Genomic DNA, 1,153,433 nt, shown 5'->3' with positions numbered 1-1,153,433 from the left:
CAACAGGTTCATTTTGCCTGCTGCCCAGATGGTTTATCCAGACAGAGGAATTGCAACAGAGAAAGAATTTAATTCACACAGAGCAGGCTGAACAGGAGATCAGAGTTTTATTATTAGTGAGATCAGTCTCTCTGGAACTTTTCAGAGACTGGGATTTTTTAAGGATAATTTGGTGGGTAGCAGGCCAGGTAGTGGGGAGTGCTGACTGGTTGAATTGGAGATGAAATCACAGGGAATCAAAGCTGTCCTCCTGTGCTGAGTCAGTTCCTGCATGGAGGCACAAGACCAAATGAGCCAGTTTATCAATCTGGGTGGTGCCATCTGATCCATCAAGTGCAAGGTTGGAAAAATATCTCCAGCACCAACCTTAGGTTTTGATGTTATCCCTAGGAGCAACTGGGGAGGTTTAGAATCTTGTGGCCTCTAGTTGCATGACCCGTAAACCATAATTTCTAACCTTGTCGCTGATTTGTTAGTCCTAGGGGGTTTGGGAAAGGGTTGTTATCATCTCTGTTCCAAAGTTAAACTATAAACTAAGATCCTCCCAAAGTTAGTTTGGCCTACACGCAGGAAGGAACGAGGACAGCTTGGAGGTTAGAAGCAAGTTGGATGCGGTTAGGTCAGATCTCTTTCACTGTCATAATTTTTGTAAAGGAGGTTTCACTTTGTATAGTTTCTTCTCCACATAATATATAAGCCCCCAGACCTAACCACGTCTTTAGGGTCTTCACTTCTTTTCTATGAAGGCCTCTGTATGCATATGTAATAAATGATTTCTCCTGTTAATCTATCTTTTGTCAGTTTACTTTTCAGTGCCCCAGGAGCAGAACCTAAGAAAGTAGAGAAAGGATTGTTTTTCTTTTTTCCTCCCTCACAATCACCACATTTATGGATTATCAAGAAAATTAAAGGTATGTAATCAAATTAGCTTAATTATTCTTCTGCTTTGACATGCAGTTGGGGGAAGATGGGGGTAGGAAGAAAACTTTATAATAGGCAGCCTTTCTAGAAGTGGTTCATTTCAATGGTTCACTTCAAGCTACTCAATTAGAATGTAAGAATATTACCAGTAAAAGTGAGTGGTATTTTATCTGAACAATTGTTCAAACCTTTTCAATAACACTGCCATAGATCATGAAAGCATGTCACTGAGTTTCTTTGGAACACAGTTTTAATGGGATTATAGCCCCCCACCCCACCCCCAGCTATGAGGAATGAGGCAAACTAAGTGCAGGACGAGAAACACAACCTGAAATTCAATATAAGGAAAACCCTTAGACAAGCACAGCAAGAGATATAAGGAGGGTAGGGGAGAAAGAGTGTCCCTGGTAGTTAATCTCAAAGATAACTAGTGCACAATTTATAGTTAGTTCATCAAATTCCATGACAGCTTTGTGATGGCACTTTTCTTTCATTCCCAAAGCCTTCAAAATGCTACTTTCCAGATATTTCATTCCCCACTCAGACCTTTTACCTATTGGATTATACCTGATTCATTCCACGATGCTGTGTTATTAGAATCAGTGGTTTTCAATGTTAAATGCACTTTAGAATCAGCTGCGAATCATTCCACAATGCTGTATTAGAATCAGTGGTTTTCAATCTTAGATGCACTTTAGAATCAGCTGGGAAATGTAAAAAATAAACAAACAAAAGAAATCACACAAACAAAAAAAAACACCTGCTCCCCTCCCTACTCTATCAGTTATCTGGATGGGACCATCTCCTAGGTGATTCTAACTTACAGCCAAGTCTGAGAGCCACTAGTTGGAAAGCAATCCAAACAAATTAAAATTACATAATGAAGGAATAAACTTACATTAGGAGGCCAGGTACCTCGAATTCCCGTCCTAATAATCAGATAAAATGTGTTAATTTAAGGATTCCAGGTTTTGTCCATCAAATTTAGAATGACTCAATTACATGGGCTGAAATATATCTATTTGCCCATGATGGGGTTCAGGACATACTACCCCAAAATATTGTAAGCTGAAGGAATTTGAGAAGACAGCAGAAGCCAGAAGGTCAGAGGTCATTCTCTGACCTTCCTTCTGCCCTCCTCTGAAACAGGTCATAAAACCTAGGAAGAATTATCTGGCCTTCTCCTGAAGCAGGTCTAAGACCCTCCTGTGAAAGGTTTCTCACTTCCCATACCTGGAGTGAAAGAACATCCTTATCTCTGAAAACAAAGGGTTACAGAGAATCTGAACAAACAGGTTTTGCTGTTTCCTCCCATTATTAGCTCATACTTTCTTATTCAATCATACTTCTACACAACTATCTACTTCTTCATCAAATCTAGCATAAAAAATACACAGGTTTACCAGTTTCTGGGGTCTTCATTTCATTATGAAGAATCCTGTCTCACATAAAACTTACGTTAAATAAATCTGTGTGCTTTTCTCTCATTAATCTGTCTTTTGTTACAGGGGACTCAACCAAGAACCTGAGGGTGAGGAAAAGATACTTCTCCTCCCCTGACCCCATAATAATCCAACTTTTACAGAGGATTGAAGAAATTCCAAACATCATATGATAGAGGTAAGCAAAAACAGTAGAATTAAAGGTGATCTAGTCCTCTTAGTATTCAAAATATGATAAACAAGGAAACAGAGCAGGATGCATCAACTTGCATTTTTTATTGACAATGATAAGAATAAAATCATTAGCTACCATTTATGGAGTACCAGTTACTGTGTTAAGCATTTCAATGGGTTACCTCATTGAAAACTAAAAACATCCCTCTGCAATAGAAATTATCACCCCCATTTCACAGATCAGGAAATTGAGGCTCAAAGAGATTTGGACACTTTCCCCAGAGTCACACACATAGAAAGTAGCAGAACCAAGATTAAAGTCCAGGTCTTTTGCTCTATCGAGTCCATTCTCTTAACTACATCATCTGTCACCTAGACCACTGAAGAGTCTCCTAAGTACTTGCTACTCAAAGGACGATCCATGGACCAGCAGCATCAGTCTGTTAGAAATACTGACTCTCTGATCCTTTCCAGGTCTTTAATTTAATCAGAATCTGCATTTTAAGATCAGCAGGAGACTTGTATGCACATTAAAATTAAAGAAGCACAAGCATACATGCTTATCCCACATCAACTATTACCTCAGATAAATTCATTATCCATAATGCATCCATACTTTTTAAAATCGGATTTACTTGACAAATAAAAATTGTATATGTTTATGGTATACAACATGATGTTTTGAAATATGTATCCACTGTGGAATGGCTACATCAAGCTAATTAATATGCACTACCTCAAATACTTATTTATTTCTGGTGAGAATGTCAGAGGTGTTTGAACCAGAGCAACCCCATCTTCAATAGGGGCTGGGTAAAATAAGGCTGAGATCTACTAGGCTGAATTCCCAGGAGGTTAAGGCATTCTTAGTCACAAGATAAGATAGAAGGTTGGCACAAGATATGGGTAATAAAGACCTTGCTGATAAAACAGGTTGCAGTAGAGAAGTTGGTTAAAACCCCCCAAAATCAAAATGGCGACGAGAGTGACCTCTGGTCGTCCTCACTGCTATACTCCCTCCAGCGCCATGACAGTTTAGAAATGCCATGGCAATGTCAGAAAGTTACCCTATATGGTCTAAAAAGAGGAGTCATGAATAATCCATGCCTTGTTTAGCTTATCATCAAGAAATAACCATAAAAATGGGAAACCAGCCACCCTCAGGACTGCTCCGTCTATGGAGTAGCCATCCTTTTATTCCTTTACTTTCTTAATAAACTTGCTTTCACTTTACTCTGTGGACTTGCCCTGAATTCTTTCTTGCATAAGATCCAAGAACCCTCTCTTGGGGTCTGGATCAAGACCCCTTTCTGGGAACAAGTACACTTAAAGTCTACACTCTAAGTAATCTTCAATAATACAATACATTGCTATACATCCATACTTTTATGAAAACAAATCCAATAATTTCATTTCCCCATTTAAGGCCATTAAACAGTTTCCCAAATGCCCTCGGAATAAGGTCAAAATGCAGGTAACCGGACTCTGCATAATATTACTCAGGCTCACCATTCTCAGCAAACTAACACAGGAACAGAAAAGCAAACACCACACGTTCTCACTCATAAGTGGGAGTTGAACAATGAGAACGCATGGACACAGGGAGGGGAACATCACACACCGGGGTCTGTTGGGGGGTAGTGGGGAAAGGGGAGGGAGAGCATTAGGACAAATACCTAATGCATGCAGGGCTTAAAACCTAGATGACAGATTGACAGGTGCAGCAAACCATCATGGCACATGTATACCTATGAACAAACCTGTACATTGTGTACATGTATCCCAGAACTTAAAGTAAAATTTTTTTTAAATTTAAAGAAAGAAAAATATATCTATTACTCAGGCTCATCTCTGCAGCCTTATTCTCTCCACCTCCTCCAGCCATTGATTTTCATTCCCTAAGCACACAGACCTTCTTTCTGCTCATCAAATCCCAGCATCCCCTCCCTCCCTCCCTCCTTTCCTCCATTGTACTAGGTTCTTCCCTGCCGAGAATATATCCTCACTCACCCCGTCAGTGCCTCCCTACCAGCCCCATTTACTGCTCTCACCAGAGCAGATGCAGTACCTGGCACAGAGTTAGGAGCAAGATAAATGTGCTGAATAAAAACATGTTTAGGATACTGAGGGCCTCCGCTGTTTCCTTTGTCCTTTTCCTCTGCTGTTGCTATGATCCTCATTCCTGTTGCTCCTTCCCTGTTCCCTGCATCACTTCTTTTCAGTAACTCACCTCCTTATCAGTAACCTTATGGCTATTGAAGTTGTCAGCTTTAGAAAGAAGCACTGCCACATCCCCATGGTCATTGCCCCAGGATTACTCACCAGCTGGATGACAACTGCCTCACTCTAACCCTGAGGCTCCTGGGATAGGACCAATCCTTTCTAGAGATGGACAGAAGGCCCCACTGACAGAAACAGGCTGCTTTTAAATCAAGGATTTAATATATAGGCGGAACCATAGATCAGGGACCTCTCAGCAGGCAGTACCGGCCAAAAGCTTCACTGTCTCTCTGCCCACACAGGAGAGTGTCACTGTGCTGACAAGACAGGTTATCAAGAGTTGTGAGGAACTTCATATTTTAAATGTGATGACCAAGTGTGCTACTCTAAGAAAACAAGTGGCAAACAAATCCTTTTATAATATAAATATCTGCTTCAAGTTTTAAATCTTGAGGAAATGTGAATTTTCATATATCAGGCTTACAATAACAAAAATAAGAGCTATTATATTTATCTATTGACTGCAAGCTGTTAAGAGCCTGACAACATGCTCAAAGCTCTAAACACACTTTCTTCTTCATCATCGCTGTGAGGTAGAAATGCTTATTATCCCTATTTTAAGTGAGAAAACCAAGGGCTAAGTAACCTGTCTAAAAGGCACAGCTGGGAATTAAATCATAGGTCCCCAGACAACCCCTCTACTGCTTCTCTGCTATGTCTTACTATATAGATCACTTTCTCATCTGAGAAGTCACAGATGTGGACATCCCCAAAGAGACAATCCCTTGGAGAATGATCTCAAAGGCTGAGATTTTTCTCTGCAATGTACATGTTGAAAGCAAAGTAACCTCCCACATCTTATATTTCAAAGCTGCACTTCTGCATTAAAAGAGTAAACAGATTCAATGAAGAGATGTGGGAACAGGGTGCTTATGAATGCAATGCCACAAGTACTTTTTCAGTGTCTACTGGTGGTCAGGCACTATGGTGGAAGATGAATGATCAGACTATCAGTTGGAAGAGTGTGGGGGTGGGGGCATGGGGGTGATGAGGAGAACTTCTCAAATAGACTGTTTCAGGAATGTTTAGCCAATAATTCATAACACTGTTACTTTATTACCTAACTATACGGAAATCATCTTTCAGAAGAGACCAGAGTTACCTGCCTTATTATCTGTGAATACACAATTGAAAGGGCCAATGTGTCTTCCAAAATGAAAGTCACAACTTGTTATATTTCTGAGAGTTCATATTAGAGGGTCAGATTTTAACATGTGAATGCAAACATAGTGTCAGAATTTGTTCTCAAGTGTCTGAAAGAACAAAAGAGAAAAGAGAAATGGGAGCCAAAACCAGACTAACTTCCAAAATGGAAACAGAGCATGTTGAAGTTGCATAAATACACAAATAAAGATGGGGACACAAAAACATTTCCTAAAGCATTCTATCAAAGGCTGCAGGAAAAAGGCCAAGACAAGGATACCAAATAGAAAAGCATAAGCCTGAAAAGGTTATCCACACTACTGTGAGGACTCCAGAAACCTGCCTTCTTGCAGAAACGGGATGCTTTTGACATGAGGGCATGAGATGAAGACTGCAGACTACTTTATAACACACTCTCCTCATTTATAAAATAAGAGTTAGATTAGATGATTTATAAGGTCCTTCCAGTCTGAATGCATTAAGTCCTTATCATCTGTGTGGTCCCTGCACCTTAAGAGAGATGACCATATAAAGAAGCTCAAAAAAATTTGTTGAATTCATGAAGTATTACAACCTTACCAATAATAAATAAGATACTTTACAACAATTAGTCCTGGTCTGTGGTCTTGAAAGAGCAAATTAGAGGAGAAACCATTATCTAAAGAGCTACACATCTGGTGTTCCTGTTAGCTGACTGCTGGTGGAATGAAAGTAACCCTGGACTTGAAAATAAGATGCTTGGTTCTAGTCTAATCTCTGACACAAACCAACTGTGTGACCTTGGGCAAACTGTTTTACCACCTGGGCCAGTTTCCTAATCTCTAAAATAAAGGTATTCTAAAACTATATACATATATATATGGAACCTTTATTATAGGCCAAGAAGTGTTCCAAGATCTTTGCATTAGAATTAAATGATCTCAAAGGTTTTTGCAGCTCAAATGTTTAGTATCTAACTACAGAGGCAGCATGGTATAATTAAAAGATTCCAAATTCTGTAGCCAGAAAGGTTGGACTCCCCCTCAGCTCTGTAAGGTAAGGTCTTTCTCTAAGCAGAGACTGTTAAGCAGAAGGGCTTACAGTCTCAGTCCTTTTATTCCCAGTGTTTTAACTTGGACAAGTTACTTAGCTTTCCTAGCCTTAGTTTTCTAATCTGTAAAGTTGATATAAAAATGGTTCTCACTCTCATATAGCTTTTAAGAGGATTAAATTATAACATATATTTTATTGAATATATATTATATTGCTAGCTGTGTAATCATGGGCTATCGTCTCAAGTTTTTTCTCATATACAAATGGGAAATGTAGTATTAAAAAGAGACCATGTGAACATGTTCTAAATGGTCAAGTGTTAGTGGTTTTGGAAGCATGTACATTAATACTTGGAACACCGTATACAACAATCCCATATATAACACTTAGAACAGCATATGCAATCAATAACAACAACACACACACACACACACACACACACACACACAAACCCTAGACTTCTTTCTTTACTAAATATTTCTAGTGCAGGTTGCAGCAGGTGGACACAGGCCGGCAGCCATGAACGCAGGTCCACATGGGAGTTGTAGTTCCGAGTCAAGGGGCTGCTCTACAGAACGGCAAGAAGCGAGACTTCATCTCCCAGGAGACATCTCGCCGTGCAAAATGTCACGCCACGAGGTGGAGTACCTGCCCGGCGAGAAACAAGACGCGGGACTGCAACTCCCAGAAGCCTCCGCGGCCAAGGCCTCAGGCCGCAGGCTGAAGCCAAGGAGGGAGAGTTCAGGTGGATCCGGCTTAACATCAGGTGCGAGTAGGGACCGCCCTTGGTAGTCTGAGCCCGGCCCGGGTCAGAACCTTTCTAAAACAACCACTGTGGGTATTTTCTATTGGTCCCAGCACATTTCTGAGAGACCAGAATAATAATAGCAGTAAATCTGCAAGTGGTAAACTTTCACAAGCATAACCTCAATTTAGATTTCGGCTTCAGGCAACATCCTTTGGCCACTTGACCTGGGAGCATTGAGCTCCTTGTTTCCCAGATAAGCGCTGTGAGTGGCTGTTCCAAGGTAACACAGCAGGGCAGAATGTGAGCCTACAGAGAAATCTGCAGATGCATCTCAAGTTCCACTAACCTGCCTCCTTACCCTCCGCCACCACCAACTTGGATATACCTTTAAAATCCCCCCTTTGACGCTAAAAATAAAAACAACAACCATAAAATAGGTGTAAGAAAGTCCAAGTACCGATGAGTTCTCCCACAACAATAAATTCGATGCCATTTTGTCTGTTTTTGAAGTAGTAATGTAAAATTATCTCCCAAAATGCTGCCTTCTCTGTACTCCGGTTTGCTCCTGTCCTGGGCACGTGTTCAGCAACCTCTTAGGGGAATCCAGAGCTGCGTGTTTAACACAGACCTGTTGGGACGGATATTCGCTACTTGTCTATGAAACTGACGAACCATCCCAAAACGGCGGGTGCCGACTACATCCCCAGAGCCAAGAGCTGTGGCGTCCCCGGACCCGCTGGCGTGGCCCCGTGCCTCAGTTTCCCCAATGTATAAACACGGTGGAGGAGGAACGGGTTAGGGCTAGGATCGGTGCTTGGGAATTGGGGGGCCCGAGTCCCCACCCTGAGACCCTCGTGGGGCGGAAGAGTATTCGGGACAGAAGCCCACCGCCCCGTGAGCGGCGCCGGCCCCACTGGGCTCCGAGGTGATGACCAGACGCGCGTGGAAACCCAGACCCGCGCCCCAGAAACAGTATTCCACTTGGGCTTGCCTCCCCGCCCCTACCTTCCAGGATGTTGGCAGCTGAGAATGAAAGGCAGAGGGAGGGAGCGCGGGGCCGGAGCGCCGCCTGGGAGTGTGCCCACTGGGTGGCCGCCTGAGGGACCCGGGAACAGAGGGCAAAAAGCCCTGTGACGGAACAGAGCGGAGGGGGGACTGCAATTCCCAGAAGACCCCACGGTAGGGGCGGGACCCAAGATGGCCGCTTGTCTGGGGACAGGAGCGGCGGCCAATACACGCAGAGCATGCGCCTACGCCGGGCCAATTGAAAGCCATAGTGACAGTAACCCTGATTCAGGGGCGGGAAACACTGACCACAGAAGACAAGTTGAGGTGAGAATCCCCTTAGAAGGGGGTTTGGGGCATAAATCGCACAATCTTTGGCTTTTTCTAACTAGAAAAAGAAACATGATTCTTTTCACGTGTAATGAAAGGCTGTACCGCACTTTTGCTTTTTTCCTTCCTCCCAAAACGCGTTTAACTATCCCTTCACGACTCCCCACTGGCTGGATTTCTTTTCGCTTCATTTCCCCACTCTGGATCTTTCTGGATTCCTTAAGCCTTCTTTTCTTTATGTGTCTCTCAGAAACACAGACTTGCAGTCCCTGGCTTGATCCATCAGATGATGTAGTCATTTACGACTACGCTCAGCCCTCCCTGGCATCCTAAGAAAATTGCACCACATGAGCCCCTTCCCTTTTCCTTTCTGTCTTTTCTGTGCTGTTTTTCCCTTAGTATTTGTCGTTACGAAGCATTGTATAAAATTTACGTATTTATCTTTTTTACCATCTTACTTTCTCACTAGAATGCAAGATCCATGCAGATGTGGATTTTTGTTTTGGTCACTGTAGTCTTTCTAGCACCTGGAAAAGTGCCCAGCACAAGTAAATACACTGTATTTTCAATAATTGAACGAAATCTACAGTGACCTTTCTCCTCTAGTCTCCCTTTCTCTGGTGCAGATCAACTCAACCCGTCTCTGACCACCATGGTTCCTTGTGCTTGTTCCCTTTTTTAATCCAAAATCATTATTGATGTATTCTGTGCCAAATGCCATGTGGGTGCTGGAGAAATCATTGATTCAGACCCAATTCCTAACCTCAAAATGCTCTGAGTCTAGTGACGTATGAAAAGTAAAATTAATTTTACAATAAATGCAATTACAAATTGCAGAACACCTAAGTAATTTTCACAAGGTCATGCACCTCCTAAGCAAGGACTAGATTCCTGGCTGCAGACTCTTGCCATTACATCGGGAAAAACATAGAGCAGTTTTCTCTCAGACAAACACTAAGATAGGTCCCCATTTTCCTTAGCACCATTTCCTTTCTTTCTCTGTCTCTCACTTTTTTATTTGGCCTGATTCATTACATGCAGGCAATTACATCAAGTCTTAGATCTCTCATTATTTCTAATATTTGAATCCCATGGAGAGTAGCAAGGTGTCCTACAAAGTGTCCTGGTGTGAAATTCTGATGTCCTTGGAAGCTTGACTCTCAGAGAATGTCACACTGGATTATAGTTCATCACACAGACACCGTGGCCACATAAAATATTATCAAATTGTGAATAACAAAGTGAAATTGAAAAAAAAATTATAATTAAAACAGCAGGAATGTGATCAATATATGTACAGACTGATTTTGTGCATAGAGATTAAAACCCCTGTTCAGGCTTCCTGGCCTAATCTTCTGTCAATTTGGGGTCATTTCCTGTAATACAATTCTGTTGCTTTTATGAGCACAGACTTAGCTCAGCAGTCCCAGCTATTCTCAAGCTGATCGACATGAGAGATTTCAACACATGTGTCAGCAGCCAGACTAAACGTGGAAGAAAATCAGAAGCATATGCAACTGTAAAGCTCAATAACTTTCCTCCTCCTGAGAAGGCATCAGCCTATAATCATTACATCTTCTACTTAGCAGTCAAAAGGCAAATGTCATGAACATACTCGGGATCTAAACAGTGGTGTCTAATGATTATTGCACTGTTGTCGGATAGCCTAATATGAGCACATAGGTATTACTTCAGCTGTGGATAATGCTGACTGCTGGGCTCAAGGTCACCCATGACCTTGAGCAACAGATACATTCACAAAGAGCATGAAGACATGGAACTTGCATTGGATTCAGGACCTTCAAGTGCCAAGACAATCAGTGGGAGGTTACTGTCTGATCTGCAACTTGACTGAATTAATAACCACCTTAGTTTGGGTTCTCCCAGAAGCAGATCTGGAGACAGGTATTCAAGAGCAAGTATTTTATTTAGGAGGTTATCGCAGGAAACACCAGTAAGAGACTAAGAAAGTGAAATAGGGAAGAGAAGACCAAAAAGATGCCTTATCTAGCACATTACTGCTAGAGGCACCCAGAACTTAATCCTCCTAGAAATCTCTGGGAAACAATGTGGAACACGTACCTTAGACTGATTCCACCAAGAAGACAAGATAACTGGGTTGTTTAAACACCAACTACCGTCATTCAATGATTGGGGGCAGCTTTCAGGGATTATCAAGACCCTGGCTTGTCTGCAATGCTCCAAGAGTAGACAGAGTTGCCTCAGTGGCCACAGAAAGCCAGAGATAGAAGAATTAAGAGTCAGATTGGTATACGCTGAAATAGTAAGGGAATATAGCATACTGGCAGGGCACCAATATCTGCTACAGGTGGCTTTGGTTTACCACAAGCTCATGTCACTGAAATTAACAGAATAAGAATAAGTCAGAAACTAAGTAGATAAATACAAAAAGCCCAAGCAGCCTACCACCTTGTGTCACTCATCAACAATTAAGATAGATTGTACTTTCTAAATCCTCACTAAGACATACAAACCAAACAATGGCAGAAGCCTCATTTACACTGGGGAATAGGAACTCTTTGGGCATTTAAGGAGGGTGCTTTGGGAGCTTTGGGGCGTGGTAGTGCAAGGAGAAAGAAGATTAAGAAAAGGAGAAAAGGAAATTTAAAGAAACATGTTAAAACATTGTGTTTTTCGCTTTATGGTCTTGAAACATGAGTAAAGGGCGTGGATATTTTAAGAAAGTAACATCAAGATCTGGGTGACTTTTAGACCCAGATGACAATTTTGTGAAAGACTTCTGTGGATTGTGCCGTTATAGCACTTCTTCATAGCAAATATCTTTACTTGAAATTATACCCTCATTTATTTGTCCTTTTGTCTATCATCTGTCTCCTTCAAACAAAAGGTAAACTCCATGAAGGTAAGAACTTTGTTTTCAGGCCAGGCACGGTGGCTCATGCCTGTAATCCCAGCACTTTGGGAGGCCAAGGTGGGCAGATCACGAGGTCAGGAGTTTGAAACCAGCCTGGCCAACATGGTGAAAACCCATCTCTACCAAAAATACAAAAATTAGCCAGGCATGGTGGCTCACACCTGTAGTCCCAGCTACTCGGGAGGCTGAGGCAAGGAATCACTTGAGCCTGGGAGGCGGAGGCTGCAGTGAGCCAAGATTGTGCCACTGCACTCCAGCCCAAGTGACAGAGCAAGACTCCATCTCAAAAAAAAACTTTATTTTTGTATTATTCAGTAGTCGGCACTCAATAAATATGTGGTTAACAAATGACTGTATTATGGCTACAAGAAGTAAACAGGGTAAGTACTAGAAGAGCCTGACATTTGTACCACTTGTATCATTCAACTAAATCATAAAGGTAAGAGGCACTGGTAACTACACAATAACTCCCCATTATCACGAAGCTTGGGGCCATCCTTGTGTGTAGAAAAACTGGGGGTCACATAATGTTCTTTGGCTTTAGTCAAACACTTCCAACAGCATCCTCTTCAAGCACACACGGCCTACAAGGAAGTCTTTACCATGGAAACAGAATTTCAAAACTAAAAAGTCCGTAGAGGTCAAAGTGTTCAGCCCTCTGCATAATTCATCTTAGCCATATGTTACAGGTCATAATTCAGACCTTCAGACAAGAATCTTTATTTATTTGTAATTTATTACAAATTTGGGATTTATCTGAAAAAATAATATCTAATACAAAAATATTATATTAGAAAAAAGGAGAAACAATGCATTATTTTTGTAATACAAAGTATAGGAAGCTTGGGAAACTCAGTCGTACCCAAATGCTCTAGTCTGCTTCACACATTTCTTAACCTGTGATCATTAAGCTTTTTGGCTACCACTGGAGAATTCTGGTTGCCAGTAAGAGCCATCTTATGATGTGCTGAAAATTTTCTAAATTTTTCATCTATGTTTTTTTTTCTGTCATCTTATTTCTGCCTTTGTTGTTCTGTGTTAAATGTATTCCTTGGGTAGATTTGTTCATCAGATATTTAGAGATCTGTCTATTCCCTATAGCTTGTGAACATATGCATGCTGTCTGCTTTTAACTATGCCTCAAAAATAATCACACTTAATCCTTCTTAGTGCCATCTTTTGCAATCATCTTCCAGTTACCTAGAACATAAGGTGCATAAAACTAAGCTCAGGGTCCAAGCTGTGATCTCAGTAGGGTGGCTCAGAAATAAGCGATGATTTTTCATCACTCTCTTTCAAGAAATTATGGCTCTAAACTTATTGCCCTGGTTTCACTGCCGCTTTAAAGACATTTCATCATTCTAGAAGATAAGACCCATTAAAAGCATTTTCTAAAAACTAAAAAATATAGTAGAGGAGAGTGCAGTTTCTTTTTTTTTATTATTATACTTTTAAGTTTTAGGGTACATGTGCACAATGTGCAGGTTAGTTACATATGTATACATGTGCCATGCTGGTGTGCTGCACCCATTAACTCATCATTTAGCATTAGGTATATCTCCTAATGCTATCTCTCCCCCCTCCCCCCACCCCACAACAGTCCCCAGAGTGTGATGTTCCCCTTCCTGTGTCCATGTGTTCCCATTGTTCAATTCCCACCTATGAGTGAGAACATGCGGTGTTTGGTTTTTTGTCCTTGCCATAGTTTACTGAGAATGATGATTTCCAATTTCATCCATGTCCCTACAAAGGACATGAACTCATCATTTTTTATGGCTGCATAGTATTCCATGGTGTATATGTGCCACATTTTCTTAATCCAGTCTATCATTGTTAGACATTTGGGTCAGTTCCAAGTCTTTGCTATTGTGAATAGTGCCGCAATAAACATACACATGCATGTGTCTTTATAGCAGCATGATTTATAATCCTTTGGGTATATACCCAGTAATGGGATGGCTGGGTCAAATGGTATTTCTAGTTCTAGATCCCTGAGGAATCGCCACACTGACTTCCACAATGGTTCAACTAGTTTACAGTCCCACCAACAGTGTAAAAGTGTTCCTATTTCTCCACATCCTCTCCAGCACCTGTTGTTTCCTGACTTTTTAATGATCGCCATTCTAACTGGTGTGAGATGGTTATCTCATTGTGGTTTTGATTTGCATTTCTCTGATGGCCAGTGTTGAGCATTTTTTCATGTGTCTTTTGGCTGCATAAGTGTATTCTTTTGAGAAGTGTCTGTTCACATCCTTTGCCCACTTTTTGATGGGGTTGTTTGTTTTTTTCTTCTAAATTTGTTTGAGTTCATTGTAGATTCTGGATATTAGCCCTTTGTCAGATGAGTAGGTTGTGAAAATTTTCTCGCATTTTGTAGGTTGCCTGTTCACTCTGATGATAGTTTCTTTTGCTGTGCAGAAGCTCTTTAGTTTAGTTTCAATTCAGTTCGGTTTTTTATTTATTGAGGGTTACTCTGCGAGCCATTGAGTTAGAGGCTGGAATTCACAAGTGAATAAGACACAGTCTCTGGAGTGGTACTGTAGTGAATACTGTAAGCATGTAAATAAGTGAGCAAATCAATGTGATCCCCCATATGAGCCAATGCCAGAATGAGTGGATTCTGCCACCTATAGTGAAGGAGAGACGGGGGTTCCGGGCAGAGGCAACAGTGCATGGCAAGCACCAGAGTTCAGGCAGGTAAATGAATCAGTCTACAACCTAAACTGGAAGTAGGATAGCAGTGAAAGAGACCAGAAGAGTCCCAAGAACCAGCTCATGAGGGTTTCCTAGGTAACTCCTTAGTTTACCATAAAAGCAATTGAAAGCCTTGTAACTATAAAATAAATACCTTAATTTGGAGGCAAAATGGGGAAAATCATTCAGCAAATATTTATTGAGCATTTACTATATGCCAGGCATTGTACTAGGTGCCAGGGATGCAATGGTGAGTAAATCATTAAAAAAAAAAAAAAATTCCTACCCTTGTGGGACCTCTAGAAGAGTAGACAAGCCATACACTAATATACAAATGTATAGTCTATCATAGGTGTTGATAAGTGCTAGGGGTAAAAAAGCAGAGTGAAAGGCTCGAAAGTGATAGGTGGTCTTCTTTTACATAGGGTGGTCAGGGTAGGCCTCTTTGAAGAGATGTCATCTGAACAAAGATCTCAGTGAAGTGGGGATGGGAGGCGGCCATGAGGAAATCTATGGAAAAAAGTTCCAAACAGTAAGTGCAAAGTCCTTAAGATACAAACAAGTCCTTAAGATACACCATGCTTGGCGTGGTAGAAGAATAGCCAGAAAGCCATGTGGCTGGAGAAGAGTGAACGAGGAGCAAAGTAATGGAAAGGAGGTCAAAGGCAATCAGAGGCCGGATCATGAAGGGTTTGGTAGGCCATGGTAAGATCTCCAGGACAAATGTTAAACTAGTCCATAAATGTAGCCATCAGACAGTATATACAGTATGACCCATTCGTGTAAACATAAAAAGATTGTGTGTTACACACACACATAATTATTGAGGCTCATAATCACTTTGAGGACAGATGTGTTTTAGAAATTAATAATTTGTTGTTTTTTAGAAAGGTATATGTCTATACCATTTGGTATATAACAGGTCTAGAAAAGTCTTATGACAGCACCCTGTCATCAAACATATTGATATGTCTGCAACAAAACATATATGAGATAAGCAAACACTAAATATAGTCTTACACCAGGTTAATCTTTTGGTTTTCAAGCTTTTTGGATTTCAAAATTTCAGATCCAGAATTGTGAACCTCTATTTGTACATGTGTGGAAAACTTCCAGGAGTGTCCCGTTGTTCACTGTTGTGAACAAAGGTTGGAGGAGTGAGATGGCTTTGGTGGCTGAAGTATCTTTTATTCTACTTTTTATCATGCCGAATACACTTCTTTACCATGTTATTATTTATGTCATTGAAATAACACAAGTTTAAAAATTTTTTTTAATGTAGATGTCAGTGTTTTTATTCATGTAGTCTTTGGGTATTAACAATATGAATGGTAATCAGGGAAAATATTTTAAACAAAAAAAGTAATAGAAAAGATTTTGAATATTCATTATATAATTGCTTCTATATTTGAGTTCTCAGTAATGAAATATTCAACTTTTACCGTGTCTCTGTATACTTTTCAAATTTTTGTCTTGTAAATACTTTTGTGGACTACAGAGTCATAGTATAAAGATAATTTTGTAAGGAGTAGGAAATTCATATCTAAACTTCAGTAAAATATATTTTTAAATTTTATGGTAAATCATATTTCCTAACGTACCAAGAAGTTTCTTCGATTTCCTTATAGAACATGGTCCATTCTCGGGACCTGCGGTGTACTGTTTTGTTTTGTTTTCAAGGCAAATCTGTGGGGTTTTATTTCGATGTTTTGATAACAGAATTTCATGCTTGTAATAAATACTTGCCTGAAAGATATTTATAATGTACAAGCCCTAAAATATTTAGACATTTTTAAATTGCAATTTTCAACCTCCCTATTTCCTACCATTCTCCCCCAACAAAAATTCAGAGATATGTATTTAACAGACACCACGTTTCATGGTGAATGTTATTGGTTGTGTGGCTGAAAACTGTAATTAGCCATGCCTCACTGATTCATACATGAATCGTTTTGAGGTTTATTATTCCACTGGAATGTTAATGAACATGAATACAAAATACTCTTGAGAGATTTTCTTTTTATCTTGGTAAAGTACATATGGTATGGGGAAAAAAATACCTTGAAAATAATTAGTGAAAAAATACTTTGTGTATATAACTAGACCCTTGATTTTTTTTTTTTTTTAATTATTTAAGTTCTGGGATACATGTGCAGAACATGCAGGTTTGTTACATAGGTATACACATGCCATGGTGGTTTGCTGCACCCATCAACCCATCATCAACATTAGGTAGTTCTCCTAATGCTATCCCTCCCCTAGCCCCCCAACCCCTGACATGCCCCTGTGTGTGATGTTCCTCTCCCTGTGTCCATGTGTTCTGATTGTTCAACTCCCACTTATGAGTGAGAACATGCGGTGTTTGGTTTTCTGTTCCTGTGTTAGATTGCTGAGAATGATGGTTTCTGGAAACCATCCATGTCCCTCCAAAGGACATGAACTCATCCTTCTTTATGGCTGCATAGTATTCCATGGAGTATATGTGCCACATTTCCGTTATCCAGTCTATCATTGATGGGCATTTGGGTTGGTTCCAAGTCTTTGCTATTGTGAACAGAGCTGCGATAAACATATGTGTGCATGTGACTTAATAGTAGAATGATTTATAATCCTTTGGGTATATACCCAGGATTTGCCCATGCCTATGTCCTGAATGGTATTGCCTAGGTTTTCTTCTAGGGTTTTTATGGTTTTATGTCTTTTGTATAAGATGTAAGGAAGTGGCCAGTTTATGTTTTCTGCATATGGCTAGCATATGCAGAAATGGTGTTTTCCCAACACCGTTTATTAAATAGGGAATCCTTTCCCCATTGCTTGTTTTTGTCAGGTTTGTCAAAGATCACATGGTTGTAGATGTGTGGCATTATTTCTGAGGCCTGTGTTCTGTTCCATTGGTCTATATATCTGTTTTGGTACCAGTACCATGCTGTTTTGGTTACTGCAGCCTTATAGTCTAGTTTGAAGTCAGGTAGCGTAATGCCTCCAGCTTTGTTCTTTTTACTTATGATTGTCTTGGCTATTGCTTCTCAGTCTTTTGGCTAAGATCAAATGTAGTATTGTCTTGACTATACAAGCTCTTTTTTGGTGGCATATGAACTTTAAAGTAGTTTTTTCTAATTCTGTGAAGAAAGTCAATGGTAGCTTGATGGGGATAGCATTGAATCTATAAATTACTTTGGGCAGTATGGCCATTTTCATGATATTGATTCTTCCTATCCATGAGCATGGAATGTTTTTCCATTTGTTTGAGTCCTCTCTTATTCCCTTGAGCAGTGGTTTGTAGTTCTCCTTGAAGAGGTCCTTCACATCCCTTGTAAGTTGTATTCCCAGGTGTTTTATTCTGTTTGTAGCAATTGTGAATGGGAGTTCACACATGATTTGGCTCTCTGTCCATTATTAGTATATAGGAATGCTTGTGATTTTTGCACATTGATTTTGTATCCTGAGAATTTGCTGAAGTTGCTTACCAACTTAAGGAGATTTTGGGCTGAGACAATGGGGTTTTCTAAATATACAATCATGTCATCTGCAAACAGAGACAATTGGACTTCCTCTCTTCCTATTTGAATACTGTTTATTTCTATCTCTTGCCTGATTGCCCTAGCCAGAACTTCCAATACTACGTTGAATAGGAGTGGTGAGAGAGGGCATCCTTGTCTTGTGCCAGTTTTCTAAGGGAATGCTCCCAGCTTTTGCCCATTCAGTATGATATTGGCTGTGGGTTTGTCATAGATAGCTCTTATTATTTTGAGATACATTCTATCAATACCGAGTTTATTAAGAGTAAAATTTTTAGCATGAAGCGGTGTTGAATTTTATCAAAGGCCTTTTCTGCATCTATTGAGATAATCATGTGGTTTTTGACATTGGTTCTGTTTCTGTGAGGGATTACGTTTATTGATTTGCATATGTTGAATCAGCCTTGCATCCCAGGGATGAAGCCGACATGATAGTGGTGGATAAGCTCTTCGATGTGCTGCTGGATTCGGTTTGCCAGTATTTTATTGAGGATTTTCTCATCAATGTTCATCAGGGATATTGGCCTGAAATTTTCTTTTTTTTGTTGTTGTGTCTTTGCCAGGTTTTGGTATCAGGATGATGCTGGTCTCATAAAATGAGTTAAGGAGGAGTCCCTCTTTTTCTATTTATTGTTTGGAATAATTTCAGAAGGAATGGTACCAGCTCTTCTTTGTACCTCTGGTAGAATTTGGCTGTGAATCTGTCTGGTCCTGGACTTTTTTTGGTTGGTAGGCTATTAATTACTGCCTCAATTTCAGAACTTGTTATTGGTCTATTCAGGGATTTGACTTCTTCCTGGTTTAGTCTTGGGAGGGTGTATGTGTCTAGGAACTTATCCATTTCTTCTAGATTATCCAGTTTATTTGTGTAGAGGTGTTTATAGTATTCTCTGATGGTAGTTTGTATTTCTGTGGGATCAGTGATGATATCCCCTTTATCATTTTTTATTGTGTCTATTTGATTCTTCTCTCTTTTCTTCTTTATTAGTCTAGCTAGCAGTCTATCTACTTTGTTAATCTATTCAAAAAACCAGCTCCTGGATTCATTGATTTTTTGAAGGGTTTTCTGTGTGTCTAGCTCCTTCATTTCTGCTCTGACCTTAGTTATTTCTTGTTTTCCGCTAGCTTTTGAATTTGTTTGTTCTTGCTTCTCTAGTTCTTTTGATCGTGATGTTACAGTGTCAATTTTCGATCTTTCCTGCTTTCTCCTGTGGGCATTTAGTGCTATAAATTTCCCTCTAAATACTGCTTTAACTGTGTCCCAGAGATTCTGGTAGGTTGTGTCTTGGTTCTCATTGGTTTCAAAGAACTTGTTTATTTCTGCCTTAATTTCATTATTTACCCAGTAGTCATTCAGGAGCAGGTTGTTCAGTTTCCAGGTAGTTGTGCAGTTTTGAGTGAGTTTCTTAATCCTGCATTCTAATTTGATTGCACTGTAGTCTGAGAGACTGTTTGTTATTATTTCCATTCTTTTGCACTTGCTGAGGAGTGCTTTACTTCCAATTTTGTGGTGAATTTTAGAATAAGTGTGGTGTGATGTGGAGAAGAATGTATATTCTGTTGATTTGGGGTGGAGAATTATGTAGATCCATATTAGGTCTGCTTCATCCAAGCTGAGTTCAAGTCCTGAATATCCTTGTTAATTTTCTGTCTCGTTGATTTGTCTAATATTGACAGTGGGGTATTAAAGTCTCCCACTATTATTGTGTGGGAGTCTAAGTCTCTTTGTAGGTCTCTAAGAACTTGCTTTATGAATCTGGTTGCTCCTGTATTTAGTGCATGTATATTTAGGATAGTTAGCTCTTCTTGTTGTGTTGATCCCTTTACAATTATGTAATGCCCTTCTTTGTCTTTTTTGATCTTGTTGGTTTAAAGTCTGTTTTATCAGAGACTAGGATTGCAACCCCTGCTTTTTTGTGTGTGTGTGCTTTCCATTTGCTTGGTAAATATTACTCCATCCCTTTATTGTGAGCCTATATGTGTCTTTGCACGTGAGATGGGTCTCCTGAATACAGCACACCAATGGGTCTTGACCCTATCCAATTTGCCAGTCTGTGTCTTTTAACTGGAGCATTTAGCCCATTTACATTTAAGGTTAATATTGTTACGTGTGAATTTGATCCTGTCATTACGATGCTAGCTGGTTATTTTGCCCGTTAGTTGATGTGGTTTCTTCATAGTGTCAATGGTCTTTACAATTTGGTATGTTTTTGCAATGGCTGTTATCAGTTTTTCCTTTCCATGTTTAGTGCTTCCTTCAAGAGCTCTTGTAAGGCAGGCCTGGTAGTGACAAAATCTCTCAGCATTTGCTTGTCTGTAAAGGATTTTTTTTCTCTTTCGCTCATGAAGCATAGTTTGGCTGGATATGAAATTCTGGGTTGAAAATTCTTTTCTTTAAGAATATTGAATATTGGCCCCTACTCTCTTCTGGCTTGTAGGGTTTCTGGAGAGAGATCCACTGTTAGTCCCTTTGTAGGTAACCCGACCTTTCTCTCTGGCTGCCCTTAACATTTTTTCCTTCATTTCAACCTTGATGAATCTGATGATTATGTGTCTTGGGGTTGCTCTTCTGGAGGAGTATCTTTGTGGTGTTCTCTGTATTTCCTGAATTTGAATGTTGGCCTGTCTTGCTAGGTTGGGGAAGTTCTCCTGGATAATATCCTGAAGAGTGTTTTCCCACTTGGTTCCATTCTCCCTGTCACTTTCAGGTACTCCAATCAAATGTAGGTTTGGTCTTTTCACATAGTCCCATATTTCTTTGGGGCTTTGTTCATTCCTTTTCATTCTTTTTTCTCTAATCTTGTCTTCAAACTTTATTTCATTAATTTGATCTTCAATCTCTGATATCCTTTTTTCCACTTGATTGATCCAGCTATTGATACTTGTGTATGCTTTACAAAGTTTTTGTGCTGTGTTTTTCAGCTCCCTCCGGTCATTTATGTTCTTCTCTAAACTGGTTATTCTAGTTAGCGATTCCTCTAACCTTTTGTCAAGGTTCTTAGCTTCCTTGCATTGGGTTAGAACATGCTCCTTTAGCTCAGAGTAGTTTGTTATTACCCACCTTCTGAAGCCTACTTCTTTCAATTTGTCAAACTCATTCTCTTTCCAGTTGTGTTCCCTTGCTAGCGAGGAGTTGTGATCCTTTGGAGGAGAAGAGTCATTCCAGTTTTTGGAATTTTCAGCCTTTTTGCACTGGTTTTCTCTCATCTTCATGGATTTATCTACCTTTGGTGTTTGATGTTGGTGACCTTTGGATGGGGTTTCTGTGTGGACGTCCTTTTTGTTGATATTGATGCTATTCCTTTCTGTTCACTGGTTTTCCTTCTAACAGTCAGCCCCCTCTGCTGCGAGTCTGCTGGAGTTTGCTGGAGGTCCATTCCAGACCCTGTTTGCCTAGGTATCACCAGTGGAGGCTGCAGAACAGCAAAAATTGCTGCGTGTTCCTTCCTCTGAAAGCTTCATCCCAGAGTGGCACCCGCCAGATGCCAGCGGAAGCTCTCTTGTATGAGGCGTCTGTCGACCCCTGCTGGGAGTTGTCTCCCAGTCAGGAGGCATGGGGGTCAGGGACCCACTTGAGGAGGCAGTCTGTCCCTTAGCAGAGCTCCAGCCCTGTACTGGGAGATCCATTGCTCTCTTCAGGGTCAGCAAGCAAGAATGTTTAAGTCTGCTGAAGCTGCACTCACAGCCATGCCTTCCCCCAGGTGCTCTGTTCCAGGGTGATGGGAGTTTTATCTATAAGCCCCTGACTGGAGCTGCTGCCTTTCTTTCAGAGATGCCCTACCCAGAGAGGAGGAATCTAAAGAGGCAGGTGTGCTCTACCCAGTTCAAACTTTCCCAAGGCTTTGTTTACACTGTGAGGGGAAAACCACCCACTCAAGCCTCAGTAATGGTGGACACCCCTCCCCCCACCAAGCTCAAGCATCCCAGGCCGACTTGAGACTGCTGTGCTGGCAGTGAGAATTTCAAGCCTGTGGATCTTAGCTTGCTGGGCTCCATGAGGGTGGGATCCACTGAGCTAGATCACTTGGCTCCCTGGCTTCATCCCCCTTTCCAGGGGAGTGAACGGTTCTGTCTCGCTGGTGTTCCAGGTGCCACTGGGGTATGAAAAAAAAAACAAAAACAAAAACTCCTGCAGCTAGCTCAGTGTCTGCCCACATGGCTGCCCAGTTTTGTGCTTGAAACCCAGGGCCCTGCTGGCACAGGCACCCAAGGGAATCTCCTAGTCTGCAGGTTGCAAAGACCACGGGAAAAGCATAGTGTCTGGGCCAGAGTGCACTATTCCTCAAGGCACATTCCCTCACAGCTTCCCTTGGCTAGGGGAGGGAGTTCCCTGACCCTTTGGGCTTCCCAGGTGAGGAGACGCCCCACCCTGCTTCACCTCACCCTCCGTGGGGTGCATCCACTGTGTAACCAGTCCCAGTGAGATGAGCTGGGTACTTCAGTCGGAAATGCAGAAATCACCTGTCTTTTTCCTTGATCTTGCTGGGAGCTGCAGACCAGAGCTGTTTCTATACTGCCAACTTGCCCGCCTCCCTGATTTTTTTGAATAGTAAATAAGACTGTATAATTTACTAGAGTCTCTTCTCTATGAAGCACACAGTGATTTTACAAACATTAATTAATAAAGCTTCAGGATCCCTACCAGGTAAATGTTAATAAAACCCAGGAGTCCTAACTTTTTTGACCTTGACTCCAATTTTCAGATAAGAAACTAGCTGACTAAGATGCTTCCACAGCTTTGAAAACAAAATGGGCATGAAACCAACATTCAGAGTTCAGATGTCATTTATGAGTAGCATTCTCTTATGAACCTAGTTGGAGATAAAAGTAATTTAGGGAAAATGATATTTCAGCACTGCCTTAATCTAGCAGGGATTTTCTTCATGAGAAAATTAAACCAAACACAAACTGAAGTATGACTTAACTGGGCCTGCTTCTGCATTTAGGGTCACCAAAGCATACTGTAAATGGAAATCAGATTGCTTTAGAATCCAAGAACAAACTCTACTTTTGACCTTTAGCAAGCTCATGATGTATATGCCCACAAAATAAACAAAATAATTTCAAAGTAAATTCGTTGAGTGCACCTGACCTTTGAAACAGAGCAGATGATGTTAATCAGATTTGTACAGCGTTAATCTAGCTCAGCCTCTGTCTCTCCATGTATTTTTAAAATACCATAAGGAAGAGTCTCACAACAGGGAATCTTTCAGATCGGAATAGATTTAGAAATGGAACACAATGTATGACCTGGCTTCAAACAATGAAGTATATAACTCAAACATGTAAGCAAATGAATTTTATGACTATAAACCAACATACCACACCCCTCAGGAAAAGTGACTTTTAAAAAATAATATAAGCATGTGTTATTTTCTCAATAAAATATAGTTCAAGTTCTGATACTGTGTTAGTTACCATTAGGTAAACTTTGAGTTGAAAATGGCCTACGTATCATAAAAAGGTGTTCTGTCTGACCATTGCATCTGACTTTTGTCAAGCCATATCATTCTGTGTTTTGGACATTGAATGTTTGAGCCATGGCCTTTCCAGAATAGACTGTTAAGTAACTTGATGGACATATGCTTCTTTTCCCAGGATCACTTCCTTTGGATAACCAGCCCTGACCCCATTCCATGGTAATCTCTGTCAATCTTGGTGGCTCTGACCACACATTTGTTCTGGCTTAAACTGGGGAGGACTATGGGGTGTGGAGGATGGTAATGGAGCAGGAGTAGTCACAGAAAACAAACTTGACCAAAGCACTCCATACTACTTGGCCACTGGTTGGTTGGGGATGGGCACATGACCCAAGCTGAGCCAGTATCCTCAGATGTTTTGTCAGAGAGATTTTTTAAAAAGCCCCTCTTTCTCTGTGATCACAAGCTATAATGATGATACAAGTGTGGGGCTGCAGGCTATTTTGCCCACCCAGGAATTAAGTCAAAAGGGCAAGCAGAGAGGAGAGACGAGGAGAGGAACAGAGCCCAGCTGGCATTGCATCCCAGAATCCAATTTTGCCTGAAGCTACCTCTTAGATTTGCCAGTTACATGAGCCTTTTCTTGTTTAAGTTGGTTTGAATTAGCTTTTTGCTACTGGCAGCCAAAGGAGTCCTGACTAATCCACAAAGTTCAACTGACAGATAAACTCTTAAGCTATTCAGAATGCGATGGTGAAATGAAAGGGATAATACTCTCCCATTCTCTTGTAATTTGGAAATTCCCCAGACCTAAAGCCAGATCACCCTCTGCTCTACCAGCACCAAAACTGTGCATGAGGCACACTGTAGTCATCTAAGGAACTGGAGATTGTAGCCTGAGAAAGAGAAGACAAGATGTGCTTGCTGGGCTCAAACGTGTGAAGGTCTACTTTGTGAGAAAGGGGTTGGATTCACTCTTTGGAGTTAAAAGTCAGACCAACAAGTCCTTATCACTGAGGGGAATTTTCTGTACAACATGAAGGATAACTTTTCTAACAATGAAAGCCATCCTAGCTGACATAATGTGACCCTCAAACACTTCCTCTATTGAGTGAGAGGCTGGACAAAATGACATCTAAGATCCCATCCAACTCTGATTACTTCATTCAATCAAAGTTTGGTCATGGTGACCATATCTGTACAGTCATGCATTGATTAAAAATGGGGATATATCCTGAGAAATGTGTCCTTATGTGATTCTATCATTGTGCAAACATCATAGAGTGCCTTACATAAATCTAGATGGCAATGCCTTCTACACACCTAGGTTTTGTGGTATAGTCTAATGCTTCTAGGCTATAAACCTGTATGGCAGGTGACTGTCCTGAATACCGTAGACAACTGTAACACAATAGTAGGTATTTGTGTATCTAAGCATATCTAAATATAGAAAAGGTATGGTAGAACTACAGTACTAAATAAGCTTATAGGACCACTCTCAGATATGTGGTCTGTTGCAGACAAAGTGTCATTATGCAGTGCATGACTGTCATTTATTATAGTCACCTCAACCATTCAGCAAATCAAAAATCAATATAAATAAATCATATATAAGGAGGCCCAGAGGAAAGGAAGTGTCGGAAGAGATTTCCTAGAGGGGATGATAACTTGCACAGTTTTAAATACAAATAGGAGTTGATCTCTATCACACATACCATGTTGAACAATGCTCTATTCAGCACTGATTTTTCAAGAAGCTATTTATCTCTACAATAGTTTCTTTAAAAGTATGCAAATACATATGTAATAATGATCTATTTCAATGTATTATAAATTAAAATTTTCCAAATTCTTGAGTGTTTTGTAGGCATATAGCAAATAAACATTAACAGTTTGGTGTAGTGTACCTGTAACCAGCCCTGTATACCTGTATACCAGCTGCTCTCAGCCAATGAATGGGAGTCCCCTATTACTGCACTCTACCATTCACTACACTCTGAGTTGAGAGTGTTCTACAATACATGTTTTTGCTTATCTTTCTGCCATTATTTTGTGTACTGGCAATTTATTTTGTGTCCTCAAAAGCAGTTTTGACATGAAATGCTTAACCACAGTTATGAAAACAATACGTCCGTACTAGATCTACCCATAACAAAGTGATAGCACTACATTAGACATCAAAATGCAAGTCCTATAGAAGTTCAGGGTGCCTTCAGGAAATGTTTGAGAAGACAGAATCAGGTAAATAGGGACAGAAAGATAATTTTTGGCATTATGAAGAGCAGCATAAATACCACTGCAGGCAGGGAAAATAAACAAAAATTGTTAGAAAGCTGCTTGGAAGAAATGACTATAAGAAGACACATCATGATGTAAGAAGTTTGGAAGAAGACAGTTGTGTGGCTGCCATGTGAAGGACTGGAACACTTCTCCATGGGGACGGTGATAGGAAGACCCAGTACAATGCTGATCACAGCAGCACTCCCATTTCCAGGAATGGAGCACTTCATCCATCTCCTGCTTTCTCTCTCAACAGACTTTGTGAGTGCTCAAACCAACTGGAGAAAGACAGTCAAGAAAGAAGGAACAGCATGTGAAAAGAAAAATTGTAAAACATGGCAGTTTAGAAACTGTAAGTGGTTTAACGTTACTGGAGGAGAGAATATAGGAGAGAGGTTAACAACGAGACTGGAACTGTAGACAAAAGCCATATTATGAAAGAGCTGATGAAACTTTCTCTAGACCTAGGACTTAATGTGACAAGCAGTGGGGAGCAAATAATTGGCTTTAACAGGGCAAGCAATATGATCAAGTTCGAATTTTAGAGAAAAATCTGGGAGCACTATGGAGGCTTGACTGGAGTGGGATATGACTCCAGAAAGATCAGTGAGGAGGTCATTGTTAGCAATCAGACACATTTTTTTGGCCTATTAAATTACCATTTTTTTAAAAAAAGAAAAAGTATATCCTAGTGATAAGATGTAAATTGGTAAATTTGTAAAAAGCTACTTGCAATAATGTAAGTCAAGTAAGAAATTTAGAAATAATACTGAAAAAGTTTATGCCCTTTGACCCAGTAATTCTATGTGTAGGAATCTACAGTAAAAGAATAGAGATGCAGACAAAAGTGTATGTTCAGTGATGTTCCTTCTTTCAGTCTTATTTCTGAAAAACTAGAAACCACTTTCATGTCTAATCAAAAAGGCAACAAATAAATGAAATACGTCACTGCTATTTAAAATTATTTTTTAAAATATTCACTGACAAGGAAAATTACACAAGGATTAATGTTAATTGAAAAAGCAGAATACAAAATTAAATATATGGTAAAACTGCCTTCTTCAGAAAGGTGTATGCATTTAAAAACTGGAAAATACAAAAATATGTATATATAATCAGAGCTTATCTCTAGGTGGTGAAATTCTGAGTGATTTTGATTTTCATCTTTTTAATCTTTTTTTATTTCTTCATTCACTGTCATGAACATGTACTACTTTTGCAGACAACTGTTAGGTTGAACCATTTGAAATTGCCTGCTGCAGACTGAATTGTCTTCCCACCTTCCCCCCAAAATGTGTATGTTGAAACCCTAACCCCCAGTGTGATGGTATTTAAAGATGGGACCTTGGGAAATAAGTAGGTGTAGATGAGGTCATGAGGGTGGAGCATTCATGATGGGATTAGTGTTCTTATAAAAAGAGGAAGAGGTCATGTGAGCACACAGGGAGATAGCAGCCATCTACACGCCGGGAAGGGAGCCCTCACCAGAACTTGACCATGCTGATGCCCTGATCTTGGACTTCCAGTCTCCAGAGCCTTGAAAAAATAAATCTCTGTTGTTTAAGCCAGTCTATGATATTTTGTTATGGCAGCCCAAGCTGACTAATACACTGCCAAAATTGACTTCAAAAATAACAATTCCGTATGAATCAGCCTACATAAAAGCGAAATAAAATAAAAAGAGACAGTCATTGAAAATGCCCTGACAATAGATGCTAAGGGCCAGAACCAAAGCAACAGTAATAAGATAAGAATAACAAAGATGCAAATGACATTAAGTTGGTAGATTCTGTAACTTGGTGATGGATAGGATTGGTAAAACAGTACTGGTGAATAAGGAACAGCATCTAGAACATGAATCCAAAGTTTTTACACTAAGAAATCGAGGGATGGTAGAGGTAATAGTCAAGACAAGGGATAACCAGAAAAATCTGTTTGGTAGCTAGCCTCTGAGATGGCCTCAATAATCCCCACCTCCTGGTATTTGCAGCCTTGAGTACTCCCCTTCCTTGTCTACAGGTGGTCAGTATTCTGCCTCATTTATAATACTGCCGAAGTTATGTCTCACTGCTACAGAGATGAACATTCACCCTGGGAAAAAAGCCAACTGCTGTGTTAGGACACTTAAAGCCTATGGATGGGCCTATGTGTTGAGGAACTGAGATATCCAGCCAACAGCCAGCAAGGAACTGAGGTCTGACAACAACCTCATGAGAGAGATTGGAAGCAGATCCCGCAGCCCCAGTCAAGCCTTTCAGTTGCTGACACCTTGACAGCAACCTCATGAGAGATGCTGAGCCACATCATGTGGCTAAGCTGCGCCCAGACTTCTGTCTCATAACAGCTATGAGGTAATAAATGTTTGTTTTAAGCCACTATTTTGGGAGGTAATTTGTTACAGATAATTAGATAACTTCACTTGTCTCTCGGTAGCCATGGGGGATTGGTTCCGGGACCCCCTGCAGATACCAAACTCCATGAATACTCAAGACTCTTATATAAAATGGGGTAGTATTTGCATATAACCTACACACATCCTTCTGTATACTTTAAATCACTTCTAGATTACTTATAATACCTAATGCAATGCCTATGCATCACTTCATTCACATGGATTCAGCACAGTATTTGGCACAGAGCAAATTCAAGGTTTGTTTTCTGGAACTTAGTGGAATTTTTTTTTTTTTTTTTTTGATACAAGGTCTCACTCCATTGCCCAGGCTGGAGTACAGTGGCACAATCATGGCTCACTGCAGCCTCGACCTCCCAGGTTCAAGTGACCCTCCTTCCTCAGCCTCCTGAGTAGCTAGGACCACAGCATATGCTACCATGCCCAGCTAAGTTTTTAATTTTTTGTAGAGAGAGGGTCTCACTATGTTGCCCAGGCTGGTCCTGAACTGGGCTCAATCAATCCACCCACCTCGGCCTTCCAAAGTGTTGGGATTACAGGCATGAGACACTGCGCCCAGCATTTTTTTTCCAAATATTTTGTATCTGCAGTTGGTTGAATCTATGGATGCAGAACCCACAGACATGGAGGACCAACTGCAATACAACCAGTTTTGATTAATTTGCTCATCTGAAGAGTTGAATATTTCTGAAGGCAGAAATCATGTCTTAATATTTAAGGCCTCTTGCTGTATGTGGCACATGATCTATATTCAATGAGTATGTATTACAGGCTGGAAAGGTAGAAAAGGAGACTGTAAACCCTAGCAAAGTAGTTTGGACACTTTCTGGTGGGGACCCACTAATGGCTCATAAGGTTGTTCAGGATAAAGATTTGTTTGAAAAGAAATGTGGTGAGTGATTTTTGTACTTGACACTTCTTCAAGGACTTGTATTGCTTGTAAGTGTACTTTAATAATCTTATATGCTTTAGAAGCCCATATATCCCAAAATACTCCAAATTGTAGAGTTCTAAACCTGCAACTTATTTTCTTTTATAAAACAAACTTTGGAAAAGTGTGGTCTTTAACTTTTTTTCTTTTTTTTTTTTCGGACAAAGTCTCACTCTGTCGCCCAGGCTGGAGTGCAGTGGCACAATCTTGGCTCACTGCAGCCTCTGCCTCCTGGGTTGAAGCGATTCTCTTGCCTCAGCCTCCCGAGTAGCTAGGATTACAGGTGCCCACCACCACGCCCAGCTAATTTTTGTATTTTTAGTAGAGATGGGGTTTCACCATGTTGGCCAGGCTGGTCTCAAACTCCTGACCTCAGGTGATCCACCCACCTTGGCCTCCCAAAGTGCTAGGATTACAGTCTTCAACATTTTTAACTACAGAAAGGTTTAGCAAGATTTTTGTTTCTAAATTCATTTTCATATCTTAGATAATTTGTAGCTAGCAATTTTGTACCAGCTTTCCTTTTTACTTTGGACTATTCCTGACCCAGATTTAAAGCCTACAGTTGATGAAATTTAAACTTTTACAGTACATTTTATTAATTATATAATGCAATAGTCAATCCAAGAAAATTCTGTCTTCTGAGCTTCATCCGTAACTGTTCTTTATTGTTCTATAAACAACTGACTGATGCCATTAATGCTTGGACACATGTTAGAACCGAGGAGAAGTAGAACATGTTTAGAACATGTAATAAAAAAGCATCAGTCCATTTAAACTTGAGAGTACTGATAATGATGCCTGGTCTCTATGATGTAGTTTGTTGCTGAAATACTCCCATAAATACATATACGCACACACACCACTTCAGGTTTCACAAAAGCAACTCATAGTCTTTACATCATAACGGACTCAATGAAAATTAGAGGGAATTCATGAGACTCTGGAAACAGTGTATACCTGGTGAGAATGAAATCAGAAAAGTCTGGGGTGCTCTTCAGAGTTCTTATTAAAAGCAATAAAGGAAAATCTTGCATTGTAGCCAAATGTAAGCCAAGTTCACATGAAACATTTATGTCTTCAGATAGAACCACAAAAGCTCAAGAAGAGGCAGGAAGGCTAAGGAGCTAATCCATTGCACATCTGAGAAGAGATTGGGCCTTGCAACTCTTTCTCATTTACTGTAGAGTCTAGTTTCCTTGATATGCCCTCAGCCACCCAACTCTCATAACTCTTGCTTCAGATTCTCCTAATTAGGTACAGCAAATAAGAGTTTCCCTCCCAGAAGGTGACTGGTTTTTCCTTATTTTATATCATTTCATAATTCACTTTGATACTCTTCAGACTGCTTCTATGTAATTTGCAACTTTCAAACATTGGAAGCTAGTTAGCTTTGCCATGTAGATTTCATTTAACTAAATCATATTCAGATCGTTTTACCTCCTTTAAAAAGAGGTAGCAAGAAAATCTTTGATGTTATATCTTAACTGTAATTAAGATATCATCTCCAATATTTTACTGTAGAAAACGCAATAAATAAAATATGAATTTATGCAACACATTTATTCACACTGAAAAGCAATTAACAGGCTATTCCTCATCTTTCTGTTGCAGTTACATAGAAGGACTCCTTGCTGTGTGACCTTTAGAAAAACATCGAACTTTTCTGTGCCTTGTTTTCCTAATCTACAATAGGATAATAGTTCCTACCTTTAGGATTAACTGGGATTAATTTAAGATTAACTGAGATTATCTGACTCTCTCATGAAAACATAGGTGACATTATTTTGTAATATTTCCCAGGCATGAATAGAATCATTTTGATTTCCTTTTTCAAAAAGATTTCATATTTCTTATTTCATTTGTGCCTAATCACAAAAAAAGAATTATAAAAGGGTTGTGTTGAATTGTTCTTTATAAATATTTTTATTCTTTGTTTATGTTTACTTTTTAAAAAATGTTTAACTTTTGTGGGTACACAGTAGATGTATATATTTATGGGGTACATAGTATGTTTTGATACAGGCATGCAATGTGAAATAAGGACGTCATGGAGAATGGGGTATCCATGTCCTAAAGCTTCTCTCTTTTGAGTTACAAACAATCCAATTACACTCTTTAAGTTATTTTAAAATGTGCAATTAAGTTTTTATTGACTATAGTCACCCTGTTGTGCTATCAAATAGCAGGTCTTATTCATTCTTTCTAACAATTTTTGTATCCATTAACCATTCCCTCTTCCCCTCTGAGCCCCCCACTGCCCTTCCCAGCCTCTGGTAACCATCCTTCTACTCTTTATCTCCATGAGTTCAATTGTTTTGATTTTTAGATTCCACAAATTAGTGAGAATATGAAGTATTTGTCTTTCTGTGTCTGGTTTATTTCACTTAACATGATGATCTCCAGTTCCATCTGTGTTGTTGCAAATGACTGAGTCTCTTTTTTTTTATGGCTGAATAGTAGTCCATTCTGTATATGTACCACATTTTCTTTTTCCATTTATCTGTTGATGGACACTTAGGTTGCTTCCAAATCTTGGCTATTGTAAACAGTGCTGCAACAAACACAGGAGTGCAGATATCTTTATAATATGCTGATTTCCATTCTTTGGGGCATATACCCACCAGTGGGATTGCTGGATCATATGAAAGCTCAATTTTTAGTGTTTTGAGGAATCTCCAAACTGTTCTCCATAGTGTTTGTGCTACTTTACATTCCCACCAACAGTATACACAGGTTCCCTTTTTTCCACATCCTTGCCAGCACTTGTTATTGCCTGTCTTTTGGATATAAGTAATTTAAATTGGGGTGAGATGATACCTAATTGTAGATTTGACTTGCATTTCTCTGATGATCAATGATGTTTATCACTTTTTCATATGCCTGTTTCCCATTTATATGTCTTCTTTTGAGAAATGTCTATTCAACATTTTGCCCATTTTTTGATCAGATTATTAGATTTTTTCCTATAGAGTTGTTTGAGCTTCTTATATATCCTGGTTATTAATCCCTTGTCAGATGGATAGTTTGCAAATATTTTCTCCCATTCTGTGGGTTGTCTCTTCACTTTGTTGATTGTTGATTTGCTGTGCAGAAGCTTTTTAACTTGATGTGATTCCATTTGTCCATGTTTGCTTTGGTGGCCTGTGCTTGTGGGGTATTGCTCAAGAAATTTTTGTCCACACCAATGTCCTGGAGATTTTCCCCAGTGTTTTCTTGTAGTAGCTTCATAGTTTGAGGTCTCAGATTTAAGTCTTTTATCTACTTTGATTTGATTTTTGTATATGGTGAGAAATAGGGGTCTAGTTTCATTCTTCTGCATATGGATATCCAGTTTCCCTACCACCATTTACTGAAGAAACTGTCTTTTCTCCATTGTATGTTCTTGGCATCTTTGTCAAAAATAAGTTCACTGTAGGTGTGTGGATTTGTTTCCAGGTTCTCTATTCTATTCCATTGGCGTATATGTCTGTTTTTATGCCAGTACCATGCTGTTTCAGCTACTATGACTCTGCAGTGTAATTTGAAGTCAGGTAATGTGATTCCTCCAGTTTTGTTCTTTTTGATACCTTTGGCTACTCTGAGCCTTTCATGGCTCCAAAAAATTTTAAGATTGTTTTTTCTATTTCTGTAAAGAATGTCATTGGTATTTTGATAGGAATTGCACTGAATCTGTAGATTGCTTTGGGTAGTGTGGACATTTTAACAATATTGATTCTTTCAATCCATGAACATGGAATATTTTTTCATGTTTTGGTGTCCTCTTCAATTTCTTTCATTACTGTTTAATAGTTTTCATTATAATGATCTTTCACTTCTTTGGTTAAGTTAATTCCTGGGTATTTCATTTTATGCGTGGCTATTATAAATTGGAGTAATTTTTAAATATATTTTTCAGATTGTTCACTGTTGACTTATAGAAATGCTACTGATTTTTGTATGTTGATTTTGTATCCTGCAACTTTACTGAATTTGTTTATCAGTTCTAATAGTTTTCCTGTGGAGTGAATTGTTTTTAGATTTTGAATTATAAGCAGTTACTGAGTTGCAGTATTCCTAGATGCAACAGGCAACACCATGAGAGGTGGTGTACAGGCATACACGTGTATGCACACATGTGAATATATATATTTTGATATCCACATCTATATATATGGAAAATACCAGCAACAGTATGTGATAAAGAAAGGCAAAGATATTTACACTGAGGCAGATTACTTGTAAATTTATGTATTTTGTTGTTCTGGTTTGAAGAAGACATGATTATTCATATATGCAACCATGGCTAAGAAAAAAACATTGTGCATCTTAGGACCCGTGAGCTGCCCTTCAGTGCCAAAGCAGTTATTGCTGGCAGTTATTCCTCTGTCTTCTCTCTTTACAGGCTTACTTCCCACTTCCCTGAAAGAAAGTTTGAGCTGTATTCATGTAGGCAGAAAAATGAACTCAAAGAGTTCAGGCTCTCAAACCTCTTTGACTTGCCTTCAAATCCAAACTAAACCATGGCTAAGTTGCCATCTCTGAGGTCAGTTTACCTTCTGGCAAAATAGGAATCTTGAGAGCACCTGTTGTAATGAGAATCGAATGAGATAACATATGTAAAGCACAGAGCCTAGCACGTAGTAGGCACTTAAAATGTTGGTGGTGGTTCTTTTTTTTTTTTTTTTTTTTTTAGAGTTGAAATTTCATGCTATCACCCAGGCTGGAGTGCAGTGGCACAATCACAGGTCACTGCAGCTTCAAACTCCTGGGCTCACACAGTCCTCCCACCTCAGCCTCACAAGTAGCTGGTACACGCCACCATGACTGGTTAGTTTTTTCTTTCTTTCTTTCTTTTTTTTTTAGAGATGGGGTCTCACTTTGTCACCCATGCTGGTCTGAAGCGATCTTCCCACCTTGGCCTCCCAAAGTGTTGGGGCCAGGTGCACAACATCACACCTGGCAAATTATTATTTTTAAAACTTTTAGCAGAAACAGAGTCTTACTATGTTGCCCAGGCTGGTCTTCAACTCCTGGCCTCAAGTGATCCTCTTGCCTTGGCCTCCCAAAGTGCTGGGATTATAGGCATGAGCCATCATGCCTGGCCAAAATATTGATGATTATTGTATGAGACAGGATATAGGCTCTAGCTGCTGCAGTGAATAACAAACACCGAAATATTTAAAAGGCATAAACAAAACAGAATGTCATTTCTTCTCACTCAGAACTGATAGGGAAGCTCTATGGTGTTAGACAGTCAGGCTCCTCTTGTTACTTTGCCATAATCTATTGGTAGCTTCCCTGTGACTCTAAGATGGCTGTTCCAGCTTCTGCCATCTTATTCACACCTCAGCAATGGGCAGGTGGAAACAGGGAGGGTAGTTATTCATTCATTATTTTCTGGCTATCTATTTTTGTGTAATAAATCAAAAAATTTAGTGACCTAAAACAATTAATCATCTCTCATGGTTTCTGTGGAACAGGAATTTGGAAAGGGCACTCCTAGGAAGGCTTGTCTCTGCTTCACAATGTCAGGGGTCTCGTCTGGGAAGACTTGAATGTTGGAGGTGAATCAATGGCTGAGGGGTATCGCCATCTGTAAGCTTCCTTAACTCACCTGTCTGATGGTTGATGCTGGCTACCATCTTTGACTTCAGCTGGGGTTATTAGCCAGAACACCTACATGTGGCCTCTCCATGTGGCTACTTGGGCTTCCTAACTGAATGATGTCTAGGTTCTAAGAGAGAGCCATCTAAAGAGAACCAAGTGAAAGCTTCAGCACCTTTCTATGACATAGCCTTAGAAGTCAAACAGGGTCCCTCTACTGCCTGCTCACAAACCTGCCCAAATCCAGAAGGGTCATAAACCTCATCTCTCAATAGGTGGAGTGTCAAAGTCAAAGTGTGAAAAAAATCATGTGGGATGGAAGATTGTAGGGGTTATTTCTGGAAAGTACAATCTGTGCAAATTTCACCTGTGATTGATATAGCAACTTCGTTATAGAAGTTATTTGTTCAGTCATGGTTGAAACAGATATTTTTTGAGTGTTATTATATGCTAGGCACCATTCTAGGCTCTAGGGATACAGTCGTGGGGAAAACAAAGTCCCTGCCCTCATCATAATTGTATTCTAGTAGGGGAGACAGATAATAAATAAATGTTACATACACCACTGGATAGCGATGAGTGCTGTGAAGAAATTCAGGCAGAGTAAGGGTGCAGAAAATGACACAGTGTAGATGTTATTTAGATAGCATGGTAAAAAAAAAAACCAAACAAACAAAAAAGGCTTTTCTAAGGAGATGACACAGGAACAGAGACCTCAGTGGTTACATGAACCAGCCATGCAGGAACTGAAAGAAGAGCACGATAGGCAGAGGGAACTGCTCAAGTAAAGATCTGAGATGGAGTAGGCTTGGGTTGTTCACAGCACAGCAATAATACACATGTGACCGAGGACAGGTGCCATGGCTCACTCCTGTAATCCCAGCACTTTGGGAGACCCAGGCAGGCGGATCACCTGAGGTCAGGAGCTGGAGACCAGCCTGGCCAACATGGTGAAACCCCATCTCTACTAAAAATACAAAAATCAGCCAGGCATGGTGGTGGGTGCCTCTACTATCAGCTACTCGGACGGCTGAGGCAGGAGAACTGCTTGAACCTGAGAGGTGGAGGTTGTAGTGAGCCAAAATCATGCCACTACACTCCAGTTTGAGTGACAGAGCAAGACCCTGTCTCAAAAAAACAAACAAACAAAAATGTGACTGGAGTAGAAAGATCCTGTAGGCGAGTCAGAGCCTACTCACAGAAACATTAGGCCAAGATAATGAGTCTTGATTTTTTTTTTCAAGGAATTTTTGAAGCAGTGAAAGTGATGAAGCATATATATATGTTCATTCTGGTCACCATGTGGAAAACAGATTGTGTAAGAGGGTAACAATGAAATTAGAGGTTATTCCCCTATCCAGGCAAAAGGTAACAATAACTCAAATAGGAGAGTAACCCTGGAGATGGGAGGAAGCGGCCAGATCTGGAATCTGTTTGAAAGGTAGGATCAACAGGACCTGCTGATAGATTGGATGTGTAGTGTGAAAGAAAGAGGGGCATAGAGGATGACTGTTAGGCTTGAGGATCTGGTTTGCATTGGAAGTTTCCTCAGCACCCCAAAGCTAGAGGCAATACGGTACAGTGGTTCATATCACTTGACAGAGACTCAGGGTCAAAGCATAAAGACTGAGACACTCTAGCAGTGACCTTGAGCTCCTCCCCTCCCCACAGTCCAAGGGCAGAACTGGCCCTATGCACTGAAGTTTAGCTGGCAGGGGAGGATTAAGTTTCTCAGATGAGGAGAGAGGAAGGAAGCAGGTGGGTGGGAAGCAGAAGTGTTGCAGGTTATTTTTGCAGTAGCAGTGGCACAAGGGAATCAGGCACTCCCAGAGAAAGCACAATGGAGTCCTGAGGAAATCAGGCCTGATAATTCCCTCAGAATCACAGCTTTTGCCTCTTTTATGCTAGGAAGCCAGTGGGCACTCCCTAAACACCATTAACCACAAAAATGATGTTGTTGACTGGGCAGCACTGCCACTCATTTGACCAATTATTTATGATCGTTCAGCTGATTTCCCACTCTTGTTAATAGTTTTCAATTTTACTGCAAACACAATTAGGACACACCAAGGCCAGTGGTTTACCACCACAAAATTAGATCTCATCTACCACTGGATGCCTTTATGCACTAAATTTATGGCTAACAGACCCACTAACAAAGTTCCAGGCAGGGTTTCCCTGCCTGCAAATGTAGACAGTTGTAAGAAAAGTCTAGACTGGAGTCAGCCCTACCAGTGAAGGATGGAGTTGACGTCCTCTTTCTTAGCAACTTTAGTCCACCTGCTTCTTCCTCACCATTGTATTGTAACCTTCATATATATATATGTATATATATATATATATACACATATACACACACACACACATACACACATATATGTATGATCAGCTTTCATTATAACCTTTATATACACACACACACACATATATATATGTATATAATATAATTTGAATATATGTCCCTGCCACATCTCATGGTGAATTGGAGGTGTTGGAGGTGGGCCTGGTAAGAGGTATTTGAGTCATGGGGGCAGGTCTTTCAAATACCTGGTAGGAGGCATTTGAGTCATGAGGTTGCCTCAGTGGTGAGGTCTTCCCAATGGTGAGGCCATTCTCATGAGATCTGGTCATTTAAAGTGTGTGGTACCTCCCCCTCAACTCTCTCTCACTCATGCTTTTGCCGTGTGAAGTGCCTGCTCCTACTTTGATTTCCGCCATGAGTAAAGGCTCCTGAGGCCTCCCAAGAAGCTGAGTAGATGCTGGCACCATGCTTGTATATTCTGCAGAACCATGAGCCAATTAAACCTCTTTTCTTTATAAATTACCCACCCTCAGATATTTCATTATAGCAATGCAAGAATGGCCTAACGCCACACACACACACACACACACACACACACACACACACACACACACACATTTCTTTTCAAATCTCAATTCATTCAGGAGGGCAGTCTTCTTCCTATTTTTGCTCTCTCTCTTTCTCCCATCACCTTATGTTTCATATTCAAGTCAAATTGAGAAAAAGGTTTGAAATTACACCCTTTTCCAAAGTCATACAGTTGAACTTTTCCTCTTTAGGTCTATTTTTCACTTTCTGGATTTTCCCCTAGGGTTTAGTTCTTCAGTATAGTTATGGAATGCTTTTTCTTGATACCAAAATATTTTCCAACTTAGAACCTACACATGTAACTATCCTTCTCCATCAACCCCAACAGATAGAAAACAAAACCATGGCAAGTGCAAATCCAAAGTGAATATTAAGAACAGGCTGGCTTCCCTTTGTATCACACTGCACCCACTCACCTCCACCCCGAACTCCTTAACTCATGCATAATCTGGGAAAGCAATCTCCTGGTAATAATTCCAGAACACATTTAGAGCAAAAAAAAAGAATGGTGAATTCTCTAAATAACAATATCCAGAGCCAAGTGGAAAAATATTTTTGCATAACTCAAACACCCTTGATTAGTACAGCTGATCAATATTTGACTTATATTTCCTTGAGACATTTAACCTATAGATTTTCTTTCCTACCTTAACGACCTGTCAAACACAATTTTGTAAAACCATCCCATGTGTGACAGATAATCCCAGGACTTTCTCCTAGATGTGATGCTCTAAGCCTTTTTTCTAGGGCTTCGCTAGGCTTCATTTAACTGCTTCTGGTTTTATTTTTAAGTCATCAATGAAGGTACACTTTGTCTTATTAAAATGGATTTATTGTATATTTTGGAGTGAGTAAACAACTTGCTGATTCTCTAATCTTAGAGACTAAAGACTTGGTTATTTTAACAAATTGAGGCTCTAGTCCTCACTCTCTTCTTACTTCCCTGATACCTAAGAAGTACCTCTTACCAACTCTACTAAACTCTCACAGTCTTTTAGACCCTAAGTCTCACTTTATTTATCAATTGCATGTCAAAATAACAGTAAACTGAAGGAAAAAACACACGACATCAAATCACACTTTCTGTAGACTGATTGTTGTGGTTTTAAAATGTCCCACAATTTTTATATTTTTATATTCCTCCTTTGAGTGTAGACTGGACTTAGTGACTTGGTTCTTCTGCAGATAAAATATGCAGAAGTACCTGCATGTGACTTTCAGGATCAGGTCATAAAATTCATTGCAGTCTCCCCTTTGCTCTCTCATGGAACACTTCCTCTGGGGTGTGGGAGACCAGAAATGCCTCCCTAAAATTTGAAAGACTGTTGAGCTGAAGACTATTAGGAAGAAATAGATGCAGGAGAGCTCTCTACCCTCCCTCTATTTGTCTGAAAGCAGGACATACATTTACATAGATTTCCCTGCTCTCTACCAGGGAGAACAAAGGTTAACCACTGACATCAGCTTCAGTCACCCAAAAGCCAGATGATACCAGAGGAAGACAACAGCCAGATGATACCAGAGGAAGACAACAGCCAGATGATGCCAGAGGAGTTAATATTAACAAGTATTATTAACAAACTTTTATCTGCCATTTGATTGCCTTCCTCTCAAGTTGCTCCCTGTTAAGACTCAGAGTCCTCTGCCTTGTTACTTCTCTACAAATGTACTGTTTTGTTGAAGATGCTATAGCAGCTGGAATTCAAAGCCACCTCTTTGAGAACTATTCATTCCCTGGATGTCTCCCATGCATTTGTGAAATATATACATTAAGAAACTTTTCTTTGTTTTTCTCCTGTTAATCTGTCTTTTGTAACAGAGGTCCATTCCAGTTATGAACCTATGGGTATTATTATTTTCCCCCACAAAGGAACAAGCTGTCATGCTATGAAGACACTCAAGCAGCCCATTGGAGAGGCCCACATGATGAGGAACTGAGGCCTCCTGCCAAAAACCATGTAAACAAACCATCTTGGAAGTGGATCTTCCAGCCCCAGTCAAGATTTTAAATGACTGCAACCCTGGCCAATGTCTTGATCACAATATCATGAGAGACCATAAACCAGAGCCACCCAGTTAAGCTTCTTCATAATCTTGCACCCACAGAAACTGAGATAACAAATGTTTGTTGTTTTAAGCTAGTAAATTTTGGGATAATTTATTATGTAGTCAGGAGTTCAAGACCAGCCTGGCCAACATGGTGAAACTCTGTCTCTAATAAAACTACAAAAATTAGATGGGCGTGGTGGTACATGCCTGTAGTCCCAGCTGCTCAAGAGGCTGAGGCAGGAGAATTGCTGGAACCCGGGAGGCACAGGCTGCAGTGTGCCGAGATCGCACCACTGTGCTCCAGCCTAGGCAACAGAATGAGACTCTGTCTCAAAAAAAAAATTATTTTGCAGCGATAGATAACTAATACAGTGATTGCTTCACAGATGTATTAACCTTTTCTCTATTTGGTAACTGTATCTTACACTTACATTTTTTGTAAGCCCCTGTAATCAGGGCAGTTGGTTATTACACAGAAAACATGTGCAACACTTAATTGACTCAAAAGGTAGTCTGTGTATTTTTTAAGTAAAACAAAGTTTCTGCCAGGTACAGTGGCTGACACCTATAATCCCAATACTTTTGGAGGCTGATGTGGGAGGATCACTTGAGCCCAGGAGTTCAAAATTAGCCTGGGCAACATAGGGAGACCCCATCTCTATAAAAATTTTAAAAATCAGTGGCGGGTGGTGGTGCATGCCTGTTGTCCCAGCTACTCGGGAGACTGAGGTAGAATGACTGCTTGAGATCAGGAGGTCAAGGCTGCAGTAAGCTATGATCACACTATTGCACTCTAGCATGGGCAACAGAGTGAAACCCTGTCTCAAAAAAAAGAACAAGTTTTTTAAAGTGTCATGTTTCTGATAGAAAATTGTTATAATAATATCATTTATTGAATACTCTTGTATGTGGGACAATTATTATATTACATTCATATATAACATAAATTATATTATGTTTATATATTACATAATCTATAATCATATTAAATTGTAAAATTATCTCATTTCAACCTTATCACAACTTTTGCAGTTGATATTATTATCACAATTTTATGGAGCAGAAAAGTCACAGAGAAGATGAGTAACTCATTAATAAATGGCAAAGTTAGAACTCAAAACCATATCTTAGAAGACTATTTTCTGCTCTTTCTGTGACCACAAAAGATTCATTTTTAAAAACCTTTCCACCGGAAAATCATCCAATAAACATGTGTGACTTTGACTTAAATTGTGTCTTATCAGACAAAGTATCTCACAATCTTCCCATAGTAATCAAGATCCTAAATTATTATATTATTGTCTTCATCCATTTAGGTTGTTTTTGCATCCTTTTTAACACATTAGAACATATCAAATTGATGTGGAAACTGTTAACTCAGCTACACCCCGAATTTTCCTCCCGTGGTGAAATTCTTTTACATTATAATGAGTTTACTGGTACCAATGCTTACCAATCTCATTCTCTATTACTCTCACATAGGCTATAAAAATCTTAGCAAGTTGTTGGGAAAAATTAATTCAAACATCTCTGTCATTAAAGTTAAGATAATGTTTCTATAAAAATCTGTCTCAATTTTTGAAACAAGCTATATGGAAACACACTTAATCTCAGTCTCAATAGATGTTTTTTTCACCATCAAAATGATCTTTCAGATAATTTAGGTCAAACTAATGCAATACAAGTGAGATAATTGTTAAATTTTTTTTCTCAAACTGTTATAATTTTTTCATATCAAAAGTAACAACTAACAATGGTTTCCTGCATTCACAGGTGAATGATTTTCTCCAATTTCTAAAATAAATGACCTAAAATGAATTCTTTCTAGAGTGCTATATTATATTGTGTTTGTTTCTCTAACTACACATGTTCTTAATTCAAAGACTAAAAGGATCTTAAAATTTCTTAACAATAGGTCTCATTGTCTTAAATTTTCATTGGTATGATTCTTCATAGAAGCAGATTTTTTTCCTTTCTCATTTTCGATTTGACACTCCAGACTGTTCAATTTGTTGAAAGACAGAAGGCCTAAGAAACACATTAATCTGTTTTTCCAAAACTGTGGAGCTCCTACAGGCTACTCTTAACATTTGCATAATAAAAAGTACATCTGTAGTGTTTCTGAGAAATAAAAATTTTTCCCAATTTAGCTATTAGGAAATCTTTTTCTATACTTTTCATTACAAAAGAACTTAGTAACTGGGAGATCAAGCAAAGAAAGTCCAATTATTACATAGTTTACCTTTTTACTTACAATTGGTCTTTGAAGGACACTTTTTATCTTACATCTTGCTATGGAATTGTTTGTATAAATGCCTTATTTTCTTCCCCAGTAGATTATAACCAGTGATAAGCAGACGTGTTTCATTAAATGTTTGACTCTTCTTTAGGTCCTAACTGAATCTCTTAATGTAAATATCTCTCAAATTAAAAAGGCCTTTTATGGGACTTTTAGCTCCCTAAGACTTCAGACACAGTGTTAACTAAAAAAAAAAAAAAAAAAAAAAAAAAAAAAAAAAAAAAAATGGCTTTGGTCTCCACATGAAAACTGAAACTTGTCCCTTATCCATTCTTCAAAGGTATCTATGATAGATCATATTCATTGGTTCCAATTCTTCTCTCTCCTAGGCTAGAATACAAGCAATTTTACGATTCTCTCTCAGTATAAGTGAAACACATTTTCTCTGCCTTGTTGATATAAAACTTGTTTTCTGACATGCTTGCTTTGGCCAATGAAATGTTAATGGAGGCCTTAAATGTACTTGCACAGTTTGATTTGCCTCTTACATTCCTGCTGTTCACATGAGATGAGCATGCTGCAAATAGTGTTAGTTCAAATGGGAATGAGAGAAATGTGGAATAAATTTGGATCCAATATGTGGGGTTGATTGAAGTTCAGCTGGTACTAGCCAAGCACAACAGAACCTTAGCCAAATGTAAATTTATGAGCAAAACAAAATTAAATGCTTGTTATTGTAAGACATTGATGTTTGGGGGTAGTTTGTTACACAGCATTATTGCAGTAATGGCTGTCTATTAAAGTGCCCATGTCCCTTACCCCATTAGTTCTCCTATCTTTGTTGAATAACTTAAATGAGTTAAGACATTTAGGGCACTCAGTAAGTGTTGGTTGTTGTTATTCTGCTGTCTTATGAATATAGGCTATAAATTGAGAGATACAAGACCCCAGCTGTCCAAAACCATGCTGCCCCCTACTCTGTCATAGTAGTGCCATCCACTCATACTTACAATATGGTATAGTACATGGCACAGTTGATTTCAGAGACAAATGAATTTCATTACAGGAAAATTGGTTTCCAGTACATAAAAAAATCTGAGTCCAACCTCAACTGCTGAGAAGTAGATTTCTGAAAATCACAGGCAAGCACATTCTGTAGGGGAAACAGGAAGGTTAAAAGATAGACCATTAATATGACTCTATTTAATTATTAATCTGGCTTCAAAAATCTATCTACAAAAACCAAAGAGTTAATTTCTGTCCTAGCTGTGCACAAAGACTTATCTCTATAGCTATCTCAGCATTACTTTGGAAATAAAAATGTTGGAAACAACATAAATGCACAGTAGGAAATCAAGTAAATTTTGATACAGATATACAATGGGATAATATGGAGCCATATTACTTTCCTATTATAGAAAAATATTAAGTAATAGGGAAAGATGTCCACTATATGTTGCTTAAATTGAAAAAATAGAGTTACAAAATCATATTTGCAATTTGATCCCATCTTTTTTTAAGAAAATATGTATTTAACAATGTGAAAAGATATTCAACTACACTTATTTAATGGAAATGCAAATTGAAACCACATCAAGAACCATTTTCATGTATTAGATTGTGACAGACCCAGAGTTTCATAACATTGTTGGGTGAGATGCTGAGGAAAAAGACATGCTCATCCATTGCTCATGAGAACTGTAAATTCGTATAACTTCTACGGAGAATGATAGGGCAATAGCTATCAAAATTGCATACGCATATTTTTGACTCAGCAATTCTAGATTCAAATTCTAGAATTTCAAATTTTGAATTCTACAAATATATCCCAAATATATCCCACAATATTTGCACTTATTATGTGCAAAATACAAGGTGTTCTACGTTGCACTGCATCCCCTCAAAATTATATGTTGAAAACCTAAGCTATGGTACCTCAGAATGTGAACTTATTTGGAGATAACATCTTTACAGAGGTAGTCAAGGTAAAAAGAGGTCATTAGAGTGGACCCTAACCCATTATGACTGGTATCCTTGTAAATACAGGAAATTTGGACACAGAAACATAGTCATAGAAAGAAGACAATGTGAGAAGACAGAGCAGAAAGATGGTCATCTAGAAGCCAATGAGAGAGGCCTGGAGCTAGATCCTTCTAGTTCTGAGACTTCTAGCCTCAGAACTATGATACAATAAATGTCTGTGGTTACAGCCACCTAGACTAAGGAACTTCGTTGGGACAGCCCTATCCAACTAATACACAATTCTCTCATCACAGAATTGTGAAAAGAAAAGATTGGAAACAACCTAAATAACCATTAATGGGGAACTGGTTAAGTAAATTAAAGGTATAATGAATTTATATATGTATGTGTTTGTGTGTGTGTGTGTACATATATATTCATTTATTGAATACCATGTGTGTGTACATATATATTCATTTATTGAATACCATACATCATTTTAAAAAGAAAATGCTTTTTGAATTAATATAGAAATAGCTCCAAGATGGATAGTTAAATGAAAAAACAAGACACAGAACAATATGAAGGCCGGGTTGGTGGCTCACTCCTGTAATCCTAGCACTTTGGAGGCTGAGGCGGGTGGATCACTTGAGGTCAGAAGTTCAAGATCACCCTCGCTAACATGGTGAAATTAGCCAGGCATGGTGGTGGGTGCCTGTAGTCCCAGCTACTCAGGAGGCTGAGGCAAGGGAATAGCTAGAACCTGGGAGCCGGAGCCTGCAGTGAGCTGAGATCGTGCCACTGCACTCTAGAAAGAACATTTTGAATATTATGCCACCATTTAGGTGGCAGAGGAAGAAAAATATACACACATAATTATTTGAATCTACTTAGAATATCTCTGCAAGATCACAGAACATTGAAATCTCTGGAGAGAACTGGACAGCTAAGGTTCTGAAGAAGGAAGATTTTTCACTTTATAACCTTTTTACTTTTTACTTTTTGAATTTTGAACCGTAAGACTGCATTACTCACTCAAGAATAATTTGTGTTTATGTGGATATGTATATACATATAGTAGAGAAATTAACTGAAAGAATATAAACACATAATCTTAGGGCAGTAAGATAAGAGGTTATTTTTCATTCTTATCTCCTTTTTGCTTAAAGTATTACCTTTGCAATTAGAAAAACCACTACACTTTTAAACATATTATATACCATTTAAGGATAGGAACATAGAGACAATAAAGAGAATTGTCTTGTTTTGCTTTGCTTTTTAATCAACATGGTAAGAAGTACATTAATAGAAGGACCTTAGAGAGAAGCTTCCAGCTGAGAACCAGAAAATAAAAGCAATATTAAGTAATTTTCATGGTTATCTTAACTTCCACATACTAAGTCAAGGAGAATTTATTTCAACAGATGTGAATGCAACAGCCTATTTTAATTCACTAGCTTGAAATATAAAACTCATCATTCACTGGGATGCCATTAAAATAAAGCCTACATATGTCTACTCTGAGATTCAGTCTTCAGTAATAGTCCACCACTATAATTGTGAAGAATCAGGTGCCTTACCTTGATATGTAGACTATCATTAACTACATTATATCTGAAAGACTGTCTCTCAGAGGAGATAAATAAAATTGAGGATAAGTATTTGAGCCTTTATCAGTTTATTAATGAACTAGCAAACTCCTGTGTATAATGGATAACACCATAGGGCTAACTGAGCTAAAGACAGCAATGATACTATTATACGTGGAGCAAAACCACTCCCATAGGCATGCTCGAAGATAACATGAAAAAGAGAGCCCTGAATAATGTGAATTTTAATGTTGACTTTGAAAAGATTTCATTTTTCTATAGGATAATCTGGGTCAGCAATAGACCTTTACAGATTTGCTAGTATTAAAGGTCTATGGAAAGAAATTGCTTACAAAAAAGGCTGCACAATTTGTATTCTCTTGATTTTACAAAGCAGACAACATATCATTCACAGCCCCATATTTATCTTTAATATGTGGCTATTCAAGAATGAGGTAGTTCAAATGGGTTTTTCATTTGCTGGTTTAAAAATAAAATCTTGTCAAACTCGGTAGAGAATTTACAAAGCATTGGGTAAGAATGGTTTTGCATTACAGGTGGATTTAACATCCCAATTTTTTGAGTCAGATCCAAACACTTCTCAGTTTTTATTCTTCTCCCCATATAGCAGTTGGGAAAAAATTCTTGGCTCTGCTTCAGAAGAGAAATAATACATTGGTATTTTATGATGGGCCTTAAAGAGGAACACTGAAGTAAAATCATTTCTCCATAATTTTCATCATTATGAAAAATGTTAAAGTATCTCAATGGTGGATACTCCCAGAAATTGCCTTGGGCAACAGGAGGAAGGTATTCCCAAGTGCCCACTGCTGACCCCTTTGATAATTTAAAAATACGAGTCCAACTTCTTTAACACTTCTCCCATGAGAAGTGGGGTCTATGTCCCCTCCCTTGAATCTGGACTGGTCTTAGTGACCAGTAACCAAGAAAATGCAGTGGAAGTGATGCTGCATAATTCTAAGGCTAAGTGAGAAAAGTCCATGCAGCTTCTTTGTTTTCTTGGCATGCTCGCATAGGGGTATGGCCAAGCTCCATATAACACATCTGATTACCCTGAGACCAACATGGTGGAAATGCCGTGGTAGTCACATCTGCTGCAACCATGTGGGTAAGCCATCCTCATATAAGGATCCCCTGCCTAGTCAAGCTTCCAAATGACTGCAGCCCTGGATGACACCTGACCCCATGAGAGATCCCAAATGAGAGCAGGTTAGCTAAGCCCTTTCCTAATTCCTGACCGTCTAAATAGTGAGCAAAATAAAATGGTTATTTTAAGCTACTCAATTTGGGTAATTTTTACATAGCAGTAATCAATAATAATAATCATAAAAGAGATAGATAATGTTTTAGCCTTTTAATGTCTCTAAAATCTAAGATCACAACCAACCTTTACTCCTTAAAAAGTAGCATCTTTCCAACCTGCTCTGATACTTTCAGGTTCTCAATATTACATTGATAGTCAAATCTAGAGTTTAGACTAAGCTAATAAAAATTGGCCTGAGATGCCACTAACTTCAAGAACAATTGTTGGTCTCATTTACTATCCCATACAATGGATCATTCATGAAAGCTGAACAAATGCTACCATAGCAGAAAATCGGCACAGAGGAAGCCATTGTTCAGGACATGCTGAAGGGTCTGAGACTATTGACTACATAGAAACACTTCCCTTGAGCACGAACATTATACTCATGTCTTTTCTTATCCCTAAACATTTTTCTTTCTCTGTATTATTCAAGCGCAGCATAAAGTTTTTTTTTTTATATTGTCACCAAAGCACAGCCATTTCTAAGGCTAGTAACACAGGACACATCTAAAGATGGCAGAGTTCATGATAAAACTTAGTGAATGGTCCACAACTCATCCACATAACTGATTGTTGCAGGACAGTTAAAGCCCCAAACCTAAATTTATTCTACATAAAAGTGGGATGATTCAATAGATTCACTGAACTTCAGTTCTCACTTGATTTGCCAATGAAGCCAAGAACTTCCTGAGATGGGTGAGCATTTTCAGATGACAAATGACAGAGCACCTTGACCACATCCATTTAGATAACCTCCATGTGGCATTAGGATGAACTCAAGCAAAACAGACTGAATTTTGCAGTTCTGGGTCCAGTTCACTCATGACACTTGTCTCATCATAATGACAAATTCTCAAGCAGATAAGCAGGGGAGCCGTACCTGTACCTTGTCTAAGGAGTGATTTTAAAAATCTTTCCTGAGTTGTCATATTCTATATGAATAATGTGATGTTCTGTTGCAAAGAAAATTCAAATTTCTTCCTTACAGACATTTTAATGATTTTCAATCACCTAACCTCTTTCTAGATCACTTTCTCTATATATCAGGTGAAACTCAAGTTATTGCATATAAGCGATTATTCAAAATTATTCAAAAGAAGAAATTTAATCAAAATTGTAAATTAGTTTTAGTAATTGGAGGCATTTAAATAAAGAGCCCTGTATGATATCAACTGCATGCCCCATACCCTCCGAATGGTTGATATAAGATGGGCATCCACTGTGTTTTTTTGACCAGCATCCACTCCCCCTTATTCTGGAAACTGAACCCTTATTTTCCTTGAGGAAATTTACCTTTTCCTCACCCTCAGGCCCTACATTTTGTGAGGGCTTTAGGCAGGGAAGATATAAGATCATTTTTGTATTTTTAGAAAGTAAGTTGATCTACATTGTGGAGAATGAGCTTTAGGGGCCCCAAGATGGAATCAGGAATATCAGTTGAGGAGATCATTGTAGAAATCCTAGCATGTGACAATTATGTCCTGAACCAAAGTTGTAGTAATGAAGATGGGGAGAAGAAACAGGATGAAGGTTAAAGTTATTGACTTTAAAGTTATTTAAAGTTATTGTCGCAAACATCTTGGGGATAGAACCCATTTCTGGTTCATTCTAGTATCTCTCACTTAAGGAGGACTTGGTTGAATCCAACCTAGTGTGATGGTTAAGAGCTCAGATTCCAAAGCCAAACAGCCTGAGTTTGAGTCCTGGCTCTGACGCTTACTAGCTGTATGACTTAAGCAATTTATCTGGTTCATTTGTGCCTCAGTTTCCTAATCGGCAAGATGAAGGAAATAATTAGACCTACTTCATTGGGTTGTTGTGAATATTAAATGAGCTATTCCATGCATAATACCCAGAATAGTTCTGGAGAATAGCAAGAGCTATATAGGTGGTTGATGGTATAGTCTCAATAAATATTATAATATTCAACTAACACTCCCCCCAAAAACATATATTCCAAGGGAAAATAAAAGGATCTTTTGACATAATTTATCTTGGTTATTTGCTTCTTGGTGCTGAAATGGAGAAAAGTTACAAGCTACTTTCTGTTAAAAATATTACAACAATATTTTAACAAGAACCCCCCCAAAAAAACCCTGACAGAATAAAAAATAACTGTTAACAGGCCAGAATCAAATTGGGAAAAGCAGGATGCCAGAAGGCAAAATCTGAAGCACATGCTATTTAATATCCTTATTAATGGTCTGAAGCACAAAATAAATTGTACATTATTCTTATTTGCAAAAAATCATAAACAGTGAAAAATAGATCAACAGTACGGAATAATCCAGAGACCTTGGAGAGGCACACCAGTTTAAGTGTGATGAGTTCAATTTACAAGAACATAAAACAATACACTTTGGGAAAAATACTATGAGGCACAGACATAAACTGAGAATTCTTCTAAAGAGCAAAAAGGCTTAAGAGGATTTGGAGTGATAGTCTACAACAAATTCATGAGAGCTTCCAATGTGCTGCTAGTAGAAAAAGAAGGCAGGGAGATAAATATTCTAGAAGAGGAGCAATATGAAATTACTGGTACTGAGAGAGCTGAATACTACATGTAGTAATGGAAGTTATTCCGAGTCACCTTATGATTTTCCCATTTCTGCTTTAGAGAAGTACCTAATGAAAGCAGTGTGGCCATTCTTCAAAGAGGTAAAAACAGAAATACCATTCGATCCAGCAATCCCATTACTGGGTATATAACCAAAGGAATATAAGCCATTCTACCATAAAGACATACGCACATGTTGTTAATTGCAGCACTATTCACTATAGTAAAGACATGGAATAAACCTAAATGCCCATCAATGGTAGATTGGATAAAGAAAATGTGGTACATATATACCATGGAATACTATGCAGCCATAAAAGGAATGAGATCATGTCCTTTGCAGGAACATGGATGGAGCCAGAGGCCATCATCCTTAGCAAACTAACGCAGGAACAGAAAACCAAATACCACATGTTCTCACTTACAAGTGGGAGCTAAATGATGAGAGCACATGGACACAAAAAGGGGAACAACAGACACTGAGGTCTACTTGAGGGTGAAGAGTGGGTGGAGGGAGAACATCAGAAAAAATAACTATCGGGTACTAAGTTTAGTACTCAGGTGACAAAATAATCTGTATAACAAACCCTCTTGACACTGGTTTACCTATAAAACAAACCTGCGCATATACCTCTGAACCTAAAATAAAAGTTAAAAAAAGAAAGAAAAGTACCTAGCAATATTTCCCTCACTATGAAAATGTACATGTTCATCTCTATACTTCTGAAATAGCAAGGAAACGTAAAAAATAAGCCTGGGAAAACATAAACCGGGTTTCTGTGGTTTTTTTTTTTTTTTTTTTCACGGCAGAAATAGGTTCCCAAGTGACGAATTCCTTTAAGGAATTTGGATTAACAATAATACATTTTTGGAAGCTAGTTAGCTTCCCAAAAGATGATAGTTATTATAGACATCAGGTCTTGCCATAGTTATCTGCAAAGGAACATCAAGGATAAACACATTGCATTCATTAAATTACTAATTAAGCAAAAATTTATTGAGCAATATGGAAATAATAAAGGCAGGTGGTGTGTAATGTCTAGAGAGACAAAAATGAGTGAGATATAATTCTCCTGCATGAAACAGGCCCTTCAGCGGATCATTATAACCTGGTATGGTAAATACAGCAATGGACAAACACACAGCAGGAACCCAGAAAGTGTAAGCTCTAACCCCAAGCAGCAGGGAGAGCAGTGCAGAGCAGAGAGGGGAGATGCTCTAAGCAGTTTTAGAGGCTGGAGGTTCAGGCTGAAAAAGGTGAGAAGTGACACCAAAATTTTAAAAAAAAAATCACTGGGTCCTTAAAGAGTCACTGACAAGTGTTAAGTCAGGAAGGGTGAGAGTCAATTTGAGGTTTTATAAGGATCACTCTGGCAGCCAGTTTGAAGGCTGAATTTGAAAGAACAAGTTTGGAAAGAAATGGCACCTAAGAGTCCAGGTGAGCAATGCTGTAAGTGACATCTGGCTTTTTTGCCTGGGCTGCATCCACAGGCGGCCTCATTTCTATGGATAGAGCACCCTGCATTGGCCTTGGGGAAGACCCTTTCTGCAGGGTCTACCCTGCGCTGGCTGCATCCTTGGTTTAGAAAGAAATAGGCAGGAGACCCAAGCTAGGCTAATTATAATCATATCATCCTTTCTCTCTCCCTGGAATTTAAATCATGTGCCAAAAAACTAACAGACTGAAAGCGATGAAGCTACTTTACCACTATGGCAGTGTCCTTAGGAGACCACACTATTGTCTGTAACCAACATTCCCTGAACCCCCTTCTTGTCCTTCTACAACCCTTCTTGCCCCTCCTGAGGGGCTTTTTCCTTGGGTTCTGAGATCCTCTCCTGCCCCCTCACTTTTTTTTTTTTTGCTTAAGTTAGCCAAATCCCATTCTGTTACTTGCAACTACAGAAGTCAAACTAATAAAGGACTGAGTAATCCTTAGGAGATTAAATAAGTTTCTATACACAAAATAACTACATATTTATTTAAAATATATAAAATAAAATTGTTTCTATAGGTTGAACTATTTTTATTTAAGTATGGCTAGGAATACAATCATATTCATACATACAAGTTTTTCTAAAGCAGTATGTACCAAATTACAAATATTTAAAAGTCCTGAAACTGGCAAAAAAAAAAAAAAAAAGAAAAGAAAAAGAGCAAGCATTTATAACTACAGTTGACCCTTGAACAATATGGGGGTTAGGAGCACAGACTCCTGCACAGTCAAACATCCACTTATAACTTTTGATTCCTCCAAAACTTAACTACTAATGTCCTACTGTTGACCAGAAGCCTTACCAGTAACATAAAGCATGAATACATATTTTATATGTTATATAATGTATTCTTACAATAAAATAAACTAGAAAAAAGAAAAAGTTATTAAGAAAATCTTACAGAAGAGAAAATGCACTTACTATTCATTAAGTCAAAGTGGATCATCATAAAGGTCTTCATCTCATTGTCTTCACATTGAGGCTGGAAAGGAGGATGGAGGGGAGGGGCTGCTCTTGCTATCTCAGGAGTAACAGAGGTAGAAGAAAATTCATGTATAAGTGGACCCGTGCAATTCAAACCCGTGTTGTCTGAGGGTCAACTGTACTTCAAATCAACCTTTTTTAAGTTTAACTGTAAAACTTATGTTTTTAAGACATAAGTAATTTTACTTTCCAAAATATTGGGTTTCCCCAATTAGTATTAGAAAATGTTTAAAGCTCTACTTCAAATCCCTTAAAAACTTATTGAAGAGGCACTAAAATAAAGTCATGACATCAAGAGAACTATTGAACAGTAGGCTCCCCAGGCATTTCCCCTCAGGGAAAATGGGTAGAGTACTTAAAATAATTTTTCCCATTAGGTATAGCAACGAATCAATTTAAAATTATTGAGTGGCCGACATTGTAACACAGAGGAATAATGTTCTGGAAGTCACACTTAAATTACTGACATCAGATATTTGAAAATGAATGACTATGGAATCTACCCACAGGTAAGACACCGTGTCTGCAATTATTCTTTCAATTTCAACTAGGGAGACATGCTTTTAAAAACTTAAAATGAAAGGGGATTTTTTAAATTACATTGCCCATTGTATGTATAATTGTACAATCATGGACACAGACAGGGCCCTTCTCTTTCTCTAATAATTGGAGATTTTATAGTGAGGGCCACCCTCACCCAGGAGTTAAATACCAGCTAGATACAGAAGGTCAGGTCACACTCCTGCCCAACAATCTTTAAGAGTTTTCCATTTCTCTCAGGACAGGTACACACTGATATGTAGCTTTCAAGGACATCTGTCATCCTTTCCAATTTCAAGCTGAGGCACTGACAAAAATATGCTCAATCTCTTGCCCTTAGATCCCTTCCTGATGTATTCTTTCCCCACTGCCACCATTTCTGTCTGTCTGTCCAAATCCAGCCAGTGCTTAAAGATCACAGAGATTATCTCCTCTGTGAAGATCACTGCAGCCACGCAGATCACTCTAGCTTATTCCTCTTCCAATTTCCTTCTAAACTTACATCCTTACCAGTCACTGGCAATCATCAAACATCATCTAGTATCATGACTTTTCTTGTTATCATGTTCATTACTATTTCCATGGTTAGGACATTCATTCATCCATCAAATATTCCCTGAATTCCTGCTAAATGCAGACATGGTCCTCCGAACAGAGAATCCAACTACAAGCAAAGTGGACCATAGATATAGTCTAGTTGAGAGACTGTTTTTTTAATTATTATTCAAATAATCATTCAATTGAGAATGAAATTGTTGGTGTCCAGTGAGATAACTCCCGCTTTAAGTAATAGAAAAGCTTCACCTCAAATTGGCAAAAACAATATGAACATTTGCCACCTCTCCAGGAAAGTTTGGTGGTAAGGTGACTCCACCTGCTTGCTGGTGTCTCAGAGCTGCCCTCCTCTTTCTGTGGGCTCCATCTTCAGGCTGGCATCAGCATGACTACAGCTGTTCCAAGCAGCTCATCCTGGTCAGCAGACGCAGAAATGGACTGTTGCCTTCTGAATCCTCTTCTTTTTCCGAGTCTCGCACTGTCGCCCAGGCTGGAGTGCAGTGGCGCGATCTCGGCTCACTGCAAGCTCCGCCTCCCGGGTTCACGCCATTCTCCCGCCTCAGCCTACCGAGTAGCTGGGACTACAGGCGCGCGCCACCACGCCCTGCTAATTTTTTTTTTTTTTTTGTATATTTAGTAGAGACGGGGTTTCACCGTGTTAGCCAGGATAGTCTCGATCTCCTAACCTCGTGATCCCCCAGCCTCGGCCTCCCAAAGTGCTGGGATTACAGGCGTGAGCCACCGCGCCCGGCCTAAATCTTCCTCTTAACAGCAAGAAATAGCATCTCTAAAGTCACCTAGCACATACTCCCTTTTGTTTCATTGGTCCAAAGTGGGTTATGTGCCCACCTGTTAACCAACCATTGTCAATGGGATTTACAAGGAGATGGAAATAAGGTGATCCGCCCCTGAGTCGTGCAGGAAGGAGCAGATATTGGAGCAAAATTCAGATTTGGTTATTACAGGAAAAGGTGGGGAGGTATGATGAGCAGGCAACTAGCTGTGCCTGATGCAACTACCTAACAACCAACTAGGGGCAATAAGGGGAAGAAATGTGATCTCATGAGAGTAAGTACAAAGGGACTTACATAACAAAGGACACAGACTGGTGTACAATGGAAAGAAGTAGTCACCTTTGCCAGATATTTAGGAGGTTAAGCTTCCAGGCCTTAACAGTGAAGTGGATACGACGGTGAGAAGGATGGCAGCACCAGAGATGACCTCCAGTTTTCTGGCTTGCATCTACCTTGAATCAGTCAACTAATCGTTAGGACCATTTTCTGAGCTAGGAAACTTTGGTAAGAGACTAAGAGGGGAAGGAAATTAAATCACAATCCGAGTTTTGTGCACGCATGTGTGTGTGTGTGTGTGTGTGTGTGTGTTTAATCCTTTGAGACATTCAAGAAGCAACGTCAATGAGGCAGTTGGGTGTATAGTTCTGGAGCTAGAGGAGCTATCTGGCTGAAAGTGCAAATTTGTGAAACATCTGTTTATTGAAGCCATGGGAATGGATGAGATTTTCCAGATGGAGAAAGTAAAGACTCAGAAAAGGAGACGGCTCTGGACTGAATCTTGAGAAACTCCGGTATTTAATGACAGGAGAAAAAAAAAAATAGCTGAAAAGGGGGTGGAGACAAAGTTGCCAGAAGGTAGTAGATTGCAAACTAACTGGGGCAAGAACTTTTGTATCCTCCATCTGCCCCTCCAATAATAGCTAGCACATGCCGTACTCATTGCAAGCACTCCTATCGTATTTCTTAATTGGCTACAATTACTCCTTTCATTTAAACTCCTTTAACTAATAATCATTATAATTCATACCCTTAAAAATATCATTATTACCAAATTATAATATCTTTAATATACAATGTGCCACTTCATTTGACCCATATGGATTACAGCCATGAGAACTGCACTTATTCACATACTTCTGTTTATTTCCCCAGCCACACAGTAAACTCATCATTGGCAATGACCAGCTCTTATATTCTTTTTGTTCTCAAGGTCATAGCACAGTATTTTACCCACAGTAGTCCTTTAGCAGATGCTTCTCGAAGGTACTTAAATTTATTCTGACATTTCCCATATATTTATAATGTCCTTTATTCTAGGCAATAGAATAGCCTTACTGTTCTTGTATTGAGTTTACAGCCAGGCCTAACTTATGTTGCAATAAAAAGGCCTAAGATGAGGAACCAACTAGTCTATTTCAAATCCAAACCCATCACATTTCCAAGGTCAAAATTATCAAAAGGCATTTTTTCCTTAACTGTGCCTTTGCCATTTAATCTGCAGCTCCTCATTATTTTTCTAATAGAATGGTTAATAATTTACCAAGTACAAAAATGAAGATTGTGCCTTCGAAGAAACATGCCCCCCTCCCTTTTTTAACCAGATAATTGCTAGTAACATTAGACTGCTGTCAATCAAGCAACACCATTCTAATTTTATGCTCCTAAAATGCATTAGAATTCATTTATTCTCTGTCCCTTTAATAGCCAACATTTCAAATTAATTTTAGAAACTCAATAGATAATGACTGTAGGCTGTCCCACTTTTAAGAATCTAGGTCTTAAACTCAACCTGTGGTCATTCAATGGACGTCTGTCCACCTTGGGATCTCCAGTAGAGATGTGTCAAAGCCATTGTCTTGTGTGCCTCTAGAATCATTTTAAGTAAAGGAGCAAGTAAATGCCTGTCTGTATAGGTAACATAAAAATGTCACTGCATGCATTTTAAGGAAGAAATCCGTCTTCAAGAAAACAAAAGCATGGCATGGTCAATAATGAAGAAGAGAGTTGGTGAACACCGATATTTAAGTCTTACCATGAAAACAGCCAAACCAGAAATTTCAGAATAGTTATCTCCAAGACTCTTGGAATTTCACAGTGCATCAATGACGTTTTCAATAGGAAAACACCCAGCTCACACTTTTACCATTTGTGAGGACCCAAAACGAAAGAGCGGGATATGTTATAAGGTGCTTTGGTGCCAACCTGTATAATTTACCTGCTTTGTATCCTAAAGCTTTGTGTCTAACAGGTCATCAGTCAAACTGTCAATTAGTCAATAAAACCCATATTGAGAACCTGCTGCAAGTGCATGTGGAGAGGAAGCAAGGCTGCACCAGCGAGCTTTCTAATCTGGCGCCTTTCATTAAATTCCAAAGTCACTTGTCTTTGTATCTGTATTAAAAGAAATAATTTCATGTCCAGTCCCTCCTTTAAAAAGTGACAGAAATCAACCATTCAATATTCATTAGTTCCTTTTGGCAACCCCATTTAGCTAATGGAAAATCAGGTACATTCATGTGCAATTATTAGATATTGAAAAATTATAAAATGTCCAACTTCTCTTTTTACAGCACACACACACTCCCAAGTTGTACTCTACAGTTATGAAATAAACACATGCAGCTGCAACATCTCAATAGACCTTCAGATAATTGGCAAGTTTTCAGTTTGCTGCATCTACTTGTAGCTGAAAAGCAGTCAGGGATTAGAACTTCTTTATCAATTTAACTCTGCTGTACTTTTTCCTGCAAAGCTATATGCCTAGTTCTCACAATTGTACTAGAACTAGGTGAAAGCTTAGGAGGGTGGGCAGAGGTGGGGAACTGTGTATCACTTCTACACTCTGATGGTTAATTTCAGGTGTCAATTTGATGGGTTAGGGAATACCCTGATAGCTGATAAAGCATTATTTTAGGCCATGTCTGTGACGGTGTTTCCAGAAGAGACTGGCATTTAAATCAGTGGACTGAATAAATAAGAACCACTTTCATCCAATGTGGGTGGGCACTATCCAATGTTGAGGGGCTTGTACAGAACAAAAAAGCAAAGAAAAGGTGAACTGGAGTGCACTCTCTCTCTTTGTCTCACTAAGACACCCTTCTTCTCTTGCCCTTGTGCCTCAGAACTCCAGATTCTTGGGTCTTTGGAGTCTGGGACTGACATCAGCGGCCCCCCAGATTCTCAGGCCTTTCAGCCTTGGACTCAGAATTACACCATCTGCTGAGCCACACTACTGGCTTCCCTGGCTTTCCAGTGTGCAGACAGCATATTGTGGGACTTCTCAGTCTTCATAATCATGTGAGCCAATTCCCCTAATAAATGCCCTCTCATTTATCTATCTACCAACCTACCTACCTATATCCTATCAGTTCTGTTTCTCTGGAGAGTTCTAACTAATGCACACACTTTCTTGACATAGCCACTAAAAGGCCAGTGACTGGGAGAGAGGTCCACATTGGTGGTTGATGTCACTCACTCTGGAGTCTCTGGGGTCACCTATGTGATTTAGAGCAATCTGCCTCATGTGTCTCAGACTCAGCTTCTTCGCCTGAAAGATAGAGATACTAGTAAGACCAGGGCCAGGGCTAGGGTGAGGCAAGTGGGGCACTTGCCTCAGCAGCAAAATATACGAGAGTGCCAAAATCTTAGTAGTCAAGATTAATAATATTGTCATTCAATATTTCTTTTAAAGTCAAATTGGTCATCTACAGCAATCTATTTTCATAAAGAAAGCTTCACTGGAGCCAGGGCCAGTTTTAGGGTGATGCAAATGAAGTAGAGTCATGCAAGTACAAGGTTGGATCCTGTCTTTAGTTAAAATGTTGATACTTTGTTTAGCATTAATCATTTTTGGATTAATTTTGAGTTTTTAAAGTGTTGTGTGAAAATATTATTTATCTCCATGACTGAGTCTTTTGGTGCTCACCTACTTCACTCTAGCCCTGACTCTGATGAGCACCTGGCATTACTGGAAAGATTTGATGAAACAGTGCATCCAGATCTTGGCCCCTTGGTGTCTCCTCACTCCATTTCCTCTTGGCCCCCCTCAGCTGAGTGCACAGTGCCCATGCATGCTTCCAACCTCATATACCCAGCCTCTCTCTTTCTCTTCTTCAAAAATGCCAGGAATTTAATGCTTCCAGGAGGAACCCTCAACCACAGAGGACAGTAGTTGGTTAATCAATTCCCCCATTCAACATATGAAGTTTTCTTCTAAAAGGCTGCTGACAAGCAGGGAAATAGCGGGACTAGGATGAGGCAAGCAAGGTGCTTACCTTTGGGGCAAAATTCAGGGAGGTGCCAAAACCTAAGTCACAAAACATATAGTGTTTTAATGTAATATGTTCATAAATAATGAGCCATCAAGCTTAAAAATAATGTGAAGATCCACTTTGAACTCCAGAGTTGGTATACAGATTGTTTTAAGTTGAAGACATTTGAGATTCAATGGATGCAGAAAGAAGCCTTCTTGGAGCTTCCCTTATCTGACTAAAAGCACAAACTTCTGGGAAATGAGGCTGCCATAAATTCCCTCTTCAGGGCAGCTTTTACTCCCAGGAAGGAGACCAAGAGTAAACCTATGACAAATCCCTTCTTGGGGGAGTTTTATGACAATGAAGAAAATGAAAAGACCACTCAAACCTGCATAAACAAGTATACTACAAACTTTCTTCTCTCCCATGTATTTTTCTAGAAATCCATTTGTCTTTCCTAAAGACCTTCATCTGGTCCTCCCATAGAGACCTTTTCTCCCTCCTCCCTTTTCCCTACTAAGTTAGATCTGTAGATCTCTAAGCTTAACCATTAATCATTTATCCAGCTACTTCTTTTTTAAGATCACGTGTGCATACGAATAAACTCTTCTTTCTTCTGTTATTCTGTCTCTTGTCAGTTTAATTCACACACCCATGGGTAATGAACCTCAGAAGATAGAGGAAAAGTTTTTTCTGCCCCAATCATTAGAAATTATGATGGTTTGATTTGAGGAAGGTCTTATGCTGCACGTCATTTCATCTCTATCTGAGACTAGGGCTAGAAACATAAGAGTCTTCGAATTTAACAGAAGAAAAGGGTAGGGAGAGATAATGAGAGGAAGAGTCCCGTCTAATGTTCAAATGAACAGAAACTTTCAACTTGCCAGGGACTCTCTTCATTTTCCATTTTCAACATCATAACACTTTCCCCTAACAACAGATTACTTATTACATATGAAAGTTATAGCTACGACGTTTTTTGCAAAGCAGACGTGAGACAAACATAGACAAACACATTTGGCCCCAAACACATTTTTTTTCCCTTTAGCCAAAAACCACTTTCTATTTTCCTGTTAAGAGGAGAAAACAAATCTAAATATGTGAAGCAAAGAAAGGGTCTATATGCGTGTTTTAATTAATTTGTTTCTCCCATAACCTCGTTTGTAGAAGAAAGCCAAGTAAAGTCTCTCAAGAGAATCTATGGTATGTATGTCTAGTTCGGTGTCTGTTGGAAGAGCTCTCTTTTGTGTTTATACTCAATACCCTACAATGTAGTAAACCTAAACATAAGATTTTTCTCTCCATAATCCTACAGCGGCACAAGATTTTAAAATCTCTTGTCTTTGCCAGTTTTACCTCACTGCTTCACTGAGCCAAGTGCTCAAGAAAATGAATATTTGCTGCCAAGGGGGATTGGAGAGGCTGTCTGGAACACAGGTGCATGGGAACTGTAGTTTGTTTTGTATTTAGCTCCAAGGCTTCCATAAGAAGCATGTTACCCTAAAACAAATAATCCTGGAAGGTTGGGAACATGAAACACATGTCTTTGCTTTGTCAGAAGTACATCTTCCCTTCCTTTCTGATTTTGTGCTATTTCCTAGAAGAACCTATATTCACCGAGTAGCATCTCACTGAGCTGCTTCTGTTCAACATGGGACATAATCTTCTTCCTCCCTCTTGATTTTCACCATTGCTGCCACTGTGATTATAACATACACCAGCCAGCATTTTTTTTCACCTCTGCACATAGCTACCAGTCAAGCAGGCATTAGCTTCATCCTATTTGCATCTAAAATCTAGAGACCCATTCCCAGAAGAGCCCATGCAGAAAATACTGATGAAAGTCAATAATAAGTAAGAGTAGTAGTGACAGCCCACTAAATTCAGCAGCACTCTGGTAACCTTCCTGGAAATAAATGCAGGCTGTAAGGGGGTGTTTTTTCTTCAAATATATTTCAACATATTTTATTGAAACTACATGCACAGCTCAATAAGAAATTAAAAGATGAGCAAGATTTCTTTTTTTCCCCCAGGAAATACCATATTCTATTAAGCTACATTAGCTTAATGTAAAATGAATCCTATTTTAATCTAAATTAGACATCAAAAATACATACTTTTTCCTAAGGAGCTAGGAAATATCTTAGCCAAAGTGCTAACCACACCATGTGACACCCAAGTAAGAGGATGTTGGGTAGTTAAAACGCCTAAAAGTTCAACAAGCTTACCCAAGCATAAATGTTGCCCCAGAAGAATATATTCAACCATTCTACACACCTTGAAATGCAAGCCATTCCAAGGTAGTTTAAGTTAGTTGCGGGGAAAAAAAGCAGTTGGAAAATTAGTCTTAAAAACAAGTGATAAATTAGTGCTAGTAGAATAAAATCTGCAATGGAAGAAATTGGCCAGATTTTTACAAAATTATATAAACAGAGTCATAATGTATAACTTGTGTCTGTTACTTAGCTCTTGTGCTTTCAAAAGTTGAATTTCCTTTCAACAGTCTCAAAGTCCCTTAGGAATATTTTTCAAAATATATTCAGAGATAGATAACCAGATTGCTCCAGGAATGACACTTTCTGGTTAATTTAATTAACCAGAAATCCCTGTACACCAGCCCTTATTGCTGAAATTCTTCCTAGATTGCCTTTTTAGGGAGCATGTACTGGACTTCATCTTCCCTTGAGAATCTAACATGCTGGATGATTGAGCATCATAACTTTTTGCGTCTGAAAATGAAGCGAAAGTTTGGTTGCATTGGTACAGAAATAAGGCCCTACTTGAAGGCATAGGAGGAAATATAGGCCATACTCATATCCTTCTTATCCCTTGCCCTATTGAGATATAAAAGCCTACCTAACTTAGTCAGGATCAGGCTTTTAAAATTGGGGGATAGGATGGTTTATTATTCAGGGTTCTCCAGAGAAACAGAGCCATGGGGCGTGTACAAAGAGAGATTTATTCTAAGGAATCGGCTCATGTAATTGCAGGGACTGGAAAGTTCAAAATCTGCAAGGTAAGCCTACAGACTGGAGACCCAGGGAAGAGGTGATGTTGCAGAGTCCAAGGGCAATCTGGAGGCAGAATTCTCTTGGGGATGTCCATCTCTTTTTCTTTTAAGACCTTCAATTGATTGGGTGAGGCCAACCCACATTACAGAAGGTAATCTGCTTTTCTCAAGGTCTACTGATTTGAATATCAAATCTTATCTAAAAAAATACCTTCCCAGCAACAGTTAGACTATTATTTGACCACGTATCTGGGTACTGCAGCCTAGTCAAATTGACACATAAAATTAACCATCCCAGGTGGGGTGAGGCATGTTGAAGAAGTCACAAAATCTTCAACAAGCATGAAAAATACATGGACTAGAATCAGAGGGCAAGTTCATCTGCTTTACCCTAATAGGTCAAAGCAAGAGAAGGGAAGGGCAGAAAGTTTGATTTTATTCCTATTAGCCGAGGTATTTTTTTCTTTTAATCACTAGCTGGTTTAAATATCTACTTATGTTCTCAAAGTGTCAGGATCCACATTAATTGTTCTAATGTTCCATAGCTTTGCTCCAGGAAACTTGTGAAATGTCTGGGAGGTAATAGAAAGATACCACAATGGATAATAATAGCGAATAATGATTGAGTACTAGATATTTTCTATGCATTAGTTTATTTTATCCTCATAACAACCCTCTGAAGTAGGTACCAATATGTTATCATTTCACACATGAGGAAACTGATGACTAGAAAGCTGAAGTGACCAGCTAAGATCACCCAGCAATGAAAAGTCAGAATAGTGACTCAAATGTCCACAGAATCCCAAAGCCCATGTTCTTACACAACATATTAAACTGCATCCTTGTTTTCTTTTATTAGCACTCCAGTACATATCAACTGTGTGCTACAAATAAATTGTGTGCTGTTTGGGCTACAAATAAATAGGAAATGATAAGCTGAGGATGGTTGTTGGTCTGCTCCCTGCCTTTCTCTTTTGCCTTCCCACTTAAGGAACCAAGCCATGCCATCTACTGCATGCCAATAGTGGGAATCGCTTCCTTATGTATTTCCTTGAAGGGTTACTGAAAAATAAAATGAAATCATCATTGAGGCACAGAAAGGCAATTTAAGTATAAACAGCCAAAACAGGCAAGGGAGCTAAATGTAACAAGTACAATGTGGGATACTATACATGAAAGGGTATTAAAAAATTGCCATCACCCAAAGTCTACCCTGCAAACAAATGCAAATAATTCTATTCATTAAGTATTCATGTAAGGACACAATGCAGTCTGTATCCTCAAGAAGCTCAGACTCATTGGAAAAACAAAATTCCAAAATAAGGGCAAAAAAATTATTCAAACATAATTAAGCACCAATAATAAGTGTTTCAGGCACCTCTGGGAGGTAAGAAAAAAAAATGCTGGCAAATAATTGGCTTCTGTCTTCTAGCTCCTACAAGAAAACTCAAAGAAAATTGAGACACCTGCCAAGAGGCAGCAAAAATCAGTCAGTGCCACCTTTCAAAAGTGGCATACTTCAACCAGGAACTTCCAGCTCAATAAAGCCTCAAAACAACTGGCTGTGACTTTCCAAATGTTTCATCTTCACAAGCTTTGCTTACATAAGTTGCACTCAAGGAAATAAAAGCAACCATGAGTTTCGACAACATTAAGTAATAATATGGCCCAGTTGGCAGGAGCTGCTGCCTCTGGTCTCCAGCACAGGTGGGATTTCAACACAGCCTGGGGTATCCTGCCTCTGTTTCTAGATGTCCCACAATGGCAAAGCCTGCCTGGCTCACTCCTGTTCCCTCAGCACCCAGTGTTTTGTCTGCCATATAGCGAGTGCCCAATAAACAAGCAAATGAATGAAGTTAACAATCAGATGAAAAACTGCAGGGTAATTTGGGGATGGTATTCCCTTCTGTGGGTTCCTTCTGTAATTTTATGATGCTCATTTCAAACACAGAAGCAGGCTTTGGCTTTCTTTGTTTCAGAAGAGATCTGAAGTCAGTTGCAATGCCTGTCTTGTATGGAAATCCAGAGTCACTGAAACAACTATTACGGATTTCCTGGAGCTGACAGAGAGAGGGAAGGGTAACTTTAAGGGCTGGAGGAGGAAAGAGGGAAACGTGCCTCAGGGAAGATGGGAAAGAAGACAGAGGTTGGGGGATCTGCTAAATAGCTGAGACTTAAGGCCCATTGTGGCAGCACTCTGGGGGCACTCAACTTCCACCTCAGCCCCAATTCCAGCACCTCAAGCTCAAGAAAGTCTGCAGGCTGACAAAATGGGTGTCTGCATTTTACCTCCATGCACTTCTTGAGACCATTTGAGACCCAAGAGACTTTTGCACGGCACCCTAGGTAGGGGGCAAGAGCAGGAAACAGAGAAGAAATGCATCCCAATAATGGCCAAGGTTGAAATTAAACCTACCCTTGCAGGGCGAGAAAACTTAAGGAAAGATTTAAGAAAATTAACAAAGGCAATTATTCTTCGGACTGTGAGATTATAGATAGAGAGTCATACCGGCTACAGCAGTTTACAAATTGCAAACAAGTGTAAAGCACTCAACTGGTGATGCATTTATCATCCAGTGAAGCCTGATGAGTTAGCAAATATCGTTTTGCATAAAGCACATCCATGCAAAATCATGCTAGGGTGTGTGGATGCCAACATCACATCCACACACCTGTCAAACATGGGGCTCCAATTTGGAGCCTCAGGGCAGGATTCACATGTGGCCCTATCCAGCAGTTTCTTTAGCCTGACTACTCAAATTACATGTCAATTCCCTAGGATTTACAAATTCATCTTAGTACTAGGACTTATGGTTCATCTTTTGGCCATCCCACTGTCTAATGATTGGCACTCAGCTAGTGCTGTTAACTAGTGTTATTAACCAACAATAATAATGATGAAAATAACAAAACTGAAAATAGTGCTATCGTTATGGAGTTCTCACTCTCTGCCAGGGAATGCACTGACCTCTTTACATGGATCAGTGAGGTGAAAAACAGGAAAAAAAACTTCTTATTTTGTCATTTTACAGATAAGAGGATTGGTGTTATCTTCATTTTACGGAAGAGGAAACAGAGACTTAGAATGGTTTTTAACTTGCCCATGTTTATGGTAAAGGCAGGATTGAAACTCAGGCAATCTGACTCCAGAGCCCATGCTTTTGAAATAAAATTTTATTGTGGTAAGACAGATTTTAAAGTCCACAATGCAATATTACTATCTATAGGCAGTATTGTACAGCAAATCTCCAGAACTTACTCATCTTGCATAAGTAAAACTTTATACCCATTGATTAGCAACTCACTGTTTCTACTTCTCCCCAGCTCTCTGGCAATCACAATTCCACTCTTTACTTCCACAAATTTGACAATTTTACATACCTCCTATGAGTAAAATCATGCATTATTTATCCTTCTGTGACTAGGTTATTTCACTTAGCTTAATGTCCTCCAAGTTTATCCATGTTATCACACATGGCAGGATTTCTTTCTTTTTGAAGGCTGAATAATATTCCGTTATATGTATACCACATTTAAAAAAATCTATTTGTCTGTTGATGGACAGTTAGGTTGTTGCCATATTGTAGCTATTGTGAATAGTGCTGCAATGAACATCAATTACTGACATATCTTTGAGATCCTGATTTCAACACCCAGAAGTGGGATTGCTGGATCATATGGTAATTTTATTTTTACATTTTTGAGGAACTTTCATAGCATTTTCCAGAGCAGCTACATCATTTTGCATTCCCACCAACAGTGTGCAAGGATTCCAATTTCTTCACATTCTCACCAATGCATGTCTTTTGGCTTTTTCATAATAACCATCCTAAGTGGTGTGAGGTGATATCTCATCGTGGTTTTGATTTCCATTTTTCTGATGATTTGTGGCATTGAACATATTTTCACATAACTTTTGTAGGTCTTCTTTGGAGAAATATCTACTCAAGTCCTTTGGCCATTTTTAAATCTGTTTTTTGGGGGGTTTTTTGCTATTGAGTCATAGAGAAGAACCCATGCTTTTACCTATTACAAAATATTGCCTCAATATGCAGTTATTAACAAACAAATAAGTTCTAAGTGTTCAAAGATGGTTCCACGTAATATACTGTCCAAGATACAAAGATCTAGAAGTTCCCAACCTCACTATGTCTCTTAATGTCCCAGTTTTTCTACCACTGGAGAAAGAGCAACAATGACCTACCTTGTATTCCAGCATTCAGGTAAATACCCTTCCAGCTAAACATTATTCCCTGTCCAGGTATACTCCCCTACATAATGATGAAGGCAGCATTCTTCCTGCTAGACCCAAAGAACTCTGCCTTACTGATTTCCAAGGGGCTGGGATTGGAGACACTCCCCAGGGAAGAGATATTACATCTACAGGAGCAGTAGTTTGAAATAAACATGCACACACACATGCACACACATATGTGTATATATGCATATATATATACATATCTGTACATATACTATATATAATGTTTTTATTTGGAGAAGTATAAATTACATATTATTCTATAATATAAACAACCATATTCATATATGATTTATAAACCATATAAACCATATATAAATCAAATTTGGTTTTTTATTCATATTTTACTATGTGAAATATAGTAAAATCATCTTGGATAGTGGGGAGGTCAACAAGATTGATGATTTTCAAAGATGAGGGGAGTAAGTTTTGATACTGGGAGCTAACTTACTTTATCTTCAGAACACCTCTCTGAGGGGAGCTCTTATTTTAGTTTGGGCTCCCAAACTAAGAATTCGGTTGCAAGCGTTAGGAAGTGTTCCCGTGACTGGTGGTGGTGGGGAAGGAAGCAAGAAAGTACAGTGGGGAAGGGAAGGAAAGGAAGCCAAGAAAGGGTGCCTTATAAGCAAAGTCTTACCTAGGGAAACTGCTCAGTCCCTCAGGGAACTCTGGAGACAGTGTAAGCAGTGATTCTCAAAGTGTGGTCCCCAGACCAGCAGCATCAGCATTACCTGGGAATTTGCCAGAAGGGCAAATTCTCAGGTGCCTACCCCAGACTTGCTGAATGAGAAACTCTGGGGTGGGGGTGGGGCCCAGCACCCTGTATTTTAACAAGCCCCGCTGGGACTCTGATGCACATGAGAGTGTGCATGTAGCACACCTCCAAGTTGTCGTGATCAGGAAAGGGAGCCGGAGTATTTAACCCACACCTATCATTGGTTAAGTGCTAATGGGAGAGAAAGTGCATCAGCAGCTGGCATTTATGACAATTTTAAGAGATCCACTGGGTCTGGAGAGGCACTGACTGTGTCTGCTAGGGAACTCTTAGTCTTTCTTTTCCAAAGAGGTCAGTGAGGCCAGTGTGACTTGCCCAAGGCCACACAGCTGATCAGTGTCAGAATCAAAATTCAAATCTAGATCTGACTGACTCCAGAACCAATCTTTTAACCAAAATACTACACTGCTTCAAGATGGGCATTGGTGAAAAAAATTGTAACACCTACACTTCTACAACAGCTCAAGGCCCCTTCCTCTTGCCTTCTCTGTCTTATTTTGCTCAAGTAAACATTTGCACTGAAAGAACCAATCACTTAGGTTTAAATATCAATGGCACGTTTGCATAACAATCATTCTGTCAGTGACAAATCTATTTCCTTCATTTAGAGAGCTTCAACACCACTAACCTAAAAGATCAATTGAGGGCAGAATTATTTCCTTCTTAGAATTTTATGGGAATAGTGCATTCTACAGAGACTATCCAAAATAGAAGAGCATGCCTTCTAGTCCAGTCTGTAGTGGTATCTATTTATATTTTGAGGAAAGGAAGTATATATAATAACGATTGTATAGATTTGTTTTGCAAGTAATCCAAAATAACTGCTTGGAAAGAATCATGATTAATGGAAAAATTTCTAAGTAATAGCCTTTCTTTTCACCAATGTAGCAACAACCAGCAAAACTTGGAGAATAGCTATTTCGTAAGTGTGATGATTCAATGCAACTGATTTACAAACTGCTCTGTAACATCTGGTAGTATACTGTTCCTCAATTTGGGTTTCATAGACCCCCCCAAGACTTTATAGACTGTGCATTGCCTTTCATGAGTTGTACAAGTGTTTTATTATTGTCACTTAAATTATAATCTTAAAAAAAAATTTAACGGTCATAACAAGAAAACTTCTGCTGTGATATTTTCTAGTTGAAAAACAGTCTAATTATATTAAACTACATCATCACTGTTGTTTCTGCAATTGAAGTCTTCAGATGTATTTCAAGGAGTTCACCCAATTTTTCCTATACAAAAAGCCCATATAATACTCAAGTTTGAGAACCATTATATAGTAGATTGGACCCTTGCTACTCAAAAGTATGGTCCCTGGATCAGCAACAGCAGCATCTCTCGGGAGATTATTAGAACAGTATAATCTCAGGCTCCATCTACATCCACTGAATCAGAATCTGCACTGGATTCCAGCACAAGAAGCTCTGAGACTGGATCCCAATGCCAACACTTACTGAATGTGTTATGTAACCTTTCTGAGTTTCAGGGTTCTCATCTGTAAATGAAGATGATAATGTAAATTCCTACCTCCTAGGTTTTCCATGGGGATTAAATTAAAGAATGCACATAAAAGATGTCAATCATATAGTGTAATAGAAAGTACTCAATAAATATTACCCATTACAATATTTTCCTCAAAACAGCAAGAATAAAAATATCATATAGGTGGTTTTCTATTTTAGCCAATAAAATGATGCATCTTCAAAATGCTCATGGCTGACATTGCCTTTGACATTTGGGGAATATATACTCGGATTTCCTACTAATATGTTAGTGACTGAAAGACCTAATATTGATTTGTTTAATGGCAATGTGTAACCTGATAGTTTATCAAATTCTCTGTGCAGTACAAGTAGATTTCCAGAAACAGCATTTAAGCTCCACTTGAGAGAAAAATATTTGTTTGCTGCAGAAATTAGGAGAGTAAATTGGAAACTCTCCTACTGATAGACTTGCATTCAGAAGAAGACTCGGTCCATACAATTCATATTTACATCTTTTCTTCAAAGCCCCTAAAATATTGACTCATATTTTAAAACACAACATCTAGCCCAATTCAATGTGACTGAAATTAAGACACACAGACAGCCTCATCATGTCGTTATGGCAACTTCTCACAAAACTGTCCTTTTAGTCATTGAACAATTGCTAATTTTCTTGCTTCGCAAGGAAGACCCAGTTGCTTCCTCAGAAGACTCAGCCTGGTATCAAAAGAAATTGTATATGATGGTGATGGAAGCATTCACAACGGTCACTTTTGGGAAAATAACATTTTATTATTAGTCACGCTTTGCATTTCAACTTGTTTTCCTCCTCAGTGTGCCATTTGTGGTGTCTCTGAATTCTGTTAGTTTAGCAGACAGTCACAATAAAGAGACTGGTTGAAACTTTGCTTTCTTTCTAAATCCCAGGATGGTACAAAACCCCAAAATCATCTAAAACTGAGAGGGATTTTCAGATGGAAGCTCTCTCATCTTTGTGTCCTTCGAGTCTAACTAACATGTCTACTGGATGAACAGTAGAGAATCACTGAAGTTCTAACATGTATTTTAAAGTTATTTACATATTTTCCAAAGTGCATAAGAATTATTTTAGTATTTTACTTTTGCAGGACTAAACTGGAATAATTTATGAAACAAATCAGGTATTTGATGAGTGGTCGTATCTAGAACCATGCTTGGAATGCAATGAAAGTGTCTAAAACAAAGATCTTTATTCATGAAACATTAAAAATTCCAAGAAACTGTTCTAGATTAAAGGAAACTAAATAGACACAATAACTAAATAAAATGTGGTATCCTCAACTGAATTCTGGAGTGAATAAAAAAAGCAGTCTAAGGATATTATTGGGACAATTGGAGAAATTTGAATATGAGCAGTATATTAGATGATGATCTTAAGGTTAGATGCTCAAATATAATCACTGTACTGTGATTATGTAGGATAATTTCCTTGTTCTTAGAAGTTGATTGCTGAAATATTTGCTACAATGTCTGCAATTAATTTTCAAATGGTTTAAAACATATATATGTGTACATATATACATACACATACACACACTATAAATAGATTAAAAAAGCAAATGTGGTAAATGTTAACAATTGACAAATCCAGGTGAAAAATATAAGATTGATCACTGTGCTATTCTTAGTAATAAAAAGTGGGGATGGAGAAGTCTTTTTTGATTAAAGGATTCAAATCTGATGGGAGGGAAACAGAAAAAAAAAAGATTCGGGTAACAAGGGAATATGATAATCTGATAGTGTATGAAATTTTACAAAAATTCTTTTAGGATCAAAAGCATCCAAATAAGAGTCATCTCCATAGAGATAATATTTGACCCGAAATATATAAATAGATTTTATTACACATAAGAAAATACCTTTAAAATAACAGAACTAGAGTGAAATTATCCAAGACAGCTACAGAAGTGCCAGAAATAGTCATGAAAGCAAACAAGCAAGAAAGAGGACTAGATATCTTAGACCTGTCATCTCAGATGACAAGTCTACAGACAGATGATGGACAGAGCCCAGAACCTCAGCTTTCAACCACATGTGTAAGCATTGCAGCCATTGCATGGCCTCTTTCAAAAGGTCTAAAACCACACAATCACTGAACTCATCAGCTCATAAGCTTTCGAAACAGCAGAAAAGATCCAATAAACTAGTATAGTTTCTCAAATTCATCTTAGTAATGGATATAAATCTGACAAATATTCCCTTTATTCAGGTCTATTTTTCTTGTAAATTGTTTTCATATTTTAAAAAGTTGATCAATCTAATTCTTCTTTCAGTTACATCCTTCAAAAATCATTAACACACAGTATATGGACTAGTAAAGTGTGTGAGCTGTGAAGTCAGCTTGCCGGTGGTTGAAATTTACTAGCTATCTACTCTTAACCTTTTGGAGTCTCAGAGTCCTTATCTGCAAAATGGGGCAAATAAACATCTTTTTTAGCTCACAGATTTCCTGTGCTGGTCAAATTAGTTATGCTTTTGAGATCGAGCCAGACAACATTATTTGTAACTCATTTCAACGTATCTATATCCATTTATTTCTTTAAAAAAAGAGATAGGAATAGTTGAAAGCTGCACATAGCACAATACCTTGCCTACAGTAAAAAGACTAGTAAAAATACTAACACATAATCATGTAGGGTTCCTGGGAACCCCATAGAGAGGAAGAAAGTATATAATAGACTTTGGTGTTTTTGAAACCTGAGTTTACATCTCTAATTTCTTCTCTTTAGCTGTGTATTCTTTGAGATACTTGAGATCTTTCTGGTTCGTGCCCTCATCTGGAAAATGGAAATAATAACGTCTCTGCATGGAGATGACAAAGTGTGGGTACAATGCCTACCACACTGTAGCTACTCAAGAAATGAAAGTCACAATCATTCTCATGCCACCAGCCTACTGAGCAGGTAAGTTTGTCCAATAACATAAATGTATGCAGGTAGATACCAAATTTTAAAAATAATAACATTTCAGATAGCTTCAGACATAGTCCATAGCTATTGAAATGTTTACCACTTCTAGCAACTGACTTTGTAGACACATTGATTGCATTTTCCTCTGGTTTACTTTTTAACTGAGGTATAATACATGCAGTAAATTAGTTACTTTTTTTTTTTTTTGAGACAGAATCTCGCACTGTCACCCAGGCTGGAGTGCAATGGCGCGATCTCGGTTCACTGCAACCTCCCGGGTTCAAGTGATTCTCCTGTCTCAGCCTCCCAAGTAGCTGGGATTACAGGCTCACACTGCCACGCCCGACTAATTTTTTGTATTTTAGTAGAGATAGGGTGTCACCATGTTGCCCAGGCTGGTCTCAAACTCCTGAGCTCAGGCAATCCACCTGCCTCAGCCTCCCAAGTGTTACATTTTTAAAGTGCACTAATCACAAGGCACAGCTTGGTGAACCTGTATATATACACATATGTACACTCCCATGTACCCACCACCTTGACTAAGATGTAAAGCATTTCCAGCATCTTCAGGCTGCTTGCAGTAAATACTCATCCCCAGAGGGAACCACTCTTCTGACTTCTGTCACTATTATTTCCTTTTGCCTATTCTTGAACTTTGAATAAATGCAATGATACTGTACGTACTGTTTTCTTTCTCTCTGTCTCTCTCTTTGTGTCTCTCTCTCACTCTGTGTGTGCGTGTGTGTGTGTGTTTGTGTGTGTGTTTGTGTATAGTATACAGTATGTTTTCTTTTGAAAACACATTAAAATTTCCAGTGTGAGCTGGGCACGGTGGCTCAAGCCTGTAATCCCAGTGTATTGGGAGGCAGAAGTGGGAGGATTGCTTGAGGCCAGGAGTTCAAGACCAGCCTAGGCAATAGAGTGAAACCTCCATCTCTACAAACAACAAACAAACAAACAAACAAAAACCCAGTGTGTTTCTGATGAGGCAGATTCCTGGACTCTTCCAGGAATCTTTTTATTACTAATTTTTTTGTTGTTATTGGAAGTCCTTTGTCTTGCTTTTACATTCATTTGTTGTTTGTTTCAGATCAATATTCTGGTGATGTTCTGCATCCAGACCATCTTTCAAGAACTGAATGGTTACTACTTGTGTCTTCTACCGAAAGAAAGAACATGGGTGTGGGCATTCAAGTATAGCCTCTAAAAAAAGAACACACAAGTGGTTGCTGGGTGCTGTTATATGATCACACACATACAAGGCTTAAATCATGAATATTTCCTTTTTGTAGGGGAAAAAAAGCAAAAATCCAATTGTGTAGAGTTTTAGGACAAGAATATTATATGAAGAAAATATAGCTCCAAGAGATAGTGGCTAAAAGCACAGAATTAGAGAAACAGAAGAAGCAAGAAGTTACCGCAAAGGCTTCTAAAAATAAAATAGGATGATACGCCCAAGAAAACAAAGGCTACTTTTGCTAAGTCAGGGGTGAGAGAAAATAATGAAAGATGCAAAGAAGAATGACTATGGAGCTACTATTTTGTCTCAGGCTTTAGCACAAAGAACGAAGGAAGCAGGAGCTCAGTAAGATAAATATTAATGAGTCTCTGGGAATATCAAGAAACAGAATTAATAAGAGGCAGGTAAAAGAATACTTATACAATTTAAATATTTATAAATCAGTAGAGCTGGGTGAGATTCATTTGAACAAATTCAAAGAACCAGCTAAGGCAGGACATACCTGCAATACTAGTGTTTGTCGTAGAGACTTATATACCAGGGAAATTTAAGCAGGCTGATTTAGTGTTGGAGCTAAAGCAGCCAAAAGCAGATACGGGAAAAGGTGGGCTAGTTAGCGCATCCAAACTACCAGTCAAAACTCTAAATGAAATCATAAATCAGTCCATGAGCATCTTGAGAAAAATAACATAGTAAGTCATAGCCAAAGAGGTTCATAAAAAACAGAGCCCATCAAAGCAACTTAATCCATTTTTGGATACACTAAGAAATTTGGGTTATAGACATAGTTTACAGAGGCCCTGCAGATGCCACCAGACAACTCAGTTTGAACCCATCTTGGTGATGGAATGGCTGTTACTCTCACTGTTTCCAACAGAGAAGGGCAATTTCACCTGCACATTTAATACGCAGGGATAGGGTTCTCTGTTCATTCCCCATCATAGCCCAGAATGCAGTTAATTTAGTTATTAGCTAAATAGAGTCAGTGCCCAGAAGTAACCAAATGAGAATGAAATATATTGATATTTCTGTTATCCAAATGAGAATGAAAGATAATGATAATTCTGGAGCAAACTGGACTAACATCTTTCAGAAAAACAATATATATGTGTACGTGTATGTCTGCAATTATCAGGATAATTCAAGGAAAATAAATACTATTGCTCAAATTGATCATATAATTATGGAAAATATAAGAAGATGTGAAAACAAAGGCTCTTTTATAAAATACAAAGACCTGATCATGTCACCAGGCTCTGCTGAAACTGTTCAATGACTTCCCAGGGTTTTTAGGCCAGAACCCTCAGCCTCCCCTCCAGGCCTGCCTAGTGTGTCTGTGCTCTTCTCTGCAGCATCACTGGCACCACACCCCTCCTTGCTCTGGGCAAGCCAGCTCCTCTGGCCTTCTTTCAGCTCTTGCAAGACTTCCTCCTGTTTTTGCCACTGAGCCTTTGCACATGCTGCCCTTGCTTTTACTTACCCTAGCTACTCATTCTACAGTTTTCTACTCAAATCCCACTTTGGGAGGTAAACCTTCTTTTACCTCCCAGAACATAATATTTTCATAGTATTTCACTCTAATAAAACCAATTTTCTTCCCAGAAGCACTTATTTTAGAATGTAATTTTAAACTCATTTAAAAAAATTAATGTAGTCCTCCTCCACTAGACTGCAAGCTCCACCAGAAAAGGGACTGAGTATGAGTATTTCACAGTTGTGTCTCCAGGATGTAGCACAGTCCCTAGCTACAGTAAATATTTGTAATCAGATAAAAAAATAACTAAGAGTATATACATATAGTTGGGCTCCCTTCATAAAAAGTTAGATGGAAAGGACATCTCTCTATCCAGAATAATATTTTCTTCAGTTTTCCTTTCAACTACAAGAATAGGAAAAAAAATTTTAATGAGGGTCCTGTTGACAGAGGTGTAAAAACATGAGGCAGCTAAAACTTGAATTGTTGAATTCTACATTTGCACATTATATTTACCTGTGATGTGTTCCAAAATTTCATTTCATGGTGACAATGAATCTGTGGCAAATTAGCATTCTATCACTCTTCACATGGGAGTGTTAGTGAAGGTTTTCCAAGCCTTGTATCCTGCATAAAATGAAACATTTTTCAGGTAACCAAGTTTGTAGCACACTTTTTCTATCTCAACAGTGTTCATCTTTACACCTCAGAAGGACCTAAGCCTAGAATTAGAGATAGCCATGAAGTTAGAGAATATTGTAAGTTAATAAGTAACCAGCCCCCCTGCAAGCAAGGTTTTGACATATCCAAGGTCACGCCAAAATTTGTGACCCACCTAGGACTAGAACTCAGACTTCTAGTTTCAGTCCACTGATCTTTTGTTTGTTCATTCATTCAACAAATAAAACCTGAATGGCCCCCATGAGTCTGGCACTGTGTTGGTCACTGGGGAAACAAAGATGGAGATACCGCCCTTGTCCTTGTGGAATTTATTAGGTGATGAAGCAGACCAAGGAAGAATGAATAAATACAATACAACTGTGGTGAATGCTATTTGAGGCCACCACTCTTGGTGCCCCAGGCTGCATTTCCTCTGCTTGCCTCTGATTTCAGCTGCAGCTGTGGTGGACAGCTCCCGTGCCTGCTGACAGCTTCCCTCCTGCCCAGAGATTGCCCTTGCAGGAGTTTGCTCAGACTCTGGCCGAGCAGCCCAAAAGAGTGGTGTGACCATCCCTGAGAGCAACCTTCAATCAGAAGGGGACGTGAGTAGGTAGATAAATATTCCATCCTTCCATCATTCAGAAGAACCATCCAAGAGGCATTCTACATGGTTCCTGAGAGGATCCCCTCACGATTGAGCCCCAGTGTCCACGGAAAGAACCAGCTCACTAATGTACCTTTAGAGGATTTTTCTCCTTCCCAGTCTCTCTCTTCCCCACTTCCTCACTCCTGCTTCCTAAAATCACCTCTGCCCAAATAAACTTCCTGCTCCTAAACCCTGTTTCAGGTTCTCCTTGTAGAGGAAGTCACACCAATACACAATATCAGTAAATGAATTAATGCAGAGAAGGCACTGGAGCCACAGTTGCAAACTGGGGTCTCTTTTGTTGGCTATCTACAAGGTCATTGTCTATAGTGCAATGGTTGTTTTTGTTTTACCTACTTGAAGATCATGTTGTTAAATGTTGGGTGCGGGGATGCAGGAGTGGAGTTTCCAGGTTAGAGCTGAATTGTTTCTCTAAAGAAATATAAATATATGTGTGGGAAAAAGGAAAACATTCAGGAGCAGAAAAAGCCAAGCTGGCACACCTAAGAGAAGAAATGGTGGGCAGGAGAGAGGGTGGAAAAGATCTGAGTGTTGGGGATCTGAGTCGAAAAGATCTGAGTGTTGCTTTTGGAAAATGGAATGCTGGGGAGGTGTGATCTAAAATCCCCCGAGCTTTCCCCAGGCTTACACTAGGCCCTGTGTACCTTGAAGCTCTTGGGACCATACACAAAGGAGATGGCTTCAGAGTCAGTTCTGTGACTTCAATCTGAGCTTCTACTCCTGGGAACTGCTGCTGCTCACAAAGATTCCCACCAAACAAAGGACAGTGAGTGAGAAGCCGAACAGCAAAGATGCAATAAAATGTCTAGCTAGGGCTAGCATTCCTTAGGCTTTTCTATGAAAACCAGTACTTATTTACAAGTCATGCCTTACAGGGCAGGAATACAGATTCATAATGAGGAAAATATTCTCAATCATCATAAATCAGATCCAGTCACTCTCCTGTGATGCTTCCCACCGTATTGGGATGATGTCTGGGTTACAGCCCCAGCCCCCAGCCTAGTGCCTGGCCTGCAGTGGCACACGGTACATACTTATTAAAGAAAACCAGGAAGAAAGAAAAGAAGGGAGGGAATTAGATAGCTGGCTATTCAGTCAATGAGTCATTAATCAAAAGATTTTAACAATGACGTAAATTCAAGATCAGTGCACTGAACCCAGTATATTAAATCTTCATGAGGATGAAAACAATAACATAAATCAGAATCTTCCTAGATCCTTTGGGTTAGGGATGGTTATAAAGTACTGGGGAGTGGGTGGAGAGAACACTATGTTGCCATGGAGGAAGTGGGAAAAGGTTTTCTTTTTCTTCCTTTCATTTGAAAACATCAGTGGGTAAGAGGATGCTCTCTTATTAGTAATGAGATATGGGCTTCCTTCCAGAAAGTGACAGAGATTTTTCCAGCAAATCCATAGACTTTGATGTGAGCACTACTGAGAAAATATCTTCAGCTGTGCAAGCATGGAAGAGAAATTTGAAGAAGGCATTTCATGTTCTCCTCTGTTGTATCTTTGATGTACACAAAGGATTTAGTCCTAGAAGATGAAGACCTTACCCGTTTTCTTTCCCCTTGAGGAGAGCTTTGTTCCACATTTCCCTGTTGGGGCATGATCCTGGTGAGTAGGTGGCACATAATTATTGGATGTTTTCATTATCCAAGTATTTGTTATCCAAGTCCCTGTAGACAACAGGTTACAAAGAAAAGCAAAAGTCATCATAACAGCAAAATATCTACCAATGAACTTACCACTTACAATATTACCCCTGACTTTAAAATTCCTTGCCAATTACAAATTATAATTACAAATTACCTATATTACACTACAAATCTAAAGCAAATCAACTGCTAAGACAAGTGCAAATCTTTTAAAGGATACAGAGTTTCATAAAGCCAATCAAAGTGATCTGGGAGAAATGCTCTAAATACAAGCAAAGCTTTTGACAAATGACAGTACTGCCTAGTTAAACTAGTTAACAGCTGAAAAAGAAAAAAAAACTCATAAAGGGGATGACATAATAGCACTTATCAAGAAAATGATGTGTATACTGAAGGAAGAAACTCGAGGAAATTGACCAATACTGATTTTTTTTTCAAAATGACCTTTATTATGAACTTGCTGCTAAACTTAAACATGAAGTGAAAGATGCAATTATCATACTACCATAAAATTTGTGTTGAAAGATTATACCCCCCAAACTCCTATTCATTCTTCATCTTCCACATTAGTTCCTAATTGTAATTATAACCTATATAATTATTGATAATATTAAAATAGGGGTTAAAAACTAATTTAGTTTAATTTTTTAAGCTGAGTTCTAATCAAGTCTTTTGCCCCACTATTTACTTGAACAAGTGGCCCCTGTATTAAATGGCTTCACTCTCAGTGACCCCTGCATAAAGAAGACTTCTACTCCTGAATCTGTCTATTTCTCCCGCTAGCTCTGTCACTGCCTTAATTCAGACCACCATCCTTTCTCACTTAGATTACTACTACAAGGGCCTCCCATTGCCCCGTCTCCTCATTTACCTTCTCTAGTTCTTCCTCCCCACCATAGCCACATGGGATCTTCTCAAATGCCAAAATAGCAATGTCACTCTCCTACTTGCAATCCTTTCATGGGGTCCATCTTCCTTCATTGTGTATACTTCTTGGCACACCTTACAAAGTCCTTCATGACTGAACCCAGTTCTATGTTCAACTTGTTCTCTCTCCAACATCCTCAGGCCCAGCTCCTATACAGCTGTCCTCTTCATTCCAGTTTCTCATCATTCCCCAGTGCACTATTGTCTCACATCTCTGGCTGTTGCACCAGCCTAATGCCTGCTCAGCTTTCAGTTCTCAACTTAGAAAACTTCATCCAGGAAGCTTTCCCAGATTACCTAGGTTAGGTGTCCCTCCTTAATTGTCCCAAAGCAACCTGTACAACTGACTATACTGAAGCACTTAATATTATATTTATGGTTAGGGGTGACGGCAAGGACTAAGCCTGACATGTCAAGAGTCTCCAGCACCTTGCTTAGTGCCTGGCCCAGAGCAGATGATCTAGTAAGTGCCTAATCAAGAAATAAGTGGATGGATGGATGCAACACCAAGCACACCAAAGCAAAATAAATATTATATCACAAAAGGAATGAAACCAAGCAATTAAGCTGAGGCATCTTGAAGTCTTGTGGGTAAGAAATAAGAAAGACATCAGTCAAAACTGTTCACAGCGATAATTTCTGGGGAGTAAAATTGAGGGAGTGAAAGAAAGGAATTTCATTTTTTTACTTTATACACCTAACAAGTGTTAGACATTTCCATAAGTATGAATTACCGTTATAATAATTTTTCTTTTTGAGACAGAGTTTTGCTCTTGTTGCCCAGGCTGGAGTGCAATGGCGCAATCTCGGCTCACCACAACCTCCGCCTCCTGGGTTCAAGCAATTCTCCTGCTTCAGTCTCCCGAGTAGCTGGGATTACAGGCATGCGCCACCATGCCCGGCTAATTTTGTATTTTTAGTAGAGACAGAGTTTCTCCGTGTTGGTCAGGCTGGTCTCGAACTCGTGACCTCAGGTGATCCACCCACCTCGGCCTCCCAAAGTGTTAGGATTACAGGCATGAGCCACCGCACTCGGCCAAGATTTTTCTGGAAGTATTACTTTCAATAGCAAAAACAGCAATTACTTTTGTACCAACCTCATGTCATGCCTTTGAGTGCAGGGTTTCGGGTGCATGCCTTTCAACCAATACTCAGTCAAGGAGCAGAGAAACGTTCTAAATGCTTGTCCTGTCATGGCCCTCGCCATCGTGGCTCCTGTTCTGCTCTCCCACTGCCGTTGCAATGAGATATCAACTGTGATTTTAAATTAGAGGCGATTCCTGACACCTTCTCCCATGTCTTAATTTGAAAGTTTCTATTTTCAATTTTTTTCCTAAAATGCCTGCAAACAGAGAAACTTAAAAATAAAAGCCATCAAAGAAATAAAATGTTCCGGCATTTTAGCTTACTTGTTAGGCTATGTTTATATCTCAAGGAGTTTTGACTGTCATGGAATTTTAGAATGTCCTTAGTAATAACATATCCTGAGAATGTGATGTATTTTCTTCAGGAGAGTGAGACTGATTTGCAGGGAAGGATGGGGTACATGTGGAGGGAAGGAAATTTTCACTTTTTACTGTGTACTCTTCTGTACTGATCCAAAAAGTTTACAAGAAAAGCTCATATTACTTTTACAATAAAACAAAAGCTAATTAAAAATGCAAAAGCAAATATTGGCAAGCATTTCATGAGGCTTTTAAAAAATACATTAACACTCCTGGCAACTCCGCAAGGTAGATATTATCTTCATTTTTAAAGATGAAGAAACTGAGACTCCGAGAAGTTCTAGGACTTGTCCAAGGTCATAAAGTTAATAAGCAGCCAACTGAGGACCGAAACACAAATCTTATTTGAAGGCTAAGGTATAGCTCCTTTAAAATGTAATACACAATGTTTTGTTTTATTAAACAAGCTGATAGCGGTTTGCTTGGAAGATAAGTGTGTTACTTTAGGAATACAGAGAGATTTATTTTCTTAGTTTAGGGCAGTAATAAAGTTTAGGGATACAAAATAAATGCCTTTCTGGAATAAGGTATCCAAATAGGAATTATATTAGCTGCCAAATTGAAAACAAATTTCCTTCTAACACTATTATTAGTATCTTAAGCATGATCATATTTCCTAAATATTATCTCTCATCTTTGGCAACAATAAAGCCTTAGACATAGAGCCTTGCATAGAGAAAACAATAAATACTTATTTCAAATTTGTTAAAGCATGAATATGTCTATATTTAAATGCATGTGTGTGTGTGTTTTCATGTGAGTATGTTATTTGTATATTCTAGAAAAATATACATCCAAATTTTAACTGTTGTTGTACTCAAATGATGAGATTAGAAGAAATTTTATTGCTCTGGAATTTTGTAGACTTTTTCAATTCTCTCTCTTATTTTTTTTTTTTTTTTCTGAGATGGAGTATCGCTCTGTCACCCAGGCTGGAGTACACTGGCATGATCTCAGCTCACTGCAACCTCCGCCTCTCAGGTCCAAGCGATTGTCCTGCTTCAGCCTCCCGAGTAGCTGGGACTACAGGCGCATGCCACCACACCCTGCTAATTTTTGTATTTTTAGTAGAGATGGGGTTTCGCCATGTTGGCCAGGCTGGTCTCAAACTCCTGACCTCAGGTGATCCACCTGCCTCAGCCTCCCAAAGTGCTGGGATTACAGGTGTGAGCCACCGTGCCTGGCCGATTTTTTCAATTCTCTAAAATGGATATTTGTTACTTTTATAAGCAGAAGGAAAAGAGTGGGAATTGTGCTACAAGATAAGGAAACATTGTAAAACCATAGTAGTCGTGTGTATTGGTTTAAGGATAGACAAACTGACCAATGGAACAGAATGGAGAACCCAGAAATACATATGAATATTTGATACATGACAGGTAATAGCAGCAGTGTGTGCTGGGGCAGGGTTGGGTGGAGGACAGGGAGAGGAAATTCAATAGATGATCTGGCAAAAACAGCCTTCCATCATAGAAAAAATATTATATTGGACCCCTACCTCAAATCATATTCAAAAGTCAATTATAGATATATAAAGGACTTAAGTGTCACAAACAAAACTTGAAATTTAAACTTTCAAAAGAAATTAAAGGAGATTGAGAGAAATTTGTTAAACAAGATACAAAGAGTGCTAATCGTTAAAGAGGAGATTGATAAGTCAACGCCATTAAAACCAAGAACTTATGCTAAGAATACTTTAAAGAAAGTAAAAAAAAAAACCAAGTAACATGCAGGAAGAAGATATTTGCAATTATATAACAACCTACAGATTAGTGTACAAAATATAAGGAACTCCTACAAATCGACAAGATAAAGCAAACAATTCAATAGGAAACTGGGTAAAAGACATGAACAGACATCTCACAGAAAAGGAGACACACGTGGCCAATTAATATAAAAAGAGATTATCCACCTTGTTAGTAATCAGAGAAATACACATCAAGCCAAAATGCTATTTTGTATCCATGAGCTTAGGAAAAATAAGAACCGAATGTAGGATAGGATGTGGCTCAATGAGTAGGCTTACACATTCTGGCAGGAGAATAAATTGTTACAGTCACTTTGGGAAATAATTTTGCATTGCTGGTAAAGTTGAACATTCACATACCTTCTACTCAGCAGTTTTACTCCTGAGTGTATTCCCAAGAGAAAATCTTGTTCACGTGCCCATGAAGACAATGTTCAAGAAGGTCTATGCAGTACTCCCCATAATAGCAAAAAACTGGAAACAACTGAAATGCTGACTGACAAGAAAATAAATCAAATTGCCTAAGATAGTGCCTGGTACACAATAAACACTCAGCAAATGGTAGCTGCTATGGTTTGAATATTCATTCCCTCCAAAACTCATGTTGAAATTTAACCCCCAGTGTGGCAGTATTGAGAGATTAATGGATTAATGGGTTATCATGGGAGTGGGGCTGGTGCTTTGCAAGAAGAGGAAGAGAGACCTGAGCAAGCACACTCAGCCCCTCACCATGTAATGCCTTAAGCTACCTTTGGACTTTTCATAGAGTCCCTACCAAATGGGGCCCCTTGATCTTGGACTTCTCAGCCTCCATAACTGTAAAAAATAAATGTCTTCTTCATAAATTACCTAGTTTCTGATATTCTATTATAATAAACAGAAAATGAACTAGGAGAGTAGCCATTATCATTAGTCCTGAGCATCAGTTTCTTCATGTATAATACAGAAACAACATATTTTACAGAAATGTGTAAAGAATTAAGTGAGAAATATATGCAAGCCCTTGGCACATAAGAGATGTTTGATAAGTGTTACTGGATCCTCACAAATCTGAGTGAGGGCTGGGAGTGAGCCACTGGGCTGGCTCACTGGAGCCACACACACAATGGAAAAGTGTATATAATGCAATGTTGCCAGTCAAGGCCCACCCTTGGCAGGTTTCCAAGGCTACTTGTTTTGTTTTGAGTTAACATTTTAATGCTCACTCTGTGCCAGGAAAGCACCTTCTGAAGTGGTGATACTATTATTTCCATTTTATGTATATGGAAACTGAGCCCTTGAGATTTGAGATGACCACAGGTCACCTACCTCCTAAGGAGTAGGTCTGGGTTTGAGCTCCAGTTGTCTGTTCCAGGGCCCACTCTCCAAACCACCACCCTTTTCAAAGCAAAGTAACTCAGGAATGGAAATCCAAATATTGGATGTTCTCACTTAAAAGTGGGAGTTAAGCTGTGAGGAGGCAAAAGCATAAGAATAATATGATGGACTTTGGGGACTTGGTTGGGGGAAGATTGGTAGGGGGTGAGGAATAAAATACTACATATTGGATACAGTGTACACTGCTTGGGTGACAGGTACACTAAAATCTCAGAAATCATCACTAAAGAACTTATCCATGTAACCAAAAACCACCTGTACCCTAAAAACTATTGAAATTAAAATAATAATAATAAAACAACTGCCCTCTACTGCTTTCCTAATGCCACCAGGGCCTACTGCCATCATGGCTAAACATCAACTCTAACAGAAAGTTCAACAAAATCTCAACTGGCAGAAATTCCAGGATCCTCCTTATGTTCCCTAACCCCAACCAAGGGGTGTGTGTGTGTGTGTGTGTGTGTGTGTGTGTGTGTGTGTGTGTTGGGGAGGGGGACCCAGTCTTGATGGCCAATGGCAGACCTTGGAGCAAATGTCAGCTCTGAGGAGCAGAAGCTGCAAATGGTTAACAGCATTATTCCCTGAAGGGCACCAAAAAGTCAAGTAAGCAATTCTTGACCTTTCAGAAGCGATTATGAGGAAAACATAAAGAAACAATTCTGCGGGCTTAATGAAGGAATGCTGTGAAAAGTGTAATGGGCTATTTGTGCACATCTCAAAAGCATCATATAATTTGGCACAATTGGCAGTCTATTCTCCAGCATGGCCAAGCAGGGTGTTGCTATTTAGGCCCAAAAGGCTTTGGCAAAGCCAGGTCCCCACCTCTATCCCTTCTCTAAAACCCAGGGTGTCTATGATTTAATTTCCAAGGCTTAAACATCACTTGCTGAAATGAGATGTGGCACAGGCTCACCCATTTTCCCCAAATGCAAAAATATGTTTTTGCTTCAAAATATGAGCCCTATTTTCATTCTGTTTGGGTTTTTTTTCTTGCTACAATTACAGAGGTTTTTGTTTTTGTTTTTTTCAATTACATTTTCAGGCAAATTGTTCATTATGTTGACTCAGCTCTTCACGATTTTGGCGGAGGCTGGTGGAAGAGTGAGGTAGTAGGGTACTTCATTATTTTTAAAAATGATTATTGGCCATACTCGGCTCCCATATTTCATTCCCAACTTCATAAGGGCATTTAGTATGCAGACTCTGTGCATAAGCTCATCAGCTGCTACATTACCACAATGGCTCTTCTGGAGCCATAATAGTCTACTACGGAAATGATCCGTGGATTATTTAAGTTTATAAGGTCTAATACACTTACAAACAAAGAGGTTTTTTTCACCATTTTTCCATTATTTATTCCTCATTAGTCTCCCCACCATCACCACCACCACTTTTTTCTGCTTTTTAATACACATGCGAAAATAACCCAGGAAGAAACAGTCCCAAGTATGTTTAACTAAAGCTAAGAGAAAGTTGAGAAAATGATTCCACCAAAGCAATGATTTCCAGTTAATCCTGGGCTTCAGTCTATGTTTTGCTCCTGCAAATTTTCTTTTCACAGTCCATACTGGCTTCCAAATAAATAAATACATGTATGGCTTTGGGGACCACGGTTTTCTAGCTTTTTGTGGTATTCCCACAATTTCCAGGACAGTTGTATGACTTCTCTATAGTGTTGCTGTGTTTGCCATAAATGATTTGAGTCTATCTCAGGTTCTTGACCATTCTAAAATGGAATGATAAAAGTAGAAAGCAAAACTGGTGATTATGTATTTGGAAAATACAAGCATTTTTTATTAACTTACTTAAAAGATAGAAAACTTTGTCTCAGGCTGACAGAGATCACCAGGCAGAGGGCAAACTGAAATATCTCCAGTGGGCCAAGCAATGCTGGGATTAGAGCCCATGTTTGCTAGAGCCATAAACAAAAGCAGCAGCAAAGTGAATTTAATGATAACAAAAACATGCCCTGGACAACCGTCACTGCTCTTATTTGATTTAGATAATTCTTTGCTAGCAGTACAGCTTTGCCCTTCACTTCTGACACCAGAGAATAGATTGTTTTCTTAGAAATGGAATATTCAAGTGAAAGGTATTTTTAGACATCTGTAGAAAAGCATCCACTGGGAAAAGAGGACTGACCACAAGCATTTATCATCTCTCCCTGTCAAGACCCAATAAATGGTAGTAAGAGAATAAACCCATAACAAAGACAAGCACAGATAGAGGACCATCAATGAATACCATCACCCAATTTCTAATAAACGGGTAGAGAGTGGAAGCCAGTTGGTGGATGAAAGAGAGGGAGTAAGGAAGTGGGTGGTGATTACAAAGTAAGAAGGAGACAATTGCTAGGAAAGCCCTCGAGAAGCTACAGAGTCAGGATGGGCAGAGTCAGTGAAGGGTAAGAATAAAAAAGAGGCTCATTGAATTTACCTTTAGAAGGTCTTTTTCCACTAGCTCCCTTCCTGTCTTGACTCCCCCATTCTCTGTTTCAAGCAGTGCAGCCCTTGGTTGATGGGGCTACTGTGGCTCCCACACTCCCCTCGCAGCTCCCCGACCCCAAGTAAGCAAAGCTACATCTCACCCTACTGCCACCACCTTCCCTCCCCAGCATTTTACCTCCAGGCTGAAAACCCAGATAAATCTTGCCTTAAAAAGCTGAAGCAACTTCCTGGAGAGGAGGAAAGACTAGGGAGGAGGTAGGCTCTGCCACAGTACAGGCGCCAACTTTCTGGCATTTGAGAGGCTCCAGTCTAGAAAGTGGCTCCCTGACTGCTCACCCTGCAGTGAAACCAGCTGAGCAGTCAGAGCTTGAATCCTCAGAGCTCCCAGACAGCCTTCCCATTCACAGGCTGATGGTACAGAGGCCTACGTGGACTGGTGTTTTCATCCCTGTTGTCGCCATTGTCATTATCATCATCAAACACTCATTGAGTACTATCTGACATCACTTCTTGAATCTCTGAAAGGCATTGCAAACTTTTGCCCCACACTGGGCTCATCACATTCTCTCCCAACTTCTTCCCTAAACTGCTCCTTTTCCAATATCATACCAACCATCATAATTAAAATTTATGGAGCACTTACTCTATGCGAGGCATTGATCTAAGCACATTACACATAATAACTCATTTAAACTTAACAACAGCCCTTGGTGAGGGGAGAGGCTAGGCTGAAATCAACAAGGACACTCTCATTAGCATGTGAGGTCAACCAGTTAAAGAGGTCTCTGAAAAAAAGACTTGAATCTCTAAGATGCCAATTATTTGTAGTGATTTTTTTCTCTGACTCTAAATAAATTTCATATCAAATTTTTGATGAGTTTGTGTGTGTCTGTGAGTGTGTGTGTGTGTGTGTGTGTCTAGTTTTGTGATCTTTTCTATAAAAGTTTTAGGCCTCCAAATCTTGGATTCAGCCCTGGGCTACCTACATAGAACAAAAATCGGACCTATATGAGAGTTCTCGTTAGCAACACTGATATCTGGCAAGCGTATAATAGAACCAAGTATATAGACAGTACTCAGAATCCGCAGACACTGCTCACAGTGCTTCATGTATATTAGCTCACTGTATCAGTCAGCGTTCTCCAGAGAAACAGAACCATTTATTATGGAATCTGGCTCATACAATTTTGGAGGCTGTGAAGCTCCATGATCTGCTGTCTGCAAGGTGGAGAAGCAGAAAGCTGGTGGTGTAATTCAGTCAAGGACCAAAAGCCTCAGAATCTGATGGAGGGTGGGAAGCACACTCAGACCCCGAAGGCCTGAGAACCAGGAAAGCTGATGTCCAAGAACAGGAGATGGGTGGTGCAGCTTAAGAAGGAGAGAATTTGCCTGACCTTCATCTTTTTGTCCTATGCTGGCCCTCAACAAATTAGATAATGCCCACTCACATTGGTGAGGACAGCTCTTCTCACTCAATCCACTGATTCACTGATTCAAGAGAAATGTGAATTTCTTCCGGAAAAACACCCAGAAACACACAACCTTATAGACATACCCAGAAATAAGGTTTTCCAGCTACCTAGTCATTTCTCAGTCTAGTCATGTTGACACATATAATTAACCATCACACTCAATCCATTTCCCTGTTTTATAGATGAGGATACTGAGACACAGGATATTTCAGTGATCTGCCCAGATAAGCAGGTGCAATGGTTCAGCTGTTAACCACTACAGTACTGTCTCTTGGGTAATTGTAAACCCTACAGGGATAGAAAATTACTATTAAAGTTTCATATGTACAACAAAACTGGTTATTTTTAAAAATATGTGCTCTCCTCCAAAAATTAAACATAGAATTACCATATGATCCACTTCTGGGTATATACCCCTAGTAATTAAAAGCAGGAACTCAAGCAGATACTTGTACGCCTATGTTCATAGTAGTGAAACGGGAGAGTTCCCTGGTCTCCCTCACCTGTTTGGTGGCCACTGCTGGTCAAACTCCTGAGGGGGGGGGGGGGGGGCACACAGACAGACAGGTGCAGGAGCCCAAGTGGGCATGTGTTGCATTATCCCCTTTTAGCCCTGCTGTCCACATACAGCCTGAGTGTTAACCAGCACAATGGACCCTCTGCCTTTCTACAAGGGCAGAGGGCCAGTGTGACAGCTTTCTGTTTCCTAAGCTCTTGCCCAGCATCTTGAAAGAATTGGGTCACTCAAGGATGGACGTGGAGTTTTATTGAGTGGTGGAGATGGCTCTCAGTGGAATGGACAGGAAGTTAGAAGTGGGGGATGGAGTGGGAAAATGATCTCATCTTCCCCTGGAGTTTGGCCTTCCAGCTGATGAATTCTTCTCCAACCACCTCCAGCTGAACTCCCGTCAGTGTTCAGATGTTCCTCCACTTCTCTCTTTCTCTGCCATGTTGTTCCATTGTCCATCTGCTTGTCTCCTTGTTTCCTTGCCTACTCTTCTGCTTCTGGAGCCTGGGGTTCAGGGTTTATATGAGTTCAGGATGGGGGCCCTTTGCCAGGGAACCGTCCTCTTCTACCCAGTGTTTCCCTGTCTCCTGTCCATATAAGCAGTATACTTCACAATCACCAAAACATGAAAGAAACCCAAGTGCCCACTGATGGATGAATGGATAAACAAAATGTGGTATACGTATATAGTGAAATATTATTCAGCCTTAAAAAGGAAGGATATTTGGACACATGCTACAACATGGATGAACCATGAACACATTAAGCTGAGTTAAATAAGCCAGTCACCAAAGGACAAATATTGTGTGATTCCACTTATTTGAGGTACCTAGAGTACTGAAATTCATAGAGACCGAAGGTAGGGTGGCTGGGGGATGGAGGGAATTGAAATTATTGTTTAATGGGTACAGAATTTCAGTTTTGGAAGACAGAAAAGTTCTGGAGATAGAAGGGGAGCGATGGTTGTACAACAATGTGAATATATCTAATGCCACTGGATTGTGCACTTAAAAATGGTTAAAATAGCAAACTTTGTTATGTATATTTTGCCACAATAAATAAATAAACAGCAAACCAACCCACCAAAAATAAATAAGTAAATGTAATAATTTGTAAATGTGTGCTCATCTGTTATAAATAAGATCTGAAATATTCATCAATGAAAGAATATGCAATCTGAGATTTGCTTTAAAATAATCTGGTGAAAACAATTGCTACTTGTAGATTACAAATAAAATTTTAAAAAATAAAAATAACTTAAAAAGTTTTTAAAATAATAATCTAGTGAGAGGAGGGGTTGGGGAGTGTAAGGATAATTGTGGAGCAGGGTTGGAGATGAAACAAGATGGTTCAAATGCAGATAATTTTTGAAGCTGGGTGATGGTACACTGGAGGGCATGACACGATTCTCCCTCCTTTGTGTATGTTTGAAGGTTCTCATTAAAGAAAAAGAGTTTTAAAATATTTCATCCCAGTAGACAATAAGACAGCAGTTGCCTTCATATTTATTAACCCTTCAGATAGACACAGGGCCATGGAGAGAAACTGCCCGCTCTGCCCATTCCGTGAAGTTCCTGAACACACCCCTCCTTCCTGCATCCCACTGCCCACTGTAGTATCCTGAGCACTCACCAGGTGCTTATTACTAGCAGCTGCCCATCTGTGGTGATCTCAAGGGCTGGGAGAAATGAAAAGTAGCTCTTTCTGGACTACTACACACAGAAAACTGGGCTTTTTCCTGTAAGACAGAAAGAAAAATGCCAGAGAAGGCCCACATATTCAAGCATCTTACCGCTGAACTACATTTGCATCAAGTCATGGGACTTACCAACTCTCCAACAAAAGAAACATGTATTTTAAATTATAAAGTTAAGGTATCCTTTTCTCCAGAGCATTGTGAATACTTTTGTCAGGGTTTTGACATAGACAACAATAACCTCCCCTTCATGTCACCTGCTACACATGCACACTCTTCTACCTGGGACAAGCAACCACAGTGGATTATTGGTCACCTAAGTAATTTCTCTACTGTTTCATTAATTCATATTCCAATGAATACTTGTGGAATACTTACTATGCATCAGGCATAGTACTTGGTGCTGTGATATGAAGATGCACTTAAACCCCCAGAGTTGATATGAAGATTATTTTGAACTAAAGACATTTGAGATTTGACAGATGTAGAAAGAAGACTTTTTGGAGCTTCTCTTATCTGACCAAAGGCAGAAACATCTGGAAATGAGGCTACTGTAAATCTTCTCTTTTGGGGCAGCCTCATTTTATAAAGGAGACTGTGAAACCACCATCAACAACAGAATGTCTCACACCAGTCAGATGGCTATTACGAAAAAGTCAAAAAATAACACATGCTGGCAAGGTTGTCAAGAAAAAGGGATGCTTATATACTGTTGGTGGGAGTGAAAATTAGTTCAACTATTGTGGAAGACAGTGTGGCAATTCCTCAAAGACTTAAAAACAGAAATACCATTGGACACAGCAATCTCACTACTGGGTATATACTCAAAGGAATATAAATCATTCTATCATAAAGACATATGCATGCATATGTTCACTGCAGCATTATTCACAATAGGAAAGACATGGAATCTATCTAAATGCCCATCAGTAACAGACTGGATAAAGAAAATGTGGTACATGGAATACTATGCAGCCGTAAAAAAGAATGAGATCATGTCCTTTGCAGGGACATGGGTGGAGCTAGAGGCCATCATACTTAGCAAACTAACTCAGGAACAGAAAACCAAGTACTGCATGTTCTCACTTATAAGTAGGAGCTAAATGATAGGAACACATGGACACAAAAAGGGGAACAACAGACACTGGGGTCTATTTGAGAGGAGAAGGTGGGAGGAGAAAGGGGAACAGGAGAAATAACTAACGAGTACTAGGCTCAATACCTGGGTGACAAAAGAATCCATGCAACAAACCCCATGACACAAGTTTACCTATATAGCAAACCAGCACATGTACCCCTGAATTGAAAAGTTAAAAAAGAAGAAACTACTGTTAAGTCCTCTCTCCAGAGGAGTTTATACTGACCAGAAAGAAGAAGGAGAAGACCACTTGCACCTGCATAAACAGACATTGTCACAAACTTTCCTATCTCCCATTTTGTTCTCCTAAAAGCCCATTAATCTTTCCTAATGAAATATCTTCCCATAGAAGTCTTTCCGCCCCTCATGCCTTTCACCTTATTAAGTGGTTATAAACCCCATATCTTTGGCTGCTTGGAGAGTCATCTTTTTCTATGAACTCCAGTGCACATCCATGAATAAAAATCTGTTTTTCCTCTTGCTATTCTGTCTTTTGTCAGTTTAATTCACAGACTCCCGAACACTAAGCATAAGAGGACAGAGGAAACATTTGTCTTCCCCAGCAGTGACCAAGACACGAAAGTCTTACTCTCACGGAAACTACTGGGGAATATATTCACAAAGAGCGAATAAAGAAATAAATAAATATTTACAGATTGTAATTATTGCCATGAATCAAAGAACCAGATGGATCAGCAGGAGCTGGTATTCACCCAGTTAGCCCCAGTTCAAGGATGCTGTTTGTTAATATTTGAGTCTGTTCTTATTGCATGGTGCCTATGCCTGAGGAGAGTTAAATATTTACAGCATCACTTCTGGTGGTCTAGGAAGGCCTCTTCAAAGAGGTAACACTTAAGGCTGAGTCCAAAAGGATAGGAAACAACCAGCACTCAGAAAAGTAGGAAAGAACATTCCAGGCAGAGAGAGGAGCACATACAAATTGCTCCTGCACATCTGAGCTTAAAATCCTCAAGTGTGAGTACAGCAGAGGCAGGCAAGGTGGCAGGATTGGTAAGATCTTGTTACACAGGACATAGCAACACCTCCGTTTGTTCAGGATTTCAGAACTTGTAAGGGTTCCACTGGAAGCATTGTCTTCCACAATGGACATGGGAAAGAAACTAGTGCTTCCAGACAAGCAAAAGGAGATTTCGAGGGTCCACTGAAGAATCACAAGGTTCATTAATTCGGAGAAGTGAGCTTTATTTCTTATAAAGGGTTGTAGCCTGCAGGCTGGCCATCGTGAAGGCTGGGAATCATAGCCTCCGGCAGAGACCAGAAGTAGGAACTTCGAAGAGGGAAGGATGAGACAGCAACTTACGCAGAATCCATTGGCTAAGTATACATATTCAACAGGTTATAGGAGAAGCTATGAATATTCATGAATAAGGGTGTGCACATGACATGCATAGTAAGCTAACATTTGTGTTACATATGTCCCATGGTCACTTTGGGGTGGAGACTTAACATTTAGATGTATTACAATTAGGCCCTGTACATCAAAAGGTGAAGCAGAGGACACAAAGCTGCTCCATGCACAGCCTCCATAAACTAACCAGAACCATCCCATGGTGGGTGGTCTCTCATCAGGAAGGAATGCTGGTCCATTGTTATGTTTAAACCACAAAACAGAGGGGAGTCTGATGAAATCAGTGGTGGAGACTTTCAAAAGGGCTGGTTTCTGTTTAATCCCTAGGAAAGAAAACCTAATCGTGGTTAGCAAGGGAGGGGGTACAATGAGGCATGTCCGAGCTCGCATCCGTCATGGTTGGGAACTCGGTTTTTAAGGTTTCTCTGGGGTCAGGTAGGAAACTTAGGGTATTATTTTTAAATCCTACAAGTTACAAGAGACATGAGACATCTCAGGTCAGGAGATCCAGTAAGTATTAGAGAAGCCTTTGAAGAGCAAGAACCTCGTGGTTACAGACATCACTTAGAAAATACAAAGCTATGTAACCCTTCAGAGACTTGGTGGAGGGGTAATCCTGATCATTGTTTTGGCCACTTCATCCCAGAACCTTACCATTTTGTCACACATTAGATTTGAATACTGGGGAGGGTGTGGATGAAGCTGAATTGAGAAGCAGAAAGAGAAAAATCAAGTGTATTTATCAACTCATGTAATACGCTCCCCAAACAGATCCAACCCTCTGGTGTGTTTCAGCTTTCTTTTATAGAAAGAGTATACAAAGACAGGGTCACACATTAACTTCTGGACCCAAGAGAAGTAATATTAGAAAGGTATTGTTAGCCCCCACCAAGCAAAGGATGTCCTGATATATGCTTTGAAGATAGACCCCAGCAGCTACCAGTTCCTAAAAGGTAGGGGAGGCTGCTTTAAAGCAATATTTGACCAGGTGTGGTGGCTCATGCCTGTAATCCCAGCACTTTGAGAGGTCGAAGCAGGTGGATCACTTGAGGTCAGGAGTTTGAGACCACCCTGGCCAACATGCCGAAACCCCATTTCTACTAAAAATACAAAAATTAGTCGGGTATGGTGGTGCATGTCTGTAATCCCAGCTACTGGGGAGGCTAAGGCAGGAGAATCGCTTGCACCAGGGAGGCAAAGGTTGCAGTGAATTGAGATCACGCCACTGCATTCTAGCCTGGGTGACAGAACGAGACTGTTCAGAAAAAAAAAAGCAATATTTATATGCAGCAATGAAGGGATGAGCATTCAAAATTGCCTGACTACAATATTCCTAGAATTCTGTCTGGCATCGTTTATTGAGAACTTGGATTTATTTTCTCTAAAGCAGAGTGAATTTTATGTCATCCTCGAGGAAATGCAGTACTTAAAGTTAACCTTATTATAGCAGGAACTCCTGGAAAGATATAATAGAATCCAACAGTTGGTAGATTCAAACTGGAGGTCACTCTAATTAAGAAAGTGAAGAGTAAATGGAAAGCAAACAATCCTATTTCACACTAAACAATTCAACGTAAAGGAATCATTTTTACATAATGTCAGGAGCAGATTACATTCTCAGATGCAGAGGCAGAGCCCCCATTGACTTCTACCACAGACACTGATGCATATCTAGAAACAGTTTGGGGCCTAGAGGCTGGTGAAATAAATTGTGTGAATCAATTTAAAATGCAGCCAGATGTTTTTGACTCTGAAAATAAAAAGACACAGGATGAGAGGGGAAAAAATCCACAGATAGCCCACAAAGCAGACTGGCAGAAGTTTTAGAAAGTCAGCTGTAGTTAGTTAACTCTACTTCTTTTCATATCTTACTATCTTTTTATTCCATTTAAGGAAGAATGCATACCAATAAACTCTTTCATTAAACAAACATTTTGGAAGGTTCCCTAATTTTAAAGTATTCTGAGAGAAACAAAGATGAATCAACCTGAATTTGAGCCTCAAGAAGCTCAAAGTTTGGTTAATAAAAGAAACAATCTGTGCACCTACAAGATTAAACAAGAAAGACATCAGAAGATAATCACAGAGGTGTGAAAAAAGTTGCATGTGGAGATTTTATGAAAGTAGTATTGTAGCAAAAAAAAAGTCCTAAATAGGGAATAGTTATGAATGATAATTTTTAAGCACTAATAATGATGGAATCATTTGCAATCATTAAAAAGGATTTGGAGAAAATATTTAAGAACTTGGAAAACTATTGATGAAATACTATTAAGTAAAAAAGCAGTTAACTAAACATTATCTACAGTGTGTTCCATTTTTGAAAGAAAAAATATTTCTACATTGGTTTGCTTGTATAAACGAGAGAAGAAAAGTATGTAACAAAATAGTAACAATGCTTATCTTCTGGTGATATAAGTATAAATGTTTGCTTTGTTTACTATTTTTATATATTTTGGCAAGTCTATATTTCCCCCAATAAACATGCATTATTGTTTATAACCAAAAAAAAATTTAAATGAGGGTTTAAAAGAGGATAGAAATATAACACAGAGAAATTTAGAAGAGAGAAAGAATGTCAGTTAAAATGGATATGGAAATCAAGGAGTGAAATTGCAAGCAGATAGGGAGGGTCTCCAGGGACTATAGAAATTTAATCAGTGTGAGCAATTAGCTTATTTTACAGCCTCCTGCCTTGCAGCCTATTTTTTCCCAAACCCAATGTGGAATGCTGTCACCTAGTGGACTGGAATGAGTTCTTGACAGACCTTGGCAACTTATCTATGAACCCAAGTGGTCTTTCCTCAATACCATGCTAAACTCCCCACCTCAGGAGGAGCTATAGCCTCATTATTATAACATGTGACTTCTGTGCTGGCATAATGATTCACTGCGTGCATGGGACTCCTCCTCTCCATGCAATGACACATCCTCTTCCCTTTCCATTGACCCATAAAAGCTTTCTATCACGCTTCCTTGGGGAGACACTGCTTTGGAGAATCCTCCCAGTGCTCTCCTTACTTGTGACAAGTAAGTAAATTCCTATTGATCAAAACCTACTTTCTAGTTGAGCATTGTTTGTTGCTTGCTAGGTGATTGAACCCCAGTTTTTTGGGGTAACAGAATTGGAGGCAGTGGCAATAAAGGAAGAAGGAAACAGAAGCTAAAGAATCTAACATTGATTTCTGTCACCAAATTTTTGACCATTCATCTGTGTGGCCTTAGTATAGAAGTAAGCACCCAGGGCCACCATGCTGCATCACGTTTAGGGGGCATCATCCTTGAAAGTGGTGCCCCCGGGAGTTGTGTAACCTGTAGCCTTGTAGGCAATGTTCTTTTCCTTATGGAAATTATGGTTCTTGCAAGAAAGGAAGAAGGACAAGAAGAAGGATTATTTTGGATTTTACCAGCATGCCCTATGGACATCTTATAGATGCAGGCATAAGACATGGGATTCTGGACTTTTTTAGCCTTTCCCATCCAATTTCCATGGCCAGCTACAAAATTTGAAGGGTCCAGCGCAAAATAAAATGTGGGGTCCCTTGTCATAAAAGTAAGGAAAACATGCAAGATATTTGAAGGGCTCCAGATTACACTACTGTGGCATAAAAATTATTTTGAGCTGAAGACATTTCAAAATCAGCAGACACAAGAAGAGTCATTGTTTAAACTTACCTTTTCTGCCTAAAAACAGAGCCTCCCAAAAGCTGCCATAAATCCCACCCTTTAGGAGAGGCTTCCTGTACCAGACGAAAAGGGTGACTCCTCTCATCAGAGATGAGAAGTTTATGTAGGGATGGAAAACTGCATAAACAGACTTCACTAAAACAAAACTCACTTTCCATTAATTTCCCTCATATATGTCTCAGTCATTTTCCACCATTGATTGTCACTTGAAATTCTATCCCGTTCCCTTGTAAGATGGTATTGAGGCCCCAGATTAAGCCACTTAAGTCATACTTTATCTACTTAAGTAAATACAAATCTCTTTTTTCTTGCTTATGAGTCTTTTGCTACTTTAATTTGCAGGCCCCCAAACAATGAACATAAGAGGGTAGAGGAAAAGGTTTTCCTTACTGACAGTATTAAAACAGAAAACTCTTTCCTTCGTTCTGTGGTTCCTCTCTCAACTTGTCATGATGTTTTTTATTTGGTTTTTTAATGTTATTCTAGGTAAAGAAAAATTAACAATTTAAATTAATAGTATGAATTGTACCATTTATCTTTATACCATGCAATGAATGCAGGTTTAAATGCAAATATAAAAGCACTTCACTCCTTGACAAAATCACTGAAATTGGGCAATTTATATTTTGTAGCTCGTACATGCATATGTATTTTGTTTTTACAAGAACAATGTGAATGCTGCACAAAACTAATTCAACTGTTTTTTTTTTATTTTTACTTTTTGATATGCACATATTCTACCAATACTTTCCACCACTGGCTAACAGATGAGTAAGGAAGGACTGCAAGGAAAAGGAGCTCCAGGTTGATGTATTCTTTCTCTTTCCTTTTTTCCATCATTTTCAGCATAAATTGTTGGCTGATACAGAGAAGTAACAGGAGTAAGGAAGAATATGATAGGACTCCTCGGCTATTTTTTTTTTTTTTTTAGCATTCTATTGCCTTCTTTGCGGGTTAGAAGCCAGTTCTGGTTTGAATGAAAAGTGTGGCCTCTCAGCCCCTGCTTACTCAGTTGTAGAGGTAAGATATCTTGTAATGGCTTTGAGTCTCTCTGGGCTCCCACACAAGGTGGGACAACTAGAATGCCGTGCTTTTGGAGCATCATCTCATCCTATATGCAAATGAGGCAGCAGGGAACAGACGACTCAGATACTGTGCCTGGTTTCTCTGCTCATGTGCACGCTCCATTGTCCCCCTCAGACCACACTTATAAAACACAAGTTCAAAAACAAAATTATTGAGAAGTTTAGGATGGTGACAGCAGACCTTAAACCCAGCGTGGGGTCCTTCTGAATGTGTGAGTCTGTGCCAAACTGTGTAGTTCCCATACCCATGAAGACCGTCCCGCCCACTCTCACCAGAAGAGTTCCACATGGGGATCCAGTTAAAATTTCATTTGAAAAAGAATTTTATATAATATTTAAAATAATAAATTTGCCAGGTATGGGGTGGTACACACCTGTAGTCCTAGCTACTTGGGAGGATGAGGTGAGAGGACCGCTTAAGCCCAGGAGCTCGAGGTTAGAGTGAGCTATGATCGCACCACTACACTCCAGCCTGCGTGAGCCCCTGTCTCTGAATTTTTTTTAATTAGTCTAGATTAAGAGACAAAGTCAAATACCAAAGAAGTTAGGAAGATAATGGAAAGGAGCCAAGCAGACTTTCTCAGTCTCTCTTTTATTCACTATTGAGAATGTGGGGTGTTAGTGCGGACAGGTCATTATTTCCTCTTAACTCTGCCATAAGAAAAACAACAATGCTCATGCCATGATAAATAGCAACTGACCCTCAGCTTCAGTGTCAGGAGACACTGATGACTGTTGGAGACCGCAGGACAATAATGGGCTCCTGGCCCTCTGAAGGAACAGCCATTGCTCAGCCAGCTGTTGAAGCAATTCTCCTCTCAGCCTCCCGAGTAGCTGGGATTACAGGTGCATGCCACCACACCCAGCTATTTTTTGTATTTTTAGTAGAGACAGGGTTTCCCCATGTTGGTCAGGCTGGTCTCGAACTCCTGACCTCAGGTGATCCACCCACCTCGGCCTCCCAAAGTGCTGGGATTACAGGCGTGAGCCACAGAGCCTGGCTAAGGTTCCAATTTTTCAAGAAATACTCAAAATCTGAAGTCTTACATGAAATCTCCCAACCTTTTAATGTTATAGAACCAAACTGGGGACTGCTCACCCAGCACAGTAAAACCAGATACCTACACCAGGATTTTGCAGTGGTAGAAAGGAGGTATTTATTTGCACCAAGTAAGGAGGACCAAGTAGCTAACATGTAAATCTTCACCTCCCTGATGGCTTGCAGGTAAGAGTTTTTAAAAGCAGGGGTAAATTTCAGGAAAGTGAAAGTTAACAGGCAAACTCGTAAATCAGTACATGGAGGTTAGACATTAATTTTGGCTCAAAAGGGCAGGATCTCTTGAAGTGGGGGCATACAGGTCATAGGTATAATAGATTCAAAGATTTTCTGATTGGCAATTGGTTAAGCAAGAGAAGCTTTGTTTAAAATTTGGGGTCAGCAGAAAAGAATGTCAGCTCAGACTCCCTTCAGGCCCCTCAGGAAGAAATTCAGAGCAAAGTATGGTGACCAGAGTTCAGTCCTCAGTTCCCCCTTATCTGAGATCTACGTGCCAGCAAATCCATTCGGTGGGAGGTCAGGTTTCTGAAAAACAACTCAGGGACATATGTTAAAATATTATATTTAGTCTCTGATACAGTCTGGATATTTGTCCCCTCCAAATCTTATGTTGAAATGTGATCCCCAATGTTGGAGGTAGGGCCTAGTGGGAGCTGTTTGGGTCATGGGGCCAGATCCCTCTTGAATGGCTTGGTGTCCTCCCAGTGGTAATGCACAGTGAGTTCTTACTCTGTTAGTTCACATGAGAGCTGGTTGTTTGAAGGAACCTGGCACTTCCTCCTCTCTCTCTTGCTCCCTGTCTCTCCATGTGACACATCTGCTCCTCCTTCTCCTTCGCCTTCCACCATGAGTAAAAGCTTCCCACGGCTTCACAAGAAGCTGAGCAGATGCTAGTGCCATGATTGTAAAGCCTGCAGAACCGTGAGCCAAATAAACCTCTTTTCTTTATAAATTACCCAGCCTCAGGTATTCCTTTATAGCAATGCAAAATGGACTAACATAGTTTCTAAAGGGAAACTTTATTTACATCAATTTTCTCAACTTGCAATTCTTGTAGAAACTATTTGCGAGATATTGTACATTTTTAAAATAATAAATCTCCATGTGTATTTTACACTTCCAATATGTCTTAATTTATATTTAAAATATAAAACTCTGCCAGGCGCAGTGGCTCATGCCTGTAATCCCAACACTTCGGAGGCCGAGGCAAGTGGAACACAAGATCAGGAGTTTGAGACCAGCCTGATCAACGTGGTGAAACCCCACCTCTACTAAAAATACAAAAGTTAGCCTGGCGTGATGGCGTGCGTCTACAATCCCAGTTACTCAAGAGGCTGAGGCAGGAGAATTGCTTGAACCCGGGAGGTGGAGATTGCGGTGAGCCGTGATTGCGCCACTGCACTCCAGCCTGGGCGACAGGCAGAGCAAGACTCCATCTCAAAAAAAATAAATAAATAAATAAATAAATAAATAAATAAATAAATAAATAAATAAAACTCCAGGTGTATTTTATACTTCCAGCATGTCTTAATTTAGACTAGCCATATCTGAAGTGTTGGAAAGCCACATGTGGCTAGCAGTTACCATGTTGGACCGGACAAGTCTATAATACACAAGAAATTTATTCAAATTAATAATAATAAACTTCAAATGTCAATTCCCATAAGAAAATGGGCAAAGGATATGAACAGGCAATTTACAATAGCAGAAATACTACTAAGATATGAAGAGGTGCTCAAAACCATTACTAATGAGGAAAACGTCAAATTAAATGCATTTATGCCTGGAAAAAAATCACAAAGTTGGTTAATGCTAAGTGTTGGTGAGGATGTGGGTATAAAGAAGCCTCATTTGCCAGTGGGAGGATAGATAGGTGCAGACATTATAAAGAGTGATTTCGTCATGTTAAATGAATGACAGCAATTAATTCTGCTCCTAGGTATTTATCCTAAAGAAATTCTTTTATTTTTTATTTTTTTGAGACAGAGTCTCACTTTGTTGCCCAGGCTGGAGTGTAGTGGCACGACCTGTGCTCACTGAAATCTTTGCCTCCCAGGGACAAGTGATTCTCCTGCCTCAGCCTCCCAAGTAGCTGGGATTACAGGTGCATGCCACCAAACCAGGCTAATTTTTGTATTTTTAGTAGAGACAGTGTTTCATCATGTTGGCCAGGCTAGTCTCGAACTCCTAACCTCAAGTGATCCACCTGTCTTGGCTTCCCAAAGTGCTGGGATTACAGTAGTGAGCCACTGTGCCCAGCCTATCCTAAAGAAATTCTTACACAGCTTAGACATTTACTTTTCTGTTCATTGTCCTACCCCAGACTATAAACTCTATGAAAGCAGGGATTTTGCCTTGGCCTTCTCTGTATCTCCAATGTTGGGATCAGGGCTGGCACATAGTAATTGCTCAATAAATATTTATAGACTGGATGGAGTATGCCATCGTCATCATAGAAACCCAGTGAGGCAAGCATTTTCTAGATGAGGAAAATGAACCTTAGAACAGCCATACCTCCAGCATCACATGTCCAGTTGCCAGCAGAGATGGAGTTAGCACAAAGGCCAACAGCCCAGACTGACTCCCAGCCATCACGTGTTCATTATTTTAACATTACTTATTGAGCATCTCATAAAGAAAGACAGCCTATAAGTAACTGGAAAGAGCAACCACATCACCACATTTTCAGGGTTTAAATTAGAGCATATCTAAACACAGAAAAGCTTTGCTTGATAAGGATTCCCTCTAAATTCCTACATATGTTCTTGGGTCATGCTTTTCCTGGGAGATATTCTTTTTTTTTTTTTTTAAAGAGTTTTTTTTAAAAAAAAAAAAAAAGAAAAAGAAAGAAAGGAATGGAAAGCAAGAAGACTATTTAATAGATTGAAAGCTTTTGTTCTCCTACACACATTAAGCCATTCGGTAACAAAACAGGCAGTCTCAGAAAAATAAATCACAGCTTCATTTTACAGCTTTAATCTTAAAAGGGTTAACATCTCCCCACCAGTTTGCATGCTTTTTTGGTTTTTGCCTTTCCTTTTCTCTCCATAGCTTTGATGAGTTATCTTCAGAAGATCATGTGAATACTTGCTTCATTTTCTCAGTTCTTTTTGGCCATCCATTCCTTGGCAGGTTTCACCCTATTTGGGTATAAGCACCCACTCTACATCTCCTCTCCACCCGCTATTTCATGCATCAAGTGTTAACGAACTTTGTAGCAAAACAAATCCATCTGGAAATTGGCATTTCAACGATGTGTTTTTAAAACTGCTGTTCATCATTCCTAGCGTGTGTTGCGCATGTGTGAAAAATTCAGAATACATTTAAGCAGGAAGCACTGGAAAGGCTGGGTGCACATTTTGAAGCCAGAATGCATTTCACTAGGTGGGAGGCACACGTAGACTTGAGAACGCTGAGGGGTGACTATCGCTTGTATCAGGCATGCTAAATATTTGACCATTTTGAATGAACTTTATTAGTCTGAACATGTTCCACATTCTCTATTTACTGAAAGATTATTTCCCAATTGCAAAAAGGATTACAGTTATACAAAGTCAAAAATACATATCCTTTTTTCTTCATTAGTTAATTTATTTATACCCAGCCCTGCCTGTTGCAAAAAGGATTTGAGCTAGCTCATACACGATTTGATGGACTAGATTATTTGAGGGAGAACTCCTTTCCTACACTGATTTTTACTTCCAAATAGAGAATGCCAGTAAAATTAATAAGAAAGTAATGAATCAGAATCACTGAAGTTCTTGAAGTGTCTGTCATGTGCCAGACTCTGTGCCAAGTATTTCACATTTAACCCTCACAGCTACCCTTTGAGTAAACACTATTTTTGTCCCCATTTCACAGATAAGGAAAATTAAGTTTAGAGAAGTAGAGTGCAAAACAGTATATAACTAGTAAGGGATGAATCTGGGATTGAAATCCAAACCTGTTTCAGAGACTCCCCTCCCCATCAACCCTTATCATCTACTTTTCTGATGGGAGGTGTCCTGGCTGAAGAAAAAGTTCCTAGAGTCACCTGAATCCAGGGAAGCCTTTAGTGATGAGTTGGAGCAGACAGATAACCAAGACTGGAAATGCAGAGATAAAATGTGTGATTGTCTCGAATTGCTCCTATCCAGTGGGAAGAACAAAACATAATCAGTTCCCACATACTGCTGTGCCCCAGGCAGTGACCAGGCCCATTTTTCTTAGCGGTCTGTCTACTATCCATTGCACATGCTTGGCACCCAGTAGGTGCTCATTGAATATCTGTTAATTGAATGACTATATTATTGGGTCCACCAACTCAGAAAAGAAACCTTCCATGGAAGCAAGAATGTCTGAAGAGATAACGATCCTCAGAAATTAGAGCATGGAGCAGGAAACTAAGCAAAGTTACCTGTGGGAGACAACCTCTAAGATGCCCCCAGTGATCCTTCCTCCTGATGATCATGCCCTATATAATGCCTTCTCCTTCGCTGTAGGACAGGTTTATTGATTTGCTTCTAACAAACAGAATATGAAGCTGGGATGCGGTGACTCACACATGGAATCAGCACTTTGGGAAGCCAAGGCTGGAGGATCACTTGAGCCCAGGAGTTTGAGGCTGCAGTGAGCTATGATGGCATCACTGCGCTCCAACTGGATGACAGAGTGAGACCCTGTCTCAACAAAACAAAACAAAACCAAAAACAACAACAAAAAAAAAAACAAATAGAATATGATAGAAGTAACAGGATGTCACTTTTAAGATTATATAATAAAAAACTGTAGCTTCTGAATTGGTGTCTTTCTGGTGTCTCTCTCTCTCTCTTTCTCTTTCTCTCTCTCTCTGTCTTTCATAACACCACTGTTATATCACATGAACACACCGGCGGCCTATGGAGAAGTCTACACGGTGAAAAAAACTAAGGCCTGCCAGCAACCACGCAAGGAAGCTTGGAAGTGGAACTTCAGAGGCCTGTCAACAGCCACATAAGTGAGCTTGGAAATGGATTCTCCAGACCTCCAAAGGAGCCTTGAAATGACTACAGCCCCAGGTGTAGACAGGCTGACTGCAACCGCATGAGAGGCCTGAGCCAGATACACCCAGCCAATCTGTGCCCATATTCCTGACCCACAGAAACTGTGAAACCACAAATAATAAATGTTTGTTGTTTTAAGCTGCTAGGTTTGGGGCGTAAACATAATAAATACCTAATTTGTTATGCACCAATAAACAACTAATACTTTCCCCCATAACTTCCAAGAAAATGAACCAAGGCATATCCATGAGGACTTGTAGCTATGAAAATGGTATAAGAACACTTAATAACTGTCCCGTTTGTTATTTCTGACTGATTCTCCACGGTGATTAGCTATTAACATCCTTACAACAGAAAGGAACCATGTGCAGGGACAGCAGAGGAGTGGGGAGGGCGGGGCCACTTGGTCTCATTCCACAGCCAGTTCTAGGAAGACAGGACACTCAAGAAGTTGAACATGTCCTGAATTAACAGTTAGCCCTATGGAAAATTCATTTTTGGCTCCCCAACATCCATAACACTGAAGTTGGGTGATGTATCAATTAGGATTAGATTCTGCTACATGAAATAGGAAACTCCCACGTAACAATGACTTGAAGGAAAAAGAACATATTTCCCTCTCATGTAGGAGGAAGTTATTTGAGGGCTGGTCTAGCCTCTCTATTATGTCATCTGGAACCAGATATTTTGCATCCATCCTAGACGACAAGCCTAGAGAGCAGCCCCTACCTCCCAGTCCAACATGACCTCTGCACTTGTATCTTCATTCCAGCAGCAGTTGGAAGAAAAGGCAAAAAAAGAGCACACTCAGCCTTTTAAATAGACTTCCTGGAGTCCCGTGCAACCCTTTTGCTTATACCTCACTGACCAGAACTTACTCACATAGGCATACCCAACTGCAAGGGAGGCTGTAAAAATGTGCCCAGATAAAAATCAAGGTTCTATATTGAAAGGAAGGGGAGAACCGATACTGGAGAGACAACTGGTAACTTCTGTTCCAGGTAACAAGACTGGTGGAGCACCAGAGGGTTTGTCATTCAAATATCTCCATGATCTGACCCACCTCACACTTTCAGAATTATTTCCATCAAAGAGTACTAGACCCTATACTTTTTTTTGGAGACAGGGTCTCATTCTGTCATCCAGGCTGAAGTGCAGTGGCACAATCGCAGCTCACTGCAACCTCCGCCTCCCGGGTTCAAGGGATTCTCCTGCCTCAGTCTCCCATAGACATCATCCTTTATGCCTTCCTATTCTCAAACTTTGGCCAATGCTGGTGCTACCACTGAAGTCCCAGCCGCTGCCGTCCTCACCTAGCTCCTATGCCACTTCCTCCGGGATTATTTTTTCAATCCTCTCCTTCCTCTGAAAACCCAAAATACTGATTTGCACTTTTGTCCAATGGAAAAAAAAAATTATGCACTTCCAACTGCCAGACACTGCACTAGGAATGAAAATATGAGTAAGGTAAGGAACCAGTCCTCAAAAAATGTATAATGGTCCATTGATAAATCACTGTTGAGTAATGATGGCTCATCTGCTTTGCAGTATCACCTGAAGCTTTTATTATACACGGTTTTTATAATCACATGCATAACAAAAGATGGAATGTGGCCCACATACACCTAAGTCAATAGGATTTCCTCAATAAGTCTCATTGCTTGGCATTATGGTCTACACATGATCCTTCTGTCCTTCATTTGCACATTTATTTAATATCTACTATGTGCCTGACATTGCACATAGCACAAAAGAAAGGCCCGATCCTTTCCTTAGGGACTTGGAAGAGAGGCAGAAAAGTAAATGGGGTATTGCAATGCAGAACAATAAAGCACTAGGTTGGAGATGTATACAGAGTGATAAAAATACTAAACCTAGACTGGAGGTGTTAGGAAAGCTTCCATGAGAAGCTGGCGCTTAATAGTATTCCAGGGCAGAGAGAGCATCATCTATAAAAGCCAATAGGTGAAAAACAGAACATTGTGCTTTTACTGCACAGGAAGTATTAATAAATCAGTATGGCCAGAATTGAGTACATGAAGTTGGGAAGGGAGAGGATGAGGTTGGAAGTAGTCAGGTGTATCAAATCAGGAAGGAACTGCATTATTAAATGAGAGTAAAAGATATCCCTAAAGAATGCCTTACAAAATGAAAGTTTCTTTTTTTCTAATAAAACAATAACTCCCAGGGTAGGCAGTTAAGACTGGAACAAAGGCATCATGGTGCCATGACACAGTTGGGTCTGCTATTGATCTGCTAGGCCACCTTTAGTATGTACTTAACCCTTGTGGCCATGAGACAGCTACTACACCTTCAGCATCTCATCTTCATACCAGGTGGGAAGTAAAGGAAGGCAAAGGACAAAAGTTATGTACGGTCAAATCTGCCTAGCTTTTCTAGAAGTCCCATCTTACTACTGATTTTTATTTATTTATTTATTATTAATATTATTTTTAGTCTTGCTCTGCCACCCATGCTGGAGTGTAGTGGTGCAATCTCAGCTCACCGCAACTTCTGCCTCCCGGCTTCAAGCAATTCTTCTCCTTCAGTCTTCCAAGTAGCTAGGATTACAGGCATGCACCACCACACCCAGTTAATTTTGTATTTTCAGTAGAGATGGTGTTTCACCATGTTGACTGGTCCGTTCTCAAACCACTGGGCTCAAGAGATTTGCCTGCCTTGGCCTCCCAAAGTGCTGGGATTACAGGCGTGAGCCACCACGCCCAGCCACTACTGATTTCTTAGAGGCCGGGACTATGCCACACATCACTGACAAGGCAACAACTGCTAGAGAGGCTGGTATATAGAGTTTTAGCTGGGCCCACTGCTGTCCTAACCATCAAGGCTCTGTTCATAAGGAGGAAGCGGACAGGGGATGCTGAAAAGACAGCCATCCATGTGCACTCCTGCAGGTCATGGAGAGTCAGCATGGCCCAGTCATAGCTTAAAGACCATTCCTCTGCCACTGGGGAAGGAGGAACCTGCAACAGTTTAAATAGGGAAGCAAGGAACTGACCAGATTTGCAAATTAGAAAGTCTTGAAAATGAAGTAAACGGTGGACTGGGGATGGAAGGAAGACAAAGCTGGAGACAGAAAGATCACCACCAGGAGGCTGTTGTGGGAAGGGCTAGAACTTAGAGCATGAAAATGGGATGAAAAAGTTTATACTGGGCAAAATAGTGTTCCCCACCCCAAATTCATGTCTACCCAGAATCTCAAAAAGTAACCTTATTTGGAAATAGGAGCTTTGCCAATGGAATTAAGGTAAGGATCCAGATGAGATCATCATGAATTAGGGTGGGCCCTAAATCCAATGAGAGTATTACATAAGAAACATAAAAGGATACATACACAGAGACACAGAGAAGAGGCAATGTGAAGATGGAAGCAGAGATTGGAGCAATGCATCTACAAGCCAAGGAACGTCAAGGATGGCCAGCAACCACCAGAAGCTAGGAGAGGCACGGAACACTGCTTCTTCAGAGCTGCCAGAAGGAACCAACCTTGCTGACATCTTGATTTTGGACTTCTCGACTCATGAACCACGAGAAAATTAATTTCTATTGTTTGAAGCCACTCAGATTGTGGTAATTTGTTATAGCAGCTCCAGAAAACTAACACAAGCTTTACAAAAACATTAAAGCGACAGAATCAACAGGCCTGAGTGGGCACGAAGGAAGATTCTTGGCCAACTGGGTAAAGGGTGGTGCTTTCGCGGAGATGAGGAATACAAGAAGGAAAGGATGGGGAGAGGAAAAAAATAGGTTCAGTTGCAGACAAGTTGCTTTGAAGGTGCCTGAAGGATATGCAGTGGATAGGTCTGGGATGGAGATCAGATTTAGAGCACTTGAAACCATTAGAGTGGATGTCGCCCACAAGTTGTCTAATATTTTTGTGGGTTTATGAGAATTTTTCTTTTCTAGAGACAGTCTCGCTCAGTCACCCAGGCTGGAGTGTAGTGGTGTGATCATACCTCACTGAAGCCTCAAACTCCTGGGATCAAGGGATTCTATTGCCTCAGCCTCCTGAGTAGTTGGGACTGCAGGTGCATGCCACCACACCTGGCTAATTTTTTAAAAAAATTTTTGTAGAGACAGGGTTGTAATGTTAATTACAATTACAATGTTACGTTGTAATGTTAATCTATGAAACATTTTAAAATTTAAAAAAAAATTTTTTTAATGTTTTGTAGGGACTATGTTGCCCACGCTGGTTTCAAACTCCTGGCCTCTAGTGGTTCTCCCACCTTAGCCTCCCAAAGTATTAAAATTACAGGCATGAGCTACTGTGCCTAGCCAGATGAGACTTTCAAATAGGAGATGATTAAGGAACACTATAAGACACTAAACTGCCAAATTGTGAAGCATAACTATTTCAGGAAGCTTGAATTAGAGGAAATTAATATAAGGTGAAAAAAATGACCCACATCTCTACACTAATCAGGAGGATTGCTCCATTTTTATTTTTAATTGGCACAAACCTGCATTAGCCTCTGCCCAAAGAGGCTGTACCAACTCAGAGACTGGTTTGCACCACACGTGTGGAGGCTCACAGAATGCCAGAAAGGACATTAGCCTGTCCAACCTCCTCCCCTTACAGACAGAAAAGCAGAGGCTTGCAGGGAGACTAATTTGCCCAAAGTCAGTAAGAGGACCATGTGAGACCCCAGCACAGGCTTGGCTTCCAACCTGAAACTCACATAATAAAGTGCATCACGAAATCCTCATGTGAAGGAAAATGAAGTGTGGTTTGATCTATAAAAGTCAAATGATGAGGAAAATGAACAGATGAAAATGTTGTCAGTCTCTAGAGCCAGAAAGACTTGGTTTCAAACCCAAATGCCATCCAAGCATATCAGTAAGGATGCTTTTGGTGAAAAAAAATGTCAACAGTAAGAAAGCTATTGGTTGGCATAATTGAAAAAGGCCAGTGGTAGGGAGGGCTTTGATTGTGGTTGGAACAAAGCCCTAACTCTGTTTCTGCTGTTTTCTGGGCTCTGCTTTTCTCTTTGTAGCTTCACCCATAGACTGGTTTCCCCCAGAAGCCTTAAGTGGGGTCATCTTATCATCCAGAACATACAGCATTAGTAGAGTGGTGTAACAAGAGTGGGGAGGTGGGAGCCGTCCACGCTGAGTGCAGACATTAAGGAGACACATTATTTGCAGAGAATTTTAAAACAAGAATAAAACTAAATGGGGTCAATGATTATCATTACCATGCAGTGGCGGTTCAAACAAGGTCAATGATAAAATGCTTCTCCCAGCCAGGCCAACTGCAACCACACCCAGTGCTTTGTATTATGCTCCAGAATTCTCAGCAAAAGTCCCAAGAGCCACACTGATTGGACTAAATAAAGTCATGTGCCTTCCCTTAAGCCAATCATGGCATGCAGGAGTGTGAAATATGCTGATTGCTTAGCTTAAATCACAATGTGAAAGGTGGAATCAACTATTCCAGAACCCTAGAGGTTCCCAGCTGAAACCTAGGCTAGATGAGATGGGGAAAGATGAACGGCTGCTGGTGAAGCAACCACCAGATGTTCACGACACCATGTAACCTTGGGTAAATTTTTGACCCAAGTTTCAGTTTTGTGCCAGACACTCTTCTAAGCACTCTACATGTATGTGAATTCATTTAATCCCCACACCAACCATAGATGGTAGCTACTCAGCCAGGAGCCCAGCAGAAAACAAACAGCACACTCAAAATACTTTAAGGAGGGCTTGCTAGCAAAGAGGCTAGTTACAAAGGTGTAGATTGGGTGCAGGTAACAACAGGGGAGAGTGCAGAGCCTGAGCTATCATTATCCTTACACCTGCAGGGACATGGAGTGAAATGTCCTGACAGAAGGACATCTATCAGGTTCTAGGAACTTGACAGAAGCTGTGATGTTTGGCCAGGAGCAAAGTCAAACAAAGGCAACCTGGCAGTGAGGGAAGCCAGGGAAAACTGGAAAATAAATGCCCCATCCTCACTCTCCTCCCTCCCTCCCAGCTGCAGCAGGAGCTTCCTATTGGCCAAGATCAATAGGAAGAGGACATGGTAGCCTGCTGCTGATGCCCATACAGCTACCCTTTTGGAGAAGAAATCAGAGTATAAAGTGTGGAGAGTAGATTTGAAGGGTCAGAGACAAGATATTCAACACACCCCATTTTACAGATGAAGAAACTGAGATTTGGAGAAGTTAAGTCACTTGTCTGGTCTAGAGCACGTGCTCTTAATCACTATACTATGCAACCTCTCAGAGCAAGTAATACACTAGGCAGAGTTCCTTACATATAGTGCATGCTTCACAGATGTTCTTGTTCTACATCATTATAGCTTCCACTGGCAAAGGGAACCCACTGATAAAATCAGTGTCCAGGCCTTCACCTGGCAGGCCATTCCCCCCAGCAAATGAAATAAGGTGCTCCTCCTTCCCCAGGTTGACTCCCCAGGGAGTCAACCCATATCTCCCAGTCCATCCCTATGGTTCCATAGCACCCAGGAGACCACACTATAAATGCCAAAGACATGCTGCTCTTCCTCTCTGCATTTCTAAGCTAACTTGAATCTCTGGTTGCACCACGAAAATAAATCAAAATGTAAGTCTGTGAACAGTTTCCATTCAAGGTTCAATTGATTTGTTACACAATGCACACGGTAACCAAAGTCACAGACTAAGTAAACAGGGTGACTGACAATATGCACGTATTCTAGCAAGCAACGCCTGCATATCCCCTCTCTCCAAGAAAATCAAAGTGTTCGACTGGCTTCTTAATCCAATTCATGCTCTCCTTGCTCTTGTCAGAAAGGTGGGTGGCAGATATTATTTATCATTCCAGTGTCACTAGTGGGCTCAGAAGGGTGACATGATTTACCTATTGTCAAGCGACTTTTCATAACAGCCTAACTCCGTTTGACACATTTCTTCCAGCAAGGCAAAGATGCTGTCGGTCCATACCCTGAATGTGTCAAAATAATTTGCAAGCGACACCCACATTCCCATCGCATTTGATAAAGTTGGGTTAGTCATTTGGGAGAGTTGCTAGAGAGGTTATTCAGAGAGGAAGAATGCTGGAAAATTAGTGCTACAGGGGCTTTGCCTCACATGGGTGAGGCTGACAATTAATTATAATACTGCTGCCTATGGGCACGGATTGAGGCAGGGCACTGCTACTAAGCCCTGTGCTTGTGTGATAACCTTTAATGCCCGCAAGCACTGAATGAGGAGTACTAGCATTTTACCATTTTACAGAAGAGGGATTTGAGTCTAGAGAAATTAAGTAACTCGCCTGGAGGCAGGGCCATGAGACCTTGGAAAGGCCTGGCGCTTGGTTTAATGTTCTGCTGTCATCGTCTTTAATTTTTTAATAACTTTTGCACAAAGGGACCTGCATTTGCATTTTGCACTGGGCCCTGCAAATAATGTTGCCAGTCAGCCTGGGGGCATCTAGTCCACAAGTACTTACATAGAGTAAGTCCTGGGCACTGTCTTATGCAAAGGGGATAAACAATACAAGATGTTCAAGTTCCCACTCTCATGGAGCTGCTATTCCAATAGGGGAGAAAGATAACAATTAAGGGAACAGCAGGTTAATGACAGATTAGAATGAATGCTATGAAAAAAGTAAACAGGGGTGATGAGATAAAGTAAATTGGGGTAGAGGTGCCACTTTACAGAAGATGGTCACATCCGAACAGGTGACACTTAAATGAGGTCTGAGGTTGAGAAGGAGCTGGCCTGGCAGGACCCTGGAGGGGTTCAGCCCGAGGGAGGATGAACAAGGGCTAAGGACTCCCACAGGGCATGAGCCTGATATGTTGAAAGGCCGGAAAGAAACCTCAGGGATTTCACTTAACTGATGGGCACCGAAGCAGATAGCGAAAGGAGAGATGCAAGGTGAAGGTGAGAATTAGAAACCAGATTGCACGGGGCCTTAGAAACCAGATCACACAAGGCCTCGTACAGCACAGTTAGGAGCTTGGATTTGATGCTTCTGCCATGGGAGGCCAAGGAAGCATATTAAGCAAGGGAGTGACAGGCACTGATGCATATTTTAAGAAGATCACTCAGGCTACTACTGTGTAGAGAACAGATTAGAAGATGTCAAGAGACACAAGAGCAAATCACAACTATAACCTGCCACCACATGTCAGGACAAGCTGGAGAGCATGCGAGGATTCTATGAAGGCATCCAGAGGACTTGTACATAACTGGCTCACATTTTGTGTATCTGTGCATGTGCATATATATTTATACACAATATATGTACATAGATACATATGTCCATTCATAAGGCACCCAGAGAATCCATACATAACTGATTCACATTTTATATGTATGGATATAAATATACATATACACATATTTTAAATAAAATGTTAACAGAACAATACGCACACACAAGTATATTCTATTTCAAATTTACATTGAATATATTAATTTGGGGATTCAGATTAACTCATTTTTGTGTAAACCTAAGATTTACAGTTCCCTTGCCATCTCTGCTTAGTTAAAGAGTCTCCAGAAATGGCAGGATGAGATGACTAACACCATCACCAATACCATTTCCAGGCTCTTCCTAATACTATTAAACCAGAACAAAATACGGTCATTCATCTCTCAACAAAGGGGACACTGAGCAACGTGTCATTAGACAATTTGTTAAGGGGACGCTCTGCGAAATGTGTTATTAGGCCATTTTCTCATTGTACAAACATTACAGAGTGTACTTACGTGAACCTAGATGGTATATAGCCCACACTACACACCTGGCTGTATGCTATAGCCTGTTGCTCCTAGGCCACAAAACAGTACAGCAAGTTACTATCCTGGACGCTGTAGGCAATCATGACACAATGGTGCATATTTGCGTATCTAAATATAGAAAAGGTACAGTAAAAATATAGAAGATAAAAATGGTAGATCTGCATAGGGCATTTGCCATGATTGGAGCTTGCAGAACAGGAAGTTGTTCTAGGGGAGTCAGTACATGACTGATGAGTGAATGCGAAGGCCTAGGACATTACTGTGCACTACTGTAGACTTTACAAACACTGCACACTTAGGCTACACTAAATTTATTTTAAATATTTTTCTTTCTTCAGTAATAAATTAACCTTAGCTTACTATCAGTTTCTTATTTTATAAACTTCTTTTTAACTTTTTGACTCTTGCAATGACAATGTAAAACACAAACGCATTGTATAGCTATACAAAAATATTTTCTTTCTTTATATCTTTATTCTATAAGCTTCTTTCTATTAATTTTTTTTACTTTTTAAACTTTTTTTTATTAAAAACTAAGACACAAACATAGGCCTAGGCCTACACAAGGTCAGGATCATCAATATCACTGTCTTCCACCTCCACATCTTGTCCCACTGGAAGATCTTCAGGGGCAATAATACATATGGAGCCCTCATCTCCTACGATAACAATGCCTTCTTCTGGAATATCTACTGAAGGACCTGCCTGAGGCTGTTTTATAGTTAACTTTTTATTTATATTTTATTTTTAGAGACAGAGTCTCTCTCTGTCATCCAGGCTGGAGTGCAGTGATGCAATCACAGTTCACTCCAGCCTTGAACACCTGGACTCAAGCAATCCCCCCAACTCAGCCTCCTGAGTATCTAGGACTACAGGTGTATACCACCATGCCTAGCTAATTTTTTTTTTTTAATGTTTTGTAGAGACAGAGTCTTGCTTTGTTGCCCAGGCTGGTCTTAAACTCCTGGTCTCAAGCCATCCTCCTGCCTTGGCCTCCCAAAGTGCTGTGATTACAAGCATGAGCTATTGCAGCTGGCCAAACTCTTTTTAAAATAAATAGATGTACACTCTAAAATAATAAAAAGTATAGTATAGTAAATACATAAACCAGTAATATAGTAATTTATTATCAAGTACTATGTACTGTACATAACCGTATGTGCTATACTTTTATTCGACTAACAGCACAGTAGGTTTGTTTACACCAGCATCACCCCAAAAACATAAGTAGCCAGGCACGGTGGCACATGTCTATAATCTCAGCACTTTGGGAGGTCAAAGTAGGTGGATCACTTGAGCTCTGGAGTTTGAGACCAGCCTGGGCAACATGGTGAAACCCTGCCTCTACAGAAAGAATACAAAAAATTAGCCAGGTTTGGTGGCACGCATCTGTAGTCCTAACAACTCAGGAAGCTGAGGTGGGAGGATGGTTGAAGCCCAGGAAATGGAGACTGCAGTGAGCCAAGATCACGCCACTGCATGCAGGCCTAGGTGACAGAGCAAGACCCTGTCTTAATTTAAAAATAAAAATAAAAACCACACGCATATGAGTAATGCATTGTGTGTGCTATGATGTTAAGAGGGCTATGACATCACTGAGCAATAGGAATTTTTTGGCTCCACTTCAATCTTATAGGACCACTGTCATATGGCTGGTCCATTATTGACCAAAATATTATTAAATAGTGCATGACTGTAAATAGGATGCTGGGACCAATGAAAATTATAACATATATCCAAAGTCTGCATTTTCACATTTGTTGTTCCCCCAGCTTGTCACTGACTACCTTTAAAGAGAGTAAAATGTGGCCGGGTACAGTGGCTCACGCCTGTAATTCCAGCACTTTGGGAGGCCGAGGCGGGTGGATCACCTGTGGTCAGGAGTTCGAGACCAGCCTGGCAAACATGGCAAAATGCCGTCTCTACTAAAAACACAAAAAAAAATTAGCTGGGCATGGTGATAGGCGCCCGTAATCCCTGCTACTTGGGAGGCTGAGGCGGGAGAATTGTTTGAACCCAGGAGGCAGAGGTTGCAGTGAGCCGAGATCATGCCATTGCACTCCAGCCTGGGTGATGGAGAGAGACTCTGTCTCAAAAAAAAAAAAGAAAGAAAAAGAAAAGAAAAAGAAAAAGAAAGAGAGAGAGTAAAATGCTATAGATTTTAAAGGTATCCTGTGTTTTGTATCCTTAAAGACTGATTTGTCCATCTGACGTCCATTCAGCAAAAATAATAATAAACACTGATATACAAGGCAGGTCCTTATCCTAAAGCTTCACACTATTCATTCATACAATCTTAACAACTATATAATAATATCTATCATGACCCCCTTTTTCATAGATGAAAAAATTGAGGCACAAAGAACTTAACAGCCGCCCATATTAATAACTTAATAACAAGATCACAGTGATAGTGCCAGAATAAACACCTGGCAGACCAGCTGCAGAGTTCATGTTATAAACTGGAGTTGGCAGATTGGATTGCTAAACTATGGCCCATGGGCAAAATCCAGTACTTTGCCTGTATTTTTGTAAATAAAGTTTTATTGGAACACGGCAATGCCCATTCACTTATGTGTTGTCAATGCCTGCTCTTACTACAACAGCAGAGTTGAGTAGAGGTGGCAAAGATCATATGACCCACAAACCCTAAAATATTTACTACTTGGTACTTTATAGAAATGCTATGCTACCCCCTGCTCTAAGCCACCATCCTGTACTGCATCTACTATGTGCCAGCCACTGTTCTAGGCACTAGGGGTGTGGTGGCAAACAGAGCTAACAAGGCTCCTGCTGTCATGGTGCTGCTCATTATATGATGGATTTGAAAAGATTTTGTGTATGTGTTTGTGCAAAGAAGGAATGTGCTGCTGCTAAAAAATTTTTGACCATTCAAATGTAGATAACCCCTTACACCACAGTGTTTTGTTAAAGAAAAAAATTTAGTGGTAGCAGATCCATGGGTATCTTAAAACTGCTTTGGAAGGGAAACTGATATGATTCTAGGGGCTTCTGTCACAGGCAAGATACAGAGTGTGGTTTTGACCCAGCAGGGTAATTCTTATGTATAAAACATACCTGCTTATTAGAATTGTACCACTTGCTCTTGTTCTTGACAAGTATGCCAATAAAAGCATAGTTAATAGAAACAAAGATTGCTAAAATTGATAAATGTTTATAATAACCAAATCTGAGCTTGCAACTAAAAAGGAAACCTGGCTAACACCACAGAAATTAAAATGTTCTTGAATCAAAACTCTACCTGCAATATTTGTTTTCCCCCTACACTTTCAGTAGTCTCTAGTAAGAGGTTATGATTGTCAACATTACCGTGGCAACTTGTTTGAGAGGGGCTGCAAAATGATGCACCTCAGGCTTCCCTATAGCTGATGTTCACCACTAATGTTCACCTTTGACTAAATGAGTGAAGTACAAAGTCTTCATGTAACCAACATCCTATAACAAAGGGCTTGCTTTTGTTTTCTTTGGGGGAATTTTTGCAAGTTATCAGATAATTAAGAAATTGCATCCTAATATGAGTTGAATCCTAGCAAAATTTCACATTTGTAATGAAAACATGGTGAAAACCCATCAATAGAGAACATTTGCTGATCGTATTATCATAATTGTTGATTGAGTGATAGATGACATTAACAGTCGAAATGCAGATTTTCTTCTTATTTTAAAAATTCACTCTTCTTTCTAACTTGTGGCCTTACTGTATGAATTTTGAAGCCACTAATTTGGAATTTGTGATTCAAATTCAATGAGAATGTATTGAGTGCCTACCAGGTGCCTTCACATTCATCTTTCATTTAATTCTGTTAGCTACACAACCATTCTAGAAAGTGGATATTATCACATCTGTTTTGAAGATGACTAAACAGAAGCTCAGAGAGGTTATGTAATTTGCCCAAGATCACCCAGCAAGAAAAGGGCAAAGTCAAGAGTCAAACACTAGACTGCTCATGATATTTCTAACCCCAAGCTAATGTCTACCATTGCTTAACAATATTTCTTTTACAGACTGATTACATATAGTATGGTGGGGGGAGATGGGGGTAGAGCAGGTATTAAAACAAATGAAGAAATCATTTTCAAATATCTCACTCTTTAAAATATAACATCTCTACTCAAATTTCTACAAATTTGATCATTACAAATAGCTCTCGAATTTATTAAAGTAGTCCAGAGATTTTTCTAGAAAATATTTGGCTTATATTTGAAGTTATTTTTTATAAACTTGAAAGAAACTGTGCTGAATATTCTCCATTTGTCTCTCCAAATCTATCCTCTACCCCTCTCCATCCTATTCTATGCTCTGGGAGGCCTTTCTGTATCAGCAAGTCTTCCCTGCCCTCTGGCTTCCTAATGCGTTCAGTCACTGGGCAGCACTGTAGGATATCAGAGGGCACAAAGAGAGAAAGGCTATGGTGTTTATTCAATCCCTGGCTCCCTCCTTCTAAGTTGGCAGTGACTGCATTTCTCTAACACATACCAAGCTCCTGCCAGACTCTCTTATCCTAGAGCTACAGTTCACATCAGTTTTCAGCAAAAACTCCCTCTTCTTGTGCCTTCAGGCCTAAAGAGTGCTAGCACTTTCTAGTGCTGCTAAACCTGAATGCTTTGCCATCCTTTGCTGCCTTCTGTTAACACTGCCTTAAACCTTATCAACAGTAACTTCATTGAGCTCTGTTCCGTCTAGGCTCTCAAAGTGGGAGTTTAGATTTTTTTTTTTTTTTTTTTTTTTTTTTTTTTGAGACAGGGTCTTGCTCTGTCACCCAGGCTGGAGTACAGTGGTGAGATCATAGTTCACTGCAGCCTCCACCTCCTGGGCTCAAGTGATCCTTCCACTTCATCCTGCTAAGTAGCTGGGACGACAGGCTTGCACCACTACACCTGGCAAAATTTTTTTTTAGACGGAGTCTCGCTCTGTTGCCAGGCTGGAGTGCAGTGGAGCAATCTCGGCTCACTGCAACCACTGCCTCCCAGGTTCAAGCGATTCCCTTGCCTCAGCCTCCCAAATAGCTGGGACTATAGGTGCACGCCACCATGCCCAGCTAATTTTTGTATTTTTAGTACAGGTGGGGTTTCACCACGTTGGCCAGGATGGTCTCGATCTCTTGACCTCATGATCTGCCCGCCTCAGCCTTCCAAAGTGCTGGGAATACAGGTATGAGCCACCGCACCCAGCCAGCAAATTTTTAAAAGTTTTGTAGAGACAAGGTCTCACTATGTTGCCCAGGCTGGTCTTGAACTCCTGGCCTCCAGCAGTCCTCCTGCCTCAGCCTCCCAAAGTGCTAAAATTGCAGGTGTGAGTGACTTCAACTGGCCAGAGCTTAGATTATTGATGATTATTGATCGGAGACTTCACCTCTTTTCTAATGTAAGCAGTAGCACTATAAATTTTCCTCTTAGCACTGCTTTTGCTGTGACCTATAAATTTTGATATGTTGTATTTTCACTAAGTTCAATGTATTTTTTATTTCCCTTGAGACATCCTCTTTGACCCAAAGATAATTTAGAAATATGTTGTTTACTTCCCAAAGTGTTGGGAGATTTTTCTGTTATCTTTCTCATATTGGTCTGATTCCACTGTGGTCAAAGATCACCTTCCATATGGTTTCAATTATTTAAAATTTGTTGAGGTTTGCTTTGTGGTTCATGATGTGGTTTGTCTTAGTATGTATACTGTGGGCACTTGAAAGGAATGTGTATTCTGCTGTTGCTGGGTACAGTGTTCTATAAATGTCTGTTAGATTCTGTTAGTGGGTGATGTTAAGAGTTCTTCTATATCTTTCTGATTTTCTGTCGAGTTATTCTATCATTTGAGAGAGGGGTGTTGGCATTTTCAACGTAATTGTGGATTTGTCTATTTTATCTTTTAGCTCTATCATTTTTGCTTTACATATTTTGCAGCCCTGTCATTTGGCATCTCCATTACAGCCTGGCAAAGACAGGACCCAAAGTTTCCCAATCAAGCTTTGCTGGTGGGAGTAGGGGTAGAAATGAGACAAAAATTTTTCTATGGGGTTTGGCTACTGTCACACAGTTATTTTCTAAAGTTTTCTGTCTTGCAAGGCTGCCCATTTCTAGGTCCTTTGATTCGAGAGAGCAGGCTCTTTTTAGGGCTTGTTTATCTTCACCCATTGTCAGCTTTGGGTTGCCAGTTTCTCCAGTATCCAGTCTCATATGTATGAGGCAAAAAGGAAACCTGGGAGACCCACCACCATCATTTGCATCCTGATGTCCCTAGCCAGTCTGCCTTCTTTTCTCTACCTTTCAGTCTTCTTATGTGTTTTAAATATAATGTACAGGACTTTTAGTTCTACTTAGCAGAAAAAATATGGTAAAGTGTGACTATTCCATCTTCCTGGAAGCAGACGTCTTTATGTCAGGCAGTTTTACAAAGAAAATTTAATACAGGGAACTAGTTACAAAAGGTTGGATGAACTGAAAAGGCAAATGGCACAGCGAGGCAAAGCAAAAATTTAATAGCAGAAAGTGGCTATTACCTTAGGATCAGGGCAGACAAAGAGTGAGTGTCGTTAACAGACCCCAGAAGGTGGAGCTGCCCAACGAGAGATTGGACCAAAGAGGGAGGAACCATACCACTGAGAGCTTGAATCATGAAGGACAGGCAGCCAATAATGGACTCCTACCCCTTTTCCCACCGCAGGTAGAAAGAAAGAGAAAAAAAATACCCGGTTTCTCCTCTCCTCTCTCCCTTCAGTTGCCTTCCAGTGCCTTTCAATGGCCAAACCAGTCAAAAGTCACTTGGCAAGGGAGTCAGGGAAATGTCATTGGCAGGGCCCAGCTGGGCCACCAAGCAGAGCAGGCGGAGGTAGGGAACAGGTTTGAGAGGAAACAGGCAGATGATGGGCACAAGATTAATATTATTTTAGAGTTGCTTCGGATTTGGAGTCAGAAATCCCTAACAAAACATGGGATAACAGCAAAAATATAGTAAAAATGTCAGAGGCCACAGGAAAATAACATTATTGGGTGTCCCAGTGGGTGTTTGGAATGGAAGATCAGCCTGCCGTACTCCAAAATACCCAAGTAATTTTCCTAAAATCCATCCACTTTCCTCTAGCTATAACTACCTAGTTTGAAAGATAATAAGCCCAAAATATTTGTTCTTGTAACTGTACTATCTTTAGACTCCAATGTTCTCATAACCGAGGGAAAAATAATCCTAAATGTATTAGGTGTGTTTCCCTTGGTAATTCTTCATCATGGGGATGGATTCTTTGTGATGTGTCTTCACTCATCAGTGAAAGCAATTGCCTGCACAGTCGTTTCCATGTACAGTACTCAGGTGATCTGAGTAGAAGTTGGCTGTGCTTCCTCTTTTAGATGGAGAAACAAACTTGAATAGCTCACTACAAGCTGGGTGCGGTGGCTCACACCTGTAATCTCAGCGCTTTGGGATGCCAAGCCAGGAGGATTGCCTGAAGGAAGGAGACCTGCCTGGAAAACATAGTGAGACTCCATCTCTAAAAAATATTGTTTTTTAAAAAAATTAGCTGGGTACTAATTAATTAGGTGGTGTGCAAGCCTGTAGTCTCAGCTATGTGGGAGGCTGAGGCGTGTGGATTCCTTGAGCCCAGGAGGGAGATGCTGCAATGATCTATGATCACACCGCTACCCTCCAACCTGGGTGAAAAAAAGAGCACTACAAAAATGTTATTTGAACAGGGGAAAAGGTCAACACTACTACAAATAGATGTTCCATGCTTAGAAGTCCCATGAATAGATGGATCCACAGAGAAGATCAACAGGCTTCAGGGGAACGCTACACTGCATCAATGATGCTAATCTGGTGGCAACCCATGTGAAATTTCTGATACATTGGAAAGGGGCTGGCAGAAAGTTTCAGTTGGCAGACTCTGTGAAATTAACAACAAAGAATGATGAATGGAAGAACTTAAGTATTTTAAAGAATGTTGTCAAAGAATCCATTTTAATAAACAATCACTGTATTCATCAAAATTCTTATTCTTTTACTGTATTTTGGAAACCTATTTTTAAACCTGAGAGGATTAAATCAATATTTCTATAAAAATATTTTATAACTCAGCTTTGTTAGTGTACTTCTCGATGGTATAGGAAGTTAGCTCTACACTGTATGAAGGAGTTTATGTACAAGACAAATGAAGCTATGTCTACTCTCTAAAGTGAATAACTTCTTTGATTGACAGTTTTTTCCTAATTAGCACAGCAAACTATAGCTGACCATACTAGTGTCGGAAGCCCAGCACAATAAATTATCCTTCAATTGTCATTCAAAACAAAGTTCAAGAAAGAACTAAACATCAGGCAGCAGGGAAAAAACACACACAGTACACATGGCTTATTAATAATGTACGAGGATGGCCAGCACAGTACTTGAATGAGATGGGGGTGACAAAAGTCAATTGAAATCTTGAGACAGTTTTTTTGAGATATGGAATATTAATTAGAGAAAGCAACTGCAGAATTGCCTGGCAGAACCAGGCACACATTTGAAATCTTGTTTGTAGTTCAAGAAGCCATTTTTTAAAGAGCACTTGAGAGACTGAAAAGATGCATCTAGAAAAAAAAAGCAATTAAAATAATTCGGAGCTGGAAGATGTTAGGGCAACTTGGCATGTGTAATGCAAAAGGATACAGTGGTCAGCACGGCGCTGCAGGAAACCTACTAGGACAGCTACTTCCGTGGGACTCTAGTGTTTTTATTTACATTTATTTACATTTTTTTCTGACAAAGGCCACTTTAAAAATACAGATGTGAGAAAGGCAGTTACGACTGTGTAGTGTTATAAACTATTATGAATCGCCTATTTCAAGCACAACTGAAAGAAAAGCCATTTCTGCTCTGGTTAAACAAATCATATTTGTCTACAATAAGATTAGAGATGCAACAGACTAGAGAGTTTGGCTCTGTTTCTGGGACAGGGTAGATATCCATCTACCCTGAAAAAAAAAATAACTTAACATCTTTTGAGAGCCTTGTGTACCAGACACTATATAGTATGCTTTCTAGTGGTTTATTTCCTACAGAAAGTATGCTATATGAAGGCAGGGAAATTTGCTGGTTTTGAACTATCATATCCTCCATGGCTGGCACATAGTAGGCACTCAACAAATATTTTACCAATGAAGGGTGCTTCTCTAACAGTTGGATTTGTTATGTCTGTTTTCCTCTTATAATCAAATATGATAAGAATCAGGGCTTACTTCCTCTTAGTGTTCATGCTCTTGTGCTCTTGAGGGCAAACTAGACCTAGTGGCCCACTTCTAATGAATAAAATATAGGAAAATGATGGAATGTCACCACTGAGATTAAGTTAAAAAATGACTGGGAGTTCTGCCTGGCTGTCTGTTGCTCTCCCACTTGCTCATTCTGATGGAAGCCAGCTGCCCTATGAAGAGGCTCATGTGCCAGGAAACTGAAAGAGGCCTCTGGCCAACAGCCAGTGAGGAACTGAGGGCCTCGGTCTAATGGCCCATGAGGAACTGGACCCTGACAACAACCATGCGAGAGAGGTCAGAAGACTCTCCGGCCCCAGTTGAACCTTGAGATGACTACAGCCCTGGCCATGTAATCTTGTGAGAGATTCTAAGCCAGAATTACCCATCCAATCTGTTCCTAGATTTCAGACACACAGAAACTATGAGATAATAAATATTTGTTGCTTTAAACTGCTAAACTTGAGGGTAATTTGTCACACAGCCAGAGATAACTAATGCATACATCTATATAAAAGTGTTTATTTTTAAGTCATTGGGGTATTCTTTTTTCAAATGGCATTGTAATTTTCTACTTTCTGCTCTTACAGCATGTACTAGTGTTTTTCAAAAAATAACCCTGCTTTGGCAGTGTGGTAACAGCTGCTTCTCCCATGTCTAATGGATGGCAGTAACGTTTCAACTGAAAATTTATTTTCCCATTCTAAGGTGTTACCTTAGCATATTGACAGTAGGAGCTTTACACAGTTCCAAGAAAATCGTAATTAAGTCAAAGTTCTAAAAAATACTTCGAAATCCATTAGATTTTTTCAACACAGCATTCTACATGTCATAATGACACTAAGTGCTAAAATTAATCTCTAGACACCTTCCTATTGAAGTTAAATGGGCTCTCTTTATCTGGTTCCATCTACAGCTGATGACATCTACATGTTGGGTTTTTATAATATATAGTAGCCAGACAATAGCTATACAAATGAGTCCTGTGGATTCATACTAATTCATCATTTCGATCTAAACACAGTTAACCACTGGTTATCTGGCCCCCAAATTCCAGTGATATCTATACATTATAGTTTATTTTTGCACTACCAATGTATAAACTCTTAAATTCTGTGAGACACATCTAATGTTATCATGGAGCCAAAATAACTTATTCTTTGAAAGTTGAAGGGTCTTATGAGTTACCATTATGTATAGCAAGTATTATTCTAATCAATTAGTGTGGACTTCTTATCATGTAGCTTTATCCTGGCCCTTTTTCTTGTTTTCCCCCAGACTGTAGGTCTTCTGTTCTACCACTGAAGAGGACCTGACATACAATGAATACTCAGATATATATGTCTGATAAATTAATACATGAAATCTATGCTTGTTTTTTCATTCAAAGATACTTTAGCATGGTCCTAGCCCTCAAAGATGGATAAAGGAGAGGAAGAAATACACACATAATCATAATGTAAGATAGTAATAGTAATCATAATTACTTCAGAAAGTATGTCAAATGATACTGGGTATTTATTTTTAAATATGCAGATCCCTGGGCCCCAGCCTTCAACTGAACGTTTAATTTAACATTAAACGCTTACATTTAACTTGGCTTAAGAACCACGGACTAGATCAGAGGTTGGCAAACTTTTTCTATAAACTTCTAGGTAGAAAATGTTTTGGGCTTTGCAGGCCATGTAATCTCTGTTGCAACTAAACTCTGCCATTGTAATGCAAAAGCTGCTGTAGTTAATACATAAATGGATATGACTGTGTTCCAATAAAACTTTACATATGGACATTGAAATTTTAAGTTTTTAATTTCTTATAATTTTCACACATCATGAAATACTATTCTTCTTCTGATTTTTTCTCAACTATATAAAACTATAATAACCATTCTTGGCTTTTGAGCTGCACAAAACCAGACAGCTGGCCAGATTTGGCCTGCAGGACATAGTTGGGCAGTCTTTGGCATAAACGAAAGAGCATGGACTCTGGAATCTTCTTGACCTGAGTTTGTATTCCAGCTCTGCTCTTTATTAGCTGGTGACTTGAGCAAGCTACTTACCCTATGACAGCCTGTTTCTTTTTCACCCAAGACAAAGAGAGATTTCAGTTATACCTACTTCATCCATGAGGTTGCAAGACACTTGAAGACCAAAAAAAAAAAAAAAAAAAAAAAGAGGGTGGGGGGACAGGCTAAAAAGCCTGTGTGCTAAAACAATAATCATGCTATTTGAACTATCATAGTAAACATGTTTTCTTTTTACATGCCAATCAGGGAACTAATTTGGACATAGATTTAATTAAATACAGTTGGCTGCATCACTAATATACTCTCTCTCCATCATATTCTATTACACAGTAGTCACTTCATTTTGGCATTTGTTATTGTAATGTGATGAGACCTCACCATAACGTGTCATGGAGTGTACCAGGCAGAATCTTTTATTTTTATATGACTAGGCTATAATGGGATTTTACAATTTAGCTCTAGGACGTCTAGCCTGCCAAATCACTCAGCAAATGCTAAGAAAATTGTCTTAACTAGCCTGCTGCAAGTAAATGCTTCGATTTAATACATCATAAAAATAATAAAAAGAAGAAAATAAAACAGACAGGAAAAATGGAAAAAAATCATTTTGGAGAAAAGCCTGGCTTTCTCCTGAATTAAGATTTTAGGAGACAAAGTTTACCTTTTATTTTTGACAGATGTTATAGCTACTGTGATTATGATTTCCCAACACCAGCACCCAAAAGAAGACACATTTTTAGTTTAATCACATTTACTTTATACTGTGCCTGACAAGTGTTCATTCATCCAGCCTCATTTCAGCAACTTGTCTCTGACAAAGCAAAGTCTTAAAGGAATAATGCCTTAACCCAAAAGAATGAACATCTAAATGATAGAATAAAATGCATTAAACTAGAGGCAAGTAACTAGTGGTGGGGGCAGTGGAGCAGCAGAGTTATATAGATAGAAAATAAACACACCTCTCTTATTTGTGGGACCCAGAGAAAGAATATAAATTGTGACCACATAACTTGTCAAAATATTTAGAAGTTAGAAATCAACTTAAATCCCACTCAAGGCCTTGCAGTCAATATCTGAAAATAGTCCTCCAGCCTGAGTGTTAAAAGCCTGCTAGACTGCTTGGTAACACAAATATGCTGGGCAGGACAGGATAGAAGACGGACCTGGGCTCAGGCCCAGGACTTCTGGGTAGTGACTACACTAAAAACTGTTAGAACTCATAATCAAGTTCAGCACGGTTGCACGATGCAAGATCAATATACAAAAATCAATTGTATTTCTAGACATTAGCAATAATTTAAAACCAAATTCAAGAAAACAACTGCATTTATAATAGCACCAAAAAGAGCAAAATACTTAGACACAAATTTAATGAAAGAAATCCAAAATGAAAACTCTGATTTTGAAAACATTTTTTTAAAGAACTCAAAGCCTAAATAAATAGAAAAATATTCTATGTTCATGGATTGGAAGATTTAATATTATTAAGATGGCACTACTCCCCAAATTGATCTACAGATTCAACACAATCGCTATGAGAATCCCAGCTAGTTTTATTAGCAGAAATTTGCAAGCTGATCCTAAAATTCATATGGAAGTGCAAGGGACCCCAAATAGCCAAAACAACCTTAAACAAAGAAGAGCAAAGTTGAAGGATTCATACTTCCCAATTTCAAAACTAACTACAAAATTAGAGTAATCAAGACAATATAATATAAGTCTAGATGGATAGATATAGATCAACAGAATAAAATTGATAATTCAGAAACAAAACCTCAAATTTATAGTCAATTAATTTTCCACAGTAGTGCCAAGACAATCCAATGGAAAACAGTAGTCTTTTCAACAAACGATGCTAAGATAAAAAAAAATGAGGCTTATTCTCTACCACACAGAACATTTAACTCAAATTGGACCATAGATCTAAATTTAAGAGGTAAAATTATGAAACTCTTAGAAGAAAACACAGGAGTAAATCTTCATGACCTTGAGGTATGCAGTCTTCTTAGATACAACACCAAAAGCACAAATAACAAAAGAAAAAGCAAGTGAAGAGGATTCATCAAAATTAAGACTTTTGTGCTCCAGAGGACACCATTAAGAACACGCAAAGACAGCCCACAGAATGAGAGAAAATATTTGCAATTGAAAGATAGAACTTTCCACCTCAAAATATGTCACGTTGGCACAAGGACTATTTTGAGCTGAAGGCAAATGAGAAGGAGTAGATACAAGAAATGCTCTCTTCCCTCTCCTTACTGCCTAAAAGCAGGACATAAATGTGGCAACCCTAGACCCTTATCAGCCCAGAGATGGCACCACAGGACTCTACATAACAAACTTTATAATTAATTCTTGTCTTCTATTAGCCTCTTACATACTCACCTTCCCATAATTTGTTGCCCTAGAAACTCAGTCATTTTCCTGTCTCGTAACTTCTCTCAAAATTTATTGTTTATTGTTGTTAAGATGCTATATAAGCCTAAGTTCTAGTCATCTCTTTGAGTTACTCATCCCTGAGTTTCTCCTCTGTATATATGATATACACATGTGAATAAACTTCTGACCATTTTTCTCTTGTTAAGCTATCTTTTGTTACAGAGCCCCAGCTGAGAACATAGAAGGGTAAAAGGAAAAAGATTTTTTCCTCCCCTACACAATCATATATCTGATAATGGATTTGTATCCAAAATACATTAAAAAAAACTTTTACAACTTGGTCATAAAAGACAAATAACCCAAATTTAAAATGGCAAAGAATTTGAACAGACATTTCTCCAAAGAAGGTATATAAACAGCCAATAAGATGCTCAACATGAAAAGGCACTCAACACCATTTGGGAAATATAAACCAAAACCAAAATGAGGTATCATTTCCCACCCACTAGGATGGCTATAGTTGAAAAGACAGACAATAACAAGTGTTGACAAAGATGTGGAGAAACTAGAACCCTTATACATTTCTGGTGTAAATGCAAAACAATGCAACTACTTTGGAAAATAATTTGGCAATTCCTTAAAAAGTTAAATATAGACTTATCACATGACCTAGCAGTTGCACTCCTAGGTGCCCCAGGGAAGTAACAAAACATGCCACACAAAAACTTGTACATGAATGTTTATGGCAATATTATTCACCATAGCCCAAAACTGGAAACAACTCAAATGTCCACCAAGTGATGAGTGGACAATGGACTATTACTTAGCAATAATGAATGAGGACTATTACACACCAATAATGAATGAGGTACTGATTCACACTATGACATATATGAACCTTGAAAACATTATGCTAAATGAAAGAAGCCAATAACAAAAGACCACATATCATATGAATCCATTTATATGAAATGTCTAGAAGAGGTAAATCTAGAGAGATGGAAACTGATTTAGTGATTGCCTAGGGCTGATGGAGTTGGGAGGAAATGGAGAGTGACTGTACTGGTTTTTTTCAGGTGTAATAAAAATGTTCTAAAATGTATTGTGGTGATGGTTGCATAACTGTGAATGTACTAAAAAACAGAAGATTATACACTATAAATGGGTGGATTATACGGTATATGAATATATCTCAATAAAGCTGTTAAAAAAAAAAAAAAAACGGGGAGGTTCCAAGATGGCCAAATAGGAACAGCTCCAGTTTACAGCTCCCAGTGTGAGTGACGCAGAAGACAGGTGATTTCTGCATTTCCAGCTGAGGTACCCGGTTCATCTCACCGGGGCTTGTCGGACAGTGGGTGCAGCCCATGGAACAGGGCGGGGCATCACCACACCCGGGAAGTGCAAGGCGTCAGGGAATCCCTTTCCTACCCAAGGGAAGCCGTGACAGATGGTACCCGGAAAATTGGGACACTTCCACCCTAATACTGCGCTTTTCCAATGGTCTTAGCAAAAGGCACACCAGGAGATTATATCCTGCGCCTGGCTTGGAGGGTCCCAAGCCCATGCAGCCTTGCTCACTGCTAGAACAGCAGTCTGAGATCAAACTGCAAGGTGTCAGTGAGGCTGGGGGAGGGGCATCAGCCATTGCTGAGGCTTGAGTAGGTAAACAAAGTGGCCAGGAAGCTCGAACTGGGTGGAGCCCACCACAGTTCAAGTAGGCCTGCCTGCCTCTGTAGACTCCACCTCTGGGGGCAGGGCATAGCTGAACAAAAGGTAGCAGAAACTTCTGCGGACTTAAACGTCCCTGTCCGAAAGCTTTGAAGAGAGTAGTGGTTCTCCCAGCACGGAGTTTGAGATCTGAGAACGGACAGACTGCCTCCTCAAGTGGGTCCCTGTTCCCTGACTAGCCTAACTAGTCCCAGCAGGGGCCGACTGACACCTCATACAGCCGGATGCCCCCCTGAGACGAAGCTTCCAGAGGAAGGATCAGGCAGCAACATTGGCCATTCTGCAATATTTGCTGTTCTGCAGCCTCTGCTGGTGATACCCAGGCAAACAGCCTCTGGAGTGGACCTCCAGCAAACTCCAACAGACCTGCAGCTGAGGATCCTGACTGTTAGAAGGAAAACTAACAAATAGAAAGGATATCCACACCAAAACCCCATCTCTATGTTACCATCATCAAAGACCAAATGTAGATAAAACCACAAAGATGGGGAGAAACCAGAGCAGAAAAGCAGAAAATTCTAAAAATCAGAACACCTCTTCTACTCCAAATGAATGCAGCTCCTTGCCAGCAAGGGAACAAAGCTGGATGGAGAATGACTTTGACGAGTTGAGAAAAGAAGGCTTCAGACAATCAGTAATAACAAACTTCTCCGAGCTAAAGGAGGATGTTCAAACCCATCGCAAAGAAGCTAAAATCCTTGAAAAAAGATTAGACGAATGGCTAACTAGAATAAACTCTGTAGAGAAGACCTTAAATGACCTGATGGAGCTGAAAACCAAGGCACGAGAACTACGTGACACATGCACAAGCTTCAGTAGACAATTTGATCAAGTGGAAGAAAGGGTTTCAGTGACTGAAGATCAAATGATTGAAATGAAGTGAGAAGAGAAGTTTAGAGAAAAAAGAGTAAAAAGAAACAAACAAAGCCTCCAAGAAATATGGGTACATGTGAAAAGACCAAATCTACGTCTGATTGGTGTACCTGAAAGTGACGGGGAGAATGGAACCAAGTTGGAAAACACTCTACAGGATATTATCCAGAAGAACCTCCCCAACCTAGCAAGGCAGGCCAACATTCAAATTCAGTAGCACCACAAAGATACTCCTCAAGAAGAGCAACTCCAAGACACATAATTGTCAGACTCACCAAAGTTGAAATGAAGGAAAAAATGTTAAGGGCAGCCAGAGAGAAAGGCCAGGTTACCCACAAAGCAAGCCCATCAGACTAACAGTGGATCTCTTGGCAGAAACTCTACAAGCAAGAAGAGAGTTGGGGCCAATATTCAACATTCTTAAAGAAAAGAATTTTCAACCCAGAATTTCATATCCAGCCAAACTAAGCTTCATAAGTGAAGGAGAAATAAAATCCTTTACAGACAAGCAAATGCTGAGAGATTTTGTCACCACCAGGCCTCCCCTAAAAGAGCTCCTGAAGGAAGCACTAAATATGGAAAGGAACAACCGGTACCAGCCACTGCAAAAACATGCCACATTGTAAACACCAGCGATGCTAGGAAGAAACTGCATCAACTAACGAGCAAAATAACCAGCTAACATCATAATGACAGGATCAAATTCACACATAACAATATTAACCTTAAATGTAAATGGGCTAAATGCTCCAATTAAAAGACACAGACTGGCAAATTGGATAAAGAGTCAAGACCCATCAGTGTGCTCTCTTCAGGAAACCCATCTCACGTGCAGAGACACACACAGGCTCAAAATAAAGGGATGGAGGAAGCTCTACCAAGCAAATGGAAAACAAAAAAAGGCAGGGGTTGCAATCTTAGTCTCTGACAAAACAGACTTTAAACCAACAAAGATCAAAAGAAACAAAGAAAGCCATTACATAATGGTAAAGGGATCAGTTCAACAGAAGAGTTAACTATCCTAAATATATATGCACCCAATACAGGAGCACCCAGATTCATAAAGCAAGTCTTTAGAGACCTACAAAGAGACTTAGACTCCCACACAATAATAATGGGAGACTTTAACACCCCACTGTCAACATTAGACAGATCAACGAGACAGAAAGTTAACAAGGATATCCAGGAATTGAACTGAGCTCTGCACCAAGTGGACCTAATAGACATCTACAGAACTCTCCACCCCAAATCAACAGAAGATACATTCTTCTCAGCACCACACTGCACTTATTCCAAAATTGACCACATAGTTGGAAGTAAAGCACTCCTCAGCAAATGTAAAAGAACAGAAATTATAACAAACTGTCTCTCAGACCACAGTGCAATCAAACTAGAACTCAGGATTAAGAAACTCACTCAAAACCACTCAACTACATGGAAACTGAACAATCTGCTCCTGAATGACTGCTAGGTACATCACGAAATGAAGGCAGAAATAAAGATGTTCTTTGAAACCAACGAGAACAAAGACACAACATACCAGAATCTCTGGGACACATTTAAAGCAGTGTGTAGGGGGAAATTTATAGCACTAAATGCCCACAAGAGAAAACAGGAAAGATCTAAAATTGACACCGTAACATCACAATTAAAAGAATTAGAGAAGCAAGAGCAAACACATTCAAAAGCTAGCAGAAGGCAAGAAATAGCTAAGATCAGGGCTGAACTGCAGGAGACAGAGACCCAAAATCCCTTCAAAAAATCAATGAATCCAGGAGCTGGTTTTTTGAAAAGATCAACAAAATTGATAGACTGCTAGCAAGACTAATAAAGAAGAAAAGAGAGAAGAATCAAATAGACACAATAAAAAATGATAAAGGGGATATCACCACCGATCCCACAGAAATACAAACTACCATCAGAGAATACTATAACCACCTCTATGCAAATAAACGAGAAAATCTGGAAGAAATGGATAAATTCCTTGACACATACACCCTCCCAAGACTAAACCAGGAAGAAGTTGAATTCTTAAATAGACCAATAACAGGCTCTGAAATTGAGGCAATAATGAATAGCCTACCAACCAAAAAAAAGTCCAGTACCAGACGGATTCACAGCCAAATTCTACCAGAGGTACAAAGAGGAGCTGGTGCCATTCCTTCTGAAACTATTCCAATCAATAGTAAAAGAGGGAATCCTCCCTAACTCATTTTATGAGGCCAGCATCATCCTAATACCAAAGGCTGGCAGAGACACAACAAAAACAGAGAGTTTTAGACCATTGATGAACATCAGTACAAAAATCCTCAATAAAATAATGGCAAACCAAATCCAGCAGCACATCACAAAGCTTATCCACCATGATCAAGTTGGCTTCATCCCTGGGATGTAAGGCTGGTTCAACATATGCAAATCAATAAGCATAATCCATCATATAAACAGAACCAAGGACAAAAACCACATGATTATCTCAATAGATGCAGAAAATGCTTTCAACAAAATTCAACAGCCCTTCATGCTAAAAACTCTCAATAAACTCTGTATTGATGGGATGTATCTCAAAATAATAAGAGCTATTTATGACAAACCCACAGCCAATATCATACTGAATGGGCAAAAACTGGAAGCATTCCCTTTGAAAACTGGCACAAGACAGGGATGCCCTCTCTCATCACTCCTATTCAACATAGTGTTGGAAGTTCTGGCCAGGGCAATCAGGCAGGAGAAAGAAAGGGTATTCAATTAGGAAAAGAGGAAGTCAAATTGTCCCTGTTTGCAGATGACACGACTATATATTTAGAAAACCCCGTTGTCTCAGCCCAAAAATCTCCTTAAGCTGATAAGTAATTTCAGCAAAGTCTCAGGATACAAAATCAATGTGCAAAAATCACAAGCATTCCTATACACCATTAACAGAAAAACAGAGAGCCAAATCATGAGTGAACTCCCATTCACAATTGCTTCAAAGAGAAGAAAATACCTAGGAATCCAACTTACAAGGGATGTGAAGGACCTCTTCAAGGAGAACTACAAACCACTGCTCAACAAAATAAAAGAGGATACAAACAAATGGAAGAACATTTCATGCTCATGGATAGGAAGAGTCAATATTGTGAAAATGGCCATACTACCCAAGGTAATTTATAGATTCAATGCCATCCTCATCAAGCTACCAATGACTTTCTTCACAGAACTGGAAAAACTACTTTAAAGTTCATATGGAACCAAAAAAGAGCCTGCATTGCCAAGACAATCCTAAGCCAAAAGAACAAAGCGGGAGGCATCATGCTACCTGACTTCAAACTATACTACAAGGCTACAGTAACCAAAACAGCATGGTACTGGTACCAAAACAGAGATATAGACCAATGGAACAGGACAGAGCCCTCAGAAATAATACCACACCTCTACAACCATCTGATCTTTGACAAACCTAACAAAAACAAGAAATGGGGAAAGGATTCCCTATTTAATAAATGGTGGTGGGAAAACTAGCTAGCCGTATGTAGAAAGCTGAAACTGGATCCCTTCCTTACACCTTATACAAAAATTAATTCAAGATGGATTAAAGACTTAAATGTTAGACCTAAAACCATAAAAACCCTAGAAGAAATACCCTAGGCAATACCATTCAGGACATAGGCATGGGCAAGGACTTCATGTCTAAAACACCAAAAGCAATGGCAACAAAAGCCAAAATTGACAAATGGGATCTGATTAAACTAAAGAGCTTCTGCACAGCAAAAGAAACTACCATCAGAGTGAATAGGCAACCTACAGAATGGGAGAAAATTTTTACAATCTACCCATCTGACAAAGGGCTAATATCCAGAATCTACAAAGAACAAATTTACAAGAAAAAAATCAAACAAACCCATCAAAAAGTGGGCAAAGGATATGAACTGACATTTATGCTGACATTTATGCAAAGAAGACATTTATGCAGCCAACTGACACATGAAAAAATGCTCTCATCACTGGCCATCAGAGAAATGCAAATCAAAACCGCAATGAGATACTATCTCACACCAGTTAGAATGGTGATCATTTAAAAGTCAGGAAACAACAGGTGCTGGAGAGGATGTGGAGAAATAGGAACACTTTTACACTGTTGGTGGGACTGTAAACTAATTCAACCATTGTGGAAGACCGTGTGGTGATTCCTCAAGGATCTAGAACTAGAAATACCATGTTCGCCCTCATAGGTGGGAATTGAACAATGAGAACACTTGGACACAGGGTGTGGAGCATCACACACCGGGGTCTGTCATGGGGTTGGGGGGATGGGGGGATAGATACCATTAGGAGATGTACCTAATGTAAATGACGAGTTAATGTGTGCAGCACACCAACATAGCACATGTATACATATGTAACAAACATGCACGTTGTGCATGTGTACCCCAGAACTTAAAGTATAATATAAATAAATAAACAAACAAAGAAATGATACCATCTAGTTATCTAAGGAACTCAGTCTATCTGGACATCTGCTTAGGATGACTTGGGGCAGCCAACTTGAAAAAAGCCAGCTCTGTTTTCCAGCACAGAGGCTGTAATTTTCTCCTCCCAGGTCACCCCTCCCCATACTGCCACACTTACATGCCCTTGGCCCTGCATCCTCAGGCTCTGGGGACTGGCCTAGTTAGGTTAAAAGCTCCTTCTTCCTTCCTTGCTGTTTACTCAACTTTCTTTCAAGAGTGAAAAGAAAAACTACCTTTGTGTTTGGATATTTACAATACATGGGGTCCTTCAAAAGTTGGATTCTTCTCTTGCCATGTCTAAGGGCAGAATCCAAAGGAGCTTCTGGGAGGCCCGCTACAGCACAAATGGAAGGCAGTGGGGATGTTCCTTGACTCAGTTATTTGCCTTTCCTGCTCAGTTAACATGAAGGACCTGTCAATGTCATGCTGTTTGAAGGCTGAGCATCACAGAGTAGTTTCCTTGACCCCACACTACTCAGCCATGCACATTTAATTTCAATGTACTTTAACTTAAATTCTAAGTCAACCTAAATGGTCTAAGCCAGGAATCAGCAAATATTTTCTTTTTTTTTTTTTTTCTGAGATGAAGTTTTGCTCTGTCACCCAGGCTAGAGTGCAGTGTCAAGATCTCAACTCACAGCAACCTCTGCCTCCCGGGTTCAAGCAATTCTTCTACCTCAGCCTCCAGAGTAGCTGGGATTACAGGCACCCACCACTGTGCTTGGCTAATTTTTTTTTTTTTTTTTTTTTTTTTTTTCTGGTAGGGACGGGGTTTCACCATGTTGGCCAGGCTGGTCTTGAACTCCTAACCTCCTGATCCGCCCACCTCAGCCTCCCAAAGTGCTGGGATTACAGGCGTGGACCACTGTGCCCGGACACATTTTCTTGAAGGAACAGATATTAAGCATTTTAGGTTTGTGGGTCATACATAGATTTACATAGTCTAAACCTGATTTTAAGTGACAATAAAACTTAAACAGGTGTGGCTGTGCTCCAATAAAACTATATTTGTAAAATCAGACAAAGGACCCTGCAGGCTATAGTTTGCCAACTCCTGATCTAGGGAAGCTCTGTACTATCATAAAACCAGGCTTCTAATGCGACAGGGTAAACAGGTTAAGAAATCATCTATTCCTAACTTTCACCATATTCTTTTCTTCTCTTCCTTAGAAAGGAGCCAAGGCTTTATGTCCTGGAGAACTGAGCTTCCCTTGCCCAGAGAAAACTTGAAGACTTTGTTTTTAAAAACTTCAAATTAGGCCAGGCACGGTGGCTCAGCCTATAATCCCAGCACTTTGGGAGGCCGAGACAGGCAGATTACCTGAGGTCAGGAGTTCAAGACCAGCCTGGCCAATGTGGTGACATCCTGATGCGCACCTGTAGTCCTAGCTACTCAGGAGCCTGAGGAGGAAATCCCTTGAGGCTAGAGGCTGGAAGTTGCAATGAACCAAGATCGTGCCACTGCACTCCAACCTGGGCTACAGAGCGAGATTCCAGCCTGGGTTACAGAGCGAGACTCCGTCTCAAACGAAAAAACAATCCCTCAAATAACAGAGCAATATAATAATTATAAGAATAGTTGACCTTTACTGAAAGCTTACTAAGTGCCAGGCATGGTGCAAAGAATGCCTCATAACAATTACATTATTTCTTCCTCACCACAACCTTATGCAGTAGGGATTTATTGTCATTCTCACTTGCCAGGAAACTCAGGCTTAGGGAGCTCCAAGGCATAGAGAGCTCTGGGGGAAATGATGATTTCAACCTAGGAAGGCTGATAACAGAGCCTGTGGCCTTAACTGCCACATGTATTAGAATGCTAGAACTGGTAGTGCCAGAGATGGAGGTTTTCAAAAATCGAAGTGAGGGAAAATAACCTGAACCCAGAGAAAGCTGAATTACCCCAAAACCAGGGAATGAAAGGGCTCAGTGAAATTGAAGATGCATGCCCCATTACCTATGATTGACAAGAGCTTTGATGGAGCAAGTATGTGAATCCCTGGGGACTGAGCACTAAGCTTAATGTTAAAAGATGTTATGAAGTCCCAGCAGCCACATCTGGCATGGAAGAGAAGAAAGAGGGGCTTCAGAACCATCCTCCCTCAAATGAACCCAGGTTAGAGAGAAACAAAAGAGTCACCACTAATTGAGTTTTCTTTCTATGTATTTATCCATTTAATTAATTATTTATTTATTTTAACTTTTAGTTTAGGTTTGGGGGTACATATGAAGGTTTGTTACATAGGTAAACACTTGTCACAGAGGTTTGTCATAGATATTATTTCATCACCCAGGTATCAAGCCCAGTACCCTGATTTTTCTTAATACTCATTAAGTCCCTGGAACCATTTTCCAGCCCTGAGGGGAGGGGATACCCAAAATAACTCTGATTAGGCATCATGCCAAGTAGACTGGTGAGGTCTGAGTTAGATGTTATTTAATTTGGCAAACTAAAGAAATACGAGTTTCCTTATCATCAAGAATCATAGAACAAATCCATCCTACAAAATTGGGGCTTGAGGGAAGGGATGGTAAAGAGATGCTACCTGTGGTGATGGAGCAAAAAATAGGAAGCTTAAGTCTCTGGTTTGCATGAGTAGAGTTGGTCATTGAAGGAATGGGCTAGTTTTGAAGAATAAGAAGTGGGGTGGTGGGAGGTATAAATCATCTAATTCAAATTAGCAGGGCATGGTGGTACATGCCTGTAGTCCCAGCTACTCAGGAGGCTGAGGTGGTGTATCACTTGAGCCCAGGAGTTTGTAGCTGTAGTAAGCTATGATTGCCCTACTGTACTCCAGCTTGGGTGGCAGAGCAAGATTCTGCCTCTAAAAAATAAATAATAATAATAATCTGATTCAATCTTCATGATCATAGCAAAAAGTTACTCAACACTGTCCTAGGAACCCATACTAAACCTGCCTTCTGTTTCTATGCTAAACAATACTGGGACAAAACAATAAATTACTTAGTTCTTTGCTCCAAAGAATAACTACTACTGGAAGATTAGACTGCTAACTAATTAGCTTACTTATCAAAACTAACATCAACATTTGGTTCAAAGTTTCACCTTTTTCCTACCAATCAAAAATTAGTATGCCGTAACCTCAGCCCAATTCCAGTCAGTTTCTGCTTTGCAAGACTAGCCTGAAAAATCACCCTAAACTCTACGGATATCTTTCCCTGACCTCTTCCTTCTGAGACACGACTAGAAGTCTATGAAGGTGTTCTCCCTACTGGAATAAGTCTAAAAACTCAGCTTTGCTTGGTCGACAGGCTTTTCTGATGGTCCTTCTGAGGAGTCAGCAATTGACAATGCAATTGGAACAATTTAAAAATAGTAGGAAAAGAATATCATTTAGAGATACTAAGGTAATCACTTGAACACAGAAATGGTTAAAAGGGTCTCCCTCTGGTGGTGGGGAGGGGACAGAGCCGGGGACAACTGCATTCATGACAAGTCTTTCTGTACAGCTTTTTAAACATGTGTGCATATTACTTTGATAAAAACATATCAAATGTTTTAAAAATAGTAGTAATGCAGTGGCTGTTAGGCACTTTTCTCCAACCAAGAGAGCCAGCACTACTCCTTCGGGATTTAACCCTAAAAACAATATAATACGGAGGTAACAAAGAAACATTACAAGTATGGCCATCCCTGTTACACAGACAGAAAAGTCATAGCATAATAAGTATGTTTTACAGGCACAGGGATGAGACCAACGGCATGGAAATATTGCCAGAGTCTGTGCTGTAGGACTTCCTACAGATTATGATTGTTTCAATGAGTTGACCTAAATGAGTTTGGAATTGGGTCCCACTCCATACCCCCACTCCCATCTACTCAGGCTACACACACTCCCAGCCAACTTCTACTCTGAATTCACTTCCAACAAGAAAGTGTCCATATACACCATGGAATACTATGCAGCCATAAAAAATGATGAGTTCATGTCCTTTGTAGGGACATGGATGAAATTGGAAATCATCATTCTCAGTAAACTATCGCAAGAACAAAAAACCAAAAACCGCATATTCTCACTCATAGGTGGGAATTGAACAATGAGAACACATGGACACAGGAAGGGGAACATCACACTCTGGGGACTGTTGTGGGGTGGGGGGAGGGGGGAGGGATAGCATTGGGAGATATATCTAATGCTAGACGACGAGTTAGGGGTTGCAGCGCACCAGCATGGCACATGTATACATATGTAACTAACCTGCACATTGCACACATGTACCCTAAAACCTAAAGTATAATAATAAATAAATAAATAAATAAATAAATATAAAAAAAGAAAGTGTCACGAGGGAAGAAGTCATTTTTCTTATAGGACAGACCATCTTCCTGGGCCTCAATTATTTTTTAATCTTAAATCTTAGAGAGGAAATTACCTTTTCAGATTGGAAACCACTTTCTGCCTACCTCCAGCTTGAGTTGACCTATGAAGCACTTTGCTATGAGAGTGCTGTGTTCTTAGTATTTGGAAGACTGATGAAACGTTGAGGGGAGGTTATGGAAGTAATTTGAGAGGTCTCAGCAGACCAAATGCAAATATACTTCTGCTCAAAAAATAAATATATATGTGAAGAGCTTCTTTGAAAGACTTTTTTTTTTTTTTTTTTTGAGGCAGAGTCTCACTCTGTTGCCCAGGTGGGAGTAGAGCAGTGTGATCTCAGCTCACTGCAGCCTTGACCTCCCAGGCTCAAGCCATCCTCCCACCTCAGCCTCCCAAGTAGCTGGGACTACAGGCGTGTGCCACCAAGCCCAGTTACTTTTTTGTGTTTTTAGTAGAGGCGACGTTTCTCCATGTTGCCCAGGCTGGTCTCAAATGCCTGAGCCTTAACTCAAGCAATCTGCCCTCCTTGGCTTCTCAAAGTGCTGAGGTAACAGGTGTGTGCCATGGGGTCAGGCCTTGAAAGTATATTTTTATATACATCCACGTGCACACACACACACACAAACACACACACACATACACACAAATGCCGTAGGCAAAGATCCTTTTTTTCCATTTTAAAAACCATAAAACAAGTTGAGTCTGGATCTCCTTTCCCCCAGACCTTGGAACAAAAAAAAAGCTATTCACTGAGTCAAGCCTGTCACCCCCACACTTCAGGATCCAACACAGAGTTGACTCAGATACACTTTCATGACAGCAGTGTGACTTTTTTAAAAACTTCAACCCCTAGTTGAGGTAAGGGATATACTAAAAAGTGTTTACTCAATAATCATTTGTTCAATAACATCTGCTGCACATCTCTACCTGCCAGGCACAGTACTAGAAACTGGAGATAGAGGTGGACATGACCAAAGTTCCTGTCCACAAAAAGTTCCGGTCTAGTGCTTTTTGAGTAGTAAGTGCATTATAAGAATTTGATGACTAAGTGAATTAGTAAAAAATTAAGTCTAAAATATAATAGAATCACATCTGACTGGTAGACTTTTCTAACTCTCTTTAAAAATATTTTTCATGCCAATAAAAAGAAACTAAATTGGGAAAATATACTATGATAGGAGATATCTATGATAATACCTTAGGGAGAAAAGACAATTACAAATCTCTATACACAGTTTTGCTTGTTAATGAGAAATATATACATATATATGTATTTCTTCCATGGAGATATATATATATATCTCTATATATATATAGAGTCTATATGAAGTCTATAATGAAGCAATCCAAAGTGTTAACTGTAATTTTCGTTAGAATTAGAAATTATTTGTTTTCATATTTCTACTTTTCTATTTTTTCAATTTTTTCAATTCTTCTGTACTAAACACACATTCTATATATAGGAGGAAATTTTATTTTTAGTAGAGAAAAAAATCACTATGGTAATCCCACACATAGTGATAGAACTAGAATGAAGAGATCTTCAGAAAACATACCAGACTGACAAGCTAACCTCATTTCTATCAACTTTTCCTCGGTATCACAAGACAACTTTATTTTTGGTTCTCAAACCTTATCTCTGAGCGGTGTGGGAGTTGCTAATCTACAGAAAAGAAACCAGCAACTCTGGCTCTGGAAGAAAACAGAAGAAACCTTTACAGCAGCACAATCCAGGAAACAATAAGGAACTTGTTTAAGACAGCATACACCTGGCACAGCAGAGCCCTTAAAATCACACAAGCCTGGAAATGTTGTTAAATGGCCTCTTGTTATTTTTATTTCATAAGTTCCTGAACTCACGAAATTTGTAATAGTACATTTCATATTTAGTTTCTATTAAAGGAAGTTTTCGTTCAACATAAATGGTAAGTATCATAGAAGAAAGAGATAATAGCAATTACAATAATAGCTAATGATTTTTATATGCTTACTATTTTCCAGGCACTGTACTATCCATTGCACATGCAATTATTTCATGTAAAGGGGATTCTGAGCCCCATGAAATAAGTCCCATTCTTATTATACTTAAGGAGGAGGAAACTGAAGAGAGATGATAAGGAACTCACTCAAGATCCTAATGCTCAGTAGAAGAGCTGGCCTCAAACCCAGGTCTGACTGCACTTCACATCCCTAATGACTCAGCTTCTTAATTATTTACTGTTGTTTTTCTGTCCCTGTACCAAGAAATTTTCAAATTTTCAATATTGTTTCTAAAAACTGAGAGGGGAGAAAATGCAAGGTTTAAGCTTTAACAACCTCTATTTACCCCTTTCCCATCTTCCTTTCATTTTTTTAAAGAAAGTAAGGCTTTGGAGAAGGAAACATCCTAATAACTTCATTAAGGCTGAAAGAATCAGCTGTTACATATTATTTGATCGTTTTCACATCGTTTTTTGTCTTCTATCTTTTACTGAAGAAACACATGCCACATCATATTTGGTATTTCAACAAGTCTCAAGGGGTTTGATACAGAGAACAGCGTAGGCAGAATAATGGTCCCTCTGATGAATGTATTGCTTCAACTTAATATTTAGAATGTAGTGGAAAGAATCAATAGGCATATACTCTTCTTGGGAGTTACAAATGTTTATTTAAACAAACTTAGTGTTTCCTTTGTGTATACTGTACACAACAGCTTGAAAATGGTTGGAAAAGCATCTACCCTCAAAAATCTCAGGTAAAATGCTAGTGAATGGGAGAGGAATTGTGTGCAACAACAACAGCATGTACACACTTGAGGAGCATTATTCTCTTCTATTATTTGATACTTGAGTAAACTTGGTACTTGCTAAGTTGGGTTTGGACAAAATGTCCCACTCCTATTCAAAATCATGACAGCAAAACCGTAGTGGTTTTTCTCAACCTTCAGAGCCCTTAAGAAACATGGAGACTCATAAGCTCCAACTTCAGAAATTCCAGCTGCACTGGGCACCTGGGAATGAATACTTGACAAGCTTCCCCTGCTATTTGGATGTAGGTGGCATAATTCATACTTCAAGAAATACTGCTGTGAATAGGAGTGAATAAAAGCATGGGCTCTAGAATTGGCCATATCTATATTTAAATAATGGAACCTCCACTCATGGACATGGTGTCCTGAGTTGAACAACATATCTCTCTAAGCCTCAGCTTCTATATCCGTGAAATAGGAGGATAAAAAGAGTATCTTGCAGAGTTGTGAGAGTGTGTGTGTGCGTGTGTGTGTGTAAAGAGAGAGACGGAAAGAGAGAGAATGTTTGAATATATATATAATTATTATTTGAAAAGAGGAATCCTGTAGGCTCTAAAACCCTTGCTGGCTTGCTCTATTTCTCAATCTTCTCTCAAGGATATTGATTCACCTTTGCATTTTTCTCTTAGTTAATCTTCCATGAGTATTAATCGTAGTTTGCTTTGATCATGAAGTCCCAAAATTTGTAAAAGCCTTATTAGGCATTCAAACAGTTCCTTCTACATTTCAAAATATTAGAACATCAGGAGAGTCTAGTGCCTAATTTGGCCTTAGTTTGTACAATAATTGTAACTGGTCTCCTCGGATCTGTTCATGCAGAGAATAAATCCCAAAGAATGGAAGACCAATTAATTAGTTATTAAAGTATAGTGCAGATGTTTTCTGATAAGAGCATTCTATATATCTATTGATTTTTAAAGGATGCACACACACACAAGTGGACACTAAAATCTTTCTATTGCCAGGTGCCGTGGCTCACACCTGTAATCCCATCACTTTAGGAGGCCTAGGCGGGGGGATCACTTGAAGTCAGGAGTTCAAAACCAGCCTGGCTAACATGGTGAAACCCCGTCTCTACTAAAAATAAAAAAATTAGCCAGGTGTGGTGGCGCATGCCTGTACTCAGGAGTCAGCCTGAGAATCACTTAAACCCACAAGGAGAAGGCTGCAGTGAGCTGAGATCGCATCACTGCACTCCAGCCTGGGTGACAGAGCAAGACTCTGTCTCAAAAAGGAGTAAATAAATAAAATAAAATCTTTGTATTATGTTAGAATAATACATTAGTTGGAATTTCAGTTTCTACAACTTACAGAACTTTTACAAAAACATTATGCTATAGGCTGGGTGCAGTGGCTCACGCCTGTAATCCCAGCACTTTGGGAGGCCAAGGTGGGTGAATCCCTTGAGCCCAGGAGTTCAAGACCATCATGGACAACATGGTGAAACCCCATCTTTACTAAAAATACAGAAAAAAATAGGCAGGCATGGTAGTGCGGGCCTGTAATCCCAGCTACTCGGAAGGCTGAGACATGAGAATCACTCGAACCCAGGAGGTGGAGGTTGCAGTAAGCCGAGATTGCACCGCTGCACTCCAGCCTGGGTGATAGAGCAAGACTGTGTCCCCCACTGAAAAAATATGCTATAGTTTGTATCAATACTATAAAGCTGAGTGAAAACATGTTTTAATTTGAAATTCAGGTTTCCAGGGCATTTGTGGGTTTGACTTTTTTATTAATATATAATAGTCATACAGTTAAGCACCTAAATCCTAAGGGCTTAATGAAGCTTGGCAAAGTGAGCACGCTCCTGTAACCACAAATGATATCAAGATATAGAACACCACCAGCACCACAGAAGGCTCCCTCTTGCCCCTCCTGGTCATTACCTCCTCAACAAGTAACAACTATTCTGACCTTCATCACTGTTGGTTAATTTTATTTACTTTCAAATAAATTGGATAATGAAGAATGTACTTCTTTTCTTTCTAGATGTTCCCCTCAACATTATGTCTGTAAGATTCATCCATATTTTTGTTTGTACAGTAGTTGCTTTTTAAAAAGTTAATTTATAATATTCCATTGTATGCCAATGTCACAAATTATTTACCCATCTAGGGACATTTGGGTTGTTTCAGTTTGGGGCTATTAAGAGTAAAGTGATACTGAACATTCTTGTCCAGTTTTTTGTTGCTGTTGATTTTTTTTTTTTTTTTTTTTTTTTTGAGACAGGCTTGCTCTGTCGCCCAGCCTGGAGTGCAGTGGCATGATCTCAGCTCACTGGAACCTCTGCCTCCTGGGTTCAAGTGATTCTAGTGCCTCAGCCTCCCCAGTAGCTGGGATTACAGGCATGCACCACCACTGCCTGGCTAATTTTTTGTTTTAGTAGAGACGAGGTTTCACCATGTTGCCCAGGCTGGTCTCGAACTTCAGAGCTCAATCTGCCCACCTCAGCTTCTCAAAGTGCTGGGATTACAGGCATAAGCCACCACACCTGGCTCTTGTCCACATTTTTTAGCACACGTGTACTTAGAGCAGGATTTCTGGATGGTAGTGTAGGCATTATGTTTAGCTTTAGTTAACACTGCCAAGGAAAATTTTAATACAATGATCTTGTAAATTTACACTCCCACCAGTGGTGTATGAGTTCCAGTCATTCAACATCCTTAACAATCTTGGTATTCTGTCTTTTTCACGTAAGCCATGATGGAGGATGTATGGTGATGATGCATTGAGGTTTTAACTTGCATTTTTTGGCTGGGTGCAGTGGCTCACGCTTGTAATCCCAGCACTTTGGGAGGCAGGGGCGGGTGGATCACCTGAAGTCAGTAGATCAAGACCAGCCTGGCCAACATGGTGAAACCTTGTCTCTACTAAAATACAAAAATTAGCCAGGCGTGGTGGCATGCACCTGTAATCCCAGCTACTCAGGAGGCTGAGGCAGGAGAATCACTTGAACTCAGGATGGGGAGGTTGTGGTGAGCTGAGATCGTGCCATGCACTCCAGTCTGGGTGACAGAATGAGACTCCATTTAAAAAAAATAAAAATAAACAATTTTTAAAAATTGCATTTTTCTCATGATTAATGAAGGTGACCATCTTTTATTTATCTGTATTGGGCATTTGAATATTACATTTTTTATGTCATTCTCAAGATTTTGCCCACTTTTCTAGAGTTATCACCTTTTCTTTTTATTTCTCATAAACTTTTTGGAAGAAATAATTTTAGATGTACGGAAAAATTGTAAAGATAGTACAAGGCATTCCTATATAACCCTCACCCACTTTCAGTTAATTTTAACATTTTACATTATCACAGTACATTTGTTAAAACTTAGAAACCCACATAGGTACTAAACACTCAATACTACTATACTAAACTTCAGGCTTGATTCGGACTTCTGCAGTTTTTCCACTATAATGTCCTTTCTTCTTCCGTATTTCAAACCAGATTACCACATTGTTTTCTATTTATCCCATCTCTTTGTTGTTCCTTTTTTCTCCTGTCTTGCATTCTATTTTATTAATCAAGTAATTATTTTATCATTACATTTTCTCTTTTTTATTACATTATTAGTCATACTTTCTTTTTTGTTCATTTAGTAACATACATCCAGTTATTAATCTACCTTAGATCAGAAAATGTACCACTTCCCAGATAATGCAAGAATCAACTCCATTCACTCCCTTCCTGCCTTCCGTGCTGTTGTTGTCATGGGTTTTAATTGTACATATAGTTTCAATACACTAGACATTATTATTGTTATTTTTAAAGAGTCAGTGTTTATTTAAACTTACCCACATATTTGTCTTTCCCATTGCTCTTCATTTCTTCCTGCATTTCTACGCTTCCATCTAAGATCATTAACTTCCTGATGAATAACTCCCCTTGTGCTTAATTTTAACGTGCATTTTCTGGCAACAATTTCTCTTCTGTTTTATTTGGATATGAAAGTGAGTTTATTTCCTCTTCATTAGTTTATTTCATCATTTGATATATTTCTTCATTTAAGGATGTTCAAATGAATATCTTCATTTCATTTTCATGTATCTGTTTCATCCTTCATTGAAGGATATTTCTTTTGAAAGGACAACTGTCAGTTTATTGTAACTCTTTTAAAGACGATTTGTCTTGTTTTCTCTAAATATGACTCAGATTTTCTACTTATGAGTTTTTAGCTCTATTTGCCATGATATTTTGTATTTCTTCTGTTTGGAGTTTTTAGAGTTTCATGAAACTGCAGTATGAGATCCTTCACTCATTTTTGAAATTATTTGGCCAGCATATCTTCAAATATTTCTTCTCCTCCATTTCCCTCTCCTCCCCTTCTGGAGCTTCAAATAAACATATAGTCAACACTTGTGCCAATTTTTATATGTACCCTATGCTACTATCTAGATTTTCCATTAATTTTCCCTCTCTGCACTTCAAACTTAATATTTTCTACTTACCTACTTTCAGCTTACTAATTCTCTATTCTGTTGTCTCATCTGCAGTTAAACTCATTTTTTGACTTCTTAATCTTCTCAGCTCTAGAATTTCCATTTGACTATGCTTTTATAGATTCTAATTTTCTAGTGATATTCTCTATTTTTAAAATCTACTTTTTAAATCTATTAATTATAGTTAGTTAAATAACCTCAATATCCACATCACCTGTAGACCTATTGCTGATTTTTTTTCCTTTTAGCTTTTGTCATTTGGTCCAGTTCCCTGGCAAACCTGATAATTTTAGATTGAAGGCTGACATTACACATGAATGATTGTAGAGACTCTGGATGATATTATATTACTTCAGAGAATATTTTATTTTCTTCTGCCTAAAAGGCAGGAAATCCTGATCCAGTCAGAGAATGAAATCATTGGAGGCTATTTTTAAGACTTTGTGAGGGCTGATCTATTACTGATTTATCCCTATCATCAGTCATAACACTTCAGAGGTCTCATTTAAAAGCCTGGGGAATTTACTGGGATCCTTGGCAGGTTCTAAATTATAATTTTTGTTTCTCCCCAGCACTGTGAGACTGCCAGGAGCTCTGATTAGTTTCTTAGCTAAAAGGCGACTACTTTTTTTCTGGGTTTCTTAGCCTCTCGCTCCACACATGCCCAGTTTAGGAATTAGCTAACAACTTGAAGGGAAATGGTATAGCAAAAGCTAGGATCACTTCTCTGAAGTTCCCATTTCTTTAGGATTTTGATGCCCTTAAGTTCTGGGTACTTAACTAGCCCTGAAGTTCAGTTTTGGTCTCATCTTAGTGATACTGCTGCAAACTCTAGACCTGTGATTTCTCTTCAGCCTCTATGTCCCAGAAGGCAAATTAGCAAAGATTCTAAGGGCAAAAGCATTAGCAAATTCAGGACTCGCCCTCTGTTTTTACTTTTTCTTTGAGATCCTGGCCTCTCAAGTTTCAGCTACCTTGGTTATTGTCTGATGGCTTCAAACAGCTTTTATTTTGTATTTTACTGAGATTTTATATTTGGTCTCAGTGGAGGGTCTGTCTAATTCTAGGGAATTTGGATTAAATTTATCCTACTACTTTCTTAGCCACTAAGGAAGTTGAAATCAACCTTCAAATAAGGCAATATTCTGTCCCAGTTTGCCTGGGGTGGTTCTGAGTTATATCTCTTATCCCAAAATAATTACTAATTATAATTGGTGCCCCCTTTCACTCTCAAAAGTGTCCAGTATGTGCAATAAATTACATGATTTTCCACCTCTAAAGATGATTGCACCTTCTCCCTGCTTCCATTAAAATAACTATTAAATAATTACTTAATTTGTAAGACTAAAGAATGTTATATAACTAACCAATAAAAGAAAACAGGGTTTCATTTATATTACCTGTGCATGCTTTAGAATTAATATTTCTTGTATGTACTTGAATATTATCTGGCACATCATTCTGAATCCAACGAAACTTTTCAATTTTTAAAGATCAAGGATATTTTCACAGCGTCAAGTGGATAATCAATTCCAGTGTTGAAAAACTCATCATATCACGTATGCAAACATGAATATACATATGAGTACAATATGCCCACTCACAAAAGTCATATTTTTCTACATGTATAATTTTCATAGCATCTTAGGACTAGAAGAAATCTTAAAGATGATTGAACTCAGCCAACATATATATATATAAAATAATTATATGTATCATATATACAATCTTCTACAGATAAAGACACTGAGGTCCCACAATTTCAGCTTAGGGTGACCTAAGTAATTCATCCAACATCACAGCTAGACAGTTATCACAGCTAGATCCTAAACTGTCTTGAGCCCCAGTCCACTACAATTCCCTCACTACATACTGCCCAACCCAGATTTTTCTGATTGGTAAACTCCTCCTGCTTCTACAACAAACACTTCCTGTTTCTATATTCTAGTACACAACAATAAAAGGATTTGAGAAACTTTTCCTACTAGGATATAAAAGGCAAGATATCTCCTTCTCTGAATTTCATAAAGTAACCATTTATGTTTTTATTCATTAAACGTTTGCTGGATTACCCATCGGGTAGCCCCCAAGGATTTGGAGATGCAGGTGGTTCATTAAGATTCTTTGTTTATTTCAACTGGAAGAATTTACAGAGTACATGATTTATTAGGTCACTGTAGTAGATACATCTGGTGCCCTGAGTCACATCCACCCAGGCTTATATCTGATTTTAACCTGGTTGGAATAGATAATTCAATGCATTCTCAGATCTGCTTCACCTGATGGCATCTTATCTCTAGGCCACACTGAGAATCTTTACTTTCTGCCCCATGGCCATGTTGGATTCCAGCAGGAGTTTTTTGGCTCATACATATGTGCAGTGAAAGAACAGGGAGCAACCTTAACCAACGGACAGGAGCTAATGAATAAGCACTGTTGCCGCCCCACCATTGTGTGGACAATTCTGGGAGGCATTCTTCATGCTTCTTAGGATGCTCCTATAGAATTAAGCCCTGTCGCCCACAGTAGTAGTCTTGAAACATTATCCTCATGTTCCTCCATTTCTTCCTTTCCAGTCTTGTTCTTCTTGCTCACTTATTCCTATACTCAAAATCATTTTATGTGGTTTGGAGATCATTTTATGTGTTTTATGTGGTTTGAAGGAACCCAAACCACATAAAACTCAAACACTAAAAACTCTCCTATTTACGAAACGTCCCTATGTCAAAGCTCTCTCATCTTCAGTTTCATATGTGGAGGCTACTTACACCTCCTTAGCTCCTATTTCTATGGCATGTCTACCCAGACAATAAACCACAACTATGATGAATGTGTTCTATTATAGTGCCATCTAGTGGCAAGGATGAATCAAAGCTCATGGCATCTAAGTGACCATGGTATAAGTATTAAACTTCAGCACTGGTAATTTCACATTACGTGAGATAGATAGATACATTCAAGAGCAGACGGACTTACTACAATTCCATTGAAGGTCAAAAAGATAAATGTTTGTGACAGGATATTAAAACGTTGGGATAATTTTATGATATGTAGGTAACACAAGCTAAGACAATGATAAAGATAATCAAATCTCACGCATGAAAAGGCAAAAGCTAATCGCCGACAAGGTCAGGTAGAGCTTTACCTCTGTGTTTTGACTTAGCTGAGCATACAGCCATATTAAACACACAAAGTTGGTTCTCACAGTACAGAAATCCGCCCTAACGGCCGGGCTAAAAAGATCTCAGAATAGAAAACATGAGTATTAACATGAAATAATAACAGCAACTATCATTTAATGAGTACTTATTATGTTCCACATGCTTTACTAAGCTTTTTATCCATGTAATCTCACTTAATTTTCACAACATCCCTATGAGGTGGGTACGACTGTAATCCTCATTTTTCAGACAAAGAAAGAAAGACTTAGAAAAAATACTAAAGTTCCCAAGGTCACACGCCCAGTAAAGAACAGAAAAAACATTCAAATTTAGGTTTATTTGGCTAAAAAGTCTGTTCTCTTATCCATTTCATATTTCATGCTGCATCATCAATCATCACTAATTTTATGCCAAGTATATTGTTAGTGATCAATGTTATCTATAAGGACCTTCCATTTTGGAGACAGAGTGCTGAAAACAGTCATGGCTAAATACCTTGCCTCCGGTCATCTAGAAATCTGTGGCCTACCTCAGTTAAGACTTCTTCTTGCTCACTGTACCCTAGTCAAAACATATAGTCTTCCTCTTGACTGACTTCTGCCAGCAATTAATTTATATCCTCAAGCAAAAGATCTGATTGCCTTATCTTAGATTGTATAACTGAAAATGCTATTATGAGATAAGATTTTCTACAGAACTATTAAAACCATCTATTCCAGAGAATGAAACTCTGTGCCATCTTCTGACAGTGAGTTCAGCCAAGTTTTGGGTGAATCAGAACCCAGTGGTCATCATATATGGTCCTAGCAGTTCATACCAACACAAGAGATGGATTTACCATCGCAGGGCAGAGGAGCCTGTCATAAGAGATAGAATCTCCCCAGATACGAACATGTCCTTCTTCTTAATAAAGAGGAAGGCTGGCCGGGCACGGTGGCTTATGCCTGTAATCCTAGCACTTTGGGAGGCTGAGGCAGGCGGATCACGAGGTCAGGAGATCGAGACCATCCTGGCTAACACGGTGAAACCCCGTCTCTACTAAAAAAAAAAAAAAAAAACAATTAGCTAGGCGTGGTGACGGGCACCTGTAGTCCCAGCTACTCGGGAGGCTGAGGCAGGAGAATGGCGTGAACTCGGGAGGCGGAGCTTGCAGTGAGCCGAGATTGCGGCACTGCACTCCAGCCTGGGCAACAGAGCGAGACTCTGTCTCAACAAAAAAAAAAAAGAAAGAAAGAAAAAAGAAAAGAAAAAAAAGAAAGAAAGAAGTCCAAATCTACCCATCTGACAAAGGGCTAATATCCAGAATCTACAAAGAACTTAAACAAATTTACAAGAAAAAACAATCCCATCAAAAAGTGGGCAAAAGACATGAACAGATATTTCTCAAAAGAAGACATTTATGCAGCCCACAGACACATGAAAAAATGTTCATCATCCCATCAAAAAGTGAGCAAGAGACATGAACAGACATTTCTCAAAAGAAGACATTTATGCAGCCCACAGACACATGAAAAAATGTTCATCATCCCTTAAACTTATACTAGAACTTATAATTAAAAAAAAAAAAAGAAAGAAAGAAAGAAAGCCAGGCGCAGTGGTTCACGCCTGTAATCCCAGCACTTTGGGAGGCTAAGGTGGGCGGATAACCTGAGGTTGTGAGTTCGAGACCAGCCTGACCAACATGGAGAAACCCCGTCTCTACCAAAAATACAAAATTAGCCAGGCATGGTGGCGCATGCCTGTAACCCCAGCTACTTGGGAGGCTGAGGCAGGAGAATCGCTTGAACCTGGGAGGCGGAGGTTGCAGTGAGCCAAGATCACACCGTGGCAATCCAGCCTGGGCAATAAGAGCGAAACTCCGTCTCAAAAAACAGAAAAAAAGAAAGAAGAAAAAAAAACTTCTAGATCCTGTTGAACAACCATTAGCACAATCGTGGATGAAATGTGTAACCTTTCTGAGAATTAGTTTTTCATCTTTGATAAGAAAAACGAAACTAACTTCACAGACTGGTGGTGAGGATTCATCTACATAAATAGCCGAGAATAATACATCATACATAGTAATGCTTGAATGTTTTCTCTCTTATTATATTTTTTCTTTGTTTCATAAAGAATTTGAAGTTACTTATAAAAATAATTTCACAAAATGTTACCTATCTTCCTCCTTCCTCTGGTCCAATAAAGACAAATTTTTGCAGCAAGTTGAACACTGGAGACCTATAGGGCTCCAGAAATAAATACTTTTGAAATATCTGGGCTTGCCAATAGAGGACAATTTAGCAATATCTAACAACTTACAAATGCAAATGCTGTTTGATCTAGCAATTTCACCTGTGGGAATTTATCCTAGACATAAATGATTTATGTATAAGCCTATTCATTGCAGCATTAATTTTAATAGGAAAAGATTTTTTAAAATCTAAATGTCCATCAATATAGGATTGGTTATATAAATTATGGTTCATGGCATTCCATATAAGGAAATAATATGCAACTGGAAAAAATTCCAGGATATATTTCTAAGTGAGAAAAGCACAGTATAGAACATTATGTATGATATACTACCATTATATGGAAAAGGGGGAGTAAATGAGTATACATTTATATTTGCTTGTACATGCATAAAGAAACTCTAGAAAGACACCCCAAAAATGTGTGGTTTCTAGTGGGCGGGGGAAAACTGGATCCATGGGTGACAAGGGTAGAAAGGAGATTTTTACTCTATTTCACTTTTTGTTAAGCCAATGCAAAAATTTAAGAAAATAGTTGAATTTTTCAAATGTTTAACTTGGCTTTTATTTAAGTTAAAAATAAGATAAGAAGAGCATGAAGTATGCCATCTTATTCCACACAGCTTCTAATAGACAAATAGAGGTACTGAGTCGTAAACTACTAGATTTTTCCATGTAAAGATCATCATCACATGCTGGAAGCAGAGAGCTATCCACATCTATAACTATTTCCACTATTTCTATTTTGATAACTATTTGATTTTTCTGATGCTCTTCCAATAAGAGAATCATACAGTAGCTATTCATAGGTCGAATATAGTTTCACCAGTGACTTCTAACATAATGCTAACACATGCCACATGCCCTTTCACTCCTCCTAAGGCAAATGTGTGACCCTTAATTGGACTATGAATCACATTACTAATTTTTGAAAATATCAAAATCTTGCACTTATAATCAAACAGAACTCAGAGAACCACAGGGTAAACACTCTGCTTACAGAGTTTTATTTAGTGAGTAATTAATTACTTATTTAAACTTTTCTTTTTCCACTTCATGGGTATCACTCCAGCATAAGGAAAATTAATTCTTTCTTTTAGAATATTGGAGATGGTCATTCCCTGACTTTCATAAATATACATTCACCAATATGACTTTAAAATGTTAAAACCTGACTTATTGATTTCCCAAATCAAATTTGCTACTATCCAAGTATTCCCCCCGGCAGTACATCTCACTACCATTCACCTAGTTGCTCAGGCCAAAAACCTTGGAGTCAACCTTGATCACAATCTTTCTCTCATATTCCACATCCAATCTATTAGCAAAATTTGCCAGGTCTTTAATAAAATATTTTTTAAATGGTAAAGCCATATACTTCTAAATAACCCATGGGTCAAAGAAGAAATCTCAAGATATATTAGAAAATATTTCAAATCAAAGCATAATTAAAATGCATGAAAATTGTGGGATGCAGCTAAAGCAGTGCTAAGGGGGAATTTATAGCTTTAAATGATAATATTAGTAAAGAAGAAAAGTATAAAATCAAACATTTACATTTCCATCTTAAGAATCTAGGAAAAGAGCAAACTAAATACAAAGTAAATAGAAAGAGGGAAATAATAAAGATAAGAAACTAATTATATAGAAAAATTAAAAAACAAGTCAGTTCTGTGTAAAAGTTAATCAGATTGATAAATCCCTGACAAGACTGGTCAAAAATAAAGCCCAGAAATTATTGATATCAGGAATAAAAGAAAAGTTACCACAAAATTCCTAAAGACATTAAAAGACTAAAAAGGCAATTTTACTAACAATTTCATGCCTATAAAATTGACAAGTTATATGAAATGAACTATTTTCTTTAAACACACAATTTATAAAAATTGATAAAAAAATAAAAATCTGAATAGCCGAATGTCTAATAAAGAAGCTGAATTTGAATCCATAATAAAAAATCTTCCCACAAGGAAAACTCCAGGTCCAGATGGTTTTGCTGGTGAATTCTATCAAACATTTAAGGAAGAAATAATAACAATCTTAAACAAACTCAGAAAATAAAAGAGGAGAGAACACTTTGCAACTCATTTTATAATGCCAGTATTAACTCTGATACTAGCCTAGCAAAGATATTACAAAAAGATAAAATCACAGGTGAATATCCCTCATGAGTACAGATGCCAGAATCATCAACAAAATATTAGTAAATTAAATCTAGGAATACATAAAAAATACATTCTATATTATGACCAAGTGAAGTTTATCTCAGCAATGAAAAGTTCATTCAATATTCAAATAGCAATCAATTCAATGTAATTCACCATGTTAACGTTGAGATAAATCAAATCATCATAATAAATACACAAAAATCATTTGATAAGTAAAGCACTCAGAAAACTACTAGAAGGGAAATTCGTCATTTGATAATGATGTCTAAGAAAAACATACAACTAATATTATACTAATTGTTAATCTATAAAACACTTTATCCCTATGATCAGGAACAAAGCAATAATTCTCACTCTCACCAACCTTATTAAACATAGGACTGGATATCTTAGTAAAATAAGGCAAGGAAAAGAAATAAAAAGCATAGAAATTGGAAGAAATAAAATAGTATTTACAGGTAACCACATTGTCTACACTGAAGATCAAAAGCATCTTTAAAAAACAAAAAACTACAGCATTACTGATATGGTTTGGATATTTGTCCCCTCCAAATCTCATGTTGAAATACAATCCCCAGTATTGGAGGTGGGGCCTGGTAGGAGGTGTTTGGAGCCTCAGGGCAGATCCCTCATGAATGGTTAAGCAACATCCCCTTGGTGATGAGTAAGTTCTCACTGAATTCATGCCAGAGATGGTTGTTCAAAAGTGTATGGCACCTCTCTCACTCTCTTGCTTTCTACATGCCTGCCACTCCTTCACCTTCTGCCGTGGTTGTAAGCTTCCTGAGGCCCTTGCGAGAAGTCAAGGAGATGCTGATGTCATGCTTGTATAGCCTGCAGAACTGTGAGCCAATTAAACCTCTTTTCTTTATAAATTACTTGGTCTCGGCTAGACACGGTGGCTCACGCCTGTAATCACAGCACTTGGGGAGGCTGGGGCAGGTGGATCACTTGAGGTCAAGAGTTCAAAACCAGCCTGGCCAATATGGTGAAACCCCATCTCTAGTAAAAATACAAAAAATTAGTGGGGCGTGCCTGTAATCCCAGCTACTCAGGAGGCTGAAGCGGAAGTTGCCGTGAGCCGAGATTGCACCACTGCACTCCAGCCTGGGTGACAGAGTGAGACTCTGTTAAATAAAGAACAACAACAACAAAAAAACCTTACTTGGTCCCAGGTATTCCTTTATAGTAATGCAAAAACAGGCTAATACAATTAATAGGTGAATTTAGTAGGACTGTAGGACACAAAGTCAATATACAAAAATTAATTGTATTTATACTGGAAACAAATAATCAGAAAATGAGATTTTGAAATGTTTATAATAACATCAAAAATATACACTGAGGAATTAATTTTGACAAAAAGGAGATTCTTTACACTGAAAACACAACTCAGCTGAGAGAAATTAAAGAAAACATAAATAAATGGAGAGACATACCATCTTCAAATGAATCTATAGATTCAGCACAAATTCTACCAAAATCCTATCCAGATTTTTTTTGTAGAAATTCACACAGTAATTATAAAATGTATTTAGTGCCAGGAGTGGTGGCTCATGCCTGTAATCCCAGCACTTTGGGAAGCTGTGGCAGGTGGATCACTTGAGGCCAGGAGTTCGAGACCAGCCTGGGCAACATGGTGAGACCCCGTCTCTACAAAAAATTGGCCACATGTGGTACACACGCTTGTAATCCCAGCTACTCAGGAGGCTGAGGCACAAGAATTGCTTGAACCCAGGAGGCGGGGGTTTCACTGAGCTTAGATCACCCCACTGCACTCCAGTCTGGGTGACAGAGCGAGACTCCCATCTCAAAAAAATAATAATATAAATAAATAAAAAAAAGTATTTGAAATTCAAAAAGATTTAGAGTAACCAAAACAATCTTTAAAAAAAGGTAAAAAGAAAGAAAAGCTAAATTGGAAGGCTATATTGACTAATTTTGAGACTTACTATAAACCTACAGTAATTAAGACAAATGTGACAAAATAATTCAATGGGGAAAGAATTGTTTTTTTCAACAAATTGTCCTGGATCAAACATATATTATATGGAAAAAAGAAACAAAACTCAGCTTCTATGTCACATCATACACAAAAATTTACTTGAAATGAATCATAAACCTAAACATAAAACTAAATTCTGATAATTCTACAAGAAAATACAGAATACCTTCACAACCTTGAGCAAGACAAAAATTTCTTAGACAAGACAAAAAAGCATTAGTCACAATTCAAAATTAACAAATTGGACTATAATAAAATTTAAAACATCAGCTCTTCAAAAGACCCTGGAAAGAAATTAAAAGGGCAAGCCCCAGACTGAGCAAAAATATCTGAAAAAGACTTGAATAAAGAGTATACAAAGTGGTTGGGTGCAGTGGCTCACGCCTGCAATCCCAACACTTTGGGAGGCCAAGGTGAGAGAATTGCTTGAGGACAGAAGTTTGAGGCCAGCCTGGGCAACATAGCAAGACACCATCTTTACAAAAAAAAAATTAAAATAAAGAAATGAAAACTAAAAAAAGTGCCACTAAACTGTACACTTCAAAAAATGGTTAAATGGCAAAGCTTACATCATAGATATTTACTACAATAGAAAAGGCAAATATAGAAAAAGAAAGAGATGACTAGTTTTGTTCACCACTGTATGCGCAAGGGCTACAGCAGTACCTGGAACATGGTAGACATTTTAATTACTTAATTGAATAAATATAAGTTGTGGCCAATCTTATGACTTCAGTTAATCTCTTTGTCTCCTTCTAGCCTTTATATGTATCTCCCTCTGACTAGAACAGTGGTTCTCAAAGTCTGCACACCCCTGGTAGTCCATAAGATCAAAAAGATTTTCATGATACTAAGATATTTGGTTTTTCACTGTGCTGACATGGGCACTAATGGTGCAACAGCAGCCGTAGGAAAAGCTATTTGTGCCACAGCATGAGTCAAGGCTGTGACACCAAGCTGTACTCAAAGTTGTTGTATTCTTCACTGTCATGTAATTCCAGGGCTTTTTAAAATGCCAGTTTGACTTAAGAATGTCTTTGCTGATTGTAGGCTAGCTACCAAAGAAAAAGAAAAATTAATGTCTTTGCTGAAGGACTATAAATGATTAGTTTTACTAAATCTTGACCCTTGAATACATATCTTTTTAACATTCTGTGTGACAATATGGAAAATATGTATAAAGTACGTATGTTGTGCAACAACATCCAATGGATGTGCCAGGGTGGGGAGCATTTGTGTGGAGGTTTGAGTTGCAAGATGAACTACGTGCTTTTCTCATGGAATAAAATAAAGTATGGTTATTTAGACTTGGGTGTTTGGCAGATATTTTGTTAAAACTTTTCTTTAAAATGAACAAAATTAGCTCTTCAAAACAACTGACAGTATCTGTTGCCAATGGTAGAACTCAAGTGTTCCAGTAAAAATTAGAATTTTTGAAAACTCATATTCACTACTGTGAGCTTAACAATTTCCAGTACTTAAAAACTCTTCTGATAAGATTGGGGATAATGTTTATATATGTGATTTTTTATTATTATTCAATGAAATATGTCAACATTAGGAAGATCTGCAAAAGTCAAAGATCTATGATTTCCCAAATACTCAATGCACAATGTTGCAAAATTATCCATAAGTAAAAAAATCCATTCAAAGTGCAAGATAGATCAATGGATTGTAATTTAACAGCATACTTAATTGATATGTTTCAGATGCCACAGTGATACAAACCTTTAAAAAACTGCCACTTGGGGGTGGAGCGAAGATGGCAGAATAGGAACAGCTCCAGTCTATAGCTCCCAGCGTGAGCAACGCAGAAGACAGGTGATTTCTGCATTTCCAACTGAGGTACCGGGTTCTTCTTACTGGGGAGTGCTGGACAGTGGGTGCAGGAGAGTGGGTGCAGCACATCGGGTGCAGCACATTGTGCATGAGCTGAAGCAAGGCGAGGCATTGCCTCACCCGGGAAGCACAAGGGGTCAGGGAATTCCCTTTCCTAGTCAAAGAAAGGGGTAACAGACGGCACCTGGAAAATCGGGTCACTCCCACCCTAATACTGCGCTTTTGCAATGGGCTTAACAAACGGCACACCAGGAGATTATATCCCGTGCCTGGCTCGGAGGATCCTATGCCCACGGAGCTTCGCTCATTGCTAGCACAGCAGTCTGAGATCAAACTGCAAGGCCGCAGCGAGGCTGGAGGAGGGGCGCCACCATAGCCGAGGCTTGAGTAAGTAAACAGAGCCACCGGGAAGCTTGAACTTGTTGGAGCCCACCGCAGCTCAAGGAGGCCTGCCTGCCTCTGTAGTCTCCACCTCTGGGGGCAGGGCACAGACAAACAAAAGGCAGCAGTAACCTCTGCAGACTTAAATGTCCCTGTCTGACAGTTTTGAAGAGAGTAGGGTTCTCCCAGCACGCAGCTTGAGATCTGAGAACGGGCAGACTGCCTCCTCCAGGGGGTCCCTGACCCCCGAGTAGCCTAACTGGGAGGCACCCCGCAGTAGGGGCTGACTGACACCTCACACGGCCAGGTACTCCTCTGAGACAAAAACTTCCAGAGGAACGATCAGGCAGCAGCATTTGCGGTTCACCAATATCTGCTGTTCTGCAGCCACTGCTGCTGATACCCAGGCAAACAGGGTCTGGAGTGGACCCGCAGCAAACTCCAACAGACCTGAAGCTCAGGGTCCTGACTGTTAGAAGGAAAACTAACAAACAGAAAGGAGATCCACACCAAAAACCCATCTGTACGTCACCATCATCAAAGACCAAAGGTAGATAAAAACACAAAGATGGGGAAAAAACAGAGCAGAAAAACTGGAAACTCTAAAAATCAGAGTGCCTCTCCTCCTCCAAAGGAACGCAGCTCCTCACCAGCAACAGAACAAAGCTGGATGGAGAATGACTTTGACAAGTTGAGAGAAGAAGGTTTCAGAAGATCAAACTACTCCGAGCTAAAGGAGGAAGTTCGAACCCATGGCACAGAAGTTAAAAACCTTGAAAAAAAATTAGATGAATGGCTAACTAGAACAACCAATGCAGAGAAGTCCTTAAAGGACCTGATAGAGCTGAAAACGACAGCACGAGAACTACATGACAAATGCACAAGCCTCAGTAGCCGATGCAATCAACCAGAAGAAAGGGTATCAGCGATGGAAGATCAAATGAATGAAATGAAGCTAGAAGAGAAGTTTAGAGAATAAAGAATAAAAAGAAATGAATAAAGCCTCCAAGAAATGTGGGACTATGTGAAAAGACCAAATCTACATCTGACTGGTGTACCTGAAAGTGACAGGGAGAATGCAAACAGGTTGGAAAATACTCTGCAGGATATTATCCAGGAGAACTTCCCCAATCTAACAAGGCACGCCAACATTCAAATTCAGGAAATACAGAGAATGCCACAAAGATACTCCTCGAGAAGACCAACTCCAAGACACATAATTGTCAGACTCACCAAAGTTGAAATGAAGGAAAAAATGTTAAGGGCAGCCTGAGAGAAAGATCGGGTTACCCACAAAGGGAAGCCAATCAGACTAACAGCTGATCTCTCGGCAGAAACTCTACAAGCCAGAAGAGAGTGGGGGCCAATATTCAACATTCTTAAAGAAAAGAATTTTCAACCCAGAATTTCATATCCAGCCAAACTAAGCTTCATAAGTGAAGGAGAAATAAAATCCTTTACAGACAAGCAAATGCTGAGAGATTTTGTCACCACTAGGCCTGCCCTAAAAGAGCTCCTGAAGGAAGCACTAAACATGGAAAGGAGCAACCGGTACCAGTCACTGCAAAAACATGCCAAATTGTAAACACCATCGATGCTAGGAAGAAACTGCATCAACTAACGAGCAAAATAACCAGCTAACATCAAAATGACAGGATCAAATTCACACATAACAATATTAACCTTAAATGTAAATGGGCTAAATGCTCCAATTAAAAGACACAGACTGGCAAATTGGATAAAGAGTCAAGACCCATCAGTGTGCTCTCTTCAGGAAACCCATCTCACGTGCAGAGACACACATAGGCTCAAAATAAAGGGATGGAGGAAGATCTACCAAGAAAATGGAAAACAAAAAAAAGGCAGGGGTTGCAATCCTAGTCTCTGATAAAACAGACTTCAAACCAACAAAGATCAAAAGAGACAAAGAAGGCCATGACATAATGGTAAAGGGATCAATTCAACAAGAATAGCTAACTATCCTAAATATATATGCACCCAATACAGGAGCACCCAGATTCATAAAGCAAGTCTTTAGAGACCTACAAAGAGACTTAGATTCCCACACAATAATAATGGGAGACTTTAACACCCCACTGTCAACATTAGAGAGATCAACGAGACAGAAAGTTAACAAAGATATCCAGGAATTGAACTCAGCTCTGCACCAAGCAGACCTAATAGACATCTACAGAACTCTCCACCCCAAATCAACAGAATATACATTCTTTTCAGCAGCACACCACACCTATTCCAAAATTGACCACATAGTTGGAAGTAAAGCACTCCTCAGCAAATGTAAAAGAATAGAAATTATAACAAACTGTCTCTCAGACCACAGTGCAATCAAACTAGAACTCAGGGTTAAGGAACTCACTCAAAACCACTCAACTACATGGAAACTGAACAACCTGCTCCTGAATGACTACTGGGTACATAATGAAATGAAGGCAGAAATAAAGATGTTCTTTGAAACCAACGAAAACAAAGACACAACATACCAGAATCTCTGGGACACATTCAAAGCAGTGTGTAGAGGGAAATTTATAGCACTAAATGCCCACAGGAGAAAGCAGGAAAGACCTAAAATTGACACCATAACATCACAATTAAAAGAACTAGAGAAGCAAGAGCAAACACATTCAAAAGCTAGCAGAAGGCAAGAAATAACTAAGATCAGAGCAGAACTGAAGGAAATAGAGAAACAAAAAACCCTTCAAAAAATCAATGAATCCAGGAGCTGGTTTTTTTGAAAAGATCAACACAATTGATAGACTGCTAGCAAGACTAATAAAGAATAAAAGAGAGAAGAATCAAATAGATGCAATAAAAAATGACAAAGGGGATATCATCACTGATCCCACCAAAATACAAGATACCATCAGAGAATACTATAAACACCTCTACACTAATAAACTAGAAAATCTAGAAGAAATGGATAAATTCCTGGACACGTACGCCCTCCCAAGACTAAACCAGGAAGAAGTTGAATCTCTGAATAGACCAATAACAGGCTCTGAAATTGAGGCAATAATTAATAGCTTACCAACCAAAAAAAGTCCAGGACCAAATGGATTCACAGCCGAATTCTACTAGAGGTACAAAGAGGAGCTGGTACCATACCTTCTGAAACTGTTCCAATCAATAGAAAAAGAGGGAATCCTCCCTAACTCATTTTATGAGGCCAGCATCATCCTAATACCAAAGCCTTGCAGAGACACAACAAAAACAGAGAATTTTAGACCAACATCCTTGAGGAACATTGATGCAAAAATCCCCAATAAAATACTGGCAAACCGAATCCAGCAGCACATCAAAAAGCTTATCCACCATGATCAAGTGGGCTTCATCCCTAGGATGCAAGGCTGGTTCAACATACGAAAATCAATAAACATAATCCAGCATATAAACAGAAACAAAGACAAAAACCACATGATTATCTCAATAGATGCAGAAAAGGCCTTTGAAAAAATTCAACAACCCTTCATGCTAAAAACTCTCAATAAATTAGGTATTGATGGGACGTACCTCAAAATAATAAGAGCTATCTATGACAAACCCACAGCCAATATCATACTGAATGGACAAAAACTGGAAGCATTCCCTTTGAAAACCGGCCCAAGACAGGGATGCTCTCTCTCACCACTCCTATTCAACATAGTGTTGGAAGTTCTGGCCAGGGCAATCAGGCAGGAAAAGGAAATAAAGGGCATTCAATTAGGAAAAGAGAAAGTCCAATTGCCCCTGTTTGCAGATGACGTGATTGTATATCTAGAAAACCCCATCGTCTCAGCCCAAAATCTCCTCAAGCTGATAAGCAACTTCAGCAAAGTCTCAGGATACAAAATCAATGTGCCAAAACCACAAGCATTCCTATACACCAATAACACACAAACAGAGAGCCAAATCATAAGTGAACTCCCATTCACAATTGCTTCAAAGAGAATAAAATACCTAGGAATCCAACTTACAAGGGATGTGAAGGACCTCTTCAAGGAGAACTACAAACCACTGCTCAATTAAATAAAAGAGAATACAAACAAATGGAAGAACATTCCACGCTCATGGGTAGGAAGAGTCAATATCGTGAAAATGGCCGTACTTCCCAAGGTAATTTATAGATTCAATGCCATCCCCATCAAGCTACCAATGACTTTCTTCACAGAATTGGAAAAAACTACTTTAAAGTTCGTATGGAACCAAAAAAAAGCCCTCATTGCCAAGTCAATCCTAAGCCAACAGAACAAAGCTGGAGGCATCATGCTACCTGACTTCAAACTATACTACAAGGCTTCAGTAACCAAAACAGCATGGTACTGGTACCAAAACAGAGATATAGACCAATGGAACAGAACAGAGTCCTCAGAAATAATGCCACACATCTACAACTATCTGAACTTTGACAAACCTAACAAAAACAAGAAATGGGGAAAGGATTCCCTATTTAATAAATGGTGCTGGGAAAACTGGCTAGCCATATGTTGAAAGCTGAAACTGGATCCCTTCCTTACACCTTATACAAAAATTAATTTAAGATGGATTAAAGACTTATATGTTAGACCTAAAACCATAAAAACCCTAGAAGAAAACCTAGGCAATACCATTCAGGACATAGGCATGGGCAAGGACTTCATGTCTAAAACACCAAAAGCAATGGCAACTGAAGCCAAAATTGACAAATGGGATCTAATTGAACTAAAGAGCTTCTGCACAGCAAAAGAAACTTCCATCAGAGTGAACAGGCAACCTACAGAATCAGAGAAAATTTTTGCAATCTACTCATCTGACAAAGGGCTAATATCCAGAATCTACAATGAACTCAAACAAATTTACAAGAAAAAAACAAACAACCCCATCAAAAAGTGAGTGAAGGATATGAAGAGACACTTCTCCAAAGAAGACATTTATGCAGCCAAAAAACACATGAAAAAATGCCATCACTGGCCGTCAGAGAAATGCAAATCGAAACCACAATGAGATACCATCTCACACCAGTTAGAATGGCGATCATTAAAACGTCAGGAAACAACAGGTGCTGGAGAGGATGTGGAGAAATAGGAACACTTCTACACTGTTGATGGTACTGTAAACTAGTTCAACCACTGTGGAAGTCAGTGTGGCGATTCCTCAGGGATCTAGAACTAGAAATACCATTTGACCCAGCCATCCCATTACTGGGTATATACCCAAAGGATTATAAATCATACTGCTATAAAGACACATGGACACGTATGTTTATTGCGGCACTATTCACAATAGCAAAGACTTGGAACCAACCCAAATGTCTAACAATGATAGACTGGATTAAGAAAATGTGGCACATATACACCATGGAATACTATGCAGCCATAAAAAATGATGAGTTCATGTCCTTTGTAGGGACATGGATGAAGCTGGAAACCATCATTCTCAGCAAACTATCGCAAGGACAAAAAACCAAACACTGCATGTTCTCACTCATAGGTGGGAATTGAACAATGAGAACACATGGACACAGGAAGGGGAACATCACACATCGGGGACTGTTGTGGGGTGGGGGGAGGGGGGAGGGATAGCATTAGGAGATATACCTAATGCTAAATTATGAGTTAATGGGTGCAGCACACCAACATGGCACATGTATACACGTGTAACAAACCTGCACATTGTGCACATGTACCCTAATACTTAAAGTATAGTAATAATAAAAGAAAAGAAAAGAAAAGCATGTTTGTTAAGATAAAAAGAAAAAAAAAAGAAAGAAAGAAAAGAAAAGAAAGGAAAAGAAAAGAGAAAAGAACACGGCTGGCAAGTTTTTGCTACAAAGGGCTAGATAGTACATATTTCTCGTGTTGCAAGTCAAGAAGCAAAATTGAGGCTACTAGGTAGGTATTTATAAAACTAGAGAAGAAATAAAGATCCACAACGTTTTTTCTGGTAAAATTCAAAATACAATAATAATTGGAACTCATAGAGAGAGTAGAAGGGTGATTGCCAGGGGCTAGGAGTGGGGGAATGCTGAGATGTTGGTCAAAGGGTACAAACTTTTGCTTATAAGATGAGTAAGTTCTGGGATTTTAGAGTACAGGATGTGCTCTAGTTAATAGTTAATAGTACTGTATTGTAAACCTGAAATTTGCTGAGAATAGATCTCTAGTGTCACCACCACACATACAAAAAAATAGTTACTATGTGAGGTGATGGACATGTTAATTGGATTGTGGTAATCATTTCACAATGCATACCAAATCGTCGTGTTGTGTATCTTCAATATATACAATTTTCATTTGTAGATTGTACCTCAATAAAGCCAGAAAAAGGTATTATTAAAAAAAAACTGCCACTTGTCCAGTTCTGATATAATATCAGAAAAGAATTTCCACAATTATCTGAAGAGGCCTTTATTTTTCAACTATGTACATCTATGAGGCTAGATTTTCTTATATTTCCACAAAAAGAATATATCATAATAAATTGAATGTAGAAGCAGATAGCAGAATTCAATTGTCTTTTATCAAGCCTAGACATTAAAGAGATTTGCAAAAATATAAAGTAATACCACTCTTTTCATTATGTACTTGTTTTATAAAATATAATTATTTTCACAAAAGTATTATTTATGTTAACTTGCAACAGGTTTTATTTTAAAATGTAATAATAAATTTTTTTTACTTTTTCAATTTTACTTTTGAAATCAACAAATACAGATAGATATAACTCAATAAGCAAAAAATCTTTGGGGTCCTCAATTACTTTTTTTAAAATTGTGATAAAACACACATAACATAAAATTTACTCTTTTAACCATTTTTAGGTGTACAGTTCAATGGCATTAAGTCCATTTGCAGTGTTTTGCAACCAACACCACTATCCACTTCCAGAACTTTTAAATCATCTCAAGCTGAAGCTCTATACCCATTAAGCAGTAACTCCCCATTTCTCCCTCCTTCCAGCCTCTGGTAACCTCTATTCTACTTTCTGTCTCTACCCATTTTACTCAAATAAGTGAAATCATACAATATTTATTGTGCCTCATATGAGGTAAAATATAAGTGTCCTCATATAAGTGGAATCATACAATATTTGTCCTTTTGTGTCTGGGTTATTTCACTCAGCATAATGTTTTCAAGGTTCATCCACTGTTGTCACATGTATCAGGATTTCATTCCTTTTAAAGGCTGGAAATACTCCATTGCATGTATATGCTCCATTTTGTTGATCCATTGATCTGTTGATGGATATTTTTGTGATTGATGCTTTGTGAATATTGATGTACAAGTATCTATTTGAGTTTGTACTCTCAATTCTTTGGAATATATACCTACAAGTGGAATTGCTGGGTCATATGGTAATTCCATGTTTCACTTTTTTTTCCTTTTTTCTTTTTTTTTTTTTTTTTTTTTGAGACAGAGTCCTGCTTTGTTGCCCAGGCTGGAGTGCAATGGTATGATCTTGGCTCACTGTAAGCTCTGCCTTCTGGGCTCAGGTGATTCTCCTGCCTCAGCCTCCTGAGTAGCTGGGATTACAGGTGTGCACAACCATGCCTGGCTAATTTTGTATTTTTAGTAGAGATGGGGTTTCACCATGTTGGCAAGGCTGGTCTCGAACTCCTGACCTCAAGTGATCCACTCACCTTGGCCTCCCAAAGTGCTAGGATTACAGGCATGAGCCATCACGCCCAGCAGTGTTTCACTTTTTGAGATCCTTAACAACTCTCAAGAGTGCAAAAGGGTCTAGATCAAAAACAAAACAAAACACCAAGTTGATGACTGCTGGTCTAGAATATCCCAGCCTTTCCTGGATAACTCCTCCTTGTTATTCAAGACAAAGGCAGTCATCATCTATTAAGAAAAACATCAGGTCCAGCACCCAGGCTGTGTTATGAGGCCCTTCTAAACGTAGCCTATGCATATCCCCATCTTTGCTTTTAGCACACTGTGTTTAATCATCTGTTACTTTCTCTCTTTCCCTCTCTAAACTGTTAAGTCTTTTGAGGGCAGGATTCAGATCTCTTCCATTTGGGTGTATGCCCAATGTCTGGAACATAATAGTGTGTGAGAAATATTTGTGACATGTTTTTGAAATAAATTAAAGATGATTATTTGAAATGGTCTATAGGAGGATTAATAAAGAGTTCACCTGTATGTCACCTCTGCATGTCTATTAATTGCTGCCTAGAGCACTGTGTTGAGGACCTTGAGGTCATGTGGAGGCTTAGCAAAAAGCAGTTCAGGGACTAATTAGCAATACAAATGGGGTATAAAAAGATCTATTCCTAGACTGGGTGATAAGTACTCTTGCAGGTCTGATAGAGGGACCATGTAAGGAAATGCAATTAGTTTGGTCTTCAAATTTCATCCTTAATACTTTAGTCTGAAAATATGATACCTCTTTTATTAGTAAATTAAATGTGACTATGTTGCAGAATCTACTGGATAAAAAACACAAATATTCCCTCTTTGGCTTGTATTCTTACCCCTAGATCCTGCCAAGATCAAAAGTTCCTTATAGAGTTCTTCATGGATTTTACAAATACATCAATGCTATTTTATTTTAATATGAGGCTGTTAGATTTGAAATGATTCACATTATTTTCATCTAGGGACTTATTTCTTATCTGAGTAGCATTCAGAGACAAATATACACAGCCCACATATTCATTTTATTTCTAGCTTCGTGTCTTTGGTTTTATTTATAAAAAGCTATGCATTGTTCAAAAATGAAAACCATTTAAATATGTATTATTACATTATTTCTCCAATCTTCCTTTTACAAATGGACAGCTATTAGAGTTAAAGAAATTACTGGCTAGGCTAAAAAAAATTAATGATGCCTCAGAAGAAAGACTATCAAGATACATTTGAATGGGGAGTGTAGAATCGGTACAGCCTACATTGCAGATAAAAAAGGGAGACATCTATAAATGAAGTGCAAGTATGTTATTATCCATGTGGGTGACATAATATGTTGGTATATCAGAGTGTTAATTTACCAAACGATTGATCCACAGGTGTTGAAAGTGGACTGGAGATGTTACTCCCAGAGAGATCCTTTCATTTGTGTTGTTTAGATTTGTTAAAGAGATTACACGGTCTCAGAGAGTGAGCTATGTACTTATCTTAAACTCACTCTGAAAGGTGGTAGAAACAATAAATGAAGAATTGAGAATTTTATTAAAATCTAGGTGATACTACCTTCATAGAGGAAGAGAAAAAGAATTCCAATTCCTTAAGGATAAGAAAAGAGACTATGAATACTTTTTTCATATGCATATATGTGGAGAAGTGATAAACAATGAATATAATGGAAAACAATTTTGCAACCAAGGCACAAAAAAATACTACCTTGAATTTTATAACATTTTTTGCTTTTTAAAAACATGCTCACATCCCACTATTTCATTTTATCCTCCCAAGAAACCTGTGAGGTAGGTAAGGCAGGTTTCATTATCTCCGAGATTTATCTGACACTCTTACCACTACTATTTTGTGATAGGGTTCATGGATCCAGAGAGAAGTATTACTTGTATTATGGCTATATCTGGTGACTCACAAGAATTGGAGAAGTGAATTAACCAGGATGTATTACGAGGGCCAGGAAGACTCTTTCTTACCTTGGGACACAGATTTCCCTTATAAATATTTTACCAGACAAATTAGCAATAAACACATATCTTTTACTACATTGAAATGAGGATTTCCAGACAAACCACTTTTGACATTGCCAGGATGGGGGATAACTCTAAGAGGTGACCCAATGACTATGTGCAACCAAAGTTCTGGCCTGTAATTTCCATAGCCCCCTTCTTAACTGTTTCTTATATTTAACCCTTTCTCTGTCCTTTAGAAGATCAAGAATCAAAGGAGAGGATAGGAACAGCTTAGGTGAGACAACGATATTATTAGAAATCGCCCTGTGTAGACAGAGTTCGTGTTTCTATTTAATTTAAAACTAATATACATGTATTATTTATTTCATGCCTTATTAGACATAGAAATAAAAAACATTTACTGAATGCTAATAATGGACCAAGCAGAGTAAAGAAGTTTGCATATAAAAATACTACCTTAATCTCAACGTCTGCTCTGCTGTTACAGTGGATAGAAACATTGCTCTAGGGGTGAGGTAGGGTGGGCAGGGCTCACAGCCAGCTCTGTTTATCAGTGTAGCCCGTGCACTTATTTTGGCTAACATTCTTCTGACTGTCTGATGACTGGTATCTGTTAAACATTTTATATATCATCCCTGACATAAGTATTTGCTATTTTATTCATTTTACCTTTCTATATGCTTGAAATTCTACATACACATGTGTGTATACTTGTATATATGAATATGTATATAGTATATATATGTATATGCAAACACTGTGTATACATATATTTTTTAAATAAACAGGCATCAAGAAGCATTTCACCTTGGCTTGTAGAATGGAGGGAACTGCTGTATCAAGGAGTCTCTGCTCCAGGGCCTACTAGGTTCTGAACTCCCACCACTCTCACCAAGTTCAGGTCTTTTGAGCTAACATGTCTAAGAGTCTGTCTATACTGGGTCTTAGGAACAAATGCATTTCTTCCACTGATGGCTTACTTTTTTTTGAGGCAATAAGAATGTCGTGTAATATTACATAATAAGACACACAAACTTAAATTTGACAGTATTCCAGGATGCCTCTTTCAATTGTTTTACCTGAAGCCGATCAAATCTGGCCAGAAGGTATTCTTTCTCCCGTTTTCCCCAATCAGCTCAGTCTAGCTAGGCAGTACTGTTTGGGGTCCATAGTGCAGCTAGCATTGGGTTCCATTTATCAACAATTTGCTGTTCAACAAGGAGAGGGGAAAGCCATCTCCTCGCCACTCTCTACCCCCACTATGCTTTATAGCCTAGTGATTAAGAGCCTGGCTTCTGGAACCACGTGAGCCTGGAAGTAAACGTGTACTCAGCAGCACCTCCCCTTTCTCAGTGACCTTAGGAAAAGTAATTTACATGAGCCTTAGTTTCCTGATTTGTAAAATGAAGGTACTAAGGACCTTCCTCAGAGGGTAGTTGTGAGAATTAAATGAGATATGCTTAGGGTACGGTGTACAGCATGCAATAAATTCTCAGTAAATGTTAGAAGGGCATATGTATTATTCTGTTCTCACATTGCTATGAAGAAATACCCTAGACTGGGTAATTCATAAAGGAAAGAGATTTAATTGACTCACAGTTCTGCATGGCTGCAGAGGCCTCAGGAAACTTACAATTATGGTGGAAGGCAAAGGAGAAGCAGGCACCTTCTTCATAGGGTGGCAGGATGGAGTGAGTGCAAGCAGGGGAAATGCCAGATGCTTATAAAACCGTCAGATCTTGTGAGACTCACTCATTATCATGAGAACAGCAGCATGGGGGAAGCCACCCCCATGATCCAATCACCTCTACCTGGTCCCACCCTTGGTGATTATGGGACTTACAATTGAAGGCTAGATTTGGGTGGGGACAGAGAGCCAAGCCATATCAGCATATTTATACAGTTACAAAACTGTATACCTGAACTTGACAGCAGGTAACTTTATGAGAGGTGAGATATACTAGTCTAAAAGCCTTATCTTCTGAGACCTTTACTAATGACCTTTACAGACAGAGTCCAAGGTGATTACATACCAATACTGACTTCTGAAGCTACATTAAAATACAATGTTGCCCTTTTATGCCTTATATAATTATTTCTTACTTCTATTCTACCATTGTACCTCACACTCACCTGTGATTATTTTGTCCTGTCCATCATTTTGCTCTGTTTCAGAGAAGGGACACCTGAGAACAATAATAATTTACTTAGTATTAGCTGCTGCTACTCTAGTTCCTTATTCCATGGAAACGTTCTTCCATTGATGGCCTAGGACTTTCACAGTGCCAATAAAAAAAATTTTTTTCACTCCTGATTTTCCTGGATCTTCCTTCAATCTTCTCCACTGAACCCAGTTGACCTCTTCTTGATACTTTCCCTTTCCAAGATGCTGCTCATGGCTAATTATCCTCCTATCTCTCTGAAGGTTTCTTCTTCTCCTCTGCTCTGCCCAACCACCAAACATTGATATTCCCACTGGGCAGCAACTTAAAAGAAAGGAATTCTCTACGTGTTGATGTAGAAAGATTTCCAAAATATCTAATGAAATTTTAAAAACAGGATGTTTTGACTTATAATTTGCTATCTAATGTGGTTTGGCTCTGTGTTCCCACCCAAATCTCATCTTAAATTGTACTCCCATAATTCCCATGTGTTGTAGGAGGAATCTGGTGAGAGATAATTTGAATCATGGGAGCGGTTTCCCCCATACTGCTGTCATGGTAGTGAATAAGTCTCACAAGATCTGATGGTTTTTATCAGGGGTTTCTGCTTTTGCTTCTTCCTCATTTTCTCTTGCCGCCACCATGTAAGAAGTGTCTTTGGCCTCCCACCATGATTCTGAGTCCTCCCCATCCATGTGGAACTGTAAGTCCAATTAAACCTCTTTTTCTTCCCAGTCTTGGATATGTCTTTATCAGCAGCATGAAAATGGACTAATACACTATCTTCCTCTATTTTCAAGTATTCTTACAATGGATATGTGTATTAGTTTCCTTGGACTGCCATGGCAAAGTATTGAAATCTGGGCGGTTCAAAGCAGTAGAAATTTATTCTCTCACAGTTCTAGAGGCTAGAAATCCAAAATAAAGTTGTTGGCAGGGTTGGTTCCCTTTTGGAGGCTCTGAGGGAGAATCTGCCCCTTGCCTCTTCCTAGCTTCTTGTCCTTGATGAAAACTCTTGGCATCCCTTGGTTTGTACATGCGTCACTCCAGTTTCTGCCCCTGTTGTCACATGACATTCCTTCTATGTGTCTCTGTCCTTGCATGGTATCCCTCTCTGTGTCCAAATTTCCCTCCCTTTAATGAAGACACCAATCATTGAATTAGGACCGACCCTCCCTATTCCAGGATGATCTCATCTTAACTGGCTTACATCTGTAAAGACCCTGTTCCCAAATAAGGTCACATTCACAGGATCCAGACATTAGAACTTCAACATATCTTTTTGAGCAACACAATTTAACCCATAACACTATGCTTTACTTTTTTTTCTTTCAAACAGGGTCTCACTCTGTGGCCCAGGCTGGAGTGCACTGGTGCCATCTCAGCTCACAGCAACCTCCATCTCCTGGGCTCAAGGGATCCTCCCACCTCAGCCTTCGAAGTAGCTGGGACTACAGCCCTCATGCCACCATGCTTAACTAATTTTTGTATTCTTTTTGTAGAGACAAAGTCTCATTATGTTGCCTAGGCTGCTATTGAGTGCCTGAGCTCAAGGGATCTGCCCACTTGGGCCTCCCAAAGTGCTGGGATTACAGGTATGAGCCACTACTTCACTTTTAATTATTTTTAAATGTTAACAAAAGTAATCTGAGCAGTAAACTTCTTCTTTTTTTTTTTTTTTTTTTTTTGAGACAGAGTCTTGCTTTGTCACCTAGGCTGGAGTGCAGTGGCACAATCATGGCTCACTGCAACCTCTGTCCTGGGTTCAAGCAATTCTCGTGCCTGAGCCTCCTGAGTAGCTGGGACTACAGGCATGCACCCCCACGACTGGCTAATTTTTGTAGTTTTTAGTAGAGACAGGGTTTCACCATGTTGGCCAGGCTGGTCTCGAACTCCTGGCCTCAAGTGATCTACCTGCCTCAGCTTCCCAAAATGCTGGGCTTACAGGCATGAGCCACTGCATCCAGCCCTGAGCAGTAGACTTCTATAAGCCATTTTCTTTTCTTCTCTATGCCTTATGTATTTTTCTTCATCTAACAAATATTACACATGCACACAAATAGAGACAAGCTATATAGATACCAACACACACACACATATATTTACATACTACATAATAATTAGTAACTTGTAACCTTCTGCCCTTGGGTCATCAGAGTCTCTACCCTGGAGTCATTGTTCCTCTCTATGTATTTTGTGTTATGGCTAGAAGTCTGAGATCAGGGTGCAGGAATGGTCAGGCGCTGGTGAGAGTACTCTTCTGGGTTGCAGATGGCCAACTTCTCCTTGAACCCTCACATTGTGGAAGGAGAGCAAGAGCGCTCTCTGGGGTCTTTTCTATAAGGGCACTAATCCCATTTATGAGGGCTCCACTTTCATGACTTAATTTCTTTCCAAAGGCTCCGTCTCCAAATACCATCACATTGTGGGTTAGGATTTCAACATATAAATTGGTGGGGGGTGGGTATGACACAAATATTCAGTCCATTGCAGTGACTATATTTGGCAATAGAGCCTCTAAGGAGGTAATTACATTTAAATGACCTAATCCAATATGACTGGTGTTCTTATAAAAAGAGAGAGAGAAAGGATATGAGGGATGCTCACACATAAAGAAAAGGCCTTGTGAGAACAAAGAGAGAAGGTAGCTGTCTGCAAGCCAAGGAGAGAGACCTCAGGAGAAACCAACCCTGCAGGCAACTTGATCTTCCAGCCTCCAAAAAAAATGCACTTCTGCTGTTTAAGCCACTAAACCTGTGCTATTTCATCATGGCAGCCTTAGCACAGTTTCATTATTCTCATGAGTTTATCTCCTCCTCTGTGCTGAAGAATCCCAAATCAACATCTCTAATCCTGATCTTTCGACATCTTCAGATGTGCTTCCTGCTGAATTATCACTTAATGTGCCCACAACAAAATTATCACTGGCTTTTTCTACTCTGACTCCATCTTGCATTTAAATACCACTCTGGGCTGGGTGCGGTGGCTCACGCCTGTAATCCTAGCACTTTGGGAGGATGAAGCAGGTGGAATGCTTCATTCCATGGCCAGGAGTTCGAGACCAGCCTGGCCAACATGGTGAAAGCCTGTCTCTACTAAAAATACAAAAATTAGCCGGGCGTGGTGGCACCCATGTGTAATCCCAGCTGCTCAGGAGGTTGACGCACGAGAATTGTTTGAGCCTGGGAGACGGAGGTTGCAGTGAGTCAAGATAGTGCCACCGCACTCCAGCCTGGGCGACAGAGCAAGACTCCATCTCAAAAACATAAAAAATAAATACCACTCTATCCAGAGAAGTTCAAGCCAGAAATCTGGGAGTGCTCCCTCTCCCTCAACCCTCACATCCAATCAATCAACACCCTGCTGATTCTGTCTCATTAATATCCCTCAATCCAAGTCCTCCTCTCCATCCTACTGCCATTGCTTTCATCCAGTCACTTCTTATTTCTTAACTGGGCCACTGGAATAGCCTGCTAATTGGTCCCCCTGTATCCAGTCTTGACCCCTTAAATCCATCACTTCCAAGGTGGCTAGAGTTATTTATATAAAAGACAAGTTGGATTATGTTGCTCTGCTGCTTAAAACCCTTGCCTCTCCTTCCCTCTAGTTTCTCAACCTGCACACAAGACCCCCTATCACCTGCCCTATGCATCCTTTCAGCTTTATCTCTTGCCTCTCCTTGCATTTAATGCTACACTAGTAACATGAAACTGCTTGCAGATACTGGGCTCACACATCTGTTCCTCTGGTGCACCAGTCTTCCTGCCAGGAATGCCCTTTCTTCCCCTGCCTAACTTTTATCAACCTTCAAGATGCATTCCAGGTGTATCATGTCCTCCAAAAAGTCTTGCTGAATCCCAGATGAGGTGAAGTGTTCTTTGTATGTGTGACCAGGATGCCCTGAACACACGCATATATTAAATATCAAATTATGTGTCTGTCTCTCTGGCTGTAAGCACCTGAGAGATAAATATCACATATTTTAAACCATGTATCTATCTGTTGTGCCTAGCCCAGTCCCTGGCATAAAGTAGTAAAGAAAAGCTGGCAGTATGAACAAAGGAAGGCATATATTTTACTATTCAAGAATTTCCACAAACTGTTATTTAACAAGGGAATAATAAATATAACTATTTGGCGGTAATTTAATACAATCTCAAAACACTTATTTTGCATAGACCTGGGTTTCTCAACCTTGGCACTACTGCCATTTGGGCTGGGTAGGTCTTTGTTTTGGGAGTTGTCCTGCTCATCACAGGCCTTTACCCACTGGATGCCAGTAGCTCCCCATCCCCTATTTGTGACAATAAAAAAGTCTCCAAACATTGCCAAATGTCCCTGGACAGGAAGGGGAGGGATGTCGGGAGGTGGAGAGTGGTGAGATTGCCCACTGGTCTAGACAAACGCTCAATGTTGATTTTGAATTTCATAACACCTGTGAAGACAGGGACTCCCATAACATTTCATTTGGTCCCTCAGGATATCAATTACTCTTTCTAAGAACAAATCTGCCATAGTTTAACTGTTTTTAAAGACATTTAGATCAACTATACGTAAAACTTTTAAGAGTTTTTCCAATATAATTATCTTGTAAAAAGATGAGATCATATAACTTATTGTTCCATAAAAATATAGGGTTGCTTAAAAAAAAACAACCCTATATTCTCATTTGGAAAGGTAAGAGGCCTATAATTTAATTCAAAAGCTGCTCTCTGGCTGGGAGAGAGGGAGGGAGTGAAGACACGTGAGGGAGGAAGAAGAAAAAGGAGAAAGAAGGAGGGAGGTTGCTTTAAAACAAATTTGGGGGATAGCATTAGGATATTAGGAGGAAGAAGGAAAAGGAGAAAGAAGGAGGGATGTTGCTTTAAAACAAATTTGGGGGATACCTAATGCTAAATGACGAGTTAATGGGTGCAGCACACCAACATGGCACATGTATACATATGTAACAAACCTGCACGTTGTGCACATGTACCCTAGAACTTAAAGTATAATAACAATAATTAATAAAACAAATGATGCAAATTCTCAGACTCAACCCCTAGACTGCACAATTGAAATCTCCAGGGGTGTGGCTCAGCAATCTGCATTTTAACAAGCCCTCCAGATGATTCCTGTAACTGCTAAAGTTCGAGGACCACAGGTGTTATGCATGGGTATGTTGCAGTGGCGCTGGAAAGGAATTGCTGTTAAGTATTTCAGCTGGGCGCAGTGGCTCACAACTGTGATCCTAGTACTTTGGGAGGCTAAGGTGGGAGGATTGTTTGAACCAGAAGTTCGAGGCCACCGTGGGCAACATGGCAAGACCCCCATCTCTGAAAACATTTTTTTTTTTAAAAAAAAAAAAGGACAATAGTGTGTGGGGTGGGCCTGGTGGCCCATGCCTATAATTTTAGCACTTTGGGAGGCCAAGGCAGGAGGACCACTTGAGCTCAGGAGTTCAAGATCAACCTGGGCTACACAGTGAGACCTTGTCTCCACAAAAAATAAATAAAATTAGCCACCATGGTGGTACACACCTCTGGTCCTCTAGTCAAGAGGCTGAGGTGGGAGGATTGCTTGAGCCCCAGAAGTCAAGGCTACAGTGAGCTATGAGTGATTATTGTGCCACCGCACTCCAGCCCGGGTGTCAGAGTGAGAGCTTGTCTCTGAAAAAAAAAAAAGAACAATAGTGTGTGGAAGAAGCTCACTGTTCTAGGGAAGCACAGAGTGCAAGGCAACCCCGTTACCCCATGGAGAGGACTTTCCACAGCCTATTTCTTTGCACTGAATGTCTGATTCCACTCTTAGGATGAAATGTGCAGTCTTCTTGATCCAATATTGTATTGATTTGAAGTATCCATTCCAAGTGGCTTCCAGAATGAAGTAAAAGGACTCAAATTAAAAAAAAAATCAAAAAACAAATTTGGTGGGCTTTTTATGTCAACTCCTCATTTCCTTTGCTCACTGCATGATTCTAACCCACTGTTATTGATCAGCATTATCAACATTAAACAAAGAACAGTGAACTCTATTACACAGCCTGGTCAGACAAAGGTCAATCCAATATTCTGGTTGACAGAGTTTCCAATATTCAAAGTACTCTACTATTAATAAATACACCAAACATAAAAAACTATACTAAAATATTTTGGAAATTCTTTGAGGAAAAGGGAGCACCTCCTATGTGCTAGGAACTATAAATATTTTTTAATGAGCCACACAGGCATCATCTGTAGTCTTTGAAAATACATGGTCTAGTTGGGGGTTATAAAAAGGAATGAAATAGTCACACTGATGGGAGTATAATTACAAATTGAATAAATGCTATGCAGAAAAGTAGTCAAGGAACATGACCTAGACTTGAGAGAATCACACTGGAGTTGAGATCTGAAGAAGGAATCTAAGGCACTGACTAAAGCAGAAAGAAGCAGGGCAGCTGCAGGTGGCAGGGACAGCATGAGTAGATGCCCTGGTCTAGAGGGAGCATACCTGGGAACTGAAGAAGAAAAGAGGGGAGCTAAGGAACTGGCGAGGTGGAACAGGGCCTGGCGGTTCATGCTGACTTGGAAGGAAGGGCCATCCACTGACATACAGTTTAATAAACCATTCTGGGCCAGGCACGGTGGCTCACACCTGTAATCCCACCACTTTGGGAGGCTGAGGTGGGCAGATCACGAGGTCAGGAGATCGAGACTATCCTGGCTAACACGGTGAAACCCCATCTCTACTAAAAATACCAAAAAAAATTAGCTGGGCATGGTGGCGGATGACTGTAGTCCCAGCTACTTGGGAGGCTGAGGCAGGAGAATGGCGTGAACCTGAGAGCGGGAGGTAGAGCTTCCAGTGAGCCAAGATCATGCCACTGCACTCCAGCCTGGGTGACAAAGTAAGACTCTGTCTCAAAAAAAAAAAAAAGAAACAAACAAAGAAACCATTCTGGGCCAGTCACCGTGGTTCATGCCTATAATCCCAGCACTTTGAGAAGCTGAGGCAGGTGAATATTTTGAGCCCAGGAGATTGAGACCAGCCTGGGCAATGTGGTGAAACCCCAATTCTACCAGAGAAATACAAAAGTTAGCATAGTGACTCATGCCTGTAGTCCCAGCCACTCAGGAGGCTGAGGTAGGAGGATTGCTTGAACCCAGGAGGTTGAGGCTGCAGTGAGCCATGATCGTGCCACTGCACTCCAGCCTGGGTGACAGAGCAAGACCCTGTGAAAGAAATAAGAAAAGAAAGGAAAGGAAAGGAAAGGGAAGGAAGGAAGGAAGGAAGGAAGGAAGGAACGAAAGAAAGAAAGAAAGAAAGAAAGAAAGAAAGAAAGAAAGAAAGAAAGAAAGAAAGAAAGAAAGAAAGAGAGAGAGAGAAAGAAAAGAAAGAAAGAAAGAAAGAAAGAGAAAGAGAGAGAGAAAGAAAGAAAGAAAGAAAGGGGGAGGGAGGGAGGGAGAGAGAAAGAGAGAGAGTGAGAAAGAAAAAGAAAGAAGAGAGAGAAAGAAAGAGAAAGGAAGGAAGGAAGGGAGGGAGGAAGTGAGAGAGGGAACCATTCTGGCTATGTTGTGGAGAAGGAATTGATAAAGCAGGTCAGAGGGTATATTAGTCTGTTTTCACACTGCTGATACAGACATACCTAAGACTGGCTGATTTACAAAAGAAAGAGAGACTCAATGGACTTACAGTTCCACATGGCTGGGGAGGCCTCACAATCATGGCAGAAGGCAAGGAGGAGCAAGTCACATCTTATATGGAAACCAGCAGGCAAAGAGAGAGCTTCTGCAGGGAAACTCTGCCTTATAAAACCATCAGATCTCATGACTTATTCACTCTCATGAAAACAGCACAGGAAAGACCTGCCCCCATTATTCAATTACCTCCCACCAGGTCCCTCCCACAACATGTGGGAATTCAAGATGAGATTTGGATGAGGACACAGCCAAACCATATCAGAGGGGATGCAGGGATACTTTAGCATCTTACTCATCAAGGTCCTCATTGTTCTTTTCAAGCATAGGCAAAAGATGTCCTGTTCTACAACATGAATGAACCTTGAAAACACTACGTGAAGTCGAAGAAGCCAGCCACAAAAGGCCACCTATTGTATGATTTCATTGATATGAAATATCCAAAGAGGCAAATCCTTGGAGACAGAAAGTAGATTAGTGGTTGCCAGGGGCTGAGATGAGGGGTGAAAGGGTAGTGAAGATGAAAAAATTCTAGAATTAGACAGTGGTGATGACTGCACAGCTTTGTTAATATTCTGAAAAGCAATGAGTTGAACAATTTACAAGAGTGATTTTTGCAGCATATGAATCACATCTCAATAAAGCTGTTAGCAAAAAGGAAACACTCTTATTATAGAAGAAAATGAGTTCTAAATTTCCTAAGTGAACACAAGGTTAAGAGTTGACTTCTAGAATTTTTAATTTTAGTCACGTTTTTAAAAATGCTGCTTGCATTCTAAAATTTAATTAGCTGAAATTTAAGAATATTGACACAGAGGCATTTTTAAATTCTTATTCTTTTAAATCCCCTATTCTGAGAAGCATGAAATTGAGGCATTTAAACAAGAACAGCTGATCAGTGATTGACAGAGAGCTCCCTAATTTCCAAATCATAGTTTTTGTTAAGAAAAGTAAAATCACTGGCCACCGGGAATTAGATCAATTGGAATTTTACTATTTTGTCAATTCAATTAAATAGTGGATTTTAACTTCTAGCACGATTTTCATTTTCTACCCAGACAACCACTCAGCAGATATGTGATATCAATCTTGATTTCTAACCTCAGCTTCCTGTATGAATTTAATGGGGAAGTAATTGTGCAAGAATGTGTTTTAAAACACACATCTCAACTATCTTGTTATTACATTTACAGCTGATTACCATATCGATTATCTTTATGTTATGCTAGAACATAACTAACATTGTTCTTTCATGGAATACAGTATAGTACAGTACAGGATATATGGAACAGCCTCTAAGAACTATGACCCTGCCTTAGGTTTATTTTTGAACTCAGATTTATATTAAATTTATTATCTACAACAAAATAACTGTGTCCAGACTCTTTCTGGTGTAACAGAAAATCAAACACAACACAAATTAACTGAAAACAAAAATTTTTGGCCTACTTAACTACAAAGTTTAGTGGTGGTACTATCCTCAGGCACAGCTGAAGATAGCACATTCAGAAGATCTCACATTCAGGGATCTCAGGTCTCTTTTCTGCTAGGTTGGTTTCATTTTCAGGCTCAAGATTATCACACTGGTTGGTAAAATGAAAGCATCAGCTCTTCTCTCCCTCTCCCTCTATTCTTAATGAGAGACTCACAGTGTCTCACGACTTCTAATTCAGCCATGTGCTTAATCATGAACCAATTACAATGGCCGGGAGAATAGGCCATGCTGACTGACTTGGGCCCTGGTCACATGTTCATCTTGGGGTACAAATCCCACTGGAGCAGACAGATTGAGAGTAGTGGGGGAATGGATCCCTATAAGAAAAGCAGATATTTTTGCTAGAAGAAAGGAGAGTGGAGGCTGGCAGAGAAAACAACAAATTTCCACAGAAACTTCCAATCAAAAGACAGGCCAATAGCCAGGGCAATGGAAGGCATACTGACAAGCGAGCTGGGGATGTGCAGTGAACCCTTCTCGAGGTATCTTCCCAGCAAATTACCCTTCTCTGAGACTTTCTCCATTTGCCTCATGAGTTGAGACACATACCTTCCACTTGTCCCTCTAAAGCCACTCTAGAAACCCTGCTTTCTGTCCCAAGAGGCTGACTTGAACGGATGAAAGCAATAGGTTTTGGATCCTCTAGCATCTGGTGGGGTTTGGTGAGTGAGTAACACTGGCAGCAGAGGGAGGGAGGGAGGAACGAGGTCCCTTCACCCCTTAACCAACCTTCATGACTCTTCTCATGACCTCCCTCTCTGTTGGAGCTTTCCTTCCTGGCTGTGGTAACTGCTCTGTTATAATACCTGGGGTGCTACACCATTCTTTGTGGGTTTCCCTAAACCTTGCCAACAGCTTTGAAAATAATCCTTTCATTAAACTCTCTTTGAATTATTGTAATTTGAGTGCACCATCTGTTTCCTGCTGGGACTCTGACAGATATGTGTATTGACAGTGGCAGCCATAGTTTTATTGCATGGTCACGCTTTATATATTATCTCTAATTCTCACATTTATCCTGTGAGATAGGTACCACCACTCCTTATCTCACAGATGAGGAAACTGAGACTCATCATCTCTGGCCTGAACCATGACTTCTACTCTTGCCCTCTTACAGTTTTTCTCCACACAGCAGCCCAAATATTTGTTCTACAGATCTGCCAAGGCTATTCTGAGGAGCCAATGAAATAATAAGCAAAAGCACCTTAGTGGACAACCTTACAAGCATAATATACTAGCTGTATTAGTCCATTCTCATGCTGCAATCAAGAGGTACCCAAGACTGGGTAATTTATAAAGGAAAGAGGTTTAATTGACTCACAGTTCTGCAGGGCTTGGGAAGCCTCAGGAAACTTACAATCATGGTGGAAGGGGAAGCAAATATGTCCTTCTTCACATGGTGGCAGCAAGCAGAAGTGCAGCGCGAAGGAGGGGGAAAACCCCTTATAAAACCGTTAGATCTTGTGAGAACTCATTCATTATCAGAAGAACAGCACGGAGTTAACCACCACCATGATGCAACCACCTCCCATCAGGTGCCTCTCACAACACATGTGGATTATAGGAACTAGAATTCAAGACGAGATTTGGGTGGGGACACACCAAACCATATCACTAGCTCATTGAATAGATAAGTAGATCCTCTGGTCACTTTCAGAATTAGATTCCTTGTAGTTGGAAGATTTGGAGGAGATGCTGGATAAATCGAGTCTAGGGATTCAGTCCCTCTGGACTTGACTCAGCCATCATCTCCAGAAAGTCTTTATGATACTTCAAGAGGGGTGAGGCACTCACTCTGTGTTCCTGTAGTATTTATACCTACCATAGCACATAGCCCATACAGTGTTATTACATGCTTTCTCTTCCCAATCCCACATTCTACTCTATTATAATTGTTCATTTACTCCTACCTCTTGCTAGACTACAAATTTCTAGAAGGCAAGAGCTATAGCTATTATTTCTGTATTCCTAGTGCCTGACACACATCTGTAGATAAGTGCCAAATACATGTCTGTTGAATGAATAACAATATTGTTCTTAATGAAAAATCATGCCAAAAAGTTCCCTTTTTTTGGGAAGGGAAAATTTCCCAAAAAGATGGGCTCCCAATAACAATAGCAAGGAGAGTCCCTCAACAGTAAAAGGATGGACTGTGATTATAGATGTTACATTCCAGCTCTAAATTCTTTGATTCTGGATAATAGGGGTATAAACTATTCAGGAAGTCAATTTCTCACAAGGGTATGCGTTAATAAATCTTAAACTACCGTATGTAGTTTCTACTAGCAGTAATCAAATAACATATTGTAGATAATAAGAACCAGATTTCTCATGTCGGAATGCGACTTTAGTGAAAGACTTTAGTGAAAAACCTGATACAATTCAAATAGGGTATTTAATTTAGCTAATAGTATCCTACCAATGTTAATTTCCTGATTCTGATTATTGTACTATGGTAATGTAAGATGTTATCATTAAGGGAAGATGGCTGAGGGGTAATGAAATAGTTTTTTACTATTTTCTGAACTTGTCTGTAAATCTCCAATTAGTTCAAAACAAAAGTGTCCTATGGCACATTCTTTTAAGGCCATACTCTTAGAATCTATAACATAGGTAATGAAATTTTAACAAGACATTCACTGGGGTGTAACACCGTAATGCGTTACTCCAGATCACAGAATTTTAGAGTTTGGATGTAATCTTGGCAGTCACAGTCCATCATGCTGCTCTTGATGGAATCCCCTTGGTATTGTTCTTGACAGCCTAAGGCCTTTGCTGGGACATCTCCGGGGACAGCAGTGTACCATTGCCCCTAAAATGATTGCTGGAAGAAGAGCTTGAATTGCTAGAAACATCTTTCTCCTCTCTCTATCAAGCTGAAATCTGCCTCTAGTTGATTCTCTGGGCCACTTGGTGACCTTTTAAATACATGAAGAGAGTTGGCACCATCCCTTCTGTGGTTTTTCTCCTTCAAGCAAAACAACCCAGTGCCTTTCCATATGACATCATGATGTTTTCTTTCTTTTTTTTTAAGTTAAGATCATAGTTCAGGACATCATGATGTTTTTTAATAGAAGCATCAATGCCTCAATGCAGCACTGTCCAAACTTTTTTCTTCAGCCACAGAACTCTTTGTCAAAGAAATTCTCATGTGGAATCAGCTTGTGAAACAGATAAAAATAAAATTTATCTACTGGAAGTGGCAGGTGAGGGGCCCCCAAGGACTATTTGATCCCCCCACCCTTTCCCTTCTTTAGTAGTCCTTGAAGTACAACCTTAGAATCTTCAAAATTTCCCAGAATATAATCAAATTTCCCAGAATATAATTAAACAAACCTTGATAACTTAAACCAAAAGTACAAAAGGACATGGGAACCTTATAACCCAAAGCAGGTTTGTGGCAGAAATGCTTTTCAGTACATGCCTTTACTGTCCCAAATAATACCATGTGGATAATTCCTGATGTGGCCATTTGTCTGGCCATACATCTGATGATTATAACAACTAAGAGGTAAGACTTGACTTTATATGTATCCATTGAAGAACCATATAATATCGATGTTAGGGCCATCTCATCTTACAGATGAGAAAACGGAGGCAGGGAGGTAAATCAAAGTCAGTAGAAGTAGCAGAGCTGGGCTTTTAACCCTGATCTCTCTGACTCCAAAGCCATGTCCTTAACCACTGTGCTGTCTTGTCTTTTTTTTTTTCAAGACAGAATCTTGCTGTGTTGCCCAGGCTGGAGTGCAGTAGTGCGATCTCAGCTCACTACAACTTCTGCCTCCCAGATTCAAGCAATTCTCCTGCCTCAGCCTCCCTAGGAGCTGGGATTACAGGTGTGCACCAGCACATCCAGCTAATTTTTGTATTTTTAGTAGAGACGGGGGTCTCACCATGTTGACCAGGCTGGCCTCGAACTCCTGACCTCAGGTGATCCACCTGCCTCGGCCTCCCAAAGTGCTGGGATTACAGGCGTGAGCCACCGCACCCGGCCAATCTCCTGTCTTTTGAGAGTAGAAAAATGCAAGGATTATGGAACTTCAGCCCTCTCACTTCACGTTCTTACCTCTACACCTGGAAATCATCCCAGAATTGATTCATTAGAGAATTCATTGTAAATAGTCTGTCCCTGACATCAATCCTCTACAAATATAACACATATCCCTTCCCTCAGATACAGCTAAGTTTTCATTTCAACAATATCACCTTTAGCCAGATGTGGTAGTACATGCTTATAGTGTCAGCTACTTGGGAGGCTGAGGAAGGAAGATAGCTTGAGCCCAGGAGTTCAGGGTTACAGTGAGCTGTGATCACACCACTGCACTCCAGCCTGGGCGACAGAGGGAGACCTTGTCTTTAAAAAACAAACAAATAAAAACAAAAAAATAAACAGCATCACTGGAAACAAATTTCTCTGAGGTCCTGAGGATTAAACATTCTTAACATGGCATGCTTGCACATGGGGAAGGGTCATCTGCAAGCAGCCTCAGACTAATGCCCAGTAAAGCAGAAGTTTGCGCTAAGCCAGAGCTTCACTGTGGCTCTGACCTATCGCTGCTCTTTCCGTTTATGCATGGCAGATGCTTGGTGAGCCTCAGTCAGCAGCGTCTCTCCTCTCCAACCAAACGCTGGGCTGGGGGTCATTTGTTGTGACTGCCTGTCCCGCACCTATCCTCTGTTTGCTGATAATGGTACATTTCCTATCTGTGGGATCCCCCACCCCACTTTACTCTGTATAATTTGGGTGAGCAGACCCTACTTTCCTAGCTCTCCCCCATGGGCAGACACCTGACTGAGCCTGGATCATCAGTGTATTGCCAGTTCCATATGATCCAAGCCAGACCAATGAGACGATGAGACTCAACATCAGGACATTTGTTGGAACCACTGGAGAAGATAATCTCTCTTTTCCCTAGGGCTTCTCAGTTGAGCTGTTGTAAATCTAGCAGCCATATTGTCACTGGGAGAGAATCAGCTAAAGGTTGAAGCCAAGGAAAAGAAAGCAAAACCAAAAGATGAAAAGAGATATTATAGATTTCAGAAAGCTTCACTTCAAGCTCTACATCCAACTGTGCTAGGGGTGGATCCTTTACATTTATGTGAACTCATAAATTCCCTTTGTTTTTTAAGTAGCTCAAGTTGAAAGCAAGGCCTCCAAATTCTGTATAGAGCTTCTCTTATTTATCCTCTATAAAATTATAACCCTCACCACACCCTGGCACTCCCTAAGTTCCTTCCCTCATTTATTATTTTTTTTTCAAAGCACTTATCCCATCTAACACATTATATATTTTTGTTAATTATCTTATTTACTTTCTGCCTCGCCAAACTAAAATGTAAACTCCATGAAGGCAGAGATATTTTGTCTATTTGTTCATAGCTATACCTGAAATGGTGGCTGGAACATAGTAGGTACTCAAGAGATATTTACGAAATGAGTAAATGAGATAACTTGCAACTGAAAGAGTTGTGACTAATTCACTTGGTTTACATAAAAATAATCCTTGCCCACTGTAGAAAGAGCCTGGCTTAAAAAGTCAGAATAGAAACTCTTCCTGTTACTTAACATGAAGCAATGTCTTCTCCAATTTCAAATATTCACTCAATAATCATGTATTGAGCACCCACCTATGGTAGTTACTATACTAAGCACAAAGATAAACAAAACACAGTCCCTGCCATCCAGTAGCTCTCAGTTTGGTACCACTAGTCCCATGCAACAGCAAGTAAATGTGCGTGACAGAACAGCCAGCTTTGACGTATAGACGTCAAAGGAAGCCAGGGAGTGCTGTTTCTGTGTGTGTGTGTGTGTGTGTGTGTGTGTGTCTGTGTGTGTGTGTGTATGTCTGTCTGTCTGTCTCTCTCTCTCTCCCTTCTCTCTCCAAGTTTACAAGTTGACCTGAAAACTCAGAGTGAGGAGTCACAAATATCTCCGTCTAGATACTGGCTAGACAAACTAGAAAGACGGAGATACATCTCAACTGAAAAGAGAGGGGTAAAAGGAAAAACTAAATTTCAGTTTCAGTTTAGGTGGCAAATAAGCCCATGAAAGATGTGTTCATGTGAAAGCAGTAAAGCAGACGGAATATCTGCTAAATCAGTCCCTCTGGACTGTACTGAAGCTATTTCTCATAATTTGAGAAGGTGTGGGGATACACATGGCAGTGAGGGAAACAGAAATCTCAGGTAAAGATTAGTCAGCTTGGTTGTCAGTCTTCACCAGCATTGAACTGTGGCTTATTCAGGATCCAAGGAGGATCTAGCCATCTGGTTGGTTATCCTGTGGCCTCCTCAATGGGAATCACTTTTCTAGAGCTCTGCTGTTAGCATGACCCAGGTGCTGGTGGTCTCTGCTTCTCTTGGATTCCTTCCTTCCTTCCTTCCTTTCTTCCTTGTTTCCTTCCTTCTTCCTTTCTCTCTTTCTTTCATAGCTTTGTTAAGGTATAATTGACATATTTAAAATTCAGTTTGAGGTTGGGCACAGTGTAATCCCAGCACTTCGGGAGGCCGAGGCAGGCAGATCACTTGAGGTCAGGAGTTTGAGACCAGCCTAGCCAACATGGCGAAACTCTGTCTCTACTGAAAACACAAAAATTAGCGGGGCACAGTAGTACACGCCTGTAATCCCAGCTACTCGGGAGACTGAGATAGGAGCATTGCTTGAACCCAGGAGGCAGAGGTTGAAGTGAGCCAAGACAGTGCCGCTGCACTCCAGCCTGGGCAACAGAGCAAGACTCTGTCTCTAAATAAATAAATAAATAAATAAATGAAATTAATTTTCATAGTTTGGACACATGTATATACCCACAAATCTATCATCACAATCAGAAGAATGAACATATCTGTCACTACCAAAATTTCCTGAACCCTTTTTAACCCACTCCTCTGCCCTTCCCCACCCCTCCACCCCCATTCCCTGTACCCATGCAATTGCTGATCTGTTTTCTGCTGCTAGAAATTAGGTTGCATTTCCTAGAATGTCTTGTAAAAGGAATCATACAGTCACTCCTTTTCACTGCTTTTGTTTTTTTTACTCAGCATACTGATTTTGAGATTTATCTATGATATTTTGTATGTCCATTACTTTTACAGCTGAGTAGTATTCCTTTGTGGGGATAAACAACAATTTTTTCAGCCATTTACCTGTTTATGACTGTTTAGATTGTTTTCAGTTTGGGGCTATTATGAATAAAACACTATGAATATTTGTTTACAATTTCCAAATAGACATATCCTTTCATTTTGGTTAGTAGATACCTGAAGTGAGGCAGCTAAATCACTTAGTAAGTGCATATTTACATTTTGTAGAAACTGCCAAACTGTTGTACCATTTTACATTTCCATCAGCCATGTGTGAGAGTTTCATTTGTTCCACATCTCCACCAACACTTGGTATGTCAATACTTACAGCTTTAGCCATGCTAATAGGTGTGATGGTATTTACTTGTGATTTCAATTTGCATTTTCCTAATGAATAATGATGCTGAGCATCTTTTCAAGTGCTTATCTGCCTTCCACACATCTTTGGGGAGATATCTGTTCAAATCTTTTGTTCATTTTTATATTGGATTGATCTTTTCTTACTAATGTGTTTTGAGAATTCTTCATATATTTTGGATATAAATCCTTTCTCAGAGATGTGATTTGCAAATATTTTCTTCTAGTCTGTGGTTTATCATTTCATTCTCATACCAATGTCTTAAAGAGCAGATGTTTTTAGTTTTGATAAAGTCCAGTTTATCAGATTTATTATGGCATGTGCTTTCGGTGTCATAGCGAAGATAGTTTGTTTAACTCAAAGCCACTAATATTTTTGACTGTTTTCTTATACAACTTTTATAATTTTTGCTTTCATATTTAGGTGTATGGTTCATTTTTAGCTAATTTTTATATATGGCATGAGTTATGGATTGGAATCTATTTTGTCATATATGAATATACAACTGTTTCAGCACCGTTAGTTGGAAAGACTATCCTTTGAATTGCTTTTATCAAAAATCTATTAACCAAATATGTGTAGGTCTATTTCTGCAATCTCTATTCTGTTCTATTGACCTATTTGTCTGTCTTGGTACTAATTCCATACTATTGACTACTGTAGCTTTAAAATAATTTGTAACATTGGGTATTGTTTGTCCTCCAAATCTGCTCGTCATTTTCAAAGTATTTTAGGCTATTAAACAAAACAGCCTGTTGGAATTTTGGCCGAGATTGCATGGAACCTATAGATTAATTTGGAGAGAATTGTCACCTTAATAATATTGTCTTTCAATCCATGAAAGAGTATATCTCTCCATTTATTTACATATTCTTACATTTCTCCCAGCAATGTTTTGTGGCTTTCAGTGCACAAGTTTTGAACTTCTTTTGTCAAATGTATGCCTAAGTATTTAATTTTTCTAATGTTGTTGTAGTCTTGTTTTTGTCATTTGGTTAAAGTTCCTTTTTGTTTCTTTGTTTTATTTCTATTTAAGGGTAGATTTTATAAAGCCAGGCTAGATCTTAAAGTGCTAGCTTGAGTAGTTGTCCTAGGTCAGGAATCAGCCCAATCCAATCAGCTGTTGCTGAGTCCAGAGTTACATGGCATAGATCATGCTACTTGCCTACCTCAAGGATCAGCCTAGGGTCACTGACCCTCAGTAGGGATAGCCCTTATCTAGCCTATTCCATACACAGCATCAAATTATCACTAACAAATTGGTAAAAGGATTTAAACCAATTATTAATGTTGAGCTTTTAGATTTTACAGTAGGAAACTTCTCTGAGGCTGTGGGGGACGACCAGCAAAAAAGAATCTTGCACTAAAAGTCAAGTATTTATTTCTGCTGGCATCTCTAAATACAACCATATGGTTCCAGAGGCCAGAGTGTTACAAATTCCACCTACTACAGGAAAATCTCAATTCCTAGGAGACCATATGTCTAATGATGTATCCCAGCCCTTTAATTTACACTTTGGTCTGTCAACAACTCTGCTTTTAACTGGTCTGCTGAGCATAAAAGGCAATACAGTCCAAGGGACAATCAGAATAAATAGCAGGTATCTCTGGTGAGTTCCTATCTTTGAGGAGAGTTGCAATTTTTTGACTAGGCCACTACCTACCAAAATACAAGCACATCTGAAGCCCACAGCAGTTTTAAACACAGGCATTTAAAAGCCAGGTTTAAACCAAATGCCACACGTTCTCACTTATAAGTGGAAGCTAAACATTGAATACACAGGGACACAAAGATGGGAACAGCAGACACTGGGGACTGCTTGAGGGGGCAGGGTAGGAGGGGGCTGTGAGTTGGAAGGCTACCTATTCGGTACTATGCACACTATCTCGGAGACAATATCATTTGTACACCTAGCCTCAGAGACACACGATTTACTCATGTAACAAACCTGCACATGTGCCCCTGAACCTAAAATAAAAGTAGAAAAAAAAGCCAAGTTTACCTGGTTAATTGTGATGTTTTTCAGTATAATTTCCTATTCTTTGACTTGTCTTTTATTTTCATTCATTTATTCATTTGTTCAAGAGATATCCATGAGAACCACTTTGGGTCTCAATGCTAGGGTGCCAGTAGGGGTGGGAAAGAATGCCAAGCTTGTAATACAGGATTCCTGCTCATAGGTAAAAGAAACACACACTAATACAGAACGAATAAAGATACAAAGTGAAATATTTTACAGTGTGATCTGTAAAATATAAGGCACTAGGCCAGAATTTTCTTATTTTATTTATTTATTTATTTATTTTTTATTTTTTTGAGACGGAGTCTCGCACTGTTGCCCAGGCTGGAGTGCAGTGGTGCTATCTCGGCTCACTGCAAGCTCTGCCTCCCGGATTCATGCCATTCTCCTGCCTCAGCCTCCCGAGTAGCTGGGACTACAGGCACCCACCACCATGCCTGGCTAATTTTTTGTATTTGTAGTAGAGACAGGGTTTCACCGTGTTAGCCAGGATGGTCTCGATCTCCTGACCTCATGATCCGCCCGCCTCAGCCTCCCAAAGTGCTGGGATTACAGGCATGAGCCACTGTGCCCAGCAATTTTGTTATTTTATAGCTCAGAAGAAGAAACAGCACTATGGAGAGTTAAGGCAGGCCTCAGAGAGGATGGAGGGGCATTTGATCTGGTTTTACAGATGAACAGGCATTCCTCTGAGGTGAGAAGACACAGTCTCTATTGCCCATCCACTTTTCCAAAGATCTTAGCTGTCATGTTGGAGGGAAACTGGAGAAGAGTATCTAGTAGACGGCTGTTACAGATTATATTTTCCAAAGATGGCCACATCCCCCATCAAGAAATGAAATTTAAGTCCCCCCTCTTAAATATGGGCTAGGCTTTGTGACTGTTTTCAACCTATTGAGTATGGCAAACAAAACACTACTTGCAAGATTAGGTCATAAAATTGTGTTTCTGCCCTTTCCACCAGAACACTGATGTGGGAGCCCTGGGCCCCCATGTAAGCACTTTCACTGCTTTGAGGATACCACGTTGTGAAGAAGCCTAACCTAGCCCATTCAGAGACCACATAGGGAAGCCATGAGACTACAGAGAGAGAAATGAGGGGTGAGCCCCCAGCTGCTCCCGCCTTAGCCGTCTTTTGACTTCAAATGCATGAGAGACCCCAATCCAGAACTTCTCACCTGAGACCTTCCCAAAAGTACTGACCCATAGAAAATAGGAAAGATGAAATAATTATTGTTTCTTTAAGTCACTAGGTTTCAGGGTAATAGATTACATAGCAATAGATAACCAGCACGAGGAGAGAAGAAGTAACTTGGTTATTTCATTTTTCTCATTTCACGTCAGATAGAGACGAGCCTGAACCCATGGTGCAAAATGGGCAGTCAGGGTTAACCAAAGGGCAGGGGCAGGATCTAGATAACTAGTTAAGGGGAGAGCACAGGACCAGGCCCTACAAAGCCTAGAGGACAAGACAGAACCACCATCGAAACAGAGTTGCTCAACTGAGACCCAAAGCAGTGACTCACACACAGGGGGCAGTCAGGAACCTAGCAACTCAAATCAGGTAACGAAGTCACATGTCAATAATCAAGAAGTGAAATTTGAAGACGAACAAGAAGTATGACTTGACACTCAGTTGTGAATCTTTGGCTATAGTATTTCTCTCAACTAGAGAATCCAGAATGTTCTTAATATCTGGAGTGGACTGGGCTATGATCTCACCTGTGTGGATTAGATGGTAACAGGAACAGTGTCTGATGCCAGACAGGTTACTTCCTTCTCTGCAGCTCTGATAACTGCCCTCCACCCACCATTCAGCAAAGGGCAAAAAAGAAGAGTCCACAATAGATGTCTAAAAGAAAACTGAGAGAAAGTAGAAGGGATCATGGATGGTATCCTGAAATAGTTTGTATTCACTAAGAAATCAAATTAGGTATGCACCCCTAATCTGGCAACAGTTATCAAAACATCCCTGGAAATATTTTTCAAAAACAGAACAGTATGCAAACATGTAAGTAACATAGAAGAATGACCACTCCAACAATGTTCACAACAGCTACATCCACAGCTGAAAAGAGAACAACCAACAATCTAATTAAACAACAGATTAACTGAATTGCAGAATACTATGCAGTCTGATTTGTCAGGTTTGGTTTGGTTTTGTTTGCTCTTAAGACGGGGTCTCACTCTGTCACCCAGGTTGGAGAGCAGTGGCATGATCAGAGCTCACTACAGCCTCTACTTCCCAGGCTCAAGCATTCTCCCACCTCATCTTCTCGAGTAGCTGGGACTAGAGGTATGCATACCCCCACAACTCCTGGCTGATTTTTTTTCTTTTTTTAGAGATGGGCTCTTGCTATGTTGTCTAGGCTGGTCTTGAACTCCTGAGCTCAGGTGATCCTTCCTCCTTGGCCACCAAAAGTGCTGGGGTTACAGGCATGAGCCACCACACCCATGTTTGGTAAAATGAAAGAATATTCCTGAGATTTTTTTTTACTTTAAAAAAAGCTTCTTAAAAGCAAGGTTCTAGTTCTCCGTATCTTTAAACATGTCTGTAACAATTCCTGTGCCAGCAGGGCCTCAAGAAATGTTGGTTGGAGAAGGGAATTCTATAGTTCATTTTCAGTGAAGACATACTTTGTGCTAGGCTTTAGGTTCTTTCTACAGATAAATCTATAGGAGATAGCAACTAGTATCATCTCTGTTTTGCAAAGGTGAAAACAGGGGCAGAGTGGCAAGTGACAGTGCTGGCACAGGAAGGGACAGGCAGCCTGGCTCCATGCACTGTATAGCCTCTCATACTAGATGACTCTAAAAACAAGTGATCTGAAAAAATGTCCTAAAACTAAAATTTAGTTTTTTCCTTACCAAGACCTTACCCACACACCATTAAGAAAAAAATGCTGCCTGTCCAACGTAGTGAAAACCCCTTCTCTACTAAAAATACAAAGATTAGCCGGGCCTGGTGGTGGGTGCCTATAATCCCAGCTACTCGGGAGGCTGAGGCAGGAGAATCACTTGAACTCGGCAGACAGAGGTTGCAGTGAGCCGAGATCGCACTCCAGCCTGGGGGACAAGAGCGAAACTCTGTCTCAAAAATAAAATAAAATAAAATAAAGAAGTGTCGCTTATTATATCTCATGATTATTGATAACAAACATTCCAGTACTATGGGCAAGGAGAATGGAAGCAGATTCCAGAATTAAGGGAGAGAGGGGAGGGGCCCCAGGAATATTCTTTATTAACATTATTCATGTTTTCAGTGGCCAGAAATAAAGAGAGCAAACAGGGAAAATAAAACAGGAGAAAAAAAGGAAAACAAACTTGTCATTAGGTAATTTGGAATCATTATACAGGAAAAAAGATATCTGCAAAAAATAGTTTAGTGTATTATTCTGAGGTCTTTTACTTCTGGATCTATTTTATCTCCCTATCTTGTATGCATTTGTTTCAGCACCTATTACATGGGTATAATTCATTTATAAATTAATGTAGGCCTGTTGAGGAAATTTAAAAAAATCTTACCATCAAGAATTAAGATGAAATGAGAAGAGAGAAATAGCTGATCACCCCCTTCTCAAGGGATTCTGTCTCATGCTGTTTCTCAGCTGTTTCTAGCCTCGAGTTATACCCCCAACTCTGAAACAGGATTAATACTACATGAATTTACCATTTGAAATGGGACCAGTGCCAGCAAATCCTTATTTCCCTCGCACGCCTCCCCTTTTCTCTGACAGCACGGGAATTCCGACTGATTTGAAGTGTGGGCGGTGGGAGAGTGGGGAGTGTTAACCAAAATCTCTCCTCCCCCAACTTCTGCATGGCGCTACTGCATATATTATGCCCCCCTGCTGCTCACCATACCGTCCAAGCCAAGAGCATACAGAGCTTCTTGATGTGCTTTAATTCATTTCTCCCTTCACTCTCACACTCAAAAGGAAACGGGTAAGGTTAGATAAAATTGCTACTTAATGAGGGGTTACTGAGTGTGTAATTGCTCCCAGAGTGTTTTTAGAGTAATAGTCCGCTGGTAGGAGCCAAGCTTGCTATAAAGAATCTTGCTAAACTGCCCAAAGATTGTAATTCCATTCACTGGTGGTTATTTGAGTAACATACCAAAGATTAAGGAGCATCATTTATTAAAAGCCCTTTGCGGTGCACAGTGGCTCACGCCTGTAATCTCAGCATTTTGGGAGGCTGAGGTGGGTGGATCACTTGAGGTCAGGAGTTCGAAACCAGCCTAGCCAACATGGTGAAACACCATCTCTACTAAAAATACAAAAATTAGCTGGGCCTGGTCGGTGGGTGCCTGTAATCCCAGCTACTCGGGAGGCTGAGGCAGGAGAATCGCTTGAACCCGGGAGGCATAGGTTGCAGTGAGCTAAGATGGCGCCACTGCACTCCAGCCTGAGCCACAGAGCAAGACTCTGTGTCAAAAAAAAAAAAAAAAAAAAAGGCCTTTTCTCTCACCTCATCTCAAACAGGTCAGCAAATTCAGACGTTCAAGGTTTCCAACCTTGAGTTGTGGAGTGATGGGTACTGAAGTCAGTGCTGAGGTGCCCCTAGAAACTTCCTTCCAGCTGTAGAATTTACTAGGAAGTAGATGCATTCTTTGTCAGCGTTTTTTAGACAGAATCACTACACTATATTTTTTTTTAGAGCTTAAGGGAGCTTAGGATCATGATTGTATTCGTATGCCCTATTTCACAAACGAGGTCAGCTAGCTGGGAGGACAGTTAGTTCGGCTGACTGCTAGCCTACCGCTCTTACCATTTTCTCCCAAGACAAAGGCATGGCATAACCTGATCTGTAATGAGGTGGCCCAGGAGGGATGGGCACAGTCGGCATTGACAGGTAAGCTTCTGCTCACGTTCTCATTTGGTATTCATGTTTCTCTTGGTGGAAACTCTGCCATTTTTCCATAGTCCTAGAGTTGGTGTGAGGTTTGTTTTTATTTTATTTTTTCTCCCACCTTATAGCTTTCAAAGCTTTCCCTTCAAGGCTATGGCCCAAATGTGCCAGGGGAAGACTGTCCACACCTCCGTTTTCCCACAGAGGCTAGCGGAAGCCATGCAGGGCTGTCATTAGACTCCGAGCTGTGGTTAAATTACCTGAGGAGCGGTGCCCACTCCGGAAGTAGGTGCACTTAGACTTCCGTTTGTTTCCTCAAATCCGGTCATGGGATTTTTCTCTTTCTCAGAGAGGCAGCGGGATCCGTTACTTCCAGTTCACCGCTTTCCCAGCACCATTTCAAATGCGCTTTGGTAAGGAGAACAAAGACAATGAGACCTCTTGGCATGCCTGCGTCTCCAGGTTGGGGTGTCTGTGAAAAAATCTCGGGGTTCTGTGGACTCTCCAGTCAGTTTCTGTGAAGTCAGAGTTAGGGATAACCCTCGCCCTGGATCTTTGCAATTAATTTAGAAACTTGGAGAGATTTTTTTGCTTTTGGATTTTCTTTTTTTTCCCCTGGGGCCACCATTCTGGGAGTTTATTGCCTTCAATTAAGTCTCTCTGCTTGTTGTAGGTGAATTACTTTTGCTCATTTTTACCGTAATTTACTCCTCAGACCCTGGGGAAAGGATCGGCTCCAGGCAGCCATTTTCATCAGAGCATCATTCACAAGAGAAATAACATCATCTTGTGCCTGATAAAGTACAATAATATCATCTCTTGTATCCATTTTGTGAACTATCCACAACATTTTTAATCCTCTTATGTAACTCACTGTGACTCAAGCTACCACCTATGGGAATGTAAGCTCACTGGTGGCTCGCTGGGGACCTCCTCTTATTTGCCACGTTTTCCCAACAGTATGTACAGTGCCTGGAATGTGTGGGCAGTTCACAAGTTTATCGAATTAATAACAGACAAGTATTCGGGTTACATTACTAATTATTTTTAAATCATATGGAGTATGAAATTTGAGAAGAGAAGGAGTAGGTGGTCTGGTGATTTGGCTTACGCATTTCACCACTTACCTTTACTAAGATGGAAAATTAAATGCTATCTGTAGGTCCACAGTCAGAAAGAAAAAAAGTGATAAATAAGGACAGGTTGGAAAGACTTATGAACTAGCATTATAACGGTTCTCTCGAAGCTCTTTAAAAAACACACACGCACACACAGTTTTGCACTGTTGCCCATGCTGGAGTGTAGTGGCACCATCTCAGCTCACTGCAACCTGAGCCTCCCGGTTCAAGCAATTCTCGTGCCTCATCCTCCAGAGTAGCCGGGACTACAGGCACGCGACACCACGCCCAGCTAATTTTTGTACTTTTAGTAGAGACGGGGTTTCGCCCTGTCGGCCAGGCTGGTCGCAAACTCCTGGCCTCAAGGAATCCGCCCACCTACACCTCCCAAAGTGCTGGGATTACAGGCGTAAACTCTTGGCTCACACTGAAGGCTCTTTTGATTATCAGCAGCACACCCTACTCAAAGTAACTCAAGTGAAAATGGAAGGTGAGAGTTAGTTGTAATGCTACAGCAACCTCACAGACTCCAAAAAGTAGAAACGAAATTTAGTTGGACATTATGCAAACCAGAGCATGGCAAGCAGAATAACCAAGATTTCTCTGAGCAGAGTAACCAAGATTTCTCTATGTGGCTTTTCTCATTTATGCATCTCAGAGTGAGGTCCTTCATCTTTCTCTCACCTGGCTTCCTCTGCCTACTCATCTTACACAACATAGCACAGCAGTGATAACTTCAGATCCTAGATTACATGACTTGTCCACTCAAGTGCCCATCTTTGATGATAACCTTTCTGCGTGAGCATCTAAGTAAACTTATTTGACTTTGGGAAGCGCCTTAGAAGTCATAGGTAGGTAGCCAACCAATGCAGTGGTCACCTTTGAGTCAGGTGTCCATCTCCAGACCAACCTCCAATGGCTGTGGTCATGGAAGGAGGTGGACATATTATTTAGAAAGCTTCAAGGATAAGGCCGACAATGAAATACATCTAGTACTTTTGTACTGCTGGTAGTCTATGAACTCCTTGGTGTTAAGGATGTTGTTTCATTCTTCTTTGTTATATGTGGTGCCTAGTATTGGGGCTGGTACATAATAGATATTCAGCAGTTATCTGAAGAACACTAGAATGATGCATGGCTGAGAATGAATGCCCACCAAACTCTTATGGCATACCACGTCACACTCACATGTAAGAATAATTATAAACAAAAAGACATAAATAACAAGTGTTGACAAGGATGTGGAGAAACTAGAACCCTCATACACTGCTAGCAAGTAGATAAAATAGTGCGGCCTCTTTGGAAAACAGTGTGGAAGTTTCTTAAAATGTTAAACATAAATTTAACATATGACAGTAAAAATCACTCCTAGGTATCTAACCAAGAGAACTGAAAACATATGTATACATAGTGGCTTGCACACAAATGTTCATGCAAGCATTATTCATAACAGTTGAAAGTGGAAGCAACTCAAACATCTATCAGTTGGTGAATGGATAAACAAAATGTGACATAGTCATACAATGGAATACTATAAAAATGAACTAAGTATTGACAAATGCTAAAATGTGTGTGGACTCCAAAACTATTATGTTAAGTGAAAGAAGCCACATACAAAGACCACATATTTTGTGATTCAATTTATATAAAATGTTCATAAAAGGCAAATCTACAGAATCAGAAAGTAGACTAATGGCTGCCTGAGGATGAGTGTGGAAACAAGGAGTAACTGCAAATTGGCATCTCCTTTGGGGGTAATAAAAATATTCAAAACTTAGAGTGTTGTAATGGTCACACAATTGTACATTACTAAAAATCATTAAATTATACACTTAAAATAAGTGCATTTTATGATTTGCAAAGTATACCTCGATAAAGCTTTTTTAAAAAATCTATGGGATTGGCAGGGCACAGTAGCTCATGCCTGGTAATCCCAGCACTTTGGGAGGCCGAGGCAAGTGGATCTCTAGAGCCCAGGAGTTCAAGACCAGCCTGGGCAACATGGTGAAACCCTGTCTCTACTAAAAATACAAAAAAATTAGCTGGGTATGGTGGCACACACCTGTAATCCCAGCTACTCAGGAGGCTGAGGCAGGAGAGTCACTTGAACCTGGGAGGCGGAGGTTTTGCAATGAGCTGAGATTGCACCACTGCACTCCAGCCTGGGAGACGAACTGAGACTCTGTCTCAAAACGAAGAAACAAAAAACCCTTAGCCGATCCTTAAGTTTACTTTCCCACTGTTTTCTGAGTATACCCAATCCACTGTTAGTTTCACATTCTCCATGCAATCTAGTTTGTGCCAGAATGATCCTAGCAAAATCAGAGTGGTCAACCTATTCATTTTGGCTGATAAAAAGCAAGTAAATTGTGTCCAATTATCACCAGCCGTAGCTAAGATAGTATTGATTGTGTTAGCCTCTTCTTTATCTTCATGGCCTAGATGACCAATAAAATGAATTCCCACAGTAAACATAACTTATTTGTCTGGGGACGTATTACATACTGTTATTATATGGGCCATTTGCTTGCCCAAGAAAACAGAGCCTGCTGGTCACTTTAGGCATCCATAAAAACTATAATGTCATTGCCCAATACAGGATGTATTATCAGTGCATGGGAGTGCTTAATGTTACATTCTTCACCAATACATATTGTGATGCTTTTATAATCTCTTTAACATAAATAGTATTTCCATGTGGTTAAGGCTAAACATGACATAAAGATACAAAACAGTTGTAGAAATGGTCAGAATATTTCTCAGCTACCAATATCCTTTTTCCTGAGTGGTAAAGAGAGGATGATGTTGAAGAGATAACAATTTTTAAAAATAACCATATCAGGATCAGATCTTTATATTTTATAGACATTTTTCTAATTCAAGAAAAAATTACTGTTATGCATTCAAGTGGCCCTAACTCCATCCTTGCCACTCACACGGTGCTTGAAAACATGTCTTGAAGTAAGGAATCACCCAATTACTCTCCCTTTCTACCCTTTTCCGAAAAGACTTCGGCTCTAAAAAAATTTTTTGTAAGTTTTTGTCCAATCTCCTGGATGGATCATAAATTATGCCAGGTATGATTTAAATAAAACTAATGTCTTTATTTTTAAAAAATCCTATGGATTTTCTAGACAAGCTGAATAGTTAGCTAAAAAATAAATAAGCATTTTAATGTGTGTGTGTATGTGTGTAAATGTTTCTTTACACAACTGTTTTAGGTATTGTGATACCCTCTAAAGATTTTTTTCTCAAACTTAGCCAATAAATGTTTGATTAGCCCCTTTGGAGAACCCCCAGCACTATAAAATGTAGTTGGGGGAGGAAGGATGGTGACAGTGATAGGAAGCTAGTTAAGGAGATGTTTTTAAGGTGATAAAGCAAGGCTTAGCATCAGGTAGAGAACAAAAGAATAAGCACCAAAAGAGGGTGAAAAACCTGCCAAATACTAGCCATGGTCTCTGGAAATGCACAGCAAAAAATGAGTTAAGGATACCTAAATAGAAAATCAAATGATAAAATGGTTTCCTAATTAACCAGAGCACCTTGTAGGAACTGATTATAACTTAGGAAAATAATAAACTTGTGCATCATAAATCAAGCAGGACATATTCCTTAAGGCATGATGGATGGAAAACAATGGATTGAACTTATTAAAAGTTCACTGCAAACATAAAAAGATTTTGATTAAAAAACTGTTTATATTTCCTGCTTATCATATGACCTTCTTAAATGAAATAGATCTTGAAACACGTTTTTCAAAGGCTGAGATACTGATTTTACTGCACTAATAGAAAAAAAAGGAAAAGAGAGAAAAAAAACCGGCCCAAAACATTACATGACTCAATGTCTTGGGGACATAATGGGATTATAAATAATAAGAATATTCGATACCAAATTTTTTGGCTATAAACAGAATAAAGTCTGAAATTCAGGTGTTTGTCTTTATGAGTTGATATGCAAGGTATTTATCTTTATCATGGTTTATTTAAAAAATACTTGAGCTTAAAATGGAAGAGCTGGAAATAATCACGTTTTGGAAAACTAAACTAAGAAAATAGCTTTTGAATAGTGTGAGAACAAAGGAATAAGTATTCAAGAGTGTGTATGCTGTAATATTGCACTAATTTGGATCAGTAAGGATAAGGCCAGTCTAACTTAGTAAAATATGAACTGGAAAATATTTCCAAAGAAAACAAATGTATTTTTCTAGTACATGTGCCTGAAATGGAAAAAAAAAAAATGGCTAACAAAGTGCTGGACCTGATGTTAGAGCTGGTGTTAATTGATAAATGAGATCCATTTGTAAATGTGCATTAATTGGGTTTTTTTTTTCTTTTGCACCTAATCAACAAGTGTGTACATTCACTGAGCTCCTTTTTGCTTGCCCACCAATGTGCAAAATACCGGGAAGGACACTAGAGAAACATAAGAGGACTTCATAAATCTGGCTTTTTTAAGGAATAAATGAATTTATTAAGTAGTCTATCCTAGTAGAGGGTCATATATTTCTAAAGTGGTCAGAGACTCCTCCATCATTACAAAAGAACATATTTCCTGAATAGCCATTGTTGTGGGTATTTGTTGTTGCCCTGTACCATCATCCATTGATAACCTTCAAGAACTGTTTAGGAACAAACAGTCCTTGAAGTGTTTTCAGTCACTTTTACTCAGCATCTGGTCCAACAGCTATTGGTATGCCATCAGTAACAACCCCAATTTCTTCTAATGTACCACTTATTCTCTCATTTGTAATGGGATACCTGACCATTATTTTCATTTTAATCTTTTTGAAGTAATAATTATAATAATTAGTTCCAGGGGTACATGTGCAGGTTTATTATATAGGTAAATTTGTGTCACGGGAGTTTGTTGTAAAGATTATTTCATCACCCAGGTACTAAGCCTAGTACCCAATAGTATTTTTTCTGATCCACCCTCCATCCTCAAGTAGGCCTCAGTGTCTGTTGTTTCCCTCTATGTATCCATGTGTTCTAATTATTTAGCTCCCACTTATAAGTGAGAACATGCAGTATTTGGTTTTCTGTTCCCATGTTTGTTTGCTAAGGATAATGGCCTCCAACTCCATCCATGTTTCTGCAAAGAACATGATCTCATTGTTTTTTATGGCTGCATAGTATTCTGCGATGTATACGTATCACATTTTCTGTATCCAATCTGCCATTGATGGGCATTCAGATTAATTCCATGTCTTTGCTATTGTGAATAGTGCTGCAATGAACATATACATTCTTGTGTCTTTATGGTAGAATGATTTATATTCCTTTGGGTGTATATTCAGTAATGGGATTGCTGGATTGAATGGTAGTTCTGTTTTTAGCTCTTGAGGAATTACCACACTGCTTTCCACAATGGTTGAGCTAATTTACACCTCCACCAGCATTCCCTCCACAACCTCACCAGCATCTGTTATTTTTTTACTTTTTAATAACAGCCATTCTGACTGATGTGAGATGGTAGCTCATTGTGGTTTTGATTTGCATTTTTCTAATGATCAATGATAGTGATCTTTTTTTCATATGCTTGTTGGCCGCATGTATTGTCTTCTTTTGAAAAATGTATGTTCATGTCCTTTGCCCACTTTTTAATGGGGTTAAACAAACATTCTTATATGACAGCTTTTATGATAACCTGCTCTGGTGGACACCAGAATTTTATCTGCTGGCATCCATTTCCCCTTCTTTTGGAAATACAATCCAAATTTTATTTTGAGGAACTTCTCGTACTCTCACTACCACAAGCCCCTACCTCAAAACACACACACTTATAGTCCATATGGATTAGGTCACTTGTCATGTGACCCAGGCTGGACTTCTTGAAATATTCTATCTCCCTGACTATAGTCATTGGCCAGGGATGACACATACTTATCCAAAAAAATACATACTTATCCAGTTTTTCTGGAACTATTGGGAAGGAGAAGATCACTTTCTGCTGTGGTTACTAGCTATAAGGATAATCACGTAAACCTGGAGAAGCCGCTTGAGAATGAAGCCAATAAAGAAAGCAAACCTGGAGATGGAAAAAGAGGCAGAATCTTGGTAACGTTAAGTCCCCTGGACTCAGCTATACCTGAAGTCTATTCCTAGACCTGTAAGTTATATTAGCCATTATAGCCTTTTTTTGTATTATGCCATTTTGAGTTCAGCATCTGACCCCTGCAACTAGAAATACCTGCTTAATAAATACACTCCACTTCATTTGATTTCTATAGCAATCCTCTGGACAAGATATTGGAATTCTTTACCTTTTATGCATTGGAAATCTGAGGCTCAAAGAGATTAAGAATGTTTCCCAGTGACACAGCCATTATGTGTTAGATTCAGGATTCAAACCCATGTTCATCTAACACCAAAGTCCATCTTCTTAACTCCTGCTGTGATCTTTCCCTGTGCCTCATTCTCCCTGTGACCTAAGTGTTTTACACAGCCTCTGACACATACTAGATACTCTGTCAATGTTATATGACTTAGTTGGCATTAGAAGAGAGAGGAAATGGCTTTCCTATCTAATGAACAAAGGCATATAATAAAATAGCATGGAAGAAAACAAATTGGGGAGTGGGGGATTATAGGGGGTAGGGAAGAAGAGTAAGACAAATTTGGCTAGAATAAAGGATTTTGGAGAATTCCTGGAAACTGGCCCAGTCAAATCTTTTTAAAATATAGCTAATTCTCAAACATGTGTTAAACATTTACCTAGACTACCTTATTTATCTGATTCATTTACTTATAAAAGTAACCCATACTTCATAGATATCACAGAGGTAAACTTCAGAATGATTAAATTTGCCCAAATTCCTAAATAAGTAAAGGCTTATCAATACATTCTTTTCCATATTTAAGACAAGCTTTTCCGCTTTGCTACTATATCATGACGCTAGATTTTTTTTTTAACCCACACTAGTTAATGATCCCAAAAGGGCTCAGTTTCTGTTTATGTTCCAAGAGCTGGGATGCTTATCTAAGAACAAACCTCCTGCAGAGTTCAGAAGGAACTCTACCCTCAGATATGCTCTGTGGAATTGTGTAGCAAGATCAGAAACAGCCTCTTAAATGGAATGCAGACACATCTGTCCTAATTAAATAATACCCCGTGTAGCCTCTGGCTTAATCATATTACAAAACACCCCCCAAATATCATGAACCCCAGTGTACACAAAGACACGTGAGGGCCAAGGCTGCAGTGTGCTCATGCTGGCAAGAACGTACAATATAAAATTGGCTGCTAAATTATATCCATGTCATGGATCTCTGCCAAGGATGGCTGACAAGCCTCACCTGTCTCGTTCACTCATCCTTTGCAGGTCTGAGTCCATTAGGCAGATGATGGGGGAGTGAGTCTAAAGCAAACTGAAGATATTCAGACTCCATACATCCATGAAAATGGTTGATTGCACAGAGATTCCATCCCAGATGATAGCCCAGGAGGCAAAGAACTCGTTGAGAAACTCCATAAATTGTCCTTATTATTTAGCATATGTAAAATACGTGAAATGATGATAGTTTTAAGTCACCAAAGGCTTGCTATAGTCCAGACACTTTGTTAAGGTTTTTGCAATCCTTATCCTCATAACCAATCCCATGGGGTTTTTACAATTGTTATTGTGCCAATTCGAGAGCTAGGGAGAGTGAGGCTCAGTGAGGTCAGTTACCTGCCCAAGGTTACACAACTCAAAAGTGACAAGCCTGGATTCAATTTTATGGCTGATTGTCTTGGGAATGAGGGTACTTAACCCATTATGTTACACCACCACTCTAGAGACTACCCAGAGCACTAAAGATGTCTTCTAGATTGCAGTTAGGTTCAATTGCATTTCTTTTCATTTTTGTATTGTGGTAAAATATGCATAACATAAAATTTACGATTATATCATTTTCAAGTGTATAGCTCTATGGCATTAGGTACATCACATTGTTGTGCAACAATTACCACCCTCAATTCAAGAACTTTTCCATCCCTCTAAACTGAAACTCTATGCACCCTTAACAATGACTCTCCCATTCTGCTGGGGAAGTTGGCTCATGCCTATAATCCCAACACTTTGGGAGGCTGAGGTGGGCAGATTGCTTGACCCCAGGAGTTTGAGACCAAACTGGACAACATAGCAAGGCCTCATCTCAACAAAAAATAAAAATTAAATTAAATTTTAAAATAACTCCACATTCCTTCCTTCCCCCAGCTGCTGGTAATCACTATTCTACTTTCTGTCTCTAGGAATTTGAATACTGTAGGTTCATCATATAAGTAGAAACATAAAATATTTGTCCTTTTTTGTCTGGCTTATTTCACCTAACATAATATCTTCAAAGTTTATCCGTGTTGTAGCATGTATCAGAATTCCTTTTTAAGGCAAAATAATATTCCATTATATACATATACTATATTTTGCTTATCCATTCATCTGTTGGATAAATGCTTTCAATTCTTTTGGGCACACTCCCAGAAGTAGAATTGCTAGATCATCTGGTAATGCTATGTTTAATTTTTTGAGGACCACCATACTATTCTCCACTGTGGCTGCAGCATATTACATTCCCATCCATAACGCACAAGGATTCCATTTTTTCCACATCCTCACCAACACTTACTATCTTCTGTCTTGGGTTTTTATTGCTTGTTTATTTTTTGTTTTTCAACAATACTCATCCTAATGAGAGTGAAGCAGTATCTCATTGTGGTTTTGATTTGCACTTCCATAATTATTCATGATGTTGAGCATCTTCTCATGTGCTTATTTGCCATCTACGTATCTTCTTTGGAGGAATGTCATTTTGAGTTGTTTGCCCACTTTTGAAGTGGGTTGTTTGTTTTTTGTTCTTGAGTTGTAGGAGTTCTTTATATATCCTAGGTATTAATCCCTTATTAGAAATATGATTTGCCAATATTTTCTGCCATTGTGTGGGTTGCCTTTCAATCCATTGTTATCTTTTCATGCGTAAGAGTTTTTAAGTTCAATTGCATTTTATTGAAAAATGTTTTTCATCTGTGTACACAGCACTTTGATCACAAGGAGATGTTAAGAGATAACAAAGATCCTCATCATTAGAGAGTAAAGCACAGAGGAGGCATCGTATGATTAAAGCCATGGGGGGACATAAAAAAGTGCTAGGGGCAAGAGACAGAGGAAGTGATGGTTCATATCAATAATAGAGACCTGAAAAACCTTCCAAGAGTCATCTTACATGGAATTATTGCCAAATAAGAGAGTCTGAAGAAGGTAGAGACCCTTGATGACCACTTGTAAATTCCCTATGAGAGAAATAACAGTACCCAGCATGGTTAGAGGGAAGGAAGGAAAATCCATTGATTGCTGTAAGATGTCGGCAAGTACATTAGGAAAAACAAAAGTCTTGACTTGGTATCAAAAGACTAGCATTCAAGTCCCAGCTCTGCTAGGTGCCAACAGTGGGGTCTGGAACAGGTCATTTAATGCTTCTAAATGTCAGTCTTCTCATCTCTAAAGTAGAGGCAGCACGACCTGTCCTTTCTACATTCACATTTGCTGTAAAAATTAGGTGAGATCGTGTAATTGTCATAAACTGCAAGGCACCATCCTTACAGAATTATGAAAGCCAATAAAAGAGACATCAATTGGGAGAGCATGTTCAGCTTTTTAAAATTTGGCACAGTATGTAAGTTAAGACAGATCTGTGATGATCTGAAGGTCCTTGGTACCCCAGCAAACCTCTTTAGTGGCAGGGGAAGAATGGGGACCAGATTGCCATCAGTTGAAGAGTGACTGTGAGAGGAAGGAGTCAAGTCTACAAAACTAGAGAATATTTTCAAAGTATTTGTACATGGTAATTTGGGAGAGAAATATGGTTATGGGAAAGTTGATTTTCCCCCCAGTAATGGATGGATCATGGCAAATCACTCCATACATTGAGTGATATAAAGTTATCCCCATAAGATTCTCTTTTTAAAGAACACCTTTATTGAGATGTAATTCACATACCATAAAAATTATCTTTTCTGAGTATGCTCCTGAAAGAGTCTTAAAGAATATTTTTTCCATCCTCCTTGTGGCAACCTTATACTGTTTTTCTCTATGTCCCTTGCCTCATACCTTTGAAGAGTGATCCCCTCTCTAAGTCATATAGTTCTGACAGGGCTGGAAAATGTACAGAATCTATTCTCCAACAATGCCACAGTTGTGGGGGGCCACAAGAGTTTGGGCTGGTCAATCAGAATGTCCCATTCCTTTACCCACAGTGGTTGACATCACATAAGCCACAAGCACATAAGCCAAATCAATCCAGTCATAGAGGATTTTATTTGCAACCACTGGAAGACAGGAGAGGCACTCTTTCCTCCAAGTAACTGGGCTGGAATGGCAAGGAAGGAGTTCTCCCTGGCAATCTCACTCCCCATCTCATCTCCACTCATCTAGTCATGTGGAGGAAGTTTATCTGTAGTGGAAAAGAATCAGATCAACAACAAAAGAGGACAGAGCCATGTGAGAAATAGACACATACAGAGACAACAATACCTAATGATGCTGATATGGTTTGGCTCTGTTCCTACCCAAATCTCAACTTGAATTGTGTCTCCCGGAATTCCCACGTGTTGTGGGAGGGACCCAGGAGGAGGTAATCGAATCATGGGGGACTGGTCTTTCCCGTGCTATTCTCATGATAGTGAATAAGTCTCATGAGATCTGATGGGTTTCTCAGGGGGTTCTGCTTTTGCTTCTTCCTCATTTTCTCTTGCCACCACCAAGTAAGAAGTGTCTTTCACCTCCCGCCATGACTCTGAGGCCTCCTTAGCCATGTGGAACTGTAAGTCCAAGTAAACCTCTTTTTCTTCCCAGTCTCAGGTACGTCTTTATCAGCAGTGTGAAAACAGATGAATACAGATGGTTTCTGTCTCTAGAATATGAATCATCAAACCAACATCTACTGGTCCAATCCAGCTCTTTGCCTGTTTTTGTATGACCAGACAGCTACATAGGTTTTTACATTTTTATATGGTTGGGAAAAAAACCAAAAGAAGAATAACATTTCATGACGTGTAAAAATAATATGAAACTCCTCTATAGTCTCCATAAAGAAAGTTTTACTAGAACATAATCATGCCCATTCATTTACATCTTATTTGTGGCTGTTTTTGTGCTACAGTAGCAGAGCTGAATAGTTGCAACAGAGACCGTAAGGCCCACAAAGTTGAAAATACTTGCTATCTTGCTATGGACAAAAAAAGTTCACCAATCTCTACTCTAAAGTAAAGCCAATACCATGCCTGAACTGTTACATGAGCCCAGAAATCTCCCTTTGATGGCTTGCACTAGTGGGAGTTGGGTCTCTGTCACAACAAAGTGTTTCCTGAAAAATATCCTCTTGGCTTTAAGGATGAGGAACATAAAGTTTAGGGGAAATACACAACTGGCTTGGTCACATAGTTGATGACACCATGGGACCAGAACCCTGGCATCACCAGACAGCCTGGCTTCATGGCTGTGCAATCTGAGCAGCCACACAAGGCCCCATGCTTAGAAGGGCTCTGCACTTGGTTTAGTGCTCGGTTATCACAATCTTGAGATTCTTAATAAGTTTTGCACAAGGGGGCCTGAATTTTCATTCTGCACTGGACTCTGCAGTTAGGTAGCTGGTCTTGGTACCACCCGCTCAGCCTCCCCAATTCTACAAACTTTGCCCTTTTCTAATCACATTCCACTTCAGCATTATAATTTCCAACCACCCTAGCACATTAATGTTAGAGAAATTGATATTATAGCAACTTCCATGTTTTAATTCCAAAATAATTTATAGTCAAAAGTACACACTTTCCCCACTTTATAACAGAACTACATTTCTCCAAGGTTCAAGTAAAATAGCTATGATTTTATTTTTTATGTGTTTAATAATCCTCATCACCTTAATTGTTCTGTATTTATTTTGTATTTCACTTGTACTCTGGGAGTGGTGCGGCACAGGGAATGGATTCAGTAATTCTACACATTCATAAATTGTGAACAGGATTTCAAAAATGGTTCCTGTTATTGAAGCATCTGGCTATGGTGATAATTGAAATGAAAACATTTATAAAGTGCTCATTGAGATATCCCCATAGCACAGGAATCTTTGGGTCAAGTAATTTATAACACAGGGCAAACCACAAGGTCTAGTTGCCTAGTCAAATCTAAATCTCTCTGTCCAAAACAATTCAATCTGCAAAAAATGAACATAAGAAATACAAGAAGAAGGAAAAGCTAAATCACAGGGGATAATATTGTTCTCCATTTTTTGAAACATTGACCTATTCAAGTTATATTAGGTTTTTACGGTTCCTGGGATCTTCATTTGTCTTAAAGCCCTTTAATTGGCTTTTTCTTCTCCCTTCTGTTCTTCCCTCCCTGCCTCCCTCCCTCCACCCTGCTTTCTTTCCTTCCTTCCCTGCTTTCTTTCCCTCTCTTTTTTTTGTGACTTTTGCTATTTTTATAAATTACCAATGTAACCCATCTTTAGTGTAGGATATTTTTTAAGTAAACATAGGGAAAAATAAGAACATAAAATTGCCCATCGTTTCACCACCCAGTGATAAGCATGGTTAACATTAATTTTTGTCATTGCTAACATTTAGAATATATCTTTTCTAATCAATTTTCTGTGCACATCTAAAACTTAAAAATATGGAATCTTGTTGAATACTGTGAGGAATTTTTTTGTGAGCATTTCCCCATATCTTCATTAGCTTTCTGCATTGTCATTTTAATGACTACATGATATATAATTTATTTTAAAAATTCCCTATTGGTGGACATGTGAGTTGTTTCTTATTTCCTGTCATTCAAAACAACACTAAAATGAACATCCTTATAGCTACATTGATATGTCTTTCTGTATTTCTTTCTTTCATTTTACATTAAAGGTTAAGAGAAACAATCTTTAATCTCTGTGATTACACAGCTTCTTATTTCCATAATACTATTGCTGAAGGAGCTCGGATAAAAGTATATATATAACTTCAAACAGTTGCATAACATAGTGCTGACATAGAATATTCTCAACAAATGATGGCTATTAACAGCTCCAAGAAAGCATAGCCTCCCTGACATCAGATTCAAATGGCAATTTTCCTTGGTTGTCATTTATAAACCTCAACATAGTCTTTTTAAAGAAATGTAAATATTTGTGTTGTACCATCTTTTAGAATGTGGGATGGTACAATATTCCATTAGTCTAGTACCAATATGAAAAAAATAGAATTATCTCTTTATCCCACCTATATCTAACTGTCCCCCTCATCTCAATATTTCAGGATAAATCCATCTTAAACAACTCCAAGTAGACATAATACTTACAAACGAATAGGAATATATTTGTATGCAAATCAGGGTTTGCTACTGTTCTTTTTAAAAATTTTTAATACCTTGAGAAACAAAGATCCAATCCAGACTCAATAAAAATTAATAAATTGGACTAAGGCTTTTTCATTTTTGTGTTAAATACCTCCAAAATATTTTATTATAACTGGCAGGTAATTTTAATTTTAAAAAATAGATTAAATACTACTAATAATAAGAGGGCTAAATTTCTTCCCTACTTGGTTGTGCAATATCTACAAGGGACTTGTATCTTTCAGACTTTTCAGTAACCAAGTTTCCAACATGGCAAATTTTCATGTAGGCATCAGCAGAGTTATTTTCTATGAATGCCTAAAATAATCATCATTTTTTCCGTGTAGATATTTTCTATGAATATCTAAAATAATCATCATTTTAGGCATATTAAATATTACCTTGGAGAGTGTTACAGCTTAGCACTCAACTAAAGGCCTAGAATATAGGTTATAATAAAATTTTATTAATAAATAAATGAATGAATCAATGCCACCAGTTATTGCCTTTACTGTTAACATCCAAGTCAACTTTTATTTCTCTTTATAGTCTCCATTGATTCATAACTTCTCTTGGTTCCCTTATCTGTAAAATGGGAGTAGTAATAGTGCCTCATGATTGATTCAGTGCCTCATTACTGAATCATTGTGAGGATTCAGTAATGTAGCCTATGGGAAGCATCTAACACCAAGCATGGCATTTGATAACCCCTCAACAAATATCAGCTATTACCATTAACAATAGCATAATCATCACCATCCTCACCATCATCATCGTCATCATCATTATCAGCATTACCATCAGCATTATCATCATCATTATCATCATCATCCTTTTTTTTATTATACTTTAAGTTTTAGGATACATGTGCACAATGTGCAGGTTTGTTACATATGTATACATGTGCCATGTTGGTGTGCTGCACCCATTAACTCATCATTTAGCATTAGGTATATCTCCTAATGCTATCCCTCCCCCCTCCCCCCACCCCACAACAGTCCCCGGTGTGTGATGTTCCCCTTCCTGTGTCCATGTGTTCTCATTGTTCAATTCCCACCTATGAGTGAGATCATGCGGTGTTTGGTTTTTTGTCCTTGCAATAGTTTGCTGAGAATGATGGTTTCCAGCTTCATCCATGTCCCTACAAAGGACATGAACTCATCATTTTTTATGGCTGCATAGTATTCCATGGTGTATATGTGCCACATTTTCTTAATCCAGTCTATCATTGTTGGACATTTGTGTTGGTTCCAAGTCTTTGCTATTGTGAATAGTGCCGCAATAAACATACGTGTGCGTGTGTCTTTATAGCAGCATGATTTATAATCCTTTGGGTATATACCCAGTAATGGGATGGCTGGGTCAAATGGTATTTCTAGTTCTAGATCCCTGAGGAATCGCCACACTGACTTCCACAATGGTTGAACTAGTTTACAGTCCCACCAACATTGTAAAAGTGTTCCTATTTCTCCACATCCTCTCCAGCACCTGTTGTTTCCTGACTTTTTAATGATTGCCATTCTAACTGGTGTGAGATGATATCTCATTGTGGTTTTGATTTGCATTTCTCTGATGGCCAGTGATGATTAGCATTTTTTCATGTGTTTTTTGGCTGCATAAATGTCTTCTTTTGAGAAGTGTCTGTTCATATCCTTCGCCCACTTCTTGATGGGATTGTTTTTTTCTTGTAAATTTGTTTGAATTCATTGTAGATCCTGTAAATCTACAAAATAGGAGTAGTAATAGTGCCTCATGATTGATTCAGTGCCTCATTACTGAATCATTGTGAGGATTCAGTAATGTAGCCTATGGAAAGCACCTAACACCAAGCATGGCATTTGATAACGCCTGAACAAATATCAGCTCTTACCATTAACAATAGCATAATCATCACTATCCTCATCATCATCATCGTCATCATCATCATCAGCATTACCATCAGCATTATCATCAGCATTATCATCATTATCATCCTTGAATGCAAATACCATCTGGCTTGTTCTCTTTTTAAGCAGCCATGAGCCTTATTTTCTCCTTGAGGAGAAAATTATTTTACTATAGTTGAGTTCCCAATACATTCCCCACCCGAGGGTACCATGTAGAAGGGGGTCAGGAAGAGAGAACTGAGAGAGAGAGGGAACCTGTTAATTTGGAAAAAGCAAGATGTTCCAGAAAACGTTGGCCTAGTGTATGAGAAAAATGGGCTTAGCAATGACAGTTGTTATGAAACTTGTGTTTTATGAAGCCAGAGGCTGGAACTGTACAATAAAACAACTTTGAAATATCAAAAGATCACTTTGGGTGGCCTGCCAGTGGATTATAGACATGACTTTTATAGTGAGAGGGACTGTCTGGCATTGAATCAGAGGAACTATATGGTTTGAGCAGCAGGACATCAGTAGCTAGTTTGAGCTTAAATAAAAAATCAAAATGGCAAATCAGTACAGAATAAGCAAAACCTAAGAGATTTGTTTTGTACAGTGTAAAGGAAGAGTGGGTTCTGTAAACATCAAACTCTGGAGGAAAATGCTAGGGGGTTTTCTACCATTTCTCTCAGTGCAGTGAAGCTTTTCATGGACTTAATTGATTTTTAGGAAGATATTTAACATTGCAATCTGGATGGGAATATTCTCTGAGATAATTTAAGAGCAAATTCATCATAAACGCTCATTTTTCTAATTATTGAGGGGAGAATTAAAAATTGCAAGTTGGAAAGAGACGTGGCAGAGCCCAGAAAAAAAAAATTATCTCCAATTTCCTAACACAAAAGGAAAGGGGGAATGCAAAAACTGTCCTTTGTTGAAAACCACATCTACAAAAGCTAATGAGAGCATGGCATTGCTGTGTCTGTCAACCACCGATGGTTGATAAGCAGCTAGTCTTATAAACGTTACAAGTTCAAAATGGAAACAAAAGCATGCACAAGTTTTCATCTGTAATTGGTCAGAAAGACTGCATACTGCTTCCAGAACTCAGCTGCTTGCTGCTCTGTCTCTTAGACAGATTACTAATCCTCATGCTATCCAAGTCCTATGTTCATTTTAGCAACAACAATGGCCATTTCTCATCCTCTAGAATGCAACCTACCCAAAATGTACAAAGTGGCAAAATGGAGTTATGTTATAGGATGTTTAGGAGCCAAGCTTCTGTTAAAGCAGGTAAGTTATGAAATAGAAGAGAATACCAGTGCTAAAACTGAACACAAACAAGCCATCATTTCTCTCTGGAAACTTTCAAAATGATTTTGCCAAAGAGTTACTCCAAGCTAACAAAGAGGAGACCTCTGGGCATTGTAAATGATGTTGTTGTATCTGCAGAAAGCCATCTTCAGAAATGGGTTGTTATAATATTAACACACATTAAATGTGTATGATTGGAGTCTAGTCCACCTGCAGGGTTAAAAATAGACAGCTTCTGTACATTAAAATCTTTTATGCTACAATGTCCTACAAACAACCTGTTTGCCAGGAGATCCCACCATTGGCCTTCCAGTCATTCTAGAGAGAATGTCTGAAAGATGTCTTGATTGCAAGTAATTATCTCCGTTCCCACCAGTATATTTATACGTATCTAGCCCAGACTCTTTCATCAGTGCTGGAATTCTCTTGCTAAACACAGACTGATCTTGCTGTCATCAGCCTCACTTCCTTCAATCAATCCTTCACAGTGCCATCAGAGATACCTTTCTAAAACATAAATCTGATATTCTCAGTATACTGTTGTGTGTTTGTGTGTGTGTTTTTTTGTTTGTTTCTTTGTATGTTTCTTTTTTTTTTTTTTTTTTGAGACGGAGTCTTACTCTGTCACCAGGCTGGAGTGCAATGGCGCTATCTCGGCTCCCGGGTTCAAGCAATTCTCCTGTCTCAGCTGGGACTACAGGTGCGCACCACCAGGCCCAGCTAATTTTTGTATTTTTAGTAGAGATGGGGTTTCACCATATTGGCCAGGATGGTCTCTATCTCTAGACCTCTAGATCTGCCCGCCTTGGCCTCCCAAAGTGCTGGGATTACAGGCATGAGCCACCGTGCCCGGCCCAGTATACTGTTTTAAAAATCAACAATGGCAAACCTCTTTCCTCCTGGTTTAAGTCCAAAATCCTTATAATAACCATATTTTTTAAAAAAATGTGCTGGGCATTATGTAAATCTTCCATTTAGTAATATAACAATTGTAATATTTTTAAATTATTAAACAATGTTGTTTTTAAAATTTCCCTTAAATCATGTACCTTATGGCTTTTCTTCTATTGAGTAAACAGTTTCTATTTTTCCCAAGTAGAGCAGATACACATTAGAGCAGTGGTTTTCAACCAGGGACAATTTGTCCTCTAGGAGATATTTGGCAATGTCTGGAGATATTTCTGATGATCACACTGGGAAGAGATGACTGGCATCTAGTGGGTGGAGGCCAGGGAGGTGCTAAACATCCTACAGTGGCAGAGGACAGCCCCTCACAACAAGGAAATATCACAACAACGCCCAAAATGTGGATAGTGCAAGGTTGAGAAACCCAGCAATAAAACAATAAAAAATATTGCTCAGCTATAACCGTGAAATTGGGGTGTAGAATCTTATACTACAGGAGTGGCCCTCAGGGGGTGATAGATGGGTGGTTGTGAGAACTGACCTTCACTTTGTTTAGGATTACAGTGAACACTAAAAAAGGAGATGGAACTATATTGTGTATATGGCACACCTGGTAGACCAGTCTTCAGATGTGTCAGGCAGAGAAAGGGGTCAAGAGGTGGTAAAAAAAATTAGAATGGTAGAGGAGCTTGTCATGCCTAACAGACTCCTCAGTCAGCCCAGGTAATATCATTCATTGCTGTAAGTCCCTATGAAAAACTTGGGGGACCTGATAAGCCATCCTTCTGAGAGCAGCCAGTGACAAATTCTGCTTGAGCTAACAGTCTGCTTCTATATCCTTAGCCGTATAAGATTCCTGTATCCTCCAAGTTCATCCATTGGTGTTTCCCTTAATCATCATCCCTTTAGGATAAAGACACACCAGTGAAACAATGATCTTGGAAGTCAGAGTGAGTTGAGCAAGAAAAAGGAATTCTAAAATCTGTCTTCAACACATTGAAAGTAAAACTTTAAGATCTGAATGTATTTTTTTTTAACCACAAGCCAGAGGATAACCTGTATTTTCATAACCTGGAAAGCAGGATATGACATAAGGAAATTTCCCAACTGCCCAGACAGGTAATGGGGTGTATTTGCATGGTGGGGAGTCTGGGGGCAATGTGGAGGAAGAGGAAAGGTCAGGCCCAAAGACACTGACTTCTGTAGGCAACAGGAGCCTGGGTGGGGCTACATGAGAGGCAGTAAAAATGCCAGAGAGCTTGACAGGGCAGCTGGAAGCCTCAGGAATTTCAGACCAACTTTCCATTTGTACTCCTGGAAGGAGGACACTTTTCACACTGCCTTCAACAAATGTGCATTAGTGAAGGAAAAGGAAACATGGAATATTTTTGGAAAGGAGATGGCCTGGAGGAGTCCAGATGTTTCTACATGTGCACAGCGAGGAATACAAAAGATTAGGATGAGGGTCAGGAGTCCATTGAGAGTTGACTTTATAGTGAGGCTGGGTTGGCAACCACACCTTGAGTTCAGAGGGAAGATGTAGCTGAGATTCAGGGGATCTGCAGCCACAGGGCCCACATCAACACAGGAAGAGAGGAAAACACACCCAAGAAAGTAAAAGTTTTACTGTCTCTGAAATTCTGCAGCAGTTGCCAAGTGGGACTAAGCACATCTTCATGAGGTCAGCAAAGATTGGAGAGATGAGCCTTGTGGCCCAGTGGGCCAGGCCCCCATCCGTGACAATACATGTATTAATAATACATGTACACAGGCACCAGCTTATGAGGAAGAGGAGGAAGGGCAACCCTCTGAGAGAAGCAGAACTGAAGGTCTATTCAAATGTGTGAGCAAAGTTAAGGGAACGGACACTAGTGAAGTTGAGGTAAGTTATGGGAAACAAAGAAGCTATACTTTTTTGCACATCTAAATCATAGTGTTTAAAGTGTTGGTGCTCGTTTCAGTAGGAAACCCCTACTTACTGAGTGTAATTATGAGATAACTGAAGCACAGAAAAGTAACTTATCTCACCCAAGGTCACAGAGACAATAACTGGGGGAGCCCTGGCTTCAAAGACCATGATCTTTCTACTCTGCTTCTCCTTATAGCAACATTCCAGCCCACTCTTGTTGGTCTGGCCCCACTCTAAATGACCAGCCTCATTTACCATTACCTCATACTCTTTTTGTTCCAATCACAAGATTAGTTCTCAAACATGCCATGCTTTTTCTTCCTTCACGGTTTTGAACACATTTCTCCTGCTGCTCCAGCGCACTTCCGAGCCACCTTCTCTCTCCTGAAGTTGACTTTATATTCCACCCAACTTAACACCTTTGAGTAGACTGGAACACTCTTTTTTGGTAGCAAAAGGTGGGAAATATTGAGGAGCAAGGTGACAAAATTTAGTTATTCAAGCTAATTGCCAGAGAAAGAGCACTATTGTCTCTCCCAGTCTGGTTTTCCTCTAGACAGAGAGGCTGCCTGGTTCAACATGCCTGACAGCATGGTTTTACAATCATGTACTTGATTTTCACTGGCATAGTCACACCCATAAGTTCTTAAGCTCAGAGACTTGGTTCAACCATTCTGTTGACAGCCCACCAGCCACTTAACATTCCATTATTTTTCCTCTGGCACACAAACTTCCTTAATTTCTCCCCAACTTCCCTGCACAATGAAACTAGCCAGGTCACTCACAATTCTTATCTTATTTGCACGTGGCTTTTCTCATCATCATGTCATTAGAATGAGTTGAAACATCCCTCTAACCAAGACAATCAGAAGTGCCTCAGCCAGTCCTCTGGTTCACTTGGTTTCCAACTGGCTCATCTCACTCTTGTGTTCCCAAGAATCTAAACACCCTGCAGTCTGTTCCCTTACTGACCCTTAGCAAGGTCTTTCTACATCTACAGATCAATTTATTTTCTCCTAAAGCCAGTTAGGTTAGTACAGCACTTTCAAATAGAACTTTCTGCAGTAATGAAATATCGTATATCTGCACTGTCCAATATGGTACCTATTATCCACATGTGGCTACTGAGGAAGTGAAATTTTATTTAATTTAAATGTAAATGTATATTGCCTAATGGGGCTGGTGCTATATGCTAAATAATGACAGTATTAGAATATTCTGTTTAAATCACTGCAACACACAGATTATTTCCAAACATGCTTTCCAAGCATACATGATATTTGTATACCCACAAATTCATTGTATATACTTAATATTTAAACTAAAATATTTTCCTTCCTCCAGTGCGGATTTCCCTCTTGTTAAACTATAGCCTCAGCTATTATAACCAAGACAAAAATTACTCCCTCAGCAAAGCTTTCCCTGTCATCACTATAGAAGCAATCATCATTTCTTTTTTTTTTTTTTTTTTTTTGTGACAGAATCTCACTCTCTCACCTAGGCTGGAATGCAGTGGTGCAATCTCGTCTCACTGCAACCTCTGCTTCCTGGGTTCAAGTGATTCTCCTGCCTCAGCCTCTCGAGTAGCTGGGATTACAGACACTCACCACCACACCCGGGTAATTTTTTGTGATTTTAGTAGAGACAGGGTTTCACCATGTTGCCCAGGCTGGTCTTGAACTCCTGACCTCAAGTGACTGGCCCACCTCAGCCTCCCAAAGTGCTGGAATTACAGGCTGAGCCACAGTGCCTGATGAATCATTTCTTTTCTAAGACTCATATTTTCTTTCTTTATCACTCATAGAATCCATCGCAGCATATTAGTTCATTATTTACATACTGATCTCCCTTCCTGTTAGAATGTGCTCTCTCAGAAGGAGAGAAGGGACTCTTTCATTCATTTTTGATTCACCAACACCTAGAGCAAAATTGGACGTAACAGTTATCCAATTGTTGGATAAATAAGTGAATTAAAAATAACAATGGAGGACTGCTAGAAAGGATACAACTATTTTTATTAAATTAGCATAGGAAGGGTAAAATCTAGCTGGGGCATAGATAAATGTACAGTCTTTTTCTTTCACATTTCTTTTTATGGAAATCTCTGTTATCTATTTGAGAGATGCTACGGAATTCTAATTGCTAATGGCACCTCCGTAGAGGGCAGCATTAAAGACAGTATTTAAGTTGTCAGTTAGCAAATGTTGGTAATAGATGGGAGACAACATACCTGGTAGAACAGTTCTCTGTGTCATCTGCTACATGCACCAACCCAGGACGTGTTTCTGCAGACTCCTGAGTCACAATTATTACACTGGGTGTTGCTGTCATTGTAGCCTCCTCCAACGCCTTTCCAAATTACTGCTTCCTTCTCTTTTCAAATGCCAATGATGCTGGGTCATGTCCTTGACTGAAATCCATTGCTGACCAACTCCTTAACATGGCCTACAGGACCCTGAATGATTTGACATCCAACCCAACTCTCCAGTCCCATCTCAGACTACATTCCCTGCTCCAGCCACACTGGCCTTTCTTCTGGTCCTCATGGTCTCCACCAAGTTCCTTCTGGCCTCAGAGCACGTGCACTTTCAGCTCATGCTCCCTGGAACTCTTACTCTTTTTCTTGCTCTTTACATAGTTCATGCCAACTCATCCTTCAGCTCTCAGCTCAGGCATCACTTGATGCGGGAAGACATTCCTGAAATCTGGACAAGGCCAGATCCTCCTTTTATAAACAACATGTGCCTCTTCCTAACACTCATCATGGAAGGTTTTACATATATTTGTGAGTATTTGATACATGTCTGTCTGTACCTCCGAATGCTTAGTTTCATGTGGACCTGGGCCATGTTTACTTCTATTCACCATGTGACTCCCTGGCCCCTAGCACTGTCCCTGGCACAAAGTGGACACTCAAGAAATATTTTTTGGATAAATGAAAGAATGAATGAATGAATGATGCAAATAATTTTCCTTAAGAGTATAGGTTCAGCAATTAAATATTATTGGGCAGAGAGCCAATGAGACTGAAAATGGTTGATGCTCCATTCCATCTTTGGGACTGCATTCAGACCACACTCCTCTGGCTAGGCAACCATTTGAGGCTTCCTTCTTCTTAACATCCCATGCTGCCTTCAAATCCATGAGTCCTGGATATCCTTCCAATAAGCTGTTTTTGCCACTAAGGTAATTTCTGTTGCTTACAACTCAAAACTAATAGTCACTGAAAAGATCACAAGACAGGTTGAGAAACAGGGTCATGAACAGCTAGAAAATGGTAGTAGGATTAGAACCCATGCAGCCTGACTCTAGAGCTCTCCTCACTGCTGAAAAAGGTTGTGACATGCCCGTGAGTACCATGGCTCATAGGGTGAATTCCAGCAGTTTCTGTGCTGTCTGACTTTGATCAAGGCTTAACTAATGTGTCACCCTCAAACCAAAATGTGTCCATGCTTCCCGCTCATTATTTAAAGGATTTCCCCAAGCAGAAACATGAGAGTTGGCTACAAGGGTTGGTAGAGGTTTGTGCACAGAGCCATCCAGTCTCTAGGGCACCTACAACTGTCAGTTCAAGCTGGACACACAGTGGCAGATGAGCTGGCCACTGGAAATTAATCATTTTGCTGGGGTAGTGCCCCTAAATGACCTTGGAACTCAGTCAGCTTCCAGTTTGAATAATGCCCCCATCTCCTCTCCCCTGTTCCCTACCCAGAGGCTTATCTAGTTCTGGAGAGTAGAATCACTCACGCTGCAAGCATACATCTAAAATCTTTGGGCCAGAAGCCTCTTGCCCTGAGTTTAAAGTCTCTGTTGTCACTTCCAAAGTAAATGACTCAATCCTGGGGGAAGAAAAAGGCCTCAAGAGAACAAGTACGAAAGCACAGGGGGAGGGACACCATCCAGCTGGAGTTCTCATTGTGCCCTATGACCTTCCCACAAAGGAGCACAGCGATAAAGTTTCCTTGTAAACCCAGAAGAGAATGAAATGGGTATAAATACGTTGCTGGAGTCCAGCGAAGAATCGAAGAGAGTTTCTTTGACTGTGTTAGTTATGGATTTCTCACACATACAATAACAAGTTTCTGGCTTTCCTGGCACATATGTTTGAGCAATGTGTTGCTATATCTCTGACAGTTGGTGACATTTCCTTTGCAGTCAGCAAGATTCATAAAGGGGCTCTGTGTCCAATGAAGAAATTAACATCCTGAGTCCCTGTATTTGCTATTAGTCATCATTTATGCCTTTATACAAAAAATATTCACCAAATACCTACTCTATGTTCAGCCCCAGCAGACACAAAGATGAATCCAAAGCAGTCACTGCTCCCTCAAAGGACAATACATGTATCTAAATAACTATATTACCCAGTGATATTATTAATTAGAACAATTGCAATTAACATGTATGTGAGGACTCATATCGTGCCAGGGACTATTCTGAATACTTTTTGTGGAATATCTCTTCTATCTAATCCTTGCTGGAGCTCTGTTATTATACCCATTTTACAGATAAGGACCATGAAGGAGTTATATATTCCCAAGATCACAGTAGTACAGTAAGAATGGAGACAAAGTGCTTCTGGATTCTAGGAGAGAGATGTTAGTCCCACAGACGGATACCAGGAAGGTTTTGGAGTAGAGACAGTGTGTGAGCTCATCCAGTTACTGTACAGTCTACTCAGCTGGTGTTAAGGAAATGGGAGCATACTTCTTCTGTGAGTCTCACCCTCATGAATCATTGTTAACCTACATCACTCATCTGAGAGTTGCTTATGCATCTGCAGGCACTGATAACAGACTTAACATGAAGACCTTAGGCTTATATTGATCTGTCTTCAAAGCTTGATAAAATTTATTCTATTGGTCTGTTGTGTTTGAGATCTGAAAATTCGGTAAATCAATTAAACCCAGGGAGAGAATTGACACAGAGTTAAAAGATCAATTGAAGAAATGGATACCTTGACAAATTTACCTTTTTGCCCAAAGGCTCTTATACAATCAGAATTTTTCAAATGAGTGAGACCTTAGACATAAACTGATCTATCACTTTCAACTTACAAATGAAAGAATGAAGGTACATAGAGGTAAAAAGACTTGTCCAAGGGTACACCCTTATCTTGGCACCCTTATCTTCCCATTCCTAATCCAATGTTCTTTTTATTAATCTTTAAGAAAACAACTTGCCTGTAATTCCAGCACTTTAGGAGTCTGAGGTTGGAGGATGGCTTGAGCCCAGGAATTTGAGACCAGCCTGAGTAACACAGCGAGACCCTGTCTCTACAAACAGTAAAAACATTAGCCAGGTGTGGTGTCTCGTGCCTGTAGTCCCAGCTGCTCAGGAAGCTGAGGCAGGAGGATCTCTTGAGCCCAGGAGTTTGAGGCTGCAGTGAGCTACGATCATGCCACTGCACTCCAGCCTGAGTGACAGAATGAAACCCTGTCTCAAAAAAAAAAAAAAAAGAAAAGTAAAAGAAAACACCTATATCGAGGCAATTAAAATACACTAAATCGCATATGTTTGAAGTGTACAGTTGGATCCGTTTTGACATATGTATTCACCTGTGAAACTATCACAATAAAGAAAGATATTTCCATAGCCTCCAAAAGTTTCCTTATGCCTTTTTATTCCTCCTTGTGTCTCCATTCCTGGGCAACCAGTGATCTGCTTTGATCACTCTAAATTTGCATTTTTGACAATTTTATATAAATGGAATAATATAGTATGTATTATTTTTGGCTAGCTTCTTTCACTCACATAAATTATCTTGAGATCTGTTTGTGGTGTGCGTATCCATAGTTCATTCCTTTTTATTGCTGAATAGTAGTCCATTGTATGGATATAACACAGTTTGTTTTGCCATTCATCCGTTAATGGACACTTGAGTTGTTTCCAGGTTTGAGCTATTATAAACAAGCCCATGATAAACATTCCTGTTCCAGTGTTTGTGTGGGTGTATGCTTCCATTTCTCTTGAGTAAATATTTAGGAGTAGACTAGCTGGAAATGTGGTAGGTGTATGCTTATCTTTAGAGGAAACTGCCAAACTGTTTTCCAAAGTTGTTGTACCATTTTATATTCCCATCAGCTGTGTATGTGGGTTCTAGTTGCTCCATATCCTCTTCAACATTTAATACCAACTCTTGTTTCACTATTATTTTTATTAACTAGTAACAATTCCCATTGCAACTAGTAAATTCTTTAATGCTGCACTGGTAGAGGAATGTCCATCAAGTGTCTGAGGCCTAACATGACTTTCTTTTTTTTTTCTTTTTTTTAAGACAGAGTCTCGCTGTGTCACCCAGGCTGGAGTGCATTGGTGCTATCTAGGCTCACTGCAAGCTCCACCTCCTAGGTTCACACCATTCTCCTGCCTCAGCCTCCCGAGTAGCTGGCACTACAGGCGCCCGCCACCACACCTGGCTAATTTTTTTGTGTGTGTGTATTTTTAGTAGAGATGGGGTTTCACCGTGTTAGCCAGGATGGTCTCGATCTCCTGACTTCGTGATCTGCCCACCTTGGCCTCCCAAAGTGCTGGGATTACAGGCGTGAGCCACCGCGCCCAGCCACCTAACGTGACTTTCTTACTCTTCACGCTTTTATTTGCTCCACTCAATAGCTTTGATGGAATATTACCTTTGGGAAAACAGAGTAAAGAGAGTAGGCATTTTTAGAGGAGAAGTCACCATGAATGACAGAAAGGGCTGACTTTCTTGGAGGTGCTCCCCTTTCGTGAATAGAAAGGAACAGGAAGCTCCCTCACTCAAAGCACAGGAAGAATGTGCTATTACCACCAAGCCGGGGTTGGAAGCAGCACACAGAAGCTGAAGGACCTGATACCAGGACCCTGGGGGCACCAATGAAGGAAGGGAAAAAGGAAAGAGACCAATGAGAAAGCTCTCCAGTCATCTATTCTGGGGGCTTTTCAGGGGACACAAGGTGACTTTCCTTTTCTTTCCCAGAGACTGAGACTGGACACCTTCTCTTGGTCTTAGACTGCCTGTAGGGCAGTCCATATATATCTACTGTTAGTTATATTGTCATAATAGATAACTATTTAATTAGCACAGACCACATGTCAGGAATTGTGCTAAGAATTTTGCATCTATTATTTTATTTTAATTCTCAGGACAACCATGTGAGGTTGGAATGACTAGTCCCATTTTACAGATGAGGAAAGTGAGACATAGAGATGTTAAGTAACTTGTTCATGGTCACCAAACTAATTGGCAGAGCCCAATTTGAACCCAGTTCAGTCTGATTTTAAAACCCAAGTAATTAGCCACTGAACTCCACTACCTTTTATATGACTGAATATGAATCCTGTGAATGTGAGTGAATAGTAAATTAGCATGAAACCCCTTCCAAATCTAACCCCTCATTGAGTCTATTTTGTAATATCATGGATTGATTACAGGCATTACATGCCAATTATTCAAGGAATTCCTGCAGTCTTTAAATGTTTGCCAAGTGTAGATCCTCCATGCTCCCCAGCAAATTCTGGAAGGAAGAGAGAATCCATATTTAGAACTTTAGTTACTAATTGCACCAGTCTTTTATTTTTTGCCAACCTGTTCAAGCTCATGTTTCAGCAATTAAAATTGTCCCTCTGTATTTGCTGGATATTGATTGCAGGACCTCCCACAAATACCAAAATCCATGGATGCTCAAGTCCCTTATATAAAATGGGGCTGTGTTTTTCACATAACCTACACATTCTCCTGTATACTTTAAATCATCTCTAGATACTTATAATATATTCAATGTAAGTCGTTGTTACACCGTATTATTACAAAATAACAAGAAAAAAGTCTATACATGCTCACTACAGACGCAACCATCCATATTTTTTCCCAAATATTTTTGATTCACAGTTGGTTGAATCCACAGATGCGGAACCCACAGACACAAAAGGGCTGACTGTATTACAATTGTTCAGATGTATGTATGTGCATTTACTCCTCCCACAATGTCCAGTGATTCCCCAACTTTGGTGTGCATAAGTCTTACTTGGAGAGCTTATTAAAAGCAGAAATGCTGCTGGGTGCAGTGGCTCATGCCTGTAATCCCAGCACTTTGGGAGGCTGAGGCGGGTGAATCACCTGAGGTCAGGAGTTCAAAACCAGCCTGGCCAACATGGTGAAACCCTGTCTCTTCTAAAAACACAAAAATTAAATGGGGGTGGTGGCAGGCGCCTGTAATCGCAGCTACTCGGGAGGCTGAGGCATGAGAATCGCTTGTACCCAAAGGCGGAGGTTGCAGTGAGCCAAAATTGTTCCACTGCACTCTAGCCTGGGCAACAGAGCAAGATGCCATCTCAATAGATAGATAGATAGATAGATAGATAGATAGACAGACAGACAGTCAGACAGACAGATAGATGCAAAAATACCGAAGCCCCACACTCTGATATTCTGATTCAGTAACATTGGTTTTCACCCCAGCACCTGTATTTTCAACATGCATGGTAGATAAAGCATACAATTGTTATATAGTTGCCCATCATTCATTCACTGACCTAAAATCAACCCAATTTTATTTGGAGGAATTGCTTCTCCCTGGCTTGGCTTGGTCCTGGTGGGAGGGTTATTCCAGGCACTCACCTCCATAGAAACCAAATCCCCTTTTCCATGCATTGTTTTAACCAAGGATTTGGCGTGTGACTTTCACTAGCCAATCATATTCCCTCTCTCAAGACTTTGAATTTTGAATAGAAGAACAAGCAGAGATGATGCAGCAGCTCAGCAGTGGTGTCCTGTTCCAGTCATGAGACAATTTGGTGCTTTCTGTTTCTTGAGTTTCCTTAGTACCTCCTTGGTATCTCAGACTCCCCTCAGTTCTATGAACCTCTATCCTACCTGTCCAAATATCTTTTCAATAAGTGACTTTTTGCTCAAGTTACCCTAGTTGCTTTTTGATGCTTGCAACCAAAAGAATACTCCAGGATACCTCAGATGATTCAGTTGTAAGTGATGCAAAGGCAGCTTTTGAGAAACATTGCCCTTAATTTTCAGTGCTTCCCTACTTGATCATTTGGAGAAAAAGCACGTTATTCCTCTTGACTAGCTATCTCCAGCCATCATTTTCACATAAGTAAACTTGTTAAGTATTTTCAAAAGCATAGGAAGATCCCATTTGTAAAATATTTAATTCTTCCTACTTTGCATATCATGCTTACAGTCTCTTCATATAATATGGATCTTTTTTTTTTTTTTTTTTTGGCCTTGTTCGCTATTAATTTAGAGCTCCAAAATGCTGTTCTTGGGCTGGCAAACCCAGAATTACACTCACTAGCTTTTCTTTATTGTGCACCTCGGGAGCCTCCGTTAGTCTAAAAGTAGAGGAAGAGTTGGTAGAACCAAGTAGACATCTGACAAACCACTAATTAGCTGCCTGGTAGTGTGTTGATGTGGGCCATGACCTCAGGGAACTGATTACAATGTGAAGATCCCTAGGAAAGCATAGAAAACCAAAAGAGCGCCACTTTTAGCAACTCCTGATGAAATGATGACATTCCAATGATAACAATAGATACTAATTGTCCCCTCAAAGGAAGTTTCTATGGTAATAAACCCTTGGTCACAGATTTCTGGCTAAAGAGTTAGTCATTGCAGAACAAATTATAGTAGAACGGAATAAGGGCTGTAACCCTCTTTTCCCAGATAAGGCAATCTTATGTACTTTGGTATTACATAGTGCTGTTAACTAGTTCTAGATGCAGCAGTTTTGTTGATCTTGGGGTGAGTGGAGTTCCAGTGGTCAGTGGACTTCAGAGGCCAGCATTCATTATTTCTTTCTCAGAGGATGGCATCTCAATATTCCCCTGGGAGACCTCCATTCCCCCATTGTATTCTATGTAATTTAGGTGGGGTTGACATCACCTCCTTAGCTCGAGGGGTGGGTACAGAATTTAGGCCTAGTTAGGGCATTCAATTTCCCTGGCCACACTGAGGGAGTCAAGGTGAACATATGACACAAGCCAGATCAGTGAGACTCAGCTGGTCTTTTGCTACATTGAGAAGAAGCTGCTTTCTGCTGAGTTTGCTGAGTTAGTTCAAGCCAGGCCATGTTTACCACCATTAAGTGAGAGTCCATTTAATAATCAAGTCAACTCAGAGTAAAATCAAGCCAAGGGACTGAGGAAGACAGATTCCTGATGTCCCTATGCAAGCCCCTGAATGCAGCCATGACTGAGGTTGCACTACCTACTGAGCTTTTCAATTACGTCAGCCAATAAAGTCCTTTTTGGTTTTGCTTTCATTGTTTTTGAATTGGGTTGCTGTCACTTGCAACCACAAAACTTTGACTAATACACATGGGAAGCAATAGATTGACTTCCACAAAGGTTATTTGATGAGATCGTTAATCCATTAATCTGGAACTTCCTGAACTACTCTTTCTGGTCTATGAGGGAAAAGTGAAACAGGCATGAGAAAAGGACAGGAAGCTTTTATAATTGATTCCTCCTGCTACAAACACTTTCCCACACATTTCCCAAGCTATATGGAAAAATCTTGTTTTCTTGCCTTCCTTCTGCACAATGTTTTCAAATTCAGAACATATGCTGAAACACTCCAAATGAACTTGACTTCTGCTGCTTCTCTTTCTTTGGGAAACCACCTCATTTTTTGTGGACTAGCTGGCCTCCCCTCTCATCTTGATGCCTTTCTCCACTTGTGATTTCTTCAAGAAATCCTGCCATGCCAAGGTCATTAGCTTTAGCACCACCATTACAGGGAAGGCAGGTCAGGTTTGCCTCCTCAAACTCATCCTGGTGTTCCTGCTCAGCTCCTTAATGCATTCACTCTCTAGTCTGTTAAGGACTCTGGTCTGTTAATATTGAATAGCCTTTCCCAGGTGATGGGATAGAGCTACTGAGCATCTTAACAAGCCTCACTAGTATCATGTTATAAAGTCAATTTGCAGCTTATCACTATCCTTGACTCCTCGTGAGCAGTGTATTGCCAAACCCTGTGATGTCTGTCCTCAAGGAGCTTAAAAATGAAATTCAGATTGGTTAAAAGAAAACACACAGAGGCTTTCAACACCATTGGCCCCGGGTGTGGATAACTCCAAGATCACCTGCTTTAGATATATAATAGAAAAATAAAGTCCAAAATCTTGAGGAGAATGGCTGTAGACAAAGAAGATTGAGAAAATATAGAGAAAAAATAGTAAAACCACTGGTCTTGTGACTACAAAGGAAAAGACAAACTGGAAATTATGCTGGAATTTCTGGCTTAGGAAGTTAGACATAAAGTAGAAAATACAATAGCCACGGATAAGAGCTGAGAAATTTAAAAGTATTGCTTTTTTAAAAAACAGAAATAATACTGATTCATTGTAAAAATAGAAATTACTCAAAATCACACTGCCCAAGTATAAACACAATTAAGTTTAACCTATTTGTTTAAATGGAATATTCTATGATCATTCTTCCACATTACTAAAAATTCTAAATGACTTTTTCAAATTTATTTTTTCAGTTCATTGTTCAATATTTCAGACGTATCTAAGAGGTATAAAGAATAATATAATGAACACCCAGTTTGAAAAAGAAATCATTACAAACACAGTTGAAGCTGTATGTATAGCCCTCTGTAGTAGCATTCCTCTTTTCCCCAGCAGTAACCATTTGCCCTCTAAAAATGATTTTTCCTGGTTGCATAATGTTCCATTATAAAATGTAGCATAATCTATTTAACCAATTCCTTATTTCTGGGCATTTGGACTGTTCCAAATGTTTCATTATTATAAATAACAGTCTGATGAGCATCATTATGTATTTTTGCACACATATCTGTGATTATTTCCTGGAGACAAATTCCTAGAAGTAAAATTGCTATTCCTCAATGCTAAGGATATTGTGCTGCACGTTGCCAAATTGCCCTCCAGGAAAATTCTAACCAAGAACAACTTATCCCACCCCCAGCCATTGTATGAAAGGACTTAGAAAATAGCTACACATGAAACACTGGGGAAGCATCATAAATTATGTTTCTAATACACCTTTTCAACAGCCAAGCAGAGTGTCTGTTCCCTCCCGGGTGTAGGCTCTGTGCTTGGTACTGAGGATACAGAGGCCACTAAGGCCCTGTTGATCTAGAAGAGAAGAATAGCACTGGAGTAGGGGGCAGGAGGTGTGCATGCTAGTGGGCAACCTCGTAAAGTGCTTTAGAGCAATGCTTCCAGAGCCAGACCTCCACCTTGGGCAAATTATTTAAATTCTGTGTGCCCCAGTTTCCTTACTTGTAAAATAGGGGTCATCAAATTTAATCAGCATAATCCATAAAGATACCATGGTCCAGGCACCATAACTAACACATATAATCCCAGCATTTTGGGAGTCCGAGGCAGCAGGATCGCTGAAGGCCAGGAATTCAAGATAACTGTGGGCAACATAGTGAGACCCCATCTCTACAGACAAAAAGAAAATTAAAGACACAATGCACAATGCCATTCACTTATTCACTTGGAGCATAGTGTTATTGACACACCTGTATGCACAGCATCTTTAGAAAAGGCTTGGGATAGAAAGGGAGGGCAGAGCAGCAAAACAAAAAATAGAGACAAGAGGCCAGGTGCGGTGGCTCACGCCTATAATCACAGCACTTTGGGAGGCCGAGGCAGGCGGATCACAAGGTCAGGAGACTGAGACCATCCTGGCTCACACGGTGAAACCCCGTCTCTACTAAAAATACAAAAAAAAAAAAAAATAGCCGGGCATGGTGGCGGGCGCCTGTAGTCCCAGCTGCTCAGGAGGCTGAGGCAGGAGAATCCCTTGAACCCTGGAAGCGGAGTTTGCAGTGAGCCAAGATCGCGCCCCTGCACTCCAGCCTGGGTGACAGAGCGAGACTCCATATCAAAAAAAAAAATAGAGACAACAAGGAGGGGTGGCAGGGAGGAGAGTGAGGTTTGTGCTCTTGGCACAAAAACACAATTACCCTCTTAAGTAAGAAGGAAATACTCCATGCCAGGAAATACTCCGTGCCAGTTTTCAGTGTCCCTGCCTATGTGTTGCCTCCAAAATGGATTAACAAAATGTTTCCTTGCTGTGATCCATTCTGCTGGCCTAAGGCCACATATGAGCTGTACAGAAGGCAAGTTACTAGAAGGGCCTTGACTACTATGCAGAGGGGTGTAATTCCAGTTGCCAAGAAAGAAGGAAAACACTCTCTCATCACACACCCAATATAATCTACATGCATTGATATACTGTATATATCACCCATAGAAAAAGGCACACTGCAGAACAGTATGTTGCAAAAATACCTTATATATGTAATATATATTATATATGTATTTATATACATCTAAACTATAGTTCATACACTCATACAATAATTAATATAAAAGTATTTATTGAGGGCCTACTATATGCCAGGTCCTATGCTAAATGCCAGGAGATATAATGAAAATATGGTCCCTGCCCTCAGCAAGTTTCCATTCTAGTGGCAAAAACTAACATATCTTCTATACTGCCATCTTGTTTAATTTTTTAATAATGATTTGGTATTACTGGTCTAAGAAAAAATAATTTTTGTTTTTAGAATAATGAATGATCTGCAGCAGCTATAAGACAGAGGCCAAGGCAGCCAGATATCTTGAGCCCAGGAGTTCAAGACCAGCCTGGGCAACATGGCAAAACTCTGTCTGTGCAAAAAATACAAAAAAATTAGCCAGGTGTAATGGCATGTGCCTGTGGTCCCAGCTACTTGGGAGGCTGAGGTGGGAGGATCACCGGAGCCCAGGGAGGTTGAAGCTGAAGTAAGCTGTGATGGTGCCACTTCACTCCAGCCTGGGCAATAGAGTGAGACTTCTGCTTCAAAAAAAATCTCATTTAATTATCTCTTCTAGAACAGGGGTCGGCAAACTTTTTCTGAAAGGGGTCCAATAGTAAATATATTAGGCTTTGCAAGCCGTTGGGTCTTCACCACAGCTATTCAACTCTGCCATTGCAGCATGAAAGCAGCCTGAGATAAGATGCTGATGAATAGCCAGGCTGTGTTACCAAAAAAACCCTGTATTTATGAAGGCAGGATTTTGAATTTCCTATAATTTTCACATGTTGTAAAATATTCCTCTTTGAATTTTTTAAACCATTTAAAACTATAAAAATCATTCTTAACTCTTGGGATGGGTTTGGCCTATGGGTCATAGATTGCCAACCCCTGATTTAAACAGCTACATAATAGCCCATTTCGTGGATATTCCAAAGTACTTTTAAATAATCCCCCATTGGTGATATTTAGATTGTTTCCAGCTTCTTCCTATTCCACACAATGCTGTGATGAGCATCCTTGTGTGCATCTTTGCATCCAGAGTATGTAAATGAGTACTTTCCACCTGTCTCTGAATCCACGCTGATGTCACCAGCACCAGCTCGTTTGAAAAAATGATATGGGAGGGGTTCTTGAGACAGTCCCACTGAACTGCAAATGCAGAGGATCATAATGGCTCTTTTATTCACCAATCTAATAATTCTATTTTTAAAAGGCTGTCAAATTGCCTGACATGAGTTATTCCTTATGAACCCTGCTGCTTGTTTTCAGTGATTCATCGTTCTCAGTGTTTACTGAAAGGTTCTCAAGATGGCCTTCATGGTTTTCAGCAGGAGGCTGTTAGAAACACTCTACAACCATTTGCCAGGCCACCGTCTCCCAGCATTTCTCACCAGGCTCCCTGCCTTATCTTTGTTTTAGATATTCAGTCAGTTTGATATAAGATTTCCTTCCTACCGCCACTGTAACTCACATACTTGGATGGGTGTTTCGTACATTTGTAGAATTTTTCCCAAGGATCTTCAACTTCTATTTATACACAGCTATCTCCATCCTGTCTACACAATTTCTATTTTTTCCCTTTGTTTGCATCACTTTGAAATTTGAAAGAATAGGTTTATTTTAAAATTAGTTTTGCAAAAGCAATACTTATTGCAAGAAAAACAAGTACAAGCTCACTAAACACCATGAAATAGACTGTGAAGGTTCTCCCTTCTCTGCCCCACCAGTAACCCTACCCCACCCCTAGAGGTAGCCACTATTCTTGGGCAGACTGGGACTTCAGATGCAGAACTGCAGATCTCTGTGACATTGGACAAGTCACTTAACTGAAGTCTTAGGTTCTTCATCTGTAAAAGGAGAATGATCATTCTGATTACTTTCAGATAGAAATAATGCTTATGAAGCATTTAACACTTACTACAGTGCCTGATAGTACTAACTGCTCAATAAACAATAGCTGTGTTAGAAATATTATTACTACAGTGCCTGACCATACTAACTGCTCAATAAACAATAGCTGTGTTAGAAATATTATTAAGAGATTTGTATTATCCTTCCTCTGTGCAAGTGTAGTCATAATTTTTTAACATAATGTATAATTTTTAACATAAATGGCTTCATTTTATGCCTAAGCTTTGGTAATTTTTTTCAGTCAGTTTATCTGGAATAACTGTCTTCTTCCTTTTAATGACTTTATAGAATCTCAATGCGTTGGTGTCCCATTATTTGTTTAATCATTCCACTGTTGATGGTTATTCAGGTTTTCAATTCAGATTTTCTTTCTTCCTTTCTTTCTTTCTTTCTTTTCCTTTCTTTTTTAGAAACAGGATCTCGAGTGCAGTGGTTCATTCATAGCTCACTGCAGACTCAACCTTCTGGGCTCAAGCAATCCTCCCACCTCAGCCTCCAAAGTAGCTAGGACTACAAGCATGCACCACCACACCCAGCTACTTTTTTTTAAGTTTTTTGTAGAAATGGGGTCTTGCTATGTTTCCCAGGCTGGTCTCAAACCTCTGACCTCACAAGATCCTCCCACCTCAGCCTCCCAAAGTGCTGGGAATACACACATGAGCCAGAACGCCCAGCCTCAATTCAGATTTTCAATGCTGGAGGGAAGAGCCATGAACATACATATTTGAGTATTTATGCCAGTATTTTCTTAGGATGAATTCTCCAAAATGGAATTGCTGTGTCAATGGGTATAGACTTTTTAAAAATTTTAATAGCTCCCAGAATGCTTCCAGCTCCTTGCCTTCCAGAACCTCACGGGGCTGCAACCCTCTAGTCCTCTTGCCAATGGAAAGGCCATGAGACCTGGCCAATAAGTTGTTGAGTGCAAGGGATATATGTCATCACCATTTTACTGCCAATTTGAAACCTTCCAGGGGTTTCTTTATCTTCTGCCATGGTAATCAGCTGTATTTCAGACAGACAGTGGCTGCTCCACCAGCCTGAGTTCTGTAGTGAGTTCCATGTGAAAGAGAGCTTCAGCTGACCTGCCACAACCACATAGCATGAATGAGCAATAAACATTTGTTGTTTTAAGCCACCGTCATTTGGGGGTTGCTGGTTAGTATAGCATAACCTGATTGATACACTGCGAAACTGCTCTCCAAAAAAGTTTCTATCAATTCACAATCCTACCAAAAGTAAGTGAAAGAGCTGTTTTACTACAGCCCTTTTGCTGTGTTTCCTCATTTTATAGATTTCTCCTTTCCATTAGTCTTATTAGACATGATCAGAAAAAAAGGTGTGTAATGCCTCAGCCACTTACCAAGGCTTTATTAATTTCACACACCTTCTTATTTATTAGCAAATCCTATTTTCTCAAATATGTCTCACTGTGCTAATATGCAAGTAAAAGGCCTTCTCATGCTTTTAATTGCTTTTTCCTTAGCACTACCTAATTCCCTTTTTGCTCCCTCATTTTATGTCCAAGAGCCTTAACAAGTATACTATAATCCCATCCATGTCTCTCCTCACCATCTTGATATTCACAAAAGATCTTCTCCATCATAGAGAAATGAGCAGTCATTGTATTTTACGTTACTGTATTGAATTGTCCTTTTAAAAATTTCACATTAATACTTCTGCATATCTCTTACCTTTATTTGTAAGTACAAGGGGAAATAAGTGTTGATGTGCACCCAAACTCTAGCCACTTTTTAAGAAGCAGCTCAAATGTCACCTCATCACCCTCCGCTTAAGGTAATTGTTGTCTTTTCTAAATTCCCATGTGCTTTTCTGTATCTTTTTCACAACACTTGCTTTGTTGAATTGCAGTTAGAGGGGCCTACTTTGTGAACTCATGCCTCCTGTGTTCCCTTTGCAGTAAACATTATTCATTTATATGGAACATATTTTGCTATCACTGCACTATGAAGTTATATCATGAGGTAGCAGCTCTCACTGAGAGCTCAGGAAGGCATGTGATCAGAGCACCAATGTGAAAACAAGACTTTCCCGTGAAGATTTGGGAAAAACCCAAAACCCTTAAAATATGAATGTTCAAACTCCTCAAACCCCAAGTGCATTCCTGTATTTTTTTTCCTAGAAGCCTAACGATTCTTCTACTGATGAAATCCAGGAAGAAAGGAAACAGGATGTATTCGATGATAACCACTGGTATATGTACAAACTCTCCACTGGGATGTATTTGCTTGTCTCCAGCTTGGAAAGTTGTAGTGGGACAATGTGAACTGACTGACTCAGGCCAGTTTGGTTAAGTATAACTACTAGGTTGCTTCTCTTGTAGAATATAAATTGCAAGAAGGCACAAAGTAGTTGCTAAATAATTGTTTAATACATAGTTAGAGGTAGGTCACTGTAAACTACCTCCCCTAAACTTGCTGCAATACAGGTGAGTCTAGTACCAAGTTCTGTCACACAAACATTTATTAAATAAGCATTTATTAGCAAGCAGGCACAAAAACAGTCATATAACCTCCAAGCTCAATGAAATCCCAGCACTCTATCCTTCTATGTGCTCCAACCATTCTTTGCATGAAACGTTCTCTTGATACAGACACAACGACATTCTTGAAGCAGAATTCAGTTAACCTCTTAGCCAGAATCAGGCAACCAGAATCATCTAAGTTAGTAGATGGAGGTAGGACTATATTAGAATCAAGCCTTAGGCACCACTTTGAAAGTCAAAGGGTAAAAAGCTCACTAGAGTTTTATGTGCTATTTGCACAATATTGGGAAGTATCTGTAAAATATTTTAGCCAATCTACATATCTTGAACACTAGTCATTTTAGCATGAAACCTCACTTCTAATATTTATCATGCTATCTAACAAAACTTTTGGCACTAGTCAAGGATAAATATAAAGTAGTTGAAACACTCGTGGTTAAATTTATCTAGAGTATGGCCTTATTAATAAATGCAAACTGGTCATCTCCGGAGGATATTTCCAATCAGAGAGCCTGTCGGTTCCTAGGGTGTAGCTTAAAACTAATCAACCACTTATTTAGATCACACTCTCTCTGCTGGCATAATTTAAAATCAATTACAGACATCAAAACACAAGGGGTCACTCATGTAAGATTCTAAAGAACAAAAATTAGAGAGTTTAACCCAGCTCTGGAAATCTGGGGTGGCGGTGAAAAATAGGCGCAGTAGGCACCTCTCTGTATATCTCCAGTCACATTAACTTTTGTGAGAGTGGAATAAAAAGGAGAATTTGATTCACCAAAGGGACATTTCTTCTGGTAAACTGCCTGTGTACAGTGGGAGCAGTTGCCAGGTGACCCTCACTCTCCAAATTTGTCAGGGAGACTACCCCACACGCCTCACCCGCCACCCCTACCCAACACCTCAGCACAAGCTTTGAAAGACATCTAACACACAGTTCTAAGATTGGAAATAAGAAGTAGTAGATGCTTTATTCCTTCTTTTTTTAAGACTATTTTTTAAAGCAGTTTTAGGTTCACAGGAAAATTGAGTAGCATGTACCGAGATGTCCCAATATCCCCTGCCCTCACACAGGCACAGCCTCCCCAATTATCAACATCCTGCACTAGAGTGGTACATCTGTTGCAATTGATGAACGTACATAGACATACCATTATCCTCCAAAGCCCATAGTTTACATTAGGGTTTACTCTTGGTGTTGTACACCTCCCCTATTATCAACATCCTGCACCAGAGTGGTACATCTATTGCAACTGATGAACCTGCAAGGACACATCGTTATCCTCCAAAGCCCACAGTTTACATTAGGGTTTATTCTTGGTGTTGTACATTCTATGGGTTTAGACAAATTTATAGTGACATGTGTCCATCATTATAGGATCACACGGAGTAGTTTCACTGCCCTAGAAATCCTCTGTGTTCTGCCTGTTTCTCTCTCCCTTCCCCCATCCCCTAGCAACCACTGACCTTGTTACTGTTTCCATAGTCACCTTTTCAAGCATGTCATGTAGTTGGAATCATACAGTATATTGCTTTTTCAGGCTAGCATATTGTGTTCCTTCTTTTGTCTTAAGATGGATATAAAGAAAGAAAAACCTCATAGAGCCTCATTAAATTTCTCCTTCTCACACCCAATCTGCCTCTCACCCCCTCAGTACCCACGTGGAGTTGATATAGATGCAGAGTTGAAAGAGGTGGCTCTGGACAATCCTTACTCTCCCCACCTCCTCCTCATTATCACTCCTCTCACTGAAGAATAGACTTTTTACGGCCATGGTATTTTGTGCAACATCTTACTGTGTCCCCATAATTCCTCTACCAAGCCAAGGGTCAACATTTGAAGGTACAAATTTGTACCATGTGCAATAAAAATGCACATGGCCTTTTATTATTTCTTCAGTATTTACATAATGCACTTAAGTGTTTTTGAAATGTGTTTTGGGTCAGTGTTAATGGATCAAAAGTGTTGAATGGTATGGCTCTGAGTATGTAGCTACATTTTTAAAAATAATTCTTATGGAAAGAATTTCCCATTATAAATCTTTGCACTATAAGTTGCATTTTTCCTGAGATATAGCCTTGACATGCGATATGGATCCTGTATAAGATATATGTACAAGCATATCCTATCTCCCTCCTGGAGACGCCAAACATAGGTCTGTGCCTCTCAGTGTCTGCAAGTCCAGCATCTAGTTCAGTGCAATGGAACATAACAGGACTTTAAAATGCATTTATTGAGTAGATGTCACAGGTAACTGACAGCTATTTGTGCTTCATTTGACTGTGATTCTCGCCATATTTAGATTTGTCTTTCTTATGAAATTATGTTAACAATTCATTGTACAGACAATACTTTGGAGACACTGTGGGTTAGGTTCTGACTACTGCAATAAAGTGAGTCTTACAAAGTTTTTTGTTTCCCAGTGCATATAAAAGTTATATCTAGGTGGGTGTGATGGCTCACACCTGTAATCCCAGCAACTCTGGAGGCCGAAGCAGGAGGATTGCTTGAGCCCAGAAGTTTGAGACCAGTCTGGGCAACATAGTGAGACACTATCTCTGTTATAAAAAGATTTTTAGAAAGGGGAACTACTTTCTTTGCTCATTCATAAGAAGCAACTCCTCAAATGTAAAGTTTTATCACATCTTTAGGCTCCACTTCAAATTCTCTTGTTATTTTTATCACATCTACAGTTACCTACTCCACTGAAGTATTGAACCCCTTAAAGTCATCCATGAGATTTGGAATCAACTTCTTTCAAACTACTCTTCATGTTGATATTTTGACCCTCTCCTATGAATCACAAATGTTCTTAATAGCCTCTAGTATGGTTAATCGTTTCCAGAAGATGTTCAATTTACTTTGCCCATATCCATCACTATCAATGGCGGCTATAGTTTTATGAGATGTACTTCTTTCTTTTTTTTTTTTTTTTTTTTGAGATGATGTCTCGCTCTGTCACCCAGGCTGGAGTACAGTGGCGTGATCCCGGCTCACTGCAACCTCCGCCCCCCAGGTTCAAGCAATTCTCCCACCTCAGCCTCCTGAGTAGCTGGGATTACAGGTGCACATCACCACGCCCGGCTAATTTTTTATTTTTGGTAGGACAGGGTTTCACCATGTTGGCCAGGCTGGTCTTGAACTCCTGACCTCAAGGTGGTCCACTGCCTCGGCCTCCCAAACTGCTGGGATTACAGGCCTGAGCCACTGCGTCTGGCCTGAAATGTATTTCTTAAATAATAAGACTTGAAAGCTGAAATTATGGCCGGATGCAGTGGTTCATGCCTGTAATCCCAACACTTTGGGAGGCCAAGGCAGGCAGATCACCTGAAGTCAGGAATTCAAGACCAGCCTGGCCAACATGGTGAAACTCAGTCTATACTAAAAATACAAAAATTAGTTGAGCGTGGTGGTGGGTGCCTGTAGTCCCAGCTACTCAGGAGGCTGAGGTGGGAGAATTGCCTGAACCTGGGAGGTGGAGGTAACAATGAGCTGAGATTGTGCCACTGAACTCTAGCCTGGGTGATAGAGTGAGAACCTGTACCCCACTCCAAAAAGAGAAAGTTGAAATTACTCCTAGATTTGTGGGCTACAGAATGGATGTTGTGTTAGCAGGTATGAAAACAACATTCATCTCCATGTACATCTTTGTCAGAGCTCTTGGGCAACCAGGTGCATGGTTAATGAGCAGTAATATTTTGAAATAAATCTTTTTTTATGAGCAGTAGGTCTCAACAGTGGGCTTAAAATATTCAGTAAAGCATGCCTTACAGAAAACATAACAGATGTGCTGTCATGCAGGTTTTGTTGTTCCATTTCTAGAGCAAAGGCACAGTCAATTAAGCATAATTTTTAAGGACGTAGCGTTATTGGAATGGTCAATGAGCGTTGGTGTCAACTTGAAAGTCGCCAACTGCCTTAGCCCCTAATAAGAGAGTTAGCCTGTCCTTTCAAGTTTTGAAACAGGCCTTGACTTCTGCTCTCTAGTTTGAAAAGTCCTAGACGACATCTTCTTCCAATAGAAGGCTGTTTCATCTACATTGAAAATCTGGGGTTTAGTGTACCTACCTTCATCAACAATCTTAGCCAAATCTTCTGGATAACTTGTTGCAGCTTCTCTATCAGCACTTGCTTCTTCACCTTGCATTTTTATGCTATGGAAACAGCTTTTGTCCTTAAACCTCATGAACCAACCTCTGCTAGCTTCAGACTTTTCTTCTGCAGCTTCCTTACCTCTCTCAGCCTTCATAGCATTAAAGAGAGTTAAGGCCTTGCTCTGAATTAGGCTTTGGCTTAGGGGAGTGTTGTGGCTGGTTTTATCTTTTATCCAGGCCACTCAAATCTTCTTATCAGCGATAAGCCTGCTTTGCTTTCTTATCCTTTGTGTGTTCACTGCAGTAGCACTTTTAATTTCCTTCAAGAACTTTTCCTTTGCATTCCCAACTTGGAAAACTGTTTTGCACAAGAGCCCTAGCTTTTGGACTATCTTCGCTTTTAATATGCCTTCCTCACTAAATTAACCATTTCTAGCTTTTGATTTAAAGTGAGAGAAATGCTACTTTTCCTTTTACATAAACAGTTAGAGGCCATTTTAGGGTTATTAACTGGACTGATTTCAATATTGTGTCTCAAGGAATAGATAGGGCTGAGGAGAAGGAGAAAGATGAGAGTGGCCAGTCAGTGGACACTTCAAAACACATACACCATTTACTGATTAAGTTTGCTACCTTATATGGGCATGATTTGTGGCACCCCAAAACAATTACAATATTAATATCAAGGATCACTGATTGTAGATCACCATCATAGATATAATAATGAAAAAGTTTGAAATATTGCAAGAATTACCAAAATGTAACATAGAGAAATGAAACGAATTGTTGTTAAATGCTGTTGGAAAAAAATGGTGTCGGCAGACTTGCTCAACTCAGGACTGTCACGAATCTTCAATTTGTAAAAAACAAATCTGTGAAGTGCAGTAAAATGAGGTATGCCTCTGTTTATTGTGTCCTCAATGCCCATAAAAGAAGTTTGGGCTGTGGTTTATTTTATTTTTCACTAGTACAGATTCTACTTTTTTACAGAAGGATGGTGGGCATTGCACCCACCCTACAGAATTTTTGCATAAAATAAAGTCAGTAGTTGCTATTTTTTTAAAAGACTCTCAATTATGGGGACAATTGGCAGCTAAGCAATTTTATAACTATAAGAAACCTCAGAGATTGTTTAATAATATGGTTAAAATTTTCTTAGATTTAGCATGTGCAAGGCTTTGTGCTAAGTACCTTACAAGCATGATCTCATTTAATCCTTTATTCTTTTTGCCTTAGCTTCCAATATGGCTTGGCACAGCACTGTTACTGATCCTGTGTTTATTGAAAATGTTGATAGTTTTTTCATCATGAGTTTTTTTTTTTGCATTAATTTGGGTATTTTTTAAATGTGGTATTAAAATATTATTTATCTAAATTCCTGTTTTTTTCAGTACCTCCCTCAATTTTGTGCCCTATTTCCAGTAACAGCCTCAGGAGGTTGGAACTATTATTTTTCTCCCTTTCGAGATAAAGAAACAGAGGGTCAGAATAGTTGCATTTGCCCACAGTTTACAGGTGCCCGTAATGGTAGAATAAGGTCAGATTCCAGATACCCTGACATATCAGCCCTCAGTTTACGCACATAATTTTACAGATAAGGAAACAGAGATGCAGACAGTTAAGAGGGTATGCACAGTCACCCAACAACTTGGGAACAGAACCAAACCAGAACCCAGGATTCCTCACCTGTCTCAAAAACACAGTGGTGTGAGCCATGCATTGTAGATGCGTCATACTTGTTCCCCAGGCTGCACCAGGCTGCAGAGTTCATTCTTTCAATAACTATTTATTAAGCATCTCCTAGGAGCTCTACACTATGTAGTAGTTGGTACAATGATGACTGACTTCCTTGGCAAAGAAGCTGGGAAAATGTAGTAGAAAGCATTCGTTTCTTCATTCACTATGCTAGGCTCTGGGATACACAGCAGAATAAGATTCTGAAGAGTTCACTGACAAAAGGAGGACATAGATATGCAACTAAAAATTGAGATAAACTATGCTAAGCTCAACCGTAGAAGGACTCAAAAGTTACAGAATGTTTCACATTCTGAATGCTGAGTCGCTTTAGTTTAGCGAGCACCTTCAGTACTGAAAACACAAGTGTTATGGGCTGGCAGAAGAGGATTCAGAGAAATGTAAAGGAAGCTTCCTCTCCTTCAGTTTATATTCTACTTGAAGAAAAAGGTCATGTACATATGACATGTCCAGTATTTATCTGACCTCCTAATTATTAATATTAGGTAGGTGCAACAGTAATTGTGGTTTTTGCATGGGCTTTTTTCCTTTTATTCTCCAGGGTATTGTCAACACCCAGAATAGCAAATGGCACAGGATTGGTGCTCAGAGTTTTGAGATTGATGTAGAACAAGCAGAAATGTCTTTTAGGAATTGTGCCATTCTGGCTGGAATTTCGGACACATTCCCTCTATTAAATGTTCATTTGGCGTATTTATTTTTAACATCTTTTTCTCACCTTGAAGGTGCCATCTTGTGTCTCTATGGGCAAAGGCTATAAAAGATGGATGGTGTCAGGATAAGAAGAGGTCTTCATGGAGAAGTTTGTCTTGGAATTTGACTTCAATAAGGACAAATATGATACCCTTCCAATATGAGGTTTTAAGAATTTGACAGATAATCAGTCCTTTGGCTTAATCTAGTGTAATGAGTCCCCAAGTCTGGGAAGTCAGACTAATATATTAGTCTGAATAATATAATATATTAATATATATATTAATATTTATTAATTTCACATACCTTCTTATTTATTAGCAAATCCTATTTTCTCAAATATGTCTCACTGTGCTTATATATATAATTATGTCATATATATATGACAATCAGTGGCTCTGTGTGTGTGTGTGTGTGTGTGTGTGTCTGTATATATATATATATTCTGGCTCCATTACTTGGACAATTTACCTAACCCTTCTAAGCCACAATTTCTTCATTTGAAAAATGGAGAGATTAACAATATCCAGCTCATAGAGCTGTGGTGCCAATTAAGTCTACACTATGGTGAATATGAATATACCACATCCCCTTCAAGGAAGAACTTGCTGACCAGCTGCAGGAGGGCAGGCAGCAGCTGCTATAGCTGATAATTCTCTCCGAGTTAGCCTCAGATGTAGAGAGCCTCCCTTAAGGCCAGGCCCTTCCTGGGGCAGCCTATACCCCACAGCTGAGCGAGGCAGAGTACAAGGGTGTGCCTATTCCAGTTTCACACAGGACCTCCTGGTAGTCAATACTCAACTCACAACTCCCCAGCAAGTTGGCTGAGAATTTTTTGAGCCTGAATCACAGTTTTTCTTCCTCTGCCCATTCCTGCTTCCTCCTCCTTCCTTTCACTTTGTTAATCCCTAATAAACATCTTGCACCCCAAACTCCATTTCACCATCTGCTTCTGAAGAACCCAAACTGGAACATATGCCAACTGCTCAGAACAGCACATGGATCTTAAGCATTCAAAAAAATCAGTCAGTATTACTATTATTATTATTATTATTATTATTATTATTATTAATGGGCCTACTGATGACAAGAGCAAAACTGCATGCTTGTTTTCAATATGGTTTTCTGCAATTGTGTTGAGATTATTACTTTTCAATGAAATTTCAAGGACTTTTAAACCTAATCTTCTCTCTGGTTTTCTCTGGGGTGAATGTGGATTCTTTCATTCGTTTTATATTTTGAGCGACTACTATGAGCCAGGCTTTGAGCTAAACGCTAGGAATGAGAATACACCCAGCCTTGCAAGAGCATTTTAATTGTTGTCGACTGAACACAAAAGTGAGGGTGAGATTTACTGCCCTGCCCACCAGGTGATACTGTCAATATGTAGCTGTTTATCCCTGAAACAGGGGTCCTGGTAAGGAATGGAAAGGATGAGACAGAGCATTTTATTATTTTATTGGCAGAAAGGGAAAAGTTACAGTCAGCCCAGAAGGTTCATCTTTTACTATTTCTATCAGTTTTCTCTAATGCTTATGATGATGGAAATGCATAGCTCGCTGAGTGGATGGAAATTCAGGCTCCAACTATGGCCAAAACCAATGAGCAGTAACATGGAAGTAGTCAAGAATGTATAAAACACAATGAAGAGACAGAAACACTTTAAAGCAACCAGTTATTTTATTCAATCATTTCCTGAGCATGCTGGATGCAAAGCCCAGGTATGATGCTGGGGGTAAGAGACACAGAAATAATTAAAGCAGTCCTTAACCTCAACAACTAAAGGTCTGTGAGCAAAGACTAAGACCTGTACAGACTAGCAATATAGAACATAGAGTATTCTGGCTGGGTGTCATGGCTCATGCCTGTAATCCCAATACTTTGGGATACCAAGGTGGAAGGATTGCTTGAGCCCAGGCAACATAGCAAGACTTCAACTGTACGAAAAATATGCAAAAATCAGCCAGACATGGTGGCATACACCTGTAGTCCCAACTGCTTGGGAGGCTGAAGCAAGAGGATCACTTGAGCCCAGGAGATCAAGGCTGCAGTGAACCATGATCGCATCACTCCACTCCAGCCTGAGCAACGGAGTGAGACTCTGTCTCTAATAAATATAATAATAATAATAAAGAGTATTCTAAGAGTGATTGCGTAAGAATGCTATATATGCATGAATATAAAGTAAGTTTATATTTTCTCAAAAATTAATACAGAAATAAGGGATTTGCCTTATATTTTAGTTCTTACCAAGTCTCTCATCACAGGATATGCACTCAAATTTTTTAATTTGAAGAGTGAATTGCTGAACCAAACTAACTTCAACAATGCTGGTTTAGGATAATTATGAGAGTCACCTAATTTTTTAAAAAATAAAAAGTGAAAGAGATTTAAGACAGATTTAGAAACTATTACTGGGTGTATAACCTCACAAATCCAAGAGTCAGCTTATTTGTAAACAAAGCTTTGAAAGACCATTTTAGAAAGCAATTCGTAACTTTCATGTCAGCAGAGCAGACACTAGATAAACAACACTGCTGAATGAAACAAGTAAAAAGCTGGATTAAAAAGATAAAAACCTCTGTTTAAGTGCTTTGCTGGGTTACAGTCGAAAGAAGGATTCTCCAGAGGCCAAGAATAGAAAATCAAGGTTCCTGGGAAACATTTTTCTGAGACTAGAGACCTTGAACCTTGGCACATACAGCTGCTCAGAGTGCACGCCAGAGGGTTGGGGGTGCAGAGGGGTGCTAGTTTCATATTCTCACGTAACATTGAAACCCAAACAGGCTATACTCTCCATGTAAGGAGCAAGGAGAAATAAATCTAATGTACTGATAGGAAACCAAAGAAAACAGCTCTGGACAAAGGCAGGAAAAAAAAAAAAAAAAACTCCCTGGAGAATTAGTAACCACAAACTAGACTTCACCTACCTGGGTTTGCAGTCTGAATTTTACTTGTATGATCCCAAAATACCTGCAGAGTAAAATTTAATATAAAGTAGATCAGGATAATTTAAAGTTGTGTTTTTTCATACACGGTACTACAATTTTTAAAAACCATTTATTTCTGTATTACACAGGTACACTTAGCTATCATATATTAAAATATGTATATAAAAGAAAAGACATAAGGACAATTATCAACAAATTCTACATATCCATCTGAATTAATGAGAAATCATACACAGTTTTAAGGACAGCCAATCAAGGATAGCTATGATAGCAAAATGTTAAAGGCAGGATAATATAAAGACTGGCTTGTTTTAACTATTTGCTTAACTCTTTTACCTTAGTTTGGCTTCCACATAAGAAAAATGAGATAAAGCTTTTAGGGCTATGTTGGAACAAGGTGATATGATGTTCCTTGTTAGTTTGCTAAGTTAATGGCCATCAGTGACTTTCTATAATAATATTAATATTGAAACTGATCAGGAATGATACTAGACTTCCCCTGGACGCCATGCGCCTAAGTCAAGTATTTAACACTGGGAAGGTCTCAAAAGCCTTTACGAGATAAATAGGCAAGTCCAGGTGCAGTGGTTAACACTTGTAATTCCAGCACTTTGAGAAGCCTAGGTGGGAGGATTGCTTCAGCCCAGGACTTTGAGACCAGCCTGGGCAATATAGAGAGACCCTGTCTCTACAATAAAAATAATAATAATAATAATTAGCCACGTGCATGCACCTGTGGTCCCAGCTACTCAGGAGGCTGAGATGGAAGGATCACTTGAGCCTGGGAGGTCGAGGCTGCAGCAGTGAGCCATGATCACACCACTGCACTCCAGCCTGGATGACAGAGACTCTGTTTCAGAAAAAAAATAGAAAAGATAAATAGCCAATAGGCAAGAGGAAAAGAAGTTAGATCCTGGTAAGTATTTAGGTCACCAGGGAAAAATAGTATAAAGGGAACAATTATCTTGACATATCCATGTTTCCCTCTGGCAATCAACCTCAGTCTTCCAGATGTTCAAATTTGCTTTATTTGTTCAAAGGGAACCAGTGAAAGCCACGTAGCACATCATTTAAATAGCTGGGCTCCAAATTTCATCTAAATTGATTTTTTTCCTCTATCCCACTGTTTGCCTGCCTTTCAACATTCCTTTTCTGCGGACATTCCTCCTATACATAATATCAAGTAATTCATGCATCACTATAAATGAAGCTATTGACAGAGGAGATGAGGGCAATGCTCACCAAAACCTAAATAATTAGTGGCTGTATGATGGGAACAGGGCTTGGGAGTCAGGCTGGAACTATCATAAATCCAAAATCAAGATGTCTCAGCATGATTCCCTTAAAACTATAACAGGCCTGCGTAGTATTTCATTAAACATAAAGGCTCTTATTTGATAAACCAAAACTAATCTCATTTTTCTGATTAATGTCTTCGATAGAAAAAGCTAGAGCCCACTGTCTTAATTTATTTCTAAGGCAGTCTATAAAAAGCAGGAGGATGATTGTTCTCTAACTAAAATCAGACACCTAGCCACACTCACCAGAAATTGGCAAAAAGATTATACTTCACTGAAATTTAGAGAAGAACATAAAAAGAGTGTTCCTTGGAATAGAAAAAGAAGCATTTTGGATAGAGCATTTGTTGTCTGACTTCTAGCCTTTTAGCTTTCTGCCTTCTTAACAGGATATCAAAGTTCTTAGTCATGAGTTTTGGCTGAAATTGAACCCTCCCAAAAATTTAAGGGTAGGCCCTAACTGGCTAATGTCAACCAGTATATCTTTCTCCCAGCCAGAGTGAATGGCTTTTTGGAGGAATTCTAGGAAAGGAGTGTTCTCTTTGGAACATGAAAGCTATGAAGAGAATACTTTCTCCTCTCTGCTAAAACAAAAGTTGGGCTGCTGTTCCTGCCACCAGCTTTGTGTGGCCATGATGGATGCCAATCTTTAAATGAAATTGATAATGGGAAAAACAATATGGAGCAACAAAAAGAAACTGGGCCTCTAGTGATGTGGTTGAGCCACTAGATCAATCTATACTTGAAGCCTGCCCTACCACTGAACTTTTCAGTTAAGTAAGCAGGTAAGTTCCTCTTGTTTAAGCTAGTCTAAGCTGATTTTTCTGCTACTAGTTAATTAATAATGGGGCTGGAACCATATAAAAAGATAGGCATCGTTTTAAAAAAACAGACTTGAATAAAAGTATCCAGATTTCTCAGAGATTCTCAGCTTACACAGTGTAAGGTATCTAACTCAACAAGCAACTGTGGCCTGGCTGTTTAGTAAAGTTGAATCTGTTACAATAAAAAGATTTTTAACACTAACATGTAGAAAAATCTATTATTGCTAGCATAGTGGCAAATTTTAAAACACTTTACCATGAAAAGAGAGCTAAGGCTAATACCTCAGTTCATTCTTATGCATAGGCTGTGAAGAAAAAGCAAAAAAGAACAAGTGTATAATTTCCTCCATCATCTCCATGGCAATTTTCAGTCTCCGTCATGAAATGTTTAATCCAAGAACCTTGTTTGTTTGCTTGTTTGTTTTAAGGAGACAGATGGGAAATCACAGAGACACTCTTTGGACATCCAAGATAAAATAAATAACTTCTTTTCAGTTATCCATTTGCCTACTGAATGCCACCAAAAAAATAATACATTAAGAGGCTTTGTGGCCAGGTATGATGTGCATTGGGAGGCCAAGGTGGGAGGATGGCTTGAGGCCAGGAGTTCAAGACCAGCCTGGGCAACATAGCGAGACCCTATCTCTACAAAAAAAAAAAGTAAAAAATCAGCTAGGCATGGTAGCACACACCTGTAATCCCAGCTACTCAAAAGGGTGAGGTAGGAGGATCACTTGAGCCCAGGAGTTCAAGCTAAGCCATGATCGCACCACTGCACTCCAGCCTGTGCTACAGAGCAAGACCCTGGTGTATGGTTCAGTTCTCAATGTGTCTAGCCAATGAGTCTACTACCTGTCTTCCTTTCTTCCATCTGTGTGATTACAACATTGGGTTCTTGGCAGCTAGTTAACAGGTCCCTGCTTACTGGCTTCAGTTTATTGGACCATGAATGAATGCCTATTCCATTAAGGCAAACAATCTCTTTTCTAGAAATCTGGATTTGGAACCAAGAGAGTGTCAAGTTCATTTGTCCCCTGTGGCTGGACCAGGGACATATAAAATCAGTAGGATTTAGTGGTCATTCTTAACCATGTAGACTGGAAATTTAAGAAATAAAGTCTTCAGTGATATAAGAAGAATTTCAATAACTAACAGTTATTGAGTGCTTGCTGAATAGCAGGCTCAGTAAGGACTGGGATAAGTCCTTTATATGCACTAACTGCTTAATGAATTTTTCAAAAATTCAATCTCAATGCAATTTTCCCCTGGATTCTAATTACTGACTGAGTCCTACCTCTGTCCTTCAAAATGCCAAGACTGCAGAGGAGGGCATTGTTTGCTCTTCAGGAGTTCAAGACCAGCCTGGGCAACACAGCGAGACTCTATCTCTACAAAAAAAAAAAAAAATTAAAAAATCAGCTGGGCATGGTGGCACATGTAATCCCAGCTACTCAGAAGGGTGAGGTGGGAGGATCACTTGAGCCCAGGAGTTCAGGGTAAGCCATGATCGCACCACTGCACTCCAGCCTGTGCTACAGAGCAAGACCCTGTCTAAAAAAAAAAAAAAGAAAAGAAAAATGAAAAAACAGAACCACCTATGAGGAAGCACTGTTATTATACTCTTTTTAGCGTTGAGTATACTGAGTGGTTAAGGAAATTATCCAAGGTCAGAGGACTAGTAAGTATGAGTGCAAAGATTCAAATCCAGACTTCCTGACTTCAGCCCATTTGCTCTAAACCACCAACCCTCATTCCTGTTGCCATTTTGTGCCCAAGATTCAGATGTATCTCTCTCTTTGAATCCTATAAAACCATCCAGTATTTCTATAATAAAATTTCTCTTTTAGCTTTACATAAGTGGGTTTCTGTTTCTTGCAAGCAAAATGTCTTAAGGAGCACATTACTGACAACTGGGGATCAACATTTATAGATCCCAGGAACTCCATAAACAGTGAGTAAATGGATAAATGAACACCACCAAGTCCCCTCTACAGTGGGCTACTGGGCATCTTAATTCACAACAACCTCAGACTCAGAGTCGCTGAGCAATGCATCTTATTTGTGCCCTGTACGCAGCAGATGCTCTGTTCCTGGGCATTTTTGTAGTAGGTGGATAATTTCCTGGAACTGGAACATGTTCTTGAGAGGAAGAGCAAACAATGCCCTCCTCTGCAATCTTGGCATTTTGAAAGGCAGATGTAGGACTCAGTCAGTAATTAGAATCCAGGGGAAAATTGCATTGAGATTGAATTTTTGAAAAACAAAGCTATATTACTTACGGCAAGATTAACTCAAGGCTGAGAATCACCATTTTGAGCCAACCAAATCTGAATTTGAACCCTAGCAACCTCCACCACTAGAATGGTGGTTACTAGAGGCTGGGAAGGGTAGTGGGGAAAGAATGATAAAGAGGAGTTGGTAATTGGGTAAATAGAAAGAATAATGTTCAGTAGCACAACAACTAACACTATAGCTAACAACTGTATATTTTGAAATAAGGAAGTAGATTTATAATGTTCTCAACACAAAGAAATAAATGATAAATATTTGAGGTGATGTATACCTCAATTCCCCAGATTTGTTTATTACATATTGTATGTTTGTATCAAAATATCACATAGACCCATAAATATGTAAAACTATTATGTATCTATGAAAATTAAAAATTAAATAAAATAAAGGCCAGGCACGGTGGCTCATGCCTGTAATCCCAGCACTTTGGGAGGCCAAGGCAGGCAGATCACAAGGTCAGGAGATCGAGACCATCCTGGTCAACATGGTGAAACCCCGTCTCTACTAAAAATACAAAAATGAGCCGGGGTGGTGGTGCACGCCTGTAATCCCAGCTACTCAGGAGGCTGAGGCAGGAGAATTGCTTGAACCTGGGAGGCAGAGATTGCAGTGAGCCAAGATCGCGCCACTGCACTCCAGCCTGGGTGACAGAGCGAGACTCTGTCTCAAAAAAAATAATAATAATAAAATATGATATTACTTTGGGAATTTTTAAAGCACCTCAAGAAAGTGCAAAGAAGGGATGGGTGCAGGGACTCACACCTGTAATCCCAACACTTTGTGAGGCCTCAGGGGAAGGATCACTTGAAGCTGGGAGTTCAATACCTGCCTGGGCAACGTAGTGAAACCCTCGTCTCTACAGAATTTTTTTTTTTAATTAGTCGGGCATAGTGGTGCACACCTGTAGTGCCAGCTACTCCCAGAGGCTGAGGTGGGAGGACCGCTTGAGCCCAGAAGTTCAAGGCTATGATTGTGCCACTGCACTCCAGCCTGGGTGATAGAGTGAGATCTTGACTAGGAAAAAAAAAGCAAAACAGAAAGTACAAAGAAGGAAATATCAATTAACTATGTTTTGCACAGAATTAATTATCCTACCATCTTGGCCTGTTTGCTTGTTAGGCTAGTTGGTTCATGTTTTTTAAAATCACACAATGATGTTGATAAAAATGACACACATTTATTATTTTTTAAAAATCTAACCAATGCAGAAAAGAGGAAAGTTTATTTTAATGACCCAAATTCCACCACCCAGAAATTACTATTACTTGTATTAGGTGAACATTAATATGGAAAGTTGCTATATACATACAGATAGTTGCCTACATAGATAAATTGTTTGATACATAGATTAGATAGATGAATAGAAATATTTTACTAAAATCAGATCTATTTTAGATGATTTTAAAAAATATTAAATTTAATTCTACTTGACTTTAATTTTTAAAAAATAAGCTGAAGAGACACTAAGAGCATTATTTCTGAAATTTTTAACTTCTAATTTTCTTCGATTAAGTCCTAGCTGATGCTTATGCAAATATTCCCATATACTCACCCAACATCGGTGTCTCCTACACTTCAGAAGAAGGGAGACCCTTCAGATCATCCCATATTTTGTTGTTGTGGTGGTGGCAAAATATACATAACATAAAATTCATCATTTTAACCATTTTAAAGTGTACAATTTAGTGGCATTTAGTACACTTACAATGTTGTGCAACAACCACCTCTATCTAGGTCCAAAACATTTCATGGCCTGAAAGGGAAATCCTATACCCATTAAGCATACATCCCCCCTTCCTCCTCCCTCCAGTCCCTGGCAACCACTAATCTGCCTTCAGTCTCTATGGATTTGCCTATTATGGGCATTTCATATCAATGGAATTCTACAACATGTAACCTTTTTTGTCTGGCTTCTTTTGCTTAGCATGCTTTTAAGGTTCATCCATGTAGTGGCATGTATTATACTTCATTCCTTTTTTGGCTAAATAATATTCCATTGCATGGATACACCACATTTTGTTGATCCATCTGTCAGTTGATGGACATTTGCATTGTTTCCACCTTTTAGTTATTGTGAATAATGCTGCTATGAATGTTTACATATAAAATTTTGTTGAAAGACCTGTTCTCAATTCTTTTGGTAAAGGCATATCTCAGAGATATTGCAGATTTGATTCCAGACACCAAAGTAAAGAGAATATCATAATAAAGTGAATCACACACATTTTTTTGTTTCCCAATATATATGAAAGTTGTATTTACACTATCCAGTATTTTATTAAATGTGCAACAGCACTGTGTCTAAAATAACAATACACACACCTTAATTTAAAAATACTTTGGCCGGGCCCGGTGGCTCACGCCTGTAATCCCAGCACTTTGGGAGGCCAAGGTGGACAGATTGCTTGAACTCAAGAGTTTGAGACCAGCCTGTGCAACATGGCAAAACCCCGTCTCTACAAAAAGTAGCTAGGCATGGTGGCACACACCTGTGGTCCCAGCTACTGAGAGTGAGGAGGCCCAGGAGGTTAAGGCTGCACTGAGCTGAGATCACACCACTGCATTCCAGCCTGGGTGACAAAGTGAGACACTGTCTCAAAAGCAAAAAAAAAAAAAAAAAAAGGCTAGTCGTGGTGGCTCATGCCTGTAATCCCAACACTTTGGGAGGCCAAGGCAGGCAGATCACCTGAGGTCAGGAGTTTAAGACCAGCCTGGCCATCGTGGTGAAACCTTGTCTCTACTAAAAATACAAAAATTAGCCGGGAGTGGTGGCACATGCCTGTAATCCCAGCTACACGGGAGGCTGAGGCAGGAGAATCGCTTGAATCTGGGAGGCAGAGGTTGCAGTGAGCCGAGATCATGCCATTGCACTTGAGCCTGGGTGACAAGAGCAAAACTCCATCTCAAAAAAAAAAAAAGCTTTATTTCTAAAAAATGCTAACAAAAATCTGAGCCTTCAGGAAGTTGTAATCTTTTTGCTGGTGGAGTGTCTTGCCTCAGTGCTGATGACTGCTGACTGATAAGGCTGGTGGTTGCTGAAGGTTGTCATGGTTGTGGCAATGTCTTAAAATAAAACAACAGTGAAGTGTACTCCTCATGAAAGATTTCTCAGTAGCATGCAACACTGTTTGATAGCATTTTACCCACAGCAGAACTTCTTTCAAATTTGGAGGAAATCCTCTCAAATCCTGCCACTTTCATCAACTATGTTTATGTAATACTCAAAATCCTTTGTTGTCATTTCAATGGTGTTCACAGTATCTTTACCAGGAGTCGATTCCTCTTAAGAAACCACTTTCTTTGCTCACCCAAGAAGTAACTCCTTGTCCGTTCAAACTTTATCATCAGATGGCAGCAATTCAGTCACATCCTCAGGCTCCACTTCCAATTCTAATTCTCTTGCTATTTCCACCGTATCTGCAGTTACTTCCTCCACTGAAGTCTTTATCCCCTCCAAATCGTTCATGAGAGTTGGTATCAACTTCTCCCAAACTACTGTTCATGTTGATATTTTGACCTCCTCCCCTAAATCACAAATGTTCTTAATGCTATCTAGTATGGTTAATCTTTTCCAGAAGGGTTTCAATTTACTCTGTCTAGATGCATCAAAGGAATCAGTATCTATGGCAGCTATAGTCTTACAAAATGTATTTCTTAAATAATGAGACTTGAAAGTTGAAATTATTTCTTGATCCATGGGCTGCAGAATGAATGTTGTGTTAGCAGACATGAGAACAACATTCATCTCCTTGTACATCTCCATCAGAGCTCCAGGTTCATTGTCAATGGGCAATAATATTTTGAAAGAAATCTTTTTTTCTTAGGTCTCAACAGTGGGCTTAAAATGTTGAGTAAATCATGCTGTAAACAGATGTGTGTCATCCAGGCTTTGATGTTCCATTTCTAGAGTACAGGCAGTTGATTACACATCATTCTCAACGACCTAGGGTTTGGGGAATAGTCAATAAGTACTGGCTTCCACTTAAGTCATCAGCTGCATTACTTCCTAACAAGAGAGACAGCCTGTCCTTTGAAGCTTTGAAGCCAGGCTTTGACTTCCCCTCTCTAGGCAGAAAAGTCCTAGCTGGGATATTCTTCCAATAGAAGGCTGTTTTATCTACATTGAAAATCTGAGGTTTAGTGTAGCCACCTCCATCAGTGATCTTAGTTATCCTTTCTGGATAACTAGCTGCAGCTTCTCTATCAGCACTTTCTGCTTCACCTTGCACTTTTATGTTATGGAGACAGCTGCTGTCCTTAAACCTTATGAATCAACCACTGCTTGCTTCATAGTTTTCTTCTGCACCTTGCTGACCTATATTAGCCTTCACAGAATTGGAGATAATTGGACCCGGTGCAGTGGCTCATGCCTGTAATCCCAGCACTTTGGGAGGCCAAGGCAGGTGGATCACTTGAGGCCAGGAGTTTGAGACCAGCCTAGCCAACATGGCAAAACCCCGTCTCTACTAAAAAATACAAAAAATTAGTCAGGCATGGGGGCACACTCCTGTAATCCCAGCCACTCAGGTGGCTGAGGCATGAGAATTGCTTAAACCCAGGAGGCAGAGGTTGCAGTGAGCCAAGATTGTGCCACTGCACTCCAGCCTGGGGCAACAGAGCAGAACTCTGCCTCGAAAAAAAAAAAAAAAAGACGAAGAGAATTGGGGCCTTGCTCTGGATTAGGCTTTGGCTTAAGGAAATGTCGTGACTTTTTGATCTTCTATCCAGACCAAACTTTCTCCCTATCAGCACCGTTCACTGCAGTAGCACTTTTAATTTCCTTCAAGAACTTTTCCTTTGCAGTCTCAACTTGGCAAACTGTTTGGCACAAGAGGCCTAGCTTTTAGCCTATCTCAGCTTTTTCTTTGTTTTGTTTGTTTGTTTGTTTGTTTTTCTTTGAGACAAGGTCTTACTCTGTCACCCAGCCTAGAGTGCAGAGGTACGAACATAGTTCACTGCTGTCCTGAACTCATGGGCTCAAGTGACCCTCCTGCCTTGGACTCTAGTAGCTAGGACCACAGTCACATGCCACCATATCCAGCTAATTTTTAAATTTTTTGTAGAGTTGGGATCTCACTATGTTGCCCAGGCTGGTCTCAAACTCTTGGCCTCAAGTGATCCCCCTACCTTGGCTTTCCAAAGCACTAGGATTACAGGCATGAGCCACTGTGCTTGGCCTGTCTCAGCTTTCGACATGTCTTCTTCATTAAGCTTAATCATTTCTAGCTTTTAATTCAAAGTAAGAGATACACAACTCTCCCTTTCACTTAGACACTTAGAGGCCATTATCGGGTTATTAACTGGCCTAATTTCAATATTGTTGTGTCTCAGGGAATAGAGATATTCAAAGAGAGAGAGAGGGAGAGAGAGACGGAGGAATGGCTTGTCAGTGGAGTAGTCAGAACACACACATTTATTGATTAAGTTTGCCGCCTGATGTGGGCAGTTTGTGGAACCCCAAAACAATTACAATAATAACATCAAAGATGAATTGCCACAGAGCATCATAACAGACATAATAACAACGAAAAAGTTCAAAATATTGCTAGAATTACCAAAATGTGACACAGAGACACAAAGTGAGCACACGCTGTTGAAAAAAATGGTGCTGACAGACTTGCTCAACACAGGGTTGCCACAAACTTTCAATCTGTAAAAAACACAGTATCTGTGAGGAATGATAAAGGGAAGGGCAAAAAAAAAACCCCAAGGTATGCATGTATATGCCTCAGAGTGGAATTGCTAGGTATTATGGTAATTCTGTGTTTAACTTGTTTTCTATAGCAGCTGCACCATTTTATACCTCGTTTTGATTTTCATTACTCATTCTACACTGTCAAGGGCCTTCTTTTGAAAGAGGTTAAAAACCCTAAGTCAATTCTGTTACCCTTATAACCATATTCTGCCCATTGCTCTGTATTTTACTTAAATGGGTACAGTCATAGTCATGTAGGCAATTCTTAATCAAACACATGACTCTTTCTCTATTTAATAGCCTGCCTGAGGCACATATTGCCAATTGGTCAGCCTTCTCTCTAACCCGGAAACAGCTTCACAATTTCCAACTTAGTACACTACCAATCAATCCAAGAGCAAACATAAAAGTTGAACCTTTTAGCAGGTGTGGTGGCTCACACCTTAATCCCAGGGCTTTGGGAGGCCGAGGAGGGTGGATTGCCTGAGGTCAAGAGTTTGAGACCAGCCTGGCCAACATGGCGAAACCCCATCTCTACTAAAAATACAAAAAAAATTAGCTGGGCATGGTGGCAGGCGCCTGTAATCCCAGCTACTCGGGAGGCTGAGGCAGGAGAATGGCTCAAACCCGGGAGGCAGAGGTTGCAGTGAGCGGAGATCACGCCACTGCACTCCAGCCTGGGTGACAAGAGTGAAACTCCATCTCAAAAAAAAAATTGAATCTTTTGTCCTCCTTGCCTGTGCCTCCTATAATCACTGTTTTGTTCGGGCCATCCTGCTTACTTGGACAGCCCTATCCATTTCCTTGGAGTTTCTGATGGCTGTTGTCTTTAAGACCCAGATCAGACTTCACCATTTTCATGGGTACTCCAGTCTTCTTAATAGGAACACCCAGAACCACCATATTGTCTCTACCCCATAATTTCTGCCCATTTCGTATCTCTTAGTGTTACAGGTTTTGTTTCTGCATATAGATATTCTCTCCACAACTCATATTCTTCTTGAGTTTAGTGAGTGGGAGGCAGGAAAGCAGAGTGAGCAGGAACTGGGCCATACAAGTCAGATGCAGGCCTGAGTTCACACTCCATTTAGCCATGGGACAGGCCAGCTGCCTTAACTCCCAGGGCTGTCTCCATTCCTCTTCTATGACATGGGGGAAAATTCTGACATTGCAGGTTATGATCATGAGAGGTGATACCTACAAAGCTCATAGGAGATCAATGGTTAATTGCAAAGATGCAGAGCAACACAGTCTGCATTTTCACATCTCCTGTATCTCTCATGCATCACTGACAAACACTGAACATATTCAGATATTGTCTGAACAGGAGCTCAGACAATATCAGCAGATTGTTGTGTTCATTCCACACTTACCCATAAGCATTGGGCAAAGGGTGAGAACCAGGCAGAGCCTCTTCTTTCGTTGTATTTGTTAGTATTTTGTGCATATGATATATTCATTTTCTTATCTATTTACATGCGCCACTTTCCAAAAAGTTGATGAGACATAAATATCCTCTCGTCTAGATAGGCTTTTCCCAAAAAGCCTCCTCAAAATAGTCACGGACACAGAAAAAATGCTAGAAGGTCTGTTTTATAACCAAATGGATTGATAGGTAATAATTCCATTTGGACAAATATTAGTTCCCATGTACTAAGTGGGCACTGAATGGCAGGCACTGACTACATTTCACATGGTTCCCCTTGAATCCTCATCACAACCCTGAGTTGGGATACACCATTCTCCTCCTTTTCCAATGAGAAAACTGAGGGTGAGAGTTGGCCCTATGGCTTCCAGAGGCCGAGATGGAATTTGAGCCCACCGTCTGCCTGACTGCTGAGTCCATGCTCTTAACTCCTTATACTATACTCTCTTCAGCCCACAACTGAACTTCAGAAGGAGCTGTTTTGAAGCATTCAGGATTTTGCTTCATCAAGCACGATACAAAACTGAGTAAAGAGGAGAAGCTTCAGAGAAAACAGCTTCAGCATAAGCTTCATAAGGAAGAGGTGAAATGAAATGCCATAAACGCTAATACACTGAAATCATGAGTGTCACCAGAAGTTATGTGGTGGCAATCAGATCACATTATCCCCAAATATGTAGCAAATGGTTTAACAGCTTTTGGGCCCATCTCCTGCCAACATATTTCAACATTAATAAAACCAAGTGTGACTGTACAGTCTTTTAGTCATTTAAGCAATATTCATGGGCCACTACTGTGTGCCATGCACTGTGCTTGGGGTGTGATCCTTTCGAATCCTTTGGAAGAGGATTTACTCCATAGATATAACTGTGAGATGTGCCATATGTTTCAGGAGAACCGTTGAACTTGCTGTAGGCATCGCTCTGTTCTTCTGGATGGACTTGGTAATTAGATGATAGGAATGAGGCTAAAAAGGAGCTTCAGTTTTTATTAAAAACTCTGTCAGTACTCCATCAACATTATTATCATTTGATAAATTCTTATCACTTTTCTAATGTAAAAATTAAATGTTGTTTAAGCTTACATGTTTTTAAAAAAATCAAGTCCATGGAACAATTCAAGCATATTATGAGAATGAGACCAAACACAGTGCACATGTGCACATTCCTTTTTTTTTAATACGGCGTCTCGCTCTCTCGCCCAGGGTGGAGTGCAGTAGCGCTGTCTTGGCTCACTGCAACCTCTGCCTCCTGGGCTCAAGCAATTCTCCTGCCTCAGCCTCCCAGGTAGCTGGGATTACAGGCACCCACCACCACACCCGGCTAATTTTTTTTTTTTTTTTTTTTTAATTAGAGACAGCGTTTCACCATGTTGGCCAGGCTGGTCTCGAACTCCTGACCTCAGGTGTTCTGCCCGCCTTGGCCTCCCAAAGTGCTGGGATTACAGACATGAGCTACTGTGCCCAGCCACACTGCACATTCTTACACCCTTATTGTGGTAGTTAGAATAATGGCCCCCAAAGATATCGACATCCTAATCCCTGGAACATGTGAACATGTTACCTTACATGGCAAAAGGGACTTTGCAGATGTGATTAAGGATCTTAAGATGGGAGATGATCCTGGATTATCCAGGTAGGCCCAATGTAGTCACAAGTGTCCTTATTAAGAAAGAGGCAGGCAGGTGAAAGAGAGAGGGAGATGTGATGAGAGAAACAGACGTTGAAGTGATGCAAAGCCATAAGCTAAGAATGCAGGCAGCTTCTAGAAGCTAGAAAAAGTAAGAAAATACAATCTTCCTCTCTAAAGCCTCCAGAAGGAGTGCAGCCTCACCACATCTTGATTCTAGCTCACTAAGACTGGTTTTGGACCTCCAGAACTGTGAGATAGTGTTTATATTTTTTAAGCCATTAAATTTGTGACAATTTATTACAGCAGCAGTAAGAAATGTACAGACAGACCTAATGGTCAGATGTTAAATTTCCTTTGAATGTAATCATTTAAAAAATGAGGGGGTCAGGGGACAGGGGCGTCTTTTCTTACTAGTCTTTTTACAAGCTCAAGAAAGCTAAACTGACCTAGTGCCATGGCTCACGCCTGCAATCCCAACACTTTGGGAAGCCAAAGCAGGAGGATCACTTGAGTCCCAGAGTTTGAGACCAGACTGGGCAACATACAGAGACCCTGTCTCTACACAAAAATTAAAAATTAGCTGGCTGTGGAGGCTCATGCCTATAGACCTAGCTACTCAGGAGGCTGAGGTAAGAGAATTGCTTGAGCCCAGGAAGTCGAGGCTGCAGTGATCTGTGACTGTACCACTGCACTCCAGCCTGGGCAATGGAGTGAGACCCTGTCTCAAAAAGAAAGAAAAAAGAAAGCTAAACATGGTATGGCTCTTGTGAAAGTATTTAAAAAAAAAAAAAAAGCAATGACAGAATGGTACAATATGCAATTTGACCGTTCTAAGAGGTCAGGGGAACTTCTAGAAAATGTGGATAATACTAAGGAATGAAGTTAAAGAGGAATTTGAGCTTTCATTAAAAACTCTATCACTATTCCATCAGTGATTATCATTTCATTAATTCTTACCACTTTTCTAATAGGAAAATTAAATGTCATTTAAGCCTAAAAATTTTACAAAGAACTGTTGTAAGTATAACCCACAAAAAATCTACACACAACCCTACCATGAGGTCCAGTTTGGACACAAAAATCACATTCAAAGAAACAGCAAACCAGTAGAAAAGCACAGTTGAGAACAACTCAAATCTTGATGTAAATGTTGAAGAAAATTGTAAGGGGGAATATTCACTCTTAACAGATAACTTCTTGAAAATTATTTTGGGACTTCTGTCTTTCTGAATTGTTGCAGTAGCTCTCCCCAAAATTCCCCTTTCTTTCTTTCCCAAAAATGGTCCTAAACATCCAGCTCTATCACCTCTCTAGTCTCACTGGCTGTCCCCTCCAGGCCTCAACCCTTTAACATATAGATACATGATTCCCAAGTAGGGGCCAGGGATGCTGTTAAACATCCAACAATACACAGGCCAGCCCCAAGCCAATGTACTGTTTGTACAAAATGTCAAGAGTATTGAAATGTGGATCAACTGAAGTTCTCCATCTCTTGATTTTGTTTACAACAAAGGTAGCTCCCTGGGTAAAGAGTCAACAAGACTCCACCCTTAAAAAATGAGAGGAGGGGGCTGCGCGCGGTGGCTCACGCCTGTAATCCCAGCACTTTGGGAGGCCAAGGCAGGCAGATCATGAGGTCAGGAAATCGAGACCATCCTGGCTGACACGGTGAAACCCCGTCTCTACTAAAAATACAAAAAATTCGCCGGGAGTGGTGGCGGGCGCCTGTAGTCCCACCTACTGGGGAGGCTGAGGCAGGAGAACGGCGTGAACCCGGGAGGCGGAGTTGCAGTAGCTGAGATCTCGCTACTGCACTCCAGCCTGGAAGACAGAGCGAGACTCCGTCTCAAAAAATAAAAATAAAAAAAGAGAGAAGAGAAAACACTTGCAATCTCTTATGATTTCACAAATTTTCTTTTATTCCTGTGCCATCAGAATTAAATAAAATAACATACACAAAATGCCCAGCATGGTTGCTCAAACCATGGGTGCTAAAGGGTGCTCAAACAATGCTAGCTCTCATTCTTTTTTCTAGAAGGGAATGAAGAATCAATTTAATCTTAATACGGTGTCCTTAAAATAATCGCATCTCTCCCTACTATCACCTCCCACCTCACAGCTGCCTCAAAAACTTTTGAATATTTAAATTATAAAAACTGTTCACCTGCTGTAAGGGAGTAGTGTATTCCCCAGGAGAATTAGATTCTGGAAATAAGAACATCAGAGAAACAGCAAAGAGGATTATCGAAACCCAGCATTTGACTGCTGAATAGCAAAGGCCTCAATTAATATGTTTTGATACTCAAAACAAACAAAACTTTTGTCAAGTAGCATTCACAATGAGTAAGCAAGGAAATGACTTCTAACTGTTTTCAAAAATGCCTCATTTTTACTGTGATGATTGTGAAGCCCTTTGCATTATGGTTGGATATATAAAATTTCAATTTCTCAGCACATGTCTTTTAAATTGTAGTATAATATAAATAACAACATTTACCATTTTGGCCATTTTTAGGTGTACAATTTGGTGGCATTAAATACATTCACGTTGTTGTACAACTGCCACTACCGTCAATCTCTAGAACTTTTTTCATCTTGCAAATCTGAAACTCTGTACGCATCAACCACAATAATTCCCCATTTCTCCCTTTCCCCAGTCCCTGGTAATCACCATTCTACTTTCTGTTTCCATGAATTTGACTACTCTAGGTATCTAAAATAAAGGGAATTATAAATCATTTGTCCTTTTGTGACTGGCAGATTTCACTTATCTTGATGTCTTCAGGGTTCACTCATTTTGTAGCATCCCTCAGGATTTATTTCCTTTTTAACACTGAATAACATTCTATTGTATGGATATAGCACATTTTGTTTTTCTCTTGCCAATGGACATTTGGGTTGCTTCTACCTTTTGGCTATTGTGAATAATCCTGCTATGAACATGGGTAGAGCATGTATCATTTTTAAATGCTCAAGTCACGATGTCAAAATATCAACTCGTCCATATTTACTTTAGTTTTGTACATGCATAACATGGAATTCAAATTTTACTTTTACTGGCCTGTGAAAATATACAAGTTAAGATTTCTGAAACAAAATTAAGCAACAACAAATTACATTATTATTATGATTATTACTATAAGGGTTAACAGCATGGTGCTCTTGAGTCAGCCTAGCAACGTACAACTCTAGGCAAGGAACTTCATCTTCCAGTCATAGTTTTTATTATTTATGAGTAAGTACGATGCACTGGATGTGGCAGTAGGCACTTCCTAAGTATTAACTCATGAAATGCTCATAGCAACTCTATGAGAGACATACCATTTTCATCCCCATTGTCCTTAGCCTAGCAGCTGAGGGTAGGTAGTTGAGCCAGATTGCCTAGCTCTTCCACTTACTAGCTATGGGACCTTAGTCAAGTTAATTAACTGTATTAATTTCCTCAAGTGTAAAATAGAAATGATAGTATCAATTTCTGAGTGCTGTTACAAGTATTAAGTGAGATGATGTATGTGAACTCTTGGGACCCTACATGTAGTTAGTATTCATAAATATTGCATATTAATGTTTGCATCTACTTTTCACTCAGTACATTCCTGATGCATTTCTTCCCCATCCCTAATGGTCATATCTGAAGAGTAAGCTCAGAATTTGAAAACTAATTTAATGTCAGCTTAAACCAAACAAAATGTATTAAGTCAACTTAACTTTCTGAATTACATGAAAATAGTATAATGGCTACATAAAAATCACATTCCAAGTTCGAGTAAAATGATTTAATGTTACCATCCAGTTATTTTTCCTAGTATGGATAATGACTGAACTGAAATTTCAGGGACTTCAATTTGAGATCAAGGTCTTCATCAACCTTGCCGGTTGGTTTGGACAAGTCAGATTACTACTCTGAGGCTCATTTTTCTCCTGAACAGAGCAAGGGCATAGGACTCATATCTTTACATATGGATTGGAGTCTCCTGAGTGAGTAAGCTACTATTTGAGAAAGAGTATCTACTCCAGCAAACGAGCAATCCCTAGAAGGCTTCTGTCCAGGTTTAACTCTTTTTTTTTTTTTAATCCTCCCACTCCCCAGACAGAGTCCCACTCTGTCACCCAGGCTGGAGTGCGGTGGCAGGATCTTGGCTCACTGAAACCTCTGCCTGCCGGGTTCAAGTGATTCTCATGCCTCAGCCTCTGAGTAGCTGAGATTACAGGCATGTGCCACCACACCCGGCTGATTTTACTATTTTTAGTAGAGATAGGGTTTCACCAAGTTGGCCAGGCTGGCCTTGCACTCCTGACCCTAAAGTGATCTGCCTGCCTTGGCCTCCCAAATTGTTGGGATTACAGGCATGAGCCACTGCACCTGGCTCAGAGTTAGCTCTTGATCAAACCTATCAACTGCTTTCTATATCTTCACCGTTAGGAAGGAAGGAGCTGGAATATTGAAGTTTTGCTGACCAGAAGACCACGCACATAGCCTATGACTTTGCAATTTCTAGGTTTTTGCATGTGCTGTTTTATCCATGTGGCATATCTTCCCTTCCTGATGGAAATGTTATCCATACTACAAGGCTCAGCTCAAATACCATGTTCTGCCATGAAATCTCCTAGGGTCTGGCCAATTGGAAGGTTTTTCCCTCTTCAGTTCCAACAGCATTGCTTTATGCTTCTTCATTGTTCTTTATTATATACTTCTTTGCCTGATTTGCATACCTATGTCTGGAAACCTTATCTCTTTCATGTTTGGAATCCTCAGAGTGTTAATGTGGCATGTTCTAGATGCCCAACAAACACTGATTGGTTGGATGTAGACTCCAGCATCCACCTGTAGATGACACCTGTGAGATTAAGTCTGATAATTCAATGCATATGCCTTCTTTGTGTCACCCACACCAACCCTCAGAGAAGACAGTGTTGAATATATTTATCTAAGCAGATTATTTGTTTTGCCTCACCTTGACACTATCTAAATCTTCTTAGTCAGAAAATGTGAGAATGAGAAACCCAGAAAATTGAATTGGAGCACTTTAATTTTTTCTGTATGGAAAAAGCTTCTTTGTATACTTGATTTGATGCTGTCCTTAATGACCTAATGGAAGGGAAAACCAGCTTCAGCTGGAATGACTTCAGTAGTTTGCTGTGAAGTTTCCAGGAGATAAACAGTCAAAAAACAGATGATTTCAAAAGCCACGATGGATAATCTCAACGGCCACTTAACTGGACCAAATCTCATCACAAATAAACAACTTTAGGTAGGAATAATGGTTGGAAATACACAAACATGGACAAATACCAATGTGAAACTTCTGTTAAGATAAAGTGGATGGTCTTTTGGAATTATCAGGGCTATTTTTTAAAGTTCACAAGGCTATGGATTAAGAATAAAGTATTAAAGAATTGACAAGATGTAAAATCCATGGGCTGGTGTTGTCCGGAACTAAGGAGTTTACCTTAAATGTTGAAAGGGGAAAGCCCTCGGCTCACCTTGGAGAACTGAGTGATGCATGATGTTAAAGGTAGAGAAGCCACATGCAATCAAAGACTAGAATCATCGGAGTCAATATAAACAAAGGTGTTAATAGGCAAGCAATAATTTCCATGAATAATTAAATCCAGGACTGGCTGAAGCCAGAATGTAAGTAATTCCTTGATGTAAAACCAAACTCACTGAATAACCTCAAGGGATGTTCCCTACGTGTTAAATGGAAACCACAGTCCCAGGATTCTGAATCTTGCTCTTGGAAAAAGAAAAAGATGGCTATATTTCTGATGTTGTTGCCAGAGAGTCCTGCCCACTTGCTCAGTGATTGAGATGCCCAGTCTTTCCTTTTCTCTCAAATAAAAATCATATGAATACAAAATTGTATTTACTTTTAAACTAATGCAACACATTTTACTGAAAACATTTGTGATTGTGTTAAGGGACACAGAGATGGTTTTAAGACAGGTCCCTTACTTTAGTAATAATTACAGTAAAGCATGATGAATACAATAATAGAAAGAGAATAGATGTGCTCCAATCCAATGTACACTGAGGCCTCTAACTTCATTTTTCTTTGTTTTGGCAATTCTAGTTTATTTGCATCTACATGTAATTTTAAAATCTGTTTTGTCAACACATTTCAAAAGAAGAAATACATGCAGCCAACAAGCATATGAAAAAAAAAGCTGAACATCACTGATCATTAGAGAAATGCAAATCAAAACCACAATGAGATATCATCTAACACCAGTCAAAATGGCTACTATTAAAAAGTCAAAAAATAACAGATGCTGGCAAGGTTGTGGAGAAAAAGAAACGCTTATACACTGTTGGTGGGAATGTAAATTACTTCAGCCATTGTGGAAGACAGTGTGGTGATTCCTCCAAGACCTAAAGACAGAAATGCCATTCAACCCAGCAATCCCATTTCTGGGTATATACCCAAAGGAATATAAATCATTTTAGTGTAAAGACACATGCACATGTGTGTTTATTGCAGCACTATTCACAATAGCAAAGACATGTAATCAACCTAAGTGCCCATCAACGATAGACTAGATAAAGAAAATGTGGTACATATGCACCATAGAATACTATGCAGCCATAAAGAAGAATGAGATCATCTCTTTTGCAGGGACATGGATGCAGCTGGAGGCCACTATCCTTAGCAAACTAACACAGGAACAGAAAAACAAACACTGCATGTTCTCACTTATAAGTGGGAACTAAATGATGAGAACACATGGACACAGAAAGAGGAACAACACACACTGGGGCCTTTCAGAGAGTGGAGGGTGGGAGGAAGGAGAGGATCAGGAAAAATAACTAATGGATACTAGGCTTAATTCTTGGGTGATGGAATAATCTGCACAACAAACCCCCATGACACAAGTTTACCTATGTAACAAACTAGCACATGTACTCCTGAACTTAAAAGTTAAAAGAAACTATTTTGTCAATAAAAACTCAATGTTTTTTAATTTAATTTAATTTAATTTAATTTTTTTTTTTTTTTAGATGGAGTCTCGTTCTGTCATCCAGGCTGGAGTGCAGTGGTGCGATCTCAGCTCACTGTAACCTCTGCCTCCCGGGTTCAAGACATTGATGTGCAGTTGTCTCTTTTTGTATTATCTTTATCTAGTTTGGTATCAGGGTAATATTAACCTCAGAAAATAAGTTGAGAAGTATTTCCTCTTCTGTTTTCTGAGATACATTATATAAAATTGAGGTTAATTTTTCTTCAAGTGTTTCACAGAATTCTCCAATGATGCCGTCTTGGCCTGAAAATTTATTTTACAAGAGATTTTCAATTATGAACTCAATTTCTTTAATACTTATAGGGTTATTCAGATTGTCTGTTTCATATTGGTTGAGTTTTGGTAGTTTGTGGCTTTTGAGGGTTTGGTTCATTTCCTCTGAGTTGTTCAATGTATGATGATAAAGTTGTTAATAGCATTCTCTTCCTATGTTTTCAACGGCTATAAGATCTATAGTGATAGCTTTTCCATTTCTGACATTGGAGATTTCTTTCTCATCTGTTTTTATTTTGGTAAGTTTTACCAGAGGTTTGTCCATTTTGTTGGTTTTTTTTTTTAAGGATTAGGTTTTCTTTTCACTGATTTTTCCCTATTATTTTCTATTTCATTGATGTCTGCTCTTTTCTTTGTTATTTTATTTCTTCTGCTTGCTTTGAGTTTATTTTGCTCCTCTTTTTCTAATTTCTTGAAGTAGGAATGTAGTTTATTAATTTTTTCTTTTCTTTTCTTTCTTTTTTTTTTTTTTTTTTGAGATGGAGTATCGCTCTGTTGCCCAGGTTAGAGTGCAGTGGCACAATCTCAGCTCACTGCAATCTGTACCTTTCAGGTTAAAGCGATTCTCCTGCCTCAGCCTCCCGAGTATCTGAGATTACAGGTGCCCACCACCATGCCCAGCTAATTTTTGTATTTTTAGTAGAGGTGGGGTTTCACCATGTTGGCCAGGCTGCTCTCCAACCCCCAACTTCAAGCGATCTGCCCACCTGGGTCTCCCACAGTGCTGGGAGTACAAGGCATAAGCAATCACACCTGGCCTGTAGTTCATTGATTTTAAACGCACCCATCTGAACTGAGTTTCTTATATGCGGTGTACAATTGGGTCACATTTTCTTATACATTCTACCAGTCTGTCTTTTTATTAGTGTATTTAGATCATTTACATTTAAGAAAATTTTTGTCACATAAATCTGCCATTTTATTGGGTTTTTAAAATTTGTTTCCTCTAGATTTCACTTCACTTTTTCTCTGTTTTGATCTTTCCTCATTTATAATATAAGCATTAGTGCTATAAATTTCCCTCTCAGTCCTGCTTTAAGCTGCATTCCACAAATTTTGATAAGTGTGATTTCATTTTCATTGAGTTTAAAGTGTTTATAAATTTCCTTTGAGACTTTCTTTTTGATTGATGGATTATTTAGAAGTATGTTAATTTCCACATTTTAGAGATTTTCCTATTGTTTTTCTATAATTGATTTCTAGTTTGATTCCATTAAGATCACAGAATACGCTTTGTATAATTTCAGTTATTTTACATTTGTTGAGGTTTGCTTTAAAGCCAGGATATGGCCTATCTTGACCAATGTCCCATGGATGGTTGTTGTTTTCTATGTATGTCAATTAGGCCTTGTTGGTGATTGTGTTGTTTAAATAGCATGTATAGTATGTGCCAGGAGGAGACATAATCATGGATTTGTCTATTTCGCCTTTCAGCTCCATCAATTTTTATTTCATGTGTTTTGAGGCTCTGTTGTTTGATTCATACATATTTAGGACCATTATGTCTTCCTGATGAATTCATTCTGTTTTTATGCTGTAATGTCTCTGTCTCTAGTAATTTTCTTTTTCTGAAACCTACTTTATCAGATATTAATATAGACACTTCTACTATTACTGATTGTTTGCATGGTATAGCTTTTCCCATCCTTTTACTTTCAATCTACCTATGTTGTTGATTTGAACTGAGTTTTTTTTTTTATTGAATTAACTTTTTTTGAGGCTGGGTCTTGCTATGTTGCCCAGGCTGATCTTGACCTCCTGAGTTCAAGCAGTCCTCCGACCTTGGCCTCCCAAAGTGCTGAGATTACAAGCCCAAGCCACCGTACCTAGACTAAATTGAGTTTCTTATATGCAACATACAGTTGGGTCACATTTTCTTATACACTCTACCAATCTGTCTTTTTATTAGTGTATTTAGACCATTTACACTTAAGGCAATTATTATGTTCTCACATATATCTGTCATTTTATTTTTTTAATTATTTTATGTTAATTTTAAGTTCAGAGATACATGTGCAGGTTTGTTATATAGGTAAACGGTATGTCATGGGGAAGTATTGTGCAGATTATTTCATCACCCAGGAATTAAGCCTAGTATCCATTAGTTACTTTTCCTGATCCTTTCTCTCCTCCCACCCTCCATCCTCTAAAGACCCCAATGTATGTTGTTGCCTTCTATGTGTCCATGTGTTCTCATCTTACAAGTGAGAATATGCAGTATTTGGTTTTCTGTTCCTGTGTTAGTTTGCTAAGGATAGTGGCCTCCAGCTGCATCCGTGTCCCTGCAAAAGACATGATCTCATTCTTTTTTAAGACTATGTAGTATTCCATGGTATATGTACCACATTTTCTCTATTCAGTCTATTATTGATGGGCACTTAGGTTGATTCCATATCTGTGCTATTGTAAATACTGCTGCAGTGAACATACACATGCATGTGTCTTTATAATAAAATGATTTCATTCCTTCGGGTATATACCCAGTAATGGAATTGCTGGGTTGAATGGCACTTCTGTCTTCAGGTCTTGGAGGAATCACCACACTGTCTTCCACAATGGCTGAAGTAATTTACATTCCCACCAACAGTGTATAAGCGTTTCTTTTTCTCTGCAACTTTGCCAGCATCTGTTATTTTTTTGGCTTTTTAATAGTACCCATTCTGACCAGTGTTAGATAATATCTCACTGTGGTTTTGATTTGCATTTCTCTAATGATCAGTGATGTTAAGCTTTTTTTCACATGCTTCTTAGCCGCATATACGTCTTTTTTGGGAAGTGTCCCTTCACGTTCTTTGCCACTTTTTAATGGGGTCATTTGTTTCTTGTAAATTTGTTTAAGTTCCTTATAGATGCTGGAGATTAGACCTTTGTCAGATGCACAGTTTGCAAAAATTTTCTCCCATTCTGTAGATTGTCTGTTTACTCTGTTGGTAGTTTATTTTGCTGTGCAGAAGCTCTTTAGTTTAATTAGATCCCATTTGTCAATTTTTGCTTTGTTGCAATTGCTTTTGGCTTCTTCATCATGAAACCTTTTCCTATGCCTATGTCCTGAATGGTATTGCCTAGGTTGTCTCCAGGTTTTTATAGTTCAGAGTCTCATATTTATATCTTTAATCCAACTCAAATAGATTTTTATATATGGTGTAAGGAAGGAGTCCAGTTTCAATCCCCTGCACATGGCTAGTCAGTTATCCCAGTACCATTTATTGAAAAGGGAATCCTTTCCCCATTGCTTGTTTTTCTCAGGATTGTTGAAGATCAGATAGTTGTAGGTGTGCAATCTTATTTCTGGGTTCTCTATTCTGTTCCATTGGTCTATGTGTCTGTTCTTGTACCAGTACCATGTTGTTTTGGTTACTGTAGCCTTGTAGTATAGTTTGAAGTCAGGTAGTATGATGCCTCCAGCTTTGTTCTTTTTGCTTAAGATTTTCTTGGCTATTCAGGCTCCTTTTTGGTTCCATATGAATTTTAAAATAGTTTATTTCTAGTTCTGTGAAGAATGTCAAGGGTAGTTTAATGGGAATACAATTAATGGGACCTATAAATTGCTTTGAGCAGTATGGCCATTTTAACAATATTGAGCTTTCCTGTCCATGAACATGGAATGCTTTTCCATTTGTTGATATCATCTCTGATTTCTTTGAGCAGTGGTTTGTAGTTCTCCTTGTAGAAATCTTTCACCTCCCTGGTTGGGTGTACTTCTAGTTATTTTATTTGTTTTGTGGCAATTGTGAATGGGAGTTCATTCATGATTTGGCTCTCAGTTTGACTGTTGTTGGTGGATAGGAATGCCAGCGATTTTTGCACATTTATTTTGTATCCTAAGACTTTGCTGAAGTTGCTCATCAGCTTAAGAGGCTTTCGGGTTGAGACAATGGGTTTTCTAGGTATAGGATCATGTCATCTTCAAACATAATTTGACTTCCTGTCTTCTATTTGAATACCCTTTCTTTCTTTCTCTTGTCTGATTGCCCTGGCCAGAAGTTCCAACACTATATTGAACAGGAGTGGTGAAAGAGGGCATCCTTATCTTGTGCTGGTTTTCAAGGGGGAATGCTTCCAGGTTTTACCCATTCAGTATGATGTTGGCTATGAGTTTGTCACAGATGGATGTTATTATTTTGAGGTATGGTCCTTCAATACCTAGTTGATTGAGAGTTTTTAACATGAAGCGATGTTGAATTTTATTGAAATCCTTTTCTCCATCTATTGAGATAATAATATGGTTTTTGTCTTTGGTTCTGTTTATGTGATGAATCACATTTATTGATTTGCATATGTTGAACCAACTTTTCATACCAGGGATGAAGCTGGTAGATAAGCTTTTTGTTGTGCTGTTGGATTTGGTTTGCCAGTATTTTGTTGAGGATTTTTGCATTGATGTTCATCAAGGATATTGGCCTGAAGTTTTCTTTTCTTTTCTTTTTTTTTTTTTTGTTATTGTAGCTCTGCCAGTTTTTGGTATCAGGATAATGCTGGCATCATAGAATGAGTTAGGGACAAGTCTCTCCTTTTCAGTTTTTTGGAATAGTTTCAGTAGGAATGGTACCAGCTTTTTTTTGTACATCTGGTAGAGTTCAGCTATAAATCCACCTAGTCCTGGGCTTTTTTGGTTGGTAGGCTATTTATTACTGCCCCAATGTCAGAACTCATTATTGGTCTGTTCAGGGATTTAATTTCTTCCTGGTTCATTCTTGGGCAGGTGTATATATCCACAGTTTATCAATTTCCCTAGATTTTCTAGTTCATGTGCATAGAGGTGTTTATAATATTCTCTGATGGTTGTTTATATTTCTGTGGCGTCAGTAATCCCCCTTATCATTTCTGATTGTGTTTATTTGAATCTTCTCCCTTTTCTTCTTTATTAGACTAGCTAGTGGTCTATTTTATTAGTTTTTTCAAAAAATGAGCTCCTGGATTCATTGATCTTTTGAATGGCTTTTTTATGTCTCAATCCACTTTAGTTCAGCTCTGATTTTGGTTATTTCTTGACTTCTGCTAGCTTTGGGATTTCTTTGCTCTTGTTTCTCTAGTTCTTTTAGTTGTCATGTTAGATTATTAACTTGAGATCTTTCTAATATTTTGATGTGGACATTTAGTGCTATAAATTTTCCTCTTAACACTGCCTTAGCTGTGTCCCAGAGATTCTGGTATGTTGTATCTTTGTTCTCATTAGTTTCAAAGAGCCTTTCAGTTTCTGCCTTAATTTTGTTATTTGTCCAAAAGTCATTCAGGAGCAGGTTATGCAATTTCCATGTAATTCTGTGGCTTTGGATGAATTTCTTAGTCTTGATTTCTAATTTGATTGCACAGTGGTCCAACAGAAACTAGGATTGCAACCTCTGCTTTTTTCTGTTTTCCATTTGCTTGGTAAATTTTCCTCCATCCCTTTATTTTGAGCCTATGTGTGTCATTGCATGTGAGATGGGTCTCATGAAGACAGCATACCAATAGGTCTTGGTTCATTTTTTTTTTTTTTTTTTTTTTTTTTTTTTTTTTTTTTTTTTTTTTTTGAGATGGAGTCTTGCTCTGTCCCTGAGGCTGGATTGCGGTGGCGCAATCTCAGTTCACTGCAACCTCCACCTCCCAGCTTTAAGCAATTCTCTTGCCTCAGCCTCCCGAGTAGCTGGGACTACAGGCATATGCCACCACGGCCAGCTAATTTTTTGTATTTTTAGTAGAGACAGGATTTCACCCTGTTGGCCAGGCTGGTCTCAAACTCCTGACCTCAGGTGATCAGCATGTCTCAGCCTCTCAAAGTGCTGGGATTACAGGCGTGAGCCACTGTGCCCAGCCAGGTACTGGTTCTTTATCCAGCTTGCCATTCTGTGTCTTTTAATTGGGGCATTTGGCCCATTTACATTTAAGGTTAATATTGATATTTGTGGATTTGATCCTTCTATCATGATGTTAGCTGGTTATTTTGCAGACTTGTTTATGTGGTTGCTTTATAGTGTCACTGCTCTGTGTACTTCAATGTGTTTTTGTAGTGGCTGGTAACAATCTTTCCTTTCCATAATTAGTGCTGCCTTCAGAAGTCTTGTAAGGCAAGTCTGGTGGTAATGAATTTTCTCAACATTTCCTTGTCTGAAAAGGATCTCATCTCTCCTTGGTCTATGAAGCTTAGTTTGACCAGATATGAAATTCTGGGTTAGAATTTCTTTTCTTTAAGAATGCTGAATACTGGCCCTCAATCTCTTCTGGCTCATAGGGATTCCACTGAGAGGTCCACTGTTAGTCTGTTTGGGCTTCCCTTTGTAGGTGACCAGGCCTTTTCCTCTTGCTGCCCTTAACATTTTTTCTTTTATTTCAACCTTGGAGAATCTGATGATTATGTGTCTCAGGGTTGATCTTCTCACAGACTACCTTACTGGAGTTTTCTGCATTTCCTGAACTTGAATGTTGGCCTTTCTAGTGAGGCTGGGGAAGTTCTCATGAATGATATCCTGAAATACATTTGCCAAATTAGTTCCATTCTCCCCATCTCTTTCAGGTATACCAATTAGTCATGGATTTGGTCTCTTTACATAATCTCATATTTCTTGGAGGTTTTATTCATTCCTTTTCATTCTTTTTTCTCTATTCTTGTCTGCCTGTCTTATTTCAGAAAAACTACCTTTTTTTTTTTTTTTCCCTGAGACTGAGCCCCAGTCTGTCACCCAGGCTGGAGTACAGTGGTGCAATCTTGGCTCACTGAAACCTCCATCTCCCGGGTCAAGCGATTCTCCTGCTTCAGCCTCCCAAGTAGCTGGGATTACAGGCATCCACCATCATGTTCGGCTAGTTTTTGTACTTTTTGTAAAGACAAGGTTTCACCATGTTGGCCAGGCTGGTCTCAAACTCCTGACCTCAAGTGATCTGCCTGCCTTGGCCTCCCAAAGTGCTGGGATTACAGGCATGAGCCACCAGAGCTAGCCAAGAAAAACAGTCTTTAAACTCTGAGATTCTTTCCTCTGCTTGGTTTATTCTTCTATTAATACTTGAGATTGCATTATGAAATTCTTGTATTGTGTTTTTCAGCTCTATTGGGTTCATTATGTTCTTCTCTATATTGGCTATTTTGTCTGGTAGCTCCTGCAATGTTTTATCGTGATTTTTAGCTTCCTTGCATTGGTTACAACATATTTTTCTAGCTCAGTGAAGTTCATTTTTATCCATATTCTGAATTCTATTTCTGTCATTTCAGCCATCTCAGCCTCAGCCCACTTCCGATCCCTTGCTAGAGAGGTGATGCAGTCATTTGGAGGAAAGAGAGCACTCTGGCTTTTTTAGTTTTCACCATACTTACTCTGATTCTTTCTCATCTTTGTGGACTTACCTACCTTCAATCTTTGAGGCTGCTGACCTTTGAATGGGTGTTTTTTTTTTCTTTTAATAGTCTGGCCGCTTTTCTGTAGGGCTGCTGCTGTTTGCTGGGGTTCTGTTCCAGTCCCTAATCACCTCAGATTTTCCAGTATCTAGACGTATCACCAGTGAAGACCGCAATGCAGCAAAGATGACAACTTGCCCCATTCCTCTGTGAGCTCTGTCCCAGGGAGGTGTGGACCTCTTGCCAGCACAAATGCACCCGTAGGAGGTGGTGAAGGACCCCAGTTGGGAGATCTCAACCAGTCAGGAGGAATGAGACAGGAGACCGGCTTAAAGAAGCAGTCTGGCCATGCTTTTGTAGAGCGGCTGTGCTGTGCGGGGGTACTGCCTCTGCCTCTGGTTAGCTTAGGCTCTCCAAAGAAAGCATGGAAGCTGGAACAGCTAAGTCATCCAAACAGCAAAATGGCGGCCCGCCCCTCCCACCAAGAATTCTGTCCCAGGGAGGATGCAAATCTGTCTGCTGGAGAACACCAGCAGGGGTAGCCAGAGAGCCTGGTTGGGAAGCCCTGCCCAGTGAAGAGGAATGGATCAGGAACCAGCTTAAAGAAGCAGTCTGGCTATGTTTTGGTAGAGCAGCTGTGCTGTGCTGTGCTGGGGCATCCTGTATGCCCCAGTCAGTTTAGACTCTCCAAAGCCCTCAGGCTAGAACAGCTGAGTCGTCCAAACAGCAAAGATGGCAGCTCACCCTTCCCCAGGGGAACTCCATTCCGGGTAGGGACAACACTGTTGCTGGTGGTTGGCTGGAATTCCAAGCCATTGGGTCTTATCCTGTGAAGCACCATGGAAGTGGGGCCCTCATTCCGTTGCTGCTCGGTCCCTGGATTCAACCCCCTTCCTAGGAGTATGTACAGAGGTCCAGCCTCCCACCTTGCTGGAGTTGCAGTCACTTTGGCTGGGAAGCCTGGAGCCAGAGTATGTAAAGCTCCTGGGCCTCCACATGTGCCTGAGCGGCTGCTCTGCTGAGGCTCCATGCAGCTATGTGTGTCAGACTGAAGGCCCTAGTGGAATGGGTTCATGAGGGGATCTCCTGATGAGGGTTGCAAAGATTCATGGGAGAACCATGATTTCCCAGGGCCGCACATTCACTCACCGCTTCCCTGGGTTGAGGAGGTTGCCTGGCTCCGTGTTGCTGCTCCTGGGTGAGCCATTGTCCTGTCTTGCTTTTCTTCATTCTCCTGGGTTGAGTTTCCTTGATTAGTCCCAGTGAGAGTACCCGGATGTTTCAGTTGAAGATGCTGTATTTGCTAACCCTTTTGTTCCTCTTCGTGAGAGCCACACACTGTAACTGCTTTCTAGTTGGCCATCTTGGCCTGAGTTGTTTGTTTTTTATTTTTTTCCTCTAGATCTCACTTCACTGTTTCTGTTTTGACTTCCTGTGCATTACTTGAACATTTTTTAAAATTCCATCCTGACTTATTTATAGTGTTTTTCAAAAATATAGTTGACAACTATATTAAACACAGGTTTGAACCGTGTGGGTCTACTTATATACAGATGCTATGGTTGTGATGTTTGTCTATTCTAAACCTCATGTTGAAATTTGATTTCCAATATTGGAGGTGGGACTAATGGGAGCTGTTGGGTAGTGGGGACAGGTCCCTCATGAATAAATTAATGCCCTCCCTTAGGGGTAATGAGTTCTCACTCTGTTAGTTCCTCTGAGAGCTGGTTGTTTAAAAGAGCATGGCACCTCTCCACTCTTTCTTGCTTCCTACCTCACTATGTGATCTCTGTACAGCCAGTTCCCTTTCACTTTCCATCATGAGTGGAAGTAGCCTGAAGCCCTCACCAGATGCAGATGAACAATCTTAAACATTACAGCCATCAGAATTGTGAGCCCAATAAACCTTTTCTCTATATAAGTTACCCAGCCTCAGGTATTCCTTTACAACAATAAAGAGACCAAGACAGCAGATTTTCTTCTGCCTCTGCCATCCCTGAGACAGCAAGACCAACTCTTCTTCCTCCTCAACCTGCTCAATGTGAAGATGATAAGGATGAAGACCTTTATGATGATCCACTTTCACTTAATAAATAGTAAATATATTTTATCTTCCTTATGATTTTTAATAACATTTTCATTTTTCTAGCTTGATTATAAGAATACAGTATACAATACATATAATATACAAAATATATGTTAATCAACTGTTAATGTTATCGCTAATGCTTCCAGTCAACAGGAGGCTATTAGTAGTTAAGCTCTGGGCAAGTCAAAAGTTTTACATGGATTTTTGACTGCCAGGGGATTGGTGCCTCTAACCCCCATGTTGTTTACATATCTTTGTATAGTGTTACTCTGGGTATTTTAATATACACATGTGTCATAACACGTACCAGTATCATTTTACTTTTTCTTTTCTTTTTTTTTTTTTTTTTGAGATGGAGCTTTGCTCTTATTGCCCAGGCTGGAGTGCAATGGCGCGATCTCGGCTCACTGCAACCTCTGCCTCCTGGGTTCAAGCGACTCTCCTGCCTCAGCCTCCAGAGTCGCTAGGATTACAGGTGCCTGCCACCATGCCCAGCTAATTTTTGTTATTTTTAGTAGAGACGGGGTTTCACCGTGTTGGCCAGGCTGGTCTCAAACTCCTGACCTCAGGTGATCCACCCGCCTTGGCCTCCCAAAGTGCTGGAATTACAGGTGTGAGCCACCGCGCCCAGCCCATTTTACCTTTCTAAGTATAGAATCCCAATTCCATTTAGGTCCCTTTACTTTCTCTGCTTTTAAATATCATTGCCTCCAGCATCAAATGGTGTTATAATTTTTATTTCAATCATTGAATATGATTTATTAAACTGCTGAGGAAAAAGATAGCCTACGGTATATATTTATGTTTCTGCTTTTTCTGTTCTTCCCTTTTCATTCCTGATACTCCAAGATTTATTTTTTATTATTTCCTTCCTGTTTTAAGAAATTCCTTTAGCCAGTCTTTAATGGTAGCTCTGCCAGCCACAAAGTTTTTTAGCTTTTCTTGTCTGCCACTGTTTTCTTTTTTCTCTTTATTCCTGAACAACAGTTCCATCAGATATAGAATTTATGGTTGACAGTTGTTTTCTTTCAACACTTCAGAAATAATGCGATACTTCCTTTGGCCCCCTTGGTTTCAGATGAAAAATTTGCTGTTGTTTGAATTGGTGTCCCCTATACATAACGCATTGTGTCTCTCTGGCTGCTTTCAAGATTTTTCTTCTGTATCTTTAGTTTGCAAGTTTAATTATCATGTGTCTTGGCATTGATTTCCTTGGGTTTCTCATGCTTGGGATTCGCTTGGCTTCTTAGATGTGTAAGATTGTGTCTTCTGCCAAATTTGGGGAGTTTGCAGTCAAATCTCTTCAAATATTCTTTCAGCCCCACTCTCTCCTCTCCTTCTGAGACTCTGGTGATACAGATGCTGGATTGTCATATTACTTTCTTCAGGCCCCTGAAGTGCCTTTTTCTTCTATGTACTCTCTGTTGTTCAGATTGAGTGAATTCTATTGTTCTGTTCTCAAGTTCACTGATTCTTTTTTTTTTTTTTTTTTTCATAGACACAAGGTCTCACAATGTTGCCCAGGCTGGTCTTGAACTCCTGGCCTCAAGTGATCCTTCTATCTAAGCCTCCCAAAGCACTGGGATAACAGATGTGAGACGCCACGCCTAGCCTCAAGTTCACTGATTCTATCTTCTCCCATCTCCACACTACTATAGACCCCATCAAGCAAGTTTTTAAAATGTTTATTATTATATTTTTCAGTTCTGTGATTCCCATTTTCTTCCTTTTTACATCTACTTCTTTTTGACATTTTCTATTTTTTCACTTTCATTTGTTTCAAGAGAATTTGTAATTGTTGAAAAATTTTTATGATGGATGCTTTAGAATCTTATTTATCTCAGTGTTGATGTCAGTTGATTGTTTCTTATTAAATTGTGATTTTCTTAGTTCTTGGTTTTTGGAGTGATTTTTAATTGCATTCTGTACATTTTTCTATTTAATTAGGACACTCTGGGTCCTATGTTCATCTTTTATTTTGGGAGTCACCGTGTTTAGGTTTGGCATGTAAGTCTTGGCCTACTTTTGTGGAGTGTGGTTTCAATGGGAGTTTAATTTTCAGAGATCTTGGGGTGTTATTTTGATGTATTTGGTTTATCTGATGCCTCTGGTGCTGCTGAAGGGACAGATGAGTTTTATTCAGACCAGGCCACCAGATGTCTCTTGGTGAGACAAGGATGAGGTGCGATTTACCTACTGTTGTCCCCAGCTGCCTTGGCGTCTCTGGATGAGAGAGGAGAGTTTTGAGCTCACGGGAATGAAGAAGCTTCCTAGACTGGGCAATGTGATATAGTTGGGGATCTCCTGCAAGTTCCACCTGCCTGCCTTGGTATCTCTTGGCAGAAATAAATAGTCTCAGGCCTGGCAGGAAAAAAGAGTTTGTGGGAGTTTCTTTGTTTGTTTGTTTCTTTTTTTTTTTTTTTTTTAAAGGAGTTTCGCACTTGTTGCCCAGGCTGGAGTGCAGTGGCACGATCTGGGCTCACTGCAACCTCCGCCTCCCGGGTTCAAGCAATTCTCCTGCCTCAGTCTCCCAAGTAGCTTCGACTACAGGCGCCCACCACCACGCCCAGCTAATTTTTGTGTTTTTAATATAGACAGGGTTTCACCATGTTGGCCAGGCTGGTCTTGAACTCCTGACCTCAGGTGATCTGCCCACCTCACAGATTTTTTGAATCTTAAATCTTGCATTCATAGAAGTTGGATTTGATTTGCTAATTTTATGCTAAGGATTTGTCATCAATGTTCCTGAGTGATACTTATCTGTAACTTTCTCTTTTGTAATGTCTTCCTCGGGTTTGAGGGTTAAGGTTATGCTTGCCTCATAAAATGAGTGGGGAAGTATTCTCTCCTCTCTTTCCTGTTAAAGATTGTGTAATAGAGGTTTTACATATTCCTTGGATGTTTGATAGAATTCACCAGTAAAACCATCTGGACCTGGAGGATGTTTTATTTGTAGAAAGGTTTTCAATAATGTGTTTAATTTCTCTAATAGCTATATAGCTATTGAGATTTTCTGTTTCATCCTGCTCAGTTTAAATAAGTTGTATTTTTCAGAAAATGTGTTGGTTTAATCTAGCTTGTTGAATCTATTGACATAAAATTGTTTGTAACAGTGTATTATTCTTTAATGCCTATAGGATCTGTAATAAGAACATCTAATCCTTGATATTGGTGATTTGTATTTAATTTTTCTCTTGATCATTCTAGCTAGGGGTTTGTCAATTTTGTTGATCATTTCAAAGAATCAACTTTTTGACTGATTAATTTTCCTTATTGTTCATCTGAGATTTTTTTCATTGATCTGCTCTTTGTTATTTTCTTCCTCCTACTTATTTGGGTTTACTCTGTTCCTCTTATTATATCTTCTTATAAATGTACAACCTTTAGTCATTGATATACAAATGTACACTTTTATCTTTCATTCTAAATACTGTTCTAGCTTTATCCCACAAATTTCAACAAGTTATAAGTTCTTTATCATATAGTTCAAAATATCTTCTAATTTCTTCTGTGATTTCTTCTTTGACCCATGAGTTATTTAGAAATATGTTTATTTCAAACTATGTAAGAGTTTTCTCAGTATTATATTGTTATTAATTTCTAATTTAATTCCTCTATAGTCAGAAAAATAGCTTATATAATTTAATTTCCTTGAATTTATTGAGACTTGTTTTATGGCCTAGCTTACGGTCTGTTTTTATCAGTGTATCCTAAGCCCTTGAAAAGGTATATTCAGCAGCTCCTGGTGTATAAATATCAATCACGTCAAGATGGTTGATAGTGTTATTCAAATTTTCCAAGTCTTTACTGATTTTTTTTGTCTAGTTTTTCTATAAATTGTTGTGACAGTGTATTAAAATTCAGTACTACAGTTGTGGAATTGTCTTCTTCCCTTTAATTCTGTTGATTTTGTTTCTCACGTAATTTGAAGCTTAGAAGTAGGAAACAAAAAGATGTAGTCAGGAAACCTACATTCAAATTTGGGTAAGGCTGGGCATGGAGTAACGTTAGAGCTACTAATTTTCATCTTTATTAAATAATGGTTGTGTAATAATAATATTATCTTGCTGTTCAAGCTTTATATGGTAAGACTTTATTACAATAAAAACAGTTATCAGGATAATCTGCAGGCACTTCCAGAACAAAATGTTATTAGATGGAGTTTAAATGAAATCCATTATAGAAAATTGTCTTAAAATGTATAAAGACAAGTAGGAGGTATCATAACCATCATCACTATAATATCAGAGCTAGAGTCTTCTTCTACCCAGTTCCAAGGTTGTGTTTTATCAAGATTTTAGTACTAATAAAGTTCATTAGAGCTGTTTTTAAAACTCCTTAAAGTAATTATAATAAAGGGGAGCTGTTTTCTATGAAGAAAAGAGGCGAGCAGGAGATAAAAATATTTTGAAAAGTGCAAAGGATACATTATATGAAATATAATATCATGATGAAAAGGATTAAATATATCTATACTTAATAGACATATTTAATATAGCCTATGCATATGAAAAGTTGACAAAGATACATTATTAAATAAAAAAGAAAATTACAGAATAATATATAATGTGGTTTTTTAAAAAGCATACAACTAAGTGCATATGAATATATGCGTATTTGTACAGGCCTAGATCAAGAATGAAATTGTTAACTGGGGACAGCTCTGGGAGGGAGACTTCAGGATAAGGAGTTGGCTGGCAGGGGCCTTGGGGAGTTGGGATGGAGACAGAGGCATGGATGGAGAGTGGAGGGAACTTTTACTTTTTACTATTGTTTTATATTATTTGTATTTTCTTTTATAACCAACATGCATTGTTAAACAAGAGCTTTTTTTTTAAGTTTAAGCAAAAGGGTGGGAAATAACTCTCCACTGCTAAATCTGACTGGATTTAAAAAATGATAAGTAAATAGTTTTAAAAATAACAACAATAATAATAAAATAGAAAATATGCACTGAAAAATAATTAAAGTTTCTAACACTGGGACAGAATAGAACCTGGGAGAAAGATAAAAGAGAACTCCCCAGCAAATTTACCTCTATAATGCAAGACTAGATAAGATTACTGGAGTATTTTTTTTATAAATTCATGAAGATAATCTGTGCTGAGATTAATGATAATTATACATTGTAACCTGTTTGTTCTATTGGATTTTTAATCAAACTTTAAAAAAAAAAGCAAACACAAAGCTACCTCCTGAGCATTGTAGCACAATAGCAGCCTTCTCCTGTGCTGTCCTTTATTAGATTAATTGAATTAAATTGGTTCTTAGGGGATCACAAATTCTACAGAAGCCTAAAGGAAAAAGACACATAGGGCTCCCTAGCCACCACAATATTGAATCAGGACGCAGTTTGATGGGGTGGTCAATGGAAAGACAGAAGGATTTGCTTGCAGACAGTAACATCTTTAAGCAGATCTATTTAGTCCCAACAAGATATGTTAGCCTGCTGAAGTGTGGTCATTTAGAATGTAAAACAATCATATAACAGAAAGTGGTATTATCATTGTGTGGCAGACACTTTTAATTGCCAACCTAACAGTCATTTTCTTGTCCTTCTTTTTTTAAGAGACAGGGTTCTCACTATGTTTCCCAGTCTGGACTCGAACTCCTGGACGCGAGTGATCCTTCAGCCTCCCAAGTAGCTGGGACTACAAACACATGCCATGCACCCAACTTCTAGCAGCCATTTTCCTACCCTGCTTTTTTTTTTGCCAGCAGAGCTTTCCTCATATTCCAAGAAGCTGAAAATCCAGATACTCAATTTCTGCACCTCTTTGAGTCAGTGCTTAGACATGTGATGAAGTCCTGTCCAATGAGACTGCAATAAGCAGAGAAATAAACAACAGAAATACTCTCTCACACCCTTCCTGCTTTTGGACATTATTGGAGAGAGATTTTTTTTTTTTTTTTTTTTTGCAGCTGCATCTTGCAGCTGTGAAGAAACACAGGTCACTGATACACTGAAGATGACAGAGCAGCAAGAAAGAATCTGGACTCATCAGTCAGCTGGGAACCCTACTTTGGATTCACCTACTTCTATACTTCTGTTTGCTCTGCCCTGGGATGAGGAGGAGTCTTTGGTCTGCTCAGGGGTTGAGCAGAAATTGTGGCAAAGAGGAAGCGTCAAGTGTTGTCCATATTCTTGTCATAGTTAAGAGGACAACCACAGTGTTACAGCAGAAGTATTAGACATGTGAAGAATGAAAGGTTTTGGCCGGGCATGGTGGCTCATGCCCGTAATCCCAGCGCTTTGGGAGGCCGAGGTGGGCAGATCACTTAAGGTCAGGAGTTTGAGACCAGCCTGGCCACCATGGCGAAACCCCATATCTACTAAAAATAAAAAAAATAGCCGGGCGTGGTGGCACATGCCTGTAGTCCCAGCTACTCAGGAGGCTGAGACACAAGAATTGCTTGAACCTTGGAGGTGGAGGTTGCTGTGAGCCGAGATTGTGCCACTGCACTCCAGCCTGGATGACAGAGTGAGACTCCATCTCAAAGAAAAACAAACAAACAAACAAAAAACAATGAAAGGTTTTGAGTTACCCTCTGTGGTCTGGGAAGGTTCTAGAGCCACAGCAGCAGGAAATAGAGGGTAAAATCCCCCTTGGGAGGCCTCTTGCCCCTCCCCTAAACAGAGTGTCATTTCCCACAAAGAACCTGCAACTTCCAGGCCAATCAGCAGTGACAGAAACTACCAGGCTTTTCAAAGCAGTGACCTAATCCATCCAATCTACTTCCTGTGCGAGTCATTTTTTATGCAGAATTGCTCATTGCGAGCATCAAGGCCACGTGTCCTGTATGGATAACCCTTCTTCAGACACTTCGTCCTCAGAGCCCCTGAAGACTTCTGTACCTAAATAATACTCCAGGCCAGGCGCGGTGGCTCACACCTGTAATCCCAGCACTTTGGGAGGCCGAGGCAGGTGGATCACGAGGTCAGGAATTCGAGACCATCCTGGCTAACACGGTGAAACCCTGTCTCTACTAAAAATACAAAAAATTAGCCAAGTGTGGTGGTATGTGTCTGTAACCCCAGCTACTCAGGAGGCTGAGGCATGAGAATGGCGTGAACCCAGGAGGCGGAGGTTGCAGTGAGCCAAGATCGCGCCACTGCACTCCAGCCTGGGTGACAGAGCGAGACTCTGTGTTAAAAAGAAAAAAAATAATAATAGTAATACTCCAGCTGAGGGCTGTAACTCCTGGGCAATAATAACAATAACATAATTATGGAATAGCTAACATTTACTCAGCTCTCATTCTTTGCCACGTACTAGTGTAAGTGTTTTCATGAACTAATTCACAATAATTCTATAAAGAAGACACTATCAATCCCTCCCATTTTACAGATGAGAACACTAAGGCATAAAGTAATTTACCCAGCATCTCACATCTAGTAGGTAGCAGAGCTGGGCTACAATCCCTAGCAGCTTGGCTTCAAAGACTGTGTGCCCAGCTTCTACACAAAACTTCTTAGAAATAAGCTTCCATTCGAATGTAAGGGGAGAGCCAAAAGAAAGGAATTAACCTGAAGAACAGATTTGTAGAGGGACAATGTAGGGAAAGAGGGAGACCACAAGTGGACAAATGATTCCAATATGACTGAGTGACTTTCCCTGTGTCACCAAGTCATTCCAAGTCTAATCCCCTGTATTTCTTTCTTCTTTCTGCAAAAGTAGAGAAGGCATCACTGTAGTTAAGCTATCTCCATGAACTTGCCAAGGTTACTGATAAGGTTTGGATCTATCCCCACCCAAATCTCTTGTTCAATTGTAATGCCCAGTGTTGGAGGTGGGGCCTGGTAGGGGTGATTGGATCATGGGGGTGGATCCTTCATGGATGATTTAACACTATCCCCTTGGTGCTGTTTTGTGATAAAGGGTCTCATGAGATTTGCTTGTTTAAAAGTGTGTAACACCTCCCCCTCCACACCCTCTTGCTCCTGCTCCAGTCATGCGACATGCCTGCTTCCCTTCTTTGCCTTCAGCCATGATTGTAAGTTTCCTGAGGCCTCCCCAGAAGCAGAGGCTGCTATGCTTCCTGCACAGCCTATAGAACTGTGAGCCAATTAAACCTCTTTTCTTTATAAATTACCCAGTCCCAGGTATTTCCTCATAGTAGTGTGAGAACAGACTAATACAGTTACTAACCTCTTCTTCAAGGCAGCTACTTTTACTCTATCCATTCCTTCATTACTTTTGGTTTGTTTGTTTAATAATGTATTTTCCCCCTGCTAGACTTGAGCTTTAAGTTGCTGTTTTTCTTACCAATGTCTTGAATACAAAAGATTGTGACAAAAGACTGTTACCCTTTTGATGACGAGGACTCAGTTTCAGTTTTCTTAAGCAGAAAGGAGCCACAGTATTGGCAAGATGTACAAGAAAAATATTCCCTTTTCCCAGTGTTCCTTTCACCTAGGAGCGCTCACAGCCAGCATCAGACTGGGCTCCCAACATTACGTCTCTTCAGTGACACCTACTGAAAGCCACTTTTCCCAGTGAGGATCCCATAGCACCCATGAGACTGGATCAGAAGCAGCTGCATTACAACTTCCTCTTAAGACAGTAATTCTCACCTCTAGGTGCAATTAGAATCACCTGGGGAGATTTAAGAAAAACACCCGAAGCCCACATTCTGCCTCTGACCAATTATAGCAGAATTTCTGGAGTTGTGACCTAAGTAATAGTATGGTTTAAAGCTCTCCTAGTGATTCTAATGTGGTTGAGAACCACTTTCCTAAATAATGTGTGACTCCATTATTAAAATCTCACTTTCAAAAAGTAAAATCATGACTCTTATGCAAATATAAAATATATATGCCAAATTTATTCAGCTCATCAATAAGTGAGCCAGTAATATGGCAAAACCACCCTCAAAGAGCATTTCAGGAGCTAAATATTTATAAGCAATGGGTCAGGCATGGTAGCTCATGCCTGTAATCCCAGCACTTTGGGAGGCCAAGGCGGGCAGATCATGAGATCAGGAGATCAAGACCATCCTGGCTAACATGGTGAAACCCGTCTCTACTAAAAATACAAAAAATTAGCCAGGCATGGTGGCGGGCGCCTGTAGTCCCAGCTACTTGGGAGGCTGAGGCAGGAGAATGGTGTGAACCCGGGAGGCAGAGCTTGCAGTGAGCCGAGATCATGCCACTGCACTCCAGCCTGGGCGACAGAGCGGGATTCCTTCTAAAAAATATATATATGTATATATATGTGTGTGTGTGTATATATATATATATGCAATGTTAGCTTAAGGTGGTTGTTTTGATACAAAACTAGTTAATGTCACTCTCCAAAGCAAGCCACAGATTCACTGCACTTCCTATCAAAATCCCAATGGTAGTTTTTGAAGAAATGAAAAAGGTCAATGGGATTGCAATGGACCCTGATTTGTGATTCATATGGAATTACAAGGGGCTCTGAATAGGCAAAATCATCTTTAAAAAGCAGTACAAAGTTGCAGGATTCAAACTTGCTGATTCAAAATCTTACTATAAAGCTACAGTAATTAGAACAGTATGGGACTGGCATAAGTATAGACATATATATCAAGAGAATTGAATAGAAAGTCCAGAAATAAACCCATTCATCCATAGTCAATTGATTTTTTACAAGTATGCCAATACCATTTAATGAGGCAAGAACAGTCTTTTCAACAAATGGTGCTGGGACAATTGATTATCCACATGCAAAATGAAGTTGAACCCTTCTTATCACATACCATATACAAACACCTCAAAATGGATCAAAGACCTAAATGTAAAAGCTAAAACTATAAAACTTAGAAGAAATCATAGGAGTACATCTTCATGACTTGGATTTGGCAGTGGTTTCTTAGATATAACACCAAAAGCAAAAGCAACAAAAGAAAAAAACAGATAAATTTGACTTAATCAAGTGTGAGAAGACAACCAACAGAATGGGGGAAAATATTTGTGGATCATAGATCTGATAATGGTTTAATATCCAGAATATACAAAGAATTCCTACAATTCAACAACAAAAAGACAAACAACCCAATTTTAAAATGACAAAGGACTTAAACATTTCTCCAACAAAGACATACAAATGGCCAACAAGCACATAAAAAGATGCTCAATGTCATTAGTCATTAGAGAAAAGCAAATTACAACCACAGTGAGATAATACTGCACACCCACAAAGTTGATCATAACCAAAAAAAAAGGAGGTGAAAGAGTGAGTATTGACAAAGATGTAAAGAAATTGAAATCTCCATGCATACATTGCTGGTTAGAATGTACAATGGTATAGTTGCTATGGAAAATGGTTTGATGCGTCCTCAAAAAATTAAACATTGACTACATGACCAGCAATTCCACTCCTAGGTAAATACCCAAAAGAGTTGAAAACAGGCATTCAAACATATACTTGAATGCTCATAGTATCACTGTTCACAATAGCCAAAAGGTAGAAATAACCTAAATGTCCATCAACAGATGAATGCATAAACACAATGTAGTATACACATACAGTGGAATATTATTCAGCCCTAAAAATGAATAAAGTACTGATACATACTACAGTCAACACAAAGGAGCCTTGAAAACATTATGCTAGATGAAAGAAGCCAGATACAAAAGGTCACATATTATATGATTCTATTTATATAAACCATCTAGAATAAGCAAATCCATAGAGAAAGAGATCAGATTAGTGGTTTCCAAGGACCAAGTGGATGGTGGGATGGGGAGTGATGGCTTAATGGGTACAGGATTTCAGGATTTCCTTTTGGAGTGATGAAAATGTTTTAGAACTAGATACAGGTGGTGGTCAAACACATCGCAAAAATGATGAAAATGTTTCAGAACTAGATACAGGTGGTGGTCAAACAACATCACGAAAATATGAAATGCCACTAAATCGTATATTTTAAAATAGTCCATGAGGCCAGACACAGTGGCTTACACCTATAATCCTAGCACTTTGAGAGGCAGAGGTGGGAGGATTGCTTAGGCCCAGGAGTTCGAGACCCGCCTGGCAACATAGGAAGCCCCTGAATCCACAAAAAAAAGAAAATTCTTTTTTCGGACAGGGTCTTGCTCTGTCACCCAGGCTGGAATGCAGCGGCGAGATCTCGGCTCACTGCAAGCTCCACCTCCCAGGTTCACACCATTCTCCTGCGTCAGCCTCCCGAGTAGGTGGGACTACAGGCACCCGCCACCATGGCTGGCTAATTTTTTTGTATTTTTAGTAGAGATGGGGTTTCACCATGTTAGCCAGGATGGTCTTGATCTCCTGACCTCGTGATCCACCCACCTCGGCCTCCCAAAGTGCTGGGATTACAGGTGTCAGCCACCGTGCCCGGCCAAAAAAAAAAAATTTTTTTTAATTAGCCAGGCATGGTAGTGAGCACCTGTGGTCCCAGCTACTCAGGAGGCTAAGGTGAGAGGATTGGGAGGTCAGGGCTGCAGTGAGTCATGGTTGCACCACTGCACCCCAGCCTGGGGGACAGAGCAAGACTCTATCTCTAAATTAATTAATAAATTAAATTTTCAAATTAAATGGTTAATGATTAATTTATGTTACATTAATTTTACTCCATTTTTAAAAAAGAACTGGTTAATGTCCAATGAGGCCATAATTTGTAACCCTTAGGGTTATCTGTTCCACCTGATAGAAACTAATTTCATCTGGCTAAACACTTTCAGACAAAAAATCTACAAGTTTATCTTTGCTCCTATGAGTTGTGAAATAGCCCTGACAAAAGAAAGTTAACCCAGCACTGTACTGAAAGAACACCCAGTAATCTCTTCCCTATTTCCAAGTTTTCGGTATTTTTTCTGACATCATATAGAGTCCAAATTACCAGTTCAGATTTCACTCTTACTGAGGGTTACTTTCACCATTGAAGTGGGCTCCCTTTTGTTTTGTTTTTTTTTTTAAGTCAGTTGGGCTTATTCAGAGCTATCCCAGTCCATTAGAAATGTACTTAAACTAGAAAGGGAAAGTATTGGGATCTAGATTTCTTTATTCCCTGAAGATTTCTGGGACCGTATGCAAATTTTCCCACCTTTTCCTGACAATCAACAAGCCTTCTGTGTGTGGATCTATCTACTTATCCATAGCATTGTATTAGTCTGTTCTCACACTGCTGATAAAGACATACCTGAGATTGGGTAATTTATACAGGAAAAGGGGTTTAATGGACTTACAGTTCCACGTGTCTGGGGAAGCCTCACACTGGAAGCCAATGAAGAGCAAGTCACATCCTATGTGGATGGCAGCTGGCAAAAAGAGAGAGCTTGTACAGGGAAACTCCCATTTTTTAAAACCATCAGATCTCGTGAGACTTATTCACCACATAAGAAAAGCATGGGAAAGACCCAACCCCATGATTCAGTTATCTCCTACTGGGTCCCTCCCACATGTGGGAATTATGGGAGCTACAAGTGAGATTTGGGTGGGGACACAGAGCCAAACCATATCAAGCATGTATTTTTGTATGCAACAATGAGTAAGAAATAAGTATCATTCACTCTGCCTGCAGAGCTGGATTCTCAGCGCTTTACAAGCAAAGCAAACAGAAAGTCCTACAAAACTATTTCACCAAAATATTGGGGAAGGAGGGTGTAAAGAAAGAGAGAGGCTGGGTGCAGTGGCTCACACCTGTAATCCCAGCACTTTGGGAGGCCAAGGCGGACGGATTACCTGAGGTCAGGAGTCCAAGACCAGCCTGGCCAACATGGTGAAACCCCATCTCTACTAAAAATACAAAAATTGACCAGATGTGGTGGTGCGCATCCTTAATCCCATCTACTCGGGAGGCTGAGGCAGGAGAATCACTTGAACCCAGGAGGTAGAGGTTGCAGTGAGCTGAGATCATGCCACTGCACTCCAGCCTGGGCGACAGAGTAAGACTCTGTCATTAAAAAAAAAAAAAAAAAAAAAAAAAAAAAAAAAAAATGGAGAACTCACAAGAGCATGCAGACCCTGGAGCACTTTTGTGTAGCACTTCAATTTTTTTCTTTCTTTTTTGAGACCAAGTCGCTCTGTTGCCCAGGCTGTAGTGCAGTGGCACGATCTCAGCTCACTGCAACCTCTGCCTCGCAGGTTGAAGCAATTCTCCTGCTTCAGCTTCCCGAGTAGCTGTAATTACAGGCCTGTGCCACCACACCCGGCTAATTTTTTTGTATTTTTCGTAGAGACAGGGTTTCACCATGTTAGCCAGAATGGTCTCTGTCTCCTGACCTTGTGATCCGCCCGCCTCAGCCTCCCAAAGTGCTGGGATTACAGGTGTGAGCCACCGCGCCCGGCCAGCACTTCAATTTTTACTAAATATTTCGGGGGTAACAGAACCCTTTGAGAGTTTAAAGAAAGCTGAAGACATCTTCTGCAGGAAAACACACATAGATACATAAATGCAAAATGTCGCAGATAATTTCAAATGATTTTGTGCCTCCAGACAGGTTTCCAGGTAAAGAATTCCTATTCTGCATCCCCCAAAACCAGCAGAAATGGCCAGAGTAAACAGTTTAAAAATGTTCCATGGGATCTGACTAACTCACGTGTAGACAAAGTCTCCAGTCTATAGCTTTCATCTTTTTGAAAAGAACCATAGAATATATCAAATTGCTCCCTTTCTTGGTAGGTTCCTGAAATGAGGAAATCAAATTGTGAACAGAGAAGAAAGTGTCAAAGAAGAAAACTTCTTCATAGACCTGCTTTTGGGACTTCCGTTATTTTAACTAATTAGCCAACCACTGTTAAAAGACATTCATTTTGGAAAACTTATTTATTTTGGTCTGCTACATTTATTTGCTTAGTGTCACTCTTATGTACATGGATTACTGGTTAATGAAGTCTGGAACAGCCATATTCAGCATGCATTTCAGTATTAGGCTGAAAATGCAATAAATTTTCTATATCAACTTCTAACTGAAATTAATCATCTTCACTTTCTTCTCAGCTTGAATACTTTTTATGGGCCTTTCTGCTCCTCCCACTCACAGACTCATTATTTTCACCTGCTAATTTACTTTTTAATTATTTATCTCTGCCATACTGCCCTAATAGTATTCAGCGGTTCTTAGTAAACCTTGGACTATTTCAGGAAGAAAAAAAAACTGTCGGAATGGTATTTTTTTTTTTAGAGGAGTCTAAAGTTAAAAATAAGATTTACTTTGCATGCACCATTAAAGGTGATAAATCTTCAAGCTTCAGTTAAGAACATAACAGCATCAAATGTCAGGGAAATTCCTTCTTTATGCCACATATTTTATAATGAAGTTTAACATAGAATTTAAGGTATTTCTTTTTAAAATGTCATAGAGTTGATGAGCAATCAACTCTTGAAAGATGAAGAAAGAGCTGTGAAACCAGGACTTGTAATTAGTTGCTATGCACCAGTACCCAGTGTGGGGTTCTACATCAAACATCTCTTCTCTTTGGGCCAGGGTTCGTTCTGACTGGTCAGGCCCCTTGTTCTGATTGGTTGATGTCTGGGGTGACAACCGTATTCCTGTTTGCATGAGACTTCCCCAGTTTTAGCACTGAAAGTCTAGCCTCCCCTTTTAGTTCCAGGAAAAGTGAGACAGTTACCTCTTTCAACAAAACTCAATGTTACTAATTTAAAAACACCCCAAGTTCACATTTTGTAAATAGTTGTCTCTCTTCGGATTTGTAATACACTCCAGAAAAACATTTTTTAATATACTCAATTTAAAACACATTTAAGACCAGAATGGAAATTACATGAGTATTATGTCAGAAAAGTCTGGTAGCAGAAAGACTAATTTGCATTGGCATTTATAATAGAGAAAATTTACATATTGTGAAATTAAAAGTAAAGATTTTTTTTAAAGTATATATGGAAATCTGCCTAAAATATGTTAATCTGAGAATAGTAGAGAATAGAATTGCTTCTACAGCTGAGATTTGTTATTGTTTTTATATTTGAATTGTATTTATTGGAATAAGTATATGAAGTACAAAAGTTCAAAAGAAACAAAAAGTACACATACAATGAAACGTCTCCCACATTTTCTAGACAACCACACAAACAGTTATTATTTCTAATATTTCTGTCCAGAAATATTCTATGTAAATATAAGTAAATAAATGGAATTTTTACAGAGTAAAATGATAATTACTAAGATGAAGTCGGAGGAGGAGACCTAACTTGGTGCGACAGCTGTAAAAGGCCTGCCCTGTGGGCTGACTGTAGAGTTGAAGGGTAGGTGTTAGCCAAGCTAGAAAGACCAGAAAGAACAAAGGCACAGGGTAGAGGCAGCTTGGAGCATTCAGGGAACTGGAAGCAGTTCAGAAGGGTCAGAGCTAAGGGAACAAAAACAGTGGGGACAGTGGGAGATTAATGTGGAGAGACAGGCAGGGCCAGCAAATATGCTTTCTTTCAGTATGAAAGCGCAAGTTTCGTCTTAAATTAGTGTGAACCAAAGAAAAGCAGATTAAGTCTCTACCAGGAGCACTCCCCCCACAAAAAAAAATACAGTAAAAGGCAGTTCTCTTGTTGCCAAGCCTAGTTTGGTCCAACTGCTGGATAATGTGTTAATGACACACTGTGGAGGAGGGGGAACGTATCCACATAGAAGACCAAACAGTATTCTCCAAGACTGATGTCCATCTCTATCAAGTGAATCATAAGCAAGGCTCTGACAAAGGTAGATATTAGGGGAAATTATTTTAGCAAGAATGCCTACTTCCCCCTAAACTGCCTTGACAAGTTCTGAAGGTCATTAGATCACTGGGAAGTGCTGCTTTTTAAAACACTCATCAGCCCTGCCTCCTGCAATCATAGTGCAGCCGATGTCATAGCTGTAAGCTTTTAGAAGGCTTTCTCTATGGCTGAAACACTATGGGAGAACCTTAAGAAACACTGTCCTCACTAGCGCATTCCCTCTGCATGTCAGTGGACTTCTGGCAACTGTAAACATATTTCTGTTGCTGAGCCAATAAATAGGAACTCTTTTTCTAGAAAGAATGACTTGCACCATTGCATAGTAATTTCCAAGAAATAAAAGAAAGAAATTTCAATCAGTGCAAGACAGGAGTTCCCTTACCTGGCTCTGTATTAGAATCGTCTTGAGAACTTAAAAGAGAAAAAAAAAAGATTCTGACCTTGACTTACCAAGTCAAAAAGAGGGATTGGTGATAAAGGAGTCATCTTTAAAAAAAAAAATACCTCTGGGATTATCTATACTGATCAACCAGATCTGGGAGATTTCATCTGCTGATCCAGAATGGGGCAGAGTCCTCAAACAATCTTTTGTAATCATAAAACTCATATCAAATGAGCCTGACTGCACTGAGACTGTTGAAAGGTTTCTAATGACAGGTTGTAAGACTCTTTAACTCCCTGGCAATTTGTTAGTCTCCATAACAGAGGAAATGGCCAGTGGAGAAGAAAGTCCTTATAGAAACCCATTGGTGATGGGTCATTTAACCATACTGGTGTACCTTAATGCAGTAGATGTGTTCCAGAAAAAGGAGTGAATAAATCAAATTTTTATAAATGGAATTTTTTTAAGTATACGAAGAGCCTTAGAGATTTAAAGCGTTCTTGAGGGGCATTTTTCAAACCAGCGCTTTATTTTAAAAGTAGTACATGCTCAGGGTTAAAAAAATAATTTGCACATAATAGAGAAAAAAGTAATGAGATGTAATAGTCACTTCTCCTCCTTCCAACTCCTCCCACATAATCAACTTAACCCTTACTTGTTTCCCAGCCATTTTCATTGCATATTCCTTGACGATTTTATAAAACCTGTTTGTTATTTTTTTCTCTATCAAAGCATTATAGACACCACCCATTAGGAAACAGCGAGCCCCCTCATTCTTGCAATGGCAGAATGGATGTACCATGATATGTAATATCTATGGTCTATGTAACTATTCCTCTACTTACAGAAATTTAGGTGATTTCTTCTCTCTCTCTTTCTCTCTCTCTCTCTGTCACACACACACACACACACACACACACACCCCATCCTGGTAAATATATCCTTAGAAATATATATTTTTATATATATGTAAATATATATAATTAAATAATATAAAATAACATATGTTATATGTATACATAATACATAAATAATATATAACATATATAAATAAATATGTGTGTGTGTGTGTATATATATATATAGGATAATATATAGAATACCTATAGAATAATTTCCCAGGAGTAAAATTGCTGGGTAAGAGTACGTGCATGTCAAATTTGGCAGGCATTCTCAAAGCATATTCTCCAAAAAAGTATACCAACTTCCAATCCCAACAACAGTGTATGACATTCCCTACATTCCCACTTCCTCATCCCCTCTCTATATCATCACATGCTTCATCTTGGTCAGTCTTATCAATGAAAATGGTATCTCAGCTGAGCATGGTGGCTCACGCCTGCAATCCCAGTACTTTGGGAGGCCAAGATGGGAGGATCACTTAAGGCCAGGATTTTGAGACCAGCCTGGGCAACACAGGGAGACTCCTGTTTCTATAAAAATTTTAAAAATACTAGTCAGGTGTGGTGGTGCACGCCTGTGGTCCTAGCCACTTGGGAGGCTGAGGTGGGAGGACTGCTTGAGCCCAGGGAGTCGAGGCTGCAGTGGGCCGTAATTACACCACTGCACTCCAGCCTGGGTGACAGAGCGAGACCGTGTCTCAAAAAAAAAAAAAAGGAAAATGCATCTCATTCTTATTTTAACTGATACTTATTTTTCGTGGAGGCTGGGTATATTTTCCTGTTTTTTGGCCACTTGGATTCTATTGAGAATTCTTTTGCAAAGCAGAGAATCATTTTTCAACATGATCCTTCAGCTGCCATGATTTATCCCTTTCTAACTTTGGGTTGTCACGAATCAGCCAAAACGTCATTTCCGGTGGATAACCATGCACAGGTCACCCTGATTTTGAAAAGGCCATCATTTGGTTCTGCTCCAGTCTCATTTCTATCCTTTGCTTTGCTGCCAAGAGGTTGATCTTATTTCCTCCCCGCCCACACCTTCCTCATTTCCCTGAGTTCTGGCATCTGTCCCCAGCACTCTAACAAACATGTGTTCTGGAAGGTCACCAAGGGTCTCTTTATTGCTAAACCTCTTGACCTCTGCTCTGTCCTCATTCTCCTCCATTTGTCAGAGGCACATACAGGGCCCTACTGCTCCCTAACCTCTCTGGGCCTCAGCTACATCAAGAGATACTAAGAAGAATACCCTTTCTGTCTCATATTTGTTGGGAGTTTTAAGTGAAAAACACTAAAGTGCTTTGTAAACTGTAAAATCTACATAAGTACAACTTGTTATTATTGTTCATCTGGACCCCTGCGGTTCCCAGGACAGGGTTAAGCTTAGAGAAGATACTTCTTATTGATCAACTACTGAGGTTAGTTCTCAGTTCTCTATCTCTCTTTAAAGAGATTTTTATTGAGTACCTACTGTGTGCCAAGCAGTATGAGGGGTGGAAAAAGCAGTAATCACTTTTGGGAAACCGCTATTGAGTGTTGACAATGCACCCAGACTGTGCCTAGTAGCCCACAGGGATAACAATGTTCAACCCTTACATCAACTCTCAGAGACAAGTATTATCTATTACATCAGTTTTTTTTGTTTGTTTTGTTTCAGAGACAGGGTCTTGCTCTGTCACCCTAGCTGAAGTACAGTGGTACTATCACAGCTCACTGCAGCCTCAAACTCCTGGGCTCAAGCAATCCTTCTGCCTCTGCCTCTTGAGTACCTGGGACTACAGGCTGTGCCAAAACACCTGGCTCATTTTTTAATTTTTTGTAGAGATGGGGTCTCACTATGTTGTCAGGCTGGTCTCAAAGTCCTGTGCTCAAGAGATCCTCCCACCTCACCCTTCCAAAGCACTGAGATTACAGGAGTGAGCCAACAAGCCCAGCCTACCTCTGTTTTAAAGATAGCAATCTGAGACCTAGAGAGGTGAAGTAATTTACCCAAAGTTACACAGCTAGTAAAGGTGGAAGCTGGGATTTGAACCCAAGTCTTTATGACTGCTCTATGTAATGCTCATTACATGTTACAGCCATCTGCCTTACATGGCTGTGGGGAGACAAGGCTGGCTGTCCAAATCAGAATCAGATGAACTCCTTTTGAACAAATAAGTGAGACAATGTAGATGCTTGATGCGAGCCTGTAGATGTAGATGAGATAAGTAGGTACTTAATAAAGGTAGACTCTTACTAACTCCAGGACCCAGAATGTCAAGATGTGTAACTCAACTACAAGCAGGCTCTCGGCAGGATTGACATGAGCAGCTCATAGGCCTCAGGGGCACGTTGGTTTTCCAGGTGAGCACAACAGCGGGCAGTGCATGATGATTAGTCTATGCCACAACCAATTACCTATTTCCTCCTTCTGCCACAGGGGTCGGTAACCACTCCTGTTTTATTCACTGATTTTATGCCTCTTGCTGGAGGGAACAACAAGGGATCAGGTGTCATACTTCAGTCCTGAGCCAGAAGAAAGGTCCCTGCAGCCAGAGAGAGCAGTCTGCTTCCTTTGGAGAGGAACAGAAGCACTCCAGTATGTGGATCGCATTCTCTGGAAAAAGCCACCCAGAATTTGGAATTCCGAGTCATTCTGTAGATTGATCGGGTAAGTCAAAAAGACACCAAGTTCCTTGGTAAGTCAACATTCCAGAAAATGAAAAAATTACCTACTCAGAGCTAAATGGTTCCATCAGAAAATACACATGAACCCACAGGACACAAATCTAAGTTCTATTATGACAATTACTACTGCTGCCATTTCTCACCCAACCTAAGACAACATCATTTGCGAAACATGCCACTTTTTAATGTACTCCTAAGCAAAAATGCTGCCAATTAAACTGTGCCATGCTGCCATTTCTAAGATGCACCCTCATTTTGGAAGAGACTAACACATAAAAAGATAGGTGTGTCGAAATTGATAAAATTGGTAATAGTAAGAACAACTAAAATGTTATTCTCTGCTACCTACTGGACAGTCTTCCAGGTGCTTTGTACACCTTATCTTGTTCAATCTTAAGAACCTGTGAGGGAGGCATGACTCTCTGTCTTTCACAAATGAGGACGCAGAGGCCTAGAAACATCTGCGCCAGACACAACCAAGATCACAGAAGTGTTCCTGGAATCCAGATCTGTCCATCCACGCCCAAGTGCTCTCTCTGTCGCCCCCTCACATAGGTTTGGGAAAGGTCAGTGTGTTCTTTGGAATGCCTAGTGGGCAATGTGGAGTCACTGAGGCTGAGTCGGAGAAGGAGCGTCGGTGGGAAGGGTGCCCAGAGCTGCCACCTGCCAAACAAACCTGGGACGTGGTGCAGAAGACATGTCTGGCTCCATGAATAGTTTCACCAAGGTCATCTAACATCAAAGAACATGAGAAAAATTCCGGACAAGTTCTGGCATGTGGTTTACCAACAGGCCATTATTAATCTCAAGCAGTGAGCTGAGATAGTGGAGGTGACAGCAAGCACAGTGGGTGGGCAGGACTCCACTGGCCAACTCCAACTTTACAGAATGTGGCTTAATTCTGGAATCTAGGAGAATCCACAGACCAAGGCTGGCTGGCTAGATCTGAACCAGAAGAGCACCTCTTGAGCACCTTCTCTGAGAAACCTCCAATGAATGCTCAAAAAACACTTGTTATAATCATATGCTCTTCTATTACTAAATGCCTACACTCAGGAAATGGACCCCAGCAGGAAGTCATAACAAGAAAGGGTCACAGTCTGATAAAAAAGTCAGCCTCCTAGCTGCCCCATTCCATCCAAGCCAGTTTGTCTCAGAAGAAAACACCTGGATGTTTTTAAGAGGAAAAATAATTTTTTGATTAGTAAGGGACAGCAATGTCCTCTAGCAACACTCTGAATGGACATGTCTTAGGACTTACCTGAGGAATTGCATTAAAAATATGGATACCTGCACCCTCTTTCTCCATACTCAAATCATCTAGCATTTTTATTTTTTTTAAAGTGCTTTAGGTGAGTCTTCTAATTCAGGAAGTTTGGAAAACCCTACCCTGCAAGCAGTTCTCATTTTTTTGTTTGTTTTTCTTTTTCTTTTAGACAGAGTCTCACTCTGTTGCCAGGCTAGTGTGCAGTGGTGCAATCTTGGCTCACTGCAACCTCCACCTCCTGGGTTCAAGTGATTCTCCTGCCTCAGCCTCCCGAGTAGCTGGGACTACAGGTGTGCGCCACCATGCTCAGCTAATTGTGTTTTTGTTTTTGTTTTTTATTTTTATTTTTTTTTTTGAGACAGAGTCTAGCTCTGTCGCCCAGGCTGGAGTGCAGTGGCACGATCTCAGCTCATTGCCACCTCCACCTCCCAGGTTCAAGTGATTCTCCTGCCTTAGCTTCCCGAGTAGTTTGAGATTACAGGCGCCCGCCACCACATCCAGCTAATTTTTGTATTTTTAGTAGAGTTGGGGTTTCACTGTGTTGACCAGACTGGTCTCGAACTCCTCACCTTGTGATCCACCCACCTCGGCCTCCCAAAGTGCTGGGATTACAAGCATGAGCCACCACACCTGGCCAATTGTTGTATTTTTAGTAGAGTCGTGGTTTCACCATGTTGGCCAGGATAGTCTTGATCTCTTGACCTCGTGATCCGCCTGCCTCGGCCTCCCAAAGTGCTGGGATTACAGGTGTGAGCCACCGCCCCCGGCCACAGTTCTTGTTTTAATGGAGAGCCACTGAAATATTTGTCACCTGGATGGGCAAATTGCTGGAGTGCAAATTAACTTCCTGAAACAAATGGATAATTGAAAGGGTCCTGGTTCTTATTTAGTATTTTATCTTTAAAAAAAAAAAAAATTTGGCCCAGTGGTGGCTCAGGCCTGTAATCTCAGCACTTAATGAAGCCAAGGCAGGAGAATTGCTTGAGCTCAGGAGTCCAAGACCAACCTGGGTAGCATAGTGAGACTCCCTCTATACAAAAACTAAATAAATTAGCCAAGTGTGGTGGTGCATGTCTGTAGTCCCAGCTATTAGGGAGGCTGAGGTGGGAGGATCCCTTGAGCCTGGGAGGTTGAGGCTGCAGTGAGCCATGATCTTATCACAAACAACTTCCAGTTGATTTCCTGTATCTTGATAAGAATGAGTTGCACCCTTAGTGGCTGCAGCCTAAGAAGAAAACTGAAGAACTGCAGATCAGGGACCATAATTTGGTGGCTACTGTTAAGCTTCCTGCAAGCAATAGTAGAGGTATACTCTGTTATTATTACCATTTTACAGATGAGGATTCCAAAGCCCAAAGAGGTTAGGAGCTTGCTAAAGAGTCAAATGTGAGCAGGGCTATTGGGAGCTAAAGAGATAGAAAAAACTCTCAACTTGAAATTTCCATTTAAACAAATCCAATCTCAATTTGGAAATGTTATTTTAGCCCCTTTAAAAGTCATTAAGCTTGGCAGTAAGAAAACAAAGCCCTACTCTAAAGGAAATTAGGTTCCAGCTTCTTCTGTCATTTTATTTATTTATTTATTTAATTTTGAGACGGAGCCTCGCTCTGTCACCCAGGCTGGAGTGCAGTGGTGTGATCTCGGCTCACTGCAACTTCTGCCTCCCGGGTTCAAGTAATTCTCCTGCCTCAGCCTCTCAAGCAGCTGGGATTACGGGTGTGCGCCAACACACCCAGCTAATTTTTGTGTAGTTTTAGTAGAGACTGGGTTTCACCATGTTGACCAGGCTGGTCTCGAACTCCTGACCTCAAGTGATCTGCCCTCATCGGCCTCCCAAAGTGCTGGGATTACAGGGGTGAGCCACCGTGCCTGGCCTTTCTTCTGTCATTTAAACTTAACCAAAAAGCGTTATCAAAACCTAAACATATCACAGCTGTCATCTGATGAGGTTTTTTTAATTGGTCCAATGTCTTATTAATAAAGATAGAAAAATATTCATTGTGTTTCAGCTGCACCCATTTGTGGTGCCAAGTGTAAAGGGTCAACTGTACAAGAAAGGTCTTTACCTTCTACACAAATCCAAACAAAATTACTCCATCTTTATGTTAGTAAAATAATTCCTTAGATCTGTTGATTAAACTTCAGTATGCAGAAGAACTCTCTTGACAGCTTGTTTAAAATGCAGATTCCTGGACGTGAGATTAGGTCTGAGATGAGGCCCAGAAATGTGAATTTTATTAGGTTGGTGCAAAAGCAATGGCAGTTTTTGCCATTACTTTTAAGGACAAATCCGCAATTACTTTGGCACCAACCTAATAAAAAACAGCTCAGTTGCATCTCCTAATGGGGACTCATTTATCAGACTCTGCACTAATAAAACTTACATGTAACTGCTTTCTCCTCTTACTGTTATCTTCCACACCAAGAGAGCCTGTTTTTGTATTCAATACAGAATTATCAGAAAAAGCTGGAAGAGCTCTGAATTTCCAGAAAAACAGGTGAATTTCCAGCAAAGTGATATGTGAAGTGAAATAACTCATTCATTTAGGCAAATCGGCTCCCCCTTGTGGAATGTCTTCTATGGCAGGTATGGGCCTCTTAAATGAACCACACAGGTCTTGGTACTGAGCTGATCAACACAGTCAACCAAGAGTATTCTTGTGGTTGTTGGAGCTGAAATTCTGGGAAAGACGTTTGGTTTCATGCATCCTACTACACTCTATTTCCTGCATCTGATCTGATGTTCTGAATTCCTGTCTCACTGATGAATAGAAATATGATAATCTCTTGTAATATGTGTTTGCTGTATGATTTAAGATTATTCAGTTCTGCAATGGAAAATAAGAGAAGCAAATAAGGAAAAGAGATGAAACTAAACATAGAAGAAGTAAGTAGCTTACGAGACACATTAGACATAGATAAGGTAAGCAGAGCAATGCATGCACTAAACATAGAAAGAGATGGAAGGACCAAGAAACTCCAAATAGCCATGCTGCACAAGTTAGAGACAAGAGTTTTTAAAGTCAGGTTGTGCAGAAAATCACATTAAGGCAATGGTTGCCTTCAAGTGCATGAAGCATTTAATATTCAATCTATGAGGCCTTAAATTGTCTCCTATTGATGACATCCATCCTGATACCCAAAGTATCTGCCCAAGAAACACCTATGGCTTCTTATCAGCTTTTGGGCAGGCTACAGATGTCAGCCAGGAATACTTGCAATTGTGCTTCTGATAGAGCAAGTACACGTTATGGTCCCAGATACCTTCTGTTTGTTGGGTGCCTTGCTCAAACCTCACCTCTGCTCCTCCTAAAGATATCAGACCATCACTGTGAAGACTGATGCCAGAAAAGAGATATTGAGGAGGGAGGAGAAGGGGAGGAGAAGAAGAGGAGAAGATAGGGGAGGAGGGAGAGAGGGAATGTAAACATCCCCATAACTCAGTGTGAACTTTTCACCCCATTGACATCCTATATTCAGTGTGTTAACCTATCCCATCTCTCCCCCGTTGCTTCACACTGGGTGTTTTAAATTGCTTCAATGAACCATACAATTTGAACATCTTAATTTGGTTTGTGAGCCTTTCAGTTAACTGACCTCTTAGTTAGCTTGCCTGGTAGTGTGTTTGGAGCTATCATTCCACCAGGGAAATTTCCCATACAACATCTCTTATTCTTGTCTATAACATGTTCTAAAATACATCAGTAGAGACATGTAATAGATGTGCAAGTTAACATTCCTCTAGCACCCTAAGTGTAGTAAATTAACTTTCAAAGTGCCCTGATCAAGAATCCACACTCGGTCAGCATCTGAAGGATCCTAATCAGGAATCCACACACCAGAGAAGCCCCCTCCCCAAGAGCTTCAAATATCCCTATTGAATCAGCACCAGAAGTTTTAATAATTAGCATAAGAGATGTTAAAAATAAGTTTTCATGTATGAAATGTGAAGCTGGCAGGAAAATTTGTACAGGCATCTGCACTCTGACATGGATAAGGTCTAATTATCTGGTGAGCCCAGAAGCCTAATGCCTCCTGAGTGGTACCTAAAGTTTATAACTCAGTTCACTTCTGTGTCATCTCAACTTACTTACTGAAGAATCCTTCACCTGAAAGCAAAGTCATTTCAGGTGAAGTTACCTTCACCTGAAGGTGTAGTCAAGATGACTCGAAAGTGGGGAATCCTGCCATCACCACATGATCGCATTTGTCTTGGAATAAACCACTCATGCAAAATGTTATCAAAGTGCCTAAAATGACAGAGAATAGCAACTTTTAGGAGTTTACAAGAGAGGATCTGTGATTGCTTTGTGTCTGCTTGTTTGCTTACCAGAATTAAATCTGAAACTTGTCTCATTGTTTTCATTCAGTGATATTGTCAGGAAGAAGAACTAGAGCCCTCACTTACCCTAACTCTTAGAGGGTACTAATATCCATCAAAAAGAACACATGAATTATGAACAACCAAATTTACTTAGGTTAATTTGAGGCGTGTATTAGTTATCTATTGTTTTGTAATAACCCCAAAACTTAATGGCTTGAAACAATAAGCATTCATTATCTCACAGTTTCCATGGATCAGGAATTCAGACATGGCTTATCTAGCTGCTCTGGCTCAGGGTCTTTCATGAGGTTGTAGTCAAGATGTGGGTCAGGGCTGCAGCCATCTGAAGGCCTGACTGGGGCTGATGGATCAGCTCCCGAGGTGCATCACTTATGTGCTCTGCAAGATGGTGCTGGCTAGTGACAGGAGCTTCAGTTCCTTGTCACGAATCTCTCCACAGGACTGCTTGAGTATCTTCAGGATATTGAAACTGGCTTTCTCCCAGAGTGACTGATCCAAACACAGTTAGGTGAAGGTGTCAATATGCTTTACAATACAGTTGGGCACAGTGGCTCATGCCTATAATCCTAGCACTTTGTGAGGCTGAGGTGGTCAGATCACTTGAGGTCAGGAGTTCAAGACCAGCTTGGCCAACATGGTGAAACCTCGTCTCTACTAAAAATACAAAAATTAGCCAGACATGGTGACTCACGCCTGTAATCTCAACTACTTGGGAGCCTGAGGCAGCAGAATTGCTTAAGCCCAGGAGGCAGAGGTTGCAGTGAGCTGAGATCACGCTGCTGCACTCCAGCCTGGGTGACAGAGCAAGACTCCATCTCAAAGTAAAAAAAAAAGGTTTTACAATACAGTCTCAGGAATCACACATATCATCATGACCACATTCATTTACAGTGAGTGATTAAGTTTGTCCCACACTCAAGGGGAGGAGAATTAGTCTCCACCTTTTATAGGATGAAATGCCAAATAATTTGTGGACATATTTTAAGACTTCCACAAGGCACTTACTTGATGCTCATTTTTGCATATCAAATGGAATTTATTCTCTTCTCTCCATATTCTTACAGTAAATATGTGTCAAGCACTTACTATGTGCTAGGGCTTGCTGTAGGTGTTAGGAATACAGCTCTGAGCAAAGCAGGTGAAGTTAGGATTGCGCAGGATGGAGGAGATAGCTAATTAACAACAAATTCGAGTGCAACTGAAGGGAGTTGCCAAGTGTCAGGATATGGAATAGTGGGGACCATGGTGAAATGGTGAGTACCTTCCTAAGAAAGGCATTCACTGTCAAGTTCTGTGTGGGAATGTGGGCCGCTCAGTATTTCCAGACTTTCTGATTTTTCAAGAGAAGGTGGAAATATGTGCACGTATGTAAAATTTCCAGGATTTTAATGTTAGCAACTACTTCAAATGTTTATAAAACACTATGAGGAAAAAAAGTTGGTGGGCCTAATTCAAGCAAAAGACAAAAATATTCACATAAAATAATAAAAGCTTAGATAAAAGTTTAGATAAAAGCTCTGCTGTTAGCAATACTGATTAATTTTTCTATCTTAAAATGATGTCGATAATTTTTTTAAAGATTAAAAATGAAAATCTCTGGGAAATAAGAGTAGGAAAAAATGATGTTGTGGAAGAAATGGGACAGCCTGCATTTACATAAAATGAATTTACAATCAAGTACACAATACCCTAGATACTTTTCTGCCCTTTCCCCTCACAGAAAATAAAACATGTATGGTATGTAAAAAATAGGTAGAAACAGACCCCACTTGTTGCATTTGGTGACTTAAAAATAAGAGCTAGTAACTTTTTTTTCTTTTTTTTGAGACAGAGTCTCACTCTGTCACCCAGGCTGGAGTGTAGTGGCATGATCTCGGCTCACTACAACCTCCGCCTCCCAGGTTCAAGCAATTCTCGTGCCTTAGCCACCCAGATAGCTGGGACTACAGGTGTGCACCACCACACTCGGCTAATTTTTTTAAATTTAGTAGCGACAGGGTTTCACCACGTTGCCCAGGCTGGCCTTGAACTGCTGAGTTCAGGCAATCCACCTGCCTCAGCTTCCCAAAGTGCTAAGATTACAGGCATGAGCCACGGCGCCCGGGCAAGAGCTAGTAATATTCTTAATTGATAATTTGTTTTTCTCCCAAATTATTTATTGTGTTACAAGTCTGCAGTTTACAATTAAGAACTAGAAATGGTGATGCCACATCTCTTTCTTTAAAAATGTAAATGTTAGGCGGGGCATGGTGGTTTACGCCTATAATCCCAACACTTTGGGAGGCCAGGGCAGATGGATCACCTGAGGTCAGGAGTTTGAGACCAGCCTCGCCATCGTGGTGAAACCCTATCTCTACTAAAAATACAAAAAAAAAAAAATATTAGCCAGGCGTGGTGGTGCAGGCCTGTAGTCCCAGCTACTCAGGAGGCTGAGGCACAAGAATTACTTCAACCCAGGAGGAAGAGGTTGCAATGAGCCAAGATCACACCACTGCACTCCAGCCTAGGTGACAGAGCAAGACTCCATCTCAAAAAAAAAAAAAAAGTAAATGTTGAAGTCAGTAAGATTTAATCTACCAGGCTTTCAGATTTAAATTAGAAATCATATGCTAACCTGGGCAACACAGCAAGACCCCGTCTCTTCAAAACAATTTTTTAGGCTGGGTGTGGTGGCTCACGCCTGTAATCCCAGCACTTTGGGAGGCCGAGGCAGGCGGATTACGAGGTCAGGAGATCGAGACCGTCCTGGCTAACACAGTGAAACCCCGTCTCTACTAAAAATACAAAAAATTAGCTGGGCATGGTTGCAGGCACCTGTAGTCCCAGCTACTCAGGAGGCTGAGGCAGGAGACTGGCCTGAACCCGGGAGGCGGAGCTTGCAATGAGCCGAGATCGCGCCACTGCACTCCAGCCTGGGCGACAGAGCGAGACTCCGTCTCAAAAAAAAAAAAAAAAGCAATTTGTAAAAATAAGATGTAGTGATATACACCTGTAGTCCCAGCTATTCAGGAGGCTTGAGCACAGAAGTTTGTGGCTGCAGTGAGGTATGATTTTGGCACTGCACTCCAGCCTAGGTGACAGAGTGAGACCTTGTCTCTAAAAAAATAAATAAACCATTCGACTGACATTCTGTAAATGAGGCAGAGTGAGTGGTGTGGCGATTTAGTTTAAGAAGGTGAATGACTTCTGCAGTTATAAACACAGGATTTACATCAAGAGGGTATCGGTTAGAACATAGGTTTTTAGCTTCAGATTCTTGGTTCAAATTTTAGCCTTTGACCTTAGATAAGTTATTACATCTCTCTAGGCTTTTTCTTTTTTAATTTGCAAAATGGTGATAATTAGACATGCACCTAAGTATTGGAGAGATAATGAGATTATGTAAGTCTTGTGCGCATTCATTGTCAACGCTCAGTAAATGTCAGTTACTTTGTCACTGGGCCATTTGCCTTCCATATGGCTGCCTCCTGGGAGAGAAGTCAGTCCACCTCATACAGATCTTTCTTACCCTTAAAATCCAAGGGGTTCTTTGTAGGCCACAATTTGGGCCAACAGCTGTTTTCTTCAAAGGTAGTTTAACATCACCAGGTGGGTATTTGTTAAGTCCCTGAAAAATTGCCTTAATGGCATTTGTACAGGTCCAAATCCTGGAATTCTGTTCATGACCTCCTCTTTCAGGAAGGGTAAATCACTTAAACTCTCAGCTTGTTTGCCTAGAGAAAAGAAAAAATAGTCACTTTCCCAACTGTGATATTAATTAGTAGAAGTAAAGTGTTTTGGAAGTGCAGAATATGGTTACTTTTTAAAGGGTAAAACATAAATGTTAAGTTCATTGGAATTTAATCACACTGTAGAGGGAATGTAACTGTTTTAATCCTTTTTTGCAGGAAAACATTAGACGGTAGTGGTGATGATTAGCTTTCAGAGACCTGGGTTAATTTTGAGTAGGTCTAAGAAGAGCCTTGGGAGATAAGGCGAGTTTTTAAAAATTGGAGTTAAAACACACACACACACACACACACACACACGCACGCAGGACTTTTATAAGACTGCTTTTTCTCTGAAATCCCTTTAGTAAAATGAATTTGTTTCCAGTTCCCCAACATTTCCACTATTGAATATCTCTAGCTTTAATACAGTCATAATAGCACTCAAGTTTTCTCTTTGTCACTAAGGGGCTCTCTGTTGAGTGCTAAACTGCTCATTTCACTTGTGGAAGTGAGGGTCCCTAAGTCACCAAATCAATGTAATAAATTTTATGAGCTGGTTTATATCAGTGAGGTGTTCTAGAATAATGACTTGCTTAAAGAACTATTTGACTTTTCAAAATGGAAGTATTATCCATTTAACCAGGAAAGTTCACATAGAAATCCCCAACAGTAGCTGGGCATGGTGGCTGACGCCTATAATCCCTTACACTTTGGGAGGCTGAGGAGGGAGCATCACTTGAGCCCAGAAGTTCAAGACTAGCCTCGGCAACATGGCAAAACCCGGTCTCTACAAAAAATACAAAAATTAGCTGGGCATGGTGGTGTGTCTGTAGTCCCAGCTACTCAGGAGGTGGGAGGATCACTTAAGCCCGGGAGGTCGAGGCTACAGTGAGCTATTATCTCTCCATTGCACTCCAGTCTTGGCCACAAAGCAAGATCCTGTCTGAAAAAAAAAAGAAATCCCCAGCGCCAACGGGGGATAAACTGTCATGGCTCACGTTGAAGTAATAAGTTTACTTGCTTGTCTTTATTTTTTAAGTGTTAATTTTTATTTCTTTATCATAACTTAAAAAAATCCCCCATGGGGTAGAAGAGCGACATTATCTCCATTCACTGAAGGAAATCAGGACAGTCGGGCTTGGTGACTGACTTTTCCTGAGTTTGTAATGGAAGCTAATGAACAAGCCAAAATTAGAATCCCTAAGTTCCTCCCACCCTCCTTACTCCACTGAACGCAGTTCATTCCAAGCAGAGGCCCTTCACTGTACCATTTCCTGTTTGCTCTCTGAGGGAGTTCAGCCCCTCCCTATTCCTTTTTCTTTGGTCTGACCTTCCAGAGACAGGAATATTTATCAAAGTCCTCTAAGTGCTCTGCCCAAGCACCAGCCATTTTCAGATTTTACATAAAGAACAGGGGGGTGACACCCCAGCGTTTAGTGAATTTGTTTGAGGGGGATGGCATGCCTTTGAAAAGGGATAAATGATGTTTAGATGGGATGGGAAATGAGACCTATGCAACGAGGATGGAATTAATTTAGAAAAGGAAAAACAAAATCTAAAGATGGCCCGAAAAGGAAATATTAAGGAAAGGAAAAATAGTTATTGGCGCTGGCACAGTGAGAACAGAGCTGGAAACCAAAGATTTAAATTGTAGGAAAGAGGTTAAAAGAGGAGGAAATTTTCTGTTTCCTGGCTCTGAGCAGAAAGGAGGATAACTTGATGATGATGATGATGATAACGTGCTTAGAAAGTCTGAATGCAATGCTGCCTAGGGCAGGAGAAAGGACTCGATGAGTCTGTTGGGCCTCGTGAGTCTGTCTCTGGGTTTTAGACTGAGAGGCTGAGAGGTGGGCAGAAGCACAGAGATCTTGGTAAAAAGCAGATTCCAGTTCTAACAAGGGGGCAGGAATCTGCGTTTCTAACAAGGTCCTACAGGATGGTGTTGGTGCTGGTCAGTGAACCACATTTTGATTAGCAAGGCTCAGAACTATGCTGTTAAATAGAAATATTATGTGTCACATATATAATGAAAAATTTTCTAGCAACTACCTCACAAAAAAGAAACCAGGAAAAGTAAATATATTTTATGTAATACACTATATCTAAAATATTATATTAAAATCCAAAATGTTATATATTTACCATATAATCAATATAAAATTTTTTTCCCATACTGTCTTTTTTCCATACTAAGTCTTAAAATCCAGTGTGTGTGTATTTTATACTTAAAAAAGATCTCAATTTGAACTAGCCACATTTCAATAGCCACATGTTGCTGGTGGCTTCCGCACTGGATGTGCAGGTCCAGACAATCTTTACAAAAATTTAGCATCGTCCAAATGCCATTGGCAAGCTAAGAATAACTGGGCTCACCCAGTTGGGTGAGATCCAAGAAAACCCAGGGCCATAATGAATTGTGTGCCACTGAGCCGGAGTCTTCAATGTTTAATTATTCACCAGGATTCCCTGAGGACAGGGTTAAATTGTAGATTCCTGGGCTTTACCCCCAGATATATATTTTTTAATCCCAAACTTTTTCTCGCTCTGTTGCCCAGGCTGGAGTGCAATGGGCGCGATCTTGGCTCACTGCAACCTCCACCTCCTGGGTTCAATCAATTCTCTGCCTCAGCCTCTCAAGTAGCGGGGATTACAGGTGCCCACCACCATGCCTGTCTAATGTCTGTATTTTTTTTTTAGTAGAGACAGGGTTTCGCCATTTTGGCCAGGGTGGTCTTGAACTCCTGACCTCTTGATCCACCCGCCTTGGCCTCCCAAAGTGCTGGGATTACTGGCACGAGCCACTGCACCCAACCTTGTTTTTTGTTTGTTTTGTTTGTTTGTTTTTTGAGACAGAGCCTCACCCAGGCTGGAGTCCAGTGGCGCAATCTCAGCTTGCTGCAGCCTCAGTCTCCTGGTTCAAGCGATTGTTGTGCCTCAGCCTCCCAAGTAGCTGGGATTACAGTTGCCCACCACCATCTTCAGCTAATTGTTTTGTATTTTTAGTAGAGATGGGGTTTTGCCATGTTGGCCAGGCTGGTCTCAAACTCCTGGCCTCAAGTGATCTGCCTGCCTTGGCATCCCAAAGTGGGGGGATTACAGGTGTGAGCCACTGCGCCTGCCCCAAAACTTTTTATTATTAAAAAATGTGAATATTTGTACATAGAGTAGAGAAAATAGGATATTAGACCTCTTCCCTTCCTTTCATGCCATTGATGTGGTTGTTAGAGAAACGATTATTTTGGGTAAATTGTTCCTCCTCCTTGATTTAGCTGATTGCTTCCCTATAGTGTTGTTTACTTGTTCTTATATTCCCCATATTTCCTGCAAACCGGCATTTATTGCTGGAGAATTGATGAGATTCAGAGTCACAGAGATCCTAATTAAAGTAGGGGTTTAAACCCTGGATCCCCATGGGAAACACTTGGGAGCTTTAAAAATTATTGATGGGCCAGGCACTGTGGCTCATTCCTATAATCCTGGCCCTTTGGGAGGCCGAGGCAGGAGGATGGCTTAAGGCCAGGAGTTCGAGAGCAGCCTGGGAAACATAAGGAGGCCTCCATCTCTACAGATAAATAAAAATAGCCAAGCATGGTGGCACACACCTGAGTCCCAGCTACTCGGGAGGCTGAAGTGGGAGGATTGCTTGACCGGGAAGCCGAGGCCACGGTGAGCCATGATGGTGCCACTGCACCACAACTTGGGCAACAGAGCAAGACTTCGTGTTTTTTTTTTTTTTTTAAAAGAAATTTCGGATGCCTGGGTTCCTCCCCCAGAGCTTCTGATGTATTTGGTATGGGGTATGTTGTGCACAACAGGATTTTTAAAAGCTTCTGGGTGGTTCTGGCATGCAGCAAGGGTGATGAACCACTGAATTAGACAAACTGTGGCTTGAAATAAGGTACGTTTTCCCTAAAGGCTTCAAAGCAGGTCTTCTCCACCTTCTTATCACTCTGACTATTCCACCTCCTGTCTTGAAGTTCTCCTCCTCCCCCTTATTCCAACAGGAAGAGAAATCACTGAAACACTCCCAGAGCAAAGCCTGGAACACACTTGCAAGTCTTACTTGTAGAAAAAAAAATTATTTTTCATTTTATAATTAACTTTGCAAAGGAGCCTCAGAGACAGTGTCATGCTAAGAATCAAGAGTCACCTGGGGAGCTTAAAAAAATACCAACACCCACAGTTTTCCCCAGAGAATCTGATAGAATTGTTCTGGAGTGAGTCCTGGTGTGTTTGGTTTTAAAGGCTCCCTGGTGATTTTAAGGTATAGCAGGGATTGACATCTAGGACAGTACTTCTTGAATTTAAATAAATCATCTGGGCATCTTGTTAAAATGCAGATTCTGATTCTGTAGGTCTGGGTTAAGTCCCAGGTTCATCATTTTGTTGAACTTCCAGGTAATACTGGTGCTGCTGGGACAACAATTTGAGCATCAAGGGTATCGAGGGATGATATGCACTACAGCGCTAGAAAGAACTGCCTTTTAATTCTGCTTTTGCAATTTACTAGCTTGTATGGCTTTCAGCAAGTCACTTTACTCTTCTGAGCCTTTTTTTCCACCCACAAACTAGTGAAAATAAGAATGCCTACCTTCACCCTGGCCGGGCACGGTGGCTCACGCCTGTAATCCCAGCACTTTGGGAGGCTGAGGTGAGCTGATCAAGAGGTCAGGAGATGGAGACCATCCTGGCTAACACGATGAAACCCCGTCTCTACTAAAAATACAAAAAATTAGCCGGCAGTGGTGGCAGGCGCCTGTAGTCCCAGCTACTTGGGAGGCTGAGGCAGGAGAATGGCGTGAACCCGGGAGGCGGAGCTTGCAGTGAGCCGAGATTGCGCCACTGCACTCCAGCCTGGGCGACAGAGTAAGACCCCATCTCAAAAAAAAAAAAAAGAAAAAAAAATGCCTACCTTTACCCCATCCCATGCCAGGTGTTCAGTAAACACCGCCCTATCATTGCCTGATGTGAATAGCATAGAGAGGCTAGTTGGATGCAGAGCTTCTCTAAGATCTTCACCCACTGATGCTAGATCATTTCCAAGAGGTTTGTTTGGCGTTCTAGCAGACCCTTTGTTAAAAAGGACAGATCAAGAGTTTGTTTGTTTGTTTTTTGAGATGGAGTTTCGCTCTTGTTGTCCAGGCTGGAGTGCAATGGCGCGATCTTGGCTCACTGCAACCTCTGCCTCCCGGGTTCAAGCAATTCTCCTGCCTCAGCCTCCCTAGTAACTGGGATTACAGGCACCCACCACCACACCCGGCTAATATTTTGTATTTTTGTAGAAACAGGGTTTCACCATGTTGGCCAGGCTGGTCTCAAACTTCTGACCTCAAGTGAAACGCCCGCCTCAGCCTCCCAAAATGCTGAGATTACAGGCATGAGCCACTGTGCCCAGCCAGATCAAAGCATTTAAATAAGTATTCTGAGGCCAGCATCAATACTTCTCTACATGGTGCCAGACTTTTTGGTTGGCAAAGCAGAATTTGAGGTGATTCATGACGTGCTGTCTCCTCACCTCTCGTCCTCATTTCCTCTGATCCCTTTCCCCCCCACTTTGCTTCTCCTGATGCTCTGGATTCATTGTCTTTATGTCGTAAATCACAGCCAGCACCGCGTGTTTCTATGACTATGTTGAAATAAAACCCCTCTTTTCTCACCATCTGCCTAGCTTACCCTCATGTCTGAATCTCAGCAGGTTCTTGATGCCCTGACTTTCAGTGCTCAGAACAAACGCCAAGAGTTCATCTATTGTGAGGCTGAGAAAAGAAACTCTCCTGTTAACATAACTTATGAACTACAAGTTCAGATCTTCTATCTTTAGCCATATGGAATAATTTGGAAGGTTATAAATCACATAACTGTGTAAACCAAACCAAAACTACCTCCTTTTCACATTAAAAAGAATTTTATATTTATTCTGTTTTCTAAAATTGACAGACAAAGAAGTTTGCTGTGGCTTCTTGACTTCACAGATGTGCCTTCCGGGTGCTTTCAGCGTTGTTCTGAGTGTTAACAGTTCACAGTGGAAACTGATTAACACCATTAATAGTTTTCCAGTTCAACAGCCCTCTCCTATCTGAATTACTTTTAATATTTGTTTCTTCCATGTGCTCCTCATTCAGGCACCTGACTCCCTCTCAATTTCAAGTTCCCATTGTGTCTTTTGAGGGATCAAATAAATTAAAAGACTTTTTATTTGTTTCCCTGTAGAGATGTCTTTATGCTAAGTAAAGTGACTGAAAATATGTTTTCTATTCAAATTAGAGAAGGAAAAAAATACAGCCTCTCCATATCAGTATTTTTAAAGTGAGCTATGTATTAACTGATTCAATAAGCAATTATTGGGTGTTTGGTTTGTTAAAAACGCCATGCTGAGTGTTAGGGAAGGAACCAACAGAGATGAAAGTAATGAGAATGTAAAATCTTTGTCTCCAAAGACCTGAGAACCTAGAAAGAGAGACAAATCTACATATATGAGCACCTATAATGTAAGCACATGTGAAAAATGTCTAGCTGGGCGCTGTGGCTCACACCTGTAATACCAGCACTTGACAGATCGCTTGAGCCCAGGAGTTTGCAACCAGCCCTGGCAACATAGTGAGACCCCATCTCTACAAAAAGGACAAAAATTAGCCGGGTGTGGTGGGATGCACCTGTGGTCCCAGCTACTCAAGGCTGAGGTGGGAGGATCGCTTGAGCCTCGGAGGTTAAGACTGCAGTGAGCCATGGTTGCACCACTGCACTCCAACCTGGGCAGCAGAGTGAGACCCCATCTCAAAAAACAAACAAACAAACAAACAAAAACAAACGATGTTTCTCAAAGCCTTCCCAGGTCCAACTGTCCTTGTACACTCTGTTCACAATGCAAACACTATCCATTGTGTTATCATTGGTTGCCTACTGTCTGTCTCCTTGGGAGGGCTATAAGAACTCTGAGGTCAGAAACCTTTTCCCATACCTCTATGGTCTAAGCAGAGCCTGGTATACGAAGGTGTTTACGAATAAATGACAGGAAGGGAGGGAGGAGAAAGAGAGAGAGAAAGAGAGGCTAACTTGGGAGTGAGTTGACCTTAGAGCTACGAAATAGTTGGGGCCTGGTGGCTCACACATGTAATCTCAGCACTCTAGGAGGCCTAGGCGGGAGGATTGCTTGAGGCCAGGAGCTTGAGACCAGCCTGGGCATAAAGCGAGACCCTTATCTCTACAAAAAAATAATAAGAAGAAGAAAATGATGCCTGTGCTCCAGGCATTCAGATCCCGTTGAGGGAGGTGAAATTTAAGTCTCCAAACCTGGTAAGACTTCTGTTGAGTAAAAATGAAGTAAAAGACATTCAGGCTCAAGAGATGCTACGAGGAGCAGAGTGGAGGCAGGTATGGCAGGACTAATCTGAGAAGTAATTCGTGTTATTTGCAGCTCCTACCAAGTCCAGGATAGAAACACTAAGAAATTTTGAGAGAGAGTTTAAGAAGCAGAAACACTCTGCAGTAGAAATGCCAGTGACTAAGCTGGTAAAAGTCCTGGTGGCAAAGCCATCTTCTCTTGTTCACTAACCCAACATATTTAATTGTAGGTACTGAGCCCTAATTCTGTGGAGGCTCTGTTCTAGGTTCTGAGGACCAGAAGAATGAGGATATATGAACTTCCTGCCTGTATGAGGTGCTTCCTCCCATGGGCAAAGGCAATAATTAAGGAAACCTGGAAGAAGATCCACACACACGATGTGATAATTGACTGGGAAGCGAATAGGGTGCTGTGATAGAAAGTGACCAGTTGGGCCGGGCACGGTGGTTCACACCTGGGATTCCAGCACTTTGGGAGGCTGAGGTGGGTGGATCAACTGAGGTCAAGAGTTGAAGACCAGACTGGCCAATGTGGTGAAACCCTGTCTCTACTAAAAGTACAAAAATTAGCCAGGCGTGGTGGGGTGTGCCTGTAATCCCAGCTACTCTGGAGGCTAAGGCAGGAGAATCGCTTGAACCCAGGAGGTGGAGGTTGCAGTGAGTGGAGATCGTGCCACTGCACTCCAGCCTGGGTGACAGAGCGAGACATCGCCTCAAAAAAAAAAAAAAAAAAAGACTCAGTCTCAAAAAAAAAAAAAAAAGTGACCAGTTGGGGCCAGGTGTGGTGGCTTACATCTGTAATCCCAGTACTTTGGGAGGCCGAGGCGGGCGGATCACTTGAGGTCAGGAGTTTGAGACCAGTATGGCCAAAAGGGTGAAACCCTCGTCTCTACTAAGAATACAAAAAAATTAGCCAGGTGTGGTGGTGGGTGCCTGTAATCCCAGCTACTTGGGAGGCTGAGGCAGGAGAACCGCTTGAACCCAGGAGGTGGAGGTTGCAGTGAGCCAATATCATGCCACTGCACTCCAGCCAGGGCAACAGAGTTAGACTCCATTTCAAAAAAAAAGAAAAATGAAAAAGGCTGGGCACAGTGACCTCCTGTAATCCCAGCGCTTTGGAAGGCGGGCAGATCACCTGAGGTCAAGCGTTTGAGACCAGCCTGGCCAACATGGAAAAACACTGTCTCCACTAAAAAATACAAAAATTAGCCGGGCATGGTGGCTCACGCCTATAATCCTAGGTACTCAGGGGGCTGAGGCAGAGAATCGCTTGAACCTGGGAGGCGGAGGTTGCAGTGAGCAGAGATCGCGCCACTGCACTCCAGTCTGGGCGGCAAAGTGAGACCACATCTCAACAAATAAACTGATTAATTTTTTTAAAATGACGAGTTGGATAGAGTGGTCAGGGACAGCCTCTGTGAAGCCGAGCTGAGAAATGAGGAAAATGGCACAGCCAAACGTTGAGGAAAATAACTCCAACTAAAATAGTGGTCGCAGCTGGGAATTTGGCATGTAGAAGATATTTGGGGTTGTCACATCTTAGGGGAGGGGCAGCTACTGGCATCTAGTGGGTAGAGGCCAGCGATGCTGCTCAACTTATTACAGGGCACAGGCCAGCCCCTCCACAACAAAGAATTATCTGGCCCCAAATGTCAATAGCGCCAAGGGTAAGAAACCCTTAGCAAGGGAAATGGACAACTGCAGAGACCCTGAGATGGGAGTTATGATAGCTGTTAAGTCTGAAAGACAGGAGGCAGGCTGATGTGGAGGGAACATTCTGAGGTCTGGGAGGAGTAGAAGGTGATGAGGGCGTTAGAGGTGCCGACCGAATCACTTGGGACCATGTTGGCTGTGGCAATGAGCCCACCTAATTGTGTTACTTTAGAGCAATTAACCTGGCTCCTATAGCTGCTACAGTTCATAATTTTTAGGTGGATAAGGTATTTCCTTTAAAGACTTCAAAATAAACAAATCAGTTTATGGTCGCTATTCCCAGCTCTCTCTGCAATTCCAGTAGCAGACCAAAAAATGACTTCAGTACAATTTTCTTCTGAGAGCTTGAAGAAAAGAACTTCTAAACAATTGCCCCATTCATCCTATGGATCAACAAAAATTCCTGCAGCCAAGAGGGACCCAGGAAATGGAATTTTATTTAACCTTGTTTAATCCAATTCTCCAGCCTTCTGTCATACATCTTTATGGCTCTTTCGCCCACCCAAATTGCTAATGTGGAAAGAAAGACATCTTCATTACTAAGAACTCAGACATGATGGATGATGATGTAATGATTGATTTGCCGTTGTTGGAAAATGGAGCTATACATGTTAAAACCTCAGTAGAGAGAAGCAAAATTGAATGGAAATGTGGCTATTAATGTGATTGTGGAGAAACATGAAATAATGTAGCTTCAGAGGCTTCTGATGTACATACAAATGTATAGTTTTATAAACATACCAGTAAATATTTAGTTCTCTATCATACATGGTACCCTTGTGCACCTACTATGTAGAAGGAAATATGTATGGTATTGGAAGCTAAAAAGAAAAATAAGGCAGAATCCTCAGTTTCAAAGAGTTTGTAGTTTATAGGTAAGATATCACAGTCAACAGAGTATAATATAATCCAGAATTAAAGAAATACCAAGTGGAAGCCAGAGACGTCTACAGTTTCTGCCTGTCTAGTATGTCTTCTCTTTCTTGTAGTAACAGCAACTTGATTTTTTCTTTGGGGAACCACTCTCCTTCATTCTTAGTCCAGGTAGACTGGATCAGTTTGACCCTCACTTATCCTCATGCCACCAGGACTGGGCACATATCCAGGCCCAGCCAACCAACTTATTCCATTCCTCTGGCCACAGGCTGGTGCATTCCAGGATTCCAGGATGGACACATGACCCATGTTGATCCAACAAGAGTCAGCCCCATCAAAGAGAAAGAAGGCCTATCTAAGAATAAATCCAGCCTAGAGTAAGAGAGACAAGAATTGCAGAGAGGATAACTCTTGCTGACATTGTTTAAGCCCCTGGATTTAACCATTCCTGAAGGCAATGTCCCATTGAAAAAAAATTGTTTTTAAGTTTACATACAGTAAAACTGACATTTCTTGGTGCACAGTTCCGTGAGTTGTAGTACATACATATATTTGATTATAGTGGTGTACCTACCACTATAATTAAGATAAACAACAATTCTATCACCTCAAAAATCTCCCTCCTATCAGGGGCAGTTGCTCACTCCTGTAATCCCAGTGCTTTGGGAGGTCTAGATGGGAGGATTGCTTGAGCCCAGGATTTCGAGACCAGCCTAGGCAACATAGTGAGACCTTTGTGCTCTACACATACACACACACACACACACACACACACACACACACCACATACCACATACAAGTCAGGCATGGTCTTGCACGCCTTTAATCCTAGCTACTTGGGAGACTGAGGCAGGATGATTTCTTGAGCCCCCGAACTTGGGGTTGCAGTGAGTTATGATCATGCCACTGCACTCGAGCCTAGGTGACAGAGCAAGATTCTGTCTCTTAAAAAACAAAAACAAAAAAACGCCCTTCTTCATGATGACTCTTTATGATCAAACCCTTTCTATACCCCTAACCACTAGCAACTACTGATCTGTTCTCTATCTCTATAGTTTTATCTTTTCCAGAATGTTACACAAATGGAAGCATATTAATGTAATTTTTTGAGACTGGCTTCTTTCAGTTGGGATAATACCTTTGAAATTCATCCAAGTGTTGCATGTATGAGTCATTTATACCTTTTTTTTTTTGTACCTTTTTACTGAGACAAGGTCTCATTCTGTCACCCAGGCTGGAGTGACAGAATGAGACCTCCTGAGCCTGGGAGGTCAAGGCTGCAAGGGAGGTTGTGGCTCACTGCAGGCTTGACCTCCCTGGCTCAGGTGATCTTCCCATTTCAGCCTCCTGAGTAGCTGGGGCTACAGGTGCCCACCACAATGCCTGGATAATTTTTGTATTTTTTGTAGAGTCGGGGTATCGCAATGTTGAACAGGCTGGTCTTGAACTTCTGGGCTCAAGCAATCCACTCGCCTTGGCCTCTCAAAGTGCTAGGATTACAGGCATGAGCCACCGCACCCATCCCATTTGTACCTTTGTATTGTTGATTAATAGTCCATTGTTTAAATGTACCACAGTTTATCCATTCTCTCTTTGAAGGGCATTTGGGTTGTTTCCAGTTTGGGGTGATTACAAAGAGAGCTGCTATAAATATTTGCATAGGGTTTTGTGTGAACATAGATTTTCATTTCTCTTGGGTAAATACCTAAAAACAGGATTGCTCAGTCATATGGTAAGTATATGTTTGACTTTATAGGAACCTGCCAAAATGTTTACTAGAATGGCTACACCATATTATATTCCCACCAGCAATTAATAAGATTTCCCTTTGTTGTGCATTCCAGCCAAAACTTGGTATTGCCATTCTTTTCTTAGGTATTGCCATTCTTTTCTTAATCTATTTTAATGGGTGTGTAGTGATATCGTACTGATTTTAACTTGCATTTCCATAATGGATTATGATATTGAGCAACTTTTTATGTGCATATTTGTCATCCATATATTTTCTCTGGTAAAGTATCTGTTCCTATATTTTGCCCATTTTTGCTTGTTTCCTTACTGTGGATTTTTGAGAGTTCTTTATTATTATTTTTAGAGATGGGGTCTCACTCTGTCACCCAGGCTGGAGTGTAGTGAGTGATCACAGCTCACCACATCCTCGAACTACTGAGCTCAAGTGATCCTCTCACCTCTGCCTCCTGAGTAGCTAAGACTATAGCCACATGCCACCATGCCTGGCTAACTTTTTTTATGTTTTATTTTGTAGAGACAAGGTCTTGCTATGTTGACCAGGCTGGTCCTGAACTCCTGGCTTCAAGCAATCCTCCTGCCTTGGCCTCACAAAATGATGCAGTTATAAATGTGAGCCACTGTGCATGGCTAATTTTTTTCTTTTTCTTTCTTTTTTTTTTTTTTTTACCTTCTGGCCAATTATTTTTTATTCCAATAGTTTTTGAGGTACAGGTGTTTTTTTGTTACAAGGATGAGGTTTTTTTTTTTTTTTTTGAGACAAAGCCTTGTTCTGTTGCCCAGGCTGGAGTGCAGTGGCACGATCTCAGCTCACTGCAACCTCTGCCTCCCAGGTTCAAGCAATTCTCTGCCTCAGCCTCCTGAGTAGCTGGGATTACAGGCGCCGCCACCACGCCTGGCTAATTTTTTTGTATTTTTAGTAGACATGGGGTTTCACCATCTTGGCCAGGACGGTCTCGAACTCCTGACTTTGTGATCCACCCACCTCGGCCTCCCAAAGTGCTGGGATTATAGGCGTGAGCCACCGCGCCTGGCCTAGGATGAGTTCTTTAATGGTGAATTCTGAGATTTTAGTGCAGCTATCACCCAAGCAGTGTACACTGCACCCCATATATTTTCTTTTATCCCTCACCTACCTCCTAACCTCCGAGTCCCCACAGTCCATTATATTGCTTTGTATGTTTGTCTTCATAGCTTAGTTCCTACTTATAAGTGAGAACATACGGTATTTGGTTTTCCATTTCTGGGTTACTTCACTTGGAATAATGGCCTCCAGTTCCATCCAAGTTGCTGCAAAAGACGTTATTTCATTCATTTTTATGGCTGGGTAGTTTTCCATGGTGTATATACACCATATGTTCTTTATCTACTTCTTGGTCAGTGGGCACTTAGGTTGGCTCCATATCCTTGCAATTGCAAACAAATTGTGCTGCTACAAACATGCGTGTGCATGTGTCTTTTTCATATACTGACTTGTTTTCCTTTGGGTAGATACCCCATAATGGGATTGCTGGATCAAATGATAGATTTACCTTTTGGTTTTTTTTTTTTGAGACGGAGTCTAGCTCTGTCGCCCATGCTGGAGTGCAGTGGCGCATCTCGGCTCACTGCAAGCTCCACCTCCCGGGTTCACGCCATTCTCCTGCCTCAGCCTCCCAAGTAGCTGGGACTACAGGCGCCCGCCACCACGGCCGGCTAATTTTTTGTATTTTTAGTAGAGACGGGGTTTCACCGTGTTAGCCAGGATGGTCTCGATCTCCTGACCTCGTGATCCGCCTGCCTTGGCCTCCCAAAGTGCTGGGATTACAGGCGCGAGCCACCACGCCCGGCCTACCTTTAGTTTTTAAAGGAATCTCCGTACTGTTTTCCATTGTGGTTGTACTAATTTACATTCCCACCAGTCATGTAAATGTGTTCCTTTTTCACCACATCCATGCCACTATTTATGGTTTTTTGACTTTAATTATGGCTATTCTTGGCCGGGCGCGGTGTCTCATGCCTGTAATCCTAGCACTTTGGGAGGCCAAGGTGGGCGGGTTGCCTGAGCTCAGGAGTTTGAAACCACCCTGGCCAACATGGCGAAACCCCATCTCTACTAAAAATACAAAAAAATTATCTGGACATGGGGGCGTGTGCCTGTAGTCTCAGCTACTCAGGAGGCTGAGACAGGAGAATTGCTTGAACCTGGGGGGCAGAGGTTGCAGTGAGCTGAGATCACGCCACTGCACTGCACTCCAGTCTGGGCGACAGAGTGAGACTCTTGTCTCCAAAAATAATAATAATAATAAAATTTAAAAAAAATTAGTAATTATGGCCATTGTTGCAAGAATAAGGTGGTATCTCATTGTGGTTTTACCCTGATGATTAGTTAAGCATTTTTTCACATGTTTGTTGGCTGTTTGTATATCGTTTGAGAAATATCTTTTCATGTCCTTTGCCCACTTTTTGATGGGATTATTTGTTTTTTTCTTGCTGATTTGTTTAGGTTCCTTATAGATTCTGGACACTAGTCCTTTGTCAGAAGCATAGTTTGCAAATATTTTTTTCCACTCTATGGGTTATCTGTTTACTCTGCTGATTCTTTCTTTCATTGTACAGAAGCTTTTTCGTTAGTTTAATTAGGTCTCATTCATTTATTTTTGGTTGTATTGCATTTGTTTGTTTTTTTGTTTTGTTTTGTTTTGTTTTGTTTGAGATGGAGTCTTGCTTTGTTGCCCAGGCTGGAGTGCAATGGTGCGATCTTGGCTCTGCCTTCCTCTGCAGAGGCTTTGCCTTCCTCTGCAGAGGCTCTGCAACCTCTGCCTTCCAGGTTCAAGAGATTCTCCTGCCTCAGCCTCCTGAGTAGCTGGGATTACAGATGCGAGTCACCACGCCCAGCTAATTTTTGTACTTTTAGTAGAGACGGGGTTTCACCATGTTGGCTAGGCTGGTCTTGAACTCCTGACCTTGTGATCCGCCTACCTTGGCCTCCCAAAGTGTTGGGATTACAGGCGTAAGCCACCATGCCTGGCTTGTTTTTTGGGTTCTTAGTCATAAAGTCTTTGCCTAAGTCAATGTCCAATGTTATATTTTCCAATGTTATATTCTAGAATTTTTATGGTTTCAGGTCTTAGATTCAAGTCTTTAATCCATCTTAAGTTGATTTTTGTATAAGGTGAGAGATGGTGATCCAGTTTCATTCTTTTACACGTGGCTTGCCACTTTTCATAGTACCATTTATTGAATAGTGTGTCCTTTCACCAATTTATGTTTTTGTATGCTTTGTGGAAGATCAGTTGGCTGTAAGTATTTGGCTTTATTTCTGCATTCCCTATTCTGTTCCATTGGTGTAAGTGCCTATTTTTATACCAGTACCATGCTGTTTTGGTAACTGTAGCCTTGTAGCATAATTTGAAGTCCAGTAATGTAATACCTCCAGATCTGTTCTTTTTGCTTAGTATTGCTTTGGCTATGTGGGCTCTTTTTTGGTTTCGTATTAATTTTAGGATTTTTTTTCTAGTTCTGTGAAAAATGATGATGGTATTTTGATGGGAATTGCATTGAATCTGTAGACTGCTTTCAGCAGTATGGTCATTTTCACAATATTGATTCTTCCCATCCATGAGCATGGACTCTATTTCCATTTGTTTGTGTCATCTGTGATTTCTTTCAGCACTGTTTTGTTGTTTCCCTTGTAGAGAACTTTCACCTCCTTGGTTAAATATATTCCTAGGTATTTTATTTTTACTTTTTTGCAGCTGTTGTAAAAGGGATTGAGTTCTTGATTCTCAACTTGGTCATTGTTGGTGTGTAGCAGTGCTACTGATTTGTGTACACTGATTTTGTAACCTGAGGCTTGACTTTAAGAACCTTTTGGATGAGTCCTTAGAGTTTTCTACGTATATGATCATATCATCAGAGAACAGTGACAGTTTGACTTCCTCTTTTCCAATTTGGATTCCCTTTCTTTCTTTTGCTTGATTGCTCTGGCTAAGACTTCCAGTACTATGTTGAATAGAAGTGGTAAAAGTTGGCATTCTTGTCTGTCCCAGTTCTCAGGGGGAATGCTTTCAGCTTTTTCCCATTCAGTATGTTGCCTATGGGTTTGTCAAATATGGCTTTTATTACTTTGAGGTAAGTCCCTTCTATGTCTATTTTGTTGAGGGTTTTTATCATAAAGGGATGCTGGATTTTATCAAATGCTTTTCCTGTTGTCTATTGAGATGATCAATGGTTTTTGTTTTTAATTCTGTTTATGTGATATATCACATTTGTTGATTTGCATATATTAAACAACCCCTGCATCTCTGGGATGAAACCTGCTCATCATAATGTATTATTTTTCGGATCTACTGTTGGATTCAGTTAGCTAGAATTTTCTTGAGGATTTTTGCATCTATGTTCATCAGGGATATGGGTTTTCTTTTCTTTTTTTTTTTAATGTCCTTTCCTCATCTTGGTATTAGGGTGATGAGTGGCTTCACAGAATGATTTAGGGAGAATTCCCTCTTTCTCTACCTTTTGAAATAGTTTCAGTATGATTGGTACTAATTCTTCTTTGAATATCTGATGGAATTCAGCTGTGAATCCATCTGTTCCTGGACTTTTTTTTTTGGCAATTTGTTTATTACCAATTCAATTTCATTGCTTGTTATTGCTCTGCTCAAAGTTTCTATTTCTTCCGGATTTAATCTAGGAGGGTTGTATGTTACCAGGAATTTATCCTTCTTCTCTAGATTTTCTAGTTTGTGCATGTAAAGGTGGACATAATAGCCTTGAATGATCTTTTGTATTTCTGTGGTATTGTTGGCAATATCTCCAGTTTCATTTATTTACTGATTTATTTAAGATGGAGTTTCGCTCTTGTTGCCCAGGCTAGAGTGCAATGGCGCGATCTCAGCTCACTGCCACCTCCCCCTCCCAGGTTCAAGCGATTCTCCTGTCTCAGCCTCCCAAGTAGCTGGGATTACAGCCATGAGCCACTGCATCTGGCTAATTTTTGTATGTTTAATAGAGACGGGGTTTCACCATGTTGGCCAGGCTGGTCTTGAACTCCTGACCTCAGGTGGTCCACCCACCTCGGCCTCCCAAAGTGCTGGGTTTACAGGCGTGAGCCACCATGCCTTGCCTCCAGTTTCATTCCTAATTGAGCTTGTTTGGATCTTCTCTCTTGTTTTTTAAGTTAATCTTGCTAATGGTCTATCAATTTTGTTTATCTTTTCAAAGAACTAGCTTTTTGTTTTATTATCTTTTGTATTTTTGTTTGTTTGTTTCAATTTCATTTAGTTCTGCTCTGATCTTTGTTATTTCTTTTCTGCTGGCTTTGGGTTTGGTTTGTTCTTTTTTTGTCTAGTTCCTTGAATTGTGACATTTGTTTGTCAATTTGTGCTCTTTTAGAGCTTTTTTTTTTTTTCTCTTTTTGAGACAAAGTCTCAGTCTGTCACCCAGGCTGGAGTGCAGTGACACCATCTCAGCTCACTGCGACCTCTGCCTCCCAGGTTCAAGTGATTCTTGTGCCTTAACCTCTCGAGTAGCTGACATTACAGGTGCATGCCACCATGCCCAGCTAAATTTTGTATTTTTAGTAGAGACGGCGGGGTTTCACCATGTTGGTCAGGCTGGTCTCGAACTGATGAACACAGTTGATCCACCTGCCTCTGCCTCCCAAAGTTCTGGGATTACAGGTGTGAGCCCCCACACCCATCCTATTTTGACGAAGTTATATTTATCATTTTTTTCTTTTATGGATTGTGCTTTTGGTGTCTTATTGGAGAACTCTTTGCTAACTCAATGACATAAAGATTTTCTCCTATGACTTCTAAATTTTTTGTAGTTTTATGTTTTACATTTAAACTTATATTCTATTTTAGTTAATTTTGCCATAAGATGTGAGGTATAGGCTGAGGAGTTTTTTGTTTTTTTGCATATGGATGTCCAATTGTTCTAATATGCTTTGTTGAAAAAAACTATCCTCACTATATTAAATTGCCTTTGCATCTTTGTAAAAATCAATTGGCAATATTATGTGGGCCTATTTGTGGGGTCTCTATTTTATTTCATTATTTCATGTATCTATAACTCCACCAATACCATATTGGCTTGATTAATGAAGCTTTATAGTAAGTCTTACAGTCAAGTAATGTGAGGCTTCTAACTCTTCTTTTTCATAATTGCTTGGCTAGTCTAGTTCCTTTGCTTTTCTATATAAATTTAGTATCAGCTTGTCTATATCTACAAAAAGTCCTGATGAAATTTTGATTGGAAATGCACAAATGTATAAATTTATTGAAAATGTATATTTGACTATAATGTCATCCAACCCATGAATATAGTATATCTCTCATTTAGTTAGTTTTCATTTGACTTATTTCATGAGCAGCTTATAGTTTTCTACATACTAATCCTACACATATGTTGCTAGGTTTATACTAAAGTATTTCATTTTGGGGAGTTTATCGTAAATGAGTTTTTTTGAATTTTAGTTTTCAATCTTTTGCTGCTCATATATAGACACAAAAGTAATTGTTGTAGGTTGACTTTGCATCTTACAACCTTGCTAAACTCACTGGGAACTATGTAGATAATCATGTCATCTGTATAGGGGCAGTTTTATTTCTTGCTTTCTAATATATACGTTTTTTTGTTTGTTTTGTTGTCTTATTGTACTGGCTAGAATTTCCAGAATAATGTTGAATAAGAGTGCCGAGAATGTATTATTTACCTTGAGTGAGAAAAAAAAAAAAGAGAGAGTGGTGAAAATGAATATCCTTGCCTTGTTTCCAGTTTTGGAAGCAAAGAATTCAGACTTGTATGAGTTTAGCTATGGGTTTTTTTTTAATAGACGTCCTTTATTATGTTAAGGAACCTCCTCTCTTCCTAGTTAACTGAGAGTTTTTATCATGAATGAATGTTGAATTTTGTCACATATCTTTTCTGCTTTAATTGATAGGATCATGTAGTTTTCTTTAATCTATCTTTAATCTAAAAGAGCCCTATCAGTCATATTTGCTATGACTATTTAGTCCTTTTTTTTTAGACAGCATCTAGCTCTGTCACCCAGCCCGGAGTGCAGTGCTGCAATTACAGCTGACTGTAGCCGCAATTTCCCAGGCTCAAGAGATCCTCTCACCTCAGACTCCTGAGTAGCTGGGAGTACAGCCACACACCACTAAGCTTGGCTGATTTTTTTTTAAGAGACCGGGGTCTCACTATGTTGCTCAGGCTGGTCTTGAACTCCTGGGCTCAAGTGATACCCCCATCTCGGCCTCCCAAAATGTTGGGATGACAGGCATAAGCTACCACACCCAAACTTAATCCTACTTTTTAAATAGTGTATTAAAACACTATTACATGGCTGGGTGCGGTGGCTCACTCCTGTAATCCCAGCACTTTGGGAGGCCGAGGCAGGCGGATCACTTGAGGCCAGGAGTTTGAGACCAGCCTGGCCATCATGGCGAAACCCCATCTCTACTAAAAATACAAAAAATTAGCTGGGCGTGGTGGTGCACGCCTGTAGGCCCAGCTACTCAGGAGGCTAAGGCAGGAGAACTGCTTGAACCCAGGAGGTGGAGGTTGCACTGAACTGAGATTGTGCCACTGCACTCCAGCCTAGGCAACAGAGCAAGACTCTGTTTCCAAAAAAAAAAAAAAAAAAATGCCACTGCATGTTCATTTTCTTTCAGCCACTGAACATAGGGCTTTTTGTAATGACAAAAGTTATTATTAGGGGACTTAAGAGATTTTCTATGGTTATATACATTTTCAGAATAAATAGGCTTTGCTAAGTCTTAAGTTCTTTAAAATAAACATTGCCCCAAAATTTAAAGTTAGGATGATTACAATGGGTTTTGTTGTTGTTGTACAAACATTCACTTGAGAAGTTGAAAGCCCAGTCACAAATGTGTTTTGTCTATACATGAAAACAAACAAAGGGTAAAAGGTAAATGGGCTTTGTATTTATTTCCTAGGGCTGATGTAACTAAGTACATCCAACTAAATGGCTTAAAACAACAGGAATGCAATGTCTCACAATTCTGGAGGCTAGGAGTCTAAAATGAAGGTGTCATCAGGGTTATGCTCCCTCTGAAATCTGTAGGGGAAGCTTTTGCCTCTTCCTAGCTTTTGGTGTTTGCTGGCAATACTTGGTGTTCCTCGGCTTGTAGATGCATCACTCCAATCACATGGCTGTCTTCTTCCTGTGTCTTCCCCTCATCTTTCCTGTGTGCTTGTCTGTGTCTGTGCCCAAATTTCCCTTTTCTATAAAGACACCAGTCATATTCGATTAGGACCCACACTAAGGACCTCGTTTTAACTACATTACCTCTGGAATGACCATATGTCCAAATAAGGTCACATCCTGAGCTTCTAAGGGTTAGATACCGTCTTTCGACATTACTTCACAACAATTCAACCCATAACAGGCACTACTCACTTTTAACAGTAGATGAAGTAGATTGTTTGTAAAGAAGGCCACAAAATTCCTCCTACCTTTCTATTCATGTCCTTTTGCTTCCTGACTTTGCTGCTTCTCGCATCAAGAACTGGAGTCCATTTCCACCTCCTCTTGAATCTGCCCTGGCCTTGTCTTGCTTTGACCAGTCAAATGAAATAGAAGTAATTTCATACAACTACTAAGTCTAGGTCTCCAGGTGCCTTGCAATTTTCACTCTCACTCTCCTACCTGAGATCTTTTTGTAAATAAGTCTGAGACAGGCTGCTATAGAGATTAATGGGTGAGGTCTGAGATGCTCCAACCAACAGCCAGCACGAGTTGCCAGGCATTTGAGTCAGGGCATCTTAGACTATGCAGCCCCAGCTGAGTATCTGGATTCTGGTGCTATAGATGCATGAGTGACCTCACACAGAACCAGCAGAAGAACTACTCAGCTGAGCCCACCCCAAACTTCTGTCCTACTGTTTTAAGCTACTATGTTTTGAAGTGATTTGTTACACAACAATAAATGATTGATACAGAAGAATGTTAAAAGCTTGAGTCTTCTGTTGTTTGCAATCTGAATTGCCTCAACTAAATCACTTAATTCTAACAGCCCCTGCTTCCTTTTTTGTAAAATGTAGATATTTTACTCATCTGTCACCACTGGTTCCAGGTTTCAGGTTTTCAGTTTTAATGAATAAAAACGTAAGGGATAGGAATAAGAGGAAATTATTAGCTCAAGTAACTGACAAGTCAAGGAGTTGGTTTGGCTTCGGGTATGATTTGATTCAAGGACTCGAAGATATCAGGGATTTGTTGGCCCACACCTCTCTATTCTGCTTTCTTCTTGTGTCAGATTCTCAGATGGGCTTGCCCCAAGTGAGGGCCCTCTTTGCAGTTTGAGGTTTAAGTTGATCTGGCCTGGCAAACCTAAAAGGACCTACTAGAAACATGTGCCCATCCTTAGACCAGTCAGGCTAGAGGGATGAAATGCTCCACTTGGTCAGGACTAACGCACGTGTCCACCTGAGCCAGTGAAGTGGAGGGGTGGAGGTAGGGATAGGGAAAGAAAGGGTTAGGCTCACCAAGACCATCTGGGGAGATTGGCACAAAGGAAAACTGGGACACTATTACTAGAAGAAAAGAAATGGACGCTGAGCAGGTAGAAAATAACAGATGTTCACTTCTTATTACATAGGCTGGGTAAACAGATAACAGTAATGGCTTATATTTATTAAATGCTTATTAGGTTCCCAGCACTGATCTGAACAGTTTATGTATATTAATTCCTCTTATTCTTCTCTATTTAGGAAGATGTACGGTTATTATAGTATTCCTACTTTACAAATGAGGAAGCCAAGGCATAAAGTGATTAAGTTGCCTATGGTCATGCATCTGAGTAGCATCAGAATCTAACTAGACTGGCTTGAAAGCTACTGCCTTTAACCTCCAGTCTATATTCAAAATAGGTCGCCAGCACTATGGTAGGCAGGATTCTAACATGGTCCCCAAGATCCCCAACCCTTGGCATATAATTCCTTCTTCTTGAAAGTGGGTGGGACCTGTGAACATGACAGGATAGCCACTCCCTTGACTAGGTTACATTATACGGCAAAAGTGATGAAACAGTCACTCTCTAGACTCCTGTAGGAAGATTCTCCTGCTGACTTTCAAGGAGTAAGCTGCCATGTTGTGAGGGTGCCGTGTGGCTTAGACCACTAGTTGAAAGCAGCCCTTGGCCAACAGCCAGCAAGAAAATAGTAATCTCAGTCCTACAACCACAAGGATCTGAATTCTGTCAATAACCTGAATGTGCTTGAAGGAGGAGCCCAAGCTCTAGATGAGAAAGCCTGGCCCACCTCTTGATTTCAGCCTGATGAGACCTTGAGCAGAGGACCCAGCCATACTGTGCCCCAGCTTCTCACCTCTAAAAGTGACAGGCAGTAAGTATGTATTTTTTTAAGCTGCTAAATTTGAGGGTCATTTGTTACTAATGTCAGCATCTTCTCTTTGTAGCCTTCTTATCTTCCATCAGGGTAGCTAGGCTCTCCCTCCTTTGGCACTCCCAGGGCTTTTCACACCAACTTGCTCACTGTATCATAGTGCCCCCATATCACCTGGGTTAGGATTGTAGTTACCAGGTAGGAGCATGGCAGGGCTACTGCTAGGTCATTATTGTGTGACTAGCACTTGAAAGTGTCTATTATGTATGAATTGCTCTGTAATTGGTTGCAGAATAAATGAAAAGGCATCTGTGAGGTATGTTTGCAAAATTTTATCTTTTGTAGGAACTGGTGGGGCCTGGATTGTGCTTCCAAGGGTAGTTTGGGGGTAAACTTCAGCCTGGGGTCCTAGGACAGTCACCAGTCCAAGCCGAATTGGATGTGAGGTTTTAGCATGGGGCCTCCTACACTACTAAGGTAGTGGTAATTCACTCTTCAAACCCATATGAGGTTTTCCGCGACTCTGAAGCTCTTTCTTTACATTCCACATTTTGGTGCCTTCTCAAGCCATTATTCTGTTGCCTTTTCACAGCTGTGGAGGCAAACAGGCCTGGGTTGAGAATCTCAGCTCTGCTGCCCACTAGCTGAGGATCCGTCATTGTACTCCTCTGAGCATGTTTCTTTGTCTATTAAATGGGGAAAATAATTCTCACAGCTGGCAGTATTTTAAGGACTCCATGAGAGAACGGAGCATGGACTTAGGAAAGTATGCTCCCATAAGGCCTGGGGGCTTGCCCTTTTTGTTCGAGGCTGTGTTCCCAGTGTGTCCCTCAAACAGTAGGTGCTCAATGCATTTGTTGAATGAGCAAGCAGTTTATGGCATGAATTCAGCACAATGCCTGGTAGACAGTAAGCATTCCACAAAGGGCAGCTTTTACTGTCCATTTCACAGAGGAGGAAACCTCACCTGAGGACGCTGACACAAGTGTTTCACGAGTTTTTCCTATTTTATCACTCCACATTAAGAAGGTAGTCAGGGATGCTGGGGTAATCCAACTTGAGGAACGAATATCCCTCAATACAACACTTCCAAGAAAAATGGCCCTCTCAATCTTTTATAAAGAAGTCAGGATTCCAATAAAACCAGGAAGGACCACATTCCAAAGCAAACAAACTCGCCTCATTCCCCACCCTGGGGGAGGCTGTTCACCCCCGTTCTGCTAAACATAGAGCTAGGGCCCTCCCCAGGAACTTCCTGGCTTTTATTAGTTTGTAATCCCAAACGTAACTTTTCAAAGGTTTCTCTTTTGGAAGTGTGGGTGTGAAACTGCTTCCTTAATCACATCGAGCGGGAGGATCTCCGACCATCTGTACTTTATTTGAAAACCTAGCATCCGGTTGGGATGTTTGGGTGGGTGGAGGACCCTGCCGTGTTGGGATGAAACAGCAGGGACACGTTTAAAACACAAGAACCATGCGCAGTGGCTCACGCCCGTAATCTCAGCACTTTGGGAGGCTGAGGCAGGCGGATCACAAGGTCAGCAGTTCGAGACGAGCCTGGCCAAAATGGTGAAACCCCGCCTCTACCAAAACAACAACAACAAAACCAAAAAAATAATCAGCCGGGCGTGGTGGCGGGCGCCTGTAGTCCCAGCTACTTGGGAGGCTGAGGCAGGAGAATCGCCTGAACCCGGGAGACGAAGGTTGTAGTGAGCCGAAATCGAGCCACTGCACTCCAGCCTGTGCGACGGAGCGAGACTCCGTCTCAAAACAATACAAAACAATCCCACGTCAAGATCGCTTTGAAACACAGGCAGAAAAATTAGGCAAAAAATGTCAAACGGCTAATTACCTTGGCTCACTTACGCATTTAATCAAAAGCCCGCCTCCCCCACTTTTAGCCTCAGCGTAGAATGTAAAATAGGGCGCTTAAAAGTCTAAGCGATAAAGATCTTCTTATCGAGAGCCAAGGGACAAAACTCATTACAGATAAGCCTAGTCCTCCCATTTCCCCCGGACGCCTCTCCCGGATTGCTAAAGAAGCAGCCGCTCCCCGGGTAGCTGCCAGGAAATCAGTCCGGCCCCGCGGCGCTGCTTTCCCCCTGCAGGGTGTAAGAGGCGCACTTCCTGCGCCCTCCGCGCGGCCAAACCGGGGTGCGGGAACCTTCTCCAGAGAAGCTGCGAGTTGGGGAAACTCCGCCACCGATCCATCGTGGCGCCGGGAAAGGGGATGTGGGGCTCGGAAGGGCTAGATTTCGCAATCCTGGGATCGATATTCCTCCCCTCCCCCACTTTCCTCAGCCTTTGACTGGGCCAATGAAAGCCCGAAAAGGAAAAAAAAAAAAAAAAATTAAATCTCAACGTAGCCGGAGTGCAAAGGCCGCTCGGCTTTGTTTCCCGGCGGGGGAACGCGCTGTGTTGGAGGCGCGAACAGGGGCCGCGGACGGTGAGCTCCACCGCTGCAACTGCCAGGGTAGTGAAGCCGAACAGAAAACCCCATCGCTTTAAAAAGGCAGCTGTCCGCCCTCCCCCTTTCCCCGCGCCCGGGCGAGGGGCCCCTTAAGTCCGGGATCCGCGAGCTACGCGGACAGGGGATCTCGCCAAACCCGAGCACCGTGCGGCGCCTTTTAAGAGGTCGAACAACGGGAATCCAGCAAAAAACAAGCCGGCCCCAGAAGGCAGCCTCTCTCCTCTCTCCGCGCACGAGCTACAATCGCCCCCAGTCCCCAAACTGTCCCAGTAGAGGCCGCGCGGAGAGAGCGGACCCGAGGGACCCCTCGCAAGGCGGGAGCCGAGCGCGGCTGCTTTAAGAACGCGGAGAGCGCGCGCCCGCCGCCAGCTGGCCCGGGCTGCGCGCCCCCGCCGCCACCGCGCGCCCCCTGTTCGCTCGCTCCTTCGCTCGCCGGCTTTAAAGTCTCTGCCAGGATCCATGCTCACATGTTACTTCCTGTATGGAGGCATGGCCAGTTTCCAGCCCCGCGCTCTTCGTTCCTCCCCAGCCTGCGCCGGAGCCACAACTTTCAGGAGCATGGACTGAAGGCACCCTCGCCCCAGCGCCCCTCTGAGATCCTTTGTGTTTTCCTCCGTTTCCTCCGGCCGTTTCTATTTTGGGGGGCTCTCCGCTCCCCCCGCCTCTCCCCTCCCTTCCCCTCTCGCAAACATGCCTCCTTCCTTCCCGGGGCCCTGGAAGGAGCTGCCTGCCTGAAGCCCGGAGACGCCGCGCCGCGCCGCGCTCAGCCCCGCCGCCGCCCGCCGGCTCTCGGGCTGTGCTGCGCTGCCGACTCAAGTTGGGGATCCTCGGCTGCTTGCCGCCGCTGCCGCCGCCGCCCGCGGTCCCTGCCTGCCCCAGGCCCGGGGCATCGCCGCCGGCCGCCGACTCCGCGCCCTGATCGCTCGGCTCTCTCGTTTTTGAACGGAAAGCAGCCCTTCTCCACCGAGAGGATCGTCCCCAGCGTGGCTCTGCGTTCCCGGTCACTTTTTGAGATTTTCAGGGGGGCGCTCGGCGGCTTCCCGGATTCCAAGGGGACTCGGGCCGCCGAGCGCGGGGGGCCCGTGGAGCGGGCGAGCCGGGGAAGCGCCCCGGCTTAGCAGAGGCTCGCACGGAGGCAAGAACTTATTCAACAAGTTTACCCCCCTGCTTTCCTCTTTTCGATGTGCGTTTTCGGACATGCGGAGGTTACTGGAACCGTGTTGGTGGATTTTGTTCGTGAAAATCACCAGTTCCGTGCTCCATTATGTCGTGTGCTTCCCCGGTGAGTGCCGGCCGCCGAGGGGACGCGGCCCCGGCCGGCGCGCGTTGGGGATGCGGAGTTGTCGCCTGGGCGCGGAGCTCCGGCGCCCGTCCGGGAGACCCAGGAGAGGGTGGAGGGTGGCCGGGCGCCCGGGTAGGAGAGGAGGATTGCTTCGCTGGCTTGGGCGATGTTTAGGGAGGCTGGCTAGTGGTCGAGGAAGGTGGAGGCAGGGGCCGGCCGGGGAGGGGGCTGGGGGACGCGGAGGTCTGCTCCCACTCTGTTTTGGGGGGCCTGGGGAGCTGGAATCGGGAGAAAGGGGGACTTGCTTTGCTGACTCGTCGCCAATCGGGAGAACTCAGTTGTGGGGCGGTTGGGGAGACTGAGGCCATGGAAAGGATGCTTCTGTGGGTTTGGGGGGCCCGGGATGAGCCCCCTCGTTCTGGCGGGTATTGAAGGAGCTCAGAAGGTGGGGGTTTGCTTTGCTGTTTTCCATCCCTTTGGGAGGGCTAGGTTTCGGGGAATGGAAGTCGGAGGCTGGCTGCGGAGGACTGAGGATGTGGGGAGCAGCCTGCGTTCTGGGGTCAGGGGCGTCCTCCCTCTTTCTGGGGGCTGGGGCGCGGGCAGCCCTTCGGTGCCGGCGAGAGGCAGCCTCCTTGGGCGCAGTGAGACGGCAGGGCGCAGGCGGTTTCGGAGAGATCCGTGTCTCCCCTAGCCCCGGCCCGTGGCCCTTTCCCTCCGCTGCTCTGCTCGTTTGGATTGCCGGGGTCTGGACGCGGGGAGGGGGCGGGGGCGGGTCGGCGGCCGGGTTGCTGTTCGCGCCGGGGCGGATTTTTTTCCTGTCTCGCGCGCCCTGCCTACCTTCATCTTTGCCCTTTTGCAGGCTGTTCGCGGCTGGCAGACCCAGACTCGCTGTTTTCTGGCCAGGTTAAGACAGGAACAATACTGGCCGTTGATAACGAGAATAAATCACCGCACGTAACGGTGTGCGGCTCGGCGACCCTCCACTTCCAGCCCTCAGCTGGCAGTTCCCCCTCCTCTCTACCCTGGGGAGGGCAGAAGCCAGCTGCCTCCCTCTCCTCTCTTGTAGGTCCCCCGGGCAGCAGCCCCGAGCTCCCTCGTAGCTGTCCTGCACCCTCCCTTGGGGTGGAGGCCAAGTCCTGCCCTAGCCCGGGGAAGGGCTGGAAGAAAGGGGGTGATTTGCTTTTCATTCCTCGCTCCCCTAAGGACAGAGAATTCCCCGTTTTTCTGCCCTCTCATTCATCAGCTCCTGGATACCCGGAGGTGGAGGTTATCTGAATCAAGAAAACGAGGAATGTGCCCCGAAGTCTCCGCTCTGCCTGGTTACAGCCGCCTATCCCCGGGCGGCTGGAGCGCCCGTTTTTGGTGCAGCGGGTCCCTTAGTCCCGTAGTGCGCCCCGGAGCAGGGCGCGGGAGCCCTCGTCGCCCTTGGGGATCCCTCTCGGGGGACTGGCAGCGAATGCCCCCTTTGCAGATTCGGGGATGGCCTCGAGGGGCAGAAAGGCAAAACACCGTCTTGTGTTCTGCACCCCTTGTTCTCTCTGCTCATCCTCCTGCCCGCGGAGCGGCACGGAGCTCCAGCCCAGAAACGCAGCTCGGAGGCCGAGCGAGGACGTGCGTCCACACTCAGCCTGGGGTTTGCCCACTGGAGTCCTGCCTCTACGGTAGGACACTGGGGCCTGGGGTTTGCCCACTGGAGTCCTGCCTGTGCGGCCTCTACGTTAGTGTGGGCCATGGGGACATCTCCCCTTAGAAACAGCTGCCTTCATTCACTAAAAGACCACTGCTCAGTATTTGGGTTAATCATCTCTCACTTCTAGTCTCCCCTGCTTTACCACGGACTTGACGGCTGAGCGGGTTCAGGTGCACACAGGGGTTGAGCTTTGTGAGGGCCACTCTTTAATGGGTGCAGTGGGAGGTCGTGGAGGGCAGCCTTGCAAATTAGAGGAATTTCCAGTTCCACTTCTGTCCTTCTTGCGCTCGGGGATGCAGTCAGTGGGCTGACCGTGGTTTTCTTTTCCCTGATGTTTGAGGAAGCTTGAGATCCAAAATGGGACTGCCAGGGAACCAGCCTTCGTGGGGCTTGGACCATTTTCGTCTTCTCATTTTCTTTTCGCGCCCACGCTGCGAGGTAAATAGCCCCTTTCCTGGTCCGGGAGCCGAGGGGTGTCGGAAAGGGAAAGGACAGTGGTGGGAGGCGCAGGGAAGAGGGCGGTTTCGTTTGGAAAAGTGCAGCCCGAGAGGGAGCAGCAGGCTTTGGAGCAAGGCAAAGTTAAAATATCAGAGCTCTGGGAGACGCTGGCTTTTCGTTTTCCGAGGTTGCCGCGACGCCGCTGGACCTCAGGGGGCGCCCCCGAGCCACTGGTGGGGCTCCTGCCACCTCCACACTGGTCTGCCTCGGCCACCTCCACGCCGCAGGGATGGGGCGCGCTTGCCCGGTTCCGAGGCTCTGGGGCTGCAGACGCGCCTTGGCGCGAGGCGGCGGCCTTGGCCTGGCGATGCTGCTCCTGGCTTTCTCAAAACTCGCTGGGAGCTGGAGTTCGCCTTGGGACCCCCACTTCTGCCTGCTATGACCTCGAAAGCGCTTATCTGTTTGACATGAGGGATAAAAATGCTTCTGTTTTGGAGTAGGGTCCTCCTTGTGAGGTCTTAGCCAAAATCCCTTGTTACTTAGTATTTTTGTTTGTTTCCTCTCAGAATCATAACTCAGCATAACTCTTCAGTTGGATTTGAGTTCTCAGCTCCTGTTCAGCATACGGGTTAGCTGTAGTTTGGGCAGGGTTTTGGAAACACAGCCCTGGCATGAGCTTTTTCTCAGTGGATTGGAAACAGTGGATTTTAGTCTTTGAACAGCAGTGTGGCAGGTTTGGGATCCATTCAGGGTTAATAATGCTTCAAGTGATGCTTTCCAAGTGCAAAGCTAAGAGTGTTACCAAACATGATATTAGGCATATTACGTCTTTATAAAGCACTGTAGAAACGTTTGCAAAAACAGCAAAATATAATGGATCCCCCACCCAACTTAAACACTCACAACTCAATCTTCTCTCATCTCTTCCTCCCCAACACCTTATTATTTTAAAGCAAATCTTACACATAGTTCATTCAAACTCTGATATATATCTCCAATCACTGGGAATTTAATTGCCTCTGACACAGTATAAAATATGTTACTTCCGAGGGTTAACCTTTTATCTATTTTACGTTCTCAAGCTCAGCAGATTTTTTTTTTAATTGATTTTTGTCTTTCGGCCCTCAGAGTGAAACTCTGGTTTTGATATGTTTTGTATTGTAATTACATCATATCTAGGATGCTGCCATTGGAAACAGTTCAGATGGATAAGCTTAGCTGTGTACCTTGGATGTGTCAGAATTGGAGGCTCCATGATTAATGTCAGGTGAATCATGAATCTCCCTCTAAGCTGTCTCTTCTTTTATTTGCATGTGCGGGCTTTAGTTCTGATGGGCATCCCTTATGGCCTTAGGAAAAGGCAAAAGTAATATTTGGAAGTCAGCAATCTTTCTCTTTACAGGGTGTGAGATTGTACAGGTTTTTTTTCCTTCTCCCTCATGTGTCATGTTTGAAAATGAAGAATCTTTACCCAGTCTCTAAACTGGGTTCCGTTTACACAGTTATGGAATAAAATCTTTGATGTTTCCTTCTAAACAGTGTTCACATTTGAGGGTTGATGGAGTTACAACACTAATAAAGATAGGCATAAACAGGGCCTTTTGGAAATAGGGGAAGTTGCTGTTGTTGCTGGGAGAAGAAAGGTCATAGGAAAGGTTGGCTGATATGGGAAAAGTGATTATTCCATAGTGAAGCTTTGAGTATCTCCCATTAATTATGGACCTGTTTTCACCGAGTAAAAGATTATGTTGTTGTTTACATGAAGCGATCCATGGAATGCTGATGATTTAATGCAGCAAAACAAACAGCCCTTTCAGATTTGCCTTTCTATTCTAAACAGCTCCCAAGTTAACAGAGTAGAATCAGTTGTATACCTGTGTGCTGATTGAAAGTAACTTTCTTGGCATTCACGTGAGATCACTTAAAATGCTCTAGAGTAGTTACTCGGAATGCCCTAGAGTAGTTACTCGGGAGCCTCTCCTACTCGCTTGCCTCCCTGCCTTTTCCTGGAGACTCCTTTTCTTTTTTTGAGATGGAGTCTCACTCTGTCACCCAGGCTGGAGTGCAGTAGTGAGATCCTAGCTCATTGCAACCTCCACTTCCCAGGTTCAAGTGATTCTCCTGCCTCAGCCTCCTGAGTGGCTGAGTCTACAGGCATGTGCCACTATGCCCAGCTAATTTTTGTAATTTTGTGGAGACAGGGTTCTGCCATGTTGGCCAGGGTGGTCTTGAACTCCTGACCTCAGGTGCTCTGCCCACCTCGGCCTCCCAGAGTGCTGGGATTACAGTGCTACTGGGCTGTTGCTTTAGCACTTTGCTTTTACAGTGACACATTGTTTGTTCTTTTTAAATCTTGATTTCCATTCAGCATGTGGGACAATGAAATGCCATTTCTAGGCAGGATGAAGATTACAATATGTGTACATTCTGAATTAAGAGATTTAAACAATTGTAATTAATACTGTCATCCTGGGTTACATTTCATGTGGTCACATTCCATAACCCGGAGCTTATGGGAAAAATTTAGGGCATCTGAAGTTCCCTCTAAGGCACTTGGTACCCTGAAATTAGCCCTTGGTTTGCTTTGGTTCAAAGTTGACCTCTGTTAGATGTTGGGTGGTGGTCACTGAAACTGTTTTTGGCTGTATCCTGTTTAGAGAATAAAAGTGCTGTTTTATTAATACTATGGAAGCCAAGGAGTACACGGCTGCCCACCTTTAATTCTCCATCTGAGCTTGATCTAGGTTCAGCAGCCATTGATGAAGTAGAGGGAGTGGCTCAGGAGGGACTCAGGAGGGGCTGAGAAGAGCCTGCTTTGTGAGGGCTTCTTGTGGGATTTGGCAATAGTCACTGAATTTGTCCCAGAATGAGGTTGCCTGTGCAAATGATTAAAAGATAAGGCTGGGCAATGTGGCTCACTCCTATAATCACAGTGCTTTGGGAGGCGGGAGGGTTGCTTGAGCCTAGAAGTTTGAGACCAGCCAGGCCAACATAGGGAGACCCTGCCTCTACAAATAATAAAACAAAAATTAGCTGGGTGCACTCTTTAGTCCCCACTACTTGGGAGGCCAAGATGGGAGGATTGCTTGAGCCCATGAGGTTGAGGCCGCAGTGTACTGTGATCATGCCACTGCACTCCAGCTTGAGTGACACAGTGAGACCCTGTCTCAAAAAAAAAAAAAAAAGATTAAAAGATCCAATGTAGGCTGGGCATGGTGGCTCATGCCTGCCATCTCAGCACTTTGGGAGACCCAGGTGGGCAGATTGCTTGAGCCCAGGAGTTTGAGACCAGCCATGTGCAACATGGTGAGACCCCATCTCTACAAAAAATACAAAAATTAGCTGCACATGGTGGTATGTGCCTGTAGTTCCAGCTACTCCAGAGGTGGAGGACAGGACTTCGGGGCTGCAGTGAGCTGTGATGGTGCCACTGCTCTCCAGTCTGGGTGACAGAGTGAGACCCTGTCTCAAGAAAAAAAAAAAAAAAGTCCATTTGCCAGTCTGAGAAATGGGAGCAACCATCTTACTTGGAAACGAACTATATCCAGGACTAGGGCAACGTTCTGTGCACTTAAAAAATCAATTATACTTGTGTAAAAAAGAGTTATCGGACTTGGCTTTGACTTATTTTTGGTATTGTGTTTATGTGGAGTTGTAACCAACAAAATCAATAAAAAGGATAAGTATACTCCAGAAACCTGTATTTACTTCCCCTTGCTTTTCCCTACAATTTGCCTGTTGCAAATTTCTAAGAACACGGGATTGTTAATGTCTCTTTAAAAAATGTCTTAAAGTAATATAGGTGAATTTCACTTTCAGGAAAGTCTGTGATGATTGAGATGTAGAACAGATAAATTTGTGGTTTACTCAATATGAAAAGGATTGGTAGGTATAAGTGATGGCTGTGCAAGATTGCTTTAAGTAGCTAGAGGGCTTCTTGAGTGATTGTCCCCTCCTATTGGGACAACTATAATTGGAGGGACCATTTCACCTGGTATCATTTGTAGCAAGATATTTGGTGTTTTGACAGAAAAATATATTATTCTGTGTGAGATAGCTTGCTGGATCTATGCAGGCCTAAGGTTTTTATGATTGCAGCCCTTAATACAACTATTAAAAAAAATTTGTTTTTTGGCTGGGCGCGGTGGCTCATGCCTGTAATCCCAGCACTTTGGGAGGCCCAGGCGGACGGAACATGAGGTCAAGAGATTGAGACCATCCTGGCCAACATAGTGAAACCCCGTCTCTGCTAAAAATACAAAAATTAGCTGGGCATGGTGGTGCGCACCTGTAGTCCCAGCTACTTGGGAGGCTAAGGCGGGAGAATCGCTTGAACCCAGGAGGCAGAGGTTGCAGTGAGTTGAGATCGCACCACTGCACTGCAGCCTGGACGACAGAGCAAGACTCCGTCTCAAAAAAAAAAAAAAAAAAAAAAAGACTTGTTTTAAGTGCTTCTAGGAATAGGAAGAGGAATGACAGGTGATGAGGTTTCTATATGTGCCTGGTTTCTCTTTTGGAAGCCTCCCAAGCGGAATTGGGTAGTGTTTCACTTGTACTTGTGGTGGGTGTGGGGATGGAGGTAACTTACACATTGAATGAAAACTTTGATACGTGTCAGCCAGTTGATGAGAGTTGCCATACTGTTTTGTCAGCATGTAGCAGGAAGAAATCTTTTAGGAGCCTGGAACTTGTTAATGCTTTTTTATTTGTTTTCTAAACTAGGTGGCTATTGAGAGTTATACAGAATATAGCAAAGTAGGTAAGAATATGGCCTCTGGAGCCAGCCTACCTGTGCCATTGCTAGCTGTGCTACCTTAGAAAAGTTACATACCCTCTCTGCGCCTCATTATTTTTTTCTTCCTCTGTGAAATGGAGTGGTGATAGAAGCCTAACTCCTAAAGTCTTTGTGAGGCTTGAATGAGAATGTATATAAGGACTTAGTGCTGTGCATGGTAAACAGTATGTGCTCAGTAACCATTTTTTTTAAATCAAAAGTTTTATATGTTTATTTTTATAGAGACAGGGTCTCTCCCTGTGTTGCCCAGGCTGGTCTTAAACTCCTGACCTCAAGTGATCCTCCTACCTCAGCTTCCCAAAGTGCTAGGATTATAGGCGTGAGCCATTGCTCCTGGCCACCGTTTTTATTTTATGTGTTCTTAAGAGATTTGGATAAGAGTGTATGGAAAGAGGACAGTGGAACTGAAAAGGACAACTGTATGTATAGACAACTTTTTAAAAAACTGTGTAAACATATGTGATGGGTTTTTGTATCTGTCTTTGCTGTTGAGGTTGAGGAGGAGTAGGGATCAGCATGAGGACATCCTATGTAAGATTACTAACAGGTTACATTTTGAGGTTTAAATAAATGAGAAAGCCCTCATGAAGTCTGAGATACCACATTGCCCACATTGCAAAGGAGGTCTCTGCTTTCTCAGCTTAAAGTGGGAAAAATGCTTTTGTGGGCTTAAAATGTGTCTCATGAATCTTCCAAATCCCTGTGTTGAAAGAGTCGCCTGGTCCTGCACCCTGAGATGTTAATTCCTCTTCTCAGGCCTTATGGATGGTGTGGTAATGGAGGGAAATAGGTTACTCATTACTGGGATTTAATTTGGCTCCACTGATGGGAAGCAAACAGTAGTTGGGTGTTTGCTTTTATTTTACACTTGTGTGACACTTCAACACATTGATGTCTTGTCTCTATATTTTCATGGATTCAGAGCTACAGAGCATATGAGAGAGAACCAAACACTGATGCACACCTCGTGCCCTCTAATCTTTTCTTTTTTTTTGCAGACTGAAATCCGCGTGATATTTTTCTGGCCAAACAACAAAATGTGATTTTAAACTACTCAGTTTAGCTATTTTTGGGGAGTAGCAAAGTGACACAGTTGGCTGCTGAATTCTAGCAACTAAAAAAGAAAAAAACGAAAGCATAGTTCATGGAATATGTAACACTTCCATGTAAGAAAATAGGACAACTGGTCTTATTTTTGGGTCTGTGATACTATCTTTCTAAGTGAGTGAAGCAGGGTGTTGTATAATGCATTGGATATACTTTTGAGGAATTCATACTAGTTACGATATACATCTAAGAGGTATTTGAGTTTTCATACCACTGCTACCTCATGAATCCTGCAGTGCACTTAAATCAGATCCGCTCATTAATTGGGAATGATTTGGATAGGGGACACAGCCATAAGCAATTGACCAAGCATAAAAGCATAGTCCAGATTAGTGAGGAAATATTACTGACTTTCTAAGGTTGTCTCGAGAACTTTTTAAGAATTGTCAAAAGGATTTATTTACAAAGCAGTGGTTATTTATAAATGAGTTTTACCTGTTTTTTAAAATGACACTTTTCCAGAAGCGTTTCTCTTCAGTAAGTGTGGAGGCTTAGCTCTGTCTGTGGGTCGCTAAGGGTGGTTACCCTTGGGTGGTTACCCAACATCTAATGGAAGTGGGGTTGGGTGGCGCTGGGGCTCTGGGAGTTTCAGATATACATATCTCTTATTCAGAATCCACACCAAAACCCCAGAGACCTGGGTTGAAATTCTTAGTTCATTACAGCATTTACCTTGGGCAAATGGGCCTCACCCTTTTAATCTATAAAATGGGAATAGTAATTATAATAGCCTACGCTTACCAAGCACATGTGATCTATGCCCCGTGCTTGAGCATTTTATGTGCTTTTAATCATCCCTGGAAGTAGAAACCGTGATTATTTCCACTGTAGGGTGAGGAAACTAAAGTTGAAGAAGGTAGGTCCAAGGTTACCGGGGTAGCAAGGCGTGGGGAGCGGTGGGGGGCGGTGACTGTAATATGTTTCTCTAATCATTGCTCAGGATTTTTTTTACATTTTATTTCAGACCATTTGCTTTTTGAAGAGAGTATGGAAACTATTTTTCCTAATTGCATAGGAGGGCCAATTGAAAGATCTAGCTTTTTATGTATTTCACCCTATTACTTTTCCCATATAAGCAAGTGCCATGAACACTGGGTGGAATAAAGATGTCTTCCTGCACTTGCTATAATTAAATAAGTAAGTAATGCAATTAGTATAGGATTTTATTTGGTTACGTTGAAGAGATGACCTTTCAGCAAATTACTTTAGCTTCTGAATAAGCTGATAATAACTGTGGATAGAGTCTGAATTTGTTGGTGGTGAGTTTTTTTTGACACTACTCCTCTTCCAAATTACCTAACTTGATTTGCTTTGTAATTTGAGAACTTTTGTTTGGGGCTTTGAATATGGTTACTTTGTAATAATGCGGTATTTTTACGGTCCCATGTATATCATCTAAGTGTGGGCAGCAGGCTCTGAATCATAACTTCAGGAAAGGTCTGAGGGTGTTGTGTTTGGCAAGAGATGGCTTGGATTCTGCATTTTTCCTCTGGAGTTTGGAACTAGCCATGGGAACCAGCCAAACCAGCTGTGGGATCTTGGGCAAGACCCTCAATTTCTTTCGGGTTGTTTTCCTCGCCCTTCACTAAATGGCTTCTAAAATTTTTTTCTGGAATTTTAGAGATTGTTGATTCCAGGCTAGGCAGTTTGGAGGGTTATGGTCTTTTTGCAATATGCAACTCAGATGCCCGGGACACACTGTGATTTGTGAGGTGCACTTGTTGACTTTTTCCTGTGAGGGTTTGCTTCCTAAGGCGTTGAGAACCCTTCCATTATCTTGCTAACCTTGCTACAGATTATCCTGAGGGAGTAGCAGATAAGGTGGTGAGTGGAACTTGGTTAATAGAATGCCTATAAGCTATGTTTTTGTTTGTTTGTTTGTTTTTTAAACATGAAACCTTATTTCTCCCAGAGACCAAGGAAAAAAAAATATGGAGATTTGCTCATGTCAACAGTTATGTGTATAGCCTTTAAAACTATCTAATGTGATTTATGATTGGAGTGGTTGGGGCAGACGTCTTTGTCTAAAATGAGAAACTAAGCTAGTTCCGGATCTTGTGTCTGGAAAGGAGAAATGGAGAAAGGACAGGCATTTGGGTTATCTGGAATTTTGTAGATGTTCTTTTGGCCATACTGCGTTTAAAAGAAAAAATAAATTAAAAATTAAGAATGTGTTAAAAATCAGTCATTTTGCATTCATGCCATCAACAAGTTTCTGAGTGCCTAGAGCATGCCAGGCACTGTTCTAGGCACTGGGGAAACAATGGTGACCAAAACAGATAGAAGCCCCGGCCGTCATGAGAGCTTCCCATGAAAGTGTGGGTTACTCTTGAAAAATAGGAAGGTCTAGCAGTCTAGGGCCTATGTTCTTGCTTGGGAACAACATTAACCTGAAATTAAATAGTGCTACGCCTTGGGATGGGGCACACACCTGGCCTGTAGTGGTTATTTACAGTACGCAGCTGGTCCCTGGAGGTGTTTGTCACCCAAGCATAGGTGATTTTCCTGAGGGACAGATTTTTTCTTTGGGCTTGTTTGGGGTTTTATATTGCCTGGATTGGTCATGTGTAACCATGTGCGTGCACACATGCACTAGTGCACACAGGTGCATTGCTGGCTGATGACATGACTTCTTTCCTATCAATATTGCTTATGAAGCTGAAGCTCACCTCTCCTGGCTGTGTCCTTTTCTGGCTCTACAAATGGCCTGCTGCTTGGATATTTCACAGTCATGTGTTGACTTCCCTGGTTGATCTGAATTTCTGTTACCTTGTTCAGTTAAAACAAAAGTGTGTTTTGAAAAATCGCTCATTTAAGAGCTGGTTCTCTTGATCAGTTTCTTGTTATCAAATGGCCCAAGAAGGGGTATGATGTGGGGGGACAAGGGAGGAAAGCCAGTGACTATTAATAGAGTAGGATCTGAGTACATTAATATTGGAGATGCCATATTAGTGGGTCCCTTGCTGCTTAGTTTTTTAACACAATATTGCTGCCCTCCTAATTTCTGCACATGGATTTCCAATAAATGATAGAAATAGTGCACATTTTAATTTTTACAACAACATGTGAAAGCTTGAACTTTGTACACAATAGAGTGGCTAGCTTTTGACTGTTACAGATAGAAGATTTGAGGGGATGATTCCTTCACCCTTGTTTTAGTACATGTTCATTAAGTGGTCACCGTGATATGCAATACATTTACATGAATTCCCCACATGTGATTCAGAGCCAAATTAAGCTATGTTCTTTGAGGGCAGGAACACATTCCTCCTTGTGCTGTATCTTTGGTGTGTCGGTAGCGGTAGTCACGTTTGAGGGCCGACAGAATGAGTAGATAATGCTCTTCAAATGATTATAGAATGTTTTACAAGACATTGATGTCATTGTATGTAGTTTCAAGATATCTCATGTTTGTATATTGTGTCTTCTTAAGAGATATGCTATCCAAGGTTAATATCTTCCTTAAAAGAATTGTGAGTATATATATTGTCATGGTGGTTGAAGTTTATCTTTAAAAGAGAAGCTGAATTCATACCTTCTGCTGGCCGCTAAGGTATCTATTGCTGAAAACAGGATTCTATTCTAATTAGAGGACGAATGTCTATAGGACAGCAGTGTTATGTTTTGATGGTTGCAATGGTAGTAAACCTTTTTTTTTTCTCTCTCTTGTGGAATAATTTAAGCTGAATTCTGTGAATCCGGTGGTCATTGTATCAAAAGTGGCCTTGGCTCTTAGGGTTGATTCAGGAGAAGGTAGCCCTCTTATTTGTGCTTTGTTCCAGAAACAGTGAATCAGGTATGCAGAGAGCAGCAGAACTTGCCTCAGCTGACAGTAGAGCGCAAAAATGAATGCTGATCTGTTGCCCAGTAATGGCTTTGTGCAGGTTGGACTAGGAGAAGGGCTTGCCTGAGCTGATCATTTTTGCTTGGTTGACGAGTACTAGTTGATCACCAGATCTACTGCCCTTGATGAGACAGATGTTGGCTGGTGCATCATGGTGATTCCTAATGTACGTAGGCACAAGCTAAGTTTTCTAGAACACGTTGCTAGTCAATGCCTGCCCTGTTTCATCCCTCTTCCCACCAGTTGTTTTCTCTTCTAAAACTAGTCATTTTCTCTTATTTACATGTGTGTAAAGGTTATGAGTGGAGGGTGCAGAAAATCTCTTGACAGTTTTAGGCACTAGCTTTTCATTTTCCCAGTCAGTCAATTTGGGCAGAAGCTGCTGAAATTATTTCATGTGATAGAGGTTTGCAGGTTTGCATGCTAGAGGTCTTAGTCCATTTTGTGTTGCTGTAACATTATCTGAGACTGGGTGGTTTATAAAGAAAAGAGGTTTATTTAGCTTACGGTTTTACAGGCTGGGAAGTTCAAGGGCATGGCCCTGGTGTCTGGTGAGGGCTTTTGTGCTGCATCATAACATGGCAGAGAAGGTGGAAGGGGAAGTGGACATGTGCAAAGAGAGGCAAAACCCAAGTGACGTCCTAGCTTCATAACAACCTCGCTCAAGGGAACTAATCCATTCCCACGAGAAATGACTCCGGCTTGCCAGAATGAGAACTCGGTCACTGCCTCGAGAATGGCACCAAGCCATTCATGAGGGACCCACCCTCATGACTCAGACAACTTCCACTAGGCTCCACTTCCCAGCACCACCATGTTGAGGATCAAATTTCAACAAGATTTGGTGAGGACAGACCGAAACCATAGCAGCGCATAACTTTAGCGTTAGAGTTCTTTCTGAACATATTTTAGGATGTGGTTTTTAGAAGAACAACTCAGTTGCTAGTGAAATTTCTTAACTGAAATGAGGGAGTTGCTGGTTCTTGAAATTTCTGCTGCTCCTTATGATGCGAAGTGGAGGTAAAATTGATTTCTGGGGAGTCTGGGGGAAATGTAAGCACTCTGACCACATCAACAAAGGATTTTGTGAAAATAAATCTTATATGCCTTGGAACCTTTAAATGGGGTTGAGGGAATGAGACTTGAAGGCAAGTGGATTCTGATGAAAGAGGCCAGTGGCAAATGTGTATTTAAAAAAAATATGCATTTTTTTGCAGGTACCGGAGTGACTCCTAGCTTTGTTCTTTGCTAACTTTGGCCAGTTACTTAATTTTATTGGCTTTCTTATCTTTAAAATGGGGATAATGAGAATTTCAACCTTCTTGAGTCCTTGTGAATATTAAATGAGATGTGTATGCAAAGCACCAGAAAAGCATTAAGCACACACAACCTTTTTTTTTTTTTTTTGAGATGAAGTCTCTCTTTGTCACCCAGACTGTTCAGTGCACAATTTTGGCTCCCTGAAACCTCTGCCTCCCGGGTTCAAGCAATTCTCCCTGCTTCAGCCTCCTGAGTAGCTGGAATTACAGGCGCCTGCCACCACGCCTGGCTAATTTTTGTATTTTACATAGAGACGAGGTTTCGCCATGTTGGCCAGGCTGGTCTCGAACTCCTGCACTCAGGTGATGTACCTGCCTCGGCCTTCCAAAGTGCTGGAGCTGATAGTACAGACATGAGCCACTGTGCCTGGCTGGCACACAAAATTTTATAAATGGTACCTGTTTTTAATAGCCAGTGCTTAAGATTCATGAAACAAAAGTGTGCACAAACATACTCTCAACAAATGCTATGCAACTGTTGTGAAGACATGGGAGAGAGCTGGAGCTGCGACAGCAGAGATCCCACAGCGAATAGTGGCAGAACCAGAATCTGAACTGGCTTTTGGCTGTTGTCATGCTTTCTTCTGTGCAGAGCAAGAGTTCGATGAATTTAAGGCTCATACGGCTACCAGGAAGAGGTTTTTTTTTTTTTTTTTTTTTGACAGAGGTTTAGCAAAGATGGCTTTTAGGGTTTAATTTGTCCTATATCCCCCACCTTGAAGAAAAAGGTTTATAGCTACTCTTCATATTCTCATTGCTGAAATTATCAGCACGAGTAGGGTACACATGCCTTGCTGTATATCTTTGTGTTAATATGGGGCCAGTCACACCCCTTAGGTGCATACAAACAGGGACATTCAGTGAAAGTGAACAGCATATGTCTTCTTCCTGTCCCTGTGTGTTATTTTGCCGTTTTTCTACAGAGGAATTGGAGATTGGCATTTGAGCTGATGGTCCCCATTCCCATAGCTGCGGTAGATGTTGCTAATTGATCACAGAGCTCTGTCCTACTGAAGCCTGAAGTAGATCTTAGAATCATTTTCAGTAGTTGGTGTGGGAGAGGACTTTTGTGCCATCTCTGTGCTATAGTAAGGCAGATTAACCAACCTTCGAAAGTAGCATAAGAAAGAGAGGTGTATCCAAGTGGCTATTCTATTCTTGCAAATAAGTGTGCTGCTACATGGGCAATTTTTAAGGTTTGCTGGTCCATGAAATTGATTTGAACTTATATTTGACTCACATTTGTTTATTCAGAAAAAAAAAAATCCAGTCTCTTGATGGTGGTTACATCATATTTTAATTGGTGAGATCCACTAATGGAAGTTTAGGGATCTAAATTCACTTGCTTATTTTTCCTTTCTTCAAAGCCCAGAGGTTTTGCATCAGATTATGGCCCTTGTAGGACTGTTTATATTCCAAAGTGACACCTTTCTGAATTCTTAGCTATTTAAGTAAGTGTTAAGAATGGGCTTGGTGACAGCAGTTTTTAAAACTGTGATTGACTTATTGGATCCTTTCCCCCTGTTGTTTATACCTGACAGGAGTATCTTATGTTTGTTCTGAATAAGTTGATGGTTACCTTTAGGGTAGCTTGTTTCTCAAAATTTGAGTGGTCCTCTGATCAGTGTTATTTGTGATAAGGAAATTGAAGAGTAGGGATGAAAGGTGAAAGGAATTCATTTGCGAAGCTGACATCAGATAAATTTTAGGTGCTTGGTAACATACCAAGTACTAGGATGACATCAGGTAATCCTGTATTTGTTTCCTGTATATGAGTTTTTCCACCTCAAGATTCCTTTTGATGTTGAGCCTTTGCTTAATTACTGTGAAATGTCTATAGAGCTCTCTGTTCAACATGGTAGCCACCGGCCACATGTGGCTAGTAAACACTTCAAGTGTGGCATGTCTAAATTGAGATGTGCTTTAAGTGTAAAATATGCACCAGATTTCAAAGACAAATGAAAAAAGAATGTGAAATATCTCATTAAAACTTTTCATTGACTGCCTATTAAAATGATATTTTAGATATATTAAGTAGAAAATGCCATTGAAATTACTGTCACTTGTTTCCTTTTACTGTTTCATGTGACTACCATAAAATTTTAAATTACACATGTGGCTCGCTTTTTTGGCTCGCATTGTATTTTTATCGGACAGCACTGGTCTAGAGAGCTCTTTCTAACCTTTTCTCACCTTCCAGAAGAGCATTTCACAGCTGTAATCCCCTGTGTGACATTGATTACCTGTTTTCTCTTCCCTACCCCTTCAAAATGTAGGGCTAAGGGAAACTCTTGTAATTGATGGAGAAGGTTGTCTCCTGGAAGATACTGACTCTGGGATATTCTGGGTATGTTAGGCTAGCAGGTTAGGGACATTTAGCTTTGCGTGCCTGTTTACCCGTCTGTGAAATGGGGTAACAGTCCCTGCTCCGTGAGGTTGTTTGAGGAGTAAATGAGGTAAACCATGTAAGGCATTTGGCACAGGCCTTGGCATCTAGGGAGCACTTGAAAATAAAAGCCGTTATTATTTTACCAGCTCATGAGTAGACATATAGCAGAGTTCCTGGCATTGATTTCTCCCTCTCCTGGTTCCTGTTGGTGCTGCATCGTGGGACCTGTGTGGGTTGCAGACTGGTCCCTGCTACCTAGAAAATCCAGGGACAGCATCTCGCTTGAGCTCCTGCTCAGCAATTTGAAAGGTAGAAGGGAACTTGGAGATTTTCAGAGATTGCACACGGCCTGCGGAAGCTCCTTGACAGACTGATAATAATCCATTGCAGCAATCAGCCCCTGGTGCCTGGTGAAAGAGCTTTATAATTTCATGTATTTCATGAATAGCCAAGCTCATTTAGGATCCAAGCTGTGGACTCCAGGGTATTACCAGTGGTCCAGGCTTTAATACAGCTGTGGATTTATTTGACCAGTTGGATTGGGTGGTGGTCTCTGCATCTGAGTAGTGTAGAGACATCCAGAATCCCCTCTTGGGATGTTTGGTTCCTTTCTCCAACAGAATGCTAAAATGGGTGGCTTTTCCAAGTAAAGTGAATATTCTCTACTCTCCAGCCTGCTACTTAATTTGGAAATTAAAATGTGGAGAATGTGAGAGACAGACAGGACATACCCATCTGAGAAACAGTTAGGTCTGCCCAGAAGGGCTTCTAGCTTGGATCCCATTGAGTCCATGTGCATCCACAGGCCAAGGATATGGGCAGTGGTGGCAAATGGCTAGGGAGGGGTGCAGAGGCACAGCTGGGAAAACCCCATCCCTGTTTAATTGTTTTTGAGGTTCCCGATGGAAATGCTTCCTTCCCAGGGAATGTTTGGCAGGATGGACGAATGCCCTTTGTTTGGTGCAGGTGATAAGAATCTGGGTTTCAGTGGTAAGTTTTTTTATGAGGGATAGACAAGGATGTTAAAGTCTTGCAGTTAGGGTGTTGAAGGGGCGTTGGAGGATCCTCAGGCCCCATCTTGAGCCTTGGAAACTCAGGGGAGGGCTTCTGAGAGCAGCCTGTGAGTGCCCACATGGGAATGGGAACAAAAGGAGTTCCCTGAGGACTAGCTAATACTCTCCAGCAGAGCCAGACTTCAGAGTGACTCTGAAAGAGACTAGTCCTCCAGACCTTTCTGTCCACACGGAACTTTGGCCAAGTTATCTCTTGCTACGTTATCAAGGCAAACCCTTCCTTTGGAGTGCTGTGATCACTGCATCTGCCTCTAGTGACAGCTCTCTCTCCTCGTGTCCCTTCATGGGGTCTGGGAGTTTTTGTCTTGTGTAGTATTTTCCACTGAAAGCCCCCAGGGAAGAACATCTCCCTCACGGGGGGTGAGGGAGGGCATCCTGAAATTCTGTTGCTACTCCAACAGATGTTTCTTACAATGTGGCTAACACAAACCATTTTTTGAGCACCTACTGTGAGCATGAGCTGGTAAAATAAAATAACTTCATCTTAGGGGCTGGACACACTTTATCTGTAATTCATCCTTGCATTTCCCAGGTGTAAAAGTAGAGGTTTTGCTAAGTTAAGAAATTTGCCCTGTATCATGTAACTTGGAAAGTGGCGAAAGCCAGGCTTCTGACTCCAAAGCCAGTGCTCTTCTTTCTAACAGTGTGGTGCTTCTGTTCATACATGGATAACCATCTATGCGCAGCTTGTGAACTGCACTTATTGGATTGAATTTTGGGTACTTTAAGAGCTGAGTTCTGAAAAGGAGAAAGGCCAGGTGAGCGAGGACGGAAGGCTAACTTAGACTGATATCTTCGTTTTCTGGCACTTGGCCACTGTAGGGATACATGGAATAGGGTAAAGTCTTTGTATGTACAGCTGACCCTCAAACAACATGGGTTTGAACTGTGTGGGTCCACTTATACATGGATTTTTTTTTCAATAAATGTCTTAGAAGATTTTTTGGAGATTTGTGATAATTTTTTAAAAATCACAGATCAACCACATAGCTGAGAAATATTGAAAAAAATAAAAAATATGTCATAAATGCATAAAATGCATGTAGATACTAGTCTGTTGATGTGTTAACTGATGGTTTATGTTATCAGTAAGGCTTCTGGTCAACAGTAGGTTATTAGCAAAGCTCCTGGGGAGTCCAAAGTTGTACTCTGAGCCAGGCAGGGTGGAACCTGTAATCCCAGCTACTCTGGAGGCTGAGGCAGGAGGATTGCCGGAGCCCAGGACTTTGCAGCCAGTCTGGGCAACGTGGTGAGACCTATCTCAAACAAACAAAATTAAAAAACAAATAACAGTTATACTCAGATTTTCGACAGTGCAGGAGTCAGTACCCTTAACCCTTGAGTTGTTCAAGGGTCAACTCTATTCTGATTTTTTTTTTTTTTTTGAGACGGAGTCTTGCTCTGTCTCCAGGCTGGAATGCAGTGGCAGGATCTCGGCTCACTGCAACCTCTGCCTCCCGGGTTCAGGCGATTCTCCTGCCTCAGCTAATTTTTGTATTTTTAGTAGAGATGGCATTTCACCATGTGGGCCAGGATGGTCTCGATCTCTTGACCTTGTGATCTGCCCACCTCGGCCTCCTAAAGTGCCGGGATTATAGGCGTGAGCCAACGCGCCCGGCCATCTGATTTATGGTTGATAAAATACTATAATGTATTTTAAACTTAGTAAGTGTTACATATGTTAATAAAAGTAAGGGAAAAAAACCTAACTGGGTAAGTGTGTTTTATTCCTGTGGCTAAGAATAAAGTAAAAGGACTTAACGATTATTATTTTCTTTTGGCTGCAGAAACCCTTCAGTAGATCTTCTTAAGTTACCTTGGGTAACAGGATATAATTATACCCTTGGTCTGCAGAGGGCATGTTAGCAAGGTACTGTGTGATTTGTACTGGTTTCTGGAGGTTTTGGAGTAGTTACAGGGAAGTAATGTCTTGATGGAGAGAAAATATTTGTGTTTCCCTCGTTGGCATGTTAGTCCTAGAGCATAGCAGACATGCCTTCTTGCTTTCTGACTTTTCAAAGCCTGGACTTGGTCCATTCTGGTGTTTTTCTCAATGGTATTTTTTGTACCCATCTATAGCCAAGGAAGCAGCCATGTAGCCAGGGATGAATTTTAAACTTTTCTGGAGGTGGATACTCTTTGAATAATGAATCCCATCTCACTGTGCTCTCAGTTAGTTCTAGCCTGGAGGAGGCGTTGTAAATCTAGTCGTTAATTCCCCCAGAGAAAGTTGCCAGGGTTTGTTTTTGTCTTTCTTTCATGCCACACCTTTTAATTAGTTCCAGACACTAGCTAATCAGACTCAAGTGTAAAAGCTCTGGGGTAAGAAGGAAGGTCAAATCAGCTGTCTTTCTCCACACACAACAGAAGCTCTGGTTTTAGTAGCAAGGTTTCATGGCATCCTTTTCCCCACCTTAGTTCCCTGACTCTGCATTTGATTCATTTCTGAGTGCAGGCTGTGTGTAGCTGTGGGGCTTTTTGTCTCCTGTGGTGTTAGATTTGTGCTTCTCAGTTTTAGAGCGTGTGGCCACGAGAATGTGAGAGGGGGAGCAGGGGCAGACTTAATGAGAGAACCCATGGTTGCTTCTTTTTTTTTTTTTTTTTTTTTTATGAGACAGTCTCGCTCTGTCCCCTAGGCTGGAGCGCAGTGGCATGATCTCGGCTCCCTGCAACCTCTGCTTCTCAGGTTCAAGTGATTGTCATGCCTCAGTCTCCCAAGTAGCTGGAATTAGAGGCACACGCCACCACGACCAGCTAATTTTTATATTTTTAGTAGAGACAGGATTCCACCACATTGGCCAGGCTGGTCTCGAACTCCTGACCTCAAGTGATCCGCCCACCTCGGCCTCCCAAAATGCTGGGATTACAGGTATGAGCCACTGTACCTGGCCTATAGTTCCTTCTTCATCTTGGCATGTACTGTACCCTTATTTTATTTTGTTTCGTTTTATTTTTATTTTTATTTTTTTGAGACAGGGTCTTGCTCTAATGCCCAGGCTGGAGTGCAGTGGCGTGATCTCGCCTCATTGCAGCCTCCCCCTACTGGGCTCAAGCCATCCTCCCATCTCAGCGTCCCGCATAACTGGGACTACAGACATGTACCACCATGCCCGGCTGATTTCTGTATTTTTTGTAGAGACAGGGTTTTGCCATGTTGCCCAGGCTGGTCTCAAACTCCTGGTCTCAAGTGATCCACTCGCCTTGGCCTCCCAGAGTTCTGGGATTACAGGGTGTGAGCCACTCTGCACCTGGCCCTTATTTTATTTTATTTATTAATTTTTTGGTGCTGGGAATGCTGAATAAATCATATATTCATACATGTCATTATATATAAATGATAAAAATCATAAGAGTAGCAACCACATGTAGCCAAAGTGGAAAGCTGTCCAGTACATTCTTTTTGGTCCTGGCACAACTCTGAGATTGATGCTGTTTCTCTAGGAGGGAATGGGGACAGCATGAGATAGAACAATTTATCCGAAGTGGCGAGCGCAGCCAGGACGTAGCCTGATAGGAACCCAGGAGCCTTTGCCTGTGTTTGATAAGAGTGGAATTCATGTTAAATGTAACCATGTATTCTATGTTTGTTGGGATGCCGTGAAGGGAAGGATGACCAGGCTCACTCTTGGGTCCAGCTGTTGAATTCTGGACCTTCCTGTTTCCAGGCTGTAGATACAGAAATGAATGCCTGAGATGTCCAGTGGGATGTTATGATTTTTAACTACTAGGGAGTTTCCTCTTGTACATTATTGCAAGGAAGATAATGGATTCAAGTCAACTGTTAGTGGAAACTCCATGTGTTAGCACTTTGCTTGGGGTTTTGGGGGTTCAAAAAATGTGTGCAAAAAGTCTCTAAAGCAATGTGTTGCAGTGTAAGACTGAAGCTAATAACACGCTGAAATACTGATTCAGATCCCAAGTGTTCAGGAGCGATAGAATAATGGGATAAGATACCTTCCTATGGGTATCCTGGCTGGTATTTTATGTACACAATGAAGTGAACACAATAAAGTGAACAGAGGCAATAATGAGCATACGGTGGTTGACCAGGAGGCAAATGGGCTTATTCCTAGAGCTGAATCATGCATTTCTGGGACTTGGACCCATATCTGCCTTGTATCTTAGGTGCTTCCTCATAGTATAAAGCCATTAGTGACTGCCAGCTGGCAGATGGGCCCTGTAGAGATTTGAGAGGCTTGGGAGCCAATGTTGAGACGCATGGGAGCCAATGTTAGATGCATTGACTGGCCCCTGAACGCAAGGCTGAGGCATTCAGACTTGGTTTTGTTGTCCATGGAGACTGAGCACAGGGAAGGGCTCAGTGGCTTCCTTACAGTGGTCTTGTAAACTGTGCTTGCTGGTCATGGACTTGCTGGTCATGGACTAGCTTTGTGTCCTCAGGCCCCAGTACATCTATAAGATGGGATGATGATCCCTGTCTCATAGAGCTGATGGAAGAATTGGATGAGGATATAAGTAAAGCACTGGTCCCTAGCAAACACATGATTATTGTTGTTTTTATTGTACTGCTATTATTTTTGCCTGCCTAGCATCTCTTTAACATTTTTTGCTAATAGGACCTTTGCTACTCTTCGGTTATTGATCTCCTGTCCTCTCCATGTTCTTAATGGGATCATCTGCTGATTAAGGAGCTCTGTCCACACCTTTTTGAGGGTGGTAAAAAACTCAGGCTGGGCTCGATACACCTTTTCTCCCTAGAATTGGCATCTTGAGCCATGTGACATGAAGACTTCCTCATCTTTCTCAATTCCTGCTCCCTGAAGCTCAGAGCCACTCTGATCCTTGCCCTTTCTAAAGCTGGATTGTTTGGTTCTTGATTGGTGTCTCTGAGATGTCCAAGGTTCTCTCAATACATTCTTCTAATACCTACGTTAACCAAGGGTTGATTTGGGTCATTTTCAATCAAAGGGCACCAATATTAGCTGGAAGTACACAAAAGGATAGATAACTAGATGTGTTGAGAAGGACAGGAGCCTTCTCCCCTGCCTGCCAAAAATAATCCTTTAATAGTGGTTTCATTTCTCTGCTTGGTTTTTTGAGTTCATTCATTTTGAGCTTTTTATCTTCGGGAATCTGAGGACTTTTATTTTGGTGCTAGGGACAGCCTCTCTGGAGGAGACATGCTGATAACACTTAGCCTTAACTGCTTCTCTTGATTTTATTTGTAAATTAGAATCCTAAGGATCTGTAAGGAAATGAGTAAAACTTAATTGAACAACATTTAGAGCCTGAATTAAAAATAATAATAAAAAGAGTCTATAATGGTAAGAGGCCCTGGAGGATGAGATGAATGCTGAGCTGCGTGTCTGGGCATGTATTTTGTCCACACCTAATCCTTTCTGTCATGTTTTAACTACTCCTTAGAGTGGAGGTCAGCAGAGTGTCTGATTACCTCCAGAGTTCCTCTCTCTTATCATATCTTGTCCCTCGCTCTGTTTCCTTTTCTGGCATTATTGGACAGCAAGTGTTCCAACTTAAAATCAATACGAAGCAATTTCATTTGTTTTTAACTATGAAGATGAGCGCTTCCAGCAGAGCACTGTACTTTCAAGTAAAGTTCAGTTTTTTTTTTTTTTCTACTTTTTCTGGCTGGTGCCCAAAATGCATTAATTTTTCATTGTACGAGTTTGCTTATGTTACCCCGCTTTGATCTAAGGCCTTGTTACCATCATCATCTCTTTAAAACTGGGATTGTTGGCATCTGAATCATTTTTGTGTTTTATAGGTCCTTAGTAATCACAGCTCCATTGAGTTTGTCCAGCCCTCACACAGAATCTTATTAAAAATGCAGCATCTCCGCCTGCCCGAGACTAATGGAATTAGAATTTGTGTTTCAGCAAGATCGCCAGGTGACTTGGTACATGTTGGAGTTTGAAGACTGCTCTGTGTTTGAATGGGATGTCATTCTAATCTCCACGTTTTTTCATAAATTTTTCACTAATTATTGAAGTGTAACAAATGTTCGTTATAGAAAATAGGGGAATTCAGCTGGATGTGGTGGTTCACGCTTGTAATCCCAGCACTTTGGGAGGCTGAGGTGGGCAGATTGCTTGAGCTCAGGAGTTCCAGACCAGCCTGGCCAACATGGCAAAACCCCATCTGTACTAAAAATACAAAAATTAGCCAGGTGTGGTGTCTGGCACCTGTAGTCCCAGCTACTTGGGAGGCTGAGGCAGGAGGATCACTTGAACCTGGGAGGCAGAGGTAGCAGTCAGCCAAGATTGCGCCACTGCACTCTAGCCTGGGTGACAGAGGGAGACCCTATCTCAAAAAAAAAAAAAAAAAAAAAAAGAAAAAAAGAAAAAAAGAAAGAAAAGAAAAGAAAATAGGGGAATAATTCATATAGGTACGTGGAGGAAAATGGCAATCTTCTGTAAATCATCTGTAACCTCAACACGCAGTCTTATGACTTGCCATTTGGTCTGTAGCCATTGGGTGGGTTGTTGATTCATTCTAAAAAACAATATTAGAGGCTGGTGTGGTGGCTCCCACGTAAATCCCAGCACTTTGGGAGGCTGAGGAGGGCGGATCGCTTGAGCTCGGGTGTTGGACACCAGCCTGGGCAACATGGCAAAACCCTGTCTCTACAAAAAAAGTACAAAAATTAGCCAGGTGTGCTTCCGTGTACCTATAGTCCCAGCTACTTGGGAGGCTGAGGTGGGAGGATGGCTTCAGCCCAGGAGGCAAAGGTTGCAGGGAGCTGAGATGGTGCCACCACACTCCAGCCTGGGCAACAGAGCCAGACCCTGTCTCAAAAAAAAGAAAACAATATTAGGACAATATTGCAAATATTAAAACATCTTTTATTCAGCATGCAGTTTGACTCTTAGGAGATGAATGATGAAGATCCAAGTTCTGTTTTGGTCAGTGGCACAAAATTCTTGAAGAAATCTTCTTTTCTCTCAAACCTGTTTCATTTGTTGGGGACCTACTGTGTGCCAGCTGCTGCTGCCTGCCTTGGGGAACCATCTAGTTGGTAATCACAGTGGAAAATGAAAAGACACTGATTGGGCTATTGGATTATAACATGAATTTTTAGTGAAGCCTCTGGACAGTTGAGACAAAGGAAATTATTAATGCATTTTGTTTTCTGCTTTTTCTTCTTTTTATTTTTTGCCTTGTTTTGCTAGTATGGATTTTGATTTAATTGCTACTTTAATTGCTTTCATTGGGTGATAGATTCCTCTGATTGAGTAGACCTTTTCCATCCCAAAATATCTAGGATTTGAAACTTAAGGTCAGGAAGGACAAGTTCTTCAGTGGGAAATAAAAAAAAAAAATGGTGGTTGTCTTGGCAGCGGAAGCTTGCTAATTACACTGCCGGTTGTAGTATCTATTTCTGATGGAGGCACTGGGGACCCAATTAGCAGGTCATTTTCATGTAAGAGTTTGGGATTGGACTCTCGTGTATGAAGATGATATGGCAACCAGTGAGCACCTTCCCAGTGCAGGGGAATTGAAGGTGGTTTTAGATCTCGTTGCCTTGGATCTCCACAGGTCACTGATAGGAAACTAAAGCTTGACTGTTCCTTGTGTGTGTTTGCACCACCAGTTTCTAAAGTTATCTTGTCTGCAGGGCCAACATTACTGAAAAGTTGCTACTTTTGAGAGCCTGGCTTCCTGGGAAGAAACTGGTCATAGTGATGAGACCAATAGGGTTGTGAGAATCTGCAAACTGGAAACATAGGGATGGGAAAGGCAGTGGGACCAGGAGGGCATTGACACATCCCTTCGGTCTGGACGCCCCATTTGTTTTGGGGCTGCCTCCCGGAAACAATCTACTTGGCTTCTTTGACTAACATTGATGTGGAAATGCTAGAGCATCATCAGACAGACTGGGCTACCGTGTTCTCTTCCTGTTTATTCCTTACCATTTGTAGACTACGTGTTACCCAGGTATTTCTGTGCCCAGATATATGTGTCTGCTTCCAGCTCTCTGCCCACATGTAGGACACAGAGCAGGTGTGACTCACCTGGTGGATGCCAAGAACAGAGGAGTCTGTGATGGCCCATTGCAGGGGCCACTGTTATGGGGGATGGGGGTAGTGTTCTGACTCCTTTTTATGTTACTCACAGCAGAAATTAAGGGCCTATGATGACAGTATACGCAGTCTTGATGTTAGTTTATTTGTAGCACTGATGGCAAATACCTCCCTACATTATTGTGTAAAATAGAGATGTAGAAAGCAAACGGTCATGCTGTGTGTAAAGGGCTTTTAACAGAGAACTTGTAGCTATCACTTATTCCTTGTCCTTAAATTTTTAAATTTTGAAATACTTTCAGATTTCTAGAAAAGTTGCAAAATTGTACAAAGGATTTCTGTGTCCCTTTCTCAGGTTCTCTAAATGTTAAGTTGATCACGTTTGTTTTTTCTCTCTATGCACATACACTCTCTCTCTCAGACTCATTTTCTCTCAAACACATACTTTTTTTTTCCCTGAGCAGTTTAAAGTTGCAGCCGTGATGTTTCTTTACCTTTAAAGACTTGAAGAAGATGTGTTTCCTCAAAACAGGGACTTTCTGTTGCTTAAGTATAATACAGTCATCAACATCAGAAAACCAACTCAGATACATTCTGTTATGTAATTACAGACCTTATTCAAATTTAATTATCCCACTAATGTCTTTTATTTTATAGGAAACAGTAAAGTTTTTTATTTTATGTTTTTTTTTTTTTTTTTTTTTTTTTTAGACAGGGTCTTACTTTGTCATCCAGGCTGGAGTCCAGTGGCACAATCATAGCTCACTGCAGCCTCAACCACCTGGGCGGACTACAGGTGCACACCACCATGTCCAGCTAGTTTTTAAAATTTATATTTGTAGAGATGGCCTTACTGTGTTGCCCAGGCTGGTCTCAGACTCCTGGGCTTAAGTGATCCTCCCATCTTGGCCTCACAAAGTGTTGGGATTCCAGGCATGAGCCACTGCAGCTGTCCCATTTTTTTTTTTTTTAAACTTTTTTTCTGGTCCAGGATCCATATCCATGATCACACATTACATTGGGTTGTCGTGTCGCTTTAAAAAGTCTTCTTAAATTAGGAACTTTCTCTTTCATGAACCTGCTCCTTCAAGAGTACAGACCACTTAATTTTGTAGAATCTCCCTCACTTTGGATTTGTGTGATGCTTCCTGTGGTTAGATTCAGGTTATTACTTGCTTTTTATTATAGTTATGTGTCCTGTTTCTGAAAGGAGGCATGGAGAGCTCATTTCAACTCTTTTTTGATCTGGTACTCTTACTGCAGGGAGAAAGTTTTGAACATATACCCCTATTATACATACTTTCCTAAATTACAGTTGTACTCTTATGCTGATGTTATATCGTAAAACATTCCAGAAATACAAAATTTAGGGATAATTTTTTTTTTTTTTTTGAGACAGAGTCTTGCTCTGTTGCCCAGGCCGGAGTGATGTTGGTTCACTGCAACCTCCACCTCCTGAGTTCAGACAATTCTCATGCCTCAGCCTCTGGAGCAGCTGGGACTACAGGCCTGCACCACCACTCCCTGCTAATTTTTTGTATTTTAGTAGAGACAAGGTTTCACCGTGTTGTCCAGGCTGGTCTCAGACTCCTGAGCTCAGATAGTCCGCCTGCCTTGGCCTCCCAAAGTGCTGGGATTACAGGCATGAGCCACCGCGCCCAGCCCTAGGAGGGATAAATATTCATTAACATTCCTATATATGAAAAAAATTTATGCACACACATACTCATATATGCATGCGTGTGTATGTATGCATAGATGCTCTGTTGTTTTCTTCAAGTAGCACAGTGCTGAAGACTTCTGCAACAAACAGCAGTTGTAGTCAGCTCTCTACAGGGAGGAAAAATTCATAGCATGCTAAGTTGGGATTTATTGATCTCTCCATAGCTTATAGGATTTCCTGTTAAACAGGGGTCAGCAAATCATAGCCTGGGACCACCCAGTCTGGCCCACTGCCTATTCTGTACAGCTAGCAAGCTAAGAATATTTTGCTACATTTTTAATTGTTGAAAACAATTAAAAATAATATTATTTTGAGATGGACATAATTATATGACTTTCAAATTTCAGGTCCATAAGTAAAGTTTTCTTGAAATACCCATGCCCATATTTTATTGAAATAGCCATATCTGTTTTTTAAGAACAGCACCACAATGGAAGAATGCTGTGTAGCCTGCATGCCTAAAATATTTATTATATGGCCTGTTACAGAAAAAGGCTGCCAACTGTTACTCTAATACCATCTCATTAAGGAAACTATCACTTATCGAATGATATGTTCCAGGTCCTGGACTTAGCACTTTGCATATATTAATTTAATCTTCACCTCAAACCCATGAGATACAAGGGTCTTCTCAGATATCTGCTTCTAAGATACTGTCTCTGCCATAGAAATGAGAAAACTTTGAGGTTCACAGAAAAAATTTCCCCCAGTTACACAACTGGCCAGTGGCAGGGCTAGGATTTGAAAGCAGTTCTTTTGCATTTTGGTTGTTGGTGACTCAAAGTCATTTTGAACTTTCAGAATTCAGGTGGTTGATGGGGTGAGGTGGGGGTGTCGGTGTGCGTAGCTCAGGCCACTAGACTGGTCTGCGTGTCAGGATGGCCTTATCCATTGCTGTGTGCTTAGCACATGGGGACATGTGTCAGCTGCTTAGTGAAGAGTTGTAGGGTGGATGGATGGGTGGATGGGTAGATGGGTGGATGGATAGGTGGATAGTGGACAGGTGGATGGATGGATAGATGATGCCTAAACTCAGCATGGAAAATGAAAGTCGAATGTGGGTGTGTAGTCAGGGTCAGTTACTAGACTAGATTTATAGAAAACAGCCACTCAAAGTTGGCTAGAGCAAGAGACCCACAGTTTTAGGGAATCTGGTGAGAAGTTGAGGAGTTAGGCCAGAGATGATGCTAGGAGCCAGAGGGTTTCAGACTGATGCTTTCCGAGACACGTGATAAGTGGTGACTGAGGAGGACACAGCTCTTTTGAAATGCCTAGAGCTTGTGTCCGTGTACCATTGGGCACAGTCCTTCTCAGGATGGCATCATCTTCTATTTCAGATTGAGATGGATGGGCCAGGAGCATGGCAGCATCTACTCCTGGAGTAGGCATTGTTGGCATTTATTTTTTTCTTTAATCAAAAAAAAAAAATAGGCTGGGTGCAGTGGCTCACGCCTGTAATCCCAGCACTTTGGGAGGCTGAGGTGGGCGGATCACTTGAGGTCAGGAGTTCAAGACGAGCCTGGCCAACATGGCCAAACCCCGTCTCTATTAAAAAATATATAAAAATTAGCTGGTGCAGTGGTGCGCACCTGTAATCACAGCTACTTGGGAGGCTTAGGCAGAAGAATCGCTTGAACCTGGGAGGCGGAGATTGTGGTGAGCCAAGATTGCGCCACTGCACTCCAGCCTGGGCAACAGAGCAAGACTCCATCTCAAAAAAAAAAAAAAAAGTATAATACATAAATACGTTTTTTTCTTAGTGCATTTCAACTAAGGCTTACATCTGTTGACTACTTCCTCTCATCCTGCTGCCCTAGAGTATGAAGAGATTTGAATAGGTTTACAAAAGTATATTTATAGAAATACATAGATTATTTTTACATGAATAATATGCTGTATTTATCATTGTATTGCCTGCTTTTTTCATTTGGTAATAGTTTAAAAAATACTTGATTGTTGATCCCTAATACATTTAGCATAGTCTTTTTAGTTACAGTATAGTGTTCTATTGTTAAAAATATGTTGCAGAGGTGCCATATGCAGTGGCTCATGCCTGTAATCCCAGCACTTTGGGAGGCCAGATCACTCGAGGTCAGGAGTTCAAGACCAGCCCGGCCAACATGATGAAACACCATGTCTACTAAAAATACAAAAATTAGCCAGGTATGATGGTGCATGCCTGTAATCCCAGCTACTTGAGAGGCTGAGGTGAGAGAATCGCTTGAGCCTGTGAGAAGTGGAGTGAAACCTCTACTGGGCAACAGAGCAAGACCCTGTTGCAAAAAAAGAAATGCTGCAAATGTAATTAGGCATTCTCCTGCTGATGGCCATTAAGGCCACTTCACAGAAAACAGTCTTTATATGTACCTCCTTGTGCACATTTGCCAGTATTTGTTTAGGGTCAATACAGAGATTTGGAACTGTTGGATCATAGGATATTAGAAACGAGGGTCTTGGCTAGCCCTCCCCTTCTTGTGGTACTGGATACCCGAGGGCAAGATTCAGTCTCCATTAGCTGGTCCTTTTAGCTTTTCTTCTTACGGATACTATTTGTTTTTCTTTCTTTTTTTGGAGATTGAGAGGGCACAGGGATGAGCTTGCTGTGATAACTGCAGGCCAAAAACAGGACCTCCTATCTGCTGTGTCACTGGGCCTGCAATGGGTTTTCTTCCCTCTGTTGTTAAGGGACAGATAAGATGTAATTGCCTTAATGCTGAATTGCCTTTCAGCAGGAGGGAAAAGGGACCAGTGGCTTCTCCTTCTCTAGGCCAGTGGCATGGAAAGGAGATGGAGAAGGAGTAGGAAGAGGAGAGGGCAGTGAGGTGTGTAGAGGAACTAGAGAGAATCCTGTGGACCTCAGGTTTTGAACTCGGTGGTGGAAGCATGATATGCTCTGGCTTAAAATTATTCACTGAAGCACCATGTATAGTGGTTGGGGTTGGGGACATGGGCTTTGGAACTGGGTAGATGGTGACAAGGGCTTTGGAACTGGTAGATAGATATGGTTCGATTCCTGTTTCTAGGCATAACCAGCTAAGTTAGTCAACCTATTCTGAACTTGATTTCCCCAAGGATCCTTAAGAATTGTTCCTCAGAGGGGTAGAAGGGGATGTTCCAGGAGATAACAGATAAGAAGTGCTCCTCCACACAGTGCAGTGCTAATTGTTTTTTTTTTTTTTTTTGAGATGGAGTTTCACTCTTGTTGCCTAGGCTGGAGTGCAATGGCGTGATCTCCGGCTCACTGCAGCCTCCGCCTCCTGGGTTCAAGCAATTCTCCTGCCTCAGCCTTCCAAGCAGCTGGGATTACAGGCCACCACATCCAGCTAATTTTGTATTTTTAGTAGAAACAGGGTTTCTCCATGTTGGTCAGGGTGGTCTCGAACTCCCAACCTCAGATGATCCGCCTGCCTCAGCCTCCCACAGTGCTGGGATTACAGGTGTGAGCCACCGTGCCCCGCAGTGGAGTGCTAATTGTTAATTCTCTGCTGTATGTCAGTTCCTGAGTTTTGTGCGGAGACTGGAAAGGATAACTAAGACGTGTTCCCGCCTTCAGAGCAAGTATGGCTTAGAAACTGCTGTGTAAGTCAATCAGCATGAATACAATGTTGGAGGAGCCCAAACTGCTTGGAGTTTCTCTCAGTAAGAGGCACTGGGGGAAAAAACGACTGAATTTTCCCTTTCTCTGAAGCTTAAACTATGCCAGGGTAAATGGATGTTGCAACATGCAATTTTTGTTTTTATATAAAGTTTAGCCTAATCAAAATAGTGGCATATTTTCTTAGTAGTCATTGTAGGAAACACCAATTTTTTCTTTTCTCTCTCTTTTTCTTTTTTTTTTTTTAAGAAACGGGGTGATCTGTCTAGCTTGTGGACTCTCTCAATATTCACCCTGTCTCTGAAAATCACCCTCCCACCTCCTTGAATTCTGGTGAAGGCAGTCCCACAAGTTTGTGTTCCACAGGTTGAATAGCCCTGTTAGGAAGACATCCATTTTCCCCCGCAAGTTCCTGCAAAAGCCGTGGGGCTGACCCTTACTGGACTCCACTTGGGGCATGGCCCCATCCTTGACCTAAGTATGGCCCATGGGGCTGTGCTGAAGGTGGTTCCATAGAAAGAATAAATACTAGGCAGGCAAAAACAATATAGGTCCTGACTGGGCCTAGGGTATTCTAGGATATTCTATGTCTTACTACTCAGGGTATCATGCTCTGGTCAGCAGCATCACCATTACCTGGAAGCTTGTTGGAAATGCAGACTCTTAGGCTCTTAGGCCCCACTGTGGGATCTCATGGATCAGAATCTGTTCTTAACAAGATTCTTGAAGCAATTCCTATGCACATGGGAATTTGAGATGTGTGCAGTGCTGCAGCAAGTCAGGGAACTCTGGCCCATATCCATCTCTTCTTCATGGCATATCCCTGTATACACGCTGGGCACCTCCATCCCCCACCAGGGCTCACACCTTTGAAACCCTAAAGCAGTGTGTATCAAGAGAGGCCCCACCATGATGAATTGCTTTTAGATGTTCCTATAGTTTCCTTTAAGACCAGGAATCAGCATTTCCTTTGTTAGCTGGGTAAAAATAATGAATTGAAAAAAAAAAAAACCAACCACAAACGATGGTCCAGATTTTCCTCACAGTTAAAATAACTGTGGTTACATGGTTGGGAATTGCTGCTTAAAGGCTTAAATCTATTCCTTAAAAACAAGCTGTGTATACAGTTCTCCTTTTCTTAGCTAAACAAAATGAACTGGGTTTCAAAAATTGGAGATGAATGAGGTTCTTATAATAATCACTTGGATTTACTCATCAGCTCTTGTTCCTGTTCTCTTCATTTTCTTTCAGATTGAGGCATTTTTAATGAGGAGAGAAGTTAGAAAAGGGGGTCAGGAAAACTGGAAAAAAAAAAAAGCCAGAAAAATTCTTCTGCTGAGCTCTGTAGCTGTTCTCAGTTCTTTAAAGTGCTTGAAAAGTAATATTTTGTTGCTACTAAATCTAATTAATAGCTAGCTGGTACTCATCAAGACCTCATTTCTTTCAACCTTGAAGGCAATTGGAAAGATACACAGATCTGTGTATTATCACAGCAAACGAATTCTCTTTTTTCCTTAATCACTTAGAGCTTGGTAAAGCAATGTAGGCAGCAGACGGACAGCTGTGTTTTAAAAAATAAAACGCATCTCAGGATGTTCACTGTGGCTCGTAATGAATGTGTATTGATTTTTAGAATTACTTTTTGAAAAAAATACAATTTTGAAAGCAGAATCTAAACTATATACTAGGCATGGTTCTTAATAGCCTACCTGTTCCTGAATGTTTGGATTGAGTGAATAAGTATTTGGAAGCCTGTCCTCTGCCCAGCACGGACTAATCAGAATGCTGTGGGCCAAAATGGATTTAAACACAAAGAGAGGATGAAAATACTCCTCCGGGAGGAGGGCGCCGGGTGGATTACAATGCAGAGCCCTGCATCGCTGCCTGTGTAGGGTGCAGCTGTGGGCTGTTAGTTACATGGGCATTTCTTCCATTCTGAGTGGACCAAGTGTGAATTGACTTGGTGCCTGAGGTGCAGATAGGCTCGAGGAAAGTAGGTCAGGCCTTAATTGTGGCTGTTAGATGTTGGGAGTACAAGCAGAAGAGAAGACAGTGATTACAAATGCTGCCTATTTAGAGGACAAGAGCAACTTCAGAGAGTTGGAGGAGCACCCCCTCTGCATACTACCTCCTCCATCCAATCAGTTATTTCTGCGGAAGCACACCCAGGACTGATGATGTTTTGTGTGTTGTTAGGTAGAGTGTTACTCATTTGGCAGATATTTATTAGGTGTCTACTTTGTGCCAGGTCCTTGGTTTGAGCCTCAAACCTGCCTTGGGTTGGTTGTGCCAGTGGCGCCGACATCCATCACTACTTTGCATGTTGGTAATTTATATACTACACTAATAATCTGGCAGCCCTGCTTTCAAGCCTGACTCTTATCAATAAAGCATGACTGAGAAATGTGCACAGTGTGTTTGGGGAAATAGTTTACAGGAAGAAACATGATGTTACAATAAAATTGGCCTGATCTAAGCATAGCTAAAGTCTGAAATCGACAGGGAGTTGTTACAATTAGTGCACTAATTTTTTTTTCTTTTAACCATTCCTTGTCTGTTGCGGGAAAATTAAAGTTTTTCCTCTCCGGATGAAAAGCGAGAAAACTGATCTGTTTATTTACAGATGTTTGTCATTTTGTCAAAACACACAGATGACAGTCTACGTTTTTTGGTTTCTGTCTGGACATGCTACATGTGTCTGTATAATGAGAGCAGCAATAATCTCCCACTTCCCCTGGACGAAACCGAACAAGATGTGTTTTTTTTTTTTCCTTTGTACTCTGAATGTGGGAACTTCATTGTCTGTGTTTGCTGGTGAACTATTTGTTTCTATGCTAGGTGCTAGTACATATTAACGTTGTACTTCTTTTGCAGAAGGGGAAAAAAATCTGATTATAGAGTGTTACTTAGCTGCTCAAAGTTAATTGAAATTGAGTGAAGTAAGACGGTGGGAACTCCAAGATGTCTCTTCTTACAGCTGGGAATGTGTCCTCAAAGTTTGTATATTCTCCAAGATGGGTCAGCAGTGTTGCAATTCCAAGAAAGGGACTAGATGTCAGAACTCGGGCAAAGGAGGCATTTCCTGTGACTGCTTGAGAGAAGGTGGTAGAGAATTTCATTTGGCAACTTTAGTAGTTTGGCCCTAGGCCTTGACCCTTCTCCTAATTGGAAAGACATTATATTCATAGGCTAGTAGGCTGGAATATCATTTATATACTTGACACAGCATCTGTCAAGCTCAGTGGGACTGTCTGATATTTACATGTAAAACTGGGTTGGGGTCTTAGAGTCTTTATTGGTTTTATAGGTTTAGGTAACTGATTCATATAGCAGCCAAGAAATCTATCTAGTGTTCACTCCAAGGGAAAAGATTAGATAATTTATATGTTGTATTTCTTTTTATACTTCTGTTTCTCTCAGTAAGCAAAGTGTTTAAAGAATAAGCAGCTATAGCCTGAAGTGTTAGTACCATTGTGTTTTTTTAGCAAGACTTGGAAAAATTGAAGGTATTTTTGAAAAGAAACCTCCACCACCTCATGTAATTTATACATAGCCTACGTTCAAGGCAAAAATCCATTTAGGCAGAAGGACAATTCATTTTGAAAACAAATTTGCACAATCTCAATTTGTATTTGGTTTTAGAAATGGAAAATGTATTCTTCTTAGTCAGTTTTCAGTAACTTTTGGCCAAAGGATATTTTAGGACAAAGAGTATTCTTGAAAAGTTGCTTATCTTTGAAATGCTTAGGTTAACGTAGAAATTTTATGTTGTCACCCCCTCATTCCTGAACCCTTGCTTTCCATTGTAAGAAGACAGTGGATATGTACATTTAGCTTAAATTAAGTGGAATTGTACCGTAGTTTTCACATTACTTTTACTTTGTGAGTGTGAGACAACATGCATATTCATTTATACAAACAACAGGAATTTTTGCAAGAGAAAAACAGATTTCACTAGTGGTTTTCAAAACACAGACTCTGTTTCCATTCGGATGGATTTGTTGTTGTTGTTGTTGTTGAAGCACAGTATATGAAACACATAGCATGACCTCTTTATTTGACAAATAACTGGGGTAGTGTAGGGCAAGACACTTGCTATCTGAGGCTTTAAAGTGAGCTATTTGTTTTTTATCTACTGTAGCACTTCTCTCATTCCTGATGAGGAAACATTCAGAAAGTCTGAGGCCCATTCAGAGTCACTGTGAGTTGGTGGCGAAGTGAGTTTAAACCCAAGTCTCCTCTTTGCTAGTTTGTAATCGTTTCCTTTTTGACAAGTAGAAAAGACAATGAACAAAAATGACAAATGCATGAATATGAGTTTAGTGTCTCAATTAGTTTATTATTATTATTATTATTATTATGTTTACTCTTATTTCCTAGTGAGACACAATTACTTTTTAGAAGTGAATAATTGTCTCAAGGTTTTTATGTAGCTTAACCTACATTTTAGTAACATATGTCTTAGTCCATTTTGTGTTGTTACAACAGAATACCTAAGACTAGGTAATTTATAGTGAAGAGAAATTTATTAGTGCAGGCTTTTGGAGGCTGGGAAGTCCAAGATTAAGGGGCCAGCATGTGATGAGGGTCTTCTCACTGTGTCATCCCATTGTGGAAAGGCAAAGAGAAGGCGAGGTAGGGAAGAGGCAAACTAGTCCTTTTACAAGGAACTTACTCTCCCAGTAACAAACCTACTCCCTCCTTAATGACATTAATCCATTCATGAGGGCACTGCTGCCATGACCCAAACACCTCCCATTATGCTCCACCCAACACTGCTGAATTGGGGAGCAGGTTTCCAGCACATGACCTTCGGGCGACAGATCAGACCATACTGTATTATTCGCCCTCCGTATCTGCTGAGTATTGATTCTAGGACTCCCTGTGGATACCAAAATTTGCAGATGCTCAAGTCCCTTATCGTTAGCCCTCTAGATCCTTGGATTTTGATCTGCTGATTGAATTCAAGGATGTGGAACCTGCTGTTATGGAGGCCTGACTGCATATTTGATTGAAATAAATGGTATAGAACATTTAATATTGAATTTTACTTTCCCTGGTCTGTTAGTTTAGAATACCACCAGCTGCCCACATTGTCTAGGGCATCTAAGTCCATTTGTTAAAAGGTCTGATTTAATCTTTTTTTACCATGTAGGATTTGGTGTTAGGTCATTGTCCTGAACTTAATAAATTGGTTTGAATTTCCTGTGTGTTGTGGGCTTACGTCATCTTTAATTTAATCTATTAAAATGGATAAATCTGCAAGGATGTTGAAGACCCTGTATTTCTTTGACAGATTTCTGTGAGCCATCGAATCACTTTATTTTTGCTAAATATTGATATTTATGTGAAAATGGAGAGAGTGATTTGTGTTAGTTGTCGTTAGGGACATTTTACTAATAAGAAATTTATCCTCTTAAAGCATTTTGGAGCCATTGTCATGGAGTATAAAACAAAGCGAAACATTATTCTAGCATGAAAAATCCACTTAAAGGGTACAGTAGTTGCCACGGTTTGTTTTTCTTTACCAACCAAGATACGGCTTTGAAACTGAGGGGCACTGGCTATGGGAAGGAGCCGTTGGCACTGAATGAATAGAAATTTTGAACATGCTTGTTTTGGAACTTGGCTACTTCTGTTCAGGGTTGACTGGTCTCAGTGGTAACAAGCTTAAAATGAAATAATGCCTTTTTGCCAACACCATCTTGATTCTTGTATGGACTGCTTGAGCCAACGTAACACATAATGTAGAGCAAAACAAGGAATCGATAAGGCCATTAAGCAGCTCACTGTCTGGCTAGGAATGTTGATGAATGGGTCTGCATTTCCCCTTGGGTGTTTTTATTCACCACGGGAAGAAAACGAGTGGGCCAACAAAGTAGAAAAATTGAGAAGAACGGCTTTTCTTGCTTCAGTGAGGCAGCGCAGCTAGTGTCTGTCCTTTTACCCTGGAGATGCCTTTTCTTATCTCTGAACTAGGATGTGAGGTTGAGCGTCCTGTGCTGTCCCCACCCTGTCTCTTATTTTGGGGCTTTATTACTTGATGATAGAGTGAAGAGCTATAAGACACGCTCATTAAACTCGGCCATCAGTTAAGGTGTGACTCCACTTAGAGTCGGGGACCAGTGCCCAAGAGATGTGATGCCATTGAGTGGGGCCACAAGAGAAGATGTGACCTTGGATGGTATATTTGTTTGCTAGGGCCCCTGTAACAAAGTAAAACAGCAATACAACAGTCTGGGTGGCTTTAACAATGGCAATGTATTGTTTCGTAGTTTTGGAGGGCAGAGATCTGAGAGTGTAGGCAGAGTTGGTTCCTTCCCAGGGCCGTGAGGGAGAATCTGTTCCGTGCCCTCCCCTAGCTTCTGGTGGTCTTTTGACATTCTTTGGCCCGCAGAAGCACCATACCGACGTAATTCCTTCATGTTCACATGGTGTTCTCCCTGGATGTGTGTGTCTGTGTCCAAGTTTCTCCTTGCTGTAAGGATACCAGTTGTATTGGAATAAGGCCCACCCTAATGACCTCATCTTAATTAATGATATCTGCAGTGACCCAGTTTCAATTCAACACATACAGATGGATAGGAAGATAGCTAATTTTGTGTCTCTAAAATCTTAGTTAAGAGTGGCTTCAGTCAAATAACCTCAGTCAAGCAACCTATGGATTTGGAATTAGTGAGCACCTACTGTGCATTAAACCATTAATTAATTAATTAACTAATGATAGTCTTGCCGTGTTGCCCAGGCTGGAGTGCAGTGCAATGACTCGATCTTAGCTCACTGCAACCTCCGCCTCCCAGGTTCAAGCGATTCTCCTGCCTCAGCCTCCCAAGTAGCTGGGATTACAGGCACACCACCACGCCTGGCTAATTTTTGTATGTTTAGTAGAGACAGGATTTCACAATGTTGGACAGGCTGGTCTCAAACTCCTGACATCAAGTGATGTGCCTGCCTTGGCTTCCCAGAGTGTTGAGATTATAGGCATGACCCATTGTGCTTGGCCATTGAAACTTTTTTGTAGGTGCTTTCACATATCCTGCATTCTTTTTTTTGTTTTGTTTTTTTGAGACAGGGTCTAGCTCTGTCGTCTAGGCTGAAGTGCAGAGGCATGATCTCGATTCATTGCAATCTCTGGTTCCTGGGCTCAAGTGGTCCTCCCAACTTAGGCTCCCAAGTAGCAGGGACTACAGGTGCACACCACCATGCCTCCCTAATTTTTTTTTTTTTTTTTTTTTTGTAGAGATGGGCTTTTGCTGTGTCACCCAGGCTGGTCTTGAACTCCTGGACTGAAGCGATCTGCACGCCTTGGCCTCCCAAAGTGCTAGGATAATAGGCATGAACGACTGCACCTGGCTGATCCTGCATTCTTCACGACAGCAAACAAATGCATTCATGTTTCTGAAAGTTGTAAAGGCTTTATAATAGAATAGAATAGAATGGCTGGGCAGGTGGCCCACACCTGTTATCTCAGCACTTTGGGAAGCTGAGGCAGGCTGATCACTTGAGACCAGGGGTTTGAGACCAGCCTGGCCAACTTGGCAAAACCCCATCTGTACCAAAAAATACAAAAATTAGCCAGGTGTGGTGGTGTACACCTGTAGTCCCAGCTACTCAAGAGGCTGAGACAGAAGAATCACTTGAGCCCAGGAGGCAGAGGTTGCAGTGAGCTGAGAGCAAGCCAGTATACTCCAGCCTGGGTGACAGAGTGAGACATTGTCTCAAAAAAAAAAAAAAATTTATATATATGTGTGTGTGTGTGTGTATGTGTGTGTAAAATAGAATGAACTTTATAGACAGGCAGGCACACTTCAGAATCTTCTACTCATCTTTTGTTCGTTTCTGGGTACTGAAAAGCATAGTAATTCTAATTCCCAGTCACCTGCATGAAGACTTTGATTTCAGTCAAGCTCAGTGGGCGGCCAGTGTTGACATTACACAAAACATGTACTGTATCATTACGTAAGACATGAACTGTACTTTTTGAATGATTCACGGGATTTGTCAAGGGTAATTTTGACTCTGGATGAAACCTTTTACTTTGGCTTTTGAAGTTCTTACTAAAGTTTGATGATGATGTGGTTTTGGTTCTTTTGTTTTTTGTTTTTGTTTTTGTTTTTTTGAGACAAGGTCTTGTTCTGTCACCCAGGCTGGAGTGCAGCGGCACAATGACAGCCCACTGCAGCCTTAATCTCTCAGGTGCAAGCGATCTTCCCACTTCAGCCTCCCAAGTAGCTGGGACCGTGGGTGTGCACTACCATGCCTGGCTCATTTTTAATTTTTTTGTAGAGATGGGGTTTTCCCAGTGTTGCCGAGGCTGGTCTCAAACTCCTAAGCTCAAGCAGTCCTCCTACCTCGGTGTCCCAAAGTGCTGGGATTACAGGCTTGAGCCACTGCACCAGGCCTGTTTTTGTTTTTTAAAATGTCTTAAAGTTGAGTATTTTCAATCCTGCCTTTAGCAGTGGAACCTGTGTTGCAAATAAAATCTTACTTCAGATCTCAATGTATAAAACAGATTTTTAAAAAGAGCTTTTTTGGGCCAGATGTGGTGGCTCACGCCTGTGACCCCAGCACTCTGGGAGGTCGAGGCGGGCAGATCGCTTGAGGTCGGGAGTTCGCGACCAGCCTGGCCTACATGGCATAACCCTGTCTCTACCAAAAAATAGAAAAATTAGCCAGACGTGATGGCACACGCCTGTAGTCCCACCTCCTTGGGAGGCTGAGGTGGGAGAATCACTTGAACCCTGGAGGCGGAGGTTGCAGTGAGCTGAGATTGCACCACGGCACTCGAGCCTGGGTGACAGAGGGGGACTCTGTCTCAAAAAGCAAAACAAAACAAAAACAAAAAGAGCTTTTCTGAATGAGGGTATCGGCTTCTGTTCGATGCTGCCCTCCCACCTTTCTGAGTTGAGTTAACTCATCCGGAACACACTTTGGGAAGACACTGAAACACTGTAGAATGCGGGCATGTTGGCCTCTGCTATTTGATGTGAGTTTTATTATCTAGAGGAAAACTGCAACATTATATCCTTTGGGTAATCTCCAGTATTTATGGGCTCAAATCAGTGTTGATGGTGTATTCTTTTGTTCACTTATTCAACAAAAACAAAAACGATGTTGGAGGTCAAAGGATCGGTGAGTCTCTTCCATAAGAGTTCTTGGTTTCTCTTTATCCATCCATCTCATATTTATTGAGCACCTCCTATGTGCCATGCCTTATTTTAGGTATTTGGAAAAGTGACAAAACCAACAAATAATATCAGCCTTTGTGGAGCTTGTATTTTAGTGGGGGGAAACAGACTAACGTGATAGACGGTGACAAGTGTCAGTAAAAAGGAAAGAAGAATCATGGAAATCAGGAATTGGGTGGGAGTTGGGTGGATTGCCACCTATCTTAAATAGACCTCATTGGAAGAAGTTGATATTTGAGCAGAAATGTGAAGGAGGTAAAGTTATAAGTTAAGGAGCAGAGGGAACATACTACTCACTCTCATGCATGGTCTCATTTGAACCTTACAACAACGCTGTGAGAGCATTGCTGTCAACCTTCAGCCAACACTGAAGTTGTCCAGGATGAAGTGGTTAGGAAACAGTGGTGGAATTCCCAGCCTGTGGGTGGCTTTATGCAAGATGCAGCTGGTGAATTGGACAAATGTATCTATGTGACTGTGTTAATGGAAGCCTTCTTGGGCTTCTGTTTGAGGCCTTCCTAGCCTTTTTTTTTTTTTTTTTTTTTTTTTTAAATTTTTAATTTCTGTGAGTACCTTCTGGCCTTTTGGCTGGCTGTCTCAGTCAGTAGGGTTGAGACTGTACCTGTCTTGCTCACTTGGGTTTCCAGAGTGTGTCATTCATAGCTTACATGTGTTGATTAAACAAGAAGGATAAAATATGCCACCTGCCCCCTTGTAATTAAAAGAGAAGTTCAAACATCCAACCCAGTGTACACAATCCAGAGGGAAATGAAATCAGCATCCTCACGGTGGGACCAGTCAAGCGTCCAGCTACCTCACACACATGGGCTTCTAATTTTCTCTGTGGGTCACACTAAATAGTCCATTGTTCATCAAGGAGAGAGGAGATTGATTTCAAATTACGCCTGTATTGGTTAAAAACTGAACTGCCATGAATGCTTTATGGGATCAGGGAGAAGATAGGCCCAGGGTTTTAGCTGCAGTAAAACCTGCTTAATTAACCAGACACTGTCTATTACCATCTGACAGTCAGCAGGACCCCCTCTTTGGCACAGGGGCTTGGTTTTGCAGCCCATGCTCGCAGGGCCAGGCTTAGTTTAGAGCTATAAGGGTGGAGGGTTTGGGCTTCTCATCTGTTGTCTACTTCCCTCCCTGGGTCACTGCTTGTGCCGGCTCATGAGAACTGATTGTTACATTTTCAGGAATTTTGAGAGCCAATTATTAAACATAGTCTTTTAAAACATAGACTTATGTAAACTTACAGTTAAATTACATTCAAGAAGTGACAAATACCTCAAGCTCAACACTTCCTAATGATTTCCCTGCATTTTACTATGATCTGTGCTCTGGAGGTTGTATCTGTGGTGTGTGTGGTGGTATTACTGTATAATGGTTTGCTACTGCACATCTTTCCTCCTTCACATTTAGTGATGTTACTTCATTTTGGTGCTTTGAAATGGGTCATCATGGGAATATTTATACCATGGAAATCAGCAAACACTATAAATCAGCCACCCTGCTGGAACTGGATGGTAAGTGTTTACCAAACCACCACTGACTTGAGGCATCCTCTGAGTTTCCTAGGGCTACTGATAAAGTTTGGATGTTTGTCCCTACCCAAAACTCATGTTGAATTGTAATTCAGCATGCTGGAGGTGGGGCCTGGTGGGAGGAGTTTGGATAATAGGAGCGGAGCCCTTGTGGTTTGGTGCTCTCTATGCCATAGTGAGTTCCTGTGAGATCTGGTCATTTAAAATTGTGTGGCATCCCCCACCTACCCCCACTTGCTTCTGCTTTGCCTTCTGCCATGATTGAAAGCTCCTTGAGGCTTCACTGGAAGCCAAGTAGATGCCAGCACCGTGCTTCCTGTATAGCCTGAAAAACTGTGAGCTCTTTTCTTTATAAATTACCCAGTCTCAGGTATTTCTTTATCGCAATGCAATAATGGCCTAATATAGCTACAATTACAAAATGCTACAAACCGGTGAGTTAAAAAAAAGGAAATTTATTGCCTCACAGTTCTGGAGTTCAGATGGTCCAAAATCAAGGTGTTGGCAAGGTTGCTTTCATTTTGGAGGCTCTGAGGGAGAATCTGTCCCTTGCCACTTTGTAGCTTCTGGTCCTTGCTGGCAATCCTTGGCATTCCTTGGCTTGCAGATGTGGCTCCAATCTCCGCCTCCATCTTCGCATGGCACTCTAGCCTGTGTCTGTGTTTTCACACGGTCATTTTCCATCAGTGTCTCTCTCCCCTTACTATAAGGACACCAGTCATATTGGATTAAGGGCCCATTCTGTTCCAATATGACTTCACCTTAACCAGTTATATCCACAGTGACCCTATTTCCAAATCATGTCACATTCTGAGGTACTGGGCATTAGAACTTTAACATGGCTGGGCACGGTTTTATTGACATATATTTGTCAATATATGCGTGTAATCCCAGCACTTTGGGAGGCCGAGGTGGCAGATCGCTTGAGGCCAGGAGTACAAGACCTGTCTGGCCAACATGGCAAAACCTTGTCTCTACTAAAAATACAAAAATTAGCTGGGCATAGTGGTGGGCACCTGTATTCCCAGGTACTCGGGAGGCTGAGGCAGGAGAATCGCTTGGACCTGGGAGGCAGAGGTTGCAGTGAGCAGAGACTGCACCCTGCACTCCAACCTAGGTGACAGAGTGAGACTCCGTCTCAAAAAAATAAAATAAAAAATAGAACTTTAACATATCTTGTTCTTTGATGGTGGCGGGAGGTTGTAATAATTCAGCTTTTAACTTCTGCCAGTGGTTTTAAGTTGCCTATTGTGACATCTGGCCTGTAGGAGCCCAGCTCAGATCATACAAATAAACATAAAATCCCATATGTCTAAGAACTTTAGTGGCTTACTATGCATCAGGTATTATTCTTTGTCATATCAGTTCTCCTTTAACCCTCTCAACCAGCCTGTAATGTAAGTACCATTTTTTCCATTTACCAAATAAGGAATTTGGTAAACTGAGTAAGATGGAATAATTGTCCTGGCTAACAAGTGGCATATTTGGTAGTTGAACGCAGGTCTGTGACCTTTTGTATTGTAACACTGCCATTCATCAGCTTGCTTGCCATGAGTTTTTTTTCCCCTAGAACCCCATTAGCTGTGCCACGGCCACATGGAGGGTTTAATGTGGCAAAGTAGGAGAGAAGGAGGATCTGTTTTTCAATAAAACTCCTTGTAGATTCAGGGTCCAGGCAGGGTGCCCTGATATATATTACCTGATTTGATCTTCATGACAACTTTACAAGTCACTCGGTCTGCTAGATGAGAAAATGGAGCTGGAGGGGAATAAAATGAACTTTGTTCACAGAGCTAGTAAAGGGGACAACTGACGAGGTAGCCCAGGTCTCTTCGGACCCAAAGGTCTTTCTTGTTGGATCATGCCACACTCTGTCCTTCAGCACATCCCACATCTGATAAGCTGGCATCTCCCATTCGCTATCCTTCTGTTTGCTGGAGGATTTAGTCACGTGTCTGTTTATTTTCTTATTCAGTTAGTAAGTACTGAGAGAACCCTAATGATGTGCTGAGGACTGTGTTAGGGGTGGGTTGTGACTTGTAAATAAACATTTATTTTAATTAATTTTTTTCTTTTTTATTCTTTTGATACGGAGTCTTGCTCTGTCACCCAGGCTGGAGTGCAGTGGCATGATCTCGACTCACTGCAACCTCTGCCTCCCAGGTTCAAGTGATTCTCCTGCCTCAGCCTCCTGAGTAGCTGGGATTACAGGTGCCCACCACCACACCCAGCTAATTTTTGTGTTTTTAATAGAGACGGGGTTTTGCCATGTTGACTGGGCTGGTCTTGAACTCCTGACCTCAGGTGATCTGCCCACTTCGGCCTCCCAAAGTGCTGGGATTACAGGTGTGAGCCACCACACCAAGCCATTTTTTTTTTTTTTTTTTTTTTTTTGAGAAAGAGTCTTGCTCCGTCACCTAGACTGAAGTGCAGTGCTGTGATCATAGCCTACTGCTGCCTTGAACTCCTGGCCTCAAGTGATCCTTTCACCTCAGCCTCCCAAGTAGCTGGGACTACGGGCATGCACCACCGTGCTTGGCTAAGTTTTCTAGTTTTATATTTGTAGAGATGGTGTCTTGCTACGTTGCCCAGGCTGGTCTTGAACTCCTGGCCTCAAGCAATCCTGCCTCACCTCTCAAAGCACTGGGACTACAGATGTGAGTCACCACACCCAGCCTGACTTGTAAATAAATATGAACTGCTTGGCTGCCAGAACTAGAAGGCTTTGGCATCTCCCACTGCCATGCTTCCTTAAAAGGGCATGAGGTCCCACCTCTGTCTTTTCCATTTTCCTGGTTGGTGACACCCCTCACCCCATGTGGTGTATCCATTTTCTATTGCTGTATAACAAATTACCATAAACTCAACACACATTTATTATCTTCAGGTTCCATGGGTCATGAGTGTGGGAATTAGCTGGGTCCTCTGCTCAGGCTGAAATTAGGGTGTCAGCCAGGGCTGTGATCTCATCGGAGGCTCATTCTCTCCCAGGCTTGCTGGTTGTTGGCAGAACGTAGCGCTTCATGTTTGTAGGACTGAGGCCTCAGCTGCTGAAGGATGCCTGCCTTTGCCTGCCACGTGGCTGTCTCCACAATGTGGACGTTTGCTTCTCCAAGGCCAACAAGGTGGTGGGGGTGCGGGGTGTCAGGATGTCTCTGCTATTTGTAGTCTCTTTTAAAAGACTCACCTGATTAGGTCAGGCCCACTTAGGATAAATTCTCTATTCATTAAATTAAAGTCAGCTGATCAGGGCCATTGATATACATCTGCAATATCCCTAGCTCCTGCGGAGCTATATACAGAGCTCCTTATTTCTAAGGAGAGAAGTTTGTCTGGTGTTCCAATGTCTTAGTCCATGTATGTTTTTATAACAAAATGTCTGCAACCAGGTAACTTACAAAGAAGAGAAATTAATTTTCTTACACTTCTGGAGACTGGGAAGCCCAGGATCAAGGCACTGGAGGCGTTCCTTCTCTGGCAAGGGCTACGTCCTCCAGAGGGGAGGAACACTGTCCTCAACATGGTGGAAGGAAGAAAGGCAGCTTTCCTGGAGGCGCTGTGGGTCCTCTTTTATAAGGAACTTAATTTTATTCACCAGGGAGGAGCCCTCAGGGCCTCATCACCTCTTAAGGGCCCTAACTATTATTACTATCACATTGGCAACACCTGGATTTTGGAGGCCAGGCACTCTAACCATAGCACCAGATATCATGCCTTACTCTTAATGATCAAGATTTGGGTCACATTCAGCTGGACCAATAACTGAACAGGCTCAGATGATGTCCCCACCTACATGATAGAAGTGAGGATGAAAGCCCCCACTTCAGCTTCAGGGAATAGCATTCTCTTAGGAAAGAGGACTCTCTGCCAAGAGGTGAGAGAAGGAGCTTTGGGCAGGTAAGGATAACACATGGCCACTTTGGAACTTAGAGTGACCAGCACATCCTATACGGATCAGCTTGGTTATCATTCTAGGGGTCTAGAATTGGTATTCTGTGTACCTCCTTCCTTGGCACTGTAGTGGTATGGACAGCTACCTGTGAGATAAAGCTGTGGGTACAGAGGAGTCCCTGTTAGGTTTTCATTTTGGTGTGAATCCTCTGTCTCCTTGACATGGGTATCCTTTAAATACTTACTTAGAATATTGTCCCGAGAAAATGCCATATGAATTCAGAAATCGGATCAAACTGTGTTCTTTGGGATCCATTAAAACTGAAATGCCTGGGGCCAAAACACTTAACCAGATGCATCAAACAGTACCATCAGTCTGAGACTGCGCTCAGCCACATCACTACCGCTCTCATTTCGTAGGAGTTTTATTTCCCACAGAAAGGCAGCTTGACAAACTCTTTTAAACCTTACTTTTCTTTGGTTTTGGTAGTGGTAGAGGGAAGGTCTGAGTAAAGATAACAGAGTGGTTACAAATTTGATGATTAATGTGACTCTTCCTCCTGCTTCTCTTTAGAAGTGACATTCTCTGTGGAGAGGCCAGGAGGGGGAAGTTCTAGCATTCGGGTTTTATCGGTTTGAGGGCCCACTTTCTTCAGTGGGTCTCTGTGATGGCTGAAATGGGTTGCAAACAAATAAATGGCATGTGGGCTCAGGAAGCTAAAGTGAAAGAGTGAGGTGCAGAGCCACAGCGAAGGGCTGGACTGTGGAGAACTGGACGCGACTTGCCTCTTCTCCAGGCCTGGCGGGGTTGGGCTTGGGGTGAGGATTACCCTGTTGGAATTTGAGCCAGCATTGTTAGATCATTCTAATATTTCCAGAGAAACTAGGCATCTTAAACTTTACCTAATTACTTCTAATTTTTATATTTTGTTAATGAATTCAGCTTTTATTACTGCATGAGCGCTGAAATAATTGTCTTTTGGCTAGACTTGTCCTGTGGGCGGCCAGTTTTGATCTCTGGTCCGCAACTTGCCAGGGCAGAAGGCTTATTGGGGATGCTGTTTGATGCCTTGTCAGCATCCATTTCTATCTTCCTTCTTCCGCACAGAGCCGCAGTTTTGTGTAGGTATCTGTCCTCCTCCATAAAGCCGAGCAGCTAGGGAGAAGCTGAGCAGCAAAGAAGAAGCTGAGCCACTAGGGAGAAGCCCAGCAGCTGGCTAGAAGCCAGATCCTAGCTCTAGGTTGGCTATATTTGGTTCACAGCTATCATTAATGATTGGTTCAGGAGCAACTATGTGATCTCACCACATGTGTAATGGAATTGGGAGGATGTGTCTGCTGGGCCCTTCCATGGAGAGCTGCATCTTTCCTTGAAGCCTGGGAATCTGTGTTCTGTTTGCTGTGGGTGCTGCCAGGATGTGCCACCCACAACTGCATGTGGCAGCCTGAGGGTACAAGGTTGAGGAGAGCTGACCTGGAAGGGAAGGGAAGCACCTGGATTCTTGTTTGACTTCTTTGAGCTGCTGAATCAGCTGGCTCTGGAAGCCTGCCTTTCCTTTGGACTCCCATTTGTGTGAAACAATACATGTTTTATTGTTTAAGGCAGCATGAGTTGGCTTGGGAAGCAGACTAGGAGAGAGACCTCAGTCCATTTCTAGACTTCACGAACTATTGGTGATAAAAGATGCCTTCCTTGATGCCAGGCTAAGCTGCCACTAATTCAGGGCTAGATGATGTAAGGATTTCATCGTCTTTACGCTGAGCCCTTGCTATTGGCCCTTTAGGGGATTATCCAAGATAATACTCCATCTGAGGTCTGGGCTCAGTGGGGAAGAGCATGATCACTTACATCTGCCATGGGGGCTCAGCATTAGGAGTGGGAGGAGTACCAGTGTTTGCCCTTGATGGTGTGAGGTTGGGTCAGCCTGAACATGATACAGAAGCTTTTGGTCTCTAGAGAGGGTTAGATATGGATTGATACTAAACTATGACCTTTTCCATTTATGAAAATTACTCTTCAGGATGATATACCTTCATCAAGGTATAGGAAGTTATTGGACTTCCCTTGGGCTGTGTCTCCTTATCTGTAAAATGGGTCTAACCATCCCTCTGTACCTTGCTGTGTGGGTCGAACGAAGTTATGTATGTAAAGTGATGAGCACAGTGCCTTTCTCATCATTTTAATTTTCATCTTTTCCCGTTCCATTTCTACCCACCATCTTGGCTACCAAGTCAGAAACCTCGAAAGCTTTTTGGGGAACTTTATATATGTTGTGCTGTTTCCTGATTTTTCTGGTGGAGTTTTCTGAGAAGGGAGCTTCGCCTTTCAAGGAAAAGCTGAGTTGTATGTGGTATCATCCACAGTTTCAGGTTCTTAGAGTAGTACAAACAGAAAAGGTTATTCACCAACAACTACAAGCACCCTACATCTCTTAGCATTCCAGATGTTTCTTTCTTTTTTTAAAATAAGAAATAAGACTGGGTGTGGTGGCTTATGCCTGTAATCCTTGCACTTTGTGAGGCTGAGTTGGGTGGATTGCTTGAGCCCAAGAGTTTGAGACTAGCCTGGGCAATACGGCAAAACCCCCCTCTACACAAAATACCAAAAAAATTAGCTGGGTGTGGTGGTGTGCACCTGTAGTCCTAGCTACTCGGGAGGCGAAGGTGGGAGGATCACTTGAGTCTAGGAAGCCTAGGTTGCGGTGACTGCACTCTAGCCTGAGCAACAGAGTGAGATCCTATCTCAGAATAAATAAAATAGCATTGCATTTTGTTTTCTTATTTCTACCAATTTACACAGATTATTCTTTCCAACTTTTTTCCAACAAGTTAACAGACAGCCCTTCTATTAATAATGCAGATAACTTTTGATTATACACAAATTATTTTCACACTTTAAAATGTTTTTATTTGTATCTAGTATGGAGAGGCAGTGAGGCATGTGATGTAAGGAGTATGAACTCCGATACCACACTGCCTGGGTTTGAATCCCAGCATGGCTCCCTAGTGGTAAATCACTTAATCTTGTTGTGCCTCAGTTTCCTAATCTGTAAACTGAGAGCAATTATAGTACACCTTCGTAGGGATGTGAGGATTAACAATTTAATGCATTGAATACATTTAATGTGCTTGGAATAGTGCCTGGCGCACTCTAAGTGCTGTATGTTCACTTCTATGCATAGTCAAAAATAGCAGTAATAAAATCTGCAGTACTACTACTGGCTCTATCATCAGTCTTTGCTAAGAGATTTTGCAAGACCCGAATCATTTGGTAGATGTATTGTCACTGTCTCTTAGATTACAAGTGATTTACTGCTGAATATAAAAAAAATTGCCCAGGGTGGTAAGCTTAGGAAAAGGAGCCTCCATGGGGCAAAGATGCTGGACTATAGCCAGCAGTCTTCGTAGCAGATGGATAAAGAGATTATATCGTATGTTTGCCTACATGGATTTGGCTGTACCCAGGGTGATAGTAAGAACAGGAACTGAATGTTACTTAAGAGCCCAACACTAACGCATATGCAGCATTTAATAAGACAAATATTTCTCTGTTAAATGACCATTCCTTTCACAGGTAGGTAGTTATTTTCGTTTCACTCACTTGAATATTATTTATTCTCTCATTGCCTGCCTGCCTGCCTACCTGCCTGCCTGCCTACCTGCCTCCCTGTCTCCCTCCCTCCCTCCCTCCCTCCCTCCCTCCCTCCCTCCCTGTCTCCCTCCCTCCCTCCCTCCCTCTCTCCCTCTCTCTTTCTCTCTGTCTTTCTTTCTTCTCCTGTTGCCCAGGCTGGAGTGCAATTGCACTGTATTGGCTCACTGCACTGTCTACCTTCTGGGTTCAAGTGATTCTCCTGCCTCAGCCTCCCAAGTAGCTAGCATTACAGGTGTGCGCCACCATACCCAGCTCATTTTAAAACTATTTTTAGTAGAGATGGAGCTTCACCATGTTGGCCAGGCTGGTCCTGAATGCAAGTGATCCTCCTGTCTTGGCCTCCCAAAGTGCTGGGATTACAGGCATGAGCCACCGAGTCCAGTGTATTCTTTCTTTTTCTGAATGGCAAAAGCAAGTTTTCGAACAGAGATCCTAATCATCCTGTAATAGTTAAAAATATGAGACTTAGAGCCAGTAAAATGTGGGCTTGAGCTATGAAGGTATCATATACCGCTGTGACTTTATCACAATGTTATTCAGCTTCTTGTGGGTTCAGTCTCCTTACCTGGAATAAGGTGAATAACCATCCCTCAGAACCTTGCTGTGCAGATCAAATGGAAAGATGTACACAATGTGACAAGCACGGTGCCTTTCTCATCATTTTAATTTTCATTTTTTTCCCACTCAGTGTTAACTACCATCTTGACTGGTAAGTAAAAAAAACTTGAATGCTTTTTTGGGGACTTTATGTATGTTGTGCCGTTTACTGATTTTTCTAGTAGACTTTTTTGAGAAGGGAGCCTGTTTAGAAGGAAAAGAGCGATTTTTCTTGCATTAGTAAGTACATTTTTCTAGTGGGCCTTCAGTTTATTTGGAGCTGTTTTCCCCAAATTTGTGGGTCAATTAAGGCAGGGGTTGGCGAACATTTTCTGTAAAGACCCCAATAGACATTCTCAACTTTGCAGGCCATATGCCTCAGTTGGACATACTCACTGCTTTGTAGTGCAGAAGTAGCCACAGACAGTACATCAGTGAATGGGTATGGTAGTGTTCCAATAAAACTTTATTTATAGACTCTGAAGTTGAATTTCATATCCTTTTCATGTGTCAGGAAATATCCTTTTGACTTTTAAAAAACTATTTAAAAATATAAAAATCCTTCTTTACATGAGGACTATTCAAAAGGAAGCAGCAGGTCAGAGTTTGTTAACCCCTGCTGTAAGGGTTTTTTGTTTTATTTTTGAGACGGAGTCCTGCTCCATTGCCCAGGCTGGAGTGCAGTGGCACTATCTCGGCTCACTGCAACCTCCGCCTCCCGGGTTCAAGGAATTCTCCTGTCTCAGCCTCCTGAGTAGCTGGGACAACAGGCGCCTGCCACCATGCCTGGCTAATTTTTGTATTTTTGGTAGAGACGGGGTTTCACCTTGTTGGTCAGGCTGGTCTTGAACTCCTGACCTCAGGTGATCCACCTGCCTTGGCCTAATCCCAAAGTGCTGAGATTACAGGTGTGAGCTACCACGCCTGGCCACCGTAAGGGTTTTGATAAGCCCTGTTGCAATCTGTGCAGTTGAGAAGGCTCTCATTTAAAGAGGTTGTCTGGTGAGCATCTTGGAATGTGAAGCATCTTTCTGTAACCTTTGTCGTGACTGCAATTCCATCCAGTTGAGAAACTGTTCTCTTGGATGGCCTTTGCCTAAAGTGAGATACACACGTGCCTCCAGTTCAGTTGTAGGTAGTTCTCGGCAGTACTTCATGTGGCCTGTTTCCAGTTAGAAATGTCAACACTGTGAGCCCAGGTAGCTGCTGGGCACGAATTGCCTGATTGACTCCCTGAGAAGCTGTTAACTTCTCCACTGCTTTTGAAAGGATCTTCAGCTTTATGCATTCTCTAGCCTATTTTGTTCCTCTGTTTTTTTTTTCCCGTCTTCTCTACATTAAAGGTGCATTAGTGTATTCTCAGTGCAACACTTTAGAGTTCTTGGAATGGGCAGAGAGCAGTTATATCCCATAATAGCAGGATAATCAATGGAAAGAGATAGATTGCCAGGTTGTGAATCATGTGAGAATTTGATGATATCAGCTTCGGGGGAATGGGATCCTATTACTCGTTCTGAATTCTCTGGTTCCTGGAATTAATTTGTGTGTGTGTGTGTGTGTGCACTTGTAATCATTTGGTAGAACAGCCTTTGCTGTGAACGAGAGGATGACAAAGGACAGGTCAGCTTGTCTCAATCTCTCCCTCCATTCCTTGCTGTCTGTGCTCACCTTCGACAAGAAATGCTTTCCATAAAGCCACCAATAGCGCAGCAGAGTGGCTTACACTTAGACTGTCAGAGTCAAAAGAACATTTATTTCTCCATATTCGAGGGAAATCACACCCTTTAGACTAGGACGCTCAAAAGCCTAGCAGAATCCTAGCAAATGCATTTGCTGGCAGTAGAAAGCAAAGGGCTTTTTCTGTTTTTAAGAGGAATAAACTGTGCCTTTTACTTTCAGACTTAATGCAGAGAGATGAAAATATGCTAAAATCATGTTTTTTTTAAAGGCATAGACCAGAGACATTTTGGAAGCTTTTCATCTAGCAAAGCCAGCGTTCCTTTAAGCAAAGCATCAGGATTGCTTCAATATTTAGGTATTAATATTCCCTTGTGGCTCAATCAACTCTTTGAAGATGAATTTCTCAGCACTGCTGTCACAATTAAAGAAAGACATGCTGGGGTGAAAGGGAATTTGTGTGTTTCTTAGATTAGAAGGATGTGTTGAGTCAAATGAACATTTTCTCAAGGTTAAATTATCTATTTAAAACCCACCCAATTACAGTGCCAGGTACAATCTTTGATGAGATTCAGGGAAAACAAATTAATCTGTGTGGGAGAGATTCTCTTTGTATGAAGGCAAGCTATGAAATCAGAATGAACTGGGCATTGTTTATTAAGAGGGAAATGGTTACATAAATTGAAGATGGTGTAGTCTCAAAAACCATGATCCATTATTAGGTTATTGAAGACGTCCTAATAGAAGAGGGTAGATGTGGTTTATTGCAGTTGTGCTTTTGTATTTTGTTGAAAGAATTGTGAGGTGACCACAACACAAAACCATCAGCAATACACTGTGACCTCTGTGTGCGGAGACTAATCCAAGGAATTTAGAGGGTGCATATAGTTTTACTTAGTAATCTCAGGGCATGGCTTTCTAGAATGATCCCCACATCCTGTTGGCTTTACCTCCCAAATAAATCTTGAATCTCCCTGATCAGTGCTCTCTAAATTTACTGCTATTGACTTGGTGAGCTACCATCCTCCCTGGGTTAAAATATGGTGATAGCCCTCTAAGTGATCTTCCCCCTTTTAGAAACATCTTCCTAGTACACATGAAAAAATCCAAACTCTCACCCATGGGCCTGCCTCCGCTTCTCACCTCTTCCCCTGTTGTTCCTCACTCACTCACTCACTAGCTCCAGCCTTCATGGCTGGGATGGTTCAAGAGGCCTGGCTCCACTGTGCCTCCCCATCCTTCTGTTAGTTGCTTGGGGTTGCCACAATGGCAGAGTAATTAAATATAACCTCTGGAGTCAAACTGGTAGATGCCAATCCTGGCTGTGCTACTAACCAACCCTATGACCTTGAGTGAGTTACTAAAACCTTTCTGTGTCCCAGTTTCCTGATCTTTAAGTTGGGTATAATAATAATTTGACTTTAATAATACCTTTTTTTTTTTTGAGACAGGATCTTGCCCAGGCTGGAGTGCACGAGTGCAGTGGCGTGATCTTGGCTCACTGCAACCTCTGCCTCTGGGGCTCAAGTGATCCTTCCACCTCAGCTTCCCAAGTAGTTGGGACCACAGGTGTGCACCACCACGCCCAGCTAATTTTTTTGGTGTATTTTCTGAGATGGGGTTTTACCATGCTGCTCAGGCTGGTCTTGAACTCCTGGATTCAAGCAATCCACCCACTCTGGCCTCCCAAAGTGCTGGGATTACAGGCGTGAGCCACTGTGCCCAGTCTACTTTAATAATACTTAATAATTCTAATTAGGTTTTTGTTGAGGAATAAATGAATTAAAATATAGAAGGAATTTTAGACCGCTGCTTTGAGCTCAGTAGCACTGTACAGATTGTGGCACTGTTTTGTTATAAAATTAACATCATCATTATTATCTCTGCCCTTTGGATTTGTATGTGGCAGCTCCTTCTCTTGTATATCTCAGTTCTAGTGTCTTCTTTCAGAGTGACTTTCCCACCCAGCTTCCGAAAGAATCTACCGCTTCCAAACACACCATGCACTCCACCCATTATAGTTTTAAAAAGGTGGAAAAAATTGTAACAACAACATAAAAGAACTTTTCCTCGCTGAACTACTTGGATGCATTGCCAGCCTGGCACCCTGTCCCCTCTGGACACTTGAATGTGTATTTCCTACAAACAAGAACAGTCGTGTATCACAATACATCCATCAATATTGTGAAATTAACTTTATACCACACTACTGTCTAATCCTCAGACCTCATTCAAATATGCCTTGATTGTCCCAATGACAGAAGGAACCATTTAGAATCATGTGTCAGTTGTTAGTCTCTTTCAGGTCTGGAACAGTTTCTCGGAATTCCTTGGCCTCTATGACCTCGATACTTTTCAGATAACACACCAGTTGTTTAGCTAGACTGTCACTCAGTTTTGGTTTGTCTGAGGTTTCCTCGTGATTACGTTCAGGTTATGCGCTGAGACGGAAACACCAGCGGAGCGGTGCTCTGGGCCTTTCAGTCCTGTCAGGTGATTTGATTTGTCCCATTGCTGGTGGTGTTAACTTTGATCACTTGATAAGGCAGCATCTGCCAGGCTTCCCTACTTAAACTTATTCTTCTTTTTCCCTTTGTAATAAGTGTGTTTTGAGCAGGTACTTTGAGACTGCTTTCCATAAACTTTGAACTTACTCTTTATTTGACTTAATCCATAAATCCTCATCAGTTTGGATGATGGATTTTTATTTTATTTGGGTTATAGTCTGTTACCATCATTATTTTGATGCTCAGATCTCTCCACATTTAGATAGTGGGAGTTCTTGCCAGCTCGTTCCTGTGTCCTTTTGACATGTCCCCATCATTATTTGAGTAATTCCTTACTGTTTAGAACAAGAAGTTCCAGGTTCATCTTGTACTCTGCCAGTCCTGGCTCTGGATTTGGCCAAGAAGCTGAGGAGCCAAAGAGCCCTGATATCTTTTAGAGGAGACTAGTATTTATTTACTTATTTGTTTGTTTGTTTGTTTGAGATGGAGTCTCGCTCTGTTCCCAGGCTGGAGTGCAGTGGCACAATCTCAGCTCACTGCAAACTCTGCCTTCTGGGTTCAAGCAATTCTTCCGCCTCAGCCTCCCAAGTAGCTGGAATTATAGTCATGTGCCACCATGCCAGGCTAATTTTTGTATTTTTAGTAGAGATGGGGGTTTCACCATGTTGGCTATGTTGGTCTTGAACTCCTGCCCTCAGGTCATCTGCCCACCTTGGCCTCCCAAAGTGCTGGGATTACAGGCGCGAGCCACCACGCCCGGCTGAGAATGGTATTTAGAAACCAACATCTGAGCATATCTTGGGACACTGCAGCCCCCAGGCCCTTTTAGTGGACAAATCTATGGGTTAAATATGTATGTGCATGTCCGTATACACACATTAACATCTGTATGTCTGTTAACATTCACAAGTTCAACAACACATGCTTCATTTTAGTTTTCTCTTTCATGGATTTTTGACTCCTGTGACAAGGTGAAACTGGGCTCCGACTGTTTTGAGTATGTTTATTTACTCAGTTCATCCCACTGTGTGTTGGAATACTCTTCCGTGTAGACACTTCTCAACTCTCTCAAACACCAACCTCCACGCCAAGCCCTTCTCCCTGCCATATAGACACCCTCCTCGTCTCACTTGGTTACCCCTTCTGGACAGACGGTACTCTTCTGCAGAATAAGGCAGGTCTTCCTCCTGGTGGAGGGCAGCCCCATGGCAAAGTACTTGGCTTGGCAAGCAGGGTGTGTTGGCTAGATTTCATTCTCTCAATTGACCGGACACCTTTGTGTTAGCATGCAACTTTATGTGGGCCCTGAGGACTCTGCCCCACCCCAGCTCTGCACCCATCTTGGGATTGAGGCACTGCTGCAGGGGTGCTGCTCTGTTAAACCTAGGAACAGAAAGGGTGTTGTTGGTAGTTGACTTTCCACCATCGATGCCGGAAGATAACAGAAAACTCAGTAAGGGGGCATAAAGTAGGTAGACAGAGAAGATAGCGAAAGAGGACTGCCGGAGTTTTGGTAAAAGGATTGTGTGCCTGATCCTGGTTTGTGTCCGAGGCTAGCTGCATCCCTGCCCTTGGTATTTGAGGGACAGTGTTATAAAAGATTTCACTCTTGAAGTTAAGCTACCAACTGAAACAAGTCACATGGTCAAGCTCCAAGTCAAGGGACAGGAATTACACTGTGTGGGAGGAACTGCAAAGTTGCCTGTAGAAGGCCCTGGATACAGACAGGGCCAATTACCCAGTCTACTATAGAGAGGTCAACTTGTTTGCCAAAGGCTAACTCGTTAATAAGTGGTAGTATCTAAATGAGGTCTGTCCAGGCAGGGTGTGTCGGCATTTAATGGCTCTTCTATTGCTTCTGGATAAAATAGTCAGGGACGTGTTCGGCATGTGGGTTGCTCGGGGTATACAGGCCATTTACAAGGGTGTTCCTTTCCTTTTGCTTTCTCTTGCCTCCATGTATGTAGGAAGTATACTTTCAAGAAGATAGTGTTGATCAGATACAGAACTTCCAAGAACCAGATGGCCTTCATTTCTTTCTTCCTGATTAGCTATATAGAACTAATTGTCCAACTGAGAAAGGCTTAATTTTACAGGCTTACCGGGGAGGCAAGCTTATTGTTTACAGCTTTCAACCTCCCTCTTGCCTTCCTTGCCAGAGGCTCGGCTCCAGCAAGGGAACCTGAATCTAACTAAAGAATTTTGGAAGAAGTTGGATTTTTTACAAGGAGTCCTCACACAGTGGATAGATATGAAAACGGTCTCTTTACTTCTATGAGTTAAAGATGTGCCTGTGTTGTTCTTAGGGCCTGCCCTTCTATATCTTCTTTGTTGTGTCACATTTTAAATGGCAAATGACATTGACTGATAGTGAGAGCTTGTATCATATTTTTCAGATAATATCTGCATTAATGTCCTGTAGGAAAACGTCTGATAATGCTGGAGTCCATTTTAAGGAATTGAAATCTAAAAATTTCACTGAATTATAAATGTGCAGGTGCACTATATAACTAATTATTAAGCTTACAAAGCGGCCACGTGGTACTTGGAGAATCTTAGTATTTGGTGTGGTGGAAGAACTATTCTCGCATCAGTGGAAATATTACACTGAAGCCGTGTGCTTTTTTATGCAGAGTAAAGATAATAGTGGCTGGAATACAGGATCAGCCATGCGCTGTGTGAAAGATGGCAGGCTTAAAAAAATCCATTTGTATTTCTGGCAAATTGTCTTAACATAATCCACATGCCTTTCTAATTTAAAATATAAAAAATTAGACAAAGTTTATACTGAAGTTATACCCATTAAGAAACTGGTAAATTAGTTAAATCTCACAAGCTTAGACTCCAGCATGAGAGGGGGGTGTGTGTGCCTGTGTGTGTGTCCTGCTAACATTTGAATTGTGAATTCACATTGCATTCCCTTGCAAGGATGTGCCATTTTTAATTAAGACTAAAGCATGGTGGGGTATTCTAAATTGGGCCTGATTATAATTGCAGATGGCAATTGAGCTTTTGGAAGCTGGTTTCTTTAACTGTTAAATAAAAATTGTCTTTTTTAGTATTGGTTTGCAGAAGTTTAGCAGTGGTTGTTGAGGGAAAAAAAAACGGTAACCTCTTTATTTCCTTGAAACTAAATGTCACAGCATATCCATCTTCTGTTAAAGGGATTTGGCTCTGAAGAAATTTTTCTTAAGGCCTTTTAAAACAGTTGATCAGATAAAAAATTTTGGCTCATAAAGCTGAACTTTCTGGAGACTTTCTGTGGATGAGAGTCAATGCAGTAAAAAATGACAGTATTCATTTTTATTATAAAGAGTACTTTTGACCACCACACTTTTAGTGATCATAATTAGTACCTTAGGCTGGGCTTGGTGGCTCACGCCTATAATCCCAGCACTTTGGGAGCCCAAGGCAGGAGGACCATTTGAGCCCAGGAGTTCGAGACCAGCCTGAGCAGCATAGTGAGACCCTGTCTCCAAAAAAAAAAAAAGAAAGTTAAAAACTACCCTGGTGTGTTGGTGCACACCTGTGGTCCCAGCTACTCGGGAGGCTGAGGTGGGAGGATTGCCTGAGCCTGGGAGATCAAGGCTACAGTGAACCGTGATCATGCCACTGCATTCCAGCCTGGGCAAAACAGTAAGACCCTGTTTCAAAAAGAAAAAAAGAAAAGGTACCTCAGCATACAGAGCCTTCTTCTGTTTGGTAGGCAAACATGGCTTTGTTCTGTGTTCCAAAAAGGATGGGCTTGACAGTCTGGGTTTTTAATGAATTTCTGTATGAAGTTCTATATACATACAATTTCTGCCTATTGATGAATATGTACACCCGCGAGACCAGTGGTTTGTAACTGAGGGAGGGTTAATAGTTTTGCTCTCCTCCAAGGGGACATTTGGCAATGTCTGGAAGCATTTTCGACTGTCAGGACTGGGAGGGTGATGCTACTGGCATTTGGTAGGTAGAGGCCAGGCATGCCGCTGGGCATCCAATAGTGCACAGGACAGCCACCACAGGAAAGAATTATCCAGTTCAAAATGTCAGCAATGCAGCCTTTGAGAAACCCGACACTGAACAATGAGCCTCTAGTGCCTCCTTTTGTCTCACTGCAAAAATGGGCTTGGGTTCAACATGGACTTCCTATATTTTATCTTCCCATGATAGTACTGGTGGGTGTATGAAACATGAATTAATAGAAAATGGTGTTTCCTGGAAGAAGTCAACAAGGAAGGTGAGCTATGAATTAGTGGCATAGCAGGTAACTGGTATTGTGGACGAGCCACAAGTTTACAGCAGACCTGGTAGTGGATTTGTTTATGGGCTTTGGGGAAATGGACTGTTTTGAACCCTAGGAAGTCTAGCTTTTTTAGGGTAAACATCACCCCTTAAATGTTAACTCTTCTAAGTGATGGATTATTAAACAGGTGCTGATGAAAGCATCTTAATAAAACACATCACACAGTTGTGTTATTCCTTCACGCTGAGCTCTGCCTAATGAAGATTGGCTGTGTAGAGCCACTACTGCTTCATTTTGTTGCATTTTGTATACACAGTTCAGAAAATTAAGAGACCAGGGAACTAGTACTGAGTAGAATAATAAAAGGACTTTCTTGAATGGTGGCACTTTTGATTTTTTTTTTCCTGCCCTACGTGACTGGACAAATAAGGGAGGAAGATGTCATGGGGGCTCTAAACAGCTGATAACAACAGGCTTCATTTACATTTTGTAGCTTGTGTATCCCCCCTCCTTCAAGCACATGCGTAGGGAATTGAAATTGCAGTTTGCCTATTATGTGTTGGCAGTAATCTTTCAAAAAAAATTTTATGTTTCAAAATCAGGCAGCCAACAGCAGTAGCCAGTGATATATGGGGCTATTGATGCGGATTGAATTTGCAGAGGGAAAATGGGATTTGGTTGCCATATGAACTCATAATGAGGTGGCCTCACAGATTTGTAATGGTCAGCCATTATTTGCACCCGGAATCCGCCAGGAATCAAATACCTTTCAAGGAGAGACTGAAATGAAACTTGAGGGTTTTTTTTGTTCCCCATCCGGTGAATGGAGTCATTCCAAAGTAATGTCATTTGGTTTGTCAATCGAAGATGCTTGAAGTTAACAGTTACTCTTTTTTTTTCTTTTTTGAAATGGAGTTACGCTCTTGTCACCCAGGCTGGAGTGCAATGGTGCAATTTTGGCTCATTGCAACCTCCGCCTCCCAGGTTCAAGCAGTTCTCCTGCCTCAGCCTCCCGAGTAGCTGGGATTACAAGTGTGTGCCACCATACTCAGCTACATTTTGTGTTTTTACTAGAGACAAGGTTTCACTATGTTGGCCAGGCATGTCCGGAACTCCTGACCTCAGGTGATCCTCCCACCTCAGCCTCCCAACGTGCTGGGATTACAGGTGTGAGCCACCATGCCTGGCCTTACAGTTACTCTTTTAATAAGTGTAGCGTGGATCAGTGGTCTTCACTGATCCCATTGCCTTATCAGCAAAAAAAATGTGGACCCATGCCCCCAGTGTATATATATGTGTGTGTGTGTGTGTGTGTATATATGTATTTATATTTATTTATCTGTTCTTATACTAAAATCCTATGAAAATTATAAAACCTTAAAAATGTAAAGCATGAGGTCAAAACTATTCTGGATATAGAAGGCTAAATATTGTTTCCCACATCCCCTTTGAATTGTCTTATGCACCCGTGGATACTCAGTGCTGGAAATGACCGGCAGGAATCCTGCCTTAGGTGACGAGGCTGGCACTGGAGAATGTTGGGCCGTCCTTCCTTCCATCCTGCAGGGATCTTGCTAAAATAAATGACTTAACCTTGAACCTTTACTGATTATGTGGTATGTGCTATAGATGGGATTGGATTAATACTAAACATTTCAGCAGCAGTTCTTCTCCCCAGGTGTGGGGTGTAGGCATGAAATAGCTTAAAGTCAACTAAAGCTCACCTCTTATGTTTTACCTGGATACTGTGCTTTAGAAGTTTACTTTCTGATTCATCTCAGCAATTTTGTTTTTTTCCCTTCCTCCCTCTTACTCTCTCTGTCTTCCTTAACTCCTTCACTCTTTCTCTTCTTCCTTTCTTCGTGCCAGGGGAGATTGGGACACAGTATTTTCCAAATATATTTATCCTCTCAGGTCAGTTGGAGTTTGTGGGCTAAGAGTATGAGATTTGAAGTTAGGATAATTATAGTATTTGGATGAGAGAATGAATGAATCAATAGATAGGTCCCTTCATCCAAACTATGCTGGTTAGGTGATTGGTGGGCAAGCTGGTAAGTTCCCCTGATTCTCTGTTTTCTTATTTGTGAAGTGGAGATCGTTGCTAATGTATGTGGTTCTCTGTAGAATTAAGTAGAGAACACGGGAAATAGCCAGCACATGGTCTGGCATTGTGTACATGCCCATTTAATTTTGGGGTAATTATTATCTCGGCAGTCCCTGTCCTTCTTGGAAGTCCTGAAAGTATTTCTTGAAAGTCATCACTCAACTTCAGAGCATCTTAGACACCAAAATAACAGATGGTACAGTATTTGCTGGGCATACATCTTTCACTTAGGTGTTCTTTTACTTTCCTTTTCCCGAGTAAGTTAACTTTCTAGAGGGAGGAAACCAAGTCTTCCCTGTATTTCATGGTTGACTTTTCTTGCCTCCCTCCCCAACACCTCGCTCAACAGGTAATCAAATAACTAATTTTTAGTTGTCAGGTAAAAAGACATTTTTGTGTTTAAGTTCTTCAAACCTTAGCTTTTGGTTGCATCAGAAGACTTGCTTTGAAATTGCAGAAGGTAAAGAAGGGGGAGCTGGAAGGATTTCAGGAAGGAGAGTTTGCTATTTGTAATTAGTGCGTAACAGAAGTTGGTACATTTCTGTAGTTTTCCGTTGTCAGTCACTTTGGATGATAATTTTTTTTTTTTTTGCTATTATTTTTAAGTGACAGATTGCAGTACATATTTTAGGACCTGCCACCCATTTTGATTTGAAAGATTATGTTGTCGGAATTTCAGACACTGCAGGTAAAGATCTAATTTTACTAAATAACAGGGACTTACGAATCTTGTAAATTACTTTCCTCTTGCAATGGAAAGTGCTTTTCTCTGATTTATTATACAAATAATTGCAAATCCTTATAACTGAACAAGGTAAAATTTGTCGTGTCTTTTGGAATCTGTTTTCTGGTTTTGTGCCTTCAGTAATAGTCTTACCTTAGTAGACAAGATGTATAAATTGTGTAAATTACTAAGCAAAGGTGAAGGGAAATATATTTTGGTTATTTCCAGTTAGTAACTGCCTCTTAATGAATCACATTAAGTGCCATAGTCACTTCTTTTTTTCCCAAATTGTCTTTAAGAAGGTACATTTGCACCCTAAGTACAAAAAAGGGACAGTATTATTTTGCTGCTTTTAGTAAAAGTAATAATGTCATATTTTTCCTGTTCTAGAATTTCAGGCCTCACCTCCTGGAGCTGATGGAGAGACTGGTATTCCACTGTGTATCTTAATATCAGGGAAATATCTCACAGGCACATCAAGCTGATATCACAGGGTTTCCTTGATTGTAAACAATAGAATGGATTATGACTAACATGAGCCAACACTTGGATTTGGAAGGGGATGATAGATTTTTTTGCTCAGTGTCTAAGAATCGTAAGATACCAAACCTTGGAAGGGGCAGGAATCAGGACATTGGGAGCTAATGGCAAGTTGGTGGTGGAATACATTGGCCCTACCAATGTATTTTGTTTTTAGAGATGGCATTCCCAAAACTCAGATTCCTCCTTGGGGGTGAGGTTCTGATGTGCATGGCTAGGGAGGACAGAACAACTGCATGGTTAAGGCAGAGGCAAGTTGGGGGACTAGAACACAGAGAAATCGGGGGGAAGGACCTTGAGGTTAATTACAACTAGGCCTTGCTTTCTTTAAGGTTATCCAGTGCAGGGCTTTGATCATAGAGTGGATTTTCAAACATTGGAGCTGGAAGAGGCTCCCGACTCTCACCAAAGCCCTGGGGAATGAATGACTTATTCAGGAGGTAGGTATAGCTTGGGGCTACACCTGGTTTTCTTTACCTTTGCAACAGACTAGAGAATTTGGTTCTTAAGTGATATTATCTAAAATTGGGAAAGAAAATATCTTTCAGTTAGCAGAGATAAAATATTGACAATGCTGTGGAGGGGATGCCTATAAATAGGCCTTCTATAATTGAAAAGGAGCAATTAAAGAAGACACAAAACCTTCAGTTGCTGTTTGTAGAAGTCACATACAGGGCTACTTGTGAAAGGCTTCACCTGTTTGAGGATTATAACTATCACTTGAAGAAACAAAACATCTGAGTAGACAGGAGCAGGCAGCATGAGTCTATTTCTAAATTTTATTGCCAAGCACCAAATACAGCCTCTGGTGTTTATTCAGAAATGCTATTGTTTGGAGGCATATCCAAAGTTCTGCTAGCCTCACTGCCTCCTTGCATTCAGGTGCTCAGTTTACCTGAAACCCCTAAAGAGCAGCCACTGAACTCAGGAGCAGATCAAAACCCTCTCTAATTCCTTTACACTTGGGACCGACCCCTTGATATAGGTTTTGGGTTTGCTGAGAGTGCAGTATGTCATGGTGGTGCCCTGTCCCAGTATGGGTTGGGGATTAAGATAATCCTGTGAATTTAAATCCCGACTCTCCCACTTAATAGCTGCGAACGGGGACAAGCTTTTAACTTCCCTGGGCCTCTCTAGATATGCTGAATCAAAATCTACCCCCTCATCCTTCCTTCTGAGTCCTTGTATTGTTAGGCATGGCAATGAACCCAACTAAAAAAATACATTTCCCAACTTCCCATGCCAGTAGGAATGGTCAGTGAGTTCCAAGTAGAAGTTGTTGTTTTGGGCTTCCAGGAACACTGGAAGGTGAGAAGAAGTATGTTCTTTTTGATTTTTCACATTTTGCATTTTAGATACGAAATGTAGATGTGGTGGTTTGAGCCACAGCATCCATTTTGGGACCATGAGGGAAAGCCCAAGGGCATCGCAAAAACATGGCTATCTTTGGGGTGCTGAGTTCTATTAATACCTGAAGACTTCTTGTTATATGAAAGAAAATTAACCCTCACATGTTTAAGCCTCTGATAGCAGCAGCAGAATGTAGTTCCTGATACTTAACCTCAGGTTCCCCATCTGCAAAATGAGCATAATAGTACTCACCTTCTAGAGTCATTCTAAGGATTCAGTGATAGTGCATACACAGTACTTACCACTGTGACTGGCAGCTACTACTTTTCTTTTTAAATGACTGTTACCATTATCAAATATAGGAATGTGTATTAATTTGCTAGGGTTGTCATAATAAAGTACCACAAACTGGGAGGCTCAGATAACGGACATTTACTGTCTCACAGTTCTGGAGGCTGGAAGTCTGAGGTCAAGGTGTCAGGGTTAATTCCTTCTGAAGCTGGAAGGGATGGATCTGTCCAAGTTTCTTTTCTTTGGCTTGTGGATGGCTGTCTTCTGCCTGTGTCACTTTGTGTCATCTTCCCTTTACGCATATCTCTGTGTTCATATTTTCTCTCTTTTTGAAGGACATCAGCCATATTCGATTAGGGTCCAACCTAATACCTCATTTTAACTTGATTACCTCTGTAAGGACCCTATTTCTAAGTAAGGTCACATTCTGAGATACTAGATGAGGATTAGGACTTCAACATACCTTTTTTAAGGGGGGATATGATTCGACCCATCACAGTACATACGTAACATTATCAGTCAAACTTTAGTCTCTCACCCTTTTTCTGATTACAGAAACTCTTCATAAAAAAATTCAAATACTTCTTCGTGAAAAATTGCTTCCCTTCCCGCCAAAATTGTCCTGTTGTATAAATGACACTTACATCTCTTACATTTTAAACCCATCAACTAAACCCAGCTTCTGGAATCTAAGGGCTTGTAATGGGGCCATTTACATTTCCAGTTAGTTTTAGGGTGGTAATGATCAGCTCTTAGGACGCTCTTGGATTTGAGTATTCACTTGGGTGTGTTTCAAGCCCATGACTGGGAAATATAAGGGTCTTCCGTTTATTATTCCATCCTCTTTAGAGTAGTATTGACGTGGGCATAGTCATACACATCATGGGATGTTTGGTGCTCTCGATGAATTTACTGGCCATTGGTGCCCTGGAGTGTCTACTACAGAGTGCCCAAGACAGGCTGCCTGGGGATATTTAATGTGTCTAAGAACACTCTTAAGCATTTCAGCCTCCAGCATAAGCTCACTAAGGCAGGACTTGCTTAAATCATATTCCGTGTATAAAAATTTAAAAATGCTGAAGATTTTACTGTTGCAGAACTTACTCCATTTAAACTTGAAACCCATTGTTCCTACAGCTGCTTTCCTTTTCTGTGCAAATATTTCAAGCATTGAGACCATTACCTCCTGAGCAAAGCAGAGTCATTTATGCATTAAATAAATAACTTTCCTGTCCCAACAGGGTTTTTTTTTTTTTTTTTTTTTTTGGGAGGGATCACTTTTAGGCGACATTATGTGTTTGTAGGGGCTTGTCTTCAAATAAAAGGCATAATTGAAATACAGCTGAATAGGAATCAAGAGTGTGATTCAAGTGTAAGGTAAAATTGATGGCATCTCTTATTGCTTCGTAGATGAATTACTTTATGGCAGCTTTTTCCCGATAAAGCTTTTTTAAAAACTAAAAATGCATTATTCTAGTCTCTAATTGTCCATCCTGACAGCAGCAAAAGAGAAAGGCTGTGTTTTGCTTTTTGTTTCTTTTCCCTCCCTTAGCAGTGATAGTAGAAATTGCTTATTGCTGGAAAATCTGTATTTGCCTGCTGGTATGCCATTAAAAAAGGGATTTGGTAGCCTGAATTCCATTTTTTCTTTAACGCAAAACATAAGGGGTTGCATTTTCCATACTGGCAGAATGTGGAATGGGTAGGTGACTTGAATGTTGTCTTTTCCACTTAGTATTACCCTTCAAGACCCACGAACACCAAGGAATTGGAATATTCGAATGTGAGACAGAAAGATGACATTGCGGTTAGCACTGTCTGTATCCACCGAATCGTGAACCTTCTCAGAGTCATAGTCCCAGCCAGGGAAGTAAGAGTGTCGCTCTTCACTATCGCCGCACACATCCTGCTGCTGGGCGCCAAAGTGGGGCAGGTGCTCAACTTCCCAGCAGTGTCAGGAGTAAAGGCTGGTGGGGGAGAAGGCTGGTTGGCAGATTATTAGATGTATTTTACATTTGCCATCCAGTTTCATTTCCATGGCCCACATGGCCACCTAGGATATATTCTTAGAAAAGGGAATAGTAACTCAAATCAAGGTCAAGCTTCTGATCAAATGCTGGGGATACAGCCTGATGGAAAATGGGACACCTGGATGCAATCAGCAAAACCCACAATGAGGGGAATTCTACACTACAAATGATCCTGTTATATCCAATTTATGTGTGGAATGGCTTAAAGAGGCAGAGAAAAGCCTTTGGATTAAAAGAGACTTGAGAGACCTATCACCCAAATGCAGTGTGTGGACTTTGAATTTGAACAAATCAATGTTAAAAACACATTTTTTTTTTTTTTGAAGTAGGGAAATTTGAGTACTGGATGTTACCTGATTTATGGAATTATTGTCACTTTTAAGATACAGGCAAAATAGTAGTGTTGCAATTATACTTTTTAAAAGAGTCCTTATCTTTTAGTGACAGATGCTGAATTAGTTATAAGGGAAATTATGATGTCTGGAACTTGCTTTAGGATAATTCGGTTGGAGTAGGGTGTGGTTTGGGGTAAAAAAACATAAAATTTGCCTGATACGATAATTGTTGAGGGTAAGGGAATGGTTATGTGGGGACTCTTCTATCTCTGAATGTTGGAAATACAATAGAAAGTTAAAACATAATGACTTACCTGTGTTATATTCTTTATGATGGCCGCTGGCTTTATCAGGCCTAGCTCTTTCTAAGTATTCGTGGGGTAACGAATATTTAAATATATAACCTTTTTACCTCAAAGTAATCTAAGTATAAATATGGTCACTAACTGCACAACCAAGTCTCACAGAATTGGCAGGTTTTATTTAATGACCCATTTTCCTTTATTTGAACTCAGCCCCATGGAATAAAGGGAATGTTTTATTCATCAGACTGTTCACTTTTTTAAATTTTAGAATGCTTTTGTAGGAATTAGCAGGTGTTTAATTATCAATGGGAGGATTCTTTATTTGCTGAATGCAGTAGAAAGTCATTAAAATAAGTTTAAAATATGAAAGAATCAAGTAGTGAGAGAACTTGGGGAGAAATGAATAAATCTATTCTCTTGTGTCCTAGGTTTGTTAAGGTCAAGTGAGGTGTGGTTTAATGTTTTGCAGCTTCATTGTAAACCAAGCCAAAGGAAAATCTTTCTGCCCTTTGGTCAAACATTCCTGAGTGAAGAGAGCACTGGCTGACATGGAGGAGTGCCAACGTTTTTGGGTCATACCTTAGACCTTAAGTTTAGATAATTGAGATAAGCCAGGATTTATGGACAGACAGATATATTCCTAGTCTCAACATTAAGCCATTATTTCCATATTGCATTGTCTTTCATGCTCTAAGTATATGTTGGAGTGCCGACTGTGGATTTAGCTGTGTGCTAGGCACTGGAGAATAAGACAAACAAGAATTAGATATATGTGGCTCTTTTGTTTAACTTGAACATAAATGTTTTCCCTCTTATCTTTCCCTTTGCTTATAATTTTTCTCTTTTTCTAGCAACATTGCCCTGTCAACTTCTTATCTGTTTATTTTTCCATTTTTATTTATTTATTTATTTTGAGATGGAGTCTCACTCTGTTGCCCAGGCTGGAGTGCAGTGGTGTGGTCTCGGCTCACTGCAGCCTCTGCCTCCTGGTTCAAGTGATTCTCGTGCCTCAGCCTCCTGAGTAGCTGGGACTACAGGTGTGCACCACCATACCCAGCTATTTTTTTTTTTTTTCGTATTTTTTGTAGAGACAGGGTTTTACCATGTTGGCCAGGCTGGTCTTGAACTCCTGACCTCAGGTGATCTGCCTGCCTTGGCCTCCCAAAGTGCTGGGATTACAGGCGTGAGCCACTGCACCCAGCCCTGTCAACTTCTAATGATATAATGTTGGTGGTGATGGTAAATTATTTGGATTTGGGGAAAAGGTGTGGTTAAGGTGAAGCAGTTTGGAGGTAGGGTGAGGTAGGGGGAGGTGAACAGCTACCACTCATCCAGCTCTGACCCTGTGCCATACTGCTTATTTATTCATCCCCAAATCCTGCAAGATAAGAATCACCCCTATTTTACAAGGAAGGAAAGAAACTGAGCTTGAGTAACTTGATCACAGTCTCATGGCTCATAAGCATCTTTGTTGGTAAACACCCAGGTCTGTTTAAAGCTGTGTTTGTAACAAACATACCACATATGTTCTCCAAGACTGTAGGTAATGTGGGCTGTTTTTCAATGAAACGTCTGCCATGCATTTTCACCATGATGTTGCTTTTTATTGATTTCATTTGGGAAGTTTAGGGACAGGTAGGAGGGACACTTGGGAAATAGAGGCATTTGTGCCTTCAAGCAGTTCACTCAGGGCACCTGCATGAACTTCCAGGTGTCCTAAGTTACATTTATTTTTTATTTTGAGATGGAGTCTTTCTCTGTTGTCCAGGCTGGAGTGCAATGGTGTGATTTCAGCTCACTGCAACCTCTGCCTCCTGGGTTCAAGTGATTCTCCTGCCTCAGCCTCCTGAGTAGCTGGGATTACAGGCACCCACCACCATGACCGGCTAATTTTTGGGTTTTTAGTAGAGATGAGGTTTCACCATGTTGGCCAGTCTGGTCTTGAAACTCCTGACCTTGTGATCCGCCTGCCTTGGTCTCCTGAAGTGCTGAGATTACAGGTGTAAGCCACTGCACCGGGCCCTTAAGTTAGATTTATACCTCAAATGTTTTCTGGGTAAAAGAGGGTCCTAGGAAGGACAGACACTATTAGGTTTAATTGCTGTGAAATTACGTTGCTAGCTGTTCATCTACACTGCTGCTTTGTTTTAACATCAAAGTTGACAAAGTCTCCATGGTGTAGTAGAGAGAGGTCTTTGTGAAGAAAGCTCCTTGCCAGCTGTGGGCATTGACAGGAGGACACTCTCTTCCTAAACCTTGTAACTGATAATGCTTTTGCAGTCTCAGGTAAGAAGGAGAAAAAAGGGGTAAAAGTTTACTGTAGATTCTTTAGAAACCCTGTGGCATTTGTGAAGTCATAATAAAAGATAGATTCCAGTGGATCTCCTAGAGGCTCTTTGTGTTAACAGGCATTGTTTAAGTGTAACATGTCTTCAGCTTTAGGCTCCTTAGCCTTTCAAGGGCCCTTCTGTCAAGCTGATGGGCTGCCATGCCAGAAATGAAGTCCGATATTAAAATGTTTGCTCAACAGAAGGTGGATGGAGAGCAGCATTTTCAAGTAATGGACAATAAATCATAGAATTGGAGAAGTTACTCAAATTTTGGTAATGTGCCCAAAGACCCTGGCCATGGCCTTATGACTGAGACATGCATTTAAGTGGTGGTTCTTGGCCTTAGGGTACTAGGAATTGGTTGACTGGATGTATGCTTTAAATAGATGATATTATTGGTTCAAAATAAAATGATGGGGTGAGAACTGTAAACGCCTCCTAGACCACATTCTGGGTCTTTTTTATGGAGTTGTAGATGGAGCAGATTTTGAGATAAGTATTCATTTAGTTAAAGATGTTGTCATGAAATTCCTTCTCAAGGAGTTGACTTGAGCTAACTTGCATAATGTTAACAAATTCCACTATTCTGGCTTTCCACCTTCCTGTATGAATATGGAAGTTACATAGAAATAAAACATTGAAGTTTTCTTAGCGTTTAAAGCACTAAACTGTAACATATCTGGTTAATACTTTAGTATTGTGTGCTTTCCTATTAATATGACTTTTTCCCAAGTAAAAGATGTTTTCTCCTGTCTTCCTCCCTGATCAGGGAAAAGAAAACAGTTTCTGTTTTTCTTTGGAGAGCTCTTTAGGGGATCTTTTTAAGGATTGGCTCAACCTAAGGAATTTTTCAGTTGAGCTGACATTCATTGCAATGTGTTTGTGGTTTAGCATGGTTCAAAGTATTTATCATCTCAAGTCTCTTTGACCTCAAGGGTAGAAAGAAATATTCGCACACTTGCCCCAAAGTGCAAGTGTGCACTTAAGTAGATTGTCAACTACTTAAAAAATGTATTTTTAGCCAGGTGCGGTGGCTCACGCCTGTAATCCCAGCACTTTGGGAGGCAGAGGCGGGCAGATCATGAGGTCAGGAGTTCGAGACCAGCCTGGCCAATATGGTGAAACCCTGTCTCTACTAAAAATAAAAAATTAGCCAGGCGTTGTGGCACGCGCCTTTAGTCCCAGCTACTCGGGAGGGTGAGGAAGAAGAATCGCTTGAACCCGGGAGGCGGAGGTTGCAGTGAGCTAAGATCGTGCGACTGCACTCCAGCCTGGGTGACAGAGTGAGACTCCATCTCCAAAAAAAAAAAAAAAAAAAAAAAAAAAAAAAAAAAAAAAAAAAAAAAAGGGTTTTTTTTTGTTTTGTTTTTTTTTTAAAGACAAATGAAAATTCAAATCTTCAGACTATTGGAAGCAGGGAATTGTTATCAGAAGTGAGGAAGCAGAGCTGACCATTACAGTTTTTTACTACTATCTTGAAATTGTATGGTAAGAAAAATAAATGGGTAGCAACCTTTTGCCAGGTGTGACAATTTCCACCTGATTTGTTAAATTAGTACAGTAGTCTGCCCTTATCTGTGGTTTTGCTTTCTGTGGTTTCAGTTATCTGCAGTTGCCTGCATTCTGAAAATAGGTGAATATAGTATGATAGTATATTTTGAGAGAGAGAGAGACCAAGACTGTATTCACATAACTTTTATTACTGTTTGCTGCTATACCTGTTCTGTCTTAGTGGTTATTGTTAGTCTCTTACTGTGCCTAATTTATAAATTAAACTTTATCATGGATATAGTTGTATAGAAAAACCACAGTGTTTATAGAGCTCAGCTCCATCCATGGTTTCAGGCATCCACTAGGGGTCTCAGAATGTATCCCCCTCAGATAAGGAGTGGGTCTGCTTTATATTATTTTCTAAAAATTGCGTTTGTTATATATAAATCCATGTTGCCAAAGTTTTTAAACTCTGTATTTTCAAAAGTAGTTTAAATACTATAGAAGTGCTTATTCTACTCAGTTGTTGGGGAGACTATTTCTGGATCAGTAGAGAAAAGGGAAATTGCAAGTACATGAAAAGCTTCCCCTTATTTTTTTTGTGATGTAGGCACTGGAGGTACAGATAGAAACAAGATGTGGAACCTCCCTTCAAGGAATTCATAATCCAGTGACAGAGGGAAATGTAAATAATCAATTGCTGTAAAATGATATAGATGCTCTGATTGTAGCCTGGATTGGAGGCAGTGGGAGCCACATATAGGAAGTGATCAATTCTGCAAAGGTGAGATTTGGGTCAAGAATCTATAGTCAGCTGGGTGCCATGGCTCACACCTATAATCCTAACACTTTGGGAGGCTGAGGTGGGCAGATTGCTTGAACCCAGGAGTTCGAGACCAGCCTTGGCAACATGGCTAATCCTCATCTGTACAAAAAATACCAAAAAAATTAGCTGGGCATGTGTGGCGTGTGCCTGTAGTCCTAGCTACTTTGCAGGGTGAGGCAGGAGGATCACCTGAGCCTGGGGAGGTCAAGGCTGCAGTGAATCGTGATTGTGCCGTTGCACTCCAGTCTGGGCGACAGAGTGAGACCCTGTTATACACGCACACACACACACACACACACACACACACACAAATCTATAGTCTAGAGGAAGGTATAAGGCACATAGGTAATGCTTATAATTGATAGAAAGTGATGAGTATGAAGGGAGGTTGACAGATAAAGTACTCTTTGTTTCTAGAGAAAGAAATCACTTCTCTTATAGGATATTAGGGAAGGCCTCAGTGAGGAGGATGATAATTTTGCTGTATGTTCAGCAGCCATTTTCAGATGAGATCAGATACGTTCAGGGTGGCATGGCCATAGACACAGCAGCCATTGTCAGTTTGCAAAGAGCTTTCAAGTACATCATCTGCTAGTTATTTGGAAACCCTGGGAGGCAGTTGTGATAATTTACATAATGACCCAGAGAGGTAGGGCAACATACCAAGGGCCACCCAGCAAGTGATGATGTAAGCATGTGTTTAAGTTGAGCATTTCTGACCAATTATTTCACAAAGAACTAGAGTCATTACGTCACTTTCCTTCATCCCCTTCACCCCCCTCCCCTCCCTGCCCATGGCATCACATTACATGTAGGATAAAGCTTTCACTCTGGACTATGTTCTGCAAAATTCCACATGATCCAGCTTCTGTCTTTACTCAAGGACTAGCCTTCTTGCTTACCTCGCATGCCGGCTGTTTCCAGAATTTATGAAACTTTTTTCCACCGCAGGGTTCTTACACATGCTGTTTCAGTTACATAGAAAGAGTCATGCCCACCATCCTTCTTCTTGATTTGGCGCATTGTTAGAATGTCACCTCCTTAGGGAGACTTCCCTGATCTTTGTATCTAAAGCACATTCCATCCTCCCATGAGCCTGCATCTCTCTTCTCTGTTTTATGTTTGTTATGGCACTTAGCACTATCAGAAGTTGTCCTGATTGTTCATTTGTATGTTGTCTTGTATTCCAACTGGAGTGTGAGTTTCATGATGGGAGTGGCAGGGATTCTTTGTTCACTACTGTTTCCCTCAGCACTTGAGATATAGGAAGCACTTGGTGTAAGCATTTGTTAATCAAATAAAGGAATCTGTAGTAGCTTAGGGTACAATTACAAGTAGTTTTCCAAGAGCCAGAAATGAAAGTCACTGGGATGAGTTATAGATGCAGCTTATAGATTGGAAATTTGGAATTTATTTGGGACAAAATGATGTGAAACATTTTAATTTCATTTTTGGATTGTTCATTGCTAATGTATAAAAATACGATTGATTTTTTTGTATATTTATCTTGTATCCTACAACCTTGATGAACTCGTTTATGATCTCTAGTAGTGTTTTTTGTGGATTCCTTAAGATTTTCTGTATACAAGATTATCTCATTTGCAAATAGAAATAGTTTTACTTATTCTTTTCCAATCTGGATGCCTTTTATTTCTTTTTCTTGCCTAATTGCTCTGGCTAGAACCTCAGTGTAGAAGTGAGGTGGCCTCCAAAATAGAAGTGGTGAGATCAGACATCTTTATCTTGTACCTTATCTTAGGAGGAAAAATATATAGTCTTTTGCTATTGAGTATGATGTTAGCTGTGAGTTTTTAATAGATGCCCTTTTTCAGGTTGAGGAAGTTCTCTGTTATTCCTAGTTCGTCCAGTGTTTTTTTTTTTTTGGTGTTGCTGTTGTGTTGTTTTTAAGAAAGGGTCTCACTCTGTCACCCAGGCTCTCACTCTGTCACCCAGGCTGGAGTGCAGTGGTGTAATCTCAGCTCACTGCAACCTCCACCTCCTGGATTCAAGCGATTCTCATGCCTCAGCCTCCCAAGTAGCTGGGATTACAGCTGTGTGCCACCATGTCTGGCTAATTTTTTTATTTTTACAGAGATGGGGTTTCACCATATTGGCCAGGCTGTTCTTGAACCCCTGGCCTCGAGAGATCTGTGCGCCATATGATCTATATACATTAATTTCTTACTGAAGCAAAAATACCCAAAGTGCCAGGATTACAGGTGTGAGCCACCAAACTGCCTGTTTTTTGAGACAGAGTCTCCTATTGTCACCCGGGCTGGAGTGCAGTGGTGCGATCTCGGCTCACTGCAGCCTCCACCTCCCAGGTTCAAGCGATTCTTCTTGCCTCAGCCTCCCAAGTAGCTGGGCTACAGGTGCCTACCACCACGCCTGGCTAATTTTTTTGTATTTTTAGTAGAGACGGGGTTTCAGTATGTTGGCCAGGCTGGTCTCGATCTCCTGACCTCATGATCTGCCACTTTGACCTCCCAAAGTGTTGGGATTACAGGCGTGAGCCACTGTGCCCAGCCGTGTTTTTTTTTTTTTTTAAACCATGAAGTTGTGTTGGATTTTATCAAATGTTTTTTCTGTGGAAACCTAAACTTTTAGGCTACAGTTCTTTTTAAAGCAGGTAGCAGGACAAAACTTCTTGACCACCACTCAGCAGAGGTTTGAAAGTTTCCCCTCTTCTCCTGTGAGGTCACTAAGCATTTGTTACAGAGTTAACTGAGAAGAATGCCTGTGCTTATCCTCTGGGAACAACTGTAATGACGGGATGTTTCTCTATAAGTCTGAGAAATAAACTGCTGGAATGTGATGCCATATCTGATATGCTGTGTTTGTTTTGCCAGTGTAATACTGTCACAACACTGTTGAGTGAGCTGATTTCAAGCTGTTGATGTAGTTCAGACCTTGGCAGTTCTCTAATCTCCTTGACACTTTAGTGTTTGATTGCATTGGTTTGCCCTGCAAATAGTCGACAGTGTAAGTGATCTCAAAGTGAGAATATATCTAAAGTCTGTATTTGTAATAGACAAGGTTTGAAGGAGAGCTGAGACCTTGTAAAATTCACATATGGACTTCCTGAGCGTGCAATAAAGACTTAACTTCTACTTGATGGAGCCTGTCAAACAGCCATATTACAGGCATGATTTGGTTGCATGGGACTTCTATTCTTAATGTTAAAATAAAATCCAATAAAATGAGTTGGCGAAAATCAAGTTGTCACGGAGTTGCTAAACATCTTGCTCCAATGAAATGCTATGAGAAAGGCCTTATCATTATGTTGTTTAGTTTTTACCAATTACCCTATAAAGTATTAATTTATATATATATCATATATATAAATAATTATTATTATTAGAGACAGAGTCTCATTCGTATCACCCAGCTAGGAGTGCAGTGGCGTGATCTCAGCTCACTGCAACCTTGGCCTCCCAGGTTCAAGTGATCCTCCTATCTCAGCTTTCTGAGTGGCTGGGACTATAGGCATGCGCCACCACACCTGGCTAATTTTTGTGTTTTTTTTGTAGAGATGGGGTTTCACCATGTTACCTAGGCTGGTTTCAAACTCTTGAGCTCAAGCAATCTGCCCTCTTTGGCCTCCCAAAGTGCTGGGATTACGCATGTGAGCCACTGCACTTAGCCTGTATTATTAATACCATTATTATTATTGTTGACTTATTTTTACAAAACAGAAAACTTGAGTCTTAGGCTGATTGCTTCCCTAAGGCTTAGATGGCCTATGGATTTGATTCCAGGTAGCCCATCTCCACATTTTGTACTCTTGAACATTTTCTAATTTATTTACTAATTCCTCAGTCACTTAAATGTCATCCATGAAAAATATTAGAGTTTTGGTATCTCAGAGATGGTTCCTTAGAGCTCTCAGCCCTAAATGGAAATACATCTTTTTGATAGTGTGTTTTATTTTCCAAATCCCAAGAATCTGTGAAATTAGTAGTGTTCTTGACCAACAGTTAGATAGCCTCTGCTTGAATGCTTCTAATAACTGGAGAGCTCACTACTTCATGGTGACAACCTTTTTCATTCTTGCATAAATTCTTCCTAACTTTGAGCCATCCTTGAAGGTCAGTTTAGCTTTCCTATGGTCTAAAGTACTGTATATTGCTGTCTGAAAACACACAGACAACTAAATGCTCCAGTTGCTTTTTTTCCCTTTTGGTAACAGCTTTATTGAGATAGAATTCAATTAGTATACAATTTACTCATTTAAAGTATTTTGCATATATTGAAAGAGTTGTATAACGATCTTATTTTAGAACATTTTTATTATACCCCAAAGAAACCTTATACCCATTAGCAGTTACCTATTTTCGTTGAACACCTTCAGCCCTAAGCATCTACTAATTACTATCTTACTTTATAAATTCGCCTATTCTGGACATTTCATTTAATAGGTGGCCTTTTGTGTCTGACTTCTTTCACTTGGCAAAATATTTTCAAGGTTCATCTATCTTGTTGTATCAGTACTTTTTTTGTTGTATTTTTAGTAGAGACTGGGTTTCACCATGTCGGTCAGGCTGGTCTCGAACTTCTGGCCTCAAGTGATCTGCCTGCCTTGGCCTCCCAAAGTGCTGGGATTACAGGCGTGAGCCACCACGCCCAGCCTTGTTGTATCAATACTTCATTTCTTTTATGGACAAATAAAAGTCCATTCTATGGGTACACCACATTTTGTTTATATACTCATTTCTTTATGGGTATTTGGGTAGTTTCCACTTTTGACTAACATGAATAGTGCTGATCTAAACATTTGTTTCAAATGCTTTTTTTGTATGAAACGCTGCTCTCTCTGCTCCTGCACTGTGATGATTTTTTGGTTAATCTCATGTAGTATTTTACTTGGTAAAATCTCATACTGTTGGTATTAGTCTGGTTCCGCCTTGCTGGAAGTTTGAAATTTTGATTCTTTGATTGATCATATGATTTGTTCATTTCAACCTTGGATACTATGCCAGTTGGTTAAATCTCCATTCTCTGTCCTCATCCATGTCAGTGATCAATATACTGATTGCTGAGTGGGGTGGCCTCTCTGCCACATAGCTTATTGCTGTGGAGGAAAGAGAGTCTTCTCTTAGCCATTGTTCTGTGTGGAGTTGGTGGACTAACACATTTTTATATTCATATGCAATATTTTCAATTCTAAAAATCCTTATGTTTGTACCAGAACTAAGATGTCCTGGCATTATGGAATTATTCATGTCAGTTGCTTATCTCTGGTCAGGTAGTTAGTTGTTATATCCAGCAGCTCAGACCAGAATTTGAATTCTGGCTCTTGTCCTACTTATTATCAGAATGACTTTCGGCAAGTGACTTGAAGGTTAACTTGGGTAATTTTCTCATCTGGATAATGCGGATAGTAGAAGGACTTAACCTCATAAGGTTTTTGAGAGGACTGAGTGAAGCAGTCCACACAATACACCATCATGTGCTGGGCATGTTGGTAAGGGCTGGATTTCAAGGATGAAAACAGAGGCCAGAGAACTTTCTGTGGCTTTCTGAATGTCAAAACTGAGACTGTGCAGATCAAGCAGAACACTTTCTGTTCCTTCTGAGCCTTGTTCCCTTCAGGTTTCAGTTTCAGAAGGAAGCAAAGTTGTTTGTGATGCCGGAGCACACACCTGCGGGAACTGTAGACTTCTTAGGAGTCGACTGGGGTTGCGTTGCGTCTCATTGCTTCCATGCCTCTGTCCTCACCAGTGTTGCCAACTGTGGATTTGTGTGTGTGTGTTTATTGCTGTTGGCCATGCACCACAAACAGAGATATCACTCACATTTAAACTCTGCTGCCCAGGAAACTCCTGCCCACAAACCCAGCCCAGCCCTTTGAGAAGCTCACCGACCAAGTGAGTGATATGTTGAGAGATGAGCATAGCCATCTTACCATTCACGTCTGTGAATTATTATTTATTCAGACTGGAGTAATCTCGTTAAGAGGACTGTGTGTAATCTTAGCATGATAATCGGATTCCACTTATCACTTGGAACTGTGACTCACTCTTGGAATTTTAAGGACGTAATTACAAAAAAAATTCTTGGTTATCTTTTAAAAAGGAGTCTGTTGTCCTTAGACCTGTTAACTCTTCAACCACTGTTTTCCAAATCGTGGTACAAAGTTATTATTTGCAGGTATTCACAAGTGGCCTTAGAAAAACCAAAAAGGCTCCTTGCTAATTCTCTTCAGATGCTGATATAGAAATGACACTGATTTTTTTCTTTTTAGTATTTAAGAGCACCCACTAGAAGGATATTTAATATTTGTATGTAGTTTTTTTTTTTTTTCCTGTTATGTTAAGCAGAATTTCAGGACCTTGCTGTAGAGCAGCATCTCTCCATTTAAGTAATGTGTAGACCCCTTTTCAAAGGGGAAAGCACCTTGCAAGAACCCTGTGAATTGTACCAAACCCAACAAACATAAGGTAAACCTAAGGTTTGCATGCAAGTCTCTTTTGATTGCCAGTTACCAGGGTTCTTGCCTGGCTTGTTCATAAATGGGAATATTTTATTTTTAGATTATCATAGAATTGAAAAAAAAAATCTTCCCAAGTAGCTGGGACTACAGGCACACACCACCATGCCTGGCTGGTTTTTTTGTTTTTTTGTTTTTTTTTTGGGTAGAGGGATTTCCCCATGTTGAACAGGCCAGTCTTGAACTCCTAGCCTCAAGTGATCTGCCTGCCTTGACCTCCCAAAGTGCTGGGATTACAGGCGTGAGCCACTGTGCCCAGCCTTGCCCTGCCTACTTTTTAATAAGGTTGTTTTTTGCTTGTTCAGTTGTTGAAATTCATTGTAGATTCTAGATATTAGATCTTGGTCAGATGCATATTTGCAAATATTGTCTCCCATTCTGAAGGTTGTCTGTTTACTCTGTTGATATTTTTCTTTTGCTGTGCGCATATTTGCAAATATTGTCTCCTATTCTGAAGGTTGTCTGTTTACTCTGTTGATATTTTTCTTTTGCTGTGCAGAGCCCTTTAGTTTAATTAGGTCCAGTTGTCTGTATTTGTTTTTATTGCAATTGCTTTTGAGGACTTAGTCATAAATTCTTTTCCAAGGCTGATGTTTATAATGGTGTTTCCTAGGTTTTCTTCTAGGATTCTTATAGTTCCTGATCTTACATTTAAGTCTTTAATCCATCTTAATTTTTATATGTGGTGAAAGGTAGGGGTTCACTTTCATTCCTCTGCATATGGCTAGCCAGTTATCCCAGTATCATTAATTGAATAGATAATCCTTTCCCCATTGTTTATTTTTGTGGACTTTGTTGAAGATCAGATAGCTATCAATGTATGGCTTTATTTCTGGGTTCTCTATTCTGTTCCATTGGTGTATGTGTTGGTTTTTGTAATAGTACCATGCTCTTTTTGTCACTGTAGCCTTATAGTATAGTTTAAAATTAAGTAATGTGATGCATCTGTGTTCTTTTTGCTTAAGATTGCTTTGGCTATTCGGGCTCTTTTTTGGTTCCATATGAATTTTAGAATAGTTTTTGTTTTAATTTTGTGAAAAATGACCTTGGTAGTTTGATAGGAATAGTGTTGAATCTGTACATTGCTTTGGGCAATATGGTTGTTTTAACGATATTGATTCTTCCAATCCATGAGCATGGGAGGTTTTTCCATTTGTTTGTGTCATTTGTGATTTTTTTTCAGCAGTATTTCATACTTCTTGTAGCAATCTTTCACCTGCTTGATTAGATGTATTCCTAGGTATTTTATTCTTTTTTGTGGCTATTGTAAATGTGATTGTGTTCTTGATTTGGCTGTCAGCTTGAACATTATTGGTGTATAGAAATGCTACTGGTTTTTGTACATTAATTTTGTATCTTGAAACTTTACTGAAGTTGTTTATCAGTTCCAGGAGCATTTGTCTTTAGGGTTTTCTAGTTATACAGTCATATCAGTGAAGAGAGATAGTTTGACTTCTTCTTTTCCTATTTGGATGCCTTTTCTTTCTTTCTCTTACCTGATTGTTCTGGCTAGGACTTTCAGTACTATATTGAATAGGGGTGGTGAAAGTGGGTGTCCTTGTCTTTTTCCCATTCTGTTTTTCATTCAATAAAAACTCAACACATACTAAGCATGGAGTGGGTGTGGTATATACCTTTGAAAGCATTACAGACACTACGTTTCTCTTTAACTGGGTTTGCATTCCACTGGAGACTTTCACTGCTTTGCCTCTTGCTTTAAACGCTTACCAGCCAGATGTTTTCCTTGCTTGATCTACCGTCTTAAGAGTCCTGCCCATTGTCCATGATTGACAGCCTGCTTTCCTGATTGAGTGCTTTATGTGAACATGAAAATTCATAGCATCCTTAAGGGAGAAATGTAGTTGATGGGCAAAGAACAGACAACAATCAGTCTTTTCCCAAAATGAAAGCCGCCCTCTGGAGAGATCAGAGTAGGTCCTGGGGTATGCACCTGGGGCCATTTCCAACACTAAAATGGGCTTTCTCTCCAGTGTATATGTGTTGATCCTCCTTCTCCTCCTCTTCTTTCTCCTGATGAATACAACTTGTAGAACATAAACCAAGGATCAGGCTCTATACCAGGTGCTTTTTGCACATTACCATATTTAATCCCCGTAAGATCCCAAAAGGGAGGTACTCTTATCCCATTGAACAGATGAAGCAAATGTCTTAAAGGAAAGATGTTAGCTGTTTTAAAAGTCTTGTGGCTAGCAAGGGTCTGAGCTGTCTGATCAGAGCCTAATGGTTGCCATTAAGCAATCTTCACCCTTTTCATGATGCAAAATGGGCTTTCAGGTTTAAAGAAACGAAGTCTAACACAAACTGTAGTTATTTAAAAGGCAATGTAGTGATTTAATCAAGATCCACTTGCTTTTGGATATTTCACGTTTCTACTTCTGGTTTCTTCTTGGATCGCTTTCTGAATATAATGGATCTGGAGTACAGGGCCACAGCCTTTAGAGTTTCTTTTCTCTTCCCTCAGTGTTTTAAGTGGGAAGGTGTTTGCCCATCAGAAGAGAAACTGTTGGATTGCATGGTACCCCTTGCTGTTTGAGGTGCCTCTGAGGAACTTGGTGTGGAGATAGGAGATCAGGAGAAGATTCTTCGAGCTTCAGCTAGAAGATGTCCAGGCAGGTTATCTTCTAATTACATGCAACTAGAGGTGTATTTACAGAGAATAATCTGAAGCTTGACTCTTCGATCATCAACTCCTTGGAGTAGCCTGTTAGCTCTTAAATACTCTCAGTTCTAGTGAAACAAATAAAATTCCTACCTCCCCCTCCACCATTCCTTCCTCCTCCTCTCTCCAGATTTCCTCCCCCTCCCTCCCTGAAATATGTATAGAATACCCACCATCGAGCATTGTTCTTGGCTCTGGGGATGCAGCAGTGAATGGAAACAGATGAAAGTCCCTGTCCTTATGGAATGTTTCTATTGGGGAACAAAGTGGAAATCTCGGGAGGGCAAGACGCCCAGCACATGGTTAGCCTGTGGACTGCAGCAATACTGAGTAGTTTGTTAAGCAATAATTATTTTTATTAACTTGGGGGAGAGAAAGTTTTCACATGTTTATTTCTCCTTGCCTTCTCTCCGTGCCACCCATTTTACTGATATGTTTTTAAGGAAGAATCACCGAGTTAGTTCTGACTCTCATTTAGGTAAATGTTTCCAATTCATTTAAGGTTATCGGCTTTTGTGTTTTGTCCCACTACAGATGGACTTGCGGTTCTGTTTAAAAGATGGGTCATCATTACATAGATAGAAACTTAATCCAGGTTTAGGAGTGTCAACAGATGTCTTCATGAAATCTGATTTTAAAAAATCAATTTCTTTGGTTGACTTGGGAGGACTGGGCCCAAATCTAGAAGCACGGTCATGGGCTATCATTTCAGTGCCTTTTAGAAAAATTGCAAAGCAGGAAGTAAACCTTGCTTGCTGAGGTTTAAGGATGGATGGGTCTAATTTTGTTTTGCATTTATATTTAATGGCCTGGGTGCCTTTCCTGTGGGCTGGTGCACATTTAGCTAATGAATGCCTTCTGAGGAGACCTTGTTGGTTATATGGAGGGCACGCCCAGCCTCCTCATCTGGAAGCCCAGAGAGAAACCTGGTGCCGTTGCCCGCAAGGCCACTGCAGGGCTCACCTGCAGAGTTGTTTTTGTGTTGCCCACTTGCCTGGATTGTTAGTTTGTAAAAATCAAAGGACTAAGGCAGAAGCCCTGATGCTGACTCCGAGATATTAAATTGGCTCCTCCGGCCATTTTTCTCAGCCACAGAGCTGCCCACTAGCCACGGGCCCTGACCCCGGGCTGTGGTGTGTGCCTCTCTCTGCTTGGGGCCGTCAGCCTTGCAATTTGTAAAGCCGTCGTTCAGTTGAGTTCAGGCTGTTGGTTCTATTTTTCTCAAGTACAGTTTGTTATTTTGCTCTGCTTTGCTGCCTGTATGCGAGGACCTTTCTTGGCCAGCCTCTTGAGATCTTCTGTTCTGGTGATAGATGCTTGCTTTGGGTTTGGAGAGCAGCTTAGTGTCCTCAGATGGTTCTGGGAAAGCAATTGAAGAGTGATGTGGTTCTACAAGCCGGTGACTGGACCCACAATACCCAGAAGAGGTCTGCATTTTGCCCCGGCACTGCAGAGTAAAAGGGAGGCCACAGTTCTTTGCAGACTCCACCTGTTCTCCTTACTGCCCTTTGTAGTGAATGGGCATTGACTCAAGTTTGTCTGTCTATACTCTTTGGGGAGCCCCTTAAACCCAGATTTGACTTGGAAATGAGGCTTTTGGTTATGGCTTCTGATCATGCTATATGTAGTAGAAGCTTAGCGTCTGTATTTTTAAAATTCAGACTGGCTTTTAATACTGGGTAACTAAGTCATAGATGAGGGGAAGTTGATGGAGTGATGGAAGTAGACGATTGCCATTTTGCAGCCCATCAATGAATTGATGGATCTGGGCATGAGACATCAACACTTGGTAATATCCTCCAGAGACAATAAGCTGTTGTTTGCCCCTGACAGTAGAATACCTCCAAGGAAGTAGTCTTATAAAAACAAATAAACCTGATCTGTTCAAGTAACAATTTACAGTAACTACAGAGGATGGGAAAACATGGTAAACAGTGTTGTTAGGGATACCATCGGCCTATTCCAGACTGACCAAAGATCTGCTTTCTTTAACAAATAAATTACAAGAAAGGAAAAAGTGATGGAATGGAAAACCTAAAGATTAAAGAATTTGAGACATATCCACGAAAGTCTGTAGTCTTAGCTACCTGGGCGGCTGAAAAGGGAAGACTGCTCGACCCCAGAAGTTCATTTCTAGCCTGGGAAACATAGCAAGACCCCATCTGGAGAGAGAGAGAGAGAGAGAGAGAGAGAGAGAGAGACAGACAGAGACAGACAGACATACCAACTGATCTCCATATGTACTTTATTTAGATCTCAATTCAAATGAATTAACTAGTAAAATCTGGGCATTTGGAGATTTGAACCCTGATTGGAAATGGGGCAAAATTAGGGGAGAGTTGTTAAATTTTTCTAGGTCCAATAATAACTTTGTGTTTTTATTTTAAAAGTGCCTATTGGCCAGGCGCGGTGGCTCATGCCTGTAATCCCAGCACTTTGGGAGGCCGAGGCGGTGAATCACTTGAGGTCAGGAGTTCGAGACCAGCCTGGCCAACATGATGAAACCCCCATCGCCACTAAAAATACAAAAATTAGCTGGGAATGGTGGTGCACACCTGTAATCCTAGCTACTCAGGAGGCTGAGACAGGAGGATTGCTCTAACCAGGGAGGCAGAGTTTGCAGGTGAGCTGAAATTGCACCAGTGCACTCCAGCCTGGGTAACAGAATGAGACTCTGTCTCAAAAAAAAAAACAAAAAAGCACCCACTGTAACACAGTGAATGTATATAGAGGATAGTCAGCAAATGCTTATTGGTCAGTTTGATGATATAATATTTAAGTTTAATTGGATTCTTATAGATGAACTAGGATACCCTTTTCATTCTGAGTTGACCATTTGTACCCTGTAGGAAGGAACAGGTGAGGCTTCTAAGTTTGTCCTTCTTCCTGCTCTGTGGAACCAAATCCATTATGTACACAGCACCTACCCTAAGAGAGATGATTGTGATCACATTTAAATTATACAGTGCATCTACAGAGTTTCAGCAGATGTGTGAATATTAAGTTATTAATAACTAATTGGGTGCTAATTATGTGCCCTGGAGTTCTTGGAGCTGATAAAGAAGTGTCACCTACGGTGTCAGGCCTCTGTCTTTTCAGCTTTGGAAAATCATTTTTGGCGGATGTGCCAAAGTTAACTTTGGAGCTTTAGGTTTTGAATATCATTTCTCACAAGTCTTATTTTATTTTTTTATGCCTTGTGAAAACTTACTGTGAAACTGATGTGACTTCCCATAAGTAAAAATTGCATGTACCATTTTCCAAAGAAGGGGGTGGCCTGTATGTGATCACAGTGTTTCATTTCTGAGAACTAAGATTAATCCCAGGGGAGAATTTAAAGCTGCTCAAGGGAATTCAGAAGTGATTCTGAAGCCCAGTGGGTTTTTGGTATATTTTGGGAGATAACTGGTTTGGAAGGGCTTTGAACTTGGCTCTTGCACGACTTAGCTCCATCACTAAGGATACACATCTTGTATTCGTGCACACATGCCCCCACTGCCCCCTTTTTGTTCCATCTCTATCCGAAATAGAACTAGTTTGGCTTTTGTTAACTGGAAGAAATCATTGAGTTAGAAAGCCTGGATACCAGGTTAGGATGCTAGGAATGTGATCCATGGTATCTAAGATTTATAGAATCCTGTTAAATTTAAAAGAAAGGTTTTAATGAGATAATCATTGAAAGACTACACTTTCCCCTTTCTGTCTCTAATTGCTTGTAAGCTTTAGATTGCTGGAACTTTGTGCCTCCTATTTGGAACAGGCAATGTACTCATTTGTCTTAAAGTCAAATCCAACAAGAAGGTTTTGCTTTATGATCGACATAACCCATTTGCTGCTGGAAAGTTGTTAGGACATTAGAGCTGCCTGGTTTGCTTTGTCTTTTAAAATTAGCTTCATAAATGCACACAATTGAAGAGGCTCCTGATCTTGGATATTGCTTTTCCTTCTCCCACACTAAGAACATTTAAAAAATCTCAGTATTTCCAACCCAGGGATAAAAATATAATATAAAAGGTAGAAGGGAAAACTGAAGATGAAAGTAAACAAATAGAAGCCCAGGGTTAGCAGATATTGACAGTGATTATCACCTGTTTGTTACTGGCCAAGCTGGCCAAAAACCCAGTGTTTGCATTTAGCCACAGAAAATAAAAGCTCTCCTAGTTGGGTTGTGGTTAATAGCTTTGTCCACACCCCACATTCCTTTTCTAGGCTGTGTATTGCCCACCTGCTGTTTGGAACCCCTTTCTAGGTTTTGGCCTTAACTGATATATGAGTCCTGGTGGGATCCAGAGACTGTCTGAGGTTCAGGTTTCCAGCCTCCCTTGCAGCTAGTGTGTGGGCATGTGACCCGGGCTCCATCAATCACATGCATCTGTCCCAGGCTTTGGATTTGCTGCTAGTTTTGCCAACACAGACAGAAGAAAAGACATTTTGGCAGTTGCTACAACATCCTGTTGACAAAAATAGCAGTGGTGGTAGAGAAGCCTCGTTGCCTTAACGGGGCTGGTTCCTGAGCTCCATTATCTAGCCCAGCGGTTGGCAAATTTTTTCTGCAAAGGGCCTGATAGTAGGTGCTTTAGGTCCTATGGACCATACAATCTTTGTTGGAATTATTCATCTTTGTTGTGGTGTTGTGAAAGCAGCCATAGACAATATGTGAGCAAATGAGCATGGATGTGTTCCAGCAAAACTTTATGTACAATAACGGGCAGTTGCCTGATTTGACTGCAGTTTGCCAATACCTGATCTAGCCCAACCAGTGATCCTGGGAGCTGAGCTACCCAATACTTTGAGTAAATTCTGTTTCTTAGATCAGGTAGACTTGGTTTATTTTCCTTGGCACTAGGGTATTCATTCCTATTTCCAGATTTCATAGTCTAACTTACTACGTACAGAGGCCATAAAATCTTACCTGCTTTATACAGACACAAATAAGGACTGCTTCATTCAGAGAGAGTAGCTCTTTTGGATAAAATATGGTTCGTTTTTGATTCTTTGCAGTAGATCATCTTTTTTTATTTTTTTGAGATGGGGTCTCACTCTGTCACCCAGGCTGGAGTGCAGTGGCGCAATCTTGGCTCACTGCCGCAATCTTGGCTCACTGCCGCCTCCACCTCCTAAACTCAAGCAATCCTCCCATCTCAGCCTCCAGAGTAGCTGGGACTATGGTCCCACCACGCCACCATGCTTGGCTGATTTTGTGTATTTTTGGTAGAGATGGGGTTTTGCCATGTTGTCCATGCTGGGCTCGAACTTCTGAGCTCAAGTGATACGCCTGCCTTGGCCTCCGTAAGTGCTGGGATCAAAGGCATGAGCCACCACCCCCGGCCAGATCATCTAATTCTTAATTGAACTGCCTTCTTTGTCCAAAACTGGAATTACACATCTAGAAATGCTTCCATTCAAAACCTTCTTCCCCTAGAGGAGTTCTTTGTACCCTTTCCCCAGCCTCCCCCAATGATGCATTCCATATACTTATAGTGTAATATCAAAACCAAGAAATTGACATTATCAATTCACAGATTTTATTGAGATTTCACCAGTTTAACATGCACTCATTTGTATTTACTCAGTGGTGTTTGTGGTGTGTATGTGTATGTATAGTTTTATGCATTTTTGTCATATGTGTAGATTAGTGTGACCAGCATCACAATCTAGATACAGGACAGTTCCATCACTGCAAAGATCTCATATGCTACCCCTTGATAGCCACCCCCACATGCCTAACCTCTAGCGATTACTAACCCATTGTTATTTCGAGAATGTCATTGTATAAAGGAAATCATACAGTACATAAGCTTTTGGTGCTGGCTTGCTTTACTCAGTGTAGCTCCCCAGACCCATCCAAGTTGTTTGTTCCTTTTTATTCCTGAGCAGTATTCCATGGTAGGGATGTGGCAGTTTGTTTATCCGTTCATCTGTTGAAGAACATCTGGGCTTTTCCTAGTTTGGGGCTATTACAAATAAAGCTGCTTATGAACATTTGTGTATATGGTTTTTGAGTGAACCTAAGTTTTTATTTCTCTGAGATAAATGCTCAAGGGTGCCATTGCTGGGTCATATAGTAAGTACGTATTTAGTTTTATGGGAAACTGCCAGACTATTCTTTACTAAGCACGTGATAACTGGAATTGGCAGTGTTTGAACAGCTCTTCCTGTCTTTCATTTTACCGTCTTTCACACCATTATCTGGATTAATTTTTAAACAAAACAGGAATTGCAGTTTTCTTACATGCCAGATATTATACTAAGCACCATATACATACTATCTAATTTAAGCCTCATAACAACTCCCCAAAGGAGGGTCAATACCATTGTTTCTCTAAAGAAGGAAACTGAGCCACATTGTGTGTGCGATTAATGAGCTAGATGATCCTGTAATTGTTCAGGTTCATCCAGCTCATTAAAAGTTATCAATTGGCCAGGCGCGGTGGCTGACGCCTGTAATCCCAGCACTTTGGGAGGCCAAGGCGGGTGGATCACGAAGTCAGGAGATTGAGACCATCCTGGCTAACACAGTGAAACCCCGTCTCCACTAAAAAATACAAAAAAATTAGCCAGGCGTGGTGGCAGGCGCTTATAGTCCCAGCTACTTGGGAGGCCGAGGCAGAAGAGTGGCGTGAACCTGGGAGGCAGAGCTTGCAGAGAGCTGAGATCGCGCCACTGCACTCCAGCTAGGGCCACAGAGTGAGACTCCGTCTCAAAAAAAAAAAAGAGTTAGAAATTCAAACTCTGACCTTGGAGCTGGTGCTGCTTTTCTGAAACCACTGAATATTTGGTGCCCTTGATGCCTTGAGATGTTCCCTTACAAAGTGTCCTGATTGTGATTGTGGCCTGTGAGGCCCATTATGGCTTGCCTATCTACTGACACTCCCTTGTACCCATCCATGAATCCTCTGCCATCTTGGGTTTTATTTTTCTGTCTTGCTTTTGATATGCCTGAAGCCCAAGACATGCTGCAACTTCATGATAAGTGGAGGCTTCGTGTTTGATTAAACCAGTCCTATGCATTGTCACCTGAGAATATCCTAACACTGGAATTAGTAAAGGAGACTACTGCAGGGTGTTGTGGACCCCCGTGGTGATGAAGACGCTCTTGAGATTAAAATAACATATTAGGAGATTCGTTAACATAGTTGTCCATTCGTTACCCAGGCAATCCTTGTTTCATTCACAAGGTCTCATGACTGCATCTTAGTTGGACTTAGCAGCACCTAACTTCTGCGGATTCCCTGGCATCCCTCCAGGACCCCATTCTTTCCTGCCTTGAATGTGTTTCACACATAGGCACCAAGGATCCAGGTGGAAGACACCTAGCTTGCTCCTACCAGGCTACACATGTTCACCCAAGGGGAAATGAAAACTGGGCAGCAAAAGAGAGGTTTTCTTCTGGAATTACACATCTTGAAATACCTCAGTTCCTCTGTCCTGAGACAAAGGCATTTCATTTTCTGTTGGCAGCTAAATGCAGGGTGTTTGAGTGGGGTGACCCCAGGCTGATGCACCATGGGAACGTCTAATGCCTGCACCTCCCAGGCTTTCTGCTGCAGAACACACACTCATTTGGCTGCCATCTGTAATACAGTCAAAGAGAGGGGGCAGACATTTTTCTATTAGGTTCTATTACCTTGTATTGGAAGAATAATGGCATATTGCTTGAATGTTTCCCAAGAGAATGTTTTTGTGTGCTCCGTGTACATTTCAAACTCCAAATAAGAAAAGTAATGAGGGTTGGGGGCTGCTGGTGAGGGAATCTCCAGTTTAAAGATTCTGATCTTTGTTGAAGCAGTTATTTATTTACATGAAAAAATAATGCCTTTTCTTTGAGCTGTCTCAGGAAATCCAAAAGTGAAGAAGCAAATAGACGTTTCATATAGTATAGCAGTGTCAAAGAACAGTCATGTGTGAGTTTATTACCAAGGTTAAAAAACCCTAGTGTTAACTTTGGGTTTGTCTAAGTTTGTTTTTTATTGTTACAAGAGTATGCCTGAGACTGGGTGATTTATTTTACTTCCTCCCTCCCTCCCTCCCTTTTTCCCTTTTCCCTTCCCTCCCTCCCTTCTTTCCCTCCCTTTTTTCCCTCCCTCCTTCCTTCCTTTTTCTATTTTCTTTTAAGAGATGAGGTCTTACAATATTGCCTAGGCTGGTCCTGAACTCCTGGGCTCAAGTGATCCTCCCACCTCAGCCTGCTAAAATACTAGGACTACAGGCATGAGCCCCTGTGCCTGGCTTTGGTACTTTATAAACAATATAAATTTATTTCTCACAGTTCTGGAGGCTGGGAAGTCCAACATTTAGGTGCCAGCAGGTTTGGCTGTCTGGTGACAGTTTTTCTCTGCTTCCAAGGTGGCACCTTATTGGTGCATCCTCTGTAAGGAAGATACGCTGTGACCGCTCATGCAGAAGTGGAAGAACAAGTGAACCAAACACTGTCTGAAGACTTTTTTATATGGTTCTTACTCTCATTAACAAGGGAGGAGCCCTCGTGGCCTAAGTGCCTCGTAAAGATCCCGCTTCTTAATACCATCACGTTGACAACACCTACGTTTTGGAGGAGACATGTAGGGTTCAAATCACAGCAGGGTTCAATCAGCATAATATGACAACTTGGATTTATTGTGTTGAGTATAATGCAAGGCACTTTGCTTATATTTTATTGGCTCCTCTTAGAAATAGGTTGTCGTATAGATGCACAGACTGACACTTAAAGTTTTCGTTATTTGCTCAAGATCATGTGGCTGATGACAGGGCTTGAAATTGGTAAAGCCTTGGTTTGGGGTTTGAATCCTGCTTTATGTCCCTGAGCTCATTATTTCAACAGACTTGCTATGATCTGCTCATCGAAAGCAGACCATCAAGAACACCTTTTACAAATGGTAGCCTGAAGGTCCTAATAAACACAGCACTGAGTTTTACTGCTAAACTTAATAAGGGGAGTCTCTGGTTTCTCTCAATTTCTCCTTGTCCTTAATTCTTCCACCTTTTCTTCCCAGAAGGAAGAATAAAACCCATAAGCACCAGGGATTAAAAAGCCTGGTACTTTTTTTTCCCCCTGTACAAATGCAGTGATACATATTGAATGTGTGAAAACCAGAGCTGTACATGGCTGCTGAGAAATTATCTTTTAATACATAAGGGTTACAAAACCAAATCAAGGAAGCCAAGGGTGGGGGCTCCATGTACCATGATCCTAAAAATGTTGAATGCCAGCAAGGTATTACAGAATTGACCATTGCCACTCACCCAGGAACACCAGTGGGAATGTGTAGTACAAGATTTTTGTGGAATGAGACTCATGTTCGAAGAACACAGTGGCGAGTTCCGCACAAAACTGTTGAGAAGCAGCCAAAAAAGAGCTCATAAGAGATTGAGTACCGGCCAGGAGAAGGGAAACTTGGCATCTGATTTTATTAGGATGCAATAGTTATCCAACCATTGGATGTGCCTGCGGTTTTCACAGGGAAGACCGTAGACCTCGGGATGATAACTGAGTAAGAAAGAAGTTTTGTGTTTGAGCCCATGTGTTTCTAACCAGAGTGCTCTTTTCCATGGAATAAATGTTTCCTAACACTAGTGTGAAGATTTAATCAAATACACATTTCCTCATCAAACGCACAGTCAGCTTTTATCTTAAAATTTATTAATGTGATCGTTTTCATTTTCAAATGTAATCATTTTCAAACACTTAATTGTTTAACTCTTGATTTGCAAAATGAGTTTTTTGGTGAAATGTGTCATTTGAGGGTCTTTTACCACTGTTTGGTTTTATAGCTTGCTTTTCTTGTTTACTTTATGTTGTAAACTAATTTTTACTACCAAGAAAAGTTTTAGGAATCCTATTTACATCTGAACAATGATTCAGCAATCTGAACCTATATTTTTTGCTGTGGAGTTGTCTAGTAGAAGTTATATGACTCTGCTGACTCTAATGGCTCCGATAAATTACACATTTATCTGTATGTATGTTTGTATTTCTTTCCTCATTGCCTACACTTTTAGAACCCTATTCATCAACCTTGATTACACGGTGTATTTGGACACTCTTTCTCTCTTTTTTTTTTTTAAAAGGAAAAACATAATTTCTATATACTACCAGATGGGTGTGTTGGCTGTAAGATAAAAATCCCAAAATACTTAAGAGACCATCTGGTATCTTGGTAGGGTTTAGTTGATTAAGTTCTTGTGTATTGATTTCAGTCTCAGCAGAGGTAATCTTACCCCCTTTGGATCTCTACTTAAAAGAAAAAAGTTGTCATTTATATTTTGTCCCATTGTTAATAATCTTTTATTTTTAGAAGTTTCACAAGAAAATACTAGTGATAGATGATAGCAGCCATTGATTTATATGCTCACACAGTTGCTCATGACTAGTGGTCGTTTATCCTGAACGGGCCTGATGAAGCCAGAGGACTAGACTTAGTTCATGAGACACAGATTTCTTTAGAAGATGATAATGGGTCCATGTGGGAATTGACCTGGATTCATTGGTGTTGAGCTTGAAGCTAAGCAATTTCCGTGCACCATGTTGGAAGTTTTCTGGGTGTTACTTTGTAGGCCACCAGTAAATACTGCACCTCTGGTGTACCTTGGAGAGTGTCAGAAGCTTTATATATATTGATCCATGTAAGTCATATAAGAATCAAATAGCCAGGTGTGGTGGCTCACGCCTGGAATCCCAGCACTTCGGGAGGCCAAGGTAGGTGGATCACTTGAGGTCAGGAGTTTAAGACCAGCCTGGCCAATCTGGCAAAACCCCATCTCTACTAAAAATACAAAACTTAGCCGGGCATGGTGACACACACCTGTGGTCCCAGTTATTCGGGAGGCTGAGGCAGGAGAATCACTTGAACCTGGGAGGCTGAGGTTGTAGTGAGTGGAGATCACACCACTGCACTGCAGCCTGGGCTACAGAGCGAGACTTCATCTCAATATATATATATAAAAGTAGGCCAGGTGCAGTAGCTTACGCCTGTAATCCCAGCACTTTGGGAGGCTGAGGCAGGTGGATCATGAGATCAGGAGTTCAAGACCAGCCTGGCCAAGATGGTGAAACCCCATCTCTACTAAAAATGCAGAAGTTAGCAGGGTGTGATGGTGGATGCCTGTAATCCCAGCTACTTGAGAGGCTGAGGCAGAGAATTGCTTGAACCTGGGAGGCGGAGGTTGCACCGAGCCCAGATCGCCACTGCACTCCAACCTGGGGGACAGAGCGAGACTCCGTCTCAAAGTAAGTAAATAAAAAATAAAATGAAGAGTCAAATAAATAGCACTCTATTCCTCATTCTGCAGATGCGGAGTGTGTTAGCCATTGGCAGGGCTGATCTTCAAGTTTACCTCTGCCTGACTCTGAAATTAGAATTTCCTCTATGGTGCAATCTATTTTCCCTGATGGACAGGACACTTGCTAAGCTCTTAATTCGGGTCATGGACTGCTAGGGTTAAGGGATATTCAGTGGAACAAATGTTCCCCTTCTCTGCCCTTCTAGAACCTTGTTCCTCTAGTTACAGTATTTTAAGTATTGTTAATAATAATGTTTCTTCTCTTATTTATATTTAAGATACATCCTCAGGCTCTTCATTTTAAACAGGGATTCTCAACCTTGGCACTAGCGGTATTTTGGGGCCTGATAGTTCTATGTTGCTGGAGCTCTTCTGTGCATTGTAGGATGTGTAGTAGTATTCCTGGCCTCTACTCACTGGATGCCACTAGCATCCTCCTAAGTTGGAACATCCAGGGGTCGTCAAATGCCTTCTGGCAGGTGGGGGATTCTCCCCTAATACAGAACCATTCTTCTAATGTAACTGCCAGCTATTTGTCACTGGGGGAAGGGTCAGAAGCCTATTTGGCAGCTGCAGAATATTCGTATCAAAGTGCTATGGAGTGGAGATTTACACTACAACCCCCAGATATCATGGGGGTAGAAATTATGCCAAACAACAGATTTGTATTCATTGCAGAACATTTTATAAGTACATACAAGATAAGGGAAAAGTAATTTTTTTAAAAGTACTTACAAGCCAAAAGAAGAGACAATTTAAAAAATCATCTCACAATGTAGAGATGAATGTGACTTAATGTCACTACATCCTGATAGGTTTTTTTTCTATACATATTACACATAGGAAAGACATATTGTACATATAGGGATAGTCAAGACATCCTGTCTGTGACTGATGGTATGCAATCTACTTTTTCATTTTATATTGTGAACATTTCCCCATTTCTTTAAATTATCCCCTTTTTTTTTCCAGCATGGTTCATAATGGGTGGCATATTTGTCTTCTGTTCCTTGTCATTTTTAGCAGCTGCAATAGTGATCCTCAATAAATGGGCCAGTGTCTACTTTTCTGTCATTTTAATGTTGGACATTTTATTTGTTTTCATTTTTTTTTGTTCTAAATAATGCTTTTAGTCCTCACGTATTTATGTACATGAGACTATATGCCAGGCACCCCTGTTTCAGGTACCTTGGATAGAACAGTGAACAAGGCTGATCCCTGTCCTCATGGATCTTACAGTCCAGCTGCATATGTGTAGCTAAATCATTGCATATGTCTTTGTTTTGTTAGGATTCGTCGTGCCCTGCCATTTTCTCAGATGTGTTGTCCCCTGCCGTTTCAACCTTCTTTGCGCATCGGGGCAACCTCTTCCTGTATAAGGGCCCAGCCTCTATGAAAGGGAAACTCTAGAATCTGCTTGCCTGTGAGATTAGAATTCACCTTGGCCCACACTGTTGCCAGTTGTCTAGTGAAATCAGCATGAATCAGAATCTACTAGAAGCAGCATGTGTGCGGGTTGTTAAGCGGGGGGAACTGTAAGGGAACATGTAAGGCTAATTAAGGTACATAATCTGTTAGGTGTCTTTTTTGTCCTGTTTTTCATGGATGGCTCCAGGGGAAGCCCAGTGCCACACCTGAGAGGCATAGAGGGAACATGAGATACATGCCCTTCCAGGGCACTTTGACAAATTACCTAGTCTCTTCGGACCTCAGTTTACTCTTGTGCCTTATAGTGTTGTGGTGAGAAATGAATCATATGTGTGAATAGCTTTTACCATGGAGTCTGGGATGTGGGAGTCATTCAAGAGAATGGGGCTGCTCTTGTTCTTTAACCAACACCTGCTCCCCGCCCCCCGCACCCATATGCTAGATAATTGACATGCGTTCTCAAGTCTTCATAGCATATTTAGGAGATATAGGTGGAATTTTGTTAGTTTTTGCTTCATATGCTTTGAGGCTCTATTGTTAGGTGAATATATATTTATGATATCATTCTTTTATTTATTTTCTTTCTTTTTTTGAGACAGGGTCTCACTCTGTCCCCCAGGCTGGAGTGCAGTGGTGCAGTCTCAGCTGACTGCAGCCTCCACCTCCCGGGCTCAAGCAATTCTCATGCCTCAGCCTCCTGAGTAGATGGGACTAGAGGCATGTGCCACCATGCTCAGCCAATTTTTTGTATTTTTAGTAGAGATGAGGTTTCGCCATGTTGTCCAGGCTGGTCTCGAACTCTTGAGCTCAGGCAGTCCGCCTGCCTCAGCCTCCCAAAGTGCTGGGATTACAGGCGTGAGCCACCATGCCTTGGCCTATAATATCATTCTATCCTGCTTTCTTGTATGCAGCCCAGGGCTTAATGGGTTGACCTTCTGTGCTACTGACAAAGGAAGACTACCTGCATTTTCTTTTTCTTTTTTTTTTTTGAGGCAAAGTCTCACTCTGTCGCCCAGGCTGGAGTGCAGTGGTGCAATCTCAGCTTACTGCAACCTCTGCCTCCCGGGTTCAAGAGATTCTTGTGCCTCAGCCTCCTGAGTAGCTAGGATTATAGGTACCCACCACCATGCCCAGCTAATTTTTGTATTTTTTTTTTTTTAGTAGAGACGGGGTTTCACCATGTTGGCCAGGCTGGTCTCAAACTCCTGACCTCAGGTGATCCACCCACCTCGGCTTCCCAAAGTGCTGGGATTACAGGCGTGAGCCACCGCACCTGGCCACCTGCACTTTATCAGCTTATTGAGGTGTGCAGCAGGAGTCCTGGTTGCCTGGTGAGTCATCCTGCAGGTGGAGTGGTTGAGTTGCTGAGTCCCCTGCCAGATTGTCCAGAGTTGTACAAGTTCACAGTGCTGCCTCTCAATGACAGGAAATAGGTATGATTTCCTCTCTCTTCTTTGTCCTTATTTCATCTCTGATTATTGTCTTCCCAGCATTTAACCATATTTGCAAGTTACGTTTTTCACTTATTTGTTGACCTGTTCATGATATTCATTAATTCTGTAGATTAAGATCTTCAGGGGTTGTTATCAGTTTTATTTATTCTTGTATCATATGGTCCCAGGATACTGCCTGGCACATAGTAGGTGTTCAGAAATATGGACTAAATAAGTATTATAATTGACACATCTCAGTCAAGAAGGAGTGGCAGTTATACTCAGTTGTAACTTTTTCTTGAAGATATGTATCTTTAAGTTACTTGTACTAATGGGTGGTTTCATATTTTGGCTCTTTTACTTTGTATTTTTTTAGAAACAGGATCTTACTTTGTCACCCAGGTTGGAGTGTAGTGGCAGGATCACGGCTCACCACAGCTCACTCCTGGCTCACTCCTGGGCTCAAGTGATCCTCCTGCCTCAGCCTTCCCTGTAGCCAGGAAAACAGGCATATGCCATAATGCCTGGCTAATTTTTAAATTTTTTTTGTAGATATAGGATCTCCCAATGTTGCCCAGACTGGTCTTGAACTCCTGGTCTCAAGCCATTCTCATGTCTTGGCCAACCAATTGTGAAACTGTGTCTGGCCTGTTTAACTCTTAAGTGTAGATGTAATGTACTTCATGAAAGAGTCAGACTCAGTGGCTTATACCTGTAATCCGAGCCCTTTGTGGGAAGCTGAGGTGGGAGGATTGCTTGAGGCCCTGAGTTTGATACCAACGTGGGCAACATAGCAAGACCCCACCCCATCTCTAAAGAAAATAAAATGAAAAAATAAGCTGGGCATAGTGGTGAGCTCCTGTAGTCCCACTTCTCAGGAAGCCGAGGAGGGAGGATCAGTTGAACCCAGGAGTTTGAGGCTGCAGTGAGCTATGATTGTACCACTGTATTCCAGACTGGGCAACAGAGCCTGACCCTGTCTCTTAAAAAAATAAAGAAAGAAGAAAAACAAGAAAGGGCTTCTTTCCTTCTGAGTGTGTGAGCATCCCCATTTGATGCAGAAGGTGAGGTGACACAGAAGTGGTCTCTGTCTCAGAGATTAGCAAATTTAGTAGAGAAATGCCTCTATAGCCCCCAATTACATGTGAATGGTTAAAAACTGACAGTGTCATAAAATAAGCCCTAACCAGGAATGCATTTTAAGGGAATACTCTTGTGATGAGTGGATTTCCAGAGCAAAGAAGAGACACAAGTCTGAGTTACCGGTGCCAATTACTTGGTACCACTGCAAATCATTCCCCTTTGGCAACATTATTTTTAAAATTAACTTTTAGGAATTTCTTCTCCAAGTGTATTCTTGGTTCGGCCTTCTAACAGTTCATTTACCTGATTGCATTTGATAGGTCTGTTGGGATTCTGGAATGTCAATTTTACTTTTTAGGAGATAGGTTGCCTGGGTCATGTCCAACATTCTTGTAGATTGAAGATATTTTCCTTAGCTTCTTGTTCTTTGCTTTCTGGACTCACATCCTTTAGTTGTTTTAAATTTGGGGCTACTACAAAAAATGTTTTTACTTATTCCCCAGATATATTCTTCCAGCCATATGCCGGGCCCCTTTGTTTCAGGCACCCAGGATAGAGTGGTGAACAAATCCCTGCCTGCACAGAGCTGACATTCTAGAACCTGTGTAGGGGAGAGAAGATTCCTTTCCCTTAGACATCAAAAAGTTCATGGCTGAGGCCCCCATAACAGATTAACAAGAGAAAAGCAAACATATTTATTGAATATCAGTTTTACGTGTCACAGGAGTTTTCAGAAATGAAGACCCAAAGCAACGGGGAAAACTGTATTTTTATGGACAGTGGTGCCAAAGTATGATTGGAGGACAAAGGGGTAATATTGTCTACCAATAATAAACTGTGGGGGTGGAGGGGAGCCAGCAAGGCTTGTTTTGTACAATTTCTTCTTGGTGTCTCACAGAGATAAGGATGTTCCTTTCCTCTGGGCATGTGGAGGACCCCTCTAGAATGAGGGTGAGACTATGACCTACTTTCAGGGGAAGGTCAGTTAAGTTTTATAACCAGTTTCAGGGGGAGAAGGGATGAGAGAGGACCAGAGAGACCATCCTGCTTTTGATGTTCTCCCAAAGGCAAGGTGCTCCATTTTGAGGCCAGGAGTTTGGTACTAGCTTGGGCAACATAGCAAGAGCCCCCGTCTCTACACAAAATAAAAAAATAAGCTGGGCATGATGGCGAGCTCCTGTAGTCCCACTACTCAGGAGGCTGAGGAGGGAGTATCAGTTGAACCCAGGAGGTGTTCTCAACTCTGGCACATGCTTGTAGCTGAATTATTGACGCTGCCTTTGATTTGTTTTCTTGGGATTCATTGTGCCCTAGTGTCTCCTGTATGTGCCGTCCCTCATGCCTCCAACTTTCTTTGCTCAAAATGAAACCAATTGATTATAAATGAAAGGATCAGGAGGCTTTAAAGCAGTTATTTACAACTGAGCATTTAGAGTTCCCACCCTTAAAAAGTGCTGTTCCCATGGCTGCTGAGAGTGCTGCGGAAGCTGGTTCTCTTTGTCCTTAAGTTGATCGATAGCAGGCATCAGCGGGGAAGATGCTTTGTACTTTGCTTGTTAAACAGAGGGCTGCTAGGCAGCTGTGGCAGTGTGACCCTGGTTGTGCTGCTGTGGGTGACGTGAGTGTGCATGTGGACAGTGGTTATGGTGCTTCCCTACACACTGGGCACCCACACTATGGACAGACACACTCCATGGAAATGTTAGGGAAGTATAAGAGCTCCAGACCATGGGATGAGATGGGAAGGAACTGACTCTGATTTCTAGATTTGGAATTGAATCTGCATATACTGTTCAGGTCATTGCTCTGGCACATATTTGGCGGTTTGGTTGGCTTCAAGCTCAGGGGCTGCGAAAGCTGCCAGAATAGGAATGTTCTGGCCTGATGCAAGCAGGCACCCAGTGCCTGTGGATTCAGGACTGGTCACACTGCAGCTGGACATTATGAATTCAGATGTCCCTGATGAGACGGTGTCCTAGGACAGTGGCTAGGTGCGGTCTCAGGATCTCAGGTACAAGGTTAGAGGAGGCAACGTGCAGTCACAGTGGAGAGCCTGGTTGGTCCCACAGCCAGATAGCTACAGGTTCAGATACCAGCTCTGCCCTCAACTATTTTTTGTGACCTTGGGAAAGTTAGATAACAATTTGAGCTCCTTTTTCTATCTTGAAAATAGGGATCTAATGTCTAGCTTAGCTCCCTGGTTTTTTATTCTCCCCATCTCATCCACATCACACTTTTATTTTCAAGTCTTGTTTTCTTTCTGTCATTTATTCCCGAGATAAATGTATGTTTGTTTTGTTGTTTATTTTCCCAGGTAGGATACAAGTTCTTTGCGAGTTAAGGATTTGATTAGTCTTGTTCGCTGCTCTGTCTCAGCACCCAGCACCTACTAGGTGAAGTATTTATAGACTGAAAGGATGAGTTTGCTAGACACTCATGGCTATGATCTAGTGCTCCCAGGTCCATATTTTTTGGCCAAAGCCAGAAAAAGACCATCTTCAAGTAGAAACATAGTTATATGCCTGTAAAAATTTGACACATTATAGATTCTGGCCACCATGCCCTTGGAACTTCACTTCTGAATCTGTGTTCAGACCAGGAATGTAGCAGTGGTTCTCATGGCTTGCTTTGGAGGAAGTCTTTGGAAATTTTTGCTGATAGCTTTCTACCTAGGAGCATGAGCTCTGCTGTTTTCTCCTGCCCGTGCCCCTGCCCGTGCCCCTGCCCCTGCCCCTGCCCTTGTTCCCCTTTTTGGACAGTGCCCAAGACCTAGCAGACACACCTTGGGGCCCCTCCAGCCTGAAAGCCTTTGGTAATCCCTGCTTTTAAGGGCCTTTTGCCATGGCCTGATGAACATCAGACAGGATGCTGATGGTTTTATTGTTGTAGCTCCAAAGCCGTCAGCCTGAATAGATGTTCTCAGGGCTTCATATAGGCATATACAATGTATGTTTTCTTTCATCGACAAAGGCACTGATGGTGCAAGACCAAACAGTGCTGCTTAGTTGAGGATTTTCTTGTTCAATTTTCGGGAGCTCTTGACTGACTGCATTCTGCTTCACTGGAGAGGAAGATAGTTTGATGAGGCTGTGTACACTTCTTAAAAGTGAAAAAGCCTTTGTAGGTTTGTCCAGACAGTGGGATGAGCAGGAAGGAGAGTCAGAAGAGAGGGTAGGGGTCTGGATCCTGATTTTGAGTGTTCATTTCCCAAAAAATCTTAGGAAGATAAACACTTTCTTGGTAACCTTTGAGTGTCATGTTCCTTCTTTGTCTGAAGAGTGTATTAGATTCCATGTGGTATACCCAGTAGATTGCATTTTGAGTGTCATTGATGATTAATGGGTAGAGACTGCTTAGACCACTGTATGGAGAAGGATTCTGAAGTCATGTCTGGGTGCAGTGGGAGAGTGTCATGATACATTGATTATTACTTTTCGTAACCAATTTGCCTAAACCAAATAATACTAGTTTTTAAATTCCTGGATGTGATACACAATTTCCTTTAAAAATAAATTTATTTAATTAGAAGAAATGAATGGATTTTTTTAAATAAGGAAAACTAGAGTTTTTCAGGGGGAATGTGGCTATGGTGGAAACTTTGAACATTGTATGAGAAAGAATGAAATTCTGGCCGGGCGCGGTGGCTCACACGTGTAATGCCAGCACTTTGGGAGGTCAGGCGGGCGGATCACGAGGTCAGGAGATCGAGACCATCCTGGCCAACATGGTGAAACCCTGTCTCTACTAAAAATACAAAAATTAGCTGGGCCTGGTGGTTCGTGCCTGTAGTCCCAGCTACTCAGGAGGCTGAGGCAGGAGAATCGCTTGAACTTGGGAGGTAGAGGTTGTAGTGAACTCAGATCGTGCCACTGCACTCCAGCCTGGCGACATAGTGAGACTCCGTCTCAAAAAACAAACAAACAAACAAAAAACCGAAAACCAAAAAAACACAAAGAATGAAATTCTGGAAACACTAAGGAGATGAATGTTTACCTACCTGACAGAATTGTTTTGGGAGTTTTAATGCAGGTGGCAGCTTGCTGTGACTTCTAAAGGCAGTACAGAAGTACACAATGTGGTTAAACTTCTTTTTTTGACCAGGAGGTAAACTCTGAACTCAAAGTCTCCCAAAGCCCTCTCTGAACAAGAAAATAGAATAGTGGTCAAGAGTTTGGATACTGAGGCTGGACTGTCTGGGTTTGAGCCCCCTCTCGCCTCTGTTCACATAGTGAGTGAGTGATATATGCATTTAACTTCCCTGAGCCTCAGTTTCTCATTTGTTAAAGGCAATACCTCATGGTGTTGGTGTCAGGATTTAAGGGCCATTTCAGAGGAAGCTTCTAGAACAGCACCTGGTTCAGTATAACACGGTGTCTACGGTTTGACAGTGATAATGATGATTGGATATTAAAAAAACCTGACTGGGTGCGTTGGCTCACGCCTGTAATCCCAGCACTTTGGGAGACTAAGGTGGGCTGATCACCTGAGGTCAGCAGTTTGAGACCAGCCTGGCCAACATGGTGAAACCCCTTCTCTACTAAAAGTAGAAAAATTAGCTGGGCGTGGTGGTGCACACCTTGTAATCTCAGCTACTTGGGAGGCTCAGGCATGAGAATCACTCGAACCCAGGAGGTGGAGGTTGCAGTGAGCCCGGATTGTGCCACTTGCACTCCAGCCTGGGCCATAGAGTGAGACTCCATCTCAAAAAACAAAACCTTATACAATTTAACACATTAAACAGAGTTGGACACTTTTTCCCCCTAATTAAAAATTTTTTTTTTTCTTTAAGAGACAGAGTCTTGCTCAGTTTTCCAGGCTGAGTGCAGTGGCATGCTCCTAGCCTACTGCAGCCTGAAACTCCTGGGCTGAAGTGATCCTTTTGCCTCAGCCTCTCGAGTAGCTAGGACTACAAGTGCATGCCACTAACCCAGGCTCCCATCACTTAAAAAAAAATGGGTGGTTGGCCTTACAAATTGCTGAGATTACTCTGTCATCTTACTATTTTTATTAAAGTTTCCTTTTTTTTTTTTTTTTTAAATTTTTAAGAGAGAAGTGATTTCCGAGTGGAGGAATAGCAAACCTTGACTGTAGTGAATATCTTATTTCTCCTTTAGTGTCTATATGCCCGTTTTTATGCTGCGTATATCTTATTTATCTGGCTTCCTAGGCAGTTTAGACTATGTAAAGCATTTATACAACTGAATGTTTCTTAGAATTATAGCATCTTTAGTGAATGACTGTACCTACGTTGAGCCATTTATCATGCTATAAATACCAAGAAACACTAGAAATTAAAGAACAAGTTTTTCATTTTTGTGTAGAAATTATATTCCTTTTATTTTTAACTTGGATAAAGAGCTTTGTTTGTTTGTTGCTTAATCACTTCTCTTTTCTTTTCTTTGTAGTGAGTAAAGAGGAGATATCAATTTGTGTGTAGATATTAGCATTCGTATATAACAGACTCAGCCCTAGACACATAAAACGCCAGCACATACTAGCTGGTGTTGAAATGTGATTGTGGCAAAGAGAATAATGATTTTGGTTTACAAATACTTACCTGTCAAGAAACACCACCACCACCCAATCCCTTACTGTTTCTTTTCAGAAATTAATAATTTAAATTTTAATAAGCACCAGGCTTAATGCCTCATCAAGTATTATTTTTTTTCCTTATTATTGTACACGTTGGTGTAGCTAGCCTGTTGACCAGCTCTGGTTAGCACACTAACAAATAGAAACCAACACTATACTCACCTTCTAGGTTCTGGGTTTATAGTTAATTAACGCAAGTTCTCCTGAAGACCAGATTTTTTCTTGTCTTGGAAGGGGTTAGAAGGTAATAGTCATTTAAACATATGTCCACAAAATCTTTTTTCAGGAACTGAGGTTTAATTCTCCTCCTGTTGACTATGAGCTAGACTTAATGTCTCCTGATGAGCGTAATAAGGTTGAAGTGATAGTGACTTTAGAGACAAGATCTCTAAAGAGACTTGCTGTCTTGGATCACTTTGAGGAGAGCCACCTGCCATGTTGTGAGGACACTCAAGCAGCCCTGTGGAGAGGCCTGTGTTGTGAGGAATGGAGGCCTCCCACTGATAGCCATATGAGTAAGCCTGGAAGTGGATCCTGTATCCCAGATTAAATATTCAGCTGACTGCAGTGTAGCCAACACTTGACTGTAACCTCCTGAGAGAACCTGAGCCAGAACCAAGCCAACTAAACTGCTCTTACATCCCTGCCCCACAGAGCCTATGAGATGATAAATGTTTGTTGTTAGAAGCCATTACGTTGTGGGATAATTTGTTACACAGTAGTAGATCACTAATGCAAGATAATGGTGGGGGTCAGATACACAGGAACAAACAATCATCACTGAATCCATAAGAAGATGACGGTCCTTGGCATGCCCTTGGAATGGGGTCCAATGATATTGCAGAACTAGGTAAGGCCTTTTTAGGGGCAGAAAAGGGAATGTTTTGGGGTCAGATTTGGTACTTAACATCAACAAGGAAGATCTGTTCCAGCAGCATTTTAAAAAGGCCTCTCAACTAAGACTTATTGATGGTGATGGTGCATATGTCTGTCGGTTTGCAGGAATGCAGGTGAGCAAGGGAATGCAGAACAGATGCAGAGTGTACACATAGGCTTCTGATGCAGGTTCAAGTCGAGTAGCTTCCCATAGAACTCATTTCTTTAGTTTTCACAACCATTGAAAAGAGCAGGCCAGGTATGGTGGCTCACACCTGTAATCTCAGCGCTTTGGAAGGCTGAAGTGGGTGGATCACTTGAGCACAGGAATTTGAGACAAGCCTGGGCCACATGGTGAAACCATCTCTACCAAAAATACAAAAATTAGCTAGTCTCATAACCCAGTCTCAAAATAAATAAAAAATAAATAAAATTACAATTAAAAATAAGAAAAAGAGTAATGTCGTTGGCATCCCATTCATGTTTGGGTATGGAATCTGGCTTTGCCACTTGGAAGATTGTAATCTCCATGAAGGTAGGGACATGTCTATTATTTACTCCCAAATGCCTGGTGTCACAGAACATGGAAGGTTCTCAGTAGGTATTTGTTGAAAGAATAAATGAATATCATTGTATAATTTTGAGCAGATGATATAATCTTTTTAAGCCTCAATATCCTGCTCTGTACAATGGGGATAAATAACCCCTACCTTGCAATGTTATTGTAAGGCTTGGAGATAGTGTATTCAAAGCAGTAGTCCCCAGCCTTTTTGGCATCAGGGACCAGTTTTGTGGAAGACAGTTTTTCCATGGACCAGGGGTTAGGGGATGGTTTTGGGATGAGTCAAGTGCATTACATTTATTATGCACTTTATTTCTATTATTATTATATTGCAATATATAATGATATAATTATACAATTCACCAAACTGTAGAATCAGTGGGAGCCCTGAGCTTGCTTTCCTGCAACTAAACAGTCCCATCTGAGGGTAATGGGAGACAGTGACAGATCATTAGGCATTAGAGTCTCATAAGGAGCGGGCAACCTAGATCCCTCACATGCACAGCCCATAATAGAATTTTTGTTCCTAGGAGAATCTAATGCTACCACTGATCTGTCAGGAGGCAGAGCTCAGGCAGTAATGCTCTCTTACCCTCCACTTACCTTCTGTTGTGCAGCTCAGTTCCTGACAGGGCACAGACTGGTTGTGGTCTGTGTCCTGGGGGTTGGTGACCTCTGATTTAAAGCACTTACTACAGTAGGAGGGCATGTATTTCTCAGAATCCTCAGAATTAATTCTTGTTATGATGGTCAGAGGACAAATGTGAAGTTTTGATCATGTTGTACTTTCTGTTTTGGCAGAATTAGCCTTGGTAATTCAGTTCCTTAAGTTGTGAGTGATGAATTCAGGAAGTGAACCGTTGGATTTGGTTCCACATCTGGGTTGTATTAAGTGGATTATTGCCAAGTTCCCACTCTACATGCTCCTTGTAGTCAAGCTAGTGTCACGCCCCTCGCATTTTTAAGAAGGTAACATTACAGTTGTGAGTCATAGTTACCCAGCAGGAAGCCACATTCCTGGGACGCAACTGATGGGGTGGCTGAGCCCAGAGCTCTTGGTCTGATGGGCCATCACTCCTTGTCTTATCATCCTCAGTCCAAGAGCATGACAGAATTATTTCTTTCTGTCACTGAGATTGTTGCAGTAAAGTAACCTAGTATAAATCTGGATATTCTGTAAAAACAATTCACTTCTACCTTTGTGCTGTAAATAATTATGAGCATTACTTTCGACATTTAAATATCCATTATAAAGGCCTGGCGCGGTGGCTCACACATGTAATCCCAGCACTTTGGGAAGCCCAGGCTGGTAGGTCACTTTGAGCCCAGGAGTTGCAGACCAGCCCAGGCAACATGGTGAAAACCCCATCTCTACAGAAAATACAAAAATTAGTCAGGTGTGGTTGTACGCGCCTGTAATCCCAGCTACTAGGGAGGCTGGGGTTGGGAGGCTCCCTTGAGCCCGGGAGGCGGAGGTTGAGGTGAGCCGAGATCGCGCCACTGCACTCCAGCCTGGGCGACAGAGCCAGACCCTGTTTCAAAATAAATACATAAAAAATAAATAAATAAATAAAAAAGCATTTAGGAAGATACTGAGTAGTAGGAAGTTTTTGTCTGAAGGGTTAGGTGAAATTTAAGGAACTGGACATCCCCTGTTTTTGTTGAGAATTTTTTTTGGAACCACTAGCAGGTGGAGTTTTTTGAGAAATCTTACTGTCTATCAGTGTCACCCCTGTTTGAATAGGAACTCTCACAAGAGGATCCATGTTTATGTCAGATTTTATTCTGTCCCATTTTGTGTTGCTGGGCTGTGATTCAAGGTGAAATTCTTAGGAAAGGAAATCTTGTGTAGTAGGTAGGGGCTAATCTTCACCACACAAGCTCCTGCCTTTCTGCCATTCAGAACTAGAGACCTAGAAGAGATAAGAAATGGGGAACTAAGAAATACATTGCTGGCCTTCTGCAGTACTTGCCTATCAGTATTTTCACTGTCTTCTTCCTGGAAGTATGGTTTTAAATCCATTGCACAAAGTCAGACAAATAGGTTTATTTGAGTCAATGATTTTTTTATAGAGATATGGTGATGTTTTATGGAGGCTCAGAGTTATCTTGCAAGTCTGGGCCAAGTTGTAACTTGAAAGAAAACCCAGAGCTAAGATAGTGAATTTTAAATAAATACACACGCACACACACACGCACAAATATATTGAAGACTTTGTTTTTCTAGACTGGGTTCAGGTACAAGGGTTCATGCTTGTACAAATTCCTGCATTTTGGGAGGCTGAGGTGGGAAGATCATTAGATTGCTGGAGTTCAAGACCAGGCTAGGCAACCTAGTGAGACCTTATCTGTATTAAAAAAAGAAAAGAAAATTAACTGGATGTGGTGGCATGCACCTGTAGTCCCAACTACAGGGGATGCTGAGGTGGGAGGATCGCTTGAGCCCAGGAGTTTGAGGTTGCAGTGAACTATGGTCATGCCACTGTACTCCAGTCTGGGCAACAGAATGATACCCCATCTCTTAAAAAGAAAATAAAAGATTTTGTTTTTCTAAAAATGAATTATGGATATGAAACTCTTTTAGTTGGAATTTTATATATGAATTTGAGAGGTCCAGAAAATGAAATAAAATTAGACTTATATTGGAAAGGATTAGAATTCTAGCTCTTAACACCTTTTTACTTTTTTTTTTTTTTTTGGCCAAGTAAAATGGCTAATTATACTGGGAACTAGAAACAGGTGGCTGTGTATGTTAGTAAATAAAGAATGATGTTAACCTCTCCAGAATGCTGGTGACTATTGAGTTTGGCCAGAAAATCCTATAAAGGAGAAAGAGCTGCAGAGTGTAATAAACTCCCAGATGCTCGATAAAAACCTCTGTTCCTCTTATGCCGGCTGGTGAAGATCAAGGGCACCACAGCAGAGCTGCTGAAGGCTCCTTACTGGTGTGAAGGTGATGAGATTTCTCTTCTGTTATCTGTCTGAATTACTTCTGGGCTTGACAGAGATGGGAACTCTCATTTGATAGCAGTTCACAGACGTTGGATATCTTATTTCCCTTAAGTTTAACTTACCAGTCTTCATTTGGCAAATAATTTCCACTTCTGGGAAGGGTGTGTGGCAAATCTGACAAGCTTGTGTTCAGTTCTCTGTTGTTACTTTGAGGGTAGGGGACTTGGAGCAGGCAGCCTAGCCTCTCTGTGCCATCTTTTCTTGCATCTAGCAATGGAAGAAAGGAAAACCAGCCTTTGTAGGGTTGTGATGAAGGTGAAATGAGATGATAAACACCAGGTACCTGGCAGGTGGTTTTACTGTCGCTGGTTTTCTCAAAACCTAAGGCAGCGTTTCTGAAACTCAGCACTATTGACATTTTGGGCTGGATAATTATTTGTTATTATCCAAAGGTTATTACCCAGCATCTGAGAGGACCATCCTGTTCATCATAGGGTGTTTAGTAACATCTATCCTAGATGCCGGTAGCACACTCATCCTCTTTGTGATACCAGAGATGTCTCAAGACTAATTTGTTTCTGACCACTGACAGAAGTCTACTTAAGAAAAGCTGACAGCTGATGTCAGGTGTTTTCTTTGTTCAAAAATGGTGTAGAACAGTACTTGGAGTGAATGGGAGACTTCAATTTAATAATTGTTTTTACATTTAGTAAAGAAATTATGTAATGGTAGTATCTCCTCTCCCTTACCCCCCTAATTCATTTGAATTAATAATTTAAAAAGTACTTTTAAAACTTAGACCCAGCCATCTGTTCCTTCCTGTTGCCTTACAGCAGCAGTAATTGCTTTAGGTTGGGCTTGGAAACAAGAGCGGAAATGGTCTCCAGTTGACTCCAAATCATAATAGAACTCAAATCCTAAGAAAAACCACAAGTGGCTTATGAATAAGCTCAAAACTTAAATGCCTCCTCAACAATTTAAATTTGGGTTGCATAGCTTATGGATTTGGTGGGACATTCTAACCTCTATGTATCTTTAACATTTTCTGCTTTTAAGATGCAAAGGCATTAACATAGAGATGGAGAGAAAACTTCCTTCTAAGTTTTCCTAGAAAGTCTGGCATCTTTGACATAGCTGTAACAGAAAGAAAAAAATATATGTATTTGGTACTGGTTCTAGATAATGACGTTAATTAGATTTAAAATGATGCTTATAGCAAGCATATGTACAACGTAATATGTTCCAGCTACGACTCTAAGCACTTTTCCCATTTTAATTCACTTGCTTCTCAGAACAGTTCTATGAGGGAGGCTCTATTAGGCCTGACTCGTGCTCGGCATTTTGTACACGAGGAAACTAAAGCAAGGCAAAGTCGATTGCCCAGAATTACCAGCTAATAAATATCTGTCTTGCCTGGTGCTGCACACCTGCAGTCCCAGCTACTTAGGAGGCTGAGGTGGGAGGATCTCTTGAGCCTAGGAGTTTGAATCTAACTGGGAAACATAGTGAGATTTTGTCTCTTTAAACAAAATTTTTGTTTAAACAAAATTTTTTTAATAAAAAAAAAAAAAAAAGTCAGTCTGGCTACTAGTCTTTTAAGTCCATTCTGCTGATTGTAAGACTTGATCCACAAGACCAGGGATTGGCAAACCACGGCCCATGGGCAAACATCTGGCCTACTGCCTATTTTTTTGTAAATAAAGTTTTATTGGTCAAGGTGTAGGGGTGGGAAAAAAGTTTTATTGGAATAGAGCCCCTGCTATTTGTTGACTTATTGTCTATGGCTGTTTTCTTGCTACAACAGTAGAATTGAATGGTTGCAACAGACCATATGGCTTGCCAAGCCTAAAATATTTACTGTCTGGCTCTTTACAGAAAGAGTCTGCCTACCCATACAGAAGACCATTCTCATCCATATGTATAGTCCAGAAAGGTAGGAACAAATTTTTGAAAATCTTAATTCCATATACTTTCAAATAAGATTGAGTTAAAACTCATACATTGAAGGTCCAAGTATTTGATGCCATTCTCCAGTGTTACGATGAATGTTAAATCATTTACAAGACACCCCTCTATCAGGCATTTGGGAGAAGAGAAAGGAACAGATAAACATGTGAAAAATGGGAGAGTGTGTGAACTCTCTATAGTACTCTAGAAAGCCGGGCTTTAACTCTGCAAGATTTGAAAATAGCACTCTTAAACTTTCCGTTTTTCTCGCTGTTTTTCTGCAACAGCTTCAGAATAGAAACTGACAGGCCCATTTTTATAGAAAGCAAATGGCAGTGTGTGGGTGGCGCCTTATAACACAGCAACTCAAGGTTAGGTGGGGGGAGACCAAGAATTGAGTTTCTTTTGTTAAATCAGAAATTATGCAAATTTTACAAAAAGTATTAGAGGAAATGTGTAAGGCTTTAATTGGTTTTATGGGTTTATTGCTTTTTTTTTAAAAAAAAGGTTACTTTGTGAACATCACCCTCTGCTGAACATGTAGACACTTCCTGAAGTTTAATGAGATCTCAGAGTAGAATCACAACAAATGTGACTCTCAGATATTTTCAAGAGGTGGTATTATCTTGGGCTGAAAGTATGTTACACTAAGGCTGTCATTTCTTAGGAGGATTTACTCTACCACACAAGCTCCTCTATCTGAAATTACGATGAGCCCCAACATAGAGCTTTTTGCTTATACTAAATTCAGAGAATACTTAGTTAGTATTTGCTAAATCAGTGGTGGCCTACTTTTTAAAGCTCATTTATTACACTGAACTTTAGATAATATAGAAATGCTTTCTAATTACAGTTTTGTCCCCTGGTGAAACTAACACTGTGCATTGCATTTGTATTATTGACATTACCTTCTAAGCCCTTGAGTGAAGGATGCTGAGCTGCTGCTCTCTAGGACTGGTTATTTTAAACTTTGATTTTTGCTTGAGAGCGGACTAAGCTAGTGTAGTTAAATAAAAAGTATGAGCAGAAGTGTTTGTTTCAGGCAAGATTTTTTCAGGGCCTCATTTCCAGTGGGGTTGATAGATGATTTTTGTGGCTTAGAGCTTGAGACATTATTAGTTGTTCACTGAGACCCAGAATCATGTCAGAGGACTGACTCCAAATACTGTAATGTGCTTGGATGCTGGTACCGGTATCAAGAGGCTCAGAGGAACATTGGATGTGTCCCTAGTAATGACAGCACAGTCACAGCTGGCCTGTGGCTTAACAGTGTCTGCAGGGGCATCCATTCCCATCCCTCTTACTCCTTCTTTCTTACTTCTCTTCCTAGACTTTACTATCTCTGTTAATTACAGTTCCATTTCAGATAGAGAGTTAATTGATTTAAGTTTATTATTGGACCCCAGTGCCTGCAGTGTATTGTTGAATGAATGGATGTTTTGATTTTTTCTTCTCCTTTGAAGCAAGGAATTTACTGCTTGGAACTGTGCTGCACAAGTTTTTCTTAACGTTCTGTAGGACACACATTAATTTTTCTACTATGTGTCTTATTGCTGCAAAAATCAGTTGTACTTGAGACAGTTTGGCACTGATTGAGAGGGGAATGTGGCATATCTTGGCACTGTGGACAACTCATTGGGTGTTGATGTGGTGACAGGGAGGAGGGAAGGGCTCACAGACCAGACATGTGCTGCCTTTGAATGCAGGTGGTGATCAGTGTGCTTAGTCATGTAGGGCCACTCTTCGTGGAAGAGGTAGCTTGGTAGGGTGGTTGAGTTTCAGTACTGGAGTCGGCAGATCTAGACTTCTGTCCCCACCCTGGCTCACTGGCTGTTTGACATTGGACACCTTGATTCAATCCCTTTGAACATTAGTCTCCTTGTCTCTTTGATGGGGATAAATATCTGCTTCACACATAGCCCTGCGGGAAGATGTGAAAAGCCCAACTCTGGGTGTGTTAGGGGCAAATAAATGCTGAGTGTTAGCTTTCCTTTAGCCGAATCTGAACTGATTGAATTGAATTGGGACTCAGTTTGTAGTCAGTGGCTTATGTTAAAAAACTTGGGAATACCCAGGAGGGGGTTGACTTATCCTGAAAAATCAGGTTCTTTTTGAAAATGTGCTAGTTCTTTCAGGCCAGCAAGGTATCATCTAAGAATGTCTGCGAATTAACTAGTTCCTAGGGGGTCTTAAAGATGTCATTGTAGCTTTCAGACATATCTGAGTTACTCTTAAGAGCACCTTGCCTTGTAGGAATCCATTTTGTGATATTTGTTTAAATTATGTCACAGCCCATTGCAGACTTGTAATCTGTTTTCAAAATGGTATTATCTGTGCCCATATTGATCAGTGCCTCATCTTTTACTTGCTTATCTCTGCTTTCCATATGGTCATACTCCAAAGCTAGACCTAGAGCAGACCCACTAACTCATTAACCTCTCTGACACGAAATAGAAACCTTCTAGAAGGGGACCAGCTATGGGAGGCAGAGTGCTTAAAATCTCTCACAGCCCCCCTGCATTTTCCTGAGCCTCCGGTTGTAGGTATTAGACTGGGCGCGAGTTTTCACAACACGGGGGAATTTGTCATGGTTGAGTCTGCTGTCATTTGAAATACTGCTTAGTTCTTTGAGATATAATTAAGTAGAATCGCAGAAAAGAGACCTTTGTTGGCATTTTTTGTTTGTGTTGTGATTATCGAAATCCCTGCTCTCCGGAGGCTTGCCCTGACTTGGGGTGGGGAGTGTGACATAGAGACACTGCGAAGCCGGAGCGATCAGGTTAGGTGAGGCCATGCTTAAGTTGGATTCGTTGAAAACATGATTCAGTTTGAGAACACAGTAGTGCCCATTTCCGAGCTGTCACAGAGTCCAGGAGATGGGGAATAAAAAATCTTAGGCATCTCTTGGGGAAGATTTTTTCCATGGCTTTATTATTTTTTTTTGAGGTCTTAGGACTTCTCCTGATACTGTGTGAATGTACTGCAGAGAAAACTTTCTTAAGCATCCGTCATGTTTTGGAGCCTAAAAGTTGGGACCAGGTGTGGGGGCACAACACCTGCAATCCCAGCACTTTGGGAGGCCAAGGCAGGAGGATTCTTGATTGGCCCAGGAGTTTGAGACCAGCCTGTGTGACATGGCGAGACTGTCTCTGCAAAAGATAAAAAATTAGCTGGGTGTGGTGGTGCGTGCCTGTAGTCCTAGTTACTTGGAGAGGCTGAGGTGGAGGGTATCACTCGAGCCTGGGAAGTCGAGGCTGTAGTAAGCCGCTATCGTGGCACCTGCACTCCAACCTAGGAAACAGAGCGAGACTTTGTCTCAAAATAAAATGGAAAAAAAAAAGATAAAACAAATAAATAACAAGCTATAAGTTGTCCCTGCATGTAAAACAAAAATTGTCCCTGCATGTGATTCACAGTCTTTGCGCTTTCTGGAAAGTAATAGAAATTTCTGTGGATGGGCTGCTTGGCAAAGGTTATTTCTAAAACTCTGTGTTAGAGATTTTTGGTAAATAACAAAGGGCCTGAATGGTCCCATGGGATAAAGCATCAGCTCAAGACTTTACAAAGTGGGGCTTTCATTGAGGTAGTTCTCAGTCTGCAAAATGAAGATGACACACCCTAGATGGTATATTTCAGTGCTATTATTATTGAGAGCCAATCTAGCATTAGGCATCAGACTGAGTACAAAATATATTTCTAATGTTCTTCTTTTAATATATGGAATTCTTTTATTATTGTTTGTGCTAGTTTATTATTACTGTTTGTATAAATCTATGCAAGTACAAATGCAATTGTGTTACATGCATAGATTATGGAGTGATCAACTTGGGGCTTTTAGGGTATCCACCACCTGAGTAATGTACCTTATACCCAGTAAGTAATTTCTTATCATCTAACCCCCTTTTTAAATATTGAACTCCGAGCAACACTTGATTGGATTGGGAGGATTGGAGTAAGAAGAATGTACATTCCTTATGTTAAGGTGTGGTAGGAAATAGAAACTTGGCTTTGTCCATAAAAATGTATGAGTTCATGTCCTTTTCAGGAGCATGGATGAAGCTGGAAACCATCATTCTCAGCAAACTCAGGAACAGAAAATCAAACAGCGCTTTTTGTCATAAGTGGGAGTTGAACAAAGAGAACACATGGACACAGGGAGGGGAACATCACACACCAGCATCTTTTGGGGGGTGGGTGGGGCTAGGGGAGGGATAGCTTTAGGAGAAATACCTAATGTAGATGACAGGTTGATAGGTGCAGCAAACCACCATGGCACGTGTATACCTATATAACAAACCTGCACGTTCTGCACATGTATCCCAGAACTTAAAGTGTAATAATAATAAAAAAATATAAAAAAAGAAACATGGCTTTGCATGAGAAAAGGCTATTGAATGTCTCAGAGATGGACATGTTAATGTTGCCTTGAGTAGAAAGATCTGGATACTGATCTCCAGCTCCCTGCTCTCTCAGTTTTGGATTTTACTGTTACCTAATGTGTTTAAAGCCATATTGGTTAGCACGGAGTGATGGTGGGTGCCTGTAATCCCAGCTACTCAGGAGGCTGAGGTGGGAGGATTGCTTGAGCCCAGGAGGTAGAGGCTGCAGTCAGCTGAGATTGCCCCACTGCCCTCCAGCCTGGGCGATAGAGTGAGACTCCATCTCAAAAAAAAAAAAAAAAAGGCATATTAGTACTCTATAAGTACTCCATTAAAAAAAGGTGGGAGGTAGGAGACGATTCCCCAGTTGTGCAAAAAAACGATCGATGTGCTGCTGACTTCTGTTTGGTTTAGCAAGTGTTTGTTGAGCAGCTGTTTGTTGAATTGGTTGAAAATGAATTAAAAATAATTTTATCTTGACCTTTCTCTTTGTAACTTTAACATCACCTCATGAGGTAGCTGGAAAAGTCCTGGAATGTCTTTCAAACTCTGGGTGGGAATTAACTGTTTACAAGTTGTCAGACAGTGTCACTAGGTGATAATTCCCCTCTGTGTGAGTGTCATGGTTACAGTATGCTTTTTTGCCTCTAAAAGAACAATTATATTCAAGAAGTTTCCTAGTGCATTTAAAAACAGCTGGGTGAAAGTCATTTTAAATCCCCAAATCCAACACATTAGTTCTTTTATGCATTTAATTAAGAAGAAGTTAAAATAAATTAGAACAGGAGACATTCAGTGCTGATTGTTGAATCAACAAAGCAAGAAACAGCCTAGCATTACCCTACCACAGATGTCTGTCACTCAGTGCTGTTGCCCTATAAATTTGCATCAACTCTTACAATTTTTTGAATAACAATTTCTTTTCTAGTAAAAATTGGCATGTGATGTATAGCGAGCAATATTCTTTATGCAAATGATAATTACATATATCTCTCTCTGTCTGATTTTTTCCCCTTAATGATACATTTATGTTGGTGGCTTGGATAACTTTTCTGGAGGATGGAGGATGTGAAATGGGTTAGGCTAGAATGGTAAAGTTTAGGAAAATACAGAAAAATAAGATTTAGCAGTAAATTTGGGTATTATTAGTGGAAGTCATGGTTGAAATTGTTTCATTTATGGTACTAAATTATTTTAAGGACATGTTAAGTTTAATTTGTCTTTATAATGCAAGTAATATATGGTTCATGATAGAAAAAGGTGATTAAAAACATATCAGCCAGAAACTGAGTCTCGTATTTTTCTCACCCACAGGTATCACTGTTAGCATTTGTAGGTAAATAGTCCTTTTTCCCCCTAGTATGTATGTACTTTTGGCTATCTTTTAAAAACAGGATTATGCTTCCTAGGCAGTTTTATGTCTTTTTTCTGCCATTTAGTAGAATATCATAATTGATATGGTACTTGATGTTGGTTTCTAAATAACCAAGGGGAGAGGTGAGGCCTATGGCTCATTTTTCAGCTGAAACAAGGTTAGCCCTAAGTTGAGGATAGTTTTTGCAGCTGAGTAATGAGAGTTTATTATACTGTTGCTTTTGAATACATTTTGAATGATCTTTCCTAAATTTTTTTAAAGTGTTCAGTAAGCCATAAACGCCTCCCCAGATCTACACATTGACACCAATGCCATTCTTAAGAGGCATGTGTCATTCTGTGGTAGCACGGATCATATTAATAATTGAACCAGTACCCTATTGTTAGATACGTCTTTTCTCAGTTTTTTCGACCATTCTTGGAAATAGAGTAAAATTTGTCCAGTCATTTATTTAAGAAGGCATTTGTAAGTTAAATTTTTATTTATTTTTCACTACCCAACAAGGAATCTGGAGTTACAGTAACAGAAGATACTGGCTAGTATTTTGCCTTAGTTAACAAAACAATCACGAAAAATCTTTGTTTAGAAAGTTACTAAAGACTGGCCGGGCACAGTGGCTCACGCCTGTAATCCGAGCACTTTGGGAGGCTGAGGCGGGCAGATCACGAGGTCAGGAGATCAAGACCATCCTGGCTAACACAGTGAAACCCCGTCTCTACTAAAAATACAAAAAATTTAGCCGGGTGTGGTGGTGGGCTCGTGTAGTCTCAGCTACTCAGGAGGCTGAGGCAGGAGAATGGCGTGAACCCGGGAGGCGGAGCTTGCAGTGAGCTGAGATTGTACCACTGCACTCCAGCCTGGGTGACAGGGCCAGACTCCATCTCAAAAAAAAAAAAGAAAGTTACTAAAGTCTGTGAAATTAGTACATTTTCTGAATACTTCACTGTAATTCCAGTGAATATTTTACTTTCACACACACACAAACACACACACAATTTAGTGTATCAAGTAATTTTTATTGCCCGATGTCTTGGTGCCTTGATATATTTTAACATGTTGCGGTTGCATGTGACTCTTCCAAAGACATCTATCGGGAAATGGATAGTTAATGCATGGTGTGTATCTCTCTGTTGTTTATTTACCATAAGTTACTAATTCCCATTTCTCAGCTGAGAGCTATTATAGGCCTTCCTCTCATCAGGGACAGTTGGAGCCAGATAGGATAGAGATTGGGTAACTGTTGGAACGTGGACCACCAATTTCTTTCATATTGGCTTCCATGGCTAGTTAGATGGAGACTCCTGACCTGAGTGAGGAGTATTATCTGTCCTGTGAGCCTCCAGTTAGCCTGGGTAAAAACAATACATTAAGAATCACTACCTCTTTTTAGCCAGGCATGGTGGCTCAGGCCTGTAATCCCAGCACTTTGGGAGGCCGAGGCAGGTGGATCACAAGGTTAGGAGTTTGAGACCAACGTGGCCAATGTGGTGAAACCCCGTCTCTACTAAAAATATAAAAATTACCTGGGCATGGTGGCGGGCGCCTGTAGTCCCAGCTACTCGAGAGGCTGAGGCAGGAGAATCGCTTGAACCCGGGAGGCAGAGCTTGCAGTGAGCCCAGATCGCACCACTGCACTCCAGCCTGGGTGACAGAGCGAGACTCCGTCTCAAAAAAAAAAAAGAATTACTACCTCTTACGTATGTTTAGTGTGGGACAGGTGCTGTGTTATACCTGGCACCTACCTTAAACAACTGACTCTTTATAAAGGCCATCAGAGGCAGTCTGTCTTAATCTTCCCACTTTACATGTGAGGAAACGAGGCCTAGACAGTGAGAGAAACTAACTTGTTCAGTTAAAGTTGCAGTTAGTTATAGATTTTTTGGACACGTTAATTAACCCTTTCAGTGGCTTGGATCAAGATCCGAATAAATCAGTGATGAGTTTTTGGTAGATGTGTATTTACTTATTAATTATAATGTATGCATATAAAAGCCATGGATCTAGGCCTGTGATTAAAACCTGCCTGTTGCTTATGTGTCTAAAAGTTCCTTTTCTGTCTGTGCTGCAATAGCAAAATTTTGCCGATTTTCTATTTTCTGTTCTTATTTGATTTGGAACAAACCAAGCTTCAAATGCACAGGGTCCCAGAGTGGTAGAGTGGCTTGCTTATTTGATATATTTCTTAAGCTAGTGATTTCTGGAAATCGGCAGCCCCTCTTGATGTGGCACACCTAGATCATAAGTCAGTTATAAAGAGTCCTTATGAGTGCTGGGCCATGGATGGGAGGGGAAGGGAAGTGACTGGTAGAGTTTCAAAAGGTAGCTTGTGTACAGCCCTTCCTCATGAATTAAAATTTATGAAAGCTGTTTGGGAAATTCGATACCCAGAGGTGCAGACACCACATTTGGTAAGACAACATGCTGTGTGCAGAGCTGGAGCAGAGTCCTGACGTTGGGCAGATTAGGATGCTTTATCATCATTAGACAAACAGTGCCGTGAATGAGGGGCTGTGGCTGGGATCATCCACCTCAGCTTGTGCTGTTTCCAGTCTCATAAGCAAACCAAAGGCATGTGTGTGGCTGCCCTCCCGCAAGCCAAAGGAAGACGGAAGATGAATGGAAAATGACTATCATTCTAAAAGACACTTGAAAACTAACAGCTGGGAAAACTTTTCCGAATACTTGAAGGGGTAGCCTGATGGGTTTAAAAAAATGAAGGAAGTGGTAGATATTCATGTGTTGTCCAGGGAAGAGATAGTCAACATGTGTTTTACAATGTCTGGCGTAGTTGTCTAGTCTTTACAAGTAGAGTTGTCTGAATACACAGCAGGGGAGTCAAGAATTTGGAGGGGTTGGGTGGGGCTGGAATTGACGGGAACAACCTGTTGGTATCTCCCCGCATTCCCTTCTTATTTGGAAAGAAGTGCAGCCCATTGTAGCTTTACCCTCTGTCTTTGCATCTTTGATTTCTCCAGCTCAGAGCATCTCCAGACAAGATGGCCTCATCCCTGGTAAAAAGTTCCCTGGCTGAGAGATCAACGTGAATTTCCCATCCTGGCTTCCAGGTGTCTCCGCTTGGCATCTCACATTTCTAGAAAAAGAGCACCCAACCTACTTCCCAGACGTGTCATAACCATGTCCCATTTTGATACTTATTACAAATAACCCCAAACACGTGTACTCTTTATATTGGTTGTTTGTCTAAAACTTTATTTTTGTTCTCCAAAAGTAAACGCACATTGTAATACCCAATAGGCTCTTTGAATTTGCATCCCCCGTACCTAAGTTTTGGGAGGCCTCCCAGTGCTCACCCCTCATTAATATCTCTGTATTATGTACAATTTTTTTTCCTTGAAAGCATTTCTGCAATAATGCCTTTTTTTTCCCCCGTTAAGTGACGACAGTCATCCTAAGTTAAGTTTATTTGACTAGGAGAGGGAAGAATATTCACAAAGGGCACTGGTCTCATGTGATTGAGAGACTGATAGAAACATGGCAAGACTGGGCCACAGTCAAATCAGAGTCTGGAAAGCTTGCTGCCTCAGGGATGGCTGTACATACAAACTCCCAAATGATACATTAATTGATTTTGATTATATGACTCCAAAGCTTGAGCATTTCAAACTGTTTTCAAACTAATGGCCATCGCATTTGGCAAGGAGCCCAACTGCGCATTGGGTTCATTATAAAAGGAGATCTTGACAGCCTGTCAGGAGGACAGAATGCATGCTAGGGTTTTGAGAAGTTGCTCAGTTTCAGAGGACTTGGTGTTGTTTTTCATTGAAAGGTACCAGAAATTTAGCAGCCCGACCAAGAGCCAGGCTTATAAGTCACAGAATGACCCTGGTCAGTACATGCAGAACCTTAACAGTATGATCTTAAGATATCTCATTAGATTCCAGTGAATAAGGCCAGGTACCATGGCTCATGCCTGTAATACCAGCGCTTGGGGAGGTCAAGGCGGGTGGATCACTTGAGTCCAGGAGTTTGAGAACGGCCACCACAGTGAAACCCTGTCTCTACTAAAAATACAAAAAATTAGCTGGGTGTGGTGGTGCACTCCTGTAATCCCAGCTACTCAGGAAGCTGAGGCACGAGAATCGCTTGAACCCAGGAGGTGGAAGTTGCAGTGAGCTGAGATCGTGCCGTTTGCACTCCAGCCTGGGCGACGAGTGAAACTCTGTCTCAAAAAAAACAACAAAAAAACCCAATTCAGTGAGTAAGACCTCAGCCGGTCTGAGGTTCACAGGGTTTAAATGGAATGCGGTGGGAAGTAAAGGGTGATCCCAAGGAGAAGTAAAAATCTTGACACCTTACCCCCTTCAGCTTGTCCCACTTTTCTTCAACTGCCCCGCTACTGGAACATTTTCTCTTTCTCAATTTCGATTGTCCCCTTAAGCAATTTACTAATTAGACATTAAAACTTCCTATTCTCTCAATCCCAAAGCAAAACTGATGAGCAGAGCAAACCAGAGCAGTTGGGCCAGAACAGAACAAAGACGTACCTGATGCAGGGATTGAAGCCAGACCCAAAACGGGCAACCCAATAGGGTGGCCATCTGCCCCATTGATGCCAGCTTGTCCAAGTGTAATTATTAACAGTGCCCCCTTTCACTCTCCAGAGAGTCCCTGTCCAGACAGTTAATTGTGAAGTGGCCTTCACATGACTGGCGGTAAGGAAAGTAGGGTGAGGGAAGCAGGGTAAGTAAGTGGAGGTGTGAAAGGGAGAGGGCCTCGTCTCAGGGTGGCTGGACCTGCACCAGCATCGTACTGCATGAACGTGCTCCTAGTCTTGCCCAGGCTGAGTATCAAGAGAAGCAAGAAATCTGGATAAAAATCCAAATCCAGAAACATCAATGTTTTGAGGTTAACATGTTGGCAATTATTCAGCTTTATAAAAAAACAAAACAAAACAAAAAAACAGCATGGGAGCCTGGCAAAATATGTGGGTGACCCTTGGCTGCTTTTGAATGAAGTTTTCCATTCTGCATTCTGTCCTTCAAAAAAAAAATCATACAAAAAAAAATAGGAGATCAAGGGGGAAAAAAAAGAGGGCATGGAAAAACCAGCCTCTGGTATAGGCTTTCAGGGTACATTGGTGAGCAAACTTTTCCTAGAGCTGTTTCTGGTTATCAGGTGTGGTACAGGTTGCAGGGAGGTGGGGATGGGATGACTAGGGGCACAGCAGGCAATAAAATAGTTATTGGCACCCGGTTGGTGTTTGATGCCTGCTGTGTAACTTGCTGGGCGTTGGGAATCTGTATATGGCATATGCCATGTGCACAGTGGGATGTGTTTAAAATGTGGGAGACAGGAGCTGTATGGAAATCATTATTTTCAAATGTGGTCATGGCTTTTAGGTTGTGAATTTTTGTTCCTTTCCAAAACCGGTTTAGATGAGCAGCTTTGCTTTTCAGTGAGATTGAGTTAATCTTATATCTTTATGTTCTTAAAAAAAAAAAAAAAAAAAGAAGAAGAAGGTAACAATGTCCAAACTTCCCTGGAGCCATTTCTGTCTCTGTGAAATAGGCAATTTAAGGTCCATCCCGTCCTAAAAGCTTTTAGCTTGTGAAAAGCTTCTTTTCTTGCTTTTAAAACCTTCACTCTGTGTTTAGAATAAATGGCATTCCTGGATCTGTTAAATAGGCAGTTAATAATGCCACAGAAACTACCCACCGCACACCCAACCATAAAACTTGCTCAGAGGCAGGATGTGTATTGGAATATTCTGTAATGATCCAATGCTGAAACATTACAATCAGCCTTGACCCTGCAATCTGCATTCTTAATTGCAGCCTTCATTTACAGTGGGGTATTGATCTGCTTTCAGTTTGTCCTGAAGGTTGACTGGATCTCGTAATCTGTTCATGTCAGACTGCCTGCTAGGACCAGCGTGAATTCAGCTCTTCAGAGGAAGCATTGTCATACAGAGAGGACTCGGCCGTTTGTTTCACCTTGATATATTTCCCAATATATGCTTCATTCTGTCGGGTAGTTTTTATTCCTCTTTTATAAAATGTGGATTATAAGGACTCATGCCCCATGGAATTTCTATAGGGTTTAGATGAGATAATACATGTAAAGTATTTGATATGGGCATGTAGGAAGCACCAAATAAACAGCCATTATGATTTTTCTTGCTCTGGATTTAAATTTTTTAAGATCCTGAATTTTGGATTAGTAATGTTGACCATGGAGGAAAATTGAAAAAAGATGTTGGCTTCATTTTCTTGATGACTGAAAAGTGAACTAGTGGCCGGGCGCAGTGGCTCACTCCTGTAATCCCAGCACTTTGGGAGACTGAAGCTGGTGGATCACTTAAGGTCAAGAGATCGAGACCAGCCTGGCCAACATAGTGAAACCCTTTCGCTACTAAAAATACAAAAATTATCCAGGCATGGTGGTGCACACCTGTAATCCCAACTATCTGGGATGCTGAGGCAGGAGAATCACTTGAACCTGGCAGGCAGAGGTTGCAGTGAGCCGAGATTGTGTGACTGCACTCGGGCCTGGGCCACAGAGCAAGACTCCTGTCTCAAAAAAAAAAAAAAAGTGAACCAGTAATGAGAAATGAATTTTGGAAATAATGGTGAACTGCAAACATGGACTATAAATTAGACCATATTATATCAGTGTTAAATTCTCTGAATTTGATAATTCTACTATGATTATATACGAGCATGTCTTTGTCTTAAGAAATTCACTCAAGTATTTGGGGTCCAAGGGACATGATATCTTCAAGCTATTCTCAAATCGTTGAGGAATAAATATGTGCATAGAGACTTATATAGCAGATGCTGTTAAATGTTGACAGTAATGGGTATGGGTGATAGGGACATAGGCATTTGTTGTAAAGTTAAACATAAAAAAGTTTTTAATAAAGTGGGCCAGTGAGGAAAAAGGTAGCTGGTAACTTCATTCTGTGTTTTTTCACTAGGTCAGAACTACTGGTTCATTTATCATTTCTGTCCAAAGGTGGATTTTTCCCAATTAGTTTCTCCATCCTGTTCTTCTTTCCCACCCCTCAATTCTTGATTCCTGGGGATGGTTATTTGAAAAGAACTTCCTTGCCCAGCTTTCAGTGACCCTGCTGTTTTGTTTCCAACTCCCAGTCATAATCCTTTGTTCATGACATTATAATCATCACCACAAGTGGCTAATTGTGATGTCACAAACGGAGGATTATGACTCAAATGAGGAATAAACAGCAGGGGTGGATTAATTCCTAAGCAACGAAGAAGATTCTGTTTTGTGCAAATGCCCCAGGGTAATAAAATTTAAAACCAGAAAAAGGCAAGAGGAAGACAAAGCTGAACATATGTGATCTATTAGCTAAATTGTCTTTAAGTGGAAAGCTTTTCTTTCTCTCTTTCTTCCTTCCTTAATTTTCCACGTGGTATGAATAGCTCCTCTATGGTAGATAAATCGATTTGGTTTTAGGCCTAACAAAGCTCAAGGTGTCTTGCTGACTAATTACAGAGATGTCACACCTGGGCTGAAGAGTGAGTCATTATGGAACCTTTGAGGTGTTTTTATTTTCCATAAAGTTGAATTGCTCTTTTCAGTCAGCATTGCAAAAGTCAGGCTATATAAAGATCAGCACGATGGCCGAAGACAGCTGTGCTGATAATTGACAGCAGTCCCAACCTGGAAACTCTGGGTAAGGCCAGCAGAGCCGAATGGCATCAGTCACTCAGGACAGTTTTCTGAATGGGTGATATGTAAATGAGGCTGTGGTAACAGCTGTTGGTGTGGATTGGCCTAGAAATAGTAGTCAATTCTCTGTGGAGGGTCAATTTTCAATTCTAAGTCAAGGATGTGTTTTTTTCCCTTTTAGGAAATATGTGGTTCCCATACTATTCAGTTAACCAAGCGGCCAAATCCCTCTCTACATTTAACAGCTCCCTCATCCTTGGGGTTACTTGGCCGTCTCAGGAACACTTTTGAGTCTGTGGCCTTTTCTGAAACCGTGGTTGCAGTAGCCAAACTAAACTGGAAATCCCTTTGAATTGTTTTCCTTTTCATGGGACATAGTGTTCCTTTCTTCCGTTTGATATATTTAGTTCTCTGTCGTGCTTGAGCTCTCTCTCGACTTATGACTTCACCCTCGCTTGAATATTGGAAGCCTTCTTGAAAAACATCGGTGAAAGACTTGAGGCTACAGTTTGGCATCAGCAGCAGAGCAAATAAAACCACACTTTAAAAACTTGGTAAATTTAGTTATAAAGGAGACTTCCTCTTCCAGTCTAGGCATTTAATAATAGCCTGTATGCACAAAGTAGAAATTATGTGATTATCGTCTTGGGGCTGTGATTAGAATGTGTTGCTATATATTGGTAACATTTAGAAATGTGTAACTTCATCCCAGCTCCATGGTACCATGGGGCAAGCATGACATAAACATGGTCTTGCAGTTGTACACTAGTTTGAGATTCCCTGGAGACTAAACAGCTATGAGGGAGTCATGCTTCCGTTTGCCACTATTGTCTCCTTTGTCTCCTATAGGTTATCAGAGATGTTTCCTGGACTTTTAAGAGTAGCTCCAACAGAAGTTTTGCCTTCTGAGTAGTAAGGTGGTCATGACTTGTCCTGTTTCCCCTATGGGAGTGTGTATGCTGCTGCTGGTGGTGATGGTGGGGGATCTCACCCTTGTTTCCACATCAGCATGCTGCTGCCAGCTCCCCTCCAGGCTGTGCTGTTGGGACACATCTATGTGCCTGTATGTGGCCCATTAGGGAGCGGTTGCCTGTTCTTTCGAGGTGAGCATACATTTTGATTTTTCTTTTGGCATCTTTTGGTTTGGAACATTTACAGCCCTTTTTAAAAATATAGTCATTTCTGTGTGGGTTTTCTCCGAGCCAGTATTTGCCACACTCCAGTGATATTGGGAGAAACAAAGGGAACACGTCCAAGTCCAGAGGGGCTCTGTCTTAACATCTGACGGGAGCTTCTAAGCCCAGTGTGGTTCTTACTGTGGGAAGTCGGGAAGTCCATTACCCAAGGCTGTGGGAAACACAGGTCATAAAAGCGGGGGCCTCTGATCCTGGGGCATTTACAGCTTAGTTTGGGAGCCAAAACTGGACCATGTGAAACAGCTTAGAACAACTGCAGAACCAAGAATTAGCAAATGTGGATTAATGTAGATTAAAACTTGCCTGTAAGATTCCAGGGGACTTGGAAATCTGAGTTTTACAGTAGACTGGGAAAGGCTTCCTGGAGTAGTTGAGTTTGGGAACCAGGTTTTAAATGAACCAATATGGGGTGGTGAAGATGATTGTGATATCTGTCACCAGAGACACCTCTGTGTGAATCCCTTCCCTGCCATTGACTGACCTTGGGACAAATTATTTAACCCAAGTCTAGTCTCCTGGAGATGAGTCTTTGTTTCTCTCTCCCCATCTCCCTCCCTCTCTCTGTTACTCCTCCTCCCTCTCTCCTCCTTTCTTTTCCCACTCCTCCACCTCTCTCATTCTCTTTCTTAAATACAAGACTGCCTACCTCCCTCATCTGGTGGTTATGAGGATTAAACGAGATAGTACATTTAAAAAATTGGGCAATGTGCTTGCACTTACTATGTTGAGAATTTGGAATTATCAGTGGAGGCAGGAAGAGTTCAAGACAAGGAAACTGGCATGTGCAAACAGGCACACTGATGGAGAAGGAAGACATCAAATGCCTTATTGTGGAGGGCAGGTTAGTTTGGTTAGAAAGGAAGACTGACCAGGGAGGAGAAGAAGGTTGGTTAAAATTAAGAGTGTCCTTGATGGTCCCAGTAGGGATCTGACTACCTCAGGGACGCAGATACTGAGTTAGCAGTGCAAGGAATTCACTGGGGCTTAGTACCTGTAGCAGAAGTAAAGGGAAGAAGCAGGATTGGGCAGGGAGAATCTCAGAATGTGCTGCAGATCTGCCATAGTGGGCAGAAACAGGCAGACCCCAGTAGTACCCCTGACTCCTTGCAGCCCTTGGCTGGGGAAGAGCTTTGCGTTGACACAAAAGCTGCTTGGATCCTGAAGGTTCTTTGCAGCTGAGTAGCAAGTTCTTTGCTGAAGGGAGTTCCAAGTTGTGCCCCCGCTAGGGCTAGCTAGAGATAACTCCACTATCTGTGTTGGGGTCCCTGTTCTGTCTTATTTCTGTCACATCTAGTTTATTTCCTACACAGCATTTTATCATCAACTGTAATAAAAAGGTAATAAAAATGTATCCTGTTAGTCTCTGCCCCTAGAGTGTGGCCTTTGTCAGTGTAATTGACTGCTGGCACATTGAGAGGGGCACAGGAGAGGGTATTTCCTGGCAACCTGGCATATAATGGTGTCAGGTTTCTTATTGCCGTGTTCTCTTTTGAGCTTGGAAAGATTAGTTACTGCTTGTTGGGGTATGAGTGGGAGTGCCGTGCTTCTGAACATTTGCAAAGCATCCGCCAGGACCGTGCACTGTGGGGAGCACTTGATGCTCGTTACCTCATTCCTGTGGTCTTGCGTGGGGAGGGACTTGTTTACATTTTTTTAGTACAGAGATGCATGCATGTCCACTTGATGGGTCAGGAAACTGAATTTTAGAGAACTTAAATATTAAGGTTCTCCAGGGCCACTCACCTCAGGAGTGGCAGAGATGGGACCTCAGCTCTTTCTGCCCACCAAGCCTGTCAACTTAATGGCTCTGCTGTCATGTGACAGAGCTGGGAGCTAGGGAATGAAGCAAAGAGAATTTGGCCCAAACTAGCCCTCTGATACTTACCATTGTTCTCTGTGCCAGGGTTCATGTTAGAACTGGCCTGTGCCGTGAGTAGTTGGTGAGACTGTGAGGGAAATGAGTGGTGTTAGACATCACTACTGGGGACTTTAAATGAGCACAGCTTCTATGAAGGCGACTGGGCCATGTCCATCACAATTAGATTTGCCTGTACCCTTGGATCCGGAAACTCTGCCCCCAGGTATGTGCCCCACAGATGTACTTGGCCGCAGTGCAAAATGACTCATGTCAAGGTTATTCCTTGCATCAGTGTTTGGATTTTGAAAGGATTGGAAATAACCTGACAGCCCATTAATAGGGGCTGTTTTAATAAATTATGCTATGCTGAATAATGGCATATGTGCAGCTGTTACAATCAGAGAAGCATTGCCCTATGAACAGATACATATGTTTGTCTGTATATCGAAATCTCTATTTCCCTAGATAGCCTTGTTAATCAGGTGGGGGAAAAGCAGGGCGTACAACAGTATTTAGTTGAAGCTACTTTTTTTTATGGGACACATACAGGATTATCTTTAGCATCATGGTATTAATGGTTGGTGTTGTCTTGAGAGGTATGGGGAAGAGGTGAGATAAGGAGTCCATGTTTTTTACATTTGACTTTGATTTATAGAATATATACACGTATTAGCAGTTCAGAAAATTAAATTTAATAAAGACATCCCCAAAACCAGCCAACCAAAAACGCATCAAGCATTGACCATTGGGACTAGCAAAGAGATCAGGTAGAGCTGACCAGTTAGACAATACCTACCCTGAAATGAAACCAAGTATCTGTTCATTTCCAGCTGACAGGAAAAGACCTAGGAAATCTTCACCAGATTTGGAGGAAATGTTTGGAATGGTTTGACTTAAACATCTTATTATCTGGCTTATTTGGAATTTTCTTTAGGAGACCTTCAGTGGCACCTCAAGTTGGTCCTTAGCCATCCACCCTGGTGGGTGCCCATAGACTCAGATAAGCGGTGGAGAGCATGTGTGCCGCACTAGCCCTGTTCAGGATAATAGCCAGCATGTATTCATACAACACTGGTTAATGATTCTTCTCGGCAGTACTACTAGGGACTCCACCTTTGTCAAGGCCGTAAATGGACTTTGGGGCTGTACATTAAGAGACCTGGCCTGACTTGATCTGGCTAAACATGGCTTTGGGACCCTCTTGGAAGTTTCTAGTTGATATTTTTTGTTCTTTTCAAACCAAATCACTGCAGTGAAAAGAAAACAAAACTGTTAACTATTATATGTATATAAAAGTATGAAAAAGGAATTTTTAAATTTATACAAAAGTATGAAAAAGAATGAGAAGTTAGGAAAGCGTGAATTATATTTTACGTAAGCCTTTGTGGCTTTGTTGATCATGGAAATCTTTTTATTAACACATTAGACAAATTCTTTACATGCCAATTTGCATTCACTTAAAGAAACATTTGTGGGGGTGGTGTGTAAAATGTGCAGAAATACCTCCTCCTTTTCGGGAAATCCATTTGTTAAATAGCCCTCAGGATATGACAGTTTTATGGTAGGATCATGACTTTTTTGTTGTTTCCATGTCTGCTAAAAAGGCTAACAGAATAAGACAATTTAATCACATGCCATTATGTTCATAGGGGTGTGGGAAGCTCAGACATGTTTCTAGAAAGGAATCGGGTACCCAGCTCTTCCAAGCTTCTTAGCAAAATTTGATAATTACTTGATTTGGAGATGTCCCCATTCAGCCCCTTCTTCTGAGGGCATCTGGCCTTCCGGAGTGTGGCTGACATCACTTTCATGGCCTTGGCTCTATTGAGGTGGTTGTCAGGGAAGGTGTGTTGCCAGAACTGTCCTGTCACTCTTCGACAGAGAGAGACAGAGAGACCTTTCCTGGAGTAATCCATGTTTCCAGCCAGATTTATATTATTTATAGGGTATTAGGCAAGGACCAGGATTTAGCCAGGTGTTGCCCTGGAAAATTGTTTTGGACCTCAAGTAAAAAAAAGGCTGCATGCTGACTAGCAGAGGAAATAGCTCCCCACGGGGCAGCCTAGACTCTGTATCCTGGCATTTGTCATCCCGGCTGGAGTTTTTTGAGGAATCGGAGCTAGAATAAAGCAGGAGCTCATCAGAGGCTCTCTTTTCTCAGTCGCCTCCATCTTTCCAGAGACTCAGAGGCCACCAGCTGTGGCAGCAGGTCTCAAGCTTTGTTGGTGATTAGCTGCACGGCGGGGAAGGCTCTTTGCATTTTCCTCTGTTCTGGGGCTCTCTGGTGGATTGGAGCAGGCAAATCGGGCTCCTCACTGAGCGGGATGCAGGCAAGTCAGAGTGAAAGAAAGGAGCCAGTATCCCTACCACCCGCTAGTGTTTTCCATACCAAGGGACTTAACGCTTATGTTTGAAAAATTCAATTGTCAGTACCCTTGTCAGCTGCTGCTTTAAATTCTGTGTCCTTTGCCTGTTTCTGGGTCATTGCCTAGTAAATGGTAAACATTGCCATATCCCAGCTTCCTTTTTCTGGGTTGTCTTGTGTGAGCCTTGTCAGTAGAAGAAGCTTAGATAGGGCGGCTTGACCTTGGCTGACTTGCCATATTCTTGAACTGTCCTGCCCCGCTTCTCAATGCATCAGGGAAAATATCCTAACATGTCTGGCATGCCCTTTAACTTGACAGAGAGGGCAGAGGCTGAGGAAGTTTGGTGGTGCGACTGCACTTGGTTAAGCAGCCAGTGCTGGCGAAACAGGCCTTACTTAGCCCGGACATTCTGACTGCCATTTGAGGACTGTTTTCACTGTAATAATCCATCACTCTGGACTTTATGCTCTAGGAATGAAAATTGCATTTGCTATTGGCCTAAGAAAAACATTTTGCAATTCATATTTGAAGCTGCTTTAACAGAGATCCTTAACACCAGCCAGAAGTGATTTGGCTATTGGAATTACCTATTTTGGAGAGTGATTCCTATAACTGCTTCCCTATGATCATCTGTAATGGTTGAAGCTATGTGTATACATTCACACTTTTACACACAAACAATATAATTTCTTTACTGGGTCTTAGCAAAAAGTCTAGAAGGATTTTCAATAAAACTGGATGCGTATTTATGATTGTCTGACTTAAAATGGAGACTGTGTGGCATGTATGAATTTCCCTTTGGAGGGAACAGAGTCTTGAGCAAGCACCTCAAATAAATACATAGGCAATCACTCTCTGCTAGGGCAGCTGAAACTGAGAAATAGTGAGAGGGCTATGTGGCTGCTTATGTAGGAAGATTTAATTTCTGTTATAAGATGCTGAGGACCTTGGAAATTGAGGCACTGAAGCTGAAGTGGCAAGGGCAAGTGTGAATTGCATCAGATCTTTTTCTCTCAGGGTCATTTCTTTGTATCCCAGGTAAGGTAGCATTTGGATTTCTAGTCTTTATATTTATTGGTAGTGAGTAATTCTCCCCAAAAATGGAGGGGGAGAAACTAGTATGCAAATGATGACAAAATAGAAAAAATCTATCCCATCATTAAAATTAGTATATCAGAGAAATTGAAGTTTTAACCAGATTCCATTTATTTCCTGCTAGATGCATTTTGGAAATCTCAGTTTGTGTTCTGAAGATTTTCTAGCTAGAAAGTTTTAGTGGGGTTAGAAATAGTGTTCCTCTCAATTGCTTCTGAATGAAAGCATACTCCATTGGAAGGACCATCAGCAAGGGCCAGACATTCTAGCAAGTCTCATTGTTTTTCCCATGCTATTGTTCAGCTTCCTTTTTCTTTGGACACTGTCTCAACCCTCCCCTGGATTTGGTGCTGCCAGACTTCCTTCTGTCATTATCCACAACCGACAATGGACTTTACTTGTTATGACAATATCACCAGCTCTCATTGCATGCAGCAGATGGCCTGGAATGCAGTTTGTCACTATCACTTCTTGGAAATGCAGGGGCCTCCTGGTTCTTCAAGGCCACTAAACCCAAGAAGGGAGCAAGTGTGAGATGGCAAAGACCCACTAAGGAACAGCATCAGATCCCTTTCTGGGTGTTTGTTGCAGGGTGGCTCATTTGCTGCTTTTCTCCAGGATAAATGGCAATTGCTTGATGCTTGATAGGGACGTGTTGAATACAACGGCTGTTTCGGGACCCTGTCTGCCTTGTTTTTCATCACCTGGACATCTGATACATGCAAAGTGGAGGAAGTATTGCAAAGAGTGGAAGACAGGTTAAACACACATGCACCAAAACAGTTAAAGCTTGAGTCACTAAAACACTCATTGGGTTTTTGCTCTGAAGGTCCATGAAGGGATAGATTCGTCCATCCTCCTCCTCCGTCATCACGCATGAAGGCCAGGATTGTGTCATTTATGGATTCCACATCCTAAGAGAAAACCATTCACTCAGATGGTTTCTGGTAGTGACTTCTCTTCTCTTTGAAATGCCCTTCAAAGTATTTAGCCAGAAACAAAGGTTTTTGGTTTTTGAGCTTGTGTCAGGCTTTTGCTAGAGAGTGATTTTTTTTTTTCAAGGAAATTAATAGATGATACACTCAATGCTAGACAATTTTAGATCTCAGAGCTGTCTTCCTTGAAAGGTACATTACTGTTTCTTTTACATCTCCCAGATGAGATTGCTCAGAGAATGATTGATTTTGGGGTGAATTGCTATGTTTTTACATAGACAAAATAAAACCACAGAATCTGTCAATAGAGGAAATAAAATATGGCACGCCATCAATGTGGAATATTAGGCACCCTCAAATGTTGTAAGTCTGTGTATATATGACATGGAAAAATGTTTAAGATGTGGTTGGGTGACTTTAAAACAAGTTGCAGTTTAGGCACAGTGCCTCATGCCTTTAATCCCAGCACTTTGAGAGGCTGAAGTGGGAGGATTGCTTGAACCCAGGAGTTTGAGACCACCCTGGGCAACATAGAGAGACCCTATCTCTACAAAAATAATTAGCTGGGTGTGGTGGCACATACCTGCAGTCCCAGCTACTCTGGAGGCTGATACAAGAGGATCGCTTAAGCCCAGGACATAAAGACTGCAGTGAGTCGTGATCACACCGCTGCACTCCAGCCTGGGAGACAGAGGGAGACCCTGTCTCAAACAAAAAACAAGTAGCAGAACAATGTGCAAAATGGAGTGTGATCCTATTTGTGCTTCATATATATGAGGGTCAGGACCATCCTAAATATGTATGTATATCTCTGTGTGTGTCTGTGTAATTGCTTAGAAAAATGACTAAAAAGGTATGAATCGAACTGTGTTCCTTCAGGCAACACTGGGGGGAAGTGGACAGAGGGTGACCATTGCGTTTTGTTTACATCTGTGTATTGTCCTGATCTCATACAATGAGAAATATTTATACACTACGGATAAACAAATTTTGGAAAATATCCCAGCAACGTTAGTAATGCAACAGTGCTTTCCCTGGGGCCACCATTTTGGTTCTCACCAAGAACAGATGGTAGCATCCGGTATTTCAGTAAAATTTTAATATCATAAAAAGCATATGGGGCTTTCCTAAGGTCTGAGAGGCACAGTATAGTCGTGTTAAATAAAGAGGACTTGTGTTTAAACCTTTGATTCATTAACAATTTATTGCTGGGAGGATAAAAAGGGGATGTTTACATCACACACGGATAGAAGACAGATACATTTTAGGTTGCAGAGAGTATATAAGTTAAGTAGAATGAAGAATGAGTATTTCATGATATATGTTTTACTTCTATTAATTTTTGAGTATATTCCAATGCTAAGCAGTGAATAATATATGATACATAATGAAAATTCTTCTGCTCCTATGCAGAGTTTTCTCCTTAGGGATTCAGCTGTCCTTCAATAGGTGTGGTGTTAGTTAATGGTCTGATGAAGAGTTTTATGTCGCACGTAAGTTGCAAATAGCATTCCTTTTGTTTGGATGCCCAGTAGAATTGGACAAACCAGTGTTCAAGTCTCCATGGCACAACTTAGTAGCAATACATCCTTGCATTCAACTTCGAGCTGGAGTTTTCAGCTATAAAATGTAAATAATAAAATTACTTAACTCCATAGAGTTGATGTATTAAATGAAATAGTGTACAAAATTGATGTAAGTTACAGGTTGTGGCACATGTTGTTTGGTAAATATTAGCTGCCATTACTACATTTTACAGTTTGGAAATTTTCATGTGCGTCCATGTGAAGAGACCACCAAACAGGCTTTGTGTGAGCAGCAAGGCTGTTTATTTCACCTGGGTGCAGGTGGGCTGAGTCCGAAAAGTGAGTCAGCGAAGGGAGATGGGGTGGGGGGCCGTTTTATAGGATTTGGGTAGGTAAAGGAAAAAGGGGGGTTATTCTCTGGCAGGCAGGAGTGGGGGTCACAAGGTGCTCAGTAGGGGAGCTTTTGAGCCAAGATGAGCCAGGAGAAGGAATTTCACAAGATAATGTCATTGTTAAGGCAGGAACAGGCCATTTTCATTTCTTTTGTGGTGGAGTGTCATCAGTTAAGGCAGGAACCAGCCATCTGGATGTGTATGTGCAGGTCACAGGGGATATGATGCCTTAGCTTGGGCTCAGAGGCCTGACAGAAATGAGCAGAATTGAAAGATTCATGACAAAAGTTGGCTACTTCTGTGCAAGCACCTATTAAGCTTTTTTTGGTATGTTGTACATTTTCTTCTTCAGGGTCTTCCCAGCCCTGTTAGTAACAGTTGTTTTTATAGCAATTGGATATGATATGAAACTGAGAACTTTATTATTAATTGGTTGCTATTCCTTGGAATAAAAATGAAAAAAAGATTAACAATGGAAGAATATTAAAAGTACAACTTGCCCATTCATTATATCAGATGTCTCGGTTTTATGGTGAGGTAGGCATCATATTAAGGTACAGCTATTTAGCGAGATGTATAAATGATTAATATATGAGAAATTATGAATTTAATACCCGTCCAAAACTTGTTAGAATAAATGATTTTTATGTTCCCATTAGGTTTTGTGATGGAAAATAATATATTTTATGTAAGAGAAAATTCAGATGCTTTTGTTTATTACCCATGAGGTGTCCGTGAACTTGGCACGATATTCCTTTTTTCTAATATATTCTGAACTCTCATGGTTAAATGCGTAGGTAATGTGTCATAATTGAATACATGTTCTTATCAATAGTGTCTGTCAGCCAGTTTCCAGTAGATTCAGCAGACATTTTCTGCCTATTAGGGGGCTGGACTTGGTGCTGAGGAGTACCCAGGGAGGGTTAAATTCTTGCCCTAGAAAGGTGTGCTCAGATACTCTAGTAAGAGGCAGGCATAATCTGCTGCAGAATAAAGGTGCACAAGGTGTGTGTGTTCAGGGCTGGGGAGGGAGAAGATGAAGACATATTGAAATCTGACTCCAGGCTTGTGTGTGGAGAGGAATTAAGAGAAGCAAGGCTTTAGGCCGGGTGCAGCCGCTCACGCCTGTAATCCCAGCACGTTGGGAGGCCAAGGTGGGCAGATTGCCTGAGCTCGGGAGTTCGAGACCATCCTGGGCAACACAGTGAAACCCCGTCTCTACTAAAAATACAAAAAAATTAGCCAGGCATGGCAGCGGGCGCTTGTAGTCCCAGCTACTCGGGAGGCTGAGGCAGGAGAATCGCTTGAACCCGGGAGGCAGAGGTTACAGTGAGCCGAGATCACGACACTGCACTCCAGCCTGGGTGACACAATGAGACTCCATCTCCAAAAAAAAAAAGAGAGAGAGAGAGAGAGAGGGAAGCTAGGCTTTAAAAAGTAGGTGATGTTGATGAGTTGAGTAGGGGATGAACCAGCTGGGCTTGAGGATCTACCATGCCATTTCAGAGACAGGGAACAGCCAATTAATTCTTTAGGGAATGACTAACTCTCTAACAGAGACAGACTGGAATAAGGTAGACAGGCAAGAGGCCAGTTCATGAAGGGCCTTGGGTCTTTTAAAGACATTAAGAAGAAGATTTTTAAAAAGTCCCTTACATAGTAAAACCACAGTGAGGTAACACTATCTCATGTTGATTGGTGAAGATCAAAATGTTTGATAAAATGCCAAACTGGTAAAGGTATGAATAACAGTACTCTATTACCTACATACTCCTAGACTGCAACTGTGTCAGTACGAACATGCATCTGGTTGAGAACCTGTCGGTTTCCACAGAAAGTAAAAATACGCATACTTTCTGACTCAGTGATCCCACTTCTGAGAAATTATCCCATGGAAAAACTGCATATCTCTACCAAGGTTTGTGTACTAAGATAGTTATTGCAGCAACGATCGGAATAGCATGAAACTTAAAACATCCTAGATAGCCATAATTAGGGAATTTGAAATTGTGATATATTTGTGCAGTGGGGCACGATGTAGCCATTTATAAGAAAGGAAACTCTGCATGTATTGATTTAGAATGATTTTCCATCTATATACTGAGTGAAAAGAGGCTATGTGCAGAATTTGTACGGTGTTCTGTTTAAGATTGTGGGAGTGAGGAACGTGCTATTCATTCGCATTCTCTCTCTCTCACTCTCACCCTCACTCTCTCATTCACTCACACATACTGTCTTTGGAAGGATATGGAAGAACTGTTACCAAAAGTAGCTTCTGGGGAGGAGACCTACTTTTCACTGCATACTCTTTTGAACTGTTTGGCTTTTTTTCTGTTTCTTTTTTTTTGAGACAGAGTTTTGCTCTTGTCATCCAGGCTAGAGTGCAAGGCGCGATCTTGGCTCACTGCAACCTCCGCCTCCCGGGTTCAAGCGATTCTCCTGCCTCAGCCTCCTGAGAGCTGGGATTACAGGCGCCCGCTACCACACCCAGTTAATTTTTGTATTTTAGGAGAGACAGGATTTCACCATGTTGGCAAGGCTGGTCTCGAACTCCTGACCTCAGGTGATCCACCCACCTTGGCCTCCCAAAGTGCTGGGATTACAGGTGTGAGCCACTGCGCCTGGCGTCTGTTTGGCTTTTTGTTGCAAGGTCCTCCATTTTTTCAAAATTTAGAAATAAGAGTTCCTGCATTGGCTTGAGGCTCCTGATGTCTTAAGAGCATTGAAGTGGGTGGACCACCATTGGTTAGGGTTATGGGTAGGGTCATGAAAGGCTTAATTTAGTAGTTTCTAAGTCTCAATTTTCTCTCTATGAGAACAAGTTCCTTTGACTGAAGGATTTCTGTCCCCTTTCTACCTCTGATATCCAGTCCCTTGCGGGGTCCCACTTTAGGCACCTCGGCATTTTAGGCATTAATTCGAGATTTTACAGTTTGGCTTGATTTGATTTTATTTTGTTTTTTGATTTTTGACTATTCACAAGATTTTTTAAAGTGTCGTACATTTCCATTGAAGATATGGTGAGACCTACAGCTAGTATGACATGTTCCAGGTTGCAGTGGTGTAGTTCGTTTTATGTTTGTTTGGTTTTAATTTTATTGTTTTTGCCAAGTGAACAATAATTCGAATCAAAGATGCTAATTATATGATGTACAGAATTAATCAATTTTGAGATTAAAACACTACTGTATACTATATACTAAATATACATTAATGTTAATAAATACATCCCTAATTCAAAAATGTTAGAATGAGTGAATGAGTATGTTGGCAAGAGGGATGGAGTGAGATAGGGATTTAAGGATGTGTTTTGAGAACATTCTGTGGCAGTCAACTTGAGGTTGAGCTGATTGGGATGTAACTACATGTTCTTAAAATGAAGACTTTCAGGGTGTTGTTATGAGAACAAACCAAAAATGGGGCGCTTCCATGCACTTGCAGTACCCCAAATTTCCCCCTAATGCTTGTATGATTGTGCTATTTTGTTGTTGTTGCAAATTGATATAAGTACATATCTATTAAAAAATTCTAGCCAGGCCGGGCGCGGTGACTCATGCCTATAATCCTGGCACTCTGAGTGGCCGAGGCGGGTGGATCGCCTGAGGTCAGGAGTTCGAGACCAGTCTGGCCAACATGGGGAAACCCTGTCTCTACTAAAAATACAAAAATTAGCCAGGCGTGGTGGCAGGCGCCTGTAATCCGAGCTACTTGGGAGGCTGAGGCAAGAGAATTGCTTGAACCTAGGAGGCGGAGGTTGCATTGAGCTGAGATCACACCATTGCATTCCATCCTGGGCGACAAGAGTGGGATTCCGTCTCAAAAACAAACAAACAAATTCTAGCCACATGCTTATTTGCAATGTGAGCCCACATTTGGTTTTATAATTGTTTCTCACTGATAGACTGATGGACTACATGAATACACTTTCTTTTATATTCATACTGGCTGGGTACTTCGGTGGGTAGGTGCATGGAGGAGCAGGTAACCAAATCTGAGAATTAGTCTTTGCCGGGGAAGCGACTGGAGCCCTAGCTTTTTTCAATGGAGAAATCCCTCTTCTGGCTTTGGCCAGTGTAGGGTAGACTGCAAGAAGGCGCTATGAAAACTTACCAAGCATGAAAAATATATTTTTCATGCTTCAATCTGGTAGTGGTTGATCTTCGAGTCAGACTGGGGTTTGAATATTGCCTTCTCCACTGATACGGTCTTGTGAACTGAAAGTCTTTTAAACTTTTTGAGCTTTAAATTTTTCCTCTATTCAGTGGGGATGATGACAGAGTCTCTCTCCTGGAGTTAGTTATTGGGAAGATTGATTTTGATGGAATTCAGGACATACTACTCCAAAATATGGCACCTTGGAATTTGAGAAAACAGCAGAAGCAGAAAGGTCACTTTTACCTTCCCTGACCCTTCTCCCCTGAGGCAGGTTATAAAACCTAGGAAGGCCACTCTCTGGCTTTCTCCTGCTTTTCTTCACTGAAGTAGGTCCTAAGACCCTCATTCCAGAGGTGCCTCCCTCTACCCTGAGAAAAGAGGCATCGTTATCACTGAAGACAGAGAGATGCTGTTGGGGCTCAGAGAACAATACTCTGAAGTCTCATACTTTGGCATGCTGAGTACTTTTGAATTAAAGGAAATTGGAAGGGCTTCAAAACTGCCCCAGAAGCAAGGATTTGGGAACTTTCTGTTGTACTCCCTTCGTGCCCCATGGTCTCTCTGGAATTCCCCGTATCTGACTTAGAAAGCTTCTTACAAAATAAACGCAATGCTCTTAAAACCCCCTCCTTAGAAGTCTCATTAAATAACCAGGCACAATTAACCATCAGAGAAGAGAAAAGACTAAAAGTAGTCACCATGCCCAGACATGTTTTTTATCTTTTCTTCTGAAGGCAGCTTTGAGGGATTACCTGGAAGACTCTATCTGCATAATAAGATAACCTTTGGTAACAGTGCAGTTCTGCTCCTTACCTTCCAGTATTCAGTCCCATTCAGTTTCCAAAGAATCACTTACAAGCTATTGTCTGTCCTTTGGGCTCATTCATTCCCCCCTAAAAATCATTTATTGCTCCTTCAAAATTGCCCACAGCCCCCCACTTCCCTCTCCCCTATGAAAAGGGTAGTTAACGCCTTAACCATTTGGCCCTTCTTTGAGTCTCATATTTTGCATGACTCCTGTACTTATGCCTGTTATTCTGTCTGTTGTCAGTTTGAGCACACTTAAACTTTCAGAGGGAGAGGGAAAATTGTTTTTATCCCTACAACACCAAGAAGAATTTGAACAAACAGTCCTTGCTAATTTCCCCTGCGTTTATTCCCATTAGACCATATTCTTTTATCCTCTAATTGTATTTTTCCATGACTCTTCATTCTTCATCAAACACAGGCACAAAAATACATAAGGTTACCTATTTCTTAGAGTCTTCATTTCCAAATGAAGGTTCCCGTGTCACATAAAACTTACATTAAATAAATATCTATGCTTTTCTCTTGTTAATCTGCCTTTTGTTATAGGGGCCTCAACCATGAACTTAGGTTGGGAAGGAAAGAGATTTCTTTTTCCCTACAATTTGATGTAAAGTCTCCATGGCACATAAGAGATAGTCAGTTAATGTTGCTTATCATCATCATCATTTTTTTCTGGAAAGGGCCAGATAGAAAATGTTTTAGGCTTTGCAGGTCATACCTTATCTGTCAAAACTATTCAACACTGCCCTTGTAGCAGGAAAGCAGACATAGATGATACATAAGTGAATGCGTGTGGCTTTGTTCCAATAAAACTTTATTTACATAAACAGGCAGGCTGGATTCGGCCTGAAGATAGTATGTGAACCACTGTAGCTGTGTGTGTCAATACAACCTTACTTACAAAACCAGGCAGGATAGATTTGGCCCATGGGACATAGTTGGCTAATCCTTACGTAGCAGTGGTTCTGAAACCTTTTAATTTCAGATCTCCTTTATACTCTTAAGAATTATTGAATAGGACCTGAAAGAGCTTTTGTTTATGTGGATCATATCTGTGGATATTTACTCTTCTAAAAATTTTAACTGACAAAAAAACTGTTAATTCATTTAAAATAACTAATAGAACCATAGCATGTTAACATAAATAACATTTTTATAAAAGAATATATGTGGCACATATACACCATGGAATACTATGGAGCCATAAAAAATGGTGAGTTCATGTCCTTTGTAGGGACATGGATGAAACTGGAAACCATCATTCTCAGCAAACTATCTCAAGGACAAAAAACCAGACACTGCATGTTCTCACTCGTAGGTGGGAATTGAACAATGAGAACACATGGACACAGGAAGGGGAACATCACACTCCGGGGACTGTTGTGGGGTGGGGGGAGGGGGGAGGGGTAGCATTAGGAGATATACCTAATGCTAAATGACGAGTTAATGGGTGCAGCACACCAACATGGCACATGTATACATATGTAACAAACCTGCACATTGTACACATGTACCCTAAAACTTAAAGTGTAATAATAATAAAATTAAAAAAAAATTATTTTTCAAAACAACGAATTTTAGTTGGAAGAGTGGCACTGCTTTACACTTTTGCAAATCTTTTTAATGTCTGCCTTAGCAGAAGACAGCTGGATTCTCCTAACTGCTTTTGCATTCAATCTGTTGTGATATTATAAGTCATATTGTCTCCTGAAAACTCCCTTGCACCTCCTGAAAGTATCTTGGGGACCCACAGGGGTCTTTGGACCACAGTTTGAGAATCTATGTCCTACAGACATCATTAAGGGAAATTAAGTTAAGTATTACCTTGTAAGTGGCAGCTGCTTTTACCTATAATTTCAGAGTTCCTTTGTCATCTTTTTTTCTGAGCTAAAAGTGAACATTTCAGTGTCTGTTCCTTCCCCCTACTGTAGAAGGCATATTTAGTCATGTGGTAGGTGTTTATGAAAGCAGGTTTGCTTTATTTTCTGAAATGATTGTCACCTTGGCTTAAATTGTCTGCTGCTGCATCACAATAGAGTTTTACTACTGTGGAGAAACAAAAGCCAGGAGATAGTCTGAATTCATTGGAGTAAAAGGGAACAAAAGAAGCTAGCTTCAGAACAGGAAAATGCCTGTGATGACAAAGAAGCCTAAAAGAATGATTTGCATAAAACTGAAACACTTGAAAAGCTCCAAGAAAATAAGGTTAAATACAAAAGGAGACTCAACCTCAGAGTGGCTGCTTTTGTAATAACTTTTCTAGAGGGTTTTCAAGAACAAATATTTCATACTTAAGTTTTGAGGGCCCTTCAACTTTGGGTCAGTGATATCTGGGATTCTGGGTTCTTGGCAGTGGTGAGGGGGTCTGTGTGGTCCTCTTGGAATTGATCCTTATATAGTGAACGGGTGGCTCTGAAAATCTGAGGAGTTTTCATACCCAAAGTCTCCTTATTCTCTCTACCCCCCAAGGATTTCCATATGCTGCTAAAACTTGGCTCTTCAACCAAGAAATAAGTCAACTCTCACATTGCTAGAACGATGCTGTGGGATCCTCATATGAACCTATATATGTGAGATTTTTCTCATAAAGGCAAAATTATTTCATCCAGATCTGTTTTCTTCTTTGATACCTGCAAGTAAATAGATTGGGGGATTAAAGCTGCAAATAAGTTGAGAATGTTCCACAGTAAGATTTCTCACAGTCCTGACTAGATAGAAATGAATATTAAAGTAATTCAGCACAGTACTAAAAGCTTGTACCTAATTGCCTTTTCTTTATATTTAGCTTAACTTTAAAGGAAATTTATAACTAAATTGGGCTCAATGAATTCCCTGGTTGCCTACTTTTATTACCCATTATAACATATTTCTGTTTAATTTACCTCTTCCAGCCGTGATACTTCAGTGAAGATATGAGTATGTATTTGGAAGGTGGTGAAGTGAACTTGACTGTTTTGGGAGGCTCAACTCCAGGGCTTCTCAAAAACAACAGCAATGTCAAGGAAACAATTTTAGCCTTGTTCCAGAATATTCACATTTTGGGTTTTCTCTTCTGAATGTAGAAGGAAAAATCCCCCTATTTTTTTCACACTCATGTTCAGCTGTGTCATTTTCATTCTGGGTATACATCCCTTTCCCATTTATTACATCTGTTACTTTTATACTCCACAGGAAATACATGTAAAACATCCTACCCACTCTGATAGAAACAAATGTGCATCCCTGTCATTAAAGCTACACCTGTAAGCTTTGCCCCTATCCGGGTCAAAAGGCCCTACCATATAAGGAATCCCAGCAACTAGCAAGGAAGTGAAGACAGTCTAGGAGGGAAAGACTCCTGGTTTTCTGGAAACCTATGCAGTGGGAACTTTAATAGTTGCCGTCAATCTCCCTGCCCTCCTTGCTTGCCCCTTTGTTCTGTTAAAGGCTAGCTGCATATTTCTTCTTGTGTTTTCATGGAGCAGTCCACCATCACACCATATGGGCTTTTTCCTCTGGTGATTAATCAGGTTGCACGCTGAGCTCTCTGATTCTTTGGGGACTGTGTTTCCTCATGGTCTTGTCAGAACATGCAGAATAGCTGTGTGATACTTCTCACATTTGCACCCACTGCTAACAAGGTATCTGACAACTCCTCAGTATCATGTTGGATGCAAGGCACAGGATGCTGCTGGACTAGTGCTGTTTAATTTTCGGATCTCTGGTAGCTGTGAGTTTGAGGAGGCTCGGGTCACATTTTCTTATTTATGTTGCATCTCTACTTTCATATGATTATAATAGTAATATTTGAAAACTTTTTGCATAAAGGCAGAAGAGGAAAAAACCCATATTTAGTGACTAATTCTTCTACAGTATAATAATGAAAAGAAGTGAGTGCAGAAACATTTCTAACAATTGTTATAATAATGATGGTGATAGAAATAATTGAAGGCTGGGCGCAGTGGCTCACACCTGTGATCCCAATAGTTTGGGAGGCCAAGGTGGGTGGATCCCTTGAGCCCAAGAGTTTAAGACCAGCCTGAGCAACATGGCGAAACCTCACCTCTACTAAAAATATAGAAATTATACAGGTGTGGTGGCACGTGACTGTCATCTGAGCTACTCAGGAAGCTGAGGTGGGAGGATCAGTTGAGCCCCCAGGAGGTCGAGACTGAAGGGAGTGCCACTGTACTCAGCCTGGGTGACAGAGCCAAACCCTGTCTTAAAAAAGAGAGAGAGAAAGGGAAGAGAAAGAGAGAGAGAAGGAGAGGGAGGAAGGAGGAAGGAAGGAAAGAAAAAAGGAAAAAAGTAGCCTGTGTGCTTTCTTTCTTTCTTTATTTTTTGAGACAGGGTCTCACTCTGTTGCCCAGGCTGGAGTGCAGTGGAGCGATCTCGGCTAACTGCAACCTCAGCCTCCTGAGTTCAAGTGATTCTCCTGCCTCAGCCTCCGGGGTAGCTAGGAGTACAGGCAAGCACCACCACACCTGGATAATGTTTGTATTTTTAGTAGAGACAGGGTTTTGCCATGTTGGCCAGGCTGTTCTTGAACTGCTGGCCTCAAGTGATCTACCCACCTCGGCCTCCCAAAGTGCTGGGATTACAGGTGTGAGCCACTGCGCCTGGCCGTGAATAGTAGCCTGTGTGCTTTGATGCATCCTGCTAAGACTTTACCCATCCTTACCTTTTTAAATATTGACCCTAACATGCTGAGAATAGGAAATGTTTCTTCATTTTATAGAAGAGGAATTTGAGGCCCAGGAAATAAAGTAACTGACTGTAAGTCCCTCTTACGGAGAGTTACATTTTTACAAAACTTTGCATTAAACAATTAAAAAAATTTAGTTTGAGTTAAAATGTTTATACACGTGTGCACACACACACACACACAGGCACAGTAAATTGGACAAATGTGAAGTATGTGGCTCAGTGTGTTTGTATAGGTGTGTTACTGCTTTCACTTGAGTGCCTGCCTTGCAGATCAAGATGGAATACTTTCTAGCATTCCAGGCACATCTGTCATTTTTCCCAACCCCCCACCAGGTAACCACTATTGTATTTCCACTCACCATACAGATAGATTTGCCCACATAACTTAGGGAACTCTTTTGGATCTGTCTGCTTTTGCTCAACATAATGTCTATGAAATCCACACGTGATGTTGTGAGGTACTTACTCTTTAGTTATTGATTATACAACTATACAACAGTTTGCCAGTTTTCTTCTGTTAGATCTTTTGAGTTCTTTCTAGTTTTAGGCTTTCATGAATAAAGCTGTAAAGAGCAATCTTGTAAATGCCTGTTGGTGGCACATTTGTATGCAGTTCCCTCTGGTGCCTACCATAAGGGATAAGGTTAAATGTAATTCATACGGTGGGTGCAGAATTTGCATTTGAACCTTGATTCTCTATAGGCAGAGCCTTGGCTCGTTACCACTACCCTCTGCTGCTGCCTGTAATTTTAAAACCTGTATTTCTCCCCAGGTAGGGAAGTTGAATCTTTTTTCCCCGCTTGTATGGAAGTTCAGTGGACTGGCACTTTAAGATGGTTCTTAGCAGCTTGTGTTTGCCCCACTTACATAGGTGCCACACCATTAAACTGCCTATCATTTTCCGACTGATGCCTTTCTGGAGAATAGATAAAGGACATCGGAAAAATGCATCTTATCAGTATTGCTTTAGCCGAAAGGGTTGTAAAGAAATCAATTACAGTAATGTCAAATTCCATAAGATTGGTTTTGAGAGAGTAGCTGTGTCAACTAGGCTGACACTTTTTCTCTTTCGGCTTTATTTCATAGTATGGGCATTAATGGTGGAGTGATCCAGATTTGGAAACCAAAAATGGTATTTCTAAGGCATTTCACAAGGCTGGGGGAGTTGATGCTGTATCTTTTCATGCTCCCTTGGTGCTAATTGGCTGTATGGCCTTGGGAAGGCCACTTAGTTTCTCCTGCCTCGCTCATTTGTAAAGTGGGGGGTGCATAGGATTGTATCAGTGAAACTTCACCTTTTCTTGGTAATCTGACGGATGACCCTCTCCTCTGAAAAACAAATACAAATCTGTGTAAATTTCAACCCCATTTCATATGGGCTTGTTGATACTTGTTAGCTCTTGATTTCTTTATTATAAAGGAGATTCCCAATTCTATTATTAATGAAAGTTCAGCTCTCTGCATTTTGGAGAAGTCTTTTATTATACCAGGTTTATTGTTCTGGACAGCAATATACAGCATTGTAGCTAAAATGAAAATGATACTCCGTGGTCTACCTGCAACAAAAGTGAGCTGGATATACTATTGATCACACTTTAAATAACTTATCTTTGTGGACTGCCACTCTGAGGCAGCCTTGTGCTGTGAGGGTAGAGAGGTAAACAAGTCATACTCCAGCTCCACCCCCATAGGATTTACAGTAGGGATAGGATCTGATTTGGTGAATTACTATGGAGAGGAGAGGCACAAATTGGTTGTCTGCAAGGCCAGGTAGTATATAAGGAGAGGCACAAATTGGTTGTCTGGGAGGCCAAGTTCTGGAGGTAGACAGCCAGGTTTTCGTGGGCCAGTTACTAAAAACTGTACTTCGGTTTGTCCAGCTGTAAAAAGGGTATAGTAACTGTACCTACCATTTAGGATTGTTGGAGCTTTAAATGAGTCCATGCAGGGTTTCTTGGCTTGGGCACTATTGGACACTTTGGGCCAGATAATTGCTGTGCACTGTAGGGTGTTAAGCATTTGTAAAATGGGGGCATAGGATTACATCAAGGATTCTTCACCTTTTCTTGGTAATTTGTTGGATGACCCTCTTCTCTGAAAAACAAATACAAATTTGTGTCAATTTGGCCTCTGTTCACTAGATAGCTCCAGTGTGGCAACAAAAAATGTCTCCAGGTATTGCCAGATGTCCCCTGGAGGGGTAAAATCACCCCCCACCCACCCCACCTTGACTTTGAGAACCACTAGTGTTATGTTAAATTCTCTTCTAAATGATATGGTAAAAACACCTGGTGGCTGTTGCCTTAAAGAAAAACTCCTCTGAGAAAGCCATAATTCCCTGCCGAGTGCCCCATTGATGGAAACAAAAATAGAAAGCTAACAAAGCCCTGGTAGCAAAGGTCTGTTTGTTCCCATTCCTCTGCTTACTGAATTATTGATATACTTTCTGAGATGAACTGCATTTATTCAGGTAGGATTAATAGCCACCACCTTCTTGAAGAACAGTAGCTTCTGCCTGGCCCCCACCCCTGGCCTTTGCAATTTGACAGTTTCTGCTGCCTGCTCATTTGCAGCTCAGCTTCCCTAGCTTCCTGCAAATAGGTCCTTGCTGAGAGCAGACCTGTTAAATCATGTTAAAGCCAGGCAGCTCCTGGGAGAACCCCAACCTGCTGGAGGTGTGAACACAGGTGCTGGACAGTGAGCTTAGCTGCCTGCGATAATAAAACACATGCATTGAAGAGCTTTGGGTGACTGAGCCCCAGGTATTTGCTCATCACCTATTAATGACCACATACCCCATAGGCATCCACCACGAAGGGGCTCTTGGGGCACCTGAGAGTTGAAGTTAAGTTAGTGAAGATGCCTGTGCTGGGTGTGAAGAACAGGTGGAAATTACAGTTCTGAAAAGGCACTTGGAAAGCAGGGAGCAGAATACCAGTATCTGATGGGTTTTGTTTGTTGCGAGAGGGAGTTGGAGGGTGGGAGAATGGGTAGATTCTGATTCTTCTTTTATTCTCCATTATTTGCTCAAGGCTGCTATTTTTATCAGGGGTTTCAGGCTTTGGATTTCATGGACCAGTTTAAAGTAAAACTGGAGGCCTGCTGTAAAGTAGCTAAATAACTTTTAAGTTTGTCCAATAGAGATGTTTAAAGAAAAAAAAAACAAACTATTTACTGTCGCCATCACCGCATCAAAGAAAGGATGCTTTGTCACCAAAGGAGTAGGGAGAGTATAACTGTGCAATAAAGAAGAGTCGTTTATGTTAAATGAATCAGGTGTTATGGGCCTTATTCTTGGTTATTTTACCAGGACCCGGGAACAATGTCATCATAGGCTGCTCCATTTGTTTCACTGCACATAGTAGGGATTAAATGCTTATTACTGCTTAGATGACTGAATTAATGAACAGTGGTACTCTGTGTTCATCATTCTTGGGGAGGACTGATAATTGAGCAGAGGCCGTGAGGTGCCCTATTCAATGCATCCATCTTCAGTTCTTCCTTTTTATCTTTTGCTTTTGACCGTTCCTGAAGTGGCTCAAGATTGTAGCAATACACAAGCATATTCCTATTTCCCCTAAGATGTTGTACCTCCCATCTGCTTCTTGTTTCATGCTGTTTTGTTTTCCTGTGCCCTAAGGGACAGTTATGTTGTAAAAAGAGCAAGTCCCCCAAGTGTCCTCCCCACTTCGGGTCTGCAGAAAAGTGGTTGATTATGAGGAATGTGATTTCAGTAATGCAGGCAAGATTAAATGCTTGCCATCTATCAACACTTTGCAGTGCCTTAAAGAGAGCTTTTAAAATTGTGGGCTATCATTAAAAAAAAGAAAAACTCAGAAATACCTGGCGGGGGGAAAAAAAAGAACCTGGGAAAATGTACAGAATACAGCTGGGAGCTGTCCCATTGAGTAAGTGCCCAATATGAGCTGCATCTGCAACTTAGAGCAACACTCTGACCTATTTCTCTTACTAATAATTGGAACATTATATAGTGAGATAATATCTGTAAAGGAAGCTGTATTTTTTTTTTAATAATGTGTATAAAGCTAACAGCCCAAATTTCTTGCTTTGGAGAATGCAGAAACGATATTAACTCATTATTTTCTTTCTTTGATTTTTATCTGAATGTGTGAATGTGCAAGTACATTTTTTTTTTTTTTTGAGACGAAGTCTTGCTCTTGTCCCCTAGGCTGGAGTGCAATGGCACAATCTCGGCTCACTGCCACCTCCGCCTCCGGGGTTCAAGCGATTCTCCTGCCTCAGCCTCCCGAGTAGCTGTAATTACAGGCGCCTGCTACTACGCCCAGCTAATTTTTGTATTTTTAGTAGAGATGGGGTTTTACCATGTTGGCCAGGCTGGTCTCAAACTCCTGACCTCAGGTGATCCACCCGCCTCAGCCTCCCAAAGTGCTGGGATTACGGGGGTGAGCCACTGTGCCCAGCCAGTATTATTATTATTATTATTTTCAACTAGAAAGCAATATATGAATACATTGAAGTTTGAAAAAATTTAAAAATACATGAAACATACTTAACCTACCCCTCCTAGTTCCAGTTTCCTCTCAGAGATAACTGCTGTGAATTTTATATATTTACTGTGCATTTACATATGGAGAAATACCTAATTTTCATGTTCCATGAATGGTGTGTTCGTATTATTAGCCTATTCTTTTTTCTACTTAACATCTCTTAGAAGTCTATACAGGTCATTCCATAGATAGTGTCTTTATTGTTGTTATAATAACTGCTGCATAGTTTTCCATAGTATAGATATTTCATAGTTTATGGAGTATGTAGCTGTTCATGGTTGTGTTCTATTACAAATAATGCTGAAGTGAAAAAAGTAGCATATGCATCCTCATGCATATATGCGTTTTTACCTATGATTAAATGCACAGAAGTTTAGTTAGTATTTGTATTCGTCAGTGTTCTCCAGAGAAATAGAACCAATGGGATCTATATGGAGAGAAAGATTTATTATAACAAATTGGCTCATTGGATTATGGAGGGTGACAAGTTCCAAGATCTGCCTGTTGGCCAGCTGGAGACCCAGGAGAGCCAATGGTGTAGTTCTAGTTCAAGGCCAGCAGGCTGACGACCCAGGAAGAGCTGATTTTTTTTCTATTTCAGTCCAAAGGCAAGAAACAAATGTGGCCCTAGCTTTAAGGCAGTCAGGCAGGAGGAATTACCTCTTATTAGGGGGGAAGGTTAGACTTCGTGTTCTGTTCAGGCCTTCAACTGATTAGGTGATCCCACCCACACTGGGGAGGGCAATGTGCTTTTTACTCAGTCTGTCATTCAAATGTTAATCTAATCCAAAACACCCTCCGGGACATACCCAGAATAATGAATTGACCAAATATCTGGGCACCTTGGACCAGTCAAGTTGACACATAAACTTTACCGTCATAGTATTTAAGGATATTTTTATTTTTTAATGCCTATTTTATTATTATTTTTGAGACAGGGTCTCACTTTGTTGCCTAGGCTGGAGTGCAGTGGTGTGAATGAACATGGTTCACAGCAGCCTTGACCTCCCTGTTTCAAGCAATTCTTCTCCCTCAGCCTCCCGAGTACCTGGGACTACAGGTGTACACCACTGCAACCAGATAAGTTTTGTATTTTTTGTAGAGATGGGGTTTCGCCATGTTGCTCAGGCTGGTCTTGAACTCTTGAGCTGAAGGGATCCACACACCTTGGCCTCCCAAAATGCAGGGATTACAGGCATGAGCCACTACACCCAGTGGTTCTTTTTATTTTTTATGGATATTTGCCTCCCCAGAATGCTGTGTCACTTTGTGCTGCTCCTACTAACAAAGTATGAAAGGACTGTCCTTTCTACACATCTCAGCCAACTGGTGATCTAAGTTCATTAAAAAAATATTGAGTCACTATGTCAGGGCAACTTTGAATAGTTAGTCTTCTGTACTAGTGAAGAGGGCATGATGTTTTAGAGTCATTGATGGAAGCAGTGACCTGTCTCCAGGAGTGTCTCAGGAGCCTCAGGACACTGGGCACCTTTCATAGCCCAACTGGGGGATCATTAGCTCACCAAAACTTTTGACTTCTCAGATCTTCCTTAATGAAATGGGCTCTCTGCAAATCTTTTTTTTTTTTTTTTTTTTTTTTTGAGACAGAGTCTCGCTCTGTCACCCTGGCTGGAGTGCAGTGGCACGATCTGGGCAAGCTCTGACCCCTGGGTTCATGCCATTCTCCTGCCTCAGCCTCCTGAGTAGCTGGGACTACAGGCACCTGCCACCATGCCTGGCTAGTTTTTTTGTATTTTTTTAGTAGAGACGGGGTTTCACCATGTTAGCCAGGTTGGTCTCGGATCTCCTGACCTCGTGATCCGCCCGCCTCGGCCTCTCAAAGTGCTGGAATTAACAGGTGTGAGCCACTGCGCCTGGCTCTCTGCAAATCTTAAATTGAGCAATGCATAAACTTTTATTTCTGAATGGAAGATACCAGTCTGGATTCCTGAAAAATATTTTGGAAACTTATTTTTCATGTGACTGTGAAGGTGGTTTAGAGCCTTTCAGGGGCACTTGGCCCTAAACCAAAATCAAACAGGTTAATTTCTAAAATGTCACAAGGTTTGGCCAGTTTGGATTCTAAGTCTGTCAGAAGGAAGCAAACACTGGTAGTAAGATTACAGTAAAAACAATGCAGCCAGCTGCAGGTATGTTAATTTCAGCACTATGCATGTCTATGCTGGAGCATTTTGTGCTTTAATCCTTTTTGTGTTTTCATCCTTCCCACAGTCCCACTGAGTCAGAGCTATTGTTGTCTCCATTTTGCAGATGAGGCCACTGAGGTAGAGCTTGCCTACTGGGGATATAGCTGATAAGAGTGTAAGCCAGCTAATGCATGTGACATGTCAGCCTGACCCAAAACTCTTGGCCATATGGCTCATTGGCTTTGAATGGTTTTCATGCTTTTAAATGGTTGCATTTTATTTTTTATTTCATTTATTTATTTTTTTGAAATGGGGTCTCGCTCTGTCACCCAGGCTGGAGTGCATGGCACAATCTCAGTTCACTGCAACCTCCACCTCCTAGGTTCAAGCGATTCTCTTGCCTCACCCTTCCGAATAGCTGGGATTACAGGCATGCACCACCACGCCTGGCTAATTTTTGTATTTTTAGTAGAGAGGGCGTTTTGCCATGTTGGCCAGGCTGGTCTCAAACCTCTGACCTCAGGTGATCTGCCCGCCTTGGCCTCTGAAAGTGTTAGGATTACAGGTGTGAGCCACCGCACCCCGCCTTAAATGGTTGCATTTTAAATGGCTCCATAACTACCTACCTAATCTTGACTTTACTTCTTGCCTAAGATATTTACTATCTAGCCGTGTGTGGAAAAATTTTGCATTGCCTCCTCTTGACTATTACTCCTTCATTTCCCAAGACTGAAAAGAAGCCTTTTCGCTGTGCAAGTTAGCTAGGCCATTGGTTCTCAAACTTTAGCAGGGCCCTGAATCACCTGGAGGGCTTGATGCAACATAGATTGCTGGGCCTTATTCCCAAGGTCTGGGTTGGAGCCTGAGAATTGGCATTTCTAGGTGCTGCTGATGCTGCTGTTCCTGGGACCACACTAGAAGTAACATTGAGCTAGAAGGGTGAACCAGTACTTCTGGGTGTTTGCCAAGGAACTGTGAGAGTGTTTCACTCCAGTTATTGGTAGTAGTAGCATCCCCTTTGAGTTTGAGCCATAGGTTTGTTGCATGACAAAATCATGCACTAAGCACAGAAAACTTTTGTTTTGATGATGAAGAAATTTAAAGTATGATGGAAATGGCTGTCTGAAAATGGAAACAGCTAGTATGAAAGAACTTCAGCCTTTTCTACTTATATGTTTTAATCTTAAATGTGGTTAGATCTATATTTAAATCTCTTCCTTATTTAAATGATGATAATTAGCATCAATTATTGATATTTCACTATGTGCCAGGCTTTGTGCTAGACCCCTTTCCACGTCAAATCTCATGTAGTACGTACAATAGTCCTGGGAGGTTAGATAATAGTAGCCCCATTTTAAAAGTAAGTAAATGAAGGCTTAGATGTAAGAAGAAACTTCTGTTAGTATCTTGACTAGTAAGTGGCCCCAGGTCATTCCAAGCTTGTCCAACCCGTGGCCCAGGGCAGCATGTACCCCAGGATGGCTTTGAATGAGGCCGAACACAAATTCGTAAACTTTCTTAAAACATTATGAGTTTTTTTGCATTTTTTTAAAGCTCATTAGCTATTGTTAGTGTTAGTGTATTTTATGTGTGGCCCAAGACAGTCCTTCTTCCAGTGTGGCTGAGGGAAACTGAAAGATTGGACACCTCTGATTTAGATCCTTGTTCATATAGTTTTCTCTTTACTTTCTTTTTATTATTATTATTATACTTTAAGTTCTGGGATACATGTGCAGAAAGTGCAGGTTTATTACATAGGTATACATGTGCCATGGTGGTTTGCTGCACCCATCAACCCATCATCTACATTAGGTATTTATCCTAATGCTATCCTTCCCCTAGCCCCCCACCCCCGGAGAGGCCCTGGTGTGTGATGTTCCCCTCCTTGTGTCTATGTCTTCTCATTTTTCAACTCCCACTTATGACTCAGAACATGCAGTGTTTGGTTTTCTGTTCCTCTGTTAGTTTGCTGAGAATGATGGTTTCCAGCTTTATCCATGTCCCTGCAAAGGACATAAACTCATCCTTTTTTATGGCTGCATAGTATTCCATGGTGTATATGTGCCACATTTTCTTTATCCAGTCTGTCATTGGTGGACATTTGGGTTGGTTCCAAGTCTTTGCTATTGTGAATAGTGCTGCAATAGACATATGTGTGCATGTGTCTTTATAGTAGAATGATTTATCATCCTTTGGGTATATACCCAGTAATGGGATTGCTGGGTCAAATGGTATTTCTGGTTCTAGATCCTTGAGGTATCACCACACTGTCTTCCACGATGGTTGAACTAATTCACACTCCCACCAACAGTGTAAAGTGTTCCTATTTCTCCACATCCTCTCCAGCATCTGTTGTTTCCTGACTTTTTAATGATCGCCATTCTAACTGGTGTGAAATGGTATCTCATTGTGGTTTTGATTTTCATTTCTCTAATGACCAGTGATGATGAGCTTTCTTTCATGTTTGTTGGCTGCATAAATGTCTTCTTTTGAGAAGTGTCTGTTCATATCCTTCGCCCACTTTTTAAAGAGCTTCTGCACAGCAAAAGAAACTATCAGAATGAACAGGCAACATACAGAATGGGAGAAAATTTTTGCAACATGTACATCTGACAAAGGGCTGATATCCAGAATCTACAAGGAACTTAAACAAATTTACAAGTTTTCTCTTTACTTCCTTATCACTCAGCTTTCATCTTCCCCCATGGCTACCACATGAATTTACATTTGTCTGTCTCTAAAACATTAGAAAAGTTTTACTCTGGAAAAAGATATGACGCATCAGATACAAAGTTAGTGATGTTATTATATTCTCTTTTTTTTTGTTTTTGAGACGGAGTTTCACTCTTGTTGCCCAGGCTGGAGTGCTGTGGTGTGATCTCGGCTCACTGCAACCTCTGCCTCCTGGGTTCAAACGATTCACCTGCCTCAGCCTCCCAAGTAGCTGGGATTACAGGCACCTGCTACTATGCCCAGTTAATTTTTGTATTTTTAGTAGAGACGGGGTTTCGCCATGTTGGCCAGGCTGGTCTCGAACTCCTGACCTCAGGTGATCCACCGGCCTTGGCCTCCCAAAGTGCTAGGATTACAGGTGTGAGCCACCGCGTCCAGCCTGTTATTATAGTCTTTAAAAAATTGTCCTTTATGGGCGAAGGACATGAACAGACACTTCTCAAAAGAAGACATTTATGCAGCCAAAAGACACATGAAAAAATGCTCACCATCACTGGCCATCAGAGAAATGCAAATCAAAACCACAATGAGATACCATCTCACACCAGTTAGAATGGCGATCATTAAAAAGTCAGGAAACAACAGGTGCTGGAGAGGATGTGGAGAAATAGGAACACTTTTACACTGTTGGTGGGACTGTAAACTAGTTCAACCCTTGTGGAAGTCAGTGTGGCGATTCCTCAGGGATCTAGAACTAGAAATTCCATTCGACCCAGCCATCCCATTACTGGGTATATACCCAAAGGACTATAAATCATGCTGCTATAAAGACACATGCACACGTATGTTTATTGCCGCATTATTCACAATAGCAAAGACTTGGAACCAACCCAAATGTCCAACAATGATAGACTGGATTAAGAAAATGTGGCACATCTACACCATGGAATACTATGCAGCCATAAGAAATGATGAGTTCATGTCCTTTGTAGGGACATGGATGAAATTGGAAATCATCATTCTCAGTAAACTATCGCAAGAACAAAAAACCAAACACCGCATATTCTCACTCATAGGTGGGAATTGAACAATGAGAACACATGGACACAGGAAGGGGAACATCACACTTCGGGGACTGTTGTGGGTTGGGGGGAGGGGGGAGGGATAGCATTGGGAGATATACCTAATGCTAGATGACGAGTTGGTGGGTGCAGTGCACCAGCATGGCACATGTATACATATGTAACTTACCTGCACATTGGGCACATGTACCATAAAACCTAAAGTATAATAATAATAATAATAATAATAATAATTACAAAAAAAGAAAAAAAAAAAAAAAGAAAATGCAACTTAAAAAAAAAAAAAAGACATTCCTTCTCTATAAAATATGAAATTTAAAAATTAAAAAAAAAAATTGTCCTTTAGCTGCCATCAATTATTTTTAAAAATTTGAATTATGTAAAATTTTTATATAGATAAAATATATGAGACATTTAACAGATGCTAATATCTTGTCACAGTGGCTTAAGACTTTTTTTTTTTTTTTTTGAAAGACCACTAGAGAATTGGCAAGTTCCTAAACATCCATATCCCTTTCTTCCCTATTGATATTGTTTGGCTCTGTATCCCCACCCAAATCTCATCTGGAATATAATTCCCACATGTCGAAGGAGGGACCTGATGGGGAGTGATTGGATCACACGGGTGGTTTCCCTCATGCTGTTCTCGTGATAGTGAGGGAGTTCTCATGAGATCTGATGGTTTAACAGTGGCAGCTTCCCCTGTGCTCTCTTTTCTCCTGCTGCCTTGTGAAGAAGATGCCTGCTTCCCCTTCGCCTTCCACCATGATTGTAAGTTTCCTGAGGCCTCTCCAGCCATGCAGTACTGAGTCAGTTAAACCTCCTCTCTTTATAAATTACCCAGTCTCAGGTGATATCTTTATAGCACTGTGAGAATGGACTAATACATCTATCTCAAAGTAATATCTTCTTTTGCTTATGCATACTTTTATCTAGAGCAAAACTACAAAAACATGCATGGAAGGTCATATATAGCAGCTTCTGCATATGACATTACAATCAGTGGTGTGTTGACATTTATTGAGTCAGTACACAGTGGAAGGTGACAAGATTAGAGAATGAGCTCTCTTGATGTTCATGGAGGGGTATTAGTAACATACCAACTTCAGGAATTTTTATCTGGCATCCCAAGTACCCCCTTTCATCAGCCATGTTTTGTTGCTGTTGTTGTTTGTTTTATTCATTTTTTCCTAGTTTCTCCTAAATGCATGTCTTTGGGTTCAGAGCTTTAGGGTCTTATCAGGGTTTTGACAGATTATTTGAAACATCAAATATGTTTTTTTTTTTTTTTTTTGAGACAGAGTCTCACTCCGTCGCCAGGCTGGAGTGCGGTGGCGTGATCTCGGCTCACTGCAACCTCCAACTCCCTGGTTCAAGTGATTTTCCTGCCTCAGCTTCCCGAGTAGCTGGGATGACAGGCACGCGCGACCATGCTCAGCTAATTTTTTTTTTTGTATTTTTAGTAGAGACGGGGTTTCACCATGTTGGCCAGGATTGTCTCAAACTCCCGACCTCGTGATCCACCCGCCTCGGCTTCCCAAAGTGCTGGGATTACAGGCATGAGCCACGGCACCCGGCCTGAAACATCAAATATTTTTAAGCCTCTGTATGTATTGTAACCTCCTTTGTTAGGCAAGGGGATTATAGTAGAGAATGAGGCAGATAAAATACCCTTCCCCTACCCCATGGACCTTAAATTCAGGTTATTCCAATTTTTATTAGCCCTCCCCGAAATTTAATATAACACGATTTTTCTAAAGGTAATACTTGTAGTTAAATAGAATCCCAGATTTTACGTGCTGGCTGCAGCATTCAGCAGTTACCATCATCCTGTGTGTGGCAGGCAGTGTGTCCCAATTTTTGGTTTGTAGAAGGTGGTCACCTTATCTATTATGTGGCAATGAGGCATCCACACTCTTATTAGATGGCCTGCACGAGTTATGTGCCCATTTCCATTTGTTATTAGACATTGTGCTAATTGCACGGGTGATTTAAATGTTAAAAAGGCATTAAAGCATTTGTTGTAATAATTAACAAAGGACTGCTAGGTTACAAATGAATGATAATGCCGTATTTTAAAAATACAGCATTACATATCTGTGCAAAGTGATATATATTATGAAACATTAATATCCAAATGAGAGATTTGAACTGAATGATCTCCGAAATCCTTTCTAATATGTCTTTTCTGGCTTTCTAAAATATGAGTGTATTTTGCGAGATGTCAACTGTGCCACATTTCTGCAAACCTCAAGGAGAGGCCACAGCCTATCTTTAGTCTTATGCCAGTATATTAACTGAACCTTGCATAGTGGACTAGAGGTTGCTAATTGTCTTCTATTATTTCTCCATAATAGAAGCCCTATTTTTCTAGGTGGGCCCATAGCTGCAAGGAATAAAGACCAGCCTTCATCCTCCCTTGTAGTTAGCCGTGGTTTAAGTGTGCAACTTCTAGGACGTTTCCTCAGTGGAAGATGGTCATGTCCTTAGTCTGTTCTTCCTCCCTGATAGCTGGAATGTGAATACAATGGCTGGATCTTAAGCAGCCATGATGGGACCATGAGATTGGTACTATGTGCCAAAGATGGGAGAGCCACAAGATAGAAGCAGTCTGGCAGCTGTAGATACTCAGTTGTGCAGAGTATTTCTTGCAGAAAAGTCTGCTACTGAGGGAAGGAGTTAGGGGCTGAGATCCAGTCCAGGTTCTTTCTCAAGTTGTGTTCTTAGAGAAAGGTTGGGCCTTTTACTTTCCTCAAAAGGATCATATGTTTGCTAAACCATATACTTGCAGGGCTCTTTCCACCAGGCGGGCTACCTTTCTGTCATTTGTTCAGAGGCGCCATGTGAGCCTTGATACTGTGAAATGTCCCACCATCCCAGACTTCTCTACCTCTGAACTGTATTAATGGTAGAGAGAAGTTACAAGTTACAAGAAGTATCTTGTTTTAGCTACTCCTGTTTTGATATTTTCCATTACTGGTACCTGAGTCTAATCCTGATAAATATATCACTGTCTTTTTCTTTGCAAGAGTCACTTTGGATTTTTTGTTCACAAACAGAAATCAAATTTGAGTAACTCAGTTGAAGTGTTTTGGAAGGTTACAGAAGCTCCCAGAATAGAGAGACAAACTGAAGAAACATTGCTGGTCATGGGCAAGGAATTCCAGAGGCTGGGAAGTGAGTGCTAGAGGACAGCATACTTAAAGCTGGGATGGTCTGGTCATAGGTACAGCTTCTGCTACAGAGAGAATCATCTCCTGCTTGCTTTTTTTTTTTTCCCCTTAAGGAGCTCATTTTTTGTTTGTTTGTTTTTGAGTCAGGGTTGTCCTGTCTTTTTCCAGGCTGGAGTGTAGTGGCATGATCATGGCTCACTGTAGCCTCCACCTCCCAGACTTAAGCCATCCTTCCACTTCAGCCTCCCTAGTAGCTGGGACTACAGGTGTGCGCCACCACATCTGGCTAATTTTTGTATTTTTTCTGTAGAGACCAGGTTTCGCCATGTTGCCCAGGCTGGTCTTGAACTCCTGGGCTCAAGATATCCACCTGCCTTGGCCTCCCAAAGTGCTGAGATTACTGGCGTGAGCCACTGCATCTGGCCCTCAGGAAGGTGTCTGTCCATTTGGCAAGGCCCAGGTCACATGTCTTGCCCCCTCACTCTACTGGGTTGGGTGGAGGAAGGCCCTGGGTTCTTGGCCACCAGTTCCTGGAGCAGGAGTGAGTGCAGCTGGGTTGAGTGCCTAACTGCCTGCAGTGGAGGGGGCACAGATTTCCAAAAAAGAAATGAAACTGCTGGTAGGATGAGGGATAAATTCTGAGCAACCAAAATAGAGAAAACAGGAAAGAAGTAAAAGAAGACAACGATGATGACACATGATCACATGCCTCTGTGGTCTCCAGATTAGAAATGGAATAGGATACATGCTAGTTTCCCACCAACGGCCTTTTTTTTTTTTGGTCCTTAAATCTCTACCATCCAAGAAGTGAGTGCTGACTCTGTATTTATTAGTCCCTGGATAGATAAGCAGAGTCAGTACTTACTGCTTTGTGTAGGGTAGTCTCCTAGACATAAGAGGAGCATAATGACATACTGGATGGAGAGGGTCTCCCGTGGTGAGGGTGCTGGGAGCACTGAAATGCATCCAGCGTGACGGCATCCAGAATCACAGGGAAGCTTCAGAAATGGCTCTAAGCTCTCAGCTCACTGCCACCGCCACTCCCCTTTCCTTTATAACTCTTTAGGGAATGGTTTGTTTGCTTTTTTCCCCAGAGTTGGGGATCACGTCGCAACTCTGAGGTTCCGCTAATGTCATCTTGAACTCTGCAGAAGTGTTATCTGCCTCTGAAGTGCTATTTTGTGGTAATTTAATGTTTTTTTTCCATGAATAATTCACCCGTAGAGTCCTAATATCTTGTTAAGACAGTGAATTTTGTTGTTTATCAGAGATGTATCTCAACTAGGAGAGAGAAATCAATTTCTTATTACAAAGCAAAGACAAAACAAAAGATCATCTACCCTATGGGGTAACAATCTGTTTTGGAAGCATTTTGGATTATTAATATTTAAGTCAAGAACACATGGATAAAGAAATTATTGTCCCTTTTTATAAAGAAAGTGGTATATTTATTACTCATCTTACGTGTCCCCATTGCGTACTCTTTTTTCTCTCGTTATCTTTTCTTATTGTTGGGTTATGAAGTGTCCTGAATTCACAGCATTTTTTAGGACTAAAAGACAAACTCTACTTAAACTACCTGGTAAAAATACTTGCTTACTTTTTAAATAAAAACTCCCAGCTGGGCATGTTGGCTCACGCCTGTAATCCCAGCACTTTGGGAGGCCGAGGTGGGTGGATCACGAGGTCAGGAGTTCAAGACCAGCCTGGCCAAGATGGTGAAACCCCATCTCTACTAAAAACTACAAAAATTAGCTGGGCGCGGTGGCAGGCACGTGTAATCCCAGCTACTCAGGAGGCTGAGGCAGGAGAATCACTTGAACCTGGGCGGCAGAGGTTGCAGTGAGCCGAGATCGCGCCACTGCACTCCAGCCTAGGCAACACAGTGAGATTCCATCTCAACAAAAAATAAAAAATAAAAATTCCCAGGGACATGGGCTTCATAACCAATTATGGTGACTTGTTTCTTTGTCTTAAACTCTAGTAGTATTTATTGCAAAAGATATATTGATGCTCTTGTTTAATTGTTATATAACTGTTCCTTGGATTCATGTGTTGTAAAAGATTTTTATGTTTTTGAAGGCAAATAGTCTATACAGGCCATTTTTTTCTGCCTTTTGTGGTTAGTCTCTGAATGCCCACAGGAAAGAAAAATAGTAGCAATAATAGTAATGGTTACAGTTTATTCATGCTTCCTATATGCAATGCATCATCCTGACCGTAACCCTTTGAGGTACGTATTGTTATTATTCCCATTTCACAGATGAGGTAACTAAGGACTGAGTTTTCATAGCCAAAGGCAATAGACCCAGAACTTGAGAGGTCTCTGCCTCAAAATCACTCTTGTATTTTCCCACAATGAGTAAACTGATACACATACACTTTTTTTTACTTGAAGGAGAACTAGTAGGTGTTACCGTAAAGAATGATTTGTGGGCCAGGAGCGGTGGCTTATGCCTGTAATCCCAGCACTTTGGGAGGCCGAGGCAAGCGGATCATGAGGTCAAGAGATCGAGACCATCCTGGTCAACATGGCGAAACCCCGTCTCTACTAAAAATACAAAAAAAATTAGCTGGGCGTGGTGGTTTGTGCCTGTAGTCCCAGCTACTTGGGAGGCTGAGGCAGGAGAATCATTTGAACCTGGGAGTTGGAGGTTGCAGTGAGCTGAGATCGAGCCACTGCACTCCAGCCTGGCGACAGAGCCAGACCCTGTCTTTAAAAATAAAAATAAATACAAAAAGATTTGTGTTTTATTGTAGGTATTAGAACATATTAAGCTACTGTTTTCACCCAGACATATAGCTTTGTAAAAACTAGGACTCGACTGGGTATGGTGGCTCACGCCTATAATCCCAGCACTTTGGAGGCCAGGGTGGGTGGATCACTTGAGGTCAGGAGATTGAGACCAGCCTGGCCAACATGGTGAAACTCTGTCTCTACTAAACATAAAAAAATTAGCTGGTCATGGTGGCATGGGCACCTGTAGTCCCAGCAACTTGGGAGGCTGAGGCAGGAGAGTTGCTTGACTGGGAGGTGGAGGTTGCAGGGAGCCAAGATCATGCCACTGCACTGCATGGGTGACTGAGCAAGACTCCGTCTCAAACAAAACAAAACAAAAAAACAAAAACCAAAAAACGAAGACTCAGAGAACCAAGACAGATTTGGAAACTTCATTCTGGGAAGAATTTGTTAGATAATTGACATTGCTTTAGTTTTAAAAATTCATTTTATATTCTTAGCTACTTTTCATTTTAACAAGCTGTAATGGTCCATAGAAATGAATGGAAAAATGCCAGGTTGATTGAAACTGTATGCTGGAGAAGGTGTGGATCCACTTTAACACATATTTGGCTTCAGCGGGTTAAAAGAGTACACAGTCATGTGACATTGTGACATTGTGATGTGACCGTCAGTTAGTTTTAAAATCTGAGACTGTTTTATATTAGTTATGGGAGTGAGCAGAAAGCACAGAAGGAGGTTTTTGCCTGTGTCTCAGTTGCTTCGAAACAAAATCAGGAAAAACGGTGTCTCCAAAAGCAGCTTGTGTGCCATCTTCTGTGCTACTGTAACTTAGTAACTTTTTTAAAGCAATTAGAAACCAGGGACTTGAAGTGGCCCAGAGACTCATAAGACAGGCTGATGATTTCGCTGGATAGAATTGGACTTTGCAGAAAGGTTTTGATAACCTTTTTGGCCTGGTGTCCTGCCCTCATCTAGTCCTTTCTCATTCGTAGTAGAAGCATGAAATTCAATGCTGTTGACTTCCCAGCAGTCATTGAATTGCCACACACACAGTGAATTTGGAGTTTGGTTCTTAAGTTGAAAGGAGATAAACAATCGACATTGAATGCGTACCTGTTATAGCTTTGTTGACTTAATGGATTGTCCCCAACAATCCATCAAGAATGGTACATATACCAGCCATCATCTGGCTCACTAAAAGCCAATAGAAATTCCCAAACCTCATTTTAGGCAAGGATTTCCACTTCTCCTCTTGCAAAAGCTTTCCCAAACAGCAAGGATTCCAGACATGAGACATTGTGTTGCTTTGCCTGCTATGGAACTATACGATCTTACAGTGGAGAGAGAAGAATGGCAATTGGGTATGAATTGTAGAAATTTGGGAGAAGGAATTTGTTCGTTGACTTGTATTTTCTATGAAGATGTAATCGAGGAAAGGCCCTGGGCTTGACTTGTTTAATTAAAAGAGAAGACTGCAAGTGTTCTCAAGTATTTATCAAGCCCCTGCGGCCTTGGGCCTCTAACTGGGAGTTGTTGGGATGACTGGTGTCGAGGTCTTTTCTTGCTAAAGTGTGTGGGGAGTGCATACTCAGGGGACGTGCCCCTCCTCTCTGTCCTTTGTAGTGACTCTTGGCTCTCCTGGGTCTCCCCACTGCCAGTTTTCCTCTATGATACAGCCTTCGGTGGTGTCTTTGTCAGCAGGCTTGGCAGTGGCAGAGAAAGGGAACAGGAAGAAGGTGGAATAAACCTAACTGGTGGCTGACCCTTTCCTATCGTGGTTCCTTACCCTCCCTTTTCCGTTTTCTCAATCCTTCATCCCGTTTCTTCCTCCCAGCAGTTATGTTAATCAATTCTGAAATCTCTCTGAATTGAGGCCATGTGTGTTTGGGGTTTGGAAAAGCAGGGCCTACAGTTAGGTTGAGTCTGATCATCACTCACTCACTCTGCTCTAGCGACCCTGGCCTTCTTGCTGTTCCACACACTTCCCACTGCCTTGTGCCTCACTGTTTTGTGATTGCTCTCCCCTTTCCTGGAACGTTATTTTCTGAGACCCAACTTGCTCTTGACTGCTTCTGTGAGTCTTCACTCAAATGTCACATTTTCCTAAGGCCTTTGCTGGCCGCTCTCGCTCACTTTACAGCGCAGTCCTGACTTGTCCTATCTCCTCTCCCTACCTTTTTTCTCCTGGGCACCATTTGTCATTCTATATGTTTTACTTTATCTTGTTCATTATTTATCCCTCCTCCGTCCTGCTTAGGAGGTAAACACGATGATGACAAGGGAATTTTTTTTTTTTTTGAGACAGACTCTTGCTCTGTCTCCCAGGCTGGAGCTGGAGTGCAGTGGCAGGATCTTGGCTCACCACTGCCTCCACCTCCTGGGTTCAAGCAATTCTCCTGCCTCAGCCTCCCGAGTAGCTGGGAATACAGGCATGCACCACCATGTCCAGCTAATTTTTGTATTTTTAGGAGAGGTGGGGTTTCACCATGTTGACCAGGCTGGTTTTGAATTCCTGACTTCAAGTGATCCACATGCCTCAGCCTCCCAAAGGCGGGGATTACAGGTGTGAGCCACCACACCCGACCAACGGGAATTTTTAAACTCATTGAATTGTAACATGCATGTGGAAAAATGCGCACATTATAGTGAACCATTCAATTAATAATCACAATATCTGAACACAGCCATGTAACCAACTCTCAGATGAAAAAACAGTATCACTAATACTCCCCAAGGTCTCCCCATGCTCCCCCCTTCCTACTTTAAGGGCTACTACCGTCCTGACTTCTGACGTCATAGATGAGGTTTGGATGGCAAGAACTTTTGTCAGTTTATTTCACTGCTGTATGTGCAGGGTATGGTAGGTGCAAAGTACACATTGATTGAGTACATTAAAATAATACTGGAAGAGAGACCTGTATTTCTGATGTAGCTAGATTTCTAGAGCTGACCTCCATTGATGGATTAATCCCCGTCAATGGAAAATGCAGTTAGAGGTTTTAGAAATATTATCCAGTGGCAAGACACTGGCCATTATAACTTAAGACGATTAGATTTGTCACTTGTTTCTGCTGCGATGGCCTTGATTATTTAGGTATTTTAGCTGTGATGTCTTTAAGTCCACTCTTCTTGCTTGTAATTTTAATTTATTGTCTGTTCTATTTGCTGGCACTTAATCAGACATCTCTCTGGTGATTGTCTTACAGGATTATTTAACTTCTTGCCTTTCAACTGCATTGTAAATTTAACCAAGCATAATAAATTTGCACCAAATTTTACCCTTCAGTGTTGATTCTTCCCTAGCTGGAATTATTGTACATTTCTGTTTCTGGTCACTGGCCATGCTCTGGTACTACTTGAGAATTGATTACTGTTCCAGGTGGGTGACTACATTAGAATTGCAACCTGAACTATTTTAATGCTTTAAGTAATATAGTGTCATCAGTTTTGATTGTGTTGCTAACCATTTGATATTTGATGATGAGTTCAAGGATAAAGTGGCTTCCTAGAAGTTTGGGTTAGAGGTGCCTCCAGCTGTAGAGATGTTTACAAACTCAAAGATGTTCCATTCACTACAGAGACACTATGCAGTTGAGTACAGTTATTGGGCCTTTATCCTGGAAGATGGTAGAGATGTGTCTAGAGAAGGGAGTACCTTTTCTAACTTGCACAAAGTCACATCAGCCGACTGTGGGGTTTGACCATCTGTAAGATGGAATATTATACAATAATTTAACAATCAAGAAGAACATTATATTTTTGGATCAACTTTGTGTCCTGTTTTTCATAGTTAACACCATGTCCTGCATATTTTCCTAAGTCAAGAAGTTCCTGGAGAACTTTTTTTTCCCTTAAAATCCATAGAGGTCATCCCCTGGCTAGGGCTGCCATGTAAGCAAAATCCATGTGTCACCTGGGATGCTCTCGGTTCAAGTAAGGGAAGACCCAACTCAAAACAATGAGAAAATAAAGAAATAAGTTAGTATAAATACTGGAGATCCAGAGGTAGTGTATTTCCAGACGATCAGTGACCAGTGAACTTCACTGGAACCTCAGATTGTTTCTGACTTTCTGCTCTGTCATCTGTGGATCAGATTTAGCTTTAGAGTGGTTCTCCTTAGTATGGCAAGATGCAGCAACATGAAGTGTTGCATCGAGACCAGGAGAAAGAGGAGTACACCAATTGGGGCCCTTTAGCTTGTCTTAATCTGTGTTGTGCTGCTATAACAGATTACCACAGACTGAGTAATTTATAAGGCACAGAAATTTATTGGCTTATGGTTTTGGAGGCTGGGAAGTCAAAGATGGAGGGGCTGGCGTCTGGTGAGGGCTTTCTTGCTCTGTCCTTACATAGTGAGAGGTGGAAGGGCAAAGAGAGACGGCAAAACAAATACACACACACACACACACCACACGCACAAAAGAGGGCCAAACTAGTCTTTTTATAATGAACTCCCTCCCTTCATAATCCATTCATGAGGCTGATGCCCCCATGGGCCAAATACGTTCATTAGGCTCTACCTCTCAACACCACTGCATTAGGGATCAAGTTTCTAAAACCTGAACTTTGGGGGATACAGTCAAATCATAGCAAAGTTTGCAGTTGATCTGAAGGGAAATTTGGACACTAAATTGATTTTGATATAGCAGAGGAAGCAGTCTGGATAAGGGTGGGGATCAGATGCAGGATGGGGCATCCAGCCCACTTGCTAGAATTAGAATTGGGCTTTTGGAACTCTGTTTATGCATAAGTCTCCCTGCAAGGCTTATATTTAAGGCAACTATATAAAATATGTAAGTCAGTATCAAATTTCTAGTCCTGTTTTCCTTTAATTTCAGTACTATAACTTCAAAGTGAAATTGTAATTTTTGTTAGGAAATGAGTAACGGTGAATTTTATGTTATGTCTGTTTACTTCGGTTAAATTTTTAAACTGCCTTTTTAAATTTTCCTTAAGATGGGGTGTACTATCTGGCACACAGGATGCTTAATACATAGTTATTCAATCATGGAAATGTATTTGCTGTTCTTAAGAACGGTATAAAGGTGCCAACTCATGTTGGAGTTCTGAAAGTAAGGTTTTAATTTGAATGATTTGAGAGATACAAGTGGAACTTAAAAAATCATTTGTCGAGTGGGTTTGTCAGGGTGAGCAGAGGTTGATGATAAATTTAGAGGAGTTGGTTTTGTGACCCAACCCTAGGTTAGAACTATACAGTATTCAGTCTAAGTCAAATATTTAGGACTATTCTGATTTCCTGTCTCCTTTATTTTCAAGAAATGTCTTTGTTGTAGAATTCATATAATCCATCCTTTAATTGGTACATTGTTCAAAGGCCTGGTAATGTGTGGTAATAAACTTTTGATTTATTTCCCAGTATTTTATTGGATGATTGACAGGAAGTTACAGATTTAAAGTCATGGTGACTTTTCTACTTTTTTTTTTTTCTTTTTACTGTCACAACAGCATTAATTTTCATGGCCTGATTATCTGTTGAGATATCTTTCTAAGAAGTTGCTAAGTTTTATCTGCCCTCATCTTCCTCCTTCCCTCCCCCTTGGTATTACCATTATAAATAGGATACATGTGCACATTTTTGGTGAAACAAGAAAAGGGAAACCCCCATGGTTTCATTGTCTTTAAATATATATTTTCTCATGTTATGAGGTCCTTGTTTCTATCAAAAAGGGTTGGATAGAAAGTAAAAATGATGGCTACTGTTAGATTATCTTTAGAAGAGATATATATTATTAAAAATATCATTAACTTTTAATTTTGAAGTAATTATAGATTCACAGGAAGGTGCCAAGATAGTACAGAGCGGTCCCATATGCCCCCTGTTTTTGTTTTCTCTAGTGGTTCCGTCTTATAGGATTACAGTACAATATCAAAACCAGGAGTTTGATATTGGCACAATATATGTTTGTAGTTCGTGGACATTTTATCTCGTGTTGTGTAACTACTGCTGAAGTCAAGATACTGGATGATTCCCATGTCACAAAGATTTCCCTCATTCTACCCCTTTATAATTGCACACATCCTTTCCTCTGCTATCTCCAAATCGTGGCATCCACTAATCTGTCTTACGTCTCTCTCATTTTGTCATTTCGAGAATATTGGGCTGGGCCCTGTGGCTCATGCCTATAATCCCAGCACTTTGGGAGGCCGAGGCAGGTGGATCACTTGAGGTCAAGAATTTGAGACCAGCCTGACCAATATGGTGAAACCCCGTCTCTACTAAAAATACAAAAATTAGCCTGGGTGTGGCGGTTAGCGTCTGTAACCCCAGCTACTTGGGAGGCTGAGGCACGGGAGTGGGAGGTTGCAGTGAGCTGAGATCATGCCACTGTACTCCAGCCCGGGTGACAGAGTGAGACTCCCATCTCCAAAAAAAAAAAAGTAGTTATATACATAGAATCATATGATATGTATATAGTATGTGACTTTCATAGTGCCCCTGATCTCCACCCAAGTCCTTGTGTGCACCAATAGTTTGCTTGGCCTTATTGTAAAGTAGTATTCTGTGGCGTGGATGCACCACAGTTGGTTTAATCTTTCACCTTTTGAGGGAGATTTTGGTTGTTTTCACTTCCTAGCTGCTACAAAGTCAAATATTAACAGTGCGTACACGTTTTTGGATGATCATAAGTTTTCATTTCCCTGGGATAGTCACCCCAGAATACAGTTGCTGGGGTGTGTGCTAAATGTATATTTAGGTTTTTTTACTGCCAGGCTCTTCCAGAGTACCTTTCCCACTCTACACTCCCACCAGCAATGCATGAGAGATCCAGTTTTTTTGCATCCACCCCAGCAGCTTTTGGTATTACCACTATTTTTTTATTTTAGCGATTCTGATAGGTATGCAGTTATATCTCAGTGTGGTCCCAATTTGCATTTTCCTGGTGGCTAATGATACTGAATATCCTTTCATGTGCTCATTTGCTGTCCTCTCTTTGTGTCTTTTGCCCACTTTCTTATTGGATTTCTTTTTACTGTGGAGTTTTGAGAGTTCTACACACACTCTAGATAGTAGATATTTGCAAACCCCATCAGATACTTGGTTTGCAAATATTTTTTATTAGTATAGAGCCTGTTCCCACGTCCTCTCACCAAGGCTCTTTATAGCACAAACATTCTTACTTTGAATGAAGTCTAATTGATTGATTTCTTCTCTCTGGCCGATGCTTTTATTGTCATATCTGAAAACTCTTCACCAAGCACCAGGTACAGAAGATTTTCTCTTCTCCTTTTTTTACCACTTATGAGTTTCATACTTTACATTTAAATGTACAATCCATTTTGAGTTAATTTTTGTGTAAGTTGTGAGATTTAGGTTGAGATACACTTTTTTTTGAGATGGAATCTTGCTCTGTTGCCCAGGCTGAAGTGCAGTGGTTTGATCTGGGCTCACTGCAACCTCCACCTCCTGAGTTCAAGTGATTTCTGGCTAATTTTTGTATTTTTAGTAGAGACAGGGTTTTCACCGTGTTGGCCATGCTGATCTGGAACTCCTGACCTCAAGTGATCCACCTACCTCAGCCTCCCAAAGTGTGAGATACACTTTATATTTTATTTTTTTAATTTTTGCCTGTGGATATCCAGTTGCTCCAGCACCATTTGTTGAAAAGACTATCCTTCCTCCATTGAATTGCCTTTGCACCTTTGTCAAAAATCAGTTGGCCGTACTCTGTGGGTCTCCTTCTGGGTTCTCTATTCTGTTCCATTGATCTTTATGCCTGAATCTCTGCCTATACCACATAGTCTTGATAACTTTAGATATAGAACAAGTCTTGAATTTGGATAGAGTGATTCTACCTACTCCATTCTTCTCTTTTTGAAGATTTGATTCCCTGCCTACCTCCACCACTACCCCCACTTTTTTTTTTTTTTGGCTTGGAATGGCTACTGTGTTCATTGCAAATGACCACAGCACTCCCTGAGAAATCTTCCCTTTCATGTGGCACGTTTAATCCTGAGGGCCAATTCTAACGGTTTGGTAATGTCTTATCATCTGTTTTATTCCTTTCTGGAATCCAATTTTGAGTCAGATCGAGAGAACAAGGCCTGGCCCAGCAGGAGAGTTCTCTGATCCTTCGGTCCTATCTGACTTGGGTATGATAGGTATGTGGTATCAACAAAGCTGGGTTTTTGCCTCACTGGTATCAAATAAGGCACTGCTGAGTGTTAGTTGGAGAAGAGCCAGAAGCTTATGACTGGCTGGGATGAGTGGTAGAGAACAGGCCTTCCCCACACATTTAATCTAACCTCTCTAGTTTAAATATTTCCAATGAATCATCATACTCTATGACCTTGTGACATAAATCTGCACAGAGCGGCAGTTCTTATCTTCTGACTTCAGTCAAGTTTCATTACTGTGGTTTATGTGTAGTGGCTTTGTTTTGGGGCTTCCGCTTATCCTGCTGTCTGCTTGTTTACCATCTCTTTCAAGCAAAAGGGTCTTTTGATTTATGACTTGGTGGGATCCTTTTCAGCATTGATAGAGAGATGTATGGGTTAATGGTTGAAAATATATAGGATTTCGTTGTTAGAGTATATCTAGAGAAATTGAGCTAATTTGAGGGAAATATAATATCAAATCTCACTTGTACTGAGAATTTGTATAATGGAAATACACTGCCATTAAATGGATAACACAAAAAAAATTGCTAAATATAATTGTAAGTAGGCACTTTCCTACCTAGGACATAGAAGATAACCACAAAGCCATTTTATAACCCATTAAACACTGCTGATAGAATTATATCTTCTCCAATGCATGCCCCCTAAATTACCTGTTTCGATGCCTGAAGTTTTGCCATTAAGGATTATTATTATTGTATTTTTGCATCCCTGGAAATCTTCTTTATTAGATTGACAGTTCCCTTGAGTTTATGGTTTGTTAAGCTGTTCCAACTTATTAAGATTGAGTTGGCTGGGTGCGGTGGCTCACGCCTGTAATCCCAGCACTTTGGGAGGCCGAGGCAGGCGGATCACGAGGTCAGGAGATCCAGACCATCCTGGCTAACGCGGTGAAATCCCGTCTCTACTAAAAATACAAAAAATTAGCCGGCTATGGTGGTGGGCGCCTGTAGTCCCAGCTGCTCGGGAGGCTGAGACAGGAGAATGGCGTGAACCCGGGAGGCGGAGCTTGCAGTGAGATGAGATTGTGCCACTGCACTCCAGCCTGGGCAACACAGGCAGACTCTGTCTTAAAAAAAAAAAAAGATTGAGCTATTGAATTTAATTTTGATTTTCTGTGGCATTTTTCTGAGTGCTGTAGTTTTGAATGCAGGAGGGGAGAGGGATAGGCCTGGAGCCCAAGTTGTCTGGGAAAGTGGTTTAAGTCATTGCAGTGTAAAATCATAATTTTCTTTTTTTTTTTGAGATGGAGTAGTGCCGTCGTGTGATCTCATCTCACTGCAACCTCAGCCTCCCAAGTAGCTGGGATTACAGATGCTTGCCACCACACCCAGCTAATTTTTTTGTATTTTTGGGAGAAACAGGGTTTTGGACTGTTGGCCAGGCTAGTCTTAAACTCCTAACCTCAGGTGATCTGCCCAGCTCAGCCTCCCAAAGTTTTTGGGATTATGGGCATGACCCACTGTGCCCGGCCCATATCAAAAAGTTAAAACCATGGCTTTTATACAAACAAAATGAATACATGTCAAATGCAAATCATTAATAAGACAAACAATAATCAAGTAAAATTGGTTTAAAAGACATTTTGAGGAACTGGATATTCATAAGTTACAAAGGCATGCCAGAATATGATTGCTAGGTTACAGCCAACACTGGTTAATGTCCTACAGGGTAATACAACTGCTGCCTGTTTTTCTTTCTTTAAACTGGATATAAATCTGCAGGTTAATGTGTAAGGTCACCAAGTCTTACCTTTAATCACGGTAATATCAAGTCAAACAATGGTATGTTCTAGGTAACTAAATGATTAAAGGTGAGCTTGTTAAATTCTTCACCTACCATGACACTGAAATTTCAGAGAATTTTTCTCCTCAGCAGTTTGCGAAGCTTCCTGGCTACTGATAATGCCTGGGTTTTATCTACTTTACAGTTTTGCTTTGGTCCGGTATGGAAGGCTGGTCTACCTGTTTGTGAGGCGAAGCACTTTACCAGCTGGTAGCTGAACCATTTGTGATATTTTCATTGTTTTTCTTCTTCTCTGTTGACATTGGCCACTTTCAGTCCCATTTCCGTCTCCATGTCTTTCTTTCATCTTGTTAGAGTGCATTTATGCCTCTCAAATTTGCCTAGCATGCTGGCAAAGAGGAACAGGCTATTGGAGATGAGTGAATTACAGAGTCCCGTATGATTTACTTTCTTCACTGTCTTGGACTTGAAGTTAGGCGGACATGCCTCTGCACACACCTGTGCGACCTTGAGCAAGTCTGGTGCTTACTTTAAAAGGATACTGTGAGGAGTAAAGGGTTAAAATAAAGGATTTAAAGCTACGCATGGTAGTGCACATTTGTGATCCCAACACTTTGGAAGGCTGAGGTAGGAGAATCACTTGAGGCTAGGAGCTCAAGGCCAGCCTGGTCAACATAGCACGACCCCATCACTACAAAAAAATTTAAAAATTAGTTGGGTGTGGTCGTGTGAGCCTGTAGTCCCAGCTACTCAGGAGGTTGAGGCAAGAGGATCATTTCAGCCTAGGAGTTAGAGGCTGCAGTGATCTCTGATTGCACCACTGCCCTCCAGCCTGGAAGACAGAGCAAGACCTTGTCTCAAAAAAAAAACAAGTTAAAAAAAAAAGATTTAAAAATGGTGTCTGGCACACACACAGTAAGTTTTCAATTAAGATGATCTAGCTAAGAGCTATGTATTATTTGTTGTATCTTATTATTTTATATCTTAGGTGCTCTAACATATTTGAAAACCCATATGCTTAAAAGGACCAGGGAGCAGGTCTGGTGGCTCATGCCTGTAATTCCAACACTTTGGGAAGCTGAGATGGAAGGCTTGCTTGAGCCCGCGAGTTCGAGCCCAGTCTGGGCATCATAGTGAGACCTAATCTGTACCAAAAAAAAAAAAAAAAAGAAAAAAGAAAAAAAATTAGCTGGACATGGTGGCATGTACCTGTAGTCCTGGTTACTTGAGAGTTTGAGATGGGAGGATTGCTTGAGTTTGGGAGGTTGAGGCTGCAGCGGGCCGAGATTGCACCATTGCACTCCAGTCTGGGCGGCAGAGAGAGACTCTGTCTCAAAAAAAAAAAAAAAAGGACCAGGGAGGCTCCCTGTAAGTAACTAAAGGGGCTTACAGAATTAAATACAGGAGCAAGGGTAACTGGCAGCTGATATCTGGCATCCCAGCTGAGGGGAGAATAGTGATTAGTAGGGGCAGTGGTGAAGGGGAGAACATTTGCACTAAGTGAAGATGGCCCACAACTGTGCATCCGGGCCAGTTGTTGCCATATGTTTCAGGATGGCTTGATACCAACATTTTTAAAGGGAAGAGTAAAGTCTGATTGTCCTGTGTTCTTTCCCCTTTGTAAAGGTTGGCAACTGATTGACATTTAAAAACTGCTATATTTTTGGGTTTCATAGAGTAGGCTATCAGTTTGCCATGTTTGCTCTGGGTCGATTTAGGTTACTCAACAATAAAGGTAAATAGTTAATTTAGACCTTGTAAGACCTTGTGACCATAGCAATCATTTTCCCAGTCCTCTGCTTTCACAGACAAGGGAGTAGCTTTGGGCAAAGTTACATGGCCTGTTAGTGACAGTACTTTTAATTTTTATGGAAATGAGCTTTACTTTTACACATTCTTTCATTTGGGGAGTTATATGGTTTAACATGCTCATTTTTTAACAATTCACCATGCATTTAAAACATGAGCCTAGTGATTGTTAGAACAAAGAGGGAAATACAATGAAATTTGAACAGTCGTTATGGTTATTTTTATTTTCTTGTTTATGCTTTTTATGTACTCTCTTGCCTATTTAATGTACTCTGCTCATTAATGTACTTTGCCTAATGTGCTTCTATAGTGAATATTTATTGCTTTTATTATCAGAAAAAGCAATAAATGCTATTAAAAAAAGAATTCATCATGGAAATGCCTAGATATGTGATAATATAATGATTGATTAATTTCATGGCTCCCAAGATTGTTGCCCGTAATGTGGTGGTTCATTTCGTTTGCTCCATGAAAATGATAGTGCGTCTTATTTTGCACCTGAGATATGTTTAGATGGGTCTTCCTTAGGTCTGTTGCGATTTCTTTGACTGAAGGGGTTTGTGACCACCACAGGGCATGTAAGTTGCTGGTGCCACTCCTGGGCAGCTTGCCTGTAAGGGATACCGTCTGTGTTGGCAGAACCAGGGGCTTGTCCTGCTGGGCTGGAGCCCACCAACTGTTGCAGCTACAGTGCCTCAGCTGTCGTGCTTTTACACTAACTGTCATTAGCCATGCAGACCTTTATGGCTCAAACCAGGCCACATCTGTTGTGAGTCCTCTGACCTTCAAAACCCACACCAGAAAGAAATGCAAAACACGTTTTTATCTTCAGGCTTTCTGCAGACACATCATTTTAGAGGACTTATTTAAGAATGTTTTTCTAAACTTATAAAAGTCTTTCATTTTTCTTGTCTTCCGTTAACAGCGGAGTTTCATTGTTAATGATTTCAGCAAATTAATGTTGCTCAGAAAGTGGTTTGTTAACCACTTGCATCTGATCACAGGAGTTTGTTAAAAAATATTCTCTCAAGCCTCACAGTAGTCCAGTGGAATCATGATCTGAGGGGTGTGTTTGTCCATCCACATTTTAAAGCAGTGATTTGGGCATTTAGGGCTATATGCCCTAAGGGACACTCTCTTTTAGAGAGGTAGGCATGAAGTTAGAAAGGTGACTCTAAGATGAGTGGTCATGTGGTGAATTGGGCACCCCCAGGAGTGCCTAGACTTCTTAGAAAGTTTGCTTTTGTTCACTTATCACATTATTGAGAAAGGGAGAGTAAACTTTAGGGAAAGGGGTTCCAAAGTCATGTTACTTGCAGAGTGTTTGTGGCCATTGAAAGATTGGGAACTGGATTTCTAGTTTACAACATTGATTCATTTGGTTATGCTTTTCAGAAATAGTAATGACTATAATGAAATAGTCCTATTGTTTGTATTTGCTGTGGGCCGCTTTAACTCAGTTCCCTCTGAAAACCTGCCAAACACTTTTCTACTGTTTCTGCATTATTCAATGCCAAGCCAAGGTGTTAGGCTTCCTGATGGATTTATGAGCCTCCCATTTCCATTGCTAAAGCAGTGAATAGACCAAGGAACGATTTGGCTCCATAAAAATACTTTTTACCCCCACTGAGTTAGCAGTCTCTTGAATAGAAAAAAGGAAAAGAGAAGAAGTAGAGTTCCCCTAAATTGTGGGGATGGGATAGGTAGAGAATTGAAAGACAGAGGGTTTGACTAGTTTGTTCTTGGGGGCAGGAACATTAGTAGGAAGTGTGCCATGAAGGAGACACAGAAGCTCACTTTCTTTTTTTTTTTTGGAGACGGAGTCTTGCTCTGTTGCTAGGCTGGAGTGCAGTGGCACAATCTCGGCTCACTGCAACCTCCGCCTCCCGGGTTCAAGCGATTCCCCTGCCTCAGCCTCCCGAGTAGCTGGGACTACAGGTGCGCACCAACATGCCCAGCTAATTTTTTTGTATTTTAGTAGAGACAGGGTTTCACCATGTTTGGCCAGAATGGTCTCAATCTCCTGACCTCGTGATCTGCCCACCTCGGCCTCCCAAAGTGCTGGGATTACAGGCGTGAGCCACTGTGCCCGGTCAGAAGCTCCCTTTCACAGTGCTATGCAGGGCTTTAAAGCCACACATGCCAGACATTCTAGATGGAGATTTCTTTTTCCCATTTATTTTTCCAGCTTTTTCTGTAGTTCTCCACTGTCCAGTAGGAATGGAACGTGAACTGCATAGGTACTTTTTTTTTTCTCTTTTTTTTTTGAGACAGTCTGGCCCTGTCACCCAGGCTAGAGTGCAGTGGTGCGATCTCGGCTCACTGCAACCTTCACCTGCCAGGTTCAAGTGATTCTCCTGCTTTAGCTATCTGAATAACTGGTATTACAGGCGCCCATTACCATGTCCGGCTAATTTTTGTATTTTCAGTAGAGACGGGGGATTTCACCATGTTGGCCAGGCTGGTCTTGAGCTCTTGACCTCAAGTGATCCACCTGCCTTGGCCTCCCAAAGTTCTGGGATTACAGTGGTGAGCCACTGCGCCTGACCCACATAGGTACTTTTAAGTTTTGTAGCAGCTACCATAAAAAGTAAAAAGAAACAGGTGAAATTAATTAGAATAATTTCTATAACCCAGTATATCTAAAATGTCATTTTGACATGTAATCCGAATTTTAAAAACGTTGATGAGATATTTTGCCTTTTTTTTCTTACTAAGCATTTGAAATCCTGTGTTAGCAGGCCGGGTGCCATGGCTCATGCCTGTAATCCCAGCACTTTGGGAGGCCGAGGTGGGCAGATCATGAGGTCAGGAGATTGAGACCATTCTGGCTAACACGGTGAAACCCCGTCTCTACTAAAAATACAAAAAAGTAGCCGGGCATGGTGGCGAGCACCTGTAGTCCCAGCTACTTGGGAGGCTGAGGCAGGAAAATGGCATGAACCCGGGAGGCGGAGCTTGCAGTGAGCTGAGATCACTCCATTGCACTCCAGCGTGGGTGACAGAGCGAGACTCCGTCTCAAAAAAAAAAAAAAGGAATCTTGCATTAGCTAGGGGCGACTGTGTCGGACAGCACAATTCAGAAGGGTGCTTCTTATCCCCACTGCTCAGTTAAAATGTGAACATATGCCTGCGTGGAACATTGCCTTTTTCTGTTTTAAAGAAAGTGAATTGTTTTCGCAGCAGTTAGTTGGTGTTAGCATAATGCCTTCCTGTGTAGGCTGTAGTGTTAGAATTCTCTTTACAAGCCTTGTAATAATTTTCAGGAATGATCACTTTTATTATAGTATTTTTAGTGCCACTAGAGGGTTTTTACAGTGTGAAATCTCTTAAAAGGACAGTCAAAACCATACTGTGTTTCTTGTGGGACACAGGGTTGGGCATTTAAGTACCTAGTAGTGTTCTTGAGACAGATTCTATGAATTAGAATTGTCCAGGAGAAACCCAGGTCAAAGGTCACTTTGTGTCAGTTCAAACATGTTCTATATTGGTATTTCATGTTTGGGTCTTTATACTTTGTATATTTTGTGAAATAACTAAATCTACATGACTCATTTCTATGTTATAGCCCCTCACACTTAATTAGGGGGTCCCAGTGGAGCTTCCTTTCCCTTTCTCTATCTGTTTAGAGTGTCTGGGTGTGTATTCATTTCTCTGTCATGTGCCATGTGACTTTGGCAAGGCCCTTAATCATTCTGTGCCTAGATTGCCTGGTTTTTAAAATGGGAATAATGAGAGCATTTATCCCAGAAAGCTCTGGTGAGGGTTAACATGAGATATTTCAGTTGAATAGATCAGCACAGTGCCTCCTGGTACATGGTAAGTGCTAAAGAAGCATTACCTATCACCAGCACCATTACTCATTTTCTTTGTGAATTTTAGCAACTAAAGTAGAACAGGACAAATTTTAGGAATGGATTTATTTCTTTGACATTGAGATGGAGCTTTAAAAAGCATTCCTGACTTCTTCCCAAAACATAAATTAAAAATCTTTGTTTCTGCCACAATATCTTTAGTCTCATTTCCCTGTTCCCTCCACTGTTTCATCCTGGGATTGATCATCTCTTCACTTTTGTTTTGTTTTATTTTATTTTGAGACAAAGTCTTGCTCTGTACCCAGGCTGGAATGCAGTGGTGTAATCTCGGCTCACTGCAACCTTTGCCTGCCAGGCTCAAGCGATCCTCCCACCTCAGCCTCCCAAGTAGCTGGGATTACAGGTGCACATCACCACACCTGGCTAATTTTTGTATTTTTGGTAGAGATGGGTCTTACCATGTTTCCCAAGCTGAGCTCAAGTGATCCGCCTACCTCGGCCTCCCAAAGTACTGCGATTACAGGCACGAGCCACCACGCCCAGCCAACATCTGTTCACTTTGGGTAAATTATTTTAATAAGAACTCTCTGGTTAGAGCATGACTATTAAAGAGAAACTTCCTAAATGCATTTTACAAAGTGCTTTTTCTCTTTCTCGCTTTTTCTGAAACACTGGTTCTTGAATAAACCTCAGATATCATGTATGATTTCTGAAATACCTAAAATCTGCAGACTTCTTTCTCTTCTACTGTTTGGTTCCATTATGTTAAATATCAAAGAATAGATTAACCAGAATAAGAATGGACAGGCATGCAAGAAAAACTGGAGGTTTCCACTTGCTCCTAATACCGTCTATTTCTCTCACCTTTTCACTTAATACTCACTTACTGATTATGCAGAGGTGATATTTAAGAGCAAATCCGTTTAATAAACCTTTGTAAGTAATATTTAAAGGAGTGTTTGTTTTTCAGAATTCACCCAGGAGTTCTGTGATCTGCAGTTCTTTGGCTTTGGTACCCGGTTGTCCCAATTTCTTCCAGAGTATTTTACTGCATGTGCGATGTCTTTCTTGTTTGCTGTCTATAAATCGAAGGAACAGTTCGTTTCATTCAATTTTGCCTGATAGGGAAGCCCCCAAAGATACAAAATTCCTCTTCAACTTCAGTGTATTTATTAAAAATAAAAAAGGAAACTGTCTTTTTATTCTCCTTCCTATCCCAAGTTTGATTGACTGTATTGTAGAGTCATAAAAGGATTTAAATTCAGAGTTGAAAAGTCTCCTTGAAATTGATTTCACCAAGCTGCTTGTATACAAATAGATATTGAGAGGGGGGGAAAAATACTGAACTGAAACTTTCAATTTTGAATGTGAGCTTTCCAAAGTCATGAAACTGCTTTTCCTTCTGACTCTTCAGATGGATCTTATAGCATGATTGGTCAGAGGTTTTCAAAAAAGCATAGCCAAAAAAGAGAAAGGAAACAAACCCCACTTTTTTATTAGCTGCAGTTTCTTCATCAGGAAAGGACTTTGGTTAAATAGCTCTTCTTCCCAAAAAGGCAAAACATTTTTCCCCATATAATTAATTTAAGAAATTGCTTTTAGAGCTATTTAAACAGACCTAGAGATAAGTGCTTTAGCCATCTTGATGTTCTCTAGCGAAAATTTTTATGTGGTTAGAATTTTTTAAATTAAATCACTCTATTTAAGATTGTAATAGCCCTTTTAAATTATTTTCCTTGAGACTCGTATTGTGTTATTTCAAGTTAATAACTCCTCTTCAAGCAAAGCAAAATGCAAGATATTTCTTCTGATGATTTCTTTCTGCAATTGAAGGGAACAAAGCCAGCCTCATTCTTGCTGGAAAGGAAGCAAATCTAACACCTAATAAAAATGGAGATAACAAAAATGAACCTGTAGCCCTGGGATATTCTGACTAGCAACATTAAAGTGGTTGCCTGGGCAATACTAACCCCAATTCCTTGAGTTTTTTTTTTTTTTTTTCTTTGAAATGCCAGGGACAGGCCTACATTGATTGAATCAAACAAAGCAGATGAGAGGCCTGTGTTTGAGGGGGAAGAAATGTTCCTACAGACTTGGAGTGAGGAAGAGAGCAGTATATTTGGTATTTTTCTACCCAAAGCATATTTGTCCCTGAATACACATGCATGATTATAGAGCCATCCTGAACAGGTGCTAAAGACAGAGTCTTTCTCATTGTGCAGAGACAACTTACCATAGATTTAATTTATTAATTAGGCTTTACTTAGATGTGCTCACACCGACTTATGGAAAAGTTCTTTTTAGAATTGTTTTGGGAGGCAGAGTTGAGGTTGAGGCCGTGCTCACATTCATGTTAAAACAATGATTTTTTTTTTTTAATGAGACGGAGTCTCGCTCTGTTGCCCAGGCTGAAGCGCAGTGGTGCAATCTCAGGTCACTGCAACCTCCGCCTCCTGGGTTCAAGTGATTCTCTTGCCTCAGATTCCTGAGTAGCTGGGACTACAGGTGCATGCCACCACGCCTGGCTAATTTTTTGTATTTTAGTAGAGATGGGGTTTCACCGTGTTACCCAGGCTGGTCTCAAACTACTGAGCTCAGGCAGTCCGCCTGCCTCGGCCTCCCAAAGTGCTAGGATTACAGGCATGAGCCAGCGCGCCCGGCCTTTTTTTTTTTTTTTAAATTTTTTAATCATCACTAACGTAAGGTTCCTCTGAAATCCATAGTAGAGCCTTCTGTACCTCTACAAGTATCATACAGGCAAGAAGTTTTTTTTCTTGTATGATATCAAGGGTGTAGTTTTATGTACTATATAGCTAAGGGAAAATTTAGTAATAATGTGTATTCTTTCTTTTCCTTATTTTCTCTGTGAATACTTGTATTTGGCTTGATTCTCATTAACTGTTATCTTTTTTTTTCCCATTGATCTGTCTAAGCAGTTCATTTTGTGAACAATCCTAATTCAGATGAAGAAGGGCAAAAGTGAAGTTTGTAAAAATAATATCAAAAGAAATCTAAAAACACGTTCATTAGGCATTTGGCCAAGTAAATATAAATAGATGAGTTGAATATTTGTTTTGCTTTCCAAACTTTTTTTTCCAGGAGCACTCCCACCCCAGTCCCCTGTGCACAGGTGGAAGTACACACTTAATGATGATTCGTCTTGACTCACCCTGGGGATCGGGGTGAGGAGCCACTGCTTTCTGCTCTTGCCTGCCTCCCTCCAATCTGTTCCCTGCCCAGCAGAGTTATTTTTACAAAGCATATATTGGTAAAAACGTTCTAAAATTAGATTACAGTAATGGTTTATGCAAGTCTGTAATTATACTAAAAACCATTATATCTTAATAATGCTGCTTTAAAGGAAAGCATATATCAGACCATATTGACTGCCACGTTGGTCCTTCATTGCCTTCTTAAGTTCCTTTAAGGTCCTGAAGGATCCTGACTTGGTGCATCTTCAGCCTCCCACTTCTCCCCAACACCAGCTCATCAAGATTTAGCAGGGAGGCCTCCTCATGCCACCCTGTTTCCAGCCTCAACATCCTTCTATGTGCTGTTCCCCTGTCTTTGAACCCTATCATCTCTCCTTGTCAATGCCCTCAACTAAAATGATGTTTCTTTCCCTGCCTCCTCTCTCTCTCTACGTACATTCTTTCCCCGCTTGTATTCTCTGTGGCTGTATCATGTGTGTTTCACTTCATTTTTGTGTTGTTCAACCATTATACAACTTTTGCTTTATGTGTTTATTGATTGCCTTTCTCGTGAACCGGAAGCTCCAAGAGGGCAGGAACGGCGTAGAGTATACACTGTTGAATGCCATGGCAGCATCCTGTCATGGAGAGACCATGAAAACTTGCCTAAATCTTACCAAACTCCCTAGAAATTGTCTTTTTGATAAGCAAGAGTTAGGAGCTACTTAAGCAGATGGTGAGTATTGGAGGTGAAGTAGATAGTTTGCTGACCAGAAGCACAAAGCTTGGGGAATAGATGGCCATGGGCTATCGAGTGGCTGACCGGCCAGGGTTCAAGTGGTTTCTTCAACCTGGCTCTGGAAGTCAGAGGTCTTTGGGGTTACTCGGGGGAAAGTTTTGGAATCAGGTCCACCCCCTTCATGATACGGTGTTTTAAGCAAAGGGGTGTCATGGTTGGAGTGTCCCCTGTATTGGATCCCCAGACGCAGGCCCTAGGGCTTGTGCATTCAGGGTGTTTTCTACCGTCTACCGTGTTTGGGGATTATCTTGGTAGATATTTTTGTTATTGTGAAGCTTACTCATTTCTAAGTTCTGGAATTATTAATCAGCTGCTTGCTCCTGGCACATTTTGCTGGAGGTTGTGGATATGCTGAGGTTTTTTTTTTTTTTTTTTAAGACGGAGTCTTGCTCTGTTGCCCAGGCTGGAGTGCAGTGGCGTGATCTCGGCTTGCTGCAAGCTCCACCTCCCGGGTTCATGCCATTCTCCTGCCTCAGCCTCCCGAGTAGCTGGGACTACAGGCGCCCGCCACCGTGCCCCGCTAATTTTTTTTGTATTTTTGGTAGAGATGGGGTTTCACCGTGGTCTCGATCTCCTGACCTCGTGATCCACCCACCTCGGCCTCCCAAAGTGCTGGGATTATAGGCGTGAGCCACCGCGCCCGGCCCATGCTGAGGTTTTAAAATGGGTACCCAACCACATTTACATAGGGCTTCTTTGTCCATTTCTATAAAAAAAAATACCTATTTCATTCAATATTCCACACGGAATGTGTACGTAAAAATGACTCAACTATATAAAAGGCCTATGTTATGAAGCTTATTTCTCATGGATAAAAATGTGTTAGGCAGTCACAATTACACATTTTAAATGAAAGATAACATGAATCAAGATAATTTATTAATCAACATGTCACTGTCTTATTTGCTTCCTTAACTCAAGTTGTAACTTAATGCTTACTTTTTCGTTTTTATTTTATTTTTGAGACAAGGTGTTGCCCTGTTGCCCAGGCTGGGCTGCAGTGGTGCCATCACGGCTCATGGCAACCTCAGACTCCTGGGCACAAGTGATCCTCCCGTCTCAGCCTCCTGAATAGCTGGAACCACCTTGCCTGGCTACTTTTTATTTTTATTTTTGTAGAGATGGGGTCTTGCTTTGTTGCTTTTTTTTTTTTTTTTTTTGTAGAGATGGGGTCTTGCTTTGTTGCCTAGACTGGTCACAAACTCCTGGGCTCAAGCTCTCCTCCCTGGTTGACCTTCCAAAGTGATGGGACTTGGCCTATTTGAAAAAAAAATTTTTTGTAAGGCTAGTCGAGTGAAGCAGTGGGAGTGGAGAAAGAACAAAGAAATCTGTTCCTGGTTGTGATCAATTTGATACATATTTCTGCTTGGCTTGGAAATGACTTTCTTATTTATAGACAGTAACCAAAGTTTGTGTAGTTGTAATTGGAAGTTAGAAAAATCACTCTACATTTTACTGTGAATAATATTGGGAACATGATTTTATCTTAGACAATTGCCAATAGTGGTGGAAAGACTAACCTAGACAACTTCTGTCTTTTGGAATTGTTACATTTTTAGTTTTATGAGGCTCATGTAGAAATTTTTCACTTGTGATGTTTGTTTACCTTTGAGCAAGTGGAGTAGCTATTCATATCAACTCACAGATATTTTTATGATGCCTAAAATTCAATTTTGTGAAGTATAGTTGTACTATAGTGTCAGTTATAGAGGATTGAGAGTAACATCTGGTTCAGACCTATGTGTTCTTGTGTAAGTAACATACCTTTTCTGAATAATTGTACCTAAGCTACAGGACTATTGGAAGAATTACATGAGCCTGTGTATTGATGGTAATTTTAATGATGGCTTCCTCATAGGCAATAATTGACTTGGCTTAGTAAATAACTTATTATTGGGCCAGGCCATGGGTGCAAACACAGATGGCCACAGGGACTCTCTAAGAAATACAAATGAACAAGTGGGACTGGGTGGAGAAGGCAGCTAGCTGGATATTCATGACTCTTCTCTAAAGAGTTAACTTGCTATTCACGTAGCATATTGTTGCCATTTGGGAACGTGACCCAGCTCTCGCATTTAAAAAAAACAAAAATACAGATATTGGTGTTCTCTCCTGGGGTTTTCCACACTGGCAACTAATGCAATACACATACACCCATGCATACATGTACAGTGGGTGAAACAAAAGTTCAGATGGGTGGCCGTGTTCAGCATGGTGGCCACCAGCATGCAATCTCTCTGCTGTTTGCCATTTCTGTTGGCCATAAAGATTTAAAGAGATGCCACAATTGTAAAATGGAAAGTACAGGTCTGTGGCATTTGATATTATGCCAACACTGCCCGTCACTAATCTTCATTTTCCTGGTAATATTATAGAATCAGGAGATTTGATTCCTTGAGAATCAAACAGTAGTAAAATGGCCTGAAAGAGTAGTCGTTTTATTTCTGTTTGATATTTGATGCCGTGAACCCAAATTTTTTTAGGAAGGTGCCTCTGAGAAAGAGAGAACCATGGTATTTTTCAGATTTTCATCACAAATGTATAATGAGGTCCATTGTAAATCAGTTTTATAAGTGTATCTTTTCTGAGATCTGTTGGAAGGTGTGTATTTTTTAATTTCTGAAGTTTTAAAACTGAGAGTTAATGGCAGAGGAATGACTCCAATGTTTTGTCCCTTTTAGCCCTTATTTATTTTTTTTTAATAGATTCTGCCCTTTGTAACTGACATTATTTAAGAGTAAAATAATAGAGGACTTCAGTATTTTGTTCTCTCCCTGGCTTAGCTCATTTTTACAATGCTTTTTTTTCTGTTTCTTTTTCCCTCTAGGATACGACATTGCTGTGTGATTCCTCTTTCCCTTGAATTGCCTCTGAGTTTTAGTACTTTATTTTACTTAAAAAACATCATGGCTCTATATTAGGTCTCTATTCCTGTAAGGTGATGAAAAAAACTTTTTATAGTTGAAACAATAAGTATATTTGAATATGATAAAATAGGTAATCTACTGTAATGTAATCTATTGTATTTGAGGTTAGCTCAGTATCACAAACAACTAGAAGGACCATTTATAATGCAGTGGTTACAAAGGAACACACTTTTTGATTCTACTTTTTGGGACACTCACCGAGCACATTTTACTACAACTGATTGAAATACAGGCACAAAGGAAATGAGAGGTTGATCAGAATATTTAATTACTTTTAACTGTAATTTGATACTTTTGCCCATTGTAGGCATAAAAAAGGATTTATTCATTTCAGACTATTGTGTGGGATTTAAAGTTCTTAAATGCTCTTTAAAATTTAGAGAAAATTGTGCTCGATGGAGATTTCACCATCCTTGAGGGATCTTTAATTTGTTTGTTATATGTGCCGTTAAAATAGATACAAACAACCTACTTAACTGCTTGTCTGCCAATCTGGATATCTTCGTTCTAGATTTGAAAATGTGAGTGCCTGTTGCTTGTTTTTAGTGGGCTTATGTTTTGGCAGTATATCTGGGAGAAGAACTAGGACTCCGTATATGAGAACCACCCACCCATCACCCTAGGTAGTTTTCATTTTGGCACTGGAGAACCAGAATTTCTTTGTTTTGATGCTTTCAATTTTAGATGGAAGCTGACCTATTCTCCCAGGCTTCTAAGTCCTTTGGAATGACCTAGAATTGGACATACAGTTAATGAGAAATACCCTTATGTGTTACTACACTGGTTTGCTTTGATCACAGGATGTGCAGCCATATTGTAGATGGAACTTGGGGATGTTCTCATCACAGACTTACTCTGCTTTCACCTTTGCATAACCTTTGTCATATAATCACTTTTCCCTGTAGGAGATAATGACATAGCAGAGGTCAAGTCCACATGGCTGGTTCAATACAGTCAGATGAACCTGCGTTGTGGACGAATGCCGGGGTTATTTTGGAATCCTTTGTGGCCATGTATCTTCTTTTCTTGGTGGACACCTCAGACTTTCATTCACATTCATATACACAAATCTATATGTAAATGGACCACCTTTGTCAAAAACAGTAAGACATTCATTGTACTCTAATTTCAATCATGCATTTGTAATCTTGTAGGAAAAATATTCCCTATGGATATATTATGTAACAACATTTATTCATATTCAATATAGACTCAGTGACCCTTTAATCTCTCTGAGAGTAAAACTTGAGAAAAAACATCTATGTCAAGAATGCTGTTTCATGTGGTATTCAGAGGAGCCGGGCTCTCTGTATGAAAAGTGTTTAGCCTGCAAATTAACACAGAAGAGTTAACACAGCTTGCAAGTCTTTTTTCCCCGCAAGTCAATATTTCTGTGAAACACTGAGAGTAAGGATTACACAGAATCCTCCCAAAGACACAGTTAAGGCAGATGGGATACACATCTGCTTTTTTATTCTGGAATAAAAACATTTATTCTTATAAACTATGTCCGGTGGCTCTGGGAAATTAAATAAGGCACATAGGAAACAGTTGCGTTGATATCTTCAGTAGTAGGTGACTCTTAGGATATTTTTGTAGGAAGAAATTGGGCCTTTGGGTCTGGAAATATTTTTATCTTTTTTTGCTTCAGGCTGGAAATGAGGTAGGCTCAGTAGAAGTTCTGAGAAGAGATAGAGTTTATGGAAACTCCCTGATGAAAATACCTGTCACTCATTTAGCTCTCTGCCTAGCAACCAACTTAAGATTCCTCCTGCTGAGTGAGACGTAAGCATCATTGGTTAGTTAATGCTATTGGTTTTGAAATATCCACTCTTATCTTGTCAAAATTGTGAGACTCAAATTTTCCTGTATGATGGGAGTCACTGTATTCCTCCTTTCTAAACCCATTTCATTATTAGACTATTCAGACTGCTTAAATTTGATATTCCTGATGCTCAGGTTTGTCAGGCCGTGGGTGTCTCTGTGTGTGTGTGTGTGTGTGTGTGTGTGTGTGTGTGTGTGTTGGTTAAAATGTCATTAGAGATGACCTCTTTGAGGAGGAGAATGCAGCAATGTACAGCATATACTGCTGGGCTTCCCTGTGTCTTACATAACTGATATTCCAATTTCTCTCTGTGCTATAACATGACTAAAAGTCCTCCTAAGCTTTTCACTGAAAAACGACTTCCCCTCCATAAACCATAGTGGGCTTGGTGCTGTAGCACTTGGTAGAATATATGTTTGCATAACACCATGTCTTCCCTCTTGTTATTCACATGATAACCATAGGCAGATTTACACTTATTGTCTATTCTGAAGAGTGAAACTACATATTTTCATAAGCATGCTCCATTTTAATTGTGTAATTAAGTTGCTGACATAAGCAAGTATGCAATTTCACATTAAGGTGAGGATCCGTAAAGGCATTCATTTGCATAATTTAATTTTCTGCACAGAAGATATTGAAAATCAATAGCATGATTCATAGCCATACCATATCATTGCCACACCGCCTTTGGGTTGTCTGTTTGAGCTTAGAAGAGTACAAAGAGTATTAAAATTGATTGAATTTTGGTGTGCTGACTCTGTATCTTTACTTGGGAACCACAGACTGTTTCTATTTGCAAATCACTGCTCCTTGCCAATAAAATATTAAGTTGCTTAATATACTCTATATATACTTTTTGACTGCTGTTCAAATAATAGTTTTAAAAGTTGGTTTTTTAAAAAAATCACAGCATTGTCAACTAAAATGCATTTGAGGAGAGGATTTAAAATGTTTTCTTATTTTAAATTATGTGAGTGCCAGTAATAATGATAATTAGTCCTCAGATGCTTTTGTTGTGCGAACATCATAGAGTGTACTTAACAAACTTAGATGGAATAGCCAGCCCACTACACACCTAGACCATATGGTGTAGCCTAATGCTGCTAGGCTACAAACCTGTACAACATGTTACTGTCCTGGATACTGTAGGTAATTGTAGCACAATGGTAAGTATCTGTGTATCTAAACATATCCGAACACATAAAAGGTACAGTAAAAAATACCTTATTATAATCTCATGGGACCAGCATTATATATGCAGTTTTTCATTGACTGAAATTTTATCATTTGGCACATTACTTGATTATGTCCTTACAGATAGGGGAGGGGGAGAGGTCACACATTATTGACAGAGATGGAATAAAAGGGAAAACTAAATATAGTCACCTTTAGTGAGTAGTTTAGTTAAAAAATAAAATATGGTGCCAAGGTTAAAAGTCCTACCCTGTTCATTTCTGAACAATTGCCTCCCTAAAGAATTGCTTGTTGGTCACTCAGGGCCATTTTCTTTTTGCTTCATGTATTAAGTGCTTGCTGTTTCTGATAGGTGGGCAGTGTGGCTAGAGAGTCAGTGAGGTTCTGGGTGGTGTTTTTGCCTGTGGCTTATGTAAACAGGCACATAACATGCATAGATACACACATTTTCTTACTATCACTACCCTCTAGAACTCAGAAACCATCAGCTTTTTGATCTTTCGTGTGTTCATTCATTCCCTCACTCTTTTTTTTTTTTTTGAGATGGAGTCTTGCTCTGTCGCCAGGCTGGAGTGCAGTGGCGCGATCTCGGCTCACTGCAAGCTCTGCCTCCTGGGTTCAAGCGATTCTCCTGCCTCAGCCTCCCGAGTAGCTGGGACTACAGGTGCACCACCATGCCCGGCTAATTTTTGTATTTTTAGTAGAGACGAGGTTTTACCATGTTGGCCAGGATGGTCTCGATCTCTTGACCTCATGATCTCCCCACCTTGGCCTCCCAAAGTGCTGGGATTACAGACGTGAGCCTCGCACCTGGCTGCCATTCCCTCACTGTTGATGAACACATACCATGCACTGATTTCCATTGTGAGTGGTAGGTTGACAGTAGTAGTTCAGGAATATGCCTGTGCCCTATTTCCACGGAGCTTAGAGCCCATCGTACGCCATGCAGCATGTCCTTTAGAAGCCAGTTTTCCTGCCCATTCTGATCTTGCTGTGGAAAACCCACACTGTACCTCAATACTTTGGGTAGTGTGAGGAAGATAAGATTAACCTACCTTCTTGGGATGGCCCTGTCCCTTCGGTTACCTCTTGTCGTATGTAGCAGAACCGTACCTTTTACTTCTGCCTTAAGTGAATTACCTTTAGACAGGCAGTCCTGTTGCTCAAGTCCAATTCCTTATACCACACTGTGATGTATATGTTTTGTCTGGGGTGAAGTCGAAGGCATAGGGTTGGTTGGTTTGTTTTAAAGTAGCCCAGGGTTAAGAGAGCTCTAGTACAACAATGGCCTTTTATGGGTGGAGAAATTCATGACCAGGATTTCAAGTAATGGTTTAAAGCACACGATGGGTGTCATTTGAGGATCTTCTTTGGTACAAAAGACAGCAAAATGTGCTTTAGCAGGTAAAACTGGTCCCAGTAAAAATAGACCCTCAGAGAGGGCTAGCTTCAAATCAGCTTTGTCCAAGGTTTAAATATTTTATTTATTTTATTTAACTTTCTTTCCTTTTTTTTGAGACAGGGTCTCACTCTGTTGCCCAGGCTGGAGTGGAGTGGCACAATCACGGCTCACTGGAGCCTCCCTGGCTCACGCTATCGTCCCACCTCAGCCAGCCAAGTAGCTGGGACTACAGACGTGTGCCACCACACACTCTAATTTTTTTTTTTTTTTTTCTTTTTTTGAGACAGAATCTTACTGTGTCTCCCAGGCTGGAGTGTGGTGGCGCCATCTCGGCTCACTGCAAGCTCCGTCTCCCGGGTTCACGCCATTCTCCTGCCTCAGTCTCCCGAGTAGCCGGGACTACAGGCGCCGGCACCACGCCCGGCTAATTTTGTTTTTGTATTTTTAGTAGAGACAGGGTTTCACCGTGTTAGCCAGGATGGCACACGCGCTAATTTTTTTATTTTTTGTAGAGATAGGGTTTCGCCTTGTTACCCAGGCTGGCAGGGGTTACATTTTGTCAACAGAATTGATTTTTTGGTCCCCCTGCCTTGGTTCTATTTTTAAGGTCCTCTGTTAATCCCTTACTTGGTCCTCAACCACCCCTCCGAGGCTTCCACCTTGTCTAATACCTTCAGGAAGAAAGAAGAATCTCTGATTGGCCAGTGTGCCCATACCTGAATGCATCACTGGGGCCACGAGAATGGTTGAAAGTGATTGACTGGCTTGAACCAAACAAGGCTCACCCCTAGAGCTAACATTGGTGGTGACGGGTTAGCTGTCCAATGCGTGACACACAGCTAGCTGGAGCGGGGATATGATTATTACAAAACAGATCCTCTACAGCAAATTTCCTTTATGTTGTCGGACACTAAAAAGCACTAGGGCTGGGTGCAGTGGCTCATGCCTGCCATCCCAACACTTTGGGAGGACCAGGTGAGAAGATTGCATGAGCCCAGGAGTTTAAGATCAGCTACAAAAATAAAAAATCAGCTGAGCATGGTGGCCTGCGCCGATGTTCCCAGCTACTCAAGAGGCTAAGTTGGGAGGATTGCTTGAACCCAGGGGTTAAGGTTGCAGTGAACCATGATCTTGCTACTGCACTCCAGCCTGTTTGACAGAGCAAGACGCTGTTTCAAAAAAAAAAAACAAAACTGAAAGCAGTATATGCCCAATGCTGAGTTAGGTGCTCTGCTCACCATAACTTGCGTTATCTTTTTAACAGTCTTAGAAGGCTGCTATTTTTAGGTCCATTTTACAGTCAAGGAAATTGAGGCTCAACCACATACCCTAATGGAAGCCACATTTATTACTAACATAGTCAAGACAGTGTTTTACTCACTGTTTTGATGGAAAGAGGAAGTATTAATGGGGAATAATTATTTGTAGAATGGTTTGGATGGAAGACACCTAAACCTTCCTTGTACTTGAAAAATGAGTGGAAGCTTAGATTTTGACATGAATTTTCTTTGAGGACCAATGAGCAGACGTAAATGACACCAGGTTTACTTTTTAGGCGTGTGTTGAGAATTTATAGGATTCTTGTTTCCCTCTAAAGGGCTCATCTCTGTGGAATACTTTTGTTCAAGCATTACATCTTTTAATGCTAGTCTTTTTAATTGAAGTGCAAGCATAAAGTACTCTACACGTTTCTTAATTTTTCTTCATGACTGTCACATTGTCAAAAAGGCTAATGGTATCTTGTGATATTAGTCCATTGGCTAATTTGGAATACAGAATGTGTTGTGTTTTCCTGGTCCCATCTTTGTCCGCAATTGAATATACAGCTTCCCAAAACTTTCTTAAAAATTTTTTTTTCTCTTTGAAAGCACGCTTGCTTTTGTTTAGGTGCATTTAAATGTTATCATAGTCAGCTGGGGTATATTGTTTGCGTATAATTCCATTTTGTTTTGGATTTTGAGGCACCTGTGACATTTGTCTTCTTACACATCAGTGTTTTCAGGTGTGGGCTCACAACAAAAGAAATCTGCATCCATGAGGTAGCTGGGAAGAGAGGGCTTTGAACACTATAGGAAGCAGATGGAAGCTCTCCATAATGGGTGAGAGTAGTATTTTTGCTGTTGCTTGGTGGATGGAAATGATTTTCAGATTTCAAATATACATCACTAATCAGTGTTTCTTTTCTGGGTGTTGTGGGCCTTGGAAGCTTTCTTGTTTCATATCTTCTGGCACCACAGGTGACTGTTAGTGGCCCAAAGGATGTGGAAGACTGGTACTAATCACAAGGAGTCTCCTAGGTTTCAGATTGTCCTGTGTTTGGGTGGCTGGCTTTGATACAGGGATGCTTAAGTCTGGTTTTCTCATCTACTGCATACCTACTGTGTGACCTGGGGCCAGTTACTTTGTGCTCCTTAGTTCCTCCATCTGTAAAAGAGATAGAATGACCCTGGCTCTGTAAAGATCAAATGGGGCCCGAGGGTCTTTACACACAGGTCATAAACTTATACATGCAGTTGGAACTGAAGTCTACCAGTTAGTTGTATGTATTACCTTGGTCAAGTTAAAGTTCTTTCTGTTGTTGAAGCTTCAGTTTGCTTATCCATAAAAGGGCCCCATTATTGGGATCACTGTTTGTACTGCTTGGTGGTGTTTTGCAGATCAAATAAGATAATGTATATGAAGTGCTTAGTGTACTGCACTTCTTGGCGCAAAGTAAAGTTTCCTTGTCAACGATTCCTAATATTAATAATAATAATTTGTCTGGACTTTCCTATAGTTTTGTTTTTTTTTTTTGGTAAAATAAGTTGGTTCTAGTCAGTCAGCCTCAAGGACTATGATTCTACGAAGTCACCCAATGGTGTTCATTTGACACCCTTCCTGTATCCAGTGGGGTGCTGCCTTTGTCTCATTGTGGGTCTCCCTCTTTTCCAGCGTTGACAGAAGGCTACGTTGGGGCCCTGCACGAGAATAGACACGGCAGCACAGTGCAGATCCGCAGGCGCAAGGCTTCAGGCGACCCGTACTGGGCCTACTCTGGTAAGTCCAGTTGTTCTAGTGGAGATCACACAGGCCAGTTAACATCCCATTCAACTCACTTGAAAGCACACTTTGAATCACTTTTATGCCTGAGTTCTGTTTGCTCAAATCTTTCGTAGTTCACCGAAAGTTGAAATATTCGAGCCTGTTTTTCCTGGAGGTTATAAGTATCTTAATTTATCTCTACCACCTGTTTCCTCAACCTGTTTTCCCCTCAATTTGCATTTATTTCTGAACTTTACTGTTAATGAGTTATTGTACCAAACTTGTAATTTTCTGAAAGACGTAGTCTTGTCTTTTCTGTTTTTTCAGGGGCTGTGATTTCAGACAGCAGAAAATATATGGCTAGTCTTGAGCTGCTAAATGTCTGCTAAACATTACAGACATCAGATATCAGAATGCTCTATTAGGCTCTAAGCCAAGAAATGCAACTTTATTTTTAAATCACATCTTGTTCTTTGAATATATTTTAGCTGTCTACTCGATGGTAATCTGCAGTCCTTTTCATTTTTATTTTTACTTTTACCCTTTGAGCTAATGAAGGGAGAGAGCATTGTTCTAACTATGTTGAATGTTACATTGCAAATAATTTTCTCACATTTTAAGGGGACAAAAATGAAGACCTAAAACTAGGGATAGACTTTTCTGGATTAGGCTTCCCACAACTCCCAAAATATGAGAGGTGGATTGTTATTTCTAGAAGAGATTTTTGATGCTCAAAAATATATGGAAAATGTATTAAAGCTAATTAAGGAATGCTTGAGTAAGATAGACCACTTTGGAAATTACTTTGGCACTGAATAATTCAAACTCCTTCTATGAAAGAGCTTGGAGGCATGGAGTATTAGTCTTAATAATAAATCTATGTATTATGCAGTGTTGTTGCATATAGAACTGAAAGTATTCTTTTCATAATGGTGCTCGGGTTTAAATCCTGAATTTCTCCCAGCAAATCCTGTTAAATTTGTGTCAGTGTAAAATTTATAGGTCTGATCTTTAATTATGCCTTATCTATTGGCTTTTTGCATCCTTTTGTCTATTGATAAATCTGCTGCCCCTGCAGGGAGAATATCCTATCTGTTTTGTTTTGCAGTGAACAGATAGTGATTCTGAAGTCTTCCATCACACCCAGTACCTTGTGATTAGAATTATCTAATTAGAGGCTTTTTGTCACCATTTCTGATAAATGAAGGAAATTGGCAGATGAAAGCCAAAATTACATATATATATAGCATCTTGCCAAGAAACCCAAAGAAAATTTATCATTTTGTACTCTGTGCCTCTGACATCAGTCAGGAGGAAGCACAAAGTGGCTTGCTATTTACAGTTCATTAATTTAGAATAATAATGCTGTTAGTCAGGAAATTGGAAGTTATATCCCATTAGCATGTCCAATTGCAAATGGCAGTGAAGAGATGAAAACCCTTAAACTTTTCCCATTATGTAGTTAAGAATGACCATAAGTGGTGCCATCTTTGTGATGGAGTGATTGTTGATGTCTTTAACTTTGGTAGACTTCAGAAGTCTCCATTTTGTATTTCTGGAATGCATTGTGTCTGAATTTGGGTATTGCCTCCAGTAGTAGAAGGGCTAATAGTTCAAATTCAAGAGTTGGCACACTTTTTCTGAAAAGATCCAGGTAACAAACATCAAAAGCCATATCGTCTTTGTTGCAACTGCCCAACTCTGCCATTGTAGCTTAAAAGTACCCACTGACAATTCTGGACAGACTGGCTGTGCTCTGATAAAAATTTACTTATCAAATTTACTGGAATTTGAATTTTATAATTTTCATGTGTCAGGAAATATTCTTCTTTTGATTTTTTTTCATTCATTAAAAAATATACAAACCATTCTTGCTTTGCAGGCTGTGCAAAAACAGGTGGCTGGTTGGATAGGGTCCACAGGTTATACAGTTTGTGAACCCTTGTTCCAGTTGATTTTTTTCCTAGAAATCAGATAGGAGAGTCATTTGAGGAATTGCTTGGAAGGATGTGGACTGGTTTGGAAGACTGAATGAAGTCATTTGTTAGGCATAATGGAAAAAATAAGAGTAAAAGAAGAATAGAATGGGACAGATATCAACTGATGGTATAAAGTTCTTATGCTTGCAACAGTTCTTCCTGATAATTCGACAGTATCTATGGTTGGCTCATGCTAACGTGGTGCAGTATTGGTTCTCATGTCAAGAAGGCTTGGAGTTCATCACAGACATTCCTTAGCATTTGGCCAATGTGTAAAAAAGGCCAGGAAGAAGTAAGAGTTGGGGCCTGTTACTTTGGGTACATCAGACCAGCACCTTAAAACCACAGCAAATGAGATGTGGGACTATTAGCTGCAGGCATAGTCCTCCGGATATAAATGCTGCTTGAAAAGTGGGACTGACAAAAAAAAAAGGCTCATTTTTTATGAGGGAAATGTTTCTAAATTTAGCAAAATGAAGCAGGCAGTTCCTGAAAGATTGCTTTAATAGTCTAGATTTTAATCTGGGGCCTCAAATTCTCTGATTTGTCTTATTTCCTCCTAAGATAATGCCATGGGTGCTTTAGGGGTGCAGTGTGTGAGAGTATGAATTTTGAAGTCATATAGACAAACCGTAGTTCAAAGCGAAGTTTTGTTAATAACTTGATGATGTTGGAAAACTATGGCATGGGAATGATTAATAGCACTTACCACATAGGATTGTTACGGGGATTCAGTGAGATGATGTTTGTGAAAACATTAACATAGGCCGGGCGCAGTGGCTCATGCCTGTAATCCCAGCACTTTGGGAGGCCAAGGTGGGCGGATCGCAAGGTCAGGAGATCGAGACCATCCTGGCTAACACGGTGAAATCCTGTCTCTACTAAAAATACAAAAAGAAATTAGCCTGGCGTGGTGGTGGGCGCCTGTAGTCCCAGCTGCTGGGGAGGCTGAGGCAGCAGAATGGCGTGAACCTGGGAGGCGGAGCTTGCAGTGAGCCGAGATCGCGCCCACTGCACTCCAGCCTGGGTGACATAGCATGACTCTGTCTCAGAAAAAAAAAAAGAAAACGTTAACATAGTCTCTGGCATAAAGTAAGTAGTTAATATTACTTCTTGCTTATTTTTGAGACTGTTACTATTACTTTTGCTGCAATTAATGTTGGTTTTGGAATGCACAAGTGTCGCGATTGACAGTGGGTGATGACTGGATAGTTCTGAGAGCTGAACAAGTTAGATTCTGTCAGCCATAATTCTCAAGGGGTGCCTATTTGGGATTTGGGCATGAGGGTTAAGCAGACTACCCTCAAGTTCAGCGGTCAGCAAACTACAAACTGCAGCTGTGTTTTGTAAAATAAATTCTACCGGAACACAGGCACACCCATCACATTGCATATTATCTATGGCTGCTTTTGTGCTACAGTTGCAGAACTGAGTGGTTGTGACAGAGACCTAGAATGTTACTATTCCAGTAATATTGAATATCTGGTAATATTGAATATTAAATATCTAGTAATGGTGAAAAGCCTAGAATATTACTATATCTGGCCTCTTACAGAAAAAGTTTGCTGGCCGGGTGTGGTGGCTCACACCTGTGATCCCAGCACTTTGGGGGGCCGAGGCGGGCAGATCATGAGGTTAGGAGTTCGAGACCTGCCAACATGGTGAAACCCCATTTCTACTAAAAATACAAAAATTAGCTGGGTGTGGTGGTGGGCACCTATAATCGCAGCTACTCGGGAGGCTGAGGCAAGAGAATTGTTTGAACCTGGGAGGTGGAGGTTGCAGTGAGCTGAAATTGTGCCACTGTATATTCCAGCCTGGGTGACAGAGCAAGACTCTGTCTCAAAAAAAAAAAAAAGAGAGAAAATATTTGCCAACTCCTGCTTATAGTAATATAGCCTGGGTTTTTAGCAGATGTTAGTCTGGTATAAATTTTCACTTCTCATTTTAAGACTAGCCTACTTTATTTCCACTTCACTGCATCACCTTGGAAAATGCAGACACCTTATTTATTTTTGAAATGTTAAACTTTACATTTATAGGCCTATCAAACAATGCCTTTGTGAATACCTGTAATTTTAGCATAGAGAACTATTTATTGAGGAACCTGGAGATATGTATTAGAGTTCTCTTGTGGTCATTGGAAGATGCGTTGTTTCTCTGGATCTTAATTTCATCTGCTAGTAAAAAAGGGGGACATAGTGTCTGATTTTGACATGAAAACATCATAGAAGGTATGAAATGGAACATAAATATAAGTTATTGTTGACATAATAATAGCAATGTAATTTGATGATTGCATTATATCTTTGGATTTCTTTTTCCTTGTACCAACATAGTAGGCAAAAATGGGAATGAGTTATGTTTCATATAGAATTGTACTGAAAAAATCAGTAGTTTAATAGTATCTCATTGGAAATAATAAAACAATTTCTATGAATTTTACTCAACTAAAGTATATTTCTGTCTTTCCTGAGGTGATGGTAGCTCATGAATTTTGGAGTTTGCCCACAGCTTCTATAATTATTGCACAAAGAGTAACACATGCTAGGCAGGTCATCAATGCAGGAAAGAGAAATGAAAAATAAATCATAAATCTAGAGTAAGTTCAAGTAGAAAGTTGAGGGTTTTTTTTTTTTTTTGAGATAGGATCTTGCTCTGTCGCCCAGGCTGGAGTGCAGTACTGCGATCTCAGCTCACTGCAGCCCCGCCGACCCCTGCTTCCTGAGTTCAAGCAATTCTCAGGCCTCAGCCTCTCAAGTAGCTGGGATTATAGGTGTGCACCACCACACTCCGAGCTAATTTGTGTATTTTTAGTAGAGATGGGGTTTCACCATGTTGGCCAGGCTGGTCTTGAACTCCTAACCTCAGGTGATCTGCCTGCCTTGGCCTCCCAAAGTGCTGGGATTACAAGCGTGAGCCACCACACCCGGCCAGAGGCATTTTTATATATAAAGTTATTTTCTGTCTTGCCCCTCAAAGACTAGAGAAAAACAGGTGGTAGTTTCTTCCCTTCCTCTGCTTTTTTTTTTTTTTTTAAACTTAATTCTGTTTCATTTTTCACAGTTTTAATAATCGGTATCTCATTTTCCCCTGTGTAGAAATAGCTTCTAAGAATCAGTACAAGGGGACCATTTCTCATTGTTAGAGAAATCCAGAATTGAAATAGGCAGTGATCAAAATTCCCCGTAAGACATTTCTGGCATTGGGCTGAGTGAAGGTCAAGCAGGATTATTTTAAGAGGCATTCCTGCCATAGCCAGGGGCCGCCCATGGTCCTCTCTAACTGTCCTGGGATTTGACGACTTCCACCGCTGTAAAATGGAGATGGCTTTGAGGATTAAAGGTAATATATATTGGCACCTGTAGTATGTAATTTTTGGCCTCCACCCTGGAGTAGAGTAGGTATTACCTATGTGGCTCTTCATTATATGCCGCCTCACTACACTGTTCATATAAACATCCTGTTTTATAACATGCATGTGTGTGTCTGGGCGTGCGTCTCATTTCCCCGGCTAAATGTAGAATCCTTGAAGACAAGGATTATTGCTTATAATTCCTTGTTTCTCCTGCAGCGTGCCAGCGTGTTTTGTTTTGTGCAGATTTGGTGCATGCTTTTCAAGTGGACAAGTGGATAGACAGATAAATTAACTCAAGCCAGAGTCTGTCCTTGCGAATTTACTAAGGGGAGTCCTGCCATGAAATTCAGATAAATTAGTGGGTGATTTGCAAAGGTTTCACTGTCGGATCCCTTTAAATAACAAGCTCCCCTGGTGAACTTAAGATATAATTAAATTCCTAAAATTACATTTTCATGCCTATTTTTAAGAATGTCTGTACAGGATAAAGCAAAATATACGTGCCTGCAGAATTCAGTTTTTGTCATTAGAAGAATGGAAGGCACTGTAGGACCTCAAAGTTTAATGTTAATATTGTTGTGTTATTTGCCTCTCTCCTAAAGCCTCCTCCAAAATCTCGTAAGGGAATCATTTCCTTAGAGACATTCTCTTCCTAATAGAGACCTTCTCCTTTTTCTTCTTTTTTTTTTTTTTCTTTTGAGATGGAGTCTCACCCTGTTGCCCAGATCTCAGTTCACTGCAACCTCCGCCTGTCGCCCTGATCTCAGCACACTGCAACCTCTGCCTCCTGAGTTCAAGCTATTCTCCTGCCTCCACCTCCTGAGTGTCTGGGATTACAGGCATGTGCCACCACGCCTGACTAATTTTTCTATTTTTAGTAGAGTTGGGGTTTCGGCATGTTAGCCAGGCTGGTCTTCAACTCCTGACCTCAAGTGATCTGCCTGTCTTGGCCTCCCAAAGTGCTGGGATTACAGGCATGAACCACTGCGTCCAGCCCTAAGAGAGACCTTCTGATCGGAGGGAACCACACCACTGAGGAGGAATCAGCCTTGAGAGTCTTCCTCCACATCTCAGCTCAGAGGCTCCCTCTGCCTTGGTGCTTAGCCTGACCCATTTCTGCCTAAACTCCTCAGTCTCCCCTTTATTTATTTATTTTTAAAATTAATCTCTATCTTTTCTACATATCCCCATTAATCTTACAGTTTTAAAGTAGAAGTTCTTTACTTATTTGTTTATCGCACTTACTAATTGTTTACTGTGTGCCAGGTGTTGTGCTAAATACGAAGGGCCAGAGAAGCTGCCCATAAAATTGCTGTTGCCAGATTCCAGTCTTCAAAGATGGGCAGGTGTTTGCCAGGACACACATGGGCCTTGAGCCTGGAGGACTCTGGCAGTGACTAGAGAACCAGTAGCAGCTCAGAAGCTCTAGAGCATGTGGTGGGGTGGAGAAAGTTAAGGGCTTAATGAAGAGGATTGGAGTTAGACTATGGACAGCCTTATGATATTATTCTACTAGTGACATAGAACTTCTTTCTAAGGGTGATAGGGAGTAATTAAAGAACTTCACCTGGAATTGGACTACAGTTGGTTTTACGTTTAAGACCACTGGTTGTAGGGTTAAGGACTGGGCAGTGGGAGGAAGAGGGCAGGATGAAAAATGATGGGGCTGTATCACTGGGGATTTGAGAGGGAAAAGAAAAGAGCTCATGGGAGTTCATTATCGTTTGTACAAGGAGGAGAAGGCAAAATGAATTGTTGTCCCCAAGATGATAGAAGATGGCATTGCATTTGTTTTGAAATAAGTAAATGAGGAGTGGTGGGTTGGTTGAAAAGATAAAGAATTTTGACTAGAACCTATTAAGATGTGATATAGTGTTTTGTCTGCATTTCTTATGCCCTTTAGAGTTCATGCTCTTTGAACAGAACCTTTGTCTGTAATTAGTCATTGTATTTCCCTGTTTCTACCTAAATGTTTTTGGATAGGAGGGCTTCAACGTAGAGAACAAATTGTAGAATAAACTGTTTCTTCCTACAGGTACTATTTTTCTTTTATAGTTCATGTGTGGTTCCAAGGATAGATGGTGTAAGAAAAAACACATATGGTAACACACTAATCAGAACTTTATGTACAAAGGAGAAAAATGTGTTGCCATATGCTTAAGGTACCTGGAGAATTTTTCAATACTTGGCCAAGTTTGGGAATTTCCTCTCCATTGTTTGAAAGACGTTGTTCTCTCTACTTAGAGTTCTTTTCTTATTTTTTTTCAACTTTCATCCTTGGCACCTGAGTTCTAAAGTTTCTTGGCATTTTCTCTCTGGAGGTGGTTTCACAAGTGATTGTAAAGTTAATGGATGCTAATGTATTAATATATTATCAGAGGACATGAATACATTCCCTAGGGGCCTTGTGACCATTGGAAAAATCTAGCAGTAAGATGAAATATTGTTTAATGCTGTGTTGGTATCAAGTGGTACATATCGGTGGTAACAATTTCAATTGTTGCTGTGATGGGGTATTTAAAACATGGGTAAATGGAATACTGAGAGTTTGGGTTTTAAAGTGACTCTGAAGGTAGTGGGGTGATGGAGCCTTTTTGGAGGAGGGCTTTTTGGCAATATCTGTGAAAATGTTAAAGACTGCTCATCTTTCATCCAGCACTTCTGCTTCTCAGAATTTGTCTTTCTGAAACACATGTGCATGTCTCCAAAGTAGCATTGTGTTTAACAGCCTAAGTGACCAAAATAGGGACTTGGGTAATTGTAATACATGCTTACAATGAAATGCTTACCTGAACATCCACCAAAATGGAGGAGGTTGAACTACAGGATGTATTAAAATAATATGGGTAATATGGTCCCATTAATGAATAAAGCTGAAGAATCCAGAGACTACACCCAAAAGTTAATTGCGGTTATCATTGAGAAATGAGAGATACTGCCTTTTAATACTTATATTTCTATAATATTTTAATATTTTATAGAAGCATATCTAGAATATTTCAATTTCTTATACCAGTAGATTCATAATATTTTTTTAATGACCTTTTTATTTTAGAATAGATGGCTAAATGGTATCAAATTCAGGCAGTTTTCTTTGTAACAATTTTGAGGGGGAGAAAAAGAAAAGAAAAACCTAAACGGGAAGCCAGAAGGAAAGCAAAAACCTTTTTGTCTCTTTAATTGGCTGTATCTGAATTTTTTAGGCGAAACATTTTCAGTGGCATTTCAAATTTTTACAAAATGCTTATGTGAACCATGCAGAAATTAATGAACTGATATTGACTTAGTTTGAAATGGACATCGAGATTTATTGAGCAAAGCAGTAAATATTGACCCAGCCAAAGATAAGGTCAATATTTACTTTGACATAACATACATCCTAATATTCATTAATCTATAAATTTATTGCGTCAACACAAGGCATACAGAAGTTGTATAAAAATATATTTTTTTCATATCTGTAATGAATCAAACATCTTTTTTCTTGGTTATAAATTTAAAAGGATGATTTTCTCTTCTTTGAAACTACCTTCTTTGGGGAGAGGGGTGTGCACGTGGGTGGAAGGACATGATTAATTTAAAGGTTTAAAGGAAAAATATACCTAGCTGAATACATGTGTTATAATTAGAGCACAGTGATTTGCATGTGCTCTGTGATTTACTTAAGGGCTACCAGTTTTCCTTTCTAACCTAACAAAACGTTCTCTTTCATTACATCTGATTTGATTCAAAAGCCCACCCACTTCTTTTTTCTTTCTTTCTTTTTTTCCATTTTTTGAGACAAGGTCTCACTCTGTCACCCAGGCTGAAGTGCCTGGAACTGACTATAGGCGCACACCAACACACCCGGCTAATTTTTGCAGAGTTGGGATTTCACCGTGTTGGCCAGGCCGATCTCCTGGGCTCAAGCATTATTCCTGATTTAGCCTCTCAAAGTGCTGGGATTATAGGCATGAGTCAGGGTACCCGGCTAAAACCCACCTTCTGATGATATAAAACAGGGGGACTTTCTGTCTTTCCCTCTGGATATTGTTAAACTGCTTACGTAGAATTTTGTTTGGTAAATAACATATTGTTGGTGTATATCATACTTTGTAATACTTTATTGGCTGAAATTTCCCATGTTGAAATTATCTTATTTTATTTTATTATTATTATTTTTGAGACAGAGTTTCACTCTGTTGCCCAGGCTGGAGTGAAGTGGCACAATCTTAGCTCACTGCAACCTCTGCCTCCTGGGTTCAAACAATTCTCTTGTCTCAGCCTCCTGAGTAGCTAGGACTACAGGCATGTGCCACCACGTCCGGCTAATTTTTGTATATTTTCGTAGAGACGGGGTTTCACCATATTGGCCAGGCTGGTCTCGAACTCCCAACCTCAAGTAATCTGCCTGCCTCAGTCTCCCAAAGTGCCACCACGCTCGGCTTCATGTTGAAATTATCAATTTGAATTGAACTCTCATTCTTTATCTTATGCCTTCTCTTGGTAGGCTGTTCTTGGTAGCAGTAAGAAGAATGTAAGGAGGACCCATTTCACTGGATTGTGAACTTTTAGAATTGCCAATATGTAGTTGGAATAAGTGTCTAATATATGCTTAAAGACTGAATTTTCTCACTGTTCATTTAAGCGAAGCAAGTAACTCAGTCACAAGCTTAAGTATAATCTTGTCCCTATGCAGTAGTCTTATATGATCCTGTTGTGCTCAGTCCACCTGGCATGTTCTTTGAGTGTAAAGTGGTGGTGTTAGTTTCAGTGTTGGCTGATCTTGAAATGACCATTACTTCTCTCTCTCAGCTGGTAATCTACTATGACCCTGTTTGAGATCAGCTACATTAAGGGTGGTTATCTTCTTGGTTGTCTTTCTTACTATTAAAACTTAACTGTCCTATGTTTCGTTTACTTTAAGGCCCATTTTCTGTTATGTAACTGATAACTTTAAACCTTTAAAAAAAAGGTTAAAGGTTTTTTTTAAACCTTTAAAAAAAAACCTTTAAAAAAAAAAAACCTTTAAAAAAAAGGTTAAAAACTTATCAGTGGTGTGTATATAACATAGAACTTTGCCTTCTTGAGAAATGCTTTCTAATAACTTCAGGAATTCTCACTTTTCATTCATGTCACTATAGTATATAATAATGTTTTCCACTGGGTGTAGTGGCTCACACCTGTAATCGCAACACTTTGGGGGGCTGAGGTGGGAGGATCGCCTGAACCCAGTCAAGGCTGCAGTGAACCCTGATCACACCACTGCATTCCCAGCCTGTGTGACAGAGTGAGACCCTGTCTCAAAAATAATAAGAATAAGAATAAGAATACTAACAATGTATTCCTTGAGTGTAGTATTCATTGGGATTTTTATGTCATGTGAAAAATGACTCTATGACTCTTCTGTGATACAAATATTTGACTTTCACATAATAAAGTCATTTCTTCATGAGTTTTTTTTTAATTTAAATCAAGGAGAAAGTGAGTTTTGTACTAATAGGTCTTTAACATCTCTCTGTCACTTGCTCATACCTCTTTTTATCAAGAAGAGATAGGACTGGGCTCAGTCTGCTGGGAGAGTATCTTAGAATTTGATCTCGTGGATTTCATTATACCCTGGTACCCTTCATGTCTGGCAAGCCATGCTAGTTTTCTGTTTTGATGTGTTATATTTCCTATTAAATCATATTTGAGATTTTATAAAAAGTGGGCCAGTTTAAAGAAAAATTTTATCTAAGCGGTAGTACAGCTGGCTTTCCAATATGGCAAAATAAGTCTTTCTATAGGAGATATCACCATTTTGGCAGGATTGAAAAGCCTCTTGTTTTGTGCTATATAATTGAACTATATCTGTGATTTGAAAAATGACAAAGGGTATAATAATTCCTAGAATTGGTTTTAAAATGAAGGAAAATAGTATCCTACTTCAAAAGTTATGGCTCATTGTAAGTGCTGGTCTGGTATAGCCATACAGATTGTTTAAAATCTTTAAATAAATACTTGGCCCAATCCCTTTTGTTCCCCCTTTCTCGCTGCCCTGGAAACTCCTTCTCTTATTTTGGGACCTTGTAAAAATCCTACCTTAGACCTAAAAACCCACTCTTGTACCATCCACTGTGACTAATTATTACCTTTGATTTGTTAAATGATTTAAGTTTCATTTCTGCTTATCATGACTTGGAGGGAATTTCAGAGTGATAGGCCTGACTTGGTAGGGTTTTGGGATAGGTATTATACTCTGCAACCCATTCCTTTGTTTTTTTAAATTTTATTTTAAGTTCAGTGGTACTTGTACAGGATGTGCAGGTTTGTTACAAAGGTAAACGTGTGCCTGGTGTTTTGCTGCACCTATCAACCCATCACCTAGGTATTAAGCCCAGCATGCATTAGCTATTCTTCCTGATGCTCTCCCTCACCCCTCCCTGCTCTCCAGGCCCCAGTGTGTGTTGTTCTTTTCCCTGTGTCCGTGTGTTCAGCTCCCTCTTATAAGTGAGAACATGCAGTGTTTGGTTTTCTGTTCCTGCATTAGTTTGCTGAGGATGATGGCTTCCAGCTTCATTCGTGTCCCTGCAAAGGACACGAATGAAGGATCTCATTCCTTTGTATGGCTGCATAGTACTCCATGGTGTATTTGTACCACATTTTCTTTAGTCTATCATTGATAGGCATTTGGGTTGATTCCATGTCTTCGCTATTGTGCATAGTGCTGCGATGAACATACGCATGCATATATCTTTATAACAGAATGATTTATATTCCTTTGGGTGTATACCCAGTAATGGGATTGCTGGGTCAAATGGTATTTCTGGTTCTAGGTCTTTGAGGAATCGCCACACCATCTTCCACAATGATTGAACTAATTTACATTCCCACCAACAGTGTAAAAGCATTTCTGTTTCTCTGCAGCCTCTCCAGTATCTGTTGTTTCTTGACTTTCTAATAATCATCATTCTGGCCGGGCATGGTGGCTCACGCCTGTAATCCCAGCACTTTGGGAGGTTGAGGTGAGCAGATCACTTGAAGTCAGGAGTTCAAAACAAGCCTGGCCAACATGGTGAAACTTCATCTCTACTAAAAATACAAAAAAATTAGCCAGGCATGGTGGTGGACACCTGTAACCCAGCTACTTGGGAGGCTGAAGCAGGAGAATCGCTTGAATCCTGGAGGTGGAGGTTGCAGTGAGCTGAGATTGTGCCATTGCACTCCAGCCTGGGCAACAGAGCGAGACTCTGCCTCAAAAAAAAAACAAAAAAAAACCGTCATTCTGACTGGCATGACATGGTATCTCACTGTAGTTTTGATTTCTGCAACCCATTTCTTGAATTGAGTTGATCTTGAGAGTTTCCTTGGACTTGGGAAGCCACTTATCCAGATTTCCTATTTATGTTGATCCACATTCTTCCAGCTTGAAAGCCTTTTTCTGGGGGAGGAAAACAACCTTCTTCTTAAAGCTGCATGAAATTTTGCTGCTCCCAAAGGCATCATTTAGTAGCTCTGCCCCAATTATTGTTGGCCACTTTTCCTCCTGGAAACTGTTTTTCTCTGTCCCACCCTTCCCCCTAGTTCCAAATGTTAGGTTGATGTTCTTCTTTTTAGCAGGGTGTGCATGCCATTAGTACACTGAGTATTGATTGGTCATTGAGAGATTTTAGCAGGAAAATGAAATATGAAGCACTTCTTGGCTGTTGGACTAGCACCTGCAAAGATGAGCAAAGGCATTTTTAGTGTGTTTCTGGCTCTGGGGCTCACTGTGATAATGGCAGGTATTTTCTTCTTGCTGTTGATAAGTACATGGTCCACACTCTCACTTTTTGATGGTCCTGTGGCTTTTACATTCTTATACCATTTCCTAATGAGTCATCTTTTCTCTCACTATCTACTAGGGTGTGAAAAGGAAGTTTCAACATTCAAGGCCAATTGAGCTGCATACCTGCTGTGCCAGAAAGAACTAGTTAAGATTTGCTTCTGGCTGGGCGTGGTGGCCCAGCACTTTGGGCCACCAAAGCACTTTGGGCCTCCCAGCACTTTGGGAGACTGAGGCGGGTGGATCACCTGAGGTCAACAGTTCGAGACCAGCCTGGCCAACGTGGTGAAACCCATCTCTACTAAAAATACAAAAATTAGCCGGGTGTAGTGGTTTGCGCCTGTAATCCCAGCTACTTGGGAGGCTGAGGCAGGAGAGACGCTTGAACCCAGGAGGTGGAGGTTGAAGTGAGCCGAGATCATGCCCCTGTACTCCAGCCTGGGCAGCAGAACAGCACTGTTGCTTCTCTTTGACATAGGAGTACACCATAGCTAGCAATATTACTAGGATTTTTCTCCTAAATTCCCATGGAAGTCATTTCCGGGAGTATGACTGAGTATAAGGATTTGTTTTTGGATCAGTTTTAGCCTCTAGAAAAGACCCTTACTCTCCTGGCCTAAGCGTAAGGGTAGTTTATTGCCTTACATAGCACACCTAGGGTAGGACACCTCTGGCAGCACCTTTGTTTGTACCCTGCCATCTTTAAGGTACACCCCATGTTGTTTAGACTTTGCCATCGTTAGTGGGTAGGCTTGGTCCTTAGAATCACTTTCCTTGTGGTCTTAACATGGCTTCCAGAATTCTAGATGTCAAATACTGAGTACAAAGTTCAGAGGAGAAAGAGAACGTGTCCCTTTCTTATGTCTCTGTTGAAGAGCATGTAACATGTTCTTCAAAGCATCCCACCCTTGGTGAATCAACCTTCATATTTTGTTGTCCAGACTTGGATCATGTTCTCATGCTTAAACCAATTATTGGCAACAGGAATGGGATTAGCACTGCTGCCTTAGACTGATCAGGATCTACCCCAGAAGTAGCAGAGGGAATGGGTCTTGGAAATATAGCCCGTGTGGCTGCTGCCTACCTTTGTCATCATTTTCAGGTGGTTTTTTTTTTTGTTTTTTTTTTTTTGAGACGGAGTCTCACTCTGTTGCCCAGGCTGGAGTGCAGTGGCATGATCTTGGCTCACTACAACCTCCACCTCCCAGGTTCAAACGATTCTCTTGGCTCAGCCTCCCAAGTAGCTGGGATTACAGGCTCCCGCTGCCACACCCGGCTAATTTTTGTATTCTTTTTTTTTTTTTTTTTTTTCACTAGAGATGGGGTTTCACTGTGTTGGCCAGACTGCTCTTGAACTCCTGACCTCAGGTGATCTGCCTGCCTTGGCCTCCCAAAGTGCTGGGATTACAGGCGTGAGCCACTGTGCCCAGCCCATTTTCAGGTTTTAAAGGCTAAGCAACCCCATGGCACTTAATAAAGGAAAACGTTTTAGGAAAGAAATGTGTTTACTTTTGAAGAGAAAATTTGATTTCAAAAGCCTGACATCACTGCAAATAAAATAATAAAGCTCCATGAATTTGGAGTCCTTTATGGTATTCCTAGCTTCCCTGTACTCTTCTGTAGTTATTAGTTACATTTGGCTATTTAAATTTAAATTAATTAAAATGAAATAAAATTTAAGATTCAGTTTCTCAGTCACACTAGCCAAATTTCAGTTGTCAGGAGCCACACATAGCTAGTGACTACCCTTTTGTATTGCACAGATATAAAACATTTCCATCCTTGTAGGAAGCTCTATGTGACAGTGGTGTTCAGAGGATGTAGGCATTATAGAGGAACCAGCAGGTAACATATTATTGAGTACTGAAGATGTGGGTATAAGACCTTTCTGAAAAGCTTGCATAGTGCCCCAATTGTACAAGCTTCTAAAATTCAGGTAGACCTCCCTGTTCCTTTTGGAGGTCTTGAGAAGCTGACCTAGGGTATATATTCTGAGCCTTGTTTTTACCAAGGTTCTGAATCTTTGGAGAAATAAGTTAGGGACTTACAGTGAGTGGAGCGTAGAGGTGAGGAGGCGTGAGGGAATCCTCATACCAGTCTTCATTCATTGAGTCATTCAGTAAAAGTGTTTATCAAGCACAAGCCAGGTGGCAAACTCAGTTTGAGACTAGGGCTAACTATAGCAGAGAACAAAACATACACAGTTCTATTCCTACCTGGTGGAGGTGGACAGAGCAGCATATACAAAGTAACATGTAATATCATCACATCATTCTGTGAAATAAAGTGTAAAGTGAGGTGGTGCCTAGAGAGGGATTTAGGGGAGGGAGGTGTTATTTTAGCCTGGGAAGACCTCTCTGATCAGGTGATATTTGAGCAGACATCTGAACACAGAGGGACTGAGCCTTGTGGCTATGTGAGGTAAGCATTACAGGTAGAGGGAAGCAGGGGAGATAATAGCACTCGGAAAGGTTCAATGTTATACCTTAAACTACTCTGTGAATTTTAATTAGGCCTCCTTCTAGAACCTTCTGTCCCTGTATTCTTGCTTAGGATAAATTTTGCATTGTTCTAGAGAAGTAGTTCTCAACTGGGGACTCTTTCCTTTTTGCGGAATATCTGACACAGTCTGCAGATATTTTTTGGTTGTCACAATTGGAGATGGTTGGGTGGCCAACTGGCATTTAGTGGGTAGAGGAACAAGATGCTGATGAACATCCTACAATGTACAGAACAGCCCCCACAATAAAGAATTATCTGGACCCAAATGCCAATAGTGCCAAGATTGACGAACCCTAAACTGAAGGCTCACCAGAATCCATCGTTTTTATACAGTTGGTCTCCATGTTGCTGTGAGGTTCTACCTTTCTAGCCAGTCCTTAATTGAATGAGTACTCCATGGCACAAACACAGCAAGGTGTGTTGTGCACAGTGGCTAAGGTATTAGAGAATAAAATGAATGTCATGGTGTTCAATCCTCTTTGGAGATTAAAGAGTAGAAATGGAAAGCTTGGCAAGTTGACCATTTCAGAAATCTATGCATGAAATCCTAAAGGAATGAATCACACTTCTGGTCGTGGTGAAAAGCCTACCTCGTAATGTCACATGGAGGTGATGAATGTTGATTGTGCTGCAATAAAGAGGTGGTGAGATTGCTTTTATTATTATTGTTTTATTTTTGAGGTCTCTTGTGACTATGCCATTTGTCAACTCTTTGATCTAAGAGGCCGTTAGGAAATAATATTCATCTTAGTATTGCTAACCATGAAGGACGCTAAAGGATCAGCTGGCCAAGCCACTACAGCACCCTGAGAAAATTTATAGTTACCCAGTTGTGAACCTTGACATGTCACTTCAGGGCTGGCAGGGAATAGCAGTTTCTTAAATGATCACTTTTCACTAAAGAAATGGAAAGGAAACCAGAGCTGTGAATGGTGATTGACAGGCTACCGTGATCCAGCTTTTTATCAAGTGTCAGCACCTTAATATTTGATAGGGGTTACATAAATGTTGTAGTAATGGCCACAGATATCTTCCAGAATAGATTTCTCACTTTTTTGTATAAATTAAGCAAAGCTACCTTGTGATGGGGTATAAATGCATGTATATTTATCTACACGTGTTATGGTGGCCTGAATTTTCCACAGAGCAGATGGCTGTTTGTACTCATTTGTTCCCAAACTCTCTTGTAGATATTTGAGTATAAAGATAGATTCATGTGGTCACCGCTTCTATGGAGCTCAAAGGCTCTCTTTCTCTTTTCTCTATTGAAACCCAATTTTTATTAGCATTGATGGCCACTGATGTTGTAGGTTAAACATAACAACATCTAATATATTTATCTCAATACTCCTATTGCAGGTCTACGAGGAGTTTGAAAAGGTGTAAATTATTTATACATCAGTGTGGCTCAGAAATACTTTTTCTTTAAATTGGAATGATAATATCATACCAAAAGTATTGATATATCCATTTAAATTGTGAGCTGTGAATGTTATTCCATCTTCCTTCATTCCTATACAGTTTCGAGCTCAAATTGGAGAAGGTCATGTGAAAACCACTTTTCTCCCCAAAGAAATGTTGGCATTATTTTAACATCTTTTTCCTACCCTGGATTCTTTCTCACATCCCAGACTAATTCCAAAAGAGTTTCTTCAGTCACTGCTGTTGACAAGAGACTTTATTTTTGGAGATAATTTTTTCTTTTTAAGTTTTCTTTCTCAGATTTTGATTCTAACATCTCTAATTGATAATCACATTTTCCAGATTTCTATCTATATATTAAAGGAGTAGATCTGGAATTTCAGCTCTCTTTAGTAGACTGCATTGTAGAAAGGAAACTTTGTGCGTATCACACATGTATTATTTAACACCATTATTAATGTTAAAAAATTTTTTTTTTTTTTTTTCCCGTTTGAGACAGTCTCACCCTGTCGCCCAGACTGGAGTGCAGTGTCATAATCTCTGGTCACTGCAACCTCCATCTCCTGAGTTTAAGCATTTCTCCTGTCTCAGCCTCCCTAGTAGCTGGGATTGCAGGCATTTGCCACCATATCCAGCTAATTTTTATTGTATTTTTAGTAGAGATGGTTTTTCACCATGTTGGCCAGGCTGGTCTCAAACTCCTGACCTCAAATGATCTGCACACCTCGGCCTCCCAAAGTGCTGGGATTACAGGCATGAGCCATCGCGCCCAGCCCAGCCATTGATTATTAAATCATGTTACTTAGAAAGTAGAATTAGGACAGGAACACTGGCGCAGGCCTGTAATTCCAGCACTTTGGGAGGCCGAGGCAGGCAGATGACTTGAGGTCAGGAGTTCGAGACCATCCCGGCCAACATGGTGAAACCCCATTTCTACTAAAAATACAACAATTAGCTGGGCATGATGGTGCATGCCTGTAGTCCCAGCTACTTGAGAGGCTGAGGCAGGAGAATCCCTTGAACCCGAGAGGCAGAGGTTGTAGTGAGCCGAGATTGTGCCACTGCACTCTAGCCTTGTGACAGCAAGATTCCATCTCAAAAAAAAAAAAAAAAAAAAGTAGAATTATCAAACTCCATTTTTTTAACTAAATAATTTTTTATGTTAAAAAAGGCATACCATTTTCTTTTACTCTTGTTTTGTTTTGGCTTATTCTAATATATGATGATTTCCTTGTAGTAAATAGTTTTTTCTAATTTTCCCCATGTAGACAAATCCAAAATGCATACATGCTCATTTAAATAATTTGTCTACTGGTAACCTCAGCTGAGCACTGCCTTTGGCAGAATATGTTTTACAGGATATTAAATGTGTTTAAAATATTCTTTCACATTAATTGGTTGGCATTTACATGTCTTAAGTTGTTTTAATAAATTAGGGAAAGCTATAATATAAAAGGTGGAAAATATATACATTTTCAGTGTTCCAAGACACTTTGATGGACTATAGAATGCTTTAAATGCAAGTTAAGATGAATATTTTATATTTGGCTAGGCATAATGGCTCATGCCTATAATCTCAGCACTTTGGGAAGCCGAGGTGGGAGGATCGCATGAGCCCAGGAGTTCAAGACCAGCCTAAGCAACATAGTGGGATCCCGTTTCTACCAAAGGAAAAAAAAATTAGCTGGATATGGTGGCACACGCCTGTAGTTCCAACTACTGTGGAGGCTTAGACAGGAGGATTGCTTGAGCCTGGGAGGTTGAGGCTACAGTGAACTGTGATTGCACCAGTGCACTCCAGCCTGGGTGACAAAAAGCAAGACCCTGTCTCAAAACAAACAAACAAACAAAAAAAAAACTTGGTATTTAATTTTGAGCTCTCAATACGGAACAGAATAGATTTATGCATTGGGAGGATAGGAAATATAATAATTAGAGATATATTAATTGATTTTAGATTTTTGTCTGTAAAATACTGGTCATAAATGCAGTTACTAGAATCCATGTTTATAGTCTTTGAATTTGATCAAGACAGAGAATTATTCATCAAAAAGCCTCTAGACCCACCATTTATCACAATTAATTGTGAACTTATATCTCTGTAACTCACAGGTATGATGTATGTCTTTTTTTGGTAGGGATATTTACTACAGGAATTAATTTCAGACATTGAGAGACTTTTATAGCCATTTAACTGTTAGCTACCTAGAGATGTAAATAATTTTACTGGTTTCTCTGTGTTAGCCTCTGGGAGTAGAGTTTCTCTGCGCAAAAAGAATGTCATCAGTACAGAATTGGTGGAGTCTCTCTTTGCCAGCCTCAGTACTGAGTCTGTGTAGGAAGTCCCCGGCAAGTAGCTAAGTACGGGTTGTTGCTCGGAGAGCATTTTCTCAAAATCTGTGTCTGGAACATTAGTTGAGGAGGCTGTTCACGGGCTTTTTATGGCAGGAGGGTTCTGTGACCATGGAAGATTGGCAAAGGCCAAAGTAAAGATTGTCATACAGGTTTATTTGCTGCAAGACTTCTCAGATCCTTTAATAGTCCACTCTTAATAGAATTGGAAACTTCTCCTTCACTGTGCACTTAGACGTCCGATTAGAAAGTGAGGGAAAGAGGAACATGGTTGTGTGGGGGAGGGTGTGTTTGCCCAGGGAAGAGGGGTATGGGGGAGGAGAAAGCTTGATTCTCCTGAGTTGGCTCAGTGTCTGCTATCATAATGATTTCCCCACAGCTTTATGAGGGCTATGCTGCTGTTGTGAGGTGTGGTCACAGGGAAATTTCAGTCTGAAAGATGAGTTCCACATGATTCACACACCTCCTGTGAAGTAGTGAAAGGAAAAACTATGCCAATTTACATTAGAAGTATTTTCCTTTCTTCTTTATTTATTGGAAATGGAGCATTTGTGTATGAAAGAATTCCTTGGGGGATAAAATGCCATTTAGTTTAATGTGATGACAATATGTATTCAAGTCACCATATGAAAATATTTACTAGAAACAATGACATTTAAATTTATGGATGTGAATTTTGCATAATACCTTCCTTAAGAGGGTGATGATGTATGGGAGTGTGGGATGGTTTTCTTTCACTGAATTTGGGAATAATAGAATTGTCACCCACAAATGTTTGTTTTTTTGTTTTTATTTCCATATAGGGTTTTACTCTGCCCCCCAGGCCGGAGTGCAGTGTACTTTGGCCCAGTCATAGCCCACTAAAGCCTTGACCTCCTGGGCTCGTGATTGTTCCACCTCAGCTTCCTGAGTAGCTGAGACTACAGGGGTGTGCCACCACGCCTGGCTAATTTGTTCTTTTTCGTAGAGGTGGAGTCTCACTATGTTGCCCAGGCTGGCCTCGAATTCCTGGCCTTAAGTGATCCTCCCACCTCAGCCTTGCAAAATGGTGGGATTATAAATGTGTGGCACCACACTTGGCTGCCCACCAATGGTTTGGTGAAAGGATTAAACCCCCTAAGAACAGAATTTTCAGTGATAAGGAATTGAAGATTTTAGTCAAGCCAGAACACACGTGATTGGAATTCAGCAGTGAGGGTACCAAAGAATACTACGTTTGGAAATTAAATTTTAAGAGAGAAGAGGAAAAAAACTGGGCATAGAGAGTATGGGGAGCGACTAAAATATGGTGAATATGGTGATGTGATTCTTGAACTCTCCTTTTGTTTTTTTCTGACTGTAAAGAGTAGCACATTCCCCAATTAGACAATCAAAAGTGTTTTCAGATGTTCCCACATATCCCCTGGGGAGGCAGGGGCAGATTCCTTTTTGGTAGAGAACCCTCTGCTGTAGAACATGCAAGAAATAATAATAAATAGTAATAGTATGGAAGAGTGTAGAATTATTACATGGTAAAGGTGGCCGTAATTTTTGACCTGATAAGCTTATTTAGCCAATTCCAGAAGTTTCCTTATTGCAAAGTGGGCGGATTTTAAGTGTTCCTTACCAATTGTTAAATGTGGTGAGATGGATTTTATTTCCCTTGGATTCGTGCTATATCAGCCATGGAAAGCATGGGTGGTATTGATTGTAGCTCAGATTGAAAATGACAGCCAGGAGTTGCTTAGTTAATGGGGTATATGTTGGTCCTCAATTTGTGCAATTCATTGTTTAACGTGAATGAATATTTAGGGATGAATGATTGGGTTCATTTTTAGACATTGGCTACTTTAACAGGATGATAGTTGACAGAACTTCGTGTTATATTTCCTCACGTGAAGAGCTAAAGTTGTTGCCCAGGTTAAGTCAAAACATTAGACAAGGTCATAATGTTAATTATTTGAATATGTTAAACTGCTGAATATACATAGGTTAGTGCAAAAGTAATTGCAGCCTTTTGCACCAACTTAATATATACACAAGTGTGTGTGTATATATATATATATATATATTTGTGTGGAGGTGGGACTAATTACTTAAATAATTTTTCTCAACTTTGCGTATACTTTTTTTCTTCCTGCATTTAATCTAGTTTCATTTGGATTATGTCTAGTTTCTGTGGAAGTGGCTTCATAAATAATTTAAATGATCTTTGATTTGAGATTGACTCTTAAAAATGGAAATTGCATTTATCTGGGTTAGAATTTTATCTAGGATTTTAATTTAATAGCTGTTATTGTTACTTTCAAATTGATATTTTAATACAATTAAAAGTTGGTTTTTTAAATTTGGGGACAGACAGCAAGCTGTTTTATTTTATTTTTGCCTGCCAAGGAATGCTTTTTTCCTTGACATGGACAAGGGTGCTCTTTCTTTTTCTGTTCTAGCTCTCCTGTGTCTTGGACTTCTTAATTCTTTCTGGTGGGATTTTTCTCCCTTCCTTCTTTACCTTTCACTAGAGATAGAGTTATCCCTTCTTCTGGCTCTCGTTTCCCTCCCAAGACAGCTACATCTCACCATTTGCCTTGGCCTCCTTTATTTCTCCTTCTATTTCATCTTTTGTGCTTGGAGTGGTCTGCAAGGTGAGGAGAGTTGAGCTCAGTGAAAAGAAGGCAGACTTTTACCTTTTTTATGCAGAACAATGTCTTCAAAAAAATCAGAACAGAAAAAATAAGATGCATTCTAATGGATCTTTGACACTTTTTGGTAATGAAGCTTTTAGTGCCCATAGAGTTGTGTGTAGGTCAGAAAATCTGCCAAGTTTCTTACTCTATGTTCAGCTCAGGTTTGCTCTGGCACCAAAGAGGAGAGAAACGGGGGGTTGAGAGCTTTATCTTTTTGTCCTTTACTTTCATCTTAAAAAAAAACTTTCTATATAAGTCAAAAGGCATACTAATTTTATATTTCGGTGTTTCTTTGAGTTTCATTTAGACCATACAAGCTGACCATGACATATGACTTCTATGTGTTCAGTCACATTTAAGATCATCAAATGCCTAGACTTTTTATTTGAATTCTTTGGCATCCCTTCTAACTTGTGTTTTGCAGTTAAATTACTTTGGAGATGACATAGAAATCTGAACCAAAAATAATTATTGTAACTGTGCAACTCTTATTTCCTACCTCGGCTTAACGTGTTCCTATGTGAACTGTGTTTGTTTGGAACAATTTAAAAATATATCCCCTCTCATCCTTTTTCTTTCCTGAACCATAGTAGGCTTTCGTGAGCAGATATGAAAATTGTGATGACCAGGCTGGGCACAGTGGCTCACACCTATAATGCCACCACTTTGGGAGGCTGAGGTGGCGGGTCACCTGAGGTCAGGATTTCGAGACCAGCCTGGCCAACATGGTGAAAACCTGTCTCTACTAAAAATACAAAAATAAACCAGGCATGGTGGTAGGCGCATGTAATCCCAGCTACTCAGGAGGCTAAGGCAGGAGAATCACTTGAACCCGAGAGGCGGAGGGTGCAGTGAGCCGAGACCATGCCTCTGCACTCTAGCCTGGGTGACAGAGTAAGACTCTGTCTAAAAAAAAAAAAAAAGAATGAATGAATATTGTGATGATCTCTGAATCATCTTCATGTTCCTTCTTTGCCAATTCCCGTCGGGGCCAACCAGGGACAAACTCAGGACTTCCTGGGAAATTATACAGTTGAGGGAGGGCGTTAAGCAGGGAGGTGTAAAATTTATTCTTGGAGACTACTTTGTCTACCAGAATCTGTGAAGCACCCGTTTAGTGTTGAATGAGGAATTTAGGAATGATTGGCCTTTGTTGCTGCCAATCATGGTGATGTGTGTATAGGATTATCAAAATGTGTTACAAATCAACCTGCTCGTTCACATTACTCCTTTCCCGTAACGTCTAATTTTTGTATCATTAATATTTTTATATTTTATAAAGTATAAAATATTTATATTGATTTTCTTATTATACCTGGTCAATCAGTGGAAAAATGAATAATGTAACCTGCTATTCCTTTCCCCCAAGCCTACTTTCCTGAGATCATGATTGTAATCTTTGTACATACACTCTTTTCTTTTTTTAAGCATTTGCCTTTGGTGACATCATTCTCTTCACAATGTAGAGTAGATATCCATCTGAGTCAATACATAAAAATCCATGTTTTTAAAAATAACTGCATCTGTTCTGCAGTGTAGATAGACCATATGTTATTCAAACATTTCCTTCATGATGGACATTCACTTTGTATCAAGCTTTTTCACACTACCAAAGCACTGCAGTATCCATCCTCATGTGCTGGTGCGTTTATTTTTGTAGGAGAGACGGTCAAAAATAGGGTTGCTAGATCAGAGAATATGCTGTAACTTTTTCCCGTGTCCTTCAGTATGGGGAGTTTCAGATTTGATTATTTCTATCACAACGAATGGGATACATGAGTGGAACTCCATAATAATATAGACTGAAAATAAGTGAATTGATCAACCATGAAGGAATTGCGTTTAGAGGCAACATTTGAAAGGCAAGAAAGACAAGATAACATTTGAAACATTAGATGTGGGTTTGCCGAACTTAAAACAAAGCATGCAGGTGCCTATCTTAGAAATTATATGTGTTATCGGCTGGTGTAGGGTAGGGTGGTGGTAGGTTTGCAGAGGGGTTGAATGTATGCAATAAATTATTTGGAAGAGTGTGTGATTGATGCAGTCAGGTGGAAACTGTTCAGAAAAAAAGTGACAAAGGCCATACAATGATACTTAATTACTAATTAGAAATTTAGAAGATGAAATTTTACCAGGTAGAATATTTGAGAAATAAAAGTGATCTGTTGCTTGAGCTGAAGAGGAAGAAGAAAGATAAACGCCTAACTACAGACCATTGATAGCAATGTAATAATAATAAAAGATTCCAATTTGATAGAAAGAAATGGTGAAAACTTTCAGGGATGCTGTGGATTTGGAAGATTGATACATGTGGCCAAAATAAAAGACTTTTGGGATTGAACGTGGTTATTAGATAAATAATAATGTACTGAGCACTTCTTTTGTGTAAAAAAGTGTTTTAGGTGAGTAATGTCTTTTAATTCCTCCTATCAGTCCTAAGAGGAGAGTATGATTACTGCTGTTATTATATAGCTGTGAAAATTGAGGTTCATAAAGAACTTGTCCAAAACTCACTGCTGTATCCTGAGATCTCAAAAAAGAGCCTAGCATGCTGTGTATGCTTAGGGAAAAAAAAATTGTCACGTAAATAAAAAAGTTAAAACCTTCTCCCCATTGACTTTTTTTTTTTTGAGACAGAGTCTTACTCTGTCACCCAGGCTGGAGTATAGTGGTGTGATCTTGGCTCACTGCAACTTCCGTCCCCCGGGTTCAAGCAATTCTCCTGCCTCAGCCTCCCAACTAGCTGGGATTACAGGCGTGCACCACCACGCCTGGCTAATTTTTGTATTTTTAATAGAGATGGGGTTTCACCACATTGGCCAGGTTGGTCTCGAACTCCTGACCTCGGATGATCCGACCGCCTCGGCCTCCCAAAGTGCTAGGATAACAGGTGTGAGCCACCGTGCCAGCCCAGACTTTTTCATTCATTCCAGGCTTAGAGACTGTCTAAGAGATTACAATCCTTTCTCAAAGTTGACCGCATAGAACACAGCAAAGCATGACATTGAAGAAAGATTTTGTCAAAAATCAAGTTAATTCTCAAGTACAAAGTGCAGATGAGTTTGATGACTGAGGGGTTCCCAGAATGTGAGGCATTCATGCTAGTCTGGCCAGCACACCGGGAATGTGTGCCTGGGACCAGGAGGAGTAGTTATTCATTTATATGCATTCAGCTAATCATTTTTGCAGATGATTGCATGAATATAAATAACCCATTTGGAGTTTGCTTGCTGGCACTTGAAAATTTGGCTGTCTTATATATACGAAATGTGAGAGTTGGTACTGGAGCTGTTGCATAAGAGTCCAAATAGTTTACAAATGTAGTGAGATCAATTGCAGCCTAACCAGAGTAGCACCAGAGGACAAGAAGGCCACAAAGACTCTGGCAACTTCAGTTGGATGCAAATTTCAAGTCTGTTCCAGTTTGTTTTCTGTTTAAAAGGCTGGATGTGTCTTGCACACTCTCTTGGGAGATTTCAAAGTTAAAATCATTGTTTTATAATTAGCATCAATATAATCGACACGAGAGGAATGTTGCATGAATTAGTGCACGCAGGCAGCAGGGAGTGAAGGATGCTTGCCTACCAGTGTCTCTGCTTCATTCCCCATCCACGTATGGCTATTGAGCAGCTTCTCGGGTTGTTAAGAAAACACAGCCTTAAAAAGGTTATTAGTTAAAACAAGATGGGAATGGACGACTGAGTGACCCAGAGATTGCGCTGTGTTTGACCTTTTCCCAAAGTGGAGAATGTATTCTTTTGTAATGCCCACTGTATCCACTTCAAGTTGCACCTCTTTCTCTGTGCCTTCCATACTTCTGAATTCCCAACAGGTGACCTCCTCCCCAACCCCAATTAATTTTTTTGACCCGTATGTGATGGTGTGTGACATTTTATCCCTTAAAGAAAATTGTTGTTGTTGTTGAGTCAGTCTTACTCTGTCTCCCAGACTGGAGTGCAGCGGCATGATCTTGGCTCACTGCAACCTCCGCCTCCCAGGTTCAATCGATTCTCCTGCCTTGCTCTCCTGAGCAGCTGGGATTACAGGCATTTGCCACCACACCCGGATACTTTTTGTATTTTTAGTTGAGATGGGGTTTCACCATGGTGGCCAGGCTGGTCTCGAACTCCTGACCTCAAGTCATCTGCCCACCTTGGCCTCCCAAGGTGCTGGGATTATAGGCATGAGGCACTGCACCAGGCCCCTTAAATAAAATCCTTTCAATAATTTTAAGCTTGCAAGACTGTATGTAGCAAAGCTTGCAATGCAACATGGCCTGCTTTAGTTCCTGAATATGGGCAGATGTTTTTAATCGTATTAAAATAATGTTACGGGAGAAATGCTAACCTCATAATGGAAATCTTCTTTTTGATAAGTTAGTTGATATTAAAAGACAAACTGAGTCTTAGGAAATGCTCAACAATCCTAGAAATAGCTTCATGTAAATAGTTCGTTTCCATGTAAAACAAACACCAAAGGTCTTGGCTAAGAATTCAAGGTTCTGCAACCCAAATGTCCAACGATGATAGACTGGATTAACAAAATGTGGCACATATACACCATGGAATACTATGCAGCCATAAAAAACCATGAGTTCGTGTCCTTTGTACGGACATGGATGAAGCTGGAAACCATCATTCTCAGCAAACTATCGCAAGGACGAAAAACCAAACACTGCACGTTCTCTCTTACAGGTGGGAATTGAACAATGAGAACACATGGACACCGGAAGGGGAACATCACACACCTGGGACTGTTGTGGGCTGGGGAGAAGGGGGAGGGATAGCATTAGGAGATATACCTAATGCTAAATGACGAGTTAATGGGTGCAGCACACCAACATGGCACATGTATGCATATGTAACAAACCTGCTCGTTGTGCACATGTACCCTAAAACTTAAAGTATAATAATAATAAACTTAAAAAAAAAAGATTTCAAGGTTCTGGTATAAGTCATTGCATTGATCAGGTTGGTCTGAGCCCTCCCACATCTCCAGGTTTTTATCTAGAATGTTAGCATCAAGAGTGAGTTGGAGCGTAAAGAATACTGTTTGCTAAGGGAATGGAACTGCTGGCCAATCCAGAAGTCTTTGGTCGGTTTTTTTCTTTGGGTGAATGAGACCCATGAGCTTGACTTACTTCCTCAAAGTTTAGATGATTTTTTTGACCCCACGTTCCCATTATTATTGGAATAAAAAAATTGGTTGTATCGCATAGATTAAAGTCAACACAGGTGCTTTCCCCTTCTGTGCCACTCTTTGAAATCGCAGGTGTCACTTTATGCTTATGGTAAGAACCCATTTGTGTCTGTTGTTAATTATTTTCCCTTGATCAGACCAGTTCCCCAGCCTCAGAAAATTTCAGAGGAGAAAGTACATCCATAGTGAACTGGGAAAGTACTTTCTGTCCTAGACCTTACTAGGGCGGCACCGAGTTTACTACACAAGAAATTCTATCCTTTTAACTGGAGCTTCTGGGTTCTTAATGCTCTCTTCTTGCAATTATCTGTAGCCTTATATTTTGCCATGGTCTGTCTTGTATTTCAGCACCAAGAATATTTGTCATTCTTGAACATTCTCCATCTGAATGCTAATTTGCACACATTCTGTAATTGTGTGTAACTGTGCTTCTTCTTGTCTATTAAAGTCCTCCCTATCTTTAAGAGTAACATAAAAACCACTTCTTTGCCTAAATGTTGCAGATTTTTTATTTTGCTCCACCCCTTAATTTGAATTAATTATTGCATGCCTGTATAACTTTACTTACTATTTCTGCACTGAACTGTAGCTAACTATGGACTGGTATGTTTTATTTGCATACTGGTTTGTGAAATTTGTGGGGGTCGAGGTTCAAGTCTCCTTCCTCTTTGAATCTTTGCTGGGCCTAGCTCAGCAGTGCATATGAAGTTCTCAAATAAATATTTGAAGCATTTCATTGAATTGTGTGTCTCTGGAATATCAGAAATGACATTTCTCTTAGTCAATACATAATAAAATTTTACTCGATAGTTTTATTTTTTAAAGATGCATACAAGTGCTGTCCAACAGAAGTTTCTACAATGATGGCAATGTTCTATTCTGTGCTAACACAGCAGCTACTTGCCACATGTGACCATGGAGCACTTGACATATTGCCAGTGTGGCTGAGGAACTGAATTTTGAATTAAATTAAATTTAAATTTAAATAGCCAGATGTGGCTAGTGGCTACCATATTGTACATCACAGACAGAAAAATAAGCTTTCAATCTTGATCTTTTCCTCTTTCATTTCAGCAATCTTTATTAAGCACCTATTAGGTGGCAATATGTTTTCTAGGCCCTGGGAATACCAAGAAGCATTGGTTAATTCCAGGACTGAGACAACTGTCACGGTACTGCAGAGAGATCAACAGGATCCTATCATTCATTAACACAGGACAGTAAATGCAATGCTGTTAGGGTTAGCAGGGAATCGGAGACATTTAGAACAGAGTGGTGTAAAGCCAGGGATCATTTTCAGTCAACACCGTGAAAATCCGGGAAGACTTTTAAAGGGGTCAAGGAGTGTATCACACAGGAGGATTACGTGACATGAACTTATTTTATGGGCCCTCAGTGGGGAGGCCATTCGTGGTTGATCTGTTTCTAGATAACGTGAAACATGGCAGAGGGTAATCACATGATCTGTTCGCCATATTGTTATTCTGAGGAAAGTCTCCCATAATAAAAGACAGAGTAAAGTCCTATTACTTTGTCCATTTACTTGACTCTAAGCCACTGTTAAATTTCCAGAGTTTCAGATACCAAGTGTATTTAGCTTATAGTTGGTTCTTCAGTGCCTCGTACAATACCTGCCATTCACTCCATTCATTCATATAACAGGATACTTGGAGGCCTGCTCCATGCCAAGCACTGTGGCTGCACTGGAGATTGTAACCCATTTTGTTACTGGTAGAGGGTCTCAACTGCAAGTTGTCCAGGTTCTTGGTGTTTTGATCAAAGAATTGGACAAAACACTCAGCAAAGCGAGGAAAAGAACGAAGGAATGAAAGCTGAGATTTATTGAAAATGAAAGTATACTTCACAGGGTGGGAGTGGCAGCGGCTCAAGGGCTCCTGTTACAGAATCTTCTGGGATCCAAATGCCCCCTAGAGGTTTCCCATTGTCCACTTGGTGTTCACGCCATGTAAATGAAGTAGTGGCCCACAGTCAGAGGCTGAACTGAAGTTACAAAGCTGCACTCCTATGCAAACGTCTGATTGGGTGGGGAAAGCAACTAATCAGAGATACTTTCAATTTTCCATCTGCCACGCAGAAAACTCGGGATGCGGGTGGGTTTGCAAAGGGAGTAGCTTCTGGTCCTTTTGTTACTTAGGCCTGGAATGTTGGGGTTTTTCTTTTGATTTCGTTCTAGGAAGTCAGTGTGAATCGGCCTTAGGTTCCCTGCCCCCAGACCCTATTCTCCTGCCTCAACTTGGTCCCTGCTGCTATCCTGAGACCCATCTTAGTGGGCCTGTCAGGTGAGAAACTAGTGAACACATCAATAGATAGTACTGATCTACTGTAGCCTTGAAGGAGTGAAGGCTCTCAGATAGATAACAGCAGCAGGATTGATTTTAGGTAATGGTGAGGGGAAGGTCTCCTAGTCATGTGATGAGTCAGGGAAAGAATTCCAGGCAGAGGCACCAACAAGTATCAGGACCACGTGGTGGGAAAAGCACATGGTTTGTTCTAGCATCTGAGTGAAGACCCTGGAAGCAGAGCAAAGTGAGAGAGAGAGGAATAGTGTGACAATGAGGTCTGAGAGGGAGGGAAGGAGGAAGGAAGGAAGGAGCTGGATCCTGCAGAGTCATGTAGGATGCATTAAAGACAAATCCTAAGGAAGATGAAAAATAATAATTTCAGGAGGATTTACACACACACACACACACACACGTTCTAAGGGAGGGAAGTTTGCAAAATTTTAGTTTACCTTCGAAGTTACTGAACACTTCTCATGGTCAGTCATGTTGCTCTTTTGAGATACCTCATTTTGGCCATAGATTAAAATGCATTAAGAAGCTGCACGGAGTTGTACATTCTCCTGAGAGTGCTTGAAGCTGAGCAAACTGGGGAAACGTGAGATGAATCCTCGGGGAGAAAAAGTGGAAGATATAATGCTATACAAGTAGGCTTTGACTCCAAGTCTAATTTTAAGAGTGAGCCCCCCTATGAGTGGCAGTAATTGGCTGGAAGAGTGTGATTGCTCCTAATTGCCTTCCTAATGACATGTGGCAGTGTTGAGAGCTGCAGGCTTGGTGCCTGGCACTGTACATCACAGATGACTTGACCCCGGGGAGATAGGGCTAAAATACCTCCCTAAGGTGAGCCTTTTTTTGCAGTCCTCCAGTCAGTGAAGATGGAGGGATGTAGGTTATGTGAATGGTCCTTTAGGCATTTTAGGTAGGCATGTTCCGCCTCAGAGGGTAGATAGCCTACCAAACCTTTCAGCTTTAGGAAGATTAGCTTCTTAAATTTTCATGTTTTAGCTCTTGTTTAGTATCAGTGGAATATTCCAAGAAGTTGATGTTGCATAGATGCTGTTAATATCCCACCCACATTTTCTTATTTTCAAGCACTTATATTTTTATTTTTTGCATGCTGACCTGCTGTCCACCTGCTGGCACTTGCAACTCTTTCCCCAAGAGCTCTCTGGGGCCATAGATGACATGTCGCCATCCAGAAGGGCTGGGGGAATCCATGTCCAATAGCGAGCAGCTTTGAGCCGATAATTGATCAGAGTTAGATATTACCTTCCCTTATCTTGTTCCCTACTCCTCTGTTGTTTCCTGGGTCACCTCCCAAAGAAAGTATTGGTACCTCAATCTTTGTCTTGGGACCTGTTTCCTGGGAAAGCCAGACTAAGACACTCTACCTTAAGAAAAGTTGATGTAAGAAGTTAATGGCCAAAAAGCTTCATTGCCAGACGTGGAAGTCACATAGGAAACCCAAATGTGTTTCTCTGAATAAGACAAAGTCAGCGTTACTATATAAAGTTTAATCAAGTGATGACAAGTTACTTGAAATTAGTCATTTAATCAGCAGCTCTGGGTAATGACAATCAGACTTTGTTTTGTTGTTTTGTGGGAGGGATCACTTTTTGAAGCTGGAAAATACCAGAAACTTGAGTGGGGGGCAGGCAGCCACTTAGGCCCCCAGGAAGAAATTACAAGAATGCTTAACGAAGCATTATGAGTTTCCTGCTTGTGACTAAATCACAGGAAAACTGGATTTGTCCTGATTCGGGCTGTATTTAGTCTGTGAATATTGTATTTGTTTACCCAGTGTTTTTAACATCCTTGGATTCGTTCCCAATATTTAAAAATTGGGGATTTTAATTTAAAAGGTCAATATTAATATCTTCCTTAAATCACAGTGCACACATTCTGAATTGAAACAGTAAAGTCAGGCAGTGGGGCAACAGGGAGCCTGCATTCTTCCCTGACAGCAGTGTCTCTTCCTATTCAGTCCCTACTGATGAGTGATATTGTGAACTCAGCCATTTATATGATCTGCCGCACCCCATGAGACAGTTGAATTTGCATCTATAATCTAAGAATTTGTTTTCAGTTCATTAACCATTTGAAAAACTTAATTCTTAGGCACTCCTGCCAATGAGCTTTAAATAGGAAGATAAAATGTCCATGAAATTAAAATGTGTGCCTATGTCCATATTCTTTGTTTTTGAGGGCGATGTACTTGATGGCGTGATATTATAAGTTAATGGGATTTTGCTAACAAAAACACGATTAGCTTAGAGCTCTCCTACAACAGGCCTCCAGAGGGAAGGGGGAGGAATTTTGGTAATTATGTAGCTCTTAGAGTATTTGACTTGGGTCTCTTTAGTTATCTTAGCTAATTTCACATGACTTGAGAGTATCTGCCAAAAAATTGAGGGAACACATGGGTATATTAAAAGGATTTGGATAGGATAACCTCAGTGATGGCCTCTGTAGGAGGAAAGATGCCTTGGGGCTGAATCTATTGGGAAATTTCATATGGATTCCCATCTTTCCACCTGCATTAAAAAAGTTCATAAACCTTTAGGAGTAGAAGAGCCGATGAAATAGAATTTGCCGAGTGTTTCACATAAAATAGGTTTAGTTGTGTGTGCTTTTCAGGTAAAACATTGCGGGATGACTGGGTATATGAGCATTTAGTCTGTTTTTCTAGATATAAATGATAGAGAAAAAACATAACTTCAGTTTGACAACTGTCCTTTGATTATTATTTATAATTTAATATATTTTTTGAAACTAATGAGGAATACTCTGTTTTGTGTGGATCAGTGAATTTGGGATACATGTTATCACCTCCTACATCCTGACCTCTCCACTGAATAAAAATTTGAGAATGCTTAATCTATCATGAGTTTCCTACATGAGGCAAAATCACAGGCAAACCAGATTTGTCTCTGATTCTCTGATTTGGTCAACAAATATTTTGTTTTTATCAGTATGATAATACTATTCAGCTCTGAATGTAGACAAACAGTTGATTTTTCAATTGAATTATTATGAGATGTTGATTACTAAATTAACAGAATTTATTAATTTCTCTCTCTCTCTCTTTTTTTTTTTTTTTTTTGTGGAAATAGGGTCTTACTCTGTCATGTAGGCTGGAGTGCAGTGGCGAGATCATAGCTCACTGTAGCCTCAGCCTCCCAGGCTCAAGCGATCCTCCTGCCTCAGCCTCCCGAGTAGCTGGGACCCCAGGCATGCACCACCATGCCCAGTTCTTTTTTTTTTTTTTTTAATGGTAGAGACGGGATACTACTATGTTTCCCAGGGTGGTCTTGAACTTCTGGGCTCAAGCAATTCTCTTTCCTCAACCTCCCACCCATATTTTGTTAATAAACATGATTTAAATCTGTCATAGCTTCAGCTCAGCAGGACATGACCATTGCAACCTCATTGAATGGGTATAATCCCCAGATCTAAGCGGAGATATTTTGTGGGTTGTTATTTTGTGCAGCTACTTTAAGATATTGGGAAACACCACTGTTGAGCTCCACTGTGACTTTGAGGCCTTTAAGGCCAAGGGGCAAGGTACTTTATATTTCCATCTTCCTTTGGCTTGCATTAAACTTGCAAGTAAGTATGAGCTTACTCGAGTGTACTTATCTCTTCTACCGTCTCCTCAATGTCAGATGTTGTTTATTTTCCAAGGTATCACTTGGCTAATTTGACAAACCAATCAGTGCTAATTTAATAATAGATGAAGACAATGCTTTATTCATCAATTTAGTCGTGTGTTAAATCGGTCAGTAAATTGAGTATGAACCATCAGCCAGGCTGATGAACCCTGCCTTCACAAAACTTGGTATGAAAGACAGACATTGGACATATAATTTCACTCATCTTTGATTTTAAAATGTGATGTGTGTAAAGACGTTTGGTGTACAGCTAAACAAAAGTGCTAGGTGAGCCAGAAACCGTGAAGTTTTAAGGATAAGAGTAATTGATGTTGTTAATTGTGGCAGAGTGCTCTGATGAAACAAGGGCTGAAAGAGAAAACTGAAGACGAATATTTAACCTAGTTGACCTGGGGCATTCTAGAACCCTTCATTTTAAGCTGAAGGTTATGATATGCTCTTTTGTTCATGGTAATAATTGCTTGAGTCTGGATGAGTATCGTGTTTTTTTTTTTTTTTTTTAAATAGAGATAGGGTCTCATTCTGTTGCCCAGGTTGGAGTGCAGTGGTACAGTGATAGCTTACTGAAGCCTCAAACTCCTGGGCTCAAGTGATCCTCCTGCCTTAGCCTCCTAAGTAATTGGGACTACAGGTGTGCACAACCATACCTGGCTAATTAAAAAAAAAATTTTTTTAAGAGATGGGGACTCACTATGTTGTCCAGGCTGGTCTAAAACTCCTTGCCTCAAGCAATCCTCCTGCCTCAGCCTCCTGAAGTACTGGGATTACAGGCATGAGCCAGCACACCTAGCTCAGTTTGGTTGAGTATTCCATTTGTAATTCACTTTTTAAAATATATTTCAACAGCAAGACCCTTGCCTTGCTGGCAAGACCCTGTCTCCACTAAAAATAAAAATTAGTTGGACATGGTAGCATGTTCCTATAGTCCTAGCTCATTGGGAGGCTGCGGTGGGAGGATCGCTTGAGCCCAGGAGGTTGAGGCAGCAATGAGCTGTGTTTGCACCACTGCACTCCATCCTGGGTGACAGAGTGAGACCCCGTGTCAAAAGAAAAAATTATATTTATTGATTATCTGCTTCATGCCAAACGTTCCTAGGAACTAAAATACTTAAAGAGTGTTCACTGTATTTAGGGTAGAGTAGATATAGATGGCCAGTTCACACAGTATCACCATGTGATAACTACAATAATGCAGAAATTCATTGGTTGCTATAGGAACCAGCTATAATGTATCCTAGGGTGTGGCTTGGTGGACAGGGAAGATTTCTGTGTGTCTGGGTGATATGTGTGCTGTGGTTGAGGAGGGTTGAGATGGTGTGTGCTGAGGGTTGAGATTGACGTTGAGTTGGGGTGGGAGTGGGGAGCTGGCAGCAGCATGTTTGGTGCAGTAGACAAAGTATGAACAAGGGGTGGAGGCCAGGACCAGCATAGCTCATGCTGGGTGGAGGGCCACAGTGAGGTCCTAAGCCCTGGAAGGAATGTGAAGGCAGGCACTGGAGACAGATGAACTTGGGTTGCATATCGGGCCCTTGTCGTGGAGAGCCTTCATGCCAAGTTTTAGACTCTAAAGTAGAGACATGACAGGGATCTGTGCAGTGATTGACTGAGTTAATTGGAGGTGCTAGCTGGATGTACTGTTGGAAAAGTTCATCTGGCCATTGGTCATTTGAACCTGAGCATGGGATGGGGTCAGAGGTTTGGGATTAGCTTAGGTGACTGAAGGAAAATTACAGAGCAGTATCCCCTGAGAACACCAATATTAAAGAAGCTGAAAAGGCAAGAGGACCCTGCATAGAGAAGGCTAGGAATGGTGAAGACTACACTGTGGACCTAAGAGCAGTGGGTGAGCCAGAAACTGCTGCAGAATTTGGAAGGAGGTGAATAATTGGTGATGTCAGCGGGGCCACACTCACAGGAGCCTGCCATCCTATTCCCAGCAGCTGATCTGAAGGGCAAGGCTACATGCTGAGTGGCGGTGGGGTGGTGGGGTTGGGGGACGGGGTTAGGTGATGTTGGATTGAGCGAGAAGCAGCCGTCATTTAACTAATGATTTTCCCTTCTTCATTTTTTTCAGATACTTATTTCTTAATGCACACCATAATACGTAAATATTTTTGATTCTATAAAGACATAGTTTTAACCTAATTGGGTGGGGGAGAGAGTTTGTGTGAGTGAGTCAAATGAATCATAGAGTTTATTCCAGGAATGGGTACGGACTGTGGTTGAGGATGTTGAGGTTGAGTTAGAAGCTGACGTCTGTGTTTCACTTTAAGCTTCCACAAGACTTAAGCCAGATCTAGTTAGTTGATCATCTGCATAGTTGTTCTTTAAGTTTGGTATGCATAGCGCTGGTAAATTAGGAGCTTGATAATTTCATTAAGTGATCATGATCTATTTCTTCTGCCTTTCCATTTTTACATGTAGAAGCAAATATCATTAGCAACCAAAATGACCCATTTGCTCTCATTATGAGTTACAATTCTTTTAAAGAATTTAGTATGCATATCCTTGACCTTTTTTGAAATTAAAAATTATCTTGAAAATTTACCTCTCCGTCTGTAATTTCTGTGGTGTGCTCAAGAACAGCTTAATAGTCTGAAAACGGATGAATTTAAAATTAGAGAGTTGAAGGTCGTAACCCAGCAGTGATAACTCAGCTAATGAAATATTCATTTCCAAGTACGAAGTGGCACTGTATATCAATATGTTGTCACTGTCTGTCATCATTACGTAGAGCACAGGTATATTTATGCATTTATAAATAGCTAAGGGAAAAAAGAGGCTAATTACATGCAGAAATGCTACAGAAATTTCCATGGCTGTGCTTCTAACAGGCAACTGCTAACCATTTTTCCAAGCCACGTTTGTGAATTAAGTATAGGTTCTGCACATTAACCTCTGCCGTATTTGGTTTTTAGAATGATGCTCTTAAGAGGGAGGACAATTCAGGAGATATACATACTTTTTAAGGTCATGTCCACACTAGGGGTTTGTTTATACAAATGTAAAATGAAACGTGCAATTTAGCACCTATCTAGAAAAATTAAACCAAAAACTGTTTGGTTTGAAAAATCTAGAACATTGTAGAAGAGAGATATATTTATATAATTAGCATCACCAATTAAGAATGAATTGACTTTAGCAAAAATCAATGTAATTATCTAGATAATTCAGGCTAATTAAAGACCTTCCCAAATCCTTAGATCTTCATTAGCTGCATGCTTCTGGTAAAACCAGATTTTTGGGGTGTCAAATTAGCTTTATATTTTGCATCAGTCTTGCTCTATTCTGCTGTCGTAGACCTGGCTTCAAATGATAGTGCCCACTTGATAAACAGATGTTGTTCAGGGAGAAAATAAAATAGGAAATATAAAATATTCTGTGTCGAATTGAAAGCATGAGGGTCCTCATGTTCTTAGAATCTTCTTAGAAATACAGTATGAAATCTTTATATACAGATACACATTGACAACAATAGAGAACTCATAAGCAGTTACCTGAGCAGGGTTGAACATATAGGTAGGGTCATGATGATAATACACTAATGAACAGCCTGCCTTACACACATGCCTCCAATACACAGACACATACACACCTAGCTTAGGGAAGTAGGGCCACTTCTCTTCTGTTTGTTCTTTTCCTTGGATTCCTGTACTTCCCCGGGCCTGTCAGTAACCATCCCTTCTCCCCAGTCACACTTTTTCTGTAGTCCCCTCTCTAAACAGGAAGTGACAACTACTAATTAGACTTATAAATAAAAGCCACCTTAAATGAACATCATATGTAGGTTTCCCAAGTTATACGTGCCTCTGGCCTTTTTCTCATCATTTACTATGGAAGTAAAAACAAACACGTATTTTCCCCCATAATCTTTGGAGGGTAGAGTAGGTAGGGTAGAGTAGGATGTGCCTGTTATGGTGGTTGTTCAGAAATTAAAAGGGGGCGTTTTGCACTGGCCAATGGACACTTTAGCTTCTAAAAAAATTCATTTTATTCTTTTTCCTTGATTATTCCTAGCTTTTAATCTGAGAAAAGGACATAGATTGTGGCTTGGCCTTACTTCATGGCATGGGAAGCACATGATACGAATAAACTTGACTTAGTACTGTATTTGGCCATGGCTTGACTTGATACCTTGAGCCTCATGAGTTATTTCATCAGTTGGTCGCTAGTTATGGTTCTTTATCTTTAGAGGGCCTTAACAAAAATTTTTAAACAGCCAGGCTGGTTATCGTAACTATTATAGGAATTCAAGGGTGGTTGGAGAGTCAACATAGCGAAGAGTTAGAAAAGAGGAAAGAAATCCACCCCCAGACTGGGTATGTATCATTGATAGTGTCAGAAACAGGCAGGAGTATTATTTTTGGAGAAAAGACCTACTTTTACCTTTGTGCTTCTATTTTTATACTTATGTCTCATGATGTTTTTAAGATGCCAGAAATGACATATGTCTATCGGGTTTTGAAACTAGTATGTCTTTAAATGATCATTCTCTGATTACATCGTGTAGATTTAGAATATGCTAAATTTGAGGAAAATTAGCATTGTGTCTTTGAAATGTCCCACTAGGAATAGAAGTCTTACGCACCATAACTGCTTAAAGACAAAGAGAAAACAGATGTCTTTTCAATTCTTTCTGAATTATCACCCTGATCTCCCATGTCTCAATGCTAGTTTTTCTAAGCAAAACACAGTTTTGGTTTTTAACATATATCCCGAAAGGGGAAATAGTTGGTGATCTGGTATCCTTCTTCAAAAGCTCTTCGTAACGTAGGCTAAAAGAATCGCTTATATTTTCCTCAAAGCTGAATCCTTTGTGTGCCAAAAAAAAAAATAGTTATTTAACCTAAGAAGCAAATATTAATATTTCGTTGAGTTGAAAAATGTGTCTGTTCTTCTCTCCGTCCTAACCCCAAATAAAGTGATTGATAAAGAAGGAATTATGGTGATGAATCATTCCTGATGGCCTTTTAATGTTCATTTGTATTTCCTGTAAATGATTAAGGATAATTACTCTGGAAAGAATCCAGAAACAAGAAAAACTCCATAGCAGGAATTATTTAATTTATGCTGTTACTTCCTTTCCTGCCTTTTCCCTGAATGAATCTAAGGCAACTTTGGTAGCATCACATAGCCTCTGTTTCAAAAACTTTGCTGTGCTTAGTTTTAGTGGATGGGTTATCTCATTTGCGTTTGAAATGGTAAAGATTCCGAGTGGTATCGTTAGTTTCACTTTTCACAGATCTGTGAAGTAAAGAGCCCCTAAGTAATGCGGGACAGTACAGTTACTGAATCACCATAGTCTGCTTTATTAGGTCCTTCTGGGAAGCCCGTAAATGCTTGATCACTGACCCCAGACCTTAATGTTCATTCCTTATTGGAAGCCTTTGATTTTGGTATGATGGACACAATTATATCACAATGGTTCCTGTGGAGTTGTTAAAGTCAATTTGTTCTTAAAAACTTCTTAAAAGGCCGATTTATTGACTTGATGGGCTGTAAAACAGTTTCCGTTTATTACGGGAATTACCTTCTTAGGTAGACATTTGTGATCACGATGGCTTTAGTGATACCCCTCGTTACCCAGTGGAGTCCTGTTAAAATTCTTGAAATTTGGCCATTTATTCCCTCAAGGATATTGTCTCCACTGGTGTCCTTTTTTCTTGAAGATGGCTCCCGCTATCTCGGACAAACTTGTGAGTTTGTCTGAGGAAAATAAAGGATTTGTAGCAGTATTCAAAATGTTCCCAATTTGACAGTAGCTCCCAGTTTGAGAGCCTCCTGCTGCTTGTGTCTACCTGTCCTCAAAGGACACACGGCCAACTTCTTTCCTTTTCCCAGTTTAAAAGTGATTTACTCCCATGGTTGAGACTGGTTTTCAGCATCAACGTGTGCTGCATGGCGTCTTCTAAGTATCAAAGCAGAGATTCACTTTTCATTCCTGGGTATTTGGAAGTTGATCAGGTGCCTAGGACTATTAGATGTATAATAAATAAGTTTCACTTCTCAACCAGAGTACACAGGGTTACAGAGGGAACTAATTTTATTGAGTTATCAAAATATTAAAATTTGTGATTGGCAATGCGTGAACATTTTATTAACACATTACAAGATCTAGTAGCAGGTATAACAACTATCATAATATTAAAGTTGTCATGAGTGCCTGTGACATTTTGAGATACCTGCAGCAACTGTAATGTGAGTGATTTCTCACAATGACAAATTCTCAAGTATTGCTAGTAGTACTGTGGGTTTTCCTACATTGGTAAATTGAAGGAATTGCTAAATGCTGAATTCAACAACCAGTTTGAGATTGTTGAAAATAAAGATTATTTCTTTTTCAATGCAAGTTCACAGATCACTGGAGTTCTAGCTACAGTTTGTTCTAGACCAGAGGTTGCAAATGTTTTTGTCCTATAAAGAGACACATGGTTAATATTTTTGGCTTTGTGAGTCGTATAGTTTTTGTTGTAGCTGTTCAGCTCTGCTACATGAAAGCAACCATAGACCATACCTAAACAATTGGTCACTTTTGAGTACCAATAAAACTTTATTTAGAAATAACAGAGGGCTGGATTTGGTCCTAGTTTGCTGAACCTTTTTCTAGATGAAGGCTCCTCTTGCCAAGACTGGCTCCCTACCTTGGCTGACAAATTGTCACTTTGGGACTTAGTCATTGTTGCTGCTCTCTGTTATTTTGCATGTCTTTTCTCATGTTTAGGTGCTGTGTCTTAATACTTTTTTCTTACATTTAATTTAACGATCATTATTGAGCACTTTTATGTCTAGTTTCTTTTCTCCTTTTCTTTTTTTCTTTTTCTTTATTTGAAGGCTCTCACTCTGTCACCCACACTGGAATGCAGTAGCAGGATCTCAGCTCACTGTAGCCTTGATGTCTCGGGCTCAGGTGATCCTCCCACCTCAGCCTCTTGAGTAGCAGGAGCCATGGGTGTATGCCACAATACCCGGCTCATTTTTAAATTTTTTGAAGAGACAGGGTCTCCCTATGTTGCCCAGGCTGGTCTCAGACTCTAGGTCCTGATCTCAAGTGATCCTCCAGCCTCAGCCTCTCAAAGTGTTAGGATTACAGGCATGAGCTACTGTGCCTAGCCTCTAGTTTCTTATAATGCAGAGATGATTAAGACATACTTCTTGCCCTTACAGAAATTCATACTAGTTGAATAGACCAACACACAGATGGGTAAGTGTAAATATAGTATTATAATTGCTACAGTAGTGCAGCATAAAGTGTTGCTGGAACAACGAGGACAAAAATAACGTATTCCTCCTTCATGGGACTTTTCAGTACTTTGCATTCAGTACTTTATATGGATGGTCTTCCTTTCTTTCCATGACCTGATATATCTAAAGATCAATGTATCTATATTTAAGTAAGTATTTTATTTGAAAAGGATGAAGAGTTCTGAAACCCTAAGTGTTTGTATATGGTAATGGCAGTTTATTCACAGGTAATGATAACTTACTGCTTTGGAGGTACTTTGTTTCACAAGTTGATTGTTATTTGAGGCTTCTGTTGTAAGTGAGGTGAGATAAAAAATAATGCCTAAAACCTAGTCCTCTAATCTGGGAACAGTAAATTTTGTGCATGGAGTGAATTTCCATAACCGGCATATCTTGTCCTGGTTGAGATCTTGTACATCACATGATGTAGTGCTTCATTTTCAGCAGCTGTTTACTGGTACCATCAGGGTCGGCATGGCTGTGGTCTTCAGCTGATGTGCTTATTCCAGTGGGTGGTTTCTCCCTGCGTTGCAGAGTTCACAGGCTGTACCTAGCTCAGTGGAGTAGACTGGTGTGATCACTTAGCCGTGTCTGTTGTGGGCAGTGGAGTACAGAGGGTGGCTGCCCTCTCCCCATCTCACACTTGTACTGGAGGAACCCTGAGGCTAGATGGTTTTTCTGTTAATTTAGAAAATCTTTGTCCCCTAATGTTGCTGGACTTGCTGGGGTGGTGAACCATTCAAGTTGTTGCCTTCTCTTCTCCGTCTGTCCCTTCCTTAAGCACAGAGTACTTCGGGAACACCATCTTGTCTTCATCACTATCTTGGGCACCTATTTATTACAAACTTGGAATTGAACAAAAATGTTTTAGTCCAGTGGTTTGGATTAAAATCAAAGTTCATAACAAAACTCAGACCATGTACTATTTTACTGAAAACATCAATAGTGAGTTTACTAGAGCTTTTGGAGTTAGAAAAAGAACCATGGAAAGCAGAGTTGCTGCTGATGTGTTTTGCTTCTTGGCTAAGTTTGTGTATAAGGTTATAGATGTATACTTTCCCTATGTATACACATGAGGAAGTACTAAAGCAGAACTTTATAGCTATTTACTTTGCCCTTAGTTTCACAAATAGCTTCACTGAAGCATTACAAGAGAAATTCTCAGTCTCAGAATCCCTTTCATCTCAGAAATTCTTTGACTTCTGTGATTTTTTTTTTTTTTTTGGTTTGGTAATTTTTTTTCCTGAAATTCAGTTATTCACATTGTGATTTAATTATTTCATCTAGGAAAATATGTCTGAATAAGTCATTCATCTCTGACATAGGTAGGTACAAGGATTGATTTGTTGATACTTTTTTGAATATCAATAAGATTAAAGTATATATAAAATCTGAGTTTTTGATCTGTTGTATGTTAGCGAGGATATTCGTAATTAAAATGAATTATCAGTCAGCACCTCCTCCTTTTTCCTTTTACTGTGGTTAAGATAAAGATGTAGGTTAACAGTTTAAAACAATAGTCTAATCAATGGTTGCCGTGTTGCTAAATTATTAATGAAACAGGGAAGAAGTATGGTATAATTTTTATTACTTGACTTGACTTCTGCACCTGTTTTTATATATAATTGATCCTAAGCTATTAGAGCTGAAGCTTTAAGAATAGTTTTGAGAAGCAAGAAACTGTCCTTTCTCAGTGGGCTGGAAAAACAAAGTCAGCATTTATCTCAGGTATTTACAATGTATTGTTTCTTAGATTTGTCATTTAGGCTTACTCCCACAGAGTCTGGGAAATAATTTTCTGTTGCCAACGGTTTCTTGAGGCATGCTGTTCCAGCCTTTGAGTCAAACTTACCAAGTGACTTTAGGAACCAAAATGATTCTTTTACTTAGATAACCTGTTTGAGGCAAGAGTTGGGTACGTATTTGTAACTGTTTCAGATGCTGTATTTCTAATAAATTTATTTACTTACTTTTTTTGAGAGGGAGTCTTGTTCTGTTGCCCAGGCTGGAGCACAGTGGCGCAATCTGGGGTAACTGCAACCTCTGCCTCCCAGGTTCAAGCGATTCTCCTGCCTCAGCCTCCTGAGTGGCTGGAATTATAGACATGTGCCACCATGCCTGGCTAATGTTTATATTTTCAGTAGAGATGGGGTTTCACCATGTTGGCCAGGCTGGTCTCAAACTCCTGACCTCAGGTGATCTGCCCATCTCGGCTTCCCAAAGTGCTGGGATTACAGGCATAAGCCATCATGCCCGGCCTGTTTCTAATAAACTTACAATATTTATTCAATGACATCTATAAACTACAAGTGTCTGCACTAGTTCAGATGTTATTTAAGGTCCTCTCTTGCTTTCAGAGGTATCATTTATTAGTGAATTTATTTTTATCTCACTTTTTAGATTTTGTTAATGATTTGCAGAGTTTTAAGAGAAATGGAAGGCAGAAAAGTACATGTTTAATGCATCTTCCTGTAGAATCTTTAGTTCTAGACACTGGAATGCCTCACTTGTTAGAGCTCCCCTTTTTGCTTGAGTTGCTGTGACCTCAGAGTATAGGAGTTTTTAGGGGAGCACGGAAGATGAGAGATCTGTAATCTTATAGTTGGTGTAGTGTCACCAAAGGGGACTCTGGCAGGCACATGACTTTATGTCTTTACTTCTTTCTTGAGGCGGGGAGTTGGGGGTGGGAGAAGGACAAATTCTTATTCTGTCACCCAGGCTGAGTGCAGTGGTGCCATCACAACTCACTGCAGCCTTGACCTCCCAGGCTTAAGTGATCCTCCCACCTCAGCTCTCCGTAGCTGGGACTCACCCACCCCCCTCAGGCACCCACCCCCCTCACCTCTCCGTAGCTGGGACTGCAGGTGTGCGCCACCATGCCCAGCTAATATTTTTAAGTTTTTTGTAGAGATAGGGACTCACTATGTTGTCCAGGCTGGTGTCAAAACTCCTGGGCTCAAGCAGTTTTCCCTCCTTGGACTCCTAAATGGCTTTACTTCCCCTTGAGCCTACACTTAGTGGGCCCACGTTGGGCTGTGCCACATTCTTCTCAGTTCTTGGCCCATTCCACCAATGAATTCAGGAATTTGGGTTCATATCTCAGGTGTGCTATGTCACATTTTTCTTAGTTCTGTTTCCCATGGAAAACATAACTTTTTTGTGGGTTTTTTTTTCTTTCTTTGAGATGGAGTCTCGCTCGGTTGCCAGGCTGGAGTGCAGTGGCGTGATCTTGGCTTACTGCAACCTCTGCCTCCTGGGTTCAAGCGATTGCCTTGCCTCAGCCTCCGGAGTAACTAGGACTACAGACACGTGCCACCATGCCTGGCTAATTTTTTGTATTTCAGTAGAGATGGGGTTTCACCATGTTGGCCAGGATGGTCTTGATCTCCTGACCTCATGATCTGGCCACTTCGGCCTCCCAAAGTGCTGGGATTACAGGCATGAGCCTGTAAATAGAAAGGCTTTGAGAGTGGTACAAGAAATATAAGATAGGAAATACAAACAAGTGGAGGAAAGGTCTCCAAGGTTCAGTGAATGATTGTGAATATTGGATGCATGTCAGGATTTGTCTGTTTATTGGTCCAGCCTATTGCTTCCTATCTGTCCCTGCTTCTCACAGTTCTAGTATGGCTGGCTGTCTGTCACCGTGACCAGAATGGGAGTGGACCACTTACCCAGCCCAGTCTCTTTCCCTTGAATGGATATGTCACCTGGGCTTGTGGTGTACCTAGCCAAAGTGGTGGTTTCAAGACTGGTTATGTGTCTCAAAGCAAGGCTAATGAGCATCTTTTCTGAGTTTGCTAGTCCCCTCCCAAACAGAATTTATCTTCTTTTGGATGTGTTTCTCATCCAAAGAAGAATATGCTGCATTTTTGGCTTTGTGATGGCAACTTCTTGGCCTAGAAGGTAGAAAGAGAACCAGAGCTATGATGATACCTGAACCAGCTGTATCTGGAGCTTTGTACCTTAAACTTTTAACTATTTGAGTCAATTCCTTATTTTATTTATTTGACTTACATTTATGTTCCTTTCTATCAAAAAATACTCAAGCAATACAATGGGGAAAGGGACACAAAAAGCTATTGATAAAAAAAAATAATAATAATAACAAGCTATTCTTACCAGCCAAGACCTTAACCTGCAAATTGACAGAAGTCCAGTCCAGTACAGCTTTCTTGATGCTGTCTACTTGTTGTTGTTTTTTTTCTGGCCACTGTCTCCACCCCTTGCCAGTTTCCTTGAGCTAAAAGGACCAAAATTAATTCCAAGTTTGGCTAGGTGGTGAAAATGACACTGTGAGAATCATCTGTTCTCTGTTTTCTCCCTGCCATACAGAAATAAACATCTTTTTGATTATTCAATTAGAACTAGCCTGAAGTTTTTCCACGGCATATTGAAGTTGTTTCCACCAAATATCTTGTTGGAGCAAAGTGATTTTGCTGTAGAGGAAGTGACATCCCTGGAAGTTAATGTCACAGATTTTGGCATATCTGCTTAGTGTTGGAGAAAGGCGAACTTTTCTGTTTCGTTTGCCCAACTGCCTTGACTTGAGCACAGAAGGCCATTTTGCATGAATGCTTTTATCTAAATTCTGTCTTTCCCGTTACTTTCCTTGTTTTCCACCCCCATCTCCATTTTACTTTCAAAAAAAAAATCAGAATAGAATTTGTATAATTAATTATTATGGACTTGTGTGTGGGGGATATCTTTCTTTCTTAAGGATGTGTTAGAATTACTATTATTTTAAAAATTCTTCTTGTCTTTTTCTATTGCCATCTGTTCATTTAAATATTCTCAGATTGTTTATGATTTTGGTTTTCCCTCCATATATTTTCTGGCATTTGGCTCTCCTTTTCTGACACAATAGGTCAGGCTTTCAAAAATCTGGTCCCTATGTAATTTGACTTTTTCAGTAGTCAACATACCGCCCATGCCTTCCGAAGTCTTTCATCTCTTAGGTCTTTGAGCAGATGTTAACTGTTTAAATATTTTGTTGTTTTGGTGTAAAGAAAATTGAAATATAAGACGTCAGTGATAGCATGCTTTGCTTACACCAGAGCAGATTGCTGCTTACAAGTTGAATATGCAAACATCTTTAAAACATGGAACATTCCCTTATGCATTTTAACCATAATCTACAGGTTGTGTATTCTGAAAAATGAGTAAATTCATCAGGTTATAATGAAGATTTTCGTTTAAAAGCTGGTGTTTTTATTCCCTGAATTGATCTTCAACTTTGGGAACTTATCTGTGGATAAAGTCAGTCTCCCACCTGAGAATGAGAAAGGAATTAGGTGTGTTTTCTACTCTATAACTTCTGGTTCATATTATATTAATGATGGTATTTGGACTTATTTAGTCATAATATGAGTGGTTAAAATAAATGAATACTAAGTTGTTGGTGGTGTAGAGTCAACTAGGAAAGTGATCTCACTGTTACTAGTAGTAGCAACAGAAGCAGCAGTATCAATGATCAGCATTCATTGCATACTTAATAATTCCTGACATGGTGCCAAGTGTCTCGTTTAATCCTCCTGCCAGCCTTATCTGTTAATCCCTTTTAGTATCCCATTTTACAGATGAGGGAACTGAGGCTTAGAATAAATAGCTTTTCTAAGGTCATACAACTACTAAGTAGTGGGGCTGGGATTTCAGTCATGGTGATCTGAGTCTATTGCTCATGGGCTTGACCACTGTGTTGCATTTCTTCATTGTGGTATAGGGCTTAAGAGCACAGGCTGGTGAAGGTCAAGAAGTAGTAACCTCACTAAATCTTACTTTTTTTATCTGTAAAAAGTAGGCGGGCATAGGCCGGGCATGATGGCTCACACCTATAATCCCAGCACTTTGGGAGGCTGAGGCGGGCGGATCATCTGAGGTCAGTTCAAAACCAGCCTGACAAACATGGTGAAACGCCATCTCTGCTAAAAATACAAAAATTAGCCGGGCATGATGGTGGGTACCTGTAATCCCAGCTACTGAGGAGGCCGAGACAGGCGAATCACTTGAATCTGGGAAGCAGAGGTTGCAGTGAGCCGAGATCGTGCCACTGCACTCCAGCCTGGGTGACAGAGCAAGACTCCATCTCAAAAAAAAAAAAAAAAAAAAAAAAAAAAGTAAGCCGGAATAGTATCTACCTTCACAGTGTTGAGAGATTAAATGAGAAAATATAGATGCCTGGTTGGCATAAGTGCTTAGTATATATGGCTATTTTTATTATTTTTAAGGCTATTGATTACTAGTACTTTAGAACTTTGTATATACTGTGTCTCCCCACCCCCATTATGAAGTGTCCTTTGCATAGTAAAAGTTCGTATGGCTTTGAATGTAATCATATCTTTGGATAGATAATGCATCACTACCTTTGCCTTACATGATATATTAAATAATCGAACAGCAGCAGATACCTCTTTAACTTTATTCAGATTTTGTCCTTGGCCTGTTCCCCACCAGCCAAAGCGGGGAGAAATTTGTAGCTCAGGCCCTCAAGTTGAAAGTGGGCATTAATATTAGCAAATTCCCTTTAATAATCATCCCATTAAATTTGATGACCAGAGGGGACGTCCTCATAGCTTATAACGGAAAATAATGTCTCTAGGAGTCAAGGGAGCTTTTCCCAAATGTTATCTATTGAGCAAGATTAAAGAGACAGATCACCCGGGAGGCTGATGGTAGGTGGTGTTAATCCAATAGTCCACACACAGATAACTCGTTAGGTTTCCTGAGCATCCCCCTTAATCTTGGCTGCAGAGATAGAAAAGGAGATTGTAGAATCTTGCCCTGCAGCAAAGATTATTGATATGTTTTCCTCTTACATTACTCAAAACCAAAAAGAAATGTAATAAATAATGGCTATGACTCCTGGGGTGATTAAAGAGCACTCAGGAGCCAGGAGAGCTGATAGCTGCCAGCTCCAGAGCCTGAGTGGGCAGAACTTGGTTCCTCGAGACAGTGGCTGCCTAGGAAGGACAAAGTCTGCATGACGCTCTGTGGTGCTCTGTGTGCAAGTTGACCATTGTGGCAAGGGTCATAGGATAGCATGGCGGGGAGGGCATTGCCCCTTTGTGTTTGTTGCCCGCACCTTTGCCCTTGTGTGCAGGATTCTCTCTGCTTCCTTTTGTGGATGAATCCTTCTGACTTTTTAGGTCATAGATTTTGTGTTGATTCTTAAGTGTGGCCTCTCCAGAGGTCGCTTGCCTTAATATGTTTATATTGTTGCTGTTAACTTTATTGTTTTTGTCTGACTTACCAGACACAAGGCAAGATTTTGTTTCTCTCCTCACTATCTTTTCTGGCTTAACCCAAGACCTGGTGGTGGCACATACTAACCACTCCAAAATTTTTAGAGGCTGAATGCCAGCTATTGGCTTAATCCATATATTTTCATGAAACCATTGTGTTCATCTGTTTTCTCCCAGGTGAAGGGTTAGTTGTTGGATTCAGCTTTATATATTTGGAAATAAGAAATCACGTGAGGGACTGTAGGAATACGTAGAGCAGCTCCTGGTTTTGCGAGGTTGTTAGAGGCCAGGAAGCACAGAAATGTTCATATTCCTCCCAGGAGCTAAGATGTTCATCATGAGCTCTTTGAGCCAGGTTTCCATCATCTGTGAGATACAGAAATGATGCTTACTGTGTTCTAGCTCCCCTTAAGGATTAAACCATTTAACAGATCTCATTGATGCAGAAATTTCTTCTTCACATTTTAATATCTCTGAAATCGGAATATACTTTTCATTGAATGATGTTTGAAAATTGTTGGGTTTTTTGCCCCCATATTTGAACATCACTGAGACTGGGCTGAGTCTTAAAATCATTTGTGTATGACTTCATGAAATAAGGTAATTATGGGAGGTGCATTGGTCTTAGGAGTATACTAAATGTTAGTAACCTTTTTCCTTAATAACTAAGAAAAAAATGTTGATACAAACATCACTATGTGTCTTTCTGTGGAGAGGCACAGGTGTGAGAAGAACAGGGAGGCTGGGTTCTTTCAGTTTTGGTGTTGTCACTAGCCTGGAGTCATTTATCTCCACACTGCCCCCCGACCTCCCCACCTCCCACCTTACTTTGTAAATCAAGATTTTTGGTTTTTCAGGTGTGGAACTAGGTTTCCTATCTAGTGCCACTGATTACCAGTAGCTCATGAGAGCTCTGTGCCTAAGTAGAGTTGTAAAGCCAAGTCCTGAGTTTGTATGCTGCTGGTAGATCATGCTGACTGCCTGGAGTGTGGTGTGGAGAAGGAGGCTTGACAGTGCCCTCAGTTTCCCCTCCTGGGTTACCTGATCCTCAACTCTAATTTTTAATGTCAAAAAGAAGGAAAGATGAAGGAGGGACGAAAAGAGGGGGAGAGAGGGAGAAAAAAAAAAAAAAAGAAGGATGAGGATGAAATTTTTTAAAAAGCAGGTCAATGGACTATTCTTCCCAGCATAAAATTAAAGAAGGCAGAGAGATATTTGAGTCCGCCTGCTGAATCCAAGCATATAGTAATACTGTTGAGACAGTTATGGTCGAATAATTTTTTCTTCATTCTTAAAATGCTTGTCTGCATTTTAATACAGACAATTGCATAAATTATCTCATAGGAATAAACTGTCTTTCCACAAAGATTAACCCTGCCCAGTGTCATGGGGAGCTTTTAAAGAGTTTATTAGCTGTGATATAGGAAAGAAACACTTCAGATGATTGTGGAAAGAAAATAGATACAACTGTAGCTATAAATGCTAAAATACCAACTCAACATGTTAGGATCCCTTCCCCCACACACACTTCACCACTATATAGGCTCCCACCAAAATACCATATGTGATAGTAAATGACAACTAGTTAATTCTTTTGGTAGGTTAAGAAGGGCTTTTAGGGTATGGACAGTAATATCAGGCATGAAATTACTTTATCAGTGTAATGTTTATCAGAATCACTTGCCAACTCACTATGCTTCCTCTGAGACTTACATCCAAAACATTTCCCTGAAAGAAATGAAAATTTTTTCACAGTCACTTTGCATTTTAAAGAGTCTGTTCTTTACCACCTCATCAGGCATTCAAAGTGCTGTTGTTGTTGCTGCTGTTTTTTTTTTTTTAACCCTTTGAGTTATTTTGAATCTTTTCACTTTTACCTTTGGAAGGGACCCTTAGTGAAGGTCTTGTCTTTTCATCTGTAGCACCTTCCAATAAAAATTGGCTCAAAAACAGCCAATCTGATAACTCAAGTGTCGGAGACAGGGGCTTGACTAGTGAATGAAATGTTCTGCTTTTGTGGATGAGCAGCAAGTAGAAAAGGAAGGTCAGTGGAACAGACCAGAGGCATGGTGAGTCTTTGGGCTCCTGTTGATGGGGTAGAGCTGTGCAGTTCAGAGCCAGCCTTCCGTTCCTGAGCAGAGTTCTCATCATTACTAGAACCTGAAACCTTGAGGGTTTCTTGGTCTTTTTCACCTTCTCTCCACCTGTTAGGGACATAAACATTAAAAAAAATTTTTTATTTTAAAATAGTTTTTGATTTATAGAACTCTACTATTTTCATAATAGTATTATGAAATACTATTATGATAATTGCATGAATTATCTCTTACAGGAATAAACTGTCTTTCCAATAGTATTATGAAATTCTATTATGAAAATAAAGAGTTCCCATATACCCCAAATCCAGTTTTTTCTGTTGTTAACCATTTACATTAGGTTGGTACATTTATCACCGGTAAAGAACCAAAACTGATACATTTTGATTAAAGTTCATACTTAATCTGTGCAGTACAAAGCCAGCCTTCCCTTCCTGAGCAGAGTTCTCATCATTACTAGAACCAGAAACCTTGGCTATTCAGATGGCCTTAGTTCTACCTAATGTCTTTTCTGTTCCAAGATCCCATACAGGATGCCACATTGCATCCAGTCATCATGTCTCTTTAGGTGCTGCTGGACTGCGACAGTTTCTCAGACTTTCCTTGTTCTTAATGACCTTGGCAATGTTGAGTACTGGTCACATATTTCATAGAATGTCCTTCGATTTGGATTTACCTAATGTTTTCCTCATAATTACACGGGGCTTATAGGTTTTGGGGTAGAAGATAACACAGGTAAAGTGCCATTTTGATCACAACCTATCAAAGGTACTTGTTTTCAACACAGTTTATGACCTTGATCTCCTGGACTGAGTTGGTGTTTGTTAGATTTCTCCACTGTAAATTTGCCCCCCACCATACTGTACTCCTTATAACAAAGTCACTATGTGCCGCTCACACTTTAGGAGTTGGGAGTTATTCACTAACCCCTTGAGAGTGTGGACATAACATTTTCCCCCAGAACAGTAAGTGTATTTATTTTATTGTTCAAGGGGTTGAATTCTGAATTTGGGAGATGCTATACTATCACAGTTAAGAGTATGGACACTAAAGCCAGACTAGGGTGGGTGTGAATTCCAACCCTGATAACTTCTAGCTGTGTACCTGGAAGGTAATGTAAACTCTCTTTGCCTCACTTTCTTCATCTATCATATGGATCTAACAATGGAAATATAGTGAAAAATAAAGACTCTGTGGTACAATGCTTAGACCAGTGCATGGAAAATTCTAATTGCTGAATAAATATTGCGTGACTATGACCATCAGCTCGTTGTGGGGTGGGAGGATAGTATGGTGACAGATATATTACTGGTTTTAAGCTGATTTGGTGTGTTTTTTCATAGAGCCAGTGTTCTAGAAGGTGGTAGGTTTTCCAGGTGAGTTGAAGACAGGTGACATGTTATTACAGCTCCAATTTCAAAAATAAAGACAAAAAACACACAAAAAATTCTGTGGGTCAAAAATACCCTGAGCACTAGTAGAGGATAAGGAGTTTTTACTCGAAGGTTAGTAGGTACAAGAACTTGGAGAGTTTCTCAAGGATGCTTCTCGGTGCCTTGGCTGGGTTAGTGCTTGTTGCTAGTTCTTGATGGCGTCCAAGTTAACTCCATGCCAGAGACTTCCCTATGAGGTTGGCACAATCCCTAGTCTGATTTCTCAGGATTAGTGTTTCAAGTTGGGTGAAGAAAGTCATGTTTCCTGAGGTAATAGGAGTGGAGAAAGAAGGGTGTTCTGTGGTGGGGACAGAACTGTTCACGGTACTCTTTTTTTTTTTTTTTTTTCCTTGAGACAGAGTTGTGCTGTTGTTGCCCAGGCTGGAGTGCAGTGGCACGATCTTGGTTTACTGCAACCTCTGCCTCCTGGGTTCAAGTGATTCTCCTGCCTCAGCCTCCCGAGTAGCTGGGATTACAGGCACCCGCCACCGCGCCCAGCTAATTTTTGTACTTTTAATGGAGAGATGGGGTTTCGCCATGTTTGTCAGGCTGGTCTTGAACTCTGGACCTCAGGTGATCCACCCGCCTCGGCCTCCCAAAGTGCTGGGATTACAGACGTGAGCCACCATGCCCGGCCAGAACTCTGCACAGTACCTTTAAGGAAGAAGAAAGGTGGAAGGAAGCAGAAATCTGCTGAAGCTTTGCAGTGCTCTCTGGTGAAGCCCCTGCCCTGGCACCGCCTGCCTTAGCTTCCCTCTGGGAAGTGACTTCCTGGTGAGGTAAAAAGTGTGTCACCAGCTGCTTCTGCAAAACAGATGCACTGGCAGCCCAGGGGAGTGCTTGTGAGGTGGGAAATGGCTTCTGACTGCTTAATTTAGCTTCAAAAGCACACATTTTCATGATTACCCCCCAGTGGTCTATCCACACAGACGCCCTCAGGTGCTCTCCAGGTACAGACCACTGGGGAGGTGGGTGTGTGCACATGCATATGTGTGTGTGTAATTTTTTTTTTTTTTGAGACAGAGTCTTGCTGTGTCACCCAGGCTGGAGAGCAGTGGGTGCGATCATGGCTCACTGCAGCCTCAACCTCTAGGGCTCAAGTAATCCTCCCACTTCAGCCCCCAAGTAGCTGGGACTATATAAATATAATTTTTTTTACACACATACATAGAAGAGGGGTGGAGAGGGGAAGAAAGGGGAGGATAAGACGAGGGTGATGTCTACAGCAATAACCTATGTCGAGTGCAACAACAGAAACTCAAGTCGGCTTGTGTCATAATGGAAAAAATAATAACGTTTGTGTTGGCCTCAATGAGGGTTGGGTTCCGCTTCTCAAGATGGTTAGGGACTGTTTCTCTCTGTTTCTGGGCTCTGCCATCCATATTGTTAGCATTATCCTAATTCTGGCTCTGCATTATGGTGGGCTGTTCACTGTCCACAGCAGGGAATGTTTGGAAGAACTTTCTCAGAAGGCCCAGAGGGCTGGGCGTGGTGACTTACGCCCTTAATCCCAGCACTTTGGGAGGCTGAGGTGGGCAGATCACCTGAGGCCAGGAGTTTGAGACCAGCCTGGCCAACATGGTGAAACTCCGGCTCTACTAAAAATACACACACAAAAAATTAGCTGGCTGTGGTGGCGTGTGCCTGTAGTCCCAACTACTCAGTAGGCTGAGGCAAGAGAATCACTTGAACCTGGGATGTGGAGGTTACAGTGAGCTGAGACTGCACCATTGCACTCCAGCCTGGGCAACAGAGCAAGACTCCATCTCAAAAAGAAAAAAACAGACTCAGTGTTTCAGTTCACGTCAGTTGCATCCCAACTAGCTCCATTATTTGTGCAGCTGGTTATCTTAGCACCAAGATACATCCTGTACCCTACCCTACAGTCTGTATAGGACCTTAAATCAATTTTTAAAAATGGAAATTATCAGTAATATACAAAAGTAGGAGGAGTAGGAGAATGAGACCTGGTGTACTCATTGCCAGCTTGGGTGGAACTTTTAAAAATCACCAGTCCATTATTTGAATACGGAAGGTGTGACCACTGAGACGAGAACCAGCATTATTTTCCAGAGATGGCAAAATAGAGCTTGTGAAGTTGACCAAAGAGGAGATGAAATGAATGCTGGTTGCACAGTGTTCAGTGTATAGACATCAAGGGATTCTGGCCCTGTTAGATATGTTAGAGGAAAAGTTTGTTTAACATTAATACAATGTGCTACGGGGGAAGTGTTGTCAAACACTTAGTTGTTTATGTCGGTTTCTTAGGTAAAGTTAGCCAGTATTCTTCTTGCAGGCCTAGCTTGCTTCATCATTAGATAACTGTATGCATTCTTATTGGAGCCTGTTATCCAGATATAATTGTTAATTATGTCCATTCTTTCATTCTCAAAATTGATTTGGTTTGGACCATTTATCAGTCCTGGGTAGAAACACACGTTTTCTGACTTTCTGACTGTCTGTCTCTCTGGAGAGCCTCTTTGTATGACACCAGCTCTGCAGCAGGAGTGCTTGTGCACATGGTGATTGTGAGAAGGCCAGTTAGATTTTGGGAGTCATGGGGACTGTGAGGACCTGGAATACCCATGCCCAGTATAAAGGTAATTCAAGTTCAGATTTGTGCAAAACCCACACTGGATGCAAAAACACATTTGCTGGCCAAATTCAGATCACAGGCACCTGGTAGGTTCATCTTCCCCTTTATAGGGAACTGTTAATGTTCTAGACCCTGGGTAGGCAAACTAGGGCACACAGGCCAAATTCAGCTGTCTGATGAACTGATATTGGAACATAGCCACGTTCATTTGTTTACATATTATCCATGGCTGCTTTAGCACCATAGACAGAGCCAGAGCCTAAAATATTTCCTGTTAGGCACTTACAGAAAATTTGCTGTGAATAGAAATCTGTGAGCCATCAATGCCAGTCACACATGTAATTTAAATTTTTCTAGTGGTCATACTAAAAAAGTAAAAAGAAAAAGGTGAAATTAAATTAAATTTAGTGGTTTATTTTATTCAACCCATTATCTCTGCAATAGCATCATTTCAACCTGCAATCGATAAAAAAATTATTAGTGAAATATTTTACATTCTTTTTTTCCTGCGAAGGCTTTGAAATCTGATGTGTATTATACTCTGTAAGCCCATCCTATTATACTCTGTAAGCCCATCCCATTTCTTACCAAGGGACATTGCAATTGCTGAATTGGCCACATGTGCCTGGAGCCATTGTTTTGGACAACATGGTTCGTAGAAGGTAATGCCTCAAACATTCTGCTAAGCACACTGCAACCCACAGTACCATTTCACCTTATGTTCACGTTTTACTGCATATTTGATGAGTTATTTTTTCCCCCAAAGGATTTTTGTTGTTGTTGTTGCTTCCTGAATGTTGCTCTTTTACAATAAAACAGTGTTGAAATGTGAATGTCTGGTGGTTGGCTGGGCTCTCTCACTGGGTGACACACCGCCATATACTAGCTTTCAGGTGCTCAAAAGTAATTTCTTCCTCAAGAGATTGAAAAATACCTATTTGTCATGAGTCTTCTGGGTCTGTTAGAATAATCACCAAGCATTTGGATAGTTAAAAGTTGCAACGCCAGGGTCTTTTATACTTGCTCTAGGACATAGTTGTCAGGTATGAAAAATTTACCATGGCAAGATCCATTTGTTGTATTAATCACTACCTTTCCCTTAGAGGTGATTTATGGTTCAGGGGGATATTCTGGAAAATGCTTAGAGCAAACAAGACCACATTCATTCATGGAGAAAGAGTGGAATATAGGTTCGTAGTAAAGAAAAATAATTTCCAGGGCTCCTGGGAAAAAGCTTTGGTCACTTAAATGCCCTTGGGCTTTCTGTAAGTAAACATCTGCAGTCCTCTCTATTGGTTTTCTAGCATATTCCACACAAAAGCAGGGGAGCAGAGTAGTGTTAATTACCCTGAGCCACGTCAGGATTAATCTCAGGTCTCCATTGTTGTTTAAGATTGATGGATAAAGATGTGACTGCCCAGAACTACCTTTATTCTCTTACTGGAAAGATGTTGACTTGGAGGGGCAATCTGGAGTTAATAGTCAGAAGTAGATTGTATCCTCCTTACTGGGATGTGAGCTCTGTCATCTGAGTAACCAATTTCTTGGTAAAGGGATGTAATCTCAAATCTTAGCTTTCAAGCTGCCAGGCTTGGTTTGCTTTTATATCCCCAAATGGAACTGGAACCTTCTTTATTCCAGTGGTACATTGTGGTAGACTGTATTTGGCAACCTTTTCTATGAAAGGGTTAACATAGATCTGTCTCATCAGTGTCTTTTGTTTAAGGATAGCATAAAAGTGCTGATGGTTAACTTCACTTGCTCCTATGCTCATTCTTTATTTTTACTGTAGGATTTACTTTTTCTTTTCCTGTCTCTCTCTCCGAAAACAAAAAACAAAAAACAAAAAAAAAACTTCCTTGATGTGTCAAAGAGATAAAAAAGATGTTATAGACATTAAACATACGTTCACGTTTCTGTTTCTTTGTGCCCCCGTTCCCCCTTTTAAAAATAGGCCTCACAGCATCAGGCATTTGCCAGTGCAGCAGTTTTGAAGCATAAGATTTTTCCCCTTCCCGATGTATAAATGCCAACTCTCTTCTCCCCTTTGCAGACACAGGCATTTTCCTCTTTTGAGTTTTAGTTTTATGATAGCACATTACAAAGAGTTTGACAGATCCTTTAAGATAAAGATCTGTTGATGTGCTTCCTGTTTATGGTGGCTCCCAGCTTCACTGGTGATGAGGGCACAGGCGCCTGAAACCCAGAGGCAGGGTGGATCTGCACCACTTCTCTGACCTTGCCAGGGCTGACCTTCATCATTCTAAGGGAATTTTTTTTCTTTTTTTTTTTCCCCTCCCTAAGCAGTGGTTCTCAATTTGGGGCTATTTTACTCCAGAAGGGGCATTTGGCAATGTTTGGAGACATTTTTGGTTGTTACAGCAAGACTTGGAGCTAGGATGCTGCTGAACATTCTACAATGCACTGGACTGTTCCCACAAAAGAATGATCTGTCCTGAATTGTTGATAGTGCCAAGGTTAAGAAACCCTCCCATAAGGGATGTTTTCTAGGCTTAAACTGTGGCCTATATGTGTCTTTCTCCTTATTTTTTTATTTCAAAAAAAGAAAAATGCTGCCAAAGCAAAAGCCGTGCAGTATGTTCATAATAAATTACTGTTTAAAAGAAATCCCAGGCCTACTCTTCCCGAAAATGGGAAAGACAAAAAAAAAAAAAAAAAAAAATCAAAGTGGCCCCATGGCACGAGTTACCCACTGATGACATTTCCCTCTGAGGACTGTTTTCTGGGTTAGGGTAATAACACAACCCAGAAGGTCATGGAGTCTAAGTTAAAGGGTGTCACTGATTCAGCTCCCAGATGAGCCATCTCACTGGGATGTATGATGGTATAAACTGCAATTAAATCTTGTGCTGTATTTACTGTGTGATTGGCAGGACAGAAGGGAGATTTCCCTTTAGTCATTCTTACCTAGAGCAAAACTCATGTTTTTTAGTGTAATGTGATTTCTTGAGAAGGTTAGATGTTAGTGAAACGGGGTGGGGGGATGGATTTACAAATCTTGGAGTTTGCAAAATATGACTTGACCTTTTGTTTTTATGTTGTGAGCTGTGTTTTCTATTAAGCTGTCGATCATATTCTCTCTTTGCCATTTAAGAAAAATACAGCACAAACCTCTTTCAGATTTTAGTATATGGTGACATAATTTGGTGGGATGATTGCTAAAGTTCTGGAACAGGCCTTTTGTAGCTGATTTTTGTTGAATCGACAAGCATCGAATATACTAAATATAATTTTTTGTGCCTAGGTCTCTTCCAAAACGTGCATACCATTTTTAGCCTGAACTCAGTGTTATCATTTTGGTCTTTTAGAGTGGAGGGAGGGGGAGAGGGAGAATCCAATTATAGCAAGCCTAACTTGATTGAATGATCTTAGAATGAACCTTGTGGGAAATAATGTGTTGGCGAGAAAAAAAGTTGAGTTTCTAAAGTTACAGAATCTGTAGATCTGTTACACAAGTGCATGTAGGTAAAGCCTCCCTGGAATGATTCAAAAGGTAGTTGTAATGGATGGGTTAAAGACTTCATTTCACCGTCATCCTTATCCAGGTTCTAAATACACATGCCCTGTCTGGTCTTTGGCTCATTTTAGATGCAGTGAGTGGAAAATTGAATTTAATGATTAAGTCTTTTTGGTTTCTGATTTGTGGATTTTCTTGTGATTTTTGTACTTCTGGATTTATATTGCATCTTAGTGAATATCATTTTTTTTCTTCTTAAATTATCTAAAATATGTGATAGGGTGGTTAGCAAACCTGTGTTGGTTATGCCTATTGGCAAATGAAGGGAGATGACAGAAATAGGCTCCGATAGGCCCGTGGCTGAATTACAGAGTGGTAATTATTCTTTAAATACTGAAATAAGAGTTTTGCCTATTAGAAGCCTCATAAAACCAGTGTCTACCATCTATCTGATTTTGCTGTTGATGTAATTTTAGGAAATCAAATGAACGGGGATGGAAATTAGGTTTCATATTCCGTGGCTTGTGTACCCCTCTAAGTTCTATTAGATTTTATAGGAGTTTTACAGATGGAAACACAGCAGGACCACAGCTTTTATCACTTCAAAGAGCAGCCCTTTCATAAACAGAGAATACAGAATCATGCCTTTTATCTTGCCACTTAAAAATTCTTCATTTTCTGCACCCAAGTTATTTATCACATGGACGGAGGGGACAATTCAGGATATTGTATTTCAAAAAAAGGAAAGAGAAGCCATTCAAATTCCTATTAAAATGAATTGCACTAGCTGTACATCATTTTCTAATTTCTGAGACAACTTGTAAATCACAAGGAGAGAGGGCATTCATTCTACCATTGGTCAGGGGAAAAATGGGAAATTTAATAGTTTGCCAAAGATTAATAAGAAAGGATTTCCACTCTGAGAGACCCTAACTTGGTGAGCAAGTACATTTTGAAGTTCATCAGACGTATAAGCAGTTGGAGAGTTTGATTAAAGTTACTTGTCATTACTCAAGTTTACATCCGGTCTGTCTCTGGTATGCCAGTGACATTGTCAGAACTTAGATTTGACCCTGAGAGCTGTGTGTTGTTCTTTTACTCCGTCTTGATTCCTCTTTCATCATGTAGAAGCTGATGTGTATTTTAACATTGTGGTCAATTCGGTGACAGAGGTCTTGATCAGTGCAAGTTCCAGTAGTTAGCTGAATTTTATATTTTTCTTTATTTTTTAGCTGATAATGATTCAAGTGGTTGGAATAATCTAAGACTGCTAGGAAATAACATATATACACATATACGCATATGTGTAAACCTCAAACACATATGTACACATGTGTAAATGCCATCTTGATAACAGAATCATAAATGTGTTCATATATAGGTATGTGTGTGTACGTAAATATGTATTATTGAATCATATTGGGATGATTTTTTTTACCCTTTCAGATGTCAAATTGTATATTGAGACTATTTATTCCGTTCTTATAAGCAAAGCCCTTTCTTTCCCTCTTGTTCCTGCAAAGCAGCTCAGAGAATGACTTTTATCTGAGCAACTGTATTTTTGATCTTCTGCAGAGCTAGGAGCACTCTGACATATGGTTCAATAAAGGCTCGAAGACCGGGGCATCCAGTACTTGTGGTGCTTCTGTTAACGCCTGTTTATCAGATTATTGAAGGGCAAGCTGCTTTCCTCAGAACGTGCTTGCTCTCCCTGACTCTGTGTAGTCCTATCCAGGCACGGAGCTGATATTGTTATACAAACAAAACTCAATAGGCATTACTGAAATTCAGAGAGTGGATTCTTTAGGATTGGACCTTTTGTGTGTGTAACCAAATTTGAAGGAGACCTAAGAATCATCATCTGGAACTTTTTGAAATTGCAGTTATTGGAAACTAAAGCCAGAAACTAGGAGAAAACCCTCCGATTTTTTGTTTGGTTATTTTTAAGTGGAGAAGTTACAAAGGTGTTAGCTGTTAAGATGTGGAGTGAACTGGAATCCAGTGGCTCTCAAATCTTGCAGCTCATCAGAAACCCCTGGTGAGCTTTGTAAGTGGCACTCACCTCTATTCCTTAACTGTGAAATCTATGCATTTTTTTTCATCCACCCCAGATAAATCATGTGTAGGTGGGCTCTTGGTCCAGTTTGGGAACCCGTAAAATAGGTTATCAACCTCATCATAACCTTCCCAGGCAGGAATCAATTTCTTTGAATGTAAGCCATTCAAATTCCATAATATGATACTGGCTCTAAAGGCACATTTAATTATGTAGGACAGACCATCCTTTTCGCAAAATCGCACAAAGATTTCAACTTAGGCCTAAAATCTTTGGCACATACGTTGCATTGGGCATGGATCCCTTGGCCTAGATAATACTGAATTAAACTCCTCCCTTTCCTGCCCTCCCACATAGAATTTGGCCAGAGAAGCTCAGTGAAGGTTATTCTTAAACCCATCCCCGTTGTTCAAATCTGGCAGTAAAAAAGGCTTTACAGCTTGGGTCCACTCCTAATGGAGCCTTTTGATCCAAGTGCTTTAAAGTTTAGACCTTTTGTATCTTTGTTGATAAAAACTGAGATGTAGTATACCATTAAAATTTTTAAAAAATTATTTCTACTCGACCTGTTGGATTTCAATCTGTTTTTGCTATCTAGTAGACTTGTGACCTTGAGCAGATGACTTAACTTTGCCACATTTTTTTCTTTTCTTGTAAAATGGGGGTAATATAATCCATAGAGTTATCATAAGAATAAGTAAAAGAATGTGTTAAGTGTTAGTTCACTGCCTTCCACATAGTGAAGGCCCAATAGCTGTTGTCTCTTATTATTATCACGGTGGGGGAGGTTAGTGGGGGAAAGTTACAAAATGAATAAGCCGCAGACTTTGCCTTAGTCAAGAGCTTGCATCCTCAAATTTGGAGTAAGGTATAATTATATTACCACACTAGAAGTAGGAAGGATTAAAAGAAGAAAAAAAAGATGCACTCTTTTTTCAGAGAAAAATGTGATTACTGATGGCTTTTTGCTGCATCTTGAGGGGAGACACTGCCCATGAAACAGTTTTCTGAGCTGAGCCCAGAAGAATAACCTAAAGGAGTGGGACAGATAGAAAATCCAACTGGAAGAGGAAGTGGTACCGTGTACTAGTGTCTGGCACACAGAAGATACCCAAGAAATAAGGGTTGAAAGACATGAGGCTTTATGGAGAGAAACTTACATTTGAGTTCTGATCCTGTTAATTTCTATAAAATAAGTATTATAACACTGACCACATAGGGGCCAGTGCGGACAGTGAATACTATATGTCATGTACCTAGCAGGTTATCTGGCACGTTGTAAGCTTGAAAAGAAAATAATATAGTTATTCTGTATTCATATGAAGGGGAACAGAAAGACATAAACTTGAAACATAAATGTGGACCAGATAATGAAGGCATTTGAATCCTGAACTACGGAGCTTAGATTTTATTCACTTGACAGTTGAGAGCCACGGAAGCTTTTTGAGCGGGTGCACAGCTATTGAAGCTCTGTGCTCTCTTGATTTCAAGGTGATTCAGCAGAAGAATAGTTTCCCCCCAACTCCTGTATCAGGGAGGCAGAGCTTTCCCAGAAGTCCCATTGCATACTTCACCTCAGGTGTGTGCTTGGAATTGTGGCCATGCCCACCTTATAGCTGCAAAGCGGGGCTGGGAAACTGTTTAGCCCGTTGAGCCTCTGTAGCTGGAAGTGGGCTATGCCTGCACAGCCTAAATGGCTTTTGGTTTGTGGCCAGGCAGCCAGTGATACTTGCAACTGTGAACATAATAGCATGTTGGAGGCCGAAGTGTACTCTACAGGGAGTGCAGGAGAAAATAAGAACAATATCACTGGTACAGAGAATAGAGGAAAGGGTAGAGGTTTGTATGAAAGCTGGCAAATTCAATTCTAGACCAAAAATGAGTTTAGGGTGCAGGTAGGATATCCAGGAAGAAGTGATGCATAGGCAGGAGTAATTTAGGATTAGAGTGCAGGACTGAGAATCATTGATTTGGAAGATGACAGTAAAACCCTAAGAATCTGAGGTAAGGAAAGATGAGAGAGGAATGGACAAGAACCAGATAACAAGCCTAAAGGAATGATTTCTTTTTAGGTGCCCTGTATAAGCAATGACAGTGCGAAGGGATACCCTATTTAGCATTGTTTAAATCTCTTTATCTGCATGGGCATATGACCTCAATAAAGGCAGCAATGTGTTTATGATGCAGACCCAGCTAGAAGACAAGTTCCTAGGTCTGGCTACCCACCCCTACTCCTGGCCACCCAACTCCTACCTCTTTTGGATAGTTTTCTCTTCTCGGCTCTGTCTGTGTAATGCAATTGTCCCTACGATGGCCTTTGACGGAGAAGTCATGGAGATCCAAAGAAACTAATTAGAATGAATAGGCATTTATTGTAAGTAATTCAGGACAAATGGAGAATCCAGTCCTCAAGAAGGGTTGTAATGAGGGTAGCTGAATTTGTTTTTGCGGGCTTTTACTTTAGTGTTCCACCATCAAGGTGACATCATATGATGTCAGAATGAGTATCTGATTGGCTGCCTGCCAGCCAATGAAGGTTCCCCCTTGCCTACCCGGGGTGGGGAGTGCAAGGCTGTCACCAGGAGGGCAGATTAGGGTGAATGTGGCAGCCCAGGTGAGGCAGACCTGATGATTGTTCGAATGTGACACTTTCTCCCTGTCATAGCCCCGCAGCCCCTTTAGTTTGTGACTCTGCTGTGCCTCCCAATTAGGTCTGCTGTGGACATCTCACTTCCGGCTGAACTTTGGGCTGGGTTTTGTGATGCTCTTTGGTCAGTGGAATGTCATGGAAGGCCCATGAATAGAGTGCTTGAATGTGCTTGCATGACTTTACTTGGCCTCTCTGTTCTGCTATGTACCATGAGAAAAGCATGTCCTAGATTCACAGGTGGAACTTCCTGGCCCCAGCCTGTTGCTTAACTCTCAGTCACCCAGTGTACCCAAACACCAGTGAGCAAGAAATAAATGCCTACTGTTGTTCAATACCAAAACTCTTTTTTCCCCTCTTCCTTTTGGTCCCACAGTATTGTTGCAGTAGAAATCTAACCAATACAGCAGACAAGTTGACTAATATGTCTGCTCTTTGGCCAGAAAACCAACAAGAGCCAGAATGCACAGTGATGTGGGAAATGAATTAGTTGCATCTAGGGCCATGTAACTTGCCCTCCATTTGACCAAAGCTGAATTTCATTGAAGTGTCCATTCCATCATGCCTGAGTTCTGTATTGGAAAATGATCTGCTTTTTCACAAAACACAACTTTAGCTTTCATATCCTGATTAACAAAGACAATATGCATTATTAGACGTAATTTAAAGGTGTAATCAGCCATGTGAGTCAGATAAGGGAAAAAATAGTACCATGGACCTTTTCCAAATTCCCACAGGCTTAAAATATAAAAATTCCCTCAAGAGTGCTGACAGCATACCTTGCCTGTTATTACAGCTCGAGTTTTGTTTTGTTCCTCTGCCAGTACCAGAATATCATTAGGTTACAAATCAGATCTAACGGTTTAGATTATTGTTCATCTTGAGCTCTGTGCTTTCTCTCCATTAGTTGTGGCATAGCAGAAATAATTTAATTTATTAGTAGTCCTGTCTTCAAAAAAAGGCTTTTATTTCAAAATGTGCTTGAGGACATAGCGGGGAGCACCATGAGTTAAGCCTTAGTTTTTCAGGAGGTAGAACTTCTAGGATATAAATGTGTGGTTTTGCAGGATGAAGAGATGCTTGTACCCCAATATAGCGCATCCTTACTGCAAATAACAAGTTTTCTGGTAACTTCGTCCTAGTATCTACAGTTGATTGTGTGTGTGTGTGTGTGTGTGTGTGTGTGAAAACAATGATTTTTAGATTTACTGTTTTGAGGGTAATTTAGCAGTGGTCCTGACCATTCATTCATTCATTCATTCATTCATTCATTCATTTTGTCAATCCATCTGTGAGCCATTCAACAAATATTTATTTTCCACCTTCTTTTCAGGATGTGATCAATTTTTCTTTTGTACATAATAATCTTTCACACTTTGAAGATCATTCAAAACGGATATGTACATTTTTGTGGTATAATGAAAACCCACCAATTTAAGCTCAGATTTGTCATTAAACTTCCTAAGTTTTCACATACTGCCTCTATTTGTTCCTTTTTTGTAATAGAGGTTGAAGATTATTTGAAACAGAAATGTACACCTTTGCTCACCGAAAGTCAGATTCATCCTATCTAGGTTTCCAGATAACTCCTCGTTAGCTGCTTTCCACAGTAGAGATTCTTAAGGGACAACAAGACCAGCAAAATGACTCGGAGTCTTTAAGAAGAATGTGTGCCCTGAGGGCTCCTCAGATGTTCACCCTCAGTCTCCCTGCCCGTGTTGGGCCAGCTCTGAGATAATTCTCTGATGCAGTTAAGAGCGTGGGAAGTGATGGAGGGCATTGAGGCAGAGAAAAATGCTCTGAACAACTGTTTTGCTGGTTTGATGAATATTTAACGTGCTCCTACTGGTTTAGGATACTAGGTTCATCTAAATGTGCATAACTACCTTTAGGGTCTTAAATGCCCCCTTGCTTTATGGAGACATTTAAAATTTTAAATCCTGTAAACAGTTTTGTTACATGCAAAGAATACTTGTGTAGACCACCTGAAACTGTTTCCCACCAATTGTTGTTTGGGAAAGACTGGTGTATTGAAATGCAGGAACAGGTGAGTGAGGTAGAACATAGTACAGATTCTCTCTAGCATGAGGTTATGTGGGGCTCAACGGAATGGTAGAGCATGGGGTCTGAGGCTGTAGAAAGAGTAAGGTATTTTAGAATGGAAATCTTTGTGGGTATGGCTGGGCACAGTGGCTCATACCTGTAATCCCAGCACTTTGGGAGGCTTAGGTGAGTGGATCACCTGAGATCAGGAGACCAGCCTGGTTAACATGGTTAAACCCCATCATTACTAAAAAAAAAAAAAAAAAAAAAAAAAAAAAAATTAGTTGGGTGTGGTGACGCGCGCTTGTAATCCCAGTTACTTGGGAGGCTGAGGCACCGAGAACCACTTGACCCAGGGAGGTGGAGTTTGTATTGAGCTGAGAGATTGCTCCACTGCACTCCAGCCTGGGTGACAGAGCAAGACTCCGTCTCAAAAAAAAAAAAAAAAGAAAAAAAATCTGTGTGTGTGTGTTTGTTTAGTTGTACTGGCTTATTTTTCAGCCATGAAGAGTTCTAGATGCCTTTAATAGCAGTAGTTGTAGTTGTAGTCATAATAACTTATTGAATGCATACTATGTTCTTGGCTCTTACATGGAACATCTTGTTTGATTTATTCTAGCAAGCCTATGATGAAGGGGCTGTTAATATTCTCATGTGCCAAACGAAGCAAGGTCTCGAAGTGGTTTGTTTATGTTCCAAACATTATACGTGCTTTTCACATGTTACATTAATTCTTACAGACATCTTATGAGATACTGGCTTTTTTCTTTTTTTTGGCGTTGGAGTCTCGCTCTGTCACCACCCAGGCTGGAGTGCAGTGGCGCAATCTTGTCTCGGCTCACTGCAACCTTGGTCCCCTGGGTTCAAGCGATTTTCCTGCCTCAGCCTCCAGAGTAGCTGGGACTACAGGCATGTGCCACCAGGCCCGACTAATTTTTGTATTTTTAGTAGAGATGGGGTTTCACCATATTAGCCAGGCTGGTCTCGAACTCCTGATCTCAGGCATTCTGCCCGCCTCAGCCTCCCAAAGTGCTGGGATTACAGGCGTGAGCCACCGCGCCCAGCCGAGATACTATTTTTACAGTGAAGATATTGATGGGGAGAAAGCTAAGGTGCCTTTCCAAACTCACATCCCTAACAAGCGGGTGAGTAGGATTTGAACCAGAGCCTCTCGCTCTTTCACCATCTTAGTAAAGAGCTTATAGTTCGTAACCACGGGAGTATTCCACTTCTTGTATACAAGAACAGATGCAAGGACAGACTTTGCTAGTTTTTCATCAGAGAGTAAATCTGAAATCCACCTGCAGACCTACGTCTAGTGGTAACTTGCTTTGTTGATATCTGACTTACTGTAGTTCAGCTTCTCTCTAGTAGCCCCATATGTTGTCTGCTTGTTTTTTGTTTGTTTATACTTGAAGATCTGCTCTTAAGATTTTCTCAGACCTCAGGTAACTGTGAGTTACATGGGAGGCTGCTTAGAATTCTAAAATGTCAGTAGTAGCTACCTGGTGTGCTGCTTATTTATTTCATGCATAAGCAAAAGGAGAAATAACCTGTATAAAAACTTGGTGCCCTGATAGGATATTGCTCTTGCTTTCTATCTTCATCTCACTTTTTTCTTCTTTGTATTCATCTAGGATGACTGGGAGGGGCTCAGGGAAATAAATGTTGTTGCATGGCTGCTTTGTGCCAAGCATGTTGTTAAGTGATTTGCATACCTGATATAATTTACCCCTGGCAGCAACTCTATCAGGGAACTAGCAGTTTTTATTGCTATTTCATAAATAAAGATGCTGAGACTTAGAGTGGCCAGTGGTAGAGACAGGATTTAAACTCATATCTGCCTAGTGTCCTATCCTAGTACATTTTCTCTTCTGCAGGGCTGCCTCAGACTCAGGTTTTTTGTGACCTGCCTGCTAATTAGGTCGTTAGTGGCTGCTGCTTTCTCATGTTTAGTTTTGTTTATTATTAAAAGAAATCTGGCTGGGCACAGTGGTTCACACCTGTAACTGCAGCACTTTGGGAGGCTGAGGTGGGTGGATCTCTTGAGCTCAGGAGTTCAAGACCAGCCTGGGCCACATGGCAAAACCCTGTCTCTACTAAAAATACAAAAAAAAATTAGCTGGGCATGGTGATGTGCACCTGTAATGCCAGCTACTTGGGAGGCTAAGGAAGGAGAATCGCTCTAACCTGGGAGGTGGAGGTTGCAGTGACCCGACTGTCACACTCCAGACTGGGCAACAGAGCGAGACTGTTTCAAAAAATTAAAATTAAAAATAAAAATAAAAGAAATCTTATTGTTTGATTTTACTGTCTTGATTGGCTTTAACCCTGTTTCCAATGCAGTCTTAGAGATGGAATACATTATAATGGGGATAACCATGTCCCAATGTCATCTCTCATTTGATCTAATCAGAGAATACGAGGTATATATATTGACAAGATTGTAGGGACCCAGATGAGGGGGCTGCATTGTTTTATTGTGCAAAAGTAGTTTATCTGTTTTTTATTGTGAGTGCTTAGTGAGAACCTCATTGCTCTATGATCTTAATCATTACTAAGCAAGGTGAAAGTTACAGTGGCTGTTTATTAGGTTAAGGGAAGCCCACACATCTATCCAATAAATATCTATAAAGCACCTGTTACATGCTGTGCACTGTTACAGGCACTGGGGATATAGGAATGAATACAGCAGAACAGGTTCCTGATTTACCCTAAAAACATAACCAATGTTTGGAAATTCTAGAATGGACCTCTCATTATTTTCATTTTTATTTCATTTTAGGCTATTTTATTTCCTAAAGTCACTGGTGACTGGCCATCTTTAACCCTTGAAAATATTACTACAAGTGAAGATCTCTTGATAGCAAAACTGATGACTTTAGGTCTTCCCTGCCTGCTGTTGAGTAACTCTTTTAAGTTTGTTATGAAATCTGTAACATGACTTCAGTATCATCTAGTCAAGCTCCTACATTTACCTGGTGAGGAAATTGAGATCTAGGGATGAAGTTCAAATAGCAAGGCAATTCCATTCAAAGTAGGAATTGTGACATGCTGTTGTTTTGTGTCTTGGCATTCTTGAACAGAATTTCAAAAACCCAGAAAAAGGCTGGACGTGGTGGCTCACACCCATAATCCCAGCACTTTGGGAAGATGAGGTGGGCGGATTACTTGAGGTTAGGAGTTTGAGACCATCCTGGCCAACATGGCGAAACTCTGTCTCTACTAAAAATACAAAAAAGAATTGCTGGACATGGTGTTGGGTTCCTATAATCCCAGCTACTTGGGAGGCTGAGGTAGGGGAATCACTTGAACCCTGGAGGCGGAGGTTGCAGTAAGCCAGGATCTCGCCACTGCACTCCAGCTAGGTGACACAGCAAGACTCTGTCTCAAAAACAAACAAACAAACAAACAAAAACAGGAAAAATGTTGGAATGTTAACTCTATCCCATCCAGCTATCAGATGGTTGTAGCTTTACTGGTTCTTAAGGTTTTGAGGGCCTAGAATTCCTTGGACATCTTCTCCCACAGAAAAATCCCAATGGCTACATGTATTCAAATTGTTAATGCAGTTTTTGAAAGTGGATTGGTGAGGCACATGGATGGCTGTTTTTGCAGCGGTCTTGATGAGATATGATGAAAGTTTGGTTGAGGATGATTGTGAAGGAGATAATAGAGAAGTGACCAGATTTGAAGACCTTGGTGAGATAAAAGTGATGTCTCACTGTGCTGATGAGAAAAGTTTCAGTTGAAAATTTGTATTGACATGTAGCTTTTTGGTAGGGATAATTTACTGGTAAAATGAAATGAAATGTAATGCTATGAAGCTTTTTGGTAGTACCTGAGAGTTTCAGTAATCACTTCTCTCTCTCTCTCTCTCTCTCTCTCTATATATATATATATATATGTATATATAGTGATATATTTATAGAGAGCTATTGGTAATCTCCATCAAAAGTAAGTGCTAAACCTTTTAAATCACTGAATTTTTTTTTAAATGGTTCAACAATTTCATAGAAAACATTGGTAGGGGGAGATTTTTATTTTGGGGGAGTTGGTAATTTAATGTACCTTTTAATATTTCTAAGAAAAATAAAATATTTAGTTGATTGTTGTTGGCTTTAGAATCATTATAGTTTGAGTTTTCAGTGAATTCTGAGAAGAAAACAACCAATTATGGCAGTTTTTAAATTCCAAATTCTTCCATGGAAAAATAAAGCAACTAGGAAAGCTAAACTATAAACTCACAAACAATATCTGTAATGAAACTAGGTTATGAGGTATCTCCATCAGTCTCAGAATATGTGTGGATGGGACAAACCACCTACAGCTACGAGACGTGCGTGGAATTGGCCCCAGAGGGAAGAGACAGAGGACCTGAAGTCTCAGATCAGCTGCATATTGCAGATGCCCATGGGAAAGTGTGCTGGGCCTACTTGGGATGTGCATTGAAGAATAGGCATGCTTCCATAGGATACCTAGTTCCTGGATGAGCGCAAGGAGACTGCAGTGGAGCAAGATGTGGTGATTTTGGGGCTCTATCATTTTCCAAACTAATAAACTGAATCTCCCTTCTAAGGTAAAACTTGCAAGAGGAAGAACTGCTGGGGGTAGAAGGCAGAATGAACAAGAAGGGGCAGTGAGAGTCAAATAAAGACAAGGTTCAGGTAACAGTGGAAGTTGAGAAGACAGGTCTGTGAAAGCAGAAGGTCATAGTGTTTGGAATCACTTTGTGAAAATAATAACAGTGGGAGATCTACGTGTTTACAACTAGAAAAGCTCCACCATACCTCCCACCCTAACCCCATGATTAGGGTTTGGGAATATTTATTTTACATTAAAAAATGAGCAAAAGAAAAGGATTACACTTGAACTCTATATAAACTTATTCCAAAAAAAGAAAATACGGAGCAGCACTCATAAAAGAGTTGAACACTATATACCTGATATTTTAAAATAAGACTAAAATATGAGAATGTGATAGATGGTATGAAAGAATATTATACATTAGTTTTAGAGAAACTCAGAAATGCCAGATTTGAAGAGAAAGATGGCAGGATTTGGGAAAGAAGTAGAAATAAAATAATGTTTCAGAAATTAAGAATAAATTAGAGAGAATGCAAGAGCAAGTAGAGGAGGAGAAGATTTTAATAATCAAAGAGAAATATAATAATGAAAAAGTCATATAAAATGTATAATGAAAAAGTTGTATAGTATGGGCACGGTGACTCATGCCTGTAATCCTAGCACTTTGAGAGGCTGAAATGGGAGGATCACTTGAGCCTGGGAGTTTGAGGTAGCAGTGAGTCATGATCGTGCCACTGTACTCCAGCCTAGACAATAGAGCAAGAAGATCCTGTGTCCAAAAAGAAAAAAGGGAGAAAAAAAAAAGTTGTATTGAGGTTGCCTAAAGGAGAACCAAAATATGTGTGATAGGAGTCCTGTAAGAAGAAATTGAAAGTAAAGAGAAAAAAATATTAAAAATCACAAGAAAAATTCATTGAAATAGCGGTCCTTAAAGCTATATTTAAAGGGCCACTGTGTTCCTTAGAAAATCTTCTCAAATCATCCCAGATAAATAATATAGAGAAAGTATGGGTCATTCATGAAAAGGTAAAACAAAAATCCTTTGAGCATCCCAGCAAAAAGACTCTGTCACTATAAGGAAAGGAAAATTGGATTCTTGTGAAACTTTTTTTTTTTTTTTGACAGTAGTGTTATATGCCAAAAAGACAATGGAGTATCATATTTAAGATATGCAAGCATAGAAAATGTGAACCATGAATTTTATAACTCTCCAAAATGGTCTTCAACTATGAAGATCAAATGATTGTAAGTGTGCCAGAAATCAGGCAATATAACTCCCATGAGCTCTTTTTGAAGCAACTAGTAGAGAACAAGCTTCAGACAACCTCAAAGCTTGAGGAAGCATTGATGACGTAAGTAGAGGTCAGTAACCAAATGATTGCTAATGGTTCTTTCTCTTTACAGAAGTATTTAATCTACTAAGGATACCATGTAGTGTTTCAGATAATCATAATTGGAGCGTCCAGTGAATTTGGGGAAGATAGCACTAGAGGCGACACAGTTTTGTGGCCCTGAATAAATTTGTGTATCTAGGCAATAATTATCAATGGCCACTAGCATCACAAACGGGGGAGACACTTAGACTTTATATAATTCTCAATAGGAGAATATAGTACTACCTATAAAGTAGTTCTGCCAACAAAATATGGAACTTTAGTCTGATCAAGCTTCTACATCTATCAATTTACAGAAATTAAACCGAGTAACATGTTAAATGACACCATGGGGATGCAATCAGCAAAACAGACAAAATCCATAACATGGGAATCTTTATACAACAGAGGGTACAAAATGTTTTTAGCACAAAAAGGGGTAAATGGAGATAAAAGGGGAACCTATAGATTAAATGAGATTAAGGAGTACCTTGATTTATCTTAATGTGTATGGCCCTTATTTGGATCCTGATTGAAGCAAACACATTGTAAAATGGAAAACATTATAGCTAGTTGGGAAAATGTATGTGAATATTGGATTTTTAGGAATAGATCATTCATATTTTTTAAGTGTTTCCTGACATTTTGGTTTTTATTAATAATAAAAAGCAATACATTGAAGAAAAAGGGTTTGAGTCATCAGTAAGCGAACATAGGATGCTGAATCACTTGTTTGAAATTTTAGTAGATATATGAGTTAGGGTTCTTCAGAGGAACAGAAAAAAGGCGATATATTTTTAAAAAACATTTATTATAAGGAATTGGTGTGACTGTGGAGGCTGAGAAGTCCCACAGTCTGCCATCTGTAAGCTAGAGACCCAGGACAGCCAATGGTGTAAATTCCCATCTCTCTTGGAGGCCTGAAGAAATTTATGGCCCTGCTTAAGCTTAAGCACTCAGGGAGAAGATGTTTTCCCTTCCTCTGCCTTTTTGTTCTATTCAGGCACTCAGGGTGACCTGAATGGGTACCCACCCACATTGAGGTACCCACTCATATTGAGTGGTGCCCACCCACATTGAGGAAGGCCATCTGCTTTAAACAGTCTATTCAATCAGTTGCTAAACACCCTCAGAGACCCACTAAGAGATAATGTTTAACCAAGTATCTGGGTACCCCACGGCCCAGTCAAGTTGACACAGAAATACCCATCATCTCAGAAAACACTCCCCTTTTTAATTTCTTCTTCCTGTGTCTCTTTTTTTTTTTTCTTTTTACTGCAGCTGTAGGGATAAAACAGTAATTTTGGTGTTGAATCACTGTGTTCATTAAAATGGAGAAAGCAGGTTTTGCTGTTTGGTAGATAGAGGCGCCTGGCTGCTGGGGATTGTTTGAGTAACAGCTAGCTATAGCATTCATCTTCAGGGGTTCCTGTTTTGCACTTCTTCTGTGACCGCAGTGGGAAATTGTATATGAGTGAGACTTCCTAGGGTTCTTTGGCCACACTGGAGAACTTGATTACTTGTTACCTCTAACACCTGTATTGGACATGGTGTTTTTTTGATTCACTGTGAACATTTATGGATTTTTTTTTCATTACACCAAGCATTTCAAATATTCCTTTCCTTATCCAGGATTTTTAAATGCTGTGTTTCTTATGGACTTCGTCTACATTTTGCAGTATTCTCCTCAGCATAGATTTCCCCTTTTAATGGCTACTTCTTCAGCTTTATGAGTTTAACTTTTTCAGTAATAACAAAAGCACAAAATCATATTAATCATATTAGTTTTGATCAGTTCTCATTTGTCTGCTCTTCTTTTTTTCTTTTTCTTTTTTTTGAGACGGAGTCTTGCTCTGTCGCCCAGGCTGGAGTGCAGTGGCGCGATCTCGGCTCACTGCAAGCTCCGCCTCCTGGGTTCACGCCATTCTCCTGCCTCAGCCTCCCGAGTAGCTGGGACTACAGGCGCCCGCCACCACGCCTGGCTACTTTTTTGTATTTTTAGTAGAGACGGGGTTTCACTGTGTTAGCCAGGATGGTCTCTATCTCCTGACCTCGTGATCCGCCCACCTCGGCCTCCCAAAGTGTTGGGATTACAGGCGTGAGCCACCGCGCCCGGCCGTCTGCTCTTCTTAAGTTAACAGAAAAGGAGTTTTACAGTTTTTACATTTCTTAATCCTTTATGGGAAATAGTATTTCTTTCATTTTGCATGCCAGAGAACTGAGGCTTAAATGATAAGTAATGTGCTATGAGTTATAAAGCTAATAAAGGAAGGCTAGGATGACCCTAAGCATAGAAGACAAAGGCAAAAGAAGAGGGGAAATATGAAGGTTAAAGAGATATAAACAGTAGAGGGTAAGGGGTCGTGAGGTGAGTGTATGAATAGCAGTATGAGCGATGACAATACTGAATATGATAACGATTGAGAACATCCGCCCAAGATGCATGCTAAGCGCTTTACTAGTTATTGTATCACCGGATTTCACAGCACCTTTATGTGGTTGTCACAATTATTTTCTCCATTTCACAGATGAGTAAACAGAGCTGTTAGAATCTTATGTAATGGGCAGGCTCTGCCAAGTCAGTGCAGAAGCGTAAGCTAGCAATTTAACTGCCTCTCAAATGCATCATAGTAATCTGTCTTCCTCCTTCATCATCAGAGATTAAGTAACTGTACCATGGACAATGTAAGTAACTTGCCTAAGTAATTAGTTTCAGTCACTGGCACAGCCAAGTGGAGAATCTCTCTTTTCTGACCTGGAAGTATTATGAGTTTGCTCAGTGAGTTTGTTTTTGGAAATGCTCCTCTATGGCAACATTCTTGCCTATTCAATACTGTTTCTTTGACTTTTCTGTCTGTTTTTAATTGTTCAGCTCTTCTCTTTCCACCCACATCCCCAAATATGCAGTGAGTAGCCGTTGGGTTTCACGTTGTAATTGGAAAAGGTAACAGCCAGCCTGAAAATAATTCTGGTCTGTTGGGAATGTTGGCTTGATGTTTTGAGAATTTCTCTCGTGTCCCTGACTTCAGAGTTAACTTTTTCTTTAATGAGGACTAACATGTTAATGTTGTCCCTGAACTTTATTTGCAGTAATTCACTAATGGAAGCTTTCACAGCCAGCTCTGGTAATGAATGTAGAACAGCGACCTTCTGTAGAAAAGGAAAGAAAAAAAATGCTTTCTGTCCTCAGAGGGATCCTTCCTGTTTGGAAAAACCAAATGGACAAGAAAAATAAATCAAGCATTTGAAGGAAAGGAGCTACATCCTTTTGAGTGTTATATTTGTGAAAATTCTCATAGCCTAGAGATTTTCTTTCCAATTTAAGCAAGGAGGAATTTTCCAATGTGAAGCTATTTTTACATGGCCATTAATGGGGTATTTTTGGTGCAAAAATAGTTTCTGGTCCTTGGTGTAGCAACCTTTACCCTTTTAGTCAAATGTTTTATTCTTCCAACCACACACAGTAGGAGAATTTCTTCTCTAACAGTCCTCATACCTTCCCCAAAAAAGGAGACACAGGAAAGGCAATATTTGTTTTGAGACTGATACGTTACACGGCCGATGGTGACTTGAAGACACCTCCCTGTGTGTGTTTTCAGGGAAAGAGAGGAACAAGTGAGTGTTCATTCTCTGCTCTGACTGGGGGCCAGCATCCCTTTGATATTCATTGTGCTGCCTTTCCTAGTTAGGAGTTCTTGGGGCACTTAATTACCCTGGGCTGAATATTTTTTACCATCTACTCCATCCCATCATGCGTAGTTTGCACTTGCAAGTTGGGTTACTTTGGGAGATTTGATGGAGTTGAAATTAATGATGAGCCAGTTGCACGGGTTTGTTTATGTTTGTTTTTGTTTTGAGATGGAGTCTTGCTTTGTCGCCCAGGCTAGAGTGCAGTGACACCATCTCAGCTTACTACAACCTCTACCTCCCGGGTTCAAGGGATTCTCCTGCCTCAGCCTTCTAAGTAGCTGAGACTACAGATGCACGCCACCACGACCAGCTAATTTTTGTATTTTTAGTAGAGACGGGTTTCACCATGTTGACCAGGATGGTCTCAATCTCCTGACCTCGTGATCCACTGCCTCGGCCTCCCAAAGTACTGGGATTACAGGCGTGAGCCACCGGGCCTGGCCGCACAGGGCTTATTAATTAGTGGAATCATATTGCTCATTGCAGAGGAGCGAGTAGAACTTAAATGTGTTATGCATTTTGGGTGTAAGAAATTTATGCATTTAGAATAGTTGTTAATGTAACAGAAGTGATGAAAAACTTAAAGATTATTATGGTAATTTATATATATTTTTTATTTTGTGGACTAGCTTAATAAGGTGGAAGGAAAAACAACTTGTTCTTCATGGAGTTTAAGTTCACATGGATTTATAGTGCAAGTAGAAATCAATAATGTAGGACAATGGAGAAATGCCTTCATTCTTGGATATGTCTGTCCAGCAAATGTACTGATGATAAATATCCGTGTTATGAATGATGATGAAGCCGGGTGCAGTGGCTCACGCCTGTAATCCCAGCACTTTGGGAGGCCGAGGCAGGCGGATCACAAGGTCAGGAGATCGAGACCATCCTGGCTAACACAGTGAAACCCCGTCTCTACTAAAAATACAAAAATTAGCCAGGCGTGGTGGCAGGCGCCTGTAGTCCCAGCTACTCTGGAGGCTGAGGCAGGAGAATGGCATGAACCCGGGACGTGGAGCTTGCAGTGAGCCAAGATCGCACCACTGCACTCCATCCAGCCTGGGCGACAGAACGAGACTCCGTCTCAGAAAAAAAAAAAAAAATGATGATGAAAAATGAGTTGACAGTTGTGAGATTTGAGTGAGAGATTTTGAACAGTTTTCCAAACCAGACTAGACTATTCCTATTGAGTTAGTTTAAAATATTTTCTAGGCTTTCCTGCAGAAATGACTTGTCATATTTGTAGATGAGTATGTTAATTTTGACTGAGAAGCCAGGTTAAATTTTTATTTGTTTCCTTAGGTGCTTCATAAGAATGTAAGCAACCTTCCCTCACAAACCGCACACAGTCTTCTACCACCAGGTTACTCATGTAGGATAGGTGGATGGAAGAAAACCAAACTTTACATCTAAGAGGCCTTCCCTTGTAGCAGGGAAAACCATAGCTGCAATTTAATTCTGCTTTGAGGATTTTCAATCTCAATGGAATCCTTAAGTGAAATTGTGATTTCTCAGCAAGTATGGTGGCTCACGCCTGTAATCCCAACACTTTGAAAAGCCAAAGCAGGAGGATTGCCTGAGCCCAGGAGTTTGAGACCAGCCTGGGCAAACAAAAATTAACTAGGTGTGGTGGCACATGCCTGTACTCAAGAGGCTGAGGCAGGAGGATCAGTCAAGCCCAGGAAGTCAAGGTTGCAGTGAGCTGTGACCTTGCCATTGTACTCCAGCCTGGGCAACAAAGCAAGACCTCATGTCAAAACAAATTGTGATTTCTCCACAGTGATGAAAATTGTGTATGACATAAACTCTAATCCTTCAACTACTTGCTGGTCATGTTGATAAGTCATACAAAGTCCAACTGGCTTCCTTAGATTTAACAACCCACTTAGGACAGAGAACCCTTGTGGATATGTGTTCCTTGACATTCAGTTAATTTAACTAGGTGTGGTCTTGAAGCTGCCATCAGATGTGGGCAGTGCAGAATGGGAAGCAAAAGGTGACATTCTAGAGTAGAGGTAAAGAATTGTCTTTTAACCCTGACTCCTGTCTGCTCTAGGGGTGATTTGTGAAAAGGATAAGAATATTCGAGATGCATCAGTAAATGTACTCCTGAAGTCACAAAGCCTGAAGAAAGTTTTCTGGTTATTGGACAGAATTCAGTAATTCTGCACATTCATGTGTCTCAACGCTTTTAGGGATTACTAATTAAGGGAAACCCATTGAGCTTACTATTCTCCCATGTTTTATTTTAACGACCAGTAAGTTAAATGCTTCAAGTGTAAGACTGGTCATACTGAACACAGATTAAATAGACAAACTACAGAATGCAAGTAAGTGGTTGAGGTTGCTTCTGGTCATGATCCATAGAAATTGTAAAGACCAGAACATAATACAAAGAGGGAAAAGTGGAAATATAAGAGTTTCATACCTATTGTTTTGATGGTTTTACAATGCATATCATAGATTTTAAAAGCTGAACTAGCAGTTAGTTACGAGATTCTAGGTATGAAATGGGAGACATTATTGTATGATAGTTAAATAAATTTCACAAATTTGGAATAAGACCAAGATAAGGTCTTAGTTCTACCACTTGGCTTATTCCATTTTCTTAGGTTTTTTTTTTTGAGCGAGGATCTCACTGTGTCACCCAGGCTGGGGTGTAGAGATAGGATCACAGCTCACTGCAGCTTCAATCTCTTGGGCTCTTGCCATTCTCCCTTCTCAGCCTCCTAAGTAGCTGAGACTAGAGCTGTGCACTACCACATCCAGCTACTTTTTGTTGTTGTTGTTGTTGTTGTTTGGTAGAAATGAGGTTTTGCTATGTTGTCCAGGCTTGTCTCAAACTTCTAGACTCAAGTAATTTTTCTGCCTCAGCCTCCCAAAGTGCTGGGATTACAGGCGTGAGCCACCACGCCCAGCCAATCTTGTTAATAAATGATGGTAACAGTAACAATTTTGGAAGATTCATGGAAATAATGCATAGGAACTACTTAGCACTCTGCATGGTACATAGAAAGTGCTCAGATATCCTTAACTCGCATTATCATTACCAGCTATCCTATCGTTTTAGGAGGATAAAATACATATCTTAAGTTAAAATGTTTTTTTATTTGGTTGTGTCGTTTTGCATGGAATAGTAGGGAGAAGCCTCCTGATTTGTTTCTCTCGTGGAGATTTGATCTGTAGCTGCTAAAAAGTGTTTATCCCTTTCTCTGTAAAAGGGACTCTTTCCCCTACGGTGAGTAGTATATAGTGAATATCAGTGCAGATACAGTTAAACTGTGGAGGCATCAGGGAACCAACCTACAGTGATGGTAAGTAGAACTGACAAGATAATGACATGCAGGTTATTGTTGATTAATCCAGGTCACTTGAGAATCATTGGGAAATGCATTTGTCCTTTCACCTGACCCTCCCAACCCCACAAAAATGATTTACAGTAATCTTGGAGTTACCCAGTCCTTTCTTCCACATCTTCCAGAACTTAAAAAAAAAAAAAATCTAATGTTTGTACTATTTCCCCTCTTCCCTACTTTTGATGACGGCCAATTTGTTAAAAATGTAAGAATGGCCACATGTTTGGTGTTTGTGTTAGTGGCAGCCTGGAGCTAAGTATGATTTTTTACAGTGAGGTAAAATAGTTGCTTCTTACTCTACCACTTACTTTTTACACCTCCCTTTATAGCCCTTTTTGTAAGCAAAGATACCTGACTCTTCTGTTTCCCATCTGTGAAGTATCATAGGTCTAGAGTCCGTTAGACGTGATAGCCAAATATAAAACGTTCTAAAAATGGAAAGGGTTTTTTTTTTTTTTTTCCCCCGATTATGTGGTGGCAAAACCTAACCTGTCCTGAAATCATTTGGTGATTGAAGTAGTAATTACTATGCTTCTAAAAATATTTTTAGCTCTCCATCTCCAGGCATATGGTAGCCATACATATCCTGCCCTCTTCTAAGTTGAGCATGGCTCTCAAACTCAATCAGGCAACTAGAATGAGAATATCGATGTGAATGAGGATATAGACGTTTGTTACCTTTAGTTGGAATCTTTCAGAGTAAGGGCATGTTTTGCTGTGTTCTTCTATCCTCTACAGTCAGGGAAGCGTGAAGGTGGAGCTGCCCTCTCAGCCTGGGTACCTCAGTAAGGGAGATGTTGGGCCTAGTCCCCTAAGTGGTGCATTTGCAGCATGAGCAAGAAAACATCTTGCTGTTGTAAGATTCTATTTTGTAGGACTGGTTTGCAGCATAATGTAGTTCACCCAGAGAAGTATGTGGTAAATATAGGGCTTTGATTTTTAGTCTTTCGTGTAATCAAATGCACTTTCGGAGAAGGGTTTCAATCTCTCTTCCACCTTTGTATACCTTGTTCCTAATCACACCCCATCATACTATAGGAAAGGTGGAAGGTGGACAGAATCTGGGATCCCAGCCTCACTCATGGACCCAAGGTCAGAAATCTTCTCATTTCTTTCTACCAGTGAATGTCTTTCTCGTGACCTCGTGATCTTTTGTGACATCCCTGATCTGTCCTTCAGTCCATGGAAATGCCCCTGGCTATAGTCATATTTCTCTATCTACCCATGTATCTATCTATATTTTCATATTTATCTGGCTGGAAGCGTATAAGTATCTTTCAAATACTGGGGAGGCCCAATATTTTGCCTCATTAGGTTATACATACATGATAAACAGCATGATATACATTTTAATATCAAGTAGATAAAATACAAGCTTTTCTAAGCTATAGGTCATCGCTGGTGACCCTATCCTGATACAGTTACTTTAGAGATCTAAAGAGATAAGATATTATATTTTCTTATTATATAGTACCTTAAAAATGTCTATAACAGATAATAAAATAGTGCATTAGCTCATATATACTACCTAAAGAGAGACACTTAGTCTTACTGTATTTGTTTGGAAAGTTTAGGTAATTTCTTACATTAAAATATTTTTCCTTAAATTAACTGCTGATTCTTAGATCAAGTCAGTTATGTATTATTGACTTAAATTCCATGTACAATAATTAGTTTTTGTTTTGCTAGTCATACCGAGTCATTGGTATATTTCTCTGGCATGTAAATTTTAGTCTTCTACATGCCCTTTTTTTCTCAGTCTATCAAGGTACATTACATAGTTTATTTATTCTAAGCATTTCTACGACATACAATAATTGTCACTCACGTTTTAAAGGTTTAAATTCCTAGGCTAGCAAAGGAGTAAGTTATTTTCCTGTATGCAGTCAAACCTGGGTGACACAGTATGGAAGATGTTTAATATCTGTCCATACATCTGTTTATTCTTTCATACAGCGACACATGTGTTACGCAACTATAACATACCAGGCATAGTCGGTAGCGTCTGGGAATATTCAAGTGAAGAAATCTAAGTTCTAGCTACTCCATGGAGAAGATGCTTTTAGACTAGAACAAGGTAGACAAGGTGTGTTTTGCACATAGTCTTTCATTTTCACCATGCCTGGCCCATGCTTAACACCAAATAGGTAGAAAGTGAATGCATGGACTTGTAACCAACATGTGTCTCATCTGGCCTTTCAGGGAAGTGCTGTGTGAACCCAGAGGAGGGGTGCCTACACGTGGTTGGTGTGGGATGCATTGGAAAGGCTTCAGATAGGATGGTATTGGACTTGAGCCAATGGGAATCGGTTTGGTGAAGACCTCCAGGGGACAGGGTGACAAGCCTTGCCTGCAGCGACAGCAGCTTGTGTGAAGGCACAGTGACAGGGATTATGTGAAAAGAGGTGAGCTGTGGTTTTCATGTCCTTGAGGGATCTGTTTATTTGGGCCGATAACTTCTATATTTCCTTTTTTTCCCTTGGTAATGGGTATAAGATATTTACCTATGTGACTGACTCTGTACCCAGAAGAGGTCAAAGCCTAGAGCAGATGATTTCTCCAATATTTAAAGTGTAGGTTTTGTCAGCATCTGCTTGTGTTATATAGATATATATCCTTAGCACATGGTGTGTATGTATGTGCATGAGCATGCCTGTGTGTGCCCAAGTACGTGCCTATGAGTGAGAGAGAAGGAACTTACTTGGCTGGGATATGAAGGAAGATACTCAGTATTTGTTCTGACTCATGCATCCCAACAAAGGCGAAGTAAATGTCTCTGTGGTGTCCCACATAAAACATGAAGCACTAAATAATATTGAGAGAGCCTCGCTGAGCCCTCCACAAATAGTACATTAATGTCAAGGAAGTGTTGAGGAATTCCCAGAGAGCATTGTAGTTCAATAATGACCGTTATTTATCACAAACGTGCACTCTGTTTGTTCACATTGGGTAATGAATGACCTTTCTGTTTCCGTGGCCAGGGCCAAACAGGCCTCTGTCGAGGTGGGTGCAGGCTGGGGGCCATTTATCATGCCTCACTTAGCCCGATCACTGCCTTAAATGACACCACCAGGGACATACTCGGGCTTAAAGGATCAGGCCCGAAGAAAGCCTTCATGGGTTAACTACTCCAAAAGCAAATACTGTCCAACCCTTCCTGCTGTCTCTTTCTCTTGGATTTGATGCTACTACAGTTTGGATGAAATCACATGACAGGTTGTCAGGGAGAGTATATTAATCCACAGGAAAAGTATATTTCCAACATGGATGACTCTTGCAGGATTTTTTGTTGTTGTTTTGTTTTTGTATGATACAGCTTCCTTTTGGTTTTTTTTAATTGAAAATTTCTGTCATCCTTCAAGTGAGAGGCATACAATCAAGAAAATCACCTGGTAGATTAATTTAGCTGGTGTAACATGGTCCTGAACTTGGAATGAGAGGAGACAGAGCGCCTGTGTATTTGGGAGGAAGAGGTTGTCTTGCTTGTGATCTGGTTGGGGCTGTTGATTTAGTGTGGAACTAAAGACCAGTTCATTTTAGTTTTTATAATGCTGTGAGGTTCTTGTATCCTCCACATGGTGGATAGCTCACAGAAAAGAAGAGGAGAAACCTTTGCATGTGGTGATTTAAATACTTCAGTGTGAAGACAGCATCTTTGTTATACACAGTAGTTGTCCTTAAAAGTTAGATTTACATCAAATGCTGGTCAAATTTATTCACTGAAAAATGCATTTAAAAGCCAGCTCTGAGAAATGCTGTGATGTCATCTGGCATAACCCTGGGAATACTGCCAGTTCTGAAAACCTGTGTAGCAAATCAGAATTGTCGTATTTTTGGAAACTTCACTGTGTGAATTTCAAGACTGCTATGCTTTGGAATCATACGGTGTGAACTGTCTTACTCTGTTGTCATGGAAGAATACTATCATCTTTTAGGTTGATAATGTTTCATTTAGTTGTGTAATTACAGTTTAACCATAAAACCCAGAAATCTATCAATCTCTCCAACTGTCTGTCTATAGATATCTTTTAAATAGAAAACAAACTTTAGGGGCTTCTCCAGGTTTGCTGATTCTCAACAGATTTGTCCACAATGTTCTCATCTTCGTCTTACTTAAAACTGGTGATTGTTCTTTTTTTTTGGAGATGGAGTTTCGCTCTTGTTGCGCAGGCTGGAGTGCAATGCTGTGATCTCGGCTCACTGCAACCTCCGCCTCTCAGGTTCAAATGATTCTCCTGCCTCAGCCTCCCGAGTAGCTGGGATTGTACAGGCACGCGCCACCATGCCTGGCTAATTTTGCATTTTTAGTAGAGATGGGGTTTCTCCATGTTGGTCAGGCTGGTCTCGAACTCCCGACCTCAGGTGATCCACCTGCCTCGGCCTTCCAAAGTGCTGGGATCACAGGCGTGGGCCACTGTGCCCTGCCGATGGATCTCTTTATCAGGAGGTATAAATGCATCAAAATTTGTGGAGCTGAAGTGAAATTTGTGCTTTGTTTTTACTTGGTGGCTTCCTTTCTTTTTTTAAAGACCTAATGAGAATGTTTAAATAACAGACATCCTGGTTCAGCCTTTGAAGCCTTAACTTGTACTGTCTGATATTCTCAAGTCTTTGAGGAATATTAGGTCAATGATGGACATTTAGCTGCAAAATATATTCCTTTAGTGATCCATCTATTTGATCTCACTGATGTGAGGCCATGAGTATCTTTCCGATTTTCATGGAGGCATTATTCAGAAATAACCCAGGATACTCCTAGCTGCTGTTGCAGAATTTTCACTGAAATATAGAAATATGTGTGTAAACATGTGTCTCACAACTTTTGTGAAAGAGCATAATACCCACGTATGGTGAAGAGAAGGAATAAGCAGTTAAGAAAGGAAGCAGTTAAGTGAATAATTTTGTCATTTGACTTGCATAAAATCATTGGGATAATTTTTACTTATAAATATACCACACACAGAAAGGACCTTTTGTTCCATTTTAAAAATTGCAGGTGACACCTGTTTTTTGTTTTTGTTTTTGTTTCTTTTCTTTTCTTTTTTTTTTTTAACCTCATATTACTTCCCTTGCTTTGATGTTCAACCCAGCTTAAAGTTAAAGCAGACTCAAGCCACCATTCATTCATTCTGTTGAGAACAGCATCCATCTGCTATCTTCTTACTTTGTTAATTCAGTTATTCTATCTACAGTTGTTTCTCACATTAATGACTTAGGAATTTCAGGAACGGATGAGTTAGGAAAATGCCAATGACCAAGGAAATAGAGAAAAAGGTGTGCCAAATTTTGGGTGCTTTTTGAGTTTTCTCTCTTATGGGGAAATGATATTTTTGTGCCTTTTTCTCCATTGAGAAAAGGAAATAGTTTTTCATAAGAATTGCTGTTTCAAACTGTGTATATAGATAAACACACACATAGGAGAGATATTGATGGGTGGTAAAAGTTTTCTAATTGGTTCAGATGAGAAGATTTAAAAATTACTTAAAAGAAAAGAGAATAAACAACATCTTGTCTATAACTATTCTAGGTGGTTTGTTTTTCTAAAAATAATGCAATATTTAAAAAATGTTTCTAGATGAAGGATTTCATTTATACATTGATTTATACATTTGTATCTTATAAATATCCCAGAAAGAGTCAATCAAAAAATTATATCTGCCAAAATAAGTGTAATCATGTTGTTCAGCCTAACAAGAAGTGGGTGCTTTGCATGCACAATTCCATGCAAATGAATTCACATTTCCATTTAGCTGTAATGGGCACATTCTCCCCACAGCTGTGCTTTTCGTTGTGACATGGAGATAGAAGCTCCACTTTCAAAATTATTGGATTTGGAAATGGAGTTAGAATATTGAATTTGCTGCCTAAAATAATAACTATCTCTTTTTAAAAACATTATTATATGCTCAAAACCCCTTCCCTGGACTAAGTCATTTAATTCTCATAACCCTATGAGATAGGTACTGTGATCATCTTCAGAAGAGAGTTTTGGAGCATAGAGAGTGGGTAAGCATCTGGGTCAGGGTAATGCAGCTGGGAAGAAACTGGCCTGGACTTGAACCCAGGCTTTCTGGCTTTGGAACTAGCTCTGTTAACTGCTGTGTGTACTGCCTTCATGGTATCAGGTCCTTATCTGACATTATCTCCCCTCTTCCCCCAGTGGATCTTGTAGGGTAGGTATCATTATCTTCATTTTATAGCTGAGAAAACTGAGATGAAGAATATGTTGCTCTGATCTTTGGTTTTTACTTCCTTCTTTTTTTAAAAAAAATTTATTTCTAGTTTGTATTTCAGTAGGTTTTGGGGGAACAGGGTATTTGGTTACATGAGTAAGTTCTTTAGTGGTGATTTATGAGATTTTGGTGCATCCATCACTTGAGCAGTATACACTGAACCCAATATGTAGCCTTTATCCCTCGTCATCTTCCCACCCTTTCCCCACTGAGTCCCCAAAGTCCAGTGTATCATTCTTATGTCTTTGCATTCTCGTAGCTTGGCTCCCACTTATGAGTGAAAACATATGATGTTTGGGTTTCCATTCCTGAGTTATATCACTTAGAATAATAGTCTCCCATTCCATCAAGGTTGCTGTGAATGCCATTAGTTCATCCCTTTTTATGTCTGAGTAGTATTCCATTGTGTGTGTGTGTGTGTGTGTGTGTGTGTGTGTGTGTGTGTGTGTGTGTGTGTGTGTGTATACACAGTTTCTTTATCCATGTGTTGATTTATGAGCATTACCTCCTTCTCCTTCTTTTTATTTGAAGGGTGGAGTAAAGTTAGCATGAGGTGCAGGTAGAGTCTCTTGACTGAAAGTTATAAATCGAATTCTACATATGACCCTAAATATATACTATAGGACTTTTACTATAATGCCCCCAATTTTGCAGGGCAATTTGCTACATCTGTCAAAATCCAGTGTGCATGTGCTTGATATAGCAAATCTGCTTAAAAACGTGCAGAAGAAATCTCTAGGGCTTTTACTGGCTCAATCTACTTTATTTCAGAATGTCAGATCTTGCGCTTGGGGTGGTGTTTGTGACAATTCCAGACCTAAGTGAGAGTCCCTGCGAGGATGTAGTGAGCGTGTGTGCCGATGCCCTGGTGAATCCTTTATCCCCAGGCACTTCACTTGCTTTCCTCATTCTGGCAAAGTGTTTTCCTTTCTTTTCTTTTTCTTTTTTTGTAGACAGAGTCTCACTCTGTCACCCAGGCTGGAGTGCAGTGGCGTGATCTCGGCTCACTGCAACCTCCGCCACCCGGGTTCAAGCAATTCTCCTGCCTCAGCCTCCCGAGTAGCTGGGACTACAGGTGCCCGCCACCACGCCCAGCTAATTTTTTTGTATTTTTAATAGAGACAGGGTTTCAGCGTGTTGGCCAGGCTGGTTTCGAACTCCTGAGCTAAGGCAGTGTGCCCGCCTCAGCCTCCCAAAGCGCTGGGATTACAGGCGTGAGCCATTGTGCCCGGCCGTGTTGAAGTGTTTTCTATGGAAGCTCAATCTTTGAAAGAAGAGCTCTGTGTAAATGTTAGGTATTCTCATCCACAAGGTTATGGGTCTTCTTTATTTCTCATCTACTTTATTGCCTCAATTAGTCACAGCACAGTAACTTAAAATGATTAATAACATGGAGGTCAGCTTAGGATTTCAGAGGATGCTTTTCTTGGGAAGTAAACATAACAGATTGCTTATATATTATTCTTTTAGGTTATTTGTCAAAAAACACATTTGCCTTGGAAGGATATTTGTTACAGCATCTTTTCTTCTTTTTTTCTTTGACATGTTGCCTCTCTTGAGTCATTTCTTCACAAAAAGTCTCTTGTGGTTACAATTGTTAGATGGATCTTTGATAAAAATTGGTCTCAGAATCATCTGGAATATTTATATTGTCAAGTTTTTTCTTATAAATTATTTTATGGCCTTAAGATTGTTTTTTTCTCAAAGATACTACCCTGGCAAAGAGTCAGTTTACAGTTCAAAACTTTGTTTGCTGTTGAGCTTAATTGATTTAAACATGTGCTTCTAGCCAGGTACAGTGGCATGTACCTGTAGTCCCAGCTGCTCAGGAGGCTGAGGTGGGAGGATCGCTTGAGCCCAGGAGTTCAAGACTAGCCTAGTGAGATCCTTTTTCTTAAAAACATGAGGCTCGCCATGGTGGCTCATGCCTGTAATCCCAACACTTTGGGAGGCCGAGGCAGGCGGATCAAGAGGTCAGGAGATCGAGACCATCCTGGCCAACATGTTGAAACACTGTCTCTACTAAAAATACAAAAATTAGCTGGGCATGGTGGCGTGTGCCTGTAGTCCCAACTACTCAGGAGGCCGAGGCAGGAGAATTGCTTTAACCCAGGAGGTGGAGTTTGCAGTGAGCTGAGATTGTGCCACTGCACTCCAGCCTGGGCTGGAGTGAGACTCCATCTCAAAAAGAAAAAAACGTGAACATTTTGGTTCTGATGTGAGCTGCCAATTTTTTCACATCCTGGAAGTTTTCTAAGGCAAACATATTGGGAATCCGGCTCTCAGAAATTAGACAATTGAATTATATTTCAGTTAGATTGCCCACCCAAGTTAGTGAAAGCTTGGGTTTTGATTTTGGTTGTGTTTAACATTTACAATCCTTTTGGCTGTGTTTTCTATCTTAAATTCAGCTAGATATAAAGTCCAAATATACCTAAGATTCAGCATCATAAATGTCAGGTTCATGGAAGGATTATTTGTATTTGTATTGAGAATTATGCTGTCAAATTTGGTAGTTTCCAGGTGTCTCATTGTGGCAGAGGCAGGCTGCCTTCCTTTGGTCATTACTGTACCTCTACCTCAATATTCTCTTGAGAGAAAAGGGCTTAGGTTATTCCATTAGCCTCTGGTTAGCCCTTCCTGACTCTACTGTTACTTTCTCCTGCTCCAGCCTCCTTCATAAATGTGGAAGTCAATTTCCTGTTCAGTGGGATCATGTCATTCCTACTGTCCCCCACCCCAGGCTGGAGTGCAGTGGTGCGATCTCAGCTCACTGCAACCTCTGCCTCCTGGATTCAAGCGATTCTCCTGCCTCAGCCTCCCGAGTAGCTGGGATTGCAGGCACACGCCACCACACCTGGCTAATTTTTGTATTCCTAGTAGAGATGGGATTTCACCATGTTGGCCAGGCTGGTCTCAAACTCTTGACCTCGTGATCCAGCCACCTCAGCCTCCCAAAGTGCTGGGATTATAGGCATGAACCACCGTGCCCAGCCTGTTCCTACTATTTAAGTCCTTAATGGCCTGGCCTTGTTGGTAGTCTGAAGTGTCACATCAGTGGTTCTCAAACCAACTTTTTTATCAGGATCACTTTGGGCATATGTTAAAATATACACACCTGGGCCGGGCGCAGTGGCTCACACCTGTAATCCCAGCACTTTGAGAGGCCGAGGTGGGTGTATCACCTGAGAGGTCAGGAGTTCGAGATCAGCCTGGGCAACACGGTGAAACCCCATCTCTACTAAAAATGCAAAATTAGCCAGGTGTGGTGGCACATGCCTGTAATTCCAGCTACTTGGGAGGCTAAGGCAGGAGAATTGCTTGAAGCTGGGAGGCAGAGGATGCGGTGAGCTAAGATTGCGCCATTGCACTCCAGCCTGGGCAACAAGAGTAAATCTCTGTCTCATCGCCCACCCCCCAGCCAAAAAAAAAAAATATATATATATGTATATGTGTGTGTGTGTGCGCACACACACCTGAACCCCACTGCAGATTAATGGCTCTTTGGATATTTGTAGGCATTGAATATCTGTAGGCCTGATCTTTGTTCTTATAGTTGTGTGTAGGAATCACTGGTAAGTCTTTACCTTCCTTGTCTCTTCTCCTCTTTCCAAACCATTGTTCTTTGTTTAGGCCTTTGTTATAGAACATAGCCCTTAGTCTGTTCATCCACTACCCTCTGACCTCTCTGATTCATGTACCCCTCACCTTCCTCCTTGTTTTCTGAGTGTGTAGTACGTAGTAAGTGCTTGAAAGTAGTTGAAGTAATGCAGTTTAAGGTTGTAACATTTTGAGGCCTGGTGTTGATCTACAAAGATGGTAGGCTCGGTTCCAAACAAGACACTAGCCTTTCATGTCTCCTGGAGGCCAGCTTTATTTAGGGATAGTGATAATAAAATATAGCAGCTACTATTTACTATGCTCTTACTACCTTCCAGATACTTTGCATAATGCCTCTCAGACATTATTGACATCAAGGCCTGAACTAGGAGTATCAGGTAATAATATCTATTGCCATCACTTTGTAGTTGAGGAAATAGAGGTGCAGTGAGTTTTAATAACTTGCTCAAGATGATGCAATTTGTAAATGGGTGAAGTTCTGTTTGAAACCAGTTTTTTTTTGTTGTTATTGTTTTTTGTTTTGTTTTTGTTTTTTTTATTTGTTTTTTTTCAGATGGAGTCTCTGTCTGTCACCCAGGCTGGAGTGCAATGGCGCAATCTCGGCTCACTGCAACCTCTGCCTCCTGGGTTCAAGCAGTTCTCCTGCCTCAGCCTCCCTAGTAGCTGGGACTACAGGCACATGCCACCATGCCTGGCTAATTTTTTTTTTCTTTTGAGATGGAGTCTTGCTCAGTCGCCCAGGCTGAAGTGCAATGGCACAATCTCGGCTCACTGCAGCCTTCGCCTCCTGGGTTAAAGCGATTCTCCTGTCTCAGCCCCCAGAGTAGCTGGGATTACAGGTAGGCACCCACCATCATGCCCGGCCAATTTTTGTATTTTTGTAAAGATGGGGTTTTATCATATTGGCCACTCTGGTCTTGTACTCCTGACCTCAGGTGATCCGCCTGCCTTGGCCTCCCAAAGTGCTGGGATTATAGGTGTGAACCACTGGACCTGGTTAATTTTTGTATTTTTAGTAGAGACAGTGTTTTGCCATGTTGGCCAGGCTGGTCTCGAACTCCTGACCTCAAGTGATCTGCCTGCCACAGCCACCTAAAGTGCTGGGATTACAGGTGTGAGCCACCACACCCAACCTGAATCCAGCTTTTTCATCTTTAGATCTTGACCTTTTGACAGTTACCCAGTAATATCTCCTAAAATGTGGGATAGAGTAAAGTAACTGGAAGTTGAGTCACAAGCAGGGCTCCTATTTGCCCATGTCTTGCTGAATGTTTGGGATGCAGGGGGTACTAGACTATTAAAGGCTGAATACGGAGGTGCAGCCTGAATAGTACGTCATAGACAAGAGTGGATCAGCAGCATTGATTGAACAATAGCAAGGTTTTAGCCTGGATTTTTGTGTTTGAGGTGAAGGAAGGGGATAAGGAATGTCTGTACATGTACGCATGTACCATATTTTTCACTTGAGGGTGCTTTCACTGATCAATTTTGAGGGATTATTGAAAATAAGTGAAGACATTGAAACCAGATGTATTAGTCCACTAGGGCAGCTGTAACACCACAAACTGGGTAACTTAACAGAAATTTACTTTCTCACAGTGCAGGAGGCTGCGAGTCAAATATCAGTGTATTGCAAGTTTGCTTTCTTCTGAGGCCTCTCCCCTTGGTTTGGAGATGGCCACCTTCTCCGTGTGTCTTCACATGGCCTTCGCTGTCTTTCTTCTTCCTCTTACAGGGACATCAGCCTTAATGGATCAGGCCCCCCACACTTTTGCCCACATTTAACCTTATTTACCCCTTTAAAAACCCCGTCTCCAAATACAGCCCTGTGACAGCTTCAGCACGTGAATGTTGCAGCGGAGGCACAATTCCGTTCACAACACCGGGATGGTTAAACAACTGCCCTGAGATTTCAGATGGCGAATGGGAGGGAACTGGGCCTAAAAGCTGGTTTCTAGGACAAGTGGTGAAGGTGCTCAGAATTATTGTCCTGAACTCACTCTGTGAGAAATAGTTAAATGGGGAACGTTGTGCTTTTGGGTTATCTACCTGAAATCAATTGAAGAATTGTTTTTTGTTTCAAATAATTAACCCTAGAAGTTGGGCCTGACTGGAGACTTAGGCCACCAAAACTAGACGGGTTTATATAGTTTCTTTTCCCTTTGAAAGGTCCCTTTTGGATTTACTTTCAAAATGAGATGGCCAAATTTAACCTCCCTAAAGTTTCATCATACCTTCAAGTTTTTCATGTGTGTGAATGGACAGAGTGCCCACAATGTGATATTCTGGTCCCACATGGTGATTAAAATAAGGGTTTTCCTTTAAAACTCTTAACAGTTTATGGCTGGGCATCCCTTAAATAAAAACAATCTGTTAAATAAGTGATGGTATAAATCTGCTTGTATTTGGACCTTTTGAACCAAATACCGGAATGACTTTTTAAAAATAGTTGACTAAGTTTTATTTCAATAACACTGTAATGTTCCATATCAAATGACTGGTCAAAAAGTGACAAATTGGGTATTCTTACCACTTTCCCTGAGCTTTTTCTTCTTCATTTGCTTTCTCTTGCTAAAACTGTCATTTGGAATTAGTTCTTGTCTTATGTTTCTGTAAATAAAATTGATAGCATGTTATTAGTGTCTTTGTTTCCAGAATTCTGAGAGTTTGCATTTTAAAAGGAGCTATATAAAATCTAAGCTTTTCATGCTTAATAGGCTAGTCTTTAAGTGAACAATAGTATGAAGTTAGCACATATTAATTCAAATGTCTGCAAAACCAAAGCTTTATGAATTCAATAAGGATTGAGAGGAGTTTGCAGGTCTCTGATTTATGTGTTCCTACCAGAAAAATTTTAATATTGTAAGCAAATCTAAAACCAACAAGGCATATATCCTTTAAGATAATAGATAAACTTTCAATTATGGGCTTTAAAGAAAGTAACATCACTGAGAAAAGAAATTTCACAGAAAATTACTTTTATTGGAGGCAGGAAAAGCTTATTTAATGTGTTAAATATATTTAAATAGCTCTTAAGTTGATTACACCTGAAAAATATTTACTGTTCGGTAGATTAGAGTTTGGCCTCTGTAGAATGAATCTTATTTTAGATGCACAGAAAGTAGTAGACACAAGAGACTGTTCTATGATACTGTTCTGTTTCTTTAAAAATATGTCCAGCTGCTCCTGGAAGCCCCAGATCAACAAGGAAGATAAATGCAAAAGCAAACTAAAGTAAAATAGTTAATATTCTTCAGCTGCTAGAAGGCTGGAATTTCTGGGAAGGACCAGCTCCAAGAGCCACAGCTTAAAACATTTTAAACTAACCTTGTCAGAGTTGGGACTTGAACTGAAAAGATAGGAATTTGCTTTAAAATAGACCCGTATAGCAACAGTACTTTCGTATTTGAAAAAAATGCCTGTAAAATATTTTTAATGAAGTCTATTTCAAGGTTATAGAGCTAACACATGTTCCTTATAGAGAATTTGGAAAATAAACATTTAGAGAAATAAAATGGCAATTAATTAAATTAGGGAAAAAGAATTGCTTTTGACATTTTCTGAATTTTCTTTCTGTACTGTACCTGCTTCCTCACCCCTCAACTCTCACCCCCTTCCACTTGCGTTGCCTACACAGCATTTTTTGTCGCTATAAAGCTCACACCCCTCAATGCATTTGGTATTTATTTTGTAATCCTAATGCATCTTAGAGTTGTGTGTATTTTATGTGGTACTATTTCTTTTTCCTCTAAAAAAGCTGCTATTAAAATGACTACGTATTTCAGAATTCATGGAGTCTTGGAATTTAGGGAATATAGCACACATATATTTATGTATACACTTATAGTTTATATGCACATATATATTTAGATGTGTGCCTGCATTTTCCCTTTGATATTATATCATAAACATTTCCTGGTAGTATTAGGATCTAGGCACTTGTAATGTCTAAATCATATTAATTTATGTGATTGTGACTTTATTGATGTGATTTTGCTTTAGTCACTTAGGTTGCTTTTAGTTTTTTGACTAAGTGTAGTTAACATTCTTAAGAATATTTTTTGCTAGTTTTCTGTCTGAATATCCAGGACCCATTTCGATCTGTATTTAGTTACTAAATCTTTAAAATTTAAAATAGTAGGGTTTTTAAACCCATATAATTCAAGAAGTAAATGTTTTATATGTTGAATTATGATTTGGGCAAATACATCTTATTGCTTTAGGGCAAAAAAATTAAGCTTTCATCTATTAAACAAAGTGATTTAATAAGCACTTTGTAAGTGTGTAATGAGGATGATTTGGGTTTTATTACAAATGATGTCAGTGTGAATTGTGTAATGATTTCTTGCTTTGTTCATGCTAATTTAAAGTCTAGGAATAAATATTCTTTCATCAAAGAATCATTGATGACTGGGCACTCTGTGGGTGGGTACATGGGACAGAATATATTTTTACTTTGTAGTTTATATTGGGGGAGGGACGGGTCATGCGGAGACAAACAATGCACAAGTAAACAAATATATAGGATATAGAAAATTTCAGATGGAGTCTTTTTTTGTTTTTGGTTTTTTTGAGATGAGGTCTTGCTCTGTCACCCAGGCTGGAGTACAGTGGCAAGATCTCTGCTCACTGCAACCTCCACCACCTGGGCAAGTGATTCTTCTGCCTCAGCCTCCTGAGTAGCTGGATCTACAGGGGCCTGCCACTATGCCTGGCTAATTTTTGTATTTTTAGTAGAGGTGGGGTTTCACCCTGTTGGCCAGGCTGGTCTCAACCTCCTGACCTCAAGTGATCCACTGGCCTCGGCCTCCCGAAGTGCTAGGATTACAGACGTGAGCCACCACACCCGGCTGATAGGTAGCTATCTTAATAATGCCCTTTTCCATCCACTGATTATCTTACCAACTTTAACAATAAAAAAGCATCAACTTATATATTGGGACTGTTATAGAAGTTTATGCCAAAAATGTTAAAGAGATGTTTTATGTATACTTGACACAGTCATATTATAGTGAGCAGGAAAGAATCTTTCTATTTAATATTTGTTCTCCCAGGTCATGTGTTTGCTGAAAAGCCATCAGTTAAAGCGAGGAGGCCAGGTGCACTCTCTAGGTGGAGAAATTAAGAGCCTGTTGCTCTCTTTACAGGGATTTTAGTTTTGTGAGGTTTCTTCTTTCTTTCAAAAGAAAGAGAAAAAAATATCTTTGTCCTGTAGGTATAAAGTCATTATCCAGACTAATGGGGCATTGAGCTAACCGGAGGTACAAGGTGGACTCTTTTCAAACCTTTTTATTGAATCTGTTTCACTGTCAGGTCAAACAAGATGTGATTAAACTTAGCCCTTGTCCACCCCCACCCCCACCTTACCCCTCTGCCCTTAAGAAATGTTTTCATGCTTAGGAAATGGCACCACAAAAGAACAATCACGTGCTTCTGTCCACTGGCAATTTACTAAGTGAAATAAGCTGAAAGTAAGAGAAAAAGAGAGTACTACTTACTGTGGAATAGTAAAGCTGCTTGAGAAAGATGTGTAAATACAGGACGATAAAGGAATGTGCCAGGGTGACAGAGTGAGACTGCATCTCAAAAACAAAAACAAAAACAAAAACAAAACAAAACAAAACAAAGCAGACTTTTTGGACCAGAGCTCTAAGAGTTAATAATTTCAGGCAAATTACCCATAAAAATCCCGATGGTGGAAGGGTGGAACAAGAGAACCTGGGTCACCACACAACTCCATGACAGCCATTGTAGATGGTACGCACAGGGGTTGTTGTGACACAGCAACCCTGATAAGTAAACAAGAAATGAAAGCCTTAACTAAATGTTTCTTTATGGGATTGCAATTTCTAATTTTATTTAATAAACACAGTTATAAGAACCAATGCAGCACTGAACAGGACAAGAGATAAATGAGCCTGTCTCTGAGTATGCATCACACCCTATACCACGTTTAGTTCAGAACAGCCAAGGTTAGCAGCCTCCTCCTTCAAATATCTCACAATTCTATGTGCATCCATCACTCAGCAGCAATAACGTTTCTTATTGCTTCTAAAGGCAATGCCATACACTTGGAAAGCTGTAATTTCACTGCAACATATACATGCACACTACATGCAAACACACTTACATGGTCTCTCACCAGTCTGGTGAGCAGCAATCCTTGACTCAAGTCTTCAGTCTTCACCTTCGAAAGTACCAGAAATGTCCCCTTAGGAAGACAGTCCAGATTTACTTTCACGACACGTGCCCCCACTTGTATTCCAGGGCAAGAGAGGAAAGATAATAGACAGAAAAGATATTGAAGGCCCACATTAAATCAACCCAACTTACATTTAGTATGTTCAGGACACATTTAAATTATGCTGTAAGAGAGATTTCTACTGCTACAACACAACTTGTTTCCTTTTCATCTGGATGACACAGATAAAGTGAATTTTTCAAACCCTCTCAGGGCAGTGTACGTGTGGCAAAAAAAAAAAAAAAAGCCAATGGAATGTGGCAGAGTGATATTTACTACTTCTAGGCCTCACCCACAAAATGTTCCCAGCTAGATGGGGATGACAGAGCTACAAGACAGAAGGAGCCTTGGTCCCTGAATGACAGCCTGGAGGGGAGCCTACTGACTCACCATACCTGCAATACTAACTTTGCGTAAGTGAAGAACAAACTTTTATTCTGTTGAACCACTGAGATTTGAGAGCCTATTACGGCCACCATCATTATTAATATATGCCCAAGCCACTGCAAATCAAATGGAAATCCAAATTGTATTTCATGAAATGTCTGGTATCTCTCTTACAACTCTGTCGCTCTAGCCTGATTTATACTACTTCCCACTTTATAGAAAAAGTTTTTTATCTCTCAGTTTCATATTGATTCATTCTGCAAAGAAAATCCAGTTTTACTGCATGTCAATTTAAATTTTGATAAGACACAATCCCACCAATATTTGAAAATGGCCAAGTTATTCTATAGTCCATCTGAAGCAAGAACCATCAGAAAGAACTTGAAAAAACAGAACAAACAAAATCAAGGGTTTATACTGTAAGAAAAAGCATACAATAAAGTTGGTATTTGAAACAGTGTCGTACTGCCAATATAGATTATCATATAATATTATATATATACAAACACATATATATCACACACATACATACACACGGATCATAGAAACAGACCCATGGACAAATAAAAAATAAGAGATATAAATGAATACAATGTAAAATAGTATGTATCTTCAGGGAGTATCCTGAGACAATTCAAGGTGGGCAAAATGAAACATTAATTGAAAAGTTTTGGTGAAGAAGAATTTAAAATGATGACTTAGGATTGTATGTCAGATATTTTGATAGTGTTGGCAGTTCCTAGATTCTACAGTCTTTCTGAAAAGTAAGAAGTTTATCCCTGAGGCAATTTTCTTCCCTTTTTTTTACTACCAAAAATGTTTATTCTATCGGCAGGTTTCCACTGACTAGAAAAATTGCCTTCTTTACAACTCTGAAATCGTAGCTCAAATCCTTTTCTAACAGAGTGAAAGTAAAAACATTATTAGTTGATGTCAACACCAGCAGAAAATCTCTTAAAACTGGACATTTCTTAAAAGCAAAAACAAAAACAAAAAAACCCCAGTTTTCCAAGTTACCAATTCCATGCACTTAAAATGCTGCAAATTTCAGGTGAAGTAAAATAACATTTTAGTTTATGTTTATGTCATCGATAGCTTGGAAAATTCACATTTTATAACTCTTTTTTTTTTTTTGAGATGGAGTCTCATTCTGTCGCCCAGGCTGGAGGGCAGTGGCACAATCTCGGCTCGCTGCAACTTCTGCCTCCTGGTTTCAAGCGATTCTCCTGCCTCAGCCTCCTGAGTAGTTGGGATTACAGGCATGCACCGCCAGGCCCGGCTATATTTGTATTTTTTAGTAGAGATGGGGTTTAACCATGTTGTCCAGGCTGGCCTCGAACTCCTGACCTGAGGTGATCTGCCTGCCTTTGCCTCCCAAAGTGCTAGGATTACAGGCGTGAGCCACCACGCCCAGCTGAAAAAAAGTCTGTTTTTATATTTGTTTTGCAAGTTGACACTACTGATGAAATGGCATATTAGCCTTGCTAGATAAAATACAGGATGCCCACTTAAATCTGAGTTTGATCTGAATTTGCGATAAATGACAAATAATTTTTTAGGATAAGTAAATCCCATTCAATATTTGTGACATACTTATCCTAAAAGTTACTTGTCCTGTATCAGAAATTCAAATTTAAGTGGGCATCTGTTTTTGTTGTTGTTGTTACTGTGTTTTGAAGAGGCACAGTCTCGCCCTGTCACTCAGGCTGGAGCACAATCGTGTGATCATAGCTTAGTGTAGCCTTGAACTCGTGGGCTTAAGCAATCCTCCCAGTTCAGCAGCCCAAGATGTGGTACGCCGCCACATCTGTTTTTTTTTTTTTTTTTTCTATTTGGTAGAGATGCGTATCTTGCTATATTGAATGGGGTGGCCTCGAACTCCTGGCCTCAAGCAGTCCTCCCGCCTTGGCCTCCCAAAGTGCTGGGATTACAGGCATGAGCCACCACACCTGGCCAGCATCTGTATATTATTTGCTAAATCTGGCAACCCTAGTTTCTAGAATAATTTCATCAGACTTTAAAGGGACATTGAATGGTTGGATAGTAATAGGGATACCTACATCAAATAATTGGCAATAGTTGAAAGGTTTTTTAACTATATAAACTAGAGCAAGGCTATATCTGCCTTATTTGTTGTTCCTAATCTTATTACAGTGCTTGGCACATACGTGCTAAATATTCATTTCTTACATGATTGTTTATCAATAAAGGGAAAATTGATTCATTCATTTTGTCATTCTCTTTCTTTTGGGTTTGTCACACTTTCCCCAGCAACCCACCTTAAGCATTTTATGAGTGGAGGTTGTTTCATATTCTTCTTTTGTGTTTTTAAACTATTAGTGATTTAAAAGGCACCTGCCAAATACCTGGTAGGTGCTCGGTGAATGAACTGTCAAGGTTTTTAATGGGTGCAGAAAACTGAGGGAGGTTGTGGGAGAGCAGCTTGTGGTTACCATGTTGAAATTTAACAAATAATTTTAGGTTATAGATGAGGACAAATAACTTAACAGTGAGGACAATTAAACCGTGGGGTGGCCTCTTGAGGCAAACAGCAGAGACTGTTGCTTTAGGCAGCCAAAGCAAATGTCTCCACTGGGAAGATGTCTATTGATCCTATTATCCCAGGACTTGAAATAACATTTCCATTTTCACCTTGAAAACCCATGATGCTGTTTTTAAAATCACATACTTCATCCTTAAACTCTCATGCAAAGCTATTACTTGAGTTAAACCTCTCACCAGAAATGTCTTCAAGGAGCATTCTCTCTGTAAAGGTGTATATTGTGGAAGATGAAAAAAGGAAGCGCTCTTTGGTTCTCTGTTACACGGGGTGGCTGCTTTGCAAGGTGAATCACTTCGGAGACTGTGAAATATTTCATGTCTTACAATGTATTTTCCATTATTTTTGGTCCATAAGCATGTATATTAATAAGTTGTATGAAATCAAATGTCAGAGGTTCAGGGAGACAGTTTTGAAATCCCAGCATTTTGTGAGTGGAGGTTGTTTCATATTCGTCTTTTGTGTTTTTAAAGTATTAGTGATTTAAAAGGTACCTGCCAAATACCTGATAGGTGCTTGGTCAAATGAACTGTCAAGGTTTTTTAGTGGATGCAGAAAACTGAGGGAGGGTCCCAGTTTGGGATGTGAATTTGGGTTCCAGATATAACATTAATTTGCGCTGTCACCTTGAGCAAAGTGCTTAGCCTTTGAAAGCCTCAGCTTGCTCATCCATTAAATAGGGATAATAATAGTAATTATTGTGAAGATTAAAGAAGATCTGCCTAAAGCACTCACTACGGTGTCTAATCTCTGATAAATGCTCTAAATATTTGATTTGCTGTATTTTATTATTTATACCTGTAATTTAAAAGAGACAATTATTGTTACATTGTTAAGGCTCAAAGCTACAATAGCAAGTAATTAATTCGTACAATAGTAATTAATATCCAAGTGATGAATTGTCTTCCTATAAGAAGCAGCTAGGAATGTAGTCATCCATGTGAACGTTGCAGGTCCCAGGGTGGTTTCTTATTTAAATTGTAAAGGAAACAGCCACTGGGGCAGCTCAAGAAACAGGCTTCAGAGTCAACAAAAACACCCATCTGGATTCCCTTCCTGACTCTGAGGCTCATTGACCTTGAATAAAGTACCTTATTTACCCTCTCTGAACTTGGGCTTCCTCCTTGGGTAACTGGTGGCACCAGTGTTTTCTATGCATAGAGCTTGCCACAGTACCTAGAACACAGCAAGCTCTTGGTAAAAGCACAGTGAAAGAGAGGCAATATTTTGATTGGGCGTGGTGGCTCATGCTTGTAATCCCAGCACTTGGGAGGTTGAGGTGGACAGATCACTTGAGCCCAGGAGCTCAAGACCAACCTGGGTAACATGGCAAAACTTCGTGTCTACTAAAAATAGAAAAATTTGCCAGGTGTAGTGGCACATGCCTATAGTCCCAGCTACTTAGGAGGCTGAGGTTGGAGGATTGCTTGAGTCCAGGAGGTGGAGGTTGCAGTGAGCTGAGATGGCACCACTGCACTCCAGTCTGGGTATCAGAGCTAGACCCCGTCTCAAAAAAATAAAAGGGAGAGAGAGGGACAATATTTTGGGACTGTGCTGTCTAGTACAGTAACCACTAGCCACATGTGGCTATTCACATTCAAATAGATTGAAAAAAAAAATTAAAAATTCAATTCTTCGGTGTTTGGAGTGGAATTGTTCCCCTTTTCCCCCAGTCATATGTTGAATTCCTAACCCCTAGTACTTCAGAGAGTGACCTTCTTTGGAAATAAGGTTGCTGCAGATATAATGAGTTAAGAGGCCTCCATACGGGAGTAGAATGGGCCCCTAATCCAGTATAACAGGTGTCCTTATGTAAATGAGAAATTTGGGTGGAGATACAAGCACACACGGGGAGAACACCACACAAATGTTAAGGCATGGATCAGGGCAAGGCATCTACTAGCCAAGGAACCCCCCAAAGATTGCCATCAGCCCACGGGAAACTTCAAGAGGGGCGTGGAGTAGATCTTCCCCTCACGGCTCTGAGAAGGGCCCAGTGCTGCTGACACCTTGATCTTGGATTTCTGCCCTCCAGAGCTGTGAGACAACAACTGTTGTTTTAGCCACACGGTTTGTGGCATGTTGTTATTAGCACCCCAGGACACTCATGCACTCAGTCTCACCGGCTGTATTTTGAGGGCTCAGGAGCCAGTGTGGCTACCATCTTGAACAGTGAGGACACTGAACATGGCCCATCACTGCACAGAATTCTAATAGACCTCCCTCCTTCGGGGATTCCAGGTTGCTCATTGCTCCAAAAACTCAAGCCAAGAAGATAGAAGAGGTTCAAATGAGTTGTGTGAAGCATGTTCTTTGTCTGGAAATCCAGAACAAAACAAGTAGATGATCTTTGAAAAAAAAAATCTCTGCCTTAAAGTTGGGCTGGTCAACATGTCCAGATATTCACAGAGACTTCCTGTTCTGGAAGAGATGGAGACAGAGGCTTAAGACAGCCTTCTGTCCTGTGACGGATGAATTTCTGATTCTGCTTCCGCTGTTAAAACTCTTACATAATTGCATTCTATATAGAGAGCTTTCCTTTGGATCCAGCTTGCTTTTCCCCTTGTCTTCTTCCTCAGACTTTATGAAAGTATTTGCAGAGACGCCTTTTCCCCTGCCATGAGCTGTAAATACTTATGCAGATGAAGGGTTTGTTACTCTAGTTGATGAGTGTTAGGGAACCTGGAGCCTTCCCTGGTTTTGAGCTGTGGCTGAGGACGTAGGCAATGCTCATGCACCCTTTGCATTGGCTGAAGTGCACGTCCTGGAGTGCCTCATGCCACGGGACTGGCAGTGAAAAGCTTCTTAGGCTTGGGGTAGAGGTGAAAACCTCCCTGCATGTTTGCACTCTCTCCCTCCACACCCCCACCTTCAAGCGTGGTTGTGACTGCTGGGTGGGGCTGAAGTCACAGCCTTGCTGCAGTCTTTGCCCTAGGCAGGCTCTGTATTATGATCTTTGGTCAAGGGAAAGCACTTTGTGTGCCTGACCTCTGAGCAGCCCCTTTTGGCCCTGAAATCCTCTGTTGGCAAACTTCACATTCAGTGAGTCAGAATTAAAGGAAAATGCTGAAGGAACATTTGCATTTTTTATCTTTTCCAAGTTAAGGCTGTTCTTTTCCAAAGTGGAGTTATACTTTAGAGTATCTTAATATATCTTATAGCAACTCATCAGGTCTTACAAATATATTTTATCTTTTCATATTAGAATTATTTCAGACTATTTTTATTCATTATGCGTTTTGTTAAACCAAGTCGTTCCTATAATGAACATGGAACATAAAGACTTGCTCTTCCCTAAATTGCTCAGTAATACTGTGTCTTGAGTTGTCTTTATGCTCAATCTAATGCTTTATTAAAGGAGAAGACACAACATACACACACGTATACATGTGTAAAATACCTGTACTGTGCTCCTACTATGTGTCAAGCACTCTGCCAAGCACAATGCACTTGTTTTATTCCTTACAATAAATCTCATAAAGAGGCAGGTAATTCAATTCATCTTCACATTATAGTTGAGGAAACTGAAGTTCAGGCAAGTCAGGCCATCTGGCTGGAGAACAGTTTGATATCACAGCAAAAGTTCCTTCCTGGAGTGTTTGTGAAATAATGATTTCATTAAACATTGTTCAAACCTAAATTGTGTTTGTTCTTGCAGTCTTTGGAGTACACTGGGCCTTTTGCAGTTGGGACAAACCCATTTCCTCTCTCAGTGGGAAACACTCCAAGTATTCCTCTTGAAACAAAACGTCAAAGATTATTTTTGCAGACTTCTGTGGAGTCATTTTTGGACAACACCCTGAAACAGGAAACCACAGTTTCTCCTAAATTTGTACAGGATGGAAATAGATAACATTCTTCATAAAACCATGGCCACAATCAATGCTTTCAAATCAACATAATGGTGGATGGTTTGTTTTTTGCATTTCTTACCTGAATAGATTATGGGAACCTGCAGCATGGGAAATTTCATGAATAATTTTACAGGGTTTTATTTTATAAACTGGAAATGCAGTGAAAAGATATGTGTAGGTGATGAAAAAGAGTGCTATAGGATTCAACGTATTTGAAAGTTCTCCCTGAAAAATGGATTTGAAATAAAACAGAGTCTCGCACCCTAAGTTATGGGAATGAGATGTACGCTGGCTGACTGAAGCCCAGGTGCTGCTAAAGGTTAATTAGTGAGAGAATGTGATGAACTTAATGAAATAGGTGATGATGCAGTGTGAGGGAAGCCAACATAGTCATCAAAAGATAAATGCACTGAGACATTGTATTTTTGTTTTCTTTGCTACAGAGGAGTAGCTACAACTACACATAGAACAAATCCTGCATATACCCATGGCGGGTCTGGAAGGAGTGGGATGCTTAACTACAGACCTTGCCGGGAGCCATCGTTCTGTAACTGCTGAAACTTGTTTTATTTTAGGTCTGTTTCTGCAAAGTCCTGATAGCTGACTTGACTTAAGAAGAGTTGGACTAAATTTTTAAGGCTACTCTATTTTTATGATTGATTTTTAATTATTCTAAGCAATACATAGTTATTTTCTCTGGGCAAAAAGTTGAAATGTTTCGTACAAACCTCATTTCCTTGTTTCCTAACCCCAGACCCTTCTCCCCTTCTTCTCAAATAAGAGCTAGCACTAGTTTTGTGCATATACTACTAGTTTGCTTTTAAAGTGTATGTATGTTTATATTTTCTTAGGAAATATTTAATATCCTGTTCTTTTATTTATTTATTTTTATTTTTTATTTTTGAAACCGAGTCTTGCTCTGTCACCCCTGCTGGAGTGCAGTGGTGCAATCTAGGCTCACTGCAACCCCCGCCTCCTGGGTTCAAGTGATTCTCCCTGCCTCAGCCTCCCGAGTAGCTAGGATTACAGGCGTCTGCCACCACACCCGGATAATGTTTTGTATTTTTAGTAAAGAGACGGGGTTTCACCATGTCGGCCAGGCTGGTCTCAAACTCCTGACCTCAGGTGATCTGCCTGCCTCGGCCTCCCAAAGTGCTGGGATTACAGGCGTGAGCCACGGCGCCCAACCCTTGTTCTTATATTTTTAAACATAGAAGGTATGATATATATGTTTTTGTGTGTATGTGTGTGTATATGAATTTTATACTTTTAAAAAAATGTGTCCTATTTGTACTTTGTATATATGTTAACCTTCTTCAATTTGTATATACTTCCTGTTTTAAACTGTTGCACAGTATTTTCACATTGTGGCGATTTTATAGTTATTTATTTGCTTCTCCACTACTAGATGTTTAGATTGTTTATATTTTTATTGACATTAAGGTGGTAGTTTACTAACATCTGTCTTCCTGCATCCTTGTACACATATGCTACAGTTTGTGGTAGACCCATTTAAAATTTTAATAGACATGCAAAAATGAGAGCACCATCTTTAAGCAAATCTTAGAGATCCTTTTTGCAAAGCAAAACATGCCTTTCTATGAAATAGGATATATTTAAAGGTACATCTGAATTTTGCTTTCCTGTGATTTCTGGCAAGATGAAGCTTGCGTGGGCACCTGTGACTAGGTTTCTGAGAGGCTCCAGCACTGTCCATAGGTGTCAGGTTAGGTAAGATTCTCAGAATGTTAACGGTAACTCTCGCTCTTTTTGCCTGTTCACCAATAGCAGAATGCCCTTGGCAGATGAAGGAACACTATATGGTACTAAGACTGAGCCCACAAATGATACATAGTAACCTATGCTGTCAGTCAGTGTTGCAAACAACTGAAGGCTGCTGTGGCTTAGTTTAAGCAAAGATGGACTTTGTTGGAGAAAGGGGAGCTGGGGAAGTCTCTAGCTGAGCTGAAAATTCCAGCTCAGAAAGGATTAGATTCAAGGAAGAATCTTATCAGAACTTTTTCACTGTCTTTATTTCAAAGTCTGTTCATTGTAGGATGGGTCTATTTTATAGGAGGGTGAATACCCTGTTTGAATGGTTCCTCAAGAGAGGATCTAGTTGGGAAACATATTAACACAAAAGAAAACCGAGCTGCTTTTAGGCATACAGATGCTTGGTGGCCAGAAAATACACAATACGTGCTGCCATCAAATAAACTGACCAATATATCTCATGGTGTGCTTTATCTGTATAAATGTACCTAACATTTTCCAAATGTGCTTTTCACATCTAATATTCATTTATTTGCATGGTGGAGGAATGGGTTGTTTGAATCAGGTATCTATTTTTTATAGAATTAGATTAGGGTGAAGTACACTTAACATTTAAAGCACATTTAAATTTTAAAATGCCTGAGAATTGTCATTAGGAGTCTTGGAATTATAATATTAGACTTTTCTTGATGGGTTTGTTGTTATTTATTGGTAATGAGAGAGACATATTCTGATTGAGGTTCTAGTACAGCTGTTACAATCAGTTTTTTCTCTTTGCCTTCAGTAGCATAATTGTGGAGGTGAAAAATCAGAAGGGGTAGTTCAAAAAGTAGTTTTCATGTTAAACAGCCATTTTAAATTGGAGTCACGTAATTTTCCAATGTCTTATGATTATAGTTATCTAGATTGGCTGACCCTCAGAAACTGTGATGAGGTTAGTGTTAGTGGTTTTAGGCCACTAGATTTTGAGGTAATCTCTTATGCAGCAATAAATAACTAATACAATATTGATACAATTGGGGCTGTATTTTTGGTTGATGGTAAAATATTTTGAGTTCTTTTGGAAGTAGATTTTAGGAAGTTTAATAAACCCATTTTTCTTAATTTCTTTTTAAGGTGTTTGAATACAGTACTAGCTGATACTACTTTTCTCTCTCTTTGCCTCTGTCCTTCACTAAAACATAATCTTTGAAAAGGAGGCATTTTTGCTTGTTTGCTGTGCTTTCCAAGAAGGATGGGGTCTGACTTTCTCTTTTTATGGTCAGTTATAAAGTTGTAAGAAGGATTATTTTGACCTTTCTGGAGAATCTGTCATGACAATTATATTTCAAGCATGTTATACAGTGATTATAAGGTGGGTCCAGTACTTAGAATAACAATTCAAAAATGGAATTTTACAGTAAGACACAGACCTATGTTTAGACAAACCTACTTGCATACTTCTGATTTTCTTACCTGAAGAGTTTTTTAAAAACCATGGACATATACTGTTAGCATCCAGCTTCAGTGACGTTATAATTGGGATGAGGTGTTATTGATAAATATTGTGTTTCTTACGAACATGGAAGCTGAGTCCCAGAGAGTTGAATTGATGAGTCTTTGGTTTAGAGGCAGAATCAAGATAGAATTGGAGACTCTGTATTTCTAGGTTACTTTGTGCTGTTTGTATTATGGTGCCTATGTCTTTGTCAAGTTCACAGTGGCTATGGAGATCCTGAGCTTTGAGGGCCATGTGTGAAAGCACCGTGCAAGTTTGCCTTATGAAAATTGCCTGATTTCTTCTTGTTTCCAGGGGCCTATTTTAGAAATGTTATCTCAGTAAAGCATGTGGACATACATGCATGGACTTGCAAAGGTCCTAAAAGCTGGACGTCTCAAAGACCTCACCTTTATGAGTAAAGTAGACATTGATTGCCACTGCCTACCTGACATCCATGTCCCTTCCTCTTTGCATCTGTTCATCTAAATTCCATTTATTGAATGCTTTGTAACAGCTGTTGTGTTACATGCAGGGGATAGGATAGTGACCAAAGCATACAAACATGCTTGTCCTTGTGGAGCTTATGTTCTACCGTGGGAAACAGACAAAGGGTAAGAAGTATGTTGCATGATGATAAGTTCTAAATAGAAAACATTAAAGCAGGGAAGGGGGGTTTGAGAAAATGGAAATTTTAGAGAAGGTGTGCGCTAGGTTCCGAATGGCCTCCATAATCCCCACTTCCAGGTATTCACACCCTTTTTTAGTCTTGTTAAACAAAGAGAGCTGGTTTGTGTGATCAGTTGACGATGGCAGAGGTGACAGTATGTGACTTCTTAAGACCAGGCCATAAAGGAATTGCGGCTTCTGCCTTTGGGCTTACTATTGATTGTTTCCTTTGGAACAAGCTCACTCCAATATCATTAGAACATTGGGGAAGAACTGAGGCTCCACCAACAGCTGGTACCATTTTGCTGGCCATGTGATTGAACCACTTAGGAAATGGATCCTCCAGTCCAAGTTAAGCCTCACATAACTGCTGACCCAGCTGACATCTTGACTGCAATCTCATTTAGAAAACTTGATCCAGAACTGCACAGCTAAGCCATTGCTACATTCCTGACCTATAGAGATGGTGACAGATAATAAATGTTTATTGATGTTCTAACTTAGTGAGTTTTGGGGGATTTAGTTACACAGCATATGACAACTAAGATGCAGAGTGCCAGGAAAGTCTTTACATAAAATATTCCTTTTAGGGAATTCACTGTGACCCCTTTGTTTTCTCCTCCAAGTCAGTGTGTTCTGGGGTGAGCTGTTTTCCTTCTCTGGGCTCTAGGAATGGACATGTGACCCAGGTCTGGTCATTTAGGTTATTAAGATTGCTTTGATTGGATCGGAGATGAATATGTGGCCATGACCGTCTAATGAAAGTCTCCTGTGCTTTACTTCAAACGGCCACATCAAAGTCCTTCCTGTGCTGAGGTTTCTGTGCTTTTCAGAACATAAGCTCAGAGGAACCCATGGCCATTCAAAAGAGAAAGGCCTGTTTGAGAGTGCAGCCAGCACTGGAATGCAGAACTGAGTTGACAGCAAGAGAATGAGATCTCCTGAGAGAACAGCAGCCCTGTGCTGCTAGAAGTTAGCAGTACTACACACATGCACACCAAATGTACCCCCTGAATAGTTATGTGAGACAATAACCTCCTTGCCCTTTGGTTTTCTTTTGTTTAGGCCACTTTGAGGTGGGATGGTTTCACTTTAAACCAGTGCCCTGAGTTTTTACCATAATTATAAAACATTGAGCCTCAGTTTCTTATCTGTAAAATAGGTCTGATTTCACCTATTCTCATCTATAGGCTGTGAGAAATTAATAAGGGAAGACAGGTAAAGTACTTGGCAAAAAGTTGATTCCTCTGTCTTCTCTATTTACTCTGTTTCTCCTTCCTGCAACTATGTACGCCATTTTGTTTGTTCTCCTAAGGTCTGTGCCTGTTCAGTGTGTACACATACATATTCATGGACATATGAATACATGCTTTTTAAAATGTGCCCTATTAGGGAAACTGAACTGGTGCACTGTCATGTACATGCAGCATTGTCAGTCTGCTGGCTTATCAAGCACTGTGCTAGTGGACTAGACATAGATGAGACACAGAAAGGTCTTTTCCTGTAATAAGAGCAGTCTCATGTGAGTGGGCAATACTTACCTGAGGTTTAAACTAGGTATCAGGTAAGATTATAGCTATTTGAAGATCCACATATCCTAAAAACCTGTAATATGATGGTCCTAGAGAAGGATAATGCTGACAGTGTGATAGAGAAGGTTCGTTTATATTGCTGGCTTATTAATGAAATTGCATATTACAATTTTGAATTTAAGAGGCCAAATTCCATGTTTTAGCATTTTTTCTTTGGCGCCTAAATCACACATTTGCATTAATTTTTCTAGTAAAGGGAATGCCACTGGTTTATAGTGTTATGAAGTATTTTTGGAGATGGCTGTGATTTAATTTCTTCTTATTTTCACTGCATCAGAAGGTGAACGCAGTTACTGTGTGGTTCTCTTGTTTGACAACAAGGCTTTCCCTTGCCTGTTTTGTTCCCAGCCCTGTACTTAGGGTCCCTAAAAGTGTTACTAAGCTCTCTGGGATTGCAGCTGCTGACCTTAAGACATGAGCCACCGGTAAGGTAAGAGTAATAGTATAGAAAGCTTTCATAACTGGGCTCTTGTCCTAGTTTAGCAGCCTTTCCTTTTCTTGTAGGAATTCTTCCTCAAGCAGTTCTCTCAGTACCATGGGTTTTGTAGTCATCTCATTGCAGATTGTACCTTCAGTGTTTTGTAATTAATCTCCTCTAGACTTTTGTGGTGTAGAGAAAGACGTTCTCATACTCCTTCCAAAACAGCAGGATTCTTGCCCAAGTCTGGTGGTATTCAAAGTGTGTTCTGGAGTTCTGTGGTTCCTTGGAGTCTTATAAAATTTTACTTTCTATATTTTGGTCTTCCATGTAAAACTTCAAAACTCAGTTTCAACAAAAACTTCTAAAATAGCTTTAAAATGTTCATGTTAAAGTTGACTTTATAGTCTTGTAATGTTTTACTTAGGGGTATAAAATAATATGAAAGGGTAGGCTTTTTTTTTTTTTTTAAGCAAAGCACTGATTTAATTATAGTAATTTCTTACTTTTATTTCTCTCTTAGTACTTCTCATACTCTTGGTTTACTGGTGCTTCAGGCCTCACATTAGGAAGCTTGCTGAGGTGTAAGCCTGAGGTAGTTTGAATGCTGTCTTGCTGGGGGGGCTCTGGGACCTTGGAGGTTGGCATTAAACCAAGGAAATGTGGAGCAACAGCCACTAGATGTCAAGGTGTTGTGGAATGGGGGAGTGGGTTTCCCTTGAGTTAGGAAGAAACAGATATCTCTATATCCCTCTGGCCACATAACTTAAATTTTACTTCTTCCTATTCTCAGAAGAGCTTTCCCTTCCTCCCATCATGTTTTCCTTATTGATTGGGAGGATGCTAGTGATATTGATGGGTGGGTGCTAGTGACAGTCAAGTGTGATGACCTCAGTCTCTTGTACTTACATAGAATATTAAGACCAAGGGTCTTTTAAATTGTAAAATACACATAACATAAAATTTACCATTTTAACCAAAGTGTACCTCTCAGTGGCACTTAGTATATTCCCAGTGTGATGCACTCATCACCATTATCTAGTTCCAGAACATTTTAATCACCCCAAGTGGAAGTCTCATACCCATTGAGCAGTCACTCCCCGCTTCCCATTTCCCACCGCCCCTGGCAACCACTGATCTACTTTCTAAGACCAAGAATTTTGCAAGGTATTTTAGAAATTACAAAATTTATATTTTAAGCTCTAGCATAAGAACAAGCCAAAAGAAACAGTTACATGGAAACGAAGCCCACAGTTTGCACCATGAATTCATTCTTCTTTTTATCGTTTCTGATTTACCACCCCAACCTTGGTTCCAAAGCATTTTGAAATATATCCTTCCATACTTTTTTTCTCATTGCATGCATACAAGTGTATTCCCATATTTTGATTCATTTTCTGGATTGTTTATAAATATACAACTATAGTGTACACATCCCTCTGCAACTAGCTTTTTTTGAACAGGTTTTGTTAACACGTCTCCAGGTCATTACAAACAACTGTAACTTATTCACTCTGTAGCTATGTAATATTTCATAAGGTGGCTGTTCCACAAATTACTCATTATGCTGCTCTTGGAGGCCCTTTGAAGAATTAGTAATTAATGCTTAGAAAGTCTTATGAGGAGGACTGGACAGGTAGAATTAGCCCGTTTTGTATGTTGGGGCACTGAACCTCAGAGGGTAAACCATTTAAGTCACATAAACAGTATTGCTATATGATGTCTTGACTGCCGTCACTCAAGCTGATGACTTTCAAGTCTTCCACTGCATTTTCTCTACATGAGGCTCCTTTATTTTCAGAGAAAAAAATGCCCTTTATGTTGGCCATTTCTTTTTCTGATCATTTCCCATCCTATTTTCCTATTTCTGTGTGTGTCTAGTATCTTTTTTTTTTTTTTTTTTTCCCCTCTCTCCACATAGCCTCATTTAGTATTTGGCAGTTTTGCAGTTGAGGTAAGCAATGCCTCATCACTCCGGAAATCTCGTATTGTAAAATCTTTAGAATTAAAAAATCCTTATACAACTGAAGAAAATACAAGAGAGTTTCAATGACTTGCTCAAGTTCATACAGCCCTCCAGTGGCCAAGGCAAGACTTGAACCCACCTCTCATGAATTCGTATCCCATCATAGAAGACAGATACACAGCAGCTCCCACAGCAACATTCAATAACTGGTAGTGGCTCTCTACAGCACCATGTGTGAATAAATCTGCGACTTTGATTGATTAATGATGTCTGCCATGAATGGGATGGGCCAGGGAGTAGACTAGAGAGATAACTAAGTGGTGATACATGTGCCATGGGTTGCCTTTGCCCCAGCACAGCATATTGACAGTGATGATTCTTGAGTGCGACTTGATAATTATTGTATTTCAAGGGTTTAAAAGGTCAGCCTGGGGACCAATCACAAAGTCAGGGTTGAGATCCTATATATCACAAGGCTTTGAGACTACCTGACCAACAATGGCTTTAATTACTAATCCTGCAAAGACTAATATAGTTCTTAACGTTTTATCCATGTTTTATTAGTATGCTGATGTTGAATGTTGGGTGTGTGTTGTTGGCTTCTTCATTTTTTTTCTGCAATGAAATACGGCTTTCTTTCTCCTTTGGAAGAAATGACGTAAGGTGGGTGAAATCGGGCTATCACAGTCTCAGCGTTATGGACATTGGGGATAGCTAATTATTTGTTGTGGGGGCTGTCCTCTGATATTTAGCAACATCCCTGCCTCTATCCGCTGGAAGCCACTGACACCTCCCTCTTAACACCAGGTCTTTCATCTTGACAACAGGAAATTTCTCCCAGACATTGCAGAATCCCCCCTGTATGAGAACCACTGGCTTAAACTGATACATGTTTTCAATGGGTTGTAATAAGTTTTTTAAAAGGTCATTTTCTCTATGGCCCATTTGTATTGTGGGCATTGGAATAGTGACCGAAAAACATGAAGGAAACAAATGTTTATTATCTTTTGTAAGGCAATGGGAAGCTTTTCTTCTCCATAGTACTGAATAGGAAAGCCACAAATACAGAAGTACATTTTACAACAATAGGTGGCACACTACTACCAGAAGCCTAGTTCGGAAAATAGATGGAGACAGTTTTATACGTGAATGTATTTCAGTCATTTTTTATTAACAGTATTCCCAGCTTCTTCATTTTATTTCTCTTAAAAAAGCATATTCTGCTTTAACAGTCCTTCTAAAGCCAATTTTATTTTTAAAAATGAGCATAAATTTGCCATTTGTTTTGCAAAACAAACCTGCAATCAATATAGTGTTTATAATAGAGATGTCATATAATTGTGGGATTAAACCAGATTAACTTTGATGTCAATTATTTTTTCAATGCATTATAGAAAAAGGCATTTTTTTGGCTTTTCTGGAATATTAGGTGTTCTGTATGTATTTTTTAAAACAAGTAAATGGATGTTTAGTCTCTATTAGTACTTAAGAATTAGTACTTAAGAAACACTATTATAATAAATACGACTTCTGTTGAAAACAGGTCATGAGGTATCAATTGAGGGGAGCTGAAAATAGGGCAGCTCAATGCCTTCTTTTCTTTTAAAATCTCTTAAACTTTTAATTATGATGCCTCAGTGTGTATTTGGAGAAGACTGTAAGTTGAAATTTAAAGATTATAACCATGGTGCTCAGAGCTAGCTTAAGAGACTAGTTTATTACAAACTCCTTTTAATAAACTCTCTGCCCATAAATTTAAAAAATAAATGCTCTCCCTTTTCTTCCTGTTTGAGTAAATAGCACTTCCAATGTTTTAAGTATGCAGAGCATGATCAAAGAATGAGGAGATGGAGACAAAAAGTTGCTGAGTGAATATTTTTATTTTTGTGGTTGTGTCTCTGATTTGTTTAGGAGTTGATTTTTTTAAGACTTTAAGTAAAATAAAGCTTAATCTAGTGGAGACTCTCAAAAGGAGTGATGTGTCACTCCTTTTCAAAATATGTGTGCTTCAACTATATAGTAATGTTTTAAAGCTTTTATTAATGCTGGGGTTCTTTATAATGAGAATACCATTGGTCATTTATTACAAACCTATTATGTGTTAGATATGAAAGACCTTAGGACATTTTCTTTCTTTAATCCATAAAATGATTTATGAGAATTAGGACATTATATCCCAAGGAGGATTATTAAATAGTTAATGTCACAGTGTTAGTAAGTCACAGGGCTGAGATTCAAACCCAGGTCTAATTTTGAATTACCCTTTATCTAAAATCATGGACTATCACCACAAGGGAAAATCAGAGCTGACATGAACTTTCTTCCCTCTATGCCTCTGTCCCTCTTTTGTTCCTTCCTTTAGCTTTGGAAAAATTTGTTTAAGCAAAATTCTATGAGCCCCCAGGACAATTGACACAAGGAGAGTTTCTTATTTGAGATCTTGGTTTGATAGTCCATAGGTTTTGTTTTTTTTGTCATTGTTGTTTGTTTGTTATTTATAAACAAGGAACTTGAGTTACGGAAAGGCAAGCAAATGTCCCCTGTATTGAACTGCTGGAGAACTTATGACCTGAACCCAAGTCTTAAGAGAGACTCTTTCAAAATTACCTTTCTGTTGGCCTAATTTTAATTAATAAAATACAGCTGCCCACAACATGTAAACTGTGTGGTAATTATTGTTTCTTTTCTTGTTTTTCTTCCGCATTATAACATAAACTCTCCCATCTGCTGTATATTTATAGCACTTAATATAATCCGTGGTACATAGATGCTCAGTAAACCAGTGTTTCATTATTCTTTCATAAGCAACTGCTCTTGTGGCATCCTTTATTTTGATCAATAGAATATATCATGTATTAATTATATTTCCTTTATAATTTAGTAAACTCTAGGAAACACTGAGGGATTCCTGTTTGTACACCAATCCATAAAATCACGTGTGATTGCTTAGTCCTGTTACTAAAGATGTTGAGACACAGAAGAGGAAATATTGTATGTCCATTTCAGAGTGAAAAGTAATTCCTCAGGGTTGGATATGAAATTGAGACAGTTGATAGTAAGAGTGCTGCACTAAGAAGGGAATCCTTCCCCTAAATTTTAATATGTCCCCTAGTCATGATATTCCATCTTAATGAGAGTTGATTTTGTCCTTTCATCTGTCACAGACCCTTATGTGCTTCCTTCCCAGCCCTTTAAAGCCGTTGTTTGATGAGAAAAAAATACATGACTTTTCTCCCCAGGCATAGAAGGATAATAGCTGTGCTTTTTTTTGTTTTTTTGTTTGTTTGTTTGTTTGTTTTTGTTTTTTTTTTTTTTGAGATGAAGTCTCACTTTGTTGCCCAGGCTGGAGTGCAGTGGCACGATCTTGGCTCACTGCAACCTCTGCCTCCCAGGTTCAAATGATTATCTTGCCTCAGCCTCTGGAGTAGGTGGGATTACAGGCACGCACCGGCTAATTTTTTTGTATTTTTAGTAGAGACAGGGTTTCTGCAGGTTGGCCAGACTGGTCTCGAACTCCTGACCTCAAGTGATCCACCCACGTCAGCCTCCCAAAGTGGTGGGATTACAGGTGTGAGCCACCGTGCCTAGCCCATTTTTTAAAATTAAAGCTTTTCAGGTAACTGTTGTTTCACATGCAGTTGTATAAAATAATACAGAGAGGTCCCTTTTATACTTTTCCCAGGGTGTGTGTGTATTAAGTTCTACACAATTTTATCACTGGTGTAGATTCATGTATCCATCACCACAGTCAAGATTTTGAATAAATCCAGCACCACAGGCAGTGTTGCGACAGCCACCCCCCCTCCCCGTCCCTGTCTCTGTCCCCAACCCGGGCAACCACTAATTTATCCTGCATTTCTAAAACTGTCATTTCAAGATGTTGTATAAAAGGAATCATATAGTAAGTAGCTTTTGAGGATTGGCTTTTTAAATTGTCTGGTTTTCTGGACAATCATCCAGATTGTTGAAGATATCAATCATTGGTTTCTTTTTATTGCCAATTTTTAAAAATATAGAATGTTACTTTAAGAAGATCGTTTAGGAAGTTGAGCCTGTATTATGATAGTTTCAGTCACACAAGGTGTAAAGGGAGGTCGTTTGCTATGATTGTTGTTCTCCAGAGTCTCCACTGCATAGCTTTTTCATAGTGAAAAAAAAAAAAAAAATTGGCACAGTCACTGCTTCTCAAAGCTTTTGTCAAGCTGGGGGCCAAAAACAAAATCCCACGAAGGCATTGATCAAAGATATCATTGTAGGAGGAAGTCCTAGAGGGCAGAAAATGCTGTCTTCCTTTTGCTGTCTTGCCACAATTCCCTGTTATTAGAGTCCTGTCCTTTGTCTTCAAAGCTTTGGAGAAATGCTTCACATAAAAGAAAATGAAGCAGGGGCCACCTAAGAGGCTTGTCTTTGTTGTTGTTTATGCAGAAAGTATTGTTCTCTGCTATTGGCAAAGTAATTTTCAGCTCTAGATGAGCCCAGATCAGTCACAGTAGTTTTCACAAGCCTGATGGGAAGGCCTAGAGTGGTGTTAATTAGTCAGAGATGGGAGAAGGAGGACATGTGTTAGCATATTCAATCAATGCAGAGTTTCTGCAACTGGCATGGGGGCACTCCTCAGCAGTCACTGCTACAGTAGGGCACTTAATGCATGCCGACGCCCGTGGGTTTTATTGCACCATGTAAATTTTCTGCCATGCGTCCCGATGGTAGGAACATACTGCTGTTTTAGAGATGCATTATGAGTTGTGAAATTAGATTGAAAGAACCTTATGGGGGCAGAATTAAGATATGACACAAGCAGAGATGAAAGGGGTAAACATTTTTGTGCAAGTTGTATCATCATGTAATAATACAGGGGTCCCCAACTCCATGGACTAGTACCGGTCCGTGGCCTGTTAGGAACTGGGCTGTACAGCTGGAGGTGAGCAGGTGTGAGTGAGCTCCACCTCCTGTCATATCAGTGGTGGCATTAGATTCTGACAGGAGCGCGAACCCTATTGTGAACTGCTCATGCCAAGGGTCTAGGTTGCTTGCTCCTTATGAGATGCTAATGCCTATTGGAAAAAGTGCCTTCCACAAAACCAGGCTCTGGTGTCCAAAAGGTGGGGGACCGCTGGTGTAATACATTTATTCAAACTTTTGGAAGTTGTCATGTAGTATAGTGGCCTCCTTTGGCCAAGGAACCATAACTAGTATTAAAGATTATTTCTAATGTAGGTGTTACTCAGACTTTTTTTTTTTTTTTTTTTTTTTTTTTTTTTTTTGAGATGGAATTCTGCTGTTGTTGCCCAGGCTGGAGTGCAATGGCATGATCTTGGCTCACCACAACCTCCACTTCTGCCTCCTGGGTTCCAGCAATTGTCCTGCCTCAGCCTCCTGAGTAGCTGGGATTACAGGCATGCACCACCACACCCAGCATGCCTGCTAATTTTGTATTTTTAATAGAGATGGGGTTTCTCCATGTTGGTCAGGCTGGTCTTGAGCTCCCAGCCTCAGGTGATCTGCCCGCCTAGGCCTCACAAAGTGCTGAGATTACAAGCGTGAGCCACCGTGCCCGGCCTGATGTTACTCAGACTTAAAGAGTAGCTGCATACAGTTCCCTTTCACTCATCTGGACTTTGTTTTTCAGACCTGCTTGTAAAAATCTATTTTCAGGGAGTTCTCTCCTGTTTTCTTAGTGTCTGTCTGATGTCAGCCTACTTAGTATATCTGCAAAGACTCAGAGTGGTTTATTGGAAGGTTCCAAGTCCCTCCTACTATGTGACATTGGGCATGACATTTAACTTTGTGGGGTCTTAATTGCCTCAAGTATAAAAGCAAATGAGCAGATTTCACTAGATGACGCCTAAATTCTCATCTAGGTTTAACAGTCAATAAAATCTATGAGGGCAAACTGTAAGACCTGGCACCTTTTTCTGAAGAGAGATTGATTATGTAGTGCAGTTGTCTTGAATGCACTGCACAAGGATGTGCAGACCCAGGAACTGCCTGTCTTAATGAAAGGAACCAGCTGAATGTCTCGCTGGGCTGCCAGTGCTTAGGGCCTGACCCAGACGGGGCTTCCCCCTCTTTGAGCAATGAGTTGTCATGGACTGAGACAGTGAAATCTCCTTTCTTCACTCCTCTTCTTTAAGGAGGATCAGTGTCATCTGCCTCACCTGTATGCCTTCCTTGGAGATGTTCATGAGAGCATTTAGGTGGTGGGTAGGTATATAGGCATTTGCTCTAAAATTATTTCAACTTTGTTTTATGTTTGAGCATTTTCATAGTATTAGATAGGGAAAAAACTAGTGGAAATTTAATTGCTTAAACTTTGGGAGCAAGTCAATTAGAATGTGTGCTTAGCTGCAGATCCCAGTAGCCTAGACTTAATTCCTGGCCTTCTCTCAGATGTCACGTGTCGACAGGACAGGAACTTGTAATGGGTGAAGGATGCCTTCATTTTCCCCTTGCCTTTTCTGCTTATTTGCTATGCAAAGCAATTATTCCAGATTTTCAGTGTGGGCCTCAGGAGCCCCTGTGTTACCTTGGGCAATATGACTCTGAGTTCCTAAGACAGGGCTCTGCTCCCTGCTGCTCCTTGCAAGCCTTGGGTGACTTCAGTGTGTTTTCCAGGTTGTCATAGCATTCTGAACATACCATTTAAGCTGGTCAAAGGTAAGGCTACCTTTGAATGTGCAGTTCAACCTTTTCCCACTTTCTATAGAAAAGAGACAGTTTCAGCAGGTTGAGGGAATGACCTAGTATGAACCTCAGTGTTGTTTTATGTATTTAGCAGAACTCTTTTAACAACATCAATTCTGAACAAGTTACCCAAGGTTAAGTTCATGCTGGTTGAGGAGAATAGTGCTGGAGCCAGATAGCTTTGAGTTCCAGCCCTGGATCTTATCCTCTCCTAAGTTAGGGAATTTTAGGCAAGTCACTTAACTTCTGAATCCACAGTTCTTCACATTTGTACAATGGGGAGAGTAAAAATACCTACCTCCTGGGTTATTAGGAGAACACAATCAAACAATCCCTTCAAAATCCTCTCTTTGAACCTGTCATGGATAATTCTCAATAAATGTCACCTGGGGTAATAAGAATTCTCCCTGCTGTATAAGTAGAACCTTTTGTATCATTTTACCCCTTATTTACCCAGGATTTCTATTTGTACCCCAGGAGACACAAGTGTCCTAATATCTCACAGAAATGTCAAGACTTTGTCTTGTGGCATTGATCTCTAAAGATGCCCGTGTATGATAGATGGGTAAGGGGATAGTGCTTCTCCCTGTGTCCCGATCACTGAGTATGGAGGATCCCGGGCTTCTAATTCTCTCCAACTGCAAGCAAAGTAACGGAACTGAGCATTCAAGGATTTTGGGAGAATTAAGGCAAATCCCGGGTGGATTACGAAACCAGAGTCATTTGGTTGTCCCTTGATCTTTCTTTAATAAACGATCAAGTTCAGGTTTGCATGGTGAACTGAATTTGTTTCAATTCTTAAGTTTTTACCTTGTAGCTATAATTCTCTGGCTGCTGTTGCTGTCTTTAAATCCAGTTCACCTGCCACCTGGAGCATTCCAATAACACAGGCATTTTAAGGTTTTCACTTCAACATCTGTGCTTTGGAAATTGAGAAGAGACCACAATTTAGGAATATGCCGAGAAGGAGGCATGGATGACCAGGGGTTCCATCTCCTCGTAATGTGTGGTATCTCTTCTCTCATTCTTCCCAGACCGCTCCACAATGTTCCTCTCCCCACTTCTATTTAAATGGTCCAGGGGAAGCTCTGTCATGATATTTCAATGTCTTAGGAAGGCCCACCGTGCCAGCATGCCACTGTCACGGGGTCACATTCAGTCATTCATTCCCTTGCTCATGTGCTCAGAGACCATTTTATGTTTTGCCCCTTCCTAGGCTGCATGTTCAAGCACTTGGCTGTGTTTGGGTTTCTGGAGACTGGAAGTCATTTTTGCTGATTAATGGGGATGATGGTATTTTTGTCCAGGAGCAAACTGGGGAGTTGCTTTAGGTATATGGCCAGGAGAGAAATGCCTTGGATATTTGTAGGTTAATACTAGGCTTATTAGAATGCTGTCAGTCACTCCTTACTCTCAACTCTAGCCATGCATGCCAAACCCCCACAACAATGGTGACAGCAACAGCAGTAATAATAGCAGCTACCAGTTAGAGAGCTACATGTGAGGCCTTGTTTGAGCATCTCATTTAATTCTCCAAAAATCCCACAAGGAATGTGTTGTTATTTTTCACTTGTTCTAGCTGAGAAAACCGGATATTAGAGTTCTGAGTCCAAAGCATGTGTCTTGTAAATGGTGAAGCTAAGATTTGAACTCAGGTAACCTTGACCTAGTACCCAAGTCTGTACCAACTGTGCATCATTCCCTATCATCCTAAGCTAGGGAGTAGGTGGAATGAGGGGTACTACCTTCATATGGATGGCCCAATACCTGGTCATAATAAAATCATTCTTTCTTGGCCTTGGTCGCTCCACCTGCTGACAGGGCAGGTGGCAGCAAGCTGCTTACACCACATGAGCATGACAGAGCCCCTTTACCTTCTCATTGGCCAAGTTCTTCTTCCTCTCTTCATAAACACCTTCAGATTTACTAGCCTACTGCTCTAGAAAATGTATTTCCTCTGATGGCCACACAGCCGGAGCAACCCCAGAAGGCCTGTGGTTTTGTGCTGCTCTTTATTTTCTGCCAGCTGCATCTGTACTCTTCTAGAAAATGCTGAGATTCAGCAGTTGCTCAAAAGGCACTGACATCTAATTATCATCCTATAGGCTGTTGCCACAAGTCTGCATAGTGAAGTCAATGCTGAGACAGGCTTCCTTTGCCAGTCAGAGGGCCTCTGGCTTGTTTACAGATAGAATCTTTAACTCCTTTGAAGGGCCAGCATGAGGATACTGGGAAGGCTCCTGTGGGACAGTTTTATAATTGAACCAGGGAACTCCTCTGTGCCTGCTCACATGTGATGTGGGTAAGTCATTCAGCAGCGGTCCTCCTGCGTCCAGGAATGGGCTGACATTGATCTGTTCACTCTTCAGGGATGCTGTCTCCAAATACTTGCACAGGTATAATTTTATTATATTACACTGCATATTAAACACCTTTGCTTCCCTTTTCCCCATCCTGATACAGATGATTTCATTTTGCCCACAGTAACACATGCTTCTATTTGCACGTGACCATGATCATTTTCTCTACCTCTAGCCTTACAGAAGGACCAGAGGTGGTGCTAATCAGGAACTGGAAACTTCTGACCCCACTGTGCAGGCTGGAGTGAGGTTGAGGCTGTGGCTGAGAACCAGAAGGAGAAAGCGGGGGCAAGTCCCCATTCTAGAATACCTGGCTAGGATTTGGGGGAGAGAGGTGAACATAGCTCCTTTCTGTAAAAATTACACTTACACAGAGCTTCCCTGGCTTTGGAACTGTTTGCTCTTTTTTTTTTTTTTTTTTTTTTTTGAGACGGAGTCTTTGTCACCAGGCTGGAGTGCAGTGGTACGGTATCAGCTCACTGCAACTTTGCCTCCCTGGTTCAAGCGATTCTCCTGCCTTCGCCTCCCGAGTAGCTGGGACTACAGGCAAGTGCCACCACGCCCAGCTAATTTTTGTATTTTTAGTAGAGATGGTGTTTCACCGTGTTGACCAGGATGGTCTCGATCTCTTGAACTCGTGATCCACCCGCCTTGCCCTGCCAAAGTGCTGGGATTACAGACATGAGCCACCGCGCCCGGCGAAACTGGTTGCTTTTATTCTAACAACGTCTGTGTTTGCAACGGAAGAGAGACCGCAGGAGTGCTAGAGCCTGAGTTCAGGGAACGGTTTGACAGGAGTTTCAAGGCTTCTTGTTGGCTGGGTAGAACGTCATCCTTCCAGCCAGGAGTAGCTCTTCATCAGATTGCCCGGGATTGGAAAGGGATCAGTACCAGATGGCCTCCTGGCCCCAGAAGTTCCTTCTGGAGCTGAACAGGGTTTTCTTGTCGCTATGATTCAGCAACAGCAGGCGTTGATGGCAGCCCCACTGGGTGCCTGGCATGGCATCATACCCCCTGCCTCCCAGAACCTGCGGTCCTCCTCCATGGCCAAGGAGCAATTGCATGTGGAGCCATACCAGCAGCCCCCATTGAGCTGACTTGGTTGCCTGAAGTGAGAATGGTTAAATGGGTAATTGATGGAAGCAAAAAGCCAAGGGAAGGAGGTACCCGCTGGGTAACTGGTTAGTGTAAGAGGCTGGAATGGATCACCATTCCAAGGCGAGTCTTTTCTCCTCTCTTCTTTCCCTCCTTTTTATTTAACAATAATAATAACTTTATTGATTCATTGCTTTTTTTGAGGCATGCATTAAGCCCTTCACATTTATTAACGTGAAAAAATAGGGGAGTTGAGGGCCCAGAAAGGTAAAATGAAGTACGCAAAGTCACACATTTTAGTGAGTGGCAAAAATGGGATCTCAGGGTATGGTTCCTGTTTCTTGACAGTCTAAGCTCTTCACCCTGTACCTCTTTTCCATCTCTGCAGCCCTCTTTCCGTCTCTTCTTTATAGATACTCTGAGCGTTTATCTTGCATCCAGTTAGCAATGCGGTTTCAGAGATAGAGGACATAGGACTTCCCTTACGGAACTCAAAATTGAGTTTGCAGAGACAACTTTAACCTTTGTGAGGTGAGGGAAGCCTAGAGTTGCATGTGGCGTGTGGGGCCCAGGGATGCGTTTGTAAAGCTTGGGTGCAGTGGTCTTTCTTCCACAGGGAGTCTGAGACCTTGGTCTGCGTACCTTTCTCTAGGGCACCCAGGGCATGAGAAGCTGGTGATGTTGCCTACAACCTTGGCCATCCAGTAGATACAGTTCAACAAGTAGGATTGGTTCTGTCTGATACCTGTAGTCCCCTATTTTACATAAGCCCCTCCCCACATTCTCCCTTAAACACGTGAAGAAGTGCAGAGGAGAAGGGAGAGGGCATGTCTTGAGACCCAGTTATGTGCAAGGCTGTGGATTGAGAGTTTACAGTGTTAGTGATCTCTTGTCATCCTCACAACAACTCTATGCAGTGGACCCTGTTAGATCTTATATCACGGAGGAAAAGCCCCAAGATCAGAGTTTCAGATATCTTTTCTGTTTCATCTCTGCTTGCAATCTTCTTACAATTTCTTCCCTCTCTCAGATTTGATTCTGAAATCCCTGAGTGCTAGAAGAAAGGCGTCATATCATCTTGTACCTGGTTATCTCATTGAGTTCATTTTCCTGCCCTCTGCCCCCTGCCCCCTGCCCCCAGCTCCCTGGCCTCTCTGCTGCCTGATGCACTGTGTCCAACCTGCCTTGGGCCTGGGCATTCAACACTCTGCCTTCTTTCCCTCTGCCTTTCCTTATTCACTGTCCCCCTTCCAATCTCTTTTCTTCCTCCCCTTAAATTTTCCTTGTGTGAGTTTGATTTTGAAGGTTTTTTTGGGCAAAGTGAACACACTTGGCTTATAGAATCACCCTGAGGCTAATTTGTTACAGAAAATTCTGTGTAATGGGACGGTTTTTTTGTTTGAGTCAGCACAAATAAAGCAAACTGTCCAGGGTTGTGGTCAAATGCTGTTTCTTACAGTTCTCAAGGTTTCTAAGGCCAGGCTTTCTAGTTCTCATGTTATTTGGAACTCCTTTGGGCATCGGTCTTTGTATCTAAAATAGTCTCATGTTTAATTCAGTGTGCACATTTATCACAAGGTCTGATTTGATGACTTGTTCAGAAGGGTGTTTTGTTTTTGTTTTTATTTTTGAAGATTTTGGTAGAATTGTATGATTTTCTGGTCTTTGGACTAGTCACTTCTAAGAACTTTTTTTTGTGAGTGAGTCTGGTCTTCTCCATAGTTTCACTGCTTCATAAATCATTAGGAAGATGGCATTTCACTTGCCGGTCCCCATGGTCTAATCTCCTGCTGATTTTATTTTAACTCTGAGGGATCTGATATTGGTCCAGCTTTACCATCAGTTGCATCTCCATCAATGAGGCTGACCTGGAGGGACTGGATTCAAATAGGGAGCAGCACCGCACCCAGTTCTCTCTACCTAGAGATTGCCAACTTCTCTGAAGCATTTCCATGAAATTCATAATTTAATTTCTATTTTTGGCTCAAGAGCATCTTGGTACAAATCCTTGGGTGTGGCCCGCTTTTGTAAGAAGCACCGAATCAAAGACCATCTTGCCTGTAAACTGTATGCAGATCTTTGTGAGAAATAAAGTCATGTTTCATTATTTTGGCTACATGACTAAAAAAATGTCATGACCCAGAATGAATATTGCTTTTCAGTCAGGTGGTTGCACGTTTCAAGATGGCTCCAGTGGCTTCTTAAATGTGTTTACCCTGCGAACATTCCAAAGTTGTCTGTACTTTGTCCAGAATCCCTGGATGCCATTCTTTAACCCTCCCCTCCCCTCCCCTCCCCTCCCCTCCCCTCCCCTCCCCTCCCCGTCTGACAGAGTCTTACTCTGTCACCCAGGCGGGAGTGCAGTGGTGTGTTCATGGCTCACTGCAGCCTCAACCTCCTGGGCTTAACTGATCTTCCCCCTTCAGCCTCCCGAGTGTCTGGGACCATAGGTGCATGCCACCATGCCTGGCTAATTTGTGTATTTTTTTTTTTTTTTTTTTTGTAGAGATGAGGTTTTGCCATGTTTCCCAGGCTGCTCTCAACCTTCTGGGCTTAAGCGATCCACCCGCCTAAGTCTCCCAAAGTGTTGGGATCACAAGTGTGAGCCACTGCACCTGGTCCTGGGTGCCATTCTTGACTACGTCACCTAAATGCTACTTCTTGTGATTCTACTCTCATCCTATATACCTAGTGCCACCATGACCCCATCACCCTACTTCCCCTCCCCCTTCGACTTGTCCTTATCACTGCATATTGAGCTTTCACTTGGCAAAGGCTTCACCTCCCGGTACCATCACCTTGGGGCTTAAGTTTCAAGATAGGAATTGTGGGAGGACACAAACATTTAGTCTATAGTGGTATGAAATGCCCAGCCTTATTGTTTCTATGACCTTAAGACAAAAGGGTACATAGATGCTATTGCATAAAATATTCTATTTCCTAGCTTTTCTGTTGAGGAACTATATAAAAATAAATTTTGGTACATAACATCATAACATACTTTGCTGATGCTAATATTTCCATTGTCAACTAGGAAAAATTATTCTTTTTTTTTTGAGACGGAGTCTCACTCTGTTGCCCAGGAGTGCAATGGTGCAGCTCCAGTGCAGCCTCCACCTCCTGAGTTCAAGCAGTTCTCCTGCCTCAGCCTCCTGAGTAGCTGGGACTACAGGCATGAACTACCACACCTAGCTTTTTTTTTTTTGTATTTTTAGTAGAGATTTTTTTTTTTTTTAAACCATGTTGGCCAGGCTGGCCTCGAACTCCTGATCTCAGGTGATCCACCCACCTCAGCCTCCCAAAGTGTTGGGATTACAGGCATGAGCCATCGCACCCAGCGTTGAGTAGGAAAAGTAATGATTACCTCCCAGTTTTGAGCATCGATTGGTAACAAAATCTGTGTAAGTGTTGTCTGTATAAACGGTAAAGTTCTATTGAAATGTTGGATAAAATAGAGGCAATCATAGTAGTAATAACTGCGTTGTACTAGGCTTCTTTCTATGAAATAAATTAGGTCATTTACTAAAAGCTCAATTAATGAATATGACTAAGAAATTTTCAGAAATCACTGCTTAGAAATCAGCAATGGGATAGAGTGAGTTACTTACAGATGAATATTCGAATCAGGGGTTTCAGGAAAAACTGATGAGAATTGTTTCTTTAGACTATCAGTCTCTCTGTGCCTCAGTTCTTTTTTCTAGAATGAAGGGACAATCACCAGAGTGTCTTGAAGGTCCTATTCAGTATTCCATTTTCCCTACATTCCCTGTTATGTTATGTTATGTTATGTTATGATGTTATGTCATGTTATGTTATGTTATGTTATGTTATGTTATGTTATATTTTATTTTAAGACAGGGTCTCTCGGTCTGTCACCCAGGCTGGAGTGCAGTGGCGCAGTCACAACTCACTGCAGCCTCAACCTCCTGGGCTCAGGTGATCCTCCTGCCTCAGCCTCCCAAGTAGATGGGACCAAGGCACATGCCACCACATCTAGCTAATTAAAAAAATTTTTTTTTTGGAGAGATGGGGTCTTACTGGGCTCAAGCAATCCTCCCACCTTGAGTTCTCAACATGCTGGGATTATAGGCATGAGCTACCACACCCGGCCCCTTTTACTGTTGAAAAGCATAAAACTGCTGACTCTCCCTGAGTGTTTGATTCTAATAGGAAAAAGTTCATCCTCTGGGCCCTGTTGGATCATGGTTGATGTAGTTTGACAAAATCTGTAGCAGCTTCCATGGAAAGAGGAAAGTTTTGTTGATGTGAAGATTTGTTTCTCTTTAGTTTTATATTTTAGAACTCATCTTGGCTTCCACTTCCCATTGATTTGGGGGTTGTAGCTTTGGTAGTCAGGGAAGCAGGACCTGGAAATCACAAGGCCTTTTGGAATTGCAGCTCCCAAGCAACATGGCCTCCTTGCCTTCCCTTTTGAAGGAGATCAATTGCTCCCTCTCTCTTTTTTAGTGTTTCTCAGCAAGACTATTTAACATTTAAGGCCATAGGCATTAAGGATCCAGGGATCTGTGTTTTAGAGCTGAATGTTCTTCTCCAAGCCAAGCTCAGAGCCAAAGCTTTCAGAGCCAAAGCTCTCAACAGCTGAAATACCTGCTTGCTCTATTCTTTTTAACCAGTGCAGCAGTGCTTCCTTCTAGGATAACAGAGCTCTTCTCATATATTCCATTGACTGCTGAAATCTCAGTAAGGGAAACACTTTTCAAAATGTCTTGTTATGGAAAGGATTGGGCCAAATAAATATATTTCCTGTTGAAAGTAACGTGTACTTGCACTGAAGGATAGCTTCTCTACTACAGCTCGTGTTTGAAAGACAATAAGAATGTTGGTTCTGGCCAAGTGCAGCGTTGGGCACCTGGAGTTCTGGCAACTCAGGAGGCTGAGGCAGGGGATCACTTGAGTGTGCTGTGATTACACCTGTGAATAGTCACTTCACTCCAGTCTGGGCAACACAGTGAGACCCAGCCTCTTCAAAAATGAAAAGGAGAAAGAACATTGGTTCTGGAGTCAGAATGAATTGGTTCCAGTGTTTGGCTCTTAGGCTCAGTAACTTGTGATCTTGGACAAGTTGCTTATTTTGTCTGTCCGAACTCCAAATTCCCCATCTGTAAAGTGGGAATCATAACTCTGAGAATGTCTTGCCGGTGCAATAAGATGAGATAGCTAGTGCTTGTGTTGCCTGGCCCTGAGTAAGTGCTCACTCAATATTAACCACAATTTTTTTTTTTTTCATGACCATTTGTACAGTGTATTGTCATGTATATGGAAAGGGTTTCAGTTCTGTCTTAGGGATTTCTCTTAGAAATCTCCAGCAATTTCACTTAGGGAGCTTTTGAAGCCATCTGCCTTAGTGAGCTGTGCTAGTGTGCTCTTTTTGAAAGGTGAGCAATCTTTGGGCCAGTTTGGATATGAATCTTTTACATGTCCAGTCCATATATTCCCAGAAGAATCCAGAAGTCATGGCCATCAAAGTAAAATACCCAGCCTTTTAAAACCACTACATTTGGATAGGAAGATGCTTTCCTTGAAAATACATTTTACCTTTGAGATCCATCTAGAAAAAAATCTAAAGAGTTGATTGTAGGTCAGGCCCATCAGAGTGTAAGAATGAATTAGAGCTGTAAAAAATGTGATTCTTTTTCTTTTTTTTTGAAGAGCCATTGGGCAGGAGTAAATTGGTACAACCATTTTGGGGAGCTGTATATATTCAGTAAAGTTGAAGATTTCCATGCTGTTAGGATCAGGTAATTTCATTTGTAATTTAGAGAAATTTTGATACATGTAACCTGGGTGACATGTACAAGAATATTTGTAACAGCAGTTTGTAAGCGGAAAACTGGCTACAACCTCAATGACATTCACCAGGCAATAGGTGAATTTGATGTTGTTTATTCATACCTTGGGAGACCATGCAACTACTAAAATGAATGAATAGGACCAGCAGATCAATGTGGATACATTTTTAGCTTTACTTATAAGATGTCATATCTTAAATATTCAAACATCTGATACAGAAATAGAAAAATATGAAATCTTATTTTAAATATAGTAGCAAAAAAATATAGGCATAGCAAAATATGGAATCTTAGTTTAACTATAGTAGTGACTGTATGGCTGTTGGTTCTATTGTTTCTGGGCATTTGCAGCATTTCTTACTTTTAGATAGCTGTTGGAAAAGAAGAAAAATACTATAGGATGGATTATGGGTTGCATTTGGCATTTATTTTTAATGTTATACAATATTGTATTTTTGAGGAAAATAAATTGGTAATGTGTGGAATTGGGTAATTGGGGGGAGGGGTAGTTTTTTTCCACTGTATTCTCTGCTTATTTTTTATTTATTTTTTACCATTAGCTCTCTGATATAAGAAAAACTGAATGATGGTTCAATTCAGTTGACGCAGTATAAATGATTAGCTAAGTGATCAGGGTGCTGAGGCTGCCTTTCTGGGTTTATGTCCCAGCTCCCATTCTTACTGGCTGTGAGATAGGAGGCAAGAGACTCAACCTCCTACTGCCCTGTTGCTTCCTCTGTAAAATTGTTCAGTAGAGCAGTGAGGATTGAATTGGATTATTCCTGTTGAATCAAGTACTGGACAGTGTTTGACACAAAATAAATGTCAGCTGTTTTGTATTATTATAGTTTGATATGGAAGAAGGAACTGTAAAATGCAGTTAGTTACAGGATCCTGGTAAAAGACGCTCAAATCAGACTCTCAGGGCCACAAGAATCCAGAGTGCATCCCATTGAGCCTGCACCATTTCCTCAATTGTCACCTTATCTTTCTAGGTTGAGCCCTCCCCAGACAGTATAATCAGCAGGCACTACCCCTGTTTCTTTCTCTTTTGTACCTTGAGACTTTAGGGTGGCCTAAAAGCATTTGCTGGATCCCCTCAACCTCCTTTGGGAGGCTCATGCTCTCATGGTTGACCACGTCTTACCAAATATGTTTATCCCCACAATTTATCTAGCCAATGCAAATGTCTTTTCAGTGGAGATGATAAATTGGGTATTTAAAGGTGCCAGGATAATTTCAACTTTGTGACTTCCACTGGAATGGGGTACATTTTAAAGCAGAGAGGTAAATGTCTTTCTTTTCACTTAAATACCCACCATTCCTTTTTCTTTTCTTCCTTTTTTTTTTTCTACACATAAACACAGATACTCAACCCTTTAAATTTGTAGAAATTGATCTAGGACAGAGGTGGTTGGTTCCCAACAAGGAATGGGTCTCCTTCTCCCTGGAAACGTTTGGCAATGTTTGAAGGCAGTTTTGATTGTTAGGCTTTGGAACGGGGGAGTGTGCTGTTAACATTTAGTGGGAGGAGTCCAGGGACGCCATAAACATAAAGCACAGGACAGTCCTCTACAACAAAGAATGATCTAGCCCAAAATATTAACAGAGCTGAGGTTGAGAAGCCCTGCCCTAATTTAACCAGAGAGATGTAAGTCCATACCCATAACTGAAGTCCCAAGACTTCTTCACCATGGCATTGCTCCAGCGTTGAGTAAATCTGGCATCACAAAATTTGTCTTATGTAGAGCTGGAGACAAAGCAGGGAAGAAGAGAAGCAAACCTGTTAAGTCCCACGTAGTCTAGGACTCCATCAGGTATATGGGGATGAGCAGGAACAGAAAGCTGTTTTCTTTAGAAATTCTCGCTCTTCTCTTTTCTCTGCCGTGAGCTCTTATCTAAAGAAGGGAGATTCAGAGTGGATAAAGATCTCAGGAAATCTTTTGCTCTAGCTTTTGATCCCTCTTCTCAGTTTCTACTCTTTTCAGTGTGTAGAAGTCATATGTCAAAGCACAGACCTGTTTAGAATATCAAGAGTGTTAATAGAGGCTTCAGCCTTCTTCTAGGCCACATTCTGGTTCTGCAACTGACACTTGAGGAGGTATTTCCTGTTGATACCATTCAAGGAGCTGTTTCAGGAGGGCCCTGGTGCTGCCTGGGGATGGTGTTCTAAGTACTTGATTCCATCTGCAAGGCAAAACGTTTTGAGAGAGAGAGGATTCTCTTTTAAAGGAATCATAATGTTTTTAATGTTAACTATACAGGCTACTTGATTAATCAGTTAAGTGCCATCTTTATACATAAGGGAAACTGGGAAGTGTTTCAAAATGAAGAGTACCTAGCGGCTTGAAAGGGATGTTTGCTTTGTATTTATATTTTGGGACTTGGGTAGCTGACGATTCAGACATCTATCAGATAGAGGGCTGTCTGCTTGGAGTCATGCCTCAGCTATACACACACATGCACACGCACACACAGCACACACACACACACGGCACACACTTTATAGGCCGTCTTCATGCCTTTGCTGAGGTCTTTCTGTTCCTTCTTTTAAGAGTGCCATCATTTCTCGCAGAGATGTAACTGGAGAACAAAGCTTGCAGAGGCGGTTGGATATATATTCTTTTTACTCCCACTTTCTGCCTGGAATGAAGATGAGATATAGGCTGCACTCCGTTTCATTTTTGACCCAATTTGATAAGAACCCAAGGTGAGGGACCCAACTGGGCCTCACTGGTTTCCCACTGGGGAAACCTTATAACTGAAATCCAGTCTCTACTTTTGAAAATCTTAATCATGATTGACTAAAGGCAGTCTTTCTTTAAATAAATAAATAAATAAATAAAAGCACATTACAAATAAAGCCTTCAAGATTTGAGTATTTGGTAGCCCAATATCAGTCAGTGAAAGAAGTGTTTACAATTAAAAGTAGTAATTAGAAGGGACATGACATGACTTCTGTAGTATTCTTGACAAAAATGCATAACTGTACTCCAATCCTGGGATGACATCATACACCTTCAGATTAAGGGATATTCTACCGTAAGTGATCTGGACTCCTTTGTCAAGATCATGAGAGAAAGGAGACTGAAAAACTTCTTATAGATTGGGGAGGGCTAAGGAGAAATAACAGCTAAATGTAATGTGGGATCCTGGATAAGATGCTGGAATTGAAAAAGGACATTAAGGGAAAATCTAGTACAATTCAAATAAGATTTTTCATTCAGTTTATGGTGTCATGCTAGTGTCAGTTTCCTGGTTTTGATCATTGTACTGTGGCTGTGGGCCACAGTCAACATTTGGGGAAGCTGGGTCAGGGATATATGGAAATTCTTTGTACTGTTTTAGCAGCAACTTCTCTATAAATCTAAACTTTGCTCAATACAAACTTATTTTTTTAAAAAGTAATAATTAGTATGCATAACAAAACTAGGTTAAACAATTTCTTTTCCGGGCTGGGCGTGGTGGCTCACGTCTGTAATACCAGCACTTTGGGAGGCCGAGGTGGGCGGATCCCCTGAAGTCTGGAGTTTGAGACCAGCCTGGACAACATGGTGAAACCCTGTCTCTACTAAAAATACAAAAAAATCAGCTGGGCATGATAGCGCATGCCTGTAATCCCAGCTACTCAGGAGGGTGAGGTAGGGGAACTGCTCGAACCTGGAAGGTGGAGGATGCAGGGAGCCGGGACCGCACCCTTGTACTCCAGCCTGGGCAACAAGAATGAAACTATGTCTCAGAAAAAACAAACAAACAAAAAAACAAGTTCTTTTCCCTTCTAATCCAGATAGCAATTTAAATAGCATTTCACATAAATAGTTCACAAGTATGTTAGTTTTATGAGGTACAAAATCAGAAAAGCGTTGGTTCCAAATGTTTAATGATAAATTTTTAAAATTGAGAGGATACATTAGTAAAGTTTTTTGAGGTTATTAGTACCTGGCATTTTTAAGAGTTCAAGTAATAGACATTGTGGAAATTTAAATAACGTAAAGTAGAAATGAGATTATCCTGCTCAATTTCTATCTTTACTCCCCCTCACATTATCACTGGACCACCTCCCAATGTTGAGTACAGAAGTTTCCAAAGTTTTTATTTCACAAACGAGACTATGTTATATACAAAACAATGGGATCACATTGTGTAAGGTATAAGCCCTTCTATTAATATAACTAGCTTCCTCCTCCTTCCCCACTACCACTTAATAGTAATTCATTTTTTTACCAATATATGTACTTCTACCTAATATCATTTATCTGCCTAAAATATTACATTTTTTGAATTTGTCATAATGTATTTACTTAACTTCAGTAGTCTGTAACAGAGTGAGGTCATAAAGTGTTGAACATTCTCGTTCTTGTGGTTCTCCGGTTCTCCCTTTATTCCTTTTTTTTTTTTTTTTTTTTTTTTGACATTAAGAAATACTGCCTGTAATTCAGGCTTACATTTTTGTGGAGGAGGATTTGAGGTCTTTGCCTTGCGCAATCTTTGCATTCCTTTTTAATTCTTTTGTTTCTAAAGTGTAGCACTCCAGACATTCAATTTCTGGGTCTAAATATAAGAATATTTTACATTTTAATTTGCAGGGAAGAAAAATTATATTTTAAAGTCCACAGTTTCTGGCTTTTATTTACATATTTTGGACTACTTTGGTTATGCAGGGAGCACAGAAGCATGCCTTAGCATTTGGATATTTATTATTTTCTAAGTATTAAGAACATGGATGTTCTGCAGCAGTGGAGAGATGTTTGAGAATGCTGGCCTGGCCTGGCCCTCAGAAGTTAATTTAGGGTTTTTAACTGGTGCAAATGCTTAGGTTACCGGCAGAGGGTTAATAAGTAAACCAGAGAGAAGCCACAACGGTGCCTACATGTGGTTGTTGTGTAGTTTATCATTAGACCAGAAAGCGGGGGAAACAGCTGACCAACCAATTCACAGAAATTTATCATAATTGAGTGGTTAATGCAAGCATACTAAACAGATTAAATCTCAATAGTTTTTGTGTATGCTTTGGTAGAAAAAGTAGTAACTGCTTACTTGCACATCGGAAACATGCTCATGGGATGTTAACATGTTTGCATACAGAAGCTTGTGATGCAATGAGACTGAAATAATGAAAATGATGACAGTAAAAAGGAGAAAATGTAAAATGCATGCTAGTTGGTAAAAGAAAAAAGTCTTCTCTTTGCTTCCAAGGTATTTAAACTCTGAACAAACTGTGTGTGTTGTGGAATATATTGGGTTAGCGACCTTTCAGAATTAGGAAGAGTAAGTTGTATTTTTGAATATAGAAGGCCAGCATAATTACTCAGAGTACAGTAAATGTCCCTGTCATTCTTTGAGTTTAATCTTAACATAATTAGCTCCTCGCACAATAGAGTGTTTAATTTGAAATGCTGCCAAGGCTCATTAAGTGAGAGAAGTACTTCCTGAGATCTCTGTTGTTAAATTTGGGATTTTTTGTATGAGATAATTTTCTCAAGAAGTGTTAGGGTATCAGAATTGTTGTTCATATTTCTGACATTTATCACCCGTTGTTCATATTTCTGACATTTATCACCCAAACTCACTGAAACACTTAACATTTTCTGTTTTATTGATGGAGCCTTTTATGAATATTGGGGAATTTGCTATGTCACATGGAAAGAAATTAATTTCACAAGTCTTGACAAGTCTTCTGAGTGATAGGTCCATTTGCCCTGCAGTGCCTTCCCCACACGATAGCGATAGTAAATATGAGCTGGTAGGATTTATATGAGCTGGTAGGATTTAATTCTTTTATCTCTTCTTTTGGGTTCTGTTTGATTATTGATTTCTGAGTCAGGATAAGCAATACAAAATGTGAACACCAGTGTTTTTTTATTGTTGTTTGTTTTTAGTTTGCATTTCTATTTTAGTTGTGACTTGACATCTCCCCAGGTTGTTTTTGGTTTGTTTTTGGTTTTCATTAAGACAGATAGGGTATCGCTGTGTCACCCAGGTTGCAGTGTAGTGGCACAATCAGGGCTCACTGTAGCCTCAACCTCCTAGGCTCAAGCCATCCTCCTGCCTCTGTCTCCCAAGTAACTGGGACTACAGGCATGTACTACCATGCCTGGCTAAGCTTATTTTATTTTTTTATCTTTAGTAGAGATGAGGTCTTACTACGTTGCCCAGGTTGGTCTCGAACTCCTGGGCTCAAGCCATCCTACCTCCTCTGCCTCCCAAAGTGCTTGCATTACAGGCATAAGCCACTGTCTGGCCCCCAGGTGTATAAAACACAATGGAACCGTCCTATATTTTTGGAATGAGAGTACAGAATATTTTAATATGCTTTGATAGTTTATTACATGCATCAACTGACACGGTTTTACTAGTAAGGCATCTTATTTTATAAGATTACTAACCTATGCATACTAGAATTCCTTGGTGTTTGTAAGTACTTCTAGAATTAACAGGAAGTAAATCTAATCAAGAGTATAAAAAACTGGAAAGTAATGATTTTTAAGAACCAATATAAATTTACTAGGAACAAATCCTGTGACATTAACCGCATTTCCTTTTTTGATAAGTAATGAACCAAAGTTGTAAAAATTCCTCAGAAAAGTCATTGGACAGTGTGAGCTGCAGGACTATAATGCTGTTCACTTTATGTGGTGATCAGACACCCTGAGTGTTGATTACCAAGGCAATAAAAACCTAGAGAGACAGATTTCTTGCTGTGCTTCTAGGCTGTGTTTTTCTCTGCTTCATGATCAGCTCACACTGCAATATTAGAGCAGTTTTAAGTCTTTTGATATAGGAACATGGGAGTCTTTTCCCATTTATCGAGGTCTTCTTTCCTTTCTTTCTACGGTTTTCTTTAGTTTTCAGTGTATAATTCTTGTATTTTGGGGGATAAACTTATTCCTAAATATTTTATTCTTTTTGATTTTTTTTAAACGAAATTGTTTTCTTAATCTCATTTTTGGGTTAAATGAGATTAATCCAAAAACTGAATTTTATTCAGTCATATGTTACTTAATGACAGGGATATGTTCTGAAACTTTGCTGAATTAGTTTATTGGATCTAATAGTTGTTTTGCAGATTTTAAATAATTTTCTATATACAAGAGCATGTCATCTGCAAGCAGAGGTGGTTTTAATTCTTCCTTTGCAATCTATATGCCTTTTATTTTTTCTTGCCTAATTGCTGTAACTAGAACCTCCAGTGCAGTGTTGAATAGAATAGTGAGAGTGGACATTCTTGCTTTCCTAATGGATTTTAGGGTTTATATCCTTCTACTATCTGTATGTATATTTTTATCATAGCTCAGCTCCGTCTGTATATACAATCTTAATATGGTGCTTTTTAATAAGCCTTTACATTATAATGAAACAAATCAAAATTCCTTTTACAACTGAGAATGTCAAAACCTGAACCAAGGATTGTCTTCACTACAGCCTATGGTTTTTCACATGAACTATTCACTTCAAAAATGACCTAGTGATGGTTCCTTTGACAGGTCCCTTTGTATGCAGCTTTACTGCATGTGTCATGAGACAGCACCACTAGTTTTTCGCTCCAGTAATACAATTGTCACATCTGGCAAACTAGCAGGGATTTTTAAATTCATCTGTTCATCACATATTTATTGAGTGCTTATCAAATACCAGGCATAATTGATGTTCTGGGGAAATAACAGTTAATAAGAAACTAGAGTCTTATTGCTAGAGGCTGACAGATTAAGAAATTGACAAATGTAAAATTTTTAGACCATCTCCCCACTGATACCTTTTCTAGAATTTGTATTTTAAAATACATTTAGCAACGGACCAGCCACGCACAATGGCTCATGCCACACACAATGGCTCATCCCAGAACTTCGGGAGACCAAGGCAAGTGGATTGCTTGAGCTCAGGAGTTTGAGATCAGCCTGGGCAACATGGTGAAACCCCATCTCTACAAAAAATACAAAAATTAGCTGGGTGTGTTGGTGTAGGCCTGTGGTCCCAGCTACTTGTTGGGGGCGCTGAGGAAGGAGATTGCTTGAGCCTGGAAAGTTGAAGCTGCAGTCAGCTGTGTTTGCGCCACTGCCCCTCAGCTTGGGCGACAAAGCGAATCCTGTCTCAAAAAAAAAAAAAGGAGACCTATGGCCAGGTGATGAGGTATGAAGCCATTTAATGCGAAGAAGAGCTAAAAGAAGGAGAATGTGATTGCATGAAATGTTTAGCCAGAAATCTTGGGATACAGGAGAAGAGGGGGAGACTTGATTGATTTGGTTGTAAATATTTGTCCTATGGACACGGTAACGTGGATTAGCATTCAGAGTAGTAATCAGTAGTGGGAGTTGGAGTGATAGAGATTTGGGTCTCTTTATCCCAGAAGATTTCCAATGGGGTCAGTTTCTACTGTACTTTTAGAGAGACCATGCTATGCTGTCTTTTTTTTTTTTTAATTTTAAATTTTGTTATAGTCCCTATTGATCTTCATTCCACTCATTTGTTACCCTCTTGGCATTCTTAATATCATTTGTGGCCCTGTCCTTATCATTTTACAAGGAGTTTTTTTTTCCAGATACAAAAATGTTTAATAAAATTTAAGCACATCAAATTTAACATTATATAAAAAGAACAGTACTTTGTAACAAAGTCAGGTTTACAAGGGGCTTGCTCTGTAAAAACAGCCTTCTTCTTTCCCGACAGATTGTAAGTCTGTGTTTGTAAAGTCATGATTCTCTGTGAGAAGGTGAATTGTATGCATGACTATTTTACTGTTGGTTACTACTGCATCTATCAACTTGGGGAGAAATGTATTAGAGACAAAATAAAATGGTTTTAATCTTAAAAGAGAGAACAATGGTGGTGGTAACATCTGCCTTGCCAGCCTCCCAGGTAGAATCACAGGTGGTGAGTCAGACGACTGTGAGTTTACAAACATGCAACACAGCAGCAATCGACGAACCTTCATGATGTGCTGGACGCTGTTTAGGGACCCAAATAGACCATTTCACCGTCACTGCGTGCAGATCTGAAAGGTCCTGTTTTCTAAAGGAGGTTTTTCTAGCCATTTGGGTTTTCCATGAGCAAGTTAGTAATATAGTGAATGTGATAAAAGCTTCTATGAAGTTGACTAGATTTATTTTAGGTAAAGAACACTTTCCTCAAATACATTTACACAACTTCCTTCCTCTCCTCTCCCTCCTATATATAGAAATGAAGAGAGAACCCTAGCCCAGATACCTATCCTCTTGGCTTCCTTTTCATTGTCTTAGATGGTGCCTGATGAGCCTCTTCAGAACCATGGGACACAGTTGGAAAATCACAGGCTCTGATATACTTTGTAGATCTGTATTCCTCCATAATAGTGTTTCCCAACCTCAACACTATTGACATTTTGGTTCCCCTGACAGTCCTGCCCAACTCTTTCAGTTCCAGTCATCATGTATATAACTAGACCCGTGTATAGCAGAGCTACTGCTTTTCCTCATAGAGTCTCATGCTGGAGGTAAGAGCTTATGGGAAGAGAGTTCTACATTTGATTGACTCCTAGTTACATGCCATTACAATACTATACATGCCATGACAGTATACCCCCTTTTAAAGAAAATACATGTCAAGTCTTTCATTTTCTGAGAACAAAAACTGGGAACAACTTTCTGAATGGAAAAATCACTGGGCATTTTGAAATATAGTTAAAGAGTATTGGGGTAAATTATAAATGGTGGGTTGGTCAATTGCGTGTGTTGTTTACACAATTCCAGTGACTAGTTGGGAAGTTGTTTCCTCTGAAAAGGGACTTGCTCAGCTGGAATTGCTTGCTAAAAGGCTAGATTTGTTAAATAGATTTGTACTCTGTTTTGGGAAGCCAAAATGTCCCGGAAACTATACTGTTCTGAGATGACATATTTTGAAATTAGGTGAAAGCATTTACTATGGAGTTGCTCTTAATTAAATTTGAAAGATGGGTCATTGATCTTGGAGATGATGATTTGTCAAAATTCTGCCTTGGTGGCAGAGTTAGTATGAGGTACTAAGGGCTTTTATTTAAGCTGTGTGCCATCTCACTTCTTTTGTTTTTCTACAAAAGTCATGCATACTTCCATGAACGTCAAAAGTGATGTCTTAGAATTACATATCTAAATACCTTGCACATCATGCTAGTTGGCCTCTTAATTCAGAGTATTCGTCTCTGGATTTGAATCCTTGTAACTGTGTTGCCACTGCTTGTTCACCTGTCTGTCTTTCGCATTGGATTGAGTAGTCTAGAGTACATGTTTTTGTTTGTTTCTGTATCATACGTGTTTCTAAAAAGACTAGACCCACATGAGGTATTTGCTGATTAAATGGGTGCCCCATTCTCCTCTGTTCTTCTTCTAAAATCTCCTTCAGTATTCAGCCTTCATGTTCCATTTCCTCTGCTGCCATCTCAGGCCTCTGCCATCTTGGCTGGGGATTCTACTAGATGCTTAATGGTTACCCCAGTGCCACTCTTCTCCTTAGCAGACAGAGCTCACTTTGTAACCTTCAACCCCTGTGTTCAGAACTTCTCATTATGGCTGGTGACATGCACAGATGGTCACCAACAGCTCAATACTGTGGCGGTTCACACAGGTGAGGTGTTCAGGGCTGGGCCTCCAGGGTGTCTGTCCTTGGGGACTTTTTCCTTTTAACTTTAATTATCATCGTAAAGGTTTATGTTTACAATGTAACTTGAAGAAGCTTAGAATAATGATGAAAAAATTATTTGCTGAACACCATGCACTGTCTTCTGACCAAACCACCCCTCCACTTATGGTCTTATTAATACATCAGGTCCTTTGTCACCTGTGTACTGGTGAGGCTCCTGATGTTCCTTGTTTCTGTGTGCCCTTCCCTGTGGTTCTCCACAGTCCTGTCCTCCAGAAACTTTTCCTAGATTGTTCCAGGTGGAATAACTTCTCCTGCTAGGATGTCCTCTAAAAATACCTGTAAAGTAAGAGACCTTATTTAGTAATTGAAAACTCCTCTCGTTCCAGAAAAGGAATTAAAATAGCTCACAGGAATATGTAAGAGTCAATAAGAATTCCATGGGGGCAAAAAAGTAGTATCTGTGTGTTAGGATATAAAACAGGGCCAGAAATGAGATTAATATAAAAATACGTGTCATAAAGTTTGAGATACCTTTTATGGGTTGAAATAGTTACCTTGTCAAAGTCGCTCTTTTTTTGGAAGGCAGGGTGGAGTGGGGCCAGGTCTCACTCTGTCACCCAGGCTGGTAGTGCAGTGGCACAATCACAGTGCACTGTAGCGTCTACCTCTCAGGCTTAAGCACTTCTCCCACCCCAGCCTCCCAAGTAGTTGAGACTATAGGCACGTGCCAGCATACCTAGCTAATTTTTGTTTTTGTTTTTTTGTAGAGACAGGGTCTTACCATGTTGCTCAGGCTGTTCTTGAACTCCTGGCCTCAAGCAATCCTGCCACCTTGGCCTTCCAAAGTGTTGGATTACAGGTGTACAACATTCTTAGTTGTATGCTTGTTTTCTTTGCTTACAAGCTTTTGGTGGTTTAAAATGGCAGAAGACATTGGAAAATCCATGACATACTTAGGACATTTATAGTCACCTTTTTCTTCTTGACTCTGCTAAATTGTTTTGGGAGTTTTACCTTTTTTCTCCTGAGCCGTTTCTTTATCCCCCTTTTGAAAGCTAGCTCTATGGTTGCTAAATTGATAATTATGTTACTCCAATCAAATGCTCTAAGTGGCAGAATAGTGATTTAGTAATTGGGTTAAAGTTAGTGTGCTTCACTTAATATGAAGGCACATGGTATACCAGCTAGGTGAAATGAATATTAAGATTATAAGGTTATCTGAGCATATGTTGGGTCAGCCCTCAGGGAATTAAGTCTGGTGGGGAAGATAGCAAAAGTTATATAAACAAACAAATGCATTAAATGATTAGAAATTGTGTCAAGTCATGTGGAGGAAAGTTTTGATAGAGTTGACCTGCCTAGAAGAAAGACTATGGAAGTTCTTTTCAAGATTGCATTTAAGGTGCATCAAGAAAAGTGGGAAGCTACAAGTTTTTTGCTTGTTTTGGTAGGATGTTGTCCTTGGTGGAGGACCAGTTTACACAGAGACTTCAGGGCTGGCAATGGTTTGATGTGTTTAGAAAGGTGAAGAATGTCCACATAATTGGAATGATATTTTAACTTTTCTTCTTTGGAAAAGTTGAAATTCTCTTTAAGGGCATGAAGTTTATTTACCTTTCAAGGGCCTCGTCTCTTTTTGATTTGAAAAAGCAGGTACAAGGCTACATTGTGGTTCAAGTTTTCCACTTGCCATTACTACTAAACTCTAAGGGGAGTGATCTTCAAATTGGATTCCTGACAGATTTAAAATTCCCCTAGCAAAAGAAAACCCCAGGGGGAAAAACATGGTTAAAGCTAAGGAAAGTGGGATGCCTCAAGTTTAATCAGAGTACCTGTTCTCCTGCCCAGAGTCACTTACAGATCTGTCCTGAATGTGCATTTGGTAAATAATCTTGACATGTGGTGTTTGCTTTCATTGTCGGCTGTAGTAAAATGTCATTTATTTCACTCTGCCAATTTGAAAATCATGCTCTTTTATGAAAATACAAGTAGATGAGGTGTAGAGGTGAGGTTTTTGCTGTCTTTTCACTCAGTTTGTAAATTTCACAAATCATATGACTGGGTAAACTATGATAGTTTGCTTAGAAGCAGACACTGGGCACAATGTATTCTGAATGTTGACTGCAGATCTCTATTCTGCTTTTTGTTTCAAAAAATCACCTGTGTGGATTTCTTTTTTACTACTGTAGAATATTTGGAAAGAGGCAAAAATGATTATCCATACTTCTGCCCCCAAGAGCTAGCCGCTGTTGGTGTTTTTTTTTAAAATTTCTTTTTCTATATGTACATATGCACATTAATTCACGTGAGGACTCATGTATGTGCAGTCTTGGTATCCTACTTCATTGTTATCCCCTCACATTTAACCCCAGTATGTTTACACCAATTGCAATAAAGGCCAGATGTTAAAGGTCAAACTATCCATTTTATCAATGGTAGTGCTATATTGGACAACACAGTTTGGATCCACCAATACAGTGGAGCATTTATAGACTCACTCTTTTCCTTCTCTTTTCTCTTCTCTTCTCTTCTTTTCTTTCGACAGGGTCTTGCTCTGTCACCCAGACTACAGTGCAGTGGCACTATCATAGCTCCCTAGGGACTTGAACTCCTGGACTCAAGTGAAGTTCCCGCCTCAGCCTGAGTAACTGGGACTATAGGCATGTGTTACCTCACCTTTCACCACCTTTTTGTTGTGTCTAAATCTTGGGACCTGTTTAATACAGAGCTGGGGTAGGCAGGGTAGATTCTTATTCAGCCAGCTACACTGATAGTCATTTTCTCACACTTATGGTGCCTTCAGAATGGACCACAGGTAGATGGAAGACACCACATGCACACACAGGGAGAGAGGGAAACCCTGGACACTGACCCAGGACAACTCTAGCACCACCCCCTGACATGTCACATACTGCTTGGAGAAAGAGAGAGGAGAACCTATCATGGAAAAGTTATCCCACAGTTTAGATAACTTGGAAGATAACTTCACTATTCCTGCTCAATCCTTCCTTCCAATTTCAGATCAGAAGAACTATCTTCCTTCTGAGGAAAAAAAGTGGGTAAGTGGATTCAAGTGGAGAAATTATAACCATAACCCTCCTCTTATAGGAGATGGAGGATAAAACTGTTACTTTTTGTGGCTACTTGAGGAGACGCACAAAAGTAAACCTTTCTGCATTGAGTTTTCAAGTCTCAATGACTACCTAGTAGTTCATTTACTTACCTATATTTGTATATGCCTTTTTTTGTAGAGAGTATTTCTGTTTTATTGAATATTTTGGTTTGAGATCATGGGGAAATCGTTGCAGTGATCAGTGACTAGGAGTCAGTAGGATAGTGTTCAAGGATATTGATGTCTGATGTTGGATGGTCTACAACTTGTCCTGTACGCCTTCCCCGCCCTGCCCCTTGCCACCTCCACTGCTGTTAGGATCTGCAGAAGTCAAAGGTGGAAAGACAGGAAGCTTCAATCAGGAAGATGGGGAGTTAACAGGCAGGGCTGTTTGACGCAAGACATATTGCTGGGTATGTACCTCCTAGCTAGCCATGGCCCTAAACTATTTTGAACTACATTAACTAGCCTTTCCATTTTCTGTTTCTTTTCAAATTTGTGTTTTATAGATAATCTTCTTCCAAATAGAAGGGTTTTATTTTCTGCTTAATTGGGTGTAAACAATTGATTACATGTTTGCTTCATAGACTCTGTGTATCCTGGAATTTTTCTGCTGTTAGAGAATTGATCAGAAGAGGACTGGACTTTTTTTTTTTTTTTTAAGTGAAGCTTTGATTGGGGACGAAGTCAAACAGCGCACAGTGTTCATGGACGATCAAGCAAACCAGTGAAGCATCTTGTGTGTGCTACTAATATCTTGTGTGCGCCACTAGTAAGGGGAAACATCTCTTATTTTCTGATTGTTTTCCACTTAAGCATTATCTCGGAAAACTATTTTTAAAGTCTAACCATAGCATATATATATATATATATATATATATATATATATATATTTTTAATGCCATCATCAAACACTCATTTCAGCCTGGTAAGACAATTTCAGCCCTTGGTGAGGAGAGAAGGTAAGTTGAAAAACAAAATTCACAGGACGATACTCTGCTGTGATTTCTAAGCCCCTGGCAATCATTTCTTAGCTCTAAGAGCCATTAAACCAGTTTAACAGGAGCTCTAGACATAGTGAAAAACACATGCTAAGAATAAAGAGTCCAGCAAAACTTTGAAGATTTTCTCACTTAGAGATTTCCCAGTGTACTGTTTACAAACATGTCCCCAGTCTTGAAGTGTATTCAGATTTCTTTAGGCTAGGAAAACAAAACAAAAAACCAAACCAAATGCAGACACACACCAGAAAGGAAGTTCCTTTACCAATTCATGAAATTCTGGGAACTTTTTATGTGAGCCGCTATTTAACCTTTTGATTACTGTGTGGTAGTTTTGGACAGTAATCACATTACGTGGTTTGACTACCGTTGTTTTGCAAATTCTATGCCATATATTACCAGACCTTGATTACGGATGATGGCTTTCAGTAAGTTAAAAAAAAAGGGCTGATGGTTAAATCATCCATATTTATTTAGGGCAAAAACGAAGACCTCAGAGTGTCTTTGCATATATTCTTTATTCTTAAACAAAAATTAATTCACCACTCATCTATATTGGTGAGGTCACATTCCTGGAAATGCAAAGATATTAGAGAAACATTACTTAACATCTAATTTTTCACAGGGACAACATTATAGATTCAATCAGAGAGCTCTGGAGAATACCAAAATGGATTAAAGTAAGTTGAAGTAAAAAAACCAAAAAACAACAAACATAGAGCCAAAGTCAAAGACACAGAAGGCACTAAAATAGATGTTACGTGATGGTGAATTATTCATGTCTTCCTCTATACTGTGAAGAGGTTTTGGAGTACCTTTGTATTATTTTATAATTTCAAGCTTAGAGAAAAGTTGAAAGAAAAGTACAAAAACCATCTGTATACTTTTGATCTAGACTCACTAATTTTTAAATCTTTGTCTGTGTGTGTGTGTGTGTGTGTGTGTATTTATTAGTGACGTTTTAGACGTATTATGCCCCTTTACTTTTAAATAATTTTCTATTTCTGTTCTAGGAAAATTGTTTGTTTGTTTGTTTTTTTGAGAGAGACTCTTCCTCTGTCGCCCAGGCTGGAGTGCCGTGGCGCGATCTCGGCTCACTGCAAGCTCCGCCTCCCGGGTTCACGCCATTCTCCTGCCTCAGCCTCCCGAGTAGCTGGGACTACAGGCCCCTGCCACCACGCGCGGCTAATTTTTTTGTATTTTTAGTAGAGATGGGGTTTCACCGTGTTAGCCAGGATGGTCTCGATCTCCTGACCTCGTGATCCGCCCGCCGTGGCCTCCCAAAGTGCTGGGATTACACGCTTGAGCCACCACGCCTGGCTGAAAAAGGGTATTTTCTTACATAACAAAAGTGTAATTATCTGAATTGAGAAGTTCAGTGTTGGTATGATTTTATTCTCTCAATCCTTATTCTAAGTTTCAATCTCAGCCTTTGTCTCTTTGTTCCTATTATGTCCTTTGTAGGAGATTTCTTCCCAAGCCAGATCATACATTGCATTTTGTTGTCATGTCTTTTTAGTCTCCCTTAATCTGGAACTGTTCCTGAGTCTGTCTTTTGAATCTTATGAAACTGACATCTTGAAGAGTATATGGCAGTTATTTTGCAGAATGTCCCTCAAATTAGGTTTCCCTGATATTTCTTTGTGATTTTATTTGGGTCATGCAGGAATAATTATTAGTGATATTGTGTTTTTCTCAGTGCATATCAGGAGGCAGTGGATGCCAGTTTGTAAAAATTTCTCAACTGTAAAGCTAATAATGTTTTCTCAAGTTAAAGTGACTTGCAAGATGATACTTTGAATGTGTGTAAATACCCTATTTTTCATCGAACCTTTGGGCATTAACTATATACTTTGATAATTACTATGATGGTTGCCAAGTGGTGGTTTTCTAACTCTGATTTCTATATATGTATTTCTGTACCTTTGTTGTCATTCTACTGGAAAGAAGCACTTTATTTCCTCCTCTAGTTATTTATTTATTTATTCGTTGACTTTATCATTGGGGCTCGTGTATTCTTGCCTTATTCAGTGGGTTATAATATATTACTATTGCTATTTTGCTGTTCAAATTGATTGTCCCAGATTTGGCGAGTGGGCTCTCTTCAAGCGATCATTGTGTTATATATCCATGACCCTAACTTGTACATGTCTAACGTGATTAGCAAAGTTAAATTTTAACATGATAGTGACATGTTTACATACTCAGTAATGTGAAAACTTAACCATTAAAGTGTTGCCGTGTTATCTCCGTTAGTATTTTTATGTTGCCCGTATGAAAAGCTGTTGTTATTATTTCTGGTTTGTATGCTTGAGTCGTTAGCTCGTTTGAACATTATAGTCTACTTAAAGCTAATTTACATTGTTTTAAAATGGAATCTTCCTGTAGGTGGATGGTTTTTAAGGAGGGATGGCATCACACTCTTCCCCAGAAATCAATCATGCCTTCTTGAACTATTTCCATCATAAACTGCAGATGTGATTTAGTGTGTATTTTCTTTTTGTTATTTTAATATTTAGCTTATTTCCCTTGTCAGTTCTGGAGAAGGCCAATATTCGTAATCTGGATTTAATTAAAAACACTGACATAATACAGAGACATACCTGCAAACAAGAATGTCAGAGAAACGGATGATGGGGGGCATTCTCTCTGAAACACATGGAATTATTTTAGCAAGTATTCTGTTAAGGGGCCTCCAAATCATGAGATTTTGCACATAACTATTCTCATACTTTTTGTACGAAGATATTTTAAGTTTTTCCCACTTAAGCTTTTCTGCAGGGTATATGGGGACAGCTGTTGCATTCTTTTTAGTAACAGAGTGTGATTCATTTTGCAGTCTGAAGGTCAGACTTGAAACTCAATTATTATGCTTAAAGTATTTATTAGATGGAAAATTATCCATAGCTTAGTATTTAAGGTTAACTGAATGGCCAGATTTAACTAAAGTAACAATTTAGTGAAGGATGTTGTCATTCATTCTTTGGTTCTCCTTGTCTCCCTTTTCTGTGAATATATCTTAGTCTGTTTGATTAACCAAGCACAGCATTTTGCTGTGCAAGGCGATGGGATGTGAAAGTATTTATGGGTTTTGAGCGGGTTTCTTGTTCTTTGTTTTTGTTTTTTTTTTAGGGTCAGATTTTTTCAATTTTCCTTACAGGTCCTAACTCAATAACTCCATAGTCTTTGACCAAAGATGCCTGGAAGCTTTGCCAACAACAAAATAACAAACATTCCTTGAAGCAGCTATTTTTATATTAATGTTAATATTTTAACAGATATTTTACGACCTTCTATCCATTTTTGTTCTAAACATGCAGTGACTTGAAATGATTTCTACCTCCAGCTGCTGAATTTGAGAAAGAGTTTTCAGTGTAAAAACTGACTTTTAAAAAAGGTCTAAACCCAACTTGAGCCCTACTCCAGCCTTCAGGTTTGAAATCCATCTCAGTGCTTGTCATTTGAGAGCATGAGTCCTTTCTACCTGCCATTCAGTTTTTGAAAGGAGACATTGCTTATGTAAGTGTGAGAGAATGCGAAGCATTCTACGAATAGTGTTTTGTTACTTTACATCCGTATGAAAAGATAGCTCTTTGTTTTATAATTAGTAAGTACTTTTGCCAACTTTGATGAGTTTAATATTACATTTTATTCTTGAAAATTTGATGTTTTTACGGATGGCAACTATTTTTTTTCAGATATATATATTGCATGTTTAAAAATTTTTTAAGGCTTGGTGCGGTGGCTCAGGCCTGTAATCCCAGCACTTTGGGAGGCCGAGGGGCCGAGGTGGGTGGGTCACGAGGTCAAAAGTTCGAGACCAGCCTGGCTAACATAGCAAAACCCCATCTCTACTAAAAATACAAAATTTAGCCAGGCGTGGTGGCATGCGCCTGTAATCCCAGCTACTCAGGAGTCTGAGGCAGGAGAATCACTTGAATCAGGGAGGCGTACCATTGCACTCCAGCCCGTGTGTCAGAGTGAGACTCCATCTCAAAAAAAAAAAAAAAAAAAAAATTAAACTTAATCTCAGTGACCTTTGTCATCCTCCATCCTACCCTGCGTTTGATCCCAGCTGGCTTGGCTCTATCCCTTGAAAGACCAATTTTCTGAATCCCCTGAATGACAATGTGGAGATTTTCTGTGCATAAACCATTTAATTTTAGTCTGTTCATGGAAACACATCTCTACAGATTTAAAAGAATTGTTTCATTCATAGCCATTTTTTGGTGAATCAACCTGAGAATCACCTAATGATGGTGAACGGAGACAGAATTGAAAGAATGACTTTTAAGGTCAAGAATGTTGTTACAGATGTTTACCCTCTGGAAAGCACATGAGGTAGCTGAGAGCAGTGGGGATCATCAGAGGCTAGTTTTAAACTAGAAAACGCATTTGAATCTAAAGAGAGGCAAAGTGTTTTGTAAGCCATTATACACAAAGCACTTCCTGAAATATTTTTGATCCTCTATCCTGGGAAGACTCAGTTTCTTACTGTAATGAAGATAGTCTGTGTAAGATGTTCACCTACTTTTGTGTTGTTTCTTGTGGAAATTAGCATTATGAGAAAAATGTTTGTGTGATTTCACTAAGTTTTTTTTCTTTTTTTCTTCAGTAAATTAATACAAACTGATATTCATTTTCAGTGTAAATAAATTTAGCTAATCTTTAAAATAATTGTATAGCTGCCTTTACGAAAATAATAGTGCAAATTTACTAACTGCTGGTAATGTGCTAGGCACTGGATCATTTTGAAGAAAGAGTTTTCCTTCCGTCTTCATAATGGCTCTGTGAAGTAGTTAATATTGTTATCTCCATTTTACAGATGGGAAAGTATATCTCAGAGAGAGAGCTTACGGAACATTCTCCAATCCATTCAACTAGTTCAAGTAGTAGAAACTAGGTTTCCAGCCCATACCATGTGATTTTTTTTTTCTTCTTTTGAGACAGAGTCTTGCTTTGTTGCCCAGGCTGGAGTGCAGTGACATGATCATGGTCATCTGTAGCCTCAGCATCCTGGGCTCAAGTGATCTTCCTGCCTCAGTGTCCTGTGTAGCTGCACACCACGATGTCCAGCTAACCTTCTGATTTTTTTGTAGGGATAGGGTCTTGCTTTGTTGCCTAGGCACATCTCAAACTCCTTGGCTCAAGTGATCCTCTCACTTCAGCCTCCCAAAGCGCTGGGTTTACAGGCATGAGCCACTGTGTGATTTCAATGCTGAAATAGGTACCTAGGTCAGGCGCGGTGGCTCATGCCTGTAATTCCAGCACTTTGGGAGGCAGAGGCGGGCGGATCACCTGAGGTCAGGAGTTCGAGACCAGCCTGACCAACATGGAGAAACCCGTTCTCTACTAAAAATACAAAATTAGCCGGGTGTGGTGGAACGTGCCCGTAATCCCAGCTACTCAGGAGGCTGAGGCAGGAGAATCGCTTGAACCCAGGAGGGGGAGGTTGCAGTGAGCCGAGATCGTGTCATTGCACTCCAGCCTGGGCAACAAGAGCAAAACTCTGTCTCAAAAAAAAAAAAAAAAAAAAAAAAAAAGTACCTGGGTCCCTTTAATTGATTATTGATATGTATGTGTATTAATGAATGAAATAAAAATTGGGGCTCACTTTGTTCAGTTTTTAATAAGACCATCTTAAGGGTTTAGGCTGGTTAATAACTAAAGAGTAGATATAATACAGCATAAGAATCAAACTCGATTCAAAACCTTCATTCCCAGTTTCTAATGCAGGGATGTAACAGATGTTCTTACATTGAGACTGTTACCTTGATAGGTGGCACGTCATTATCGTTGACTGCTGATGAGGTGTAGATGAATGCTGCTGGGAGCCGTGTGTGATAGTGGAGGAAGTTCTAATTGGAGTGCTTTCAGTACAGAAAATTTAAGAATTTATCAATGTTTTAGGAGATAGCATATTTTGGGAAAGTCAGTGTGTCTGCAAGCTGCTGAAAGATGTTCTTGTAGACTTGTTGAAGAATTATGAACTGCAGGATGCCAGTTTTTGAAATCCCAATTCCTTTGGTAATAAGTATAAAAATAGCCACTGTAAATTGAGCCCCAGGTACTGTTAAACTAACTTAATTCTCAAAAGAACCCCATAAGGTAGTCAATGTCAATATCTCTTTTTAGCATTTTGGGCAAAGTAGATCCAGAGTGATTACCCAGAGTGACTGATTATTTACTGTAGGTGGAAGAGCCCATTATCTACCATTAGCTTCGATAGTCTTAACCACTATGGCACAGCTGCCTCTGCAGTTTTGATGGCTCATACAAAAATCCACTTGAGGACTGGGTGATACTTTTTTTGGTAAGACAGGTTTTCTTTCATCTAACGAGGTACGTTTTGGAGTCTTTAGAAACATTTTCTTCTAAACCATGGTTATTAAAGGCAGGAGCTATGTCTCTGTGTTCACCATTTTATCATCAGGCCTTCAGTGGTGTATAATAAATATTTGTCGATTGGACTTGGATTCTTGAGCAGGGGCATCCAGTTGGTATGGTTAGGGGACGTTTAAGAGAAACATTTTGTTTATGCAAACAACTCTTAAAGGATGTGTCTTTCAAACATTTCTTTGGTGCTGGTCAGGTCACTTACTACTGGGATAATAGGAGTGGTGGTTTCCTCCTTGTTAAAGTTATCTGTTACCTGAGAGTATTTGGGACTGATAGAGAAGCTGGTAGTGGGGGTGTTATTTGCAGAGAAACCAGCTAGCACTAAGTTTACAGGCTAATTAGAAATGGTCACGCCTGTAATCCCAGCACTGTGAGAGGCTGAGGTGGGCAGATCACTTGAGGTCAGGAGTTCGAGACCAGTCTGGTCAACATGGCAAAACCCCGTCTCTACTAAAAATGCAAAAATCAGCTGGGCGTAGTGGTGCACGCCTGTAATGCCAGCTGCTGGGAGGCTGAGGCGAAAGAATTGCTTGAACCTGGAAGGTGGAGGCTGCAGTGAGCCAAGATTGTGCCACTTCACTCCAGCCCGGGCGACAGAGCAAGACTCTGTCTCAAAAAAAAAAAAAAAAAAAAAAAAGGTCAGCTTTTATCTGGTGCTGGAGGAGTGGAAACTATTTAAAAGAGTAACCAAATTTAATCTGACAAAGATGGTTTACTCTGTGGGCAGCTGAGAAATAAAAAGACTGGAGTAAAAATTGGAAAGAGTTCATTAGTAATAACAAAACATTTATTTTTGGGATCCATGCTATGGTTTTTGACAGTCATCTCTTATTTATTTTCATTTTTGTAACAGTTCTTAGGGTGAAGAACAGTCATTAATTCCCCTTTACAGATAATAGAGACTTACTAAAGGTAATTGCCTAACTTAATGTCACCCAGATATTAGATATCAAGTGTCAAAACTGTGATTTCAACTTGGGCTTTATGGCTCCAGAAATGAGGCTCTTAAAACATGGTCACAAAGAAAACCTTCTTCCTTGGGATGAATCAGATTTGAGAATATCAAGGGAGTAACAGCTACCTTTGCCCATGGAGATCAGATCCACTTAGTAGCTCTAAGTTATTAATCTTGCTCTCATTTTTTTTTAAATTGTATGTTAGTGATCCTTTTGTTAAATGCAATGCTAGTTAGTATCCCTCTCTGTCAGGAGTTTGAATCTCAGCACCATTGATATTTGGGGCCCAATAAGTCTTTGTTGTAGGGGGGTATCTTGCACATTGTGGAATGGTTAGCAGTATCTCTGGGCCCTCTGCCCCCATAGCTGTGACAACCACAGTGTCTCCAGATGGACATTGTTAAACATCCCCTAGGGGCAGAATGGATCCCTGATGAAAATCACTCTTCTGCAGGAAGAAGATAGCAGTAAATTATAAACAGGTTTCTGAAACTCATGTGTATCAGTCACTTGATAGCTTGTCATAGTGGTTTTTTCAAGCATTACTCTGACTTAGTTGGTCTGGCTGGGAGCCAAGGGATCTGGAAAGTGATTGATGCAGGGTGGTTCTTGGACCGTACTTTTAGGGGAAGTAGCCACAAAGCTGAACCTCACACCCTTTCATGTAAGCTTCCTGCTTAGCAACAGAATAGAGTACCTTCATGGTTATTAAAATGCTTTTCTCTTTGTCCTTTTATTTTTTCTTAGATCTGCTGGCCTATCTTGCTAGTGATTAAGTTTACAGTTCAGCTAATGATTTGCTCCAGGTCTCCCAGCTTGTAAAATCACATGCTGTGCATATAAATGTATAGGATTTTGACCTTAGAAACTGAGGAGCAATTATCCACATGTCTTAAGACAGAGTAGGCCACCTTTTGACTTTGAAAATATCACCAGGAGGGCATTTTATTTTTGGAAGTCAAGTTTTGTGTTTCGAAATATGTTTGTTGGGCTTCTTGGTAGCAGTTTAAGTTTTATTGTGATTAGGGGCTGAAACAAGTGATTAAAAATGAAGTTTCCTATTTAGTGATGTGATGTCACCTGTTGCTGCAGATGAGAGTTGGTTCTCTTTAAAAATTTGAAAGTGATACCATTTATATTTCAGCATTCTCACCATGTAATTTCTCTCTTCTGGCTATCAACCTGCACTTTTTAAATTTAAATTTTTATTCAGATTGTAGATTTACATACAGTTGTAAAAAATAATACGGAGAGATCACTTATATACTTTGCCTAGTTTTCCCAAAGGTAGCATTCTGGTAAAACTATGATATATCACAGGATATTGATATGGATATAGTCCACTGATCTTATTCAGATTTCCTGATTTTAATTTATACTTATTATGTGCATTATGTAGGTGTGTGCATGTGTGTATAAATCCTATATAATTTTGTCATTTGCGTAGGTTCATGTATCCACTATCCCAGTCAAGATACTGAACAGTTCCAACACCATAAGGATCCCTCATGTTTCCCTTTTATAACCACGCCCACCTCCTCCCTCCTCCCATCTCTAACTCCTAGAAACCTCTCATCTGTCTTCATTTCTAAAGCTTTTGTCACTTCAAAAATGTTATATAAGTGGAATCATACAATATTTAATCTTTGCAGATTGCTTTTCTTTCACTCAGAATAATTCTCGGGAACTCATCCATATTGTGTATATCAGTGTTCTTTTTTATTGTTGAGTAATATGCCAAGGTGTAGATGTGCCACAGTTTAACCTTTTACTTATTGAAGCATATCTGGACTGATTCCAGTTTTTGGCTATGACAGATAAAGCTGCTGGGAACATGTGTGTACAGGTTTTTCTATGAACCTACATTTCTGTTTCTCTGGAGTTAATAATCAAGAGTCCAATTGCTGGGTTGTATGGTAGTTACATATGCAGTTTTATGAGAAATTGGCAAATTGTTTTCCAGAGTGGCTGTACCATTTTACATTCCTGCAGCAACATACCTCTGCAGCCTTGGCAATTTTTGACATTACGATTTGATATTGATATTGATACTGATTTTTAATTTTTTACTTTAGCCTTTTGGATCACCAATGTAGTGATATCTCATTGTAGTTTGAATCTGCATTTACCTGATGGGTAATGATGTTGAACAACTTTTCCCATGCTTATTTGCTATCTGTGTGTCCTCTTTGGTGAACTATTCATGTCTTCTGCTGATTCTTTTTTCTAATTGTATTTTTTTCCTTCTTACTATTAAATTTTGAGAGTTTTTTTTTTATATATTCTGAATACTAGTCCTTTGTTGGATTTGTGGTGTGCAAGTATTTTTCCCAGTTTGCAACTTGTGTGTTTATCCTCTGTTATTTTGTCTTTATGAGCTTTCTCGGCAGAAAAGTTTTTAGTTTTTATTAGGCTCAATTTATCAAATTTTCCTTTTATAGATCATGCTCTTAGTGTTCAGGTCTAAGAACACTAAGAATATAGGGCTTAGCCCTACATTACCAAGATTCTCTCCTATGTTTTTCTGAAAATTTTATAGTTTTATAATTGAAATTTAAATAGATGATCCATTTTGAGTTAATGTTTATATGAGGTGTGAGGTTTAGGCTGATCTTCTCTTTTTTTTTTTGCCTAAGGTTTTCCAGTTACTTCAGCACCATCTGTTGAAAAGGATATTCTTCCATTAATTTTATATCTTCATCAAAAATGAGTTGAGCATATTTGTGTGAGTCTATTTCTGGGTTCTCCTGTTCCATTGATTTATGTCCCTATCTCTCCACCAATATCACACTGTCTTGATTACTATAGCTGTATAGTAAGTCAATATCAGGTAGAAAGATTCTTCTTTCTTGATTCTTCTGTCAAGATTTTTGTAGCCGTTCTAGGGCCTGTGCTGTTCTATAGAAGTTTTATAATCTTGTGGATGTCTGCAAAAACTTTCCTGGAATTTTAATAGGAATTGTGTTAATAGTATAGATCACTTTGGGGAGAACTGGCGTTTTTACTACTTTGAGTCTAGGAACACAGTGTATCTCTCCATTTATTTAGGTTTTTGATTTCTTTTTGATATCACATTGTAATTTTTAGCATACAGATACTGTACATGTTTTGTGTATACCTACATATTTTCTCTAGAGTACAGTTATAAATGGTATTTTTGCTCCATTTATTCCTTTTTTAGTATATGGAAATGTGATTGACTTTTCAGGTTGATCTCTTATTCTGTAACCTTACTGAACTCACTAGTTTTAGGAGGTTTTTTTCATGGATTCCTTGGAATTTTCCATATAGACAAGCCTATCGTCTGCAAACAGAGATAGTTTTATTTCTTCTTTTTTTCTTTCTGTATGACTTTACTTCTCTTTTATGCCTTATTTTAGTGGCTAGAACTTTCAGTGCTGTGTTGAGTAAGAGTAGTGAGAGCACACATCCTTGCTTTGTTCCCAATCTTAGAAAGAACACATTCGGTCTTTTATCATTAAGCATGCTAGCTATACTTATGCTACAAATCTTTCAGTAGGTGCTCCTTATGATTCTTAGGTAATTCCTTTCTAAGTTGCTGAGAGTTTTTTTTGGTCAGGAATGAATGTTGGATTTTGTCAAATGCTTTTTCTGTGTCAATCGATATGATCATAATGATATTTTTTATTTACCTTGTTGATATGGAGGATTATATGGTCTACTTTTTTTTTTTTTTGGATAGAGACAAGGTCTCACTATATTGCCCAGGCTGGTCTCGAACTCTGGGGCTCAAGAAATCCTGCCACCTCAGCCTCTCAAAGTGCTGGAATTACAGGTGTGAGCCACCACACCTGACTGTATACATCTTTTTAAACATTGCACAGAGGTGCTCTGGCCTCATTGTTTGCCCTTATGCTGCTGCTTTTTTCTCTGTCTTCTTCTTGTACTGACTTTATCCTTGTTTCTCTTATTGTATCTCTAGAGGTTATGCTTTAGATAATTTGGGCAAGAAAAGTTGGAGCAGTTTCTATTAGATGATACATCAGAATCCTCTGAGTTCATATTTAAACCCAGCTTTTCTGGTTTGGCAGTTGAAATAGGCATGATAGGTTACATTGCATTGTTTTCCCCAGGCATTACCTCTCCTCATTGTATGATTTTTGCAATGGAGTCTCTTTTCTTATTGACTAAAGCATATGGCAAAGGTCTTTAAATGGAACGAATCTTCTTTTGATGGTCTACTTGCTGTTGAAGTGAATAAATAAAGAAGAATGGAGAGCCAAAAGAGGAATTCAAAAAGAAAGAAAATGATTCTGTTGATTCTGGGGTAAGATTAATCTGACTTGAGCCTTGGTTCTGGGAATAAGTAACATTGTGTCCCTGGGCAACTTGCTCAATCCGTTGTTATTTATTTGTCTGTCTGTCTGTTTAGAGACAGGGTTTCACTCTGTCGCCCAGGCTGGAGTGTGGTGGCACCATCATGGCTCACTGTAGCCTTGAGTTCTTGGGCTCAAGCGATCCTCCCACCTCAGCCTCCCAAGTCACTGGGACTATAGGCACATTCCACCATGCGTGGCTGATTTTTACTTTATTTTACTTTTTGTAGAGATGGAGTCTCATTCTGTTAGCCAGGCTGTAAATTTTTTAAATTTGTGAAATGGAGACATCTCTCTGGGTGGATTAAATGAAATAATACAAGTTACCTACTCTGCCTAGTGCCTAGGTTCCTTGTGTGCCCTCCATTAATGATGGTTAGTTCTGATAATGGTGTGTTAGCTACACATGGAATGGGTGAATAATTCTGACAGGGAAGAAGAGTGAAAAATAGGAGGTGGTTTTGGAATGATTGCTGAGACAGAATTGCTAATATTTTTAGGTAAAAGGAACATAAGGGAAATATTTTCAGGAAAAAATCCAAAAATGCCTGAAACAGTTGTGTTTGAGAGTGAAGATGGTGAAAACTTGTGACTTGAAAGTGATTTCATATGGCCTTTTAAAAGGCCCCTTCAGGAGAGAGAGCTGTCAGTTTCTGCTTTGGTGTCATTTCAGTCTTGCTTGGAACATTGCTGTCTGTTGTTGTGCTGTCTATGGAAAAAAGGGTGAACCTCCAGAAGACTCAGCAGCAACGGGTCCCAAACCACACTTCCCTGGAGACTCATCGGGGAACACCTGCTACTGGATTTTCAGAACCTGTTTGTGGATTCCAATTCAGTAGATTTGGGGGCGGGGGACAGGCATCTGTATATAGTTTGAAACAGAGACCTTGGAAATTCTGAAATGGGGCCAATGTGTCAGTGGGATTCATTGGGATGTCGTGGGATTTAGCAGCTGTAGTAACATCTTCGGTTCTGCTACCAACTTTGTGTGTAACTCCAGGAAAATCACTTAACCTTTTTGTGCCTTCCTTGACTCAGCCTTCTGAAAGAGGAGGCATAAGGGATAATAACTCTGACCTACTTTACATCGTTGTTAAGAATTACTTTAAAAAATGACTGCAAAGCACTTTGCAAATAGAAATTGCTCTATAAATGTCTGTTTTTAAAAAAATGTAATTTTCTAACACAGTTTTAAACACAAATAGTCTTGTTGAGTGCATCAGCTCAAATTACAAGTATCAAATGACATGGTATGGTGGCTAGAAATAGTGTTGTTTTTTTTTAAATACCCAAAGTTAGAGGCAATAAGGAAACAACACAAGGTTGTAATGGCTTCGTTTATCTGTATCATCGTTAAAAAATAGTGCTGACGCTAACCTCTACATCCACATTTTCCAGTTTGTTTTGTTTTGTATTTTTAATAGGCTACTCCCACGAATTTGAGAATTTAATTAGAAAAATAAATGACTTCTACCGTTGCTGCTGTGCTGCTAATTCTCCCCCTCCTTCCCAATCTCTCAATTAAAGGCCTGCTCCTCCTGTCATAGACACATCTGTGGATCTGTTAGAAGTCTGTAAATGGATGCACACCTGCAGAGTTGGCAAAGACTCTGTAAGTCCCCATCCTCTGATGTAAGGTGTGTTTTCCTGTCATTCATCCATCCCTGCAGGAGCACCCCAAACACCTCCTCTTCAAATCTGCTGCAGTACAGCTCCCAAACCACCCTGTCTCCAAGGCTGAGACAATTGGAGGCCCATTTAATGCCCAGGTCCATGGATTGTAAGCTTATTTTCCACCTCCAAGTTTGGTGGCAGGATGGTTGAGGTGGTAACAAATATCAGACAAGTTAGAGGAGAGAGTCCATGTGAATTCAGAACACATTATTTTAGGCACTTGTCACTATGTGTGTGTACTGTAGTTAAAAAAAAAATCGTAGGTGGCAGTATAGAATAGTTGCTCTGGAGTGTCACTGGCCAGGTAAAAATCCTGGTCCCGCTGTGGTTTTAGGCAAGGGATCTAACCTCACCAAGCCTCCATTACCTCATCTTTAACCTGTGGATGCTGACAGCAATAATCTCATAACAATGCTGTGAAGGTCAGTGGAAATAAGCACAGAAACTTCTTAGTTCAGCACCTGGAACATACTAAGTGTTCAACATAGCTGAGCGCTCTTAATCTGCTGACAAAGGCAGTGGTGCCCTTGTAGGAATAGATGGCAAACCATATGGACTAATGTGGATTTCAGATGTTGTAGTAGTCTACATTTAAATATTTTTAAGCTTGGCTACCAATAAACTTAATGGCTTACGTTTTGCTGGGTTTTCTCTTAAGTTATATTTTGCTACCATGTCTGTATATATCTGTAGTTTTTCATACAGATAACACAGTATGATGCTTTGTGCGTCCTTCAGCAGTGTGTTATTGCAAACAAGGAGTGTGAACGTTGGGTTGGTAAGCAAAGAACTGCCTCCATATTTGAGTTCTGTGATGCAAAAAAGTTACTGGATGGCTTTCAACTCTTAATTAATGTTTCTGTTGACTGCTGATGCTAAGAAAGTATTATCACTTGTTCCCTCTGGGTGGTATATACACTGAGATGAGGTAGATAAGAACAACCTTGGATGTACTGTTTCAGCTCCCTTGGAAACTATAAATCCAAAGGTGAATTTGCAGGCTATGTGCAAGATGTATATGCTTCCCAATTTCAACTGCAGTTCCCTCAGTCCACAGAGAAGTGTTCTTGTTTTGTACTGTCTATTGACTGGGCTAAGCGTTAATAGCATCCCAGATTCTTCAATCCAGCAAGCTTTAGAGCCTTTTCACACTGCTTCTGAAATAAGCCAATTTGCCAACTGCTTTCCTAGGGTGACCACCTGCTCCTGGGGTCTGAACCATCTGATTTTAGATAAATTCAGGCTCCACAATTTGTAGAATGCCATTTCTTTTTCCTTTACTTTGTAACATTGATATCACTGCTAGATATCTGGACCTTTAAAAAAGTAAAAGAAACCTCTTTAATAAAAATGATGTTGTAAAATGTTATTACCTGATAAATATGCTTGCCTATTTTTATACCTCTTCCCCCATTTTTCCTTGATGAAGGTTTTTGTCTTGTAATGAAACGTGGTAATAAAGAGCATATTGGATGGGAAGGTACTCTGTTGTCCTACCAGCTTGGTGTGGAGAAAATAAAATGTTAGGTATACACTGAATTGTTGGTTATCACCCAGTATGAATTGTCCTTCTCACCATGGGGTGTACCATATGCAGACTGTTAGCCTGCTCTGGGGACCTGGAGAGATGCCACATTCTTCTGTTTCCAGGCTGATTGGAACTGAAAGGGTTGGGCATGAATGTTAGGGTGGCCTAAGGTAGTCTTTCTGCCTGCTTGTTTGGAAAGAACTAGGTGGGAGAACATGCTGAGAGCTACTTTCTATTGTATGGTCCGTAATACCTCAGGGCTGATTATAGTATTGGAGGGAGAAGCAGGTGCTTGGTAGACAGGTGCATCTAGGCCCAAGGGAACAAATGTAATTCACTGAGCCTTAGTTTCCATCATCTGTATATTAAGATTCATCAAATGGAACACACCCTTGAATGTAAGACCTGCTATCTTTTTTTTTTAATTTACAAAAAACAGAAATTTATTTTCTTCCAGTTCTGCAGGCTAGGAAGTCCCAAATCAAGGCAGGTTTAGTCATCTGGTGAGGGCTGCTCTCTGCTTCCAAGATAGCACCTTGTTGCTGCATCTGCTGGAGGGGAAGAATGCTGTGTTCTCACATGGTGAAAGATGTAAGAGCAAGAGACTGAAAGTTGCATGAAGCCTCTTTTATAAGGATCTTAGTCCATTCATGAGGAAGGAGGCCTTGTGGCCTTTTCACCTGTTAAAGGCCTCTTAATACCATCACATTAGCAACACCTGAATTTTTGAAAGGGTCCAGTCAAATCATTGCACAGGTGATAAGAAATGTGAGTTTGGAGTGGGGAGTAATGACTGTGTAAGGAAGGGTTCTGGAAGGCTTCGAGGAGGAGGTGGCAATGAGGCTGGGATCTGAAGGATTGGTAAAACTTAGACATTTGAAATAAAAGGGGAAGGCAACACCTTGAAAAAGAAAGAAAGGAAAAAGCCATGGTTGTATAAAGGGTTGAATCCTTAATTTTGTCAGATTTCTAAGTGTGTGAAGGGAATTGAGGGCCAGGTTAGGGGAGGAGTTTGGAAGCGAGGGTGGGCATTTTGGAGCCTATAACATTAGGGAGGTGGTAAGTATATTATAAGAACCATAGTTTGGGAAGTAATATTAGTCCATCAACACTGTGTAGAATGGATGAGGAGGTGGGGACATGCGGGGGAGATGGGAAGCAGAGAGATGGCATGAGAGTACTGCAGTGGTCCAGGAAGAGCTATTGGTATGAACTCAGGACTGTCAGGGCAAGGAAGAGGAGTTAGAATGGATGCGCTGCATGCTGCAGAGTTACAATTAGTAGATACTGGTTACTGGCTGAAAATTGGGGCTATGCAGGAAAGAGGAATCCAGAATGACTTTTCTGCCTTTTCCCATCTGGGATTGCCCAACACTGCTCATTCCTGAAGGACACTGGCTCCTTTAGGCTGAGCAAATTGTCCTACAATTTCCCCTTCTATGGGCTCTGCCCTTCTTCCGTTCTCCGTCCCTACCCACCACCCAATCTGAGGATGGTGTTGAAATATTTCTCATTTATCATCATAGCCATAAGCAGAGAGAGAGGTATTCTCGGTTTATAATGGACATGCCAGTTTTTACTGCAACTTTTCTTGATGAGTTCCCATTTAGAAAGGTTTCACAGTGCCTTATCGATAGGAAAAGAAGACTTCTCCAGAGTCCTTATGTCAGTATATGGATTATTAGGCTGTGCTTATATTTTTGGTGGGGAGGAGGGGAAGGGAAGACATTTATTTAGGGGCATTGTTGAAAAGAGGCATGTGAGTGTGATGATTTTTCACTTGTTTCACTGTGATGTCCTCTTCAGAACAATAATCAGGCCCTGGGCAGCCGCTGGGTGTCTGCATTGATCTGCTTGCCCAGTTTCCATGGGGATATTCCCATTTTCTCCCTCCATTTACCCTCTAGGCCTCGCTTGAGTCCATATGGTGACAGACAATATGCCAAAAATCCCATTTCCTTTAATGTTTCTCTTGTTGTTGGTATGCTAAACATTTTCTTCTTCCCTCTGTGCATTTATTTATCTCTCATTCTCCCTTTTTTGCTCCTCCAGATACAAACATATATAAATGTATCATTTCAAACTTTTCTTGAGGGCAGGCATGCTTAAAACCATTTGGTGTTGGGTATGATGATGGATGAGGATGCACTGAGTCTTTGTTATGGCCGTCTCTGTGGCCTGGGCTCATGTCTTCTTCAGTCTGGGATCTAGGCTGAGAGGCAATCTCAACTTGGTCTTGTGGTGGAGGAAGAAGAGCAATGATGGACTCAGGGACCTGCTATCTTTTATGTACCCCAAAGGAAGAAAACTCACTACCAGTTAAACTGTGCTATATTGCTAAGATACCATCAATAATAGTATCTGTCCTGATTTCAGAGATAAAAGATGTAAGTCATAAAATATAAAAGCAATTACATCATAAATTTCTAAGGACCTCATTAGATAGTATACCTGTAAAATATCAGCAGTGTCTTAACATATAGTGAGCACTCAGTAATCATTAACTGTCTTCCCTCAGCCCTCTCTCCTGGTGGTATTGGTAAATGCTTCCTATCTGGTAAATCTTTATTGAGCACGTAATATGTGTCCATCATTGTTTTGTGTATCTGGCATATATCAGTAAACAAAATAGGACATAGATCCTAGCTCTGTTGCTTATTTTTGATATCAGGGATATAATGTAAACTTATGGACCTGCCATCTTGGTAACTAGGAGAATCGCCCCTCAACTCAGCTCTCCTTTCCCACCAGGGGCTCCTTTACTTGGCCTTGTCTTTGGGGTTGAATGTGTGTGCCAGTAGCATAGGCACACGTAAGACCTGCCAAACTCCTTCCAGTCTCATTGCCTTCCAGTGTTTTCTGTGTACCTTACACTCTGTCTAAGCTGATGGCGTACCTTGCCTCAAACAAAGCATGCTCTGTCCCCTCTCCCTTTACCTGTCCCGTGCTGTTCTCTCCATCTGGTATTTTGTGTCCCCCACCATGAACATGCAGATTCCCCAGCGAATCCCATGAGCTGCTTCTTTCCTGATGCCTTTCCTCATCCTTTCATCTGAGTGTAATTTACCACCTTAGGCTTTCCACATGACAGTGCTTTACATCTGCTCCTCCGAGGGCACTCACAGAATGCAATACTGATACTGCAGTCACATGGCTATTGGCTTCTTTTTTTATTTTTATTTTTTGAGACGGAGTCTTGTTCTGTCGCCCGGGCTGGAGTGCAGTGGCACAATCTCGGCTCACTGCAACCTCCGCCTCTCGGGTTCAAGTGATTCTTGTGTCTCAGCCTCCCAAGTAGTTGGGATTACAGGCGCCTACCACTAAGCCTGGCTAATTTTTGTATCTTTAGTAGAGACAGGGTTTCACCATGTTGGCCAGGCTGGTCTGGAACTCCGGACCTCAGGTGATCCACCCACTTTGGCCTCCCAAAGTGCTGGGGTTACTTGCATGAGCCCTCGTGCCCGGGCCTGGCTATTATTGGCTTCTTAAGGAAGCCCACTTAACAATAATTACAGGCCAAAGATACATGTTTTTATTAATGTAAATCAGCATGTCACACTGAATTATTTAAGCGTGTACTGTGTATATTAAACAAATTAAGTCATGACCTTACAGTCAGGTCATATGGTGGTCTGTACTTAATAATTTTTATATTTTATTAACAGGAAGTGTGTAATTAAGCACGGATGGCTCTTCCCACCCCTTTCCTTTTTATATATGTCTGTTCTGTCTTCTCACATTTCTGGACTGACTTAATTAAACTTGTCAGCCAGAAAGATAGATGTCATTCAGGTATTGGCAGGAAGAGATGCTTCTGTAAATAGTCTCTTTCACATCTGGGTGTTCAGTTTTCCTGCTGGGGCTGAGAGAATCTGATGAGCTTTGGGTATTTCTTTCCATAGCCGGGACTGATCCAGCCTGTGCCTCCGCTCTGGCGTAACCTCATCCTGTCCTTCCTCATTTTTAACACCCAAGTGCAGCTGCAGGGGCTTTCATCCGCCTCAGACTTGCCAGTACCCACCACTTGAAACTGGGCCCTGCTGAGATTGTAAGTCTCCATCCAGAAGGAGCTGGGTTTTTTTCTCAGGACTCAAGAGACTGTGAAAGTCTGAAAAAATTTTGTGCCAAGAGAAAGAAGTGCAAACATCCTCTGTTTTCTGTCTCTAAAGCAGGGTCAGTGGTTTCCAGTGCTGTGTTTTTATGTCATTTGACTAACCATCTCCCTACAGGCCCAAGCAAATGTGGGCAAGTGCTGATCAAGCCTGCTTCCCAGGACTTTTTGAGAGTGATGGTGGTACAGTATTTCACTGTTTGTAGCATGCCTATAGACTGCCGATTTACAGGATTTAAAACCCTCCTGGCAGATGCCCACAGGCCTCTGGCTCATATCTACCTAGTTTCGTGTTTGGCTTTCTAACTCTTACATAACAGCTGGGCTTTTTCACTACATTTAAATTGTTACTCAGAATTTAATGTAGTCTTTCTAAAACACTGTCCCCTAGGTGGCTTAACAAAGGTGTAAATCCAGTCTGTAAAAGCCAACAAAGGCATTGCATATGAGTATAGCTGGTATTTACATTTCACATATATATTTTTTTCCAGTTGACAAAAATCAGCCCAGTAATTTTACCCTGGGTTTTCATCCTAGTAAAGAAAATTGTTAAGAAAATTGTTAAATATTACCAAAGTATAAAGTGATCTTTGATTCTAATTGGAAAGCCTTTTTTTTTTTTTTTTTTTTGATGCTCAAAAGTAACATTGTAAATGGGTAGAAAATTGTCCATTTGGTTCCTGCTGTCTGTCTTTTCCTGCACTTTGATGAAGGAAAGGCTTTTTTTCCCCCAGCCCCTAGAAGACCTCAAAGGAGCTGCTTTTTGAAGGAAAAGCCTTCATTCTCCCTGCTCGAAAGATTGCCACACTACAGATATTTGAAAATCAGATGCGGTAATCAGAAAGCTATTCTGATAGTCTGACTGCTCTGCTGATATGGGTTATATTACTCTCACACAATATGTTATCACATAAGGGCTGGGCAGAACATACATACTTCAGTGGGTAAACTGAGGTTAGGGACATAGGGAGCTTGACTGTGATTCCAAGTATGTGGTGAACCCACAACCCCCAAGATTATTTTATCCTCTAAATGGTCTTGTCATGCCCTTTTCAGGAGTCACATTAGAATCTGCTTTCTAAGACCACATCTAGTGGCTGGGCTGTTTTTTGATGGATCACTTCCCCTTCCATCTTTTGACACTGTCTATCCAGTCCTCAGGATTCTTTGTCTTTCAAAACTTCATGTGCTGTATTGAACTTTTCATTTTCTCAGATTAAAGGTGGTCTTTTAACAGTTAGCATACTTGCTTGTTCATCCATTTATTTGTTAGACACGTAATACAGATTCAATCCCCAGGAGCATTTAAGCGTCTCTGGAGCATTCTGTGTTTTGGTCTGTATTTCAGTGAAAGATCTACAAAATCAAGAGAGAACTTCTGAAGTCAAACCAAGCAGGTTCAGATATCTGCCAAACTTTGTTGATTTTCACTCTTTCTGTGGTGGGATAAACAGGGACAGCTGAGAGGTGTTGTTAGAAAACTTTCAACTGAGTCAAAAATAAAAGCAAGGGCCAAAGCTTCTTCACCCTTTATCTGTGTCCATTTAACTTCCCAAAATACTTCTTCTCTGGATGAAATAGACCGTTCAATATTTCAACATTAATTTTACATGTATTATGTCTCCAGGATTAAGATTCCTTGTAGTTAGGAGAACATATTCTTTTATGAAATAATCATGTAAGTATTAATTTTTTCATTAGTGTATTGTATTTCAGAGAGACATGAATACATGGGTTTTATTTTTTAGGTTTTCATTTAGCTCTAAAAGTACATGTGACATTATTAAAGTTGGAATGCTTCCTTTTTTTGCTGTGGAGAAAGTGAAGTCATATTTGAAGAAAACATTTTAAGACCTTGGATTTAAAAATCATAGGGACTTGGGGCCCGGCTCGGTGGCTCACGCCTGTAATCCCAGCACTTTGAGAGGCTGAGGCAGGTGGATCATGAGGTCAGGAGGTCAAGACCAGTCTGGCCAACATAATGAAACCCTGTCTCTACTAAAAATGAAAAAAAAATTAGCCCGGTGTGATGGTGTGCACCTTCAATCCCAGCTACTCGGGAGGCTGAGGCAGGAGAATCATGTGAACTGCGGAGGTGGAGGTTGCAGCGAGCCGAGATCACGCCATTGTATTCTAGCCCAGGTGACAATGTGTGACTCCATCTCAAAAAAACAAAAAACAAAAAACTCTGTATGTATGGACTTGGTGTGGTGGCTTACACCTGTAATCTCAGCACTTTGCAAGGTCGAGGTAGGAGGATCACTTTAGCCCAGGAATTCGAGACCAGCCTGGGCAACATAGGGAGACCCCATTTCTACAAAATAAAAAGTAAAAAATAAAAATCTAACCAAGGATGGTGGCACAGGCCTGTAGTCCCAGCTCCTTTAGACATCGAGGTAGGAGGATCACTTGGGTCTGGGAGATTAAGTCCGCAATGTGTTGTAATCACACCACTGTATTCTAGCTGGGCTGGGAGACAGAGTGAGACCCTGTAGGTAGGTAGGTAGGTAGGTAGATAGATAGAATTGTATTCATATTGTAGAAATCCATATATCGGAGTTAGATTTTTAAAACGCTGTCCAACTACGGTTGCTCCTGGCTACAACATTAAAAAAAGGTGTCCTGGTTTTCTTTTTAGGCAAGAGCGATATTTTTATTTTTTTCATAGAAAACAGAATTAGTTAAACCAATAAATGAAGTTATTGCACTTTTGAGTTAGACAACTTAAAACACACAATGTTTGAAATTATAAAGCATTTTTGCAAGAAGTTGTTATTTGGGGTAACATATTCTGTCACTGTATGCTACTTATTCCTTCTCTTCCCCAACTTCCCCCACCCCTTTTTTTTATATAAATGGTGTTTCATAGTAAATATTTATTATAGAATATAATAACTACTGGCCTGGTTCTTAATGCCTGGTTTATACTCTTGCTAAGAAAAGCTCAAGGGTGACTCTCAAATCTCAGGCTAATTCTAAAACCAACAATTGAGAAGCCTTCTTTCTGGATTCAAAGGCACATGGTCTCTCTCCCCTGCCTCCATGATGAAGGAAGACATCACTAATTGATCAGGCCGTCTTCCCAGCAGAGCCCAGATGTGCCCTCCTGATTCTTCTCAGCGTTGCTCTGCAAGCTGCCTCCATCAGTCATGTCGAATTGGTGCTCACGATGAAATCTCTTTGTCATCCTTGAATAACAGTGTGTTTTTATGGAAGGTCCTTTTATGAGCAAAACCCTGTGCTGAAGGGGATTGCAGAAAATCCTTTCTTCTGGGAATTTATAAGTCTAATAAGGAAGATTATTGCAGCACTGGGTAGAACCATAAGCAAAATGCAGATAAAAGTTCCTGTAATTAAGGGAACACAGATGATCACGATTGGCCTGGAAGAATTCTTGGTTGCTTTGATCTTATCTGAAATCGGACTATCAGTGGGACTTCTTTCTCAATTGTGGTAAAGCTAAAGAGCCGATTTCCTTTCTAACTGCTAAGCAGAGACCAAGGTACAGGTCTGAAGGAACTTTTAAAGTCAGTATTTTGGGACTGGATGCGGTGGCTCATGCCTGTAATCCCAGCACTTTGGAGGCCATGGCGGGAAAAATCACTTGAGGCCAGGAGTTTGATGCCAGCCGAGGCAACATAGCGAGACCCCCGTCTCTGTGGAAAGTAAAACAATTAGCTGGGTGTAGTGGTGTGTGCCTGTATCGCAGCTATTCTGGAGGCTGAGGCAAGAAGATGGCTTGAGCCCAAGAGTTCGAGGCTATAGTGAGTTATGATTGTGCCGCTGCTCCAGCCTGGGCGACAGAACAAGACCCCCTCTCTTTAAAAAAAAAAAAAAAAAAAAAAAAAAATTCAGCCGGGCTCACGCCTGTAATCCCAGCACTTTGGGAGGCTGAGGCGGGTGGATCACTTGAGGTCAGGAGTTCGAGACCAGCCTGGCCAACACAGTGAAACCCTGTCTCTACTAAAAATGCAAAAATTAGCCAGGCATGGTGGCGCATGCCTGTAGTCCCAGCTACTCGGGAGGCTGAGGTGGGAGAATCGCTTGAACCTGGGAGGCTGAGTTTGCAGTGAGCCGGGATCGTAATACTGTACTCCAGCCTGGGCAACAGAGCCAAAAAAAAAAAAAAAAATCAGTTTTTCAGAAATGGAAATCTAGTTGTGAAATATATATTGGGAGGTCATTGGCTGCATTTGGCCACAGTTCCATATGTAAGATTTGGAGGACATGGTTAGAGTTTGAGTAATTTAGGATCAACAGTTCAATCCTGTATAATTTAGTGACTCAGTGCAGCAATAAACCCTGGAACCTTCTGCTTCTGTGTTTCTCCTCTGCAGGAATTAAGGACAGATACAAAGAAAGCAAACATTAATTAATTTGATTTTATGTGCTTAAGGAGACATAATGAGAATCTGTTGGTGAAGTGGAAGTTACCACCAATCTACATAAAAATGAATAATACTGACATTAAAAGAAAGAACATCAATTATATTGCAGTGATTGCAGGTTTAAATCATGTTAGGGCTTAGGCTTACACGTAAGAGTCTCCAGTTCCCGAATTTGTTGGGCCTTACCTGGAAGCTGAGATATGACAGAGGGGTCTGAAATATTGCCCCCTATTCCAAGTGAGATTTCCTACTGTTCCTTTCACTGACTTGCCCTTTCACTAGATATGCTATCTTTTCTCAGAAACACTAAAAAAGATTTTTGTGTTTGCAAAGAGTAGGAATGAAATGGGGTTTTTCTACCCCTTTTGATAACTGGGTACTTTTAATGGCAAGGCTATTCTTGGTTTCATTCCTTGGCCAATTTTGAGATAATTTTTTAAGCACATTGGAGCCCACGTGCTCAGTGGTGGTTCTTCAGCAGAAAATTCGAAGATCAGCTACTGAGAATTTTAGATTTCCTGTTGTAAGAGGTCAAACAAATGGTACAAGTTACATAAGCGTTTCTTGGATGATAAAGGAGCTGTTTTCTCTTGATAGGTGTACCCTTTTCAGGTAGCTAATATGAATCTGTGTCAACACAGGTTTTAATTTTTTAATTTTTATGTATTTATTTTTTGAGATAGGGTCTCACTCTGTTTCCCAGGTTAGAGTGCAATGGTGTGATCATGGCTCACTGCAGCCTCAACTTCTTGGGGCTAAGCAATCCTCCCACGTCAGTCCCCCAGTTAGCCAGGACCACAGGTGCACCACCACACCTGACTAATTTTTAAAAAATTTTTTGTACCAATACAGTCTCACTGTGTTTCCTAGGCTGGTCTTGAGCTCCTGGGCTCAAGCAATTCTCTTGCCTCAGCCTCCCAAAATGCTGGGACTACAGTTATGAGCCATGGCATCTGACCTCAACTGAGGTTTTAAAATCTTTGGGACTATACACTTTAAACCTCAAGGGTAGCAAAGTAATAATATAAAAACTACAATATATGAGATTTGTTAGATAAATAGAATTGCTAATATTGCTGCCATGGTATTTGTATACAATAATATACCAAGTGAGATTTTTATCGCTGATAAATATTAAAGTCTGTTCCAAAATCATTTAAACATTTTTAAAAATTTGGACATCAGGTTCAGAGAGTTTAGTGATCATACTCTTCATGGCATACTGTCCTTCTTGGTTTGTGAAGGGGCTCCTTGTGCTTTGTTTTGCTTTACTTCATTTCTCTCCTTCACTCATATTCCATTCTTTTTTCCCCAAAGATGCTGATTAGTAGTATTTTTAATTCACTTATGTTTGTGTAATATATCTCATTATGCTATTATGCATTTTAAATCAATGCCAATTTTCAAAGTCTGTTCACATGCCTTATGTACCTCTTCATTGCTTTTGAATGCTGTGTCCTATTTCGTGTATTGATCCATCCCATTCTTACCCATTCCCCACAAGGAGACACTTTCTTTGTCCTGATGAATTTTGCAAATTTAGTGAATTTGTTTGTTGCCGAATGTCACCAAAATGTGCACCATCACTTCCTAGGATGACTCTACTGTTGTTCTGCACCATCTCTGTTTGAACATAGAAAGTCACATGAGTTTACCAAAGATTTGCATTGCCTCATATCCTAATGTTGTCCAACCCATTGGGTATGAAATGGTAACTCACTGTTTTACCTTGCCTTTCTCTTGTTGCTGGTGATGTTGAGCATCATTTTACACCTTTAACAACTGGATTTTCCTCTCCTGGATATTGCCTGTTCCAATTTGTTCCTGTTCCTTTCCTTTCTATGCTGGTAGTGACTATGTTTTCTTAACTATGTTTAAGAAATTGAGAGTGAAGACAGCCTTGTAGTACCTGGTGCAGGCTTTGTGTCTGTGAGATACCTCCTGAGGTTACTCCTAGAATTTCTTTTTGTCTTTTAACAATCCAAGGCTGTGGTTTTCCCTATGCTGTTGATTCCCACCTGCTTTCCCCACAGAACCCCCTGCCTCCATTCGGTGCAGCCAGGAGGAAATCTGAGCAAGCCCCAGAGGGTCCCTGCTTTGATTAAAACTGTCAGGGGCTTCCCTTGGCACTTAGGTGGAAGGCCTGAATCTTTGTCGGGTCTCAACCCCACCTCCCATGATTCAATTCTTGACTCTGGTTGTCCCCTGTTCTTTATGTTCTGGCCACAGAAGACCTCTGCCTTATTTTTCCAGCACCTTCTCTGGGCTCAGCACCTCTTATTCCCTCTGCTCCTCCTGTTGTCCTCTCTCCATCCTCTTTCACCTGGATAACGTCTACTCTTCCAGTTTCTTATAGTGTCTTTAGGAAAGCCCCTCTTGACCTTCATACTCCTCTCCCCCATGACAACCTCTGTTTCCTTCTTTCAAACTCTTTCAATACTTATAAACTGATACTTAATACATTTTTGGTTTCAAGACAAAGAGGGGAAGGGGGCAGAGACATTTCCCTTGTGAACTTCATAATCATGAGGTCAGTACCTGTGCCTTTGTTTCTCCTTATTGTATTTTAAGCATCTGGCCAGGCACCAGAGACATAGAAGTACAGTTAATATTTGTTGATAGTGGGATAAAAATGTAGGCACATTAAATGCTAATTCCATCACTTTGGCATCCTATGTTATTTTTACTAAACATTTGAACCTATTTTTCCATTTGGGACTACTTTTGATTCTGCTTTTCACATTCACTATGAAAATACATTTAATTGCATTTTTCTTGTTGATTGAATAAATATACTTAAATACATATCTTTCTGTTAATATTGTCTACAAGTGTATTGTTAATAGGGGATGTATTTTACATGTCATTACCTTAAATGTCATTATATACCATGCTGCTGTGTCATGGTTTGTATGATTGTTTCCCTATTTTGAAGCATTGTTTTCAATTTCATTATTTTATAATGAAATGTAATATTTCTTGGTATAAATTAATTTTTTTTCCCCGAGTTACTTCTTTGAAATTACTGCATTTGAACAGCTCTTATTAAAGGCTGCTAGATCATTTAGAAAGATTGAAGTTGGTTTCATTGCCAGCAGTGTGTACCTGTTTATCTAGCGCTCTACCAAAAATTGAATTTTATAATTTCATTGTATTTTAATAGCTGTGAAGTGTAACTTTAAAGTTGTTTCAATTTGCATTTCTTTCATTCCTGGTAAATCTGTGTATTTTTCACCAGGATGATTTACGCCTCCAATTTCTTCTATTTAAATTGTCAGTGTGCATCCTTTGATGTCCTTCTAATGTAATTAAATCTTTTCTTTTTGTGAGTGGTATATGGAGCAAGTCCTCAGGATCTTATCTAGCTGCCTTCTATTTTTTTGAAGTATTTTTGTAGCCTCATAGGATTTGCTTCTAAGAGTTTTCCTTGGTACTCTTAGAAAATGCACCAACAGTATGGAGTCAGCTTTAGAAATACCCCTTCTTTATACATAATTTCCATGGGAATGTAGTTATGGCCCCTTACCACTATTAAGACCAAAACAGTCAACAAACAAAACAATAACTCTTCTATTTAGTTGGGTGAGAAATAGCCCACTGAGAAGGTAGGAGGAATTTGCATAATGAAGAGTGTGTTTTCTTGGTTCCCTTTTAAATTTAAAAGTTACTCATGGATTTGCATTCTGTAGTGTCTCAGCATCATTTAGAATTAGGCTTTGCTTACTGAAGTCAAACTGCAAAGCTTCACTTATGTATGACTTAATTACCCTTTAATGTTAAAAAGAGGAAAAAGTAAAGAAGAAAAAATCCTTTGGAATTGGTCACCATGATTGATTTTTGTGCTCAGAAGACTGACAATCTTTTCTAAAAGTTGTATAGCTGTTTTTTGATCTTTTGCCTTTTTGTTTGATATTCTTGAATAATCTGCATAGTTTTGATATTTAATTCCCCTTATTCTTGTCAATCGGGACCAAGATTTGGGAGGTTGGCATTTCTTTATTCTCCATGCAGTTAGGAGTTTCTTCTAAAGCATTTGAATTATGCAGAGCCTGGAATCATTTTAAGAGTGGTTTGATGTGGTTTGAGTTTACTGGCAGGAAACAGACTCTGGAAACAAGTCATTGATGTTTAGGTTTTATTTTTTTTTCCACCATTTTTTAGTATTTTTCTTCCAATTTCTTTTTGCTTTACTGGTTTTTCTCATGCTGAAAATAACATGAACAGGTGCACGTGAAGGACTGCAGTGGACAGCTGGGCAGGCTGCTCACTGTGTGAGAGCACCAGCCAAGGAGACCAACGGCAAATGCATATCAGAGCAAGGGACACCTTTTTCTTTTCATTTAAACTTTAGATTCAGGGGATACATGTGCAGGTATGTTATATGGATGTATTACATAATGTTGGAGTTTGGGCTTCTGTTGAACCCATCACCCAAATAGTGAACGTAGTCCCCAACAGGTACTTTTTCAACCCTCGAGGGACAACTTTTTCTTTTTTTTTTCTTTCTTCTGAGACGGGGTCTCGCTCTGTCACCCAGGCTGGAGTGCAGTGGTGCGATCTTGGCTCACTGCAAGCTCCGCCTCCTGGGTTCATGCCATTCTCCTGCCTCAGCCTCCCGAGTAGCTGGGACTACAGGTGCCCGCCACCACGCCTGGCTACTTTTTTGTATTTTTAGTAGAGACGGGGTTTCACTGTGCTAGCTAGGATGGTTTCGATCTCCTGACCTCGTGATCCGCCCGCCTCAGCATCCCAAAGTGCTGGGATTACAGGCATGAGCCACGGCACCCGGCCGAAGGACACCTTTTTCTGATTCATACAAATGCACTCTACGAGCTGGTAGCCCTCATATGGATGTGTGACTTCAGTGGTTGCTCAGAGTTTTCTATATCTTGTATTTTTATATGAGTTTCTTTACGTCTTTTTGTAACCTTGCTTTTGTGGTCTTCACAAAGGGATATCCAGTGGTCTGTGCCTTTTATTCCATTGAAAGCATATTCCTTACTAAGTCTGCACCCAGGGCTGGATGAGCATTACCTCGTTCATTACACCTGAAGTGAACATACCTGGTTATGTGACTAATCTCTAAGGGAAATCTCCCCAGCTTTTAGTTCTGTCTGCTGCTTTCTTCTCACCAGTGTGAATGTCTGGGTTTTTAAAGCTGTGTAAACTGAGAGGCGTGGTCTTAGAGAAGAGCTCAGCTCTCAGAGATCAGTCCAAATTTGCTAAAGAATCCTATTTTGTTTCTGTGTTATAACAAAAGGAAAACCTCCGCCCTTTTCCAGCCTGGTCGAGTATATTTCACAGTGGGATCACAAAGGCTCTGGTGATCCCATCTGAGTGGAAACCTTGGTTCATGGAGTTACTTTTCCTCTCATCTACAGTTCAGTGGTCCTAGAATTGATGTCATGATTAGGTCAGCCTTAAAGATTCCACTGATCTCTGGCTTTTTGACTTCTTTGACCTACGTTTCCTCTGTTGGAAAGGGTTAATTACACTTGACTTAAGCGTTTCTTTTTGTGATTCCATATGGGGTGCTGGAATAAGGTATAAAGTTGATTAATCGTCTTGGAGCTGGGTCTTCTACTTTAAGACCCAGTTCAAATCTGTGTTCCCCGTGGGGACTTTGAATTTCTGCTCCCTGCTCATTTCTAGAGAAATGTTCTAGAGAAATGTGACTCCCGGCAATATTTGGTAGCTCCTTGTCATCTGGTAGTCATCATTGACTACGTCTCTTTCCTGCTATGAATACAGCAGTGTAGGAGGCAGGTACTTGCCCATCTCCTTGTTTTCACGTTCCAAGTTTAAGCATCTGAAAGTATTCTTCGTAAATTAGTCAGAACAGTCTTGGCCTTTATGAATAAACATGCTCTTCTGAAATGATACTAGTTTTCCCCCTTTAGAGTCAAGTACCTTTCTGGTTTCATTAATTCAATCTTCTTCCTAGCTTATTTCCGAGGAATTACAATGTTGACCCATATCGAGGTATAATTACCTCAATATGTAAATAATTTTAACATGTAGAAACAGGTTAGGAAAGATACACACAAAACAAATAAATTGTCATTAACTGTCCTTTGATGAGGAGGATGAGCATAGGCAGGGAGGAATACGTGGGCTTTAGATGGGATGCATTTTTTTTTCTCCAAATGTTACCATATTGTTTGAGTCTTTCTAAGCACATCTATTACATACATAATAATTAAGTGGGCTGGGTGCGGTGGCTCACGCCTGTAATCCCAGCACTTTGGGAGGCCAAGGCGGGCGGATCACGAGGTCAGGAGTTCCAGGCCAGCCTGAACAACATGGTGAAACACCATCTCTACTGAAAATATAAAGATTAGCCGGGCGTGGTGGCGCGTGCCTGTAGTCCCAGCTACTCAGGAGGCTGAGGCAGGAGAATCGCTTGAACTCGGGTGGTGGAGGTTGCATAAGCTGAGATCGCGCCACTGCACTCCAGCCTGGGCGACAGAGTGAGACTCTGTCTCAAAAATAAATGAATGAATAAATAAAAATTAAGTGGGCAAGATTTTGAAAATTATCTTAAGATAAATAGCTCTGTCGGTTCTCCATTTCCTTTCCTTTGCATGTTTGGAAGCAGGGCAGTATTTCTCACCCTATTTTCCTGTTCTGTGTTTTCTGAATATTTCAGAACATCTCTCTCACTTCTTTTCTGTTGACTTCAATATGGCAGTGGCGGGGGAGTTGAGCTGAAATCCTGATGAATGGGGAAGTGTTCATGTTTCCTCACTCTTTTTAGCAAGAGACGGTGTCAAGTTAGAGGAAGGCATTGTTGTTCTGTAATTAGAGCCGTGAAATAGATCTTATTTGTCATCATCTTATTATTCTTTGGCCTGTTTCTAGAGATCAGCACAATAAAGTTTGTAAATCCTTGTTCAGAAGCTATAGTTTGAGCCTTGCTGAATGAGGCCTTTTAGGAACATATTTTTTCTTTCTTTCTTCTTTTTATTTTATTTTTTTGAGAAGTCCAGGAAGTGTCTGATTATGTTTCAGATGTTCTATGTAAGTGGAAATTAATTCTTCAGCAAGAAGACGAAATCACAGAGGGTAAGATTGGTGTTTGCAAAGCATCATATTATCACTTGATTTAAAGTCAAATACCTGAACCTGAATACTATAGGAAATCCCAAATAGTGACACTGAATTTAAGACAGCTTGAGTTGCATTTTATAACTCCTGGCTGAACAGCACAGATAATTGCAGCCCATTCCGGAATTAATGTGTCTGGGTGTGGGTCACTTTGCACAGATGAGGGAAAAGTAGTCAAGTAAACTATTCAACTGCTGTTAATTCTTATGCATAAGAGTATACAGAGTGCTGTTAAATTAGATATGAATATTACAGCACTTAAATCCCTTAGCCCAAATGCAGTCAGTTACATTTGCCATGTAAGACATTTTAATTTAAACTTTAGTCAGGAAGCTGAGGAAACAGTCTCCTCTTGAGCCTAAACATTAAAAGTTGGCTGCATGTTTTTCTTTGTTGGCATTTGTAAATTGAGTTTTTCACAGGATTCTAGACTTATTTTTGGCTGTGTGTGTATAGAGCTACACTATTTAATGAAAATATAGTTTGATTCAGACATGGGGTGGTGTTGAAAATTATTTTAGTAATGAGATTATCATAGTTATAAATTGATTTTGAAAATTCTAATTTTAGTGTTAGATGGCACCAAACAGACTATTTTAACCTCCTACTCCCCACCTTGTATGTTTTAAAATAAATGATTTCTAGAGGTTAAGCTGTGACAAAACTGTGCTGAGAATAAATATCTCACTGTCAAATTAGGCACCTTTTCTGTGTGTGCTGTAACATGAGCTTATGATAATTTAGATTGAAAATGGAGTTTCATAGATGCCTATTCGATTGTTTCTCTTTAAGTCTGTTATTGTTATTATTATATTTATCTTTTAATCATTATATATTTTTAATTGCTTGCATGTGTTAGGCTTCATACATGTTCAAAATCTATTTTATCCTCATAACAGTCATGTAGCATATGGGAACTATTATGATGTCCGTTTTTCAAATGAAGACACTGATTTATAGGAATATTAAATAATTTGTCTTGGGTTACCAAACTGGTATGTGGTGGCTCCATTTCCATTACAGATCTCAAGCTTGTAATCACTCTTTATAAAAATCCTACCCAGTGCCTTTTTAAGTTTAAACATTATAACATTCTGAAAATGTCAAAATAATAAGTCGAAATTGATGGTGAATGATGCCCATTCTTGTGGATAATTGTTCCTTGCACTCTGAGCTGGTTTCTTCTGAAGCCTTCGACCTCTCTTCATCCTAGAAATGTGGGGACGGGAGTGCTACGAAATCGGCTCTACTGGCTGATGGCAGAAGCGTTTTGGGTCAAGGTGGCTGCCAGTGCTTTTTGGGTCCCCTGCAGCTGTTGAGACAATATGAATCTGTACGGTGGAGGCCTGCCAAGTTAGACGCTCGGCTCCTCATTATGTTTCAGGAACTCACACGTTCCACAAACCTCCTGCCCTGCAGTGGCTCACATCAGTGCATTGCTATGTCAGGCTGAATAATTCGCAGCATTTAGCACTTAAATTGGCTCATTGCAGACAATCCAATTAGAATAAAGTCTATTATCGTTTTGGTACCTTGGAATGAAATGGAGTGTTTAAGCGGTGAACATGCCACGTTGCCTGGCAGTTGCTCCATGTCTAACTCATATTCGTCTTGCAGGTTCTTTGCGTGTTCCTAAAATCACACCCTACCTTAGTGTGAGCCATGTATGAAGCTCAGTAACATACCTCTCACACAGGCTTCATTTTAAAGTGTCAGCATTCAGAGGGTCCTGAGAGCTAGACAAACATGTCTTGAAATCTTGGTTATGTGTCCTGCTAACAATGGACATTTAATTAAGGTTGCTTTTCAGAAGAATCCAAGCAAAGGCAGGGCATGGTGGCTCACGCCTGTAATCCCAGCACTTTTGGAGGCTGAGGCAGGCGGGTCACCTGAGGTCAGGAGTTTGAGACCAGCCTGGCCGACATGGTGAAACCCCGTCTCTTTACTAAAAATACAAAACATTATCCGGGTGTGGTGGCAGACGCCTGTAATCCCGGCTACTCAGGAGGCTGTGGCAGGAGAATCACTTGAAACCGAGAGGTGGAGGTTGCAGTGAACCAAGATCACGCCACTGCACTCTAGCCTGGGCAACAAGAGCGAAACTCTGTCTCAAAAAAAAAAAATAAATAAAAATAAAATAAAAGAAGAAGAAGAAGAAGAAGAAGAAGAATCCAAGCAGGCATTGATAAAGGACGAGGCAGCATCCTGCAACTAATGAATCATGTAGCCTAGGGATCGGTAAAACAGAAGTTAGAAGAAGCAGTTTATAGAACTCTTGAATTTTTTCCCCTATAACTTGGTCAGTGATAAATGAGATGAGAAGGAAAATATGAGGCAAAGGCAGGATGGTGGAGAGAAGTTCCAAGGAAGACACTAATCAAAAAAATCCTTGGACTGAGTCCAGGATAAAATGATGGAAATTTTGATGTCAGTGTGAAAGTGAGGCATTCTCAGGGGACTAACTCAGAAAGAAACGAGAATTAAGTACAAGTTGTTCCTAACACATTTATACTCATCAGGCTTATAAGTGAGAAGGGAAATCAGTTATTGAATGGGAAATATGTATACACACACACACACACACACACACAGTATATATACATAAGTTGAATATATGTGTGTGTATGTATTTAATTCTCCTATGATGCATTGTGGTACTCTGAAAATACTGTTGGGTGTTTGAGATACCAATTATTCTTTCGGAGCCACATATAAAAATAAGAATAATATCCCTCTGTACAAATAATAGTGAGGATAGGAAATAGTATGGAAAAGCTCCTTATATTTAGTAAAAGCCATACATGTTGTCTAATGATTGTAACTTTAAGCTCAGAAATCATATGGACGAGAAAGGTGGCAAGGATAGCTTCCTTTATTCCTTTAAGGTTTTGAAAGGGCTGTATTTGAATTAGATACCATAGGTGGACTGGGGAGCGGTGATGGGAAGTACCCTCACCGTCCACTGAATATGGTAGGGATTTAAACCATTTCTCTCTACCTCTCTCCTTTGTTTTTGTCTGATATGTGTTTTATATTGCCAGCCAACTTATCCTTATTGATTTATTTTACACTGTGAGTCAAAAGGCTACCTCATTTTCTGGTGGGAAATCATGGTTCTGTAAATACTCCTTTATCCCTGTGTAAATGCTGTTAAAGGCTTCTTGAGGAGAATTCCGTGGTTGTGAGAGTGGCACTAGGCAATCTCTGTAGTCGCTTCCCACAGTGTAGTAGGGGAGTTGGTTTTGCACTTGGTTCCCTGTGCCTAAAATGTTCCCAAAAGTCGGGGCATTGATGCTTGTAATTCCTGTGATTCCTGCATTTCAAGTCAGAGATCTGAACTAGCATGCTTGGTAAGCATTGCTTTTGAACTGCCAAGGAGTACTGGTTTTTACATGGAGTCTTGCCATCAGTTACCCGCTCATCTCCTGCTTCATTTCCGGTGCTGCGTTGAGGTTGGAGATACAGATGTGGTTGGTCATGTACAGTTAAGTAGGGAAATGTTTTGGGTCTCTGCAAGGTAAGGATGTGGCAGAAATAGCAATACATCTAGAGAATGATCAAATAGTGAGTCTGTTTATTGTCCAACAAATAGAAAGCAAATTGAAATGCAGACAATATCCATGTGGTCATCCGCTATGTGTGCATCTCTGTGCCTTAGGTGAAATTCCAGGGTCTAAACAGCTTTGTGCCTCCCTCCACGATGGAGTTTCCTACTTAATGATGAGCATGAATTGGAAGAGGGTTTTGCCCACAGCCGTCACAAGCCAGTAGGGGTAACTGGTCCATTTGGGGAGTGAAGATGGACAAATGGGAATGGTCCTGAGTGGTCCCATTCATCTCCCTAGGGAATCATGGTTGCATCTCGTCATGGGGAGGGTTTTCTGTTTCATGTACCTCCTCTAAAGGAAGAGTTTTTCTCTGATTGATTTATCTGTGGATCTGCTTATCTACTGTTCTACCTAGCCATAGAGTTTTTAAATAAAAAAGCTTCTGGAATTGCTTAAAAAGTTGTTACATGTGCTATCCCTCACCCTTACCTCTGCAGCTAAGAAGGCTGTCCTTAAAAAAGGTGAACAGTCCAGTCGTGGGCAAGGTTTACGTAAAAGCAGTCACTAGTAGCTGCTGTCTTCTAATCCTATTGGTTACCCAAGAGAAGAAGAAAAACTATTATATGATGGTACCCAGGATTCCAGGCACTAGTTAGGAAATTTTCTTGATTTCTTACCCATAACCAGCTACAGAAGTGCTTGTGACATACTATTGTGGAAGAGGAAGATGATCCCTGGTTGAGATGTTTTTCTCCATAGGGAGATGACACATGCCTGCACTCGTCCCCACATCTCAGTTCTAGAACAAACTCTCCCTCACTTATCAAAGACCCAAAACACTCCCCTACTTAATACCAACCATATCTGTATCTCCAACCTCAAGACAGTCCAGAGTCTTTCCAGCTGTGTGCCTACTGGAGGCCATATCTAGAAATGCTCATCACTCAGGCTCCTCCCAAAATGCCATAGTTTGTACATGAATGAGCATCTACTGAGTGTTAGGATAGTTGTAGTTCTCCATTTTGAAGTAGATTTTTTTTAAGACTTTTTTTTGTTTGTTTGTTTTTTGAGACGGAGTCTTGCTCTGTTGCCAGGCTGGAGTGCAGTGGCACAATCTTGGCTCACTGCAACCTCCACCTCCCGGGTTCAAGTAGTTCTCCTGCCTCAGCCTCCTGAATAGCTGGGACCATAGGCACGCACCACCACCCCTAGCTAATTTTTGTATTTTTAGTTTAGACGGGCTTTTACCATGTTGGCCAGGATGGTCTCTATCTCCTCACCTCTTGATCCGCCTGCATTGGCCTCCCAAAGTTCTGGGATTACAGGCGTGAGCCACTGCGCCCGCCCATTGCTTTATTTTTTTTGAGCAATTTTAGGTCCAATTTGAGAGGAAGGTACAGAGATACTCCTTATGCCCCCTGAGATACACATATTTTCATATTTTAGCATTTTTTAAATGTATGTGATTTTTAAACATTGATGTACTGTTCATTAAAGAATTGGAAATACTTAAAAAAATGTAATGAGACATTTAATAAAGGTGAATTTTGAATTGATGGTATCTTAGATTTGGTGAAATATGATGTTTTCCTTTGGTGTCTCCTATTCAATGGTAAGCTTTCTTTCATTGGATACCAGAAATGTTGGCTTATAATAGGTACTTTGTGTCTCAGCAAACTGTGAGGGTCTTGTTATAATAAAATTAACAATTAATTATTTTCTTTTCTCCTTTCTTCTTGTCTTCCATCCATCTCTTTCCATCCATCTCCTTCCTTCCTTCCTTCCTTCCTTCCTTCCTTCCTTCCTTCCTTCCTTCCTTCCTTCCTTCCTTCCTTCCTTCCTTCCTTCCTTCCTTCCTTCCTTCCTTCCTTCCTTCCTTCCTTCCTTCCTTCCTTCCTTCCTTCCTTCCTTCCTTCCTTCCTTCCTTCCTTCCTTCCTTCCGTCCTTCCTTCCTTCCTTCCTTCCTTCCTACCTACCTACCTACCTACCTACCTACCTACCTACCTACCTACAGCTTAGGGAAAAAGATGGGACAGATTACTATTTAGCTTTAGGAAAGTCTTATTTTCTTTTATTTTAATTTAATATTTAAGATATTGGTAAAGATAAGTCTTGCTGAAGAGCTAACTGTTGAAAACAAAATGATGAGAGAATGAGAACATATCAAAGTAAGATGATGACAGAAAGCTGAGATGGAAAATAGCATGCTAAAATCTAATAGGGTAATGGGATAGATCTTTAGCCCTTGGTGAGTGACATTACAGGTTAAGCATCCGTAATCTGAAAATTGGAGCTCCAAAAAAACACTTCAAAATGTACGGCTTTTTGGTTGCCAGCATGACATCAAAGTGGAAAATTCACACATGACTTCATGTGACGAGTCACAGTCAAAATGCAGTCACAACTTTGTTTTAGGCACAAACTTATTAAAAATATTGTTTAAAATTACCTTCAGACTATGTGCATATATAAGGTATATATGAAACTTAAATGAACTTCATGTTTAGACTTGGCTCTCACATTTAGACTCAAGATTTCTAAGATATCTCATTATTTATTTGAAAATATTCTAAAATTTGAAAAAATCCAAAATCTGAAATTTTGGATATTTTGGAAAAGGTTCCTCAACCTGTACTGGATTCTATACTTACAGGTTAGGAAATTGTTTTTTTTCTGTAACATCTTCATGTGAAGCAAAAAGCAGAGTTTATGCATATTGAGCTTTATTAAACCATGCCTTAACATTTGTACATGTCACCTTACTTGAGATTCTACAACGTCTGTTTGTTTAACATAATAAATTAAGCATCCAGATCTGTCTTTAATGTATCAAGCATAACCCTAGATTTAGTATAAAGGAAGCTCTTCCAGAAACGTAAATTTTACTCAGTTAGTCAACATTTTGCAGATTGTTGAGTTTCCTTCTGCAGGCATATCCAGCTTGTGAGCCCTGTACTTTTAAGTGAATGTGATCTGCCCTTAGGATTCCTTTTCCCCAGCAGTATGCTATTTCTCAGCCAAAAGGTACTAAAATCACTTTAAGGGACTTGATTCATAGGTAAAATACAATTCACAAGTAATTCTGGAAAGCATTCTTCTCCTGGATATCTGCCCTGCACTTTCACTTAGAAAGATCGTTTAGTCATTCAACACACATTTCGTGAATGTTTGTGCTAAATGCTTGGCATGCAGGCTTCCTGCCTTCAAAAGATGTGCGCTCTGGATGGGGAGATGGACAAGAAAGCTGGCAATAGTAGCAGAGATGCACAGGGAGTGACAGGAGCATGGAGGTGCATACACTTGTGTAGGAATGTGTCTGTGTGACTGTGTGTGTGTGTGCTTGTGTGCGTTTGTTATTGCTGCAGGACTTAAGGGGAATCCTTCTTTGGTACAGACTCAGGAGCCTGCACTTAACTATTTCTTGTCTGGAGCATGCTCTCCCTCACCCTCAGGTGTCATATAACTTGCTCCTTAGCTCAGTTCAGGTCTTTTATCTTTTGAGACAGGCTCTTACTCTGTGGCCCAGGCTGGAGTATATCGGTGTGATCATGGCTCACTGCAGCCTCGACTTCCTGGGCTCAGGTGATCGTCCTGTTTCAGCCTCCTGAATAGCTGGGATTACAGGTGCGTGCCACTACACCTGGCTAATTTTTGTATTTTTGGTAGGGACAGAGTTTCGCCATGTTGCCGAGGCTGGTCTCGAGCTCCTGAACTCAGGTGATCTGCCTGGCTTCGCCTCCCAAAGTGTTGGGGTTACAAGCGTGAGCCACCATACCCCACCCAAATTAACCTCTTTAAAACATTATTTCTATCCTGCTCTGTTCCCTTATGCCCCAGTACGCCTTGAGTTTTCTTCATAAAGATTATTCCCACTAAGTATTGTATCATTGTTGTCTCATACTCTCCAGTAGAATTTAACTCATTTTACTCTGTTGTTTTCCCACTGCCTAGAGCTTAGTAGGTACTGATGAAAATGTATTAAGTTAATGCTGTGACATACCAGCTCTGACTTTTCCATAATTTGAGCCCATTAACTATTTGTGTCTTCCCCAAACATCACAAAATTAATCATTATTTTGCACATGTGTTGGTGGAGACCCTGAGCTGTGTGAAAATAAGCGATGGCTTTAGAAGAGTACTAAGAATTGATTTAACCATACATCATTTTGCTGTTCCTATGCATATCTTTACTTGCTCAGTGAAATTACCAGCGTTTTCCCAAAAGCAGACACTCTTATTGAAAGTGTCTGTTTCTTATTCATGATTCCTTAAGGAGAAATGCAGAGCCAGCCTGCAATAGATTGTTAATTGGCCAGCTTGTATGTTACTTGTAATATCTTTTCATAGATAAATAATAGGAGGTGGGGGTTGAGAAAGAAAGGGAGGGGCAGGAGCCAGGGGCATGAGATAAAGAAGCAGGAAGAGGATGGGAAGAGAGAATGGAATTTCCCTTCCATTTTGGAAATAACAGTAACATCTTGCTACCATCTAGTAAGTATCTCACAAATGGAGAAATCATCATTATGCCTGTTTTATGGATTAGAAAACCAAGGCTCTGAACGGCTAAATAATTTACTTAGGCACCCAAGCAGGAACTTCAGCCAAGTTCTGACTCTCCAGCCTGTGTTGTGGTTGTTTCAAGACAGTGTCTCGCTTTGTTCCCTGGGCTGGAATGCAGTGACTCAGCCTTCTAGACTCAGCCATTCTCCTACCCCAGCCTCCCGAGTAGTTGGAACTACAGGTGTGCACCACCATGTCCAGATTATTTTTTGTATTTTTTTTTTTTTTTTTGTGGAGACAGGGTCTCACCATGTTGCACAGGCTGGTCTTGAACTGTTGGGCTCAAGCATTTTGGGAGGCCCACCTCACCCTCCCAAAACACTTGGACTATAGGCGTGAGCCACTGTGCCCGGCCTTGTTGTTTTTTCTATCACTATGCTATTATGCTATAAAATATAGTAAAGGGGATGTATTTACTGTTAATTTTATCAAGTAAACGATTCATCTTTGAGAATAACTAGGAGAAACATTCATTTCCATTATACTATTTGCTATAAGACAATTTCATAGACATTTTTAGAAGTTTCTTTAAGATATCCTGTATTAGTTCTTATGCTATAGAAAGCTAGGGCTTTTCCCATCGTTGGATCTCCTACTGGATTTTCCTTTTTTTCCGCTACTCAAAATTTATGTTTCCTCTTGGGCTCACTTTCCTTTCCTCAAAGGTGTACTGCTGTAGCGTGTTCTCTGTGTGCCATGGCTCCAGCTGGCTGGCAGTCAGGCGGCCTGCCCTTCTGTCTGCCAGAATGGTCCTGTGACCATGCGCATCCTGACCTGCACTTGCAGGTCACAGGGTCAGCTGCTTCTGGATATGGCCAGTCCTAATTTGGAAACTGGATTCCATCCTGCCTACCACCAGCCCAGAAGGAAGGAAACGGAGTTTGTGGCAGAAGAAAACCAGCTATTGTTATTAACAGGAGGTTATATTAAGCACTGTCATTTTTAGCACATTCTAAATAAATGCCTTATATTGAAGAGCCAGAGAAGGAAACGGAAACTTTGAAGCACCTTGATTAAAAAGTATGAGCTTCATTACAATTGGCACAAATTGTTCAGCATCTCCCACGTGCTGGCACTGCGCTAAGCACTCACGTGTAGTGGTGAACAAGACAGCTATGGAAGAAATAATTGCTCCTGCTGAAAATACCGTGGCAGTGAAACAGAAGATGGGATGAAGTATTTGAGTAGGTGATTTAATCCTCTGGTGCAGGTGTCAGCAAGGTTTTTCTGAAAAGGGCCAGATAGCAAATGTTTTAGGCTTTGAGGGTCATATGGTCTCTGCTGCAACTACCTGTCTTTGTCATTGTAGTACAAAAGCAACTGTTGTGGACTGAATGTTTATGTTGCTCTGAAATTCATATACTGAAGCCTTGCTCCCCAGTGTGATGGTATTTGGAGGTGGGGCCTTTGGGAAGTAATTAGGTCATAGGCACGGAACTCTCATAAATGGGATTATTGCCTTTGTATAAAGAGTCAGAAGAGAGATGATATCTGCAAGCCAGGAAGGTTATATTGAAATCTTTGTAAGAACCCCACAGAACACGCTGGTCCCCTGATTTTGGACTTCCTAGCCTCCAGAACTGTGAGAAATAAATTTCTGTTGGTTAAGCCACCTAGTTTGTGGTATTTTGTCACAGTGGCTCAAGGTGACTTAAGACAGAATCATAAATAGTCAGTACACAAATGGACATGGCTTCTTTCAGTAAAACTTTATTTATAAAAACAGATGGCAGTCTGCATTTGGCCCGTTGGCCGCAGTCTGCTGACCCATCACCTTGGTGCTTTTTCTGCTTTTTCTCTGTTATCCTCTGTGTGTGTTCCTTTGTCCTGATCCTTGTCACCTTGTAGGTCCAAAATGGCTCCACTAGCCTCATGGAGCCTGGCCTCACATGGCAGAGTCCAATGCAGGAGCTGAGGGAAGAGGAAAAACAACTTCTTCATCACCGGAAGCCCAGCCAACTTCTCTTTAAAAATCTTTGGTCAGGGCTGGGTGCAGTGGCTCACACTTGTAATCCCAGCACTTTGGGAGGCTGAGCTGGGCAGATCACCTGAGGTGAGGAGTTCGAGACCAGCCTGGCCAACGTGGTGAAACCTCATCTCTACAAAAATACAAAAATTGGCCGGGCGTGGCGGCGCATGCCTGTAATCCCAGCTACTCAGGAGGCTGAGGCAGGAGAATCTCATGAACCTGGGAGGTGGAGGTTGCAGTGAGCCAAGACTGTGCCACTGCCTTACAGCCTGGGCAACAGAGCGAGACTCTGTCTTAAAACAAAAATAAATCATCATTGGTCAAAGTTGCAGCACCTGCCAACCTATACACCAGTGTTCACCAGAGAGAATTAGGATTCTTATAACTGGCTTGTCCTGATCATGACTTATTCCTTGGGATGAATACATTACTGTTGCAACAAAATCCCTGTTGATGAGGTAACCAGCAGTGTTTCCATAGGAACTCAAGCTCCTGGCTATTCCTAGCCTGGTCCTCTGATCAGCAGCACCAGTGTCGCCTGCTAGCTTGTTAGAATGGCAGAACCTCAGACCCTTCCCAGAACTACTATATCAGAATAGAATCTGCATTTTAGCAAGATCTGCAGGTCATTCACAGATACAGTAAAGTTTTAGACATGCTGGTCTGGAGAGGTAGTGGAGGACTATTTTAAGGAAATCCTTGGAAATAAACTTGGAGAAAGAGTAGCTTGAGTGGTTGGTAGCTGATATGGTTTGGATCTGTGTCTCCCCCCAGATCTCATGTTCAGTTGTAGTACCCAGTGTTGGAGTTGGGTCCTGGTGAGAGGTGATTGGTTCATAGGGGTGGCTTTTCATGAATGGTTTAGCACCATCCCCTTGGTGCTGTTCTTGTGATATGAGATCCAGTTGTCTAAAAGTGTGTGGCACCCCCCGCTTCTCTCTCTTGCTCCTACTCCAGCCATGTGATATGTGTGCCTCCCCTTCACCTTCCTCCATGATTCTAAGTTTCCTGAGGCCTTCCCAGAAGCCAGGTAGATTGCAACACCATGCATCCTGTACAGCCTGCAGAACTGTGAACCAATTAAGCCTCTTTTCTTTATAAATTACTCAGTCTAAGTCTTTCTTTCTTCCCCTTCCCTCCCTCCCTCTCTTCCTCACTCCCTCTCTCCCTCACTCCCTCCTTCCTTCCTTCCCTCCTTCCACAAACATCATAAGGTATTTTTTTATATCAGTGCAAGAACAGATTAATATGGTAGCCCAGGCTTGACTCCCATTCATATAAATGCCATTATAATTCCAGTTTGTAATGATATCTCAGATTTAATCCACATCTTAGTACATTTTATGGTGTTTAGTGCTCATAGTGGACCACAATTATTTAGAGGATCCTCCTTACTCCTTTTTGCCTCCAGCAAGTTCTGACAGTGTTCATAGTGTTAGGAGGTTGAAATTAAAACAAAAACAAAAACAAAACAGTTCGAGGGGAAGAAAACAAAAATCTGTACATGTTGTCCTTTTCCACCTGTAATGTAGTGCATGCAGATGACAGGACATTTCTTGTCTTTATTTTGAAAATCATTTGCCATCGTTCATGATGTGCAACTGCATGAGTACATATGACTGTCAAGTGTCTGGATTCTATTTCTGAATACAGGAAACTCCAGAGTTAAGCAACCAAATTCCATTTCAGAATCCGCTTCTATTTTTGTTCTGTTCATTTGATCTTTTTCCATCGGTAGGCACATTAGCTTACTAAGCATAAAGAACTTTTTTTCTTCCAGCTATATATTCTCCACAAAACACCGAGGGCTTCCCTGGGAAATAAATCCCTGGCTAACTGGAAATGTGGTTGGTCTCATGGTGTATCTTCACGTCTTGGACAACAGCTCTGTGCTTGCAGTCTTCTTTGTGTGACATTCGGAGGCTGAGCTCTCAGATGTCCCTTGAATTTCATTAACTGGTGTGCTGTTTTGAGTTAACTGTGGAGAGAGGCCTATTGGAGATGGTCCCTGCCAGTTGGGCAGCTCTCCCACTTGGCTGTTTTGAGAATTGTTATATCCTGTACTATGGAAACAGGACGAACTTGGCCATGAGTGTGGGCCAGAAGCCTCTATCCCATTTATGCAGACTTGCTGGCTGAGTTTTGAGAAGTGCATGATTTCATTTGGGCTGTGGTTTGCTGCTAACCATGTGAGTCTGCAAAATGATCCCTTTTAAGTAGAACCAGGACAGAATAACCCTGGAGCTATGTTTGGTGTGGTTTGTCTGCAAGGGTTAAAAGCTCACTACAGGATTTTGCTGCTTTGTAAAACTGAGGCCTCCTTGAAAGTTGTGTCATTTCTATGCTTTGTGAATCGGATTATCTTCTTCTTGCAACAGTCATTTGATGTTTAATAGAAGCTGAAGATACAGTTCCTCTGTAAAGATTTCATAATTGTTTGATTGGTAAAGGTGGACATTTTCCGCCTCTCCAGGTGAGGTATACATGCGTTCAAAGAGGGATGGGGCAGGAAAGTGGTTGGCGGTGGTCAGAAAGCCATCTGTAACTCAGGTGATTTTCCTGTACCAGTCACCTAGCTGAATCTGAATGAGAGTTTTTTGTAAAGTTGTGGTAGAAGATAAATTAGCCTGATGATGGATTATGCACTATTTCTCTTCTGCTATAAGGGGTATGAGGCCAGAGGTTAGGAGACTCACACACAGTCATGTTGTCTGTCAGAGGGAGGATGAAGCCGAGAGTTGAGTGGCCTTCGAGCTCCCTCTGGTTGCTCATACCTTGTTTCTTTCTCCTTCTTATGAGTTGGGAACATGCCCAAGAAACCTTGTAAGTGTGAAATACAGCATGCCTAGTCTGTCCTGCAGAATAATGCGACCCCATATTTGTTAACCACACAGACCTTAGAATGTGACAGTTTTCTGTCTTAAGTGAATTGGAATGAAACCCTATCACATTTTCCAAACCAAACTTATTTTGCCTGAGTCCATTTTTTTTAATACCCTACTTTCTACTTGAAAAATGAAATTGCTTGAATTTACTGAAAGAAAAAATCATAGCAATTGTCAGACTGCATGAGGAGGGTATTTATTCAGATTTCATCGATGGGGCCAGTATTTTCTGGAACATGTTGCTGAAGTTTATGAGCATTTAAATTATAGGATGTTATTTAGGATTCTCCCTAAAACAAAAGCTTTTATAGTGTGATACTATGCTTCTAAGAAGACAAAAACACTGGTTTGATTTTTTTTTTCATTTTAGTTTTTACTTCTGTTTTAAAAGTTTAAATATATTTTCTAGAGATGTTGGAGATAAGGGGGATGAAAATGTCTTATCTCTTTTCAGGGTTGATATATATTTATAGAAAGGTATCAGATGTATTGTGACAGTCTATAGATGTAATAAAATATTTCCCTATAAAACAGTTGATTGGAGTCGTACAGTGGTTCTCAACTAAAGGTGATTTTTCTCTTCCCCTACTCCTGGGGACATTTGGCAGTGGATGGAGACATGTGTGGTTGTCACAACGGGAAGGATGTTGCTATTGGCAGTCTAGTGGGTAGAGGCCAGGGATGCCGCTGAACATCCTACAATGCACAAGGACAACCCCCACAGCAAAGGAGTCTTTGGCCCCAAATGAGAAACCCTGGAGTGGCATAACCAAAACCAAATGCTTTAATAAATACCCAGCCCTGAGGTTTTGGTATTTAAAGTGACATTTAACATCACCAAAAACATGTCAAAAATGTGTCAGCCATTTAACACATGCATAAAGCCTTCTTTTTTAAAATAACAGATGTGAGACTTCTGAGCCACATTTTTCCTAGAGGTTGTTCTCTCTCTGGGAATGAATACTGAGGTGCTATTTCACATTATAAAATTTTCAGCTACTGAAGAATTATGTTTAAATTTGAAAAAAAAATACTTTTGCTTTTTACCAGATCGATCATTTCTTTAGTGGCATTCTCTTTTAATCTAGTGATTTTCAAGTGACCCCCTATTTAGTCCTAAAGTTCCTTTTCTCGACTGAAACTCAACATTTAGTTGAGTAACCCATTCCGGTTCTATACGCTTTTTATAATGGACTTCCTTTGAGAAAAGTTCATGCATTGCACCTAACTGTCCTTTGGATGTGAGTTTTTCATTGTGGATTACTGCCCAAAAAAGTGATGAATTAAATTGTTAAACTCATTTTAGGTGTGACCTGAGATGAATAGAGTGCATTTGAAAAATGAAGCACAGGTTGTTTATGAGCCGTCGTGTCGGCATCACACTTCAGAGTCAGTGTAGATATCTACTGCTCTAGCCCTATGGACTGCAGTGATTCAGGAGCAAGAGCGAGCAGTGGGTTCTTTCTAACAAGACAGCCTTTTGACCTTGAGCTGCATTAAGGTTTCACATGCACAGTTGATTAAGATTTTTATTTTCTTCCTTTATTTCATTTGTACCATAAGCACAGAGAGTCGTGGATAACAGTTTAGACTAAATAAAGGACATTGAATTGTCAGTAATGAAATATCTTGTTTTAATTAAAACTATTAGTGATGCTCTTTCTTGCCCTGGGTACTTGGATATTGACATACTTAATAGTAGAATAACAGAGAATGCGGTATTTTTTTTTTTTTACTCCTACAAATTGCTTTTAAATTCTCTAAGATCTGGTTGACAATTGCCAGTATAAGTATTTATAGAGAAAGATAAAGATGTAGCTACCTACACTGTATTTATAAATACAGCTGTACGTATAAAATTTGATGGTGACAGCCATCTTGCCTGTATCAGCTGTGTGTGTTTTTAGGAAGATTTGAATATAAAAGATTTGTATTTATATAAATTATTTTTTGTATTTTATGTGGCTTCATACCCTCAAGGGTGACTTTGAAAGACATCTTGACCCAGGGACACCAAAGAGTTTATTCCAACAATTCCATGTGGAAGAATGTCAGTGATTCCCTGGAGGTCAGAGTTCCATCTCCCCCGTCTTCTCAGCAGTGTGATGAGGGGCTCCCAGTACACAGATTATCACTTCCATTCCTTTTGGGATGTAGACCTGCATCTTATGCGTTGCCTCTTACTTTTGAATTACTGTGAACAACTGTTTTCTTCATCAGCCAGTTAAAGACAAATTACGAGGAGGAAAGGATGGAAAATACAGGAAAAGAGTTTGAAAGCATAAGAACTTAAAGCTCTGGATGTACAGTTATTCTTTTTTGTGGAGTCAAGCATCATTGTGGCATCATCTATGGGTGTTCCAAAATTATAATTATAGAGAAATAATATAGGTAATTATGCTGTCGAACCACTGTAAAGGAGAGCACGTGAAAGAAGGCAGTGCGGCCAGGCGCAGTGGCTCATGCCTGTAATCCTAGCACTTTGGGAGGCCGAGGCCAGTGGATCATCACGAGGTCAGGAGTTCGAGCCCAGCCTGGCCAATATGGTGAAACCCCATCTCTACTATAAAATACAAAATACAAAAATTAGCCGGGCATGATGGCGCACCTGTAGTCCCAGCTACTCGGGAGGCAGAAGAATCACTTGAACCTGGGAGGCGGAGGTTGCAGTGAGCTGAGGTCACGCCACTACACTCCAGCCTGGGTGACAGAGTGCAGCCCCTAATTCATTGCTTAGAAGGGCCCAAAGCTCCTTCCTGCCCGTGGGCCATGTGTTATGGTTCCTGCAGCCTCCCCAACCTGTTCTTCCCTGCTTGCTTTTGCTCATTTTGCTTCTGCAGCACTCACTGCTGGGCCACTTTGCTCTGTTCTGATTTGCATTCTTGTTCTGTGCTACCTGTGCCTGGAAGGCTCTGGAAAGTTTTGCGATGTTGAGCACATTTTCACCCTCAACAGTTCTGCTTAAAGGTTTATTACTTGTTGTGGCTAACTCCAAGTTACTTTGCTGCTGTTTTTCTGGAATCCTGCTTGATGATATTTGGTAAATAGAATAATGTTGGCACAGACACACTGCTCTTCCATTTCATGTGTGGTGGTGGTATGTCCACAGTCTTTTTTGATTCTTCCCTTACTAAGTCGTGGCCACGTTACCCGTGCTACCTCCAGAGCTAAGCTAACTTCGCTGTATCTGCTGGTGAGGCACTGTGTGTCCCGGGCCCAACTGGGTTACGGCTCTTACACAAGTCAAGCCCCCCGTGTCCTCTTAGAGCTGCCTTCCCACCCTCCTCTAACCTTGACTTTATTAATTTAAGTTTATGGATCTAACATGATCAAACTCACAACTGAGTCTATGTTGTTTATTTTCTGGTGGCTTCAGAGAAAGAATATCCAACCACCTCCATTCCCCTCAAAACAAAAACAAAAACACCAGGAGATTCATTCAAGGATGATAACCATGTTATCATTTTTCATTGTCTGATCCATGTTATTTGTTGAGTGGATGTTATAACAAACTCTCATATTTAATAACAAAATCGTGTTTCTGTTCTTAGCTCCAAAGCCAGACCTTTGGTCCTGAAGTTTTTGAAGCTTCTGGTTGAAACATTGCTCTTCTATGTTGTCTTCCTTTCTTATGAATGGTCAACCTTTATTGTACTCATGACATTCATCATTTGTATTTTCATTTTTTATTTATTTTTTTACTATTTAAAACATGTTTTTTGCTAACAATAGTTTCCCCTGCCAAAATCTGTTTGCTCTTAAAAAATGAATCAGCTTAGATTTACTCTCCAGGTCAATTATATATCTACCACTAAGTGTGTGTCAGATGGGGTCTGCAGGTGTGGGACCAACTAGCTCCTTTCTGAAGCCAATGGTTTGGTAAAGCTTTGTGACCTGAGAGCTGCATCTTTGGATTGGATATTACATGGATTCTTGTAACACAGCACTGCATGGAATTATCCCAATGTGGGCATCGGTGTTGAACACAACAGACCATAAAATTCCATTTCATTTCTGTTGCATAAACATAGGATCACAAATAGTGTGATTATTTCTGGCAGCCTCAGGCGTCTTAGCCAGGAGGAAGATGTAGGAGACTATGAATACTTAAATATATTATAAGCTTCCCCACATGAGCTGACCAAGTACCTTTGGCACTAGCCTTTAAAAGGGTCGAATATAAAAACATCTAATATGGTTACTTGCTGAGTTCTTACTGTGTGCAAGGTGCTGTTTTCATGCTTTCATTTGCATTATCACAGCAAGTCTTCAAGCTAGCATTGTAGTGCATTATATTCTCACTTTACAGCTGAGGGCATAGAAGCCCAGAGAGGTGATGAGACTTGGCAGAATTGCACAGTAAGGGCAAAAGGTGGGTTTTGAACCCATGTCTTTTGACTCAAAACTTGTAACCACCACCACCAAAATCTTGGTCAGAAACAATTCAGTTTCTCTCACAGTTCCTTTGATCTTGACTGGCTTTCCCTTACGGGTTTTTCAGGTGCAGCATTCTCGTGTTCTCTTTGTCTCAGTATTTCATGGGAGGCAGGCAGTGCTGCAGAGCCTTGAGGAAGACTAATCTGGACCAAGACTAGGGCTAGAATAAATGAATGAAACCCCCCACTTGCTACTTCCCTTTTAGCTAAAAAGTCCAAAATGGTTAAATTGGCCGTCTGGAGAGGGACCACCAATTAGGAAACCCATATGGCTGAGAATTTGTGGTCAGACAAGCAAAACTGAGCACAGCCTCTGCTGTGATCCTATGATTGGGGTCCCCAAAGCAAATGTCTGCTGGAATTGGTCAGAAAGTATAAATATGCAAAACAAAGAGGTAAAAGACAGTAGGAAATAGTGGAGCCGGGGTCTATGTGGAAAGGTACATTTCTCTCTTCAACTTCAGGTTAAAAATAGTAACAAAATCCTAAAAACCTGGTGGTGAAGCAAAATGATGCTGAGATATGATTTTGTCCCCTCTGCAGTGAGAGTGCTGATCTGTGATGGCAGAGATCTTTTTTATTCTTTTTTGCTCTCAACTATTAATTGTACTGGGTACCTGATGGGCACTCATTAAATATGTTATGAACAAATAACAAATCACTGTAAGACTCAGTTTCCTCATCTATAAAATAGTCATGATGAGAGTTCACACTCGGGATAAAATGAGATTCCCCACCAAGCGTACTTTGCTTTTGGTGTCTGGTGAGTGTAAGTGATAATGGAAGTGTTGACTGTTGATAACAATTTCCACTAATTGATTAATTGATTATTACCATGTCATTCCTCCGTGCTTTACTTGGTAGCAATGACCTTTTGTAAAGGGTCACCTAAGACCATCAGAGTGTGACTCACATTGACCGTGGCCACTGATGCCCCCTTCCACTGCTCTCCAGTCCCATAGTTTCGTCTCCATTTTCTAGAGTGTTTTTTAGACACTGTATCTCACCAGTAGCCATAGGAAATGATGAGATAATCAAACAGATTTCTGCCTTGTCTCCTCAATGATACCAGTTTTTTCTTTCTTTGGCATTTATATCAAACATGTAATCAGTAGATCAGCTAGTTTGAAAATAGTCTTCACTGCAGAAATTCACCCCATTAGATATCTGTGCCATCAAGCCCAGGGAAAGCAAATTTCCTCTCTGCAAGTGAGCCACATGTGGGTCAGGCAGGCTCAGGCTTTCGATCCTGCACCTGTGTTTTCGTGTCTGAAAATTTTATGGGCTTAAAGATGCAGCTACAATTTCCTCACTTTGTGGGGACATTTAGCTTGTTCTACAGGGTGTTTAGACTTTCAGTGGTGTGGGGATGTGTATTCTAACAAGAACAAAAGAAAGGTGCCAGTCTTAAGCATAGCTCTCATCACATTAAGTTTTATATATGCATATATAAAGATGTGTATATATTTTAAAATGTATTGATTAGAATCACTGACACTGGATATTCTGGTGTATGTCAGAATGCCCTAGGAGATGGATGCTTAAGTAATCTGCAGAGTGGATTATATCCTTGCATTTGCTCTAAAACTTGGATTTTCTAATACTGACTCTGCTATTCACAAAATTTAAATATCTTTTCTAGGCATGTGCATTTGCAATCCTGTTTTTCTGTTGTAACAATAGTCCAAATAACAGTGACTTTAACAATATGCTGAATTTTGTTCGCATCTAATAGTCTGCCCTCCGGCAATTTAGGGCTGATCTGGTGACTATGTTGAGTTGATCCTGACTACTCCTATCTTGTTCCTCTGTTGTCTACCACCTGTCTCATGATCACAGGTGGGAACCCCGGTTCCCAGATCATATCTGCACTGTGGCCAGCTGGAAGGCACAAAGTATAGAGTATGTCTCATTCTCTTTTAAGAGTGTGTGCTGCTCCCACTCTTGTCCTATTGGTCAGAATTTATTCACATGTACATACCTAGCTGCAAGGGAAGCTGGGACATGTAGTCTTAAACTTGGGTGGCCAGTAGCCACTGACCTGGGGGTTGCTTATTTTGTTGAAATAAATTGACATAATCTTCTGACCATGGGGAGCCTATTTGTCCTATTGTGTATCATGCCCCTGGTGGCTGGCACATCATGATGCATGGGATACGTTGCTTAAATGAATGAATGAAATGCAGTTCATCTCCTCTTTGGAACTTCTTGAGTGTGGAGTTCCCAACAAGTCCGTTCCACTTCCCTTTCACAGCTCTTCTTTCCATTCCAGGGGTTTACAGACATCCTCCTCTCCTTCCCACACATGTGCCTTTACTGGCTCTGAAGAGAGCTGCCACGTGCAGCCCCCATCTCCGCCTCTCCCTACACCAGGCCCAGCACCCACATTCCCTTTAACTGTTGTGCATTTTCATAAGCTGAGGTCCTTCCCCCATCCTTGTCTCTCACCTCCAAACACATTCCAGTTTGCTCATTTATGCTTTAAAAGTGTGATCTACATAATGGAGCACAGCTTCTCAGTTTTGCAAGTAACAGATGGACAGAATACATCCTGCTTCGTGTGCTTTTGATGGACATCCTGTCTTCTCCACACTCTTGACTACAATTTCTTTCTGTGTGGCACAGAACGTGGCAAAATTACGCACGTGCACACATACCCACTCACACACCCAACCCCACCAAAAATACACATTAAACAAACTTCATGGCAGGGAGAAGAAATGAACTTTCTTGATCTTTCTCCAGATGCAAGAAGAAACACTACCCGAAGCAGTGTAGACAGTTTAGGCATAAGGGCAGCTGGTCAGTGGTACATTTTATACCACTCTTAGTATACTTGTGCCATGTAGGGTTTTATTTTGACCACTGACTTTACTGCTGATCTCTTTTTTTAATCTTATTCTCATTCTCGGAGGCCCTTACCTTTTTTTTTTTAATGTTGTAATTTCTATATATTTGCAAGATGTCCCACATCCAAGAAGTCATCATATATATAAAGTATGTATATCTTAGAATTATATTAATATTAGCCAACCTCACCTAATCTTGTCTGTCCTGGGCATTGTTCTGAGCACTTCATATAGAATATTTAATTTAATAACTGCTTGGTTTAAATGATGGTGTTCCCTTCAAAATGCGTGTTGAAACTTAATCCCCAGTGTAAAAATATTAAGGTGTGGCCTTTGGTGGTGATGAGGTCGTGAGGACTTTGCCTTCATGAATGGTATTACTACCCTTATAAAAGAGATTAAAGTTGAATGAAGTGCTATCTTGCCCTTCTTTTCCCTCTGCCACATGAGGAAACAGCATTCCTCTTCTCTGGAGATTGCAAAACAAGGTGCCATCTTGGAAGCAGAGAACAGCTCTCATCAGACATCAGTCCTGCTGGTGCCTTGACTTTGGACGTCCCATCTTCCAGAATCATGAGAAATAGATTTCTGTTCTTTATCAATTACTCAGTTTCAGGAATTTTGTTACAGCAGCACAGACAGACTAAGACAATTACCCTGTGGGATAGGTACTATTTCTGTCCTCTTTAAGTGAGGTGAGTAACTTGCCCATGAATTCTTTTCAGAGAAGAGATTCAGTACCAGGTGACTTGAATCCAGAACTCATGCTCTTGAGTAATCATTAAGCTCTACTGTATTTATTTGTGACTTTGAAGCTCGGATTTGACCAGGTGGGACCATGGGCATCATCATAGTTTACTGTGCATCAAATAAATAAAAGCCAGAAAGTAGTCACATTCAACCTCCTACTCGCCCCCTACTGGTCAAAACAGAGCTGTGCTCGGTCTGCTGGAGGTACAGATGAGGGCCAGAGCAAGAGCTGTGTGTTGAGAAGGGCTAATTTTCATTGTAGCCGTGTAGCTCCAGTTTTTCCTTAACATGTCTACTATGAAAGGGGATCATCGCTTTTTAGTTCTTCCTAACACTGTGAGGGCTTTAGGTTATGGCATCTCAAATGCTTACGTTTTGGATGTGGAAATTGTGTGTTATTTATAGCTGACACATGAAGAGAATTACCAGAAGTGATAATGGAGGAGGAATACCTTCTGTGATTTTACTTTATCAAAAGCAACCACTGCAAAAACATCCCCTTATAAAAGCCATATGAGGGAATAGGATGTTTGGCTTAGAAGCAGAACTTGATCCTTGAAGAAGTTCACACAAGTGATGTACACAGAAGAAATGCTTTTAATCCCCACAGGTATCTTGCGAATCAGATGACCAGGCAGAGGAGGGTTTCTTTTGAGACATCCCTCGGGGATGCTATGAACTAAAATGGGAATCGTCTTCTCTAAATGTAGTGCACCGTTGCCCTGTCATTTAGATGAGATGTAGCGTCAAAAGAAATTACTGGGGATATTCAGTTGCTAAAGTCTTTCCTTGAAAGATGAAAGCCTTCAAGGAGACCTAACCTGTGTGAGAGATTGCTTTCTGGAGAGTCAACCTAGGCAAGCAAAGTGCTTGAATATGCCCACCAGATTTGGCGTCCCTGGCCTTCCTTTTAATGTGAGAACTGCTGGCCTTTTCATTTTGACCCTGGTTTCACTGCTGTCGCAAAGTGTCCTTTTGAATCCCATGGTAGCTTGTGCAAGGTTCCTCGTGCTCTTTCACATGACATGGAGTTACTGTTCTCTTGTAAACTAAACCCAGTTTCTGGGTGAGGCTGTCTCTAGATATTATCAGATCCCAAGTCTTAGAAGCCATTTGAAATACCCTTCATTGAGGATTTAAGGCTGATCATATTTTCATTATTCAGAACAAATGCTTAAAAATAATGTAAAACCAACTTTGCTCTGATGAAGGCAGCTGAAGCCATCATACTTCATAAGTTCTCTCTTCTTTTCTTTGAGGCCTGGAAACTTGGAAACATTTTCACAGCTTCTTGCTTATTTTAGAGGCAAGAAACATGCAGTCAGAGTGATCACAGTTTCAGATTTATAACAGGTGACGGCAAAAGGAGAACATTGTGCTCATCGAACTGCTGTGCCACTTCCACCTCCCAGCTCCAGTATATTTATTAACGTCTTTTGAGTAAAGTCTTAAAATTATCTATTAAGCACAATTTTTCACCCTTTCTGATAGATCACTGGTGCTGCCAAGAAGCTTGTAAGCTGTAAATGAAAAGGAAAAACAATCCTGCATTTGATCTTGGGTTTTTTTTTTTTTCCTTCAGCGAATTATCTTAGAACAGAATTTTGCCATGAGTGCTTTTATTGGAATTTAAAACTATAATACCGCCTTTTCCTTCAGTCTGGACTTAAGGTCTCCCACTGTTCTAAGACTGCATTTGAAGTTATCTATCTTATCTTAGTGAAAGTTTAAAAAATACTCTTCCTTTGCATTTAAATTTCTTTCTCTGTAGTTAACTAAATCTGAATGAGTCATTTTATCAAAGCTTTAATATGTATCTTTTTTCTGGGTAGTTTATCACCCCTTTTTCTTTTTCCTTTTTGTTTTTTTACTTTAAAAGTTTTTTTATATTTAGTTGGATAACCACATGATACAGGTGTATAAACTTGTTTGTATAACCATAAACTTTGAAAATGGGTTTTAAGAAGGCATTTGCACCATCTTATCCTGCAAATTAGAAACTTTCTGATCTGGAAAAGGACTTTTGGTATGCCTCATATATTTCCCTGGAGTTTGATGTAAATTGAAATTTATTATGAATCAAATTCAATTTTAGGTGTTCTTGAGGAATCTGTAAATGCCAGTTGAGAAGGGAAATTGATTTCGCGTTCAGCACTCTACGATGAATGTCCCCGTGTTTGACATGTATAAGTGTTCCGCTTGTATTAGTTATTTTTCCTAATAACCTTTTAGAAGTGTCTGCTAATGAAAATTGTACCTGTTTTTTTTTTCACTTAAGGTGCGATGAATTGAAATATTTGCTGTTGCTCTATATTTTATGCAGAGTCTAATGCTTACGCTATGTTATAAACTGAGTCTAAATGGAAAATGAAAATTTTCATTATAGTTGTCTCTTTTTCTAGGAAAAATTAACAGGTAGATCTTCTGGAATGAGAAGAAGTAATAGCATTGCTTAACATTTTCAACATTCAATATCCAGGTATAATTGGTTTCCAGATTTTTGCTTTGGGGGTGAAATATTTCATAAGTGGCCATTAATTCCCATAATAACTAATGTAAAAACTGAGCTTAATGAATGGAAAAGTAGATTCAGACATCAATCATATTTGCTTGGGATCACTCCTGCAGTTCAGCATAAATCTGTCATTTCCATTATAATACGTTTAAATTACTGCAGCAACTGGGAAAACCGGAACTGGGTACAGGCGCGATGTCCACACTCACCATTTTGACAGTTGTTTGGATCCCGTTCAAACAGGCAGTCACACTTGTAGTGTGTTTAGGAGCAGTTTTTGCACAACTTAAGGAAGCATTTAAAAATAAAACACTGTTTTCTGATAGAAAGCAGCTCTATATTTACTCACACGAGGATTGCAAAGCTCAGTGGAATAATTTGTCATGAAGTGCCTCTAAGCAGACCTCAAACAAGCTCCTTGCCTCCCATAAGCTTAGAAAGAGGATGCTTACATAGCAAAACTGAATAAATATGCACAGGGCTCATAAAAAGTCGTAAGTGATGGAACCTAAAGAAAAAGCCAATGCTTAATAAAATCGCAGTGTGAAGATAGATTGCTAAATCTGTCATCCTAGGAAAATGCCAGGCAAATACACAGAAACTGCTGAAGATTTTATAAGGTTGTTTAAGGTTTAGCCATGTAAAAGAAGTAAGGTGCCGCATTTTGGGAGAAGATAATCCATACTCTATTTCTCAAATGATGGGCTTCTAGTTTTCAATAATAGTACATGAAATGGTTTGAGAGTTATATTTAACTTTATTCTCCTGCATTGATCCAAAAGGTCCAATCAAATGTTAGATTTTATTATTTAAGGAGTAATCGTCTATTTTGCAAAGCTAAATAGGGAACTCTATTTTGCCCTTTCATGAAGACATGGAGTTTCTGCAGCTGGAACACCACGTGCAGCTCCATGGGCTTTGCAGTGTCCACCCATGTTTGATGGAGAAAGAGAGTAACACTTTGGATAACTTTTGAATTGAATGGAAAGAAGCATTAGTGGGGTCCATGTCTTGGCTTCCTTATGACTTGTCTTTTTTTTTTTTTTTTTTTTTGAGAGACAGTCTTGCTCTGTTGCTCAGGCTGGAGTACAGTGGGGACCTATCTCAGCTCACTGCAACCTCTGCCTCCCAGATTCAAGCAATTCTCCTGCCTCAGCCTCCCGAGTAGCTGGGATTACAGGTGCCTACCACCATGCCTGGCTGATTTTTGTATTTTTAGTAGAGACAGGGTTTCACCATGTTGGCCAGGCTGGTCTTGAATTCCTGACCTCAGGTGATCCACCTGCCTCGCTGGGTGGATCAAGTGCTGGGATTACAGGCGTGAGCCACCGTGCCCATGCACTGACTTGTTTTTAATGGGGTTGCATTACTTACTTTTCTGCACCTTCTTTAACTTTAAATGAAAAATAACATTTCCTAGCAAAATACTGAGTAATTAGTAGATAGGTGAGATAGCACTGCTGGCAAAGGTCATGCATGAATGAATGAAACTTGAGAAATGCTGGACTTCAGAACAATTAATCTCTTAGCAGTGAGGATACTCTGAAGGAAGTGCCAAGATTTTTTTTCTGCTTCACCGATTCCTCTTTTCCACCCTGATTGTTTTTGCATCTGATTTGGCATGTGCTCTTTGTGTCTTGTGATGATTTCTAGTTTTGTTCTCTTGGTAGAATTAGACATTTCTCAAGGGGATTTTATTCTCGTTTTTATTGATTTCTATGGATTCAATAGATGCTTTTTTTTTTTTTTTTTTTTTTTTTTGGAGACAGAGTCTCGCTCTGTTGGCCAGGCTGGAGTGCAGTGGCGCGATCTTGGCTCACTGCAAGCTCCGCCTCCTGGGTTCATGCCATTCTCCTGCCTCAGCCTCCCAAGTAGCTGGGACTACAGGCGCCTGCCACCATGCCTGGCTAATTTTTTTGTATTTTTAGTAGAGATGGGGTTTCACTGTGTTAGCCAGGATGATCTCGATCTCCTGACCTCATGATCCGCCCGCCTTGGCCTCCCAAAGTGCTGGGATAGATGCTTCTTATATGATGGTCAAACCAATGTGGTCTGGTGGAAGGAGTTCTGTAGTTGAGATCAGACAGATTGACATTCTGATCCCAACAGCAGCCATTACTTATTGACTCTTCTTAGGCAAGTTAATTTACAGCTCTGTGCACTCTTCTTCCTGTATTAAATGGAAAGAATACTGCCATCTCACAAACTTGTGTGGATCCAAGGTGATAATCATTCATGAGTGCAATAATTGCCATACTTGTCATAATAATCCAGGAACCATTGTCCTGCAGTCGTCCAACATGCTTCATCCATGTAAAGGGCTTCGCCCAGTGCCTGAAATCTATGACTCTCATTATTATGATTCTCTATCAGGGATAATCTCAGAGAGTCAGATGATCAGTTAAGAGGTCAGTGATTTAGGCCAGGCGTGGTGGCTCACGCCTGTAATCCCAGCACTTTGGGAGGCTGAGACGGGCAGATCATGAGGTCAGGAGATCAAGATCATCCTGGCCAACATGATGAAACCCTGTCTCTGCTAAAATACAAAAAATTAGCCGGGCATGGTGGTGCACGCCTGCAGTCCCAGCTGCTTGGGAGGCTGAGGCAGGGGAATCTCTTGAACCCAGGAGGCCAGGTGCTGGCCGGGTGCGGTGGCTCATGCCTGTAATCCCAATAATTTGGAAGGTCGCGGCAGGCGGATCACCTGAGGTCAGGAGTTGGAGACCAGTCTGGCCATCATGGTGAAATCCCATCTCTACTAAAAATACAAAAAATTAGCCGGGCGTGGTGGCAGGCACCATAATCCCAGGTACTTGGGAGGCTGAGGTAGGAGAGTCACTTGAACCCTGGCGGTGGAGGTTGCAGTGAGTGGAGATCGCGCCACTACACTCCAGCCTGGGCGATAGGGCGAGACTGTGTCTCAAAAAAAAAAGGGAAGGAAGAAGTTAGTTTTGCATCATAAACAGAAATTGGCCATGGCCATGTTGGGGCTATTCCCTTTACCTGGGTGCTCTCCCAGGAGCCATGGTCCTCAGCCATCTGTACTACCTTCTAACTCAGAGGCAGTTTCTATTTGTCATCACATTTGCTGTCATTTTTCAAACAGGAGAGTTAAGAGGAAGTGAAATGCCTATTTTCTTCATATACCTATTAAATAAGAGAAAACAAAAATTAGACCAAGCCCCATTCACTCATGTGAGTGTACCCCATGGCCCTTTTTTCATTTTGTCTATATTATTGAGTCAACTTTAGGTTCAACAAATATTTATTGTTCACTTTATAATGAGAACTGTGTTAGGCACATTTGCATGTCTTATTTAATTCTCCTAACCATTATTTGAGATAGATAATGATGATGACCATGAATTCAATTTTTTAAGAGATGAAGAAACTGAGACTCAGAGAGGTTTGTGAACACAGCTATTACACAGCTATTAGCCAGAAGAGCTAAGTCTTAAACTCTGACCTGGACAATTCTGTTACATTTATGTTTACTGTAACATAGAAGCTTTGCTCCAAATCTCAAAAGTATTGCTTCTCTATTAAATGTCTTTTTTAAAATTGTCCCAGAGAATAGAAAATATAATTTTTATATGACTCAGAGCAAACTTCCTTCCCAAACATGATAGGAAGAAATGAGTGAAATCTCCTTTAAATAGACATCTCAGTCTTTCTAAGTATTGTATGCCAGTGGGAAGAAGGGTAGTATTCTCCCTAGGATATGCAGGCCAGTGTATACAGATTTGTCTCACATCTGGGTGCAGATCTCCTTGACAGGTGCAGAATGGGGACTTTACGCCAGGTATGCTTGTTGGTCATTATAAAGTTCAAGTCTTTGTGTTTTCATGACAACCTTTTTTTCCTGATGTTCAGGTACCAGACACAGAAAGATCCTTATGTGAAAAATAGATACAGATTCTTGTAGTAGGAAGGGAACTGCATTAGGGATTGGAGTTTTGGAGTTCTTGGTCTAACCACATCCTGTCTTGGGAATTTTGCCATCTCAGTTGTTGTGAACCTGTTTTCTAAAAATGCTGAGAAAAATACATGTAATAGGCTGGACGTGGTGGCTTATGCCTATAATCCTAGCACTTTGGGAGGCTGAGGCAGGTGGATCACCTGAGGTCAGGAGTTCAAGACCAGCCTGGCCAACGTGGTGCAACTCCGTCTCTACTAAAAAATATCAAAAGTAGCCAGGCCTTTAATCCCAGCTACCTGGGAGGCTGAGGCAGGAGAATCGCTTGAACCCAGGAGGCAGAGGTTTCAGTGAGCCAAGATCGTGCCACTGCACTACAGCCTGGGCAACAGACTGAGACTCTGTCTCAAAGTAATAATAATAATTTTTACCTTGTAAGTTTACATTGCCTGTGCAATACTGAAGAACACGTGGCAGTGAAAAAGTTCTTAATACAGGGGAGCTTTCATCATGTTAATGATTTGCTGTCATCATCATGCCCTAAAATATTACTCTCTTCATGGGATACCTCAAAATTTCTTATACGAGTCACTTAGTGTGGGTCCCTTTGAACAAAGCATGAATGAAATGGCAGGGCCTATGCTCCCAGAGGATTGGATAACTGCTGCTTAACTAATGGGATAGAGGTCATCACCCTCCCTAGTCTGAAGAATAGAGAAAACAGAGAAGCCAGAGTGTAGGTAGCAGTTTCAGATCTGGGTTATCTCCTTATACTTCCTTTAGTTCACTTACACTAAAAGTAATTTAACTTTTTTTCATTGAATATGTATTGAGCAGCTGCTATATGCCTTGGTTCCAGCAGCAAACAAAGTACCACATTTTGTTGTACAAGTTACATCTTGGTTTCTCAACCTCAACACTATTGACATTTTGAGCTAATTTTTTTTTGTTGTTGTTGTTGTTGTAGGGGCTTTCCTGTGCCTTTTAAGGGAGTTCCGCAGTATCCTGGGTCTCTACCCACTAAATACTGCTGTGACACCTCCCATTTGTGACAACGAAGCCTCCCTAAACATTGCCCAGATGTTCACTGGTGTGCAGAACCACCCTGGCTGAGAGCCACTGAGTTGTTGGATGTACAGTTTTCACATATTGATGTCCCTGTGATTGGAGTGCATCTTACAACTGATGCCCTCCTGTTCTTAAGATTGGCATTGGGATTCTTCTTGGCTTGTGGCATTGTACAGCAGGTAGATACCGTGCTTCCATTGTTTTCCTCATTTCCCCTAGCCCCTTCTCAGAGCTCACAGTCAGCTGGCTGCAGTGGAAGTCTGGGGATTAGATGAAGGTGAATTTAAGTCCCTCTCAGTTTGAAGAGCTCTATGACTTTATCACAGTCTGAAACGCCCCTTTTCACAGGGCCAGACAGCCTCGTGCTACATGATAAATCAATCTGTTTGTGAGTTCGAGATTGTTGGATTCATTAGGGAATGACTAGGATAGTTGTCAGCCTCTGCTTTGTCAAAGTATAATCTTGAAAAAAAAATTTTTTTTTCAATTTTAATATAGTCTTTCCCACTGGAATGTACTATCACTGGCAATAAACTGGCTCTGGTTCTTTTTAAAGAAATTACTCTTACGCTGTAGCATTTATCTGTATAATTTTAGTTATTGAATTAAAATCTTTTGGGACCCCGACAGGATGAGATCATTGGCCAGCTGGCTTCCTCCCGCCTGCACCTGGACTGAAATTCCCCATGGCATTAGAGGTGTTTCATAAGGTGCTCCCTGCTGTCTGTCCTACAGATTGCAGTGGCTCTGCTGAAAAAGAACAGAATTCTATGCAAGTTGCATGTGTCATGAAGGGCTCTGCACAGTGAGTGTGTTTCTGTTTCTTCTTTTCTCCAGTCTGCTCTTCTGTGAAATGTGCCAGCAGTGGAAGAACAAGGGCAGAGGTGATTAGTAACCATTGCACAGAATATCAATAAGTGTTGTAAGGTATATAGTCTTGGCCAACAAATTGTAAGCAAAATACCAGGAACTTCCTAATCTAGTAGGAAATTTTGTATGCTTTTGACAAACATCTGATCCTACTTACACTGAAAGTCCTTAAAAGGAAAAAACTTGAGGCCAGGTGCTATGGCTCACGCCTGTAATCTCAGCACTTTGGGAAGCGAAGGCGGGCGGATCACCTGAGGTCAGGAGTTCGAGACAAGCCTGGCCAACTTGGTGAAACCCTTTCTCTACCAAAAATACAAAATTAGGTGGGTGTGATGGTAGGCGCCTATAATCCCAGCTACTCGGGAGGCTGCGGCAGGAGAATTGCTTGAACCTGGAAGGTGGCAGTTGCAGTGAGCCAAGATGGCGCCATTGCACTCCAGCCTGGGCAATAGGAATGAAACTCTGTCACAAAAACACAAAAAAAAGGAAAAAACGTAAATGAAGATTGAGTGAACTCATCTGAGCCAGAAAGGATACATCTACAAATTTTTCTGGGAGAGTATAATAGCAGGCTGCAAACATAGATATGTCATCTCTACTTAAGTAATTTTGCTAAATTAATAAGATCAACAATGGCTACCATTTATAGAACACATTGCGTAACTAGGCACCGTCCTGAGAATTCTGAATATAAAATGAATACTGACAGTGACTGTGAGAGGAGGCATGGCAGCAGACAAGATTGCTATTTCTGTCCCATTAGGTGAGAAAAACCAAACACAGAGACGTGAAGTGGCTTGCCCAAGCTATATGCTCATTAAACATCACTGGTGAAATGAGCTTTCCTCTGCTCAGCCAACTTTCTTGATTGATTGATTGATTCATTCATTCATTCATTTTTTTCTTTACTATTATCTCTCTCTTTGTATCAGACTACAAATTGTTAACAGTAATTGACTTATTGATACAGTTACTAATTATTTAAACAGCACAAAATTAAAAACGTGGCCGCGATATTATTAACACACAGCTGGGGATTAATATTTTGTGTCTTCCTCATACAATCCCAAAGTCAACTTCACCTTCCCTAGCAATAAATAAAATCACACTGGATAATTTTAAAATTTTTCTGTCTATCAAATGTGTGATCAAGTCTGTGCTCTGACAGCAACTCTACAATTGGCAGGAGCTGAGAAACAAAATACATTTTTTAAAGTAATAAATAAAAATGTTAATTCCTGCCATGCCTGTGAGGTTTGAAACTGGGAACAGAGAAAGATTTAATTTAGGGAACAGAGAAAGATTTAATTTAGAAATGACTTCATAAAGACTTAGGTTCTAATTAAGAAGATTGAAAGAAGAGCATCAAACCCCACAGCCTACATTTTTCTGTGGGCCTGTTTGATAGTGAGCTCTCCCGCCTTCAGAAGTGCCCTCTGTACTACATAGATTGTGCTGTGCATGGTTGAATTTACATGGGATGCTTATCTGCGGGTAAACCAAGTACAGGTATGATATTCCATTCCAGTGGATTTAGCTCCATCTTGATTTTGTAAATGAGATGCCAAAAATACCTGTGCTCAGTAATTAGTGTCGCTTACTGCATCAGTGTGCTATTTTGGCATTGCTCTCTTCTGTTGCAGAAATTTGAAGACATCTGTTTACTTTCAACTCTCAGAGACCTTTTTAAGCACACTAAATTTGTAGAGCATGAGCTTGTTCTTATGGTAGAGCTCCTTGCGGTATCTTCCCTCTTCTAGAACTTTTTAACAAAATTGTTGAAAATTAGTGAAAACATTTGAACAAATTGAGACATGGTATGATGAGAAATGACAGCTCTTATTAAAAGGAAGAGTGTTCTGCTAAAATCTCTTCTTTCTTAGGGGATGTGTGTTTGGGGTTAAGTAAGGAAGAGTTTCAGAGGTTTCCAGCAGTGATGTAATCCTTTATAGAAAAGGCCCATCATTCTTTTAACAATCGCCAAAGTGGACCGACCAGGGTGACAGCGTTTTCATTAGCAGTGATAATTAGTCCAGCTTAAACACGTGGGCATTTGAGCTTTGGATCCCATGCTAATTTGTGGACCTGCATAAGGAGATAAACTAAGTGGACTAAAGGTCAGTTTTGTGGTTGGCCTGTGTAATGAGCATCTGTTCAAAGTATATAAAAGACGTGTTTAAAAATTGACAACAATTTATGAAACCAGTTACAATGTAAAGGATGGTACTTAATTTATACCTGAGGAATTATACATACAAAATACGTGACATAAGGAAGGGTTCATTTCAGCAGCAATGGTTCTGACCGGTGCCAGGGCAATATGGGAATGATAAATTGAGATAAAGGGCACAGAGTACGCAGTGAAGGAATGTCAGTGATATATAGGAAATCTGAAGCTTTGGAGGTTGCCCAGATGGAGGTGACTTGTATCCGTTAGGATTGATTCAGGCATGTATAACAGAAAAGCCAGGACAAGCAGGGTGGAAGCAAAAAATAGGAACTGATTGACTGAAGTAACTGAAAAGTCTGGGGCTAGTTCTGGCCTTCGGCTTCCTGCCTCTGCATGCCTTTGCCTGGGTTGGCTTCCTTTCTAGGCAGGCCCTTTCTTCGTGGTGGCCCCTGGCATTACTGGGCTGAAATCATCTTATAGTTGCAATGCCAAAGGAACAAAAGCTTCTCTCCCTAAAATTCTTGCAAAAGTCTTATCCTTGGACCAGTCACTGCATCTAGAGGGAAAAATTTGTCTAATTGCAAAGTGTGAATGTCTGCCTGCCTCCTTTTTCAGAGGAGGCCCTGACCAGACCCTGCTTGCCTTTCAGAAGGACTGAATATGGATTGAGGGAATAGTTTCTTAAAAGGAAATTTGAGTGGGTCCTCAGAATGAGAAGAATTGATGCTGGCCAGGCAAGGAAAACACATGTCCCATAGGAAATCAAGAAGGAAACTCTAAGGCCTGGCGCAGTGGCTCACGCCTGTAATCCCAGCACTTTGGGAGGCGGAGGTGGGTGGATCACCTGAGGTCGGGAGTTCAAGACCAGCTTAACCAACTTGGAGAAACCTCGTCTCTACTAAAAATAAAAAAATTAGCCGGGTGTGTTGGCACATGCCTGTAATCCCAGCTACTCAGGAGGCTGAGGCAGGAGAATTGCTTGAACTCGGGAGGTGGAGGTTGCAGTGAGCCGAGATCGCTCCATTGCATTCCAGCCTGGGCAACAAGAGCGAAACTCCATTTTCCAAAAAAAAAAAAAAGAAGGAAACTGTTGACTGTTCATTAATTCAGTCATTCACTCCCTCATCCTTCCTATCAAGAATTATTGAGCACCTACTATGGCCAGGCATTGTTCTAGGTGCTGGGAATTCAGTAGTGCACAAAACACCTCAAATTCCTTTCTTCATGAAGCTTATAACATCTTTCATGCTAGTGTTGTGGGGGGCTGTCAAGGGTGGGTTATGTCCTCCAGATATGGAGTGATTGGTTGCTATAGCTACAATAAAAGGCAGAGGGGTTGACGGATTCTGTAGTGGGAAAAGTAATCTAGGCAACAGGAGATTCTATTAGAGAAAAGGAAGGGAGGGATGGAGAGAGGTTTGAATACCTCCAAAGTGGAGTCTGACTTTGGGTACCTGGAGTATTGTATCAAGCACAGAGGGATTTAGCGTAGGTGTGTAAAGAGCCTTTTTGTTAATTGGGAGTGAGAGTTAATGTATTTACCTTTGAGAATGCAGTCATGATACTGTGTTATTTTAGGTGCTTTGCCTGCCCTGGAAGAAGCACTGAGTTGATGATCTAATAGCTTGTTACCACCGTTAATGTCTATGATTATCTTTGTCACAGTGGGAATATAGCTGTCAGGGAAAGAGAAAGGCATTTCTTCTTCACTTTCAGTAATAGAGCTCAACCTGCTGACACTCCAAGGAAAAGAGAGAAGGCACTTAACAAAAAAGACAAGCCAAAAAAAAAGCCGTGGGACCTTAGCATGTGATGGCTTTTAATGGGAATGCTCAGATGGTCTTGCCAATGGCCTGGTTTTCCCGACCAAGGGATTAGTAGAGTATGACCCGATGGCTTAAAAAAAAAAAACTCAAAAAAACCAAATCAACCAACCAAACAAAAAAACCAGGTGTGATGGGGTATTTATAACTGAAGGAAAATGGATTTAAATGAACAGATGGAAAAATAAAAATAATGCAGTTTTTCTTGTTGATGGTAGCGTAATGAGGATTAAATAAAAATGTAGCCTTTTATGTTTTGAGGGGTGCAATATGAAGGAAAGGCTCTGATACAGGCTGTCTCTTTAAGGAAAGAAGCAACAAAAATTAAGTATGTAGAGGAGAATCAGGGTCTTGAGCATTGCTTGGTGGAGAAACCATAATTGAGGTGAGGCTTTCGGTAGCATTTACTGTGTGCCACGTGCCTCAGTGAGGGTCTAGTATATTTTACCTTATATGCAACTCACCCTGCCTGAAAAACAGTATTGTCCTAATTTCACATGGGAGGAATTTGTAACAGAGAGGAGTTAAGCAACCAAGTTTCCACGACTGTCAAATGCCAGCTCAGGTGCTGAAACCTAGGACATTTTTTCCCTTTCCTAAGCCTTTGGGTTTCTGTTTTGTTTTTAAAGGCTTTGGATTCTTTTTTTTTTTTTTGGATAAGGAGTCTCGCTCTGTCACTCTGTCACCCAGGCTGGAGTGCAGTGGCGTGATCTTGGCCCACTGCAACCTCCACCTCCTGGGTTCAAGCAATTCTCCTGCCTCAGCCTCCCTCCTGAGTAGTTGGGACTACAGGCATCCACCACCATGCCCGACTAATTTTTGTATTTTTAGTAGAGACTGGATTTCACCATGTTGGCCAAGATGGTCTCAATCTCTTGACCTCATGATCCGCCTGCCTCGGCCTCCCAACGTGCTGGGATTACAGGTGTGAGCCACTGAGCCCGGCTAAGCCTTTGGTTTTTAATCACTGCCTTCCAGACCCCTCCTCCAGAAAAATCCCTGAATGGCCTTGCGTTACTAGTAATATAAAGTCTTAAAATACTTTGTGTGGCTTACAAGGTCCTTTTTAGCTTTCTCTGGGAGATAGTTTCCAGGCCTGTGCTGAATTCTTTTGTCTTTCCTGACATTCTTTTCCCCCAGCTCTCTCCCATCTGACTTTTCTACTTCCTCTTATGCCCCTGCAGTTTTGCTTATACCTGTGTTATGACAACAATGCCTCTAAATTGTCTTTTTCTGAATGCTTGATTGTGAGAGCTTCTGGGAGTTCCAGTCTTGTGGAAGTTGTATCTTATGTTTTTTGCCCCCATGATTTTAGACATAGTAGGTATTCAATGAAGTAAATGCTGAAAGAAAACTATAAATGGTAGGTTTCAGAGGGTTAATTGTTCTTGGTATTTCTTTCAGACAGAAGCCCAGAAGAACTTTAGGAGCAGCAACTATGCCTTAAATGGTTTTTATTAATACATTTTTTTAAAGCATTGGTTATAGGTTCTTTCTGTACGGTTGTGTTAGAGGCAGATTACATTTACTTCTTTGCACCTCTGGTAACTGGATAAAAAACTCTTTGTTCACCTAAGAAGTCTTGCTTCATATTTGAACTGGCTGATTCGACCCCCTTAATTATTTTACCATGTTTATGCCTGCCACAGGAAATGTGAAACTGGGTGTTTTTTGATCTTTATGTTTAAGTTATTAATGTAAAGACAAAACTGGGAAGAGAGCTCAGTTGCTGCATGGCATATTGATAAATATTATCCTATTTGAAGAACAGGATTTCTGGAAAAACTCATGGGGGTTTTGCAGTAATCCTATGTCCTGTTGTGTGGACAAGTATTTCAACCCAGCTGTCCCCAAGACATGCCATCGCTCCCTTTCAGCCCATTGGCTCTGTGGAATTTTCATTGCAGGAACATGGAACTGGTTAAAATATCATTTTCGTAAGCAGTACAAGAAGCTGTAAATTGCCCCCTAGCTCTTAAAGATAGTAAGTCATTCATTGTTAGCAGTGATAATGCATACCTATACAGATTTTAGGAGTGTTTCAGTTCTGATCTTTCGTGTTAGAAAAGTAATCTCCCTTCCCAGTTGAACTCTTTTTCCTAGTTACTAGAATTGGAAGTGGCAATCACTTCTATTCCAGCCTGTCCAGTGTTTTCTGCTGAAACTATTTAGAAAGTGTGATGTCCTAAAGGGACCTGGCTAACTTCTTGAATGGCAGCTTTTAATGTTCTTGGTTTTGTAATAATCTCATCCTTTCAAAATTTGCTTGAAGTTTGTGTTTCTTTGACCTATGGTAGACTATACTTTGGTGCTCTTTGTAGAAAGATTTTCTTTGACTCAGTGTTGTAGATAGTTCAGGCAACCTTTTAAAGAAGCATTCTTCTTTGTATGGTTCTAAGAATTCTTTACACATTTAGTTCTGGATTATTTCGTGGGAGGATGGCTCCCAGTCTGCTCTCTCTAGTCTCCTTGAGGGCAGAGGACTCCCCTAATTTCCTGTGTATTTCCAGTGCCTGTTTCAGTGTCTGGTTCTGAGATGGTCTACACAGAGTGTTTTTTGGGGAATGTGCAAGGGTTTCTTCTTGGCAACAATTGACTACTACTGTTTTACAAAGTACAGAGAGGCTGTGCTCTGTTGCTGATTGGGTTACTTGATTCTGTGAAGTACTCTTTTCTGACTGGTATTAGCAAGTAACACAAACCCAAATTTTAAAAATGATAGAATCGGCCAGGCGTGGTGGCTCACGCCTGTAATCCCAGCACTTTGGGAGGCCAAGGCGGGCAGATCATGAGGTCAGGAGATCAAGACCATCTTGGCCAACATGGGGAAACCCTATCTCTACTAAAAATACAAAAATTAGCTGGGCATGGTGGTGCGTGCCTGTAATCCCAGCTACTCGGGAGGCTGAGGCAGGAGAATCACTTGAACCAGGGAGTCGGAGGTTGCAGTGAGCTGAGATCACGCCACCGCACTGCAGCCTGGGCGACAGATCGAGACTCCACCTCAAAAAAAAAAAAAAAAGATAGTATCAGAATCCCAGTCTTCCTCAGACCTCATATGTGGAGGCAGTGCATGTTTAGCAAACCTGGGGCCCCGGGAGCCACCACTGACCGTTAGGACCACTTTAGTGCCCGGGCTGTAAGCCAGGATTTTGAAGTTCTTGGGGGCAATTTTGCTTTAAGCAGTGTTAGGGAAGTCTTTACGGGTTTGTGATCTGGGAGTGACAAGCCATTATTTTATCCAATCAAAGCCTTGAATGATAAAGGGGTTGAACCACTGTCGTTCATTAAATTCATTCACTGTTGGAATTCCTCTAAGGATCTATCTGCAGGCCCCTTCTCTTCTCACTCTGTACACCCGTCTCCCCAGGCAACCTCATAATGGCTAAAATTACCATCTGTTCCAAGAGCATGCTCAAATTGGTATTTCTGGCTGAAATCTCTCTTTTGAGATTAAAGCCCTTATCACCTACTTCCTCTTTGACGCCGGAGTTCTCAGGACACCCTGAAACCAAGTTCAGTATCTCTGCCCACTTCTGCTTCCTTGCCTTTAAACCTGTTCCTCATTCAGTCCTTTCTGTCCCCGTGAGTGGCAGAAACATAATCCATTTGCCCTGGCCTCAAACCTGGGATGTCTCTCTTCCTCCGTCTACAATTAATCATTAGCCAGCTCCTGTCAGTGTCACTTGAATCCATATTTTCTCCCCTACTCACTGCCACCACTAAATAATAATCTCTTGCCTTCTGTGGAAGCCGTAGAACATCTCTTCAAGTTTACCCTCTTGTGACCCACTGTTGTCTGCACAGAAAATCTAGAGGAACCTTTAAAAATGGGAATATGAATGTATCACTCCTGTGTCAGTAACTATTCTGGGACCATTTCTGTGGCTTCCCATAGGTCTCAGGATACATTCTAGGATCCAGCAATGGCTTTTCTTAATTTCTCGCCCTTTCTACTTACCTTGCCCCAGGTCAAGCCCACAATTTTCCCTACACCTACTGCTGTCTCTACTCAGAAACGCTTTCCCTCCTCCCAGCCTGCTTCACCTGGTTAAATTCTAGCTCCTGTTTCAGAGGCTTAGCTTTAATCACTTCCTTCAGGAGGCTTCTCTTGCCCCCAGGTAAGTCAAAGCCTTACTCTTCTCCCACCCACCCTTGCTCTGCTACTGACAATGAAGGATTGCTTGAAAGGGGCAAAAATAGAGAGGAACCAGATACTGACACAGGCACGCAGGCAAAAGGAATGGTTAGAAAAAAGGAATTGCGGGTCAATTTCGCCATTATTGACTTTGTCCCTTGGTATTTAAAAACCTAGGCAGCTCCCGTAGTATCAGTGCCTCTAGGAACGAGAGCACTTCTGGATGCCAGGCAACACTTCTAAAGGTTACCTACGGGCTCCCTAGTAAATTAAGGTTGGATATTGCAATGGCAATTAAGCAGTGTGATAAATGTGATTGTTGTGGTGGTTCTATGGGGAGGGGAGACTCTTCCGACAGGCTGGGCTCCTTTCCTGCTGCTTATCTAATTAACATAATTTCTAGCCCCAAGGCTCACTCCTGCATTTTCTCCTCCAATGTAGAAGGGTGATGGAGATGCACATTCCATTCTTTCAGCACCTCAGTCATAGTAAACTACACTCTGTGAGGGCCAGGGGAAGGAAACAAAAACCCTTCCGTGAATGTAGAGTAAGAAGTTCTACTACTCTAAGGCACAAATGCCCCAGAGAAAATACAAGGGAGTGATACAATCTGCTGCTCTCTCAGATGCTTCGACCTGTTCCTATAGTGACTTTGTCACATGATTCTAAGTTTAAGGATACATCTACTTCCTACATAAGACTAAGTTGCAGACCAGCTGCAAATACGTAGTATTCCCTTGGATGAAGAGTGTTGGATTGGAAATCTGGGGAGAGGACAGACTTATTGGTCTTCCAGTTTGTTTTCCTAGAGATTTCTTGAGAGTAATTTTGATGATGCCCTGCTTGGTTTCGTGTTTCTTGCTGACTTTAGCACCTAAATCCCTTCCCTGCCCAACTTCCCGCCCCCACCAAATATACTGGTTCTTTACTGAGGTTTGAATGTAGGTTTGAATGTATGCATGGCTCCCTGTTAAACTTCTCTTGTTTGAGGTTCATTTTTTAATAACCCTTGGTGGTGTGCTGGGAAATGTATTAGTGGTGTTAGTGGTGATGTGCTGGGAAATGTATTGGTGGTAAATTTGTATATGTTTGTTTACAGATGAGTGTAATGTTGAGAGAGGTTGGGCTGGTGATGGTGTTGAAACACAGGATCTCAGACTCTTAGGGCTGGGGAAAGCCATCAATACCATCTGCTCTCTTCACTTTGATGTTCTGTATAGGGCTGGCTTGTAGAGCCTTTCTATTAAATGAAGTGAGCAATAGGGACCTTCAGAGATTCGTGGGGAGAAGTTTATTCTAGCCCTGAAAAAATGGCACAGTATGAGCTGGCAGGATTGGAGAGAGGAGGCTAGACTCAAGCGAAGCCAGGGGGAGAATTTAAGGTGAAGATTTGTCAGACACTGACACTTGTAAGATACTTCCCTTACAAAATCACATACTACATCCATTATTTTTCCTTGAGTTAAGTTACAGCAGTGGTCCACTGGAAATGTTTTGTGGTGATATTATGGGAATTCTGCAGCATAAGGATGAACAGATGAGAACATCTCAATGAGATGTGGAGTTGGAGGACTTAACAAATCAGATGGGAAAGGACAAGCTTGAAGACAGATCAGTTTAGGTAAAAGTGATTGCGTGCATGTGAGTTTGAGTGAACAGTATCAACATGTCCTGAGGAAGATGGGAAACTTTCCTAATAATCATCTGATGGAATCAAGTTGTGATAAATTGTTATCATCATAGTATTATTTCAATTTAATGGCCATACATAATGGCATCTCCCAGCAATTAATCTAACATTAACCTCCACCTTAGTTATTGAATATATACTATGGTTTAGGCTGAAAACATGATGCATAAGAATTACCGACTGCTTTGGATCTGTGTGCGATATGTCATAGCCTTGAACTTTATTCTGTTCTGCTTCAGTCTTTTTCAGACCTTCCTCTACGAACCCAGGTCTTTATTATTTGTGACCCAATAGCATGTTAGATGTTTTTAACTGGAAAATCTTAATGGCCACTTTTTTTTTTTCTCTTATGCGAAGTAAATGCTATGTAAATTGATTTTTAATGCTTTTATTGTCCCACAGGAAGATAAAAACCATTAGCTAATGACAATGGTAATGTTTAAATTGTTTTTAATTTTAAAATAATATTTGTAACCTGCAATGCTATGCTATCTCATTTTGGACTTAGCGAAAATGCATGAGCATCTACATAAATGTATGGGAATTAGGCTCCAGGAATAAAATTGCATAAAAGTACAATTGTGGCTTAAATCTATTTATATGTATGCTTGGATCCTGAGCAATATAGATATCTGGCTAGAAACCTGGCTGCTCCATTATAACTGAATGTCAAATTCCCCACAGTTAGCCATTATTAAAAATACCCTTGTCTTAAATTTACTTTGGCACGGGAATGTTGTTGGTGATTACCATACTGTGTTACTCTAGGGAGTTAAAGATTTATATTATGTTTCAGTTCTACTGAAATAATACCATTCGTAGGCACACACATATCTCTATGTGTATACTGATATACTTGAGAAAGTTCTCCTTTAACAACAGGTGATTTTAATATTATCTGAAATAAAATAAAAATACTTTGTTTCATAGCACTGTGGAGTGTCAACAGAAATCTTATTTTTTTTTTTTTACTCCTAAAATAGGAGTGTAACACAACGTAATATGTTGTGCTCTCTAAAGAACAGAATTTCAATTTCAGAGATAGAATTGCCAAGTTCATTATTTCTGGAGAAAGGAACAAATATTAACCCCTTAGTTTAACCTGACAATGAAAGAGCATGTGGACTAAGGGGAAAAAAATTATATATATATATATATATAGATTAGAAAAATTGACTTTTCTGTCTTTTAGTTGTATGTCTTTATCTCCAACAGATATGTGATTATCCTCCAAAGAGGACCATGAGAATTTATTTTTAGTTTTCATTCCATTAATTACTTGTGTAACATATGTATGTCCCCATAACACCCAGCGCTCACTCACGTGCACGCTCTCTCTCACACACACACACACACACACATACGCTTACTACATATTCATACATTTATTCTACAGGGAAGAAGAGACAGTTGGAGACACTAATATTCCAGCTGTCTGCAGCAGAATCATTTCACAACCTTCTTCCCAGAACTTTTGGTCATACTTACTATTCTTGCCCCTCAGCCTCACTACTCATTGAAAAAATATGTAATGTGGATCTAGTAAGTTCTAGTTTGGTTAGTTTAAAGAGATCCAGGAAGACTGATCAATCATTTACTAATCTGTATTCTAAAAAACCAGCTCAACAATTAATTCAATAGATATGCCAGTCACCATATCTGGAGGTTAAATGCAGGCAAACTGAAGGGAAATAAGGAAAATGAAGCAGGGGAAATAAGGAAAATGAAGCAGGGGAAATAGGACTATTACTGATACGTTAAAATGAAAGACTATACTAAGACTTCTCATATGCGTATATTGAGATTTTTTCCTGCTGGCAATGATCAAGTACAATTACATACCTTTTGTATGACATTTCTGATTGGAAAGGTTATGTGACATGCAGGGAGGGGGTCTTAGTTATTGGCTCTTTAGCTATTTCCCTCTTTATCCTGGAATAGTACCACAGTGTGTTTTTTACTCCTTTAAAACATTCTTTAATGAAATTGCTTTAAGTCATGCCCGTCTCTGTGCTTTGCCTCTTTTATTCCACTGACTTGTTTAGGGTACATAGGAAATTAGGTTGAAAACGTGTTGGTATTCCACATTAATATTAACTTGAAGTCTCTCCCTTGTATCACTAAATCACTACAAATAAAAACTTGTACTGTGAATGCATGCTGCGTGTCTATAAATATCACCTGAAACAGAGAGCAAATAAAGCCATGTATGTTTAACTGAGAAGAGTTGAGAATTAATGCTAAATTAAAATATTGTCACACAGATTAGGAGAGGCATACACACAAACAGTCAGTCTCTGATGCCTTTCTCTTTACTGTGAACACTGAATAATAATTATTTGACGAAGGTAGTGCGTTGTAAATATTTATAAACAGAAATGTAAAACAGTGAGACCACAGTGAATAAATTATTTTGAAATATTTTAAAATCCAGTTTTTATATGCTTTTTAGTAAAAATTATTCATGGTGATCAATATTTCTTTCTCACTTGCCATCTGCTCCACTTCTTTGCCTGTGCAGTTCTAGGTGAATGATGCACTGTGCTGTATAATGTACTCCACAAATTTATTGACTTGGATGCAGCATTTTTATGGAGAGCAGGCAAACATGTAATCACTAAACACAAGTCTTCTGCTGTTGTAATTGCGAGCTCTTTCCTAACCACGGGAACAATTGGGCGATCATTAAATGGCTTCCAAGGGAATGACTTCCTCTCCTGTCTTAGTGCTGGTGTCATTCAGTAGCTTCTGCAGGAGAAGGTGGAAGAAATCTATTCCACGTAGTCCTGGAGTGACTGGTCAAAAGGATTTCATCTTGTGTCTTACAGGCAATTTGTGAAGAGCCCCTATTTTCATGCGATTCCATTTTAATTGAGTTGCAGCATCCAGTTTTGCACTATTGAATCACCCCAGTTGAAAGCCTCAGAGAGGGGCTTTTGGGCTGAAACAATGACACGTAGGTGGTTTGACCACTCCTTTCTTAGTCTGAAAGCAGATGTCTGTATCCACCTAATAACCTGTGACTCTTGTAAAATTTTCCTTTTGTTATCTGGCTTGGAGCGTTTGCCTTAATGAGGTTTATGTATTTTTCTGGTTTGTTAGTTATCCTTTTTATTCTTCCAAGCAAACCATATTAGACTTTATTATTATTATTATTATTATTACTTTAATTTCTGCCTGTTTCGGGGCTAATTACAAATATTCAAGGACTTTTCTTCTTTTTTTTTTTTTTTTTTCCTTTTTTTTTGAGACAGACTCAAACTCTGTTGCCCAGGCTGGAGTGCAGCGGTGCCATCTTAGCTCACTGCAACCTCTGCCTCCCGAGTTCAAACATTTCTCCTCTCTCAGTCTCCCAAGCAGCTGGGACTATAGCTTCGTGCCACCACACCTGGCTAATTTTTTTTTGTATTTTTAGTAGACATGGAGTTTCCCCATGTTGGCCAGGCCAGGCTGGTCTCAAACTCCTGACATCAAGTTATCTACCCACTTCAGCCTCCCAAAGTGCTGGGATTGTAGGCCTGAGCCACCATGCCTGGCTGGAATTTTCCTGAATCAGGTAAAATCATAGCAACCTAGTAATGCTGCCTGTAATTTGAAGACACATGAAGGTCAAGTGTTCTTAATGCTGCCTGTCCTGTGAAGCCATCCCTGATTCTCTTAGTTTAAATTAATTGCCCTCTTTTGTATGCCTCCATAGTTACAGGTTTTTTCTTTTGTTGTTGTGTTTCATGAATCTGCCTTACAGAAGTTCTCTTTATGATCATCTTTCCTGCTGAATGGCAAAGTGTTTAAAGGTAGACATTGAATCTTATCCATCTTTGCTTTCCCCTGCTGAACACAGAGTATACACTTTATAATTAATTGCTTGTGGAATTGGAGATAGTCACATTTTTCTAGCCTAATGCCCTCTAAAAGAACTCTCATTGTGCCATTCAAGGATCATTTAGTGGCAAGAATAGAAATCCACACGAACTTACTTTAGGCAAAGGCAGGAGGTTCTTTGGAGAATACAAGGATGTCTCACACTCAAGGCTAGGCAGTACATCTAGCCAGGACTCAGTGGGGAGAGGGGCCACTTCTGGGAAAGTCCTAGGAACCCCACTCCTCTGCCCCACTCACTATCTTTCTGTCTCTTGGTCTGATGGTACTGCTGTACCATGGGACCAGCATCTGTCAGTCTGATTATCAAGCTTTTTATTCTCTTTCATTAAGTAATGACTTATCAGGAATGCTACTCCCTCCAGTCCCTGCAAATCTAAGGCCTCAGTATGACTAGTTATGTGTTCCAATTTCAGATTCCCTGCAGAGAGAATATCATGGCCTTCTCTGGGTCAAGAGTCCACCTGTGTTAGCTTAGCCGAGGCCCTGAAGAAAGGAGGACATCTAAGAGAGGCTCACCTGATTTGGAGAACTACCCTGTCCTCAAGCAGATGGGTTCCCAAGCCAGCGGTCCCCAACCTTTTTGGCACCAGCGACTGGTTTTGTGGAAGACAATTTTTCCATGGGGGTTGGGTGGATGGTTTTGGGATGAAACTGTTCCACCTCAGATCATCAGGCACGTGCAACCTGGATCCCTTGCATGCGCACTTCACAGTAGGGTTCGTGCTCCTGTGAGAATGTAATGTCGCCGCTGACCGAACAGGAGGCGGAGCTCAGGCAGTAATGCTGAATCCTGCTGAGTGGCTTGGTTCCTAACACTAAGGGATGGGTTTGGAGGAGCAGAAATGATCGTTGGAAGCAAGTGATTGGTATCTGCATGCAACTGTGCCACTCAAAGGTGCTGCAGAATGATTAATTTGGATGGAGGAAAATAGTAGCCATATTAGTTGTGGTTTTCTTTTCAAAATTTCTTGTGTTCACAACACTTGTGTTTTCTCCTCTGAAATTTACCCCCTACACCCTAATGCTTGATCAGTGTCCCTGCCTGTGTGAGAAACCCTCCTGGACCACTAAAGCCCAGTGTCATTTTGTTCTCCTTTGCCCTTTAAGAGAATGGTACATTGCATTCATTTCACATCTGCTTGGGCTTTGCTCTGTCCTGCCCCGTAATGTTCTGTGCTTTTCTCATCGTTGTCTTCTCCTCTGCAGCTTTTGTTCATGCTGTTCCATGTGCCTGGAATGCCCCTCCCCTCATCCTTATATATCCATCAGGGCTCAGCTTACGTGCCACCTTCTCAGGAGTCGCTGTATTCTGTAGGGTCTCCTTGATATTTTTATTTCACATTCAATTATCTTATGTTCTTTTTCACAAGCTGCATTTATACAAGTTTGTGCTAGTTTACTTGCTTCATGCCTTTCTCCCTCACTGGAATGCAAACCCCTGAAGGCTGTACTGCCTTGTTCACCTTGGATCTCGGTCCTTGGTATCCAGTAGGAGCCCCGTAAATGTCTCTTTAACGTGCAGCTGTCTGGCTGTCATGCATCTCCTAGAGTGGTGGCATGGCCTCTTCTTCTTGAATGACTGAAACGGAACCCTTTGTTAGGCCATCTGTATCAGGGTGATAAATTCCCTGTGTGTGTAGTCAGCTGCCCTGCCATGAACATGGCACTCTGTAATGTGCATAATATAATCATTTAGCTTTTGGGGTTGTTTTTCTGCATCATTTGATCAAGTCATAAACCTAAGTTATGAAGTCTACTCTGGAGACTGAGCCTAAGTAAAACTGATCAATGGGATCTGTCTTGGGAACAAGAAATTTAATATACTCTGCTTGACAGCCAACTAGAGTCATTGTTTTTCCTTCCTAAATGCAGATCTAATCGTCCAGATACGACAAGGGTGGGATTTTTTGATGAGTAAGTTAGGCATTTTTGTCCCCATCGCTTCTGGATCAGAAGACAAGATGGTTTTAGACTGGTTCCTTTTGTCATTAAGTAATTATAGCTTTATAATGGGTCTTGGGGGGTATCCTGCATTCCTGTGTTCTGACCGCTGTCCCCTGTACTCCTCTGTAGCTCAGCTTTTGAATTTCCTAAAATTAAGGCAGTGAGTGGTATGTGTAAAATCTTGCATGATAGAGACTGGGCTCAAATCCTAGACCCTTCACTGATCAGCTGTATTAACTTGGGCCAGTTACTCAATCCATTAGCCTGCATTCTTTATTTGTAAAATAGGGATAAAAATATATTGTCCTAGCAGGGATCTAGTAAGGCTTCATTATGATGATATGTGTTCTCTGCACAAGGCCAAAGCAGCAGTAAAGTGTTAAAAAAACTTTGCCATCAACATCATTCCCATCATAATCATTATCTCCATCTCTCCAGGAGGCCCTTCAGAAGTAACACTGATGTTACCTGGAAGGAGGGGCCAGGAAGGGGAAAGGGTGTGACTAGTACCCACAAACATTATCTTAGGCAGCATAAGTTTCCAGAAACATGGATTCATTTATTATTCATTGGTTTGAATTTAGCTTTTCATGTTGTTTCCAAATAATACCTTTAGGGTTGAAGTATTAGGGACAGGTGTGTGTGCAGTTTTTTCTCAGCAGTGGGGATAAACAAGTGGTTGTAGGACACACAGGCATCTTAAAATTCGGATTTAATTAAATAAAGGAAAAATAAACCATTTCACTTCATTTTTCTGCTCAGGTCAGATTGATGTCTGTTTTCTTAGGGTAATTGTGGCTTGATGCTCTGGTCCCCTAAATAAGAAAGTTTAGGCACATCATTCCTCAAAGATCAGATATTCCTTGTGTTGAAGTCTTGTTTGTTTGATCTTCAGAGTATTTTAAAAATAGAAACAGACTGAGAAAATCTAGCCATGCTTGAAAAATCTTAAGGTTTCCATGGATCTACATTGCTCAGTCTCAGCCAGAGACCAGAACTGAGTGGAAGCTGCTTTCTTTAGACCTGTCGTTCTCAAATTGTGGTCCCTTGGACTAACAGCATCAGCATCAACCCAGGGGACTTGTAAGAAATGCCCGTTTCTACAACCCATCCCAAGGCTTTTAAATGAGAAACTCTGCGGTGGGTGCCACTGTCTTTATCAGGCCTTCCAGGTGATGCCCATGTGGCTAGAGTTTGAGAAGCATTATTTTAGACAGAGCTCGGGCTCTGCACTCCCCAGTTACAGTTCTTTGCCCTTCTTTGCTGTCTTACACCCAGCTCCCTACACTGAGTTAAATCACCTCCCTGGTGCCATGAAGTATTTTTTTGTCTAGGGACTGCTAAGGATTTTAGGGTCGGGTTTTAAGTATGTTGATTTCTCTTCTGCCTCAATATATCTGACACCTTAAGCTCACTTAAGTCCCTTAAGCTCCTCTAAGCCTAAGAAATACATGGTGAGAGGGATGTGTCTCTAAGAATATGTTTAACATTGTGGAAGACTGTTGACAGCTGTGTTGACTCTCAAGACTAGATCAGGATAATAGACTGTCTAAAAGGAATGTGTTAATTTTATTGCTTAAGGTATAAGCATATCAATTTTTCTTAAGTATGCTAGAAATGGTGGTATTTTAAGTCAGGTTCACCTAGTTGTGAAATCTTTCCTTTGCTCCTGTAGTTGCATGGCTTGAGGGAACATGTTTAACCTCTTGAGCACAACTTTCCTCATTTGTGAAATGGGAATTCTATAACCTATGGCAAAGTGAAATGGGGAGAGTTAAGTGTGGCGTGCATAGGAAACTGTTCCTTTGCTATTAAGTCTCATGTTTTTTGTATCCACAGTCACATTTATGAAGCTTTTCTGAAGAACAAGCACACTCTTTGGGAAGTATAGTCAAAAGTGGGAACGTATTTATTGAGTAATCAATAAGCTATATATTTTGTCATGTATGAATTACATATGCATTATTTATAATACCTCACACATGAATCATACTTTCAGTGAGCATTTTTTGAATGCTTAGTATGTGTCAGGCACTGTTCTAGAAGCTGGGACACCGAAGAGAGCTGTTTAGATCTGTGTTTTTACGGTACTCATATTCCGCTTTGGAGATGGAAAGGGAGACACAATAAACAAGTAGGTTTTTTTTTGTTTGTTTAGTCATTTAGCTTTTGTAATTTAATTTTTAAAAATAGATAATACATGTACAGCATTTGAAAGTCAAAATAATGTAAAAAGGTATATGCAGAGAAGTCTTATTTCCACCATGTTGGTGAATTCTGTGTTCTGTCCCCACCCTATACCCCCCTAGGTAACCATATTTATTAGTTTTCATTTATCCTTCCAGGGTTTCTTTATGCAAATATAATTAAATTATATGTGTTCGTAATTTCTGCCTTAATAAAAGGTAGCGTACTATACATGCTGTTCTGCACTTTTAAAGTAGGAGTTCCTAACCAGTATAAGACTTTAAGGGGTTATTAAACATACTCCCTCACAGTTTTAAATACCATTTTATATGTATCTGTGATAACTTTCATCATATTTTCAAAGTCATCTATGACCCCCAAAAAGGGTAAAAATCATTATTTCATAAGAATCTACAGATTACCAAATACCTGGATTTGTAACAAACCATGAACTGCAGTAAAAGATATATATGGCATCTAGAAAAAAAATCAGAAAAAGATGCCATATATAGAAAAATGCATCTGAATTAATATGCATTTAATGAATTCAATGTAATTTTATGCTTTTATAGTTGGGGATGCTAGAAAGAGAAAATATTTATGATTAATTCATTATGAGACTACCAAGTTAAGTACTTACAAGATACCAAATGAAATACGTATTAATCCACATTAGAATTTAAAGACAGTATTTTATTTTCACAGGTCTCTATTGTATCAAGTACAAATGACGGAATTGTTAATAGTTCTTATAACTTGTGTTAAGTGGATAATTTGAACTGTAGAATATACTTTGTAGAAGACGGGTTTTTTGTTTGTTTCTGTTGCCTAAATGAACATTTTCATGACAAGTTGAAGGCTTGATCTGGGCTTGTCCCTTGGGAGAAAATTAAATCTTACCCTAAACAATGGAAATACTAAAGGAATGCTTGTTGAAAATATGTGCAATATATATTTTTTAAAAAAAAAAGACCTCAGAAGGCAAGGGTATATTTAGAATGTGGTAGAAATTTTGGTATCTGTATTCTAAACATGTGGTTTCAGTGTACAGGTGTTATGTTTAAGTAAACGTAATTCAATAGTATTCTTTCAGATAGTATTCTATGCAGTACCTAGCAGCAGTTGCTCATTTAATACATGCGGGGAACACATAAGTAGCTGGAAAACAAACTTTATTAGTGTAAGTAGAATTGTCTCATGTGGAATTTGCTTCAGAAGGTATAGAGCACAATGGTTAATGCGTTATCTTTTCAGAAACATAGAACTAAGTTGATGGGAAAGAGGGGACAATTTTATTCTGTAATCACTAAAGTGGTTTGGAGACTTTCCCAAAGATATTGGCAGGATGGCTTTATAACATAAACCATGACTTGGAGAGGATAAAATTAATCAGTAATCTTCACTGAAGTATAAAGTGTGAATGAGGTGGGAAACGTCATGGGAAAAGAGATCTTTTCTTATGGACTAGGGGACTTTCTCAGATGGTTCCCTCAGCACTGTCCTCTCCTGGGCGGCATTGTCACATGCATTTATTTATTATGGGGTTATGAGTTAATGACCCACCTCCATTGCCGCTGCCAGAGCAAAATGTTGGTTTGAGATCAAAACTCTCCATCAAACATCGTTGAATTCCAAATAGCTGAACTGCCCTTCACTAGAAGGGAAAGTGATATGACCTGTTCTGCCTTTCTCCAGGCACCTATAAAGCCAATAATTCTCCATTCATGTGAAGCTCCTCTTGTCTTTATTGCCTTCACCACTTTTTTCCACTCTTTATTATAGTTCCTTTGTCCGTCCTTGTGTCGTGGTTTTACACGCGTGGCTCAGCCTGAACTTCAGGCTTTGTTCTCTCTGCTTTTTTATGGCCTTTTTGATGAGTCGCTGAGTAGTTCCAACCCACACTATTGTCATTTGATCACATATTGTCTCATTGGCCTAGAATTTTAGAAGGAAACGCAGTCTGGATTAGTATCTCTTTGAATTGTTCAGCCTTTAAAAAAAATCCAATCAAAATGAAATAATTTTGTAGTTAGTAAAGAATCCGGGGCCGGGTGCAGTCTCTCATGCCTGTAATTCCAGCACTTTGGGAGGCCAAGGTGGGCGGATCACCTGAGGTCAGGAGTCCGAGATCAGCCTGGCTAACATGGTGAAACCCTGTTTCTACTAAAAATACAAAAAATTATCCAGGTGTGGTGGCATGTACCTATAATCTTGGCTACTTAGGAGTCTGAGGCAGGAGAATTGCTTGAACCCGGGAGATGGAGGTTGCATTGAGCCGAGATGGCGCCATTGCACTCCAGCTTGGGCAACAAGAGTGAAACTCTGTCTCAAAAAAAAAAAAAAAAAAAAAAATCCAGAATGACTACAGTGTTAAGCTACGGTGGCTCACACCTGTAATCTCAGCACTTTGAGAGGCCCAGGCGGAGGGATCACGAGGTCAGGAGTTCGAGACAAGCCTGGCCAACATGGTGAAACCCCGTCTCTACTAAAAATACAAAAATTAGCTGGGCGTGCTGGTGCATGCCTGTAATCCCAGCTACTGGGGAGCCTGAGGCAGGAGAATGGCTTGAACCCAGGAGGTGGAGGTTGCAGTGAGCCAAGATCACGCCATTGCACTCCAGCCTGGATGACAGAGCAAGACTCCATCTCAAAAAAAAAAAAAAAAAAAAAAAGTTAAGCTAAAGCCCTTAGGGTGGACTTATTTTAATGAGCAGAGAATGTGTGAGTTGTTCAAGAGTGTTCTTCTAAAGCACTTGCAAAAATAGCGTTAGGTATGCTCATTCATTCATTCATTCTTCTACAAGTATTTATTGTGGTCCAACTGTGTGTTTAGCATTGGGCAATAATAATGGCTAATATTTAACATGTAACGTGCTCACTATTTGCAAGACACTATTTAAGCATTTCACCTCATGTGATTCTAAGAGTTAGGTACTGCAGTTATTCTCATTTTGCAAACAAGGAAACAGATGAAGAGTTTAGGTAACTTGCCCAGGACCACTTACATGCCAGGTGGCAAAAGTGGGATTCTGTGGTCTGGTTCTAGAATTCATGGTCTTTATCACTATGCTATGCATGATTTCTTTCTTTATTGAAGTTGTCATCTAGTCAGATCTGACTCGTGCAGTTTTGTTTTCAGGACTCTCAAAGCAAACTTTTCTTCCATGGCAAAAACAAGTCTATTCTAGCTCCATCTGCATTACCACAGAATCAAGATTAGTAGATTTCAAAGGAAGGAGATTTAACCATAGCTACTATACCTCCGCCCTCAGCATGCGACTTGCATGTCAACAAGGTCTTCCATATTGACTGACATTTACATGTGATATTTGGTTATCCAGTTTAACTAAGGAATCATCTTTCACGCTTAACTATCTGCTGGTGAAATTTTTGATGCCATGGAATGTGTCAGCTCCAGTGGAGCATTATAAGTTAATTACTTGTGTGCACAGCGGGCAACACTGATACGGGTGGCCTCTAGTAATGCAGAGGTGAGACATTACTTGAGACACCTGAGATGTGGCTGTGAGTGAGTTATCCTGATGAGTGGGGAATGGGGAATGTCAAGAAGGCCAAGTATGGCTCTGTCCTGATGGAATGTTGGTTCAGATGGAATGTTGATAGGTTGTGAACCATACCATTGTTTTACAATGGGGTGTGCTGACGTGAGGTTGCCTTCTGGTGGCCCAGGTAGAATTATATGATAGGGATTCAGGATTTATAATTCCTCTTCAATAACATGCAAAACATGTAAAGATGACTAGGACCCACTGACTTAGTTTTCATTCATTCGTGTTTTTTTTTCTCACTTTCCTTATTCAAGAATGATTTACTGGGTGTTTATTATATGCCAATACTTTTTGCTACACTCTATGGGAACAATGGGAAGCCAAATAGACAGGTGGCTCTAGAATTTCTATATAAGATTCTGCCACTGCAGAGTGGGTAGAAGCGGATCTAGTTGGATTTGTCCTGAATCAACACTGGCATAGCAAGCACTTTGTTTCTGCTTAGCTTGTACGTTTATTAAGGCCACTTTGCTTTTGCTTAGCTTGTATGTTTATTAAGGCCACTTTGGCCGAAGTTCTCTCCTAGCCATTTCTGCCATAAAACTTAAAAGTTGGGCTTGTGAGAAGTAGGACTTGTGACAAACAGCATTGGCTCAATTTCTTTCTAGTGCATCAGTGAAACTCAGATTGGTGTTCCCAGAGAAAACCTGGTTTTCTGAACTGTATGATAAAGTAAACTAATCTGGAATGGTGGGCTCAAGGAAAACTTCTTGAATAAGTGACACTTCTGCTCAAGTTTGAAAATGGAATACAAAGTCTAGGCCTGACCTGGACCATTATGAGATCACACATAGGGCCCATTGCAGTTATCACAGTCCTTATCTTTGTCTGCATTCCTGGTTGGGAGATGGGTCTGTCAGTGGGGGCCTCTGATTGTGATTTGATCTCTTGCATTGAACTATAAAGGCTTTTTAACAAACTAGGCAGAGTCGAATGTTAAAAACCTCCATTAGAAACATTTTATTTTTATTTATTTTATCAGCAAGACCTTCAATTCATCTCAGCTTTTTCAACTCCTTAATCTCCATTCTACTTGTCAGAAGTAGTAAGAAATATTAACCCACCATAGGAATGGTCTCACGCCTCATTTCAAATGTTAGTAATGCATCAAAACCCTAAGACTTATATTAGCTGCATTTTAGATGTCTAAATTCATTCCCTTACTGGGAAGGAAAGGTATATAGTTAAAAGCAGAAAAGGGCTAATGGCATAATAATTTATGATCATGGTGTTCTGATTAGAAATGAGTGACATTCTTCCAAATTTAGTGCGTGTAACTGCCACTGAACACTGATTATAAATTTGGCTAATTTGAACAAAGGCGTTCCTTGTTGGTTAAGATAGCTGTGTCTATCTTTACCATTGTTGCAGTAAAACATTTTAAGTGGAATTTCTGGGTCAAAGTCAATGGATGTTTTTAAAGGTGTATATATAAACAAAAGCTTGTGTGTGCGTTTGTGAATATGTATTTGTGTATACACAACTGACTTCTAGATTTTCTCTAGTAAACATGTAAAATAAGTATTTTTAATAATAATTATAATAGTATATGAGTAAGTTTAGATACAAAATTTTGGTACTCTGTCGGGGAGATAAAGGAGGGGAATATGGATGTTAAAATGTATCAAGCACGTCTTATTGGAAGTTGAGAAAGAAGAGAGAAATTCTTTACAGTGACATGTTACTCTTCCATGAAATAATGCTTCTGACATTAACCTAAATGGATGATGTCATTTTGGCCATAAACAAGTACTAAATTTGGCTAATACAATGGTCTGAACCATTAAATGTGAAGATTTTTATTTTGTCAAGTGTGGTGTGATGGTTTATGCAATCATGGATATATGATTTCATATTCTACTTTTTTTGCTTTTTTCATAATCCTTTCACTTACTAAATGGCTTCTATTTCAGAGCTATGTCATATTCCATCAGTGAGTATAGACTTTCATTGTTGGACAGACAGTTTGTTCATCCCTTTTTGACGCTAAGAATAGGGATATGAAGCCCATCTGTGCATAACTGTTCCTTTGCTGAGTTGGATTTTCTTAGGTTCTTAGATTCCCACATGTAGACTCATTGGGTTTAAGTGTGAAAATTGATAAAGCTTTAATATATATTGTGAGAATTCTCCCCCAAAATATTTGTGGTAAATTTTAGTGCCTTTGGCATTATCTGAGAGTGCTTCTCCATTGTATCCTTGCCACTGGTAGCTTTTTATAGATCTATTTGATATAGATTTCAAACTAAAATTCCAGGTAAAATCAAGGTGCTACCATTTGGGGGTTGACTTTGGGCTATTCATTTAATCCCTCTCCACTTTCTTCGTCTGTTAAATGTTGGATGGAGGAGGGGAGGGAATGATATATGAGGATGATCTTGATGATATCACCGTATCGATGGTGATACTTCATGGGACTATGGAAAGAAAATCTGTGCTACAGCAGTTGGTCAACTTTAAAGAACACTTGTAGGGTAATGATTCTCATAGCTCACCTTTATTTAAACCTGTAAGTTCTTTGAGACAGGATGTTGTCTGTACTCTGTACATTTTACTGAACAGATTATGTCATGTATAATTAAAACTAAGAGCACAAACTTGAGTCTCAGATTCACCAGAATTTGTACTCCCACTCCATGTGAGTTAAGTCCTGCATGTATCAGTTTACACATCCTTATTATGGGAATTTAGTACTATATTTGACACAGAATGGGGTGAGGAGTAAAATGAAACACTACAGGCCAACTGCCTAGCTCAATGAGTGGTTCATTAATGATAGTTAGCAATGGTGACAGCAAGAGTGGCAACAGGTGTGCACATGACAATGTGGTCTCCACTGAGGCAGAGAACCTTGTCCCTCAACCATCTTCCAAGATACCCTGGATGCAGAGCTCAGTAAATGTAAGGTCTGGGGTAGAGGGAACCTTGAGTGAATATTTGCATCAATGAATGTATAATAGGAGTAGTATAACAAATAATTTGTGAATGAATTAATTTTTCTTCTTGGAGAATTTTAATTAAAGACATGAAATAATACAGTCTTTTGGGTACACAGTAATCCCATACAGAATTGTATGATACACATTATCCTTTTCAGCAAATAGTATTAAAGAAGTTGGAGAAGAGGAAGTCTTCTTCAGGGGCAAGATGGTTAGTAGATGGTGATCCAGAAGTAAAGTGAGGAGGTGAGGTGGGTCGGGGAGTTGGACCTGGCGCCTTTTAGAAAGTTTTTTCCATAAATAACCTACAGACTCGGTCACCCTCAGTCCCTGCATCTTGCATGGACCCTGGTGTGCACATCTGGTCATTGGGACTAAAACATTTGGCATCTATCAGCTGCATATGTCCAACCTGGGGAGCGAATCACCCGGCCCAGAATCCCTCAAGACATGATAGGGCAGGAGGGATACAGGGATAATGATTTTCCCCTTGGAAAGCTGCACTGGGTAGATGGTACACACCCATGTCCTTTCTCAATCACACTGGTAGAATAGATTAATTTATATGGAAGTACAATTTAATATGAAACCAGTGAGGTTGTTTTTTAGATTAATACGTTTCAAAATGATTTTGAGATAATTTTGAGTTAAACTGTGAGGCAGATCAATCTTCAGCCATAGATAGATTCCTATCACTCCTTTTTAGCACAAATAATTGTTCATTTGACATCAGTCATAAATATTCTTAAGCAAGGTAATGAAATGCCACTTTTTTGAACCATGTGAGATATATCTTCTGATTGTGTTTCCAATGTCAACTCAAGTTAATATGATTTACCCAGAATAGGGTACCTGGGTAGCTTTTTGGATGGCATTGAGAAACTCATGAGGAGAAGGAAAGAAGGCTTTTAATTTTTTTGTCATGTTCTGACCTCTGTCTGTGTTTTAGTGTCAGGATAGAGACCACACTTAAGGAATTTTCCTTTCTTCTTTGTTTAGAAAAATCACCGACAAAGAAATGCAGAAAACAGAGGGAAACATCTAAGGAGGGCTGAAGAAAACACAGTTGCCTTATTTCCAAATTTGGTATAAATGTTTGCTAGTTTTAGAAGCTAATTTGATAGCTTCATCTGCAAATTATAAGTAATACTTGAAAGGACAAATATTCAATATGAGTTTTGCTTTGAGATTTTAGTTGTTAATGTGCAACACCTTATCTATAAATATGCGAGGGGAAGAAACTCTTTGGGATTAGAAGGAGTTGTTTGGAATAATTAATGGTAAAGGTAGGTTAGCAGTGATGGCTTAACTGTGATTTTTAAGTGGAAGTTCAGAATTTATTTGAACTCTTAAAAAAATTCTGGGATCTAGATCTGCATCTTAAAGTCACATTTAATTCTTCTTGACTTTGAACTTGGTACATCTGCAATGGTAGGTTAGGAAAGAATCACCCAATAAAGGAATTTGAACCAAATGAGTTCATACATGGGAACTTATACCTGCCACTTATTCCGACACCATCTAAAATCCTGAGTTTATGAACGAAGTGAGTCCATATATGGAAAGTTATACCTGCCACTTATTTCTGAAACTGTCTAAAATCCTGAATTTAAGAGTGTAATATTGCTTATTTATTCTCTGTTCTTTCAATATTTCATTGATGCCCCAGTGTGGTTTGAATATTAGTGAATGGTAGTAGTATCAGGGAGCACTTCATGTCTTTTTTTTTTTTAAACAGAATGTTGCTGTCACCCAGGCTGGAGTGCAGTGGTGCAATCTTGGCCAACTGCGTCCTCTGCCTCCTGGGTTCAAGTGATTCTCCTACCTCAGCCTCCTAAGTAGCTGGATTACAGGCACCTGCCAACCATGTCCGGCTAATTTTTTTGTATTTTTAGGAGAGATGGGGTTTCACCATGTTGGCCAGGCTGGGTTTGAACTCTGAAGGGAATAGAAGTAGGCTTATCATCATGGAAGTACTTACCTGGCCATATCTGAGTGAAGGACTGTTGAAGTACTTGGTCTTATTGGTACCATGTCAAGATATTCCAGGAAGAAAATTGTTTTCTCATTTTGTCAAGGCAATACTAGGAAATCAGTATTCGTATGGATATTCCATATTTTTGGTTAAAGGGCAGGAATCAAATTCTACTTACTTCCATTGCTCTTACAGTGCTGGGTACCATATTTGAACTAAAACTCATTATCTTGTAACTAAAGGAAATTAGAGGTTGATGAGTAACTAGTCCATGAGCAAGTTGCTTCAAAACTGTTCCTAGAAGTTTGACTATATTTTATAACAAGAGAGGAGATGTCACATAGGTATACTTCCAGTTAAAAATCCCTCTTTGGATCATTTGGTGTGATGGAACTGTTCTGAAACTAGATTGTAGTGATGGTCGTACAACTCTGTAAATTTACTAAAAATCATCGAATTGTACACTTAAACTGGTTGAATTTAAGCATATATAAATTATACCTCAATAGAGTTGTTTAAAACCCACTATTTTAAAGTTAAACTAGAAGGAAGAAAAAACAAAAAAGAATAAAAATAAAGTGAAACTGCATTGTTATTTGTGTGTTTTAGAATACTTATTGACCCGTGTGTATGCAGCAATGCATATAATGGTCCCATCCCTGTCATTTTAGAATTTCCCTTGGGGCAGTGAGTGAGCAATAGACAATATATGAAACAAATAAATGTGTACTGTATATTAGAAGGTGAGCGCTACAAAGGAAAAAATAAAAAGGGGAAGAAAGCACAATGGAAGAGGGTTTACATTTGTGTGGCAGAGGTCTTATTGATAAAGTGACATATGAGGACCTCCAGAAGGTGACTGAGTTGCCTGTTACTCTAGGTAGGCTGAGGACAGCAGAAAAATGCTGGTCATGTTCAAGGGACAGCAAGGTGGCCTGTTTGGCTTCTGTAGAGGGATCCATGGGGAGAGAAGTAGAAGCTGTGATCAGGGAGGTAAATTCGGGCAGAGGCCAGATGTGTAGGGCCTTGTAGATGATTTTTCAGGTCTTTGTCTTTTACTCTGAATGATGTAGCATGTTGTTGGGGGGTTTCATGCAGGTGAGTGACATGATCTGACTTAAGTTTTAACAGGATCCCTGGCTGCTGTGTTGATAATAGACTGAAGGGGAGGGGAGGGTGGGTCAGAGAGTCAGGTTAGGAGACAATTGCAGTCATTTCTAGGAGAGGTGATGGCAGCGTGGGACCCTGAGTGTTAGTAGTTAGAAAGGGCAAGAAGGAGTAGTTTCTGGATCTCTTTCTTCCCTCCCCTCCTCTCTTCTTTCTTTTTTTTTTTGAGACATGGTCTCACTCTGTTGCCCAGGGTGGGGTGCAGTCGCAGGATCATGGCTTACTGCAGCCTTGATTTCCCGGGCTCAAGTGATACTCCCACCTTAGACTCCTGAGTAGCTGGGACCGCTTGCATGTGCCACCATGCCCAGCTAATTTTTATTTTTATTTTTGTAGAGACAGGGTCCTGCTATGTTGCTCAGGCTGGTCTCAAACTTCTGGGCTCAAGTGATGCTCCCACCCCAGCCTCCTAAAGTGTTGGGCTTACAGGCATGCATCTGTGTGCCTGGCCTGGGACTTTTGTGAATGTACAACCAAGAATTTGCTGTGCTATCTGGGAGGGAGTTAGGGAGAAAAATTAATGCTAATAAATGAAAACAAGCTCTCCTGCCTAGACACTTGAAAGGTCTAAATTTCCCCTTAAAAAGTAGTCCTGCAGTTGAGAACTGAGGATACAAAGAGAATGAAAGCTGATTACAGCGTGCTTCATCCTCTTTGTCCAGCATCTTCTGAAAATGGTTATTTTATATTGAAGCTTTGTCTGCATTAGCAGTTTTATCTGCAAGGAAAGGACTTCTAAACTGCCAATTAGAGCACTTGTTTTTCAAAACTAGGATCCAACTGTTTTGGAAATCACTAAGCATTTTCTCTGGAATGGGAGTTCCTGAACTAAAGTATTGCAGCTAAGTTCATCAATATGGTAGATGGGAATTGACATATGCTTGCATCATTCAGGGTTTAGTTCTAGAATCTAAAAGGAAAAATGTATGTGCTGTCTCCTGCTTACTGGCAAGCTGTGGATCTTAACTTCAATTTCCTATTAATCGTATTTTTTATGCATCTTGCCAAATAGGACTCTTCATTGTGTTTAAGAAAATGATTTGGGTCCGGATGCAGTGGCTCATACCTGTAATCACAGCACTTTGGGAGGCTGAGGCAGGTGGATCACTTGAGGTCAGGAGTTTGAGAACAGTCTGGCCAACGTGGTGAAACCCCATCTCTACTAAAAATATGAAAATGACCTGGGCGTGGTGGCGGGCGCCTATAATCCCAGCTACTCGGGAGGTTGAGGCAGGGAGAACTGCTTGAACCCGGGAGGTGGAGGTTGCAGTGAGCCAAGATGGCTCCACTGCACTCCAGCCTGGGTGACAGAGCAAGACTCCATTTCAAAATAAATAAATAAATAAATAAAAGATTTGTTTCTTCTTTAAAAAAAAAAAACTCTCAGACATGTAGGAGCCCACCACAAAACTGTCAAATCATGCTTTCCTTTGCCTTCTTGATAATGTACATAGGGTACTGTCAGAGATTTTTTTTTTCATGGTATTAGTGATATTTAAACAGGTAGTTGAAGAACTGTGGAACCAACACCACACAGCCATACTCTAAGCCAAAGTTTTCTCTTTTCATTTCCAGTAAACAAGTTACTGTGATGCCTCATGACTGTCTTTGAGTGTGTTGGTATTGTTTTAAACTATTTTTTAATCTTTTGATACCTTAAATAGGGCAGACTGTCTTAGTACACAAAGGCCTATGGTTTTAATTAGTTGTACATGGAACTTTTTTTTTTTTTTTTTTACCAGTTTTTATTTCTACCTTAATTTTGCAATGTTTATGTCATTAATCTTCTCAAATTTAGTATGCCCTTTGGGAGGCTGAGGTGGGCAGATCACCTGAGGTCAGGAGTTCAAGACCAGCCTGGGCAACATGGTGAAACCCCATCTCCACAAAAATATAAAAATCAGCTGGGCCTTATGGCCGGTTCCTGTAATCCCAGCTACTCGGGAGGCTGAGGCAGGAGAATCACTGGAACCCAGAAGGCGGAGGTTGCAGTGAGCCAAGATCATGCCATTGCACTCTAGCCTGGGCAACAAAGCAAGATTCTATCTTAAAAAAAAAATTTTTTTTTACTATGTCTTTTATGGAACACTGTGCCTTTTCGTGACTGACTGTCTTTAGGCAACAAAAGCAATTGCTTACTCACTTCATTTCTTTTTATCCACCTACTTAGCTTTGTGCCCCACCTAAAAACATATGGTTCTATTGGAAATGTTGGTACTTTTGTTAATACATTTATCATGATAACTGTTTTCTTTGTAGATTATGAAGAGACAGGGTCAAAGATTCCAGTACTGGTAGTCTGTTTTCACCAGTGCATGTCCTTAGCTGAGAGATCCTGTCCTTTGTGGAGCAGCTGAACTCAGCTCTAAGACACAGACCTGAAGTCTGTTGAAATTGTCCTTAAGATTGGCCTAACATCCTAACTGCCCACCAGTACTAACCATTTAAATATTGCTATAGCAAGAAGTTTAACGAGAGTCTCTGGAGCCATCTGTCTGAGTTTGAATCTTGCTTTTGGTGTGATCTAAATACCAAATAGCGTAACCTTTCTTGGCTGCAATTTCTTCATTCAGAAAATGAGGGTAGTATTGTCAGGAGCAAATAAGGTAATCTGTGGACGTTGGTCCATTGTCAGTGGCCTATAAATGTTACCTGTTAATAAAGAATTGGTGTGAAGGGTTGAAAACCGTTTACTAGGGGAATGATCTTGGACAAGTTATTTAACCCTCTGCCCTCACATGCCTCGTCTATAAAATGGGGGTAATATGGAAGTTTATGACCTACAGTGAATTTGAGAATTATGTGAGATGACTCTTTGAAAGCACTTAGCACAAATGTCTGGTAACAGCTAGTACTCCATATCAGTCTGTAATACTGTTCTTGGCTGTCTTCCTCATTCTCAAAACAGTTTCCTTGACCTCATTCTTGGAGGTGCTCTATGGGGCCTCAGAAATATGTTTTATTTCTAGTGAGGTTCTTCACTGCAAATCTCCCAGCACTAGTCTTTGGTTTAGCATTTTAGAAACACTGTCTTCATTGTCCATGACCATTGTCAGTGAGCTGCCACATCTCACCATGTAAGTCCTAAAATGAAACTGTGTTTCACTTAAAAATAGAATTCTACCTATTTTTCTGAAGGATACTCTTTTTTTATGGCGGCCACTTTGTTTGCTGTCAATATAAATATATCGCTTCTGTAACTCTCACAGTTGCATGTATTTCTCCTCCATCAATGATCTATTTAGCCCCTAAAATTATAATAATTCCTGTGGTCTGTAAAGATTTTCATCAAACATTTTATGTCAATCACAAATTTAGACACAATGAAAAACAAGAAAGCTGGCCATTTTTATGTTTTCACTGATTTGCTCTTTTTTATATATTCTCCTTGTATACCGCTATTTATTTGATGCAATTTTATTTGCCAAATGCCCCCACTGTCATGTGTTGGATTACAAAGGTGAAGTTCTATGTCCTACCCTTGAAGAACCGTGTTCTAATATTCCCCAAGGGAGGTCCCTTGTTACCTACTGTTGGGAACCCTGCAGTGTGCTGGAAAACATTACTACGTTTTCAAGTGCAACTGACATGGATGCATTTCAGCAAGATTCTTGACAGAATATCTCTTGATATTCTCAGAGTTGACATGGAGAAATGAGGATTCATAATAGATTGAAAAACCCTTCCTAGGGAATTCTAGATAATGCACTACTGTAATGATGGAGAGTTCTATCTTTAGCCCTGGCCTTTTGAGCATTTTTATCAAACAGCTTGACAAAGGAGATGGATTTATTAAATTTGTGAATGTTGCCAGGAGGCATAGGTCAGAAATTGGATGACAGTCAGGATCTCCCTAGTTCCCAAGAGGTCTGATGGGTGAAATTTAAATATAATGCAGTAGAGAAGCAACAGGTAATGCAGTGTAATGGAAGAGTTGTATAAACTTGGGTCTAAATGCATCAGCTTAGTTGTTTACTTGTACTAATGGGTATATTAGCAACTTACAGGGTTCTCATATGTGGTTAACATAAAATACAATATTGACTTCCTTTTTAATAATAAATTGTCTCATTTTTAGTTTCAAATGAAGTATTTGCTTTAATATGGATCTGATATAACATCACATGGAAAAGACTGTAGGGTCTTTTTTAAACCTTTTTTTTTGAGAGGGAGTCTCGGTGTCTCACCCAGGCTGGCATCCAATGGCGTGATCTCGGCTCACAGCAACCTCTGCCTCCCCAGTTCAAGCAATTTTCCTTGCCTCAGCCTCCCGAGTAGCTGGGATTACAGGCGCCCACCATCATGCCTGGCTAATTTTTGTATGTTTATATAGACGGGGTTTCAACCTGTTGGCCAGCCTGTCCTTCAACTGCTGACCTCAGGTGTTCTGCCATGCCTTGGCCTCCCAGAGTGCTGCAATTACAGGCGTGAGCCACCGCACCCAGCTTATAGGGGTCTTTTTCTCCCACATAATTCCATAATGCATTGTTTCTCAACCTTGTTTATTATTGCCTATCTCCCTAGGAGTCTTTTCAGACATTTTCTCTTTAATCACCCCCTAGTCCCTGAGATTTTAATACCACAGATAGGTTGTATATCTGATTATGTGCTCTATGTATATTTGTGCCTTAAACGTAAAAAGAGTAAGATATTTCTGCCCTCCCCCATCCCCCACACTCCAAGAACAAACTTTTACCTCACCGGGAGCAAGACCACCCCGCTAGAGGCAGTGTCACCCCCGTTGAGAATGCATGCTATGATGTGATAAAACCTCAGGGGTTTCAGAGTTCATCGAGAATGTCCTGAGATCAAGGTCTCATGAGTTCTCTAATTGTGTGTCTAATTTTTTAACATGTTTTTGGTTAATTATAGAAGTATTACATGTATTTTCAAAATAAGTATCTCCCTGGATCACGCATGTATGTTTTGACTTCCAGAAGTCATCATCATTAATGGTTTAGGAAGTTTCCTTGTAATTTTTGTGTATATACCATTACTGGTTTTGATTTGTATTTATTTTTTCTTTACATGATGTGATATATTTCTGTAATAATAGTTCTGCAACTAGCTTTTTTTTCACAGAATGGCATTAGATACTTCTATCTCCATTTGAAATTTATATGGTTTTTTAAAAAATTTAACTTTTAAATTGGTAAGATATTTATATGATTCAGTGTTCAAAGAGTATAAAATAATAAGTAGTAAAAAATCGCTCCTATTTCCTCTTCCTCTGTTAATGTTATAGTGTCTTAAATATGTTTACAGAGATACTGTATGGATGTGAAAATGAATCTGTGTGGCCACTTATTTTCTCATATTAGAAATACAAATGGTGTAACATAATGCATGTTGGGTTTTTCAATTAAAAATGTAACTTGGAGGTCTTTTCATTTGAGTTTAAAGAGGTTTATTTCTTCCCCCAGTGAATTCCAGACTGTTTCATTGTATTGATTTGCCGTAGTTTAGTTAACTAGCCCTTGAGTGATAGATGTTTATTTTGCTTCCAGTGTTGGATATTACTAGCAGTGCTGCCATGACTAACATTAACCTTGTAAAAATGCAAAGTGTATCTGTAGGATTAACGCTAGGTTCAAAGCAGTGCACATTTATAATTTTAATAGTGATTGCCAAATTTTCTTCCATAAGAATTATATCACTCTCCCGGTGGTGATAAAACAAAGTGCTGATTTGAATACATCCTTGCTAACTGTGTGTAATCAAAAGTCTTGAATGTTTGCAAATTTAGTAGGTGAAAATCTCACCTGTAGAGTTTTAATTTGTGTTTCTCATTATTTTTGAGGAGCAGCAACTTTTTCTACATTAAGGAGCCATTTGTATTTCCTTTTTTTTTTTTTTTTCAATTGCTCATATCCTTTACCCGTTTTTTGTTTTTGAGACGGAGTCTCGCTCTGTCGCCCAGGCTGGAGTCCAGGGCTGTGATCTAGGCTCATTTGCAGCCTCAGCCTCCCGAGTTGAAGCGATTCTCATGCCTCAGGCTCCTGAGTAGCTGGGATTACAGGCACCTGCCACCACACTCAACTAATTTTTGTATTTTTAGTAGAGATGGGGTTTCACCTTGCTGGCCAGGCTGTTCTCAAACTCCTGACCTCAAGTGATCTGCCCGCCTCAGCCTCCCAAAGTGCTGGGATTACAAGTGTAAGCCACCATGCCTGGCTGACATTTAGAGCTGATTGATTTCTAGAATCTCTTTGCGTACTAGAGAACTTTTACTTTTGCAGTATGGATTGCAAATGTGTTTTGCTGGTCATTTGTCTTTCGATGTTTTTTACTGTAGTTCCTCCAATGCAGAACATTAAGTATTCTTTGTTGTATTTGATTTTATCAGTCTTTTTTGGCTTCTAGTTAATATGTAGAAATGCTTTCCCTACTCTAATTCTTCCCACAACTGCTTCTTATACTTTTATATATTTATTTTAAACATTTAAATCTTGGATTCATTTGAAGTTTGTTCTAGAGTAAGGTCGTCCAGTTTTGGACCATTGCATAGTATTATGTAATAAAATAAGTTTGCTTAGCAAGTTTCTAGCGGTGGATATTTGCATTATTGCCAATTCTTTCATATTATAAACATTGCTGACATTTAATATGCTTTCTTGTAAACATATGTATTAAGTTGCTGGTACATAAGGTATGCAGATGTATATATTACCTATGTGCTGTATTTCTGCCAGGGAAGCATTATTTTGTGATTTAGAGCCAAGGTCAACAGTTTCTGTAAGGGCAGATGATAAATATTTTAGACTTTGCTCTCTCTTTTAAAACTACTCAAATCTGATCTTTAGACAATATATGAATGAATGGCTATGACCAAGTTACAATAAAACTGTTTATAAAAACAGGTTGTGGGCTGGATTTGACTCACAGGCCATAGTTTGCAAACGCCTGTTTTGGAGCATGGTTTAGTCCCATAGATCTGGAATTGACTGTTTGATCTTACACATACTACACGAGGGCAAGTTTCCTAGCTTCTGAGCCTCAGTTTCATTATCTGTAAAATGGGGAAGCTAGGGCATATTTGACACAAATTGTTGAAAGGATCAAAGAAGATAAAATGTAGAAAGTTTTCATTACAATGAATATAGTGAATATTCTCCAAATGGATGATGGATTGTTGATGTTAGTCATTTGATAGCAGAAGTAGGACTTGGATGTTTAAAAACTCAGCTATCAAGATAATTCAGATTTTGATGCAATATGGTTATTGATTTTTCGTTTTGGTTCAGAGTCCAATAGTCTTTGCACAACACTGTTACTGATAATATCTTTCTTTGTCTGCTCTTCACAGATTTTTTGAACTCATTTAAAATTTTACGACACTTTTGAAATATTATTTGTTTTGATACTGAATTTTTGGTGAGTGCCTTGTTTGCCTTACCCTAGTCCTATCCCTATTGAACAGATATGAAAATAGACAAGTCTGACATCATGAAGCTCATTTTCTCATGGGCCTTGTACTAGGAAGAGAAATTAACAAAGCTAACAAAATAGAGAGTGGCTAGGGATGCTATTTTAGATAGTTAGGTCAGAAGGCCTCTCTGATTAGGTGATTTTTATGACTATTATTTCTGCTAAAATCCCTCTAATTTTTTTCCTAGGTCTCATTTACTGGAAGTTACTTACACTATGAATTTATTGAAATAGAGAGAAGTACGAGTTAAAATCAAGTATTCACAGTGTGACAGTGGGACACAGAATTCATCATGTTGTTTTGGCTTTACCTCATAAATATGGTGCTTTATGTCTAGACATTTCCCCATATAGCATTTAATAGTTAATATATTTTGGAGCAAACATTCCTCCTTTTATGGTTGTCACAGGAAGTGAGTTAATCATCCTGTCTGCACCCTGTGAAGTGTTTCCTAGTCCCACATCCCATCCACACCAGGTCCCTGTGCTGTTGAGTGAGTGCCTTGTAAAACTGTTTTTAATTTCTTTTTTTTTTTCCTCTCAGACTTTATGTCAGTGGGTTGGTATACAGACCCTCAGCCCTCCTAAACAGCAAACTCCCAAATTCTGTCTCTGGGAATTTTTCCCTTTTCCTACTCGTGATTGAAATTTCTCATGAGCTTGAGCATCTTTTTAAATATTTAACGAAACCTTGTGGAGCATGATACTGAGTAATGGTGTGAAAAAGCCCTTCCATACAAAGAAAGGAAATCCTGGCCATGTTTAAACCAGACCTTAACTGTCAGTTTTGTTTTGCTCTCTGGGTTGCATCTCTGACTTTTCAGCATAATGTGTGCTCACCTCAGCAAGTCTTTCCCACATGATAACTTGAGCGGTGGCATGTCTCTGAGGCAGAAGACTTCGGCAAGAGGGAGCTATTCTTGTTAAGTGCTTCACGGATTTTTATCCCATGACTGCTGTGTTAACAGAGTAAAAATTTACAGCAATGGACTTCAGAGCTTGTTTCTTCTTCTTTTGTCTAAATGAGATCTTTAAAACCTTAGCCAAGTTCGTCCTTCTCTTATAGGGAAAGAAGATAGGAAGAAAGAGGGAGAAGGAGGAGAGAATTTATGGTTGTTATTTTTATATATTCCATCCAGAATGCATTCCTGATTTTTATCTTTATAATTTGACATTTTCGTCTTAGTGAAAACATCGAATAATTTAAATGTTGGTCTTCTTAAACCAGCATTTTGATTATATCCTATATTTATTAGTTACAAATAGCACAAAGCCTACTCAGATGGGTTAAAATACAAAGGCAGTTAAAACTGAAAAGTCTAGAGATAAAATTTAAATTCAGACATGGTTTGATCAGATCTTCCTCTCTATTTTCCCCCCTTTCTCTTGTTACTGTCTTTTTACTTTTCAGCTTTGGCCCTCAGCTGCTTCCCTCCTGATTGCAGGTCATTCTGCTCCCTTCCTTCTTCATTCACATTCAAGGGAGGAGGACCTCTTCTCCCCCCACAGGCTCTGAACAAAATTTTGGGCCTTGCCTTGTGAATAGTACCAACCTAAAGCAGTCCCTCTGTATTAGTCCATTCTCATGCTGCTATGAAGAAATACTTGAGACTGGGTAATTTATAAAGAAAAGAGGTTCAATTGACTCAGTTCCACATGGCTGGGGAGGCCTTGGGAAACTTACAATCATGGCAGAAGGCACCTCTTCACTGGGTGGCAGGACAGAGATTGAGTGCCCAGCACAGGGGGAAACCCCTTATAAAACCGTCAGATCTCGTGAGAACTCAGTCAGTATCACTGGAACAGGATGGGGGAAACTGCCCATATGACTCACTTTCCTCTACCTGGTCGCTTCCATGACACATGGGGATTATGGGAACTATAATTCAAAATGACATTTGGATGGGGACATAGCCAAACCATATCACCCTCTGAACTGAGAAATCTTCCAGGCACTAATTGACTTAGGCCTGGGTGAGCACCCTTTGCTGATTCAATCTCTTGTCAAGGAGGATGAGATTCCACTAATTGCCGTGTATTAGTCAGGTGCTGTTTCTGAAGCTGGGTCAGGGTCATGCCATTTAGATATTAGTATTTGGATGTGTGTTCCTAGAGGAAAGTATGGATAATCATGTTTAGTGAGTACTTGGTATGTGCCAAGTACTGTTGGACATGATCTTGGTGTAAATCATTTATTAAACCCTTATCACATCCTCGTGGTTACTTTTAGTAAGGTACTTGGTGGGGTTTGGAGGTCGGCTGGACTATCAACAAATACTTTGTGTCTATTTGATTCTTCCGGGTATTACAGGACATGCTCCAATTGAATTTAGAACTCTTAGGAGCTTTAGAGGTGATCTAATGTAACCCTGTAATTTACATGTAACAAAATTGAATTCTTATAAAACATCACCACTGCCATATTCATGTCCACTCTCCAGAGATGAAACTGGAATGGAAAGAGCAAATATGTGACATGACTGTCTCCCTAGAGAGGTATTGCTCATTAATTTTGTCTTTATGAATAACTAGTCATACAATTTGTGAGTTATTTGGAGCCAGCATGCAAGGTAAATCTTACTTGTTATCCTTGAACTAGAACTCAAGTTGCCAGTCACCTTGCCCAGTGCTCTTTGTACTCTGTTGTGTGACATTTTTAATCCTTGGATGATTGTTTCTATTATGTCTCGATGGAAAGTCAGGATTCTAAAAGAACATATTAGTCCAAATGTTGACTATTTGAGGGTGTACCTAACTTTAAGGTTGAAAACTTCAGGTCTGGAACCAACTCATCTCCATTTTATAAACACTTAAGATGTTTGGCATTGGCTAGTAAGAATTGTGATAACTTTGTTAGTATCTCAGATACTTCTTGAAGCCAGTTTCATGTTGTATCTATGAGAAGCAGGAATGAAGTTGGTACAACTTTAAGTCAGACTAGTTAGGTTTTGGGTGAATAAATGATCCCAATTATTGGTAGACATTTTAAATGAATGTTTGGATGTGGGGTGGATTCAACTTGAAAGATATAACTTTTAAATCCCAGATACACCTAAACATGCATAGGTCAAAGACTTTTAAGTCTTTGAAGGACCTTCAGAATCTTGCAGTGTGTGGATGGCATGTATGTTCATGGTTTGTACTCTAATAATGTCATATTACACACCCATGCAGGCATCACTAATCAGTCAACTCCTTTTGAGCCTTTACTCAGCCTAGAGGTCTGTGGCTCAGAACTAAAAGGTAGCCATTATTGCCATCTTTACTCTTTTTAGTACCCTCCTTTTCCAGAACAGTAAAACAGGCTCCAGGGAAGCTTTTACTATCAGGATTAGAGTCTGGGACCTCCAGTTTAGTCATTGGTACTGAATGAAATTTTACCTGAAATAGTTTTAACATCCAGTCCTAAAATAGACACCCTGGGAAATTAGACAGACAATGGTATTAAAAAATGAACAAAGTAGTTTCTATTTCTGGTGTTATTGTCTGATATTACTTCTGGTATTATGGTTAGTTGTTGATAGTTTTCTTAAAGCACACCATTGATATGAAATGGAGTACTGCAGTGTTCACACCTTAAATTTAAAACCAAAAAATGTGTATTTCATTATTTGCAAAGTAACTGTATATTTTCTTAACTGGCTTAAAATTTAGACTATTTCTATCAACAAAGTTGAGCAGCTTTATAATTGAATATGAATAAAGTAAAAATAGTGGCAAGCAGTAATATGCATGCCTTTTAAGACGTTTTCCATTTTTTGTGTACACACAAACAATAAATGCACAAGAAGTAATTAAGCTACCAGTACTGGAGAATGCAAAAGAATTGTAAGCAGAATCCCATAAAGATTTTAATTAAAACATGGAATAATTTAAACGTGTATTTGATTTCGGATAAAAAGCATTAATTATAATAGGTAAAAAAATGATAACATATTTTTGGATTGTTGCTGTTGGTTAAAAGTAGACAACAAGATGCAGAGTAATAAGCCTGGATTCAGGTAATATTTGTAATGTAAGTTTATTGAGGGAGGCATTAATAGCATATTTGACTAGAAACAGCACATAACATGTATATTAGTTTTGTTTTTAATTAGATTTAGACAGAATTCATTATTTTTAATGGCTTTTCATTAGTGAATAGGAACCATTATTTGTATCTATTGTGGTAAAATAAATTCAAGGTACATGCTTATTTTCAGCAAAGAACCTCTTATGTATTTAAAGAAACCACTGTTTGGAACATGAATCATAGATAGGTATGTGAAATTCCTTGCTTTTAGATAAAAGTATGATTTCTATGCTCATACAACTTTTATCTTAGGTCAGTTATTAACAGAGAACTATACTGAAGTGAGACAGTTTGCTTAAATTGTAGAAAATTCTTGTTGTTGACCAGTTTTATTTGTCCTTGTTTGGACTTTTCAAGTAGTATTGCTGGGGCTGATGGTAGGGCAACGTTAAGGTGTTTCTCTCAGATTTTTATTTGATATTTATTTGAATAGAATTAACTAGCATTGATTTAAGATTTATATGTGTCGACCAAGTCCTTTGGGCTAAATCTGCCGTAAAGAAACTGAGTATGAAGTGAAGTCTCAGATTCAAGCCCAGATTTACAGTATTTGCCATTATTTTCACATGAGGAATTCTGTCTGCCTTAAACAGACCAGTTGGAATTAATCTCCAATTGTGTGATTTATTCTCCCTACTGTAGAAATATGTCTTCCTGATGCTAGTTTACTGAATTGTAACATCTCAAAATGAGAAAAATACAGTGACTTGTGAATGGCACACTAAGGAGGTAGAAGTGGATTATTTTAATGCACAAATGAGCTATAGGTTAAGCTAATGATGTTTTTCTTAGTGACAGCTTTAGAAACTGAATTTATCCAACTTTATATAAGGTTTTTATATAAGCTTGAATAATATCACCCATAAACTTGATTATTTTCTTTACCCTAGTCTCTTGTTTCCTTCGTCTTTTGTGTTTGCAGACTCCGTTTATCCAAAAAGGATATGACAGTCATCCCAGTATTACCCATAAATCAGTGCCCATCTCCCTCATCTATCATGCCATAGACAACGGCCTAAGTGCATACCAGTAAACCCAGTAAAACCTGGATAGTAAAATTTAAGTCATTTAACACAACTTATATTTTACTTGGCTTCTATGCAGTTTCCTCCATAATTTCTTCATTTCGTTGGCAGAGTAGCCACAAAAGAATGACCTTTTGACAAGGACCTACTAGGAACCCAACATGGGTGTGTTTACTATTAACTGAGCACCAAACTTTACTCAGAGCTCATGAGTTTTTCCATTAATTTTTGTTTTTGATTCCACCATTCAATCTAGAGCACCACATTCTATTTATTGTCTGTGTCTCCTTGATCTTCTCTGGTCTCTGACAGTGTTTTAGTCTTTCTCATGACCTTGACACTTTTGAGGAGTGTTTGTCAATTATGTAGAATGTTCCCCAATTTGGGTTTGTCTGATGTATTCCCTATGATTATACCAGGGTTGTGAATTTTTGGAAAGAATACCACGGAGGTGATTTGCCCTTCTTACCACTTCCTGTCAGATGTCCAAGGTAGCCATGTGGTCTCACTGGGGATGTTAACCTTCATCACTTGACTAAGGTGATGTTTGCTAGGCCTCTCCACTGGGAACTTACTCACTAAATCTAGCCAAAGATGGGATTAAGCTCTTCTTGCCAGAGGGGCTAACTCTACTTTTGACTCTTGGCCTCTGCCCAAATGGGAAATGCCTGAGTAAGATGACCACAGGCTAGTAAACTTCTCTGCACTGCAGGAAGTGACTTCACTCAAGTGTCACCCCCACCATAAGTTCTCTCCTGGGAAGGTGGGGCCCCTCCTCTCCCTTTGCATGCCATGAAATGCTTGCACCCACCTGCCTTAGCCGTTGGGTGGGCTACATGTCTGTTCCATCCATTGCCTAGTCAGTTTCTTGACAGTCTGCTGTACATTTACAAGCCAGTAACAGAGGCAGTAATTATGGTGGGCAGCACTTATTGAACTTCTGGTGTTTGATAATGCTCTAAGCATATGGATTATCTAATATAATCCTTACAGCCAACCTTTGGTATCTGGGCACCTCATTGTACAGAGGAGGGGCTGCGAGCCACAGGCAGCTTAAATTGTCCAAGAGAACTGGGGCAGCCCTGCTCCTTATCTCCCATTTCTCAGCACTGTCTAGGACTGAGCAAGTGTTGATTCTGTATTTAAATTGATAACAGTGATGGATTGATCATTAAGACTAAATTTCCTCTTTGATTGACCTTCTTTGATTACAGAGGTCTGTTAAAGCATAGAAAAAATAAGAGCACTTTAAAAATGATGATGCTTCGCAGAAGGCATCGAAAGCAAGAGTTCTGCTGCACCCTTTCTTTAAAAAGCCATAGTCACCTTTGCTGGGCTTGTTAAGTTTGCACATGGGTTCTTTCATGGATATCGCATACTTGGAGCTTATTTTACCTTGTCACAGTTCAAACGAATTTAATATACTAGTGAAGAACGAAAAGGAGTATTTACTCCTGAAGTTGACATCCTGGCTCTGGAGACCAAGGGAGTGAGGAATACTTAGCAAGAAGTCAGTAGATAGATGTGTAAACTCAAACTAAAATAAATATGACAACCATCATATTGAACAATTGTCATATTTAATATGACAATCATATTTAATATGATTGAATCATCATATTAAAGAGTGGAACTCTGCCACTCTTTAATGTCTTCTTTCAGTTCTCTCTTCTTTCATTTCATTTATTTGTACCTAAAAATATGTTTTAAGGGCTTACTGTATGTGAGCCCCTGTGATAGGCATTGGAATGAAGTTGTACAAGATATAGAAGGAACCAGTTCTCAGAGTTTACCACTAGTGGGGAAGACAGACATTTAGGTATAAATGGTAAATTATACAATAGTGATAATGGGATCCAAAGGAAACCAAGAACCCCTGTGTATCCGTCACAAAGGGACGTTTACCCTGAGATCAAACTTTTAGCCGGGGGTTTCAGATGTGTTTATTGAATTCATTAAAAAAATATATTTGTCATCACATGTTGAATGAGAAACACTATTACATTCCCTTAGTACTTAGAGGTTGGCAGTATGTCTCAATCAAAATCTCATTTCTTTAAGACTTTCATCAGGTGAACAGGAAATTACTTTTGGCAGCCCAAACTGCCCTGTGATTTCTACCCCTGCCCTTACCTCTTCCCTTTTGAGAACACGGACTTGTGTACTAGATTGAAGTGTTGGAGTTGGTGAGCCATTCAGAAGGATCTTGCTGCCAAAATACAGATGTCTTGTTACTTCTAAGAAAGAGTCAGTAAGAGGAAACTAAAGTGCAAGTGACTTCTTATTCTTATTTTAGATGGGTAATATCATGTCTGAGAGAGGAAGGCTTCTTGTTAAGTGTTCATCTCTTCCCAACTAGGTTTAAGTTAACCATAGCCTTAATTTAGTATCTTTTTTTTTTTTTTTACTTAAAAGTATTTATTCAAATTTGTGAAAAACAAAGCATTCAATACTATGAGTCTTGTGGAACTGCAAATGATTAATGGTATAATTCTTAGTCTTTTATAAAGTGTCTTAACACTGAAGAGATTTATACAGTGTGGAATGCCAATGGTGCTTCGATGTGAGAATAGATAATCAATACCTCCAAGCTTGGAAAAAGTGTTCTGTTTCCTCTGCTAATGACATAGGGGTTTTTGCAAGGCAAGGGTGTCTGAAGCATGAACTACTCCAAAGAAGAATTAATTTGAAATCTGAAGTGGAAGATCAGTTTCAATTAAAATTGCACTTGAACGTATATTGGGTGGAAGTGTGAAAGCAAGCATGTAGTCGGCTTAAATCTTCAGATTGTTACCAGTAAATAAATGAATCCCACTGGTATGAACCCAGATTATATTTTTATAGAGTGATAAATTATATTTTACACATATCTGGAAGGTTATGAGAAATAATATGAATGGCAAGTACTTTTCTGACATTGCAGAGTATTTTTTAAATTGTTAGTAGTAGGAGGATAATTATCAGCTATCTGTTTTTAAAAATGATGGCTTGCATCTATTATTTGAGTCATATGTATTTGGATTTATTTTACTGTGTCCCATATCATTTTTCTCTGTTGAGTGTAATTTTATTGTACTGTAAGTTTCTAGAAGGCATGCATACATACACATATGATATTATGATATTAAAACATTAGATTCCATAATTTGGATTTACAAGCTCAATTGTGGCTAAGTAAAATTCCTATTTTGGTCAGCCGTCTAATAAATCAACAATCACTTTATTTGGTTTTTCAATAGATTGTTTTGGCATCTGGAAGAAAATTTAAGCTGTAGACAGGATAATTAGAGCCATTCCTTATGTCTCGTTCGTCTCCTTTTTTTTCTTTCCTCCAAATACATAGATGCAAGATGAAAATAAAGTTTGGCCAAAATAAAATTTGGCTAAATATATGGCAAATGCATACTATCCCTTTGTGACTCATCACAGTCATAGGGAATTTGACAAAGAGGTAAAAAAAATACATGAGTGAAAAGCCTATGACAATTTAGTTGGAATCGTGCAGTGAAGAAAATGGTGATGTGAACTTTTTCCAGATAGTAGCGTGACACTTATAAATGACTTAAAAGTGCCCCAAGGTTGCTAGACCTTTGCCAGTCAGCAAACATGTTCATTTGGATAGTCTGTTTTTATCTTACTCTTTGGGATGAGGATTAGGGAAAATGACTGAAGCGTTAGAGTGAGGCTGCGGTATTTTCCAGATAGCAAAAATATGCATCATTTTTAAGGAGCTATATCCATTGCTCTTGCAGCCATGAAACCTCCCTTACCATAATGGAAAATACTTTCTGTGATTGTCCCATTTTTCTTGTACCATTGTTTGTATCTACTGTGAACTGCTACCAGTTTTTGGGGAATGGGGAAAGCCATGGCAAATGATTGGGTGGCAGCCACTCATGTGGGCTCTTATTTAGTGGTAGGGAGGTTTATCTACTACTAAACTAACAAGACTAGTAGTTAGACTTACCTACTAATAAACTAAACAAGATTTCTTTGTGTCTTCCATTGTACGAGGCTAAGTATACAGGAGGCACAAAAATCCCCACCCATCTACCAGTATTTCTGTAGATGAATGTATATACACACATTAAGCTTTCTCATTGGGAAGCCTGTGTTTTACTTGCTAAAAATTGTGAAGTTTTTTCTTATCTAATTCTCAATAAAGGATTCAATCTTAATCTTTCCAGCAAAAGTTGTTTCAGCAGGCTACTCCCGCTTTGTTGTGTCAACAAGGTTAAAAGTAGGATGCAGAAAAGTCTAAGAGCCTGTAGTCAACGTAATAGAAACTGCTCCCATAATATTTCATTTCCAAATAGGACAAGGAGGCAAATGCAGTGTGTTTTCTGTATTTATGCCTGATTGGTACCTATTAGAATTATGCTTTATGGTTGTGCTTTCTTCGTTTATTTCTGTGGCATATGTCCCCCCAAATTCTTTATTTATATGAGTGCAGAGTCCAGTCTGAAGGTAACTTTATACCTGCATTTTCTATGAGAGAGAAGGATTGAAAAGGAGAGATGAGTGTCTTAACACTCAAGTGTACAAATGAGAGCCAAACTGAAAAATCTTTAACAATTAGCCAAAGGAAAAACCTGCCTTTATTGCCTCCATCATTTGTAATGCCTCTCATCTAGTTTTCTGTTGCCTCTAATTTTTTTCCCCTTTTTCGTGTTTACAGTCTTTTATGGGCTAAGAAGAAAGTTGTATTTAGGATATTGCCCACAGTAGCAAAACATGCTAACTTGATGAAGGTGCTTTTTTTTGTGAATAAATGCTCTACTTATTTTAGGAAACATTTAAAAATTGTCAGAAATATGGACAACCCTAACAGCCCTTCTACACAACTCTCTTAACCTGATTAAAGATAAAGTTAGCAAATGTTTGATTGTAAATCAAGAAGCAAAACTAACTTAAGTAACATCTTTTCTGAAATCTTGTTGCCACATCAGGCCAATGGGTTTGATTCATAGTTTTCAGTACATTCACCTCTTTGGATTGGGGACATGTTGAGAGATGCAGTGCCCAGCTTCCTAAGATTTATTCATTTTATCCCTGACCCTTGAACCATGAGGATTAAAGTGTTGTCTTCTTTCAACAGGTGCCTATGGTCCTGAGCACTGGGTCACGTCTAGTGTCAGCTGTGGGGGCCATCACCAGTCTCCTGTTGACATTTTAGACCAGTATGCGCGTGTTGGGGAAGAATACCAGGAACTGCAACTCGATGGCTTCGACAATGAGTCTTCTAACAAAACCTGGATGAAAAACACAGGGAAAACAGGTAGACAATGGCTTCTTTATTTGTCCACAGAGCAACAGGAACTATTTTTGGATGTCTCTGGTGTTTACCTTAACCATGACTTGCTCCTTAAATAGTGCACATTGCTGTAGGGAGCCTAAATCAGTCCTTAGTTTCAGAACAAGTTATGTAACTCAGTAAATCACTCTGTGGCTAATCACCCTGTGGCTTCATTTTTTAAGAAATATAAACTGTAGATAATAAAATATTATACATCTAGACCTAGGATTGTAGTGATTAAATGAGTTAATAGGTGTAAGGTATGTAGAAGGACTTTCAGAAAGCTACCCAATCTGGTAGCCACTAGCCACATGTGACTACTTCCATTTAAGTTTTAATTAAAAATTAAATAATATGAAAATTTGGTCCCTCAGTTGTACTAGGTACATTTCAAGTGCTTATCAGCCACATACGGCTAGTGACCACCCTATTGGGCAGCCCAGACAGAGAACATTCTCTCATTGCAGAAAGTTCTATCAGGTAACATTGTGCCAAATATGCAAATGAAAACAGAATTCTTATCTTTCTTGAGATTTTGCTTTATTAATATTTTTTATTACTTCCGAGTACAGATGAACTGTCTCATCCCTTTGTGTATCAGACCAGCAATTCAATTCTTCCACTTGTCACTTTGGGATTTGTGAATATGCAGCATCGTCTTTTTGCCATTGCTAATGCGAAGAGCTGCCTCCCTCTCAATTACTGTTGTGCAAATATCAGTTTATAGATTGTCCTTGTAAGTACCAGAGAATGCCTTGCTGTGCTCCACTGTACAATCTGAAAATAAGCTCTGGGATGTTGTATTACATCTCTGCTTAGTGTTACCTGCGGTTCTGTTGATGCCTAAAGATATTTTTCACTCTTATTACTTAACTACTTATAACTTTGGCCCATTAAAGGAAGTTTTTTTTTCTCTTTCTCTTTTTAAAGTGAACCCTTTGTAACCAAGGATGTCACTGTGAACCACTGTTAGTAATCCCTTTCAGGAGCCTTGGCTGTCAGAGCCCTCATGCTGGGTGAAAATGACTTCGCTCCTAGCCCTTTGATCCTATTCATGTTGTAGGTCACAAAGTTGCCTTTTTTTTTTTTTTTTTTTTTAAATAACCTAACTGGCTAAATGGGCAGCTTTAGGGATCCATTTTCTTTCTTTCTCCAAACCATCGTTTGAGATTATTCATAGCTGATTGCTTTGAGTTTGCCTGGTATGTTCATAGAATTGCTTCCCACTCACTTAGCGCAGTGATTCCTGGCTTTGGGCCTTTTTTATAATGTCCCCCAGAAACAATTCTGCTTCCTGTGTTAAAGCAGCTGACCCTCTCCTGTAGCTTGATTCATCTATATGAGTAGCTGCTTAGAAAAAACTGATGATCCAATAATGTTATTTGTACGTAATTTTTTTTATTTTTGAGACGGAGTCTCACTCTGTTGCCCGGGCTGGAGTGCAGTGGCATGATCTTGGTTCACTGCAACCTCCACCTCCTAGGTTCAAGCGATTCTGCTGCCTCAGCCTCCCAAGTAGCTGGGATTACAGGCATGTGCCACCACTCCCAGCTAGTTTTTGTGTTTTTAGTAGAGACAGAATTTCGCCATGTTGGCCTGACTGGTCTCGAACTCCTGACCTCAGGTGATCTCCTCGCCTCGACCTCCCAAAGGGCTGGGATTACAGCCACTTCACCACCTCTCTACCAATCCAGCACAGATTGTGTGCTTATTGTTAAAATTCGGAATTTACCTATCAGTTGCCCTACTTTATGTTTTAAATATGGTGTTCTTAGGATAACTGCAATGAGATTATTTATCTTCAGACCATCTAAATGTAGTGGGCGAGAGCTTTGCCACACTGGGTGCAATCAGATTGGAACTGAGTACCACCTCAGCACCAAATTCTGGAGGGCTGTCAAAGACAATCACTGGGCTCTCTGATATGGTTTTCTACTTGACTTGCAATGCTTGACAGCCTTCGGCAAAGATAACACGTTTCAGTGACAGCTTTCAGCTTCGTATCACCAATGACAGGTTTTAGACGTATGTAGGGTTCACTCAATGCAAGTTGATTCATGACCTTGGTCTTCCAGAAGCTGATTATCAATCTGTGTCACTCTCCTGGCTTCCTAGAGTGATCCACAACCTGTTGCATATCTCTGAGTGCATGCACTTGATTTTAGAGCAAAGCTATCCGAATACGAAGCCATCAGTCTCAGAAATTTCAGAAGCACAGTGTTCTGAGAAGCAGAAATAAATCTTTGTTACTCTCATACAACTTATTACTGTAAAATTCGCGACATAATATTAGATAGGCAAATATATCGTAAATACTCTAAGATGATTCTGTAGAAAGGGTTTTTAAAAAGTGACAACCAGTTATATGCAATTTGAAACAAAGAACGTGCGTTTTTGCATTTTTTTTTAAATCTCTTGAAAGAGTTTTAACTTATGGTGGTTTAGAAACTTGGGTGCAGAAATCAACTTGTATTGTTTTGTTTTAACACTAATAGAAACTTCCTTCATTTGGTAGGTCTTTTTTTTTTGAGACGGTCTCACTCTGTTGCCCGGGCTGGAGTTCAGTGGCATGATCTCAGCTCATTGCAACCTCTGCCTCCCGGGTTCAAGCAGTTTTCGTGCCTCATCGGCCTGAGTAACTGGGATTACAGACACCCACCTCCATGCCCGGCTAATTTTTTTTTTTTTTTTGAGGCAGAGTCTCACTCTGTCACCCAGGCCAGAGTGCAATGGCGCAGTCTCGGCTCACTGCAACCTCCGCCTCCCGGGTTGAAGCAATTCTTCCACCTCAGCAACCCGAGTAGCTGGGACTACAGGAGTGCGCGCCACCACCCCCGGCTAATTTTTGTATTTTTAGTAGAGACGGGATTTCACCACGCTGGCCAGACTGCTCTGGAACTCCTGACTTCAAGTGATCTGCCCGTCTCAGCCTCCAAAAGTGCTGGGATTACAGGCGTGAGCCACCGTGCCCGGCCATGCCCGGCTAATTTTTGTATTTTTAGTAGAGACAAGGTTTTGCCACGTTGGCCAGACTGGTCTTGAACTCCTGGCTTCAAGTGATCTGCCTGCCTCAGCCTCCCAAAATGCTAGGATTACAGGCATGAGCCACCATGCTTGGCTATTCTGTAGATCTTAACATGCCACATGAGTTCATAAATTTTTTAGAATTTTGGAGAAATGAGTATTTATTTGCTCTGTTTTGTCTGGATCATATAAATTCAACTGAACAGTACATATTAGTGCAGGCTAAATTAGGGTGGGGTTGATAATTTCCACATTGAATAATATTGATAGGCAACCTAATTCTTTTTTTTTTTTTTTTTTTTTTGTTTAAGAAACCACCTATCACTGTAGTATAGTTTTTTTTGTTGTTGTTTGTTTGGTTTATTTATTTATTTATTTTTTTGAGATGGAGTTTCGATCTTGTTGCCCAGGCTGGAGTGGAATGGTGTGATCTCAGCTCACCGCAACCTCCACCTCCTGGGTTCAAGCAATTCTCCTGCCTCAGCCTCCCGAATAGCTGGGATTACAGGCATGCGCCACCACACCCGGCTAATTTTTTATATTTTTAGTAGAGACGGGGTTTCTCCATGTTGGTCAGCCTGGTCTCGAACTCCCAACCTCAGGTGATCTGCCCACTTCTGCCTCCCAAAGTGCTGGGATTACACACGTGAGCCTCTGTGCCCGGCTCACTGTACTAGTTTTGAAAGATGGTACAATTAAGAGAAATGGATTAAAGGGGTCATGGTATCTGTGCATTATTTCTTACAACTGCATGTGAATCTGCTATTCTGAGAAATATTAAAAGTTTAATTTAAAAAAATTCATGTATCATAAGCCACATGGTCTGTCTTTGTGCCATCCATTTTATATCTATCTTGCATACCTAAAAGTATTTTAGAGTATTTTGTGGAACTTTATATTCCAGGAAATAAATTCAAGAGGGAGTATTTATTCTTTTCTGATGGAAATTTACAGGTCACTTATCTGTAAAATAGACTCTGTCTTTTGTATATTAAAATATGAATATAGAAAGTTAATATTTAAAGCAGCCTATTACATACAGACAGTAACTCTCCCATAAAACAGCTTAAATGTTCAGATCTGTCTTAACCCCCTGAGAGTGCTATATATCCTATCCAGCATAATCAATAGAGCAACTTGGTTGTACCTAGCCCACTTCTCGAAAGTTGTCTAAAATATCTTCACAAGACAGATAGCATCTCTCTATTTCTTCCTGAGGAGCCGTAACTATCTATTGTGCCAGTTCCCATTTGATTTCATCTAAAGTTATTTCCCTTTCTTTCATTTTTGTAGAATGAAAAGGTAATGCATTCATCAATAACATTTCAAGACAATCTTGCTGTTCCTAGCATTAGCTTCCAGCAAAATGATCAGAATTTAATACTTAGACGGTGCTTCTGATGTATGTTAATAAGACGTGGCCTTCTATGAATTTTAACTATTGGGAGGGTTTTCATTTTGTTTTTTTTTTTAAACTACTTTTTCTTATATCCCACACTGAGGACAAATAGTAAATGTGTTTACCACAAGGCATGCTACTTTCGTCTTCTCACATTGTATTGGTTGATTATATTTTTTCTTTGCCTACAGTCTTCCCTATTTGTCTGCATATGCCATAGTGCCTGATACAGGTGGATTCAAAATATGGTTATTGAGTTCACACAAGAATCAATGGGAGGGAAACTATGTATAGATGGGGAAGTCAAGAGTCATTTTCTAGTATGTTACTGAGCCCATAAAAGTAAGGCAAGTAGTAGGACACTGTTGCATTGAGTTTACTTTACCTGGCTCTTAGAAGTTTTCAGTAGAGTAGCAACCTAAGAGCACACAGAGGCAAGCTAAATAATGAACAAACTAATTGCAAGCTGGTAAAAAGAGAAAAATGAAATCTTAACAACCTTGGTCATTTCCACATGCTATTTCCCTGACTGAGCTTGTGACCCAAGCTAAGTGTTGGAGGAGGATGTAGCTCTGCTGCTCTGCTCAGACACCGGCCAGGGGTAACTACCCCTCCCCAAGGTCAAGCAAGTATCTGGAGTTGAAAGATACTCTTTGCCCTGTTGACTGCTGCCTCTCTGCAGCCCTGAAGAGCCACTTGTCTCTTCCAAGGTCAGTTGAGACAAGGATTTGTGAGTCTTACTGAGAGTCAGCACCAGGCTACCACTTTAGATGGGCACCTTACAGGTTTTCTTTTTCTTTTTTCTTTTTCTTTTTTTTTTTTTTTTGAGACAGAGTCTTGCTATGTTGCCCAGGCTGGAATGCAATGTCACCATCTTGGTTCACTGCAACCTCCGTCTCCTAGGTTCAAGTGATTCTTATGTCCCAGCCTCCCAAGTAGGTGGAATTACAGGTGCATGCCACCACGCCAAGTTCATTTTTATATTTTTAGTAGAAACAGGGTTCCTCCATGTTGGCCTGGCTGGTCTCAAACTCCCGGCCTCAAGCAATCTGCCCCACCTCGGCCACCCAAAGTGCTGGGATTACAGGCATGAGCCACTGCGCCTGGCTCATTACAAGGTTTTCGATAGCAATCTTCATGATGTCTGATTCCCCTCCAAGACTGATGGACTTTTGTGCCTAGCCCTCATGCAAGATGTGATCCAACAGTGGCATGGTTGCTCAAGTGTAATACGGATGCCTTTAGTAATCAAGAGATTGGTTAGGAAGTTTCTAGGAAATGTGTGTTTGTGTGTGTGTGAGGGGGGTGTGGGTGTGTGGGTATGGGTGTGTGTGTGTATTGTGTATGTGTGTGTCTTCATATATTTCTGATAGTCTAGGCTTTCCTCCTTCCTTCCTTCCTTCCTTCCTTCCTTCCTTCCTTCCTTCCTTCCTTCCTTCCTTCCTTCCTTCCTTCCTTCCTTCCTTCCTTCCTTCCTTCCTTCCTTCCTTCCTTCCTTCCTTCCTTCCTTCCTTCCTTCCCTCCCTCCCTCCCTCCCTCCCTCCCTCCCTCCCTCCCTCCCTCTGTCCCTCCATCCTTCTTTTTCTTTTTCTTTTTTTGATGGAGTCTCACTCTGTCTCTAGGCTGGAGTGCAGTGGTGCAATCTCTGCTCACTGCAACCTCTGCCTATTCTTTGTATTCTGTTGGACTCGATATGTCTTTCTCTACAGATCTCTCCATGAGCCTTTACATTTTTTGTTGTTTCATTCTCTCCCACATTTCCTCCTGTGTCTTCTTGCATTTGCCTCCGCTGGGGCATGTCTCTGTCTCTCTGCCTGATTCTGCCTGTTTTCAGTCCCTGCTCCTAGCGTTGGCCCCCTTCTCGCCCTTCTTCCTGTCTTCCTTCCTTACTTAGAGCTGGCCATAGAAGATAACTGAAGTTTAAAAAATGTTTTTATTTGTTGTATCTGTGGAGTAGATTTTGATATTGACAATAATAACCTAAATGTGTTCTTATTTCAATAAAACCTCTCTTATCTCTGATAATATTGGATGGGGAGGGCCTGGAAAAGTGAAATACATGAATGTTCCCCAAATGTATTTTTGGGAGGGTTTCAAACTCACCTGGTACCAATCATTACTTTTATTTTTAATTATAACACTTCCAGTAGCCTCCTCAATGTAATGATCCTTAATAGGTGTAAATATGGAACGATGATGGTAGACCATTGTGGAGTCATCATTCCTTGATCAACAGTTGCTTTTTTACTCTGAGTTTTGTTTATGTCACTGATGAATAGGTCATTTCACCTACAAAGAGACTGCCAAGCTTCTGATTAAGAGCAGAACATCAGCCAAGTAGACAGACGTTTGGAAACATCTGGGCCCTTGGCATTGTTTATATTGGGGAATGCTAAGTGTACTTTTGCTCTACTTTATACATTTTCCTGTTTCAAAGGCCCACATTCTTGGGTTCTTTCATTCTAATACTATCCAGCTTTGCCTGAACTCTGGAATTGAGCTTGGAGCTATTTCACTGGGTCACTCTTTGGCTAGGTACTCTGCAAGCTGTGTTTCCTGTCTGCTAAGCTCCATTTTCTTTGTTATCCCCACAGCCTCAGTCCCCAAGTTCAGTAGTAGGAACTAGTTTTTGTGTAGACAGAAGCCTAATTAACCAATTACCCTGAATGTTACAGGCCATTTTTTGAAGAACTTTTTCTTTTTTAGGGTACAGCGTTCTCTGCTAGACTCCTCCATCTTTCATGCCTTATATGGTTAAAGTGTTAACTAATCCACCTTGTTCATCTCACTCAGTTTAGCAGTGAGTTAACTGAGACCCAGGATAATCCTGCAGTTTATCATCTCTTGGATATCTGAGGTTGCTCTTACTCAGCACGTCCAGTGACTCTTTACTGGATTACTGCTATCAGCTTCTCACTTATTTCTACTGACCAGCATTGCTTTCCTCCCAGGCCTTCTCCACAGAGTGGCCAGAGTAATCTACTTAGTTCCCTAATCTGATCTTGCCTGTCTGTCTGTCCCTCTTTGTTGTTCTCCTTCTCAAGCATATCAAGGACTTCCCATTTGTCTTGGGACAAACACAGACTGCTCACTGTCCGTGCCTCAAACTCTGTCCTCGTGTCCCATCGTGCTCTCTGGGTACCTGTCACCTTGGCTTTCTCTTACTCATTACCACTACCACGGGGCCATTGATGCTTTCTTGATGTTCTCCCATCTTGTTGGCATTTCCCCGGGGTAGCTCCTTTAACTCTCAGCTCAGACCATGACACCCTCCCCTTCTCTCCTCTGGGGTTCGATGCTCAGGTGCTACCCCTTGTCCCACTCGCAAGTTTGCTTCTGTTGTCTGTTTAGTTCTTGGGACCTGTCTTTCCCATCAGCCGTAAGTTCCATAAGGGCAAGAGTTGTGTCTGATTTACCCACCTTTTTCCGCAAGTGATTACTCAGTAAATATTTGTTGAGTGTTTGAAAAACATAAATGTCAATGTCTACAGGAAAATTAGTGGAAGGCTGGAACTAGAGCCAATGCATTCTGACTTTCAGACAAGAGTGTTTCCCTTTTACCACGAGCCCCAGGGCAACCCTGTGATGTCACAAGTATTGTGGAAAGTGGTCTGGGGATCCCATCATTAGGGTCCAATAATGGTAGGCTTTTTTTTCTACCTTATAGTCTTGGCAACGGTGCATCAGGGTAGGAGGATATGATAGTAAGCTGCTAGTTTTCCTCTCATCCATTTTTCTTTACTTTTTAGCACCTGCTGCTGTTTACTCAGATTTTGGTGTGAACATTTGCTTTAGCCTGTGTTATACACACGTTGAATTTAATTTATAAACAGTTGGGGGATGTCCTGCAAAGAATGCTATGAATGCCAGGTACTTGGTCAACCCTTCCAGTTCAGGAGAAAACTAATTCCTTATTTAAGATGTGACCTGACCCACGCTTTGCCCTGGCCCTTTGCATGGCCTGGAGCGTCTTTACATCATGGGAAGCCCCAGACATAGGGAGAATCTGGTGAAATCTGTGGATCCTTCCTAGGATAATAACCTTCCTAAAGGTTGCATAACACCAGTGCTATTCTATGATGTGTATGAATTGCTGCCGTGAGCATTCTTCGTATATCAGCCCTTGTGAACCCCTTAACAAACCTGTGAAGTAGCTGCTATCTTATTCCAATTTTACAGAATAGGAACGAAGGCACCAAGAAGTGCATTAACTTTCTCGTAAGTGGACAGTGGCAGAACTAGGATTCAAGTTTGGACTTACTGGCTACAGAGTACAGCTCCTAAGCTCCATGTGTGCACTGTGCTCAGAAATTTACTTACTATATCAAGAAGATACAGACCTCCAGAGCCCATAGGTAGCCACGGCTATGGACTTTTGGCCTCTAGGTTAAGAAACCCTGAATTTGAAGCTTCCAGCTTCTTCTACTATCTCCATCATTCTGCTTTGATTTCATCAAAATCTACATTAATCACAATCAGGATAGTTCTAGAAACTTCATTCACCACGTAGACCTTTCCTGTCTTTCCTCTTAGCCCATCTGTCCTAGTTAGTTCAGGCTGCTGTAACAAAATAACATAAACTGGTGGCCTAAACAGTAAACATTTCTCAGAGTTCTGGAGGCTGGAGGTCCAAGATTAAGGCACCAGCAGATTCAGTGTCTGGTGAGGGCCTGCTTTCTGATTCATAGATGATACCTTCTCACATTCCATGGTAGAAGGGAAGGCAGCTGGCTGGAGGCCTCTTTTTTTTCCTTTCTTTTTTTTTTTTTTTTTTTTTTTTTGATGATATCCCATTCTGTCACCTAGGCTGGAGTGCAGTGGCATTATCTTGGTCGCCGCAGCCTCCACCTCCTGGGCTCAAGTGATTTTCCTGCCTCAGCCTGCCAAGTAGCTGGGATTACAGGTGCCCGCCACCACACCCGGCTAACCTTTTGTACTTTTAGTAGAGACGGGATTTCACCATGTTGGCCAGGCTGGTCTCAAACTCCTGGCCTCAGGTAATCCGCCCCCATCAGCCTCCCAAAGCGCTGGGGTTACAAGCGTGAGCCACTGTGCCTGGCCTGGGGATCTCTTTTTTAAGTGCACTAATCCCATTCACGAGGGTTCCACCCTCATGGCCTAATCACCTCCCAAAGGCCCTGACGCATCATTCCATTACATGGGGGATTGGGGTTTCAATTTGTGAGTTTCCAGGGACAAAAACATTCAGTCTGTAACACCATTCATTGTTCTTCTGTCTTTAGCTGTTAGCTTGGCACCTTCCAGTTTGTGCCTTATCCAGATTCAACTTTTCCTGCTGTTGTTTTAATTTTTAGATTAAATTTTATTTGTATTTATTATTTTTGTAGTACCGTTTTCTTCTAATTTACTTATTTCATTTTGATTAAATGAATTGATTTTAAAAGAAAACTCTTTATCAACACCATTATTGGAAAAACAAGTTCTGTTTGACTGGTAGAGACTGACTGCTAGAAATATGTCCATAATCTACAAAAATAAATCAACCTTGCTCATGTTATTAAATTTTAGGGTTATGCTTAATCTTGAGTAAAAGTGAGAAAGGAATGAGTATCAGGGAACTATGTGGGTTATATTAGCACCCAACTATGATTTTCTTTTCTTTGATATGATCAAAAAGATAGAAATAATTCAGAAAAGGCAGTATCTTTTTTATTCTGTGTTTTAGTGAACTAAAAGCATCTACTCAATACTTAAGATCTCCCCCCAGGCCCAGGCTGGGCACAGTGACTCACACCTGTGTAATCTCGGCACTTTGGGAGGCCAAGGTGGGCGAATCTCTTGAGGTCAGGAGTTCGAGACCAACCTGGCTAACATGGTGAAACCCTGTCTCTACTAAAAATACAAAAATTATTTGAGCGTGGCTACTCAGGACACTGAGGCAGGAGAATCACTTGAACCTGGGAGGCTGAGGTTGCAGTGAGTGGTGATCACATCATTGTGCTCTAGCCTGGGCAAGAGAGCAAGACTCTGTCTCTTATTGCTGTTTCTGCCTGTGTATTCTTACCCAGGGCAAACCTGGGTGCCAAATTACAGAGAACTTAGAATGTAGAAAGAATGGTGCAGACCTAGGCAACAGAAAAGAGGAAGACATGTGGGAAGAGACATCCAGAGAGAGAAGCATCCAGAGAAAAAGGAGACCAGTGTCACATCCTTTTTGGCATGCAAATGTTTACATATTGCTTTAGGTTTTGAACATTTTCTTGAGAAGCCTTCTCACTTCCCTGCTCTTCAGAACCGACAGAGTTAGATGCCATCTCAAAAAAAGTAAAATAAAAGATCTCCTCTCAAATAGTATTTGAGCCACCCCTGCTCTTCCTATTGTCCTTGCCTAATGACACTTGTTATTGTGTGACAAAGACAGTATTGCTTTAAAGTATAACTTTCTCTGAAAACAGAGAGTTACACCTGTGTGGCCAGTCTTCCGTGCTGTCCAGGAGCTCCAGCCTTGATTCTAGAAATGAGTTTGAAAATATAACCACCACTGAATATGTGTTTGCTGGCTTCCTGGCCGTGGATCATCTGCTTTCCCAGTGTGATTTTTCTCCAGGTGTCAAAATAGCCCAGCCAGGTAGGCACTGCAGTAATTGTCACCATTTGAACAGTGGTAGAAACTGAGGCACAGAGAAATTGGGTAATCTTCCGGAGGTCACACTACTGTAAAGTGGCAGGATGGAATTCCAACATGTCTTGAGCTCATATGCATGACATCTTGTGCCCTGCAGTGACTACCTTCGGTACATTCTGTTTCAAACAGTTCAGTGTTATCACTGGTCATCAGAAAATGTGCTAGCTGGGAAAGTTCTCTCATTTCAGTTTCGTGTGTAAACAAAAATATAAGACATTTTTGGAAGGGGTGGGTGGACATGTAACATGCTGTGTGCTCTGGTGAGAAACACTGTAAAATGAAAAATGAGATTAATGTTTCAGATTGCACAGTTCCCTAATTATGCTTTTAATTATTCATATAAAACAAGTAAAATGACCCCTGACAGAGACATAAATGATTTAGGTAAAATCAAATATTTATAAGATGCTGCTGATTCCCTGAGTGTATTGTAACAGATGCAATCATAATGTTTTGCCTTCGTCCTCTGGATGCAAAATGTTATGTATGGAACTTATAACTGGCTGAGAAGAATCAACAGTGTTTGAAACACTACTGAGCTAATGCCTAGATGTTTTGACATCAGAACGAAAGGTATGTGGTTGGTATAATATAATATTTTAGAAGATATTTTATAATATCTGTATATATAGATACATTTTATATAAGATTTTAGATATTATCTTCTAAGATATTATATTTTAGGGGTCACACAATGATAAGTTTCTCATTTTTACATTTTTAAATGATTTGAAAATGAAAAGTCGGTAATATTTCATGACACATTGAAAATTTTGTCAAATTTAAATATCAGTGTGGCTAAATAAAAGTTTATTGGATCATAGCCTTACCCATTCATTTAAGTATTATCTTTGGCTGCTTCTGTGCTATAAAGACAAGATTGAGTAGTTACACTAGAGACCAATTGGCCTGCAAAGCCTAAAATATTTACCAACTGGCCCTTTACAGGAAAAGTTTATGACCCCTGTTCTAAAACATGCCCAACACAGAGTGAAGGTGGCACAGTGCTGTAGCATGTTTAATTGGCACAAGAAACACTTGCTTTTACTTCATTTTATCCTTTAATTTGCTGTTCTACTAATTGAGCATTCCTTGTATATTTTTTCAGAAGTTGGAGAAAAACTGCCTTTTGAATGCAATAAAAAGGGATTTCTATGAGAGGGTTCCTTCACTTGCTTTTAATGCTTCCTTTATATAGAGAAGTACTGAAACTAATTGCAGTATTCTAGAAATGGGTCATTAGCCTAGTCCCTATCTTTTATGGAGACCTAATTTTCATGCAGGATTTCTCGCTAAAGCTCTAACTAGGATCTCTTTAGGAAGAGGAGACAATGAGGATAAGTACTTTCCCATGGCTTACACAAGCTTGGCTTTTGATCACAAACCATTCGGTATATTGTTTGGCACCTTACATGTATTTAGCTGCCAATAAGTATTTATTGAATGAATGAATGAATGAATGAATGAGTCCACTTCTAGAGAAACAAAAAAAGGGAATATATCTCTTGAACAGAATTTGTTTTTTATGCATTTAGACATCATATTCCTTTTGGAAAAATATTTTTTGTCAGTATAAATCCAAGTTATTCTCAATTTCTGCTTCCTGTATTTCAAGAAAGAGCAGTATATTTTTGAAATTTAGGGTTGGAATTTAATTGAGGTTACCTATGTTGCGGATGCTTTCAGGTGTTCTTTGGATGGGTTAAGGGAAAATATTTTTTGCTTGAAACTAAAAGAAACAGTCAAGAAAACTAGTTAGCTGCCAGTATTTGAGTGACTTCAAGAGTAGATTTTTGCATTACACTTTCCTGGGTACTGTTACTAAATACAGACTCCCAACTGTCTTCCCACTTACTGTTGCCTTAATATTGGAAGCACCCACAAATTTTTATTTCCTGATATCTTGCCTACATTTTCTGACCAAAGAAACATGCCTATTGCATCTGGCTGATAATATATATTTCCTCTCTTGTTCCAGACCTTGAATCTTGGGGTAGCCCCATGAATCAGTGCTTAAAAAGAAAAATCTTGCTCTCTAGATGATTTTGACCATCAAGCAGTTTTAGGAGACTTTTTTTAGGAGATTCAGAGCGACTTTTTCTGTCATTGTTTCCATTTTTTAAAAAAATCTGTAAATGGATAAGTAATTCTGAGATCATTCTCTGGAAAGTATCATGATTTAGGGCCAACTGGTGCTCTGAGAGCATTCTGCAGCTAGAATGAACTAATTTATTCAGGCAGGTGTGTTCAACGTATTTTTTCACAGATACATGAGGACATAATTCATATCATGGTAATGGTGAACTTTATTAGAAGTAACAGAAAAACTCCATTTGGTTTTGAAACTCACTTTGTTTTCCTCTCTTCTCATTCATTTCACACAGTCGCCATCCTTCTGAAAGACGACTATTTTGTCAGTGGAGCTGGTCTACCTGGCAGATTCAAAGCTGAGAAGGTGGAATTTCACTGGGGCCACAGCAATGGCTCAGCGGGCTCTGAACACAGCATCAATGGCAGGAGGTTTCCTGTTGAGGTGAGAGAAAGTCAAGATCTCAACGTGTAGCTGTGCTTCGGTCTTTATGTTACTCAGATGCTATGCCCTTACCCTCAGTCATTTTGCAAATGACACCTGTACAGTACCTAACTTCCTCTCTCTGGAAACCCTTTTTCCATAGTATGGCAGGTGGGTATCCATCCTTGTTTCTCACCTTTGTTTAACTGGAGAAACACAGAAGCCACAGGCATCATGGTTTGAGTAGACTCACTACTGGTTGATGACGTTCATCGTGTGTTTCATTTGACACAGTTTCTTTTCACTGTCTGTTCCCATTTTTGAAAGGTGACATTTTGTACGAAACTGGGTTGCCTTCATTTTCACCCTTAAGAAAATAGAAAAGTTGGCAACATGAAGAGGAGTCTCTCTCAGAACCTTCTCTTGATAGCAAAGTTTAAAGTTTTTTTTTTGCCCCCACTGGCTGTTGAAAAAGAGGCTGTGGTGGTATGAGTCACTGTTAATTTTGTTAGGATTGATGGTGATATTTTGCTTCTGCTGTGTCAGTCTTCTCAGTGATCCATCCTGCTGGACAGAAGAAGGGTGTGGGTGCACTAGGTCAGATGCTGCTGTGTATTTGCTTAGAGCCAGGGTGAGGGAGGGATCATGTCTCCAACTCCTTTATTAATGTTGGGGAGGGACAGCACATCTCTTCCAGTGCCAACCTTGTATATTTCCTTTAACCATGATTGTTGTGTGAATATTCTTTTGTTGTGATGAACATGTTTGTTTCTTGGTAGGTCCCCCATGTGGTAAGCCTTAGAAGTGTGTGGAAGAACAAAATGGATGTGGTTCTGAAACCTGCCCAATAGTCCTATAGACAGTTGTTTTGGATAAACATAGAAATTGACCCTTCTGCTGTTAAAACTTCACACTTATATTTGCTTTATTTGAGTTCCTTCCTCAGGAAAGGACCTTCAGGCCTCTCAAGAAAGTATCAAAGGACTGCTGAAGTTCACTAGACCATTGCACCAAATGCCTCCTTGCCCCTCCTTAGTTCTTGTTTTCTTACACATTGTTACGTTTCTTCCCTGCTATATAACTCTCTAGTTTTAGTCAGTCGGGGAGCTGGATTTGAGACTGAGCTCCCATCTCCTCTCTCGACTGCAGCACCCGATTAAAGCCTTCCTTGGTGATGCTTGTCATCTCAGTGATTGGCTTTCTGTGCAGTGAGCAGCCAGACCTAGACTGAACCCCTGGTGTTTCAGTAACAGTTCCAGCCTATGGCTGTACTCAAACATGGAGTGACTTTTCACTGGTAACATATGTTAATCAAAGGAGCTGCATGGCCAAGAAAGGTTTTCAACTGTTAGAATTTCATGGCTTCTAAGTCTTGTCCCGCTTTGATAATCTGATGAATTCTTGAGACCCCCTTCACAAAGAAGACACATGCATCTATCTACACATAGATTTACATGTAACTTATAGGGTTTCATCATTCTCCCTACCTCCTCAGGCCTATTTTTGAACCCTCTAAGTATCCTGGAAGCTCTGATGAAGAATCTCTACACAATATGAAAGTAATGTTTATTTTTCTATAGATGCTTATATGGCCATGTAGATTTGTTTCTTATCCACTGTTCCTGGAGAAACCAGAGATAACTACTCTGAGAAAATGCTTCATGTTTTTTCTTGTTTAGCTGACAAATTCTCAGTATCAGAATTCTTCCTGCATTAGGACTCCTCTATCTGTGGGACTTCCTATCCTAGTCACAATAACGATATCTTTCATGAGTTGGGTTTCTACTTAATGGGTTCTCTTCCACCCTTAAAATGGAATGAATCATTTCTTAGAAGTCTTAGCTTTATTTCCACTTGGAAAACTTTATTCCTAGAAGCAAAATTACATCATGTTCTTAAGTGTAGGATTTTCCTTCTGGTCTTGCTGACAGGTTCCCATTGGCAATATGAGTTGAAGGGGTAGCTTTGTGTCCAGCCAGCCTTGCTCTGAAGCCTCTTTGTCTTAGAATTGGGTTGCCATTTGTTCGTTTAATGTTGTTTTGGACAAAAGACCTGTCCTGAAAGCTTAAAAACTTAATCAGATGGCTACCATGGAAAAGAAGACCTCTAGAGCTAGGAACTGGGAAACTTGCCTCTGTGTAATTACATTTCCTCATGCCAAAAATGGCCAGTTTCCTCTTTACAATTGATTCTGGGAATAATGTATCAAAGACATTAATAGCCTTTTTTTTTTGAGATGGAGTCTCACTCTGTTGCCCAGGCTGGAATGTAGTGGCACATGATCTCAGCTCACTGCAATCTCCGCCTCCTGGGTTCAAGCAATTCTCCTGCCCCAGCTTCCCAAGAAGCTGGGATTACAGGTGTGTGCCACCATGCCTGGCTAATTTTTGTGTTTTTAATAGAGACGATGTTTCACCATGTTCGCCAGGCTGGTCTTGAATTCCTGACTTCAAATGATCCACCTTTCTCGCCTCCCAAAGTGTTGGGATTACAGGCGTGAGCCACCACACCTGGCCAGAGATTAATATTCTTTTGAAACCTATGACTTTTGGTGAATATTTCAGTTTTACATTTCTCAGAGGGAGCCATTGAATTCAGAAGCTAATTAGAAATGGCAGCCACCATGCCCAGGCTTATTGTTTGACCAGGTTGTTTAGATGTTTTTCTTTTAAGTAATGTCACATGGTAAGGCTGCCTATATCAATTGGGTTCCTCATTGAAGTCCATCTGATTCATAGCTTGATTTCTAAAAATGTGATAACCATATTCATGGTATATTTGGAGGAACTTGAATTTCGGAGATTAAGTAACTGCATTAAATTTAACTTTAAAATATGCACAAGAAAGTTGCTTGCTTTTGCTCGAGGTGTGTCTGTGATATTTTATGTTAAGTTGCTTTGTTTGAGCTCTTCATTAATACCCATCTCCCCCTACGATTTTTATACTATTTGAGCATCTTACGCTTGGTTTATTTCTTTTCATATAACTACATTGTTTTCCATATAACTACATTGTTTTCATTCTAAAAAACTAGAATGAAAGTAAGAAAATTTAATTTATCATGGAGCAATTTATCAGCATTGGGGGCATTAATTATTTGACTTGCATGCAGTATGTATGAGGGCTACAGAAGAATCATTGTTGAAGATTGTACTAGGATTGGTAGAATATAGCTATGGTTCTGAGCTGGGGACAGCATCTCCCCCCTGTACCCTGGTACATTAGGTAATGTCTGGAGACATTTCTCGTTATTGCCATTGTTAGAAGTGTTATGGTATTACTTTCTAGTTGGTAGAGGCCAGGGATACTGCTATACATCCCAGTGTAAAGGACAGCCCCCACTAAAAGGAATCATCCAGCCGCAAAATGTCACCAGTGTCACTGTGGTGAGATTCTGGAGTGGAGAAATCAGTGTGTTTAGTGGAATTAAGCATTTCTTTATCTAAGTAGCATCATTTAAAATACATTGAATAAAGAGGACTTGTTTCTTGGGAAGTCATTCCATCCTCTTTGGTTTTTAGAGAGTAAATGTACCTTGCCTTATGTGTAACAGCATTGCTGTTCCTGGTTTCTTTAGTATCTACTTGAGATGCAGTCACGACCTTGGGAATTTTAACAGCTCCCTCTGTGCTGTGGCTCTGCCGGCTGAATTTTAAACATATGCCCCACAAGAAGCTGGATCTGCTCCCTGAGGGTAAATGGCAGCAAACTCAACTTTGTAGGTTTTGTTGCTTCCCAGGAATTCTTTGAGGTCATCTGAGACAACTTTGTAGGCATCCAGAAATTAAAATTTTCCTGGCTGGAATCCTAGACTCACTCTTGTAGTTCCTACACTTAAAAACATCCAGTCTAATAGTTAACAAAGAAAGCCCTTCTACAAACAAAACAACAAAACAAGATGAAAGCTCTTCAATAACCAGTGTTCTTTACAGCTCAGTTAAAGTTAGAAAAGAAAGTTGAAGTCAGATTACAATGCCATGCTTGGAGACTGAACCCAATTTGGATCCTCAGATGCCCTCACCTCCTGTTACTGAGCTTTATTCCTTGCCTAGCAGCACATTTTTCTTGAGTATCTTCTGTTGTAGGTGTGCTGGTACACAAAGATAAGTCAGAAAGTCATAGTTCCTGCCTTCAAGGTATTTACACTCCAGTGGTGACACAGAAATTAAACATTAGTCATGTAAATATATGTGTAATTTCATTTGTGTTATAGTCTCTGAAGTAGAGGGACATTTTGATAGGGGGTGGAAGCTTTCAGTGGAGACATGGATACTTATTAGATGGAAAAGATGAGTTGGAGCTTCCTAGTAGAATAAGGATATGTAAAATCCCTGAGGCAGGTGGTATTTGTTAAGTTTAAGGAATAAAGAGGCCAGTAGAGATTTTGGTAGGCAAGATAATGTCTCTTCTTCCAAATGTCTGCTGTAAATACGTTACTTTATGTGGTACAACAGACTTTGCAGATGTGATTAAGTGTCCTTAAAGTAAACAAACTCGGAATATTCCAGTCATTAAAACAGGATGACCTGTTCCAGTTCTTCTCTGGCTACTCAGCTTTCTGTTGTCTGTCCAGCCATAGTTATCTATGACAGCTTCTGTCGTATCCTAAACTTTTTTCCTATTCCACACTCATTCCTGTTCTGTGGTTGGTAACTTAAATAAAGGTTCGTATAACACTAATAGAAATTGAATCATGCTGTATTTCCACGAATAACCAAAGTTTCAGTTAATACAAAGAGAAACCTCCAGATAAAACCTTTGAGAACTCCATTAAAGTGGAGGGTTCATTGCATGCTTGTTGTTTGAGGTAATTAAAATCTTATTTATGACAATAAAAGATCACGGGAGTTGTTGATTCAGACTTACTGGTGCTTTATGAGTTGAAGTCTTCAATAAGCTTAAATGATCCAAATTGATTGTATGTGCCCCTTCTGGTAAAAGTCACAGCTGGTTCATTTCAGCTCTGTTCAGAGCATTTTAGTGAATGAATAGAAGCAACAGCATTTTCCCTAATGTATACCATGTACACGTTACCATATGGTACAGGTCTGCAATCCGTTGTCTGAAACTCTTGAGGCCAGATGTTTTAGAATTCAGAATCTTTCTTAGAAAGGTATTATAGCTCAGCAGTCCCTTTGTGGAAGACAGTTTTTCCATGGACTGGTCACGGTTGGGGGTTCAGAATGAAACCGTTCCACCTCAGATCATCAGGCATTAGTTGGATTCTCAAAAGGAGCATGCAGCCTAGATCCCTTGCACGGGCAGTTCACAGTAGGGTTTGTGCTCCTATGAGAATCTACTGCCGCTGATTTGACAGGAGGCGGAGCTCAGGCGGTAATGCTTCTTGCGCACCACTCACCTTCTGCTGCGCGGCCCGGATCCTAACAGGCCACGGACTAGTACTGGCCCTGTTGGAGCCCATGTGCTATGTATATTTCAGAAGGCAACCAGTAAGGTCTGGAACTACACCCTTAAATTCATTAATATTCCTATAACAAGCAAATGAACAGCCATGCTAAGTGGAAATATCAGTACTCTACATAGCTTCACATTTCTTCATATCTGGTTTTACCACCAAATTAGTTTTTGTACCAAATTCATAAATAACAAGAACAAAACACCTTTTGGTCTTGAAAAAGTATCCAGGGCCATTGTATGGGTCTCATGCCTATTGAGTGACTTCAATGGCTTATGTCTAAAGAGCACTACTGGGTAGTTACGACCATGACACAAGCAGGTTAAATCATGTGTCTCCCTGTGGGGTGGATGTGTCCTGGTACTTCTCTCTTCCTCCTCCCGTCTTTGTCTTCATATCGTGCAGCATTCTTAGGCAAAGTTCAGCATTGTCCAACCAGAAGTTGCTAGTTTTAGGCTGATCTTGTTCTATGATCGATTCTCATTTGAACATTCTGTTTGGGCCTGCAATTGTCTTCAATATCCATGTCTTCAGTATGTTACCTTGACCGCCTACTGCACTCTCTCCTGTCTGCTCAAATCCTGCCTTCCTCCTGAGAGCCTTCCTAATGATTTGCCATCCATTTTATGAAGTTGATCGGGGTTCTTCCCTGGAATACGTCTGTCATGTTTTGGTTGGACAGTTGTCTTGTAATGACCCCTAGGTTATGGCTCAGGTAAGAGAATGCGTTCCTTGTCTCTGGTAAGCACGTCCAGTTGTGTCACACACAAAGGCCTTGCACAGTGCCACCCTCTCCACACTGATGCAGGCACTCAGGTTCCTGCCTTACTTAGATGTGGACCAGCCTGTCTAGGGTTTGAGGCCCACATGGATCCTGAGCTTCAGCAGCATGATACGCTAAAGCCTAGACTACATGTCAGGTTGGTTAGCACCCCTTAAATAATCCCTCCTTCACTGCTGGAATCAGTTTATGTATGCATATTTGTATGTATGTATGAATGACAAGGTCTTACTGTGTCACCCAGGCTGGAGAGCGGTGGTGTGATCACAGCTCACTGCAGCCTCAACTTCCTGGGCTCAAGCGGTTCTCTTGCCTCAGCCTCCCGAGTAGCTGGGGCTACAACCACACACCACCATGCCCAGCTAATGGTTTTTATTTTTTGTAGAGACAAGGTCTTGCTATGTTGCCCACGCTGTTCTTGAACTCCTGATCTCTAGCAATCCTCCCTCTTCACCCTCCCAAAGCCTGGAATTTCAGGTGTGAGCCACCATGCCTGGCCTGGAAATAAGTGTGATGGATGAAATACTTTCTTGAAGATTTATTTGTACATTGGCATATTAAGGGCTTTGACGAGTCCTCCACTGAAGAATCTGTTTACCTTTGTTTAACACAGTGTTTCCCCGAACTTATATGACCTCTGTCCTTCTCTTTTTTTGTGTGTGTGTAAGTTCATAATATCGCTGTTTTGGAAATGTAAGTTTATTCTTTTCTCCTCTCAACCTTTAATCCATATTCCTTTTAAGAAATGGGGTCCTGTTCAAATAAATTGTTGTTTTGGTTTCTTTTTTTTTTCTATTTTGTTTTGGAGATGAAGTTTTGCTGTGTTGCCCAGGCTGGTAGTGCTGGCTACTCAGCAGCATCTCATGAGCCCAGGAGTTTAAGGCCAGCCTGGGCAACGTAATGAGACTCTATCTCAAATAAAATAAAATAAAATAAAATGAAATAAAATAAAATAAAATAAAATAAAATAAAATAAAATAAAATGATAAAATAAGATAAAATAAGATAAAATAAGATAAAATAAAATAAAATAAAATAAAATAAAATAATAAAATACTATAAAGACATCTTGGCTTGTTCAAGAAACAATTTTTTAGCATCTTTATGAACTTGATGCTATCTTGTTTTATCATTAGAGAGAATTGTCATCAGAGGGGGTCTGAGATATTTTCTATTAAAAATAACATTTCCAGTATGACAGTTTTTCCCCCATGTTGTGTACTTTATGTCAGTTCCTGGAATTATTACAGGTGATGCAGGGTTTTTGCTCCTTTAGCTAAGCAAGGTCCAGGTTCTTGTCTCATGACCAGGAAAAATTAGGCACGTGGACACCAGAGAGTGAGTGCAGTAGAATTTATTAAGTGAAAGGAAAGCCCTCAGCAAAGAGAAGGGTCCTGAAAAAAAGGTTTCTGGTTGCCCCTTTCTCAGTTGAATACCCTGGCTTCTATCTAAAAAACTGATGAGGCTGGGTTCCTTATTTGTATATGGCGTAAATTCCTGGTGGCTCCACCCCATCCTTCCAGTGCGCATGCAGGCCCTTAGACTGAGCTGCTTCATATTGATTTATTTCCCTCCTGTGCATGTGTTAAGGAATTGAATTTCCCGCCGCTGGCATATTTAGGCAAGCTCCCTGTGCAAGAGTTCTCTTATCTGCACAAAGTATCTGGTGTAAACACATGGGGCGGGTCGGAGGTTCTACGGGAGCCCTTCCCTTACTGTCTGCCTGTAGTAAGCTGGTTAACTCCTTTCATAGATTCTCTGAAAAGTTTCTTTTTTCACGGAGTCCTTTGTCATGAAGCTTAAGACAATGCCTGTTTTCCCTGTCCTGCCTCTTCATGAAGCGTGGACGTGTTAGAGAGATCATCCCATGGTTATCTGGTGTTTGCTATTCAGAGGTGTAGCCTTGTAGTGACTTCCATAAATGGGAAAGGAATTGGTTGAAATTTAGTTAATGACTTTATTGAAATAAAGATTCCATTTTAGAGTAGAATGTTTCATCCTTTGCTAGTGAAATGTTTAATTTCCATCTGGCTGATCTTTTATGTGTATGTCCTGTGTTAATTAAGAGGAACATTTGAGGATGCCCTAGTACTTAGAGAATACTCAGTGGAGAAGTTAATGCCTGGTTGTGCAAAGCAAGCGTGCAGGTTTTGTGAGGTAAAACAGCTTTGGTCCCTGGCTTGGTAAATCTCCATGATGTCTGGCAGTCCTCATCGCAGTCATCCTTAAACAAGACCTCGGCTCAGGGCTGTTTGATGGTGTGTCACTGACATGTGGTGTGCTGATAGCTGTTTGAATCATACTGAGAATTACCATGAAGAAGATGGCACACTGAAAAGAAAACCTGGTTAAGTTGGAGATATTCTCAGTGTAGAAACTTAGTGACCGTGGTAGCCCTCACAACCATATAGAAGGCTTAGGATAGTGGCGGTTGTGGTTGAAGTCACTGATACTCGTGTTGGTAGTGGTAATAGTGATGATATTGTAGACGCAATTTAATAGACACGACCTATGTCAGGCACTTTCTAGATGTTTCTTCATGTCAGCCTTATGAGAGAGGGACTCTTCTTATACCCATCTTAAAGATGGAAAGACTGAGCTTCTGCAATGGTAAGTGGCTTGGCTGAGACTTACTGTTAGTACTCCAGAATCTGGGCTCCACTATCTCCAACACCTTAACCATACTTGGTTTTATTAGGTAAGTAATTCTGCTGTTTTTCTTGTCATTGTTTTAGGTTGTTTTCAGAACCGCTGACGCAGTAGGTAGAAGTCATTTTTTTAGAATCTTAACTGTTGCTTATTGTACCAGTTGAGTGTTCCTCATCTGAAATGTTTGGGATGAGAAATGTTTAATTTTTAAATTTTTTTTATTTGGGAATATTTACTTACATATAATGAGGTTTCTTGGGGGTAGGATTCAAGTCTAAACACATAATTCATTTATGTTTCATATGCCCCTTAAATACATAGCCTGAAGGTAATTTTATATAAGTTTTAAATAATTTTATGGATGAAACAAAGTCATGAGTGCATTTTCATTGCAACCTGTCACATGAGGTCAGGTGTGGAATTTTCCACTTGTGGCGTCATATCAGAGCTCAGAAAGTGTCGGATTTTGAAGCATTGAAAAGATTTTGGATTTTTAAGATTTGGGATGCTCAGCCTGTATCATAGGAAAGAAAAAAATGAAAGGGCTTCAAATGTTCAGAGATGGCTGAACCTGTAGTAAAATATACAGAGAGATACGAAGGGAATAGAAAATATAGTCAGCACTTATGTCTAGAGCTATCTGTGCAAAATGGTATACTTTTTATCTGGATTGACCACTTCAGTCTATTTTTAATCACTGAGAGCAATACTGTCTGGTAAAAATATAATGTGAACCATACATTGTCACTTTAAATTTTCAGAAGCCTCCTTAAAAGAGGTAAAAAGGAAGATATTATTTTATTTTATTTTAACAAATATCTTTATATTATACAATAATACAATTTATATTAAACAAGAATATTTACTATAAAAAAATTCAATTTCAGTTGAATTAGTCTATGTTTCCCCAATACATTCCAAAATATTGTTTTAACATAAAATCAATATAAAAAGGTATCACTGAGACATAGTATATTCTATTTTTATACTATGTCCTTGAAATCCAGTTTGTATTTTACAGTTACTACCATACTAAAACTTGCAAACTTTTTTATTCCAGACCACAATAATGGAATTTTGATAATAAACTACATGAGAGACTAACAAATTCTTTAGGAGGTGTTTTTATGTTGAATTTTTGGTAATTTTGACTTCTTCTCTTCCAACGACGGCAACAAAAAAAGTGAAAGGATAGAAAGTAGCAGGTATGTACAGTGAACAAGTCTGAAGAACTAACGTACAGCAGAGGGACTATAGTTAATAAAAATGTATTGTATGCAGTATTCAGGATTTTTGCTAAATGTGTGGATTATCTCTGCTCTTGCAGCAGGGCATGGGTAGCTATGGGAAATGATAGATATATTAATATGTTTCACTATAATCATCATTTTACTATCCAGATGTATGTATCTCATAATGTTGTATACCTTAAAATAAAATTTGTTTTAAAAATAGACATATAGTAGTTCAGTTTCATATTGGGGTCTGATTTATTTGTTGAAAAGGCTTCACTTAGATGCTGTGCAGGGTTTTTTTTCTTCTTCTTCATAAGCTTTAAGTTTTTTCCTCTTAATTCTTTTTTTGCAACATTTGTTCCTGGAGCTTTGAACACTATTCTTCTCAGAATCCACTTCCAAGCTCGGGAACTCAAATAAAGCTGGCTGGGGAGACCTTTGTGCACTGAAGGTAGAGACTTCAGGCCGCCAGATCAGACGTATTGTAAGTTCAGGTCAAGAGGATTTATGGGCCTGTGTATCAGCAACACCACCAACTGCCTTTTTTTCTTGTCCTGTCAAAATTTGAGCGGGAAGGTTTCAAGCCATCTTAAATCTAAAGCCTTTAGCAAGTTCTTTAGTGCCACTGTCACTCAGAAGGGACAGTCAGAAAGATTTATAAGGAATAGAAGGGAGTAAAGTTTGAAAGAAAGTCTATTTCCTCTCTTCCCTTTAAATCCCTGGCATAGAATTTCATTGCACCCCCCTTTAATGGAATGGGAAGAAAGTTTCAAAAGCTTCTCAGTCTGGATTGTTTGTCCTGGCGCTGTATTGAGCACAGATACTGCTCTGGATACATTTACTGTGATGGACGGAGACCAGCTGGGCAAATTCACCAAAACCCTATCTTATTTAAAAATATAAATTTCATCTATTGAGTGTTTGAGGATGTCTTAACAAGACAGGGTACTTTAAAACTCAGGTTAATATGTGGAAGATATTTAGGTTAATAGTAAAATAACTTCTAAATCCCAGCTATTACCATACAGATAGAGCTTCAACTCCTGAATCTCCCTATTAAAACCTTCACTCTGTTCATTTCTAAAATTCAGTATTTCAGGGAATTTTCTGAGTTCCTGCCTCTGTGTTCAGCATTCCCTGATTAGGTAAGACTTGGAGTGAGAGAAACCTCACGCACTCCCCTTTGCTATTTCTTAGCCTGCCTCTGTGTTTGCTTCTTCAAATTTGTCTTTGTCTCTGATTTCCTGTCTCCATCTCTTTCATCATCATTTTTTGTGTCATTTATTGGAAGGGTATAAGTGGGTACTGAAATACCTAAGCATATATAGTCAGCACCCATCGAAAAAGATGCCCCGAGCATATTTATTCTATCTAAATTATCTGCATAAAAAGTGACTTAGGAAATGCTGCATAACATGTCTTCCTCTTAGAGCTTGATAATGGGCTATCATAGTCCTGAGACATATTTCAGGGCTAGCATAGTCCTGAGACATATTCCAGGGCTAACATAGTTCTGTGACATATTCCAGTAGGGAAACCCCAGATAGTTCAGTGGAAAGCTTTTCTTTCAGCCATGATGCCGTGATAATACAATATGTAGAATGTTTAAATTACTTCCTTACCGGCTTCTCTAGAGACATTTCTAAATGATCCACAGTGTTTATTCATTTGGTTGATTAACAGAGCCTTCTCTGTGGAGGGCAGAGTGTCCTGGCCTCAAGAGGCTTTTTCTTCAGCAGGCACTGAGGCCCTGAGACAGGAGCCTGCCTGGCCTGTTTGAGGCAGAGGCAGGAACCCAGGGCTGCTGGAACAGCAGGAGAAAGGAGCAGAGTGATAGGAGGTGTGGTCAGCAGATAGGCAGTGTGATGGTGTCAGGTCTTGGAGACCATGGGAAGCTCTGTGGCTTTTACTGCAGGCAAGATGGGAAGTTGTTAGAATGTTTTCAGCAGAGAACGTTCTCAATCTCAGTTTCCTAACTTGTATTTTTTAACATTTTATTTTAAACAAAAAAATTTTTTTTTACAACCCAAGGTCTTGCTATGTTGCCCAGTCTGGCCTCGAACTCCTGGGCTAATGCAATCATTCCACCCCAGCCTCCTGAATAGCTGGGACTACAGGCACACACCATCACACCAGTCTATCTAGTTTATGTTTTAGAAGGATCCCTCTGGCTACACTTGGAGAGTGGGGAAGACCTGTGGGTGCTGAGAGCCAGGCTAGAAGATAATCATAACATTTCAGGAGAGACGATGGTTGGGTGGGCCACAGAGGAGTGTTTTGAGAAAAACATCTGATTCCAATTGTTTTGAAGGCAGAAGATGCTCGTCGAGGGGATATGATGGTGATGTTATCTGAGGGCATGCGGTTTATACTTCTTGGTTTAAAAAGAGAATAATTTGAGGAGAGAAAATCATGGATAACTTACCAGTCAGCAATATTTTGAAACATTTCATTTAGTTTTTTAAAAGTCTTTTAAAGCTTTGACTATCCAGTATTCAAATTTTGTGTAATACCTGTTATAGATCAGTTTTCACTGCATAATGTGTTATATACTAAAGAATGTAACATAGAGAAGTGATCATTAAGCACATTATTAATATTATAAACCCCCTCCTCATAGAGTAAATTTGAGTTAATAGACATAGAGTGCTTTGAGCAGGATTTGGCATTCTTTACAGTTTATTTATATTAACTATATATTTTTTTAAGACCTAGTCTTACTCTGTCGCCCAGCTGGGAGTGCAGTGGCACGATCTTGGCTCACTGCAACCTCTGCCTCCCAGGTTCAAGCAATTCTCCTGCCTCTGCCTCCTGAGTAGCTGGGATTACAGGTGCTTCTACTACGCCCAGCTAATTTTTTGTATTTTTAGTAGAGACGGGGTTTCACTATGTTGGCCAGGCTGGTCTTGAACTCCTGACCTCGTGATTCGCCTGCCTCAGCCTCCCAAAGTGCCGGGATTACAGGTGTGAGCCACCACACCCGGCCTATATTAACTATTACTATGAACTCAGTAGTCTTCTTGTCACATGAAGCAGCAGATCCCCAATCCATCTATTTTGTTTCTTTTCCACTATTTCTACCCTGGTTCAAGCCAACACCATTTCTGACTTCAGTCATTGCTATAGATTCTTAAAAAGGTCTCTCTTGCCCTTCGTAATCCACTCTTCATACAGTAAGCAAAGCTTTCTTTTAAACACTTGAATTGCATTACGTTTTTCCCTCACTTAATATTTTCCAGTGGTTTCCAATCACATGTTGAGTAGGTCCAAAGATCTTACCTTGGCCTACAAGGCCCTAGTTGACCTGGCTTCTACTCTGCCTCATTCACCCCCACTCACACCCCCGTACTTCTCTCCACCCTCTTTTCACTGGCTTTGTTCTCCCTGATTATCCCTCGCTCCTTTCCTAAGCCGTCTTATCATTTCATGCTCTCTCCTTTTCCAAAGTAAGTCACTTTCTTTTCTATTACCCAGTTTTATTTTCATCATAGCACTCATCACTTTTTTGAAGTTATTTACTTATTGATTTCTTTACTTATTTATTAACTCCCTCCCCCTTCCTCACCCCCATATACTGCATGTGAGCTTTTAGAGGAGGGGATCGTTCTGTCTGTCTACTATTGAATCTTGGCTGCTAATGAACACAGTCCCATAACAGCGTAAGCAGTGTTACCCGTTAGGAAACCAACATTCTTTTATTGTATCCTTATCTTGTGGGCCTGCTGATTTAAAGGGTAAGAAACTCTAATTCCTAAGCACGAAAACTTTTAATTCTTCATAAAAAGAACGTTTAAGAAAGCAAATCCTAACCCAAAAGTTTGTCTTGTATTAAGAATGTGAAAGAGCCCAGTAAATTAGTTACTCCCAAATAAACACATTCATCCTCTTGCCTCATGCTGTGAGGCTAAGGGTTAATCGTTCAGCTCAGAAAATGATCTTTTTAAGGTCTGTTCTTCCAGAGTGTAGCTCTTATATTAACAACCATTACATCCACATATCAAGACAGATTGTTTCAATTAGTCAATGAGGCCCACGTTTTTGAGAGCTGTTAATATGTACACGAGCAATTACTGTGGCAGAGTTAAAAGGTGTGCCTTTGGGAATTTTAGATTGAGATTATCAGTTTCATTCATGAGCCAAGACAGAAGCCATGAGAATTGTATGCTGCATTTCTCTGCAGGTTTGTTGGCTAGAAGCCTCTCCAGTGCCCACACACCAAAGGTTATGAAGTTGCCAGATTCCTTTCCTTGGTCCAGTCCTCATACCATCTCAGAACAGTGCCTTCCTTTGTATTCATTGAGAACCAGGCAATATGCTGAACGTTTAGGAATTTCATAGTGAACAAGACAAGCAAGCTCTTTGACCTCATAGAACCTGAGAGACCAACAGAGTGAATCTTAACCCAAATGTACATCAGAATTAAGTGGGCACTTTTACATGTTCCAAAGCCATATTTGAGTAATTTTTGTTCATTCCTTATTACTGGTAAATGAAAAGAAAAATAAAAACCTTCAGCTGACAGTCTGCTTTTCCATGTTCAAATAAAAAGCCGTGCATCTTTAATGTGGATATGATGCCTCTCCATTGTGCTCAGTCTCACTGTTTCCCTTCCAAAGTTTTCTAGAGTCCCACAATGTCAGCAGGAACTGGAGTCAAATAATAGATGATTTATAGGCTTCAGGGGTGACACCCCTCTCTTCCCAGTTGGCCAATCTTCTAAATGATTCGAAGTCTCCAAGTTAGTCTCAAAAATGCCTGAAATTCCATTATTTGAGTTAAGGTATTACTGCCTCTTCCAATGATAGTCTAAGGAAAGAGCAAAATGTAAGCACTTAAACTACATTGAATACATTAATAAAACTTATCAGGTAATGCCCCAGCAGTAGCATTACAAACCTCAAGGCATCTCTTGGAATAGGATGCATAGGAGGTCAACTCTGATAGGACAAAATGTGGGCAGGTCTACATGAGCCACATCCTGGGGAAGCAGGAGGACCCACCCACAGTTATGGTATGGATCAGTGTATGGATTGGGAGAGGAAGCATTAGGTATAGAAGGCACACTGGATTTATGACAGACAGTAAGTGAGCCTGCCCCAGTGCTAGAGGAAATGATTGGAATTGACAGTGGTGTGCAAATAGAGTGCAAGAGTGGATCTTGATGTTTTTGAAGGGATGCTCTTAGAAGAAGGAATCAGCTTGGTCTCTGGGGTCCCAGAATGAAACCAGGATCTGCAGAAGCTGACCTTACTGAAGAAACTGGTTACAGCTCGGGGCTCAGCACCCAGGCTAACAGCAGGAGCTAACCAGGTGCTCATCTGTTTCACATAATTCAGGGTAGATTTTCTAAAATCAAATTCCTGAGGTCCCTCTGCGACCTCCTGAATCAGATGTTGAACAGTAAGAGGTATTCCCCATACTTCTATCAAAAACAATTCCTCGGGTTGCATGTAGTAGCTCACACTTGTAATCCAGCACTTTGAGAGGCCAAGGCGGGTGGATTGCTCAAGCTCAGGAGTTCGAGACCACCCTGGGCAACATGGGGAAACCCCATCTCTACCAAAAATACAAAAACTTAGTTGGGCGTGGTGGCACACATCTGTGGTCTCAGCTACTTGGGAGGCTGAGAAGGGAGGATTGCTTGAGCTCAGGGGGTGGAGGTTGCAGTGAGCTGAGATTGTGCCACTGTACTCCAGCCTGGGTGACAGAGTGAGACCCCATCTCAAAAAAAAAAAAAAAAGGCCTTGGAAGAATAAGTTCAGGAGATCTGTTGTATAACAGGGTGATTATAATGAATGACAATGTATTGTGTACTTGAAAATTGCTAAGAGAATAGGTTTTAAAATATTTCTGCCGCACACACACACACACACACAAATGGTAAGTATGGGAGGTGATGGATGTGTTAATTAGCTTGATTGAGTCATTCCACAATATATTTTAAAACATCATGTTGTATGCCATGAATGTGTACAATTTTTATTTGCCAACTTAAAAAAATTAAAAACAAAGAGAAACTCTTAGAATAATAATGATAGTTAACTTTTCGAAAACTACTTCCTGTGTATACTTACTTACATGCATTGTGTCATTTAATCATCACTTATTGAAAACATTTTTCCACAAAAACTTCTATCTCTATTTTTCAGATAAAACTGAGGGAAGAGAGGTCATCCTTATAGAAATCTCAGTGGAGTCTAACATCTTCTTGATATAAATAATTTTAGGAGTATAGTAGTCTGAGTTTAGGTACTATTTTCTGTTGATCATAGATTCTGTTGATCATAGAGTGATCTGTTTTCATTTTGACTCATTTCCTTCCAGTACTTGGCAGAGGGTAGGGGGAGATAAAAACATAGTCAATATCAAAATGAATATGTTTACAGTCTGCTTTATCACTTTGCATATTGTGAATATTTTCTATATTTTCTAATATCTCTGAGTTCTTCAAAGATGAAATCTAATTTTCCTACTTGTACCTTGCTGCATTCTACAGATTTTTCACAATTAGCACACTTTACTTTAAATTCAAGAAAAAAAACCAGAACAATGAGTCTCATTTAATGTCATTTCTAAGACCTTATTTTTGTAAGCTAGAACAAGTATAGAGGCAGAATATGAAAATAATTTTTTCTCAAAATGCAAATTGTTTATGGTCTTTTGATTATCAAAGTAATATATGTTCATTACAAAGTAATTCACACAATATGTGAGTTAAAGAAAGTGTGTGTTTCTCTTGCAAACAAGTAACACTCTTTTCGAAATGCCAGTATGATTTTATAAACTCATTTCCACTTAATAGATAATGGGAGTCTTTTCATTTTCAGTAAGTAGCTATCTACACCTGTGACTCAGAGGGCAGCACCCAGGCCAGCAGCAAGTACTTAGCAGGGGCTTATTTCTGGTTTTGTTGTTGTTGTTGTTTGTTTGTTTGTGTTTTGAGGCAGGGTCTTGCTCTGTCTCCCAGACTGGAATATAGTGGCACATCACAGCTCACTGCAGCCTCGAACTCTTGGGCTCAAACAGTCTTCCCAACTCAGTCTTCTAAGTAGCTGGGACTAAAGGAATGTGTCACCATGCACAGATTTTTTTTTTTCCTTTTTTTTTTTTTTTTTTTTAGATACAGGGTCTTGCTATATTGCCCAGGTTGATCTTCAGCTCCTGGGCTCAAGCAGTCCTTCCACCTTGGCCTCCCAAAGTGCTGGGATTATATGTGTGAGCCACAGCACCTGGCCTCATCTATGTTTTTTAATGCTGCATAGCTGAGGCCCTTGAGCCAGATCCCTGGGGTTCATATTTCATTACTGCCACTGTGTGAGTATGACTCTGGTCATCTGTTTAACTTCTTCCCTCATCAGTAAAATGACTTTTAATACGAATACCTACCTGATAAGAGTTTTTGTGGGAATTAAATTGTAAAACTTAGAAACGTGTAGTTTAGTGTCGCATAGTAGGTGATTGATAAATTTTTGCTTTTTTCCATGGTGTGGATGCAATACATTGTTCGACCTTTCGGCTCTTTCTGTTGGTCTGTCTTATAAACATCACAGCTACATAGATCATATATGTGGGATAAACTTAGGTTTAATAGGAGCCAGGTATATATGACATGAAAATGAAAGGTAGGAGAGATGTCTAACATGCTATTTGACTTGTTGACGTTTGAGAATATAAGCCAACATTAGTCAGAACATCTGATGTTTTCAAAAGAAGCTAATAACTTGTTTGAAAAAGCCAAAAATATATGTTTATGTGTATAGTATACCCTTTTTGTTAAAATATAATACATTGTCTTGGCCTTCATGATGTACTCATGGGCTAGAATTAGTGATCAGTCAGGGTTTTAAATCCAGAATGTTTAATCTCAAAGCGGAAGGTCTTTGTGTTACAGTGTGCTTGTCCGCCTTTACCTTCGTGAATTGAGATGTTTGGGTTGCTATGCTAAAAGTTAATTCATTTGATATTATGTGATGTAGCTTTATATGTCAGCTCTGAAACTGTCTATAATAATAGTGACTTTCTGTTACCAGAATGCAATATATGGGTTCCTAATATAGGGCTAATACATTTCTTGAAATTATATGTAAAATTTTGGTCATATAGGTCTTTTTCCTTTTCTTTTCTTTTTTTTTTTGCATTTCATGTTTTGTTCAGACTTTGTATTGTTTTCTGATTTCCTTTCTCCCTTCCCCCTCAAAAAAGAAAGTGTCTGGAGAGAGAGGAACAGACTGTTTTCTTCTGTAGAACTAATTTGTCTTTTACTTTCCAATGCAGAGAATACACATATATGTATACAATTTACATTAAATTTTATTCATAACCTCATTACTGGTCTCATGAATTTCTAGAGGTCTGAAAACTCACAGCCAAGGCTGCTGTACGTGACTATTCTGGCAGAATCCTATGGGCAGGTACCATTGCTGTCTCATTAATTTCTATAACCTCAGTGCTGAGTGTAGTACTAGGTATGTTATAGGTGACCTATTTACATTTTTTGTGAAATAAAAGAATGAACCCACTATTATTTGTCTTAACTAATTTCAACATCTGAGGAGTCTTCCAGCTTATGTTTGTAAGAACTAGATCATAAAATGTCTGATCTTTTAGTTAAATCTAGTTTTGGTGCTAGGACTTGGCAGAACAATACCAGTATCGATGGGCATTTTGTTTTGACATAACTGACTGGCAGACATAATGCTTGTCACCTTCTCTTGGCTCAGGAGAGGGTGGAAAGTTCAACAGGTCTTACCCAACAGGCATTTTTCAATTTAAGTATATTATGGTGTGAACGATGGAGGTGGAGATCAGAACTGGCAGGGAAGTGGGATTTGAATAGGGCCTTCAATTTATTTGACGTATCTAATGTTCTTATGAATGGGGATGGAACCGTGGTTTTTGGTGATAGGTAGAAAGATTGGCTCCAGGATTGATAGTGTCTCGGGTGGATTAGTAAATCGATTTGTTAAGAGCTGGAATTATATACCTTTTGGGTCTGAAATTTACCTCGCAACAGCTTCAGGTAACAAACCTACTGCCCCTTGCATTTCAAAGGTATTTTGTATAGAAGCTGTAAGTGGCTTTTCTGTAGAACTATTATTTCTACAAAAATAAAAGCTATTATTTTGCTAAATAAAAATTGGTAATTGATTTCTTAGTGATATATTGTTCATGTGAAGCCTTTTATTTTTCTTGTCTGTTCTTATTTTAAAATTTGTTCTTCAATTGTCTTATTGCATGTTTATTAAAACAATATAATTAATACATTCAAAACAAAATTAAGAAAATACATCACCAATTAATTAAATTTAACCTCAAAAGGCTGCAGCTTACCTTTACAGCTATATATATTATGATTAAATTAGTTGTTCTAAATAATGTAATGAAACAGAAAAAAAAATAATGCTAACAATGCATATTATCTTATGAGTTAATTATACTTCTGTGTTATATTTAAACACAACCTTGAATTAACCTCAGATATAAATATGTTAATGAGCAGATAATTATGGTTCTCTCCCACATAATACTAATGAAAACATCAGGAAACTAGAACTTTTCCTTAGCCAAAGATGGAATTAATCAAAAACAGACTTATGATGAAATTTACCTCAACTCTTCATTAGCAGTGTTACTATGAATGTATATTTCTCTGTGTGTATTTGCAAATTTCAGCCTGTTTTTTTCACTCCTCTTTTTACCTTCTTGCTGGGATTTCTCCAGTCATTTTTCTTCTAAAGTTGTAAGTGCTCCATCTGGTTTGGAGCCTTTCTTATTGCTATGCACTCCTCCAAGTATATTTTTGAGTATGCATTACTTTCCTCTCTAGCCATCATCCTTGTTTACTCCTAGACAAACAAACAAAAATCTTTTTCATGCACTGTTACCAAAAATGGCTAAATTTAGATTTATCCAACATCTGCCTTTGTTACGGATATGGAAACCTAGGGAGACTGTTGAGATTCCAAGGCTACCTGGCAAACCCAAGTCTTAAATGCGAAGAGATTATAACCTACCTCCTGTTTTGAGGTAAGCATTAAAGAAGGTACTAGTTGTGGCAGTGTTTTGGAAAATAGTAAACCCTCAGTAAATGTGAAGTATTTCAAAAATACTCATGAGAACATGAGATGTTGTGCAGTAATCCTTCAATAATGGTGTTATTGTCCACATTATTGCTGAGGAATACTTGAATCCTCAATGAAAAGCTTATCTTAGGACATATCCTAATTGTTTTCTTAGACAAGAAGAGGTTCAAAAACAAGAAAGGGGGTCTAGCTTTCTGTCATTATTGAAAAGACAAGTGAAATAAGGCTGTTGTGAGAGTGTCTGTTTAGTGTAGTTTTCTTTTTTAAATTTTAAATATTTTTTTAACTGACAACTATGTTTATGGTATACTACATGATGTTTTGATATATGTGTACATTATGGAATATCTAAATCAAGGTAATTAACATATACATTGCCAACTATTTTCTAGACATTCACTTCCAAGTCCTTTTTGTGTTAATTCAGTGCTTTGGTTTAACCCAACCTGGTAATAGAAAGGAATAAATTTCCCCTTTTAGCAAGATACTGTTACAGAACCCCCATCTCCCCACTTGTCCATGGTATGATTATTTTGGCAATAGTGATAATGAAAGGTCACTATTTTGTGAGATTTTTGTTAAAGAAAAAGGAATAGAGCATATACTTTTTAATGCCAGGTAACTTCAAAAGAATCTTTGACACTGTTACTGTGATTAAGTGATTTTAATTTTCTACTCCATCAAGCTTAGGTAGCTTGCACTTCATGTATTTAAGCAGAAATGGAATGGAAGTAAGTCAAGTCAGAGTTGATATGAGTTTCACTAGCTATGGGTAAAGTTTCCAGTTTATTCCCTTCTCCGTAGAATCTTTTTGGCCATTTTTTCATGTGTTACCCTTCTTTCCAAGTGGGTTTTTAAAGCAAGTTAACATTATTGGATGCAGGTTTTCCTTTTGCAACCCCTAATGTGTTATCTGATAGATACGGATTGATTAACTAATGAATTTACTTAAACTCAGTAGATCTGATGAATGCTTTAGACTTGACTTCATGGTACTTGGGTTTAGGGACACAAATAGGGCTGTGTTTTGTGAATTTCGACATGAGATTTTCCAATTCATCAGTATCAGATAATGGGAAATGATTTACCACATTTTCAGTAATAATCTATCTTTCAAAGCAGGTTGCTGCCTCTGTTGTGTCGACCTAACCCTAGCAATTTCTTGTTTGTTGGCATAAAAGTATCTTCCAGGCGTATGAAAGTCATGCTTGTGACCCCAGTTAGAAGGGAGATCTTTATGTAATAGGCTGGGAGCTGGTCCAGTTTTCATATGTGGGCAGTGAAGTCAGAGTTAGACACTGTAACAGGGAGTGGGTTGAAACACTAAAAATTTTTAATATGTGGTGTCTTAGCTGTCACTACCCACCTCAGTGCTTAAGAAATGAACTAATTGTTAAAAAAAATTATAGGTCTGAATGCATGTATATATATATAGCATCATATTTTTGATGCAGATGTGTTAATGTTACTATGGGGAATTTTGCTTTACATTTTGCTTTGGTGTTTGAGAAACCTTGGCAAAACGACTGGGAAGGACTCTGAGAAAGCTTAGTGTTTGTGTTCCTTTATCTCCAATTATTTGTTTGGGATTTTCAATTAAATATAATGGGAAAACCTTTTTTTTTTTCAGTTTTTTTGATGACTACTTTTCTTATTTTACAGTAACCAAATTTTCATCTATTTTTTTTAATTGCTTGATTAGGATCTCAAAGGGTTCTAAGGTTTTGTTTTGTTGCCAGCCGTAAAATGTAACCATTGTGGAGTAATTTTTTTCCCTTTTAAGTCTTTTCATGGACCTCAATTTTTCAAATGTTTTTTCCCTCAGGTATCTATCTGTCCTTAAAAATTGCCAAGCTTCAGAACAATTCTCTTATGAAGTAATGTAAAAATTGTAAATGTTTTCACATAAAGGCACAATAAAAAATTATCTAGCTCAAAAAAATTGTTTAAGTGGGCTCTGTATAGTCTTCAGTGATGACCTAACTAATTTTTACTAGTTAGAAGAGAAAATCTCTAGCAGTGGCTTCCTTATGAATTGGCTTTTAGAAGGCAAAACCATTTTTATATTCTTACCCATATTTTACTGATACATTTCTAATCACAAGTTTTTGAAAAGGTTAATGGAAATTGCAATGCTTTATTGTCATGATGCTTAAGTGATTTCTTTTTCAATAAAGGGTATGTTATTAAAGAGAAAAATGATTTTGCGAGCCATGCATTAAAGTATGCAGTGCCATCTGTCTTAAGCCTGGGTAATCAATGGTGTAAGTGAGGCCAGTTTATTTCTCATAGATTTACTAGCATCACTGCATAAATAGCCATAATGGAATTGATTTCTTAGGCTGAAGCAGCTTTTATCACATACAAGGGTTTGATGATGACTGTATTAAATGTTGGCCTTTGATTAGCCTTAGTCTTTCTTGGTTACAGAGGTCTTAGAAACTTCATGCTTAAAGATTGAAAATGCAATGTTCTTGACATTCAAGTGTTTTTTATATTAACTACTTGTTCTTATTTTTTACTTCCTAGATAAGCTCTTATGTTCCATGTATCTTGACTGTTCTGTATCTCAGTAAAGTTTTATGGCTACCATGGGCACCTCCCTTCTGATCACCCGAGAGGCACAAAGAATAAGACAGTGAGTTAGAGCATGAGATTTGAACCCAGACACGTGTGCCCAGGTTTGAATGCCGGGCCCTTTACTGCTGCCTGCATGACCTAGACATGTAACTTTACTTATGCAAGCCTCAGTTTTCTCACCTTAAAAATACGTATTAGAGGCCGGGCACGGTGGCTCATGCCTGTAATCCCAGCACTTTGGGAGGCCGAGGTGGGTGGATCACGAGATCAGGAGATCAAGACCATCCTGGCTAACACGGTGAAACAATGTCCCTACTAAAAATACAGAAAATTAGCCGGGCGTGGTGGCACGTGGCTGTAGTTCCAGCTACTCAGGAGTCTGAGGCAGGAGAATTGCTTGAACCCGGGAGGCAGAGGTTGCAGTAAGCCAAGATTGCACCACTGCACTCCAGCCCGGGAAACAGAGCGAAAATTAGAAAAAAAAAAAAAGATATAAGAAAATTCTGCTTAGATTGTTGTGTAAAACAAAACAAATAGTGTATTGATTGTACTTGGCAAGATGCCAGACATATGGGCAAATGAATAGGAGCAATTATTATTGTCTGCTATTCCTATTGTTGTTACGACTACTGAGTCAAATCATTTAGAGTCAGTATAGGTATTCTCTGTTTAAATTCTCTCCCCCCGCCCTGCTTTCTTTTTTTAAATCATAGATCCCCCTTCTCCATGGCTAGTTAGTAGAACAAACTGGGGATGATGCTTATTACATTAATCTAAAATGGTTTTTCTGCAAATGATTTAAAAATCACTAACTGATAGTGTGGAGAAGACCTAACTTCCAGGCTGATCTAGCCCCGAGGAACATTATGAGGGCAAGGAAGTCTTTGTCCCACCCAATGCCATGTCTCCAGAGCTGTGTCCCTTAAACTGACCTCCAGTCCCTATACTTTATTCTGAACCTGGTCATAGAAGGTGACTGGCAGCCTCATTTCTATTGCATTCCTCCTGCCACCCCACCATCCCCTGAAAAATGCAGTGGACTGTGTCAGCATAAATCAGCTCCTCACATACCCCATTCAGCAGCCAGTGTCTTCAGTGTTCGAGATCCTGGCTGAAAGCAAGTGTCTGCTTAAAAATAATTTGTCGCTTACCTGAAAAAGCCTCTACACCCTGCAAAATCTAATTTTTCCAAATATTTTCAAGTGCCAACTCATATTTTAAGCCAAGCAGCTGACAGACATTTACCTGTAGGCTAGCTTAATCAGATTTTAACCTAGTCAGAAGCCTAGCCAATGAAATAAACTTCCTTTGTGAGCACAGATTTTTAAATCCATCAAAAAACGTGCCCCAGAGCCAGTGTGATTTTTTTTAAAAAAAGGATTTGCTAAATGATCACCCAGGAAATGTGTGTGTTCGTCTATAGGACAAGGCCGGGGGTTAGGAAGAGAGGCACTTTTTTTGTGTTTCAGTAAGTAATTTTCCTTGTTATAATAAAAAATCACATCACTTGTTGGAAATCTGGTTGGTGCCCAACTGCTCCGGGCAAGTGTTTGCAACTCGTGATTATTTATTCCCCAGATCTTTTTAGATGTGTTATGTGTGAATCAGTCCAGCCTGCATTTAAGGCTTGAAAAATGTTCTTTAGGATTCATTGGTATCAAAGCATCCATTAATTACTGAAAGGATAAGACAGTGGTTTACTGGAAGTCAGAATCTGCATGTTCTTTGTTCTAAAGAGGAGAAAAGAAGTCTTCGGTAGAAAGGAGAGCCACTTTTAAAGATGCCCTTTTAATATATTTTTGAAAGGTATGCATTTTTTTATCCTAAAGAGTTCTTCAAAATGATCTTTTTGTGGTGACATCTACATTACGCTGGAAAATATTCTTATGTTACTGACAATGATAACGCTAATTACAGCCTATACATTTTTAAGAGTTGAATCTGACATATTCTAGGAGAGGAGTGATTCTGATTCCAAACAAAACTGAAATGCATGACCAAACACATTATGAAATGTGTGGTTTCATTAAATCCTGTTGTTAATTCAGTCAGAAGAAAATTGTTTCGTTCATATGAGGAACAAGAGTGCTGAGGTATTATGATTTGATTTCCGAATATCCACAAACCTTTCCATTCATAGTCAAGCCTTGCCACCGTATTATGTTATGTTGCATGTTGGCCATCAAGGAGGTCGGGTCACAATTTGGAAGAACATTGTTGTATACCAAGGCTTTGTTAGCATTCCTGGGTTGCACATAACAGAAACACACTCAAGTCAGCTTAAACATAAAAAGATTGTTTATTTTTAAAATATAGGAGTGTCTCGTGAAACTCAGTGGTACAGATGTGGCTAGACAGGGGCTAGAAAGGAGACAGAAGTCTTTTATTGTATCTTTAGCTTTTGTTTGTGTCTTGGACATTTCCTCCTTCTGCCGTAGACAGCTTCTCTCAGTTGGTGTCGTGTAGTCTGGTTCCTAATGCTTTTTTGAGTTTGCAGATTATGAGTTGATACTCACTGAGAGTCCTTTGGCCTAATGCCAAAGACCCAGGAACGACAACCTCATTGGTCCATCTTGGGTCAGGTGGTCATTACTTGGTCCAGTCCAATTGGCTATGGCCATGGAATGCAGAACATACATGGCAGACGTGGGCCTATACCTGTGATCCGGTTTCTGGAAAATGGGGCACTTAGCAGACTCCCTAAAATGTCTTCCCCCACACACACTAAGAACGTGTGTATTCTGACTTGTGAAGGGCCAGATGTATCTAGGATAGCCTCAAATCTCAAGGTCTTACAAGAATTCTATGTGTATCTTCTGGACACAGTTCAGTATCTGAATCAAGGAGGACTAACACAGGTCCGAGTTAGAGTCCATTTGGAGACACTGCTTACTTCATTCTCACAAGTACATTTCTCACTGTCACAAGCTTCAAATGTGCCTCCCAGAAAGGAAGAGAAAGCTGTCTATTATTTAAAGATGGGCTCATTATCAAAAGGTGACCAGAGGTATCTGCTTACAATTCACATTCCTAGCACACCCTTAAAAACGCTAAAACACTAGATATTATTTATGAACAAGTCAAAATATCAGCATGTCCTCTGAAAGGATGCTTGGGTTATTTATTTATTAATTTATCCATCTCCATTGGAAAACTTACCATCTGGATGCTGTCCACATTTTAAAAACACATAAATTAAAACCCAAGGCGAATTGACTACAACATGGGTGACCTTCAAACCTCTTTTATTCCAGCCAGTCATTTCCCATTCTGATTGTGCCAAAAGGAGGGAGGATGAAGGGAAAACATTCACACACATTAACAGAACTGCATCTTTTCTTCAGTAAAATCAGGTCTTCCTCCATAAGACCTTGCATTTATTTTAAACTTTATATTATAAGTGATGATAAAATGTGAATTATGAATAACATGCAAGAGTAATATTCCTAAAATAACACAGTGCATTTCATATTGCCTGGCCACCTTCCACCTGTCACAAGACATTGTCCAATCTGATTTTCTAACTCGCATTTTCTGACTCTGGTTGAATGACTTTATACATTGCTTTCATGGTTATCTTTACATTCTGTTAAAGGATAGGGATTTGATGAATAAATATATTGTTTGCAATTTGCCTCTATCATTTGTGTATCCTGAGTTACTCAAGTTTTAAATTGCATGAGGCTTTTAGTGAAATCATGTATATCCAAACACAGGTTTAACTTTATGCAGATAGGTGTTTTACATATACACACAGTTCTGAAATGATGGAAAAATTTTCCCTGTTTTTTTTTTTTTTAAACTTAAGTCACTTCCTGCATTTTTTGAACTAAGGCCATGTTGACACATTACTCCCCCTCTCACCCAAAGCTTAATTAGTTTTTCAAACTGATATTTATCGAGCATCCTAAAATCCACCTGCCAGATTCCTCATGAAAACAGTCTAATTGAAATATTGCTTTAAGGAACTTTTAGAGGTAGGGAGGAAGAAAAATATGTACATAAGACTAATTAGTATTTTTTAATGGATGCTACATTTCCATAAATTGAAAGTTTCAGCCTATGGATTTATTGTAGAGTTGTGGTTAAATCGGTATTAGTCAGCTTGGGCATGTTTCATGATTATGGGTAAAGGGAATTACACTTTTACTGGAGATGTCATTATTGATCAATCAGTTGACCAGCAAGTGAGCACTGGAGGAGGCATGGATCTTTGAGTGGTGGGAGAGTCATCAATCACAAAACCCAGTTTGGGAGGTGAGATGCACTCATGGACAGTTAATGAACAGCAAACAGTATGAAATGAGGAATGCTGAGTTGCAGACAAGTCCGAGAATGTGTGAGTCTCTATGATGGAATTAATTGTTCAAAAAACTGAACAGAACAAGGAATTGTCATTGAATTCATTTGGGATGAAGGCTGATTTGCCTCTGGAATGGGGCAGGAACTTAGACTGAGCCCCCACTGCCTGGGTAAATCTGAAGCAGATGCTTTAGATTTAGTCAATTCGGATTTGAATAAAAATATCCAAGACACCATTTGTTGGTGTAAACCAATTACACTATTGTAAGAAATTCTGAAATTTGCACTGGCTAAACTGGCAACTCTAATAGAGCCTTTATGGCTGGGAAAAGATGAAACAACTGGATTTTATTGAAAGGATTTCAGTTTTTTAACAAAAGTATTGAAGGAAGGATGAACAAATACCTAATCAACAAATGGGTGTTTAGGAGTAACTGTATACCAGCTCATGTGTCAGGTGAATAAGACAGAACTCATATTCTAAGTACAATTGTAATACGACAGGTGACCTGCAGGCTACACAGGAAGAAAATAAGATGAGTGGCTTACCTAGCCTAGAAGCAATGGGTTTACTTCCAAAGAAGAGTGATATATTATCTGAAACAGAAAGAATATAGAGGAGTTGGATAGGAGAATCTGGGGAAAGGTGTGTCCAGGGAAAACTGCAGCAAGCCCCAGTGTTTAGGAAGAGAGTGGCACATTTGCAGAAGTCTCGGATGGCTATGGACAGAATGAAAGTAAGATTACCATGATATGGAGAGGTAGACAGGGGATATGACAGTAATGAGTTTGGATTTTATTTTAAGGGAGATGAGAATCCTTCGAAGCATTCTGAAGAAGGAAGTAGTGCAGTGAGCTACCTGATCCTGTTAGATGACCGGGAATGGGGAATGGATGGTGGGATGGAATGACCTGCAGTGTAAAATTACCTTGGGAGGCTCTTAAAGTAATACAGCTAAGTGATGGTGGTTACTAATCTAGATCTGATTGGAGGCAGGGGCCGGGTTAAGAAGTAGACTGATTTAAGGGATGTTTGGCAAATGAGGTTGACAATTCTTGGTGTTAGTTATGGAGAGAAGATAGAGACATTATTTCAAGGGTTTTGGTTTGTGCAACTAGGTCCAAAGGCAGTGCTCCATTGAGACAATGAGCTCTGTGGAAGTGGCAGGTGTAGGAGGAAGAGGATGAATTCTGTTTTAGATATATGTAGGTATATCCAATTGGAAATGTCTAAGAAACCAATTGGTTAGATGGGTCTGCCACACAGGACACAAGTCAGAACTGGAAATAAAGATTTGAGAGGCATTAGTATGCACATGGAAATTAATGCCTTAGGGCTAATGAGAATTCCTAGGACAGTGTGTACTGGTTCCCCTGAGCTATGAGTTACACCAGCCTTCAGAAGACATCTTGGGGAAGGTAGGTGGGCCTGCAGAGAACACAGAATTGGACTAGCCAGAGAAGTACAAGGAAAACCCATGTTCATAGGAGCCAGTGGGCACATTTGCTTTGAGAAATGTAGGATTAGTCAAAAGTGCCACCTATTCCCTGAAAGTCATGTGGGGACAGGGACTGAAATGGAATTCAGCTACAAGAAAGCTCTTTAGTGACCTTTCCCTAAGCAATTGCTTTAGATTTAGTCAATATGGATTTGAGTAAAAATATCCAACACACTATTTGCTGAGCAAATTGAATACCGAATATACTATTATAGAAAATTCTGGAGTTTCCAGTGGCTAAACTGGCAACTCAGTAGAGCCTTTGTGGCTAGGAAGAGACAAAACAACTGGATTTTGTTGAAGAGCCTTCCCATTTTTTTTTTTTTTACAAAAGTATTGAAGGAAAGAGGGAAGCAACGAATCTGATTTAGTGAAGACGTTTTCCTTGACAGCAGGATTTACTCCTGAGTTATAAATTTGCCATGATCGAGACTAAAATGCAGTGAAAGTTAAATTTCACCTATATCTCATTCAACGCCTAACGTGATTTAAATGACAAGATTTCAGGAGTGACATGTAGCCTTGGATCTAAATATATTTTTTATGGCTGGAAATTTTAATTTCAGATCAGTGAAAAATCATGACGCCTCTTCATGTGTAAGAGACTTAAAGAGTGGAGTGTTAGGCCGGTGCAGATGGTTTTGTCAGGCAGAACTATTAATGCTAAGGGGAATCAGATGGCAGAATTTGCACAGGCTTATCTATAAATGCGCGCCCGCAAGATAATATTGAAATGGTTGAATGACCGACCTAGTTCTGAGATAGTGACATGATGAGTTCATCTTGTTTTAGTCTCACATTGGTTGTTCAATTTGCCTGTGACGTGCTGGTATAGATGCCCTATAAAACTATTATATGTGTGTGACCTGGCTCCTGCCTCCCAGCCCAGTTACATCTGGAAATACTCTTTCCCCTTTTCTCTCTGCTCCAGCTTTAATGACCTTCTTTAAAAGGCCTTGCCTCTTCCCACCTCAGGACCTATGAACCTACTTTCCTGCTTTGTCCTACCTCTGAGAAGAGTCTTTCCAGACTCTTCTTATTAAAGCTTCAGTTCAAATGTCACTTTCAGAGGGAGGCTTCTCTCTCTTCCTTGCTGAGATTTGGTATCCCTGGTATCTACTCTCAACTGCTCCCTATATATATATATTTTTTTTTTTTTTTGAGACAGGGTCTCACTCCGTTGCCCAGGCTAGAGTGCAGTAGTGCCATTGTGGCTCACTGCAGCCTCAACCTCCTGGGCCCAAGTGATCCTCCCACCTAAGCCTCCCAAGTAGCTAGGACCACAGGTGCACACATACCATGCCTATCTTTTTTTTTTTTCCACCCCAGAGATAGGGTCTCCCTGTGTTCCACGCTGGTCTTGAATTCCTAGGCTCAAGCAATCCTCCTGCCTTGGCCTCCCAAAATGTTGTGATGACAGGCATGAGCCACCACGCCTGGCTTCCTTGTACTTTTTGGAGTGGATGCAAATTAAAGAGGGAGAGAGTTTAGTAACAACTACCTTGACTACTCTTTTGAGGTTTCCAGCAACCCTCATTGTTGACTGATGATTCTTCTTTTTTGAGACAGAGTCTCACTTTGTCCTCCGGGCTGGAGTGCAGTGGTGTGATCTCAGCTCACTGCAACCTCTGCCTCCCAGGTTCAAGCGATTCTCCTGTCTCAGCCTGGGACTGAGCTGGGACTACAGGTGCTGCTAATGCCCAGCTAATTTTTGTATTTTTGGTAGAGACGGGATTTCACTGTGTTGGCCAGGCTGGTCTTGAACACCTGACCTCGGGTAATCCTCCTGCCTCGGCCTCCCAAATTGCTGGGATTACAGGCATGAGCCACTGAGCCTGGCCAGCTGATGATCCTTATGGAGAAAATGATAATACAAGCTAATACAGGGGATTGGTTCTGCAACCCCCACATATACCAAAATGCTCACATACTCAAGTTCAAAGTCAGCCCTGTGGATCCCAAGTATACAAAGAGTCAGTCCTTCATATACATGCGTTTTGCATCCTGAGAATACTTTATTTTCAGTCTGCATTTGTTTGGAAAAATCAAACCCTTGCAGTTCAAACCCATGTTATTAAAGGGTCAACTGTATTTTAATTCTCACTGGAAACCTGCGGTGTTGGTATTATTTTCATACACATCATGTCAGGAAACAGAAGTACAAAGAGATGAGGCTACCAGCCTTGGGTCACTCAGCTAGTAAGTCCAGTGAGTGGTGTTGACGCAGTTCAGAACTTGCGTGAGGTCTGATCATGGGGTCTTTTGGAAAGGCAGCAAGCTGCTCAGAGCCATGTGTGAGTCTGTTGGTAGAATGTCTTTCAGACTCCTCTCTTGTAGTCTTCCTAGTTCGTCAGTTACACTTAGAGGTAGATATCCATTAAAATTCTTAACAGCTGGTGTACATTTCTCTGTTCTGATGGAAACTTGTATAGTCAGGTGATAAAGGCGTTACAACAGTACCAAGTCAGCATCCCTCCACTCAAAAGAAATTTTTTAAATGTCCATGCTGGCAGCAGACAAGGATGAATGATTAAAAAATAAATAAAATCAAAGCCATGGCTTTGATGAGTTTTCTGTATCTTTCTCCACAGTATACTTGGCCACCCCCGCAGCCAACTGCTGGAGGTGCTGGTTCAATAAATGTAATGGGAGCAATCTCACTCTATTACTTTTAAATTAACTTAGTCTATGTGGCCGTCCCTGTCCATGGCTCCTTCTTGGGGAGGAGGACTGCACCGTATTGATTCAGGTGATGGATGGGAATATTAAACGTTCCAAGGCGGGACAGGAGTCCTACACTCCACCGAGGCAGACCCCCAGGCCTCTGAGCAAGTTAGCTCTGCTAGATCAGGGAATGGCAAAACCCTCCAGTAAATTTAAAGTTAAAATCTGAACACCAAGTCTCTGTTTGGGGCTTGAAAATGGCACTGTTTTCAGACTCTGAATTTGGAGACCATTTTCTCTTCCCCAAGTAAAAGCCAGAGCTAGAAGAAAGTAACATGAATTCATGGTCATCAGGCAGGGCTGATATTTCAAAAACCTCAGCATCGCCTGGAAATGGGAATAGCACTGTCAAATGTAAAAGCTAATCAGAAAGGTTGCAGTCCAACTTTCTTGCCCTGAAAAATGGATGGGGTGGGGTGGGGTGAGAAGCTGTGAATAATCTTCCAGGACATTTCAGAGTAGTTCTAATAATAATGCGTTAAAGTGTCAGTAGGTGAAATGATTAATTGAATTTGCCTTCATTTTTCTCATTTATTTGCTTTTGGTCTCCTGTCTTCACTATTTCCTATTTAAGAAATACAAGTAGTCCTGTTCAGCTCAGTCCGTAGCCCTATCTCTGAAGTCTTTTATTATTGCAAAGTGACATATGTGAAACCTTGCCACTGACATTCATAGACTTATAATCCTACTCCTTCAATTGCTTTATTAATGCTTTGGCTTTCAGCATAAAAGCAAGCACATTGGAAACCACGGAAAATTTCTGATTATGACAATGACATTTATCATTCTCTAATGGAGGAGCTGTAGCTTCTAGGTGGAAAGTTGGCGAGTGCATCCAATTCACAATTTCCTTGTTTTAAATGTACTCTTTGCTCAGAGGAGCTGTTCTCCCGGATGCTGGATAATACCTAAGCCTTACATGGTTGTAGGCCTATGTCCAGCAATTGGTGGGAGCACTGTTAATTTTTAACTGTAGGTTTTATGGGTGAAGAATTGATGTCACATTAATTCAGGGATGTATTCAACATATTACCAAGTGCTTTCTATGTGCCAGACAGTGCTCTGTGCATTTGGAATGTGTCAGTGACCAAAAAAAAAAAAAAAAAAAAAAAAAAAAAAAAATTCCTGCCGCTGTGGAGCTTCTATTCTAGCAAGGGGTAGACAGATGCAAAAACATCATAAATAATTGCATATGTTAGAAGGTGAGAAGTACTTTGGAAAAATATAGCGTAGGTTAAGGGAAATAAGCTGAGCCAGAGATTTGTTGGGGCTTGTGGGTTACAGCTTAATAGGCCTTAATAGGCCTTGAAAGAGGTGAGTCTGGTTTGGAATAGCTCAGAACTCCATAAGGAATTCCAGATGATGTGATAAAAAAGAAATCCATATTGAAGAATGTGAAGTCCTGGGTTATTGCAAACTGAAAATGCGTTTCTCTTTTTCTTCCCAGCTTCTGAATCCTCTTTTCTTGTGTCCAAGTCCTGGCATTATTTGGGAGAAGTGGCCAACTCTCCTGCCACTCCACACTCTAATGAGAATTGGATGAGAGAATGCAGAATGTGACATTTGTGTGTGATGCTTATGGTTTGTCATGAAATCCACTCAAGAGTTAAACAAGTCAAGGGTGTTAGCTTTAGGCATGCTTTTGCCTCACATTTATTGGTGTTTAGTATGATTCACTGACCTGAATCAGTTCTAATGGTATACTTAGATATGCAACTTCTTGGGAAGGAAAAAGACAAAAATGTCCCTAGTGCAATTTTACTGAGATTTTGGTCCAAAAGGAAACAGTGTAAATAAACAGCAAAAAAAGCCATAGCTAAGGTAATGTGCTTCGAAACAAGCTAGAAGACAAATGCTAGGTAATTCGTACCATCCTCTGATTAAATGGCCATGAGCAAATCATCGGGGCCTCCGGGGCACGCTCCATTCCTCTTTGTTGTGGCTGTGGGATGACACATCTGTGCACAGCTCTGCACTCAGAAAACTCAGGCTCGTTTGCCACCACTTCCCTGCCTCCCTCAGTGCTGCACACACGCGCACACACACACACACACACACAGTGTTCCCTGATGTACAAAAGCCAGTAATAGTAATTATTTAATGACAATAATCTTTGCGTGCATTATCTAATCTCCCTTTATCAGAGAATTACTTATTTTATCCCTAGTTTACAGATGTGGAACCTGGAGCTAGGAGTGGTTACATTACTGATGCCCAGCACACACAGCTAGTTCAGTGATAGGGTTAGGGTGGCTGGCCCCATAGGTCATATAAGGATACATTTGCTCATATGGAAACAAGTTATTTTTATTGACATGGTGCCAGATCACCGGGTTGGTGGAATTTGTCTCTTGATGTCATACTTCCTGATTGGCTCAATCGATATCTCCAATCCTCATTTCTTACCTTTAATCTACCTCTCCCTGCCCCTGTGTTCTTTGCATTATAGGATGTTCAGCAGCATCCCTGGCCTCTATCCAACAGATGCCCCCTATAAGTTGTGACAATTGGAATGTCTGCAGGCATTAGCAAATATCCCCTGGGGGGCAAAATCGTCTCCATTTGAGAACTTCTGGTCCAGATGTTCAGGTTACATGGACCTACTCTTGTGTGCCAAAATCAAACTCTTCATCGATAGTCAAATTTCGAATCCATCTAGGAACTGTATGGCTGTGGCTGAGTGTATTAATCTGCTCCTACTGCCATGACAACATACTATAGACTAGATGGCTTAAATAAGAAATTAATTTCTCAGTTCTGAGGGCTGGAAAAGCCAAGGTCAAAATGCAGGCAAGGTTTCATTAGATCTCACCTCTTCTTTGTGCATTCCTGGGGAGATAGCAAGTTCTTTGCTGTCTCTTCTTATAAAGGTGCTAATCCCTTCATGAGGGCCCCACTGTCATGACCTCATCTAACCCTAATTACTTCCCAAAGGTCTCATCTTCAAATATCATCACACTGAGAAGTAGGGTTTCAATTTACGAATTTCAGGGGAGTGGGGGTGGGCAAACATTTAGTCTTTAACACTGAGCCTTGATATGTTGGAAGGACATCCAGAAGGAGTGTCAAGTCAAACAGGCCAGAGCTGGTTCATGTCCCAGTTCTATTATTTGGACAAGTTACTTAACCTTTCTTCACCTATTTTCTGACCTACTAAATGGAGATAAAACTAGTTTGGTCTAGGGTTTTGGAAATTAAATGAAATGATTGATCTCAAGATGTGTAATTTTTATCAGGAAACTAATTTTTGTTCTTTTTGTTCGCACAGTCTCTCCACATGTACCCTAAGTTGGTAATGCAGGCCCACCTTCAAAGTTGGAAAATCATAGTAAAATGAGAGTTTGTAGCTCCTGGTGTGGTCTTTGCAGAGCATTCGATTAAGCGTATTATTGCTTATCTAATGAATAGTTATGCTTTTTTCTTTTCTTTTTTTTTATTTTTATTTTTTTTTTTTGGAGACAGGATCTTGCTCTGTCACCCAGGTTGGAGTGCAGTGACGCAATCTTGGCTCACTGCTGCCTCAACCTCCCAGGCTCAAGCTATCCTCCCACCTCAGACTCTCCAGTAGCCGGGCCATAGGCCCATGCCACCACACTCAGCTAATTTTTATATTTTTGTAGAGAGAGGGTTTTGCCATGTTGCCTAGGCTGATTTTGACTCCTGGGCTGAAGTAATCTTCCTGACTTGGCCTTCCAAAGTGCTGGGATTACAGGCGTGAGCCACCTTGCCCGGCCATGCTTTGTTTCTTAATGACCACCGTTGTTACAGCCCACCCAAATGAGCCTACGTACATGTATGGAGATATATATAGAGAGATTTATTTTTCCAACTTCGTCTATTTTTTAATTTATTTTAACTTCAGGAGTACATGTGCAGGCTTGTTATATAGCTAAACTTGGATCATGGTAGTTCGTTGTATATTTAGTCACCCAGGTATTAAGCCTAGTACTCATTAGTTATTTTTCCTGATCGGAGAGAGATTTATTTTTTGAGACAGAGTGTTGCTCTGTCACCCAGGCTGAAGTGTAGTGGCATGATCTCAGTTCACTGCAACTTCCACCTCCCAGGTTCAGGCAATTCTCTTGCTTCAGCCTCCTGAGTAGCTGGAACTACAGGAACATGCCACCATGCCTGACTCATTTTTGTATTTTTAGTAGGGACAGGGTTTCACTATGTTGGCTAGGCTGCTCTTGAACTCCTGACGTTAAGTGATCCGCCTGCCTTGGACTCCCAAAGTGCTAGGATTATAGGCGTGAGCCACCACACCTAGCCAAGAGAGAGTTGGGTTTTTTTTGTTTTTTGTTTTTTTAAAGAGAAGTGTTGTATGTCTACTCTTCTAACACGTATGTACAACTTAAGTTAAAAAAAATTTTTTTAAGCTAGTAAATTTCTGGGAAGTCCTTACCATCTCTGGTAAGAAGTGTTTTCATGCAACAGGGGGAAAAATATCTTTTTTTCTAATAAAACTGTGGAAACAAGATGAGTAATTACTACACGAAAGCACAGAATGTTTTCCAAATACTGTGATGGGTGTTTATTCTACATTTTTCTTCTCTCAAGGCCAATCATGGGCTTGTACAGAAATATGAACTTCAGGTCTCCATTATTGGTAGATCTGAAGGGAGTCTATGTACAGAACTATTGTTTGCCATCCCTAGAAGTTAATTTCATAGATGGATCATTTAAACAAATATGACCGTGTTTTAAATTTGATTTAAGAATGCATTTGGGGTGATTAGCGATGTAGCAACTCCTGCAGCTGGTGAGCCTTAAATATGCTTTATAAAGATTCCTGTCCGTTGCCAGCACAGCTGTAAACACTTGGCGCCTTTGCTTTGTAACAGTTACAGCACTTGCCTTTTTTCCCCCCAGCCATAGAGCAGTGCTAATCATTAAGTATGTTTAATAAAAAATATCTTCTCAGCCTCCAAGTGACTCTATGTGTTAAATATTTTAAAAACTTATCCCACTTAGTGAGACATTCTTGACATTAAATAGATTTAATAAGAAATTGTTAGTTTCTGATGGTTTTCAGTGTTAAGTATTTTTTATAGGTAGTTACTTTTCCAGCCAACAACCAGCTCTAAGTCTTTAATATTTAAAATGTTGTTTTTATAGTTGCCTCATGCATCTGTGTATAAAATATAGCATGACGGTTGCTTCTGAATTTTGAAAGACTCCTCCTAATAAAGCATTTTCATTTTCTAAGGATATTTATATTTCACATACCAAAGTACATTCCAAGTTTCACAAATTGGAGACAATTTCTGCCTAAATATCAGTTTTAACATCTTGTAAGATGCCAGTAACAAAGGCACACTTGAAATGTACTTATCTGGCAGTGAGCACCTATGGGAAAACGTGCTGTGGGTAATGATGAAGACATGTAATGTTGTGTTCCACTGAAGCTCTCTAAGACAGTACAGAAAATTTCTACTGTCTTCACAGAGTTTATTCGAAGTTGTACGTGAGTCTAGCTTTTTTTTTTTTTAAGACGGACTCTCGCTCTGTTACCAGACTGGAGTGCAATGGTGCAATCTCAGCTCACTGCAGCCTCCACCTCCAGGGTTCAAGCGATTCTCCTGCCTCAGCCTCCCACGTAGCTGGTACTACAGGCGTGTGCCACCACGCCCAGCTAATTTTTTGTATTTTTAGTAGAGATGGGATTTCACCATGTTGGCCAGGATGGTCTCCATCTCTTGACCTCATGATCCGCCCGCCTTGGCCTTCCAAAGTGCTTGAATTACAGGTGTGAGCCACCGTGCCCAGCCGAGTCTAGCTTTTAAGTGGAAAATAGAGCACCGGAGTAGAGGAGCTTGTCAGGGACGTCGGGGCTAGGTGTGAACACACTTTGATTTCTGTTTTGAGCCTGGGTGTGGCCTCTGCATATATAGAGGACTTTCAGCAGTTTTGCCATCTTTGGGTGACTGACTTAGGCTATGCACTGGAGGCAACATGGGAGACAGACATAGAGGTCAAGCCCCTGGGATGCAGATGAACAGACCAAACTTTGAGTCCTGGCTCTGCCCACTTTTCTTTGTGAATCTGAGTCAAGAGTTCACCGTTCAGTGTCTCTGTCTCTTCCTCTGTAAAATGTGGGTAGTAATACCTGATGCTTGTGGTGGTTGTGAGAATTAAAGGAGTTGATACATACTCAAGTTTTCTATTCTCAGCACTTACAATATATTCAGTGTTTATTGAACATTTACAGTTACTCTATTTTGTGTGTGTGTGTAATTGACTAGCAGAGTAAATTCTTTGCAGCCATGCTTCGGAGAAGGATTGACTTGGAGACTTAGAAGCCTTTTCGGATGCCAAATTTGATAAATCCAGGAAACAGAACGTTGTTTCTTACCTCATAGTACTTGAAGAATACTGGCATCTTTTTTTATGGGTGAGCAGATTATTGTCAAAAGGTTGAGATGATACCATCCAAGAATCTAGAAACACACACGACAAGACTTTAGTCTGAAATTAACAAAGGATTTTTAGTCTGAAATTTAGTCTGAAATTAACAAAGGATTTAGTCTGAAATTAACAAAGGATTGAGCATGTCCTTGAATGTCTCCTTTTTTGTAATGTGAGGAAATTCTACCAAACCTCTGCCTTCGCATACAACCTTCCACTCCTAATTCTGAATTTTAGATTTCTCCCATTGTGCTTAGAAATCACCTTTTGGCCTCTCCACAACCCCCGCCCCCTTCCACATCTGATATTGTGCGAGATTATACAGGATTAAAGTGGTGACTAAAAGGAACTTCTCATTTCCACCTGCAAAATCTTCTATTAGATGTCATACCCAGATATGACGGTGGTAATGATCATTGTGATGGTGGTGATGGAGATGACAGTCATAGTGATGATGGTGCAGATATGGACTTTGATGATGGTGATGGGGGTGGTTGTGGTGATGATAGTGACTGTAATGCTGGTGGCTTCCTTGTACTGACTATGACCATGTGACTCACACAGTGCTGAGTGCTGTGCCTGCATTATGTCATTTAACCCTCATCGCCTCTTAATTCTGCATCATAATCATCCTTGTTTAATGGATGATTAAGCATCCATTAAACACCCAGGCTTTAGTTTAGCCAGGATTATACCCAGGGAATGGTGAAATGAGGTCAGAACCCAGACCTGCCTCACGTCTTCACTGCTTTGCATGTTGCTTCTCAGAGAGTCACAGAAAATCTTGCACTGCTGGCATGCCAGTTGCTTCTGGGGCTCTAGGATTTGGGGCAAGCTCAGAGATGCACAAGTATAACCTGGAGCTTCCACATCAGTTATGGAGTCAGAGATGTGAACAGTAGTATTTCCAGCCTTGCCCTGGCCTGTCATAAAGCCATGCCTAGCGACAGGTATGGAATAAACCTGGGCTTCACCGGTAGGATCCAAGTGACCCTGTGCCTTTGGAGTAAGTCCCTGGGTATCCCAGTGTCCATATTTTAAATACCAGATATTTCTACAACGTGTCTTTGTTATGCCAAAATCCCTTCTGAATTTAGATTTTCTGATCTTCTGACAGACTTATTTCAAGTATTACTCATCTCTGATTCCAGGTCTCACCTTTTCTTTCTGTATCATGAATTTTTAAGCATGGTGTTCTTTTGCCTGAAATTTTCTTCCTCCGGCACCCCCATCCTGCATGACCATTTGCTATTGTCTCTTTTCCTTTGGGTCTCAGCTTAGCTGCTTCATCCTAGAAGGCTTCAGGGTCTCCTCCAACCTCCACTCCAGTTCCTCTGCTAGGTGTTCCTGTGGCAGCTTCTCGTTTCATAGCTTCTATAATTCTATGCTGTAAGTGCTTGCTTTCTCAGTTGTCTTTCTTGTGAGACTTTGAGATGCTAACCCTTTAGGCCCTACGAATCCCTGTGTGCTCAGCATTTGGGTGTTCAGTAAAGATTAATTCCCTGCTTGAGTGAATTCATTGAATTCATGTCATGTTTGTGTCCCAGAAACACATCAAGGAGCACAGGATAGGAATTAGGGTTGTGACCTTTATCCTTTGACCCACATCTTAAAAAGGGTCAAATCTTCTACTTACGTACAATTAAGCACACATAGTAAAACAAATTTCCAACTGGAAGGTACTCTTTAGGGTACAATTTTTTTTATTAAGTGACGTGTCAAGATTATTGGGCTAAGTTGGGGTAAGTTCATCCGTTTAAAATTTTCATTTTTAACAGACAGAAGGCGTAAGAAAGGCAAAACTCATTTTCCTGTGCTGTTTAATTCGATCACATAAAATTATCTCAACAAATACAAAGAAGCCCAATATGTTTTTCCATTAGGTTTCTATATTTATCTTGTAGAATCAACTCTATAGATATACCTTTAGTGCTTTGTTCTCCAAAACATAATTTTGTTTATTTTCATATCCTATTTTCTCTCTCCAGCGGCACACATCAAGACTTTTTAAATCAACATTCAATTATCACTAAATGACTTTTCTGCCTATTTCAGAATGATTTTAATGCGGTCATGTTTATTTTATTAAAGAATTTTTATATCTGCCTTGGGATAATGCAATTAGAATTCTTTTTACCTTTGTGCGATCAGTTTAGAGCCTTTCTCATAAGAGAATAAACAAAGATAATAAGAAGGCAATATTTTTATTTTAAAAGGGCAGATAAAATATCCTGTGTTGCAAAAGGTCTTTTTTGGCTCTCTGTTGAATATGTGGCAATTCAGAGAAATAGATCATATACTTCGAAGTTAGGTCATCTTGGTTTTAGGTATAGAAGAACAAGCTTTGGTCGTGAATTTAAGGTTTGTTTGTTTGTTTGCTTGTTTTTATTTCTGCCACATTTATGATTGTTAAAGGATAGACTCTTGAGTCCCTGAACAGTAGAAAACTCAAACCTTGTCTAAGGGGTGGTATAATCTAGTCAATTAGGAAGAAAATACGTGAATGAAGAAACAAAGTTGTTGGTGGAAGAAAGTTTTGAAATCTTCATCCCAGGCCATTAGAAAACAGGACAGCTTATCAATATCATAGGGGCTTAGTGCAGATAGTTGGCATGTACAGGGAGCTAGAAGCAACATGAAAGACTGTGGTGAAAATTTTCAATTTTCTCAGTAGGGTATTTGGAGGATAATTTTTGCTCCCAGTGATAATGGAGCCTGCATCCTCTTTGGAGCCATGAGCACTCTCTCTTAACTTCTTTTCTCCTTCCTTTCTCTTCAGAACCTTTCCTGTATACTGCCACAATCTCAAACGCTTGGCATTGGCCAGAGGCTGGAGTGTAGGAATCTGATGAAGAGTGCAACTTCTTAGCTTTGGCCTTTACTAGCTGAGCACTACTGAGCAAGTCACTTAACCTCTCTCTGCTCAGTTTCTCTATTTTGAAAATGGCTCTTGGCCGGGTGTGGTGGCTCACGCCTGTAATCCCAGCACTTTGGGAGGCTGAGGTAAGCGGATCACCTGAGGTCAGAAGTTCAAGACAAGCCTGACCAATATGGTGAAACCCCGTCTCTACTAAAAATACAAAAATTAGCCGGGCATGGTGGCACATGCCTGTAGTCCCAGCTACTCAGGAGGCTGAGGCAGGAGAATCACTTCCAGCCTGGGTGATAGAGCCAGACTCTATCTCAAAAAAAAAAAAAGGAAAAAAAATGGCTTCAGAATGCTTACCTCATGAGATTATTTTAAGATTAAATGAACTATTGTATTTAAAACATTTAATACACACAGTAACTACTCCTGAAATCTTAGCTGTGGCTATTAATAAAAATAAAAATAATCAATAACATATTGTGCAGCCATATTGTCATGATTATTAATATCCTTCTAATCTCAGATATGTTGTTGCTCAGCCCAAATGCCAGCTCTTCCATTAAGCTTTCTCTTTTCACCCACTGGAATTAATTACCCTTCTGTATTCTTATTTACTTTGTCCTGTATGTTTATTGTAGCCCTTAATACTTGATGGATTTTATTATGTATGTCCTGGAAACTTGGGAGCATTCCTTACCCATCCTTTTAATCAAAACTGAGCATAGTAATTATTTTAAATTAAATAGCACTGTGGTAGAGGAGAGGACAAAAGAGTGTGACCCGGATGAGTGTTTTAATTTGCATTCATTGTAAGAATGGGGAAGGGGTGTTGGTGTGGGGTGAGGGCAGCCATTTCATGAAACTCACAATAGTTGTCTCAGAATGCTACCTTGTCTTAGCTTTGCAATTGGAAGGTAGCTTAGATGTCAATTGTTGCTTTTCAGATGATGCAAACAGTCTTAGGTTGAATATTCGCTCTTCAATTCAGGAAGAAGTTTCCCCAGATGGAAAGCCTTGAATTATTTATGCAGTGTTTATCTCTGAGTTTACTTCCCATCACAACCAATTAAGGCTATTTGGTTTCATTAAAAATAGCATTTTCTCATTTGGGAAAACATTTATCTGAAGGAAATTTAAATTTACCCACTTGGAGGCTACAAAGCTGGTGTCAAGTTAGCTGTACCGCCCTTAGCCAAGAAACAGAGAAGGAAACAAATGCGGTTTTCTCCTTGCCGCACATTTTTTTCCCTTTTAGTTTTTTAACAGACATGAATTGTGTAGAGTCAAACCTCATTTTGTCCAGCTCTTAGATTTAAATCTCTGCAAATCAGAAGCTTATAAATGGCACAGGGAAGTAGATTTTATTGCCCTCAAAGCTGCTGTTCTCTGTATCTGTCAAATGTCCTTAGTAATTTGTTAAAATAGTTTAATATACATAGAATGGTAACAGTCACCAGTGCCAGTCATTACCTTGAATAAAATGTGTTAGGTCTTCTCTTAACAGGTCATGACCTGAACACAAGGTTCTGAGCATCTCCTTCCCACTAATTCTGATGGTATGCCACTGAAAATGGCACTCAAGCTTTACCTTTTGTAATGCAAGCTTTGCATTAATTCATAAACGTATTTGAAGTGAGGCTAGTTATCTTTGCATGGGCAAAGGTGAGGCAAAGTGATAGGGCCAGGCAGAACCCAGTGACCAATCAGCCAGGATGTCTCAATGGCAGTGCTCCAGCGGGGGCACCACGGTCTAGATTCATCTCTAGGAGGTGGTTGATCTCTCCAAGATGTGCTCTGTCCCTTCTCTTCCCCCTGTGAGGTGGTCGCACGAAGCACCATTCCCCTTTCTTGGTTGTTATGTGAGGGCTGTGACTGTTGAACTTTGGGATGCTCTAGTTACCTTACTAGGGCACCCTCTCCCCACTATACATCTTCCACAGAAGGCCAGTTATATAACCTGTTAGTCAAGAATGGAATTGGAGAAACAACTGAAATGGCGTGATGTTGATGATTTGATTGGTGATATCAGTTCATTTCCCCCAAAGCGTATCCTTGCATTCTCTCATCCACTCCATCCATTCATGCTTTGAAGTTATGTGTGTGGGGATGGACCCTCCAGGATTTCTTCTGTTTTTCTCCCTTCTGTGTGACTGTCTACCTTTCATTGACCTTTTCTTTCTTTAGAGAGGTTAATAGCAGTATATAACAGAGGAATAACAAGTACCTTATGTATACACTTCCTGAGCCTGTGCCAAACCTCACTAACTGATCATAGAATTTTTTCCCAAGTCTGATAGGGCTTCTTAATCCTTCTCAAAGAAGGGAGCCAAGCAGCCACCACCAATTAGTTATCATTGGTATGCTACATTAAATCTATTTGCTGCCTTCATTTTAAGTCAAAGTCTTTCTTTCCTGCATTTAGTCTGGGGGACTTACAGTCTCTCATCATTAGGTGCTGATTTTTTTTTTAAATCAGACTTTCAGAATTCATGTATCACCTACTCTCTGAACTAGTCCCAAACAAAGATTTTTGTATTGAAAAAGCCTTTGAGAAGACATCCTTAAGTTTAAAGGTAGATGTTTGTTATTTATCTGGATTTTTTTGACTCTTCCTTATGTGGAAAGATGTTTTAGACCTGCAGTATGTGTGGAGAAAAGTATGCTAGTAACAACTACTGCCATTTATGGGGCACTTATAGGATGCAAGATTGTGCGCTGAGCTAATTATGAACATTATGCCATTCTCTCAATGTGCTAAGCAGGTAATATTACCATCCTATATTATGGATGATACAAGTGGGGCTTAGAGAGGGTAATTTGCCCATGGGTATTAGTGCAGAGCAATAAGTGGAACCCAGAATTAGAACCCGCATTTTCTAAGTTTGCAAGCTTCATTTCAAATTTCAATCATAGTCTTTCTGATTAAAACATGCTGTGTGATATAACCCCATTTACTTCAATATTCTTGCCTTATGCTGTATTTGAAAGTAGCTTCTAGAATGCAGGGATTTTTTGGATTCTTTGTTTCACATGCCGAGCTTCCTATTATTTATTTATTTATTTATTTATTTATTTATTTATTTATTTATTTTTACTGAGACGGAGTCTTGCTCTGTCGCCCAGGCTGGAGTGCAGTGGCATGATCTCAGCTCACTCCAACCTTCCCCCTCCGGGTTCAAGCAATTCTCATGCTTCAGCTTCCCAAGTAGCTGAGACCACAAGCGTGCGCCACCACGCCTGGCTAATTTTTTTGTATTTTTCGTAGAGACGGGGTTTCGCCATGTTGGCCAGGCTGGTTTCGATCTCCTGACCTCAGGTGATCTGCCCTCCCCGGCCTCCCAAAGTGCTAGGATTACAGGCGTGAGCCACCATGCCCAGCCCCAGCTTCCTATTATTTAAATTGTATCCTGGAATGCCTTGCTCACTGTTCCAGACTTGCATGAAGTTCAAGTTTTATGTAAGAGTTCTCTAACCCATTCAACTGTCACCTTATGTAATATGCAATTTCCCCTCTCATTTAATGCTGTATGTCAATGCTGAGCTCCTCAGAGATAGTACATGCCTCAGGATGGTAGGACCCCTTCGTCCTAGATATAAATCATTCCAGCAGGGGCCTTTGAGTTCATAAATGCAATCAGCTTTTCTCTTCCTTTCCTTACCATTCCTTCCCCCAGCCTTTTAAAAACAGATTTCAGGTTTACATTTACAGGATCGCAAAAAAGCCAGCACAGTTATTTAGCTCCAGTCTGCAGTTAAAACAGTAGGATGCATAGCTAATTTCACTCATATTTTTTTAATGTGCATTAGTAATCTGGCACTCCATTAATTACAATATTTCATATTGGGAAGCTAAACTTGCTTTTCTTGGAAACCTGCTGAAAGTCAGACAATTACCTCTGCAAGCTACCTCTGAGTGTTTCGTATTTAATAGAACATGTTAACATAATAATGCTGTTTTATGGAGAAAAGAAGATGAATTGTGTACTGATAATAAAAAGCCCACTTAAAAAAAAAAAGAAAGAAAACAAGGAGGTAATGAATGTTGCTCTTTCCTAGAATTAGAGAAAATATATCCACATGAGGCAGTGTCTACACAAGCCAAAAACAGGTCCAGGTGGGTAATGGGTATTGTAACCTGCTTGCTTGGCAGTTTATAACTTTCCTTCTACTTGCTGTTGAGTCTTTGGGGTAGAAGAAAAAACAGAACAGTTTAGAGTATATCCTTATTTCTCCCAAGATAGGTATTTTGTGACCTCTAAGTATAGACAAAATGGATAGAAAGTAAATCCTTCTGTCTGGGCAGTGGAAAACTGCAATCGCTATGTGTACCTTTACCTCTTGTAAAATCAGGATGTAGGAAAACATTGTAGGGTTATCCACCGGAAGGGCAACCTTTTTTTTATAAACTTATGTCTTCTTACTAACTTTTTAATCTATCTCCTAGTTGTTTTCAGTGCCTGGGAGTCCCCATGAACACTTGTATATGGAGACTGGAGTAAATGGTGCTATTAGCAGACTACTATTGTCTTCAGGAAATCCTAGTGGTCCTTTATTCTCTATCTGGAATCATACAAGTTCCTGCATTACATAATTGCTGTGTCATCACATTTCATTTGATCTGTAAAGGTGAACGTGTTCTTTTTCCCCTCCTGTGAGGAACAAAGCTGGAGAATATGTATAATTCAAAAATTGGTCCAGTGGAGGCACATAACTTTCATTTAATTAAAGGCGATGAGTAAAGGGAGTTTGAGATAAGCTTGAACAAATAGACTGCTGCCTGTTTCTCTGGCCTTTTCAAAAGGGATACAATATATAACTGAATATTTTGCGAATGGAATGAGGAAATATAAAATAGAAGAAATGACTTTGACACAACTTTGAAGGTGATAACCTTGAAATGGATTAAGAAGGTGAAGATCCTAAAAAGTAAAAAAAAAAAAAAAAAAAAAAACAGAAGCCGGGGAGAAACGTATCTCATCGTCCCTCTTTTGTATCCTTCAGCTGACTCAGTACTCAAGCTATTCCCTGTCCACTTAAGATCTGTGTAATGCGAGCAGCATGTTCACTGTTTTAAGGTTGTGTCACAGATTATGCATGCCACTTTTCACTGGTAAAATGGGTTTTAGTTTCTAGGAATCTCCATTTTCTAATAAGTTAGTGAGATGTTTCGCCATTTGGTATACTGGGTAGAGAAGGATTTATTCAGAAGTAATTTTGAAAATCTCAGTCTGTTAAAAATGTCTTTCCCATTGGAAATATTTCAATCGCATTGTGCTTATAATGAAAGTTTGCTTTGAATGATGCTCGCTGTTTCATGTAATCAAATGCATCTTTTGCTCGGTAACTTTCCAAGTGGTGGGTAGGATTTTCATTGTCTTGTACCAGTAAAATCATCAACTGGAGTGGGATGGCTAGATAAGTTGTAAAAGATGCTGGGTGGTAATTTGTTTTTGTACTTGCATAGGTTCAAATACCATAATATGTTGATGGGAACATTTCTGGGGAAACTTAGACATGTATAATATCTTACGAGTTCTGCAGTACTCACCCTGTGTGGTAAGTCAATGGAAATTCAGAGTAGGGAAGGAAGATATTACTGAGCTGTTGAGCTACATTCTGAAGGACACTAAAACTACTTGGTTGAAATAAAGTAGTGTTAGGAAGTAATTTTCACGTGGCTTTCTATAGACTTTCTCATACTTCGCTGTTTTTGCTAGACTTTGAAAAACGTCAAAAAATGGTGTTAAATTGGAGAAATATTAGAAATAATTGAATGTATGATTAAAGTGACACCAAGGAAGTTCTTAAAGCTACCAGTGGATTGGAAAATCAAGCTTGTTGAATATTTTAGTGGATGTTAGCAGTATCAGAAAAAGGATAGTGTCTCCGAGTAGAGAAATTGTTAAAAGAGGTGCAGTAGGTAAAACGATACTGTTAATCCATTATATGAAAGAAAATAGGATACAGAGACTCTTGACTGGTGTGGAGAATAATAGAAATACAGTTATACACCACATAACAATGTTTTGGTGAACAGTGGATCACATATATGACAGTGGTTTCAGAAGATTATATTACTGTATTTTTACTGTACCTGTTCTGTCTAGATATGTTTAGATACCGAAATACTTACCATCATGTTACAGTTGCCTACAGTATTCAATACAGTCGTATAGTTTTACAGATTTGTAGCCTAGGAGCAGTAGGCTATACCACATAGCCAAGGTGTATAGCAGGCTATAGCATCTAGGTTTATGTAAGTACACTCTGATGTCTTCAGCAACAATGAAATCGCCTAACAATGCACTTCTCAGAACATATCCCTGTTGTTAAGTGACACTTGACTGTCTAGATTTGAAAGTGGCTTGAGAGATGGCCGAGTGGCCATGTTTTTTAAATAAGGAAGTTGAGAAATAGGGATATCAAGTGCTTGGTACAGTTTTGTTCATTGTATTGTTTTGGTTGTAAACTATCTAACCTGTCCCAATCTAGCTGAAGAAAAATGCGAGAATTTAATGACTCACGTAACTGAAAAGTGCAGAGGTATTGGTTTCCGGCCATAAAGACAAGCTATCAGGAATCTGTTTTTCTAGTGAGCTCCTATTTTCCTGGATGACCTTCATTCCCAAGCAAGCTGTCTTCTTGGGATTACATAAAACAGCTCCATCTTACATCCCCCTAGGTTCAAATTCAGTGGAAAAGAGAATACCTTTCTAAATATTTCCGGAAAGTTCTCTATTAATACTCCGACTTTGTTTAAATGGATCACATTTCCATCCCTGTACTCCAAGGTTCTATAGGAAGCTTTTCTTCTAAGGGAGGGAAAGGAATTGTTATCCAAAGGAAATCAGAAGTTGGTTACTAAGTGGCGGTCAAGTCATCAGGTGTCTCTTACAGAGTACAGAAAGCCACTTTGGGGCATAAGTGAGGCATATCTCCAGGTTTCCTGGTCTACTTCATCAGGCTGCCATTCTTCCCACTGGGACCATTAATCCAGCAAATATTTATTGAGTGTCATCCACGAGCAAAATATAGAAAGTAATAAGAGGCTCACTGTCAAATTGATTTCAATTTGGATTGCTCTGGTTACTAATTTCAAAGCCAGCTGCTATGAGCATCATTTGGCACAACTGCCCTGGACCACTGGATCAGCATTCCTGGCATGGGAACCCAGAAATCTGCTCTTTCAACAAGCATCCCAGTGATATGGTTGTGCAGCAAGGTTGAGGAGCTACTGTGCAAGAAAAGAGTGCTTTGAACATGTATAAATGTCTTTATAAAAGCCATTTGCAGCTTATTGCTATCATAGTTGGAGTTTCTCAAAGCTTAGGAGGCATGAAGTACCTAATTTGGAATAATTATGTTAAATTCAGATTCCAGGGCCCCCCTTGAGACCTATTCAAATTTCTAATCTTGTTCCTAGGAATCCTCCTTTTCTTTAATCTACCCAGGTGAATTCTGATACATGATAAAATTATTCTCCAAAGTGGAATATAAAATGTTGAACCATGGCGGCTCAGAGAAAGGTGTTAGAATACTAGTTTTATGTTTTGTCAGTTAAAAGAAAGCTGTATTAATATTTGATATATATGTTACAGCCGGCGCCCTCATGTGGTCTGTGTGCCAGGTGGTTACATGTCTTATTTGGCAGGTATCCAGTGGAAAGAATGGGAATACCAGTGTACACGAGAATTCAATTGCTTTCAACATATTGCAATCAACTGCATTTTATGTATGCCTATTGTAAGTGAATCTGTGTGTTAATATACCTTTGCAACCAAACCACCTCTCCCAGAATAGACAAATGGCTTAATCAACATGGTCTCTGTCACCCATCTTCTGAGTAAAAAAAGGATCTAATCAGATCTGACATGGAGCTGGGCATGGAAATTATAAATTATCAAGACAGTTTGGTATATGCTTTTTTGATATATGCTTTTATATATGTCTTCTCTCATTAACCATAAGCCTCATCTGCAATATATTTTGTGAATTATTTCCAAATATTAAAGATTAGCACGATATTTTAAAATGATGTTTCTTTCATTTTCACCGCGTGAATTTTTTTCTTCTTTTGTGATTGTTTTAGGATGAATATATTGTGTTAGTACAGTAATCCAGGTGTGTAGTTTATCGGTAAACAAAATATTGGGAACTTACCCACGTACACAGAAGTTGTACCAGTTGGATAGTACATGATCTAAAAAATGCAGTGACCACTGCTCTGTCAAAAAAGGGGCCAGGCATAGTGGCTGATGTGTGTAATCCCAGTGCTTTGGGAAGCCAAGGCAGGAGGATCAGGAGGCCAGGAGTTCGAAACCAGCCTGAGCAAGATAGCTGAGACTGCATCTCTACAAAAAAATTTAATACGTAACCAGGCATGGTGACATACACCTGTGGTCCCAGCTACTCGGGAGGCTGAGTCAGGAAGATCACCTGAGCCTGGGAGTTCCAGGTTCCAGGCTGCAGTGAGCTGTGATTGTACCACTGCACTCTAGCCTGGGTGACAGTGAGACCCTGTCTCTTAAAAAAGAAAGAAAAGGAAGGAAGGAAGGAGGGAAGGAAGGAAGGAAGGAAGGAAGGAAGGAAGGAAGGAAGGAAGGAAAAAAGAAATGGCCTGTCCTTGGAACTCACATTCTGGTACATTTGGTTAGCCTTTCATTTCCTTGTTACTTGACTTTAAAAAGACAAAAGAGAAGAAGAAAAAATAAACTGCCATTTATTGTTAGATTTCAACCATAAGGAAAACACCTTATCTGTATTTATTTACATGTTGATAATTGCCTTCTTTCTGTTTGTCAGATACATATGCATATCGCTTTGTTGATAGAAAAGACGGAGATACCCAGAATAGCCAGGAAACACAGCCCACACCACGCATTAATTTTTAAACCATTTCTTAGATCACAGAGTCTCTTGAATCCATTTGCTTTTCCAGTTTCAATAGTGTTTGACAAAAGGAATGTGTTAGTGTGCATGCCTCTGGCTTTGATTTTTTTTTCCTAAGGATACATCAAACTCTTGACAGATATTTGAGTGTCATTTTTTGTGGTTTCATATAGACTGTATTTATATTTATAAATGTAATTGCTCTCCAAAGGAAATCAGTAATTTGTAAGCGATTATCTGTATTTTGAACTTCACTGCCTTGGTTTTTTGTTTTTTTTTGTTTGTTTGTTTTTTGTTTTTTTTTTTTTTGGAGACGGAGTCTCTTTCTGTCGCCCAGGCTGGAGTGCAGTGGTGCTATCTCACCTCACTGCAACCTCCACCTCCCAGGCTCAAGCAATTCTCCTGCCTCAGCCTCCCGAATAGCTGGGATTACAGGCGTCCTCCATCACACCTGGCTAATTTTTGTATTTTTAGTAGAGACGGGGTTTCTCCATGTTGGCCAGGCTGGTCTTGAACTCCTGACCTCAGATAATCCACCCACCTCGGCCTCCCAAAGTTGTGGGATTACAGGCATGAGCCATCACGCCTGGCCTTGCTTTTAATACATTTGAAACTTATCTAGCTAGTGCTTAATATTCTGAAGGGATGAGTTTGTTTGCTGTAAGAAAGATAAGCATGACATCTGCTTCACACCTGTGGTGTTGCGGATAAAGAGTATGCAGTAAGTTGTATTGAGGGACCTTTGCAGGATCTTCAGGGAATGGCCTCTGTTCTGGGATTTTTTCTCATCTAAATGTAAACTAAAATATAGATTTCCTCTCCCCATGAGAGTTTTTAGAGTTACGAGGCTCAAACTGCTGGTTAGATAATTTGACTTCCTAGCTCTGCCAAGCCTAGCTGTTCATGCAGTGCAAAATTTTTTAAACTCTCTATTGAGGTATAGCCTACATATGGTGAAATGTTCGAATATTAAGAGTACTACATGAGGGACTGTGCATGTGTATACACCCTGTAACCACTGTCTGGGTCAAGATATGGAACATGCCCATCACTCTGAAAGGCTTCCTAGTGGACCTTCTCAGTCTTAACCTTACCCTCACTGCACATCTATGACCGTGCTGACTTTAGGCCTCTTCTGTCCCTTTTTGTCTATTTGTGACCAACAATGATTGCTGCTGCTATTGTAGTCCCAATTGTTAGACTGAGAGTCATTCTTGGGACTCTTACAGGACAATTTTAACATTTCTATAGCTCCAATGGGAGGACAAGGCCTGTCTGCCTTCAGACTCTCCTGGTAGGCCTGAAGTAATATACAAGGTGTTCATTATTTTTTAGCTACTATTTTGAATAATGTTTTTTTTTCTTCTATTTGGTCTTCTCTCCAGTTGGTCTTTAATGTGTATGTCACCTGTTTGGAATAACTGGTTATTTTAGTGTCTGTAGATCCATTTGTAAGGATCAATTGGTCTGAGTAGCTTGCTGTTTTCTAACACTGGATGGGGCCTCCAGGGAGAGAAACGTGGGCCAGGTAATTTGATAGAGAGGGAAATAATCAGGAAAGTCAGTGGTTCTTCTGGGTGTCACCTGACTTCACCTGGTTGCCAGAGCAGACTGTAAGGAACAAGAGGCAAGTCAGCAAGAGAGGTTGAGGCAGCTGCTTAATCATGTGTCTCTTTGGGACATTTGAATTCTTCCAGGTATTTGGAAATGGAAGCAAAAATGGAAATCTTTGTTTTTGTACCTTTTTTGAGTCATATTGTGCAGTCTTAAAAGAACTGCATTGTTCCTTCATTTATGAAGCGTACGGGAGTATATGACAGGGAATTCAAAGATGTGGTTTTGCATTATACAGTGCTTACGTGAGAGGCATGTATTTTGCTGAATAAGTTTGTGGACGAGGTATAAAGATGAAATTATAGGCTTTATTGGGAGCAAAAAGTAGACACCACTTTCATGTTTCCATGGGGAAATGGGTCAGGGGAGTGATTGCTCACTGGAATCAGGAAATAATTCATGTAGCAGGTAGCACTTAATTTGAATCTTGAAAGATGATGAGTAGGAGTTTTTCAGGTAGAATTATATCTCAAGCTTTCCTCCTTCTGGTTGTTCTGAACTGATACATTCACATCATAAATTACTATTGTAGTTAATATTGTAATTAAGGTCCAATTATGTTTCAAGTATCAGTGGAATTGAGTCCACACTTTCACTGCATTGCAAAATTTAAAGCAGTAATTAATATAGGACTATTATTATACCATTATACTCATTTTAAAGATGATACCATACTTAGTTTTCTACGTTTTGTATTAAAATTGCAAAATGTGTTAGAAAAAAATGTAAAGGCATCACAGAAATATCGCTAATAAGGCTTAAATCATTGAGGCTGGGCATACTAATGAGAGCTACTGTTTGTTGAGCTTGTAACACGGACTAGTCACTCTGCTTTATTTTATCACAATTGCTTTTCATAGCAGCCTCAATAACTAGGTGCTTGTTAGATCTAATCCTGTTTTTCAGATACAGAAAACCGAGACATAGGTGAAGTTCCCTGTATTCATTTCCTAGGGTTGCCTTGACAAATTATCAGCAGCTGAGTAGCTTAGAACAGCAGATATTTGTTGTCTTACAGTTCTGGAGGCTCCAAGTCTGAGATCAAGATGTCAGTAGGGTTGGTTCCTTCTGAGGGCTGTGGGAGAGAATCTCTTTTGTGCTTTTGCTCTTAGCTTCTGCTGGTTTGCAGGCAGTCTTTGACATTTCTTGGCTTTGTAGATGCATCACTTGCCTTCATCTTTGTGTGGCATTCTCCTTGTCTTTCTCTGTGTCCACGTTTCTCTAATTTTTAAAGAACATAGTCATATTGGACTGGGATTCATTCTTATGGCCTCATCTCAATTTGATCATCTGCAAAGACCCTGTTTCTAAATTTTCCAAATAAGGTGACAGTCATAGGTATACAGAGGATAAGGACTTCAAAATCTTTTGGGAAGATACAATTCAAACCATAACATTGCCCAAGCTCACTCAGCTAGTAAGCAGTAGAGAGAATTCAAATCCAAGTACATATGACTTTATAGCCCAAGGCTCTAACAACTTTGCCATTATACATTAGGGAAATGCATTCATATCCAAGAATATTGTACTTTTTAAGTTCAGCAGTGAGTAGGCAAATATCAGGATATGAACGTCCCATCCAGACAGGATTGACTTTGAATATGCCCTGGTAAGAAGTGTTAGTCCAGTTGTCATGGAATTGTAGGTGTTTGCTGTCCACTGAGATACGTGTTATGTGCTTTGTTCTGTACAAAGGGTATAGGAGTGATATTCTATTTAGTCTAAATCAAGCTTGTCCAACCTGTGACCCACAGACCGCATGTAGCCCATAAGGGCTTTGAATGTGGCCCAACACAAATTTGTAAACTTTCTTAATACATTATGAGATTTTTTTTTTTTTTTTTTTTTAGCACATCATTATTGTTAGTGTATTTTATGGTGGCCCAAGACAATTCTTCTTCCATTGTGGCCTAAGGAAGCCAATAGATTGGACACCTCTGCTCTAAATACAAAACATTGTATCTCAACCTCAGCATTTTGGGCTTAATAAGCCTTTGTTATGTCATGTGCATTGTAGGATGTAAAATAGTATTCTTGGCCTGAAATATCTAAGATGTAATAGATGCCAGTGGCACCCCGACACAGTTGTGACAACCAAAAATGTTCCCAGACATTACCAAATGTCCCCTGGGGTAATTACAATTACTGCAGTTTGAGAACCACTGGTTTAGAAAGAGAGGAATGACATGTGGCTAAACTGTGCCAGCCTGTCACTTGCTGTGCTTTGCCTAGACTTGTGTCTATTTAGGGTGGTTGCTGGCAAAGTGTGAGGAAGACAAACTGTTTTTGTTGAACTTCCCTTGAGGCTCTGTGTCATTCATGGACATGAGAAGGAGGTCCACAGATGGAATGGAGAGTTGAAGACTGAAAGCGCATTATGCATGCTGTCTGCATAACTTGACTTTTACAAAGCAAGATAGTGGCTTTGGAATAAACGGGAGATCAAAGTAAAGCTCTTTCATCTAAACAACAAGGATTATCCATGTTTCCAGAGAAAGGCAAATGACTCTGATGGCAGACTGAAAGTCAATGTTTTGACTTAACTATTTTGGGAGGTATTTGCAATTGAGATCAGAGTTTTAATGGGCCTTACCGGAGAAGGAAAGGCAGGGATCGTTAACGCTGGCTACACCTTTGGGTTTTTAACCCTGGTGTTTATGGTAAGAAGCCACAGCCAATCTCAGCCAACCCTTGAACATTGTCTGGAAATTCTGACTTAAGACTTACCCACATCCATCCTTCATCCTCCAGTTTACACTGTTTTCTGTTGTCCACGAAGACGGAGAAGTACCTCTTTTTTTATTTCAAAAGAAGTGCTTCTCTGTAGGCTGCCTTCTGGGACTCCCAAAGGATGCCGTTTCCCGAGACACGTCAAGGTATCTGCATCTTAGACGGTGGTGTTATCACGTCCGCACATCAGTCAGTGCATTTTCTCTTGGCCCCAGGCCGGTAATGTGGTTGTGTACACTGGTCACAGCTCAAAAAACTGAAAAATGAACTCCGAGCTTTACTGCAAAGAATGCCAGCTAACAAAAATAACTGCCAAAGCAGTGCCCTGGACAGGTTTGCAGCTCTGAGAGCTAACAATGCTGATGTCTGGGAGTCCAGTAGAATGCTTAAAAAGAAAGGAAAAAATAGAAAAAAATCCATCTGCTGTGCCGTTAACATTCCAAAAAGGTAATGCCCAAGAACTCCAAATGGGTCCTAATGTGCTGTTTAAGACTCAGAAAACTCAGCTTTAAGTTCTACACCACTCTGTGCTCCCAAACTGGGAACAAAAACAGGGTATTTCCATGAAGTGCAAATAGATGATCGTATGGAGGAATCAGTGGGTAGGAATTATTTTGCTAGCATGTTAAAAATACTTCAGGTGTAGGCATTTCAAGAAATAATAAAGCCCAGTACTCTAACCCTTAGACCAGAACTTGGGGCTGCAGATGGAATACAATGCTTTGAATAAAACTATAACCTCTACCAGAGACCTCTTTGAAAACATAGCAGTGCTTGTATGAATGTGCTTCCTCTAGCATGCAATTCCCCATGGATCCAGCCTTATTGCGTTTCTCTGTACAATTCAGAAAGCAGGATAGAAAATTGTGTGTACCTAGCCCAAGCTATCTTTATTGTCTGGTGTCTAATACAACCTCATTCCTAACCTCACCTTAATAATCTTATAAGGAAGCATAAGTTGCCTTACGGTGGGAAGGAACCTTGCTAGTGTGATGACATTTGGATAGTCACTAATTTATTTATTATTATTATTATTATTATTATTATTATTTAGAGACTGGGTTTTGCTATGTTGACCAGGGTTGTCTGAAACGCCTAACCTAAAGTGATCTTCCCACCTCAGTCTCTGAAAGTGTTGGGATTACAGGCGTGAGCCACCGCACCCAGCTGGATGTTCATTTTAAGTGTATCAGTCCTTTAATGACGCTAAAGCTTGTCATCCCCCTCCTTTAATGACGCTAAAGCTTGTCATCCCCCTCCCCCTCATACACACCTTTTAGTTGGTATCTACAGAAAGTCGCCTAGGATTCTGCCAAGCTTCATTCTTGCCCTGCGTTTATGGATCTGGGGAGTTTATGTCCTGAGTATGTAGGCCGTGGGTCTGTCCCAGGAAGCAGTGCATGTGTAGGTGCTGTTGTTAGCATGACCCGAGTAGGCAGTAGGGACCAGCTTGAATTCGGTGTTGATAACGGCATCCGGCAGATAGGACTAGGCTTAAATTCTGACCAAGGCAGTTGTTGAGTCAAACTAGGTCCAAGAAGAAAGAAAACAGAGCCCCAGCGATCTGAACCCACTGAAGTTGAGCTCTACTCTCAAGGGAAGGGCTATTTTCTTCCCTAAACTGCATTACGATCCCTGCTGTGTCTTTCCCTTTGCTTATGAGCAATTGTCACACCAGAAGGAGATGGGGACTCTACCACAGAACTCTGCTCTTGGTAGGCAGACAGGAATGATCATCCAGTGTCTGGCCTGATGAAGCATCAGCCCCTGGTGTCTGGTCTGCTCTGAAGGGGCACAGATTGTAGAGTTACTGGGTCCCTAACTGCTCACCAGCTATGTTCTTGAAGCAGTTTCTTAACCTTCCTAAAATTCTCTTTCCCAGTCTTTAAAATGGGGATAATAGTAACACCTGCTATGTAGAATTGTCATGAAGATAAAATTTCCTAATCTTCACAAAGCACATGTCCTAGGGGACTCCTTCATAAGTGGAACTCACAAAAGTATAGATGATTCTTAGACTTGGACTCTCTCAAATTCTGGTTCCTCAGAACCCCATTCCATTCCCCGACTAGCAGTCAGCTTGAAAACAGCTCTAAAGCTTGCCTCTGAAGACTCTGATCTCATTACCCCAAACCCCCATTGTCCATAAAACAGATCAGGAATGAGAATTCAGCTTTTGATCTTACCTTGTAAGAAATGTGGACCGACCGAGGCCTGGTGTGAAAGACATTTGTTTTAAAGCATCATAGAATCTCATGTTTAGAATGAGCTTAAAAACCAACTGATCAGGAGAACAGATCTCTGCTGTTGAAAGTCAGGAGTTGGCTGGGTGCAGTGGCTCATGCCTGTAATCCCAGCTCTCTGGGAGGCCCAGGCAGACAGATTGCATGATCCCAGGAGTTCAAGACTGGCCTGGGAAACATGGCAAAACCCCACGATATGGTTTGGCTGTATCCCCACCCAAATCTCATCTTGAATTGTAGTTTCCATAATCCTCAGGTGTCATGGGAGGAACCTAGTAGGAGGTAGTGGAATTATGGGGGCCGTTACCCCCATGCTGCTGTTCTCATGATAGTGAGTGAGTTCTCACGAGATCTGATGGTTTCATAAGGGGCTTTTCCAACTTTTGCTTGGCACTTCTTGCTGTTGCCATGTGAAGAAGGACGTGTTTGCTTCCCCCTCCACCGTGATTGTAAGTTTCCTGAGGCCTCCCCAGCCGTGCTGAAATGTGAGTCAGTTAAACCTCTTTCTTTTATAAATTACCAGTCTTGGGTATGTCTTTATTAGCAGCATGAAGACAGATTAATACACACCATCTCTACAAAAAAATACAAAAATTAGTTGGGCATGATGGCACAAGCCTGTAGCCCCAGCTATTCCTCAGGCAAGAGGATCGTTTGAGCCCAGGAGGTCGAGGCTGCAGTGAACCATGGTCACACCACCACACTCTAGCCTGGGCAACAGAGTGAGACCCTGTCTCAAAAACAAACAAACAAAACAAACAAACAAACAAAAAACAAAAACAAAACCCTTCCTGCTGATTTCCTGTATCTTGATGAGAATGAGTTGCACCTTTAGTGGCTGTAGCCTAAGAAGGAAACTGAAGAACTGCAGATCAGGGACTATAATTTGATGGCTACTGGCTACTGTTACACTTCCTGCAAGCAGTAATAGGTAAATAGAAAGTCAGTAGATGGTTACTCTTGGTTGGAGAGTAGTGACCAGATGAGATTGCACAGGGCTTCTGGAGGAGCAAGAAGCATTCTGTTTCCTCATCGGGATGCCAGTTACGTGCATGTGCTCACTCTGAGACTTCATTGAGATCACTCACAATTGCACTTACAGCTATGCACTGTTTTGTCTGTATGTCAGTATTTAGTAAAGTTTGAAAAGAAATCTTGTCATCCAGTGCTATGTGGTTCTTGTTTTAGTCTTTCTTTGTTGTTGTTGTCTTGTATTTGTTGTTTCAAATATTTACAAAAGAAATTCTTCTCCTTGATAAATCTTTAAACAATACTGAAGATATGGAGTAGAAATTGAAGTCATTGTTTTATCTCTATTCTTGCTTGCATTTTCAGTTCTCAGAGGTAACCAAAGTTAAATATCTTATAGATTGTTTAAGGTTTTCCACCCTCCTTTATCTGAAATATGGGATGATCATAATACATGGAGTTCTGTAACTTGCCTTATCATTGGTTTTTTTGCATATCAGATACAGAATCAACATAGTTCTTAATACCTGTATAATATTTCATAGTATGGATGCACCCTAATTTATCTTGTTATTCTCCTAAATTGTCAGTGAACGTGTCTGTATCCTTCTGCTATTATAAATAATGCTTCTTGAACTCCCTGAATCTCCCTTGTAGCATTTGTGACACTGTTCAAATCCCAACTAAGGTAGCCTGTTTTAGCATCCTTTGATTTAAAATACCTTCTTTGAAATTAAGCTTTTGTCCTGGAGTTTTTAATGGGCACAACTCTCTATGATGACTGAAATCTCAAATTTGGGAATTACAAACCAGACTTCCTGGGCAGACTTCTGAGTGTGTTCACTGTTGTGTATTATAAATTCAAGACAAATTAGAAAAATAAATGTTTGAGCAGGATTGCATTTAAAGTATTGTCTCTCTGGATGTTTTCTGTATCCACTAACAAGATAGGTCATGAATGGAGCCACTCTGTAACCTGATTATTGGTTGACACCATCTCCGGTAGACTTTTGGCTTCATGAAGTCATGGTTTTGATATTTTGCTGTTTTTATCTCCTCCTTTAAACTCTATTTTTATTCTAAATTACTCACAGTTCCCTGCTGAGATTTATCTATCAGAGTCTCAAGATGCTCTCATTAATAAAGTTATTAACCCCTTTGCAAACCAGCAGGACCCAAAGCCTAAAAAACATTACTTGGCTTTCTCTTTTCTTTTTTTTTTTTTTTTTTAGATGGAGTCTCACTCTGTCACCCAGGCCGGAGTGTAGTGGTGCCATCTCAGCTCACTGCAACCTCTGCCTCCCGGGTTTCAGCGATTCTCCTGCCTCAGCCTCCTGGGTAGCTGGGATTATAGGCGCCCACCACCACACCCAGTTAATTTTTGTATTTTTAGTAGAGATGGGGTTTCACCATGTTGGCCAGGCTGGTCTGGAACTCATGACTTCAGGTGATCTGCCCACCTCGGCCTCCCAAAGTGTTAGGATTACAGCGTGAGCCACTGCGCCCAGCTACCTGGCTTTCTCTTGATGCCAAGGTTGCTGCTTTTATAGTGGCTGGCTGTTGGAGAGTGCTGATGGCATTTTTCCTTACAATTTAGTATGGGGGGCGGGCGTGGTGGCTCATGCCTGTAATCCCAGCACTTTGGGAGGCCGAGGCGGGTGGATCACCTGAGGTTGGGAGTTCAAGATCAGCCTGACCAACATGGAGAAACCCCATCTCTACTAAAAATATAAGATCAGCTGGGCGTGGTGGCGCGTGCCTGTAATCCCAGCTACTCAGGAGGCTGAGGCAGGAGAATCGCTTGACCTGGGAGGTGGAGGTTGCTGTGAGCCGAGATTGTGCCATCGCACTCCATCCTGGGCAACAAAAGCAAAACTCCGTCTCAAAAAAATAAATTTAGTATGGGATTAAATGAATGGATAGCAGGATGAACTGTTGTTTGATAAAGCAGGTACATTTAAATGTAAAGGGAGGTATCTAGGTGGGTTGTATACAGGTGTTCACAGCAAAATTCTTTCAGCTTTGCTCGTATGTTTAATGCTTGTACATAATAAAATGTTGAGGGGAAAGCATATGAAATGGAATAAGAAAATGGGAAAATCTACTTAACGAGGGACTTGATCTGAGTCGTACATAAATGAATTCCCTATCAAGTAACCAGTTCAACAGAGACATCTATTTTTTGAAAAGAAGTTTTATAGAAATTACAATTATACTAATGATGAGTAAGAAGATAATGTTGATCTCATCTCATAGATTTTATGGCATTTTTTTTTTTAAAGGCAGGATCTCATTGTGTTACTTAGGCTGGTGTGCAATCATGGCTCACTGCAGCCTGACCTCCTTCTGGGCTCAAGTGATCGCCCTACTTCAGCCTCCCAAGTAGCATGGACCACAGGCATGTGCCACCATGCCTGGTTAATTTTTGTAGAAATAAGGTTTCACCATGTTGCTCAGGCTGCTCTCGAACTCCTGAACTCTGAACTCAAGCTCTCCGCCCGCCTCAGCCTCCCAGAGTGCTGGGATTACAGGCATGAGCCACCATGCCCAGCCAATTTTGTGGCATTCTTATTTGCCTTGTGGTGTTAAATACTAATCCCAAACTAGTGTAAGGTTATATTCAGTCATCAAACTTTGTTTTAAGTCATCGTCATTCAAATGCATTTAAAAGCATCATCTCAATTTTGCATATTTGGAAATGGGGACCCAGAATAATTAAATGATTTACCCCTGATCTTAGCACCAGATGAGGCAGAGCTTGAACTTGAACTTTCATTTTCTAATTATTATCTTTTCCACTCCATCATATGTTTTCTCTGATTATGAGATTCTGAAACCCACATTTTCCAGAGAATTGATAGAAAGATCATCAAGCCAAGGATTTTGAACTATGATCAAAGCTGCAATGGTGGCAGCCCACCGTTCTTTTTACCGCTAAAGCCTTTATCCAGTTCATAAAATGCCTCTCTCTAATCATTCCTGTTGGGTTTTAACCAATATATCAGGAAGACTGGTGCTTTGCAGAGCTTTGGGCAGCCTTGTTTTGCTCTCTGATTCTCTGGTGTCCTTCTGACTAAAGATACGGTCTGAGAGAATTAATATTAATACTTTGTGTTTACATAAAGTAAAATAGTGCACACTGTAATTTTATGGCTAGGTAGGTGGGAAATTATTAGTCTAAATAAATACACTTTTTAGTAGAGCAGCTGTGTTAAGTAAATTAAATTCTGCATAAATCTGAAACAGTACCTCGATTTTCATTTTTATTTATTTATATTTTTTGTAGAGAACTAGTATCGCTATGTTGCCCAGGCTAGTCTTGAACTGCTGGCTTCGAGCAATCCTCCTGCCTCATCCTCCCAAAATGCTGGGATTCTAGGTGTGAGTCACCTCACCCGACCTCAATCTTTTCTTTATTTCTTTGTTTCCTTTGGAGTGTTAGTAAGCTTGAGTAGTTGTGCGTTTCATTGTGGTAAAAGATACATGAAGAGTGAATTGTGTTACAGTGAGATCAGGAATAAAGGAAGATTATACCCTGCGTGATGTGGAGCTGTCTGTTGCTAGGGGCTGATGGATGCATTCCTTTAGAGCACTTTGCTGATGAGGCTGGTCTTCTGAGTTGGGTCCCTAAATGGATCTATTAGATGGACCCTTTTCTTCTTACAGCAGTGGTGGGGTTTGGGTTTTGTTCTTTTTTGATTTTTCTTTTTCTGCTCATTTCAAGGGAGACTTTTTTCCCGATGACCTATATTTTTAGAGCCAGCAAGTGTGTTAAACAGTTGGGATAAACCACCTTTCTTGGCCCCAAATCAATACAAGTCTTCTCCCCAGAGAAAACTACTATTAGTTTGTGCTGTTTTTCCAGACGTGAGCCTTCCCTTGCGTTAGATCTATATACTTGTGCATATACACACAGGACACATACAGTACTGAGGTGTATGACATTTTTAAAGTCAAATGTGATCACAGTGTATTTATTTTGCAGCTTGATTTTCTCCTCTAACAATATATCTGAGAACTTTCAAGGCTGGTCTTGAATTCCTGGCCTGAAGCAATCCTCCTGCCTCAGCCTCCCAAATTAGTGCCTAATTTCTTCCCTCCCCCTCCATAGGTTCTACCATTCTCCTATTTATTACGCATATCAAGTTTTTCCTCCCCTGATACCATCAATGGTGGGGCATAGATACTTGTATATTTGTCTTTGTATATGCAGCACTTGTGGCAAAGTATTAATATTCTGAATAAAGAGCTCCTTAAATAATAAAACAGGAAATCATTAGGAAAAACTAAGTAAAGTTTCTTTACTTACTGGTTATTTGGATTTTTTTTTTTTGAGGTGGAGTTTCACTGTTCTTGCCCAGGCTGGAGTATAATGGTGCGATCTTGGCTCACCGCAACATCCAGCTCCCCGGTTCAAGTGAGTCGGCTGCCTCAGCCTCCCGAGTAGTGGGATTACAGGCACGTGCCACCACACCAAGCTAATTTTTTGTATTTTTTAGTAAAGATGGGCTTTCACCATATTAGCCAGGATGGCCTTGATTTCCTGACCTCCTGATCCTCCCAACTCGGCTTCCCAAAGTGCTGAGATTATAGGTGTGAGCCACTGCACCCAGCCTTGTTTGGAAATTTTAAAATGAGAACAGAAGTACCCATCCAATGGTAAAAAATAAGAAGGATCCATAAATCCAGTGTTACAAATGGTATAGGAGAATTGGTATTCTCCTGCACTGTTGATTAGAGTAAAAAAATGTGTGTAATCTTTTCAGGGGATGGTTTGGCTTGAACTGCTTCTAGACATCTGTCTTAGAGAAGGAATTTTTTGCTCACTGAGGCATGTTTACATATTTTTTTAGAGGTAGTGATTTTTAACCTTTCTGGCTTGTGGAGCCCTTGAAGATTCCAGTGAAGTCCATGGTTGTGTACCGCATGAGACTAGGGCTGAAAATGGGTCTTTCAGCACGTGGTTGTAGATGGAACCATAGAAATCTGTCTGACTAATGAACTGCTGAAAAGTGATGGACACTGTTCAGTGAATACATGTACCACCTTCGGCAGTCTTTCAAGGGGCTTGCAGCCCTGCTGGAAGCCAGATTCATAGTTCCATGAGTTTGTTTTTCCCCTTTGATCAGTCATCTGATCAATGCTGTTGGTTATTTTAAGGGATACTGAATAATACTAAAAAAAATCCCTGTGGAGCAATGAAACATATTTTCTCCTGTGTGAGAAATAACTCATTCATTCATTCCATAGTCATTTAATGAGTGCCTACCATGTGCTTAGCTCTGTAAGGACCCTCCCAGTGGGAGAGGTCACAATACAGTATCCAGAAGAACCTCTTGTAAGGGGATCTCCATCAGAAATGATAAGATGACCTCAGGAACAGAAGAGCTGTTTTAAAGAACAGATGTTCTAGACCAGTTGACCCAGCTAACCTTAAAAATACTTCACTGTGGAGATTCTCCCACGGACACTAAAGGGTGTGGTTTGGATTTATAGAACTCAGAAGCATTCGGAAGCCTCCAGTTGTTTTGGATGTGTTTTCTCAGAAATGTTTTGCACCAACCTTTTTCTTATGGAGAACCATGATGTGGCAGCATTCATCTGTATAGTGCAAAATGCAGCTTTCCAGATAAAAGAGCATAACTTGTCTTTGTGGCAAGCTTTCTTGGAGGTCTCTAGCTGGGATAAGAGGAGGGAATACAACCAACTAGATCTACACCTGTGTTAATTTTGCTTAGCTTAATTGCAAATTCATGACATCATCATTTCCCCCAAAACATGACGAGGTAGAAAATACAATATCAGAAATGAGGAAAGAACTCTAATGGTAACTTTGGTTGAGAAAGTAACAAATAAACTATATTTCAGGTTTCTTGTATTTCAAAATGGGAGACATATTGCTGATTCCTTGTTGGTTTTGAATGATTTATAACCTTTTATTTGTGGCTGAGTGTTGCAGTCTATGTTGTCATGGAAATTCTATTGAATTTATAGGTCCATTTATCCAAAATGATTTTCCAGACTTCATTTCATGGTGAATCATGTGGCTGTTACTCCCAAGTACAAAGCAATTTCTAAAAAGTTTCATATTACAAAGAGCACAAACACTGTGGTAGTGATTTTTGTGTTTTTGAAATACAAATGAGTTCCAGATGCACCTAGGGAGCCCTCTCCCTCCACTGTGTCCAAGGTGTTAAGCTCCACTGCATTTCAGAACCAGCTTTATATATAAAATAGCCATGCAAGCAAGGAAACGTTGTTTTATTAGGAAAGAAAGCCATTGCAGTCACCTCAAGAGTAGTTGAAATTACTGGTTTATGCATAGGGACAAAAGTGCTCTCCCAGCTGGGCGCGGTGGCTCACGCCTGTAATCCCAGCACTTTGGGAGGCTGAGGTGGGCAGATCATGAGGTCAGGAGATCGAGACCATCCTGCTCAACATGGTGAAACCCCCTCTCCGCTAAAATTACAATAATTAGCTGGGTGTGGTGGCGCGTGCCTATAATCCCAGCTACTCAGGAGGCGGAGGCAGGAGAATCACTTGGACTCAGAAGGAGGAGGTTGTAGTGAGCTGAGATTGCACCACTGCACTACAGCTTGGTGACACAGGGAGAGACTCTGACTCAAAAAAAAAAAAAAACAACTGCTCTCCCAGTTTCAAGCTCCCTCACAGCAGACTTGATCCTCCCCCTCAAAGTTCAGTAGTGGTGTGAAAGGGAAAGAAAAACAAAGTGCTTTACCATGCCCACTGATAATGTTTCATGTTGACAGTGGGTGTAGGAGAGGGTTTCTGCATCTCAGCACTATGGACATTTTGGGTGGATAATTCTTTTCTTTTTTTTTTTTCTTTTTCTTTTGTCAACCTCCAGAGCATGAGTAGGCACAGAGAAACTCCCATGATGTGGGGCACTATTTGGTGCACTTTGGGGTGTTTAGGAGCACCCCTGGCCTCTACCTGCTAGATCAGTGGTCCCCAACCTTTTTGGCACGAGGGACTGGTTTTGGAGAAGACAATTTTTCCAAGGACCTTGTCGGGGGTGGCGATGGTTTCAGGATGAGTCAGTTGCATTATATTTATTGTGCACTTTATTTCTATTATTATTACATTGTAATAGATAATGAAAGAATTTTCCAATGTATAATTGTATAATGTAGAATCAGTGGGAGCCCTGAGCGTGTTTTCTTGCAACTAGATGGTCCCATCCAGGGGTGATGGGAGACAGCGACAGATCATCAGGCATTAGATTCTCATTAGGAGTGTGCAACCTGGATTCCTCGCATGCACAGTTCATAATAGGGTTTACGCTCCTGTGAGAATCTAATGGCGCCACTGATTTGACAGGAGGCAGCGCTCAGTCAATAATGTGAGCTATGAGGAGCTGCTGTAAATACAGATGAGGGGGTTAGGGACCTCTGTGCTAGATGCCTATCACCCCCTCAAAGAGTGACAACCAAAAATGTCTCTAGACATGGTCATATTTCCACTGGGGTACAGAATCACCCCATGTTAAGAACACTGCTCTGGAAGCTTTGTACTAGGACCCTAGAGAGAACTAACAGGTAGTGCTCATTGCTAATGGAATTCTGGTCAGGATGTTATGTGGTAGAACAGTTTTAAGTACATGGGCTCTACAAGCAAATGCCTAGATTTGAGTCCCAGTGTTAATTACTTCTTAGACAAGACCTACTATCTCAGCCTTAATTTCCTTTTGTATAAAATAGGAAAAATAAGAGTATCACTCCTAGAAAATAGTAGTATTGATTTAGGGAATTAATTGATGTAAAACGTTCGGAATCAGGCACATTTAAACAACCCTCCTGAGTGCTTTATGCTTGAGGCTGCCTCAGGGGAAAGGGCAGGCAGGGGCAGTGCTTGGCTCTTGTAATAGTTATTGGGCCCTAGGCTGGAGGGATTCTCTGTGTTAAGGCCAGTCACTGGAACTTGCTCTGTCAAGCAGATAAGTTCAATCTGACCATACTGTCGGATTTAAAGTAGCTTATATTAAATGGAATGAATGCAAAACAGGGCAGTAAACTCGGCCCTGCTCTGTTTTGGTTTGTTTGTTTGTTTGTTTGTTTTTAATTGAAGCAGAGTCTCACTGTGTCACCCAGGTTGGAGTGCAGTGATGCAATCACAGCTCACTGCAGCCTTGAACTCCTGGGCTCAAGCAATCCTCTTGCCTCAGCCTCCCGAGTAGCTAGAACTACTGGTGTATGCTATCATGCCCAGCTAATGTTTTTGTTTTGTTTTGTTTTATTTGAGATAAGGTCTCGCTATGTTTCTCAGGCTGGTCTCAAACTCCTTGGCTCCAGGTGATCTCAAAAACATCCTGGCACCCAAGTGTATGCCTCATAGCCCTAGTGTGCACCTTAGGTTCTACTGCCCCAAAACTTGGGATTCCTGCTGTAAAGTAGTTGAAGATAATTCCCTGTTACAGGGCAAATGAAAACAGGAAATAATTAAGGATTAGTGTACTCTGTGATTAATGATATTGTATAAAGGAAGTGTTTCAGAATGTTTATTTAAATGCCACCTTGCCTGCAAAGATACCCACTACCTACTATTCTTCAGAGCTTGGTTCCTCTAAAAATATTCTTCCAATGAACGCCACACACTGGTTTCTTTGCCACACCCTCTGGCATGACTTATTGGGAAGTTGGCTGGCCTGTGGAAATGGTTTATTTGAACCTTACTGTAAGTATTCTTCTGGTCATAAAGAAAATCATCAGGACATATTGTAAGAGAAAAATGAGAGCTGTTTCATCAGTTTTTACTTTTTCAAAGCAAGCGCTTAGTGAAAATGTATTACAACAGCCCTGTGAGGTGTGAGTATTACCTCTATTTCACAGAAGGGGACACTGGGCCTTAGAGATCTCCAGGCTCTTCAGTATACAAATCTGGTCTTATTCTATAGCAAATACTCTTAGATCTTCATCTAATACTATCAACTTTATGGATATTTTTCCGTATGCTGTAAGAGTGTGAACTGGGTTGTAACAGGGGCTACATTCTCCAGGGTAGAAGCCTGTTAGAATGAAGTAAGAGAAGATGATGGAGTTCAGAGCTCAAAGAAGCCCAAAAAGTAACTGAGTTACAAAATGGTTTTATAATGTGATACACAGACACATACCTGTGTGTGTCTGCTTAAAACCAGTAATGATTTTAGGGGGTATATTAGTCAGGGTTCTCCAGAGAAAGACAGCCCATAGGATCGATGTCTCTCTCTCTCTCTCTCTCTCTCTCTCTCTGTCTCACACACACACACACACACACACACACACAGAGTAACTCTGGCCTATAATTCATTAATTTTAGCTAAGTTACTCTAGCTAAGTTGATCTTGCAGTCTTGAGTTCAAAGGCTGGAAACCTGAGCTCAATCTGTGTTGCAGTGTAGGGGCAGAATTCCCTCCTCTTAAAAAGACCTCAGGTCTTCAGCTGATTGCATGAGACCCACCCACATTATAGAGGGTAATCAGCTTTACTTCTAAGGTCTACTGATTGAAATGTTAATCACGTGTAAAAAATACTGTCACAAAAAATAACAATGATCCTTTTAAAAAGTAACTAGGAATAAAAACTTTGTTCATTAGGATAAGACAAAATACCCAGAGTGTTTGTGTTATATATTTTAATGTAATATGTATAATGTATAGTTATCATTTTTCTCCATAATTGAAATGAATAGATCTTCTTTTGTTGAAGTATTAAAATTTTAGGCCAGAGTTACTTAGACAATGGTTTGGCTTTCTTGTAGATTAAAGAGAAAGTAATATAATCTGTATTTAGCAGAACCATACCTGGAGTCACTTGGCCATTTCACAGTGATTTTGGCTTGTATTTGCACCTTTCTGAGCATTTACTCCAGCAATTTAAATTCCTCCATTCTTTCAATATCTTGAGCCCTCCTTGCCACTGATTTTGTTATTTATTCCAAGAGCCGGCATGGGCTTTGTTAGTGTTTGTGGCTTTATCACTTGGCTGTCCTTGCTTCAAGCCACTTAGAGCTCCCACTCATTTTATTCATTCCAGAAATAAACTACTAGTATTTACAATGGGCAGCACTGTGCTAGGGACACAGCCTTGCACTGCGCAGACTTATGTCCTGCGTGCGTACATCTTTCTATCTACAGGCAATGGCAGAATTAGAGTTAGAGTGTAGTGTGTTGAGTGTGTGTGTCCTGGCCTCCTTAATACTAGCCGTTACAAAATAATTTAAAAATCATGTTAGATTAAGAGCAAATTTTACAAAAACCTTAACTCTGTCATCATCCTATGCATGTCATCAAAAAAGCAGAACTGGCAGATTCACTGTGTTTGGATGTTTACTCTGCCTTCACTTCACATCTTTATTCTTAGGCACCTGTTTCTTGTCCACCACCACGTTCCCAACTGGCAGGTTAACACCAAGCTTGATTAGAAAAATACATTTCCACCTCTTCAGTTCTGTTGTCTGCTGCCTCCTATGTGATTTTTAATTCTGCTGTTGCCTTTTTGGTTACCCTCTTTATCTCGTCCTGTTTACGTCTCATCTCCATCTGTTCTTTTCTGTAGCTTTTGCCTGTGTGTTCTTCCACTTTAATAAAAATCCCCAGCAGTATCCTGGAAATGTCTATTGAGTCTTTCAGTAGATTGCCTTCCCCCGAGCTATTTGCGTGCTGTTTCCTTACTTACTCCATCATGATTTTTTTTCTTGGGCCATGTGTCGGGGGCATGTGGGAGAAATTGCTTTTTGAGAGGAAATAAAATGTAGAGCTTTCTAAATCTGCATAGAAGTTACTGTTGGGTTTTCTACTTTCATGTTGGGACCATTTCCTTTTGCTTCCGTGATCACAGCAACGAGGGAGCTGACTTAGGCACACAACTATAACAGTAGGCACACAACACACCTTCTGGGAAATGCCCCCTCCTGCCCATTGCCTGTATAAATGCAGTATTTGTTTAATAGATGCCTCACTTGACCATGAGCCATTCATTGCCTTATGCTTTTATTTTGTGATACACTCACTCAACTTTGGCACTCAAAAATAAAGTTAACCTTGTCTCATTAATGATATTTTAGTTTTCCTAAGTGCAGACTGTATCTTCATCTTGTCATGGTGCCTTACAGACAATAGGCATTAAGCAATACTCCTGCCAATTGGAAGGAAGCCCAGTGATTAAGATCTTGAACTCTGAGATTTGAAAGACAATTTTGAAAGATAATTTTTCTGTCCCAACCCCACTTTCCTTCCTTAGGAGCTTTGTAAATTTGAAATTACAAATTTTGTAAATCCTTGGTTTTCTTGCCTATAAAATGAGAATCGTACGGATACCTACGTCACTGAGTGCCAATGAATCATAGTACAGTACCTAGCATATAGTAGGTACTTACTAAAGGTTTGAAAAACATTAATAATGTTTTAATATGATTAAAAATTAATATTTCAACAACAATAATAGTATCAAAGGCTCAGGTTTTCAGATTTGTTGCTTTCTATTCATTCATCTTAACATGGATAGTGACACATGTTGGAAACCAGACATAGACACATTTGTAAAGTCAAATTGCAACTGGAGTTATTTTAAATGTAAGGGAAAAGTTGCACAAGGCAGGAAAAAAGGGAAGCTAGGTGGACATTTTGTTGTGACTTTGTATGTATCATACTAGTACCCTACAACAGTGGAGCATTGACTGTTGTCAACCCTGTACTCACAGTGTCCTTTTCACCTCCCTCCCATTGCTTGATAGTATTGGGATTCATGCAGGCATTTGCCATATATATATTTTAGGACATGCTTCCTGGTCGATGATGATGCTTTTAATGTGATTTGTTTTGCCCCTGTAAAATTGCATTTTCCAAATGTCAGATTATGCTATATGATACTCTAGGTTGGCCATCACCTTGATCTGGCTAGAAAAACACCTGGAGGGTTTTGCAGTCAAGCCATTCCACAAGGTAGAGTTGAATGATCCATTTGGGCTAATGACTCTCACTTATGACTTTGAAAAATTTGCAGGACTGGTCCCATGATTGTGCCCTGGTGCAAGCAGTCTATCGGTGGCTTTTTAATTGAGTTTCATATAGTTTGTTTCTGTGCTTGAGGATATATATGTGTGTGTGTGTGTGTGTGTGTGTGTGTGTGTATTATATATATAATATGTAGTATCTCCTATCTCATGGAACTCTACATGATGAAGGAATGTCTGTTTATACAGGGTTGATTCAACTTTCCTTCCCTTGCAAAAGAGAGGCCTGCTTGGAATAGACTCGTCGACCTTTAAGCTATATAGTTTTCTTATAGAATCAAGCCCAAAGTATTCTATTTCAACTATGTTTGGAAAATACTGAGTTAAAGTTACTAAGTCTTCGAATAACCTTTGACCCAGGACTTAAATGGCCAATTCTAGGGCTAGGGCAGGGAAAATATAGGATGAGCCCAAAACATCCGTGCTTGATAGGAGTTGCTAAAAAATAAAAAATTAGGAGAACGTGGCAGAGTGACAGGGAAATACTTTTGAAGGGTCTCCTACTGGGCAAATCTGGGACAATCTGAGCATCAAAATACATAATGTTAGTCACGGAATCTGATAATGGATTGAATAAATAGAAACAAAAACAAACAAGTCCATAGGGGTGTAAATGAATGAATGAATAAGTGAATAAACCGCAGTGCAGGGAAAGCGATTCCTTACTCTAGAATGCCATTAATGAATATAGAAGGAAGGGTTGAGTTAGAAAGTCACCCAAGGATACTAAACTAGTGAGTCAACATTAAATGAGGAGCAGGATATTTATCTCATGCCAAAGTATCTCTCTACAAAGTACTTTTTAATTATGAAAGGAAATTTAATAACATTATAGTGGAGAAGCCCAATAGATAGCACCTTAGCCACATGATCAAGATAAATACCTCCAATAGCGGGATAAACCCACATAAATGTGCTTGCTGATATGATGCATGGAGAAGATATAAATTTTTTTTTTTGAGACAAAGTCTCCCTCTGTTGCCCAGGCTGGAGTGCAGTGGCACAATCTCGGCTCACCACAACCTCCGTGTCCCAGGTTCAAGTGATTCTCCTGCCTCAGCCTCCCAAGTGGCAGGCACCTGCCACTGCACCTGGCTAATTTTTGTATTTTTGTAGAGACAGGGTTTCACCATGTTGGCCAGGCTGGTCTCAAACTCCTGACCTCAAGTGATCCACCCACCTTGGCCCCACAGAGTGCTGGGATTACAGGTGTAAGCCACCACGCCCGGCCGACAGACCTCAATTCTATGAAATTTCTGCCCCGTACACTTCAAATTGTCAGAGTGAAGAAAGAGGCTCAGTAACTGTTCTAGATGAAGATGGGGTTGGAAGAGGTCAGTGTAAAAAGACATGACAACTAAATACAAAGTTTGATCCTAGATTGAATTCTGGACTGAGAACCAGAAAATGATCTGTAATGGACTTTATTTGGGCACTTGCCAAAACTTGAAAATGGTCTGTGAATTAGATAATAGTATTGTGTTAATGTGAAGTTTGCTAATTCTAATAATTATTCTGTGATTATGTAAGAGAATGTCCTTATTCTTAGAAATTACACACTTAAGTATTTAGTGGTAAAGGAGCCTATTATCTCCCATTTGCTCCCAAATGATTGAGGAGAAAAAGTGTGTGTGTGTGTGTGTGTGTGTGTGTGTGTGTGTGTGTGTATACAGAGAGAGAGCAAAAGAGGTATAGTATAAATAATTGGTGACACTGGGTAAAGGAGATAGGGAACAGTTAATAGATCCCTTTATTGCTGGATTTTCCAGATCTTTTTTTCTTTCTTTTCTTTTTTTTTTTTTTTGAGACAGGATCTTGCTCTGTCACTCAGGCTGGAGTGCAGTGGAGCCATCAGTAGCCTCAATAGCCTCAACCTCCTGGGTTGGAGCAATCTTCTCACCTCAGTCTCCTGAATAGCTGGGACTACACTCACCACTCCTGGCTAATTTTTTGTAGAGATGAGGTCTCACTGTGTTGCCCAGGCTGGCCTCAAACTCCTGTTCTCAAGCAGTCCTCCCACTTGGACCTCCCAAAGTGCTGGGGTTACATGCATGAGCCACACTGCACCTGGCCCCAGATCTTTTCTTCAGCTTATGTACAGCACGTTTCTTCACAGAAGGATTGCTGTAGAGTGAGTATCACTTTAGATTAACATTACTAGAAAGAACACACTTTGGGGAATATTGAAGGGAGGGCTCTGGGATCTAGAACCCAGAATGTTGAAGGGAGGGCTCTGGGCACAGTTCATTTTGAGGGTAAAATTGATGGTAGCTACCCCAAACACCTGCCAAAGATGTTTTTGGAAAATAGTTTCCAGCCTCTGTCCAAACTTGGACATCACCACCGCTGACAAAGTATGTTTCAATTCACGCAAGTCCAATTCACTCAGCAAAACCTCATCTACTTATTCTTATATTTTAGACACTTCAAATATTACCGTAATTCAGTAGGCTACAACTTGAGAAAAATAGTAAGAAAAATAGATATTTCAGACCTGTGCTACTGTCCTTTTTATGAGACATTTTATTATCCAGATGGGTGGAGCCGTGACCCAAACACATTTTCTAAAAATGTATTTTTTTACCCACTTGTAAATGAAAATGCCCTTGAAGAGGTCTTAAAGTATTTTGTATCACACACTATTCGGGTGATGCATTAAACAATGCTGCTCCTGCACATGGCCTGAAGTATAAGAAAGCCTTCTGTGAACCTACTTAATTTGAGGGCCTGAGTTTTAAAAAGAAAGTGAAGTGTAATTCTCTGAATACACCTGTGTGAAGTTTCTTTCTTGGGTTAGTAGTATTGTTCCCAAAGCAATTCACCTAATATTAAACCATTCTAATCTGCACCTTATTGAATGGATTTTTCTCTAAAAATTCATGATGTCTAAAGCTGTCCAAACCGTAAGGCAACACATTTGTAAGAAACTGCCAGAATTGGTGCGAATTTACAGTCTTAAGAAAAAGAATTATCTTTAAGAAAGAAAATTCTCCAAAAGAAAACTACCCATCCTTCTCCCATGTACTTAGGTATCGAATTTTTCTAGGAAGTGTCCTGATTTGGGCTACCTGATTGCCCTCTTCACAAAAGAAATGCCGTTGTATTCTTAGCATTTGAGTTAATTCAGTCATCAGAACTCTGTTTACCTTTGACCTATATTTAGCTTTTCCTGCTGGGACTTTATTGTTCAACGTCAAATCTCTAAATCTCTCTGGGGTGTGGTTGTTCAGTCTGTTACAGAAAATAGCATCGTGCTTTTTGGAAAAGTGGGGAAATAGAGGTCATGAAAGAACTAATTATATAGAAGATACTGTTTTCTGTAAGGAGTACCATCATTCTAGATGATTCAGTGGAATCACACTCTTACTAGAAATTTGAAGATGTTTGCCAAATGTTAATCTTAAAATATGATGATGATGATGATGATGATGATGATGATAATGACCAGATGCAGTGGTTCATGCCTGTAATCTCAACACATTGGGAGGCCGGGGTGGGCGGATTGCTTGAGCTCAGTTGTTCTAGACCAGCCTGGGCAACATAGTGACACCCTGCCTCTAAAAAATATATATATATATATATATATATATATATATATATATATATATATATATAAATTAGCCCAATATGGTGGTGTATACCCGTAGTCCCAGCTGCTTAGGAGGCCGAGGTGGGAGGATCGCTTGAGCCCAGGAGGTCAAGGCTGCAGTGAGCCATGATCATGCCATTGCACTCCAGCCTGGGTGACAAAATGAGCCCCTATCTTAGAAAAAAATATATATGTATATATGGTGATGATGATGGTGATTTGTTGAGCATCGATGAGGTCTAATCATGGTGCTTCATGTTATATACTATGTTAACTTATTTGAGCCTCACAATTACCCCAGTAAGTGGAAATACTTGACTTTATGCCTAAGAAAGCTGGTGCTTGCAAGTAAATAAGGAAGCTGGAATAGGAACCCAGGTCTGTTTTTTTGTTGTTGTTTTTGTTTTCGTTTTCATCAGTGTGGAGGCTTCTGGGGATACCTAATGGTTCATTTTTGTTCTCTACATCTTTTTTTTCGAGACAGAGTTTTGCTCTTGTCGCCCAGGCTGGAGTGCAATGGCACGACCTCGGCTCACCACAGCGCCCGCCTCCCAGGTTCAAGTGATTCTCCTGCCTCAGCCTCCCGAGTAGCTTGGATTGCAGGAATGCACCACCATTCCTAGCTAATTTTGTATTTTTAGAAGAAACGGGGTTTCTCCACGTTGGTCAGCCTGGTCTCGAACTCCCGACCTCAGGTGATCCGCCCGCCACGGCCTCCCAAAGTGCTGGGATTACAGGCGTGAGCCACTGCGTCCGACTGTTTTCTGCATCTTTTTAAATGTCAAAATGTATGCAAGCATTAAAGTTGTGTAATGATTCTGAGTTAACTTACCTGTGTTCTGCTTTTTGAATAAGAAATTCTAGTCAGGCCCGCTGGCTCACACTTGTAATCCCAGTGCTTTGGGAGGCTGAGGCATACAGACTGCTTGAGGCCAGGAGTTTGAAACCAGCCTGGACAACAAGGCAAAACCCTGTCCTTACAGAAAATACACAAATTAGCTGGGTATTGTGGCATGCACCGGTAGTCCCAGCTACTCAGGAGGCTGAGGTGGGAGGATCTATTGAGTCTAGGAGATGGAGGTCCCAGAGAGCCGTGATGGCCACCACTGCATTCCAGCCTCGGTCACAGAGTGAGAGTGAGTTTGTTTGTTTGTTTAAAAAAAAAAAAAAAAAAACCATAATGCTAGCCAAATGTAAGAGAAGATATTTAAGGTTGGGATGAAAGCACATGGATTTTGGATTCTCTCTGATGTGTAATATTAGGCAAATTAACATCAAATTTCTGAAGCACTGTTTTCTCATCTATAGCTGAGTATAGTCATTTCTGCCCTAATTTTTTTTACAGGGCTTGATAAGAGGATTAAGCAAAATAATGCGTGGGTTAGCTTTTTGCAAAAAGATGGTTAACTCCATTAAAATTTTGCTTCTTAATAGGGAAATTTCACCATGACCTGGCTATTAGAAAACTAGAAGGCATTGGTTTCACTTATTTTGGGTGGCATGAATGTACTGTAGTTATGTGAAAAGATGGGATACATTCTGACGTATCTAGGGGTAAAATGACATGATGTCTAGGTTCCTTGTAAAATATGTTAGCAAAGGGCCAGGTGTGGTGGCTCATGCCTATAATCCCAGCACTTTGGGAGGCCAAAGCAGGCAGATCACTTTAGGTCAAGAGTTCAAGACCAGCCTGGCCAACATGGTGAAAGCCCATCTCTACAAAAATACAGAAATTAGCTGGGCATCATGGCAGTTGCCTGTAATCCCAGCTACTCGGCTGAGGCAGGAGAATCGCTTGAACCTGGGAGGCGGAGGTTGTAGTGAGCTGAAATTGAGTCACTGCAGTCCAGCCTGGGCAACAGAGCGAGACCTTATCTCAAAAAAAAAAAAAAAAAGTTAGCAAAGGAAAAATATGGATAGGTGAATAAATTTGGCAAAATCTTATTAGCAACTGGGGAATATACATTTATGGTACTATTCTCTCAACTTTTTATTTATGTTTGAAAATTTTCCTAATACATTTTTTTAATTGTTGTTGCAGATGCAGATTTTCTTTTACAATCCAGATGACTTTGACAGCTTTCAAACCGCAATTTCTGAGAACAGAATAATCGGAGCTATGGCCATATTTTTTCAAGTAAGTTAACAGTGGCTGAAGTACTTCAACCAAAGAATTCTTTGAGTATTTTTTTTTAATTCACCGAATTGTTCCATGTTTAATGAATGCATCTGTTTTCTGGTTCACACCTGTCCAAATGAAAGATATTTCATATTGTCTAATGTGTGATTTAAAATGTAAATAAGTATGTTTAGAAACATAATGAAAATTTTTGCATGAATTACTCTGATTTTATTGCTACTTGACTGGTGCACAGATTGAAGAACACATTTATCATCTAAGTTACTTCGCCGCTGAAGCATTTTGAACAGGTTCCTTCAGCATATTAAGAGACTGATAAAAAAAAAAGGGGGTTTTTTTGAGCAACTTTAAAATTTGACATTACTTGCAAGTAGGTTAATAAATAGCATCAGTCACTTTTCAAAAGAGACCCCCTGTCTTTCCCTCTCAGAAATCCCCATAGTAACTGAAGTTTTTGTTGCAACTATCTCTGTGTTGGTACATTTATGAACTCTTATCTTTCCGTCCTCTCTTTTAATATGATTATGTTGATGAATACTCATAACTCAGTGTTGATTCTGCACCTAGAATCCCAGCGTTGCATCCTGCGATAAAATAATGCTGTTCAGGCTTTTTAATAAGTCAAATCAAAGTAGTGTTGATCAGTGAGTGCCTTGACCAACTTGCCTGTAGAAGACCTTGGTGCTTTTTAGCGTGGAAGGTAGTCTGAGTAGTAGGCATCTGTGATTTGTCTGACATCTTTTTTTTTTTTAAGTACAATTTCCATTTTATTTTTCTCCAGAGAATAGCCTGTCTTCAGTCTTTAAGAACGCAGCTCCTTACATGGGCTTTGGTGGGGGACGTGGGGCAGCACCCGCAGGTCTAAATTGGGGTGGGGGTGTTCAGTCCTTGCGGGCTTCACGAGATCGATTCCTGACTACTTTGCTGTGAATTGCACAGCTCACACAGCAATGTAGCTTCACATACAGCTTGGGAAGCACATAGGCATCGAAGACGCTCGCTTCAGAAATGTCCCTGACTGCTGCGGCCTCCACTATGTTTCAAATGACGAATTTCTTAATGGCCTTGTCCTTGGGCAGGCATCGGGCACAGTTAGTGCAGCGAATAGGCTGCACATGGCTGTGGCCCTTTTTGGCATCACCGTTGTTCCTTCTTTTCTTTGTCATCTTGGAGGCACGGACCGGAGAGCTTGTCTGACATCTTAAAGTTGACCTAGAGACTACATAAAGGTGTTCATTTCACCAATGAGTCTCTGTTGGAAAATGAAGTCTTTTTGACAACTAAAGAAATGTTAAAGACATAAGAGCCTTCTCCAACACGTCTTTAACATCTGCCTTTTTGAGCAAGTTTGTCATTGAGGTGGTGCCATTCTTGTTTGGATTATGTTAATTTCACCACCCTTTTCAATGGGTGACACGTAAGTGACAGTTTTCTCCCTTTTAACTACCTTTCTCCCTTTTCTCAAGGGAGATGAGGGCTCAAGTGAGAGATCAGATATGAAAATTTGAAAAGCTTGATATTCTACCTAGAATAAGAACAATGGTTGTCATTGGTAATTATGGCACTGGTTTGCAAACAGTGGGTTCTATCTTACTGTTGAGCCATGAAGTTATTTCAGTAAGTTCTGATCAGCATTTTAAAAACAGTGTCATAGAATAATATAGAATAGGAAATAAGTCAGAAAATATCAGTAAAACATAGTAAGGTAAATGTATTTATAGAATTTGTTTATGCACAGTAAACATACTGGGTGTGTGCTGGGTCATGATATAATGTGTATTGCTTACTGTGGGTCGTAGTCAAGTATTCTGGAAGTTGTCTGTTTATGCTGTGTATTGGCCTAATTTGCCCATTGTTCTTCAACACATCTCTTTTTCCTGATTACTTTTCATGAATACAATAGAGCATAGTGTTTTAAGAGCTTATTCACTGAAGTCAAGATACTTGCTTTTGAATTCCGCGATTTCTACTGCGTAATGGTAATGTAGTTATTTAAACTTTTCAATCTCAGTATCCTTATCTGTGAAGTAGAGAGAACAGCTAATACATCATGTAGGTTGTAGTGGTAATTAAAGGACTTCCTAGTATGGCTCCTGGAACGTGGCGGACACTTGGAAATTCCCAAATAGTATGCATCTATAGCCCTCCATGTTTCTGTGGGATAGAGACCCCATGGTATACATATTATCTTTTTATGAACAGAAGTATGTTCTGGACACTGCCCTGTTGGCAGATGACTTGAGTTCTGTCTGGACCCCTTCAGTTCTTTTTTTTTTTTTTTTTTTTTTGAGATGGAGTTTCGCTCTTGTTATGCCCAGGCTGGAGTGCAGTGGTGCGATCTCAGCTCACCATAACCTCCGCCTCCCGGGTTCAGGCGATTCTTCTGCCTCAGCCTCCTGAGTAGCTGGGATTATAGGCATGTGCTACTATGCCCGGCTAATTTTTTTTTTTTTTTTTTTTTTGGTATTTTTAGTAGAGGCAAGATTTCTCCATGTTGGTCAGGCTGGTGTTAAACTCTCAACCTCACGTGATCCGCCTGCCTCGGCCTCCCAAAGTTCTGGGATTACAGGTGTGAGCCACCACACCCAGCCCCCTTCTGTTCTTTAACTGTGATTGGTTTGCATTTGGTAGCACTGGGACCACACAAACAGCTCTTAAACAGTTCCCACGTGCCTGGCTAACACCTGGTTTTCTGTCATCATTCCCTTGGCATGCTGCTTTTCATGCAGCTGGACCTCTGCTCCTGTGGCCCTGCCATCACATCCACCCTCACTTCCTTCTCTGTCATGCCCACCTGTGCTCAGACCTCCAAGATTCTATTTCATAGGGAACCTTTCTTAAAATTTAAAAAAAACTTTTTAATGTTTTTATGAGCACTGGAAGGACTAGTTTATAGTATGCTCTACCCAAACACTTTCTATTTTTTTCAGCTCTATAAACTCTTGTTAAATATAAGACCAATTAGAATTTTAGGCAGGCAAGACACATTGGTGTGCAAATCAACAAAATACCTCACTGTGAAATCTAGGTTTTGAATTTTTAAAGTATTTCGAGGACATGACTACTAGTTTGCATATAAAGATATTTAATGTGCACTTCATTTGTTAGGTCCTTTTCTAAATTTGGCTTGCTATCCTATAGACACAAATTAGAGGTCAGATGATAAAAAATAGAACATAATTAGAGGCCGGGCACGGTGGCTCACACCTGTAATCCCAGCACTTTGGGAGGCCAAGGCGGGCGGATCACAAGGTCAGGAGATTGAGACCATCCTGGCTAACACGGTGAAACCCCATCTCTACTAAAAATACAAAAAATTAGCCGGGCGTGGTGGCAGGCGCCTGTAGTCCCAGCTACTCCGGAGGCTGAGGCAGGAGAATGGCGTGAACCTGGGAGGCAGAGCTTGCAGTGAGCCAAGATTGCGCCACTGCACTGCAGCCTGGGCGACAGAGTGAGACTCCGTCTCAAAAAAAAAAAAAAAAGAACATAATTTTACATAGATAGCAGCTGTATTAAGCTGCTTCCTTTGTCTTTCTTATTTATTTATTTAGATACAAGTCTCCCTGTTGCCCAGGCGGAAGTGTAGTGGTGCAATTATGGCTCGCTACAGCCTCCAACTCCTGGGTTCAAGGGGATCCTCCTGCAACAGCCTCTCGAGTAGCTGGGGCTACCGGTGCAGGCCACCATGTCTGGCTAATTTTCTTATTTTTTTTTAGAGATGAGGGCTTGCTTTGTGGCCCAGCCTAGTCTGGAACTCCTGGGCTCAAGTGATCCTCCTGCCTCGGCCTTCTAAAGTGCTGGGATTATAGGCATCAGCCACTGTGCCCGGCCCCTTTGTCTTTCTTGTAAGCACACATGTGCTTATATGCTTGAATTCTCAGTATGTCATGCAATGCAAATAAAAACAATTGTTACTTGAATTTGGCATTCTAGTTAGATCTCATTTTTTGATTTTTTTTGCTCTCTATAAGAATGATAAATTTGAGAGTTTGATATGTCTTCCCCAAATAGAGAAATCTTGGTGTATATTTCCAAATTCAAACCTGGCATCTTACATTTTAGTATTGAAGAAGGGTTTGTCATCTATCTATTCAACATCTATTCGATGCCAGGAGTGATACTAGTTGCTATGTTAAGCATAATAAACACAATCTTCTCCTGTGCACTAGAACCTCACTGTCATGGTCCCACAAATAACGGCCAAAAAGAGTTGAACTCCTCTACTTGTAAAAAGGCTATACTCTGACTTGGTGCTTATAAACCCACATATTCATTATTCAGAGTGACACAAAGAGAATGACCCAAAAGCCCAGGCCTAAGCAAGGCCAAGTTCTGCAGAGATACCAGTAGTCCGGATGCTGATTTACTTCATGTACTAGAATAATTTTTTTTACCATTTCAATTTTTCACTATCCATGCTTCTTTTTTTGTTCTCAACATGTGCTCATTATTCCTGGTAATTTTGGCTTTCTCTCTGCCTCTGCTGTGCTTAGATATGATGAAGTTCATAATGTTGTCCCCCAAAAGCACAAAATAGGCACAAACCTAGCAGACATCTGGTTGTCCGGTGAACCCTTACATTGGCCTAGAGTAGGGATTACTTGCACTTTGCCCTATTGTGGCTCACAGGCATGATTTGTTGAATCTACACAGTGTTTATGATTGTTTTCTTCAGTTAAATATGGAAGGTTTTACACAAAATGTCTTGATGATGTAGCAGTAATCGAGATCTGTCTAGTGGCTGCTTTGGAGGGAGTGTGCATTCCCATTGCAACAAAATCATCAAGCAGTCTTATTCATGTGTTCACATCAACGTGATCTTAAGATAATGATGCCTGGCCTGGACCCCAGTAACTCTGAATGGCAACTGATATATTTTGGTAACAGATAGGAGTTGAGGGTCAGTCTCAGTGCTGAAAGATGGTGAGCCAGGTCTGCCCTTGAGCACAAGTGAAGGAAGGAAGAACCACCTCCATGTGTGGAAGATGGTGAATCAGGGCAGCCACATCTTGGCCCAGACAGCTCTAGAAGGTGTGCTCCCTTTGTAGCCACTGGTTAAGTGTAATATTATAATTTTCCAGCACAAGGTAGTAATGTGTCTGGAGGAAGGATCACCTTTTTCTAGATCACGCAGATCACCTTTGGGTTTGTTCCCTATCGAAAGCATAGGGGAACAAGTAAAAGTAAAGTTTGCTTTTAAAAGATTTAAAACATAAATTTAAAATAAAAATATTGTCAAGGGATAGAGGAATTTGTTGTTAAAACACTCAAGAGAATAAATACTTGTTTAATTAATTTATGTAAGTGCAAAAACTAAAATAATTATTTTTTATTTGTTAAAGTAAAACTTCTGTTCTCTACTGTCAACCTAATTTGAATGCCTGTGAAAATATAAAATATCAGAAGTTATTATTTGGTTGGTGCAATAGTAATCACGGTTTTTGCCATTACTTTTTTTTTTTTTCTTTTCTTCCTTTTTGTGGAGAACGGGGTCTCACTGTATTGCTCAGGCAGGTCTTGAACTCCTGGGCTCAAGCTATCCTCCTGCCTCTGCCTCCCTAAGAGCTAGGATTACAGGCATGAGCCACCGTGCCCGGCTTTGCCATTACTTTTAAAGGCAAAAACTGCAATTACTTTTGCAGCAACCTAAAATGCTGTTTCAAAATATTGTATGATTCTGATAATACCCTACATGCTTTATCTGGTGAAACAAATAAATATAAAAACCCAGGTTTACATGAAATAGAATCAGTGGAATGATTAGGCAATTTGTAGAAGGATACTTTGCTTTTAAAAAACTGTAATTCACAGAACGATTTCATTGGTTTCTTTTTAAGTTGGTAGAAGAGAGAGTACCCAATACTCAGAACGACCTTATCTTTAAGTAGTCCTATTCTTTTGAGGCCAAGAATCTTTTATCGTCACCCTCAGAATTGGGTTCTGGTGTTTTTCCCTTGGCTTCCCTCTGTTTCTTCACCATTAAATGCTTTCACCTACCTTCTCACTAGGACCGAAGTGTCTTTTAACCATGCAACCTTCTTAATGGATTTCAGTCAGATGCCCATATAAGTTTGGTATTCCTGTTCTTTATCTTTGATTAATTGTGTTTTTTTCATGAAGTATATTGTTATTGAATTTATTATCTTGAGGGGAACATCTCATTCATTTCATTACCCAGTTGCCATTGTCATATGAACGCTTGAAATTTCATTTATATTTCACTAATTCCATTGAACTTTGGAATCATAAATGCATGATTCTTCAAGAGCGTCAACATTAAGAAACGTTTCTTATGTGACATTGTTTCCAGCCTCCTTTATGGCTGTGGTCAGTTCTGAATCTTTGCATCAGAAACAAAGTTATAAAATTATTGTCATGTCTGTATCCAGAGATCTAGTCAATAGGTATATTTCTGAATACATTTAAGAAATAAGTGAATTGCATCTGATTTATTCATCATTCTTAAACTATTTCTTTTTGACAAACTGTCATCACCAACTCTAGTGCAGTTTCCTCATTTAATGTTCTGCTTCTACTGGGAGAGTTGAGCTGCCTTCCTTTGTACCAGTATTTTTTCATTTTTATTTAAATTCTACCCAGAATATGACTGTAGTCCTTTGGTTTTTCCCTCGGGTCTGTAGAGTCATTTGCCCCCTTTTCATTTCTGCCCTTCTTTAATAGTGGAGAGGAAACTTCAGAACTCAAATGCTTTGCAAGTTGCTAACCCATTCTTTATATCGTGTCGGTGTTACAGACTGCTTAATTATTTTTCTCCATCTGGAGAGGCTTAGTAATTAAATGAAATGCAGCACCTGGGATTATTTATAGACATTGAGAAGGCAGGAGGAGTTCTTGATGACTCATCCATCCAGGGCTGGCGAGGAAGCCTTTCTCTCCACTTCCCTGCATTTCACCTTCCCCCTCCTTCCCCACCATAGGTAGATATGATCTGTCCTTCCTTTGACCCGCTCTGACTTGTAGCATTCCATCTTGTATTAAAGCTGTTATTTTACTTGCTTTCTTCTGCCTTGATAGTGTGAGATCGTTGAGGCTTGAGAGTCTTCATTCATCATTATGTCTCTTGCACACGGATAAAACTGTGGCTTAATTGTGTAAATACTTAGCTGAATTTCATGGAAACACATTTAGGCTCCATTGTCTAGATTGGAAAGGGACAGCCTAATAGCTTATTAGCTACAAATTATAAAAAATAGGCATTAGGGGGTAGAACCTGAGACTACTAGAGTATAAACTCTCTGAAGTTGAAGTCTGTGTCTAGTTCCTCTTCTTTTTGTATACCACCCACCCACCTTTCCCTAGCCCTCACAGTAGTGCCTTTACCTCAGTTATTGCTCGGTAAATATATACTAAGTAAAACTGAGTTAAAGGAAACCTCTGTGTTTTATCACATTATTAATTATTTGGGTTTTTGAAAAGCATATATCTAGGTGGCTGTGTAAGCTTCACCCAGAAAGGATGCTGTTTGTGTCAGAAGTGTAAGATTCTTGAGCTGGTCAAGGACATTGAACATGAAGACTGTGTAACGATTCATTGAGGATGGTAACTCTCTTCCCTGGGGCTCCATTGGGTCAAACATATTAAAGGGATGCATCTCCATTCCGTAGTGCGTTCAGAGGCCTTAAAGGAGTGTTTTACTATAAAGAGTATCTGGATGTATCTTTATAAGGTTTTCCACCAAAATGCGTTTATCTCACTAAGTGATGAGTGAAGAAGGTTTTTTGGATCATTTTGCTAATTTTCTTTCCCATTGTCTCTGCCTCTTTCTTGCATTTTTCTTTACTAGGGTTCCTCTGTGATAGTTGATGAGTTAGCTTCTGTGTGTTTTAGTGCATCTCTTTACTTTTTCTTGCTCTTGCTATTCTTTACATGTCTATGTTTTTCTGCCTCTTTCCCCCCTTTCTCCTTCAGATTTTCTAAGCAAACAGAATGTAAGATTTTCTTGCTTATGTATTCATTCTTGCATTCATTTGCTAACTCATTTGTTCACTCTGCAATATTTGTTAAGCACCTTCTCTGTGCCACGCTCCATGGAAATCATGAGGTATCCTCAGAATTGTGTCCTGCCCCCAAAGTAATTGAGGGACAGTAAGTTTTCAGAAGGGCCTTAAAATTCTTTCTTCAAAAATAGCTTCATTTTATCATTGGGAGCTAGGGGAGGACAGATCAAGTCAGGCAGATAAAATCTGAAGAGAATAATGCAAGAATTATATCTTATGTGTATTTTTTAAATGATAAATATTTCATTTTGAGAGTATGAAGTTTCTACTTGTAAATTTTAGAATTAGACTCTTCTTTCTCCATTTTTCTTCTGTTCTAGTATAAAGCAGAACACCACTATTAAAGTATAATTCATTCCTTTTATTTATGGTGACCTATATTGATCTTTTTATTCTTTTTAACTATCCCAAAAGAGTCTTTTTCTTTTTTTGATGAATAATAAATTTTCTATAGTGTTACGGTTTTAATTTTTTTTTCTTTTCATGGTTCTGATGGCAGTGTGAGACAAGGTCCTTTAACTCTGGAGAGAGAGAGAGAAGGGATAAATTAGTAATTTTACCCATCTGCCAAATTCCCACCCTCACCCCTGACCCCCCCGCAAAAAACAATAACTATTTTTGGGTCTGAGAAAATTGAGTTTGTGTTGGAGAATGGTGGTAGGTTATTTAGAACTTCCTTCTTAGACTGCTTTACAAGATAATGGTGGTAAACTAATATGATTCCTTATTTATTCCTTTCCAGTTGCTGCTGTTTGAATATCGTCCTTCTGACATTTTCCACATCCTTGGTTTTATCCAGATATAAGTTCAATTCTTTCACTACATTACCTAGAAGTGCAATTTCAGAATGTTTTGGGTTGATTAAGAAGACTTTTTTTAATCCACACACAAAAATTAAAATACATATGTTCCAATTAAACTATTTTAACAGCTAATTGATTTCATAGGACTTACCATTAAGTGAAGGCCAGAGTCATTCTTAATGTTCATTTGCAATTTTGGAATAGATTTGTGGATGTACAACATTGAATTTATAGCCTATCAGGTGTTTTCAGCACATCTCCTGTCTGCAAATGGCCTGTAATTCAAATTTCCTCTTAGTGGACATTACAGAGGACTATTTAATTATTGGCGAAGCATTACATAATTAAGAGACTGAATTCTTTGAATGTGACCATGTGAAAATCTATTTTAATTAAATCATTGCACTTCAAGGACATTACCAAGTGCTTTGCTTTTGTACGTCATTGAATGATAGTTTAAAATTGTATTGGCCATTAGTTTTAATGTAAGTCACAGAATCTGATTTTCATAAACTCAGAGAAGATCTTAGGCACTCTGTAGTAACCTTACTATGACAGATGACAGGCCTGACCCTATGAAAGGTTAAGTGATTGACCGTGGTCCCCTAGCTGTTTGCAGTCTGCCAAGCCAAGAATTTGAGTTGTGTGACTCCCAATCCAGCAACTTTGTTTTTTCCTAGATTTGGTCTTCCTGGAATATGACCTAGTAGGATGCTTTAGCTGATTATATTTATCGGGAGAACTCCTGACATAAAGCACTTTATATTCACAACCGTTCTTACCTCTCTCTCCTCCCCCAGATAAATTAGTTGCAAGATGTTTCTAAATAGAATACAAACACCACTAATAAAAGTTAACATTTGCTGAGGACTTAACTCATGTAAAATGCTAATGACAACTACTATACAGTATCTCACTTAATCTTCACTGGGACCCCTCAAGGTATTATTACCTCCATTTTATAGATGTGGAAGCTGAGACATGGAGCTTTTTTCAGTATAAATTACTCAAAATTACACAGGCCAGTAAGTGTTGGAGCCAGCATTTCAATGGCAGCCGTATATCTCCAGGGTCTATTCTCTCAGTGAAGAACTGAATGGGAAAAGTTGGGTTTTCTGTTGAAGAGGATAGAGGGAGAAGTATATATTATTGGTCCCAGTTATTGTCATCTGCATGTAATTGTGTTCAGGCCTCTCAGTTTTGCTGATAGCTGAAGAGGTATTTTCTTGTAACTTAAAATTATGTTCTTCTTTTTTTCCATAGTTAAAACCTTCGATCCTAAATTATCTTAGGCTGTGTGTCTATAATTATTTTATAGATTTGATGACAACTTTTTGCTTTAGTTTCCTCCCTTTTATAAAAAGGCTATAAGGAGTATAGAATAAATGCTGTGGTTATGTAAGCATAGTGTGAGTGAATGGGGTAAAGATTTGAACTTTGAATTGAATGTATTAATTTTTTAATGGCGGCAGTTCTGAAGTGGAGAGGGAGGGAATGGGGGTTTTGCCCTACAGGCAATGTGGCCATGTCTGGAAACATTTTAGGTGTGTCACGGCAGAGGCACTGCTGGCATCTCACGGATAGTGCCCAGGGATGCTGCTGAACATCCTGCAGTGCACAGGAGAGTCCTCCACAACCAACAGTTAGCAGCCCAAAATGTCTATGCTGGCTGAGGTCAAGAAACTCTGCTTTATGGTCATCAACTAACTAAGTGACTGAAGATACCAGAATATCTTCATCTCAGTAGAGGGGGTCAGTTAAGGCTATTTGGGTTTATTTTCTGCAGACCAAAGGCCATAAGAATAACTAATAATCCCAGTCCTAAGAACTCCAATAGTCCCTGGCTAACCAAGACTTGGACAACTGGGATTCCAACATAAGGTGCAAAACTTTCATGCCAAAATATTTAAATCTGCCCTATTCCTACATATCCTAGGTTTACCTCTGCCCTGTTAAATTAAAGCACCCACATGGGTATTTGTTTCTAGACACTGCAGTGATTTTCGAAACAAGCACCAATTTAATAGAACATTGACTTAGATGTAGAAAAGTAAACAGAGGTAAGAAGGTAAGAGCATGTACAAATGCTTTTGAACTTGAAATCAGCGAGAGCTAGTTAAAAAAACTTGTAGGAAGATCAATGAAACTCCCTTGCAGAGTTTGTAGGAGAACCTGCTTCTGTAAATTACAGCACTACACAGTTTCCTTAGCATTATAGAAGGATTTTCCCAGGACAGGATTTTAAAATGATTAACGCTGGCTTATTTTAGAGGGTTACTGTTGTCTCTTGCAAAATCTTTTTACTATCTGGCCATCTAGGCATTGAGGGCCAGGATTATTAACCATCTTTAACGGTATGCATCCAGATGCTACTCACCTGTGCCCATTTGAGAAGAACTTTACAATTCTCTTTTGATTTTGTTGTTCAGGGTTTACACTGAAGCTACTGTTTTCTCTATCTACAGCATCTTAAGATTTATGATATGTCTGAACCCATCTGAAGCCCAGAACTTTTGTTCTTTGTCTTTTCTGGATAATGCCTGCCTGTCTCTTGAGTGTCCCTGTGACCCACATTCCCAAAGCAGATGTCATGTACATCACATAGATTATATTTTAAGACAGACCAGTCTGCACAGATCTTTCTGATTTTATGGAAATACATTCAACCATTTTTACATGATGTGATGGCAAACTTGGAAGAAACTTAATTTTATTTATCCATGTGAGACTTTTTATGATTTTCCCCATGTTCTTTTTCTGTTAACATCTTGATCCTGGTAACACTGTTTTGCTGATTGTGATATTTTTCAAGAATGCAACTCCTGTGGTTTGTAAAGGATTAGGAAACGGTCTATTGCAAGAACGTCCATAATAGAAATATTTTATCCTTCCTGCCTTTTAACTTGCCATAGGTCAGAATCTCAATGTGATATAGTAAAAGACACAGTAGTTGGTGCTCATATCATCTCTTTATTATGATTGTACAGGTGTCTTTTGAGAAAATTTTTAGCATCAAATCCCCGTTTGGGGTCTGTTGGGAGCTGTGAGCATACCTGTGCATTGACTCACCTCGACACACTGGTACAGCAAATTCTATTTTTCTTGGCTCATTGTGTTCTCTGAGTATGTATTAAGTTGTATGATTTTTTGTGTGTGTGCAAATTCCTAGGTAGCTGTATAAAAATGATATAAGAGAGCTAACTAATTTAGGTCTTGCGTATTTAGAATTTGGATTTGTCCAAAGTTGATGTAAGCCAAGAATTACTTATGCATTTTTAAGAAGGCATTTTATTAGACACATCAGGACTGTAAATAAAATTGCAATGGGAGGAGTTGCTTACTGCATATATCAACTGGCCACTGTCAACCCATTTTATGTGGGTATATTCATTTAATGTAGCCCTTTGGTTATAACAGAGGACTCTTATGTGTTCACACAAACGGATTTGGTGAGAGATACTTCTAAAATTACACTATCAGTAGTTTGTTTGCACCACATATAATAAAGTGTTCTGTATATGAAACTACTCAATTCTGACTCTTGGATAATCCACTTCCAGGGACTTCTCCATCCATATTACTGAGGTCTTACTCAACACTGTGCAGCGTATTCCCTGGTAGCTTGGCATCCCTGAACACCATTCTAATGAGGTTGCAGTGAATTATTTCTATTTTTACGCACTCTTCAAAGGTGGCTGCCAGACACTAGTTCTAGTTTTTTTTTTTAAACTGAACCAATTATAGGGTTTAGTGCCAGATGCTTCAGAAATGCAAGCAGCTAACTAACACAAAGCCAATACCTAAGTCTTTTAGGAAAAGAGATGAATGTTTAGGGTCATATCTGAACTTAGTAGCTCAGCTACTCCCCCGCCACCCTTTTTAATGGCTGTCAGACCAAAGTTTTGTGGTTTCTCTCTATTTTGAATTTTGTAAGTGAAAAATGTCCTCATCCCACTAAAACAGGTCAGACAGGTAAAATCCCAAGTCTTCTGAAAAGAGACTTTCAGTGTCTGACTCTCTTTGAATATTAACAATAGTAAAAATAACAGTAGGTGATATTTATGGACTCTGCTCATGTGTCAGCGCCTCTTATAATTCTGCCAAGCATTCTATGTGCATTATCCCATTTCATGCTCATAACAGCCCTCTGAGAAGGAGATTCTGATTCTAGAACCTTCCCCAGATGCTAAGAGTCCCGTTGACTCTGAAATCCATGTCTGAGGTGTTGGAGTGAGGTGTCTATGTATAAATTCCAACTTGCCACTTACTGGCTTGTTCCTTTGGACAAATCTATTTAATCCCTTGCCACTTCAATCCCTTTGTCCATAAAATAGAAATACCAATATCTGATTGATTTGCTGTGAACTTCAAATGAGATAATGTCTATGAAAGTACTGTGGAGAGGTCTTTGACCCAAAAAACATTTTGATGATAAAAATAGTTAAAATAACAATGTTGATGATAATTAGCAACGACTAGGGTTAAAAATGCCAAAATAAAAGGAAATACTTTGAACCATTACGTCCCCATACCGTGAAGTCTGTCCCAGGACATACATTGCTTCAGTATGTCAAATATACACATCCCCCTAGCCTACTTGCATGTTGGTGGAGGGTGCTTCAGATCTGATTGCAGTTGGCTGTGAGACAAAGTCTTAACTAGTTGTTATTGGTGCTATAACTCAGTAATTCAGGAGGAGGTAACCAAATTCAAATTTCCTCAAGGAGCATCTGTATGTCTGTCTTACTACTTTAAAGAGGAGCTAAAGTAATTAGTCTTAACACCTTGGATGATAAACAGATATTTAATTGGAGCAGCCAAGTCGGCTGAGAGAGAGACAAGTAACATATTGATATGGAACTAGATGCCTCCAGATGGTGGTGAGGCCATTAGAAGGTAAAAGGGCCCCATAAGATTTTCCCCTGGACCCCAAGGAACTGCTTAATTCCTAGTAGTGAGTTCCTCTCCAGGGTCAAAGTCGTAAAACAGGGATCCTTTATGTGGCCCTATCTGTGCTGGAAATGTATCCTTTCCTGTGAGCTTCCTAATTAGTGTCTACTTGGTTAGAGACAATGCCAGCAATAGGATGTGATCGTTGGAGATTTTAGAATAGTAGGGCATGGGAATTATTACCTGTTCTGGCAATTTATTTCATTAGTCCCAGTGTATGCTGTGGAGGGGAGGTGGGAATTGAGTGGGAGATGTTATTGTCTTCTACGTGGGGCAGTTTTGACTCTTCAGTTCCGCATGGTCTAAAGGGACGAGATCACCCCCATACAGCATCCCACCTACCTTCTCTCTTGTGTTCCTTCTTTTGCCTTCTTTGTTCATTTCCTTTGCAATGTTATGGAATCACTATGGTGTCCCGTATATGGTGGTTCAGCTGCTGTTTAGAGAACTGAATAAAACATGGTCCCTATCATTAGGGAGGTTACCCCTTATACATGGGGTAACACACACACACACACACACACACACACACACACACACACACACACACACACACACACACACACACACACACACACACACACACACACACACACACACACACACACACACACACTCTCACACTCACACTCACACACTCTGTAAACTCCTTAAGACAAGGACCGGCCTGGTGCAGCGGCTCATGCCTGTAATCCCAGCACTTTGGGAGGCCAAGGCAGGTGGGTCGCCTGCGGTCATGAGTTCGTGACCAGCCCGGCCAACATGGTGAAACCCCATCTCTACTAAAAATACAAAATTTAGCCGGGCATGGTGGCGGGCACCTGTAATCTCTGCTACTCGGGAGGCTGAGGCAGGAGAATCGCTTGAACCCGGGAGGCAGAGGTTTCAGTGAGCCAAGATTGTGCCACTGCACTCCAACCTGGGCAACAGAGCAAGACTCCATCTGAAAAAAAAAAAAAAAGAAAAGAAAAACACAAGGACCTTTGCTTGTTTGGAGTTAATATCCTTAATGCCTATCACAGAGAGATAATGAATGAAAATAAGACATTACTTGAGAGTCAGCTTGATGAAGAATATGGACTCTAAATCCAGATTGCTCAATTAAATCTCAGTTGTGCCCATTAGTAGGAGTAAAATTCAGTCAAGTCCACTTAACCTTTCCATGCCTCAGTTTCCTTATTTGGAAAATAGGACCAGTAATAAGAGACCTACCTTGGAGGGTAATTGTGAGGTTTGTATTAGTTAATACAGGTAAAATCGACATGTGACTGGTATGTAGTAAGTCCTCAGTAAATACTAGCTCTCATTATAATTTAAACAATAGTATGTGCCTGTCATATGTGTAGTGATGAACATGAGTTACCATGTACAACAGTTGTGCGGTGGGAAGGGTCGTTAACCTACGTGTGAGAGAGGAAAGGTATTCTCACCTAACAGGTTTGTGATGTGTTACTATTTTCTGTTTCTTCCTCTCCAAACTCAGTGGGCCGAGAAAGTGTAAAACAACTTTCCTCAATCATGGCGCACACTGGAATCACTGAGCAAGCTTTAAATAATACCGATGCTCAGGTTCCACCCCTGAGATTTAGATGTAATTGGTCCAGGAGATGGCCTGAACATCAGTATTTTTAATAGCTGATTGCGTGATTCTAAATAGTGCACACAGGTTGAGAACTAGCAGAGCTCATCAGAGATCCCTTGGGCTCCCTTAATTGCCCTCCACCCCAGCTCCTATCACCCCAGCTTGCTGCTTAGGTGGTTGATGATTCATTTAGGCCATACTCTGGGGACTCTAGTTTTCTTAAAGGGCGTGTTCTCAACTCCTGAGATTCATGATCCTCCTGCCCTTCACTTCCCAAAGTCACACCAGTCCAACTTGAATTCTCTTCTCATTTTATAGTGAACGGCAGGAAGCAAAGTGATCAGAAGTGCCATTGTCTGTTGGTTTCCCCACCTTGGTTTACTATAAAAAGTAGTAGTAATCTCACAGGTGGAGGGGAGCATGGTCATTTGTCCCACCTCATTGGAGCCAAAAGAAACCCAGGTATGAGATTTGCTCATAAGGTGGATTGGAGGATATGACTGACACCAGAGGATGGTATATGTCTTCATGCTTCCTCCCTTGGAGATGAGCATGTGGAACAAGACCTGCCTGGCCTATCAATTCAGGTACAGGGGATTAGGAGCAGGTGCATGGTTGGCCCATGGACCTGCATATACTGGAGGCTGGAAGTAAGATCATCCCCTCGGGCTGTTGCCTGGGAAGCTAGCCCCAAAGGAAAGGGCTGAGCTTGCTTTTCCTTTGAGTGGCCCTGCATTAAGATGGACCTATCCTTACCTTGGGGAGAGGTAGCTGGGGGTAGAGAGTTGGAGGGAAGAGAGACCGCTTTTTTTCCAAGCACTTCGGAATAAATTAGTTTTGCTACAAATTCCCACTTCTGGTGAGAGAGGAAGGGCAAGTTCTTACCTTCTCTCTTCCTTTTCCTCCTGCTTCTCCTATTACCAGTAATATTCAGGAAGAAAACTTTGTTTCTGTGTGCCAGTTCATATCCATTATCTGCTTTGATGCCTCAAACCTGTAAAGTAGGAACTTCTATCCCCAACTGACAAATGAAACCAAGGAACAGAGATATTCAATGATTTGCCCAAGGCCACTCAACTAGAAAATGGTAGGATTTGAAGCCATGTCTTTCTTACTCTGGAGGCTCTTTCCCTCTTCTGAACCTCAACATTAGGCTGCCTCCTACCCTCCTGGAAACTCCCTACCCCCTTTTTCTTCCAAGGAGTGTGAATCTAGGGTAGGGTCAGCCACTCCGGTATATGTCTGGTCATCCCTTGGTGGGGTGCCCTTGTGACAATACTTAGGACCTAAGACAATTAGGACTTTGAGGAAAAGTCTTTTTTTCAGTGGAGATCTTATACTTTGGAACCACTTCTTCTGCAGGTCACTCTCTCCTGAAATTTGGATGGTGCTGTGGTCGTGAGAGCGTTGTGTTTTCCACTAGTCTGCCTCCAGACATTCTGTTGAGTACCTATAGAATCTCACTTCAAGCTCATACAAATTGGTTTTTGATGGTTATTGCCATGCAGCTCCCCTGGTCCCATTGCTTCAGTAAAAGATTTTGGATATTCTGTGCTAGGATGTTCCAGGCTCTGGCAGCACCTGCTGGGTTGCTCAGTACCCAGAGCCAGGTTTCTTCTAGTCCAACATCCCCACTGAGGCTATCCAGGTCCTATGCTGAGAATTTATTTCTGCACTGGACCAGGAAAGATGCTTGTCTTATGAGACTGGGGAGAGGAGGGAGGCTGATGGACCCCTCAGCTGCTGCTGAAACTTTTTGGAAGCCCAGAAGCAGTTCTGCTCATGCCTGGCTGTGTTCTGCCAAGAGGCACTTGCAGACATTCCCACATCAGGAAGGCTGCGACCTGCCGCAAAGGAGCAGTTGTATCCACAGGCCGACTGTGCCATGCAGAATGGTAATCTACCTTCTGTGCCTTTATCTTCCAGAGCAGCAACATCATAATCTTCTCTCTGGCTTTATAAATGATGAAATGTCGCACAGGGTTTTCTGTCAGGCAAACATGTAAAATCAGCCTGGATACCCAGCAAAGTACCATGCCTTCCATTACATCCTTGTTATGAAAGCTTCATTTAAAAATTCTTGGGTCATAAAGCGAAGAGAGAGCACGGTGTACCATCACCAGTTGTTAAGCAGACAGTCTTGGTGTCGGAGGGGACTCTTTTATGCTGTGATGCTATCAGTTACAGAGAATGTCAAAGCTGCATCCCCCATGTGACCTTCAGTGAGGCAAAGGAAGAATGTCTACAAGGAGATTTTTGTGACTTGGTATGGTTGCAGCCTCGCTGTGGACTTAGGAGGCTCTCTGGGATACAAATGACAGCAGTTAGAGGTTACACCAGTACAGGAGATCACGTACCATCCTGCGTTCTCAATGAGAGAAGAGTGTTACTGTCTCAACCTGTCTAGCTTATACGTATATAGTATAACCTGGCCTCCTTCAGTATTCATTCATCAACTATTTCTTGTAGCCAACTGTATGCCAGGCATTGTGCTAGGCACTGAGGCTGCCCTGATTAGAAAATACCTGTGTAGCCTTGGTCTTTGTGGACATCACAGGCTGTTGGGGGAATAGAAGTTTATCATGTAAATGTGCCAATGGACATATGATTCAACATGTGTGAAGTCTAGTGAGGGAAAATGACATTGATTGCTTTGAGAGCATGTGATGAGGATCAGGTCCAGGTTTGGGGGGTCAAGAAAGGCTCTCTGGGAGAAGACAGGATTCAGCTGAAGTTAACTAGAGTGGAAATTACAGGCTGAGAAGAGGAGATTCTCAGCTAGCAATAGCGTGAGCAATGGTCCCAAGCAGAAGAACTGAGTGCTCAAGGACCAGAGAGAAAGCCCCCAGGGCTCAAGCTAGAGCACTGACTTCACTAGACCACAAAGAGCCTTGAAGGCCATCAGCCCTGGACTTTTCTTGGGAAGCCAATGAAAAACTGGCAGAGCAAGGAGACTAACTTGGTTGGCATTTTGAGCAGATCAGGAGCACTACCGAGAGAGCTGAGCTGGAGAGAAGCAGGGGAGGACACGTGGGCACCCCTTTGTCAAAAAGAGGAGAGATGGTGGTAGCTGGGACCTCGGGAAAAATGATATCTTTCTATTACCAAGATTGTAAGGATTTTATGTTCTTATATAGGAGGAAGGAAATTAGTTTCAGGCTCTGGGATCATGCATTTGAACCAACTTGGTGACTCATGAAAATAACACTTCTGGAGGATGAAAGCAGGTCAGAAGGGGCTTTAGAAATGCTGCTCACGATCAGGTTTATAGAAACACTCTTATTGTTGTTTTGATACTGGCAATTTTTCTGAGCTCACTTTTTGCTGCTTTTCTCATTTGATATTTTCTCCTGTTGTCTTTATTTCTTGTTTTATGTGTGTTATGTGAGTGTATTGAATAGGCTTTCTGCTTTCTTCTGGTTCTGTTTTAATTTTGGAGAGCTGGACAAGGGCATGATTATGATGATAAGCTCGTGTGTATGTTTTGCCATGTGTTATCTCTGCGAATACAACTGACTGCTTTCCATTGTAAATGTTAATTTTGCAGCCATATTGTAAAACCTGTAAATCCACAGATTGAACTTCTTGGGGAGATTTCGTTAGTGTATTTCTGCAAATAGTCCATAGATGTCTAATATATAAAAATGACAGTCAGCATTCATATAGTATCATATTATTCTCTCTACTCTCAGAGTTTCAGGACAGATTGATGACCAGGCTGAAACCTGATTATAATTATCCAAATAAAAACACAAATTAGGTGGATGGTTCCTAGCTGCATTGGGCTTTAATGCCAAATACATTTTATACTCAGTTATAATTTGCAGTTCCAAAGACCTCGCATTTAGGTTTCATTCGTAGTACAGAAGGATTTTTAAATGTACACAGTTTACTAGCCCATCTTAGAAACATGAAGGAAAAATCTGCCCATCTTAAAAGTGAAATTATGGGCCAAGCTGGCTTAAGTTGACAACATTAGCAACCCACTGTCAGAAACACAAAGATGCCCCCAGCCAGCCATTACTATTATCACACGCTTAAGCAAAGGGCAAACTCAGAGTCTCTTTGGAACCGATTGCCTTTGTTCCACTTAGTGTCATAAAGGAGATATTGGCTGTAAAACGTAATGGTATAAGATAGGCTTGGTAAAGGACGGCCTTTTCAGTTCCTTCAGATCTTGCTCATGTAATCTTCCAGCTGAGAAGTGAGAATGTGACTCCTATTAAATGCAGTTCAGGATGTTCTGCCAAAGGCGATATTACTCCAGACCTGTGTCCGTTCCAGCAAATGAAAACCTAAATAAGCCCCACAACAGCACCGAGTGTTCTCTAAAGGACTGTGGTCTGATATTTTCACGTAAAATAAACTAACACTCATAAGTAATGGTGCATTTTCAACATTCTCATGTGACAGGTATATGAACGCAATTGGTGGTGGGGGGCATATTTTTGGGGGCAAGAGAGGACTCCTCATTCACCCTTCCCCAAGTTAGAAAATGCCATAGCATAGTAGGAATCCATTCAAAAAACAAATTTCTAGATGATATCCCGCATATGAAATAAACTTCAGTCTTTTGTACCATCTGTATCTAACATACTTATAAAATAGAACAAAGTGTGCATTTTTAATAAAGAGGCATGGTGTTGATTTTCTTCTTCAGTCTTCTTTTTCTTTTCTATTATTTTATAAGGTACACAAAGTATATTATTTGTTTTTAGGAATATTTTAGTGGGGCAACAAGCATGGCCAAACATTATCTCGTGAATCACTTTTTAGAAGAGGAAGCATTTGAGATTCTTAAAAGCACTTTCAGTGAAATGTTTTTAAATGCACATTATAATGTTAAGAAATTAACTTGAGTTATTAAAGCAGCAAGTATGTTAGACTAATAACTACTACCATCATACTTTCCCAGGTTTGAATAGCTGCTATCACAGAGATTTAATAATTTTAATTTGAGGTTATCTCATTAAGAATACTAAGCTTTTGAATGATTGCATGACTGATAAAAGAATTAGAAAAAATAATATCAATTTACTTTTCTATAGGGCTTGACAATTTATCAAGTGCCTTTACCTATATTACGTGATTTGATCTTTAAGACAAGTACAAGCCCTCCATATCCTTGGGTTCTAGATTTATAAATTCAGCCCGGGAATTGAAATTATTTGAAAAAAATAAAAAAAAATACAACAATATGAAATCATACAAATGAGAAAATAATACAGTTGTTTGCATGTCATTTACATTGTATTAGGTATCATAAGTAATCTAGAGATGAGTTAAAGTAAGCAAGAAGATAAGTATAGGCTGTATGGAAATACTACACCATTTTATATAAGGGACTTATGCATCTGTGGATTTGGGTATCTGTGGGGTTCCTGGAACCAATCCCCTGTGGATACTGGGGATAACTGTAGACAAATAAGGCATTGTCAATTTTATCCCACCCTCCACCTTGGCCCCAGCTTTTATTCTGGCCATTAAAAAAAATAGAGTTGGGGGAAAAGATCAGCGGTTAAGTAACTTGCCCAAGGTTGCATGGCGGGAACTGGCACCCAGACCCTGTAGCTTTTATTCCTGTATTCTTTATTGCCTTTCAGGAAACCTGGTTTTTCTGTAGTAGTTGGCCTTTTCTTAGGTTTTATGAGTGGACAGGTTCTGTGAATATTCTAGAAGACATGCTAAGTATGTTTATATTTTCTCTCCGAAAGCTAGCAGAGTCTGGTATCGTCCAACCTTTCATACTTACATCTGCTTGTTAACAGATGGCAGAACTGAAGGGAATGTATAAACTTGAAGGGTTGTGGCCACAGAATATGTTCTGACTCCAGATATAGGGGTGTGAAGTGTAGGATGTTTTAGAAACAAAAGGCATATCCTAGGGCCACTAGACAGACACATTGTGAGATGATGCATTTTTGTTATAATTTAGAATTTAGAGTTGTTTGAAACAGGACATATCCCTGATGCCCACCTGCCTACACATATAGTTGCATTTCTTATTTGCTCTTGAAATTCCCATGTTTAGGAATTTTCACCATTGGCACTAAAACTGGGGCCCTTGTCTGGGATTTGATGGTATGAGGAAGATTTGCCTGAATTTGTGACTCAGAGTAAAGCAATAAAATCCGGAGGTCCAGTAGTTGAAGATTCTCATAACCATCTATTTCAGCTTTACCATTAATTCTGGTGTAAGCAAGCCCTTACTGTGGAATGTCATTTTTTGATTCCTTACTAACCATCACTACTTCCTATAGTCTTTCAAAATGGTATTTTAGGCCTGAAAATTAATTCTAAGAAAATAATTCGAATATTAGAAAAGTTGTGGCCACGAAAGTGTTGATTCCACTATTATGATAGTGAAAATTGTTAGGAAAAAAACACAAATGCCCAACATTTTGGAAATTATTAAATAGGTCCATCCTGAAGTTGGAATTATATGACCATTAAAAATTACGCTTTATGTTCTTACAGAGAAAGGTGGATGGGAAAAAAATTATGTTTTATAGAGACTTTTAATGACATGAGCCATTTTATTAATTAATACTGTTATTGACAAAATGTTAATACCATAAGCAAACACTGCAATTAAGAATAGCAAACACGTATATGGTTCTTATTACAAGGCACTCATCAGAACATTTAATGTATATATCAATGTACTTTGAGGTAAGTAGTCATAGTACTTAAGTAATAAATCTTTTTTTTTTTTTTTTTGAGGCAGAGTCTCACTCTGTTGCCTAGGCTGGAGTACAGTGGCGCGATCTTGGCTCACCACAGCCTCCGCCTCCCAGGTTCAAGCGATTGTCCTGCCTCAGCCTCCGGAGTAGCTGGGACTACAGGCGCGCACCACCAAGCCTGGCTAATTTTTGTATTTTTAGTAGAGACAGGGTTTCACCATGTTGACCAGGCTGGTCTTGAACTCCTGACCTCGTGATCTTCCCACCTTGGCCTCCCAAAGTGGATAAATCTTTTAATAATCTAATTTTTAGATGAGGAAACTGGAATCTAGCTAGTGGGTCACATACCTAATAAGTGGAGGAGCAGGAATTTGAACCCCTGAACTCAGCCACAATTGCTGTTTACCCGAAATAAGGTCCACAAATCATGACACAAAATGTGTTTTTGTGTATGAAAAATTTAGAAGGGTCTATGACCCAATTCTCAGCTCTGGTGACCTGTGTGGTAGGAATTTGGGTGACTTATTCCTGTTCTAGTCTTTTCTGTATCTTAAACAGAAAACCGACACTTTTGTTATTACAACATAATGCAATTTTAAGTAAATAAGCAGGAGCCGTCTTTACACCTCCTGGGATTTCCTTGTGGCTGAGTAAAAACCCACCCCTACGCTGTCATTTTATGTCTTTCAGTTTCTGTGCAGTCAGACCACAGGGAGGGGCTTTCTTCACCATGGATTTGGCATCCCTTCAGTTAGAGAGTGGATCTGGACACATGCCAGATTTGCCTGGATGTTTTTCTGCTTTCCACTCATAAGCCAAAAAAACAAAAAACAAAAACAAGAAGCACACAGGAATGTATGATTCGAATTCTGGATCTCTCAGTTCCCATCTCTTAATTTTTTTAGTTGTTTGGCTAAATGCTTGGGCATTTTAGCCATGGAATAAATACTAGTAAAGTCTTTATGTAATACGGAGCAGGAAGCATTTTTAAATGGTGCACTGTTTCCACTGAGCTATGGACAGATGGGTTGTTTATAGGCTGTTTCATATCCAGCCTCCTTTTTTGTTTTGTTTCGGTTTATTTTGTTTTGGTCTTTTGCTGGTGAAAAGTAGAACCACACTTCTTTTGTTCTTTTTCTACCTCTCTGCTAAATCTTCTTTTATATGTAATATTCTTTAAAGTATAATTTGCAATGATAAAGTAGCATCCAAAATGCTAAAGGAACATGTTAAGACATTTGAAGAATCTCTTTCTTCTAGAAATATGTATGAAAATATTTGTTAATAAAAAATGATTGAGGGTTTGCTTCAGCATAATTGGAGGAATGTGAGGATGTAGACGGAAGAAGACTGGTCATGAAGCTGAGTGATGGGTACGTAGGAGTTCATTACACTTATTCTTTCTACTTTTGTTTATGTTGAACAGTTATCATCACTTAAAAAAAATGAAGCAGTCACTTAACTAGTATCTTAGCAATTCTGTTGCATCATGAGATGCAGCAAATTTAGTTTGGAAGGGTAATTTTCAGGAAAGAAAACTTTAACATAGAACTTTAGTCTGTAAAAACCAAAACAAACAATTGAAATGTGGAAAATTCCGACAGGCCATCACATTGTGTGCATACAGGATCTATACCATGCCAAAGAATAACTGATTGTTCGTTTTAACTTAACTTTATGATAATATTATTAATCAATTTTGATATGTTTAATTATGGCTTTTGAGCTTTAAGCCCTTTATAAACAGTTCACTGTCTTACCCTTTACTACTACACAAGTATCTGAAATGTTCACTTTGACTGCAGACTCTCAGCCTTCCAGGCCATCCTGCAGGCTCCCTTGATGCTAACTAGGAGCACTTTTCTTTCATCGTTATCCTCATGTAGAACTTGGCAGTGGCATCCAGTGGCCTGTGAATAAAATCCAGATGTTTTAGTTTGGCCCAAACCTACCTCTGCTGATTGATTTCTTCTCCTGTGAACCACTTCCTGGGAATGGAACCACATAGAGCAAAAATAATGAATTATTTAAAAACTCTTGATACTAATTTCCAAAGTCTTCAAAAACAGTTGTACCAATTTGCACTCCCATCAAGTATGTAACTCTGCCCATTTTGCCGTACACAAATAAACAGCAGGCGTTATTATCTTTCAAAATCTCTCCTGATATAAGCCAAGAAAAGGTATCTCTTTCTTTTTTTAAGTTATCAGTGAGAATGGACTTTTTTTTCCTACTTTGATTGGCATTCCTTCTTTCCTGTTTAAAATGTATTTGCTCATATCTTCCCCTATTGTTATCGTATTCCTTAGTAATATTTTGGTAGCAGGATAGAGGCTCATTGTGTGTCACATGTAAACTTCCTGAGGGGGTCTTTTTTCTTATCCATTTTTGCATCCTTAGTGCCTGGTCTAGAGCTTAGTGCAGCGTGGATACTTAAGGTAACTGTTGCCGTGTTTGGGCACCTTTCTTTCTTTCTTTTCTTGATGGAGTCTCGCTCTGTCGCCCAGGCTGGAGTGCAGTGGCGCAATCTTGGCTCACTGCAACCTCCGCCTCCTGGGTTCAAGCAATTCTTCTGCCTCAGCCTCCCGAGTAGTGTGGGACAGGCACACGCCTCCACGCCTGGCTAATTTTTGTATTTTTAGTAGAGATGGGGTTTCACCATATTGGCCAGGCTGGTCCCAAACTCCTGACCTCATGATCTGCCCACCTAAGCCTCCCAAAGTGCTGGGATTACAGGCATGAGCCACCACGCCCAACCTGGACACCTTTCTTTGAAAAATGAAAATGAACAGAGTGGTGTCCATTTTGAGTGGGAATTTCTATAATATTGGTTGCTAGGAAATCTGTTTTTTTTTTTTTCCCTCTGCAGAATAAATCATCACTACTCTCTGCCAGTGATCCCTGGAGAGGTCTGAGAGGTCAGTGGCTACAACACAGGAATAATTGTCCTTCTGATTTGTAAGCTTTGTTCCCCATATCAGGAGCATTGGTTAGGAAAAAGAAGTGTATTGTGCTGAAATCTAGAAGTTGCTCATATTACAGGGTACCTACCAGTAATTTCTCTCGCATTCATGCCATCATCTAAATTGAAGACTTAGTATTATTAACAAGTTTTGAAAAGGCATTTTTTAGCTTGTTCCTCTAGAGTATTTAGTGGCATTTTCCCCCACTGGTACTAAAAATCAGGAGTTAAATCACAAGTCTTTTTGTTGTATCCTACCAGCCCATCTTTTATGGCATCCTGCTTCTCTTCTTTTCTTCCTGTAAAAGAAGATTTTTGAACCTATAAAATCACTTTTTTAAATAGACATTTTTTCCTAACACTCAGCTGTTCCTCATCAAGTTTTTTTTATTTTATTTATTTTTTTATTTTGTGTTTCCAGCTGTTGGAACATTCAGCCTCAAGAATGTGATCTTTCTGTGGCATGCTTGGACTCATAGCATGCAGAAGCCTGTCTTGTGCATTGTTCTAGGAAAAAGTCCATTAAGTGAAGGTCTTAATAAAATATTGAAGGTCTTAATGAAATACTCTCAACCCTCACCAGCTCCCCACCAGTGCTAAGTAGGGTTTTGCCTTCTCTTCCCACATGTCTAACTAGAATTCTTCTAAAGGAATAAACTAAGAGCAAAATAAAAGTTTTCCATCTCCAGTGCCTGGGATTCCGGTGTCACGGTTTTTAAACCTTTTTCCTGTTTCCATAGTCTGAGGTGTGCCTAGAAAGGCCAGCCCTAGAAAGGAATACATAATTACCTTCTAGTTTGTTCCATCTCCTTGGTTCCCATGAAGAAATTTCAAGCCTATGATGCCTTCTCCTACAGATAGATCCTCTTTTCATTCTGATGTCATTTTGTGACAGATGGTGAATAAAAGCAGCAAGCCCAGGCCAGGTGGCATAGTATCTGTGTCTGCATTTTGATGACACCTGTCATCAGAGAATCTAGGCACACAGGCTGGGGCACCATCCATGGACGAGGCAGAGGAAGTGGGTAGCCTAGAAACCCCACCAGCTGAGGAGTTGTTTTGTAGTCTCAACAGCTTATAGAGTGTTGATGTAATTTTGCAGGTAGACCCAAACCTTTAAGCAACCTGAATTTTACCAAGAGTTGCTCATCATTTCAACCTCTCACTCGCTATTCTCATCATCAGGTGCAGAATCCTGTTGCAATAAAATCATAAATGAAATAAAAGCACAGTCAAAACTGTGCCATCCCTCTGATTAACCAATGTTGTTAGCTCAGGGTCTAGAGTATTAGGCATATTTTTGTTACTTTATGGAGCCTAAGCTTGCTGCTACATGGGAGGGAGCTCTACTTGCTTTACTTCCTGCCAAAACACAAGATGCACTTTATGGCAATACTGATTTGGAACCTTCTAGGGATTTTTTTGTTTTAATTGCCAATGGCAGAAGGACACTGTTATGGTACTATTTTATACAACTCACGGACTCAGGCACAGTGTCATGGTCTAATGATTGTATATAGCCCTGCTGGCCTTCCATCTTGTACTCCTTTCATGATTTGTGGTTATTGTCTTCTTTTGCTTTGTTTTGTCAGCCAAATATGAGATTTGAGCATGAAATCCTACAGTTTTAGAAATTCCAGAATACTTCTTTAATCCCTGAAAGTCAATACAATTCTACCTAATACTGAGAAGTCTGACCTAAAGGGCTTTCAGCCCTTTGCCTTGTTATCTGAAAATTGTCTTTCTCTGGATAGTTATCTTGGCTTTATTTATTTGTCCATTCAGTCATCCACTTAGTAAATTATGATGAAGTACCTTGTATTGCAACAGGCACTAATAGGCTATTTCATAGCAATTTCAATGTCCAGTGGAGAAATGTAGACTAGTATTTGTGTTTACGCCAGTTAAGGACCTTTTTAAATAGTGGACTTGAGCTTAACTCCCTGCTTCTTCATTAGACTTGCTTTTGATGAGGGAACAGAATTCACTTACACATTTCACTGGGAAAAGACCTTCCCAGGTACATTACTACTAGCAGGAACAAAAGCTGGAATCGATGGTCTGCAAGGTCATATGTCATCATATGTCAAAAACTTCAGAGCTTTGCAGATTTTTTTAACTTTGCATTATGCTGGGATTATTGCATTGTTCTAGAACTATTGCATTGAAAAAAGACTAGAAGTGTAGTAATCAAAACAATAACATTGCTTATATCTAGGTAATAGGATACATTTTTATTTTTAGTTTGCCTATTCATCTTTCCTAATTTCTTTGCAGTTTATTATACGATAAAGAAATCATCATTACTTAAACAATATAGTTCAGGCAAGAAACACCTCAGTTAAAGAACTGTGGTCATTTTGGAATGGTGAATTGCTGTATTTTTTATTAATGGATCTGGAAACTTCATTGCTATAGCGTGATGTTGGGGGAATGAAACAGTTGTTCACAGATATTTATGGATGGAGCTACTCAAAGACAAATAACATGTCTTTGTCAGTGGGAAAATTCGTTGTATTTGCAGGGCATCTGTATTAGCAGGAGTAGCCAAATAGCTATATTAATGTTCTGGTGTGTGATTTGAGTTAATTACTGCCATAGTTTTGTTAAACTTCGACATAATTTCTTTTCCAGCAAATAAAACTTGAGAAAATTCAAGATTGGTATTAATTATGTTGCTGCAAATGAATTTCTAATGTAGACAACTAAAATCAACAACTGTAAAGCCATACTGTCAATAGGAGAGTGAAGATCTCCTAGCATAGACATAGCATAGAAAAACCTCATTTTGATTTTCACCTCCTTTCAGATAAGATTAGTTTACTTCTCTAGAGAGGCATTTAAGAATAGAAGGTTTCCTGAAGACTTTCTGGAGGAGAGGCTGATGGAATTGCCTCTGGGTGCATAAGAAATTAACTTAAAGGGAACATATGCTAGAGCCGCAATATGGGTGGATTTGTTATTATTCAGTTTGGGCAGTTGAGGTTCTACAAATCACAGATTCTACAGTTTTTAGAGATACATGGAGTCTTTGAGGTATAATTTGGGAATCAGGAGCTAGTCAGTTGCCCAACATTCCTATATCAACCTAGATCTCTTGATGTTTTCTCAAGGTCATTAAATCATTCACTTAATAAACATTTAATGAACATTCTAGTCTGTGCCTAGGGAACAACAATGAATATGACAGATGCAAGCTATGCTTTAAGGATGTCTGCTAGAATTATTTTTGTAGAAACATTAACACATTTAGGGATTTTTTCTACCTTACAAATATCAAGACTGTATGACAGTAACTGATCTTTATAGTCATCATCTAAAAATGAAGTTCCTAAATTTTATTTTCATGGTGACCTTACTAATCTATATATGTGTGTCTCCCAGATAAAACTTTTTTCTATAGCAAAACTGAAAAGAAGGTGATATGGGCAGATTTTCTAAATCTATAGTTTTGCCACCGTGGAAACAGAGGTAGAACCTAGAGAAGGTTGGGGAGGGCGTCAGCCAGTTCACAGTGGGTGAATTTTCTTTGTTACTGGACTCTAACATCACAGTTGGGTAGCACATTTGTGGAACATCTCAGCAGACACCATACACTAAGCAGGGCATTGCTGAAAGTCGTAACTCAGGAAAGTGAGATCAGAGTGAGGGATCTCTTGTCAGATATCCAACAGCTAAATGTTGTCTGTCCTCGGGCATTAATAGATGATTGTCTTATAGTCCTAATCCTGAATTTTTCTGGTCCCCTGCAAACTCTTAAAGGCTTTTAGTTTTTTTGGCAGAATCTCACTCTGTTGCTCAGGCTGGGGTGCAGTGGCGCAATCACGGTTCACCGCAGCCTTGACCTCCCCCAGGTTCTAGCAGTCCTCCCACACCAGCCTCCCCAGTAGCTGGGACTACAGGCATGTGCCACCACGCCTTGCTGACTTTTGTATATTTTGTAGAGATGGGGTTTCACCAAGCCCTCTTGATATCTTTGGTGAAACAATACACACCTCTAGGAACAGAAACAGACAGTCCTGTGTTTCATCTGGCCTGGCTTCCTCTGATGGAAGTCACATACCTAAGAGTATTTTAATTGTATCTGTTTCCATAGCACTGAGTATCTTTGGGTGTATAACTTATATCCAGTCTCCTTTCTAAGGAATCGTATGGTTTCCATAGGAAGAATATAATGATTGATATTAATACAGGAACCTTATTGAAGAGGAAAATGATAACTGCTTTTTCTGGATTACCTTCACTGGCAATATTAGTGTCAGGCTATTCTCAGCATTAAGAACTTGATTTCCTATTTTGAACCAGGATCTCTCTCACCTGTAAGTTAGAGGTGTTCCAATTAAGAGAAATGTGAAACAGTTATAGAAATAGAAACGACAGTCATATGGTTGGTTATATCTCACTTTTCACAGTTGGCATCCCTGTTAAGAATTATGTTTCCATCCGAATCTTGTCAATAGAATCAGATTCGTAGTTACATCATGGGAGCCAACTGTTCCAGTGATCTATATGCTAAATCACTCATACTGTGAAGCATACTTCTATAATATGATTAGTCACCTCCTAATTTGAGATTTTTGTGTCCCCAAGTTTTCATTAAAAGGAAGCTTCTGGGTTATTAAAGATGCATGGATATGCCTACAGCATAATAAATGCACATGAAATACTCCTCTAACAGATAACACAAAGAAGATAGCTTTTTATAACTCAAACAAAATGTTTCTAAGTCCCGGGCAATAACCTGCTAACTTGAAGACATGTTTATTTCTGCTATAAATACCAGTGTATAAAATGGATTAAGACCCCTCTGGAGATTTTTTTCCATGTGAATTAGGTTTTGAATAATATATGTTCCATACTGTAGTGAAAGTTTCTTAACTGATCTTGTAACGAAGAAAATGTAGAAAACACATATTTTGGTGTCTGAATACTGATATTCTTTTCTCAAACTGGAAAACTAACCAGAGTCACGGTCAAAGATAAAACAGTAAAAACTCATATTTGTTTATTCATCCATTCATTCATTACATATTTATTGAGCACCTGTTTGTGCTAGCCAATCTACTAACTACTTACTAAATTCCCATTCTTCTGTTACTGAGAGAAAAAGCTTTTAATCAATGCCTTATAGACTTTTTTAGCATCTGCTGATAATAAATCCATGGAAATCTCTGCACTCTAACTCAGACTCTAATGGAAAGTATGCCAGTTAGTCATTTATTACCTCTCAGTTACAAGCTTGCCTTTTCTTGCCCAACTTTGTAATCCTGGTGTAGAACCCTGGAAACATTTCTCTCTCTCTCTCTCTCTTTTTTTTTTTTTAATTATTATTATACTTTAAGTTCTGGGTTACATGTGCAGAATGTGCAGGTTTGTTACATAGGTATACACGTGCTGTGGTGGTTTGCTGCACCCATCAGCCCATCACCTACATTAGATATTTCTCCTAATGTTATCCCTCCCCCAGCCCCCAACCCCGCAACAGGCCCCGATGTGTGATATTTCCCCGCTGTGTCCATGTGTCCTCATTGTTCAGCTCCCACTTATGAGTGAGATCATGCAGTGTTTGGTTTTCTGTCCTTGTTCTAGTTTGCTGAGAATGATGGTTTCCAGCTTCATCCATGTCCCTGCAAAGGACATGAACTCATCCTTTTTAATGGCTGCATAGTATTCCATGGTGTATATATACCACATTTTCTAAATCCATTCTATCATTGATGGACATTTGGGTTGGTTCCAAGTCTTTGCTATTGTGAATAGTGCCTCAATAAACATACGTGTGCATGTGTCTTTATTGCAGAATGATTTATAATCCTTTGAGTATATGCCCAGTAATGGGATTGCTGGGCTAAAAGGTTCTAGTTCTAGACCCTTGAGGAATCACCACTGTCTTCCACAATGGTTGAACTAATTTACACTCCCTCCAACAGTGTAAAAGTGTTCCTATTTCGCCACATCCCCTCCAGCATCTTTTGTTTCCTGACTTTGTAATGATGCCCTTTCTAACTGGCGTGAGGTGGTATCTCATTGTGGTTTTGATTTGCATTTCTCTGATGACCAGTGATGATGAGCTTTTTTTCATATGTCTGTTGGCTGCATAAATGTCTTCTTTTGAGAAGTGTCTGTTCATATCCTTTGCCCATTTTTTGATGGGGTTGTTTTTTTCTTGTAAATTTGTTTGATTTCTTTGTAGATTCTGGATATTAGCCCTTTGTCAGATGGATGGATTGCAAAAATTTTCTCCCATTCTATAGGTTGCCTGTTCACCCTGATGATAGTTTCTTTTGCTGTACAGAAGCTCTTTAGTTTAATTAGATCCTATTTGTCAATTTTGGTTTTTGTTGCCATTGCTTTTGATGTTTTATACATGAAGTCTTTGCCAATGCCTATGTCCTGAATGGTATTGCCCAGGTTTTCTTCTAGGATTTTTATGGTCCTAGGTCTTACATTTAAGTCTTTGATTCATCTTGAGTTGATATTTGTATAAGGTGTAAGGAAGGGGTCCAGTTTCAGTTCTCTGCATGTGGCTAGCCAGTTTTCCCAACACCATTTATTAAATAGGGAATCTTTCCCCCATTGCTTGTGTGTGTCAGGTTTCTCAAATATCAGATGATTGTAGCTGTGTGGTGTTATTTCTGAGGCCTCCGTTCTGTTCTATTGGACTATATATCTGTTTTGGTACCAATACCATGCTGTTTTGGTTACTGTAGCCTTGTAGTATAGTTTGAAGTCAGGTAGCATGATGCCTCCAGCTTTGTTCTTCTTGCCCAGGATTGTCTTGGCTATGCAGGCTCTTTTTTGGTTCCATATGAAGTTTAAAGTAGTTTTTTTTCCACATTCCTCCTTTAATAGCTGGTGCGGCGGTGGGTTGTGCCTATAGAGGATGCTGGGGGCACTGCAGAGGGAAGTCAGAGGTGGGGCTTTCCCTCCTGCTCTCTTTGCTGCTTAAGGGCCCTGTAGCAGCTGATCAGCAAGAGGGAGGCCCAGTCAGTGTCACTCATCTCAGCAGCTCTCAAAACAACTGCAGCCCACACCCTCCAGCAGATGTCTTTCTGGTCTGCTCCTTCTAACCTATGCTTTCTGGTAAATTTTTCCACAACCCAGTGAGCCACTCTTCTGGGTATGCTCTGGTCAGCTCTCACTCCAGAGAGTTTCTTCATCACCTAGTGGGCCATTCCTATAAAGCATCACCAGCACACCCTCTGGCAGTTTCTTTGCCACAGGTTCCATGTTCCTGTGACATTCATGCCCTCACAAGGTCTAAATATCAGCCTTTGCACAGAGGGCCCTCTTCTGAGTTCTTAGTTTCTTCCTTGTTCAGTAGCTCTCTCTCTGTTCTAGAAATAATGGCTTTTTTTTCTTTCTTTCTTTCTTTTTTGCAGTAGCTTTTCCTGTACCCCTTAGAGACCTCCCTCCACATTTTTGGTAGATAACTATCTGTTACTTGTCAGCAATTCTTTATATATTAAATTTTCGCTGCTCAAATTACTGACATAGTTTCTGTCTCCTGACAGGACCCTAACTGAAAGACATGTGCTAAGAGAGAAGCCACCTACAAAAACAATTGCCACCAAACTACCAACTTGTGACCAATGGCTATTTTGTTCAGCATGCTCAATAATTGATTTTAGTCTGATTACATCGGATGTTCCATAATCAGGTGCTGAATATTTTCCCCAGCATGACTTTATTGAGTACAAAATAAGTAAATGCCCTCTTATGCTTCCATAATATGAAGGCATTTATCCACTCAGTAGAGATTTATTCAGTAACGTCTGCAGGCTTGGCATTGGAGTAGACACTTTAAAAAAAAAAGAATGATACTCACGCTTTACCTTGCAAGTTTTTCAGAGAGACAGGACTTGTGTGTGTGAAAAGTTAACCAACAGTGCAATAGAGTTTGCAAGGCAGCATACAGTCCCATTAGCATTTGTATTGCTTCATATTTCTAGACTAAGTAATGTTGCAGAACACCATTATTCTGTTCTATACGATCCATTCACATTTCTAAGAGCATGGGCGTTCATTTGTCTTTTCAATTGTTTCCCATTTTCTCTGCATACACAATACTTGCTGGTAGAAATTGCGAGGGCCGTAAGTTGGTAGGCTCTCTGTAATCAATGAAAATAAATAGTTTCTGACACTAGATCTTTGAAATGGTGTCTGAATATGCACACTTTGGGGCTTTAGGAGGCATCTCTTTGGCTATATAAATTACTGGAAGCAAGCTGTGTGGGATGAAGCAGGAGAGCTTGTGGAATGTCATTGTTTTGGAGATTGTAGGGCTCTGTGGGAACCTTTACACAGCCAAGATTCTTGGAGCCAGATATAGGGGGTCTGGTTTCTCTTCATACATGTACACTATATGGAATAATATTTAAGATGTTATTATGCCAGAATTGTTCTAGTGAGTTCCTTGAGTGGAACTGTGTCCCTTTCTCTGTGCAGTTCTTGTAGAGAAGTTAAGTCAAATCAACAGGCAGTGCCTGCGGAGCTCGGAAACTGTTGCTGAAGGTGGCACTCTGGAATCCATGTGGTACTCTGGAATCCCCGAGGCCAGCCTTTCCCAGAACATCCTTTGAGGAGCACTGCTCCTGGAAGATGCTCCACCTCGATCAAGTCCTGGAAAGTGCTGTCTAGTCTAGCATAGCTTCCTCTTAGAGACTGACAGTGTGCTTTAACATAATAAAGGCTCTCTGATAAGGACTGAAGTAAAAAGAATCTGTCATTTTCTTTTCTTTTCTTTTTAGAGACAAGGTCTTTCTCTGTCACCCAGGCTAGAGTGCAGTGTCATGGTCATAGCTCACTGCAGCCTGGAACCTCCCAGGCTCAAGGAATTCTCTCATCTTAGCCTCCAAGTAGCTGGGACTACAGGCACGCATCACCATGCCTGGCTTATTTTCAAATTTTTAGTGGGGACAGGGTCTCACTATGTTGTCCAGGCTGGTCTTGAACTCCTGGCCTCAGGTGACCCTCTGGCCTCGGCCTCCCAAAGTGCTGGGATTATAGGCATGAGCCACCACCTGGCCCATTTTCTAACATAGTATTCCAGAAATATCATTGTCACCCTGGATCCTTTTTTCCTTTAAATGTCAATTGTCCCACAGAAACATTGTTTTCCGTATGCAAATTGAGGATGTTGATTTTGCATATCTGTCCTGAAAGCCCTCATCTACGTGTATGTATGGATGAATCTGTAGGACTTAAAAAATTTTATTTTGGTGTTCTCTGCCATTCTTAAGGATTTGAAGGATTAGATAAATGAGGCCTGAAGAGGAAACCATGCATGTGAGTTATAGGAATTATGATGAGTAGGCAGTGGCTTGGGTTGTACCAGAAACACTATGGCCTCAGGTTTAAGCCCAGTCACTACCACTTTCTTTTTTTCTTCTTTTTTTTTTTTTTTGAAATAGAGTTTCACTCTGTCGCCCAGGCTGGGGTGCAGTGGTGTGATCTTGGCTCACCGACTGCAACCTCTGCCTCCCAGATTCAAGTGATTCTCCTGCCTCTGCCTCCTGAATAGCTGGGATTACAGGCATGCACCACCATGCCCAGCTAATTTTTGTATTTTTACTAGAGGCGGGTTTCACTATGTTGGCCAGGCTGGTCTCAAACTCCTGACCTCAAGCAATCCACCCACCTCGGCCTCCCAAAGTGCTGGGATTACAGGCGTAAGCCATCCCCTCCTGCCAGTCACTACCACTTGCTAGCTATGCCTTTAGGCGAACATTTGTTCTCTCAAAGTCTTAATTGCCAGAGCTGTTACATGAGAATGATTATTTGCTCTAACTCTTAAGGTTGTTGTAGATAAAGAGAAATAATGAATGTAAAGCACTAGTATAGTGAATGGTCCTTTATAAGCTCCCAGTAGATATTAACTGTTATTATTATTTGAGGAATAGATTGCTTCTAGCATTTGAGGTAGACCTTTGTGAGTCCTACCTGGGCATTAGAGGCAAGGACTGCAGTCACTTTTGCTAAGTTTTCAGAGGTTCTGTTGGTGAAATGAAAGAGATCACAACTGATATCAGGGGAACACCTGGAAACATTACCATGTCCCTAAGATGTATGTACGTTTGTGTCTGTGAGTAGTGGTCCTCAAGGAATGGGAAAGAAAAACAGCAACTCAAACCTGAGGTGACTTCTCCAGTTTGGTGTCAGATGTCCATGCTTCACTCTTCTTCTGTGACTATTTCTTTGGAGGTCACTTTGGGGTATATGTCTTTAGGTCTCTTTCACCTTTCAGAGCAGACCGTGCCACCTGAAGTCCTATTGATTATAGAGAATCGTATGTATCACAATTCATGGGGCAAAAAAAATGATTCATGTCTGAGAATTGATTTAACTTTGGGCCTATTTGGGAAACCAGCTTCTTAGGTTTAGTGCAACATCTTCTTGTGCTCCTTACCCAGGTCAGGATGAGGCCAGGCTCCCAGAAGTTTGCTGAGAAATTCCGTATTGGCATCTCCTGACCCCATCCAGCTCCACATGGGAGGAGAAGTAGATTAAAGATTAGCTGTGTGGGAATATGGCCTGTTCCTATTACCCGCCACAGAGGAGTCCAGCTGTGGTTTGACAGCATCTGACACTGTGTCAGAAACACAGCAGCCAGCTGGAAACCGATCAGCACGACTCTAGTTCCTGCCACTCACCCTAGGTTACTGTTTGCTGAAATGCTTACTGTGATATATATAAATACTTATTTATAATTTAATCATTTATATATCTGATACAAATATGCCAAATTTGATACATACACAGATTCAAATCGTAAAATACACATACCGAATTATATATAAATATATGAAAATTGACATGCAGTATATCAACATTTGAATACAATGTGTTTTCAAAATGCAGATCACTTTTTCTGGTTCTAAAAATAATCATGCTTGTACAAATGTCAAGCAACATGAGGGTCTATTAAGGAAAAGGGGATCCTACCCTCTGGAGGGAACCAGTAAGGTTTGCCTTTCTGCTGTCAGAAGTTTTAAAAACACTTATAAATATGTAACCTGAGTAAAATGAAACTACTATGAAGTGGTTTTGACCCTAGTAATATGTAATAATCATGTCTTGAATATTAGAAGGTACAGATTTTCCTCATCCTTTTTAACTACTTCATGGTTGACACTAAATGGTGATGCCATAATTCATAGTAGGTAGCTATTCATGGATTTATTAGAGTAACTTCAGATGGTCATCCTCTGATAAAAAATACTGATATGTTGTATTGATATGTTTATGCGCATACCCACTTATCCACATTATTTTTAAAAGTCTTAGAAGTGGCTTTTTGACCGGGTGTGGTGGCTCGCACCCATAATGCCAGCACTTTGGGAGGCCAAGGTGGGCAGATCACCTGAGGTCAGGAGTTCGAGACCAGCCTGGCCAACATGGTGAAACCCCATCTCTACTGAAAATACAAAACTTACCTGGACATGGTGGCACGTGCCTGTAATCCCAGCTACTTGGGAGGCTGAGGCAGGAGAATCACTTGAACTTGGGAGGTGGAGGTTGCAGTGAGCCGAGATCGCACCACTGCACTCCAGCCTGGGCAACCGAGTGAGACTTTGTCTCAAAAAAAAAAACAAAAACGAAAACAAAAAAAACCATAGATTGCCTAGGTTAACAAGTATACTCAGTTTTAATTTTGAAAGGCTGTTGTTCATGTAACTCCCTTAACCAAGTACACAGGTAATCAGTTGACCATATTCTCATTAACACAGGGCATTTTTGTTGTTGTTTAGGAGTCATTATTTTATCTCACAAGTTTCTTGTGCTTTTATGATATTCTTTCTCTTTCCTACATGTAGTAGCCAAAGTACTGCATGTACTTCAACTGTTTGAGTTATGTAACAGAGTCAGTAAGAAGCAGAATAAGGAATATTAACCTCTAAACATACAAGATAATTTTTTAAATGTGTTTATTTATTTATTTGAGACAGGATCTTGCTCTGTCTCTGAGGCTGGAGTGCATTAGTGCAATCATAAGTCACTGCAGCCTCGAACTCCTGAGCTGAGGCAATCCTCCCATCTCAACCTCCTTAGCAGCTAGGACAGATGCATGCCACCTTGCCCTACTAATTTTTAGTTTTTTGTAGAGACAGGGTTCACTATGTTGTCCAGGCTGGTCTTGAACTTCTGGCCTCAAGCAATCCTCCCATCTCAGCCTCCCAGTGTGCTGGGATTATAGGCATAAGCCACCACACCCAGCCATAAAAATATTAATAACGATTTTTAAAGCCCCAAATAACTATGGTAATTTACATTATTGGGCTACTATTTACTGACACAGTTTTGCTAAACTGGGATTCAACTGACTGTTGCAGTTGTACAGAAGCACAGTTAAAGCTCATAGATTTTTCAGGTCATCAGAAAAATAGAGATTTTCAGGGCATCATCACATGTTTCTCATCTCTTATCTTCCTGCCTCTTGATCCATACCCGAGTGACCTGACTACCAACCAGACAGTTTTAATCTCCCTCAGGTTTCATGGAAGGTGGTGTACAGAGTATCTAAAATTCATAGATAACCTTCCTATTGGTTTATCTTCTCAACATTAATGCAGATGACTAGAAATCACACATGAAAAAAATCCCTTTCCCTTGGGTGATTTAAAGAGTGTTTATCTTTGGTGCAGAGTCTCAACTAAAATTTTTTTTGGTAGCATATATCAAGAGGTTTTCAAGGGTTGGGGAATATAAGCAGGTAGGTTACCTCTCTATGAAAAGTGATTGGTAATGGAGGAAAGACCGTGAAACTCATGTTTGCTCTTTACTGACAGCCAAACCCAAATCCAAAGAGAATTAATATGTCATTTCTATATCTGCTTGAAGTCAATATTATTAATTTCTAGTATCTCAGAATTTCAACTTATAGAGTATAACTGAATCAGGCACCATATAGATTGATCCAAGGCACATTCTGTTTTTTTTTGGAGACAGGGTCTCACCCTGTCATCCAGGCTGGAGTACAGTGGCATTAATTTTTGTATTTTTTGCAGAGACAAGGGTTTGCCATTTTGCCCAGGCAGGTCTTGAACTCCTGGGCTCAAGGGATCCATCTGCCTTGGCCTCCCAAAGTGCTAGGATTACAGGTGTGAGCCACCACTCCTGACCCCAAGGCATTCTTATAGTGGGAAAGAATATCATTATAAGGGTTGCTCAAAAAATAAGTTTACTATGATGTTTTTAATTTGCCAGTCAAGGTTTCAGTATATTGAAAGCAACTTTTTCAATTACAGTAATAACCAGTATTTTGGGGTGTTTATTCGATAAGTGGATTATTGTAGCAACTCTCATGACAGCTGTAAGAGGTTTATTGTCAGTGTCGTCTTTATTGTCAGTTGTTCTCAGAGTTGGGGGAATTGAGTCTCAAGGAGGTTAAGTTACTTGACCAAAGTCAGCCAGCTAGCCAGAGCCCAGAACCCAAACCTGAAGGTCTGCCCAACTCTTAAAGTCGTTGCACTTGCCTATGAGGTTCTGCTGATTTCCATTGTCATAGGACAGATTGAAAATCCATCTAGTATCAGGTAGGCCTTTTAGTATCCTTTGGAAAAAGTTAAAATTCAGCATGACTGCTGTGCTGCCTCCTTTCCTGAAATGTTACACCCTACTCTGATGTGCTTTATTGGCTGAAAATCTTTCCATAAACTGCATCAAGTTGGTGATGCTTTGTGCAACAGAAAGAGAAATAATTTACCATAAACACAGCAAATCATTGGATAAATCAATCATGATATTTTCACATAATGGTATTCTCTACAGTAATAAAAATGAACTCCTACTACTTGGACAAACATGGGTGAATCTCAGATACAATGACGAGTGAAAGAAGTTGAGACAAGATTCTGGTGTATGTTTCCGTGAATACATATGGAATATGGGGCTATCAACTGGAGGGTCTTAAGGAAGCCTTCTAGAGTTCTGGAAGTTATCTTCATCTGGCTGAGGTTGCATGGGTGTATACAGCTGTGAAAATGCATCTAACTATATACTTAACATTTGTGTAGCTTACTGGTTTACGTTACACCTCAATGAAAAATAAAGATAACAAGCAAATCACAACACACGTTTCATCTGGGACCTCAACGTCTAATGGGAAGACCATTTTAAACTGAGGACCTCTGTGTTTTAGAGTTGTTTCCTAATGAAACTTCTTATAAGTCACCCAGCTTACACGTGGGTCAGTTACCTGACAGTCTTGAGGAGCTAATGCACAGGCAATAATTTTAAAGGTTCACAGGGACCAATTTATGTGTCACCATATCCATACACTAAAACACACATACTACATTCACTAGAGAGCTCTTCAGGGTTCTGTATGTCTTTACTTTGTATGACACTTACAGAAGAACATGTACCCTGAGACTTCTGCTTTATTAGAACTTGGTCACCCAGTTATTATTCAAAAGGACCATCTTTAGTCATTTATAGAGGCTTAAATTGTGTTTAAGGAGGCAATGAAGCATGCAATACATTTTACAAAGGTTTCATCTGAAAATGTAAGAATAAAGTTTGAGAATTTAAAGGGGACTTTTCCCAGTTAGCTCACAAACTGCTTTAATTCTGTAGATTGTTCTACCAACAGAATCATTGCACTGTGCCTTATATAAATGTTGAACTTTGCATATTTAACATTCTAAAATAACTTTCCCGTTTCTCAGAGCATGCTCAGTCTTTTAAATTACATTTGCAGGGATACCAAGATCTGATTAACACAATACTTGTAAAAAGCTGTTTCTAGATTTTTGGAGATTTTCCTGTGATGTTTACAGGTATGGTTCATTTACTATGCCATAAAACTTGTGCAGTTTTTTATCATTAGAAGCCTCCCTGGTTGGTAACAACTATCAATCTATCAGTCATTCCACAAAGATATTTTGAAGGCTTACTGTGGAAGAGGCACTGGGTTTCCTATTGCAGTATATCTTCAAACAAAACAAAACTCATAGTCTGGTTAACATAGTATTAATACTATATCCACTAATATCACAATTACACAATTCACAGGGTTTGAGCATCTGACTGGCAGAAAAATTTCATTTTCTTTTGTCTGTGCTTTTGTTTGTCTAATAGATATATTTGCAGTACAATACATCCTAGTATAATTGTTGGCACTTATTAGGTGCTTAGTAAATGTTTGTTGAATGTATGAATTAGTGGGTGAATTAATGAATAGGTGGACGGATGAAATTTAGCACTGATAATTTTAACAGTAATGTTTACTGTTCAGTAATTTCATCATTGAATTCTTCCCATGTGCCTGGCATCGTGTGAAGTATTTTATGTGGATTATCTCATTGGCCTCTCTCAGCCCTCTGAGGAAAGTACAGCCCTAAGAGGGAAGTATTGTTAATATCTCCATTTTCCAGACTAAAGCATCTGAGGCTTAGGACAGTTAAGTAATTTGTTTGTGTAAAACTAGAATTGGCAAACTTTTTCTATAAGGGGCCAAAAGGCCAGATCGTAATATTTTTGACTTTGCAGGCCATGAGATCTCTGTTCCAATTGCTTGATTGTGGCTTTGTAGCACAAAAACAGCCACCAACAGTATGTAAATGAGTGGACCTGGCTGTGTTCCAATCAAACTTTATTTACAGATGAGTCTGTGGGTGGGATTTGCCTTGGTGGTCATAGTGTGCTGGCCCTTGTCACACCTCATCCGTGATAGATGTGTAATTTGAACCAAGGCAACCTGACTTGGAAGACCAGTTAAGAGCAAATTCTGCACTTGATCTTAGCCAAAAGGCTGAGAAGTGATAGGAGCAAATTCTGATCTAGAAAAAGGAAAAAGGCTAGAAACTTGCTTTAGAAGTCCTCGTTAATAATGATGACTATTATTTTTTAAATTTTACATTTTTTGCTTTTACCTTTCCTTCCTAATTCCATACCACTTTTCAGTCATGGATTAAAAGAAAATAAAAAGAAATCCCACCATAATGTGATAATCTCCTGGTCTGTGTACAGTGGGAAAATAATGCCTGTGTCACAGACGTCTTTTCATTTTACCCCTGCAGAACAACCTAGGAGGTGTGTGTCGTTGTCCACTTGCCCAGAGTGGTTAAAGTCACTTACCTCAGGTCACACAGCCAAGACTTGGATCACATTTTTTGGACATAAATCCCAGAACTCTTTGAACTCTCTAGATACCCTGGTTAAAGTCTTCTTTTAGCTTCATCCCCCTTACGTCTTTTCCCTGTTTCACCTCTTTAATAGCTACCTGCTTTTCTTCTAGGAAGCAAACATCTTGTTAGCACCAGCTCTCTATTGGCTCTAAGATAGAGCTGGGAATATGAAACAAAATAAAGTGCAAGCCCTGCCCTCAGGGAGCTTCTGGTCCAGTCAAGCGAGCGGATTTCTAAACAGGTAATTACAATGAAGGGTAGGAAGTTCAGGAGAGAGGAAGTGTTACAGGTGGGTGTGAGCATTTCTGACCTGCTTAAACTTCAGGGACTCTCCAGCCTGGATTTCCTCAGCTGACGCAACCAGCTGGGCTGTACCCTGAGCTTTAGGAATTGACAAACAGACTGGTGCCAGGAAGGAAGTAACAAGAGTACGGAGTTAGCAAACATTTGGAATGGGCCAGGGAAGGCCTCCTGTGGGAGCCACATTGAGCTGAGCTCTGATGACTGAGAACTTGCCCTGCAAAGAGCTGAGGAATGAGCGGCCTAGTCAGTGGGAACAATGGGGTTGTAAAGGCCTAGAGGCAGTGAAATGCTCAGAGTATTTGAGGAAGAGGAAGGAGGCCCTGGAGTCCTGTAGGGAACCATGGAAATCCTGGAAGAATCCAGAGGTTGGCTGGGCCCAGATCTGGGAGAGCTTTTACGCTGGCATGGGTTGTGATTAGATTTGTTTATTTTTATTGTTTATTTTATTTTATTTTATTTATTTATTTATTTATTTATTTATTTATTTATTTATTTAGAGACAGAGTCTTGCTTTGTCAGCCAGGCTGCAGTGCAGTGGCGCAATCTTGGCTCATTGCAAACTCCACGTCCCGGGTTCAAGCAATTCTCCTGCTTCAGCCTCTCGAGTAGCTAGGACTACAGGCATTCGCCACCACGCCTGGCTAATTTTTTTTTTTTTTTTTTGTATTTTAGTAGAGGCGGGGTTTCACCATGTTGGCCAGGATGGTCTCGATCTCCTGACCTCGTAATCAGCCCACCTTGGCCTCCCAATGTGCTGGGATTACAGGCGTGAGCCACTGTGCCCAGCCAGATTTATTTTTAAAAGCTCATTCTGACTCAGTGGTTCTCATCCCTGCCTACACATCAGAATCATCAAGGGAGCTTTTCAACATCCAGATGCCCAGGCCACACCCTCAGGTCAATCAGAATAGTGTTTTGTCATTGTTGTAGTCTACTTTTGTTTTTAGTTTTTTGGGTTTTTTTTTTTTTTTTTTAAGCTGGTTAAAGATGATTCCAGTGGGCAGCCAAGGTAAAACAACTACTGGTCTATCAGGCAGAGAAAGGATTGGAGGGTACAGCAGAGAAAGCAGGCAAACCAGTTAGGTCAGGCTTCTGGAAGTGGTTTAGGTGCAAGATGGTGTTGATCCAGGATACGGTTAGATCAGAGGAACTGCAGAGAAGTGGTGGTCATATTTAAGATGCGTTTAGGAGGTAGAATCTTCCAGACTTTCTGGGCCGCAAGAAAGGAGGTGAGTGGGTCAGGAAACGGGTGGAATCAAAATAATTCCTAGGTTTGGGGATTTAGTCTGCTGGATGGAAAAATGTTAAAATTGTACTAAAATAAAAGACTGAAGGCCAGGTGCACTGGCTCACGCCTGTAATCCCAGTGCTTTGGGCGGCTGAGGCGGGTGGATCACTTAGGTCAGAAGTTCAAGACCAGGCTGGCCAACATAGTTAAACCCCGTCCCTACTAAATATACAAAAATTAGCCAAGCATGGTGGCATGCACCTGTAATCCCAGCTACTGGGGAGGCTGAGGCAGGAGAATCGTTTGAACCTAGAGGCGGAGGTTGTAGTGAGCCGAGATCGCGCCACTGCACTCCAGCCTGGGTGACAGCAAGACTCCATCTCAAAAAAAAAAAGATTGGAAGATGAAAGATTGGGGTGTGGGTAGAGGATTATGACTGACTGAATTTAGTTCAGGACTCCAAAATGATTGATCTATCTGTAGCCAGAAGTGGGAGTATTTTTGGAACTTTGTGTGTTCCTGGTTGGGTACCAGCAGGGCATGCCTGCCTCTTTGGGAGAAAGAATGGCTTATAGCTACAGGTTTTTTTTCACAAGACAGCCAGCTCTGTTGCCCAGGCTGGAGTGCAGTGGCCCTATCTCAGCTCACTGCAAGCTCTGCCCGCCGGGTTCATGCTGTTCTCCTGCCTCAGCCTCCCGAGTAGCTGGGACTACAGGCGCCCGCCACTACGCCTGGCTAATTTTTTTTTTTGTATTTTTAGTAGAGACAGGGTTTCACCGTGTTAGCCAGGATGGTCTCGATCTCCTGACCTCGTGATCCGCCCGTCTCGGCCTCCCAAAGTGCTGGGATTACAGGCGTGAGCCACCGCGCTCAGCCTGTAGCTACAGATTTTAAGGATCTCGGATGTGTTAGGAACTGTGCTAAATACTCATGGATCTTGGATGTGTTAGGAAGTGTGCTAAATACTCATGGATCTTGGATGTGTTAGGAACTGTGCTAAATACTCATTTAATCCTCTTAACAACCCTATGAGGTTTTTCGGGGGGGTGATCTCAACATTACATATGAGGAAACTGAGGCACAACTAGATTGTAATTCACTTTCCCATGACCAAACAGCTGCTAAGTAGAAGAGCTGGGTTGTGAATCGGGGTCTAGCATCCTGGTTTCAGAAACCCTGTACTTAACCACTACACTAGTCTTATGTACCCAGCTTGCAGTTTAAAATGAGCTCATCGTGTTCACCTACGGGGGATCCATCTGCACGTTTTCTATGGAGTTACTTATTCCCAGGTTACTGTCAATGGCAGTTTTCATAAGATAAGCCTCTTCCTGGCTAAATGTTACCTACACCACCCTCTCCCCTACTGGGACCATTTTTTTCCATCCAAACTGCTGGAAGAATTGAAAGATCCTGAGCACAGTTGCTTAAATAAGTAGACTACATGCTCTATGAGGAAATCATATTATTTTCTCAGAGGAGAGAGAGTTGGCCCAGTGAGGCAATGATTGCTGGGAACAAACTTTCTGGTTTTCCATTTTGTTCTGCTACAAATGGCACATTCTATCAATCAAGGCCTGCTGGGAAAGATTTTGTCTTTCCTCGTTGCAATTTAATTTTATCCTCTGTTGAACTCAGGTGCATGTTAAATACAAAGCTGAACTCTTCAGTTAGCATTAATCTATGTCCTCCTTGAGATGGGGCTGGATTTTGTTTAGACTGCCGCTTTCCAGAAAGGAATTTCCCTAATTTGTGGATTTTGAGATGTTTGTCCACTTAAATAAGCTATCTGTAACCTCCCACCCTGAAAAAACATAGCTTTACTGAGACCCTTAAATCAGATGCTCCGACAGCTTTAACAGTAGCTCCCTAAAAACAATTTTCACTGGTTTGTCTGTGAATGAAGTACAATGTTTAGGTGAGTTAGCAGGTTTATTTCATAGAGGATGATGACAAGGAGCATAAGTTTCTCTTGTAGTATCAGGCAGCAAACCCCTTCCATGAGCCCATGGTTTGGAATAGGGAATGGCCTGTGAGGTATTGCTTAGGAGAGTGAATTGATACTTAATCTTCAGAGACTACATTATGAGAACAATCATTCAGTGCTGCAAGGAAGCACAGAGTAGAACTACCCCCTCTTAAAAGAAAAAAAAGCTTTGGGGTATGTAATTAGTTTGCACTTAACTTAATTGCTGTGGATATGAAACAGCAGCGCCCATGCCACTGCATAATGCTCTGTGCCTTGTTCAGTGGCACCTTTCACTTAGGTTCTGTGCTGCAATTAATTGGTTTTCTGTTTGTTTAAACATAAAAGCTACTGAAAATTCTATATCCCAGAATTGATTATCGACGTTTATTTGCTCCATTTGGGGTTTGCTCATTATTTTTGCCAAGTTTTCGTGGTTGGAACTTGGATTCTAAACAAACTGCTTCTTTTCAAACTCTAGAAACAGTGACATAGCAGCTGAGGTCTATGAGGGGCAAGAACTCATCTAGAAGGAGGGGAAATGCCTTTTGATAGCTGATGCAGCAGTGTAAGGAAAATGGTGATGTGTGGGTTCATTACAGAAGCCAGGGCCGCCAACCTCTCTGTGGGAGCTAGAACTAGATCATCATTTCTGTGAGGGCAGAGCACTGTGATTTGTTCAATGACATATTCTATTCCGCTACTGAGTTCTTGGCATACGGTTATCTACTGCTATGGAGCAAATTACTACGAACTCAGCAGCTTAAAATAACACACATTTATCATCTCACAGTTTCTGTGTGTCCTCAGATTCAAGGTTTCTCACAAAGCTACAATCAAGGTGTCAACTGGGACTATGATCTCATCCGAAAGTTCAACTGGGGAATGATTCACTTCTAATTTTACTTAGATTGCTGGCAGAACCCAGTTCCTCAAGGGCTATTTGACTGAGGAGCTTAGCTTCTCCTTAGCTGTTGGCCAAAGGCCACTGTCAGTTCCTTTTGGCATTATCATAGCTCACTGTAACCACTAACTCCTGGGTTCAAGCTATCCTCCCATCTCAGCCTGTGGGGTAGCTAGGACTATAGATGTATACCACCAAACACTGGCTAATTTTTAAAATTCTTTTCTAGAGATGTTGTGTTGCCCAGGCTGGTCTCAAACTCCTGGCCTCAAATGATCCTCCTGCCTCAGCCGCCCAAAGTGCTGGAATTACAGGCATGAGCCACTGTGCATGGCCAGAATCTTTCGTAACATTGCTTTTGCCTTATTCTACTGAATAAAACTAAGCCACTAGATCTAGCCCACCCTCAAGGGAAGGTGATTATATAAGGGTCTGAATACCTGGAATCAGGGTTCTTTGGAGGATCATCTTAGAGTGAGCCCATCACAGCCTGCAGTAGAACTCAGTACATATTGGTTGAATCAATGAGCTTAAGGAGCTGGTGCTTATAATTCGGGCTGAGGGCCCCTAGCATTGTCCCCCTGTCACCTTTTTATATAACTATAAAGGGGTATTTAAAGTCATTTAGGTCATTTTTAACATTCCACATATGATACCTACATGATATTTACATGGTCTTCCCCCGTTCCTAATACTGCCAAACGATAATCTTACCTACTCCTATGAAGGGGTTCTTTTTCAAAAGAAGGATCAACCAGGCAACCTCTTTGATCCAATGTGCCTTGTCTCTTATATTTTTCATGCTGCATACATGGTGGGAATTTAAAGCCATCCCCACTCAGTGTTTTCTGGATTTCGAGCCTTTTGTAAATGGAGTGCCCCTGAGCAGCTTTTTGCTTCCAGGGAATGAAAAAACAAGGGTGAGAGTTCACATCTAATGTGTTTTGGTTGAAGTAACTTGCTACATGTGAAAACAGTCGGCTCTGCCTTCTTCACTAAGCCTTTGATATTGTTGGGGCTTTTCAGTGTATGGCGAGATTATTAACAAGGGAAAGTCAAAGTTGTCCAGCACTGCCACACAGCATCAGGAGAAACTTGCAGGCAAGTCACTGAACCTGAAATAAGCTTCTTTTGCCTCAGGCTTCCCCAGATCTCATACTTTTTTTTTTTTTTTTTAATTCAAAGGTCATGACAACATCTGTGTGAAACAGTTTGCATTGTAGCTTAAGACTCTAGGTCATGCTTTGCAAAGCTGGAATTTCTGTTTTGCTTCTCCAGTTCAGGAGCAGACTGCACTTTGAGAAGATTGGCAGGGGTGGGACAGACAGGTTCTGGTACCCCGGCTTGAAATGCTGTAAAGCCTTTCCCAAAACCTTCTTGGCTCTGAAACACAATGTATTAAAAGGACAGAAGGACAAAAATCACCATGTGGCCCCTACGGGAGTACCATTTGCCAGGCAACCCAGCCATCCCACTTCCTCTTTCTCTTCTGCTCTGGCTTTGAAATGGCATGTTGAGAGAATCCAAAGTTTGATCCTCATGAAAATGAGAAATTGCCTGTATTGACAATCTGCAAGACTGCTCCTGGCAAAATCTGCCATTTTGTACGGATTTGCTACCAGCCTTGCTGTCGCCCTGCGGGGATTGGTTTTTTCCAAGTAATGCACTCCTCCAAGCCAAGTCTGACAATGAGATGGTAAATACTCTGGTGGGTTGGGGAGGCAGGGGCAGGGGGCCAGAGAATGGTCAGTTTAAGTAGATCAAAAGCACAAAATTCATTTCCTCAAGTGGCCTTCTCTGACCACGAATCTCAATTCTCTGGAGATGAATAACCTGTGAATTAACTAGCTTCCATTAATATTATGAATTAACAGTAAGTAAGCCATGTCCGTGCTCAAGCTGCATTTAAAGGGGGGAGGGTGAATCCTATTAGCATTTATAATTGTGTTTCCTTTTCATATTAATCCCTTCCCAAGGCAGAGGAATTAGGAGTTTTCTCATCTGCTGACGGAAACCAGTCCCAGGAGTCTGTCCCTGTCAAATCCTGGAAAATAGGTGATGATACAGGGCCATACCTTTTGCTTCAGACAGGGGCACTTCTGTGAGAGGCCTCAGTGACATTTTGCTTATCTGTTAGATTAGGCTTAATGTATGATCCTGGAATTTAGTAGTTGCATTTAAAGCAATTCTCTAGACCAGGAATCCACACTTGGTTACTCATCTTTATCGGAATTTCATGAAAAGTCCTACAGGTTTACAGAGCTCCTTTTTCCCTTGCCATGCATCACTCTGAATTGTGTCTCTGTATTCCTCTCCCACTTATTTCATGGCAGTTTGGAATGCCACATGTGCCAACACCTCTGATTCCGCTTTTTGTAATATCCCATTGCAGCAGTGATAGGATACACTAGAAAATGATGTTGGAATGTCAAAAGGGAAAAACTGTATTTCTATATCAGAAACTAAGACCAATGGCTATACAAGAAGGAAGGTAATATTTGTGAAGACTAAAAAGAAAAGTCAGGAAAAGAAAATTGTTTTCAATATAGCTCAGTGGTTAGTGGTTTCATGCTAAAATTGTCTTCTTGAACATGGCCAAATTTCCTAAATTATTGCCAAGTCTTTAACTTACTAATAAAGGAAGCCGGGCAGTGATCTCTCTCTGGATAGGGGCTAACCAAAATGCAAGGATGCAAAATAAGCAAGTTATAAATGCTTTGTGACAGCAACGTGAACCAAAATCTGGTTAGTGGTCACTAGGATGTCTAAGTCAGAATGAAAGAAGCTACAGCATCCTTGCCACATGGCTCTTTAGCTAAGAAGGAGGGGAGATTCAGATGTGAAATCAAACATCCTGAGAAGTGCTTGCCCTTGTCCTAATACAGCAAATTAGCTTCTGAATACACAGTTACCTGCTAACTGCTGGGGTGAGTGAGTCCTCTTCTCTGCAATTCTGGAAGGCCATGTGGAGTCTCTGGTCCTGCCGTTTGTCACTTTCCTCTGCAGCCATGGTTAACGGTATAGCCATTCACCCTCAGCATGCATAAATCCTTTTTTCCCACAAGAGGATATTGGCTGGATGTGATGTTTATGGAAATAGAGGAGCAGCTGGCGGTGTGGGATTCAAGGCAAGTAGGTTGTCTTGACCATCCTATTTAGAAGATGGCCAGGACTTGATAGAGCAAAAATTATTAGGATCCAAGTCAAGGGCCAAATGGCGTGGGGGACAGTAGAAGTAAATGGCAGCGCATATCTGAACGCAGGCACATGTCGTCTGATGGGGTCTCTCTGCTTCCTTTTCATTTTACTTCAAGCAAGAGTAAACACAGACTCCTGTAGAGCCTTCAGATAAACATATCTCTAGAGATTATTGATAGCTTGGCTACTAATTTGATAATTGTGTGGATCCTTATGGTGGGCTATTAATTGAAAAGAAAATGTTACGAAGTTTAGATTTCATGAGCATTTATATGAATTTGGCCTTTAGTCCAAACCTAGGTTTCAGGGTTTTTCTGTATTGTCAGTGTCTTTATATACTTTGGTTGTATCTAAAGACAACTGAAAAGCTTTAATTCAGAGCCCTGTGTCGAGTTTGTGTGCCATCCTTTTGAAGATGACTAATGCCACGAAAGCTGCTCTGAAGTGGAAGTGCCAGGAGCAAAGTTTTGTAATGAGAGTACGAACTCTGCAGGGAAAGGGGGTGTCTGTTTCTTCTAGTCCATTTTAAGCTCATTTGTGCAATTGCTGCCTTCTCCGTATTACTGCATAACTCCTTTGATCTTAAAGTGGAAGGAAGCAAATTTCAAGAGCCAGGATCACTTCTCATGTGGCTTTAAAAGGAACAGCATATTACAAAATTGAGTGGATGTCAAATAAAACATAAATTTGGATCTTTTGAAATTTGAACTCAGGGAGGTATTACTTTCAGAGCCAAGCACATTGACAAGCTCAGGGATAAATTGCATTTGTTTGTCATTCATTTAAATTCGAGTGTTAGGTCAACTTGTTGCCCAGTGTTATTGTCCTTTATTGGATGTGGCATTTGTACTCAGCATTATACTCTAAGCTTTAAACGTTTAATCCTCATGACAACATTATAAAACTGTATCCCCATTTCACAGACAAGGACACTAAAGCTGAAAGCATCCATACCTGACTCAGAATTCCATATTTTCCTCATCCCTGGCCTCCTGCATCCTAGATGGAGAATAAAATGTAAACACAGGTTGCTAATACAGCCCTCTTCACTGTTGTCATATTTAAAAGCAGCCAAAATTGCTTAGCTTATGCTCATGAATTTTTTTTTTAAGTGGCAAATTGATTGAAACAGTGAGTGAAAGGGATTATTTCAGTTAGGGTTATGCCTGACTGGAACAAATCCACTTGTTAGCATGCTCTTTGGATTCCCCACGCTGACTTTTGGAACGAAGACATAGACCAGAGAATGAGCTCAGTATTATTAGTAAGTTACTTTGACCAGCCAGTAATCTCCATTTTCTCTCCTTTTCTCCTCATTCATCTTAACCCCAGCCATATTAACCACCAATGAAGACGATGGGAGCTGAATGGATGTTGTAGAAGGCTTTGCATTTATGCAGTTGTTTAGAATCTGGGGTCAGGTTCCTGAGCTCAGATGAGGTGAAGTCTGAGTATCAGACACAGAGAAGCTGTAATCAGAAATGACCAAAAATGGAACCTGGACTAGGTTGACTGGTTGTTTTCCTTTCGCATAGCCTATAAATGTTATTGGTGTGTGTCAGTCATGGAAGATTAGAAACACTTTCTTTGAGCCTTCACATTATCAGATAATACTAAATGCATTAAAAAGTTCCTGTCCTAGTCTTTTTTGTGCTGCTATCACAGAATGCCACACTGGGTAATTTATAATGAACAGAAATGTATTTGGTTAATGGTTCTGGAGGCTGAGAAGTCCAAGAGAATGGCCCTGACATCTGGCAAGTCTTTCTTGCTGCATCATAACCATGGCAACGAGTATCACATGAACAAGAGAGAGAATGTGAGAGAGCAAGAGGGGGTTGCAAGGGGGCCAAACTCACTTTTATAACAAATTCCCTCTAGCAATAATGATGATAATCTATTCATGAGGGCAGAACTCTCATGACCTAGTCACTTCTTAAAGGTCCCACTTCTCAACACTGTTGCATTGGGAATTAAGTTTCCAACACGTGAAATGTTGGGGATGCATTCAAACCATAGTGGTCCCCCTGACTATAAAATATTCCCTGTCATTCAGGATCCAAGATCAGAGTATCTGAGAAACGTTGCCATGGTAGAGAAGGGATAGCACCTTTTTGGAGGAGCACATGAGTTGATCAGGTGGCCAGCAAATGCTGTGTCTTGTGATGTGGAATATTACTGGGAAACTTCTAAGACAAACCATAAGCCGGATATATTGTTTCAAAAAACTGTTGGTATCATAGCCTGTTTCTCATTTTTTACCTTTGCATACAACTCATAGAAACTAATGGCTAAATTTTCCTGTGTACCAAATGATTCCAGTTAGTTAAAACAAATCGTTTTATGGGTCAGTAGGTTGGCTGGTCAGTTCTGGGTATGGTCAGTTGAGCCCATCTCTGTGGACTGCAGATGGTTCCACTGAGGCTGGATGGTCTCAGATGGACTCACTCACCTGTCTGGTGGTGGCAGGCCAGTGAGTGTAGAAGAACGTTAGCTAGGACTACCTATGTCTACTCCTTGTAGTCGCTCATCCTTTAATAGGCCAACTTGGAATTCTTCATTTGATCTTAGGATTCCAAAGAATCTGAGTGTTTTATGAGCTTGTGTCTGTATCATGTTCACTAATTTTCCATTCACTAAAGCAAGACATATGGACAAGCCCAATTTCAAAGAATGGAGTAATTGGTGTACACTTTTCATAGGGAAGGGCAAAGTCAAGTTGTAAAGGTGCATGGAACAGGGATAGAGGGAATTTGTGGCCATTTTGTCATTTCTCACAGATATTAGAGTAACTAACTACAGGTAGTTAAGCTGGCATCCCCACCAGAATGAATCAAAGGGACCATCTTTTTGTCTATATCTTCAATTTGATACAGAATCATTCTCTGGGATCCTTATTTTATTCTATTCTGGCCTCGTGAAACTTGGCCACTTTTACTGGTTAGGTTCTCTTCTCTTGCATTCCTGAGCTGTAATTCCATTTTTGACCAGGTTTTAAAATTTTGATCAATTACTTGCTAAGGTACAAATACGATGTTTTTCTAATGCAATTTTGATTTGGTGTATTCTGTGCACAGTTACCTTTTAAGAATGTTTCATGCTTCAGTCTCTGGCTTGAGCTTCTTCTCAGGCAATTTGGAAGCACACTTATGCCAACTCCCAGAATTCCACCTTTATGGTCTGATACACTGGGTTCCTAGTCACTGATTTTTTTTTTGTATCTGTAGTGTTTACAATGTGGTAGCAAATTCCACATATTTTATTAGTCTATAAACATAATGCTGTGTTTAGTAGCACCTGTATTCTGAATTTAGGCTCTAGACATTAAGATATAATCACTATTAACTCATAGAACATCTAATGAGGGCTTCTGACCCTCGACCTCTGCACCACTGACATCTTAGCCAGATAAGATGTTGTAGAGAGCTATTCTGAGCATTATAGGATGTTTAGCAGCAGCCCTGGCCTCTACCTTGATGTCAGTAGCCCCTCCCATTCTCATCCCCCTTCCACTGCTATGTGACAACCAAAAATGTCTCCAGACGTGGTCACATGTCCCTCTTGTAGGGCAATATCTCCCCCATTTGAGAACCACTGCTCTCTTCTGGAGATGCTGAAGCTTAGGAGAGATGGAAGTGTGTGGAGTGTGTTATTGTCAGAGAGGACACACTAGGAACAGCAACCCAACAGGGAAAATTTGTAAGAGTAGAAAGGAATGTGGAAAATTTTCAGTCACCTTAAAATTCATTCTAGGGGTGGCTCTTGATTCCGCTGAATTGACGTGAAAGCATCAAATTGGATTGTGCTACACAGTGAAAGGTTCCTCAATATCTCAACTTCATTATGTGAGAAGTGGATTAGATGTAAATACTATCAATGGGGGATGGGGGAAGCAGAAGCTATGCTGGCCATAGATAATAGATTTTTGAAAAACTCATTATTTTGGAAAAACTTAAATATACATAAAAGTAAAGAAAATTGTATAATGACCCATCCTGTACCCACCACCCAATGTCATAAATGATTGATTCAAGCCAATCCTGTGGCATGTATACCCCACTCACTCCCCCTGCTGTTCACTCTTGGATTATTTTGAAACAAATTCAAGATGTCATTTCATTTCATTTGTAAATATCTCTATATGTCTAAAAGAAAATACTTGAAAGCCAAAATTGTAATATGCTGCTAGAATTTTAATCTTCTAGAATGGGCAAGAATGAGGAGTTCTGCTGAGTAGTATCAGAAAGTTAAGGGAAAGAAGAGGTGGGAGGAAGACTGAAGAGGCTTGACTTTTGGGGGGGATTAAAAACCCCAGGAGGAAATGAAGGTGGGAGACACTGTCTCTTCAAGCTTCTCTCCCCTTCTCTTTTGCTTTCCATAACTTTTAGAGTATGTGATTTTTTACAGGGGACTGGGATCCTTACGAAGGAGAATAGGCTGGCAGGAAACAGATTCATTTTCTAAAAAGAAGGGAAAAACACAATCACCAGAAGATGCTGAAATCTTCTGTCAATGATGGATTGCTCTCTTATGACTTTCAATGACTTTTTAGCCGATTGGGCCTACTTTTAATAAAACAAGGCAAGAAGAAAATCTTGCGGTTGCTTTTTAAGATTTTGCTAGGACTATAGTATTTCTCTCCTGTTATAATGTATTCTGAGAAGTTTCTTTCTTTTCATTTAGACTTCCTCACTTGATTTTATGATGTCATAAATCTCCTGCATTTGGTGAGAGCCATGGTGTATGTGAGACCTAAGCAGCTTGCTAGATAACATCTATTCCCCCGCTTCTCTTTAGAAGATTAAACTGAGACTGTTGTGCCTGATGCCAGAATAGATTTAACCAATCATGTTTTTCCTTTACATGTAGGTCAGTCCGAGGGACAATTCTGCACTGGATCCTATTATCCACGGGTTGAAGGGTGTCGTACATCACGGTAAGTATGCCGCATACACTTCCTTTTGCTGGGATGTGAAGGGCTCAGATCTCTACCTAAAGGAATCAGGTTATCTTGCAGAGGACAGAGGGTGACACCCATTCCTCATCCCCTGATGTTGAAGGGCATTAGAGCCATTATTTGATGGGTAAAGAGCATGCCCATTTATTACCTGCAAATGGGTCTGGGTTAACAGTAAGCAATTTGTTTCTTTTCAGGTACCAGTTTGAATGCGTATGTTATAAATCAGAACACCTTAAGATGTACTATTCTTATGTGTTGAACTTGCCATTTGTTTCATATCTCTCCTAAAAATATTATTTCAGTTGTCTTTTCACCTATAAATGTTTGGTTTGCGTCACAGATCTAGGGAAGCATTTTAAGTAGCCAGACAAGTTATTAAACTTTGCAGCATGTGAACAAGCGTCATGCAGCTAGTAGAATGGAAAAGGCCAGGCTACTGTTCTGTTCTGCAGATCTCTTATCCTCAGGCATAAAACCGGGAAAGAAAGTAAGATAAATGGGTTCTGTCTTTTCCAACTGGTTTTTATTGGAAGAATTTCCCTGCAACTTTATTATCAGCACTGCATCATTACCTGTGACATCAAGATCCTCTAATTTCAAAAGTACCCTTGTCACAGTGAGGTGTGCAGTCTAGATGTAATGTAATGATTTGCAAAGTTTTAATAATCTAATTAGAATTCCAGAGATGTTGACAGAAATAGCATTAGTAACCATAATAAATCTCCCCTTCATCTCCACAGCTGTGATAAAACATCTTCGCACCTTTTTGAGAGGATTGTCTTTAGACATTAGCCAACTCCATAGAGCTTAACAAACATCTTCCCCCTCTCTTTCCGTGAAACTAAAACCAGTTGTCAGGGGTCAATTGGAGCAAGTAGGATTTTGGATTAATTGTTCCGTTCTCAAAATTGGTCAGTCATGTAGCAGGTAACAATAGTAAACCTACTCAATGTAGAAAAATAGGGTTACTGAAAACACCACATAGAGGCTTTCATTTTAAGATATTTGTGGGCCAGGCATGGTGGCTCATGCCTGTAATCCCAGCACTTTGGGAGGCCGAAGAGGGTAGATCACCTGAAGTCTAGAGTTTGAGACCAGCCTGGCCAACATGGTGAAACCCTGTCTCTACTAAATACAAAAATTAGCTGAGCATGGTAGTAGGCGCCTGTAATCCCAGCTACTCAAGAGGTTGAGGCAGGAGAATCACTTGAACCCGGGAGGCAGAGGTTGCAGTGAGCCAAAATTGCACCATTGCACTCCAGCCTGGACGACAGAGAGAGACTGTCTCAAAAAAAAAAAAAAAAAAAAAAAAAGATACATATTTCCATTGCTTCTTCCCAGTTCTCAGTTTCTGGAAGGGTACTAGTCCCATTCTTGAGGGCTCTTACTTCCCAAAGACTCCACCTCATGTCATAAACTTGGGGATTAGGATTTCAACATAGGAATTTGGTTAGGGGACACAAACCTTCAGGCGACAGCAGAGGCTGCAACATGTGGAAAAACGATATCTGGCTCTGGGAGGGTTGCCAAGATGCCCGGGGTGTGGTTTTAACCCTACCCTCTAAATGGGAAGTCAGACGAGACCTGCAAAATACACTGACCTACAAAGGAAGTTCACTTATTCATTCAGCAGAAATATATTGCATGCCCACGCTGTGCAAAGCCAGATTTGGAGCACTGATTAAGACACATACAGGCCAGCTCTCATGGACCTAGAAGGGAAATGAAGTGCTGCCTTCCTCTCCCGCCAGTCTGCCTGGTATGCAGCCCCTCCCAGCTTGTGCATTTGCTGTTTCCTCTGTCAGGAGAGTTCTTCCTTTGCTTGTGCCAAGGGTGTCTCCTTCTTATGCCTTCAGGTCTCAGCTCATATCTTGCCTCCTTAGAAAGTTGTTTCTTAAGTATCCTATCAAATTATTCATCCCGCCCTACTCCCATCACTCTCTGTTACACCATCCCAGGTTTCTTTCTTCAAAGCACTTAAATGTATCTGAAATAACTGTTTGTGTTTTTGCTCATCTATCAGCTTCTTGGGTATCAGTTTCCTGAGGGCAGAAAACCATGTTGATGTGGCACGCTGTGTCCAGCAAATAGTAGGTGCTCAGTATCTTAGCCAAATGACTGAATCAAGTAAGCATACAAATAAATAGGTGAAAATTTTCAAAATATAAAATGGGATGAAGGGAAGGAGGAGCTAAAGCCCATGTGGGTTTTGCCTTGATTGGGAAGAAAAAGGAGTAGGAGTATGTCGTTCTTCCAAAAGGGAATGGAGGACATTAGAAATAGTTTAAAAAAAACAACAACAACTTGTTGGAGGCCAGGGGCAGTGGCTCATGCCTGTAATCCCAGCACTTTAGGAGGCTGAGGTGGGTGAATTGCTTGAGCCCAGGAGTTCAAGACCAGCCTGGGCAACATGGCAAAACCTTGTCTCTACAAAAAAATACAAAAATTAACTAGGCATGATGGTACATGCCTGTAGTCCCAGCTACTCGGGAGGCTGTGGTGGGAGGATCACCTGAGCCCAGGAGATTGAGGCTGTAGTGAGCCATGATCATGCCAGCCTCCAGCCTGGGTGGCAAAGTGAGACTGTCTCAAAAATAAAAATAAAAAAGCTTTTGTTGGAGCTAGAAGCATTTCAGTTGAAAGTCATGTGAGGGATTTGAATGATCTGTTAATTTGAGGGAACATAAATAATCATGTCCTTCACAGTCTCTGGCTTGGGAACAATGACAGATATGTATAAAGAGAAAAATCAATATGGATTTCTGTTGCAGTTCAGAAATGACTTTTATTTCCTCAGCTCTGGGAATCATATATTAGAATGTTAATTTCTCATTAATTTTTTTTAAACAAGAAGCATCTTAAATATTTCTTCAGCTGAAATGTGAAGGAATAACTTGCTCATATCAGCCAACTGTATTTGGCAGTTGGTCATTAGGGTCCTCTGTTAAGCACACACCAAGGTGGAATTTGAAGTGCAAGAAAGATTTTTGGCAGGGAGGGACTGCCTGGAAAGGATCAAATGGAGAAGGACCAGGGGTTGGTGGGGAGAGCATTTGGGCCATGCATAGTGCAGGTCTGACACCTCTGCAAGGAGAGAGGTGAGCTAGGAGGATTGGCTGAAGGCAGCTCTAAGGAAGTCTTTGCCAAGCTATCAGAGAGCCCCAGAGCAAAGACTGCCCCTGAAAGGAGTCCTGTGTTGGCAGGAATGGCCCAGCTCTTGTTCCCCACCATGTGTTGTCATTGGCTGGAGCATCGCAGCAAGAATAGCCTGATTGTAGATGCTGGGCAGATCCTGGAGGTGCAGCTGCTGCAGGCTGTCAGCTCAAGAAGCTCCTCACAGCAGCTTGTCTCTGGAAGGGGGATCTCAGGGGTGCACGCTTAAGAGTGGCACAGAGCTTCACATCCCCTTCCAGAGGCACCTTCCTAATCACACTCCCGTAGTGCTCAGAGATTCTTACAAACAGTCCTGGCTCATTCTGTCCACGGTTACTGAGTGCCTAATCTCAGTACACCATGAAGCTAGGCATTGAGACATGGACCTGCCCTCGCCATGTATGCATATGCTTGGTAGAGATGTACAATTAAGTATGTAATGACATCAAAGTGTGGAAAGCAGCACACTTAACTCGAACTTTGGTGATTGGAGGTGGCTCAAACCAAGTGAACATTAAGACCCAAAGAGTGCATAGAGATTGTCCAGACAGAGAAGGGATGCAAGCAGGACCCGTATAGATGTAGGTGTCTGTTGGTAAGAAAGGATGTGGTATCTTTGAGGCTTGGAGAATGGTGACTGATATGGTTTGGCTGTGTCCCACCTAAATCTCATCTTGAATTCCCATGTGTTGTGGGAGGGACCCAGTGGGAGGTAATTGAATCATGGGGGCAGGTCTTTCCTCTGCTGTTCTTGTGATGGTGAATAAGTCTCACAAGATCTGATAGTTTTAAAAAGGGGAGTTTCCCTGCACAAGCTCTCTTCTCTTGTCTGCCGCCATGTGAGACATGCCTTTTACCTTCCACCATGATTATGAGGCCTCCCCAGTCACATGGAACTGTGAGTCCATTAAATCTCTTTCTTTGTAAATTGCCCAATCTTGGGTATGTCTTTATCTGCAGCGTGAAAACAGACTAATACAGTAACATTGCTTCTCTATTGCTTTTCTAGGGAGAGACACCCTAGAAACCTCTTGACCACATAAAGTGCTGTGTCTTACATGTTCATTTGTCTAGGCAAATAGTGATTTTTACTAACTCAAAAGCCATGAGGAAATATAAATAGAATGGAGTGAGGTGATTTGCCATTGATTCTGGTCCCATCTATCTACTCATGCAGTGATAGATGGAAGCACTAAAATGTATCTAATCAAGTATTTTATTTGCCCTATTATCAACATCCACTGGAGAAGAAAGACTTAGGGGAAAATTGTAAATCCTATTCACTGTATTGGTTCAGTCATTAGCAGCACTTTTTGTATATAAGAACCAGCAGTTGCAAGTGGCCATTTCTGATAAAAATACTGATCGCTAAGAACTTAGTGTAGTTCTGATGTGTTTAAAATCCATTTTTTAAAAAAGTCCTCTTTGTGAATCGGTGTAAAATACAGTCTTTCCTTCTAAGTGAGAGGCAAGAGGTCAGGTGAATATGGCAGATGAGGCAAAACTTTGCAGCCCAATTTGTTCAACTTTTGAAGCCTTAGGTTGTGCAGCATGTGGCCAGGCATGGTCATGGAGAAGAATTGGGCCCTTTCTGTTGACCAGTGCTGGCTGCAGGTGTTGCAGGTTTCAGTGGATCTCATTGATTGGCTGAGCATACTTCTCAGTTGTCATGGTTTCGCCAGGATTCAGAAAGCTGTAGTGGATCACACCAGGAGCAGAGACCACCATGATCTTTTTTTGGTGCAAGTTTGGCTTTGGGAAGTGCTTTGGAGCTTCTTCTCAGTCTAGCCACTGAGCTGGTCATCGCCCATTGTCATATAAAATCTACTCTTTGTCGCATGTCACAGTCTGATCGAGAAACGATTCATTGTTGTTGCATAGAATAAGAGAAGGCCACACCTCAAAACGGCAATTTTTAAAAAATTTTTGCTCAACTTATGAGGCACCTACTTATCGAGCTTTTTTACTGTTCCAATTTGCTTCAGATGTCGAACTACGATAGAATGGTTAACGCTGAGTTCTTTGGCAACTTCTCATATAGTTGTAAGAGGATCAGCTTCAATGATTGCTCTCAATTGGTTGTTGTCAACTTATGCTTCTCATCTTCAAGGCTCTCTTCTCTTTTGCAGAACTTCTTAGACCACTACTGCACTGTACGTTCATTAGCAGTTCCTGGGCCAAATGCGTTGTTGATGTTTTGAGTTATCTCTGCCGTTTTACAACCCATTTTGGACTCGAATAAGAAAAGTGCTCAAATTTGCTTTTTGTCTAACATCATTTCCATAGTCCAAAATAAATATAAAATAAACAGCAAGTACTCAGTCATTAGCAAAAACACAAAGTGAGACATGCGCATTAAAATGATGTGTAACATAACCATATTTATTGAAGAATGTATTCCAATATCATTGTTGCCAATTTGAACAGTGCAAAAACTGCAATTCCTTTTGCACCAACCTGTTTGCATCAACAATTTTACCTAACTGGTCCATGTTAAGAAATGTGTGTGGGCCGGGCACGGTGGCTCATGCCTATAATGTCAGCACTTTGGGAGGCCGAGGCAGGTGGATCACCTTAGGTCAGGAGTTTGAGACCAGCCTGGCCAACATGGTGAAACTCCATCTCTACTAAAAATACAACAATTAGCCAGACATGGTGGCATGCATCTGTATTCCCAGCTACTTGGGAGGCTGAGGCAGGAGAATCACTTGAATCCAGGAGGCAGAATTTACAGTTAGCTGAGGCTGCGCCATTGTACTCCAGCCTGGGTGACAAGGGCAAAGCTCCAAAAAAAAAAAAAAGAAAGAAAGAAAGAAAAGAAATATATGTGCATTATACATCGCTTCTCATCCTTTCGGCTAAGATCGAGTGTATGTGCATTATGTCCTGTGTCAGTTAAAAGGTATGTGTTTTTTCTTTTCATGTTGTTGGAATACATAATTTCTCTTCCTTTTTATAGTGCTCACCCCAGGAAAATCCAGCAGGCTGTTTGTGTACATACACATATACTGTCAAAAGGCTTCAAAACACCATCCTCTTGTGTCAATTGTCTAAAATGGACCACTTTTGTATTCCTGATAGGAAACTTGCCTGTAGTGATTGCTTGGTATTTTATCATTGTCTGCTTGTCTTCTTTTCCCACCGCTTCCTCACTGTCACTTTCCTCTCCTAGAGAATGTACCATCTTAGTGAGGCGTAATAGGCTTCCTTTTCTTTCAGAGGAAATGTGAGGGGGACAGTCAGAAATTGCCACAGACAGCTGGGTACAGTGGCTCACACTTGTAATCCCAACACTTTGGGAGGCTGAGGTGGGTGGATCACCTGAGGTCAGGAGTTCGAGACCAGCCTGGTCAACATGTGGAAACCCCATCTCTACTACAAAAATTAGCCAGGCATGGTGGCGGGCACCTGTAGTCTTAGCTACTCGGGAGGCTGAGGCAGGAGAATCGCTTGAACCTGAGAGGCGAAGGTTCCAGGGAACCGAGAACGCACCACTGCACTCCAGCCTGGGTGACAGAGGGAGACTCTGTTCCCCTTCCCCCACAAAAAAAAAGCCAAAAACAAAGAAATTGCCACAGACACAATGAAATCTTTTGCTGATCAGAGCTAGACAGCTGCTCTCTCTCTGTCTTCCCTTCCCTGGCCCTTCCGAGAAAGCTATCAGTGAAAGGACAAATAAGTTATCACCTGAGAACTCGCTTCTATTACTATTAGTGTCACAAAACGAGGCTCTTGCAAGCTTTTCTTGTCGAAACACGGCACTGGCAGTTGTGGCTATGACAAGATCAAAACTTTTCTTGCAGACCAGCTTTCTCATGTGACTAGTTTGTTCACTCGGCTCACCTTTGGGGTCTCCCCCTACCTTTTTGCCCCTGCCCTGGGACACCCATCATCTCCTTACCAAATCTATGGACAAAGCCCTAGACTAGCTAGAGTCACTCCAGGCCTCTAGCAAAAAAGGAAGAAATAACAGTGAATTTGCAAATATGCGTTGACTCCCCTGCCAAGCATTTCCAGAGAGTGGAGAAAGCTATCTGAGAAACTCCACATCGTTCATCTTTCCATATTCCACCTTCTGGGACTGAGGTTTCTACAATGAAGAGTAACGGAGCGTCATCTCCAGATCAGTCCTCTGAATTTCTTCTAGAACAGTGGGTAGGCTTCATCTTATACAATTGCTGTTGCATCACCAGCCACACATTCACTGTTTAAAAAGAAACCAGCCCCAGGGTGTGGTGCTGCCTGCACTGTTCCCTTGCTGGGGATGCACTTGGTTCAGCCCCTTCAGAAGACCATGTGCCTATTTCTGCTGACATTACACATGCACCCCACCCTCTGAGCCAGAAATACCACACTTAAGTATATCCCCAAGAAAAATATCGACAAAAGACTTGTGCATATGAGCCTTATTCATAATAGCCACAAACTGAAAACAGCCTAAATGTCCATCAGTGGGAACACAGATATAGAAGTTATAGACTATTCATACAATGGAATATTATGCCATACTTACAAATAATGAACTATGGATTTACACAAAAACAAAACAGTGGATAGTGCATGATTCCATTTATGTAAAGTGTGAGAACAGGTCCATCCACAAAATTAATCCATAGTGATGAAAGTCAGAATAGTGGGGAGGAGGGGCCGGGTGCAGTGGTTCATGCCTGTAATCCCAGCACTTTGGGAGGCCGAGGCGGGCAGATCACCTGAGGTCAGGATTTCAAGACCAGCCTGACCAACATGGTGAAACCCCATCTCTACTAAAAATAAAAAATTAGCCAGGCATGGTGTTATGCGCCTGTAGTCCCAGCTACTCGGGAGACCGAGGCAGGAGAATCACTTGAAACTGGGAGGTGGAGGTTGCAGTGGGCCGAGATTAAGCCACTGCACTCCAGCTTGGGTGACAGGGTGAGACTCAGTCTCAAAAAAAATAAAAAAAGAACAGTGGGGTGGAGGAATATATTGAATGAAAAGGAACCTGAGGAAATTTTCTTGGGTAATAAAAATATTTCTCTGTCTTGATCTACAGGATGATTGCCCAGGTATAATATAAAAATTTGCCATGCTGTCCCCTTAGATTTCTGCATTTGAATGTTTGAAAATTAAAGAATAGCCCATATATATTACACATTAATTTCCCAAATATATAGCTTCCACAAAGCTTAAAAAAATTAGCAGCATGTACCAAATAGTCAAATATTGAAAATCTTGATAGTGTTAAGTGTTGACAAGGATATGGATGCAGGAACTCTCATGTTGTTGGTAAGAGGATAACTGATATGATCACTCTTTAGAAAATAGTTTGGCAGTATCTAGTAAAATGAATCTAAGAGATTCCATTTCTGTGTATGTCCCCTAGAGAAGCTCATATATGTGTACCAAGAGATGTATGGGCCAGGCGCAGTGGCTCATGGCTGTGAGCCACTTTGGAGCCAAGGCAGGCAGATCACTTGAGCCCAGGAGTTTGAGACCAGCCTCGGCAACATGGTGTTTTATCGCTACAAAAAAGTAAACAAAATTAGCCTGGCATGGTGGCACCCATCTGTAGTCCCAGCTATTTTGGGGAGCTGAGGTGGGAGGATCTCTTGAGCCCAGGAGGCAGAGGTTCAGTGAGCCAAGATTGTGCCACTGCACTCCAGTCTGGGTGACAAAGCGAGACCTGGTCTTAAAAAAAAGAAAACATGTGGCTGGCCGCAGTGGCTCACGCCTGTAACCCCATCATTGTGGGAGGATGAGGCTGGTGGATCCCTTCAGGTCAGGAGTTCGAGAGCAGCCTGGCTAACGTGGCAAAACCCCGTCTCTACTAAAAAAAAAATACAAAAATTAGCTGGGTCTGGTGGTGCGTGCCTATAATCCCAGCTACTTGGGAGGCTGAGGCATGAGAATCACTTGAACCCGGGAGGTTGAGGCTGCAGTGAGTCAAGATTGCACCACTGCACTCCCACCTGGGTGACAGAGCAAGACTCTGTCTCAAAAAAAAAAAAGAAGACATGTGGGCCGGAATGTTTGTGGTGGTGATTTTCCTAATAACCCAAATCTAGAAACGCCTCAGGTGCCCGTCATTAGCAGGCTGGATAAAGACGTGGTGCAGTCATAGAATAGAACATTTCACCACCATGGGAAAGAATGGCCCACTCAACAATATGGGTGCATCTGAGATTGGTAAAGTTAAGCAAGGCAGGCTGAACGAGAACTGGCCTCAAATTCAAACCTAATCTAAAAGGAATCACTTTTGAAGTCTTTTTACATCTTAGCAAGATTCTGAAGAAAACATTGTGCATTCCCAAAGATAAACTTCAAAACATGAGAAAACCCAACCTTTATTGCTTAGGAGTTTATATGTAGGTGGTAAAACTTAAAAGGATACCCAAGTGATTATTTCAAAATGAGGATGGTGGTGACTTCTTGGGGTTGGATGAGAGAGTGACAAGGGGCTGGCCAGGTAGGGGAAGGCAAGGTCTTCTCATGTTCTGAGTGCTGGTCACACACCCACACACCAGAGCTCACTTCAGGATCATTTTTCAACAGTACCTTGATGTTTTGCACACCTTTCAGCATGGGTGTTATATTTCACAATCAAAGAAGACAATGATTAACATTAGAAAGGAAAAGATTCAGACATTGCTTTCCTCTGGGACACATCAAGTTCCAAGTGGCCTCACAATAAGCAAAGGAGAGTGACAGCACTTTTTAAAAACTTTTTTACCATAATTATCCCTGACAGGCTGGGTGTTCTCTCCACAAATTGGTTGCAGTCCAATGAAAGAACTCTGCCTGCCTTGGAATTGTATCATTAAGAGGTAACTCTGAAAGCAAATATCTCCTTGTGGAGATTAGAGACAGGAAATCAGAAACAAAGGGGATGGGTTGTCAAGTGACAGGTTTAAACACAAAGGACACCTCACTGCTGCTGTGCTGGGGCATGCTTGCTCTGTCTGATTAGCCCAGCAGGCATCACTACATACTCCAGAAACCCTCTGAGGTACAACCACCATGGTCCCCATCATATAGAAAGGCAAGCAAAGCAGTCAGAGGCGGGGCAACTTGCCCCAGGGTCACATCATGAGAAGTGACCCAGCCCAGAGTCTAAACAAGGTCTTCCTGACTTCAGACTGGCTGTTTTGACTCCAGGTCCTCTCCCACTCAGATCCCTGCCAGGCTCCCCACCTACCTTTTTCCATCTTGATTGAAGCTCATCATATGGGTTTTGTTGAAGGGGCAAGTGAAGACATATTGTACAGGACCATAATCTGTCACTGTCACTCTGACACCATTGTGACTATCCCTGTGGTCCAAAAGCTCTAAATAAGCCATCTGAGGCCAAATGGCTGAAGTTTCTGAAAATATCTTTTGTGGACTTTGGAAGAAGAGGACAAATTCTAGAACAAGGGACTTTTGGGAAAAATGAATCCCAAAAGATTATAATGGCAGAAACGTCATTATAATCCAGCAGCAAGAAAATGGAGCAGAGCTGAGTTGCTGTGAGGGGTTCTTGCCTGTTTTTGTGTGTGTGAATCGCCAAGCTCCCTGAATCAGAGTCCACCCATCCTTCCATCAACTGACTGCCTAAGGTGCTGAGAGTAAAATGAACAAGATTTCCCTTGTCCTTGGAAAAATTTTAGTCTCATGAAGAATCTTTTTTTTTTTTTTTTTTTTTAATTTTTTTGCCCTTGACTTTCTTGGTGTAAAGACTAATGTTACTTGCATGCAAAGTAATCTCACGTTGAACCTTTGGAATGAGCTTTATTAAAAGTCTCCATTATGGAATACTTTTAAAGAAACAGAATTTTGTTATTTTTCACTTGAAGTTGGACTCTTAGGAACACAACTGAATGAGGTTTCTAGAGCAGTACTTCAAAGTTCAGGCTGGCCTGGGTTTGACTTCTGGCTCTCCAGTTTGGGAGCTGTGTGACCCCAGTACAAATTACTGAACCTCTCTGTCCCTGACTTTCTGCCTTGTAAAATTAGGATAATGAAAGTGCTTATCTCATGAGTATCATCGCTAAATGCACTAAGACAGGGAAAACACAGAGAAGAAGGCGTGCCTGGTATGTGTTCAGTGCCCTCTAAATCAGTGGTCAGCAAACTATAATCTGCAGACCAAATCCAGCCCGCTGCTTGTTTTTGTAAATAAAGTTTCATTGGAACACAGCTGCACTCACTTGTTTACATATCATCTGTGGCTACTTTTGCACAACAATGGCAAACTTGAGTAGTCGTGACAGACACACTGGCCTGCACCACCTTATGTATTTAATCTCTGGCCCTTTCAAGAAAAAGTTTGTCAATCCTACCTCATCTAAACGGTAGCTATTGTAGTAGCTCTACTAATAGTGTTGCCTGCACGCAGTAATTTGTTTATGTTGGGACAATGTAAATACCCACTCAGGTCATTACTTACCATTTGCTAGGCTTTACAGAGATGGGTTTCAGTTTTCATTTTGCCGAGATCATCACATGTTTCAACTGAATTAATGAGGGTTCTGTTTTAATGTTTAACTTAAAGAAAGAAATCCGCCAAATTATTTTCTCCCTTTTGAACGGGAAAACCAATGCTGTATTATCTATAGCTCACTGATAATTTTGAACATCTTAACATGCAACAAAGTTTCCCGTTTGAAGTTTGTGTTTCCAGCGTTTAATTACATGGAACTTTCCTGAAATGTGCTATAAATATGAAGCACCCTGATCTTGGCTAATTGGCTCACGTCTGTTAAGGATCCAGGAAGGACTGATGCTTATCAGAACACGTTTGATCTCAAAATCTTCTAGAAACAGTCACACTTAAGCCATTTCCACCGTTTCCTGGATTTCAGTGCATCAAAACCACCACCATAGATGTGAGCTATTTCCACTTCTTTTCTTAGCCAGCAAATGGGACGCTGTGCGATTTCTATTTTATCACTAATAGTATTGTTAACAATAATGTTAAGATGTAAAAAGACTTCAAAAGTGATTCCTTTTAGATGAGGTTTGAATTTGAGACTAGTTCTCATTCAGCCTGCCTTGTTTGTCAATGTTTTATCGTTTGAACAGGATTATAGGAACCCAGGGAAATGCCCTTTTCCTGCTTGTTTCATTGGGATGTGAAGAGCAAAGGGAGCTCTTAAAAAAATACCTCCACGTGCCTACTGCAAAAGTGCCTGCTAAAGTGCTTGGGACTACCATGTGTGATTTTCTTACCCTGCTCGCATGCTCTATGTATGTCACCTCGGTATAGGAGAGACAGACACTATTGCATAGTGGGTTTGAAATCCAGTTCTGCCTTTGACTAGTCGTACAACCTGAACAAATCACTTCACCTCTTTGTGGCTCAGTTTTCTCAACTGCATCATGAGGTAATACTAATACCAGTCTTGTAGGTTTATCCTGAGGATTCAGTGACTTACTGTACCTAACTGTGCCTGGCATGTGGTAAGCACTCAGTGATAGCTGTCACCACTGCCACCAACGCCCACTGCCCATCATCATCATTATTGTTACTTGTGGACATGAATATGGAAACCACGTGATGACAAGAAATGACTGCAGAGTTCTGGGTTCTGCCACGATCACTGCCCGTGTAGTAAAATAGAATGCATGTTGCTCAACTTAATTCGGCCATACAAAAATAAAATGAAATGATGAAGATGATGATGATGAGGAGGAGGAGGAGGAAGATGATTTGGGTAGCCAGTTTCTTTTGAGATCAGGGGAAAAGGTAGTGGACAGAAGAACCAGGAAGTGGGTGAAAGGAAGAAGCAGCAGCCTCTCTGCTTCTGCAACTGTTAACCTCTGTCTGTGTACCTAACCCTACCTGGGTGTTCTATAAATACAATCTTATTGAATCCCATCGGCAACACAGTGAGGTAAGAATTCTTAATCCCATTTTATAAATAGGTAAAGTGAGGTTTTAGAGAGATGAGCGAATGTATCCCAGCCATGCAGTGGAATAGTGATTTGAACCCAGTTGTATTGGACTCTGAATCACATTTCTTTCTGCTCTGCTGGGCCAGCTTCTAAGTCCCAGCATCGACTAACTTTCTGATAACTGTCAAAAGCACTTAACTCTTGTATTTCTTGGTTTTCCTTTGTGAATTAGGTCATTGACTGAGCATCAAAAGGAAACTAAAAGAATATACACGTCTTGTCAGTTATGGCCACCAGAACCCTCTAGGGGAGAAAGGCAATCAATGAAACTGTTCAGTGATAATATTGGGTTTTTGTCACTGTATGACTCTATATAATTTAAATGTCATGTTCATTTCCTTAATTGTTGACAAGACTGCTATCTTTATGTGCTTTCTCTTTGGAAATATTAATGTCAACATACATTTCATTTAAACATCAACCCTTAAATCAAAATGCTATCCTTGGTCAGCTGAAACCTCTAATAAAGTTGGAGGAGGCTAGATGTCTTTGAACCCTGTGGGGTGGCTATTCATGACCTTGGATTGCTCTTCAAGACAGGGATCTGATTAATAAGGTGGGCTGTCTCCCTCCCAGGCCACCTGGTTCAGACCCCACAGCACTAGTTATTCGTGCCATAGTATGGGCTCCTGGGATTTTCTCTGGACTGTGCCTGTAAGGAAGGCCATGAGGCATGCATTTAATCCTCTGCCTGCTGATGGAGAGTGTTTCACAGGCAAAAGGAAATTCCGTATCTCCATCACTGCATGGAGTTGGCCCTATTCATGCTCACATGTGTTGCCTGTTGCTGCTTTTTTTTTTTTTTTTTTTTTTTAAATACCCCACCCTCATATAGGAGTGCAGGGGTTGGCAAAATTTCTCGGTAAGGTGACTGATAGCAAATATTTTAAGCTTTGGCAGCCATATATTCTCTGTTGCAACTACTCAACTCTGCAGTGGTAGCCTGAAAGCAGCCGTAGACAATGCATAAACAAATCAGCATGGCTATGTACCAACAGAACTTCATTTACAAAAGTAGGCACTAGGCCAGATTTGGCCCATGTACCATAGTTTGCCCACTTTTGACTTAGAGATATGTCGTGACTTAGTTTGGTCAATTTCTTTTAGCCATGTATGAAAGACCTACTTTATAAAGTGCTGCGTTGGGTGCTGGGGATAAGGTCAGGAGGCATGGTCTTGCTGTAACAGAGCCTACAACCTGTCAAAGAGACCATGTTAGCCAATTACACAGACTGAAATCCAGGTCTTAACAACCTATGACCTTGGGTAAGTTCTCAGCCCTCACTAGGATGTTGATTCCTACTTCACAGGGTTATGAGGCTTTGCTTAGAGAAAGGCCACAGCAGGGCCTGGCACCCAGTTTCTGAACCGTAAGTGTGAACTGGGAAAAGGAGGCAAACTGAAGCAAATCCCACAGTGTGGAATGGAGTCCTGGGGTGCAGGTCAGTGAAGGGTAAACTGAGGCTAGAGAACCTAGTCACTGTAAACAGATGAGAGTCAATGCTGCTGCTGCCTGGCCCTATGCGCATCCTTTACTGTGGTCACATAAAACAACAAGCTCTAGACCTGGCTTCTACTAGACTCAGAAAGTTGACGGGGCCCTTTGCTGTGAGTCCTACTGAATAATGTCAGTATCTTAGTTAATCAACTCTGCGACTCTCATGTCTTCATATTTTAACAACTCTAAAATTGGGATGCATCTTTGAGTTCATATCAAATCATTGTTTAATTAGCAACATGTTTCGTTTATTAGTGGTATTGGAATAATGATGCATCTCACGATTGATGTTGACTTAGAGATGAGGAAAACAGTATCTAGGACTTATTGGTTATTTAAAATATACCAATAGCTACTGTGCTTGTTTGTTTCTTCATTCTCTTTTCACATAATTATTAGGCACCTACTGTGTTCTGGGGAAGTGTTTTAGCTGCTGGATATATGTACAGGCAAGGTCTTCGCTCTTGTGGAATAATCAAGCTGTTGTGGGAGACAGTAAACAAAGGAACGCTGGAAAGGAAATGAAGGTGTGATGCAGAAAGTTAATAACAAGCCGGGCATGGTGGCTCACGCCTGTAATCCTAACACTTTGGGAGGCTGAGGCAGGCAGCAGGAGTTCAAGACCAGCTTGGCTAACATGGTGAAACCCCATCTCTACTAAAAATACAAAAAAATTAGCCAGGCATGGTGGTGCACGCCTGTAGTTCAAGCTACTCGGGAGGCTGAGGCAAGATAATCGCTTCAACCCGGGAGGTGGAGGTTGCAGTGAGCCGAGATCGTGCCACTGCACTCCAGCCTGGGCGACAGAACGAGACTGTCTCAAAAATAAATAAAATAAATAAATAACAGAGAAAACATACTGAGATGGGGGGCTCAGGCAGTGACATTTGAGATCAGACATGAAGGATGAAAAGGAATCATCTCTATGGTGGGTAGTGGGAGGGGAAGCATTCCAGGCAGAGGGAACAGCAAGGTGAGGAGGCAGGTAGGTGTTCAGCAAGGGAGAGAGAGCAAAATACAGGCTGCAGAGGTAGACAGGTCATGTTGGGCCCCATGGCCACTGTAAGGAGTTTGGATTTTATTCTAAATGAACCAAGAAGCCGCTGAAAGATTTTAAGCTGGGCAGTGTCAGGATTAGTTTTACATTTAAAAAGCTAAAAGAGGCTGGGCGTGGGGGCCCACGACTATAATCCTAGCACTTTGGGAGGCCGAGGCAGACAGATTGCCTGAGCTGACTCAGAAGTTTGAGACCAGCCTGGGCAACATGGCGAAACCCCGTCTCTACTAAAAATACAAAAAATTAGTTGGGCGTGGTGGCGCGCCTGTAGTCCCAGCTACTCGGGAGGCTGAGGCAGACAATCACTTGAACTCAGAAGGTGGAGGTGGCAGTGAGCTGAGGTCACGCCACTGCACTGCAGCCCGGGGGACAGAGCGGGACCCCGTCTCCACAAAATAAATAAATAAATAAAAAGCTAAAATAGTTGCCTAGTCTTCAATGAGATTTCCTTACGTGATCCTGCAGATGAGGACCCCAGAGCCCAGGGATCCGGAATGAGGGTGGTAGAAAGATGGACATAAGGAGAGCCAGATCCCTTCCCATGTCACACACAGTGCAGTTGTGGTCCAGCCTCTTTCCTTGTAAACCTTGTTTTCCTCTCATGTATAAGACGAAAAACTAGTGTCTTTGAGACCTCGATTTCCCCATCACCCAATCATAACTTCAGTCTTGTGCCTGTTTCTTAAAATCATTTACTGTGAAGCCTTGCACATGGCCCTACTTTGCAAACAGGACAGCCCCATTCCCACGCCGTCATTCCCATTACATCCTCCTTATTAATGACAGAATGATGACGTACTTTGATAATCAACACCCCGCTATAGAGAGCAAGTATTTTTGTTTGTATTTGGATCATAAAATTAACTCCCTCTGGGGTCCCCCTAGGGAGGCTTCTTTTTTTTTTTTTTTTTTTTTTTTTGAGGCAGAATCTCACTCTGTCACCAGGCTGGAGTGCAGTGGCGCGATCTTGTCTCACTGCAACCTCCACCTTCCCCGTTCAAGCAATTTTCCTGCCCCAGCCTCCCGACAAGCTGGGACTACAGGCACACGCCACCATACCTGGCTAATTTTTGTGTCTTTAGGTGGGGTTTCGCCAAGTTGGCCAGGTGGTCTCAAACTCCTGACCTCAGGTGACTGACTCACCTCGGCCTCCCCCAAAGTACTGGGAATACAAGCATGAGCCACTGCGCCTGGCCATCTTTGTTCTAATCTAATACTTTCTCACCTACCTGCTGCCTTCTGGATTCTCACCCTCAGCCTCTTTCTTTCCTCCCAACTTGCCGTTTCTCACCCCTGTGTTTGGCAGGCCCTCCTGTCGCCCACTGTCACACCTAAGACTCCTCCCAGGTTACACGCTACATTCATGGCTGGTCTAGACTTAACCCAGAGCTACTGACTCCACGTCTAGTGTTTTACTCAGTTGTGTCACCTCTTCACAATTCTGAGTGGAATTATCAATTGTACTCACCCAAAAGCTGATTTTTTTCCCCCTCAATCCTGGAAAGTTTTGGACAGTTGATCTTTTCCTTCTGTTTTCCCTCCTGCTTACTTCACTCCAACCATTTCTCTTTAAACCAGGCAGGGTCCCTCTGCACTGGCTTTTCTCCCTTCCTGGAGTGTTCTTCTCCCCATGTAGCCATGTAGCTCACTTCCTCACTGCCTTCAGGCTTTCAATCAAATGTTTCCTTCTCAGTGATCCTGCCCTTGAAATTGCTATTTGCAAAACAGTGGTCAGGATAGGCCTCATTTAGAAACAGTGATTCAAATATGACTAAGTTGCTAACAGCTGCAGAACATTTGGTCCAAAAGCAGCCATGAATGGAGTAATGAAGAAATGTTCTGGACAGAGTGAAGAGCCAGTGCAAAGGCCCTGGGGCAGTGTGTTCATGGGACAGCAAGGAGGCCAGTGTGGTTATACCTAAAAATCAGAAAGTAGAAGTGAATGAGGCTGCACAGGATGTAGGAACCCTTTGATACAGTCCTTGTAGAAAGTGACTAGTCAGATATGGTCCTGAGACCAGCAGCATCCGTTTTATTAAAAATGCAGAATCTCAGCTCTCACCCCAGATCTACTGGATCAGAATCTGCATTTTAACAAGCTTCCCAGATGATTTGCTTGCACATTGAAGTTTAAGTGGCCCTGTCATAAATCATCTTTCATTTCTAATGACTTAATGCCCAATTCTTTGCACTATCCACTCCTTCCTTCCCTCCTTGCATAACACCAGGCAGAGGCTAGCCCTGCCCCAGTGATCTTAGGCATTTAAGGAAAAGTTAATTGCTTTTCCTCTAAAAAAAAAAAAAGTTGTGGGAAACCCTGAAGAAACCAAATAATCATTGGGCTAAAAACAGAAGCTTGGGCTTTCATACACTTTCCTAAAATTAATTGGTCCTTTGTTTAGGGAATGCTTCAGGTTTTCTTCCCCTAGAAACTACCACATCCTGTCCAAATACCTTCCAGTCTTCCAATGTAATACATTGTTTATTGGGGTGTGTGAGTCGGTGTTCAGTGCACTTCCACAATTCCTGATTACTGCACAGGTCTCTTCCATACATTGACTGTTCATCATATTTTATAAAGAGCTTTCTTTTTTTCCTATATAACCAAAGCATTGAAAATATTAGACTATTAACATAACCAAGAGATGCAATCAATCAGCTGATTATCATCTAATGTTTTAATGATCACATTTTTAATCCAATTATCCATATTTGAATCTTTCAAATTTTCTTTAATTAAAAATTGCCTCCTGGCACTGCTATCAGAAATAAGAAATTGAACAGAATCAGCCAGATATAATTTAATGTTGAAAGGAAACTGCAAGGATAACTGGGCCGCGCTGGGCTTAGTGGTTGACCATGACTTTAAAGCCCTTATACAAAATTTCCTAATTGATAAGAAAAATTTAATCATCTTCAGATATAAACCCTTTGCATTCAAATAAGATATTTCTTTTTCCAAATAAATCTCCCCTAAGTGGTTATTCATATTGTCATTCAAAATGCTTAAAAATGAAAGAAAGCGTTGGGTAAAATGTAGACTACTTAATACAGTGTGTATTTAATATAAAAGTCATACATTATTCATTTTTGCAATTTGAATAACTTTGAATTTAGCATCCCTGTTCCTCATCTTTTTCTTTGATGAACAATTAATTATTAAAATATAATATTGTCTGCATACAGCACCCGGGATCCTTGAAAGTGGAATACGAGATTCATTTCTTTTCAATTCTTTTATCTAGTAATGCACGGTACCTGCTTATTATGGTATAATGGAATGAATGGTGGTATAAATAGTTTTTCAAATATTTTTCTCAACTAGTAAGTGGCTGGGACAGGAATGTTTTGAATTCAAATGACTAATTATGATAAAAGTTGGAGGCAGAATGCACTGATAAGGACGGGCATGGAGTCACACTGCCCTTTTATAGCAAGACTTATTTAACAAGCACTATGCATGCTTACTGTGTCAAGTGCTCTCCTAAGCCCTCACCTGATGTTAACTCATTTGAGTCATACTCAGAACCTCCTTGTAATGTCAGTGTTATTATCCCATTTTGCAGATGAGGAAACACTTACACAAAGGTTAAATAACCTTCTCCAGTCAAACCTTTAAGTAGAATAGTTAGGATTCATATCCAGGGGACCTAGCTCTAGCACTTCTTCCCATTTTATAATACCTACATTTATTAAGATTTTGTTAGCCAGGCATATGGGCTCACAGCTGTAATTTCAGCACTTTGGGAGGCTGGGGCTGGAGGATTGCTTGAGGCCAGAAGTTTGGGACCAGCTTGGGCAACACAGCAAGACCTCATGTCTACTAATTTTTTTTTTTTTTTAATTAGGCAGGCGTGGTGACACAAGCCTGTAGTCCTAGCTACTCAGGAAGCTGAGAGGGGAGGACTGTTTGAGGCCAGGAGTTCAAGGCTGCAGTGCCACTACAGCCTAGTCAACAGAGTGAGAATCTGTCTCTAATTTATACAAAGAAAAAAAAAGATTTTATAAATGGAAGAGTTTACGTTTTCAGCTGAAAAGTGCTTTCTTTCTTCCTCCCAGTGGCTATACTCAGGAACCACCAGTCTTGAGTCTGGCCAGTTGAGCCCCTATGGCTTAAGCTGGCATCAGTGGACAGTACTAGAAATACAGAGCTACCATTTCTAAAATTGTTTCTAATTTGTAATTAAGCATTGCAAGCACCCCATTTATCAGTAGAGCACTGTCAGTGGGACTGAGCAGGCAATGAAATTATCAGAAAGATTGCTGCAAACTGCTCTTCGAGTTGAACTGAGATGGGGGAAAATAGTCGAGAGTTAATTCTGTAATGTATTGCTCGTGTTAATTCTGTAATGCATTGTCATTTACTAATGGGGGCACCTGAACATACAGCATAATTCCCCCCACCCCACAAGTCTGGCTATGGCTATCAAGGTGACTTTCTGATACTTGGGATTCCTTTCCCACTTCCTACCCCCAACACTTGTGTTAAAATAGGGGCAGGCAGAATATGACCGAAGGCCAAATCCATTCTACTGTCTATTTTTGTATGGCCCCTGAGCTAAGAATGGTTTTTACATTCAATTCCTAATTAAGTGAAATGTTATTCTCCCAAAAGAGAATCATATTATTCTCATTAAGTAGATATATATTTTGAAAATTGTTCTCAGTTATTAATAGCATTTCAAATACAGTTAATAAGATTGTGAAAGTGTGCTTGTTATTTAAGTACCTACATAACAACTTCAAATTCACCTCTTGGCCTGCAAAGCCTAAAATATTTACTCTTTGGTACTTTGCAGAAAACGGTTGCTCATTCCTAGCTTAAAACCCAAAATGAGCCAGCCTGTACCTCAGCTGGGCTTGTGCTCAGCCACATGCTTGCCTTGATAAATCTGGGCTTAGAGTGGGCCAGAAACTATACCAAGCCCCTTATGTCTGTTAACTTGCTTAATTGTCACAGCAACCCTGAGAGTAAATATTCTCATTATTCCCATTTTCGGATGATGGAAGTAGCTCAGAGAGGTTAAGGCCTTTGCCTAACGTTACACAGCCGTCAAATGTCAGTTAATTCAAAGCCCATACTGGAGCTTTGGCAAAGAAAGCTCTAACCTAGACTGCTCATGCTGATGGACAATATATCTAACATGGTATGCCTTTAAGGGCACAAGCAGTAATCCAGTTTAAAAAAAAAAAAAAGACATGCACAAAACATTAAAGAAAGTACATGACAAAACATTGGTAGCTTAGAGGAATAATAGTAAAAGTAACAACAATTAGAGTAAGAATAATATCTATCACGTATGAGATGTTTACTGTGTTCCCAGCTCTTTCTGAACCCCTTTCTTATATTGACTAATTTATAATCTTCACTACTGCAGCCTAGGAAGGTTTCATAACTTGCCTACGCTCACACAGCTCACAGATAGCGGAGTTGGGATTTGAACCTGGGCAGGCTGAAAATCTGTTCTCCAGCAGCAACCCTTGAAGGAACGAACAAGTGCTGGGGGTGCTGATGCAGGCAGTGGTTAGATGTCAGTTTTCAGCACTGAATGATGTTTCCTGCTCTTCAGGCATACTGTTTCAGATTCCCTGAATAAATAATCCCATGTGAGTGTCTGTATTCTTCACATATTTTTGACCTCGGGTCTTTTACTTCATCCTGGTCTTCTATTTATCCAGCCCTAAAGTCAAAGAATTGGACTAAATTGATGGTTTTCAAAATGTCCCTGGATCCCCTACTCAGCTTCAGTCAGGGCTGACTTAACTATTTGAGTTGCTGGGCTCTTGAGCAAGATTTTGTTTGAAGAGACCATTCTTTGGCCTCCAAAGCCACCGAACTAAGCCACTGAACTGTCCAAGTCCCTTCCAGATCACAAAGTCCTAAGATTCAGTGGCAGCAATAGTGGTGGAATGAATAAGCAGTGAAGCCAGGCCCTCCTCCCCTGTCCCTTGTACCGGGTCTACCCACCTCGCCACCGACCTGACTGCATGTGCTGATCAGCAAAAGCCAGAGCTTGCCTCTGAAGCCCTGGTGTTGGTCAAGAACAGAGAGGCCCTTTTGAGTTTGCAGCAGGGGTCACACGCACTTTCCATCATGCCTGCTCAATCCGTGAGCCCATCTGAGAACTTACATAAGAGCCTGACTCTGCCCAATCGGTGTTCCCCTTTGAAATCTAATCTCCTCCTGTTGGTGAGGCAGGTGCTTTTGCTTTATCTTTTGATGCTCTTTAAAGTCATGGCCTCTTCCTAGAGTGTGTTTAGATGGGGGCTTGGCTGCCAGGGGTTTGCCGGGGTTGTCTTGTCACTTCCTGTCAGCATACAGCATGCTTAACTGCGACCGTAATGTTGGACTGGGCTCTGAGGGGAAAACTTTTCTGATTCTCTAGCCACTCGGCCTGGATCCCTTGATCCTAAGGCAGGTTGGTGTGCTGCGTTGTGACTCCAAGTTCACCTACAACATGAGGGAGACATGAAGGTGGCAGTTTTGGAGTTGGTGGTGCCAAGCCCTACCCATACCCTCTATCACCTGGGGCTTTGTGTTGACTATTTACACAGCCCAGGAAGCTCAGAGGCAGCAAGCAAAGGCCAAAATATTTTCTTCTCCCGGCCAAACCAGTCCCCGCCAAGCATGCTTGCAGAGATTTCCCCTGTCATTAGGCTGCTGGTAACCAGGTTTAAATTAAAGCCCAGACTTGCCAGTGGGCGGAGGGGCAATTCCGTTATTTCTAGCCTTTTGTACAACGGAAATTGTTTTTGTAATTTTGATTATAGAACCCTATGATTTGAAGACTTTTGCATTTATTGGTTAATACTAAATTTTTATTTTAGAAAAAGACAAATTGAACACCTCTCTGAGAATCAGCCAGGGTTTCTGAGCCTCACGAATAACTGCTGTTACTTCGCTGTTCACTAGTGCTTGGGCTTGGTTATTTAACCTCTCTGTTCCTTGATTTCCACATCTGTAAAATGAGTATTAGAAAGCACACACTTTATAGAGTTGTGAACTAAGAGAGCATAGTGATGTGAATAATAAAAGCCTGGATTCTAAACCCAGCTACCTGTTTCTGCATCCTGGCTCTGTAAACTGGGGATAATAATAGGACTAACTTCACTGAGTTACTTTAAACATTAAATAAATTAATCTTTATAAAGCTCTTAGAACAGGGCCTGTTGCATATAGTAAGTGCTGTTTAAGTGTTTGCAACATGTAAATACTCAGAATAGTGCCTGGCATATAGGCGAAGCTAAATCAATGTTAAGCCTTCTTCAACTAATCTTTTCCAAAAGGAAATTGCAATTTTAATTATAATATAGTTGATTCCTGTTGGGTTTTTGCATTATCCCCTAGTTACACAGACTTCTCGAGTCTGGGAATGCACAGTTGCCCAAATGCCTGCACTAGCTGTTCTGCATGAAAAGGAGAAGAGGAAGGAGGGAGGAGGGAGGAGGCTTGGAAATAATATTCCTGTAGGCTCAGGTGTGTCTATGAGGTCACCTGGAGCCCTGTTCCTGGGGCCCATGGTGGAATCCATGAAGGAGCTAAGGGACCCCATGAGCAGGACTCCAGTAGTCTTATTGCATCTCTAACAGGGAATGGGAGAGAATCCCAGATGTAAATTCAAGACTAGATGTCTGGAGATGTATGGAGAGACTAGAACCTTCTCTGACTCATGAAAGAAGCTAGATAGTTTACTGGGCATGCTGGGAGAATTATAAGACATTTTCCTCATCTTCTCTGCGACACTATTCCTTCGTGTACCGGGGCCTTTGCTCATGCTGTTTCTACTGCTTACAATGTTTTTCTTCACCTTGTTTGCCCCCACCCTTGCATTTTCACCTAGCTAACCTCAGTGCCTTCTTTGGCTGAGTCAGAGCTGTGTGGAGTCTCTGGTGTCAAGACAACTGGATTCACATACTGGCTTTGCTTCTTAGGAGCTGTGTGACCTTGAGCAGACACTAACCCATTCCATGCCTTGCTTTCCTCATAGATTGATCATATTTTCATTGTTGGGTCTGAACTTAAATGTCATTTCTTCTGTTTAAGGGAAGACGCCTCCATGTTTGTAAAAAGAATGTGAGTTCCTGGGGCCATTCTTTTTAAGTCTCTAGTTGTGCCTTGGTTGGGCTTCACTTTGATTTGGAGAGGACTTGGGTGAGACCATCATGAAATCTAGCCAGCTTTGGAATTGCACATTACTGGTGACTTACAGTTTTCTTTTCATAATGATTCTCTTATTGTGTCCCGAAGTTTGTTCCACTGATTATCTATCTGTTCATAGATAATTAGAGAAGAGTTCTATGATGAAACAAGATTGGGAAGGGGTGGGTTAAACAAATTCAAGCCCATTTCTTTTCTGCAAGACTTCTCAGAGATTTTGGTATGCTGGAGTGTTTTGTCTATTTCCTGGGGAAGGGAGAGGGACTTTAATGTGGCCCAACCATGTTCATCATGGAACCTGTATTTTATTGAAATATACTGTGGTACTGGTATCCTCAGAACACACCCTGGGAAATGCTGCTTTGTTTACTGAGGCTCTCCCACCACCAAATGCTAGTGCTTCTCGGGATATAAACAAACATAAGGCTTGTGATGTGGCACCAGCATGCCGAGGGTGTTGACTGTGTCTGCGGCTCGGAATGGCGTGACTTACCGTTGTGCTTTTCTTTTCCCTTTTTCCCCAAACAGAGAAGGAGACCTTTCTGGATCCTTTCGTCCTCCGGGATCTCCTGCCTGCATCCCTGGGCAGCTATTATCGGTACACAGGTTCCTTGACCACACCACCGTGTAGCGAAGTAGTGGAGTGGATAGTCTTCCGGAGACCCGTCCCCATCTCTTACCATCAGGTAGATATTCTTCCTCAAGTGGGGTTTCAGTGTTTACTTGTTTTGTATTGACTTAACGATCCAGCATGGCTAGAGTATACCACTAAGGAATGTGTTCTTGATCCTGTGCACGTCATTGATTCCTGCAGTCTTTCCCACAAACATGTTTTTGAACCCAAGAACTGCAAGCGATAGAACGTGGTTTCTTAGCCGCAAATGAAATTAACTCACTAAAGAGAATTGCATGCATGAAATCTGAGTATTGTTTAAGTATTCAATGTTGAGGAGGTAATAATAGCTATCCTCAATGATGATGACCTTTTGTGCCAGAAACTCTTCTAAGCTCTTTATAAATGTTGACCCATTTCATCTTCACGAACAACACTCTTGTGAGGTAGATGTTATTTGTACCCGCATTCTACAGTCTTAGGAGGAAGGTGCTGTGCATACCCCCATTTTATAGAGGAGATCAAGCCACACAGAAGGTTATTTGCCCACAATCACACAACTGATAACTATGCCATGGTGTCTGATTCCAAAGGTCATGCTCTGACCACTAAGTCTACCCATAGTTCAGAAAAGAAAGAGATTTGTGGACATGGAGAAATGAAATAAAACATACCATTGATTGAGTTCTTTCTGTGTGCTGTGTACTTTACTCAGCACTTTATACATATCAACTTAATCAGTGGCAACACAAACATAGAGAGATGGGTATTCACATAGAACATCATGGCATGGAGAGATTGGGTAACATGCCCAAAGATTCATGGTTAATGAATGATGAAGCCAGACACTAAGCCTGGGTTTGCCTGATTCCAAAACCCATGTTTCTGACCACTATACTGTACTGCTTCCTTCTGAGTGTGGCCTGAGCACATTTCATGGGAAGACATTATTTAGGCTGAACAGTTAACTGTGGGTAGGAACTGATGAATTGGAGATAGGATTGAGGCAGTGTCAGAGGAAGGGGAACCATCCGGGCAATGAGAGGTCTTTAAATCGCCTCATGAGGTTTGAATGCATGGTTGGGGATGATTCTTAGGAGGGACATGTTAGTTGTGCAAAATTCAGCATGGATTGAATTACAAAAAGTGTCACATTTCTTCTGCATTATTCCGAAAAATAGAGCCAAGAACAATGGGTAGGATTTGTAAGAAAGTGGATTTGAGCCATTAACCAAGACTGTCCAAAATTGAAAGGTACTTAGGATGTCTTTCATAGAAATGACCACCTCCTCCAGTCTGATTGTTCTAATACCAGTTGACCTTCTGGGTCTTATGTCAAGTATTCCAGTAGGTGGGTCTGAATAGACATTGGCCAACCAACTACTTGGCTGGCCTTGGGTCACATGTCCATCTTTGAATGAGCCATCAGAGGTGCCAGATAGCATCCTGAAACATCCAGTGTTACCTGTCAGTGGGTAAATGGGGCAGGTTCCCTAGAAGAAGGTAGGGGCAGTAGAGACACTATCCCCCTAATCAAGTTAGGTTGTGTAAGGCCAGGCTGAACAAATTTATTTGGCCTCACTGCTGTTTTGGCAATCATTTTACTTTCAGATTTTTTTTTCCTTTTAATCTGACCCTGACAATAAAGAAAGGACTGGTGATTTGGTTTCAGAACAGGATCTGCCAGCCTTAAGGAGATAATGAAATAAGAAATGAGTTTTCTTTCCAATAATGATGCCAACATTGTTTCATTAAAAAAAAAATATTAAAGTTACAGCCCAAATATTTATATGTGCAGGGTTGGCGGAAGGAATTTTTTTTTCAAGATCCTTTTTTGTCAATTAATAAATACTTTTGTCTTGAAAGATTGAAAGGTTTACGGCTCCGTGGCTCACGCCTATTTCAGCACTTTGGGAGGGTGAAGCGGGAAGAACCCTTGAGCCCAGGAATTCGAGACCAGCCTGGGCAACATGGCAAGACCCCGATCTCTACAAAAAAAATTTAAAAAATTATCCAGGCATGGTGGCACATGTCTGTTGATCCCAGCTGCTTGGGAGGCTGAGTTGGGAGGATCACTTGAGTCTAGGAGGTCAAGGCTGCAGTGAACTGTGATCATGCCACTGCGCTCCAGTGTGGATGACAGAGTGAGACTGTCTCAAAAAAAAAAAAAAGAAAGAAAGAAAAAGAAAAAGATTTGAGATAATGAAGTTAAGGAATACTGATTTGGCTACTTTTCATGTAGAATTCCATGTAAGGAGAGGCAGAGAGTCGTTGATTAGCTGGAGAGAAATAAGGACCATTAACATATGCTGGGTTTCATTATAGCTCCAGATTTGAAACATGAAAACAGTTTGGGGCTTGGATGTTTTGCCAAGTGTTTGTCTTTTAGAAGCATTTTGATCACCATTTTTGTAACTGGGGCTCTGAGAAAGTGCTTTTTAAATATCTGCTCACTATTCCACTCTCTGCCACCCATACGCTCAAAGAAGAAATAATGTAAGATTTGTATTTGCCTTCCAATATATAACTTCTCTGTAGGTATTGTGTTTCAGGGAAATAGAAAAGAAATCAATCATATTTGCTTTCCAGGTTCTTTGCTACAAACCATCTTAAGATAATACTTTACTTTTATCAGACACTGCTTCATGTGTCCCTCTCTCTCTCCCAAGGGAGGAAAACAGCTCATATTCATGTGGCCAAACTGGATCCTTGCTGGCTGGCTTTGTGGAGGTCACAGCTGTGTCAGCCCTTGGAAAGGAAAGCATTCACCGTCCAAGTATTATCACTTCAGACCTTCCCACCCTGACCCTACCAACATTCTTTCTGAAGTTAGCACAGAATGTTCATTTCAGAAAGGCAAACAGCCAATTCGGAAAAGCCAAGTAGTCAGGAATTCCATGTCTGCCTCTGACAGAAAGAAAACATTCCTAGTCTCTCGTTCTTCTACTTCTCTACAGTCGCTGTATTCTCTCTTTTCTTCCCTGTCATCCAGCATGGGTGCCTGCACTCAATGAAAATTTGAGCATATTCAGCATAAAATATGACGGTTAGCAGAAAGTGTTGACTTGTATGATGTGGATTTCTTTGAAGCCTTTCAGAGTACATACAGGCAAACAGTAATCTTTCCTCTCTTGTTCCCTTTTGTGAGTCTAGTTGGGCATTCAAGTCGGCCCTGCCAGCCAGTGCACTTGTACCTCTGGCTTGTGTGATAATCTAGATTAAAATACAGCATTGCTAATGGAACCCCACATTGGTTTGGGATTCCCCACTTTGTCAGCATGGCTTATGTGGCCCCTCTAAACATCTTCTGAAAATATCAGGCCAAAATCATGTCCCCCAAACAAAATGGGTCACCCCAACAAAATGGCAGCACTCTCGGCCCTTCTGTGGGATGTCAGAGGAGCCGGACAACACATGGAGATGGTTGCAGGCAACGTGTTCATGATCAGTCATAGAAGATGATTAGCTTTCAGTCCAGTTAACTAGGATTTGTTTTCTTCTAGAATAGTGCTTCTCAGATGATGGTTCTTTGCCCATAGGCAACCAACCCAACCCTTCCTTTCCAGGACTGTTTGCATCTTGTAGGTTAAAATAAGGCACTGCCTATGATTCTCCCCAGCATGAATTTTACTTAAGTGCTTGTAGGGGGTGCTATCAAAAAGGCAATAAATACGTCTGACTGCATCTACTTTGTTTACCTTTACATGTGTGATTTTTTTTGTTTTTTTTTCTGACAGTAAGCTGGAGTGGACAGAAAAGGTTTAATTGCATCACCCCTTTTAACCAAAGGTATCTGTCAGAAAGAGTAGAGCAGCTCTTTGAAATTAAGACTGTGTGCTTTGGAGGCAAACTGCCTGGGTTCCATTTATGGCTTTGTTCTTTGGGCAAATTACTCAAGTACTCTACTATTTGGTGCCTTGGTTTTCTCATCTGTAACATGATGATGGTAATACCCCCCTCATGGAGTCACAATAAAGATTAAATGATGGAATATGTATAAAATGCTTAGACTAGAATATGTATAAAATGCACATCACAGGAAGTGCTTGAGAGATATTAGGCGTTGTTTTTGTTGTTGTTGTTGTTGTTGTTGTTGTTGAAGGTATTAAATGATGACCAAGCCTCTAAAGCAGGACTGTCTGGTAGAAGTAAAACCACATCATTTAAAATGTTGTAGTAATCAAGTTAAAAAATGTAAAGAGAAACAAGTGAGATTAATTTTAATAGTATAGTTTATTTAATCAAATGTATCCAAAATATTATCACTGCAAATGTAAGGCTAGCCATATTTCTAATGGAATAGCCACATGTGGCTTCTGGCTGTCACAGCTGTAAGGTTTATCTCAAAGCCACGACAACTGGTGAGTCACTTAATTCAGAACGTTTCTATTTCAACACATGACGTGCAGTGCATGTGAATGAAGGAGGTTTTTTAATGATAGGGTGAAGATGCCATATTAATCCAAAAGAGATGGCTTTCTTTGTTAATTATGGCTAAGTCCTTTTCTTTCTATAAAGCCCTTTCTATAATCACTTTCATGCAAAACTGACTGTAGCCACAAGAGGGGCATGGCCCTGCATTTAGCTAGTTGTTCTTAGATTTTATGTTTGCAGCTGTGGTTCAGTAAGTAAAATTTTGGATGCTCCAGGCTACTGGGAATTTAATATTCCATTATCATTCTCTTGTTTAATAATGAGGCAATGAACGGGACCTGCCCTGTCATCCCTCAAATGTGTGGTGAAGCTAAAATAATCTCCATGACCTTAGGTGAGATTTTCCAGTTTCTAGTTAGTATCCTTGGGTTCCTTACTGTGCTAATAATGGACCCTGGTTTTGTTTAATTGCCATTATATGCCCATCCCTTTAACTATTGTACGTATCAGCCTTTTAATGGCTCACAATTATATTACTTTTGGTATTCTCTCATTTCTCCCTTTCATCCACAATGGTGCCCTGCCCAAGTCTTGTGGACAGGAGCTCTTGCTACGCATGAATGGCATGAATAGATTTCAACTTGCCTTTGATTCGAACCGACAGATTAAAAACTAATTATTCTCTGTAATACTTTTATAATAAAAACTAAGTTGAAATGATTTATATACACTTCGAGCCAACACATTCGCAATTCAAGGTTAAAATTGTTCTTGAAACGGCACCAGTTAAACTGCAATTACAAATCCCCAAGCAGGGATAAAAGAAAGAAATGTTTTACACATTCACTTCAAAAGTTTAAGAGTCAATTTAATATTATAGAAATAAAAACTTTCATTTATTTTTACTAAATGATAAAGACTTCATTAGTTGTATTAAAGTCAAGATAAATCCAAGTGTGTTTATTACCCTGCTGTGGCAAAGGATCAGCTAAGAAAAGTGAGGGCTTTGGGAGGTGGACAGGATTTCCTCCTTGGGCCTGCTGTCTTGTTCATGCCTCCCAGTTCTTTCTGTGTTGGGCTATTGGCAGTTTCTATTCAGAGTGCAGAAGGGTGAAGATAGATAGATTTATGTTGCTGATGCAGGGTGCCCTGTGTGGAATGGCCTTGGGGTTAGCTAAAGGGAATTGTTTCAGGACTTATACCATCACTGCATCCATTTCTCCGCTGCAGTGTGACTCTTTCAGTGGATAATGCTAAGGCCTCTTATGCCTGTGGCATGAAGTAGCTGAGAGCATACAAAATAGAGTCACACAGACCTGCTATTCTAAGCCTCACTTCACCTCTTGGTTCCTGTGCCTGCATTAGTCCATTTTCACATTGCTATAAAGAACTACCTGAGACTGGGCAATTTATTAGAAAAGAGGTTTAATTGGCTGTACAGGAGGCATGACTGGGAAGGCCTCAGGAAACTTACAATCATGGCGGACGGGAAGCAGGCATGCATTACATGACTGGAGAAGGAAGAAGAGAGAGAAAGGGGAGGTGCTACACACTTTTAAACAACCAGATCTCGTGAGAATCCACTCACTGTCACGGGAACAGCAAGGGGGAAATTCCATCCCCATGATCCAGTTACCTCCCACCAGGCCCCTCCTCCAGCATTGAGAATTACAATTCCACCTGAGATTTGGGTGGGGACAGAGATCCAAACCATATCAGTGACTTGGGCAAGTTACTGAATGCCTCTAAGCCCAATTTCCTTACTAGTCAATAAAACTAATACTAATACTGCTATTAATAATAATATTACCACCAGCCTCATGGGATCTCTGTGGATTAAGTGAGAGAAAGCACATACCAGTCTCAGCACAATGCCTTGCATGGAATAAGCACTCAGGAAATATTGGCTGCTAGTGTTCATGATATAATAAGCGTGTGCTGTAATGCTACTTTAATGTCATTACTTTAAGCTGAAAAGAAGTTGGAAACCAAAATAATGTCTGTAAAGTACTTAAAGTAGTACCTGGCATGTCATAGGTTTGATAAATATAAGGGGGATAAGGAAGGGAAGGTTGATACAGCATTTTACAGTTGTTGTAAGCTTAGAGTACAATTGTAGCTACCACATTCCTCATAAAATAATAATGACAGTAGTGATAGTATTTACTGAGCACCTTCTGTGTGCCAGGAATTATTCCAAATATTTTATGTATCACAGCTCATTGAATAGTTATAAAAACCACAGGAAATAGGTAATGCTGTTACCTCCATTGTACAAATAAAGACATTGAGGCACAAAAAGATTAAATAATTTGACCTAGGTCACACATTTAGCAAGTAGGGTTTAAAAACAGGATTTTGTACCCAGGTAGCAGGGGTAAGGGTTTTGAATTTGGAGAATTAGGCATAGGCCAGATCATAAGGGCCCCACCATTAAGGATGGGAGGCTGTTAAAAAGTATTGAACGGAGGCATGACGTGATCTCATATACATTTTTCAAGGATCACTGTTTAGCTGTTAACCAGATCCAGAAAAGCAGAACAGATTACGGACCAAACATAGGACCGGTCAAAGACGCAGAAAGACACAACTTTGTATGGTTTGTTCTGTGGCTCCAGCCTGATTTCCATATTGCACAACTCTAGGGGACACTTTCTCATGGTGGGCTTATGGCACCTTTTGGAATCAAACAAAGTGGAGGTCCAAGGCAAGGGTCAGGGTCCGGGGACAGACTGAAGTTGCTGTGTAATGATGTATCAGTAGATTTCATCACTGCCCACTTGCCAAAGTGAGAAACGTAGACTCCTCTCACCAATCCAAGGCTCCTGGAGGTTTTTAACTCACTGGCCAAGCATGCCAGTTGCCAAAGAGACAGGCTACTGGCGATTTTCATTTAACTTAGAAAAATGACAGGGTTTTAGTGAATGCAGCCAACCCACGGAAGGACATTTGATGAGTGTGCTAAGCTTGTCCTCCTTCCCCTCTTTTGTATGACTGTCAAGCGCAACTGTGATCCAGTTGACAATATAATATCGTTCGGGTCATCAGTTCACTCCCAGAACCATCACATCCTTTCTTCGAAATCTTGGGGCAAGTTAAGTTAATAACAAGGAAGCCACCATGCTTTTAAACCATAGCATGTCATTAAGCTGTAATAGCAATTTAAGTGAAAGCATTTTTGTGTTAAATTCACAACCTGCCTCATTTTTACAGTTATGTGACTTGTTCTTTCCTGAGGCTTCCGAAATAAACTTTTTAGGAGAATTTAATGCTGGCTGTGAAAGAAGCAAGTATTCTAGAGAATAAACAAACTTCAGAGTCGTATTGCTGAGACAGTTTTCTGAGACAGGCCATTCTTTTCTGACATCTCAGAGATTAAACTATTTCGGGACAGATGGCTGTCTCTTCCAGAAAATTTCCGGTCTAATTCACGATGTGTGGCAGCCCAGTCCATTTCTCTAAAAAGTCATCCTGAAAGTTAAGGAATGTCTCTCTCTATTAAACTCACGTCTCTACAGCTTTAATTTAAACCAGTTCCCTTTTGTTTGGTCTTCTCTGGACATGGAGAAAAGCTGGTCAGCATCTTCCACATATGAGGGGCTTTATGAAATTACTCCTTACTTGCCTTTTCTTCAGGCTAAACAATTCCACTTCCTTTAACCTTTCCTCACAGGATTTATTCTCCATCTTTTTAATCATTTTGATTGGTCTTTTTCTGGGCTGTCTCCAGAGGGTCTTTGATAATACTTCTCATATGATTTTAAGAAGTTATTTTCTCTGAGAAAATCAGAAACCTGCTCTCACATTTGATGCATTCAGTTCTGACTTTGGTAGTCCTATCAAGTGAGTTCATGTCATGAGGTGGAGGTGATTTTTCAACATCTTTAGTTGTCTTCATTTGAGTGGCTTACATTTGGACAAAGTAATCAGTCCAATTTTCCTAATTTTTCTGTCATGTCTTGCCTTTGCTGTAAATAAAGAAGGAATAGCAGAAAGAATGGGAAGGCAGGCAGATGCTACCTAGAGACACTATGAGTTTTTATGAGAAGTAAAGTAACTCACAGAGAATTGAAGTAACACAAGAGTAACAGGCTGCTTTGGCTTTTAGGCTGGTTGTGAATCCGTCCTGGTTCTATGTAAAAGGCAGAAAAAATTCCATGGTTTATTATCATTTTACATAAACTGTGGAACTGGAATCGAGGTAGAATGATAGGTGAATTCATATACTCAGATGATTTTTGCATGGCTAATGTCACTACCTCAATTCATTGCTTTCTCATGCAAAGAGAGGGCAGACTGTTTGGAAGCAGGTCATTTTCTGCGTCATTTTCTGAGGCTGTTTGAGAAACAGTGGGGGTTAGTTCCAGGCTTCTGGATGACCACCTAGAATTTGCAGAAACCCAGATAGTGATTTACCTTTTTTATTTTCCACATTAGTGTTAACTGCCTTCTGGTTCCCCAAAGCCTAGACAGTCACTCAACACACAGAGAGCATCTTTCTAGCACCATTCGACCATTTCTCCTGCAGAAAGCACTCCTATTTGGCACCAGAGGATCCAGATGGGCCAGAAACAGTTCATTCAGCTTTTCTCTTCATTCTATTTTCTTCTCCTATTAGTATTTTTGGTGGCTGCATATTTCAAATTACAGTTTTGTTTTTTTTTTTTTTTTGGTGACAAGAATAACTTTGTGGCCTGTTGAGGACAAGTCTCTGTCACTCAGTCGCTGTTCCATTCCTCATATGTAATAAAATTACTTTTTTTATTTTTTAAAAAAATTTTATTATTCTTTTGAGACAGAATCTCATTCCATCACCCAGGCTGGACTGTAGTGGCACAATCTTGGCGCACTGCAGCCTCCGCCTCCCAGGTTCAAGCGATTCTCATGCCTCAGCCTCCCGAGTAGCTGGAATTAAGGTGTGCACCATTATGCCTAGCTAATTTTTGTATTTTTAGTAGAGACAGTGTTTCACCATGTTGGCCAGGCTGGTCTCGAACTCCTGACCTCAAGTGGTCCACCCACCTTGGCCTCCCAAAGGGGTGGGATTTCAGGCATGAGCCACTGGGCCTGGCCAGAATTACCTTTTTTAATGATCACAATGTTGAGGGACACAAAAAAATCCCTTTTTTGTTTTGTTCTGTTTTTGAGACAGGGTCTCACTCTGTCACCCAGGCTGGAGTGCATGGTGCAATCATAGCTCATTGCACCTTGCAACTCCCAGCCTCAAGCAACCCTCTCACCTCACCCTCCCAAGAACCTGTGACTACAGACATGCACCACCACGCCCAGCTGATTTTTGTATTTTTTATATAGGCAGGGTCTCATTGTCTGGGCTGCTCTCGAACTCGTGGGTTCAAGCGATCTTCCACCTCAGCCTCCCAAAGTATTGGAATTATAGGCTTGAGTCACCACACCTGGCCCAAAGAATCCCTTTTGATAATAGAAATATGATTTGGGCACCCTGATTTTTTTTCCTTTACATTCCATAAAAGTTAGATCGGCAGTCTTGTAAGAGATGTTTCTTAATAATATTAATAATAATGATAGCAGCTAACCTTAATTGAGGACTTAATTGTGTGCTAAGCAATTTACATAAATTTTAATACTTCTAACAACTTTATAAGTTAAGTATTATTACATGTTTTACAGTTGTGGATACTTGAGTTACAGAAAACTTGAACAGTTTATCTCTGATTACCCATCTGGTGAATGTTGAACTTAGGCAGTTTGACTTGCAAGTCACACATTTGGTGACTTGGCGACTTTGCCAAACTTGATCGCTAGTATGTCGGAAGATGCCAAGAATTAAATCCCTAATATTTATGAAGCTCTTATGATATGCTAGGAACTGTTTTAAGCACTGTACTTGGATTAAATATTTTGTCAGCACTTAATATTGAGAAAAATCCTTTTGGGTAAATATTGTTATGATTATCACCATTTTATTGAGGAAAAATGGTGGCTCAGGTTAAGCAGCTTGTTCAGGTAGGCGATGGAGTTAGTATTCATACCCAGGCAGTCTGGCTCTGGGACATAACAGTTTGACCGTGACCCTATGTTTCTTGCTAGAATGCTAAAGGCCTTTCCAGCAGGGCACTGCAGAAAGACTGGGACTCTCTCATGGGAGGCACAAACTCAGAGTGCAGTACAGCCCTCAAATGAAGTGTTTTCCTGGTTAGTTGGCAGGACAGAAACCACAGCCAGATGAGCCTGTTGGCAGTGTTTCCAGCAGGCAGCCTCAGGTCCTGCTGGGTTTAGCAGCCCTGGCATTGGGCACTTCCTACCGTTTCATGCTCTTATCACCTTCACCTGCTTTGGACCAAATAGCTTTTCTAATTGATGTGTGTTTTTTGTGTGTTTTTTTTTTTTTTTTTTTTTTTACCCCTCCCCTCTCTGGTTCTCTGTTCAGCTTGAGGCTTTTTATTCCATCTTCACCACGGAGCAGCAAGACCATGTCAAGTCGGTGGAGTATCTGAGAAATAACTTTCGACCACAGCAGGATCTGCATGACAGAGTGGTGTCCAAGTCCGCCGTCCGTGACGCCTGGAACCACGACATGACAGACTTCTTAGAAAACCCACTAGGGACAGAAGCCTCTAAAGGTATATTTGGATTAAGTGCCTTGCCCAGAGGAAGATTCCTTCGCATAAATTACTTTAAATTAAAAGGAATTCAAAGCCAGCTAGGAATTGGGAGCTGGTGTTAAATGCGTATGTTTCTCTGCTAAAGGGAGCCTGTCTGGCTGAAAAATAGGAGCAGGTGTGGGAATAAATTCTGTTAAATAGGTATGATAGAAATTGCCCTTCTGACCAATAATAGATAATTCTGTCTGCATTTCTGCCTTGTAACTTCAAAACTTACTAGCAGTGTCTAGAGAAAGCTTTCTGAAAAGTGTCTTACTTTTTATGTGTTTCCCTGTTGATCAGGAGTTTATCTCTGAGCTCAGACATCAGTGAAACGGGAGAATTCCCTGACCCCACTCCCCGCTTTGAAGGACATGCAACAGGAATGTGGCTCATCTGTTCAGTCACCCTTCGCTGCTCAGACAGCTTATGGGAGGGGGAGCACACAGATGGGCAGGTGCAGGAGCCAGGGCGAGTTCCTTGGGGCTCTGGCACTAGGGTTATGTGTCTGTGACTCCTGAAGCCCAAGTGGGCATGTGTTACAGTGGGCTCTTTCAGCCTTGCCGTCTGTGGACAGCTTAAGTGTTAACCAGCTCAGTGACCTCTTGGTACCCAGGTCCTTGTCTGGCGTCCAGGAACAATCAGGTCGCACATGGACTTGAAGGATGAATGTGGGGGTTTTACTGAGTGGCGGAGTTGGCTCTCAGCAGGATGTATAGGGAGCTGGAAGGGGTATCGAGTGAGAAGATGATGGAGTTCAGCCATTCGGGGGCCAGTCTCCTCTCTGATTGTCCCTTGACATTCAGATGCCCCTTCTCTTCTCCCTGCCATGCCATTCTGCTGTTCTTCTGCTCTTCTGTTCATCCCTCTTGTCTGCTTCTGGAGCCTGGGTTCTGGGGTTTATATGGGTACAGGATAGCGGGGTATAGCGGGCCAAAAGGCAACTTTTGGTCATGAAGACAGGAATGTCTGTTTTCACTTAGGGCTCAAGCGTCTCCAGTTTGAGGGTGGGGCCTTTGCCAGGGAACTGCCCTCTTCTAGCCAGTATTTCCCTGTCTTCTGTCCATATCATCAGGACCTTTGAATTGCTCCCAACACCCCAGTATATAGCAGTCTTACTACCATCCACCCCCGGCAAGAACTCCCATGCCAGCCTCATCCCTACTGGAAATCACTGGCTTATTTTTTTTAGCCTATTATTTAACAGTTTAACCCCGATATCTGATAAACATAAGTTTATCATTTTTAGGCATCTCAGTCTTTGCCATCTCTACTTGCTCGTGTGAAATGAATATGAATTTCTCTCCCAGGAAACTAGAACTTCTGGTTCTACCCTCACACCTCTCCTCTCAGGGTCTGGGATTTATCATAATTGTGTCACAGAGCTCCGGAAATGCTGAGGGGAGCAAGGCTGATCAAAGCCCTATTACTTGGAAGGGAGGAAGGAAAAAGAAGGAATTTTCTTTTGGTGCGAAAAGAGATATTTCCCAACCCAGTGCTATCCTTCTTCAAAATTATGAGCTTGGGTAATAAAGGGAGAGCTTGTGTCATTTATCAACACTGGAGGTAGAGTGGGCTACTGTTAGTGTGGTACGTTATGTGGAGAGGTTTTCTTTCAAGAGTGCCCCCACCCCCAACAAAAAGGAACAGTTTATTGGCATATGGACTTTGTAGGAACAGGGGGAATGGGATTCTATTCCACAAGTAACTGCAGTGACATGCACTTTGATGATATGAATGAGCCCATTTTCTAGGCTCATGTTTCTGAAAAGGAGCTAAAAGAAGAGGAGAGGGAGTTTAAGAATGTGATCATTTCCTTCCTGTCTGTGTGATTTTGTTTGAGGTTAGTGAGGAGAAGTGAGAGATGCTTGAGATTCAAGTAATTTGGGGACAATAGATTGTCAAGGGCATCATTCTCTGGGAACAATGGGAGAATTAAGAAGCTCACAAACCTGTGAAATATCTTAGGTTGGGCTGCCGTGGAAAACCTCACATGAACTAATTTTTTTTTTTTTAACCTAGCTAAAAAAAAAATAAAGAAAATAACCCATCTAGAAAGCTTTCTCCCAAGAGAACTTGACTGAGAAAATCAGGTCTCCTGGGGATTTTGTGAGAGTTATATGCAGAGGACGTGGATTGGTGGGGGGGTGAGGAATTCGTATCACAAGTGAGTGCAAGATCTGATAGCTCAGAATTGCTGAGATGGTGACAGATACAAAGCTCTTTCCTGAAAAATGGGCCAAGCATATGATATATCAGCTGTACAGAGAAAATGCATGGCCTTTATTATCCAAGAAAGCTAGGGAGGATAATGGTTTCTATTGTGTTAAATTGTCAAAGTGGGCACGATCTTCCGCTGAACAGGCCTTCTCTGAATTTGACCACAACCACAGAACCGTCCTTAAATATGGCAAATTCATTCGTCATTCTACTAGGTTTGTTTGAATTATCATAGTGCTCATTGCTGACTCGTTAAGACATGGGAATATTAAAATGTTTTGTGATAGTTTTAGAGCCAAAGAGAGAGCAGGATCTAGGTGCAGTCCTATTTGTGTGTTTAACTTATTATTGGAGAGCTACACATACGTAAAAGTGCAGTATCTGTAATACGTGCACCGCTTGATGAATTTTCACAACCTGAGCACACCTGAGTAACAAGCACCCAGATCTAGAATCTCCTGTCTAGGATCTCAGGACTCCCCCATCATCCCCCTTCCTAATCACTCTCTGTTCCCAAGGGTAACCACTTCCAGAAATTCGCTTAGCCTGTTTAATAAATTGCATAAAGCTAGAATCATTCAGTATGTCCTCTTTTGTGTCTTGCTTCTTTTGCTCTACAGTGATTTTAAGCGTCCTCTCTGTTGTTGCCTGTAGTTGTAGTTTGTTCTTATATAGTGCTAAATCCCATTGTGTGATTATACCTGAATATATTTATCCATTTCAGTATACATGAATATGTAGATTATTTTCAAGTCTGGGTGATTATGAAAATTCTTGAACCTGCCTTTTAATGAATATGTGGATATTATCTCTATTGGGCATACACCCAGGAGTACAATGGCAGCATCCTAGAATACACATATTTTCAGGTTTGGTTAGAGACTGCCAAATGGCTTCCCAAAGTGATTCTATGTACCACTTTACACTTTTGCCAGCAGTTTAGGAAATTTTCCTATTTTTACAGCATTTTTTTAAAGGCATAATTTACATACCATAATATACAGCTATGGTAAATGTATAATTTGATAATTTTAGCAAATTTATACTTGCGCAGCCATCACTGCAGTCCAGTTTTAGAACATTTTCATCGCCACAGAAAGTTCCTTCCTGCCCATTTGCAGTCAATTATTTCTCCTGCCCTCAACCCCAGGCAACCTCAGGTCTGGTTTTGTCTTTCACTTGGTGTTAATGATTTTAACATTTATCCATGTTTGGCATGTATCAGTAGGTCTTTTATTTTTTTATTGCTGAATAGTGTCCCTATTTTTTTTTAATAACAGCTTTATTGAGATTTAATTCACATACCATGAGATTCATTCTTTTAAAATGTACACATCAGTGTTTTTTACTGTAGTCACAAAGTCATGCACCCATTGCCACCATTTATTTCTGGAACATTTTCATCACCCCAAAAAGAAACTCCATCTATAGCAATCACTCCCATTCTCCTTCCCTTCGTCTGCCCTGTATGTCCCTCCCTCCCTCCCTCTCTCCAGGGCTAGGCAACCACTAACATACCTTTTGTCTCTATGAATTTGTCTATTCTGCACATTTTATGCAAGTGGATCATATATGACTTTTTTGACTTAGCATAATACTTTCAAAGTTCATCTGTATTGTGGGCTACGTATCAGAATTTAATTATATTTTATGGCCAAGTAATATACCACATAATATGTGGATGTGCCATGTTTTGTTTATCCATTTATCGATTAATGGACATTGAGTTTTTTCCACCTGTTGGCTGTTATGTATAATGCTTTTGTGAGCTCAAAGTTTTTGTGTAAATATACATTTTCAAGTCCTTTAGATGTAAACCTAGGAATAGCATTGCTGGGTCATATGGTAACTTTCTGTTTACAGTTTTGAGGAACTATCAAACTATTTTCCAAAGTGGTGGCAACAGTTTACATTCCCATCAACAGTGTATGAGGGTTTCAATTTCTTCAGATCCTCACCAACACTTGTTATTGTGCATCTCTTTTATTTTCACCAACCTAGTGAATATGAGGTTGTATCTCTTTATAGTTGTGATTTCCATCTCCCTAATGACTGATGATCTCCCTGTTTGTTTTTAAATGCACATGTCATGGAACCACAGCCCACATGACCAAATGTTCCTCCTTTTTTTTCCCTACGAAGACTCAGGTGACTCAGCGCCACTATAGGCCAAAAGATGCTGACACGTCATCAAACAGCCTGGAGGGCTTAGATTATTGACCTTAGAGATGTAAGCAGGAAAGAGCCAAAGCACGGAACAAGTCCTTTTCCTTCCTCTACTCTTCTGTGAAAAAAAGTTTTAAAAAGAGAAGGAGTGGTATTCTGTAATCTTCAGGTAATTCAAAACGAGCAAAGCCTGCCTGATTGGTATTCTCTATCTGATAATTATTGGAAGCTTTCAATGCCCAGGAAAGCTATGATGTTTTATGCATTTATCGGGCTGTTGTCACAGAAGAAGGAAAAATAAATTAATTACATAAGGCAGGAGTCATTTAACTTTTTGGGTTAAGGGCCAGATAGTAAATGTTTTTGGCTTTGTGGGCCATATGGTCTCTGTTGAATCCTGGGTATTTGTGGGACATTGGTTCCAGGACCCCTACAGACACCAGTATCCTTGGATGCTCAAGTCCCTTATATAAAATGGTATTGTATTTGTACATAACCTGAACGCATCTTCTAGTATACTTTGAAATATTTCTAGAGTACTTAACAATATTAATACAATGTAAATGCCATGTAAATAGTTGTTATATTCTACTGGCTTTTATTTATACTGTTTTTTATTGTTATATTGCTGTTTTTTATTTTTTTTTTCCTTCCAAATATTTTTGGTCTGTGGTTGATTGAATCCATGCATGCAGAACCCGTGGATATAAGTGCCGACTGTACTCAATTCTACCAGTATAGCAGGAAGGCACCTGCAGATGGTATGTAAATGAGTGTAGAAAATGTCTTGCAGTAAACTTTTATTTACAAAAAAAGATGGCAGACCAGAGTTGGCCTTGGGACGGTAGTTTACTGACCCCCACTCTAGGGAGTAGCTTAAACTGAGTTGGAGAAACCTAAATGGGGAAATCATAGGCTTGTCGTAAGATACATATTTTCTGTCTTCAAGGTGGTAATGGCCATGACTGTGAATGTGTTGGATCTGTGTTTCCATTCCACTGAAAGACCCTAGGACCAACCAGAGATTCATTAACTTGGTAACCACCCACTTACCAATTCACTTTAACACCCGGTCATCTTTCACATCAGAGGGGTAACCAGAGCCTCAGTTGACTGAATATAGCTCCCCGCCTCCTCTGTTCCCCTGGTTATGATCGTGAACTTGAGGCAGCCAGTGATGGGGGCCTGTGTTCATGCACCCATATTTTATCAGGATGATTGGATGTCCTGGAATAGAGAATACAGAATCCAGCCTTTCAGTGCCAAGCACAAGAGGCAGGGCCCCTTAAGAAAGAAGTGGGGGAAAAGTCATCTTAATATTGTATTGTTGCTGAGGAAAGACTCCTATATAGATGTCATCCATAAAAAATAATAAAGCTTTAGTTCCAGTAAATGGAAACAATATTTAGGCTTATTGGATTGTTCAAGGGACATCCGATTTGCCACTTGCCCTTTGTCAGTAAATAACTTAGACAGACTTTAGGATTTAATGGGCTGTCATTTCAGTTATTCTGCAACACATCCCGGGTACATGGGAGAGCATTCAGTGATTAAGTGCTGAATACTGTCTATTGTGAAGACTTTTGGAACAGTGAACAGAGAAAAATAACTTTCCTTCCAACAACATGAAACATATGGTTTATTAATTTAACCAAACCTGTTCAAATCACAGTGGAATCAAAACCACTTGATCTGATAATTTGATTTGATGGCTTAATTAAAATGACACTGTATAATGTAATAAAAGCAAAGGAAATGGAGAGGACACCGGGCTGCCTGCATACCCTCTGGGCTCCTAAGCCAATGTCATGTCTTTTTGGCGAATGTTTTTTGCCTCTGCTGATGGAGGGATCTCTTTTTTAGCTATTGTTTTCAATGTTAAACATTGCTTCCTGTTTTGGTTAAAAGCACTTTTAAAGGACATATACCACTGTGCAAGGATGCCTGAGTAACTAGCCTATTTAAAATCAGTACATTGAGAAAGAGGGTCACACTTTCTATCCAAATTAGCAAACAAAGAAGTAAATCCATGATTGCTTTAAAAAAGAGTTTCACATTGAAATCATGGTTTTCTGCTATTTTGGGAGAAAATATTAATGTTGTTCTATTTTCAGTTTAATCATTTCTACTCACCAGATTAATGAGCTTGAATTATCTTATTAAAAGAAGCTCTGATATGACCACTTAATGCCTTTGCAGGCAGCTGCCCTCCTAGAAACTCTTGCAGAAAGTTATCTTGTTACTGCCAGAAACTTTTAGCATAAGAAAGTATTAAGAAAAACAAATTTTTCATGCAGCCCCCATGGAGAGTTTTTAACCCCCTTCTTTCAAAAATAACTTTGATTTGTCATTCTTTTTTAACCTTGAGTATTTAAGAAAGAAGACAAAAAAAAGCAGGTTTGTTTCAAGACCCTTGGAACATCTTAGGCTATCATACTTCTGAAGGTCCTGCCATATTATATCCAACATTTTTAAATGCTCAGACATTTCATGATTACTCTAAGTTTATGTGAATATATGAGTTGGTGTTAAGTTGCATTTGATAGGTTGACATAATGTTGATATTTTATAGACTTTTAATGTAGCATTAAATATTTTGTATCAATTGTTGTAGCTAGTAAATTTCTTTTCATATGGCAGACATTTTGTCTAGCTTTGAAAAGCTTATTGACTCTAGGAGTGGTGCCTGAAACACCTGTGGTTAGAAAGGCTAGCAAAAGAGCCGAGTGCTGTGGCACGCGCCAGTAGTCCCAGCTTCTTAGGAGGTAGAGGCGAGCGGTTTGCTTGAGCCCAGGAGTTTGAGGCCATCCTGGGCAACATAGTAAGCCTACATCTCTTAAAAATAAAAGAAAAAGAAAGTCTGGGAAGAGGTTTTTGTGTGCCAGATGCTGTGCTATTGTTTCCTATTCATAGTTGTTTTTATTTAATCCTCAAAACAACCTCTGCCAGGATTCGCTTTTCATTCATTAAATATTTATTGACCATCTACTTATAAACAAGTTCTAGGTACTAGAAATAAAGTTGAACAAGGGATAGTCCCTCGTCATGGAGTTTACATTCTAGAAAGGAGAAATAAATAAACAAGTCCACTGATGATGGGCTTCAGTGTTGTCCCAAAGGGAATCAAATCAAGTCGTGTGCTAAGAGCGGTGGAGTGTGGTGAGGTGGTGGGGAGGAGCCCTTCTAGGGATAAGGCAAGTGAGGACAGAGAGCCAGCCCCGCAGAGATCTGGAGAAGAAGGTCATTTGCAAGGGCCCTGAGGCATGGGATCCAACCTAGAGCGAGGTAAACAAAGGGGAAGCAAGATCAGAGAGAAGAGGCTGGAGAAGTAGGCAAGAGCAACTCTGGCAAAGACTTCTCTTGGTAAAGAGTTAAGATTGTTAGGAGTTAAGATCTTCTAGCAGTGGGAAGCCTCTGGAGGGTTTTAAAGAGGACTCTGGAATAATCACAACAGTCTATAAACTTATTGCTCTGGCTGTTATGTGGAGAATGCTTGCAGAGGACTTGCATTGGAGTCTGCAGGACCCTGCAAGAGGCTGATAGAAATATCGCAGGGTAGATGAGGATGATCATAGTAAAAATATAAGTGATCATTAGGGATGGGCTTTGGAGGAGAGCTTTGGAGATTTACTAACAGTTTGGATGGAGGGATGGGTAGAGTGAGCAAAGAGAGAAATGGAGTATTATTGTTTCTCTTTAACAAGTGAGGGGTCTAACGTTCAGAGAGGGTAAGTGAATCATCCAAAGCCTCTCAGCCAGGAAGTGGTAGAGCTCAGATGTGAACCAAGATCCTCTTATGTCCAAACGCAGTATTTCCATCATCCAAGGGACCGCCGTCTTCCACAGGAACTTGCAAGTGGTGCCTCTGTGTTTTGGATTCATCAGGTGACTTGAACAACACAGTTTATTACTCCTTCCCTGAATGAAGGAGCTTTAAAACTAAACATACTTGTGGGAATCAGGTGCTCTTACCTTCCTAAAAGTCATCACTGGGCTCAGTCTTTATCTGCTTGGCTTTTATCTATTTTGTCAGGTTATCTTGGGTGCTCAGGGCATAGGGTATTGGTCACAGGGTTAGTCCTGAGAGTCCTGCACCCACTTGATCTGCACCATGGGGCCATCTAGGCAGAAGATCTTGTGCATCCTTGGATGAGGAGGGCCTAACACAGTACCTGGTACATAGTAGGTGCACAGTCATTGCTAAGTGAATGAATGAATAAATAAGAAGACAGGATAAGGCAGTGTTAGAATACAGACTTGGGATTCAAGCAAACCTAGACTCAAATCCTAGGAACGATTCACTCCTTTGTGACCTTGCTCAAGCTAATATCTAAGCTTCTATTTCCTTGCCTCTAAAATAGAGATAATAAGGCAGAGCCCAGTGGCTCATGCTTGTAATCCCAACATTTTGAGAGGCCAAGGCGGGAGGATCACTTGAGACCAGCAGTTCCTGACCAGCTTGGGCAACAGTGAGACCCCATCTCTACCAAGAAAAGAAAAAAATTTTATTTTATTTTTTAACATTAGCTAGGCTTGGTAGCACACACCTGTAGTCCCTAAGCTACTCAAGAGGCTAAGGCAGAAAGATCACTTGAGCCCAAGGGGTTGAGGCTGTAGTGAGCCATGGTCATGCCCACTGCACTCCAGCCTGGGTGACACAGTGAGACCCTGTCTCAAAAAAATAATAGTAATAAAATAGGGATAATAATCACACACTCTTCCTCAGCCAGTGGCCTTTTAAATGAGACTTATAGTACAGGATCTTGGATATGAAAATTACTCTGCAAATAATTGTATCTTCTTATCTGTAGGTCAGCAATAGCTTCTTTGTATGCCCAGGACAACCTGTTATACGTGACATGATCATTGGAGAACGTATTTCAGAATAAGGGTGCCATGCCCTCTTCCTGTTAGAAGTGTGAAGCCAGGCTGTTCGAACTTGTCAAAACCTTTCTAATGAAATGTATAATCCTTAAGGTGGTCCACACATCAAGTCCTATCCCCCTCCCCAGCCCCGTCTTGTACTTTCCTTCCCTTGGCATCCTACACTTCAGTCCAGCAGCCATTCTGCAGTCCCAGCAGGCTGTTCCCTCTACCTGGAAGGCCCTTGTCCCACCTCTGTACCTAACTGACCCCTCCTCAGCCTTCATAACTCAGCTCAAGGGTCCCTTCCCCAAGGAAGTTTCCTGACTGCCTTGACCCAGCCACTTGTTTCAGGGCACCAGTACCTTTCCCTTATAGTACTTACCAAAGTTGGATTTTTACATCTGATTATGTGATACGTGATTTTTTCCCTAATATCCAGCTCTCTCACTACCCCATAAGCTCCATGAGGGGTGAGACTGTTTTCGTTTTCTCTGTTTTTATTGGAGAGAGGGTGCTATGGTAACTGTTGACTCCTCAGTAAATACTGGATTGGATGGGTTGTTGGGTGGGAGGGTGGGTGGATGGATGGATGGATGGATGGATGAAAATGTGAATCCATGGATGGATAAGAGGATGGATGTATGTGTGGATCCACAAATGGATGGATGGATGGATGGATGGATGGATGTGGATGGATGGATGGATGGATGGATGGATGGATGGATGGATGGATGGATATGGATGGATGGATGGATGGATGGATGGATGGATGGATGGATGGATGCACATGTGGATCCATGGATGGATGGGAGGATGGAGGAATGCATGGATGGATTAAGCTAACATATACATATCAGGTGGCCAGGAATAAAAAATTCTTACCAAAAGAGTTCGCACAGTTGGGACATGTGTGATGTAGCCCAGGCTGGGTTCTCCTACTGAGGAGCATTGCCGGGCATCTGAAGAAGGATGTCATGCCAGTACTACTTCCTGAAATCAGAGAGGCTCCTGGGATTGTGGAAGCCACCTTTTACTCTGACCAAAAGCCACCTTGGATGGAAGCATATATTTCAACAAACCATGGAGCGAGGGCTTTTGTGTCTGCCTCAAGGAACAGCCTAAAAGCAGAGAATGGAGTCACTTAAAGTGTCAGGCACTGGTGTCACGATGCTCTTAGGCAGAATCGGCTGTTATGGCTTGGGAGCGGTTGAGCTGATATTGGTAGCAGACTCCAGGGGCCATCTAGTGTTTTCACACTTTATAAACATGACCTAATTACTTAATCCTCTCCATCTCTAGGCAGGTAGACAGTTCGATCTTCAAGGCCAACTTAGCAACCCTCCTCTGGCTTTCTTTGCTCACTAGAAAAATCTTCTCTGACATTGGGTTTACTTGTGTGGGCACCATGGTGCTTGTGAACAGCAATCTGGAAGTTAATAAAGGCCAACAGCTTCCTTACTCCCAGAGCAGCACACTTCCCCTTTTTCACTAACTAGCATTCACAGCCTATAAAACATGAAGCTGTGAGACATTGGTGTGCCTCTCATTGGAGCCATAGGAGGTATCTAGCTGGGAGACATCTTCCCCATTCATCCCACTCATTATTCCTCAAACAAACATGGGTTGGTTGAAGCTGTTTTCCTCAGGTATCCGTCCAGGAATATGGACAGAATCTTTCTTTCCTAGGGCATAAGAAACAGTCTCATCTCCCTGCCCCTGAAGGCTGAAAATCAAAGAACAACTGTTAAGACCCAGAAGAAGGAGCCCCATGTGGTGTCCTCTTGAGTTGGGCTTTTCTTATTCCTTCTCAACACAGCTAGTGGTTGTTATGGTTGCTGGCTTCACTCCTGGGCAGCTCTCTTGGCTGGTTTTGTGATTCCTAAGCACTGGCTTGGACCGAAATGAGTATCTTGGCTGTCACATTTCAAATCTCTGCCTGTACTGAGAAGGTGCTGCCTATATGTCTGAGACTAAATGCTGTCAGGTATTATCAAGTGCACAGAGCTATGCAATTCTTTGCTTCTGGGCTGGCACCAGGAAAGGCTTGCCAGAAGAGAAGAGCCTTCTCGGTGAGGAGTGTGCTGACTGTTTAAAACTTGGTTTTCACCCACCAGCTGCAAAGCCCAAGCTCTTCAGAGCGTATGGACCTATTTGCCAGGGGCAGCCAAGAGACTCAAGTGGCTCAGTCCCTGCCATGTGCTGAACTGATGATTCCACTTGGGCCCACTCTCGGGCAGTGCCTGCCCATAGCCTGGTCTCTCCATCAACTGACAGGCTCCCTGTTTCCTTCTTGGGTCCCTTTGACCAAGTCTTGGCCTGAGGGCAGTACCCAGGTGTGGGAAGCCCTGAAACCATACCAGATAGGGCCATCCTTACCAAATGATCAGTTGGTTCAGACGCCACATCTGGGGATTGAAATGAGGTTGGAACCCAAACATTGGAGTTCATCCTACCACTCCACCCACACTCAGCCAGAACAGAGAACAAGTAAGAGTAGCAAGTGGCCAGGAAGTAGTGGAGATCCAGAGTTAACAGGTAAATGCCGTGCGTGAGCCAGGACACTACTTTTAAGCATAGTAGGTACCAAGCCGAGCAGACTACCTGTTTCCAAGAGAAATTATTTTAAGGCTCAGATGGAAAACAAATGAGGGCACCTTAACCATTTGCATCATAATAATCTAGACTCAAGTATTTCTATAAAATCCCAGCTAAAGCCATCTGTGTGGGTCACTGATTGATTTCCTGACATGGCTGTTGGGATCACTAATAAAAACAGCTCATGGGATCTTAGATCTTGGATGGTATTTGGATACCAGTCTTGTGTTGCTAAGGGCAGCTTTAGAGCTCTATTTTAGGTGACCCGCTGTTTCTTCATAGTAAAGGGGACTACAACATTGTCTCAGCAGTGGGAAACAGGAGAAAAACATCGTTATGAAAGAAGGACACTGGGCATTTACCCACCCTAGCTCCGCAGCCGGGTCTGTGGTTCAGACACTCAGTTGGAGCCCTTCACTAGGGCAAGACATGGGGAGAAGGTGGAAGGTCAGAAGCACCACGAGGGAAGGATGCTGTGCTCAATTAAAGTGGGATAGGTCCGCTTTGCTCTCTTAGCAGGAAATCACAGCATCATAAAGTTGAAAGGGAGGGAATGTACCCCAGGGTACATGGAATCCAGCCTTCCACCCAGAGTCCCAGATGCACGCAGCTGTTATCAAGTGAGGCTGGGAAGATGCATCATCCTGAAGTTTGTCACCTCCCTTAGCGCTGAGCTGAACAATGCTCTTTCCTGCACAGGACATGGACACCTCCCATGGCCTTTAACTCTCAGAGGAAGAGGGATATCATGTAGAAAAAAGAATCCAAGGAGGTACGAGAGGTCAGGGAGAGCATAATGTGGGAAGTCGAAACCAGTGCTTGAACTGGAGAATTGAATTTCTGCCTCTGCTTTCCCAGATACTGCCTATTTCTGTTTTCTGAGCATGTAGCTCTGTTACATGCACAGCAGAGACAGCCAACAGGATAAGAAACAGTTTTCAAATTTGCTTTCTTCCATGGTAACTGCAACACAGAGCATCTAATACTCATTTGTTTGCTGAGAAACTGAATTATAATTCAGGGCTTGTTCATGGAAAGGGAGATGTCATTGTATTGTGTAGAAGAAAAGTCCACAGGTAACAGGTGGCATCAGTGAAGACACCATGGATTTACAACTTGAAAGCAGTTGTCCTAGCACTTAGGAGAATCTGGGGGCAACTCTGCACCAGGGTCCCACATCAGGAGAAGGTGGCGGGCTAGCCAGCAAATTCTGGCCTTGGCAGCCAGATCCACCCCGGGATGAACCCCAGCTCAAGTGCTTCCTAGCTTTGAGACCTAATCTTGGGCCACTCTCCTCCTCATTCCCTGCTCACCAGCCACACTAGTTTCCTTCCCAGCTTTCTCATCACAGGGCCTTCGTATACACTTTTTTTTTCTGTCTGACATACCCAAGCCTCCTTTTTTCCTCTTTCCTCTATAAACACCTACTCATTGTTCAGATTTCAGTTCAAACTATGCTCAGTAAGTTTTTTAAGCAACTCCCCAAGTTTAGGTCAGGGTTGCTTATTAAATCTTTATACAGAACTACTATAACGTTTTCCTTAAAAAGCATGTAATTATATATGCCTTAGTACTAGATGGTTTTAACCATTTTGATGCCATGGACTCCTTTAGCTTATCTTCTCATATTGACGGTTTTAGATGCTTAAAATAAAATGTAATAGATTACAGAGGAAGCCAGTTATCCTCAGATATTTTCGAAATATCTTTGAAATTGTACTAATTTATCTGCTTCTTGATGAGGGCATTAAATTACAAGATCCAGCCGCAGATCTAAAAATCATTATAATGTTGAAATAATGATGAACATGAAGGAAATTTTGAAATGCAACTGAGTCCTGAACACCATGGAGATTGGAGTGTCCGCACAATCAAATATCCAATATAAATTTTGACTCTCCAAAAAGTTAATATTTAAGCCTTACCAGTAACATACACAGATTGACACATATTTTATATGTAATATGTATTATATGCTATATTCTCACATTAAAGTATGCTAGAGGAAAGAAAATGTTATTTAGAATATTATAAGGAAGAGAAAATGTATTTGCTATTCATTAAATGGGAGTGGATCATCACAAAGGTCTTCATCCTTGTCATCTTCATGTTGAGTAGGCTGAGGAGGAGAAAGAAGAGGAAGAGTTTGTTGCCCTGTCTCAGGAGTGGAAACTCACTTATAAATTGACCCATGCAGTTGAAACCTGTGTTGTTCAAGGGTCACCTGTATTGGTAATCACTGTAATCTAACAGGAATAGCTTTGTGACTTCTTTTGGTGATTATCACACAAGTCTCGTAACACTATTGTAGTTTGTTGCCAACATTTAAAATGTAAGGCAATGCTACATTTTTGTTAGAGATTAGTGAAAATAAAAATGGACTTTTTTGCTATCTAAGTTCACAAACTTCTGTGAATTCTATGCAGATCTCCTAGGGACACTCAAGTTAAAACCTCTGTTTTAGGGAGATTGTGTTGTTGATGTGTGTTCTCCCACTGGGCTGTCATCTCCAGGGGGTCAGGACCATGACAACATGTGTTCACCTTTATCCATAGTTCCTGGTCAAGGGCCTGACATATGGCCGGTGCCGAATAAATATTTAACAGTAACTAATTCTTTATTTCTTTGAGACGGAGTCCTGCTCTGTCGCCAGGCTGGAGTGCAGTGGTGCGATCTCGGCTCACTGCAACCTCTGTCTTCCAGGTTCAAGCAATTCTTCTACCTCAGCCTCCCGAGTAGCTGGGATTACAGGCACCTGCCACCATGCCCAGCTAATTTTTGTATATTTAGTAGAGACGGGGTTTCACCATGTTGGCCAGGATGGTCTCGATCTCTTGACCTCGTGATCCACCCGCCTCAGCCTCCCAAAGTGCTGGGATTACAGGCATGAGCCACTACGCCCAGCAAACAGTAACTATTTCTTAAAGTACGTTTGCTATATGTCAGTCCACGTGCATTTGTGCATTTCATGCATTTATCCAAGAAGCTTTTATCCAAGGCCACACAGCTGGTTTGTCTAAAACCAAAGCAGTCTGACCCTAGAGTAAGCAAGTGAACGAATGACCCTCTTAGATCTAGGTCTCTAAAACAAGGGTAATGATAGAGCCAGCAGCCCCACAGAATTACCGTGAGGATTTGATGACATAATCTGTGAAATGTACTAACAGCCCAGAGCCGGGCTCATCAGATAGGACTCATTACTATTAATATGTCAGTACAGAATAGGCCGGGCGCGGGGCTCACGCCTGTAATCCCAACACTGAGAGGCCGAGGTGGGTGGATCACTTGAGGTCAGGAGTTCGAGACCAGCCTGGCCAGCATGGCGAAACTCTGTCTCTACTAAAGATACCAAAATTAGCCAGGTGTGGTGGTGGGTACCTGTAATCTCAGCTACTTGGGAGGCTGAGGCATGAGAATTGCTTGAATCCAGGAGGCAGAGGTTGCAGTGAGCCGAGATCACACCACTGCACTTCAGCCTAGGGGACGGAGCGAGACTCATCTCAATTAAAAAAAAAAAAAGAAAAGAAAGGCACAGAATAAAGGCCTTGGTGGGTGGGCACCCTAGCAGCAATCTGTATATTTCCAGCATCCTGTCACTCCTTGAAGGACCATGAGCTCCCTACCTGTTTCTGATGGGGGAAGAGGCGATTGCTGCGTCCAGTTTTAGAGAGACCCGAAGGAATTGGAGGCTGCCCTGGAAACTGTCAAGAGACCCCACATTCTCATTTGTCATTGAGAACTGAGAAGGGAGTGGGGGTGGGGAAGGATGAAGGAGAAGGGAACGGGAAGGAAGCTTTTTACCTGCTGGGGCAGCTTTCCCCTTTTAAGCTCTTGGAGTAATGCTCCTGACATCTTTATTAGTATCTTGAAGATAGGAAAACAGTTAACGGGACGCGTATGGGGCAAGTACATACATGACTGCTCCATGGAGTGCCCTGTCAACTCTGGTTCAGACTCAGGCAGATTGGGTTTCAGTTCTCCATTCTCTTCTCACTCTGGTTCCTTGGCCCAGCCCAGTAACTTGGTCTCTCTGAAGCCCAGTGTCGTCATCTTTCGTGGGGAGAATGGAGCCCAGCTCTCGGATTCGGTTACGCGTTGTGTGCGGGGGATGATCCGAGAGGAATGCACAGAGCCAGGCCCAGGGCATGTGCGTGGCAGCCGCAGCTCCAGCTAGAAATGATTCAGATGGAAATGCACATTACACTGGAGCGGGGGTCCTGCTTTGATTCCATCGTTCCCAGTTCCTTCCTCCGTGTGGTTTGCCCGTCTTGAGTTCTTGGGCAGGGATTGGGGATGCAACACCCCAAGCACCAAGATTCTAGGTTTGACGTCCTACGCGGGCTGCTGAGGAGGATTCTGTGTTTACCTAGACCTCTTTGATACAGCCCTTCAAAAAGATAATCACTCCCTGAGGCCATTTGTCTGGAAATTTCCCTTAAAGGATTCCATATTTGAAGGTGATAAAGAAATGACCGGCATTTAAGCAGTCTGAGGCAAGGCTTGGGCTCTCTTCCACCTGACTGGTTCCCTCCTGCTTCTAAAAGGAAATGCCTCCTGCTCTTTCTCCCCGCCAGGGCCAGGCAGTCCCCAAGCAACAGGCATCTCCCCCATGGTCCTCTGCTGGCTTGAGCCAGGCTGTTCCCTCTGACACCGCCCCTGTGTGGCATATGATGTCGCAACACCTCCCACCCAGGAAGCAGCAGTTTCATCTCTGTTGACAGGCACTGTGAAATAGTGAATCTGCACCAAATTGCTTTGTTTGAGTAGTGCTGTCTCTTTGACTCCTGATCAATATTTGGCCAGTTGCTTCGGGTGTGAAACTCCGAGGGGGCAGGTGCTGGAAGAAGGCCCCTGGAGGAACCTTTAACTGCAGATAGTTTAAGGCACTTGGAAATTACACTGACTTTCAGACAGAGCCATATCACATTAGTTTATCTAAAGCCCGAAATGAAGAGGATGGGGTGGGGGAGGGGAGCCTACTATTTACTTGTGGAACCACTGAGAAAATATCCTTGATATTGATTTAGAATCAGAGGACCTTGGGTGCTCTGCTAGAAGACTCTTCATTACTTAAGGAAGCCTGGGATCGTAATTAAAGGTGGTTCAGAGTGAAGGCAGAAATTCTCAGAGCTGGTGAGGAGCAGCACCTTCATGCCTGTGAGAAGCAATCAGACCCCAGTGGGAAGGTAATCAGGCCCCTGAGAGGGGAAAGGCTGTTGTCAGGAGGCCTCACAGGGGATATTTGTTTAGAGATCCGGGTGTGGCACCTCCCGCATGGTTAAAAGGCATCAATTTTGTGCAAAAGGACGTATCAAGAGGTCTATCACACTTCCCTTTGTTAGGTGCAGTTTACAAGGACCATTGAGAAGAGATAGAAAAGTACAAGTATTGGGCATCTGTGGTGTGCCCTCGAGAGTGCTCCTGGTGTTCATTTTAGACCAGTAGAAAACTTACCTCGCCTTGGGGGCCAGAGAGCTGCCGGGGAAGTGGGCTGAGCAGAGGCAATGGGGGGTGGTGGGGACTATGGCAAAAAAAAAAAAAAAAAAAAAAATTGAGTACACACTCCCGTCTAAAGGAAATGATTGCTCTCCTGCTCTAGCTCACCACTGCCACGTGTGGATGCAGGTGTAATTTTAAAGCCCATATTTATGTGTAAAATATACCATTTTTTTAACACTGTGTGGGCCATAGAGTGTGTCCATGTACATGCCATTGGGCCTGAGGCCCACAACTTTGGGTTTATCCGCAGTGTTCCCTCGTAATCCTCACTGCAACCTTGTGAGGAAGATAATTGCTAGACCCTAGTCACCCATTTTATAGATGCGGACACAAGATTTGCATGGGTCTGGCTCCAAAGCCCACACTTTCTATTATACCAGCTCTTCCAAACTGATCTATAAAATTATGTTTTGCTGCGTTTGCCTGTTTCCTATTTGGACTTTTGAGGGAGGTGTTGTTTGAAAGAAGGGTTTCCATCACTTAAAGAGCAAGCAGAACTTTGGAAGCACAAGGCACAGTGGTGTCTGCCTGCTCGCTTGCCTGAGTTATTTGACGGCTGTCTGATACTATCGTTGCCCCAGTCGCCAAGCATTGGTGGTTTTTGTTCCCTCTGTAGACTGAAGGCTTTTCTTATTAGCAGAAAGCATGAGTTAAAGACCAGAGACAAGATCCTCAATACATTTGAGGCTCCTGGCAGTGACCCCAGGAATGAATTGTATGGCACTGATTTGTATATGGAATCCTCTTCAATGGAGGACGCTCAAAACAGCATCCCTCATTTCATCAGAGAAACGCGAGCCCCTGCCAAGGGTACCAGTGATAAGGAGCTTGGTGGTCCCTGCCTGGGAGATGCTTGCAGCTCAGTCAGAGGGACACAGAGGTGGGTAGGTGGTGGGGACAGAGGGTGATGGGCACACAGGGTGAGGAGGGAAGCAGTGAGAGTGCAGGAGGACACGGGTGGCCCATCGGCCTCAAAGGGGAAGCAGGGTGTTGAAGCTGGATTTTTTTCTTTTCCTTTTTTTTTTTTTTTTTGAGATAGGGTCTTACTCAGTCAACCAGGCTGGAGCACAGTGGCGTGATCAAAGCTCACGGCAACCTCCACTTCCTGGGTTAAAGTGATCTTCCCACCTTAGCCTCCTGAGTGGCTGGGACTATAGGTGTGCGCCACCACACCTGGCTAATTTTTGTATTTTTTTCTAGAGCCGGGGTTTCACCATGTTGTCCAGGTTGCTCTCGAACTCCTGGCCTCAAGCAATCCACCCACCATGGCCTCCCAAAATGTTAGGATTACAGGCATGAGCCACCACGCCCGGCCTTGAAGCTGGATCTTTAAGGGGGCTGGGGTGGGGGCTGGCCAGAGATGAGTCCGTGAAGAGGAAGATGGCAAGCCATGAGGCTGACGATGTGGAAGGGGAACATGTCACACAGGACCTGTGGACCACGGGAAAGACTAAGGATGTTACTCCACGTACAACCAACTTTCTGTTCATTCAGCAAATATTGATTGAGAGCCCACTACATGCCAGGCACTGTCTTAGATGCAAGGTAATGAACCAGACAAGACAGAAAAGGCGCCAGCCTTGTGGAGCTTCCACCTAGTGGGGGAGATAGATAAGTACAGATCGTCAATGAAGTCAATAATACAACTCCACGTACTAGTAAGTGCTGGGAAGAATCTAAGCTCTGTGAAGGAGCAGGCCTGTCAGCCTGTGCTGAGGGGCAGAATTCAGTGCCAAGAATACAGTGCAGTTGATAATTGTGTTTCAAAAAAAGCCTTGGCCTTTCCTTACCATCTCAATCTGGGATCAGCACTGATCCACGGGCCGAAACCTACTCCCCACCACCTTTTGTGTAACCATGAGCTAAGAATGGTCTCTATATTTTTAAACAGTTGGAGAAAAATCAAAAGAATATTTTGCAACACATGAAAATCCTATGAAGCTGAACTTGTGTCCATAGATATTTCTGTTGGAGCACAGCCACACTCATTCATGTTTACATACTACCTGTGCTGCTTTGTGCTTCAAAGGTGGAATCAGTAGTGGCTACGAGAGACCATGTGGCCTGCAAAGCCGAAAATATTTACTATCTGGCCCTTTACAGAAAAAATGTTTGCCATCCTCTATTCTAGGCCCTCCTAGTACTCTGCAAATGCCTCCTCCAAATTTGGCCCAGTATAGCTACAAAAAGCCACTACCCAGGATGTGGGGTAGAGAGCAGAGGAGACAACTCTCATCAGACTGCTCTGCCTGCAAAGCCCTGGCGTCATGCTCCTCCTCTCATGTGTAATCAGGGACAAGCATGGATCTTTGGAGGCCATTACATTACAGAATTCCCTTCCTGGCAGGTGATCCCGTTAGAGTGAGGCCAGATCTACCTCCTTTGCGAGCTTAACTCAGTATTTTTTAATACATTGAGACAGTGAGATTCTGTACCATCATTCAAGACAATGACACTAAGCTCTACTTATTGACGAGGAAATATACCCATGAGTTGTTGAGTAAAACAGAACAACAAAAAATTCTAGGGCCAGGCATGGTTTCTCACGTCTGTAATTCCAGTACTTTGGGAGGCCAAACAGGGAGGATCACTTGAGCCCAGAAGTTCAAGACCAGCATGGGCAACATAGTGAGACCCCGTCTCTATTTTAAAAATTTAAAATTAGGTAAGTGTGGTGGTGTGCACCTGTAGTCCTAGCTACTTAGGAGGCTGAGGTGGGAGGATCACTTTAGCTCAGGAGGTTGAAGCTGTAGTGAGCCATGATGCAGCCACTGCACTCCAGCCTGGGTGACAGAGTGAGACCGCACCACAAAACAAAACCAAACATTCCATTCTAGTGCCATCCACATCCTATTCTATTTCTATCAAATTGTGCATATGTACTTTCATATGTATATAAAGAGATAACTGCATGTTGGAGTCCCAGAATGTTCACAGTCGTTTTCTCTGGGCACTGAGATTTGGGGTGAATTTTTTTCTTTTAACTTTCTTTTTACTTTTTTGTACTACTTGGGTTCCTTTTTAAAATATATTAACATGAATCATCTTAATGCACACAGAAAACCCCATCTATTTTAATTTCAAAAAATAAGAAGAATGGTTGCATCTGTATGTGGGTGACAGAATTATTTATGGGGGTATGATGTAACTGCCAGAGAGGGATGCTTCCCCATACAGTGTTCATTGCTATTTGGAGCAGGGGAATGAATGGTTTCAGAATAAGGAAGATAAATAAGAACATGGTGGGAGGTGAGAAAAGATAGAGAAGTTAGGAAATCTGACATGGTCATCATTGTGGGATATAGAAGCTTCCCAGTATGTACATCTCGGTTCGTTATTAGTATTTGGAACGCTGGGGGTGTAGCTATTTCCGGATCTTTCCCCCGCCTCCTCCATGTTCTGTCTTGAAAAACTATGAAGCCACTTGGAAGCCGGAGTATTTAAAAACAGTAGGTTGGCGCCACCTAGTGCCCACGTTCTGTCACTCTGCCCTCATGTCTCCGCGGAAGCCTCCCTTCAGATTCTTTGTTTGATGTCCCTGCTCTGGTGGCATTTGCGCAGCGGACAGCGTGATGCCTCCCAGGGGTTCTGCGGGGCAGTGGGAATGCCTCACTAATTTATCCCTCCCTCCATCCCTCCCTCCCTCCCTTCCTTCCGTCTCTGTCGCACAAAGTGAACCTCACCAACTGAACTGGGGTTTGGCAGTTGAAGAGTAAAAGGTGGCCTCCCTGTCAAAACCAATCTGCTTTTCTCCACCGGCCAGGTCCTCAAAGCTGGGCCATGCGTCTCTGGCAGGAAAGCCATCCTGTTCCCCAGGGCTGCCTTGGGTTTTGGGCTCTTGAGTAGGAAATATGGGAGTCTGGCTCCTGGTGGGCTGCAGGGCATGTGGGTGGTCTTTGGAAGATGCCAGCGGGTCAGAACCAAGCCGTGGTCCCCTGGCCTGTCTCTGCCAGCATGCCCACTTCTTACCCGGTTCCTGCACCCAAACCAGAAAGTCCTCCTCACTCTCTCCTGCCCTCCTTACCCGGCACATCAGCAGGCCTCTGCGTTTTACCTCCTAACTGTAAAGCTCTAGGACCTGCCATTCCTCCCCGGTCTTCCAGCAATTGGCCATTGCCGCCCCTCCTCACAGGCCCCCTCCTCCACACTTGGCTTCTCTGGGGCCTTCTACACTCAGCTGAAGTTCAGGGGATCTTTGTAAAGCACCAACCTGATTGCATCACTCTGGGGCTCAGTTCTTTCCAGAGGCGTCCAAGGACTCGTGGGAGAAAGGCCAGAGTTCAAATCTGGCCCCAAGGCTTCTCACTGCAGCTACACCTGCGCCCTGCCTGCCTGTCTTCTCTGTGCCTTGCTCCAGCCCCTCAGACCTTCCCACCGGATCCCTTTACAGCTCCCACCCCCTTCATCTTGATAAGCGCTCAGCTCTCAGTTCCATGAACTTTCCTCAAGGGCGTCTTCCCTGGGTGCCAAAGCCTGAGCCACCTCTTCCTCTCCCTCCTCTCACTCCATCCTGTCCTGGCGTGCAGTGACAGCTCTGTGTGTGGGATTCTTTGGTGAGCCTCCATCTCTTAGAGTGGAGGTTCTCAGCCGAAGGTGATTGGCCCCCGCAAGCAACCTTTGGCAACACCTGGAGACATTTTTGGTTGTCACAAGTTGAGGACAGGTAACAGGGCTACTGGCATCTAGCAGGTGGAGGCCAGGGATGCTGCCATACAGTATACAGGACAGCCCCCAAGAGCAAGGCATTGTCTGGCTCAAGAGGTCATGGGTGCTGAGGGTGAGAACCCCTGCCCTGGACCTTCAGCTCCATGAAGGCAGGCAGCACGGCCACACGGGTCTGGACACCCCTGAGAAAGCACACATTTCCGGCTGACTGGATTGGACCTGTTGAGCATTTGTATAACTCATTCAGACCTGTCGAGGTCTCAACACTTTCATAGGTTTGTCTGTAAGTAGATTTAGATCCACCGTATCCCTTAAACCTCTCAGCCCCAAGGAATAAGATGAATGAGCTTGACTTTTCCTTACACCCCATGTCAGGATAATTACACGGGGTTCTGCTGTTCCAGAGAAAGTCATCCTTGTGTTATGTGACTTTGCTTTAAAGTTATTTAAAGTCTCATTTTAAATTTATTTTTTTACACTTGGACCTGTTTACAGTAAGATTTCGTCTACAATTTTAGTTAGCGCACTCCACTAGTCCAATGGCCTGGCTTCTTCAAAACGTCCATCATGAAGAAAAAGGCTGTTGACCATGAGGCTGAAGTCAGGGGGACACAGTGATTAAGGATCTTTTGGAGACAGCAGGGAAGATTTGAATATGGACTATATATGAGATAATAGTATTGAATTCATGTTTAGTTTCTTTGATATGAAACTGGTGTTATGGTTACATAGGAGAGTGTCCTCAATCTTGGGAGATGCAGGACAAGAGTAGGGGAGAGCGTCAGAATGCTGCAGTGTTTACTGGCCTAGCAGAAAAACAGCTCTGTGTGTGTGTGCGCGTGTGCATCTGTGTCCCGTGCACATATGTGTATGTGCATTTGTGTCCAGTGCACGTGTGTGTGCATCTGTGTCCCTTGCACGTTTGTGTATGCATGTGTGCATCTGTGTCCCATGCATGTGTGTGTGCATCTGTGTCCCGTGCACGTGTGTATGCGCATGTGCATCTGTGCCCCATGCACATATGCGTATGTGCATTTGTCTCGTGCACGTGTGTGTGCATGTGTGTCCCGTGTACGTGTGTGTGCATCTGTGTCCCGTGCACGTGTGTGTGTACATCTGTGTCCCGTGCACGTGTGTGTGTGCATCTGTGTCCCGTGCACGTGTGTGTGTGTGTTTGTGTGAGAGAGAGAACAATGTTCTCCCTCTCTCTCTACACACACAATGTTAAGAGGACCCAGGAGAAGGGAGCATGGGTGCTTCCTGTATTACTCTTTCAGCTTTTTGAGGCTGCAGTCCTTAGGGGCACGGATCGAATGGCGCATTGTTCTGAAAGCTCCCTGAGCTGAGCCCTGTGTATCTTCAGTTTGCAGCTCTCCACCCATCCACATGAAGGTGCAGCCTCTGAACCAGACGGCACTGCAGGTGTCCTGGAGCCAGCCGGAGACTATCTACCACCCACCCATCATGAACTACATGATCTCCTACAGCTGGACCAAGAATGAGGACGAGAAGGAGAAGACGTTTACAAAGGACAGCGACAAAGACTTGGTATGAAGCCCCTGCTCTTATTCAGGGTACATGCTGCAGAGAGGGACTCCTGCTGCAGCTCTCTGCCCGGCACTGCACAGTGTGCCAGCTCTGTGTCATCTGTGCTCACACTGTCTGGTGAACATGGGCACTGCCATTGCTGCGCTGCTCGAGAGTGCCAGGAAGGACAGTGGATGGAGCCTGCCTGGGCGCCATCCTGACCTTACACTTAACAGCTATGCAACCCGGAGAGCCGGTTCATTTCTTTAGATTGGTTCCTTTAAAACTGACTGCTTTTTCTTTCATTATTAACAAACAGCCTCAATTAGGCCCTTTTCATCTGATGGGATTATCATAAATACTAAATGAGCTATGCAAGTATTCAACAGGTCCTATATAACTATATAAATATTAACTATTATTTATTACAATCATTCTCCTCTTCCTCTTCCTGTACTAAAGCTACTGCTGCTAATGTCACCACCACCACTGTCCACGGTCGCTGCCACTTCCCTTTGTCACATTTGTTCTGCCTTACACATTTCCAATACCTGCCAAACCCCTACAGCTGTGTAATATTTTATCTCTTTTCTCAGACACTCAAATACTATACTGTCTGACCTCACTTTGGGCTACACGTGCCTAATTCAACGTCTCCTCTTAAAATTTGCATAAATGTTTAGTGTCCAACACACAAGCCCCTTCAGAACAGATGTTTGCAGAAGCCATCTCCTTCCCTATAAAAGCAAACTCTCCACAACTCCTGTCTTTTTTTTTTTTTTGAGACAGAGTCTTGCTCTGTTGCCCAGGCTGGAGTGCACTGGCACAATCTCGGCTCACTGCAAGCTCCGCCTCCCGGGTTCATGCCATTCTAATGCCTCAGCCTCCCAAGTAGCTGGGACTACATGTGCCCGCCACCACGCCTGGCTAATTTTTTTTTGTTTTTAGTAGAGACAGGGTTTCACCATGTTAGCCAGGATGGTCTCCATCTCCTGACCTCGTGATTCGTCCACCTTGGCCTCCCAAAGTGCTGGGATTACAGGCGTGAGCCACCGCGCCCGGCCTACAACTTCTGTCTTTAAGTCTTGGCCTAAAAACTCAAAGTGACACATTTGGTTTGAAAGCCTTGCGTTTATTGTTAATCAAAGGAAGGCTCTGGAATAATGAAACCCGTAATCGTATATGCACATGAAAAATGCAATAGCACCAAGTGGGATTCTTAATGACTGTTATCACTTTTTTTCTCCAATACAGAGTCCTCCGGGCCCATTCAATCAGTTATAGAATAATACTTTTCATATTTCTTTAGATGAAGATTCTTTTACTTCATTTCCATTTATATTTTCAATTTCCCCACTAGACATTGTTATCTGGGTCACATTAGGGAATGATGAGCTTCGTGAAATCAGAGAGGAATCTATTGAAAGGCACCCAAGGTTATGATGTATTTTAACCTTTCTCTTGTCACAACTGGAAGTCCATAAGGGATTTTTCTCTTTCTGAAGTGAAGATGGCTTGCATTAATCAGCAGAAACCATCTAGGCGCTTATGCAGTTTCTTGTTCTAAGTGGAAAATAATTAAACATGCAAAGATGAATAGATACCGTCTTGGAGTGAATTCTAATAAATCCCTGCATAGATGGAGTGAAGATTTCGCTCTGAACAGAAGATGAGGTCAGAGGTTTAGAGAGAGAATGAAGCTTAAATTAGTTTCAGAGAAAGAGAGAGATGTAGAGAAAAACATGCATTGACAGCAACTTCTTTCTTACAGGAATTTCTAGGGCTGGTTATTTTCTTTGGGGACACACAAAATTAATTTTTCTAATTCCTCAACGAGTGAAGAGTGCTGACTTAGTGGCAACAAAGCTATTCTCTAACTCATGGTTATTGTGGCCCAGAAACCTGGAAGTAATACATATCATTTGAGCAGCATTTTCTAGTGGGCATCCGCCTTCCACATCATCACCACAAACCTGTGGGCAGGTGTTATTGCCCGCCTTTTCCAAACGAGATCAGTGAGGCTTAAAGTTAAATAGCACGGCCCTAGCCTACCCCTCTCACTAGGAAGCTGCTTTCAAGGCAACAGCAGCAGGTGTGGCCACAATAACATTTTAATACCAGTTCAGAGGTTTTCAATAGCTGCGTTGGGAAAACCCACTCCCAATCGGTGGTTAAGCTCACAGAGCTGCTTCTATACTTGGCCCAGAACACATGCTTTGATGATAAGACAACTCATCTATTAAGAAGAGTCTTTGAAAATCAGTTGCTTTTGTTGTTCGTTTCTTTAGGAAGCAAGTGCTGCCTGTTTTTTAGGTAGTTTCCATTTTCTCATTTTTAAAGGCTGTCAGAATGAAACTGTGAGGAAGAGGGACCTGGATTTGGCTAATGTTTGACCAGAGGTTGGCAAACTTTTTTCTGGAAAGGGCCACATAGTAAATACCTGAGGCTTTACAGGTCATGGAGTCTCTGGCATAACTACTCAACTCGCCATTGTAGAATGGAGGGAGCCATAGACCTACCTAAACAAATGGCCATGGATGTGCCAATAAAACTTTATTTATAAAAACAGACAGTGGGCCACAGCTTGCCAACACCCCTATGTTAGCCAAGTGGCATTCTTTCTGTTGCTTGGTGTGGTCTACCTCTGAGCAAGGTTTGCTGGGCCTATGTTATATAATTCTCACAAGTACCTATGAAGTAGCTCTTCCTCTCCCCATTTTACAGAAGATAGCAGAGGCTGAAAGAACTGACTCAGAACCCCATAGCTTGTGAGTTGTATGAGGAGACTGTGTCCTCTGCCTTCTAGCCTGGTTTTCTTTCTTGCATCATGCCCCATACTCTGCGTAATAAAAATACAGCGAGGCCTTTAAACTGTAAAGAAACAGACCTGGGCAGGCAGGGTAGCTCACGCCTGTAATCCCAGCACTTTGAGAGGCTGAGGCGGGCAGATGATCTGAGGTCAGGAGTTCGAGACCAGCCTGGCCAACATGGCGAAACCCCGTCTCTACTAAAAATACAAAAATTAGCTGGGCTTGGTGGCAGGCTCCTGTAATCCCAGCTACTCAGGAGGCTGAGGCAAGAGAATCACTTGAACCTGAGAGACAGCAGTTGCAGTGAGCTGAGATTTTGCCATTGAACTCCAGCCTAGGTTACAGAGCAAAACTTCATCTCAATAAAAAAAAAAAAAAGAATAATGTTATTCTTTCCTGTGTCCTGAACATTTCGGTGTTGAAAACAGGTTCCCAAAGAAGTTCATAAAAATAGATTCCCAGGCAGGGTCCAAGCGGTCTTTCCTTCCAAAGTGAGCCTTTGGTCAGCAGGGAAGCATCACATCTGTCAGGCTTTGTCACGGCACTCAGGTTTGGCTTTAGAATGCCAAGTGTGCCCTGGCCTTCAAAACTAACTCACTGCTTTTTCCTTCTTTACTTACAGAAAGCCACCATTAGCCATGTCTCACCCGATAGCCTTTACCTGTTTCGAGTCCAGGCCGTGTGTCGGAACGACATGCGCAGTGACTTCAGCCAGACGATGCTGTTTCAAGGTGAGGCTGGCTTCCCCTCCTGTGGTCTGGGGCACCCCTGAGACTCCCTCCCAGTGCTTTCTGCTTCTTCCTGCTCAGGTGCTGGGGAAGAATACAACAAGCCTGGCGGAAGAATCAGTGTAGGGTTTTAAAGCCTTTGCAGAAAGCCCTAGTAATTTAGGTCTTTTAGGTTGGAGGTTTTATAGGCGGAAGAGGGGAGAAAAAACAAAGCATTTTTGATTGTTTGTTTTATTGTTATTTTCCAACTGTGGGGAACCAAGTACTCGGGCCTTTTTCTCGGTCATTGTCCAGCGCTGTGTCAGATCACACAGTCACTTCCAAATTGTACCGTTGAATATCCTCTTTGTCTTTCTAACGTGATTCAGTTAGCTGTTCTCTCAAAAACTGCAGCCCAAAGCAGCTACACCTCACCCTTCCGACTTGCAAGCCACACAAACAAGCCCCCGCATGCAGGATCCTTGAGAGTCCTGGATCTAGATAGATGGTCCTGATGACTTAGGGACTAATAAAAAGATGTAGGGCCAGAACTAGGGTGAAGCAAATGGGATATTTGCCTTTGCTCAAAATTTTAAGGGGCACCAAAAAATTGAGTGACCAAGAGACATAACGTTTTAATGGGATTTTTGTTTGTTTGTTTGTTTATTTTGAGATGGAGTCTCGCTCTATTGCCCAAGCTGGAGTGCAGTGGGGCAGTGTCGGCTCACTGCAACCTCTGCCTCCTGGGTTCAAGTGATGCCTCAGCCTCCTGAGTAGCTGGGATTACAGGCACCTGCCACCACACCCAGCTAATTTTTTGTATTTTTACTAGAGACGGGGGTTTCACCATGTTGGCCAGGCTGGTCTTGAACTGCTGACTTCGTGATCTGCCTGCCTTAGCCTCCCAAAGCTCTGGGATTACAGGCGTGAGCTACCACGCCCGGCAATGGGATGTTTTTTAAAAGCAAAATTAGGCTGAGTGTGGTGGCTCACACCTGTTATCCCAGCACTTTGGGAGGCTGAGGTGGGTAGACCACAAGATCAGTTCGAGACCATCCTGGCCAACATGGTGAAACCCCGTCTCTACTAAAAAACACAAAAATTAGCCGGGCGTGGTGGTGCGTGCCTGTAATCCCAGCTACTCCAGGCTACTTGGGAGACTGAAGCAGGAGAATCGCTTGAACCTGGAAGGCGGAGGTTGCAGTGAGCCGAGATCGCGCCACTGCACTCCAGGCTGGGCAACAAGAGTGAAACTCTGTCTGGAAAAGATGAAAATATAATAAAATAAATACAAAAATAAAAATAAAAGCAAAATTAATGTAAAAATCTCATGAATAAAATATCTGAATTTTAAGTAGAGATAGATACACTCTGTCTTACTTGCGCCAACCTAATCCCAGTCCTGGTTCCAGTATTATTTAGGCAGCTATGGGCTGTAGCCACGGGCCATAGTTTGCTGATTTGGTTTGATGACAGGGGTTAAGACCAGCATGGAAGTAGGGACCAGGGTGCTGGACTCTGCTCTGCCAGCCTGAGGTCCTCTTGGATCAGGTCCTTGACTTCTCAGGTCCTCAGTTTTCCCTGAGGGAAAACTTACCTGTCAAATAAGAAAACCACACCAGGTTAACCAGGCCAGTGGTGAACCCTTTTTGAGTTACAAATCTGATGAAGGTTTGGACATTTTCCCCAAAAAGTGCTAGAATTTTGCATACAACTTTGGGGACCCAGTCAGGCATGTGAGTTGTGGACCAGCAGCAGCAGCAGCGACAGTAAGATCTCCTGGAAGCCTCATTTGAGTAGTGCACATTCATGGGCCCCTCCCAGACCAACTGCATCAGAATCTTACCTGGGGCGGGGGGCGTTACCCAGGAATCTGAGCTTTCACAAGTTGGCCCTGATGGCCCTGGGAGCTGGCAGGCATTGTAAGGGGTTCTGGAGTGAGGACCTCTTGTCTGAGTCCCGGCTGCCTTTTGGAAGCTGCGCAACTTTGAGAATGTTTCTTAACTGCTCGAACCTGTAGTTTCCCAATGCAAAAAGTGGCAGTATCCATAGTACCTCCCCACAGGGTCTTTGTAGAATGATGTGGGGTAATGGATGTTAAGTCATTCACATAGTGCTAGTTACTGGCACTATGTATAAATCCCCCCCTTAGTATTAGTATATAAAAATAATAAATAACAAACCTAGGATTAGAAGCCCTCCAGCCTAGATTTCCTGCAAGGATCCCTTCTGGCTTGAACATTTTCCATTTAGTATTTAAATATTCTTTGCTAATGTTCACATTGATCTCATCCTTCCATTTAAACTAATGGAAATGAGCATAGCTGCATTTTTTTCATAAATAAATCATGCTCCCTGTGCCCACCTTTACTGTGAACATATCGGTCTCTTTCCCTGTGTCGAGGAAGGACTGCAGGCCAAGGCCGGGTCTGTGCTGGCCTAGGGGAGAAAGAAGGAAGGCAGACTGGGAGCTTGCTGAGGCCGGGGCCCTTGGAACTTCGGACACATAAATCATGATTAGGCCTCCCATGTGCTCCATCCAAGAGCCTAGAATCTGCAGAACTGCCTTACCTGATTAATAGACCCAGAGCTCCCTGGCTTCTGCATGGACTTTGAAAAATTAAATGTTTATAGTATAATGTAATTCAAAAAGGCCCTGTCAGCTAATAAGTTCAAGCATGGAACAGTTTAAATGTCTGATCACGATGACTTGCTGAAAATGGCCAGTGTCTCCTTGTCTACAGACTTTCTTTCCTCAGAGGTGGACATGAGTTTACTCATTACATATATTGGCGTTTATCCCTCTATGTTGATAAGGGGGCAAGTTTTAAAATGGAAAGAAAAAAGATATCTCCTTTTTCAGAATAATTAGGTTTCTCAGTAATAAATTTAATCTGGCTTGGGAGCATTAGGAAGCCACATGGAATATTTACCATATTATAGTAAATATAACACTATTTAGGTTGTATGTAACATTACAATAAATATGTTTACCTTACTGTGGAAAATATAACAATAATATAACAATAATAATAGCAAGCAATATTTGTAGAATGGCTCACAGTGACAGCATTTTTACATAAGTTATTTCATCTGAACCTCACTTTATGGCAGCTGGTACAGTAGGGGTTATTTTACAAACAGGGAAATGATGGCTTGGGTGCAGGTGACTTCAGAAAAACTCTGCTACTAAGCTGAGTTGGGTTTTCTTATTGCAAAGCCCAATCACTAACACACAGCAGTGGCCCACCCCAAAGAGTAAAAATTACCAAATACCTGCAGTCTTCAACAAAAGGATGAAAATATTGGTGGAGATATTCAAAGCCTTTTTGCAGTTCTCAACAGTCATGGAAAATGGGAGTTTATATGCTTCTTCTTTGAGCTATAGACCCATCCGTGGCAAAGCCCATGGATCCTCTCTCAAAATGGTTTCAGATAAATAAGTGAAATACACAGGAAATGAACCAATTATATTCAATACAGTTGTCAAAATATTTTAAACATATTTGGGATATAATAATATATGTGATTTTTTAAATTAAGGTATTAAATGACAAGTGGTTGGTCTGTTAGCTCCAGTGATTTTTGAGTAGTGATGAACATCAATGATATTCCAAAATAGCTACAACAACTCTAAGGCAGTAAGAAAATATCTGAGATTTCAATCAGAGACAAAGCTGCAGGTCCTGCGAATGCAGTTGAGATTGGTTGCCTACATGCATAGTAGAAAAAAGGGCACCGTTGCAGTGAGAGCTTGGAAAAACCCCATTAGGCCCATGGACCCTAGGTTAAACACTCCAGATCTGAAAGGTCCTGTAGAAGCTTCTAGTCACAGGGCTATCAGTGACCCCAGTGGATATTGACCCCAATGGAGATTGTTCAAGACCAGTGGAAAGCCACATGCTGATGGAGTGGCTGTTCAGTTTGTTGGCATTAAATAGATCTCCTTTTAAAGGGCAGGTAAAGTAGTTCCTCCTGGGAATCTTTTTTCCTGTCTTAACTAGGGGAGGCATGCACACCTGTCTGAAGCATGAAGTATTGATCTTTGAGCAGCTTGATGATCATGGGAGGCTGTATTTAGGCTGGGTGAGACCCCCGTTATTTGCTTTCTTTGCTGCCTTATTTGACCTGGGACCTACACACGTTTGACTTTCCAACTATGCAAAATGGGTATATCATCAGGTCAAGGTTGCAGACTCTGGCATCCATGCGGCCAGGCAAGGGGCATGTACACATGAGGGGAGTGCCATCAGTGGGAAATTGGAGACCATGTGGCCACCTAAAGGGGTTGATAGACACTCAGCCCCAGCTGAATGGTGCCCTGCTGGAAGGTGAGCCTAGTTTTGCCAATATTGTGAGTTTTCAGATAAGCAAGAGATTGAGAGCTTTAGATAAAGCTACCATCTACAATATTGGTGGCAAATTCTGTTTTGTTTTGTTTTGTTTTTACAAAAGTTTGCAGGCCAAACAAAAATATATGTGGGTCACTTGCCACTTCTGGTTTTGGTAACTATCATAGCAGGTACAAGTGTTATTATAGCATTTTTGCTAATCTCTCAGTGTATATAGGAAGCAGCTTTTCAGTTTATATAGCACTTTTGTTTTTTGAAAGAACCACATAGAAGCAGTTTGATGGGGTTTTTAAAAAGTCATGTTATTAGCATTATTTGCAATAGCCAAAAGGTGAAAGCAACCCAAGTGTCCATTGACCGATGAAGGGATAAACAAAATGTGCTATATACACACAATGGAATATTATTCACCCTCAAAAAGGAAGGGAATTTTGACACATGCTGCAAGGTGGATGAAGCTTGAGGACGTTATGCTAAGTCAAATAAGTGAGACACAAAAGGACAAATATGTATGATTCCACTTATATGAAGTATCCGGAGCAGTCAGATTCATAGAGAAAATACCGTGATGGTTGCCAGGGTTGGGGGAAGGGAGAAATGGGTTCTTTAATGCATATAGGGTTTCCGTTTTGCAAGATGACAAAGTTTTGGAGATGGATAGAAGTAATGGTTGTACAACTGTGTGAACAACCTTAACACTACTGAACCATACACTTAAACATGGTTAAGATAGTAATTATTTTATTTTATTTTATTTATTTTTTTTGAGACAAAGTCTTGCTCTGTCACCAGGCTGGAATGCAATGGTGCGATCTCTGCTCACTGCAGCCTCTGCCTCCCGGGTTCAAGTGATTCTTCTGCCTCAGCCTCCCAAGTAGCTGGGACTACAGGCGTCCACCACCACACCCAGCTAATTTTTTGTATTTTAGTAGAGACGAGGTTTCATCATGTTGGCCAGGATGGTCTCAATCTCCTGACCTCGTGATCCGCCTGCCTCGGCCTCCCAAAGTGCTAGGATTACAGGCTTGAGCCGCTGTGCCTGGACATTTTGTTAAACTTTAAGATGATAAATTCTGTCATGTATTTTACCATAATCTTAAAAAAAATTTTTTCTAAGTTATATTGTTTAATGATAACACATAGAAGAACAGAGCTACAGGAAGAAATAAACACCAGAAAGGGTAATGTATGGTTAATATGAAATCATTAGACCATTTAAAACAATTGGCAGTAGCTTACAGGATTTTAAAATATAGGTAGGAATAAAAATATAACAGTACACAAAAGGTAAGGTGGGCAAATAGAGTTAAATTATTGTACAGTTCATTTTTAATAAGTGGTGAAGTTACCAATTTAAGGTAAACAGTAATAAGTTAAGGATGGATAATTAGAATCACAAAAAGGATAAGAAATCATGACCAAAAAGATAGTAGAGGAGGAACAGTGGTGTAATACGATTCCATTTAAATCAAGTTCAAATACAGGTAAAACTGACAGAATCCAAATAGTGGCTAGCTTTAGGGGTGGAGGTGGATATTGACTAGACGCGGGCACAGGTACACGTTTTCTCCAGCAATGCACTGGCGATATGTCTTTATATTACTGTGGGAGTGGTTACACAGGTGTTTACATATGTAAAATTCATTCAACTATACGCCTATATCTTATGTATTTTACTGTATGTAAGCTTTTACCTCAATAAAACAGAAAACAGTAAAAGTTGAAAAATAACTTTTTAACTAATAGCTTAAGACAGGGGTCAGCATGCTACTACCCACAAACCAAATCTAGCTCTCTGCATGTTTTTGTATGACTCATAAGCCAAGAAGGGCTTTACATTTTTAAATGGTTGGAAAAAATCTACAGAATAATATTTTGACATGTGAAAATTATATGTAATTCAGATTTGTGTTCATAAGGAATGTCTTGTTAGAGCCACAAAAAAAGTTTTATTGCTTAAATGTAATTTCTTTGTTTCTCAGCTAATACCACTCGAATATTCCAAGGGACCAGAATAGTGAAAACAGGAGTGGTAAGTAGAGAATGGGAAATTGCTTTGTCCTGGCTGGTTGTTAATTTGCTTGCAGTTAAAACTGTCACCACGAAGTGGCAGTATAATGTTGTTAAACTGCTCAGTGTAAAGCGGTTATGGTAAAGAAAAAATAACATTATTCACTTTTTACAATTCAGGACCTTATGAACACAAGCTGTGCAAGCTGTGCAACAGTGTTAGGTGGTTATATTGTATAATTTTGTGAAGGTAAAAATTCTTCATATTTTTAGTTATGATTTGTGGGATCAGACAATGCAGGACCACAAAGGGGTTAAATCTGTTCCAACCCTTTCATTTGACATATGCTGAAATTCAGAGGTTGTCATTTGCCTAAAGTTATATGGATCCTGAAAATTTCTGGAACCAGAATTAATATCTTAGTTTCCCCATTCCTGGTTGGTATAATGAATAATTAAAATACTAATCACAGTAGTGGTGATAATAATAATAGCCTAAAATTCACTATGCTCTTCCTGGGTTTCAGGCACAGATTATTTTATTTACTTCTCCAGGCAGCCCACAAGGTCAGTGTTACTGTTGTTCCCGTTTTACACATGAGGGAACCGAGGCTCAGTGAGTTACAGTAGTGTGTCCAGCATCACCCAGCAGGCAAGCTAAAATTAGACTAATGGCTCAGAGCAGCACTTCTTGTTTTCCTAAGATACCTTATGTGAGTAAAACCCCCAGATTTGAGCCCCAATTTAGTATGGTGGTAAGAACAAGCCGAGTCTTGGACCCAGGCAGCCCTGCATTTGTGCCTTCCAAGTCATGTACCTTGTGTAAGCTCTTTAACATCTCTGTGTCTCAGTTTCCTCACCTGCAAAATGGGGTGATGATCATGCCTGCCTCCAGAGTAGCATGGAAAGCCCTGGCACACAGTTGGCATTTGTTAATTGGAATTGTTGTTATCGTTGTTGATGTTGTTGTCATCTGTATGGGCTCAGATTTTCCCACGGATAAACTTAGAAACTGAAAGGTACAGTGACTCTGCAGTGCCCAACATGGAGATGCAGAGATGTAAACCAGTGCCCAGAGCATGCAGTGCAGAGCATGGCTCCTGCCTCTGACCCTGTCATTGCAGACCTGGGCAGCCTGCTTTCCCTCCTTGTCCACCCACTTCCTCACTGGGAGACGGTGGGGTTGGACTGGATCACCCAGTATCTTTCCAGACCTAGAGCTGAGTATCTACTCAAGTGTCAAGTGATATACATAAAATCAAAGGTCTTCTGCCTGTCATCACCCCAAGTACAGATGACCATCTGATTTTTCCAATTCATGACTTCTTTGTTGTGTAAGTCAGCTTTAACACTACTTAGTTTTTTTGGCACCTAGCCTCATCTTGGGTAATATCAGTGAAAAGCTGAGTTTGATTCACTAGTTAATGCTTTTTAATGTGTTCACAATTATAAAACCATTAAAAATAAAAGTTGATCACCCATGGACCACCTAATGTCAACTTTATGCCATACATTGGAAAACTCCATAGCATAGATGAGTAAAATCCTCGGAGGGTGACAACCAGGGCCTCATTCCCAATCTTAATTTCTGATGCTTCTCTGCTTTTTCTTCTTCTGCCTTTTTTCCACCCTTGCCGGGTGACCCTTTCCAGCCCACAGCGTCTCCTGCCTCTTCAGCCGACATGGCCCCCATCAGCTCGGGGTCTTCTACCTGGACGTCCTCTGGCATCCCATTCTCATTTGTTTCCATGGCAACTGGGATGGGCCCCTCCTCCAGTGGCAGCCAGGCCACAGTGGCCTCGGTGGTCACCAGCACGCTCCTCGCCGGCCTGGGGTTCGGCGGTGGTGGCATCTCCTCTTTCCCCAGCACTGTGTGGCCCACTCGCCTCCCGACGGCCGCCTCGGCCAGCAAGCAGGCGGCTAGGCCAGTCCTCGCCACCACAGAGGCCTTGGCTTCTCCAGGGCCCGATGGTGATTCGTCACCAACCAAGGACAGCGAGGGCACCGAGGAAGGAGAGAAGGATGAGAAAAGCGAGAGTGAGGATGGGGAGCGGGAGCACGAGGAGGATGGAGAGAAGGACTCCGAAAAGAAGGAGAAGAGTGGGGTAACCCACGCTGCCAAGGAGCGGAATCAGACGGAGCCTAGCCCCACACCCTCATCTCCTAACAGGACTGCCGAGGGAGGGCATCAGACTATACCTGGGCATGAGCAGGACCACACTGCCGTCCCCACAGACCAGACGGGTGGAAGGAGGGATGCCGGCCCAGGCCCGGACCCCGACATGGTCACCTCCACCCAAGTGCCCCCCACCGCCACAGAGGAGCAGTATGCAGGGAGTGATCCCAAGAGGCCCGAAATGCCATCTAAAAAGCCTGTGTCCCACGGAGACCGATTTTCTGAAGACAGCAGATTTATCACTGTTAATCCAGGTAAGCAGTGCAGGTCTTCTTTGAGGGTTCCTGCTTCTGTGAATAGTCGTACCCTTTTTCAAAAAATTGGGAGCAGAAGGTGAAGCTTCAGAAAGTACTTAATAGTCTTAGAATCATATATGCTGTCATAGAAAAGGTACGCACATGTGAAATGTGTATGTGTGTGTCCCTATTTTACTCCAAAAGCCTACTCTCTTATGCTGGAGTAAGTCTTTCTTTGGTATTTGTTTTCTTGCCTCGGAATAACTCCAGGGACTTCAACCAGGCAATGATATAAATGAATAAAAAAAGCCATCGATCTTAAGAAGTTTATTTATTAAGATTTCATTCCATATTCATTATATAATGTATCTACAAATGGCTAGTTTGGTGCCGGGGACTGGTCAGGGTGCTGTCCCAGGGGATCCTGGTCCCTGCCTAGAAAGTTTAAAGGGGAAGGCAGACAGATGACAGACAGTGGCTAGCTGGAGCGCATGCCCAGAAGTTAGGTAGCAGGATCGTTAGAAAGCCAGCAAGCTAGATGGTGGTTAGTCGGCAAGCTAGATGGTTAACTGGCAAGCTGGAAAACTAGCTAACTGAAGTTTTCGTTTGTGAAATGGTAATAGAGGAAATAAACAGGATGCTGTCCAAGAGAATTATGGAGAGGATAGGGACCTACCTTAATTAAGAAAGGCCACTCTGGAGAAGTGGCACATTCATGGAAACCTACAGAATGAAAGGCTTCAGCTTGGGGAGAGCTGGTATTGGCCCATGGTCCTTGCCCAAGAAATACGGCCCTCTCTCCCAGAGCTCCCATTGCTGTGGGAATGAGCCCGTGTATAGACAGTGAGGCCAGGGCATGAGATCCTCATCTTACCCTGCCTGGTGGCAATTTTGTTGCTCTATCATATGCTCAAATCTTAATGAACTGTTCTGATAGTTTCTGCAAGGGAGCCATAAGCATGAGGAGTTGTTATTGTTGTGAGGGCTTTTCTTAATAAGAAATTCTTCATTTTGCCAGACTACAAGATGTTTAGCAACAATTTTTTTTGCGTCTAAGCTGTTGTGGAGTTATAAGAGTGCAAAAAAAAAGCAACTGGTAAATATTTATTTGCTTTTGCACTTGTAAACATTAAAATTCATCTAAAGCTGAGATCTCGTATGTTAAGATACAACTTAGAATAAATTTTCATGTTTTGAATTACTTTCCTCTTAAAGCTGGTATGAACTAATTTTTTGAAGTGGGGGTCTCCTGTGGGTATTGCTCACTTTAGCTGTGATTTGGGGAAAGGTGCAGAGTAGCCTTTTGTGGAACTGGAACTGAGTGAAGGAAATATGGGGCCACTTGGGAAGCTGTTTCTGTATGAACAAGGACATTCCCTCAAGGAATTACTTTGAAAAAGTTGAATTTCTTGTATTTGAAGACACTGAAGAAACATGTATGGAATGCCCACTGTATAAGAGGCACCAGGCTAGGCTTTGGCAGTAGAACATAGGTAACACAGACTTCTCTTCTCTTGGGGTTTGCGTTCTGGTAGGGGAGCTTGAGAATATGCCAGTAAACAAATATATACCCTTAAGTAGCCTTAATTGCTACAGTTGGGGAGCGGAGGGACAGTGTAGCTCTGAGTGGTCAAGGATGACCTCTGAGCAGAGATCCAAGCGGTAAGAAGGAGCTAGCCATGCAAAGATCCAGGGAGGGGAATTCTGGGCTGCAGGAAGAGCAGGTCCAGAGACCCTACAGTGGGGAATTGATTTGGATCAGTTGAGGAGCTATCAGGCCAGTGTGGTTAGACCAGAGAGAGTGAGAGGGAGAGGAGGGGATGGATTTAGAGATTGATGGAGGTGCTCTGGAAAGGTACTCATTGACCACGCTGAGGATTTTGTTCTACTAGAAATGAGAAGCCAGTGGTAGATCTCGGCTGCAGTGTTACTTGATTGATTTTTTGAAAGACCTCTCAGGCCTCTGTGTGGAGATGATATAGGAAGGCAGGAATGGATGGAAGAAGCCCCGTTAGGAGGCAGTGGTAATGGTGGCTTGAACCAGTGTGTTTTCTACGAAGACAGGTGGTGGACTTGGAATTGATTTTCAAGCTTGAGTGTTCAGCCTCTGGACTATGGGCTCTGGCAAAGTAGCATTCTCAGTCTGCTCCTCTTAAACATTTGTTTGACCACATTCCTGAAAAATATGGCTGCTGAGAGCTTAGGCTGGGAGTATTTACAGTTTGAGAGATGGGAGAGAGGCAGGGACTGGGACCGCCCCAGGTAAGTGGAAATGAGTTCTTGCCATTGGAGTCAGGTTCCGGATTCCAGAGACAGGAGAGAAGAAATGGATGGTAAACTTTGGGGGCTCCCTACTCCAGGTATGAGGTGTGTAGGTCCTCAGCTTCCACCCTACAGAAATCTGAGAATATCTACAATCTTGGCAGAGTGGCTTTGGGAGTCAGATCAACCCAGTTGGCTCTGTCCCTTACTCACTCAGGGTCCTCAGGTAAGTCTTAGTCCCGTGTACTCATTTACAAAGTGGAGCTAATGATCATGCTTAATGCCGAAGGTGGTGTGGCTGTGGAGACCCCCTCACTGTCACTGACAAATAGGAGCTGTCAGCAGCCCAGGTGCCACACAATGATGGCGACTGTGAGGAGGCCCCCCACAGCCCTTTCCTTTGCTATTGTCTGTGGACATTAAAGCTACTGGTCCCCAAGTAGCTGCCATTAAAAATGACCTCCAGATGGCCGGGTGCAGTGGCTCACTCCTGTAGTCCCAGGACTTTGGGAGGCCAGGGAGGGTGGATCGCTTAAATCCAGAAGTTCATGACCAGCCTGGGCAACATGGTGAAACCCCGTCTCTAGAAAAAGTACAATTAGCAGGGCATAGTGGCTCATGCCTGTAGTCCAGCCACTCGGGAGGCTGAGGTGGGAGATCACTTGAACCTGGAAGGCAGAGGCTGCAGTGAGAAGATCACACCACTGCACTCCAGCCTGGATGACAGAGCAAGACTCTGTCTCCAAAAAAAAAAAAAAAAAGGACCTCCTCCTGAAACTCAACACTGGTAAATCAGAGCTTTCCCTTATCACCTTCAGCTCAGTGAGAAGGTCCACTTCTGAAAGCTAAAAAAACTTCCTTCAAAATTTCAAGCAGTTCAAATCTGAGAATGGTGGTGATGATTGTTTAAGCCAGAGATAAGCAAACTTTTTCAGCTAAGGGCCAGAGAGTAAATATTTTTCAGTTTTGCAGGCCACAGGTCTCTGTTGCAGCTACTTAATTCTGCCTTGTAGCACAAAAGCCACCACAGACAATACACAGCTGAGAGGATGTGATAGTATTTCAATTAAAACTTTGTTTGCAGAAACAGGCAGTGGGTCTGATATGGTCCACAATCTGTCATTTGCCAACCCCTGGTTTACACAGAAATATGCATGTGCCTGTTGATTAGTAAAGGATGTGAGTGACCTGAGGGTAAAACAAGCAAATCCCACATCAGTCAATGATGCTTAAGGTCTTGCTTCACTTCCATTCACCCTGTCCTTTGCCCTGTCTGCCTTCTCCAGTATGGTATTTATTTTTTAATGAAATCGCCATCATTTTAATGTTAGTGATTTATTTTAAGGACTTTGTGTGTATATTTGCTTTAAATCTGTTCCACATTTATTTTTTCTTCAAATTAAGAAAAAACAATTACTTTAATCAATACCTGGTCTCTGAAAAGAGTGATAATGTGTAAAGTTACACACTGTTATATTTTTATGAGTGTCTCCAAACAGCTTGTTTAAATTCCTTTGGTGTTTCATAACATATTTTTAATTCCTGTGAGTAGTGGCTTTAATATATTATCTCCCAGGGAAGAAGAAGAAGGGAATCCTTCTATAGAAGAAGTGGCAAACCCAGACACCTACAGAAACCAGTTAATACTAATGAGAAACAAGGACCAGGTGTTAGACATTAGGGAGTGGTAAGGACTGCAGCAAATTAAGGAGCATGTGACTTTTTCTAAAGAGGGCCATCTCACTCAGCTCCAGCAGATTACTGCCAGTGAGAATGCCTAGTGAGCCAGAAATCCAGGTTTTTGTGCAGAACCCCCCAACTTTTAAGTAAGCTCAAATTTTTAAAACAATTTCTCCTTTTTAAAAATGTAGGCCAAACTAAACCCATCCCTGGGCCAGGTAGGAACCGCTGGTGGTCAACCTCTACTGTAGTGTTGATTGCTAGAGTTCCAACTTCCTGGGAAGCTTTTCAGAAGGCTTGAAGGCCTAGGTGTACTCCCTCCCTTTCACCAGGCTTTTTTCTAGCGTTTCTTTAGTGCAAAGCCCTCAGCTGGATGTCTGCTACATGGAAATCCAGCATGTGGTCCCACCCTGAGGAGCCACAGCGTGAACCCAGAAGCCAGTTGATGCAATGAAATGCTCTTGGGGGCACTGTGCAGTACAGCATACCCTACAAAAACATTTCAGAGTGGGCATCGTCTACAAATTCATCATTTGGTGCTGGGACTTTCCATTTTTGTTTCCTTAAATTAGGGAAACTCTTTTTTCAGATTGAATATTGCTCAGAAACTCAGTATGTGAACACTCACTGCTGAAGGTTTACTGACTGCATCTTCTGGCTCAGCCCTGAGTCAGGTGCTAAGGGGACATTCCACTTCAGAGGTCGGCATACCACAGCCAGCAGGCCACATCCATCCCCTGGCCTGCATTTGCATGGCCCATGAGCTAAGAATGAACACAGTTGGGCAGAGGCTCTGGGCTGCTGTTCTGCTTTGAGACAGAGTGGAGGGTGCAAAGCTGCAGCCACCCTGCTCCTTTGGGCAAACCATGAGGCGCCTCTTTGGAACTCTCAAGCACTAAGGAACCCAATATGAAAACCTTTCATTACAGAAATAATAACAGCATCACCAGTGAACATTTGTGCTAGCCCTGCCTGTGCAGAAGGCCAGCTGCGTATGTCAGTGATCCTAGAGTACTCCCATGACTGTCGTACTTTGTTGCCGTCATGCTGGTGACGGAAGCGAGGCTCAGATGAAGGAACGTGCCCAGAGCCACACGGCCCGTGGCAAGACAGAGCCCAAACATGGGCTCTGACTCTATAGTCCGGGGGGATCCTCCCCACGTGATGCTGGCTTTGGCGCCAGTTCCCAGAATGAGCAATGCCAGATGATTTCAGATGCAGTATTAATTAAGTGAATATTTCAATGTGTGCTTTTAAAAAGAGACCAACTTTCCATTTGTGACAGTGGTTCTCAACCGGAGGGAATCCTGTCCTTCTCCCTAGGAACATCTGGGAGCACCTGGAGACGTTTTTAGTTGTCATAACTGGCACTGGGGTGCTACTTGGTGTCTCGTGGGTAGAGGCCAGGCCTGTTGCTAAACGTCATATGGTGCACAGGACAGCTCCACAACAAGGAACCATCTGGTCAAAATGTCATTAATGCCAAGGCCGAGAACCCCTGATTTATAGTATTCATGTAAAGTTTCCTTATTGAAGAAGTTTACTTGAGGACAAATAGAGTAGTAATTTAAAGACAAAAATAAGTACCAGTACAGGTTCATGCAGATCGGGCAGAAATCATGAACGCAGTACTCAGTTGTCTAGGGATTGGGAGCACTGCAGCATGCTTTATTTAAAATTAGTTACATCAGGCACTTGGATGGACTATCAAAAGTAGTTTTCAGCTAGTGCTAGTTTTGCTGGTCAGGTTTCTTTCTAGAGAAATGTTTTCTTTATAATTCTGCCCACCCTCATCGTGGTCTGTCATCTTCCTGGCATATCCGTGGGAACGAGCTCAGGGTAGGCCGAAGGGGTTACTCAGCTGCCAGTATGGTTTAGTTTCTTCTCAGAAAGTATGTGGGTCCTTGGAGTTTCTATTGCCCACTGAATGATCTTTGAATTAAGACAGATGGTAAATCTCATGGTATGGAAAACCAGACCCCACCGAGAACAATTAGATTTCCAGAGAGGTTGGAGTCAAGAATTCAGGTTGCAGCAGGTGGCATATTTGGTATAAGATTGGTGTACAACTTCTGTCCGTGACTGATTTCAGAACCACGTACTATTGCAACCGTCAGTAGTGGCCGTCTGATAGGTTAGGACTTGCCGTCTTTTAGGGGCTTGGAATTAAATTAGGATTTATCAAATGCCTCCCCACTTTCCCACCACCTAATTGAAATAGAGATGACAGACCATCATTTTGATTGTTTGAGTCTGGTGAATTAAGCTCTGCGTGAAATGGTAAGGGAGCACTTATTCACAGGAACTCTTGGCGGTGATATAAATGGAAACGAATGATGCTCTAATCCTGCCCACATGTGTTAACACAGAGCCAGTGTCCTGTTGCAGGAGAACATATTTATTTGTAACTGATGAACAATCATTTCTCTGCAGTGGTTTGGGTAATGTCAGGGCTCCAGAAAAATAAAAGGCCAATTTTGTGGCCCTGTAAAAACAGCAGCCACCTTATCATTTCACACCCGTTAGAATGGCTTCTATCAAAAATATAGAAAATAAGTGTTGGCAGAAATGTGGAAAGAAGGGAACCGTTTGTGCACCGCTAGTGGGAATGTAAAATGTGCAGCCCCTGTGGAAAATAGTATGGTAGTTCCTTAAAAAAGTAAAACCAGAATTACCATATGATTTAGCAGTTCTACTTCTGGGTATACAGTTGACCCTTGAAAAACAGTCTTGAACTGCTTATATCCACTTATACATGAGTTTTCTTCTGTCTCTGCCATCCCTGAGAGAGCAAGACCAACCCCTCTTCATTCTCCCCTCATCCACCTACTCAAAGATGATGAGAATGAAGACCTTTATGATGACCCAGTTCCACTTAATGAATAGTAAATATAAATATTTTCTCTTCCTTATGATTTTCTTTATAACATTTTCTTTTTTCTAGCTTACTTTATTGTAAGAATATAGCATATAATACAAATAATATACAAATATGTGTTTATTGACTATTTATGTTATTGGTGAGGCTTCCGGTCAACAGTAGGCTATTAGCAGGAAAGCTTTTGGAGATTCAAAAGTTATACATGAATTTCTGACTATTCAGGGATTAGCACCCCTAACGCCTATGTTGTTGATGGGTTAACTGTATGGCCAAAGGATTGAAAGCAGGATCTCAAAGAGGTAATTGTAGACCCATGTTCATGGCAACATTATTGACAATAGCCAAGAGGTGGAAGCAACCCAAGTGTTCATCAGTGAGTGAATGGATAAACAAAATGTGGCATATAGTACATACAATGAAATAACTGTTTAGCCTTTAAAAGGAACGAAATCCTGTCACATGCTACAACATGGATGAACACTGAGGACATTATGCTAAGTGCAATGAGCCAGTCACAAAAAGACAAATAATACATGATTCTACCTATATCTAGCATAGTCAAACTCAAAGAAACAAAGTAGAATGGTGGTTGCCAAAGGCTGATGAAAGGGGAAATGGGGAGTTGTTTAATGGATATGGAGTTTCTGTTTTGCAAGATGAAAAAGTTCTGGAGACCAGTTGCACATCAGTTGCACAACAGTGTGAATATACTAAACATCACTGAATGGGACACTTAGAAATGGTTAAGATGGTAAATTTTGTGTTATGTGTTTTTCCACTTTTTTTTTTAAAGCAGCCACCTTAATTCACAGATGTGGGAGGTTTTTAATGAGTGGTATGGCTCAGAACAAATATGGTGAAATTCCCCACGATGGAAACAGGCTATAAATTTATGAGTATGCATATCGTCCTTCTCTTTATCTTCCTTGCAAATTAAAGAATCTTGCTCTTCCCTACTCCTGATAGAGGCCTCTTGGATCCAAGCTAGTTTTAGTCTTGACACCAGAGCGGTTCTTGTCCTGTAGCAGAAGTTGAGCCCTTCCTGGAGGGTAGGAGGCATTTCAGATGGGTCCATCTGATGTATTGCTGCCGGTAGCATTTATAGTACATTGTACTCCGTTTTTATTTGCTTCTACTGGGATGAGAGCCAAGCCAGTAAAAGGCAAACAGCATTAATTCAGTGATGACATATGCCACTGAAAACTGTTTTTCTTTTCTTTTTTTTTTTTTTTTTTAATTTTTTTTTAAAAAGCAGAATGGAGGCACTTTACTCAGATTCTGCTGGGTGCTGAAATAAAGATGGAGAGAAAGAAAGGCTGTACGGAGAGAAAGAACGGCTGTGGGGAGGTTGTTAACCTTATCTTCCTCCTGCATATGCTCAGAGAGGGTTCGTTAGCATTTTGCTCCAAGTTTCACAGGGAAGACATTTCAGGAGCAGGCTCATTCTTTGAGTCTGGGCTCTAATTGGCCTCACATCACCCTCTGAGTAGCTGTTCACCTGCACATCACATCCACTGGGGGAGTACTGGGTATCAGTTGATACTCCTTTCCTCATTGTCATCTTCTACACACAGATCCAAATGTGCTGAGGAGAATGGACTATGTTACATGGGCAGAGCAACAGCATGGTTAGTTTCTAATTGGCCTAAAAATAAAATCTCTTCAAAAATAAACAGAATTGGAGAAAGCTGCTTTGTACAGAAAGAGCCTCTTCTCTTGAGCCAGGTTATTGGTATCAGGATCATGGTGAGTTTATTAAACCATGATTTTTACTTTTGTTTTTGAGGCCTTTTCAAAAGACCCGAGTTAGTGTTGTTCTGCAGACTCATTGGATCAGAGTGCCATCTTGCAAACTGAAACTAGGCTCGCCAGAGTGAGCTGGCAATGGGAATTGGGAGTGAGGAAAGCTGGTCTGGTGTGACATTAGGGAGTAGTGACGACCCTGGCAAACCAGTGAGACACACCCTGTCTGAAGGGAGTCTGCCGCTTGGTTCCAACTGATGTTTGCCATGTGGGAATTCAGGCTTTTGTTGCCAATCTTGAACATTTCCAGTGGAAGCTACCATTGCTGATTTTTATCTGAATTCCTTTGCTTATTAAATGTTGGTAGCTATCTCACAATTAAAAAATAACTACTAGGAAGGGGTGTCAAACCAGGGTTGCCAGTTCATAACCCAAGTCAGGCAGGAATTGAAGGGCTAGTCCTGCTGGAAAAACTGCATCATCTGGATGAACCAGAGATGGAGGTGAGGAGGAGCTGTTAACCCAGAGGTCCTGTCCTTATCTTAGTGTCACAATTTCGGCATCATGAAGGGAAGCAAACCCCCAGTAACTGGGCAGCTCAGTTCTGCTGTACCCTTCAGGAGGCAGCTAGGTTACCAGCAAAGCTCCGAGTGAAAGTGTGCTGCTCCTGACAGAGGGGAGTGTCTAGTGTTACTATACTGTCAGCATTGTTGCTTGGCTCCATTGAAGGAAAGAAAAGAATGAACATTTCTTGGGCACCTCCTCTGTGTCAGGCACTGTGCTTGGTGCCTGACTGATCCAGAGCAGCTTCATGAGCAGGCAGCCTGTGCACTCACACAGGCCCTGTGCTCAGAAGGGCCTATGCTTGCTTTCATACTCTCTCATACTCTACTGTCACCTTCTCAAAACTCTTTAATAACTTTTGAATGGGCCCCATGATTTCATTTTGTGTTTGGTCCTATAAGTTACGTAGCCATAACTTACACAGTTTGTTTTCACACAGACGATCTTTTTTCACCCTCAGGACTCCCCGAGAGGTGAGTGTTATCATTTGTCTCCCTTTGATACAGGAGTGAACAGACACTCAGAGATGGGCATTTACCCAAAGCCACACAGCTTTAAAGGCCTAAGTCAAAATTTGTACTCAGGTCTGCCTGAGTCTGGAGTGCAGAATTGCCCATCTTGTGGCACATTGCAGCTGTTGTACTGAAAGGCCTACAGCATGTTCTGGTCTCTGGAGGCCTAGGCATGGGGAAGTTTAGCCTCATGGATTGTCGGTGTCTGAGGGCATATAATGAGATGAGTGTATACTCAGTGCCACATTTTGTGTGTTCTAGTAGTCCTAGCAGCTCGCTGTTTTATTAGGGCCACAGATTGAGTCAGGGAGCAGGACGGGTATTTCTTCTGAAGGACACAGCAAGAAGTACGGGGGCCATGCACAGTGGCTCACACCTATAATCCCAGCACTTTGAGTGGGGGCTGAGGCAGGAGGATCCCTTGAGCCCAGAAGTTCGAGACCAGCCTGGGCAACATATCAAGAAAGTGTCTCTACCAAAAAAAAAGGGGGAAAAAGCAGTATGATACAGTCTAGTCTCAGGACAAACTGAGATTCTAGCTCTTTACCAGCAATCTCATCATAGGCAGCCCTTTGTGCTGATACTCAGCACATCTGAAGTTCTGTATGACGGCCACTTACACACTCAGATGTTACAGAGAGGAGTCAGATTCAGCAAACACCCAGTGAGCGCTCACCGTCTCCTGCTGCTGTGTGAGGGTGCTGAGGAAGAGAGTGGTGGTGATGATAAGTAATGATGCTGTTGCTAGGATGGTGGCGGGTGATGGTGTTGCCGAAGTTGGGGTGGTGGTGATGACAAAAATCACAATAGTTAACATTAACCAAGTGCCAGGCAACATTCTAAGTGTTTTGTATGCATTAACCCATTTAATCTTCATCCCACCACAATGCCGTATGCAATATTATTACTTCCATTTACAGAGGAGGAGACTGAGGCACAACGAGGTTAGGTTAGTTGCCCAAAGTTGCAAAGCTAGTAGGAGGCAGAGCTTTGTAACTGTTCTCCCATACATAGGTGGACATCAGCCCTGCCTTTGGGGACCTAGAGTAACAAAAGAGCAATTATAATTGAGTATGATGTGTGCAGTAAGAGTAACACAAGATGATGATGGTGGTGGTGGTACTTGGCATTTGCTTGCTGCCAGGCACACTTCTAGGTGCTTACATGCACCTTCTCATTGAATTCCCCAACAGTCCTGTGAAGTAGGCTCTTTTTATCCCATTTTATAGATGAAGAACTCCAGGTCCAAACTGGTTTAAGTTATTGGTTAAAAGTCACACAGAAAATGGCTGAGCCAGGATTTGAACCTATAATGTCTGCTCTGCCCTTAAGAGATAGTACAAACTGGCGGCTTCAGGAAGCCTCACAGAGAAGGCAGCATTTGAACCAGGACTGAAGGATCAGTAAGATGAATTCTGGCATCAGGAAAGGAAAGGCATTCCCTGCAGTAGGAATGGGAGGGGCAAAGACAGAGAGGCAGGACCATGGCCCAGCATGGTCACTGATTAGGTGAGTGTGGCTGGAACCGTGACATGACTGGGAACAGCAGGAGATGATGCTGGGTTGGCGATGGAAGGCCCTGCTCCTGAAGTGCCTTGCTTTCCCCACTCAGGGGTATCCTGAGGGCCATGAGGAGCTACTTAGGAAAGTGACAGGAGCAGATTTCACTTGGTCACCTGGAGATGGAATCCAATTCCAGGTTCCTGGCACCAGGAAGACAAAGCAGTATTGTGAATTTGAAAATGAAATCAACTTTATCATGCCCCACATGAAAATTCAGTCACACTCCTATTTTTGCTTGGCTTTTATGTAGAAGAACCAAGCCAATGAAACTGCCTGCCATTAGTCAAGGTCAGAGTGAAACTTGTCAGAAAAACTTCCTTAGGTCTCTCACTGACACTACAAGTTATTGCCAACCTGAGAGCTCCTGCACAGAAACTACCATTTGGAGACTGTCCACAGTGGGATTTCAGATAGGCTCCAACCCCCTATGGGAATCCCCCGCCAGTTATTACACACTTTCACCAAATGTCAGAGGGAGAAATGACTCCATTGTGGAAATCAAGTTTGAGCCCAGCTCTGACCTGGGCTGTGACTCAAGAGCCTTGTCTTTGGGATCTTCATTCTCTCTGTGCTGGTGGTTCTCACTTTTTCTGGGGCCTGGACCTCTCTGAGAATCTAATGAAAACTGAACACTCACCCTGTAGAGGAGGAGAGGGGGACAGACATTATCACCAACACAGAGATGCCCCTGTGGCTTCAGGGACGATATAATGTGCCGCTGATCCACACAACCAGATGGTCACTCCCTAACCCCTTCCCAAGGCCAAGAAATTCTGGAGTGGTCACTTTTCACTGGTTTTAGAATGGCTGAAATATGCTGTGCGCGGTGGCTCACGCCTGTAATCCCAGCACTTTGGGAGGCCGAGGCGGAAGGATCATTTGAGGTCAGGAGTTCGAGGGCAGCCTGAGCAACATGGTGAAACCTCGTCTCTACTAAAAATATGAAAATTGGCCAGGTGTGGTAGCGCACACCTGTAATTCCAGGTACTTGGAGGGCTAAGGTGGGAGGATCGCTTGAGCCTGGGAGGCAGAGGTTGCAGTGAGCCAAGATCGTGCACTCCAGCCTGGGTGACAGAGTGAGACCCTGTTTCAAAAAAGAGAAAAAAAAGAATGATAGAAATACCACAGAGGTGGTATTGCCAGTGGTATTGTTTAGGGATATAAGTGTGAGGGACTGTTTTGGCCAAGAGTTCCTTTCTGTGGTTTGGGATGAATAGGACATGGAGTTTGCATTCTTTGTAGCAGCACAGGCAAGAATCCTGTTCCGTAAGGAGCGAGGAGAGGAATAAGACACTGAGAGTCCCTCCTGTACCCAAGGGCTTCACAGAGTGGATACTGATTTTAACTGAACATGCGGCCTATAGCGTCAACCCTCCCAACATTGTTTTCCATTAACAGGACTTCCAGGTCTTTGAGATTCCCCCCACCACCAGCCAGATAATTGCCTGGCTGGGCCACCCCCTTCTGGGACGCCACAAAATTATTCTTATTTGCAACTCTGGTTCCTCTGGCCAGCCACCAGAGCTCTGCGATAAAAGCATTATGTTGATGGAAAGAAGGCATGCCTGATCTTTGTCTGCTTTGGCTTAAAACCCTGCAGGAGTTTCTACTGCTTTTAGGACTAAAATCAGTTTCTTTATTTCAGCCTAAAAGGCTTTGGCTTCATCTGCCTTCCAGTTCCCCATCTGGGTCCTCCTCCCTCTCATTCTTGAACTCCCACTGATTTGATGGTCTCCGTCCAGAACACCCTTCTTCCCCAACTCTCTGTCTGGCTAACTCCCCTTCATCCTTCAACACTTGCCTTCGTTGGGGAGCTCATGGAGACCTGGGCTTGGAGAGCTATTCCCCTATGGCCCCCTGTGCTTCCCCTGGTGCCACGTTCATTGCATTCTAATTGTTGTTGTGCCCACCTCTCCCCGTTTAAAAGATTCCTCCCCATGGGCACAGCAGTGCTACTATCTGATGTACTGCTGTGTCCCCATCCCCTCGCACCAGGCCTGTGCACAGGAGGGGCTTGGTAAGAATCTCTCCTATCTAATGAAAAAATGGAGCAGGGAGTTAGGAAAACGGGCAGGCACAGCTAGGAAGGCACTTTATAAATGGCAAAGTGATCTGTGGAGGTTTTTAATCAGTGTGCTGCACCTACTTGACTCCGTCTTCTTACCTGTGGGCAGAGGATACATCAGGTCCTGTCTGCATCACAGGCCTGTGCCTGAAACAAAGGAGGTGGTCCACATAAAACGCGTTAGAGGAAATCCAGTGAAACGCATCGTAACACACTTCTTCCTGACTCGGGAGTCTTGCCTCTTTAAAAATCTGCTCCCATAGCCAATTCTTTCTTCCCTACTCAGCCTACCTTCTTTCACCTGGAAACTCAGCCTGATTAGCTCTGCATTTAGTCCATCCTGCAGAGGGACACTCCGGGCTGGCTGAATGCTGGCCTCGTTTTTGCAGTGCAGGAGGAATCCTTGCTGGGCTCAAGTCAGCCTGCAGCCAGTGTTAGATTTTTTAAGGGGCTTCTCCCTGTGATCACAGGCAACCTTTGCTTTTTCGCTGCTTGCCTCTGTGCACCTGTGCTCTTCCCAGCCCCAGCACCCCAACCGGGGCTTCATTTGGGCCACCTGGTATGTTCCAGGCATCTTCTTCACAGTGGAAGGGAAGATAGGATCTTCTGCTGAGGCTCCTGGGGACTTCTGAAGATATTTAGGGCCTGGAGAGGTGGAGGAAGGAGCTGCCTGGTTAACAGGTATTGGCCGACCAGAGAGAATCCTGAACTATTTGGCAAGCTTTCCCTGCTAACCTTTAGATTGTGGCTGCTGGTTACAGACGTGCTCTGGGAATAGGGTGTGGTATGGCTTCCTGTCTTTGGGAAAGAAAATAGGAGCTTTTGGAAGGATCTGGGGTAGGTGATAGGATCAAAGGACAAACTGGAGAAGCGTATTTTAGGAAAAACAGGATCTCTGGGGATCTGGGTGGTAGGAGCCCACGGACAGAAGCACCTAGGTGCTCCTGCTGGCATGTGCTGTTGCTCAGTCTTAGAGTCAGTGGTTGAGATTCTAGGGCAAGACGTCGTTGTCCTGGCTTGAGTGCTACATCATTGACCAGAGCAGGGAGCCCCACACTCCGATGATTGTCCCACCATGACTGTATCTGTTAGGGAAAGGTGGTTTCCCAAAGCTGAATCGGGGTGTAGTTGTTACTACAGGAAGGAGTAAGGGATGCTGAGCAGCAAAGAATAGATGGCCATCGTAGTCACAGCCAGTTCTCCTAGTTACCCTAGTGAAACCCATCATGCCAGCCCTCCCGCCCTTGCACTAGAGAACCTGAGAGGCTCTTGGACAGCCATTCCACCCTTGCTTCTTTGAGACTTCAGCACATGTCCTCAGCACATTCAAAGGCTCTTCTGGGTCGGTCATGTTCTTGGGGTAAGGCTGGAATGTCTGTGTCTTCTGTACAGCTGTCTAAAAACACCTTCAACTCTATCTATAAATCCATATAACTGCCAATTACAGAATGCAGCCCACAGAAGAGGCCCTGTGTGGGTTGGGATGGGGCAGGAAATGGTGAGGGCTGCAGATTGCCCCTCCTGTCATGGGGCAGCTCAGAGCAAGTGGCCCAGTTCTCCAGAAACCACACAAAACTGGAACAGAACTCTGCATCAATTCTGGCTCCCACCTCCACTAACCTCTGTCCTCTAACTGGGATGATTTCTCTTGGCAGCGGAAAAAAACACCTCTGGAATGATAAGCCGCCCTGCTCCAGGGAGGATGGAGTGGATCATCCCTCTGATTGTGGTATCAGCCTTGACCTTCGTGTGCCTCATCCTTCTCATTGCTGTGCTCGTTTACTGGAGGTAAGCCAGGCAGCACCTACAGCGTAGATATGGGGGCCAGATGCTGGCCAGGTTTTGCTCACGGGAGGGGAATCCCACGGCCTCTGCATTCAGGAAGGTGAAGTAGCTTAAGTGTTTCTGGTCTTGCCACCTGGGAGGCCATCTTGTCTCTGTTAGACGATGGCAGGGCCAGATCCACTTTTGAGGTCAAGGCACTTATGGTAAGCTTCTGGGATTTAGTACCAAAGAGGTTTTTGTTTGAGAACCAGGGAGTTCCAAGTTAAGATCCCAGCTCTGCTACTTTTCTAGATCCAAATCCCATGTCCACTTTGATTGTTAGTTTCAGAACCAGCAAAATGAGTTAACAAGTCATAGCATTTGCAGTTTTTCTGAGATGGTGCTTTTTACTTTGTTGTAGTCACATAATAACTCCTCTTTACCTTAGAATTTTTTTTCATAGTCTTTCACTGAAAATTAAATTGGGTAATAGAAAAACATTTAGCATATTATGTGGTTTTTAATATATGTAAGATTAGAATGGCAGATTGTAAGCTACCCAGATTCTCACTGCTTCTCATGGGAAGCCAGGTTGCAGCCCTGTTTAGAAGTTGTGTTTTTTCAGCCGGACCGTCTCAGCCAGTTCAGCTGAGCAACTCCATCAAGCGCACTCGGTTGGCCTGGGTGCCTTCACTTCTCAGACTAATGTAGGAGGCTTCTGCCCTTTATCTGACAGGCTTCACCAGTGAGAAACAGGTGTCATATTTTCATCTCTCCCTGCCTTCTTTCCATTCACTCAATTTTGAGCCCATACTTTGTGCCAGTCTTCTAGACAAAAATGATTTCTGAAGAAGTGAGTAAAACAGATAAGAATCCTTACTGTCATGGAGCTTACATTTTAGTGGAGGAGGCAGGCAATAAACAAAGCAAATAACTAAAACATGTAATTTCTAAGATGGTGGTAACTGGATAATGGAGAAAGCTTAAATCTGGAAAGGGGAGGGGCCCATGGGGGCCTAGCAGGAGTGTTCAGAGTGGTCAAGGAGATGATACCTGAGCAAAGACCTAAAGGAGGAGGGAACCAAATGGGCTCCACCTGGGGCAAGTTCCAAGTAGAGGAAACAGCACATGCAAAGGCCCTGAGGCAAGGGCATGCCTGGTGTGTACCAGGAACAGCCAGAGGTCAGTGGGGCTGAGACGTGAGGACAGGGGTAAGGTGGCAGAAAAGGGTATCAGAAAGAAACAAGGTAGAGCAGGATCGGGTCATGTTGCACAGCCTTGTGGGCCATTGTTAATGCATTGCCTTTCACTCGAAGATGAGTAGGGTTTGGTACAGAAGAATGTGATTTGACTTGAAGATTACTTGGCTGCTGCGTTGAATACAGACTGAAGAGGAGCAGGGGCAGAAACAGAGACCATCGGGGAAACCACTGGACTAGTTCAAGAAGGACACGATTGTGTCTCGGATGAGGGTAGCAGTGTAGGTGGTGAGAATTCATTGCGTATAGATCTATTTTGAAGGTGGGAGCAACAGAATCTGCTGGCAGATTGGGTCTGTTCCTAATTGGCTGGAACAGGAGAATAAGGAAGGAGGTCATCTCAGGTTTCCTCAGGCGTCTGACGGCAACCATAAGCCCTTTAGTGCTGCAGACCAGCAAGATTATGAAGTATGTTGTATTTTGGGGTGAGCATAGGAACGCTAGACTCACCTTCATGTCATCCCTTCTCTAGGAAAAAGTATTGTGCAAATATGTTTGAAGCCCATTGGTAAATTGGAGGCCACCTAGTGTGAGTTTAACTAATCAAGTGAGGTTAACAAGGTCAGCATGCCTGTCTTGTGACTCTGCTCAGCACTGTTTGATTTTAGTCTCAGGCTGTCACCACAGGGGAGCAGAGAAGTCCCACAGCTGCCACAGCATACAGAAACACCTTGTACCCAGCAATTCTGGCAAAACCCTCCAGATTGTTTCTGACTGCCCCACCTTGGTTCCTCTACCCACCGCTAAATGGATCACAGTGACCAAGAAGGACCATGGGGCCAAACAGGCATCAATACCCAGCCGGCCAAAACATGAGTATTTACTGCAGGTTTCTTATAGGGAAGGGCTGTGTCATGTAGTAAACAGCTTTAAAATCTTTCCATTCAAGATGTATTTTCCCTTTAGAAAATGACAACTGTTTATACTTCTGAAAATCTCAGTGAGTCCAAATGGAAAATATGAATAGAATAATATCTTAATATTTCCTGTCTGAAATATTTTTATGATGTTTATTATACATGTATGCATATATTTCATCAAAAGCTTCATTTACAGTAACCAGAGCTTTAAACTTCATCCAACAGAGTCTGGACTTGAGCTTTTACCAAATTCCTAATCCCAGTAGCACAAAAAATGAGTGTGAAGAAGAAAATTCTTATAGAGCAAGGAAAGTAAAATTAAATTAGTGTTAGGATGAATGAGTTGGCTAAGCATACAGCCTAGAGGGGACAAGGACCTTTTTTCTGTCCAACTTTTTACAAATTATTATAAATGCGAAAGAAGGAAGCATTGGGGAGCTCACATAGAAAATTGGTAAATACAGAGGAGACGTGTGTTTCCCTTTGGCAATGCAGTTTTTTAGCTAGAACAACAGTGCTTTTCTTCTGCCTTTTGAGGCACAGTAAGACTGGATGATTGGCAAACAGACTTGACATAAGTAGAGCATTGAGGCGGATCAAAACCTTCTGGATCATTTCTTCAGGAGGCAGGCCTGGCACCGGGAGGTTCAAACCTGCTCACTGTGGCAGCATTTTCTACCACAACCAAGGAATGGCCCTCTGCAGTTATTCTGATTTTTCAGTGTGTTTTCTCCGAGTTGTTGATACTACAACTTAATAGGTTCATGAAATAGTGGAAAACTATACTCAAGGTCTCTGAATTCTGTCTCTTCCAAGTCTCCTGCTGTACAATGGTGTTAGTACTAATGTTCAGTGAGTCCTTTTGAGGGCCAGGCACTGTGCCAAGCAATTGGTGGCACCATCTCATGTGATTCTCACAACAGATCTGTATGGTAGGTACTATCACTGTCCTTTCTATTTGACACACATTCTTTGACCAAGGAAGAGAACGAGAACTCACATTTGTTGAAAGCCTGCTATGGGCCAAATAGTTGGCAATATCATCACCCACTGTGTTGGTCAGAACCCTTTTCTATTGCAGTTGACAAAAATCCATTTCAAAATGCCTTAAAGCTCAAGGGGGAAAAAAAAGTTTGATTCATGGAATTGAGAAGTTCAGGAGCATTGGGCCTGGCTGAATTTGTAAGATGGAACATCAGGACTTGGCTGGTTTGGTCTGTCTGTGTTTCTCTTGCCCTCACTTTCTGGGATCTGCTGTCTGTGTGGTCTTCTCGCTCAAGCAGGCCCTATGCCTGTTTCCACAGAGCAGCCTCTGGCCATGTTAGACTTACATGTCTCCACCCTAGTGCAAAGGGAATCTTTCTCCTCTAATAGTTCCACTTAAGTCCCAACATGGCATCTCTTATTACTGACTTATGTCATTTGTCCATACCCCGGAGTCGTCTGGTGGCCAAAAGGATGGAACATTCTTGTCAGGCCTAGGTCTTATATTTAACTCTGGAGCTCAGAAGTAGGATCAGTGCCATTGCCATCAAAACCTTGGACCGAAGCCGAACAAGGGATGGCTTTCCAAAGGACCATCAAGACCTAAAAAAGTGAGTAGAAGGTTCAGCTAAGTATTCTGTTACTTAAAAAATTATAAAGCTGTTTCTATTGCATGTGCACTGGAGCCATTTTCAGCTTCCTATTATTTATGCAATGCTTACAGAGTTCCTGCCATGCATCCTGGTGGGCCTAGAGATTTAGAGATGAGATCCCTTGGCCCTCACAGTCCATTGGAAGAGGCAGATGAGTAAATAGAATCGAGTATGGGGAGTATTTGGAGAAGGATAAATCCAAGTTGCTATAACAGCATATAGGAAGGGCTTCAGCCCAACCTGGAATGGGGGTTTGGGTCAGGGAAAGCTCCCTGAAGGACCTGGGCCTTGAAGCACAACCAGCTGTCAGCCAGGTGAAGAGGGTGTGGAAGAATGAGGCTGGGGAGAAAAAGCCTGGCCTACTGCAAGCAGATACATGTGGCTCAGTGTTGTTGGAGCAGAGTGTGGGGACAGCAAGGGCCGGATCATGAGGGCCTCATCGAAGGGAGATGTGCCATATCCTGAGGATGATGGGAAGGTATTGAAGGAGCCAAAACTGCAGGAGGGCAAGATCAGAAAGAAACACTACTGTGTCTAGAGACTGTAACATGGGCCTATAGTCACATAGCCTGGATTTGGAGCCACATTCCACCACACTTTTTATCTGGGCAGCTGTGGAGCATGTGTTCCTACCAGCAGTGCTGTCTTCTCTAAGGTGTGAATTTGTTTTGGGGAGATTTTTATAAACTTACTTTGTGTATAAAGCACAGATTTACATACACATAAATAGCCTTGTGCATTCGTGGTATTAAAATTGGCACTGGGCAATTGTGGGGGGGGGTCTAAAAGGGCCCCTTAGAGGAAGTGCCAATGAAAAATAGGTCAAGAAACACTGCTTTAGACAAAGACTTCTCCACCAACTTCGGTTTCCTCATCTGCAAAATATAGTTAAGAAATGGGCCACAAGTTCACGTGAGGATTCAGTGCAAGCTGTGGAAAATGCTTGTCCTGGTGCCTGGCACATGGTGAATGTGCAGGTAGCATTATACCAGATCTGACTTTAGGGAAAAATGGAAAATAAAACTCTGGGTCCTGGTATGCCTCAAATGAAGTTTTTTTTTTAATAAGGAAAATCAAATGTACAGATCTAAATGAATTTTGTCCTTTAAATGTCATCACATTGTATAGCTGTACACAGTTTCCAATATGTCCATTGCATACAACATGCTTGAAAATAACTTTTGGAATTTCTTTCTAGAGTTCATTCTTTTGAAGGATCTCAGTTGTGCAAAGTATTTATCCTAGAAATAGACAAAACTCATCTGTTTGGAGCTAAATATAGCATAAATGTAGGTTAACCAACTGAGCAGAACCACTTTGGGCCAAAAAAGGAAAGGGGTGACTATAATGTTAATGAAATTGGTTTGGGTGATGCTCCTAATAGGCCTTAAAGGCAATTCCAGAGGAGGACATTCCTAAATAACTGGGTTAAAGACATGACCCCACTCCCACCCGCAACCCCAGGAAACAACTCTGAAACCCAGTGGCCAGCCTCATTAATTCCAGGTTGGCTGTATTAGAATAAGCTTCATTGCTGTTGCAGCAGACATACCCCAGCACCCCAGTGGCTTAATAACACACAAAGGTTTATTTCTCACCCACGTGAGGTCTGACAGGGTTGAGCAGCCCTCCTCCACTAGTGGTTTCTCTTTCTGAAACACATATCTCCAAACTGGTGTAGCAGGGATAGAGAAGTTGAGGAGGCACCAAGCTCTCAACCGCTTGGCCTAGAAGTGGAACCCTTCACTCCTCCATTCACCACTGGCCACAGATGGTCACACAGCCCCAAGGACACAGATGAGGTAGGGGGAACACGTGGGTATTTGCTAAGCACTGCCACAGTATTCTTAAATATTTAAACCCATTGGTATCATTGAATTATGTATGTGTTTCCTGAAAGGGAGAACTTTGGAGACCAATCATTAGTCTGTACTTAAAATTTGGCTGAAACTAAAAACCATGAGCAGAAACCTCGGATACCTGTATGTCTGAGAGACCTCAGACATCAGTCTCATCGGGGACTATTTGAGCAGTGTTTTTATAGGCAGCAACATAGATCTGTGGGGAGACATTTATTCTAAAATGTTTTTAGCTGAGCTGTTTCAGGTAGGATGCTACAGTTCTCCCTTGAATGTCCCTCGCAAAGGTCTGCCTTGAAGAGCTGTAGGAACCAGAATCTGTAATAACACAGAAGTTGCTATAAAACTAGGAAGAAATGTACGCAAAGTGATTTTGGACAAGGGGCAGGGTTGTGAGGCAGATAATAAAAATAAAATCAACTAACAGTTACAGCTTTAACGGCACCCTATTGTGTGCCTTATAAATATTGCAATCCATATTAAGCAGGCAGTGGTTCAGAGCTATTGGAAATAAGGGAAAAAAATCAATTCAAAAGTTTTCGCAGTGTGCCATTTTGGTCTTTTTACTTAAGATGGTAGTAAAACATACCTTCTGAATTGCAACAGTCAGATACTGCATTCCAAGAGCTCCGCATCCCCTGCCTTACCAAGACAAGCTGTTTATATGGCAATAATGTGCTGACATTCCTGAAAAGACTTGGAGCAGCACAGCTGCTGCCACTCAGAGAGAAGAGGAAAATTTTTGGAAGGTTTCTTTTTGATTTACATAATTTGAGGTTAATGCTGGGAGAGGAGCTATGTGCCCGGTGTCCAATCAGTGTGCTAGGGGGTGCAACTTATTTATTAGTTGTGCTGTAGAATAGCATAGCTATTAAGAGCAAGACATTTCTATCTGCTTAGAATTGTATTACAAAGATATTTTTCGTTTGTTTTTTTTTTTTCTGTAATCCTGAGAGATGTTGCATAGGAGGTAGTTCTTACTGCTCTGATGAGCAATATCTCACCCCTGAAATGGCTTTGTATATCTGAAAAGGCTTTGTATATCTAAAGGTTCTCAAGCAAAAAACCTTTTTTTTTTTTTGAGATGGAGCTTCACTTTTGTCACCGAGGCTGGAGTGCAATGGCGTGTCTCGGCTCACTGCACCTCCACCTCCTGGGTTCAAGCAATTCTCCTGCCTCAGCCTCTCGCACAGCGGGGATTACAGGCACCCACCACCACGCCCAGCTAATTTTTGTATTTTTAGTAGAGACGGTTTTGCCATGTTGGCCAGGCTGGTCTCAAACTCCTGACCTCAGGTGATCCACCTGCCTCGGTCTCCCAAAGTGCTGGGATTACAGGCGTGAGCCACCACGCCTGGCCAAGCAACGAACCTTTTATGACTATGTACCATACTAGACATATGCTCAGCAGATTATACCCCCACCTAATTAGTATACAAATCCTGGGAAATAATTAGTATTGTTATGTTCATTTTGCAGATCAGAAAACAGAGGCTTAGTAAGATCATGTGACATCCCCAAGTCACAGCGTTAATTTTTGGTGGATTGTGGATTTGAACCCAGACAATTTGACTTCACAGCCCACTGGGTTAACCAATACGTTATCTTGTCCAGAGGAGGAGTAGCATGCCTGGTGGCATATACTTCCCTCCATAGCCTACTTTTATAGTGCATGTTTATGTGTCAAAAAGACACTCCAGGAAAAGGGGATGTCTCCACTGCTGGACATGGTGGGACTAAACTAGTTTGGAAGGCCAGATATAAATCATCCTTTGTTTTGGATTTGCCAAAATCATGTGGAAGAAAACTTCAGAAACCAATTATATTTTCAAGTGTTCTGGAAGCTGACTAGTGGTATTCACTCAGTTACATCTCCATTATTTGAGAAGATTTTGATGTTGAATAATATAACCTATTTGGTCTTAGTCCCAGCTGATCAGTGCTAGTTTTCTTGATATTAAATGTTTAATATCTTATTGACCATAACTCTAGCCTAGAAAAAGACTTTCAAAAGTATAGAGCAGCTTTACTTCTCAAATTCAGATAGGGCTGAGCTAACTGCAGATTCTGGAACAGAAAACTGGAAACTCTCTAAGTGGGAATTGTAACATCTGACCTAGGTTTGTTAAAATTTGGTATGAGAAGGATTTCACACTCTGATCTGGTAGATTCACTTCAGCACATGACCAAGCCATCTGTAAATTCTGTGGTAAATCAGTCAACACCAATTTAGCCACATATGCAAATAGGAAAAGGTCTCTCTTTTACTCTAAGTCCCATCTTTAGATTTTCAGAAATTTTGCCATGTGTTGGTGCCTCCTCATTAAGAATGCTGTTCATGAAAACAAGTGAGTTTTGTTGACATTGCAATTTTTTTTCTTCCCTGGATGTTCAGTGGGAGACAGAGTGTAATAAATATGAAGGGATGCAAACCGCAAATGTGTGGGGGATTTGTGTTGGCATAATGGAGGCTCAGGCAAACAAACAGATGCATGCGAGAGTCGAGAGTGGCATGTGGTAACACCCCTCTCTTGCTTGAGGGATGACTGGCCACATGTGCCTCACTGGAACACAGATCCCTCCTGTACTGCCACAGTAGCAACAATGACACCAGAGCTGCTGTGAGCCCAGGCACATGCTCTTCACCCATCTGCTTTAGCGGCCGACACTTCCAGGTCTACTTGATGATGACTGGATTTTGGTATAGGTGTTTGTCCCCTTTTCACCCCAGCAAAGTCACAAAGGAGACAGGTGTCATAAGAATGATTTCTCCCATGCAGGTAACTGTGAAGACGTAGGAAAGGGGAAATGCCCCTGTTAACCAGCAATCATGGCTGAATTAATACAAAGAACACCTTGTTATTTAATCCTCCAACAGCCATGCGTGGTAGGCAAGGCATCAGGGACTGCATCATCCTTGTCCCAAGAGAGGAAACGGTTTCCAGAAGGGGGAATGACTTGTCCAGGATCATAGAGCTTGTAAGTTTTAGAATTTCTCAGACTTAGGGTTTTGGGTTTTTTGTTGACCTAAGACCCTTTATGGCTGGCCTAGTTACTCCTTTGTTAGTTCATTCAACATTTCTTAAGCATCTAGTTAGTTCCAGGCACTGGAGAGCCATTGAGGGGACAGAGTTCCTGCATTTAAGTGGCTCATACCTTAGAGGAAGAGAGGAGCAGGTAAACAAAGGTAATCCCAAATAGAGGTCAAAAACTGGTGGCCTCCAGACCAATTTTATTTAGCTGACATGTTTTTTAAAATCTTGAATTATTTAGAAAATAGAAAGATTTGATGAAAAACCCCAGTTGTCTGGCTTGTGATAAACTGGACAATTTAGCGACGTGTTCTCAGATTCCCTTGTGTCGTTGGTGGCTGGATGGCGCCATGGTAGCCCATTTTTGAGAGGCTCTCCTTTGCCAGTTTGCCAGTCTCTGCCCTCCCCGCTATTCCCTACTTGTTTGGCCCCTGTGGGTGGTTGATTTTGCATTCCCCTGGGTTGCAATAGTGATCAAGGAAAATAGCGTGTTCTGGGAAGGACTCTGACCACAGCCAGGGTTAGGTGAGAAGGAAAGGGAGCCAAGAAGGATTTCTCGGAGGAGAGAATGTTTGGACTGTATTTTTTACAAAACAAAGAGAAGGCTGGGTGCGGTGGCTCATGCCTGTAATCTCAGCATTTTGGGAGGTCAAGGCAGGTGGATCACGAGGTCAGGAGTTCAAGAACAGCCTGGCCAAAATGGTGAAACTCCGTCTACTAAAAATACAAAAACAATTGGCCGGATGTGGTGGTGGGTGCCTGTAATCCCAGCTACTTGGGAGGCTGAGGCAGAGAATTGCTTAAAATCGGAGAATGCAGTAGGCGGAGATCACACCATTGCACTCCAGCCTGGGCAACAGAGCAAAACTCCATCTCAAAAAAAAAAAAAAAGAGAAAGAAAAAGGACAAGTGCTCCAGGCAGAGGTCACTGTGTAGGAGATGACCCAGAAGCACTGGATCATGGCACATTCATTATTTCTTAGGGCAAACTCTGCCAAACTGCCCTTCCTTTATGCAAAGCAAAGTCCACTGTTAACGGGTAGAATCAGATTCTTTTCTGGAAGATTCTACATGTACAAAGGCACTGGGTCAGTCCTGGTTGCTCAGTGTCCTCTTATGCTGAGGGAGAGAGTGAGAATCAAAAGGTAGGTTTATATAAAACTTTGTCTAGTCTGGAAAACGCTGAGCTTCCAAGTCATTATTTTTGGTGGGTTTGTGTGATCACCATCTTTTCTACCAACAGACCAGTTACTGGACCACAGGTATTCTGGCATCATTTTTTTCTTTTAAAACTGGTGAGTGTGCCATTCTTTTCTTTTTGGAACCCGTATCTGTGGCCATATTTCAAGACTTTTTTTTAATCATTAGGAATAATTTTTACAGTTCAGCTTTTCAAAGCCTGACAATGTGTCAAGCCATTGGGGAGAACTCAAGCACATTTTGTGGTGCCAAAATATGGCTTGCCTCAGAGGGTTTGAGTTTATGACGACACCGTGGTGTTAAACTATCTTGCTCTGAGATGCTAAAAGAGATGGGGGTAGGGAGTCTTTTGAGGTCCCCAGCTGTTCCTGGAGGTGGTCACCCCTTTTTTTCTTTCTCCATGTGCCTGTGCTGGGAGATCTGGGTCACATGGCAGCTAATGCTGCCGATCCCAGGCAACTTTTTGCTCAATAACTGTTTCCCAAATGGCTACTCAGGGGCCTTTCAGAATTCACGAGAGCTGTCAGTTGTTATAGTAACCGGCCCCCTGCTGTCGAGTTGGCCCTGAGATGCCAGTGGAAGCTCTTGGAACAAGCTAACACATAGTCATTAGACAAAAGCGGAAAGAGATTCACTGCTAAAGGTTGCCAGTTAAACATGCTCCATGATACTTAAAAAGCTGGACTGATTCTGTTAGGGAAGCGGTGGGTGGGTAAATTTTTAAACCAAGCTTACTTTTCAGGAAAGGGAAACTCCTTGTATGTTCAGTCTATTCTAGGTAACAACCATCTTTCTTTGGATTTCTCAGAAATAACTGTCTTCTCCCCCCAGGGTTGATCATGTCTGTTCTGCTGGTTTGCTCAGGTAGCCTCAAATATCTCAATTATTCAAGGTATTAGTTATTGATTGTGTGGCATTTGCTTCTCAGCAAAAGTGTTGTCAGTTTACGGGTGGTAGTTTTAAGCGCCTGTGATTGTGTGTGAGGAAAAACTGCGGAGATAGCCGGCTCTGCTCCAAAATTCCTGAAAGAGTGAATCTGGCAGAATTCAGAGTAGGGCTAAGGGTTGAGAAAAAGTCTAAATATTTTAGGAAGCTGCAAATTTCAAGTTTTTATGAGAATTTGTAAAAACATTCCAACACACTCATGATTTCTTCAGATTAATGTTCGTAGCCACACTGGGTATATCCATGATGTTTGTAGGACAGTTGTTGTAGTTCCGGGATGTACTCAATAGAGGGAGACAAGAAGTTCTGTGTTACAGCAATCCCTTCCCCCTTTTAATCGTATTTCCAAATTTGACTTCTCCAAGTTTTGGTTCCTGTGCCAAGCACTTTTACCCAATATGGAGTCTAATAATTAACACAATCATTGAAAGCTTGTATTAAGGGTGAAGAAAACCTAACACTCAAGAATTAGAGGATGTTCATTCCTAGAAGTAAAAAACCACCAGCGGACTCAATAGTTAACAAAATGTTAACTCCTTCGGAATTACATACCTGGTTTCAGAATTCTTTGTGGGACTCAACAGAACTTCCAAAAAAAGAGAACTTCCATATATCTGAGTTTGTCATTGCTATTTTATCAACAGAGTTTGGAAAGAATAGGAATCATTTCAGTGTGAAATCCTATAGCCCAGCTGGTTTGGGAGACTAAATATAATTAAATAAATACTTTCAAGTGTTCTTGTGTGACAGAAGTGCATCTTTCAAATTCTGTAGCCAAGTCTCAGATGCTACAGTTATTTAAGTTTTAAGGGGAAACTAAATATAGGACTTAATATATAGTAATAACTTGCCAACTGCTGTTCCCATCTCCCTGAGGTGCCTCTCCTATTTATTCTCCAATCTGTATTGTGAATTAAGAAAATGTTTGTTCTGAGATGAGAGGAAAGCATGGGGTAAAAGACAAAACTCGAAATGTGTCTAATGGCACCAAATTCAGAGACATTTGTGGCAGAAGGGAGGACCAAATGATCTCCAAGTTCACTTTACTCCAATGATATTTTAAGCCATTCTGTTTGCCAGGGCAGTGTGTCAAAGGTGGAAGAGTGGGTATATGAATGATAAGGGTCATCACTGTGTTTGTGATATCCTAACCTTCCATTAACACCAGGGTAATAGAGGCTGTGAATACGTAAAGATGACTTACAAGAGTAAAGTTCCCACTGGGTATTTCTTACCTCAGCATAAAAGCTCCTCATAAGCTCCTTTGTGCATAAGCATCCTCTTTTGAAAATGTCACAGATGAGGCCTGATGACGGGGTCTGTCTGTGTTAGATGGGAGGGGAGGGCATTTGTATGGAACTCTTGGTGGCCAATTGAAAATACTGTATTCTACACCTGTTCTCTTTTGTTTTTTGTCCATTTAGAGGGTGTAACAAAATAAAGTCCAAGGGCTTTCCCAGACGTTTCCGTGAAGTGCCTTCTTCTGGGGAGAGAGGAGAGAAGGGGAGCAGGTGAGGGGCGGTCAAGCTTAAGTGGGGGGCGTCTTGATGGCGGGGACTGGCTTGCCAAATTTTTGTTTTGTTGCCATGGGGATTAAAGTCTTGTAGATGGCACAGTGCTGAAACTCACCTGCTTTACCTGAATTCCCAAAAGTAAGACTTGGAAATATCAATTCAGCTTGTGGGTAGCTGGTACCAATTAAAGTATGTCCTGTGTGTGCTTGCTTTGCTTTATTTTGCAGTTTTGGGGTGTTATTTGTTTCCGGGTTTGTATGTACTGGGGGTGCTCTATGTTTGTGTGTCTGTATGTGTGTTGCATCCATTTTCTTTCCAAATTTTCAGATATTTGCATGGTTTTGAGCTTTTAAAAAAACATATAATGCATGCATATAGCCTTGTGTGAAAAATACCTCTTAGAAACCTAAATTTGTATATAAGTTAGGGATGAAGAGTAGGAAGGGGAGAGAGAAGTGAGCAAACGTGGATGTACTATGTGTTTTTCCTTAAGAATGGTGAATTTTTTTTTTTTTTAAAGGAAACGCATATGAGTTCTGGATAGTTTGAATACTTGGAAAAATTATTGTCCTGGAAAGATTTATAATAAATGTTTGGAACTCATGATTGTACAGTTTTAATCACCACACTTGAGTCTCTTGATAATGTTTCTGTAAGGCCTGTCTTAGGCAAACTGTATTTAATATTAATATCTTTTAATATTAAATTGCTAATTAGACTAATTCACTAATCCATATTATGTCAGGAGCAGTCCCTTTTTACTTTCAATGAACGAATTTATAGGATTTATGTTAGAATTTTTACATGGAATGATTCATCTCCATTGGTTGTGGGTAAAATGTGTGTGTGTGTGAGATGAAATTTTAGATATCCAACTATTATAATCAGATAAACCTATGAAATCTGAGAAGGTATAGTTTAGGAGTTGTGACAGATTAATGAGAAAGTACATGATCTATTTTCTTTTACACTATACTGTGCAATTTTGGCCTTGTAGGGAAAGCAATAACTGCTAACACTGGTAACTAAATTATTCTGTGATCCCTTTTTGCTTATTAATGTCTTTAATTTCTAATACATTTTCAAAACTAAGGATAGAAACTGAAATAGAAACTTCTCTGTATAGTTTTGGAGTCAAAGGCTAATCTTAAGAGAGGAAGACATTGGACATCACTTAAATGCCTAACTGTCATACCCAGTCCATTATAAATATGTTGTGTTTTTGACTATAACACTTTAAAAAGCCAGCATCACCTTATGAATATCACAAAGATAAATGCACATCCAATTTCAAATCCTCCCCAGAAGTGATGACGTAGCCTGCCAGACTATTTCTTTTATGTACTTCGACCCCCACATGTCAGTGGGCCCATTATAGATATATTTTAGATCCTAACAGAGATGCCCCAGTCTCTCTGGTATCTTCTCTGCTGCTCAGTGAGGGAAGCACAATCAGTTTCATCTAGGTCTAGGAGTTGGGAACCATCTTGTGAAACTACAGGTATTTATAGAATCCCTCTGATTGTGAATCATATCATTTACTTTTTAAAATAGTGTAGCAGCTTAAAAGACAGACTTTGGCTCAGGGAGATATGTGTTCTAACTGCAGCTCTGCCACTTCCTGGCCCTGCGACTAGGAAGGGCCCATAGGGCCTTAGTTTCCTTATCTAGAAAATGAGTCTAATGATAGCAACTTTTCATGAGGTTGTTGTGAAGATTAAATGGGGGCAGTATATGTAAAATGCATAGTGTGTGAAATATATTAACCCGTTGAGAAGATGAGGAAATTCAGGCTCTGAGAAGTTGTCACTTGGCTAGGCCACCCTGCCTAAGTGGCTGCCTTGGGACTCCACTGCAGTGGCGTGAATCCTGAGCAGTACCCCCTCTCACAGCTACGTGTGCTATGCTAAGTACTCCATGAAAACGGTATGGGCCAGATATAGATCCTGTCCTCAAGGGGCGCCATGTCTGTGCTCTTCCTTATGCTAGCCGCCCTGCTGTACTGTACAATTCCTCATTCTGGCCCACTGTCCCCTCTCCTTCCCCATGCTCTCTCCCCAGGCACTTTTGCTGCCTCCTTTCCTGACCCATGTCCATCCTGCTGCTGTTCTATAAAAGGGCTTTGAAAGACAGGGTGCCCCCTACCTCTGCCAGGCTTCTGCAGGAGGCTGGAATGCAAGCACTTCAACAAGGCTCTCTCTCACCTTTGCCTTTTTCAGTCCGCTCTCATTTTCTTTCCTGGCTTGTATCTCCACCTAAAATGTGGCCAGGAATCAGAAGAAGAGCCCCCAGTGATAGCTAAATTGCAACCCTCCAAACAGCTGCAAGAGCTGTTACAGAATCCCTACACATTAACTTCATGTGGCATTACTCTTCTGCCCCTGTCATCTCCCGGTCCCACAGCAGGAAGGAAGGAGACTGTGCCGGTAAGACGCGTTGCACAGAGAATTGCTAAAAGCAGGACAACAGCTATGAGAGGTGATTATCCTCCCAGAAAGGAGAGGAAAAAAACATTGAAGATCAGACCCAAGTATTTAATTTTTTAATAAAGCTGATTTAAGTTTTGAGTAAGTAATACTTGACATGATTCAAAATAAAAAAGTTTAAAATTATATACACCACTAAATTACCATCCCATCACTCACCCACCCTGCTCCCTACCTCCTCATAAATAGGTAGCCCCTATTGCTAGTTTGTTGTCTATTCTTCCAGGGATTGTTACACATATATAATATATAAGCAAATAATGAATATCCTTTTATCCCCTTGTACACAATGGAATACAGCATGTGCGATCGTGTGCCTTGCTGTTCTCACTTAACACAGGTTTTCCCTATGCCTATATAATTTCCTCATTCTTTTACACAGAAGCATGGTATTCCTTTGTATAGATGTGTCATGATTTAATTAACCTATCCCCTGTGGCTGTCATTTTGATTGTTCTCCATCTTTTGTTATTATAAACAATCGTGTGATTAATAAGTTTATGTGTCACTTTGCAAGTGGATAAGCATGTCTGTAGGAAAATTTTCAGAGGAAAATTTATTGGCTGTATTACAAGGTACGTGCTATTGTGCATGTATGGTGCCAAATTGCCCTCCATAATGGGGTACCAAGGCGGGCTTCTCTCTGCAGTCTATGAGCATGCCTCTTTCCCTACAGCCAACCCAGCACACTGCATTGTCAAACTTTGGCCTTTTTACTAACCTCATAGGTGAAAAAGAAACGGTGTCTCGGTGTGGTTTTAATGTATTGTCTCTTACTATAAGTGGGATTGAACCATTTGTTTTTCTGTAAACTGTTTATATCTTTTGCTTATTTTTTCTTTGAGTTATTGGTCTTTTTCTAATGAAGAGAGATAATCCCTTGGTAGCAATGTGGGTTGCAAATATTTTTTCCCAATTCATAGTTTACTTCTTAACTGTATTTATGATTCTTCTTTGATGTTTATATAATCAGATTTATCTATATTTTCTGCTTTGTTTTCTAGATTTTGAGTTTTCTTTTAAAAGTCTCTCCATTCTGAGGTTATTCTTTTTTAAAATTACTTTTATAGTTTCAAATTTTAATAGTAAATTCATTTGGAATTTAACCTGGTTGATCGTGTGATGTCTGAATCTACTTTTTTTCCCCCCCAAGATGGTCTCAAGTATTTTAAAAAAATACTGCAATCTGGGGCTTAGTGAAGAGGCGTATAATACCTTCTTAGATCCTTAAAATATCACTCACAGCAAAATACAGTCAATCAGTATATTAACAAAATAAGGAGTTGCCAAGAGGCTTTTACCCAGACATTTTAGATTATAAATACTGAAAAATATGTGCAGTAAATATAATGTGAATTTCATTTCTTACCTCCTCCCCAAAATGAGTTGGACTATCACATCACCATTAACCTTCCAAAATCAGTGGGATATTGTGTCAGTGCCTTAAAACTGTGGCAAATGAGGTGGAGAGCCCCTCAAGCCTCAGTCCAGATGTTCAGAATATTCCAGTCTAGGGTCTGAAGGGTGAGACAGCCACTTTAAAGCCCCTGACTTCAAGCCTTCTTTTCTAGGTAATAGCTGGAAGTTTTGGGAAGTAGTGTCCAGGGCTCACTTTCTCAAAGCCAGCTATAATATAAGAACTGTCACGGTCTCATCAAAATGTGGTTTCTGAAGAGACCTTTTCTCTCCTATCTCCTGGAAAGTATTACCAGTACTTCAGTCAGACCTAGGTATCTGCAAGGATTTCTTGGCAAACTTAATGCCTAGCTAAGAGAATATAGTTTTGAGACCACTTTTGTGCCTATAATTTATCATTTTCTCCCACCTTCCTAAAGATGTTAATTGCAGGCAATTTGAATCATCCAATAAAATTCTCACTGTGGGAATCAAATTTTTGTCACTTCTGACTGTACCAAAAGTCGACTAGGCCATCTCTCCTATTCATGTGAAATCCAAAATATTTTTGAAACATTCTCTCCTCGTTTTAGTATCTGTTTCCTCTTTCACACCCCATCCATCATTGCGTGATTTTGTTCTCTTTTCTCTTCCCTTTTCCCTTTCTCTCTCCTCATATCTGTTAAGCCCTGCTTATCTAAGGTATGACAGCCATATGCCCTGGGACTTCCACAGCCCTCATGTGAAACTTGCCATTTGATTATCCCCCAAAGCACATTGACATTTGTCAAATCTCACGCCCCCTTTTATGATTTGGAAAATATGGCCACTAGAAACATATTTTGGTTTGAGTTTTTCTTTTGAGAAGATCCCTTCCGGAAGAGATACTACAAGTGTAAACTGAGTTTTATAAACTGAATCACTTAACATGCCATAAAGGAAACTTAACAGCAAGTGAGTTGTTGTATATGAAAAATCTCAACTTAGAACTTACATTGGGCTCCTTTCCAAGTGGAATCCCGGAGTTATTTCAGACACTCCTCTTTGAGGAAAAGCCCAACAACGCCTACAGCCTTTTTCTTTTATTGTTGTATTTGTCACTTCAATTTCTTGAAACATTTTGCCCTAATAAATCAATCCATGCCTTTTTAATACAGCTCTCAATCATCTTCCTTGAAGGCATGTGAACATTTTCAGCTTTCTATTTGTAAGTGGCTCTTATTCATGCAGGGTTTACTACAACAGATCCATTTACAAAAGTAAATATTAATGCGATTTCTTTTCTTGACAGCATGAAAATAAATGGGATTATTAGCGGGTATGCCACTGTAAATTTAAATGAGGACAGTGTGTAAATCAGTTAAGATTATATAATTAATATTCAGCGGCAGCTCAGCTAACTGCCCTCTCTAGTCTGCAATTAGAATTTGAGCTACACACTGCTAATAAACTCTTTGTCACCCTGATGTGATTATAGAACCATTGAGTTTAATTTGAAGACAGTCACTTGGTTTCTAATTCCTATATACCAACAATCAGTTAGTTCATGATTCTGGGTTTTCATATGAGTCTGGAGGCCACATTGTGGTCCTCCACCCTGCCCATGTCCAGTAGTCATGGTGTTGTTCAGGGCAGTGTTGTAGTAAGTGGAGGACCCTGGATGAGAACAGTGTGACATCCCAAGCTTCTCAAAGTGGGTGTACATGTTGACCCAGATGTCTGTAAACCTCAGGAACCCCTTTTTCCTGTAAGCAGGTTTGGAGACCTACCTTTTAAGGAGGTTATTTTGTTTGTTTTTTAATACAGCAGTGTTGTGTGGAATTCCAGACATTTCTAATTTTCAATCTTTCTGCACTCAAGTTCAGCACTTTGCTTCTGAAAAATATTGGTCACTAAATTATTTCCAGGTTCTTGTCAGAAGGGCAGAAAGAGATATAAGAAAATTGTTAGCTCATATCAGAGGTTATCTAAACAGGTTCCCAGAAAAACAGAAGCCACAGAAGAAAAGGCCTTTATGCAGAAATTTGGTCATTCTGGGTATTCTTCCTTAAGAATGTATCAAAATTCCTGGGTGGAAATGGGGGGTCAGAAGTCTAGAGGGTTTTTTTTTGTTTGTTTTGGTTATTTTGCTACATTTTGTTTGGGTAGTAAGTCTCTATAACTGGAATTTTATTAATACTTATAAAGGACTGTCAGAGCAGCTGGGCGTGTGTGTGTTTCATTAGTCAAGAAGGCCAATTAAACATACTGGAACCTGTCATGTGCTGGCAGTGTATATTTTTCAGCAGGGAGCTCAGGGACTTGATGTTGACAGCTGATAGTGGCCGATGTGTTTCACATCCTGACTAAAAGATGTACTCTGCACGTAGTGTGTGCTCTGTTTTCCCAAGAGTAGACTTTATCTTTAAAGAGGTCTTTATCCTTAAAATATCTCCCTTATTTGAAAGCATGGAAGGTTATTTTTAGAAATTTCAGTCCAAGAGAAAATATTCTTAATCATAAGCTTCATGTGTCCCATGTGGGCTTTTAAGAAGCCATGCATACTTGCACATTCCTACCATCGGGGCTTCAGACACTGTACGGATCTGGACCACAGGTGTGGGTTGTGGGCTTGAGACCCAGAAAACTGCTAACCAGACGCCATACAGATTTGATCAGCTGCTATCACACATTACCCTCTGGACTTCCAAGCAAACCCTTCTAAGAAATCTTTTGAAGATATATGAGCCCATGTTTGGTTTTCTAAAAGGGGATGAATGAATGGAGAGTAACATAGGAAGCTTGCTTCCACTCTGCTACTTGGAACTTTCTATAGAAATGTGCATAGATCTAATATGTTAGTCATCTTTGGTCAAGCACCAGAAGCACTTGGGTAGCATTTAGGGCTATGCTGTAAGAAAACTGCATTCTTTTGAACAGGGACGCTCATTCGGAGAGGCAAAATGCTTACTCTGTGAGAGGCATATGAGAAATGGGATCAACTTAGGGACCAACAGATTCACATTTCCCGTTTCACTTTCATTCTGTCTCACATACCCACTGAGTTTGAACTGAGGAAATAACTTGTGCAAACTGAGCTCTTTCTTGTACCCATCTGGGAGCATTCAGTGAATGTTTCATGTAAGTCCCTCTATCTTGGGTATCTTGCTGATGGGGGTGGGCTTTAGAAAGCCATCTAAAACAGTGGTTTTCCAGTTTGTTTAAGTGGCAGGAAACTTGGAATTCAGGATGTCGGAACATCATTATTATTAATAATATTGAAATAAATATTGACAACTTCAATGCCTTCAGAGAAACTGAAATTAATTTTCCTACCAGACAAGTATAGCAGTCCACAAGGGTGGACTCCCAGGAACGATTTTCCCTTTCTCACAGTGGTTCATAATTGGACACAGTACATACCAGAATCCCTAGAGGGAGTCTTGACAATACACAGAGCTATATATACCCCACCCTGCACCTGCTCTGTTAGAATCGTCATGAATGGGGCTTACCCTGCCTGGGTATTCTAAAAGCTCCCTAAGCCAAAGAGGTATGCACTGCTTGTTAATAACCACCATTTGACTGATACTTTACTGATAAGAGAGAGAGAGAGAGACTGAGAGACAGACTGACTGACTGTTCAGGGCCCTCCAAAATTAAGGCATACCTAAATCAGAGAACTTAAAGTGTCAGAAAGATATATGCTGCAAATGTACAACAGGGGAAGCAGAAGATAACTAATTCGGGTCATCACTAGGCCTGTCAGAGTCAGTGAAAATGTTACCTGGCCTCAGTTTCTTAGAGGGCACAGACAGCACCCAGGGGTTGGGGAGGGGATGAGAAGTAAAAGGGCAGAGGTGGAAACATGAAATATATGGTAGGGAAGCATTGGATTATATTTTGCAGTTAAATTTGTAAATATACTTTTTCACTACAAACAAGATCTATTTCATTGATTTCCCTTTTTAGGGTACTTACATATACAAATGTTCACTGAAGAGAAATTATAATTTTAGAAAATGGCTCTTTGTGATCCTAGAAATCTGATTCATTCAGGGAGGGTCTGTAAGGGTAAGTTAGTTGAAAGAGAATTAGACCTAGATAGAAAATTGAAATTGCACGCTCAGTGACACACGTAAGCACTTTGAGAAATTCTTTTTTTTCTTTCTTTCTTTTTTTTTTTTTTTGAGACCAAGTCTCGCTCTGTCGCCCAGGCTGGAGTGCAGTGGTGTGATCTCAGCTCACTGCAACCTCCGCCTCTCAGGTTCCAACGTTTCTTCTGCCTCAGCCTCCTGAGTAGCTGGAACTACAGGCACGTGCCACCATACCTGGCTAATTTTTGTATTTTTAGTACAGACGGGGTTTCACCATCTTGGCCAGGCTGGTCTCAGACTCGTGATCCACCCACCTCGGCCTCCCAAAGTGCTGGGATTACAGGCGTGAGTCACCGTGTCTGGGCAGCGCTTTGAGAAATTCTACCTCCATTCCCCTGAGCTCAAACTTAGAGACAATACTGCCTCCTTACGTAGATCACAGTTCAGAGGTTTAGAGGCATTAAAACTTGCAGTTTTCTTTCCTGTTCTCCAAAACCCCTGCTTTTGCTTTTTTTATTCCTGGATACCTCTGAAGGTCAAGAAGCATAATTTCTCATGGAAATTCCCTGAAATGAGCAAGTTAAAATATAATGTCATGTGATATGCAGCTGCTTTTCTTAGGTATTAAACACAGTGTAGAATTTGTACATGCAAAGGGACCATGTTCATATTGTTAAGGATCATGAAAAGCTGACAACAGACTGACCACCTTCATCAGTCCCTGGCCCAGAGTAGACCCCCCAATAGATAGTTATTAAAGGAATAAATTAAATACCAGCATTGTAATGCCTCCATGAAATGGAAGATTAAGCAAACATTAATAAAGAGGATGCCAGTCTATATTTGTTATCAAGGAGAGATGCATATAGAATGATCTCATTTCGTTTTTTAAAAATAAAACCCCCATGTAGTCCCAGCTACTCAGGAGGCTGAGGCACGAGAGGCGTGAGAATCACGCGAACCTGGGAGGCGGAGGTTGCAGTGAGCTGAGAATGCGCCACTGCACTCCAGCCTGGATGATAGAGCGAGACTCCATCTCAAAATAAAATAAAATATATACTCCCCCAACACCCAGAAAAAAAAAATGGAAAACAGCCCATCTGTGTATATTTGGGTGAGTTTATTATAATAGCCCACAGATTGATCTCCTTGTTCCATTTCTGCTGCCCTCTAATCCATTCATCATGTAGCGGCCAAAATGAGCTTTCTGAAAAAAGCAAATCACACAGTGCCTCTCCATGGATTAAAGCCTTTCATTGACTTTCCCCTGCTCCTAGACACCAATGAAGGTTCTTTGGTCTGCTGGATCTTGCATGATCTGGCTCTGGCCCGCCTCTCCAACCTTGCTTTCCACAGCCTTTCCCTTGCCTCTGGCTTCCTTCCAGTTTCCTAAAATGCGCCAAGCTCCCTCTGCTCTGAGGCTCTTCAACTAGCTGCTTGACCTGCCTAAAATGGTCTTCCTCCAGAGTTTCACAGGGTTAGACCTCCTTAATCAGGCCTCAGCCCAAATGCCACCTCCTCAGTGAAGTCCCTTCCTTCAGCCGACTTCATTTACCACCACATCATTCTTATTTTCTTCATTGCTCTTGACTATTTGAAGCAATTTATTTACTTGTTGTGGATTTTTCCCCATGAAGGCATACATACTAGGAGGGTAGGTGCCTTGTGTGTCTTGTTTATCATTGTGCTCCCAGCTCCTCACTGCAGATGATCAAGGAATAGTCAATAAATGAGGAAAAGTATACAGAGATAGACCTCAAAATATTAATAGTGATCATCACTAGGAGGAAGATTTTTGGGTGTTTTTAATTGATTTTTTTTCTTTTTGTTCATTTGTCTTGCCTAATTTTTCTACAAAGATCATCTGTTGCTTATATAATACTTTATCAATTACTCCAGTGCTTAGCCAGGCTTAAGGAAGTAGTTTTAAGGATTGCAGACAGCGGCGGGAATGTGTTGTCTGCATACTTGATGCTGTGCAGTGGGTGCTGAATAAACATTTGCCAAATCCATTGAAATCTTTATTCTATGGGAAGACATTCCCCACAAAGTTCTGTAGTTAGTTGCCCACCCATATATTTGTGTGGGAGGCAAGTGCCTGATGTGCAGCAAGGTACAGATGCGGAGCTTTGTCTCCCAGGTTTCTGATCCTTATCCCCAGTCGTGTGCTTTTCTCTGGTAATCATGGAGTTATTTTGCTCCAGGGAAAATCCATTATAAACAGCAGCACATGGGGCACTAGAGTGTGATTTGCTTCAGTACACACTGCTTTTTTCACAGATAATGTGGAGCCTGTAGTTCCACATATAACTGAGAGACTGGCTGAACTGTCTGCCTGTCTTGTAGGGAAAAAAAAATCTACAATATAGTATATATATATCCTTTCCAAGTCACTTTAACAGTAACTTGGCCAATAACAATTCTATTTACTAATAGCTTTAAATTTTAGAAGTCTAATAGCCATAATAATTATGGTCTTAAAATCAAAGTTATTTCTTGCATGCATTTGTTTTTTTCAAGTTAAAGGCTAACCCAGTAAATTGCATCCCATTCATCTTAGTGACTTAGAGCACTTATTTGGGCTATTAAGTAGTTGAATAGCTGTCCTCTAACTCAACAGAAGCAGGTTTTCCTTAGCTATGATACTGGATGGTTAAGGCTTTCATTCATTTGTGAAGTCCATAACCTGTGTTTTAACTTTAATGTTACATTCTGGAAATCTGTGCAAATTGGGGAAGGTGGGGGAGGAGAGGAAGGAATCCAAGAGTAGAAAACTTAATAACTAATTTAGAGAGAGAAGGAAGTTGTCTCAAACATCAAAATAATTTGTTTCACATAGATTTCCATTGCTTTACATTCAGAAGATTTGGTTAGCACCAGAGCCCTATAATATTATGTGCATTTTATATCCATGTAGCTTAAGTCTGACTAACTTACGTTCTTCACAAATTTAGGTAAAGGCAGCTAAGCAAAGAGTGATGAAAACTTGTTTTATTATTTATATTATAAATGCTGAGCAATTCATAGGAAAAAAAAAAAACACACTCATTTTTCTTCAGTGCTCTATTAGAGTAGTCCTGGGAGGCGTGTGTCAAGAGTTGTAGTAACTGACGTTCAGAATCTCCTAATGGTATGGAGCAGCAGTCTAGATTGACTCTAGAGCACTATCCAAATGGAAACTGCTTAGAGCTACTTTCCATCTGAAAATAGGCACTGCTTAAAGAACAGCGCTTCATACTATGACATGTGATCATTTCTGATTGCGTGTGGTTATAATAGCCTGTATAAAAGCTGAGATGGAAACATCTTTGTAACTCTGTGGTCTCTTCACTCCCACAGAGATCTTGTTTTTTATAGTTTCTTGATTTTTCTCTAACGTTCCCAACCCTGGCCCCTTCTTTGGCCTCATAGAAACAGGGTATGCCCAATGGAATCATCCCAGGATATTTTTGATTAGATTGAGCAAAGACAACTGTGAAGAAAAGTTGACTTATCTGGTAGTTGGAATACGGGCCCCAGAAAAAGCAAAGCTGTAATGTGTGTAAATGTTGTTTGGTGTGCGACGCCAGAGGAGGAGGACAGATCCCAGTGACACTGTGCACCAGAAGGATGCCGCCTGCTTGGCTAAAAGACCCAGCAGTAGGGCCAGCTATTGTAAAGCCCCTCCGCCAAATGAACAGGGACCCTTCTCTGGTCACAATAGCCATTCACGCTGAGCAGCTTCATTAAATATTCAGCCTGTGCTTCCGGCAGCTCATTAGGGCCGCAATGAGCAGTGACGTGGATGCAGGAAAGCTGAGGGCCAGCCAGCATCGGAGGCAGAGGCTGAGTGAGCTGCTGATGGCTTTTCTCTTCATTGCCTGTCCTATGATGACCAGTGTGTGCTCTCTGCTTTGCTTGAAATACAGGTAAAAAAAACAAACAAGCAGATGACACTGAAGGGCTTCAAGACCTTGTCTCAGATGTTGTCTGGCAAGGGCCTCTGATTCTGAGTGCTTGCCTTCCTGAAGCCCTCTGACCCCTTTAAAGAGCTGTCTGAGGCTTTGGGGGCCTTTGCTAAGCATGAACAATGTGGTGCTATTGTGTACTTGGGCTGTTTGATGACGATGTTGGAAGGGGATACAAGGTGTGGTTTTGAACTTGGTGCTGGGGATTTAGAATAGCAAATTATTCCTCTGTAACGTATCAAATTTAGAAATATTGTGAGATAACCCTAGCAGTCTGTGTGGTAGGTTTACTCTCTACCATGTTTTCACGTATTTGAGTAGTTAAATACTAAGCCTTTCCCTTTGAACTGTCAGGTTGGATGCGGTGATGATAAAAAAAAAAAAAGGATATTCTTTAGCAATTTTGGGCCCTTCCAACAGGCTGAATGTTGTCTTTGTATCTTGTTACTTTTACATGAGTTTACCCTCAGTGCTGTGTGATGTTTAAAGCTGGGAAGATCTGTAAAATAAGAATTAAAAGAAGATGAACTCAAATAAAGTATATTCTATTATTGACATGTTTTTCTCTTTTCTACACAGAAAATGTTTTCAGACTGCTCATTTCTATGTGGAAGACAGCAGTTCACCTCGAGTGGTCCCTAATGAAAGTATTCCTATTATTCCTATTCCGGGTAAGTAAGACACTGCTCTTATTTCCAATGGGCTAATTGTTTTTCTCTTTTATTCTCAGTTTTATGTGATAAAACGACAAAATATTTTATAGCCTTTTAAAGCTTGCCCAGTATAAGATATCCTTAACTAAGAGTAATTTAATGCACACTCCTTTACACATCTGCAAAGTAATAAAACTCTCTTTAGAGGAACAAATAACTGAGTTAATGTAGTATACAGTCATATGCAGGAAAGGGAAGTACAGTAGAAAAAAGGGAAAAACCGTACAAAAACATTCTTAGTATCTACTTGGACTAAATTTCATTTGCATAGGCAATTTGTGCTTATATTTTTAAATCACAATTTGTGACACATTTTTTACAGGTGATATTTTTCTAAGATTCTTTCCTCTAAAATCATGTATCTTAATGTTCAAAGTTTCGGTTCTTATGATGGTTGTGTGGAAATAGAGGGATACATTACTGGTCTGGTGGATATTTCACTTTTCCTCTAGTAAGAAGATAAAGCACTTGGTTAGTGTTGGAGTAGGGAATAATGGAGTGTACACTGTAGTGAATCCTAGCAAATGCCATATAGACATTTAGAAGTTCAGCAGTGGGTTAGGTGTAATAGGATGTGGGATTTGAAGATCTCACCCACCATTTTTATTTGGCATCCCTTCTTGTTTGCCAGATTTTAGCTATCTACGTCCTGGTTTCATTATGTGCTTCCAAATACGTATCTTCAGATATTTTAGATACATCTATCCTCTTGACATTACTCTTTTGCAAACAGAAGCATCACTTTGATTATAATGCCACCCCTCCTCCACACCTGAAGCTCCCCCATCCTGCTGATCTGCCCTGTTCTCCATAATGCTTTCCATCAACTAATGTGCTATTTATTTTACTTTTTTGTTTGCTCTCTTCCCACTACAATGAGAGCTTTATAAGGGCAAGTGGCTATATCCTCAGTGCTAAAATAATTCTTGGCACATAGTAGGTATTCTTTAAGTACTTCAATGAATGAACGTTAGAAAAATTTCCTTGAAGTTCTAAAAAGGTCTTGGCTGTGAAACTCAGAGGTACAGTCATTCTTTGGATACCATGGAGAAATGCTTCTATTGTTTGCGGATTGTCACTACGTGTGGTTATGGTTGTGGACTGAATTGCCCTGTTTATGTGTCTGTATATTGCTAAGTCATTAGATATTACTGGGATTGTCCATGTTTTATACATTCTAGTCAGCTTTTCTCACTAAAACTTGTCACACAGAAACAAGAAGATTAACAGAAAGTCTCTGATTATGTTCCTGTTGGAGCATTTTGTGGCTGCTAAACTAATTCCCATAAAGACAGGATAAGTTTTGTGTTACTGTGTGTTCTCCACTAACCCTGCCCCTTTATCCTTGCTGAAGGAAACTACTTTTCCTTTGAGAGTAGAGAAGGCAGACAGGAATCATCAGTTCATCACCATGAAATAAGTAGTTTCATTGAATCTACTGGATTTGCACAATAGTGTGCATATACTTTTTCCTCTTGCTTTACCTACAGTATGTGTTGACCACTGGAAAATTCCTGGCAGCCTTTCTGCCCTCTGACCTGATTTGTCTGACAGACTCAGTTGTTTGGTAGCTGTGTAACTGAAATCCATTTTTAAAGAGTTAAATGGTGAAATACTTACTGGGCTGTTTTTCCATTTCTATTTTCTTTTACCACTGGATTAGGAATCAGAAAACCTAGGTCCACCCTGAAATCTTTGTTCAGTGCCTTAACCTCTCTGAGCCTTAGTTTCCAGAATCTGTAAATTAATTAGGATGCCTATTCTCCTTGCCTTTTGAGGTAACTGTCAAGACCACAGTAGATGATATGTGTAAAAGCACTTTGGAAACCATACATTAAGCCAAAAGTGTAAGCTGTTGCAACTTTCCTTCCCAGATCATGGTACTGGTAATCCCAGCAGTCATGGAGAGAGAGCATTTGTATGACTCTCATGTTAAAATTGTGTCCCTGACACCGAACTACATCCACTAGGTGTGCCCTACCTTGAATCACTCTTCTTTGATATAGGCTTTAGAACTTTCAGTTCACTAGGATCCTCTGAATATGCCTTGCAACACCTTTGAGTAGATATATTAGACCAGAAATTGCTTTTAAATGTTTTCTGTTTCATTCCCAGTTACCTATTTAATTAAGAAGTTAAATACTCAAAACCCAGGGGCATTTCTTTAAATGTGTCTTTTTCCCTTTTAAATATGTTTCTCCTAATTCATACTCACTCACTAGTAATATAACTATATCAAAAGAAGATTGCTTCACATTCTCCACTGAATGAGAAGCCCATGTATTCAGTTGTACCTCAGTTGGCAAGGCGAGGCGTTCTTGACAAGCTGTAACACGTTCGTAAAAATGAATTATTTTAAATGTAAGGCAGTGTGATGTTAAAGGGCTTACCTAGTGAAATGATGAGTGAGGCTAATCTGCTTCTCAGGTCTTCATAGCTAACATAGCCTTACTAGGAGCATACCTAAACAAATCAACTTACTTCACCCTTAACTGAGAGTTACCCTAAATGACCTTTCCTTAAAGAGCTTTCAGCTTGATCACAATCTCTCAGCTTGGTAAATAAAACCCCACAGTCCTATTTAATAGTTACATTTGGAAAATATTTTAATTCACAAAGCACTTTTTAAACAATTCATTGTTCTATTCTTTAGGATTTCTTCTTCTTTAGTTATAGCAGTACAACTGTGTCTCATATAAGGAAAACACAATTCAATTTTTAACAAACTTGTGAGTTATTTTCACTCTACTAAAGCTTTTACCACAACTTTTCTTTAATGGAGACCTCCATGGAATCATTTTAAATGATTTATCTTAGAAATTATCCAATTGTTCTTATTTCTAAAAATAATATGAGATTTATAGAGCTCCTGTGAAGTATTTATTCTACCCATTCAATCTCAGTTATATTTTATGCCTGCTCAAAACCTAAATAACAATAATACTGGACCCCAGATTTAGCAAATTATTTTACCACTTGGGCTCTTCACTCTCTATAATTGATTTTTTTAAAGATATTTGCAGACAACAGACATAACTAGTAAACTGAATCATTATACTGGCTAAAAATATGTGCGGCAGGGTGAAGTTGAAAATTCTAGTACCAAGCTGTTGTAAAAATAGAGCTCCAGGGTCATCACTGTGGAATATGCAATACACTGTGTTCCCAGAGCTTATTTTACAGTTAGCCTCTTCAAAAATTGTTATCTAATAATTATTGAGCTTTACCAACAAAGTATATTATGTTTATTTTCACTATAATCCTATAGAGACAGGTACAGTTGACACTCCCATTTTCTGGATGAAGAAACTGAGGTTCAGAGACTTTTTTTTAATTTGCCCAAGGTTACAGAGCTAAGCAGTGGAGCTAACACTGGAATTATCTCTGTGACTTCAAAGCACAGATGCTTATAAATGGCTCTGCCACCTCTTGGCATACGACTGTGACAGTTTTGATATCTCAAGACTTCAGACTCCTCATTTGGATATTGCTTCATTAAATCAAGGCATTTTCAAATACATGTGAATATTCTGTTTGGTTTTTTCTGAGTTGTTGATCATTAACTTCTCTCACTAGCACTGACCATTTGGTTTTCCATTAAATTCTCTTTCATCCTCCTGGAGGCAATTTCACAATTCTTGGGTTGACATTTTCCCCATATTAAAAAATCTCCCCTCTCATCTCTGTTCTCTACTTATTTTTATTCTCTTCCCTCCTGAGAGAGAGACTCAACTCAGCAAGACATCCATTCCCTGCACAAAAACAGTTCTGTGTGATTTAAATGACTTAGGAAACAAGTCACAGCCATGTTGAATGTTGAACAAATTTAGACACTAACTCAGCAACTTTGGATGATTCTGCTGTGGCTAAAATTCATAAATAAATAGCTTGTATCTTTAAATCCCAAAGCATACGTGGAATCAGTAAGTTATACTGACTTTTGGAAACTATTATAAAATAGGTAAATGATTAAGGAAAGCTTTGCTAACCCTTTGATACTCGTCCCTTTGAGATAGCAGTTTATAGGAGTTTTTGAACAATTTTGAATGACCAGTTTTACTAATTCTAACAGGAATTTAGGATATTCAGTCTGTTCTTCTGATTTAGTATAGCAAAGACAGTGTTTTAAGAATGAAGACTTTTTTTTCCCCCTGGTCTCACCTAACACTTATGCAAAATATGGAAATGCTAGACAGAGACTGTGAATATATATGGTGGCTGAGGTTAATTAGCCATGTTAGAAAAAACTCAAAATGCAAGAGTATTTATCCAGCTTCAAAGAAGTGCTTTTGAGGTTGGCTTCCAATCACTATAAAGGTAGTATCAATTATTTTATCAGATAGATTTTGAATGGTTAGTGCCTGTTCCATGCATCACATATGGGAAAAGTAGGAGCAGGAGAGATAAGTTAAACTGTGACTTCTGCAGGAGAGTGAAGGCGTTTTGACTCAATATATTTCACTAACGGTTTTTCAAAAGAAAATGTTCCCCGGTTACTGGTTTCCCATTGTTTCGGTGTGAGGATAAAGCATAATTGAATGCAGTAACCCAGCTGTCAGTCCCCTCATATGCTTTCCATCTTCTAAAATACTGAAGTGGTCACAAAATTCTGTCTTTAAGATCCATAATATTCTTAACATTGACAGGTACTTATAAAAATCTAGTGACTCAGGAATACTCTTTTGAAAAAACAAACTTGAATATTACAGTTATTAATGAAGCATTCGCTACATTATATTATTCTTTTAGACTTTCATTATATATAAACTTTTAGAAATCAGAACTTAGCTCATGAAATTAACCTGTTATAGAGCATATTGAAAGGGCTTTCCTAAATACGCACACTGTCAGACACAAATGTCCTTACAAATGCTTTTCTCTGGAAATTAGAAAATCTAACTTTCTAATAAGAGCATTACAAAACAAAATGTTGCTGCTAACCAGTAGCTTAGAAATTCAGAAATGATTCATGCCTTTCCAGCAGTTAAAATACATCTTAATAATTTGAAGGTCACTGGCTTCAGCAGGGTGCCAGAATATAAAGGGGTTTTAAACATGCAGTTTAAAACCCTTGGGATTAAACCAACCTTGTTGGCATATTTTATTTATACAGAGATTATCTCCAAAGGAGATTCATTGGTCTTTTGACTATAATGAAGCCCTTTCTTTATTGACTTCATTGTGTCATAAATGAAAAGAGATTTCTTTTTATGGCAGGAAATAAAATGCTCCAACCTCCACAACACTCCATGCATCCTAAGAGCGTGATTTAGACAAAAATCTATTTGTTGTGTCCTAACTCAGGAAATCTTGATAATATCCTTGTATTTCGTATTTGCTTTATCTTCCTAAGTTGACACAAAGGTATTACCAAACACCTTGAGAGGCCTGAACTTGGCCTCTGAGAGACTGAGAGGGCAGACAGGAGGGGCAGGGGGCTGAATTCCTGAAAATGAGGTCTATCCCCTAGAGGTGTGGTTAACAGTACCTGCTAACAGGCCAGTTGTTGGAGCAGGGTGGAGGGAAGGGGGTGGGTAAGGTCTGAACTGCACTGATTTGAGCCAAGTACTATGCTAGGGCTCTGTATGTTTTCTCTGCCCATGGAGATTTGGTTGGAATTTCGGATAGGGTTGAGAGATCTGCCAAGGGTTAAATGAACTTTACAGGGATTGGTCATAGAGTGGGTGACTTAAGGACCTTTGGAATCTTAATGGTATTTATATAAATACCCACACACTTCCAGAGTAAGCAAGAAGGGATATTTTATTAAATAGACCTTAAGTCAATCAACTGCAGCAGCTAAGCATCTTGTCAGGAAGGTAAATGCCGTTAACACTTTATCTACCTGGCATCATCAAGGTGACCAGTCTTCCAGTGTGAATTTTCCAGGTAACTGAAGCTTACCCTCAAAGCCAAAGAATATCATTTCAATCCTTTTTTGCTGAAAAGTTTCTTTTAAATGTAAGCTCTAGGGAGGTAATATAATAAGGAAGAACCCAGGCTTTGGAGTCAGCCTGGCCCTATTACTTGATAATGACAGTAGCCTTGGCAAGCTCCTTGGTCCCTTTTAGGCAGTTTCCTCATCGAGAAAATTAGATTAATCACAGCACCTAGAACATAGGGTTGTGCAAGCAAAGCAAGTAGCACCTAACAATAAATCATAGATATGAAATGTTTACTAAATGCCAGGCACTCTTATAAGTACTTGTGTTACCTTGTTTGCTTTTCATAACACTCTATGAATTATGAAATGTTTACTAAATGCCAGGCACTCTTGTAAGTACTTGTGTTATCTTGTTTGCTTTTCATAACACTCTATGAATTAAGTACTGTTATTCCCATTTTACAGATGAGGAAAGGGAATCAGAGAAGTGGAGTCACACAGTCTGGCTCTGGCTTTTCCACTCATACCATTGCCTCTGGTTTCCTGATACACAGGAAGCATTTCATCACTGGTGGCTGATAAGAATCACAGATACTCAGTTTTACTGAGTTACATGCTAATGGCCTTACCAGGAGCAGTGTACTAAGGCTGGGCCCTCTGTGCAGCTCCTCCCTGTGGTGTATGTTCAGGGACAGCTTTGGCTGCTTATTTTTCCTTTCTAATATCAAATAAAAAACTATGGGCAAGAAAGCTGTTTCTCTTTTTATTTATCTGTTATTCCTTAAGATTAAGAGAAAGGAAATTTAGCATATATGAGTAGGTTAGAGGCATCAAGTGTTGGTGATTTCCCTCTAACAGTTCTGAAGATGCAAGTACAGCCGATACATAACTGTAGATTTTGCAAACAGCCTTATGTTCGAATGCCATTGTTCTTTATTGCCTACAGTGTTGCATTTGAGGTCAGCGTTATCTCAGCTTTGGTGTTTTCTTCTCAGTAGAAGTTGCTGTCATCAGTTCACCCTCCTCTGAGGCTCTGCTTTTGGTACCTACAAACCTGATTTCAAGCTTCATCAAAAGTACATAAGAAGGTTTTGTTGTGAATTGAACAAAATAAAAGGCCAGTTATGTACATAATCTAATTCTAACCACAAAAAGCTAAAATCTGGGAACTTAAGGGTAAATAATAATATTTAATAACAATAAGCCCACCTCTTCAGGTACTGATTCTCTACATTAGTCATTTTATAATCGGGTGATTTAGTGATAATGGTAGTGGTCCCACTTTTGCCTAGTTTAAACCTTTGGTATCTGAAAATTTTGTAAGTACAAATAGTGGATGAGTAAAGTGGCTCATGCCTATAATAATCTCAGTGCTTTGGGAGGCAGAGGCAGGAGGATCACTCGAGCCCAAGAGTTTGAGACTAGCCTGGACAACATAGTGAGACCCCATCTCTACAAAAAATATAAGCCAGGTGTGGTGACATGGGCCTGTACTCCCAGCTACGCAGGAGGCTGAGGTGGAAAGATTGCTTGAGGCTAGGAGTTCAAGACCAGCCTGGGCAACATAGCAAGACTCCATCTCTACAAAAAATATAAGCCAGGTGTGGTGGCATGGGCCTGTAGTCTCAGCTACTCAGGAGGCTGAGGTGGAAGGATTGCTTGAGGCTAGGAGTTCAAGACCAGCCTGGGCAACATAGCAAGACTCCATCTCTTTAAATTAGCCAGGCATGGTGGCACAGAACTACACCTAGCTACTCAGGAGACTGGGGTGGGAGGATCACTTGAGCTCAGGAGTTTGAGGTGGCAGTGAGATACAATTGAGCAGCTGCACTCCAACCAGCCTGGGTGACACAGTGAGACCATGTCTCAAAAAAAAAATTAGCACAAAATTATCAAGTGATATTTATCAGATTAACCAGGAGATTAAGAATTAAAAAGTTTAATTTGTTATTCCTTGAAATTATAGTGCTTTGAGAGTGAAGACAAACAGTGTATCATAGTACACAGGAATACATTCTTTGGGTTCAATGGACCTGGGTTCAGATCTCAGCTCTGCCACTTAGTCTTTTTGGACAAGTTGCCTCGGTTTCCTTATGTGCACTGTGAGAATAACCATGTTCCCTTCATCTGGTTCTTACAGAGATAAATGTGTGAACATTTAGCACCGTCCCTGGTAACCAGTAAGGGCCTAATAAATGGTGGTTTTCCTCTCATTCTACCAACTTTATCATTATCCTGCTTTTGTTATACCATAATAATCTCTCATTTAATCCGTAGTCAGTGAAAACATCTTCACTTTGATTCCAGCCCCTTTTTTCCTTTATGCTTCTCCCACCACCACCACTACATCAGTGACATTTATTCCCACTGTCATCAAATCCATCCTTTTAATGGCACTTGTAGTCTTTATCACATAATTACACTGTTCTTGCTCTCCCTTATGTTCATCTCTTCACCAACACAAATGTCCTTCAGCAGAGACCATCTCCCTAATATCTGGCTGAGTACCAGGTGCTCAGAAATGGCTTTATCCAGGGGTTTCCCATTCTCTCTGAGTCAGAGCACTTTTTATCTAGGCTCTGCAGCCAGCTTCTTCTGCCATTCTAAACTTTTTTCAACTGCAAGATGCATATGAAAACAGTATGCATTTCTTGGAGTACATGTTAATACATATAAAGTACACAGAAAGTGCCTGGCCTAGTTAGTGCTGCTAATATTCTCTGCAATATTTAATGAAACTCAGACGTTTAGGTAGAGATAGCATGTTTTGGATGAACGTCTTCTTAAAACACACAGGGCCTTTCCAGATAAAAATTGAGCTGATTAGGCCTCTGATGCTGTCCTAATTGCTTGGCCTTCTGCTAGTTACATTGATTTTATAATCATCTGGCTCATGTTGAGAGAATGTAATAGAAAAATTAGGAGAATGATTAGAATAATTAGTCATAGCCTTATATTCATCTCAATATAAAGAAAAGAGATTTATGACTCCTCAGCTATTTATCTTGATTGCAGGGCAAATGCTGTATTATCTGGGTAGCTGACAGTGGTCAGTACAGCATGCATCTGTATGTATGTCCGCCTGTCTGGTACTTTTGTGACATTATTCGTGGTGCCTGGAAACCCAGAGGGTGTGGTTAGGCGTCCTTGGATAAAGATGCAAATTGGAGAGACTAGTGAGTCATATATTTCCATGATTATCATACTGAGCTCTGCTGGATTTTTGCTGCTTCTAGCCATAGTGGCAGCAGGCATACTGATTTCTGGGCATGTGTGTGTGACATTAGCTTGGATATTACAGTTGAGCACTTTGCAGAAAAAAACAATAAGCAGTTAACCTGAAAGCATTTCTTTTAATGATTTGAGGTGGGCTATGCCTCTAAAATGCTGTGGTTTTTACCTTACAGAGTAAAACAGTTCTAAAGCTGACATGTTTTTTCTTATTTTGAACTAGAGTCCGTGTTCCTAATCACGGCACTGTAAGTTCTCGGGAATCTAAAATTCTAAACTATCATTATCGTATAAATGTTGTCTTCAACCTATTACTCTACTAAATATGTCACTCTGCCCTTGAAAATAGTGTTGCATCTGTCATTTCTAAGTATATGAAAGTCCTATAGTCTACATACTAGAGTGATTCTGTGGTTAGGTTGTGTCCCATCTCACCCATTTTGCCTCTTGTTTGAAAATGAGTTTATTCTTGGGCTAATCATTTAGAGACTCTCCAGCTTTGTACATAGTAACCCTTTTCTCAACTTGAGATCATTTTCATTGCCACTGATCATTATTGTAGAATTTGCTTACTTCTAAACATTTTAAGTGAAGTGATCAGATAATTTTGGAAATTTTTCTTGAACTGTGCATTCTGCTAAATATTCTGGAGAAACATTTTGGCTCCGCTTACTCTGTTAATGCTGGTTACATCATGAGAGCTATAGATTTCTTGGGCATGCAAAATGATTGCATATTCATGAACATCTTCAATTCTGAAATATTTGTAAATAACTTGGCAATTTTTTTCATAAGGTTGCCTATTAACATGATTAGGACTTTAATTGTTCACACAGGAAGAATTTGTACTTACAGAGCACCACCTATTTGATAAGTAACATTTCTATGCTAAGCAACTTGGATTATGAACACATAAGTCACCTTCCTAAAACAAAGTATAAGAGATGCTATTTTCCACTTAAGCATGATTCAAGTTTGAAAATGTCAATAGATGCAAAAAGCCACCCTAGAGCTTTGCTCTCTCGAAAGAAAGAAGAGAAGGAATGACATAGTCAATGTTAACTGTCACCAGATGAAGAGAAATCAGATTGTCAGGCCTGGATCTATAAAATTCTTGCCAAAGTAGGACCTCATTTACACATACAGATCTTCATACCCTTTGCTAAGAAAAGCATCTGTGGCAGTTTAGATGTTTGTGCGTTTGCCAAAGATCTTTCACTCTGAATAAAGTAAATGTCATGTCTGTTGTTTATCTCAAATTCAGCAGAGTATTTTTAAAAGGAAATATTTGTGGGGGAGGGTCGAGGGAGAAGGGAAGAAGGAGGTTGGGGAGCTCCAGTTAGTTGGGTGTGGCTATTTTATAGCAGTACTCAAGTATCATGATAAATAAGCTTAAAACATACTTCGGGCTTATGAACTGAAAGTCTCCTTTTGAAGTGACAACACGAAATAAATGGGAATGTGGAGTCTTCCCGAATCTACACCTAGTCTGTCAACACCAAAAAAATCCAGTTAATTCAGTCAAACTGATTATTTGGCATCATGTAGACACAGCTGTCTTGAGCTAAAATTTTGAACACTTAAAGATAGATGGCATTGTACCCAGAGCCAGCTGGTACAATGGCATCTATCTATAATTGTGTATAAAGGATTGCTTAAAACTTAAAAGATTGGAAATAGAACTTAATTGCTCAAAGTTCAAGCTGGACTCCATTGAACAGCAATTAAAAAAAAAAACAAAGAAAACCCCTGGTGTGATATAATTTCTTGGCAAATGGGTACCCTTGATAACTTCACACTTTTAGTTAAGAGTATGCTGTGGTAATTTAACTATGTAAATTGCCTTGTATATAAAAAGTAAAGGGAATTCTCTATGTACCTTTTTTTAAAAACCGTATTTAACCTGGCTTGTAGGCATTAAAGTAATAATGAGATCCTAATGTAAAATAAATCCTGAGACTTTTCTTCAGGACATCTATTTTGTGTGATACAATTATTTTGCTCTTTGCAAAAATCAAGTATTTGTCTTAAGGATGCTTTGCTTTATCAGTGTAATTTGTTTTATGGAAGTATTCTATGTAACTTTGAATATTATTTTATTCCCCCAGATGACATGGAAGCCATTCCTGTCAAACAGTTTGTCAAACACATCAGTGAGCTCTATTCTAATAACCAGCATGGGTTCTCTGAGGATTTTGAGGTATGTTTCAAAGCTGGAAGTTAACTTCCAGAAACGTAACTCTTACTTTATGCAGATTTTTGTAAACTTGAACTGAATTCATTCCAAGCATAACAAAACAGTAACTATGGAAAGTGGAGTTTTTCTTTTCATCTATTATTTTAATAGGCATTCTTTTCCAAATAAAATTTAGGTGAAAGGGGAGTTGATTGTACCTGTCCTGAATATGTATTTCTACAAAAGAACTGACTTAGTGATAGAAAAGAAGCAAACTGGTAGGGATTGCTTTTCAGGTTCTTGCTACATCTAATTCTAACTGGGAACAGCAATCATAACACAAGGCTCCCTAATTCCGTGTCTTTTCTGCAATGCACATGGTATAGTGAAGACAGCAGGTTTGGTGTCTGAGAAACTGGATGCTGGCTTCATCAGTAGTGAGCTTCATAATCCTCGGACCAATCACCTCATCTCGGATCCCCAGTTTTCCCATTTTTGAAAAATGGCACCAATGTCACCTACATCGTAAAGTCGTTGGAGAAAATAAATGATTAACATCTTTGAAAGTGCCAAGTTCATTGTTAAGAACCATGCAAAGGTTGACTGTTGTTGTTTTCATGATTATTAATCCTTGGAGAGAAGACTTGGGTTAACACAGCCTTCTGATTTTAAGAACTGGTGTGTAGGAAACAAGGTAGAGAGAGGCATGTACCATCCTGCCAACTCTGGGTTCCGTGCCAGTTCAGCAGTGACAGGGTGTCAATGAGGAGCTATTAAACAGACTGCCCTTTTCTTCACTGAGGCGCTTAACTAAGGCACATCTCTGGCAGCAAGAGTTGTGTCGAGGAGGCCAAGTTTTCATGGCAGCTCAGCTGTCTTCTAGCTTTGTGGGTAAGTTGGTTCCTTTCTCTGTCTCATTTCTACTTTAAAATGGAAATGATGATGATGATGCTAACCTACCCATCTCTTTCAACAAAATTGGTTACAGGGCAAAATGAAGTAATGGAAGGTAAGCACTTTAAGATCATCTAGGAGTCATACAGCTGGAAGGTGCAGTTACCTTGAATGAACAATAAGAAATAAAAACAGGTTGAAAAGCCCCTGTCTATGCAAATTTGGAATCCCAAAAGGCTATCATAAAGGCAGTTATATTGCTGACTTGTTTTAAATTAAGTCTTTCTCTTAGTTTTTTGTTAGTTTTTGTTGTTTTGAGCAGAATGAAAACAAAGGTGGTAGAAAGAACCTCTGATTTATTCTACGAAGTCATATGTTTTATGGAACCAACAAAAGCATGTCAGGTATTTAATGCTATTAGATGCTTACTAAAAAAGGTGCCTATTCAACTACAAAGAACATGGTTTAAGTCAAACATTTTGTATTCATGAGGACAGCAAATGTGTGTGGTGTTAAAGTGATTTAGTTCAATTGACTGTTGGCTGGATGACTGAGCAAGAATATTGAGGCATTTAACAATGTTGATGGTATTCAGGACAAACATTTATCCTCTAGAGAGCCGAATTTGATCAGGATGATCAAATGCAACTCCAGTTTCTCAATTATTTATGATTTGAGACCCCAGTGCTATTCATCACAGCTGGTTTTGACACCATTTAATTATTCAAAATAATCAGCTACACCTCTGTAAACTTGATCTGACTTAAAATGGGCTTTGCTGCATCAAAATCATGCTTCTTAACAAATCCTGGGCATCTGTACCCTATTTCTGTCCTAAAAAAAATATACTGCAGCTAAAAGCTTTAATCGCCTACATTGAACTTTAGAGCTTAAATAGTATTAGCTGATACTTATGGGAGTGGAATGGGGAGGACAGGCAGGAAGGTGAAATGACTTGTCATTTCACTATCTTTTCAGGTTTGAAAGATTTAAAATCAGAGCTGTTCAGAATAGGAAGAATATGCTTTCTTCTAAAAAGAACAGCAAAGGAGCAATGTAAAGGGGAGAATAAGAAAATGGAAAAGCTCACCAATATTACTGTCATCTTATAATTAGGTGAAAATTTGAAGTATTTTAAAAGAGAATTCCTTTCGGGTAACTGCTAAAAGGGAAAACTGGTAATAGGCTACATAAGAAGCTATTATGGCTATTTTATAAACAGAGATAGTAACAGGCTTTATAAGAAAGGATAGAAAAAGAGTTTGTGTAATTAAAAACAAAATTGTATTATGGTAAGAGTTAAGGTAATCTTAGTCTCAGATTTCCAGACCCATTTACCTGGAATAATGATGGCCAGCATTTACTAGTTAGCACTGTGCATGGATCATTCTGTTTCCTGAGGTAGGTGCTGTCTTATTGTCCCCATTTTACTGATGACGAAACTACCCATGAGAAAACTGAGGCTGTGGGTGGCTACATTTTGAAATGGCAGCAGTAGGGTTTAAGACCAGGGTATCTGACTTGAACCCACATGGTTCACCTTGACACCATTCAGACTCTCATTAAAGTAGTGTCCTGGGCCAGGCACAGTGGCTCACACCTGTAATCCCAACACTTTGGGAGAACAAGGTGGGAGGATCGCTTGAGATCAGGAGTTCCCAACCAGCCTGGACAACACAGCAAGACTCTGTCTCTACAAAAAACTTTTTTTTAATTAGCCAGGTGTGGTGACGCACAACTGTGGTCCTAGCTATTCAGAGGCTGAGGCTGAGGCAGGAGGATCACTTGAGCCCAGGATATTGAGGCTGCAGTGAGCTATGACTGTACCATTGCACTCCAGCCTGAGCGACAGAACAAGACCCTGTCTCAGGAAAAAACACCAAAAAGCCAGAGTAATGTCCTGTAATGAGCCAAGGTCAGAAGGAGAAACAAGGAAGCTTGCAAGTGACTAGAACTGATCATGCCTCAGTGCCTTAACAACAAAAAGGTGGGGAGAGCAGCCAAATTAGGAACCCCCCCACTAGGAGTATTAGCTGCCCATTACATGATCTTTATGGTCTCGAGCCTTCTAAGATAGCTGAGAATATGACTTATAAAAATCTTATCCAACATGTAGGCCTAAAATTAGTCTTAAAATTATGAGAAATACAACTGAAAAGTTAGCAACTGGACATTAAGAGGAGCTAAAACAACCCATCTAACAGTTACTGATGATCTACTATTGTCTGGACATAATATAAGATACAAATATGAATTAGAGTCCTTGCCCTCAAAGAGTTCAATCTGGTATTGGGGGAGGCCAGAGTGTACACAACCAAAACAGAAACAGGACAAAGCAAAATAAGTGCTATTGTACAGGCATAAAGTTCTGAAGAGGTGCAAAGGAGAAAGGCATCTATGTATTTTCATTGGAGATTTCAGCAAAAATTCTCACCCATCATGTTTAAACATCTCGGAAGTAAAAAAAATGTTGGTGAATAACTATCGTAGTTTCAGAACTTCACTGCTTGGCGAGTGAGAAAAACAATTCACTGGTAATTTTGACTCTTTGTCTAGAAGTGTTGCTGTAAGCCAGCTTTTTGTTTTTGTCAGATAAATTCTAGAGACCATGAAAAGCAACATCATACAGTATTTGAAGTCACTAGAAATAACATCAGTCCTTTTCTTATGATAGCGTTGGATGACACCATTACCTTGGCTACCTGAGCTAACTTCAGCCTCACTGTCCTTCCCAGGGAGTAGTTTCCCAGAGTAGCATTAAAAGATTGACAGCCTCTTCCTTGGCCCCCACAAACATAATGCAGAAGGCTTCCAAAAGACCAGTGCTAGCATACTCTTTCAAAAGGAAGGCACTCCAAAGCTCCACGAGTCAGAAGAATTAACAGGCAGGGACTGGGAGAATCAGACGTCTAAAAGAGTGCAGGATGAGGCCAGAGGTCCACAGCCCCTTGACAAGATCCTTTGGGGGACTGCCTCTATTACAGTTAACCAGCTGTGCTAAATTTGTGCTGGTGGTTCATCTTAAATCAAAAGAACAAAGCTTAGTCCACCTGAGCCCATGCTCTGAGGGACCAGTGGCCACAATCACTTTAGAAAATGAAGGGAGATGTCCAGGGCTGCTGATGATGTATAATAGGGAAGTCTCTGGTCAGAGGTGTAATGCTGCACTGACTGCTGCCTGCAAGAGGGCAGAAAATGAGCCTGTAGGCAGGGCTGTCCAATCTTTTGGCTTCCCTAGGCCACACTGGAAGAAGAAATGTCTTGGGCCACACATAAAATACACTAATGAGAGCTGATGAGCTAAAAAATTGCAGGAAAAAAAAAAAACCTTCAATGTTTTAAGAAAGTTTACGAATTTGTGTTGGGCTGCTTTCAAAGCCATCCTGGGCCACATGTGGCCCGTGGGCCATGGATTGGATAAGCTTGCTGTAGAGTTAGTTTCCTCAGCGTTTTTGACAAAAATGCCAGTTTGGGTCTTAAATATCTTAAGAAAAACATTTTTAAACGGTTATGAGGTAAATCACAGTTGTTTGAGATTTTGGTGAAGAGGGAGATAAAAGGGAGATAGCCAGATTTCATGAAAAATAATTCTTATGTTAGAGACCAGCTGCAGGATAATAATGCTGTGTTATACTCTCCAAAGATAGATTAGTTTTCTAGGGGGCAAATGCAGTCATTTTGATAAAGATACATGGATTTGGATAGAGGAAGAGAACAGGCATTCTTACCAAGGTAAATGGCAATAAAGCAATGAGCAGGAAATCAAATGGTCTTTTCAAAGGGTATGGAGTTAATATTGTCTGGGATTGGGAAGGGCGGGGAAGATAAGATAGGACCTTGAAAGCCTGGCTAAGGGAATGTGGAATCTCTCCACATGTTTCTGAGGAAGGGAATAACAAAGTCAGCACAACGTTTGAAGAAAATCAGTCTGGCAGCAATTTATACCCTGAGCAGAAGAGAGTAGGGGCTGGAAGATGCAGTGTAACCAGCACCTGTCAAAGGCCAGTTCTGTGTCCGACACTGTACATGCACTGGGTCACTACCATGACCTAAACCCATCAGTCATCTGTAGAACAGTCTCTTTACCACAATTGTAGGCTGCCTGAACTCAGGCACTAAGCATGTTACCCCTACTTGGTGTAATACTTGGTAACCAGATCCAAATAATTTATTCTCAGCTACCTTTTTGGAACTGAGCAATCTGAAAGATTTCTAGATGTTTTGTTGCATTATTTTTTTTTTTTTGAATTGAGCCACAGTATAGTAGGACAGTAGGTCTTTAAGTGCTCTTTAAATAGCCTCTTCCATCAATGACTGTAGGTAGGAAGTGATTTAGCCTACGTCACCTCCCTAAAATTCTCGTTATATCAATTTTTAGGGTTTGTTCAGTCTTTGATTTTTTGCTTTATTTTAAACCTGTTTTCTGTTGGCCTTCTCCTATGCTTATGTGCCTGTTAAGATTCAAACTGTTCTTTTTGAGAATTCTAGCTTTGTTATATAGAGAGCAAAATATAAACAAGCTTAAACTATTTATCAGAGTTCTGAATAGGTGAATTTACAATGCATACTCCATTGGCCAGTGTCTCCTTAAAGGGTTTTTAACGCCTATTAAAATCATGTTAACTTTGAAATGGCAGTTCTGATGGAGAAAAGCCACTCCAGGATCAGATGATATTACCAGCATCCAAATGAGCCAGGCAGTACTGCAAGGAATTACAGATGACATTATTATCTACCTGACAAAATCAGAAGGTCTCAGGCAAACCCCATGGGTTCTAATAAAATCAGATTTGACAATATTTATTACGATTATTTGTTTCTGTCATTCATCTAATTGGAAAAGTGAAATAGAGGCAACAAATCAGACAAGGGGTTTTAGATAACAAAGAGTTTGGCCATATTGAAAGACAGCTTTAAACAATACTGACAGCTGCTCCCAAGCAGTCTTGGTCAATTGCATTATATTAGAAAAGAGGCTCCAACTTCAGTCCATAGCTAGGGTGGTCAGATCTATACAACAGGAAAAGAAAAATCAATAAACAAAGTAAATCTCAGACTAAGGTACTAAAAGCCACAATCTCTCAGCATAAGATATCTGAACAACTCAACCCTAAAGAAGTACATGCCAAAGGTGTGACCTTCAAAACCCGAAAACAAAAGACTAACTTGTTTCAAATCCATTTTCAAAAGTTGTCTGCCCTTGAAACTCTCCAAAAGAGCATGCCTCAGATCTTATAAGGCATTTTCAAAAGGCAGGTCCCAATATTCTAAGTTTGGCTAGCATTGCTCATGTTCTTATGTAGACTGATTTGTGATCACACTTTATTATCTCATTTTAGAGAAGAGCCAAAGGGCAGCCTTAAAGCTCCTTAAACCAGTGTTTTCCAAACCATAGGTTATAAACTATGTTAGAACAGAAAATATTGGAGTTTAGTAAGAGTAAGGAATGGGTAAGAACTGTCATGCAACACACTTTCCCAGAAAGGTGGATTTAATTAATGCCTGTGGGGCTTTTTTTTTTTTAAATGGACAGCTGGGAAGGACTATAATTATGGAAACTTCAATTTACAGTGTCCAACAATTGGAGAGTCATTGAATACTGTTTCTTTGAACACACAGAAATTCTTTGCTTTTATACCTTAAATTCTTTGACTACAGTAACTTCCTCCTCCTAGAGAAGAAGTGTATTTCTCCCTGGGAAGTACTTTGTGAATATAAAAGACAACCAGTTCATTGTTTTCATTATGTTTAATGTAAATACTATGGAAAACATCCATAATTGCTAGGCAACTCCTTTGTGGAAAAAAAGAAAGTCTGCATGCTTCTAAACTCTGCTACATCTGTTCTGTGTAAAACATTTCTCCTGATAATTTTGTGTTACTTTGTTCAGGCTCTTTGTAGCAGCTGTGTACTGCTAATGACTTCCCTTATTAGTTAGCTCCAGTACTTTCTTGGGTTTGAAGCATATAGTGTAGAAAAATTTGGCTTTTCAGCAACGTTGTATTAGGCTAATGGATGACGTTTATATCCACGGCCAAGGTAGGATAAGAGCGTTATTTCTGCTACTGCTATTTTTCCAAAGAAGGATAACTTTTACAATACTAGAGTTCACAAATAATTTGTCAAGACTGTATATATGAGATATGACCATTAGTTGGGCTATTATTAGGGTTATTTCAGCACTGAGTCTTTAGAGTCAATGCACCCTCACAATTATAAAACGAGGCTATAAGGCCTGTAAGCATATGCAAATCATGGTAGAGATTATACTTTTAGAAATTCCCTTTCTTCCTTTAAAACTTAGGTAAATTTTTTCACCTGTCTAAAGCCTTCCTCTGTTCTGTGCTCCCATCAGAGCTTTTGCAGGCCTCTTTTCTATTCATCATGTTTGACTATCTTTTTGAATATTTTTCTCACCCATAGACTGTGATGTATTCAAAAAGAGATACTGTTTGACATCCCAGGGACTAGGTCAAAATCTAGAATAAAGTAGATGATTGATGAAATAGTAAAGAATGAAATCTTTATACCTTTTTCACATTCTTCATAAACTTGTTATAAATATATCAATAATTATATCCGAAGTTGGGACTGAGGAGGTAATGGTGGCTGTGGCTAGGGAGTGAGTAAATACTTTATGCCTTTAAATGTATATGGTGTTCCTTTGTTTCTAAACTGTGTCTATAATCTTGCTGTTTTCTTCACTAGGAAGTCCAGCGCTGTACTGCTGATATGAACATCACTGCAGAACATTCCAATCATCCAGAAAACAAGCACAAAAACAGATACATCAACATTTTAGCATGTGAGTAATAAGCTTTAAACTATCTTCAACTGCGAGGAAATTAAATTTCCATGCTAGGTATAAACTGAAAGCCAAGCAATCAGAAGCAGGATACCAAGAAAGAATGATTCTTGCAAGCTAACCTCTCATTAGCCCATCTTCAACAGTGTAGAAGTTGGGACATTTTCTTCCCCCTTAGCCTTTCATTAGGCTGTCAGAGCTCAGAGAGCTTAATAAGGTGACTGAAAGAAAATGTTTGGAGCTTCACTATTTTCACATGAAGTGATGTCATATCACATGTTGGGAGCCAAAATTTGAATGTCACTTAGTTATATTGACATTGTTTTTAACCGGTAAGGGCCAAATCTTTTAATACAAATGAAAATACTGGGAATTGAATCAAGCAAGCTGAATTTCAAAGCATTCTTTCAAAGACTACATAATTGGCTTGTACCTTAAATGATAAGCCTCCAGGTCTTTTGGTCCATGTGGTTACTCCTATCTATCACATTTCCATGGTCAGGAATATTCTGTAGGTTAGGGACTCAAACAAATGGACATTCTTCATACACAGCCTCTTCATACAGAGCCTCAAGGAATACCCTAGGAGCACAAGCTACTTCTATGGCTAGAAGACCACATTTCACAGACATGTGGGGCTTGGCTCACTGGCATATAATATATGCTTTGATACTAAGGGTAGGGGCATAGATATTTATAGTTAACATATACTATGGTAAAGACTACATTACATAGAATTGTATATAATAGTGCATTTAAATTGGACCACTTAAAATTTGAACACTACTGTATAATGTTTTCTTAAAGTTTTAGTGAAATATAATTCATATACCAAATGAAATTTACCCATTTAAGGCCAGGCACAGTGGCTTATGCCTGTAATCCCCGCACTTTCGGAGGCCGAGGCAGGTGGATCGCTTGAGGCCAGGAGTGCAAGACTAGCCTGGCCAACATGGCGAAACCCTGTCTCTACAAAAAATACTAAACTTGGCCGGGCACAGTGACTCACGCCTGTAATCCCAGCACTTTGGGAGGCTGAGGTGGGCGGATCACGAGGTCAGGAGATCGAGACCATCCTGGCTAACATGGTGAAACCCTGTCTCTACTAAAAATACAAAAATTAGCCAGGCGTGGTGGCGGGCGCCTGTAGTCCCAGCTACTCAGGAGGCTAAGGCAGGAGAATGGCATGAACCCAGGAGGCGGAGCTTGCAGTGAGCCGAGATCACGCCACTGTACTCCATCTTGGGTGACAGAGTGAGACTCCATCTGGAAAAAAAAAAAAAAAAATTCTAAAGTTAACGGGGTGTGGTGGCAAGCGCCTGTAGTCCCAGCTACTGGAGAGGCACAAGAATCACTTGAACCCAGGAGGTGGAGGTTGCTGTGAGCCAAGATTGTGCCACTGCACTCAAGCCTGGGGAACAGAGCAAGACCTTGTCTCCAAAAAAAAAAAAAAAAAATACCTAGGGTATACAACTCAGTGGGGTTTTAGTATATTCACAGAGTTGTACAATCATCACCACAATCTAACTTTAGAACAGTTTTTGCACCTCAGCAAGAAACCTGTTAGCAGGCACTCCCAATTCCTCCTTCTCGCCAGCACTTAGAAACCCTGTATCTACTTTCTGTCTTTGTGGTTTTGCATATTCTGGACATTTCATATAAATAGATTCATACTATATGTGACCTTTTGTGTCTGGCTTCTTTAATTTAGCACGATGATTTCAACACTCATCCATGTTGTACCATATATCAATACTTCATTCCCTTTTATGGCTGAATAATACTCTAATGTGTGGATATACAGCATTTTGTCTATTCATTCATCATTTGATGGACATTTGTTTCTTTTCTGCTTCTCAGCTAGTATGAATACCACTATGAACATTCATGTACAAGTCTTTATGTAGACAGATATTTTCAGTTCTCTTTGGTGTATACCTAGGAGTAGAATTTGCTAGATTATATGGTAATTCAATGTTTAAAATTTTGAGGAACTATCAAACTCTTTTCCAAAGTGGCTATCCATTTTACGTTCCCACCAACAATATATAAAGGGTCCAATGTTTCCACATCCTCACCAACTCTTACTATTTTAAAAAAAAATAACAGCCTTCCTAACAGGTATGAAGTGGTATCCTATTATAGTTTTGATTTGCATCTCCCCAATTATTAGTGATGTTGAGCATCTTTTCATGTTTATTGGCCATTTGTATAACTTGTTTGGAGAAATGTCTAATCAGATCCTTTACCATTTTTTAACTGGCTTACTTTTGTCTTTTGTTGAGTTGTAAGAGTTCTTTATATATTCTGGATACAGATCATTTATTGAATATACAGTTTGCAAATATTTTCTCATTCTGTGCATTGTCTTTTCACTTTCTTAATGTGAGTTCTCTAAATTTGTTCCTCTTTTTCTGGATTGTTTTGGCTATTCTTTCAACAATTGTTTCTGAATTGTACTATTGTGCTGCTTTTGTTAAATTTATTCCTAAGTATTTTATTCCATTTGATGCTAATGTAAATGAAATTGTTTACTTAGTTTTATTTTTGGATTGCTCATTGCTAGTTTATATGAATACAATTGTAGGTTGTATCCTACAACCTTGCTGAATCCATCTTTTTTAGTAGTTTTTTGTGGATTCCTTGAATTTCTGTATACACTATGTCCTCTATAAACAAAGATAGATAGTTTTATTTCTAAATAAAATGTTACAAAAACTCCAAGTTACTTTCGAATAGGATTGTTTGTTCTACTTTTCTGAGAAAATGAACTGGTTAAAAAAGCCAGGGGGAGAACAAGGAAGAAAGTCAAACCTCTCCCCAGTCTTTGGATTGACTTTGGCAGTATTTGTTGGCCAACTCAATCAAGGCTCACCACTGCTGTGACTATGAGGATTTCTCTATCCAGATACACCCCCTTTCTAATCAGAGAAATCAGGCAAGGATATATACACATCTGTGCCTTACACACACACACACACACACACACACACACACACACACACACCATTCTCTCCACCACAGCATCCTTTACTTCTAATGTCAAACATTACTTACTGCCTTGCTAAAAGTATTGTGGCAAAAAAAGGAGGAGAAAATCAAAGCAACTAATGTGTGATGTGCCCAAAGGTCATGGTGTTTTGCTAGAAAACCATCATCTCTGGTTAAATGTGAATTGCACTTTCACAACTTCATTTGTGATTTTACTTTCACAATTTCAAATTAGATGTAATTTTATTTTTAAACATTCAGGGAGTTAGGTTTTGGTGTTCTCTTGGCCACTCAGATTCTGGGCACATTGCCTGCCTTCATCTACCCCCTATATTAATGCCTTTACATAGCAAAGAATAGCGTAGAAACAAGTAAATCAGACCGTGAATGAGCCAGAAACATGATGTATGAAAAACCTTCTCTCAGATTCATCACAACTTTAAAGGTATATGTGGATGTTACCAAATCACCTCCCAAATTGATCTATTAATGTCTTATTTGTCAGTCTAAGAAATAACAATATGCAGTTAATGACTACTAAGGCATAACGGTTTGGATCCAGATGACTTAGGAGAAATTTTTCCTTTGGGGCCTATTTATATCAAGCAACACCTGTTTCATGTCAACTGTAAACTGAAAGTTTGTCAGAACAACAAAAGCAGTTCACAGTTCCAAAAACATAGAGGGCTGTCAAAAATTGCTTGATATATTCTGAGGTCAGTAATGCCTATGCTGATCCACTCATTGGACTTCCTTTTCAACTAGCCTTTTATGATAATGACTATAAACAGAAACATAAATTGGGTTTTGCCCATTCTGTTTCTACCTAGGGAAAATAAAATTATAACCTCAGCTTCCTTTTACTTATTTTGCTATCCTAAAAAAAGCAGGCTCACTCTGTTGGGCAACTAGATACACATGTCATGCATCACCTACCCCCAACTTTTGTTCATTAACTGAGGTTAAGTGGATCCTAAAATCTGAACATTAACTTCAGATTCCTACAATGAGATTACTCTTAACAAAAGCTCTGGTTTCCTCAATTACTTAGGTTCTGTTAGGGCAGCAGGGAATCCAAGTGAATTAGCAATGGAATTGCCTGAAAATATTAATAGATGTTTCGGACTTGACAGATCAGTCACCCTTTTATATTTGTATTAATGGGGAGGGAACAGGGGCATAGGGCATAATCAAAGCCCTTTGAACTTGGCTTTAAAATACAGAACAAGCAAATACCTTTGAACTTGGCTTTAAAATACAGAGGACTACAATTTGTAATAGTTTTACATGAGTTTGCATCCTGAGAGCAGGAGATGTAGGAGTGGCTCTGTATTTTGGAATGGGTTTGAATGCTCTATTTAGTTGTTCTGCCAAAAGTTTTCTCAGACTACCTTGGGAGATGCCATGTTACCTGATTGCCTTGTGTTGTGCTTTAGAATGGTGCTAGTTTCTGAATTATACATTTCTGGTTTTTTTTCTTATCTTCTGTAGATGATCACAGTAGGGTGAAGTTAAGACCTTTACCAGGAAAAGACTCTAAGCACAGCGACTACATTAATGCAAACTATGTTGATGTAAGTCAGAACTGTTATTATAAACCTGTTTCTGGAAATTGAAGACTGCAGCAGAAACTGTTTAATGTATTTTAATACTGTACAGAGCTTTCACTAAAAACAAAGCCCATTCAATATAGAAGGCATTTGAATTATTTACTGGTCTTCTGTGATAACTGCTTTCATCTCACTTTGTGCTGTGTCATTTTGAAGGGTTACAACAAAGCAAAAGCCTACATTGCCACCCAAGGACCTTTGAAGTCTACATTTGAAGATTTCTGGAGGATGATTTGGGAACAAAACACTGGAATCATTGTGATGATTACGAACCTTGTGGAAAAAGGAAGAGTAAGAGCCTTTTGACTCACTATCTTAATAATGCACCTTCATTCAAAAAATACTTGTGGAGTACCTGCTTTAGGGTAGGAACTTGACAAGGTATAAAGAGTTACAGAAATGAAAAGTGTTCTCCCTGCTCTATCTTCCTTATGATTCAGAAGGAAAGAGAGCTAAGGCATTATAAGAGTAAATGTGATGATAGAGATGAACAGGGTATTAGTGGAATTCTGCAAAATGAATCAATGTATCCTCTGTACATTCCTCTGTACAGAGATTTTTTAAAGGAACTAATACTTGAGATGAGACTTGAACAATGATTACCAGGAATTACACAGGCTAAAAAGAGAAGGAAAGGGTGTTCTAAGTACAGGGGACAGACAGAACAGTAAACAGGGAAGTTGAAAGAAGCATGGTGTAGACAAGGAACTACTAATAGTTAAGATTGGGGGAAGCAAAAATTGCCTAAATAGTTTAACCATCATTAAGAGGACCTTTTAAAAAAATGATTAATGCTGTAGAATTTATTGGATTATGAGTTTACATTAGACGATGCTAATTTAGGCTGGAATAAAAGCTACACTTCAAGGAATCACCACACTGGGTTGATAGGTGCAGCAAACCACTATGGCACATAATTACCTATGTAACAAACCTGCAAATCTTGCACATGTACCCCAAAACTAAAACTAAAAATTAAAAACCAAAATAAAAATAAATAAAAGAAGCTACGCTTCAGGTTCCCTGCTCAAAATCACCACTGCTTCATGTTGTGGAGTCACTGTTTTACTTTTGATGATCCAAGTTACAACAAGAAGAGTCTCACAGTTAGAAGAGAACCTTCCATGAATCCAACCCAGCCTTCCAAATGATACTTAAGCTCCCTTTATAACAAACCCTACCCACATTTCTTACAGGTCAGACATAGAGGTTTCTTTCTTAGTCCCTTTTAAAAATGCATTATAATGCAAAAATAAAAATAAAAACGCATTTTATATTGAAAGGTGATCATAAATACTAGGCCCATTTCTCACATGGTCTTACACAAACTTATCCCAAGCCATCAGCCTTGTCAGAGGTCACACCTGCCTTTAAGCAGTTAAACTCATGTATTCCTTTTTCAGTCAACTAAATGGCAATCTCACCTGTGTTTTAACATTGTCGTTTGAAATTACATTATCAACAGAATTGTGGCATAGATTGCAGTTATACTTTACAGCTTTTTCCTTTCTGCAGCGAAAATGTGATCAGTATTGGCCAACAGAGAATAGTGAGGAATATGGAAATGTTATTGTCACGCTGAAGAGCACAAAAGTACATGCCTGCTACACTGTTCGTCGTTTTTCAGTCAGAAATACAAAAGTGAAAAAGGTATGGAAGGAATTGGGTAGGCTGCCAGGGCATCTCCTTCTTATACTTGTATGAAAATTACTGTACAACCAAGGCCAAATCTCATAACCAACTTGGTTTTTTAAAAAGTACTTTTAAAACATTTTTTCTGAACTTTTTTGATTGACATCAGTGTATGGTGTGAAAGGTATTGGCAAAGCATATAATAGAATTTAACTGGCCTGATTGAGCTCTTTAATCTCTACATGAACAGGCTTCATTTTTTAAAAAAATCATCCTCTTAGGTTTTGGTAATACTCAGCAAATACGGCAGCATCTGTTTGATTTAGCTTTTTTATTCCAATCTTCTGACAGATATAAAGCATTGTTTCCCAAAGTATGTTCCAAGGAATACTTGTCCTGTAAGATTCTTGTAAACATCAGATTCTGCTGTTCAAGAATGGGAAATGAATGCTACATAATATATATCCCCCCACCATTTTAGAAATTTACAGTGAACATAAGTGACCAGAGCACTGGTGTTAACAATAATACCCTTCTCTATAGAACTACTGATACCCTGAGAATCACATTTTTGTGGAAATACTGTTTTCAGGTTATCTCAGTTGCTTTTTCAAAACCCACTTGTCACAACAAATATCCTAGATCAATCATCACAGCGGTACACAGTCCCCCCTTAATTGTGGAAGGTATGTTTCAAGACCCCCCAGTGGATGCTTGAAACCTCAGGTAGTACTGAAGCCTATTTATACAATGTCTTTTCCTATACATACGTATCTATGATAAAATTTAATTTATAAATTAGGCACAGCAAGAGATTAACAGTAATACTGAAATAGAACAATAATATTCTATAATAAAAGTTACATGAATATATACTGTTTCTCTTAAAATACTGTAATTTTTTGGACTGTGGTTGACCTCGGGAATGTGAAACTGCAGATAAGGAGGAAATACTGTATTAAGAACTGTAAATAGATGCTCATTTAAAAATGTAGTTATTCCACAGAACTTAGGTATGGCAGTTGTTTGCAGCAATGGGATAATTTTTTTTTTTCTTGGTGTCTTGGACATTTTGGAAAATGTGATAAAACTGTAGCCTCCTTGCCCCATTTATATTCACACTTACTCACATTTTTATGTAAAATTTCAGTGGCTCCAAAGCCCATCTGTGATCCCAGGTTAACTGTCCTTTCTATGTATGTTTATTTCCCAAAATGGCAGAAATAACATGAATATCAGTAGCATAGCAATACATCTGTGTTCTCTACTATGAAATAGAGCTGCTGGCTGGCTCAAGATGATCAATAACCAGCAAAAAACTTACAAAGCCCAACTGATGGGAATATTTCAGGTATTTAAACAGGGCCCACTTACTCTTGTTTTAGAAGCAGCTTAAGTCAGAGGAAGAAGTCAAATAGGAACTTTAGGTGTTTTACATACTAACAGGAAAAAGTAGAAAAATGAGAGTTAACAGAAGAATTAAATTAAGGCCATCATGGGCCTTTGTACAATAGCACAGGACCAGACACACTTCAAGCTTCAGTGCTGATTAATGACCCTGAGTCATCCAAAAAAAATTTAGAAATTAGGTATTGATAATAAAATCATATCATAGCAAGTAATCTATTTGGGGAATATTTCATCTAAAGTAGTTAAAATGTAAAAAGTTCAGACACTTAAACGAAAACTACTCTGAAAAAGTCATTTATGAAAGTGACAGATAAATGAGACATTGCCTCTGACTCTAAAGACAGAAGTATTTGACATTTAAAATCTTCCCATCACTTCCTGGATAGTTTACAGCAGCAACCAGCACCTGGCTCCTAAAGGTCCAGCCTGGACAGTGGAGAAGGAATGGGAATCATAGCCCACAGAGACATGAAAGCAAAGTACTAAGATCTGGACTTGGGACAGAAAGTCAGGAAATGGAGGCCTTGCAGGAAAAGTACAGGTGCTTTGGATAGTTCCAAATCCAAAAAAACTGATACTAAATGTTCATTCTTAGTACAGTCTTAAACAGTCTTCTCTTCTAAGTGATAGTGACACTTCATATCCAGCTTGGTAATGTCTCCAATTTAATGGCATGAAAGTTGGCTACAAGGGGGAATAACCTAGCCTGGGAACAGTGATTAGGGTGAATGTGATCAGTGGTCATGTGTCCTGACACCCTTACATTATTTTTTTCCAGAATGTCCACCCCTCACCTTAAAGACATCTTTTTTCACTATTCTCATAGGGTCAGAAGGGAAATCCCAAGGGTCGTCAGAATGAAAGGGTAGTGATCCAGTATCACTATACACAGTGGCCTGACATGGGAGTTCCCGAGTATGCCCTTCCAGTACTGACTTTCGTGAGGAGATCCTCAGCAGCTCGGATGCCAGAAATGGGCCCTGTGTTGGTGCACTGCAGGTAGGGTCTGGGAGTCAACATGTGAAATAGATGGGGTAGGGGACTTAGGCCTCGGTGACCTTGGACCACAATGACTGCTACTGCTTTCACTTAGAAGCTGAATCTTCCACAGGAAACTGGGATGGATAAGACCTATGACAGTCTTAAAGAGGCTCTATTCCTGTAACATTAAGAAATCATCTGCTGCTTTTGTGATTTTTAAAAAACTAGATCAATCTCTAGTTTTTATAAAATCTTCTTATTAATAATATCAGCCAGGCGTGGAGGCCAACACCTGTAATCCCAGCACTTTGGGAGGCTGAGGTGGGAGGATCACTTGAGCCCAGGAGTTTGAGACCAGCCTGGGCAACAAAGTGAGACCCCATTTCTACAAAAATTAAAAATAAAAAAATTAGCCAGCATGGTGGCACATGCCTGTGGTCCCAGCTACATGGGAGGCTGAGACAGAAGGATCTCTTGAGCCCAGTAGGTCAAGGCTGCAGTGGGCTGTGTTCACATAACTGCACTCCAGCCTGGGTGACAGAGAAAGATCCTGACCCCCAAAAAAAAAAAAAATTACAAAATCCCCATTGTTTATAGGAAAATTGTAGCCTGATCCTAATAAATAAAAATATGACGTTAAACACAAGAACTTTCCACACTAGAATAGAGATTGTGTTTTTGTAAATGGCTTTTCTGAAAGGTTCTTCTAAATAACAATATTTATAGTATATATGAAAAGATTTCATTTTTAAATTTTTAGTTTATATGTTCCATATAAAATACCTTTTCAAAAGCAATGGGAAATCCTTGTATAAAGCTTGTTTTCTCTCAGCCACAGTAAATGACTTTAGTTGGTTGTTTAAAAATGCTTTTATTCTGTTTCATTTGAAAATGCATTCTTGCCTCTTTTTTGTTTTAAACTTTGGAACTCAAATACATGTCACTTGTTCTGTGATTTATGTTGCAATGCTAAGTGAATAACATATATCATCTAAGGTTATCTAAGTGGGGTTTAGGCTGGGAGTGGTGGCTCACACCTGTAATTCCAGCAGTTTGGGAGGTCAAAGTAGGCGGATCACCTGAGGTTAGGAGTTCGATACCAGTCTGGCCAACGTGGTGAAACCTCTACTAAAGATAAAAAATTAGTCGGGTGTAGTGGTGCACATCTGTAATCGCAGCTACTCGGGAGGCTGAGGCTCGAGAATTGCTTGAACTGGGAGGCAGAGGTTGCAGTGAACCGAGATTGCGCCACTGCACTCAGCCTGGGCAACAGAGTGAAACTCCATCTCAGAAAAATAAGAAAATAAATGGGGTTTAGATTGTAATTTTTCGAATCCAAAGTTAACAGTATGATAAAACAAAAGTGCCAGTTGAGTGTCTTCATTTCTTACAGTGCTGGTGTGGGCAGAACAGGCACCTATATTGTAATAGACAGCATGCTGCAACAGATAAAAGACAAAAGCACAGTTAACGTCCTGGGATTCCTGAAGCATATCAGGACACAGCGTAACTACCTCGTCCAGACTGAGGTAAGGAGTAGCTGCCAGCGTCCTCATGAGATTCTGGCAAATGCTGTAACTGAAATTTGTTAAATGATAGTGAAGAGACAGATTCATTCTTTTAGGGCTTGCAGTAATTTACAGGTTTGTATTAGAAGATGCTCTGACAATGATCCTATTCTTCGGATCACAGTTTTCCATTTCTGTATGGATCTCAACATTTGGATTCCTAAATAACTACACGAGTACTTATGAAAGAGATACAGTTGTTTCAAGAGCTGTGTTAGATGGTAGGGGGAGTTAAACATGTTGTCTGGCCTGAGAAATACATAGGAGAGGATGGTTCTAAAACCCTTCATTGAACACAATTTTTTGTTTGCTTATTGAGTTGAAGCAATAAGGACAGTATAGAATACCATGATCCAGGCACAATATAGAATACGGAGCTAAACTTAACACAGTCTCTACCGTAAAATAAGTTAGGATTGATAAAGTGAGTATTGGAGCAAATCACCTAGATGTAAGTGCTTGAAGAAAATCACTGGGAGGTCCCTGTTAGCGGCAGAATTAAACTAAGGTACACTTCATGAAGGAGTGGCTAACCCTTAACTCTCCCTCAGTGACTACCATGTATTGTACCTCTTAGGAGCAGTACATTTTCATCCATGATGCCTTGTTGGAAGCCATTCTTGGAAAGGAGACTGAAGTATCTTCAAATCAGCTGCACAGCTATGTTAACAGCATCCTTATACCAGGAGTAGGAGGAAAGACACGACTGGAAAAGCAATTCAAGGTAGTGCTTTGAAAAAGTTTCTTTGGCATAAAGCAAGAAAACGTTTTAAATGCCTTGAGTTTGGGGGTTATGTCTTCTTTGCATTAATGTATATGCCGAAATGGATTACTATTTGTATTCCTTGTACTCCTTAAATGTGATGAAAAAGAAAATACAGTTTTGACCTATGTATGAATTGTTGGTATTCAAGTAGATATACAGTGTTGTATTTTCTTCTGAGCAATTTATGACTTTATCTGAACATAAACATCAGCCCCTGGCCATAATGACATAGTACTTTGAAGTCACTCGTTTAGTCCAAAAAATATCCTATTTTTTCTGAACTAATCTATCTTACCTTAATTATTAAGAACGATGACTTGTAGACATATTGTCCTAAAAATATGCCTATTTCAAAAACTATTTCAGAAGATAATTTAGAAATTTAAAAAGAATTACTAAACAATACTAGAGAAAAGTTAACTTTTCCTAAATGGTTGTTGTTTTTCTTTGATAGGGACATGAAGAAGCTTAAAAGCGGTTAAGGTTTATATGGAATTGACTGAAGTAAAGGTGAAAAATAGAGATTATAAGGACTATTAAAATAATTAAGGCTCAGTCATCTGATAATAAATCAAAATTGCTTCTAACTTTCAAACATTGCCTGTCTCTCCAGTTACCAAGTGCTGTCCTATTTATCTTTGTCTTTTAAATTCTATTTTGCACATTGTTCTGTATGTAAATAGTTTCTCCCTTTGTATCAAGATTCAAAGAATGAGATGAATCTACAGTTTTAGTTTTCGTGGTAAAACTTTCCATAGACTCTCAAACTTTCATTTGAATCTCAGCTGAAGAAATGAGACTGCCAAGCAAATTATACCAAGTGATATGAAATGAAAAATAGTTTAATTTCACTGAGTTCAATCATAAAAGTAATTTAAGATTTTTGGCTCCCCATTAACATTCTAACTACTATAAAACCATGAGGTAATTAATAATGAGGACACTGTGTATCATTTTAAATGTTTAACATGAGTTCTTACAAAATATTAAGTACCAGCATTTCTTAAATTCTGCCTTTTTCATTTCTTCAATTTTTTTTTATACATACTTTAAAACTTCATTTAAGAAATGCGACCAGGTAGTTGGTTCTTTTACAGGTACTAACCATTTTAGAGCTCAAGATGAAGAAAAAAACAAGAATCAAACTTGAAAATGAAAATTATATCCAGGGACCATGAGTTTTACTAAAGCATCTGGAGAAGAACACTGATCTCATATACTCCATTAAGATGGATGCCAGCCTCCTAAAAATAAGAATGACAAAATGGTTCAAAGAAGCTACATAAACAGGAATAATAACCAAACTACTGGGCTGGTTACTTACAACAGCCTCAGAACAATGTTAGTTCAGTTCAACAGAAATGTACTGAGAACTAGTTAAGTACTCCTTTATCTTCAAGAAACTTGATTAGGTCGTAATAAATAGCATTAAGCAATCTTTTTTAATGTAGACTCAATTAGGTCTTTTATGCCAGTAAGGAATCACAGAAAAAATTCGTAGCAGCAGTGACATCACATAACAGAAGAATGCACATAGTTCTAGAAATATCTATTGCACACAGTACCTGTTTAGGGCCTGATAGTAGAAATAAGAAAGATACAATCAAGGTCACTGAGAGAAGTACCACTAGGAAAGCACAAGAGTGTTCTCTGGGGCTGGGCATGGTAGATTACACCTGTAATCCCAGAGCAGTCTGGACAACACAGGAAGACCCCAATTCTATAAACAATTTTAAAAATTAGCTGGTTGTGCTGATGCACCTGTGGTCCTAGCTACTCAGGAGGCTGAGGTGGGAGGATCACAGTTAACAGTGAGCTACAATCGTGCCACTGCACTCCAGCCTGGGCAAGAGAGCAAGACCCTGTGTCTTAAAAGGTTCTTTGTGGCACAGAAGTGGTCTTGTTCATCAGTAATCTGATTGGGATTTTTGCCAAAGCATCAAGGAAATGCTATCAATTGTATCTTTGAATGAAGACTAAAATGTTTTTTCTTTTTCAGCTGGTCACACAATGTAATGCAAAATATGTGGAATGTTTTAGTGCTCAGAAAGAGTGTAACAAAGAAAAGAACAGAAACTCTTCAGTTGTGCCATGTAAGACTTTAAAATCAGTTTGTTAGTGATCTTTTATACTGGACTGTATGTTATGTACAGAGGCAGCCACTACTCTGATGCTATTGATAGCACCCTTCAATTGTACTGTACGTGGCTGTATGGTAGAAGGTTTTGAAAATGTCCTTTTAGTAACCTCATTAATGTATGACTTTATACCAGCCTCTTACCTGGTACTACCAAAAGGGAAAATGTTATGCTTATTCAACTAAGGTAGTTTAATGAAACTGGGAGAGGTGGTTGTCAGTGTCAGCAAGTTCCTCCATCTATCTGACGTAGAATACAGCTTCATTTCACCTTGGAATGCAAGAATTGGGTTACTTCTACCATATTATAACATAAAAAATAATAATAAAGCTGCTATTGCTGTGGCATTAACATTCCTTTAAAACTTAGAATCCTGGATTAATCTGTACAACTAGAACTACATTATTCAGTTACTGTGGCTATTGAGATCAAGGCACTGTTGATTGGTGGTGACCTTTGTATAAATAGCTAAGGACATAGCAGAGGACGCTGTCTGTGTGCTGTAGGCATAGACATGGGTGATCATTGGGGAGATTTATCTCTAATGAAAAAGGCCACTCTTTTCTAAGACCATCATGGGCAGAAAGACATGGAGAAAGGGGTTGGTAAAAGGGCAAAGTATATGTTGGCATAATTGTAGGAATAACAAACTAGAGTCAAGTTATCTGAAATCCTCTGTCGTGTCCATATAAAGTATTCTGTTATTGATCTGCTGTAAAAACCTCTCCCACAGTAAAACTGTATTCCTACAATGCCTGTGTCCTTCTGGGTATGTGCAGCAAAATTTCATTTTACATTTTGCCTCAGCTGATAACACTTTAGCTTGTTTAAAAATATAGATAAGTCTTAGAAAGGAAAGCCAGGAGGATATGTTATTCATCAAGCAAATCTCAGAAAGAGCTGTTGGTTCTGTGTGTATAATAAGGCAAATGTGGTGTTTTTGTTTTTTCCATATGATAGCTGAGCGTGCTCGAGTGGGTCTTGCACCATTGCCTGGAATGAAAGGAACAGATTACATTAATGCTTCTTATATCATGGTGAGAGTCAACAGTTAATTATAAATAAAGTCAACTAAACTGAAAGGTGTTAAAGAGCTGATACCACCTGTGTGACTGATGTCATTTTTGAAATAATTTCTCAATGTGTAATATGAAAAGTATAGAGATTTCTGTATCTTGAAACTTTTAGCTTTTAACAAAAGATACCTAATCAGTGCTGGTACAAAAATGCTTAAATTAAGCAGAATGCTTCTTAAGGAATTAATTTTATTGTTAATTTCACACATCTAGTCTTTGAATAAATGTTGAAATTTCCGTTAAGTGAAAACAGCAGGGGTAACTAGAAGTGAACTGCACATGGAGAGAAAATTGTCTGCACAGTGCTAGCAGAAGTACGTCTAAAAATTAGCCACATGTACTGAATGCCTTTCTCAATTATTTTAGTGTAGTCAAAACAATGCTATCTTATTTCATGAATATATTTTACTACCGCAAAGTTAGAATAAAACACTCATATTCACTGATTTTTTTTGTCTTCCCAACTGAAGGGCTATTATAGGAGCAATGAATTTATTATAACTCAGCATCCTCTGCCACATACTACGAAAGATTTCTGGCGAATGATTTGGGATCATAACGCACAGATCATTGTCATGCTGCCAGACAACCAGAGCTTGGTAAGTAAAGCACATCTGCTATATATTAATGAGCCCATGAGGCTACAAGCATAAATTACTTTGATACTTTGCCATAGGGCTATAGTATCCATATATGCTAGGGAGGGAATTTAAAATTTTAAAATTCTCATCTTGAAGTCTGGAGATTCCTTTCATAGTCTCACAGTACTGTCCCTATCAGTTCCATTACTTGAGTCTCTGATGCTATTGATATCACCCTTCAATTGTACTGTCTGTGGCGGTGTGGTAGGTTTTGAAAATGTTTTTAGTAACCTCATTAATATATGACTACACCAACCTCTCACCTGCTGTATGTCACTTTTGAAAAGTAAATAATTGTAGCTTACAGGTACTGAGTATGTAACTGTGTTTACATGCATTAACTTGTTTAATCCTCAACAATTTTAAGACATACATACTATTATTATCTCACGTAATAGCTGAGAAAACTGAGGGAACAAACTTGCTCAAGAGCACACACAAGTAACTGGAGCCAGGATTTCAACCTGAGTCATCTGTCTCCAGAGACCATGCTTATATAATCATTTTACTGTATGTCCTACCCCAAAATATTGTGTCAAAAGTACTAATAATGATTTTTTTTCCCCATTCCATAGGCAAGTCAGATCTACTGCAGGGATAGGCTATTTTGTTCCCACTTAAAGGTCTTTAGGACTAAGCTGCTACTACTTTCCCCTCCCTTAGTCCTTCTCTATTTCAGTCTCTAAACTATACAGAAGGGTGAGCAAGTTTATAAAACAGACTTAAATGTTTCTGTTTACATCTTGTGGATACTTAAGTTTCAGAATTAGCTGGGTCTATAAAAGTTACTATGTGGACATGTGAACCCATAAGGTAAAAACAAAAAACAATGAGGATCTGCCTTTATGACAGTCAGATTAATGAGTTTTTTAATCAAGGAAGAACAGCATGTGACTGAACCCCCAGTCTTGGTGACATGCATTTGACTGTGTGCCCAGTCAGCAGGAACTTCTTCACTTCGTCGCATTTTGCTCCAGCTTCAGGATACCAAGACTGCTTCTGTATGATGGAATGGCAACAAAGTTGAGAATCTTAAACTAAAAGCTGGAGTGTAAATTTTCAAATTAGCTGGCAATAGGGTCTATTCTGTTTGGCATGTGGAAATTGGAGGCACTTAGGGTAAAACGTTCATTTGTTGGATGAATCAGTATTTTGTTATTGTCACTTAACAGAGGGCAATCACCATAAAGCATCTACCCAGCAGCTCATTTGTATGGGGAGGCTGGCGGGAGACTGGACCAAATAAGTGGATACATGTTCTGCAGACACTGAGGATATAGGAACATGGCATCTCAGTGTCTCTCTGAGGCCTCGGAAGGCTAGATTAGAATCATATACAACTGACCTCTCAGTTCTGAGATGGAGAGTTTCATCATTGCACAGTTTTTCCTAAAGATTGATATCTCTGAGTTCTTTTTGTTTGTTGTATTATTACTGCTATACCTTTACCAAGTCATAATTCTGTAAGGAGCCCAAAAGTCACTGCTTCCTAACTCACGAAGTACTGATATAGGTGCCCAGATATCTTTGACCTATAAATATACTTGTAAGCAGAACAGTCATGAGACCAGAGTGCCTGCTAAATTAAGAAGTAGCATTTATTTTTCTTAGACTTTCAAGATGAACCATTTTTCTACCTTTCTTCTACCATAACTCAAATCCTTCGGTAGCCTTTAAGCTAGTTAATTTACTATTCATGTTATCATCATAGTATTTCTTTAAGGTAAGTAGTTTTTATTCCCACTTTTCAGATCTGGAAATTAAGGTTCAGATTAATTTACCCAGGATCACATCCGCTCATAAATCCTATGCTTAATCTGTGCATATTTGTTACATTTAGATGCCCTGTTCATTACCTTATGTCTTTAATATCTGTGTCCTTGGACAAAACCTATTAAAACCCACGACAGTTACAGACTTCTTTTGTATAGACTAAACCCAGTTGCTAATCTGTTTCCCCTTATGCTGAGCTTTAAAAATAAAAATGTACTTGGCAATAAGCTATATTGAAACTTGAAAGGGTGATAAGTCTCATTGGACGTTGGCTCATTTCTAATGCAACAATGTAAGATTAAACAAAGCCTTCTTTGTTTTGAACATTATTCAGAATTATTTCTGAATTCAATGATAGTAGCCAAGTATCCTCAGGAAAATGCCCATAGAAACCTATATACTACAGGAAAACTGCCATTGGAGCTGATTAGGATACATGGTGTACATCATAATCATATTTCTCACAGTCTCCAACCTATGCAACAATTAACTTTGTCTTAGGCATCCATAGTTTTTAGGGATAGAATTCAAGTACCAAGCCTGCATATCTATTTTTAATCTTAAAATGGATGAACATTTAAAGCTTGCCTGATTCAAGGCTGAAAGACTTTCTATGTTATCCCCTCTTGAAATATAACATTGACAGATTTCTTTTAAAACTGCCTCGTACATACAGCCAACCTACTTACTCACACACAATCTTCCAAAAAAGTTCTATCCCTTACCATTTATTAACAGTGTGATTTTAGATAATTTATGGACCCCCTCCCCAAGGCCTTGTGTCCTCATCTGTAAAGACAGGTGATAAAAAATCTCCTCAGGGTTAACATACAAAATTTGCACAGAACTCATACAACTCAATAGTAGAATCATGAAATACCTGATTTAAAAATGGGCAAAAGACCTGAACAAACATTTCTCCAAGGAAGACATAAAGATGGCCAAAAGGTATATGAAAAGATGCTCAATCTCATTAATTTTCAGGGAAATGTAAATCAAGATACCCCACACCCATTAGGATAGCTATTAAAAACAATCAAAAGATACCAAATGTTGGTGAGGGTAACAAAGAAAAGAAAACTCTCACACACTGTTGGTGGGAATGTAGATTGGTAGAGCCATGATGGAAAACTGTCTGGCGGTTTCTAAATAAGTTAAAAATAGAACTACCCTAAGACCCAGCAGTCCTTCTTGTGGGCATATACCCAAAGGAAGTGATATCAACATCTCGTAAAGATATTTGCACTCCCCTGTTCATTACAGCATTATTAGCAATCGCCAAGATATGGAAACAACCTAAGTTTCCATCAACAGATAAATGGATAAAGAAATTGTGGGGTAGGGAGGAAATGGGAAGATGTAAAATAAATCGAGGATACAAAACAACAGATGAGGAAGAACAAGTTTAGAGATCTCATATCCAACATGAGGACTACAGGTAATAAAATTGCACTGTATTTGGGAATCATGCCAATATTGAGTACATTTTAGCTGTTCCTGCCACAAAAATGAAAGTGAGATGATGGGTATGTTAATTTGCTCCTAACTATAGTAACCTTTTTACTATCTGTATGTATCCAACATCATACTAAAAATATACAAGAAAACTTACAATGTTTATGAAAGTCCTTTGCAAAATGCAGTTCAACTACAGAATTATTAACATAATCCATAGGAAATAATTGGCATGTCTTGATTGCTTAAGCAATTGTGAAATAACAAAATTAACTGATCTAGATCGTGCTTTCTTTTTTACTATGTCAATATTACAGAATACTTCTCAACTGTAATAAGTCCCCTATAGTGGGAGTGTTTCAGGTTGCAACACTAACAGGTGAGAGATGCTAGAAAATGATTATCAAAATATATTTTACAATAGAATACAATAACCATTCAACTTGGTGTAATTCGATGGGAACATATAACTCTATGAATTCAGTTTAAAAGATGGCTTGAGAGGTATGGGAAATGACAAAATCAGTATGCAAGAAATAGAAAACAAATCCTTGACAGAACTGCAGAGGCTTTTTTTTGTTTTTTTGGATCCCAAAGGCAGAAGATGAGTTTGTGTACTGGCCAAGTCGAGAAGAATCCATGAACTGTGAGGCCTTTACCGTCACCCTTATCAGCAAAGACAGACTGTGCCTCTCTAATGAAGAACAAATTATCATCCATGACTTTATCCTTGAAGCTACACAGGTAACCTAAACCTCAGTTCCTCACTAATAGCCATACCCGGGCCCTGGATCATCATTCTAAGTAATAATAAAATAATTTACCACCCTCAAGCCAGGCTCAGGCATTTGAGTAAGACTTAATTTTAAATATGTACATTTTCCGTTTTTCTTCCTTCAAATATTTGCTTTTTCCAGCTGGCTAGATGAAATGTAACAGTTCCTCTGATTCAGCATGCATACAAATAGGTCTGTTGACTTAATTATAAAAACAATATACTAGAGCTCAATGTTTCCTTTGCCATCAGAAATGTAAGCTTTGCAATGTGTTGTGGAGATGATAATACTAAGTTTTTTTAAGTAAATATTTTGCTGCCTTCTTGTGGGATGAGTAAGGGTGGGGGGGCTCTTATATTAGTAATTTAAAGGATGAGCCCCTTCCTTGTTTTCCTTTAATTTTATAAATAAGAAAATAGAGTAGGATATAAGGTCTTTGATAATTTACTGTCACTTGAAATTTTTGACTAAGCCAAATGAATTGTTTCACTAGCATGACCTACTTGGTTGTTTGTTTTGAGACAGGGTCTCACTCACAGTGGCATCATCAAAGCTCAATGTAACCCCAAACTCCTGGGCTCAAGCGATCCTTTCACATCAGCCTCCCGAATAGCAAAGACTATAGGCACGTGCCATATGACTGGTTCATTTTTTTTTTTTTTTTTAATTTTTTTAGAGACAGGTCTCCCTGTGTTGCCCAGGTGGGTCTTGAACTCCTGGCCTCAAGCAATCCTCCCACCTTGGCCTCCCAAAGTGCTGAATTACAGGCATGAACCACTACGCCTAGCCATGCTTTAAAAGAAAGAAAAACAAAAACAAAAAAAAACCAAACCAAGAAAACCTTCTTGATATTTTTCTTCTTTTCAGCTGCGGTTTGGTTAACACAACATTGTTGAGTGTTACCTATAACACATGCTTTCTCAGGAACAAGTTCTAGTCATTAGATTGTAGATATGTGAAATAAACGAAGGGATTTGACCCATGTTGTATTGGTTACAGGATGACTATGTCTTAGAAGTTCGGCACTTTCAGTGTCCCAAATGGCCTAACCCAGATGCCCCCATAAGTAGTACCTTTGAACTTATCAACGTCATCAAGGAAGAGGCCTTAACAAGGGATGGTCCCACCATTGTTCATGATGAGTATGTATCTGTTTCTTAATTTTAAAATGTAGACAGTTTTTTTGTTTAATTTCTTGTTGAAAGCAGTAGAAAAGGAAGCCAGAATTTTAAAACCTATCTGCAACCTCAGCTTGTGACAACTCCATGTTATTTCTAATGTGGACATGTACAAAGTGTTGTTGCTCTGTTTACATTTTAATATGTCAAACTCTTCCAAGACTCCAGGTTCTTCTAGAGTATATGTTCTAGAAAGGGGAGAGTATTATATCTTAGCCTACAGAAGTAGACCTGCATGCATTTAGAGGTGTTATGTGTTAGTAACAAATGAGTAAATTAATAACTGTTTACATTAATTAAATACTTTTTAAAAATCCTCACACTGAATTTCAAACACGTGTTAGGGAAATAACCTTTAAAAATATGACTTAGTTGATGAGTAGAGATGAAACTACTAGTATTAATGATAATATTTAAAGTTCATGATGTGTTTTAAAGTCTTCAGTACTGTCTTTTGGGATTTAAAGATAAAGAATATGAATCTCAAAGAGAAAAATAACTTGCACCTGGTCTCAGAGCTTCTAAGTGTCACAATGGTATCCCAGCCCAGCACCTTTACACTTTAATAAGAAGGAAAGGGTCATAGATACATCTTATTGTATATAGATATTTGGAGCCAAACTTCATGGCCTGTAAGTCAGTTGTATAACTGAATTGTTTCAAATCTCACAAACCTTTAGCCAATATGTAATCAATTATACATTCCCAATTTTATTTCAGTTCCAAGGTAGCTCTTGGTCAGCAGCGTTCATTATGTTCATTAAATTACCAACTAGCTACCCAAGTAGCATAAAGTATTAATAAATTTGAAAGTGAAGCTTATTGTGAAGGCTTTTTTTCCTGGCACTAATGCTGTAACATGAAGTACACAAGGGCTCAGCACCTTCACCTCAAATCATAGTACTCTCCTACTTGAAGTAATGTGTACTAGCTGCTTGCAAAAAAAATTTACAGTCTTTCAAAATGTTGGCCTGACTCTTAATTAGTAAGGTGAAAAATTAAGATTTGAAAAGCATTACAGTTGAAACATTAATTAAATAGCACAGTAAGTAAGATCACTGGAAATGTGACAACCATCAACAGTGTTTAAATAGCACAGACAGCCTCAAAATAACTGGGGAGTTGCTGCTGAACTAAAACTTTGTGGTATGCAGTTACAGCATAAAGTTAGGGCATTTTCTAGAATTCCTGGGTTTTACCAGCTCTTATCATCTCTTGTCATCAGATTCTAATGTTACTGCCCAGTTACATGACTGATTTTGCTGTTATGGTAGTACCCCGAGGTGTTCTGTCCTGAAGTCAGTAATGCACCTAATCTTATAGGAAAAGAAAAATAACCACCAGTTAAATACTAAACAGAAGTGTTTGATTCACTTATCTTTATTCAACTTTTGAGTATATTTGTCTTATTTAGTGATTTTTATGTCACATGCTAAATATATATCCTCTCTGGAATTAATCAGATGTATACAGGCCTCATTCTTAGGCCTATATACAAAAAGAGCAAATTAATCCTAAACCAGTAGATCTGCAAATATCATATGGGTGAGATGCCTTAAAAGCCAAGAGTAGAAATGTATTAATTCATTTATCTACTATCTGCAGGGGATAAGTTAATTCCATTGAAATTATTAAAGAGAAACTTTAAAATTTTTAAACAGTTGGTAGCTCTAGTGAAATACTCTGAACAACAGTTCCTTTTCAGTTTCCATCTTACCTACTTTCTGTACCTCTAAACATCACTTCCTGATGGCCTACAAACATGTCAAATTCAGCACAGCTAAAACCAAACTCATCTTCACTGCCTGCCCCTAATCAACTTAACTGTACAGACCAGAAACATATCAGAGTTCTTTTTGAGTCTCCCTCACCTCCAAGTCTAACTGGCCACCAAGTCTTCCTGGTGCCATCCATTCTTTCAATAGACTTTTCAAAATCTTTTACAATCTAGTGTAAAGTTTACATTTCCAGCTATCATCCCAATCTGCCACTGAAGTACTTCCTGCATACCACCTTGCCCCTGCAAATCCTCTTTCCTCTGAGAACCCTTTCATTCAATACACAGTTCAAAAGTCACTCTCTGAGACTCTCTAATTCATCCCAGAGGTGCTAAGCAAAATCATTAACATGACATCCATACCAGATAAATGTCATTCCTGCTTATCATGTCACACCATAATTATTTGTGTACATGACTGTCACTCTCACATTGCTGAGGCCAGCAATGGTAATTTATTCATCCCAGTCTCCACCGGGTGAAACCCAATGCCTGGGACAGCATGGGTACTAGATAAGTATTTGCATGAATGGGTATGTGTTTTAAATTGTGATGACTTACAAACTATTAAGTATATGTACCCCTAAAACTATTAAGTATATGTACCCCTATACAAATTGTCCCCAGAAAGCCTTGCTTTTTGTCTCATTTATTGTTCAAAGTCATTTTGGCTGCTTAAATTCTTCTTTTCAAAGTGTTTTTAAGCTCTGTCAAAAGCAGGAGTGAACAGGCTTGGAGAGAAGGCCTGCACGCATTTGATATGTGAGGCAGAGAGTTGAAATTTTAGTGTGCAAATGTTGTAACATCTATTTGGTCTTCATAGAGATCTTTTTAACATCTCCTTTTGGGGGTGGCAGGTGGTTGTGGGGGGGTCTCAGGTGTGTCCCAGGTGGATGACATTTCTAGATAAGTGAGCTAAGAATAAAATTCCTAACCAAAAAGTAAACTGCTTCTATTTGAGGACAGGCACAGCTTAAAGACAAACTGCTTCATTCTCAGCATTCTATAGTCAACTGTTCAAGATTATATTCTGCTCAGAGGCTGATCTGCATCATTACTGTCAAATTTTAAAAACAGCCTGTGTTCCCACAGAAGATGTTTAGAACATAAGCATGGTTCTCATATGTCTTATAAGACAGCTGTAGATCAGACCTCACCCAAATTACTCCATTTACTCACAGACTGAAGAAGAGTTCCCTTTGCAAATACTTAATTACTCACTCTGGAGGTACATGTATCACCCTACTGGATAGCATAATAATATAAAAATACTATCTGCCTTATTCACACCCATTCTGTCATGAGTGGACAATTAAAAAGAGTTTTCCAGAAGTACATGACATGTGGTAACATCACTTTTAGGGCTAATCGTATTTTAACATTTTCTCAGTTTTAATTTCTAATACAGTAAATATTGACATATACAGCCCAAATCTCTTGAAGGTCCTCAGTAATTTTTTATTTTAATTTGGCCCTGAGATCAAAGAGTCTAAAGACTGCTGAGATATTCTTTAAGCGACACAAAGCATATGGACTGTTTTCTATAGCAAAGGCTGCAAAGACACCCACAAATCCTAACTAATTCCAGTATTTTCACTTTTATTGAGAGCCTTATGGAAGGCTTTCATGTTGTCATTCTTGCCTAAGATTGATACTTATTCAAGCTTCAATTTTCTTGTTTTCCTTTCTGCCCTACTGATTTCAAAGGGAAGCTGCATTTCTTCACAGTGTCAGGGTTATAACGCCGGATTGCAATCTTGGTTATGATTTTAAAAACAGAGTATTAAAAGCTACAATAATTATAAGTAAATATATGAAATAGTGAAAATGGTTAAATGCCCACAGGTATTATCCTGACTATACAAGGAATCACAATGTGTTTTAAAATGAATATAGACAGAGCACTTAAAAAAACATTACTGTACTTCAGGAACTTAAAGTACTTTAATTTCTTTTGTAAAATCTTTGAAGTAAAGGCAGGGAAAGATGAAAAAAATCGGGTTTTTTTCTTAACAACACTAGTTAAATAAGTATTACTTTTAATGGAACCCTTAGAGGAAGTGGCAAACAAAATATCAAAGCCAGTGAATTTATATACTACTCTCATTTTACCTAGGTTATAGATTACTTATATCACTTTTGCACCAAGTCCCTGTAGTTTTAAATGCAAATCCATGAAACTCGATGAAAAGTCCCTGTAGTTTTAAATGCAAATCCATGAAACTCGATGAACATTCTTTAATCCCACTTAGTTCCTAAACTTTTGAAAGAGAATGGCCCTTACTTTTTGTCTTTGCTCTGTCATTATGTTTGGTATGCAGAAGATATTTAAAAGTATCTGTGCATTTGATTGATTTGACTTGCGAGTTTCTTGTCATGTTTAAGCCATATTGTATAAATACTTCCTTAATTTTACTGCTTAATTGAGTGTGGCTAAATACAGGAAAGGCAACCCATGGAAAGGTGAGAATAATCTCACATGGAGTGCATGCATACTCCGTAAAAACATACATGTTACCTGACTTTTCTATCTGGCTGGCCACAGATAGCTTTGAAAGAGCCAAGAAAAAAGGGGAGATTCTTAAGTTTAACCATTTCACTAGAACAGATTAAACAAATGTTAAATTCTTCCCCTCCTAAACAAAATCAGTACTAATGACTTTTTTTAAATACCATGCTAAAATGAGGCCAACTCAGTACAATTTTGAATCTGAGGGAAGACAACATGCTGAACAAGAACCAAAAACCACAATAAATCAGAGTTAATAGAGCAATCATAATAGGGTGTTAAAATATATCCTCATAGGGTATTAAAATATATCCTCAGAGATCTAAAGGAAGATTTTATGAAATGAAGAACATTTATTATGAAATAGGAACAAATTAGGCCTAAGAATGAGAAAATACATTAATTCATGAAACTAAAAACTTAAAAGATAGGATACTAGTGGAGTGTAGAACTGAAATAAAACTAGAATATGGAAGTCATATACAGAAGTTCTAACATATCTCTAAAAAGTTATCCATGGGGCAATAAAAGACAGGTTAAAGAGGAAGAAATAACAGCTGAGGTTTTCTAAAAACAGAATAAAGTATTCAGTTCTTAAACTGAGCGACCAGGATACATTTGATCAGTAGCATTCAGAGAGATTTGAATACCACAGTTAACAAGCGTGATCTAATAGTGATACAGAGAAGTTTGCACCCAAGAGAGACTGTACAGAGAGACCTAGAGTCTCTTCAAACACAAATGGTTTATTTATATACATTGGCCATAAATGGAATTTCAATACATTCCCCCAAAATAGGTACCATACAAGGCCACATTCATTGATTACAACCCACTTACATTAGAAACCACCAGTGAAATAACGTCCCAAATCCTTATAACTAGGAACAACTAGAAACTGAAATCCTTACATCTAGGATTGCTTATAAATAATTCATGGATCAAAGATGTAACAAAAATAAGTATTTCGCAATGTCTAAAACTAAATGATGATGAAGGCACTGCATTTCAAAACCTGGTGAAATGGAACCAAACTGTACTTAAAAAAAAAAAAAAAAAAAAACCAGCCTGTGTAAACTCTACATATTAGAAAGGTTAAAAATAAGCAAACCAAGCATTCAGCTCAAGCCAGAAAAAGCACCAGATAAATCAACAAAAAGTACAAGGAATTAAAAGCAAATAGTAATGAAAATGGGGGCTGGAAGGCGATAGTAAAATTTAAGCAATAAATAGTTTAATAAGAGATACAGTTTTGGAAATATGATGAAGGAAAAAATCTACCGTTTATCTGTAGCTACATTAAAAACATTCAAGAATTGGCCAGGCACGGTGACTCACACCTATAATCCCAATACTTTGGGAGGCCAAGGCGGGCAGATCACCAGGTCAGGAGTTCAAGACCAGCCTGGCCAACATGGTGAAACCCCATCTCTACTAAAAATACAAAAATTAGCTGGACATGGAGGCGGGTGCCAGTAATCCCAGCTACTCCGGAGGCTGAAGCAGGAGAATCGTTTGAACCTGGGAGGCAGAGGTTGCAGTGAACCAAGATTGCACCATTGCATCCAGCCTGGGCGACAGGGTGATACTCCATCACAAAAAAAAAAAAATTCGAAAGTTGTTAATTTGCTTAGGTGTGATAGTGTGTTTTCTTTAAATGCTTATCTTTTAGAGTTTGATACTAAATTATGACTAAAACACCTGAGATTTGCTTCAATATATATTGGGGAAGAAACAGAAATGAGAATGGCCATGAGCTGCTGATCATTATAACTGAATGATGACTACATGAATGCTACTGTACTATTAGGCTTTCGTGTCTGTTTAACATTTTCTATAATGAAAAGCTAAAAATAATACATATTTTAAAAGAAATAAAATAAGCATTTAAGACTTTATAACTCTATACTAATAAATGTTTAAGCCTAGAAATAAGCATAGTAAAATAACATTTAGTGAACACATGGTATGTCGTGTGTGCCAATCTGTGTTCTGAGCCATTTACATGTATCAGCTCAATTTTAAACTCTAGTCTCACTATGCGATCTTGGCCAGTTACTTCACCTGAATGTGCCTTATTTATTCAACCTCAAATGGAGATAATACTGGTACCCATACCATAGGGTTACTGTGAGGACTAAGTCAGTACATGTAAATACCTATAAGAGAACATGGCACATAAAGTACAATACACATTAGTAATCACTAAGAACTGAATAAAAGAATGAGTTTTCCACCTGTTAGGGCCCACAAGTCCTGGCCAAGGCTACATATGAACAGTAACACACAGAAGATTTAATGCAATGTTGATTTAAACAAACAAGGCTTAGCACCAGAATGGAAATGTATAGGCCAAGCTTGCTTATTTGAACACCGATGCAAAAATGACAATAAAAAGCTGTCTAATAAAACCCAGTATATTAAAAGAATTACACATCATGAAAAACTTATCCTAGTAATGTAGGGCTGGTATTAAGCTTTTGATATATTACCAAAAGTTTATCAGTGAATTCAGCACATTTTAAGAGACGTTTCAAAAAAAATCAATAGATATTGAAAAGCATACAATAAAACAACACCCATTCATGACCCCCCCGGAAAAAAAACCACTTAGAGTAAAAATAGAAAGCATCCTCTTTACCTTTATAATTGTTATTTACCAGATGCATATTAGCAAACATTTTAATTTAATATTAAAAACTTAGAAGCTTGAACATTTAAGATACATGATACTTGCTTTCAGTGCTAGTACGTAAGCCTATCTAGGTGCTAGCCAACACAGTAAAAGCAGAAGACAGAAGAAGCGTAAAAGTTGAAAAGAGGGGAAATTCGCATTATTGGCAGATAAAGATGTGGTCAACTACCTACAGAATCCACAAACTATTAAAACTTAAGCAGGGTTCTTCTGTTTGACCGGATACAATTTCACCATGTGAAAATCAGTAACTTTCCCATGCATGAAGTGAAACCAAACAGAAAATGTTATCACAAAAGGAGGCCATTAATAGGGGTAACAAACTCTAAAGTACCTAAAAATTAACCAAAAATGGAATTGGCAAAGACTATAAAGAAAACTATAAAACCTAGTTAAAAGCTATAAAAGGCCTGAATAAATGGAGAAAAGAGACCATGTTCATGAAGAGAAAAACTCAAGATTGAAAAGATGGTAATTTCCTCAGATCCATCTATATATTCAGTGCAACCTAATCAAAATCCCAACAAAAATGTTTGTGTTCCTTAACAATCTGGTTTCAAAATTACTATGAAACACGATGGAGTCGGGTGGAAGGTCAGAGTTATTTGGACATAAGTGTACCAGTAAAAAATGAAAATTATATGTTTGAATGACTAAAAACAATACGAAGTAAATGTAGAGACAGCCAAGACTATTACAGAAACTTGCTTTATCAGATATCAAGACTTATTAAGGAATTGGGATACATGTGGGGAGGTACAAAAAAACAGACAAACAGAATAAAAGGTCAAAATAGAGTTCAGAAATAGGCTTGCATACATAAGAATGTAGTACATGATAAAAAGGAAGCTGACGTCAGTGAGAAAAGATCACACTGTAAAATAAGAAGTGCTGGGACAACTGGTTATACAATGGAAAAATAACTATAATCACACCCCTTCCTTACATCAAAGCAAGAATAAGACTCAGATGAATTAGACAATTAAATGTAAAAAAGTAAAATTAGAACATGTAGGAGAGTATCTTTAAAATACAAGGTTAGAGAAAGCATTCTCAAACAAGATTCCAATAAAATCCAAAAATAAAAGATTTATCAACTTGATTACATCTAAACTGTACTTCTGTATAACAAAATGACCACAAACAATGTTAAGAGAAACAGATTGGGGGGAAAAAAAACTCACAAGTACTACAGACACTGTAAAAATAACTCCTATATAAATCAATTTGAAAGAGGCAAACTTAGTAGAAAAGTGTTAATTAGGCAATTTCAGAAGAGGAAATATAGATGGTCAGTATTCATAAAAAGACATTCAGCCTCCCTGGTAATCAAGGAAATGTAAATTAAAACCCTAGTAAGATACAGTCTTCCACTCATCAGATTGGCAAAAGTGTTTCAAGTTTAAAATGATGAGGAGAAGCAAGTGTTCTCATGCTGGGAATAGTATGAACAGGTAACAACCACTTGGGAAAGAAATATGGCAGTATCTTTGAAACTAAAAATGGGCATACCTGTGACCCTAGCCCTTCTACTCAGTACCTATGCTAAAGTGCACAAATTCAAACAAGCTAAATGTCCATCTAGAAGGTAAACCTGGTATGCATGTAGCAGATGAAATAATGAGTTGAACTGAAATGTAGTGATTGATATACTTAAATCTGGAAGGCTGTTATCTACATATGTAATAATTTTTACCTCTGGAGAGGTTACCTTTAAAGCTGGGGGGTGGCTAAGGGGGACTTTGGTCTTATTTGTATTAAAGATACAAAACATGTAATATTTTAATTTTATGTAACAATTCAGAAATGACATTTAAGTTTTTCAAAAAACAATGGGCACAGGGCATCTGAACTCCAGTCTCATTTCTGCCACCAGCCAGCAACATCATCTTGAACAATTCATTTAATCCATCTGTTTTCTCATCACTAATGTGGAAACTATGTGCCATCACAGATTCTTGTGAAAACTGGAGTTGCCAACCTGGCCTGATGGAAATTTACTACCTTTCTAAGACTTTTTTGTGAAGCAAAGAGAACCACATTTATCTTCCCAAGGATTTCATAGAAAGTGCTCTCATTAGGAAAGTTCCACTTCAGTGCCAAAATAATTATTTCATATGAAATTAATTTTGGAAATTGTCTGTTTTGGGCCATATAATTCCATTTTTTAATTTTTCATATTCTGTAAGTTCAATTTTAACTGTTTGGAATTGTTAAAAAAAATTTCAGAGCCCTTCATCACTGGCTGCTGTCCAATAATGTCTAGTTAAGAGGTTCTCTTTATTGTTTTTTCTGTTGTACCACCCAACTCATCACCAACACCAAATCATCTTTAGCTCTCCCAAGTCTACTTTTGAACCTCTCATTTCCTATTAGATATCAAGCTAAATGTCTAATGAACCAATTTGGGACACTCTCCTTTCATAAACAAATCTCACCTTTATGCTAGCTTCCAAATCCCTCCCCCACCAGCATTTCATTCATTCGTGTCTTTAGAATAAATGTCAAAACAGTCTACTTAGTTTCTATGAAAATACATGACAGTAATTTCATTTCAATATATTTGGTCCCTTTGTACATCTGAAATCATATCTTTTTTTTTCCTCCCCCAGGTATGGAGCAGTTTCAGCAGGAATGTTATGTGCCCTTACCACCCTGTCCCAGCAACTGGAGAATGAAAACGCTGTGGATGTTTTCCAGGTTGCAAAAATGATCAATCTTATGAGGCCTGGAGTATTCACAGACATTGTAAGTAGTTTGCTTATGTGTAAAACCTGTACTACATCAGTTGAAACTCAGACTCACAGTTTAGAGCAGTAGTTCTCAACTGGGGGTGATTCTGCCCCCCAGGGGACATTTGGCCATGTCTGGAGACTTTTTTGCTTGTCACAACTGCAGATGGATGGCATCTAGAGGATACAAGCCAGAGATGCTGCTAAGCAAACTACACAGCACAAGACAGCCCTCAACACCATAGAATTATCTGGCCCAAAATGTCAGTAGTGCTCAGGTTGAGAAGCCCTGCTTTAGAGGATAGTATTCTCTGGTTATCTTAATGAACAATCAACAATGAGAATTGGTTCCAAGCTAACAGAGATCAAAAGGACATGAAGAAGGTATAGGTCTTGACTATAATGAATTCAAATGATTTTTTTTTAAAGTTTCTTAGATAACATTTATGCTATTGCTGTTTCTCTAGTGTGTTTTTCACAATTACCATTTTAATTGGTATTTCCACCTTATGTGAAATGACTAAGCTGTTCTTTGGCTCAAACTGTCTTCTTCTTGTTTTTCAGGAACAATACCAGTTCGTCTATAAAGCAATGCTTAGCTTGGTCAGCACTAAAGAAAATGGAAATGGTCCCATGACAGTGGACAAAAATGGTGCTGTTCTTATTGCAGATGAATCAGACCCTGCTGAGAGCATGGAGTCCCTAGTGTGACTGGAATCCTGAAAGGGCACTTAATTTGTAAACTTCTGAAGACTGAGAACTTTTTTGAGGCCTTTTTTGCCAGACTCTAGGTTATACAATAACCCAGTTACTTTTTTACACTGATAAAAGTTTTGATATTTATTTTTTGCCATTTTATGTCTTAATGGTATCCTACTGAGCATTTGCACCTCTGTTCATTTCACACAGTGAAACGCAATTTTACCTAGTTTGCACTATATGATCAGTGTTACTGCCTATAATCTTATACAACAGCAAACCCTGATGTGACATTCCATGACAACATACATGCTACTTTTTTTTAGTTCAATACAGTGAAGATCTTTGTTATGACAGTGAATATTGCTTTTATTATTATTATTGCTAAAGCAGTTGCATTCTACTAGCAGGCAATGCTGTACTTTTCTTCAGTCCTCCTCTCCTTTTTTTTTAGGCACTGTTCAATACTGTATGCCTTCTGTATTTTAATGGAGTGGATAGCATTGTTTTCTTTTACAGACTAGCAGGCTACTGGGAGCTAAAAAGGTCTGTTAATGTCATGGCCTTGAAACAGTTCCATTTATGCTGGTTAAGAGATCCCTTAAGAAGTTAGAAGGCTTAAGAACTGCTTCATGTGAACATCCCTTATTAGTTACAAAGTTATATTCACAGTTTTTAAAAAATGTGTCAAAATAAAGGATAACTGTATTACAGCTTTCACAGTAGCTATGTGGACAATGTGTGTTATTTCCATTTTGACTCTCTAAAAGAGCTACATCCTAAAATCAGGGCTATCTTTAACAATAGCAAGATGGCAATATTATATACAACTCAGTTATGAGACCCTTTAGTTATTCTCCATTAATGCTTCTTAGTTTATAATACCATACCTCACAGTAGGAAGAATGAAAACTTCTGCAGCTGTGTAATTTTGAAACTAGTCCTCTAAAAATTCCCTATTGCTCTTATAGCAATCTAATAAAAACTACCTACATAGTCACTGTTTTCTTTCCTTCTTTGCCAAATGTTTTATAATAAATCTCTTAATTATATACATTCTTCTACTTAAGATTAAGTTGGAAATACTGTATTAGCAAAAGTCCTGGGACTTTCTAAACTCCCACAGATAGATAAATCTGATTTGGAGAAAGAAATTTAAAATATTTAATTAAAGATGATACCCACATTTTCAAGTTTTTAAAAGAGGGAGATGGCTTTGTATGCTTTTGTGTAGTTTAGAACAGATATACATCACTAAAAGATACCAATAATCATTAGAGCTCAAGGAAGTTATTTGGTGCAGCCTCTGGAGCCATACTCACCCTGCAGTGCATAATGGAAAAATTAGGAGCATTAATAAGAAATTTCAGTAGTGTTTGTAAGGAAAATAAGCTACTTACTGAGATCTGTTTCTTCTATTGCATGTTTGCTTTTGAGGGACAGCTTCTGTTAAAAGTGAAATCAGAATAGGGTTAGGGCCTGTTAGGAAGAATAGGGTTTTATTTACTTTTTATGTCAATTACTTCAACATAAAGGCCACACTGGCTGCTGTCATGCCATCTGGATAGGCATTAAACATTAATGATGATCAGCACTGAGGTTCTATTTATCTTGAGTTGGCTTTCATAAAGTTTGTCAGAATGGTGCTGGAGGACCAGAATTGCTAAGGAGAAAGAAGCTATGGGCCAAGTTAAAGAATTTGAATGCAAAGGCCAGGTCAATGGAGTTTTCATAAACTACATAACTTACCAGGGTTTATCTCATCTTCTCAATACACAGATTTAACAACACGGAATACTCTGCTTTTCAAGAGCTGTGAAGCTAGTCCTGAGATAAGATGTTCAAGAGAGCATGCTAAGTTGCATGTGCTAGATGACAGACACCTTTACAGCCCCTCCGCTCCAACCAGAGGTGACACAGGAAGCTCTGTAAAGTTCAAGTAAAGCTTGAACACAGGAACACTACAACTGCCAGATGCTGAGGAGAATCAGGAAAGCAATGAGCTAGACTTTTTTTTTAGTCAATTAAGTGGGTTTATTTTAGTTGTATAGAGTATTGATATGAGTTAACTCTTTTTAGTAGATGGCAAAGTGGGCTTGATGTTCAAAAGTAATGTTCGAGTTAGGGTTCATGGTCCCTTTCTCAGTAATTTTTTCTTAATAAAAGTAAACACTGGTTCAAAGACAAATAGCAAGTATTCCCTCCTGTGCTGTTTATAGAGGGCTCAATTCGTAGAAAGGCATACCCTCCAATGCAATTCTGTGGCTGTCTCTTACAGTGGTTTCAGAATCACGATAAAACAGCTAGTAAACAAGATAGGAACAAAAAAGAAAGAGTTCAGAAGTTCCCTGTGAGCAAACTGTGTGTCTCCAGCTAGCTTGAACCAAAGTCTTCATATCCTGACCCACTGAATTATAAGCAATTGCTACTTGCCCATCTTGCCAAAGTAATCCAAACACACTTCGATGAGGACAGTTATATTTAGCAGGTCCTCACCCCTGCAAGAGACAGCATATCCTCACTATTATTATTCATGTGTTATTGGCAAAAACATAGCTTGCATCTTTCCAGAGGCAGAGTTTCAAAGACAGGGTTTTCTTTGAGACATAAGCACATTGCTTAAGTACATAACAAGGTTATTAACACTTGCGCTCAGGAGAAAGGAAATAGCTATTGCAAATTAATGTGTGCAACTTAATAAAATAAGCTGTTTGTGTATATGAATTTAGCTCTAGGTAAGCAAAATGCACACATCATATAAAAATAAATTGCAACGATCAGACCAAGTGGCTGTGCTGAACATCAAAGAAAAGACATGTTGTTGCCATCAGGAGAACTCTTTCTTATATGCGATAGCCAAGATATCTTTAATATGAAAAAAGTTAATTTCTGAATTTCAAAAAGAGTAAGATTAGCTAATTGGTCTTCCTAATTTTTATGCCTTTAGAGTTTTTAGTCTATTCAAGTAGAAGAGTCCAGCGAGGCCAAAGAAGGGTTACGGTGTTCAAGTTCTGGTTGTTGGAGTTTTTAGCCCAGAGTGACATACTGAAATCAGTAAATAATTATTTTATAATGACACAGCACAACTGCCTTGTTATGAATTTTTCTTAAATGCATATATACTGTATTTAAAATTAAAATATAGATACCAATTTACCAAAGATACATATTACTAATTCTAAGCAAAATTTTTAAAAAATCCCCAACTCATCATAATTTAAGAATCAAAATGTAGTTCGTCTTAAGAATTTAGCGGTTATACTGGAAATGCATTTTCAACTCCTATGTTCTAAAGTTTATGTTCAAATGGTGCCAGCGAATTTTTATATGAAGGGAAAATGCCTGCTTTTTTTGTTTTTTTAACAGATGTAATTTCACTTAACCCTTTGCGCTTTCCCTTAGTTGTCATTTAACATACAATACTGGCTTTACTTATCTCTAGAAAGAAGGCATGCTACAAATAGGAAGGAATTGTAATAACGATATTTGGCCTCTACTTTGTCTTAGCTGTTAAACTGTTTTTAGTATTTTTGTTAAATATTTGCAAAGGGAAGCATTTTCTACAGACGATAATTAATTTCAAGAAAAATCTTGAGTTTTAAGAAATAAACATCTCCAGAAAAGGAGACAGTCGATTTTATAAAATGTCGCAACTCTCCAACATTTGGGGTAGTGACTCCTTTTTTGTTAGGACATTTGAAACTAGCAAGCAGCCATTGTTTCTAAAGAATTCTGCCCTCATGTTGACCCATGTTTCTTTCACTTCATTTTGAAATAGCTAAAAATCATTAAAACTGTAAATATTTTGTTGCTTGGGTAAGCATCTTCTGGGAACTTTGTATCTATGGTATATAATCATAGAATTTTATATTTTCATATAAAGCTAATTTTTTTCTAGTTTCAACTCCGTCATAGTTTTTTTTCCTTTTTGTGGTGGATATGTGAATTCAACTTTCTGTGTACTGAAGTAGCAAAAACCATCTTTACATTCCAAAAGAATCCAACATGTGTTATTTCTTTGAGGCAGTGATTGTGAAAGTTGGGTTTTCTTTTTAATTCCATTGACCATTTGTGCAATAGGAATTAGACATAATTAGTCACTGAAAACATTTGTCGCATTGACCCATTTGGAAAAAGTGTGTGTTTTTTTTTTAAATTTGTTCAGGGGGAGGGGTTTTGTAACCTGAAATTTTTCCCTTTTTCTTCTGTTTAAACTATATCAAATCATTCTATTATAGTGTTATTTAATATGTAAATTGTATTGCTATACATAAAATAAAGTATGGTTTTTGATGTATTCAGTAGTGTTGAGCATTTCTATGAAAATGTTTATATCCAATAAAATCAGGTTACTAGTCTCCCTTAACAGATCACATTAATACCCACCAACCCTCTGGTCTAAGTTTTCATGGTAGTAAAATGAACATTGGTAGTCGTCTTTACACAGGCAGCAAACCAAAAAGAATGGTCTTTGCTGGGTTGATTTATCAATGTTCTTTCTCCTTTAAAGGGTAAACAGTGACAGTTTTACCTGCTTATCTAAGGAATCAAACTTTATTCAGTTTATGATTCTGCTGCTAAGTTGTGAACAGAATTACTATTTTCTCTAGTGTATCAACCAGATTTGTAACAACTCTCTTAATATTTACCAGGTAGGATGAAGGATATATCCTGGCAAGACTTCTGGAGAATCTATATGTGTAAGATCAGTACAATTGCTTCTACTTAACAAGGACTTTTGACATTTCCAAACAGGTATACAAGTCCCAAACTTGGCAGCTTTGGCCTACCATTCTGTCGTAACTTTTAGTGGCTCCACATCAGGTCTCAACTCTTTCTACCCAAGGCCCCAGTTTTTCTCCCATAGAGATAAGGGCTGATACTTCACTCTCGCTAAGTCATGAGGAATTTAAGAAACAATGTGTGAAGAGTATGTGGAAGAACAACTCTAGCACAAAAGAATGAAATCTCTTAGGATATAATCCTAGTCTTCCTCAAATTATACCCATGGGGAAACTACTACCCTATATCATAGGCTACACCAGAGGTCCACAAATTGATGGCCTGTAGATTGCATTCAGTCCACAGATATATTGTATTTGGCTCATAATTTTAAAGTTTGTATTAGTTACCAATATTTAAAACATGAAAACTTTTGCATTAAGATTCAGGTTTCAAACTTCTTTAAAAAATTTGGGTGTTGGTGTAACAGGCTCACACTCTCCCATGACAGTAACAAGATGGAAATGAACAGCAGTTTTTGCATTTAGGTGCAACATATGCTCTCTCCAGTTCACCAAAGTCTACATTGCTCCCTATCACCTTATGTCTAGCCATCATCAGTCGTTTAATTAACCTGCCTGGATCCTGTGAGCAGTTGCCTCTGAGATATCCAATAAGAATTTCGACACCATCTTCCATCTCAGGCTAGTAAACCAACAACCAAGAGTGGCAAGTAGAAGTATCTCTAAGTCTTTCATCATGAAAATCCTAGACAACCAGCACACAGCCCAGTGGGTTCCCACATTACTAACCACCTCTAAGTCCACCCAAGATGATTCCATTAAGCAGCAGTTATGACTATTCAAAATCATTTTAAAAAATCAATTTTCTACTCCATGGCTTTTACTGCCCAGGACATAACCTTAGACGAGGAAGCTTCATTTATGCTACTACAAGTGGCAGAAATAAACCAGAGTACAAAAAGCTACTGGTCCAAAACTCTATTTTTAAACAGCTAATTGTGGAACTTTGAGATTTAGAAACAAATCACTACTGACCATGCCTGGATTCAGAGACAGGATTGAAGACAATGGCTTTAAATTCCTGCCTATGTTAGTAAAATCACATAAAGGCACTAGAAGATGGGAACCAGAAGTTGGTTACTAGCAAGTTAAAATTGGCTTTTGTGATTGTGAAGTTAAGTTTGGCAGAAAAGGATAATTACACCAGCAGTTTATCTGAACATAACAATTATGTTGCTCAAAAGTTGAAAAGAAGAAATTAACTTTATCTAATTTGTGGTAATTTCAAATCATTTGACTTGTAGTTAGTTACTGGCCTATCAACTATTTTCCCTTTCCCACACCCTACACTTGCAGGGTGTAAAGGCAGGCTTTGTAGCAATATCCAGTGGGCCTTGCAAAGCTTAGGAGAACATTCTAAACCAGAGACATCTTTAGCACTATGTTAGGATCCATTCCATAAGCATTTCCTGCATGTCTACTACAGACCACATGTTAGTTATACTCTATATAGAATGTAGAGTTGTTGGCAGAGGCATTTCAAGTCAGATGAGACAAAGATGACAATTTAGTCTTAAAAAAATTAGTTCTTCAATTTATTCCAAAATATTTAGTTGGCACTATAGTAGAGATGGTTTTTAGGGAAAGAATAAAAAAGACTATTGTGCACCAATGTGAGCAAACAAGTAAAACCTGTAATCACAGACACTCTATTACACAGTATGCTGACAAAATTCTGTTTATTCTATATTAGTTACTAGAACTCAGAAAACATTTTTCCATACAGTAAAAAATGTTCAAAGATGAGGACTACAGGGTCAAAAAGCCAAGGGTGCCAGTCAATTCTGCCACTTACAGTGTTATGAGGCAAGTTACTTCAGCTTCCTAAGTGCCATTTTCTTCATCTGTAAAATACAGAAACTAATGTTTACCTCATAGACTGCTCTGAGGAGTAAATGAGATGATGCATGCAAAGATCTTGGGATAGTAGATAGTAAGTACTCAATTAATACTAGCCATTTTAAGTATCATATAACCCTGCTTTATTTAATTGCTTGGCAGACCTTTTGTCAATAATGAGTCAACCTACCTAAGCTTGCCCAATTAAATAGAAATACTGAGAAATTTCTGTCACTAATGAGGAAGCTCACAAAGTCAAATAAACGCCGGGCGTGGTGACTCATGCCGGTAATCCCAGCACTTTGGGAGGCCGAGATGGGCAGATCACTTGAGGTCAGGAGTTTGAGACCAGCGTGGCCAACATGGTGAAACTCTGTCTCTACTAAAAATGCAAAAATTAGCTGGATGTGGTGGCACACACCTATAATCCCAGCTACTCAGGAGGCTGAGGAAGGAGACACTTGAACCTGGGAGGAGGAGTTTGCAGTGAGCCGAGATCATGCCACTGCACTCCAGCCTGGGTGACAGAGTGAGACTCCATCTCAAAAAAACAAAACAAAACAAAAACAAAGTCAAGTAAGATCCAAGAGAGGTGAATGGGGATGAAGGTAGGCAGTGAAAGCAACACATATATCCTACTGTCCAGAAACAAGAGTGGCAGAAGCAGGGAATGGATAAATACGCACAATGCCCCAAAGCTTGAATATTTCTCTTCTAACCATTTAAGTCACTCTGTGCCTTCTAAGAAAGTTTTTTTTTTTTTCAAAAAAGAAAAAAGCTCCATAATTTCAGAAAAGTGGAACAGAAGGCTTAATAACATTTGTTAATGTCAAGGACCAAGCACAGAATATTGCACAATACTATGAAAATGGTGAATGTTATTTCCTTCACTAGCAGCAGCGCTCTATCTCTGCCTCAAAACTCTATAAGCCAATACAAACAAGGATAATTCCTTTCTCCTCAGCCAATTTTTATCTCCTATATTTCTCGCTACTTTCAGTAGATCACTGTCATTATCATAACCATCATCATCCCTTAACCTAGGCTTACTTGGCCTCATTAGCTATTCATTATTGTTTTATGAAGAAGTGGCCATAAATTAGAGGCAGTTCATGTTTTGGTATTTATATGGTGAAAGTATCTCACTATATAAATAATATTATCTGTTCCCTGTGTCAACACTATTGACTTACTAAATAAGTTATGATTATTTTTCTTATAACACTTGGTGTTTAAACAGTAAATTTAAAAATATATGCCAATATTTAACATTTTCATGACTCAGGAATCCTGACAATGTTTCAAAATTGACCATTTAAAAATAGCTATATGGGATGGGCTCTTATAATAGATTATTAGAAATGAAACATTTTCCATGGAAAGACGGGCAGTAATCATGAGAACTTATAATTTATCATTAATATTTGTTAATAAGATACCTTTTGCTTAAGACACATTGCTTAAAAATATGTGAACTGGATTTTCTGTCAGAACATTCCAACATGGTTAGCAGTTCTTTTCTGAGATTTTCTTGTAATGTTTCTCTTATCTCACTGGTTAGGAACGTGCTGAGAACAACCTGGGGTCCAAAATATGCGACTCCCTTAGGTGCTTTTGCAGAGTGCAAATTACTCAAAAAGTTTGATGGGATTTTTCACTACCTCAATATTTGCTACTTTTCAAATCTCATTATTGCATTTACATCTAAATGCTGGCAAGCCCCAAGCTTCTGTTGAAGTAGCCCTTTTTTCTTCTATGTATAGCCTCTGTCCTCAGGTAATTCCATCCAAATCCATGGAATTATGTACTTTCTATATGCCAATGACTCCCAAAGTACCTATGTTGTCCAAACCTATGCCCTGAACTCCAGATTTATATCCAGCTGAACATTCATCATCTCCATTTGTATATCTAATCAGCATCCCAAACTTAACATGACAAAAGCACAACTGGAATTTTCCCCCAACCTGTTCTTACCCTAGTCTTCTAACAGTAGTAACATCTACTCAGGTAATCAAACTAAAAATCTAGCTGTCTTCCTTGACTTCTCTTTATTTCCTGCCATTTAAAAAGAAGAAACAATACAATTTTTTAACACAGGCAAAATAGCTGAACAGATACTTCATCAAAGATACACAGCTGGCAAGTAACACATAAAAATATACTCAATATATTTAGTCATTAAGTAAATGCAAAATGAAACCACAATGTAATACACATATTAGAATCAGTGAACTTGAAGACAGGTCAATATGTATAACCCAAAATAAAATACAGACAGGAAAAGAATGAAAACAGTGTAAAGAATCCAAACTGTGTAATAGTATCAAATGATGTACATATTGTATAACTGGAGAAGAAAGAGATAAAGAGGCAGAAGAAATACTTGAGGAAATGATGACTTAGGTTTTCCTGTATTCATGACATCAAGCCACAGATCCAAGGAGATTAAAGAACACCAAGCAGGATGACTACCCCTCCCACCCCCCCAAAAAAATCACACTTAGGCATATCACATTCAAATTGTAAAAACCAAAGACAAAAAAAAATCTTGAAGGCAGCCAGAGAGAGTTGAAAAAACACATTATCTAAAAGTAAATAAGAACTTATCTTCTTGTCATAAACCATGCAAGCCAGAAGACAACAGAGCGACATATTTGTGTTCAATTCTGTCAACTCAGAATACTATACCCAGTGAATAGGAGGTTATTCTTCTAAATGATTTATGTGAACAGGTAAAAATATTTTCCATTTACAGCCATATTCTTACAGACTGTTTTTGTTTTCCAAATGAAAGTCAATACTTGCGTAGATATGTTTTGTACTCAAGGTGATGTTCCACAAATATGGTTTAATGATAGCCTAATTAGTTGTCATTAAGGTATTTATTTAGGGAAAAGCTTAGGCAATCAGCACAATCCCTATGTACTAAGCTAGAATTAGCAGAAGGAATGCTTATGTTGCTTTGTTAATAAAGCTCAAATGAAGACAGAAACATACATTCAGATTCACATCCACATTATGCAAGCAGGAAAACAAATAAAAAAGACAAGACTAAAGCCACTTTAGGGAATAATCAGTGTGCTTCAAAAAACACTTTGGCAGAGAGCGAAGAAATCCAAGTACATTGTTGAGTTTGCATCATGCAGGCTATGCGTAAGCCACATGAGATACAGAGCAAAAGGGATAAAAGCCAATATGTTTAATGGATGTATTTGAAAAACATTTTTTAAATGCAAATATAAAGTTCTGTTAATTAATCTCCCTTAAAAACCAACTAATTTAATCTTGTCAATCCTGCTTAGAGCATTCAATAGTTCTTTAATGATATCATCATTCCTCTCTTTACTACTACCATTTATCCAACTTTGCATTTCCTCCTTTCTTCAACTCACACTCATTTTCTAGCCAAGTCCAATCTATTCATTGATTCACATACTGTTTCATTCCTACACTGAGGTGTTTACCTGTCACACCCCTCACTTGAAATGCTATCCCCTTCACTCCAATGCTCAGATGATGACCTTCTCCTTGAAACTATTTCTGACTTGTTAACCTGTAACTATTTTTAGTAAGATGAGCCACTTGGTTTTATACTCCTGCTATGACAAATTATCCCAAGTCTATTCTTCATCTTGTTATGCAGGAGTTGTCTCTGAGAAACAAAAGGTGATGGGTGAATGAGGACATGAGATATGAAACCACCACTAAAGACAAAATGCTCAACACTCCCAAAGAGCCTTGGGATGGGGTAGTATTCTTTTAACATTATAAGTTGACATGGAAGGTGACCTCCCAATTATGACTATGTGAGGTGAGGGCCTTCAATAATTGAGAGCTATAAAAAGAGAATGCATAATGAGTAAACATTGTTCACTTTCCCAAATAATCTTTTAAACACTTTTATCAAAGTTTTTCTAAAATAAGAGTACTGTTCTTCAGAGACAGAAATTTTGTGCTAAGAGTCTATGCCTTAGTTTCTAGGAATGGATTGGGGTCACCCCATCTTTAAATGTTAAACCAGTCTTCCAACCAAGAACTACAATAGTTGGGAAGGTAACTATCACAACCATGTTAACATTTATTGAACATATTTTATATACCTATCTCTACATATTCCAAGCCCTGTAGAAGATAGGAACAAAGTAAAATAATATGTAGTCTCTATACAAAGATACACACATACATACACACACACACACACACACACATACACACACACACACGAAGTGTATGCAGACCTGGGCTGGGCATGGTGGCTCATGCCTATAATCCCAGCACTTTGGGAGGCTGAGGTGAGTGGATCGCTTGAGGCCAGGAATTCGAAACCACCCCGGCCAACATGGCAAAACGCCATCTCTACTAAAAATACAAAAATTAGCTGCGTGTGGTCCCACACACCTGTAGTCCCAGCTACTTGGGAGGCTGAGGCATGAGAACTGCTTGAACTCAGGAGGTGGAGGTTGCAAGGAGCAGAGATCACACCACTGCACTCCAGCCTGGGTGACAGATCAAGACTCTGTCTCAAAAATAAATAAAATAAAATATATACAGACCTGAAAAGTTAAATAACACTACATGACAATTTATCATTAGGTTCCAAATAGATTAGTATTACATAAATTACAAATGGATTAGTATTATTAACATAAATAAGTGCCACAGGAGTTCAGAGGAAAAGCTTTAAGAAGAATGTGATACTTCAGCTGGACCTTAAAAAACAGATAAATCTTGAGTGAAAAAAACAGGTAATGAAGGACATTCTGTTCATGTGAATGTTGGAAACAGACTTGCATAAACAAAACTTTTTGTCTTAATAAATAAGATGAACTTGGAAAAGTAAGATAAGGTTTATACCATGGAAGACCTTAAATATCAACCTAAAGAGTTTGGACTTGACTTTGCCTGAAGGTGACAACCAAGGAAGATATATCAATAATGTTACTGTCAAAGAAAGACCATAAACAACTTTAGCAAAGTCTCACAATGTGCAAAAATCACAAGCATTCCTATACACCAATAATAGACAAGCAGAGAGCCAAATCATGAGTGAATTCCCATTCACAGTTGTTACAAAGAAAATAAAATACCTAGGTAGGAATAAAACTTACAAGGGATGTGAAGGACCTCTTCAAGGAGAACTACAAACCACTACTCAAGGAAATGAGAGGACACAAACAAATGGAAAAAAAAATTTGATGCTCATGGATAGGAAGAATCAATACCATGAAAATGGCCATACTGCCCAAAGTAATTTATAGATTCAATGTTATTCCCATCAAGCTACCAATGACTTTCTTCACAGAACTAGAAGAAACTACTTTAAATTTCATATGGAACCAAAAAAGGGCCCGTATAACCAAGACAATCCTAAGAAAGAAGAACAAAGCTGGAGGCATTGCACTACCTGACTTCAAACTATACTACAAGGCTACAGTAACCAAAACAGCATGGTACTGGTACCAAAACAGATATATAGACAAATGGAACAGAACAGAGGCCTCAGAAATAACACCACACATCTACAACCATTTGATCTTTGACAAACCTGACAAAAACAAGCAATGGGGAAAGGATTCCCTATTTAATAAATGGTGCTGGGAAACTGGGTAGCCATATGCAGAAAACAGAAACTGGATCCCTTCCTTACACTTTATACAAAAAACAACTCAAGATGGATTAAAGAATTAAAACCTAAAACCATAAAAACCCTAGAAGAAAACCTAGGCAACACCATTCAGGACATAGGCATGGGCAAAGACTTCATGACTAAAACACCAAAAGCAATGGCAACAAAAGTCAAAATTGACAAATGGGATCTAATTAAACTAAAGAGCTTCTTCACAGCAAAAGAAACTATCATCAGAGTGAACAGGCAACCTACAGAATGGAAGAAAATTTTTGCAATCTATCCACCTGACAAAGGTTTACTATCCAGAATCTACAATGAACTTAAAACAAATTTACAAGAAAAAAAAACCCCATCAAAAACCGGGTAAAGGATATGAACAGACACTTCTCAAAAGAAGGCCTTTATGCAGCCAACAAACATATGAAAAAAAGCTCATCATCACTGGTCATTAGAGAAATGCAAATCAAAACCACAATAAGATACCATCTCATGTCAGTTAGAATGGCGATCATTAAGAAGTCTGGAAACAACGGATGCTGGAGGATGCGGAGAAATAGGAATGCTTTTACACTGTTGGTGGGAGTGTAAATTAATTCAACCATTGTGGAAGACAGTGTGGCAATTCCTCAAGAATCTAGAACCAGAAATACCATTTGACCCAACAATCCCATTACTGGGTATACGCCCAAAGGATTATAAATCATTCTACTATAAAGCATGCACACGTATGCTTCTTGCAGCACTATTTACAATAGCAAAGACTTGGAACCAACCCAAATGCCCATCAATGATAGATTGAATAAAGAAAATGTGGCACATATACACCATGGAATACTATGCAGCCATAAAAAATAATGCAGGGACATGGATGAAACTGGAAACCATCATCCTCAGCAAACTAACACAGGAGCAGAAAACCAAACACCACATGTTCTCACTCATAAGTGGGAGGTGAACAATGAGAACACATGGACACACGGAGGGGAACATCACACACCAGGGCCTGTTGAGGGGTGGGAGGAAAAAGGAGGGAGAGCATTAGGACAAATACCTAATGCATGTGGGGCTTAAAACCTACATGATGTGTTGATAGGTGCAGCAAACAACCATGGCACATGTATACCTATGTAACAAACCTGTATGTTCAGGACATGTATCCCAGAACCTAAAGTAAAATTAAAAAAATAAATAAATAAAGACTATAAAACAGACCATTTGAGTCAGTACAGTTTTTTTTACATTTTCCTTGAAAACACTGCTTCTCAAAGATCAGAATTTTCTTGTACAGTTTTAAATACGGTCACTCTACTTAAAAGTATCCCAAGAACATGAAATTTAAATACAAATAGTACAGCTCTCTTTTACGCAATAGGTCAAAAATAATGAAATCTATTCCCTACATGTGGAGATAAAATAGTATTATAATTTTGTGCTTTCAAAATATACCTCAAAATCCAACAGATTTGTTAATTCTACTCTTCTGGGAAAGTTTGCTCTGTGAGTTTAAAACGTTTTAAAATTAAGTTTAAATTATTTACTTGTCAATGACTTTTGAGAATTCATTTGTGTAAGTTCCAGGATGAAAAATGAATACCCAGTAATTCTGAGTCTAAAAGACATGGGAAAATCAGTTAACAACGCTGAATGAAAAATGTAAATAAAGCTAAGAACACTATTACAAGATTTACTGTAAAAAAAAAAACAAACCTTTATTTGCATGTCAAATCAATGTATAAATACCTTTATTCACCTGCTAAGTAAACTTTAGAGCTTATCAGTCTTTTCAGCTCATATTATTACAAAGATGAGAGAAAATATTATCTTTGAAAAGATAAGGGCTGGGAATTCATAGAATAAATCAGGACTAAAATACACCATAGTCTTGCTATCAAGGAAAACCCAGTCCATAAGACAGGCACATATACTAAGTTAAAACAGTTTATAAGGTTTTTACACCACCTTAGTAAGAAGACTATGTGTGATACAGTCTAAGAAAATAGATCTAGTTTATTGTTAAAGCCACTCTAAAATGAAAACCTTACACTTCGTAGTGTCTTTCAATTCCAAAAGCACTTTCATATCCATTATCTCACTTGGCCCTCAGAAGTATCCTGTAACGTAGAGAAAGAAGGTAATTTTTGCCTTTCTTACCAATGATGAAACAGTTCATCAGTAGCAAATCTAGAGCTGGAATCTACATGTTCTCATTCGATAAGATGGCTATTCAACACACTGCCACTCTAGCAAATATAAGTCTAAGGGCTCAGCACATTTCAGTTGTAAAGGTCAAACTCCCTAGTTTTATTCACAGCATAAACCGGGTTATTTTTATTATGCCTGGGATATGAAGTTTACTGATTTTTTTATTTCTTTTCCTGTACATACTTTAAGGGTGCGCTACCCTTACCCGATGAAGGTAGAAATTTGATAGGGATATATTTACATGCAGCAAAGTTGGCAGAGAAGTAAATTTATATAAACCAATTTTTTTCACAAACCTGCCCATAAAGTCACATAAGTACTCTCAACAGACTGTATTTTAAAATATCAATAAGAATTGGTGATCTTAAAATGAATTAGAAAGCATTCACAGCTGTCAGAAATTCATCTGAACCATAAAATTATATATTTTGAGAGATAAATAATATTTTGGGCACATGAAATAAATGAATGCTCCATCATCATACCCTTAAAACATCTTTTGTAGAGAATTTTCTCACACAAAGAGTTCACATGCAAAACAAACTGTAACAAAAACTATTCAAAAAAATCTTTCAGCAATGCTAAAATACTTTAACTATATAACATATTTTCTGTGCTGTGTCTACTGTGAATTACTTCTCTACCAAGAACTTACTCATCCTAAGGATATTTAAAGCAAAGAAAATACCATACAAATAATTATTTAATCTTATTTCTCAGAATCCTTAGTTATCTGATAGCAATTCAAAGTACAGTCATACATTACATTAACGATGGGCATATGTTCTGAGAAATTCATTGTTAGGCAATTTCATTGTTATTTGAACATCACAGAGTTACTTACACAAACCTAGATGGCATAGCCTACTATATACCTAGGCAATATGGTACAGCCTACTGCTTCTAGGCTATGAACCTGTACAAAATGTTACCATACTGAATACTGTAGCCAACTGTAACACAATAGTAAGTGTTTGTGTATCTAAACATATCTAAACATTTAAAAAGGTACCGTAAAAATATGGTATTATAATCTTATGGGACCACCTTCTTATAAGTAATCTCACTGACAGAAACTTTGTTATGCAGTGCATGACTCCACCATTTAAAACACATCCCTAGGATTTACTGTGACCTTCAAATGTCAACACTATGTTGATTCAGAAAGGATAACTTTCTAATACATTTCATATTATTATAGTAGTCCACATGTAAAAACCACACTTTATGAATTTAGTAAATCATTTATGTGAATGTAGTTCTAGAAAGCATGTTTAAAATACCTGTTTTTAATTCTATCATATAGAAAGTCAAATTTCTAAAACAAAAACTGAAAAAAAGCTATTGTGAGATGGGTTACATGATGGGTAAATATGTCAAATGTACAGCATTGAGGTACCAACATCATACTTACAGTATCTTCATAGTTTTGCTTCTGCAGCCCTTTCCAATTTGAGGTCTGTCTTCTACCATTCAGTGTCACCATGGTTATCTAGACTTTATTTATTCATTTATTTTACACTTCTTTTCAGCTGAATAGGGCTAGGCTCTCTTCTAGGTATTGAGAATATAGCAATTAGCAAGATAGACAAGGTTCCCGTCTTCATGAAATGTATGTATATGCCAGCGAGAGGAAAGACAAACAAGCAGGCAAATATATATCAGACAGAGGTTAAGTATTACTTTAAATAAACAAAGAAAGCAAGGTAAGAAGACAGAAAATGATGGTGAAAGGAATTGTTTTTGGCAGGGTGGACAGGAAAGCCTCACTCGGGAAGTGACTAGCAAAGAACATATAAAGCTCTGTGAAAGATATTCCAGGCAAAGGGAACATCAGGTGAAAAAGTCCTTGAAATGGGACTAAGCTTGGTGTACATCAGCAAGATAAGAGTGAAGAAAGGGGAACCTGGTAAGAAATGAGTTTAGAGAGGTAAGCAGGGATCTGATCAAGCAGGGCCTTAGAGGCCATGCCAAGGAGTGTGTATTTTATTATAAGGGCAATGGAAAGCCACATAGGGTTTAAGGAGGGGAGTTACAAATTCTGGTTTATGTTTTTAAAAAATCACTAAGACCATAGAGAAGACCATAGAAGGAAAAATGTAAGATAAAGAAAACTAACGATGAAGGTGTTACATTTCTTTAATACTTGCATGTTTGGACACAAGGTAGGTAGCACACTGTACCTATAACAACATACTCCCATAACTTAAGGTTATTCTTTGATCATGAAATTAGGAAGAAAAATGTAAAGGATAGGATCAGATATCCAAAGATATTACTCCAGATACTCATGGTGGATACGAAATAGAAGTCTTTTAGAAACACTCCAAAATCTGATTTTAAAATAACTAAAGTATAACCTCAAATATCACTGGATTGTATCCAATAACTAAAAGATTTTAAGCAATCAATTTTGCAATATATGTTATTTTTAAATGAGCTGAAAAATGAGAGTGCTATACATTAAAGATTACAAACTCTCAGTCTGCTGGTATGTTTTAAATTTTTTGCTTTGTAGTTTTTTACTTGAATGAGCTGCTAACACTGAGAAGTAAGATGATTTCACATGAAAATCCAGGTTTCCGTTTTCACCTCAAAAATCAGCAGCTCCAGGTTGGGCGCGGTGGCTCACGCCTGGAATCCCAGCACTTTGGGAGGCCGAGGCAGGAGGATCACAAGGTCAGGAGGTCGAGACCACCCTGGCTAACACGGTGAAACCCCGTCTCTACTAAAAATACAAAAAATTAGCCGGGCGTGGTGGCAGGCGCCTGTAGTCCCAGCTACTCGGGAGACTGAGACAGGAGAACGGTGTGAACCCGGGAGGCGGAGCTTGCAGTGAACCGAGATCGCGCCACTGCACTCCAGCCTGGGCGAGAGTGCAAGACCGTCTCAAAAAAAAAAAAAAAAAAGCAGCATCTCCAGCACCTTTTATTCTTGCAAGGCAACAATCTTGGAGGTGAGCAACTCTATTCTTATAAAATTCTACTAGAAGCTTCTCTAAAAATAAATGGATAAATTCTTTTACATTACTTTTCAAGTAACATGGGACTTTTTATGTTGCTTTAAAAAGAAAAGAAAGCGTTTATCCTTTCGCCAACTTAAATTTATTCCACTAGCATCCATGAAGAACCCATTATGAAACAATAACTGCTATGAAGAGTTTGGAGTCCAGATAAATAATTCTAAAGGCACAGGAACTCTTGGAGATTCTACTGAACATTTATTCCACCACCAACCCCAAAGGCAAATGCTGACTCCAAGATGTGAGGTGTCCAATAAGGTCCTAGTTTCCAGTAGGGTGACCTGCACCTCCACATCTTTATGCATGACAGTAACATTTCTTACAACTTCACAGGGCTTACACCTTCACCCAGGGCATCAGCTGCCATGTATGAGCTAATCCACTATTCAGACAGATACTCAGAGCATAAATTGCTATATATAGGAAATGAGAATCAAATCAACTAGTCCTCTCAAAAGGATTATGTTATTTCGTATAAAATCTACAATAAAGCATTTTTAAAACATATCACATCCTTTCCTTTTTTAAGCTATCTGACAAGTCAGATGAGACTCCTTAGGTCTACTTTAAGTTATTTTTGTACTATTTGCTAGATACCACATCAATGTATGGTGTTCATAAACAAGAAACAGTTGCACTCTACAAGTCTATAGAAATGACAGTACACAACGAGCTGAGACCATGAGCTGAGAACAAAGTATAATCGAACAAGCTTTTCTTTTCCCTCATAAATACCATCAGAAACATAATTTTAGCACCCCAGAAAGCAACAAGCTAATATTGTGAATTAAATAGATGTAAAAAATATATTTTTAATGCAAAGCAAAGGAAAGAAAAATGCGATCTCAAACGTACATGCATGGATATCTATGGCAGATTTTGGAGTCTACTTTTATGGAACACACTTCATGAAAATAAGCTTTGCTTCTACTTAAACATTTCAAAACATTAAATGTGTAATAGTTTTCCCAATGGCATATGGTTTGAATTGATACTGGTAAGTAATCGTACATAAAATGAAACTACACTGAACTAAATGTTAGTAAAAGTGATAAAATAAAATACTAGCAATATAAACCATTGCATGGGTGTATGCCATATTACCAGGTGAAAAAAAAAATTATTGCAATTACAGGCTTTCATTATTTATTTCACCTTTATGTAATTACATCTTATACATGTTTATTTAGTAATATCGATCTGAGACACCATTTTGAGAATATAATTAACTGGATAGTAAAACAGAACGTGTGTATGTTTTACTATTTTTCTCTTTATTTCAAAAAAGTTGGTCTTTGTTAGTTGTGTTTAACTGCCATCTAGAGTTAAAATGAATCCATTTCTTTTCCCCTCTACTTCTTTTCAAAATTTTAGGCATACAGGCAAACATGTTTCACTTCTACTTCACATCAAACAAATATTCGTCAGACAAAAAAATTGTAAAAGGATAACTTTATCCAATTTTTCAAATTACTGTTAGCAATCACACCTGCTGCAAATATTTGAAGTTGACTAAAAATTGAGTCTTACATTTACACTGGTTAAAACGCTATTTTTGACTATATAAACAAGCCAATGAACAACCTAATACACATATGGACTCTGGGAAATACATTACAAACTTCAGGTTAATTTACAGTCTATTTCATGACCTACAATTTGTTTTTTTTTTTTTTTGAGTCCAAGAAAAGCAGACCCAAATAAAAAGATATTCAGTAGTTACTTCATTTTTTTCACATATGAAAAATATGATTATGAAAAATTAGCTAAATTCCAGGCCGGGCGCGGTGGCTCACGCCTGTAATCCCAGCACTTTGGGAGGCTGAGGTGAGCAGATCACCTGAGGTCAGGAGTTCAAGACCAGCCTGACCAACATGGAGAAACCCTGTCTCTACTAAAAATACAAAATTAGCCGGGTATGGTGGCACATGCCTGTAATCCCAGCTACTCGAGAGGCTGAGGCAGGAGAATCGCTTGAACCTGAGAGGCGGAGGTTGCGGTGAGCCAAGATTGCACCATTGCACTCCAGCCTGGGCAACAAGAGCAAAACTCTGTCTCAAACAAACAAACAAAAAAAATCATTAAAAAAAAAAAAGAAAAATTAGCTAAATCCCAACTGCATATTCAACTAACTGAACTTTTTACTATTCTTATGTTAAAAGTGGCATTCAAATCCCAACTTCAGCAGGGAGTTTGTAAGAATAAGCCATCAGTACAATTACTCAGCTTTCAATTTAAGAAAGTCATTATTAAAAATCTATTTTAAAAACGGATACTGAAGAGAAAAATGAAATTAGATTTGAAAATAAGACTTGACGCCCTAGCACAGAAGAAACGTATTCACATGAAGTGTTCCAAAAATTAGGTAAAATATTACTGTTCTCATATAAATAGAGTATAGGTTTTTTTTAAATTAACTTTCCCAAATGCATTAAACCACAACAGCTTTTTCTAACAATATTTTAATACATCATTAGATTCTGAAACAAAGAAGTTGCAATCCAGTAAAACTGCAACTCTTGTTCTTTCAAAGGAAATTATATGCAAGTTTTCAAGTGGATGCACACAGCAAACAATGACGATGAAAAACTGGCCGGTGCAAAGAGCCTTGAATGTTTTCAATAAACACAACTGTAGAGCATTACAAAAAGATGGAAATAGCAGAATACAATACTTATCAAGTACAGTACTCAAGTACGCATTTAAGAACGTTCTTAATTGCTTGCTCAATTGTGGACTAATAAAGTTATTACAGGATTATAAGAATCAAAGAGGAACAAACAGAGAAAAAAAAATAAGCAAGCCTGAAGGCCATGAATGAGAAAATGCCTACCTCAAGAAAAGCCTGGATTAACAGTCATAGAGACTAGTGAATGTACTGAGGGCCATTGGAAAATCAAGGAAACAGGATTGAAAAAAAAAATAAAATCTTCTATAAATTTTATACATCTGGAAAAGTGTCCATTTAAGACAATGGGTTTGTCTGAGCTCTAAATTACTGAAATTCGTGAAGTAAAAAGTACAGATGGTCCCTGACTTACAACAGTTCGAGTTATAATTTCTTGACTTTACAATGGGTTTATAGGGTATTAAATGCATTTTTGACTTACAATATTTTTGACTTACAGTAAGTTTATCAGGATGTAACCTCATCATACATTAAGGAGCATGTGCATACACATTTACTATGTATACTATTGGGGCTTAGAAAACAACACTGCAAAATGAATGGTGTTTTGGCATGCTGAACACTTTGAACCATAATAGGAAGGCCTTTGAAATTACCTCAGAATCAAGGACTTTCTTCTTTATTTTTTTTTCTTTTGAGACAGGAGGTCGCTTTGTCACCCAGGCTGGTCACGAACTCCAGGCTTCAAGCGATCCTCCCACCTCAGCCTCCCAAAGTGCTGGGATTATAGCCGTGAGCCACAGCACACCTATAATCCCAGAATCAAGGACTTTCTAATCTCTCCTGTCCTCCCTTCTCCCCACCCCCAGAACAGGGTGAAATTTAACTCTTAATATTCCTTTATCCGCCTTAAGACCTGGCCCACCAAAGAGAACATAACTGCCTTCCATCCCCTCCTTGAAATTTTATTACCAGGGAAGAAGACTGAGGCATGTAACCACACCTGAAGGGATTTTGTTCTGCCTGTTGGGCTCAAATTACAAAGAAAAACATTTACAAGCTAGTATTTCTACCTTCCAGGTCCATTCATCTTCCCTAAAGTCATTTACTATCTCTAAAAATTGCCTACAGCATGCCCTTCACCATTTCCTTCTCCCCGCTGGAGTATTTAAGCCTCAACCATCCGGCCCGTCTTTGAGCCTCATATTTTATATGGCCCCTGTGTTTATGCACACTAAGTATATTTGTATGCTGCATTAGTCCACTTTCACACTGCTAATAAAGACATACCCAAGACTGGGTAATTTATAAAGAAAAGAGGTTTAATTGACTCACAGTTCTGCATGGCTGGGGAGGCCTCAGGAAACTTACAATCATGGCGGAAGGTACCTCTTCACAGGGCAGCAGAAAAGAGAATGAGTGCACAAGCCAAGGGGGAAACCCCTTATAAAACCATCAGATCTCTTGAGAACTCACTATCACGAGGACAGTATGGGGGAAACCACCACTATTATTCAATTATCTCTACTTGGTCCCACCCTTGACACAGGGGGATTATTACAATGCAAGGTGAGATTTGGGTGGGGACACAGAGCCAAACCATATCATATTCCTTTTTCTCTTATTAATTTGTTTATTGTCAGTCATTTCCACAAAGGTTCAAAGAGAGTAGAAGGGACGCTTTCCCTCTCCTGCTATAATGCAACAAACAAATGAGTTCCTAAGAATCATCATGCGTGCTTTCAATTTAAAATTTCTAATGTTTTCTCAAGTGCATTTTACAACTACTGAGGTTTTTGTTTTTCCAAGGAAGGAAGAGGCATATGCAAATTCTCACTGGCAATCTCTAGGATTGAGCATAGTTTTATCAGCAAGATCTTATCTACGCTGAGAATGTCTAGAACATAAACATCAACTGTCAGAATGATTTCTCTATTGCAGCATTTTATCTGATTGAACCTAAATTGATACCTGGTTCACTAACAAAACCTCTAAAGAAGTATCTGCTTATAAATTCTCTCTACTCAATATCCATCAAGGGCCAATTTAAAGCATTTCAGATATATTTTGAGTATAGAATATTTTACCATAATAAAATGAACAGACTACAATTATGGAACTAGGTAAATTTCTGATTATTTTATTTCAAAGTAAAGAAAAGTACACAGGCAATTGGACCCACTACCAAATTTCACCCAGGATTTCCCGAAATAGGAAGAAAAACTATGTCAGTCATGAGCTCTTTATTTTTTTAGTACTTGTCTATCCAGAGAAAACTCAAAGTGGGTCTAAAAAGATGGCCTTCATATAAACTATAACAGAATTTACTGTTAATAACTTGGAGTATTTGAAATAGTCGAGGATTCTGCAATTTTTTTATTTCTTACTCTTTAAAGCTTGTCCTTTCTTTTCCATCCTCAAGCCTTCCTTTTCTGTCTTCATTTCTATTTTCTACTCACCAGTCTTACCTCCTCCAATAATTTCATCTCTTTATTACTATCAAACCTCTATTTTCAAATTATATGGCATCAGAAATGAAATCTTCAAAATTAAGGAAAATGAGGAGAAAACATTCTTCCCAATGCTTCCTTTCCACTAGGCCTCACACCAGAGGTACTTGCATGCACACATTTCTATGCAAGCTGCTTCCCTCACTTAGAACACTCCACACCACACTCTCCTGCCACCTGATACACCCAATCACAAAAAGACTTCCAAATCAGCCATTTTTTGAAGGTCCACCTCAGTCTTTCAAAATGCTGTCGATACTATTCCAGCTCATAGTGCTCTCTCCTGTCTTCTCTATCATCCTCATAATCGGCATACTTTTTAATTCCATAATCTCAAGATAACATACAGAATTATTTAGAATACTAACATCAAACACTTTGGAGTTCATTTACTAGCAGTGTGATCTTAAGTAAATAATTTCTCTAAGTCTCAATTTTCTCAGCTATAAAAATGAGGATACTAAGACTTCGGCACACTTGCTCATAGGGTTTTTATGAGGATAAGGTGATTCATGGAAAGTGCCTGGTACAGAATAAACATTCAATAAAAACCATTTTTTATGTTGTCAGCCATCATCCTCCAGCTTTTTGTGTATACTTTAAAAGCTCAGTCAGATTCTAGGCTCTTAAGGGCAGATTACATCTTACAGATGTTTAATACATACATCTTTATAGAATGTATGACTAAATGATACAATGTTTTCTAAATAATGAAGCTAGGGGGCAATTATAGAAGATTATATGAGGCTGAGGAGATAATCATCGCATGCTGGTGCATAGAACTAGTCCAGGGGTTAGGAAACATTAATTTCACACCACCTTTGCAGATTGTCTCATTATGGGTCAGTTGTTACTTAGTAGATTGCAGTAATTTTCATGGCAGGCTGTGAATGCCTCACTCCAGAAAGTATCCAAACTTACCTGATAAATACAGAAGCTGTATATTAATAGATACAATGTTGCCATAGATTCTTCCTCACCAGCCTGGTGACTCACAGAAAGGATCAGCTGTGGGCAATATAATGAGAATGGCAGCTATCACAGACCTTTAAGGAGAAAGTAACCACCTTTATTGGATGCTATAAAATAAATTATCAAAGTCTATCTAGATAACCTCCAAGTGTCTGTGATATACTCCTGATTGCTATTCTTAAAAACTGCAAGAAAACTCCCAAGGTATTCCTTAGTTCACAGCTAAGGTGGATGTTGACCTACAAAAGTTGGGCTCAAAGTTGAAAGAGCTGGATTTGTCCCAACTGTGTTACTATGCAAACTTACACAAAGCAGGGAGGTCAGCAGTTTGTCAAGCAACATACAAATGCTGTAATGAGCCTACAGTTATTATTTTCACGCAACCCATTACCAACTTAAGAAAAATCCTTATTAGTAAATGTACATAAAAAATAAACAAGAATTCCTTATAACCATGCAAAAGCTCTATTTCATTACTAGAACAGAGGACCACTCAAGGGTCTACTTTTCATCTTTCCTAATTGGTAAGGGTATGGAACAGCAAAACCAAAGTTCCCATCAAGTAAAGTTAGAGTACTCTGAAATTATGATGAATGTTAACGAGAGGAATTATTTCATTCGTTCATTCAAAAATATTTACTGAGCACTTACATGTCAGGCAGTTCCGGTTGCTGAGGATACATCAGCAAAGCAGAGACAAAAATACCTGTTCTTAGGATGTTCAAATTCTAGTGGTGGGTGCACTGGTAAACAAATAAATGAGTGATTACACAATATATGGAATGTTACTGTGTTATGGAAAAAAATAAAGCAGGTGGAGGACAGTGAGCCAGGAGGTGGGGATATTCTTATATTGGAGATTGAAGGAATGGTCCTTGAAAGATACAAGGAATCAAATCTATAAATGTCAGAAGAAGGGGCTTTCCAAGCAAAGGAAACAATAAGTGCAGAAGTCCTGACGCAAGAGCTACGTTTTATGCAAATATTCTGGGAGGAGAAAATTTAAAAAACACCTTGGATTTTGGAGTCCTAGCTCTTTGTCTTTTACCAGCAGAGTATAATTTATAAAGAAAACAACTTTACCTCTCTTGAACCTGTTTCTTCCTCTGTATATTAGAGGACTGACGCTACCACGTACTTCAGTTATTTCAAGGAACGAAAATTAAGAAATGCACTTTACAGAAACGAGATATTACAAAGAGTGCTAAATTAACAACCAGGCTTGTCTCCTTGGCTGTCAAATGAAGCTAATGTGCCAATTTCACAGGGCGTTGCGGGGACTCAATGAGATAACCAACGTAAATATGTCGACTGACACTCAGAAACCCCTTAAGGCATGATCCAGCAATACTACTGTCAACACAGGGTCTACGAACTATGAGCGGGCAGGGGGCCCTTGCTGCTCTGCTCAGCTCAGTATGAGACGCCCAGGACGAAGCACCTCGAAACTGCTCCATAGGCATTCGTTGAATAAACCGACTGTAAACTCCACTCACTTTAGACTACTGTGCCGAATTTTTCGCATTTCTACATTCTGCTGGGACATTCCAGCTTCTAAGAACCCAGCTTCACTCTCTGAAACTCTTTCAACATATGCATGTCTCACTTTAAAAGGTCTTGAAATGGAGTTACTACCAGACGGCCTTTCCCTAGGGTTCATAAAGACCCTTTCAAGCCACCCTCCCGCGCGCCGCATACCACACGCCTATCTTCTGGTTGCCGCGACTACACCTCAAAAGCTTTTCGCGCCCCAAGGCGGCCCTTTATAAAGATGCGGTGACGTCACCGCGCGCCGCGCGTGCGCAAATATGGTAACGTGACCACGCCCTGGCCTGCGCGGAGGCCCCGGCGTCGGCGCAGTAGCTGGTGCCTTCCCGGAAGGGTCAGAGGCGGGCTCGGTGAGTGGAGTCGGACAGTGGGTGGGTGCCCTGACTGCCTGACGGCCGCGCAGGGCCCTGCAGGACCGCTGGGGAGGATGTTGTTAACGTAAAGAGCCAGGCTGATGAGGAAAGCTCATGAGTCCTTTGGGTATAAGCGGGAGTTGGGGCGGCCGGAGGGCAGATGACTCTGAGAAGGTGCGGATCTTCGATTCTAAGGGGAAAATTTTATTTGGTTTTGTCTGAAGTGCTGATAGCGGGCCTCACAGAAAAGTTACCATGAACCGACTTTCCGGGATTCCCTTGGCGCTGCATTAATTGGCCTCGTTGCAAAAGGAAACCGAGAGGAAGGCGGCGAGGATTGGCCTGCGGGTGATGTTAGCGGAAAATATCTGTAATTAGACCCCGGAGGGCGGGCCTGTGAGCGATTGCTGTCCGCGGTGCTGAAGGAAAGGCAGCCACGCCCAGAGGAGGAAACCTAATGAGGGCAGGGCGGTGTTTCCGTTTTCCTTGGCCGGGTTCAGCGCCCTACACGCAGTAGGCGTGGGCTTTCTAGCAGGGCTTGACACTCAAGCGGTGTGTCAATCTTTAGACAATCTTTATAGAGTGCATAGATGTTTAATTTCATAAAATTTAGGAAAGCTTCATTTCAGGAAGGAATTTTATTCCTCTTCTTCTCCCTTAGGGCAAGCACTTTCAGCTTTTAAGCCCAAACAGATGAGTTGCCTGCAGTTTTGGAGGCCTTCAGAGCATTTCACTAGACCTCTGTCTGTGTCGGTCCAGTGTCTTTAGCCAAGGTGAGCTTGCTCGTGGTGTGAAGTGTGCCACGAAAATGGGCTTTCTTACACTCCAGAAATGAGAGTGCTGAGCAGCCAGGGGAAGGGGAAGGTATCTATCTAATTGTGCTTTTCCTCACAGTTACACATGAAAAGTACTTTCCTATTTAGAAGAGTGATGGTAGAACTGGGCACTCTTCCAATAAAGGAAAGACCTTGAATTTCCAGTTGGTTCTCATACTTGTTTGCCTGCCTTTCTGTCTATGTGTGTTTGCACATGCATAAGGGATGGTGTTCCTGTGTTGAATTTTACAGAGCGGATTTTTTTTCTGTTGATTCAATAAAACGTTTACTAGTCTTAGTACCAGCTGCTTGTTTGTTTTTAATTCTGATTAAGGTTAGAGTCTAGAAAGAAAAGAGAAGACAATATGAAATATGTTGGGTTTACCTAATTCATGGTATTCTTAGATGTATCTGACATGCTGAATAAAAATGTGTTTAATTGCATCCTTTCATTTTATACATTATTACATCTTAAGTTTTCTCTTCTGAGAGAACCAATGGATTAAGGTACTAATAATCAAATGTTGCAAAGCTGAGGACATGTGGTAGAAGTAACTTTAAATGTTTTTATTCTTTATGACAGCTTTGATTAAAGATGACTTCCTTGTTTGCTCAAGAAATTCGCCTTTCTAAAAGACATGAAGAAATGTAAGTTTTTTTAAAGAGATGATTCAGATATAGAAATTGGACTGGCTTTGTTAGTGAAATATTGTATACACAGGATGACTTAAAAATTTGAAAGCATGTTATTTTAATTTTCTGACACTTAAGAGGTTTTAGTGTTAGGGAATTTCATTGTTTCTTATGAATAAGCAAGATTAAAAGGTATGTTCTATGTATTTTTACTCTTTGTAAGTAATATATAGATAAATGTGCCCCTCATCCCACCCTTTCTAGGCGCCACATTGGTATTTAATGGGCTTCTCTAAACCTCTTACCCAGGGCTGGCTTCATGGGTATATGACTTATATACAGTCACAGGTCTTGCATTTGGTTTAATGCTCTCATGCCATTGTCTTGCATCATTTTGGACTGGACCCTGCAAATTGTGTAGCCAGTCCTGCTCTTTGTTTTGTATTATTCACTCTTTTCCTCCTCTGTTTGTGGGCTTTCAGGTTTTCCTTTTCTTTAATTAATTACCAGACGTTCTTTCCTTGGCTCCTAAGATACTTTCCTTACCAAAAAATTGACTGTTCATAGACCTGAGATTTTAATTCTACCTTTAAGACAGCCTGATGAAACACAGTGTTTCTTGAGAACCTCCACAACTATTTGGGAAACAGTTTGACTGTTATGTATACCAACGTATGTATCTTTTAATCATCTTACATATTGTCTTAAAAAGAACAAAAACGTATAAAATAAGCATTTGACCGGCAAGAAACTTTTAAAGTATATTATATGTAACAAAGTAGTTTGAAGATACTTACTTGTAATTTTTTACATCTTTCTTCAATTACTGTTTTACCTTGTTGTGAGTATGCATACATACACACAGCCTCTCACTCATATATCAAACCATCATCTTTCTCTTGGAAAAAGAGGGAAAAAATATTTTTATTGCTTCTTCAAACATATGGAAGTTTAGCACAATTCTAAATGTGTAACATGAGATTCAGGGGTACTGAAGTGTTAAGCAGAAGGTTTCATATAGCAAGTTATATCAATGTATGTGTGTCGGGAGGTATATATAACTATGTGTACAAAGGGATATGTATTACAGTTTGCATTTTCACCAAAAATTAAAACATATCTTCAACATTCTAAAATAATTTCAAAAGACCAGAGAGGCTAAAAAAACAGAAGCATGTACTTATGGCATATATAAAGAATATGTTAATGAAAATAAAAATAATTTTAACCAGATTGACTTAAGACTTATTGAACTACCTCAGATTTTTCACTGTCTTATTAGTTGACATAGTAATTGACTTTCAGAATAGGTTAGAGTTGAAGTGAGGTGCAATTAAGAAATGAATTTTTTATATTGGTCAAGCAGTAAAATGTTTGCTTTTACTTTTTTAACTCTATATAATCTTCATTTTTTTTCTAGAGTATCACAAAGATTAATGTTACTTCAACAAATGGAGAATAAATTGGGTGATCAACACACAGAAAAGGCATCTCAACTCCAAACTGTTGAGACTGCTTTTAAAAGGAACCTTAGTCTTTTAAAGGTAAGTTTCCATGTCTTGAATATAGAGATTTATCCCACCTTCTCAAAAATCTTTTAGGTAAGTTTCATAAAATTGATTTATTTAACTTATTGGTTCTCAGTAATAAGTAGAATTACTAAAGCAGCATCTTTTTTAAAAGCCCATGTCAGTTAGATAAGTAGCATATGTATCCTCATTTTTTTAAATTAAAAAAATTGAACTTTGCTTAAGCTAAATGTTTGCAATCAACTAGAAAATCAATGACTACAGAAGGAATTGTAAGGCCACCCTTTTGCAAGAAGTGAGAAACAGAAGATGTACCTTTCCCTCTTTCATCTTCTTTTATTTGAAAGGAAATCCTGAAAGGCCATAAAGTACCTATAAGATATTGAGAGCCAACTCACAACTATCAAACATCATGAAAACAAGAACAATTTGATTTTGCCTGACTAGGCAAACACACAGAATTCATATCTATGATAACAGATTTCCCAGCTCCCTCTTGATGGATATGGAGGAGTGGTCAAAGTGTATGATTGTGCGGGGCCTCACCATTTGGCCAATGTGCCCATTTGGAGTAGAATCATATGTGTAACATTTTTGGCTGCTTGTTATACTTTGCTTCCAGAATTGTATGGCTTCATCCATAATTAAAACCCTAAAGTTTGCTTCCATTCAAGCTTCCAAGAGATCCTATGACTAAAACATTTGGTAGTAAGACTGTATTATTTAAGTTATAAAGCAGTGTTTTCAGTTTTTTATTGTTAAATATTTTCATCGATAGGCATGATATAGTTATCTTCTGTCCTCACTAGAGGATAAAGGAAGAGGAAAATTCAGTTATCTTCTCAGCTTCTGGCAGTTTGATCCACAGTAATTTAAGTCACAGCCATAGTGCTACCAAAGCATTCTATATTGCCATATGTCTTACTTGCCCAATGGTGTTAGCAATATTTATTTTTAAATGGAAATATATAGGATAATCTGGAATTTGCTCTGAAAAGTTAGAAAAACTAAATTAGAAGGCTTAATTGCTACCTACCTGCAGCACGTGATATGATATTTGGTTTTCAAGCATTTTCCTTTTAATGAGCAAGTATTTGATGAATGCTTAGAGGGTCCTTACTATTGAGCTAGTTCTGGGCAGAAAGTAGGGACAACAAAGTAAGTATAAATCAGAGCTCTTGATATCAAGAACCCAGAAACTTTGTGTGATCAAACATTAAATTACATGGAATGGAGTCAGGACTACAGAAATTAGAGTTAAAAAATCTTTGAGAGCTAGAATATTCAAAAAGGTCTCAGAGAAGAAGCTAAGCCTAGCCTGTGTTTCAATAGGCAGAAGGCAAGGCATACTGTTGGATTCTTACAAAAGAGCCAAGACCAGAAGACTGACCTTGTTAATGATCCTGGGAGTGTAACTAACTAGGTTAGAAATTCACAGGAAACAAGGCTGGATATGTGTTATGGGACCAAAGAAGTTGAGACTTGATATATAGACATAATTCAGTACTGAAAATGACTAAGCAAAAGAAAAATATAGACTTATATAAGAAATAAATGAGTGGGTATTTAAGAAAGATTCATTTGCTATTTAGATGCAAGATGATTTCAAAAATGGAGAGAACAGTGTTCGGAAGGGTAGCTAAGAAATCATAGTCATACATATATAAGGAACATAATGAACCTGGTTTCATAGTTATGAGAAACTTCAACTTGGTATGATTTTTTCCCCTGATTATCAAAGTAATATATTCCTACTGTAAAAAAAAATTTTTTAAGAGTAAAGAAGACAAAATAGCATACCTTCCATATCATCCTACTGATCTAAAATTAATACATTTTTGTATATTTTCTTTCAGTACTTCAATAAACATTTATTGAGCATCTATTATATCACAAACAGTGCTTGCTGCTAGAGATGCTGCCTCTTCTCTTTTTTTGCATTCTTTGAGTCATTGCATATGCAATTTTTAAAATCCTACTTTCCCTCATATGTTTTTAAACTTTGGAAAGAATTTTAGTGGCTCTACCATAGAAGTCATTATGAAAGTAAAATAAATGAGACTTAGCCGGGCACAGTGGCTCATGTCTATAATCTTTGGATTACACTTGGGGAGGCCAAGGCAGGAGGATCACTTGAGCCCAGGAGTTCAGGACCAGCCTGGGCAACACAGCAAGACCCTATCTCTAAAAAAAAAGTTAAAAAACTAGCTGGACGTGGTGGTGCATGCCTGTAGTCCCAGCTGCTTGGGAGGCCGTGGCAGGAGGTTCCCTTGAGCCCAGGAGTTCAGAGTTACAGTGAGCTATGATTATGCACTGCAGTCACTGAACTTGCAGCCTCAGTGACAGAGTGAGACTCTGTGTCTGGGGAAAAATAAATAAATAAGACTTGATTGCAGAATTTTGTGTTGGTAGACACTTTAAAAATATGTATATTAGATTTAATTCTCATCTAAAGGTATTTAATTTTTTTTAGCATTAAAACTTTTTTCATGTTAAAATAGATAGAAGTGGACCTGCTTTGGGTCAAAGCCTCAGCTGTTCAGTCTTTCCTTGACTTCCCAGCTGTGGCTTTAAGGAAGTATGAAAACCACTGATCTGGGCTAATTCCTTAATTTAGAGATGAGGAAACCATAGGGAAATTACTCCTGATACCACTTGTTCAGGACAAGTTAAGTTACATCTAGGATAGGTACTTCAGAAGTACAGCCTACACTTTAAAAATGGTTCCAATAAAACTTGAAAGCATTTCTGTAATAAGAGTACAAAATATGGATGACCTCTATTAACATCCATAACATGACCTTATTTAGATCTTCTGACCAATATAATAAACATTAAAAAGGAATGAGCTTTCACTTTTGGAAAGTATAACACTGGCATTTTGGAATGATATGGTTATATACTTTAAAAAGCCAAATTTGTTCTAAAAGTAGTATAATATGAGTTAAGTAAAACTGATGGATAAAAGATACAAAAATCAATAGTAATTCTATGTATACAACTGGAAAATATAAGGAATCACGTTCACATTAGCAATAAAATTCTAAAATACTTGGAAGTGATCTTAACAATGGGTTTGCATGATTGGTGTGAAGACAATTATTACACTGAAATGGAAGATTTAAAAGAAAACTTACAAGGAAACATATGCCTTAATCCTGACTAGGGAGACTATTGTTTTTTTAAAGTCAGCTGTTACACATACCCTCTGAATTGAGTCTTTGTAAAAACTAACATAAAATAAAAAAAAGCTATCACAAAATTATTTTTAGATTTAAATAAGTTCCAACAGAATTTGCCTTGAACTCAATAAAATTTCTGTAAATTCTTCTGGAAAATAGCAGGAATATAAAATATCAAAGAATGTATTTTAAACAGGAGCAGTGAGGAAGAGACCAGTTCCATCAAATATTTGAACATATTAGTAAATGAATAGATATGAATGTAGGTAGTGAAGAATAGGCTTCAGTCAGTAACTATCATAAAAGATAGTGAACTTTGAAAACACAGGGTGGGTGATTTTTCCCTGTTAGTATTAGTAAAATGGAATTTATCTGCCTTTTAAGAACATAACAGAATTGGTATAGATTTGGAGGAGAAAGAGAAAATTGTGTTTTTTATAAATACTGCCACAATGTAAGCTGACATCTCTCCCCACGTACCTACCATAAAATTTAGTTTTATCTAGAAAGGCAATTCTGTAAGTAGGGCTAGATGCGGTGGCTCACGCCTGTAATCCCAGCACTTTGGGAGGCCAAGGCGGGCGGATCAAGAGATCAAGACCATCCTGGCCAACATGGTGAAACCCCGTCTCTACTAAAAATACAAAAATTAGCTGGGTGTGGTGGTGCACGCCTGTAGTCCCAGCTACTCTGGAAACTGAGGCAGGAAAATTGCTTGAACCCAGGAAGCAGGGGGTTGCAGTGAGTGAGATTGCGCCACTGCACTCCAGCCTGGCGACAGGTGAGACTTCGTCTCAAAAAAAAAAAAGGCAACTCTGTAAGTAAACATCACCTCAAGAGTAAGCTCATGAATAAGCTGGACAAACACTCCGGAGTGAGAAAGAATGAGAAAGTGCTGCAGCCAGTGAGAGAATCCTTCCACTGAAGAATGCCCTGGAAGCCTTTATGGGGCAGTTGGCAGTTAAACAGAGACTTCAACAAACTGCCACCCAAGATGGTCGGTAACTTACAGGACCCTATCTCTCCTCTTTCCTTCTTACATTTCTCACCTCCAGTTCCTTGAAGAATACGTTTAATAAATGCTTACATTGTACCAGTGACCCTGTATCTCATGCTTTAGTATCTTATTTTTTCTATCCCAGAAATTGGCCCTCCAGCAGATTAAAGATTAAAACCAGCCTGGCCATAGCTGGATTCACTGTATATATTTATAGTGAGGTATTAGATTTCAAGTTTTGGAGGAAGTGGCATGTATAGGGATGGGGGGAGAAAGAGATCTCAGCATGTGACTTTCTGTGCTCATATTTCACCTTTCCTAATCATGAATCAACTCATTTAAATATAGCCTTCTCAATTCTGCCATAGAGTTACATTTATACCATCATCCACACTGGGAACTTGTTTTTTAACTGTTACGAAGAGTTTCAAGCCTGTATAGAAGAGGGAATGGAAGAATGTACTTGCATGTGCTTATTACCCAGATTCAATAATTATCAAAACATGGCCAATCTTGCTTCATCTATATACCTCATCCCCTTCCCCAACCACTCAGATTATTTTGAAGGTATTCTCCAGAAGTCATATTGTTTCACCTATAGCTATTTCTGAATATATGTATTTTTTCCGTGTATATCACTAAATGATAAGGACTATTTTACTATTTTAAGCAAAATCACAAAACTGTTATCAATAAGAAATTACCACTAATTCCTCAAGTATTCAGTCAGAGTTCACATTTCTCCGATAAATCTGTAGGCATGTTTACATTTTTTTGGATCAGAATCCAAATAAAATCTAACACTGTACTAGATTGATAAGTCTCTAAAAGTATCCCCTGACCTTTTCATCCACTTTTAATTTATGTGTAAAGGAATTAGGTCATTTGTCCTATGCGTTTCCCAGTTTGGATATTGCTAATTACATCTCTGACATATCATTTTGCATCTTCCTGTATTCTCCGTAATTCCTATAAATTGATCTAGAGCTGTGCTGTCCATCAGAAATATAATGTAAGCACATATGTAATTAAAATTTTCTAGTAACCACTTTTAACAAAGTCAAAAGAGACAGATGAAATTAATTTTAATAACATTTTAATGAGGCATATACAAACTATTATTTCAAATGTTTCTACCAAAAATTTGTAATTACATATCCCATATTCTTTTTCTTACTAAGCCTTCCGAATTCAGTATATGTTTTGCACTTACAGCACATCTTAATTTGGACTTGCCATATTTTAAGTGCTCAGTAGCCACATAAGGCTAATGGCTATCATATGAGCAGTGAAGTTCTAGAGGCTGGATCAGATTCAGGTTCATTGTTTGGGGGAAGAACATTTCCATAATTCCTGGCTGTCTCTCATTTTGGAATGTTGGCAGTCATTGATGATCATCGCCTAGATATATTCATTAGAAGTTGCAAAAAGAATATTCAAATTATTTTATTCCTTCTCTTTCAATAGCTTGTAACTTATATGAAGAGAATCTTCCCCTCATCACTTATTTGGTTACACTGAAGTACAGTTCATGTAGGAAAAGGTATGATGACTGTTGGACACTTTCTCTATAGCTTTCAAAATCATAGTTTGGTTCTCTGGCATCCTCTAATGGTGACGAATGAGGTGGTATTTTGTTTTTAATCTATCTGGGATTTGCAAATGTTTCAATCCCTTGCAATTTTTGTTCTTATTTATGTGTCCCATTTTTACTATGGGGAAGCCTCTTCAAGTTAACTCTTGAATGTCTTTGACATGATCCTAACAGTCTTTGATAGTTTCTTTTCTTTATGATGTGATAAGTTATTCCAGGCTTATTGTGTGCCTTTGCTGCCCAGACCTGGAGTTGGCCATTGCTCCAAGAAGCCCTGGTTACTTTTGGCAGGAAATATATTTAGAGCCCTCAATCTGGTCACTAGGAATGTTTATTGCAATTTGTTTTGTTGTTGTTGTTAAGATAAAATACATCAAGAGCTCATAACAGTATCTCCAATTCAATTGCATGATTGCAGATTTAAATTAAAATCGCTGATCTTATGCATCTAACCTTCTTTTTCTAACACCAAAAATCTGTTTCCAAAGAATTATTCTATGATACAGGCATAGCTATCACCAATAATATGATTACTGAGAATGGTTTTCAGTAAGATAACTTTTACAATTTCTTTTTGTCCCCAGGGCGTACCCCCACTGGGGGTGTCCAGTCAATACTGTGTTCTAAGAATACTTGATGTAGCTCTTCTCTGTGTGGTTATACCACCAACTACATAATAGTTAGATTTGTCACATTTGGTTTCCAATTTGGGGGGAATTGCTTTTTTATTTGTCCTATAACTATATAAAATTTTAAATGTTCTAGTGGCAAGTCTGTAAGACAAAGAAACAAAGTATAGTCAAGTAAGTGTCACCTCCCTTTTCGCCCCCCTTTTTCCTTTCCCTCTGCCTGCCTTGGATACCTTTTTATAAAAAAAGTTTTGGTTTATAATCAGGAAACTTTGACATTTTATTTATTCATTTAATGAATATTTAATGCCTAGTACATGCGCTGCACTTTGTTAGATACTCAGATGCATAAAGGTTGTACGGGACACAGTCCTTACCTTCTGGTAGTATATAATCAAAGGAAAGTTCTTATATGGAAGTATTAGGGTATAACTGGCTACAGAAGGCTAGGATCAAATTGCAAAGTTTTTGTTTTTTTTTTCAGTCAGGCTAAGGAATTCACACTTCATCCTCTATGTAGTGGGTACTGATGATTTTTTAAGTCTAGGGAAAGACATATTCAAAGTAGTTCTTTAGAAAAATGAATTGATCCCCTCTCAGGTATGGATGGAAGTAAAACAAGACATACTCTAGGCATGCATCATAGAGTAAGTACTCCTCAAGTATTTGTTGAATGAATAAGTGTAATAATAAGGCCATAGCATTGGGAATGAAATGGAAAGACTAGGAGAGATATCCTAAAAAAACAATTTATAGACCTTTGAAAATTTAAATGGCAGGTATAAGAAGAGTTAAAGATAGAGTATGGAGCATAGGTATCTGAGGGAAGAGAATTCCCACTATTGTTCATTCATTATATCCAGTAGGAATAAGATGAGCTTAGTTTCATTTGGTTGAGAAGTAAGGGCTAGGAAGAAAGGTTAGCCATGCCTCTACAGTAAAAGTTATTAAAGCTAGATAGACCACAACCTTGAGAGAGATAAGGTAAAAATAAGAGGACAGCTGCCACAGATCTTAAGAAAGCTCACACTTAGGAACAAGGAGAGAAAAATTAGCGAGCTAAAGAGGAAGAAAAGTAGGAATCAGAGGTGAGCATGTCATCTAAGAAAGCAAATATCTCTTAAGCTAAGGAAGAAGTTTTTCAGAGGGCTGATAATTTATAGTCAGAATGCTGCAGAGATAACAGTCAAGTGTCTAACCATAGGCCTGCTTTACCAGGCCACATGTCTCCTACTTGTATCTGCTTTTCCATTTACAAATCTGCTCTCCTGTAAGAGAGATATTAAGTATCCTTATTTTCTGGTCTTCAAGAAAAATGTTTATAATATTGTCTACAATGCTAAGTGGCACCAAGATCTGCCACTAACAATAATGTTATAACTTCTTAGAATAATGACCATAATTGGACTTGTGATTATTTTATTTGTGTTTATTTGATTTATAAAGGTAAAAAACATTTTTTCCAGGACCTTGTAAAATCTCAGTGTAATCACACAAAAGTTATTAGGCTTCTGTATCTGTCATAGCGTCAGCATCAAAAGCTCTTTAGCAGGCACCTTAGCTATAAACTTCTGATATGGGATAGACATGCTAAAAATCAGCTTTTTTCCCTAAATTCATGGCTTTTTTCCTTCAAATCACCTTCCTCTAGACAGCAGGTGCATTAATGGTTGTGCAACTTTGGGGAGTCCCTTTAGGGAATTTCCTGTTTTTCCCTTTTACATTTCACACCCATTCCTTGCTCCCGCCGCTACCATCTGCTATCTCTTTTCTCCTGTTCAGCATTGGCTTTTTCACACCCCACTCCCACGCCCTTTTCCATCTCTCTCCGTCTGTCCAACAGCCCTCTACTTAGATTGCTCCAATGCTTGTACAGGAATCAGAGAACTTTCTCTTTTCTATCAACTCACTAAGCTCAAAAGAGAGACAAAATTTATATGGCCTGTGACCAAGGCCACTGTGAACTTGACAGACATAAGTGGGCACAAGACAACATGGGTGCTGATTTTGGGAGCATTTATTAGACAGTGCTCAAATGTTTCACTAAAAATTTGCGGAGTCCTGCATTTCTGGGCATTTACTTCATGTATATATCAAGATAAGAATCTTTACCAGGGTATGAATTAAGTTTAGTTACCTTGGTGTTTTTACAACTATAAGAGAAAATACACATATCTACAAGTAAAACTACACATTAAAGCATGGTGCTTAAATACTTTCAGCTGAATGACATACTAGCTAGCAATAAAACTTGCTATTGAAATTAGCTTAGAAAGCTAGTACTAAAAAAATCTAGACAGTATAATGAAAAGGTTCTTGTCACTAAGTACTGAGGTATCTTACTGAGCTTCCATTAAATATATGGAATATTTGCATATATATAAATTTTTAAATTGAACATTGAACAAATGAAATGTGTGCTATTGATATGCTATTTACATCATCTGGAGAGACTAGAACTATTCACTTTTAAGATTAGCACAGGGTGGGTCTGAGTATCTGACTATTTTTGTATCTGAATATTTTATTATTTTATCCTTCTGGCTGTTTTTTCGTGATGTAAGAGCTAAATTAATGTGCTGAGCAGTATTATAAGACACTCTTGGTGCATGAATTACTGACGTTTACTAGCTATTCAAAAGTGAAAAGGCAGAACTTAGAAGTACCACCTCCCCCACCTCTTTCAAAATGAGAAACGCTGTGTTCTTTATCTGAAATGGATTAATTAAACAATGATCAGTTTTCCTACCATAGTGTGCCTCCGTCCATTCAAACTATATCCAGAGAAGAGTTGAGGTGAGAGATTTGGGATATAGATATTGCTAGTACAAGTGCCATTTGTTTTATGTAAATCCACTTTAATATAAAATGCCGATATCTGTTACAGGATATAGAAGCAGCAGAAAAGTCACTACAGACCAGGATTCACCCACTTCCACGGCCTGAGGTGGTTTCTCTTGAGGTGAGCATCTTAAGGAACAAATGTAAAAAGAGAGACTCTATCTATCAGTAGTGCACTACAAGTTAAACAATGGTTATGTGTATTTTCCAGATATATTTATTCAGTAAATTAAAGAAGATATGCCTGTTTGATCTTTTTATGTCCACAGTACTATGCTTTATACATAGTAGGTAACTGAGAAGTATCTTGATTTTAAAAAGTTTAGCAATTGGAAATTTTATAAAGATAGGGATCTTTTCACCTTGTCACTTAGAAACAACTATCCTGTTAAACCATAACAGACAATATGCACTAAATCATGAGATGACAACACGCCTAACTCAAATGCTTTTGCTGCTTGCTGATGTTAAAAGTAGCAGTTTAGTCCCTTCACCAAAAATTTAACCATAGCTAATTAAATGCATATTATCATACAATATAGTATGGCTTTTGTCTGTTTTATTTTGTTCAGTTCAAGAAGAGATTGGGAAGATGGTTAGCAAAAATGAACTATAATTGGTATATGAATATGTTTGTGATGAACGGGAATTTACTACATATAGAATAGTTTCATTTTGTATTTTTAATGACCTTTCTCAAATATAGTTTTACTTTCTCCCCAACTGGGGATAAATAGACTCAAAATTAGAAGCTGAGAATTTTCCCCTCAATTTTCCGTGTCATCTAGGGTAATAAAACAAGGCAGTGATCAAGGATACAAAAAACTCTGGTACAAAGTTGTATCTTGAACATGCTTTTTCTTTGTTTGATTCTCCTATACCTCACTCTGGCATATACAGGACCCACACAATGGGAGTTACTCCAGCTGCGAATGTCAGGGAAACTCCCAACCACGGACCTCAGATGGTATTTTTCTTAACTAGTCTTTCACAGCAGGATGACCTTTACTTTAAGTATGTCAGGCTGTTTCTCAGACCACATGCATGGATATATAGACATATAGAATCCCTTACCATTTTCAACTTTCAGAACTGCTGTATTTAATGCTTGGAGTGAATATTTTTGTGTTTCTAGTGCTAACTCATTGGCTGAATTTCCAAAAATGAGATTGATAGTGATGATCTAATATCAGTTGCCCTCCTATGACACAGGGCTTTGGGCAGTTTAGTTCTCTTTGACCTCCTTAGGGCAGTCACCCAAAAAACCAAAGCTAGACGCAACACAGCAATGTTGCATGAGCTTCTAAAGCCTATAGACTTCTACAGTCAGACCAATAATACAGCATCTCAACTTCCAAGCTATTTGTATTAAAAATGGTTAAATTATATTGACATTTTGTCATCATAAAAATAGGGAAAAATTATAGTGGATATATATTTCCTACACAATTAAGGGTCCAATGTATCTAATTCCTGTACTATAACACACTAGTTGTATTTCAGTTCCTGATCTCATCCCAGGTCAAATCTTTTGATGTTAATCCTGAAGCATGATTTATGTTTGATAATTTCATTGTAATAATTTCAGTATGGGGTAATCATTTGGTATGGGATTTGGAATATTAAACAAAAACGTTTAATGATTATATCACCATAAATGATACTATTAGCAATAATCATGAAGTTGGCCACAAGAGGGCGTGTAAAATCACAATAAAATTCTAAAACCTGTAATTCTGCCAGGCTCTGGTTTTACTGAGAAATTTGAAAATTAACACTAGTAAGTAGCCAGATTTTTTTCTAAAATTAACATAAAATATTCTGTAGAGGAAATGCATTCTACATATATGTGTGTGTGTGTGTGTATACACGCACACACACTCTTAAGTGAATAAACATTTAGACTATTATGAAGAGCCAAGTTCAATTGCTTGATACGCTTTTTTACTTTTGGATTTTTTTTTTCCAGACTCGTTACTGGGCATCAGTAGAAGAATATATTCCCAAATGGGAACAGTTTCTTTTAGGAAGAGCACCATATCCTTTTGCTGTTGAAAATCAAAATGAAGCAGAAAATACCATTCAAAATGAGGCACAGCGATAACTTCTTCACATGCTATTTCAAAAACCCTGTTTAATAAAGCTGAATGTTAAGGTATATGTAGGTTATTGCAGGAACTTTAGGAATTAAATATGTTCATATTCTTCCATTATCTCCTAAGTGACAGTGAAGATATGAGAATTTACTGGCAAGTCTCATGTCATCACCTACTACTATTTCAAGGTCATGAATTTGCTTTCTACCAAACCCATAGATGTGTTAAACACTAATATTAAAAGATGGACTCTTTATTAATTAAATTATTGTCAGTGTTGTGAGTGTGTTGCTTTAAAAAAAAAATTACAATCATTCTCCTCTAAGCAGGTATCTTGGTTCTGGTTTTAAGTTTTTTAGAATCCTTACTTTTTAGGGTCAAGGTATAGGATCAACATGGTTCTTTTTTTTTTTTTTTAAACCATTATTGTTTCTTTTAACAAATTAAAAGACAATGATACCTAAACTGCTCTAGCAAAATAACTTATGAGAAAATAAATTCATAGGATTTTGTCCCTCACAGATAGCCAAAGCTCTACAAGTCCTGGAGACAGAAAGAATTGAACTATAAAGCAGTCAATAAGTAGCCAATTTCAAGAAGACTCAGACTTAGTTTTGGAAAAGGATGCCTTTTAGAGCTGGGAATGGTTATTGGATTTTGACTTGGTTATTTAAGGATTGCCAACTTTGTGAATGCAAATAACCCCACTCTTGTCTTTTCATCTTTAAACTTCCCCTTCCCGCTTCCTTCTAACTTAATTATTCCTGAAAAAACCGTCAGTCAGAAAGCATTGGGTCACAACCCTAAACAGCTTTGAGATTCCTCAGTCCACCACTGCTTGAGCACTAAAAAAAAAAAAATACATATATATATATATAACTTTCCAACTATAGAGGCAGCCTCTGCTAGTAAAGGGTACCTATGCTATATTACAATGAAATGTTTTAAATTTCAAACTGGTTTATGTTTTTAAAAGAAGACAATAGGAAAAGCTAAATACACAGCAACAACAACAACTATATTGAAACGTCCATTGTGCCGATAAGTTCCTTTAAACTACCATCTTGGAAATATCCTGTTGAGTGGGTGTTGGTGTGGGTAACAATAATGTTGTTTTCATAATATGTGCTGGCAGATTAGCACACTTCTCTACAGTGTTAACAGTTGTAATTAAGGAATAAACAGCACAGGGTGTCAGTCCGATGACAATTTCATCTATAGTGTCACAATACAAAATGTCACAAAATATTAGAACTGTTATATAACTATAAAAAGTATCAGCTTAAAAGCTAAAAGCCTTTGAAAAAAGAAGACAGAGGAAGGAAGAAAAAAGAAAACTGGCATAGCAACCAGAACAATTTTATACCTTCTCAAGAATGTTCTGTCATGAAAATAAATTGATAATTTTTTTCTGTTACATTACAGTTTGGTTTCTAGCCATCCAGTTGATTTAGCAGGAGAATGCAGGTTTTTTTAGCAGCTTTGAATTGGTAAACAGATTTAGATGTAGTAGAAAGGAACATGAGGAAGTTGTTTTTTTTTTTAACATCCAATCTTTCCCAGCATATGCACATAAGAAGGTGAATGAAGCAATGTGAAACTTACTTCTCTTTAGTCAAGTGAAAAAAAGGCTAAACATTTGTTAGATGGTAAAATATTGTGTCAAGCGAGTAGGCAAATTCCAAAATTACACAGTGGTTGATACATTAACATCCTCAAATATTTGAGCGTGCACTTCCTTTGAGATCTGTAAATTAAATCACCAGTAGGTTAGATTAAAATACAAAGCAAATGGCAATCTAACCATCTCAGAAAAGGTTCAGGTTTTTTTCTCTCCAAAATTGAGAACTTGCTAAATAATTTTTGAAAAGCATAAATGTAATACACCCTGGGTTATGATCGAGGACAGAAGGGAAGGCATTTCCAAGGCTCCTGCTGTAGGGTTTTTCCCATTTTTGTTAATACCTCAAAAACTCCCAGAGTTGACTTTATTCCTGGCCCCTGCAGAGCTTCCCTCCCCACCCCCACCTTGTAGACTGTAACAGATTGCACCACATGGTGTCTGTTAAAAAAAAAAAAAAAAAAAAAAATTCCCATAGGGACCTGGATATCCCATTAATGGGCTTTATATTCCTCATGGCAAATTAGCTTTACACAGGAATTTCCAAACATTGTTTTCTGTTAAGAAGGGAGGAATACCATATATAATATATATTTTTTCTACAATTAGTAGGAATCAGACAAGGAAAAGGAAATGTTATCTATTCGTACCTTTCTCCCCAAATTCAGTGTTCTTTCCATATGCTCCATTGTACTCCACTACTCTTCTCCATGAAAACTATGAATTTATGGTTTTTTTTAGAAAAATGGAGTTTTCAAAATGAAAGTCAAATAATTTTTTCCAAAGCCATTTGTGGACTGTTGCAAATGCATAAATATTCAAAGCTCATTTTCTGCAGAAACACTTCTGGTATATGAAATTATTAAACTGTAGAATGCTAAAGATCAGAAGGAGCTACAGTTTTTCTTTAAACTTGAAAAAAAATTAAGTATTAAGGAAAAAGCCTAAAACTCTGGAAACCAGACATCTGGTCTTTCTCATGCGTAGGGAGCAGTGTGAATGAAAGTGAAGTCAAACGGACAGTTTTTTTCTGCATTATGCACAAGGTGTTCTAAATTGTCAGCTTAAGGTTTAGATGAAGATAATCTTTAACTTTGTTTACAATTTTTGCTATTTTGCATTATCCCCCGTTTTCCATAAAAAATAAAGTGAATATGTGTGCATATTTATTTTGAATCAAAATTAAACTTATTTTGAGATTATTTTGTCACTTCTGAGATAATTGGAGACACACGTGTGCACGTGTGTGTGTGTGTGAGAGAGAGAGAGAGACAGAAACCAAGGGATGCTGTCACCAATTCAAGAGGAAGATATTAAGCTTTAAACCCACGGGGAAGTAGGTTTTTAGTGTATAAAGTTAATGCACAAGGCCATAAATTTGGCTTATCTACAAAATATAGTCTTCCCTCTCCTTTCATTAGTGTATTAATTTATCTTTTTTACTCTAAGCCAATTCACATCTTTTTCTTTTTAAGATAGTCTTTTATTTAAAACACAATAAAGTTTTCAATCCCGCTAAGGAGTTCCCCACCTCCTTTTCACACACTGCCCAAATATAAAATTAATAGCTACATGGTTTAAAACACTATACATTTCAATAGTCACCTATTTTTTTAAACCTATTCCACTGTAATTAGTATATAGAGATACCTTTTTTAAAGAGTTGCTGACCAAAACCTATTCTTCAGAGAAGGTAATAACCAGATGATGAGTTCAAGCAGAAAAAAACAAGTCTGGAAAATATGTAGGAGAAAGAGAAGATATTACTTTGGGAAACCTTCAAGTTGGAACAAGGGTCCCTCCCACCCCCATCCCGCCCCATGTGTTTCTAAACACGTGTTTCTCTTATAATTTAGAAGTTAATTTGTCTGTATGGGAAATTTAATTCCCCATTGTTAATAAAAGGGCATTTAGAGTTTTCTGGGACAAACATGGGGATATGTCAAACTTTGGCAATTAAGAAGAGGATTGATTTGTGGATTTGACACCTGGCATTGTGATCTCCCTTTCTAACTGGATCTGAGATTATATCCTTACTAAAATCCAAGAAAAGGAAAATGACTTCAACAAAACCAGAGGCTCAAAATGCTTCCGGACATCACTTTACCTCACAGAGTCAAGTTTCCCTGCTTACAAAGAAAAGGGACCAGGTCCCCTAAGTTATAGTAATGTTTTAAAGTTCTTGCTATTTTAAAAACTGAAATTCATGTCTCAGACAAAGAGACTGAGAGTCCGCAAAGTAGTATCTAGATTGACTTCAGTAAAAAACAATAAATAGTTGCACTGAGAGGAAACAATGAAATGTTCTCACTTTAGAAAGTGATGACTTAGTTTCTTTTTTATGTAACTGGTCATTCAGACTCCACTGTAAAACTCAAAGGATTTTTTGTTATTTCTCCTTAAATCTAGGTTATCAAAGTAGAAATTTTTCTGATGTTTTATACAATACCACTTTGGGACCAATGCAGTCACATTAGAGGGAGACAAAATTCCTTTCATATATTTTGTCTAGAACATCTCTAGCTTCTTTCATCTCCCAATACCACTTAATTATTTTTCATACCTTGTTCCAGACATTTTTAAGGTCTGTAGAACTTACAAGCATTTCCTCGTACTAGAATACTCCAGCCTAGTAAAAACAATACTAAGATGTTCAAAAGGAGCCAAATCTAGAGCCCTTTATAATGATACCCAATAAACAGAGGTAGAGAACACTTGGACACCATTGATTCATTCATTCATTAACAGATCTTATTGACTGCTTTCTGTGTAGCAGGCACAGTTCTGAGCACCAAGAATAACAGCAATGAAGAAAACAAAACAAAACAAAAAACCTATGTCCTCACAGAATTTACATTCTGATAGAGGCAGCAAGTAGAGGGGGCTAAAGGCAGACATAAACAACAGAAAAGTAATATGTGGTATATCAGATGGTGAGAAGGGCTAATATAGTATGAACATCTAAAATGTCTTAGTACAAGAAAATAAAGCAGACTTTGTAATTTTTCAGTAATATGATAGAACTGAGAGTCTCTTTTCCTATTCAAGGATCTTGAGTTGGGGTTTTCCATTGAAGCAGCATTTCCACTGCTTCTTATTTGTAAATTGTGCAAGCTTAATGAATAGGTTTATGATAAAGGATGAAAAAAAAGTTCTCGGTACTTCAACAGATGTTTATACACAAACATCCATAGCAGCATTATTCACAACAGCCAAAAGGTGGAAATAACCCAAATGTCCACTGATGGATGCATGGATAAAATGTGGTGCCTATATATATGGCGGGACATTATTTGGCCTCATAAAGGAAGAGAATTCTGACACATGCTACAACATGCATGAGTTTTGAAGACATATGCTAAGTGAAATAAGCCAGACACCAAACGGCAAATATTGTATAATTTCTCTGATACGAAGTACCTAGAGTAATCACATTCATAGAGCGGTAGTTGCCAGAGGCTAGGGGGGAGGAAGAATGGGGAGTTAGTATTTAATGGGCATAGAGTTTCAGTTTGGGAATATGAAAAATATCCAGAGATGGATGGTGGTAATGGTTGTACAGCAGTCTGAATATCCTTAATGCCACTGAACTATATGCTTTACAATGGTTAAAATTTTTTATATTCTGTGTATTTTACCATGATAAAGAATTCCCTTACTAAACATAACCTGAACGCTTCCATATTGTAAGCGATTTGATTTAAATCTTATTTGTGATCATATATAAGCATACATATAAGCAAAGTTAATTCCTTCTAGAAAATGTCTATAAACATTGTCCTCCATGTTTTCAAATTAGTTGAATGTCTGCCTTTAGAAAGGTTGGTGTTCTGAGTTTTTGGTTGGTTTGTTTTTGTTTTGTTTGTCTATGAAACTCCTTACAAACAAGCTTCTAGTCCTGGTTCTGCCATTAACTGCTGCTCAGTTTCTTCAGTGAATTGAATTGGACCTCAATTGTCTAACAGAATTTTCTGCAGTGGCGGATATTATCTGCACTGTCCAATATGGCAGCCACTACCCACAGGTGGCTATTAAGACTTGAAATGAAGCCAGTGCAACTGAGAAACTTAAATTTTATTTAAATTCAATTATTGGAAAAATTTTAAGTATGCCTGGAACAACTTGGGCATGTGAATCTACTTTTTTAACTTTAAATTTTATAAAATCTCAAAAGAGATCAAGTATTCCAATGAAAATTTAGCATCCCAAATGGAGGTATGCTGTAAGTGCAAAATACACACTGGATTTCAAAGACAGTGATACAGTTTAGCTGTGTCCCCACCCAAATCTTATCTTGAATTGTAGTTCCCATAATCCCCATGTGTCATGGGAGGGACCCAGTGGGAGGTAACTGAATCATGGGGGCGGTTTCCCCCATGCTATTCTGGTGATAGTAAGTCCTCACAAGATCTGATGGTTTTATAAGGGGCTTCCCCCTTCACTTGACTCTCATTCTTCTCCCTGCTGCCATGTGAAGAAGGATGTGTTTGCTTCCCCTTTCGCATCATTGTAAGTTCCCTGAGGCCTTTCAGCCATGGTGAACTGTGAGTCAATTTTACCTCTTTCCTTTATAAATTACCCAGTCTTGCATATGTCTTTATTAGCAGCATGAGAATTGACTAACACAGACAATGAGAAAAGATATATTATTAAAATTAATTTTACCTGTTTCTTTTTATAAAGTAGCTACTAGAAAATTGAATCTTACATATGTAACTTAATATTTTCTTGAACAGCATTAAACTAGACAATTCCTAAGAGCCCTTGCAATTCTCTGAGTCAATATCTTTTTGTTGTTGTTGTTTCTTTGTTTTTTGGTTGTTTTGTTTTGTTTTGTTTGAGACACAGTCTCACCCTGTCACCCAGGCTGGAGTACAATGGCACTATCTCAGCTCACTGCATCCTCCGCCTCCCAGGTTCAAGTGATTCTCCTGCCTCAGCCTCCTGAGTAGGTGGTACTACAGGTGTGTGCCACCACACCTGGCTAATTTTGTATTTTTAGTACAGATGAGGTTTCACCATGTTGGCCAGGCTGGTCTCAAACTCCTGACCTCAGGCGATCCACCTGCCTTGGCCTCCCAAAGTTCTGGGATTACAGGCATGAGCGCACCTGGCCTGAGTCAATATCTTTATAAGCATTTTTTAAATGCACCATAATATTTGACTAGAAGCCCATAATTGCTGAATTTGGGAGAAAGCTTAAGGTTAAATATTTAATTAATATTTGTATGCTTCCAACAGAATGCAAAAGAAGAATGAAGGTAAATGAAAGTTTATAAAGCCAGAGTAACCTGGGCATGGTGGCTCACACTTGTAATCCCAGCACTTTGGGAGGCCAAAGCAGGAGGATTACTTGAGCCCAGGAGTTCAAGACCACCGCGGTCAACAGAGCAAGACCTTGTCTCTATTATTATTGTTATTATTTAAAAAGCAGAGTATCATTGTGTTCTCAGAGTTACATTTGAATGTGTGCTCATTTTTAGAATCCCAAGCCCAGGTGGAAAGCCTAGAAGATATTAAATGCTCAAGAAGTATTTGGGGTTGGCCGGGCGCGGTGGCTCACACCTGTAATCCCAGCACTTTGGGAGGCCAAGGCGGGTGGATCCCGAGGTCAGGAGATGGAGACCATCCTGGCTAACACGGTGAAATCCTATCTCTACTGAAAATACAAGAAATTAGCCAGGCGTGGTGGCAGGCGCCTGTAGTCCCAGCTACTCCGGAGGCTGAGGCAGGAGAATGGCGTGAACCTGGGAGGCGGAGCTTGCAGTGAGCCGAGATGGCGCCACTGGACTCCAGCCTGGGCGACGGAGCGAGACTCCATTTCAAAAAAAAAAAAAAAAGAAGTATTTTGGGTGAATGTTAAAACCAGGATTTGCATTTTGACCAGACTCTTAATTAAAGTACATTTGATGAAAACATTTATTAAAGATGAAACAGCATGAGGCTGCAAGCCAGAGAAAATAATTTGGCATTGGTTTTCATATGGTACAACATAAAAAGAAGTTGGATACTGAAAGCAAAGGTTTGTCTTTGCTCGGAGGACCTTGATAATCACTGGAAGTAATGTTAATATTCAGTGATAACAAAGCATCTTTTATAGGAAAAATACATTATAGACAATACTATTAATCGTCAAATTATAGATGGTGAAATGGAAGCAGTATGACATTAAGTGACTGTCAAAGTCACACTAGGGATTTGCCTCTTATACCTGGGGTCTCAGCATTCTTAGTTTTTCCTTCTCCCCTGTTCCCACTACCACACTGACAGGTTCTCCAGAGGAACCATGGAGAAGCAATTACCAGTTAAAATTAGTTTGAAAGGAAACACTGGTTTCACAAAGCACGTATTTTAACTTTATAAACTTAACAGGCTGAGAGTCCGAAATGGAATTAATATCATTGTCACTAACTAGTTGAAGACTGTGAGCAAAGACCTTTGTATGTGTTAACCTTCGATCAAAATTACCGTTTTTTGTTTTTGTTTTTGTTTTTGTTTTTTTACAGATACACCAGGTCCTCAAAGTGCCCTGACATGCTGCCATTAGCAACACCAATAACCTGAGAAATGGTGCTGTTTTTGCAATTAGGTGATTACTTGCTCATCTCACAGACTTTTTCTTTATTGACTTCCTTACATGTTTGTCAATTTCAGAAACTCCTGTAACTAGAAAAAAGCTTCCTTTTACCACATTCTCCCTTTTTAAATTGAACCAGAAATGAAGTTCAACTGAACAAATATTTATTACTTAGACACAGAGTGGACTAGAAATTACAAGTGGAGATAAACAATATACCTACCTCAGAGCTTTTTGTCTCTGGGGAGTCAGCTGGATATACAGAAAAAGTAGAGTGTTATAGAAAGACTAAGGTAGGGCTTCTAAAACGGCCTGGGGAGTGGAGACGAATGGGGTGGTGAGGTAAGGGAGCTGGGAGTGAAAAGAGAAGAAACCTGTGCTACAGAAACTAGCCAAGAGACTTCCAGTATCAACATGGCAGGTAAGCAATACTAACATATCCCCCTCTGCAACCTTTATACATGAGGGACATGTCCGCTTTCTCGCCTCTGATTTTCTCCCCAACTCTCTCCACTGACGCTACTCTAGTTTGAGGTCTTTAGTACCTTTGATCTTACTAAATCCAATGTTTGTCCTAAGCACTCATCTTTCTAAATCCCTTGGCAGCATTTGACACAATTTATCACACTTTTTTTTTTTTTTTTTTTGAGGCAGAGTTTCTCTCTGTTGCCCAGGCTTGAGTGCAGTGGTGCAATCATAGCTCACTGCAACCTCAAATTTTCAGGCTCAAATTGCCTCAACCTCCCAAGTAGCTGGGACCACAGTTGTGCGCCACCACACCTGGCTAATTTTTTTGTTTGTTTGTTTTTTGTAGAGATGGGTTCTCCCTATATTGCCTAGGCTGGTCTGGAAATCCTGGGCTCAAGTGATCCTCCTGCCTTAGCCTCCCAAAGTATTGGGATTACAGGTGTGAGCCACCTCACCCAGCAATTCCTCCTTCTTGAAAGGATTGTTTGTGTTCTCCAGCACTGACAACTCCTCAGTCTACTGGCTCCTTTCCCTATTCCCTGTCTCCTAAATATTGGAGTACCTCACAGCTCAGTCTTTGACCCTCTTCCCCTTTCTAGGTATTCCCTCAGTGATATTTACCCATCCATAGTTTTAAATATACCCAATAAGGGGACAACTCCCAAGTACATATTTTCAGCTCTGATTTTTCCCTTGAGCTGAATCAACTTGACACTTGGGTATCTAATAAGCATCTCAGATTTAACATGTCCAAAACAGCTCTAGATTTCTCCCCTCAAACCTACTCTTCCCACAGTCTTCTCCCTCTCGGCAAATGCTGTCATTACCCCTCCAGCAGTTCAGATCAAAAGTTTGGAATCCTCCTCAACTCTTCCTTTTTCCCCTCCTACCATACTTATGATCCATCAGCAAATCGTGTTGGTGCCACCTTCAAAATATGTCCCAAATCTGACTATTCCTCACCACCGTGATCCCCAATATCCTGGACACCCTTACCTGGATGACTGCAGTATCCACTTGACCCTTTTCTACACTTGCCCCTCTTTTCATGCAGAGTCATCTAAATGACACTGTCCTGCCCACAAACCTCCAAGGCTTCCCATTATCCTTGAAATAAGATACACTCTTTATCATGGCCTAGCAAATCCTACAAGACCTGGATCCTGACTATGCAACATTCTTTCCCACCATTCTACCCCTGACCTCTGAGTTCCAACCATACTGACTCTCTGCCCATCCCTTACTCCCACCTCTGTGCTTTTGCACTTGCTCATGCGTCTGCTCGGAAGGTTCTTCTCCCTCTCATTTCATTCAGGTCTCTGCTCAAAATCCCACCTCTTGGTAGAGACCTTCCCTGACCACTGTCTCTAACATAAGACACCATCTCCACATGCCCCATCAATTTCTATCATCTGACCTGATTTATCTTCATGACTGATGTGGTTTGGATCTGTGTCCCTGCCCAAATCTCATGTCAAATTGTAATCCCCAGTTTTGGAGGAGAGGCCTGGTGGGAGGTGACTGGATCATGGGGGCAGACTTCCCTATGGCTGTTCTTGTGATACTGAGTGAGTTCTCATGAGATTTGGTTGTTGAAAAGTGTGTAGCACCTTCCCCTGCACTCTCTTCCTCCTTCTCCAGACATGTAAGACGTGCCTCCTTCCCCTTTGCCTTCCACCATGATTGTAAGTTTCCTGAGGCCTCCCCAGCCATGCTTCCTTTACAGCCTGTGGAGCTCTGAGTCAATTAAACCTCTTTTCTTTATAAATTACCCAGTCTCAAATAGTTCTTTATAACAATGCAAGAATGAACTAATACAATGATACAATGACATTGTATCATGTACCCACTTATTAATGTGTTGTATATGTCTGCCACTGAAATGTAAGCTCCATGATGACAGAAACTGTCTTGTCACCACCATATCATCGGCCCCATCACAGTATCTGGCACCTAGAAGGCACTCTATGAATATGTTTTGAATAAATTAAAAGAAAAAGAAGTAAATATCTCTATAACCCTGTTTAAAAACAAGAAGAGAAACATCAAAGAGCCAGAAACAGTGAGAGCAGAGAAGCCACAGTAGCCATAGCCTAAACAAGAAGCAGTCAGAGAGGGTGGCCAGAAGCAAAGAATTCACAGAAAAGGAATGACAACAGCCAATAAAGGCAAGAAAAGGTGCTAAATCTCAAATATACATGGAGAAATGTGAATTTGCCCGACATACCATTTCTCACTCATCACACTGGAAAAATTAACAAAGTTTGATAGTATTAAGTGTTGCTAAAGATAGAAGAAAATGTCCTTTCATATGATGCTGGTAGGAGTGTAACTAGGTATAGACACTTTGAAGGGTGATTTTGCAGTATCTACAAAACCTGAAAATGCACCCCCAATGACCCAATATTTTCATTTATATCCTAGAGAAACATTAACACAGCTGGACAATGATGCATATATAAGAATGCTTCAGTAAGCATTTAAATTTAGATTTCTAATTTAAAAAATTAGAAACGAATATCCTCAGCACAGAAATGAGTAAAATCCCCATTGTCAAGAATATACTTTCAGTGATCATTTCTTTTTTAAAAACTGGCCTATTGAGTCAAAGGGATCATTTCTATAGGTCATTACTGGAGAAGTTTCTCTGAATGTGTAAAGAACTAAAAAATAAGAATAAACTTAAAAAATGTAAAAACCCATTGTCCAGACATACAACGGAACACCATGTAGTAGTTATAAGGCATGAAGTACATCTATACATGGTAATATGGACCTCCGTATTACCAAGACATATGTCTCTCCATGACACACTTTTAAGTAAAACAGGCAATTTGCAGAATGATTCAATATATTATTTCTATTAAAAATATACATGCACAGTATGACCATGTGTCTTCCAAAGAGATAATCTATTTTTACGTTAAAGAGTACAAAAGGAGGTGGATTGTCAAAGGAGACCTCACCTTTTTCTGTAACACTTTACTCTTTCACAGGTAATACATGAATATATGTGTGGGTTTTTTTTAGTATAAGGAAATTAACTGAGAAAATTGGAATAGGGTTGGTCTTTGGAACAGAGCTAACAGCGAGAAACCATGAAATCGTTCAGCATACGTGAAGAACAAATAGGTCTTTATTGTTAGAGCATAAAAATTGAAGTAAGGAGTAGCAGAAATTGAGACTGGAGAGGCTGTCTGAGCCAGATTGTGGATGGCCTTGTGTGCCAGCCTAAAGCTGGTGGACTTTATCCAATGATTCCACACCGTTCATCCATGTCTCTAATATACATCATAGCTTTGAGAATGATAACAAGTTTCTCAGTAGCTTACCTATTTTTAAAAATACATCTTTTTTTGTTTGTTTGTTTGAGAGAGTCTCGCTGTGTCGCCCAGGCTGGAATGCGGTGGTGGGATCTCAGCTCACTGCAACCTCTGCCTCCCACGTTCAAGCGATTCTTGTGCCTCAGCCTCCCAAGTAGCTGGGACTACAGACACAAGCCAAAATGCCTGGCTAATTTTTTGTATTTTTAGTAGAGACAAGGTTTCACCATTTTGGCCAGGCTGGTCCCAAACTCCTGGCCTCAAGTGATCCACCCGCCTCAGCCTCCCAAGGTGCTGGGATTACAGGTGTGAGCCACCACTCCTGGCATAAAATACATCTTGAACCATTGAGTTCTCTTGTAGCCTTGCAAAACAGTCATTATCTATAAGCCCCTTTCACAACTTATAAAACTTGCCCCACTAAAGCCAGATTATTTTAAACATCATTAAAAAAAACAGCGTAACTATGGCATGTAATAAATTACTCATGACCCACTTCTTTGGAATCTTGGGATTAAAAAATTAAATGGAAAGAAAGACAATGATGGTTAATTATAAAGATATTGTCGCTGGGCTCGGTGGCTCACGCCTGTAATCCCAGCACTTTGGGAGGCCAAGGTGGGCGGATCATTTGAGTTCAGGAGTTTGAAACCAGCCTGAACCATGTCTCTACTAAAAATACAAAAATTAGCTGGGCATGGTGGTGGGAGGCCTGTAATCCAGCTCCTCGGGAAGCTGAGGCAGGAGAATTGTTTGAGCCGGGGAGGTGGAGCTTGCAGTGAGTAGAGATTTTGCCATTGCACTCCAACCTGGGCAACAGAGCAAGACTACATCTCAAAATAAATAAATAAAATAAAGATATTGTTAGGCCAGGCATGGTCGCTCGCTCACTCCTGTAATCCCAGCACTTTGGGAGGTCAGGAGCTCGAGACCAGCCTGAACAACATGGTGAAACCCTGTCTCTACTAAAACAAAAGTTAGCCGAATGTGGTGGTGCACACCTGTAGTCCCAGCTACTTGGGAGGCTGAAGCAGGAGAATTGTTTGAGGCTGGGAGGTGGAGGTTGCAGTGAGCAGAGATTGGCCACTGTACTCTGGCCTGGGTGACAGAGTACTGACTTGGTCTCAAAAAAAAAGAAAAAAAGAAAAAGAAAAAGATATTGTCAACCTGCATATTTAACTGCTTTACAAGTGACAGCATTCAGTCCATTAGTCAGCACCTCATTAATTCATCAAATATTTGTTGAGTTCAACTGTGTTAGGTGCTGAGGCTGGATGATAAGAAAAGACAGTCCCCCTCTCATGGAGCTTACAATGGAAGGGAAATAGATATTAGTTGAATTACTGCAACAGAGAAATGTAGAAATGCAACACCAATAAGTTTTATAAAGGAGTGGCCCATGATGGTTGAAGCACATAATGGGGGAATATGACTTAGGAAGGTCAGGGAAGGTTTTGCTGGGGAAGGGGCGATTGAGGTTTAAAGGAAGAAAAGGAAAAACTTTGAGAAGTGGCAGTGGGCAAGGAAGTTAATTACTGACAGTTGGAAAAGCATATGCAAAGGTCCTGTGGCTGAAAACACACAATGCTGATATTTTAATGGACCTTTACAAACACAGTTTCTAGGCCAGGCACAGTGGTTCACGGCTGTGATCCCAGCACTTTGGGAGGCCTAGGCCGGCAAATCACCTGAGGTCAGGAGTTTGAGACTAGCCTGGCCAACATGGTGAAACCCCGTCTCTACTAAAAATACAAAAATTAGCTGGGCGTGGTGGTGGGCGCCTGTAATCCCAGCTACTTGGGAGGCTGAGGCGGGAGAATCGCTTGAGCCTGGGAGGTGGAAGTTGCAGTGAGACAAAACTGCACCACTGAGGTGACAGAGTGAGACTCCATCTCAAAAAACAAAACAAAAAGCAGTTCCTTAAAAAAACTTTTTAAAATTTCTTGGTGTTCTCTAATTTGTTGACCTGGAGGAAGATGAATAGAATATAAATCGAGCACATACCTAAACACTTGACCTTGACATTTTGCCCCACATAATGCTATTTCAGTGGCAGACAAAGCTCTAAATCCATTCTGCTTGAAGATGACATTCTTAAAATTGAGACTGCATCTTCTCTAGTAAAGTGCCTAGTCTTTAGTTACTTAATAAAGTACCACAAATAGTCAAATTCATAGCCACTAAGAATGAATAGCTGTGTATTCATAACATAAGAAAATTCTAATTTAAAAAAATGTCAAAGCATTTCTTTAGCCCCACATAAAAGAAACAAGCAGTAGATTGCTGAAATTTATACCTTATTGTATCTTTTTTGACATCAGTAGAAGCTGTGTATCTACAAGAGGAAAAGTTTGTTCCCAACTCCTGAGCCAAAATTTGTCAATGCCTTCAGCAATGAGTTCCTAAAATGTTTTTGACTGCAACCGACATTAAGAAATCTATTTCAACTGTGACTTGCCACAAACAGACATATAGAAAGATATATAAATAAAACAAGTTTTGTCTTTCAGATAGAACCACTGGGCCGGGCGTGGAGGCTCACGCCCGTAATCCCAACACTTTTTAATCCCAGCACTTTGGGAGGCTGAGGCAGGCAGATTACCTGAGCTCAGGATTTCGTGACCATCCTGGCCAACATGGTGAAACCCTGTCCCTACTAAAAATACAAAAATTAGGCATGCCTGGTGGCATGCGCCTGTAATCCCAGCTACTCAGGAAGCTGAGGTGGGAGAATAGCTTGAACCTGGGAGGTGGAGGTTTCAGTGAGACAAGATCGCACCACTGCAGCAAGACTCCATCCCAAAAACAAAAACAAACAAACAAACGAAAACCAAAACAAAAACCTGTAAAAAGTGTTTTAAGAAGAGTCAATTTGGGAAACTGGAATATCACATTAAATCAAATAATAATTCTTAATTTTTTAAAACGGGGTCTCGCTCTGTTGCCCAGGCTAGAGTGCAATGGGAGGATCATGGTTCACTGCAATCTCAAACTCCTGGGCTCATGAAATCCGCCTGCCTCAGCCTCCTGAGAGCTGGGACTCCAGGCATGTACCACCATGCCTGGTGAATTTTTTAAATATTTTTGTAGATACAGGGTCTCACTATGTTGTCCAGGGTGGCCTCAGATTCCTCGCCTCAAGCAATACTCCCAAAGTGCTGGGATTACAGGTGTGAGCCACTGCACACCTGGCCTATTATTTTCACTAGTGATCATAATAATTACACTGGTTTTTTTAAATGTTTATACTTTTTAAAGATACATGCAAAGTCTATGGTGAGAAATGATGTAATATTTGGGATTCCCTTTAAAATATATTTCATAAAAGAAAAAAAACAAGCTAATGTGAAAAAGCTAATATGGTAAAAACTTAATTATTTGATCTGGGGGATGGGTATGTGGGAGTTCATTAAACTATTCTCTCTAATTCTGTATATGCTTGAAATTTTTATAATATAAAATTAAGTTTGGCTGGGTTTGGTGGCTCACACTTGTAATCCCAGCACTTTGGGAGGCTGAGGTGGGTGGATCACTTGGGGCCCAGGAGTTCAAGACCAGCCTGGCCAACATGGGGAAACCCCATCTCTACTAAAAATACAGAAAATTAACCAAGTGTGGTGGGGCGTGCCTGTAATCCCAGCTGCTTGGGAGGCTGAGGTGGGAGAATTGCTTGAACCCAGAAGGTGGAGCTTGCAGTGAGCTGAGAACATGCCACTGAACTCTAGCCTGGGTGACAGAGTGAGACCCTGTCTCAAAAAAAAAAAAAAAATTAAGATCACAGCCAGGCACGGTGGCTCATGCCTGTAATCCCAGCACTTTGGGAGGCCGAGGCAGGTGGATCACCTGAGATCAGGAGTTCGTGACCAGCCTGGCCAACATGGTGAAACCTCGCCTCTGCTAAAAATACAAAATTAGCTGGGCGTGGTGGCGCATACCTATAATCTTAGCTACTTGGGAGGCTAGGGCAGGAGAATCACTTGAACCCGGAAGGTGGAGGTTTTAGTTAGCTGAGATCTTGCCATTGCACTCCAGCCTGGGTGACAAGAGTGAAACTCCGTCTCAAAAAAATAAAAATAAAAACAAATAAAATTAAGTTCAAATGAAATGAACCTACTCTATGTACAATGTCCGCTGATATTTTATGTATCTTTTTAAATTAAATAATAGAAGAAAAAATGCTAATAATGAGCCCAGGTTGATTTCATGATGCACTAAAACCTTGTGATGTGTGGTTTGAGATGCTAGCTACCTCTGTCTCTGCTCTGCTCATACAAAATCACTGTAACACAAAAGACACTTTTTGGTCACTTGAATGCAAATTCAAAACAGAAAGCCTAATTCTGTTTCCAACTTCCAAAAATGTAATGCTTCTTGACATTTCCATAGTTGTCTATTTAAGTTCAATGTAAATAGCTGCTGCTACTTTGGGAGTGCCTGATAATGTCTATCACAGTACAAGGATGTATGTCTCTCTGGTGACATCTAAATGTTGATCTTGTAAATTCTGCAGCAACACATAATGTAGTACAAAGATATGCCAAGCAGCATCAAAGACATTTTTTTTCAAAATCTGAGTTTAATCTAAATGTCAAATTAAATTTAGAGGAAAACAAATTACAAAGTGTATGTAGATGACTTCAGCTAATTAATTCTCCCCATTGATAATATTTTGAACTTTGGACACAAAGGTTGTTAAATGCTTTATTTCTGTTGTTACTTACAGTTGCTAATTTACAAAGCAAGTTAAGTGTATAACCCAAAATTTTTTAAAAGGCAAATTCTATTTTTACACTAAGTGGGAATTTCCAACATTAAATCAATCTATCTATACCCAGTGTTTGTATTGTGCTGAGATTTAGATTTTAAAAAGAACCCTCTAGTTCAAAAAATAAATATATCACTCTCTACCTTTCTTTTGCTAACGGGGGAAACGTGTCCATTGGTTCTAAAAGGTCACTCTGATTTTGTAAATACCTTTCTCGCCCTCTTTCCTAAAACCCTATGTAGCAGAAACCATTGGCTGGTTATCTAACATCCGTACTACTCACCTTCCCCTTACTTAACTGCAACAGAATTTTATTCACATATCATCTTTTTCCAAGAATTGAGTGCTCCAGGGAAGCTGCTCCATCCCAATTGATAATTCTAGGAGCTACACACCAACTGATCTAAACCAGTCATGCTAATCCCCTTCTCCTTGCCATTGATTGATTTAGGACTAAACATGTGATAAAATTCTGGCCAATGAAATGGAAGAGTAAGTTGGCAAAGAGGGTTTCTGGAAAATGTTTTCTTGCTCCAAAGAAACAATGTTATTCACCTGGACATTCTCAGAGCTGCATACGAGGCCAGAACTCCTGCAGTATCTTTCTACCAGCCTCGAGGATAACCTCACACAGAGGATGGCCAGTCTAAGAGAACACAGAAACAGACTTGAGGCCCCTACTTCTGGGTTTCTAGTAACATGAAATGATCAGTTTCCTTATTGTTAAGCCACTTGCATGTTACTTGCAGCTAAGAGTTCTAAATGACACATTCACTTTGTAGAATTTCAGGCAAAACTTCAAATCCATTATTTGTTAAGCAATTTGTGATATTAAACAGAGAGTGAGTCTGTGTAACTCCCAAACAGCTGGTCATTTCAATTCAAAAACAAAAAAATGGTCAGGCATGGTGGCTCCCTCCTGTAATCCCAGCACTTTGGGAAGCCAAGGTGGGTGGATCACTTGAGGTCAGGAGTTCGAGACCAGCCTGACCAACATGGTGAAACACTGTCTCTACTAAAAATACAAAAATCAGCCAGGTGCAGTGGTCCGTGTCTGTAGTCCCAGCTACACAGGAGGCTGAGGCAGGAGAATAGCTTGAACCTGGGAGGCAGAGGTTGCAGTGAGCCGAGATTGCGCCACTGCACTCCAGCCTAGGAGACACAGGTAGACACCATCTCAAAAACAAACAGATAACTGTATGAGTTGATAAAGTATCAAGGAAAGATCCTAATGGTACAGGTCTCGTCTCTGAAAAGTTTAGGGGTACTTTGGCAAATGAAGTGAATAGAAAGAGCAAAAAAGATGGACAAGTGGAATGATGACTCAGTTAACCCTATTAGAACAAGGGTGAGGGAAAAAAATCTCACACATCTGAATTTCACTCATCATTATCCTCAATGCGTTTGAAGTCATGATTATAAGATTGTCAGCTCCTACTGAGTAAGAGTTTGGCATTCTGACCAATTATGAGACAAGCTATACTCTTACAAGGATGTCCAAATGGCTAAAGTTCTGAACACATACACAAGATGGGTTGACCTACATATTTCATTACATGGTACTGCACAGTATATCTAAGTGGGCAATTTCTGAAGTTAAGTATCAGCAGAGAGAGATGCTGCTGCAATACCTGGAGAGACAGGATAAAAAGAAAATTGAATATTGGCAACAGATCTTTTTATGGTAAAGGAGAGATTAGGCCACTCTCATTCTGCAACTGATGAGCAATTACTGGGCAAAGAACTAGCAGAATTGCTGTATCACTCTGTCTTCACCAAGGACTGTATAATTACTCCTTTCCATTTCTAATTTTTAGAAAAGCATGTCTGGTGGAAGAAAAGGTAGGTAGGACTTGGTTTCCATTTTCAGGGGGATAATGTGAAGATAATGTGTTTTGACTCTAGAAACATCTTGAGCTCCTTGAAAGAAAGGAACTATGTAATTTTAAAATGAGAATAATTATATATTTTATGTAAAAGAGTTATATGCTTGGCTTATGATATTTAAAGCAAAATGATCACAGCACATGTTTGTTTTATATGATTTGGGAAGTGACATTCGATTTTAGAACATTGGCTGGCACATAGTAGGCACACAGATATTAGTTGAAGGAATATTTGTTAACTAATTGCCAGAAAAAAAGTTTAAAAGGATAAAAATATGTTGTTTATTCATCTGAATAGGGAGGAAAAGCCTTTTTTAACTTCTAAAACTTCTAAATAAGTTTAAAGTCCTTTTTTGCATGATACAACTTTAGAATAAATTATTTCTATTATTACCTTTGGGGTTTTTTTAAGCTGACAATTTTTAAAACTAGCGAATATATTTTTAAACAGTTTCTAAAACTAAATTAAGCTTGATAATTAGGTGTAAATTGAGATGTGAGTGGCAATTCTATTTAAACTCTTTAAAAATCCATTCTATACTTATCAGTATTCTTAATAGAACATTTGAATTTTAGAAGAATTTGAAAGGAGATAATGTTTAGGCATATCTGTCTTCTATGGAGGCTTCCATGAATTTATTTCAAATGTGCTTTTGCTTTATTTTTTAAAATCCCATAAAGTAAGTTTAATAATTCAATAGGATTTTCATTAATGTGGCAGGACATTATAAACCACATTTGAAACCATACAAGTACATTTAATTCTAATCTGACCCATACATGTACTATTTCTTAAAAGCTTATCAAATCCAGACCTTTGAAAATGCATACACTGTAACAGATTTTTTAAAAACATGATGGAAAATATATACCACCCAGCTAAACACTCTCTTGATTTAGAATCGAGGCCTATATGTTTCTATTTCCATAGTGACTATTGCTGTGGAATCGACATGTTTTAATTTAGATATGAGATTATAAACATCATTTGGAGGCAGAATTTATTTTTTTCTCCTACAATTTCTGAAAATTGATCAGTCTAACTGCTGAACAGAAGCAAATTCTGGAGCAGGATTTAGAAATTATTTGGCTTTTGGGGCATTTGTGACTAACAAAAGATGAGTTTTCACAGAAACTCATGGCTTTTAAATCTTTAATCCTTAAAAAATGTAACTTTTCATACTTTATAAAACAAAGAAGAAATTCTTTATCAGGACTCCTTCAGAAGCATTTAAATTGTGCTAACATATTGTTTCAAAAAAGAAAAAAAATCAGGGCAATTAGATAAGGGCAGATTCTGCTTGTATTTTTGCCTAAAAATATTCTAAAAAGTTGAAATGAGACATTATACGGTCATCAATTACCTAAGAAGAGTAGTGACGGTGTGACGCACATTTAGGTCAAGTAAAAGTTAGCAACCCAAATCACTCATGAAAGAAAAAGAAGGAAAGAATTATATTCATTAACTTTTTTCCATGAATTTTTTTGAACCCCTGCCATTCCTGGTCAAGAAGCTCATAGATGAGGGTGGGCCACGAAGGGGAAACAGGCAAGTGTAGCGGAGGCTTGTAAGTGCTCCTGTGGAGAGAAGCTGAAGGTGTTGGCAGAGCACACAAGAAGAATGCAAAGGGTGGAGGAAAGGGTCCTGAGGGTTCTACAAAAAGAAAAAGTTGTAGACACTAAAAGGGGCTCCTTCTTAAAAAATAATAATAAATAAAGATGAAACACTCAGACAACTCTGCCTAATATGGTGGAATCACAGAGCCCAGCTGGCACATAAGAAGACACCATCCCATTCCTTATGACCGGAAGTTATTAAAAGTCATACAATTTCAATAACCCTTGAAATGCAGCTTTTGGATTAGGATGAATAAAGTTGGAAAAGACCTTCATAAATTCATTCTATACTTGTCACTCTTCTTATTATAACATTTGAATTTTAGAAGAATTTGAAAGGAGATTTTGTAAACATCTCCAACTCTTTCTGATCGCTTTTTGTTTTCCCTCGTAAGGGTAGAGCGAATCCAAAAGTTTATACAACTCAAGGATTGCTAGAATTGCCCCGCCTTCAGAAGCCAGCTCCTTAGCCCAGGGATAATCTATAACGAAAAGAAACTGTGGGTCTGCAGAGGGGAAATCATAAGAGACGTCAGCCATGAGGGGAGAAAAAAGATGGCTAGAGAAGACATTATTTTGTTTAACTGATGATCAGCCAGACTCATCAATGACAACAGAAAGCAAAAAGCTAAAGCTTTTACAGCATTATTTCAGGCTTAAATTTTCTCTGAAAGTCCTGCAGGTGTTTGCTGAAGGTCTTCTCCAGTTTAATGAGGTGTGTCTAGTATACTCTTTGAAAGGATCATATTTAGGCCAGGCATAGTGGTTCATGCCTGTAATCCCAGCACTCTGGGAGGCCAAGGCAGGTGTATCACTTGAGATCAGGAGTTTGAGACCAGCCTGGCCAACGTGGTGAAACTCCATCTCTACTAAAAATACAAAAAATTAGCCGGGCACGATGATTCATGCCTGTAATCCCAGTTACTTGAGAGGCTTTACTAGACAGGAAAATCACTTGAACCCAGGTTGCAGAGAGCAGAGATCGTGCCATTGCACTCCAGCCTAGGCAACAGAGCAAGACTCCGTCTCAAAATAAAATAAAATGAAAATGCCATATTTAATATCTATTGTCAGGCTTTTTCACTCTTTGAAATGATATTAAATGAAGACCTGCTGGGACTCTGGAGGCTATGAAAAGCAATGGGGCAGATCAGAAGGGACAAGACAGTCGTTCATGAAATATTTAGTGAACACCCACTACGTGTTGGGTACTATTCTGGGATCTGAGGAATGCAGTAGTGAAAAGAATGTATAAAGATCCCTGCCTTCACGAAGCTTACACTCTAGTAGCTGGAGAAAGATAATCAATAAAGCAGGGAAGGGGGACAGGGAGTGTATGTGTGGGAGGGGAGAGAGAGAGAAAGAATGTGCCGTCAGGGTAGATTTCATATTTCAAACAGATCTGTAGAGGAGTAGATTGGTAGAGGAAAGCCTGCCAAGATCTCAAAGGGCAAGATCTGAGCAAAGACATGAAGGAAGAGAAGGATGATCCATAGAGAAAAGGTTTCCAAGGAAGGCACAGCAAATGCAAAGTTCCCGAGGCAGGAATGTGCTTGGCATGTGAGAAGAACATGAGGAGGCCAGCATAACTAGAGTGGAGAAGGGGAAGAAAGTAGGTGCACTCAGAGACATTCATTTGAAGGGATGGGGGTGAAGGTCTTGCAAGTCACAGTAAGCCTTTTACTCTGAGTGGTAAATGGTAAAGCATTGGAGTGTTTTGAATGGAAGAGTGACATGATCCAATATTTTTCAACAAAGATCGACTGCACATCTACTGTGAGTCAAGTACTGTGCTGAGCCACATACTTAGGTGCTAAGAGTATACTAATAATCATGACAGACACAATCCTGGTCCTCATTGACGTTATATCCTAGTGGGAAAGAAAGAAAGAAAAAAAACAAGTAAAACAACACACAAAAAAGAATTTCTACTTGTGATAAGGCTACAAAAAACAAAAACAAAAACTCAGGCACTTGAATAATGAGAGATGGGGTGAGAGGAGTGTACAGGGAAGTTTACTTTGTGTAGGAGCATCAAATAAAACTTCCCTGAGGAGGTGACATTTGAAGCGAGTCTTAAGAGATGCAGAGGAGCTAGCTCTAGCTAAATATAAAGTTGGGGAGAAGTATATCAAAGAGAGGGAACTGCATGTTCAAGGTCCCCAGGAAACAAAAGGATGTGGCTTGCTACAAGGAGAGAAAGAAACCAGTACAGCTGGTCCACAAAACATGCGGAGAGAGAGGAAGATAGGATGAGACTGTAGCTATAAGCTGGAGCTCGACCAGGATAGTAAAGGGATCTGAATATGAAACCGATGACCCAATGTAGACAAAATGTCAGACATCATAAGAGAGCTATAGATTTAAAAAAAAGAGTAAGTTTTGAAGAAAAACAGCTGGCATGGGGCATTTGGAAGGAAGTAGTGTTGAACTATATGTTGTGGATGCATGGAATCTGGCCATGTTCAGAAGGGAAGACGACATTATGAGAAGACAACATCATGGGGGTGGGTCGAACTTGCCTTCAAATGCCTACTCAGCCAGTAACAGCTGTGGCTAAACTGACACTTTGAGAGCCTCTGTTTTCCCCCACCTGAAATGACAACATGTGCCTTGCAGGTGTGGGAGAATTAAAAATAACGTTCATAAAACTCCTCATGTATTGTAAGTGCCAAATAAGTGATAGTTTTGATAGAATATGAGTTCTGTTGATTTGAGTTTCTACTCCCCAGCTTGAGTGAAAGCACAGAGCCAGTGACAGACACCATCTGAACCTTGCAAATCATTTTCAACACATCACTTTATTTGTACCTCCAGCCTAGATTTGTTAAGTGCCTACAAGGTGCCAGGCATGAGCTTGGCATTGGAAATACACTGCTGACAACAAGCCCCTGCCCTGTGGTACTTCCAATGTACTTGGGAAGCAAACAAAGGAATAAGGAAATATATGACTTGTGATAAGTACTGTGAAGGAAAAGAATGAAAGAAATGTGGAATGAGTAAGGAGAAGGATGGAGGAAGAAGAAAGGAAATCTAGGAAAATGATGTGAAGTAAGGGGAGAAAAGGGCTCTTTCTTAAGTAAGCCTCTTTGTAAGATAAACTATCCCAAGTGTTACTACAACTGGTATTATTTAACTCCCTCCTTTTCAGGAAAAGCTCTTCTTAGTACCCTATACTCCGAGGAGGAGAGGGAGCCAGCCAGCCACAGAAAAGTGATGTAGAAGAGGGAGAAGGATTCTCACTCCTTGGGCTCACCTCAAAACACTAGGGGTGGGAAAAAACTAAGGAGGAAATCAGCCCCCATTAAAGGCCTCATAGGGAAAACTGAAAACTCCCAAATCTCTTTTCTCTAGCAGACACTTTGGCATTTATTTTCCCAGAGGACAGAATATATAACACTGACTTCCAAAGCCATTGATTTCCCTTGATCTAACCAGAAGTGATGTGATGAGTACTTTAAGCTTAGAGCAGCCACTTGTGAGTTCTACAAAGCACCCCTCGAGGGATGCAATTGCAAACATCAGTACGTTCTTTTACAACACAATATTCCTTTGCAGTAGACAGTTGACTTATGTCAATTTTATAGATTTGAGAGGAAACCTTAGAGACCTTGTGCGTCTTCTTCAAATTAATCCTAGACCTACAGCTTAAATCCCATGTTTACGCTGGCTCAGGCAGAACCTCCAACCCTGTTCTGCCTTCATCCCCAGAGAAACTCTGCAAATTTGATCATAGATGTATAAGATATGAGAAATTTATATGAGAGAAAATTTTGGCCAAGAGGGCAGTTTTACTAAAAGTCATGCATTTTTATGAATCAGTCACAATAATCAGAGAGTTTTGATTTTCTTCATTTCTTTTTCCACAAACTGTGTCATGACTGAAGTTGTCTGGCAGCTTCTAGTTGTTATTAGGCAACACAACTGGTGCTAGCCTATGAGAACTTGATCTTATAGGTTAAGACTTATGAGCCTATATGAGAGCTTATGAACACATACTTCACAATATTTAAGGTTGAAGAGGTAACTTAAAAGAAAATCTGATCAAGGAAGTTGTTGTGTATGTTTTCTGATGTCTCTTAAAGATCAACAGTACAATATAATCCATTGTCCTTTCCTTTTTCATCTTAGGCCTTAGGAGATTCAATGTCTGTTGAACCAGCCTTCTCTCTCAGTAATCTTTGTAGCTACTGTATTTTTCTCTTATTTGTAACCTTGTTTTCTATTTATACTAACAACTTTGTTGAATATACGGCATCTTTATTTGAATATATGGAATCTTGTTAAATAAATAGGACAACCTTATTGAAATATGTATTCATTTTTGGAAAGGAACAAAGGATAGATACAGAAAACTTCTTCCCCAAATGTATAAGGTTTTAGGATCTGTGTTCAGTTAACAAAGCAAAGACTTCTAAACTTAGACTCTAGAAGCTAGCCTTCCTCCCATCTCACTGCTTGGCCTCAGGCAACTATCTTTCTTTTTCTTTTTTTTTTTTTTTTTTTTTTTTGAGACAGAGTCTTGCTCTGTCCCACAGGCTGGAGTGCAGTGGCACAATCTCGGCTCACTGCAAGCTCCACCTCCTGGGTTCACGCCATTCTCCTGCCTCAGCCTACTGAGTGGCTGGGACTACAGGCACGTGCCACCATGCCCGGCTAATTTTTTGTATTTTTAGTAGAGACGGGGTTTCACCGTGTTAGCCAGGGTGGTCTTGATCTCCTGACCTCGTGATCCGTCCGTCTCGGCCTTCCAAAGTGCTGGGATTACAGGCGTGAGCCACCGCGCCCGGCCTCAGGCAACTATCTTTCTAAAGTCTGGGTCGAGATGTTCTCTTTTTTAGTAGACTACATTTAGCAACTTGTTCCTACATCATGGGAGTGCTGGGGGAGAAAAAAAAAAACAAGTTATTTCCTAAGAACTCTTTCTAAGCAAAACAATCCAAACTATTGTGGTGCTATATTTTTAACTTCTCTCTTTCCTAAGCTGTTTGACCAGTATCAGCCCATCTTACCCTAAAGATATTTTTATTCTGAATATAAATATGGGGCGTGAATAGTGTTTTCTTCCGCCAAATTTTTTTTTCAAGAAGCAAAGCAGAGCCCTGAATGTGTAAAAGCCACGCTGCCTGAAGGACCCTCAGGAGTATAAGGAGGGATTCAGGTAGACAATAAAAATCCTGGAAAGGGAAATCCAATCTGGACTGTGAGGTGTCCTGGTTCCAGGACTACAAAGAGAAGGTGGGTCGTGGAAGGAAGCTGACTATACTCATCTGCATCTTTGGTGGCAAGCCATAGAGGATAACACTGTCCAATTTATGTGAAAAAGGAATTCACTGGAATGTTATTGGGCAGCTAATAGAACAAAACAAAGGTTGTAATGCCAGATTTGGAAAGGCAAAAATTAGAGCAACTCAGGATGTGTAACTAACAGGTCCACAGTCTTCTTAAAATAAATTGATTCACAGTCTCCTTGGAATGAATGAGCATCAGTTATTTATAGTCTTATCCCTCTGCTCAAGGGTCAACAGAGAAAGCATCTGTATGACCTAGCTTGGGTCCCATGTCTGTTCCTTGGCCAGTGGATATGGCATGGGGGGAAGGACAGATTGCTTCACAACAGTTCCAGTGATCTGTGTTCAGTGAAGAAGGGCAGCTATCCCAAAGCAAATTAGAATGCTGATAACCAGAAGAAGGGAAAGTGGATGCTGCTCAGGCAAAAACAAACAATAAATCATCCTTGTGTTTAGGAATTGTTCATTAGTGACAGTCATTGGCACTAAGACATCCTACAAACCTCATCATTCTATGAGCTTGTGTAACAGTTCACTCTGTCGTTCCCTTCTCCTGACACTACAGCTAGGTCTCCGACTTCTGTGACTTCAGGAAGTGTGAGAGAAAGAGTGGTATCCTGGAAAGCTCTCACCCAAAAGTCTGTTAAGAGTCTCAAGTTCCTAAGACAAGCAACCACCTCCTTGTGGAAAAATATGGCCTACCCAATATAACTGTTAAACAGTCACATTTAAGTCAAGGATGTGTTGCTTCGGTGATTCCATCTGGAGACTTGGCTGGGAAATGCACGGTTTAAAAACATGGCAGCAGTATCTCTTTCTATAAATTTTTTTACTTTGATCAATTACCATTCCATTCAGTGGGAAAATGGTATGTGGGTCAATGGCCTACTCCACCCACTGGCCAGGAATGTTCTTTGTTTTCTGTGGCATACCCTCAAAAACTCCTTTTCTGAGTCCTAAAGCAGATTTGAGCTGGATCAACCCATGGGCAATTTGGAGCTCTGGGGGAAGGGAAGCTTTTTTATTAAATCCAAGTGGATTAATTTGAGGGGCCAACTGGAGTTGTACTGATGCTTCTCTCAGTTCCTGGGTGCATCAGGGACTTAAATTGCACCAAAACTGGTACTGGCCACCTATTTAAAGTAGCCTTCTTTCAGATATGTCCTATCTGGTCACTCTCTTTTATTTCCTTCCTGGTGTTTACCATCATCTGAAACGACTTCATGTTACTTGGCATGTTTATCATGTGTCTCCCACCATTAGGATGTGAGCTCCACAAGGTCAATCTGTCTTCTTTACAGTTGTGTCCCTACTGCAATGCCCAGCACAGACCAAGCCTTCAATAAATATTTGTTTTATGACTAAATTGCTACAGAATGGAGTGTAACACGGCTATTCATAATACTGGGTTTGGTAACCTTCCCACCCATGGGGAGGAGTGGAAGCTGATATCCACCTCTTAAATTTAATGTACCCACTAAATGCCAAGCATAGGACACAACATAGCCAACAAAGCAGACATAGTTCCTGCCCTTATAGTTCTTATAGCATTTTATTTGCTAAAGAACACTGTAGTCTATTTGCTCTGCCAACCAAGTATCCCAAGATTAGAGTGGTAATAACATTAGCAGTAGTAATTAATCATAAGAGTAAATAGCTATAATTTATTCAACATCTATGTGCCATGTACTTTGCACATTTTATGTCATTTAAATCCTTCTAACAAGACACTTGGGACTCCAAAAATTGGGAGGATGGGAGAGGAGCAAGAATCAAAAAGTTGCCTATCAGGTATCACTATTTGGGTAATGGCTATACTAGAAGCCCAATTCCCACCAGACCAGTATGTAATATACCCATGTAACACACAAGCACATGTACCCCCCAAATCTAAAACAAAATGAAATATCTGGAAAAAAATCTTTCTAAAAACTACCCTATTAATATTAAAGATTTCAAAGATGAGACAACTGGGTCTCTGAATGTTAAGCGGAATCACCTACGGTCATGCAGCTGGTAAGTGTTGAAATCAGCTGGCTTATGTGACTCCAAAGCCCATGACATTTCATCTACCTCCTACTGCTCCACTCAGAAACAGGCAGGCCTCAGCAACTGTTCTCTCTGCCCTAAGACATCCGTAGCTCCAGAAGTCAACTCCATTGGATTATTCAGGAAATTTAGAATGCTGTCCAGTCACTCCCTCGTAAGGTCCCTCACCTTCCAGCAATAATAATTGCGGTCACTTACCTAAATGCTGGCAATGGATCAGGTATTAGACTTGTCCTATTGCATTAGATCATCATAACAGTCCTGTGCAGCAGATGTTATTGTGCTCATTTTGCAGATGAGGGACGTGAGGCTTAAAGAGGGCAATCCTCTAGCCCAGTGTCCCACAGTTGCTCAGCAGCAGAGCAAGGTTTCAGAGTCAGATCTGTTAATAATAAATCCAGCCATGTCAAACTACATATAGTTGCCATCAACTTCCTGTCTTTTTTTTTTTTTTTTTTTTTTGCTTCTGTGTTTTCACTTAGGTTGTCAGAGATATCTTTTCCTCCTTTCCTCCATAGCGAACACCTGCTGCTCTTTGAAATCTCAACGTAAGCATCACTTCCTCAAGAGAAGTATCTTAGACTTCCCTGTCTTCTGCCCAGTATCATTCAGGAATCTTAGGGTTAGAGCAGAGAGACTGCATTTAAGCAAATACATAAGTCCACATGTGCATTTGGCTTCAGTGATACCAACGAGTGATCCAATGAGGTCAAGGGCCAGGTCTCAACTCTTCTCATGCTCTACCTCTAACATTCTCAGCACAGGAAGATCTTTCCTAACATTGTAGCACACCAGATCCCCAGACTAACATCTAAATATAACCTATTTATCAACCCAGAAGAAAGACTTCTGCTCTGGCAAAGTCCTGAGTAGAACTCTCATTGGCCCTATTTGGGTCAGGTGCACAGTTCTGAGCCATTGGCTGTGACCAGGAAGGTGCTGCACTCTGATTGGCCAGGCCTGGATCACATGCCCACGTGGAGGGCTAGAATAGCTTCCACATTAACTGTGTGGACTGAGACTGGGGGAGGGGTGGTTTTTCCAAAGGAAATATTGGGTGTTGTTACCAGACGGGAGAATGATGATTAGGAGGCAAAAATAACAGATGTCCACTACACACACCAACCCAGACTAGATTGAATGCCCAATTTCATCTTCTTAACCACGCACTGTAAGGGGATTTTTGCTGTATGTGTTTTTCTCCTCCACTAAACTATAAACCCCTCCAGGGCAGAGGCTATGTCCTCTCTCTCTCTCTCTCTCTCTCTCTCTCTCTCTCTCTCTCCCTCCCTATATATATATATATATTTTTTTTTTTTTTTTTTTTTTGAGACATAATCTTGCTCTTCACCCAGGCTGGAGTGCAGTGGCGCAATCTCGGCTCAATGCAAGCTCCGCCTCCCGGGTTAACGCCATTCTCCTGCCTCAGCCTCCCTAGTAGCTGGGACTACAGGTGCCCGCCACCACGCCCGGCTAATTTTTTGTATTTTTAATAGAGACGGGGTTTCACTGTGTTAGCCAGGATGGTCTTGAACTCCTGACCTCATGATTCGCCCAGCTCGGCCTCCCAAAGTGCTGGGATTACAGGCGTGAGCCACAGTACCCGGCCCGTCCTCTTCTTCTTTGTAAATTCAGCACCCAATAGACTGCCTGACACATAAGAGATGTTCAAGCCATATTTGTTGAGTGAATGTCAAATGTATGAATTTAAGAAGAGCTGATGGTATTTCATCTTACGTCTTTCTTTCAAAGGCAGCACCATGGTGAAGTGGAAAGAACACAGATGCCAAATCAGTGTTTTTCAAAGTATAGTTTGGGGAACCACCTGCATCAGATCAAATGGAGATTCCTGGGCCATAAACCAGATCTGTTGACTTGGCATCTCATGAAATGCTAAGTTTCATGGGGTCCAGAAATCTCCATTTTTAGCAAAATCTTTATGTGATTCTTATGTACATTCCTGTTAGAACCGTGGCACCACTATCAGACAATCAACTGAGGGTGAGTCCCAGCTTTATTGTGCGTCAGTTATGTGAACTAAAGGGAGTCATACCCTCTCAGCAACTCAGTTTGCTCCCTTTTAAAATAGGGCTAAGAAAACTACCTCATAAATATGTAATCCCAACACGCTGGAAGGCTGAGGAGGGAGGATTGCCTGAACCCAGGAGTTTGAGGCCAGCCTGGGCAATGTAGCAAGACACTCTACAAAAATTTAAAAAATTAGCTGAGCATGGTGGCGTATGGTGGCACATGCCGGCACATGCCTGTGGTCCCAGCTACTCAGGAAGTTGAGGGGGGAGGATCACTTGGCTGCAGTGAGCTATGATCAAGCAACCACATTCCAGCCCGGATGACAGCAAGACAAGACACTGTCTCAAAAAAAAAAAAAAAAAAAAAAGTAATAAGGAGTCAACAAGATAACATTGGTTGTTTCTTTATAAAGCGCTGTATGAAAGTTTTAATACTTGAGTTTTTCTAATAATAATGGCCTCTGGAATGCTTAGTATATACACACCAGTTGTTGTTCTACAGTTCTAATTGTATGTGTTAATTCATTTAACTCTCACAACAACCCTGAGAGATAGGTATCCTTAATATTTCCATTTTGCAGATGAAGACACAGAGATAAAAGTTGTTTTCTGGCGAGTGGCTGAGACAAGATTTGAACTCAGCTTGCTCTTATGCCAGACTCCAGGCTCCTAGCCACTCACCCTTTCTTCTTAGAGATAACATGCCATCCTTCCTTAGGCAACTAAGCACCAGCCACTTCAGTGGCAAAGTGAGGACATTTGGAAACTCTGGGGACACCACTGAAACTTTTTGAGGCAAAATAACTCCAAATAAGACCTAGGACTGAAAAACACTGAAGAAAGGAGAGAAACAATGACAGTCATGTTGGGCCATGTAGCTTTAACAGGATGCCTTGGTGAAGAATTAACTGTATCAGATTCTGGTCTCTCTGCAGTAGAAAAGTCTCATTTTCACCTCCCTTTCCTGAAACACACCTTCTTGATTCTGTAACACTTCTGTGCTTTGAAAACCAGAGCTAGTCTCTAATCTTAGATGACTGTTTTTATTTTGAATTTGGTATACTTCTTCTTCCTCCTTTCTAACTTCTAGACACTAATACATTTTTTTTTCCATGAAGCATGAGCAAAGCCTGGAAGTGCAAGCCAAGCCCTCAGAAATGTGATAGCTGTTACCAAGGATTTGAGAGTAAGAATACAAAACCTAGAATCAAGATTTAAATGCTGCACTCTAGTATCTGAGATGGCACCCATCCACCTCAATGATGGAATCAACAAGGCATTAAGAAACCAGAAAATTTGTTCTGGGTTGCTTAACTAATGGACTAAACTTAAAAATCCTGTCACACCTCTAGGTTCTGTTTACCTGGCTCTGCTGAACACCGAGTGTAAAAGAACCTCTTTAACACTTCTGCTGTTGGGATGCCTGGACGTTTATGTTTAATTAAAATGTAATATGTATCTCATATAGACATATACTGTTGACCTACTTTGTTCAAAAAAGGAAACATTAAAATGAGGTAGTTTCTTAAAGCCAGAGGAACAACTATAATAATTTGAATGCTTCATGACCTATTCCACAAAGCCATGGCAGGATCAATGTCTTCATTTCCTTGCCATCTCTGCTCCATGCAGAATTAGGAAGGCAATCACCTAAGGGTGAGGGTTTTGAATGGTCACTAGGACAAAGGAGGGTAGAAAAACTGAATGTGAGCTGGTAACATATGGTGCCCTTGGGAGGCCTATGGGTCTAGAAGAGAGGGGGGTGGCTTGCTGATTGCCAGCAGCTAATTACCAAATTATCAGAACTTTTGGGGAACCCTTGAATGCTAGTCTGATACATTCATTTTTCACTCATGAAAGAAACATCCAGAGGGTGGGGGATGGGCACCAAGAGCTTCAAATCAGCACCTCCAAAGGCCTGGGGCTGGTGGCTGGAGTTTGCTCTGCCACGGAGTCAGTCCACCCTTCTGCTTATTTCCTAACTCTTGGCCTGTTGAGTTCTTCACACTATCTGTCCACTGTCCACCAAGGGGCCTGGCCGTGGTTCCCTTTTCTTGGGCTATGTACTTTCAACCAGTTTTGAGCAGCCCCATTTCAGATTGGCCTTTTTATGTTTGATATAAAGAATAGTTGTTGGCCAATTTCATCTTTTCATCGCTGTTCTCTAGGCCTGAATCCAAGCAGTTTGTCAGATGCTCATTAACTCCCCCTTTGGCTCTTTCTAGTGTGTCTCCTAAGCTCATTGTGCCAAGAACTAACGCTTTCTTTTACACGATTCTCTTTCTCTGCTCCATCAGGGAGACAAATTACTTTCCAAAAGGGATCGCCAGGGATGGTTTAATGAGAATTTCTTTGGGGCTAGGCATAGAACGCAATGTAGTTAACATTCGGTGGACTTAATTGGACTTTTCTTTTCTGCCTCTTTTAAAAAAAATCTGAAGCTATCCTGTTAATCTCTCATTTGTAATCAATTGTGTTGACTAAACAAAAGTCTAGGTCGTCTTTTCTTCCTGTCCCAGACAATCCTTTGTTGCCTCTAAATGCCTCATTCTTGAGTGATCCTGGTCGCGTAGATGGGCCCGATTGTTGACAGTTCATTATTGCGCTTTTGTCCATTTAATCTTTCTTGCTGTGTTTTGCATGTGCATGCCTTAATGAGCTCCGTTGGCAATTAACATGTTTCTAGGAGCAAACTGGTTGCTCAGACGTTTGAGAGGGAAGTGCAGGGAAAAGGGCAACGCAGCTGCCTTGAGGTTGTTTATTTCCCAGCGTTTTCTCAAGACTCCTGTCCTCTCTTTGGCAGCCCCCCACCCTCCCTCTTATCACCTCTTTCCCTCCCCCGGCCTACTCACCACCAGCACACCTGGACGCCTTACTGCTTTAACTCTTGGGCCTGGCTCAAGCAGCCCCCTACTCACTTGTGAGCCAAACAGCAAAATGGGGACCATCTAGACCCACTTCTGCGGCTAAGGCAAGAACGAGCACAGTGCCCCCCAAAATGTGTCTGGGATGTTGGCAACTTTTCTGTGTCACTCTTTGCAGAGAGGAACCTCTAACCCGCCTAAGGCAATAGGACTGTACAATCTGTTATGTACGAGGCTGTGGCTTTGGAAGAAGGTTTTTTTTTTTTTTTTTTTTTTTTTGAGTCTTGCTGGCAAGATTGCTGAAGTGTGAGCAGTCATGGACAGAACAAACATCTTGTAGGGGAAAAGATAATTGGAGTCTTTTTTGTGTCTGTGACAGGATTCCCCTCCCCCGCAATTTGATTTTTTAAAAATATTTTTTAAGGGCAGCCTCTTCAATTTAATCAAGGTTAGAATATTAATATGCAGCTGATGACTACCTTGTTTAAGTCATTTATTAATATTTTAAACTACAAGTCATGCAAACAGTTTAATATTAAGAGAGGGAAAAATCAGAAAACAGAGCCTTTCACCCATCAATTCCGATGCATGGTGAATAACTAAGAAGGAGGAATAGCTAAGATGGTTACTGAAAGGGCTTAGTGTTGGCTTTAGAATATGTGCTGGCTGTGAAAGGTGTTTTGTAATTCAGGCAGAAGGTTCCTTTTCTCCTCACACTACTTTCCAGGTGAAGGAATCCTTTCCTGAATCCCACACCTGAAGGAAGCCGACATCTTAAACCTGGGAGTGACTTCAAACTTGTGGAAAGTAGAACTAAGCCCTATAGATACAGAGAACTCTGTTTATCTACAATTAGCGCCAGATGTGAAATAACACCTTCTCAGGTGAGAGCGATTGACAGAAGCTGGTGTGAAGGTTAAGTAACAATCAAGTTATGAGGAAACAACCTCAAGGATGTTGAAGTGTGCAAGAAACTCTACTCAGTTATATCCCTGAGCTACAGTTAATGTTCCTCCCCCCACCACTGCAGAGATGAGCAGTCCATGAGAGAAATGCCTCCACCTCTACGCATGAGTTTTATATTATTTGCTGCCTAGTTTGCAAGCAAGCACGCCCCCATCCCTCTTCAGAATTTTAAGCCTGGAAGCAAATTTCTCCAGTTTTATGAGATGGGGGACCCTTGGAGTCTCTCTCCGTGAAAACTTATTACAGACTTTCTCAAAGAATGTTCTCTCACTTGATGGTTAGGGAGTTATTTCCCTGGGCGGTGGTGGGGAAGGCGTTCTCTCTTTTATTTATCTTTCCTTGTTAAAGAGAACTTGACCCTGATTTCCACGTGCGGGCCAACTTTTCCCATAACTTTTAAAAGAGGAGACCTTGCATTAAATTTTGTGGTATCTGTCCCTCACCCAAAGTTTTGGAGCTATTTAAGAAAAAGGTGGGCTTGCCCTGGTCATTGTCTGGTGTTCAAGAACCACCTTTGCAAAGGATCCTCTCCAGAGGAAGGAAAAGATTTTGGTTGAGATGGCTGTCATAGGGCACTGTCATAGAACACCCAAGATCTCCCAGACGTAATGGGGGGAGAGCGCTAATAAGACACTATTGTACTATATGAGGACAAGGAAAGGGAGCTGACTCCTTAAACCGGCCTACAGTCTCCCTGGGGATAGATGTCTGGGAAAAGCAAGGCGATATTTTCATATCCTTAGCCGCCAAGTCCTCCTCGCCCATCCTGGGGTTTCCTGGGGTTTGTGGCATCCACCGAGATTTCGGAGTTAAATCTGCATATTCCTCTGGGTCCCAATCTCCCCTAAGCGAACTGCAGCCAGAACGAGCTAACATTTAAATTCCCCCTCGCTTCCTCTTCCCCCCTCCCCTGGCTGCGTCTTCCTAGACTTGAGGGGAGGAGGGGAGGAATACAAAAAAACGAGGACGCTCTCCTTTCAGGAAATGGAATTCTAATGTACGCGTTCCTATTTCTGAATCGGAGGTACTAAAAATACCCCCGCGACAGCCTGAGGAAGCTGTCGCCGTCCTCTGTGCAAACAAAATCGACAATTCTCCTTCCCCGCGCAATGGGTCTGCGAATTGGGCGGCGGGCGGGGACAGAACCATTGGCTGACCAGGACAGAACCTCCACCCTGCCCCAGAGCGTCTTTCTCCGAGCCCCAACCCCGAAATTCTTCCTCCACTGAAGCGTAGGCCTCCTAAAACCCCTGGAGTTCGAATTCCTGCTCTACCAAGCCTGGTGACCCCAGGCATGTCACATGGTTCGTCTCTGCCTCTATTTCTCCGTCTGTAGAGTGGGAATAATCATGCCCAGCTTGAGGGTTGTAGTCACCGTTCGGGAGGATGTGTGTTAAGTTCCTGGCATAGAGCAAGCCCTCGGGAGATGACAGGGTTTTCGCTAGTGGAAACCACTGGCACGCTCAGCACTGAGCGCCTACTGTATACCAGGTGTTGGGCAAACACGCACTCCAGTCACTTTCTGAGTTACTTGGCGGAGTGAGGGGGTGCCCTTTGCGTTAAGCATTTTTCCCTTCAAATAGTCGCCTCCCGCAGTGGAAATCCGCGTGGGGTCACCTCCCAGCCACACTCGCCCCCTCAAATGGGGAGGTTGCGTGGAAGCGCACTCCCGGGCCCCGCGCCGCACTTCCTCCTGGCGCTGGGGAACATTGTTCCAAAAGACGTGGGCTGAATCGCCGCGCGGATATTAAAAGTGTGTGTGGGGGGAGGCCCGGCGCGACGCGCCAGTAATCCGAGCTCTTGATTATCCAGATTCGGATCAAACGGGGCGGTGGCGGCCGGCCCCCTCCTGGGAATGATTAGATGATTAATGTAATGCTGTTTGAAGGGTCTCTGTTTTCTCTCTTAATTTGGGTCATTACTTAGAAAGCAAGCGTGAGATCATTTCATCAGCGTGCTCGGCAGCAGAGATAGCTATTCAGGAAATGGGCTAACGGAGCGGTAATCAGGACCCAGGAGGCGGCGGCGGCGGCAGCGAGCTCGGGGAGCCCGGGCGCGCCCTCCGGCGGCAGGGCTCAGGGCACCGGGAGGCCAGCCCCAGACCGAGAGCGCAGGCCAGTGAGCCCCGAGGCTCTGGCTGGCCTGGGGGACCCTTACCCTCCAGTTCTCGCCGCCAAGGGAGATTGGGAGCGGTGGTTGCCCTCCTTAGGTCTCCCGGAGAAGGGGACGCGCCCAGAAGCTCTCCGGTGGGGTAGGGCGTAGATCGCTTACCCTCGCGGGGCGTGGCGCTTTGCTCAAGGACGATCCCAAAAGCTGCTCCCCAACACCCAGTCGCTTTTAACCCTTTTCTTTGAATTTGCTTACCCAAATAAGGCAACACCCAGAATCCCAAGCGACTGAACAGTCACCAAATAAAAACTTGGCACCTGCTGCAGGCCGACGTAGGCCTGCTCGCCCTCACTCCTGGGGGCCTTAGCACACAAGCGCAGCAAGAACACCGGTTTGGCCTCAACCCTGGCCCCAGCGCCCCAAAATTGGTGCATTTAGGAAGGAAATGTTATAAACGCCTAATTCCTTCTCGTTCTTTGGGGCTGCTGAGCTGACCTCGCCGCGAGGGGAGAGGGGGAAAAAAACGAGCACTAATGATTCTGTTTATTGAGTTATATATGTATATATTCCGTGTTCGCTTGTACAGGAGGATTTACATGGCTGTATAAAGATGGCTAGGGGCGCCGCGCTCTTCTGGGGCGCTCACGGTGACAGGCTGGGGTTAAAACTGGCTGCCCCGGGAGAAGCGGAGGCCTGGAATTAAATACGTTTCGGCGCACTGGATTTAAATAAGTTTCCTGAATATACAAAGGTGGGGGCCACGAGTTTGCTGCCAGTCATCGAGGAAACATTTAGCTTTCCAAAAATATGCTGGTTTCGATAAATAGATTTTAGCCTCTCTGCTATAGTTTTTTTTTTCTTTTAATTTTAGAAATAAGTTTATATGTGTGATCTGTTTTCAGGTGGTACAGGGAGGGAAGGAAGGGCAAGGCAGTAGCTCTCAGCTCTGCACTGTCCTAGTCAGGTCCTTTGCGGAGGGGGCAGCAGGGCCCACGCTGTCGTGGAGTTTGCGCACATGTTTCTTTAAGTCAAAGTTTCTGCAAAACCCTTTGCCGCAAGTGGCGCACGTGAAAGGCTTCTTGTCGTTGTGGGTGTGCATATGGAAGGTTAGGTTGTAGACCTGGTGGAAGGCCTTGTTGCAGATGGTACATTTGTACTGCTTCTCGCCGCTGTGGGTCAGCTTGTGGTTCTTGTAGTTCCCTACAAGAGATCAGAACAAAAGACGTGGGGGTATGGAGTAGAATGGTGGGGAGGAAGAGGCGAGCGCCCCAGGGGCAGCCCAGGTGCCTGCTCAAAAAAGGCGACGCTTGGCTAGGCGGGCGCGACCTCTTCGAGTGAAGAAGTTGTCAAACTTCGTAAGCTTCAAGCCCGGTGCTCTCCCGGCAAGACCGAGACTGAGTCCCGCGGAGCCGCTCTGCGCTCCTGCTCTGCCCGCCACAGAGGCCGGTGCAGCGTCCCTCCCGCCGCGATCCGCGGGCCGGGAAACTTTTGCGTAGCCCAGAGACGCACCGAGTCCTTTTCCTGGCTGATGCCTCGCTAGAAGAAATTCGCACGAACCCGGGCTTCATTCTTTTTTTTTTTCCCCCTTCTCATTTTTAAAGTTACTTCTTTCTCGCCCCCCAACCACCACCTGGAGATCCAAAAGTGCCTTGGAAAATCCGATCCGGGGGCCAAGGATCATACCGGTTTACCCCAATCTTAGATTGTTCCCGGGAGGGTTATTTTGCTTCCAATATTTTTCATTTGAAAGAGAAGTCCCGGATACAAAAGGAACCTTTTTCTATAGGGCAATACCCTCTCCTTTTCCTACATCCTTTCCCTCTGTCCCCGTACTTCCTTCGACCTCTCGAATTCGGAGTCTCTCCATGCACCCAGCCTGCATACAGCGTGGTCTACTAACCCAGCTAGGAGAGCTTCCCCCTACACCAGGCACAACCCGATTCTAAAGAAATGCTGCGCCCGCGCCTGCAGATTTCGCCTTCTCTCTCCAGATCCCTCTTTGCCTTCCTGTCAGCCAGCCGCGACCCGAGTCCTGAGGTGAGGTGAGAAGAGAAGGCCTCGCCTGGCACGTTACCTTTTTGGTGAAAGCCTTTGCCGCAAAATTCGCAGACGAAGGGCTTGTAGCCCGCATGGATGCGGATATGCGTGTTGAGCGTGGAGCTGCGGTTGAACGCTTTGCCGCACTGGTTGCATTTATGTGGCTTTTCCTGAGGAAAGGGGCGAGTGCACAGTAAGGCCAAGACCCTGGCCGGGAGAGGCCACCTCGGGAACACCTGGAAGGGACATCCCCCCCTCCCCACTCAACCCTAGAGGGTAAGGGATAATCTTTGGCCATCCTATCCCCAGTGTTATCACTAAGATTCCGGGGTTGCGCGCGGGCTGGGCCCGACCCCGGGGGCCACGTACCTGGGTGTGGATAATTTTGTGCCTGCAGAGCGTGCTGGCCTGGCGAAAGCCTTTGCCGCAGACTTTGCACACGAACGGTCTGGCTCCGGTGTGGACCGGCATGTGGCGGGTGAGATTATAGTGAGCGTTAAACACCTATGGAAAGACATGGGGAGCCTTGTGGTGCGTCTGTCCGAGGGCCTACAATCATCCCCGGGGGGACCACAGCCTACCTCCCCCAACCAACACCCCCTTCAGAAACCAGAGCCTTTTTCAGTTTGTAAAGTGCTTCCCAAACTCCTGCTTACACCAATACTGTGTGGCCACTGACAAGGGCATCCCCATTTTACAGAATAGGAAACTGAGGCCCAACTAGGCTCCCAATTTGGGTAGTCAACTACTGGGGAGCTCCTCAGCTTGAAAAAGGGGAGTTCCAGGCTGCCCCAAGGAAGCCGCCGCCGCCGGTCGCCCCTCCCGGCCCCCCTAGCCGAACCCTGGGCCTCACCTTGCCGCACACCTCGCAGGTGAAGTTTTTGGGCTTGCCATCTGCGGAGCCCCCTGGCAGCTTGCTGTGGCCCTTGACGCCTCCGCGCTCGGCAGTCAGGGCCGAGTTCTCCTTCAGTACCTGCTCCAGCGGCGCCGGCAAGCGCTCCTTATGGGGATAGGGAGCCTGATGGGGGAACTTGTCCGCAGCCAGGCCGGCCAGCTTGGCGTTCTCAAGCAGAAAGAGCTTGGGGTGAGCAGCCAGGGCGGCGGGGGCCTGCGCATTGAGGAGGCCAGATGGAAAGAGGTGGCCGCTGAGGAGCTCAGACGGCGGGTACGCGGTCGAGTCCAGGTAGTTGAAGTAGTAGAGCGAGCCGCTGGCCGGCAGCCCCACAGCCTGGTTGATGACCTGCGGCTTGATGACCCTGCCCGCGGGCAGCGCAGACGGCGCCAGGCCCAGCTCGGCCTTGCAGCACACGCCACAGTTGGTTTTGCACAAGCCGCTGGCGCCGCACACTGGGGCCCCCCCGCCGCCGCCGCCGCCGCCACCGCCGCCGCCGCCTCCGCCGCCGCCCGCCCGGAGGCTGCTTTTCCAGAGCTCCGAGTAACTGAGCAGTGTCTTTGACGGCACCTCGTAGCCTAGGGGCTGGAGGGGGATCATACAGGGCAGCGGCGAGCAGAGGTTGAGCAGTTTCTTGCCCTGGCTGCTGTCCGCCTCTAGCGCTCCAGGCCGGGGCTCAAAGGGCGCGCGGGGCTCCGACGTCTTGGCCATGATGCGCTCGATGGAAAAGGCCAGTGTCTTGGAAGTGGCCGGCGACGCTCCGGCGCGCGGGCAGGCCGGGGGCACCATGGTCTCCAGGGAAGCCGAGCTTGCCATGGCGCGCGGAGCTGAGCCGAGCCAGGCTGGGCCAGGGCGCAGCCTCTCTCCTCTAAGTCTGCATTCCGGAAAAGGCAGGGGGGAAAACTGCAATTTAATAAGCACCTAGTCGGGCCCGGGTCACCCATTTGCATTCAAATGAACAGGGGCAAAACAAAGTGCACCCAAGGGTACCAAATTACCGCCCATTAACCCGGCGCGCAAAGGAACCCACCAGCCCCTGCCCTGGGACTTTGAAAGGGGGAAGAAGGGGGAGGGTTTACAAAAGAAAAGGGGGGGGGGCGGTGAGAAAAGAGTCTCAAATTAACCCCCCTGAGCCCTTCCCTGGACCCGGGCCTCTGCCACGCGTGCTGGGAGCTGGACAGTGAACGGGCAAAGTTAAAGAGGACCGGAGAGCCACCTCGCATTTACCTCTTTCCCCCACCACCAAGGAGATGCGTTCCGAGCCATGCAGCGTGTCTCTTCTGTCACATTTTGATGGCAAACATCTTCCCCTCCGCGTGAGATCACTGTCTTTTACATTCAGCTGACATCACATGAAGTCACTTGAAGTGGAATGACATGGGCGGCGGCGCGGCTCCCGTAGCGGCCCCTGTGTTCCCCCACGCCTGCCGGCCGCCGCCACCACCGCCCCTCAAACTTTAAAAGGAGGCAACTGGCGCCCGCGCTCCCCTCGGGAAAGTGCGAGCGGTTTGCGAATCGGGAAAGAGGGAAGAGACGGGAGGGGGAGGGGGAGGAATCGTGATGGTTTTGCCGGTGGAAGGAAAGGGGGGGGGGACCCAAACCCAAACCTAGGCAGAGTTCCGTGCGTGATTCACAACTTTGGAGGCCTGCAGGTTTGGGGGACTCGGGGAGAGCGGAGGGTCCCGGACGCGGCGCCCCCAAAGGGCCCCTGGGTGTCAGTCTAGTAGTCGAAGTATCCCTTAGCCCTCCGCAGCCGAGCTGGGCATCGTGCTAATAAACTGCCATTTACCCACGGAACCGGCGCCAGCCCCGAACACGCGCAAATGATAATTACCTCATTAGGATGTGGCGCATGGACGCGGGCGCCGCGTTTGGAGGGGGGAACTTGTTAATGGGGAAATATTAATTTATGCAAAAGCAATGAGCTCGCCTTGGCTGGCGTCGGAGGTCGGGAGAGAGCTCCCACTGCCTAAGGACGACCCCGAAGCGTCATGGAGAGCAAGGCCGCTCGCCGGGATCTCGGGGGCCTCGGCGCCGCGCAGGTGCGCCTCCAGCTTTATGGCCAGCTCTGAGTCTGAGGCTGGGGGAGACTAAACCGAGAGCTGGAAGACTTTCGGAGATCCTAATAGATCAGAATTGTTGATTTATGATCGGGTTTCTGAGGCAAAGCCGGGTTCTGCTTCTGGTTCAGGGCTGAGTGCGGGGAGGATTCGGAGGGCAGCTCTCCCAGCTGATGGGTACTTACTGTTTGTATAATTGAGAAGGTCCAATCTCCACCTGTTTAAGGAGCAGATTGAAACAGCAGAACCTCCCCTGGATCCTATTAAAACGTTTTTCCTCCTAAGGCCATTCAGTCGAACCAATTTTCCGAAGTGATTCATAGAGCTGAATTCTGCCAAGGCAGCTCTTTCACTTTTAGCCACTAAAGCACCGCGTGGAACCGGGTTTTGTGTTTTTCTAAAATAAAGAGAAGGATTATCAGACAGGAGAGGGAGGGGGCCTGAAGGGGGGCGGGCAGAGACTTAGTGTGGCCAGAGGTACAAGCAGAGGGAAGAAAAGACCCTTTTCTAGACAGGCCCCAAGTAAGTTCGGAGGAATTCAGCGTTTTGTGCCTGGCGCACAAAAGCAGCGCGCTCCGCGCTTGGTTTGGAGGGGCTGAATTCATCTGTTTGCAGACCATTCCACCTGCGTATCACAACAAACTGCTCAAAGACGCTCCAGCACTTTCAACAGGCCGGGTGCTCTTGGCGACAACAAAAGTGGTCGAGGCTGAGGGTTCTTACGGAGGGGGGTGGTGGTGGCTAGCAAGAGAGCGAACGAGAGAATTAGGTTTAGGAAAGGGGGAGGACGGGGTGCAGGGGTTTTTTTGAAAAGTTTTGGCCGGTTTTGTTCGCGGGACAATTATATCTTGCTAGCCAGCTTTTGCAAGACCACGAGCTTTGTAGCCGCAACCACAGTTTAAGAGGATTACAGTGGGTATAATATGAGCAAACAGGGTTTGATAGTGAATTCCATCTCCAAAGACACACGATCATGTGAAGCCAGAGAAAGTGGTGGTAGAGGTAAACCCTCTGTTTCTTCACTCAGGAACAAGTCTTGAGGGGGCTGAGTATCCCGTCCTAGGCCCCTCCGTGCTGCGAAACATCCCTGGAGAACGTAAAGGGACGGGGAGAAAAGCTCTAGTTTTAACTTCAGGCAAATCACTCCCTTTTTCCCTTCAATAAAAGTCTCTTTCCTTCTACCCACCCATCCAGTTGCGGCTCCTTTTGAGGTGCAATTTTAGGCAGGATTTGGACATAGCAGGTAAGGAAAAGGAAAAGTGTACTTGGAAAAAAAAAAGAGGGAACAGAGAGAGGTCCCTGAGGGAAAGTGGCTTGGAGGTGGACTGCAATAGGCTAATGCTCTCACCCTGCCAAACTCTGAAACTGCCCCTAAATTCCGCAATCATAAGTCTGTTCCCGTAACATCACCCTCCCACCCCCTCCCCAAATTACCAGATTTCTAAGCCAAGAGGCTTGCTCATCTGGAGAAGAACATTTCCATATAGCCCATTTAATTTAGAAGATGTTCAGAGAGACACAATTCCAGACCCAGTGTACCCCCATCCCTATGTTAATGTGAACACAAGAGCACAGATTACTCCCTCCTCCCACCAAACATGAAACAAACCAACTCACCCCAACATTGAAACAATATCAATACACCTGCAGCATCTCAAGACCCGAATTTCTATCCCGACTCTCCTGTGGATCCCGTTTGCCACAAGCACTGCACCCCAACCCTTTTTCCAAATTGGGTAATTGTTGCTCTCCGCAGCAGCTCGAAAGATCTGCTGGTTTGAAAGCTCCATCAGGCTGAAAGGCTTCCAAGGGCTTCCCATGAACCTGCCTTGCCATTTCTATCGCTTTTTGTGGCTGCATAAGCCATCTCTCTCTCTCTCTCCAGCATCACAAAGGAGTGCTACCTCCACAGAAAGAAAACATTTGGGTAAAAACAAGTTGCCCCTAATGTGCCTCTCTTTCCAAATGTTGGGTGAATACACTGGCTTTTATGAAAGTATTTAATTAGCTTCCACAAACTTCTCCTTCCCTCGCCTGCAGATTATATTGAAGTGGAGGGTTGGAAACTATTTTACACCTTGCCACTCACATGTTAATTAATCTCTATCTAACCCTAATTGCAGTTTATTCAAGCACCGCTCAACAGCTCACCCACACAATAAACACTGATCCTACTTTTATACATATTACTTCACGTTAACACATTGAGTAATTAACTCCAGTACCAACTAATAGTGCAAACAAATATTTTCTGTAAACGAGATGATTTCAGGCAGAATAATAGAGGACTGGGGAAATGTGGCGCATGGTGGAGGGAGTGCTGAGATTTCCATTCGCTGTCCCCAAATCCTCCAAATTCATTCTTATATGCAGCATCATTTTTTTTGTTTGCTTTGAGGCTGCACTGCTTTCTTTTTTTCTTTTCTTTTTCTTTCTTTCTTTCTTTCGTTCTTTTTTAAAAGAGGGACAACTATAGAAATTAAAATCTTACAGTTTTAGGGAATTGGTGGAAGGGTTCTGTGGGATTTGGGGTGACATTTTTTCCACCTACACATTTTCAGTAAAGGAAAATCTAAAATAACTCGACATGAAGGGCAACATGGGGCTCCAGGGCTAAGCAGATGTTTCAGGGATGTGGATTCATTTACGGAAAATAAAGTCATCTTATCCCTCCCTCCCCAAGAAGTCTGTCCCTCAAAGCATGATTTTCCAGTAGAAGTGGGCTGAGGCTATGGTGACATTCTGGAAGTCCCAGTCTCTTTCCCAACCCAAACTGGTACACAAGCTCCACGTTGGAGGTGTTGGTGCCTTCGGGTCAAGAGGAGGACCCAGCAAGCCGCCTGTCGGGGAGGCACGCGGTGGCGGCCCAAGCGAGGCCTACTAGGCCGCAGCACGCGCTCCGCTCCAGGGCAGGAGTCCTAGGATGCCCTGTGTAATCCCCGGGCGCCCAGGCCTGTGGCCGTCCGATTCGCTCCATGGCGTGGACTGCAGCCCGTCACTCACGGCCGCCGGGCCCAAATCCACCTTGGCGCCTTCCCCAGCCCGAGGCCTCAGCCCCAGGCCTATTTCATCCGGAGCGCCTCAGCCTAGAGCCGGACGCTTTGGCTTCTTCGCCATCTGGCCCTAGGTTGGGCCTGAAACTCCCGGCAACGGTAGGGAAACACACGATCAGAGTTAGGGCTGAGGCCCCTCGGCGGCCTGTGTCCTTCCCACGCCGAAGAACAAGGCGCCAAGGCCGGGCGCGTCCGCGGCTCTGCGGGGCCTGACCCGGGCGGCGACCTCTGGGATCTGCGGCGGTGCGATGCCGCGCCCTGGCCAAGCAACCCGCACACCTCTGATTGGGGATCCAGGCCCAACCTCAAGGACTGGAGCGCGGTGTTTTAATTGAAATCGCAGGTTTAAGCACAGCTGGCGGCTGTCTATTGATTTTTACAGGAGCTTCTCTTACGGGAAGCATATTAAATGTGACTGGCGCGGCTAGAGCTGAGACCCTCCTCCCTCCCCTTCTCTCTGGCCATTTTATGGTCACTAACCCGAAGCACTGTAATGATGACTTTTGTTTAAAAAACATATTTTTTTAAATGCCAGAAATCGCCCTCACTTTAGGACAAATTAGCAGATGCCTTCTTGCGGTGTAGACAACCTCAGAAGAAAATCCCTTTCTTGCGCAAAAAGCTCACACGTTTGCACCACGGAAGAAAAAGGCAAGCATTTCCACTCCAAAAAGTGTTCCAATTTCAGCCCCTGTAGCATGCGTATCTTGGTTCTGGATGACAAGGGGCACTATTATTTTAAAAACCGTTATTATTTTTTCATCTGGTTGCAATGCATAACACATCGCCCTATGTATGCCATCTCCCCAGGGAGCCGAGCAGCTTGGAAGGAGAAGGCTTGCTCGCGGCTCCCGAGTTTGGGCAAACACAGGCACTGGGGACCCCGCTCCTTCCTATTTTTGGGGGGGGGGGTGGGGTGGGGAGGAACCAACCCTGAAATAAACAAACTTTATGATTTAAGGAATGTCTTTTCCTATTCCCTCCCTCCCTCCCTCCCTCCCTCCCTCCTTCTTCCCTCCAGCTCTCCTTCCTTCCTCCCTTCCTTTCTTTTATTCCTTCTTTCCAAAGGAACATTTAGAATCTGATTTACTTGGTGCCGCGCTTAACCGCTACTGAAAATAGATTAACTTCTGAAGAGAAATTCTTTTGCTATCCTCTCTTTTTTCCCCAGGAAGCATTTTATTGAAAACATTCGAACTGGCTTGCCCGTGGCGGGCTTGTCCAAAGCACAGGGGCCTCCGCCTTCGGTGCGCGTTGTTCTCAGGATTAGTGCTGTCGGGAGACAAAGAGCCCCAGATACCCGAGGCCGGGAGCGCCGGAGAGCTCCCAGGTTTCGGGTACCCTCGCGGAGCACGCGAGCACAGTCCCAGGCCTTTAGGGACAGATGGGCCAGAGCCGTCTGCATCTGCCCGCATCCTTTGGGAGGCTGCGATGATCGCAGCCAGGGTGGCCGAGCGCCCGGCCCACTGCACCCGGCGGCTGTTTTGCAGCGCCCCTGGCATTCAGGGACTGGTTTGCAAATCTCAATGCGCCACAGACTAGTTTTCACCCTGGAGCAGGAAAGGCGCCTATTAGCCAGGGGCAACCGGCTTTGCAGCCCTGGGCGGGGGCGTAGGGGGAGGGGCGTTGGTGCAAACCTATCATGATTTCCAGGATCCTCCCAACTCCCTCCGCGATCACATCAGAGGACATTCGCTGACTCTTCGGAAATCTGGGCAGCGTATACACTTCTAGGCCAGAAGAACTCTCCTAAAAGAGCAGATCTGCTGTCTATCCGTGCAAGCTTAGTACTCTCCTCTCTGCCCTGGATGCATATATATTCACAAACATATATATGCATATCATATATATGCATATTGTTTATATGTATGTATGTATGTATGTATATACTTGTATACTATCGACAACCCATCGCTAGAAATGCTATTTAATTAGGAATCTGATCCAATACCCGCGTGCAGCAATTTGCCAGCAGACGTGTCATTTTGTAAGGCGCAGTGAGGGAAGGAAGTCGTCTCGCCTACCTGGGTTTTCCACTTGCTACGCGATTTTGGTGTGCAACCCAAAGGAAATAATCGTTTATAGAGAACGATGATGATATATTTTTATATATGATATAACACACACATCCGTGTATGCATATTTGAAATTAAAAGGCGTTTTGGTGACTGACTGGCCCTGCGTAGTTGAGAGATGTCGGTTTCCGACTCCCTGGGAAGACGGCTTAGGATCCTCCGCGTTATTTAACTTGGCAGCTGGTTAAACTCCGCGGTGGAGCCTGCCCAAAGGTATTAGCGTTAAGTGCTGAGAGCAGGAGTTAAGCCGGCAGGGAAAAGGGACCGGAAGGGGTACAGGGGTGAGGGAAACCGATTTCAGACTTCCCCCAACTTCTGTAAGTTTGCCAAGCAATGTAGGTCTGAGTTGGATGGTGCATTGAATAAGAACCTGAAGCGTTGTGATCGCTTTGCAAGCGAATCTCTCAGCTCTGTTTGTCTGTTTGTTTTGTTTGGCTTTGATAAGAACTTCTCGTGTGTACCGGCAAACGGAAAAGTTCTCTCTTGCCCGCATCTCTGGAGCTCTCAGTGGAATCCCATCTTTTCTTTACCTGGGTAAAGATCCCTGATGCTCCACCCCGGGAATTTATAGTCTGACTTAGGTGAAGACAAAATGAGAACTCTAGCATACTGCGAAGAGCACATCAATCAATCAAAAAGGAATCAATCTCTTCTTTCTGCTTCCATCGCTGCCTTCATCACACACACAGACTCTCCCTCTTCGGGGATGAATCTAGGGTGGCAATTAGTAGATGATTACTTATTACTGAGGGCCTATTGTATGCCACAGCACCAAGTTTAATACCCACCCTAGTCAGTACTCAACTTCGTCCTGTGAATCCAGTGTATATAATAGATATCTCCATCACACAAATGCAAAAATTGAGGCTCTTGGAGGCTAGGTAGCATGTCAAAGCTCATGTAACTGGTAAGGGGTTTTCAGAGGTGTACTCCTAAGCACCATGCTAAAAACCCAAAACTAAACAACTGGCTTGTGCTGCTGGTGGAATGGAAATAGTGACAAATACTTTGGAAAACTGCATGGTGGTATATACTATGGTTGAGTGTTTGCATTACTTACGACCCAGCAACACCACTCCTAAGTATATACCAACAGAAATGAGTACCCGTGTTCACCAAAAGACATGTACTAGGATGTTTACAGCAGCACTATTTGTAATAGCCCTAAATTGGAAATTGACTGAATAACCATCAAGAGTGGAACCCATAAATAGTGGTATACTCACAAAATTAAATACTACACATCAATAAGAATCAACAAACTACTGCTACATTCAGCTTCATGAATGAGTCTCAAAAATAATGTTGAGCAAAAGCGGCCAAATCCAAATACTTGGTACTGCATGATTCCATTCAAAATAGGCAACATCTGGGGACAGAAGAGAGGGGCTTCTGGGGTACTGAGAAAGGTCTGTTTTCCGATCTGGGTTCTGGTTTGTGAATGTTCATCAAGCTATGTACACTTTATTTGTACACTTTTCTAACTATCTGTTAAATACACTTTTTATATTTCTATATACATATTATAATATCTATATATCTGTTAAATTAGTGAATCACTATGAGTTAGTTTGACTTGCTCCCATCCCTCAATTCCTCAAAGAGACACTACTCCTCACCTGCCTCTTGAGTTATGTTCTTTTAATTTCTTTCTCTGGACCAGACAACCACATCAATTAATTGGCCTCTCATCTAGACTTTTAAAAACAAGCTGCATCCAAATTTCTAACACAGTTGTCTTTGGAGCCAGGCAGTTAATCCAGCTTCTCAGGGAACCTGCAATAAGCTCAAGAATGCTTAATCAAGGGAGCTCATTTGCAGCATTCTTCTCACCCACAACCTCAGCAGAGGGGTGGCAGTTGTGAACTTGAACCTGTACCCCTTGCCCTGGGGTTCTAGGTGAATGACTTCAGGCTAGAGACGGCCTCATACTTTCCAGAGACATTATCTGGCAGGTTGCCTTTGGAGGTGGAGATGCTGGTTGAGGTCAGGAGGACAGGGTCTGAGATGTTTGTAGGAACTGGCATTAATAGAAAGCCTTGGCAAGTCCTTAGAGCTCAACTCACTGGGTCTTGGCTCTAGACAAGACCAGGGGAAAAAAGACAAAATCTTGGCTCCTTGGCAAGTGACCCAGTTAGCAGAACTGGCAATTTTGCTCTGGGAGAGGGTAGGGAAGTCTATTTTAGCAAGAAAAAGCCTTGGGACACAGAAACCAAACCAAATGCTTGACAATCCCTTTGTGCAAACCCATGGTGAATCCTGCCAGGGACACAGGTTACAAATCTGACTTTGGCACTTCAAGAAAGATACCAAGAACCTACAGCTAAAGCAATTATGGTGGGGGCAAGGAAAAGGTAAGAGCTGGTGCTTCAATTCACATAAATTAAGAAGATAATTCTTGTCCCAAAAAATTGAGAGGAGATAGGACCTAAGGCAATATAATTCATTCATTAGTTAGCCATCTTGAGCCTTTAGCTATCTTGAGCCTTTCTATACTGGGCACCATCTAGATGCCATATATACAGTACTTCCTGAGATAGACACAGTCCCTGCCCTCATGGAACTTACATTCCATCATTCAGCCAATAGGCATGCATAAGTAAGTATCCTCTGTAAACCACTATGTGCTGTTATCGGAGTATTGGAGAATGAATGATGGGCATGGTGGGGTGATATAAGACTCTCAAAAAGGGTGGAGTTTAAAAAAAGTACAAGCAACCAGAAATAAACTCAAAGAATTCCCTGGCAGTAAGGTTAACAAATTTTAAAAACTTCTCACTCCAGCAGAAGTTACAGGCTAAAATCACAAATAATGAGTTTCTGCAGGCATTTTCATGATGTGTGGGTAGATTCACCCTTTGGCAGCTCATTGCTTGGTGCTTTTTCTAGAGACAGATTTCTGGCCTGGGTGAAACTTGGGTCTCCTTGGAGCAGGGCATTTCTTAAAACGTTATGACACAACATAAAACTCCTTCCTGGGCTTTGTAGGGCTAAGTGTCTTTGAGGCAGTGTGGCTTCTGCAATCAGATCAAGATAGAAGCCTGGCTTGTCAGTTCTGTGTGTCCACAGGCAAGTTACTAAACCTCTCTGCAAGGCTGAGTTGCCCATCTTTGGCAGGAGAGAAATACCTGCTTCATCATAGGTAAGGACTAAAAGAAAATGCACAGAAGGATCTCAGCACTGGTGGCTGGCCAATAGAAAGCAGAGTATTCACTATTGTGGTTATAATAACTATTTTGATAACAATGGTTGTTCAGGCTGACTAGAGGAGGAGAGGAAAGAAGAGGGCAAAAAAAATTCTTTCTTATTCTGTTCTTTACTTCTTTTATTTGATTTTGTAAATAAGGTGGGTTTTTTTCTGATTTAAAAAATAATCGATGGAGAAATTTTGGGAAAAGTAGAGAATTACAAAGAAGAAAAATTAAAATTGCACAAATCCTACCACCCAGAAACCTCAGACAAGTCTTTGGTGTATATTCTTTCTATGCATTTACAAGATGACTTCATATGATACATACTGCTTTATAATCTGCTTTTCCATTTAATATAGCATGAATATTTTCCCATGCTTTAAATATGCTACTAAGACATTATTTTAATGTCTCTGTAGTACTTCACTATATGTCTTTCATGTGAGTTCGTCCTTTGTCATTGGATATTTAAGATGTTTACAATTTTTTTGCAAGAGTTCCATCAGGAACATTCTCACACATGAATTTTGTGCATAGCTGATCCTGTAGGACAAATTCCCAGAAGCAGAATTACTATGGTAAAAGATATGCACATTTTTAAAGCTTTAGATACCAACTGACAAACTGCCCTTCAGAAAGGGGATACATATTTAGCCCCACTCCAGTCAGCAGGACGTGACAATTCCTTGTTCCCAGTACCTTCACAAATACTACTTATAATCATTTAAAAAATCCTTACCATTGCTTGAGCCCAGGCGGTGGAGGTTACAGTGAGCAAAGATTGTGCCACTGCAATCCAGCCTGGGTGTCAGAGGAGACCCGTCTAAAAAACAAAACAAAACAAAAGGCTGGGCTCAGTGGCTCACACCTGTAATCCCAGCACTTTGGGAGGCCGAGGTGGGCAGATCACCTGAGGTTGGGAGTTTGAGACCAGCCTGGCCAACATGGTGAAACCTACTAAAAATACAACTGGTGAAACTCTACTAAAAATACAAAAAATTAGCTGGACATGGTGGCGAGCACCTGTAATCCCACTGAGGCTGAGACAGGAGAATCGCTTGAACCCAGGAGGCAGAGGTTGCAGTGAGCCAAGATCACACCACTGCACTCCAGCCTGGGTAACAGAGTGAGACTCTGTCTCAAAAAAAAAAAAAAAATCCTTACCTATTTGATAGACTCCAAATGGTATCTTATTGCTGTTTCTGCCCATATATTCTTACCCAGGGCAGACTTGGGTGCCAAATTACAGAGAACTTAGAATGTGGACAGAATGGTGCAGACCTAGGTAATAGAAAAGAGGAAGACATGTGGGAAAAGACATCCAGAGAGAGAAGCATCCAGAGAAAAAGGAGACCCGTGTCATATCCCTTTTGGCATGCAGATGTTTCCAGATTGCTTTAGGCTTTGAACATTTTCTTGAGAAGCCTTCTCACTTCCCTGCTCTTGAGAACCCCCCTAGTCAGAAAATGGGCTGCTAAACGTCTACCCACCCTTCCTTCCTTCCTTCTTATTTTCTTTCTTTTCTTTTCTTTCTGACAGAGTCTCCCTCTGTTGCCCAGGCTGGAGTGCAGTGGTACGATCTCAACTCACTGCAACCTCCGCCTCCCAGGTTCAAGCAATTCTCCTGCCTCAGCCTCCCGAGTAACTGGGATTACAGGTGTGTGCCACCACACCCAGCTGATTTTTGTATTTTTAGTAGAAATAGGGTTTCACCATGTTGGCCAGGCTGGTCTTGAACTCCTGACCCCCAGTGATCCCCCTGCCTTGGCCTCGCAAAGTGCTAGGATTACAGGCTTGAGCCACCATGTCTGGCTCCTCTACACTTTCTTTTTTTTTTTTTTTTTTTTGAGACGGAGTCTCGCTCTGTTGCCCAGGCTGGAGTGCAGTGGGGCGATCTTGGCTCACTGCAAGCTCCGCCTCCCGGGTTCATGCCATTCTCCTACCTCAGCCTCCGCAGTAGCTGGGGCTACAGGCGCCCACCACCACGGCCGGCTAATTTTTTTATTTTTAGTAGAGACGGGGTTTATATCATGTTAGCCAGGATGGTCTCGATTTCCTGACCTCATGATCTGCCCGCCTCAGCCTCCCAAAGTGCTGGGATTACAGGTGTGAACCACCGCGCCCGGCCTCCTCTACACTTTCTAGACCTTCTGTTCTACATCTTGCTTATTGGTGCTCATCTGGCCACCTGAACTTGAGCCCAGTGAGCAGGAGCCTGGGGCTAATGAGGCCATGGTGGTCTGTGTCTCTTCCAAAGGGCTCCCAAACAACTAGGTTCTGGCCTTGGCCAGATGTTTTACAAATGCAGCCTGGCTGGCCAAAAGGGAGGACACTCATGAGAACTGCTGGGCCAGTGCAAACCTCTCACCATGCCTACCATGCCTAGAAAAAGAATCAGAAGCTCCAGCCAAGGGAAGTACTAGAAATGAGAAGAGGGGTCCTGCCCATACGCCACAAATAGAAGAGAAGGTACAAAGAGGAGGATTATTTACCTGCAGGAGCTAGACTTTTGTGCTGAATTTGAGCTCCCATCCAGCCAGAGAACTGCATGCTTGCAGTTGCTTCTCTGATTTCTGCTGTATCTCTTCTTGTGATTTAAAAATAACCAAATCTTATTTTGAGGAATTTTAAATATACACAAAAGAAGCGCAGAGTAATATCATGAACCCATATACCATCACCCAGCCCCAATAAGATCAATCCATGGCCAATCCTGATTCATTTACATACCTATCTATTTCCTCCTCATATTATTTTAAAGCAAGCCCCAGACATAATACTTTGTTATCCATACATTATTTAAAGACCATCACCTAAAATACGATAATTCTTTAACATCATCAAATAGTGCTCACATTTCCAATTTTTAAAGTAAATGTCATAATTAAAAAAATCCTTTGTTTAAATTATGGTCCAGATAAGGTTTGTGTATTATGATTGGTTGTTCTGCCTTTTAAATCTCTTATAATTTATACATTTCTCTCCATTTATTTATTTATTTTTTATTTTATTTTTTCTCCTTGCAATTTACTTCTTGAGAAAATCAGGATGTTTGTCATGTAGAGTTTCCCACAGTCTATATTTTGCTGACAGCATCTGTGTGGTTTTGGCAATTTTAAAGACTCACTTCTTAGGATGCTGTCCGTCTTTCCACCACCCCTTTTGAATATTCCTTTGGGAATAAAACTTTGCCATTTAGGCCCCCTGGCCTGTGAACTCCTGGAGAACAAGGTTCTGTCTTGGTCAGCTTTGGTCCTTGCAGTCACATTCATCACCTGGGCCGTAGTTATGCTTGGTTTGTTGATGAATCAAATGACTCAAAGAATTTTTCTCTCTTTTCTTTATATTTCTGGCATGTACACACTTGCACTCAGCTTATAGCAGTGTATTTTGTACAACTGTTTTTTTCCCCACATGCGTGTTCAGTGTCGAAGGACAGGACAAACTTCATGTTAGTTTAAATACATAGACCTTTTCCCCACAGTCCTGTAGACAATGCTCAGTGCAAATCAAAATTTTTAGTCACTGTTGGTAGCTAACAGGCTGACTGACTTTCCATTTTCTTCAGTTCCAGAATGTGTATGCTGGAGCTTTCATTCTCCTTACTAATATTTTATTTTTTATTTTTATTTTTTTCCTTTTTCTTTTTTGAGATGGAGTCTCGCTCTGTTGCCCAGGCTGGAATACAGTGGTGCGACTAGCTGGGACTACAGGTGCCCGCCACCATGCCCGGCTAATTTTTATATTTTTAGTAGGGATGGGGTTTTACCACGTTGGCCAGGCTGGTCTTTGACCTCAAGTGATCCACCTGCTTCTGCCTCCCAAAGTGCTGGGATTTCAGGTGTGAGCCACCGCGCCTGGCCCTTACTAATATTTTAAAAGTTGCCTAGTTTTTAACCGAAGAGAAGGAAGTCTTCCCAGACTGTCCCTTGAATAGTAAGAAAATATCTATTTTATTTCCATAATAAAGAATTCCTTTAGAGGTTCTTCTCACTCCCACCCATACCTCCACAGTTTCCTTGGGAGTGGAAGTGGTACAAAATAATGTACAGGAGAAACTTAACATTCTATGAATAAGGGCTTGCTAGGAGAATCAAAGGAAAGCCGAGCAAGCCCCTATCGTTTAATTAACTTTGAGCATCAGCTTATTTAACAGAGTTTGTTGTGGTAGGTATTCTCTTTTGATTTCTGTTTGTAGATGAAATTAAGTTTTCACTTAGCATAAAGGAGTAAATAAATGAATACTGATCAACTATGGGGCTATTAGTAGATTAAAGTTTTGTGTTTCCTCACTTTTTTGGATGCAGTAATAAAAATCGCTAACACTAATTGAATTCAAACAACGTAATATAATATGTAGTGAAAATCAGGTCTCCCTTCCACCCCAAATCTCTACTGTCTTTCCCCAGAGACAATCACTGTTACTGGTTTCTGCACCTGTGGATATGGTAATTATGTACAATGATTGTTATTATTGTATCAACAATGTGACCCTATAAAGCAGGTGGACTGGTTATCCTCCTCTTCAGATGAAGTAAATGAGGTTTGGTGGGTATTAGTGATTAGTCTAAGGCCACATGTTTATTTGAATGGCAGAGTGGAAACTCATAGCTAGCCAGTTGAGACCACCCTCCCCCCCTCCTTGCTCATAACCACTAATTTCATCCAATCACAGTTTCATCCTGCCAAGAAACACAAAAATATGACCTATTAATATCCTCAAACAATAAACTAGAGACTATCATTTGTTGAATTGCTTGGCCGGTTTGATGGTTTGACTTTCTTTCAAAAAAGTCAAAGTAGGTCAGACACAGTGAATACACCTGTAATCCTAGCTACTTCGGAGGCTGAGATGGGAGGATCTCTTGAGCCCAGAGTTCGAGGCTGTAGTCAGCTATGGTCACACTGCTGCACTCCAGCCTGGGTGACAGAGTGAGACCTGTTGCTAAAAACAAAAACAAAGTAAAAGCATACAGCTTATGTGCTTTGTACAAAAAAAAAAAAAAAGAAAAGGACACTATTGCTACTTTATCAGTAAATAAATTAGGATAAGAGTAAATGGATAAAGCAAAAAGTGAGATGAGGAAGAGAAAGATGAAAAGCTTTGGCAGATGTTCTCAAGTTTTCCGTGTGTGTGCACACAGGCACTGCACCATGGACCCCACTGGCAGTCTGGTAAGCCTGTGGACCCCTTCTCAGAATAATGCTTTCATTTTTAAAAAATTTCTTCTTATTATTTTATAGAGACAGGGTCTCACTTTGTTGCTCAGTGCAATGATGCAATCTTAGCTTGTTGCAGCCTCAAACTCCTGGGCTCAAGCAATCTTCCCACCTCAGCCTCCCACATAGCTGAGACTACAGGTGTATGCCACCACACCAGGCTAATTTGTAAATTTTTTTGTAGAAATGGGGTCATGCTATGCTGACCAGGGTGGTCTTCAACTCCTGGCCTCAAGTGATCCTCCTGTCTCAGCCTCCCAAAGTCATGGAATTACAGGTATAAGCCACCATGCCTTGCCCAGAATAATGCTTTTAAATGAATAAGATAAAATATATAGGCTTCTAAAAGATATCAGTCATATTAATAATGTAGTTATTAATCAAAATATTAAAAAATAAATGTGTAATACAGTGATATATATGGTTCTTTGTTTCTTTCTTTTTTTTTTGAGACGGAGTTTCACTCTTGTTGCCCAGGCTGGAGTGCAATGGCTCGATCTCGGCTCACCGCGACCTCCGCCTCCCAGGTTCAAGCAATTCTCCTGCCTCAACTTCCCGCGTAGCTGAGATTACAGGCATGCACCACTATGCCCAGTTAATTTTGTATTTTTTTTTTTTTTTAGTAGAGATGGGGTTTCTCCATGTTGAGGCTGGTCTCGAAATCCTGACCTCAGGTGATCCGCCCGCCTCAGCCTCCCAAAGTGCTGGGATTACAGGCGTGAGCCACCGTGCCCAGCACCTCTTTTTTTTTTTTTTAAATTAGACTTTAAACTTATTCATGTTGCCTAACTGAAACTCTGTACCCTTTGACTAACATCTATCTGCATCCCCTACCCCTTGTTCCTGGTAACCATTGCTCTACTCTCTGCTTCCATGACTTTGACTTTTTTAGATTCCACACATAACTGAGATCACACAGTATTTGTCTTTCTGTGCCTGGCTTATTTCATTTAGCATAATATCCTCTGAGTTCATCCATGCTGTTGCAAATGACAGAATTGCCTTTTCTCAAAGGCTAAGTAGTCTTCCATTTATATAGACACCAATTTCTTTATCCGTTTATCTATTGCTGGGCACTAAGGTGGATTCCATACCTTAGTTTTTGTGAATAATGCTACAATAAACAAGGGAGCACAGATATCTCTTTGGTATGCTTCTTTCCTAATGCAGGAAATAAGATCTAGTGGCAGATCTAACAATTAAGGTAATTTAGAAGCACTTATCACTCAGAAATCGTAACAACTGTAATGTGATAGGAAAATATCTGATTTCCATTGGTCACAGAGTCACAAATACTACAAATGCTACTGTAGATTGCTGCCTTCTATCTCCACCTCCATTCAAGTTCACGAACCCCTTGAGTCTTAGCCAAACTCTTCAGGTTAAGAAGCTCTTCTTTGTAACAGGACCTGAGCAGAGGTTAGAGGGTGATACTTAACCTTCCATCCTGTGTCTGCTGCTAGGACTACACTTTAATTCTACATTTTTCTTGTCCAGGTACCACCTTTATTGGGACACTTTTTTTTTTTCTTGAGACGGAATCTCTGTCACCTATGCTGGAGTGCAGTGGCACGATCTCGGCTCACTGCAACCTCCGCCTCCTGGGTTCACACGATTCTCCTGCCTCAGCCTCCCCAGTAGCTGGGATTACAGGCGCCTGCTACCATGCTCAGCTATTTTATTTTTGTATTTTTAGTAGAGATGGGGTTTCACTATGTTGGCCAGGCTGGTCTTGAACTCCTGACCCTGTGATCCGCGCAAGTGCTGAGATTACAGGCATGAGCCACTGCACCCGATCGGGACACACTTTTTAAAAGCAAAGCTGTTTAAAATGCAATCTTTTTTTTTTAAAACAAAATTCACATTTTATTTAGATCGAAATGAACTATACAAAATTGATTTTCTTCACCAGAAATAACAGCAATATTTTCCCATATTTTTCTAGATAAACCACAACACTTCTTTTGTAGGTTTTCCAGGTTTTGCTTATAAATCAAGATGAGGCAGTAGATAAGAGTCATGGAAAAAGACAGAAAAAAAACCCAGACAAATCAGTTGTCAGTATCCATGGCCTCTGATTCTGTCTCAACCATGAAACAGAAGTGTTCAACATATACCTGCTAAAAAGCTTAGGAAGATGTAGGCTCCACAAAGGTATGTAAACAGCAACGAGATGTGGAACAACAGCAGGCTTTTCCATTCAAACTTTGTCATTTGTTCCTTTAAGTTCGAGAAAGACAAAATCTACACTGAAATCCTTGTTTGGTGAGCTCACAACCTTTTCTCTGGTAATTTCTTGTAACCGTCTAATATAGATTTTTAACATACTTAAAACTCCTATTAGTCAAAGGTCAATTGTGGGCCTCACTATAACATTTTATAAAATGTATTCCTTCCTCCCACACCCCTTCAAAATATATTTCTTCAAAGAATTCATAACACCCAACAAGTAGAGATCCACAGTGATAATAAATGCTATGTCTAAAATGACTTAACAGACAATTCCAGAGTGCCATCAACAGAGATCACGCAAAAGGAAACATGGCACTTTCAACGTTCTCTTCTGGAAGAACAGGTAGGTCTTCAAAGCTTGAGAGTTCAAACAGGGGCCATTTAAACAGGTAGATTATCAATGACTAATGTATTCAATGGAGTCCTATAGGCAAAGATATTTAGTGATTAAGTGGCCTACATACACCTTACAGATTTTTCTTCCAAATATCAAATATAAGAAAGCCTATTTTTAAAAGTCTCTTAGGTATTTTCTACAGTTTCGGAATTATCTGTAGGAAGCTCTGACTTACTTGTATAGAGTTTAATGTATGTGTCCACCATTAAATCCAGGTTGTGTTTTATATCAAAATTTATGTTAAGCAAAGCCAAGTTACTTGACCTTTGGTCTGTCAAAATGTTCCTCAAATATGCTTTAAGATGCTTTCGTCCATTTTCATACCGCTCATTCTCAACCTTCATCACAGGAAGAACACACAGGACCTTCAGCAATGCATACACATTAGGAAAAAACGACGTCAGGCAGGTGGAGGTCTTCATAGATGGTGGACGGAAGCTCTATATCTTTCCCCCTGTGTTTCCATTTGATTCTCCAACAATGAAGCTCAGCTGACAGCGTGTCAGGATTGGGTAAGTCACTTCTATACATGTCAGCATGGTGTTCCTCCGACGTATTGAATTTGAGTTGTCCCATGACTGAGGGTACCAGAGATAAGCATTTAAGAGCTTTGAGGTGCTGTTCTGAGAATATATCTTTAAGTTCCTGAATAATGTGCTCCACTCTTGGGACACTTAGGGTTTCTTTATAGTAACTCTCAGAGGTTAGCTGAGATTCCAAGTTACCCTGGTGAGCTCTGAGGAAATTTCCTAGGGAGTTTCATTTGAATATCAAGTTTGGTTGCCAAATTTGTGGCTTCCTCAAACCGAAATTCATGATAAACTTCAATATTTTCCATCACTTCATTGAGTGAATGCAGTACTGCAGTCAAGCTACTGGCTGCAAAGAAGACATCAGAGGTTTGCCCCTGGAGGTTTTTCCCAAGGGCTCTTGTAAAAGATAGGACATTTTTAAGAACAACAATAGTAACAATGAAATCAAAATCTGTCACTGCACTGCAGAGTACAAATGCTCGGCCAGCTATACAGTTATTCCATCTAATATTTGTGACACTATTTATACCATCTAAACATAAAACAAGTGCTTGCAGGAGTTCCACTAAAATTTCAAAAGCATCATGCCTGCTTGTCCACTGAGAATGGCAGATTTCCTTCAGTTCTTTACCCCTTTCTTTACTGTTCTGAAAAAGAACAGAAATTACGTTGCCAAGTTCTAAAAGCAGTTGTGGTGATCGATGGAAAAAAGAACAAACTTCCTCAATTGTTCCTAATGCAACAGATACTCCCATAACAGGTACTGATTTTGCCAACCACATATTTAAGGCACAGGAAGAGCAGAGTGTGTAGATAGCTTGGGGATATTTCTCTAAAAGTCTAGAAGCAACAACTTTCATTTTGGAAGAGAATCCTAAAATGCAATCTTTTAAAATGTTTTATATTTGAAAGAACAGTAAATGCTCAGGGTTGAAATAATCAAACAATAATAACATTAAAAATAAATTGAACTGAAAAATAAATCTCCTTTCCATCTGAAGTTTGCCATCCCCTTTCCCGGAGATAAGCACTCTTACTAGTTTCTTCTAAATTTGTTTCCTACATCAGCCATTGCTCTCAGTTCTCAACAGTAGAACTTGACAACAGAAAAGGAGTTTACACAGTAGCTCCCAGAATCGGCTGAAGGCTGGGACGCAGGCTCCCTCAGGAACCAATGGACCAGTGAGGTGAGGCACAGCCAAAAGCAACCACAGGGCAATTCTGCTTGGGCTGCTGCTGCTGGGCCCATTCACCAGACCCTGGATGCCCCTCAATGATCCCGAGGCCCAGGAAAAGTTCTTCAATGCTGCCATGCCTTTTGGTCCTTCTCTCAAGAGTCAAGATTCTGAGCTAGAGCATCTGGTTATTAGGCACATTCTAGTTGTCAGGGGCAGGGAGAGGGAACATCCCTTCCTCTTCAGTTTCCATGGATTTGGATTCTGGGAAGCCAAAATGATAACTGTTCATTTGATTTATTGAAAAAAAATACACACACATAAATAGATTTGCTTATTTTTTTTTTAAACAAATGGGAGAGTTCTTTAAATGCTGGTCTGCCTCTTGATTTTTTTTAACTTAATAAAATATCAGCAATATATCTTGAACATTTTTCAGTACCAGTGTATATAGATCTACTTTGTTCTTTTTCCTGGCTCCATTGTATTCCACTGTATTGAAGGCTGGAATTTATTTCACCACCCTTGAGAGTCTTCCAAATCTAGCCTGGCCAGGCAACGCTTCTGGCAGTAGAACTGCTAATTCTGTCTTGCTGTTCTTAGGCCAACACTGACCACAGACTCTGTCCTGGGTTGCAGAAGGGTGATTGTAGCAGATAATGTTGGTGTCCTGCCCACCTCTCTTACCACTTCATTGCAACTGGGCTTGACTTCCCATTGCTGTTCTTGTATTTATTTGTCTTAGGGCTTTCTGTGATGATCAGAGTCTGCTTTGCCCATCCGCCCTGCAAGTCTGAAATGCTGGAAGATTAACATTGCCTGCCCTCTCCCCCAAGCTGTCCTCAACCAATAATGAAAAAGAGTTGGAGTATAAATACCCCAGCTCTCTCACTCCTCAGGAGGAATAACTGAAAAGTATGTTCTACCCTGGCTCCCAGATTTTCCCGGAGCAATCAAACTTCAGTTACCCATAGTGGCTGCCTTGCTTCTCAATCTTTTTCCCACATTCCTCTATTAGTGTTTCCTGGATCACCACCCAAGTAAACCACTTGCACTAGAATTCTTGTCTTAGGGTCTATTTCTAGGGAAACTCAAATTAAAGCAGTGATGATGAAGAAGGGGAGACATGGAAAGAAACTCATTTATTTATTCATTTCTTTAATAATTATTTACTGAGATCCATAGTCAAAGACAAGTAAAGGAGAATGTGAAGAAATGTGGACAAGGGGAACAAATCCTTCCCTTTCAAGGCATAAAAGCAAACGCTAAAAAAAGAAGTGGGTAGCAAGAATACCTTTCTTGACACTGCTTAACACATTGTTGCCCAATCCACCACTGATCATGTGCTGTTCTTTTGGGAAGAAATGGAATAAGAACAGTGAGTAGCAGAATTCAGCTTTCTAAGCGTAGTGACTTGGCCATATCTATCATCTGTTCAAAGCCTGAAACATGTGGCAGGATCTTAAATCCTTAAGAAATTAATGGTAGGCCAGGCGCAGTGGCTCACGCCTGTAATCCCAACACTTTGGGAGCCAGGCAGGTGGATCACTTTAGGTCAGGAGTTTGAGACCAGCCTGATCAACATGGTGAAACCCCATCTCTACTAAAAATACAAAATTAAACAAGCATGGTGGAGGGCGCCTGTAATCACAGCTACTCGGGAGGCTGAGGCAGGAGAATCACTTAAATCTGGGAGGCAGAGGTTGCAGTGAGCTGAGATCATGCCACTGCACTCCAGCCTGGGCAACAGAGTGAGACTCTGTCTCAAGAAAAAAAAAAAGAAAGAAATTAACAGTAAAATATTAGCTAACATTTGTTGAGCACTTAGCATGTGTGCCTTTTTTTTTTTTTTTTAGCACTTCACACATAGAAATACATTTAATCTTGATGACAATCTGATGAGCTTATAACAATGGGTAATACCCAGGGTATGATTCTATTTATATCTTACAGATGAGATAACTGAGGCCTAGGGAAATGAAGTAATTTTCCCAGGGTCACATGGTTAATGATTACCACTGATCATCTGAAATCTGGATCAAGGTCATCTTGACCCCAGAACCTATCGGAACCTATGCTCACAACCTCTTCCTTCTATTCACTCCTGTGATACCTATTGCCCAATGGTCTACAAATCCTGCAGTCTCTTGCTTTCATCTTTACTTCAATATTTTAAATAGAGTGGTTTGAGCGCCATCCTTTGTAATAACAAGATCTAGCCCTCGTTATTCTCAGAGATCATCTTTCTCTAATTTACTGGGAGAGGCATGAGTGCTTGTTTCAAGATCAACTCCTAAGTCTCTAGTTCCACCTCTGCCCTCAGCTCACTTTGTGAAAGTTTCTTCCCTAAGACAGCACCAACTTTTCCTTGTGCTCTCCAAGAGAATATTAACCCAAGACTGTGTGTATAGCAGCCTTGTTATGGAAGTTTGAAGATGACAAAGAGTAGATGCAACCTGAAGTTTATTCATTGTCATTTAATTAGAGCTCGGAAGAGTTCAGATTTTCCAAATACATTGTGATGTCAATACCCTTCATATGCCGTGGAATTTTTAATCTATAATCTTGATGTCTGATTTTTAAAATTTTATTCAAAGTTAGACTAATTGAACCAAAAAATACTATGGAGGAATTCTTCATGCCCAAAACCCTATTCCAGGAGGTGTTGGAGGCGACTGAGTGAGGTGCATAGTTCAGTGGTCCTGTTTACAATATAGTGACATTAGAATTTGAAACCTAGCCATAGCTTCCACATAAACTGTACTTTTCATTGCAACAAATACCACCAGTATTTGTCTTCTTATGT

General features: G+C 40.4%; 4 protein-coding genes, 2 long non-coding RNA genes and 2 pseudogenes across 49 annotated transcripts in view; 3 read left to right on the top strand and 5 right to left on the bottom strand.

Annotated features, from left to right (window-relative positions):
• Nucleotides 1-8,912, bottom strand: part of FHIT (fragile histidine triad diadenosine triphosphatase) — a 1,506,756-nt gene extending 1,497,844 nt beyond the window's left edge. For 19 of the 27 annotated variants that reach the window (XM_063722034.1, XM_063722035.1, XM_063722030.1 and 16 more), the window contains exon 1: nucleotides 8,746-8,911. The gene's annotated coding sequence lies outside the window, so the exon portion shown is untranslated. Of the gene's footprint in view, nucleotides 1-8,197; nucleotides 8,369-8,745 lie in introns of all 27 variants that reach the window. The other 8 variants (XM_063722031.1, XM_063722032.1, XM_063722036.1 and 5 more) reach the window with 2 other exon arrangements.
• LOC129058237 (uncharacterized) lies at nucleotides 8,874-39,869 on the top strand. 2 transcript variants are annotated; one of them, XR_008523265.1, is made up of 4 exons: nucleotides 8,874-9,072; nucleotides 26,140-26,235; nucleotides 27,903-28,234; nucleotides 39,136-39,869. It is a non-coding gene; the product is annotated as an uncharacterized LOC129058237 (long non-coding RNA). The 2 variants fall into 2 exon arrangements; XR_008523266.1 differs by having other exon boundaries at nucleotides 27,874-28,234.
• A 281,542-nt stretch (nucleotides 39,870-321,411) lies between these two features.
• On the top strand, nucleotides 321,412-1,056,665 carry PTPRG (protein tyrosine phosphatase receptor type G). Of its 6 annotated transcripts, XM_063722015.1 has the most exons (31): nucleotides 379,222-381,606; nucleotides 382,033-382,622; nucleotides 506,022-506,126; nucleotides 749,604-749,783; nucleotides 763,255-763,403; nucleotides 838,012-838,107; nucleotides 891,707-891,773; nucleotides 916,104-916,261; nucleotides 926,972-927,164; nucleotides 950,560-950,744; nucleotides 954,156-954,264; nucleotides 960,575-960,624; nucleotides 962,255-963,032; nucleotides 977,940-978,072; nucleotides 990,265-990,351; nucleotides 1,002,838-1,002,929; nucleotides 1,014,195-1,014,286; nucleotides 1,021,865-1,021,961; nucleotides 1,026,444-1,026,526; nucleotides 1,026,719-1,026,853; nucleotides 1,028,078-1,028,212; nucleotides 1,030,431-1,030,603; nucleotides 1,031,979-1,032,114; nucleotides 1,032,731-1,032,877; nucleotides 1,034,919-1,035,012; nucleotides 1,036,018-1,036,094; nucleotides 1,036,604-1,036,732; nucleotides 1,040,600-1,040,746; nucleotides 1,041,778-1,041,920; nucleotides 1,051,550-1,051,685; nucleotides 1,052,234-1,056,665. In XM_063722015.1, exons 2-31 carry the CDS (start codon nucleotides 382,607-382,609, stop codon nucleotides 1,052,378-1,052,380), a joined length of 4,269 nt encoding a protein of 1,422 aa, XP_063578085.1. In that variant the 5' UTR covers nucleotides 379,222-381,606; nucleotides 382,033-382,606; the 3' UTR covers nucleotides 1,052,381-1,056,665. The 6 variants fall into 6 exon arrangements, with proteins under 6 accessions (XP_024100203.1, XP_024100204.1, XP_054407939.1 ...); XM_024244435.3 differs by lacking the exons at nucleotides 379,222-381,606; nucleotides 382,033-382,622 and adding an exon at nucleotides 321,412-321,545; XM_054551962.2 differs by lacking the exons at nucleotides 379,222-381,606; nucleotides 382,033-382,622 and adding an exon at nucleotides 505,089-505,189.
• LOC112132629 (small ribosomal subunit protein eS26-like) lies at nucleotides 838,848-839,276 on the bottom strand (annotated as a pseudogene).
• Nucleotides 1,009,426-1,077,782, bottom strand: LOC129058564 (uncharacterized). 5 transcript variants are annotated; one of them, XR_010139195.1, is made up of 8 exons: nucleotides 1,077,678-1,077,771; nucleotides 1,076,631-1,076,722; nucleotides 1,075,929-1,076,015; nucleotides 1,066,687-1,066,755; nucleotides 1,058,969-1,065,809; nucleotides 1,053,769-1,053,814; nucleotides 1,051,743-1,051,846; nucleotides 1,037,211-1,037,773 (listed from the first exon to the last, which is right to left on the bottom strand). It is a non-coding gene; the product is annotated as an uncharacterized LOC129058564 (long non-coding RNA). The 5 variants fall into 5 exon arrangements; XR_008523737.2 differs by lacking the exons at nucleotides 1,058,969-1,065,809; nucleotides 1,066,687-1,066,755 and having other exon boundaries at nucleotides 1,077,678-1,077,782; XR_008523734.2 differs by lacking the exon at nucleotides 1,058,969-1,065,809 and having other exon boundaries at nucleotides 1,076,631-1,077,729.
• CEP15 (centrosomal protein 15) lies at nucleotides 1,077,774-1,092,461 on the top strand. Of its 5 annotated transcripts, none has more exons than XM_009238842.4 (7): nucleotides 1,077,793-1,077,877; nucleotides 1,078,105-1,078,250; nucleotides 1,078,542-1,078,653; nucleotides 1,079,279-1,079,343; nucleotides 1,080,749-1,080,872; nucleotides 1,090,147-1,090,221; nucleotides 1,092,070-1,092,461. In XM_009238842.4, exons 4-7 carry the CDS (start codon nucleotides 1,079,291-1,079,293, stop codon nucleotides 1,092,202-1,092,204), a joined length of 387 nt encoding a protein of 128 aa, XP_009237117.1. In that variant the 5' UTR covers nucleotides 1,077,793-1,077,877; nucleotides 1,078,105-1,078,250; nucleotides 1,078,542-1,078,653; nucleotides 1,079,279-1,079,290; the 3' UTR covers nucleotides 1,092,205-1,092,461. The 5 variants fall into 5 exon arrangements, with proteins under 5 accessions (XP_002813627.1, XP_009237117.1, XP_024101136.1 ...); XM_024245368.3 differs by having other exon boundaries at nucleotides 1,077,795-1,077,877; nucleotides 1,078,105-1,078,228; XM_009238843.4 differs by having other exon boundaries at nucleotides 1,077,795-1,077,877; nucleotides 1,078,105-1,078,233.
• A 33,417-nt stretch (nucleotides 1,092,462-1,125,878) lies between these two features.
• Nucleotides 1,125,879-1,134,559, bottom strand: FEZF2 (FEZ family zinc finger 2). Of its 4 annotated transcripts, none has more exons than XM_002813578.5 (7): nucleotides 1,134,369-1,134,559; nucleotides 1,132,526-1,133,838; nucleotides 1,131,919-1,132,052; nucleotides 1,130,653-1,131,565; nucleotides 1,130,169-1,130,303; nucleotides 1,129,837-1,129,969; nucleotides 1,125,879-1,128,962 (listed from the first exon to the last, which is right to left on the bottom strand). In XM_002813578.5, the coding sequence occupies exons 4-7, from the start codon at nucleotides 1,131,505-1,131,507 to the stop codon at nucleotides 1,128,703-1,128,705; spliced, it is 1,383 nt and encodes a 460-aa protein (XP_002813624.1). In that variant the 5' UTR covers nucleotides 1,131,508-1,131,565; nucleotides 1,131,919-1,132,052; nucleotides 1,132,526-1,133,838; nucleotides 1,134,369-1,134,559; the 3' UTR covers nucleotides 1,125,879-1,128,702. The 4 variants fall into 4 exon arrangements, with proteins under 4 accessions (XP_002813624.1, XP_054407932.1, XP_054407934.1 ...); XM_054551957.2 differs by having other exon boundaries at nucleotides 1,132,937-1,133,838; XM_054551959.2 differs by having other exon boundaries at nucleotides 1,131,919-1,132,033; nucleotides 1,132,937-1,133,838.
• A 13,664-nt stretch (nucleotides 1,134,560-1,148,223) lies between these two features.
• Nucleotides 1,148,224-1,150,765, bottom strand: LOC100457178 (52 kDa repressor of the inhibitor of the protein kinase-like; annotated as a pseudogene).
• Between the last annotated feature and the right edge of the window lie 2,668 nt (nucleotides 1,150,766-1,153,433).

This window comes from Pongo abelii, chromosome 2 (genome assembly GCF_028885655.2).
Source record: "Pongo abelii isolate AG06213 chromosome 2, NHGRI_mPonAbe1-v2.0_pri, whole genome shotgun sequence".
Taxonomy (NCBI): domain Eukaryota; kingdom Metazoa; phylum Chordata; class Mammalia; order Primates; family Hominidae; genus Pongo; species Pongo abelii.
The sequence above is the reverse complement of the archived record's forward strand: the minus strand, read 5'-3'. Positions and strand labels throughout refer to the sequence as shown.

Excerpts from the sequence above, each read along its gene's own strand:
- PTPRG (XM_024244435.3), top strand. The coding sequence starts at position 321,461 with ATGCGGAGGTTACTGGAACCGTGTTGGTGGATTTTGTTCGTGAAAATC. Across the intron at positions 763,404-838,011 it reads GCAGGAGGTTTCCTGTTGAG|ATGCAGATTTTCTTTTACAA; the intron begins GTGAGAGAAAGT and ends TTGTTGTTGCAG. Across the intron at positions 990,352-1,002,837 it reads AGAGGAGAGAAGGGGAGCAG|AAAATGTTTTCAGACTGCTC; the intron begins GTGAGGGGCGGT and ends TTTTCTACACAG.
- CEP15 (XM_002813581.6), top strand. The coding sequence starts at position 1,079,291 with ATGACTTCCTTGTTTGCTCAAGAAATTCGCCTTTCTAAAAGACATGAA. Across the intron at positions 1,079,344-1,080,748 it reads TCTAAAAGACATGAAGAAAT|AGTATCACAAAGATTAATGT; the intron begins GTAAGTTTTTTT and ends TTTTTTTTCTAG. Across the intron at positions 1,090,222-1,092,069 it reads CTGAGGTGGTTTCTCTTGAG|ACTCGTTACTGGGCATCAGT; the intron begins GTGAGCATCTTA and ends TTTTTTTTCCAG.
- FEZF2 (XM_002813578.5), bottom strand. The coding sequence starts at position 1,131,507 with ATGGCAAGCTCGGCTTCCCTGGAGACCATGGTGCCCCCGGCCTGCCCG. Across the intron at positions 1,130,304-1,130,652 it reads CCTGCGAGGTGTGCGGCAAG|GTGTTTAACGCTCACTATAA; the intron begins GTGAGGCCCAGG and ends GTCTTTCCATAG. Across the intron at positions 1,128,963-1,129,836 it reads CAAAGGCTTTCACCAAAAAG|GGAACTACAAGAACCACAAG; the intron begins GTAACGTGCCAG and ends GATCTCTTGTAG.